Source organism: Bos javanicus, chromosome 17, assembly GCF_032452875.1.
Source record: "Bos javanicus breed banteng chromosome 17, ARS-OSU_banteng_1.0, whole genome shotgun sequence".
Classification (NCBI taxonomy): Eukaryota; Metazoa; Chordata; class Mammalia; order Artiodactyla; family Bovidae; genus Bos; species Bos javanicus.
This window is the reverse complement of record NC_083884.1, coordinates 31,033,847-32,187,279: the sequence shown is the minus strand read 5'-3', so window position 1 is coordinate 32,187,279 and position 1,153,433 is coordinate 31,033,847. Positions and strand designations below refer to the sequence as shown.

At 37.1% G+C, this 1,153,433-nt stretch overlaps 1 long non-coding RNA gene, 1 other non-coding gene and 1 pseudogene across 2 annotated transcripts; 1 reads left to right on the top strand and 2 right to left on the bottom strand.

Annotated features, from left to right (window-relative positions):
- Window positions 1–66,635: 66,635 nt before the first annotated feature.
- Window positions 66,636–69,573, top strand: LOC133229277 (craniofacial development protein 2-like; annotated as a pseudogene).
- A 329,375-nt stretch (window positions 69,574–398,948) lies between these two features.
- On the bottom strand, window positions 398,949–1,149,964 carry LOC133228633 (uncharacterized). The gene is made up of 5 exons (XR_009730301.1): window positions 1,147,679–1,149,964; window positions 1,004,760–1,004,818; window positions 1,001,024–1,001,212; window positions 742,758–742,829; window positions 398,949–406,233 (listed from the first exon to the last, which is right to left on the bottom strand). It is a non-coding gene; the product is annotated as an uncharacterized LOC133228633 (long non-coding RNA).
- TRNAC-GCA (transfer RNA cysteine (anticodon GCA)) lies at window positions 893,251–893,322 on the bottom strand. The gene has a single exon. It is a non-coding gene; the product is annotated as a tRNA-Cys (tRNA).
- Window positions 1,149,965–1,153,433: the final 3,469 nt, after the last annotated feature.

The window sequence follows — 1,153,433 nt, the reverse complement described above, 5'->3', positions numbered from 1 at the left end:
AGGACTGCTTTTTTTAGGTCTTTTCTAATGACCCTGGGCTAATATTGATACATTATTACTCACTTAAGTTCATGGTTTACATCAAGTTTTACTTATGTTGTACAGGTTTTGACAAATGCATAATGACATGTATCCATCATAATAATATCATTCAGAGTAGTTTCACTGATCTAAAATCCCTGTGTTCCTTCCACACCAACACCTGCCTCTGGAGTAACACAGTATATACCCTTTAAAGACTGGCGTCTCTGTCTAAGAATAGACATTTAAGTTTTCTCCATGTCTGTCTGTGGGTTGATAGCTCACTTCTTTTTAATGCTGAATAATATTCCACTGTATGAATACAGCAGAATTCCATTCACCTATTGTAGGATATCTTGGTTGCTTTATTTGGCAACTATGAATAAAATTACTATAAACATTCATGTGCAGATTTTTATGCTTTCAGCTCATTTGGGAAGATACCTAAGATCACAAATGCAGGATCGTGTGGTGAGACTATACTTAATTTTCTAAGAAACTGCCAAAATGGTAGTTGTTGTTGTTGTTTGTTTGTTTGTTTTTACTGCCACTGGGAATGAATGAGAGTTTGAATGGATTTTAGTCAATTGAAAATCACTTTGTTTTAATGTGAAATTTCCCTAATGACATACACTGTTGAGCTTCACATGGTTATTTGACATCTGGATATCTTCTTTGATGAGGTGTCTGTACTGATTTCACTCCCATTTTTAAATTGGGTAGCTTCTTATTGTTCAGTTTTAAGAGTTCTTTGTGTATTTGGAATACAAGTTCTTTATAATATATGTGTTTTGCAAATATTTTATCCCAATCGAGGGTGTGTCTTTTTATTTTCTTAGTAGAGTCTTGCACAAAGCAGAAGTTTTAAATGTATTCATATCTAAAATAGGAAGTTTTTCTTCTAAGGATCGGTGATGTGTCTAAAACTACTCAACAATTTCAAAGTCACATTTGATTTTACCCTGTATTTTATTAGAGTTTTGTGTTTTCTGTTTTTTGTCTATTCTGTCACCAAGGCAATATTCTAATCACTGTGCTGTGCTTAGTTGCTCAGTTGTGTCTGACTCTTTGCAGCCCCCATGGACTGCAGCCCACCAGTCTCCTCTGTCCATGGAGATTCTCCAGGCAAGAATACTGCAGTGAGTTGCCATGCCCTCTGATGTATTAATACTAAGTTTTGAAGTGTGTAAGGTCAGCCCTTAAACTACTACTTCTGTATGATTGTGTTGGTTATTCAGGGTCTTTTGTCTAGAAACTGGAGAATCCATCTTAACATATTCACAAAATCATTTCCTTGGATTTTGATGGGAGTTTCCTTGAATCTCTAGATCAAGTGGGAATAAGTAACATCATAAAAATATTGTCTTCCCATCAATCAATGTGGGCTATTTATTTAGATCTTTCATTATAGTTTTGTCCTTGTTCAATCGCTGTCATATCCCAACTCTTTGTGACCCCATGGACTGTAGCACTCCAATGTTCCCTGTCCTTCACTATCTCCTAGAGTTTTGTCATTATACTAATGTATGTCTTGTACATTTTTGCTAGATTTATATCCCAGTGTTTCATTATTTTTGGCACTGATGTCAACGATACTGTATTCTTAATTTCAAATTTCAGCTGTTCATTGCTGGTGCATAAGACAGCAATTGACTTTTGTATATTAATTTTGTATCTTGAAACTTTCCTGTAATAGCTTACTATTTTTAGGAGTGTTTTGGACCACTATGTGCAATTTATTTACATTAAAAATTACATCATTTGTGAACAAGGACAGTATCTATTCCTTTCCAGTATGTATACCTTTTAATTATATATTATTTCATTGGCTAGGACTTCCAGTATGATGTTGAATAGAAGTGATGTGATAGGTTTTTTTTTGCTTTTTTCAGATCTTAGAGGGAACACACATGTTTCCTCACCATTAATTATGATGCAAGCTCTAGGTTTGTTGGAAATGTTCTTTTTCAAATTCAGGACATTCCCTTCTGTTCTTAGTTTGCCGAGAGTTTTTCATTATGAATGGGTGTTGCATTTTGTCAAATGCTTTTTCTGGATCTATATTATAATCATGATTTATCTTTAGATTTTTGATATGATGGGTTACATTAATTGATGTTCAAATGTTGAACTAGCCCTGCACACCTTGAATGAATCCAACTTGATTGAGATTATATTTCTATTTACACATTGGTAGAATCTATTTATTTGCTAATATTTTTTGTATATGTGGCTCAGAAGGTAAAGCGTCCGTCTACAATGTGAGAGACCTGGGTTCGATCCCTGGGTTGGGAAGATTCCCTGGAGAAGGAAATGGCAACCTATTCCATTACTCTTGCCTTGAAAATCCCATGGACGTAGGAGCTTGGTGCAGGCTACTATCCATGGGGTCGCAAAGAGTAGGGCACGACTGAATGACTTCACTTTCACTTTATGACAAATATACATTTATATTCTTTTTCCTTGTAAAATCCTTGTATTTTAAGGATGGAGGTATTTATGGTAATACTGGCTTCATAAAAGTTAGGAAATATTCCCTCTGTTTCTGTTTTCTGGAATTGATTGTATAAAATTGGTACACTTTTTTCCTTACACGTTTGGCAAAATTCAGCAGTGAAACCATCTGGCCCGGGTGCTTTCTGTTTGAAATGTTATCATATTGATTAAATTTGTCTGATAAAGATTGGCATATTAAGATTATCTGTTTTTTTCTTGCTTGAGTTTTGGTGGATTGTATTTCATGAAATTGGTCCATTTTATCTAAGTTATTAAGTTTGTAAGCATAGACTTCATCATCATATTCTCTTATGGTCCTTTTAACATTAGTGGATCCATCATGATGGTTTCATTTATATTCTCCTTGCTTCTCTCTCCTTCCCTCCTTTCCTCTTTCATTTTCAGCCTGGCTAGCATCTTATTAATTTTATTGATCTTCTTAAGAACTAGCTCTTGGTTTCATTGATTTTCCTGAGACCTCCTGCCAATGCAGGAGACATTCAGTTTCATTAATTTCTGGAATAATTATTTCCTTCTGATTGCTTCAGGTTTATATTGATCTTACTTTTCAAGTTTCCTAAAGTGAAAACTTAGATTATTGATGTTAGATCTTTCTTTTTTAAAAAAATATTTGTACATTTATATATGATACACATTTCTCTTTAAGCACTGCACTTACTGCATTCTACAAATGTCTATAAGTTGTATTTTGTTTTCATTCATTGAAAAAAAAAGACATTTATTCTTTGACCCATGTGTTATTTATAAGTGTGATTGTTAATTGTCAAATATTTTGGGATTGTCCAGCAATCCTTTTTGTTACCGATTTCCAGTTTAATGTCACTGTGATCTGCATGAACATAGTTTATTTGATTTCTGTTCTATTAAAGGTGTTGGCCCAGAAAATGGTTTATCTTGGTGAACATTCAACATAAGAAAAATATGTGTTTTACTTTTGTTCAATGTAGTATTCTATAAATGTAATTTAGATTTAGTTGATTAATTAATGCTGTTCAATTAAACTGTCCTTACTGATACTTGTCATTTATTGATAGGACTGTGTTGAAATCTTGAATAGTGGTTTTCTCTTTGTAAATCTATTGCTTTTGTTTCATATTTAATTTTGATGCTCTGTGATTAGATACATACACTTACAGGTTTTTATGTCTTCTTGCAGAACTAATCCATTTATCATAATGTAATGCCCATCTTTATTTCTTTATAAATTTTCTTTTTCTGAAGTTAACTTTGTCTGAAATTAATAGTTACTCCAATTTCTTTTGAGTTGTATTAGCATGCTATATCTGGAGAAGGCAATGGCAACCCACTCCAGTACTCTTGCCTGGAAAATCCCATGGACAGAGGAGCCTGGTGGGCTGCCATCTATGGGGTTGCACAGAGTTGGACACGATTGAAGCGACTTAGCAGCAGCAGCAGCATGCTATATCCATACCTTTCTCCATACCTTTACTTTTTGTAAAGCGAATTTCTTATAAATATCATATAGTTGTTTTTTTGACTTATCCACATTATCATTCTCTGTTTTTTATTGGTGCATCTAGATTAGCATATTTATTGACATATCAATAGTCACTTTAAATATATTTAAAATTATAAAGTGATTATTGATATTGTTAGATTAATATTTACTATCTCTTTTTTCCTGTTTTCTATTGTCCTTTTTTTTTTTTTTTTAATAAATCTTTCATTGTTTTTCTACCTTCTCTGGTTTAACTGAACATTTTATGTAATTCCATGTTTCTCCCCTCTTTGCATACTAACCATTATTTTTTTCTAAACTTTTTAGTGATTGCCTTAGGGTTTCTAGTATACTTTTGTTGTTTAGTCACTAAGTCATTTCCAACTGTTTGTGACCCCATGGACTGCAACCCACTAGGCTCCTCTGTTCATAGGGTTTTCCAGGCAAGAATACTGGAGTGGGTTACCATTTCCTTTTCCAGGGAATCTTCCGGATTCAGGGATTGAACCCTTGTCTCCTGCATTGGCAGGAGGATTCTTTACCATTAAGTCACCAGGGAAGCCTACAGTATATATTTATAACTATTCAAAAACACTATACCACTTCTCTGAAAGTGCAGGTACCTTATTGCATAGTATTCCCATTTCCCCTCCCATTCCTTACAATACTGCTGGCATTCATCTTATTTAATTTTGTCACTGAGACTGCTGCTATTATTATTTTGGACAGTTATCTAGTAAATAAGAGTTATAAGCAAAAGGTTCTATTTTACTTTCATTTGTTCCTCCTCACATAATTTTTCTTTTAAAATGTAGATCCAAGTTTCTGGCCTATGTTTTATGCATTCTCTCCTAAAAATTAATTTTAACATTTCTTTCAAGGTAAGTCTACTTGCAACATATTCCTTCCATTCCCTTACATTTTGAAAGGAAAATCTTTATTTCCCCTTCAATTCTGAGCAAAAATTTTTCTGGATACAGTATTCTATTCTCCTTTTTTTTTTTTTTTAATTCTTCTACTATTTAAATACCTCCTTCCACTTTCTTCATGCTTGCACTGTTTATGAAGAGACATTTAATATAATTCTTGCTTTTCTTTCTCTATAGATAAGGTTCTACTTCTCCTATACCCATACCCCTTTTCAACCTCCCAATTCCACTCCTGGTGTTTTTTCAAGATTTTCTCTTTGTGGTTTTCTGCAGTTATGATACAGTATTCCTAGGTGTTGATTTTTGGAACTTATCCTCTTCGGTGTTCTCCAAACATCTTACACTGTGATTTTGTGTCTGTCATTAATGTTGGGAAATGCTTTTATTATATTTATTTCAAGTATTTCTTCTTCTTTTTTCTTCTTCCTCATGAATTCCATCATGTTTATGGCATAAATTTTGTGACTGTCCCACACTTTTTGAACATTCTAATTTTTTAGTTTACTTATTTTTTTGCATTCTGGCTAGGGAGGTTCCTAGTGACTTCTCTTCATGCTCACTTATTTGTTTTTTTAGTCACATCTAGACTGCTGGTTCATCTTTCAGTGTCCTATCTTTTTGCTTTTTCATACTGTTCATGGGGTTCTCAAGGCAAGAATATTAAAGTGGTTTGCCATTCCCGTCTCCACTGGACCACAATTTGTCAGAACTCTCCACCATGACCTGTCCATCTTGAGTGGCTCTACATGGCATGGCTCATAGTTTCAAGGAATTACACAAGGGTATGGTCCATGTGATCAGTGTGGTTAGTTTTCTGTGATTGTGGTTTTCATTTTGTCTGCCCTCTGATGGATAAGGATAAGAGGCTTATGGAAGCTTTCTGATGGGAGAGACTGACTGAGGGGGAAACTGGGTCTTGTTCTGATGGGTGGCTTCATGCTCAGTAAATCTTTAATCCAATTTTCTGCTGATGGGTGGAGCTGTGTTCCCTCCCTGTGGTTTGACCTGAGGCCAAACTATGGTGGAGGTAATGAAGATAATGGTGACCTCCTTCAAAAGGTACAATGCAGGCACTGCCACACTCAATGCCCCCACCCCTGCAGCAGGCCACTGTCAACCCACACCTTCACCAGAGACTCCTGGATACTCATGGGCTGGGTCAGTCTCTTGTGGGGTTACTGCTCCATTCCCCTGGTCCTGGTGCCCCAAGGTTCTGTTTGTGCCCTCCAAGAGTCTGTTTCCCCTGTCCTGTGTGAGTTCTGGCAGCTCTGTGGTGGGGTTAATGGTGACCTGCTCCAAGAGGGCTTATGCCATACCCAGGTCTGCAGCACCCAGAGCCCATGCTTCTGAGGCAGGCCATGATTGACCCATGCCTTTGCAGTACACACTCAAACATAGTTCTGGCTCAGTTATGTGGAGGCTTTGGGTACTGGTGCACACAAGGCTTGTCTGAGCCCTCTGAGTGTCTCTGGCGGGTAAGGGATTTGATTCTAAATGTGATTTTTACCCCTCCTACTGTCTTTCTGGGGCTTCTCCTTTGCCCTTGGATGTGGGGTATCTTTTTTTGGTGGGATCCCAAATCCTCCAGACAACCGTTGTTTAGCAGCAAGTTGTAATTGTGGAGTTCTCATGGGAGAAGATGTGCACACGTCCTTCTACTTTGCAGTTTTACGCCACAAATGCACCTCGCTGTCATAAGTTGCCATTCAGGTCAGTTCAGTCGCTCAGTCATGTCTGACTCTTTGCGACCCCATGAATTGCAGCATGCCAGGCCTCCCTGTCCATCACCAACTCCCGGAGTTCACTCAAACTCATGTCCATTGAGTAGGTGATACCATCCAGCCATCTCATCCTCTGTCGTCCCCTTCTCCTCCTGCCCCCAATCCCTCCCAGCATCAGAGTCTTTTCCAAGGAGTCAACTCTTCGCATGAGGTGGCCAAAGTATTGGAGTTTCAGCTTCAGCATCAGTCCTTCCAATGAATATTCAGGACTGATTTCCTTTAGGATGGACTGGTTGGATCTCCTTGCAGTCCAAGGGACTCTCCAGAGTCTTCTCCAACACCACAGTTCAAAAGCATCAATTCTTTGGCGCTCAGCTTTCTTCACAGTCTACCTCTCACATCCATACATGACGACTGGAAAAACCATAGCCTTGACTAGACTTAATTCAGACTTAATTCAGACACTAGACCATTCAGGTGTGACCTAAATAAAATCTTTTATGATTATACAGTGGAAGTGACAAATAGATTCAAGGGGTTAGATCTGATAGACAGAATGCCTGAAGAACTACGGATGGAGGTTCAGGACATTATACAAGAGGCAGTGATCAAGAACATCTCCAAGAAAATGAAATGCAAAAAGCCTAAATGGTTGTCTGAGGAGGCCTTACAAATAGCTGAGAAAAGAAGAAAAGCTAAAGGCAAAGGAAAAAAGGAAAGATATACCCACTTGAATGCTGAGTTCCAAAGAATAGCAAGGAGACATAAGAGAGCCTTCCTCAGTGATCAATGCAAAGAAATAGAGGGAAATAATAAAATGGGAAAGACTAGAGATCTCTTCAAGAATATTAGAGATACCAAGGGGACATTTCATAAGAAAATAGGAACAATAAAGGGCAGAAATGGTATGGACCTAACAGAAGCAAAAGAAAGATATTAAGAGTGGCGAGAATACACAGAGGAGCTATATAAAAAAGATCTCCATAACTTAGATAACCACAATGGTGTGATCACTCACCTAGGGCCAGACATCCTGGAATGCGAAGTCAAGTAGGTCTTAGGAAGCATTACTACTAACAAAAGCTAGTGGAAGTGATGGAATTCCAATTGAGCTATTTCAAATCCTGAAAGATGATGCTGTGAAAGTGCTGCACTCAGTATGCCAGCAAATTTGGGAAACTCAGCAGTAGTGACAGGACTGGAAAAGGTTAGTTTTCACTCCAATCCCAAAGACAGGCAATGCCAAAGAATGCTCAAACCAGTGCACAGTTGTACTCATCTCACATGCTAACAAAGTAATGCTCAAAATTCTCCTAGCCAGGCTTCACCAGCACATGAACAGTTAACTTCCAGATGTTCAAGCTGGATTTAGAAAAGGCAGAGGAACCAGAGATCAAATTGCCAACACCCACTGGATCATCAAAAAAGCAAGAGTTCGAGAAAAATATCTACCTTTACTTTATTGACTATGCCAATGCTTTTGGCTGTGTACATCACAACAAACTGTGGAAAATTCTTAAAGAGATGGGAAAACCAGACCACCTGACCTGCCTCCTGAGAAATTTGTATTCAGGACAAGAAGCAACAGTTAGAACTGTAAATGGAACAACAGACTGGTTCCAAATCAGGAAAGGAGTTCATCAAGGCTGTATATTGTCACCCTGCTTATTTAACTTATATGCAGAGTACACCATGCAAAATGCCAGGCTGTATGAAGCACAAACCGGAATCAAGATTGCTGGGAGAAATATCAATAACCTCAGATATGAAGATGACACCACCCTTCTGGCAGAAAGCAAAGAAGAACTACAGAGCCTCTTGTTGAAAGTGAAGGAGGAGAGTGAAAAAGTTGGCTTAAAACTCAACATTCAGAAAACTACGATTATGGCATCTGGTTCCATCACTTCATGGTAAATAGGTGGGGAAATAATGGAAACAGTGAGAGACTTTATTTTCTTGGGCTCCAATATCATTGTAGATGGTGACTGCAGCCATGAAATTAAAAGACGCTTGCTCCTTGGAAGAAAAGCTATGACCAAATTAGCATATTAAAAAGCAGAGACATTACTTTGCCAACCAAGGTACATCTAGTCAAAGCTATGGTTTTTCCAGTGGTCATGTATGGATGTGAGAGTTGGACTATAAAGAAATCTGAACGCCGAAGATTTGATGCTTTTGAATTGAGATTTTGGAGAAGACTCTTGAGAGTCCCTTGAGAGTGGCTAGGAATTAAGCCATATTAAATATTTCCTGTATCTAGAGGTATCTGAGAATTCAATTTTCTTTAGTGTCCTTGTTTTTTTGTTTCTTTTTTTTCCTTTAGTTGTCTTTCAGATCAGATCAGATCAGTCGCTCAGTCGTGTCCGACTCTTTGCAACCCCATGAATCGCAGCACGCCAGGCCTCCCTGTCCAACACCAACTCCTTGAGTTCACTGAGACTCACGTCCATCGAGTCAGTGATGCCATCCAGCCATCTCATCCTCTGTCGTCCCCTTCTCCTCTTGCCCCCAATCCCTCCCAGCATCAGAGTCTTTTCCAATGAGTCAACTCTTCGCAGGAGGTGGCCAAAGTACTGGAGTTTCAGCTTTACCATCATTCCTTCCAAGGAAATCCCAGAGCTGATCTCCTTCAGAATGGACTGGTTGGATCTCCTTGCAGTCTAAGGGACTCTCAAGACTCTTTTCTAACACCACAGTTCAAAAGTATCAATTCTTTAGGTTTCCCTAAAAACTCTTTCTTAAAAATGACTCTGTCTTATGGTACTTTCAGCTGTAATTCACTTGTGTTATCTTGGAGTTCTTTGATAGGATAGCAGATAGAGATATCAGATAGAGGAAGTGTTTTATAATTTTGTGATTAAATCTCCCTTTGTGTGTGTGTGTGTGTGTGTGTTTCTATTTGTTTGTTATATTCCTGAACCTAAGTCACTGGGCTGTGATTTCAGAAGAATGTCTTGTCCTGTTTTTTGTTTTTTTTTTTCTTTTAGCTCTGCTATGTAAGGCTTGGCAGAGTGGGTAGAGGGTGGCAGAATTGACTAATTGCCCTTTCGCATGTCAAAAAAAGGCTTTGATCAAGTAATTTCCCTTGAGGGCTGACCTTTTAAACAGAGAGCAGAAGGTAGCATGGAATGCTCTGGCTATGTTTCATAATTGATACTTTTCATCTCACTTCCAGAAGCATGAGTGAATGTCCCTTAGATATTCAGAATAAGAACTGGTGGGGCTTCTGGATGTTAAATTCTTGAAAACTTGTGAACCTCACCTAAGATTCATTCCTATTGCTGGAGATATTCTAACTCTCAACTTAATCCACACTAAACCTTCAACAATTCATCAACTATAGTTTAAGTATTCATACTGATTCTGACCTCAAAATAAACTTTTGCTCCCTGATTTCTGCAACCCATATAAGCTCTGGAGCTCTGCATCTACTTCTCTCTTCACTTTTCTCAGAAATCCTTTGCCTAGTATCTCAATTCTGATGATTTTTAGGAAGAATTTTTTTTCCAGTTTATTTGCCTTTTTGTCGTCTTATGAGAATGGTAGGAGAAACCTCCAAACTTGTTGCAAGCTACAGTGAAAAATTCTTGGACACTTCATGTTTTCTACAGAAATTATCCTACAATTAAAATTTAATGAGTTATGAATTCTTCTTTTTCCATCACAAATTGCCTACTGAATTCCCTACGACTCCAAAGCAGTGAGCAGTGTTTTAGTTTTAATATTTCCAAGATGAATGCTAAGCACATGATATAAAAATCAGTTTGACTTAATGCTTAATAATGGAGTAATATGTGAACTTTTGAGGGGTATTTATAGCACTGTATTAAGATTAACAATAGTAGTAAGACTGATGAGAATGAGACCAGCAGACACAGGCAGACAAGTTTTTTTTTATTGTTTCCTTAACGTAAATGAAGAACACAATTTATTATACATACACAGAAACACAGAACAGGTGACACAGCCACTCCCTGGGTTAGAGGGATGTACCTTCCCAGCAAACCAACCAACATTGGTGTTCAACCACTAATAGTATTCTCTGATTAATTTAAGAATTCTGTCTCATAGTCCTTGGTCTTATCAATTTCAACATAATGAATTTATGTGCAAATACATACAACAGAAAGATGGAGAGTAGAAATTAGTAGTATTCTATAAGGTGATCATCAGTGTCTTGGGAAAACCAGGAACAGTGATGACATAGTCTTTGAGACTTTTTAAAAAATGTTCAGTAACTTTCCTGTGTTATTCTCTTTATACTAAGAACTGGGCATGCTATTAGTCCTTTATTGAGACAAGGAAAGCAAAGTCAAAGGTTGCTAATGAATTTACTCCAGATTTTAAAGATAGTAATCCAGATAATAAATGATAGATTTGAACAGAAATCCCTGTGTATTTCTCTGTCTGCTGGATCGTGTAGTGTCTGCCTTAAAGAGAAATGGGAAGGGAAAGGAACATACTGTTGAATGCTGCAGATGTCAAGCAGTAGCTGTTGAAAGAACCCTCAGGCCAACACCACATCTTGTGGTTTCCATTTCCATTTAACTCTCTTTCAGCAAGGTAGGCTTACCATATTTCTGGTTACCTACTGAAGCTTTGCAACTATAGGTATTTGATATAGACTTCATCTGGATAGGAACATCTAAGAACTCCTTTTTCTACACATGCTTTGCAACTTTTCAGTGGAGCAAAACATTTAGCCCAGCATGTGGTATTAATGTCATCAATATGATTTAGTGTTACCCTGAAGCGAATCACTGAGGATGATTTCCACCCCAAATTCTTGACAATTCTGGGAAGCACAATGGAAATTCTGATGGAACATCAGTCATAAAGGATTGTTAAGAGACTCATGTGACAGAGTCTTCCTAAAAGAAATTTTACATGGGGAGAACCCAAATAATAAAAACTATATTTAAAATAACTTTTACATGGAAAGTGCATATTATGCTAAATTCCCATTGTTTTCTTTCCCTTCAGAGTGAATATAGGCAATGTAGACAGAATCTTGGCCTAGGTCTTTTACAAAAGATCTTGGATTTTTCTTTCCATCATTAGCTTAGCAGTGAAACCCTCATATTCTCCTATTCTTTAAACTAGATACTATAATACATACCTGCATTTTTGAACAGTGATGTTGTAGGGATTAAAAAAATATTTTCTATGTTCTCTGTTCATCAGACCAACATGCTGTGTATCTACAACAATAGTTAAATAATGCCATATATGAAAGCCTTTATAATTTGCTTGATTCCAAGTTACTCTGTAAATCTACATGAAATATCAGTATGAGAGTATATACCTCTATTTATTTATTTATTTATTTTTTGGCCTTCCCTGGGAGCATGGAGACCTTAGTCCCTTGATCTGGAATTGAACCTATACCCCCTGCAGTGGAAGCAGGAGTCTTAACCACTAGACTGCCAGGAAGTCCCCATACATGCCACTCTTTATCTTATGTCAATTGTCGTCAGACTATAGCTCAATGGTCTAATACTGTCCTCCACCTCCTATACTTTTAAATGTTTTTCGAGAATGCAGTCAAACTGTGTTCATTCATTCATTATTGTTTATGGTTGTATTCCTCCCACAATGAATGCAGTGAATAGCTGTGATTAGAAACTTTATGCCTCACAAAATCTAAAATATTTACTATCTGATTCTTTAAAGGAAATGTTCATAATACCTGCCCTGACTCTACTCTTTCTTTTTTTTTTTAAACAGCATTTTGCCATTGCTGATTTTTGTGGAGGTTTGTCATTAAATTTTAAATGTTCTCATCATTCATTAAAAATACATAAAAAGCCAGCTGCCCAAATTAGAAAAAAGAGCACTGTTCATTTTCTTTGTGTCATTTTCTACTATCCATATGATCAATGATTTAATAGTACCTGTCTTTCATTAAGCATTAGTTGTATAGCAGAGCCCAGAATACGCACTTTGCATATTTTCTTCCTAATATTCAAGCTAAAATAAAACAAGCAGAAAAAAACAATCTTTTGCATGTAATGTAAGTAAAAAACAATTGTCGCTCAACCAGAAAAATAATTTCTCTCTTCATCAGCCTCTAAGAACATTGCTATATATTTTATATGTGCTGGAATTACTCTTCTAAATATACATCTCAAAGTGGAATGTTCAGTTTATTTCCCAGACAGTACTCTATACATCATTGATATTAATCTGTCCCTCAAGTCAAAATACAGGAAATTTCTTCATTTTCCAACTGCCTCTCATAACCTAGTATTTTTCATGTCTTACTTTTACCTTCTAAAATTTTTTTTCTGCTTCAACCACTACTGTGGTTCAGATGCTCAACAAGCCTTATCAACTTTAACAGCATCTGTTTTTATTTTTACTTTATTAATATGATGCCTACCCATAATATGAGTACAGCAGCAACTCTCCTCTTTGGAGGATGTGCTCCTTCCTTTTCCTCTTACCTATACACCTTGACATTCAATTGAAAATTGCCATCTTCCTATAGGACCTTGTCTCCCTGACAACAGTGATTAAATGAGAAATGAAAAATAAGAATTTCACCCAATCTGAACCTGTCACATTATACTATATCCTGAACTTCACAGTGAGTAACCTGCAAAGGCGGGCATGGATCCAAGTCAGATTCTTTCTTTTTAAGTTTCTGACCTGACCTAGGATCTTCCCTGGAGGCTAGAGACTGTCATCAACCTTGATTTCAGCCTTTTTGAAGAAGGTCTATGGTGACAGAAACAAACACTGGATTGCAGAGAATAGCAATACTCATACATTAAGTTCTATAAAATTTCTCTCTCCTGGGCCTTGCCCTATTTCTGCCTTTCCCTAAGCTTGGTTATGAGGAACAAAATATTACTATCATTTGCTTAAACTATTTCAAGCTTGGTTTGTATGACTTGCAACTAAAAGGATCTTGAGTAATATTCTTTAAAATGCATGGCCTGCATCCCTCTAAATCCATCCCGTATGTTGTTGATAAGGTTATCTATGCAGTGCCCCCTTGAAATATTCAATACTGCATTAAAATTGACAAGATAAAAGTCCCATGGCATACAGACCCTCTGATATTTCACTTCATCCAGTTTTTCAGTCTTATCTTCACCCAATCTTGTCTTAACATTTAACAGGCTGTGGTTTCCTTACTACAGAATGCTATTAATATTTCACAGCATAATTTTTTGTTTTGTTTGTTTTTATATTTGATTAAAACCTCCTTATTTATTTATATATTATGTTGCTTTACTAATCCGTACTCACCCTCCAAAGCTCAGTTCTCTAGAAACAGTTCCGTGATCCATTCTCCTTCCCTATTTCAAATGGGGCAATATACCTCTAAATATGTGCATGTGCTTCCATTCCACAGTACACGTATAATATGTAGCTGTGTTGAATCTATAAGAATATCAGGTTTCTGTCCCAGTGTCTAACTTATATAACTGTGCATCACAGCTGGAAATCCAGTTCAGTTCAGTCTCTCAGTCGTATCTGACTCTGCAACCCCATGGACTTCAGCATGCCAGGCATCCCCGTCCATCACCAACTCCCGGAGCTTGCTAAGATCCATGTCCATTGAGTCGGTGATGCCGTCCAACCATCTCATCCTCATTTCTCATTTCTGCTAAGGTTTGCTTTTGTTACCACTCAGTTCAGTTCAGTTCAGTCACTCAGTCATGTCTGACTCTTTGCGACCCCATGGAATGCAGCACACCAGGCTTCCTTGTCCATCACCAATTTCCGGAGCTTACTCAAACTCATGTCCACTGAATCAGTGATGTCATCCAACCATCTATCTCATCCTCTGTCATCCCTTTCTCCTCCTGCCCTCAGTCTTTCCCAGTATCAGGGTCTTATCCAAGAGTCAGCTATTCGCATCAGGTGGCCAAAGTATTGGAGTTTCAGTTTCAGCATCAGTCTTCCAATGAATATTCAGGACTGATTTCCTTTAGGATGGACTGGTAGGATCTCCTTGCAGTCCAAGGGACTCTCAAGAGTTTTCTCCAACACCACAGTTCAAAAGCATCAATTCTTTGGCACTAAGCTTTCATTATAGTCAACCTCTCACATCCATACATGACTACTGGAAAAATCATATCTTTGACTAGACAGACTGCCGGGGACCAGCCCCAGCTGATCCAGGGTATTCGAAGGAGAGACGGCATAGGCGAAGATCAGGAAACAATTGCTTAAGTAAATGTTAATTAAGGATATAAAGAGTAATAGAATGAGGATAGCTCAGTAAAATTCAGTGAAGAAAAGAGGCTGAAATAAGGATAGCTCAGTGAGGAAATTCAGTGGAGAAAAGAGGCTGAATAATTCAGCCAGAAGGTAAGAGAAAGAACGACATGGTGAGACCAAGTTTCGGTGAACAAGGCCCGCACTTTACTTTCCAAAGTAGTTTTTATACCTTAAGTTATGCACAGAGGATAATGGGGGAAGGGGTAGAGTCAGGCAGCAAGCCAGGCTTTCTTCCTGCAAACTTATCATATGCAAAAGCTTAGGTGATTTGCATCATCTTCTGGCCCGGAGGCCTGTTAACATTTTAAGACCTTTTCTTCAGAAAACTTATTTTTCTCTAAAGGTGATTGGTCAGGAGCCACCCTCCAAAAGCATTAGATAAAGTTGCATTCCTACAGAGCAAAGGTGTGGTGGGCTATAACAAGAAAAAGAATTAACTCAAGGGTCCCAGGTTACAAACATTAAAGCTACTACTTACACCAATTATATTAATCAATACACTGCCAGGGACACAGCAGGTAAGGGATATGGAAACTTAGCAGCAAACATTGGCCCAACAAGTGAAAATCCCTTCACCAATACAATTTCTAATCAATCTTTTAACTACTCAAAAGAATCTGTGTTTAGACAGTTTAGAACATCTCCTGCCTCTCACAGTTGGGAGGCTCTGAACAATCACATGTGGCCAGAAAAACCTATTCAGGCAGGCTAGAGGATTTCCAAAGGAGTTTGTAGGTTAAACACTGTCACACCCAGGAATTATTAACTGGAACTGTAAGCTAACTCTTTTTTCAGAGAGAGGTAGTGGGGGACAGCCCCCCGTAAAGTCAGAGGTGTAGGTGAAAGCTCAAAGCAGAAAGTAGGCAGACTCTGGTTTTGGGTTTATATGCTCGAGAATTTCTAGGGGGACTCCTGAGGCTCGATCCCGCCTTTGCGTGTGCCGAGCCTCCTTCCTCATGACCTTTGTCATGGGCGGAGTTCCTCACGCTGGCTCCCGGCAGTGATAGAATTCCAGTTGAGCTATTCCAGATCCTGAAAAGTGCTGCACTCAATATACAATATGCACTCAATATGCAATATGCCGGCTCCCGGCAACAGACCTTTGTTGGCAAAGTAATGTCTCTGCTTTAATATGCTGTCTAGGTTGGTCATAGCTTTTCTTCCAAGAAGCAAGGGTCTTTTAATTTCATGGCTGCAGTCACCATCTGCAGTGATTTTGGAGCCCTCCCCCCCCCAATAAACATCTATTTCCCATGAAGTGATGGGACCAGATGCTGTGATCTTAGTTTTCTGAATGTTGAGTTTTAAGCCAACTTTTTCACTCTCCTCTTTCACTTTCATCAAGAGGCTCTTTAGTTCTTCTTTGCTTTCTGCCAGAAGGGTGGTGTCATCTGCATATCTGAGGTTATTGATATTTCTCCTGGCATTCTTGATGCCAGCTTGTGCTTCATCAAGCCCGGTGTTTCTCATGATGTACTCTGCATAGAAGTTAAATAAGCAGGGTGACAATATACAGCCTTGGTGTACTCCTTTCCCTATTTGGAACAAGTCTGTTGTTCTATGTCTGATTCTAATTGTTACTTCTTGACCTGCATAAGATTTCTCAGGAGGCAGGTCAGGTGGTCTGGTATTCCCATCTTTTTAAGAATTTTGCACAGCTTTGTTGTGATCCACACAGTCAAAGGCTTTGGCATAGTCAGTAAACTAGAAATAGATGTATTTCTGGAGTTCTCTTGCTTTTTCTATGATTCAATGGATGTTGGCAGTTTGATCTCTGGTTCCTCTGCCTTTGCTAAATCCAGCTGGAACATCTGGAAGTTCATGGTTCAAGTACTGTTGAAGCCTGGCTTAGAGAATTTTGAGCATTACTTTGCCAGCGTGTGAGATAACTGCAATTGTGTGGTAGTTTGAGCCTTCTTTGGCATTGCCTTTCTTCGGGATTGGAATGAAAACTGACCTTTTCCAGTCCTGTGGCCACTGCTGAGTTTTCCAAATTTGCTGGCATATTGAGTGCAACACTTTCACAGCATCATCTTTCAGATTTGAAATAGCTCAACTGGAATTCCATCACCTCCACTAGCTTTGTTCGTCATGATGCTTCCTAAGGCCCACTTGACTTCACATTCCAGGATGTCTGGCTCTAGGTGAGTGATCACACCATCGTGGTTATCTGGGTCATTAAAATCTTTTTGTATAATTTTTCTGTGTATTCTTGCCACCTCTTCTTAATATATTCTGCTTCTGTTGTATTCATACCATTTCTATCCTTTATTGTGCCCATTTTTATGTGTCCTTTAACACACCTATTTCCATCTCAGGAAGGGAATGGCAAACCCCTTCCCTTTGCCAGGCAGAATTACGTATTGCCCCAGGAAATTTGTTCCTGGTATTACATGTTGCTTATTATATTATTTTCATTAGTTTTTACATTTACAAAATTCTAAACACATAGATACTGGAAAAAATTAATCTAGAAAATTCAAAGTCGGGATTGATGACATTGACAATTAAAGCATATGTAACTTTTTACTCTCCAAGATTTTCCATTAACCAATTAATGGTATTCTTGTTTAACAAACATGTTTTTTACTTATACAAGTAGCTGTTTAACATATCTAGACAGTAAACATATTAGGGATGAAGATATAGCAAGATACTAAAATTTTATATCTCAAGTATCAGTTCTAAACATTAAAAATGAAGAGAAAAAAGATATATCCTTTACTGAAGATTAATACTGTCTGAGCACAGCAGTCTTACTGAATAGTGACATAAAAGTAAGTTGATAAAATATGTGGCTCTTTCATTTTCTGTAATAATGTTTGGTTCAGTTCAGTCACTCAGTCGTGTCTGACTCTTTGTGACCCCATGAATCGCAGCACACCAGGCCTCCCTGTCCATTACCAACTTCCGGAGTTCACCCAAACTGGCATCCATCGATTCGGTGATGCCATCCAGCCATCTCATCCTCTGGCGTCCCCTTCTCCTCCTGCCCCCAATCCCTCCCAGCATCAGAGTCTTTTCCAATGAGTCAACTCTTCACATGAGATGGCCAAAGTACTGGAGTTTCAGCTTTAGCATCATTCCTTCCAATACCATCACCTTAACCACAAACAGGGGACATATTTGGCTTAAGGAATGATAAGCATATAAAATATGGTCAGAATTTGGTTAATGGTAGCAAATTATTTTTTAAAATCTTAACCATGATAAATGTAATGTCATAGAAATACATTTATTAAGCATTTTTCTTTTATTTACAAGATATATTAAAATCCATGTTTGGTACATTGTCAAGGATTATCTCAGGCCTTCTGACCAAATGTCAACTATAACACTTAACATTTAAAGGAAATTTTAGTAGTGCATCCTTCTTAAATTTACCATAAGCACATATTTTGAAGGGACAGAAATAACACAGAAATCACATGACATATTTCTTAAGCTAAATTCTATAGTTCAAGAGATGGTGATTACATTCCTAAAATTCCGTATTTGGTCTGCTCTGGTCTAGATGGATCCAGAGATGACCAACTTCCAGAGCAAATGCTTTAAATCTATAGATTTAAAAAACATTTTTCTTTCACATAGACCTAGATTATCGCCTTAGCTATGAATTAATAGATGCTTAACTTACTTTATTAGGCTAGTCCCATTTGAGGATAATAATTTCTGCCTTGCAGAGTTCTTATAAGCACTGCATATAACTTACATAAAGCATGTGGCCAAAAGCCCTGTACAAACTAGGCACAACCAAAGAGCGCTACAACTTTAGATGCTTTTTCTATCTTTGTGGTCCAAGACATATTGTTTTATCTGGAAAAAATAAGTGCACTTATTATAAATATATTTAAGACCAACATTTTCAGAATTCAGTTAACTTTTGGAGTCGTGAATGATCTAACATAATTTGAGCTCTCATTTTATTCTACCATAAGCTGTATTATATATGATCAGATTGATAGCCATAGCTGTTTTACACTTTGTCCTCTAGTTCTTCACTTCTCAAAGAGAATGATTTGGTGAGCATTAGAGCCATCCTGTGTAGTGTCTGTAACAACCTGACATTGTCCGGCTAAGAGCCATTGAAAACAAAAGACAAGGTTGAAACCTCTCAAGAGTCTTCTTTCACCTTCATATATTTTGTTCTGTTTCTTCAATTTGTCTGAAGTCTGTTGTTACTGTCTACTGGAGGTTGGATCTAATAGGATTTGCTCAGCTGTACTGCAAGCAGAACTACACTGCAGTTATTTATAAAGGTAATTTAAAATTCACTCATATTGTTTGGAAAAATTCATTAATGTTGTTTGACAGAATTGATACTAAAATCACTGATGCATCTGGTGAAAACAGTAAATTTTCATCTCCAATTTCACATGAAGAATAAAAAGATAAGTGAAGTGCATGTTGACAAACTGCATCTTAATACTGTTCAGTCAGTTCAGTTCAGTCGCTTAGTCGTGTCCGACTCTTTGCAACCCCATGAATTGCAGTACGCCAGGCTTCCCTGTCCATCATCAAATCCCAGAGTTCACTCAAACTCATGTCCATCGAGTCGGTGATGCCATCCAGCCATCTCATCCTCTTTCGTCCCCTTCTCCTCCTGCCCCTAATCCCTCCCAGCATCAGAGTCTTTTCCAATGAGTCAACTCTTTGCATGAGGTGGCCAAAGTACTGGAGTTTGAACTTTAGCATCATTCCTTCCAAAGAACACCCAGAACCGATCTCCTTTAGAATCCACTGGTTGGATCTCCTTGCAGTCCAAGGGACTCTCAGGAGTCTTCTCCCATACCACAGTTCAAAAGCATCAATTCTTTGGCACTCAGCTTTCTTCACAGTCCAACTCTCACATCCATACATGACCACAGGTAAAACCATAGCCTTGACTAGACGGACCTTTGGCAAAGTAATATCTCTGCTTTTGAATATGCTATCTAGGTTGGTCATAACTTTCTTTCCAAGGAGTAAGCGTCTTTTAATTTCATGGCTGCAGTCACCATCTGCAGTGATTTTGGAGCCCCCAAAAATAGTCTGACACTGTTTCCACTGTTTCCCCATCTATTTCCCATGAAGTGAAAGGACCAGATGCCATGATCTTCGTTTTCTGAATGTTGAGCTTTAAGCCAACTTTTTCACTCTCCTCTCTCACTTTCATCAAGAGGCTCTTTAGTTCCTCTTCACTTTCTGCCCATAAGGGTGGTGTCATCTGCATATCTGAGGTTATTGATATTTCTCCCGGCAATCTTGATTCCAGCTTGTTCTTCTTCCAGCCCAGTGTTTCTCATGATATACTCTGCATATCAGTTAAATAACTGTTACTTTGGGCTAATTTTTTTAAAGAAATTCTTAGAAAATATTGTTAAAAGGATGCACAAGATGTACCTTCATAAAATATAATAGATAACTTATTTAGGATCTTTTATTTTCCTCTATACAATGTACTATGTATTTTGATGTGTTAGCAGTTATCATTATACGTCTCCTCTTTGAGTGAAAGTGGACGTTATTTGGAAATCCTTGCTAAAAAATTAAAATACAATCCTGAGTCAATCAATAGATTGTTAAGGGTTCTGCTTGCTTTTCTCCTCATTTTAGATAATTTTTATTTTGACATCTAGGCTTTTATTTTCAGTCATGTGTTTTATTTTAACCCCTCTCTAAAAGATGAAATAGTTTTGTAAGTCAAAGTTTTTGTCTAACTACCTATATAATTTTTTCTTTATATTCCCCCTCTTATCACTCCAGGTTATCTTGACCAGATTTAGAACAAGATATGAAAATAATTTGCCATTTGTGGAAGAAAAAAACCCAGCAATTTAATATAGGTCTTCACAAATATAAAATTTAAATACTTTGGTGGCATGTCAAAAATCTAGACTGTAACTGATTTTATGAATATTAAGTAACTGTTCAACTAACAGCTAAAGTAAGAGCCTATGAGTCTCATTGTATTTTATCTGCTTTTAATAATGCTGGTCTTATAGAATGAATTAGGAAATGTGCCCTCTGTGTCTATTTTCTGGAACAATTATACAGAATTGATATAATTTCTCTTTAAATGTTACTTGTTTAAATTTACCAGTGAAACCATCTTGGTCTGCTGCCTTTTAAAGTATTTTTTTGGTTATTAAATATTGGTATATTAAAAAAGATGTGTTCACATTATCTACTTTTCCTTACATGATCTTGGTAGTTTGTTTCTTTCAATGAATTGTTTCATTTAATCTAAGTTATCAAACTTCTTGTGGACCATACAGTTGTTCAAAATATTACTTTGGTATTGTTTAAATTTCCATCAGATCAATAGGGATGCCCCTGTTTCATTTCTGGTGCTAATAGTATCTTCTCTCCTTTAGTCCTAATTAGCCTGGATAGAGGTTTATTAATTTTATTGATCTTTTCTATGAAACAGCACTTGGTTTTATTCAATTTTTTTTCTACTGACTTCATTTTTTCAATTTTATTGTTGTCTCCTATAAATTGTATTATTTCTTCTGCTGGCTTTAAGCTAAAATTTCTTTCTTTAGTTTACCAGGGGAAGCTTAGGTATATGGATTTTAGATCTATGTTCTTTTCTAATATATACATTGATTATATAACTTTCACTCTAATCACTACTTTTGTTGCAGCTCACATTATTTGATATGTTGTACTTTTATTTTCATTTGGTTCAGTTCAAAGTATTTTTCTATTCTCTTGAGACATTTTTTAACCCATGGGTTATTAACAGCTGTGCTGTTTAATCTCCCTGTATTTGTGAAATGTACAGCTCTATTTCTGTTACTGATTTCTAGTTGCATTTCATTGTGTATGTCACCATATTAAAATTTTAACCTATTTTTGTGTCTTCCTGAGATGCACTGTTTTGTTGGATTTTCTGCTTTGTGTTAGTGTTTGTCATATACTGTGAAGTCGAAAAGAACATTTTAAAGATTCTTTCTGAAACATTTTTGTATACCTGCTTTTAATAAAAACTTAGAGTATATCCCTGTTTGTTACATGTTCATTTTATTTCTCAGTTCAGTTGCTCAGGCGTGTCCAACTCTTTGTGACTCCATGGACTGCAGCACGCCAGGGTTCCCTGTCCATCACCAACTCCTGGAGTTTATTCAAACGCATGTCCATTGATTTGGTGATGCCATCTAAGCATCTTATTCTTTGTTGTCCCCTTCTCCTCCCATGTGCAATCTTTCCCAGCAACAGGGTCTTTGACAGGCAGTAAGTTCTTTGCATCAAGTGGCCAAAATACTGGAGTTTCGGCTTCAGCATCAGTCCTTCCAATGAATATTCAGGACTGATTTCCTTTAGGATGGACTGGTTGGATCTCCTTGCAGTCCAAGGGACTCTCAAGAGTCTTATCCATCACCACAGTTCAAAAGCATCAAATCTGAGGTGCTCAGCTTTCTTTATAGTCCAATTCTTGTATCCATACACGACTGCTGGACAAACCATAGCTTTGATTAGACTTTGTCAGGAAAGTAATGTCTCTGCTTTTTAATATGCTGTCTAGGTTGGACATAGCTTTTCATCCAAGGAGCAAGAGTCTTTTAATTTCATGGCTTCAGTCACCATCTGCAGTGATTTTGGGGGCCCCCAAAATAAAGTCTGTCACTGTTTCCCCATCTATTTGCCATAAAGTGATGGGACCAGATGCCATGATCTTCATTTTTTGAATTTTGAGTTTTGAGTTTTAAGCCAGCTTTTTCCATCTCCTCTATCACCCTCATGAAGAGACTCTTTAGTTCCTCTTCACTTTTCTGCCATAAAGGTACTGTCATCTGCATATCTGAGGTTATTGGTATTTATCCTGGAAATCTTGATTCCAGCTTGTGCTTCATCCAGCCCAGCATTTCACATGATATGCTCTGCATAGAAGTTAAATGGGTGACCCCAGACCATAATATGTTATGGCATTATTTGTTTATCACCTCAAGTCCAATATTATTTTAATTATAATACAACTGAAATGTTTCAATATTATTGTTAACCATCTTGTAAGTAACTGTTATGAATCTATATGACTCAATTGGTTTAGCAAAAATATTGTTATTATCTATGGTTCAAAAGAAAGCGTAAGAAAGTCCAAAGACATAACTTTTACAAAAATTCAAAAGAGCACTTTATTAATTTGTGGGATCATTTTCACATTTATAGTGAAATATTATTGAATGTTGTTTGTATAGGATTCTGAATACTTTAAAATCAGTCTATGAAGCTCACTATCTTTAGAAAATATATTCTAATATGCACATTAAATTTCTGGATGGCCTATTCTAAATCTGTATTCATATCTATTTTTAAAACAGGTGAATATACCCTACCCTACCTTCAAGAAACTTAAGATACTCTAAAGAGATAGAATAGTGCAGAAAAGAAAAGACCCTAAAAAGTCTAAAAGAGATCAAGATGTGTGGAAGTTTAGAGAAAAACATCTGTCTCCAGTTACAGAATCAGTCAAGAATTTGTGGAGAATGCAGTTCATGAAAGTTTTAAAAGTAGATGGAATATGACCCTATGGTGTATCATGGAAGAACCCATTTAAAAGACTGAAAAGAGTGAGGGATTTACAAATATAACTCGGGTATTTTTTTTTTTTAAAGAGTCTTTAATACATTAAGGAGATAAAGTATTCCTATACATAAATTTTGAGCAGATGTTATTCATGTAGAGATACAGAAAGGGACACAGGATTTTTAATCAGAAAAAGCTTTAAACGCTGCTGCTGCTAAGTCACTTCAGTCATGTCTGACTCTGTGCGACCCCATAGACAGCAGCCCACCAGGCTCCTCTGTCCCTGGGATTCTCCAAGCAAGAATACTGGAGTGGGTTGCCATTTAAACGCTAGTTAAGCTTTAAATGCTAGTTTTGCCACTCTTCTTTGTATTATGTTGTAACAAACTGCTTAACTTTTCTGGGTTAGATATCTCACCTTTATAAATAATATCTAATTCACTGTGCTGTTAATGAGGATAAATCGTAAGATGAACACATCAAAATGAGTGAAATTGAGAGTTAGAAGGAAAAATAATTCTGTAGTCTGACAGGCCAGGCTATCTGACAGGCCAGGAGTGGGAGTTCCTTGATATATAAACTGTGATCTTTGGCAAATTAACATCACTAGGCTTCAATTGTGGAGAAGGAACTGGCAACCCACTCCAGTGTTCTTGCCTGGAGAATCCCAGGGACAGGGGAGCCTGTTGGGCTGCCGTCTATGGGGTCGCACAGAGTCAGACACGACTGAAGCGACTTAGCAGGAGCAGGAGGCTTCAATTGACTCATCTATTAGAAATCAATAAGTGTACTTTCTAAAGGGTACTCTGAAGATGAATCAAGAGCAAGTAAATGCCCCATAAATCATAGATATTTTAGTTTAGTTTTCATAGAAAACTGGAAAACATGAAACATTTCAGAAAAATGAGATGCTACAATTAGTTATATTTTAGAAAGATTCATTTTTCAAAAATGCACAGTTTAAAACAAACAAAAAAAACCCCAGCAAACTGATTATATCAATTGTCCAAATGTAAATAAAAGGAAATCTCAGTGTGGTTAGTGGCAGGTAAAGTACAAAGAATTAGGTATTTATGTTATGAAATCAATAGTACTTAATGGTTATAAGTTTTGCCCCAAATGAATACTTGGAATTCACTCAAAAATGTTGTACATCATATTTTAAAAAGATGCTAGTGGCATTGATTAAGAAAATCAGTAAGAGGATTAGGTTTAGAAAGAAAACATATGAAAATATTGACATTATGATCTCAACAGGGAATGTTGGTAGGAACAGGAAAATAATCATGTGAAAGTTTGAGTGAAGGGGTAAATTTGAAAAACATTTCATTGGAATGTTTTTAAGAATATGAACATATGCAATATGAAAAGCATATTTCAGATGTTGAAAATAAGTTGTATCCTACTGCTAGAGACTTTTTCTTTTGGTTTCTCCTAACCAATACAGCAGCAGCAGCAACCAATATACAGACATTTATATAGGCTACAAGTCCTATACACACATCAAAATGTTTTTGTTTTTTTGTTGGTGAATGCTATAGTGCTGAGATCATACATTAATGACTCTTTGAATCTCAGTTTATTTAAAACTAATATTTTTTAATGAAAATGTATTTAATTCACAACAAATATCTGTTTTATTTCATTTATAATATCTAGATTATTTTTCAATTCTAGCATTTCATTTTGGTAATTATCATTTGAAATTAATAATTTCTTTTTTTTTTGAAATTAGTAATTTCTTACTTTGAATTAACTTCGGTAATCACAATTTGAACTAAAAAGCTCTCATATTTCATAAAGTTTGTGGTGAATATTTGCCCCTATTTCCAAATGTTACATGGATAGGAGAATGTCATTTCATGTTGGAGCTTTAGTTCAGCCACAATTTGTTCCCAACACCACTCTTTTTAAAATTAATACTTTTTTTTTAATTTAATGAAAGATTCTTTAAATTCTACAGCACTTTGCAATTTTCAAAAATTCCACACACACAAGATTTCATATAATTTCATAATAAACCTTTTTTTTCTGCCTACTCCTGTATTGCCTCTCTCCACTGGTAACCACTAGTTCTCAGAATAAGTTCACATTCTAACATTTTTTGACTTCTCACTCACAACTGACCTAAATGTTGCAGTTTGTGTCAATACATAAGGACTTTAAAAAAATGTAATAATAATAGGTTTAAGAAAATAGAAGTATAAACTGACAAAACAGATGAAAAGATGAAGTCACTCAACAGAGGGTAATGAATAAAAATAAACAGATAAAGGACTAAAATATGCACAATCTGAAATTATTAACTCAAAGAGTGACTTGAACAGATTGGATTCAGCAGAGGATAGGGTTATTGAGCTAGAAGATGAGTTATTAGAGTATATCTACACTGATGTTAAAAACTGGGAAAAGAGGCCCTGGACATAAGTGGGCTCATAGAATTAGAAGTGCCACATTGAAAACACTTTATCTGTTAATAGCACATTCACATCGAAAACTGTGTTTGTCAACCATGTAATATCCAATATTTCAAGTGTGTTTAGTCTATGTATTGTTTATATACGTAGCCAAAGGGGCCTTTGATAGAATAAATTTTGCAGAGGTATGATGTCACAGATCATAGATTTGATAATACCATTGTTTTTTTACCTTTCACAATATTCTATTAACTCTACTTTCATTAATCATTGTATGGATATCATCAATAGCAGTAATTAAAACCACATTCTTTTTTTTTTTTTTTAGATTCTTTATCAACTGTTCTATCAGGAAAGCCCATTATAATACAAAAATACCTAAAAAAAAAAAAAACCTGATTATTTTCATCCTCCCTTGCCATACTCCATATTCTTCATCTTCTTGAGTTTCCAGCCTTCTGTGCTTGTCTCCTTGTTTATTCACTATGTGTACCAGTAGGCAGGGGTAGGTCTGTGGGTTGTTGGCCTTTACTGGAATAGACTATAACAAACATTATTCTGCAAACTTTTTTTTTAACCCACCAATTAAGAGTTTGCTTAACTCTGCCTTTTTTCCTAGTATATACATTTTACATAAATTATCTCAAATCCTATATGCTGGCTGGGGTTTTGGTTTCCTGATTATTTTATTGGTTGGTTGGAGTACCTCACTTCTTTTTTTTTTTTTTTCATTTTTTTTAAAATTAATTTTATTTTATTTTTAAACCTTACATAATTAGTTTTGCCAAATATCAAAATGAATCCACCACAGGTATACATGTGTTCCCCATCCTGAACCCTCCTCCCTCCTCCCTCCCCATACCATCTCTCTGGGTCGTCCCAGTGCACCAGCCCCAAGCATCCAGCATCGTGCATTGAACCTGGACTGGCATCTCGTTTCATACATGACATTTCACATGTTTCAATACCATTCTCCCAAATCTTCCCACCCTCTCCCTCTCCCACAGAGTCCATAAGACTGTTCTATACATCAGTGTCTCTTTTGCTGTCTCGTATACAGGGTTATCGTTACCATCTTTCTAAATTCCATATATATGCGTTAGTATACTGTATTGGTGTTTTTCCTTCTGGCTTACTTCACTCTGTATAATAGGCTCCAGTTTCATCCACCTCATTAGAACTGATTCAAATGTATTCTTTTTAATGGCTGAGTAATACTCCATTGTGTATATATACCACTGCTTTCTTATCCATTCATCTGCTGATGGACATCTAGGTTGCTTCCATGTCCTGGCTATTATAAACAGTGCTGCGATGAACATTGGGGTACACGTGTCTCTTTCCCTTCTGGTTTCCTCAGTGTGTATGTCCAGCAGTGGGATTGCTGGATCATAAGGCAGTTCTATTTCCAGTTTTTTAAGGAATCTCCACACTGTTCTCCATAGTGGCTGTACTAGTTTGCATTCCCACCAACAGTGTAAGAGGGTTCCCTTTTCTCCACACCCTCTCCAGCATTTATTATTTGTAGACTTTTGGATCGCAGCCATTCTGACTGGTGTGAAATGGTACCTCATAGTGGTTTTGATTTGCATTTCTCTGATAATGAGTGATGTTGAGCATCTTTTCATGTGTTTGTTAGCCATCTGTATGTCTTCTTTGGAGAAATGTCTATTTAGATCTTTGGCCCATTTTTTGATTGGGTCATTTATTTTTCTGGAGTTGAGCTGTAGGAGTTGCTTGTATATTTTTGAGATTAGTTGTTTGTCGGTTGCTTCATTTGCTATTATTTTCTCCCATTCTGAAGAGTGGTGTCTTATTGTAAAAATGAACTTTCCATTTAACAACATGTACTTACATTTATTTTATTTTATTCATAAACATTTTACCTTAAACACAGGGGTATTATATAGAGTATTAAGAAGAATTTGGAGACTTCTGTGCAGAAAATTTCAGGTTAAATGTCAGGTACTCTATTGGCCTCCTTAGCTCTATAAATGGTTGCAAAGCAGTGTTTGAACAAGACATTTGCTCTAATAGAGTGCAGTAGGTCATTCCAGTAAAAGATTGGATCAAAAATTTCTACTCGCAAGATCAACTCTTTTATTAGACATTACCACCTACAACCATATGCAACAATTTAGTCTTTGCCAAAAGGATGTTTATAGTAACTGTAGCATAAGTTACATGTACTACTCTGAAACAATGGGGTTGTTTAAAGCCATAAATCCGTGAAACAAATCAAACAAAGTGTTTTAGAGATATGCAGACATAGCTATGAACATAGCCAAAGAATGAGGTCAGTATGTGGTTACATTGCCTTCATGATAAAATATTTAATGTCGTTCTACACAATCTACTTCAAAGGAATACATAATGCTAGTTATTAAAACAAACTAGTAACTTCAGTTCTAGTTGTTTCTTCTTTCCTAATCTAATTTCCAAAACAAAGTTTGAATTTCTTCATTTCCCTGGCTTAAAAGGAACTTATCTGTAGAGAGTAATAGGTAGAAATGAAACAAAAGCCTTGTAGATCTGTGTGGATATGAAACAAAGTGGAAAAAAAATGAGTACCACTCTATTTTCTGTATAATGTATTCAGGTGATGAACATATTGCTAACGTGTCTGGAATGGAAAAGTAAACATAACTGAATCCACAATGTCCTCTTTTAAAAAGAAAATTATTTAGAAAGTACAAGATGAAGTAATACTCAAGCTGTTTTGTCTAAGCTAACTGGCCTGAGCTGGAGAACACTCTTCAACAAGAAATTGTTTCTTATAACATAGAAAATACTTTGGTTTCCTTAGATTATTTTCCATGACAAAAATTAGAAATTTGAAACAAAAATGTTTGCCACATCTCTCCTTGTTAGACTTCAGAGTCACAGACGTAAGAAAATAAGTGTTCATGATCCTTTTCTAAGATCTTTTCTTGGAAAATATTGATAAATGCACATTTTTTTCCTTAACAGAATTTTTGACTTAATTTTTTTTTTAATCTACTTATCAAAGGCATATTGGGTTAGCCAAAAAGTTTACTTGGAACTTTGTGTGTGTGTGTGTGTGATTAGTTGCTCAGTTGTGTCTGAGTCTTTGGGACCCATGGACTGTAACCTGCCAGGGTCCTTTGTCCATGGGAATTCTTCAGGCAAGAATGCTGGAGTCAGTTGCCATTCCCTCCTCCAGGGGATCTTCCCAACCCAGGGATCGAACCCAGGTCTCTCCTGCATTGCATGTAGATTCTTTACCATCTGAGCCACCAGGGAACTTTATGGACAACCATAGATATTTGTATCTGTATGCAAATTCTTGCATCTTCTTGATAATTAATCCCCAATAGCTGAATATTTTTCTAGAAATGTCACGTATAATTAACACTGTTATCTTCAATAATAAAATAGTTAATGACATATTTAAATATTAATATAGTTGATTCTTGACTAGACCAATGAGAAAGATAAGGTTTTTAACCTAATGCTATAGGTAATGCATGGCACTTACATTGCTGGTAAAGAAAGCAAGGTGTAACTATAGTATTTCTAATTTCAGGAAAAAGTCGTCTTTAGAGAATAACAAGTGTTGTTACACATAAACATAAGGTTCTTCTACATTAAACATACGGTTTTTCATTAATTGAAGAGTTAGGCTTTGTAGTGTTCACAATTCTACACTTTCTGTTTGCCGTTGTTGTTGGAACTTCAGGTATAAGGATGCTGTTAAAATGAAAAGTTTAGCACTCCTCAGAACACTTGTTTGGGAAAGATTCAGTGAGAGTTCAGAGGAAAGCAAGTAAAACAGTGGTATGAGCCAGGACCAGCTGAAGATCATTGTGCCAATTCTCTGCTTTGAAAATGATCACTTAGCTTAGAGGTATTAATTCTGAAATTAAGTGTGGATTTTGGATGGGTGTGTTTATGCATTTGCACATGTTACTGTTTGTATTTTTATTTCATAAATATTACATGCACATTGTAGAACATAAGGACAATATAGAAAAAAAATAAACACAAAAATAATTCTACTTCATCTGGTAACATATATTTCTTTCCAATTTTATGTCTTTATTTTAAAATCTTTATTAAAAATTGTTATAAGATACAGCCAGTTTGATTTCCAGCCTTTTTTATTTTATTTTATTTTTTTTCCAGCCTTTTTTAAAAACTACTTTGAAATGGATTTAGATTTACAAAGCAGTTGCAAATATAGTGCCGCGCATCTGTCCTGTAGACCCTTCACCTAGCTTCCTCTAATGTTAGCATCTTTATCTAATTATGGAACATTTGTTAAAAAGCAAGAGATTAACAGTAGTGCAGTACTATTAACTGAACTACAGACCTACTCAGATTTCACTGTTCTCTACCAATGAATTTTTACTGTTCCAGGATCCAACGTAAGATTCTACGTTGAATTTAATCAGCATTATTCTTTTGTTGAAACCTAACAGATTGTGTTTGCTTTTGTTTGCCTTTAAAAGGAAGATACAGTTGTGTGTTCAGAGGAAAAGATATTGATTATATATCCAAGACAGACCCCTCAGAGACAACGGTTGTGTAGACGAGTAAAAACAAACAAACAAAAAAAAAACTGAAAAATCTGATCTCCATTAAATATAAGAACTAGGTTTAACATTCGGAGAAGGCAATGGCACCCCACTCCAGTACTCTTGCCTGGAAAATCCCATGGATGGAGGAGCCAGGTGGGCTGCAGTTCATGGGATCGCTGAGTCAGACACGACTGAGCGACTTCACTTTCACTTTTCACTTTGATGCATTGGAGAAGGAAATGGCAACCCACTCCGGTGTTCTTGCCTGGAGAATCCCAGGGACGGGGCAGCCTGGCGGGCTGCCGTCTATGGGGTCGCACAGAGTCGGACACGACTGAAGTGACTTAGCAGTAGCAATAGCAGTAGGTTTAACGTTCAGGAAGGAAAATGCTACAGTTAAATGGAAGATGACACGAAAACTTGGTCATCTTCATGAAAAGGATTAGGGAGCTTCAGAAGTATTAACACAATATTGAACTTTTGCAAATTAAGCTTGAAAACAAAAATCTCATACTCATTCTGGGATGAACAGAATGAAAAAGGATGAAGGACAAAGGAAGAAATTTACATTTTCCATTAATGAATTTAGTTTGTCTGTATTCCAAAAATGCCACCCACAAACACTTCGAAATGAGGCTAGGAAGCATGGTGAACTATAGCAATGGCATTAATTGAATTTTATCAGAGATAATTAATATCTCTAAATGAAATCCTATTCTAAACCCCACATCAAGGAAACTAAGCTTTTTTTCTCGGAAGTTTGTTTCATACCAAATTCCATATTTTCTTCAGAATAAAATTTCTTTCTGCTTTTCTAAGATTAAGACAATTGAAGATGCAAAACCCAGAAAGAAAACACTTTCTCTTGCTAATCAAAGGGGAAAATATAAATATAACTGCCTGGCAGAATTCATGTTCTACTTAAAAGTTCGGGATACTGAATTTAAAGTAAAGTTGATCAACATGCTTGTGTTCACTTGCTTGCTTTTCATCATATTTTTGTAGTGTTAACCACATAGAAAAACACTACAGATTCATAAGTATACAGTTCAATGAATTATTACAGAGCAAAGACCTTTTCAGCCAAAGTCAGGTGGAGAAACAGGATATTAACCTCATTCTATAGGCTTCATTTGTGCTACCTTCCAATCAATAACCTCATTGCTTCCCAAAGTAAGTTACTATAATTTGCTTGACTTTGGAATTAATGTAACTGGCATCATCCAAAATATATGTTTTAATGTCTGGTCCCTTTCTTTCAATGTTATGATTATGATATTCATTTATGCTATTGCTGCAGCTATAATGAATTCACTTTAATGCTTTATACTATTAACATATTATGAACATTTCTCTTTTCCCATTCTTCTAGTATGAATATTTGGATAATTATCATTTTCTCTTATTAAAGTAATAGTGCTGTGAGTATTCCACATGTGTTTTTGTTTTACATTTGTATGCATTCTGTTAGTATACACCTGTGGGATTTCTTGTATTACACTGTGACTATGTTTAGCTTAATAGAAAATGTCAAACACTTTTATGGAGGGAATATACCAATTTATCCTTTCACAAGATGTATAAAAATACCTGTTGCTCCAAATTCGCACCATCACTTGTACTGTTAGTCTGTATAATTTTCTATTCCTTTGGGGGGTCAGGAAAATCCCCTGGAGGAAGAAATGGCAACCCACTCCAGTGCTCTTCCCTGGAGAATCCCATGGACAGAGGAGCCTGGAAAGCTAGAGTCCATAGGTTCACAAAGACTTGGACACAGCTGAACGACTTAACACGGGGTATAGACAGGTTGTTATGCCTTTAATATGCTTTTTCATTATGAGTAATGATGTTAGGCAAATTTTCATGTGGTCAGTGGCTAACTGGATACACTTTTAGTGACATGCTATACAGTGAGCTAGGTATCTTCTCCAATGTTAAGATTTCTTATCAATTTAATAGTGTCTTTTGATATAGTAAATTATATTAATATTGGTCTTTTCCTAAGTTAATTTTTTCATGTCCTTTTTCTTTCCTGATGCCAAGGTCATAAATATATTTTTACACTGGTGTCTAGAACCCTCCTAATTTTGTTTATTATATTTAAACACAGTTGATTTGCAGTTTGTATGGGTTTATGTGGGTGTGTGTGTGTGTGTTTGATATGAGTTTGCTTTTTCTCCTTATATAAATCAACTTTACATACAGGTAGCTTGTTGAAATGGTTGAATGTATCTTGTGGATTCATACTATTTTGTGTTATCTACCATATCAAATCCTTTTACTCAAAATTCTTTAATAGTCTTGGCTAATATTATACCTTTACATGTCCAAGTAAAATTAGATAGGTTTTGCCAGTTTCCACAAGAGAGATCTGATGATATTTTGATTGTGATTACATTGAATCTATTAAAACAAGGAAGAATTGTCATTACTATAATATTGAATCTTCAAGTTATTTTGAACACATGGCACATGCCTCAATATTTATATCATTTAAAATATTTGTTAACATTTCATAGTATTTTATATATAAGTTTTATGTATCTTTCACATTTAATAACATATTTTTACTATCAAGGACATTTTAGGTGTCATATTTCATGGTAGTATCATTATCTGGAAGGCTCTTTTACTAAGACAAATAAATAAAAATGAGATGTGATAATCAAGACCAAGTTACATTGGTGGAGTGAAATACTAAGCCAAGGAATTTTTACATTTGTTAGGAACCAACTGAGAGAATATAGAGCCAAGTTTTTATCTGCAGACTATATAGAATGGAAAAAGAAAGGTTTCTAAAGCTATCTACCAAATAGTAAAATGGAACAAGATTAATAAACTACAATTTTGGAACAGAGACTAATTTACATAGATGAAAGTGAAAGTGAGGTCACTCAGTCATGTCCAACTCTTTGCAACCCCATGGACTGTAGCCTACCAGGCTCCATTGTCCATGGAATTTTCCAGGCAAGAGTACTAGAGTGGGTTGCAGTTTCCTTCTCCAGGATATCTTCCTGACCCAGGGATCGAACCCAGGTCTCCAGCATTACAGGTAGATGCTTTACTATCTGAGCCACCAGAGAAGCCATGGAGTTCTCCAATTTACATAGATGAATCACCAATAAAAGTTTCCTTCTAGACTCTTAGACCCTCTGCTCTCTATCAATATATATTTCTTCATTTCATAGTGAAATGAATCGCACATTTGAAACAGTAGATAACATCTTAACTCACCCCTCCTTTGTACACACTCTTGTTGAATTATGGAGGAGTTAATTTTTAAATAATCTTATCTTCTTTCAGTTAGTGATTTCTCATTTAACTAGAGATAACTATTTGTGCTTTGTACAGTTAGGAAATTCCTTTCAGGTTAAAAAGTATTCAGAAGGCATTGATAGTTTATACCTGCTAATTCTACTGTCAAGATAAAATTAACTAGTTCTATAGAAAGACTATGAAAAATATGAATAGACAAACGTAGACCATGAAATAATTATAGTTCAACAGGAGACATGAAAACATGGAATATTCCAATATTATAAAGAGAACAAACGCTCCATTGTCCAATATTGAGCATCTAATGTGTCTAGTCCCCAGAAATTTTATACAAGATCTGAGACTAAAGACTAAGGATCATTAGTTTAGTTTTTTTTTAAGTTCGCCTAGAAAGTCCTTTTTGAAGTTCTTAGTTTATAAAATCATATTCCACAGTAGCATTTGTAGTTTTCTATATTTAATTACCTGTTACAAATACATACCAGTATGGTTTAGACAAGGATGCTAACTCCTTTAAAACTCTAATATTTATGAATTGTTGTCCTAGTTTTCCTAAAGCCTTGACATGGTTAGGATATGTTAGACTTGGGATATGTTAGAATGTTAGAGATAGCCTGGTAAATTCTAAGGCTCTTTATGAGGTTAAGAAAACAAATACAAATTTGAGGAAAATTCAGAATAAGCAGTAGACAACTATGATCTTGAAATTCATGGGGATTGCAATACATGGATCTTGTAATTTTTTAAACAAATGGTTAGTGGATGTTTGTTTTATAATAGGCATTTTGTTAAATTGAGGGAGATGAATATACAATGGTTCTAAATCATCTTAGCAAAAAGAAAGGATCCATAACATTTACTGATGTATGAAAGATGTGAACATAGCATATTGAAGGAAAAATAAGAAAATATTCTTGATGATGTGGAGTACTGATAGACGACTGGACAAATGGAAGTTTGATGGAGAAGTAGTAAGGTAAGGTGGATTGCGTGAAAATATTGACTGCTACATTGAGAAGTCCGAATTTACTTCTGTTGTTACCAATAACCACAGTAAATTGTAAATATAGTATCATAAATGAGGTTATATTAAAAAATAGAAAATGTTTTAATCTTTTTTATAAGTAGTTCCCCTATATTATTTTGTCTTTGAGGTATAATTGATATACAAAAAATTAAATATACATGTATTCAATTGTATGGGCTTAGGGACATGCATACATCCATGAGACCATAGTCACAAACAAGGTGATAAATACATACATCACCTCAGGAAGTTTAGCCTTGCCACTTTGGCTATTGTTTGCTTTTTAAATTTGTTTTTGTTTGTGCTTTATTGATGGTAAGAATATTGAACATCAGCTTGACCTTCTTAATTTTTTTGAGTTTTCAAAACTGAGTTGTTAGCTATATAGGTACTGTGTTTTACCATAGATTCCTAGAACTTGTCCATTTCACATAACTGAAACTTTATACCCATTGAAACTAAAGTTGTTAAACAACTCTTAATTTCCCCTTCTCACTGGGAAATCACCATTTTACTCTGAGTTTCTGTAAGTCTGAATATTCTGGATACCTTATAAGTGGAATTGTGCAGTGTTTGTTCCTCTGTGACTGGCTCTTATCAGCTAGTATGTATTCTAGGTTCATCCATGTTGTTGCAAAGAAGATGACCTTGTTTTTTTAAGGATGAAGAATAATTGCATTTTATGTTTATACCACAATTTTCTTTACTCATTCATCAGTCAGTGAACATTTAGGCTTTGTTTTGTTTTCCCCATGTCTTGGCAGTTGTAAATAATCCTGCAGTAGAGTGCAGATATTTCTTTGAGATCCTGGTTTCAATTCTTTTGGATACTTATCCCAATATGGGAATGCTGAATATCATAGGTCTATTTTTAATATTTGGAGATACAGCAGCTGTTCTACTTTACATTTCTACCAGTGGACAAAGGTTCCAACTTATCCACATCCTCCCCAATAGTTTTTGTCTTTCTTATTTTAATAGCTACCCTGACAGGTATGAGGTGATGGCTCATTATGGTTTGATTTTAGGTGAGATCTTACTTGGTTTTGATTTTGAGTTTGGTGATTAATGATATTGAGCACCTTTTCATATACACTTTGGGCACTTGTTTGTCTTTGGAGAAATATCTTTTCAAATCCTTAGCCCATTCTGTTACGGGGTTATTCATTATTTTTGTATGTGTATGCTTTTTATTATATCCTGGTTGCACTGGGTCTTCGTTACAGTGTGTGGGCTTCTCACTGAGGTTACTTCTCTTGTTGCAGAACATGGGCTCTAGGCACACGGGATTCAGTAGATGTGTTATGTGGGCTCAGTAATTGTGGCACTCAGCTTAGCTGCTCTGCCACATGTGAAATCTTCCCTGATCAGGGATCAAACCCACGTTCCCTACTTTGGCAGACTGGCTCTTAATGAATGGACCAGTAGGGAAGTCCCTTTGTGTATTTTCAATGCTACTGAAATGTATGAGTTCCTTATATATTTTAGGTATTAACCCTTTAAAAGATACAAGGTTTGCAAACATTTTCTACCATTCGGAAGCTTCCTTTACAGTCCATTGCTTGTATCCTTTGCTTTGCAGAAGGTTTTAGCTTGACAATCACTATTGTCTGTTTTGCTTTCGTTGCTGTGCTTTGGGTATTACATTTAATTACTGCCAGGGCTAATGTCAAGAAGTCTTTCACCTATGTTATCTTCTGGGAATTTTACAGTTTCATGTCTTATGTTTGTCTTTGATCCACTTCAAGTTCATTTTTGTATATGGTGTAAGTTATAGGTCCAGTTTCATTCTTTATCAAGTGGCTATCCAGTTTTCCCAATATCATTTGTTGAAGAGACTATCCTTTCCCCATTGTGTATTCTTGGCACCTTTTTTTTTTTTTTGAAGATCAGTTGACATTTTATGTATGGCTTTATTTCTGAGCTCTGTATTCTTGTCCATTGGTAAAATGACTGTCTTTATGCAAGTATCTTACTTTAAAAAAATAATTTTATTTAGGCTGCACTGGGTCTTAGTTGCTGTGTTGTAGACTCTCTAGTTGCTGAGAGTGGGGGATACTCTCCAGTTGCAGTGTGTGGGCTTCAGTAACTGCTGTTCTTGGGCTCTAGGCTCAGGCTCAGTAGTTGTGGTGCACAGGCTTAGCTGCCCCATAGTATGTGGAATCTTTCATGCAAAGATGGGCACAATAAAGGAAAGAAATGGTATGGACCTACAGGAGCAGAAGCTATTAAGAAAAGGTGGCACAAATACGCAGAAGAACTGTACAAAACAGATCTCCATGACCCAGATAACCACGATGGTGTCATCACTCACCTACAGCCAGACATCCTGGAATGTGAAGTAAAGTGGGCCTTAGGAAGCATCACTATGAACAAAGATAGTGGAGGTGATGGAATTCCACTTCAACTATTTTCAAATCCTAAAAGATGATGCTGTGAAAGTGCTGCACTCAATATGCCAGCAAATTAGGAAAATTCGGCAGTGGCTACAGGACTGGAAAAGATCAGTTTTCATTCCAATCCCAAAGAAAGACAATGCCAAAGAACGTTCAAAGTACTGCACAATTGCACTCATCTCACATGCTAGCAAAGCAATGCTCAAAATTCTCCAAGCCAGGCTTCAACAGTACATGAACTGTGAACTTCCAGATGTTCAAGCTGGATTTAAAAAAATCAGAGCAACCAGAGATCAAATTACCAACATCCGCTGGATCATCAAAAAAGCAAGAGTTCCAAAAAAACATCTATTTCTCCTTTATTGACTATGCCAGAGCTACTGACTGTGTGGATCACAACAAACTGGAAAATTCTGAAAGAGATGGGAATACCAAACCACCTGACCTGTCTCTTGAGACATCTGTATGCAGTTCAAGAAGCAACAGTTAGAACTGGACATGGAACAACAGACTGGTTCCAAATACGGAAAGGAGTACGTCAAGGCTGTATATTGTCACCCTGCTTATTTAACTTATATGCAGAGTGCATCATGTGAAATGCCAGGCTGGATGACGTGCAAGCTGGAATCCAGGTTGCTGGGAGAAATATCAGTAACCTCAGATATGCAGATGACACCACCCTTATGGCAGAAAGCAAAGAACAACTAAAGAGCCTCTTGATGAAAGTGAAAGAGAAGAGTTAAAAAGTTGGCTTAAAGCTCAACATTCAGAAAACTAAGATCTTGGCATCCGGTCCCATCACTTCACGGCAAATAGATTGGGGAAAGAGTGAGAGACTTTATTTTGAGGGGTTCCAAAATCACTGCAGATGGTGACTGCAGCCATGAAATTAAAAGATGCTTGTTCCTTGGAAGAAAATCTGTGACCAACCTAGGCAGCATATTAAAAAGCAGAGACATTACTTTACCAGCAAAGGTCTGTCTAGTCAAAGCTATGGTTTTTGCAGTAGTCATGTGCAGTCATGATGTGAGAGTTGGACTATAAAGAAAGCCGAGTGACAAAGACTTGATGCTTTTGAACTATGGTGGTGGAGAAGACTTTTGAGAGTCCCTTGGACTTCAAGGAGATCCAACCAGTTAATCCTAAAGGAACTCAGTCCTGAATATTCATTGGAAGGACCGAAGCTGAAGCTGAAACTCCAATACTTTGGCCACCTGATACAAAGAACCAACTCATTGGCAAAGACCCTGATGCTGGGAAAGATTGACAGAGGGAGGAGAAGGGGATGATAGAGGATGAGATGGCTATATGGCATCACCAACGCAGTGGACATGAGTCTGAGTAGCTCTTGGAGTTAGTGATGGACAGGGAGTCCTGGCGTGCTGCAATCCATGGGGTTGCAAAGAGTCAGACTGACTGAGTGACTGATCTGATGTGGAATCTTCCTGAACCAGGGATCAAACCCCTGCATTGGCAGGTGGATTCTTAAGCAGTGGACCACCAGGAAAGTCCCATACTTTAATAACCATAATTTTGCAATGATATTGGAAAACAGGAAGTTTTCATAACATTTTTATTCTGCTTGACAGATTTATCCATGGATCCCTCACAACCATTTCTTATTTATTTTTTTATTGTTGCCATGCTGTTGCAAATTATAATATTTAATGGAAAATCACTAGAGCCATCTAGATCTAAATTTGATTTTATAATTCCCTATGTACTAGCTATATAACATTGGAGAAGTATTAGCATCCCTGTGCTCAATTTCTTCAGGTAAAAATGGTAGATACTTGCATATCATTTTTGGATATTCATTTTAATGCACACAGTGACCAGTCAGTTCAAAGCTCAAACTGTAATAAATGAAGTTGTCAACTTTGCTGCTTATTATATATAAAATAATTTCTCCTAACTTGAGTGACATCTGATTAAAAAAAAACACAATTTTATCAATACTGAATTTTATGCTTAACCATTTGTATATACAAATATTGTAGTAGGGATTGCTAATATCATGCCATATGGATTTCCTATATACCAAGGAAAATAGTTTTAAACTTGGCATATCATCTCCCCAAATAGACTTCATTTACTGCCTCACTTGAAGGTAGTTGTTTGCATGGAATAATTTCTGGGCAACTAAATGTATAATAAAAGACAGAAGTCTTGGAGATAATTTCTGTTGTTTTTTTCCCCTTGAATATAGTTGATTTACAATGTTGGGTTAAATACTAGTATACAGTACAGTGACCATTATACGTCTATACTGAGATGTATAAAAAAAGAATACATTCTTTTGTATATTTTTTATTATGGTTTATCATAGGATATTGAATAGAGTTCTCTATGCTATGCAGTAGGACTTTGTTTACCCAATTTATATATAAAAGCTTACATCTGCTAATCACAACCTTCCACTCTATCCCTCCTCTGACTCCCTCCCCCTTGACAACCACCTTTCATAGATAATTTCATTTGTGTCAGACTTTATATCCATGTATAAGTGGTATCATATGGTATTTGTCTCTTCTTTTTCTGGTTTCACTTAATATGATGCTCTCTAGTTGCATCCATGTTGCTGAAAATGACTTTTTATGGCTGAGTAGTATTCCATTGTATAATTGGGCAACATCTTTTTTTGAAATATAATTGTCTTATTTTTATTAGTTTCAGAAGTATCACATAGTGATTTGATATTCTAATACATTATAAATGGATCACTTGGTCTAGCTATGATATGCTACCATACAAAGATATTACATACTTGTTGACTATTTTTCCCACACTGTACATTTTATAACTGTGACTCATTTATTTTGTAACAAGAAATTTGTACCTCTTCACCACCCTCACCTATTTCCCTCATCCCACCTACTCACTTCCTCTGGTAACCACCAGTTTGTTCTCTGTATTTATGAGTTTGTCTCTGTTTTGTTGTGATTGTTCATTTAATTTTTTTTTAATTGGCATATAGTTGATTTACAGTGTACTGATAATTTGGAAAACTCAGCAGTGGCCACAGGACTGGAAAAGGTCAGTTTTCATTCCGATCCCAAAGAAAGGCAATGCCAAAGAATGCTCAAACTACCGCACAATTGCACTCATCTCACACGCTAGTAAAGTAATGCTCAAAATTCTCCAAGCCAGGCTTCAGCAATATGTGAACCGTGAACTTCCTGATGTTCAAGCTGGTTTTAGAAAAGGCAGAGGAACCAGAGATCAAATTGCCAACATCCGCTGGATCATGGAAAAAGCAAGAGAGTTCCAGAAAAACATCTATTTCTGCTTTTTGACTATGCCAAAGCCTTTGACTGTGTGGATCACAATCAACTGTGGAAAATTCTTCAAGAGATGGGAATACCAGACCACCTGATCTGCCTCTTGAGAAATTTGTATGCAGGTCAGGAAGCAACAGTTAGAACTGGACATGGAACAACAGACTGGTTCCAAATAGGAAAAGGAGTTCGTCAAGGCTGTATATTGTCACCCTGTTTATTTAACTTATATGCAGAGTACATCAGGAGAAACGCTGGACTGGAAGAAACACAAACTGGAATCAAGATTTCCGGGAGAAATATCAATAACCTCAGATATGCAGATGACACCACCCTTATGGGCAGAAAGTGAAGAGGATCTCAAAAGTCTCTTGATGAAAGTGAAAGTGGAGAGTGAAAAAGTTGGCTTAAAGTTCAACATTCAGAAAACGAAGATCATGGCATCTGGTCCCATCACTTCATGGGAAATAGATGGGGAAACAGTGGAAACAGTGTCAGACTTTATTTTTCTGGGCTCCCAAATCACTGCAGATGGTGACTGCAGCCATGAAATTGAAAGACGCTTACTCCTTGAAAGGAAAATTATGACCAACCTAGATAATATATTCAAAAGCAGAGACATTATTTTGCCAACAAAGGTTCGTCTAGTCAAGGCTATGGTTTTTCCTGTGGTCATGTATGGATGTGAGAGTTGGACTGTGAAGAAAGCTGAGCACCGAAGAATTGATGCTTTTGAACTGTGATGTTGGAGAAGACTCTTGAGAGTCTCTTGGACTGCAAGGAGATCCAACCAGTCCATTCTGAAGGAGATCGGCCCTGGAATTTCTTTGGAAGGAATGATGCTAAAGCTGAAACTCCAGTACTTTGGCCACCTCATGCGAAGAGTTGACTCATTGGAAAAGCCTATGATGCTGGGAGGGATTGGGGGCAGGAGGAGAAGGGGACGACAGAGGATGAGATGGCTGGATGGCATCACTGACTCGATGGATGTGAGTCTGAGTGAACTCTGGGAGTTGGTGATGGACAGGGAGGCCTGGCGTGCTGCGATTCATGGGGTCGCAAAGAGTTGGACACGACTGAGCGACTGATCTGATCTGAGAGCTTCAGGTGTACAGACAAGTGAATCAGTTATACATATGCATATATTCACTCTTTTTTTAGATTCGTTTCCCATAATAAGTTATTACATAGTACTAAGTATGTGCTACACAGTAGCTCCTTATTAGTTATCTATTTTATATATAGCAATGTGTATATGTCAGTTCCAGTCTTCTAATTTATCCTGACTACCCCTTACCCCTGGTAAGCATAAGTTCATTTGCTACATCTGTAACTCTGTTTTTCTCTTTTCTATTTTAGAGAAGTTCACTTGTAGCCTTTTTATTAGATTCTACACAAATAAGTGATATAAGTGATACCATGTGATACCTGTCTTTGTCTGACTTCACTCAGTATGATAATCTCTGGGTCCATCCATATTGCTGCAAATGAAATTATTTCTTTCTTTTATGGCTGAATAAGATTCAATTCTATACATATACCACATCTTTATCCATTTGTCTGTCAGTGGGCATTTGTGGTTTTCCAAATCTTGGCTATTATGACTAGTGCTTCTATGAACATAGTGGTACATATATCCCACCACTACGAATGAATGGTGATGAATTATACTTTTGTGCAAATATATGCCCCTCGGTGGGATTGGTGGATCATATGTTAATTTTTTTTTTTTTTTTTTTTTTAGCTTTCTGAGGAGCCTCCATACTGTTTTCCCAGTGGATGCACCATCCTATATTGGGGAATACTTTCTAAACACACACACACGTCTCAGACTCACATAAGAAAATACGATTCTTTTTTATTGAAGTATAGTTGATGCATGGGCTTCCCTGGTGGCTCAAACGGTAAAGAACCTGCATGCAATGGGAGACCCAGGTTGCTTCCCTGGAGAAGGGAATGGCTACCCACTCCCAAATCCTTGCCTGGAAAATTCCATGGAGAAAGGAGCCTGGTGCAGTACAGTCCATGGGGTTGCAAAGAGTCAGACACACTCTTATACTTGATGTATAATATATTATATGAACTACAGGTATACTATACAGTGATTCACAATTTTAAAGGTTGCACTCCATTTATAATTTTTATAAAATATTGACTATTTTACTCATGTTGTGAGTAAACTCATGTTGTACATATATGCCTGCAGCTTATTTTATATCTAATAGTTTGTACCTCTTAATCTCCTACTCCTATAATGTCCCCTCTCCCTTCCTCTCACCATTGGGTAACCACTAGTTTGGTCTCTATATCTGTGACTCTGCTTCCTTTTGATATACTCATTAGTTCCACTGAATAGGAGAAAATATTTGCAAATGATATGACTGATAAGGGATTACTATCCAACATGTATAAACAACTCATACAACTTAACATCAAAAAAACCAAAAACTTGATTATAAAATAGGCAGAAGAACTGAATAGACACTTTTGCAAACAGGACATACAGATGGCTAACAGGTACTTGTAAAGATGTTCAATATCACTCATTATCAGGGAAATGTAAATCAAATCCACACTGAGCTACCACCTCACCTCCATAAGAATGGCTAGTGTCAAAAAGAACACAAGTAACAAAAGTTGGCAATGTGAAGAAAAGGGAACCATTGTACTCTGTTGGTGGGAATGTAAATTGGTACAGCCACTATGAAAATAATATGCGGGTTTGTCAAAAAACTGAAAATAGATTTACCATTTGACCCAGCAATTCTACTTCTAGATATATGTCCAAAAATTTCCAAAAACACTAATTTGAAAAAATACATGCTCAATGTTCATGCTGCTGCTGCTAAGTTGCTTCAGTCGTGGCTGACTCTATGCAACCCCATAGATGACAGCCCACTAGGCTCCTTTGTCCACAGGATTCTCTAGGCAAGAATACTAGATTGGGTTGCCATTTCCTTCTCCATCAGTGTTTATAGTAGCATTATATACGATTGGCAAGATATGGAAGTAACCTAAGTGTCCATCAACAGATGAATGGATGAAGAAGATGTGATACACACAGAGAGAAACACATAGCCAATGGAATAATACTCAGTCATAAAAAAGATTGAAATTTTGCCATTTGCAGCAACATGGATGTACTTGGAGAGGATTATGCTAATTGAAGTAGGTCAGAAAAGATAAATACTGTATGATATCACCTGTGTGTGGAATTTAAAAATGATGCTTATAAAGACCATGCATGTCTCTGTTACTCATGGGGTATACCAGATAGGATTGAGATAACTGTGGCTATGAGATGGGCTTACTAAAACTCTAACTGCTTGAGAGACAGTATAAGTTAAAACTATAGTGCTAGGTTAGAACAATATTTCAATATTGTTATGAACTAAATGTCCATATACCTCCAAAATTTATATGTTGAAATCCTACTGACAATGTGATGGTATTAGGAGTGGGGCTGATGGGGGAGTGTTAGGTCATGAGGGTGAAGCCCTTATGAATGGGATTGATGCCCTTATATAAAAGATATCCCAAAGAGCTCCCTTGGCACTTTCTCCCATATGAGGAAAAAGCAAGAATACAGCTATCTATGAACCAGGATGCAGGCCCTCACCAGACACTGAATCTGTTGATTCTCTGATCTTGGACTTCTCAATATACCAGAACTGTGAGAAATAAATTTCTGGTATTTATAAACTACGCAGTTTATGGTAGTTTGTTATAGCAACCCATATTGACTAAGACAAACACTATCCATGTTATTTGATACAAATTACTTAACCTCTCTGTGCCTCATTTTCTCTATCCTTAAATAGGGATAATAATAACTTATACAGTTCCAAAGAATAAATGATATATTAATATCCACAATGTTATCATTTGCTTTCTCTTTCATGGTCAGACTACTTGTTAAAGAGCATTTTCTAGATTCCTTCAGCTTACTGATTCCATTTTTACTGGCCATTCTATATGTTTAAATATATAGCACCTGATAATATCAATTCTGCTAATGATTAATATAGCATCAGTAATGAAGGCAGAGACCTAATAAGATATACACAATATATCACATACATGTGTATTTCTTACTTTTGGCTCAATATAGAAAAGACCTTGGTATTTATTTGCTTTTCTTGAATGTAATTAAATATCCAAAATTGTGTGAAGGCTAAATTTATACTGGAAAATTACTGAGTACTTGTCAGAAAGTAATACTGCAGGATAAGATGATGAGTAATGCTATCTATATTTTGTGTGTTTCATTGTAGTGACATTTCTGGGAAACCCAACTCTTACCACTTTTCTATTTTTTAATTAAATTAATAAAAGTCTAGGGCCATAAATGCCAGTATGAGAAATTGTGTCAGTTATTCCGTATTAGTCAGTGAGTCAATTCTTTGATCTTAGTAATTATATTTGGACTGAATAAAGCATACAGAAGGAATTAGGGCTTCTCTGGTGGTTCAGATGGTGAAGAATCCACCTGCAATGCAGGAGAACTGGGTTCAATCCCTGCGTTGGGAAGATCCCCTGGAGGAGGGCATGACAACCCACTCCAGTATTCTTGCCTGGAGAATCTCCATGGACAGAGGAGCCTGCTGGACCACAGTCCATTTGGTTGCAAAGAGTTGGACAAGACTGAGTGACTAAGCACATGTTTATAATAAAGAAGAATATAGTTTCCATGACTACTGATAAAATATCATCTCATCAATAGAAAATAACTTTTTGATATATGCAAACACTATTCACATATAATGTCCAATATCCTTTAAGATATAAGTTATCTCCCATTACAACATTACTTTGCAATAATTACTATTACATAAATAAAATGACTATTTACCTTATATCAAAGGGCATGGGAACCATAGACATTATTTGCCCTTAAGCTGGATATACATCAATAGTAATATTATGGAATAAATGTGAGGTTTAACTGAACATAGGAAGAAATAAGAAACTTTAGACTGGAGGAGAATTATTTCATTCCCTGGCAGAATTTTTTTTTTAATCCATGTAAGTATTTGACCACACTCAATATTAGTTGAATATCGCATTGGGTTCTTATTTGTGTTTAAAATCAAATGCTTACCATTTGTGGTTTATTTTTCCTTGCTCATGGTCTTACTGCATGGGAAAAGATGATCTAAGTCTAAATAAAATATTATTTTTATAGTTAATGCCCATACACTGCTCAGGTTGTGAATGAAAATAATCACCCTGTGTTGTCCCTCATGAAATTTCAAAGCTCTATTATGAAGCCCCCACCACTAATGTCTTAATCTTTTGCCAAATCAACATAGTGGGCTCTTTTATTTCACATAGAAATGACACTCGAGTGCCAGAAATACAACTTTGGAAAAATGCATTTTCATTTGCAAAAAAAAGACTATTAAATAAACCTTGAGGACTTTTACCATCTGAAAGTATGTTTTATAGTAAGAAATATACATAAATAATATTATATTTTGGGAAATTTCACTCTGACTACAGGCAAAGTGACACACATTTAAAACATTTACCACTTTAAAAAATTTTATCATTAAATGTGGACAAGTTTAAGTATCTGTAGTATTATTGAAAGTCGTTTAATTGTGTTGTGAAATTATTTACACAACTCAAGATTCTGATTTATGTGAAAAGAAAATGCTCCTAGATGGCGGCAGAGGATAAGGTGTTTAGATAGCATCACTGACTCAGTGAACATGAATTTGAGCAAACTCTGGGAGATAGTAAAGGACAGAGGAGTCTCACGTGCTACAGTCCCCGAGGTCACAGAGTTGGACATGACTTAGCAAATGAACAACAATAATCCAGGTGACCTGATTTGAAATGTCACATATGAGATGCTAACTTCCTATAAGTATCCTCAGTTCTTCTCATTACTAAAAAAAGGAAAGAAACAGGAATGTATCAATAGCATATCTTGCCATTTGTATAATTAAGAATAGTGCAATGTTTGTTGACAATATATCCATGATTTTCTGATTTTTTAAAGTTCCTAATATAGTTACGAACCTCATTTCAATGTAACAATGAAAAAATAAAGTGCATGTTAAGTGATGCTGACATAAATGACTTCTTCCATGTAAATTGCTATAGGTAACAGAATTCATCTTTGCAGTAAATCTTTCAAGTGTATGCTTAGGAGTAAAGCAGAACAATTTTGTGTAAATCATGTTTTGTAAAAAGATGTAGAACAGGATACAAATGTATGTAATTTAATGGAAATACTATCACTAAGGATACAGATTGACAAATGGAATTCTCTTGTCTCCAGAAGCTGTGTTTACTGCCTCTTTCCAAAGTGACTTAATGGATTTTTAAAACCATGTCTTCAGTTACATTGTTCTTGTTAAATGGAAACTTTAATTTTAAGCTTCTCCTGATTTCATTTAATGGAAAAGTCTCTTTTGCATAATCCCATAGCTTTTCTTTATTGGAAATATCTTTTGTAAAATTTTTCTCTGTACTTATAGTTGATGGAAGAATTTTGAAAAATGAAAATGCACATTTCGACCATAAGTCTTGCTCCTTATTTAGGTATATTACTGGAATTACCTCTGTTAAACAGCTCCAGATTTCTCAAATGATATAAGGTCTAATTAAGGGAAGAGAGTGCATTATGACATAAAAGATTTTTTTAAACATATATTCAAAATAAAATTTCCATATATTTGTTCAATAAACATGTGTTGAGTGCTTACTATCTGCCAGGCTAAGGATCAAGAATTGGAATTACATAGATATATAAGATTCCTAGATTATTCCCATATGAACTATTTTTTGTTCTACACTTTGAGAATTTTTGCCTATAAAATTAAAACTTTATTTTCTGAGCTGCAATAACTTTATTATAATTAACGCTTTTTGAAAATAGTAAAAACTCATCATTCACAAAACTAAGATCATGGCAACCATTCCCACCACTTCATGGTAAATAGACAGGGAAACAACAGAAACAGTGACAGAGTTTATTTTCTGGGCTTCAAAATCACTGTGGATGGTGACTGCAGCCACGAAATTAAAAGATGCTTACTCCTTGGAAGAAAAGCTGTAACAAACCTAGATAGCATATTAAAAAGCAGAGATATTAGTTTGCTGACAAAGGTCCATATAGTCAAAGCTATGGTTTTTCCAGTAGTCATGCATGGATGTGAGAGTTGGACCATGAAGAAGGCTGAACGTTGAAGAATTGATGCTTTTTGAACTGTGGTTTTGGAGAAGACTCTTGAGAGTTCCTAGGACTTCAAGGAGATCCAATCAGTCTATCCTAAAGGAAATCAGTCCTGAATATTGATTGGAAAGACTGATGTTGAAGCTCCAATACTCGGCCACCTGATGCAAAAAACTGACTCTTGGAAAAGACCCTGATTCTGGGAAAGATTGAAGACAGGAAGAGAAGGGGATGACAGACGGTGATATGTTTGAATGACATCACTGATGTGATGGACATGAGTTTGAGTAAGCTCTGGGAAATAGTGAAGGAAAGGGAAGCCTGGCATGCTGCAGTCAATGGGATTGCAAAGGGTCAGACAGGACTGAGTGACTGAACAATAACAACATCAGTAAATATAGCATTAATGTGTCTGATTCAAAATAGCATACATATTATCTCTTCTTTCATATGGAACTCAAGTGATAGAACTGAATAAAAATGGTAACTATGTAAATTAAACACACAACCAGGGAAAGAATTGAATGACTCAACTGCTGAGAAAGATTTTTTTTTCCATTAATATAGATAAAAATAGAAAACATATAGAAAGAGAATGGAGGTGTGATAAGGTTCTCAGGAAACCAAAATTAGGGAGAAAAGACCAACAATCTGTCCAGGCAAAGCTTTAAACAAAAGCTCTTGAAAAGCTCTGGAAAAAAGAAAGTCATTTTTTTTCCCCCTGAGTGACATTTGACTCAGAAATATTAAATGTGTTGGATGGTTGAATTGAATTAATGGATCTGAAAGCATAGGGATTAGTTTAAGTTTTGTAAATGGAACAGTTGACACTTTTCACTACCCACACCAAATTCCACCATCAGTCTTAACCAGCAACAAGTATCAACTCCCCAGAACTACTCCCCACAAAAAAGGATCACAGATTTTCTGGGGAAAACTGGGATTTCTAACATGGATTTGATGTACTAGCCAATATATCTGTATTTTGCTTTTTTGAGCTAAATATGCAAGATTCAGCTTCCATTTTCTTTAAAATGAAGACTATCAGTCAAGAATCTTAACTCATACAAATAGTTAACCATTAGCTTTTATGTAGCATCATTTAAAAAATAAAGGTCAAAAATGGAAACTAAACTTTTGTGAAAAGCTTAGAGATGGCATTTAACAATAGTTATCAAAACATTACTTCAGACGAAACAGAAGTAATTCAGAAAACACAACTTTAAAAATGATACTACTTGATAACTTGAGAGAAACTTATGAAAATACTGCATTACCACCCCACACCTCAAAAAGAAAATAGGAGCTAAAAGTGGTTGCCTAGAGGAGTGTCACCCGGGATGAGAACAAATGGGGCCAGACATGGTATTTTTCATTTTAGTCTTGTCTGAACTATTTAATTTTGCTCATATGGAAGTATTAATTTGATTTAGAACTAAGTAATTGATAATGCCCCCACAGCAAATTCTTACACATTTCAAACTCTTCTTTGTGGTTATTTCAGTCAATATAATGTTGCAGATATGCCAGATTTTTAATGAATATTATCTTGCTGCTTATTTAAAATGTCTAAATTGCATATTTCAAAGGCAAATTATGGTCACTGTGTACTACTCTACTGCTCTTTAAACCTGGTCCTTTCCAGAGTTCTGAATCATGTGGAAAGTCTCCACCACCTATTCAGCATAAAAATGAGAAACTAGAATCCTAGGCAACATTCTTAACATATTCTTCCACATACTCTTGCATAATGAATCCATCATCAAGTATCATCTTGATTCTTCTAATAATTTATCTATCTGAACATCTGTGCTTAAGTAAAGTGAAAGTGTTAGTCGCTTAGTCCTGTCTGACTCTTTATGACCCCAGGCTAAAGTCTTCATTGTTTCTTACAATGGCTATTGTAATGACCTCCTACTTGGTTTATTAGAATCTTTTTTCTCATGCTTTTCTCCTTTGGCGTTTCCACTGCAGCCAGCATCATCTTTTCAGAGCACATTTCCCACGTTTCTCACCTCTTTCTTAAGGAAATTGCATACATCGTTTCATCTTCTTGGAAATAGCTCTCTTCTCCCTTCTTGTCTAGTTAACATTTACACATCCTTTAGATATAAACTCAATATTGGGTCTTTTTAATTCAGTCACATTATTGGGACTTTTTAATTCTGTACAGTGACAGCCAGTACTCTGATACTTCCCTGCTCAGCACTTAACTTGTAGGTATTTAGACACTGATTTAATTATTATTCCTTTATAGCACTCTACCATAAGCTTCACAATAGAGGGGATCTTGTAAAATTTGTTCATCACTTCATTCCTATGTTTTGAAGAGTGTCTTGTTTGTAATAAATGCTGAAGAAATATTATTGAATAAATTGACTATTTACAAAACATGATTCATTTATTCAAACAGTTACAAAAACAAACAGCCATGGTTCCTGCCATACATTTTCTCAATTTGTGACGTGTTTTTCAAAATTTTTTGAAATAGTCTAATGTTTATTCTTTATAATATGATATTGCCCTTTACAGCTTTTTTTTTCCCCTAGAATACAGCCCACTTCTACCAGTCATTTAAACTTATTAATGGGAAATTAGTATATATTATTTTTCTTTGTTTCCATAGTTGTGATTTTCCATCTTTCTTTTTTTCATCTTTCTCTGTTCCCTTTCTTAAACTGTAGGAGTTAATTATATAATTAATGAAGTTAAGAGAACTCTAAGAGAATTTTGCTGGTTATATGACTTTCACTCTGCATCTTTTTTTAATGATTTATTTATTTTTTGGTTTTTTAATTTTTATTTTGGAGTATTTGATTTACAATGTTGTCTTACTCTCAGGTGTATAGCAAAGTGATTTAGTTATATATGTATCTATTTTTCCAATTCTTTTGCCAAATAGGTTATTACAGAGTACTGAATAACATTCCCTGTGCTAATCAGTGGGTGCTTATTGATTATCTATTTTATATATAGTAGTGTATATATGTTAATCCCAACCTCCTAATTTATTCTTCCCCCCAACCTTTTCCATTTGGTAGTCATAAGTTTTCTAAGTCTGTAAATCTGTTTCTGTTTTGCAATTAAGTTCATTTGTATTAAAAATCATTTTTTAGTTTCCAAATATAAGTGATATCATGATATTTGTCTTTTTCTATCTGACTTCACTTAATATGATAACCTCTAGATCCATCCATGTTGTGGAAATGACATTGTCATTCTTTTTATAGCTGAGTAATATTTCATTACATATGTACCACATCTTTTTTATCCATTCCTCTGTTGATGGACATTTAGGTTGCTTCCATGCATTGGCTATTGTAAACAGTGCTGCAGTGAACACTGGGATGAAAGTATCTTTGAGGTTTATTTTCCCAGATATATGCCCAGGAATGATATTGCTATATGTTAACTTTGTTTTTAGTTTTTAAGGAACCCCCATATTGTTCTCCAAAGTGGTTGTACCAATTTACATCCCTGCAGTGTAAAAGTGTTCCCTTTTTTCTCCCCCAACCTTTCCAGCACTTATTGTTTGCAGACTTTTGATGATGGCCATTCTGACAAGTGTGAGGTGAAACCTCATTGTAGTTTTGATTTGCATTTCTCTAAGAAGTAGCAGTGTTTAGCATCTTTTCATGTGCTTTTTGGCCATCGGTATGTCTTCTTTCAGGAAGATCCCCTGGAGAAGGGCATGGCAACCCACTCGAGTATTCTTGCTTGGAGAATGCCTTGGATAGAAGAGCCTGGCAGGCTGCAGTATAAGGGTTCACAAAGAATTGGACATGACTGAGCAACTAACACGTGTCTTCTTTGGAGAAATGTCTATTTAGATATTCTGCCCATTTTTTGATTGGGCTGGTTGTTAAGATTTTTTATATTAAGCTGCATGAGCTGTTTATACATTTTGAAGATTAATCTCTTGTTGGTCTCAACATTTGGGAATATTTTCTCTCATTTTGTGGGATGTCTTCATCTTGTTTATGGTTTCCTTTGCTGTGCAAAAGCTTTTAAGTTCAATTAGGTCCCATTTGTTTGTTTTTATTTTCATTACTCTAGGATGTGGATTCAAGATATTTCTGCAATTTATGTCTTAGTGGTCTGTCTATATTTTCCTCTAAGAGTTTTATAGTATCAGGTTTTATATTTAGGCCTTTAATCCATTTTGAGTTTATTTTTTGTATAGGATTAGAGAATGTTCTAATTTCATGTGGTTATCCAGTTTTCTCAGAATCACATATTGAAGAGACTGTCTTTTTTCCAATTTATATTCTTGCCACTTTTGTGTAGACCATAGGGGTGTGGGTTTATTTCTGGGTTTTCTATTCTGTTCTGTTGAACCATAAGCCTGTCTTTGTGCCAGTACCATCAGACTTTGATTACTGGAGCTTTACAGTATAGTCTGAAGTCAGGGAGTATGATTACTCCAGCTGTGTTTTTCCTCCTCCAGACTGCTTGGACTTTTGGGGATCTTTTGGGTTTCCATACAGATTTTAAGATTTTTTGCTTTAGATCTGCAAAAAATGCTACTGACAATTTGATTGGGATCGCATTGGATCTGGAGATTATCTTGGGTAGTATAGTCATTTTGACAATACTAGTTCTTCCAATTATCAATTTTTATTGACAATTGTCAATTTTTATATTTTATATATAGATCCTATTAGATTCTTCCAATAAATAATCATGGTGTCTCTGAATAGTAGAAAATATATTTCATCCTTACAGTCACATTAATTATGTTCTTTTCTGGTCTTTATTGTTCTGACTTCGACCTCCAATAAAAGTTTAATGAAATTTGTAATGGTACATATCCTTGTTTCTTCTCAGTCTCAAGGTAACAGTTTATAATATTTTATTAATGAAAATTTCCAAGTAAACAACTGAAAGAATTATATGTAAAAAAGCTATATATTAACACCTAAACTATACAATTAATATTTTAATATATTTGCTTGTAACCAATTTATCCAGCTCTCAATCCCCCCATTCATCCATCAATTGAACTTATTTGTATTGCACTTCAAAGTAATTTCAGATCAGTAAATTTCAGCTTTTAAAGTAGAATTAAATATTTTACAGAGTGTTTTGAAGTAAAAATTACTCATGTGTGGCAAGGCACAAGTCTAAGTTTACTAAGTAAAATAACATGTACTCTGACAAGAACATACATCTGTGTAATACAAATTTCCATGAAGATATAAACCAACAACCACAAACCAGGAAGTTGCCTCATACCCCTTTCCAGTCCATTAATGCCCTCACTTTCTCACCCCAAGGTCATCTACTCTTCTAATTCTCTTTACCACAGATTACTTTTATCTTTCCTACAAATTTATATAAAATCAGTAGCACTCTTTTGGATGTCTTCTTTCACATACCACATGGTGTTGTGTTTGAGACTTTAGAACTTTTTATTGAGGAGGAGCATTCCATTGTATGAATATGATGAATTTTACTCATTTTGCTTTGGGTGAACAACTAATGTGATTCTGTGTTTAGTTATTGTGAACAAATCTATTTCTGCTTTATTGACCATGCCAAAGCCTTTGACTGTGTGGATCACAATAAACTGTGGAAAATTCTGAAAGAGATGGGAATACCAGACCACCTGACCTGCCTCCTAAGAAACCTGTATGCAGATAAGGAAGCAACAGTTAGAACTGGACATGGAACAACAGACTGGTTCCAAATAGGAAAAGGAGTACGTCAAGGCTGTATATTGTCACCCTACTTATTTAACTTATATGCAAAATACATCATGAGAAACACTGGGCTGGAAGAAGCACAAGCTGGAATCAAAATTTCCAGGAGAAATATCAATAACTTCAGATATGCAGATGACACCAAACTTATGGCAGAAAGTGAAGAAGAATTAAAGAGCCTCTTGATGAAAGTGAAAGAGGAGAGTGAAAAAGTTGGCTTAAAGCTCAACATTCAGAAAATGAAGATCATGGCATCCAGTCCCATCACTTCATGGGAAATAGATGGGGAAACAGTGGAAACAGTGTCCAACTTTATTTTTGGGCGCTCTAAAATCACTGCAGATAGTGATTGCAGCCATGAAATTAAAAGATGCTTACTCCTTGGAAGGAAAGTTATGATTAACCTAGATAGCACATTCCAAAGCAGAGACATTACTTTGCCAACAAAGGTCTGTCTAGTCAAGGCCATGGTTTTTCCTGTGATCATGTATGGATGTGAGAGTTGGACTATAAAGAAAGCTGAGCGCCGAAGAATTGATGCTTTTGAACTGTGGTGTTGTAGAAGACTCTTGAGAGTCCCTTGGACACCAAGGAGATCCAACCAGTCCATCCTAAAGGAGATCAGTCCTGGGTGTTCTTTGGAAGGACTGATGTTGAAGCTGAAGCTCCAATACTTTGGCCACCTGATGCGAAGAGCTGACTCATTTGAAAAGACCTTGATGTTGGGAAGGATTGAAGGCAGGAGGAGAAGGGGACGGCAGACAATGAGATGGTTGGATGGCATCACCGACTCAATGGACATGAGTTTGGGTAAACTCCAGGAGTTGGTGATGGACAGGGAGGCCTGGTGTGCTGTGGTTCATAGGGTCGCAAAGAGTTGGACATGACTGAGCAACTGAACTGAACTGATTTTATGAAAATATGTCATTGTTGTCCTTGTGATTTTATGGATGTATGTGTTTATTTGGGGGGTAAATAATTAGGTTTAGAATAATTTGGATAGGTAGCGATGTGTTTATGAGGACTTCCCAGCTGGTCCTTGTGGTAAAGAACCCGCCTGCCAGTGGAGGAGAGATGTAAAGGACCTGGGTTCGATCCCTGGGTCACAAAGATTCCCTGGAGAAGAGCATGGCAACCTCTCCGGTATTCTTCCCTGGAGAATACCTCTGTCCATGGATTTATGTATGCAGAACTTTTTATAGAATAAGTGTGTGATTTTACAGTCTCGTGAAAAATGTTATAAAGTTTGAGTTGCTCTAAATTCTTGACAATGCATGATAATTTCAGTCTTTTAATTATTCAGGGGAATATGTAGTAGCTTTTAGCTGTGATTTTAAGTTGCATTTGTCTGAAGATGAATGAAATTAAACACATTTCCATGTACTTATTTTCCTGTGTAAAGCAGCATCCTTTGTAAAGTTTCCATTTAAACCTTTACTTATTTTTACTGGTAAATTATCACTGTTCTTATATATATGTATATCCTAAATAGCAGTCCTGTCTCAAATATCTATACTGTGGATATTTCCCTGGTGGCTTGCCTATTCACTTATTTTTAAAGCATTTGCTTGATGACCAGAGAGTTTTTTTCAATAAGGTATCTATATATTTTTAGTATGATGTCTGACTACTTTATTATTTTATGGTAATTGCTTAATGGTTTCCTGACTCTTGTTGTTGTGCAGTTGCTCAGTCATGTCTGACCCTATGTGAGCCCATGGACTGCAGCACACCAGGCTTCCCTGTCCTTCATTATCTCCAGGAGTTTGCTCAAACTGATGTCCAGTGCCATTTAACCATCTCATCCTCTGTCATCCCCTTGTCCTTCCACCCTCAGACTTTCCCAGCATCAGTGTATTTTCCAATGGATCTGCTCTTTGCATCAGGTGGCAAAAGTATTGGAGCTTCAGCATCAGTCCTTCCAATGAATATTCAGGATTGATTTCCTTTAAGATTGCTTGGTTCGATTCCCTTGCTATCCCAGGGACTCTCAAGAGTCTTCTCCAGCATCACAATTTGAAAGTATCAGTTCTTCAGCTCAAAGCCTTCTTTATGGTCCAAATCTCACATCCATACTGGAAAAACCATAGCTTTGATTATACGGACCTTTATTGGCAAAGTGATGTCTCCTCTTCCCTGGTGGCTCAGGCAGTAAAGAATCCATCTGCAATGTGGGACATCTGAATTTGATCCCTGGGCTGGGAAGATCCCCTGAAGGAGGGCATGGCAACCCACTCCAGTCTTCCTGACTGGAGAATACCCATGGACAGGGCAGCCTGGCGGGTTGCAGTCCACCAGGTCACAAAAAGTTAGACTTGACTGAGTGATTAAGCACAGCACAGAACAGATTTGCCATAGTTTTTTCTTCCAGGGACTTCCCTGGTGGCTCTGATGGTAAAGCATCTTCCTGCAATGCAGGAGACACAGGTTCAACCCCTGGGTAGGGAAGATCCCCTGGAGAAGGAAATGGCAACCCACTCCAGTATTCTTGCCTGAAAATCCCATGGTTGGAGAAACCTGATAGATTACAGTCCATGGGGTTGCAAAGAGTCTGACATGACTAAGCAACTTCACTTTTACTTTTCTTCCAAGGAGCAAGCAGCTTTTAATTTCAATATTGAAGTCACTGTCCGAAGTGATTTTGGAGCCAAGAAAATAATGACTTAACTGTTTCCATTTTGTCCCAATCTATTTGCCATGAGGGGTTTCCTAGTAGCTCAGCTGGTAAAGAGTCTGCCTGCAATGAAGGAGATCCTGGTTCGTTTCCTGGGTCAGGAAGATCCCCTGGGGAAGTGATAGGCTACCCAGAATACCCACTCAGGTATTCTTGGGCTTCCCTGGTAGCTCAGTAGGTAAAGAATCCACCTGCAAAGTGGGAGATGGGGGTTTGATCCCTGGGTTGGGAAGATCCCCTGGAGGAAGGCATGGCAACCCACTCCAGTATTCCTGCCTGGGGAATCCCCATGGACAGAGGAGCCTGGCAGGCTGCAATCCATGGGGTCACAAAGAGTCAGACATGACTGAGACTAAGCACATTTCCCATGAAGTGATTGGACTGGATGCCATGATCTTAACTTCTTGAATACTGACTTTTAAGCCAGCTTTTTCACTCTCCTCATTCACTCTCATTTCCAGGCTCTTTAATTCCTGTCTGCTTTCTGCCATAAGGGTGTCATCTTCATATCTGAGATTATTGACATTTCTCCCAGCAGTCTTGTTTTCAGCTTGTGAATCATCAGGCTGGCATGTCGTATAATGTACTCTACATATAAGTTAAATAATCATAGAGACATATTCCTTTCCCAGTTTTGAACTAGTCCGTTTTGCCATGTCCAGTTTTAACTCTTGCTTCTTGACCTGATTCAGGTTTCTCAGGAGGCAGGTAAGGTGGTCTGATATTCCCATCTCTTTCAGAATTTTCCACATTTTGTTGTTATCCACACAAAGGCTTTAGCATCCTTAGTAAAGCATATGTTTTCCTGGAATTGTCTTTTTTTCTATGATCCAATGGATGTTGGTAGTTTGATCTCTAGTTCCTCTGCCTTTTCTAAATCCAGATTCTACATCTGTAAGTTCTTGGTTCATGTACTTTGGGAGCTAGCTTGAAGGGTATGAACATTACCTTGTTAGCTTATGAAATGAGTGCAATTGTGTGGTAGTTTGAACATTCTTTGGCATTGCCATTCTTTGGGATTGGAATAAAAACTGACCTTTTCCAATCCTGTGGCCACTGCTGAGTTTTCCAAAGTTGCTAACATATGGAGTGCAGCACTTTCACAGCATCATCTTTCAGGATTTGAAATAGCTCAACTGGAATTCCATCACCTCCACAGCTTTGTTCATAGTAATGCTTCCTAAGATCCACTTGACTTTGCATGCCAGGATGTCTGGCTCTAAGTAGGTGATCACACCATCATGGTTATCTGGGTCATTAAGATCTTTTTTGTACAGTGCTTCTGTGTATTCTTACCACCTCTTCTTAATCTCTTCTGCTTCTCTTAAGTCCCTTGTTTCTTTCCTTTATTGTACTCATATTTGTGTGAAATGTTCCCTTGGTGTTTCTCTCCTTCCTATTATTTGGAGATCTGCATTCAGATGGGTGTATCTTTCCTTTTTGCTTCTCTTTTTTTCTCAGCTATTTGTAAGGCCTCCTCTGACAACCACTTTGCCTTCTTGCATTTATTTCTCTTGGGGATAGTTTTGGTAACTGCCTCCTGTTCAATGTTACAAACTTCTGCCCATAGCTCATCAGGCAGTCTAACAGATCTAATCCCTTGAATCTATTTGTCACTTCCACCATATAACCATAAGGGATTTGACTTAAGTCATAACTGAATGGCTTAGTGGTTGTCCCTACTTTCTTCAATTTAAATATAATTTTTGAAATAAGGAGCTCATGATCTCAGCAACAGTCAGCTCCAGGTCTTGTTTTTGCTGGCTGTATAGAGGTTCTCCATCTTCAGTTGCAAAGAATATAATCATCTGATTTTGGAATTGACTATCTGGTGATGTCCATGTGTAGTGTCATCTCTTATGTTGTTGGAAGAAGATATTTACTATAACCAATGTGTTCTCTTGGCAAAATTCTGTTAGCCTTTGCCATGCTTCTTTTTGTACTCTGAGGCCAAACCTGCCTGTTACTATAGGAATCTCTTGATGTCCTACTTTTGCATTCCAGTCCCCTATGATTAAATGGACATCTTTTTTTGGTGTTAGTTCTAGAAGGTCCTGTAGGTCTTCATAGAACTGTTCAACTTCAGCTTCTTCAGCATTACTGGTTGGAGCATAGACTTGGATTACTGTGATATTGAATGGTTTGCCTTCAAAACCAACAGAGATCATTCTGTCATTTTTGAGATTGCATCCACGTACTGCATTTCAGACTCTTTTGTTGACTATGTGGGCTACCCATTTCTTTTAATGGGGATTCTTGCTCAGAGTAGTAGACATAATGGTCATCTGAATTATATTCACCCTTTTCTAGTTCCTAAAATGTCGATGTTCACTCTTGCCATCTCCTATTTGACCACATCCAATTTACCTTGATTCATGGAACTAACATTCCAGGTTCCTATGCAATATTGTTCTTTCCAGTATTGGACTTTACTTTAACTACCAGACACAACCACAACTGAGGATCATTTCTGCTTTGGCTCAGCCTCTTCATTCTTTCTGGAGCTATTTCTCCAATCTTTTCTAGTAGCATATTTGATACTGTCATGCGAATGTATTTTCCTCGGTTCTTTGTTTCGTCACAACAAAGATTTGGAGTGACGGACATTAAAGCCCCCTCGGCGTGTCACAGCTCTCAGGTCTTGGATAGATCATGTTATAGCTCTCAGGTCTCGAATGGACCATGTTATAGCTCTTAGACAAATTAGTGTTACAGCTCCGTGTTACAGCTCTATTTTATTTAGAAGATAGCAGGAAAAATCCATCTCTGAGGCATGAGGGAATGTCAATCCAAAGACATGAAGAGAAGAGTGCCCCAGCGCATGCGGGAGAGAGAGAGCGCTCGCTAGCTTTAGCTCCTCTTTTTATATGTTTCTCTCTCCCTGGGCCTGTCCTATGTAAATTGGGCCAGCCAGGAGTGTTGTTTGTTTTACCTGAGGTCCTCAATCCGGTCCTTGGACCTTCTTTTGTTCTATTTTCATGGGCTTTTCTCTTCTTTGTCTTTTAGCCACCGCCATTTTGGACTCCTTTTCCCTATTCTACCTACGTAACAATATCTTCTGACCTGGCAGACTCATCTTCAGTGTCATATATTTTTGTCTTTTCATAGGGTTCTCAAGGTAAGAATGATGAAGTGGTTTGCCATTCCCTTCTACAGCGGACCATGTTCCTGTCTTCGAAACCTTTATCTGCTGTTGAGTCAAGATATTTGCTCCTATCTTCTTCTGGAAAATTTTAGTTTTAGATAATATGTGTATTTCTATGACCTAATTTAAATTATTTTGGGGATTTGATGTGAACTAGAGAAGGAAATAGCAACCCACTCCAATATTCTTGCCTGGAGAATCCTGTGGACAGAGGAGCCTGGAGGGCTATTGTCCATACGATCACACAAAGTCAGACATGACTGAAGTGACTTAGCATGCATGCATGCATCGGAGAAGGAAATGGCAACCCACTCCAGTATTCTTGCCTGGAGAATCCTGGGGACAGAAGAGCCTGGTGGGCTGCCATCCCTGGGGTTGCACAGAGTCAGACATGACTAAAGTGACTTAGCAGCAGCAGCAGCAGCATCACTAGACAAGGGAAAAATTTCTATGCTTAGGTAGATAAGACAATTAAAGAAAATTTGAGAAAGAACCAAGTTTCTGTTTGAACACCTTCAATAGATACTTGCCATGAGATCCAGAAAGTGCCATATCAAATGACTATCAAACTGAAATGGTTGTCAGAGATCTGGAGGAAAATAACAGATGAAATAATGTAGCACTTTCTATAGAGCTGCTGGCCCAGAGGAAAATAATGTCTTAAAAACAGAGACTTCAATGATTCAGAATAAGAAGTCACTCAGTCACTTCTGAAGATAAAGACATATTTTTGCTTTCACCTAAATATTTTGTTTAAATTTTCTTTTTTATGTATGCATAAGAATGACAATTGATTAAAAATAAATGTATAAGTAAATCTAAGTTAACTTTCAAGACATATTTATTAAGAGCCTGCAGACTGGCATGTATATTTGTTTTGTGTATTTGCAAAAATGAATGTTATTAAAAGTTCACAACATGAGGTAAAAAATAGAGAATACGTATAAAAGAATAACTGTATGAAAAGAGACAAAAATTGTAAGCCAACCAACCCCTAAATATCAGGTAATTATTAAATAGTACCGGGATCATGCTTCCAAAGCAAAATAATTTAAATAGGGAGAAAAGGAGATTTTATTTATTTTAATTTTAATTAAATTTTAAATGTTCTTAGGTATATAAGACAATAGTAATTTACACCTAATATGAAATCTATCAAAACTTCAAAAGCTTCTTTCATAATACATTTTGTATAATCAGAAAAGAAACTTTTTTTTTTCTTTTTGATTGAAGCTTCCCTGGTTGCTCATATAGTAAAGTGTCTGTCTGCAGCGCAGGAGACACAGGTTTGATCCCTGGGTTGGGAAGATCCCCTGGAGAAGAAAATGGCAGCCCATTCCAGTATCCTTGCCTGGAAAATCCCATGGATGGCGGAGTCTGGTAGACTACTGTCCATGGGGTCACAAAGAGTCGGACACGACTGAGCGACTTCATTTCACTTCATAGTTGATTTTAAATGTGTTAGTTTCAGGTGTACAGAAAACTGATTCCTTTATACATACACAAGTATTTATATTTGTGGTTGTTGTTCAGTCATTAAGTTGTGTGCAATTCTTTGTGACCCCATGGACTGCAGCACACCAGGCTTCCCTGTTCTTCACTGTCTCCCTGACCTTGATCAAACTCATGTCCATTGAGTCCGTGATGCCATCCAACCATCTTTGTCATCCCCTTATATGTTTGCCTACAATCTTTCCCAACATCATGGTTGTTTTCAATGAGTTGGCTCTTCACTTCAGGTGGCCAAGGTATTGGAGCTTCAGCTTCAGCATCAGTCCTTCCAATGAATATTCAGGGTTGATTTCCTTTAGAATTGACTGGTTTGATCTCTTTGAAGTTCAAGGGACTCTCAAGAGTCTTCTCAAGCACACAATTCGAAAGCATCAATTCTTTGGTGCTCAGCCTTCTTTATGGTCCAACTCTCACATCCATACATGACTAATGGAAAAACCATAGCATTGATTATATGGACCTTTGTTGGCAAAGTGATGTCTTTACTTTTTAATACACTGTTTAGGTTTGTCATAGCTTTCCTTCCAAGAAGCAATTGTCTTTTAATTTCATGACTGGATATAGATATATATATATATAAACCTGGCTGGCTATAGTCTATAGGGTCACAAAGAGTTGGACATAACTGAAGTGACTTAGCACACATGCACATACATATATATACACAAATACATATTATTTTTCAGATTCTTTTGCTTTTTAGGTTATTACAAACTATTGAGTGTGGTTCCTGTGCTATACAGTAGGTCCATGGTGGTTATCTGCTTTACACATAGCAGTGTGTATACATTAATCTCAGATGATCCCTCTTCCTGCCTCCTTGGTTGCCACAGGTTTGTTTTCTATATTTATGGATCTATTTATGTTTTGTCTATAACTTCACTTATATCATCTATTTTTTTAGATTTGAAATATCACAAATATCATATTTGTTTCTCTCTCTGACTTACTTCACCTAGCATCATATCTAGGTCCATCCATGTTGCTGAATGGTATTATTTCATTCTTTTTATGGATGAGTAATATTCCATTGTATATATGTACCACATGTTTATCCATCCCTCTGTCATGGGCACTTGGGTTGCTTCTATATTCCCTGGGTGTTGTAAATAGTGCTGTAACAACACTTTACATTCCCCAGCAACAGTATAAGAAGGTTTTAAGAAGGAAAAAAAAATCAAGAATTATTGTTCTTAGGAACAAATAGCAATTTTAAAACTTTTAATTTTTCTTCTTGAAGTAATTCCCCTCAGGATTTAAAATGGCATTTTCAGGTTTATATTTATATTCAAGATTATAAGTAGTGAGGGTTTACATTAAATGAACTGTTATGATATTGATTAGCACTTATCCTGATTTATCTTTTTAAAAAAGTTATTAAATAGCTAATAAACCATAAGAAGCTTTCAGGTGGTTGATTTTAAATTCAAAGAAAGAGCAATTTCTCTTTATTTTTCAGGTATTTTGAATGCCAAAGGAAATGAAAATGCTTTTGAGAGAATATTTTCTATACCAATTACTTATATAATTTTCTCTGAACGCAAAGACTAAGAGATTTCTAGAAAAATACTTTCAGAACAGAGTAATATAGGGGTAAAAACAGGATACTTTCCTTCATCTAGCCTAGAACTCTAGTCCTGTTCCTACAATAATAGTAGTCTGTATGTGTTCCATAGCAATAGGCTAATGCTTTATAAAGCTTTGGAAAACCCATATGATGATGTAACAGCATAAATTTAATTTTATTTGCTCAAACTTGATCATGTTTTCCTAAATAATATTTCTAAGGAATTTTCCCTCCAATAAACTTTGTAGTATATCTGGCTCAAGTACTTGTTACATGTTAACAGCAACTTTTCCATTTGCTCAGTGCTTTGTCTCTCTAAAAATCAGAATTTATATTCTGCTCATTGAAACGTGTTATTCTGTTGTTCTTGTTTATCAGCAAAATGCCAGCTGAAGTTGTATTTGCTGTGGGTTAGATTCCTGCTCATATTATGACAGGGGGTGGGTTTTATCCCCAACTTGATATGAAAAGAATAGATTTCTTGGAAAGTCAATTGCTAAAAAGAGAAATCCATTACTAAGTAGAAACAGACTCATTAAATGTCACTCTACGGTGACCAATAAATACTTGTTGCATGACATTTGTGTTGCAGGAATAGGTTTTTCTAAAACAAATCAAGTCTGTGAGCCTGTTCTTACGAGAGTTGGCTGGAAATTAGATCTGAGGCATTGTGGACTAGAGAACCCCTTTCCCTCTCTTCTAAGAAATGATAATCTTAAGACTCTTGTTGCAAGTCATCAGAACTTCAGTCCATTACAGTTAACCTGGAATTGCTTATTTTCCTTTATTTGAAGGCACATTTTACTATTCTTGGTATTCATTTTCTCTATGCCAGGATCTCCTCCATACCTCTTAGTTTTGTTTTGTTTTTTACACACAGTTTCCTGTTTTGAGGTGTGACACCATTCGGGGATCTCATGCTCTTACATATACCCAACTGGATGCAGAATTCTGGAGAAGGGCAAGGAGACATAAGAAGGCCTTCTTAAAGGAACAATTGAAAGAAATAGAGCAAAACAATAGAATAGGAAAGAATTTCCAGGAGAAATGTCAACAACCTCAAATGTGCACTCAGATGATACCATTCTAATAGCAGAAAGTAAAGAGGAACTAACGAGCCTCTTGATGAGTATGAAAGAGGAGAGTGAATAATCTGTCTTAAGACTCAGCATTCAAATATCATGGCTTCTGGTCCCATCACTTCATGGCAAATAGAAAGGGAAAAAGTGACAGATTTTATTTTCTTGGGCTCCAAAATCACTGCAGATGGTGACTGCAGTCATGAAATTAAAAAGCACTTGCTCCTTGAAAGAAAAGTTATGACAAACCTAGACAGCATAGTAAAAACCAGAGACATCACTTTGTTTACAAAAGTCTATATAGTCAAGGCTATGGTTTTTCCAGTATGGTTTTTCATACATGAATGCAAGAGTTGGACCATAAAGAAGTTTGAACACCAAAAATTGATGCTTTCCAACTGTGGTGCTGGAAAAGACTCTTGAAAGTCCCTTGGACAGCAAAGAAACAAAACCAGTCAATCTTAAAGGGAATCAATCCTGAACATTCATTGGAAGGACTGATGCTGAAGCTCCAATCTTTGGCCACCTGATGTGAAGAGCTGACTCACTGGAAAATATCTTAATGCTGGGAAAGATTGAAGGCAAAAGGATAAGGGGTCCACGGAGCATGAGATAGTTAGATAGCATCATTGATTCAGTGGACATGAATTTGAGCAAACTGGGTGGTAGAAAAGGACAGAGGAGCCTGGTGCACTACAGTCCATGGTGTCTCAAAGAGTCAAACACGATTTAGCAACTGAACAACAACAAAGATGTCCTTAGGACCCTTCCAATGGGTATAAAACAGGTGTCCATCCCTTTCGAAAACTTCCAGTCCTCTATCCTTTGAGTATCAAGCAGAATAGTCATCTAGTTCTTCTCTTTTCCTTCAAACACTTATCTTTCTCTTCTTGGACAAAATATCTGTCCTTGTGATGTCAGCTTTTGAAAAACAGAAGCCCATTAATGTTCCCCTAAAAGAGAAACTCCAGATTTGGAAAACTGAGGTGAATTTAATGTAGCATGCTCTCTTCAGATCCACACAATTGAGAACAAAAGAGAATTATTATTCTGATTGATTGTTGCACAATTATACACCATTCTCTGATAACACTAGTTGAGGTTTTATTCTTTGTCTTCCCTCGCCTTCTCTTCTTTTTATTACTAATACAGTATTGTATCCTATAAGGTAGCCTGGTAATTTTCTTGAATCTCTCTACTCTCCATCTCTCAGGGAACTCACAAAGATTAAAATATCTCCTATCTCACCAGGACTACTACAGGATATCTACCTATCTCACTCTTACCTGCTAGATTTTTTCTTCAGAGGGGGAGGTGATTTTAAAGTGCAAATCTCCTTTATTGCCATTGTCCCACCTGCCCACGTACCCTTTTCCTGAACTTTATTGTTTAAATTTAAAAGTTTTACATTTATTTTAGTGTTTTAATTGAGGTATAGTTGTTCCACAGTGATTCAGGTGTGTAGCAAAGTGATGTTATACATCCATATAGATTCTTTTCCATTGTAAGTTAAGATACTGAATGTAGCTCCCTGTGTTATACAGTAGATCCTTGTGGTTTATCTATTTTACACATGTAATAGTGTGTATCTGGGGATTCCATCATGGGTCAGATGATAAAGAATCTTCTTGCAATGTAGGAGACCAAGGTTTGATCCCAGGTTGGGAAGATCCCATCTTCCCTGGTAGCTCAGTTGGTAAAGAATCCACCTGCAATGCAGGAGACCTGGGTTTGATCCCTGGGTTTGGAATATCTCCTGGAGAAGAGAAAGGCCACCCACTCCAGTATTCTGGCCTGGAGAATGCCATGGACTGTGTATAGTCCATTGGGTCGCAAAGAGTCAGACATAACTGAGTGACTCTCACTTCACTTCACTTTGGGAAGATCACCTGATGAAGGAAATGACAACACACTCCAGTATTCTTGCCATGGGAAATCCCATGGACAGAGGAGCCTCAGTTCAGTTCAATTCAGTTCAGTCACTCAGTCGTGTCACTTTTTGCAACCCCATGAATCATAGCACGCCAGGCCTCCGTCCATCACCAACTCTCAAAGTTCACCCAAACTCATGTCCATTGAGTCGGTGATGCCATCCAGCCATCTCATTCTCTGTCGTCCCCTTCTCCTCCCACCCCCAATCCCTTCCAGCATCAGAGTCTTTTCCAATGAGTCAACTCTTCGCATGAGGTGGCCAAAGTATTGGAGTTTCAGCTTTAGCATCAGTCCTTCCAATGAACACCCAGGACTGATCTCCCTTAGAATGGACTGGTTGGATCTCCTTGCAGTCCAAGGGACTCTCAAGAGTCTTCTCTAACACCATAGTTCAAAAGCATCAATTCTTTGGCACTCAGCTTTCTTCACAGTCCAACTCTCACATCCATACATGACCACTGGAAAAACCATAGCCTTGACTAGACGGACCTTTGTTGGCAAAGTAATGTCTCTGTTTTTCAATATGCTATCTAGGTTGGTCATAACTTTCCTTCCAAGGAGTAAGCGTCTTTTAATTTCATGGCTGCAGTCACCATCTGCAGTGATTTTTGGGGCCCCAAAAAATAAAGTCTGACGGAGGCGGCAATTCATGGGTTCACGAAGAGTATCTGTTAAACCCAGATTCCCAACTGATGCCTCCTTACCCTTTTTCACCTTTGACAATGATGTTTTCTATGTCTGTAAGTCTGTTTCAGTTTTGTAAACAAGTTCATTTGAGTATCATTTTTTCTGATTCTACATAAAAGTGACACCCTATGATGATTGTCTTTTTTTGTTAGACTTATTTTACTTAGTATGATCATCTCTAGGTTGACCCATGTTGCTACAAATAGCAATGGTTGAGCAATATTACTCTGTGTGTGTGTCTCTGTGTGTGTATGTCTGTGTATGGACACTCAGGTTGCTTCCATACCTTGGCAATTGTAAACAATGCTGCTGTGAATATTGGGGTGCATGTATCTTTTCAAAATAGTGTTTTTATTTCTACCAGAAACTCGGGAGTAGAATTTCTGGATCATATGACAATTCTATGTTTAGTTTTTTGAGAAACCTCCCAACTATTTTCCACAATAGCTGTACCTATTTATGTTCTCACAATGTGAGACAGTTCCTTTTTTTCCACATCCTTGCCAGAATTTGTTATTCATAAATTTTTTGATGCTAGCCATTTAACAGGTATGAGGTGATATCCTGTGTGTGTGTGTTTAAGACATCTTTTTAAAATTAATTATTTTATTTTTGGCCATGGGTCTTCATTACAGTACACAGGCTCTTTGTTGCTACATGGAGGTTTTCTCTAGTAGGTGTGAGCATGGGATAGTTTCTAGTTGCTGTGGGCAGACTGATCGCTGTGGTTTTTCTTGTTGTGGATTACAGGTTCTAGGATGCTCAGGCTTCAGTAGTTATGGTACATGGGCTTCAGTAGTGGTAGCATACAGTTTGGTGGTGCATGGACTTATTTGCCCTGCAGCATCTGAGAACTTTAGTTCCTGGACCAGGTATCCAGCCTGTGTCCCCTGCATTGGTATGTGGATTCGCAACCACTGAGCTACCAGGGAAGTCCCTCATTGTGGTTTTGATTTGCATTTTTCTAATAATTAGTGATGGTAAGCATCTTTGCAGTGCCTGCTGGCCATCTATCACTTCTCTGGAGAAATGTCTATTCCGTTTTTCTGCTCATTTTTTAATTAGATTTTTTTATTTTATTTTTTATTTTAGATATTTTTAATATTGAGTTGTATGAGCTGTTTATATATATTGGGTATTAACCCTTTGTTTGTCATATTATTTGCAAATATCTTACCATTCAGTAGGTTGTGTTTTCATTTTGTCATGATTTCCTTTGCTATACAAGCTTTTAACTTTAAATAAATCTCATTTTTAAAATTATATATACATATAATTATATATATATACACACATATAATATTATTTATTTCCTTTTTCTTTAGGTGACAGATCCAAAAAAATATTGTGATTTATGTCAGAGTGTTCTGCCTATGTTTTCCTCTAGAAGTTTTATGGCATACCGTCTTACATTTAGGTCTTTACCATTTGGGTTTACTTTTGTATATAGTGTTAGAGAATGTTCTAATTTCATTATTTTACATGTAACTATCCAGTTTTCCTGGTGCACACAAGGTTTGTTTGAGCCTTTGAGCATCTCTGGAGAGTATGGGGTTTGATTCTAAATGCGATTTCACCCCTCCTACCATCTTGCTGGGGCTTCTCCTTTGCCCTTGGACATGGGTATTTCCTCAAAGTTGCTGATAGACAGAGTGCCTGAAGAACTATGGACAGAGGTTAGTGACATTGTATAGGAAGCAGTGATCAAGATTATCCCCAAGAAAAATAAATGCAAAAACACAAAATGGTTCTCTGAGGAGACCTTACAAATAGCTGAGAAAAGAAGAGAAGCCAAAGGCAAAGGAAAAAAGGAAAGATATACCCACTTGAATGCATATTTCCAAAGAATTGCAAGAAGAAATAAAGTCTTCCTCAGTGATCAATGCAAAGAAATAGAGGAAAACAATAGAATGGGAAGGGCTGCGCTTTGCTGGAGCAGCCATGAAGAGATACCCCACGCCCAAGGTAAGAGAAACCCAAGTAGGATGGTAGGTGTTGCAAGAGGGCATCAGAGGGCAAACACAGTGAAACCATACTCACAGAAAACTAGTCAATCTAATCACACTAGGACCACAGCCTTGTCTAACTCAATGAAACTAAGCCATGCCTGTGGGGCAACCCAACGGGTGGGTCATGGTGGAGAGATTTGACAGAATGTGGTCCACTGGAGAAGGGTATGGCAAATCACTTCAGTATTCTTGCCTTGAGAACCTCATGAACAGTATGAAAAGGCAAAATCATAGGATACTGAAAGAGAAACTCCCCAGGTCAGTAGGTGCCCAATATGCTACTGGGGATCAGTGGAGAAATAACTCCAGAAAGAATGAAGGGATGGAGCCAAAGCAAAAAGAATACCCAGCTGTGGATGTGACTGGTGATAGAACAAGGTGCGATGCTGTAAAGAGCAATATTGCATAGGAACCTGGAATGTCAGGTCCATGAATCAAGGCAAATTGGAAGTGGTCAAACAAGAGATGGCAAGAGTGAATGTCGACATTCTAGGCATCAGCCAACTGAAATGGACTGAAATGGGTGAATTTAACTCAGATGACCATTATATCTACTACTGCGGGCAGGAATCCCTCAGAAGAAATGGAGTGGTCATCATAGTCAACAAAAGAGTCTGAAATGCAGTACTTGGATGCAATCTCAAAAACGACAGAATGATCTCTGTTCATTTCCAAGGCAAACCATTCAATATCACAGTAATCCAAGTCTATGCCTCAACCAGTAACTCTGAAGAAGCTGAAGTTGAACGGTTCTATGAAGACCTACAAGACCTTTTAGAACTAACACCCCAAAAAATGTCCTTTTCATTATAGGGGACTGGAATGCAAAAGTAGGAAGTCAAGAAACACCTGGAGTAACAGGCAAATTTGGCCTTGGAATACGGAATGAAGCAGGGCAAAGACTAATAGAGTTTTGCCAAGAAAATGCACTGGTCATAACAAACACCCTCTTCCAACAACACAAGAGAAGACTGTATACATGGACATCACCAGATGGTCAACACCGAAATCAGATTGATTATATTCTTTGCAGCCAAAGATGGAGAAGCTCTATACAGTCGGCAAAAACAAGATCAGGAGATGACTGTGGCTCAGACCATGAACTCCTTATTGCCAAATTCAGACTGAAATTGAAGAAAGTAGAGAAAACCACTAGACCATTCAGGTATGACCTAAATCAAATCCCTTATGATTATACAGTGGAAGTGAGAAATAGATTTAAGGGCCTAGATCTGATAGATAGAGTGCCTGATGAACTATGGAATGAGGTTCGTGACATTGTGCAGGAGACAGGGATCAAGACCATTCCCATAGAAAAGAAATGCAAAAAGCAAAATGGCTGTCTGGGGAGGCCTTACAAATAGCTGTGAAAAGAAGAGAAGCGAAAAGCAAAGGAGAAAAGGAAAGATATAAACATCTGAATGCAGAGTTCCAAAGAATAGCAAGCAGAGATAAGAAAGCCTTTTTCAGCGATCAATGCAAAGAAATAGAGGAAAACAACAGAATGGGAAAGACTAGGGATCTCTTCAAGAAAGTCAGAGATACCAAAGGAACATTTCATGCAAAGATGAGCTCGATAAAGGACAGAAATGGTTTGGAACTAACAGAAGCAGAAGATATTAAAAAGAGATGGCAAGAATACACAAAAGAACTGTACAAAAAAGATCTTCACGACCCAGATAATCACGATGGTGTGATCACTGACCTAGAGCCAGACATCCTGGAATGTGAAGTCAAGTGGGCCTTCGAAAGCATCACGACGAACAAATCTAGTGGAGGTGATGCAATTCCAGTTGAGCTATTCCAATCCTGAAAGATGATGCTGTGAAAGTGCTGCACTCAGTATGCCAGCAAATTTGGAAAACTCAGCAGTGGCCACAGGACTGGAAAAGGTCAGTTTTCATTCCAATCCCAAAGAAAGGCAATGCCAAAGAATGCTCAAACTACCACACAATTGCACTCATCTCACATGCTAGTAAAATAATGCTCAAAATTCTCCAAACCAGGCTTCAGCAATATGTGAACCGTGAACTTCCTGATGTTCAAGCTGGTTTTAGAAAAGGCAGAGGAACCAGAGATCAAATTGCCAACATCCGCTGGATCATGGAAAAAGCAAGAGAGTTCCAGAAAAACATCTATTTCTGCTTTATTGACTATGCCTAAGCCTTTGACTGTGTGGATCACAATAAACTGTGGAAAATGCTGAAAGAGATGGGAATACCAGACCACCTGATCTGCCTCTTGAGAAATTTGTATGCAGGTCAGGAAGCAACAGTTAGGACTGGCCATGGAACAACAGACTGGTTCCAAATAGGAAAAGGAGTATGTCAAGGCTGCATATTGTCACCCTGTTTATTTAACTTCTATACAGAATACATCATGAGAAACGCTGGACTGGAAGAAGCACAAGCTGGAATCAAGATTGCCCGGAGAAATATCAATAACCTCAGATATGCAGATGACACCACCCTTATGGCAGAAAGTGAAGAGGAACTCAAAAGCCTCTTGATGATAGTGAAAGTGGAGATTGAAAAAGTTGGCTTAAAGCTCAACATTCAGAAAAGGAAGAACATGGCATCTGGTCCCACCACTTCACGGGAAATAGATGGGGAAACAGTGGAAAAAGTGTCAGATTTTATTTTTCTGGCTCCAAAATCACTGCAGATGGTGACTGCAGCCATGAAATTAAAAGACTCTTACTCCTTGAAAGGAAAGTTATGACCAACCTAGATAGCATATTCAAAAGCAGAGACATTACTTTGCCAACAAAGGTCCGTCTAGTCAAGGCTATGGTTTTTCCTGTGGTCATGTATGGATGTGAGAGTGGGACTGTGAAGAAGGCTGAGCACCGAAGAATTGATGCTTTTGAACTGTGGTGTTGGAGAAGACTCTTGAGAGTCCCTTGGACTGCAAGGAAATCCAACCAGTCCATTCTGAAGGAGCTCAGCCCTGGGATTTCTTGGGAAGGAATGATGCTAAAGCTGAAACTCCAGTACTTTGGCCACCTCATGCGAAGAGTTGACTCATTGGAAAAGACTCTGATTCTGGGAGGGATTGGGGGCAGAAGGAGAAGGGGATGACAGAGGATGAGATGGCTGGATGGCATCATGGACTTGATGGATGTGAGTCTGAGTGAACTCCGGGAGTTGGTGATGGACAGGGAGGCCTGGCGTGCTGTGATTCATGGGGTCGCAAAGAGTCTGACACGACTGAGCGACTGATCTGATCTGAGAGATCTCTTCAAGAAAATTAGAAATACCAAGGGAATATTTCATGCATAGTTGGGTACAATAAAGAACAGAAATAGTATGACCCTAACAGAAGCAGAAGATATTAAGAGGTGATGGCAAGAATACACCAAACTATACAAAGAAGGTCTTCATAACTCATAATCGTGATGGTGTGATCACTGACCCAGAGCCAGACATTCTGGAATGTCAAGTCAAGTGGGCCTTAGGAAGTATCACTATAAAAAAGGTAGTAGAGGTGATAGAATTCCAGTTGAGCTATTTCAAATCCTAAAAGATGATGCTGTGAAAGTGCTGCACTCAATATGCCAGCAAATTTGGAAAACTCAGCAATGGCCACAGGACTGGAAAAGGTCAGTTTTGATTCCAATTCCAAAGAAAGGCAAAGCCAAAGAATGCTCAAAGTACCAAACGATTACACTCATCTCACATGCTAGCAAAGTAATGCTCAAAATTCTCCAAGCCAGGCTTCAGTAGTACATGAACCATGAGCTTCCAGATGTTCAAGTGGATTTAGAAATGGCAGAGGAACCAGAGATCAAATTGCCAACATCCATTAGATCATCGCAAAAGTGAGAGAGTTCCAGAAAAACCAAAAAAAAAAAAAAAGTAGATGTTTTTTATTTGACTTTATTGACAATGCCAAAGCCTTTGACTGTGTGGATTACAACAAACAGTGGAAAATTCTTAAAGAGATGTGAATACCAGATGATTTGACCTGCCTCCTGAGAAATCTATTTGCAGGTCAGGAAGCAACAGTTAGAACTGGACATGGAACAACAGACTGGTTCTAAATTGGGAAAGGAGTACATCAAGGTTGTATATTGTCACCCTGCTTATTTAACTTATATACAGAGTACATCATGAGAAATGCTGGACTGGATGAAGCACAAGCTGGAATCAAGTTTGCTGGGAGAAATATCACTAACCTCAGATATGCAGATAACACCACCCTTATGGCAGAAAGTGAAGAGGAAGTAAAAAGCCTATTGATGAAAGTGAAAGAGGAGAGTGAAAAAGTTGGCTTAAAGCTCAACATTCAGAAAATGAAGATCATGGCATCTGGTCCCATCACTTCATGGGAAATAGATGGGGAAACAGTGTCAGACTTTATTTTTCTGGGCTCCAAAATCACTGCAGATGGTGACTGCAGCCATGAAATTAAAAGACGCTTGCTCCTTGGAAGAAAAGTTATGACCAATCTAGACAGCATATTAAAAGCAGAGACATTACTTTGCCAACAAAGGTCCATTTAGTCAAAGCTATGGTTGTTTCAATAGTTATGTATGGATGTGAGATTTGGACTGTAAAGAAAGCTGAGCACAGAAGAATCGATGCTTTTGAACTGTGGTGTTGGAGAAGACTCTTGAGAGTCCCTTGGACTGCAAGGAGATCCAACCAGTCCATCCTAAAGGAAACCAGTCCTGAATATTTCATTGGAAAGACTGGTGCTAAAGCTGAAACTGCTATATTTTGGCCACCTGTTGTGAAGAACTGATTCATTTGAAAAGACCCTGATGCTGGGAAAGATGAAGGTGGTAGGAGAAGGGGATGACAGAGGATGATATGGTTGGGTGGCATCACTGACTCAATGAACTTCAGTTTGAGTAAACTCTGGGAGTTGATGGACAGGGTAGCCTGGCATACTATAGTCTTTAGGGTCACAGAGTCGGACACAACTGAGTGACTGAACTGTACTGAACTGATCCAGTTTTCCCAGCATCACATATTGAAGAGACTTTTTTCCATTGTATATTTTCACCTCTTTTTGTCACAGATTGACCACAGGTGCATGGGTTTATTTCTGGGATTTCTATCCTCTCCCATTGGTCTTATGTGTGTGCCAGTACCATGCTGTTTTGATTACTGTAGCTTTGCTGTATAGTCTGAAGTCAGGGATCCAGATTCCTCCCTTTCTGTTCTGCTTCAAGTTTATTTTGGTTTAGGGATTGCTTGTGTTTCCATACACATTTTTATTTATTTTTTTGTCCCAGTTTTTTGAAAAATACCACTGGTAATCTGAAAGAAATTGCATTGAATCTGTAGATTTCCTTTTATAATATGGTCACTTTAACAATACTTTTTATTTTTTCCAATCCTGCAGCACAGTATATTGGTCCATTTGTTTGTGTCATCTTTGATTTCTTTCATCTCAATCATTTAATTTTCAAAGTACAGGACTTTGCCTCTCTTTGTATATTTATACCTAAGTATTATTTTGATGTGATAGTAAATGGGATTGTTTTCTTAATTTCTCATTTCTTTTTTTTTTTTTTTCGGGTTGAGTGTGGATGATGCATGTTTAGAGTACGGCTCAACACCGTGGGTTATCTGTGAGTTCTTTTTTCTTTCTTTCTTTTTTTTTTTTTGAATCTTGATCCCATTGTTTTTATTTATTTTTTTTTCTGTATGCTTTTATTTATTTTTTTTGTTTGTTTGTTTTTTTTTTTGCTTTAAAAATTTTTTTTTCCACCACAGGTATACATGTGTTCCCCATCCTGAACCCTCCTCCCTCCTCCCTCCCCATACCATCCCTCTGGGTCATCCCAGTGCACCAGCCCCAAGCATCCAGCATCGTGCATTGAACCTGGACTGGCATCTCGTTTCATACATGACATTTCACATGTTTCAATGCCATTCTCCCAAATCTTCCCACCCTCTCCCTCTCCCACAGAGTCCATAAGCCTGTTCTATACATCAGTGTCTCTTTTGCTGTCTCGTATACAGGGTTATTGTTACCATCTTTATAAATTCCATATATATGCGTTAGTATACTGTATTGGTGTTTGTCCTTCTGGCTTACTTCACTCTGTATAATAGGCTCCAGTTTCATCCACCTCATTAGAACTGATTCAAATGTATTCTTTTTAATGGCTGAGTAATACTCCATTGTGTATATGTACCACTGCTTTCTTATCCATTCATCTGCTGATGGACATCTCGGTTGCTTCCATGTCCTGCCTATTATAAACAGTGCTGCGATGAACATTGGGGTACACGTGTCTCTTTCCCTTCTGGTTTCCTCAGTGTGTATGCCCAGCAGTGGGATTGCTGGATCATAAGGCAGTTCTATTTCCAGTTTTTTAAGGAATCTCCACACTGTTCTCCATAGTGGCTGTACTAGTTTGCATTCCCACCAACAGTGTAAGAGGGTTCCCTTTTCTCCACACCCTCTCCAGCATTTATTATTTGTAGACTTTTGGGTCGCAGCCATTCTGACTGGTGTGAAATGATATCTCATAGTGGTTTTGATTTGCATTTCTCTGATAATGAGTGATGTTGAGCATCTTTTCATGTGTTTGTTAGCCATCTGTATGTCTTCTTTGGAGAAATGTCTATTTAGATCTTTGGCCCATTTTTTGATTGGGTCATTTATTTTTCTGGAGTTGAGCTGTAGGAGTTGCTTGTATATTTTTGAGATTAGTTGTTTGTCGGTTGCTTCATTTGCTATTATTTTCTCCCATTCTGAAGGCTGTCTTTTCACCTTGCTAATAGTTTCCTTTGATGTGCAGAAGCTTTTAAGTTTAATTAGGTCCCATTTGTTTATTTTTGCTTTTATTTCCAATATTCTGGGAGGTGGGTCATAGAGGATCCTGCTGTGATGTATGTCAGAGAGTGTTTTGCCTATGTTCTCCTGTAGGAGTTTTATAGTTTCTGGTCTTACGTTGAGATCTTTAATCCATTTTGAGTTTATTTTTGTGTATGGTGTTAGAAAGTGGTCTAGTTTCATTCTTTTACAAGTGGTTGACCAGATTTCCCAGCACCACTTGTTAAAGAGATTTTCTTTAATCTTAAATGGGATTGTTTTCTTAATTTCTCATTTCTGACATTTTTTGTTAGCATAAAGTTATACAACAGATTTATGTGTATTAATTTTGTATCTTGCAACTTGACCAAACCCACTGATGAGCTTTACTCGTTTTCTGGTAGCATTTTTTTTTAATTTCTATATATAGTACCATGTTGCCCAGAAACAGTGACAGTTTTACTTCTTCCTTTTCAATTTGGATTGTTTTGTTTCTTTTTCTTCTTTCTTTTCTCTGTCTAGGACTTCCAAAACTGTGTTGAATAAAAGAGTGCACATCCTTGTCTTATTTATGATCTTTAGAGGGAATGCTTTTGGTTTCTCACTTAGTTGTGGGTTTCTAATATATAGTCTTTATTTTGTTGAAGTAAGTTCCCTCCATGCCTACTTTCTAGAGAAGTTTTAAATCATAAATAGGTATTTAATTTTATCAAAAGTGTTTTCTGCATCTATTGACATGATCCTATAGCTTTTATTCTTCAGTTTGCTAATGTAGTGTATCACATTGGTTGTGCAGATATTGAAAAATCCCTACATCCCTGGGATAAGTCCCACTTGATTATGGTGTACAATCCTTTATTGTATCGTTAGACTTGGTTTGCAAGTATTTTGTTGAGGATTTTTCATCTATATTCACCAGTGGTATTGACCTATAGTTTCTTTTGTTTTTGTAATAATATCTTTGTCTATTTTTGGTACAAGGTGATGGCGGTCTCATAGAATGATTCCAGAAGTGTTCCTTCCTCTGTAATTTTTTGGAATAGTTTCAGAAATATAGGCATTAACTCTTTTCTGAAAGTTTGGTATAATTCTCCCATGAAGTCTTCTAGTCCTGGACTTTTGTTTACAGGGAGTTTTTAAATTACTGACTTAATGTCAGTGCTGACAGCTGGTCTGTTCAGATTTTTTGTTTCTTCCTGGTTTAGTCTTAGGAGATTACCTTTCTAAGAATTAATCCACTTCTTCTAAGTTGTCCATTTTATTAGTGTACAGTTGCTTGTGGTAGTCTCTTATGATCCTCTGTTTCTGTGTGTATGTTGCAAGTTCTCCTTTTTCATTCCTGATTTTACTGACTTGAGCCCTATATCTTTTTTTTGTTGATGAGTCTGGCTAAAGGTTTATCAATTTTGTTTATCTTTTCAAAGAACCAGCTTTTAGTTTCATTAACTTGTTTTCTTATAGTTTAAATCTCTATTTTATTTTTGATCTGAACTTTATGATTTCCTTCCTTCTAACTTTAGGTTTTGTTCTTTGAAGATTAAAGTTTTAAGTTTAGGTTGTTTATTTGAAAATTTTAATTGCCTTATATATTGAGGAGTTCCCATGTTGGGAGTATATATATTTACAATTATTATATCTTGTTGGATTGATCCCTTGATCATTATGTAGTGTCCTTCTTTGTTTCTTATAACAATCTTATTTTTAAGTTGATTTTTCTGGTATAAGTATTGCTGCTCCAGCTTTCTTTTGATTTCCATTTGCAAGGAATATCTTTTCCTGTCTTCTCACTTTCAGACTGTATGTTTATTTGGATCTAAGGTGAGTCTTTTGTAGATAGCATAAATATGGGTTTTGGTGGTGTTTTTTTTTTTTTTCCTGTCCATTCAGCCAGTCTGTATCTTTTGGTGGAGTACTTAGACCATATTATATTTTACATCTAATTGTTCCGCATATCCCTTAACTGCTTATTATGGATGCAGCTGATTTTATTACTTGTGTCTTTTAAACTCCCTATGAGTTTGTATCTAGATGATTTCCTTCCTTCACTGTGTGTTTACCAATGAGCTTCTTCCTTCTATAATTTTATGGCTTCTAATTGGGGTCTTTTGTTTTTGCCTAGAGAATTTCCTTTAACATTTATTATAAAGCCACTTTGGTGATGCTGCATTCTTTTAGCTTTTCCTTGTATGTTAAAATTTTGATTTTTCCATCAAATCTGAATGAGAATCTTACTACATATTCTTTGTTGTAGATTTTTCCCTTTCATCACTTTAAATATCAATATATCATGCCACTCCCTTCTGGTGTGCAGACTTTATGCTGAAAAATCAGCTGGTAACCTTATGGGAGTTCCTTTGCATGTTACTTAATGTATTTCCCTTGCTGATTTTAGTAGTCTCTCATTATCTTTAATTTTTGTTATTTTGATTACAGTGTATCTTGATATATTTCTCTTTGAGCTAATTCTGTAAAGGACTCTGCTTCCTGGTCGTAATTGACTGTTTCCTTTCTCAGGTTAGGGAGGTTTTCAGCTATTATGTCTTCAAATATTTTCTTGGGCCCTTTCTCTCTCTATCCTCCTTCTTGGACCCTTATAATGCAAATATTAGTGCAAAGATATTGTTCAAAAGATCCCTAAACTGTCCTCATTTCTTTTCATTCTTATTTTTATCCTGTGGCAGTGATTTCCACTACTCTGTCTTTGAACTTACTGATCCACCTGTCTGAGTCATTTAGTTTACTATTGATTCCTTTGTGTGTATTTTTCATTTCAGTTATTGTATTTTTCATCTCTTTTGCTGTTCTTTATATATTCTCTTTGTTAAAAACTTCTGATTTCTCACTCTGTGCATCCAACCTCCTTCTGACTTCTTTGTTCATCTTTAAGATCATTACTCTGAACTGTTTCTTGGGTAGATTGCCTATCTCCATTTCACTTAGTTCTGGAGTTCTATCTTGATCCTTAATCTGGAACATACTTCTCTACTGCCTCGTTTTGTCTAAGTTACTATTTGCAATTTTAAGGATGTGGTAGGTTTGCTACATTTCTTGACCTCTGAAGGAGGCATCCTGTGCACCCCAACAGTGTACTCTTGTCACCCAAGTTATATGGTGTTCCCTCTAAGAGGGCTGAGTGTGTCCTTCTGTTGTTGTGGGCTGACTGTGGGCAGTCTGGTTGGTCCCTAGTCTATCCCTGGTCCCAAGGCTGGGTTCTGCCTTGTGTGGATGCTGCTGTCTTCTGTTTAGTAAGGCCTAGTCATGAGGTGGCTGGTTGTGGAATTATACTGGGCCCCAGTGCTAATGCTGGCTCATTGGTGGGTGAAATCAGGGTCTCAAAAGACTCTTGACTGTTGCCCACCCATTGGCAGATAAATCCATATCCTGGGTTTAGTGCCAGACTATTGGCAGGCAGAGCTGTTTGCGGGTATAGCTGGATATGGGTTCTAGGGTGCCCAGAAAGTTTCATTAGCATGCTAGTGGACAAAGCCCTGGCCCAGATATTTACAGGGTAGAGTCTGGCCTGTGAGGTAGGATTGTAGTTTTCTTGGTCGGTGTCTGCCCCTGGTGTTTGAGGCTGATCTAGAGACTCATGCAGGCTTTCTGGCACAAAAGGCTGGTGCCTGCCCACTGGTATGTAGAGCAGGATGTTTGCCTTTGGTAGTTGAGCTGTGTCAAGGCTCATGTCCAGAGGTGACTATGGGCTCTGTAGTCTTTAGGCAGCCTGAGTGCTGATGGCTGGGGCTGTGTCCCACCCAGTTAGTCATTTGGCTTGAGTCATCCTAGCACTGAATCCTACGGGCTGAGGAGTGAGCCAGGTCTTGGCATTAATGATCCAAGATGTAGGCTGCCAGGAATGTCCATGCAGCAGACTGTTCACTGATATATCTGACATCAGTGTCTGTGTCTCTGGGATGAGCCACAGCTGTCACCCTCTCCCTCCCCTCTTCAGGAGACTCTGGCCTGGGCCCTTACCAAATTACTTCTTTTACCTTTGGTCCTGGTATGTGTGAGATTTTGTTTGTACCCTTTAAGATTGGGTGCAACTATTTCCCCCAGTTCTGTGGGGCTTCTGCAATTAAGACCTTGCTGGCCTTGAAAGTCAAACCTTCTAAGCCCTCACCTTCCCAGTGCCTGAAACCCATGGCAGGGAGCCTGACATGGGGCTCGAAACACTCACTCCTGTGAAACAACCTCTGCCATATGAAATGGCCCCCAGTTTGTGGGCAGCCCATTCTGCGTCTGTTTCTCCTACCTGTCTTGTGGGTCATTCCTTCTTTATGTCTTTCGTTGTAGGTTCCAGTGTTTTTCTCTGTTTGTTCTGAAGATAGTTGTGATTTTGGTGTGCCCATGAGAGTAGGTGATCTCAGGGTCTTTCTACTCCCTAAATTTGCTGCTTTCTCCTCTTGAAGACCTTTAAATGGCTTCTCATTTCTCTAACAATAAAGCCCAACACTTTAGCCTGTAAGATCCTGGCAGAGTCGACCCTTCTCTAATCCCCCCAACTAACTTTGCACCTACACCACTTTGCTTTCTGGACTTAGCAACATTGCTTTCATTCACTGTCCCCTTGGTTCTTAGACCCTGGTGCCTCCCAAGCATCTTCCAGTTTTCACCCCACCACACTCATACAAAGGGTTCTTTCACTTGCTGTTGCTTCTTCTTGGAAGCCCATTTCCCATTTTACACAGATGCCTTCTATTTCTTCTCCAGATTTTATTTGAATTATTTCCCTGATCTTATTTTTCAAAATTTCTGCTCCCTCTGCATGCATGCTCATTCGTGTCCAGCTGTTTCTGGTCACATTGAGTACAGCCTGCCAGGCTTCTTTGTCCATGGGATTTCCCAGACAAGAATACTGGAGTGGGTTGCCATTGTCTTCTCCAGGTGATCTTCCCAACCTAGGGATCAATCCCACGTCCCCTGCATCTCCTGCTCTGGCAGGTAGATTCTTTACCACTAGTTTCACCTGGGAAGCCTCTTTTCAAAATTAAAGCTTCCCTATCATAACCACTCCTCCACACACTACATCAACATTCATTTTAATAATTATTTTAATGTCTTTGTTTGATGTCTGTCTTCAGACAGAATTTCACCTTCATGAAAGCACAGCTCTGTAAGATTTTGTTTATACACTATGAAATATAGTTTCTGGTATTTTGTAGGCAGTGAGTAAATATTGCTAAAAGAATACTCATATCCAAGTACTGTAGTTAACTAGAGTGATTATTTGTAGTTGTGGTTTCTTTTTTTCTTTCCTTTTTCTTCTTGTGAGACTGGAATGTGGAATAATTTGGAGTAAGTAAAAAGGAGAACAACCATTCACACATTATAGGGAAGGTCCTAAAGACTATTATTAAGATTTTATTCTTTCTTTCATAAAGTACAAAAGTAAAATTGAAAGAAAAAAAAGTAGTTTTAGTTCACACTCATGCAAAACCAATATAATATTGTAAAGTAAATATATATATATATATAAAATAAAGAACAGAAGAGGCAAACAGAAAAAAAAATTTACTAAAAATCTATTTTTTAAATTAAAAAAAAAATTCAGAAGTTACTATTTTTGTGTAAATTTTCATTATTTCAGAGTATAGTTGATTTATTGTCTGACTCACCAAAGAAGCCCTTTTTGGGGCTTCCCAGGTGGCACTCAGAGAAGGCAATGGCACCCCACTCCAGTCCTCTTGCCTGGAAAATCCCATGGACGGAGGAGCCTGGTAGGCTGCAGTCCATGGGGTCGCTAAGAGTCGGACACGACTGAGCGACTTCACTTTCAGTTTTCACTTTCATGCATTGGAGAAGGAAATGGCAACCCACTCCGGTGTTCTTGCCTGGAGAATCCCAGGGACGGGGGAGCCTGGTGGGCTGCCATCTGTGGGGTCGCACAGAGTCGGACACGACTGAAGCGACTTAGGAGCAGCAGCAGCAGGTGGCACTAGTGGTAAAGAACCTGCCTACCAATTCTGGAGAAACAAGAGACAGTGGGTTTGATCTCTGAGTCAGGTAGATCCCCTGGAGGAGGGCATGGCAACCCACTCTAGTATTCTTGCATGGAGAATTCCATGGACAGAGGAGCCTGTGGGCTATAGTCCATAGCGTCACAAAGAATCAGACACAACTAAAGCAGTGTGCATGCACACACACACACACGTATGTAGAGGAGAGTGTCTATTTATAATGTTGTGTTACTTTCAGGTGTACAGCAAAATGATTCAGTTATACATATGCAGATGGTCTTATCTAGATCCTTTTTTTTCCCCATAAAGAACTAACCATTTTGTCTTCCCTGGTGGTTCAGTGGTAGAGAATCCACCTGCCAATGCAGAGGACACAGGTTCAATCCCTGATCCAGGGAGATCCCACATGTAATGGAGTGACTGAGCCTGTGTGCCACAACTGTTGAGCTTGTATTCTAGAGCCCAGGAGCTCCAACTATGAAAGCCCACGCCACCTAGAGCCCGTGGTCAACAACAAGAGAAGCCACTGCAATGAACAGCCTGTGCACTGCAGCTAGAGAGTAGCCAGCACTTGCCACAGTTAGAGAAAAGCCCACACAGCAATGAACCCAGTACAACCCAAAATAAAGAAATCATTAAAAAAAAAAAAACCCAACCACCTTATTTATTTATTCATTTTGGACACACCACACGGCGTACAGAATCTTCCTCAACCAGGGATACAAACTGTGTCCCCTGCAGTGAAGGTGGAAAGTGGAGTCTAAACCACTGGACCACCCAGGTGGGTCCCCCCTCCCTTTTAATTTTTTTCTAAATAAAGAATATGCTGTTTTATTTATTTTAGATTATTTTGTCATATAGGTTATCCATGAATACTGAGTAGAGCTCCCTGTTGGAACCAACAAGGTTCCAAAACCAACAAGGTTTTGTACATTATATGTAGTTGTATGGTTGGCTTTCTACATTATATATAGTAGCATGTGTATGTTGGTTTCCTATATTATATATAGTAGTATGTGTATGTTCATCCCAAACTCCTGATTTATATCCTCACCCTGATATTTCCCCTTGAGTAACCATAAGTTTGTTTTTGATATCTGTAAGTGTGTTTCTGTTTGTAAATAAGTTCATTTGTTGAAACATGTAAAATATCATGTATGAAACGAGATGCAAGTCCAGGTTCAATGCACGATGCTGGATGCTTGGGGCTAGTGCACTGGGATGACCCAGAGGGATGGTATGGGGAGGGAGGGGGGAGGAGGGTTCAGGATGGGGAACACATGTATACCTGTGGTGGATTCATTTTGATATTTGGCAAAACTTTAATAAAATAATAAAAAAAAAATAAAAAATAAGACTCCACACGAGTGATGTCATCTGATACTTGTCTTTACCTGTCTGACTTAGTATGATAATCTCTAGGTTCATTAATGTTGCTGCAAATGCAAGAGGTTTCTCTGAATTAGTTTTATATCCTGCAACTTTACCAAATTCATTAAGTTCTAATAGTTTTCTGGTGCCACCTTTATGACTATCTATGTACAGTATGATACCATCTGCAAATAGTGACAGTTTTACTTCTTTTCCCATTTTGATTCATTTTATTTCTTTTTCTTCTCTGGTTGCTGTGGCCAGGACTTCCTAAACTATGTTGAAAATAAGTGGCAACTATGGACATACTTGCCTTGTTATTGACCTTAGTGGGACTGCTTCCGGCTTTTCACCCTTGAGAATCATGTTAGCTGTGGATTTGTCATATATGTCCTTTATTATGTTGAGGTGAGTTCACTCTATGGCCACTCTCTGGAGAGTTTTCATCATAAACTGGTGTTGAATTTTGTCAAAAGCCTTCTGTGCATCTATGGAGATGTTCATATGGTTTTTATTTTTCACTTTGTTAATGTGTGATGTATCACATGATTGATTTATGCATATTAAAAGTCTTGTATCCTAGGGATAAATCCCACTTGATCATGTTGTATGATCCTTTTAAGGTATTGTTGGATTCAATTTGCTAGTTTTTTGTTGAGGATTTTTTGCATCTATGTTCATTAGTGATATTAGCTTCTAATGTTCTTTCTTGTGTGATTATCTTTGTCTGTTTTTGGTATCAGGGTGCTGGTGGCCTCACAGAATGAGCTTGAGAGTATTCCTTTCTCCGAAATTTTTTGAATGGGTTTTAGAAGGATAGGTGTTAACTCTTTTGTAAATTTGATAGAATTTACTTGTAAAGGCATCTGGTACAGGAATTAATGCTGGAAATTTTTTAATCACAGTTTCAACTTAAGTACTTGTGATTAGTCTGTTCATAACTCCAGTTTATTTCTACTTCAATCTTGGAAGATTTCATCTTTCTAAGAAGTTCTCCATTTTTTTTTTTCTATCGTGTCCATTTTATTGGCATATAGTTTCCTGTAGTACTCTACTATGGCCCTTTGTATTTCTGTGGTGTCAGTTGTAACTTATCCTTCTTCCAGTTTTAATGATTTGAGCCCTCTTTTTATTTTGTTGAGTCTAAATAAAGGTTTATCAGTTTTGTTTATCTTCTCAAAGTATGAGCTTTTAGTTTCATCGGTCTTTGCTATTATTTTATTCAGCTCATTTATGTGTGCTCAATCTTTATGCTTTCTTCCCTTCTATTGAAAGTAGAGGTGAAAGTTCCTCAGTCATGTCTGACTCTGCAACCCCATGGACTATACAGACCATGGAATTCTCCAGAATACTGGAGTGGGTAGCCATTCCTTTCTCCAGAGGATCTTCCCAATGCAGGGATAGAACCCAGGTCTCCCACATTGCAGGCAGATTCTTTACCAGGTGAGACACAAGGGAAGCCCCACCCTTCTATTAATACTAACTTTAGGCTTTGTTCTTCTTTCTGTAGTTGCTTCAGGTGTAAGTTTAGATCGTTTGAGATTTTTCTTGATTTCCTGAGATAAGATTTTAGTGCTATAAACGTCTCCCTGGTGGCTCAGCAGGAAAAGAAACCTCCTGCAATGTGAGAGACCTGGGTTTGGTTCCTGGATTTGGAAGATACCCCTGAGAAACGAAAGGCTACCCATTCCAGTATTCTGGCCTGGAGAATTTCATGGACTGTATAGTCCATGCAGTCGCAAAGAGTCAGACATGACTGAGCCACTTTCACTTAGAACTCCTTTTCCTGTGTCCCACAGATTTTACACTGTCATGTCTGTAGGTATTTTTTGTTTTCCTTAGTGATCCATTGGTTGTTTATTAACATACTGTTTAGTCGCCACAATTTGTGTTTGTGTATTTTGCAGGTTATTTTTGTAGGTGATTTCTAATGTCATAGTGGTGGTTGGAACCATGCTTGATATGGTTTCAATTTTATTAAATTAATCAAAGCTTGAGTTGTACCCCAAGATGCGATGTATCCTAGGTAGATGTGCTGTGTGTGCTCAGATGCTCAGTCATGTCTGACTATTTGCAACCCCATAGACTGTAGCCCACTAGGCTCCTCTGTCCATTGGATTTCCCAGGCAAGAATACTGGAGTGGGTTGGCATTTCCTTCTCCAGGGGTGTCTTCCGAGTCCAGGGATGGAAACCCACACCTCTGGCATTGGCAAGCAGATTCTTCAGTGCTAAGCCACCAGGGAAGCCCATAGCATTCTGTATATGTACAAGATTGTTTTAAGTTGCTGATGTTTTAAGTTTCTGGTGTACAGCAGAGTGATTCAGTTATATAATAATAATATTTTATATATTAATTTTGTATTCTTTCCCATTATGGTTTATTATAAGATGTTGACTATAGTTCACCATAGGAGACATACAGGAGCACCTGTATAGGTGATATACAGGAGACATTGTACTTTGCAACATTTAAAAAAATATTCCTCAGTAATAATAGTGATTAAAGACATTATGAAATATGCATATAGTAGAATGACATATATCTGGAAAACAAAAGCAGAAGCTATTAATTCTTTAGTATGAAAATATCTTCCACATCTTTGTAAATAAAACAAATTACAGAAAATGTATATAGCATACTACGAATTTTGCAAAAATTGAGAAAAATGGTATATATCTATATCTGCATTGGCTTCCATATATAACAAAATTATCCAGAAGATAAATAAAAAGGAGTAATATGTGTTATCAAAATTATGGTGAACACAGATTAGAAAGAAGACTTTTTACTGAATATGTACTCATATCTTTTTTGTCATGTGAATTCATCATCTGCCAATTAAAACACAAAAATCTGTTGATTCTAGAATCATAACCATAGTTTCACCTAATTCTCAATGGGCCACATTACTTGTATATTTTTTCTTTGTTTTCTTTGGCTTATAACCTTACTACAGATAGGAGTGTTATCTGCCTCGATATTTATGCAATATTTTCCATGCATATATGTTTCATGTATATTTAAATAAATTGAACTGGTTTTCTTCATATATAAACATCTCATTCTCTCTTCTCATTCTCTTAAAGTAAACCAAAGTTTATCCAAATATGTAACCTCTGAACTACCATTCTTCTTTAACCCCAGATATATCATGTGTATAGATCTATTGGCCTCATTATTTTAATTACCTTGATTCACATATATGCTCCATAAAATATTACCTCTTCTAGATCTAGTTATATTATTGCTTTAGAAAATGCTTACATCACAAAATGCAGCATTCTATTCCCTTATCAACATTGAAATATAAACGTTAAATATTATACAAAATAACAAATTATCCTAAGAATTTTAATGCAGTTGTTTTGTACTTGTGGAAATTAGGCTCATATTAAGCTGTTACCATGTCAAGACTCTGTATATAGATTTTTTCTTTGTTTGGGCCTATTGTAAATACTCAAGACATATAAACAAAACCATATTAAATATAAATATATAAAGCATATCCTAGTCAATTTTAAATGAGTTTTATTTATAAAACTTGAGGGATTTATAGAACCACTTGTTTCTTTTAATCAGTAATAAGAACTAAGATTTCACTATACTGAAGATAAAACCAAGGGGCCAACCAATTAGATAAGGACAAAATTAAAGGTCCTCTTGAGTTTATCTCCCAGATATATGCCATCTAATTCAAATAGATTTGAGTCATTTTAACTTTATTTGAAAAGTAGAATTTATCAAGTTCTGGCCTTCATATTCTAAGTGCAGAGACCTATCGATGTCTGTCTCTCGGCTACCCTCTTTGTAATAAACGTAGGCTTGATGTATAATGAAAACCAGCTGAGTAGTTCAAGGTACAGATGACTTCTTTTCTTCTTATTCCAACTAAGATTGGTCTTACTCTTCATAATCTCTCACAGCTGCCAAAAATCTATTTTATCTTTGCATGAGGTGAGGTTTCCATTAACAACCATTAGAGTAGCAGAGGTCAGACGTCCAGTGTCAGATGTGCTACTAAAAAGAGGTCCTGAGCAAAGAAAGTGTCTACTGAGAGGGGGTAAAAATCATTCCAAAATCTTTGGAACTCATAAAGGTGCTTTGTTCTTACATATTTCCCTTGCCTTTATTGTTGACAAGATAATTTGGGGGAGAAAAAAGAAATGAGAATTTATGTGAGAATTCATCAATTATGGTTACTGTAAAGAGATTGAATTAGAGCTTGACTCACAAAATTTTGCCTATTGGATTGCTAATATCTTCAGTTTACAAGCTATAATGATGCTATCTCTGGTTGTAAATATTATTGGTTATTTCAAAACCTGGTCATATTGGAAGATTCTCTGGTTCAACTCATAATAAAGACATCAGTGGAGGCAACAAGAACCTTCATTCTTGTTGAATAAAAAGCTAAATATAGGTGGAAAAATAACTCAGTATAAAGTGAAAGTCACTCAGTCATGTCTGACTCTTTGCAACCCCATGGACTATACAGTCCATGGAAATCTCCAGGCCAGAATACTAGAATGGATAGCTTTTCCCTTCTCCAGGGGATCTTCCCAACCCAGGGATCCAACCCAGATCTCCGGATTCTTTACCAGCTGAGCCACAAGGGAAGCTCAACTCTTAGTTATAAATGCCTAAGTTAAGAAACTAACATCCCTAAGAGTATAAATACATATGTAGATATCATTATATCATTTCATTCATTCATATATTGTTCTATTCATCCAGTATATTCTGTTCCACATATACATTATTTATTGAGTGTCTACTATGTATAAGATCTACCAAATCAGAATTTCTAGACAGAGGTCCAGGTTTAATTCTATAATTAAATTCCAGTTGATTGTGATTCACAGACAGACTTTAAGTAATAACCTTGAAAGTGTAGCCCAAGCTTCAATCAGGCAAGCCAAATATAATTCATTTTATTATGGGACTGAATAAAAATGAAGCTAGAAACTTATAGTACCTGAATTTGATATTGAGACCTCAAAATACCACTATATGGTCTACCAAGATGTCTTCCCATAGATATTTCATAACCATATCAATTTCCATATATTCATAAATAGAATCTGGTTTGTTTTTTTTTTCTTTTTGGCTGAAACTTTTCTTTCTGTATTTAATATCATGGTAAATCAGTGAATAACCAATGGTGAATCATTGATTATTGGGTGACTGATTTCACATGTGAAAAGAGTTCCATAGGAACCTAGTGGTCACTCCAGAACCCAAAGAATGCATTCGAGAATTTTGTAGCTTTACTGCAACTTTTTTCCAACCCCATTCACTTCTTTTTTTCCCCCTATAATTTCAATATTGATATGTTGAAAAAAAATCTCTTATTTTCTACAAGTGAATATATGGACTCAGTCTGCCATCTTGAAGCAGTAGTCTCTATAATCATGTTCTGTTTTCTAGCCATTGAAGTAAAATCAAATATATAACTTAAGTTACATTAAGTTACAAATTCAATATGTGCAGCCTTCCTTGTTTTATGATTTTATGGAAAATCTATGTTGCAGTAAAACTTGCTTCATAGAAAATCCTGGTTCTTTTTTTTGAATTTTTATGTAAAGTTTACTATCTTAGAAAGGGAGAATATCTTAGGAGACTGAAAGTGAAATGTTTGCTATAGGATAAATATACTGTCTTTCTTTATGCTTGTAGATGTGGAATAATTATGAATATTAAAATTAATAAGTCCTTTTAGCACTTTGTGATAGTTTTTCATGTCTTAATCATGTTTAATTGAAAATATTTTGCTTTTTTCCAGGCCAAATGAGTGTTCTTTCCAGAATGAACTCTGTGCCTTCATCTGCTTGCAATAAGCCATGATTCATACTTTTACTAAAGTATAAGAAAGGGTGTGTCTATTGAGAGGATAAATCATTTTCTTAATGATCTTACTAAGCAATTATGCCCCATCTGATACTATGTGGTGGAGTATTAAATAGAAAGGTGGACAAACCTAGATATAACTCATCTTTTGGCTATCTGAAGTCTGTGTGGCCTATATTTTCCTTAATTTTTCTGATCTCAGTGTATAAATGGAAAATCATTAGAATTTCAAAGGTATTTTTTCCCAATGATTATTAATTTCCTTATTTTCTATAACATAATATACCCCAATGGACAATTATCTAAATATGTGTTCTGTAAGATGAAGTTAATGTTTATACTTATTTTCTATAACGTAATATACCCCAATGGACAGTTATCTAAATATGTGTTCTGTAAGATGAAGTTAATGTTTATACTTAACAGTATATATATTGCTGAGTCAGTTATAAAGCAGATTTACCTTAAGCAATTATTATTGTGTGTTACACATTGCTTCATTTTGCTATGATTAATTACATGGAAATTTTATGAGATAATTATTACCTATTAAAATACAAATGAAATGACATGAGCAATAATTGCCAAGCCTTTGGAAAAAAAGTTTCTTTTTTCAGTCATACTACATTTGATTGTTTTGAGATACCTCATCTGAAAATACTCATATTTCAATTAAGGTAAGATTATGCAGTATAGCTCAAAGTGAATATTTTGTGAGTAGCTTGGATTAATATCATGTTTCCCCCAATATTTATCTGAAACTTCTACCAAATCTTAATGTATCACACATTTATCAGTTGAATAGTTTAGTTCTCTACACTGCATACCCTGGCATTTCATATATAGTATTACTTTTGTTTGTTTTATTTAATTTTCAAGTAATTTGACTGAATTTTGAAGAAAGGTAATGTTACAAAAATATTTGGACAGTTCAAATTGGAATTCCAGCAGTCAAAGAAAAAAATTTTAACCCCAATTAAATGTGATTATGATTTTCATTACTTTGAGTAATTTAATAGCATGATAAGCTATTGTTGCAAGTTACATAAAATCATCTCTCACCTAGACTGAACAATAGGACAGTTTACCACCTCACATAGCAAGAATTCTCAGTACTGGGTGATCCAGGATGGTTAATTCAGCAACTTAATATCATTATCAAGAATGCAGTTTTTTTTTTTTTTTTTTTGAGTCTCTTCAGTCTGCTCTTCTGAGTGAGTAACCTTGGCCTCAAGTTGGTATCTCTCATCTCAGGGTAACTGTCATCATTTAAATGGCACAGCAAAGGTAAAACTCTCTACCTCATGTAAAAGGACTCCTTCCTAAATAAGAAGGTAACATATTTCTGAAATTCCCCAGGAGACATTACTTAATATCACCTTGACCTCTAAATAAATCACTGACATGAAAAATGAAAATGTGTGATTGATTTAGAATGATAGGCATTTAAGTCTAAATCATGTAGGAGAGATTGGGCACTTGAAATTGAGGTGAGCCAACATGGATGACCTGGTGGATGGCCCCTTGGTAGGTAATAGCCAATCCTTACTAAAAGAAGAAAGCTGAATTTCTCCTGTATTCCCCTTTGTTGAATCACATAACCTAAACTAAATTTTTAACTAACACCTCCTTTGATGCTTGACTATTATATATTAATAAAATATTCTAAGATTGGTAATCAAGAATCCATTGAACATCTCCTGTGTCAAATAGCTGGGACTACATGCATACATCTACATTTAGAAAATAGATTGTGGTATACAACTCCAGCAACTGGGCAAAGTTAGCTCCAAAAGGAAGGGTTCAGGGCATAAAAACAAATATTGATATCTTCACCCCTTTATTTGTTCACTTATTCTTTCATTAATATTTAAGAAGCTTCCCATTCACTATATGCAAGTAATGTATGAAGTGCTAGAGATAAAAACCAAAAAAAAAAAAAAAGTCTGATTATGACAGTGCTCTCAAGTTAATCATAACAACCAAGTAAAAACCAAACAAATGAGCAATTACACTACATTGTGATAAATGCTATGGCAAATATATGCAAAATGTGCTATTAACATATTTTGACATATAGAAAGACCATGAAACTTATTTTAAAAAATATTTATTGGAGTATAATGGATTTACAGTATTATGTTAGTTTCAAGTGTATATCAAAGTGAATCAGTTATACATAGACAAATCACTCTTTTTTAGATTCTATTGCCATGTAAATCATTACAGAGTATTGAGGAGAGCTCCTTGTGTTATAGAGTAGGTCCTCATTAGTTATCTATTTCTTATATATCAGTCAGTTCAGTCACTCAGTCATGTCCGACTCTTTGCGACCCTATGAACTGCAGCACACCAGGCCTCCCTGTCCATCACCAACTCCTGGAGTTCACTCAAACTCATGTGCATCAAGTCGGTGATGCCATCCAGCCATCTCATCCTCTGTCGTCCCCTTCTAGTCCTGCCCCCAATCCCTCCCAGCATCAGAAACTTTTCCAATGAGTCAACTCTTCACATGAGATGGCCAGACTATTGGAGTTTCAGCTTTAGCATCCTTCCTTCCAAAGAACACCCAGGACTGATCTCCTTTAGAATGGACTGGTTGGATCTCCTTGCAGTCCAAGGGACTCTCGAGTCTTCTCCCACACCACGTAGTATGTATATGCCAGTTTCAGTCTCCCAACTTATCCCCCTCACCCTTCCCCCTTTACAACCATATGTCTGTTTTCTACCTCTGTGACTCTATTTCTGTTTTATAAGGGGTTTATTTGTACCATTTTTCTGGATTGCATATATAAGCAATATCATATTATATTTGTCTTTCTTTGACTTACTTCACTTAGTATGACAATTTCTAGGTCCATCCATGTCGCTGCAAATAACATTTTGTTTTCTTTAATGGCTGAGTAATATCCCATTGTATATATGTACCACATCATCGTTATCAATTCTTCTGTCAATGGACATTTAGGTTGCGTCCATGTCCTGGCTACTGTAAATAACATTTAAATAAACATTGGGTACATGTGTCTCTTCAAATTATGGTTTTCTCTTGTATATGCCCAGGAATGGTATTGTGGATCATGTGGTAGCTCTATTTTTCATTTTTTTAAGGAACCTCCATATTGTTCTCCGTAGTGGCTGTACCAATCCACATCAGTTTCAGAGATCAATTAGAGCTTCCACCTGCTAGTAAAAGTGCTGTCTATGAAGAATAAGTCTTAAAACGTGAAAGAGTCAACTTCATGAAATGGCAAGGGAGATGGTGTTGTAAGTAAACGAACCACAGATATAAAGGTGTGTGTATGTTTCTGGTGTGTGTGTGTTATGAAAGAAAGGAAAGGCTGATTTGAAGTCTGAAGAGCACTAGACTCAAGGTAGCAAAGAGTTGTAAGTGAAAGACATTAAGTTTGGGTCAAATTATGAATGGCCTTTTCTAGCAGGTCAAGGAGTTTGAAAAAGAACCTTGAAGGCATTAGGAAGTCATTAGAGGATTTTTAGTAGAAAAACGACACAGTTATATTTGCAATTCAAGGTTCATTCTGGCTGAAATGTAGAGGATAAACTGTGTTTGGAAATCAATTAAGAGACTGTTTTCAGTAGCACAAATGAGGAATTAGAACTGTCTGAAGCTAGATAGTAGAAGACAGGGAAGTTTGAAAAGAAGGGACCAATTTGAGAAATATTTAAAGATATAATTGACAGAAATATTGTGGGGAAATAATTAAAAATGAGGATGCCAGGAGGCTTGTCAACTTTCTGACTTGGGAGCCTTTCTCAGGAGTACTGTCACTGGTGAGATCAAGATGTCCGGGAGGTAAAGGTTTAATAAGTTATCAAAAGTTAATCATACACTCACCACTGCAGTGTATCAGGGAAAGTTAACTTGCTTGACTCTCATATTTCTTCTCTATTTTCTACTATTTGAAAATACAATTCTTTATTTATAATCCATCTGAAATATAGCTTATCAGGGTAAGCATCCTGAAATCTCCCCACGACCTCCTCAACGTGACTCTCTGGTCCCTATCTTTTCACTCTCCCAGGTAGGACACTCATCACAGCCTGTGGCATACATTTATCTGGACAACCGACTGTGACCTTCTTAGAGACAAAATACTTTCATATCTATGTTTGAAACTCCTCAATGTCTACCCTCCTCCAAATGCTTGCATATAATAAGCACTCAATAAATGTTTTGTGAATTGAGCCAAGAAACAATATTCTTCATTGAATTCCTTTAAAATGAAAACAATAGATGCTTGGGTCCCACCACACTGCTGAGTTGAAGGTAAGGTCACTTCTTGCCAGTAGGCTATGACTGACTTTAATTAAACATTTTATACCATTCATCTGCTGCTGGTAACGTGTCCTTTAAAACACAGGAAACATTAATCTGCAGATGAATAGGATAAAATCCTTTTACAATATTTTTCTCAGTTACAGGGAGATTATATACTAACCACAATATTTCTGCTTCATTCTAGAATCATAGAAGAATGCATACTATCAATAGACACCTACAGTGAGGGTAATAATGTGCACATGGTACATTATAACATCCTTATGCTAGCTTCAAAAACTGAGAAAAAAAAAAAAAGTGTGGAGAATGTTATGACTTAAACAATACAAGCGTGTGCATTAAGTCAGGTCTTTAAAGGACAGATTCCACATGTGGGAAGCATAAGTGAGAGCGCAGTGAGTTTCACTGTGTGGTAACCCCTTACCCTGCTTCATTTGGTTGACCTATATCATTGCACTGTGGGTGTCCACTACTGCTCTAGGTGGGAGTGATGGGAAGACGGGAAGGCAGGCAGTGTGTTAGGCAGCAAACCTGTAGCAGAGCCGAGGAAGCAGGGATGGCGCAGCTCTCACCACGACCTGTAGGGTAAGTATGCATTGCTCACATGGGTAGAATTGATTCACCAGCACAGCTATGTCCAAGAACTATCAGGTTGAAGATGATGAAAAAATTGAAGGCAGAGGTGTTAAACAAGCAAATAAGCCTGGAGTGGTTTTGGAGTTGGAGAATGACCATTCATTTTCTTTTCACCTTTTGCAGACAGGAATGGTGGTGGAGAAACCTTGGAAAGGCAGAAATACTATGAAAAATGTATATTGAGCATTCTGTGACTTCATTTCTCTACTCTCACGTGCCTGATGATTCTCATCTGGGAATAACTTTCCTTTTCTCTGTTTTAGTGAGAAGTGGGTTGGTATGTTTGTATTGTATGATCTGGTATTGATTAACAGTTTCAAACCCTGAAGATAACAACACTCAAGATAACTGAGCTGCCTTCTTCTTCCCCCCGCCTTTTTTTTTTTTTTTTTAAGATTCTTCTCTGTCTTCCAAATTTTGTGAAATTCTTCTTTGCAATACTCTGGACCCTTTTCTCATTCTTACAGTGTTTGTTTAAGGAATATTGGCCATTTCTACCTTATAGTTTCCTTTGCAATCTAGATTTGTATGCAAATTAAATACATGATCTCTTTATCTGAACATTTCACAGGAATCTCAATCTCAGAGTTTTTTGGAACTTACCCTTTTTTCTCTCTCCTCTATATATCATCACAATCACACTTTTTCATCTTCCTCATCTAAACCATTTCCAAATTTTTAATACTTAACTGCAAAAACACACCTTGCTGCTACTGCTAAGTCGCTTCAGTTGTGTCCAATTCTGTGCAACCCCATAGACGGCAGCCCACCAGGCTCTGCCATCCCTGGGATTCTCCAGGCAAGAAAACACACCTTAAATTCATCCATATCTTTCCATATGCTGGCTTTTCTTGCCTGGAGTGTTCTCTCAAACTTTTCTTTACTAATTTATTTTTATTCTTCAAGTTGCCACTGAAACAGTATCCACACAGATTCCGGACAGTCATCATGGAAAATCAATGCAAATGTCACCCCCTGCCATTATTTGCTCTCAGAACACTATTTTATTATATATATATATATATATATATATATATATATATATATATATATATAAAGTATAAGTTTTTTTGTGCCAAGCTTTCTATAACTGAAGAAAGGTTAAAATTTTACACAACCTCCTCCTTCTGCCTCTGTAACTCAGCTTGCTCCTTGCAAAGTCTAGATCACGTAGGTCACGTAGTCTCAGAAAGTGGGAACTTACAATACTAGGAACTGGAGCTTATCTCACTCACCCTTGACCTGCCCCTGCAAACCTGCTTAATCATGCCTGTCCATGTAAAGGTCAGGCACCTCCCTCCCCATCTTGACTGCTGTTCCCGCATGCACAAAACCCCTTAGTTTAAACCAGCCTATTTGCAGCTTGTATTGCCCACTGTTCAGTTCAGTTCAGTCGCTCAGTCATGTCCGACTCTTTCTGACCCCATGAATCGCAGCACGCCAGGCCTCTCTGTCCATCACCAATTCCCAGAGTTCACCCAGACTCACGTCCATCGAGTCAATGATGCCATCCAGCCATCTCATCCTCTGGCGTCCCCTTCTCCTGCCCCCAATCCCTCCCAGCATCAGAGTCTTTTCCAATGAGTCAACTCTTCACATGAGGTGGCCAAAGTACTGGAGTTTCAGCTTTAGCATCATTCACCTCCAAAGAAATCCCAGGGTTGAGCTCCTTCAGAATGGACTGGTTGGATCTCCTTGCAGTCCAAGGGACTCTCCAGAGTCTTCTCCAACACCACAGTTCAAAAGCATCAATTCTTTGGCGCTCAGCCTTCTTCACAGTCCAACTCTCACATCCATACGTGACCACAGGAAAAACCATAGCCTTGACTAGATGGACCTTTGTTGGCAAAGTAATGTCTCTGCTTTTGAATATGCTATCTAGGTTGGACATAACTTTCCTTCCAAGGAGTAAGCGTCTTTTAATTTTATGGCTGCAGTCACCATCTGCAGTGATTTTGGAGCCCCCAAAAATAGTCTCCCACTGTAGTCTGTCTATAAAAACTCTGTAACCCCTTTGTTCACGGCTCAGAGCTTGGAGTGTTAACCCCTCTGGGTCTGCCGGTGTAATAAACCTGAGTTCTCTAACTCTCCAAGGGTGGTGCTTGGTTTCTCGATTACTGGTTTCTGCAACATAACAACAGGAGTCTCCTCTTGTATCTCTGAACTTTGCACAGTGCTTTGGACACTGCAGGAGACCAATCATCATTTGTAGAATAAGCTAATTTTATAAGCTTTCTATATGTAGTTATTGTTGTTTAGTTGCTAAGTCATACCTGACTTTCTGCAACCCCATGGGCTGTAGCCCACCAGGATTCTCTGTACATGGGACTTTCCAGGCAAGAATACTGGAGTGGGTTGCCATTTCCTACTCCAGGGGATCTTTCTGACCCAGGGATTGAACCTACATCTCCTGCATTGGCAGGAAGATTCTTTACTACTGAGTGACCAGGGAAGCCCTTTTATATGTGCCTGCTCACTCACTCAGCTGTGTCCACATTTTGTGACCCCATGAACTGTAGCCTGCTGGTCTCCTCTGTCCATGGAATTTCTAGGCAAGAATACTGGCGTGGGTTGCTATTTCCTACTCCAGGGGATCTTCCTGACCCAGGGATTGAACCCATGTCTGTTGGATCTCCTGCACTGGTAGGTAGATTCTTTACCACTGTGCCTCCTATGAAACCCTTTATATGTACAAGGGTTATCAATTTCCTTAGTAACTTCATAAAACACCATAAGATTATAAATCACATAATGTTTGAAAATTCTTTCAAAATGTATTATTTTTGTTTATATTTTTCTTTATATATTGCTGATTTGTTTATATTTTTCTTTATATATTGCTGATTTTTCTTAATGTTTAATCTTTACGTGCACTCAAGAGAATATTGCAAATCATATGCTAAGTGTGACCCAGAAAAACATTATTCTTAAGTATGATATTTATCAGGTTGGTATTAATTATTTACTAATCACTTTAAGGATTATATTGCTCAGAGGACACACAAAAAACTCAGTTTCTACTCCCAGATCTCCTTTGTTACAGGCTAAAGTCAGAACAGTAACGACAAAGGAAAGGTATGCATTGAAAAGACTCCAGAGATCTCAGGAGCAGTGGTGTCCTACACCTGGGCCAGTTAAAAAAAAGATGCATATTGTCATCGGGCTTTGAATTGTCTGCAAAAGATCTTGGTACCAGGAGCCAAATTCTGCTAGTGTTGAAGATTTCTATGTTGTGCCAGTCATGTACGCGTATTCGATCCGTGCCACCAGCCTTGACTGTAAACCAGATAATAATCATAAATTGTACTATCATAAAGACACAGCATTGACAGATGAGGAATCATTTGTCCCATAATTTTATGGAATGACCAAGAGTCAAACATTCAATTAATCCAGGTCACCTGACACCCATACACTGTGATTGAGAATGGAACTTAGCATGTCTACAGTCATTTAAAAATTGTTCGACATATTACCAGATTTAAACTTTACGCTGATAAGAGGAAGTTACTACACTTTCTATTACTATACAAATGGTGGACATTAAACTCAGGTAAGGTGAGTTACTCAGAATTAAATAGCAAACAATAGCACTGAAAGTCAAACAGATATTTTAAGTCCGGTTTGTTTGTTTGTTTTTCTGTTTCACCTGAACTGGCTCCCAAGCAGTCTACTTTTTTCAGATTTCTCCAAAGTACCTTTAAAATAGTCAATAAAAATTGAACTTGGCTATTATCTACATTTACATTCCCTATTCATCTTTCTTTATCCATAATACCTTGTGACAATTTATCCTATAAATTCTTAAAATTCAACATATCCCCTGTTTCTTTCTCGTTTATATCAAATGTGAACAACAAATTTTAGGCCATCCATCATCTCATGATCTTCATATGTCCCCAAGCCTAATTATCTTACATGGTTTTATTATTCCACTGAAGGGCAGCTTTGGGAGAGTGGAGGAAGCATGTGGAGTTGCCTTAGTGAATAATTCACCATTGTGGAAAATGGATTAAATATAAACCATATTGAGGGAGTAGAGATTTAAAGATTTTGCAGAAGGCACTTGCCATGAGTACGTGTGTGTGTGTGTGTGTGTTTCCAAATATTTTATTGATTTCTGTTACTCTAATCTTCTACTCCTGAGCAGGCAATCTTTGCAACACTTAACAGCTTATACCAAAGAGATCTTCATGATTTCTTCTCTGATTACTTAGCTTCAAAGAATCAATAATGAATCTTTGCATCTAATTTAAGTTAATTCAGCCATTATTTATTTTCCCTTCTGGGGTCTTAGTGAGATGGTAGAGTGGAAAGTTATTTTGTTTGTCTATTTGCTTTGAATGGAATATTGAACATCACCAACTAGAAGAAACAGCACAGGATTTAGAATAAGAAGCCATGGGTTTGGGTTTTATTTATTTATTCACTTGTTCACTTATTTATCCATTCATTCTCTTATATAAAATGGTGAAAAAGAATGATCTACTTGACACAATTACTTGAATGAAGAAATACGACTGTGCAAACAGTAGTTTTTTGTAAACTAACACTGCTAACTTTTAGCTATATTGTTACAGATGTTTTTCTTCTTACATAAAATAGAGTATCTCCATTTTAGTGAGGTAGACATGATAGAGTACATACGCCATTTATCTCCTCCTTTCTTATAATCAACTGAAAAGATGGTAAAGAAATACAAAAGCCATAATCCCTCATAAAGAGAACAGGAGAAAGGACAGCAATAACTGTGAGATTTTTACACATTTCTAGAGAGTATAAGTCTGCTGGAGAGGTAGTTAATGAGAGAAATCCAATAGTGGAAAAAATAGCCTTGAATATGGACACAGGAGAAAATAGTCAAATGTGGTCATTCAAAGATGTTTCGTATAATTTGCAGGTTGAAAGAGAAAAGTCGATCTGAAAAAAAAGCCTGTAAATGGGAAAGTCTGGGCTTATCTTTCTCACCATAATTCCTAACTTCTAGTTATCTATCCAGGCCAAATACTGTCATATTCTTCTAAAAAGTGATTGCTGAAATGTCTCAGGATAACCAAGGCAGTTTTTTTGAGGGTGCTAGCACCTCAGGACAAAGCCTTCTCATTTATAAATTCCAAAGGCTACTCAACTAGTCCTGTTTTCATACGCAATCTCCTGGCAGTTTTCCTATCTTGTTCTTAAATATGAATAGAAACCAGAGATCACCAGGCATTTGAGGAAAACTTTTTATATGGCAGATTGCCCATGAGATAAGCAATAAGAAAAAATTAACACCAGAAGAAACGTACAATTCTGGAAACAAAATGGAAAAACATATCCTCTTAAGCTATAGAAAAGGATTTTTTTTTAAATAAAAGAACAATCAGAGAATGAGCCTGGTACTGTGCTGGAAAGTTTCATTACCTAAGCAGAAAAACAATCAGGGCACTATCATTTTGAAGCTTTGGAAATACCAAAGTGTCAACATGTAGCACCTTCCAATGTCTTGAATAATAAAAACCTTAAATTTTAATCAAAGTCATCTAATACACAACATGTAGCACAGTTCATATATCAAAAATGCAATTTGCTACTGCTAAGTCACTTTAGTCACGTCCAACACTGTGAGATCCCGTAGACAGCAGCCCACCAGGCTCCCCTGTCCCTGGAATTCTCCAGGCAAGAACACTGGAGAGCGTTGCCATTTCCTTCTCCAATGCAGGAAAGTGAAAGTGAAGTCACTCAGTCGTGTCTGACTCTTAGCGACCCCATGAACTACAGCCTACCAGGCTCCTCCGTCCATGGGATTTTCCAGGCAAGAGTACTGGAGTGGGGTCCATTGCCTTCTCTGAAAAATGCAATTTAGGTATTTATAATACAGCATCCTGTATTACAGTACTTGTTTATGTATCCCATCTTCCTCAAGGTAGAATCTCAATAGCATTACAATATGGAGCAATGATATAAACACATGGATGGTAGTAGGAAGGAATAAAGTGTAGTGCTCAAGGACAGATGTTCAGAGCAAACCTACCTGGGTGTAATACTGACTACCCTTAGGGGTGCACATTAATAAATGTTCCCATTACTTGATATATATTCCTCAGTTTACCTGTCTGTAAACTGGTGACAATAATAGCTGCTCTCCCACAGTTTCTATGAATACTAAATGATTCATTGTATTAATAGAATGCCTGGGACAGTGCCTGATAGGTGTTTTGCACTCTACTATTGATGGTTATATAGATACAAATGAAATGTGTTATTGCATCTTTGTCTAAAATTAACATGGCTACTTTAACCTTCTAAAATTAGCGTTAGCAGCATATCTTTCTCCATCCTTTATTTCATCTATGTCTTCATACTTAAAATCATTTTCTTATAGACACCTATGATTGGGTCTTGTTTTTTTATCCACTCTGACAATCTCTCTTGTTTGCAGTATTTAGAACACTCACATTTAAAATGACTGCTAATATAATGGGTTAATATGCATCATACTTAAAACTGTTTCAAAATTTATTGTCCTTATTTTTTGTTTTTGTCTTCCACTTTTTTTGGCTTCTCTAATTTTACTTGGGCACTTTATATTATTCTATTTTCCTTCAGTCCTATCATATTATTATACTTATATTTTGTAAATGTAATGGTTGTCCTAGGATTGGCAACATACTTTTACAAGAGATCCAATTTCACTTTCAAATAACACAGCACTACTTCACAAATAGTGCAAATACCTTATAACTGTTGCTGCTGCTAAGTCGCTTCAGTCGTGGCCAACTCTGTGCGACCCCATAGACGGCAGCCCACCAGGCTCCGCCGTCCCTGGGATTCTCCAGGCAAGAACACTGGAGTGGGTTGCCATTTCCTTCTCCAAGGCATGAAAGTGAAAAGTGAAAGTGAAGTCGCTCAGTCGTGTCCGACTCTTAGCGACCCCATGGACTTTAGCCTACCAGGTTCCTCCGTCCATGGGATTTTCCAGGCAAGAGTACTGGAGTGGGGTGCCATTACCTTATAACTAAGTATGTCCAATTCCTCTCTCTCAACCCTTATAATGTTGCTGTCATTTCACATATCCATAAGCAGTGATCACCAAATATACTGTAACTATTACCTTGAACATTTATTCTATTAAGAATAAGAGACAACATTTTGTTTTACCTCAGTTTTTGCTTCTCTACAATGCTTCCTTTATTTATGTATATCCTGGATTTAAATCTGTATAATTTTCCTTTTCCCTCAAGAACACTTTTATCATTTTTCTAAAAGGCAGTTCAGCTGCTGACATATGCACTCAGTTTTGACTCAGAATGCCTTTATCTTGCCTTCATTTTTGAAAGGTACTTTATTAGGTTCAGAATACTAGGTTGGTGATTTTTTTTTATTTGTTGACACTTTATATTTAACACCTAAAATACTGTGTCCCATTCTTTTTCCTTGCATGGTTTCTAATGTCTGATGTAGTTCTTTTCTTTTGTTCTTATATAGGTGAGGTTCTCTTCACCCCATCCCCAGCTTATTTCTTTGGATTTTCTGCAATGTGCACATGGTGTGTGTGTGTGTGTATACATATATATGTGTGTGTGTGTGTTCATCCTAGTTGGTGTTCTCTGAGCTTCCTGGGCCTGTAGTAAACATTTTTCATTAATTTTTAGAACCAATTAATTCATTTTTATTGAAGTATACCTGACATATAATATTATGTAAGTTACAGGTATACTACAGTGATTCACAATTTTAAAGGTTATATTCCATGTATAGTTATTTTAAGATATTTGCTATATTCCCGGTGCTATATAATAAATATATCCTTGGAACTTATTTTATATGTTATCATTTGTACCTCTTAATACCCTACCCCTAATGTTCCCCTCCTCCCTTCTCTCTCCCCACTAGTTACCACTTTCTTTGTTCTCTATATCTGTGAGTCTGTTTCTTTTTCATTAAATTTACTAGTTTTTTAAGTTTTTAGGTTCTACATGTAAGTGATACCATATAGTATTTGTCTTTCTTTGTCTGACTTATTTCATTTAGCAGAATAGTAAGTCCATTCGTGTTGTTGTAAGCGGAAAAATTTCATTCTTATATGGTTGAGCAGTATACCATTATATATACTCATATGTATACCACATCCTTATTAAATCCTCTCCTGGTGGACACTTAGGTTGCGTTCTTATCTTGGCAAATGTAAATAATGCTGCTATGCACTTTGGAGTGAAAGCATCTTTCTAAGTTAGTCTTTCTGATTTTTGTTGTTGTTGAAAGCCCAACATGTTGTATTAAGCAGAAGCACCTACAACAGACAGGTCTTTAGTGTGTGAGGTTTTGTGTTTATCTGGCTAGAAGTTAGGCTCTGTTTGCTGTAGCTGTAGTGTTAGAGGCCAAAACTTCCCCTAGGGTTCTTTTTGGCCTACCTCATTGCCTTTTGGTTTTCCTATGGATTCCTAAAAACGGGCCTGAGCGTTATAGCAATTTTAGCTACTATTTCCGGTTATCATATAGGAGCCCTACTGATGTGAGCATAAAGTGAACCTGAGGTAGACAGTACCCTCCCTTCACATCTAAAGCTAAAGCAGCATGGAGTTATTGCCCTTCCGCAGATTGGTGGACTTGGTTAAACCTTAGTTGGTCAGGCTCTGCTAAAATAGTTTCCCTTGAGGAGAAGCCTTATGAAGAAAAACAGAGAGCTCTTGTCTTATTTCAAAATGATTGCTTTTTCCCTCTCCCTGCTGGAAGCACAAAAGGATTTTTCTCAGATCTTCACAGTGAGATGTGATAGGGCTTCTGGAAGTAAAACTCAGGAAGAGTGGAGGCCCCCAAGATTGGACTCCCTTGGATCTAGTCCACTCTAAGCCTCCAACAATTTGTCAATTACAGCGTAATAAGTTTCTACTGATACACGCTTCAGTTTTGGGCTTCTGATGCTGAGCTGCTTCTCACAATAAGCTGTGATTATCTGCCTCTGATTGTCTCTTCAGCTTCCAGGGCTGCGTTTTACCTATGAGCTCAGTTTTCTGATCTAACAAGAGCTGTTGATTTTTAATTCGTTCAGCTTCTTTCTTGTTGTGAGGAAGGAGTCATGACTTCCAAGCTTGTAACATGTTGGATCAGAAACCAAAACTTCAAGTATCGCATCTTAGAAATTTCTACCCACAGGAATTATTCATCTTATTTCATTGTTTCGGGCCCTCTGACAAAGTCAAAATAAGGATCTGGCAAATTGGAAAAGAAAACAATATATGATTGAGAGTGAAAGAAACAAAAGATAAATACTTCCTGGCTGATTGTTAAACCCTCTGTATGTAGTAGTAAATTCAGAGAGAGGTCTTAATTTGCCTATTTCACTCAAACAATGGTCATTTTTTCCTAGCTTTCATTAGCTTCTTCCTGCAATATGAGTTCTTCTGTGGCCTTTATTTATAGTCATGTTGTCTGCTGTTCTCTTTATGAGCCAATTTACATCTTTTGGGAGTAGACAGGGTGAAATTCAGAATGATTTAGGAACCAGCTGGATACAGTAACTTGCCATGTTTTTTCTCTGCCTATGAAGAGAACATCTGCTAGATATGCTGGATGGAGTGTGCTTTTGTCTTCAGAAGGAATCAGACATGTTCATGTATTTCCATTCTGAAGAGAAAATGTTGCTATGGTGTATTAAAAAGAAAAAAGTCCCACCTGTAAGTAACAATTTGCTAATACACTATGGCAGAGTTATGTTCTATTTTAAGGTCTTGGATGGAATGCATCTTCACTGCACAAAGAGTGAGGAGAAAATGAGCTGAGACCATGCTTGCCATGGCCTTTCTTTAGGTTGTTAAATCTCCTGCTGAGAAAACACAGGAAATATTAATATTCTGACAGGAACTGTCAAGGTTCACATGGCGGTCTCATGCCAAGCAGGCTTAGTAATACTTGAAGGAAAATAATCCTAAACAAGCTGGAGAAAAATCTGAGCATAAAATTGTTACCATTTTAAGGTCTTTCTTTTAATATTGAAAAAATAATACACTTATTAGCAGCTAAGATAATAATACCCAATCTTTTTGGCTAAAGCATATTGCCAATAATTGACTAACTATACCACTAACTTTCATTTCTACCAAGTAGTATATAAACACATTTAAACACATGTATATGACACATATAGAATTCTTATTTTACAAATTTAAAAATAGATCTTGACCAGAAATAGCTGCTGGTAGATATTGTTACATTATGTCTATAGATTCCTTTTTCCTCCCATCATATATCAGTACTACAAATGACCAAATACACACTGACATTAAAGGTACTTTGTTGTTGGCAACAGCCATCATTTAGACTTCTAATTCTTTGATTATTTCCTGGTAGCTTTAAAATGCAAACATTACTTCTTGCCTAATACATGCAAATACTCATCCAAAAACATTTTATTCTCAGAAAGATCCTTAAACTTCATTCAAATGGTAATGTAATAAAACTATATACAAATCAATTAATTATATGTATGGCATTAATTTTATCTTCATCTGTACCACATGTTCTTAGTCTAAGCTACCATCATCCCTTCTCTTATCTATTGAAATACCTACTAACCAATTTTCCACATCAACTATTGCTTCCTCTTTGATCACTTACCATGTGGCATACTGAGCAACCATTTCAAAAAACATATTTGACCTTGACATTCTCTGCTGAGACCACACTTTGTCTTTCCATCACTCTTGACAAAGACCTACAGGGCTCTGTGTGCCCCAGCCCCTGCCCACATCCCCAGATCTCTGTGGTCAGTGTCATGCAGCTTCTTTCCTCCCCTCCTGTAAGTGAGGCTCAGACCCCTAGTAGGTCTTTATCAACTTGTTCACATTGTTTGGAGCCCTCTTTCCCCTTCTCTCTGTCCTTAGTTAACTCCTAACTCATCCCTCAAGGGAGTATTTCTTACTCTACTTCCTTCCCTCTCAGGATTGGGTCAGATCTCCTGTAAGCCATGGTCAGCTCACATACCTTTCCCTCCATAGAACTTATCACTATGGACTACCACACCATGGGAAGAACATGCACAAAACAGACGCATTCAAGTCTTCCCTGACATTTAATTGAGGAAGACACTGCATGTGCTGGAGTAATAAACTCCCAGCACATTTTCAAATAAGTGGACATGCACAGGCATATATTAAGAGGGAAAAAGAGGTTGAGAGAAAGACAAGTGCAAAACTGACACCTTCTTAATAGATGACACATTTTTAAGAACTTAAACTATATACTCATGTTTGCACTGAAATACAGATGGTGTTTATCAGTGCATTAGCAGGGAATGTATGTGATTATGATTATGCATCTTCTTTCATATTTGTTTAAAAGTCAGCATGCTGCTGCTGCTGCTAAATCGCTTCAGTCGTGTCTGATTCTGTGCGACCCCATAGACGGCAGCCCACCAGGCTCCCCCGTCCCTGGGATTCTTCAGGCAAGAACACTGGAGTGGGTTGCCATTTCCTTCTCCAAGGCATGAAAGTGAAAAGTGAAAGTGAAGTCGCTCAGTCGTGTCCGACTTTAGCAACCCCATGGACTGCAGCCTACCAGGCTTCTCAGTCCATGGGATCTTCCAGGCAAAAGTACTGGAGTGGGGTGCCATTGCCTTTTCCGAAAAATCAGCATAGTTCATCCTAATTATTCTCAGGTTCCATATTTGCATGTTCATCCACTTGCTAAAACTTATTTTAACCCCCAAGTTGATATTCACTGCACTTTCAAGTCATTTCCAGACGTGTGCAAAGCTGCAAGAAAACTGAGTTGCCCAACACTCCTGTTGCCAGCTGAAGTGGAACAAGCAGGCTGCCTGTTTGTTTCAGCTCTCATTCAGAGACCAGCAGAGGATGGAAACTGTAGGAGGAGGTGCAGTGCAAGAAGCTCTTGTCCTGGGGCCAGTTGGATGGGTTCTACTCTCAATTTGGACTCTTTATTAGTTGGACAGCCTCAGGTGAGCATCTTAACACTTGTGGATATGCATTCTTCTTTTGTTGAAGTACGAAAATAGACTCTCCAAGAATGAGTTGAGTTGTTATGATTTAATCTGAGACTTAAGGTTTAAGGTTATAATATCTGTGTCTGGTTTGTGTGTATGTGTGCACACACACACACACACACACACACACACATCCCTATCTCTCACCAGGAGCAATTATTTAATATTTGCTAATTTAATGTTCTTGGTAACTTTCTGGAACACAACTAACATGAATAATGAGAATCAACTGTTTATTAAAAATGAAATGTAATTTCAAATTTATGGGCCTTTGAAACAAGAAGTCCATAGACCACAGGTCGAAAATTGATGACCTGAAATAATGTTTTTAATCTTAACATGAAAAAATTTATACTCAGAGAGTTTAAAACAGTTTTCTTAAATAGCACAACTATTCATTGAGATAAATAATATCTAGAACTCAGATATGCTAGTTCTTTCAGAGTACTAAACTTTTCACAAATTATCCAAAATGGAAACTGATACTAAAATATAAGGACCAGTATTTGAAAAAAAGTTGTCTCTAGTAGTGGGAGTTTTAGTTTCTCATTATCTCAAAATCTTGTTTGTTCTCATACCAAAAATACATAATAGTATCTCCCCTGAAAAGTTATTATCATGAGGGTCAAATAAAGGGATGATTTTACAATTTAATTGAAATCTATAAATGGCAATGGAGAAAGTCTTAGATAAGTTTATATGCTTTATATATATATGCTGCTGTGTATGTCTCTGATTAAAAACAAACAGAAAAAAATTTGGATTTGAAACAATTTAAAAATTTCCAACTCATCTTGTGAGATTATCCGGCCTGACAAGTTATTCTCACAAAGAAATAGACATTATGATCAAAATATTAAAATTTAATATAGGGTTAAGTTGGTTATTTAATTGCAAAGTGACTATTCACCAACGTTTATCTAATTTTAAAAAGCTATTAAGAAAATGGTCTTCTAATGAAAAACTAAATCACTTTTGACCAATTCCTCCCCATCGTGGTACTTGACATAAGAAATTTTACAGCCCAGATTTTTGCTATAGATTTGTCTCCACATCTATAATCTTGAGCCAAGTACATGGCTGCCTGTAATAAAGATGATGTTTCCCAGCTTCCCTTGCAGCTAATTGTAACCTCATAGCAGAGTTATGGCTGGGTTTGAATAGAAGTATAATGTGACAGCTTCTGAGAAATCTACTTAAAAGAGAACTAACATAGATTCTTGGCCCCTTCTCCTCTCCTCCTAACCTCTTTGAAAGTAGACTATGGAGATAATGACAAGCTTCACCACATGGCTCAATGGTAAAGAATCCACCTGCAATGCAGGAGACACAGATTTGATCTTTGAGTTGGGAAGATCCCCTGCAGGAAGAAATGACAATCCACTCTAGTCCATAAGGTTGTAAAGAGTTGGATATGACTGAGCAAATGAGCACACACCTATGACCAGCTTCATGGCCATTGAGACAGTGTGATCTCATAGGACCTGGTACACAGAAGTATCTCACACTTGATTAATTGGCCTACTATAGCCCTCCAGAAGGTCTGAATTTCACATGTGAGCATGTGTTGTGTAAATGAGGGGCTTCCTTGGTGACTCAGATCGCAAATAATCTGCCTGTAATATAGGAGAACCAGGTTCGATCCCTGGGTTGGTAAGATCTCCTGGAGATAGGAATGACAACCCACTCCAATATTCTTGCCAGGAGAATTCTATGGACAGAGGAGCCTGATGGGCTACAATCCATGGGGTCACAAAGAGTCAGACACTATTGAGCAAATAATACTTTGTAACTGAAGTGCAGAACATATATGCAGTATGTGTTTCAGATGTTTATTATTTCTTTATGTACAGCATTCTCAATGCCTCATGAAGTAAGAATCCCAGTGGACAATATGTGGGAGTTCAGCAAGATGCAAAGTGAATACAAGGTAAACATGTTACCTGTTTGACTAAGAAGTGAATGCTCTCAGTTCTAAGAGACTATGCTTTGTGTTTGAAGAAAAACTTGCTTCTGATTTAGAAACAAGGCAATTGATATTCAAACACAAAGGATAGGCACCCCTGTCATATCCTTTCTTATTCGTATCCTTAATTTTTTAGATTAGTCAACCACTTATGCCAAAAATGATGACTGGGAAGGAACAGGAAAGATAAGGCAGTCTATGTCTTTCCACTCTTCCTTTACTCATCAGTAAGGTGAAGGTACAGAGTGGTGGTAGATTGTGCACATGTTAAAGAAACAAACAAACAAAAAAACAAAACAAAAGCATTTGAGTTAGTTTCATGTACTGTTTTCATCATTCTGGATGTATGAGGTATGAAATATGAATTGTGTATTTGGCTATTGCATATATGAATTAAATGCTTTTATATTTGAATCTAAAACTAGCATCATACAATATAAAGGTAAATGATAAAATTCATGCTAATAATAAAAAATTTCAACTTTTCTTAGAATAGCATTAATAATAATTTTTAAAATATCCTAATAAGCTGAGAAACTGCAGAAGAAATAAGTGCCTTTATATATTTTAGTACCTTTAACAATATATTTTTCCTGTTTTTTTAAAAGAGTCCCATATTTTTATTTTCTTTTGTGCCCTAGGAATATTTATAGCCAGTTATATAGAGGTGATGGCTAAAAATTATTCTTGGTCCATGAGATTGGGGTCCAAACACTAGCATTCTCAGATGGAAATCTGGAAGCAGGCTGGGTTCCATATGACTGCTAAGAATTATAAACCAGCCATAGACTGTTCACATCCAGATTTTCCAGAATGAGAAATAAACTTCTATCATGTTTAACCAACCATGTAGGGGAGGTTCTGTTATTTGGTAATTCATACAAGCACTGGATTGAAGAAAAGGAGTTTTAAAAGGAGCACATTTCACTGTCATTACAGACACTATCCTGTAGTTAAGACATAAGGAGATATTTTTTCGGAAAAAACAAGCAGTCACAGAGATGAGTAAGCAGGTTCATAATGAGACTTATGTGACTAACTGATTAACTATCTTGAATCTGTACAAATTCTGCTGTATGTTCATTTATTTTTTGACTTACAAAATCCCAACAGCCCTAGACAAAATGATTTATTTTGATCTTTAGAAGCAGATCCTTGAATTAAAATAAGTCAGTATTGGCATCTTTTCATCAGAGACATATATTTTTTGTTTGTATGATTTGAATATATTCATAAAGACAATGAAAATAAAGTAACAATAGTAGGAATCAATCCATCTCTCATGAAATTAACAATTGAACTCAATGTTTGCTTTAGCGATAATGACGTGAGTAGGGAGGTCAGCACTGACATTTCTTGAGTTCCTGCTATGTGCAGGTCTTTGGTTGTGCTTTATAGGCATCATCACTTTTACTCTCACATAAGCACTGTGAGGGTAAATAAAATTACCATCTTACAGACCAGAAAGCACTAGCTCAGTGAAGTGGCTTTAGTTGCCCAAGGCGGTATTGCCAGGATATATTTAAATCTAAGTATTTTGGTTATGGTTAAAAAAAAAAAAAAAAAAAAAGGAGCTTTGAAAGCACACTGTCATCCAGGCAGAGAGAGTGGCATTAATCATTTGTGGAAGAACTTGTGAAGTCTTAGATTAATTGAGTTTGTGAGGACTAAAAAGGTCTTGCTATTCCATCTACAACTTGAATCAAGTTTCAATATGCACTACCGACCCTAGGAACTAGTAAGTTTCACATGAAGCCAATGGAAAAAGAGATCATGAAGACAGATGGAGCATTTGGATCCATGCACGATTATTGCCTTATGTTCTTTTATATGATCCTTATAAAAAATAGGTCAGCTTAGCTGTCTTACTCAGATGAAAATGTAATAAATGTTTACACAATTCATCACTTAAAGAATCTAAATTTAATTTCCTACTTGGACTCCTGTCTGTAATAAAAATATGGAAGAAACAGCCTGTGTTATTTACCTCTTGAGAATGACAAGTTATAAAGTGGGATCTTTGAGATAGTAAGCATGGATGTTTCCATAGCTTTCTGTTAAAATCAGTGCAGCTGTCATAGTCATCAGTATAAACTGATTTGACCACATGATCCACCTTATCTATTTGTCAACCAACTTCATTTGTGAAGGTCATGAAAATCACCCAGTTTGTCATTACAATATCTACTTACAGAAACATTCTTTTTATCAGGTCTTGTTAAAATGACATTTAATTGACCTTTACAGGGACAGCAAGGTTTGAAGATTGGTAACTATAATTGAAACTTTTTTTTTAAATGAAAGAGAATATTAGAATCAGAGGTTTCCTAGTAAAATATTGAATTACTTAAAACATCATTCATTGACAACATGTTATGAATTTTGAGGGTTTCATACCTTTCAGAGGCCCTTATCCATTTCCTGCTTACTGAAATGTCAATGTTTAAGATTTATTCTTGTTCTTTACTATGCTTTAACTTTTATCTATAAAATCCATCCTTGAATATTAAAATATTTATATTCAAATGTAACTCATTTTGTTAAAAGGCTCTCCTTTGGAAGAGCTGAGTATAGAATGCTCTGGTAATGAATGGTTTGATTAAAAGGTAGAAAGAAAATTTAGAAAGCGTATTCAAAAGCAGAGACATTACTTTGCCAACAAAGGTCCCTCTGGTCAAGGCTATGGTTTTTCCTGTGTCATGTATGGATGTGAGAGTTGGACCGTGGAGAAGGCTGAGCGCCGAAGAATTGATGCTTTTGAACTGTGGTGTTGGAAAAGACTCTTGAGAGTCCCTTGGACTGCAAGGTGATCCAACCAGTCCATTCTGAAGGAGATCAGCCCTGGGATTTCTTGGGAAGGAATGATGCTAAAGCTGAAACTCCAGTACTTTGGCCACCTCATGTGAAGAGTTGACTCATTGGAAAAGACTCTGATGCTGGGAGGGATTGGGGGCAGGAGGAGAAGGGGACGCCAGAGGATGAGATGGCTGGATGGCATCACTGACTCAATGGACATGAGTCTGGGTGAACTCCTGGAGTTGGTGATGGACAGGGAGGCCTGGCGTGCTGCAATTCATGGGGTCACAAAGAGTCGGACACGACTGAATGACTGATCTGATCTGATGTAGAATAAATAGAAAAGTAATTGATGAAGAATTTTTGAATAATGTTAATGGCAGAATTTGTCTCACCACTATTACTAGAGATTCTTTGCTTCCTTTTAATGGGGAAAGAAAACAAATCCTAGTAGATATTCACTTTATTTTGTCTTGTTTTTTTTAAACAAATTTAATGCCCTGAAAGTATAGGAGAACTGACAACTTTGTGGACAAAATGTGATTACAAGTTTTCCTTATGTTGAGACACATTTTTGATGTGACAAATATACACATTAACAGTTAAATGTATGTTATGTTTTAAGCTTTAGCTGAGATTTGCTTAAAAAAGAAGAAAACTAAATATTAGTTACACAGTGGACACGAAAAAGAAAAAAATTGTTTGTGGAGGTAGATATTTAATCATTATGACTTTAGAGGAGACAGGCAAAATGGTTGTTGCCTAGTTTTTTCCCTGAAGGAGTTCTGACTGAATAAAGGTTACTGAGTGTAACTTTATTTCTTTTTTTTTTTTTCTTTTTATAATGTGTCACTTGCTCTATTTTGAGGCTTTGTGCTGCTGTTTAAAGGGATAATTTCCTCAAATGTTTTGTGACACATTTTTGTTCACAAATCCCATTCATCTTTTTGTTATGTTCACTAATGGCCCCTCTGGCTACTGAAAAAACCAGAGAGTTTTTGCAATGGTGTTTCCAAAGTGTCCCCTGTGCCTGGGTCTAAGTAATTGCCTTGGACACTACTCTGCATCTTCAGCATCCAAACTAGAACTGGAACTTCAGCCTGCAAGCCTGTTCACCCAGTTTTCCAGAGAGGCGGGAGAATGGCAGAGAACCCTGGCTGGTCCAAGACACTCCCAGGCCATCACCAGACCAGAGCCCGAAGCTCCACTCCTTGTGTATTCTCATGGTGATATTAGAGCTCCCAAGAATCCCACCCACTTGTTCTAACCCTGCTCTAATTTTCACCACTATTTGTGATTGGCTAAGCTTTTATCTAGTTTTATTGACCTACATAGTTGATTTTCTGTGTACCTCTCTTTTCTCTGTGTCTCTCTTTTATCTTTTTCTTTCTTTGTAATTATTCTTGCTATCAGTGGAGTTACTCATTCTACAAGTCTTTTCTATCATTTTTGTTGTTGTCGTTTAGTCGCTAAGTTGTGTCCAACACTTCTGTGACCCGATGGACTGCAGTTTGCAGGCTCCTCTGTCCCTGGAATTTCCCAGACAGGAATCCTGGAGTGGGTTGTCATTTCCTTCTCCAAGGGATCTTCGTGACCCAGGGATCAAACCCTTTTTTCTGCACTGGCAGGAGGATTATTTACCACTGAACCACCAGGGAAGTCCCTATCATTTACTGTGCTTTTAAGTAGAAAGGACAATTGATGTTGGTGCACTTATGCTCCCAGCTGGCACCAGTGGAAAGGAACCTGCCTCCCAATGCAGGAGACATAAGACACACAGGTTCGATCCCTGGGTTGGGAAGATCCCCTGGAGGAGGGCATGGCAACTCGCTCCAGTATTCTTTTCTGGAGAATCCCAAGGACAGCAGAGCCTGGCAGGCTACAGTCCACAGGGTCACAAAGAGTTGGACACAACTGAAATGACTTAGCACACAAGCACTTATGCTCAGATCATTATCTCTATGGTAATTTCAAAACAAAAAGTTAAAATCATGGAGAATATTCAAGGTTCCTTATAGTACCATGGTCTCATAGTTCAATTTTTATTCCTATTTGGTTTTATTGAGTCTTAATCCTCATTTCCAACTCTTCCTGAGTACATATTAAGGCTAGCAAACAGTTATTGAGAACAAGTAAGTTTAAGACATCTTTATTCCTTCTCATATCTCCATAGAACATTTTCACAACATATTACATGGAGAGGAAAAATTTCATTTTGAATATAGTTAATTCTAATATGATTTTGAATACAAATTCTTATGTCCCTTTACTAAATTGTAAATAAGACTAATTTTTAAAAGAAATATAATCTCCCTTAATCTCAAAAGAATGAATTCTTGTATGCTCTCTAAACTGAAGAGCTGCTTCAGTACCGGCACCTTCTTGCTTTAGATTTGTTCTTAGCCATTGTTGCTGTTCTTCACTCACTCAGTCATGTCTGACTTTTGGTGACCCCATGGACTGCAGCACACCAGGCTTCCCTGTCCTTTACCCATCTCCCAGAGCTTTCTCAGACTCTTGTCTCTTGGGTCAGTGATGCCATCCAATCATCTTGTCCTCTGTCATCCTCTTCTCCTCCTCAGTCTTTCCTGGCATCAGGGTCTTTTCTAATGAGTCGGCTGTTTGCATTAGGTAGCCAAAGTTTTGGAGCTCTTAGCCATAGGTACACTATTTCTATTTTGTTCTCAGGATTAGCACAGTGTTTTTCATACAGTAGGCTCTCTTTAAGTGTATCTGAAAGAGTAGATAGTATACCAACAAAAGAAAAGAAAGGGAGAGGGAAGATTAACCTTTCCCAGAAATCTAACTTACAAAAGTGATCGTCTTATTCTTTTATGCCTTGTAAAACAAAGAAACCTGTAATTTTCACATGAATAATTTTGCCCTATTACAACAAATTATATGATTATTTTCAACTGGCCTGATTTCAGATGCATAAAAACTTGCTTCAAGTTTTCATTAGAGAAATAAAATAGAAACAAACGCTATAACAACATTTATTGCCAAAAGTATTTATTTAGTACTTCTCTGTAAAACACTGAGGAAGTGGTTGCTATGATTCTTTTACTCAATAAACCTGTAATCTAGTGAATTAAGAGTAAATAAGGAATTAGTGGTTTATTATGCATCTTTGGAATTTGTATAAGAACTAGCTTCAATTACACAGTTTAATCATGTGTTTCCCTGTTTACTCAGGGACATTCCTTTTAAACAATAATAGTGTCCAGACAATGATCATGAGTCATGATGGTGACCTTGAGTATTGGCCAACTAGAGGCATTTGTACCTGGGACAATTAACTGAATCAATTAAAGGAAGGACAGGAGAGGTCAATCAGGCATTATTTTACTTAACCTCTTTTTAGCTTAATCCACAGTGTATGTGGAAGCTTTCTATGATCTCCAAAATGTGCAGATTAAGCAGTTCAAAGTGTGAAATTTCCACACATGTGTACGTTTAAAGGTAAACAGACTTTTTTAAAATTTATTTTTATTTTTTACTAATGGTCTTTATTTATATCTCTAGTATTTACCAGGACTGAGTGTAAATGAAGGAGATTCATAAACCCTTTGTTTGACTTCCCTAGTTTCATTATAATCTTCCTCTGAAATGTGAAAGTTCTATTTTATGAATTAAAACATTTACTGTCAGTAAAACTGACTGTTACGTTGTAAGAGTGATATAAAATTTCAAAAAAGTTATATAATTTTTAAAATGTCATAAAGATATAGTTTTCTTTGGCTTCTAGACCTACATATATCACACATTTCCCCTAAAATTAGAAGCAAAAAAAAGTTTTAAAAAAAAGGTCATTCTATTAACAAAACAATTCAATTTTAGCCAAGCAAGGTAGAACTGAATCTATGTCAGAAGTTCTCATCTATCATGTAAAATTTTGTTCCATTTCAAAACTTAACTATATAAATGCTGACTTTTATTTCATAAAAAGGAATAAATCAGAGTGCCTTAGTGGAGAAAAAGTATGAGGACAAAGAGGAAATTTGGCAAAAGATGGAAGTTTTCTGCTTCCATGTACCTCTCTTGCTTCAGTATATTTTATCTTACTCTCTAGGCATTGATTGTAAAATATACTCTTTCATGTTCCTTCTTTGAGTTCTTGGTTTTTCTCCTTTTTCTGTTTATTCTACCTTAATTAGCATATAAGTAAAGTGAAATAGAAATTAAAATTACCTAAATTCATGGTTTCTGAGCAGCTGTATTGAATTATTTAACATGATATTTGAGAGCATTTTGGTAAAGTAATATTAGCCTAGTCTAACATAGAGTCTAGTGTTGAGATTAAGAACAAAGGACTTCACAGAACTAGAAGAAATCGTTTTGAAACTTTTCATGGAAACACAACATGCCTCGAATAGCCAAAACTGTCTTAGAAGGAAGAACAGAGCTGGAGGAATCACACTCTTTGCTTCAGACTATGCTACAAAGCTACAGCAATCAAAACAGTATGGTATAGATGAATAGAAATAAACTCACACAATTATGTTCAGTTAATCAGCAACAAAGGAGGCAAGAATATACAATGGAGAAAAGACAGCAGTGCTGGGAAAATTGTACAGCTTCATGCAAAAGAGTGAAAATACAACACTCTGTAACACTGTATATGAAAGTAATTCAAATTAGATTAAAGGCACAACTGTAATGACAGTGAAAGTCACTCAGTCACGTCCAACTGTGACCTTAGGGACTGTAACCTGCCAGGCTTCCCTGTCTATGGAATGTAATACTAGAAGCCATATAACTCCTAGAGTAAAACATAGAACACTCTTTAACATAAATCACAGCAAGTTTTATTTTTTTTATCTGTGTCCCAAAACAAAGGAAAGTAAAAGCAAAAAATAAATGGGACCTAATTAAATTTAAAAGCTTTGCACAGCAAATAAAACCATGGACAAAATAAGACAACCTACAGAGTGGGAGAAAATATTTGAAGATCTTACAACTGATAAGGGGTTAACATCCAACATACATAAAGAGCTCAGACAACTCACCACCGAAAAAACAACAACAACCCAATCAAAAGTGTGCAGAGGAACTAAACAGACATTTTTCTAAAGAGCAAATGCAGATGACTGGCACATAAAAAGATGCTTAACATCACTAATCATCAGAGAAATGCAAATCAAAACCACAATGAAATATTACCTCACCCCTGCCAGGATAGCTGTCAAAAACAACACAATTGTCAGATGTTGGCAAGGATATAGAGAAAAGGAAACATTTTTAGACTGAATTTAAATTGGTGCAGCTATTGTGAAAGAGAGTTTGGAGACTTCTCAAACTACTAAAACTGGAACTGCCAAATGACCCTCTACTCCTAGTTATATATTTGAAAAAACTGAAACACTAATTTGAAATGATACAGACATCCCAATGTTCGCAGCAGCATTAGTTACAATAGCCAAGATGTGGAAACATCCTAAGTGTCCATGACTGTCTGTGCTGTCTCCAGATTCTTAGCTGTGTCCTACTCTTTGTGACTACATGGACTATACACACCAGGCTCCTCTAACCATGGAATTTCCCAGGCAAGAACACTGGAGTAAGTTACCATTTCCTTCTCCAGGTGATCTTCCCAACCCAGGGACTCAATGCATGTCTCCTGCACTGGCAGGCAGGTTTTTAACACTGAGCTACCTGGGAAGCCCAAGTGTCCATCACGGATGAATGGATAAAGAACCTGTGATATACACAATGGGATACTACTCAGACATAAAAAGAATGAAATTTTGCCATGTGTTGCAACACAGATGGAGTTGGAGTGCATTAAGCAAATTGAAATCAGTCTGACAGATATTGTATGATATCACTTATACGTGGAATCTAAAAACTAAATAATGTAACAAAAAAGTAGATTCATAAACATAGAGAACAATGAAGAGATTAAGGTGGATGGGATATATAAAGGCAAGGGGTGAAGAGGTACATATTATTAGGTATAAAATATGCTCAGACTCATGTCCATTGAGTCAGTGATGCCATCCAACCATCTCATCCTCTGTCATCCCCTTCTTCTCCTACCTTCAATCTTTCCCAGCATCAGAGTCTTTTCTAATGAGTCAGCATTTCACATCAGATGGCCAAAGGATTGGAGCTTCAACATCAGTCCTTCCAATGAATATTCAGGATTGATTTCCTCTAGGATTCACTGGTTTGATCTCCTTGCATTCCAAGGGACTCTCAGGAGTCTTCTCCAACACCACAGTTCAAAAGCATCAATTCTTTGGCATTCAGCCTTCTTTATGGTCCAACTCTCACATCCATACCTGACTATTGGAAAAACTGTAGTTTTGACTATATGGACCTTTGTTGGCAAAGTCTGTCTGTCTGTTCATTCACTGTCATGTCCGACTCTTTGCGACTCCATGGACTTCAGCACACCAGGCTTCCCTATCCATCACCAACTCCCAGAGCCTACTCAAAACTTATGTCCATCGCATCAGTGATGCCATCCAACTATCTCATCCTTTGCCTTCAATCATTCCCAGCATCATTGCCTTCAATCCCTTCTCCTCTTGCCTTCAATCATTCCCAGCATCAGGGTCTTTTCCAATGAGTTGGTTCTTTGCATCAGGTGTTTTGCATTGTAGTTTCAGCTTTAGCATCAGTCCTTCCAATGAATATTCAGGACTGATTTCCTTTAGGATTGACAGGCCCTAAAGGCCTGCTTCACGGAGAAGGCAATGGCAACCCACTCCAGTACTCTTGCCTGGAAAATCCCATGGACGGAGGAGCCTGGTAGGCTGTAGTCCATAGGGTCACGAAGAGTTGGACACTTACTGAGCGACTTCACTTTCACTTTCATGCATTGGAGAAGGAAATGGCAACTCACTCCAGTGTTCTTGCCTGGAGAATCCCAGGGACGGCGGAGCCTGGTGGGCTGCCATCTGTGGGGTTGCACAGAGTCGGACACGACTGAAGCAACTTAGCAGTAGCAGTTAGCAAAGGCCTGCTTCACAAATAGCCAGCCCTAAAAGGATCCCCTGGCAAATGGATTTTCTGTCTCCAAGCAGATCTAAGTGGCAGATGGGGCCCAGCTACCCAAGGAGAGAGCCATTCCCCTCCCCACCTGCAAGGCTCACTATTGTTCAGTCCTTCAACATCATCATTCCCCAGCCAGCATAGCCTCAGCAAAGCCTTGTTGGCAAAGTAATGTCTCTGCTTTTTAATACGCTGTCTTGGTTTGTCATAGCTTTTCTTTCAAGGAACAAGTGTCTTTCAATTTCATGGCTGCAGTCACCATCTGAAGTGATTTTGGAGCCCAAGAAAATAAAGTCTGTCACTGTTTCCATTGTTTCCCCATCTATTTGCCATGAAATGATGGGACCAGATGCCAAGATCTTATTTTTTTGTATGCTGAGTTTTAAGCTAGCTTTTTCACTCTCCTATTTTACCTTCATCAAGAGGCTTTTTAGTTCCTCTTCAGTTTCTGCTTAAAAGTGGTATCATCTGCATATCTGAGGCTATTAATATTTCTCCCAGAAATCTTGATTCTGGCTTATGCTTCATCCAGCCTGGCATTTCACTTGATGTACTCTGCATATAAGTTAATTAAGCAGGGTGACAATATACAGCCTTGACGTACTCTTTTCCAGTTTGGGGCCAGTCCATTGTTCTGTGTCCAGTTATAACTGTTGCATCTTGACCTGCATGCAGGTTTCTCAGGATGCAGGTAAAATTGTCTGGTATTCCCATCTCTTTAAGAATTTAGAGTTCCAAAATTCCCATATCTTTAAGAATTTAGAGATCCAAACTGATCATGTGGATCACAGCCTTGTCTAACTCAATGAAACTGTGAAGCCATGCTGTGTAGGGCCACCCAAGATGGATGGGACATGGTGGAGAGTTCTGACAAAATGTGGTCCACTGGAGAAGGGAATGGCAAACCACTTCAGCATTCTTGACCTGAGAGCCCCATGAACATCATGAAAAATCCTGTGGGGAAAGAGTCAAACAAAAGGACTCTGGAAACATTCTACTTGAATCTGAATCCTGACCTCAGCTTTTTGAATTTTGTCAATGTGTGAAGAAAGCTTACCTTTCCCAAATTTCTATTTCTTCTTTTGAATAAAAACAACAATATTTCCTAGTTTGTGTCATCAATGTGGGGATCTAAACATGTATTATCATATACCAAGATAGTCCTTAGTGTGTAACCAAATAAAAACTCAATGAATATCAGCAACTTTTACAATTTCCATTATATATATGTATACACACACACATACACAATGTATGTTATGCAATGAGTATAACATGTAATATAAGGACTTCACAGTAGCTCAAAGAGTAAAGAAACTGCCTGTGATGTAGGAGACCAGCGTTCTATCCCTGGGTCAGGAAGATCCTCTGGAGAAGGGAATGGCAATCCATTCTAATATTCTTGCCTGGAGAATTCCATGGATAGAGAAGCCTGGCAGGCTATAGTTCGTGGGGTCGCAAAGAGTCAGACACTACTGAGCGACTAACACATACATACAATAACTTGAAGATGTTCATATGAGTACACAGATATATGCACACACACACATTTTTAAGATATTCAAGGGTTTCAAAAATATTTGAATAAATATTTTCAATTTAAGCTGTAATCATTGGTTATAAACACCAAGAGCCCTATTTTAGTCTGGGAAGTAGGCCATACCTGCCATTACAAAGTTTTTATACAAGTAGAAACTAATTATTTTAGAATGTGACCCTCTGTAGTTTACCTGGAAATACTAATTCCTTCTCCTATCAGTCATTATTCCCTATCTTGCTTCTTTTGACCTTGTTTCCTGCCTCAAAATTCAAATTAATCTTGTCTTTGTGTTCATGTCAACTTGAAAGTTTTTCTTTTCCCATTTGACTTGATTTGAAGCTTTGGAGCCTGGTTTAGATTTCTCTCTGAGTAAGACCACTGTCCCTTGGTCTCTACAAAAATGCTAATTGGAATTTGTTGTACTGCCATTAGCCCCATCTGTCACACTGATCTGATAAATCTGGTTTCCAGATTTGGATGAACCCTGATAGTTCATCCTGCTGCAGCCCATGCATTAAGATGAGTTTACATCAGTCTTTGCACACATTGCATATGCAGATATGTGTGCACATCACCACAGATTAAAGTGGAACTTTGTCAAATGTCACACTGTGACTGTTTACTCACGATTCCTTTCTGGTCCTAATACGGATCTGAAAAGTAAGGGTGTTTACTTTCATCAGAATTAATGATGAATAAAACAATGTTAATCTTTAAAGGATTATACAATCACCAGTTTAGCACGTTGGTAAACTATTACTATTTTGGAAATGAGACAATCTATTTGTTTTTGTTTCTCCCCCATGGAAATTAATCATCATCCAGACTACACATAGAATGTAGACTGTCATATTCGACCATAGTTCAGTTTGAACAAAGTATTCTACAAGTGAAAATCAATGTTATATAATAAAATCTTAGGTAGGAAGGGGGTTAGATATAATAATTTGCAGATAAAGAATCAGAGTCCATGGGAGATTAGCTAACTTTGTCACAATTAATCACATAATAAGTGTTGAATCATTGTCTCAAATTTGGTCCTTGTTAATCCCTAGTCTGGAAGGCTTTCTCTAGTGTGCTCATTCAAGTGGAAGAGACGAATAATGTATCTTGTTTTCTGTGATTATGAAAGGTGAGTAGCGTATTTTTATAGGGAACACAAAGTCTAAGGGCTTGTTTTTGTTGTTTGAGTTGGACTTGTTTTGTTTTTAAATGTTTAGTGTTTACATAATGCAGACTATGTATAAGTAAATGCCAGCAACATAATGTGAGCTTTAATTTTAAAGTGACTGTGATAACAACCCAGTCATCTCCTAAAAAGTTTCCTTTTTTTCTTTTGGTTTTTGAAAAAAATATTGCTCACCAGATAGATACATGATGAAATAATAATTTAGTAACTGTTTCAACAGAAGAATAGAATTAACTAATTTGAAAACATTTGAGGAGACTGTGCCTGGAAGTGAATGGGCTCCTAAGGCTTGGCCAGGTCCTTAATTGAACCTTCAGGAAGTTCATGCAACAAGTGGTTTCACCCAGAATGTCCAGCTGCCTAATGATAACTAGAGAAGTAGACCACCTGTGGCACAGGGCCTCACACATCTGTCACACCGCAATACTCCATCTGAAATTCATTTCTCAAAGGTTCCCCCTTTTGGTGTCCCTTACTTCCCGATGGAAGCTTACCCAACTTGTTGGCATTTACTCTGGAGTTGAATTTCTCTCCAAAGTTTACTTCCCTTAACTCTGGGTTTTGTTTAGGTCTGATTCACTAGTTTGTACACAATGACAGCTTCTTCATGGAGGCATGTAACCAGATGGAACCCATTTTCCAGACATTCTCATTGACCTGGAATTCAAAGAACAGACATCACCCCCACCAAAAAAAAAAAAAAAAAAAACATGCCCCCCTGAGCCTGCACCACCTTTCCTGTGCTCTCATAGTCAGCTGCTTTGGCTGAGGTTCCTGAGATGAGTCCCAATAAACAGAACCTATCCAGGGGCACAGAATCTGGCCAACACATGGGGCATGCTTCCATCTCACATGAAAACTATTATACTTAGGGCTTTTTTCTCTTCTCTTCTTTCCAGGACGTTCTCTCTCTTTTCAGACCAACTGTACCTTCTCTTTCATACTTATGTTACAATAGAATCTATGATATTTGTAGACAGAGGGACTAACACAGAAACATTAATATAAAGAGAGGGCACTACTTCTGACCAAAATTTCACCACTCTCTGTTACTTTGAGAGAGAGGGAAAAAACACACCCAAGTAAACATGAGTATTAATTGAAGACTTTAAATATGCTAGTTTCTGGGTCTAGTGCTATATACATATTTTATCTAACATCATCTTTCTGTTGGCTGTTACTCACTTTCCTATTACATGGAGTTAATTCAGCTTGAAAGTAGAAGTGTTAGTCACTCAGGTGTGTCCAACTCTATGTGACTGCATGGAGTATATATAGCCCACCAGGTCATCTGTCCATGGTAATTCCCAGGCAAGAGTATTGGAGTGGGTTGCCATTCCCTTCTCCAGGGAATCTTCCTGACTCAGGGACTGAACTCAGGTCTCCCACATTGCAGGCAGATTCTTTACCAACTGAGCCACCAGAGAAGCTTGAGAAAGTTTAAAAAGAATTTATTTAGCAAATGTTGTTTATATACAAATGTGCTTGTTGAGTATAATTATGACTTTCTTTGCTTTATCATGCGTATTTGTCATTCCTCCATTACAGAAAAATAACCCTTATTCATTCTCGGTGTTCTCCCTCTATAAAAACAATCATAGTTAAGTTTGCTCATATATATATTTAACAAAATAGTTATTCATTGTCTGTATGTTTCACATTATACCTCCTTATCCCAGTGCTAAAGTGCTTCTTCCAGTTTACTCTGAGCTGTAATTTCTGGGGATAGTGAAGTAAGACGTGCATCTCCAGCTAAATGTTTGTTATCCAAAGAGTTTAATATTTTTGGTTGGCCTCTTTAAAACTTTAAAAACAATGATGTGTAAGATTGCACAGTGATTCAAACATTTGGAACTGTTCCAAATCCAGGTGAACTTCAATCACTTTCTCCTTAATCCAAAACAGATGATTACATTGGCACATGTGAAATATGATGTATAGTTTAGTGCAAAAGAGCTAAAAGGGCTACGCAAATCATTATGATTTAAAACATGAAATTCTAACAGTATTTTACATATCATTCTCTATTTCAATATGAAAAATTATTGTAATACATTATTTTAAAAATGAAGACCACCAGAACATTAAAAAAAAAAAAAATTAAATCCATCCTTCTTGGGTCTGTTTACCTGACAGTCAAGGAAAGGCTGACAATGAAGAAGTTATTTAAAGAAAATCAAAGATTTTTAAGTACCAGAAATGGGAAGGGAATTTCATGATGGTTATGCTAACTCATCACTGAAAGCCAGTTCTCTAGATAATATGAAATGTGTCCATCATACATATACACTAAGTTAAAATCCCCAGTTTTCATTGATTAGAAAAGTGTCTTCAGTCACATCCAGTAAGGGGATGGCAAACTGAGTGATTTGAATTTCATGGTCCTTGATAACCTTCAGATGACTAAGCAATTATGAGAAATAGTGTATCTGGGCTTTATGGCTTCTATATGAATATGGCTGTCAGCAGAAAATATGTCTTTCATAATAGGCATTTTTATCCTTTAATATCTTGAGATATTCAAAAAACTATTAATGATATATATCAAGAAGATTATAAAATGATTAAAAATACAAAATAGTGAATTTTCCAATGTAATGTATTACAAAGAAAAACTTAATTCCACAATATATTATTTTTATTACTATTACCAATGTTGATGCATTGCTAATTATTGTTACTAATCTTATAAATTTGGTGAAGGAAATGGCAACGCACTCCAGTATTCTTGCCTGGAGAATCCCATGGACAAAGGAGCCTGGTGGGCTCAGTCCATGGGGTCGCAAAGAGTCAGACACGACTGAGCAACTAACACACAATCTTATAAATGAAAACACATAGAATTCCAGTCTTGTTCTAAAGAGTGGTAATCTTTGATTTTTTTTTTTTTCAAGTTCTAAATCTAAAAGACATCAGAGAAGAAATTGTGCCATCTCTTTGCATTCTTCCTGGAGTGGGATAATAGTTTAAAAATTGAACCTTATAAGATATTGATGGCTTATAGAAGATAAATATGTCAGAACTATACTCTCAAATGCTGATAAAAATTAATACTGAAAGTATATATATATAGTTTTTTAGTTATTACTTAAGAGAGTCTTCTTCATGAGCATCTACTGAGTACTCTGTTCCTATAATATTTACTTCTTTTAAAACACATTTTCTTCTCTATAATAATTTTCTCCACACCTATTTATTGACTAACATTCTCAAGGCTTAATATTGATCAGCTCAAGTTGCAGATTTACAACTTACAAGTGACTTACTTCACAAAATGGAACCCTCTGATGTAAAATATAGTAGTAATATTGAATGATTATCTCCCACTTACAAGTAATACCTAATCAAGATATAATATTAAAATGATATATGATACTCTTTCTTGAATTCTAGCTTTCATTAAGCTAATGATGTGCTATTATTTTAAACTTAGTATTTAAATTATAAATAGTATTTTAAATTTATTCAGACACTCTGCCAACAGTAGCTTTTCTTCTCTGTATATATCAAAACAGCTCTTTATGCCATTGTTCTCTTTAATTTTACTAAATGAAAAAAATGCTTTATGAGTGTGTTGGAGGAAGATTGTGGAGTAGGACATGCGCTCATCTTCTGTGAGAACTTCAAAATTACAACTAGCTGCTGAACAACTGTCTACAGGAGAATGTTGGATCCCACCATAAAAAGATACCCCACATCTAAGGGCAAAGGAGAAGGCCCAGCAAGACGGTAGGAAGGGCAAAATCAGGATTAGAATCAAACCCCATACCTGCCAGAGACACTTGAAGGGCTCAAACAAACCTTGCATGCACCAGGACCCAGAGCCTCCACAGAGACTGAGCCAGAACTGTGTGTGAGTGTCTCCTGTGGAGGTACAGTTCAGCAGTGGCCTGCCACGGGCGCAGGGCTCTGGGTACAGCAGACTTGGGTATGGCATAAGCCTTCCTGGAGGAGGTCACCATTAATCCCACCATAGAGCCACCAGTGTAAGTAAGTGTAAGTGTCGGGGGACTTACACAGGTTGGGAAAACAGTCTCTTGAAGGGCACAAACAAAACCTTCTGCGCACCAAGACCCAGGAGAAAGGAGCTGTAACCTGTAAAAGAGACTGACCTGGACTTGACCATGAGTGCCCAGGAATCTCTGGCAGAGATGTGAGTTGGAAGTGGCCTGCTGCAGAGTCCCAGACACTCAGTGTAGCAGTGCATGCCTGGGACCTTTTGAAAGAGGTCACCGATTTCCTCATTACCTCCACCATAGTTTGGCCTCAGGTCAAATGACAAGGAAGGAACACAGCCCACCCATCTATAGAAATTTGGATTAAAGATTTACTGAGCATGGCCACACTCATCAGAACAAGACCCAGTTTCCTCCTCAGTCTCTCCCATCAAGAAGCTTCCATAAGCTTCTTACACTTATCCATCAGAGGGCCAAAGGATGAAAATCACAATCACAGAAAATTAACCAAACTCATGATATGGACCACTGCCTTGTCTAACCCAAAGAAACCATGAGCCATGCCATGGAGGGCCACTCAAGATGGACAGGTCATGGTGGAGAGTTCTGACAAAACATGGTCCACTGGAGAAGGGAATGGCAAACCACTTCAGTATTCATGCCTTGAGAAACCCATGAACAGTCAGTTCAGTCGCTCAGTCAGGTCTGACTCTTTGCAACCCCATGGACTACAGCATGCCAGGCCTCCCTGTCCATCAACAACTCCCAGAGTTTACTCAAACTCATGTCCATTGAGTCAGTGATACCTTCCAACCATCTCATCCTCTGTGGTCCCCTACTCCTCCCGCCTTCAATCTTTCCCAGCATCAGGGTCTTTTCCAGTGAGTCAGATGTTCACATCAGGTTGCCAAGTATTGGAGTTTCAGCTTCAGCATCAGCCCTTCCAATGAATAATCAGGACTGATTTCCTTTAGGGTGGACTGGTTGGATCTCCTTGCAGTCCAAGGGACTCTCAAGAGTCTTCTCAAATACCAAAGTTCAAAAGCATCAATTCTTTGGTGCACAGCTTTCTTTATAGTACAGTTCTCACATCCATACATGACCACTGGAAAAACTATAGCCTTGATTAGACAGACCTTTGTTGGCAAAGTAATGCCTCTGCTTTTTAATATGCTGTCTAGGTTAGTGATAACTTTTCTTCCAAGGAGCAAATATCTTTTAATTTCATGGCTGTGGTCACCATCTGCAGTGATTTTGGAGTCCCCCAAAATAAAGTCTGTCACTGTTCCCCATCTATTTGCCATGAAGTGATGAAACCAGATGCCATGATCTTAGTTCTCTCATCTTAGTTTCCATGAACAGTATGAAAAGACAAAAAGATAGGACACTGAAAGATGAAATTCTGACGTCAATAGGTGCCCAATAGGCTACTCGAGATCAGTGGAGAAATAACTCCAGAAAGAAAGAAGAGACAGAGCCAAAGCAAAAACAACACCCAGTTGTGGATGTGACTGGTGAAGGAAGTAAAATCTGATGCTGTAAAGAACAATATTGCATAGGAACCTGGAATATTAAGGCTAAGAATCAAAGCAAATTGCAAGTGGTCAAACAAGAGATGGCAAGAGTGAACATTGACATTTTAGGAATCAGTGAACTAAAATGGACTGGAATGGGCAAATTTAACTCAGATAACCATTATACATACTACTGTGGGCAAGCACCCCTTAGAAAAAATGGAGTAGCCATCACAGTTAAAAAGAGTCCAATACGCAGTACTTGGATGCAATCTCAAAAATGACAGAGAGATCTCTGTTCGTTTAAAAGTCAAACCATTCAATACTTCAGTAATCCAAGTCTATGCCCCACCAGTAATGCTTAAGAAGCTGAAGTTGAATGGTTCTATGAAGACCTACGAGACCTTCTAGAACTAACACCCCAAAAAGATATCCTTTACATTATAGGGGACTGGAATGAAAAAATAGGAAGTCAAGAGATACCTGGAGTAACAGGCAAATTTGGCCTTGAAGTACAAAATGAAGGAGCTCCAAGGCTAACAGTTTTGCCAAGAGAATGCACTGGTCATAGCAAACACCCTCTGCCAAGAACACAAGCAAGGACTCGATACATGGACATCACCAGATGGTCGATACCAAAATCAGATTGGAAGGAGAAGCTCTCTACAGTCAACAGAAACAAGACTGGGAGCTGACGGTGGCTCAGACAATGAACTCCTTATTGCCGAATTCAGAATTAAACTGAAGAAAGTAGAGAAAACTACTAGACCATTCAGGTATGACCTAAATCAAATCCCTTACGATTATACAGTAGAAGTGACAAATAGATACAGGGGATTAGATTTGATAGACAGAATGCCTGAAGAACTATGGATGGAGGTTCATGACATTGTACAGGAGGCAGTGATCAAGAGCACCCCCAAGAAAAAGAAAGGCAAAATGGTTTTCTGAGGGGGCCTTACAAAGAGCTGAGAAAAGAAGAGAAGCTAAAGGCAAAGGAGAAAAGGAAGGATATACCCATTTGAATGCAGAGTTCCAAAGAATAGCGGGGAGAGATAAGAAAACCACCTTCAGTGATCAATGAAGAGAAATAGGGGGAAACAGTAGAATGGAAAGATTAGAGATCTCATTAAGAAAATTAAATATACCAAGAGAACATTTCATGCAAAGATGGGCACAATAAAGGACAGACTAACAGAAGCAAAAGATATTAAAAAGAGGTGGCAAGAATACACAGAAGAATTATACAAAAAAGATCTTTATGACCCAGATAATCACTATGGTGTGATCACTCATGTAGAACCAGGCATTCTGGAATGAGAGGTCAATTGGGCCTTAGGAAGCATCACTATGAACAAAGCTAATGGAGGTGATGGAATTCCAGTTGAGCTATTTCAACTCCTAAAAGATGATGCTGTGAAAGTGCTGCACTCAATATGCCAGCAAATTTGGAAAACTCAGCAGTGAACAGGACTGGAAAAGGTCAGTTTTCATTCCAATCCCAAAGACAGGCAATGCCAAAGAATGCTTAAACCAGAGCACAGTAGTACTCATCTCACATGTTAACAAAGTAATGTTCAAAATTCTCCTAGCCAGGCTTCACCAGCACGTGAACAGTTAACTTCCAGATGTTCAAGCTGGATTTAGAAAAGGCAGAGGAACCAGAGATCAAATTGCCAACACCCACTGGATCATCAAAAAAGCAAGAGAGTTCGAGAGAAATATCTACCTTTACTTTATTGACTATGCCAATGCTTTTGACTGTGTACATCACAACAAACTGTGGAAAATTCTTAAAGAGATGGGAAAACCAGACCACCTGACCTGCCTCCTGAGAAATTTGTATTCAGGACAAGAAGCAACAGTTAGAACTGTAAATGGAACAACAGACTGGTTCCAAATCAGGAAAGGAGTTCATCAAGGCTGTATATTGTCACCCTGCTTATTTAACTATATGCAGATTACACCATGGGAAATGCCAGGCTGGATGAAGCACATATTGGAATCAAGATTGCTGGGAGAAATATCAATTACTTCAGATACGCAGATGACCCCACCCTTATGACAGAAAGTGAATAAGAACTAAAGAGCCTTTTGATGAAAGTGAAAAAGGAGAGTGAAAAAGTTGGCTTAAAACTCAACATTCAGAAAACTAAGATCATGACATTTGGTCCCATCATTTCATGGCAAATAGATGGGGATATAATGAAAACCATGGCAGACTTTATTTTTTTGGCCTCCAAAATCACTGTAGATGGTGACTGTAGCCATGAAATTAAAAGAGAGTTGCTCCTTGAAAGAAAAACTATGACCAACCTAGACAGCATATTAAAAAGCAGACATATTACTTTGCCAACAAAAGTCCATTTTATCAAAGCTATGGTTTTTCCAATAGTCATGTATGGATTTGAGTTGGAGTATAACGAAATCTGAGTGCTGATGAATTGATGCTTTTGGATTGTGGTGTTGGAAAAGACTCTTGAGAGTCCCTTGCAAGGAGATCTAACCAGTCCATCCTAAAGGAAATCAGTCCTGAATATTCATTGGAAGGACTGATGCTGAATCTGAAACTCCAATACTTTGGCCACCTGATGTGAAGAGCTGACTCATTTGAAAAGATCCTGATGCTGGGAAAGACTGAAGGTGGGAAGACAAGCGGACGACGGAGGATGAGATGGTTGGATGGCATCACCTACTCAACGGACATGAGTTTGAGTAAGCTCCGGGAGTTGGTGATAGACAGGGAGGTCTGGCATGCTGCAGTTCATGGGTTCAGAAAGAGTTGGACATGACTGAGTGAACTGAACTGAAATTAAAATGACATAAACTGCCTACATTTTCTTCTAGGACTTTTATGGTTTAGGGTCTACACTTAAGTCTGTAATCCATTTTGAGCTTGTTTTTTGTATATGATATAAGACAGTGGTCTAGTTTTATTTTTCTGTCCAGTTTTCCCAATACTATTTAATGAGATTATCTCTTCCTAATTGTATATTCTTGCCTACTTTGTCACAGATTGATTGACCAAAATGTGTGAGTTTATTTCTGGGCTCTCTGTTCTGTACCATCCATCTATGTGTCTCTTTGTGAGCCAGTACCATCCTGTTTTGATTCTATGATTTTGAGTATTTTATATATGAAGCCCTAAGCTGCCATATTAGTTTCTAACTATAGTTTCCCCTTTACAATTTTGTCCAAACTACTCTTTTTTACATATGGGTTTCATACACTGGGGGGCTTCCCTCATAGCTCAGCTGATAAAGAATCTGCCTGCCGTGCAAGAGACCCCAGTTCGATTCCTGGGTTGGGAAGATCCCCTGGAGAAGGGAAAGGCTGTCCACTCCAGTATTCTGGCCTGGAGAATTCCATGGACTACAGTCCATGGGGTCGCAAAGAGTTGGACATGACTGAACGACTTTCACTTTCACTTAGTACACTGAAATATTTTCTAGTCTGTTCCTCTCCCTCTGAAGGTGTAATGCGCAGAAGAGAATACAATATTTGAATGTGTTCTGACAAGTGAAGAGGACAAGAATATCATCTTTTCTCTTCTCTGAACTGTAATTCTACCATATAACATGCAGCTTATTCATATTAAGTTTATTATAAACTAAAATCCCTGTGCAGTTATTAAATCAACATCTGCTCATATGTCTATCATTTTCTACTAAGATTTTGAGTGTTTAAACCAAAATTCAGTTTTATCTTGTAACATTTGTTCCATTACCCCAGGCTATCAAACATCTTGAGATGCATGTATTTCTCCTTTAGGTCCATCTACAATGTTGTTTTTATTAAATACCTTATAAATGCTTTAAAGAAGCCAGATATACCATAAGTTCTGCATTTGATATCCTATAAATTTTTAAAATCTACCCATATTGAGGGCTGATTTTTACTACTCATCACTTCTTCCTGTGGGATTGAGTGAAATGACTCTTTAATATTTCACTATTGATAAAGTAAACATTTACATTTCAGTTGTGTAGAATGGCTTGTCTTAATAATCCAGAATGTCTACTTGGCCATTCTTCTCCTTGTCCTTAATGCCTCTTCAAGGTTTTCTAGAAATCCTAATAATTGAAAAATTGTTCTTGAAAAACCATTGTCTTACAACTTCTTCCCTTTAATTAAAACATATTTTTGAAAAGTAAGCTTAGTAATAACACTAATAGTTTTAAAGCACGATATATTTAAAGAAAACATTTTTATACATGTAATTTATTTTTTCTCTATTTTGAATCTTTACGTAAATACTTGCCTTCATTCCTTCTTATTTAACCCCAAGTGGAAATGATTCCTGTTTTAGGAGAAACACTACAGTATTTATTTATTTTTTTCATCTAACTATAAATCTGCTCTTGGAAACAAAAGTATTTATGATTTTCTGCCTTCTTTTTTACAGAAGACACTTGCAGGAAAACATTACCAGGTGAAATAAAATTACTGCACTTTGTCTTCCTGTTCTAACATCTTTTTTTCCGCCATACTTCTTTCCACACAGGGTTAACAAGAAGAGATTATAGAATAACAGTCAGCTTCTGTGATGATGTTTGCAAAGAACAGTGAGTTTTTTTTTTTCTATGTTGCTGTTTTTAAATGATAAACTTTTCTTCTCTCAGCTGTTTTCTTCTTGTTAGAAATTTTCTACATTCCTTGTTACATATCTGTCTATAAACCTGAAAAATTTACATCTGTTTGCCTCTGACATAACTGTGTTCTCAAGGAAGTTAATTTTTGCCAAAGTGACATCCATAGACCACTTCATAGAACATACATCTTTTCACCAGGGGACAAACTCAAATCTGGCTTAATTTCCTCTGTTCTATACTGTTTAAAAAAGCTAATGGGAATATTTAAAGATTTGCTTGATTTGAATGCCAAATGTGTCTTTGTGTAGGATATACATGGGCTTCCTTGGTAGCTCAGCTGGTAAAGAATCCACCTGTAATGCAGGAGGATAAAGGATAAAGTGAAGTTGCTCAGTCGTGTCCAACTCTTTGAAACTCTGTGGACTGTAGCCTACCAGGATCCTCAGTTCATGGGATTCTCCAGGCGAGAATAGTGGAGTGGGTTGCCATTTCCTTCTCTAGGGGATCTTCCTGACCCAGGGATCGAACATGGGTCTCCTGCATTGCAGGCAGATGCTTTAACCTTTGAGCCACCAGGGAAGCATAATGCAGGAGACTCCGGTTCAATTCCTGGGTCAGGAAAAATTGGCTAACCACTCCAGTATTCTTGGGCTTCCGTGGTGGCTCAGCTAGTCAAGAATCTGCCTGCAATGCTAGAGACCTGGTTTCAATCCCTGGATTAGGAAGATCCCCTGGAGAAAGGAATAGCTCCCCACTCCAGTATTCTGGCCTGGAGAATTCCATGGACAGAAGAACCTGGCATGGGGTTCATGGGGTTATAAAGAGTCTGACACAACTGAGAGACTTTCACTTTCATGATATACATATTACCTACCTCACACCTGTTCCCTATTTAAGCAATTATGAGATATTAGGTAAAACAGATCTATAGCCACTGGGGTTCATCAATAGCCTCTATTGCCAATATAGGGCTTTTAAGCTTTTATTTTTCCTGGGTACCTCTGTGCATCAAAATTAGTAAAATATCCCAAATGAGTTCACTTGCCAGACCCCACTTGCATCTTGGCACCCTCTTCCCAAATTAGAACACACTTTTTTTTTTCCTAGAACACACTTTTTAAAATCAATTTTCAAGCACCTTTGCAGTAACACCCCTCTTGTTTTCTTATCTACTTCACTTACCATTAGTATTCAAATATATTTTCCAATAATATTTCTAACTATTGACTCTTCTCTAACACCAAAAAGAAAAAAAGAAAACCAAATCCCAAATGGTACTCCTAAGACAAAACTAAGTTCCCCTGGAGAAGGGAATGGCCACCCACTCCAGTATTCTTGCCTGGAGAATCCCTTGGGCAGAGGAGCCTAGCATGCTACAGTCCATAGGGTCGCAAAGGGTCAGACATGATTTAATCAACTTATCACACTAGGCAAAACTAACTTTATTAGGTTTGCTAAATATTACTTTGACAGATATTCATATTTATTTTCTTATCTGAGAGATTTTTGAGTTCATGTTAGGTGAGGAAATGATTGTAATTGTGCAGAGTTTATACTGCAGTAGATTTAAATTGGTGGTCAGAGTGAGACAAGATATTTTCTGAAGCAAGCAGCTAAATTATTTTCACTTGGTTGCAGCACTGGACAAAATCCTATGGACAGAAACTATATCCAGCCTCATTGTTGCTTAATATACTAGATTGGTTTCAATTCTCAGTATGTCCACTCCCAAAGCCATTTTAATGTCTATTTATTTTTTTGATGTGTTCTTTTCCATACATACAGTCATCTTTCCTAATCTGTGCAGAGCGGGGAGGATTCATTGGTTTCAGGACCCCTGTGGATAACAAAATTCAAGCAGACAGTCAAGTCCTTTATATAAACTAGCATGGTAGGCATATAACTGATTCATGTGCTCTCATATACTTTAAAGCATCTCTAGATGGCCAGTAATACTAATACAATGTAAATATTACGTGAATAGTTGTGAACACAATGTCAATGCTATGTAGACAGCTGCCAGGGCATAGCAAATTTAAGTTTTGCTTTTTGGAACTTTTTGAAAATTTGCTTTGAACATTTTCAATCCACAGTTGGTTGAATCCTTCAGATATGGAGGTCTGACTGTATAAATATAAATTCTTATCCTTGAATTTAGCCTCTATCAATGCCATTGCTTTATTTATAGTTTCATATTCAGAACCCAGAGTTTATAGTGGTATATGGTATGTGTTCAATTCAATATTCCATTGAATAAATCACATCTGAAATTTATAATAGAAGATATTTTATTTACTTGCTATAGAATGAATGGCATAAGAATTAAAAGCATGTGCTAAAAATAATTTAAATATTTTTTAAAAATTAACTGTTTTCTTTAGGATTATATTTAACTTGTAAAATTAACTTATTAAGTAAGTCAGTAAGATGGAGACCTTATTTCAATGTATATGTGTATAACAAAGAAATGACCTAGAATACATTTGACTGGGATGATTTCCAAAGGTGACTTCCCTGAGTAAGTGAAATATGTGAGCTGCAACTTCAAATATGAATGGAGCTTACCTGGGCAATGTGAAAATACACTGTAGACAAAAGGACAATCGATGTAATTTACATTGTAAGTTGAGTCATATCATGATAACAAATCAAAGAAACCCATTGTTACTAGAGATAAAGAACAAAGGAGAGATGGATTTAAAATGATGCTGAAGAGGTGGGCAGTGGTCAAGCCATGCAAGGTTTTGAAGGCCATGTTAAAGAATTGTCAGCCTTTATCCTAAAGGCAGTGTGAACCCATGGCTATATTATAAACAGGGGAGTGTTTTGAGAAATTTATTCAGGCTGCTCTGTGGAGAATGGATTTGTCAGGAGTGATCATAAATATAGGATGGACACTTGGAATCTATTTAGGTGATCAAGATGAAATGATGGCAATTGATTTAGGTGGTGACAATAGTAATAGAGAGGAGTAAATAGATTTGATAAATATTTTAAGAGTAAAATAGGTAAAAGGGGACAACAGAGGATGAGATGGTTGGATGGCATCACCGATTCGATGGACATGAGTTTGAGCAAGCTCTGGGAGTTGGTGATGGACAGGGAAGCCTGGCGTGCTGCAGTCCATGGGGTCACAAAGAGTTGGACATGACTGAGCAACTGAACTGAACTGAAAATAGGTAGAAATTTCTATCAGTATGGCATACGAAGGGAAAGGAGACATCAAAGATTTGTGGAACTGCATGATTGTTGATTTCTTTACCTGAGCATAAAAACAATGGGTCAGATTGGTTTTGGGTAATTATCCCAAACTTAGTCTTGCACACATTATTCCTGGGGAAACGTGCAAGCAGAAATGACAAAGAAGAAGTGTTTATTTATATAACTGGTGTTTCCACTAAATTCTGGTCCAGGTATATATTTGTCAGTAGTGACTCTGTATTTGTTGTTGTTTAAGTCACTAAGTCATGTCCGTCTCTCTGTGACCCCGTGGACTGCAGCACCCCAGGCTTCCCTTCCCTGCCCTTCACTATCTCTGGAGTTTGCTCAAATTCATGTCCACTGAGTCAGTGATGCTATCTAACCATCTCATCCTCTGCCACACTCTTCCTCTTTTGCATTCAATATTCCTCAGCATCAAGATCTTTTCAAATGAGTCTGCAATGACTTTGTATTTGTGGTGGTTGTTCAGTCATTCAGTAGTATCTGACTCTTTGCAACCCTGTCCTTCACCATCTCCCAGAGCTTGCTCAAACTCATGTCCATTGAGTCAGTGATGCCATCTAATCATCTAGTCCTCTGTTATCCCTTTCTCCTCCCACTTCAATCTGTCCCAGCAATAGGGTCTTTTCAAATGAGTCTTTGACTTTTATATAACTTTGTATAACACATTATAAATGTGAGTAAAATCACCAAAGTAAAAATAAATAATAAAAAGAACCATATAGAACTTCTAATCTTAAGGACCAGAGAAGTTTGAGCTAGCAAAAGAGGCATAGAAGGAGACCTAGAAATGTAGAGAGAAAACCAGGAGAACATTATGTCCTGGAAGACAGTGAGAAAACAAAAAGTCTGCATTATGAAAGTTGCTGAAAGTTAACTACGTTGAGTGAGAACTGAAATGCAATTAGATTTAGAAATATGGAAGTCATTGGTGACCTCTGCTCTTAATAAACCAACCTTAAATTTGATCATCATTGAAAAAGAGAAATGTAGATACATGTCATTAGACATTTGTTGAAACCCACAGGACTTACAATACTTAGAATGATCTCTAATGTACACTATGGATGTTGGTTGATAATACGTTGAAAAAGGTTCATGGGCTGTAATAAATGTAGCAATCCAAGGTGTGATCTTGATAGTACAAGAGACTGTTCAATAAATGGTTAGAGAATATGTGAAATTGTTTTTCCACTTAATTTTTCTGTGAACAAACTGCTTTAAATACCAAGTGTATTTTTAACAAAATTATTACAAAATACACATTTACAACAAATATAAATATTTATCTGGTAGTTCTTACAGTTAAAACCATCAGAAAAATTACTTTTTTAACTCAACATTTCCCAAGTGTACTTTACTACTAGACTCATTTTAATATAACATCGCATTATATATCTTGGGACTCCGATTCTCTGTAATGTTTTCTGTGAAATATTGGGTTTGAATATAACAGTGGTAAAGAAAATATATGGAAATCTTCTGTGTATTTTACTCTGTGTTTTAAATTTCACATTTTCTGTGATTAAAAAGTGATTGAAAATACTTTTTAAACAGGCAAAAAATAATTTGACATAAAGAAAGGAACAACAATAAATCAAAAGGAGAACATACTCCTATTTCAACTCAATGTCATTAGTCTTACTGGTAAAACAAGCATCTGTAGTTCTCCTATGGAACTGAGAGAATTTGATTCTGCTTTTCTCTAACCCACCCCAACACACAGACCCACAATTACCATATTGAATATAATCACTATTTCAGATCTTTGTCAGAACCTATTGTGCTTCTCTGGTGGACCTGCCTGACTTTATAGAAACTTGCTTCCTTTTTGTAACTCTCTGCTGACATGTGCCTGCTTCTTTTGACTTTACCTCCTGCCACTCAGTCTCAGCTTAGTCTGAATCCCTGGCACTTCAATCATCCTGTCCATTTGGTCTTTGTTTTCTGTTTCTTCCCACTCTATTTGGAAATCTTGCTGATGACCTCAGACTAAGCACTTGGATTTTACGCCCTGTTTGCTCCTTTCCTGTTGCCACGGGAGTCATTAGACTTGGAGCACGTCATCTCTCTCTGGAGTTACAGTATCTGTTTTCTAACCTCCTGGGTTTGGGTCTGTGCCTGCCAGACATTCACTGTCTTCAAGGTCATTCCAGTTGGACTCTTGATCTTGGCTTTCACTGGTCTGCCCCAGCTGGCTCTGTGACAGTTTCCAATAGTTAGCAGACATGAAAGAAGGCCTTCCTTTCCTGTCACAGCTTTTGGTAAGTCAAATATAACACTTCCTACAAACTCACAGGACCTTGTTCAATGCAGTTCAGTACTGTTTTCAAATGAGCACTTTCTCTGTTAGGTCTTCTCGTAACATCTATTTCTCCTCACCACACTCTCTATTCTCCTTCCTTACTGTATTTTTCTCCACTGCACATACTATATAATATACTTACTTATTTAACATGTTGTCTCCCTCCTACTGCTGGGACATGAACGTCATTAATACAGGGCTTTTTCTGTTTTTCTCACTGATAGGTCTCTCAGTCTGGAAGAGTACATGGTTCATAGTAAGACACTTAATAAATATATAATATATAAATGGATACATGAATGAAAATGAGTAAACTCTTGGTAGGACAGACAAAGTGGGAGTAATAAAACTGCAACTAACAATTTCCATTTCCAGTAGGTACACTAAGACTGGCCCACTGTGGTATTCTCTAAATAGTTGGGAATTTGCACTCTGGGCATTCATGTCTGCAATAATCTCACTGTTTACTAGCAGGGAAATCAAAGTTAAGTTTACCTTATACAATCCTAAAAGCAAAATGAATAGCTTTTTAAAAGTACAGATTTCAATAAACTTACTGACACTTAAAAGGCAGGCATGGCTTACTCTTTCCATTAGTTACTTTATGAGACAGAAATCACATTGCTCAGTGATTCCTAACCTTAAATTGCTAAAAAAAAAAAAAAATTGCATTTTTCATCATTCATCTATTTTATGCCTTTTGTAACTAAAATATGTTTTATTCTCATTGAAAATTTAAAGTTTGGAATCTCCCAGTTGAGAGGAATGATCATACACTTGCATTTATATTGGATGTTGGAATGGCAATTAATGGTGAAATGAAAGCATTAGTAGCTCAGTCATGTCCAACTCTTTGTAACCCCGTGAACTGTAGCCTAATAGGCTCCTATGTCCATGGGAATCTCCAGGCAAGAATACTGGAGGGGGTAGCCATTCCCTTCTCCAGGGGATCTTCCTGACCCAGGGATCAAACCTGAGTTTTCTGCATTACAGGCAGATTCTTTATTACATCTGAGCTACCAGGAAAGCTAAAAATATGTTTTATTCTCAGTGAAATTTTAAAATTTGGAATCTCCCAGTTGAGAAGAGTGATCGTTTCTCCTCCCACTGTATGATAATTGGATTGTTTTCACTTTTTGGCTATTAGAGATAAACTATGAGCGTTCATGCCCAAGTTTTTGTGTGAATATAAGTTTTCAGTTCTTTGGGCTTGTTGCAAATAGCAATAATGCCAGATCATGTGATAATTTTATGTTTTGTTTTATTTAAAAATTATTTTCTGTATTGGCTATGCCATTTTACATTCTACAGCAACACATAAGTGATCTAGTTTCTCTGCAATGTCACCGATATGTATTATTGTCATTATTTAGCCTTTGTGATAGGCATGTGGAGACAGCTCACAGTGGCTTCAATTTACATTTGCAAATAAATAATAAAGCTGACCATTTCCTGTATTTATTTGACATCCATGTATCCTCCTCATTGAAATGAAAAGTTTGTGCCTTTTACTCATTTTGTAAAGAGGTTGCTTATTTATTTTTACTGTTTAGTTTTAAGAGTTCTTTATGTATTCTAGAAACTAGTCCTTGGTCTAATACGGAGTTTGAAAATATTTTCTCCCAGTAGGCAACTTGTTTTATCATGCTCTTAACAAGGTCTTTTGCAAAACAAAAGTCTTAAATTCTGACAAAGTCTGATTTATCATTATTCCCTTTTACGGGTTGTGCTTTTGTGTCAAGTTTAAGAGCACTTTCCTTAGCTTCATATATTGAAATTTTTTCTTTGCATTTTTTCCTAAAATATTTATAGTTCTGTGTTTTAAGTCTACAAACCATTTTGGGTTAAATTTAATGTAAAATGTGAGATTTAGCTCAAGATCTTTTTCTGTTTTTGATTGTTTTTGATCTGAATGTGAAAATGAAAATCACTCAGTACTGTCCAACTCTTTGCAACCCTGTGGACTATACAGTCCATGGAATTCTCCAGGCCAGAATACAGGAATGGGTAGCCTTTCCCTTCTCCAGGGGATCTTCCCAACCCAGGGATCGAACCCAGGTCTCCCACTTTGCAGGCAGTTTCTCTACCAGCTGCACCACCATAGGAGCCCGAGAAACCTGGAGTGAGTAGCCTATCTTTTCTCCAGCAGATCTTCCCGACCTAGGAATCCAATGGGGGTCTCCTGCAATGCAGGTAGATTCACCAACTGAGCTGTCAGGGAAGTCCATTTTTGATCTATGGATATCTAATTGCAACATCATCACATGTTGAAAAGGCTGTCTTTCTTCCATTGAAAGCCTTTTACATCTCTGTCAAGTTATCAGTTGGAAATATTTTTGTGGGCATGATTTTGAGTTACATATATTTTTTGTCATTAATCTTTGTGTTTTCTCTTCCACAGTAACAGACTAAAATGACTGATGTAGCCACCTGATATAAAGGAAGAATGGTTCCTCTTCCCTCATTCTTCTTTAAAAGATTGTTTTAGCTGCTCTAGGACTTGTGGTTTTCCATGTATTAATACATGTTAGAAGAAATTTGTCTATGTCTAAAAGAATCCTTGTTGAGCTATTGATAAGAATTATAGTCATCCTTGATATCAATTTGAGAATTGATATCTTTAGTATATTTAGTCTTCCAATCCATGAACATAACATCAGTTTATTTAGATCTACTCTGATACCTTTATAAGCATTTTATATTTGGCAGCATACAGATTCTGTACATGCTTTGTTAACTTCCTAGGTATTTCTTTTATTTGTAGCAATTTTAAATGATGTTGTGAATCTTTTTATTTTTTGGTTCCACACGTGCAGTGTTACTATATAAAAATATTTATTTTTTGCATTGATCTTGTATTTGTCACTGTCAAAGAAGTCTTAGTTCTGTTGTAGATTCTTGGGATTTTCTATGTAGACAGTCATGTCATTCTAAAACAGTGAACATTTTCTTCCTTTTAATCTGTGATTTTTTTCTTGCCTTTTTGCAGTGGTTAGAATGTCTAGTAGCATCTTGAATAGGATAACAAGAACAGATTTTATTGCTTTGTTCCTGATCTTTGTCTTTCACCATTAATCTGGTGTTAGCTCTGATGATTTTGTAGATGGTATGTCAAATTGAGACAGTTCTTTACTAAACTTGCTAAAATTTTAATTTTTGCATGAATAGATGTTATATTTGTTTATGATTTTTTTCCCCTTTACCCTGTTGTTTTGTTTGTTGGTGGTGGGTTGTTTTTTGTTTTTTGTTTTTTCCCCCCTGGCTGCACTATGTGGCTTGTGGGATCCTAGTTCCCTGACCAGGGATTGAGCCTAGGCCCTCAGCAGTGAAAGAATGGAGTTCTAACCATTGGATCATTAGGGAATTCTCTTTGCCCTGTTAATATGATAGGTTGCATTATATGATTTTCTAATATTGAGCCAGGCTTCCATAATAGAAGTAAGTCCTATTTTCTTGTTGTGTATAATTATTTTTATACATTGTTTGTTTTGATTTTTTTCATATTTTTCTTAATTTTTGTGTCTAAATTTATGCAGATATTAGTCCATAGTTGTCGTCATATTTTACTGCCTTTCTCTAGTTTTATTATGACAACACTAACCCAATAAAAACTAGTTAAGAAGTGTTCCTTTCTCTTCTATTTTCTAGAAGAGATTAAAAAAATTGACACTTTTCCAGTGAATGGCAAATTATGTACTGAAATAGAATTTGGTATTAAGTTTGGTATTATTGAACTGTTAAAATTACAAATTCAATTTCTTTAGTAATTACAAAACAACTCAGGTTATTTCCTCTTGGTTGAGTTTTGGTAATTTGTATTAAGATGTTGTATTTATGAACATATAATTGTTTAAAGTATCCTGTATGATTTTTCCAGTGGTTGTAAAATCTATAGTGATATCCCATTTCATTCCTCATATTTAATTTTTTTTAATGTCTAGGAATATTTTAATATATGTGCTGGTTATTATTATTTTTTTTTACAGAGCATACCCTGGTTTATAAAAACAGGCACAATTTAAAAAATGTCCTTTTAATATGGTTTGTCAAAATAAGTACCAAACTCAGGAGCAGGTATCACACTGTGTTGAATGTTTCTGGCTCCCTTTCATACAGTTCAGTCCCTTCTCCAGATATTAACTTATTGAAGAGATCAGGCCTGCTATTCCACAGACTGCCCTATATTTGTTATTTGTCTCATTGCATCTGTATGATGAAGTCTAGTTTGTTTATTCCCTGTTCCTCCTGATGATCTGATATTAAACTTTGACGTGAATACATCATGGATGTTATCTGTTACACATATATATCTGACTTACTACTGGATTACAATAAAAGCAATCTAATTCTTTCCCTGTGTATGCTTTCCCTTTGCAAAGTTATGTGCATAGTTCTATGTTGCTATTATAAAATTATCTGGCCCCCTCCTAAACCAATTTATTAAAATTGCTGATCCTTACTCAAATCAATAATTTCATTTGGATGTTTTTATTTGTTTCAGTTAGTTGCTTTGTTTCTTTCTATTTGTGTATATTGGAACAGGGAGAAATCTGCTTGGGTCAGGCTTCTACCACATAGAAAGTAAACACAAGATTGGTAATTTCAATTGTCAGATCTAAGCTTGAATTTTAACTTGATGGGCATGTCATTCCTCACATTTGTGATTTGTGTCATCTGTCTTTTTCTCTTAACAGTTTTGTTAGTGTGTGCTAAGTCGCTTCAGTCATGTCTGACCCTTTGTGACCCTATAAACTGTAGCCTGCCAGGCTCCTCTGTCCATGGGATTCTGCAGGCAAGAATACTGGAGTGGGTTGCCATTTCCTCTGCCAGGGGACCTTCCCCATCCAAGTATCAAACCCACATCTCTTACATCTCCTGCATTAGCAGGTGAGTTCTTTACCACTAGCACCACCTGGGAAGTCCCAGTTTTGTTAGAGGCATGCTATTTTTATTGTTTCTTTTTTTTTTTTTTTTTGACTTTTATTTATTTTTATTTTTTTAAAATATAAATTTATTTATTTTAATTGGAGGCTAATTACTTTACAATATTACATTGGTTTTGCCATACATCAACATGAATCCGCCACTACTGTACACGTGTTCCCCATCCTGAACCCCCCTCCCACCTCCCTCCCTGTACAATCCCTCTGGGTCATCCCAGTGCACCAGCCCCAAGCATCCTGTATCATGCATCGAACCTGGACTGGCGATTCATTTCATATATGATATTGTTTCTTAAAAAACTAACTTCTGGTTTCATTAATTCTTCTTTACCGTTTCCCTTTTTTCAATTTCATTTTATCCTGCTCTTATTTGTATTACTATTGTCCTTCCTTCTGCTTACTTTGGGTTTTTTTTTTTTGACCTTGTTGATCTAATTTAGTGTCAGGGATTAAGATTACTGATTAGAAACTTTTCTAATGAAAGCATTTAGTGCTAAATATTTCCCTCTTTTTACTGCTCTAGTTGCATCCACACATTTTAGATATAAAATATTTTAACTTTCATTTAGACCTATGTATATATTTCTATTTATTTTGAGATATACTCTTTGAGGTATGGGTTGTTTAGTAGCATGTTGTTTACATTCCAACTGTTTAGTATCTTTTCTGTCATTTACCCTGTTTCCTTATATTTCCCTGTTTCTATTATTAATTTCTAGTTTGGTTTCATTTTGATCGAAGAATATAGTTTGTATGATTTCAATTGTGATAAATGTGTCAATGTTTATATTATAAACCTGGATATGATTTAGAATGGTAAATCTATGGATGCTTGAAAAGAATGTGTAGTCTACATTTTGGAGGTGAAGCATTCTATAAATATCAACTATATTCTTTTGATTGATAGTCTTATTCAGTTCTTCTATATCTTTACTAAATTTTGTCCAGTACTGTGGAAAAAATTAAATGTGGGGCACTGATGTCCCCAGTAATTGCTTATTTGTCAATTTCCTCTTTCATCCCTATCAAGTGTTATTTTCATCATGTATGTTGAAGATCTCTTGTTTTGTGTTTATACATTTAGGATCACTATGTCTTTGGGGTGAATTAAGCCTATTATCATTGTATAATGTCCCTCTTTGTCCCTAGTAATTATCCTTGCTATGTGGTGTATTTTAATATGAATAAAATTATTCCTGCTTATTAGTTGATGACATTAGTATGATGGATATTTTTCCTCTTTTTTATGTTTAGCTGTGTCACTGTATTTAATGTGAGTTTCTTAGATGGTATACAATTGGATCTTTCAAAGGAATCCATTCTGGAATATCTATATTTGGATAATTAAAAAAATAATCATCATTGATATGTTAAGGCTTATATCTGATATTTTATTACTCATTTTCTGTGTGTTTCCTTTTTCTCATTCCCCTGGTTCTCTTTTTTTGACCTCCAGAGTTGGACTGTGAAGAAAGCTGAGCACCAAAGAATTGATGCTTTTGAACTGTGGTGTTGGAGAAGACTCTTGAGAGTCCCTTGGACTGCAAGGAGATCCAACCAGTCCATTCTAAAGGAGATCAGTTCTGGGTGTTCTTTGGAAGGAAGGATGCTGAAGCTTAAACTCCAGAACTTTGGCTACCTCATGCAAAGAGTTGACTTATTGGAAAAGACCCTGATGCTGGGAGGGATTGGGGGCAGGAGGAGAAGGGGACGACAGAGGATGAGATGGCTGGATGGCATCACCGACTTGATGGACATGAGTTTGAGTGAACTCTGGGAGTTGGTGATGGACAGGGAGGCCTGGTGTGCCTCATGTGATTCATGGGTTGCAAAGATTCAGACACAACTGAGTGACAGAACTCAACTGATGGGTTATTTCAATATTCTATTTTTTAGGATTCTTTAACATAACTTGTTACAGCCTACTGATATTGACATTTTATCCCTCCAGGTTAGCTGTTGAAAGCCTACTTCATAAATGGTCTGTTAAAGTCAGCTCATAGAGGAGTGATGGACCCCCACCCAGTCTACAATTGGCTCAGATATCTAGACTGGTAATATCATGTGTGCCCAGAAAAGGTATGAAATGTTTATTTCCAGTCATATAATGAGCAAAAAAGCTCCCAAGCAGGTCCACAAATAACTTGAGAGAACTGGAAAAGAATTTTGGCTAAGGTATAATTATGAAGAATTATTATATAAGAATTACGCTTAATCCTCAACTGTTAAAGACATTTAATGATTATCTTTGGAATTGGAATAAGATTGTTATGTGTGATCTGGGGCTTGTATAGTTGGAAATTCCCAAAGAACAGAATACCTGGGCTTTCATGTCAACTTCCCTAGATGTGGTATAATGGTGGAGTGGGGAATGTTGAGGCATAAACATCGTTATCTATCAAATGTCAAAAGTAAATTCAGACTTTTCATTGCATTTACCCCTAATGTTTGCGAGGTAACTGAAATACACCATGTTTTATTGAAATTGTGTCATTAAGATATTTTTACACATATTCGTTGCCCAGAGCTAGTAAGGAAGTTGAAAGGAGGGAGGGAAACAGGAAATAAAAAAGGTAAGGAAGGTGAATTTTCTGTTGAATGTTTCATTCAAGAAATCAAACGTAAGTATTCTGTGAAGTGAAATGTGTGCGTTGGTCACTACCAATGGTCACTGAGTGTCTTGGTGGGACCTTGTAATGTGGCCATCAAATGCAGAGGCGTTTTTTCACCTTCAATTTATATTTTGGATATCTATGAGACAGGCAGAGAAGGCAATGGCACCCCACTCCAGTACTCTTGCCTGGAAAATCCCATGGATGGAGGAGCCTGGTAGGCTGCAGTCCACGGGGTCGCTAAGAGTTGGACACGACTGAGCGACTTCACTTTCACTTTTCACTTTTATGCATTGGAGAAGGAAATGGCAACCCACTCCAGTGTTCTTGCCTGGAGAATCCCCGAGACAGGGGAGCCTGGCGGGCTGCCGTCTATGGGGTCCCACAGAGTCGGACACGACTGAAATGATTTAGCAGCAGCAGCATGAGACAGGAGTTTCACAGTGTTCTTTATCCCAAAGGAGGCAGTCTTGGATAAGAAATTGCTGTTGCTGGCTGGTCCAAGTAGTTAAGATCAGTGAAAATATCCCAAGAGCCTTTTAACATGTGCAGGTGGGGCAGTTTTTCCAGGGTCTGCAGTGTTAAGATTAAAAGTTAGGCCAATTGTCAGGCTTCCCTGGTGGCTCAGATGGTAAAGAATCTGCCTTCAATTCAAAAGACCTGGGTTTGATGCCTGAGTTGGGAAGATCCCTTGGAGAAGGGCATGGCAACCTACTCCAATATTCTTGTCTGAAGATTCACCATGGACAGAGGAGCCTGGCAGGCTTCAGTCCATGGGGTCGCAAAGAGCTGGACAGAACTGACCGACTAAGCACAGCACAAGTATAGCACAGGCCGATCATCACAACTTTTGGGTCCTGCTGATGATCTGGGACGTCTTGATTAAGGGATGAATAGCAGCAGCAAGGGCCATCATGGATTATGGTTCAATATCATCCACTGCCTACTAACTCCCTTGCTGTTCACTCACTTGATCCCAAAAAGTTTCAAATGTAGCCAAGAGGTCTGGGCAAAGGATGGCTTCCTCCTGTGCAGTAGGCTCTTAAGGTAAGATTTTAAGGATAGTAGAAGCCACTAACTTCCATAGATATGGTGTACTAGAGGGCTCAGATTTGACTCTGTCCTGTAGATACAATTTTTATTTAAAAAATAGACACTGGTGGCTATACACAGCTTGCAGACTGTACCATAATGACCCAGAGCAGAACAGGCCATTTGGTACATAGTGTATGGATTCAGATCCTGTCAGAGCCTGCTGTTCTAGGGAATTTCAGTATACAGATAGTTTTTATCTAAAGATTAGTGTGCCATGTGCGGCTAAAGGGTGCAGTGTCTTGTACCAGAATGCCATGAGCAACTTAAGGCTATTGTGGGTACAGAATCTCCAGGAGGCCTAAGTTATTCAGTGGCTCAGTTGTGTCTGACACTTTGCGACCCCAGGGACTGCAGCATGCCAGGCCTCCTTGTCCTTCACCATCTCCTGGAGCTTGCTCAAACTCATGTCCATTTGAGTCGGTGATGCCATCCAATGATCTCATCCTCTGTCGTCCCCTTCTCCTCCTGCCTTTAATCTTTCCCAGTATCAGGGTCTTTTCTAATGAGTTGGCTCTTCGCATCAGGTGGCCAAATGATTGGGGCTTCAGCTTTCATCATCAGTCCTTCCAATTCAGGACTGATTTCCTTTAGGATTTACTGGTCTGATCTCTTTGTTTCCCAGTGGACTCTCAAGAGTCTTCTCCAACACCATAGCTCAAAAGCATCAATTCTTCAGCTCTCATCTTCCTTTATGGTCCAACTCACCAATCCATACATGACTACTGGAAAAACCATGCCTTTGACTAGACAGACCTTTGTCAGCAAAGAAGTGACTCTACTTTATAACAGGCTGTTCAGGTTTGTCAGAGCTTTTCTTCCAAGGAACAAGCATCTTTTAATTTCGTGGCTGCAGTCACCATCTGCAGTGATTTTGGAGCCCAAGAAAATAGACTCTCTCACTGTTTTCATCATTTCCCCATCTGTTTGCTATGAAGTGATAGGACCAGATGCCATGATCTTCACTTTTTGAGTGTTGAGTTTTAAGCCAGCTTTTTCATGCTCTCGTTTCACCTTCATCAAAAAGCTCTTTAGTTTCTCTTCACTTTCTGCCATAAGGGTGGTGTCATCTGCATATCTGAGGTTATTGGTATTTCTCCCAGCAATCTTGATTTGGGCTTGTGCTTCATCCAGCCCAGCATTTCTCATGATGTACTCTATATAGAAATTAAATAAACAGGGTGACAGTATATAGCCTTGACATGCTCATTCACCAATTTGGAACCAGTCTGTTGTTCCATGTCTAGTTCTAACTGTTGCTTCTTAACCTACATGCAGGTTTCTCAGGAGGTGATAAGGTGGTCTAGTGTTCCCATCTCCTTAATAATTTTCCACAGTTTCTTGTGATCTACACAATCAAAGGCTTTAACATAGTCAATGAAGCATAAATCGATGTTTTTCTGGAATTCTCTGACTTTTTCTATGATCCAACGGATATTGGCAATTTGATCTCTGGTTCTTCTGCTTTTTCTAAAGCCATCTTGAACATCTGGAAGTTCTCAATTCATACACTGTTGAAGCCTATCTTTCAGAATATTGAGCACTACTTTGCTAGCATGTGAAAAGAGTGGAGTTGTGGAGGCCTAAGGACAGATTGCAAAAAGCTCTATAGTAAAGAATCACAACAAACTGTGGAAGATTCTTAAAGAGATGGGAATACCAGACCACCTGACCTGCCTCCTGAAAAATCTGTATGCAGGTCAGGAAGCAACAGTTAGAACTGGACATGGAACAACAGACTGGTTCCAAATCGGGAAAGGAGTATTTCAAAGATGTATATTGTCACCCTGCTTATTTAACTTATATGCGGAGTACATCATGAGAAATGCTGGACTGGATGAAGCATAAGCTGGAATCAAGATTGCCAGGAGAAATATCAATAACCTCAGATATGCAGATGACCCCACCCTTATGACAGAAAGTGAAGAAGAACTAAAGAGCCTCTTGATGAAAGTGAAAGAGGAGAGTGAAAAAAGTTGGCTTAAAGCTCAACATTCGGAAAATGAAGATCATGGCATCTGGTCCCATCACTTCATGGGAAATAGATGTGGAAACAGTGACAGACTTTATTTTGGGGGGGCCCCAAAATCACTGCAAATGGTGATTGCAGCCATGAAATTAAAAGACACTTGCTCCTTGGAAGAAAAGCTATGACAAACCTAGATAGCTTACTAAAAAAGCAGAGATGTTACTTTGCCAAGAAAGGTCTGTCTAGTCAAAGCTATGGTTTTTCCAATAGTCATGTATGGATGTTGAACTATAAAGAAAGCTGAGTGTCAAGAATTGATGCTTTTGAACTGTGGTGTTGGAAAAGACTCTTGAGAGTCCCTTGGGCAGGAAGGTGATCCAACCAGTCAGTCCTACAGGAAATCAGTCTGAATATGCATTGGAAAGACTGTGCTGAAGCTGAAACCCCAATACTTTGGCCACCTGATTGGAAGAACTGACTCATTTGAAAAGACCCTAATGCTTGGAAAGATTGAAGGCGAGAGGAGTAGGGGATGACAAAGGATGAGATGGTTGGATGGCATTACTGACTCAATGGACATGAGTTTGAGTAAACTCCAGGAGTAGGTGATGGACAGGGAGGTTTGGCATGCTGCAGTCCATGGGGTCCCAAAGTGTTGGACACAACTGAGCGACTGAACTGAATTATGGTAAAGAAGTCTCAGGGATACAGTGGGAGTGATATTTTTATTCAATTTGGACAGATTCTAGAGACTTCTGGGAAATTACATTCAAGGTGGTCTGATTTGCAACAACCTATATGGGCTTAGGTCTTCCCTGGTGGCTAGGCAGTAACGAATCTGCATGCCAATGCAGGAGACTCAGGTTTATCCCTGGGCCAGGAACATCCCCTGGAGAAGGAAATGGCAACCCACTCCATTCTTTTTGCCTGGAGAAAATTTCATGGATAAAGGAGCCTGGTAGGCTACAGTCCATGGGGTCACAAAGAGTAGGAAACAACTTAGTGACTATACAAACCAACATAGGGGCTGAAGTAAAATTTATAAGTGAGGAATATGTTTCCAAGATCCAAAAGACTTAAAGATGTTGGATTTGTTTTCACATTGTGGATGCTGAGAGGGTAAATAGCTGTTTCTTGACAATGTCAAGGTCTTCCCTGGAGGCTCAGATGGTAAAGATTCTGCTTGCAAGGTGGGTTCAATCCCTGGATTGGCAAGATCCTCTGGAGAAGGAAATGGCAACCCACTTTAGTACTCTTGCCTGGACAATTCCATGGACAGAGGAGCCTGCCAGGCTGCAGTCCACGGGGTCACAAAGACTCAGAAGCACCTGAGCGACTTTTCACTTTTTGTCAGTGTCAGAGATAGAGTAACTCTTGGCAAATCGAAAAACTAAGGTGGTGAGGCTTCTACCATGTGCTGGACAGCAGTCCATCTCTGTATGTGAGCTCCTTTGTTACCATTTATATGTTCTAATAAGTGTATCAAATCTCCTTGGAGGAGGATACCAGCAATGAAATATTATATTTGTATTCTGGATAAAGGTGGATGTAGTTAAGAAACTGCTGGCAGTTATGAAGACTGTTAAGGCTGGTGGGACACCATATGGCATAGATTCTTTATTACAAGATCCATTTACTCTTCCTGCTTTAAATATGGTCTCAGTTATTCTCTCTACATATACTGAGCGATATAATAGATGTAATTTTTGCTTCAATGATCAAATACAATTTAAGAACCTCCTGAAAAGTTTTTACCCATATTTTCACCCACTCTGTTTCTTTTTACTATTTTCTAAAGTTCCAGTCATTTTTCTATCATTGTCTTATTTTTATCAGAGAGCTTCAGTCAGCTTTTATCAGTAGGTCTGTGAGCGGTGAATTTTTAAATTTTCCTTGACCTGGACGTATCCTTATTTCCCCTTTAATCCTAAAGGATATTTTAACTGAATATAGAAATCACAGTGTAAAATTATTTTCTTTGGGGACTTGCAACATGTTTTTGTGCACCTTTCCAGCCTCAGTGATTTTTAATGAGAATTCCATTTTCCTCCACTTTGTTCTGCTGCTGCTAAGTCGCTTCAGTCGTGTCTGATTCTGTGCGACCCCAGAGACGGCAGCCCACCAGGCTCCCCTGTCCTTGGGATTCTCCAGGCAAGAACACTGGAGTGGGTTGCCATTTCCTTCTCCAATGCATGAAAGTGAAAAGTGAAAGTGAAGTCGCTCAGTCGTGTCCGACTCTTAGCGACCCCGTGGACTGCAGCCTACCAGGCTCCTCTGTCCACGGGATTCTCCAGGCAAGAGTACTGGAGTGGGTTGCCATTCCCTTTCCTGTTCTGCCACTAGTAACACACTAATATTTTCCCCTGGCTGCTTTCAACAGTTTATTTGTTTCTTTGTTCTAATATTTATTTCATTTTAATTGATTGATGTTTGCCTTACAATAATGGTTTGATTTCTGTCATACATCAACATGAATTAACCATATGTGCAAGAGTTTAGGCTTCCCTGATAGCTCAGTTGGTAAAGAATCTGCCTGCAGTGCAGGAGACCAGGGTTCAATCCCTGGGTCAGAAAGATCCCCTGGATAAGGAAATGGCAAACCACTCCAGTATCCCTGCTATTTCTTTAGTTTTCAGAAATTTAACTCTGATATATGTTTTGGTGTAAACATTTTAGTACTTATTCTATGTATGGTTCACTTAACTTTGGGAATATATAAGTTTACATCTTTCACCAAGTTTGGGAAATTTTCAGCTATCATTTTTTCTTTTTTTTTTTTAACCTTTAAGGCTTACATGCTTTCTCTTTACTTTCTGGGACTCAAAGATACAGATGTTAAATATTGTCTTTATGCCCTAGTCTCAAAGAGCCTGCTTTTTTCTTTTTTCAGACCATTTTTTTTCTATTTTCAAATAAATTTTATTGCTCTGTCCTCACCCTCACTGATTCTGTATCACTGACACTCTACTATTGATCTCTTCCAATATAAGTTTTTAATGTAGTTATTTTATTTTTCAGTTCTACATTTCCCTTTGGCTTATTTTTATAAATTCTATTTCTCTGTTGATATTTTCTCTTGTTTCAATTGTCTCAAATAAATGCATAATTACTTATTGAATCTATTTTAAGATTTCTGCTCTAAAATCTTTGTCAGATAATTCCAATAATTGATTCTTAGCTGTTGGTTGACTGACTTTTATCATTTAATTTGTGATTTCCTTGGTTCTTGTTATGACAAAATATTTTTAATTGTATAATGTATAATTTGAATATTATGTTGGAGACAACTTGTCCTATTTAAATATATGTTTTAGCAGGCAGTTTTCTTTTTCGGGTTCAGCATATTCTTTTTGGTGCCCTCTTAGGCTCTACTGAAATAACCACTAGGGATAGATCAGAGCAATATTTATTTCCTATATTATATAGATGGAACAACTAAATATTGTGCTCTCTTGTTGACTATTTATACTTTCAATGAGCCTATACGTTTTAAGAATCTAGAAGCATTTTTCACATAAGAAAGAGTAAAAATATTAAAGAAAGAAAACAAATATACTTTGAATTTATCTAAAAACTCTTAATGAATTACCATGAAATAATTATATTTCAGTTCCACCTCTGAAGATTCAAAGCATATTTAATTTTTTCTTCTTTCATAAGAAAATTATGCCTTCTATAGCAGTATAATTACTAAAAGTATATTAAAATGAAATACTCAATAATATATAGTTTCTAAGGATTGAAAACAAAGACCATGTTAATATGCAAGTGGAAGAAACAGAAGTTTTTCCTGTCTTAATAGGTAATAACTGACTTAGGACAATTTCCAAATTTTGAAGTAATGACAGAAAATCAGAAAAGTCTTTAATTTCAGGCAAATCTATTATATGTAAATAACTTTATTGATTTTAAATTATATATGTTGAGGAAAATCAAAATGAGTAAATAATTTTTCAAATGTATATTATTTTAAAATATGGTAACTGAAATTTATCTTCAGGTATTAATTTTTTTTATGAATAAGACTATTTCACTAGACACGAATAAGCAAGCATCAATTATGCATATCTAAACAAGACTGAAGTTGCTCTCAAAGAAAACCATAGTTACAGAAGTCTCAAACACTAAAAGGTATGACAATCTTAATAATTTTCTCTCCAAGTTGGATTTTCATTTTGTTACCTAATTCATTAACCAGAAATATGTTTGAGCATATTTTATTGCTACCAAATGTAATATTATACTTCATTTTCTAAATTGGACTGAATGTACATATTCTATAGATTGACTATGGAAAAATATTAATTAGAGTAAATTGTGTTTAAAATATCCAATCAGAAATTTATGCACAATTGAATATGTGCATTAAAAAAATAGAGGTGAAATGTATAAAGCATAAGAGGAAGTATTTAAAATCTTGCAGGTCAGTAATTAGACTTGTACATTTGGATTTTATCACTTCCTTTTTTATAAACAAAAAATGAGTTTTCATAAATTTTAATGCATTTGAATACTTGGTTTATTTGGAAGCATTGCATAACTTATTTTAATTAATTTATTTACATTTGTTTATTTGCTTTAAGTTAAAAAAAAATACACTGCTTAAACCATGCCCAAAAGAAGTAAAGAATACTCTTGGAACATAAAATGTCTGTCCTTCTGACTCTCTCCAAATTTATATTGAAACTTTATTTTCCCCCTGAAACCAGGAACATGTACTGATGCATGGAACTGTAAGGTTTGAATCATTATTTCTTCCCCTTCTCATGTTCTGTTTTGAAGTTGGGATCTGTCATAAATAGTATTATCATCTGGATCTGATTAAATGTAATGGATACCCAGTTTGGGAAAATAACCCACTGTTTTTTTGCCTATTAGTAAATAATATTGATTCTTCTTTACACAAATCACTAAAATCACACCCAGTAAAACAATGGTCTTTAAAAGCTTGCCCAGCCTTGTGTATAAAGTTTTATTTTCATAGTTTAATTCAGTCTGATTATTTTCATTTTTTTTTACCATAATAGCTATGAGATTACCTACTGACATAAAATATTTTAAACATCCATAATTAAAACCTAGAGGGAAAAAAGACAATAAAACTTCAAAACTAGTTTAAAGCTTTGCAGTAATATTTTACTGCCAAAGAAAGCAGATAAGACTTTCACACTGTGCTGAAAACTGCAGGTAATTAATTCCCATGGCAGGGAAGTGAAGGAAAAGCACATTCCATATTCTCAGGGCAAAGTGTAAAAGGAATTTGTAGCAGATCCTATTAGGTTTCAGCATTAGACTGCAAGGGATACTTAGAGTAGACTAGGATGAGGAGAAGCTGTGAGAGTACAAATAATATAATAGAAATGCTTCTGACAACAAATCATCCACAACAAGAGAAAAAGCTCTAAGTGATACAACAGAAGGACTTCTTAGGTGTCCAAGTTTTTCACTCATTTCACTCTTAGCCAAATCATTGCTTTCCTTTCCCTGCCATGCTTTCCTAACTTGACCACAATTAAGCTCAGATTTTCAGAGTATCCTTGGCTTTTGCCTACTCTATATCCTGACTTTTAAAAACTAGATGTTTCTTCCCTTTAGGATTTATAATTCTGATTTGCCTCATCCATTTCAGTCATTGATTTCAAGGGGTAATCTGTAGTTTGTCACTAATTCAAGGAAATATGTGAGATCTCACAAATTCTGGAAGCTGTAAAAAGAAGGTGGGGATGGAGTGAGTAGAAGACAAAGGCCTGCACACAATTAATGAGGAAAACTTGTAATTTTCCTGGATTTTGCCAAAACTTGACTGTTTCAAACTGTCTGCAGTGTGTTTGAAATATCAACAGGGAATATAGTAAACAGTTCACCAGGGGAGCCAAGTTAGATCATAACTTCATATGCATGGCATGTATAGAATATCAACTTTCTTTAAATTCTTCGTAAGAAGCATTCAGTTGGGCAGTGTTTAAATATTAAGATTATGACTATGTGTAGAACAATGAAAAATATTTTTACCAGTGACTATGTTTTAAGTCATAGACCCAAAACACACCTTGATGAAAGCATTGTCTCATATTTTTAAAGAGTTAATGAGAGCAGACTTTGGATGAAAAATAAAAAATAGGTGATCCTGCTTGAGGGCAAAATTCACTGTCAGGGGAGTTTGTAATTTCCTCAGTTCTGTCTCTTTGCAACAAATTTTGAAGCAATGGACCAGTATTACAGCTCTCGGACAGACCAGTGTTATAGCTCTGTGTTACAGCTCAGTTTTATTTAGAAGGTAAAGGAAAATACATCCTAGAGGAGTGAGGACATGCTGACCCAAAAGACATGAAGAGAAGAGAAGCCCCCAACCCAATTTTGGCTCCTCTTTTTATGATTTTTTTTCTCCTCCCCCTGGGCCTGCCCTATGTACATTGGACTAGCCAGGAGTGCTGAATTTTTTTTTTTTTTTTGACCTGAGGTCCTCACTCTGGTCCTCAGACCTTCCTTTGTTCTATTTTCTTGGGCTTTTCCCTTCTTTGTCTTTTAGCCACCTCCATTTTGGACTCCTTTTACCTATTCTAACTACCTAACAGCACAAAATAGCTTAAAGAAATCAATGCAAACATCTCTGAGAATGATACACTCAGAAAAGACATAGGCAAAACCCATAGTTATTCCTGTTTTCCACCCACACTTGATAAAATTGTAAGTATTCCAGAATTTTAAAGCCTATGCCAAGTATGAAGGTCCAGCAATTGCAGGTGCCTTGTGCTGGTAAAGTAATGCTCAAAATTCTCCAAGCCAGGCTTCAACAGTACATGAGGCGTGAACTTCCAGATAGTCAAGCTGGTTTTAGAAAAGGCAGAGGAACCACAAATCAAATTGCCAACATCCACTGGATCATCAAAAAAGCAAAAGAGTTCCAGAAAAACATCTATTTCTACTTTATTGACTAGGCCAAAGCCTTTGACGGTGGGGTCACAATAAACTGTGGAAAATTCTGAAAGAAATGGGAATACCAGACCACCTGACCTGCCTCTTGAGAAATCTGTATGCAGGTCAGGAAGCAACAGTTGGAACTGGACATGGAACAACAGACTGGTTCCAAAAGGGAAAGGAGTATTTCAAGGATGTATATTGTCACCCTGCTTATTTAACTTATATACAGAGTACATCATGAGAAATGCTGGGCTGGATGAAGCACAAGCTGGAGTCAAGATTTCTGGGAGAAGTTTCAATTACCTCAGATATGCATGTGACATCACCCTTATGGCAGAAAGTGAAGAAGAACTAAAGAGACTCTTGATGAAAGTGAAAGAGGAGAGTGAATAAGTTGGCTTAAAGTTCAACCTTCAGAAAACTAAGATTATCGAATCCGGTCCCATCACTTCATGGGAAATAGATGGGGAAACAGTGGAAACAGTGACAGACTTTATCTTTTTGGGCTCCAAAATCACTGCAGATGGTGATTGCGGCCATGAAATTAAAAGACTCTTGCTCCTTGGAAGAAAAGCTAAAACCAACCTAGACAGTATATTAAAAAGCAGAGACATTACTTTGCCAACAAAGGTCTGTCTAGTCAAGGCTATGGTTTTTCCATTGGTCATGTATGGATGTGAGAGTTTGACTATAAAGAAAGCTGAGTGCCAAAGGATCGATACTTTTGAACTATGGTGTTGGAGAAGACTCTTTAGAGTCCCTTGGACTGCAAGGAGATCCAACCAGTCTATCCTAAAGGAGATCAGTCCTGGGTGTTCATTGGAAACTCTGATACTTTGGCTGAAACTAATACTTTGGCCACCTGACGTTAAGAGCTGACTCATTTGAAAAGATCCTGATGCTGTGAAAGACTGAAGGCAGGAGGAGAAGGGGACGACAGAGGATGAGATAGATGGTTGGATGGCATCACTGACTCAATGGAGATGAGTTTGAGTAAACTCCGGGAGTTGGTGATGGACATGCAGGCCTGGCATGCTGCAGTCCATGGTGTTGCAAAGAGTCGGACACGATTCAGTGACAGAACTGAACTGAGCTGTAAACATATTAAATGCCACTGAATTTACTGAAAGATCCTGCCCATGTGTGCCAGTGGAGTTTTCTACCATTCAATCATTTGGACAGATGAAGAGAGAAAGACAGACACCTTACTTTTCCAGGCAGTATTTTTGAAGAGGTATACTACAAACCATCAGAGTTCTAAAGATACACAAACTTATTAGAAGTGGTGAGGGAGGGGAAGCCGAGGGCCAAGTAAGCAATGTTTTGAGTTCCCCAAATGTACTTTAATCAGAGCAGGTTTGTTTTTATCTGCTTTACATTCTGAAAAACCTTCTCCACTTAAACTGTCACTGCATTACAAAGGCTGTTCTGGTATAAGTTAAAAGATCCAGATCGTAAACGCACATATGTAAAAAAGCGAATAAATTTTATGTGTCCTATTTGCTTTACTGCTAAACTATTAGAGAACGTACAAAGAATTTGCTTTTGTGGCCTAAGTGTGCTTAACAGACTGCCAGGTAAACAGTCATAATTAACAAAGGCTTTCCACTCCATTGTGTTAATTTCAATTTGTCCTTATCACTCAATACAGAACTCTTAAAAACATAGCAGTGATTTCTTAAATATGAGAAAGACATTCATTAGTTTTCAGAATTATGAGTTTAAGTTCTTCTAATTCAATGTGTATTGATCCCCACAGCATAAATAAATATCAGTCTATGGCAATTTCCTCAATGTAAAAGTAATATCCATGATAGAATGTTGAAAGCAAAGAAGTACCTCTAGTTGACTCTCACAAAGTTTTTTGAAAACCTAGAAATAAAATGTCTCTAAATTTGTGAATAGTAAGTTTTCACTGAAAAAGCTGACTCCTCATTACCCACCCCCATTCTCCTTGTTTAACTTAGATTCCTTTAGTTTATTGGCTTCATCATTAAAACATAACCAGAAAAAAAATTTCTTGCTTTCCAAAAGTATTTTAGAATGTTTGGCTCACTTTGGTTTCATGTCAAGTTAGGATAATCACATAAGTTGTTGACAAATAAACATTCAAGAAATTTTTATGGAGGATAATCTTGGCAAACCACAACGGCCTTTAAACTTTGCTTTAAATTAAAATTCTAGCAGTTTATTATGTCACTTTGTGCCAGAATAAGGCTATAAACTGCTCTCATATTCAAAAGAATGTTTCCATTTAAAATTTACATTTACAAGTCTAATAAGATATTGGAGCTCATTCTATTCACAGAAAATCTATTGAGTTGTATAACTTTATTAGGAACCCAACTCACATTGTTTCTTGAATCAACTGAAGGTTAGTTAATAGCTTTTAATGATGGAATTTTTAGGTAAATTAGAGATAATGATAGAATCTTTAAATTACTAAGTGGTTTACTTATAGACAGGTAAGTTCTTATTGTCAAGAGAGTTTGTCCAATGATTCAATTTTAAACCAACTTTGAATTTCATATTACCTTTGGATCAGTTTAAGTAGATTATTTGGAATATTCTGTCATGTCCAGTTTAATTTTAGAATATAATTTATAGAGGATACTTAGAGAACTATATGAAGTACATTATATGCATATGGCATTTGGTTTTATCCACAAGAGATTCCTCATCAGCTATGAGAAATATTATGGCCAATAAGTTTATTACATTTTATAGACAGAGGGTAATAAATTATATGTCAGTTTTTTGAGATTATAAATTGTAATCTTTAAAATTCTTACAGAGTTTCAAAATTCAAAATTATGGGACATAATTGACAATTTAAAAAAGTGAAATGCTTGCAAATTATTTTAGCAACTGAATTACTTCATGAATATTATCTAATCTGACAAATTCATACCCTGCATGTTATGCTTAAGTTATTTAAATTTTGAGCACTGTGGGTATTTTGAGCACTGTGAATGATATATGATTCTCTTAGAAGATGTATTCGGTCCCTTAGATAATCATATGTTGGAAGTAGAAAGAGAAAAATATGATAACTAAACTAAATTGGCTTCAGTGGGAAAACTTAAACTGATTTCTGTGAGAACCAAAATGACTTGCATTTTATTTATGGCAAGTTATATAAGTATTCTCTAAAAAAAGGTCTGAATTGAGAGTTAGAATTTGAACTACTCCAGGGGACCACAGCATCTCTATTAAAGTCTTCACAGTAGTTATTTATTGGGTCACCTAAGGAGTGGCAAGTGTTTACAAACCATTTATAATCTTCCATTGTACCTTAAAAAAAATAACAGAATATGTTACCAAGTGGTTTGATATGTTTTTATGAACACAAAGAACACATATTCACACGCAGGCAAACACGCAAGTATACACATTGGGGAAGATTTCCCAAGATTGAGGAGTAGCACAGATATGCTATTGAAACTGAAATGAAACAAAAACGTCTGGTCTATTTCATGGTGAGTAAACTACCATGGATGTTTTTAAGTGAAATGGAAGATATAAAAAATGTGTAAATCTAGCATGTATCATAATTATGTATGGTGATGGATGTTTACTAGACTTATTGTGATCATTTTGCAATATATACAAATATCAAATCATTATGTTGCATAGCTGAAAATAAGATAATCATATGTTAATTGCATCACAATAAATATATTAAAAAAGAGAAAAAAAACTGGTGCATATACAATCTATAGAGATATAGACTGATAATATGCTGCTTGCTAGCTCTGTATATGTACAAATGTAATAAAAATTATCACTAATTATTAACATGATAAGTAAATTTAAGGAAATTGTTTTCTCTATTTTGACAGATGAGAAAATTGATACTTATACACAGTATCTAACTTGCTCATGATATACAGGTATGTATAAATGGTAAACTTATGATCTGAACCCAAATTTAATTTCAGTGTAATATCTCCAGTACATTATGGCTTGGTTGTGTGGATTACATAGTGTAACATTCATAAAATACCAAATATAATGCTTGAAATACAGTAGCTGTTAAATATCATCTATAGTTATTAAACTTTATTAACAATTAGTGCCTACCCTTTGGAAGATTGTTGGCAGTTAAATACATCATTTTGCATATTTCTTATTCTCCATTTAAACTCATTATAAACTGATTATAATCCTATAGAAGTTATGGATATAAGAAAGAGTGTACTAAGCTGTGTCTCTGTTGCATGTATTCATAATACTTTGTTTCTGAGAGTGATGATAGTTGCAGTAGAGCTCGGTATTCAGCTTCCTACTTACAGCCTCAACAGACAGGGATTTACATATGGTAATAATTGAAAATTCCATCATAAACTAATTATATTTTCATTAATTTTAATTCTTCCAGACTTCTTGTCTGAGTCTACCAAATATTTTTAGTGTTCAAGTTGTGGTTGGAATGAAGGAAGTTCTATGGAGATCAAATCCTCACTAGGCATATTGTAAACCTCATCCTAACTTTAAAACTCTCTTTTTCAATGTTTCTTCCAAAATATATATTCCAGTCTTATTTTTTCACAAATGTGTGCAAAACCACTGAAGATACAGTCATGTGCAGAGAATCCACTGTATCTTGCCAGCACATCAGTTCGAGCCTTTACTGTATTCAGACAATACAAACTTCAAATACAATAATGTGTGATGAGTGCTTTGATAAGGAAAAAAGCAGACTGCTGTGAGATGAAATACAAGGAAACTTTTGCCCAGTCTAAAAGAGTTAGAGGAATTTCCCCAGAGAGAATGAGGTTAAGGCTGAAAACTGCTACAAATTATAAACTGTGATTGCTTTTCAGCTTTTTTCAATTGTAACGAAAATCTTTTCTACCTACCAAGTCCTACTTGATATAAATGTTATTTTATTCTAACATTTGAACCTTTGTCCCCAAACTGAATAAAACAAGCAAATATTATGAAAAGAGTGATATAGTATCTCCCCCAAAATCCATTTTATTAATAAATGTGTATATATTCAACTGCTCTTATGTCTACCAAAAAAGCAGAGAACTAGACAATTTGACTTGCCTGGCTTATGTATAAATGTTGTCTGTGTGTTTATATCCCAAAGAGGCAGTATGTCTAATGACATAATTATCATTTAACATTTCATAGGATGAGACTACACTACAAACATTGTAATTTGTAATACTCTGAATCTAAGCAGATAGAGTAAAATTTCAGAAAATGAAAAACAAGTAACAAAATAAGCAACAGAGGAATGTGAATTATATAAAAGTTTTATTGTGATTCTTTCACACTATATAAAAATATTAAATCATAGTATTGTATATCTGAAACTAATATTAATGTTATATGTCAATTATACCTTAATTTAAACATTTAGTTTTTAAAATGTCATATTCTGGCTTCAAAGAAAAATGAAATATGTAGGCAGCTCTGTATGCCTGTATAAGTGTTTGTGTTAATTTTAGTCATAAATACAGAAAGGTGACTATGAGTATTTTGCTAAGTGGCCTACTTATACCATGGATAACATAAGGAAACATATGGTAGTCACTGACAGAAAAGCAAATTGAGAAGCATTTTGATAACTGAAAAGTTATATCAATTCTTACATCAGGGAAACAAAAGCAAGCAAGCTTTTCCTTCACCATACTAATAATTGAAACTGACAGGCAAATTTTCTGCCAAAGAATGAAAATAAATCCTAAATTTCAGATAATGATGTAATGAAATAAGCATAAAGTAAGAATAACAGTGTCCTCATTATTCTATAAAAATGAAAAAGTAAACCAAACTTCTAATATTACCTAATATTTTTAGATTGCTTACATGTGGGAGGTTCTTATCTATATGATTTAGATGTTGGTAATCCCAAAACAGTAATCTTAATTCTAGCATTAATTATATTCATTTTACAGATGGGGAAATTGAGGCAAATTGAGTAAGGCAATTTTAATATATAGTTGATCCTTGAGCAATGTGGGCTTGAACTGCACAGATCCACTTATATACGGAATCTTTTCAGTAGTAACTAGTGAAGCACTCCACAATCCATGGTTGGTTGAATCCTCAGATGAAGAACTGTGGACACAGAACTATGTGTAGGAGGGCTGACTCTCAGTTATATCGGGTTTTTTAACTGTACCAAGGGTTGATGCCCCCAACTCCTGGAGGTGTTCAAGGGTCAACTGTTTATCCACATACTCTGGTAGTCCTTCCTTGAATACTCCTTTCTGTATTTATGGCTAAGATGAACAGAAACACTTGTACCAGAATACAGAGCTGCCTATATACTTTTATTTTCCTTTGAAGCCCAATGCTCTTCTGTTGAGTGTGAACTGGATGCAGTGCCTTCCTTATTGTGAATAGAATGTTGTTAAAATGTAGTGTGTGACTTATCAGACTCTTTCATACAAGACACGTTTGCTTCCCCTTTGATCTCTGTCAGATCACTTGCTCAAAGGGAAGTGAGCTACCACGGTATGAGATCTCCCAAGAAGTCCTGAGAAAAGGCCCACATGGTGAGTAACTCAGGCCTCTAACCAGCAGATAGCCAAGAACTGAGGCCTTCTATAGACCACTGTGAGTGTAAACTCGGAAAAGAATTCTCTGGCCACAGTCAAGCCGTCAGATAGTGCAACCCTGACTAACACCTTGACTGCAATAATGAAGAAACTCTCAACTCAACCCACAGAAAATGGGAGGTAATAAATGCTTATTATTTTAAGCCATTAAATTTGGGTGTAATTTGTAGAAATGGAGAGTCACTTGACTTATTTAAGTGGAATACTTCAAAATTAAATTCAGAAAATATTTCTTCAGAGCTGAAGCTCTACATATAGAGTGATGATCATGATGGCAGTCATTGATGACATTCTGTCATGTACTAATAATTTTCCTCACACTTACAATAGCACCAATCAGTTGATAATATTGATATTTTATTTTAATCAGGTTCACATGGGTCATATTTCATGTTCAAAGTTACTGTGTTACCAAGGTGGAGAAAACAAAAAATGGTAAGGATTAATTAAAGTCTATAAAATGAATTAAATTAGGAAAATAAAATGGGATTTGATACTAAAACTTTAATACTATTTTATATTCACTCTATCTACCTATAGGAAAATTGAAAATTAGGTAATGTAATACTTGAAATCATTTTATAACATAATTTTAAAAATACACCTTATGATTGAAGATGCTGCTGCTGCTGCTAAGTAGCTTCAGTCGTGTCCGCCTCTGTGCAACCCCATAGATGCTAATAATAATAATGCTTAATATATTTAAATAAAAAATGAATAGATATGTACCTAAATGAGAAAGGTGAAATGTCATCTTTTTTGTGCAGTCTTATCAAAAATGAGCAAAGTTTTTCTGTAACATTTTAGATAGTAAATATTTTATGTTTTGAGGGCAATAAGAATTCAGTTATAACTGTACAATGTAGCCATTGTAGTATAAAACCAACCATAAATAATATATAAATAAATGGTATGGTTTTGTTCTAATAAAACTTCATTTATAAAAATAGGTAGTAAGCTGCCTTTAGTCTGTGAGTCATAGGTGGCTGATCCCTTCTCAGATATGAAGTATTTGATTTAAGAGAAGTAACAAATATTTCTGATGTATTTGAGTTTATAGGTATTTTAGCCTACATTATTCCCATTCCCAATATTAGACAAGGCTGTTCAAAAATGGGGCATATAGAGAGAGTACCAAAATTAGCAAACAGGATTTAGTTATACTCCCTTATCACAAATACAAATGAACAAAGACCAAAACGGTTTTTCTAGGGGGCAAATGAGAACAAATCAGGATAAGGCTCAAGATATCCCAGAGAAGATTATCATGAAGCAGTAAGTGTGATCACAGTGCTGTATATATAGTGTGAAGACTTTTATCAGCTTTGTCTTGAATCATTTGGGCTACTATATTAGAATACTGTTGCTGTGTGATGTGTAAACAAGAGAATTTTTTATTTTTTTCCTCACAGTTCTAGATGCTGAGAAAACTAAGATCAAGGCACCAGCAAATTCTGTGCCTGGCAAGAACTTTCTCCTGGCTTATAGATGCCTTTCTTCTCTTTGAAGAAGGAGCAAGGGAACTGTCTTGGGCTTCTTCTAAGAGGGCACTAATTCTATTCATGAGGACTCCACTGTAATAATCTAATTACTTCCTCAAGGCCCCATATTCTGTTACTGCCACAATGGGGATAAAGTTTCAACATATGAGTTGTTGTTTTTTTTTTTTAAGTTTTTATTTTTTTTTAATTTTTTTTTAAATTTTATTTTATTTTTAAACTTTACATAATTGTATTAGTTTTGCCAAATATCAAAATGAATCTGCCACAGGTATACATGTGTTCCCCATCCTGAACCCTCCTCCCTCCTCCCTCCCCATACCATCCCTCTGGGTCGTCCCACTGCACTAGCCCCAAGCATCCAGTATCGTGCATCGAACCTGGGCTGGCAACTCGTTTCTTACATGATATTTTACATGTTTCAATGTCATTCTCCCAAATCTTCCCACCCTCTCCCTCTCCCACAGAGTCCATAAGACTGTTCTATACATCAGTGTCTCTTTTGCTGTCTCATACACCGGGTTATTGTTACCATCTTTCTAAATTCCATATACATGTGTTAGTATACTGTATTTATGTTTTTCCTTCTGGCTTACTTCACTCTGTATAATAGGCTCCAGTTTCATCCACCTCATTAGAACTGATTCAAATGTATTCTTTTTAATGGCTGAGTAATACTCCATTGTGTATATGTAACACTGCTTTCTTATCCATTCATCTGCTGATGGACATCTAGGTTGCTTCCATGTCCTGGCTATTATAAACAGTGCTGCGATGAACATTGGGGTACACGTGTCTCTTTCCCTTCTGGTTTCCTCAGTGTGTATGCCTAGCAGTGGGATTGCTGGATCATAAGGCAGTTCTATTTGAGTTTTGAAAAGACTCAGATATTCAGCCTATAGCATTCTAGCCCTTCTCCCCCTACACACCAGATCCATGCCCTTCTCAAATGCAAACTATGTTCCTTCCATCCCAATATTCCTCAAATTCTTAACTTGCTCCAGCATCAATTTTAAAAGCTGAATGTGCACAGTTCAGTCGCTCAGTCTTGTCTGACTCTTTGTGACTCCATGGACTGCAGCACGCCAGGCCTCTCTGTCCATCACCAACTTCCAGAGTTTACTCAAACTCATGTCATTGGGTTGGTGATGCCATTCAACCATCTCATCCTCTGTCATCCCCTTCTCCTCCTGCCCTCAATCTTTCCCAGCATCAGGGTCTTTTCAAATGAGTCAGTTCTTCACATCAATTGGCCAAAGTATTGGATTTTCAACTTCAGCATCAGTCCTTCCAATGAATATTCAGGACTGATCTCCTTTAGGATGGACTGTTTGGATATCCTTGCAGTCCAAGGGACTCTCAAGAGTCTTCTCCAACACCACAGTTCAAAAGCATGAATTTTTTGGTGCTCAACTTGCACAGTCTCATCTAAATGTCATCTAAATCATGTATGCATAAGATATGAGGTATGATTTATCCTGAGGCAAAATTCCTCTCCAGCTGTGAACCTAGAAAAGCAAACAACTTATGTGCTTCCTAAAATTCAATGGTAGGACTGGCATAGGATAGATATTGCCATTCCAAAGGGAGAAACAGGAAGGGAGGAAAGAGTGACAGGTCCAAAGTAACTTCAAAACCTAATTGGGGAAATTCCAGTAGGCCTCTAACATTTGGTAATAATCCTCTTTGGCTTGATGCTCTGTCTTCTATACCCACTGGGTTGTCAAAGTCTCCCTCTAATTTGGAGGGTTGCTGTGCACACTGTGACTCTTTGCCAGGGTCCCACTCTTGTCATGGCTCCACTGCACTGGCTGTAAATTGTGCTGCAGCAGTCTGACGGGGTCACAGGCATGAGAGCCCTAGGCAGGACATCCTGGCCCACCTGTACTAGAGAGGTGGCCTCATTCATTGGAATAGTTTTTCCCCCTGGGAATGTGGTGGGAGTGGTGGCCCTGATGACCTCTGAGACACTTTCAGGTGGTCATTCTTGTCTTGAAGAATAGTTCCTGTCTCCTGACAAGATGGCTGTTAAGATCCATGGTTTATATCCACACTAATTTCCTTATCAAAAAGTCACTTGCCCACACCCTGAGTAATCTCTTCTGAATACCCTTTCTCAATTTATTGCAATATGGATAAGCTAAGAATTTTCCCAAAGGGTAAGTTCTGCTTTCTTTTAGCTCAGTAATTCCATCTTCAAATCATTCCTCCTGTCTAGCATTTTATAATCGGAGAAGGCGGTGGCACCCCACTCCAGTGCTCTTGCCTGGAAAATCCCATGGACAGAGGAGCCTGGTAGGCTGCAGTCCATGGGGTCACGAAGAGTCGGACACAACTGAGTGACTTCACTTTCACTTTTCACTTTCATGCGTTGGGGAAGGAAATGGCAACCCACTCCAGTGTTCTTGCCTGGAGAATCCCAGGGAAGGGGAGCCTGGTGGGCTGCCATCTATGGGGTCACACAGAGTCAGAGACGACTGAAGCGCCTTAGCAGCAGCAGCAGCATTGTATAATAAGCAGTTAGGAGGAACCAAGCAACAGCTTTAACACTTTGCTTAGAGTTCTTCTCAGGTAAGTATCCAATTTCATTGCTTACAGGTCTAACTTCTATTAAATGCTAGTACATGAACAAAAATCAGTCTATTTTTTTCCTACTTTATAACAGTGACCAGCTTTTCTCCAGTTTCTGATAGCATGTTTCTGATTTCCTTCTGAGGCCTCAGCAGAAAGATCTTTACCATCTGTATTTCTTTCCACCTTTTCTTCATGATGACTTAGGTATTCTCTAATAAGATGAGGCTTTCTCTCTAGTTTTCCTCTTTTCTTTCTCTCTCTCTCCAGAATCATCCTTATTTCTAGCTTACATTTCACAACCCTTCCAGCCTCTACCTGTTACCCAGTTCCAAAGCCACTTCAACATTTGTGGTATCTGTTGCATCAGCACCTACTTTGCATGACCAATTATTGTCTTAGTTTGTTCAAGGTGCTATAACAAAATATCATCAACTGTGTCTGGGTGACTTATAAATAGAAGATATTTCTCACAATGCTGAAGGCTGTGAAGACCAGGATCAAGGTGCCCGCAGATTCAGTGTTAATAAGTACCAGCTTCTTGGTTCATAGGCAATTGTCTTCTCTCTATGTTCTGTTGTGGATGAAGGGGTGGGTGGGTGGGGGCACTCTCTGGGATCTATTTTATAAGGGCACTGATCTCATTGATGGGGATTACAGACTTATGCCCTAATTACCTCCCCAAAACTCCATTTCAAAATATGATCACGTTGGGATTATGTTTCAAAATCATTTTAAGGGGGCACAAATATTCAGCCTTTAGCAGTGTTTATGCTACATTCACAAAGTGGACTATGAGGTGCTATTGAAACGAATAAACCCCTTTTACATTATTCACAGGAGTTATGTTCTATAAAATTGGTTCTGAATTAGCAAATACAGAACCATTGCTCCTAAAGGAATTATAGTGTTAGGTTCCATTTGACCATAATATTTTTGCCAACTGATCAAGTGATAACCTATGTGTGTTTCTGTTCAAAGGCATATTATTTAATATATATTTCTTATAAGTGATTAATGATACTGAAATGTAAAGTCAGAGGCTCTGGGGGCCATGTATGTTATACAGATTTGTTTAACAAATTTTTTATAAACAAGCCAGTCTTATCAGCATTGAAAATCTGCTCTTAATTCATTACATGTGTAACGCTTAGTAGGTATATTTTAAAAATTGCTTCCGCAGCCTCCTGATGTGAGAACCATCCTCGTTTGCATGTTTAACATTTTTCAAGCTGTATCACCTTTTGAAACGTGCAAGTCAGCCAACACTAACCAAGAAGTTTTAACATTTTCGTGACCCAGGGTAAAGTGACTATAAATTTCTTTGGCTTTCAACTTCACAACAGTGCTGTCCACTGCACTTTTATTATTAGTCATCATCTCATGAATCCACACATTTGGCTTCTTTTTCATTATTTCCATAGCTTCATCCCACATTACAGATGTTACTTAGCACTTCTGGAGTGGCCTCACAGACAGATATACACATTTGCTTTTTCTTTCTCTGGATGTACCCTATTATTAACTAATTAACATTGAACATATGGTCCAAAGCAGTATAAATCAAGCCTGGATGAAGTTGATCTAACATGTATCTTCTACATAAGACACATCGCCAACTTCTTGTGCTAACAAACAACAGACAACAGTTCATCACGCTGCTTGGGGGCCATTTAAACAGTGAAATCATTGACAAAAACATACCAAAGCAAAATTTAAAAATGTGCTAAGTAGACAACAAGAACACTTGTTTAAATAGAAGAGCTGAAATAACAAGGCAGAGTGTCACCTTGTTTGACCTCAGTTGGAATGTGCACATCAGATGGCTCAAATTTTTAACTGTACTGCATGTCTGCACATGATCCAGTAAAGCCCAAAAGTACTGACTGGGACTAAAAATAAATTTTGGTGAGTACGCAAACCCTTAAATACAGAATCCCTAAATAATGAGAATCAAACATATATATGAAGAAGGAATATTATAGTATATTTTATTTACTTGGATTCACTTATGAAATATTTTATAAGCATTTGATACCTGATAAATACCAAGTTTATAAGGATTTATGAACATTCATTCTCTTAGAAAGTATACAAACATGTAAGTACAGTGGGATGAATATGAAATTATTCTTGGTCAGTTTATAATTTAGTGTGTTTACACATTTTAATGTACAGGGTCGCAAAGTCGGACACGACTGAGAGACTGATCTGATCTGATCTGATCTGGTCACAGGAAAGAGAAAATAGAAGATTCATGTGATTAACAATGGAAAGTTGATATTTCTTTTCACTTGTGGTATGCACCTCACTCTGACCAGCACTCTCTTTACTCCTCATATATTCCATACTCTTCATACCAATATAGAAAATGAATAGAGAATGATACTAATTAAACTTTATACAAATTATCTGCTTTCCTACAATTTTAATAGCAAGGTAATGAATATATTAGAACTATAAAAAGTAGGAGACCAAAATGGAAAAAAGTAAGATTTTATATTTTTACTGAATTTTTAAATTTTCTTAGGATCATTATACTTGGACAAGTGGCATGCACTGACAAGGTAAGCTTTTTTTTTTAATATATTTGAGCATATTCAATTTAAGGTCAGTGGCATTTACTTGTTTATGGCCACACTGGGTCTTTGTTGATGCACAACGGCTTTCTCTAGTTGAGGCAAGTAGGGGTTACTGTTTTGTTGCCCTATGCTGGCTTCCCTGGTGGCTCAGAGGTTAAAGCATTTGCCTGTAATGCTGGAGACCCAGGTTCGATCCATGGGTTGGGAAGATCCCCTGGAGAAGGAAATGGCAACCCACTCCAGTTTTCTTGCCTGGAGAATCCCATGGAGGGAGGAGCCTGGTAGGCTACAGTCCACGGCGTTGCAAAGAGTCGGACACGACTAAGCGACTTCACTTTCTCTTGTCGCAGATCCACGACATGTGGGATCTTCCCAGACCAGTGATTGAACCTGTGTTCCTGCATTGGCAGGCAGGTTTCTGACCACTGGAACCACCAGAAAAGTCTTCTGACAAGGTAATCTTACATGCAAGTGTTATTCTATATTTTATTTCAACAAAAAGATCACTTAAAAATTGCATAGTGAAATTTGTCAACAACAGTCTGTATGCTGAAATCATACCAATGTGTGAAGTTAAAAAGTCCTTTGAAGATAGGGACTTCATGTATAGATATCAATGTTTGATATCATTGATATCATGTTTAGATATCAAACCAGTGATATTTGCATTCAAGGGGATGAAACTATACTCTGTGAAAGTAAGAGTAACAAAAGTTCCCTAGGGGAATTCCCCTCCAGAAATAATCTTTCCTGTTCTTTTAATGCTTTGAATCATTATATAAACCCTTTATTTTTTAACTAAAGTTAACAGTCATGTATTTCACCCTTGGAGATTTTATTTACCATATTTACTCAAGAGAATTCTCCAACATATTTTCAAGGTAATTTCTTAAACCATGTTTGCAATTATATGCAATTTATCATATTTGTGTGATCTCTGTATAAAGTATGTTGTTTTATCTATATATATTTTCTCATATTTATTATTAACTAATGAAAATTACATATGGGTATAATTTCATTGCTGAGTTATATATTGACTTGAAATATTGATGAGGAAGTTAAAGTTGTGGTCTGGAAAAAGATGTGAAAGCATTCAGAGCACAGGAAAGGAAGAAAGAAAGAATAACAAAATCGTAGATAGGTGAAATGAGAATTTATGTAGATGGAGGAAATCATATTCAGCAATAAACTTAGCAACATGGGCCTAATGGGGGAAAGGGAAGAATATTAAAAGTAAACATTCATAAAATACAATTAAAAGCACAAAATACAATTAAGAAAAAGTCAACATTTTCTAAATCACTTGATTTATATATGCAAAATATATATTTTGGGAATGATATAAAACAGATTATCAGTATATGTAATTCACAATATGACACTACTTTAGATTGAAATGATATATATTCAGTTCAGTCACTCAGTTGTGTCCAACTTTTTGCGACCCCATGAATCGCAGCACGCCAGGCCTCCCTGTCCATCACCAACTCCCAGAGTTCACTCAAACTCATGTCCATCGAGTCGATGATGCCATCCAGCCATCTCATCCTCTGTCGTCCACTTCTCCTCCTGCCCCCAGTCCCTCCCAGCATCAGAGTCTTTTCCAATGAGTCAACTCTTTGCATGAGGTGTCCAAAGTACTGGAGTTTCAGTTTTAGCATCATTCCTTCCAAAAAAATCCCGGGGCTGATCTCTTTCAGAATGGACTGGTTGGATCTCCTTGCAGTCCAAGGGACTCTCAAGAGTCTTCTCCAACACCACACTTCAAAAGCATCAATTCTTCGGCGCTCAGCCTTCTTCACAGTCCAACTCTCATATCCATACATGACCACAGGAAAAACCATAGCCTTGACTAGATGGACCTTTGTTGGCAAAGTAATGTCTCTGCTTTTCAATATACTATCTAGGTTGGTCATAACTTTCCTTCCAAGGAGTAAGCGTCTTTTAATTTCATGGCTGCAGTCAGCATGTGTAGTGATTTTGGAGCCCAGAAAAATAAATTCTGACACTGTTTCCACTGTTTCCCCACCTATTTCCCACAAAGTGATGGGACCAGATGCCATGATCTTCGTTTTCTGAATGTTGAGCTTTAAGCCAACTTTTTCACTCTCCACTTTCACTTTCATCAAGAGGCTTTTAGTTCCTCTTCACTTTCTGCCATAAGGCTGGTGTCATCTGCATATCTGAGGTTATTGATATTTCTCCCAGCAATCTTGATTCCAGCTTGTGTTTCTTCCAGTCCAGCGTTTCTCATGATGTACTCTGCATATAAGTTAAATAAACAGGGTGACAATATACAGCCTTGACGAACTCCTTTTCCTATTTGGAACCAGTCTGTTGTTCCATGTCCAGTTCTAACTGTTGCTTCCTGACCTGCATACAAATTTCTCAAGAGGCAGATCAGGTGGTCTGGTATCCACATCTCTTTCAGAATTTCCCACAGTTTATTGTGATCCACACAGTCAAAGGCTTTGGCATAGTCAATAAAGCAGAAATAGATGTTTTTCTGGAACTCTCTTGCTTTTTCCATGATCCAGCGGATGTTGGCAATTTGATCTCTGGTTCCTCTGCCTTTTCTAAAACCAGCTTGAACATCAGGAAGTTCACGGTTCCCATATTGCTGAAGCCTGGCTTGGAGAACCTTGAGCATTACTTTACTAGCGTATGTATAGTAGCTTATTACTACTACTACTTTACTAGCAATGAACATAGGTATGCATATATCTTTTCAAATTAATGTTTTTGTTTTCTTCAGATTCTTCAGATATCTACCTGGGGTGGAATAGCTGGATCATATGGTAGTTACATTTTTTAGTATTTTTGAGGGGTCTCCATAGTGTTATCCATAGTTGCTACACCAATATACATTCACACAGTGTCTGAGGTTTCCTTTTTCTCCACATCTTTGCCAACATTTGTTATTTGTGTTTTCATTTTTTAGATATAATTAATAAACTATATAATTCATCTATTTAAAGTATACAATTCAGTGTTTTAGTGTATTTACAGTGGGATGCAACCATGTAATTTTAGAATATGTCAGTCTAAAAGAAACCCTGTACTATCAGCAGTAAGTCTCGCTCTCTTCCACCCTTCCACCCTCAGTCCTAGGCTGCTTTGCTTTCTCTCTCTCTAGATTTGTCTCTTCTAGACATTTACTATAAGTAGAATTGTACAATATATGGTGTCTTATGACTCATTCATAATGTTTTAAAAATTCATCATGTTGTAGCACGTATCAGTACTTATTCCTGTTTATGGCTTAGTGATACTTCATTATATGGATGCACCACATTTTATTTATCCATCTCACAGCTAATGGGCATTTGGGTTGTTTCTACATCTTGGGCCTTTATCATGAATAATGCTGCTATGAAACTTTGCGTATGAGTTTTTGTGTAAGTATCTTTTATTTCTCTTGTATAGATAGATAACCAAGGAATAGAATTTCTTGTTTTTCTAGTAACTATGTTTAATATTTTGAGGAACTGCCAAACTGTTTTTACAAAGAAGTGACTTAGCAGCAGCAGTATCATTTTACATTCCTACTAGCAATCTATGAGGGTTTCCATTTCTCCTTATCAATACTGGTTCTTATCTGTCATTTTGATTGTAGCCATTGTAGTGGGTGTGAAATGGTGTCCCTGTGGTTTTGATTGACATTTCCATGATAATTAATGACATTGAGAATCTTTTCATATGCCTCTTTGCTATTTGTATACTTCAAAAAATGTATATTCAAGTCTTCTACTCATTTCTATATTGGGCTATTTGTCTTTTATTGCATTTTAAGAATCCTTTATACACTCCAGTTACTAATCAGATATATGGTTTGTAAATATTTTCTCCCATTTGGTGGTCTTTTTGATGATAGCCATTCTGACAGGTGTAAGGTAATATGTTATGATTGTTTTACTTTGCATTTCTCTAATAGTGATGTTGAGCATCTTTTTGTGTGCTTACAAGCCATCTTTAGTGTTCTTTGGAAAAATGTTCAGTTTTTCTTTTCATTTTTTAATCAGGTTGCTTGTTTTTTGTTTTTCTTTTGGATATTGAGTTTGAGTTGTATGAGATATTTTTACATTTTGAATATTAACCCCTTATTGGTCATATCATTTACAAATATCTTCTCCAGTGTGGTAGGTTGCCTTTTTGTTTTGTTGACGATTTCCTTTCCTATGCAAAGGCTTTAAAGTAGGTCCCCTTTATTTTTGTTTATCTTTCCTTTGCCTTAGGGAACAAATCCAAAATATATTGCTACTGTTTTTATCAGAGCATTCTGCCTGTGTTTTCTTCTAGGAGTTTTATGGTTTCCAGTCTTACATTAGGTTTTTAACCTATTTAAGCTTACTTTTGTATATGGTATTAGAAAATGTTCTCATTTTCGTCGTTAAATGTAGCTATCCAGTTTGCCCAGCACCACTTAGTCAAGAGTTTATCTTTTCTCCATTGTATATTCTTGTCTCCTTTGTTTCCAATTGTTTACTTTCTACAGTCTTTCCTTTTTCTGTTTTATAAGCATGCTTGTTCCTATTTGTTCCTATCAACCAGTTAGGCTGGTGTCTGTATGTCTGTAGATTACATGGATATAAATAAACCATCTAGTGGTACTCTGAGATCCAGATGCAGAACACAATTTTTCACAGCTATTTTCCAAATACTACTTTTTATAGGTGGTTGAAAGTTGAGACTGGAGGAATCTCTTTTCAGTCAGGCTTGTCTAATGTTCTTACATCCTACAATTGTGTATACTTTTTAAAAAATAGAAAAGGAAAGCAGAGTGGGAGGGTTTGTCTTCACTATCTTGCTGGAAAATGAAGAAATAGGGTGTTTTGTTCATAGGAAAGCCTTCCCTGCAAATCTTTTGGAAGTTAATGGTATTTTATAGACTCTACCCACTCTACTTCTGCTGTGTCAAGCACTCCCCATCAAAATCAGAAAATGCCTTTGATAGATGGAATTATTGACCTCAATTCTTTATCCATTCCCTTTACTATATAACTTTGCAACCTTTCCCACAAAAGAGAGTTTTCCACTGGCTATGACTTGCTTTGCCAATGGGATGTGGGTGGCAGTTACCCTGTGCAAGTTCTGTACTTGGGACTTAAAAGGTATCACTGCTCCCATCTCTCTGAGAAAAGCTTTCCGCAGGCATCTACTACTCCTCTACACAAGGCCTAGAAGAATGCACTGGGAACTTTCGCATGGAGCCAATTGCAACTGGGTGTACAGCTTCAGACAGAGCCACTTAGCTGAAACTAGCCTAGCTGAACCAATATCTTGCAGACCTGTGAGCAAGAATAAATGATTATTGTTTAATCCACTGAATTTTGGAGTGAGTTACTTGTTATGCAGTAGCAAGTTATAGCCAACTGATACAATGCCCTTACTCCTTTTGTCTCCTCAATTCATATATTCATTCTTAGCTCAGTATGTTGTTGTCGTTCAGTCACTAAGTCATGTCTGACTCTTTGCAACCCCATCGACTACAGTATACGAGGCTCCCCTGTCTTTCACTGTTTGTTTGCCAAAGTTTGCTCAAATTCACGTTCATTGAGTTGATGATACTGTCTAACCATATCATCCTCTGCCGCCCGCTTCTCAGTTGCCTTCAGTTTTTCCCAACATCACGGTCTTTCCAGTGAGTCAGCTCTTTGCATCAGGTGGCCAAAGTTTTGGAGCTTTTCAGCATCAGTCCTTCTGATGAATATTCAGGGTTAATTTCCATTAGAATTAACCAGTTTCATCTCCTTGCATTCCAAGGCATTCTCAAGAGTCTTCTCCAGCACCACAATTCAAAAGCATTGATCCTTCAGTGCTCAGGCTTCTTTATGGTCCGACTCTCACATTGGTACATGACTCTTGGAAAAACCATTAACTTTGACGATATGGGTCTTTGTCAGCAAAGAGATGTCCCTGCTTTTTAATAAACTCTCTAGGTTTCTCATCATTTTCCTTCCAAGAAGCAAGCATCTTTTAATTTCATGGCTGCAGTCACTGTGATTTTGGCACCCAGGAAAAGAAAATCTGTCACTGCTTCCACTTTTTTCCCCTTCTATTTGCCATGAAGCAATGGGACTGGATGCCATGATCTTAGTTTTGTTTTTTTTTTTTAATGGTGTGTTTCAAGCTAGCTTTTTCACTGTTCTCTTTCACCCCCCAGAAAGAGGCTCTTTAGTTCCCAGTCACTTTCTACTATCAGCTCAGTATATTTATGGGCAGATGAGTATTTCTTCGAGCCCTTTCAAAGTGTTGCAAGAAGTGATTATATGCGTTGACTTGAGTAACAACAAACTGTTAGCAAACAGTTCCTCTTCCTAATGAATAATAACTTTATGGAAGGGACTACATCTTCCAGTCTCTATGTCCACAGATCAAGCTTGTGCATGAGATAGTCCAGTCTTGTAATTAAGTCATGCTTCTGCCACTGAATCACTGTGTTGAACCCTTTAATCTCTCTGAATTTCCCCATCTGTTGGGGAGAGAGTTAGTAAAGATAGTGTACCTGAAGTGCTCAGCACACAGTGTTAACAGCTTCTATATATTTATGTTTGTGGAATAAATCAATGAATGCTATTTTTCCTTAATGTTATTGACCTGGTATCCTTTAAAAGGTATCCATCTCTTCCTTTTTGCCAAATATGGCACTTTCCTTGAGCGCTTTCTGGTGCCTGTCTAGGTCTAACACCACGTGTCAGCACTGTGTCTTTCTTCCCTAGTTTCTACTCAGTAAACTACCTTACTAGTGGGTGTCCAGCAGGAGACCTGGCTGTCCTAGTCAGATGGTGCTCTGTACTCAAAGAGCAGCAGTGGTATCTGATGGTACACTGAATGATTACTAGGTTCAAATACTTTGTATGAATAATCTAATTTTTCAAAAAATCAAATGATATGGACTGAACTGTGTTCCCTTCTCCCCCAATCTCCCAGATTCATATGCTAAAGCCCTTACCTCCAATGTTATTGAGATATCCAATGAGGATAAGACCTTTCAGTTCAGTCACTCAGTCATTTCCAACTTTTTGCAACCACATGGACTGCAGCATGCTAGGTCTCCCTGTCCATCACCAACTCCCGGAGGTTACTCAAACTCATGTCTGTTAAGTCTGTGATGCCATCCAAACATCTCATCCTCTGTCATCCCCTTCTCCTCCCACCTTCAATCTTTCCCAGCATCAGGGTCTTTTCCAATGAGTCAGTTCTTTGATCAGGTGGCCAAAGTATTGGAGTTTCAGCTTTAGCATCAGTCCTTCCAATGAATATTCAGGACTGATTTACTTTAGCATAGACTGGCTGGATCTTGCAGTCCAAGGGACTCGAGAGTTTTCTCCAACACCACAGTTCAAAAACATCAATTCTTCGACACTCAGCTTTCTTTATAGTCCAACTCTCACATCCATACATGACTATTGGGAAAGCCATAGACTTGATGAGTCAGACCTTTGTTGGCAATGTCTCTGCTTTTTAATATGCTGTCTAGGTTGGTCATAACTTTTCTTCCAAGGAGTAAGTGTCTTTTAATTTCATGGCTACAGTCACTGTCTGCAGTGATTTTGGAGCCCAAAAAATAAAGTCTGCCTCTGTTTCCACTGTTTCCCCATCTATTTCCCATGAAGTGATGGGACCAGATGCCATGATCTTAGTTTTCTGAATGTTGAGCTTTAAGGAAGGCATTAAAGTTAAATGATGTCATAAGGGTGGGGCCTTAATCTGAGGGGATTGCTGTCCTTATAGGAGGTGAGGAATATTATTTTAAAATTCATATATTATAAAATGTATGTTTTGGTATGGTTTATGCTTTTAACCCACAGATACTCTAGACTACACTTCCGACTGCAGTGGTGAGCTTCAAGTTGACAAGCTGAGGATTTTAACGTATTCATTCAAGATATATAGTCATAGCACCATAAGGCTTCTTTGACATTGATAGAATTTTCACCCTGGGTTGAAGAAGCTGAAAGCCAGAGACTGAGTTTGATGGTTTACAGTATTAAGAAGTAAGTTAACAAGTTAACATCATGGTCTCAGCAGTTTCTGGTGCTATATCTGGGAATTTGATTGGAAAAGAGTGAGAATCTGCATATTGGAGTAGAGAAATTATAATGGGTTTGGATAAGTCTGAACATGAACATTCCCTTACTGCTGTTGTCGTTCCCCTGCTAGGAGAAGCAACAATTGCCCCCTCTAATGAATCTATTTCTTCTTTGAATGAAGAGCATAGCATGCCAGCTTCAATCATTTATCTTTCAAGGGTATGAAAATTTTATTTATGATCTTTACCTACCAACCTGCATATCTTCCAGACCTATAATGAAGTTGCAGCATGTTCCATAGACAAATACAGAATCTGACTTGTATGAGGTGAATTTTTTGTCAAAAAAAAAAAAAGGTAAGTTTTTTTTTGAATTTACATTGGCAGAAATATTCTACATATTTATATGTTTTAGAATGAATTCCAAATCTGTTAAACCATGCTGGAAAGAACATATGTATGGGACGGATTTATAACTGTGAGTATACCTATCAGACAATTTTTGAATTCAGTGTGCTACTTGAATGGTTGGAAATGGCTCCAACAGTTTGCCACAGTGATTTTCTAGAAGAAAAATGTGACCTACATTAAATAATTCCAAAGATATTTTGGTGTAACACAGAGAAAACAATCCAAAGAGTTAGTGAGTCTGGAATGTTGGAGTTCTGACATCAAATACAAGGTCTCATTTTAAACTCTTAAAATTTATTACACATTTTGAAATAATAGTCTATGCACTTTGTATACTTCAGATACATGCTATTTCTTTTTGATATTCATAAATAAACACAGGGTTAAGTTTTATATCTCTAGGCCTCAGTACTTACCAACATTAAAATACACAGCTGACTTGTGTGATGATAAAGCATCTATGTTAAATCTACCTAAACAGAGAGAGTAAACATTTAAATGATTTCTAATAAACCACACAAGAGCAGTAAGGCTCGTTATGGGCACTGTTATAAGGCACACTTGTATACCCTTCTCTGCTTCCCCCTTCCAGTAGCAGCAACCAGATGTGCTGTCTGTAATTGTGCTGTATCCAGGCCATCTAAAAACTGGGGACTGCCTGCACCAAAACAGATCAAGGTAACAACAGTATAACTTCTAGGACACTAAATCTATTTTTATCAGTTCAACTTCACTTAGTGATTGCTTCACAATGCAAATCTGATCATATGACTCCCCTTTAAGACATTTCTGAGTTGTCTCATTGTCCTAGAGATGGACACTCTCAAAATGATGACTGAGGCACACAGAGGCTACCCTCTAACTTTAGAGAGTCATCTTGTTAACCTTTCCCTCCTTGCTCTCTGCCTTTCAGAGAACTGACTCTCCTTCCCTTTGTGGAACATACTACCCTCTTTCACATTGCAGGCCATCTGTATATGTCATTCTGTGTCCAAAATTCTCTCTTATTCTCCTTTGCCTAGGTACTTCCTAAATTTCTCCTCATATTGTATCTCATGTATTATTTGTACCCATCAACATAGAACACTCCTTTATAGCATTTAGACCTTTTATGTGTCTTACGTCGCTTCAGTTGTGTCCAACTCTTTGCGACTATGGGCTATAGCCCTCTAGGCTCCTCTGTCCATGGAATTCTCCAGGCAAGAATACTGGAGTGGGTTGCCATGCCCTCCTCCTGGAATTCTTATCAACCCAGGGATTGAAACCTTGCTTCTTACTTGTTCTGAATTGGCAAGTGGGGTTTTTAGATCTAGTGCCACCTGGGAAGCCTATTATAGTTATATACTTATTATATTTATTTAGAGCCTTTAATAATTACATATTTTATTAGTTTGGGTCCTCCAGAGAAATAATAATAGAACGTATATTATATATATGTGTGTGTGTATATATAGAGAGAGAGTGGCAGGGGAGGGAGGAAAAGAGTAAGGAGTAGTGAGAATATGTATATGTGTATAGAGGGAAAGAGAGAAGATATATTTATTTAAAAAATGTATTATAAATGGTTCAAAAGAATATGGAGGCTAAATTCTAAGATTTACAATCTGCAAGGTGGAGATACAACAGAGCTAATGGTATGGATCCACTCCAAAGGCAGGAAAAAATGATATGTCAGCCCAAAGCAGTCAGGTATTTCTTCTCACTCATAGAATGTCAGCTGCTCAGTACTATGGTAATATTTTATTTATGGTGACAGTGGAGTAGTATTTCTCTAATATGTTTGCAATGATGGTTGCAGGAAGGGTTGTGTCTACAGAACAAAACAGGTGAGAATGAGTAAAAGGGATCGAGAAGCCTCAACTGGAAGAGCTCTTGCCAAGTGAACAGGCTTGGCCACAGGTAGGTCATCCTAATAGGATGATCAGGGTTGTTGATCATTTAGATTGACCTCAAACTCTGCATGCACCATGGCCTCAAGCCTTAGGATTTAAGAAAAGTGGGCAGTAGAACCAAAATTGTATTAAAATATTTATAAAGTACTAGAAGCATGAGACACAAGTCTTAGAAAGACTAGTGAAGATATATTAGGGTAATTTTGAGACACAGAATTGTATATTAAAACTACTGTAGCAACTTAGCACTGTAATATGCACTATTAGTGGCTGAATAGGGTGTATCAGTCTGGTACAATTGCAGGGCCAATGGTTGCATTATTTTTAGTGCTTAGATATTATCATTGGCATTTTAAGCTTTGCAACATCAGGGAGTGTAAAAAAGAATGACTCCACCACATACAACCTTGTGTGAAACTCTGTCAGGAAATTTTCAGATATATGTGGAATATTAGACTGCTGGGAGGTCTCACAATATTGAATAGAGTCAAAGGCAAAGATATCCTCCGATTCTGTGATTCCAAGTTCCACTGGAACTCTAGATTACAGAAGGTCATTGTGAACAGCTGCTACTGATTTACAGTGTTTGCATGCGTGCTTAGTCACTTCGATCATGTCCAATACTTTGCAACCCTATGGTTGGTAGCCCACCAGGCTCCTATGTCCATGGGATTCTCCAGGCAAGAATACTGGAGTGGGTTTTCATTGCCTTCTCCAGGGGATCTTCCTGACCCAGGGATTGAACCTGTGTCTCCTGTATTGCAGGCAGAGTCTTTACTGTTTGATCCACCAGGGAAGCCCTTACAATGTTTCAGATCAGATCAGTCGCTCAGTCGTGTCCGACTCTTTGCGACCCCATGAATCGCAGCATGCCAGGCCTCCCTGTCCATCACCAACTCACGGAGTTCACTCAGACTCACGTCCATCGAGTCAGTGATGCCATCCGGCCATCTCATCCTCTGTCGTCCCCTTCTCCTCCTGCCCCCAATCCCTCCCAGCATCAGAGTCTTTTCCAATGAGTCAACTCTTCGCGTGAGGTGGCCAAAGTACTGGAGTTTCAGCTTCAGCATCATTCCTTCCAAAGAAATCCCAGGGCTGATCTCCTTCAGAATGGACTGGTTGGATCTCCTTGCAGTCCAAGGGACTCTCGAGAGTCTTCTCCAACACCACAGTTCAAAAGCATCAATTCTTTGGCACTCAGCTTTCTTCACAGTCCAACTCTCACATCCATACATGACCACAGGAAAAACCATAGCCTTGACTAGATGGACCTTTGTTGGCAAAGTAATGTCTCTGCTTTTGAATATGCTATCTAGGTTGGTCATAACTTTCCTTCCAAGGAGTAAGCATCTTTTAATTTCATGGCTGCAGTCACCATCTGTAGTGATTTTGGAGCCCAGAAGATTGAAATATAGTTACTTGGTCATAGAGAAATACAAGACCAATGTATTTTTCTTTCTCATTGCATTCCTTCAAATTGAGAAAATATATTTCTATAAAGTTTTGTGTATCATAGGTCTTAACATTACAAAACATTTTTAAAACATATAACAGGTGATGATTGCTTGGACTCCAGATAGCTTCAAATTATATGCCATAAGAAGTATTTGAAATGCATACAGTGTAATAGCATTCTTTTTATATATTCATGTCTGTCCAAAAGTTTCCATGTGAAAGAAAATACTATCAACCCATTGCTGCTGCTTCATACATGCTTCAACCATTCATCATCACTAATATACTGTAGGATGCAACATGACTCTGAAATCTTTCCCAAAACCTATGTTTTGAGAAATCTGCCAGATTATTTTGACTCCCAGGGATTGAAACTTTGATGAGGAAAAGAATTCCTCACAACATCAGCAGACACACACAACACTCACACTTGTGTGTATATAGGCACACTATCCATATGTAAGTAAAACTCTGGGTTAAATACTGAATCTGTATATTCTACCTGTGTGCCCATAAAAACTTTTTGAGCCTGATGTATTTGTTTTCAAATGTCTGGAGATAATTATATCAGCCCCACAAGATCTTTGGAAGGACTTAATGAAGTAATGTTTAGAAAGACATTAACAGAATGCTTGAGTCACAGTAAGTGCTCAACAAATTAGTAGTGGTAGTTTGCAAATTGAGTAAAGAAAACAAATGTTAACTCCAAAATCACTTCACTGTAACACCTAAAGAGAATAATGATTTTGAGCAGAGATTGTAGTTTTTTATTTCTTCATCAGTAAAAATATATTTTAAAAACTACTGTTATACTTTTTTTCACTTCATTTCCTTCTAGTTCTAATTTTGCTGTTACACAAACTTAAGGTTTGTCTATAGCTTCATAATTTAGTTTTTTTCTAACAAATTAATTCCTTAAGTAGTTAAGCCAACTAGCCCCTCTTAGAGTTTACTCAGTGCTTTTCCCTATAAAACATTTACTTAACTGTATGTATAGCTTGTTTGCTTTGACTGAACTAATCGCACATTTTATGTTTACCTATCCATAAAATTTTACCTTCTGTAATGTCACATGATTAAATACATAAAATGGATTTATGACAAAAGTTTACTTAATAGTTTTATGAATTTCATGAGCCTCTAATTCAAGATTCTCATTTTTTCAGATGAATTCAAGTATTGCTATCTAAAGATGAACTTATCTCCTTTACACAATACTACATGAAGTGTATGTGTTACATAGTTTTTCTATACAGGCAATACAACAAGAAATCACCTGGAACATTACAAGCAAAATTGCACTTAAAATTTATATATCATTAGCTTCCAGTCTAATGTTTTCTGGGAGACAAAAGAAGCTTAGTCCTGATGTTTAATTCTGATAAGAAAGGCCTGGAACCAAAACGAATTTGACTGTCACCTAGTAAATTGAGTAGGCTTTGGGCTCATTCCATCCTATCTTACCTGGTAAAATTTTAAACTGTGTCCTATGCAAAGTCTATTAAACTGACAGCCTAACCAGTGTTCCCAGTTCTTCTTTCAGTGTACTGATTCTCAGTACCCCTTCTCCTTCTCTGGATGGCTCCTTAACTCTCTGTTATTCTCCACTGCTTAATTATTTCATTAAATTTATTAATTTTACTTATTTTAGATCAATCCCAGAACCAAAGAAGAAACTTGGAATTTTCTGATCATTATATTTCTTAGCCATAGTACTTGATAGGTGAAAAGAACAGAGCTGGAGCAATCATGCTCCCTGACTTCAGACTATATTACAAAACTATTGTAATCAAAAACAGTATAGTAGAGGCACAAAAAAAGACACATTGATCAATGGAACAGACTAGAGAGCCCAAATATAAACTCACAAAATTATGGTCAATTAATTGGTGACAAAGGAGGCAAGAACATAGAACAGAGAAAAGACAGTCTTTTCAATAAGTCGTTCTGGGAATACTGGACAGCCACATGTAAAAGAACAAAGATAGAACATTAGATAATACCATATACAAAAATAAACCCAAAATGGATTAAAGACCTAAATGCAAAACTGGATACCATAAAACTCCTAGAGGAAAACTAGGCAGAACCCACTTTCACATAAACTGCAGCAATATTTTTTTGGATCTATCTCCCAAATGAAGTAAAAGCAAAAATAAACACATGGGACCTAATTAAACTTAAAAGCTTTTGCATAGCAAAGTAAAGCATCAACAAAATGAAAACGCAACCTACTAAATGAGAGAAGATATTTGCAAAGGATACAACCAATAAGAGTTAATATCCAACAATTCAACATCACAAATACAACCTGAGTAAAAAATGGGCAGAAGAACTGAAAGGACATTTTTCCAAAGAGGAAATGCAGATGGCCAATGGGCACATGAAAAGATGCAAAGATATTCAACATTCCTAATTATTAGAAAATTTCAAATCAAAATTAAAATGAGATATCATCTCACTTCTATCAGAATGGCTATCATCAAAAAGACCACAAAGAAACAGACAAAATAACTGGCCACAGAGTGGAGAAAAGGGAATACTCCTACACTGTTGCTAAGAACGTACTTTGGTTTAGCCACTGTGATAAACAGTATGAAGCTTTCTCAAAAAACCTAGAAATAGAACTACCAGATGATCCACTAGTCCTGGGTATATATCCCAAAGAAACCAAAATACTAATTCAAAAAGATACATGCACCCTAATATTCATAGTAGTTACTGTTGCTAAGGTATGGAAGCAACCTAAGTGTCTACCATAAAGACATATCTTCTTTATCTACCGTAAAGAAGATATGGTATACATACAATAGAATGCTATTCAGCTATCAAAAAAGAATGAAATTTGGTCATTTTTGTAGCAAAGTGAATTGGCTTGGAGGCACTATGCAAAATGAAATAAGTCAGACAGAGGAAGACTAATAATGTATGAAATCATTTATGTGTGGAATCTATAAAACTAGTGAATAAAAGAAGCAAACACAGATATAGAGAACAAAGTAGTGGATACCAGTGGGGAGAGGGAAAGAGGAAGTGGTAATAGAGGGGTAGGGAAAAAAGGATTATCATGGGATTATATGAAATTATGTGTGTAAAACTTCTGAAATTATAATGCACTGTGGAATTTAAAGAAGCTTTCATTCATTAAAAATTTTACTCTAAAAAATATTTATTGAACCAGTCAATTTACAACATTGTGTTAAATTTCAGGTGTATAACAAAGTGATTCAGCTAAACATGCATATGTTTTGCTTTTCTTCCCAAGTCCTTTTCCCTTATAGGTGATTTTAAAAGATTGGTTGGTTATCTCTTTTATATACAGTAGTATGATGTTAATCTCAACCTCCTAATTTATCCCTCCCCACCCCATTTCACCTTAGGTAACCATAAGTTTGTTTTCTATGTATATGGGTCTATTTTTTTTTTAAGTTAAAGAATACTGTAAAGATAAATTTCAAAGTCAGTGGCTAAGACAGAGATGAAGTCAATTAAAAGAAAGATTAAAGGGAACAAATTTAATAAAATTGTTAAGATCCAAAAATTATCTGTCAAAACCCACAGAACTCAACAATGTAAGTGAAACTATACAAATTAAAAAAAAAAAATCAGGAGGTTGGGGTATCCTAGGATAGATATATTTACACTTGAACCGAACAGCTTAGTAAATGTATGGCAACTGATGGGACTCAAATTTCTCACTGTTGGCATAGGAGATTATACTTCTACTTAAAGGGAGGAGGCTGGAATGATTCATGTGGCGATGGATTAGAGGTGTAGACATCAGTATGAACTCACATTCAGCTTAATATAGAGTTGGTTACATATAGAAATATTTATAGAGATATGTTTACTACATGGGTGAGTATACCCTGGCTTTGTCAGCTGAGGAGGTCGTAAAAACAAGAACTCAAAGAAGCGAAGAACATACCTAGCTTTTAATACCTTTCTCCAATAAAAAGCGGCAGGACTCCTTGGAGAAATGGTTGACTCTAGTTCGAGGGTGGAAAATACACAATATGGGCCTAAATTATGCAATGCTGGGAGGCAGGGAACCCTTCAAAGCAAGCAAACAAACTATAATGATGGAGGTATGTCAAAAAGACACAACACCCACTAGAGAGCTTCTAGCTGGCCAAAGATAGAATAGCTTGTGCAACAAAATAAGTAAATATTAGATTATAGCTCAGTGTATAAAATAAATATTTAAATTCCAACTGATAGAAATGACTGAATAAATAAATACATAGAGGATATGAAACAAATCTTCCAAACCAAAGAATTTAAAATAATTTATGGATTATCTCATCCTCAAGGAGATGGTGTATAATTACCCATTCTTTAAGCATGAGTTGCACATACTGACGTACTTCCAAAGATCACAGTATAGAAAAGGGAGGAGTAACTGTTCAACAGGGAAAGCTGGCAAATGCTATCTCTGCCAGATTATCAAGGTTAGTATTAATAACAACAGACTGGTCCCAAATTAGGAAAGGAGTACATCAATGCTGTATATTGTCACCCTGCTTATTTAACTTACATGCAGAGTACATCATGAGAAACGCTGGGCTGGGTGAAGCACAAACTAGAATCAAGATTTCCAGGAGAAATATCAGTAACCTCAGATATGCAGATGACACCACTCTTACTTATGTCAGAAAGAGAAGAACTAAAGAGCCTCTTGATGAAACTGAAAGAGGAGAGTGAAAAAGCTGGCTTAAAACTCAACATTCAGAAAACTAAGATCATGGCATCTGCTCCCATCACTTCATGGGAAATAGATGGGGAAACAATGGAAACAGTGAGAGACTTTATTTTTGGGGGCTCCAAAATCACTGCAGATGGTGACTGCAGCCATGAATTTAAAAGACATTTGCTCTTTGGAAGAAAAGCTATGACCAACCTAGACAACATGTTAAAAAGCAGGGACATTACTTTGCCAACAAAGGTCTGTCTAGTCAAAGCTATAGTTTTTCCAGTAGGCATGTATGAATTGAGAGTTGGAATATAGAGAATGCTGAGCACCAAAGAATTGATGCTTTTGAACACTGGTGTTGGAGAAAACTCTTGAAAGTCCCTTGGACTGAAAGGAGATCCAACCAATCCATCCTAAAGGAAATCAATCCTGAATATTCATTGGCAGGACTGATGCTGAGGCTGAAACCCCAATACTTTGGCCACCTGATGTGAAGAACTGACTCATTGGAAAAGACCCTGATGCTGGGAAAGACTGAAGGCAGGAGGAGAAAGGGACAGCAGAGGATGAGATGGATGGCATCACCGACTTGATGGCCATGAGTTTGAGCAAGCTCCAGGAGATGGTGATGGACAGGGAAGCTGGGCAAGCTGCAGTCCATGGGGTCACAAAGAGTTGGACACTACTGAGTGACTGAACTGAATTGAATGATATGATTAAAATGTCATATTTGTGGTCTTCCTTCCCCAAACTCATAAACCAAATAATCCTGAGAAAAAGTACAGACAAATCCCAGTTGAGAGACATTCTACATAATACCTGACCAGCATTCCTTAAAACTACCAAGGTCATCAAAAACAGGAAGACCCAATGAGTAAGTGCAGTGTGAATCCTACATGAGATCTTAGAAGAGAAAAAGGACACTGGATAAAAAGGATGTCTGCATAAATCCGGTGTTCAGTTAACAACCAATAGTAGTTGTTCAATTGTGGCAAATATACCATACTAATGTCAGATGCTAAAAACAGAGATACTAAGTATGGAGTATATAGGAACTCTCTATATCATTTTTGAAATATATCTAAAATAAAAACTTTAATAATGTAATTTTAACAAATCTGTTTTGACAGGCAGAGTATAAAAAAATCTATACAATCAGTGAGAAAACCAAAAAATCTTTTCATTGTATAGGAAAATACTTGGCACTTTATTTCTTTTATATAAATTTATTTATTTTAATTGGAGGCTAATTACTTTACTATGTTGTATTGGTTTTTGCCATACATTGACATGAATGCACCACGGGTGTACATGTGTTCCCCATCCTGAAACCCCTTCCACCTCCCTTCCCATACCACCCCTCTGGCTCATCCCAGTGCACCAGCCCCGAGCACCCTGTATCCTGCATCAAACCTGGACTGGCGATTCATTTCACATATGATAATATACATGTTTCAATGTCATTCTCCCAAATCATCCAACCCTCGCCCTCTCCCACAGAGTGCAAAAGACTAGTCTATACATCTGTGTCTCTTTTGCTGTCTCACATACAGGATTATCATTACCATCTTTCTAAATTCCAAATATATGCGTTAGTATACTGTATTGGTGTTTTTCTTTCTGGCTTACTTCATTCTGTATAATAGGCTCCAGTTTCATCCACCTCATTAGAACTGATTCAAATGAATTCTTTTTAATGGCTGAGTAATACTCCATTGTGTATATGTACCACAGCTTTCTTATCCATTCATCTGCTAATGGACAGCTAGGTTGCTTCCATGTCCTGGCTATTATAAACAGTGCTTAAAAGCTTCTGCACAACAAAGGAAACTATAAACAAAGTGAAAAGACAGCCTTCAGAATGAGAGAAAATAATAGTAAATGAAGCAACTGACAAAGAATCTCAAAAATATACAAGCAACTCCTGCAGCTCAATTCCAGAAAAATAAATGACCCAGTCAAAAATTGGGCCAAAGAACTAAACAGGCATTTCTCCAAAAGAAGACATACAGATGGCTAACAAACACATGAAAAGATGCTCAACATCACTCATTATCAGAGAAATGCAAGTCAAAACCACAATGAGGTACCATTTCACGCCAGTCAGAATGGCTGCTATCCAAAAGTCTACAAGCAATAAATGCTGGAGAGGGTGTGGAGAAAAGGGAACCCTCTTACACTGTTGGTGGGAATGCAAACTCGTACAGCTACTATGGAGAACAGTGTGGAGATTCCTTAAAAAACTGGAAATAGAATTGGCATATGACCCAGCAATCCCACTGTGGCATACACACCAAGAAAACCAGAATTGAAAGAGATACGTGTACCCCAATGTTCATTGCAGCACTATTTATAATATTTGGCATTTTAAAGCAGTTTTTCTATAGTATATACTTAGAGTATCTTTCACAGGTATCTAACTATAAGTCTAGAACTTAACGTGTTTTCTAGGAAGAATACACATTGATTTAATAAAAATTAAAATATAACTTCAATTTCTAAAGAATTGTGTGATTTACTGAGTGATTTCACAAAGTCTCTCACTTCTTCTAAAGAGAGTAGAAAAATATTGCTATCATAACTTTATAATGAGAAAACTAAAGCTCAGACACATTAAAGGTCATGTTAGTGCCATAACAGAGTTAGCACATGGCAAAGTCAGAACCTTGAAAGGATCGCCTCCAATTCATTGACTTGCTTTTCAACTTTGCCTTGAAAAAAAAAACGTCTAATGAGATTCTTTAGTCATGTGTAAGACAAGTGCATATTGGTATGTTGGAATTTCAGCTACCTTTAAAGAGAACAAGGTTAAAGGATCTTCATCTAAAATTAAGTATAAACTATAACTACATTTTCTCTCTGCCTTCCTTCAATGTTAGAGGCCAAATTTTTATCTTACGTTCAAAAGTATGAAATTAGCCAGGGATAGTTTTCATGCCAGGACTGTGGATCGTGCTACAGACACCCAATCGTGGAAAAGACAGACTGACCTATATGCTCCAAGACCAAGCAGTGATGAGAAGTCCAGGTACCCAGTCTTTTCACTGTCCCCAGTAGGAAGATTTCAGACCCACTGATGACATCTTCACTTCTTTTTATTTGGTTCTGATACTGATTGCTGGCTACTAATATTTTCGTTTTTCTCTCTTCCTTGTAGCCATGGGAATTATTTCAGGAATGGATGTGTAAGAATTGACCTGATGAAAGGCAATCCTTGAATTCAAAGGAGTAAATTACAAACAGTTTTTCATACTGCTGTTGGCCCCTCTACCACCCCTATTTGGGGATAATTTATGTAAATTGTATGTGTATTGTAAGTGTAAAATTCAATGATTTTTAATAAAATTATCAAATTGGGTATTTTAATAAAACCATCAAATTGTTCTAACATCTGTTAGAACATTACTACCACCCCAAATTGATAGTTGTACCTGTATGCAATTAATTCCTTCTTTAACTGTAGTCCTAGATAACCACTAATTGCTTTCTAACTATAAATTTGCCTTTTTTTGGACATTTCATATTAGTGGAATCCAGAAACTTATGGTCTTTTGGATATAGCTTCTTTTATTGATAAAATGTTTGATTTTTGAGACACACATGGTATGCCATGTATCAATATTTCCTTACCTTTTATTGATAAGTTCTTCTATTGTATAGATGTACCACATTTGTTTATTGGGTAGACATTTGAATTGTTTCCTGCTTTGGCTACTATGAATAATGCTGCTATGACCATTTACCTACAAATCTTGTATGACACATTTATTTTTCTTGGTTAGATTCCTAGCAGTAAAATTACTAGGTCATATTCAGTATTCTTGCCTTGAGAAACCCATGGACAGTATGAAAAGTAAAAAAAATATATATATGACACTGAAAGGTGAGCCCCACAGGTTGGTGGGTGTTCAATATACTGCTGAGGAAGAGCAGAGAAAAAGCTACAGAAAGAATGAAGAGGCTGAGCCAAAGTGGAAACAACACCCAGTTTTGGATGTGTCTGGTGGTGAAAGTAAAGACCAATGCTGTAAAGAGCAATATTGCATAGGAACCTGGAATGTTAGGTCCATGAACCAAGGTAAATTGGATGTGGTCACACAGGAAATGGCAAAGAGAACATTGATATTTTAGGAACTGGGGAACTAAATGGACAGGAATGGGCGAATTTAATTCAGATGACCATTATATCCCCTACCGTGGGTAAGAATCCATTAGAAGGAATAGAATAGCCCTCATAGTCAACAAAAGAATCCAAAATGCAGTACTTGGCTGCAATCTCAAAAATGATAGATTGATCTTGGATTGTTTCCAAGGTAAACCACTCAACATCACAGTAATCTAAGTCGATGGATGCCCCAACCACTAATACTGAAGATGATGAAGTTGAACAGTTCTTTGAAGATTGGCAAGACCTCCTAGAACTAACACCAAAAAACATGTCATTTTCATCATACGGGATTGGAATGCAAAAGTAGGAAGTCAAGAGATACCTGGAGTAACAGACAAATTTGGCCTTGGAGTACAAAATGAATCAGGACAAAGACTAACAGGGTTTTGCCAAAAGAATGCATTGGTCATAACAAATACCCTCTTCCAACAACACAAGAGACAACTCTACACATGGACATCACCAGATGGTCAATACCGAGATCAGATTGATTATATTCCTTGCAGCTGAAGATGGAGAAGTTCTATACAGTCAGAAAAATAAGACCTGGACCTGACTGTGGCTCAGATCATCAGCTCCTTATGCAAAATTCAGGCTCAAATTGAAGAAGTTAAGGAAAACCACTAGGCCATTCAGGTAGGAACTAAATCAAATCCCTGATGATTATATAAGGGAGGTGGTGACTAAATTCAAGGGATTATATCTAGTAGACAGGGTGCCTGAAGAACTATTGTTGGAGGTTTTTAACATTGTACAAGATGTGTGTGTTAGTCGCTCAGTCATGTCCAACTCCTTGCGACCCCATGAATTGTAGCCTGCCAGGCTTCTCTGCCCATGAGATTCTCCAGACAGAGATACTGAAGTGGATTGCCACTCCCTTCTCCAGAGGATATCCCCAACCCAGGCATCCAACCGTGGTCTCCTGCACTGCAGGCAGATTCTTTACCATTTGAGCTAAAGTGAAGTGTGATGTACAAGAGATGGCAACCAAAACCATCCCCAAGAAAGAGAAATGTGATAAGACGAAGTGGTCGTCTGAGGAAACCTTATAAATAGCTGAGAAAAGAAGAAAAGCAAACAACAAAGGAGAGAGGGACATATATAACCAACACAATGCAGAGTTCCAGAGATTATCAAGGAGAGATAAGAAAGCCTTCTGAATTGAACAACGCAAAGAAATAGAGGAAAAAATAGAATAGGAAAGACTAGAGATATCTTCAAAATATTGGAGATACCAAGGGAACATTTCATGCAAAGATGGGCACAAAAAGGACAAAACTGCAAGGACCTAATGGAAGAAGAGTAGCAAGAATACACAAAAGAACTGTCCGCCCCGCCCCCCCCAAAAAAGCTCCTCTTAATGACCCAGATAATCATGATTGTGTGGTCACTCACTTAGACCCAGACATCCTGGAGTGTGAAGTCAAATAGGCCTTACGAAGCATTACTATGAACAAAGCTAGTGGAAATGATAGAATTCCAGCTAAGCTATTTCTATTCCTAAAAGATGATGCTGTTAAAGTGTTGTACTCAATATGTCAGCAAATTTGGAAAACTCAGCAGTGACCATAGGACTGGAAAAGGTCAATTTTCATCCCAATGCCAAAGAAAGTTCAAATTACTGTACAGTTGCACTCATTTCACATGCTAGCAAGATTATGCTCAAAATCCTTCAAACTAGGCTTCAGCAGTACATGAACTGGGAACTTCCAGATGTAAAAGATGGATTTAGAAAAGACAGAGGAACCAGAGATCAAATTGCCAACATCCACTGGATCAGAGAAAAAGCAAGGGAATTCCAAAAAACCAAAACTACTTCTGCTTCACTGACTATATTAAATCCTTTAACTGTGTGGAACACAACAAATTGTGGAATAATCTTAAATGGGTATACCAGACCACTTTAACCAGCCTCCTAAGAAAGCTGTATGTATGAAAAGAAGCAACAGGTAGAACCAGACATGAAACAAGAACTGGTTCAAAATTGGGGAAGGAGTACATCAAGGCTGTATATTTTCACCCTACTTATTTAACTTATATGAAGAGTGCATCATACAAAATGCTGGGCTGGATGACTCACAAGCTGGAACCAAGACTGATAGAAGAAATATCAACAACGTCAAAAATGCAGATGATACCACTTTAATGGTAGAAAGTGAAGTGGAACTAAAGAACCTCTTGATGAAGGTGAAACAGGAGAGTGAAAAAAGTGGCTTAAAACTCAACATTCAAAAAACAAAGATTTTGGTATCTGTTCCCATCACTTCATGGCAACTAAATGGGGAAACTATGAAAACAGTGAGACTTTATTTTCTTGGACTCCAGATTCACGGTGGTTGGTGACTGCAGCCATGAAATTAAAAGACACTTGCTCCCTGGCAGAAAAGCTATTAAAAACCTAGACATTGTATTAAAAACCAGAGATATCACTTTGCTGACAAAGTTTGGTCTAGTCAAAGCTATGGTTCTTCCACTAGTCATGTATGCATGTGTGAGTTGGTTCATAAAGAAGGCTTAGCACTGAGGAATTGATGCTTTTGAACTGTGGTCCTTGACAAAACTCTTGAGAGTCCCTTTGGCTACAAGGAGATCAAACCAGTCAACCCTGAAGGAAAACAACCCTGAATATTCATTGGAAGGGCTGAAGCTGTAGCTGAAGCTCCAATACTTTGAATACCTGTTGCAAAGATCTGACTCATTAGAAAGACCCTGATGCTGGGAAGGACATCTTTTTGGGTGTTAGTTCTAAAAGGTCTTGTAGGTCTTCATAGAACCATTCAACTTCAGCTTCTTCAGCATTACTGGTTGGGGCATAGGCTTAAATTACCGTGATATTGAATGGTTTGCCCTGGAAATGAACAGAGATCATTCTGTCGTTTTTGACATTGCATCCAAGTACTGCATTTCAGACTCTTTTGTTAACCATGATGGCTACTCCATTTCTTCTAAGGGAGTCCTGCCCACAGTAGTAGATATAATGGTCATCTGAGTTAAATTCACCCATTCCAGTCCATTTTAGTTTGCTGATTCCTAGAATGTGGACATTCACTCTTGCCATCTCCTGTTTGACCACTTCCAATTTGCCTTGATTCATGGACCTAACATTCCAGGTTCCTGTGCAATATTGCTCTTTAAAGCATCAGACCTTGCTTCTATCACCAGTCACATCCATAACTGGGTATTGTGTTTGCTTTGGCTCCATCCCTTCATTCTTTCTGGATTTATTTCTCCACTGATCTCCAGTAGCATATTGGGCATCTACCAACCTGTGGAGTTCCTCTTTCAGTATCCTATCATTTTGCCTTTTCATATTGTTCATAAAGTTCTCAAGGCAAGAATACTGAAGTGGTCTGCCATTCCCTTCTCCAGTGGACCACATTCTGTCAGAATGTCCACCAGAAAAAGATGTCCTTTTCATTATAGGGAACTGGAATGCAAAACTAGGAAGTCAAGAAACACCTGGGGTAACAGGCAAATTTGGCCTTGGAATACGGAATGAAGCAGGGCAAAGGCTAATAGAGTTTTGCCAAGAGAACGCACTGGTCATAGGAAACACCCTCTTCCAACAACACAAGAGATGACTCTACACATGGACATGACCAGATGGCCAACACCAAAATCAGATTGATTACATTCTTTGCAGCCAAAGATGGAGAAGCTCTATACAGTCAGCAAAAACAAGACCAGGAGCTGACTGTGGCTCAGATCATAAACTCCTTAATGCCAAATTCAGATTTAAATTGAAGAAAGTATGGAAAACTACTAGACCACTCAGGTATGCCATAAATCAAATCCCTTATGATTATACAGTGGAAGTGAGAAATAGATTTAAGGGACTAGCTTGATAAACTACAGACAGAGGTTCATGACATTGTACAGGAGACAGGGATCAAGAGCATCCCCATGGAAAATAAATGCAAAAAAAGCAAACTGGCTGTCTGAGGAGGCCTTACAAATAGATGTGAAAAGAAGAGAAGCAAAAAGCAAAGAAGAAAAGAAAACATATTTCCATTTAAATGCAGAGTTCCAAAGAATAGCAAGGAGAGATAAGAAAGCCTTCCTAAGCAATCAATGCAAAGAAATAGAGGAAAACAACAGAATGGGAAAGTCCAGAGATCTATTCAAGAAAATTAGAGATACCAAGGGAACAATTCATGCAAAGATGGGCTTGATAAAGGACAGAAATGGTATGGACATAACAGAAGCAGAAGATATTAAGAGGTGGCAAGAATACACAGAAGAACTGTAAAATAAAGAGCTTCATGACCCAGATAATCATGATGGTGTGATCACTCACCTAGAGCCAGACATCCTGGAATGGGAAGTCAATTGGGCCTTAGAAAGCATCACTATGAACAAAGCTAGTGGAGGTGATGGAATGTCAGTGGAGCTATTTAAAATCCTGAAAGATGATGCTGTGAAAGTGCTGCACTCAATATGCCAGCAAATTTGGAAAACTCAGCAGTCGCCATAGGACTGGAAAAGGTCGGTTTTCATTCCAATCCCAAAGAAAGGCAATGCCAAAGAATGCTCAAACTACCACACAATTGCACTCATCTCACATGCTATTGTGAGATGCTCAAAATTCTCAAAAAGTAATGCTCAAAATTTACCAAGCCAGGCTTCAGCAATACATGAACTGTAAAATTCCAGATGTTCAAGCTGGTTTTAGAAAAGGCAGAGGAACCAGAGATCAAATTGCCAACATCTGCTGGATCATGAAAAAAGCAAGAGAGTTCCAGAGAAACATCTTTGTCTGCTTTACTGACTATGCTAAAGGCTTTGACTATGTGGATCACGATAAACTGTGGAAAATTCTGAAAAAGATGGGAACACCAGACCACCTGACCTGCCTCTTGAGAAACCTGTATGCAGGTCAGGAAGCAACAGTTAGAACTGCACATGCAACAACAGACTGGTTCCAAATAGGAAAAGGAGTACATCAAGGCTGTATATTGTCACCCTGTTTATTTAACTTCTATGCAGAGTACATCATGAGAAACGCTGTGCTGGAAGAAACACAAGCTGGAATCAAGATTGCCAGGAGAAATATCAATAACCTCAGATATGCAGATGACACCACCCTTATGGCAGAAAGTAAAGAGGAACTAAAAAGCCTCTTGATGAAAGTGAAAGAGGAGAATGAAAAAGTTGGCTTAAAGCTCAACATTCAGAAAATGAAGATCATGGCATCTGGTCCCATCACTTCATGGGACATAAATGGGGAAACAGTGTCAGATTTTATTTTTCAGGCTCCAAAATCACTGCAGATGGTGACTGCAGCCATGAAATTACTCCTTGGAAGGAAAGTTATGACCAACCTAGGTAGCATATTCAAAAGCAGAGACATTACTTTGCCAACAAAGGTCCGTCTAGTCAAGGCTATGGTTTTTCTAGTGGTCATGTATGGATGTGAGAGTTGGACTGTGAAGAAAGCTGAGCTCCAAAGAATTGACGCTTCTGAACTGTGATGTTGGAGAAGACTCTTGAGAGTCCCTTGGACTTCAAGGATGTCCAACCAGTCCGTCCTAAAGGAGATCTGTCCTGGGTGTTCACTGGAAGGACTGATGCTGAGGCTGAAACTCCAATACTTTGGCCACCTCATGTGAAGAGTTGACTCACTGGAAAAGACTCTGATGCTGGGAGGGATTGGGGGCAGGAGGAGGAGGGGACGACAGAGGACGAGATGGCTGGATGGCATCACGGACTCGCTGCACACGAGTTTGAGTGAACTCTGGGAGTTGGTGATGGACAGGGAGGCCTGGCATGCTGCGATTTTGGGGTCGCAAAGAGTCGGACACAACTGAGAGACTGAACTGAACTGATGCTGGGAAAGATTGAAGGCAGGTGGAGAAGGGGATGCGAGAGGATGAGATGGTTGAATGGCATCACTGAACAATGGACGTGAGTTTGAGCAAGCTCTGGGAGATGGTGAAAGACAGGGAAGCCTGACATGCTGCAGTTCATGGGGTCACAAAGAGTCAGACATGACTTGGCTACTCAACAAACAACAACAAAGTTGTACAAACTAGGTAGAATGTGTTAAATATAAGGTATTTTTGTGTATATCTAAGATTTGTTTATATTGTGTGTGTATTCCTTGAATTATCTAACTACTAGTTCATGTGATTTGTAAAAACAGAATAGCATCTTACTTTTTTCTAATATGGGTACCCTTAATATCTTTCCCTCCTCTCATGCTTCTTGAGTGTGCATGTACCTTACTGTAGTGCTTAGAACTTCTAGTTTTATATTAAATGGAATAGGCTAGATGGACAGCCTTGTTTTGTTCTCTTTCTTAAGGGACTGAGATCCTTCTGTTTTAAATCATTAAGTGTGGTTTTAGCTGTGGGTTTTACTTAGATGTCCCCTACCAGATTGAGGAAGTTCTTTTTTATTTATAGTTTACTGAGGATTTTTACACAGTGTGGGTCTTCTCAAATGATTTTTCTGTATCTGTTGAGATAAGCCTTTTTATTTATTTATTTATTTATTTTATTTTATTTTTTTTTTATGTTCACCAGTCAGAATGTTTGCTTAGTTTTTTTTTTTTTTTGTATTTTTTTTTATTTTTTTTTGTATTTTTTTTTCTTCTCTATTTTTATTTTTAAACTTTACAATATTGTATTAGTTTTGCCAAATATCAAAATGAATCCGCCACAGGTATACATGTGTTCCCCATCCCGAACCCTCCTCCCTCCTCCCTCCCCATACCATCCCTCTGGGCCGTCCCAGTGCACCAGCCCCAAGCATCCAGCATCATGCATCGAACCTGGACTGGCAACTCGTTTCCTACATGATATTTTACATGTTTCATTGCCATTCTCCCAAATCTTCCCACCCTCTCCCTCTCCCACAGAGTCCATAAGACTGTTCTATACATCAGTGTCTCTTTTGCTGTCTCGTACACCGGGTTATTGTTATCATCTTTCTAAATTCCATATATATGCGTTAGTATACTGTATTGATGTTTTTCCTTCTGGCTTACTTCACTCTGTATAATAGGCTCCAGTTTCATCCACCTCATTAGAACTGATTCAAATGTATTCTTTTTAATGGCTGAGTAATACTCCATTGTGTATATGTACCACAGCTTTCTTATCCATTCACCTGCTGATGGACATCTAGGTTGCTTCCATGTCTTGGCTATTATAAACAGTGCTGCGATGAACATTGGGGTACACGTGTCTCTTTCCCTTCTAGTTTCCTCAGTGTGTATGCCCAGCAGTGGGGTTGCTGGATCATAAGGCAGTTCTATTTCCAGTTTTTTAAGGAATCTCCACACTGTTCTCCATAGTGGCTGTACTAGTTTGCATTCCCACCAACAGTGTAAAAGGGTTCCCTTTTCTCCACACCCTCTCCAGCATTTATTACTTGTAGACTTTTGGATCGCAGCCATTCTGACTGGTGTGAAATGGTACCTCATAGTGGTTTTGATTTGCATTTCTCTGATAATGAGTGATGTTGAGCATCTTTTCATGTGTTTGTTAGCCATCTGTATGTCTTTTTTGGAGAAATGTCTATTTAGTTCTTTGGCCCATTTTTTATTTGGGTCGTTTACTTTTCTGGAGTTGAGCTGTAGGAGTTGCTTGTATATTTTTGAGATTAGTTGTTTGTCGGTTGCTTCATTTGCTATTATTTTCTCCCATTCTGAAGGCTGTCTTTTCACCTTGCTAATAGTTTCCTTTGATGTGCAGAAGCTTTTAAGGTTAATTAGGTCCCATTTGTTTATTTTTGCTTTTATTTCCAATATTCTGGGAGGTGGGTCATAGAGGATCCTGCTGTGATGTATGTCGGAGAGTGTTTTGCCTATGTTCTCCTCTAGGAGTTTTATAGTTTCTGGTCTTACGTTGAGATCTTTAATCCATTTTGAGTTTATTTTTGTGTATGGTGTTAGAAAGTGGTCCAGTTTCATTCTTTTACAAGTGGTTGACCAGATTTCCCAGCACCACTTGTTAAAGAGATTGTCTTTAATCCATTGTATATTCTTGCCTCCTTTGTCGAAGATAAGGTGTCCATATGTGCGTGGATTTATCTCTGGGCTTTCTATTTTATTCCATTGATCAATATTTCTGTCTTTGTGCCAGTACCATACTGTCTTGATAACTGTGGCTTTGTAGTAGAGCCTGAAGTCAGGTAGGTTGATTCCTCCAGTTCCATTCTTCTTTCTCAAGATCGCTTTGGCTATTCGAGGTTTTTTGTATTTCCATACAAATTGTGAAATTATTTGTTCTAGCTCTGTGAAGAATACTGTTGGTAGCTTGATAGGGATTGCGTTGAATCTATAAATTGCTTTGGGTAGTATACTCATTTTCACTATATTGATTCTTCCAATCCATGAACATGGTATATTTCTCCATCTATTAGTGTCCTCTTTGATTTCTTTCACCAGTGTTTTATAGTTTTCTATATATAGGTCTTTAGTTTCTTTAGGTAGATATATTCCTAAGTATTTTATTCTTTCCGTTGCAATGGTGAATGGAATTGTTTCCTTAATTTCTCTTTCTGTTTTCTCATTATTAGTGTATAGGAATGCAAGGGATTTCTGTGTGTTGATTTTATATCCTGCAACTTTACTGTAGTCATTGATTATTTCTAATAATTTTCTGGTGGATTCTTTAGGGTTTTCTATGTAGAGGATCATGCAGCAAACATTATCCTCAATGGTGAAAAATTGAAAGCATTTCCTCTAAAGTCAGGAACAAGACAAGGGTGCCCACTTTCACCATTACTATTCAACATAGTTTTGGAAGTTTTGGCCACAGCAATCAGAGCAGAAAAAGAAATAAAAGGAATCCAAATTGGAAAAGAAGAAATAAAACTCTCACTATTTGCAGATGACATGATCCTCTACAGAGATAAGCCTTTTTAAAAATAATCTTTCTTTCTGAATTATGACACAGTAATTGACTTTACCATGCTAAATCCACAATGGGGTCAAGACATATATGTTTGTGGATTCAGTTTGAAAATATTTTGTTAGTGATTTTAATGTTTATGTTCATGAAGGATATTAACCTTTAGTTTACTTTCCTTGGGATGTCTTTTCCTGGCTTTGGTATATAGGTGAGCGCAACCTCATAACATGAGTTTAGAAAGCCTCCCTCCCTAATTCTCTCTTTTCTGAAAGAATTTCCAAAGTACTGGTTATTTTTCTTTTTTAAATACAGAGAAAAATCATCAGTAAAAACCCGGCTAGGCCCGGCTTTCCTTATGGATATAGTTTTAATTACTAATTAAAGTTCTTTATTAATTAATTACCTATTCACAATTTTTATGATTAATTTTTATTTGAGCATATTTTCTTCACAATGTTGTGTTAGTTTCACTTCTACTGTAAAGCAAAATGAATCCTATATATATACCCACCCTTATTCACTTTCTTCCTATCAGGTCCACACAGAGCACTGGGTAGATGTCCTTGTGTTATGCTATAGGTTTGCATTAGTTAACTATTTTATACATCAGTTCAGTTCAGTTGCTCAGTCATGTATAGCTCTTTGCAACCCCATGGACTGCAGCATGTCAGGCTTCCCTGTCCATTACCAACTCCAGGAGCTTTCTCAAACTCATGTCCATTGAGTTGATGATGCCACCCAACCATCTCATCCCCTTCTCTGACATCCCCTTCTCCTGCCGCCTTCAATCATTCTGAGCATCAAGGTCTTTTCAAATGAGTCATTTCTTTGCATCAGGTGCCCAAAGTATTGGAATTTCAGCTTCAGCAAAGTCCTTCCAATGAATATTCAGGATTGATCTCCTTTAGGATGGACTGATTGGATCTCCTTGCTGTTCAAGGGACTTTCAAGAATCTTCTCCAACACCAGAGTTCAAAAGCAGCAATTCTTCCTGGCTCAGCTTTCTTTATAGTCCAACTCTCATACCCAAATATGACTACTAGAAAAACCAAAGCTTTGACTAGATGGACCTAGGTTGGCAAAGTAATGTGTCTGCTTTTGAATATGCTATCTAGGATGGTCATAGCTTTTCTTACAAGGAGCAAGCGTCTTTTAATTTCATGGCTGCAGTCACCATCTGTACTGATTTTGCAGGCCAAATAAAGTCTGCCACTGTTTCCATTGTTTCCCCATCTATTTGCCATGAAGGGATGGGACCAGATGCCATGATCTTCAGTTTTCTGAATGTTGAGTTTCAAGCCAACTTTTTCACTCTCCTCTTTCACTTTCATCAAGAGACTCTTTAGTTCTTCTTCACTTTCTGCCATAAGCGTGGAGTCATGTGCATATCTGAGGTTATTGATATTTCTCCCTGCAATCTTGATTCCAGCTTGTGCTTCAACCAGTCCAGCATTTTGCATGATGTACTCTGTATATAAGTTAAATAAGCAGGGTGACAATATACAGTCTTGATGTATTCCTTTCCTGCTTTGGAACCAGTCTGTTTTTTCCATGTCCAGTTCTAACTGTTGATTCTTGACTTGCATACAGATTTTTCAGGAGGCAGGACAGGTAGTCTGGTATTCTCATCCCATTAAGAATTTTCCACAGTTTTTTGTGAACCACACAGTCAAAGGCTTTGGCATAGTCAGTAAAGCAGACAAAGATGTTTTTCTGGAACTATCTCACTTTTTCAATGATCCAATGGATGTTGGCAATTTGATCTCTGGTTCCTCTGCCTTTTCTAAATCCAGCTTTAACATCTGGAAGTCCACGGTTTACATATTGCTGAAGCCTGGCTTGGAGAATTTTGACCATTACTTTGCTAGCATGTGAGATGAGTGCAATTGTGTGGTAGTTTGAACATTCTTTGGCATTGCCTTTCTTTGGGATTGGAATGAAAACAGAACTTTTCCAGTCCAATGGCCACTGCTGAGTTTTCCAAATTTGCTGGCATAATGAGTACAGCACTTTAATAGCATCATCTTTTAGGATTTGAAATAGCTCAACTGCAATTTTATCACCTCCACTAGCTTTGTTCATGGTGATGCTTCCTAAGACCCACTTGACTTTGCATTCCTGGATATCTGGCTCTAGGTTAGTGATCACACCATCTTGGTTATCTGCATCATGAAGATCTTTTTGTGTAGTTCTTCTGTGTATTCTTGCCACCTCTTCTTTATATTTTCTGCTTCTGTTAGGTCCATACCATTTCTGTTCTTTATTGTACCCAACTTTGCATGAAATGCTTCCTTGGTATCTCTAATTTTCTTGAAGAAATCTCTCGTCTTTTCCATTCTATTGTTTTCCTCTATTTCTTTGCATTGATTACTGAGGAAGGCTTTCTTATCTCTCCCTGGTATTCTTTGGAACTCTGCATTCAAATGGGTACATCTTTCCTTTTCTCCTTTGCCCTTAGCTTCTCTTCTTTCCTCAGCTATTTGTAAGGCCTCCTCAGACAACCATTTTGCCTTTTTGCATTTCTTTTTCGTGATGGTGGTCTTGATCACTGCCTCCTGTACAGTGTCACGAGCCTTTGTCCACAGTTCTTCAGGCACTCTGTCTATCAGATCTAATACCTTGAATCTATTTCCCACTTCCACTATATGTGGGGGAGGGATGGATTGTGAGTTTGGGTTCAGTAGATACAAACTACTATATATGGAATAGATCAATAACAAGGTCCTACTGTATAGCACAGAGAATTACATTCAATATCCTGTGATAAATCATAATGGAAAATATACAAAAATGTGTGTATATGTATGTAACAATAACTTTGCTATTATAGTAAAAATTAACATGTAAATCAACTATACTTCAATAAAATAAAATTTTAAAATATTTTATTTCTTGATTCATTTGTTTTATACCTTGTATGTTATTTTATTTTATATCTTGTATATTATTTTACTATCCTAATGAATGCATAGGTCAATTGTGTGCTAAGTTTTAAGTGGTAAAATATGCCACTATTGTCCTTCCTGATAAATTAAGTATCAAAGCACTCTGAGTTAAGAAATTTAGAAGCCCTTTGTCCTACCTTTTGCCAAATATGACAGAATATAATTATTATAAATATAAGGCCTACCTCTATCACATTTCTGCTTAACATTAATATTGTCAAATACTAGTTGAAAATATTAATATTTGTAGGAAAAAAAAAACAATTATTCTGTTTCCTGGTTGCCCAACATGATGAAAAGCTCTACCCTTATATAGTGAATTCTTAAGTTCATTATCCCATTTGCTAGTACTCAGGTAGTACTTACCTTATCAATCAGGTTTCATCTGAATGCAAGAAATGTTTGCTTTGTATCTTCAAATAGAAAAAAAAAATTACTGCAGAATATTTGAGAAGTTGACAACCTGATTGATAAAATACTCTACCATTCTGGAGTAGATTGATAATAATTGTATCATCATGATAATCATATACAAAGTCATATTATCAGTTTAGCAACAGAATTCAATTAAAAATAGAATATACTGAAAAATATTATTGTAGTTACTGAAATGTCACAGGGGTTTTGAAGACAAGAGTATCTACTAAATTTCATTGTCTCCATAGATGATGTGTAAACAACCATATAGATTTATTGAGTGTAAAGTTGGATTGATATAATTTAAAAAATTTTAAAAAGCAAGAATTTAGACACAAATGATATTGAGACATTAACATTTTTAGATAGGTTAGTATTCCTGCCCTTGGAAAAAGAGCTCCTCGTTATTCCTGTAGATTTACTAAACAGAATTTGGGTCTTAAGTTTGCATTCCTCCAAATTCTTAAATAATAGTGAAGTATAATCAACTTTAGGGATTTTTTTCAATTCTAATGTGGAGTTCACAGAATTTTACAGGTAAAGTGAAAGTGTTAGTCACTCACTGATGTCCAGGTGTATTTAACCCTATGGACTGTAGCTTGCCAGGCTCCTCTGTCCACGGAATTCTCCAGGCAAGAATACTGGAGTGGGTTGCCATTCGCTTCTCCAGAGCACCTTCCCAGCCCAGGGATTGGACTTGGGTCTCCTAAACAAAATCCTAAAAATTTTCATTGCTGGCTGCATAAAGGGATAGGTTAAAATAAAACTCTTCTTGAAAGAGTTAAACTAACTTTCTTCTTCCCTCCCTCCCTTCCTTTTTTCTTCCTTCCTTTGTATTTATCATATGCCTATGTATCAGCTATAGTGAAATGCATCATGCTTGCTACTACAAATGATAATATTAAAATTTTCTTGTTTCTACATGTGCGTTCACGCACACACACACACACACACAGTATTTTAAAATCCTGTGTTACTCCATTCTAAATTCTTTTTAATGTAGGTATATGGCAATTACTTGTTTGGGAATATATGTGAAAACCTGAACAGTTTCACTGAGGTCTAAAATGCTCTTATGTGTTCAGAGACTTTTTCAAGTATAACTGCAATATTTAATGCTTCTAAACATTATGCTGTTTCTTCTTTTCTACTGCATGCTACACAGGACCTATGATATGAATAGAAAAACCAAGGTCACAGATGGAAGTGGTAAAAGGATTCTTGTGCCTATGAATATGATCTCACTGGCAGTCTTAAAATCCTCTTTTTGTAAGCTATCTGAAACTCCAGCCAAACATTAGAGCTAATTATATAGAGAAATGTAATACTGAGTTTATTTTTAAGGCAATCAATGCCCTTGAAGTCAAACTTCACACACAGTGAGATTCCAGCATGCCCTAAAGATTTACAGCAACTCTCAGTGTAAGGTGAAATTATTTAATGCTCTTGAAAGTTACCAGTCAGAATTATGTTGGTATTTTGGAGAACTAGAACAAATAATTTCACAATTTGTATGGAACTACAAAATCCTTCAAATAGCCAAAGCAATCTTGAGAAAGAAGAATGGAACTGGAGGAATCAACCTCCCTGAGTTCAGGCTATACTACAAAGGAACAGTCATCAAGACAGTATGGTGCTGGCACAAAGATAGAAACATAGATCAATGCAACAAAATAGAAAGCCCAGAGATAAATCCACACACCTATGGACACCTTGTTTTTGACAAAAGAGGCAAAAATATACAATGGAGAAAAGACAATCTCTTTAACAAGTGGTCCTTGGAAAACTGGTCAACCACTTGTAAAAGAATGAAACTTGAACACTTTCTAACACCATACACAAAAATAAACTCAAAATGGATTAAAGATCTCAACGTAAGACCAAAAACTATAAAACTCCTAGAGGAAAACATAGGCAAAACACTCTCTGATGTAAATCATAGCAGAATCCTCTATGACCCACCTCCCAAGTAATGGAAATAAAAGCAAAAATTTTAAAAAAAGGGACCTAATTAAAAGCTTTTGCACAATGAAGGAAAGTATAAACAAGGTGAAAAGACAGCCTTCAGAATGGGAGAAAATAAGAGCAAATGAAGCAACTGACAAAGAATTAACCTCAAAAATATACAAGCAACTCCTGTGGCTCAATTCCAGAAAAATAGCGACCCAATCAAAAAATGGGCCAAAGAACTAAACAGACATTTCTCCAAAGAAGACATACAGATGGCTAGCAAACACATGAAAAGATGCTCAACATCACTCATTATCAGAGAAATTCAAATCAAAACCACAATGAGGTATCATCTCACGCCAGTCAGAATGGCTCCTATCAAAATGTCTACAAACAATAAATGCTGGAGAGGGTGCAGAGAAAAAGGAACCCTCTTACACTGTTGGTAGGAATGCAAACTAGTATAGCCACTATGGAGAACAGTGTGGGGATTCTTAAAAAAAAAAAAAAAACTGGAAAAAGAACTGCCATATGACCCAGCAATCCCACTGCTGGGCATATACACCGAGGAAACCAGAATTGAAAGAGACACATGTACCCCAGTGTTCATCACAGCACTGTTTATAATAGCCAGGACATGGAAGCAACCTAGATGTCCATTGGCAGACGAATGGATAAAGTTGTGGTACATATACACAATGGAATATTACTCAGCTATTAAAAAGAATGCATTTGAATCAATTCTAATGAGGTGGATGAAACTGGAGCCTATTATACAGAGTAAGTCTGAAAGTATTAGTCGCTAAGTCATGACTCTTTGTGACCCCATGACTAAGTCTGACTCTTTGTGACTCCATGGGCTGTAGCCCACCAGGCTCCTCTATCCATGGGATTTCCCAGGCAAGAATACTGGAGTGGGTTGCCATTTCCTTCTCCAGGGGATCTTCCCGATCCAGGGATCGAACCCGGGTCTCCCACAGTGCAGGCAGCTTCTTTACCGTCTGAGCCACCAGGGAAGAAAAACACTAATATAGTATATTAACACATGTATATGGAATTTAGAAAGATGGTAACGATGACCCTATATGTGAGATATCAAAAGAGACACAGATGTAAAGAACAGAATTTTGGACTCCATGGGAGAAGGCAAGAGTGGGATGATTTGAGAGAATAGCATTGAAACATGTATATTATCATATGTGAAATAGATTGCCAGTCCAGGTTCAATATATGAAAAGGATGCTCATGGCTGGTGCACTGGGATGACCCTGAGGGATGGGATGGGGAGGGAGGTGGGAGGGGATTCAGGATGGGAAATCACCCATAGCTGATTCATGTGAATTTATGGCAAAAACCACCACAATATTGTAATTAGTCTCCAATTAAAATAAATTTTAAAAATATATTAAAAAAAAGAAAATCTCATCCCCATTTCATCTTTGGTTTCCATAATTCACTATTCTATTATTAATTTTTTGTTCTGTAAAGGTAAACAGAAGTATACAGTGAAGCAAAGAAATTAAAATTTACAAAAGCCAACTATATTAGAATTTTTACATTACCTCAGGTAATTTTTAATAAAAATATTTGAGATAGGCTTTACAACTAATTTCCAGATGATGAAATACACTGATTGAGGTTAAGCACTGGATCTGTATAAAGAGAAAGATGTATTGACATAGTCTTTCATTCATTCAATTGATCACCTAATAAATATTTATACAGAACATGATAGGAATGAAATAGTTTCAGTTTGGAAACTGAAAATCCTATAATGAGATACTGTATGAATTATATTCTGCATATTATAATATTTTGAATTTGCATCACCCTAGAGAAGGAAATGGCAACCCACTCCAGTGTTCTTGCCTGGAGAACCCTAGGGACAGAGGAGTCTGGTGGGCTGCCGTCTATGGGGTCATACAGAGTCGGACATAACTGAAGCGACTTAGCAGCAACAGCAGCAGCAGTGTTCTCAGGGCCATGTTAACCAGATATAGTTGGGACTTTAATTTTCATATACTGTGCTTTCATTGCTGTGATAACTGTGTCTAAATCTTCTTGTCATTTAAAGTGTTAGAGATTTGTTAGAATGTAAAGTTCAAGAAAGAAAAGATTTTCTTATTCATCAATGAAAATCTCATGAATCTAACATACTGCCTTATTAGGTCCTTAATAATGATTTATTTGAATGAATGTATGAGATTACAGAAATATGATATTTTTGTAAGTAAAGTGAGGATATATATTTTTTCAATTAAATAATTAAATTTACATCTGGTTAAACTTAGAAATCATGGCAGTAATTTTCAGCTTAGAAGTTATATGATAAAACATTGAAATTATGTACATCATTTTGATTTTGTTCATACAGTGTGGAGCATAAGTTTGAAATCAAACTTACAAACATTTGCATAGCAAAGAAAACCATTAACAAAACGAAAAGATAATTTATAGAATGAGAGATCTTTGCAAATGAAGCAACCAACAAATGTTTAATCTCCAAAATAAACAAAGAGTTCATACAACTCAATAACAATAAAAAACAAACATCTCTATTCAAAAATGAACAGAAGACTTAACAGGCATTTCTGCAAAGAAGACATACAGCTGGCCAACAGTCCATAAAAAGATGCTCAACATCTCTAATTATTAGAAAAAGCCAAATCAAAGCTACAGTGAGGTATCACCTTACACCAGTCAGAATGATATCATTAAAAACTTTACAAACCATAAACACTGGAGAGAGTGTGGAAAAAAGGGTACCCTCTTACACTGTTGGTGAGAATGTAAATTGATATAGCCACAATGGAGAACAGTTTGGAGGTTTCTTCAGAAACTAAAAACAGAGCTACCACCATATGATCTAACAATCCCACTCCTCCTGGGCATATATCCAGAGAAAATCATAGTTTAAAAAGTTGCATGTACACCAATGTTCATTGCATCACTGTTTACAAATAGCCAAGATATGGAAGCAACCTAGCGTCCACTGATAGAGGAATAATGATGTGATATAAATACACACACACACACATACATACACACACATATATATGTGTGTGTATATATATATATATATACACATGCAAACACACACATACATACATACACACAATGGAATATTACTCCATTATAAAAAAAATGAAACAATGCTATTTGCCACAACATGGATGGATCTGGAGATTAGCATACTAAGTGAAGTAAGTCAGAGAAAGACAAATATATTGCTTATTGTACAATCTTAAAAGGCACAAATGAACTTATTTACAAAACAGAAACTTACAGACTTAGAAAACAAATTTATGGTTACCAAAGGAGAAACATAACAGGGAGGAATTGGGAGTTTGAGATTGAGTAGTATATACATACTACTATTTTTAAAATAAATAATCAATAAGGACCTATGGTATAGCACAGGAAATTCTGCTATTATGTAAAAACCTGAATTGAAAAATATTTTGAAAAAGAATAGATACATGCTTATTCATAACTGAATCACTTGTCTGGATACCTGAAACTAACAACACTTTTCATGAATTATCATCTAATATAAAATTAGGATAAAAGCACTTATTATTCATTTTTAAAAGAGAAATGAATGTCCAGGGGTGAAAACTGTAATGAATTGTTGGAAATTAAATGAGGATTAATACCCTGAATAAGGGTATTAGTAACGGAAGAAGATAATCACAAAGAGAGATCAGTCAAGTCTAGGTCATCTGGACCTTGGCAAGACATGGATAGCAGTTTTCATTTTATTCAGAGAGAATTATGAAAAGTATTTTACATAGGTAGGGAACTTACGTCAAAAGATTGGTTGATCTGAAAGAACACTCTGGCTAGTGTTGAGCATTAACCAAAGAAAAATACAGCTTGAGGTAAATATATCAGTTTGAAGCCTGTTGTGTTATTCAAAGGATACCAAATATTAGTATAGACTGAAGATATGATATCAGCTTTGTATAGGAGAGGGAGTGAACACAGACAAGTGCACAGATTTGAAAGAGATCTACAATATACAATTTTAAGGCCTAAGTGGTAGATTAAGTATAGATAACCTGAAGAAAAAATAAGAATCATGGAGGTCTCTGAAGACTGTAGGTAGGACTCTGGGGGTTTGGTAGTGCCACACTGTGATCATAAAACAGATCAATAGAGAAGAAAAATAAGCTTAGACTTATACATATTGAATCTAACCTTCCTATATGTTATAAAGTATCCAACTAGCAAAATAGATTTAAAAAGTCTGGAACTCAACAGTGAGCTCCACAAAGAGAAAGCTATGGAATTTCAACACAGAGCTGGTAGCATAGAAGTTGTTAGTCTCACCCGGAGACATGACAGGTTCTTGAACAGAATCATCAAGGAATCCAGGGTAGAAGATGAACATTTTAAACTCAGATTTCTTCTGGGGCCAGTCAGATGGTATAAATAAATAATAACAGTAATAGCATAAAGAGATGATAAATGGCCACTGACACTGTGACTCAAGGTTAAGGGTCAAAGAAAGCGATGGAGGCTGTAGTGGCCGCAGAACAGATACCTTTCAGGTAGAGCTGTTAGTTAACTCTGAACAATTTTTCTTACTATAAAATGTATCAAGGAGAGCTCAAACTCTGGATATTCATACAATTGTTTAAATACTGATAACAAATTTTTAAACATTGTGAGTGCCAAACAAAACACAATGGTTGATCAGATTCTACAATAGAGCCACCCCATTTTAAGGGATCAAACGAGAAGAAAGAACACCAACAGAGGAGACTGGGAATGTATGAACAGATATATACAAATGTGATGATTTTAAAGAGTTAACAGACTCCCTTATCCACAAGCAAGTGGTGATAAGCTGTGGGATAATATATCCTTGTGCTTGGAAACTGCTTCAGATACTAAACAGCCTGTATTGAAGTTATTCACAACATTGCCTTCCATCTCCTACTGTTCATCTTCATCGTGTAGAATTTATTATGCTCCCACATGCAGTAGTTGCAGTGATAGCTGTTCAACTAGTAAATGGAATATACAGTTTATCTTTTTATCAGAAATATTTATCATTTGTGGTTTAACATTTTTTGTACTCCAACATATTGTTTCAGGAATATGTTCATCCTAAGTTCTCCTTAACTTGAAGATATTTTCTTCTATTTTTCTTTCCTTAAATAGCATGGCAATATATCCTCTTTGGATGGTTTTCGTGATAAGATTTTGCAAATGCTCCAACTGGAACAGAATGTGATTGCCAGGATCTGTGTAGTTGGACTGACAGAGAACGTTTATTTTTTGAGGGATTTATTGGATAGAAGTCAAACACTATATTGACTTGGCTCTAACAAGCTTTCCCTTATGCACCCTATATGGTATTATTCTTCCTTGGCAAATGTGAAGTGCTAACTCCTCTCTCTTGGGATTGAGGTAGATCCTTCCCCAGCAGAAGGATGGACACGATAACCTCACAGGTATTTTTCCATTCATGACTACTGTGATCTAAGTCCAATAGACAGCTTGAAATTTTAAAACATTTCATTTAAAAATAATTACACTTAAATTATCTTAAGATATATCCTATGAAATATATATTAGCTTTAACATATGTTGCAATATTCTGAGCAATTTCTTCCAGCTGTATTGTGCTCTGTCCTAAAGTTTCCAGGAACAAACTTGGGAAACCCAATGTCCCATGTATTTTTAGGAGTATGTCAAAGCTGAATTCAATTTGTGAAGAATAATATTTTCTCAAGAACTGTATCAAACTATTATACCCTCAATTTTCACGTTTTCTTATTTACAAATGCCACTCTAATCTATAAATTTCCTTATAAAATCTTTCTAATATGATGAAAAAAAAAACTATGTGTTCTTCATATTTAAAATTTCTACAATATATTATTTGAGTCATCAAAGTAAATTTTAGTATTTGAAACAAGTCTTTTATGAACTATCTGTCCAAATAAAGCACATAATTTTGTGCAAAATTTAAGTATAATATATATGCACTTGAATTAAATATCAGTGCAGCTAATCATTTCTGTTCACCTATCAGCTAAGTAGCCTGTTCCTTCACACTTTGGCATGTAAACTTTATATTTGTATGACAGCAAAGTTAATACTTACTATGCTTTATGGAGTCTCCTGTAAATGAAAAAAGCTGGAGACACTGAAACCCCAAATGGCAAGTTTTAAAAAATAAATCAAAAGCTCGGGGAAGAAATAGTGGAACAGACTGAACATGTAATTATTTTATTCTTTTTCTCCTTTGCTAAAGGTCTATTACATGGCTACCACAAAGTACATTTATCTCTAGTCGCTCTCTTTACCCACCTCATTCTTCCTTGACTCCTATTTATCTCTTATTGTCTTGAGTTTCTGACCTATTACATTTTTTAATCAGTTCATGAGGTATATAACTAACATATAAAAGCTATTCATATTTAATGGATATAATTTAGTGGGTTTGAAGGTAAGTATACACCCCTGAAACTATGACCATACCTACGCCATAAACTCATTCCCTCCAAAAGTTTTTTCCTGCACTTTTTCTTTACTATTAATGTGCATGTCTGTACAACATAAACACTCAACACAAGATTTATTCTCTTAGCAAATCAGGGAAGTATTAGTCTAAGAATGTGTGCGGCATACTTAGTCACTCAGTTGTGTCTGACTCTTGTGACCCCATGAAGAGTTAGCATACCAGGCTCCTCTGTCCATAGAGCTTTTTCAGGCAAGAATACTGGAGCAGGTTGCCATTTCCTCCTCCAGGGATAAAACCCATGTTTCTTGACTTGCAGGCAGATTCTTCACCCACTGAGCCACTGGGGACACACATAGTCTAAGGATGTGTGTTGCATGTATGTGCAAGTTGGTCAGTCATGTCTGACTCTCTGCGATGCCATGGACTGTAGGCCACCAGACTCCTTTGTGCATGGGATTTTCCAGGCAAGAATACTGGAGTGGGTTGCCATTCCCTTCTCCAGTCTAAGGATAGAAAGTTTCAAATACACAAAATGAGTAACTACTAGATCCACTGTACAACATATTGCCTACAGTTTACAAAACTGTATACAATATACTCTTTGTGTCTTCTAGTCTATAATTCACCCTGACCTGGGACAAATAAACCGTGTTTCAGGTAAAATATAGGAGAAAAAAAAAGAAAAAAAGAAAGTAACTTTCTCTGTCTCTTGTGTAACTATAATAAGGCTGTTTACTAGCAATATTTTCAGTATTTATACCAAGCCTGAATACCTCGGTGCATCACACATTGTTCTTCATCATCAATTCCCATATTTAACTATCTCTGGGCCCTAGGATGAGACAGTTAGATAGCATCACTGACTTAATGGACATGAATTTGAGCAAACTCCAGAGGACAGTGGAGGACAGAAGAGCCTGGCATGCTGCAGTTCATGGAGTCGCAAAGAGTTGGATACAAGTTACCATTGAACAACAACAATAGGCCCTAAATACTTTTATATGTCTTATAAATATCTTATCAAACCACTTTTCAATCTGTCAAGACTAGGCACTATCATTTTTCACCAATAAATTTTTAACTACTCTCCCTGTAAAGGCTCTTATCTCATTTAATAATATTAAAGAAGCATGTTTGTCATGCCATTTCAACCCACTCTTACACAAAACTTGCATATTTCCAAATATGTGTAATTCCCAAATGATTTGCTCCTATCCTCCCTTGCTAATTCGCTTAGCATCATTCTCTGGCTTCACACCTAGAATTATTCACTCCCTCAAGCATTCCAAATTCTATACACCTGTAGGCGTCTATCTGCATGGAGTTCTGTTTGCCTCACCCTTAGAGAATACCCTGGAGAAGGAAATGGCAACCCACTCCAATATTCTTGCCCGGAGAATCCCATGGACGGAGGAGCCTGGTGGGCTACAGTCCACGGGGTCGCAAAGAGCCGGACACGACTGAGCGAGTTCACTTTCACTTCTAGAGAATACTACCCCCACCACCACATTCCACGTGTCCATCAGCTCTTCCTCTTTCTATGACAAGTGTTTCCCCAAATTCCATTAGCTCCTCCAGTCTACACTTTGTAAAGACACACTACTTCTGACAATTCATTGCATTTTTGTTTAATTGTCTTATGTGTGTCTTTCTGCTCTGGATTCTAAAACGCACGCATCTCTAGTGTTTATGGTATTTGGTATATTAGAGAGTTAACAAATACTTAATAGTAAATAAATGAAATAAAAATACCCATATTTAAGTCATTTGGCTCATATTTTGAGAGATGAGATTCCTAAGTGAACTCACCATATATGACTCACAAAAGTACCCTTGATTAAAAGTAAAACAGAACTTGATCTATACTTAGTGCTTATGTCTTCCTCCTTAATATATATCATGTTAAAATGATTTATGAGATGAATTATGAGTCCATTTAAAATCTTTTTCTGTTACATTACTATTTGATGCATTCAGGAAAATTTACCAAATCAAGCACATCTAATTTTGATTCTTTAAACTACAGACAAATCCAAAGGAAGAAACAGGCTTTTTAAAATCCCAAAGGAAATGGTGATACTTCGACTACATTAGTTTCATTATCAAGACATTGTTTTTTAGTTACCTTCTGAATCTCAGGTCAAAAAAATTTTTTGAAGTATGTAGGGGATATTTTTAAAAAGGAACACATTCTTAGGTATTAATAAATACTTTGAATTTTTAAATTACCATACAGGGTATCTTGTTTTATTCACTAGAAAGATGCCACAATTATATTTAAAAATATTGTTATCCATCCATTCATGAATTCATCCATGAAGTCTCCTGTGATGCCCATTTTTCTTACTATTCTCGAGTTTCCCTGGACCACAGGATTTGTTTAGAATACCCCTCCAGGTCTGTTTACCTTATGCAGTGAGAGAGGTAGTGCTGTGACATGGTTAACAGTGTGGCCTCAAGAGCCAGTCAGCTTGGGTTCGAATGACTTTGTCACTTGCTAACTATAGAAACATTTCTGGACCATCAGAAATATGGAACAATTAATTTGATGGCCTTTAGCTCAGAATGAAAATACTTACAAAGTTGCCTATAAGCCCTAAATAAATAATCTGCCAACCTCAACATCAACCTACATTTCTGAGGGAAAATATCCTATGATCTGTTACCTCAACAATCTGAAGCATGTCACTTACAACATTACTGTTACAATCTAAAGGTCATTTATTTCAGGCATTTCCTTAAACCCAGACAGTGGTACACACACACATGCACACCCGTAGCACAGTAAGACGATTTTGGACAGTGTCAATATGCTGCCTGAGTTCTTTCAGTCAGTTTTTATTAATATTTATATTTTATACTTTTTCATTATATAGGAAAAAAGTTATAATTTTTATATTTTAGATTTTCAACTAGAGGGGAGTAAGTTTACTATTTCAGTGTGTATAGGTATTTTTTCTTGCAACTGTATAGATGACGAGCACAAATTAATACATAAGTCACTGGATAATAACACTAATAATTGTCTTACTGAAATAATACCTTACATACATTTGTATTCGTGTTTGTATTCATTTATTTCATTCTCATAATGTGCTATCGATATTAAATTATTTCATCCCAATTAATCACACTTAATTGATAACTAGAAAAAAAGGGAAACTAATGTTTTTATTTTTCTTATTTAAGCAGAATAGTAAACTATCGGAATATAAATAGTACATAGAATATTTAAAACATCCAAAGTATTTGAAGCAAAAAATATATTTTCCTACAAAATTTGACTAACACTGTGTATTCAAAAAATGACCTACCATTGTTTGGGAGCTTAAAAAGAATTTAGTATGTATTCCTTGGCTATCTGTGTGCTCTCTAACTTACATAGCCTATTAAACATACAGCACAAAATATTGTCAAAGGCATAATGACAGTCCAGTGTAAGAGAAGTATCTTGGCTAGTGCACTACAGTTAAGACCATCCTAGTTCAGAGAGGCATTCGATGCAGGTGTACTTGACTCTGGCTGAAGACCAGTCAACAGTGATTGAAGTCAAGATGGTAAGGCCTATGTAAGAGACAGTCAAGAGCACTTTGAGTGTCTGATGAGAGAAAATCACTCTAATAATATGGAAGCTAAAGAAGAAATAAAAGCATGTGTACTGATTCATGTCATTGTATGGCAAAAGCCATTACAATATTGTAAAGTAATTTTCTTCCAATTAAAATAAACGAATAAATTAATTTAAAAAAAAAGCAAAAACCTTTGTCCTAAGGGCTGTATTACCATTCAGAGGCTCTCCCCTTTCTCCCACAATGTGATTATTAAAGGGATTCCAGGGTTAATAAAACTACTTAGACTTCTAATGAACTTGAAGTAAAGAAAAACCTTCCAAAATTTATCAGCCCAATTTGCTTCTTTAAGAAATAATGGGATTCTTAAAAAATGAGGAGTCTGCCCCCTGTGTGTCTCACTTGCCTATTCTTATGCTCTTTTCCTAGCTGACTTCAGAAAGTAGAGTAGCTCAGTGCCATCACCCATCCATATGACAGGCCCTTAAATACCTTAAGGCAACTCTTTAGTATCCCATTATACATATTCCCATTCCCAAAGACCTCAATTTACTAGATTAAGGACAGTATAGAGTTTGGTAACTCCAGGAGTCTGACAATAAGTACAGGTTTCATCATCTTCACCACCAGCATTCTAACATAGTGGTCCTCACTCTTTCCTCAGTCAAGTGCGGCAGCTCAGACTGATTCTGTTAGAATGACACTGAGATTTCCCAAGTCACGTACAAATTCCAGATCAATACATCCTGCGTGATAAATGATCAGCTGCTGATTTGAGTCACCCATAACTAATTTTCTCAACGCCTATTCTTTGGTATGGCTAAGAATCCTGCGTCCAACTCCCTTTACCTTCTCAGTCTGGCAGCCTCCATGGAAAATCTGAATATTTCACAATGGAAGTCTGGTAAAATTCCTCTCCACCCAAACCAAACAGTTGGAGCTCTACCGGAAGAGTTTATGGTTCTTTCTGGAAAAGCAGGATTGGGGGGATAGCTCTTCTAAAGGCTGCTGCACTGTTGTGACAAAGTCAACCACAACCACAAAAACATAACATACTCCTCTTCTTTTCTGCCTAATTTTACCCTGAGTTACTCGGAAGAGTCAGCTTTCCCAAGTTGATTATTCCTGTTAATCAGCCCTTCTCTTGTTCCCCAGAAATTTTCTAGTTCTCTTTAAATAGGGTATATGACTTCCTTTGAAACGACCCTGCCGTATTCTATAGGCATTTCTTTTAGACACCTGGAACATGATTCAAATAGTGTCCCTATTCAAATATTTCATGGATTTGTTTCTAATATTCAGTTTCAAATATTTGTTTCTAATATTCTAATTTTGTTTCAGTGAAACTATTTATTTATATAGTAAATAAATAGATTTAAGAAATAGTTTTATTTATTTAATAAAGTTTTCTTTATTTAAAAAATAAAACACTATTTATTTATTTAATATTTATTTGACTGAACTGAACTGAAAGGTTATAAAAATAACTTTCTGTCAATCAATAAACATGGCATTTTCCTTTCATATGCTCTGGTCAGCTAAAAATGATGAAGCATGATATTATCAAGGTATCAGCTTCCTACTTTCAAACAGGCATTAAAAAATACTATGTATTTGTGTAGCCATGATATTCAATATGTTTATTTTCTTAAAAATGAGACATGTTTCAATTAGCAATATTTGTGAAGCCAATTGTTTTGTATCAGATTCTACATCAACAAGTGAATGAAACATATGGAGTTTATACTAATTTCATTTTAAGGAAAATACTACCATTGTTTTGTGCATAATTTCATATTTTCCTCTGAGATTCACTGAACACATATGTTGACATTTGGAAATGGTTAAGAGTTTCTAAAATTCTGAATGAATTTACTTTGTGATATGAAAATATTTTATCATACAAAATCAAAATTGTTCAGCTGTATTTGAATTATTCAGAATATTAAGTAGTCTAATGACTTTCATATGCTTATAGTAAGAGACATTCTCAATAACAGATTAATATTTCTCAACCTTCATGGAATATTGATATTTCTTCCTTTAAATTTTGTTAAATGTTTTAAAATATGTACATTACTTAGGAAAATGGCTTACATATAGTATGCAGTATATGTATTTATTATGATAAATACTAAAGAATTATAAAATATTAAACATAAAGAAATCTTAATATGAAAAAAATTCCAGGAAAATTGTGAAGCATTTGTCATGGGAAGTCAATATATTAAGTCTTCAGTGTTACAAAGATAGATGAGTTCTGAATTTATGTGTGTTTCAGTTATTTTTTATGTCAGTACACTATAAATGTAACAAGTATGTTTAATTATTTTACACTATAATATGTAAAATAAAATTTCATCTTTGGGCATAAAAAGAATCTACCTGCTAAAACATAATTTTCTCTCAGTATAAATTGATGTTATGAAAATATGTTCATTTTTAAAGCAAAAATTATGCTTTCAAATTACTCTTAAAAAGTTAGTCTTAGAGTAGTAGTTCTATATACTTAAAAAAAAATAAAGACAAACAAAGAATACAATATTCCCAGAGTTGACTGGAAATGTTGATTGGATCTTGCAAAAGTTGTTATGCAAGCCTGGAGTAACTGGAAGGCAATAAAAGTGTGACAAAAAAAATCATGGTTGGATTCCAAGATAAGCTATTTGCAGTGTTTTCTGTTGCCTCCTGGTGCAGATCCACAAAGCTCAGTCAACTGAGTTAGAAAGATGCAAAGGTATTCTATGATGTGCCATCATTTATAGTTTGTAATAGAAACCAACATGTTGTTTAAATAATAGATTTTAAACAACCTCTGATTATTATATTTGGGAGTATTATTTACACCTATCAATTACTTTACATTTATTCTTATGGTTTAAGATGTATCCCTAAGCATTTTAATGAAATACCACAGTAAAAAATTACCTTGAATTGGTGTCACTTTTAAGAAAATTACCATTTTATTATTCCACGTGTTTGTTTTTTTTAATTTGAAAAAGTATTGTGACAAGTTTGCTCACATTATGTGTAAGATATTAGTACTCTAAGGCATAAAACTGGTCTAAACAACTTAGTTTAAATGTTCTTTCATAAATATTTGCTGATATAAAAAATAGTCACTATAATGAGGCTTACAGAAATGGAAGAAGATTTAGCTAGTGCATGATTTTTAAGACATTCTCCCATATTCTGCTGCTTAACCAATCCCAGAAGGAAATCAAAACATCTATTTTAAAAGTAATAAAAGCACATGACTCAATTTTAAAATGGACAAATAACCTGAAAGGAAATTTCTTTTAAGACTATATGCAAAAAGCCAAGAAATATGGGGAAAGGTACTGATCATCATTAATCATGAGGGAAGCGCAAATCAAAACCAGAATGAAATACCACCTCACACCCATCAGGATGGCTACCACTAAAAGCAAACCAAACAGCAAATAACAAGCATTGGTGAAGATTTAGAGAAACCGGAATCCTTGTGCACTGTTGGCCCTAATGTAAAATGGTGTTACTGCTATGGAAAACAGCAGAGAGGTTCCTCAGAAAATAAAATTACCATATGATCCAGCAATTCAACTTCTGGGTATATACTCAAAAGAACTGAAAACAGGATCTTGAAGAGATATTTGTACAACCATGTTCAAATATCATGTAGCACTATTCACAGTAACCAGGATATAGAAACAAACTAAATGACCATTCATGGATGAATGGATAAACAACTGTGGTACATACATCCAATGAAAAGGAAGGAAAGGAAGCTTTCAGCTTTAAAAGGAAGGAAAATCCTATCACATGCTACAATATCAACGATTTTATGCTATGTTAAATAAACCCACACTAATGAACAAATACTGTATGAGTGTACTTATGAAGATATCTAGAGTAGTTAAATTCATAGAAATAGAAACCATAATAGTAGTTGCCAGTGGCTTGTGGGGAAAAGGAAATGGGGAGTTGTTTATTAGATAGAGTACTTCAGTTTTATAAGATGAAAAATTCTGTAGACTGTGTGCTCAACAATGTGAACATGCTTACCACTACTGAAATATATACTTAGAAATGGTTGGCATGGTAAACTGTGTGTGGTTTTTGTTTTAACCACAATTAAAAAAAAATTAAGCAATAGTTAGAACAATTTATATTTTAAAAGTTTGCTTAGAAAGAGCCACTAGAAAGTAATGTAATTTTAATACATTTTGTTCTCATTGTTTCAGATGAGAAGCCAATCATAAAATATATCAATGTACAACTATACCTACTGAGTTGATTTTCTGCTTTCAAGATTTTCTCTTTTTCTTTGACTTCTACGGGGTCACTTCTTTATCTATTTAGCTTAGTGGTTAGTCACTATTTAACTGTTTTCTTCAAACTCCATGAGTCAATAAATCAGTTCAGTTCAGTTCAGTTGCTCAGTCGTATCTGACTCTTTGCGACCCCATGAATCGTAGCACGCCAGGCCTCCCTGTCCATCATCAACTCCCAGAGTTCACTCAGACTCACGTCCATCGAGTCAGTGATGCCATCCAGCCATCTCATCTTCTGTCGTCCCCTTCTCCTCTTGCCCCCAATCCCTCCCAGCATCAGAGTCTTTTCCAATGAGTCAACTCTTCGCATGAGGTGGCCAAAGTACTGGAGTTTCAGCTTCAGCATCATTCCTTCCAAAGAAATCCCAGGGCTGATCTCCTCCAGAATGGACTCGTTGGATCTCCTTGCAGTCCAAGGGACTCTCAAGAGTCTTCTCCAACACCACAGTTCAAAAGCATCAATTCTTTGGCACTCAGCTTTCTTCACAGTCCAACTCTCACATCCATACATGACCACTGGAAAAACCATAGCCTTGACTAGACGGACCTTTGTTGGCAAAGTAATATCTCTGCTTTTGAATATGCTATCTAGGTTGGACATAACTTTCCTTCCAAGGAGTAAGCGTCTTTTAATTTCATGGCTGCAGTCACCATCTGTAGTGATTTTGGAGCCCTGAAAAATAAAGTCTGACACTGTTCCCACTGTTTCCCCATCTATTTCCCATGAAGTGATGGGACCGGATGCCATGATCTTCGTTTTCTGAACGTTGAACTTTAAGCCAACTTTTTCACTCTCCACTTTCACTTTCATCAGGAGGCTTTTTAGTTCCTCTTCACTTTCTGCCATAAGGGTGGTGTCATCTGCCTATCTGAGGTTATTGATATTTCTCCCGGCAGTCTGTGTGGAAAGAAGAGCACTTAGCACACTTAGTGTGCTTAGTCACTCAGTCATGTCCAATTCTCTGGGACCTCATGGACTGTAGCCCCCCAGACTCTTCTGTCCATGGGGTTCTCCAGGCAAGAATGCTGGAATGGGTTGTCATTTCCTGCTCTAGGAGATCTTCCCAACCCAGGGATCTAATCTATGTCTCTTGCATCTTCTGCATTGGCAGATAGATTCTTTACCACTAACACCACTTGAGAAAAGTACACTCAGAGTTATTATTATTATTTTACTGATTTGCCCTGGCTTTTATTTTACACTGGATCCTTTTTTTATATCCTGTGTACATGTTCTCATAGTCACAGTTGGTTGAAATATGTATTTAGCATAGGCCCTCAGTGTTCAGTGCACACGCACACAGCCTCAACTAAGTAATTCATATGCCGCTACTACCAGTGTAACCCTGACTAGTAAAACCATTTATCTATCTGACTCACACAATGTGAGGTCATTTCAATCAGCAATACCACTGCATGTGAGCTTGATGCAATTTCTCCAAATCTTATTTACAGCTACTTTTTAAAGGTATACAATTAGAAATTTTGTTTGAGTATTTTTGTGTTAGTTACTCAGTTGTGCCCACCTCTTTGTGAGTCCATGGACTGCAGCTTGCCAGGCTCCCCTGTCCATGGAATTCTCCAGGCAAGAATACTGGAGTGGGTTGCCATTACCTTCTCCAGGGGATCTTCACAACCCAGGGATTGAACTTGGACCTCCTCTTTACTATCTGAGCCACCAGGGAAGCCCCCTTTTTTTGTAGGATCAATATGGTAGGTAAATTATCTTCAATATAAAACAATAACTTGACAAATAACTTAGTCTGTATATGGTAATCCCCAAAGTTTTTTTTTAATTTTCAGGGAAGAAACACATTATGGATAGCAAATGCAAGTCAATTCCCATAATTAGCTTTCTGATTTCTCAGCAGTGGCCACAAGACTGGAAAAAGGTTACTTTTAATTCCAATCTCAAAGAAAGGCAATGCCAAAGAATGTTCAACCTACCACACAATTGCACTCATCTCACAGGCTAGCAAAGTAATGCTTAAAACTCTCAAAGTGAGGCTTCAACAGTACACAAATGAAGAACTTTCAGATGTTCAAGATGGATTTAGAAAAGGCAAAGGAATCAGAGATTAAATTGCCAACATCCGTTGGAATACAGAAAAAGCAAGAGAATTCCAGAAAAACATCAACTTCTGCTTCATTGACTACACTAAAGCTTTTGACTGTGTGGATCACAAAAAACCATGGAAAATTCTGAAAGAGATGGGAATATGAGACCATCTTACCAGCCTCCTGAGAAATCTGTATGCAGGTCAAGAGGCAACAGTTAGAACTGGACATGGAACAATGGATTGGCTCCAAATTGGGAAAGGAGTACATCAAGGCTGTATATTGTCACTCTGCTTATTTAACTTACATGCACAGTACATCATGTGAAATGCCAGGCTGGATGAAGCACAAGCTGGAATCAAGACTGCCAGGAAAACTATCAGTAACTTCAGATACACAGATGGCACCACCCTTATGGCAGAAAGTGAAGAGGAACTAAAGAGCCTTTTGATAAAAGTGAAAGAAGAGACTTAAAAAGCTGGTTTAAAATTCAAAATTCAGAAAATGAAGATCATGGCATTTGGTCCCATCACTTCATGACAAGTAGATGGGGAAACAATGGAAACAGTGACAGACTTTATTTTCTTGGGCTTCAACATCACTATTGCCAGTGACTGTAAGCATGAAACTGAAAGGCACTTGCTCTTTGGAAGAAAAGCTATGACCAAGCTAGACAGCATATTAAAATGCAGAGACATCACTTTGCCGACAAAGGTCCATCTAGTCAAAGCTATGATTTTTCCAGTAGTCATGTATGGATGTGAGAATTGGACTATAAAGAAAGCTGAACACCAAAGAATTGATGCTTCTGAGCTGTGGTGTTGGAGAAGACTCTTAAGAGTCCCTTGGACTGAAAGGAGATCAGACCAGTCAATCCTAATGAAAATCAGTCCTGAATATTCACTGGGAGGATTGATGCTGAAACTCAAATACTTTGGCCACCTGATGTGAAGAACTGACTCTTTAGAAAAGACCCTGATGCTGGGAAAGATTGAAGGAAGGAAGAGAATGGGAAAACAGAGGATGAGGTGGTTAGATGGCATCACCGACTTGATGGACATGAGTTTGAGCAGGCTCTGGGAGTTGGTGACGGACAGGGAAGCCTGGTGTGCTGAAGTACATGGTGTCACAAAGAGTTGCACAGGACTGAGTGACTAAACTGAACTGGCTGACTGATAAGTCGAATCAAGAAAAAATATATACATATTTTAACACTATGGTTTTCCTCATGCATAAATTATAAAAATTAATAGTCACAGTATAAAATATGGGAAGTGAATTTGCTCATTCATGTCCAACTCTTTGCGACCCCATGGACTGTAGCCTACCAGGTTCCTCTATCCATGGGATTTTCCAGGCAAGAGTGCTGGAGTGGATTGCCATTTCCTTCTCGAGGAGATCTTCCCGATCCAGGGATTGAACATGGGTCTCCAGCATTGTAGGCAGATGCTTTACCGACTGAGCCACTAGGGAAGTCCATAAAATATGGGAAGAGTATATTATTCTTAATGCAATTCTTTATAAAGTCTTATCCCTGGGTATATTCTGAATAATCTGCAAGGGAGGCACCATGTGTTGAGAGAACAGTGTCCTCTACTATCAATATGTTCCTCTTAATTATATGCATGTGTGGATTTTCTATTGATCTTCCTCAATATGGATGAGTTCAATTGACATCGCTGAATTTTCAGTGTCTTGGTAACATTTATCTTAAAAAATGCAGGAAGTGGATGGAAATTGGGAAAAGACAGAAAAATAGTAGAACTCTTGAGGTGGAAGAATTGGTGCTTTTAAATTGAACTTATAGATTGATCCAACAGAGATCCAACAACTCATTCTCATAGTGTTCAAAAATTTATTATAAATTAAAAATCTATAGGATTGCTGTGAAAAATAATTCCTTATTTGTGTCAAATCTGTAAATGAAATGTTTCTGACCACAAATATTTTTTTCTATCTCAGAATTAGAGATTTCATTGAATTTTAATGGAAATCAACCACTGTAAGATACATTAATTGTTCACCAAGAATAATTTTTGTGCAATTACTATGTCACAAATAGTAACATGTTCTGGAGATAGGGCATGATTAGGAAATGCACAGTAGCTGCCCCCTTAGAGCTCTGCATTTGTCAGGGATAAAGATATTAAACAAATTAGACCAACAATATTACACTAAAGGAGCAGCTGCTGTGCACAACAGGAACACCTAAACTTATCTAGATGTAATCTAGAAAAGCTCTTTCATAATATTCAAAATTTCTTCATAATAGTTTAATTAAAACAAAAAGCATGATAAGCATTTATCTACGTAAGTGGATATGTAGTAGAAAGGGAAAAGAAAATGTGCAAAGGCATGAAAGCAAGGGAAGTTTGGTTTATCGATACTGTGCAGAAAAAGAAATTCATCATGGCTAAGCAGGGGTGTGAAGTAGAAAATATTAAGTAAAGGAGGCTGATAAAATGTCATGAGGCAGGACATGAGATCTCACCTAACCTTCATTAAGGTTTTAAAATACACCCTAGTTTAGAAACGCCATATGAGCTACAAAATGGAGAGAAAGGGGTTACAATTGTAAAGGTACAAGAAAGGGAAATGTAATTGCTTAGGTGAGGGGTTCTGATGCCTAATTAATGATGAGAATAGTGAGGACTGTGTGGGATCAGAATTGTGTGTTGTCGGTGGAATGATGAGACCATGATTGACGGAATGTAGGAAGGGGATACAGAGAGTAAAAGAAGGGTTTGCATGTTTGGGCCCTTGAGCCAATAATGGTGATAGAGCACTGGAGAGAAACAGCCTGATATAGTCAGCTTAGAACATGACAATTTTGTGGTAACTGAGCCACATATCAAGTCAATGTGTCTTGCGGACAGATCCAGAGTGCATAACAAAGACACTAATCCTATGAAGTACTTACAAATGGAGTAAAGTATTAGCTGATGGTGGGGGTGGCCAGAAATGCCTTTGGCAGAAGAGGGGGAACTCTTTCAGTACGCAGTTCAGGACTGACCAGGGCTGCCCCACAGCCGAGGTAAAATTACACAATTGTCCTACTAGCTAGTTTATAGTTTGAAAGTTGCAATGTTTTACCATCTTTATATGACTCCTCACCCTGCCACTCAGTCAATTCCTTGGTTGAGCAGTTCTATGACTATATCTGTGTAAAAGCATTTATCTCACATGAAGTTAGATACTATAATCTGCTCCTTCTCTTTGGGGTATAAGTCTAGAGCACAGAGAATGCTTACTGAACTTAGGTTCTTGAAGTCTCAGTTCTCTGACTTCAGTGCCAGATTATCAGATCTGCAGCCATGAAATTAAAAGATGATTACTCCTTGGAAGGAAAGTTATGACCAACCTAGATAGCTTATTGAAAAGCAGAGACGTTACTTTGCCAACAAAGGTCCGTCTAGTCAAGGTTATGGTTTTGCCAGTGGTCATGTATGGATGTGAGAGCTGGACTGTGAAGAAAGCTGAGCACCAAAGAATTGATGCTTTTGAACTGTGGTGTTGGAGAAGACTCTTGAGAGTCCTTTGGACTGCAAGGGGATCCAAACAGTCTATTCTGAAGGAGATCAGCCCTGGGATTTCTTTGGAAGGAATGATGCTAAAGCTGAAACTCCAGTACTTAGGCCACCTCATGCGAAGAGTTGACTCATTGGAAAAGACTGTGATGCTGGGAGGGATTGGGGGCAGGAGGAAAAGGGGATGACAAAGGATGAGATGCCTGGATGGCATCACTGACTCGATGGACATGAGTTTAAGTGAACTCCCGGAGTTGGTGATGGACAGGGAGGCCTGGCATGCTGCGATTCATGGGGTCCCAGAGTTGGACACGACTGAGCAACTGAACTGAACTGAAGTATATCATATTATATGATTTGTAAGTCCTTCCTAGTTCTACTTATATAGCTTTCCAGCAAAATTTTATAACCTGGTTATCATAACTAGAGGATATTTTCTTAAAAGTTTTAAAAGTTCACTTAAAAATAATTCCCAACATTGATTCACTATTTTTTAAATTACATTCTAACATTGATTTGGTCTATTATAATAATATTAAAAGTCACATTTTTAATGGTATAATTTTCTTTACCTTTGAACAGTTTACATATTATTTATATATATTTATACATATATATTTTACAATTCATTTATAATGATCTAACCAGTAAAATACATTATTTATGCAGCATGAGTCATATACTTGCCTCATGATTCATCTTATTTAAAACATATTTAATCTTTTTTTATCATTTAAGATATGAATTATCTTTAATATATAGACCTGTGTCTTGGGCAAATTGATGTAGCTAAAATTCTATGATTTTTAAGAGTACAATGAATGGCTTGTGTTTAACCTATCTAAAATTCAGTGATGCAGTATATTTTGAATTACACATTTTCCATTATTGAATTATTTTGTAATGTGTTTGTAAAATGATCATGACTCTTTAATTGGTGCTTTAGGAACACATATTTTGAAATCTCTTTCTAAATTATTTTTATATTTTATTATATATTCTATTTTCTATTATATTATCTTGGGGCTTTTTTGAGTTCTGAAAATAATTTTGATAATATAATATATTTTGGGATTGTGTGTTTCAAACAATGACCTGTATTTTGAAGGAATATTTCCTGTGATATACTTGCACATCATTCAGTAGCCATTTGCATCTTATTCTAAGAAGGTGGCCAATGGACACATAAAAAGATGCTCAATATCACTAATCATTAGAGAAATGTAAATTAAAACCACAGTGAGATATCACCTCACAACTGTCAGAATGACTATCATCGGAAAGAAAACAAATAACAAATGTTGGAAAGCATGTGGAGTAAGGGAATCCTAGTACAGTATTAGTGGGAATGTAAATTGGTGCAGTAGGTATGGAAAATAGTATGGAGGTTACTAAAAAACTAAAAATAGAACTACTATATGATCCAGCAATTTCACTCCTGGATATATACCCAAAGAAAATGTAAATGGCAATTTAAAAAGATATATGCACTCCAATATTCATAGGAGCATTATTTATAATAACCAGGCTATGGAAGCACCTAAGTGTACATGAACAGATGAATGGTGGAAGGAGTAGTAGTACACACACACACACACACACACACACACACACAGTGGACTATTACTCAGCCATGAAAAGAAACACAAACAATGGACTCTTACTCAGGCACAAATTAATGAAATTCTGCCAACAACATAGATGGCAGTATTTGCAACAACACAGATAGACCTAAATGCTATTATGCTTAGTGAAATAAGTTAGATCAAGAAAAAATAATACTGTATGTTATCAAATGTGTGGAATCTAAAATATAAAACAAAATGAATGAGTATAACAAAATAGACACAGACTGACAGGTATAGGGAACAGACTAGTAGTTGCAAGTGGGGAGAAGCATGCAGGGAGAGGCAGGATAGAGGTAGGGCATCAAGAGATACAAACTATTATGTATAAAATAGGAAAACAAGGACATATTGTATAATACAGCAATTATAGCTGTTACAGTTTTCATTCCAATCCCAAAGAAAAGCAATGCCAAAGAATCTTCAAACTACTGCACAACTGCACTCATCTCACATGCTAGCAAAGTAATGCTCAAAATTCTCCAGCCAGGCTTCAACAGTACATGAACTGTGAATTTTCAGCTGTTCAGATGGATTTAGAAAATGCAGAGGAACTAGAGATCAAATTGCCAACATCCACTGTATCATAGAAAAAGCAAGAGTTCCAGAAAAGCATTTGCTTCTGCTTAATTGACTATACCAAAGCTATGACTGTGTGAATCACAACAAACTGTGGAAATTTTTTAAAGAGATGTGAATACCAGACCACCTGACCTACCAACTGAGAGATCTGTATGCAGGTCAAGAAGCAACAGTTAGAACTGGACATGGAACAACAGGCTGGCTCCAAATCGGGAAAGGGGCAAGTCAAAGCTCTATAGTGTCACCCTGTTAATTTAACTTATATGCAAAGTACATAATGGGAAATGTTGGGTGGGATGAAGCACAAGGAGGAATCAAGATTGCCAGGAGAAATATCAATAACCTCAGATATGCAGATGACACCAAACTTATGGCAGAAAGCAAAGAGGAACTAAAGAAACTTTTGATGAAAGAGAGAACAGAGTGAAAAGATGGCATAAAACTCAACATTGAGAAAACTAAGATCATGGCATCCGGTCCCATCACTTCATGGCAAATAGATGGGGAAACAATGGAAAGAGTGAGAGACTTTATTTTGGGGGGCTCCAAAATCACTGCAGATGGTGACTACAGCCACAAAATTAAAAGATACTTGCTCCTTGGAAGAAAAGCTATGACCAACCTAGACTGCATATATTAAAAAGCAGAGACATTACTTTGCCAACAAAAGTCCATTTAGTCAAAGCTATGGTTTTCCAGTAGTCATGCATGGATGTGAGAGTTGGATTATAAAGAAAGCTGAGCACTGAAGAATTGACGCTTTTGAACTGTGGTTTTGGAGAAGACTCTTGAGTGTCTCTTGGGCTGAAAGGAGATCCAACCAGTCCATCCTAAAGGAAATCAGTCCTGAATATTCATTGAAAGGACTAATGCTGAAGCTGAAACTCCAATACTTTGGCCACCTGATGCGAAGAACTGACTCATTTGAAACGACCGTGATGCTTAAGACTGAAAGTGGGAGGAGAAGGGGACAACAGAGGATGAAATGGTTGGATAGCATCACTGACTCGATGGACATGAGTTTGAGTAAGCTCCAGGAGTTGGTGATAGACGGGGAAGCTTGGTGTGCTGCAGTCCATGGTGTTGAAAGAGTCAGACATGACTGAGTGACTTAACTGATAATAACTTTTAATGGAGTATAATCTATAAAAATACTGAATCACAGTCTTAATGAATACAGGATTGATGGCTAATATCAATGTGTGTGTGTGTGCACGTGTGTGTCTGAAACTGGCCTTTTTACTCATTTTCACTTTCTTCACCCAACAGGTCTAATGCTAGCTCAATAATAAAGAGGTAATTACAGGAAGGAGCCCAGTGAAAAAAACAATCTCAAGGTTATATATCCTCTTAGAGATAAAGAACTACCTTTTTGTTGGTAAACTTGGAAAAGAGTATATTGTATAACACAGGAAAGATAGCCATTATTTTGTAGTGACTTTAAATGGAGTATAACCTATAAAAATATTGCATCTCTAGGTTGAACATCTATAGTTAATATAATGGTGTGAATCAACAATGAGTGAGTGAGCGAGTGAAGTCACTCAGTCGTATCCGACTCTTTGCGACCCCGTGAACTGTAGCCTACCAGGCTCCTCCATCCATGGGATTTTCCAGGCAAGAATACTGGAGTGGGTTGCCATTTCCTTCTCTAGGAGATCTTCCTGACCCAGGGATTGAACCCAGGTCTCCCGCATTGTAGGCAGATGCTTTACTGTCTGAGCCACCAGGGAAGTCCGTGAATCAACAATAATGTGATAAAATAGTGCAAAAAATGAAAAAAAAAAAAAGCCAAATTATATATATTTTATTGGTCATTTTTTTAAACATTTATTTAGTGAAAAGAGCTTTCACGAAAACTTTATATTCAATATTACAAATTATGTGTTAAAATATATTTTACAAAGAATTCAATAATTTTGTTATCTCAGAAAAATACAGGTCATAGTTTTTTTAAATATCCAACTAGGCTACATTTTTTGTTGTTGCTTCTTTGTTTTTAGTACAAATAAATAAAATTTTATATATAACCATTTTCTGACCTGATGTAAAAAGCTAACAATTAATTTTATAATCAATTTATTATATTTTTGTGAATTATAACTCATTATTAATAAAAAACTAAGTTTTTTCTTTGTGATGTGTATCTCCTTTCTCCATGAATTTAAAAATTCTACAATGATATCTATCAAGTTAAAACAATATAATAAAGATACTCAAATATTAAAATACTCAGTTAAGTTAAAATATATAGTATGATATAGATTGGAAATGTTATTTCTTTGTTTAACCTTAATTTATAATGGCTTAAGTCAAACTGGTTTATGTAGCAGCCTACTTTAGGAGTATCAAACTGAGATTGTTGACTTTTAATCAATATCAAATCCTTTGAATTAATGTATTTCTAGTTTTTCTTTTCCTCTCAACACTCAAAATTCATTCTGCATCATAATCTAATAAATACTTTTGCATGCTATACATTTAAATTACCAGTTAATAATCTGAAATTTTTCAATCAGTTATCATCCAGTATATACTCAATATTGTCAATTAATTGATACACCCTGATATTTGGGAAAATTAAATGTTCATTAAAAATAAGAGCTAATATTCACAGATTTCTTGCAACGTGCCTGGATGCTATATAAATCCTCAGGACACACCTACGATAGACAGACAGGTAGATAGATATTTCTTCATTTTACAAATGAGGAACCTAAATTATAACTAGACTATTAATAAAGGTTACCCTCTGATCCACTGTTTGCTAAATGTTTTTTTTTAATTTTATTTTATTTTTAAACTTTACAATATTGTATTAGTTTTGCCAAACATCAAAATGAATCCACCACAGATATACCCATGTTCCCCATCCTGAACCCTCCTCCCTCCTCCCTCCCCATACCCTCCCTCTAGGTCGTCCCAGTGCACCAGCCCCAAGCATCCAGTATCGTGCATCGAACCTGGACTGGCGACTCGTTTCATACATGATATTGTACATGTTTCAATGCCATTCTCCCAAATCTCCCCACCCTCTTCCTCTCCCACAGAGTCCATAAGACTGATCTATACATCAGTGTCTCTTTTGCTGTCTCATACACAGGGTTATTGTTACCATCTTATTGAAGCCTAAAAAACTTCATTCTCTAAAAGGTTAACACTTTATTGAATACTGCAAACTCACAATGCAAATTATAAGTTTTCTACCTAAAAGTCTTTGTATTCTGAGAAGTTATAACTAAACTCTTGAAATATGGAATTTTCTAGATAGGCAATCACTTTGATGAATTGTAGGAGGAGATACAAATATAGATTAACAGTTTATCCACATTTAAGGATAGGTTCCATTCAGACTCTGCACTTTGAATAAAAATAGATGTTCATAATTGGATCATCAGAGATTTTAAACCAAGGTAATGAACTGTCTGACAAAATTAGTTCTATATTGCACCATGAAAAATATACCTCCCAAACACCCAGGAAGGGTAGGATGAATTTAAAGTTCTCAGGCTCCTCAGGAGTGTGGTACTTGAATGTGTTAGCCAGGGGAGAGCTGGATCCGAGCTTCATGTCTTCAGCTTACAAATTGCCCCCATTATCCTTGGTCTTTTATTATTCCTGGAGAGACCTCATGCACGTAAGTGGTTACATCCCAGCTGTTACTTTAGGCTCCATTCAAACAACCTCTCTATGGAGCCTCCCCTTGGCCATTCTTTGGGCTCAGAAGCATGTACACTTCAGTGTGTTCTGCCCTAAGGAGGGCAGACTCAAAGGAACGGCTTATTCAGTAACTGAGAATAAGGTCTGGGCATTTAGACATGGTCTTCTAAGGTCCTGGATACCTAGAATATGGCCCAGAAGGGGAATCTCTCAGTTTTGGTTCATCATGATTCATCAGCTCTAAAGACTCCTCCCAGGGCATGTCCTCTGGTATAAAAATGATACCGTTTATACTGCATACTAGATGTGATGAAACCCTATTCTATTACCACATTTGCTGATATTGTCCATGAATCCTAACATAAATAAGTGAGTAGACATATGGATCATCATCATCTTTCTAACAACCAATTCTCCCCATGAACATCAATTCATGTATTTCAGAGAACTTGCTATCCTCTATTTTAACCATCAGTATATAGTGGGGGCCGCTCTTTTTCTCATACATCTAAGGATGTACTAGCTTCCCTGGTGGCTCAGCAGGTAAAGAATCCACCTACAAGGCAGGAGACCTTGGTTCCATCCCTTGGTTGGGAAGATCCCCTGGAGAAAAAAGGCTACCCACTCTGGTATTCTGGCCTGATGGCAAATACATAATTTATTCTGACATAGGGATAGGTGAGTATTATGAAAGGAGACTATGTCTCTCTGGATTAGAGAAACTTCAAGGTATGAGATAGGAGAGAGCTAACTGGAAAGCGATTATTTTCAACCATCAGGACCAAAATCTAAGAAAATGACGCCAATATGCAGAACAAAGCACGGAAGGGAGATAGTAAGCTCCAAACAATGTCCCTGATTCTCTTAGGATACGCCAAGACTCACAAGGCACCTTTCTTCTAGGCTTAGGGACCTTATCAGACAATGGGTTGTTCAAGACCCTAAATGAGAACTGTAGAAACAGCCATAAGCTTATTAAAGAAAATCTCCACTTTGTTTTACTGGAGAATATCAGTTATTTTGCACGAGTTTGAGAGCAGCTTGCTTCTAAATACTGTGACAGATTTTCAATCTGTAACCTTGAGTGCAGAGGATCCCTGTGAGTTCTAGAGGCCATATGGTGCTTCTCTGCAGTCATATGGAAGCCCAGCTGGGCCACCTAAAGATTTATGATCAATTACCTATGCTCAAAGGCCACAAACCCATTGAACAATGGCTCTTTCTGAGCTGCTATGTCAGGAAAACAACCGGCTATTGTAGAGTCCCTTTGTCAACAGGAGAAGTTATTAACTTAAATTACACGAGTTTATACTTCAAATGGGCTTTTTAGTTGATTATAAAATATTAAGTGCCTTGAAAGAAGTTTTAGTCTTCAAATAATAAACATATCCACAGACACAAACATACACACCGAACACATACTCACACCCACATACGTCAGCACTATCAAACTTTCTGGTATAGCTTATGTAAACACTGCCATAGGACATATGTAATAAAACGAACACTTTTTTTCCTTGTTTCCTCCTATACTTTCATGATTATTTTATTCTAAGTTGGGCCAACCTGGGAAATATTTTATGAATTGAAATCCCATGTTTAAGTCTAGCTATCATCTTATTGTCTATTATCCTCTATAATTTAATGGCAAACAGCTCTGGGGAAAATATTGTGTTTTCTTTAGGTTCTCCTTAAAGATTACTCAGTTTATTGGTAATATTTTTGCATGTTTACCATGCCCACTGGCACATGCACATGTTTATTTCCACATTGTTCCAGGAGGAATTTGAGAAAGAATCTCTATAAAGTACTTTTACTAGTTTGAATAAAAGTTTTATTTATTAGTACTTTTCATTTCCCGTATTCTGAAATTTAGTATTCTGAAGAGAGTTGTCCCTTTATATAAGAAGAATGAAAAATAGTTACTTCTAACTCTGTTGCTTAGAAGGGATGAGTGGAGAATGGTGGAAACACATAAAGTGAGACTTGGGCAGAATTAGAAATAGCGCCATTAATTTTCTAATCTAAAATTCGGGATGAAAATCTAGGACTAAAAATTACTTTATCTTTTATGTTTCATCAAATGTCACATTATTTACCTCCAACAGCTTTGTATATTAGAAAAAACTCTTTACTATAAATTATATTAAACTATCTCATATTTTTACATTATTAATTTATGACATATTTAAGTTTATTGACATACTAATACACTGAATAAATCTCAGCTGATGGTTTTATATTGCAAATACAGCTTTCCTTGCTTTGTGTTTATAATGCATCTCCACAAGGGTCCTTAATTATGATTAATTCTGAGAGCTAGCTGAACTATAACATGGACAGTATTTTTTCTGACAAAATTGTAAGCAATTAATACTTGTTTATACCCTGCCATTTCAACAAAAGAATCAGACTCATGACTCAATATCAATACAGAGAAAATGACAATCTATTCTAGAAGTAATTTAGAAGTCTATTTTTCCCAAAACAAGAATTAACAAACTTTGAGTTTGAAATTTTCTTTTTTAAAATCAGTGTAAGTTTTTTGGTGATACACTGCCAGTGAACATATCTTGAGCTTTTAAGTTACAGATGTCTTTTTTTTTAGGATATTGTTAATTTCCAAGAAAGAAATCATTCAAATACAAGCAAATTCAATACAACAGTAGTTGTTTGTTTTCTGTAAGTGTCAAAAAGCATGAGAACTTTTAAAATTGTTTTTTAAAATTAAAAAATAATTTGCACAGATATTAAATGTTAATACTAATGTTAGTATGTTATCAAGTTTATAAAAGTATCAAAAATATCAATGATGTTTTTCTATTAGGTAGTTACTTAGTGTTATTAATGAGCTATTCAATGTCTTTTACATTTACATAATGAAAACATGCTTCTAAAAATTTACATTGGGTGGAATCCGACTCAAATTTTTTAAAAATGTGGCACACAATTCCAGAGATTTCTCCATTGCACTATGATTTATTTGTTTTCTTATTTTTGTGGATTGCTATATTGGGGGAGGTTGTTAATCAGGAAGAAAAGCAAGTATGTAAACAGGTGATTTCTAGAAAATTACTGATACAACTATTAATCTGGAAGGGCATGTATGACCTTTTCCAAATCCCTGAGCTTCTCTAAATGCATCTGTTATTATCCAAAGAACTTCTTGGTTTTAGAAAGTCTGTACTACATGAAATCATAATGGCAGAATTTTTCACACAAAAAGCAGTCAGCGGGACAAAACAGATTTAGCGAGTAAATAAAAGAAGTTGTTCTCTAGACAAAAGTTATCCTCATATGTAGACAATAATATCAAATCCAAGTAAGAATTAGGAATGTTGATTAAGGTATGTAAAATATACTGAAATCAATTATTATTTGTGTCTTTAATTAGAAAATATAATTTGTGTTTGCTTTAAGATTTTCAAAGTACTATTTTAGGTATGCCTAAAAGCTTTACCTTAAAAAATGCTTTAGTGTTTATATTCCAATTGCTATTTATTCCTTGACCTTTATTGTCATTGCTAAATCAATGAAACAGTAAAATAATTCAGACTTTGTGACACAGCAGTGTAATAAAAATAATGCCTAAAATTATAATGATTGAGGATGTGCATTTTTAAAACTCCAAAACATAATTAGGGAAGATGAAAATGATAACCAAAGTTTCCATCTATTTGCACTCCTTCAGTAAAATCAGAATAATGAGATCCCTGTAGTCATTAAAAAATATGAGATGTGATTTAATTGTTTCAGGGGCTCCCAACCTGATGCTTATCCTAGAACTACAGCTCAGACAAAGCATATTTATCATGGACCATAACAAGTGAACCTATAAAATCTATAGAGTAAAATGATATAAATCACCAGGCAGTAAATAGTCACTGGACCTCTGGACTTTAAGAATTCCCACTTCTTCAATTAAACAATATGAACTCTCTAAGAATGGTAGAAGGACAACTTTAATGATCTAGAATAGAGACGACAAACTGGTGGGTTAAGACACTAAGTATTCATTGGACTTACGGGGTTTAGAAAATTCTCATTTCTTTAATGAAGCAAAGGAATTCTGTATATGGTTGAAATATATACAAAGATGATCTATCAGAGACATTGCACACTAGAGGCCTGAGGGATTTAGCTTAAAAATGTGTTCCATTTGCACTGAATTGAGTAGGTAGGCAGTCTTGATTCCAATTTGAATTTCATTGGCAACATTTAAAAATTCCGAGTTTTCCTATAAAAATCCATTTCTAATTTATGTTAAAATTGAAAAAATCTGGTCACTGGTACCTTATTAACACAGGGTGATGTTCCATTAAGTCTGTAGTGCAGCTGCATCTTAGCCAGGATGGATACGAACTTTTATCATACCCTTTACCTCTCCTTCTTTGAGTCATGAAGGTCAAATTTCACATGCAACTATCTGTAGACCCTCCTTGCTTATCCACTGATTCAGTTTATTCCCTATTCTGTTTCTCTGCCCTATATTCAAGGCAATTATCACTACTGAAAAATCTTCTTTGCTTACTTGCTAATGACTGGTCAAATTTTTATAGAACTGAAGTGTTGACTCCCTAATACCTTAGCATGTTTCCCAGGAGCTAGAATAAAACCTGGGTATGCAAGGCTGCTTCAACATTCAAAGATTAATCAATGTAATCCACTATAATTTTTAAAAATCATACAATCAGAGAAAGATATCATTAAAAAAATCCAAGGTCCACTGATAAAAGTTCTCAGTAAACTAGAAATATCATCAGAATTTGATAAAGAGAATCTTAAAGGAAACAAAAAACTTATAGCTAACATCTTATTTGATGAGGAAGGACTAAACATTTTGTTTTGAAGATTAGGAAAAGGGCAAGAATGTTTGCTCTCATACTGCTATTCAATGTAATATGGCAAAGTAAACAATTAAAGGGCAGAAAAATTTGGAAAGGAGAAAAGTAAAGTTGTCTGTTTCTGAAGATGAAATGATAGTCTACATAGAAAATCTCAAGGAACTTACAACCACCACAACAAAAATACATGTAGAACAAATAAATTAGTCCAGCAAGATAGCAGGATGCAGAATCAGAAAAATCAATTGTGTCTATATAAAAATAGCAAATACGTGATAACTAAAATTAAAAGCACAACGTCATTTACAGTTGCTCCAAGTAAAATGGAACACAGGTAAAAATAGAACAGGAGTATGGTTTGTGTGTTTAAAATTACTAAATGATCATGAAAGAGGTTTTAAAATGCCCAATGAAATTGAAAGACACATAATGTTTATGTAAAGGAAAACTCAACGATTCAAATCTCCTTGCACTGCAATACAGGGTTAACACAATTCCTATTTAAAATAAACAAACAAACAAATAGGAATGTTTCTTGTAGACACAAACAAGCTTGTTCCAAAATTTATACAGTAAGTCATAGGCCCCAGTACTTTTAAAACAATCATGAAAAAGAATAAGAAGGGAGAAATTATTCTTCCCAATATTGAATCTTACTATACAGCTACAGATATCAATGATACTGGTGCAGTAACAGACACACATATCAATCAAACAGAACAGAGAACTCTAAATCTGACCACATTAATATCCCTAAATGACTTCTGACAAAGGTGCAAAGTAATTCAATGGAGGAAAGATAACCTTTTCAACAAATGATTCTAGAGCTATGGAAAATCTACTGGCTAAAAAAACCATATGTTTCACACTTTATCATACAAAATTACTTTAAAAAGCTAACAGATAATATAAAAAAAATTAGAAGGAAAGCTTAAATCTAAGAGAATCTATTTATAAACTAACACAGAAATTGTATCTGGATATAAAAATAACTCTCCAAACTCAAAAGAATCCAGATTCATAATGGATAAAAAATATGAGCAGATTTTACAATCTCATACTCCTAGAAAAGAACCCAAAATGCAGTACTTGGATGCAATCTCAAAAATGACAGAATGATCTGTGTTAGTTTCCAAGGTAAATCATTCAATATCACAGTAAACCAAGTCTATGCCAGACCAGTAACACTGAAGAAGCTGAAGTTGAACGGTTCTGTGAAGGCCTACAGGATCTTGTAGAACTAACACCAAAAAAAAAAATAAATAAAAGGAAAAGTCCTTTTCATTATAGGGGACTGGAATGCAAAAGTAGGAAGTCAAGAGATACTTGGAGTAACAGGCAAATTTGGCCTTGGAGTACAGAATGAAGCAGGGCAAAGGCTAATAGAGTTTTCCCAAGAGAACACACTAGTCATAGAAAACACCATCTCCCAACAACACCAGAGAAGACTCTACACATGGACATCACCAGATGGTCAATACTGAAATCAGGTTGATTATATTCTTTGCAGCCAAAGATGCTCTATATAGTCAGCAAAAATAAGACCAGGAGCTGACTGTAGCTCAGCTCAGATCATGAATTCCTTATTGCCAAATTCAGACTTAAATTGAAGAAAGTGGGGAAAACCACTAGACCATTCAGGTATAACCTAAATCAAATCCCTTATGATTATACAGTAGAAATGACAAATATATTCAAGGGATTAGGTCTGATAGAGTGCCTGAAGAACTATGGATGGAGGTTCATGACATTCTACAGGAGACAGGGATCAAGACCATCCCCAAGAAAAAGAGATTCAAAACAGCAAAATGTCTGTCTGAGGAGGCCTTACAAATAGCTGTGAAAAGAAGAGAAGCAAAAAGCAAATGAGAAAAGGAAAGGTATACCCATTTGAGTGCAGAGTTCCAAAGAATAGCAAGGAGAGATAAGAAAGTCTTCCTCAGAGATAAATGCAAAGAAACAGGAAAATAACAGAAAGGAAAAGACCAGAGATCTCTTCAAGCAAATCAGAGATACCAAGTGAACATTTCATGCAAAGATGGGCTCGATAAAGGACAGAAATGGTATGGACCTAACAGAAGCAGAAGATATTAAGAAGAGGTGGCAAGACTACACAGAAGAACTATACAAGAAAGATCTTCATGACCCAGATATTTACAATGATGTGATCACTCACCTAGAGCCAGACATCCTGGAATGGGAAGTCAAGTGGGCCTTAGGAAGCATCACTATGAACAAAGCTAGTGGAGGTGATGGAATTCCAGTTGAGCTATTTCAAATCCTGAAAGATGATGCTGTGAAAGTGCTACACTAAATAGGACAGAAAATTTGGAAAACTCAGGAGTGGCCACAGGACTGGAAAAGGTCAGTTTTCATTCCAATCCCAAAGAAAGGCAATGCCAAAGAATGCTCAAACTACCACACAATTGCACTCATCTCACATGCTAGTAAAGTCATGCTCAAAATTCTCCAAGCCAGGCTTCAGCAACACATGAACTGTGAACTTCAGTTGTTCAAGCAGATTTTAGGAAAGGCAGAGGAACCAGAGATCAAATTGCCAACATCTACTGGATCATCGAAAAACCAAGAGAGTTCCAGAAAAACATCTATTTCTGCTTTATTGACTATGCCAAAGGCTTTGACTGTGTGGATAACAAAAAAATGTGGAAAATTCTGAAAGAGATGGGCATACCAGACCACCTGACTTGCCTCTTGAGAAACCTGTATGCAGGTCAGGAAGCAACAGTTCAAAATGGACATGGAACAACAGACTGGTTCCAAATAGGACAAGGAGTACTTCAAGGCTGGATATTGTCATCCTGCTTATTTAACTTATATGCACAGTACATCATGAGAAATGCTGGGCTGGAGGAAACACAAGCTGGAATCAAGATTGCTGGGAGAAATATCAATGACCTCAGATATACAGATGACACCACCCTTATGGTAGAAAGTGAAGAGGAACTAAAAAGCCTCTTGATGAAAGTGAAGGTGGAGAGTGAAAAAGTTGGCTTAAAGCTCATCATTTAGAAAACTAAGATCATGGCATCCGGTCCCATCACTTCATGGCAAATAGATGGGGAAACTGTGGAAACAGTGGCTGACTTTATTTTTCTGGGCTCCAAAATCACTGCAGATGGTGATTGCAGCCATGAAATTAAAAGACACTTACTCCTTGGAAGGAAAGTTATGACCAACCTAGACAGCATATTAAGAGCAGAGACATTACTTTGCCAACAAAGGTCCGTCTAGTCAAGGCTATCGTTTTTCCAGTGGTCACGTATGGATGTGAGAGTTGGACTATAAAGAAAGCTGAGCACCGAAGAATTGATGCTTTTCAACTTTGGTGTTGGAGAAGACTCTTTAGAGTCCATTGGACTGCAAGGAGATCCAACCAGTCCATCCTAAAGGAAATCAATCCTGGGTGTTTATTGGAAGGACTGATGTTGAAACTGAAAGTCCAGTATTTTGGCCACCTGATTCAAAGAGCTGACTCATTTGAAAAGACCCTGATGTTGGGAAAGATTGAAGGCAGGAGGAGAAGGCGACGACAGAGGATAAGATGGTTGGATGGCATCACCAACTCAATGGACATGAGTTTGGGTGAACTCTGACAGTTTGTGATGGACGGGGAGGCCTGACACGCTGTGGTTCAGGGGTCGCAAAGAGTCAGACACGACTGAGCAACTGAACTGACTGATTCCTAGAAACTCTTTTACTGTGTTCCTGTGAACAGAATCCAATTATCTGAAAAGTCCTGTATATAATAACCCCCACCCTGAGTATTCTCTTCACCTTCTTTCTTACTCAAAGCAGGCTGATGAACATGACCCCACTGTTCAGAGATTAGGATGTGCAAAGTCACAACTGTCTCAAGTGTGTATGTGGGTGTGTTCAGAGTGGGTTGTTTTTACCAAACTCCACTCCCAGGAACCTTGAGATTGAGCATATATTGTCCAGGCTCCTCAGAGCCACTTGCATATAATTTTCTGTGGGTCTCAAGGCCCTCAACTCTCTGGAATTACAGGTCACTTCCTTTACATTGATTGAAGAGTTTAACACCTGAATTCACCCTCTCTTTTTACATAATTTATTATTTCAGTACCAACATATCAGATCCTTTCAGTAGCCTATTCTTCTGTTACCTTGACTTTTTATCCTGTACGCCATCTCAGCTACTCATTTCTGTGATGATATATGAAAAACCTATTATTTCTAATGACATTATCTCTATTTAAATGCCACTTTCTGGAACACAGCCATATGTCTGTTGAATATTCTCTCTCTAATATCCCAATTCCAATAAATATTCAAATGTAATGGGACCTATAATTTATTAAACATTTTCATTCTCTTCCAAATTGAATCCATTCTTTTTTTACTTACCCTTTAGAAACTTACTTACTTAACCTTCCCTGCATCTGACTTTGACCCTGGTGTGCTAGGCCCACCCCCTCCCATCTCATTTATGGTGGTGTCTGGCTGAGAGCTTCGATATTTACCCCACATAGTCCATAAACATTTTCAAGCACGTGACGGCCTTCAAATCCCTTAATGCTAGCACTTATCCCCATGCCCTTGGTAACATCATGTCCATAAATATGGGTCTGATTTTATCTTCTCTGCCCCTTGATCTCTGCCTCTCACCACAGATGACACACCTTATTTTTTTTTATAACCCCTGTCTTTGTGTTTCATAGTTATTTGCTCAATTATGTAGTCTAGCTGCACCTATGAAAACATAACCTTCATAAAAGGCGGGTATATATATATTTTTTGCTCTTCTCCTCTCTGCTATACAAAACACAATCTAGAATACTTCCTGGCATATTAATATTAATAACAAATATTGATATATTTTACTGAATCAGTTACTGAATAAAATATCAATATTGTAAAACAGATTTTACCTATGTATATAACATACTATTTTTTACTTTTAATATATTGATTTGGATGAAGAATATATATAATTATAAGGTATATAATTAGAATAAGTACCTATTAAATACCTCCATTTTAAATATTAAATACTTAATACAGTATTTGAAATACATTTAATATTTACACATTTAAATAAAATACTTAAATATTTACATTTAGTATTTAAATATATACTTAATAGAGTATTTAATAAATATTAAATACTGGTGTTACTAAACCAGTATTTTTCTCTATTCAATTATTTTGTCTCCCCTCCTTGGTAACAATTAAGTCAAATCAGTCCTTGCTATTTCCATAATGTTAAAAAGTCATTTCATCTAAAAAAGTATTATTTGATTTTTAAATTATATAGAATTATATTATATGTGTAGTCTTCAAGAACTAGCTTTTTTTCATTCTCATGTATGTTTTAATTTAAATGTTGCATATAGTCATCATTTGTTTTCAATACATGAATATCATGCTTTCAGTTCAGTTCATTTCAGTCACTCAGTCGTGTCCGACTCTTTGCGACCCCATGAATTGCAGCACGCTAGGCCTCCCTGTCCATCACCAACTCCCAGAGTTCACTCAAACTCATGTCCATTGAGTTGGTGATGCCATCCAGCCATCTCATCCTCTGTCATCCCCTTCTCCTCCTGCCCCCAATCCCTCCCAGCATCAGGGTCTTTTCCAATGTGTCAACTCTTAGCATGAGGTGGCCACATTATTGGAGTTTCAGCTTCAGCATCATGCTTTACTTAGCCTATTTAAAGTAGACTATTGTTTCATGTATTTGCAATTTTTGGAACTGTGCAGAGTACTGCAAAGAAATTTCTTATAAATATTTCCTGGCACACATTTCTATGATTTACTCTGGAGTAAACAGAATCAACTGTATTTTCATTTCTCTCGGGAATCAATGGGGAACATATTAAAATAACGCATTTAAAATAACTATTCAAATATAAAATGCTTAAGAATAATCAGATTTTGAAAAAAAAAACTCCATTTAAAACTATAAAATGACTGAGAGAAAATAAATACTTAACTATATAGAAGATATATTCATCTATTAACCCAATGCTATTAAAATAGTCCCTTTAAATTTATTAAAAGATGCACTACAATATCAAATATGTTGAACTTTTTAACTCAAAAATATAATAGAAGTATTACTTATATTTTTAGAATATTGTCCAAATACACATCACACTTATTTTTAGCATTACATAGAATATTAAAAGACTGATGTTATGGTAAGCATTAATGACTCTGAAATCCTAGAAAGGATATTCTATTTTAAAAGAAATTTTCAAAAAAGAAAAAAAAATAAAATAAATTTTCAGGTAGCTGTGATACATGCCAAATTTTAAGAAGAAAGAATCTATCTCTGTACTAATTTTTTAAGGTTTGTTTAAGACTTTAAATTCTTAGTTCAATAATTGAATTCTCAGTAGAATATAGTCATTGAAATCCAATCAATACTGCATTTTTGACTTATGCACTTATCAGAACACATCAAATTCTTCTCTTTCTTAATATCCTTCAAAAATATTCAGCACTTAAGATTAGAGAGGTAAATGAATATTTTACCCACAAATTTTACAACAAAAGTGATAATTATCTGTTAAAAGGTGTTGAAAAATGAAATAATGTTCAATATCTCATAAGTAGCAATAATTTCATGTACTTTGTGAAAGCTATAGAAATGTGAGATGTGTTTGATTTCTGATGTTATACAAACTGAAAAGTGTCTGTTGGTATTGGCAAAGCACAATAAAGTGCCATTTATTTGACTATTTTGTTCTAAAGTCACCATTACTAACTTAAAAAACAACAACAACAACATAAAACCTAGTTAATGCACCTAATACTGTACCACAGGGTATATTTTCCACCAAGCCATCTGGAAAGCAGCTAACACCTTGAAACATGAGAACTGATAGCCCTTTTATTTTTATCACTGCCTGTGTAGATCTTTAAAGCACTTTATAACTTCTAAATCAGACATACCAATATTCACATCAGAATACAAAATGGTAACAATGACCAAAGCTCAAGAGCCTAATAGTTAACAAAATTTTCATTACATATTGCATACTGTCTTATGCTGTAATTTATGTCAAGAGTAAAACAAAACATAAATTGAATTCTAATTCAGCACATCTCCCTTTAGTATCCTCTATCCATATACAGATGCACACATACGTATATGTAATATTATGTATATCATGGAGCAAATGATTACTTAAGAAAAGTCAAGCTGATTGCATAATAGTTCTTAAAAGAATATCATATGTAGCAATGTTTATTCATGAAGTAGAATTCAAAGATAATTAACATGTGTAAAAACTAAATGAACACTGATATTTTAGGAATCAGTGAACTAAAATGGACGTGAATGGGTGAATTTAATTCAGATGGCCATTATGTCTACTCCTGTGGGAAAGAATCCCTAAAGAATTGAGTAGCCCTCACAGTCAACAGGGCTTCCCTTGTGGCTCAGCTGGTAAAGAATCTGCCTGAAATGTGGGAAACCTGGGTTCAGTCCCTGGGTTGGGAAGATCGCCTGGAGAAGGGAAAGGCTACCGGCTCCAGTATTCTGGCCTGGAGAATTCCACAGACTGTTTAGTATATGGGGTCACAAAGAGGTGGACACAACTGAGCGACTTACACTTTCACTGTCACAGCAAAAGAGTCCAAAATGCAGTGCTTGTGTGCATACTAAGTCCCTCCAGTCATGACTGACTCTGTGACACCATGGACGATAGCCCTCCAGGCTCCTCTTTCCATGGGAGTCTCCAGACCAGCACACCAGAGCAGGTTACCATGCCCTTTTCCAGGCTGAAATGCAGCACTTGGGTGAAATCTCAAAGACAACAGAATGATCTTGGTTCATTTCAAAGGGAAACATTCCAACATCACAGTAATCCAAGCCCATGCCCCCAACCACTAATGCTGAAGAAGCTGAAGTCAAACAGTTCTGTGAAGATCTACAAGAAATTTTAGAACACGCGCACACACACACACACACAAAGATGTCCTTTTCATCATAGGGGACTGGAATGCCAAAGTAGGAAGTCAAGAGATACCTGAAGTAACAGGCAAGTTTGGCCATGGAGTACAAAATGAAGCAGGGCAAAAGCTAATAGACTGTTGCCAATAGAATGCATTGGTCATAGCAAACACCCTCTTTCAACAACACAAGAGACAAATCTACACATGGACATTACCAGATGGTCAATACCAAAAGCAGATTGATTATATTCTTTGCAGCCGAAGATGGAGAAGTTCTATACTATCAGCAAAAACAAGATGGGGAGCTGACTATGGCTCAGACCATGAGCTCCTTATTGCCAAATTCAGACTTAAATTGAAGAAAGTAGGGAAAACCACTAGGCCATTCAGGTGTGACCTACATCAAATGCCTTATGATTATATAGTAGAATTGACAAACAGATTCAAGGGATTAGATCTAATACAGAGTGCCTGAAGAACTATGGATGGAGGTCTGTAACATTGTATAGGAGATGGTAACCAAAATCATCCCCCCAAATAGAAATTTAACAAGGCAAAACATTTGCCTGAGGAGGCCTTACAAATATCTGAGAAGGGAAGAGAAGCAAAAAACAAAGGAGAAAGGGAAAAATATACCTAACTGAATGTAGAGTTCCAAAGAATAGCAAGGAGAGATAAGAAAGCCTTCTTAAGTGAGCAAAGCAAAGACAGAGGAAAACAGAATGGGAAAGACTAAAGATATCCTCAAGAAAATTAGAGATACCAAAGGAACATTTCATGCAAAGATGGGTGCAATAAAGGACAGAACTAGTAACGACTTGACGGAAGCAGAAGAGATTAAGAAGAGACAGCAGGAATACACGGAAGAACTGTACCAAAACAGTCTTAATGACCCACAAAACCACTATCGTGGTCACTCACCTAGAGCCAGACATCCTGGAGTGTGAAGTCAAACAGGCCTTTGGAACAAAGCTAGTGGAAGTAATGGAATTCCAGCTGAGCTGTTTCAAATCCTAAAACATGATGCTGTGAAAGTACTGCTTCCAATATGCCAGCAAATTTGGAAAACTCAGCAGAGGCACCAGGACTGGACAGATAAGTTTCATTCTAATCCCAAAGAAGGGAAATGCCAAAAATGTTCAAACTACAGTACAGTTGTGCTCATTTCCCATGCTAGCCAGGGAATGCTCAAAATCTTTCAGGGTTCACTTAAGCATTATGTGAACTGAGAAATTCCAGATGTACAAGCTAGACTTAGAAAAGGCAGAGGAACCAGAGATCAAATTGCCAACATCCTCTGGATCATCAAAAAGTGAGAGAGCTCTAGAAAAACATCTACTTCTGCTTTATTGACTATGCCAAAGCCTTTGACTGTGTGGATCACAACAAACTGTGGAAAATTCTAAAGAGATGGGAATACCAGACCACCTTACCTGCCTCCTGAGAAATCTGTATGCAGGTTAAGAAGCAACAGTTAGAACTGGACATGGAACAACAGACTGGTTCCAAATTGGGAAAGGAGGACATCAAGGCTGTATATTGTCACCCTGCTTATTTAACTTATATGCAGAGTACATCATGAGAAATGCTGGGCTGGAAGAAGCACAAGCTGGAATCAAGATTGCCGGGAGAAATATCAATAACCTCAGATATACAAATGACAACAAACTTATGTCAGAAAGCAAAGAAGAAATAAAGAGCCTCTTGATATAAATGAAAGAGGAGAGTGGAAAAAGTTGGCTTAAAACTCAACATTCAGAAAACGAAGATCATGGCATCTGGTCCCATCACTTCATGGCAAATAGATGGGGAAACAATGGAAACAGTGACAGACTTTATTTTTTTGGCCTCCAAAATATCTGCAGATGGTGTCTTGCAGCCATGAAATTCAAAGACACTTGCTCCTTGGAAGGAAAGTTATGACTAACCTAGATAGCATATTAAAAGCAGAGACATTACTTGGCTGGTACAGGTCCATCTAGTCAAAGCTATGGTTTTTTCAGTGGTCATGAATGGATGTGAGAATTGGACTATAAAGAAAACTGAGTGCCAAAGAATTGACGCTTTTGAACTGTGGTATTGGAGAAGACTTTGAGAGTCCCTTGAACTGCAAAGAGCTCCACCCAGTCCATCCTAAAGGAAATCAGTTCTGAATATTCATTGAAAGGACTGATGTTGAAATTGAAACTCCAATACTTTGGCCACCTGATGCAAAGAACTGACTCATTTGAAAAGACCCTGATGCTTGGAAAGATTGAAGGCAGGAGGAGAAGGGGACAAGAGAGGATGAGACGGCTTGATGGCATCATCAACTCAATGGACATGAATTTGAGTAAGGTCCGGGAGCTGGTGATGGACAGGGGAGCCTTGCGTGCTGCAGTCCATGGGGTCACAAAGAGTCGGACACGACTGAGCAACTGAACTGAACTGAAGCTCTGCTTCATTGACTATGCTGAAGCCTCTGACTGTGTGGATCACAATAAACTGTGGAAAATTCTTAAAAGTTTTGAGAATACCAGACCATCTTACCTGCCTCCTGAGAAACCTGTATGCAGGTCAAGAAGCAACAGCTAGAACCAGAGATGGAACAATGGACTGGTTCAAAATTGGGAAAGGAACATGTCAAGGTTGTATATTGTCAGCCTGCTTATTTAATTTCTATGCTGAGTACATCATGCAAAATGCTGGGCTAGATGAATCTCAAGCTGGAATCAAGATTGATGAAGTTGAAAGAGGAGAGTGAAAAAGCTGGCTTGAAACTCGGCATTCAAAAAAGTAAGTTCATGGCATCCACTGGCATCACTACATGGCAAATAGATGGGGAAAAAATGGAAACTGTGACAGACTTTATTTTCTTGGTCTCTGAAATCACTGTGGATGGTGACTGCAGCCATGAAAGTAAAAGACATATGCTCCTTGAAGGAAAAGCTCTAACAAACCTAGACAGTATATTAAAAAGGTGAGACATCACCTTTCTGACAAAGGTCCATCTAGTTAAAAGTACATTATTTCCAGTAGTCATGTATGGATGTGAGAGTTGGACCATAAAGAAGGCTGACTGCCAAAGAACTGATGATTTCAAACTATGGTGCTGGAGGAGACTACTGAATGAGTCCCTTGGAGAGCAAGTGGATCAAACTAGTCAATCCAAAGAAAATCAACACGAAATATTCATTGAAAGGACTGAAGCTGAAGCTCCAAATACTCTGGCCACATGATATGAGGAGCAAACTCATTGGAAAAGACCCTGATGCTGGGAAAGATTGCAGGCAGGAGGAGATGGGGGTGAAAAAGTTGAGATGGTTGGATGGCATCATTGACTCAATGGACATAAGTTTGAGCAAATTCCAGAGATGGTGAAGGACAGGGAAGCCTGGCATGCTGCAGGCCATGGGGTCACAAAGAGTTGGACACAACTTAGCAACTGAACAACAACAAATACATTTATAACCTAAGGTTAAAATAATAGAATTTAAATATATCTTACATGTCATCTTACAAATATGCACCTTTACAAAGCACACATTTTCTCTGCAGTATTCATTGCAACATATTGCTTTGCATCACAAGGAGAAATAAACCAAAAACAGTACTTGAACCTGAGTACCTCCCTAGAGAATTATTAGCACACAATATTTAGGAAAGTAAATTTTAAATTTTGCAACTCCTACACACACACACACACACACATACACACACACACATACACACACACACATACACACACACACATACACACACACACATATACACAATATAGAGAAAAGTATATCATGGAGTACTAACAGAATTCAGAAATAGTACTTTAGTATTATAATAAATAGTATTATGCTAGGAGTTAGAAATGTTCCTCTCCTAAGTGTTCTTAAATAAGCAAACATCATTCAAAATGAAAATAGTCATGATGAAAACAGAATCCAGCCATATTAATATGTTTTAAAATAGAATCTGTTTATTTTCATCTTGGATTTGGAATGTCCCAATATGAAGACAGACAGAGGGATAGAGAGCCTGAAAAGTCTGTAGAACCCTTGGGGGCCAGAGCCAGAGAGAAGAGGCTGATCAGTCGTGGATGAGGACTCAATCCCTTTTTATATGGGACACAGAAGTGCAAGAACACTGCCAAGATGACTGACCCCAAAGGTCCTGTCTAATGGTTATGCCTGTTTATATAATATGGACTATTAATGTCTTTACCTTTGATCATTCAAAAATAGTAATTTTACTTTTGGAGGGTCTGTAGAGGATAGGTAGTTACAGTGGATTTGCAGAAGAATAACATTAGCTGGAGGGACGGAATCTGCTGTCTCATTAATGCCAATCCTGATCTTCATATGATGCATGAACTGTCTTCATAAAATCAAACTGGAGAATTCTTTTTCTCACATATTTTATGAGAAATATTTTAAAGTTTTAATGTCAAAATCAAAGTGGACATATTTCCAACAGACACAGGTTTCACTAAACTTTAAAATAAAACACATGTATACCTGTGGCGGATTCATTTTGATATTTGGCAAAACTAATACAATTATGTAAGTTTAAAAATAAAATAAAATTTAAAAAAATAATAAAGTAAAAGTCTCTACAAAAGAGAAAAAAATAAAAAAATAAAATAAAACGTAGAAAATTAAATGTTGGTTTTATAGCAGGTGGTAGCAAGTTTTATTTCCAGAGATCTCCATATAGTATTGGGTTGACCAAAAAGTTTGTTCAGGTTTTTCGGTAAGATATTGCAGAAAAAGCCTAAAGAACATTTTGGCCAACCCAATATAAGCTTGAATCTCTATTACATTAGGGCTACTTTGGTAAAAATATTTCCTAAGTCATAGGTGTTAAGGAAAAGCAACTGGATCTGAATTAGCTTTTTGAGCCCACACAGCATTTACTGGATATGAGGTCTTGGCCACAGATCAATAGTTCCTTGCTTCACTTTCCCTATTCTGAGACAGAAATAATTAATATGTAACTAGAAAAATGCATGTAAATAGGGAATACATAATAAGCTTTCAAACAAAGGCTTGCCTTCATTACTATTACTATTAACAGTATTACTATTACTACCACTATTACTATTATTACCAATTCTGCCACCAGAAGTACTACTTCTTTCATTGGGTACCTACTTGAATAATTCCAAGGACTCTGGCTTTAATACTACGTACAAGAAGATCTGCGTTGTTAGATGGATCAAATACTTTATCATATTTTCCTTACTGTTATTAAATAAAAATTTGCCTCCCAATAATTTTTATCTACTTATTTTTTTCTCTTTATGGAAATGACTTCTCCTTAGAGTAACCCTTATTCTGATATCTGAGATAAATGTCATAGCTCAAGTGTGTTCAGTTTCCTCGAACACTTCTCAAAAGTGGTTTCTATTATTATTGTCCTGCTGCTGCTGCTGCTAAGTCGCTTCAGTCGTGTCCGACTCTGTGCGACCCCAGAGACGGCAGCCCACCAGGATCCCCCATCCCTGGGATATGGTTTGGCTCCTCAGTGTCCTTTGTAAATATTGCGCTCTGAATTGTATAAAGTGTTACTCATGCAGCCAGAACAACACAGTAAATATGAAACTCTTTTACATGTTAACAGTTTCCCAATTAACTTTATTGAGTTGTTAAAAGTTAATTTATTAACTTTATTTAGAATTATGATGTCATGTTTCCATTAAACTCACTGGTATTCTGATGACTTCCCCTTCCTGGCTCCTTTCATGAAATTAATCTTTATGCTTTCACCTCAATTATTTTTTTTTGAAAAGTGAGCATTCCTCTTTGTCTCTACAATATTTTAAATTATCTGTTTGTTTGACTTATGGGAAGTGAAGTCTTTATTCACATGGAAAATCACATTCATCTTGATGTCTTCCGTGTTTATTGAATAAACATATAAGCAAAATACTAGACTGAGAATTATAATTTTAAGTCCAAAATCTGGTGTTGCATTTTTAAATACATATGCTTGGTAGTAAAATATTCAGTCATAAAACTCTTCCCAAAATTTATTTCAAATGATGAACCAAGAAATAAAAAGCATCTCAACTTACTTCTATAACATGTATTCAATAGGTAGAAATAATGAGCATTTTGTTCTTTTTAATGTGAAACAAAAATCATTTTAAAGAATCATATAGATAATGCTTCATTGCAATAAGCACTAGTACAAATAATACTAAGTGAGTGAAGTCGCTCAGTTGTGTCCGACTCTTTGCGACCATAGCCTACCATGCTCCTCCATCCATGGGATTTTCCAGGCAAAAGTACTGGAGTGGATTGCCATTTCCTTCTCCAGAGGACCTTCCCGACCCAGGGATCGAACCCGTGTCTTCTGCACTGTAGGCAGACGGTTTACCATCTGAGCCACAAGGGAAGTCCTACAAATAATACTACACATATTCAAAAACACAGATCTCAATATTCCTAAATAGTGCTACATTTTTAAAAAAGTAAGATTTTTTCCGAGGAAAATTTTTCTTTAGCTCAATTTGTTAAAGAAATTTCCTTAACAAATTAGCTTTCTTGAAAACCAAATATAGTTGTCTTAATTTAATGATCAAAATTAAAAGTTACTGATACAGAGAATTTTCTCTGTAAATGTATGTAAAGAAATAATGATTTTATTAATAACCTAGAAATATGAGGTTCTTTAAACTGCATATCAATTACAGATGGAAAAATATTATATTTTCAAGAGCCATCTGTTGAAATCTTTAACTTGCTATTTGTTGACACTTGTTTCAATATAAAGCACTTAAATTTTGTGTCTATGTTTATCACAGTAATTTTGTAAAATTAATCCCATTAAAGATGCTGCTAGCAAGTGCTAATGGAAAAATTGAGATCAGTAATCTTAGAGCTGGAAAATGCTCTAATGACAGAGTTCCACTTTAATTTTTTTTAGTTTTAGTAAGAAATTATTTGTTATTTATGCTGAGGCTGTGAGTATATAATGATAAACAACAATCTAATAAAATTAATTTAATTAACTCAGAAATGTGACTTTTTAAAAATCAGTGTTTAATTTTTCTTAAAACAAACAACACCATAAAACAAAACAAAACACTAAGCTTCCTTAAAACAAAGTTTGAAATTTCTTATACTCACCTTCTAGTCTACCAGATACTTGGGTTTTATTTTATAACATTGTAGATCTTTAATGACCTTAAGAACATTAACTCAAAACTAAACAATTTACTTTATACATTTATTTTCTTTAATATTTATGTTTACCTTCATTTTTATCCTCCTAGGTGTGTTGTCTTTTCTTATAAAAGTCAAATTAAACCAACACTTAAAAAACTCATGGACATGTCCAAATACTTCTAAGTGCTTTGGTTTGCTGGACTTTTGAAATGTCTACTTTGATCTACATAAAAGTAATGTTGTTTAGAAATACTTTTTAGGATATACTTCTAGTCTTTTTCCCAATTTATTTTCAATTACAATGTAAAGAAAATGAACATGTAGAGAGCATTAGGATTTATACCTTTTTTAAAAATTTTATTTTATTTTTAACTTTACAATATTGTATTGGTTTTGCCATATATCAACATGAATCCGCCACAGGTATACATGTGTTCCCCATCCTGAACCCTCTTCCCTCCTCCCTCCCCGTACCATCCCTCTGGGTCATCCCAGTGCACCAGCCCCAAGCATCCAGTATCGTGCATTGAACCTGGACTGGCGACTCATTTCATATATGATATACCTTTTGAACCTTGAGATGTTTAGCACTCTAGGTGAAATCTACATAAGCTTTTTAAGATGTGATTTTAAATATTAATCGTGTAAACACCAGCTTAGTGTAAAAACTGGTATTCTGTATTGAGGCAGCTCCTTATTCATCTTTTCTGTTCAAATAAATACTTTTCTTGTAAAATATTACTTGCTAAAAATTTAAAAATTCATGATTCAAGAAATTATAAGAAATAAAATACTCCTATCACTAGCATATAGCTTATATCTTCATACCAGTGGATTATGTTCTAATTAAAAATTTTATACCATTTTATGAGGATGGGGTTCCATTGCACTTTCAAAGTTTCTACTCATTTGCACCTACTTCATGAAGCCTTTGATGATACATATCTTCTTCCCCTTCTCAATTTATTTTACAGTTATAATCTGCCTATCTTTTGCATCATAGTCCCTGATCTGATTCTGTAGCTATTGTGCAAACATTTTCTTTGCTTTGCCATCTCCTTTCCCTTCCACTAGGAAACTAGAAGCTTCACAAGACCATAGGCCATGTAGTAGATTTCTTCACATACGATTTCTTCAGTACGATTACTGAACAAGGTACAGAACAAGTGATTAAAATATACTTTATGTTTTATGTAATTATCCCATTCCTATAACAAACTTCATTTGGTTATAACATTAAAAAATACCTTCTGAATTAACTTAGGGTTTTGATGAGTGTTTATTACAACTCATTTTATGTCAGAAAAACAAGCGTGTGGGGCAAACAGCATTTAGGCTCTAATAGGGATTGGCATAAGTAATTGTGACTCTGGCAAACATCATGCTGCCAGTCTCAGAGAAAACAGCTGGCAGAGAACCAACAAATAGAAATTCTCAGTAATTTTTCCAAGGGTAAACCTAGGGTGAATTAAAGCTCTGAAGTCTACTAAAACAGGAATAACTAAAACATGTAAATTATATATATATTTTTCTTCCTGTCAACTAAATAGGCATGGTTTTAAAGCATGATTTAATCCAAAAAGCAGATACTTTTCCCCAACAATACTAAATGGAACCAACTGGCTCGCCTAGTACTTTTTCCCCTCTGTGGTTATTGGAAGTGACAGGTTGAAAGAAGTAAGAATTATAATTTCAGGATATGGCAGTAGATGCAGAGAACTGAGTTCTAATCTGTTAGTGGAAATAGGAAAAAAAAATGGAGAAAGAGAAAAAAGGACTTATAAGGGGGAGAATACTGGCATTGAAAGCAATGATGTCAACCAGAAATTACATTATGCAGTGATAATACTAAAAAGCAAGTATTATAAGTTCCTAATAGCCCTTCCACATGTACCTAAAGGACTCTTATGTACTAAATCAATTACTAATCAATACACTTGTTAGATGTTTGCTATCACTTAACTACCTTCCTATAAAAATATAAATCCCTTCCTCAAAGAATGCAAGATGTGTCACATATTTCTCATATGGTGGCCTGAGAAGCTATACTTGTTGAATTTGTAGACCTTTCTGGATAGGCCTACAGATTTTAGCTCTCAGATAGCTTCTTATTTGTGTCTGTATTTGTACCATGTAGCTTAGTGCCAACTACTCCACAACTACCTTCTGGCATTTTTTTTTTTAATTTTATTTTATTTTTAAACTTTACATAATTGTATTAGTTTTGCCAAATATCAAAATGAATCTGCCACAGGTATACATGTGTTCCCCATCCTGAACCCTCCTCCCTCCTCCCTCCCCATACCATCCCTCTGGGTCATCCCAGTGCACCAGCCCCAAGCATCCAGTATCGTGCATCGAACCTGGACTGGCAACTCGTTTCTTACATGATATTTTACATGTTTCATTGCCATTCTCCCACATCTTCCCACCCTCTCCCTCTCCCACAGAATCCATAAGACTGTTCTATACATCAGTGTCTCTTTTGCTGTCTCATACACCGGGTTATTGTTACCATCTTTCTAAATTCCATATATATGCGTTAGTATACTGTATTTATGTTTTTCCTTCTGGCTTACTTCACTCTGTATAATAGGCTCCAGTTTCATCCACCTCATTAGAACTGATTCAAATGTATTCTTTTTAATGGCTGAGTAATACTCCATTGTGTATACGTACCACAGCTTTCTTAGCCATTCATCTGCTGATGGACATCTAGGTTGCTTCCATGTCCTGGCTATTATAAACAGTGCTGCGATGAACATTGGGGTACACGTGTCTCTTTCCCTTCTGGTTTCTTAGTGTGTATGCCCAGCAGTGGGATTGCTGGATCATAAGGCAGTTCTATATTTTTATATACAGATGTGAAATAGTCAAACAGGTCAAGAATATAATTTTGTATTTGGAAAAATCCATCACTCTGACCCAACACTGATTTGTATTACCTAGTATGATAAAATAAAAGTATAAAGTTAAAGCTTTCTGGTTTTTGAGTTTCTAAAAGATTTAAATTAAATCTATGTAAAGCACTTCACTCTATTCCTAGCATATATTAGACATTCAATAAACAGAATTGATTGTTATTAACAACTAACTTAAGGGCATTACAGTGTTTGGTCTTACAGTGAAAAAGACACTTGAAATTCTAGCTCAGTTCAGTTCAGTTGCTCAGTCATGTCTGACTGTCTGCGACCTCGTGGACTGCAGCATGCCAGGCTTCCCTGTCCATCACCAACTCCTGGAACCTACTCAAACTCATGTCCATCACATCGGTGATGCCATCAGGGATTCTCAAGAATCTTCTCCAACGCCACAGTTCAAAAACATCAATTTTTCAGTGCTCAGTTTTCTTCATAGTCCAATTCTCACATCCATACATGACTACTGAAAATTCTAGTTCTGAGTCAAAAAGAGGGTTTTATAGTCCAGGTATATCGCGCCTTCAGGTTTGCTTTGCTTCCCAAATCCAAAGTCCCTAACTAGAATCGCACTGTGACAAGCAAGCTGAGTCCTTAATAGGAGTTGTCTACACTGATTGGTAAAGGAGCATATTGCTGATCCTTTTCATGGGGCCAATTGTCTTGCTGTTCAAAATGTCTGCACTGTTTGTTGAACCCAGGGTAGGCAAGGCTCACGCTGAGCGGCTGGAGGAAGACTCAAGGAGCTGTAGGAACTGCAGACACGTTTATTCTCTCCTGGCTGGCAAAGTGGCCATAAACACAGCCTCTCTCCTCGCTCACATAGCAACCATAGCAGCAACCACAACATAGCATAAAGTAGCCATAATATAACCTCACATAACATAATCATGATGCTGCCCCAGTGTAGACGTGATGCAGTAGTAGCCAGGGCTTTCACAGTAAAGTTCTTACAAGCATACTGCACAAAGTAGCGGATGACAATCGAGTACCTCGTGATGCGCATGTGCGGTACTATAAGTGATCTCAGCTGTTAGATAACCATGCAAGGTCATTGTTTACAAAACAGGGGGTGAGAGGGCCTGACCACACCATCTTCGCTAATTTGCCTTTTCCCTACAAGGAGCTAAACTCTTCCTTACAAAGTTCAAATTATCAGTAAGAGTCTTACACACTTTGAGTTCACACAACTAGCTTTCATCCAGAATGAGGCACTTATATTAAGATATTCAGGATACCAGTAAGGAAAATTACAATTTGAGCATATATTCAAGGCCTTGTGACTGGTGGCAATAGACTGGAAAATAAGCCGAAATGTTTTAGAACTACATCTATCCTATTATTGTATTATATATCAGGAATATAATAGTGTTTAATAAGAAACATAGGGTGTTTTGGGGTGTAATTTGGATTTCATTATGTAGCTAAATCTAGTGCGGAATGTATAATTGCATTTATGTTTGGGTGCCAGGAATCCCATGTTGTTTTGTGCTGCATAAGCCAAATACTGGAGTTCTATGTATGTACTTGTTGTTGCTCTGTTGTGTCTATTTGTGATCCCATGGATGGTAGCATGTCAGGCTTTCCTGTCCTTCACTATCTGCAGTAATTTGCACAACTCATGTCCTTTGAGTCAGTGATGCCATCCAACCATCTCACGCTCTGTCATCCCCTTCTCCTCCTACCCTCAATCTTTCCCAGCATCAGGGTCTTTTCCTGTAGTACTGTAGGCAGGAGGAGGGGGTGACAAGGATGAGATGGTTGGATGGCATCACTGACTCAAAGGACATGAGTTTAAACAAACCACAGGAGATAGGGAAAGACAAGGGAGCCTGGTGTGATACAGTCAGTGGGGTAGCAGAGAGTTGTTGATGACTGAGCGACTGAATAACAACAACAAAAGGCTTTCAAAAGGCTCAACAACAACAACAAAAACAACAACAATGTTGAGTGTTTGCCATAGATATGCTAAGCACTCTTCTGTGTGCTTTATCTGTGTTAACTCATCTACCATCACTGGAACTGTGAATTAAGTCTTGTTGTTATCTGTACAAGTCAGTGTTCTCCAAAGAAATATAATATATGTATGTATGTATGTATGTAAGAACAAGAGGTCCCACAGTCTGCCTTCTGCAAATTGGAGAACCAGGAAAGCTTGTGCGTAACTGTCTTGAGTTACACAGTTCAAAGGCATGAGAAGGGGTTGGGGAAGAAGAGTAGATGTTGTGAGTTCTTGTCTGAGTCAGAAACTCCAAGCAACAGGAGTGCCGAAGTTCAAGGACAGGAGAAAATGGAAGTTTCAGCTCAAGCAGAAATTAGCCCTTCTTCACCTTTTGTTCTATTCAGGAGGCTGGATGATATCCACTTGCCTTGGTGAGGGAGCTGTTTATTCGGTCTGCTACTTCAAATGCTAATCTCTCTGAAGACACATTTAGAAACCAGGTCTTCCAGTTATCTGGCGTCCCTTCGCCCAGTCATGTTGACATATGAAATTAGCCATCATATAATCTGAATCTTACATATGAGTAAACTGGAGAATAGAGAAGTTAAATAATTTCTCTAAGGTTTGCCCTTAGTGAAATAAACATATTTTAAAAGATTTTCTAAAATTTGATGTATTTTGAGAGATAGGAGAAATTTTAGAAGAAAAGTTCTGTTTCTGATGGAATGCACTGCATATTTATCTACACTTTATTTCAAAGTTCGTGGGCTCCCCTCATGGTAAAGAATCCACCTGCAAAGCAGGAGACATGGGTATGGATACAATCCCTGGGTCGGGAAGATCCCCTGGAGAAGGAAATGGCAACCCACTCCAGTATTCTTGCCTGGAGAATTCCAGGGACAGAGGAGCCTGGCAGGCTATAGTCCATGGAATCAAAAGAGCTGTACACAGCTTAGCAACTAAACCACCACCACCACCACCATCATCATCTATAGATTATTTTCTTACTATTAGATTTTTAATTAAATTTGAATTGCAAATTATATCATAACAACTACAAATTTTCTCAGACCTTATCTAACTTTGAGAGAGAAGGAGTGGTATCTTCTGGTAACCTCTAAGTCATTCAGAAAATATAGATTACTGAAGAGAAAAACAATAGTGTGTCATTTATGGAGACTGACAGACAGGAGTCCCCCAAGAAGCTGCTAACTGAGGTATGATGTAAGATTCCTGAAGCAGCTGCCTGCCCAGGTCCACTGCCTGTCTCCACAGGAAGGGGTCAGGTGACATCTCTTTACCCGGAGGTGTCTCTTTCTGTTATACACATTTCTCAGAATTAGACCTAGTTATTCACAGAACTCAGTGAGAGAAAAATGCTATCCTATCTTTAAAATGCATGTTTTATTTTCCATGATCAATTTCTTCCCATAATGACTGACACTGAAAAAGTCAACTTTCTGTTGAGGAAAGTCCAAATTCTACCCATAGGTATAGGGTTTGCCCCACATCTCAAACAAAGAATCACACAGTTATCACACATGGACCTCTGCTCACAATAGTGCTCTTATAAGGAAAAACAATTATGTTGAAATAAATAGGCCTTTAAATTAAGCTTTAAATAAGCAGATTATACTCTGGGTGTAATTAAAATCATAATTCCAAAGGAGTTACAGGGTAAACAGTATTTCAGAATTTTTACAGAAATTGTAATTGAACAAAGTTGTATCAAAGAAATTGCTTTTGGTAACAAACTCACAGTTACTGCTAATACTTCAGAAGTTAGTGAGAACAGGGAATAACATTTTACTCATAATTGTTCAACTTGCCCTTAGCATTTCATTTTCAAACTCTTTCATGTTTTGAGGCTTTCTTTCTAGGTTATTAACTCTGGTGTAGAGACAAATAAGAAGATTTAAGAGCAGTCATAAAGGGGACCTTATGATAACTGTTGATATTGAGACAAAAAGTTAAGAATAGCAAAGTTTGTTTTAAATCCAAAACTCCAAGGAAGCCTACTATTCACACAAAAGCGAATTGTAGGAGAAATAGGAATCAAACAGAAATGAGATTTGGTTAATTTTGGAGTGGAGAGGAGAGGTTTGGGACATTACATGCACTTGAAACTCCACTGGAGGAAAAACTCAGATCCACATGGAAATTTAGGGAAAAAATTTGGAAAATGAAAAACTGTTTGAAGGAAACCAATTATATTAAAATATATGGGCTCGCAAAAAGAGGCCAATTGAGTTAATCTTTTTTGATCCTCAAAATACAGAGTGATTTTAACTAACATCTGGGTAAAATAAACAATGTGGTGATGAACATCTTTGTATAAAACCCATGTACATCTGTGTATGATTTCTTGGGATATATTTCTAAAAGCAGAATTTCTAGTTCAAAGAATATAAAATAGAGAGGAGTGAATAGCATCATGATCATAAATCCCCCAGTTGAAGAAACAAAGACACCTGTCAGACACCTGCCTTCAGGTTCTTCTCTCCATTATACCTTCCAGTGTTTGCCACTGGACCAGCTTTGCTGGTTTCTTCCCTAAAGCAGCCATGTCTATTAAGATGGCCCCTCCAACTTCTGCTGCTGCTGCTGCTGTTATGCCGCTTCAGTCGTGTCAAACTCTGTGCGACCCCATAGATGGCAGCCCATCAGGCTCCCCCGTCCCTGGGATTCTCCAGGCAAGAACACTGGAGTGGGTTGCCATTTCCTTCTCCAATGCATGAAAGTGAAAAGTGAAAGTGAAGTCGCTCAGTCATGTCTGACTCTAGCGACCCCATGGACTGCAGACCACCAGGCTCTTCCGTCCATGGTTTTCTGGGCAAGAGTACTACAGTGGGGTGCCATCGCCTTCTCTGCCAACTTCTGCAGGAGAGTTAAAATTTAGCTGGGACTGAGCACCTGAAAAGTAGCTGACACTGAAAACAAAACAAGTAACCTCACTGTTAACACTGTGAGAAAGAATGCTTAACAAGGCTAGCTGCAAAGTTAATAGGAAACATTGTTTCTCCCCGGGTCATGCAGGAGCTATAAAAGGACAGAACAACCGCTTCTATGTAGCTCCAGCGTTCTTAACAATGACGTTCACAGACCCACTTTGCTATACTCATATAACGCCCGGGATACCCAAATGCTAAACCATTCTCGCCTCGTGGCAGCAACCAATATCTACTTAATGTTCCATTTTCTAATCTTACCACAGAGTTTCCCAGTGGTAAAGAATTCACCAGCCAATTCAAGAGATGTAGGTTCAATCCCTGGGTTGGGGAGATTCCCCTGGAGGAGGAAATGGCAACTGACTCCAGTATTCTTGCCTGGAAAATCCCATGGACAGAGGAGTCTTGTGGACTACAGTCCATGGAGTTGCAAACAGTCAGACACAATTAAGTGACTGAGCACACACAGTCTGACCACAGAAACACAACTAATTTAAGCTGCCCTTAGTCTCCGCCTCAGAATCCCTCAGAAGGATCCCAAACCTTTCAAAAGATGATTCCCTCCTTCCTCTTGTCCACTGGCATTCCGTGGTTCATCTGGGTTGCCCTCTTCATTGTATATGGGAGCTTCCCTGGTGGCTCAGACGGTAAAGCGTCTGCCTGCAATGCAGGAGACCTGGGTTTGATTCCTGGGTTGGGAAGATCCCCTGGAGAAGGAAATGGCAATCCACTGCAGCACTCTTGCCTGGAAAATCGCATGGATGGAGGAGCCTGATAGGCTACAGTCCATGCGGTTGCAAAGAGTTGGACACGACTGAGCAACTTCACTCACTCACTTCATTGTGTAAGGTCAATAAGTATGATTCTGTCATATTTAGTGCTTAGTGGGTCTTCGGTATTAGCAGTTCACTCAAATTATAATTTGTCATCAGGCACATCCGTGCTTCCCACTAACTCAGACAACCACTGCTCAACTATGGAATTTCCTCTCACAATAGACTCCTGTCCTACACTGTCTCATCTACTGATCACTCTCAAATACTGACCCCCCTGCTTCCCCTTATCTCTGACTTCCATGACTATGTTAGATTATTGAGGGGCTGTTTGTGAAAGCCATTGCCTCTACTCTCTGATATCATGAGGTTTTTTGGTCTTTTCTGCTATAAACTACTCTGAAATGCCTACTGACATCTAATCTTAACTATCTCACAAGCACAGAAAATTCAACATGTCAAAACATTAAGTCTTTGACTTCCCACCTAAAACCTAATTTTTTTTTTAGTCTTTTTCTTTTTAGTCCACTCTATACAAATAGTTTAACTAAATACTTGATGTTTTCCCTCTTTTCACTGGTTTCAATCCATCAACAAGTTCTGCCAACTCTAGCTCAGCAAGGTAGATTTTGAAACATCCTTTGCCCCCATCTTCATAGCTACCAACCTTGTCCAAACCATTATTATATATTACTTGCTTTTCCTTGTTAAGTACTTAATTGTGCTTTCAATTTATTTTGGTTATTTCATGTACAGATTTTTAATTAAAATATATTTATATAATTATTTTTAATTACAGGAACTATAAAGCTTTTTTCCTTTATGTTTAATTAGCATCTCTTTGCTAGGTACTTTGATAGGAACTGAAATATGTGATGAAGCTCTCTATTTTCCCTGCCCAGAGGACAGTGGAGAAACAGACAAGGAAATCTAGGCTTAAAATATGAGCAATATGAGAAGACAGGGGTAACAGGAAAGTGTGGGGATGTATGTGAATATATAATAATGATATGCATAAGGATCCTTGCCACGAAACTAATGAAGCTCAAGCTGAAGGACCTTTTGCCTACAAGAGCCCATTTCAAAACCCCAAGAGAGGATTCTAGAAATCTGTTTTCATGGTCATATGTTTTTGTGAAATGTGCAAGAGTAAGATACTTTAACCACAATTGTAAAGAGTACTGTCTTTTTCCACTCAGACCTCCCTCAGACACAATCTTTCATCTAAGGTAGCATTGCAGTGGCCACAGTCATTTTGAGGGATCTGGTAAAAGGAAGTTGAGTTGGAAGTATATTTAGTTTTGGCTTAGTGGGATATATTTTTGTGGTTCACAGTATTTCAGTGTATACTTATATTCCTGCAAGCTATCGTCCATCACTAATGACTGCAAAGAATGTATTTCCCCTTCAATATGCCACTCCACCCATCTTTCAGATATAAAAGGACTATTGGTATCACATATGTCAAGAAACTTAGCAACTTTAAAAGAAACTTGATAAAAGCTTTACCATATTTGGTAAGGATCATAAAAACTTTCTGGACATTATGAATAACAAACTGTGAAAAACAGAATTTTTCAAACATCTGATGATAATAATTTTAAAGAAGTTCTTAATTATTTTCTATTCTTGCTACTGAAATTTGTATCACAAGATTACTGTCATATGAAGAAGCAATCAAAGAGGCTGATACTTGATTTTTTAAAAATTATCATAGACTCCTGACAGCTAATGCAATTATTATTATTTGTATGAATATTGTGATATTTATAGTTGGTGATGACTTTTTTTATTTTTATTTTTTTAATTCCAGGTGACTGTGATTACATCTTAAAAAAGTAAGTAATGGAGGAGAGGGCAAGAGACCCAAATGTCATTATTTATTTATTTGTTAGTATGAAAAACTTAAATAGAATGTACTATTGTTCTAAGGAATAACAATTTGAATTTATTCTTTTGCTTCTTTTAGGTCTGCCCTTTTAATTATTGAAATTAACATTATTTAAGTTTGTATTATATTCACCAGTGATAGCTGAAATTTATCAGAATTGCCTATCACCTGCATAAAAGAGGCACTTTTAAAAGCAGCCTCCCCAAATCCAGATGGGAGAGTCCATCCCTAAACTATGTGCAATAATTACAACCAAATTTGAATGAACAAGACCACCAAAGAAACACCACAGATGATGTTACAAGAACTGAAAATTCAAAATGATTGCTTTATGTTTGTTATAATAATTTCCACTAATATTTATCTTATATTTGAATCTTATTTCAAAATCATACTTTCCTATAAACTTAAACTATTTCAATAATAATGAAAACAATTTTTCCTAGAAAACTTCTTCCCAATTTTAAACTCATATTATAAAAAGTTAATATATCTTACAACTTCCAGATTCTGATCAAGCAGGGGAGAATGTTCTAATGCTGAAAGAATTCAGGGCTGAATGGGTTGGCTGAATGCAAATTAAGAGAAAAAACAGTATATTCAACGCCTTCAGTTTTAGTTTGAAAGTAATGGAAATGACAAACACAAATCTCTGTGGATTTTCCTGTTACATTTTCTGTCAGTTGTCTTAATAAGAGCCTCTCCCATGATGCTAATGTTGCCTTTAAAGAAGTGTTAGATATTATTTAATTTCCAATACATCGCTATGGTAAAGAAGATTTTGCTGTCTGCTCTTTGAAGATAGTTAAGCTGAAAGGGTTGTGCAACCTTTTGATTATTCTTGATTTTATTTTAAAGTCGGCAGCTGGGAAGAAAATCTTCCTAAAGGAAGTATGATATACGACTTGGTCAGGAATCAAAACACTTTGAAGTGGCTCCTGAGCCAGTGAAAGAAACCATCTGCCTGTGAAATATCTGTGAATGAAGTCTGACAGTAAATATCAGAGAAGTGAGCGTTCCATGGCAACAGACTGCCACACACAGTTACAATACATACTGAAATTTCCTTCTATACGCACATTCATATGGACATCTAATTTTACCGATGAATAGCAATGATTGCTTGGAAGATCTAACCCATCATCAAATGCTTTTTGGCATCTGGGTTGGGATGTCTGTTATTTAACCCCTTTAGAATGATTTAATGGGACTGGACTAGAGGGAATGTGGAGAAATTGAGCCTGCTAGACCAGATTATTGAAGGAATTGTCCAGGTCAAATGCATCTCAAGGGGTCCGCTCCTTTTGATCAGTATGTTCCTTTATCTAAATCAACCCCTACATCTGATGACAATCAGGAGTACTTCTTCATTTTGGTTTCTTTAATTAGATTAGGATTCCTTAGCACTATATTTGGGGAAAAACATCACATGCCATTTCCAGAGATAAACCCTTTTAATATTTGTAAAATGTCTTATAATTTTTATCTATGTAAATAAACATACAACATAATATGATACAATGTAAATTTATACAATATGCTTTTCTGTAGCTATATTATATTTTAGTTAAGCAAAAAGGCAAAAGAAATGTGTGGAACAAATATTGATAACTTTCATATAGATGACAATATTATATATATTTTGCTATTTTTACTATTATTATAAACATGTTTTAAAATATGATTTTAGTGCCTGCAAATAATATATGCAATATTTTATTTAATTATTTCCTTCTTTTAAAGTTATTCAATATTACAAATCATATTTTATCAGACTACTGGATAATACTCATAATTTCAAAGACAATTTGACCACTTATTCATTTATTTCTTTAGGTTACTAAAAGTGTAATTATGAATAAATCAGCACTGTTTTTTGTTTGTTCTTTCTGATTTTCATTTCTCTGCCTTCACCTTGGTATTTGAACATTTTTTTTGGAAACTTATTCTGATTTATTTGTAGGGTTTTTGAGTGTATCTCTTTGTATAACTTTCATGGTTGCTCTTGGAATCAGTTTGCAATATATATGTAACACTATCAGTATTATTAGTTCCAATGAAGTGTAGAAATCTAATATTCCTTTATGTTCTTTTATTTTTCTCATAACAATTTTCTTTTAAAAACTAGTTTCTCTAAAAAAAATCAGAATCACTAAAACATTGCTATATTTTATGAATAAAAAATCCAATCATGAAATATAATTTTGAAGCCTCAAGGAGAGAAATAAACAGTATTTTATTTACTTCCCATTTTTGCTTACTATGTTTTCTGATATTCCTACATTGCTTCTTTTTTACTCTCTGTTTAGAAAACTTCCTTTATTCATCTTTTCAGTGTAGTTCTGTGAGTGGCAATTTCTCAAGTATCATTATGTTTAAATTACGATCTACCACTAACTACCAAGACAAAAATGAGCAAAGCTGTGCATGAAGTTTATAAAATGAAGTCTAAGATTTTATTCAACTGGAGTCGTTAAAAAAGAACATACTGATTATTTTGTATGACTCCTCCTTATTATACGAATATTCTGTGGGATATTATTACTTTAATACAGATAAGAAAGTCTCTTGCCTATTTTATGTCTAGAAGTAAGCCAGGCAGTAAACTAACAATGATTAACTTTAGGCTACACCTGGAACCACATTTTTCTAAACATTTTAACTGCATTCAAATCCTTGTGACAACAAATGAGAGCGATCCTTTATTATTCCCACTGGTAGTACCAAGTTCGCATACTTGCCAAACTGAGAGACTTGTGTAAAGTCCATGCAATCTGACCCAGAACCAATGCTGCTGTCTACTCTACCGCACTGTCTTTTTACACCCAGGAAAGATATCAAATAACAATAACCATGTCATTCTATTTTCGTTTTCATTGATAATAAAATTAAGAATTAAGTGATTTATTTAAGCTAACTTGATAGCAATAAGCTAAAGAGTCTCCTTTCTAGGTGAAGTGTGAAAATTTCAATCTGGCTCTGTGTGTGTGCACGTACACATGCACGCACACACACACACACACATTTGCACATGTGTGACTGCTTCAGATAAACCAAAGATAAGATAGACCAAAGTTGTACAATGAAATAAAACACGGTGAAGAACAGGAAAAAGAAAATAAAGATTTAATCTAATATTACAAAGGTCTTCAGAGATTTTTCAAGATATGTTATTACACATCTTGGAAAATTATAAGATTTCTATGTGTAGTCTTCAAATCCTGTTATATCTTGTCATCAAATGTCAAACATTTTATCATATAATTAAAGAATTCTGCCTCTATGATAAAAGCAAGTACTCAGTATCTTCATAGAATGAACTGGATTTTATTATGATAAACCATATCTTTCTTGTATACCAATATCATGTGTCTATCAACCTGTGCTGACACAAAGAGGTTCTTGAGGCTTCTAATACAATCAGCTAGTTCTAACAAAATACATCGCTTATAATTTTCACAGTGGTTATCTCTTCGTAATTCCACAGGAAAATCTACTCATGGAACTGTATCTTCTATCTCTATGGACATTGTTCATATCCTATCAAGTCAAATCAAAATATTTTTCACAATTGATTACACATAACACTATGCATTTTTTAAAAATTCCAGTTTTGAAAGCTCCAATGTCAGTTATTCAACTGGCCAAATATCCTACCAACCTGATTTTCTCCACTTAAAAGAAAATTATTCTACCAAAAATTGACAAAGAAAGTTATTCACTCCTGATATATTCCCATATCATGTAATTTAGTAATCCCATGTGATCCCATATCTTTAACCTAGTCTTCTATATTTTCAAAGAAGCATGATTTTCAATATTTCTATGTCACATTTCTTTACTGTTGAGACAGATAGTCAAATAAAGTGTGACATGAATATAATGAAATTTTATGGAAGAAACAAAATATAATCCCTATTCATTATATCAACCAATTTTCACTGAATTGTTATAAACTGAATAAATTATTAACCAGTTGTATAATCTTAATTTCCAAATACTGCTAACAATATTTTTATCCTAGTTTCCAAAATTGTTGTGGAATGCTTCCATATTAGATAAAACCTATGCCACTAAGAATTTGATGCATGCTGCATATATCATATATTCTATCTCAGCACTTTGCTATTTCTATTTTTTTATACAGAAGAATTAAGGTAGCTTATAGGATATACATACATAAAATGATGGCACACTAGAAAGCAACAAGAATTTCAGCCCGAAACCAACATATTGTCCCTGAAATAAGATTCACTTCAAAAAGTCTAGATGAAGGGCTTCATATAATTGCTGTAGTTCAAATTGACAGTAAATCCTGAGTTTCTTGACAACCTATATGAAACATACCTTTTACTGTACAGGGTTCTCACAGGAGAGCACTGACTAATAAAAGCAACTGGGAGAATGAATAGAATATCACTATGTTTTATGTTTATGTAGTGTCATAAAAACATAATTTATGACATATACTGTCACATTCAATGACAATATAAAACACAGTGACAACACAGCAAGCTGCAAAAATTATTCAGGACATTATCCTGAGAGAAAAATATCTCTACGATAGTTATTCTCCTTGGAGCATTTTTAAATTTGTGGAGGTAAGCGAGGCATTATTGGTGTTTTGTATAAACAGAAAGAGGCTACAGATAGCAAGCATGCTGCAATGTATATAATAGTCTTGCACAACAAAGAATTACCCAGAAATCTAACTGAGTTACAAATGTCTTACTAGACATTTTGGCTTAGATAGTAAAGAATCTGCCTGCAGTGTGTGAGACCCGGGTTCAATCCCTGGGTTGGAAAGATTCCCTGGAGAAGAAAATGGCAACCCACTCTAGTATTCTTCTCTGAAGAATTCCACGGACAGAGGTATAGTCCATGGGGTCGCAAAGAGTTGGACACAACTGAGCAACTAACGCTTACTTTCACTAGACTTTCGCCTGGGTGGGACATGTATTTACAAGTATTCAAGCTTAGAAACTAACATCATTTTAAATAAAAAATACAGAGCAGTCTTTTGTGGTTTATTATGCATAGAAGGTAACTGCTGATAAATACATTTAAAATTTTATTTGTTTGGTTTGGAAGTACATCAAGAATTACTTTCCATTCTGGGGAAATAGCATCACTATGTCAAAAGTACTTGAATTGCTAACCTCAAATGCACATCAGACTGTTTCTGTACATGCAGATTTTCCCTGGTTCCTAGTTCAGTGAGTACGTATGTGTGTGTTTTCTTCATTATACTTTCTAGTGTGGTCATGCCAACACATTTTTACCTTAAAATATATTTATTATGAATTACTTTCTTATTTATATTTCATATTACCATTAGGACTTTATATATGGCATGCTTTGCTTTCTTTTTGCAGTTGTATTATGAGAATAAGACCCCTGGTGGGGAAGAACCCCTGGAGGGGGTCATGGTAACCCACTCCAGGATTCTTGTCTGGAGAATCCCAGGGACAGAGGAGCCTGACAGGCTACAGTCCATAGGGTTGCAAAGGCTAGGACATGACTGGAGCAATTTAGCACACATGCATGCAAAGTGTCTATGGTATAAAACCTGAAAACCTGAAAGAGTCTTTATTCTGATGAGCTTGAGAATCACTAACTTAAGCTAGTGAGCAAGTGAGTGAAAGCTACCTCAGGCATATTATTTATTTTTATGATGCTTAGCTGAATATAAGTGCAAATACAAAATAAGTAGTGATGTAGAAAGTGTTCATCTTTAAAATGATTTCCCCAAAGTATGTTTTAGTTTTTAATAAAACTTAGAAAAAATGAATAATTCAAACAAATATTTTCTAATAAGTCTAGAAAGTTTTAATGTTTTTTTTTCAATATTGAGGAATGATATATCTGATGCAATAACATTGGATTCAGTTATATGAGGGAAAACAATCAAAACCACTGGAAAATGACAAATTTTAATATATGAAAATATGGTTAACAGAACTGAAATGTACAGCTTAATTGAGATATTGACTACTGAAAAGACTGAATAAAAGAAGTTATATAATTTGATATAAATTGTTGTTTTCTACTCCAAAATTTCCTTTACCCAGACCAGTGTTTTCTTTATAAGATTATGTGTACACCAGAAATAAAATGATAAACAAAGAATCACGGATAACTGTTAACTTAGGAGAGGCAAGTTTAATTTCTGAAATTTTCATCTTTTTTTATCCAGAAAAAAATGTAAATCTTAAGAATTTATTTTAGGGTTTCCTAGGACATGATGCTATGCAATATCTCATCTATAAGAAAACCATTTAAAATTAGATTATAAGAACTGTCACAAATGCAAAACTCTATCTTCAATGTTCACTCATAACCACAACTGTCACATGTTTCATTGATCCTGAAAATAAATGTGTCATGTTTTCTTTTCTCAATTTTTTTTTTTCCTCAACAGTGGACAAACATGGAGCTTCCCATATCCAATTTTAAAATTAGAATGTTTGGTTAGAAAGTGAAAAGAAATTATAAATTTTTACATGGGCATGCACAGATGTTTTCAGTAAGTGTTTAGACATAATAAAGACAATGAAACCTTTGGAAGAAAGGTTTCCTGTGCTGCTATTGTTACTGTTACTTTATTGTGGTTATATTTAAATCCTAAGGTAAAAGCAGGTACCCAATAGGGATTGCCAGCAATTGACCCTTGGAAAAATAACTGAGTTTACTCAATTTAATTTATATTTTGCTTTCATATGTAAAGGCAGATACATATAGTATTCAATCATGTATCAAATGCGTTTTATCTTTTAAGCAATAAATGATTTCATTTTTGGATCAACAAGTCAACTGACACTTTCTAATGTAAAAGTTTATATAAACTCTATAACCTAAAGTTGGAAACCCCATTTAACCTCCTTTCCCTTAACTTCTATTCCTCTTTTCCAGAAAAAGAAAACAAACTCACTTTTCACTTTTATATCTTCCTGGCTTATTCTCTCCACATAAAGACACACACACTTCACATATGTGCACACTTGCATTAGCACATTTATATGCAAGGGGACAGTACTTTATGCATTACTGTGAACATTTTGTAATTTAAATTTAAAATTATACTCTGAAAATTCTCATATATCTCCATAATATGTATTGATTACATCTAATTAGCAGTAAAAGTATTTAATAATGAACAAAAATAACATGGCTCAGGGCTTCTAAAGACAACATCATTTGTTTTTAAAAAAATGATGACTTCAGGGCTTCAAATTTCCACCTCAAGTGCCACATAAATGATCTGATAGCTTCTGTATGTGCTCTGAAGGAGATGTTTATCTCCTATAGTCATAGGTCTGAGCCTGCTAGAAATGAAATTCAGAACCTCATCCTGTGATTGGCTGCATTATAACCAAGTTGACCTCCCAACCTCATAGCTAGTCTACTGTTAATGTTAGGACACTGACTGGGAAAATGTGAGATCCTTCAAGTTGGAATACGGACATGTGGGAAGACCCTGATAAATCTAGGGACACTGAGCCCTTAAATTCTGACATTTCAAAAAGTGAAAGTGGCCTCTCTAGCCCAGTGGGATTGGCCTCAGCACCCCCCATCTGAGAAGATTAACTAGGTATTGCATGAGGAAGCTGTAATGGTCTCTCATGAGGTAGTTGCTGAGCAAGACAATGTTGAGTCTGCACAGGAAACACCCCCACAACCCCATGAGACTTATGATTAACCCAAGTCCTAGTAGGCCCCAAAGATGAAGTTAAAAGTGTGACTCATCATAGATGCACTATACTCCAAAAGACGTACTTGAGTTTTCTAATTGATGCAGACAGAAATCTGGGGAACATGTGTGAGAATGGATACTAAGCGTGGGATAATGGTGGGAAAAAAAAATTGAATAAGGTTGTATATACTGATAGGGCTCAATAAGCAGACATTCTGCATTTAATGTTGCAGCTTGAGGAGGTAGAAAGGATTTTGGTTGGTTGGTTAGTTGGCTAGAATATGATGAAAAAGGGGCCCACCAAAGTGAGCAAGTTGGAAATACCTGATCTGCCTTGAAAAGGAGTACGTCAAGGCTGTATATTGTCACCTTGCTTATTTAAATTATATGCAGAGTACATCATGAGAAACACTCGGCTGGAGGAAGCACAAGCTGGAATCAAGATTGCCAGGAGAAATATCAATAACCTCAGATATACAAATGACAACAAACTTATGTCAGAAAGCAAAGAAGAAATAAAGAGCCTCTTGATATAAATGAAAGAGGAGAGTAGAAAAAGTTGGCTTAAAACTCAACATTCAGAAAACGAAGATCATGGCATCTGGTCCCATCACTTCATGGCAAATAGATGGGGAAACAATGGAAACAGTGACAGACTTTATTTTTTTGGCCTCCAAAATATCTGCAGATGGTGTCTTGCAGCCATGAAATTCAAAGACACTTGCTCCTTGGAAGGAAAGTTATGACTAACCTAGATAGCATATTAAAAGCAGAGACATTACTTGGCTGGTACAGGTCCATCTAGTCAAAGCTATGGTTTTTTCAGTGGTCATGAATGGATGTGAGAATTGGACTATAAAGAAAACTGAGTGCCAAAGAATTGACGCTTTTGAACTGTGGTATTGGAGAAGACTTTGAGAGTCCCTTGAACTGCAAAGAGCAGATGACACCATCTTATGGCAGAAAGTGAAGAAGAACTAAAGAGCCTCTTGATGAAAGTGAAAGAGGAGAGTGAAAAAGTTGGCTTAAAGCTCAACATTCAGAAAACTAAGACCATGACATCCAGTCCAGTCACCTCATGGCAAATAGATGGGGAAACAGTGGCTGACTTTATTTTTTGGGCTCCAAAATCACTGCAAACGGTGACTTGCAGCCATAAAATTAAAAGACATTTACTCCTTGGAAGGAAAGTTATGACCAACCTAGACAGCATATTAAAAAGCAGAGACATTACTTTGCCAACAAAGGTCCATCTTGTCAAGGCTATGGTTTTTCCAGTAGTCATGTATGTATGTGAGAGTTGGACTATAAAGAAATCTGAGCGCCAAAGAATTGATGCTTTTGAGCTGTAGTGTTGGAGAAGACTCTTGAGAGTCCCTTGGACTGCAAGGAGATCCAAGCAGTCCATTCTAAAGCAGATCAGTCCTGGGTGTTCATTGGAAGGACTGATGTTGAAGCTGAAACTCCAATACTTTGGCCACATGATGTGAAGAACTGCCTCATTTGGAAAGACCCTGATGCTGGGAAAGACTGAGGGCCAGAAGAGAAGGGGATGACAGAGGATGAGATGGTTGGATGGCATCACTGACTCAATGGACATGAGTATGGGTAGACTCCAGGAGTTGGTGATAAATAGGGAGGCCTGGCGTGCTGCAGTCCATGTGGTCATAAAGAGTCAGACACTACTGAGCGACTAAACTGAACTGAACCTTGATTTAATATAAAGCAAGGAGTTAAATGGCTCAGGTATATGTAAATATTATAGTGGGTTTGTCACATAAGACCTATATACCCACATAGGGATAGTACAGAAGATTTGCTTCTCACCAATACTGTGAAAAAAAATTTGTGAGAAGACTTCCAGAGTCCTTAAAGTGCTGTTTGAGCACTCTTCTCTGTAGGCAAGAACTTACAATGTGAACTACAGTCAGTGAATTGAGAAATCTAAGTGCAATGGAAGTGACTGGATCTAGGGATCCAAGAGGGACCAAGTGGCAGCATTCAGTCACTAAAGACAAGGTGGGAATGGATTCTATAACAACAGTGTTAAAGCATAAATGAGAATAGTCTGAAGGGCTTAATTTCCAAAATATATAAACAAGGAATACAACTCAATGATAAAAACAAACAATCAAAACAAAAAATGGGCAGAAGACCTAAAGAGAAATTTCTCCAAAGACGACATACAGATGGCCAACAGGCACATGAAAAGATGGTCAACATCCTAATTATTCTCTGTGCACTCAGTCATGTCTGACTCTCTGTGACGCCATGGACTGTAGCCTGCCAGGGTCCTCTGTCCATGGGATTCTCCATCCATGAATACTGGAATGGGTTGCCATTGCCTACTCCAGGGATCAAACTCACATTTCTTATGTCTCCTACATTGGCAGGCAGGTTCTTTACCACTAGCATCACCTGGGAAGCCCCACTACTTATTAGAGAAATGCAAATCAAAACTATAATGAGGTACTACTACCTCACACCAGTCAGAATGGCCATCATTAAAAAATCTACACATAACAAATGCTGGAGATGGTGTGGAGAAAAGGAAACCCTCCTAGACTCTTGGTGGGAATATAAGTTAGCATAGACACTATGGAAAACAGTATCAAGCTTCCTCAGAAAACTAGAGTTGCTATATGATCCAGCTATCCTACTCCTGGGCATATATCCAGACAAGACCATAGTTCAGAAAGATACATGCACCCCTATATTGTGCAGCATTCTGCACAATAGCCAAGACACGGAGACAACCTAAATGTCCATCAACAGATGAATGGCCCTGCCACAGGGCTCAGTGGTAAAGAATCTGCCTCCCAAGCAGAAGATGCAGGTTCAGTCTCTGGGTCCACTGGGTCAAGAAGATCACCTGGAGAAGGAAATGGCAAAAAATCCCATAGACAGAGAAGCCTAGCAGGCTACAGTCCATGGGGTTGCAAAGAGTCAGACATGACTTAGCAAATAAACAACAGCAAAATACATACATACCACACACACACAGGAATACTACTCAGCCATAAAAAAGAATAAACCAATGTCATTTGAGGCAACACGGATGAACCCAGGGATTATCATACTAAACTAAGTAAATCAGAGGAAGACAAATGCCATATTATTTCACTTATATGTAGAATCTAAGACATGATACAAATGAATTTATCTATGAAATAGACTCATAGACATAGAGAACAGACTTATGGTTGCCAAGGGGCAGGGGCAGATGCGAGAGGGTTGAATTGAGAGTTTGAGATTAACAGATGAAGATTATTATACATAGCATGGATAAACAACGAGGTCTTACTATATAGCAGAGAGAACTATACTCAGTATCCTGTGATAAATCACAGGATTCCATCAGTGGAATGGAATGGAAAAGAATGTGTGTGTATGTGTGTGTGTGTGTGTGTGTGTATACACATGTGTATATGTATATATAATTGAATCACTTTGCTGTACAGCAGAAATTAGTAAAACATTGTAAATCAACTATACTTGAATTAAATAAAGTAAAACAGACAAACAAAAACAGAACAGTCTGACTCATACAGACCAATGGCATTGACTGGTTAATCACAGTATTCCTAAAAGTGAAACATGTAAGAAGGCTTACTAAATTCTTACTTGATCTATATAAGCAAGAAGGTTTGAGGTCAAGTGAATAAAAAGATAACCTGAATCATAACAGCAATGAGCCATGGTCTTTTTATTAATTCCCTGATTAGAGCCAGTTGACTAACCCAGAATCTCTGTAATGAAGAAAAGGTTGGGTCCCTTTGAGAAAGGATCCTTTTACACTGATAAAAATTTGTATGGCTAACCATTTTTTTTTAAATTTTATTTTATTTTTAAACTTTACATAATTGTATTAGTTTTGCCAAATATCAAAATGAATCCGCCACAGGTATACATGTGCTCCCCATCCTGAACCCTCTTCACTCCTCCCTCCCATACCATCCCTCTGGGTCGTCCCAGTGCACTAGCCCCAAGCATCCAGTATCGTGCATTGAACCTGGACTGGCATCTCGTTTCATACATGATATTTTACATGTTTCAATGCCATTCTCCCAAATCTTCCCACCCTCTCCCTCTCCCACAGAGTCCATAAGACTGTTCCATACATCAGTGTCACTTTTGCTGTCTCGTACCCAGGGTTATTGTTATCATCTTTCTAAATTCCATATATATGCGTTAGTATACTGTATTGGTGTTTTTCCTTCTGGCTTACTTCACTCTGTATAATAGGCTCCAGTTTCATCCACCTCATTAGAACTGATTCAAATGTATTCTTTTTAATGGCTGAGTAATACTCCATTGTGTATATGTACCAGGGCTTTCTTATCCATTCATCTGCTGATGGACATCTAGGTTGCTTCCATGTCCTGGCTATTATAAACAGTGCTGCGATGAACATTGGGGTACACGTGTCTCTTTCCCTTCTGGTTTCCTCAGTGTGTATGCCCAGCAGTGGGATTGCTGGATCATAAGGCAGTTCTATTTCCAGTTTTGTAAGGAATCTCCACACTGTTCTCCATAGTGGCTGTACTAGTTTGCATTCCCACCAACAGTGTAAGAGGGTTCCCTTTCTCCAAGTCTTCACTAAAGGAATCCACACTCTTTTACCAGGGTAACTAGACATTAAGAAAAAGGAAGGACTCTGGGGGGGACTACTTGGCAGTATTTCTGAACTGACACTAATTCTAGGAGACCCAAAATGTCACTGTGGTCCACCAGAGTAGAGACTTATTAACTCAAGGTGATGAATGACGTTTTAGCTCAGGTCCACTTCACAATGGGCCCAACTGGTTCTTAAACCCACTGTGTGGTTATTTCTCCACTTGTAGAATGCGTAACTGAAACACATACATTCAGCTGGCAGAATCCCTACACTGATTCCCTGGCCTGTGAGATAAGAGCTAAAATGTTGGGAAAGGCCAAATAGAAGCCAGTAGAACTATCAATCTAGGGAAATAGTAAACCAAAAAACCTACCTCATTAGAGGACAGATTGATGACACTATCTAGGACTTGAAAGATACAGGGGTGATGAGTTGCACCACATCTTCATTCAATTCACTAATCTGGGCTTGTGCAGAAGAGAGACAGATCTTGGAGAATAACCACAGATTATCATAAGTTGAACCAGTTGGTGACTTCAATTGTAGCTGCCATACCAGATGCAAATTATTGCTTGAAAACTTAACACATGCTCTGGTCCATGGAATATGGTTATTAATCCAGTCAGCAATATTCTTTGACTCCTCTAAATTAGGACATCAACTCTCCATCACATTATAATTCAGTCTGCAGAGATCTTGACTGCCTTTAAGTTCCCCAGGATATCATACTGGTGCATTACAATGATGGCACTATGCTAATTGGACCTAGAGAACAAGTAGTAACAACTACTCTAGAACTGGTGAGACATTTGTGTGTCAGAGAATGGGATATAATCTGACAAAAGTTCAGGGGCCTTCTACCACAGTGAAATGTCTATGGATCCAAGATGTCTAGTGTGGACCCGTTGAGATATACCTTCTAAAATGAAAGTATTAATCAGTCACGTCTGGCTCTTTGGGACCCTGTGAATTGTAACCCACCAGGCTCCTCTGTCCATGGAATTCTCCAGGTAAGAATACTGCAGTGGGTTGCCCTTTCCTTCTACACAGGATCTTCCTGACCCGGGGATTAATCCTGGGTCTCTTGCATTGCAGGCAGATTCTTTAAAGTGTGAGCCATTAGGGAAGCTCATACATTCTAAGACAAAGGATAAGTTTTTGCATTTGGTCTCCCTACAAAAGTGAACAAACAAAAAGCACAACACCTACCAGGGTTTCTTTGGATTTCTAAGGTGACATATTCCTCTTTGGGTGTGTAACTCTGGCCCATTTACTGAGTGAACTTAAAAGCTGCTAGTTTTGAGTGGGACCCAGAACTAAAGAAGGCTCTGCACCAGGTCCAGGCTGCAGGGCAAGACACTCTGCCTCCTCATGCCACATAATCCAGTGGATTCAAAAGTGCTTGAAGTGGCAGATAGGACTGCTGCCTGAAGCATTTGTCAGGCCCCAATAGGTTAATCATAACTCAAACCCTTAGGATTTGGAGCAAAAATCTGTCATCCTCTTCTGAAAACTGTTCTCCTCTTGAGAAACAGTTTTTGGCCTGTTACTGGGCCTTTACAGAGACTGAAAAATTAACTGTACTGTATCAGTAGAGTTTGGTTTTACTTCTATGGAAAACTCTACCTAGTACACATATGTCCACAATACGATTTCTATTTAAATATCCAAGGCAACAACATTTAAAGTAGCCAAAAACAGGAAATAATCAACCAGTGAATTAATAAACACAGTGATATATCAATATAGTAAGATACTGCTGCTACTACTGCTAAGTCGCTTCAGTCATGTCAGACTCTGTGCAACCCCATAGACGGCAGCCTACCAGGCTCCCCCATCCCTGGGATTCTCCAGGCAAGAACACTGGAGTGGGTTGCCATTTCCTTCTCCAATGCATGAAAGTGAAAAGTGAAAGGGAAGTCGCTCAGTCGTGTCTGACTCTTAGCGACCCCAAAGACTGCAGCCCACCAGTCTCCTCTGTCCATGGGACTCTCCAGGCAAGAGTACTGGAGTGGGGTGCCATTGCCTTCTCCATAAAAGAAATGAATACATGCAATAATCTTAGTGAATTTCAGTTGTCAATCGGTTCAGTTGCTCAGTCATGTCTTTGTGACTCTTTGCGACCCCATAGACTGCAGTACACCAGGCTTCCCTGTCCATCACCAAACCCAGAGCCTATGCAAACTCATAAACATCAAGTCGGTGATGCCATCCAACCATCTCATCCTCTGCTGTCCCCTTCTCCTCCTGCTTTGAAACTTTCCCAGCATCAGGGTATTTTCCAGTGAGTCAGTTCTTTGCATCAGGTGGCCAAAGTACTGAAGTTTCAGCTTCAGCATCAGTCCTTCCAATGAATATTCAGGACTGATTTCCTTTAGCATTGACTGGTTTGATCTCCTTTCAGTCCAAGGGAAACTCAACAGTTATCTCCAACACCACAGTTCAAAAGCATCAATTCCTTGGCACTCAGCTTTCCTGACAGTCCAGCTCACATCCATACATGACTACTGGAATAAGCATAGCTTTGACTAGATGGACCTTTGTTGGCAAAGTAATGTCTCTGCTTTTTAATATGCTATTATAACTTTTCTTCCAAGGAATAAGTATCTTTTAATTTCATGGCTGCAGACATCATCTGCAGTGATTTTGGAGGCCAAAAAAAAAATAGGCTTTCATTGTTTCCATTGTTTCCCCATCTATTTGCCATGAAGTGATGGGACCAGATGACATGATCTTAATTCTCTGAATATTGAGCTTTAAGCCAGCTTTTTCACTCTCCTCTTTCACTTTCATCAAGCTCTTTAGTTCTTTTTCGCTTTCTGCCAAAAAGGTGGTATCATCTGTGTACCTGAGGTTATTGATATTTCTCCCAAAAATCATGATTCCAGCTTGTGCTTCATCCAGGCCAGCATTTCTCATGATGTACTCTGCATATAAGTTAAATAGTCAGGGTGACAATATACAGCCTTGATGTACTCCTTTCCTGATTTGGAACCAGCCTGCTGTTCCACGTCAGGTTCTAACTGTTGCTTCTTGACCTGTATTCAGATTTCTCAGAAAGCAAGTAAGATGGCCTGTTACTCCCATCTCTTTTTTTTTTTTTTTAATTTTTAAACCTTACATAATTGTATTAGTTTTGCCAAATATCAAAATGAATCCGCCACAGGTATACATGTGTTCCCATCCTGAACCCTCCTCCCTCCTCCCTCCCCATACCATCCCTCTGGGTCGTCCCAGTGCACCAGCCCCAAGCATCCAGCATCGTGCATCGAACCTGGACTGGCAACTCGTTTCCTACATGATATTTTACATGTTTCATTGCCATTCTCCCAAATCTTCCCACCCTCTCCCTCTCCCACAGAGTCCATAAGACTGTTCTATACATCAGTGTCTCTTTTGCTGTCTCGTACACCGGGTTATTGTTACCCTCTTTCTAAATTCCATATATATGCGTTAGTATACTGTATTTATGTTTTTCCTTCTGGCTTACTTCACTCTGTATAATAGGCTCCAGTTTCATCCACCTCATTAGAACTGATTCAAATGTATTCTTTTTAATGGCTGAGTAATACTCCATTGTGTATATGTACCAGGGCTTTCTTATCCATTCATCTGCTGATGGACATCTAGGTTGCTCCCATGTCTTGGCTATTATAAACAGTGATGCGATGAACATTGGGGTACACGTGTCTCTTTCCCTTCTGGTTTCCTCAGTGTGTATGCCCAGCAGTGGGATTGCTGGATCATAAGGCAGTTCTATTTCCAGTTTTTTAAGGAATCTCCACACTGTTCTCCATAGTGGCTGTACTAGTTTGCATTCCCACCAACAGTGTAAGAGGGTTCCCTTTTCTCCACACCCTCTCCAGCATTTATTATTTGTAGACTTTTGGATCACAGCCATTCTGACTGGTGTGAAATGGTACCTCATAGTGGTTTTGATTTGCATTTCTCTGATAATGAGTGATGTTGAGCATCTTTTCATGTGTTTGTTAGCCATCTGTATGTCTTCTTTGGAGAAATGTGAATTTTCCACAATTTGTTGTGATCCATACAGTCAAATGCTTTGGTGTAGACAATAAGGCAGAAGTAGATGTTTTTCTGGAACTCTCTTGTTTTTTCAATGATCCAACAGATGTTGGCAATTTGATCTCTGGTTCCTCTGCCTTTTCTAAATCCAGACTGAATATCTGGAAGTTCAAAGTTCAAGTATTGTTGAAGCCTAGCTTGAAGAATTTTCAGCATTACTTTGCTAGCCTGTGAGATTAGTGCAATTGTGTTGTAGTTTGAACATTTCTTTGGCATTGCCTTTCTTTGGGATTGGAAAGAAAACTAACCTTTTCCAGTCCTGTGGCCACTGCTGCATTTTCCAAATTTGCTGGCATGTTGAGTACAGCACTTTAACAGCATCATCTTTTAGGATTTGCAAAATTCAATTAGAATTCCATCACCTCCACTAGCTTTGTTTGTAGTGATGCTTCCTAAGGCCCATTTGACTTCACATTCCAGGATGTCTGGCTCTAGATGAGTGATCATACCATTGTGGTTATCTGGGTCATGAATATCTTTTTTGTATAGTTCTTCTGTGTATTCTTGCCACCTCTTCTTAATATCTTCTGGTTCTGTTAGGTCCATAGCATTTTTGTCCTTTATTGTGCCCAACTTTGCATGAAATGTTCCCTAGGTATCTCTGATTTTTTTGAAGAGATCTCTAGTCTTTATGATTCTCTTGTTATCCTCATTCTTTGCACTGATCACTGAGGAAGGCTTTCTTATCTCTCCTTGCTCTTCTTTGGAACTCTGCATTCCAATGGGTGTATCTTTCCTCTTCTCCTTTGCCTTTAACTTCTTTTCTCAGGTATTTGTAAGGCCTCCTCAGACAATCATTTTGCATTTTTGTATTTCTTTTCTTGGGCATGGTCTTGACCACTGTTTCCAGTACAATGTCACGAACCTCTGTCCATTGTTCTTCAGGCACTCTCTCTTCAGATCAGATTAATTGTATTATTTTCAGCCAAAGATGGAAAAGCTCTATACAGTCACCAAAAAAAAAAAAAAAAAAGACCAGGAACTGACTGTGGCTCAGATCATGAACTCCTTATTGCAAAATTCAGACTTAAATTGAAGAAAGTAAGGAAAACCATTAGACCATCCAGGTATGAAATAAATCAAATCCCTTACAGTTATACAGTGGAAGTAACACATAGATTCAAGGGATTAGATCTGATATGATAGTGAATCTCAAAAGCATTTTATTCAGAGAAAGCAGACAGACATAAAAGGTGACATACTATTTGACTCCATCTATTTGACATTCTGAAAAATGCAAGACTATAGAAAGAAATCAGCCCTGAATATTCTTTGGAGGACTAATGTTGAAGCTGAGGCTCCAATACTTTGGCCACCTGTTGCAAAGAGCTAACTCACTGGAGAAGACCCTGATGCTGGGAAAGATTGAGAGCAGTAGGAGGAGGCGGTGACAGAGGATGAGATGGCTGGATGGCATCACTGACTCAATGCACATGAGTTTGAGCAAATTCTGGGAAATAGTTATGGACAGGGAAGCTTTACATGTTGCAGTCCATGGGGTCACAAGAGTCCGACATGACTGCAACACTGAACAACAGCAACACAAATAGAAAGAAATCAGGTCAGTGGTTGTCATGGGCTGTGATTAGGGGGTATTATAGAACTTTTTAAAATGATGTGAATGTTCTATATTTTGTCTGTGGGGGTGGTTACATAACTGTTGGAGAAGGAAATGGCAACCCACTTCAGTATTCTTGCCTGGAGAATCCCATGGACACTGGAGCCTCATGCGCTACATTCCTTGGGGTCGCAAAGAGTTGGACATGACTGAGTGACTAATGCTTACTTAACTGTATAAATTTGTCAAATTGAATCATGCGCTTTAATTTTTATTTCAAATTATTTTAAATTGCATGATTTAATTTTTATTTCATATAAATTTTACCTCAATAAAGATGAGCTTGAAAACAAAAAGAAATTGAACTTTAAATAATGTCCAAATTTCACACAGAAAAGAACAAAAAAGACTCCAGTGTTAGTTAGCCCATTAAAGATATTTTAAATAAAAGCATTAGGAATTTTTAACAATACAACCTATACATTTTGGTAATAGTAATTCACCAAAAATATGTTCTGTTTATCTGTAGCTGATTTTCATCATTTATAAGGATATTTTTAAAAAGTGAAAACTGATCTCTTTTTGAGAAAATTTCCAAAGATGACTATAAAAGTCTAAGTAAGAGATGTTCATCGTATGAAGTGACAATGATTCAGTCTGGGCTCATGCCGAACAGGTAATGACAAATCTTATGAACTCTAGCTTCCTAACAAAAACCAAAATTTGCAATGTGGGTGGATTCAGTCTACAGAGTGGGAGGGGAAATATTGTTTGGCATGTATTTTGGCAAGATGTATGTAACATTCTAGAATAACACAACCTATAAAACTAGTTGGCAGTATTTATAAGAAAAAAGTCTGACACTTAAAATTATGTTATACATTTCTTTTAAAAATGCCTATAACAGATTGTAATACAGCTCGTCTTTCAGAAATTGCCCAGCAGATGCTTTGTGTTTACATTTTGTTCAAAGACAATATTTCATTCATTCTTGATTAAATGTTTATATGACTCAAATTTAGGTTAACTTAAAATTATGTGTTTTATTTGAATTCTGAGAGCAGGAAATGCCCTGCCCCACCATGGCATAATGTAAAAGGCAAATTATTTCAAAATATTTCCTGGTGAAATAAACCTTTGTGTTTTGCACAGAGCATTTTATTAGCACTCATTAATACTGTGCTCAGCAATTAAATTCTATATTGTGGTGGGCATTATAAAAGCTATAATGATTATTTTAAACCTGTCTTCAACAGAAGGTTACTTTTATATGTAATTTTAGAAACATAAACAATGCAAGTTGTAGAACATTATAAAAAGTTTCCATACAATGAGGCAGACTCATTCAGAAGTTTCAAAACTTTTAACTCAGAGGGAATAATCTGGGAAAATTTATGAAAACTATTTTTTTTAAGTTTAATGGCAGTGTAATTATATGGAGTTCTTATAAATAGCTTTTCTTGAAAATTTTAGATGAGTTTGAGGATAGAGGGAAATAAAAATAGTAGAAGTAGTTATGAGAGTCTCCATAGTAAATTAGGTTAGGAAATTTGGTTTTCTAAGTGTACTCTCAGAGTTTGTCCAGATACACACACTGCACTTTCATTCTAGTAACTTTTCGTGGAAAGTATTTTTGTAGACTCTGATGAAATACCAATATATGCTATGGTGTTTCAAGGGATGAGAGTAAGGAAATACATGGTAAATATTTTAACAATTTTCCTATCAGAACTGGAAATGGGTTTTCTTTCCTGAGATAAGAATAAGCAAAACATGGACAAATATAATACAAGAATGGCAAGGATCAGTTCCACACAGGACATGATTGTGTGTGCATGCTCAATCCCACAGTTCAGAAAAGCAATGGGTTTAACATATATCACGCTATGAGGAAAAGATAAATTTTTTCATTAACATTCACTGACATTGTTACCTATTTACTTTTATATGATAAGATCACATTCTTTACTGAATATTGCTATGATTATCTGAAACAAATAATATTTAGAAAATATATATTATGCTATGCTATGCTATGCTAAGTCACTTCAGTCGTGTTCGACTCTGTGCGACCCTATAGACGGCAGCCTACCAGGCTCCCCCGTCCCTGGGATTCTCCAGGCAAGAACACTGGAGTGGGCTGCCATTTCCTTCTCCAATGCATGAAAGTGAAAAGTGAAAGTGAAGTCGCTCAGTCATGTCCGACTCTTAGTGACCCCATGGATTGCAGCTGAACAGGCTCCTCTGTCCATGGGATTTTCCAAGCAAGAGTACTGGAGTGGGGTGCCATATGTCAATATTTATTTCCTGGTGATTGGACAGATATTCTTATGAAAGATTAGAAACTGGGAAACCAATCTACTCCCTCTCATTCTCCCTTTCTCTCTCATTCATGTGTCTATATGTGTGTGTGTGTGTGTGTGTGTGTGTGCGTGGGTGTGTATTCTATAGAAACATACAAGCTAATAAGCTGCATGCAAAGGAAGATTTTTAACAAAAGAAGGAAAATCCCCATTCCAAAGGTGTTTCTTAAGGACAAAATTCTCAGAGATCTGTGGGGCAAGAGTAAGTTGCATATGCTGCTTAAATGGTGAAACAAAATATCTCATTAGATCAGAAGGACTTTATGCTAAAAGTTAATCTGTGCAATGTTATTACAAATATCATTTTAAGAATTTACAACAAACAAAAACAATAAAAGTAGAATTGATAGAACATATCAAAATGAAATCACATTTGGCAATTACTCTCATACTGTGAATCTTCATAGTCTTTGTATATAATTTTCAGTCTATTTTTCAAAACAAACTAAGTCAGTAAACAAAATGCTATACTCATAAACAACTAAAAACAGAAACATATAAAACTTACTTCCAAAAAATTCCTTTTTGAATTTATGTTTTGGCTGAAAATTTTCAGAGCAAAAAGGACCAGGTGCTTATGCAATAATGTTTCTACTTCTTATGAGCAAAAAAGAGAGAGAATTTGGGTTGTGGTTTAGAATTAAAGGTTGACAGGAGAGAAACTAGACCTCAACGAATGTTAAACTTTTGTGTGTAGCTTCAGATACTTTTCCAAATGTAATTTAGTTTCTTTAGGTAGATATATTCCTAAGTATTTTATTCTTTTCATTGCAATGGTGAATGGAATTGTTTCCTTAATTTCTCTTTCTGTTTTCTCATTATTAGTGTATAGGAATGCAAGGGATTTCTGTGTGTTGATTTTATATCCTGCAACTTTACTATGATCATTGATTAGTTCTAGTAATTTTCTGGTGGAGTCTTTAGGGTTTTCTATGTAGAGGATCATGTCATCTGCAAATAGTGAGAGTTTTACTTCTTCTTTTCCAATTTGGATTCCTTTTATTTCTTTTTCTGCTCTGATTGCTGTGGCCAAAACTTCCAAAACTATGTTGAATAGTAATGGTGAAAGTGGGCACCCTTGTCTTGTTCCTGACTTTAGAGGAAATGCTTTCAATTTTTCACCATTGAGGATAATGTTTGCTGTGGGTTTGTCATATATAGCTTTTATTATGTTGAGGTATGTTCCTTCTATTTCTGCTTTCTGGAGAGTTTTTATCATAAATGGGTGTTGAATTTTGTCAAAGGCTTTCTCTGCATCTATTGAGATAATCATATGGTTTTTGTTTTTCAATTTGTTAATGTGGTGTATTACATTGATTGATTTGCGGATATTGAAGAATCCTTGCATCCCTGGGATAAAGCCCACTTGGTCATGGTGTATGATCTTTTTAATGTGTTGTTGGATTCTGATTGCTAGAATTTTGTCTATGAGGTACCATTTCACACCAGTCAGAATGGCTGCGATCCAAAAGTCTACAAATAATAAATGCTGGAGAGGGTGTGGAGAAAAGGGAACCCTCTTACACTGTTGGTGGGAATGCAAACTAGTACAGCCACTATGGAGAACAGTGTGGAGATTCCTTACAAAACTGGAAATAGAACTGCCTTATGATCCAGCAACCCCACTGCTGGGCATACACACTGAGGAAACCAGAAGGGAAAGAGACACGTGTACCCCAACGTTCATCGCAGCACTGTTTATAATAGCCAGGACATGGAAGCAACCTAGATGTCCATCAGCAGATGAATGGATAAGAAAGCCCTGGTACATATACACAATGGAGTATTACTCAGCCATTAAAAAGAATACATTTGAATCAGTTCTAATGAGGTGGATGAAACTGGAGCCTATTATACAGAGTGAAGTAAGCCAGAAGGAAAAACAGAAATACAGTATACTAACGCATATATATGGAATTTAGAAAGATGGTAACGATAACCCTGTATACGAGACAGCAAAAGAGACACTGATGTATAGAACAGTCTTATGGACTCTGTGGGAGAGGGAGAGGGTGGGAAGATTTGGGAGAATGGCATTGAAACATGTGAAATGTCATGTATGAAATGAGATGCCAGTCCAGGTTCAATGCACGATGCTGGATGCTTGGGGCTGGTGCACTGGGACGACCCAGAGGGATGGTATGGGGAGGGAGGAGGGAGGAGGGTTCAGGATGGGGAACACATGTATACCTGTGGTGGATTCATTTTGATATTTGGCAAAACTAATACAATTATGTAAGGTTTAAAAATAAAATAAAATTAATTAAAAAAAAAAAAAACCAAATGTAATTTAAGTATTTTTTTCCTCACAATGATGGCAGGAAAAATATTCCCTGAGTCATTCCTCTTCCTTTGGTAGTATTATGGGAATAGTTTCATAGCTATTAAAAAATACTCCAAAATATTTTTAATGAATGTTTTTCCCTAAAATATTTTTCCTTTAAAATATGTGATTTATTGTTGCTAATCTTTTCCTCTTCTCTGGGCAAATACAAAAGAAAAACAAAATTAGAATAATCTAGAGATTAGAAGTCTATCTTCAAGATTTTATGGATTTTCCTTATTGGCTTCTTGCAATGTTGGCATTTTCTGATTTATTTTTTTTATGTGAACTTTCAATCAAAAAAATTGAACTCAACTTTAAAAAACAGATAATATGTAATTTATAATTATTTTAAATTGTCTACTTAAAATTACTTGGACTTCATGGATTTTATTAGTGAAAGAAAAATAAAACACTTATACCAAAAAACTGCCCAAAAAGCCCCCCTCAGGGCAATACAACAGGTCCTAGGATTACTAGAAGGTAATATTTGAGGAAATAATGGTTTCTAGACAGAAGAGTAGCCTACTACCATTTTGGAAAGAAGTATTTGTAGTATTGGCTGTTTGCATAAAAATGTCAAGAATTCTACCATGTTGGATTTTGTTATAATTAGTTATGAAAGTGAAGTCGCTCAGTCGTGTCTAACTCTGTGACCCTGTGGACTCTAGCCCACCAGGCTCCTCCATCCATGGAATTTTCTAGGCAAGAGTACTGGAGTGGGTTGCCATTTCCTTCTCCAGAGGATCTTCCCCACCCAGGGATTGAACCCAGGTCTCCTGCATTGCAAGCAGATGCTTTTACCATCTGAGCCATGAGGGAAGCTAATTAGTTATGGTCCTACGACAAACATATGACTCCAAAATTTAGAGACTTAAAACAATGAAAACCATTTTGTTTTTGCTCATGGTTTCTGCAGGAAGTGCCTGAGTAAGCTCTTTAGTTTGGGGTTTCTCACAAGGTAGCAGCCCCTACCCCAGCTCTGGTAGGGGCCAGAGTTGAGACAGTGAAGGGGAATATGGAGGATCTGGAGCCTGTGCAGGCCCCTTTCTCTTCACGTCTGCTCAGGGCTGCTCCATGCAGTCTCTCAATGGTGGTTGGTTTGGACTTTTTCTACATGGTAGCCTATTTGCCATCAGACTCCTCACATGGCAGCTAAAGGCTCCAGCAAGCATGTCTGCTGAACCAACATGGCACCTGCTTGGCCTTTTATGACCTGCCCTGAGAAGACACCTAGCATCTCTCCCACTGTACTCCAGTGGTGCAAACAGTCACAAAAATCTGCCCAGTTCTAAATGTCACTGTCACACTGTAAGAAGAGCAAGTGGGATGGCAGTTAACACTGAGGTTATCTTGGAAAGTACAACTTTATTAAAAATGCACTTTGTTTTATTAAAACTGATGTCAATTTATAAAATAATTTAGTTGGATGCAAAAGTAATCAAAAAATAAAAACTAATTTAAGTAGAAGAAAAATTATGTCAAAGAACCATAAACACATCATAATAGTCATAAACATCATAAACATTTAAACATGTCATGAACACTTTAAAAGAAAACAAGAATACAAAGAGATTTCTTAGGCAGTACACTAAGTCTACACACCTTGACTAGGAGCTTCATATTTTCATTTGATGCTATTCCTTCAACAATTATGATAATTATGGATTGTTGTAGAAACTTTACATTATAGCTACAGGATAACTTTTACACACATCTTTACTCAGCCTTCATTGCTTCTTTATAAAGTAATGCTGTTTTCAATGTTAAAATAAGAAAAAGGAAGGTCAGACAATTCATTTTTCCTGTTAAGAAACAGAATACCTCAGGATAGAGCTTTTGGTAGACAACAATATCTGTATAAATGTTTATATTTCCATTCTTTCCATATGCTTTTGCTGTATTAGTGGGTGATGATATTAGTCTCCTGTGTTCTAATAAAGTGTATATTAGAATCTCCAGGCTTCAAACAAGTCATTTCAGAGGAAGACAGTAAATATATGATAGTTAATGTGGTAGGTGTGCCTATGAAACATGAAGGTGAAAGTCACCTGACATTTTCAGGACACCCTGCTGCCTTACACACAGGGTGAGGGGAAAAATAACTATTAGAATAAAGTTAGAGTATTTCCAAACATGCACAATTTTTATAAAGTAACACTTTATAATTTTACTTAACCTTCTATTCTAGATGATGTACACTTATTATTGTTTCCCACTGTCTTCACTCTTTAGCAGTGGCAAAAGCAACATCTACCCTGTAGCCAGTAGACAGATGGACGGAATCTTCTTAGACTTCTATAATCACAGTGAAGAGTGGACTGCCAGGAATACAGAAGTCAAGGACCATACTTAAACTTCTCTTATCTGGCGAGCTCCCGAAAGTCAGAGACCATCACCAATTTAGTAGTCATGGAATTGGGATAAAAAATGAAACAAAAAAGGAAAGGGGAAAAAAAAATGTGGATTATTCCTAGAATGATTCCTATTTTCTAAAACAATATTAGTAGTAATGATACATTTTAAAAATACAAAAAATAACTCCTATTAACTTCTTGCCAAGGAGGCAGTTGGCTTGGAAAAGAGTTAGCTATGTCTTTGTATAATAATTACATTCCCTTTCAGATGACAATTGCTAATTACAGTAATTTTAGAAATTATCAAGGATTATGATATTACAAAAGCTTGAAATCATATATATATATTAAGTATAATTGGCATACACATTAGTTTTCATTACAAAGAGGTTAATTGAAATAATCTCTAAATTCCACAAAAACAAACACCAATTTTAGGTGTTTACAGCCATAAAATTCCCCAAGCTTTCACAATTACTGCAACTATACTGACGATCCCCTTTTCTGAGCCCCTCATATTTACATTATGGAATGACAGAAATTCCCTGATTGAAATTAAAGTCAGATTGAGGTCTTATTGTAATATTTTATCATTTAACAAAGTTAAACACTGGGTCTTAAATTTGGTGAAATTATTCCAATTCCTCTTTTAAAATACAAGAATATTGACATAACACCTAAGTGTTAGAAAAATGTGAATTACCAACCTGTCAGTGTGGCAAAAAATTATTTTAGAGAAATTTATGGATAATTATAAGTAAAAAGCTCTTCACTATTTGAGTTTTCATTGAGAATATTTCTACTCTACCACACCTCACTTCTATAAGAGAAAACACATGAGATGTCAAAATATCTAAAGTAAAATAAATTTATATACTCTAAAAACATGCAGGTACAAGATACACTGCACATGTTTAATATGGAACATTTATAGAGTATTCATTCTCCTATTGTACAACCCAAAATGTTTACAGGTTATCATTCTTTGACAGCATTTAATATATAGCACATAGGTGGTCAATAAATTATTTTCCTAAGCCTTGTGAATTACTTAAAAAAATCCACCATGAAAGACCAGATGGCTCAACAGATTGGCAATTTATGAGCTAACTTTAATCTCTCACTGGACAAAATGACTAAAGGTCATTGTCATCTGCCATCTGCCATGTGAATAATGAAGTGGTGGGCTTAGTCTTGTTACCATAGACAGGTGCCTACCATAAAAAAGATGAGCCTCATTCCAATTGGAAATAATTTATTTACATCTCCAAAGAAAGACCTTTGATAAATGATGAAAGTTGAGTTTCCCAACTAACGCTGAAAAATAGCTCCAGGTTAAATAGAAAGTGAGAGACTAATAAAAGTGATTTCTAAACTTTCTATCTCAAAGAGTATAATTATTTCCCCACGTTTTTATGACATTGAGTCAATATATCTGCAGAATTAGAAGTTACTCTTCGCTCTTCAAACTTTCAACTTTGTAGAACATTTTGCAAAATAATTGTGCATAGATGCTAGATTTATATTTAGAAAACATTAAGCATCAATAATATGTGTAGCATATAATATACTATTTTAAATCTGAGATTTTTATTTTTAAATATGCATGTATATAATTGAGATTTTTAACTATATAGGATTAAGAAGAGAGAAGGCAGAATTCATGCTTTAGTCAGAGTGAATAAGAATGAGAAAGAGGGAGAGAGATTTGTAGGAAAAAAAATCTATAAGCATAATCTTGTTACTCAAATTTGAAAACCCCAAATATTTAAATATATTTACTGATATATGAGTTTCTGTGCTATAGTTAAAGAAAATAAGCCTAAATATCAATTATTGGAAAGAATCTGGCTAATGTTTAAAACAAAAATGTTGAGTAGAAAATTTGTGGTTAGGATTTCTTTCTTTGTCTGTTATTCATTTTTCCTTGAACACAGAGTGATTAAAATTTGCATGCATTGAGGCATCTTGGTTCCATTAACATCTTGCCAAAAGTGGGTTCTGGTGATTCTGGAGAAGATCTGAGGGGAGGCAGAGCCGCTGTACTTAAATAACTTGGAACCACAGAGCTTGGAAATAACTCACTTTTAATCTCTCTGATTAAATAATGGGGAAACTCATTAGTATCCCTCTAAGTACATGCTAATCCCCTTAACAGAGCAACAGTAGGGCTCAGATGTTGACAAGCAAATGGATACAGCAAAAATGTCATGATATCATTGCATTTTTATTTTATTTGCATTTATTTCCACAGCTATTTTTACCTCTAACAGATTTTTCACTTGCTGTTATGGTACAGTTTTTTTTTAGTTAAAACTATTTAAATTTTTAAATATACTCAGGTTAAAGTCAAGTGATACTGAGACATGGGAAAATCCATAAGGAGCCAAACAATGTTTTAAAATTATGTAGAGTTTATACTAATTTGTTTCATTATATACTTAGGAAATATATTTATATTATTGAATATTTCATGTTTCAATGTGCAATCACAGATTTTAATAAATATATTTTAATTATTTCAGCCTTTGCCGATTTTCAAAATGAATTTCCTTTTGTCCCCTTTAACTCTCATTTTTTAGGTCAATAGAATCTATTTTAATCTCATGCACGTGATCTGTTAGGTGTTTTAGACTGATTTTGAGATCTCTGTAACTAGTCCCTTGCTACTTTTGTACTATTAATCTGTTAATCTAATCTGTTAAATTAAAATTCAACTTGTACCTGAAAGCTTAATTCTTAACTTTTGCCTTAGGTATGGTAATGGTTTCCTTATTTAATTTATCGTAATTGAGTTAATGTCTAGATTCTCTCATGATTATCATGGTGCTAAGTAACTGGTAGCCCTATCTGACAGTTCCTCTGCATGCTAAATTGCTTTAGTCCTGTCCAATTCTTTGCCACCCTATGGGCTGCAGTCCTCCAGCCTCCTCTGTCCATGGAATTTTCCAGACAAGAATACTGGAGTGGGTAGCCATTCCCTTTTTCAGGGTATGATCCTGACCCAGGAATCGAACCCAGGTCTCCTGCATTGCGGGCGGATTGATTCTTTACCGTCTGAGTCACCAGGGAAGTCTGACAGTTCCTGTCTGCTGACAAACTTCTCTTATACTCATCAGCTCTGTGTCTGTAGACTTTGAAATATAACATTTTTATGCTATTTTTCCCCTGGTGTTGGAAAATTATTAATATTATTGGTTAGACTCCTAATAGCAGTTCTTTTCTTCAGATTACAGCCCTTCTGATATCATATTCTTCCTTCAGGATATACCAACTGTGTTTTCCCTCTTTCCTTTATCAGAAGAACCACCTTATATATTTTTTCTTCATTTGACTAAGCTTCTTGGTATCCTAGTCATGAAACAGGCAATAAATATTATGCTTAAAAGTACAAAATATTTTATTTTTTACCTTATTCACATACATTCACACTATATTAACTTTTAAAATGTATATATTAATAGTTACAGTTACCTGCTTTGATGAATACAAACTAGGGTAATGTGATAAAAAGGAAGGGGGAAGAGAGGAAGGAACTGATTTAACTAGGATGGTCACATGAAAATGATTTAGACAATACTTTTTCAGGCAATGAAGTACTTCATGGAAAACAGGTTTCATATATATTCAGATGAGTGCAACCAAAATTTTATGGAAGGCAAGTAAAGTTATTTGGCCTTTTACCAGATAAACAGAAAACAAAACAAGGTTTCTGCACACCAAATATTACAATCTAATATCAAGATACATAAGTAGAAAAAGATCAGTACATTAAGACAATGTCCAAGAAATTATTTATATACATATACACTTACTTTGACAAATGTACTATTTGAGGTTAAAAAAATAGGTTAAAATAAAGTGCAAAAGGCTAAGGCAGTACAGTAGAAGCTACATCCTATTAGAGAAAATAAGAAGCTATTCACTTCACTGGAAGTACTGATGCTGAAGCTGAAGCTCCAATACTTTGGCCACCTGATGCTAAGAGCTGACTCTTCAGAAAAGACCCTGATGCTGGGAAAGATTGAGGGCAGGAGGAGAAGGGGATGACAGAGGATGAGATGGTTGGATGGCATCACTGCCTCAATGGACATGAGTTTGAGCAAGCTCCAGGAGATGGTGAAGGAAAGGAAACCTAGTGTGCTGTAGTACACGGGGTCACAAAGAGTTGGACATGGCCAAGGGACGGAACAACAACAACAGGTACAGATTAGTTCTAAGTAGCAGCGACACAGAAAAAAGACAAGGCAAGGATAAAGAGAATACATATGAGGTAATTATTAGAGGTGGGCTTCTCAGGTGGTACAGTGGTAAAGAATCTGCCTACCGATGCAGGAGACACAAGAGATGTGGGTTTGATCCCTGGGTTGGGAAGATCCCCTGGAGTAGTAAATGGCAACCTGCTCCAATTTTCTTGCCTGAAAAATTCCATGGACAGAGGAGCCTGGTGGGCTATAGTCTGTGGGGTCGCAAAGAGTTGGACATTACTGAGCTCACACACAATTCCTAGAGGTAAAGAAAAATAAAAGCATAAATTCTGTCCAGAAAGTTTTATGTAATCCATTTGGAAAGAAAAAGATCAAATGGTAGAATATGTGAATTAAAAGCACAGTAAAGTAGGTTTCATCATGCTACTGCTTTGAATAGATGTTGCATGTATATATTATATACACATTGATTTTAGATTTATATAAAATGCACATACATTGAGATGATCAGATGATTTAAATTATTTAGAAATTATTCCTCAAAGTCTATAAAACATATATATATAAAATAAAAAAATATATGACATATATAAAATAAAAAATATATAATATATACATGTTTATTTTATATATAAAAACACATATATAAAATAAAAGTTAATACTTCCCATTGTATAAACTCATTAAAAGAAAAAAAGTGAAAGAAATCTTGCTCAACAAATCAATGTGCAATTGCAGTTCCAGAGAGTAAAAGACTCTGAGTCGGTAGTGATGTATAAAAGACTATTTTGTACCACTCAATTGTAAAAAAAAAAAAAAAAAAAAAAGAAAAACAAACAGCAACAGTGTTTAAAAAATAATCACATAGCAAAGTAGGAAATGGCATGCAATTAAAAATGCATTGCTTCTTGCCCAAACCTCAAAATATGGCAATGGCAGATCATAACTAGCACTGGTTCCAAGAGTATGTGAAGGACTACTGGAAAGAAAGACAAGCAATACGTTTAGGATTGTTAAGGGATATATCCAGGCAATATATCCAGGCAAGAATATATCTCCTTGACATTAGGAGTTTCTATGAGAAATAAATTCTATTTTTAATAATAATAAGACATAATTACTTAAATCATTAAGAATCTCTATCTGTAAGCTATATTTACCTATTGTAAGTAACAGGATAAAACTAAACTTATATTTGAAATATTACAATTTAATATGGAAGAAAATAGGACATTTTAATTCTCTGTGGTTTATCTACATGGGGATATTAACTCTGAGGTTCATATACTGTTAGAAAAAATAAGTAGGAAATTAGGATCATTGCAAGTTCCCAGGGTGATATAGCCTACTTTTCTTAAAGAAAGTAAATTATAGTAGTTTTTATTCCTTGAAAACTATTCTATATTATTTTTGAGTCATTTTAATAAATATTAGGGTTGCCCTAGTTAAAAAATAACCTGATAAGGAAAGGCTTTTTTGGAGAGAACTACCATCACCATGAAAAGCTTTATAAAATCATTCGGATACAACCACCTACATTTGCAGCTGCTTGCATTTAAAAAAAGTATTAATATATTCATACATTAATTCAATAACTATCAAGTACCTACTACATGTCTGGCACAGATGTAGGGACTGAAAATTCAATGGTGAGGAAATGAGACAGCATCCTCTGCAGTTACAGTACTATTGTGGGGAAACATAATAAATAAGCAAACAATTTCCGACAGTGGCATATCGTGTCTGTTAACAGTCGGTTACATTAAAGAGTGATGATAGCAATGGGGAGAGAGTCACTTAGAATAATTGCAGAAAGCATTATTGAGGATGCTTTGGATACAGGTATCAATTAGAAGATTTGAGGAAAGTACTAGGTTGGAAGAAGCACAAGTGCCAAAGTGAGAGTAAGAAATGAGCCTGGAAAGTTCCAAAAACAAAGAGTAGTTGTATACGGCTGAAATGCATTGATAAGGGGAAGAATCTCATGAGGCTGACAAGGCAGGCAGGTGCCAGGTAATCTACTATGCTGTAAGCCTCATTAGGGAATTAGATTTCATTGTAACTCCTATTGGAAGCTGGGAAGAGATCCATAATTATCACCTATCCATGCACTATACACTTCCATAGTGATTGAATACATAACCACACAAAGGTGGGCCAAGGAGATACATTTATCAGCCTCCCCCATAGCTAAATACAGCCAGAGAATTTGGAACCAATGGAGCATAAGATGCATAAACTGGTAACTTAAATAAACTTTCTAAAATTCAAATGCCATGTGCCTCCTCTTGCTTTTTGCCTCAGTGTCTCTTTCTTCCCTGCTGGCTGAAATGTGTAATGACTAGAGCTAGAAAAGGCCATCAACCCACTCCAGTGTTCTTGCTTAGAGAATCCCAGGGACAGAGGAGCCTGGTAGGAGGCCGTCTCTGGGGTTGCACAGAGTCGGACATGACTGAAGAGACTTAGCAGCAGCAGCAGAAAAGGCATCACTTGCCTGTAGTGAGCTTCTTATTGTATCATCTTTATATTAAGATATAATAAACTAGGTTCCTGATAATCTAGTGAGGGCAGAGTCCTGACATCAGCAGGGATCCCCTTACCATTCTACTGCTTTCTGAGATAAAAATAAAACCCTGTCTTATTTAGGTTAGGTATTTTGAGCTTTTCTTACTCACAACAAAACCTAATGTTAGTTGATTTCTCTTAATGGCATTTTTAAGCAGAGAAGTATATGATTTCTGTGTTTACCAGGATAGTAAAATGCCATACAGTTTGACTCAAGTCTTGAAAGTCAAGAACAACACATTATGTGCCAAGTATCTCCTCATGACAAAGTTAGGCACTGGTCCACTTATTTGGGAATTGGAAGGATATCATTGAAAACCATTTAATTTCTCATAAGCAAACACTCTTCTAAGGAAAAAAAAAATGGATTAATGTTGAAAAGACCAGAAGAGAAAAAGTGTTCCTTGGAGTCTGTGACACTCTGTGAAGAGTCATTTCTCCTTGAACTAAAGTCAAATAAGAGGGGATATAAAAGAACAAGTGAAAAGATTGACTAGGATCCCTTGTTTCTGGGGATAGGGTGACAAAGAAATCTGAAGCTGAAAAATTGTTGTTAACAGTCTGAGGCTTCTAAGTTAACAAACATGGTCCCCTCCTTCTAGAGATGTCACAGCAACATATGTGTGATTATTTCTTAGGACAGTAAACCAGCTTGATGTTGCCTATTAAGCTAGAAGGGTGATAAGACACTAATAGAAAGGTGCAATTCATATGGCCTGAGCCACCTAGATCTTAGTTGCCTAGATCTTAAAGGTTTCTATTCCTAGGTTAACTAATGAAAGGAGAAGTAAGTTATGCAGGTCAGAGGATTTGTAATTAGAATTTCTCACTGGGGACATTTCTGAATGAAAGTGCTATATGAAAGAGTGTGAGATCTAAGTCCTGCCCTGAGAGCACTGAGCCCTGACCTCTCCTGCTCACTGCTTCCCTTTCTTTCCTTTTTCCAGATCTGGGAGGATCCCAGGACAGGCTGGGTCGGGATGGGACAGGAGCAGAGAGGAAGCAGAGCCACAGAGATGAGATAGAGAAGATGCCGCGTGTCCTGTGCTGCTTCTTATAGCATGAAGAAAACCCAGGTTGAGACAGAAAAGAGGCCTGAATTTTAAACACTGTTTTGAAATTTTGCTGGCCATTTTAATTATCAAACAATAATTCTTGTGATTAGAAATGACATTATATCTTCTAAATGACCAAAAATGGAATCTGATCTAAAATTGTTTCAAGACACAGCTAAAAGAGTTAGTTAAAAGAAGAATCTAGAGCTAGTTGCCTTGGCATGAGCTCTGTGTATGTATGTGTGTGTTTTAAAAGGAGAAAGAAAACTAAAATAGATAGCCAATGGGAATTTGCTGTATGACTTAGGGAACTCAAATCATGTTCTGTAACAAAAACTAGAGTGGTGGGGTGGGGAGGGAGGTGGGATGGAGTTTCAAGACAAAGGGCATATAGATATGGCTGATTCAAGTTGATGTTTGGCAGAAACCAACACAATACTGTAAAGTAATTATCCTTCAATTAAAAAATATTATTTTTAAAAAAAGTAAAAAAACACAAAAAAACTTGAGTATTCTTTCACTTGTACCTTACTGACTTGAGCATTTTCAGCACATAAGTAACATAATTTTTAAAAGCACTGGTGAAAGAAATCAAAGAGGACACTAATAGATGGAGAAATATACCATGTTCATGGATCAGAAGAATCAATATAGTGAAAATGAGTATACTACCCAAAGTAATCTACAGATTCAATGCAATCCCTATCAAGCTACCAACGGTATTTTTCACAGAGCAAAACAAATAATTTCACAATTTGTACAGAAATACAAAAAAGCCTCGAATAGCCAAAGCAATCTTGAGAAAGAAGAATGGAACTGAAGGAATCAACCTGCCTGACTTCAGGCTCTACTACAAAGCCACAGTCATCAAGAAAGTATGGTACTGGCACAAAGACAGAAATATTGATCAATGGAACAAAATAGAAAGCCCAGAGATAAACCCACGCACCTATGGACACCTTATCTTTGACAAAGGAGGCAAGAATATACAATAGAGAAAAGACAATCTCTTTAACAAGTGGTGCTGGGAAAACTGGTCAACCACTTGTAAAAGAATGAAACTAGAGCACTTTCTAACACCATACACAAACATAAACTCAAAATGGATTAAAGATCTAAAAATAAGACCAGAAACTATAAAACTCTTAGAGGAGAACATAAGCAAAACACTGTCCAACATAAATCACAGCAGGATCCTCTATGACCCACCTCCCAGAATATTGGAAATAAAAGCAAAAATAAACAAAAGGGATCTAATTAAAATTAAAAGCTTCTGCACAACAAAAGAAACTATAAGCAAGGTGAAAAGACAGCCTTCAGAATGGGAGAAAATAATAGCAAATGAAGCAACTGACAAACAACTAATCTCAAAAATATACAAGCAACTCCTGCAGCTCAATTCCAGAAAAATAAATGACCCAATCAAAAAATGGGCCAAAGAACTAAATAGACATTTCTCAAAGATGACATACAGATGGCTAACAAACACATGAAAAGATGTCCAACATCACTCATTATCAGAGAAATGCAAATCAAAACCACAGTGAGGTACCATTTCATGCCAGTCAGAATGGCTGTGATCCAAAAGTCTACAAGCAATAAATGCTGGAGAGGGTGTGGAGAAAAGGGAACCCTCTTACACTGTTGGTGGGAATGTAAACTAGTACAGCTACTATGAAGAACAGTGTGGAGATTCCTTAAAAAACTGGAAATAGAATGGCCATACAATCCAGCAATCCCACTGCTGGGTATACACACTGAGGAAACCAGAATTGAAAAAGACACGTGTACCCCAATGTTCATCCCAGCACTGTTTATAATAGCCAGGACATGGAAGCAACCTAGATGTCCATCAGCAGATGAATGGATAAGAAAGCTGTGGTACATATGCACAATGGAGTATTACTCAGCCATTAAAAAGAATACATTTGAATCAGTTCTAATGAGGTGGATGAAACTGGAGTCTATTATACAGAGTGAAGTAAGCCAGAAAGAAAAACACCAATACAGTATACTAACGCATATATATGGAATTTAGAAAGATGGTAATGATAACCCTGTATGCGAGACAGCAAAAGAGACACAGATGTATAGAACAGTCTTTTGGACTCTGTGGGAGAGGGAGGAGGGGATGATTTGGGGGAATGGCATTGAAACATGTATAATATCATATAAGAAATGAATTGCCAGTCCAGGTTTGATGCAGGATGCTTGGGGCTGGTGTACTGGATGACCCAGAGGGATGGTATGGGGTGGGAGGTGGGAGAGGGGTTCAGGATGGGGAACACATGTATACACCTGTGGCAGATTCATGTTGATGTATGGCAAAACCAATACAGTATTGTAAAGTAATTAGCTTCTAATTAAAATAAATAAATTAAAAAAAATAATTGTGGGAAATTGAATAAATGAATCTTTGAATAAATAAATAAATATGGAAAATTGAAAAAAAATAAAAATAAAAGCACCTGTTGGCTGTCAAAACTGGTCTGAATAGAGGTGTGAGACAATTTTAATAGTTCGTGGAAGTGTTCAGAGTAGCTTGCACTCCAGAGAAGGCAAGTCGATATGAAGGGAAGTGGATAAATCCAGCATATATTTTGGACGTGGTGCCCCAGAGATTTCTAGGTACAGAATTTACAGCAGTGTGTCTGACCATCTCTGGTACAAACAGCTTCCCTTGGGGGGAAACACTGTTCTCTCCCCTCCATTCACAAATCTTTACAGTTACATTAACCTTGAGAGGAATTACGTATTACCCTTTCTGCTGATTTTACCACCCTCCTTACACCACTCTTCCAAAGAGATTCTTGGATATGAATTTGTTAACCATATATTTAAGTAGCATTAAGTTTTTTTAATTAATTTATTTTTTAATTGAAGGATAATTGCTTTACAGAATTTTGTTTTCTGTCAAACCTCAACATGAATCAGCCATAGGTATACATATACCCCCTCCCTTTTGAACCTCCCCCCCATAGGGCTTCCCTAGTGGCTCAGATGGTTAACAGTTTGCCTGTAATTTGGGAGACCTGGGTTCAATCCCAGGGTTGGGAGATCCTCTGGAGAAGAAAATGGCAACCCATGCCAGTGTTCTTGTCTGGAAAAATCCCATGGACAGAGAAGCCTGGCAGGCTATAGTCCATGGGGTTGCAAAGAGTCAGACACGACTGAGCAACTAACAAGTTTTCTTTTAGATGATTTAGAGAAACATCTTCCTAAAACCAGTTCAGAGATACAACATGAACAGTGGAAGAAATGTTATATATCCTATATTCACTACCATATGGAGAAACTTTTAAATGGATAAAATATAAAAACAGACCATTTTGAATTTGCTGTATGACTCAGGGAGCTCAAACTGGTGCTCTGTGACAACCTGGGGGTGGAGATGGGGTGGGAGGAGAGAGGGAGGTTCAAGAGGGAGGGGACATATGTATACCTATGACTGATTCATGTTGATGCATGGCAGAAACCAACACAATATTGTAAAATAATTATTCTTCAATTAAAAAACAACATGCAAAAGCCACAAACAGAGCTTATTCTATGAAAAAGAAACAGATAATTTTCAGAATTTACTATGGTGAATGTTACATGTTAACTTTCCTCAAAGTTATTTTTGAGGAAAACTGTTGTCCAGAATTCATAAAGCAGTTTTGTTTTCACAATGCTATTCCTAATAACACTATTTGAGTATAATACTATAATTCTAAATCTATTAAAAGAAAAACTCAGCCATCAAAACCAGAAGAGTACACTACAGGAAACCTCCCACCTCTACTTTAAAATAACAAAAAGGCCAAATTATTTTTGCTTAAATAATAGGCAGTATCTTTGAGTAATCTTTTTCATAGAATATGCAAAGCTGTTTAACATTTTACTTTTCATTTCAAAGACATGTGAGCCAACTTTTATGTATGATGTATCTTGTAGGGATTTTGAGACCAGCATGACTTATGTTCATAATATGTGGATGTTTTGTATTTTTCTTGGACTTATCTACACACTGGTGTCCGTGCCAGGAAGAGAAAGGAAAAAATAGAATTTGATCCTCATTCTCAAATGTTTAAAGCTGTAACTGTTCTTGTTCTTTGCTTTCTTCTTGTAGGACAGAATGTCTAGTATTTTTCTCATTGAGTGAGCCAGCTGTATCTACGACTTTAACAGCCTCGGTGTAATCTGAAGAGCACACACCCAACGGCAGCTCCATGGCACGAAGAACATGCTGCGTTTGACTGACAGTGGCAAGAAGCTAACAAGCCATTCTTTTGTCTAGACACTCTCTTCCTCTCAAACTTCAGAATAAACAAATTCAAGACTTGCAGCTGCATTGGCGTTACATACAGACAAGATGGGTAAACAAAATTTTATTTTCTTCCCATCACAGTAGGCACAGATACTGAAAAACACATTTCCAACACTGCATGTATCCCAATCTCATCTGCCAGAGGGAAGGCCTAAGAACAATGTGCTCATGCCTGTGTGCCTGTGTGGACGATAGCCACCACATATTTCCAGGGTATCCTGTTCTCTCCCACTCATCACAGACACAGCAGCTACAGCCCTTCAGTTTATCCATATTAAATGAACAGTGCTTTATGTTTTTCTGACATCACTCCATTTGGGATGAAAGAATAAGCAAATTGAATTTGGACAGAATCAAATTCCACCTAAGTCTTTGTAGAACATTCAAAAGGAAAAAAAAAAAATTGGACATGTGGCAGACAAAATATTTCCTTTTAATTTTTCCATTTCATCGTTAATGTAAAGATCTTTACGTGTACCTTATAGCAGGATTGCCCACAATCTTAGTAAATAAAACTTCTTGGTATGTAGTTATAAAAGCATGCTGTCATTTCACATGAAAAGTGGTTCCCATTTTAAATGGAAATTTTATAAGTACAGAAGCTTTGTTTGACATGCATATGTCTACAGCATTGACTCTATTAGAGAAGACTCTAATATTTTGATTTTTAGCTGTAACTTTAATATTCCAATAAATCCATTTGGTCATTGAGACGGAGGCTTTTTGTGCCTCATATCAGACACTCTCATGGTCACCTCTCACTTCAGCCAAGCTGCAGGTGGGTGATTCTGAACGTGCCAGGCCACCTCATCTCTAGTATGCTCTGTAGTTCCCTGCTTCTCTGCCTCAGGGCTTTCTTTGAAGATCAAAGTTCACAATCCTTCCAATGGCTGCAACCCAAAAAGGAGAGTGTGGGAGGTACAGTTAGGACTGTGAGGACAATTTTCAACTTACGAAGAGTGGTGGAAACCAGTAGACAAATGCTCCAGTCTCCATACTTAGGAAGGCTAACACAGAGATAACTGCAATTTCTCAGAAAGTTCCTACAGAGTCAAGTGCTTGTGTGTTGCATACACAGTGATCGTGAAAACACACCATTTATTGGCTTTTCCTTTTTTCCCATCTAACTTCCTTAATTCTCTCACCCACTTTCTCTGATTAATTTTCAAACAGTATACTAGCAACCAAGTCCTTTTTTCAGGCTCTACATTTATGAATCTCAAACTGATAACCCCCAGTGAAATATGCTACACCGAACAAGGTAAATGCCCAGCTCAAAATTATCCTGTGGATTTCATATCAGTAAAATGTAATTCATATCACTAATGCATGTGATAGTACTGTGCGAGTCTTGAATTACCAGTGAGACTCTAACAGAAGACAGATCTTCCATAGAGAAAAACTGTGAGGAGTCCATCTATCAGGATATCTTAGACACAGGTAGTCTGAATTCCATAAAATTCAGATTGACAAATTCTACACTCAATGATTTTTTTTATAATTTTAAAATAAACATGTGGCAAATTCAGGTAAAGGGTTGATAGCACATTATCCTTAGTGGAAAAGACCACAAAGATAATCTGTCTCTCTCTCTCTTTTTTTTTTTTTCCCTATACCAGCACACTGGCCATCTATTGGCAAAGTAAGCACTTTATAACTACATAAAAAACAGATGAATACACCATTTGACAGGATTTCAATGTCTCTATCAATGGGTAGAAAAGAAAATTAATGAAAAATGTGCCTCCCTATACATCAAGCTTCCCAGGGGTCTCAGATAGTAAAAAGCCTGCCTGCAATATGGGAGACCCAGGTTCAATCCCTGTGTTGGGAAGATCCCCTGGAGAAGGGCATGGCAACCCACTCCAGTATTCTTCCCTGGAGAATCCAATGGACAGAGGAGGCTGGTGGGCTATAGTCCATAGGGTCACAAAGAACCCGACGTGACTGAGTGACTATACGTCAAAAGCTGAGTCAAAACATTTTTCCCCCCGTATCCTTGGGAAGGTTGAGAAAAAGAATAGAGTCCTGTATAATAATTCTGAACTGTCATGGTATCATTCTATAAAGAAATTTCATTTCAACTTCATTAAAAATGAACATGTCCTTCAAGACTTCTGATGATAGCTTGTATCCAAGAATCACAAACCCTCACATTACCTTTCTTCTGCTACCATACTGTATTGAGAAGGTCATATTTTTCTAAGAATTTCACTTGGTGCTAGGTTAAAAACAAGCACTACTTTTTCATAGTTAAGATGCAATAATTCTTATTTAGAGTTCCCAGTGCTATATAGTATGTTCTCATTAGTTATCTATTTTATATATATCTATAATGTATATATGTCAATCTTAATCTCCCAATTCCTCCCACGCCTCCATTTTCCCTCTTGGAATCCAAATACTTGTTCTCTCCAACCTGAATGGGAAGGAAGTCCAAAAGGGAGAGAATATATGTATATGTATGGCTGATTCGTTCTGCTATACACTAGAAATGAGCACAACATTGTAAAGTGACCATAAAAATTAATTTATAAAATAAATATAAATTTTTATTTAAAATTATCCAATAATTTATCCAATAAAATTATCTAATAAGTAATTTTTATCCAATAAAATTAATTTTAAAAAAACATAAAATGATCCATCAATTCTAAGATATAATGGCTGTTACAGCCACAAACCCTCTGTTATATGATAATTGAAATTTCAGAAACTTAGACAAAGTTAAAGAAAACTTTAGTCACTTTCTTCCATGTAGAATGAAATGACAGTTTCTAACAGCTCCTCATCCCTGATAGGCAGCCGCTGACTGTTAGTTTTGACTGATCTAACCAAAATTGGTGAAATGTGACACTGAAAAGAGTAGGAATTCTCCAGATATCCCTATCCATGTGAGCAGGAAGAAAGGTGTTCCAGAAGCTGGGGGGAATTACAATGGTTGGAAGTCATTTTTGAGTGAGGGAGATCTGAGGCCAAAGAACCAAGGCTCAAAACCTGGAGCTGTTGGAACTTTCATATAAAGCACATTAAAAAGAAACTATCTTCCTATGTAATTATTCCCTTTTAATTACATGAAACCCTTGATTGATGTTCCATGCAGCTGTAGAGCTGAATGCAAATTATTTTGATGAATAAAGAGACTGAATATTAGAGAGAAGAATAGTATATAATGAATCAATGAATTGGATATTAGAGAGAAGAAGAGATGGTGGCACATTATTATTATTATTAATTTCTCTAGTTCTTTTGGCGAGAAATCACATCCTCTATAGGGATGTGGCCTGGGGTTTTAGACAGTGATAAGAACTGACTAACTTCCTTACAAGTAACACATTTGTTCATGCCTAGAGGACTTTAGACAGATGAAAAATATTTGTCTGCTTTTAATTCTTAGCGTGAAGGAAACCTGAGAGATAATGGTGACTCAAATTCATACTACAGCATGATTGATTAAAAGGTGGCCCCTTTGAAATTCATGGAGAAGGAAATGGCAACCCACTCCAGTATTCTTGCCTAGAAAATCCCATCGACAGAGGAGCCTGGTAGGCTACAGTCCACGGGGTTTGAAAGAGTCAGACATGACTGAGCGACTTCACTTTCACTTTTGAAGTTCATCAGATTTGGAATCAAAGGTTGGAGTGATGGTCTGTAGGGAAAGCATGAGAATAACAGGCACCTCAGGGTTACGAGGGATCAAACCTCCGTTTGACTCAGTGGTAAAGTGGAAGCTCCTTGGTGAGGCCTTCATCCTTATCCTCTGAGGTCTGCTTCCTATCTGAAAAGTTCCCTTCCATGACTTTCCAGTGCTGGGCCTCTGATCTCAGGCTCTCCTCTTGAAGACTCTCCCCACTGGGTGGAGGTCTAGGAAGGAGGGGTGGTGAGAGGCAGCTGGGAAGGGGCTGATGTGGAGAATCAGATTTGGGGGAATATGTGGGGGTCTGGCTGTGGGACCTGGACTCCTGCCTCACACACTTGGAGCTTCTTAGGGTTGGTATCTTTCATTTTCTCAGATCAGGATGCTAAAATCAATCAATCATCTAATCATTTACTACTCTAAGCAACTACTTAGCATATACCATGATTTCATTAAAAAGGAGAATTTTAGCCATTTTTAATACATTGGAGATGTGCACATGTGTGTATATATGTATCTATGAATATATATACACACACATACATATATATATATAGTTATAGATGTATACACACACACACACACACACACACCCATGTATGAGTGAGCTCAGTGATGTGTGAGTGAACTCAGTTATGTCCGACTCTTCGTGACCCCAGGCTCCACTGTCCATGGACTTCTCCAGGCAAGAATACAGAAGTGGGTTGCCATTTCCTCTTCAAGGGGTTCCTCCTGACCCAGGGATTGAACTGGCGTCTCTCGCATCTCCTGCATTGGCAGGTCGATTCTTTATCACTGAGCCACCAGGGAAGCCCACATGTATACACATATACCTATATAGTTGTATGTTTGTGTGTTCATATATATTAAGAAACAACAGTCACTCACATTAGTCTAAAATTTATCTAAAGCATCACTATATTATTATTCTCCACGTTTGTCATAGTGTGGTTAAAAAAAAAAGAATCATAGATCAACATCGGACCTCAAGCTGAAATTTAGAAGCCATGTAATGAGCTGAAATTCTCTCTCAAATTAGGAATGCAAACCCTCTCCTTCAGCATTTCCCCTCCTACCAATGTCTGTTGCCCTTCTAAAGTGATAGTTCACAAACTGGCTTCTATACAGTGTAGGACTATTTCAGGGATGATAAAAATTTGAACTCAAGACAGGCTCTCCTCACTGAAGTGGTGAGTGTGAACTCACATTGCATTGGACTGTTTGACAATTTAAGTCAAGTGGCTCCAAAGTTTTAAAGTCAGCAGGTGAAAAATATCTTAGATAAGTATGAAATAATGAACTCCTTATACTGTAAGTGTTTATTATAGAAGAATGAATAGAATGAAGTGGGAGAAGCATAGGTAGATATACACCAAGAACTCTTGCCTCTTTGAATACTAGCCAGAACTATTTTCCTTACAGATGTTTCTGTAAGATTTTTCTCTAAGCACTATGTAATTTTCAGAAGTACTTTAATAAATGTTCTGTTTATACTCATCTCTAAAGAGCTCATTTATCCATGTATATTAGCACATTTCTCTGATGTTTTCCTTTAGTTTTATGCCATGTGATTTCTAAAAAATTAAATCTCCTAATAATGAGCTCCATTTCATCCACCTATAACTATACTCTCTTCTATGTGAAAAACAAATGGTCCCTTCTTATAGCAAATTTTGAACATGAGGAATATTGTTATGATTAGGTTTCTCATGGTTGTTTTATCCTCTGTGCTCTACACATATCATTTTTAAAGGATTCAAATTACTTTGAATAATAGAGGTATTGGCTGTTCATAAAGAAATCAAACACACTTAGCTGCTATTTTCCAGTTTATTTTATTATTTTACAGCTCATATTTCTTTTTATCCAGAGTAACCCATGCCAAAAATTTCAAAAGCACTTTTGGCAGATATGTAAATAATTTGGAAAGCAAATACCCAATTAATACACTTTGGCTGATAGCCTTTTGGATCCAAATGAGAAGAAAAGAACATTTTAATATCCTTGACCAATTTATTACTACTAACATCGTTCTGCAAGTTTTATTGGAGGGGAGTGTGACCAGGGAAATCAGTCAGTTAAGAAAGCCTAAATATTTCAGATAATGTGAAGTAGTTTTCTTTCTCTCAACAACGCTGCTTCTTTCTAAAAACAACTGAACTAAAATTTTTGTTCATTTGTTTTTCTCTGAGTACTGTTTTTATTTTTAATAACGTATAACAGTAGAAGATGCAAAACTGTTTCAACTGTTACGATCTCATATCAGACAGGCAGCCGAGGACAGGAGCCTGGCCATTTGTTCTCAGAGCATTTTTTCTCCTCATGAACCTGCTGCTTGCTTCCATAAATCTGTTTAAAGCAGTGACTGTTAGCTGACTCTAAGGTACTCAGGAAAAAAGCCATGTCTAATATTCATAAATTGGAACATGGTAACTCAGTCCAATTGTTTCCCCTCATGGAGGAAATGATGAGACCTGGAACCATTTCTAAAATGGAAAAACCAAGATTGAACCTTTTCAATGAAAGGATGTAATGCCAAGGCTTAATTTACAAAGCAAGCTTCCATTATTGCAAATAACTTTTAAAACCCCAGACTCTATTTTAAACCTCATACAGAACTTCTTTCATAGATGCTACTTTATAAATAGCACCTTTCGAAATTCCAGTTTTCCATCTTTTCATTTTTGCCTCTCTGCTGCATGAATGGCTTCAGAATGCTATATACAGATGTTGTTTTCCATTATTATCAGAAATAATTATTTTGAATGGTCCTGGCTACCTTTAAGAGAGAGCGCATCAGACGCTGAGACATAGAGTAGTGAGTCTTTGTGGAAGCCTCATGTGCTCGTGTCTTCAGTAGACCATCAAATCCAAGCAGCTTTCTGGTCATTTGACTACTTCACTAAGACTACAGAAGCCCTTAGTCCTTACATTTTTATCCTTCAAACCATAATGACAGTACTTGCAATGTTGCTCCTAAGTCACTTCAGTTGTGTCTGACTCTGTGCGACCCCATAGATGGCAGCCCACCAGGCTCCCCCATCCCTGGGATTCTCCAGGCAAGAACACTGGAGTGGGTTGCCATTTCCTTCTGCAATGTATGAAAGTGAAAAGTGAAAGTGAAGTTGCTCAGTCGTGTCCGACCCTCAGCGAACCCATGGACTGCAGCCCACCAGGCTCCTCTGTCCATGGGATTTTCCAGGCAGGAGTACTCGAGTGGGGTGCCATTGCCTCCTCCGAAGTACTTGCAATAGTGCATGGGTAAAAACTCTTCTCTGTAGAATACACTGTAGTAATGGAATCTTCACTTGTTTCTTCCTAATTTACAACCACATCTAAAAACATCATTTGCATATTTTAGGGTCTAATACCTTATACATTATAAGAAATTTCCCGAGATTGTGACAAGGCTTATATACAAACCCCCCCCATACACACCCATATACACCTACATATACATGCATATTATTACATAAAGTAAATTTCTTTTTTTATGCAACATTGGGTGTATAGCCATACACATTTCATATGTCAAATCACTCCATGTATTCTTTCTTCTAAGGTTGTCATCATTATTGACTAAACTGAAAATCATTCAGTCATGTCCGACTCTTTGTGAACCCATGGTCTATACAGTCCATGGAATGTTCCAGGCCAGAATACTGGAGTGGGTAGTGGTAGCGGTAGTCGCTAAGTCATGTCTGACTCTTTGCAATTCCACAGGCTGTAGCCCACCAGGCTCTTCTGTCCATGGGGTTCTCCAGGCAAGAATACTGGAGTGGATTGCCATTCCCTTTTCTACAGTATCTTTCTGACCCAGGGATCAAACCTGCATTGCAGGCAGATTCTTTACTGTTTGAGCTAAAGGGAAGACAAGAGCAGTTGTAGGCGGATTCTTTACCAGCTGAGCCACCAAGGAACGCAAGAATACTGGAGTGGGTAGCCTATCCCTTCTCCAGTAGATCTTCCCAACCCAGCAATTGAACCAGGGTCTCCTGCATTGCAGGCAGATTCTTTACCAGCTGAGCTACCAGGGAAGCCCATAACTAAGGAACATATTTAATTATTTTTTAATTCAACAAATGTTGTGGCCCTATTTTGTATTAGTCCTTTTTATCAACTTCATTGAATTCTAATTTACATTCCTTAAAATTCATCTGTTTTAAGTGTAAAATTAAATTATTTTCAGTGAATTTGGAGTTGTGCAAAAATCATCACAATCCAGTTTCAAGTATTTTCACCCCCCAAACATTTCTTCTATTTATGTTTATTACCCCTTTCCTCCCCTAGCCCTGCTGCTGCTGCTGCTAAGCCACTTTGGTCATGTCCAACTCTGTGCGACTCCACAGACAGCAGCCCACCAGGCTCCTCCATCCATTGGATTTTCCAGGCAAGAACACTGGAGTGGGGTGCCATCGCCTTCTCCACACCTAGCCCTAGGCAACTTCTATTCAACTTTATGTTTGTCTTTTGAAAATTTTATATAAATAGAAATGTAAATACAGGGTCTCTTATACCTGGTCTTCAACAGCGTAGTTTTTTGAGGTTCATTCCCTGTGGTAGTATGTATCCATAATATATTATTTTCTATTGTTGACTAGTATTCCACTGTATGGATATAGCACACTTTTTTTTTTATATTCTTACTAGTTGATTGACATCTGGGTTGGTTCTAGTCAGGGACTCTTATAAATAATGGTGCCATGAACATTAATATATATGTTCTTATGTGGACATATGTTTTTATTTCACTTGTATATATACCTAGGAGGAGAGTTACTGGGTCATTAATGTTTGACTTTTTAAGAAACTATCAAACTGTTTTCCAAAATCATTGTACTATTTTATATTCCCACCAGGAATGTATGAGGTTTTCAATTTTTACCACATCCCCACCAACACTTGTTTTTGTACGTCATCATGATTGCATCCATCCTACTTAGTGTGAAGTGGTGTCTTGTGATTTTGAAATGTATTTCCCTAATGACCCATGATGTTGAGCATCTGTTCATGTGCTTACAGCCATTCATTTATCTTCTTTAGTGAAATGTCCACACAAAGCTCAGGCACTGTTTTACATCAGGGGATATTGCACAGAACAAAATAAATGCCTTACCCTCATGAAGCTCACATTCTAATAGTAGGGAGGCAGATGATAATTGCATATAACCATGTCAATTGGTATTTTGAGATATGCAAGATGCAAAGCAATAGAATGGGCACAGGGCATACCAGATTGGGGGTGGGGTGATATTTTAAATAGCACTTACAAGGAAATCCTCAGTGATAAGTAAATTGCAAAAAGCCCTGAAGAAAGTGAGGGACAGACCCATAGGTGTTTATAATGGATATCTGTGTATGTATTTGGTAGCATAATTGCATTAAAACAGGTACTGTCATGAGCATATATTAAATTCAAAGGAGCAATAACACTCTCCATCCCCCATCGAGTGTGTGTGCGTGTGTGTGTTAGTTGCTCGGTCATTTATGACTCTTTGCAAACCCATGGACTGTAGCCCATCAGGCTCCTCTGTCCATGGAATTCTCCAGGCAAGGATACTGGAGTGGGTAGCCACCACCAAGTACATGGTTATTTAAAGGAGAGCCTGAGTCATTGATAGAGATACTAATGTTATTAATGAGTTTGGTATTTTTTAGTGCTTTTTAAAACCACTTCAAAAACTACACAGGACAAATTATTATAATATTTATGTAACCTGTATTATATTGCTAACGAAGTGAGTGAAACTTCCCAATTTATTGCTGCTGTGTATGTGTTTTTAATTTTATATCATTGAAATATGATCATTTACATTCTGTTTGATAGGGGTCATTTATTATACTATAAGAAAGAAATCTCTTCTCACTAAATCAGCTAGAAATATTCTACTGATAATCCACCATAGCATCATGATAAAACGCATCTCAGATAACACTGGAAGGATGAAGACACAGAGTTTCTATTTAGATACTAGACCACCTCCTAGATTTTTTTGATGTTTGTTAAAGGTAAATTGGGTTATTACAATTTCCAGGATGTACTAAGGAAGGTATATTATTCTATGATAAAAACTCAGACCGGAAATTTTACTTTATATAAATACATACAGAACCACATAGGGTTAATAAGAATCACTAGACAGTCCAATGCAAGTAACACGGTTTCTACAGAGAAGAGCGAATGCTGGGCCTCAAACAGAAACAATCTCATTATCCCCACCTAGTAATGGCATCTGGTCCCATCACTTCATGGGAAATAGATGGGGAAACTGTGGAAACAGTGTCAGACTTTATTTTGGGGGGCTCCAAAATCACTGCAGATGGTGACTGCAGTCACGAAATTAAAAGACGCTTATTCCTTGGAAGAAAAGTTATGACCAACCTAGACAGCATATTCTAAAGCAGAGACATTACTTTGCCAACAAAGGTCTGTCTAGTCAAGGTTATGGTTTTTCCAGTGGTCATGTATCGATATGAGAGTTGGACTGTGAAGAAAGCTGAGCGCCGAAGAATTAATGCTTTTGAACTGTGGTGTTGGAGAAGATTCTTGAGAGTCCCTTGGACTGCAAGGAGATCCAACCAGTCCATTCTGAAGGAGATCAGCCCTGGGATTTCTTTGGAAGGAATGATGCTAAAGCTGAAACTCCAGTACTTTGGCCACCTCATGTGAAGAGTTGACTCCTTGGAAAAGACTCTGATGCTGGGAGGGATTGGGGGCAGGAGGAGAAGGGGACGACAGAGGATGAGATGGCTGGATGGCATCACAGACTCAATGGATGTGAGTCTGAGTGAACTCCGGGAGTTGGTGATGGACAGGGAGGCCTCGCGTGCTGTGATTCATGGGGTCGCAGAGTCGGACACGACTGAGTGACTGAACTGAACTGACTGAGTAAGCATTATCTGTAGGACCAGTACTTTGCCATTTAATTCCTGAATTTGTATCATCCTGCTTTTACATGATGACTATGTGCTCACTTTACCTCTATGGAGACTTTGATATCACATGCCCTTGGTGTCAGGAGACAACATTCATAACCTGCCAACTTTGGTTCTTGTTTTCCCTTCACTTAGACATCTCCAGGCTTCCCTTGTGGCTCAGCTGGTAAAGAATCCACCTGCAATGCAGGAGACCTGGATTCAAACCCTGGGTTGAGAAGATCCCCTGGAGAAGAAAATAGCCACTCCAGTATCCTGGCCTGGAGAATTCCATGGACTATATAGTCCATGGGGTCACAAAGAGTTAGACACGACTGAGCAACTTTCACTTTACTTAGATATCTATAGATGGGAATCAGTGACTGGATTGCTGTATGGAATTCTGCTGGGTCACTTGGGGAATTACCATCCACAACAAAGGATCTGGTTAGAATTAACCATACAGACTAGGCCACTGTCCATGCAACAGAAATTCTGGAATTACCATCACCAAAAGCATCATCTGGATTGAGCTCCATAGCTTAAGGAGAGGAAGGAGGACAATGGCAGAGATAAAGAGAAGGAATGTGCAGTAAAGTATTTATTTATTTATTTTAATTAGTGAGGCTTACACAGGATTGCAGTAGACGAAGGTGGCAGTAAAGGCTATCATAGGCCAAAAACACTGAACAAAATTTCTGAACCCCACAGGTGTTGAGTCTGTGCCATTGGAAAACATGGAAATGATTGCTGGCTTAATAAAGTTTATAATCCAGTATGTAGGAAAGACAAGAAAGAATCCAAGAATAGAAACTATATTAATGCTATCTCTGCTATTTCCTCTGAAAGTAAGAACTGAGTACTATGAAAAGGAATAACAAAAGCCATCTAGATTAGACTGTGTATTCAGGAAGATACTGAGTCATAGGCCTCTGTGATGATATGGCTTAACAGGCGAAGCAAAGAGTTGACATGACTGAGTGACTAAACAGAGCACAACAGGTGAAGAGTTGTGGTGATGATCCAGTGCAGAAGGTACAGCTTATTCAAAGGTCCTGAATAATAAAAGCACTTGAATTCTGCAGGAAATGAAAAGACCACTGAGGCTGACACAGGGAAAACATAAAGAGCACTGCTTCAAAGCCCATTGTTCTGCTTAACTCTGTTTACTAGAATATTCAAACACCTTTAAAACATGAAAAGGCAATGGTGTGCTTTGTGCAGAGACACCAGATATGAACAATAACCAAGAAATACTACCTTGCTCTGTAGATTTCTTAAAGGGAAAGAAAATCAGAAGGGGAAAGTTGCATGTGGCAATGGCAGAGAATGTTGGTCAAATCAAGGACTTTGAGAGAGAATCAGAGGGTTTGGGCAGTGCATCTACCCAGGGCACAATCCCCACATCATGAGTGAGGATCCACAGTCTGCCCTCTTGCACCATACAACCTGGTGGTCATTCTATTTTTACCTTGAGTTTCTACCATGTCTCGAATTTTCTTCTCCCATATACTAAATAATGTATAAAAACCAAAGTGTGAATTCAGAATTCTCCTGTTTATTACAAATGGGATCTAATTAAACTTAAAAGATTTTGCCTAGCAAAGGAAACCATAAACAAGATGAAAAGACAGCTCTCAGAATGGGAGAAACTAATTGCAAATGAAGCAACTGACAAAAGATTAATCTCTAAAATATATAAGCAGCTCATGTAGCTCAATATCAGAAAAACAAACTAATGAAAAACAGGCAGAAGACCTAAACAGATATTTCTCCCAATGGCCAAAACACACATGAAAAGATGTTCAATGTTGCTCATTACGAAAGAAATGCAAATCAAAACTACAATGATATATTATCTCACACCTGTCAGAATGATCATCAAAAACCATACAAACAATAAATGCTGAAGAGGATATGGAAAAAAGGGAATCCTCCTACATTATTGGTGAGAATATAAATTGATACAGCCACTATGGAGAACAGTATGAAGATTCCTTTAAAAAACTAGGAATAAAACTGCCACATGACTCAGCAATCCCACTACTGGGCATGTACCCTGAGAAAACCATAATTCAGAAAGACACATGTACTACAATGTTCACTGGAGCACTTTTTACAATAACTAGGACATAGAAGCAACCTAAATGCCCATTGACAGATGAATGGATAAAGAAGTTGTTTTACATACCTACAATGGACTATTACTCAGCTATAAAGGAACACATGTCAATCAGTTGAACTGAAGTGGTAAACTGAGAGCCTGTTATACAGAGTGAAGTAAGTCAGAAAGAGAAAAACAAATAGTGTATATTAACACGTACACATGGAATCTAGAAAAATAGTACTGATAAATCTATCTGCAGGGAAGGAATGAAAACACAGACATAGAGAACAGACTTGTAGACATAGCAGGGGAAGGAGGGGCTGGAACAAACTGAGAGAGTAGCATTGACAAATATCCACTGCTGCTGCTGCTAAGTCGCTTCAGTCGTGTCCGACTCTGTGCGACCCCATAGATGGCAGCCCACCAGGCTCCCCCGTCCCTGGGATTTTCCAGGCAAGAACACTGGAGTGGGTTGCCATTTCCTTCTCCAATGCATGAAAGTGAAAAGTGAAAGTGAAGTCGCTCAGTCCTGTCCAACTCTTCCTGACCCCATGGACTGCAGCCCACCAGGCTCCTCTGTCCATGGGATTTTCCAGGCAAGAGTACTGGAGTGGGGTGCCATTGTCTTCTCAGATACTATGTGTAAAATCGCCAGTGGGAAACTGCCGTGAAACACAGGGAGCCCAGCCCAGCTCCCTGTGATGAGTTAAAGGTATGGGATGGTGGAAGGGAGGCTCAAGAGGTAGGGGGATATATATGTATATATATCTATCTGATTCACATTGTTCTACAGTAGAAATCAACACAACTTTGTAAAGCAATTATCCTCCAATTAAAAATAAATTAAAACAGGAAGAAAAAAACAAAGTCTTCGTCAAAAATTTAGATGTAACAAAGATAAGGTCGTGGTGTTTTAAGAGACTTTGTGGTTGAAGAGCACCTAAGAAAATTACAGAAGTCTGTGTTTTTCAGAAATGGTTACATTTGGAGCAATATATTTTGGGAAACAAATTCCTCATAACAATAATGTTGAGGATGTAAAGATGGACCTTTTTTTTTTTTAAGATGGACCTTTTTAAAAATAATAATAAATCTATGATTAATGATGGATGGTCTTGAACCACCTGATGACTCAAATGATGGACTGAGATTCTTGAGAGTGGAAACCTTACAAAACCCTTTTCCCATGAGATTTTCTGTAGGCTTTGGTTTGTGCCTGGCTTGGAATTCCAGTACAAAAGTCTTTCTTGTGGTGGCTCGACTCTGTCTTTTTTGGATGTAGCCAATGCCAGGAAATAGACTGAGATGAGGAAATATAGGGTGTTTGGGGCTGGCTGTTTTGTTTTCTTTTTTTTTGTTTTCCCTTCATTTTGTTTTACTTCCCCACTAAAAAGCTTGCATCAGGAAAATGAAGCCTGCTGTGTCTCAGAAGAAAGTTTACAAAGGTTAAGTGAGACTGTGTGCTCAAAATGGTTCTATAATACTGAAGTTTTAAATTAAAAAATAAAACACTCTTTGACAAGAACAGACTCACAGATCTATCAGAATCCACAGTTGCCAAAATTCTGGACCCTTGCAATAGAATCAACTATGAGACACTTTTGACTTTGCAATCTAGCAATGTCAATCTAGCAAAAATTTGTATATTACAATGTAGACATAGGTATACAGAAGAGTTAACAGAGTTACCCATGGGACCTAATTTAAGACAGGGGGAGAAAGTAGGGATACAGTCTTTCTTATTAGGGAATTCTGAAATGTCTTCTACTCACTACAATTTGTAATTCTGTTTATTCAAACTGAGCAGAAAATTGAGTTTACTTTCTGTGGTCTGAAGGCCTCCCACTTTGTTCTGGGACCCCATAAGCAAGGAACTTGCAGCCCAAAGGTGTCTGTGGCACTCTTTGGACACCCAAGGAGAGTAAGTCTGCTTAGAAAGTGATATTAAAATTTCAATTACATAGCCATTTTGCAAATAAGTTTTGAGTTTATGTCCCCAGGCAACTTTAGAAGAGGTCACAATGTTGCTTTAGGTGTTGGGTTTTGGAATAGGGTATAATTTGAGGTCCCTTTTACTTCTGCTTTTTCAAGAAAAACAAGGCCAGCTCCTGGTTTTCTAACCACAATCAGTTTCATATTAAAGTATTTCCTGAACTTTCACCTTCTAACAGAGAAGTGCTCTGAAATGGTTTGAACTGTGTTCTATATTGGAAAATGTTGCACATTTTGGAAGTTAATTCTTCTACAGTTTAAGTGCTGTTATTTTAGATTATTGTAATCTAGTAGACATTTTCCAATAGATATGCCATAACAATATTTTAGTACTATTAATATATTTTATTATTAATCTTACTTAAATATTTTTCATTGTATTATTTTATGCACCTTTACTTCCTTAGTTGGAGAAGGCAATGGCACCCCACTCCAGTACTCTTGCCTGGAAAATCCCATGGGCGGAGGAGCCTGGTGGGCTGCAATCCATGGGGTTGCGAAGAGTCAGACATGACTGAGGAACTTCACTTTCACTTTTCACTTTCATGCATTGGAGAAGGAAATGGCAATCCACTCCAGTGTTCTTGCCTGGAGAATCCCAGGGATGGGGGAGCCTGGTGGGCTGCCGTTTATGGGGTCGCACAGAGTTGGACACGACTGAAGTGACTTAGCACTTCCTTAGTATTTATTAGGAAAATATCATGGCATTTTAGCTAATCTATTTGTGTACACACACACACACAAAACTGAAATCTTGTCAAAAAGTCTTTCCTTTCAAAATTTTGTCTAGACTCCCTAAGACACTGCTATTTAGTGATTGCTATTATTAATGATTTTATCAATTATTTTTCTAGGTACTGTTTTATACTTAAAATATTATAGAACTATATATATGAATGCAGCTAACATATTAACCTATAAATCCTTTTGTATATATATATATATATATATATCCTATATATATTGGGTATATATATCCTATGTATATTTTGAATATATATATATATATATATATATATATATATATATATATATATCTCCTAATGAATATGTGGGAAAGAACTGCTGGAAATGCACAAGTGGATGACAAAGTAGAAGATGAATAAGAAAGTACTGGATTTAACATGGTGATCATTTTTAAATGTACAGAAATATCAAGTCACTGTGTTGTATAATTGGAACTAACAGTGTTAGAGACCAGTTACTCTTCAAAAACAAACTCATTAAAAAGAGATGATATTGCTGGTCACTGGAGATGGGGGTTGGGAAGAGGAACTGGATGAAGGCAGTCATGAGATACAAACTTGCAGTTGTAAGATAAGTAATATGGATGCAATGAAAACCTTGATTAATACAATTAAGACTGATGTATGCTACATACGAAAGTTAGGAGAATAAATTTTAAGAGTTCTCATGACAAGAAGAAAACATTTTTTCTACTCTTTAGTTCTGTATCTATGATAGATAATAGATGTTCACTAAATTTATGATGGTAATCATTTCATGATGTATGTACGTCAAATCTTTATACTATACACCTTAAACTTACACACTGCTATGTTTCAATTGTTCAATAAAATTGAAAGAAAAAATAATGGTAGAGACTGATGTTTTACCTAACATTTATAATATTCACATACTGATTTATTAATCTACCCTTCATATCCAGGCAACTACAACCTTACCATGAATCTATAAGCAAAGGAGATCTTTTGTAGTGAATAATATACGTATTCCCATACACAGCTTGGTTTCACTACATTCTAAAGAAATGTTGTGTTCGAATCATGTGTGGAAGGTCACTAACTTTAAACTGCTTGTTTTCATCTTATGTATTTAATGTACAAATTCAGCAGCAGAGTTATTTTTGATATTATTATAAACACCAATTTGTATATATTTTGTATAAGTTTTCATAAAATTCTATGTATTTTCATCTTACTCTTTCTCAATTTCTTCCTTCCTTCCTCCTTTCCTCTATTTTTTCTTCCTCTTTCCCTCTCTTTTTCTCCCGTCCTTCCTCCCTTTCTTTTCTCCTCTACCTAGCTATATAATCATTGATCTATTCCCTATTTCTCTACCACTTATACGATATATATAAATCTATGATTTTATATATAAATATATGATTTTCAACATCTGTGATTGAAAGCCTATGTTTGTATTTAGTCAAAGTCATATATATCTATGTGTGAGAAGGTATCTATGTTATTTTTGGCATTGTTTTGATCATTAAAAATTAATTCTTAAGACAGAGCTAACTTGCCAGGCTTAATTTTAAAATAAATTTATTATGATAGTAGTAATTAAGAAGGAAAGACATGCCTATTTAAAATTATGTATTCAAGCTTATCATAACCTTGACAAAAATGATCACTTCAGGCTGAAACTTTCCAAGTTTGGTCTCCATCAAGAGTGCTACCAAAAATTAAGGTATTTAGGCTTCATCTATTTTTATGTTACCTGTGCGCCAACATGGGAAAACAATACTTAAGTTTTTAAATCTCAGATTTCTACACTGCTCTATTTTAACTTATATTTGAGCACTAATTCATGGAAGTACCCAGTAAGTTTTTAGTAATACTCTGTGTGGCTTTTAGTTTTTAGTAATATTCTGTGTGTGCTCTGCTCATTTGCTTCAATTGTCAGACTCTCTGTGACCCCATGGACTGTAGCCCACAAGACTCCCCAGTCCATGGGATTCTCCAGGCAAGAATACCAGAGTGGGTTGCCATGCCCTCCTCCAGGGGATCTTCCTGACCCAGGAATTGAACCCATGTCCCCGGCACTGCAGGTGGATTCATTACCACTGAGCCACCAGGGAATCATATTCAGTAATACTCTGACTTGAGCTAAATTTGTTAAGAGAGATGGTTTCTGCTTACATGTTTTGTAGATCTGACCTTAAGACAATTATATCATGATGCATTTGTAAATATGTAGTATTAACATTGTCATCTGAAACACATTTATTTTCTTAAAATTTTATCCATATAATAATGACAAAAATATGGCTCACATGTCTTAAGTTGACTTTTAAAATTACATTGTACTGATTTTCTTCCATTTCCTTGCTCAAATCACATAGAATCACATTAATTAAAACTCTTTTATGAATTCTGTCTAGAACTGAGTCTCAACTTATGTTAACAAGATAATCAAGTAGATTAGTCTTGATATGTGTGTTGATCACCTTAGGACTTTTTTTACCCTAGTAAATTGGTCAAGAATATGACTGTCATTAATTGTTGACTGGCTAGGCATATTAAAGATTCTCTAAGGAAGAAACCCTTTTGAAAAGTAAAGGGAGCAAAGAAACCTTGCTGATACTGATCACCTTTATACCCGTCCTCAGCTTGTGTTCAGTACAATTTAGAACATGTTGGGAATCTCTGACTTTGCTCAGCTTTTGTGTGTGTGTGTGTGTGTTTTAATTATATATATATGGGCTACCCAGGTGGTGCCAGTGGAACCTGCCTGCCAAGGCAGGAGATGTAAGAGACAAGAGTTTGATCCCTGGGTCGGGAAGATCCCCTGGAGGAGGGCACAGCAACCCACTGCAGTATTTTTGCCTAGAGAATCCCCATGGATAGAGGAGCCTTGTGGGCTACAGTCCATATAGGTCAGGTTCTCAAAAACAATATTAATGAGAGATAGACTCTAAAAAGCAGCAGTATCTAAACAGTTAATACAATAGGGTAGTTTCTCCAGTCAAGAAAATTCAACTGTTTAAGACGTTCTGAATTGGAAGAAATACTAACTCAAGTAACTGACAAGTTTTTATTTTATCATAGAAAAGTTCAAATAAGTTTCCATTTTACTTTATAGAAATGCATATAGCTAGCTTTCTATGTTTTACTAGAATGCTACTGTAGGAGGTTCATCTTCTTATATGGATATAGAAATAATTCATTTAATAAAAAATTAACTTGAATGATTCTTGGAATTATTACTCATCTTACATGTCTCTTTATTTAAAAAATATTTTCCTACTTTTAAATAAAGGATTTTTTCCCCAAAAACTTTGGTTTAAAGATTATTTTGGAAGCATCACAATATTAAAAATATACAGAAGGTCTAATATTTAAATCTAAGTTAAACTTTTATTTCAGGAGTAAAATCATCCTAAGGACTCTAAAAATGCCAACTGTACCCCCCTTTGGATTATGGCTTCCATAAAGTCTAATTACTTTTCCTATTGAGAAGGAATATATATCAAATAGCCTGCTGCCATTACCAGTGATAGCTTGCCAGGTGTTCACAGTGTATCACTGTCATAATATTTCAAAGACCTATGTGAAATAATGTATAGTAAAGAATTGTCTAAGCAGGTTCCAAATCATAATTTTTAATTCTTACATGTAAACTCCTGTGTGTGTGTGTGTGTGTGTCTCACCACTGTGTCAAGAGATATAGTAGGGACTATTTTCAGAAAAAAATTATTAAGTAGAGACAGTGATTTGGTGTCATGATGTAGCAAGTGTATCTATGTAACTATTTATGCTTTCAATTTAATATCTATAGAGAAGAAGCAGGGTTTAAGAATTTGGCAGCTTGATACTTTCCATCATTATCCTTATTTTTTAATCTTCAACAAATTCAATAGAAGATTTTTTTTAATTCCCCTTCAAAACTTCAGCTGAATATATCTGTGTGTGTGTATACACAGAAGTGTAAATATAATTAGAGCAAATTTTAAAACTCATGGGCATAACAAAATCATTCAAGAGAAAATGTTCACTCTCAGAATTCAACACTGATACCAAAAAAAAAAAAAAAAAAGCTTCTTTTAGTAGTGACAGGAAACTTGAGACTACTTGGTAACAGCCACCCTTAGAAAAAGCTCACAGGAGGACCTTACTCAATCAGATTTGAATTCAAAGGTCTCTGTGGCTTAGGTTTGGGTTGGAATAGACTCCCCACAGATGAAGAAACATAAAATAAAGGTAATCCTTCACTGATTTTCACTCACTAGGCAACCACTTCCTAATTCTCAATGCTATACCATTTGCTATACCTCATTCTTTCCAGGTTACTTTTATGCACGTTATGTATCAACCCTTTTAATAATACTACCTTTAAATACATTTAAGGGGCCAAAGAATAAATGAGCATTGATGGTTTCCTCAGTATATGAGTGCCAAGAATCACTACTCCTGAGTAAGTTAAGACATGGAAAATCAAAATAAACCTTTAGTGATACATTTAATTTGATTCTACACATATTAAACAAAGTCTGGCCAAAGTGATAAAAATTCAAAGATAAAACTATACTTCTTTTTCCTTAAAATGTTACAATATAATGTGTGTACGACTGTATATTTTTCTAATGTGATAAACTTGTGATACATGTTCTATCATGAAAGCCATAGCTCTAAGAATTTTCTAAGATAATACATACACATTTTCTACATTATCTTTTCCATCATTATATCTGTACCTTTTATACCTCATATAATATTTTTTAATTTTAGAATAGTCATATTTTATATCTCTAATGGAAAGATGAAAATGAGCTATGGGTAACTTGAGAAAGGGCATATTAAGTCCTGCTGGGGGCAGCTGGGACCAGGAAAGCCCTCTAAAGCACATGGATTTCATTGTTCAAGAGTCAGCTGATTTAAATAGAGATGGTTTTCCAGTGTTACATCAGAGAATTCAAACCTCCAGCTACCGGCTCATGCTGTAACTGTTGATGATGATGACAATTGTTTTAATAGAAACAGCACATCAGATGATGCTATTCAAGTTTTATTTAACTCACATAATGTTTTAAAATATTTAGATTCATCTCATATATATAAAAAACAGAGTATTTCACTTAAAAAGCTGCATTTTCAGCTTTTAAAAAAAATTTTAAATCATAGCTATGGTAAAACCTAACCCTCACCTCTCCATAGCAACAGTTGGCTGAGACCATCAGTTTCCATTTGCCCACCTGGTGCACACCACTCATTTTACTTGCCTGACTGGGAAGACTGTCAAGTGAGATTTTACCCCTGCTTGAAAAATAGAGTAAGAAGTATCTGCCTCCCTTATGTTACAGGAAGAATGATAGCATCTCATAGGAAGAGGAAAATGTTTCCCAGAAAAAACAACAAAAGCTGAAAATAGTCTTATCCATTCAAGCTGTCAAAGAATAGAGTTAATCCACTTGATTTATAATTTCTAAATTTTTATGCTAGGATTTGATCCTAAATAGTTTAATGTAGGTATATATTCCCTTTGACTAGATTTTTATATGTATGTGTATGAGTGTGTGGGTATGTATGTGTGTGTGTGTGCACATATTGGCAGGTTATAAACACATTAGTAGTTTCTGTTACAATCAAGTAAGTTAGGTGTATTCACCAGTGAATTTAGTATGATTGGCCTAAGTTTATACTCACATGTGGAAGTGGGAAGCAAACCCCATAATTTTTATCTACCAGTATAATGTTTCTTAGATGTAAGATGATAGACAAATCTAAATGAGGCAGAAAATTTCCAAAACACTAGGAATTCATTCTATTTGAATCCTTACAATGGTTTGGAGGCCATTGCGTCTAATCTATGGATCACATATCTTTGATCTTTTATGCTTCTATATTTTCTAAATTATCTATTCCATCATTATATTTGTACCTTTTATACCTCATATGGATAAGGCAATGGCAACCCACTCCAGTACTCTTGCCTGGAAAATCCCATGGACAGAGGAGCCTGGTGGGCTGCAGTCCACGGGGTCGCTAGGAGTCGGACACGACTGAGGGATTTCACTTTCACTTTTCACTTTCATGGATTGGAGAAGGAAATGGCAACCCACTCCAGTGTTCTTGCCTGGAGAATCCCAGGGACGGGGGAGCCTGGTAGGCTGCTGTCTATGGGGTCGCACAGAGTCAGACACAACTGAAGTGACTTAGGAACAGCAGCAGCAGCATACCTCATATACTATTTTTTAAATTTTAGAATAGTCATATTGTATATCTCTAATGGAAAGATGAAAATGGGCTATGGGTAACTTGAGAAAGGGCATATTAATGCCCTTAGTTTTTCTTCTAAATTTAGTTGAGAAGACTTGGACACATAGTTTTTCTTCTAAACTCCATCCTCCACCATCAAAAGTTATTTACTGTTATTTGTTTTTAGTACACCTTCCTGAAAAAATTACCTTCCAGGAACCATACACTGGACTTCTCACCCTTCTGTTTTCTGCACTAGCTAGCCCAGGTTTAATTACCATAACCAATTGAAGAGTTTATGCCTGAACCCAGAACATGTCTAAACATACTGTTTGCTATAACAAGGCATTAATTCTCAACATGATTATTTTAATTCTTAATTTTCAAACTATGTGTTCTTATTTCTAAAATATATCTAATTTCCCATTTAAAATATGTGAATTACAAAAAGATATATGAACTATCAAGAAACTGCTCATGTTCAAAAAACTCAAAACCCTAGATGACATATCTCTTTTTTTTAAGATCACATATTTCTTATATTGTTCTATTAAAATACATTGTCTGCATTAATTTAAATTCAGATTCATACAACAAATGTTTGCTTCAAAGTTATTTATCTTTACTTCCTTCAGTTCAGTCGCTCAGTCATGTCTGACTCTTTGTGACTCCATGGACTGCAGCATGCTAGGACTCTGTGTCCACCACCAACTCCCAGAGTTTATTCAAACTCATGTCCGTTGAGTCGGTGATGCCATCCAACCATTTCATCCTCTGTCATCCCCTTCTCCTCCTGCCCTCAATCTTTCCCAGCGTTAGTCTTTTGCAGTGAGTCAGTTCGCATCAGGTGGCCAAAGTATTGGAGTTTCAGCTTCATCCTCAGTCCTTCCAGTGAATACTCAGGACTGATTCCCTTTAGGATGGACTGGTTGGATCTCCTTGCAGTCCAAGGGACTCTCAAGAGTCTTCTCCAACACCACAGTTCAAAAGCATCAATTCTTCAGCTCTCAGTTTTCTTTATAGCCCAGCTCTCATACCCATATATGACTACAGGAAAAACCATAGCCTTGACTAGATGGATCTTGCTTGGCAAAGTAATGACTCTGCTTTTAAATATGCTGTCTAGGTTGGTCATAACTTTCCTTCCAAGGAGTAAGTGTCTTTTAATTTCCTGGCTGCAATTACCATCTGCAGTGATTTTGGAACCCAAAAAATAAAGTCTAAAACTGTTTCCACTGTTTCCTCATCTATTTACCATGAAGTGATGGGACCAGATGCCATGATCTTCGTTTTCTGAATGTTGAGCTTTAAGCCAACTTTTTCACTCTCCTCTTTCAATTTCATCAAGAGGCTCTTTAGTTCTTCTTCACTTTCTGCCATAAGGGTGGTGTCATCTGCATATCTGAGGTTATTGATATTCTCCCAGCAATCTTGATTCCAGTTTGTGCTTCCTCCAGTCCAGTGTTTCACATGATGTAATTTGCATATAAGTTAAATAAGCAGGGTGACAATATACAGCCTTGACGTACTCCTTTTCCTATTGGAACCAGGCTGTTGTTCCATGTCCAGTTCTAACTGTTGCTTCCTGACCTGCATACAAATTTCTCAAGAGGCAGATCAGGTGGCCTGGTATTCCCATCTCTTGAAGAATTTTCCACAGTTTGTTGTGATCCATACAGTCAAAGGCTTTGGCATAGTCAATAAAGCAGAAATATATGTTTTTCTGGAACTCTCTTGCTTTTTCCATGATCCAGCGGATGTTGGCAATTTAATCTCTGGTTCCTCTGCCTTTTCTAAAATCAGTTTGACTGTCTGTAAGTTCATGGTTCACATATTGTTGAAGCCTGGCTTAGAGAATTTTGAGCATTACTTTACTAGTGTGTGAGATGAGTGCAATCATGTAGTAGTTTGAGCATTCTTTGGCATTGCATTTTGGGGGGACTGGAGAGAAAACTGACATTTTCCAGTCCTGTGGCCACTGCTGAGTTTTCCAAATTTGCTGGCATATTGAGGGCAGTACTTTCACAGCATCATCTTTTAGGAGTTGAAATAACTCAACTGGAATTCCATCACCTCTACTTGCTTTGTTTGTAGTGATGCTTCCTAAGGCCCACTTGACTTCACCTTCCAGGATGTCTGGCTATAGGTGAGTGATCATACCACTGTGAATATCTGGATGGTGAAGATCTTTCTTGTATAGTTGTTCTGTGTATTCTTGCCACCACTTCTTAATATCTTCTGCTTCCATTAGGTCCATACCATTTCTGTACTTTATTGTGCCCATCTTTGCATGAAATGTTCCCTTGGTATCTCAAATTTTTTGATGAGATCTATAGTCTTTCCCTTTCTATTGTCTTCCTCTATTTCTATGCACTGATCACTGAGGAAGACTTTCTTATCTCTCCTTGCTATTCTTTGGATCTCTGTATTCAAATGGCTGTATCTTCCCTTTTCTCCTTTGCTTTTTGCTTTTCTTCTCTTCACAGCTATTTGTAAGCCCTCCTCAGGCAATCATTTTGCCTTTTTTGTATATATTTTCCATGGGGATGGTCTTGATCCCTGTCTCCTGTAAAATGTCACGAACCTCAGTCCATAGTTCATCAGGCACTCTGTCTATCAGATCTAGTCCCTTAAACCTATTTCTCACTTCCACTGTATAATTATAAGGGATTTGATTTAGGTCATACCTGAATGGTCTAGTGGTTTCCCCCACTTTCAATTTCAGTCTGAATTTGGCATTAAGGAGTTCATGATCTGAGCCACAGTCAGCTCCTGGTCTTGTTTTTGCTGACAGTATAGAGCTTTCCATCTTTGGTTGCAAAGAATATAATCAATCTGATTTTGGTGTTGACCATCTATGATGTCCATGTGTAGAGTCTTCTCTTGTGTTGTTGGAAGAGGGTGTTTGCTATGACCAGTGCATTCTCTTGGCAAAACTCTATTTGCCTTTGCCCTGCTTCATTATCTACTCCAACACCAAATTTGCCCTCCAGGTATTTCTTGACTTTCTACTTTTTTTGTGTTTCAGTCCCGTACAATGGAAAGGACATTTTTTGGGGGGTGTTAGTTTTAGAAGGTCTTGTAGGTCTTCATAGAACTGTTCAACTTCAGCTTCTTAAGCATACTGTTTGGGGCATAGGCTTGGATTACCATGATATTGAATGGTTTGTCTTGGAGACCAACAGAGTTCATTCTGCATTTTTGAGATTGTATCCAAGTATTGCATTTTGGACTCTTATTTACTATGATGGCTACTGCACTTCTAAGAGATTCTTGCCCACAGTAGTAGATATAATGCTTTTCTGAGTTAGATTCACCTATTCCATTCCATTCTAATTTGCTGATTCCTAAAATGTCGATGTTCACTCTTGCCATCTCCTGTTTGATCATTTCTAATTTGCCTTGATTCATTGACCTAACATTCCAGGTGTCTATGCAATATTTTTCTTTACCGCATCGGACTTTACCTCCATCACCCATCACATCCACAACTGGGTGTTGGTTTTGCTTTGGCTCCATTTCTTCGTTCTTTCTGGGGTTATTTCTCCACTGATCTCCAGTAGCATATTGGGCATCTACCAACATGGGGAGTTCATCTTTCAGTGTCCTATCTTTTTGCCTTTTCATACTGTTCATTGGGTTCTCAAAGCAAGAATCCTGAAGTGGTTTGCCATTCACTTCTCCAATGGATCACATTTTGTCAGAACTTTCCACCATGACCCATCCATCTTAGGTGGCCCTAAACGGCATGGCTCATAGTTTCATTGAGTTAGACAAGGTGGTGTTTCTCTGATCTTGGACATGGGGTATCTCCTCATGGCTGCTTGCTCCAGTGCCACACAGCCGCTGCTCACTCCAGTGCCATGCAGCCTATTTTTTAAGTAAATTCATATTTAAATGTTTCAGCAAACAAACTATTTTCAAGAGGATCTATAGTAGAATTTCTTCAAATATGTGCCTTGGAAAATATTTTTGAAAAATAATGTGTGTTTCACATGTAGTTTTTGCTCAAAAAGTAAACATCTCTGCCAACTATTTTTTATCCTAAATGCAAACTGATAGAGGAGAAATTGTCATTTTTCTCAATTTTTTAATTCCAATGAAGAGAAATGAAACTTTCATGACATATATAGTATACCCATGTGCGTGTTACTTTGACTTTCTTTGCTATTCCCTCTAAAGTGTACCTGAACACATGGCTGAATGAACTCTACTCATTTTTACTATTTTCAGATATAAATCAAATGTATTCATTGAGCCTAAACAGTGAGGGGATTCAATATGAAAGAATATTTTATTAAAATAAAATGCCAGACCACCTCTGCAATGCTTTCTATTGCAGTCCAAATCTAGAAATGGACCTAATAATTGAGTGTTCTTATATGGTGGAATTATCTCCTCACTTTCTGAAATTACAGCATTGTATCACTTGTGTATTAAACCACAAAAAGCGTACATTTGGGTATTGAAATATGATGCATAACGTATATGGTTTCTTAAAAGGTGACATATTAAATATATTTTTGGAAAAAATAAAGAAGTGTACAACCTGGGTTTTCTTATTAGGATTAAGAAGAAATATAACTAATGTATATTTTCTACCTTTATTACACTTTGCAGTTTTTATTTCCTCCATTATTCCATGATCCCAAATAGGTATCTAAACATAAGGAAGGCAGACTGTTTTTACAGCTGCTCTTACAAAGTTATACCTATGCCCTGTAGACCACACAGGGGGAGCACAATTGTTTAACTGTTAAAGCAATACCAAAGACAGTTCAGTCAAGGTTATTGAATTGCCTTGCTCAACAATCATCTCTGCATGCATATACTTGTCAGCATAAGAATAGAAATAGAAGTGGAGAAAGTGGAAGCAGATTTTATTTTCTTGGGCTCCAAAAAACTGTGGATGGTGACTGCAGTCATGACATTAAAGGACACTTCCTCCTTGGAAGAAAAGCTATGACAAACCTAGAGAATGTTTTAAAAAGCAAAGTCACAGCCACGATTTTTTCAGTAGTCATGTACAGATGTGAGAGTTGGACCGTAAAGACGGTTAAACACTGAAGAATTGATGCTTTTGAACTGCGGTGCTAGAGAAGACTCTTGAGACACCCTTGGACAGCAAGGAGATCAAACTAGTCAATTCTAAAGGCAATCAACCATGATAATTCAGTGGGAGGACTGACGCTGAAGCTAAAGCGCCAATACTTTGGCTGCCTGATATGAAGAACTGACTCATTGGAAAAGAACCTGATGCTGGGAAAGATTGAAGGCAAAAGCAGAAGAGGGCAACATAGGATGGGTAGTTAGATAGCATCACTGACCCAACTGACATAAATTTGAGCAAATACTAGATGATAGTGAAGGACAGGGAAGCTTTGCGTGCTGCAATCCATGGGGTCATAAAGAGTTGGACATGACTTGGCAACTGAAAAACAACAACAAGAACAGATCAGTAAGGAGATTAATTTTGGAGAACTGCGTTTTAGAATAACATGGAAGAGAAGAACAGTATTGGTAGCATGATAAAATTGTCCATTTCCATGTCCCATGTATGGAAAATACATGTGCATTATGGTGTCCTCTGTGCCTAAGCACATGTTCATGGCATCTCAAACACATGCTTAAGGGTGAGACAGAAGTAAGCACAAGGAGAAGCCACAGGGTTTCATACAAGATTGTATTCTGCTTGTGAAAGTAATTTCTAAGTACATTCAAGTGAGCTAGACCATTTCCTTGTTTATCATTCAACTCAGATTAACACATCTATCAAATAAATACATACACCCCCTCATAGACAAAATTTGTCATCTGTCAATAGAACAATATGAAATAGATGAAAAGTACAACAAAAATACTGAATTTAATGCTGTAATACATAGTCATAAAGAAAGTTGAGCACTGAAGAATTGATGCTTTTTAATTGTGGTGTTGGAGAAGACTCTTGAGAGTCCTTTGGACTGCCAGGAGATCAAACAAGTCAATTCTAAAGGAAATCAACCCTGAAAATTCTTTGGAAGAACCGATGTTGAAGCAGAAGCTCCAATACTTTGACCACCTGATGCGAAGAACTGACTTCTTAGAAAAGATCCTGATGCTGAGAAAGATTGAAGGCAGGAGGAGAAGGGGAAAACAGAGGATAAGATGGTTGAATGGCATCACTGACTCGATGGACATGAGTTTGAGCAAGCTCCAAGTGTTGGTGATGGACAGGGAAGCCTGGCATGCTGCAGTCCATGCGGTTGCAAAGAGTCGGACACAACTGGGTGACTGAACTTAACTGAAAACACTGAATACCACTAAAGTCAACCTCTATTCCTGCAATCAACTGAATCCCCAACTTGTATGCAGCCTTAGAATCTCCTATCCTTCTATCTTCAAGAAAAGGACAGACAAGTTCCCAAGCATTTAAAAGTGCACTGTAGCATATTCTACTTTTCTTTAAAGTTTTTAAGTTAAGAACACAAAGATGTGAATTCTACATATCAGTGTTGTTTGCCTCCTTGAAGATTACTTAGCATATAGCTTTTGAAAAGAAAGTGATCAGTTGTTTAGTAGCTATGAAATATCAAAACATTAAAATTAACATTGATTTCTTTAATTTTATTTATTTTTTATTTTTTTAACTTTACAATATTGTATTGGTTTTGCCATATATCAAAATGAATCCGCCACAGGTATACATGTGTTCCCCATCCTGAACCCTCCTCCCTCCTCCCTCCCCATATCATCCCTCTGGGTTGTCCCAGTGCACCAGCTCCAAGCATCCAGTATCGTGCATCGAACCTGGACTGGTGACTCGTTTCATATATGATATTATACATATTTCAATGTCATTCTCCCAAGTCATCCCACCCTCTCCCTCTCCCACAGAGTCCAAAAGACTGTTCTATACATCAGTGTCTTTTTTGCTGTCTCGTATATAGGGTTATTGTTACCATCTTTCTAAATTCCATATATATGTGTTAGTATGCTGTATTGGTGTTTTTCTTTCTGGCTTACTTCACTCTGTATAATAGGCTCCAGTTTCATCCATCTCATTAGAACTGATTCAAATGTATTCTTTTTAATGGCTGAGTAATACTCCATTGTGTATATGTACCACTGCTTTCTTATCCATTCATCTGCTGATGGACATCTCGGTTGCTTCCATGTCCTGGCTATTATAAACAGTGCTGGGATGAACATTGGGGTACACGTGTCTCTTTCCCTTCTGGTTTCCTTGGTGTGTATGCCCAGCAGTGGGGTTGCTGGATCATAAGGCAGTTCTATTTCCAGTTTTTTAAGGAATCTCCACACTGTTCTCCATAGTGGCTGTACGAGTTTGCATTCCCACCAACAGTATAAGAGGGTTCCCTTTTCTCCACATCCTTTCTAGCAGTTATTGCTTGTAGACTTTTGCATCGCAGCCATTCTGACTGGCATGAAATGGTACTTCATAGTACCATTTGATTTGCCTTTCTCTGATAATGAGTGATGTTGAGCATCTTTTCATGTGTTTGTTAGCCATCTGTATGTCTTCTTTGGAGAAATGTCTATTTAGTTCTTTGGCCCATTTTTTGATTGGGTCATTTATTTTTCTGGAATTGAGCTGTAGGAGTTGCTTGTATATTTTTGAGATTAGTTGTTTGTCAGTTGCTTCATCTGCTATTATTTTCTCCCATTCTGAAGGCTGTCTTTTCACCTTGCTTATAGTTTCCTTTGTTGTGCAGAAGCTTTTAAGTTTAATTAGGTCCCATTTGTTTATTTTTGCTTTTATTTCCAATATTCTGGGAGGTGGGTCATTGAGGATCCTGCTGTGAAGTATGTCGGAGAGTGATTTGCCTATGTTCTCCTCTAGGAGTTTTATAGTTTCTGGTCTTACGTTTGATTTCTATATCACTATTTTCTTGAATCTCCAGACCAGTTCACAGGTTTATTTAATTCCACAGGGATATGTGACCAAATCACTAAAAAGAAACATATTAGTTTAAATATTAATGCCAGACAGTTTCCAATAATCCCTAAATGAACGTACAGCTAGACTTAGTGGCATTTTTATTAGGTGGCACATAAAACGTCCTAGATTCTAGCCAATTCAACAATCTAAATCTTTGCAAATCAACTTCCTTGTATGGATCTCTCTCTCTTCCCACCTGCAGTTGTTTTTATCTATGTAATTTAAGATGGCTGATGATGGTGCTTCCTTTTAATAAAAGTAACTTATATTTTGCATTTTTATCCTTATAAAATGTGTCTTTAAAATGTGCAAACACATTTAATTTAAAGACTACACTATGAAATGTATTTAAAATGAATTTAAATGAATTTAAAATAATTTAAAGATGAAAAACTGATTCAAGGAAGATAGGGTTTTTTCCTAAAAGTTATATAACTGGCAAAGTGGCAGGGCCAGAATTTGAACCCAAGGAGTTTGGCCTCTGAGTTTATCCTCATGAATACAATGTTAATCTGCCTCTCTGCTTAGTGTCCACTCTTCCTCTTAAAACCCTAACAAAAGATAACACCAACTGTGGTCTACAAAGAAAGACCATTTGATCCAACTATATTTATCCTGAACATCAAAAGGATTCTGAATCTGCATAGAGTTTTATAAAGAAATGAAATGCTCTGGCTTATGTCTCAAAATGAATATAAAAGATTAGAATAACCAAAGGCTGGGAGCAAAATACTAAGTTTCTAAATATTTGACTATAGAGGACTTGCTCAAAACAGTATAAGCAAAACCAAAAAATCACAAATGTTAAGAAAAAAGGAAAATTAATAAGTAAAAATATAAGCATTCTCCTGAAACACATTTATATGACACTAATAATTTTCATCCCTCAAAACTCTATAGCCATATTATTTAGAATGACACATATGGGGAACATTTTTCTTCATGGTTTTTTTAACTTCCTGCACAAATGAACTGTGAATTGAGACTCATAGTTCCATAAAGTGGGAAATGAAGACAAGCTTTCTTACAAAAATTAAAAAAAAAAAAAAGAAGATTAAGGTCTGATAGCTATTTGGTCATATATATTAAATCTTTTATAATTAGTTATATTTAAACAAAAATACCTCTTGAAAATCTACTCTCATGTAGTTTAAGAATATATTTTTAAAAAGTGGGAAAAATAAGTAGCAGAACTGCAGCCACAATCATGATCCATTTCAATTTGAATCATTTCAAAATCTGTTTGGATTCTCCTACTTCAGGGATACAAAGTATTTTCCCAGAGTCAACTTTTATCAGTATTTATCTGTAACTTTATCTCTATCACCTCCTTTTACTCTTTTATTTTCATCTAATATCATTAAATTCATTCCAGCAAAAAATTAACTTTATACAGACTTCTACATTTAGAGTTGAAAACATCAGAATATTATTTGGTCTGAAGAAAGCATCTGCATGTTGGAATTTTTCACTTTTCACTTGGATGCTTACTGTCATGTAGACAGCTGTTTTCTAGAGATATGACAATATTTTAATTTTAAACATTTTATTTATTTGGCCAATTCTTCAACTTCTAAGAGATTCCTTTTTAAGCACATTTGTTCCCTCTTTGGCTAAATTAAAAAATGTTGTATTTCCACTAAACCAAAGTAGATTTTAATTGCAAAGATTTTTTTTTTTTTTTAAATTTTGGATACATCAAGGTTTCCTTGTGGGAGTCATGCAAGTCAAAGTGTACAGAGTTAACACCTTCTTTTAGGTAGTTGAGTTTTATTGAGATGAAATTTACCTATAGTGAAAAGCAAAGATAGTAAATGTATATTTTGATGAATTTTGACTATATATAGTATTCTCCCATTTGTGGAAAAACATGTTCTTAAAAAACGTATGCTTTTAAAAATGGAAAAAATGAATGGAAAGATTATTCAACTCTTCATACCATACACAGACTAAAAATCAACTATATAAATGCACATAAATGAAATATATATATTATTGACCTATTTTTCTACTTTTCTGCAAAAAGCATATGTGCTTCATTACTTGTAAATTTAGAGTGACTTTTGAAATCATGTAATATAATTATTCCAATGCTGTTCTTATATTTTATGATTATTTGGACTATTACATGTGTGGTGCATTGACACATCATTTTAGAATATAAGTAATTATATTTATATATATTTATATTGTATTTAATATATATGACCAGGTAGCAATGGCAATCCACTCCAGTACTCTTGCCTGGAAAATCCCATGGACGGAGGAGCCTAGTAGGCTGCAGTCCCTGGGGTCGCTAACTTTCACTTTTCATTTTCATGGAAATGGCAACCCATTCCAGTATTCTCACCTGGAGAACCCCAGGACAGAGGAGCCTGGTGGGCTGCCGTCTATGGGGTCACACAGAGTCGGACACGACTGAAGCGACTTAGCAGCAGCAGCAGCTAATATTGAAAAGTCTGTTAGAATTTTCATTGTGATGACTTTGAATCTCTACATCAATTTGTGGACAGTTAATACTACTAAAGAATTTTCCAATCCATGACTTCATATTCACTTAAGCTATCTTTGATTTATCTTGCGTATTTTTTCAGTGTATAGTTTTACATGTATTTGCAAAATCTTATCTAAATATTCCATGTATTATGGACTTTAAAGTAGTATTTTAAAGCTTTATATTTCTATCTGCTTTTTTCTATGATATACAAGTGACTTATAAACGTGACTTTTATTTATTTACCTTTTATCCTATAAACCTCCAAAAATTACTTAAGTATTTTAATATTTTGTGGGGATGAGAGTTACTTAGAATTTTCTTATGTAATAACATGTGTGCACTGGATATAAGGAAGCTACTGATTTTTCTTGTTAGTCTTTATGAATTTATTTTATCCCTTACTTTATTGACCTTTATATAACATTGAGCATGTTTAACAGAATGGCAAGAACAGACATTCTTCAGAGGAAGCACTCAAAATTTCACCCTTATGATAATGTTGCTAGTGGTTTTTCATGGATATACTTTACACATTGAGAACATTACCTCTATTTCCAACTTGCTGAGAGCATTGTATCAGGAGTATATGTTGAAAAGCTACAATAATCAAAATAGCATGGTACTGGGACAAAGCAGAAATAGGGATCAATGGAATATGATAGAAAGTCCGGAGAAAACCCCAAATATATATGGCCACCTAATCTGTAACAAAAGAGGCAAGAATATATAACAAAGACAGCCTCTTCAATAAAAGATGCTGGGAAAACTGGATAGATTCATATAAAAGAATAAAATTAGAACACTCCCTAATGCCATTCACAAAAACAAACTCAAAGTGGATTAAAGACCTAAATGTAAGGCCAGATGCTGTAAGTCTCTGAGAGGAAAACATAGGCAGAACACTCTCTGATATAAATTGTTGCAATATCTTTATAGATCCACCTCCTAGAGCAATGAAAATAAAAATAAATAAACAAATGGGGTCTAATTAAACTTAAGAGCCTTTGCACAGCAAAAGAAAACATAAACAAAATGAAAAGACAATCCAGAAAATGGGAGAAAATATTTGCAAATGAAGCCACTAACAATGGATATGGATTAATCTCCAAAGCATACAAACAGATCATGCAGCTCGATACAAAAAACAAATAGATATTTTCCCCAAAAAGACATTTGCTGTTGTTCAATCACTAAGTCATGTCTGACTCTTTGTTATCCCATGGACTGCAGCATGCCAGGCTTCCCTGTCCTTCATCTTCTCCCAGAGCTTGCTCAAACTCATGTCCTTTTTGTCAGTGATGCCATCCAACCATCTCACCCTCTGTCATCCCCTTATTGTCCTGCCCTCAATCTTTCCCAGCATCAGGGTCTTTCCAATGAATACTTAGGGTTGATTTCCTTTCAGATTGACTGGTATGATCTCTTTGATGTTCAAAAAGCACATGGAAAGATGTTCAACATTGCGAATTATTAGAGACATGTGACTCAACACAACATGAAGTATCACCTCACACCGGTCAGAATGGCCATCATCAAAATATCTACAAACAATAAATGCTGGAATGGGTGTGGAGAAAAGTGAACCCTCCTACACTGTTGGTGGGAATGTAAATTGGTACAGCCCTTATGGAAAACAGTATGGAGGTTCCTTTAAAAAATAATAATAAATAAATAAAAATAGGGCTACATTTTGTTGTCAGACACTAAGTTGTGTCTGACTCTTTAGTGACCCCATGAACTTAAGCTGGCCAGGCTCCTCTCACCATATGACCCTTCAATCCCACTCCTGGGCATATAACTAGAGAAAACTATAATTCAAAGAGATACATGCACCCCAGTGTTCATTGCAGCACTATTTACAATAGTCAGGATATAGAATGAACAAAAATATCCATTGACAGAGAAATGGATTGTGAAGTAAAGAAAACGAAACAATGTCATTTGCAGTAACATGAATGGACCTAGATATTGTCATACTGAGTAAAGTAAAACACAGAAATAAATATTATGTATACCTCTTATAGGTGGAATATAAAAAAAAATGGTACAAATGAACTTATTTACAAAGCAGAAATAAAGTCACAGATAAAGAAAACAAACTTATGGTTACCAGGATGGGAAAGGGCTGAGGAATAAATTGGGAGATTGAGATTGATATATACACAGTACTGTCTACAAAACAGATAACTAATAAGGACCTACTGTATACCACAGGGAATTTTCTCAATACTCTGTGATGACTTATGTGGGAAAGGAATACAAAAAGATGGATATACGTATAAACAATTTACTTTGTTGTACATCAGAAACTAACACAACATTGTAAACCAACTATATATCAACACATTTTTTTTTTCCTTCGAGGCCCCATGGACTGCAGCCTACCAGGCTTCTCCATCCAAGGGAGTTTCCAGGCAAGATTACTGGAGTAGGTTGCCACTGCCTTCTCTAATATCAACAAATTTTTAAAAAATAAAGTGTATGTTGAATGCTGTCAAATGTCCGCATCCATTGAGAGGATTTTTTTTCTCACTTAGGTATTATGCTGATTTATTTATGAATGGAAAACAAGCCATGTATTCCTGAGATAAACTCAAATTTGTTATGATGAAAATTATAAAAATTTATTAAGGATTAGTGCTTTTATACTTAAGGATATTGACTTGTGATTTTTATGACATCACAGACATTCATGTTTATTTTATCTCTCAGTTGTATAACATATATGAGATACATGTATGTGGTTATGTTTGTGTATTTTGTGTTTTTTCTTTTATTGGCTAGATTGTCAGTTTTAACAAATCATTCATCTAATTCTAATGGTGGAACTAAAACAAATTATTTACTTAAAATTTGGATTGGTGTTTAACAGTCACAGAGTCAGAGTCCAGTGAATATAAATGTCAGTTATAAGACTCACTCGTGAATTTGTAGGACAGACAGGGGAAGACAATGGTTGAAATCTGGACAAAGAAGGCAGTTCATGTTCTTTGTGAATCTTGACAATAGTAGAGAAGAAAGAAAGTGTGAGTGAATTAAGTCACAACAGCATGTGGGTCCCCAAATATTTCACATCAACCCTTATCACTTACTGTCAAGGAAGAAACAGTTACGTGCTTGCAGGTCCCAATAGATGCATCAGGAGTGGCCTGAATCCAGATCTGCTGATATGATACTTTCTGCTGCTCTGGAAAGATGCTGTAACCTCCCCTGGCTTTTTTTCAGAAGGAAAATTAATTTGGGGATGTGAAACTAGGGCCCAAGGACATTAACCAAGAATTCAGGTCCCATTTACAATGGTACCAGGCTGAAAAGATCTGAGATTCTCCAGGCAAAATATGACTCACCAATCTTTTATAAACACATATATAAAACCTATCAAACATTCACATTTCAATGGTACTAAAAATTCAACCAGTCCATCCTAAAAGAAATCAGTCCTGAATATTCATTGGAAGGACTGATGCTGAAGCTGCAACTCCAATACTTTGGCCACCTGATGCGAAGAACTGACTCACTATAAAAGACCCTGAGGCTGGGAAAGATTTAAGGCAGGAGGAGAAGGGGACGACAGAGGATGAGATGGTGGGATGGCATCACCAACTCTATGCGCATGAGTTTGAGTAAGCTCTGGGAGTTGGCGATGGACAGGGAAGCCTGGCGAGCTGCAGTCCATGGCGTCGAAAAGAGTTGGACGTGACTGAGTGACTGAACTGACTGAAAATTCAAACTGCATTAACTTGTACCTGCCAGCAGCAGCAGCCAGCTTTATGTCTATGTTGTGTGGATTTTACTCTCGTGGACACTTTAGTGAACAATGAAAGAAAGTTTCACATTAAGATGGACTTTATTGTTCCTATCATTTGGTTATTTAGCTAGGCCCCTGATAAGGAATTAAGACTATCCAAGGCACAGCACACAAGCATATAGGTTTTCTATTACTTGCATTTGAATGAATCTTGACAAATTTACTCTGTTAACACAACTATCTGCCTTAGTACAAGTTCACTTGTAATGAGGAGGCAACATTGTTACTCTGCTTCTATAAAGCTACAGTCTTTTGCAGCTGAGGGTTCAGGGTGAATGTGCCAGGTGAATATAACTTGCATGAAACTCTTGCAATAAGAGACCCATTCTGCTCAACACCTCACCTCAGCTTCTGCTATGGAACTTTTACTCTAAAGAGTAAAACACATCTTCCCTGTTTGACAATATTCAATAGGTAATTATTTGTAACTATTTTAAAATTTATATTACAAAAAGAGCAAGTTTTTTCTCCTGTACCCTTCACCCCTACATAAATACTTTTCTTGACCTTCATTTGAACGGGTAAAATAAGAATTTCATAAATATTCTCAAAGCACAGAACCTCATTAATTTCTTTTTGTATCTCATTTTGGCCTTAAGCTGCTATTTTTGCACCTGTTAGAATATCTTCCACATGTATTAGTATATTTGACATTTTGAAGATAGTTGCTGTCAATAAAAGTTATAGATACTTATTTTAAGTAGTGTGACTGGAAATCATCCAACAGATCTTGGAGGAAGCCAGGTCAGAATGAAAGCAAAAGCATCCAAAAAATAATCCTTTACCATATGGCGTGAGAGGCCTAAGAAACAGCTTAGTATGGTTTTTAGCTATTGTACTTAATGAATTAAAGTCAGTCTATACAAGTAGTAGTTATAATGGAATGAACTGATTTTAAACAATGTATTTAAATAATATTTTAATTCATTTCTCTCTGTCATAGATAATACTTATATGATTAGCCATAACTCATTGAATACTGTCATCTGTATGCTTTTATTCCTTTCAGTTTTTTATTTTCTTTGAAATGTAACATATGCTCCTATTTTCAAAATTAAAAAAGGACCCAAACTCTCTCAACCAAAAGCTAATCTTCTCATCTCTATAACTGAGTTGGTATACACACACACACACACACACACACACACACACACACTTATTCTTCATCTGCAAATTAGATCACAACACTATTTTTTTTCATTATTAGCCACATTTTACACTCTTTTTCATATATGCTTCACTTTCCATAATTATGGTAGCACACAAAAAAATTGCCATCTTCGCCATTTTATTGTAGTTTCTTATTATGTATATTTACACATTGTTGTGTAACCAATCTCTAGAACTTATTCATCTTGCAAAACTAAAACTCTACACCCATTAAACAATGACTTCGCATTATCCGTCCCTGCAGCCCCTTGCAACCACAATTCAACTTTCTGTTCCTATGAATTTTTGACTACTTCAGACACCTGATGTAAGTGGGATAAAACAGTATTTGCTTTTTTGAGGCTGCCTGTTTCACTTACCATGTTTTTGAAGTTCATCCATGGTGTATTATGTGCCACAATTTTCCCTTTTTAAGGATGAAAAATATTTCATTCTGTTTATATATTATGTTTTATTTATCCATTTTTCCTTTGATGGATACGGTTTGCTTTGAAATTTTGGCTATTGTAAATACTACTGCTATGGACATGCATGTACAAATCTCTCTTCATTATCCTGCTCAGGTGTTTTGGGTATATACCCAAATATTGCTAGATCATATGGCGATTGTATTTTTAATTTTTTCAGAAACTGCCATTTGTTTTTCATAGTGACTACACAATTTTACATTCTACCAACAGTATACAAGGGTTCCTTCCAATTTTTCCATATCCTCACAGCTGTTTTTTTTTTTTTTTTATGGTAGCCATCCTGATGTGTGTAAGGTTCTACTTCACTTTTAATAGATATATATTTCTTAAATGATTATATCATGACTTAAACAGTTCCACCTTTGATGAGCACTATAATTATTGTTGTGTTCAATGAACACTGAGGTAATAATTTTGTGTGTGTGTGTGTATATATCTTTGTGTATTTACACAATTTTGAATACATTTTAATCAGTGGAATATCTGAACATAAAATCATTCTCATTTAGACAAAGTAAAAATGAAGTTTTTTATAACTATCTTTATTTATCTTTTGGGAGTATATACAGAAAGAGCAAAATATTTTCTTGTGTCTCCTTATCTCCTATTGTTGCTGTTTAGTAGCTTAGTTGTGTGCAACTCTTGAGATCCCACACTCCTCTGTCTCTACACACACACTTTAGCCAAAATGCCCTCTAAAAGTGCTCAAAGCATTTATACTGTCAACAAGAGCACAGAAGGGAGACTCTCTTCCTTATTGGTTTTCAGTCCTGAGTATGATCACCTTCTCATCTCTGTTGGTGTGGTGGAGGAATACATCATCTTCATTTCCTTATTTTTACTGTGGCTTGAGAGTAATCATTTTGTGTATTTACTAACCACTTGTTTCTTTTTTCTTCTTCCATGAACTACTCACATTTTTTAGCCTATTTTTTATTGAAACTATCTTTTTTTACTGATTCACAGAAAATCCTTGTAAATTAAAGAAACAAGTTCAATTCTCACCATATTAGTCTCAAGTAAATTTTTGTATTTGGGTAAGGTTTGCCAATGTCATTTTGATTTTTATCAAAAGATCAGCTTTTGGTTTTTGTTGACTGTATTCCCTTCATATTTTCAGCTTGAATGATTTGTACTTTAGTTTTTGTTATTTTCTTTCTCAGCTTGCTTTAGGCTTACATTGTTCTTCTAGGTACTAAAGTGAATCTCTGGCCAGTGATCTTAGATCCTTCTCATTTTCATACATTTCATTCAAATGTATAAATTTCCCTCTAAACACTTTTTTCTGAATCTTTCAAGTTCTGATGTTATCTTTTTATTCTCTTCCTTAGCTTTTCTACTTCATCTGGACAGAAGATTTGGGCCAAACTTCTCAATTTACTAGGAGAATGACCAGATTTATTTTCAAACTGAAGTTTAAAACAACTACACAAAAAATGTCCTAATGATTAGATAATTAGAGTTCACATAGAAATGTCACCATGTCTACCTCACCCTCCACTATACCTCACTTCAGTTCAGTTGCTCAGTCGTGTCCAACTCTTTGCAACCCCATGGACTGCAGCATGCCAGGCTTCCCTGTCCATCACCAACTTCTGGAGCTTACTCAAACTCATGTCCATCAAGTCAGTGATGTCATTCAACCATCTCATCCTCTGTCATTCCCTTCTCCTTCCACCTTCAATCTTTCCCAGCATCAGGGTCCTTTCAAATGAATGAGTCAGTTCTTTGCATCATGTGGCCAAAATATTGGAGTTTCAACTTCAGCATCAGTCCTTCCAATGAATATTCAGAACTGATTTCCTTAAAGTGACTGACATACAACAAATGTTGTTGATTGAGAAACAAAAAAATAAATATTACTAATAAATGATTGCTGCTGCTGCTGTTAAGTTCCGTCAGTCGTGTCCGACTCTGTGCGATCCCAAAGACGGCAGCCCACCAGGCTCCACCATCCCTGGGATTCTCCAGGCAAGAACACTGGAGTGGGTTGCCATTGCCTTCTCCAGTGCATGAAAGTGAAAAGTAAAAGTGAAGTCGCTAGTTGTGTCTGACTCTTCGCGACCCCATGGACTGCAGCCTACCAGGCTCCTCTGTCCCTGGGATTTTCCAGGCAAGAGTACTGGAATGGGTTGCCATTGCTTTCTAATTTCTAAACTGCTCTTTCTAGAAAATCAGTTACAATGCTGACTAATCTCTAAAAATCTTTATACATTCAATGAAATATTACTTTAGAATAAGTTTTTCCAAGTTAATTATTTTATAGAACTTCATAAATCACCTTAAGAAAGTGGGGATTAGTGGATTCGTGTTCAAATATTCTGTCTCCACCTTATACACTTCTAAATTAGCTTCATACCACTTATCCAACTTAGAGTTTATTCAAAAAGTGAAATATTTTTTTAGAAAAAAAGTCAGAAATATTCAGTCAGCATAGTGCACATTTGCAGAAAATCCCCTGAAATACACTAGATTAATCAAGGAAACTACATTAAAAAGGGTCACGCTCCCTGGGGGAGTGGATGCATCCATCTAGCACTTCTGAGAAGTGGTGTGTTACTATAACAATAAAAGATGTACCAAATTGAAGTACTGTACCTACAGTTAACAGACTGTTTCACTCCTAGACATCTGTGTATATTATGTTGAATTTAATTAGAGCTCTTTTTGTAAATTCTTCAGAGAATCTTTATAAGAAAGGTGTGTGGTTAGAGACAAGGCAGGTGTTTGGAGAAATGAGGATTAACCTTCTAAAGATCTATGTTTTGAATGTGTTATAGACATGGTGTTAAGTGTGAAGGAGCGGTCACAGGATTTTAAAGGCCTCATGCTTGATGTGTACTCAGCTTCTAGAAGAATAATGTCCAGGATGAAGATTTCATACAAGACCCAAATTGATAATTTAGAAATATTTTAAATTTTGATTATATAATTACCCTATTAAGAGATAATTTTATGAATTTCACACATACACACACACACATAAAACTTAGCCATAAGTAGCATAAGTTTTATCATCATGCTGCATTAGCTAGCTCATTCTAAAGTTGCAGATTAGGCCAAAACCTGTAAGGTTCTCTCAGGAAACCCCCAAAATTTTATCTGCACTGATTCCTGTCTTAAAGGCAACATATATGGTAAAAACTTTCCCAAAATGCTTCCACACCTGATTCTAAGCTCCTACCTTATCCCACAGGCAGCTAACTGACTGAAATATAGGAGAACAAAACAATTTCAAAAATTTGAATAATACTATTTAAATAAATATAAGTTAAATAAAACTCATATTAAGATGTTCAGGAATTAATGGGACTCAAGACTTGTCTTTAATTTGTTAACAAGTTTGGACAGAATTTTCCCAATTGAAATATAAGTGGCAAAAAGAAAAACTAATACAAAGCAAGACAAAAATTGTTCAGCAAGAAAATTAGGAAGAAGTATGATATTTTGATAATTTTTAGAACATCTTCTGGCAAAAAATAATATTTGTTCTAGAGAATGCAGTTTGACTCACATGTTATTTTTCATGTCAAATAAGAAACATCTTAATGAGACACCAAAATAAGATTTAATGGAACTGTCAGAGCAAGTAAATGAATTCAAATGAGGAAAAACACAATCACACAATCAAAACCTAATAAGAACATTTGATCATCTATAGAATTCAGGCTTTAGAGAAAAACATAAATTGCTATAGAAGCAGAAGAATAAAGGTGAAAAGTTAGAACAGTTGGTGTGATGGTTACTTTTATGTGTCAACTTAGGCTATAATACCCAGTTGTGTGTATAAAACACTAATCTAGGTGCTGCTGTGAAAGCGTTTTATAGATGTGGTTAATTAATAACTATAATTATTTGACTTTAAGTAAAGGAGAGGGTCCTGCTTCTTGATGTGGTGAGCCTCATCCACTCACTTGAAGTCTTAAGAGAAAACGGAGGTGTCTCTGAAGAAAAATTCTGCCTCAACATTTAAGCATCAAGAAACACACAAACAATAAATGCTGGAAAGGGTGTGGAGAACAGGGAATCCTCCTACACGTTTGGTGGAAATGTAAATTTGTACAACCATTGTAGAGAAGAGTATTTTGCTAAGTCGCTTCAGTTGTGTCCGACTCTGTGTGACCCCATAGACGGCAGCCCACTGGGATACCCCGTCCCTGGGACTCTCCAGGCAAGAACACTGGAGTGGGTTGTCATTTCCTTCTCCAATGCATGAAAGCAAAAAGTGAAAGGGAAGTCGCTCAGTCGTGTCCAACTCTTAGCGACCCCATGGACTGCAGCCTACCAGGCTCCTCTGTCCATGGGATTTTCCAGGCAAGAGTACTGGAGTGGGGTGCCATTGCCTTCTCCAAGAGAAGAGTATAGAGATTCCTTTAAAAATTCAAAAGTAGAAGTACATATTGTCCAGCAATTCCATTCCTGGGCATTTATCCAGAGAAAAACCACAATTTGAAAAGATAGATGTACACGAATGTTCACTACCAAACTATTTACAATGGCCAAGACATGGAAGCAACCAAAATGTCCATCAACAGATGAATGGATAAAGAAGCAGTGGTATGCATATATAACTGAATATTACTCAGCCAGAAAAAAAAAAGAAATATTGTCATTTGTAGCAACATGGATGGATCTAGAGATTGTCATAATAAGAGAAGTCAGAGAGCTCCAAATATTCTATGACATCACTTATATGTAGTATATAAAATATGCTACAAATGAACTTTTCAATGAAACAGAAAAAAGATCACAGAACAAGTGATCACAGAAGTAGAACAGAACAAGTCTGTTCTCTATGGGGAACAGAGGAAGGATAAATTAGGAGATTGGGATTAACATATACATACTATATATAAAAAGGATAATAAAAAAGGACACACTGTATAGTATAGGGGACACTACTCAATATTCTATAATAACCTGTATGGGAAAATAATCTGAACAATAATGGATGTATGAATATGTGTAACTGAATCACTTTGAAGTACACCTGTAACTGACACAACATTATAAATCAACTATCCCTAACATAAAATAAAAATTAAAAAGATTACAGTATCCTTCCTACCAGAGACTTTTTAACATGCCAGTCTGCCCAATGGATTTGTGACCTGACAGTCCCCTCAATCCTGGAAGCCAGTTCCTAGAAAATTCTCTCTTTTCTTGACAAACTGGCAGATAGACAGAGAGATACATACATATATAGAAATACATCCTTCTGAATCTGTCTTTCTGGATAACCCTGACTGATATAGTAGATATAAGAGATAGATACTAAACAAAGATCCAGAGCGTTTATTTGCAAATCTGAAAAATATATAACCAGAGATGCAATAATTTTTCCTAAACTGAAGGCATACATGTATTTTTGGATTAATATATCATACTTTGTTTCAGGAAAACTTAATGCGAGATAATCAATTTATTCATATCATCAGGCAGCTAGTTATTCATTAATAGGTTTCAAGAGAGTTTTAAGTGTCCTGGCAGACTAATTCGATCTTCTACAAAGAAGAGTAAATAAGAATAATCACATCCCTTTTAACAGGATGAGATGCCAGAGAAAATGAGCCAATATGTATAAAGTTTTGATGGAGAAAATGAGGTAAAACAAGGATTCTTAAATCATTCAAGTTGTGTTTTCCACTAAAGAATATAGAAATATATTATCATTAAGGAAAAAAGGAAGCATGTTACTCATATTCTTTCCTAAACTATGATATCAGAGAAAAATCCATTCTTCAATATCTGAGCCGTTTGCTATCTTCCTTTGTGGAAAACATCTAAAAACTTGTTTCTGCTAGAAACTAGCTTTGAGAAGCCCTATATTATAGATGAAAATCAGATAATATGGAGATAAAGACTGATAGATTTTATCATTTAAGATGAATATTAATTCAAAAACAATTTAAAAATTTCAATAAAGCATAAAATAACTGGTAAAAATTTCAAGTGGAAAAAGTTGCAAACATTTTAATTAGAAAAGAGGCAAAACACATAGATAATTCACAAGAAGAAACACAAATGAAGTACAAATAAAATAACCTCTTTAATTTTGTTGATGTATGGCAAAACCAATACAATATTGTAAAGTATAAAAAAGTAATAATTATAATAAATGCAAAAAAAATAAAATAAAAGTCAAAAAATTCTAAGGAAAGGGTCATATAAGTTTTTTGGCAATAAAATTAAAAATTATATAATTTTTGCCAACTACAGTGTCATCTAGGCTGTGAGGTAACAGGAGTTGTCTTTATTTCATTAATAAAGTATAAGCAGAAACAGCTAGTTTTGAATCAACAAAATTTGTTCTCTAAGTTTAAAATGTAAACACTTTCTGCCTTAGCATTTCCAATATTAGAAATGTACGCCATGGTAGATAACTGTATACATTTGCAAAGAATCATGTCCATTCTATGGTGCTAAATAAAAGAGTGAAACTTATAAATATCAGTTTTTAATTGATTAAATTATAATAAATTCATAGATTAGAACATAATGCAGACATTCTAATTATGATGGATCCCTCTATATGTTTATGGACATAACCACAAATAAAAGTTGCAAAGTAAAAAGATTTACAAAACAGCCTCTTAAAAAATGCCTATGAAGTATAGAGATAACTAGAATAATGGTCGCCTAACTTTCTTTTATGTAGTTTTTATATTACTTGTATTTTCATGAATGCACATGCATACTTTTTATGATCAAAACTTATTTAAAGAAACTTTGAAAATTATTGTTGGAGAAGCGAGTATTTTTGATGATTTAAATGAGAGAATTACATAGAAATTGCATTTAATAATATTTATTTTTTCTTTTCCTTTCTTTTCTTTCTATCTTCATCCAGTTCTCTCTCTCACCATCCCCTGCCTCTGTTAACTAATATTGGATCTCTTTTTCTATGAGTTTCTCTTTTGACATATTGTTGACCTACAACATTATGTTAGATTTGGTATTTCCATACATTAAAATAAGTGCCACAATGTCTAGTTAACATCTGTCACCATAACAAGATATTACTTTATTATTGACTATATGTGTTTTTAATTCTACTTTTGAATAAGGGGTTCCTAGGTGGTGCAGTGCTGAAGAATCTGCCTGCCAGCTCAGGAGACACAAGAGACTGGGGTTCCATCACTGGGTTGGAAAGATTGCCTGGAGTAGGAAACGGCAACTCACTCCAGTATTCTTGCCTGGAAAATTTCATGGACAGAGGAGCCTGGTTAGACTACAGTCCATGGGATCCCAAAGAGTCAGAAATAACTGAGTGACTCAGCACACACTTGATATAAGAATCTATAAAATAGTAAAGCATTAAGAAGGAGCTGCAAGAAACTATAACCTAACATCACATTTCAGTTGGTTAGTCTTACTGTGATTACAATGATGTTAATAAAGAATTCTAAATTTTAATGAAAAAATCTCCCCAAATGCTTCCCCCAGAATCTGAAATGATGAAGGGCAAAAGATAATAGAATCAGCAGAAAGCATCTGATTACTGACAAAACAAAGGCTAGTGTTTTAAGTAAATGAGATAATATTCTAGAAAGAAAAAAATTATAGCCAGAGAAGACATCATTTTGGCTATGTGTTTAGTAATCAATTTTACAGGAAGCCAATTGCTACGTCTTATTTATAGTCCATCTTTTTGATAGAAGATGCAAGTTACATGAAGGTTCTATTGTGACAGTAAGGTATAGTATATCTGCTGAGATCGGTATTCTTATCATTCATTATCAATCAATTTATAGTCATCAAAGCACAATGTGAAAAGAGAGTCAGCCTGAAAAAAAAAATTTTAATGGAAACTTAATTTTATCACATGCTTATCAGAAGCATAAAATGATAATTCCAAGTCACACAAGCTAGAAAATGTCCAGTATATTCAAGAGAAGGAAACTAAATAGACACGAATTTTCAAGTTCATGAAGTCCATTTACTGTGAAGCGGGGATGATTCACCTGTTTCATCACATTATACTTGAAATATCACTCAAAATTATGCTTTTGTTACTCACTAACATCTCACCAAAATGCATTGAGTAATAACGATAATTTATACATTTACCTGGCCTAGTGTTTGAAAAGGCTCAATCTCTACACTCACATTTTCAGTAATTTCCTACTTGACTTAATACCTCTCAGAGGACAATCATTTTTACTGTTTTGTAAGTTGATGGGGAGGGGGTGTCTGACTATTAACCACATGAACCACCAACACCAACTTGTCAGGATCAAGACCTGTGGCCCACCCATACTGGCCCCATAAAGATCGCGCAGCATATTAGCTCAGTCACATCTTGATATTCCATCTGGGCCAGGCATTATTTAAGTGTGTCTATCAGAAGACCTGGCCCTAAAACGTCAGTAAATTAAATAATCCAAAGTCAAAGGTGGTGTACTTTCCCTCCACTCTCTAATTTATAGGTTCCTTGAGGACAAAAATAAAGGTGAAAGCAAGTGGTTGGACTGAGCTGGTTTAGGGAGTGTGAAGGTGGCCTCTTTCAGAGCAGGGGGTCAGACAGTAGTCTGGAATCTAGGCTTTAACCATAAAGCCGCCATTTCACTGAGCCTCGGGGGTCACTTTATAGGTGTTCTATAAACATTTTATGGCTAGACTCTGGCTGTTCCTTTTTTATAACTGCCCATCGCATCCCTTCTGGAGATGCTGACCCAGCAGGGGGTGAAGTAATAGCCAGTTATGAAGATCAGAATGGATTGCTTTCTTCACCCACTCACCTTTCACCTACTGTTTAATGACCACCCAGCCATTCCCTGCACAACCAAGAGAAATCAGCAGGAGCAGCTCTGAAAGGACAAACAAAGAGGAGTTTAGGCCTGAAGTTCTCACTGCTGCCATTGCATGAATAAATGGCCCATTCTGTTGTGCTTTCTTGAGCACTGGCAGGATTGTATTTTATTCATTAAAAAAATCAACTGAATCTGATATAGGAAGAACCATGGGAAGGTACAGAAGAATTGGTAAGGCCTCCTCCCTTGTCATTCTGAGAGAAAAGCAAAATTATTTTTTTCTAAAAATGAAGTATAGTTGATTAATGCATAGCACTCACATAACAGTTAAGGGGAAACTCAGTGCTCATACAAAATTTTGAGATTGTGTATAAGTCTTTGCTATGGAGGGAAAAATATTTAAACTTATAAGCTTGTCTTAAAATATCACAGAATATTTACTTTCTTTCAAGTATAGTTCTGCTGTATTTTAATGTCATTGTAGATAAAATGCTGTAGATAAAAATTAAGAATAAAAAGTGATATTTTGGTTACTGGGGTGGTAAGTCTTTTTTTAATTTTCAATTTTATATTAGAGTATGGTTGACTTACAATGTTGTGTTAGTGTCAATTGTATAGCAAAGTGATTCAGTTACACATATACATCTATCCCTTTACAGATTCTTTTCCATATAAACCACATTGATATAACTTTTAATACAGTATATTATTATAATCATGCTATTTTGTTAGTTATTGCTGTTAATCTACTGTGTCTCCTTCATAAATTAAACTTTATCATACGTATGTATAGGAAGAAACAAGGTATATAGGGGTTGGTACTATTCATGTTTTCAGGCACCTACTGGGGTGTTAGAATATATCCACTATGGATAAGGGGGGACTAATGTATTGTGATTTTCTTCTTTTTGTCACAGTATCAATTTTCTTGCATTCCTCTGTTTTGGAATGCTGAGGCCAGATCAGGAAAGGACTGCCGCTGAAAACACAGTTTGTTACTCAGAGTCCCCAAGAGGAGGTGCACCCCAAGCCATGCAAGGCCATTGAAATGTGCTTATAGAAGGTAGGGCCAGATGAAATACTAAGAAGATTTAAAAAACAAATAAAATTGTAATTTGGATGTATGAATTACTTTATCTCCTCTTCTTTGCTTCCTTGGAGAAGTGCCAGGATCGTCAAGAGGGAGAGGAACCAAGGGAAGATGTATTGAAGTTTTGGAGGGAAGGAACAGGTGGGGCAAAGTAGGTAGCTGAGTAGTTTGAATAGCCTTAGCACCTCCCAGGGTATGGGAGCTGGCCTTAGGTGCCTGGTACCTGATCCTGGGATGATTAGGGCAGGAGAATATTGGCTCAGAGTGTAAGAAGACATGGGGCAGGGGAGGCCCTGCATTGGTTAGTTTGCCTACAAATGTTTGTTCACATCCAGCCCTTCACTATATCTGTGTATCTGCAAGCCCTGGGTCTATAAAGCCTGAATATCAACACATAAGAATACAAAGACATGCTTAATATACCCTCCTTGTTTTCTGTACTTAAATATCTGCCCTCAAAGGCTTTTACTTTAATGTTTAAATGGCTGACATATTAAAATATTATCATCCCAAGAAGTGAGCTTATATAGACAGGCCTCATCAGAGATGTATGTTAAATGCAGGTCATATAGGAGGTTCTTCCAGAGGCTCCTCTCACCACCTGGGACTGAGATTATCCTGCTCTGTGTTTCCAAAAATAATAACTAGGGGAGTAGTGAACGGAGTGTAAAGCACACTATAAATACTGCCCTGCTGCTTTGTTTATTTCATGACTCTTTTTGTTGATATTTGAAACAGCTTTGTAAATGAAAATCTAAACTGAATGTAAACCAGGATACTCAAATAAATACACTGCAACTGATACTAGGCTTATCATTAATGAACCATCAGGCAAATGTTTTAAGTTGTCTCAGTGATATCAGTCAAACATAGAACTTAAGAAAAAAACAACAACAACAAAAAACCTTTCTAAGTTTCTGACCCTTTTCTTCTCTTGAAATGTTTATCTTTCCCTTTTTGTTAGGAACACATTTTAAAAAGGAAAAAAAAATGTTCCCCCTAAACTCTTTGTAAGAGTTTATAGCAGCGGAAATACTACTGAAGTGGTTCTGCCCTCGATATCCATGTTTATTTCACTTAAATTTAGAGAATCAGGGCAGGAAAATATGGCACAGCGTACCATAGCATAATTGAAAGAATAGAGCAGATTTCTTTATAGGGTGCAAGTCCAAATGAAACTTTAAGAAGATTTAAGGGTCAAATAAAAATAATCATTTCATTACATTACTAATCATTTCCCCCTCTCACAAATTAAAAAAAAAAAAAGTATATTTAAAATACGTATGTCAAGAAGGAGGATGTACATATATATACACACACACACACATATATATAGTTATGACTGGTTTGCATTGTTGTACAGCAGAAACCAAGACAACAATGTAAAGCAATTATTCCAAGTAATTTTTTAAAATATATATGCACTATGGTTAAAAAAAAACAACTGTGTTCTTGTATGTACAATTAATTTGATTCTCAAATAAAAGAACTTTGCTTTTAATTGTCCACTCATAAAGTTTTAATTAGCCAATTTCTAAAACATGACGGCATACTGCTGAAAATCAGCCATAGTTTTGATGTATAGGTCTGTAAAGAATTACTTGGTAGCAATCAGAATGAACTGCACAGCTTATGTCCAAGGCTTCCTCATGGGGCATAAACACAAGCAAGTGGTGGTAATTCGCCTTGATTGCACTAGCTGGGGGAATTTAGCACAAGCAGTCAAAATGCTAAAGGTGTGCTGTCTGCTAGGTTACATGTTATAAAATAGCTAAGCATGTGTACTCTCAATTTCACACATCATATGGCACAGTGGTAAAGAACCCACCTGCCAGTACAGGAGATGCAAGAGACTTTGGTTCAATCTCTGGGTTGGGAAGATCCTCTGGAGAAGAAAATGGCAACCTACTCCAGGATTCTTTCCTGGAAAATCCCATGGACAGAGGAGCCTTGTGTGCTATAATCTATGGATCACAGAGAGTCAGACGTGACTGAATAACTGACACATAATTAAACACACACACAACACAGACACATAATTAAATATAGAAATTACAGCTAAGTTATTGTAATTATAGCTAAGTTAGTTATTACAGCTAAGTCACTGAAGGGCTTGTCTGGTGGCTCAGATGCTAAAGAATATGCCAGCAATGCAGGAGACCCAGGTTTGATCCCTGGTGGGTCAGGAAGATCCTCTGGAGAAGGGAATGGTTACCCACTCCAGTATTCTTGCCTGGAGAATTGAGGCAAAAGTCAAACACAACTGAGCAACTAATACACTTTAAACTTTATATCACTAAACATAAAGTGTTATTAGAATTACACTGGGCTGCCCAGAAGGTTTGTTCAAGTTTTCCAAGAAGATGGTATGAAAAACCTCATTGAACTTTTTGGCCAACCCAACAGAACCTGACATACAGATAGTGGATTTCAGGATTTGCTTGAGCTAAGGTGGAATTCAGCACATTTTTGTATAGATTTCCTTTTTTTTTTTTTTTTTAAGTATAGCTTTCTATTTCTCCCATAGCATAGTGTTGTTTTTTATGTGATTTTTTTGTTTACAAATATTGTGGATATTCAGGGACAACAGGGGAATAAAATAGATTAAACAAAATTGCTTTTCTCACTTTGCAAATCAAATCCTTGCCCCATCTTAAATGTTTGTCAACAATTCTTTTAGCCAAATTTTATGACTTTTGCACCAAATTAAACTTCCAAAGAGACACTCAAGGTGCTAGCAGCTTATAGTAACTGTGAGAAAAAAATATTATCTCTAATAACATCAGTATTAGTGTCCCAAATTCAAGGCGTGAGCATCATAAACACTAATAACATGGTGCTTAGATTAAAAGTAGGATTTCAACTTTCAAAACACATTTCTTATTCACTGGCTAGAGTTCTGCAGGCTTAGGTCATTGCTATCAGGATGTCCCTAAGAATGTAAAAGAAGAACTACAATCCCTAGGTATGAAGATTTTCGTATTAGGTTAAAGAAGAGTGTTGGACTTCCCTAGTGGTCCAGTGGCTAAGAATCTGCCTGCCAGTGTGGGGAACACTGGTCCATCCCTAGGCTGGGAAGATTCCACATGCCACAGGGCAAATAAGCCTGCGCACTGCAACTACTGAGCCCTTGCACACTAGAGCCAGTGCTCTGCAACAGAGACGCCACTGCAGTGAGAAGCCCGTGCACCTCAACTAGAGAGCAGCCACCATTCACAGCAACTAGAGAAAGTGCACGCAGAAACAAAGACCCAGCACAGCCAAAAATACATAAATAAATACTTTAAAAGGGTGTAACACAGTATAAAATGTGACACACACATGACTGAAAAAGACTCCAGATGAAGTTTCCATCTCCTGCTAACTAAGGCTTCCTCATGGCACAGGGGGAATAAGAGTACTACCAGGGCAAGAGAAAGTTCCTCCAAAGAATACGGCAAGAGTGCTGGTGGATCCTACTCTCCCATAACAGATTACAACACCAACAATAAAATACAAGACTACTTTCAAGTGTGTAGCATAAAAAAAGACAACCTATAGTAACTTACGGAAAAGGCGATGGCACCCCACTCCAGTAATCTTGCCTGGAAAATCCCGTGGATGGAGGAGCCAGGTAGGCTGAAGTCTACGGGGTCGCTGAGTCGGACACAACTGAGTGACTTCCCTTTCACTTTTCACTTTCATGCACTGGAGAAGGCAACGGCAACCCACTCCAGTGTTCTTGCCTGGAGAATCCCAGGGATGGGGGAGCCTGGTGGGCTGCCATCTATGGGGTCGCACAGAGTCGGACACGACTGAAGCAACTTAACAGTAGCATAGTAACTTAAGTAGCATTTTAAGGTTGAATATAAGTTCATTATCTACTTTTAGTCTTTATGTTGGGGAGAAAAGATGAAACACCAAATTCCTATATTTAAAATGCTTACACTGTATACCAGACTTGTGCTAAGAAAATTATGAACATAATTTTACTTAATCCCAGAACAACCCAAACTGTAGGAACTATAGATCATTTCTTTTTACTAATGAAGAAATGGAATCTTAGAATAATGAATAACTCCCCCACCTAAGCCCAAGTAAGTGATGTAGCCAGAATGTGAATGGCTCAAAACAGTCATCTAAGGGTGACATTTAAAAACACATTCAAATGTTGTTGATAATTTATACTTCATTAAGAAGAAATTTCAGAGCATTTCTGAAAGGCCATTTCATATTATTAATTATAACAAAGCTTTCCAGTATAATTTTATTTCCTCCAATAATGTGTAAATAATCACGTTGTGACTAATGTCTCATCACACAGCTAAAACTATAAGGAGGCACTTTCAATCACTTTTTTAAAAGAGATGGTTCATTTATTTCAGCAACTCCTAAGTCAGTTCACATCAGGAAGGCTGTAGGAGTGAAGAGGAGGAGGGAAACAAAAGAAGCTGGAAAGATTTACCATAATGCAGGCTAATGCCTTATATGGGAAATTTCCCTCTTTACAGAAACAAATTTTGACCAGGGTTAGCAGAAAATAATTTTGAATCTTGAAAAAATTGCAAGGTTTATCTTAAACCTTTGGAAGCTACATCTGTCAGAACACTCAAACAAGCCATCATGTTATTACTATTTCTTTAGAAAAGCCAAATAAATAAGTACACAGAGATTACATCAATTTACGCAGAAGTTCCTATCCAAAGCTCAGTTCAGTTCACTCAGTCCTGTCCAGCTCTTTGCAATCCCATGGACTGCAGCACGCCAGGCCTTCCTGTCCATCACCGATTCCAGGAGCCTACTCAAACATGTCCATCATGTCTGTGATGCCATCAAACCATCTCATCCTTATTCGTCAACTTCTCCTGCCTTCAACCTTTTCTAGCATCAGGGTCTTTTCATATGAATCAGTTCTTCCTTTTAGGTGGCCAAAGTATTGGAATTTCAGCTTCAGCATCAGACCTTCCAACAAATATTCAGGACTGATTACATTTAGGATTGACTGGTTGGATCTCCTTGCAGTCCAAGGGACTCTCAAGAGCCTTCCCTAATAACACAGTTCAAAAGTATCAATTCTTCGTCGCTCAGCTTTCTTTATAGTCCAATGCTCACATCCATACATGAGTACTGGAAATACCATAGCGTTGACTAGACAGATCTTTGTTGGCAAAGTAATATCTCTGCTTTTTAATATGCTGTCTAGTTTGGGCATAGATTTTCTTCCACGGAGCAAGTGTTTTTGTAATTTCATGGGTGCAGTCACCATCCACAGTGATTTTGGAGCCCCCTGCAAAAAAAAAATTCTCTCATTTTTTCCATTGATTCCCATCTTTCTGCCATAAAGTGATGGGACTGGATGCCATGATCTTAGTTTTCTGAATGTTGAGTTTTAAGCCACCTTTTTCACTATCCTCTTGCACTTTCATCAAGATATACTTTAGTTCCTCTTCACTTTCTGCCATAAGGGTGATGTCATCTGCATATCTGAGGTTCTTGATATTTCTCCAGCCAATCTTGATTCCAGCTTGTGCTTCATCCAGCCCAGCGTTTCTCATGATGTTCTCTGCATATAAGTTAAATAAGCAGGGTGACAATATACAGCCTTGACATACTCCTTTTCCTATTTGGAACCAGTCTGTTTTTCCATGACCAGTTCTAACTGTTGCTTCTTGACCTGCATACAGATTTCTCAGGAGGTGGTAAGGTGGTCTGGTATTCCCATTTCTTTAAGAATTATTCACAGTTTGTTTTGATTCACACAGTCAAAGATTTGGCAAAGTTGATAAAGCAGAAGTAGACATTTTTCTGAAACTTTCTTGCTTTTTCAATGATCCAACAGATGTTGTCAACTTGATCTCTGGTTCCATTGCCTTTTCTGAATCCAGCTTGAACATCTGGAAGTTCACGGTTCATGTACTGTTGAAGCCTGGCTTGGAGAATTTTGAGAATTACTTTGTAGTGGTGAGTTGAGTGCAATTGTGTGGTAGTTGGAGCATTCTTTGGCATTGCCCTTCTTCTTTGAGATTGGAATGAAAGCTTATCTTTTCCATTCCTGTAGCCACTGTTGAGGTTTCCACATTTGCTGGCATATTGAATACAGCACTTTCACAGCATCATCTTTTAGGATTTGAAATAGCTCAACTGGAATTCCATCACCTCCACTAGTTCTGTTCATTGTGATGTTTCCTAAGGCCCACTTGACTTCATATCCCAGGATGTCTGGCTCTAGGTAAGTGATTACACCATCGTGATTATCTGGGTCATGAAGATCATTATTGCATAGTTCTTCTATGTATTTTTGCCACCTCTTCTTAATATCTTCTGCTTCTGTTAGGTCCATAACATTTCTGTCCTTTATTGTGTCCATCTTTGCATGAAATCTTTCCTTGGTATCTCTAATTTTCTTGAAGAGATTTCTAGTCTTTCCCATTCTGTTGTTTGCCTCTATTTCTTTGCATTGATCACTGAGCAAGGCTTTCTTATCTCTCCTTGCTGTTCTTTGGAAGTCTGCATTCAAATGGGTATATCTTTCCTTTTCTCCTTTGCCTTTATCTTCTCTTCTTTTCTCAGCTATTTCTAAGATCTCCTCAGACAACCATTTTGCCTTTTTGGATTGTTTCTCTTGGGGATGTTCTTGATCACTGCCTCCTGTACGTCATGAACCTCGGTCCATAGTTCTTCAGGCACTCTTTCTATCCCATCTAATCCCTTGAATCAATTTGTTACTTCCACTGTACAATCGTAATGGATGTGATTTAGGTCATACCTCAATGGTCTAGTCATTTTCCCTACTTTCTTCTAGTTAAGTCTGAATTTGGCAATAAGGAGTTCATAATCTGAGCCACAGTCAGCTTCTGGTCTTGTTTTTGCTGACTGTATAGAGCTCCTCCATCTTTGGCTGCAAAGAATATAATCAATCTGATTTTGGTATTGACCATCTAGTGATTTGCATGTGTAGAGTCTTCTCTTGTGTTGTCAGAAGTGGGTGTTTGTTATGACCAGTGAGTTTTCTCGGCAAAACTCTGTTAGCCTTTGACCTGCTTTGTTTTGTACTCCAAAGCCAAATTTGCCTGTTACTCCAGTATCTATTGACTTCCTACTTTGCATTCCAGTCCCCTATAATGAAAAGGACATCTTTTTTGGGTGTTAGTTCTAGATGGTCTTGCAGATCTTCATATAAGAAGATCAACTTCTTCAGCATTACTGTCAGGGCACAGACTTGGATGACTGTGATATTGAATGGTTTGCCTTGGAAATGAACAGAGATCATTCTGTCATATTTGAGATTGCATCCAAGTACTGCATTTTGGAATAATTTGTTGACTATGATGGCTACTCCATTTCTTCTAAGGGATTCTTGCCCACAGTAGTAGATATAATGGTCATCTGAGCTAAATTCACCCATTCCAGTCCATTTTAGTTCACAGATTCCTAAAATGTCAATGTTCACTCTTGCCATCTGTTTGACCACTTACAAATTTTCCTTGATTCATGGACTTAACATTCCATGTTCCTATGCAATATTGTTCTTACAGCATTGGATTTACACCCATCACCTATCACATCCACAACTGCGTGTTATTTTCACTTTGGCTCCATCTCTTCATTCTTTCTGGACTTATTTCTCCACTTATCTCCAGTACCATATTGGGCACCTATCAATGTGGGGAGTTCATCTTTTAGTGTCCTATCTTTTTGCCTTTTCATACTGTTCATAGGGTTCTCAAAGCAAGAATACTGAAGGGGCTTGCTATTCCCTTCTCCAGTGGACCACATTTTGTAAGAACTTCCACCATGACCCATCTGTCTTATGTGGCCCCACGTGACGTGGCTCACAGTTTCATTGCATTATTCAAGGCTGTGGTCCATGTGATGAATTTGGTTAGTTTTCTGTGATTGTGATTTTCATTCTGTCCACCCTCTGATGGAGAAGGATAACTAACAGGCTTATGGAAACTTCCCTATGGGAGAGATTGACTGGGGGGAAAACCAGATCTGGTTGGCGGGAGATCCACATCTTCTGATCACATGAAATCTAGGTTCTTCTCTCATCTCCTGCGAGAGTTCCAAAATTACCACTCACTCCTGAACAACCATAGACAGAAAAATGTTGGATCTCACCAAAATAAGATACCCCATGTCAAAGGCAAAGAAGAGGCCCCAGGAAAACTTAGGAGGGGTAAAATCGCGTTTAGAATCAAACGCCATACCAACCAGAGCCCCTTGGAGGGCTCAAACAAACCCTGTGCACACCAGGACCTAGAGATCCCACAGAGACTGATCCGGAACTGTGTTTGAGTATCTCTTGTGTAGTTATGGGTCAGCAGTGGCTTGCCACAGGGGCAGGGGCTCTGGGTACAGCAGACCTGGGTATGGCATAAGTCCTCTTGGAGGAGGTCGCCATTAACCCCACCATAAATCCACCAGAACTTACACAGGACTGAGGAAACAGACCCTTGGAGGGCACAAACAAAACCTTGTGCACACCAGGACCTAGGAGAAAGGAGAAGTGACCCCAAAAGAGACTGACCCAGACTTGCCCATGAGTGTCCAGGAGTCTCCAGTGGAGGAGAGGGTCAGCAGTGGCTGCTGCAGGGTCAGAGGCACTGAGTGCAGCAGTGCCCGCATGGGACCTTTTGAAGGAGGCCATCATTGTCTTCATTACCTCCCCAGAGTTTGACTTCATGTCAGCCAACAGGGAGGGCACACAGCCCTGCCCATCAACAGAAAATTCAAAGTTCAATCCTGAGTAAAAACACTGTGGAACTTCTGGTAAGGCAGATGGTGTTCCTATTCTAGTGAATAATTTGACAGTGGAAGGGAAGAAATGAAGCAAGATGGAAAGAAGGTAAATTTTCAATGGTCCTGGTTTTCAGTTCTCTCAGTAATAACTGAGAGATCCTAAGTAGATTATTATTTAATCTGTCTGAAGTTTATGATCCTTACCTATAAAAGAAGCATACACAATATTAAAAAATTGTTATATATAACACCTGAGAGGGTAGGAGCTCCAAAACTAGTAACTATAATCACTAAGGCAACTGAAGTCTTAGACTTATAACTATTGTTAATGATTGCTTTGAGTCTCCTCTTTAGCAGTGCTGTCTCAAAATTATTTCTCAAAGCATTATATTTACAACATAAAAACCTACAAATCCTTTAAAGATTATATAATAATGTAAACTGAATGTATTAAAGTGGGAGTATACAAACATTGTTAATATATATGCATTTCCAAAATTCCTTTAAATCATGGTATCTTTTTTTTTTTTACTATATGTTATTGATTAAACCCTAAGTGCCATGTATGTTTCACAATAACCCACACACAATCATAAATTGAATATATGTACACACTGGTAGAAAATAGGACAAAGACACAGGCAATTGAAAGACTTCAATTGATCTAAAAGACCACCGGTCATCTTTGAGAATGAAACTGGGTTAAGCTTTCAAACTTCTGAATTCTATAATAAGAGCACAGGCTTAGAAAATTCTCTCTTCCTTTCCATTAATTCAGAGAGGCATTTCTAACAGATATTCAAATGATAAAAGTGGTGAGCCCAATTTCTTGCTTATAACCATGAAGAGACTTTACAGTTAAATACTGGATAAAATCCCAAGGATTTAAAAAAAAAAAAAAAGGCAGAAAAGCTCCTTATGTCCATCCTGTTTATTCATCATATAAGAACACCCTTTGATATAAGTGCAAATCTATCCCAGAGCAGAGGGAGGGAAGAAAGAAAAGGCTGGAAAATTAATTTCAGTAAAGGGTAATTACTACATGAACAAATAAAAAAGAAAATGAAACTTTTAGTAGATGATTGGGGATCAGGCATGTAACCTAAAGTGTATATTCATTCTTTTGATAAAATATGAGAAGGGTTAGTGTTAGACTAGGTGATAGTGATAGTTGCTCAGTCATCTCCAACTCTTTGTGACCCCATGGACTGTAGCCCACCAGGCTTCTCTGTCCATGGAATTGTCCAGGCAAGAATACTGGAATGGGTAGCTATTCCCTTCTCCAGGGGATATTACCAAGCCAGGGACTGAACTCAGATCTCCCACATTTCAAGCAGGTTCTCTACCATCTGAGCCACTAAGGAAGCCCAGACTGGGCGCTAGACACAGAGCAATTAGGAAACCTGAAGCAGTGTTTCCATGTACCTTAATACTTAATATCTCGCTATTGTCCTTAGAAATCAGACATGAAAGGTAAAATGACTAGAGAGATTATACTTGGGAGAAGAAAATAGAAAGGTAAGCGTCCTGAGGAGTCAGTCTTTATTGTTCTTATTCATTCACATGTGCTTCTGACAGGGTCAGATGTTGCTGAGAAAGTAAGAAGAGGAATGGACCATGCAAACTTTCTGAGAACAGTATTTGGTGGAGTCACTGCCCAGAGGCTAATTAGCAGTGGGTTGAAGAGAGTGTTAGATGAAGAAATGGACACACTAATTATGAACATCTCATTTGGAAGTTGTCTCTGAAGAAAGAAACTAAGAAGAAATTGTATCAGTAACTAGGTTGTTTATTTTCTTTTAATTGGATAAATGCAAGAGTTTAATGGAGAAATTTGAGACTTAAAAAGTGAATACAGGGAATTATAGTTGAGACAGAGAAACTGAATACACTGGGAAGAAAAGGACTAACATTGTAAATTTCTGAAAAATTAAGAAGAGAAGGAACTGTGCCTTCTACAGGCAAAGAAACTGCTTTTCAAACGAGAGAAAGAAACAATCTGTGCTTTCTTCACTTCAATGCACACAAACAGGAAACTTGTTAAATGTAGATCTACATTCAGTAGGTTCACGTTTCTAACACATTTCCAGGTGATGCCCAAGCTGCTAGTAAGCACAGCACATATGGAGTAGAAAGGCTATGTTTCTATCTTTGGTGCTGAGAAGTATCTTCTAGCATTTGTTTGTACCCTTCTATAAGTTAACAATAGTCATCAAACAATCAGAGGGAGAGCAAGAGTAGTAAGAACAAAGGTAATTAGAGTGTTGACAGACTTTTTTCAGAGACCAAGTGAGCTGACTGAACTTGAGAAACACGGTAAAAATCATGAGTGTTTTATGAAGTGAGTGGTCATCAGCGAATAACAGAACTTGTCTCTGCTGATGTACCTCTCCACATGTGTTCCATTGCAGGTACAGAGAAAACGCATCCTTAGGATCACTGAGGACTAGGGTTGTGCGTAGACATGCGATAAAAAAAACAGCAGATAGGCAAGAGTGTAGATTACTACTGAGACTGCGTTCTATGTAAATTAAGCTGGTTAAAGAGGGAAGTTAAGATGAGAGAACGCTAATAGATTGAGCGCAGTAAAAATATATACAGGTATGAGCAAAATCAGAGAATCTCCTTTTGCATTTTTGGTTTTATATTTTACTTTTGACATATATTTATACATTACTATTTAAGATAAATAGATTAGAGTCTTCTTCAATCAGGAGGCATTAATTAAGAGATATAAAGCTGGGAAATTCCCATTTCTGTTGGGTTCATTAGAAAAGATCTTCAGCCTACAGACCCATATTCCAATGTTATCCTGCTCCTGTGCAGAGTGTAAGAGGAAACACTCCCAATGGTGGTCTGTGACCTCCAGAACTCTGATCAGTGTTATAACGTAATATTAGAAAAATGACAAGTAGAATATTGAGAAAAGGATGAAACTGGTAATAAAAAATGATTTCTGTCAGAATCAAGTAAGAGCGTGTATGGCTATTAATCAGCTAAGGATTCAACGTTCATAGTAAATTGAGTGCATCACCTAAAAAGAAGGTTTACTTAAACTCTGTTTAGCAGCTACAGCTGGGATTGTAGGTCCTGCTACAGGTCACCATAGCAAATACCACAGATCTGCTAAAGACCACCAAGAAAGTCTTTGGCCTTCTCTTCTGAGAAGCACTGACCCATGCAGATCATGTGTGAGTCAGGCCAGATTGGCTAGCAAAACAAAACTGGACATCAGGAGAAAAAATAATACTGCTCAAAAAATCCTCAAAGTCTCCTTAGTAATGTTCTACCGCTAATATGTGAAGAACAAAGATTCTCTTTGTGAAAAGCTAGCCAACTGGGATTTACCAATCTTTCATCTCTTCTCTGAAGAACTCTTTCTCAAAAACAGACGCACTCCATCCATCACAGAATACTACACATAATTTACCATAAAATAGTGTATTAATTCATAGGAATTCAAGATATCACGTAACATTTAGGCTGTCAAAAGGTAGAATGTTTATATTATTAAATTAATTTGGTTTAAAAAAGAATCTCTTATCTTTAAATTCAGAATATTTACTTCACTGCATAGAAAAATATAATTATTCAGAGCACAACAATAGATGGAAGTGGCTTCTGATCTTTGTCCTGAAGCTGTGTCCTAACAATCTGTGTCTCCCACTTAAATTTAAATAAAATATGTTTTGAAAGCCAACACGGATGGATACCTATTCTTTCTCAGTAGAACGAGACCTTTCGTTCATAAATACCTTCAACTCTTTTGTTTTCCAACATCCCACACAAGTTTCTTGATTTGTGATTAGACCATGTTTGTTTGCTAACTGGCATCCATTGAAGTTAAGACTCCTGAGCTCATGAAGAAACTGAGATATTGGAGTTCTATCAGAGACTGAGATACAGGAATTCTATCTTCCTTGGTGATTACATTTGAGTGAGATGGCTCCTTGGTTCTTTTTTTAAAAAAAATTTGTATTTATTTGGCTGTGCCAGGTCTTAGTCGTGGCATGAGGGATCTTTGATCTTTCTTGCAACCTGCAGGATCTTTTTAGTTGTGGCATATGAACTCCAAGTTGTGGCATGTTCCCTGACCAGGGATTGAACCCAGACACTCTAAATTGGGAGCACGGCATCTTAACCACTGGACTACCAGGAAAATCGTGGCTCCAGGCAAGTAAGATATTTCTGGATTGTAAAACTGGCAAGATGCTTTTTGAAAGATTTATATCTCAAAAGGATACAGAAATAACTTACAATTACATGTTTTCTAAGGTAAAGGCAAATCAGGGCCTAGAGTTAGAAGAAGCCTGTTTAAAGTTCAGTCAAGTTGAAGGAAGCTCTAAGACCATCTTGGTCATTACCTATTGTTGAAAGAGAAAGTTCTACTCCTGGTTATTGAATGCATAAAAGTAGATTTAAAAAATATTCTTGGGGTGCTATCAAGTGATATTCAGGTAGCTTTTATTTAAGGAAGCCCAGAAACATCTACATTTAGCCCTAACTCCTTATCTTTACTCAGATTTCCCAATAGATGACATAGGTATGAGAATCAAGGGCAAATGGAGACCCAGATATCACATCTGTTGGATACACATAAACTTCAATCAAGAAAGTGTGTGTTAGTTACTTATTTGTGTCTGACTCTTTTGCGACCCAATGGACTATAGCTCACAAGGCTCCTCTGCTCATGGGATTCTAAAGGCAAGAATACTGGAGTGGGTTGCCATTTCCTTCTCCAGGGCATCTTCCCAACCCAAGGACTGAACCCAGGTCTCCCGCATTGCAGGCAGACTCTTTACCATCTGAGCCACCGATGTCATCACTGAAGACAACATTGATAAATCAGATTAGGTTTTAATGAAGCAACCTCGTTTCCTAAATAGTTAAAACTAAATAGAATCTAATCAAGGCTGACTCTGCAACCTGAGGACTACTCTCTTTCCAGCTAAACATCATATAGCAACATCTTTGTTTAAAACAATGCAGTTTACAATTTTACCACATATTGGCCACCAAATACACACACACACACACACACACACAAGCTATAGAAAGAGAGTTTGGTGTTTTTACAACTCCTGCCATAAATGAATTAGATAGAAAGAGAAGAAAAATCTATGTCCTCTGGCTTTTTAAATTCTCAGTGCTTCCTAAAATTCAAAAATACTACATTATTTTACCATCTAAGGGGATGGGTATCAGACATATAAAGAATTGGTACAGGGCAAAAAAAAAAAAAAAAGGTAATAATACTTCCCCTTTTAAAGTTATGCTCCCTTGATTATCATCATTTTTCTTCTTTACCCCATTGGACTGTTGGGCCCATTGGCAATTGATAGGCTGATATTAAAAGAAAAGACCTGGTTATATCCTCCTGTATTTCAGAGAAGACTAGTCTTGCGTTTAAGCTCTCAACACCTTGCTTAAGTCTCTACATTATTTCAGCTCACTAGTTTGCATCTTTCATATCCTTGTTTTCATACAAGAGTCACTATCTAGGACTCCCTAGTTTTACAGTTTGCTAAAGTCCTTTTGTTCTTGTTTAAAATAGCTGTTCTAATAACCACCTCATTAACAGTTTTTAGCCCTCCAAATATTTACAGCAATGTGGAGGACTTATGTTTCTTCTCATAACCTGATCTATGTTTTTATGCTTCCACTGAATTATCAAGCTCTTCTCTTAAGCTAACCATAATTAAAAGGCTCAAAGTTTAAAGAGGATCTCCTCCAAAGAAGACACAGCTGGTGCCTTAAGAGTAAAAGAATTGCAAATGGAAATCTTAAGTGGGCTTTATTAAAAAATGATTTGTTTTCCATCATCAGTAAAGTACACTGAAGAATCCCATTTCCCTAAACTAGTTAGACACAGAAAGCTTTGGTCCCAATACCCAATCCCTTTACTGGGTAAAAATTCATAAGAAACAATTAGATGGATGCAAGGTTGAGCTTGTGAATGGAGAATAAAATTGGCAGAGATCTGGAAAAACTAAAAACATACAACATTTTCAAGGTTATACATTTGTAATTTTCTAGAATCAGATGAAGGTGAGAAATTGAGAAGAAATGTGTCATGGTATTTATTTTTGTTGACCACATTGTAACAAAGGCAAACTGTAAAATGAGATGTGCATAACTTAATTAAAATTTTTATAAGATAGGTAATGGAGCATGGTTTGTGTGTACCAATAAGTAACAAGTGGTTCTACATAATTCCATCAGCCATTCAAAATTTTATAATGTTTATTATAACATTATAATGATGTTAGGCTTAGATCTTCAGCAAGGTATGAACACAATAGCTTAAGAGAGAAAAATAACCAAAGAATTCTCAGCTACTATAGAATACCAGATGAAAGAGGTACAAGAAATTATGGGGAAGCAGGAAAAAGTGGAAACCAGAGCTACCAGGGAAGGGTTAACCCTTATGGTGAGGGATAAGAATCACTTTTACTGAGATAAAGCATTAAGGATGAAGGAAGCAAACATACATAAATCGGGGGGAAAAAGAGTAGAAATTTTATTTTCATCCAAATAATGACACACATTTCCTATACATAGTAGGGACGAAGATGGTTTGCAGAAATGAAAGTGTAGGTATTAGGGAAGAGGGTTTAAGAGCCACTAGTACAGCCACTATGGAGAATAGTGTGGAGATTCCTTAAAAAACTGGAAATAGAACTGCCTTATGATCCAGCAATCCCACTGCTGGGCATATACACTGAGGAAACCAGAATTGAAAGAGACACATGTACCCCAATGTTCATCGCAGCACTGTTTATAATAGCCAGGACATGGAAGCAACCTAGATGCCCATCAGCAGATGAATGGATAAGAAAGCAGTGGTACATATACACAATGGAGTATTACTCAGCCATTAAAAAGAATACATATGAATCAGTTCTACTGAGGTGGATGTTTGAAACTGGAGCCTATTATACAGAGTGAAGTAAGCCAGAAAGAAAAACACCAATACAGTATACTAACGCATATATATGGAATTTAGAAAGATGGTAACAATAACCCTGTATATGAGACAGCAAAAGAGACACTGATGTATAGAACAGTCTTTTGGACTCTGTGGGAGAGGGAGAGGGTGGGATGATTTTGGAGAATGGCATTGAAATATGTATAATATCATAATGAAATGAGTTGCCAGTCCAGGTTCGATGCACGATACTGGATGCTTGGGGCTGGTACACTGGGATGACCCAGAGGGATGGTATGGGGAGGGAGGAGGGAGGAGGGTTCAGGATGGGGAACACATGTATACCTGTGGCAGATTCATTTCGATATATGGCAAAACCAATACAATATTGTAAAGTTAAAAAATTAAATTAAATTTAAAAAAAGAAAATGAACATTAATGTAATGTGGGGAAAAAAAAGAAACCTGATAAAAAATTAAATACATGTGAAACATCTGAGAAGATATTGCCTTCAGAGAGGCAACAGAAAGCAGCTTATGCATTTTTGAAAATTCAACTGAAAGCTGGAATGAGTTCATGATGGGACAAATCCATTGGCCATAGTATATTCTGCATTCTGAGTTGATATTTCACCACTAAGTGTGGAAGTACACATGTGGTCATGGTGGGGCTAGTAAGGAGTTAGGAACTTGAAGGTATTGGCAGGCGGAAAATGCAACAATAGGTGGCATAGCCTGGACAGAAAATAAAGTGAACAACAACTAAAGACAGAGAGGAGACTGATTATTGATGACATTAGAATAAGGATAGAATCAGAGCAAGGAAAGTGGACTGCTGTGGTCAGAGGGTGGGATAGTAAGGTTTTAGAAGGATTTTCACATCGGGGGATTTGGCATCTCTTTTTGAACTTACTGATTTCTTCTTACTGACATTCTCAACTCCTTTCAACTTGTCCCCTGAGCTCATTTCCCTCTGCCAATATTCATATTGTAAAGATAGAAGATGCATTCAATCCTTTTATCTGTTAAGAAGCACTTGTTTCTTAGCACATGAGATGGTATTTAAGTGTAACGGATATTTTAGATACAGAACGACTAAATACTACAAGGGCAGCAGTATCTCAGAAAGTTAGTATGATTAGCAGTAGTGGTAGCCATGTCTTTAGATTTGGCTTAGTAAATATACCCCTGATGAAAAGAATTTAAATATAATGAAAAGTGTATAAAGTCTTTCAAAGCAAATTGACAATCTGGCAAAGAATGTGTGCTGTGCTGAGCTGCTTCAGTTGTGTCTGACTCTTTGCGACACTGTGGACTGCAGCCCACGAGGCTCCTCAGTCCATGGAATTCTCTAGGCAAAAATACTGGAGTGGGTTGCTGTGCCCTCCTCCAGGGGATCTTCCCAACCCAGGGATCGAACTCGTGTCTCTTATCTCTGCATTGACAAGTATGTTCTTTAACACTAGGGCCACCTGGCCAAGAATACTAAGCAGCAAAAAGAAATGTGACTGAGTAATGGAAAGAGTATCAAAGATGGCTTTCCTTTGCAGGATTTACAGAACCCTGGCAAGCTGTCTTCATAGAGCACATGGGGACAGAAAGAAAAAAAAAAAAAGTTTAGGGCTTGCCAAAATTTGGGACCACAAGAGGAGATCCCCACATTAACTTCCTTAGTGTACAGGTTAAACTAGAAATAAAGCCTGACTCTCACCAAAAATACTGCAAGGGAAATTGTTTATCTTAGACTATGCCATAGAATTAGATAGAAGAAAACAAAAAATCTCTCTTTGAGAATTTGTCCCCATAAGATGGCAGTCATACATGTTCACAGCTGAATTTTATATTTCCTTAGACATTTCAAGCTGATTATTTAGTTTGAAATCATCACAGTTTCTACTCTCAGGTCTCTCTCAAGAAAGCCAGTCACTAGTACCTTCAAAGAAGTCCCACAGACCCAATTTCAAGAATGCAAAGTGTCAAAACACATGAGGAAACGAGCTCCCATTAGACAACCACAGAAACAACACACAGTCCAGTTCTTAAATCATGAATAACATAATAATCACCCATTTTGTTTTTCTCACTTATATAACAAGGTCATCCTCACAACTGACCCTAACAATAGCTTCTTTGGATCCCTGGATCCAGGTTACATGTTAGCAGTTGGGAAACATTTGTGACCACACATCACATTCACAGCTGTGCTTGGTCCTGAGCACACAGTGACACTGATTTCAAAGTGATTCTCACTTTGTTGAGAATCCAAACCCTAGGAAACTATCACATAGTTGAGAAGCAAAATATACATGTTAAAATCAAAGTAAATTGAGCATTTTAAATATTTGACTGAGCAACTGAACTGATCTTTTCCCCAGGTCTGGTGCTAACCAATATCTGAAGTGTTGAAATTGAGCAGAACCTGGGCACAAAATTCTTTATCTGTGCCCCCTTTCCTGATTATGGGAAATAGATTTCATTCAGCCTCCACGAGTTTCCCTATGTTCCATGGGCAGAATAAAACAGTTGCCAATTTGCAGAGAGGGGATGCAGAGATAAGAGAGTATTGCTGAAGGAACAATAGTGTGACCTTTGGCAGGGTCATTATTCCCCCCTCAAGGGGTATACACATCACAATTTCTGAGCTGTTTTGCAGATACTGAAACCCCTATTATGTGGACAAAGTTAATGGTATGCAGTCCACAAGCATACAGACCCCAGATCAGTTGGAACCTGAAGGTTGATAATGCTGACTCTCACCTACCTCACCACCAATCAATCAGGAGAATGCCCACAAGCTGACCACTCACTCCTCATTATCCCTTCCAGGTGGAGACACAATTTTGAAGGCATTAGCCCTCTGTGGCCTCCTTTGCCTGGCAAGGCAATAAAGCTATTCTTTTCTGCTGCTGCTGCTGCTAAGTCACTTCAGTCGTGTCCGACTCTGTGCGACCCCATAGACGGAAGCCCACCAGACTCCCCTGTCCCTGGGATTCTCCAGGCAAGAACACTGGAGTGGGTTGCCATTTCCTGCTCCAATGCATGAAAGTGAAAGGGAAGTCGCTCTGTCGTGTTCGACTCTTAGCGACCCCATGGACTGGAGCCTACCACTCTCCTCTGTCCATGGGATTTTCCAGGCAAGAGTACTGGAGTGGGGTGCCATTGCCTTCTCCAATTCTTTCCTACCTCACCCAAAACTCTGTCTCTGAGATTTAAATTAGTGTCAGGGTACAGAGGCCAGATTTGACTTCACTATTAACCAGTAGTAAAGTGTATCCTATCATTGGCATTGTGCTTTAGCCTGATAAATGACAAGTTTCTCATCCAGCATTCTTAGAAGCAATGACAGCAGGTTCAATTTTTTTTTAAATTACAGCTTAATTTATATAAACTAGATTCACCAGACATGTCATGTCATTGGACTAACTGAACTGCATTGCAGTGTGATTCCCCACAAGAGATTTCAGTATTCATCATCCAACTATACTCCCAAACTTAGAACACTAGTGTGCAGGAATATATGTAACAAGTCAGAAGATCTTTGAGTCTACCAATAATGTAGCTCAAAGCAGAAAAAAAAGAGAGCAGCTCTTTAAACCTAAGGGAGAAATACAGCCTTGTTCCAGGTCATGCATAGGGCAAGTATAATACATTGTTTCCCTAGGAATGCATTTAATAAATTCATTTTCATTTGCAAAATGAAGTTGAGAGGATTTTTCTTTTTTATGAATTTTGGCCCATATGGCTAGAAAAGAGGAATTCAGATGGCAGGGACAGGATGAGTCTGAAGCAGATAGGTTTGCTTTCTTCAAAGTCCAGGATCAGGTATGTCTCTGCTTTGAAGGATGGCATGTCATATAATAATCCAAGGACCAGAGCTAGAATTCAAATTCTCAGTGTCCACAGTAGCCTTCATGGCCCCATTTACAGAGTAAAGGCTGAAAGCCAAATGTTGCTCTCTGTTAGTAACAATGCCCTGTGTCACTTCCTTAATGATGTCTCTTGCTGATTTTAGTCTGTGGGCCAGTTGTCCCCAAGCTCGGATTCAGCCCATTCTCAACTACAGAGGCTGAGTACTGCCTCATGGTCATAATTTGTAATGACTACTTCAATGTCTATTTGTTAAAACATTGCCAATAGCCACTCCAATATGGGTGTTACCCAGAAGCCGAGTGTTAATCCGAGGGAGAGATTCCTTGTGCCTGAATGCGATCAAGTAACCTTTGTCAAGTACTGTGTCATTACAGTAATGACCTAAGTTGGTGTTTGAAAGTTAGTCTAACACAGAGAGAAATTCTGTTTCTTCTTTCATTCTGGACATCAATAATATTCAGAATGTTGTACAGAGACTTCAAGTATTTGAAAGATTTCTCAGGGGTGGCCATAAAAATTAAACAGCCATCAAAGAAGGTGAAGTTCCTGCCTTCTTCACTTCACACTCTTTAGCCACAAGATAATTTTTTTTTCTCCCTGCTTTATCTCTGTGTGGATTGTTTGAATAAAAGATTTCATTGATTATCAAAAAACCACTGTTTTATTTCATGAACTAAAATGGTATTTTGCTATAAAGTATTTGGATAATCACAATTATGCAAGATTTCATTTATGCATAAATGACAAGTTTGGAAAGACTTGTCTGAAACCATAACAACAAAACAAAACAGCACTGTTCTCCCTAAAGTTGCCAAAGATGACCAACTACACCCGATGGGAACATGCTGTGTACATATGTGTGAATGTCTCATACGACTATGATAATGAGAGTCTGCACATAAAGTAATGCATAATAGCATATTATGCACTAACATTTCTAAGTGTGTCAGCAGAGCTGGTAGGGTTTGATAGAGCTTACTGGTTGCTGCCTTCTGGCAAAGTATGATGGAGATCAGAGATGACACACAGATTTTTTAATTTTCACTTCTTGGTTCTATCAAAGGTAGGGATGGATTTTTAGGTAGTCTCTGAGTACATTTAGCATATGAGCACAATCTCCTATAATTGAGAATGAGCCACACGGTGTAAGAACTTGTCTGAATCTTTCTCAAGCTGTTGTCCAGATTTCGTGGAGTCTTGAAAGACTTATGCTCCAAAATCAATTTGATGTTCCTGATTGCTAATGTTTGCTTTATGGCCTTAACACTAAACACATGTATACACATGTGGCCACTTAATAGCTTAATGTCTCTGCATTTGTGCAGACTGTCAAACTGCTCTTAATTCACCTATGGAGATCTTTCCTGTGAGATGTTTTTCATCTTCATGAATTAGGAATAATGGAATTTGAATTAAGTTCCATCAGTGGATTTAAGAGACCTCTTTTCAAAATGCTTAATTTTTGAAGATCTGTGAGGACAAGTTGAATGCAATCTTCATTCTGCACTGATAGACATTAATGAACAAAATGTATCAAAGCTATGTGATTTATCTCACATTTGATTCTTTACATCAGTTAATTATATAAAACTACCAAGAATGATGCATTTTATATGCAATAGCCAATACCCAGAGTAAATATCTTAAGTTAAAATAGTGTTACTCTGTAAAACTGCTTCACATTTTAAAAGAAGAATGCAATTTCAGAATGGTTACTTTAAAACAAATCACATTTGCACATCTTCCACACCTTCATCTTCTCCCTCTTCTCTTTTGGCTAACAGTACTAAGCATGTTTTTGTTATGAGGAAACTATATACATATTGAGAGGTATATTATTATTGGGCTTCCTAGGTAGTACAGTAGTAGAGAATCTGTCTGCCAATGCAAGAGACGTGGGTTTGATCCTTGGGTTGGGAGGATCCCCTGGAGAAGGAAATGGCAATCCACTCCAGTATTCCTGCTGGGAAAATTCTATGCACAGAGGAACTTGGTGGACTACAGTCTATAGGGTTGCAAAAGAGTCAGACACAATTTAGTGACTAAACAACATCATTATCATTAATATCAATTAGTTTTTTTTGTTGTTATACTGTTTAGAACATGAGTTGTTTTGCCACAGGATTAGAAATAAATATAAATTGCTTTATTTTACTCCTTTGGTAGCTTTGATGTTAAAATGACATAGAAATATATGAGACTCAACTAGAACACTTTCTAACACCATACACAAAAATAAACTCAAAATGGATTAAAGATCTCAACGTAAGACCAGAAACTATAAAACTCCTAGAGGAGAACATAGGCAAAACACTCTCGGACATACTTCACAGCAGGATCCTCTATGACCCACCTCCCAGAATATTGGAAATAAAAGCAAAAATAAACAAATGGGACCTAATTAAACTTAAAAGCTTCTGCACAACAAAGAAAACTATTAGCAAGGTGAAAAGACAGCCTTCAGAATGGGAGAAAATAATAGCAAATGAAGCAACTGACAAACAACTAATCTCAAAAATACACAAGCAACTCCTACAGCTCAATTCCAGAAAAATAAATGACCCAATCAAAAAATGGGCCAAAGAACTAAAGAGACATTTCTCCAAAGAAGACATACAGATGGCTAACAAACACATGAAAAGATGCTCAACATCACTCATTATCAGAGAAATGCAAATCAAAACCACTATGAGGTACCATATCACGCCAGTCAGAATGGCTGCAATCCAAAAGTCTACAAATAATAAATGCTGGAGAGGGTGTGGAGAAAAGGGAAGCCTCTTACACTGTTGGTGGGAATGCAAACTAGTACAGCCACTATGGAGAACAGTGTGGAGAATCCTTAAAAAACTGGAAATAGAACTGCCTTATGATCCAGCAATCCCACTGCTGGGCATACACACTGAGGAAACCAGAAGGGAAAGAGACACGTGTACCCCAATGTTCATCACAGCACTGTTTATAATAGCCAGGACATGGAAGCAACCTAGATGCCCATCAGCAGATGAATGGATAAGAAAGCAGTGGTACATATACACAATGGAGTATTACTCAGCCATTAAAAAGAATACATTTGAATCAGTTCTAATGAGGTGGATGAAACTGGAACCTATTATACAGAGTGAAGTAAGCCAGAAAGAAAAACACCAATACAGTATACTAATGTATATATATGGAATTTAGAAAGATGGTAACAATAACCCTGTGTACGAGACAGCAAAAGAGACACTGATGTATAGATCAGTCTTATGGACTCTGTGGGAGAGGGAGAGGGTGGGGAGATTTGGGAGAATGACATTGAAACATGTATAATATCATGTATGAAACGAATCGCCAGTCCAGGTTCGATGCACGATACTGGATGCTTGGGGCTGGTGCACTGGGACAACCCAGAGGGAGGGTATGGGGAGGAAGGAGGGAGGAGGGTTCAGGATGGGGAACATAGGTATACCTGTGGCGGATTCATTTCGATATTTGGCAAAACTAATACAATATTGTAAAGTTTAAAAATAAAATAAAATTTAAAAAAAGAAATACACGAGACTCATAAAGAATTTTTAATCTCATTTAGTGCCAAATGTTTACCTAAGAGATCAAAATACATATTCCTATAATAAAATACTGCTTGTTTTGGTGAAAGAAAAATTACAGATGGAGAATCAGTGGAATCCAAATTATTGTATAATTTTCACAGAAAAGTGTAAAACTTGCATACTTTAAATGTTTGAAGAATATTAAAAGACCCCGTTTATCACTGTTTCTATTCCCCATAGTCATTTTCATTACTATTTTCCCTTTTCCCCTATTACTACAAACTGTTGAACTGTTTCTCTTTCTTCTTTGCTTTCTCTCAAGTGAAAATGTTTGAAATGACCTCATATTATCCATTTTACTTCTTTGTTTATACCAAACTTGATGTTCACTCTTCTTCAAAGGCAAGTGAACTGTATTTCCTTCAGCATACTCAATGATTTTATCTATTAATTGTGTACAGGCATCCTCAGTGTTATATATATAATTAAATGATATATAATATACATATATATGTGTATATATACAAAAGTTTATTATGATAGGTGAGCTGCATGCAAGGGAATAAAGCTGAAATCTTTATTTGAATGATTAATAAAATATTTTATTTATTACCCTCAGCATCTCAGTAATGACAAGAGGAATAGTGAGCTCAAAGGATTTAGCAGGCACCTCCTCAACCCATCATGTCTTATAGGCCATTAGTAGTCAGTTTCAAGTCTCATCCCTCATCTCCAAAAATGTTAGTAAATACGTTAAAAAAAAAAAAAAAAGATTTAAGGAGACAGTTTTGGTGATACAAACAAACTTCATTTAACACATGGTGAAATGGACAGTCTCAGAGAACTACCAAAGAGGGCAGAAGACAGAAAACTTTCATAGGATAAAGAATAAAAAGCAAGAAAGGGAGATATATATCTATATATATAGATATATATCTGATGGACTGAGACCATATAGTTAACCTATGTGATTACATCTAACAGAAGTGGAGTTTTTGGAGTGGTGGGACTAGAACTAGTTAGCACTGGATCTTTGATGGCTGATTTATGGTTGCTATTTAAACCATGGCTATGAAAATCCCATCTTACTATCTCCTCACATATTCCTTTATCTGTTTAGTAATTCAAAAGCAGATCATTTTTCCCAGCTTAGAGGTTTTTAACCACTTCCTTCTTGACATTTTATCCAGAAATAGTTAATTTGAGAAAAATTAAAGGTAAGCTTCTAGAAATAAACATTATGAATGAATTATGTACACCTACAGATGTGATGATTTCAGTTACAAATCTGAGTGCTATTTAATATTTTTTAATATATATTGGCCTCACTTGCCCTTTCTCATTTAGGCAAATTATCTGTAGTTGAATAGTTATTATTTGTGAAATCATCCCACTATATGCTTCCTCAGCTGCTGTTTGCTAAAATTCCCAGAAATGTTCTGGGGTCACAGAAAAATTCTGTGATAGTTATACTGGGAGTCTGCAATAGATAGCAACCTTCAGGAGATTCACAAAGCCTTGTGGTAAGTCCATAGCAGAAAGAGCCCAAGAAATCTGGACTGTTTCCACCAAGATTCAAAGTCTAAATAGGTAAAAGTTAGACTATCAAAAGCCATCAGGGTGTCTGCACTATACAGAAATTTTATGAAAGGAATAAAAATAGCACAGTGTTGTTGTTTAGTTGCTGAGGTACATTGTACAACATCACAAAATCCCCAACCCAGTGGCACCTAAGTCTTAGGTATTAATTGGCTTAGCTAAAAAAATGGGATCCTCATGTGAGAACTTAGCTTAGCTTTCTGCCAGCTTGGGACAAGCAGGTTGTTGGTTCTTGCATATGCAGTCAACTCAACCATCAGGTTACGGGTCCAAATGCATGACTAGACAAAAGTATGGCTTGCACCCACTACCAGCTAGATACACCTGATTAGAAAGCTTGCTTGTACCTCATTTGTAGCTAGGATCTCACAGCCTGCTGTCAGCTCTCAGATGAATTATCTAAATCTTTCTTTCTTTCTTTTGGTTATCTTTTGGGGAGTGGCTGTGATTCCTGCAAGAATAGTTACTTTTCCATCTTATTTGTGGCACCTCTTGGGTCCCTTGAGTCATTTGATACTACCAGGAATATATATTGTTAGTCCCAGCTAGTATCTCAAGTCATGTCCAACTCTTTGCCACCCCATATACTATACAGTCCAGGGAATTCTCCAGGCCAAAATACTGGAGTGGGTAACTTTTCCCTTCTCCAGGGGATATTCCCAACCCAGGGATCAAACCCAGGTCTCCTGCATTGCAGGCAGATTCTTCACCAGCTGATCCACAAGGGAAGCCCAAGAATACTGTAATGGGTAGCCTATCCCTTCTCCAGCAGATCTTCCCGACCAGGAACTGAACCAGAGTCTCCCGCATTGCAGGCGGATTCTTTACCAACTGAGCTACAAGGGAAGCCCTAGAACCTGACAGGATATATGAAATTATTATTTTTTTTCTTTTTAAGCTCTAGTCAGAAATTGGCCAAACTGGAAGCTGATATTCAAAGCCTGATAGGAATTTTTTTAGGCCTTCTTTTCTAAGCTAAACAAAACTGTGAACCCAGAGTACAGGGAAAACATTCCATCTAAGCTTACTGATTCTGCCATCTTGAATATATTACTGAAAATGTTATGTTAAAGTCTTTAATCAAGTGGGTTTCTCATTTTCTCTTTGTAGCTTTGTCAATTTTTTCCCTATATATATTGAAGATATATCACCATGTAAATATAATTTAAGAATTAATGTACCATTTAATGTTGTCACATTCATTTTAATGTACACATTTAATAAAGACTGAAATTCGTCTAGATATGTCCCTTTCATAAACAAGATAGTCAAAACTTTAATTCTATTATCCCCTAGTAAAATGAAGGAAGTGATTGCTGTATAAGATTTTATGTTCACCTTGGTTTTTTAGCTCTTGTGCAAATTTTTAAGTATACTTTGATTTTTACCTCTATAAAATGTACTTATATATACATTTAATTTTGGTTACATTTATCCACAAATGCTTTTAAGTTATAAAATTTTCATTTAGAAATCTCTTTAGTGAGAGTGTGTTAGATTTTTATCTAGACATTTACCCTCTTAAATGTATCAAAAGTGGAAGTGTTAGTTTCTCAGTTGACTCCTACTCTTTGTGACCACATGGACTGTGTAGCTCACCAGGCCCCTCGAACGTGGAATTCTTCAGGCGGGAATACTGGAGTTGGCAGCCATTCCATTCTCCATGGGATCTTCCTGACCCAGGGATCGAACCTGGGTCTCCTGGTTGAAGGAAATGGTAAAAAATTGCAAGCAGATTTCTTTTCTTTTCTTTTTTACCATCTAAGCTACTATGATAGCATATCAGTTCAGTTCAGTTCAGTTCAGTCGCTCAGTCGTGTCCGACTCTTTGCGACCCCATGAATCGCACCACGCCAGGCCTCCCTGTCCATCACCAACTCCCGGAGTTCACCCGGACTCACGTCCATCGAATCGGTGATGCCATCCAGCCATCTCATCCTCTGTCGTCCCCTTCTCCTCCTGCCCCCAATCCCTCCCAGCATCAGAGTCCTTTCCAATGAGTCAACTCTTCGCATGAGGTGGCCAAAGTACTGGAGTTTCAGCTTTAGCATCATTCCTTCCAAAGAAATCCCAGGGCTGATCTCCTTTAGAATGGACTGGTTGGATCTCCTTGCAGTCCAAGGGACTCTCAAGAGTCTTCTCCAACACCACAGCTAAAAAGCATAAATTCTTCGGCACTCAGCTTAGTCCAACTCTCACATCCATACACGACCACTGGAAAAATCATAGACTTGACTAGACAGACCTTTGTTGGCAAAGTAATGTCTCTGCTTTTCAATATGCTATCTATGTTGGTCATAACTTTTCTTCCAAGGAGTAAGCGTCTTTTAATTTCATGGCTGCAATCACCATCTGCAATGATTTTGGAGCCCCAAAAAATAAAGTCAAATAATGTCTGACACTGTTTCCCCATCTATTTCCCATGAAGTTATGGGACCAGATGCCATGATCTTCGTTTTCTGAATGTTGAGCTTTAAGCCAACTTTTTCACTCTCCACTTTCACTTTCATCAAGAGGCTTTTTAGTTCCTCTTCACTTTCTGCCATAAGGGTGGTGTCATCTGCATATCTGAGGTTATTGATATTTCTCCCGGAAATCTTGATTCCAGCTTGTGCTTCTTCCAGCCCAGCGTTTCTCATGATGTACTCTGCATAGAAGTTAAATAAGCAGGGTGACAATATACAGCCTTGATACTCCTTTTCCTATTTGGAACCAGTCTGTTGTTCCATGTCCAGTTTGAACTGTTGCTTCCTGACCTGCATATAGGTTTCTCAAGAGGCAGGTCAGGTGGTCTGGTATTCCCATCTCTTTCAGAATTTCCCACAGTTGATTGTGATCCACATAGTCAAAGGCTTTGGCACAGTCAATAAAGCAGAAATAGATATTTTTTCTGGAACTAGCTTGCTTTTTCCATGATCCAGTGGATGTTGGCAATTTGATCTCTGGTTCCTCTGCCTTTTCTAAAACCAGCTCGAATATCAGGAAGTTCACAGTTCATGTATTGCTGAAGCCTGGCTTGGAGAATTTTGAGCATTACTTTACTAGCATGTGAGATGAGTGAAATTGTGAGGTAGTTTGAGCATTCTTTGGCATTGCCTTTCTTTGGGATTGGAATGAAAACACCTTTTCCAGTCCTGTGGCCACTGCTGAGTTTTCCAAATTTGCTGGCATATTGAGTGCAGCACTTTCACAGCATCATCTTTCAGGATTTGAAATAGCTCAACTAGAATTCCATCACCTCCACTAGCTTTGTTCAGAGTGATGCTTTCTAAGGCCTACTTGACTTCACATTCCAGGATGTCTGGCTCTAGGCGAGTGATCACACCATTGTGATTATCTTGGTCATGAAGCTCTTTTTTGTACAGTTCTATATCTTCTTGCACCTCTTCTTAATATCTTATACTTCTGTTAGGTTCATACCATTCCTGTCCTTTATTGAACCCATCTTTGCATGAAATGTTCCCTTGGTATCTCTAATTTTCTTGAAGAGATCTCTAGTCTTTCCCATTCTGTTGTTTCCATTTCTTTGCATTGATCTCTGAGGAAGGCTTTCTTATCTCTTCTTGAGATGTATATAGCATATGCTGCTGCTAAGTCACTTCAGTCATGTCCGACCCTGTGTGACCCCATAGATGGCAGCCCACCAGGCTCCCCCATCCCTGGGATTCTCCAGGCAAGAACACTGGAGTGGGTTGCCATTTCCTTCTCCAATGCATGAAAGTGAAAAGTGAAAGTGAAGTCGCTCAGTCATGTCCGACTCCCAGCGACCCCTTGGACTGCAGCCCTCCAGGCTCCTCTGTCCATGGGACTCTCCAGGCAAGAGTACTGGAGTGGGGTGCCATTGCCTTCTCCAAAATACACAAAGTGTCTACAGTGACACTGTCTTTGAAGATATTATTCCATTACCTTTACATGTTCCTTTGTTGTCATTAAGAAGTAAACAAATGCAGATAATCTGCCCATTCTGTCTTAAATATTTTGTTAAACTTTCATGGTCTGAAACAACAATTACATTTGTACCAACCTAATATGTATATTTCTAGAACACTAACTGGTTCCTTTTCAAATATGCTTAATTTTATACATTTTTCATCTTCTCTATTATTTTTACTTTTTAAAATATAATTCTTGAATTGGCTCTTGATGTGCACCACACAAATCTTGTGGAAGAGAATCCATTGCAAGAAACAGTATTGCTGATGGCCCTTTGGATACTCCAGAGAATTTACATTAAAGATGTTTTTCCTTATTCATTCTCATAAATGGGGTTCCAATGGGTAACTTCCCAATGGATTGGCAGACAGTTTCTTATAATTTGCTGTAATCCAACTCTTCCCATCATATTCTTCCTTTTTTGTTTCTTAGGTATCAGACATGCCTCTCCAAATTCCTCTGTTTTATCTATCATTAACATTTCCTCCCATAAACCTCTTTTATGGCTAATTCTGATTTAGCATTTCAGTCACAAAAAACACTGGTATTTGAGGTATTTGTGAAAACAGAATTCTGTGATATATAGCTACTCTCACTTAATTTGACTTGTTTCCTCATGTCTTTAGAGTTTAGTCATTTTTAACTTCAATTTTTGATTTTATTCTTGCACTGAACAACTATTCATTAAATATAAATGGGCTGTTATTTTTTAAAGAATGGTAAAAAGCATATAACATAAAATTTACCTTTTAACTATTTTAAGTGTGCAGTCTAGTAGCATTCTGTATGTTCACATTGTTTTCTAACAGATCTCTAGAACTTTCTCATTTCACGAAATTGAAACTTTATACCCATTGAAAGACTCCCCATTCCCCCTTCTGAACCACAGTCCCTGGCAACCATTTTCCTATTTTGTTTCTGTGAGTTTGACTATTTTGCATAGCTCATATAAGAATCATAAAATATTGTATTTTATGACTGGCTTATTTCATTTAGCCTAATGTCTTAAAGGTTCATCAGTATTGTAGCATGTGTCAGAATTTTTTTAATTAAGGTTGAATAACCCTCTGGTGTGTGTGTGTGTATACATTTTATTTACCCATTCTTCCATCAGCAGACATCTGAGTTGTTTCTACCTCATGCTATTATGAATAATGTTTCAAAAAGTGTGGGTGTATATCTCACAGAGATATACCTCACATATTACGTTGGTACAAATGTAATTGCAGTTTCAGGCTATGAATTTTAAATCACCATATCTAGGTTGAAACATGTTTATTAACCAAAAGAGGAACCGTGCAATCAACATATCTCAGAGATACGGCTTTCCATTCTCTTGGGACTACATTAAACTTAAAAACTTTTGTTTATCAGGGAAATAATAGAGTGAAAAGCGACCTATATAATGGGAGAATGTACTCCCAAATATCTAGTATGGCAAATAGATGGGGAAACAGTGGAAACAGTGGCTGACTTTATTTTTCGGGGCTCCAAAATCACTGCAGATGGTGATTGCAGCCATGAAATTAAAAGACACTTGCTCCTTGGAAGGAAAGTTGTGACCAACCTAGATAGCATATTCAAAAGCAGAGACATTACTTTGCCAACAAAGGTCCGTCCAGTCAAGGCTATGGTTTTTCCAGTAGTCATGTATGGATGTGATAGTTGGACTATAAAGAAAGCTGAGCGCCGAAGAATTGATGCTTTTGAACTGTGGTGTTGGAGAAGACTCTTGAGAGTCCCTTGGACTGCAAAGAGATCCAACCAGTCCATCCTAAAGGAGATCAGTCCTGGGTGTTCATTGGAAGGACTAATGCTGAAGCTGAAACTTCAATACTTTGGCCACCTGATGTGGAGAGCTGACTCATTTGAACAGACCCTGATGCTGGGAAAGATTGAGGGCTGGAGGAGAAGGGGACAACAGAGGATGAGATGGTTGGATGGCATCACCGACACAATAGACATGGGTTTGAGTGGACTCCAGGAGTTGGTGATAGACAGGGAGGTCTGGCATGTTGCGGTTCATGGGGTCGCACAGAGTTGGACACGACTGAAGCGACTCAGCAGCAGCAGCAGCAGCTACCAGAGGGGTAGGGAGCAGTGAGGAGGTCAAATGGGTGAAGGCGGTCAACTGTATGGTGGGGAGTTTTATGTTGAGTAGTGTTTCCTTAAAGCTCACGTCCACCTGGACATTCAGAATGTGACCATATTGGAAATAGGACTTTGCAGATTTAACTAAGAATCTCAGGATAAAGTCATCCTGGATTAGGTGTCGGTCCTAAATCCAATGACTGGTGTCCTTATAAGAAGAATAAGAGATGACCCAGAGAGAAGTACAGAAGACCACCATGTGGAAAAGGAGACCAAGATGGGGTTCTGTTCCCACAAGGCAAGGAATCCTGGGGCCACCAGAAACTAGAAGAGGAAAGGAAGGATTCTTCCCTACATCCTTCAGAGGGAACATAGCCCTGCTGACACCTGGATTTCATACCTCTAAGCTTCCAGAGCTGGGAGGGAATACATTTATGTTGCCCGCCTGCCTGCCAAGTCACTTCAGTTGTATCTGACTCTTTGCGACCCTTTGGACCATAGCCCACCAGGTTCCTCTGTCCATGGGATTTTCCAGGCAAGAACACTGGAGTGGGTTGCCATTTCCTTCTCCAGGGGATCTTCTCCACCCAGGGATTGAACCTGCATCTCTTACATCTCCTTCGCTGGCAGGTGGGTTCTTTACCACTAGCAAAATTTATGTTACTTCAAGCCAGATGCAAAGAAAAAGATCCTGGGAGTTCACAGAGGAGGCTAAGGTAGATAACTGATATTCCTATGAGAACTGTTTACATATAATCTTTAAGATAGTTTCTCTGTTGCCTCTGAGAGCTCTTATCAGACAACCTTAACTGAATATTTGATTGAGGTTTTCTGGAATTCAGGGACAGGTACACAGTCCTTCATGAAGACCCACTTCTTTATCTTTTTTAATTAGTCATGCTTTCTTTTTGTTTAATTAAATAAACAATGCTGCCCCAGAGTCCACTGTAGATGTTATAATAATTACACATTTTTATCTCTTTAAACTCCTTAACCTCTGAAAATCAATGTATCTGACACCAACCAAGGGTTTCAGATAAGAAATTAAGGGCCTATAGTAAGTCTGCCTTTTTTTCCCCTCATTCTTCCTTCTTGTGATTGAAATGAAGAGTTGATAAATAAAAGTTTATCCCTCAAGATTTATTTTATAGGATCCCCAGCTTAAACATAACATATTTTTTTTAGTTCATTTGGTTATATACTGCATGAATTTAAAATAAAAGCCAGCTTAAATTCCTAATGTATACTATAAAATATTCTGCTAATGATTACACTAAACAATACTGATTCTTGCCAGACCCTGTTTCATCCCTACTAACTGGCAAGAATCTGTGCTCCACTCTGTAACTGAGCCAAGTAAGGAAATATGTCATGAAATTTGTCCCCTTTAGTAGTTGAGGCATGAACCTAGCATGTTTATGGAGGTCAGTGTAGAGCCAGAATCAACAATAGGTGCACAGCTCTGACAGAGCTTTCCTCAGGGCTCTACCTTCCTTTGAAGTTTTATGACTGATCCTCCACCTGCTTCCCTAGTAATACACTCCAGCCTTCTAGTCGGACTTCTAGCCACCCACTAGGGCTGGGACTTCCATCCACCCACTAGGGCTGGGTCCCTCTTCTGAATAACATCCAGCCTCTGTGAGCTTGAAAATTTCCCAGATGTTGCACATTCCCTTGCCTTCAAGACTTGGATCCTTCCCTGCATAGTCTAGCTTGGATCTTTCTCCAACAAGATTACTAAGAGTTACGCTTTCAACCACCAGATTAATTATTCCACTTTTGACCAGACTTCCACTCTGATGCCCTCTAACCTGCTCAGATCCCTGGGGATGTATACTAATTCCGACTGCAGTGGGAACTTTTGGTTAACCCCATAGTAAAAAGAGTTCTTAAATTCTAAGTTTTCTTTATTCCTAGTTTTCGTCTTTTCTCACACTTTTGGAGATCCAGCATTCCATTGACCTCAAGTAACAAGGGTTTTGACTTATACACATTCCCAAATAAGATTTGGGAGCTAAAGATTTAAAGACTCTCAGCCAATATACATTATTTTCTCTGTGCTTAAATATTTCTAAATCTCTAATGGGAATGAGGTTTCCACTATTAGAGTAAGTCAACATATGGGTCTTAGTGATCCAGTAAAGGGCAGAAAAACATGGAGGATGGGTCTGACAGACCTCAAATTATTTTATAGCAAATTTTAAAAAATATCACACTAAAATAAGGTTCAACTTAATGTCTATCTGTTGAGTTGCTGCAAATACTAATGAATTTCCAAAAGAAAATATGAAACAAGTTCACTAAATATATTGCAACGTTGAGGTGATGAATTTACCAGTTATGTTGTGAGAATACTCTTCATGAGGAAAGTAGACTAGTCAACCTGAATATATCCATGTCAACATCCAACAGCATTTTCAACGTAACCTTTTATATGTCCTTGTCCTAGTGAGAAGCTTAAGATCTCAGAGAAACAAGATTATTAAACTGACCTAATATGGTTCTAACTATATACTTAACCAGGATTCATAGTTAGAATCCCATTATGTCTATGTCTATGATCACTGTTAAGTATATTGTTGCTATTATTTTATTTAAGTGAATGCACAGAAACTGGGTGGACCCTATTAGGAGCTGTGCGTATTTAAGAATGTATGACCAAGGCACTTGAAAATATGTCGTAGAACATTTTAAAAAATTTCTTTGTTGAAGAATATAAATAACACAGCTCACAGTGAATACTATATGTCGAGCATGATTATTGCAATGAACATTTAATTTTTGTGAAAAAGGAAACTGGCATACAACAATATTAAACTAATCAGTCAAAACCCTCCATCAAGAACTGATGAAATGGAAACTTGATTCAGGTTTCTTGAAATAGAATACTGCGGTAGTTAAGCTTATGAGTTCTGGAATTAGATTCAGATCAGATCAGTCGCTCAGTCATGTCCAACTCTTTGCGACCCCATGAATCGCAGCACGCCAGATTAGGGAATTTCAAATCCTAGCATTAATATTAAATTAGTATTATTGAATAAGTTACCAGGTTCATTAAATGTAAACTTGAGAAATTAGTATCTACAAAAGCATTCAATAAGATGGTTATGTAAACTTCATTTTTCAGTCTGGTTTTTGCTCTTCACTGTGGCACTTAATCTGTGACCCAGTGATGAAACAGTTACATGCATGCCTTTGTTTCTTTTTGTTTTCATAGCTATAACTGTTGATGAAAAGATTTAAAAAGTCGTAATTAGTTACGCATGAAGGGTTTGGTATGTGTTAAAGTGTGGTTAATATCAGATACAAAGTAGGGACCTCCTACACTGCAAATCCAACCTCACTGTGCAGTCATCAACATATTTACTTATATCTGCTCTGTGTTCTAGCACTAGTCAGTTTCTCGTCATTCATTTTCTGACTGCACAACCTTTCCTTACCTTCCCTGCAGCCATGTTTTACCACCTCCATATTACTTTGCACAATAGATGGTAAGCTAAACACAGAGTGTTCATCAAATACTTGTATGTGTACATTCAGCTGCTGCTGTTTTTAATGGCAGCTCTCCAGATTTATGCAATACGAAAGAAAACTGCATGTTCTCCAAAATGCTTGATGCCTGTGAAAACTATCTATACAAGCTGTTCATTCTGTGTCATACTGTCACAGTAGACGGGATTTTACAAATCTGCCAAGACTTTTTAGAGTGAGAAAATATAATTTCTAAACTGGATATTATTTTGCAAAATTTCCCCACTGTTGAGATGTGACTTATTTTATGGAACATTCTATTTTGAGTGATCTGTAGCATTCCAGATTTTCATCCCCATTGTGTGGGTTACCTTTATACATTCCCAAATAGAGTTTTCCATACAATAGAAATATAAATCACACACAAGGATGAAGGGAGTTAATGTTAGTAATCACCTATTTTTGAAAATGTTTATTTAGGATTCCATGCAAATAAATCAGAAAATTCCACCTCTAATCTGCATCTAGAACTTGATGTCTGGATAATTCAAAGCTAAAATATTTATTTTACAAACTCTATGTGCAATTAAGGTCTAAAATGGAATATAAAGGATGAGAAATACTCCCCCGTCACTATTTAAATAAGTAAAATTACATTAATCACATGGATATTAAATCTCTAGTATCATTCATAAAATTTTGGGAAAAATCTTTTATCTAATATGAGCTTTCTTCCAGCCAGAATTAGGTACTCTTTTAAATAATTCTTTATTAAAATATGCTAAGGTTTCAACTAATTGGTAATCTGCTTGTAGCATCCCAAGGACAAGTCCAAAATGTATCTATTTTTTTTTCAAAATGTATTTAACACATTTAACACTAACACATTTCAAATGTGTACTTTCCAAACATGACTATTTCCTTTCTAATTTTCCAATTCCATTAACAATCAAACTCTTTTTTACCAATAAATAATTTTATGCTTTTCTCATTTACTATCCTGAAATGAGGTTCAGAGATAAAATAAGCCTTTATAAATCTTCTGGAATGACTCATAGTCCAAGTAACAAAATAGAACAGTTTCAACAATTTATTATTTATTATCCTATTTTTATGTAAGTGACAAAACTCAGAAGTTATTCTGAATATGAATTAAGAGAAAATAAAAGGTAAAGTTAAGTGTGGATTAAGTATAACATTTATTAAGAGATGATAATTTTATTTTACTTGTATATGATATGAGAAAGAGAAAAGGGGAACATGCATCAAGTCAAAATGCCATGTTATTGACTGGAAAGTGAAAACACATCAAGACGTGAGCTACTGATATCATGTTGTCAGTAAAATTTTTAGCGTATTCTTAAAACTAAATTACCAAAATATTTAGCTAATTATTAACAAATCAGTACAATCTCCCTTTCTAGTTTATTTACTGCTAATGTTATGGCATCACAATTATGCACTGATTAGACATTATGCCCTGAATGAATTAAAATTGTCTAGTAGCATCAAAAACATACATTTATTTTAACTAGCCTTCTATCTACATGCCAGTTTTCTCCTAAATCACAAGATTCTTTGTGAAAGTTCCTGTCACTTTTGTTTTCAGTATTACTGTGTCCAGATGTACACTTGAGATAAAGTTTGGCCACCAGATACTTATAAGTTGTGCGGTCTGTGAGAAAATTACTTGTTATGTAGAATGTTTTATGCATTGCATCCCTGGACTTGGCCCACTAAAGAAGCCTCTCTCCAACCATTATTACCAAAAATCTCACCAGTATTTTCTACCTTCCCTCTCCCCCATGAGTGGGCTTCCAGGGAGAATCACTACTCCACTTGACCCTGAAACCTGAGGAAGCTATTAAATATAGAGCAATCCATGGCTTGGAGTGACTCACCGGATTAACAAGAGATTTTATATTGAAAACATTTTTTAAATTAAATACAAATACATATGTATTACAAAAATTACATATCACAGAGACAGGGTTTGTTAGAGTGATTAAAAAAAAGAAATCTCCCAAGATGGCCACTGTGTCCCAGGACTAAACTCTTCCTTTTCTTTGTCCAAGGGTCTGATTTTATACCAGCCTTCCATTGTTCAATTGCTTTCCTTTGGTTCTTTCGAATCTTTTTCATAACCATTGTTCAATATTTTCTCTTGCAAAGACCAGACTATTTGCATGTCAATCTCCTAGTGTTCGATCAGACGTCATTTTATATTCACTTCCTAACAGAGGCCTGCCCTGCACCTGTTCGTCTTCTGAGCCATCTCACCTCATCCACGTCACTTCCCCTATCATTCAACTGCCATCCTCTACCTCATCGCTCCATTCTCTTTCTGTTGTAGCACCGACATAACTTGGTTCCTCCTTCACTAGGAAATAAGAAGGACAACCTGTGATGAGAACTGTGCCCCCAGTGCTTAGTCTCCCGCCTAGCACATAGCAAGCACAGCGAGAGGGCCCTGAGTGCGTGAGTGCATCTCTTACTCTTCCCTGGAAAACATAATCGCCAGATACCTTCATAATTGACCCCCACTTGATTCTAAAGTCTAGAACTGCTGCTTGCCTTTCATATAGATCTGATCAAGATCTACAGGTGTAGGGGTGGGGGTGGGGTCCTGTCACAATCTTCAAATTTATGTTATAGAGTAATGTTGACATCCACTCCAAACTCATTTCCTTTACCCTCCAAATGTTTGCCTCATATCTCACAAAAATCCACAGCATTCAATTATTTGAATTTTTTTTTGCTAGAAAACTGTATATGGTTGAAACCACTGAAAAATTTGCTGGTATTACTTGTTCACAATTTTTACTGAATATTGGTTCTTCTAAATCTCATTTTTAGTATTAAATAATTTCCCCAACATAGAATATGGTCATTCCTGGTAGTAGACTGATGTTATCACATTATTTTTCCTTTCCAGATGCCATGGTTTTATGTAGTGTAAATGATCCTCTCATTACCAGATGGTATGAGAAAGAAACTGCTTCAGGGAGGTATATGCTATATAAGCCTGTACATCGAGTAGCTATAAAAAAGCAAAGTTTTGTAACTTAGCCAGTAAAGTATCTGAACTCTGCAGTGTGGACAGGGTAATGCAAACATTGAGCTCCCCATCTGACCAGATGTGGACATTCCTAATGGGTGGTAAGTTCAGTCAACCAATAAAATGTTTTCAGCTTAAAGCCTCAAGTGGTGATTATAATGCTAATGTTCTTTGCTTAGAAAATACAAGTGCAGTAGAGAGATACAAAAGGAAAAGCAAATTATCCTGCACACCAAATATTTACCAGGATAATTCATTATCTAACCTATTTTTAGAATTTCACAACTTACAATATGCAAGATACAAAAGAATTATATAAAGATTGAGATAACTGCTGATTATATTTTATTATCCCTTCAAATCTAATCCACATCACTAGTTTAACTGCAGGACTCTAAAGGTGATCGCAGAAGCAGCATTTATCTCATAACTACTTATCAAGATGATGAGTCTCAAATATTTACTCCCTTCTGAGTTGATATATTTATATTTGAAAATTCAAATAACAACATCAATTTAGCAACTAAATCCAATCTCATCTTTCTCTCTAAAAAAAAAAAAAAAAATCCTCTTGCAGATTTCTCTGTCCACTCTATCACCACAGATACAAACTGTAACAAGAGAGTTACTTGTTGACTCCTATGCTGGCAGACCTCTGTCATACATGTCATCATTGGATTCATTGGTCTTTTCTTTTCCTTTCCTTATCTCATTGTTTCAACTCCTTGTCTTCTTTTTCATTCCCACTCACCTGGGGAAACCTCATCAGTGCAACTGTGAATTATGAACTTTAGATTTTCAATGTTTTCAACCTCAGTAAAATATATTATTAGCCTTAAACTGTAAAGTCATTTTATCCTCATAGCATTACTCTCTTCAAGAACAGTAAAATATATATATGTGTGTGTGTGTGTGTGTGTGTGTGTGTGTGTGTGTGTGTATCTCTAGACTGAGTCAAAATTCACTGAAATGGAAAGGATCCATCATGACCTAGGTTTCCCATTCAATCCAAAAAGCATAATATGGACTAATATCCAAATAGGAAATCTCATATCTTTTTACTCTTTATTTTTTCACACTCTTAGAGGAGAAGAAACATGGTTCTGAGCATTATCTCCAGCACTGAAAAAGCCAAGATTGATGGACTGTAGTAGAGAACCATGGTCTATTGCTAAAAACTAGAAACCTGGGGGTCTTACAACTTTCAGGAATGGAGTTCAGATACCCACAACTAGTATCTATTTAGGATATTTAAGTTTTAGTCTCATATTTCCCTAAAAGCATATACTGGAGATTAACGAATGAATAAAAATTATTTATTTTACTTTTATATAATAAGAATATAACACATAATTGGCAACAATAATACTGTATCACATTATAATAAATATATCATAATGGTGGCTCAGACAGTAAAGAATCTGCCTGCAATGTGGGGCACCTGGGTTCTATCCTTGGGTTGGGAAGAACCCCTGCAGGAGGACGGAGCAACCCACTCCAGTATTCTTGCCTGGAGACTCCCCATGGACAGAGGAGTCTGGAAAGCTACAGTCCATGGGGTCACAGAGTTGGACATGACTGAGTGATTAATCACAGCACAGCAATACAATATAGTAACAACAGGGATATCTTAATGAATGAGAAATCATATAAATGAGATGTTCTGAGAAAGCTTTCCATCTATTCTTTAACTATCCCCCTAGGCCCCACTCTAAACAAAGTATTACACTTGAATCTAAAAGGTAGTCAAGGTATTACTATTATTTTTATTGCTATCCTTGAAAAACATGAATCATCATTGTTGAATGCTCACCATGCAAAAAGTAGTAAGCTAAACTCACTATATAAGCTATAATATTTAATTTATGCAGTACCCCTATGAAATATGCATCATCATATTCACACTATAAGTGGAAAATGAAGCTTTTAGTGAATAAAAAGCACTGGCAAGAGTCAAGTTTAAGTCCTCCTGATTCCAAAGCTATAAACATTCCAATTTGGCTCACCAAATCCCAAGGGAAGAGAGAAAAATAACTGAAAGGAAAACAACATCATGAAAATTACAAACAAGCTGGTAATAAGTACATACCTATCAATGATTTCTTTAACTTGTGAGTGGACTAAATGCTCCAATCAAAAGATACAGTAATACTGAATGCAAAAAAGAAAGAAAGAAAAAACAAGTTCCATATATATTCTGACTACAAGAGACTGACTTCAGATCTAAAGACACAGATTGAAAGTGAGAGGATGGTAAAGTATTACATGTAAATGGAAATAAAAAAGAAAGCTAGGTTAGCAACACGACAGACAACAAAGAGCAGCAAAACAGACTTTAAAACAGAAACTGTAACAAGAGACAAAGAAGCTTATTACATGATGATACCCAACAGGGATATATAACAATTATGTATGCACCAAACACAGGAGTTCCTAAATGCATAATGCAAATATTAACAAACAGGGAGTAACTGACAGTAACACGACCATAGTTCAGTTCAGTTCAGTTCAGTCAGTTCAGTCGTGTCCGACTCTTTGCGACCCCATGAATCACAGCACGCCAGGCCTCCCTGTCCATCACCAACTCCCGGAGTTCACCCGAACTCACGTCCATCGAATCAATGATGCCATCCAGCCATCTCATCCTCTGTCGTCCCCTTCTCCTCCTGCCCCCAATCCCTCACAGCACCAGAGTCTTTTCCAATGAGTCAACTCTTCGCATGAGGTGGCTAAAGTACTGGAGTTTCAGCTTTAGCATCATTCCTTCCAAAGAAATCCCAGGGCTGATCTCCTTCAGAATGGACTGGTTGGATCTCCTTGCAGTCCAAGGGACTCTCAAGAGTCTTCTCCAACATCACAGTTCAAAAGCATCAATTCTTCGGCGCTCAGCCTTCTTCACAGTCCAACTCTCACATCCATACATAACCACAGGAAAAACCATAGCCTTGACTAGACGAACCTTTGTTGGCAAAGTAATGTCTCTGCTTTTGAATACGCTATCTAGGTTGGTCATAACTTTCCTTCCAAGGAGTAAGCGTCTTTTAATTTCATGGCTGCAGTCACCATGTGCAGTGATTTGGGAGCCCAGAAAAATAAAGTCTGACACTGTTTCCACTGTTTCTCCATCTATTTCCCATGAAGTAGTGGGACCGGATGCCATAATCTTCGTTTTCTGAATGTTGAGCTTTAAGTCAACTTTTTTACTCTCCACTTTCACTTTCATCAAGAGGCATTTTTGGACTTCAATATCCCATTTACATCAATGGGAAGATAATCCAGTCAGAAAATCAGTAAGGATAAGGAAACACTGGCCTTAAATGACACACTAGACCAGATTTATATATATATGTATGTATATACACATATATATTAATATTTATCCAAAAGCATCAGATCAGAATACACATTTTTTTCAAGTACACAGAATATTTTCCAGGATATGTGAAGAATCAATGGGTCACTTGAGAAATCAAAGAGGAAAAGTAAAAAAAATAAAATGAACAAAAAACCTGGAGACAAATGAAATCGGAAACACAGTGTTCCAAAATCTATAGGATCCAGGAGAAGTAGTTCTGAGATGTAAGCTTATATGCATACAAGATTACCTCAGGAAGCAAAGAAAAACTAAAATAAAAAAAAAAAATTATCTAAAGATACTAAAAGAGAACAAGGAAAACCGAACATTAGTTAGAGGTAAGAAATAATAAAGATCAGAGCAGAAATAAATGAAATAGATTTTTTAAAATTAAGAGCTATTTTTGAAAAGATAAGAAATTAATAAATCTTTAGCTAGACTAATCAAGAAATGTTATAAAAGAGGATTCAAATAAATAAAATCGGAAATGAAAGAATGTTAAAAACACTACAGAAGTTTCGAGTTGGCTCAAAAGAAATATTAGGTTGGGCAACATCTTACAAAAATCTCAAATGAAAAAAAAAAAAATCTCAAATGAACATTTTGGCCAACCCAATACAAAGGATCCTAAGAGATTACTACTAACAATTATATGCCAATAAAATGGAAAACCTAGAAGAAATAGACAAGCTGCTAGAAACATATAATCTCCAAAGAATGAACAAGGAAGAAATAGAAAGCATGAGTACAGCAATTACCAGTTTTAAATTGAATCAGGATTAAAAAAAAAAAAAAACAACTCCCCTAGGGACTTCCCTAGTGGTCCAGCAGTTAGGACCCTGCACTCCCAATTCAGTGGTCATGGGTTCAATCCCTGGTCAGGGAACTAGGCATTTTTATGATTTTTCTGGGCAGTATAGGTGGAATTCTAAATTAGTGCAGCCACTATGGAAAATAGAATGGAGAGCCCTCAACACTAAAAAATAGAACTGTCATATGATCTAATAATTTCACTTCTAGCTATTTACCTAGAGAAAACAAAAAACACTAATTTGAAAAGATATTTGCACATCAATGCTCCCTGCAGTTTTATTTACAACAGTCAAGATACTGAACCAACTTAATAGACAAATAAATATATAGTTTATATAATGGAATATTACTCAGTCACAAAGTGCAAAATCTTCCCATTTACAATAACATAGATTGATATAGGAGGTATTATGCTAAGTGAAAGGAGTCAGACAAAGACAAATATCATGTGATCTAACATGTAGAATGTAAAAGAAAACAAAACAAACACAAATAAAGACCGCCTCAGAGATACAGAGAAAAATCAAGTGTTTGGTTGAATGGAGGGTATAGGGAGATGGGGAAATACGTACAGGAGATAAATAGATACAAACCTACAGTTATATAGTAATTAAGTCAGAGAAATATAATATACAGCACAAGGAGTATGGTCAATAATATTGTAGTAACTTAATATGCATATTAATGGTTATTGAATTTATGCTGATTATTTTACAATGTGTCAAATCAAATATCAAATCACTATGCAGTAAGGTTGAAACCCTCATAATATTGTATGACAACTATATTTCAAATTTAAAACAAAGGAAAAAAGGAACTATTAAGGTAAACAAGATGTAACAAGTCAGATTTCTACTGCTATCCACTGAGTCCTCATGTCATAGATTAACCTTAAAATATGTCATTGATTTATATATTATATATAATTGTATATATACATATAAATAACTTTTCTTCTTAATTCCATAATTTAAAGGAACTTTGACATGAACAGTTTTTTTAGTTCACTTCATTCTTTTAATGATCTTGCACAATTCATTCACCAGATGGTCTGTTTATCATAAAAAATCCTCACTTGTCACTTTAATTCCTTATGTTGAAGTTAATCTGCAAACCTAGATCCTTCCCCTTGATAATCATGGACTGAAGCTATTTCCTTTACCTTGTTTCAAGCTACATATTCAGTGTCAAATTTTCTTAAGAAGGGGCTACAATATCTTACTATTGTTTCTATACCATAAAAATATAAACACAGCATCTGTATTTCATTTCTTCACCAATGCATATTTTAGCTGTTAGATTTTCATTCTCATTCAACAATCTTTATAAAATTGTCATAAAAATTAAATTGTACATTGTACAGTGATTACCTAGCATCTATGGTCATTAGGTACATGAAATTTACAAATGAAATTTGTAATTTTGAAATTTACAAATGAAAGACATAAATGAATTCAGAGACTAAAATGTAAACTGCTTGAGACTGGCACAAAAATAAGAATTTGGATCTATGTCAGTATTAAATTTCATTTGGATTTCTGAATACATTATGGATAATATATTCATTCAGTTAGCTTATTTGAGAGATATTTTTTCCCTATTCATTCCTATTTACAGTTAGAATAAAACAAAATACTCAGAGCAGTCATTCCAAACACTGTGGAATTCTCATACATTTTAAAATTCAAACTGCTTTCTTTCTGACACTGTCTACTCCTGGCTATACATTTCAGGTTCTGTGACTTCAATCCAGGTCTTTTCCTCTTGCTACTTATTCTGAGTGTAGACTAATTTGAAATTTTAAAAATTCAATTTTTAAAATAGATTTCACTTATTCTTCTCTGTGAATCTTGGTATCCCATATGGTACCAGTAAAATTAATTTCACCCCTATATCTGAGGTTAAACACAGTCAGGGTCTGCATCATTCCCAAGCCAACCTTGGCTCCCAAGAGGGCAAGGGATTGATGAAAATACTAATGGTTCACAAGCATGGGAGTTTGTTTCCCAACCAAAATCTGAAATTGGCCTTCATACTCAGAGGTCAAGAAGAGATGGAAGAAAGAGGAAGATCACTCTAGATTGATAGGTGGTGGCTGGCTTAGTAAAGAAGGAAACATATACAAGGCTTGACTTTGGCAACCATAAGACAAGTAGATCTCTGCACCCACCTGTCAAAATCTTCAAAATTGATAGAGGCTTTAACTAAGTTCAGTCACGTATTTGGTCCAGATGGTCTCAACATCATATTATCCTCTCAAGGTTTTGTCCTTGAAAATGATTCCCACTGTGGAAATGCTGGGCAGAAGACACATTTCAAGGACAGGGGAATGGGTAAGGAGCCTCTGACAACCTGGGGCCAACCTATGGGTCAACAGGTGGTCATGTCCTCTCAATGCCCTCCTCCAGTGCTACCAGATGATGTATTTTATCCTTCAGAATGGAATTATTGTGTTAGTAATTTACTGGGTATGCCTTTTGTAATTAAGTAATCAGAAAACTGTGACAATGTAATTTATCAAATCCATATTAATTTCCTCATCCAAGTTAGACCTTTCATGAAGTTTTTTTTTTCCTTACTGATAGATGTTTTTGACATAAATGTGGACATTGATAATAGTATATAAATTGATATAAGTAATGAATTCATATATAGGCATTTCTTGTTTTATTGCACTTCCTTTATTACACTTTGCAGAATTAGCATTTTTTAAAGAAATTGAAAGTTTGGGGTAACCTTCCATTGTCAGATTATGATTAATATTTTTAATAAAGTATTTTAAGGTATGTACATTGTTTTTTAGACATAATGCTATTACACACCATAATAGAATAGAATATAGTTTTAAAATAAATTTTATATGTACTGGAGAGCAAAAACATTTGTGTGAGTACTGTACTACTACACTTGTTTTATTTCAGTGATCTGAAAACAAACCTTCAGTATCACGGAGGTATGCCTTAATGCTATTTGGGATTTATTTATTCACTTGAGGGGAAACAATTCAAACGATTAGTGAATCCTCAGGGAAGATTATCTAAATGATTAATCATAATGTGGTTCAATATTAATTAACATTTTCAGTCATTCAAAATATTTCTAAATGTTACCAAATTTTATTTAAATTGTAGCCCTCAGAAAAGATTCACCGATTCTTTTACACAGGCTGGGATGAAAAAAAGTGAAAATTAGTTGCTCAGTCATGTCCAACTGTTTGAAACCCCGTGGACTGCAGCCCACCAGGCTCCTCTGTCCACAGAATTCTCCAGGCAAGAGTACTAGAGTGGGTAGCTACTTTCTTCAGGGGATCTTCCCAACCCAGGGATTGAACCCATATCTCTCATTGTGGGTGGACTCTTTACCATTTGAGCCACCAGAGAACAAAGAAATGCTTTAAATTATAAGCAAGTTTATAACCTAATTTAGAAAGTTCAGCATACATTTAAAATAAAGTAAAACTACCAAGAGTAGTGAAAGGAGTCAGCCTATCATTTGTTAGTTCCATGAGTTAGTCAATTATCAGGCAGTGTGAGCTGTCAATTCATTTTGATATTTGGCAAAACTAATACAATTATGTAAAGTTTAAAAATAAAATAAAATTAAAAAAAAATAAAGCTATGCCTGAAAAATCTGCCATAATCAGTGAAAATTAAGAACAATATTGCAAATAATTTCTGACTATATACACAATAGTATATAGTCAGGACTTAAAATATCTATTATTAGTACATTCAAAACCTAAGTTTAAAAAAACAATTGCAAGCATGTGAATTTTCACATATTAACTTTCTCAGACTGTTATTAAACCTAAACTTCAACACAATGGTGAACAGGGACTAAGTTAAATAAGTGCTTAATAAAATTAAAGTATCACCTGTGTATAAGTTCCAAAGTATAAAGAAGATAAATACAATCATTTCTTTTGAGGATTTCTAAAATTAGCAAGAGGCATGGTTGCATAATTCTGTGAAAATACTAAAAAAAAAAAAAAAAACCCTACTAAATTGTACATTTCAAAAGGATAGACAAAGATACATGAATTATATTTCAATAAAACTTACTATAAAGAAGAATAAGAAAAAAATAAGAAGATGAAGAAGACCCACCACTACAGCATACAGGGTTTCTTTTTAGTTTTTAATGATGGGACCTAATGTAAGGATATCACAACTTGTCTAATGGTCCAACTGCAAAGTTCCACCCCTCTGGTTTTTTTTTTTTTCTCCTCTTTGTCACCTTTTAGTCCCTAAGGAACAGGTGTTTCCTTGGGTTGGTTAGTTGCTGTCTGATATGAGTTTGTTTTGTTTTAGTCTCTAAGTTGTGTCCAACTCTCTGTGACCCCATGGACTGTAGCCCGCCAGGATTCTCTGTCCATGGGATTTCCCAGGCAAGAATACTGGAGTAGGTTGCTGTTTCCTACTCCAGGGGATCTTTTGGATACAGTTATCAAGAAACAGGTTTCCAGCTTGGCAGGCAGATTCTTTGCCACTGAGCCACCTGTTTCTGATATGAGTAGGTCTTGCTAGACAAAAAGGGTATCACCTAGCAGTAAGAATAGAAAACAAAAAAGAGCAAAAGCAAAGCCCAAAGCAAGCTGGCAAAACAGGGCAATCTGTTGATACTCTTTCTCAGGTGTCATCAAAATATGGCTCAAATCCAGCCACCACCTGCTTGTGCAAATCAAGTTTTATTACAACACAGCCATGGCCATTTCTTCACATATTACATATGATTACTTTTGCCCTACAATTTCAGAGGTGAGCAGTTAGGACAAAGACCACATGGCCCCCAAATATGAACATTTGCAATTATCCTTTTACAAAAAGTTTGCACATATTTGCTATAATATTTGAAAGAATTTATATTTCTTTATACTTGAATTATTGTATTCTTCATAACCTATACACAGTTCTTGACACCTCATATTTTTATCTAAGCATGTCTTAGTATCCTATGGGAAGTATTTGGGATTTTTCACTGATCTTTTAGTGGGATCAAGAAAAGTTAGCAGAGTAAACAGCAAAAGAAATTTGTTTACTCTGAAGTGCATAATCTACCATTCATTTTTTCCTCATTTTGACTCATATAATATCTAAGCAATGTTCAAAATGTGACAAAACTATATTAATATGTAAATGAGCTAAGAAATGACTGCAAGTGTACTCAGATACTAAATCTCATATCTGGTGGTAGAAAAGATAGTTGTTGTTTACTTAAGTCATATCCAACTCTTTGTGATCCCATGGACCACCAGGCTCCTCTGTTCATAGGATTTTCTGGGCAAAAATAATGGAGTGGGTTGCTATTTCCTTTTCTAGGGGATCTTCCCAATCCAGGAATCGAACCTGTGTCTACTGAATTGGCAGCAGATTCTTTACCTGGGAAGCCCAGAAAAGGTAGGCATGTGCCCTAAAGGAAAGTTAAACCTATTTTTTTTTCTTAAATATGGTCCCTAAATTTTCTTTTTTTTTTTAATTTTTATTTTATTTTTAAACTTTACATAATTGTATTAGTTTTGCCAAATATCAAAATGAATCCGCCACAGGTATACATGTGTTCCCCATCCTGAACCCTCCTCCCTCCTCCCTCCCCATACCATCCCTCTGGGTCGTCCCAGTGCACTAGCCCCAAGCATCCAGTATTGTGCATCGAACCTGGACTGGCAACTCGTTTCTTACATGATATTTTACGTGTTTCAATGTCATTCTCCCAAATCTTCCCACCCTCTCCCTCTCCCACAGAGTCCATAAGACTGTTCTGTACATCAGTGTCTCTTTTGCTATCTCGTACACCGGGTTATTGTTACCATCTTTCTAAATTCCATATATATATGCGTTAGTATACTGTATTTATGTTTTTCCTTCGTTAATTTTTTCCGTAATATAAGATTGGATCCTGCAGTCTAAAACTTCACATCAGGTCTCAGGCCTGATTAATCAACTACTGACCCTTTGTTAAGAGGAGAGGAAGAGGGTAACATGAAGGCTAACCCCTCCCCAGGAGAATTCCTTTGGCTATAGTAGGTGAAAAGCAGTGACATTACTTTGCCAACAAAGGTCTGTCTAGTCAAGGCTATGGTTTTTCCTGTGGTTATGTATGGGTGTGAGAGTTGGACTGTGAAGAAGGCTGAGCGCCGAAGAATTGATGCTTTTGAAGTGTGGTGTTGGAGAAGCCTCTTGAGAGTCCCTTGGACCGCAAGGAGATCCAACCAGTCCATTCTGAAGGAGATCAGCCCTGGGATTTCTTTGGAAGGAATGATGCTAAAGCTGAAACTCCAGTACTTTAGCTACCTCATGCGAAGAGTTGACTCATTGGAAAAGACTCTGATGCTGGGAGGGATTGATGGCAGGAGGAGAAGGGGACGACAGAGGATGAGATGGCTGGATGGCATCACTGACTCTATGGACGTGAGTCTGAGTGAACTCCGGGAGTTGGTGATGGACAGGAAGGCCTGGCGTGCTGCGATTCATGGGGTCGCAAAGAGTTGGACATGATTGAGCAACTGACCTGATCTGATCTGATCTGATGGTAGGTGACTGAAAGTATTTTCCCTATGTATTTTTTTAGGAGAAATACTCCTTGCAAGTTTTGTAATGAGGACTTGGAGAGTTTCTGATGAACGTTTTTAAAGTGCTAGAAGAGTTAGAAATCTATTTCTTCAGCAAAATTATTACTTTGGTTACAGTTTTTCTGAGGTCTACTCCTAAAATAAGATAAAATAATCTTCCATTCCAGGCACAACAGAGTCATACTTCTAAATTTTCCAAGACAGAATTCCAACTTTGGGTTTTTCAAGTTTAGAAAATAATCTTATACCATCAGCACAGTTCTTTTGGCCTTTAGCAAACGGTGCTATATGATTATCAAATTTGGGCTATGAGAATTATTTAGGGAGATGACCAAAGGGTTTTTACTTGTTTTGATTCCTGTAACAACTTTAGTTTTATTTGAAAGATTATTTGGGCACCAGCAATTCTGTCACATTCTTAGGCCACATTACCTGAATTTCATGTAATATCATTTTGAGTAAAACTTAGCCTCACACATTATCTTAAAATATCATTGAAATATCAGCTTAAAATATCAGCTAAAATTCCAGCTATTTGCTACATACTTCAACATGGTTATACAACTGTGCAGAAATTGTCTAATATGTCTCTTGGTGCTCTCTCCTGAGTATCACAGTGGGAAGCTTCTACTGCACTTAATATCAAGAAAGGATTTTTCTTCCCTGGGAAATCAGCTTGTTTCCTCTTTTATAATGAGAGCATAGTAACATTAAAGATCCCATTTTACCTTGACTGTCAGACATCTAAAAGATTATTCACAGCAAGAGTATTGACAATTACTGCCTCTTTTTTTCCTATTTTTTCCATATTTTCTCATATTTTAATAATGGGCTGTATGTGATATGCTGGTCACTGTTGGGATTTATTCTGAGGAAGTATTCGCTCATTTAGGAGGGGGGCAGAAAAGTACAAAATAAGGAAACCTGCAAGCAAGTTAAAAATATATGGGGAACATGGACTGTATATTTAATGTCTTATTTGCATGAAGGCCGTGTGAAAACAGTGCTGCTTGATGGAATGTGTTAACAATACAGTAACAAGGTTACTGACTTTTTTACTTCATAGAATTTTTTAGTTCTTGCTTTATTAACACTCAAGCTAAATTTAGAGGTAAACTAGTACCACTATTTTAATTGATAGATTAAGAGACTGAGAAAAATGTAAGTGCTCAGTTCAAGGTCTCACTATCAGGAAATGGGAGAACAGGTGCAAGGTCTTCTTAGGTCAGCACCGCATGCATGCATGTTAAGTCATGTCATCACGTCCAACTCCGCAACCCTATGGGCTATAGCCTGCCAGGCTCCTCTGTCTGTGGGATTCTCCAGGCAAGTGGAATGGGTTGCCATTTCCTTCTCCAGGGGAATTAGTTCTTTTCTAATATATGCTTTCTACTAAATTCTTCACTTAGAATTCTATAATCACAACTTAAAGTTAGTTATTCTTAAATATCACCCTAAAGTCAATTTTAATTTATAAAACAACTTCAAAATTAAACTTAGCTTATTTTTATAACATAGTCTCAGTATGACACTCCAAATGCCATATCTATCAACATTTAGGTTTTATTTATAATAGGCTTTTTTTATACGTCACTTGACATTTTAGATACAAACATACAAAGTGTTTAAACATTGAAATGTTTCTCTTGCATCTAAAGAAACTTCCTAAAGGTAGTTTATGTATAAATTTTCAAGTTTCTTTCCTAGGGGAGAAAAGAAAACACTTATCTTTTCATCAGAAATTAAAATTTTCCTTATACAGAAAATCTTGAGTAAATGTATTTTTAATCAAACTAGTCGTCATATTTTCTTTGAGATTTACTGTATGTTTTGTAATCAGTATTTCTTCTTTCCTACTAGTAATTTTTCAAATATGTATTTTAATTCACAAAATTTCTATTAACCTTATGAGAAAAGGTTAATTGAAAGCAGAATATCTCTTAATAATAATATTCACTTGAGTCAAGAAGTTTGAAGGAAGAAAATGACATAATGAATAATGTGCTTTGAAGCAGAATACTTCATAAAGTCTATGATGTATTTGATCACAATTGGATTAATTGGGACTTAGCAGTGATCTCCCTGAGTTCTAATATAGCTCAGAATTCTAAGGAGTCTGTTGCTTCACTACTCTCATATTTAAAAAAAAAAAAATTGTCAGTTTTCAAAAATGGTGGGGGGGGGGGAAGAGGCAGAAACTTAAAAGGAGAATTCCAATTTAGAGTGATCAGACGTGAGCTAACTGGGGAATATATGGGTGCACACATAAGTTGTTACTTAAGATCCTGGTTTACAGACACTTTAAAGACTAAGTAATTGATATATAAAGCTTATATAAAATGTTTCAAAGACTTTGGTTATTATATAATACCATGTTGCTGTAATAACAATGAGAATCCATATTTGGCTATTGTCATCATTTTAGTTATGTTTATTTATTTTACAATTTACATTGAAAAGATAACTGGTTAGTTAGATAGACTGATTTATCTATATCAGAAAGAGAGCTTTTTATATGGTCTGAGTCACTGTAAATTAGACAAAACAATGCAAAGTTTAAAACATAGATACTCAGAACCAAGGCAAAGAAAGGTACCCCAGTATAACACTTAGTGTATATATTGCTGTTTGAAGATATTTATTCTTTTAAATCAAACACATGATCAAGAGTGAAGAATTGCTAGAATTTGCTGATTTATTATTTTCCAATTATATCCAAATATTCCAAATATTTCCAACTACTTTCATCACAAAGGATTTTAAAATACAATATCAAATACTGTTTAGTGAGTATGTGCAATGTTAGACTTTAAATAAATCACATACATTTTTTAGTTTACTTTCAAAGTAAATTTAAGACACAGATAAATTTAGTAACCCATTCATTTTTAAAGATAAGTAAGTTGCAATATGCAGAAAAGATGTATGATTTTTCCAAGGACACACAGCTAGTGAAAGATGTGATCTACATACAAACCTTGAAATCTGGCTAAAATCTTATTTACTTTTTCACTTCTCCACACTGCTTCATTATTGTCAGGAATTTCCAGCTCCTCTGATGTCTTAGTTTACTAATACTCATGATCAAACATCACCTTAAAATGAAGAACTGTAATGAGTGAAAATTTTGAGATGTTTTGTCTGAGTAATTGTTATCATATGTAGAGTTAAACGGGTACTGTTCCTATTGTGTAAAATGTGTTTCAAATAACACTGTAAAACTATAATTTTTAAAATCAGACATCATAATGAATAGTTCATGTTGCTGTTGTTGTTAGTGTGATTTCTGTAGAAAAATATCAGAGATTCCAAGTAAAAACTCATAAGAAGATGGATTCAAATTGAGGCAGGGATGATCAAAAATATATGCATGCAGCCTTAGGTATGTCCTGGGGAAAAAGACTGACTGAGAGTGATCTGCTACAATAAAAGACAGCTCAGAATAAAAACTAAAATCACACGTTCTTAAAATAGTTGAGGAATGTGAAAGAAAGGAAGAATAATGCATTTGCCAACTCTCTCGTTTACGATCTGTCTCAGAATCCCTCATTGTTGTACATATTTTCCTCTGACAGAATTTTACAAATATTTGCTATAACCTTACTTATGTATTAAAGGTATTGCATAAAAGTTAGAGCTATCCTGAAGTATCAATAAAGGGACCACAAAGAGAGAATTTATGAATTAGTTCTTTGAAAATGTGTATAAACCTGGAACCAGACGAGTCAAAGTGTTCTTTAAGAAAGAGGTCCAGGGGTAGCCTGAGATAAAGCCAGGTTGGGTCAGCAATTCTAAAAGTTGCAAAGTAAACGTTAAGAACAATGTGCCACCTCTTCTCCAAAACAAACAGCCAAAGAAACAAAACAGAAAAGGAATAAGAAAATAGAGGAATCAGGAATACACAATGACAAGAGTTTGTAACGTTGTTTTTGAGTTCCAGATCATGCCCCTATAGACAGATGACCTGAGGTTTCACACTACATTCATGGTGGGATGGAATTAAGAAATTCTCTCTAGGTATTGTTTTTAAAAGAAGTATGTCTGTGGGGGGCGGGGGGGAGGCGGTTAGAGACAGGGGGAGGTGCAGGATTATATTTTTCAAAAGAGAATAAATACAGGACAGGCATGGAAACCCATGGTAATTCAGGTATTTTGTTTGACATAATCCTGGGAACCAGTAAATTCATAAACACATACTACCAGAATGATGTGATTAAGAGTTTCTTAAAAGTTATTTGAGAGGGAATCTTGTCATCTCTTCCACACCCCTATTTCCACACATACTTAGTTTTCCAATGAAACAAATAAAGCAAATGAAGTTTGGGGGGAATAAGATCACAGAAATGATTAACTGCACATTTGTACTGGAATTCATTTCTCCTGCCTGTCCTGGCAGCTCCTTCCAACACTTCAAAACTCCAAAAAGTCCTAAAGGTATTCTGTTCACTTGGGAGTTTTTTTTTCCCCCCTGGACTCTAAATCAACTTAAGCCTGAACTGTCTTCAAAGTGATGACCAATCAGCAGATTCCCCAATAAGCTGAAAAGCACCTGGGATATCCAAATTGTCAAAGAATCATTATAAGTGGTTTGGAAATGTGTTTTAATGAGGTGCTTGTCCCATGGGGAGAAGGCTTCACTCTAATTAAATATGAAGCCAAGATATTTTTTGCAGTTTTGTTTAAAGATGATTTGGGGAAGTCTTTTCAGTTATAAAAACTATATGACTCCACCTTTGCACAAACTTTAAGCAGACTTTGCAGTATTACTAATATGTACCCAAACAACTATTAGGCAGATTTATCCTTCGTGAGGAACATGTTTGCAAACAGTTTCAGAGTTGACAGAAACACATGGATTCCAAATATCTCAAATTACTGGAATTTAGAGTTTTAAAAACGCAAACCACTGAGTTATAATGGCTGATACATGATAGATGGTCATTTTTGAATGTCTCTTCCACTAAAGTAGAAGCTTAATCTTACCAAGTGCACAAAAATACATATTTGAATCTCTTGCTCTACTTCTAAATTTATCCTAGAAATGGCCTTTAGAAATTTATGTTATGTCAGAGCTAAAGGTGATTTTAAGATAATGAGTTCAAAATTTGAAGTTCATTTTTAACTTTAGAAGCTACTATGCTTATACTGTTTGTAGAATACTTTTCTCTGAAAAAAGCAACACTACTTTAATACTATCATTAACTTTAGTAATTATTGAAATGTATCATATTCTAGCAAATGCAGGTCTTTAGCTCTGTCTTAATTGTATCATGACATACTGAATTGTATTATTGAGAAAACATAAAACCATTAAGAAAAAGCTCAAAAAAAAAAAAAAAGAAAAGAAAAAGCTCAAAAGAGCATATAACTATCATATAGGCAATTTTGCTAACTTCAGTTTCAAGCCAATTTTGTTATTCTTAACTTTATAAAGTATCTAGGCCATTTCAAATGCTTCTTTAAGTACCACTGCTAAATGTCATACATGAACAGATGTATTTGTAAAGATCTTATAAGACAAAAGTCAAAGTATTTCAATAATTTATTACTGAACTCTAGAACATACTGTTAAAGTGCTACACACAATATGCCAGAAAATTTGGAAAACTCAGCAGTGGCCACAGGACTGGAAAAGGTCATTTTCTTTTTTTTTTTTTTTTTTTTTAAAATTTTATTTTATTTTTAAACTTTACAATATTGTATTAGTTTCGCCAAATATCGAAATGAATCCGCCACAGGTATACCCGCGTTCCCCATCCTGAACCCTCCTCCCTCCTCCCTCCCCTACCCTCCCTTTGGGTCGTCCCAGTGCACCAGCCCCAAGCATCCAGTACTGTGCATCGAACCTGGACTGGCGACTCGTTTCATACATGATATTATACATGTTTCAATGCTATTCTCCCAAATCTCCCCACCCTCTCCCTCTCCCACAGAGTCCATAAGACTGATCTATACATCGGTGTCTCTTCTGCTGTCTCGTACACAGGGTTATTGTTACCATCTTTCTAAATTCCATATATATGTGTTAGTATACTGTATTGTTGTTTGTCCTTCTGGCTTACTTCACTCTGTATAATAGGTTCCAGTTTTATCCATCTCATTAGAACTGATTCAAATGTATTCTTTTTAATGGCTGAGTAATACTCCATTGTGTATATGTACCACTGCTTTCTTATCCATTCATCTGCTGATGGGCATCTAGGTTGCTTCCATGTCCTGGCTATTATAAACAGTGCTGCAATGAACATTGGGGTACATGTGTCTCTTTCAATTCTGGTTTCCTCAGTGTGTATGCCCAGCAGTGGGATTGCTGGATCATAAGGCAGTTCTATTTCCAGTTTTTTAAGGATTCTCCACACTGTTCTCCATAGTGGCTGTACTAGTTTGCATTCCTACCAACAGTGTAAGAGAGTTCCCTTTTCTCCACACCCTCTCCAGCATTTATTGCTTGTAGACTTTTGGATCGCAGCCATTCTGACTGGCGTGAAATGGTACCTCATAGTGGTTTTGATTTGCATTTCTCTGATAATGAGTGATGTTGAGCATCTTTTCATGTGTTTGTTAGCCATCTGTATGTCTTCTTTGGAGAAATGTCTATTTAGTTCTTTGGCCCATTTTTTGATTGGGTCATTTATTTTTCTGGAATTGAGCTGTAGGAGTTGCTTGTATATTTTTGAGATTAGTTATTTATCCATTGCTTCATTTGCTATTATTTTCTCCCATTCTGAAGGCTGCCTTTTCACCTTGCTAATAGTTTTCTTTGTTGTGCAGAAGCTTTTAAGTTTAATTAGGTCCCATTTGTTTATTTTTGCTTTTATTTCCAATATTCTGGGAGGTGGGTCATAGAGGATCCTGCTGTGATGTATGTTGGAGAGTGTTTTGCCTATGTTCTCCTCTAGGAGTTTTATAGTTTCTGGTCTTACGTTGAGATCTTTAATCCATTTTGAGTTTATTTTTGTGTATGGTGTTAGAAAGTGTTCTAGTTTCATTCTTTTACAAGTGGTTGACCAGTTTTCCCAGCACCACTTGTTAAAGAGATTGTCTTTAATCTATTGTATATTCTTGCCTCCTTTGTCAAAGATAAGGTGTCCATATGTGCGTGGATTTATCTCTGGGCTTTCTATTTTGTTCCATTGATCAATATTTCTGTCTTTGTGCAAGTACCATACTGTCTTGATGACTGTGGCTTTGTAATGGAGTTTGAAGTCAGGTAGGTTGATTCCTCCAGTTCCATTCTTCTTTCTCAAGATCGCTTTGGCTATTCGAGGTTTTTTGTATTTCCATACAAATTGTGAAATTATTTGTTCTAGCTCTGGGAAGAATACCATTGGTAGCTTGATAGGGATTGCACTGAATCTATAAATTGCTTTGGGTAGTATACTCATTTTCACTATATTGACTCTTCCAATCCATGAACATGGTATATTTCTCCATCTATTAGTGTCCTCTTTGATTTCTTTCACCAGTGTTTTATAGTTTTCTATATATAGGTCTTTAGTTTCTTTAGATAGATACATTCCTAAGTATTTTATTCTTTCCGTTGCAATGGTGAATGGAATTGTTTCCTTAATTTCTCTTTCAGTTTTCTCATTATTAGTGTATAGGAATGCAAGGGATTTCTGTGTGTTGATTTTATATCCTGCAACTTTACTATAATCACTGATTAGTTCTAGTAATTTTCTTGTGGAGTCTTTAGGGTTTTCTATGTAAAGGATCATGTCATCTGCAAACAGTGAGAGTTTTACTTCTTGTTTTCCAATTTTGATTCCTTTTATTTCTTTTTCTGCTCTGATTGCTGTGGCCAAAACTTCCAAAACTATGTTGAATAGTAATGGTGAAAGTGGGCACCCTTGTCTCCCAAAGAAAGCGCAAACTACATTCCAATGCCAAAGAATGCACAAACTACAACACAATTGCACTCATCTCACACATTAGCAAAGTAATTCTCAAAATTCTCCAAGCCAAGCTTCAACATTACATGAACTATGCACTTCCAGATGTTCAAGCTGGGTTTAGAAAAGGCAAAGGAACCAGAGATCAAATTACCAACGTCCGTTGGATCATCAAAAAAGCCAGAGAGTTCCAGAAAAACATCTATTTCTGCTTAATTGACTATACCAAAGCCTTTGACCATGTGGATCACAACAAACTGTGGAAAATTATTAAAGACATGGAAATCCCAGACCACCTGACCTGCCTCCTGAGAAATCTGTGTGCAGGTCAAGAAGCAACAGTTAGAACTGGGCATGGAACAACAGACTGGTTCCAAATTGGGAAAGGAGTGCATCAAGGCTGTATATTGTAACCCTGTTTGTTTAACCTATATCCATAGTACATCGTGTGAAATGCTGGGTGGATGAAGCACAAACTGGAAACAAGATTGTGGGAGAAATACCAATAATCTCAGATATGCAGATGACACCACCCTTATGGCAGAAATAGAAGAAGAACCAAAGAGCCTTTTGATGAAAATGAAAGAGGAGAGTGAAAAAGTTGGCTTAAAACTCAACATTCAGAAAATTAAGATCATGGCATCTGGTCCCATCACTTCATGGGAAATAGATGGGGAAACAGTGAAAATAGTGTCAGACTTTACTTGAGGGGCTCAAAATGACTTCAGATGGTGACTGCAGCCATGAAATTAAAAGACACTTTCTCCTTGAAAGAAAAACTATGATCAATCTAGACAGCATATTAAAAAGAAGAGTCAATATTTTGCCAACAAAGGTCCGTCTAGTCAAAGCTATGGTTTTTCCAGTAGTCATGTATGAATGTGAGAGTTGGAGTGCTGAAGAATTGATGCTTTTGAACTGTGGTGTTGGAGAAGACTCTTGAGAGTCCCTTGGACAGCAAGGAGATCCAACCAGTCCATCCTAAAGGAAATTAGTCCTGAATATTCATTGGAAAGACTGATGCTGAAGGTGAAACTCCAATGCTTTGGCCACCTGATGCAAAGAACTGACTCACTAGAAAAGACCCTGATGCTGGGAAAGATAAGGGGACGACAGAGAATGAGATGGCTGGATGGCATCACTGACTCTATGGACATGAGTTTGAGTAAGCTCCAGGAGTTGGTGATAGACACAGAAGCCTGGTGTGTTGCAGTCCATGGGGTTGCAAAAAGTTTGACACAACTGAGTGACTGAACTGAACTGAACTAGAACATGTGCTGCTAATTGAATATTGATGGAGCACTAAGCAGGAGACAAGCATGCCTATCACTGTAGATAAAAGTTTCTATGACTTGGCTTGTCTCCTCAAGGAGGTTAAAGCTCAGTGGGGGTGACTGCTTTTCCATAAATAGTTACATTTTATTTAATTATTTATGATAATAATTTCTTATCAACATGTGAAAATTATAATTCTTATCACAAGATATTTATAAATTATAGTAATGGAGATTAGGAAAAACCTCTTAGATGTGATGATGTATTAGACAAAACTGAGTAGTTTTTTCCTATGAAGACCAAAACAAAAAAACAGGTTCACAAACAGGGAGGTGGGAAAAACCTTGCACAGTAAATCAGGTAATTTCTCAAGGCTTTTTAATTGATTTTGTATGAGAGAGGATGGTATGACAGGAGATAAGTTTTAAGTTGGTGGGGGCCAAATCATACTAGTGATTTGTACTTCCTACTCTGATAGTAGCTAGACATTTAAAGAGGACAGGAAAAATCAAATTTGCCTTTGTAGAAAGATTCAACACTGGAAGAAGATCACTTCTAATGATTTGTGCAAATATGAGGAAAGAGAACTAATTCAGAGGCCACTGAGATGAAAAGGATGAGATTTAAGCTTGACTTAAGTTTAACTTTCCAAGTTTGAGGTGTTCAACATAGTGTGGCACATGTATGAAAGAATTTTATTTTTTTCAATAACTGCTATTTAATTTTTGTTAAATGTCATACCTTTCTGTGCAGCAACAAGAATTAACCTTACAGAACAATTACAACTCAATCTACTCTGATAATTTTCCAGTAAATTTTAGCTTAAAAGTTTAAGACAATTCAAAATACCTTCTCAAAGAAAATAAGATTTTCAAGTACACAATAAAATATATGAATTTAAAATGACATGTCAAAAATTAGATTATGAAGGAATAAGATAAATTTTTAAGAAGACCAGATTGATTTCTACAACTATAGCAAAATTAGCTAGAAATTAGCTAGTTCGGTATCACTGAACATATTCAGTTCAGTTCAGTCGCTCAGTCGTGTCTGACTCTTTGCAGCCCCATGAATTGCAGCACACCAGGCCTCTCTGTCCATCACCATCTCCCGGAGTTCACTCAAACTCACGTCCATCGAGTCGGTGAAGCCATCCAGCCATCTCATCCTCCGTCGTCCCCTTTTCCTCCTGCCCCCAATCCCTCCCAGCATCAGAGTCTTTTCCAATGAGTCAACTCTTCGAGGTCTAATCAGGGAAGTAGAGCAACTATGACTAAGGTTAAATAGAGATTTATTATAGGAAGTATATCATATACAAAACAGTCAATCCTAAAGGAAATCAACTCAGAGTATTCATTGGAAGGACTGAAGCTGAAGCTGAAGCTCCAGTACTTTAGCCACCTGACAGGAACAGCTGATTCACTGGAAAAGACACTGATGCTGGGAAAGATTGAGGGCAAGAGGAGAAGGGAGAAAGAGGATGAGATGGTTGGATGATATCAATGGACATGAGTCTGAGCAAACTCCAGGAGACAATGAAGGACAGGGAAGCCTGGTATGCTGCAGTCCATGGGCTCACAAATAGTCGGACATGACTGAGCAACTGTACAACAAATATTGGAGGTCCTAGGCAAGTGAAATTCTAGAATTTGATGTTTAAGGAAACAAAGAATTACTGATGAATCTGCCTGAAGTGCTAGCTAGCACAGGTGGTAAGGCAGCAGTTGACAGGCAAATCCAACATACTACATACATCCAGGGACTAAATTGGAGATGTAAATGGGAGATGAGACAAGCTTATGGTAAACTCCTGTCTCTGTGAATCCACAGTCAGTCATATGGTGGGGGTCCTTGGCCAGTGTTAGGGAAAACAAATTAGACAATGAGCAGAAGACAAACTAGGACCCACAGAAGTCTGTCTGTGACTACACACTCATCTGAGAATAACAGCCACTGCTTTACTTCTATATTCCAACCTTCATGCATGCTTCCCCTTTTGGCCAACTCTAATCCACACCACATAATCTACATGCCAACCTGGTGTTCTTATACTCATATGTAATCATTTACACTTTCCCAAAAATATATCACCAAAATCATGCTTTTGCTTACAATTATGCAATCCGGTCTTACAGAAAAGGTATGCTAATGCTTAGGTGAAAGAGATACATAGAGTCTCACTTTATCCATGTTCTTCTAGTTGAGTCATACTCCTCCATTGATATCTATAACTCAAATACTGTGATATAAGGTTAACTGCTCTAAACACATTTAATGTAGACAGAGAATGATAAGAAATGACAAAAGGGGAACTGGGTAATATACACACACACACATGCATCAAATCAAAGCAAAGAAAAACAGAACTACTAAAGCATATTTCACTGCGACTAGTTAGGTGGTCATAGCTGCTATTTGAAACAATCTTATTCACTTTGCCCTCAGCAAACACCTTATCTACTCACAGTTCATTGCTTGGTACATCTATCCAAACCATCATTCCTGATGGGTCTGTGCTAGCAACAGTATTGTCTGTATCTAGGTGTTTTGTTTTCCTATTGAAATTTATCACATGATACAGAAGTTCCCCAGAAGGTCCCTTGCATTTAAGATATACTCTTCCCTGTCACCATGAATTAAATTGTGGACACGAACAACTCATTTTAACCATGATACTCAGGACCACCTCTTCCAGAAAGTAACTCTCTTTTCTGCTATTAGTTCAGTGGCATGATTAACCCAAGGTAGCTGGACAGAAGTTTCACCTTCTAATTTAGTAGAACCATAGCTTTGTCTCTATGAACACAGTCCTCCCTTGAAAATTCAGACCTAAAGATTAGCTAAGCCAAAATGTACAGACCCAGGAAGCAAAATTTCTGTTATAGACTCTTCAGGAGTAACTGAGAGAAGCACTCACTGGTGCCACACCAAGATCCCTGGTTATGAAAGAGTGCTGAGTGCCGAATATTGGTTGCTCGATCAGAGAATATGCCACATTTTAAAAGACATTATTACAACCAAACAAAGTATTGCTTTTCACCTGAAGTCATATATGAGTGTTTAAGAGGCCGTTAAATAATTCTATTAGTCCAGCTACTTCACGTGATGAGAAACATAAACCAGAGAATTACAGGAGCATGAGCCCATTGCTAAAATTCATTTGCTTTTAAGTTTGCTGCTCAGAAGCAGTGCTCTGTGGATTACTATGATGATAAACAAGACATTATAGAAATGGTAAGTAATTTTGTTCGAAGTATTATTAGAAGGAAAAGTATGTCCATATTCATAGTAATTTTCTGTTTTAATGAGAACAGGTCACTGTTCCTATTACTATTGAGGCGTTCCAGTGTCCCTGACCTGCTATATCATTAAGTCAATGTTGAACTCTCCTGTTGGCAAATGAACACTCACAATGTCCAGGGTCTTTTTTTTTTTTTAATATTATTATTTTTGGCCTTGGGTAAAAATCCATGTTACTGGGCCCATGGGATAAGCTCAAGAAATAAGCTATTAAAGAGACTATTATGCAAGAACAAGGGAGGCTGAGGCAAGAGGCAGACTGACATCCCTGGGACAGGTCATTTTAACTACCTGATTACTAAGATTCTTTTCAGCTGAACTTGCTCTGGCAAGTGTTGTTTAATAGAATAGAATAAAAAATACTTCTACTCTCTTTGCCTGAAAAAGACCATCCATAGTCAACTTCCTCAAGTCTATCTTGTCACCAATTTTCAAAATGATCTCTAAACATTCAGGCAAATCATTATCCACTGATAATAAATCACTGAAAATCTGCATCTCTGGCCTTCTCTCATTACACATAAAATAAACAGCAGGTACATTTCTAAAAGTTCTGCCATTCTAGGAATTTTCTTTCACTACTTCTTGTACGCCATCCTTGAGGCAATAGTGCTAGAATTTTGCAACTTAGGGTGGATCCAGTATAATCGTTTAGAACCACCACTAAACCATAATTGATTTTTTGTGTTTCTTTTCAGTGAATTAGTCATAGGGAGACTTGCCATTAAGGCACAGTTCTGCATTGAAATGGCAACCCACTCCAGTATTCTTGCCTGGAAAATCCCAAGGGCGGTGGAGCCTGGTGGGCTGCCATCTATGGGGTCGCACAGAGTCGGACACGACTGAAGCGATTTAGCAGCAGCAGCAGCAGCTGCATTGAAAGACAACCAGTAAATCAGGAAGAAAGATGGTAGGAAACAAAGTAGGGAAGACACTTGCTCACAAGACATAATGGCTTCATTCTACTCAAGCCCAACCTCATATATGTCACCCATGGGCACATCCAGCTGTCTGGTTTTGTGGGTCAAACCACATGCATTTCATGATGAGTCTCTCAGATCTCCTAGGAACTTGGCAGTCAGCATTTAAGTGTTCGCTTTCTACTAAAGCCCAGTGGCAAGAAAATTTGTTGGTTTTTCTGTTTTTAATTTTCTCTCCAAAGGAGAATATTGTCTACAGAGGATGGCATTAGCATTACTATATCTGAAACACAAGTGTCACCCAAAGGCTCCACACAGCATCTCTGCTGGTCACTGATACCTCAAGCACAACTGTATATGTCTAAAAATATATATGAACAGAGTTTCATTAATTGGGTATTGGAATCCCAGCAAGAGAGAGGATGAAACAGAAAAATATATTGAATGATTAAAGATCAAAAACTTCTCAAATTTGGAGAAACACATGTTTATAGTTTAAAGGATGTTCAATGACTTCCAAATAGAGTACATGTTTTAAAAAGAAAACAAACAAACAAGCTAAGGCACATTGTAGATACTGGGAAAAATAAAATCACTACATCTACTACATCACTACTATATACCGTGGAGCAACAATTCAAATGTTAAAGACATCTTACCTTTTAGTAGTCACTCCAGATCCTATATTAGGGTATGAAGTATCAACAGTTAAACCCTGCTAACTGACAAGTCCATTTCAAGTACACAGAATTCTCACTCCATTATTCAGTGCTTTCTCTTACAGAATTAATGCACAAGAATTATAAATGTTTAAGGAAAGTCAATGTCATGTATCTTGGCTTCCATAGAAACAAGACCTGACATAGAGATTATGCACAAGTGATTTTCAGGGAGTGATAAGAACCCCTATTAATTTAATGAGGAAAATAGGATAAGGGAGGATAAAGAGCTAATATGTTTTCTCAAGAAAGTTGAGCTTTTGGAACAAAACGCTAGGGCTATGGAGAATAAATTACATGGCAGAACTGTCCCCACCTTAATGAAAGGGGCCTTTTGTAACCCTTGCCTCAGTCAGTCATTATCTGCAGTTTTCCCACAGGAGAAATGTGATTTCCCAGGTAAGGTGGCTGAGCACAGTTCTCTCAAAGAAAGAAACTGTAAACTGTGAACTGTTTGCAGTCAACATATATCATCAAATAGAGAATGGTAAAATTAGCCTGATAAAGGATGACTGGATAGGGTACAAATGACATTTACTACAGACAATAACATGAAAGAAAAACATCAAGACACAAATTTTAAATCTAGTGCTGACTGGATAAGAAATAATTGAGGGGAAAAAAGATAGAAGTCTTAACTGTTAATCTTCAGAAGATGTGAGAAGATTTTTCAATCAACTAAACAAAAGTGTAACACTACTTTTAAGAAGAAAGATTACTTATCAGTAATCATCCTAAACTTAGAGTGGTGGCAGGGAGAAAAACAAATAAGAAAAAAATAACTGAAGTTGCTAGAAAGTCACCAGAGGCAGACAGGCATTAAACAGAAAACAACTCAAAAATAAAAAAATGCTGCACAGTGGGTGAGGTCAACATCTAACCAGATTTTTCACAAAGGACATTACTCAGTTCATAGGCAATGTGGAGGATCAACTCCCAAGCAAACAAATGGCAGCCTTAAAAAGCTAAGGCTTCAGAAGTCAGAGTTCTGGACTGCCTGAAAGGCTAGAGGAAGCCACAGTTGAGGAGAGGCCACACATTGTCAGTAACTGTCATTCAATTCTTGGTGATTTCCAAAATGCTTGTGTATAAGACAACAATCCAAGAAAATTCAAATAAAGCGATATTTGGAGGGTTAACTAACTGGAATAGAAAATTTAACCAACAAGAGGAGCTGGAAAGACATAATTTGGAGTCCTACTGAGCTAGAATAGCTTAGGAAGCACATCACATTTTCCGCTGAAACTCTGTAATATCTGTGTCTTATGAAGCAGACACATATTTCTTGGCTAAGGGATATGATCTATGATTAAGGACACACCTATGCCTCAAAAATTGAAAACCAAACCTCCAAAGGATCATGGTATCCTAGTAATTTCATTCTCTGTCCAGGCAAAACTAAACACTCTTTAGATAAAGGTAACAAATTCCAGAGTCTTTATAATGCATCATCTACCAAGTTTGGTATATAAAAGTAAATTTACTATGCATGTCAAATAGCAGAGAATTGTGAAGCATAATCAAGAGAAAAACCACACAACTTAAGAAGATATATAGACCAATAGGGTGCTCTGCAATTTAACTTTGTAAATGTGACAAAAATTTATCAAAAACTGGTCAGTAAAACGGGTTACATAATAGCAAACATTAAAATAGGTAAAAATCATTACCCTCCCTGACCAAAACAAAAACCAACTAAACAAAATAAAAAAAAAAAATTTGAGAGAAATTTTAACATTTAGAGAAAATGTCACCCAAATGTTAAGATAGCCTCATGTTATGCCTCATGTTAACCTCATGATAAGCCTCATATATGTATATATAATCTCTAGGAAAAGCAATCTACCTTCTTTAGCATTCTAATTTTTCTACTTTCATGCTTTCACAAGGATTCAATTTTAAGTACTATTTATGTTACAATATTAAAATCAGTTCCAAAATCATCTACAACCCTAAAGATGATTTGCTATAATTTCTACAAATGTGTGCAGTATATTCAAGGGAATGCAAAAAAGCATGAAATCTATTATTTTCCGATTTCTATTCTATACCATAAAATAACATTACATATGTATTAATAATGGAAAATATATTAACAACAACACTCTAATACTGATACCACTCTGCTATTTGCTTTCTTTGACTCACTGTAAGTACTGAGTTTTAGCAACCCCACTGACTGTTTCCCTCTGCCCTAGAGCTTCATTTTAAAAATAGTATAATAACACTATGGTATTTTGATAATAATTCCTTCAAAAATAGCCTCTATCACAAGAAGACTGACAAGCTAAATCCAAAACAAAATCTAAATGAATTAATGAAATGGCTTTAAAAAGAATGTGGGTATTTGACTAATATAGTTAAATATCATCCTTATATAGGAGCAATTGAAAATATTGAAAAAAGATCAGTTTTCATTAGCTGTAGCAAGCATTTATCTTCTAGTCAGATATACACTTCATGAGGATTGTGTTAGAACAAAGGAAGAAAGTTACAAATTCTAACAGAAAAAAATTAAATAGCAAAGGAATAAATATATTCTGATCTTAGCTAGAAATATTAAGTGCTATAGAAATATCTGATCTCATCAAGCTAATTTATAACTTTAACATTTCAAATTAAAATCTGAAAATAATTTTAAAGAAATAACATAAAATACTAAAATTTATAAGGAGATGTAAAAGTAGGCAAGAACATTACATTTTATTCTGATCATGAATAACTTAAGACGGAGAAAAGGAGATAAGAGTGACGAAGTGACCTACCTTTTATCATAATGATCCACTTTATTTAAAACCAAATCATACCAAGTCAATAGGTCAATAAAGATGAAGAAAAAGTGTGCATTTATAAACAAATGCAATTTTTTGATAATTTTTTTTTACCAAGTCTTGAATAAAATTTGAAACAAAATAAGACTAAGTGTGAAGAATGAAAATTAGTATATCCCATTAGAAAATTCTGACAGTGACATAAGGAACTGAAACATACCTGTTAAACTATAAAGATTTGTAAGAACAGGATGAATTTTAAAAGACTCAGCTGACCAAACAAAGAACTTGTAATGTTTCTTACCTTTCTGAAGAAACAAAAGTTCTTGTTTATGAAGCCAAGTAAAACTCATTGAAGAGCATTCAGTGCATATTTTTGAAATTCCTTAAAAAAAAAAAAAAAGAACAAGTTAGCTATACCACAGCCTTGGGAATATGCATATTATATATGAAAGTGTTAGTCACTCAGCTGTGTCTGACTCTTTTCAATCCCATGGACTATAGCCCACCCAGGCTCCTCAGTCCATGCGTGGAATCTCCAGGCAAGAATACTGGAGCGGATAGCCATTTCCTTCTCCAAGGGATCCTCCCAACCCAGGGATCGAACCCTGGTCTCCTGGATCACAGGCAGATTCTTCATCATCTGAGCCACCAAGGAAGGCCCATATATTATACACTTATAGGTGTAAATTCATAGTATATAACAAACGATATATATGAATATAATGTGTAATAAATTAAATAATAAATTTTATACCTAGAAATACATATATATTGATATATAGGTATAAATAGATATAAATACTTGCGTGTGTGTGTGTGGTTAGCCGCTCAGTTATGTCTGACTCTTGGCAATGCCATAGACTAGCCCACCAAGCTCCTCTGTCCATGGGGATTCTCCAGGCAAGAATACTGGAGTGGGTTGCCATGTCCTTCTCCAGGGATATGTCCTTTATCCCACGGATAAAACCCAGGTCTCCCGCATTATGGCGGTTTCTTTACTGTCTGAGCCACCAGGGAAGCACAAATATTTACATATGTCATATTATATATTATATTAAAAAAACATTCAAGGAGAAGAAAGCAACAATAAACATTGCACAAATTTTCAAAGACAAATATTAAAAGTTGTTCGAAAGAGTATTTTTACTTTAAATAATTATTAGACCATTTTTGAATGTCTGCAATCTTTTCAAAGGAAAAACAGCTATGGCAAATTTGTCTATGGATACATTACTTAGATAAATATGAGCAGATGGCTTGATAAAGCTAGCCAAATCTCCATCCAAGTTATATGCTTTGTGTGGGTAAATTTTACATAATGATTAGATGAGTTGAGAGGTCGATATTGAAATGAAAGTAGAAAAGCATTTCTAAATCAGGTATATGATATGTTAGAATTAAGTCAGTGAATGATATTGAGTGCAATATGTCGCAGTATTTCCACTCATTTAATTAGGCATAATTATGGTGAAATTGTAAAGTGTGCAAAATGCAGAGTATCACACAGCATATCTTTAGCTATAAAAATGTACATACACTTTATAAAGAGTTCTCTGTTAAGGTAACCATGGAGGACTTTTAATTCTATATCTTTCTCATGTAGATAAATTAATGTTGCTGTGGGAATTTTAACTTCGGAATTTCCTGACTCTCACATGCTTAATTTCTCAGTGTTAATGTTCCAATACCAGATCTGAATGACTACACTTCATGGATATTTCTATCTGCTCAAGATGTTTCTAGAATGTAATGTTTAACCTTTAAAACAAATATTTGAGAGGGCAGAGGCAAAAAAAAAACAAAAAAAAACAGAAACAATGAGAATCTGTTCAGCTGATTAGCTAAAAAACCTCTTTATTTACAGTTGAATGAGGGCATGCAAAGGAATGAACTCCCACAGTAGAGACATAAGGTGGAGAAATGACAGAAAAGTAATGATTATAAGTGTAAAATGTGTGGAAAAAAAACCCTCAGACTGGAGGAAATGTCCAAATTATACAACTTAATAATCAATACTTGAGATTAAAAACATAGAACTTCATCTTAATAAGTTTCACTGAGTTAAACAATACAAAGCAAAAAGAACATTTTGAGATAATTTACTAATATATGCTCACAAAGATAACTTAGAATGAGATGTGATGCTGATGGTTGGCACCGTAGGGAGATTTTGAAATATTAGTGTGCCTCCCTCAGGAAGGATTTGGCATAATCAACCATGTATGGAGATGCTTTCCTGTGTATACAGATACTGCTGGTATTCTGCTTAATTGTTTAAACCAGGAAAGTGGGCAGAAAGAAATGTATCATTATGATCTGTCATATTTATAACAGAACCTCATGCTTGGAGACTATAGTGGCTAACTGGACACACCACATTTTTAACAAACGAGGCTCATAAGCCTGCCTTCCATATGATCCGGTGCTTGGAGGATTCCTGGAACACAGACATCTGTGAGAATGACACCATTTAGAGAGTTGGATGATACCAGTGAGAGCACCCTGACTCTTACTTGGTCAACTCCTCCTCTAATGGGACACCATTTCTCCTTCCCTCCAGTTCTGTTCGATATGTACATGTGGTTTCTATCTCATTCCTAATCATCATTCACTGACTGGGAAAAGTTGAATAGGTATCTCAAAGCAAGGGATATGTGTGTTAGGATTAGTATCCCAAAGTTTTTGCTGTGATAGTAAAATCTTCATTTCTAAAATTTATTCATCATTTAAAAATTTTAAACACTTTGTAACACTTTTCATATCGCCTATTTCCTGACTTTAATACAGGTAGAATTTGTATTGCATTTTTAAATGAGAAACAAAAAAGTGTCTTTCTGTGTGTGCATGTTGCATTACAGTGAATTAAAATGAGGTTTAAAAAAAATAAATGAAGTTTTAAATGCTGGAAAACGTCTGACAGTAAGTTCTCACAAGGAACTTTAGAAACTAATTTGTTCAAGTGAAACAGATAAGCACTGAGTCTTATCACCAAATAACCTAACCACCAAAAAAGAAGTGCCTTGATTTAAAAAAAAAAAAAAAACATTATTTTTATATCATTAGTACCATGTAAGTATTTATTATATAGCCCCTGGGTTCGCAAAATACAAGCTGACTGCCTTGGTCCTATAAACGTAAATCATCTAGGGAAAAACTACAGAATGCATTAAAAGATATTGGTAATTGAATGCCTATTTATTCTGTGTGAAGGAAAGAGTGAAGTATGCAGTGAGTGCTTATTGCATCTTTTCCTCGCTTTCTTAATGTCACTTCTCCTTTCAGATATGATAGATGCCAAGTTGCCTAGTGACTTGCTCTTTTGCTCAGATTCAAAGCCTTCCTCGTTTGCTTTTGTGGCACCACAGCACATACTTTCAGACTTTGTACTGCTCTCTTCTTCCCTCAACATAGTCAAATGATCAGATATTAATTATATATTATACTGTTTATTGCAACTACTGAGAAATATTGGGAAATTTGGAAAAAATAAAAAAACAACTATTATTTCCAGAATTTCAAATTCAGTGGAAGAAGAGTTACATGTATGTTAGTAACTTTAACAAATTAGAAAACAGTATCAAAGACATTGCTGGAAACTGAAGGAAAAGTGGTGGATTAGTCATTAAGTTGTGTCTGACTCTTGCGACCCCATGGACTGTAGCCCTCCAGGCTCCTCTGTTTATGGGATTTCCCAGGCAAGAATACTGAAGTGGGATGCCATTGCCTTCTCCAGGGGATCTTCCCAACCCAGGAATTGAAACTGGGTCTCCTGCATTGCCGGAGAAGGCAATGGCAACCCACTCCAGTACTCTTGCCTGGAAAATCTCATGGACAGAGGAGCCTGGTAGGCTGCAGTCCATGGGGTTGCTAAGAGTTGGACATGACTGAGCGACTTCACTTTCACTTTTCCCTTTCATGCATTGGAGAAGGAAATGGCAACCCACTCCATTGTTCTTGCCTGGAGAATCCCAGGGACGGGGAACCCTGGTGGGCTGCCGTCTATGGGGTTGCACAGAGTCGGACACGACTGAAGCGACTTAGCAGCAGCAGCAGCTCCTGCACTGCAGGCGGATTCCTTACTAACTGAGCTATGAGCAAAGGACAAGTACAGACAATCAGAGATAAGGAAATATATGCAAAAAAGAAGAAAAAAAAAGAAGAAATATGGAGGCAGAAAGATTCAAGATATACAAGGGAATATCATTTATGCTGGTGTAGAACGGTTCAGTTCAGTACCTCAGTCATGTCCAACTCCTTGCGACCCCATGCACTGCAGCATGCCAGGCCTCCCTGTCCATCACCAACTCCCAGAGTAAACTCAAACTCATGCCCATTGAGTCGGTGATGCCATCCAACCATCTCATCCTCTATCATCCCCTTCTCCTCCCACCTTTAAACGTTCCCAGCATCAGGATCTTTGCAAGAGAGTCAGTTTTTCGCATCAGGTGGCCAAAGTATTAGAGTTTCATCTTCAACATCAGTCCTTCCAATGAACATTCAGGACTGATTTCCTTTAGGATGGACTGGTTAGATCTCCTTGCAGTCCAAGGGACTCTCAAGAATCTTCTCCAACACCACAGTTTGAAAGCATCAATTCTTCAGTGCTCAGCTTTCTGTATAGTCCAACTCTCATACCCATATATGACTACTGGAAAAACCACAGCCATGACTAGACAGACCTTTGTTGGTAAAGTAATGTCTCTGCTTTTAAATATGCTATGTAGGTTGGTCATAACTTTTCTTCCAAGGAGCAAGCATCTTTTAATTCATGGCTGCAGTCACTATCTGCAGTGATTTTTGAGCCCCAAAAAATAAAGTTTCTCACTGTTTACCCATCTATTTGACATGAAGTGATGAGACCAGATGCCATGATCTTAGTTTTTTGAATGTTGAGTTTTAAGCCAACTTTTTCACTCTCCTCTTTCACTTTCATCAAGAAGCTCTTTAATTCTTCTTCACTTTCTGCCATAAGGGTGGTGTCATCTATATATCTGAGGTTATTGCTATTTCTCCCTCCAATCTTGATTCCAGCTTGTGCATCATCCAGCCAAGCATTTCTCATGATGTACTCCACATATAAGTTAAATAAGAAGGGTGACATACAGCCTTGATGTACTCCTTTTCCTATTTGGAACCAGTCTATTGTTCCATGTCCAGTTCTAACTGTTGCTTCCTAACCTGCATACAGATTTCTCAAGAGGCAGGTCAGGTGGTCTGGTATTCCCATCTCTTTCAGAATTTTCCACAGTTTTGGTGATCCACACAGTCAAAGGCTTTGGCATAGTCAATAAAGCAGAAGTAGATGTTTTCCTGGAATTTTCCTGCTTTTCAGTGATCCAACAGATGTTGGCAATTTTTGATCTCTGGTTCCTAGAATGGTGACTGAGGGTAAACAGTCAAAGTGTGTCCACTAGATCACCCTGGTTTAAAACCACAGAAGGCCCTCTATGCTATCTTGAGGAATGTAGGTTTCCTCTATGGGCAAAGATAAGCAAGGATTTTTGAGTAAGGGTGAAAATGAAAGTGTTAGTCATTCAGTTACGTCTGACTCTCTGCGACCCCATGGACTGTAGCCCGCCAGGCTCGTCATTCCATGGAATTCTCCAGGCAAGCATACTGGAGTGGGTAGCCATTCCTTTCTTCAAGATCTTCCTGACCCAGGAATCAAACCTGGGTCTCCCTCATTGCAGGCAGATTCTTTACCACTCAAGTCACCAGGGAAGCCCTGAGTAATGGATAGACATGATTCAATTCATGATTTAGTAAGGATATTCTGGAACATAGTGGTAACTAATTTTAACATATAAATAAAACAATTGATATTAAAATATTTTATAATTTTGGTGACAACTAAATCGAAGGTCAGAACTCAATTACTAAGGGTAGAAAAGGAACGGATGAGATGAATGTGAGAAATATTTGAAAGGCAAATTTAAAGACAGAAACACAATTGCCATCATGAAAATCCTATAACTCCCCTATGTGACTTACCTTAAAACCTACAGGGGCAGAAATATATGTACTTTTATTTTATTATTTGTTTGTTGTTGTGTTGATTTCACATTCCCTAGAAGAACATTTGGCACATGGTAGGTAACCAATACAAAATTATGAAATAAATTAACCAAAACTATCTTGATATCAATTCAGAATACTAAATAATAAATAGGTCTCCTTCAAAGTCAGAATGCAGAGAAGGAAATGGCACCCCACTCCAGTACTCTTGCCTGGAAAATCCTATGGACAGAGGAGTCTGGTAGGCTCCATGGGGTTGCTAAGAGTGGTACACGACTAAGCGACTTCACTTTCACTTTTCACTTTCATGCTTTGGAGAAGGAAACGGCAACCCACTTTGGTGTTCTTGCCTAGAGAATCCCTGGGACAGGGGAGCCTGGTGGGCTGCTGTCTATGGGGTTGCACAGAGTCAGACACGACTGAAGTGACTTAGCGGCAGCGGCAGCAGAGTCAGAATGGCATTAATTAAACCTGATTTCCTAGTTCTTAGTCAAATGATTTAATTAAATTAATCACTGTCAAAGAAGATAAGATTGAGAGTAACTACAAGGCACTATTTTAATCATCATGGCACAAAGATAGACAGGATTTTTGTCTAAGTTTTTCTTGTTCTTAAATCTACCAGAAACTTGTATTTGGAAAAACAAATAAGGCATTTTCACTTAAAGTAGTTCATAAATCAAAACTTTAAAGGATAAATTCTATTAGCAAGTTTCTAAAGAAACACGTTTAGTTCCACGAGGCAGATAGTTCAAGCCAAGGCTATATGAATCATGGAGGTACAACTGAGTTTCCTTACTTCTATCTTTTCCAAGACACATTTCCCTACAAGTAATTACGAATCAAGTTCTCTCCAAAATAAAACCTAAGGGAACTCATACTTATGAAACTGTTTTATTCTGCTTTAATTATCATTTTATGAAAGTCTTAACTTAAAATCTTGAGTGGTTATATGAAATTTAAGAGATATAAAATTTCAAAGGAGTTATAAAAGTATTTCAAAACGTAATCTCTTGGATTAGTTTGGAGGGTGAGCAAAAAGCAACATTAGAAAACCCAGCTTCCACATGCCCCCATGAAGATCAACAATCGGACCAATATACATGAACAAAAAAATAGCTCCAAAAGACCTCTGGAGCCCACTTAGGAAGAATTAGCAACACAGTGAAACAAACCAACCAACCTGAGAATAAATGTACAAGAAAAAAGGAAGATGACTGCTTTGCCTGGATCATCCCATCCCCCAAAAGGTATTGTTCAACACCAAGAAAGAACACCCCAGCTAGGAGCTCCTTTTGCCAGGAAATGAAGAATGAGGTGAACGACTTGGCTTCCCCACCCTCACAGAGCACCACACAGATCCCAGTCTGGTTTCACCTCACACAGATTGGCAAAGCTGAGACATATTGAGCCAGCTTGGAACAGGGAAGAAAAGCAGAGAGTATTATTAGCAGACGTGCAGCAGAACTGATCACAGTTCACAGAGACTGCCTCTGTAACAAACTCAGCAGATTTTGCCATGGATGAAGCCAACAGCCAGCACAGCTGCCACGGACCCCCTGTGATCTCTCCAGCTTTCTCCCCACAGGTATTTGCTATCACGACACCAGCTACCTGAGTCTCTCCCCAACCTCAGCAAAGCCAAGGAGCCCCAGTTGCAGCCAGCTCAGGCTTCTGCAGTTGTGTAAGTGCAAGACACCAGCCTGGAACATCCCAGCTGACTCCCACCGCTGTGCCCATGTTTGTGGCTAACCCCTCCAGCTATGCAATTAAACCCATTAGTCTGATGCCTGGCATCAGCATCCACAGCAGTATGCACACACAAGGAGAGAGAGTAAAGCAGTGAACGAGCACATCCGTAGATAGGGTCCCCACTGCTGCTTGCAGGCCAGAGCAGACCCCACCTTCTGGTATCGACCAGCATCATCACAACAGCCTGTAGCCAACCCTTCCAGCTGTGCACGTGTACGTTCCCAGCCTACCCCACTGAAGCTTGCTCACGGAGTGAAGAGTACACAGCCACAGGCGAGCACACAGACGTCCAGGGCCTCTGCAGCTGCCAAAGAGCCCAGTGTCGGCCTCTGCCCTTCTCACATGCCCTGTGTGCATGCCTAGTCATGTCCAGCTCTGTGTGAACCCATGGACTGTAGCCTGTCAGGCTTCTCTGTCCATGGGATTCTCCAGGCAAGAGTACTGGAGTGGGTTGCCATTCCCTACCTCAGTGGATTTTTCCCAGTCAGGTGTCAAACCCAGTCTCTTGCAACTCCAGCATTAGCAGGCAGAGTCTTTACCATTAGCACCACTGGGAAAGTCCCTAGCCATGTGCCCAACTTCTCATCACTATGAATGTATCTGCAACTGGCTCTTGACCCAGTTAAAGGAGCAAAGAGAAAAAAAGAAGTCCCTTCCTATCAAAAAAATCATACCAAATTTAATGGACTGAATTTCCCAATAAAAATGTATAGAGTATACTATTTTTTAAATAGTATATTGATTAAAAAAAAAAAAGACCCAATTTTATGCCACGGTGTGTACAAGAGAAACACTACAGCTTTAGGTTACATATATAGGCTCCAAGTGAAAGGACAACAAAAACATATTTCATGCCAGCAAACTGAAACCAAAAGAGAGCATAGGTAACTATACTTAGAGCAGATGAAACAGACTTTAAGCCAAAAACAGTGACAAGAGGAAAAAAAAAAAAAAGGTGACCATATGTGCATGGATTTATCTCTGGGCTTTCTATTTTGTTCCATTGATCTATATTTCTGTCTTTGTGCCAGTACCATACTGTCTTGATAACTGTGGCTTTGTAGTAGAGCCTGAAGTCAGGTAGGTTGATTCCTCCAGTTCCATTTTTCTTTCTCAAGATTGCTTTGGCTATTTGAGGTTTTTTGTATTTCCATACAAATTGTGAAATTATTTGTTGTAGCTCTGTGAAGAATACTGTTGGTAGCTTGATAGGGATTGCATTGAATCTATAAATTGCTTTGGGTAGTATACCATTTTCACTATATTGATTCTTCCAATCCATGAACATGGTATATTTCTCCATCTATTAGTGTCCTCTTTGATTTCTTTCACCAGTGTTTTAGAGTTTTCTATATATAGGTCTTTAGTTTCTTTAGGTAGATATATTCCTAAGTATTTTATTCTTTTCGTTGCAATGGTGAATGGAATTGTTTCCTTAATTTCTCTTTCTGTTTTCTCATTATTAGTGTATAGGAATGCAAGGGACTTCTGTGTGTTGATTTTATATCCTGCAACTTTACTATAGTCATTGATTAGTTCTAGTAATTTTCTGGTGGAGTCTTTAGGGTTTTCTATGTAGAGGATCATGTCATCTGCAAATAGTGAGAGTTTTACTTCTGCTTTTCCAATTTGGATTCCTTTTATTTCTTTTTCTGCTCTGATTGCTGTGGCCAAAACTTCCAAAACTATGTTGAATAGTAATGGTGAAAGTGGGCACCCTTGTCTTGTTCCTGACTTTAGAGGAAATGCTTTCAATTTTTCACCATTGAGGATAATGTTTGCTGTGGGTTTGTCATATATAGCTTTTATTATGTTGAGGTATGTTCCTTCTATTCCTGCTTTCTGGAGAGTTTTTATCATAAATGGGTGTTGAATTTTGTCAAAGGCTTTCTCTGCATCTATTGAGATAATCATATGGTTTTTGTTTTTCAATTTGTTAATGTGGTGTATTACATTGATTGATTTGCAGATATTGAAGAATCCACGCACATATGGTCACCTTATCTTTGACAAAGGAGGCAAGAATATACAATGGATTAAAGACAATCTCTTTAACAAGTGGTGCTGGGAAATCCGGTCAACCACTTGTAAAAGAATGAAACTAGAACACTTTCTAACACCATATACAAAAATAAACTCAAAATGGATTAAAGATCTCAACATAAGACCAGAAACTATAAAACTCCTAGAGGAGAACATAGGCAAAACACTCTCTGACATACATCACAGCAGGATCCTCTATGATCCACCTCCCAGAATATTGGAAATAAAAGTAAAAATAAACAAATGGGACCTAATTAAACTTAAAAGCTTCTGCACATCAAAGGAAACCATTAGCAAGGTGAAAAGACAGCCTTCAGAATGGGAGAAAATAATAGCAAATGAAGCAACCGACAAACAACTAATCTCAAAAATATACAAGCAACTCCTACAGCTCAACTCCAGAAAAATAAATGACCCAATCAAAAAATGGGCCAAAGATCTAAATAGATATTTCTCCAAAGAAGACATACAGATGGCTAACAAACACATGAAAAGATGCTCAACATCACTCATTATCAGAGAAATGCAAATCAAAACCACTATGAGATACCATTTCACACCAGTCAGAATGGCTGCGATCCAAAAGTCTACAAGCAATAAATGCTGGAGAGGGTGTGGAGAAAAGGGAACCCTCTTACACTGTTGGTGGGAATGCAAACTAGTACAGCCACTATGGAGAACAGTGTGGAGATTCCTTAAAAAACTGGAAATAGAACTGCCTTATGATCCAGCAATCCCACTGCTGGGCATACACACTGAGGAAACCAGAAGGGAAAGAGACACGTGTACCCCAATGTTCATCGCAGCACTGTTTATAATAGCCAGGACATGGAAGCAACCTAAATGTCCATCAGCAGATGAATGGATAAGAAAGCAGTGGTACATATACACAATGGAGTATTACTCAGCCATTAAAAAGAATACATTTGAATCAGTTCTAATGAGGTGGATGAAACTGGAGCCTATTATACAGAGTGAAGTAAGCCAGAAGGAAAAACACCAATACAGTATACTAACGCATATATATGGAACTTAGAAAGATGGTAACAATAACCCTGTATACGAGACAGCAAAAGAGACACTGATGTATAGAACAGGCTTATGGACTCTGTGGGAGAGGGAGAGGGTGGGAAGATTTGGGAGAATGGCATTGAAACATGTGAAATGTCATGTATGAAACGAGATGCCAGTCCAGGTTCAATGCACGATGCTGGATGCTTGGGGCTGGTGCACTGGGACGACCCAGAGGGATGGTGTGGGGAGGGAGGAGGGTTTAGGATGGGGAACACATGTATACTAATTAAATAATTTTCTATTAAAGAAAAAAAAAAAAAGGTCATTATATCATGACGAAAAATAAAAGTGTCAGTCACTCTGTCACATCCCACTCTTTGTGACCCTATTGACTGCAGCCTGCTAGGCTTCTCTGTCCATGGGATTTCCCAGGCAAGACACTGGAGTGGGTTGCCATTCCCTTCTCCTGGGGACCTTCTCAACCCAGGGATAGAAGCTGGGTCTCCTGCATTGCAGGCACATTCTTTACTGTCTGAGCCACCAAGTAAGCCCATGTATATGGGTTTTATTTATCAAGATATATACTTATCAAGATACATATATATATGCTTTATTTATCAAGACATAACAATCAAATATATGCAATTCCACATCCAACAGATCTGAAGGGAGGTATAGAAAACAATACAATAACTAGGGACTTTCTGTATTCCACTTCCAACCATATAGATAGATCATCCAGACATAAAGAAGGAAATAAGGGACATGACCACATTTTTAGATTAAATGTAAATTACATACATAAACAAAAAATTCCATCCAACAATGGTAGAATATACTTTCTTCATAACTGCATACAAAACATGCTACAGGATAGATCACATGACTGGTTACAAAATAAGTAGTAGCAAATTTAAGAAGACTGAAATCATACCAAGTATCTTTTCTGACCACAGTGGCATGAAAGTAGAAATAAATAACAGAATGAAAGCTGGAAGATTTACAAATAGTGGAGATTAAACAACACCCTGAAGGACTAATGGGTAAAGGAGAAATCAAAAGGAAAATCAAGATATGTCCTGAAACAAATCAAAGTGTAAGTACAATTACACTTTGTCCTATATCAAAGCCTACAGGACACTGTGAAGCAGTTCCAAGAGGGGAGAGTTTTGTGATAAACACCTACATTAAGAAGCAAGAGAGAACTCAAATAAACCACCTCACATTATACCTCAAAAAACTAGAGAAGGATGAACTAGGCCCAAAGTTAGCAGAAGTAAGCAAATGACAAAAATCAGAGTGGAAATAAGTGAAAAAGAGACCAGAAAACCAATAGCAAAGTGAAACTATAAACTGTTTTTTTTTTTAATAAATAAAAAGGACACTTTACTAAACTAAGAAAAAGTGGGAAGACTTAAAGTCAGAACACTGCTATATTTAAAATGGAAAACCAACAAGGCCCTACACCATAGCACAAGGAACTCTGCTCAATTTTATGGGGAAGCCTGGATTGCAGGGAATTTGGGGAAGAAAAGATACATGTTTGTGTACAGCTGAAACTGTACACCTGAAACTACCACATTTCTAATCAGTTATACTATAGTATAAAATAAAAAGGTTAATTAAAAAATAAATGAAAGAGGAGACATTAAAACTGATACCACACAAATGTGAAGGATCACCATGAACAATTATATGCCAATTAACTGGATGACCTGGAAGAAACAGATACATTCCTAGAAGCATACAACTTACCAAGACTGTATAATGAAGAAATAGAAACTCTGAAGAGATCACTAATGAGTAAGGAGAATGAATCAGTTAAAGAAAAATTTTCCCAACACAGAAAAGCCTAGGACCAGATGAGTTCACTGGTGAATTCTACCAGGTATTTTAAAGAAGAATTAATATCAATCCTTCTCAAAGTCTTCCAAAATATTGAAGAGGAGGGGATACTCCCAAACTCATTTTACAAGGCCAACATTATCCTGATACCAAAGCCAGATAAGAATACTACAAAAAAAGAAAATTATAAAATAATATCCCTGATAAATATACATGCAAAAATTATAAACAACGTATTAGCAACCCAAAGTTAACAGCATATTACATGGATCACTCACCACCATCAAATGGGATCTGTCCATGGGAGGCAAGGATGTTAATATACAAGCAGATTAATAAATGTGATATAATACATTAATAGAATTAAGTGTTAAAAAATCATACATCCATCTAACAGAGGCAGAAAAAAACATTTGATAAAATACCATATCTTTTTTGAGATAAAAACATTCAACAAGCTGAGTATACACAGCATTATCTTCAGACAATGTAGGTCATATATGATAAACCCATAGTCAACATTATACTCAGTGGTGAAAGGCTGAAAACTTTTTCTCTAAGATCAGAAAAAGACAAGTGTGCTAACTCTCACCACTTCAATTAAACACTGTGTTGGATGTCCTAGCCAGAAAATAGACAAGAAAAGAAATAAATGGATCCAAATAGGAAAGGAGGGAATAAAACTGTCTTTGTTTTCAGGTGATATAATCTAATATAGAAAAAATAGTAAAGACTCCACCCAAAACTACTAGAACTAATGGACAGATTTGGTGGTTTCAGGATACAAAATAAACACACAGAACACAGTTTGGTTTCTATATAACAAAATATCTAAAACAGAAATAAATAAAATGATCCCATTTACAGTAGTATAAAAAATAATAAAACACTTAAGAATAAATTTAACCAAGGAGACGAAAGTGCTGTACCACAAGACTTTCATAAAAGACATTGAAGACAACAAAAACGGAAAGATATTCCATGTTCACAATTTGGAAAAGTTAATATTGTTAAAATATTCATATTACCCAAACCCATCTATAGATGCACTCCCTACCAAGATTCCAATGGTGTTTTCCAGAGATGGAAAAGACAACCTTAAATTTCATTTGTGAAAGACCCTGAATAGCCCAAGTAATCCTGAAAAAGAATAACAAGGTCAACATCATCATGCCCCACACTTCCTGATTTCAGGCTTTACTACAAAGCTATAATATTCAAGATAGTATGGTAATTGTTGGTATAAACATAGACACTCAAATTAATGTAACACAATGGGAGCCCAGGTATACAACTTATACCAAATCCTAAAAGGTGATGCTGTTAAAGTGCTGCACTCAATATGCCAGCAAATTTGGAAAGTTCAGCAGGGGCCAAAGGACTGGAAAAGGTCAGTTTTCATTCCAATCTCAAAGAAGGGCAATGGCAAAGAATGTTCAAACTACTACACAATTGCATTCATCTCACACTCTAGCAAAGTAATGCTAAAAATTCTCCGGACTTCAATAGTACATGAACTATGAACTTCCAGATGTTCAAGCTGCATTTAGAAAAGGCAGAGGAACCAGAGATTAAATTGCCAACATCTGTTGGATCATAGAAAAAGCAAGAGAATCCAGAAAAGCATCTACTTCTGCTTTACTGATTATGCCAAAGCCTCTGACCTGTAGATCACAACAAACTGTGGAAAATTCTTAAAGAAATGGGAATACCAGACCACCTTACCTGCCTCCTCAGAAATCTGTATACAGGTCAAGCAACAGTTAGAACTGGACGAGGAACCGACTGGTTCCTAATTGGGAAAGGAGTACGTCAAGGCTGTATATTGTCACCATGCTTATTCAATTTATATGCAGAGTACATCATGAGAAATGCTGGGTTGGATGAAGCACAAGCTGAAATCAAGATTGGCGGGAGAAATATCAATAACCTCAGATACACAGATGACACCACCCTTATGGCAGAGTGAAGAAGAACTAAAGAACTTCTTGATGAAAGTGAAAGAGGAGAGTGAAAAAGCTGGCTTAAAACTCAACATTCAGAAAACTAAGATCATGGCATCCAGTCCAATCACTCCATGGCAAATGGATGGAGAAACAATGGATAAAGTGACAGACTTTATTTTCTTGGCTCCAAAATCACTGCAGATGGTGACTGCAGCCATGAAATTAAAAGACACTTACTCCTTGGAAGGAAAGCTATGACCAAACTAGACAGCATATTAAAAAGAAGAGCCATTACTTTTCCAACAATGGTCTGTCTAGTCAGAGCTATGGTTTCCAGTAGTCATGTATAGGTGCGAGAGTTGGACTACGAAGAAAGCTGAGCGCTGAAGAACTTGATGCTTTTGAATTGTGGTGTTGGAGAAAACTCTTGAGAGTCCCTTGGACTGCAAGGAGATCCAACCAGTCCATCCTAAAGGAGATCAGTGCTGGGTGTTCTTTGGAAGGACTGATATTGAAGCTGAAACTCCAATACTTTGGCCACTTCATGCAAAGAGTTGACTCATTGGAAGACTCTGATGCTGGGAGGGATTGGGGGCAGGAGGAAAAGGGGACAACAGAGGATGAAATGGCTGGATGGCATCATGGACTCAATGGACGTGAGTTTGAGTAGGCTCTGGGAGTCAGTGATGGACAGGGAAGTCTAGTGTGCTACAGTCCACGGGGTCATAAAATGTTAGACATGGTTGAGTGACTGAACTGAACTCAAGTAATATTTGACAAGGGAGACAAAACTACTCAATAAGGAGAATATAGTGTCTTCAATAAATGGTGCTGGGAAAACCAGAAAACCACATGACAAAAGATGAAATCAGGAATCTCTTACATCACTTACAGAAATGAATGTGAAATGTATTAAAGACTTGAAGCCCTGAAACCATAAAACTAGAAGAAAGCATTTAGGAACTTAGCCTTGGTAGTGATTTCCTGGACAGGACACTGAAAGCACAACCAAAAAAACCCAAAACTGATTAACTGGGATGACAATGGACTAAAAAGCTTCTGCACAGCAAAAGAAACGAAATAAAATGGCACCCTTCATGATCAGAGAAAATATTTACAAACCATATATTTAATAAGAGCTTAGTGTTTACAAAGTGTTGGACATGACTGAGTGACTTCTACTTTCACTTTAGTGTGCAAACCATATAAAGAAAGCATACAACTCAACAGCAAAATAAATAAATTTGATTATTTAAAATGCAAAAGGAAATAGGCAATTTTTCCAAAGAAGACACAGACAAATGGCCAACAGGTACATGAAAAGATGCTCAACATTACTAATCATCAGAGAAAGCAAGTCAAAACCACATTGAGATATCATTTCACACCTGTTGGAATGGCTAGCATCAAAAAGACAAGAGATAAAAATGCTGGCAACACTGAAGAAAAGGGAACCCTTGTACACTATTGATAAGAATGTAGACAGTGTATTGAAAAGCAGAGAAATGGCTTTGCCAGCAAGGCTTTGTATAGTCAAAGCTATGGATTTTCCAGTAGTTATGTACAGATGTGAGAGTTGGACCATAAAGAGGTCAGAACACCAAAGAATTGATGTTTTCAACCTGCAGTGCTGGAGAAGACTCTTGAGACTCCCTTTGACAGCAAGGATATCAAAGCAGTCAATCCTAAAGGAAATCAATCCTGAATATTCATTGCAAGGACTGATGCTAAAACTGAAGCTCCAATACACTGGTCACCTGATGCAAAGTGCTAATCATTGGGGAAAAAACCCTGATGCTGAGAAAGATTGAGGACAGGAGTAGAAGGGGTCAACAAAGGATGAGATGGTTGGATGGCATTATCAACTCAAGGGAGATGAGTTTGAGCAAACTCCAGGATATAGTGAAGGACAAGGAAACCTGGCGTTCTGCAGTCCCTGGGGTTGCAAAGAGTCAGACACAACTAAGCCATTGAACAACAACAGTTTGTATAGCCACTATTTAAGTGCTCAGTCACTCAGACATGCCCAAGTGTTTGAGATCCTATGGACTATAGCCTTCCAGGTTCCTCTGTCCATGGGATTCTCCAGGCAAGAATACTGGAGTGGGTTCCCATGGCCTCCTCCAAGGGATCTTCTCGACCCAGGGATTGAATCCATGTCTTTTAAGTCTTCTGCATTGACAGGCAGAATCTTTACCATTGACCATCTAGAAAGCCCTCACCACTATAGGCAAAAATATAAATGTTCTTCCAAAGGGAACTACCATATGATACGGGAATCCCACTTTTGGCTATAAATCTAAGGGAACTGAAATTAGGATCTTACAGACATATTCACACTCCCACATTCATTGAAGCATTATTCACAATAGCTAAGATATGAAAACAAGCTAGATTTCCATCAGAGCCAAAGGAATAAAGGTGTGATTTTACATGTGTGTGTGTGTGTGTGTGTGTGTAGTGTGATTATAACAGAATGTTATTCAGCCATGAGAAAGAAGGACATCCTGCCATTTGCAATGACTTGCATGAAACTTGAGAGCATTTGCTAAGTGAAATTCAGAGAAACACAAATATTGTATGATATCACTTCTTTGTAGAAAGTAAAAGAATGAATTCAGAGATACAGTGTAGAAAGGTATTTACCAGGGACTGGCAACTGGAGAAAATGGGGATATATTGGTCAAAGGGTACAAAAGTCCCAGTCATAAGATTAATAAATTCTAGGGGTCACAGTTCATAATACTGTATTATATACTTGAAAATATATCTTAAATATGATGACCACATAAAAGTAAAGATAATTATGTGTTATGATAGAGGTGTTTGATAATGCTATGGTAGTGATCAATTTGCATATATAAATGTATCAAATCAATTCACTGTGCGCCTTAAACTTATGACAATGTTATACGTAAAGTATATGTCAATAAGGCTGAATCCTTTTCTTCAAAGAATTCAGAGTTTCGGGCAAGGTAGTTTCCCCAGAGGAAAAAAACAAAAGAAAAATGTTTCCCTAAAGAATATATAGATGTTCACAGTCAATATGATTTCAGAATTTCTCACAGCTACTTTTATTAAAACAGAAGGGTGGTCTCTGAGATCAGTTCATACTAAGTAGAATACCTGACTCTACACTGCTAAAAGAGTATTATAAGATGTCCTGCTACTTTCTGGAACTACAAAATTTAAAGCAATATTTTTAAAGATAACAAACTTCACCAAACAACAAAAAAAGAGCAAACAAGAATGATCTGAAATTCCTTTAGTCTAATTCCATGATATTCAGTCCCTTATGTAGAATTAAGTATGAAATGATATTGTATGGGAGGTAAACAGAACACCAGTAGATTAAAAGTTTGTCGTGTGGATCAAAACTGTTTTAAATTGTCAAAAAGAAAATATTACATTTGTCCACCTTGTAAAATTATTAAGTAGTCTCAATAACCATGATTAGTTGAAAGACATACATGTTTACATATGTTACATATATTCTATACCTTCTGATGTATCTTAGACTACATGCACATTTATATGTATTATATATATCATATATTAATTACATATATAATATCTCTAGATAGAGTGGCTTTCCTCGTAGTTCATACAGTAAAGAATCTGCTTGCAATGCAGGAAATCCAGGTTCAATCCCTGAGTCAGGAAGATCCCCTACAGAAGGGAATGGCTACCTACTCTAGTATTCTTGTCTCTAGTATTCTAGAGCAAGGCATGGCAACCCACTCCAGTATTCTTTCCTTCAGAATCTCATGGACAGAGGAGCCTGGAGGGCCCTAGTCCACAGAGCTGCAGAAAGCCAGACACAACTGAAGTCACTTTGCATGCACATAAATACACACACGCACAATAAAATGTGAACTTCAATAAAGAATAAGAAACAACATGTATTAAATCTAGTGTGTATTTTTATATAATAAGTCATGAAGAATTTTGTTCTACTGATCATTTTCTCTGCAATATTTCTGGACTTTCTCAAAAGAAGCCTTAGAAAACTCTACAACAGTGTTGATATGCAGTGAAGCAATTGCATAGATTTTTATTTATTGTTGTTTCCAAGATATCAATTGACAAGTGTCTTGATTGAGACAATACCTAGTTTACTTCTAGGTAAATATATTCAGATGTGCATGAAAAGCTATACCTTAGAAAAGAGTTCCAAGTGATATGACAAGAGAAAAAAATCCAGAATTAAAAACAGGCAAAACTTATAATAGGTTTTGAAATCCAATGAAAGATAGAATTTGTATTGACTGTAACCTCTACCAAGTCATTTTAAACACACATCCTCACACCCATATCTGCAAATGGCAACTTGCGTATTTTTTTTTTTTTTTTACTATTACATCATTCTGTAGTTATGGCTGATGTCTGAGTTCACTAAAAGAGATGCCTGAATTCACTTTTGAAGTTAGAAAATGTCCTGGACCTTATAGATTATTTGTTGAAATTGGCAAAAGCCTGGACTATTTATATATTTCAGTATTATCAAACATTTAACCGCTCCAAACCTCTCTTATTCTGCGGTCTCAAGTGTAATTTCTGGTATTTCATCATGCATATCACTAGCTACCACCAATCTGTTTTCCTTTTTCCTTAAAATGTCTCCTACACTTTAGCACTTGGTTTGCTTGCTATCATAAGCTGACTGATCTCCACACATTAACTGATAGAGTGACTCCCCATTTCAAGAAGCAGAATTAAATTCAGGAACTCAGGACTGACAAGAGGATGAAGCAAAGCATTTCTGATGGCTTATACTCCTTTGTTAGAAACATCTGTAAGCATGTCTCAACTTGTATGTGTGTGTGAGAAAAAAAATGTTTTGTGCAATATGTTTACTCTGTGTGTATGGAAATATAATTTCAAAGAAATTAAATGTTTTAGAAACTAGCAAATGTTTGGAGTTTAACACATCCAACACACTCTGTAAAGGCAAAACTTAGTTGACCTGGACTGATTCTATGCACATTTTCAAGTCTTAAAAAAAAAAGATTGAAAACTACTAGTTTCATATTAAACTGTGAAAATAAACTTACATTGATGAAACGCTTAACAAAGTTTGGATCAAGTTTGATGAAAGCTTTCCAAACATTTGTGAAACTTTTTACAATCTTCCTTCCATGTGGGATTGGTAGTAAAACCTGATACCAGGGGCAGTATTTCAAATAGATCTCAAAAATAATAAGGCCTGTCAGTTTTCCATCTGAATCATTAACTGGACATAGTCCCTTCTAATATTTACAAAAGCTTCCTCTCACGCTTGTGGTTACACCATCATTTCCTCCAGCTAAATGCATTCCCACCCCAGTACACCTAACTATCTATCTATCTATCGTAAAGTACTTTGAGTTTCCTAGAAATTAATTTAAAAGAATTAAAGAAGATTACAGACACTTTTTGTCTATTGCTAGTAACCCAATTTTGTTCACACATGATTATTTTTTCCAGGTATTGGAAAAGAAAGAATACGGAATTCAGTGCAAGAAAACCTGTAGACTACAAATAATAATTTATAAATAACAAATTACTGCAAATAATTTGCAACATGGAAAGAGTCAAAAAGAGTCTTGGATTTTCAAAGTCACGTCTTGTAAACAGAAAGATCGACTGGGACTCAAGGATGGAAAATAATAGGTTTCATTTTGAGTAGCAACTTTAATAGACTGACTGTGGATGAATGTCTGAGACAATGGCCTGGAAAGAGTCTGAGAAGAAATGCATCTGGGCTCATGAACAGATTCCCAAGACTCACTTTAGATGAATGTCATGGGCATGGGCTTGTACTACGTGAGGCAATGGTGCCCTGTAGCTGCCATCTCTGCCCAAGATTATATGTAAGGCTGTTTCCAGCTCTAACAGTCTATGATTCACTTATTCCTCTCTCCTAAATTATTTCTATCACCCTAGGAAATAAGTCTATTCTTATTTGCACAGCTGGGGAAATTACCGTCAAAGTATACTTTGAAAGTTATAAAGTACCCCTTCTTAAACGGACTTTTAGTGATAATGTTTATATTCAAATAGAAGAGTGAACTGGTTATAAAAAATAAAATAAAATAACAGAGGAATAAAAGGCTTTGCCAGTACATGTGCTCAAATATTACTTCCAATTTCCATAATAAAAAGTCAGTTTCTTCCATAACAATTTAAACATGGTCCTGCTAAGCAAAACTACTTTAATCATGCTATAGCAGGTAGCTTTGACTAACCAAGGAAGGTAGGATAAATTTACCAAAAGATAACTCATCATAAAAATGGCTGCATCTTGTACTAAAATCATAATCTTGAATAATTTGTGAAAATTTAGTAAAGGAAAATAATTTTGGCAGACTTCTAATAATATGGAGTCCTCAGACCCCAATTTGGGGAAAAAAAAAAAAAACTGATGTAAGGAGCAAAAATTTATTCCATGAAAATAATATTAATCCTAAGATTAATTCTGATACAAATATAATGGCAACAGTAACATTAGTAAGGGCACATATTTGTCATTTACTGAGTGCCATTGTTAAAGGATTTGTATGCATGAATTCATTTAATCCTCACAATAGCCTTAATATGTTTTATTATTATCATAATTTGAGATGAAAGGTGAGTAAATACATTTTCTCAGTTCATTCAGCTGATTGAGCTCATGATTCAAACATAGAAATCTGACCTTAAGATATCAGATTATCTGGAAAGACACAGCAAACCCACCATAAAAGAAGGGTAGGTATCATATTTATATCTGACAAGGTAATTAGCATATTTATATCTCAGATGCTTATTAGAGTAGATTGAAACAGAAAACAAAATTAGAGAACAAAATTGTGGCTCCTGGTTTATCCCTTCATTGAACAAAATTTTGATGCCTACATGTACTAAACACTGGAGTAGGAAATGGCAACCCACTCCAGTATTCCTGCCTGGAGAATCCCATGGACAGAGGAGCCTGGCAGGCTCTAGTCCATAGGGTCACAGAGTCGGATGTGACTGAAGTGACTGAGCATGTGTGCTAACACTGGCAAATTGCTATAAATACAGTCATGGAAAAGGATAAAAGATTCCTCATTGCACAGAATCCAGAGTTTAGTCTGCTTCTAGCCATAGATGTTAAATATAAATTGACATCTATGCTATGCAAATAAGGAACATTAACAATAACTATAACATGGTAGAGTATGTTTAAGGAAATAAACAGTAAGCTATATATACATGTGTGTACGTGCCTAGCTGTGTCCAACTCTTTGCGACTGGCCCCATGAAATATAGCCTGCCAGGCTCCTCTGTCCATGGGGATTCTCCAGACAAGAATACTGAAGTGGGTTGCCATGCCCTCCTCCAGGGGATTGTCCCAATCCAGGGATCAAACCTAGGTCTCCCACATTGCAGGCAGATTCTTTACTTATCTGAGCCACCAGAGAAGCCCAAGAATACTGGAATGGGCAGCCTATTCCTTCTCCAGGGAAACTTCCTGACCCAGGAATCCAACCAGGGCTTCCTGCATTGCAGGCAGATTCTTTACCAGCTGAGCTACCAGGGAAGTCCACTGGACCACCTGGGAAGTCCCAAAAGCTATATATACAATCAGACTTAAACAGTTTAATTACCTTATATTAATACAGAAAATAAAGCACTTAAGAGGTTTATGTGCATGGTTGACTAATATTTTCTAATTGCAAAATATGTCAGGATTCTAGAAAGAAGCAACTCATATTCCATTTAAAAAAGCATAAATTAAAGACTACCCAAAGATGATAAACACACCTGTTTGCTGACCTGAGTCAATGCTTGAGCAGTGTTTCTCTTGTAAGGCTAATATCATTAACAGAGTTACAGGGTTACAGGGTTCTAACCTTTCACTCCATTGAACTCTGTTGTAAACAATAATAGTAAAACTACCTCATTGTAATTCCTGGTTTATTTGGCCCTCCAAAAGCACCTTAAGGTAATGAGTTTTCTATATATACATAATTCAATCAATATACATAATTCAATCATTAATAGCAATTATGGAGGATAAGAACATGGGTTTTTCCAGCTTAAGTAACATGGTTTGGAGAATATTAAACAGGCATTACTATTTTGAGGATTTTGCAACCTTAGTTGTAATATGGTGTTATTACTAACACCTTATAACACCTTATATTTATATTTATCAGTGTCATTCATATTAAAGTAGAAATGTTCATTCAATTTCCCAAACAATGTAAATTCTTGCAATTTTCATTAATGAATACATTTGTACAGTACAGACCCCCAAATGGTGGTTCTTTTTGATGCAAATGTGCTTCAGTATCTATCTTTCCCTTTTCAATATAATTTGAGTTAGAAAAAATATATATGTAGCATACATTAGAATCATGATTTTTTTGATACACACTAATTGGATCAACAATTAGTTTCCTTTTTTAGTTTTTCCATAATCACTCATGACGTGTCATTCACTGACACAGTGTTACTCTGCCATTTGCAGTGACCCACAGCTAACCTTTCCTAAAGAAGCTTATAAAACTCTTTTTTTTTTCTTTAGAGAAAATCGGAGGTTAGCTGAGAGCTTGCTGTGGTAGAAAGGGTTAAAATTCCACCAGCTAAATCTCCTGAGGGATTACATAACTCAAAACAAAGGAAGTTAAATGTTCAGTTTACCAAAGCATGCAGAAAGACAGAAAAAGCATCTGTCCATCAGTAACCCCTCCCCATGACGATAATCCTCTCTCACGCTGTTGGCTGCTGCACCAAGTACCTCGCTGTAGCCTTTAACCTGCAGAGGCTGAGGAGCAGCCTTGGTGAGAAGCCAGACTGCACAAATATAACTTGAAAGCTGGCTGAGACAGTGTGTAAATCTCCACTTCAGCCCACCAAGATGACACCATACCTTCTGCCAATTCTCAGAATCCCAAGTAGACCTAGGAGATGAGTAGAAATATAAATTGAAGCTCCTTCATGCTTTAGCGCGTTCCTTTATGGCTCTTATTCCCACAGATGGACTAATTTTTTTTTTACCTATTGGAGAAGAGCATTCCTTCTTAGAAGCAGACTCCTGTAACAAGGTTCAAGTTCCATTTCTCCTTTCGCTTTTCAGGGTCTCTACTATCCATTGCCCTCTCTGAACATGAACATGGCAAACTTGTTCATTGGGTAAGTTTGGGTTCCAGGCTCACCAGGGGGCTCTTTGGCCTCATGTTTACATTTGAGGTCAAAGCGATGGAAAGCCTGTCACACAGCTTCTTCCTGAACATGTTGGCTCATTTATTTCAAGGGTCCTGTATTCCCTGGGAAGTTGTTCTTTCCAAAGTCAATTTTAAGGTTAAGCAAATATTAGTGCATCTAGCAGAGTGTCCCATGTGCTTCTTTCTTTGATTTCTTTTACATGCAAAATCCTAAGACAGTGTCATGAGTTCTTTAGAGTAAAGTTGCTCTGCACTTCAAACAAGCCAATTTTCCTTTCAAATATATTTGTTCACATGCCAAGGTGACTAGATCTTAAAGATACATTCAGAGCGTAACGCATTCAACTGTAATTGATGACAGCAGAATCCTAGATTTGCTATATCTTTAGAAAACACTAGTATCAGACTCAGTTCTTTTACACTTGGCAATAATAGATAGGTTACCATAAACAAAAAGGACTTTTCTTTACTAAAAGCTAGTTATGCTATATTTTAAAATATTGACATAAGATTGCTGCATCTTGAAATTAAGGTTTCTGAATAAATGAGTTGACAGTCCCATATCTCTGTTCACTCAATTCTTTGAAATGATAATATCCTGAATAATGTTTAGTGATTTTAAATTATGAAGAATGCTGCTTATCACATTAGGTGGTAAGTGCAGACTTTATTCTTAATGCCAAAACTTATACTAGAAGATTATATCCATCCATCTACTTCCTGTAGATAGATATAAATATATATACACAGAATATACTGATGTATATACATGTATATAAATATATGCATAGGTGTGTGCATATATATGCATTATTAAATCACACATTTATATCATTTTAATTTATACTTAAATAAATAAGTTTATACCATGAGATGAAAGTGAAAGTCACTCAGTCATGTCTAACTCTTTGCAACCCTGTGGCCTATACACAGTCCTTGGAATTCTCCAGGCCAAAATACTGGAGTGGGTAGCCATTTCCTTCTCCAGGGTATCTTACCATCCCAGGGATCAAACCCAGGTCTCCCACATTGCAGGTGTATTTACACTAAATATTACCTTAATACAAAATATTTTTTATGATATATAGCTACTTATACAAAAATCTGTTGAAAATCAAAATGCTTTTAATAATTAAGGTTAGATGGCCTATATTCAGGTCTTCATACTGCCAATTCTCAATTTTCTTCTTGGTATTCCCAAACCTCATATATTAATACTAGTGCAACATTTTGAAATGTTGTTGTCACTATAATCTCCTTTAGATTAAGAAGATGGGTGCCCTATATGAAGGCCTCAAATTGGATATTATTTGGGAAAGGAACTAGGAGACTATCAAGCTCAAAATGACCTTAAGTAATTTAATTAGTCATAAATAATGTTTAGCAAATATATTTCATATTTAAGTTTTTCTGTTTTGATTGCATTTTATTCTTTGTAGTTTAAAGTGAAAGTTAAACATCATACAAATCACAGAAGCTTTAGATACAGTCTATTGACCAGTTTTAAACAATAATGGTGAATAATCATTTACACAGACTTCTCATCTCGAGTTTTACATCCTATTATACAAAGGTTCTATTAACACACACAATTCTAATAAAACTATTTGTCAAGCAGCAAGGTGATATATTTAATTTTTAAATCATGCTTACTTACATTTTTTCTTAAACCACTTTTTCATGATACCAACTTCTGAATCACTGATACATTTGTGAAGCAGAGCCCTTACTTATATTTTATAGTCAAAATGTTAGCTTAACCATATTTTATACAAAAGAACAAAATGCAGTTATCAATACCTATAAACAAGTTGTATGTGTTTTTTAAGATCTTGAAGGAAAATTAAACAAAAATAATACAAACAGCTTATTAACCCACTGACTGAAGTGAATCATTTTTACTCAACCTTGTGAAAGAGACATAAAGGTTCGTATGCGCTCTTTCATAGAATAGGCAATGTATCTCTCAGATAAACCCACTCTCCTGCCTTTTGGTCTCTCAGTTACCCAAGAAGTCACACAGTAGAAGATAGGCATGGACACCCTGGATGCTAGATTCATATTCGTGGAAGGAGCTCGGGGTATAAAATCAAGCTAGGCTTTGATTCTGCAATGTGAATTAATACAAATAAAATTCTTCTGCTACTGGTAACAGTAAACCAGGAGTCAGCATTCCTTATATTTTTCTACAATACTCCTCAGGCCAGCCCATGTTTTCACCATTTCCTCTTGTAGTAAGCACTGCTCTATCATGCATGACCATAAAAATTAGACTCAAACTAATGAATTTGTTTACTTTTCCTCAAGTTTTCTCCCAAGTCAATGACTCAATTTAGTTTCAAGCACAATGCTCAATCAGTCATGTCTCTCTTTGATTTTACTGCTTTCTGTTGCATAACAAAATATTATATATTAAGATTCTTACATAAGTGTAGTATCATTCTGAGATTTTATGAGACTGTGAGTGAAGAAATTCAAATTTATGACTACTTCAGTAAGCACAAGCTGGCTGTATGAGGACAATTCATATGTACCGAAACAGTTTCTGTATAGAGAGGCTTCAGAGACTCACATTTTTATATTTCAGGAAAAAGAAAAAAAAAAACAAATCCTTGTGCTAAAATAGTAGGCATGATTTTTGTTTGTTTTAATCATCACCAACAAAATCTTCACTCTCAAAAATATTTGGAATATGATTCGTCTTAGATTTAAGGTCAAAGTTGAGGGATATTATGATAAAAGGAGCTACTTATTGGTATTAGGTCATATCATCTGGGGGTGGTGATTAGTGCACTAACCTGGATCTGTCATTGCCTGAACAAATCTCAAAAACAGAGAACCAATATGAGGGCCTATGGTCATAAGGAATTGTTACTCATTTGTGCTCTGATCATGAACTGTGGTGTTGGAGAAGACTCTTGAGAGTCACTTGCATTGCAAGGAGATCCAACCAGTCCATGCTAAAGGAGATCAGTCCTGAGTGTTCTTTGGAAGGAATGATGCTAAAGCTGAAAGTCCAGGACTTTGGCCACCTCATGCAAAGAGTTGACTCATTGGAAAAGACTCTGATGCTGGGAGGGATTGGGGGCAGGAAGAGAAGGGGATGCCAGAGGATGAGATGGCTGGATGGCATCACTGACTCAATGGACATGAGTCTGAGTGAACTCCGGGAGTTGGTGATGGACAGGGAGGCCTGGCGTGCTGCAATACATGGGGTCGCAAAGAGTCAGACACAACTGAGCAACTGAAGTGAACTGAATTGAACATGGATTTATAGCTTCAGAAGTTTCTGCCCTCTAACTATTTTTGATGAGATACACAGAATAAATGATTTCTCAGATTTTTTCTTCCTGCTCAAACCAGTTGATTATTTAGGAGGGTTGATACTGTATGAAGTGAAGTTGCTCAGTCATGTCTGACTCTTTGCGACCCCATGGACAGTAGCCTACCAGGCTCCGCTGTCCATGGGATTTTCCAGGCAAGAATACTGGAGTGGGCTGCCATTTCCTTCTCCAGGGGATCTTCCCAACCCAGGGATCAAACCTGTGTCTCCTGCATTGCAGACAGATGCTTTACCGTCTGAGCCACCAGGGAAGCCCTATGGGAGAGACTATTTCAAGCTTCCTATTTTCAATGCTGCTTGTTGCGCACAATGTTAACCTGACCTGCTCTATGTCATATTTTCCAGACTGGTAGCTGTGAAGGGCCAGAGCTCTAGTTAGGCTCCCTTCAATGTCTCTGCCATTACAGTGACCTTATCGCGCAGAGTAAGCACATGAAGCTGAGATCCTTGTAAACTACTGGAGCCTTTCCCAAACCTTCCAAGGGTATCCCTCCCCCCACCCCTCGTTCTGTCTTGTGCTCACACTCTCCACCTTGGTTTAGTGTCCTGCTCTATCAAAACATATTTCCACAAAAAGATCTGGTTAACTCATCACACCGTGATTTATAAAGCGGAGTGTGTTGTCATTCCCAGGTGCGTTTGAATTTTAACCCCGGACAAAGAGCCTTAAATCAAAGGAATGACTCTGTAATTAACTTTAATAATTTATGATCTCTGTGAGCAGGTGAGAGATGAAGCTAAGAAGCTGGGAAGGGGGCTTTCTTTCCACCCCTGAAACCATATATTAATAAATGCTTATTCCAAATCCGTGATATGACCATTTAGGCATCAAATCATTCATACTTCTTTCTATCTCTTTATGGAAAGAAAGGAAATTTTGCCTAGGACCTCACAAGAGGTGATGGTGGGAATTAAAGATTTTTCTGTAATGATCAAACCCGAGTGTACAGAGCAATTACTCCCAAATTTGAGTATGTGCCTAAAGTCTGTCAGTCTTAAAATTCACATGTTTTACCTCACAAAATCCTAAATGTCTCTGCTCCTTATTCTCCAATTTCTCTAATAAGAACAAGAAAGACATGAAACTAAAGGCAAACATCCTGATAGCCATTCCCAGGGAGGCTCCCTGCTGGATCTGTTTTCTGCTTGGATGACTAAGTAGAATAACACAGAAGGGGCTCTCTTTAAATTAGATGTTGTGGAGGGTTACAGAGTCTAAGTATTAATTTGTTGTCCTTCCAACATGTCAGCCTCTCCTGAATAAAGAGATCACAGGGCTTCCCCACAAGTTGAAGACCGCTGTGACTCTGTTTATAAATCTTCTGAGATGGCGGCGCTTCTGAGTTGAGCAGCTTAGAGCTTTAAGAAACAACAGTATTGTCTGTGGCAAAAAGCAAGGGAACAGGGCCTCACATCTTAGAAAGTACCCTCAGAGATCTACGAGGGGGCTATTTGTGCCTATACGCTTCATTCTAGAAGTAGAAGTGGAATCTAACTAACTTCAATAGAAGGAAACCAAGAAATGTATGCTCAATATAAGGGAGGTATAACCAAGTATGCTCAATATAAGGGAGTTGTCCAGTGTAGGACTTTTGGAGTCAATAGCACCTTATTCTTGAATAAGCTATCTTATTTTGGTCATCACCATTTATCCGTTCTGTGACCATGGGTTAGTCATGTAATAATTCAGAGACTCAGCTTTCTCCATCACAAAATGGGGTTAACAGTGATTTTACCTACTTCATAGGGTGGTTGTGAAAATTAAATGAAGTAATATTTGGAAACTTTCTGACACATTTTAAATGTTTAACCCCATTATTGTTGCTGCTGTTGTCATTTCATAATGAATATCTCCAAGGGTAATAAATTGCAAAGCATCACTTCTTAACTGTGCTGAGGGAGAGCGATGAAAAGAGTATAAAACATGTTTTCCTGTTATCACAAGGGTAAACATAATGCTGTGTCATTAGTGCTAAGACTGCTCCAAATTTCTACACATTTGAATGTTGAAACCATACTTGACTTTGGCATCAGGCGATGTCATTTAATAGGTTCATATGGTCCTGCATGCCATTAAGCATGCACTGTGTATTATTTTATGATGTTTGAGTTGGACTCACACTTTCTGGGTGCACGTATTTATGTTTTTTTCAGATTCTTGTGAAAAGCTGGAGAAACCTGTTTCCAATTTCATGACCGTTTATCACTAATCTAAAATGACTGCAGCATTACCTACAGACTACAGACAGGAAGCTCTAAGAATTGGATCCATCATATATTTGCCCAGAAGCTCTGTTAAACCAGTTTTATACTTACATAGATGCAGGTGACAGTCTGGAAAGAAAGTGGACAAAGTATTATTATATAAGCTACAGAATGGAAAGAAGATCTTCATTTCTTTAACGAAACAAAAGATAAAGGAACAATCAGGTTAATGCTTTCAGTCATTGCTTGACCACTTGAACACTTACTGTCTCTTTAAGTTTCTAGTACTCTCTTTATAATCACCCTCAGCGGTAGTTTTCATTCATGAGCAGAAAGAAAGCCAAACCATGGTTTTCACTTGGGATACTTCTCTAAATCAGACAGAAAGTGCACTTTTCCTGGAAAATCTTCAAACAAGTTTGAAAATATTGCAGCTGCAAAGTAATTAAGGTACTTGGAGCCTTTCAAGCAATTTGTGTGAATATAATCACAAATGTCATCATGTTAGGGAACACTTAATGCTCAAAAAGCAGCTTGTGGCATCCTGAAAGATTCCTCCTTAGAAACAGGGTCATCTATGATGGAAATATTCTGATATCAGTGATATTTTGATTCATTCAATCATTTACAAGGATGCTTGACATACAACTTATAAATATATGATGTTTTGTTTAAGGCAAATCATTAAAAAAAATTAGTTCAGTTACTCCATGCTCAAATATTTTCATCAATGATACTTTTTTAATTTAATTTAATTTTTTAACTTTACAATATTGTATTGGTTTTGCCATATATCAACATGAATCTGCCACAGGTATACATGTGTTCCCCATCCTGAACCCTCCTCCCTCCTTCTTCCCCGTACCATCCCTCTGGGTCATCCCAGTGCACCAGCCCCAAGCATCCAGTATCGTCGTGCATCGAATCTGGACTGGTGACTCGTTTTGTATATATTATACATGTTTCAATGCCATTCTCCCAAATCAATGATATTTTACAAAGCAACTTTATCTTCAAATTCTCAATGTATATAATAAGATGTCCTTAACAATTTAGCTTTCTAAATGCAAGGAAGACTTTTGTACAAAGATATTCACAGCAGCATTCTCTGAACTGGCTAATCTGTAAAGAATCAAATAAAACTTTAGAAAATAGTTGAAAAAGCTACAGTGCATACTTTCACTGGAATGCTATGAACTTGATAAAATGTTTATACAAATTAATTAGGTGGGAAAAATGCTTGCTCTATAAGGACAATTGAAAGTACAGTTTACAATTTCACTCTACAGTATCATAAACCTTTGCATTAAAGGTTTAGAAGTTATAAATTCAAGTATAATTTTTGCAGTGGATCTAAAAGCCTGATCAAATGATTTTCCTACTTAAAATGTTTCAATGACATTCTATTTTTTTTCTAAAACAAACTGTATCACAGTAACTATTCTCTCCCTCACTCTCTAAACACTGGTCACACCGAAATTCTTTCAAAGGTTCCTTCATGCTTCAGTAATTCCATTCCAATGTTCTTTTTGCATGCAATGCTTTCTCCACTACAGCTGACTGTCACCTCTGTGAGTAGTTATCTTTTAAGAAGTCTCAAATATTAGATAATATTTCAGTCCTCTAGAATCCTTTTCTATTTCAACTGGGAAATAGTTTTCCTGACATACAGTTTAATATCCCCTTGAAACTCATTTTCATATCCCTTTTGACAATTTTCATTAATTATTTGATTAATTATTGAATGTCTCTCTCCCAAAACAAAACATAAATCCTGTTCGATCACAGATATTGATTGCTACCACTTAACAGAGTATGTTATACACAATCAGCACTCAACACTTTCAGTTGTTTGAACACAAGTTGTGCTTCTGGTAAGGATGGAAGGCTTCACATCAGACAAACCTTACCACAGAAAGCAATGATAAGCACTGAATAAAATGTGCATTTATACACATCACACACACCTGGATACAAAGGAAAAGCAGGCAGAAACTGGTGAGCAGTAAACACACTGGCAGAAGGAAATGAACAGCATTTACTGGGATTCCCATGTTTACAACTTTCCTCCCGAGGGAAGCAGCGGTCACCTCTGTGAAGACCAAATCTGTGATAGAAGCCTGACCTCTTACTGGCTTGAGGAATCAGAGCAAAGACTTCAGGGCTATGACAGCACCTCCAAATGGGATGGGGGGATCCCAGGCGAGACACCAAGGCTATGTTTCTGGTTGCTCCCTGAACCACACATGCACTGGCACCGTCCAGACAGCCCAGCTGAGGCGAGAGAAGGGACCATAGATTTCAGCTGCTGCCCACTGAGCACAATTTGGAATTTCAGTTTGGCCAAGTCATCTGCCTGCTAAAACCAAAAATGAACTGTTTTGGCCTGGGATTTATGTTCACTACAAAAATGTCTCTGAAGAAGCAGCTTTTATGTTGATACCTGAGACTGATGCAATATGTTGGAGCTAGGATGTTTCTTCTAGACAGAAGTAAAGCATGTGTGAATGGCCAATGCTAGAAAACCATAGCATGTTTTGAAACACTGCAAACACCAGTGTGATAGAACGGGAAGGAGACAGTGGCATGAGATCAAGTTCTAAGATTAACCAGGGGCCAAATAATGTGGGGTCTTGAGTGCCACGTTTACCTGTTCATCCTTATTCTAAGCACTTCCAAAGCCTTCAAAGGGTTTTAAGCATGTGTACAGGCATGATCAGATTTTTGTTTCTAGATCATTCTATCTATAGTATGGAAAAAATATTGCTGGAGGGTACAGCTATATAAAGAAAAAGGAGAGCCTCTTGATGTTTTCCAGCTATATTCGATGTGAGGCACGAGTCAGAGTAGAATAGAAAAGCTGACACCCAGGTTTCTGGCTTGAATGCTGGTTATCAAGATACAGAAAACTTGAGGTGGAGAAAACTTGAGAAAAAGATTAAGAACTGGGTGTTTAATACGTTGAGGATGTCATTTGAATATACTGTTCTGGAAGTCTTGAGGGAAGTAAGGCTTAGCAATATACATTTGGAAGCCATCCATGCAGGGATGGCGTTTGAAGCTATGAAAGTAGAAGAGAATACAGTGAGGAAGTGCAAAGTGAGACAATAAGTGGACCCAAGTTCAATCCCTGAGTAACTTTAAATGAAAATGAAGAACTAAGGAGGTTCAGGGGAAACAGGAGATGGCTTCAGAGTGTGGGGTCACAAAAACTAAAGGAAGACAGGGTTTCCCAAAGGGAAGAGGAATGATGGCAGAGTAGTTGGTTGAATTCATCTTATCAATGACAATTACAAATTATTGACAATCATTCTTACAAACAGGAAGGCACTGGGGAAGAGCCAAACAGGCACTCACTAGAGGTGTCTATCCACAAAAGGCAGGGACCAAACCTGTGAAAGGTAAAAGACGAACTCAAAAGTCTACGAGCTCAATGATCTACCATATTCTGATTATTTTTAGATCTTTGAAATTGGTAGTAATTTGCATATTCTGTACATTTATGTATTATTTTTAAAGATGGAATTATCTCAACATTTTTAAAAGCTGGCTGAATCCACCCCCAGAGCATTCAGAGATGAAGATGCAGAAGAAAGTGAACCATGGACTTTCCCAGAAGAGTGAAGTTGCTAGCCAACTGGATTCTATCATGAAAGGATTACACAAAACTTGTGAGAACACTACATTTCTATTCACATTAAATTTACAGACTACAGGCGCCAACATATTAGCCAACTCTCTGAAAGGAACCCATGAAATTGGGTTAAAAAAAATGTAATAGCAGAAATATAGGAAAGATTGATGTGGTGTACAATGCAAATGGCAAAATTTCAGAGAATCATCACGACTCTCACACAAAAACATACAACAATAAATGTTTATAGAATGTCATCAAAGTGCTGAAAAGCACAGATTCCAGAGTAAGAGACTAAATAGCAGTACCCTTAGTGATGTCACTTGGACCAATTACTTAACCACTTTTTTTGTTTGTTTAAAATTTTAGTTTTATTGTAGCAGAGTTGATTTACAATGCTGTTAATTTCAGGTGTACAGCAAAGTGATTGAATTATACGTAGACATACACCCATTCTTTTTGAGATTCTTTTCTCATATAGGTCATCATAGAATGTTGAGTAGAGATCCCTGTGCTATATGGTAGGCTCTTATTGTGGTTTTTTTATCTTTTACATAGTAGTTCATGTATGTTAATCCCAAACTCCTGATTTATCCCTCCCTCCAATATTTCCTCTTTGGTAACCATAATATTCATTTCTTCTAAACCTATTTTTTAATTGGAGGAAAATTATTTTACAATGTCGTAATGGTTTCTGCCATCAGTTCAGTTAGTCACTCAGTCATGTCCGACTCTTTGCGACCCCATGAATCGCAGCACGCCAGGCCTCCCTGTCCATAACCAACTCCGAGTTTACTCAAATTCATGACCGTTGAGTCCGTGATGCCATCCAGCCATCTTATCCTCTGTCGTCCCCTTCTCCTCCTGCCCCCAATCTCTCACAGGATCAGGGACATTTCCAATGAGTCAACTCTTCACATGAGGTGGCCAAAGTACTGGAGTTCAGCCTCAGCATCAGTCCTTCCATTCAACACCCAGGACTGATCTCCTTTAAGATGGACTGGTTGGACATTCTTGCAGTCCAAGGGACTCTCAAGAGTCTTCTCCAACACCACAGTTCAAAAGCATCAATTCTTCAGCACACAGCTTTCGTTATAGTCCAACTCTCACATCCATACATGACCACTGGAAAAACCATAGCCTTGACTAGACGGACCTTTGTTGGCAAAGTAATGTCTCTGTTTTTAAATACGCTATCTAGGTTGGTCATAACTTTCCTTCTAAGGAGTAAGCGTCTTTTAATTTCATGGCTGCAGTCACCATCTGCAGTGATTTTGGAGCCCAAAAAAATAAAGTCTGACACTGTTTCCCCATCTATTTCCCATGAAGTGATGGGACCGGATGCCATGATCTTCGTTTTCTGAATGTTAAGCTTTAAAGCCAACTTTTTCACTCTCCACTTTCACTTTCATCAAGAGGCTTTTTAGTTCCTCTTCACTTTCTGCCATAAGGGTGGTGTCATTTGCGTATCTGAGGTTATTGATATTTCTCCCAGCAATCTTGATTCCAGCTTGTGCTTCTTCAGCCCAGCGTTTCTCATGATGTACTCTGCCTATCAGTTAAATAAGCAGGGTGCAATATAAAGCCTTGATGTACTCCTTTTCCTATTTGGAACCAGTCTATTGTTCCATGTCCTGTTCTAACTGTTGCTTCCTGACCTGCATACAGGTTTCTCAAGAGGCAGATCAGGTGGTCTGGTATTCCCACCTCTTTCAGAATTTTCCACAGTTTATTGTGATCCACACAGTCAAAGGCTTGGGCATAGTCAATAAAGCAGAAATAGATGTTTTTTTTCTGGAACTTTCTTGCTTTTTCAATGATCCAGCAGATGTTGGCAATTTGATCTCTGGTTCCTCTGCCTTTTCTAAAACTAGCTTGAACATCAGGAAGTTCATGGTTCACATATTGCTGAAGCCTGGCTTGGAGAATTTTGAGCATTACTTTACTAGTGTGTGAGATGAGTGCAATTGTGCGGTAGTTTGAGCATTCTTTGGCATTGCCTTTCTTTGGGATTGGAATTAAAACTGACCTTTTCCAGTCCTGTGGCCACTGCTGTTTTCCAAATTTGCTAGCATATTGAGTGCATCACTTTCACAGCATCAGTTTCAGGATTTGAAATAGCTCAACTGGAATTCCATCACCTCCACTAGCTTTGTTCATAGTGATGCTTTCTAAAGCCCACTTGACTTCACATTCTAGGATGTCTGGCTCTAGGAGAGTGATCACACCATCATGATTATCTGGGTCGTGAAGATCCTTTTTATACAGTTCTTCTGTGTATTCTTGCCACCTCTTCTTAATATCTTCTGCTTCTGTTAGGTCCATACCATTTCTGTACTTTATTATTAAGCCCATTTTGCACAAAATGTTCCATTTGTATCTCTAATTTTCTTGAAGAGATCTCTAGTCTTTCCCATTCTGTTGTTTTCCTCTATTTCTTTGCATTTATCACTGAGGAAGGCTTTCTTATCTCTCCTTGCTATTCTTTCGAACTCTACATTCAAATGGGTATATCTTTCCTTTTCTCCTTTGCTTTTCACTTCTCTTCTCTTCACAGCTATTTGTAAGGCCTCCTCAGACAGCCAGTTTCATTTTTTTGCATTTCTTTTCCATGGGGATGGTTTTGATCACTGTCTCCTGTACAGTGTCATGAACCTCCATCCATAGTTCATCAGGCACTCTATCAGATCTAGTCCCTTAAATCTATTTCAGTTCCACTGTATACAGTGCAAATCAACTTTAATTATACATATATCATCTCCCTCTTGAGCCTCACTCCCCTTCCCCCTTCCCACGCATCTAGTTCATCACAGAGAAGAGCACCAGGCTGGGCTCTCTGTGTTATAGAGCAACTTCTCACCAGCTATCTGTTTTACACTTGGTAGTGTACATACACAGAGAAGGCAATGGCACCCCACTCCAGTACTCTTGCCTGGAAAATCCCATGGGTGTAGGAGCCTGGTAGGCTGCAGTCCATGGGGTCACTAAGAGTTGGACACAACTTGGCGACTTCACTTTCACTTTTCATTTTCATGCATTGGAGAAGGAAATGGCAACCCACTCCAGTGTTCTTGTCTGGAGAACCCCAGGGACAGGGGAGCCTGGTGGGCTGCCGTCTATGGGGTTGCACAGAGTCAGACACGACTGAGGCAACTTAGCAGCAGCAGTAGCAGCCGTGTACATACATTGATGCTACTTTCTCCATTCATCCCATTCTCATTCCTCCTTCTATGTTCACAAGTCCATTCTCTACATGTGCTTCTCCAAAGCAAACAGTTTCATCAGTACCATGATTTTTAGATTCCATATAAGCATTAATATACAATATTTGTTTTTCTCTTTGACTTACTTCACTCTGTACAACAGGCTCTAGGTTCATCCACCTCACTAGAATTAACTCAAATCCAGTTGTTTTTAATGGAAAATATTCCATTGCATATATGTACCACATCTTCTCTATCCGTCCATCTGTTGATGGGCATGTAGGTTGCTTCCAAGTTCTAGTTATGGTAAACAGTGCTGCTATGACTATTGGGGTACATGTGTCTTTTTCAGTTTTGGTTTTCTCAGCTTATATGTCCAGTAGTGGGATTGCAGGGTCATATGGTACTTTTTCCCCTAGTTTTTAAAGGAATCTCCATGTTGTTCTCCATAGTGGCGCATCAATTTACATTTCCACCAAGAGTGCAAGAGGGTTTCCCTTTCTCTATATCCTCCAGCATTTATTGTTTGTAGATATTTAAATGATGGCCTTTCTGACTGGTATAAGGTAATACTACACTGTAGTTTTGATTTGCATTTCTCTAATAATGAGTGATGCTGAGCATCTTTACACTGAGTGTTGATCATTTGTATGTCTTCTTTGGAGAAATGTTTGTTTAGGTTTTCTGCCCATTTTTTGATTGGGCTCTTTGTTTTTTTCTGATATTGAGCTGTATGAGCTGCTTCTATATTTTGGAGGTTAATCCTTTGTCAGTTGTTTCATCTGCAATTATTTTTCTCCCATTCTGAGGGTTGGCTTTTAATCTTGTTTATTGTTTTCCTTGCTGTGCCAAGGCTTTTAAGTTTCATTAGGTCCATTTGTTTTTATTTACATTACCCTAGAAGGTGGTCAAAGAGGACCTTGCTGTGATTTATGTCAAAAAGTGTACTGCCTGTTTTCCTCTTAGAGCTTCCTGGTTTCTGGCCTTATATTTGAGTCTTTAATCCATTTTGAGTTTATTTTTGTGTGTGGTGTTCAGAAGTATTCTAGTTTTTAACCTCTCTTAAGTATCAATTTGTTTCTAAAATTCTAATACAATTAGTGCTAACCCACCTCCCAAGACTTTTTCAATCTGAAATAATCGATCAGAATGCCTGATCATTGTGCTAATTAGATACTTCAGGGATGTCTAAGGTAACTGATAATGACAACTCTGAGGTAAAACTGAAAACAAATTTCAAAATGCATACACACACATGCATTTATATATATATATATACCAACACAAAAAAGATTGGGAGTAGTCATGAAGTAATAAGCAGCCCAGAAATAATCTGTTGAATAAGCCAATTATTTCCCTCTTGAATGTGACAAGAGTGTAAAATAATGTCTGGTAAATAAAAGTGATTTAAGTTTTTTTTTTCTTTTTTTTTAATTTTATTTTATTTTTAAACTTTACAATATTGTATTAGTTTTGCCAAATATCGAAATAATGACATTTAACTTGAACTTCAGGTCCACAGTAACTAGAAATTTGACTTCGGAAACAATTTTCCTGGCTTTAACTCTCAGCACTGCCATTATCTCTTTGTGAAACTTGGGATGTGCATGAAATTCTGTGTGGGTCAGTGTTCTTATCTGTGAAACAGGGAAAGTAATAATACCTGAGTTGTGAGAATCAAACAAATACATGTCAGTGTGACACAGACTAACTTGATATTCACCAACCCTACTCTTTCTTCATGGGGAAAGAGTGGAAATAGTGTCAGACTTTATTTTTGGGGGCTCCAAAATCACTGCAGATGGTGACTGCAGCCATGAAACTAAAAGACTCTTACTCCTTGGAAGGAAAGTTATGACCAACCTAGATAGCATATTCAAAAGCAAAGACATTACTTTGCCAACAAAGTTTCGTCTAGTCAAGGCTATGGTTTTTCCTGTGGTCATGTATGGATGTGAGAGTTGGACTGTGAAGAAGGCTGAGCACTGAAGAATTGATGCTTTTGAACTGTGGTGTTGGAGAAGACTCTTGAGAGTCCCTTGGACTACAAGGAGATCCAACCAGTCCATTCTGAAGGACATCAGCCCTGGGATTTCTTTGGAAGGAATGATGCTAAAGCTGAAACTCCAGTGCTTTGGCCACCTCGTGTGAATAGTTGACTCATAGGAAAAGACTCTGATGCTGGGAGGGATTGGAGGCAGGAGGAGAAGGGGACGACAGAGGATGAGATGGCTGGATGGCATCACTGACTCGATGGACGTGAGTCTGAGTAAACTCTGGGAGCTGGTGATGGACAGGGAGGCTTGGCGTGCTGCGATTCATGGGGTCGCAAAGAATCGGACACGACTGAGCGACTGAACTAACTCACTGTTTCTTCAAAGGCTCTGAAGAATGTCACATCTCCCATGTTCCCTTTGATTTAGGTTGGGGCAACACCTCTGTGCTCCTGGCAGAAGAATATGATTTAAAGTGACCTATGCCCCTTCCATCCTAAAGGAAATCAGTCCCGAATATTCATTGGAAGGACTGATGCTGAAGCTGAAACTCCAATACTTTGGCCACCTGATGTGAAGAACTGACTCATTGGAAAAGACCCTGATGCTGGGAAAGATTGAAGGCGGGAGGACAAGAGGACAACAGAGGATGAGTTGGTTGGATGGCATCACTGACTCAATGGACGAGTTTGAGTAAACTCTGGGAATTGGTAATGGACAGAGAGGCCTGGCATGCTGCAGTCCGTGGGGTCACAAAGAGTTGGACGAAACTGAGTGACTGGACTGAACTGAATGCCCCTTCCAGGTCATACAATAATATGTTTAGCATGATCTTTGCTCTCTCATTTTGCTTTTTGCCCATTTCCAGCAGAGCTGGAAAGAACTAGCATCTCAGATCACTGTGTGAAAGACCGCCTCCTGAAAACCCAGTTAAACCATGACATCAATGAAAAATACACCTCTGGTGTCTTAAGTTACTTAAATTTGCCAACTGCTTTTTACAGCACTAGATATTTCTCTAAGTAATACCATAGCACTTAGAGCAACAGATGCCTAGCACATACTAAATGTTCAATAAATTGCTAGTATTTAAAATATTGCTGGACTTTTGTAATCCAAAAGTCAGAAAACAGACCGACTTATAGGTATGATACTCCAGATATCCAAAATAAGATTTCTTAACTCTGAAAAAAAAATTACCTTATCCCAGTGCACCAGCCCCAAGCAGAGGGATGGTATAGGGAGGGAGGTGGGAGGGGGGTTCAGGACGAGGAACACGTGTATACCTGTGGTGGATTCATGTTGATGTATGGCAAAACCAATACAATATTGTAAAGTAATTAACCTCCAATTAAAATAAATAAATTTATATTAAAAACAAAAAAATTACCTTAAAACCAAGCATAGAACATACATTTCATGTTAACCTGCCATATCAGTAACAGATTGTTTTATTAAATCTAAGTTTCAATCACACTTAGAAAAGTTAAGCTTACAAGCTATATTGTTAGATCATTTTTGTTGACTCTAAATGCTTTATTCTGTACTGTGTGCCATATCACCTATTCTGTAGATTTTCTTTGGTTCAACACTCTAGGAAACATAGTTCTACTAGACATCATTCTCGTTTTCCTCTTTGTACAGGTAGAAGGAATATGGTTTCCATAGGTTTTATAAGCTCTGAAAATTATACTACCTGCATACACACACACACACACACACACACGTACACACACACACATACACAGTCAGTGACCTCAGCCATGTCTGACTCTTTGTGACCCCATGAACTGCAGCCCACCAGGCTCCTCTGTCCATGGGATTCTCCTGGCAAGAATACAAACACACACACAAATATGAAGATATATTATGTATCAAAACACTGAAAAATGTGCTTGTTTGTATCATATTTAAAGAAAACATTACAGTATAAGGCCAGATATTTAAAAACAAAAATAATTACTCCACTTGGTATCACCCAACATCTTCTAAAGCCGTATATAAATTTTAAATAAACAGCTTGAACAGAAACTTTCAACTAGCACAAGGCTACACAAATACTTATATTTTTTCCATATGGGAAGAAATTATCTACAGTATAGCCATTTTATTGTTCATTGCAGCGGGTTATGTGAAGCAGATTGCATTGCACTTTTTATTTCCTTTAAAAAACCAAACCTAGAATATTTTCCTACAGGAACTGTATATAGATTTAGCACATTCACCGAACCCTGTTAACCAGAGCTAGTAACTGTGCACCTCTCTTAATCGTTCACTGACTACATGGTGTGTGTTAACACGAGACACACAGAAGCCATAAAGGAAATCGCCCCCAGCTGTCCATGACCTTGATATTCAGATATCTGTGTTTTCATATCCCAATTCCATACTCCCAAAGCAGGGTGCATTAACAAAGCTTCTGACTGTCATGTGTTTTTTATTCTCATGCATGGAAGCATCCAAACCAGTAACAGAATCTTATAGTGATGCTCAGGTAATCACCAACTTCCTCATTAAAAGGGATCCCTCCTAGTGTTATACGTATTTCCATCCCATTTTAGGTCTTCCTCCCAGAAGAACATGTTGAAAGTATTCTAAGCACACAGGAAAAACAATCCTGGGTAATCCTACCTCAAAATCTCTGAGTCAAGCAATTTTTAGTGACATCCTCAATATGTTTTCTCCAATTCTAAAACAAAGGTTATTAATAACAATGATAGGAAAAAACAAATCACAGGACCAGAACTCAGTGTCTTTTACTTTTTTATCTAATATATGTCTTATATAAAGGTCTAAGTATAAAAGTCCAAGTATTATTCACTAAACTTACTCCATTATTGAGTATGAATGTCCGTCATACCAGGGCACTGTGTTAGGTACAAAAAATAGAAATGTTAAACACAGAATTCTGACCTTTATGGAGCTCACAACTGAATTAAGAAAAAACAGATGAAGAAATTAGTGACTGTTAATACTTTCAGTTATGTGTATATGTTAGTCACTCAGTCCTGCCTGACTCTTTGCTAACCCATGAACTGTAGCCCACAAAGCTCCTCTGTCCATGGAATTCTCCAGGCAAGAATACTGGAGTGGGTTTCCATTTCTTCCTCCAGGGGATCTTCTGACGCAAGGATCAAATCTGAGTCTCCTGCACTGCAGGCAGATCCTTTACCTTCTGAACCACCAGAGAATCCCAACTAGATTAGCTAATACTCAAAAATTAATAATGTTATTTGATGAGAGTTGTAATAAACATATACATATATTTTTTCTCTTCTGATAACAGGAAAAAAGAGGTCAGGTAACAGTGATTCTTGATATTTAAATTACAGAACATAAAGGCCTTATACATGGAGACAGACCAACATATGCAAATACATGACAAGAGGAACTGTAATGACTCCCCCAACCCTGGAATCAGGATGGATGGTTACAGCAGGCAATGAGTATAGTGTACACCATGGGAGACAGGAAGAGGGGGTCTTACATGATATACAAGCATTCAGATTGAGATAAGAGATTTTCTTAAATGACTGCATATTCATCCTGCTTTAAAGGAAACAAAACAATGATAGCCCATAATTCTCAGTCTATTCTTAAAAAGGGAGGGATGAGACAGAAATAGCAATTCTACTGGATGGAATGATCCAAGGAAGAAACATTGGGATACAAGGGAAGTAGCATCCATTCCTGAGAATAGTGATAGAAGCAAACCAGCATCTTATTAAAAATTTTGTATTCCTCTATTTATTTCTCTGGGATCATGAGAGTATACAGAGATTATCTGTGTACATTGTTTTTAATTCCTCATGAATGGGTTACATTTATTGTTTATTTTCATATGTGACTTGCATTCCTTAGATTGCCATTGATGGTCTACAACTGCTGGTAACTGCAAAGGACCTGAGGCATTCAGCTCCTTCCAACCCCTCATTTGGAGTCCATGGCACACTAAAAAATATGGCCATTGGGACCTCCTTTCACATCTTCAATTTATTAACTTAGGTCTTTGTAAAATGAAGCAACCTGGGGTGAAAACAATATCCTTGAACTAATTTTACTACTCTTTCTAGAGGTTTATATTAATGAGTTTATTTTATAATAAGAGAATGAAATAAAAAGTAATTACAGTGAAAGGTACTAAAGTGTCCTTTCACATGCTGGCTTAATTTTCCAGTCACTTGGCTGCTTTCTCCAAACCCAGTCAAAATCCTGATGCTCATTTGCCATAAAAATCCAAGGAACAAGCATGGTAAGCAGTTAACAACTGCAGAAAACACAAAGTATGCTGATAATAGAAGAAGTTATTTGCTCAGTAATCATTCAGAAGATAAATCTGGAACAGGAGATGTAATGCTCTTTAAATACTATTTCTTTATCCCATTATATAGGGTGTCAGTCTTTTGAGAATTTTAAGGATTTTTACCAAAGATGACGTGTGAAATAGGTCACAAGTTTTTGGAAAATACCAGTTTTGGGAAAGGGAAGAGCATGTTTCTCAAATATGTATAGATTTATAGTGCTGGAAGGAATATGAAATGTACTAGATTCAACTCTTATACACATGAGTTTTATAAAACTGGCTGTGAGTTCAAATGACTTGCTCCAAGTCAAAGAGCCAACAAGCTGGGCCAGTCATAGAAGTCAGGTATCCAGGCTCCTACTAACATGCTCTTTATACATCACTAAATATTTACAAGACAATGCAAATTAAAACACACACAAACACACACACTCACACACAAACACCTACTTATCTACACCATAATCAATTTGAACCGTTTCTCAAACTTTAGAACACTATCTAACACCATACACAAACATGAACTCAAAATGAATTAAATACCTAAATGTAAGAATGGACAGCAAAAAATCTCAGAGGAAAATATAGGAAGAACATTTTGACATAATAGCAGCAAGATCTTTTTTGAGCCATCTCCTAAAGTAATGAAAATAAAAACAAAAAATAAATAAATAGGATCTAATTAAACATAAAAGCTTTTGCACAGCAAAGGAAACCATAAGCCAGACCAAAACCCTCAGAATGGGAGATATTATTTGCAAATGAAGCAACTGACAGAGGATTAAGCCCCAAAATATACAAATTGCTCCTGCAGCTCAATATCAAGAATGCAAACAACTTAATAAAAATGAACAGAAGCCCTAAGTAGACATTTCTCCAAAGAAGACTTACAGATGGGCAACAAACACATGAAAAGACATTCAACATCATTAATTAGATCAGAACAACAATGAGCTATTACCTCACACCAGTCAGAACAGACATTGTCAAAAAATCCACAAACAGTAAATGCTAGAGAGGATGTGGAGAAAAGGGAATCCTCCTACACTGTTATTGGGAATGTATATTGATATAGCTGTTCTGGAGAATAGTATGGAAGTTCCTAAAAAGCTAAAAATAGAACTACAGGCATGTAGATGACCCAGGCATCCACTCTGGGGAAGATATCTGGAGAAACCATAATTCCAAAAGATACATACACCCTAATATTCACTGCAACACTACTTACAGTAGCCAGTACATAGAAGCAATCTAAATTTCCATCATCAGTGAAACAGAAAATAAAGACATAGTACATGTATGCCATGGAATATTACTTCATCAAAAAAAAAAAAAAAAGGAATGGAATTTTGCCATTTACAGAGATGTGGATGGACTGAGAGATTGTTATACAGAGTGAAGCAAGTCAGAAAGAGAAAAACAAATATCATACATTAATGCATATATGTGGAATCTAGAAAAATGGTACAGATAATCTATTTGCAAAGCAGAAATAGACATAGACATAGAGAACAAATGTATGGACATCAAGGGTGGAAAGTGGTATGGAATGAATTAGGAGATTAGGATCAGCATATATACACTCTTCAGTTCAGTCGCTCAGTCATGTCCGACTCTTTGCGACCCCATGAATTGCAGCACACCAGGCCTCCCTGTCCATCACCAACTCCCGGAGTTTACTCAGACTCATGTCCATCGAGTCGGTGATGCCATCCAGCCATCTCATCCTCTGTCATCCCCTTCTCCTCCTGCCCCCAATCCCTCCCAGCATCAGAGTCTTTTCCAATGAGTCAACTCTTCGCATGAGGTGGCCAAAGTACTGGAGTTTCAGCTTTAGCATCATTCTTTCCAAAGAACACCTAGGACTGATCTCCTTTAGGATGGACTGGTTGGACCTCCTTGCAGTCCAAGGGTACCATGTATAAAATAAGTAACTAATAAGAACATAACATATAGCACAGGGAACCCTACTTAATATTCTGTGGTGATCTAAATGGGAAGGAAATCAAAAAAAGAGGGGATGTATGTATACATACAGGTGATTGACTTCACTGTACTAATAGAAACTAACTTCGCAGAAACTAACACAACACTGTAAAGCAACTATACTCCAATAAAAATTAAAAAAAATAAAAGCATGTGTCTAGGTCATGGAGACCAACTTTATGGCATACACTTGCCCACAAATAGGCAGTTCCCAAAGTAGGATATTTCGCAAAGTTGAAGAAACAATTAAACTTCAGATGGCTTAGTCTGTATAAATTTAAGATATTACCTCCACAATTGCTGAACAAACACTGACTTTTGTTTCTTCTCGTAACACAAAAGCATTCCCAATTTTAGGTTCTAGTATCAGAGAAGAGGACTGGAAAAAACATGCTATATTCCATGGAACTAAGTCACATCATTTTAGTGGGAAAAAACTGAGGTCACGAAAATGTAAGTGACTAGCACATGATCATATACTTATTAGCTAAATTATGCTTGACAAATAATCCTTATAAAGTATTATTCATGTAACATAGATCTCTTAGACATTAATCCAATGATTATTCCTCCATGGAATCGTAGGTTGTTTCCCACCCTCACTCCCCCAGAAAAAAAACATGAGAATGAGAATGAAGGTAACTATTCAAGTGGAATTGAACCAAATATAAATCAATTTTTTAACTGAAAAAAATAAACAGCTTTAGACTTCTCACTCTTGAAACTTATTATACGATGACTTCTCTGCACATGTAGTTACATTTTCCGGACTCAGCATATTTTTTCTGACCATCAGCAGCATTTCTAGAGTTCCCATTATATAAAATATTTTAGGAATACAAAACAAATCACACAGATATACTCAAATCTAAGAGGCTGAAATTAAACATGTACCAATGTGCATACATAGAGCTATTTCAAAAGGGAATTTGATTCTCTCCTAATCTGATGGGTAACTTAATCTCTCTGAATGAATAATAAGGAGGAGGAAGAAAAGGAAGAAGGCTAAGGGGATGGGAGGGGGGAAAGAAGAGGAAGAAGGCAAAGAAATATAAAGTAATAAAGTAGGACAATTGATTTTTACTAATGTTCCCGAAATGTATCGAGAGAGACAAGATCTGTTTACCGTAGCAGTTACTTAAGATGGTCCTCAAAAATATTTCATGAGCAAATAAATACACTTCACACTATACCAACTGTTTTGGAAATCCACAGTGAATTAGAATATCTGGAAAGCCCTGCATTGATAGTAACAAGGAATAAAAGTATTTTTTTTAACTAACAGTTTCCTCAAACTCACTTTACCACAGAATACTACCCTTTTCATCTTCCTTAAACGTGGCCTGAGACATCAACTGTGTGTGGAGCTTGTGATTGAGTACATGGGCAATGCTACTCAATGAAAATGTAATACACTTGAAATTATACAAATGTCAAAACTTATGAAAACTTATTTTTGTAAAGAATACTTTCTCAAGTCTCTAAGTGTCCCCTAAACCCTGTGTGACAGGGTAAGTGACAACTCTAGTTAACCAAATGTCTGATCGATAGAATTTTTAACCCAGATGCAATGTAAAATGAAACACCTCAACTTGAATATTTAGGAAAACATTAGATTAAATAAGTGAAGGTGTGCATTTATTAATGTTTGAATTTGAGTATTAGGCCACTATTTGGGTGATGTTAAATCAGTTGAACAGAAGTCACTAAGTAACATTTAAAGGGACACAAAATAAACTGTTATACTTCAAGGAGGACTACAAGAATGGGTTTAATTTAAATCTTAACCAGATATACAGATTCAGATGCAAGTAAAATAATTTCTTTGACAACTTTGCCATTTTACTTAACTGTGCTAAATTCCATATGAATTATTAAGAGCTAAATTGTCAATCATTATGCACATATCGATCATTAAATATCTAAAAAGGAAAACTATGCACCGACTAGAATTATTATAAATATGATAGAAATTACATAGTAATGTACCCAGTAAATTGTAAGTCTCCAAATTCTTCCATGGTATAGCAGTAGAAGGATTAGAAGAAAGCAATCTTAGAACTGTAATGTAATAGCTTCTCTAAAAACAAGTATTTTTTAAATTAATTTATTTATTTTAATTTGAGTCCAATTACTTTACAATATTGTGGTGGCTTTTGCCATACATGGACATGAATCAGCCATGGATGTATATGTGTCCCACCATCCTGAATCCCCCTCCCACCTCCTTCCCCACCCCATCCCTCTGGGTTGTCCCAGAGCACCAGCTTTGGGTGCCCTGTTTCATGCATCAAATTTGCACTGGTCATCTATTTTACTTATGGTAATATACATGTTTCAATGCTATTCTTTCATATCATCCCACCCTCACCATCTCCCACATATTGCAAAAGTCTATTCTTTACATCTGTGTCTCTTTTACTGTCTTGCATATGGGATCATCTTACCATCTTTCTAAGTTCAATATATATGTGTTAATATACTGTATTGGTGTTTCTCTTTCTGGCTTATTTCAATCCGTACAATAGGCTCCAGTTTCATCCACCTCATTAAAACTGACTCAAATGTATTCTTTCATACAGCTGAGTAATACTCCATTGTGTATATGTACCACAACTTCCTTATCCATTCATCTGCTGATGGAAATCTAGGTTGCTTCCATGTCCTAGCTATTGTAAACAGTACTGCAATGAACATTGGGGTACATGCGTCTTTTTCGATTCTGGTTTCCTCCATGTGTATACCCAGCATAAAATAAGTATTTTTATACTGTGCTTTCTACTAAAGCAGACTACACCTAAGTAGGATTGCTTACTCAGGACCTACTATGTTCTGGGCACTTGAGAAGAACAGACAGATAAAAAATAAAGAATTTGATATAATACTATAATTGAAAAGTTTAAAAAAAAAAAGGTGAATAAACACCCTATACATTGAAATATAATAGAATCATTTGAAACAGTACAGGTGCAGAGAGACATATGTCACTAATGTAGATGAGGGCAGTAGAGAAGCTGTATGGGCACCAGTATCTGAAATGGGAGTTGAAGGGTGAGGATTCCAATAATAGAAGCTTTGAAGTATAGCAATACTAGAAGGGAATTCATTGCAAAGAGACTATCAATCCAGGCAAGTTGGAAACATAGTATCTATGATAAATTCAGTGAACAGAAAGTGGTTGTGTGTGTCTGGGTTAGGCGAAATATCAGGGGATGAGGCTGCAAACACAGGGTGGGCTCAGATAAGAAATAATCTTATATGTCATGCAAAAGAAATCTAAATAGAGAAGAGAAGGAAACTTGGTTTACAACCCTTTTTGATATCATTACCTGAATGTTTCAGAGATCTGAGAAGTTCAGAGTTAGGTTGATGCCACTTTACTAAATATCTCATCCATTTTTCTTTCCATCCTAGCATTACCCTCAAATATATTATAGATAGGAGAGAATAGGTATCACATTCTTTCTATGCTTTTCAGTCTTCAGAAATGTCTTAACATCATCTGAATAGTGCACTGAACTTTTGCATTCCCTCAAACATTAGAAAATCAGAATTATTTTTTTTTTAACATAGCAACTATCACTGAAGTTTAATACTTCAATGTTAATAGGTTTTAGGTTCCAGGAAAACAAACAAACAAAATTTTCTTTCTTCATTTAGATTTTAGAAGTCAATTATTGAGTTTTAGGAATGGTAAAGTTAGCCTATATTATTTTATCAATATTATTAAGGCTCTTGGAAAAACTATAGATGTCTTTAATTTCTCCTGAAATTTTCTTACTTAGCTACAATGATATACAGTCTCGACTTTTAACTTTTCCTAGATTCAATTCATCCCCAATACTTTAAATTTTACCAAGTTTTTTACAGCTCAATCTGGCTAAAGTCTTGTAAAATGTCTTCAGATGTACTGTATTAGTCTTTCATAGCTTTATATTAAGTTCTGTTCCTTTAAGTCTGGGCAGAGAGACTGAATTCTGAGAAACATCAGGGGCAACTGTATGAATCTGGCATGATATTAACAAGAAAACCAAGCTAGTCCCAATTAAATGGTAATATTTATTCAGCTCAATGGCACAGGGCCTCGCCTAGGTCCTTTGGCCTCAGAATCCTTTCCAATATGTCAGTAATTCAGACATTCATATGTATACTTATTTTAATAAAAGTATTAAAATTAGAAACAAAAAATATCAACAGTTTTTCATGAAAGATCTTACAAAATCATCCTATGCATGTGATTATTAATACTGATATGCAGATTGTTTTATACGGTTCAGTTCAGTCACTCAGTTGTGTCCGACTCTTTGCGACCCCATGAATCGTAGCACGCCAGGCCTCCCTGTCCAAGTAGGAATTCCTATTATATATCAGGAAATCAAAATGTTGAGTTCATTCTTTGAAAATATAGCATGCAATTACATAAGGAGCTTTGTTTATTTTGACTTAACTAGAATTTCACATTGAATTTCTCCAAGAGAAAATGAAAATTTCAAGCAAACAAAACTAAAAGGTTTTATACATTTGCACTTGGTCATTCACCATGATGGATGACTCATGAGATATTATAAAATACAAACACTATAAGCCACACTTATAAAAGGTACACTTCAGATTACTATTCCTTATCTATTAATGTGAAGATAACTTGGGGTAGGGCTTCCCTGTTGGCTCAGTGATAACGAATCCACCTTCCAATGCAGGAGATGTGGGTTTGATCCGTGAGTCAGGAAGATCCCCTAAAGAAGGAAATGGAAATCCACTCCAGTATTCTTGCCTGGAAAATCCCGTGGACGGAGGGGCCTGATGGGCTACAACCCATGGGGTTGCAAAAGAGTCAAACATGATTTAGTGAGTAAACAGCAACAACATAATTTGGGTAATCTTTCTAAGAAAACTTGAAATATAAAAATCTATCCACACAGTTACTCAGTTTTGGTAATTATCATGGTATCATAACAATTGCTGCCTTATCAATCAGAAATGAAGTAAGACCTCAGTAGTAATGATTTTTATATTCATATATATATATGAATATATACATACATACAGATAAATACATATTCAATACACATATAGCCACTATGTAGAGACCATGACAAATCTAGACAGTGTGTTGAAAAGCACACATACTACTCTGCCAACAAGTAGTCAAGTCTTTATAGTCAAGACTACGGTCCTCCCAGTGGTCATGGATGCTTGTGAGGGCTGAACCATAAAGAAGGTGGAGCGCCAAAAACTTGCTGCCTTCAAACTATGCTGCTGGAGAAGACTTCTGAGAGTCCCTTAGACAGCAAGGAGATCAAGCCAGTCAATCTTAAGAGAAATCAACCCTTAACACTCGTTGGAAGGATTGATGCTGAAGTTGAAACTCCAGTATTCTGATCATCTGATGTGAACAGCTGACTCGTTGGAAAAGTGCCTGATGCTGGGAAAGATTGAGGGCAGAAGGAGAAGAGGGTGTCAGAGGATGAGATGGCTGGATGGCATCACGGATGCAGTGGACATAACCTAGGCAAATCTCAGGAGATGGTGAGGGACAGTTGGACCTAGTATGCAGCAGTCTATGGGGTCACAAAGAGTTGGACATGACTGGGAAACTGAACAACAACAACATGCATAGATGTGAAACAGGTTTACAATATTGGTAAGATTCAAGTTTGTACTTCTGAGACCCTGCTTTTTGTTTTTACAGAGTGTGTTTACCTCTTATCACTGAGGGTTGATAACACCCAAAGCAGGAGACAGAAATGAGAAATGACTGAGGACGATAATTGGCTGCTGCTTACCAGGAGTTATCAGAATGACTATAATAGCAAGTTATCTTTCAGTAAATGAGTGAAGGAGCCTAGTTTAGAGCCAATACACTTAGGCTGGAGAACTGCTTTTGCTAAAGACAAATGGTGCAACCCTGAGGACGTTGCATAGCCTCCTTGATCTTTATGCAATATGTAAGAGATAAAGCACTTCTGTAAGAATATATTGAAAATAAAGTCTCCTACTCACATGTTACATTTTCTGGCTTATTGAAGCTTGGTACTATTTTCTGAAGCAATAATTTCAGAGACAATGGCTACCTTACTTTAAAAATTCTTGGTAAATCATCAAAAGCCAGAAATTTACCAAAACACTATGTTAGTATAAGAATTTTTCAGGCTGGGGAGCACACATCAAAGAACAGCTGAAGTCAAGTACAATAGGTGGAGTTCAGTTTTCTGCTACTTGGGAGGCAATGCAATTGTGATTCCAGTGCTCTGGGTGGCCGTGTCTCACTCCATAGACTTTTCTGTTTAACTATCTGGGAAGTACAGTTGACAGACATTCATTGAGTATTTAAAATAAACAGAGCACTGGCCTGAAGACTGAAATTTTCACAAGATCCACTATCATTCACTTGAGGAATTTATATTTCTATAAGGAAATTCTGTACAAAGCTAGAAAAGGTAGACTTGCATGCATCCATTCACTGAAATTATTTGTTCAGCAAATATTTCTTGAGGATCTTTCATATACCAGGCTCATGGAAAATAAAAAATGAGAAAGATGTGTCTCTCTCCTAAAGAACATACAGTTTTCATAGGAAAGCTTTCAGGTAATGTAACAAATGTAGATTAGAGATAAGAGGCATTTATAAGGGGGTAATTATTTAGGTAAGGTTTGGACTTATGAGACCAATAGGCATATTCCTATTTTAATTACAATTCTATGCTTCTTCAACATTTTTTATCCAAATTTCAGATTAAGTTTATGGTAAGCTGATGTATTTCTTCACACAGGTCCCTACATAGAGTGAAAGCAGTGACATGAACAAAGACGTTACTTTCAGTTCAATCGGTTCAGTTGCTCAGTCCAACTCTGCAACCCCATGAACTGCAGCACGCCAGGCCTCCCTGTCCATCATCAACTCCTGGAGTTTACTCAAACTCACGTCCACTGATTCAGTGATACCATCCAACCATCTCATCCTCTGTCATTCCCTTCTCCTCCAATCCTCAATCATTCTCAGCATCAGGGTTTTTTTCAATGAATCAATTCTTCGCATCAGGCGACAAAGTATTGGAGTTTCAGCTCCAGCATCAGTCCTTCCAATGAATATTCAAGACTGATTTCCTTTAGGATAGACATTACTTTGAATTACTTTATATTTCTGATGCCTTCAAATATGAATTTCTCTTTCTGGTTTTAAAAATGTATTCACTATTTTTCTGATTTTAAAATACATATACTAATATAAATAATTTAACATATTGAAATTTCAATACTCAAAATATTTCAGTATAAATACATTGACAAATTGAAAACAAAACAACTATTGTCCATATGTCTAGTACCTAAAAACAAGCGCTGTACATCCTCTATCACAGACACATACACACATGCACTCACATCTTGTTAAATTGGAATGACTGTGTTAGTTGTCCTACACCAACGGCTTCCCCATCTGAATGCAGAGTCCAAAGAACAGCAAGAGGAGATAAGAAAGCCTTCCTTAGTGATCAAGGCAAAGAAATAGAGGAAAACAACAGAATTGGAAAGACTAATTTTCTCTTCAAGAAAATTAGAGATACCAAGGGAACATTTCACGCAAAAATGGGCTTGATAAAGGACAGAAATGGTATGGACCTAACAGAAGCAGAAGATATTAAGATGAAGCGGCAAGAATACTCAAAAGAACCATTCAAAAAAGATCTTCACGACCCAGATAATCACAATGCTGTGATCACTCATCTAGAGTCAGATATCCTGGAATGAGAAGTCAAGTGGGCCTTAGAAAACATCACTACGAACAAAGCCAGGGGAGGTGATGGAATTCCAGTTGGTCTATTTTAAATCCTAAAAGATGATGCTGTTAAAGTGCTACACTCAATATGCCAGCAAATTTGGAAAACTCACCAGTGGCCACAGGACTGGAAAAGGACAGTTTTCACTTCAATCCCAAAGAAAGGCAATGCCAAAGAATGTTCAAACTACCACACAATTGCACTCATTTCACATACTAGAAAAGTAATGTTCAAAATTCTCCAAGCCAGGCTTCAACAGTACATGAACCGTGAACTTCCAGATGTTCAAGCTTCCTTTTAGAAAAGTCTGAGGAACCAGAGATCAAATTACCAACATCCGCTGGATCATCAAAAAAGCAAGAGAGTTCCAGAAAAACATCTATTTCTGCTTTATTGACTACACCAAAGCCTTTAATTGTGAGGATCACAACAAAATGTGGAAAATTCTTAAAGAGATGGGGATGCCTGCTCAGGCATTCCCTGCCTTACCTGCCTCCTGAGAAATTGGTATGCAGGTCAAGAAGCAACAGTTAGAATTGGACATGGAACAACAGACTGGTTCCAAATTGGGAAAGGAGCATGTCAAGTTTGTATGTTGTCACCCTAGTTATTTAACTTATATGCAGAGTACATCATGCGACATGCCTGGCTGAATGGAGCACAAGCTGGAATCAAGATTGCTGGGAGAACTATTAATAACCTCAGATACACAGATGACACCACCCTTATGGCAGAATGCTAAGAAGAACTAAAAAGCCTCTTGATGAAAGTGAAGAGGAGACTGAAAAAGCTGACTTAAAACTCAACATTCAAAAAATGAAAATCATGGAATCTGACTCCATAGCTCCTTGGCAAATAGATGGGGAAACAATGGAAACAGGGACAGACTTTATTTTGGGGGGCTTCATAATCACTGTGGGTGGTGACTGCAGCTATGAAATTAAAAGATGTTTGCTCCTTGGAAGAAAAGTTATGACCAACCTAGACAGCAAATTAAAAAGCAGAGACATTACTTTGCCTACAGAGATCCATCTAGTCAAAGCTATGTTTTTTCCAGTAGTCATGTATGGATGTGAGAATTGGACTATAAAGAAAGCTGGATGCTTGGGGCTGGTGCACTGGGACGGCCCAGAGGGATGGTATGGGGAGGGAGGAGGGAGGAGGGTTCGGGATGGGGAACACATGTATACCTGTGGCGGATTCACTTTGATATTTGGCAAAACTAATACAATTATGTAAAGTTTAAAAATAAAATAAAATTAGAAAAAAAAAAAAATAGAAAGCTGAGCACCGAAGAACTGATGCTTTTGAACTGTGGTGTTGGAAAAGACTCTTGAGAGTCCCTTGGACTGCAAGGAGATCCAACCAGTTCATCCTAAAGGAAATCAGTCCTGAATATTCATCGGAAGGACTGATGCTGAAGCTTAAACTCCAATACTTTGACCACCTGATGTGAAGAATTGACACATTGTAAAAGACCCTATTGCTGGGAAAGATTGAAGGCAAGTTTAAAAGGGGACAACAGTGAATGAGATGGTTCGATGGCATCACCGTCAATGACATGAGTTTGAGCAAGGTCCAGGAGTTGGTGATGGACTGGGAAACCTGGCGTGTTGCAGTCCATGGGATCGCAAAAAGTCAGACATGACTGAGTGACTGAACTGAGCTGAAGTGAACTGAATGGCTTCCCAAGTGGCTCTGTTGTAAAGATATCACCTGCCCATGCAGAAGATGCAGCAGATGTGAGTTTGATTCCTGGGTCAGCAAGATCCCTCAGTGAAGGAAATGGCAACCCACTCCAGTATTCTTGCCTGGGAAATTCCGTGGACAGAGGAGCCTGGTGAGCTACAATACATGGGGTTGCAAAGAGTCAAGACATTACTGAGCGTGTGTGTACAAAGTACACAAGGGAATGCAGAATTGCATTCTTAGAATCTAAGATTAATAGACTAAAATGTCTCTATCCTTCCTCTCCAAGCCTGCTTATTAATACCATATTAAGGTTCAAATGGAAAAGTATCAATTTTTCTCTCCCTCCAGCCAACATGTATGAAAGTGTGGGGGGGGGGGTGGTGGTGGTTACAGTAACCTCTAGAGAATCATACTACACATAACACGGTCCCGTCTATTGGGCAGTTGATCATTATTTTACTTGCCTGTCTTTTATGTCCAGTCCAGCAGAAACTGCATAGATTTCTGGCAGATATCAGTGGTAAGTTTATATAGAAATATTTTATGATCTGAAATAAGCATATTTGACACATTTATGAAGCATATAACCCCTTATCCCTTTTGGAGAGAGTCTAGGTTTAAGCAAAAAGGACTGAAGTAAACAATGAAAAACACATAGTTCACTGGTCAATGTCAAGAAATAAAAGAGAGTTTTCAGTAATTTCCCAAAGGAGGCCTGAACAACAATTATGTCTACTCTTTCAAAAGATTGATACTGAAGTAACAATATTGCAGATGAGTCTACGGCTGTCATTTGCTAGTGATGCGCAAATCTAAAAGATGAAAACAAATTAATGTTTTCTAAAAACTGAGCAGCAAAGAAACCTCAGCAGCATGCATTTAACCTGAAAATCCTGGAGGTCAGACAAGTAGGTGAGAGAAGAAAAAATAAAGAATTATTATTATCTGGATGTTTTTTCAATCACAAATAAGTTTTAAGGAATATAGAAAATTCCTATCTGCCCAAAATACAATGAGATACATTTTTTCCAAGTAAACATGAAAAGCACATTAAAAGGTACCGATTATTTTTGTGAGGAATCTTTAATGATATAGTTCTATAAATATGTGAGTGTATGGCACACCCACACACATATACACACAAGAAACACAAAGACGCCTGCAATGTAGGAAACCTGGTTTGATCTTTGGGTCAGGAAGATCACCAGGAGAGGGAAATAGCAATCCACTCCAGTATTCTTGCCTGGGAAATCCCATGGACAGGGAACTCTGGCTGGCTACAGTCCACAGGGTCACACGACTTGGACACAACTTAGTGACTAAACCACCACCACCATACAAGTGTGATACAAGCATACACACACAGCTGCATGATAAATACAAGAAAGGTAAATTATAATCCTTCCACAATGTTTTGGAATAAACTGTCAGATCAAAATAGAACTTGAGACCCAACTAGAAAGATATAGTCATCATAATCAGAATTACCACATTATTAAGTATAAGGCTAGAGTAACCGACTTTTTACCATTAAGAACTTTAGTTGGTCTAACTAATTCAGCAGCAAAATCTGATATTTCAGCATAATCACTGATCTAAGACAGGCTTCAAAATAGGATCTGGAAATATGAAATTTATCTAACAGGAACCTGATCAAAAGGAAAACTCTCCATTGAGAACACACACAGAGCACAAATGCAGGTAATTTAACCCCTCGAATCCAGAAGCCAGAGTAAGGAGCAATAGATATGAAACAAAACTACTTTTGGGAATGAGTAAAGAAATGTATAGTAAATTATGGGACACTAGGAAAATTCAGAGTTAGTTTGAAAGCTCATGTTCTGCCATCAGGGATGGAATCAGTTAAGGTCCTCAAAAGAGCCACTGCAAGATAAGGAAGGAACAATAAGCCAAAACAAAGGAACATGTAACCAAGTACATAACCAACAGGATTAACAAGGGTTGAGTTGCCTATTAATACTGAGAGATTGAGAATTAACAATCCTATACCTTACTTGGGAGAAGGAAATGGCAACCCACTCCAAGTATTCTTGCCTGGAGAATTCCATAGGCAGAGGAGCCTGGTGGGCTGCTGTCCATAGGGTCACATAGGGTCAGACACTACGTAAGTGACTTAGCATGCACGTGTGCATTGGAGAAGGAAATGGCAACCCACTCCAGTATTCTTGCCTGGAGAATCCCAGGGACAGAGGAGCATGTGGGCTGCCATCTATTTGGTCGCACAGAGCCGGACACGACTGCAATGACTTAGCAGCAGCAGCATACCTTACTTAGTTGTACATGTGCCTAAACCAACTGTTACACACACACATACACACAGTGTTATTTTTGACTATTTTAAAATTAAGGTTGTTTGTAAGAGATAGGTTGATGTTGCTAAATACATATGTATAAACTACTCTTGCTAAATGGTTAAATGATCTAATACTTTTAAGTGCCTCTGCAAATTAAAATCAATCATGAAATCACATTAAAATTAATCAAACATGTATATTTACATATTTGGGTATCAATAGTTTATACATGGAAAAAATACACTAGGGTTGAATAGATGTGTATGTGTGTGTGTGTGTTAAGTTGCTTTATCAGTGTCTGACTCTTTCCGACATTATGGACCATAGCCTGCCAGGTTCGTCTGTCCATGGGATTCTCCAGGCAAGAATACTGGAGTAGGTTGCCATAACTTCCTCCAGGGAAGCTTTCTGACCCAGGGATTAAACCCATGTCTCTTATATCTCCTGCTGGCAGGAGGGTTCTTTACCACTAGCACCACTTGGGAAGCCCAGAAGATACAAACCACTATATATAATAGATAAACAAAAAGGTCCTACTTGGATAACACAGGGAACTATATTCAATATCTTGCAAAAGTGAAAGTCACTCAGTCATGTCCTACTCTTGGCGAACCCATGGACTGTACAGTGCATGGAGTTTTCCAGGCCAGGATACTGGAGTGGGTAGCCTTTCCCTTCTCCAGGGGATCTTCCCATCCCAGGGATCGAACTCAGGTCTCCCGCATTGCAGGTGGATTCTTTACCAGCTGAGCCACAAGGGAAGACCGAGAATACTGAAGTGGGTAACCTATCCCTTCTCCAGTGGATCTTCCCAACCCAGGAATTGAACCGGGGTCTCCTGCATTGCAGGCAGATTCTTTAGCAACTGAGCTATCTTGTAATACACCATAATTGAAAAGAAAACAAGTTACACAAGGTGTTTCTCTCCCTAGACTTTAACTAGAAAGGGTCCTGTTGAAACATTTCCAAGACACTAACCTTCTCACTTACTACTTCTAATGTCCAACTCTTCTCAGACATTGTTTCTCAGGTCCTAAAATTTACCATCAAGCATCCAGAAATGAACACACCACAGTGAACTGACCTCAGCATCACTCTTCACAAATCCTTTTGAGATATTTCCATACTATTCTATTAGGGCAGGGGAAGCAGTTACTATACATAAAACTTTCCATGCTAAACTACTTAGTTAGTAGCTTAGTTTGTCTCAAAAGGGTTCTCATAAAGTCCATGACTAGTAAGATATTCCCTAAATTACTTCTCTTAAATATGGGTTTTAAATTACAGTATAATTTTGTACAATAAAATATGAGAAAAATAAGCAAAAAAGGGTAAGAAATGGTACACAGCTTTGGAGATGTTAATGCACTTATGTGCCTTTATCTCTGATTATGACATTATCCAGAGATACCAAGGATTAGACAGATTGCCAACTTTTTAGATGCTATGCCCTACTGCAAAGGAAATGTGTTTTCCATACAAAACCACTATATTCAGATATACTGAGCCACATTTCCAGATACCCCTCACCAGCCCTCCACTTTGGCTTTGCATTAAAACAAAATTTACTCAGAGGCCCAACAAATAACAGCTCTCCAGTGTCCAATTACCGCTTTACAATTCAAGGAAACATCTACTTATGGAAAGGCATTGGGCCAATCACAAGTTCAAGTAATATCCTTTGAAAATTCAGTCCTATATTTTGTTAGCTTTCCTATAAAAACATTCAGCAGGACACTACATATGGGTTAAAAAGTTGAAGTTTTGTGTACCAAAAAAGTCAGAAGAGCAACTAATACACCTAAAACTCAATGTCAATACTTCTAATATGTGTGTTTGGGTACATATAATTATATTGAGTGGATATATATATTATGTTATTTAGTCACTCAGTTGTATCTGAGTCTTTGTGACCCCATGGACTGTAGCCCACCAGGCTCTTCAGTCCATGGGACTTCCCAAGCAAGAATACTGGAGTGGGTTGCCATTTCCTTCACTAGAGGATCTTCCCGACCCAGGGATCCATCCATGTCTCCTGCATGTACAGGCGAATTCTTTACTTGTGAGTCCACCAGAAAGCATGCGTGTATACATGCATGTGTGTGTGTGTGTACACAATCATAATTGATAATGAGTTCCTAGAAGATGTGTTAAAATGAAACCTATGGACCTGGCTTCTAGCCCCTGACAAATGGAAAACTAGTTTGGGTTGCTGCCTCCCTACTTAAAAATTAATCACAGAAAAATGTAAATAAATTAAAAACATGAAGGCATCATGGTTTTGAGGAACAAGTAAAAGAAACTGTGAGTATCCATCTAAGGCTTCCCAGGTGGCTCAGCGGTAAAGACCACCTGCCAATACAGGAGACATGGGTTTGATCCTAGAGTCAGGAAGATTCCGTGGAGAAGGAAATGGCAATGCACACCAGTATTCTTGCCTCAGAAATTCCATGGATAGAGGAGCCTGGTGGGTTACAGCTCAGGAGTTGGCAAAAGAGTTGGCATGATTTAGCAACTAAATAACAACAACAATCTATCTAAAAACAGAAGTCTAACTTTGAATTTGAAGGGATAAATGCATGCATTTAGCAGCATGGATGACCCAAAAATAGTGTCAAAGAAGAAATAAACATACAATCATAGGCATTTAGTAAACCATTTGTTAAATGGAAGAACAAGTAGGTAATAAATCACTAAGCATATAGTTAAATAAGATTAATGTACTTGATCTAGTAGACAGAATATCCAATAAAAGTAAATGCTATTTTCAAATGCATATAGATTTACAACATATTTGCATGTAAGCTGAGTCATAACACAAATCTCAAAAAAAAACATTATACTTAAATTACACAGAATATGCTCTCTAAACACCATGGAATTCAATGAGGAAACAAAAGAAAGTTCGAAGATTTCATACATTTGAAAATTAAGCAAGGCAGTTCTTAAAGTGGAAGCTTCGATTATTGATCTGTGGTCTTGCTCTATTTTAACTGCATCCCATATATTTTGATATGCTGAATTTTCATTCAGTTTAGTGTGTGTGTATATATATATATATATATATATACACACACATATATCTTTATTTCCCTTGAGGTTTCCTCTTTCATCTACATACTAATTAGAAATATACTTTGTTAGTCTCCAAATATCCAGGAATTTTTCAGATACTGATACCACAGGAATATTTCTGCCACTGGTATGTAATCAAATTTAATTACCAGCTGTGAGCATACCTTTGTATCCTTTCAGTCTTTCAAATTTAAGATTTGTTTCACCACCCAGAATATTACCTATCTTGGTGAAAATTCTATGTGCATTTGAGAATAATGTATTTTCTGTTATGTTGATTATGTCAGTTCAGTTACTCAGTTGTGTCCAGCTCTTTGCGACCCCATGGACTGCAGCATGCCAGACCTGCTGGTCATGTAGTTGCTATAAATATTTGAATCTACAGCTGGTTGATTGTGCTGCTCAAATCCTCTATTACTTACTTTCTATATTCTTGTTTGATCAATTGGTGATGGTGGAATGCTGATGTTTCTAACTATAACTGTACATTTGTTAATTTGTTTTTCATTCTTATCTTTCAGTGTATTTTGAAACTCTGTGGTTAGGTGCAAACCACCTAAGTCGTCATGTCTTCTTGGAATATTGACCCCTTTTCATTATTCGGTAATTCTATTTATCCCTGACATTATGCTTTGTTCTAAAATCTATTCTATCTAATATTAAATAGTACTTGACTTTTGTTTAAGGCTTATATGTATGCTATTTTGCTATCCTCTCAGCTTTTATCCTATCTATATCTTCACATTTGAAGATGATTTCTTATATAAATCAAAGTCTGATCTCCTCTTATTTTAAAACAATCTGACAATGTCTTTAATAGGTATGTTTAGGACATTAATATTTAATATCATTATCGACATAGTTGGTTAAGATCTACCATCTTGATAGTTGTTTTCTATTTGTTTCATCTGTTCTTTTTCCCTTTATTTCTATTTTCCTTTTGGATTAACTGAGCAGTATTTATGATTCCATTTTATCACCTCTAGCAACTTATCATTCTTTTTAGGAACATTTAGTGGCTGATATCTGCTTTTGAATAACATTTATACAGAGTCACAAGTAGTGTAAGGACCTAAAGAAATTTTAAACTTTTCTTATAGAATATGCTTGTAGCAGTAAACTAGTATCTGTCTGAAAGTATCTTCCCATCCTTATTTCTGGAAGATATTTTCCCTGGGCATAGAATTCTGACTTGACCACATACATGTATTTCTTTTTCCTTTCAGTGCTTTATAAATGTCACTTCATTGCCTTCTAACTTATAGGTTTTCTGGGAAAAAGAAAGTCATGGGTTTTAAATAAGACATGGATCAATGGTCCAGCAACTGAGTATTAGTTGATGATGTATGAAAACTGGCTTACTATATGGAGAAAATAAAGCTGGGTTTCTATCCCACTTTATGGGGTGTAAGGTATACCCCAAAGAAGCAAAGATCTAATTGCAAAAGATAAATCTATAAAGTTATTAGAGGTTAACAAAAGGTTACAGAGATGAAAAGCTCATGGGTTCTAAAGCATCTAATGGAGGCTCTGTGTCAACAAAAGGATATGATGAATAAAGTTAATGGACCAAATTGTTTATTATCTACAGAAAACACCTGCAGTACTTAATACCAACAAAGATCTAATATCTAGAATACACAAAGAACTGTTGCTAATCCACAGTAAAAATACAAGTCAAAATCACTAAAAATACTGGGGAAACAATGTGAACAAGTACTTCACAGGAGAAAGTCCCAAGGATGGCCACTAAGACACAGATGTGATTTGTACTTACTATGGTGAATAATACTACAAAACTAAATAGTGCAAAAGTTGCTGGGAAAGTGGAGATATAAAAATATCTCGTAAACTGCTTGTGGGAGTTTATAGCCCACAATGATATGACTCAGCCATTCCAAAGAGTAACATGACGGTTTTAACTTAAATTCAGTGCAGGTATATACTATGATCTAGATAAAGTCATATCCTGGATGTATATCCCAGAGCAATCCTTACCTATGTGTGAGAAACTATATATGAATGTTCACCCCAGTGTTGTTTTTAGTAGAAGTGACTTGAATGCAATCCAGGTGTTCATCACTGGGAGGAGTGGACAATAAAAATGTGATACTTGAACATGAGGTAATACTGTGCAGCAGTTAGGAAAAGACTAGATCTAAGCATGGACACATTAATACCTCCTTAAAAAATGGTGCTTGGTGAAAAGAAATAGGATAAGTTTATAACACTAATAATTATTTAAATTAAATGCATATGTACATAATACAAGATAACATGTAAATAAATTACACATATCAAGTGTAACAGAATGGTTACTTATATGGTGGGAGAGGAATGTGAGTGGAGGGGTTAGAAGAGAAGGCAGAAAGTAGAAAAGGAAGAAAGAATAATAGTCTGAAAGAAAGAAACAATGGAAGGCCTTACATAAATCTCTAACAACAATGTCCTAAGAACTAGAAACTATGATTAATCAAACATTCCAACACAAGTCCAAAATAAATATCTATGAATACATCTATTAATGTAAGTAGGTGTGTAGATAAATAAAAGGTAGATCAATACATGTATCGTAGGTAGGAAAGTAGATAGTTGAGAGAGAGGAGGGAGAGGTGGGGTGATGAAGACCAGTAGATGGAAGGATGAAAAATATATACAGGTAGATAAAAAGAAGACAAAACTTTCCTTGAAATCAAATGCTCAAGTTAAAGGAAAAACAGTAAAACTCTTTTGAAGTATAAAAGGAAAACTTGATGAATTGTGTTATTTAATGACATTTCTAAAATGTAAAATTTATTTGAAATATACACTCATTTAGAGCACTATGGGATAATTTCTCTCTAAAGGCTAAAGGATGTGTTTTTCAAGTGGGAAGGTAAATTTTCTCCTTTATAATATTCCCGTATCAACCCTATATTCCACAAACTAACTTCTGAATACCTGGCTATATTTTATCTTGTTAGAATAAACTCTTCCTGGGATAAATACCAGTCTTTACAAAGAACAGCCTAACAATGTACATTTTGTAAACAAAAGAAAAACAGCAAGCAAGTTGATAACTTGTTATCTACACATGTTGTCTCAAATGCCCCTTTCAATGGCCCATTGAAATAGAAAGGCTGTATTTTTCCATTAAGAATATAATGTTTATCACCAATTTATATATGAAGATAGACCTTTGTAGAATTTACAAGAAATAACTGTTAAACTCCCTTTATTATTCTTCTTTTTGCCATTTTATACAAATATTCAATCATCAAAAATAAACATTATGAGTACCTTATAAAATTTAATCATATATAAATACATCAATCAAATGGATGATGTAGAAAATTCAAATTCACAAACAAAATTCCTTTTCTCTCTACTGCCAGAGTCCCAAGTTTAAGCAAAAATGTTGTTGGGTTATCCTGGTAAAATTACTTTAACAATGACTATTCCAATTAATGCTATTTGTGTTTTCTTTCAATGTGTTTTCTATTTTTTCCTGTGCTGAACAAAACAGAATGATCCAGTTTGAGCTACATGCCTGTTTAGCTAAATGAGATTATTCAGTGGTCTAGTTAATCTTGAGCCATTGCATAGAATGAGGTAATAAATTCTATCCCCACTAGCTCAGCTCTTTTTTATTCTTTTTTTCAAAGAAGAAAGGTTTATGTTGTGGGAGAGGCAGAAGGTCTTAGATCATAACCATGAAGCACTAAGATAATAGGGGAGACCAGCCCTTCTATATGTGTGAACGTGAAATCCTATCTGTGCAGGTCACTGCCAGCATTGAAGGAGACAAGGCCATGGTGTTTGTGCATGAACTTCAATTTTTACTTCATCCAAGTGGGAAAAAAAAGCAGTAACTATTATAACCAATGCTACAAATGAAATCGTTGGTATTTTACCAATCTTTCCACCGTGCAGATGGCACTTTTCTTGACCAGCCAACAGGCTTTTACTGGTCATGCCATCTCCCTTCAAATCCCTTTCAAACTGTTAAAGATACAGCAAGCATCCTGCTTACTATCAATCATCCTCTGATCCCTGTCTCCACATCTTTATTTCTGATGAAAGCCAAACTTTGTCTTTGCCTAATCAAGGGACACTGCTTTCAGGAAAAATATATTGGGCTATATATGCATTTGATCAAAAATCTTTGAAATGTACACAAAATCAGGCAAGGCAGAAAGAGAAAAGGACAACTGCATAAAGATGTCATAGGAAAAGAGTTAGTTGCAAAAAGCCTTGGCTAACTGGTTAAGTTAAACTAAGCACAATTTTGCTCTCCTGTAGTTTTTCCCATTCCTTTCTATCTGTGCACAAAAACAAAAACAAAACAAAACAAAAAACTAACTAGCATTACATTGGAGAAGGCAATGGCCACCCACTCCAGGACTCTTGCCTGGAAAATCCCATGGATGGAGGAGCCTGGTGGGCTGCAGTCCATGGGGTCGCGAAGAGTCGGACACGACTGAGCAACTTCACTTTCACTTTTCACTTTCATGCACTGGAGAAGGAAATGGCAACCCACTCCAGTGTTCGTGCCTGGAGAATCCCAGGGACGGGGGAGCCTGGTGGGCTGCCGTCTATGGGGTCGCACAGAGTCGGACACGACTGAAGCGACTTAGCTGCAGCAGCAGCAGCATTGTTGTTCTAAATGCTAATTTAGAACACTTTTATGCATCACTATGCATAAAATAGTAAAATACACATTATGTACCATAACACACTACTCTTTCTCAATTCATTGACTTTTAAAGTAATGCTCAAAATTCTCCAAGCCAGGCTTCAGCAATACATGAACCGTGAACTTCCTGATGTTCAAGCTGGTTTTAGAAAAGGCAGAGGAACCAGAGATCAAATTGCCAACATCTGCTGGATCATGGGAAAAGCAAGAAAGTTCCAGAAAAACATCTATTTCTGCTTTATTGACTATGCCAAAGCCTTTGACTGTGTGGATCACAATAAACTGTGGAAAATTCTGAAAGAGATGGGAATACCAGACCATCTGATCTGCCTCTTGAGAAATTTGTATGCAGGTCAGGAAGCAACAGTTAGAACTGGACATGGAACAGACTGGTTCCAAATAGGAAAAGGAGTACATCAAGGCTGTATATTATCACCCTGCTTATTTAACTGATAGGCAGAGTACATCATGAGAAACTTTGGGCTGGAAGAAGCACAAGCTGGCATCAAGATTGCCGGGAGAAATATCAATAACCTCAGATAAGCAGATGACACCACCTTTATGGCAGAAAGTGAAAAGGAACTGAAAAGCCTCTTGATGAAAGTGAAAGAGGAGAGTGAAAAAGTTGGCTTAAAGCTCAACATTCAGAAAACAAAGATCATGGCATCCGGTCCCATCACTTCATGGGAAGTAGATGGGGAAACTGTGGAAACAGTGTCAGACTTTATTTTGGGGGGCTCCAAAATCACTGCAGATGGTGACTGCAGCCATGAAATTAAAAGACACTTACTCCTTGGAAGGAAAGTTATGACCAACCTAGATAGCATATTCAAAAGCAGAGACATTACTTTGTCAACAAAGGTCCGTCTAGTCAAGGCTATGGTTTTTCCAATGGTCATGTATGGATGTGAGAGTTGGACTATGAAGAAAGCTGAGCACCAAAGAATTGATGCTTTTGAACTGTGGTGTTGGAGAAGACTCTTGAGAGTCCCTTGGACTGCAAGGAGATCCAACCCATCCATTCTAAAGGAGATCAGCCCTGGGTGTTCTTTGGAAGGAATAATGCTAAAGCTGAAACTCCAGTACTTTGGCCACCTCATGCGAAGAGTTGACTCATTGGAAAAGCCTATGATGCTGGGAGGGATTGAGGGCAGGAGGAGAAGGGGATGGCAGAGGATGAGATGGCTGGATGGCATCACCGACTCGATGGATGTGAATCTGATTGAACTCCGGGAGTTGGTGATGGATAGGGAGGCCTGGCGTGCTGTGATTCATGGGATTGCAAAGAGTCGGACATAACTGAGTGACTGAACTGAAGATGGGAAAGCTACAGATATTCAAAGACTGCTCTGAATAACTTAACAGCAGACTTGTCATAAGTTATAATTTAGATATAAGTCCTATATCTAATTAATATATATACCTAATATCTAATTAATACATATAATTTAAATAAAGATTTATAACATTTATATATGATGTTATACAGCACTGTTCAATTTTCTCTAGCATTAAACAAGCAATCAAAACAATACTAGTTTAGCTAATTTGTCCATGAATGCCTGCAAGCCATACTGCATTGCCTACCAGTACATTCTTATCTTTGACACACTCAGTAGAGTAGCACTGGGCTATGTAGCACACCAACCCAACGGACCAAGGAAACATGAAGTTTAGGTAGAATTATCAACAACTAAATGCAATGGATTATAAGAAGTCAAATACCAGTGTGCAAGGCAAGATGTGATTATAATAAGGCAATGTTCACACCGATCAACAAGAAAAATACCTGGACCACCCATGTTAGGAAATAAAATCACAAAAGCAATACTAAGGAAATGACCTTGAGATCCAGTCAGTTAGGTCTCTAAACCTCAACTGCTGCTGGACTCCACTTCCACTGGATCAATAACAATTCTCAATGATTATCCTTAAGCCTCTGTGGGAATGAAGGTAGATGGCTGATAAGAGAATGGCTTGGAAAGGTTTCTAGAGGGATTTTTCTAAAAAGAGAAATCAATGTTGATCTCCAATATTGTAACTAGAGAAAGCTGACTACATATATGTTTTATAACCCCCAGAGATACTGAGGACAAATCTGTACAAAATCTGTGACTAAAATAATTACATACACAAGATTTTTCTCTCTCATTTATCTGTCTATAAAATTACTGCTAAATCAGATGATTTAGTGAGAAATTGAATAAATTTATGGAAAAAAGAGTTCAAGAACATAAATTACTGTTTTATTTTTATTATTCCTATCGTTAGCCACTGTAATAGTTGAAAGAGACACCCTGATGTGAGCCACAAAACAATTTCTATTCCTGAGTTTCATTCATGAAGATTTGATAACATCTCTAGTAGAACTGTCTACAATGCAGGAAACCCAGGTTCGATCCCTGGGTCGGAAAGATCCCCTGGAGAAGGAAATGGCAGTCCACTCCAGTACTATTGCCTGGAAAATCCCATGGAAAGGGGATCCTGGTAGGCTACAGTCCATGGGGTCGCAAAGAGTCGCACAGGACCACTTTCACTTTCTTTCTAGTAGATCATCAAGTGATAACATCTCTAGTAGATCATCAAGTGACATTTAAATTATAATCATTTTATGTAGTTCTCATTAATTCTTTTAATGTGTATAAAATAAAAACATTTTAATGTCATGTCATGTAACCAGGTACACTGCGAAAATACAATAAGTATGCATTGTCCATTTGTGATAACAAATATTACATTTTTTGAACTCAGATTTATTAACCACTTGTGTTCCCTTTTTTTTCAATTTATATATTTTTGCTTTGCTTTTAAGGAATAGAAATCAGCTACTTTTATTTCTTTATTAAATATTAGAACAGTTAGATAATTGTCTAATTACTGTAGATATTAAATTTTTTGCTTCTAACAATATTAGGTTAGATTGTTAAACCATTTATTTTTCTGTAAGTGAGAAGAAATAATGTGTTTGTAATGACCTTAATATTAATAGAGTCTATAATTTAAAATGCAAGAATACATGTAATTTTGTTCAAAGACTTAGGGGTTTTGATTAATTATTTACAACAAGATGATTTTTATAAAATATTTAAAGTCACAGTTGCTTTCTCTCCTATTTAAGTAAAGACAGTTCAGCAAGCCCTTTGGAGTTTGGGAGATCTTATAGTACCTGAGAGTTATCGTTTGTCACATCTTACAGTCTTTCTTAAGAGTATAAGGTTTAATGTACATTGACCAACAAATCTCTGCTACACAGGTTTATTTTTCCAAAGTTGTATCTCTTTTGTAAAGACATGTCTGTGTACGTACATACACATATTAATGTTTGCATAACTATCCTTATCCCTATTTAGACACAAAGATAATTTATGTGCTGCTTAGCTGGTTTCTAGATAACAAAGGATTTACACATGTACATCTTCCAATAGTATGTTATATACACCATCTACAGCTATCATCAGATTTTTCCTAATTATGTACCTCAGAGATGTGGGACAGCTCCAGAGTACAACAATAAAGTCAATATTGCACTAAAGCAAGTCACATGAATGTTTTGGTTTCCCAATGCATATAAAAGTTATAATTACAATATATATAGTCTACTGTTGTTTTCCTCTATTTCTTTGCATTGATTGCTGAGGAAGGCTTTCTTATCTCTCCTTGCTATTCTTTAGAACTCTGCATTCAAATGGGAATATCTTTCCTTTTCTCCTTTGTTTTTCGCTTCTCTTCTTTTCACAGCTATTTGTAAGGCCTCCTCAGACAGCCATTTTGCTTTTTTGCATTTCTTTTCCATGGGGATGGTCTTAATCCCTGTCTCCTGTACAGTGTCACGAACCTCCATCCATAGTTCATCAGGTACTCTATAAAATCTAGTCCCTTAAATCTATTTCTCAATTCCACTGTATAATCATAAGGGATATTATTTAGGTCATACCTGAATGGTATAGTGGTTTTCCTACTTTCTTCAATTTAAGTCTGAATTTGGCAATAAGGAGTTCATGATCTGAGCCACAGTCAGCTCCTGGTCTTGTTTTTTGCTGACTGTAGAGAGCTTCTCCATCTTTGGCTGCAAAGAATATAATCAATCTGATTTCGGTGTTGACCATCTGGTGATGTCCATGTGTAGAGTCTTCTCTTATGTTGTTGGAAGAAGGTGTTTGCCATGACCAGTGCATTCTCTTGGCAAAACTCTATTAGCCTTTGCCCTGCTTCAAATTTGCGTGTTACTCCAGGTGTTTCTTGACTTCCTACTTTTGCATTCCAGTCCCCTATGTGAAAAGGACATCTTTTTGGGGTGTTAGTTCTAAAAGGTCTTGTAGGTCTTCATAGAACCGGTCAACTTCAGCTTCTTCAGAGTTACTGGTTGGGGCATAGGCTTGGAACACCATGATACTGAATGGTTTGCCTTGGAAAGGAACAGAGATCATTCTGTCATTTTTGAGATTGCATCCAAGTACTGCATTTCAGAGTCTTTTGTTGACCATTATGGCTACTCCATTTCTTCTAAGGGATTCCTGCCCACAGTAGTAAATATAATGCATCTTTCATGCAAAGATGCATTCAATAAAGGACAGAAATGGTATGAACCTAACAAAAGCAGAAGGTATTAAGAAGAGATGGCAAGAATACACAGAAGAACTATACAAAAAAGATCTTCATGACCCAGATAATCACTATGGTGTGATCACTCACCTAGAGCCAGACATCCTGGAATGTGAAGTTAAGTGGGCCTTAGAAAGCATCTCTATGAAAAAAGTGAGTGGAGGTGATGGAATCCCAGTTGAGCTATTTCAAATCCTGAAAGATGATGCTGTGAAAGTGCTGCACTCAATATGCCAGCAAATTTGGAAAACTCAGCAGTGGCCACAGGACTGGAAAAGTTCAGTTATCATTCCAATCCCAAAGAAAGGAAATACCAAAGAATGCTTAAACTACTGCACAACTGCACTCATCTCAGATGCTAACAAAGTAACGCTTAAAATTCTCCAAGCCAGGCTTCAGCAATACATGAACCTTGAACTTCCAGACGTTCAAGCTGATTTCAGGAAAGGCAGAGGAACCACAGATCAAACTGCCAACATCTGCTGGATCATTGAAAAAGCAAGAGAGTTCCAGAAAAACATCTATTTCTGCTTTATTGACTATGCCAGAGCCTTTGAGTGTGTAGATCACAATAAACTGTGGAAAAGCCTTCAAGAGATGGGAATACCAGACCACCTGACCTGCCTCTTGAGAAACCTATATGTAGGTCAGGAAGCAACAAAACTGAACATGGAACAATAGACTGGTTCCAAATAGGAAGAGGAGTACGTCAAGGCTGTATACTGTCACCCTGCTTATTTAACTTATATGCAGAGTACATCATGAGAAACGCTGGCCTGGAAGAAGCACAAGCTGGCATCAAGATTACCGGAGAAATATCAATAACCTCAGATACGCAGATGAAACCACCCCTATGGTAGAAAGTGAAGAGGAACTAAAAGGCCTCTTGATGAAAGTGAAAGAGGAGAGTGAAAAAGTTGGCTTAAAGCTCAACATTCAGGAAACTAAGATCATGGCATCCGGTCCCATCACTTCATGGGAAACAGATGGGGAAACAGCGGAAATAGTGTCAGACTTTATTTTTCTGGGCTCCTAAATCACTGCAGATGGTGATTGCAGCCATGAAATTAAAAAACATTTACTCCTTGGAAGGAAAGTTATCACCAACCTAGATGGCATGTTAAAAAGCAAAGATATTTCTTTGCCAACAGAGGTCTGTCTAGTCAAGGCTATTGTTTTTCCAGTGGTCATGTATGGATGTGCGAGTTGGACTGTGAAGAAAGCTAAGCACCGAAGAATTGATGCTTTTGAACTGTGGTGCTGGAGAAGACTCTTGAGAGACCCTTGGACTGCAAGGAGATCCAACCAGTCCATCCTAAAGGAGATCAGTCCTGGGTGTTCATTGGAAGGTCTGATGCTGAGGCTGAAACTCCAATACTTTGGCCACCTCATGCAAAGAGTTGACTTCTTGGAAAAGACCCTGATGCTGGGAGGAATTGGGGGCAGGAGAAGGGGACAACAGAGGATGAGATGGCTGGATGGCATCACCGACTCAATGCACATGAGTTTTGGTGAACTCCGGGAGTTGGTGATGGACAGGGAGGCCTGGTGTGCTGGGATTCGTGGGGTCACAAAGAGTCAGACACGACTGAGCGACTGAACTGAACTGATAGTGTACTGAGTGTGTGATAGTATTATGTTTAAAAAGGCAATGTATATAATGTAATTTTAAAAGTCTATTGCTAAAAATAATTTAAAAATAGCCTATTGCTAAAAAATGCTAACCATCATATGAGCCTTCATGAGTCCTAACCTTTTTCCTGACTCAGGATCTTGCTTCCATGTTGATTGTTACTGACCAATCACAATAGTGATTGCTAAAGTTTGGTGTATGTACCAAAGGTAAAAGTTGGATGCGTGACTACACAGTCATGTCTGAATGGATAATGAAGATGCGGTACATATATGCCATGGTATATCATTTAGAAAAAGGAATGGAATTGTGCCATTTGCAGAGATGTAGATGGACCTAGAGAGTACCATACTGAATGAAGTATTCAGAAAGAGAAATACAAATATTATATATAAAGCACATATGTGGAATCTAGAAAAATGATGCAGATGAATCTACTTGCAAAGTAGAAATAGACACAGATGTAGAGAACACATGTACAGACACTAAGGTAGGGAAGGAATGTGGGATGAATTGGAAGATTGGGATCGACATGCATACACTACTATGTATAAAATAAATAACTGATGAGATCCTAATGGATAGCACAGGGAACTCTACTCAATGTTCTGTGGTGATCTAAATGGGAAGGAAATCCAAAAAAGAGGAGATATATGTATATGAATAGGTGATTCACTTCACTGTACTAACAGAAACTTCACAGAAACTAATATTGTAAAGCAACCATACTTCAACAAAAATTTTAAAAAACATATAAAAGCATCTATCTAGTTCATAGAGATCATCTTTAAGACATATGCTTGCCACAAATAGGCAGTTCCCAAAGTATCCCAAAGGATACTTGGCACAGTTAAAGAAATGATTACAACTTCAGATGGCTTCATCTGCATAAAAATAAGATATTACCTCTAAAATTGCTGAACAAACTGCCCAGATCATCTATCAGAGGAATTCTATCTACAGCAACTAAAGCCTTATGAAATGTATTTTTCATGTACTAAGACTTGACAGTCGAAATGACTCCTTGATCCATATGCTGCAGAATGGATGTTGTGCTGTCAGGCATAAAAACAACATGAATCTGTTGTACATCTCCATCAACACTCTTGACCAGGTGCATGGTCAAAGAGTAGCAATATTTTCAAGGGAATTTTTTTTCTTTTTCTTTTCCTGAGCAGATCTTAACACTAGGCATAAAATATTCAGTAACCCATGCTATAAACAGATGTTAATGTTCTTTATTGTTCCACTCATAAAGCACAAGAAGAGTTGATTCAGCATTATTCTTAAGGCCCTAGGATCTTCAGTAGAGAAGGCAATGGCACCCCACTCCAGTACTCTTGCCTGGAAAACCCCATGGATGGAGGAGCCTGGTAGGCTGCAGTCTATGGAGTTGCTACGAGTTGGACATGACTGAGTGACTTCACTTTCACTTTTCACTTTCATGCACTGGAGAAGGAAATGGCAACCCACTCCAGTGTTCTTGCCTGGAGAATCACAGGGGACGGGGGAGCCTGGTGGGCTGCCGTCTGTGGGGTTGCACAGAGTCTGACAAAACTAAAGTGACGTAGCAGCAGAGTAAGTGACTAAAAAATATAGTAAACCCTGTTGTGAATCTTCTTAGTGTGTTCTGTTTCACATCAATTTTTTTTAAACAATGGTTCTCAAGCTTTTTTTAAAAAAAAATCTTACTGTTCTTTATCCTCTGAAAATATATGAAGAGCTAGTCATATGGGTTATGTTTATTGCTGTTTACTATATTGGATATTAAAACAAAATTTGAAAACAAAAATATACAAGCTCATGCGCCTTTTAGCCTTTACGGGCTACAGGCCCAAGAGAATGAATGAAAATGACAAATTATTTAGTATTTCTATTGGAATACTAATACCAAATACTATTGGATTCTCCCCATGCCCCTGTAAAGCTGATTTAAATGAATGAGTGTGTGTGTCTGTGAGTCTTATCCTTACCTTTAATTTGTATTTGTTTCTAATGACTTGACCTCACGATGCTGTAGGGAATGTTTCATAGTAAGGTACTTAATTAGTGTCACTATTTTACTAGTAAGGAAATGAGAAAAGTTGTTGACCCAATTGATTTATCTGTAATAATAAACTGATTATGGTGATTGAAGTTCTTAAATTAAACTTGAATACCTTAACACTTTTTAAAATTAGATACCTTTCATTTGTTAGTATTTTCTTACTTAATCATTTGGTTGGGCAGTATGGTATAATGAAATGAAGAAAAATGTAGTAAGAGTTGGCACATAGGCATTCTGGTTTCATACAATAACAGTATGATAGAATGTATGGGATGTGTTGAGTTTAACATCATTTTCGAAAAAGTTCACAAGTGTTAGATTTTTTGTTTGACAGAAGGCAATTAGGAACTTCTTATGGTGACCACCCAGAGAAAGCAATGGCACCCCACTCCAGTACTCTTGCCTGGAAAATCCGATGGACAGAGGAACCTGGTAGGCTGCAGTCCATGGGGTCGCGAAGAGTCAGACATGACTGAGCGACTTCACTTTCACTTTTCACTTTCATGCATTGGAGAAGGAAATGGCAACCCACTCCAGTGTTCTTGCCTGGAGGATCCCAGGGACGGGGGAGCCTGGTGGGCTGCTGTCTCTGGGGTTGCACAGAGTCGGACACGAAGCGACTTAGCAGCAGCAGCAGCAGGATTTTCAGAATGGTAAATAAGCACTGGCTTCAACCAGTCACCAGCTAATTGAGCCCCTAACAAGAAAGTCAGGCTGTCCTTTAAAGCTTTGAAGCCAGGCACTGACTTTTCTTCTTTACCTTTGAAACTTCTGGATGGTATTTTAGTTCACTATAACGCAATTTCCTCTGCATTGAAAATGTTTAGTTCAGACACATTCATTGATTATTGTGACTAGATCTGGATAATTCACTGCAGTTTCTACATCAGCACTAGATACTTCCTCTTGTACATTATTTTATGAAGATACAATCTTTCCTTAAACCTCATGAATCAGCATCTGCTAGCTTCAAAGATTTTTCTGCTGCTTCCTTACCTCTCTCATCCCACTTCATTTTCAACACTTAATGGTAAAGATAGGAAATTATTTAAGAAGCCTTTAAAGGTAAAAGCATTTACATTTCTCTGTTAGTCAGTGAAAAAGTGGAAATGAAAGTGTTAGTTGCTCAGTCATGTCCAACTCTTTGGGACCCCAAGGACTGTAGCTCACCAGGCTCCTCTGTCCATGGGATTCTCTAGGGAAGAATACTATAGTGGGTAGCCATTCCCTTCTCCAGGGCACTTTAATGATGAAGGGATCAAACCCAGGTTTCCCACCCTACAGGCAGATTCTTTACTATCTGAGCCACCAGGAAGCCCTTAGTTACTCAGCTACTTTCCCAAGTACACAATGAGCCTGGAAAACATAAGTAATATTTGATTTATCTTTCAATCCCAAACAATAAGAAGAAGACCACAGGCGGCTCATATTATGAGAACCATTAAATGGATGAAAACATTCATAACTAAATGACATCTAAGTTTCTTAAATTTAGATAGTAGCGCTAGATTTATAATTTCTAATTAATGAAATTATGAGAACTTGAACTGAGTTTGATTAATTAATAACATATTAATGAACTGGAGCAAAACTACTACAAAAATAATGTATATGTTTACAAACATATCCTTTGATTCCACAAAGAAAAGCTGTATATTTATTACAAAAGGAATAAATGAGGTTATATCTGTTCCAACAAGAGAGGGAAATATAAAAGTTAATATTCCCCACTATAATTATACTCTTTTAAAGTAACTTCTATTATTAGTTCAATGTGCATGATTCTATACATATATAACACATTCTTATTTATCTGGTTATTTAAAAACAGGAGATACGTATATGTGTGTATGCATATATTTTTCATCATGTATTTTTTCAATATATATATTATCTGGAAAATATAGCTAAAATATATATAATAGAGAGAGAGAGAGAGAGAAAACTCCTTCTTTATAATGGCTATTCTATGGACAAGTATTACAATTTCCTCTATGATGATGCCTTGTTGAATATGTAGGTAGGTTATTATGGTTTTTTTGTATAATGACTATCACAAAAAATGCAGCAATGACACACTTTCATTTTGCAAGTGACATACTTCCATTTTGCTTTCATTTCTGTTGAATAGATTCCTAGAAATGAGTTGAAGCATCAAAGAATATGTGTACACTAACATTTCAATAGTTACTGACAGACAGTGCCACTTCATATTTCCACTAAAACTGTGTGGATTTGATTCCAAGACTGATCATTCCTGAACAAATTATGTAATATTTTTCTGTGTGGGGGGAGGGCAACGTTTTTAATTTAACAAGTCTTTAAAATTTAGAACAGCTTTAAATTTATAGAACTCTTGCAAAAAATAATATAAGGATTTACCCAGTTTTCCCTAATATTAACATCTAATTAATATATTAGAACAGTATATTTGTTGTTTAATTAAATAAATTAATGAATTGATACTTTGCATTATCATGAACTAAAATTCACATTTTATTTATATTTTCATTTTTCCCTAATGTGTTTTTACTGTTCTAGAGTATTACATCACGTTTAGTTGTCTTGTCTCCTTAGGCAACTCTTAGCTATGAGAATTTCTCAGACTTTGTTTTTATCTTCAGTCCTTAATGATATATAAATAATTGAGTAAATAAATTAGGGAAAATAAACAAATCTCCCATATAGAATTCCTCATGATTTATGTAGACATCCTACCATCAAGTAAGAAGACCATAACTCCCTACTCCTTCAACATGGGCTTCTTCCAGGACTATGAGAAGGAAGAGAGGAAAATAAAGAAAAAGTTTATTGTTTTATAACTTGACAACTACTTCAGATTATCTGATAAAAGGTAACATAAACAGTGATAAATAATGTTGATAGTATGTATCTTTGATATGATGTGATGAGAATAGCATTTTACTTCTCTTGTCTCATGTCAAACCCATGCCTGCATGCATGCATGATACGTTACTCCAATCATGTCTGACTCTTTGTGACCACATGGACTGTAGCCTACCAGGCTACTCCAGGCAAGAATACTGGAGTGGTCGCCATGCCCTCCTCTAGATCTTCCCAACCCACAGATCAAACCCGCATCTCTTATGTCTCCTGCATTGGCAAGCTCTTCATGGCTGACATCAACTGGGAAGCCCCAAACCCATAATGTCAGCCTAATCATGAGGAAAAAAAAAAATCAGATAAGTCCCCATTGAGGGATATCATATGAAATGCCTGAAAAGTAATCATCAAACTGTCAAATATTTTTAATTAATGAAAAACAATGATGTTTTACTATTTCTATATCCTGAAGCGTTTAAGATCTAAAAGTTGGATGACTTAGTCTAACTGTACTTTGTAAATTGTATGAGCTGAAAATAACTGAATGAATGCCTAAGTTATTGCTTAGTGCTATTTAAGGAGCCTGTGTCTAAGGTTGTCCATTATAATGTTTCTTTTCCCATGTTTCGCCTAAACATGTCTAGGTTCTTCAAGAAACAACCGCTGGGAAAGAAGATGTTGCTCTTCATCCTAAAGGTTGTGAATTTGATTCTCTTTAAATGGTAGCTGTGATATTTGGATCAATTTTTCATAAACTTCAAATTTTTATATTTGGATATTTACAGGCTGTTCTAAATACCAGAATGCAAAATACTTTGCTCAAAATCATGCACACATATTAAAAGTCCCATAAACAAAATTTTCCAGTTTTACACATACCAAGACACACACACACAAAATATCACATATGGGGGAACAAATGGAAAGATCTTTTGCCAATGCCTGGGGCCTTTGGCAATATTAAGGCTTGATACAACCTTTTGAAGAATTCCAAAGTGTGTGACAAACAGTTCCCATGCACATGTTACAGTCAGGGACAAAGCTGTGCTGTAATGACGGGTCACCTGGAATACATGCAACTCTAAATCAAGGTTTGGAAAGACCCGATTCTACCCCTCCCACACTCTTCTGATTTGCTAAGAAACTAGCAATCTTCCCTCTTCTCCATTCAAATATCCTTGTATGAAAAGGATGTTATAAAGATGGGTGGAATCATTTCTGCCAAGTACCTGGGCAAATACAGGACTCTGCTACGTCCACGATCTCCAAGTCACTAGCCAGGTATCATGGTAATACACACGCCTTACATTTCATATAACTGTTAGACCATGCTTCCCACCATCATAAACCTGAAGTACTCATATATTTTTCAATATTATAAATTCAAGCTTGTGCTCTGTGCTAACATTTACACACTCCTGATAACAGTAACAAGCTTCTGATGAAGCATACCCTGAAGAACATGCTTTGTCACTTCGACAGTTTCTAAGAGTCATAAGAGGCTAACTTTCACTAGAACTTAAATGGTAACCTACTCTATAGTCATACATTGTGTGTGAACAATAACATAAAAACAAACAAAAAACAAATGTTTAAACATGCTGCATAGAGGAAATTTAAGAGAGAAGAACTGTTTCCAGCATTTTCATCAGTTAGGATAAAAATGATCTCTTTCGACTTGATGAAAACATCATTAATGGTTTTAAAGCTTTAGTAAAAACACATCCTACGTAGTCACTTCATCCTTTTTTCCTTCTTTTAGTTTGAAAAAAAGCCAAAGAAAATCTAGAAGCATAATCCTATCTTTGTTTTAAAATATGAAAATAGCATCTATTTCAGTTTAATGTCATGAAGGTTTCTGTGCCAGAGAATACATATACTACCAGAAGAACAAAGGAGAAAAAGAGGATGTAAAAAGCTATGCTGAGTTTTTGTCTCTCCCAAAGGCCAGACCTGAGGAGTACAAGAAAGAGCTGAAGAAGATGAAGAATATAATTACATTTGATCAGTTGACCATTGCCTTGAATAAAGTCTTCCCAGAAACTAAACTAAACAAGAAGTATCTCTATTGGCCTCACAAACCAATTGAGAATTTATAAATTTGTGTCTGGGAGAAAGCTCTGCTGCTGCTGCTGCTAAGTCACTTTAGTCATGTCCGACTCTGTGAGACCCCATAGATGGCAGCCCACCAGGTCCCCCGTCCCTGGGATTCTCCAGGCAAGAACACTGGAGTGGGTTGCCATTTCCTTCTCCAATGCATGAAAGTGAAAAGTGAAAGTGAAGTCGCTCAGTCGTGCCTGACTCTTAGCGACCCCATGGACTGCAGCCTACCAGGCTCCTCCATCCATGGGATTTTCCAGGCAAGAGTACTGGAGTGGTGTGCCATTGCCTTCTCTGGGAGAAAGCTCTAGTCCTTATATTATATGTTCTGGATGTTAAGATAACTGCAGAGAAAATATACATTGCAAAATTATTACCACAATAAGAAAATTTACACATTCAACTTAGCATTGGAGGTTTTCTTTCTCTCTTTTCTGTTTTGAACAACATGGGAGATGCCTACAGATGGGGAAGGGCCTGGTCCAGGTCGACTATGAGGTTTCACAGGTAGTCAGACCAGGTGCAGCTACTGCCTGCAGAAACACGGTGTGACTTCAGGTGTGTAGAGGGAGTAGGTGTGGGTCCTGATGAAAGGACAGAGACAGAATGAGCTAGGATGAGCTGAGCAACAGTGCTGCTCAGAAAACAGTTGAATCAAGCCCTGGGCACTGCAGCAGCCACTACTAATTCCAGAGGAAGCCCAATCTCATGGGAAGTGGAGAATTTGAATAAATGTAAAAGGTTTACATGGATCAGGATTAAGTTTCAAATAATACCTAAGTAATATAATCTATGTTGATAACTTAGTCACAGTGCTGTACATGTGAAGACTATCCAGCATCATATACAGATAAAGGAAGACAGCATACTGTAGTGTCTTTACGGTGACTGGATTCAGTCTATACTTAACACTCATAGTCTGTTGCTCCATCCTCAATATCTTTTTTCAAACAACTAAAATCAAATGTTTTCAATATTATTTCCATCCATGTTAGAAGCATCTGAAGGCATATAAGAAGATTCCAGGCATACCTGTATTAGTTCTGTGGTAAGATTGTTCATGATTCATTTTCTCAATATGAACACCTCTAGACATTCTGTTAATTGTTACCATTATTAATTTATATAATTCTCAGGCAAATACCAATTTTATAGGATAGTTATCTGTTGCCTAAATGTTAAAAGGAAAAAAAAAAGAAACATCAATAAATAACTAGTTAATGAGAAAAATTAAAAAAAACTTTGCAAACTTAATTGCAAGATATTTATCCCTTTAAAATATGTTCATGTAGTCAAAAATGTTATGCACTTAAAAGTATAAATGGTAAACCTATATTTTCATAATTCTATGTTATTTTTATTTTGAATAAACTGAAAGAAGTTTTGGATTTCTATTTTTTTCTTTCCCTGATTCAAAGTGCATTGTCATTTCATATAGATTCTTTCTAAAAATCTGCTAGAGCTAAATTTGACATAACACATAAATCTGTCTGTAGTATTTCAAAAGAACAAATGCAAATCTGTGCTGGAAAGATCAGGCAAGAAAAAGAAGTAAAAGATACCCAAATTAAAAAGGAAGAGGTAAAATGATCTCTGTCTGTAGGTGACATAATTTTATAAATAGAAAACCCTACAGACTCCACCAAAAATACTGTTAGCATAAATTCAGTAATGGCTCAGGATACAAATCATATGAAAACTGTTTGTGTTTCTACACACAACAATTACTCAAAAAGGAAATTAAGGAAACACCATAACAGTATCAAAAAACTCACATAGTACTCCAGAACAAATAACCAAGGAGTGAAAGACACGTGTGTTTAACACTAAATATATTAATGAAGCAAATTAAGGGCACAGATAAACCAAAAGACATCCCACATTCATTGGTTGAAAGACTTAACATTGTTAACAGACACATACTGCCCAAAGAAATCCACAGATTCTATACTATTCCCATCAAAATTTCAGTGGTGTTTTTACAAAAACAGAGAAAAAAAAACTCAGAAAATAAAAGAACAAAACTGGAGGTGTCACACTTCCTGATTTCAGTTTATATTACAAAGCTATAGTAACTAACTACAGAAGTACAGTAACTATCAGGGCTTCCCTGATAGCTCAGTTGGTAAAGAATCTGCCTGCAATGCAGGAGACCCTGGTCGGGAAGATCCCCTGGAGAAGGGATAGGCTACCCACTCCAATATTCTTGGGCTTGTGGCTCAGCTGGTAAAGAATCCGCCCGCAATGTTGGAGACCAGGGTTCAATCTCTGGGTTGGGAAGATCCCCTGGATAAGGGAAAGGCTACTCACTCCAGTATTCTGGCCTGGAGAATTCCATGGACCATATAGTCCATGGGGTCACAAAGAGTTGGACATGACTGAGGAATTTTCACTTTTCACAGATAGATACACAGACCAATGGAACAGAACTAAAGGCCCAGAAATAAACCTGTGTGTGTATATGGGTCAACTGATCTTCAAAAAGGGTGCCAAGAATACATATGGGGAAAGGGCAGTCCTTCCATCAGTGGTGCTGGGAAAACTGGACATCCAGATATAAAAGAATGAAATTGGACATTTCTCACTCCACATACAAAGATCAACTCAAAGTAGATTAAAGATGAAAAGTAAGACCCTCAAACTGCAAAATTCCAAGAAGAAAACACTGGCGGGGAAAACTTTACAACGCTGGTCTAGCCATGTATGAAATCATGGATACGTAACCACATCACAGGCAAAAAATCCAAAGCAGACAAGTGGGACTGCATCAAATGAAAAACGTCCTTAAAGCAAAGGAAACAATTAAAAGAGTGAAAGGGGAATTTATAGGATGGGAGAGAGATTTGCAAACCATGTATCTGGTAAGGGGTTAATATGAAAATTACATACGGAACCCCTGCAACAGCAAAAAATCAACAATTAAAATTCTGCAAAGGATCCGAACAGACGTTTCTCTGAAAAAGATATGTAAGTGACGAAAAGGTACATGCAAAGGTATTTAACATTACGAATTATCAGGAAAATGCAAATCAAATCCATAGTGAGATATTACCTCACATCTGTCAGAACGATTATCATAAAGATGAAAAAACAAATTGGAATGAGTTTGCAGAAATTTGAAATGCTTTTTCAACTGGTGGAAATGTAAAATGATGCACCGTTTTCCATTTTATTTATTCTTTTCTTGAAACTCTTGCTCTTGGACTTCTTAAACTACTAATATCTACAATTTATATATTTTATTTTTTAACTTTACAATATTGTATTGGTTTTGCCATACATCAACATGAATCCGCCACAGGTATACACATGCTCCCCATCCTGAACCCTCCTCCCTCCTCCCTCCCCATACCATCCCTCCAGGTCGTCCCAGTACACCAGCCCCAAGCATCCAGCATCGTGCATTGAACCTGGACTGGCGACTCACCTCATATATGATATTATACATGTTTCAATGCCATTCTCCCAAATCAAAACTTGTCTTTCATTCTACATTTTATAAAGTCATTGATGATATGTCAAATAGGCTTTTCTTACTCCTGTGGATTATTTTCAGTTGCTTGTTTTAACTGCAACATTCATTTGTTTAATTTCTATTAAACTTCTCTAATTCTCTGATATTCTCTTTATAAGATACTATTTTTAAAGGGAGAATCTCTCATAAAATACCACTGAGACTAACTAGAGAACATTTAATATTTGTAGGACTTTCTGTTGTTGTTCTTTTTGTTGCTATCTGAATAGTCTCCTCCAAAATATCTGCTTCCTCTGGATCATATCTTCCCTATTTCTTTATCTTGATCATTCTCTCTTATGTTCCTAATTTCTTCAAATAAGTGCTTATCCTAAGTTGTTGATTTATATGTAATAACCAATCAGTAAAAATAAGTGGGTGTAAATAATTTTGGCTTGTTTGCTGTTGCACATTTCTTAGCCCTGGAAGTAAGAATCTGCCCTCAATTTTGCTATATTCCTAAATAGAAGAATATTGAAGTTATACATTGGCCATTAAGCAATTGCACGAGATTTTACCAAAGTGTTCATAATTTTAAATGGAGAAGCATCTCTCTTTGGATTTAGTTTCTCTTTGTTCCACTTAAAATTTTTTTTTTTTTTTTTTTGGTCTGAGGGGTAGTCTGCAAGCAAAAGTGGGGGGAGGTAATGATTCCTCAAATAGATTTTCCAAAGATGATGTACTTTTCTTTAGTCTCATGCATCATTTCCACTCTACATAGTTGAGAGATCTGACACTTAAAAGTCTCCTAGTATCTTTAGGATGCATTAATTCCTTCTTGACTATTTTACCATGACTGAGCCATCTACTCATGGATTTCTCTGTCATGCTCCACCAGTTAACATACATCCATCTTTTCATCATATATTATCTGAGATCTCTGGTATTTTGACTGTTATGAGTTTGGCAACCCTAGATACTTTATTATGTGCTCAGACCCTCAGTCATGTCCAGCTATTTTGCAGTCCCATGGACTGTAACCTGCTAGGCTCCTCTGCCTTTGGGATTTTCCTGGCAAGAATATGGCAGTGGGGTACCATTTTCTCTTTCAGGGGATCTTCCCAAACCAGGGATCGAACCCATACCTCTTACATCTCCTGCATTGGCAGAAAGGTTCTTTACCACTAATGCCATGTAGGAAGACCCTGGATAGTTTCACAGCTGCCAAGAAACAAAAAACAAAAAACTTTTCCAAAGGTTAAGGCTGTGGTGTTGGAGAAGACCCTTGAGAGTCCCTTGGACTGCAAGGAGATCCAACCAGTCCATCCTAAAGGAGATCAGTCCTGGGTGTTCGTTGGAAGGACTGATGTTGAAGCTGAAACTCCAGTACTTTAGCCACATGATGCAAAGAGCTGACTCATTTGAAAAGACCCTGATGCTGGGAAAGATTGAAGGCGGGAGGAGAAGGGGACAACAGAGGATAAGATCATTGGATGGCATCACTGACTTAATGGACATGAGTTTGAGTAAACTCCAGGAGTTGGCAACAGGCAGGGAGGCCTGGTGTGCTGCAGTCCATGGGGTCACAAAGAGTCGGACATGACTGAGTAACTGAACTGAACTGAAGGCTTTTAACCCCCTTCCATATGGTTAGAATATGTCTGAGAGATGATTCAAAAAAGTGAAGTATCACAACAGAATTGCAGCTCTATGAATCCACATTGAAAAGATTCTAGATGTACCAAGGGACCTTACTTCTTTCTATGAGTATATTGCCCGGTTTCAGAATGTTTGGTATAAGGGACCACCACATCCCAATACCATCCTATATACCCTGAAAAAAATGGGTGCATATGTATTATAAGCCTAAGTTACTCCATTTCATTTCCCATGGATCACTTGGTTAGCCCACGCAGATGTTCTTAATGTACCAGCTGCTATTCTTATATTCTATATTAGCATCCCTGATTATCATTGACGATTAAATAAAATTTACCCTATTCTGATCAAGTATCTAATCATTGCCTAATATTTCAAAATACGTTGTCCTAACATTAACTGCTTTTTACATGCTGTTTTTAGTCCTGAGTTATGTAATATTTTATTCTAGCTCATTAGAGAGATAATGTAATTTTCATAGTCAACTTTTATGTTCTGGAAGAAAGCCTTACTTTCAAAGATTTTTTTTCCTCTCACAGTAGTACCAGATTCAAGTATTCTGTGCTTTCAGAATACTTTTCCACCACTCCCTGGCCTTGGTAAATAAGCAAGGTTAAATTTAGGGTTATAGAAATGTTGGCTGCTAAGGGTGCAACCTCTGGAGGTAGCTTCAGTCTCTCAGTCATATCATCTCCTTCCTTCAAGAGATTTTGTGGCATATGTTTTATCCAACATAAAACATGTCTAACAGCCCCTCACTAGAAATGTATTAGTGTATTGAAAGGTGGGATTTCCAAGAGACGATTTCAGAGTATTACCTCTAATTAATAAATACTAGAGGTTTAGGGACTAGAGAGACTTGTAAGCTGTCTCTTTGGCTTTTATAGGAATATAATAAGGATTTTGTTTTTCTGTCAGTCTACATATCATTGTTGAGCTTCATTCATTACTTCCACACATGTGTATTGAGCTTTGCATACATACACATTGTTCTAATTTCTAGAGATCCAGTGGAAAATCAAAGTCCCTTGCCTCTTAGGTTTATAGGTGGGAGGTAGTGTGAAATTCTTCGGTTCTCTCAGAGAGATCACTCTTAATGTGCTCAGCACCTCAGAAACTCCCTGAGTCTTAACATTTAGATGTTTTATGGAGGTTTCACTATATAGGCAAAGTTAGCTAAATTATTATCCATCTGTGATCCTCAATTTTAGTCCTTCTCCTCTCCCTGGGAAGAGAGCTGAAAGCTCCAGTCCACTCATGGATTTCTTGTTCTTTCTGCTGACCACAAAGCTATCTAGAGCCCCTAGCCACCAGTCATCTCATTAGCATATATATACATACATACATACATATATATATGTATATATATATAGACACACACATATATATATTTTTTTAACCCTTATCACTCAGAAAATTCCAGAACTTTTGGAAGGCTAGGAACAAGGGGAGATGAACATTTTTGTTTTATTACACTCAAATATATATACATCCTAGAAGGAAAACTCAGATTAAGATTTAAAATATTTGGGGAATTTGCTTTCCTGGTTTGTTGATAACTCTTTCAAGCCTGTTTCTCTCCCAGCTCCAGCATCCACAACCCCCACGGACCTATCAAGGACTGCCCTAACAAAGCCAGACTGAGATTCCACTGACAATTCAAAGACAAATTTGGGAGATGTTTGGTCTATAAAACATCCTATAATATACACCGAATTTCCAAAAGATCTTTAGTTGTCTATCTTGGGCAGGTCAAAGAGAATAACCAGAGAGATTTCTAAAGCAATGTTTATCTGTTGTTAAGAAACAATTCATTCCACATAAATATCAAAGCAGTGCAAAAGAACATTTGTCAACTAAAGATTTCAACCTTGTTGCTTCCAGGCAAGTTGTTAAAGAGAGATTTTTATGCCTTCTCAGTGTTCTCTAGAATATTTTCTAAATACACTAAGATTTCCAAATATATCTGATTCTCAAACCATACTCCGTCAGTCTCTAGAAGAAACTGTGCTGTGTGCTTAGCCACACAGTTGTGTCTGACTGTTTGCAACCCTATGGACTATAGCCTGACAGGCTCCTCTGTCCATGGGAATTCTCCAGGCAAGAATACTGGAGTGGGTAGTCATGCCCTCCCTCCAGGGGATCTTCCCAACCCAGAGACTGAACCGAAGTCTCCCATATCGCAGCCAGATTCTTTACTGTCTGAGCCACCAGGGAAGCCCAGAAGAAACTGGGATGTCTGATAATAATCCCTAAGGCAACCTTTCCCTCTCCCTTACAGGTCAAACCTTGTACAAAAAAAATTATAAACAGAAACTTCAATTAAATAGAGTTGGGAGACCAGAAATGGAGAGCTCTCATGCCCTGTGAAGGCAGCAGAACCCAACAGGAAGAAGAAAATTCCCTCTTCTTGCCTGGTGAGAGCTCAGCCAAGGAGAGAATGTCACAGGTCAGCAAATGAAAAGTCTTGAAGTCTTTGTTTTCTCTAGTCCTCCCTACTCCCTTCTTCCCTCTATAAAAGAATTCTTCTCTCCATTTTTGCTGGAGCTTACCATGATTGCACATGGCTTACCATGATTAAAGACCCCAAGTGGCAATTATGTGTTTATCCCCAATAAATCTATTTTTGCTGGAGAAATAACTGTCAGTATCTCTGTTTTAAAAACCTAGAGAGGAAAATATTATTTTCAGACAGCCTTAGTTTATAATACTCTCCCTCCACAGACCCCATTGTGACTTTTAACATATTTGAGGATCCTAAAATTTAGAACCGATTGTTTCTATCCACATTGATCCCTTTTGTTCTCTATTACTGTAGCATTTAATTTTTCATTTCCCCCCAATTCATTCCCCATCTTTGGTTGTTAGCCTATTTTATGACTTGAGATGATGAGATTAACTTGAAATCTACTTCTTCCCAGTTTCATAGCCCTTGGACTTCTAGTTGGGTTCAGTCAAGGAACGTTTTGGCAGAGGATAAGAGAACATGAGATGAAAGAAATCAAGAGGGTTCCCTTAAGCTACTTGAGCTTTCAGAGGCTCTTGTAACCTGTTTCCTTCTATTGTCATTTTAGTTTTTCCACTGTTGCCATTTCCTTGATGTCTCAACATCGTTTATTGTTTCTGTTATCCCTTCCCAAATCTCCTTAAACAAGGCTAAATGTAACTTCTATTTCTTCTGAGGGAACTGACAAATATTATCAGATCAGATCAGATCAGATCAGGTCAGTCGCTCAGTCGTTTCCGACTCTTTGCGACCCCATGAATCGCAGCACACCAGGCCTCCCTGTCCAACACCAACTCCCGGAGTTCACTGAGACTCATGTCCATCGAGTCAGTGATGCCATCCAGCCACCTCATCCTCTGCCGTCCCCTTCTCCTCTTGCCCCCAGTCCCTCCCAGCATCAGAGTCTTTTCCAATGAGTCAACTCTTCACATGAGGTGGCCAAAGTACTGGAGTTTCAGCTTTAGCATCATTCCTTCCAAAGAAATCCCAGGGCTGATCTCCTTCAGAATGGACTGGTTGGATCTCCTTGCAGTCCAAGGGACTGTCAAGAGTCTTCTCCAACACCACAGTTCAAAAGCATCAATTCTTCGGCGCTCAGCCTTCTTCACAGTCCAACTCTCACATCCATACATGACCACAGGAAAAACCATAGCCTTGACTAGACGAACCTTTGTTGGCAAAGTAATGTCTCTGCTTTTGAATATGCTATCTAGGTTGGTCATAACTAGCCTATGTTTTTTTTTTTTTTCCAATTTCTTATACACATAAGAAGAAATGTTAATGGGTCCTAAAACCAAGATAAGATATCATTGATTGAGAGTTCCTTAACATGTCCTCTTATATCATTGGTTCTCAGAATGTTCTCTATAGAATTCTACCCAAAGATTCATGGGTCCTGTAACTCAATCTGCTTCCCATTCTCAAACTCCACATTCTACTCATAAAGATGAAAGTATTTCTTCTTCCCTTGTAGCTTCTCTTTTAACCTGTGTCTCCTACTTAGTATGCTGTGTCTTCCCCCTTTATGGCCCTACTTATTGAGGGAAGTCTGTAGGCGACTTCCTGGTTTCCATCTCATGGGAAGTATAAAATTAGAGAAAACCATGTTTAATTAGTGAAACTACACTGGATCTCTTAGATCCAACACATTCTTGCAACAACACCAACTACCTTTTTGATCCTGAGAAGCACCTTTGAAAATATCTTTTATATATTCAATTTACTGTTGGAATTGTTCCTCCCTCTCACAGGTTCTACATGCTTGGATAAGATTTCAGTTCTTGGTGTGTTAACAAGCAACACAGGCTGACTTCTTGTCCAATTAATGCACTGTACCTTGTGAAGCTGTGTTTGATTTACAAGTTGACACAAAGAGCCTCATCTTAGTTTCATAGTTACTTATAATAAAGGCAAAGAGTTACCTAATTTTTTCTGCAAACTCAGTGTATTAAGTTATGAATTATATCATTAGCCTAAGGAAGAGACATATAAAAGAAACTGTTGTGTCCTTCAGGAGTTTTATTTCCAAACTCTTTAATGATATGTAAGAAACATGTAAGAAACACCAAAGACTCTTTTATTGTAAAAAATTTTTAAAAATGAGTGGCTGCAGGATGTCATGTGTCTAGGCTGTCACGTTATTTAGATAATGATTTATGTAACACATTGGAGGCTGAGTTCCTTGGGAATGTGGTGGACACAAAGGTATAATGGGATTGGAACTGTGGTTGTTCTAATCTTCATAGAAGCTAAATATGACTGCAACTTTTTGATGCATATCATTACCAGAGTTTATTTGAATGACAAAAATGGATGAAAATACGTTTTCAATATTGACCCCTAGCCTTCTTCCTCTCTACATTAAAATTCAATTAGATGATTAGTGATGTACCCAAGAACTCATGATGACATTTTCTTTCCTAGTGCATTTATATTTTAAAATAGAAAGTTTTAATGCCTTAAAATGTTTTATATTAATAACTGAAAGAGATATTCCTTTAATATCCAAAAATGATAAGCCAGACCCAATATGAGGGGAAAAATAAAGAACTACAATGTAATTTGTAATTATTAATAAAAGAGTAAATCATTCAGCAACGCAGGGTCTATTAGCTTTCTGTGTCAAAACCCTTTGGAATATGTGCCCCCAAAAACTGAGTCTGAAATTCAAGTCCAAAAGAAGGAGTTCAGGAAGACTCTAGTCCAGGCATCTGTGACCCAGATAAGTTGAAGAGAGTGTTGCACCAACACAGGATCTAACGTTAATGATTGCATAAGTCAAGATTTTATCATTTCCAATCTTCTTTTGGTTATGCTTTCCAAAGAAATCGGAAAGACAGCTGCCTACATTTATGAGATGGGTATGGATTAGCTCTTGCTAAGAAACATGGTATGCAACAGTATTTTATGCACAGGGAAGAGCAACATTAGAACTTTTCCTGACAACAGTAATACTGCCTCAGAAACTACACTAATAATGAACAAATCTCAACAGGTAGAATACGCTTGTGTTAAATAACATTTTAATCTAAGGAAACGATGTCTTACAATGTTGTGTACTTATAAAGAACACAAAGTATATTATAGAACACATTCATGCTGTTAAACTAATTTTTTATCCACTCATTATTTTTCATTAGTTTTTCTCTTTTGGAACTTTTTTTTTTTTTCCGTACAATTGTTCTATGGGTTGCCTCAGAGCAAGAAAACCTAGAGGTTGTAAAGGACATAGTGAAATTTAAGCTCTATCTCAAAGCAGTTGGTGAACCATGCCATAGAGGGGGTCTTGGAATTCTTTCCAAAAGCTGTGTTTTAGAACTCCTTTGGGAATCTTTTAAGCAACTTGACACTAAACTAGCTTTTATTTATTCACTTTTCAAGATCTTGCAGATCATGTTCTAATATACTGCTTTCCAAGTTTAGAACAGGCAGCAGAACCAGAATTCTAGGTGTGCTGTTTCATGTCCTATTGATCTCTAACTAGTAAGGAATTATCCTAACTATAAGCCTAGGCTTAAGAATGCGGGCTAACCTCACTGAGGACTCACCATGTGTCAAGCTCTATTATAAATGCATATTTAATCCTCAAAACAATTCTAGGAGATTACTACTATTATCACATACATTTTATAAGCAAGAGAACTGAATGTGTAGAAAGATTCTTAACTAGTAAGTGTATAGCCAGGACTCAGAATCAGGTAATATTTTCTAGAATTATAAACCTCTAATCATTCAAGTTTCTGTACACATAAAAATGTTATTGCATCTAAGATATTCTGGGATATTCAAATAAAAGAAATAAATATGGAAATATGTTTTATTATTTGTTATATGAGATAGCATGAGTCATCTCTTTTAGCCACTTTTTCATAGTGCAGATGGAAAATTCCAGATGGAAACATATGCATTACACTGTACCAACACATTCAGAAATACAGTAAGTAGAATTATTTAAACACATTGTATTCAGAAGAGACTAAAGCATTTATGGGTCAAGAATTTCCCTTCACACAGCTTGGTTCATACTACCTTTTCCAAGTTGTCTTGTCACTGAAACAGTATCTGTGAATGGTGTACAGTGAATAGAAAATATTTTTGCAGATGTTCAATGGTATTACTGCAACACCCTCAAACACCCACAAATTTTCCCCAGAGTCTTGACTGATTTTCACTTCAGATATCTGTGAAATATTTTAAAAGAAGCATGTCAGGAAATCTTTGGTTGTCTGGTTCCTTCTTTCTTGGTTCTTGGCATTTTATCTCTTACCCTGTTTTGCCATATTTTTCTGTACAAGATATATATATATATTCAATCAACGTATTCAACATTTCCTTATTAAAAAATTTCCAAGGCACAAGAAAGTCAAAAGTATCTTGGAGGGAACATTCTTAAATTTGTCATCAATGTTCTGTCCAGGAGATAGTGAAGGACAGTGAGGTCTAGCACTCTGCAGCCCATGGGGTTACAAAGAGTCCACCACAACTTAGCGACTGAACAACAACAACATGTTCTGTCATTAACATTTTACTATACTTGTTTCATCACACTTTTTTTCCATCTGTCCATTTATTTATCAATCTTATTTTTTGATGCAAAGTAAACTACAGGTATAGGTAGCTTTTCTCTGAGTATTTCAGTATGCATGTTATTAGTTATAATTCAATATTGTTTCAGTTCATTCGCTCAGTCGTGTCCGACTCTTTGCGACCCCATGAATCACAGCACGCCAGGCCTCCCTGTCCATCACCAACTCCTGGAGTCCACCCAAACTCATGTCCATTGAGTCAGTGATGCCATCCAACCATCTTATCCTCTGTCATCCCCTTCTCCTCCTGCCCTCAATCTTTCCCAGCATCAGGGTCTTTTCAAATGAGTCAGCTCTTCGCATCAGGTGGCCAAAGTATTGGTGCTTCAGCTTCAACATCAGTCCTTCCAATGAACACCCAGGGCTGATCTCCTTTAGAATGGACTGGCTGGATCTCTTTGCAGTCCAAGGGACCCTCAAGAGTCTTCTCCAAAACCACAGTTCAAAAGCATCAATTCTTCTGCGCTCAGCTTTCCTTATAGTCCAACTCTCACACCCATACATGACCACTGGAAAAACCATAGCCTTGACTAGACAGACCTTTGTTGGTAAAGTAATGTCTCTGCTTTTAAATATGTTGTCTAGGTTGGTTATAACTTTCTTTGCAAGGCATAAGTGTCTTTTAATATCATGGCTGTAATAACCATCTGCAGTGATTTTGGAGCCCCCCAATATAAAATCTGACACTATTTCCCCAACTATTTGCCATGAAGTGATGGACCAGATGCCGTGATCTTAGTTTTCTCAATATTGAACTTTAAGCTAACTTTGTTACTCTCCTCTTTCACCTTCATCAAGAGGCTCTTTAAAGTTTTTAATTTTATGTGGAATTTACATACAATAAATACAGAAATCTAGATTATATAGGTTTTTACATTTTGATAATACATATATCTGTACCTTCCAAAATTCTATCAAGACAGAAGAATCTCAAATAAACAACCTAACCACACACCTAAAGCAGCGAGAAAAAGAAGGAAAATGCCCAAATCAATAAGATTAGGAATAAAAAAAGGACTTAAAACTGAAATCACAGAAATAAAATGGACCATAAGAGAATACTACAAGCAACTATGTGCCAATAAAATGAACAACCTGGAGGAAATGGACAAATTCTTAGACAGGTATGATCTCCCAAGACTGAGTAAGAGGAAACAGAAAATATGACTAGGCCAGTTACAAGTACTCAAACTGAATCTATGATTCAGAAACTTCCAACAAACAAAACTCCAGGAACAGGTGGCTTCACAGGAATATTCTACCTCACATTTATAGAAGAGTTAATACCTATCTTGCTGAAATTATTCCAAAAACCTGCAGAGGAAGGACCACTTCCAAGCACATTCTATGCCAGTATCACTCTTATATCAAAACCAGACAAAGAACACAAGTGTTGACGAGGATGCAGAGAAAAGATAACCCTTGTGAACTATTGGTGGGGATGTAAATTGGTTCAGCCACTTTGGTCAACAATATTGAGACTACTCAAAAAATTAAAAATAAAATTACCACATGATCCAGCAATCACACTTTGGGGCATATAACCAAAGGAAATGACAACATCGTACTGAAAAGATATGTGCATCTCCAAGTTCATTTCAGCATCATTCACAAAAGCCAAGATAGGGAAACAACCTATGTATCCATCAACAGATGAATGAACAAATAAGATGTGATATATATGTGAATATGAATATGATTCAGCATTGAGAAAGAAATCTTCCCATTTGCAACAACATAAATGGATTTTGAGGTCATTATTCTAAACGAGATAAGTCAGAGAAAGACAAATATTGTATGGTATCACTTACATGTGTAGTCAGAAAATGCTGAACTCATAGAGACAGAGAATAAAATGGTGCTTGCCAGGGGCTTTGAGATGGTAGAAATAAGAGATAATGTTGGCTAAAGATACACACTTGCAATCAGAAGAGGAATAATTCTGGGTTTCTAATGCACTGCAATATGATTATATAACTACAGTATTTTTTTTTTCAGTTGCAGTGAGATTTTTATTTATTTTTTATTTTTTATTTTTTTATATATTATTATACACTTCAAAGTTGCTAAGAGATTAGATCTTAAATGTTGTTGCCACTAAAAAGAAATATTAATTATGTGGAGTGATAGCGGTCTTAGCTAACATTACAGTGGCATATTGTAATATGTGAATATATCAAACTATGTCACGTACCTTAGACTTATACAACTGGATATCAATTGCATTTCAATTTTTAAACAATTCAATTACCTAAAAAATCAAAAGTAAATAAAAATATTAAGTGGCTTGGGAACAGTAAAAATATTTAATAAATTTTAATTTTTTCAAAATCAGTATCTCCATAATTACTTTATTTTCATCTTAACAGATTAACTCTGCTTAAATATATTACAGTATTATACTTTGAGAAAGGAAAACCTTGATAATAGAGAAACCAAAATACCATAATTTCTATATATTACGCTACATATTCTGTTTTATCAAATGGTAGAAAGAAAAAGTCTATGATTTACTTCCCCAATACATGGAGAGGGGAATATATATAGCTGTGCACCAGTTATATTGATTTGGCCTTTAAAAAGCAAGATCTTTGAATTTTAAATTATAAATATCTATAATTACACTTTGTTACTATAATTTCATATGCAATCTATAAGAGAATTGCCCTGAAAATTTAAATTCATTTTCCTAATTTAATAAGGTAACGGAATAAGATGCGTTGAGGCCATATGTAAATGATAAAAACAAGTTTTACTTGGGATATGCTAAAACAGAGAGAAATCTTTCTGTATTTTAAACAAAACCTCATTGCAGCTAGATTAGGACATAAATTGTCTACAGAAATTGCACCTTATTTGAAAATTACAAGAACAGTTAAATATTATTTTAATTTGAAATAATTTTAAAAATTCTTTAAATAGCACCATTTTTTCCTAAGATTGTGACAAATTTTGAAAATTATCATTAACTCAGAAGACCATTAGACTATGAAATGACTAATATTAAATTTTTGACTATCACATGTCTACCTTATTCCAAAACTGTGGTTCTTTTTTCATATTTTACTATTTTTAGAATGTTAAATTTTAATAAAAATGGGGCACAGATAACCTTATATCTATAAATGGTTCCTCAACTTCAGCTATGATAGACTTTAACTACAATGCCACATACTAGGATTAAAATCTTTTTTATCAAGATTTATTGGATAATATAAGTGAATTATGGTACTCTGTTCAATCTCACTTGTCTGTGCTTCCCTCGGTCACGGACACTGGTTAGCATTCATCGTAAGCATCACACTCCACATACTACTTCTGGTGAGGTCGGCTTTAAAGCCGTACAACCCCTCTATGTAGCTGTGCCGTGATGAATGGGAAAGTTCTATCTGTGGTTGCTTTTCTCACACCTTCTCTATCCCTAAATGTGTTCCAACATGTAACGATTTCATGCAAATAACCTAAACTCAAGAGTTGTACTATTTTCCAGGATGACTATAATTTCATCATTGCCAAAACTGACCTTAAAATCAAAACAAAAAATTGAAGTGGTTTTGATTTTAAATCATTTAAGGTTTTGTTGTTGCTATGAAAAGAACAGGTTTTGGCACAAAAGCGATTTTTCTACCCAGCAAATTGCAACACCATCTCTGTACAGGACTGCCATCTAGTGGGCACTCCAGGGGGGGCTATCTAATAACAGTAAATTTGATTTGGTGTTGATGAGCCAAGCCAGTTTGTTCCACAAGTTATTTATTGAGCACCTGCTACAGTAAGGCACTTTCTGATAAGCTGTGGGAGTTTTTTTCTTTTTTTAAATGATTACAATGTAAAATTTAGACCCTGAGTTTCTGTTCTGTGTAGAATTTTATAGCCACAAAAATTAGATTAGCCAAAATCTAATCTCAATGACTACTGTGCAGGTCCCAGTTGCCTTCTAGATCCTATCCCCTCCTACTATCACCCAGTCTGCTATGAATTTAAAGGAAATTATTAAACAATATATGATTAGTTGCTTGGAATCAAGCCAGAGCTTTGGATAATCTATGCATAATGCAAATGCAATAAACACTATAATTTGTACTGGTATGTTTTGTTAATGACTAGCAAATTTACTCAAGAATAGTTTTCCCTAATCAACAAAATCAGATATGACATTTGCTGTGTAAGCTATTGAGTTTAAATGCTGTTTAAAGAAAACTCAAATAAGACCACTGTGCATGAAAATGTACAAACCATCCATGTTTAGTAAAAGCTAAAATAGATGTGTAAGTGAATTCTGCATAGATGATGATAATGTTGAAGAATCACTAAAAAGCTTTTGTTTAACATATTAGAGAAATCAGTACTGTTAATGGATGTTTTAATAATAGCTTGCAAATTTTTATTTTAAATAGGTATACACATTTTTAAATTAACCTAAATATGAAAACATCATGATATACATCTGTTCGCTTTAATTTTACTTGTTGCAATATTTTTGGACTGGCAATTGAAAAAACAAAACAAAAAACACCCAGTCTCTTTAATACTAAAAACAAGAATACTTAGTGGACTCAAAATAAACAACAATTCCTATGATTATTCATGTGATTATGAGGGTATATTTCTGAGGTCATTATAAAACTTAATTTCTAATCTCTCTCCAAGTCACAGTTAACTGAAAATAGTTGCTATTTATTTGTATAGTGCTTTGCAGTTCATAAGAGGTTTGATTCTACAAATCTTATTTGATAAATCTTCTTTTCAGTGTAGTCAAAGAACTTAAGAATCTGAGGGAAAAATCCAAATCTATAGCATTTTTCTACTATATATGTCCTAAATTGTACATATTGTACAGAAAAGGAAAGCCAGATTTGGCATGATTTTTCTCATTGTGAATCTTTCCTTCATCTATATTTAGCTCATTGTGTGTACTACAAGATTTTTATAAATACATTTCACCTGAAATCATTTTGTCATTCCAAACTTAGGAAGTATTTCATTTGAAAAACTATGTTTTCAATTCAAATTCATGCACAATTAATTCCAGTGCATCAAATAGTATCAGTTTTCTAACATACACCTACACTGGTTTTGTTTGGGGACTTTGGGTATTTTTTGCTTTTTCTCTAGTTTTCTGCATGTTCCAGCCTGTGTTTTAGGTGGTGCACGATGGCACGTTGTTTTTTCTATTATCCAACCAGTAAGTGTTTCCTCATCACCGTTACTATCAGCTAGAAGCACTACAAGCTTTATGAAAACATCGTAAAAGACTTTAGTTGGTGTTAAAATCCAGACAGGAATATAGCGATGATAATGTAGCGTTCTCTTTGTCACTTAAAACATGCTGGCACTGTTTAATCAAGTTAAGCAAGTTTGGTGTCTGGAGACGTTCTCATCGTCTGTGTGGTTTCCTGTAAGTCATTTTTTCCTCTCTTCTAGTCACAGGTTCCTCATTTACAAGTAGAAGATAAAACAATGAATTTATATGAGATAAAGCTGAACTTATGTTTCAATACATGTAGTAAACCATAAAACAGTATAACAATTTCAGTCTTACAAAATAAGATACGAGAAGATATATCTCGTATCCTTCAGATAATTTTACTATTTGTATACACACATTAAACTGATCAGCTTGTATTACCTTTAAGGTAAATTTTTTAAACAAAAATAACATTGTATAATCTTTAAAAAAAATTATGACACTTTAGTTGTGATTTGGGAAGGAATGGATGGTTTGAAGCTTATTTGTATATAGCCCTTATTGTGGTCCTACTGAACTATTCTTAAGGTAAAATGTTTTGCTTTGAACAGTCAAGCATTTTCTTCCTTAAAAATGACAATCTACTTTAAAAGTAAAGATTTATACAGTAGACTCTTCATTTAAACCTTCGATAAAGAAATAAAAGCTTTACATGCACCCATTTTGAGGTTCTGCCTTCAGGCATTTATTGTGTGTTACATTTCCCAGCTTTCTCATACTTAATGTTTTATGGCCTGCTCCCCAGATTCAGGTAGTAAATGGTTAAAAGTTACACTTAATAAACAGAAGGGCTGAAGAAATATATTTTAATTTAAAATAGTTTGGAATAGAAATCTTTGCCCAGTTTCAAAATAGGCAGCACCTAACGTGAACGAGCAAAGAGGAGATCTGATCTGTTCTCCAATGAAGCCTCCTATGGTATGCATGTGCTGTTGCATACGGACCTACAAAATGTGGAACTCAGCTAAATTCAGCCAAGGTTGTCTAATCACTGATTAATGGTTTTTCATTTACATAAAGGAGAAACAGTGGAAGCAAACTAAAACTCAAGCCAACATGTTTAGGAGAATAAGACTGAACATTGGAAGAAAAACTTCTGAAAAATCTCCAGCAGAAATATTGTATTAAGTCCATTCTCTTGTTTAACACATTAGCCTCCTCCTCTCCATTCAAGTACCTTTTGGTAAGTTTCACAGGTTAGGCACAAACAAATGAAAAATATATCTCAAAATGAGTATAGAACCAGATAGTTGATGTGCCCTGGTCCACATTCACCTGCATTAGGAGCTTAAAGACCAAAATATTATGTTCTTAAATGTCCTTATCAAATGCCCATAGCCATTCCTCTACTGACAATGATAGGGAGGCTACAGCTTCATAATAAACAATTAAGGTTGTCAGTTATGAAGTAAAGCCACTTTAATATGAAACTATATCATACATTGGGTAATTAGTTCAAACCTCTACAAGGCTATTTCTGGTCCTGAAAGATAGATTGATTACTCATTCATGGGAGATTAGATTGGCCAGCAAGTTCAAGTTGATTATCTAACAGGCTTGTTGTTAGAATGGCAGAGATATGAAAACTTGGGATTTGGGGGCATCCATTTTCTGCCTCTTGAACCAAGGAACAAAGAAACTCACCTGCAAAGAGAAAATTAAGCAGCAATGGAGGGAGAGACAGAGAGACAGACAGGCAGAGAGGAGAGTCACACAGGGTGTACATATTACATTCCATGCGGGTGCTTTGTTCTTGTTCTTGGCTCTATTTTCTGCCAATTATGCCCAGTTGAACTTCTGTACTTGAGTTCCACCTAAAAACTATAAACAAAAACTCTACATCTTGAAAGTATATTTCTTTGTTGCTATGTTTGTTTAAGCTAGTTTCAACTGATCTCCTATTTTCAACCAAAACACCTTTGCATACAAAATCATGAGACAAGTGTGAAGGTCTGGGAATGAAATAGTCTATCCTAGCATTTACAGTTTCTCTATAAAAATAAATCATCTGTAACATAAAAGTGAAAGTGAAACTAAGATCATGGCATTTGGTCCCATCACTTCATGGCAAATAGGTGGGGAAACAGTGGAAACAGTGGCTGACTTTATTTTTTTGGGCTCCAAAATCACTGCAGATGGTGACTGCAGCCATGAAACTAAAAGACGCTTACTCCTTGGAAGGAAAGTTATGACCAACTTAGACAGCATATTAAAAAGTAGAGACATTATTTTGCCAACAAAGGTCTGTCTAGTCAAGGCTATAGTTTTTGTAGTGGTCACGTATGGATGTGAGAGTTGGACTATAAAGAAAGCTGAGCGCCAAAGAACTGATGCTTTTGAACTGTGGTGTTGGAGAAGACTCTTGAGAGTCCCTTGGACTGCAAGGAGATCCAACCAGTCCATCCTAAAGGAGATCAGTCCTGGGTGTTCTTTGGAAGGACTGATGTTGAAGCTGAAACTCCAATACTTTGGCCACCTGATGTGAAGAGCTGACTCATTTGAAAAGACCCTGATGCTGGGAAAGATTGAGGGCAAGAGGAGAAGGGGACGACAGAGGATGAGATGGTTGGATGGCATCATCAACTCAGTGGACATGGGTTTGGGTGGACTCCGGGAGTTGGTGATGGACAGGGAGGCCTGGCGTGCTGCGATTCATGGGGTTGCAAAGAGTCGGACATGACTGAGCAACTGAACTGAAAGTGTTAGTCACTCAGTCACGTCTGACTCTTTGTGACCCTATGGACTACAGCCCACCAGGCTCCTCTGCCTATGGAGTTATTCAGACAAAAATACTGGAGTGGGTTGCCATTTCCTTCTCCAGAGGATCCTCCTGACCCAGGGATTGAACCTGGGTCACCTGCATTGCAGGCAGACGCTTTACAGACTGAGCCACCAGGGAAGCCATCTGTAACATAAGGAGCTTCCAAAAACCACAAGGTTTTATCAAGACACTCTTATTAGTTTGAGATCCTTCTTCCAACTAAAGTTGCACTTTTTGTGAGACATTTTTATACATAATTTATATGAATTTATTTGATCTATACAACAACTATGATACAGATACAATTATCATCTATTGTTTTCATTTTATGGGTAGAAAGGCTGCAGCACTGACTCTTTCCTGGTTCACAAAACGTGTTTGTTGCTGGTAGAATTGTAGTCCAAACCCAAAGTCTAATGTAGCTTCAGAGGGCTGTGTTTAACTCTTCTGTTACTGTATCTCCTTCATACCTCAGACCTCTTCTTGGCCTGGACACCTATGGTAACTTTATTTTCTGGTCTCTACTTAACTCATGTATAAATCAGGTCTCCAGCTCGCACTTTTTCATTGTGTCAGATTTTAGCTCTCTTCACAGACATTGAGGTTTTTCCATGTGGTTTTCCATTGTGCTGGGCACTGAGAATAACAGTGCTGAATCAGACACAACTGTTGACTTCGAGGTATTCACATCTTGGGAGATAAAAATTAAAGCAAATAATAATGTATATACTGCAAGATTAAATATTCATCATGTAGCTAACATGTGACAGACACTGAACAATTAAAGAGTACAATCATTATACAGAAGTCATAAAGAGAAACATTCCCTGACTTGAAGAATCTAGTTTTACTAACCTAGAGTCAAAGGGATAAAGAGGAAGCCTTACATTTTCATTTCTGCATCTGTATCATAATGTTTTGCATAAAACAGACACTCAATAAATACCAAATGGTTAACTAAGTAGAAATTTTAATAATATTAATAGCTACTAAGTTTATTTAGCATTTATTCTATATAAACAAATGAGCTACATGTTTTTACAGATAAACTTTTAAACCATTATAGTAACAGGTTGTTGTTGTTTAGTCGCTAAATTGTGTCTGTTTTGAAATCCCATGGACTGTAACCTGCCAGGCTCTTCATTTGCCAAGGGATTTCCCAGGCAAGGATACTGGAGTGGGTTGCCATTGCCTTCTCCAGGGGATTTTCTTGACCCAGGAATCTAACTTACTTTAAGTTGTATAATTTTTAACCCTTTATAGAGACTGCATTCTTCTCATTCTTATTCCACCAAAATCCCAACTAACATCTCTACTTCATAAGTAGTACATTTTAAATTAAGCAGCTGACCAATATTAATTATTAATATAATCATACACCAATTTGGGTTAAACAGAAAAAATTAGTCACTTACTCAACTAGTAATATTAGCAAATATTTTGGTATCTATGCAGCCTGCATAGTAGCTAGATCGTCTAGTAGAACTGGATTTTTGCAAATCTACGAATATGATCTGACAACATTGCATAATACAATCTTTTGTGAAAGGATGTTTAAAATAATGGAATTTATTGAACTTAATGCCAAGGAAAACTGAATACCCAGTATACTAAGGTTTGATATTTACATTTTGTTTTAATCTAAAAAAACATCAATTATACAATGTGTCTTGTGCAATGCCAAACTTAATTGAAGAATGTGCATCATTTATCATAATCTTTAGATTTTTCAAATGACTGATATTCCCAATAATATAAGTCATTCTTCAAGAAATATAAAGGCTTCTTTTATTTAAAAAACATTACTATAGCTATATCATCTGGTCAGATAAATTTTGTTCTGTTCTTTATGTAAAACATTATATCTTTTTTCCAAATAGTCAAGAATTATAGAAACATTCTGGGAAACAATTCTATTGCTGAAGTTTCCCTTCAACTATGTGTGTATTTCATTTCACTGAACTTAATTATTTCAGTCTTATCCTCGATATTTGTTCATTTTTAGTGCTAAAATTTAACTTTGGGAATTTCAGACTTCAGAATACACATTTAAAAACAAATTTTAGAACTTTTACAATGGGGTTTTCAGTAATGTGCTTTCACACACAGAAAACTACAAATACAAATATTTATTTTTGGAATAAATTTGATGTAGTATTACTATTTTGTTTCCATAGTCATCAAAACTATGTTTCTAGAGAATAATTGATTCTGGAGTAGTGGGTTCTATATTCAATGATAAATGCACATTTCACATAAAAAAGCAAATCTTTTATTTATGGAATGTCACTTGAAAATTGGTCTCATTGAATGCTAATAGAATTTTCTGTGATAATGGAAATTATATCTGCTCTGTCCAATATGCAAGAAGTCATGAGTCACATGAAGTCATTGAGTACTTAAATTATATCTATTGATATTAACTTTATATTTAAATTATTTTAAAATATGCAAAATTAAAAATTTAGTTTAATAGCTATAATCTAATAAGAATTCAGTTCACTTGCTCCGTTGTGTTCAACTCTTTGTGACTCCATGGACTGCAGCAAGTCAGGCTTCCCTGTCCATCACCAACTCCCGGACCTTACTAAAACTCATGTCCATCAAGGTGGTGATGCAATCCAACAATCTCATCCTCTGTTGTCCCCTTTTAAACTTGCCTTCAATCTTTCCCAGCATCAACGTCTTTTCAAATGAGTCAGTTCTTCGCATCAAGTGGCCAAAGTATTGGAGTTTCAGGTTCAGCATCAGTACTTCCAATAAATATTCAGGGTTAATTTCCTTTAGGATGGACTGGTTGGATCTCCTTGAAGTCCAAGGGACTGTCAAGAGTCTTCTCAAACACCATAGTTCAAAAGCATCAGTTCTTCAGCACTCAGCTTTCTTTATAGTCCAGCTCTCACATCCATTCATGACTACTGGAGAAACCATAGCTTTGACTTGACGGACCTTTACTAGCAAAGTAATGTCTCTGCTTTTTAATATGCTGTCTACGTTGGTCATCAGAGAAGGCAATGGCAACCCACTCCAGTACTCTTGCCTGGGAAATCCCATGGATGGAGGAGCCTGGTAGGCTACAGTCCATGGGGTCACAAAGAGTCAGACAGACTGAGCGACTTCACTTTCACTTTCATGCACTGCAGAAGGAAATGGCAATCCAGTATTCTTGCCTGGAAAATCCCAGGGACAGGAGCCTGGTGGGCTGCCATCTATGGGGTCATACAGAGTCAGGCATGACTGACGTGACTTAGCAGCAGCAGCAGCAGGTTGGTCATAGCTTTTCTTCCAAGGAGCAAGTATCTTTTAATTTCAAGGCTTCAGTCACCATGCACAGTGATTCTGGAGCCCAAGAAAATAAAGTCTGCCACTGTTTCCACTGTTTCCCCATCTATTTGCCATGAAGTGATGGGACCAGATGTCATGATCTTAGTTTATTTTTTTTTTTTTTGGTTCTAATTTTTTCATTTATTTTATTTATTTTTTAAATTTTATTTTATTTTTAAACTTTACAATATTGTATTAGTTTTGCCAAATATCGAAATGAATCTGCCACAGGTATACCCGCGTTCCCCATCCTGAACCCTCCACCCTCCTCCCTCCCCTCCCCTCCCTCTGGGTCATCCCAGTGCACCAGCCCCAAGCATCCAGTACCGTGCATCGAACCTGGACTGGCGACTCCGTTTCATACATGATATTATACATGTTTCAATGCTATTTTCCCAAATCTCCCCACCCTCTCCCTCTCCCACAGAGAGTTTTAAGCCAACTTTTTCACTCTCCTCTTGCACTTTGACCAAGAGGCTGTTTATTCTTCTTTGAGTTCTGCTATAAGGGTGGTGACAGCTGCATATCTGAGGTTACTGATATTTCTCCCAGCAATCTTGATTCCAGCTTGTGCTTCATCCAGCTCAGCATTTCACATGATATACTCTGCATATAAACTAAATAAGCAGGGTGACAATATACAGCCTTGACATACTCCTTTTGCGATGTGGAACTAGTCTGTTGTTCCATGTACGGTTCTGTTGCTTCTTGACTTGCATACAGATTTCTCAGGAAGAAGGTAAAGTGCTCTGGTATTCCCACCTCTTTCAGAGTTTTCCAGTTTGCTGTGATCTGCACAGTCAAAGCCTTTGGCAAAGTCAATAAAGCAGAAGTAGATGTTTTTCTGGAACTCTCTTGCTTTAGCAATGATCCAGTGCATGTTGGCAATTTAATGTCTGATTCCTATGCCTTTTCTAAATCCAGCTTGAACATCTGGAAGTTCATGGTTCACATACTGTTGAAACCTGGCTTGGAGAATTTTGAGCATTACTTTGCTAGCATGTGTGATGAGTGCAATTGTGCAGTAGTTTGAACATTATTTGGCATTGCCTTTCTTTGGGATTGGAATGAAAACTGACCTTTTTCAGTCCTGTGGCTACTGCTGACTTTCTCAAACTTGATGACATATTGAGTGCAGCACTTTCACAGTATCATCTTTCAGGATTTGAAATAGCTCAACTTAATTCCATCACCTCCATGAGTTTTGTTCAGAGTGATACTTCCAAAGGCCCACTTGACTTCACATCCCAGGATGTCTGGCTCTAGGTGAGTGATCACACCATTGTGGTTATCTGGGTCATGAAGATCTTTTTTGTATAGTTCTTCTGTGTATTCTTGCCATCTCTTCTTAATATCTTCTGCTTCTGTTAGGTCCATATCATTTCTCTCCTTTATTGTGCTCATCTTTGCATGAAATGTTCCCTTAATATCTCTAATTTTCTTGAAGAGATCTCTAGTCTTTCCCATTCTGTTGTCTTCCTCTATTTATTTGCATTGATCACTGAAGAAGGTTTTCTTATCTCTCCTTGCTATTCTTTGGAACTCTGCATTCAAATGGGTATATCTTTCCTTTTCTCCTTTGCCTTTAGCTTCTCTTCCTTTCTCATCTATTTTTAAGGCCTCCACAGACAACCATTTCCCCTTCTTGCATTTCTTTTTCTTAGGGATGGTCCTGATCACTGCCTCTTGTACAATGTTGTGAACCTCTGTCCATAGTTCTTCAGGCACTCTATCAGACCTAATCCCTTGAATATATTTGTCATTTCTACTGTATAATCATAAGGGATTTGATTTAGGTTATACCTGAATGGTCTAGTGGTTTTCCCTACTTTCTTCAAGTCAAGTCTGAATTTGGCAATAAGGAGTTCATGATCTGAGCCACAGTCAGCTCCCAGTCTTGATTTTGCTGACTATATAGAGCTTCTCCATCTTTGGCTGCAAAGAATAAATCAATCGATTTTGGCGTTGACCATCTGGGGATGTCCATGTGTAGAGTCTTCTGTGTGTTATTGGAAGAGGGTGTTTGCTATGACCAGTGCATTCTCTTCGAAAAACTCTGTTAGCCTTTGCCCTGCTTCAATTTGTACTTCATGGCCAAATTTGCCTGTTACTCCAGGTATCTCTTGACTCCTACTTTTGCATTCCAGTCCCCTATAATGAAAAGGACATTGTTTTGGGGTGTTAGTTCTAGAAAGTCTTTTAGGTCTTCATAGAATGCTTCAACTTCATCTTCTTCAGCATTACTGGTCAGGGCATAGACTTGGATTATTGTGATATTGAATGGCTTGCCTTGGAAATGAACAGATATCATGCTGTCATTTTTGAGACTGCTCCCAAGTATTGCATTTCAGGCTCTTTTGTTGACTATGAGGATTACTCCATTTCTTCTAAGGGATTCTTGCCCACAGTAGTAGATACAATGGTCATCTGAATTAAATTTGCCTATTCCAGACCATTTTAGTTCACTTTTTCCTAAAATGTCAATGTTCACTCTTTCCATCTCATGTTTGACCACCTCCAATGTCGCTCTATTCATGGATCTAACATTCCAGGTTCCTATGCAATGTTGTTCTTTGCAGCATTGGACTTTACTTCCATCACCAGTCATATCCACGACTGGGCATTGTTTTAACTTTGGCTCCATCTTTTCATTATTTCTGGAGTTATTTCTCCACCCTTCTCCAGTAGCATATTAGGTACCTACTGACCTGGGGAGTTCATCTTTCAGCATATCTTTTGCCTTTTCATACTGTTCATGGTGTTCTCAAGGCAAGAATGCTAAAGTGGTTAGCCATTGCCTTCTCTAGTGGACCATATTTTGTCCCACCTTTCCACCAATTCTGGGTGGCCCTACATGGCATGGCTCATAGTTCCATTGAGTTACACAAGGCTGTGGTCCATAGGATCAGTTTGATTCATTTTCTGTGATTGTAGTTTTCATTCTGTCTGCTCTCTGAGGGATAAGGATAAGAGACTTATGGAAGCTTCCTGATGGCAGAGACTGACTGAAGGGGAAACTGGGTCTTGTTCTGATGGGTGGGGCCATACTCAGTAAATCTTTAACCCAATTTTCTGTTGATGGGTGGGTCTGTATTCTTTCTTTGTTGTGTGTCCTGAGACCAACTATGGTGGAGGTAATGAAGACAATGGTGACCTCCTTCAAAATGTCCCAAGCACACACTGCCATACTCAGCACCCCCAATCCTGTAGCAAGCCATCACCAACCCATGCCTCCACCAGAGACTCCTGGACACTCACAGGCAAGTCTGGCTCAGTCTCTTGTGGGCTCACTGCTCCTTTCTCATGGGTCCTGGTGTCTACAAGGTTTTATTTGAGCCCTCCAAGAGTCTGTTTCCCCATGCCTGTGTAAGTTCCATAATCAAATCCCACTGGCCTCCAAAGTCAAATTCCCTGGGGATTCTCAGTCCCTTTGCTAGATCCTCAGGTTTGGAAAACTAGTATTTTCTAGTATTTTCTTAACAATGGGAGAATTTACTTGGTATAATTGTTCTGCAGTTTGTGGGTTGTTTGCTGGATGGCTGTATGGTGGGGTTAATGGCAACCTCCTCCAAGAGGGCTTATACCACACACAGGTCTGCTGTACCCAGAGCCCCTGTCCCTGTGGCAGGCCACTGCTGTCAAACTGTGGAAAATTATTCAAGAGATGGGAATACCAGGCCACCTTACCTGCTTCCTGAGATATCTGTATGCAGGTCAAGAAGCAAGAGTTAGAACTGGACATGAAACAATAGACTTGTTCCAAATAGGGAAAGCAACATGTCAATTGTCACCCTGCTTATTTAACTTATATGTAGAGTATATCATGCAAAGAGCTGGGCTGGACGAAGAAAAAGCTGGAATCAAGATTGCCAGGAGAAATATCAATAACCTCAGATAGGCAGATGACACCACCCTTACGGCAGAAAGCAAAGAAGAACTAAAGAGCCTCTTGATCAAAGTGAAAGAAGAGAGTGAAAAAGTTGGTTTAAAACTCAACATTCAGAAAACTAAGATCATGGCATCCAGTCCCATCACTTCAAGTCATATAGATGGGGAAACAATGAAAACAGTCAGAGACTTTATTTTGGGGGGCTCCAAAATCACTATTCATTGGTGACTGCAGCCATGAAATTAAAAGACACTTGCTCCTTGGAAGAAAAGCTATGACCAACCTGGACAGTATACTAAAAAGCAGAGAAATTATTTTGCCAATGAAGGTCTGTCTAGTCAAAGCTGTGGTTTTTCCAGGAGTCATGCATGGATGTGAGCATTGGACTATAAAGAAAGCTGAGCACTGTAGAATTGATGGTTTTGAACTGTGGTGTTGGAGAAGACTCTTGAGAGTCCTTGAGCCGCAAGGAGATCAAACCAGGCAATCCTAAAGGAAATCAGTCCTTACTAATGATGCTGAGGCTGAATTCTAATACTTTGCCCACCAGATATGAAGAACTGACTCACTGGGAAACACCCTGATGCTGGGAAAGATTGAAGGCAGGAGAAGGAGATGACAGAGAATGAGACGGTTGGATGGCATCACCAACTGGATTCACAGGAATTTGAGCAAGCTACAGGAGTTTTTGATGGACAGAGAAGCCTGGTGTGCTGCAGTCCATTGGTTCACAAAGAGTCGGACATGGCTGATCAACTGAACTGATCTGAGATCAAAGACAAACAAAAAGACTGGAAAGAACTCTGCACAGAAATGCAAGTCCCATGGTCTATAAAATATGTGTTGGTATATGAAAGATAAATATATTTTTAATGTTTAGAGGAAAGAAGAATAGAAAATAATCCATTGGAAAGAATACTTTTTACATATAAGACACTGTATTCTCGATGTGGCCAAAATCTATAGTTGCCAGGAAGGAAGAGAATTTACAGTAAAATAAAAAAATTGCCCTTGGAATCATCTGAATTCTTTTTCCATAACGCATGAACAGTAAGAATAAAAGGATCATGGTGTGAGTTTAAGACAGAGCAAAGGTAGTGGAGGGGAATTCATGTTGGGTACTTCTAACTTCTGAGACTGAGGAAACAAAGACTGGCATTAACAACTTAAGAATTGCAGTCAATAAACCTGTTAATGTCCATATATTAGAGATCGTACCTGGATGTGGTAGATAAAGAAAGCCTTCTTACTACTCTTCAAGGACTCATGGTTCAGTGATGACGCAGACAGATAGCAAAACACAATGAGAATCACTATAGTAAAGGCACATATGAAAGTGTGATGTGGGCACAGAAGATGTAAGTTTCCTTTGGGGAAAAGAAATTAGGTTGATTGTTAGGATTAAGGAAGTTTGATAGAAGAGGTGACAGAAAGCTTCTTTGTAGAACAAATCAATAGTAATTCTTATACTATTAATAGTATTAAATAACATGTGCAAAGGCATGGTACAATGAGTCTTAATTTTTTTGTAATAAGAAATGCCTGTAGAGGTTGTGCTCAAATGTGCTATAAATATAAAACAATCAAATTCCAGAAAATAAAAGAGGTCAACTATGGGTCTGAACATTCATGACATAGAAAGTTTGACTTGAGGATGAGACTTAAAAAAAAATCAAAACAGTGGACTTTAGGTAGGCTGACAAATATGGGAGGTCATTTTATTCATTTTAAGTAATTAATTATGATAGCCATAAATTAAACTGGTTTGGTAAAAATAACTAGTTATTTAGAACCAAAAATACACCATGAAATAACACAAGAAAACTTGTGGTTGATAGACTGAGCCCAGATTGTGAGGTACCTTGAATGGCAGGCTGAAGAATTATATCTTCCAATCACACACACACAGACCAGAATCTGAAAGTCATGGTTACAACACAATTTTTCAAAGTGTGTCAGTTTAGTTAGAAATTACTAAATATTAGAGATAAACAAATATTATTGGAAGTATATACTACCTTTGGTGCCCTGCCTGTATCCAATCTATGATTAGTCAGTACTCAAGTCATCACCTGCCTACTGCCTGAAGACTCTGCTACTGAGGGCTCTTTCTGACAACTGATCTTTCCCTGTCTTCACAAGGAGTAGGCCAGGAAGTCGAGGAGTAAACTCTCAACCAGTTACAGACAGAAACTGGTAGATGAATATACCAGCATCTACAACCCTCAGGAAGAACAACTTTGAACTGCACTCAGTATATTTTCCACAGGAAAACTCAGCTAAGTGGCCGCTTTAATGCTCATACTGTTAACCTGCACAATAATGTACCCTGTGTATGTGTGCGCAGTTTGTCCAATGTAGCCCGTACTGGATTTCAGTCCTCGACTGCTACTCTCCCCCAGCTCCACCCAAGTGCCCTCTGAGACAAACTACAAAATCAACTGTTTTCCCTCAAACTCATCTTATAGCCAGTTTCTAGAGGAACTAAGTCTCCCGTCTTATTACCAGAAGTGGTTTTAAGAAGCAGCTCATAATGATGGAAATGTGGAATTGGACCACTTAGTGTTCATATAGCCACAAAGACCCAGTTGCTGGCGATAAGTGGGGTAGAAGAGAGAGACAAGTTTGTTTAAACCATCTCTATTAAGTTATTGAGGATTCCGTACTACGTATTTTATATACAACCTATGTATTAGTCAAAGTTGGGTTAGGGTTACGGTAGACTTTGCTATGGTAACAGGCCATCCAAAATCACACTGAAATAAAGCAGCAGATGTACATTTTCCACTAATGCTACATCTATAACAGGACATTGTTTTGAAAATAGAGTGATACAGCACTCGGTTTCACAATGTTTCTGGTTACTATGACAGAGGGAAGAGCGGAAAAACACTTGGCGGATCTCAGAGCCTTCTCTCAGAAGGAGATGGCCGTAGTTCTTACATTTCATTTCATTAATTCATTTCAAATTCATCTGCCCATACCTAACTTCAGGAAGGTATGAAAATAGAACCCTATTATATGACCTGTGAAAAAGCAAAACCTTTTTTTTTGGATGGCATCAGTGACCTTCATGCCTCACTCCTGACTTCATGGTACTTTTCTTTTGTTTAATCCCTCTTTGCTTCTATCTAATCATTCACCTATTTTTTTCTATCATTAACAATTTAAAAATCTTTATGATTTTCAGTCATTTTCCAATTTGGGTCTAATTCTTTCCAAAATGAAGCTTGGTGAAAACCAACAAGCAAAAAACATAGAAAACATCAACAATATATCTTAGATATTCACCTGGTGTTCCCATGCATTAACAAGCAAAGATAGTATTTACCTACTTGTTTGCTCTCTATATACTTCACTTCAAATACTTTTGCCAAATCCAATCTTGAGCAGGTTATTTTTTTCTCTGAGGAACTGACCTCCTCAGTAAGAAGGCTAACAATGTTAGTACAACAGTTATATCACTGAGGCAGGGCTTGCTCACATAATTTAACAATCTCTTGTCATACCTATTAAGATCTATTAACCAGCAACTTTTCATTTATGATCTTGTTCAATACAGAAAGAAAATGTTTGGATGTTTCTAAAAGTAATAAGAATACAATGATTTGCATTTGGGTCAATAAATAATACATTACTTGACGGAAAGCAACAGGCAGTGTCTTTGGTTTTGCTTTGTTGTTTTGCTTTTGTTTTATTGTTCACTCAGACTCCATTTTATATATCTTCTCTAAAGGAATTCAAATGCAAATTTTAAATTGCAACTATTTCTGTGACAAGCTGGCTTGACTCTATGCTCAGTTGAATAGAGGTCTTAAGGTGATAAAGAAAAATGTAAGGTACTTGCTAAAATGGGTATGAATTGATTATTTCATTTTAGCCTTAAGACACATGAGGTGGGCACTGGTAAATGTCAGAACAAGGATTCAAACCAATGTTATGACTCCTGCTCTCAAATTCACAGCACTTTTCCTCATCTAATAAGGTAGTTCCCGACACAGTATGTAATTTGTTGGCTCTGCACTAGTGGGGTAATATCATCATATGATTCTCTATTCTTTAGCGAAGCATTTCTAATAATAGTAGTAGGAAGAGAAGCAAAAATATCATAGAGAAAGGCAAAATATAAATTACCCAAGTTATCCATAGTTTAAGATTTAAATGATAAAACATAAAACTTCACTCTGCAGATGTTTTTAAGTTTTATAATTTCATTACTACTCTATGTTAACAGGATCATTGCAAGGACTGTTATCACTCGAAGGATACGTGAACACATCTGGTAGGACTGAATGCATATGGTAGCAAGTACAAAAGTGTGTGTTGGAATGTGGTGAAGCTAAGGAGTTAGAAATGAGCAGTCAACGAACCAATGCATCATGCTGACAGTAACGGCAAGACTTTGAAGTTTCAAAAGAACACATTCGGCTTGAACTTAGACATGCACATAAGGACGGATGTTTACCAATCAGCTGATTAAACAATAAGCACAGGAAGACAAGTGACAGAGAAAGGCGAGCTCCCAAATTCTGACAAGGCTCTCAAACATAAAAGAAAGGCAAACATTCCAGAGACTAATTTCAAATTATATTTTAGTTTTCCCTTTCGTTCTCAGGCATGCTCGGAAAACTGCATAGGGATTTTCAATTCACCCACTATTGGACACAATTATTTCAGTTGGATCACAGTGGGATACAAATGAAAATGGCTGTTGGGATTTCACAAGCAAATTCAAGTCCAAAGGGAACCAGCTGTGTAACAGGAACATTATGTTCTCAAGAGAATGGAACTTCTTCCCCATTTAGGTGTCCAAGTAGTGTGTGTAATATTTACATGAAAGAAGAAACCATGTTAAGTTTGGATGTTCAGGATATCTTATTTTTTGCTGAAAATGTCAAGAATCCCTTCATGTCCCCAGAGAAGTTCCATAGCATGTTTCATCACTGACTAAAATAAGTCTTCAAAAGAACAAATGATTTGTAAAACAACATTTCATGCTAATCTTCTGGCTTTTACAGCATCTTGCCTTTTCCTTGTGAACCAGGCACACATAAGAAACTCAAATGCAAGTAATTGTTTAAATACCTCCATATACATTATTCATTACTGTCTTAGCTATTATGCCTAACATTTCTTCATGGGCTGATTACACTTCCCCTCATCTTTTAGACTCACACATACTTAATTTCTAACAAAGATGTTTTAACACATATGGCAATCTGTCTACTGTAGTTTGGGTCTTTCCAGGCTTCCAGAGAAATTTTAATAATGGTATTTTACAATTAAAATTTATAAGATTCTGCAGGAATATGATAGATAGACAGGATATCTACCAAGTTGAGGGATATTCTTCTAAAGTCTGGATGAGGTAGTTACATGAATTCTAACAAAGCCAATCTGAAGTTTTGGATCTGGTCGGTTAAGTGTGTGTGTTCTTAAATTTTGAAAAGCTAATGGAGAACTGTGAATGTATACTTTGATGGCATTAACCCTGTTCTGATTTGGTCTGGCTTGGCTAACTACCTCTCCATCTGTGTTTCTTCAGTGACCTCCCAGGGGCTTACATCCTGTAAGTCAGACTTGCAGAGATTAACAAAGCCTCTGCTGCCCACTACAAAAAGAGAAAAGATGTCCAGTTTGCTTCTCCCTGCTGAAAAACTACACTTAGACCAAGGACTGAAAATGTCCTCCTTTCATCTGAAGCTCCATACTGGTTTATACAGTTATAAAGGGTAAAGCACTCCAAAAATGTTCCATGCATTACTGATAAAACATTGTGACTACTGTTATTATGGAGAAGGCAATGGCAACACACTCCAGTACTCTTGCCTGGAAAATTCCATGGACGGAGGAGCCTGGTAGGCTGCAGTCCATGGGGTCGCTAAGAGTTGGACACGACTGAGCAACTTCACTTTCACTTTTCACTTTCATGCATTGGAGGAGGAAATGGCAACCCACTCCAGTATTCTTGCCTGGAAAATCCCAGGGAAGGGGGAGCTTGGTGGGCTGCCGTGCCGTCTATGGGATCGCAGAGTCGGACACAACTGAAGCAACTTAGCAGCAGCCGCAGCTACTGTTATTAAGGTCAATGTAACTAATTCATAGGAGTCAGTTCTTTGGAAGTTAAACTCCTGAACTTCTCCCCAGTATACAGTGATCTATTTTGAGTCATGAGTGCATATTATCTGTACTACAAGCTGTCTCTTTATCAGGGTTGATTAGTCCCAAAAAATCCTCATGGATGTTAATAGTGATAACTCATGGAAATAATCGTTTCTCTCACCTTTCACCAGAAGGTGGTAGAAGAAATTCTTCTGTTGCTCTCCAGATTGTTCCAGGTATACAAGATAAAATATGCTATTCCCATAGGCCTATCCCAAAATTCATAGCAATGTCTAGCAAAACATGCCCTCTATGATACTGTGTTGTCGCCCTATGAAATGTTCAAAAACTAGCAAAGGAAACCCATATTTTTAGTGATGTATACCTGGATTTTAAACTTATTTTAATAAAATAATCTTTACAAGATTTAGTATAAGAGTTGGGATCCTAAAGACTTAAGGTCTTTTAAGTTAACTTGAGCAGTAATTAGGGAAGTATTTTCTTGATATGTATTCATTTGAATGCACATATATGTCCCATGAAAATTTCAATTTTTATGTCATATTTCACTGTAAAAAAAGTAATAATGTGGAAAAAATATGTTAATCATTACTTCTCCCCTAAGCCTTATTTGCTAGGAAGATTAGCCACTCTTTCTCTGTGTACCCATACTCTCTGTCCATGTATGTGAGTGTATATGAAGTTGTGTCTGACTCTCTGCCACCCTAGGGACTGCAGCCCGTCATGTTCCTCTATCCACGGGATTCTCCAGGCAAGAATACTGGAGTGGGTTGCCATGCCCTTCTCCAGGGCATTTTCCTGATCCAAGGATTGAACTCGCCTCTCTCCTGGGTCTCCAGCATTGATAGTCGGGTTCTTTACCACTAACGCCCCCTACCACAAAACTCTTACACTGTAATTCATTCTCTTTTCATTAGACTATGAGGTTCTATGAAATCATTCTATATGGCCATCTTCCTAACTCAGCAGAGAAGGGTAGAGAATGGTAATATTGTGGTTTCCAAATAAATGCTTCCTATTAAGTGCATTAGTCAACCAAAAACTCAATTGATTTAAAGGTCACAGAGTGATCAAGGAAGACTGGAAAGATTTTAGACTCAATCCTGCCTGCCAATTCTGCCACAGTTAACATCAAGTTCTGCACAGCTTTTGGCAAATAATTTTTGTTCTCTGAGGCTAAATTTTCTCACAAGTAAAATATACATAATAATGACTGCCTTATCAAATGTAGCATTTTCAAATGATTATATAATCACTCTATTTTTTTATATTATTTCTTACCAATATCAGGACACTTGTGATAGTAAAAGGGGATAATTGAAACAACTACAATATTTGAAATATTAACAAAATTTTAATATAGTGGTTTTATAAAATAGTTATGCTTTCTAACTGTGGTACTGGAGAAGACTCTTAAAGAGTCCCTTGGGCAGCAAGGAGATCAAACCAGTCAATTCTAAAGGAAATCAACCCAGAATATTCATTGGAAGGACTGATGTTGGACCTGAAGTGCCAATGCTTTGGCCACCTGATATGAAGAGCCGATTCATTGGAAAAGACCCTGATGCTGGGAACGATTGAAGGCAGGAGGAGAAGGGGGCAACAGAGAATGAGATGGCTGGTTGCCATCACTGACTCTATGGACATGAGTCTGAGCAAGCTCAGGGACACAGTGAAAGACAGGGAGGCCTGATGAGCTGCAGTCTATTGGGTTGCAAAGAGTCAGACACAATTGAGCAACTGAACAATAGTTATTTTTTAAACAAAAACTATTTTTTAAACAAAAACTATTTTTTAAAATAAAAACTGCATGAATCCATGCACATGAAGGGGCTTCCCAGGTGGCACAGTGGTAAAGAACCTGCCTGTCAGTGGAGGAGGCACAAGAGATATGGGTTCAATCTTTGGGTTGGGTAGATCTTCTAGAGGAGGAAATGTCAACCCTCTGCAGTATTCTTACCTGGAATTCCATGGACAGAGGAGCCTGACAGACTACAGACCATGGGGTCACAGAGAGTCTGATACAATTGAATGAATGAGCATACACACACACATTGTAGTAAAAAATTCAAGACCTACTTTTATCTTCTATCACAAAATACTGTAATGAGAATTGTTAGTCCTTGTAATATATTCCTGTATTTTATGAAGTTGGCTTCACCATGTGTCTTTAATATTGCCACTAGTATTATTTTGAAATGCATTACTACCTAGTAGAACAAGTGTCATTTTGTTAGATAATATGTATGCATTTTAATATAACTAACACTTATTGAGCATTTAGTATTTTCCTTCTATGAAAGGTAATTTGCATATTGGAAATGTGCAAGTATTAATTGCACAGCTCAATACTGACATACGTACAGACCATACATACTCTCCTCCAAATCAAGATACAGAATATTCCCATCACTCCCTTTGCCTCTCTCTAGTCAAATTCCTGTTCAAACTAGAGATAGGCACTACTCTGATTTACGTATATCATCAGAGATTAGTGATTCAGTTTTTGAGGTTCGTAACAATGGAATCGTACTCTTTCATGTCTATATTTATGTACTCTTTATTTTGGAAGCTCCAAAATCACTGCAGATGGTGACTGCAGCCATGAAATTAAAAGACACTTGCTCCTTGGAAGAAAAGCTATGACCAACTTATCATATTAAAAACCAAAGTCATTGCCAAAAAGGTCTGTCTAGACAAAGCTATGGTTTTTCCAGTAGTCATGTATGGATCTGAGAGTTGGACTATAAAGAAAGTTGAGTGTTGAAGAATTGATGCTTTTGAACTGTGGTGTTGGAGAAGACTCTTGAGAGTTCCTTGGACTGCAAGGAGATCAAACCTGTTAATCCTATAGAAAATCAGTCCTGAACCTTCACTGGACAGACTGATGCTGAAGCTCCAATACTTTGGCCACCTGATGCAAAGAACTGACTCATTGGAAAAGACCCTGATGCTAGGAAAGATTGAAGGCAGGAGGAGAAGGGGAAGACAGGATGAGATGGTTGGATGGCATCACTGACTCCATGAATATGAGTTTGAGCAAGCTCTGGTAGTTGGTGATGGACAGGGAATCCTGGCGTGCTGCAGTCTGTGGGATCACAAAGAGTCGGACATGACTGAGTGACTGAATTGATAACTCATTATATGGTTTTCTACTGAAGTGTCTGATGATGTAGATATTAAAGAAAAACTTACAGTTTGATAAGTCCAAAATCATTGAGCCAATTTCCATACATACACAAACTAAATAGAAAAATAGTAAAACTAATTAAGAAAAATAGTCACTTGATATGCATCAATGATTATGCAGAAAGAATGGTATTTAAATATAGCTTCTGCAGCAGGCCATGTCAAATTTCTGCCATGATCTTCTAAAATTAATTACTGACATTTCAAGTACTGGCTGATGCTTTCTCATCACTACGCTGATTTTTATGTTGTCCATGCAGCCCATGTATCTGTTGACTAATAGTGGTGAAAACTCTAACAAGTTATACAGATCATTACCAATTCCCTTGTATAACTGAATTTTCATTAAATTTTTCACTAAACATGCACTTTTGATTTTCTGCATCTTATGGAAAGGGTGTATTATAACATTAAAAAACATTACTAAGTTTCATTACAGATCTCACATATAGATACAATTCGAGGTCTACCTTATTCAATGTACAGCTACATGTCTATAGGAAGCATGTGCAAAGTATTCTCTGTAAGCTCAACAGAACTGCTCAACTCCCATCTATGATACATATTTCATACATATGTAATCGATAATTTCTCGTGTTTCCCAATATTACAGCCTTATGATCTCTTTGGCAATGGCACACACTCATACTGTCAATAAATGCCTTTACATCATATTTTTCCGAAGTTTAAAACCAAGTGTCTTAAAGGCCCAGGTCCTTCATCTTGGATCCTTGGGCCGTGGGTATCCTGGCTTCTTCTCCACAGACATCTGGATGGGGCCTTGCTCATGCTCTTCACCTTCCCTACACCCTGCATATGATCTTCAGCCTCTACACTAGGAACTGTTTTAATGACCACAAAGGCCTCACCTCTGCTTTGATCCAGACACTATAGCCCTGTGCTGCTGGAAGACAGGTGTGTGATGATGTCCAGGTTGTTCCTTTCTCACTTTGTGTCATAGGGGACTAATGGGTGGCCAAGCTGGCTTCCAGTCTGGTTTTTCAGTATTCCTACAAAAGCAGAAATTCCATATACACACTACCCTATATAAGATATATAATGAAGAAGGACATACTGTAGAGCATAGGGAAATCTAACTACCTGTTAAAATAACTGTTTACTGCCATTGCATCTCATATACTACTGGTCTAAACAATAATAGAAAAATATTGGGAGTTGCTAAGCCATGAAATTAAAAGATGCTCACTCCTTGGAAGAAAAGTTATGACCAACCTAGACAGCATACTCAAAAGCAGAGACATTACTTTGCCAACAAAGGTTCGTCTAGTCAAGGCTATGGTTTTTCCTGTGGTCATGTATGGATGTGAGAGTTGGACTGTGAAGAAGGCTGAGTGCCGAAGAATTGATGCTTCTGAACTGTGGTGTTGGAGAAGACTCTTGAGAGTCCCTTGGACTGCAAGGAGATCCAACCAGTCCATTCTGAAGGAGATCAGCCCTGGAATTTCTTTGCAAGGAATGATGCTAAAGTTGATACTCCAGTACTTTGGCCACCTCATGCGAAGAGCTGACTCATTGGAAAAGACTCTGATGCTGGGAGGGATTGGGGGCAGGAGGAGAAGGGGATGACAGAGGATGAGATGGCTGGATGGCATCACCGACTCAATGGACGTGAGTCTAAGTGAACTCCGGAAGATGGTGATGGACAGGGAGGCTTGGCGTGCTGCGATTCATGAGGTCGCAAAGAGTTGGACACGACTGAGTGACTGAACTGAACTGAAGCTCATTCAAGTTTATTTTAATACAAATAAATATTTTATAAAAACTGAGAAACCTATAACAAGTGATAAACTAAATACCAGGATATAACTGGAAAAACAGGTGTGACCAGGGCAAACACAGCTTTAAACTACCCTATACACTGAGAATCTAGCATCTGCCTGGTAAAAAGCTAGTAGGTCTCTCTTCCTGTTTTCTATGGGTACAGAAAATAGTCCTCATTGATGAAAACCTATTTTGACTAGCTACATTATGCCCCAAAGAAAAATGTGAAAGTGTTAGTCACTCAGTCATGTCTAACTCTTTGTGACCCCATGGACTGTAGCCTGCCAGGCTCCTCTGTCCATGGGATTTCCCAGGCAAGAATACTGGAAAGGATTGACATTCCCTTCTCCAGGGAATCTCCCCAACCCAGAGATCAAATCCAAGTCTCCTTCATTGCAGGCAGATTCTTTACCATCAGAGCCACCAGAAAGGAAAATGTACAAGCATGTTATGTTACCCGTTTTAAAGTCTACATTTTGAATTATTGTTCCTAAAAACTGAAAACAAGCCTATATAGCCAGTTTAAGGTCTGACCATTGTTATGGGAGGGATGGATGCATAGATGATCAATCTGAGAGACAGATTAAAATCCAAGGAAAAATAGGTGGGTGCTCTGTTTTAAAATGACCCAAAAATGGAACCTGAACTGTCCAGAACCGTGAGGTCTGTGAAGACTAGAAGTGGAATGATCTCTGGCAATCTTCAACATGAGCCTGGATCATGCTGAACAGAGCCTTTTCTGATGAACAGAGCCACAAAGCAAAGATTACCATTTGCCAGAAGTTATACCAGTTGAGAATATCATTTTGAATGTTCTAGTGCTGCAAGGAATCTGTTATATTTTTTTAAAGTTATTTTCAGCTAGTCCTTCCAACCGGCCAAGGAGATCTGTGATGCATCAGAGCTTCCCCATCACATTCGGACGTGCAGACAGCTCTCCACAAATCTTTGGCAGCAGCCTGCGAATCTGTGCTGAAGGGGGGTAGGTTTCTCTTTATATTTGTTGTTGTTTCTCCAGATACTCGGTTTGCAGCAGCATCTGCTATCTGGGCCCAGACAGTCCTAACAGATGTACCATTACCTCATGTGATGAGCAAGCCCCTTGAACAAAGCGCCTGCTCCTCCTTGGCAGGTAGTTCTAGACGCTTTGTTTAAACCCAGTTGTAAAAAAGCAGCTTGAATCCACCAGAGAATTGGAACTAATGAGAAGAAATTTCTCCGCAAACTTGGTGAGGAGGATAATGGACTCCTTCTGAGTCTCCAGTTTTATTAGTATTTCCATTTCAGCAAAATTTGCTTTTGACACAGCTTTCAAATTAGCACTGAATGTATCAAGCCCATTTCACTTGATGTTGATGCTCTTGGTGAAGATGATCGGGAGATGACTTCAATGTTTCTAAATACATAGTGAGTGTGAAGTGTGAGCCATCGAACTATGGTGTCTTCGGTCTTCGTGTCCTGTTGCATAAAGGAAGCAAGCAAGCAGTCCTCAGACACATGTAGGGGTCCCCGGGAGCAACTTGACACTAAAGGAGCTGCACTGCTCAGAGAGTGCTACATCTCATCCCAGGAAATAAGCTATTAGCACCATGTCTTCTGCGGTTTCCATGGTGGCTCAGATGGTTAAAAAAAAAAAAAAAAAAAAATTGCCTGCAATGCAGCAGACCCGGATTTGATCCCTGGGTGGGGAAGATCCCCTGGAGGAGGGCATGCCTAGAGAATTCTTGCCTAGAGAATCCCATGGACAGAGGGCTACCGTACATGGGGTTGCAGAATTGGATACGATTAAACAAAGCACACACCATGTCTTCTATCTGGGTGTGAGCCCTTCTCACAAAGTTTCTCAGTATACTATGAAGATAAATCTAGTGGCTCATCCTTTTGGAGGCAGACTAGTTGGACTCGGGCAATCTGAGAAGACGGTTTACTCTCTGTAGTCAAGGTACTTGCAGCGTTATGTACATTTCTCACTTAGACGTTATACAGCCGAAGTTATATTTTAATATCTGAATTTTACTAATGTGAAAACAGATATTAAGCATCATCTACAAGCTCCCATATAGAAACTGGCAGAGAAATAGTAAAATTCAGTCATATCTAACTCCCAAGTTATATTTTCTTTCTGCTGAGCCAAACAAATAACTTTTGGCTTATTACTTACAAATAGCCTCAATTTTGTTTCTGCATAATCTGGTTATTTTGTAGACTGAAAGAAAATGCAAACACTCAAACAGACATAGGCATGCACAAATGTAAAAATCACAGCCTCACACACATGCATATATGCTCATACTGATTATCATAGAGTCTGGAGCATAATAAGCGATCAATATATGGTGGCTAGTTTCATTTTTATAATATGTAGAAATTTTTAATGACTAGTAACTACTTAACCTATATCCATCCTAAGGGTTATCTGAACTTAAAACAAGTGGCCTAGAGAACAGTAATTGTGCTAAATGATATCTTAATAATGGTGTCTCTGACCACCTAATTAATTGGATACAGAAGTTTGTTAGAATAGGGACACTTCCTTTTGGAGGGCCCACTGGATACATCAACACAACGGCCTCCACATTGTGGAAGCACTGACACAGCACTAGCAATGGCCTTATGCACAGAGGCTGATTCTGGATGTGTTCATAGAGGTTGTCTTGGGTTGATGATATGGTAGAAAATATATTTTCTGCTTTGTCTAGCCTGGCGATTTTGACCATGCACTCCAAAGCAATTTAGGTGCTATGTAATCTTGAACAAGGTATTCAACCATGCTAACTCAAAACTCTTACTTTGTAAATAGATGAAAGTTATTAGGTTGGTACAAAAGTAATTCTGGTTTTTCATTGTTGAACTTTGCTGTTTAATATTGGAATACATTCTTAAATAAATTGGTTATGCTATACATCATTTTAATGTGCATTCCTCACTCTATGCTTTTTTTTTGCTAATGACTTATTACTTGCTGTTTATTTTATATTTTAGACTATAGAAATGATGTTAGACAGAAAGAAAATTCTAGCAATTTTCTTATTGGAGCTTAAAATGGGTCATAAAGCAGCAGAGACAACTCACAACATTAACACATTTGGCCCAGGAACTGCTAATAAATTTACACGACAGTGGTAGTTGAAGTTTTGCAAAAGAGCCCAGAAGATGAGAAGCACACTGGCCAGCCATCTGAGGTTGACAATGACCAGTTGAGAGCCACCACTGAAACTGATCCTCATACAACTACAAGAGAAGTTGCCGAAGAACTCAAAGTTGAACGTTCTATGGTCCTTTGGCATTTGAAGCAAATTGGAAAGGTCACGAAGCTCAAAAGCGGGTGCCTCATGAACTGACCAGAAATCGAAACAAAAAAATCATCCTTTTGAAGTGTTGTCTTCTCTTATTCTATGCAACAACAACAAACCATTTCTCTATCAGATTGTGATGTGTAATAAAAAGTGGACTTTATACCACAACAGACAATTACTAGCTCAGTGGTTAGACTGAGAAGAAGCTTCAAAGCACTTCCCAAAGCTACACTTGCACCTAAAAATGATCATGGTCACTGTTTGGTGGTCTGCTGCCTGTCTGATCCACTATAGCTTTCTGAATGCCAGCAAAACTGGAGAAGTATGCTCAGCAAATCAATGATATGCACTGAAAACTCCAACACCTGCAGCCAGCATTGGTCAATGGAAAGGACCCAATTCCTCTTTATGAAAATGCGGACCTCATGTCATAACCCACAATTGAGTTATGAAGTTTTGCCTCATCTGCTATATTCACCTGACCTCTCGCCAACTGATTACCATTTCTTCAATCATCTCAACAACTTCTTGCAGGGAAAACACTTCCACAACCAGCATGAGGCAGAAAATGCCTTCCAAGAGTTCACTGAATCCAAAACCATGAATATTGACATTACAGGAATAAACAAACTTATTTCTCGATGGCAGAAAGCGTTTATTGCAGTGGTTTCTATTTTGATTAATCAAGATGTATTTGAGCCTAGTTATAATGATTTAAAATTCATGGTCTGAAACTGCAATCACTTGTGTGTGTGTGCTGTATGCTAAGTCATTTCAGTCATGTCCAACTCTTTGTGACCCTGTGGACTATAGCCCACCAGACTCCTCTGTCCATGGGATTCTCCAGACAAAAATACAGGAGTCAATTGCCACATCCTCCTCCAGGATCTTCCTGATTCAGGGATTGAACCCAAATCTCTTATGTCTCCTGCATTGGCAGGCAGGTGCTTTACCACTGGCATCACCTGGGAAGCCCATTTTGATTAATAAAGATATATTTGAGCCTAGTCATAATGATTTAAAATTAATGGTTTGAAACTGCAATTACTTTTGTACCAACCTAATATCTGCCTGTATAAAATATCTAACATAACGGTACTTCAAAAATAACAAGCACTCTATATATTTTCACTACTATCTTTGTTTATTAATACTATTATCACCAGTACTAATAATAAAATCATTATTTTTATTTCAATGATATGTGTTCCTCTTATAGCTGTGAAAGTTTTAAAGCAGGTCGAATACTTATATCAGCTAAAAACTACCTAAAAGACAGAAATGAATTTTCTATTTATAGCAGGTGTAATTGAGACAAAACTACTTATAATTTTTTTAATTGTATATCCTATGGCAAAATGCAGAGTCAAAGGCTAAACACTGTTGGAAGTAATGGATAAAAATCATGTAATAGTACATAGAGTCAATAATGAGAATTTTTTTTTAATTAAAGTTATTATACATGGGGACTTTTCCCTTCAATTGGCCTGTTTCATAGAAGGAAAGGAAGGGAGAAAGGAGAGAAAGTAGTAAAGAAAGGGGAAAAAGTCTACAAATAAACTTTTCTTCATTTTTCTTTGATGTCTGCTTGACAATGTGTTTTGAATGATTTGCACTTGTGTCTTCTAGAACATTACAGCTGGAAGCTGTCTGAAGAATAATTCATTTTAAGACAGTCTTTTATGAAAATATGACACAACTGAAGCCTAAGGAACTAATTGATTATCCAAAGGTATTTGTTTAGGGAACAGAAGAGGGAAAAAGACATGTATCAGGGTAAATAGATTTGGGGTGAGTCTAATTTTTTTAGATGACTTCAAAGCCATGTGGATGTGTGTGTAGATTTCTGTGTCTTCATCATCAGAGCAAAGAGTGACACACATGACCAGTTTAAATGTAAACTGTCATACAGACACTGCTGAGATCACTGAAGTTCAACTGAGAAAAACACAGGGTTGTTTTTTTCCTACATTAATACAAAACTTATTTCCCTGTCAATAATTTCATTCAGTGCTAAAAACAGTGCAAAGCCAATGTATTGGGTTTTGTTTTATAATATCTCTGAGGCAGGTTTTCTTCCAAATGCAGTAACTAAACGTGTTGTCAAAATTTGTTAGTGGCCAGCAGGCAATTTCACATCTCAGAAAGATTTTTTAAAGGGAAAAAAAAACCTTTGATAGTATTTCCCCATTGAATATACCCAGTTATTCCTTTACTAGGCACCTAGGCACAGTGCTACATAGATTTATGGACATGGAGCATTATCACAATTTTCAACAAATGACTGTGTTCAATGAAGCATGCCATACAAAGCACTTGTCTTTCTTCATCATGGTATGCAAAGAAAAAACTGCCATCCTCTTCAGAAATAAGAGAAAAATAGTTGACCAATAATATGCCTTTTACAACAAATCCCAGTGCATAGGAAAGGTTTCACCAAACTCTATCACGTGATAAATTTTAAGTTGATTTTTTAACTTAAATTATATCCGTATAAGTACAAGTAGAGGTATAAAGACAACAAACTAGTCATCTCAAATATAAAGCATTTTTGTCACTGAGATTTCAATATAAGACTGAGAACCTGTACTTTGGTTCATCATACACGTTTTTTCCCTGATATATTAAATAAGTGTTTTTGTTATTGCATGTATTTGTATAAAACACAACACCCCTCTTCCTCTAAGTACTACACATGATTTCAAAACAGTTTGAAAACAGATCTCATCATGAGCAAAAAGCAAAAACTTGCATTTAAGACAAAAAAGTAAGGCATTTAATATTAAATGTTCTGTGCAACCTTAAGAAATTTAAAAGGAAAATGAAAATTAAATAAACAAAATGGATAAACATGATAGGAATAAAAAACAAGAAAACTATTGAGGAAATTTAAGTTTTATGGCCAAAATTAAGAAAGGGAAAAGGCCTGGGTGATCTTGTGGTGGCCAATGCATGGATATGACAGATCTTCCAAGCTGTCTATATTACAAGGAATAATAAATCTCAAAGGAATGACAGCTGTTGAGATGTTTCTCATCTAGGATTTGATGGTGGCAGAAAGCTTTCCTTCCCCCGGCAGATAGAGTCATGAAAACAATTAGTTGCCAGTTATCATGTAGAGCATCTTCATTGTGAAAAGAAGATAAGACTCCCTAGCCATTTACCAGCACACTTGGGGTCTTCTCTTTCCCTGGTCCTCTCTAAGGCTCTTTGTGTGGCCACCCTCGTCCTTCTAATTCTTCTCCTCCCCACCGTTCTGCCTTCCAGAGATGAGTACCCTCCTCTCACATGACCCTCTAGGCGTGACACTATTTTAAAAATAATAGTCTACAATAAGCTACCAAGATTTTCCTTCAGAAGTAAATATGGGATAAAACAAACATGTCATGATGTAATGGAAGTTAGCAAGATTTCTGTTCAAATTCCAGTCCCAGAACTGGCCATCTGTGTCACTGTGGGCTTTTTATTTAACTTCTGAGTTTTATTGTTCTTAGTTGAAAATTAAGGCTTCAATGTGAAAATACACATAAAGGCCTAGGACAGTGTATATCTTATAGTATATATATCATAGCTTTTCAGTAAGCAGTGGTGGTGGAAGTGGTGGTGTAGTTGCTAAGTAGTGTCCGACTCTTGCGACCCCCTGGACTGTAACCTGCCAGGCTCCTCTGTCCATGGGATTCTCCAGGCAAGAATACTGGAATGAGTGGCCATTTCCTTCTCCACAGTAAGCAATAATTGGTACTAATTAATATCACTATGAATAATACCAACAGAAACACTACCATTAATAACAAAATTTTCTTCCCATCTATGAGATAAGAGAAATAATATTTTCCTGGCTTGTGACTGTATAACTCTAATTTCTACTCTTTTTTCCACATGACATTCTCCTCCAAGTCTGCATTTTCTCCTCTTCCTCTTGGATCTTGGACCCACGTGGATAATGAAGGATGGTCCCATCTTTAGATGCTCAATTCACTTATATCTAGAAAGACTATTTCCAAATAAGGTCATATTCAGAGATTTTCCAAGTTAAGACATAAGATATGTTGCGGGGGAGGGGGGACAGAGTTCAACCCACTGTATCGGGTTGGGTAATGTTGCAGAAGTGAAAAATTTATCCTTAGGGAACTGTCATGAGTTTTAAAAGCTCAAGGTAATATGGCCAGTATATAGTGAAAATGTGGCTAGAATCCAGGTTATGTGAAATTCTCTCAGTCGTATCCGACTCTGTGTGACCCAATGGACAATACAGCCCATGGAATTCTCTAGGCCAGAATACTGGAGAGCGTTGCCATTTCCTTCTCCAGGGGATCTTCCTAACCCAGAGATCAAACTCAGGTCTCCTGCATTGCAGGTGGATTCATTACGAATTGAGCTATCAGAGAAGCTCTTAGAATCCTGGTTTTAATTACTGGATATTCATGTGTGCTGGAAACAGCCTTGATGTAAGTCAACAGACAAATGCTGCTGCAAACAACTCAACCTTTCCCCACAGTGGCATTCTGTGACATGATTCTTCTGGCAGATGTTATAGAAAAATCATAAAGAAAGGGCTGCAAATTCTATTGGGTTGGCCAGTTAATTGTGATTTTCCCTAACATCTTAGAGAAAAACCTGAAAGAACTTTTTGGTCAACTCAATATTAAGTCTATCAAATGGCAAGTTAAATAAGGTTAAGTGGTTGTCTTTATCTCAGAATGTAAAGCCTTTGACATGTTAAAGTATACTTTTCATTAAAAAAATAATATTAGATAGTACACAGTATTTCTGAAATCTATTTAACCCTGGATATTTTGTCTGTCCATAATATCTTTTAAGATTAGTTTTTGTAGCACACATTTTTTGGGACATGCTGGTCTAAGCCAAAGCAAGCAAGAAAGAAAACTGTAGCACTGTAATATGTCAAATTTGGGACCAACTAGGAAAAAGAAGTTTTCAGTGAGAAAAGGTATGTACTGGGAGAGCACCCTGTAGAAACAATACAACAAATGTTTATTGGCCACCCCCTCTGTTTAGTAAAATGCTACATTCTGAATACAACTGATAAGCTCCCTGTCTTCCTGCAACTTACAATGTAGGTAGAAAGATAGTCATTAAACAATTAATTTGAATGAAGTATGATGAAATTTAAGCAGGCAAAATTAAATTGCAGTGTGTATTAAACGTCACTTCTTCAATTCTAGAGTAGGAGAGCGGTACCAACTCTAGGAATTGACAAAGTGACATTTAAGCTAAGCCCTGGAAAAAGGATCAAATACAACCAAGTGACAGGAAAAAGAATCAAGCTCCTGTTTGCCAAGATTCAGAGCTAAGAAAGGCATCTCTCCATCACGTCCAGGAGAAAATAATTTAATGTGACTTTTTTGATTTGGCAGATGTCAACACACCTTAAAAAGTTAAAATTTCAAATTCAATTTTACTTTAAGCCATAAATGAGACAGAATTGCCACTCCACCCCTTCCTGACTACCATGCCATCTCTTTCTCCACTTCTGTGCTTCAGATGATATCCTTCACCACATTCCTAAATTTTGTCCCTCTTTTCTCAGCTCATATTCTTTTCTTACTGTAGTGGGGTACAGTTAAGTAAAACAAGAGATTTTATTAAAAAGGATTAAAAATTTGCATTACAATTTACACTCAAGTTCACAACAGCATTTCTTCTATCCAAATTGTTACAAACAACAGGAAAAAAGGCCTCCTTTTCTGAAATAACTAAACAGTTATAAGCATTCTATTGGTATGTTTGCTTGGCGATAGCATGGTTGAAAAGTGACAATAAGATGCAATATAAAAACTTGTGAATTCACAACTAAGAAGGAGATTAAGTGACTTTTTTTAAGTCAAATTATAAATATACAAATTAACAATCAGATTTAATATTAAATCATGATTTTGTGATTTTTTAAAAATTCTAATAGTTCAATGTTTTTTTTTCTAAATAAACACATTGTTTCACTGTGCTTTGCTTACTGTATTCTCTATTATCATGCCAGCATGCTTTACTGCCTAGATTTTTTTCTCTCAGGTTCATATATACTGCTGCTGAACAATTTTGACTCCCCCAGGTTGAGTATATAAGCCAAGAACTGACATCAATAAGAACAATTCCATGCCAAAAGTATTCTTCTCTAATGAAAGTATACAGTCAAATGATATTTTCCAAAAATTCTCAGCTTGGAAAACCAAGAAAAATGCAAAGTAATTTATGTAAAAGAATCTCCTGTACTTGACATTGAATGTTTTAATTAGAAATGCATATGGACCATATGTTAATACTATATTTCAATTTCTATCCAGAGAAACCACAGTATCTACTAGGATGTAACTTGAAAAGAGGGATAAGTTGTCTTTGCCTCTTTTAAAAATTCTTTAGAATCTCCAGAGATGACATATACAGTCCAAATAGATTTGGGTTGACTTTCTTGGACCCTTATACCTATTTATTATCTCCAGCTTTCTTGTTGCAAGCAAGGCACTTTTATTTGTATCTCCTGGAGGTTACAAAAGGATGTATAGAGCAAGATTCTTTCACATGCAAGGTTTTTAAAGAGACGAGTAATGATATTTCTGCCTACCAAAGCATCATTCAGAATACTAAGAATCTATGCTAATATATTTATGTCCACAATCACATGGAAACATTTACAGTGCAGAAGATCTGGCTTTTTCATGAACATCAGGGTAAACCTCACTAAATCCAGTAAGGTTTTATAATCTGAACTCTGTCACACCAACTGTGCATCTACATGATAACATACTAGTTAGGAAGTGATGATGGAAAGAGCACTGGCTTGACTTCTGGCAGTCAAGGTAGAGGACTTTAGGATAATCTTTAAACACAAATTCTAGTTTATCATCTCCTTCCAGAAATTTTCACCAATTTATGAACATATGAACACAAAAGCTTTTTGTCATAACTCTCTAAGTAAGGACTGCTCACCACTTGCAACAGAATTATCTAGTATGGTTGCTTGAAATGTCAATCCTTGATTCCGCACCACCCCAAAACTTACTAAATTGGAGTCTTAAAAAGTGGATTTAAGATACAATTGGGACTTCCCTGGTGGTCCAGTGGTTAAGAATTCACCTGCCAATGTGAGGGACACAGGTTCTATCCCTGGTCTGGGAAGAGCCCATGAGCCACAGCTACTGAGCCCACACCTAGAGCCTGTGTTCCCCAAGAGACGCCACCACAACGGGAAGCCTGCCACAACTAGAGAAAGCCTGTGCAAAGCAACAAAGACCAAGTGCAGCCAAAAATACGTAAATGAATAAATCATTTTTTTTTAAAGACATCTACAATTTATAAAAATGCTCCAGAGAATTCTTCTCTCTGGTTTGATGAGCACTAGTATATAGTGAATTATTTTCATAGTTAGATCAAATCAGTCACTCAGTCGTGTCCAACTCTTTGCGACTCTATGAATCGCAGCACGCCAAGCCTCCCTGTCCATTAACAACTCCCGGAGTTCACTCAGACTCACGTCCATCGAGTCAGTGATGCCATCCAGCCATCTCATCCTCTGTCATCCCCTTCTCCTCCTGCCCCCAATCCCTCCCAGCATCAGAGTCTTTTCCAATGAGTCAGCTCTTCACATGAGGTGGCCAAAGGACTGGAGTTTCAGCTTTAGCATCATTCCTTCCAAAGAAATCCCAGGGCTGATCTCCTTGCCATCCAAGGGACTCTCAAGAGTCTTCTCCAACACCACAGTTCAAAAGCATCAATTCTTCGGTGCTCAGCCTTCTTCACAGTCCAACTCTCACATTCATACATGGCCACAGGAAAAACCATAGCCTTGACCAGCCGGACCTTTGTTGACAAAGTAATGTCTCTGCTTTTGAATATGCTATCTAGGTTGGTCATAACTTTCCTTCCAAGGAGTAAGCGTCTTTTAATTTCATGGCTGCAGTCACCATCTGCAGTGATTTTGGAGCCCAGAAAAATAAAGTCTGACACTTTATCATAGTTAGATAGCATTCCATTATCAGTACTATGTTAATTCTACAAATGGAATTAATAACAAGAAACAGAATTAATAAAAGAAACAGGTTTCATTTGTATAGAGGCTTATCATTACAACTTCAAAAAAAAAAAGCTTCTGTTATTTTCTCCATGCCAGGCACCCTTTTCCACTTCACACTTGAAGAGAAATGCCAAAGAAACTGCAGGCCATAGATCCTCCTGAAATCCATCAGGGATATTTGCATTAGCAAATTAGCAACAGATGTTGTTAGACTAGAAACTCAGGTGAGAAAGATTTTGTTCTTAAGAGTCTAATCTTGAAATAGGCATTGTCAGAGAAAATGATGTTTTTGAAGTGAGTATAAAACGTTCGACTCACTGAATATCCCATTCTGGTGCAAACCAGGGTGGGTTACGGCACAGTGTGAGACACAGAAAATAATACATGGGCATGAAAGAAGGGAGTGGATCACAAAGCACTGAACAGAGAGCCTTCATCTTATCTGATTGAAGGTTTTATCAATTTCATAATGAAGCAATAGCTCTTGAAGACATAGTTTACATGAGGGATGGATTACTTTGTATGCATTTTATGCCTAGCATGTGGATAAAAATTGTAATATCCTAATCTGAAAAGTTAGGCAATAGTTCCTCATTGTGATCCTGTCTTTGCACTCAAAAAATAAGCCTATTGTGTGCCAAAGTATCTTTAGGACTTTTAACTGCCATAAAATACTGGGGAACACATAACTCAGGTATCTGGTGATAACTATCGATTTTCAAAGTCTAATAAAATTGCAAAAAGAATAAACACAAACACCTAAAATGGGGTTTATATATGCAACCAATATGATAGAACTCATTGGTATGTGTATGTACTGGGGAGATGGGAGGAGAACAGTTTGCAAATCAGGCCCCACAGAATCAGCTCCACAGAAGGGACAAGTGAGAGAAGCTGGAGAGATCTGGTGCAGCTGAAGGGTGGGTGAAATCAGGATGTCAAAATGACCTATGGTTGTATGAAGTGTGACAGCGGCTGACCCCACACACACACAAGCACACCCAGGAACACACACTCAAGTACACTGGCGTGTGCTAAAACGGAACCTATGCACTCTGGGAGTCAGTGTTAAGAGGGTGTGGTAAAGACTTGTGCCTGAAGAAGTCCAACCATCCTTTCTCTGAGTTTCCCCTTTAAAGACCTGGGCCCTAAAAGGGAAGACTATTTCCTTTCTTGATGGAGAAAAAGAGGCTCAAGGATATTAAAGACTCCATCTTTCTGTTAATAAACAGAAAGATACTGGTGGTAGTGTGAACAGTTGTTGTTCAAACCCTCAAAATGTACACTTTACAAGAAACAGGGGAAATCCTGAGAAGAGAACCCTGAGGTGGTGTCAGAGGATGATGGGGAACAGGGATCTGTGGGTTAGAGCCACATGCCTGCCAAATGCCTCTGCCTCAGGACATGCTCTACGGCTGAGAGCTACCAGCATGAACCCCCAAACCCCAAGAGGCGCTCCTCCTGGCATGGATGGCAGGAAGCCAAGCTGGCTGCTGTTAGACTGGGAGCTCCTGCCTCCCTCGCTACTGCACCTGGCTGTGGAGCCCGGGAGGCACTGTGCACAGGAGTGGTGGCATGTATCCAGGCACCATCAGGCTTTAAGAGGCACTGGCCCTGCTGGTATCCCTGAGTGCAGGAAGAGCATGTGTGCCTCTGGCTCCAGGCTCACTTGCACGTAAGTGAGCACCCCTTCTTGTGTCCTCAATGTGGGGGCTGCTACAGCTAAAAGGAGAACCTGATTGACCACCTGCAGCTCTGCACGAGGGAGGAGCCCTTCCAAAATGCTGAGTGTAGACTCTGCTTCATGTCCAACACTAGCAGCAGCACAGTAGAAAGGTGGAGAAGCGCAATGCTGCTCTCCCAGCCTCCTGGACCACAGGCAAAAATGATCAGAGAGAGAGAGAGCAGTGTGGGGCTCTCTATGCAAAAGTCATCTGGTGGGCCTGCCTAATCCTCAGGGACCTCAAGTACAGGGGCTGTGTAGCCCCTGAGGATTGGACCTGTCACCAGAAGCTGCCAGGAGCATAACAGAACACCCAGAGAACCACACAGGATCCCTTACAGACATCTCCACACCTCATACCCGGGTCAGAAATGCTGACTCCATGGCAATGACCAAGGTGAGGAGATGTCTGTAAGGGAAAGCTAGACTGAAGACCTGACATTCTTACTCTGCTTCTTGTACTAATTATTCATTAAAATAACTGATGTGAACTTGAAAAACACAACTTTCCCCTCTCAGGAAGTACTCCCTGTTAGCCTATGATAATTAACGATAGTGGATTTGATGGACAGAGAGATGCAGTTCCTGAATCATATTGTAAGAAAGAATTTGTTGCCCTGAATGCTGGGATCACTACCAGCACACAACCCTTCAGGGATAGCCTCAGCTGCAGAGAACATCTTAGCCAAGGTCCCATCATTGCCAGAGACTGCTGAGGCAAGCATGAAAATGCCCAGCTGTTTGAACTGATTGTTCATGAAAAATGAGTGATGTGAAGATCAAAAAGAAAAAAATTCAGCTTTCCTAGAAGTACTCATAGTAACCTATGATAATCAATATGATCTGCTTTGATGGACATTGTAAAGGGTAGTTCAGAGCTCCCTGTGATGGGGATAAGCTATCAGACCCATGTTACTCCTCATCTTCTGCCCAACTCTACTGCTTTCACCTCCCTTCCCTAAGTATTAATGTCTAGAACTCTCCCTAGAAAACGTCTGCACATTTAACTTCATCTCAGTCTGCTTCCTAGAAATCCAAACTATGACAGCTGATGTCAAGAGTAGTCCAAGAAAGCAGGCATGAGATGGGTCTTGGAGCTAGACCACTCATCTCCAGTTGGCATGCAGAAGCCCATCTCCTGTGGCTAGGTAAGCATAGGATATTCCCTGGTACAAGGTGTTTAAAATCTACTTGTAAAATAGAATAATCCACCAGTGGAAAGGAATGTGCAATTTACCAGTTGTTTGAAACATATGTAGAAGACTATAAGCTTAGGAAAAACGGCATCCAATGATCTAAACTCAATGTATGCTTTATGAGAAGAAAACAAAAAGCTGGGATCAATTAACAGTTAACTGAAAGCCAAGTGGCAGCACCTGAAAGTGTTGGCCATCCCCACCCCTCCTCCAACTGCAGCCTTGTCTGAGCCATTAGAGTACATCAAAAACCGTATTGCTTTGGAGGAAGAGTGTGATGGAAACTGTGTCTCCTTTAAGGATTTTTAAAATGCAGGATAGACTTTCCTGCTGGTCCGGTGGGGTGGTTAAGGCTCCAAGGTCCCAATGCAGGGGGTCGGGGTTCAACCCTGGTAAAGGTACTAGGTCCCACATCCTGCAACTAACAGTTCACTTGCCACAGCTGAAGATCCCACGTGGGGCAATGAAGACCCACACCCAGCAACCAAGATCCGGAGCAACCAAGTAAATAAATTTTACAAACTGGAAAAAAAATGCAGGAGTGTAGGTTCTTACACATCTCTATTTCACCATTCATCTAATTTCCTACAGAAATTAGATCCTATAGGTTGAAAATAGACCACTGCAAAATTAAGTAAAAGCTCCAACTGCAGCCACCTTGCCAGGTATAGTATCTTTTTTAGAGTAGATGAATAGCCCTTTGGATATAGTGGGTAGCCACGAATTTGGTGAATGTATTTTTTTCTATATATTATAGTGCCAGCAAAAAAAAATCACTGAAAATTTATAATTACATGAAACAGAAAACAAAATGCATTTACAGTTTTGCCCCTGGTTACATTACTTCCCCTATGGTGTGTTATAATATAGTCCAGAGAGCTGAGAACTCTCTGGACATTTGGTAGAACATCACATTGATTCACTGAAGGGGACTTGGTTGAGACACCAATATTACAAAAGTGAGGTAGATAAACTCTGTGAGGATTCAGGGGACTGACCCAAAGGTATTATTTTCAAGGAGCCAGTGGCCATGGACATGTCAGGTTAAAAAAAAAAAAACAAAAACAAAAAAGACTTGCACCTCTCCATTTAAAATCATTTTTTTTTTTTGTCTTCCTACAGCACGAAAAATAAAATACAAACTCCATCCCCCCAACTTAGAAAAGACGTGATCTACAGCCTACCTTCAGTCTGAATTTCTCTTAAGTTCTTGCTTCAGAACACTGGGCTAGTTTTCTATATCTATGTAACAAATTACCACAAATTCACTATAGAAAGCAGTATCTTTTTATTAACTCACAGTTTCTGCAGGTCAGAAGTTTTGGTGTGGCATAACCAGGTTCACAGTTCAGGGCCTTGCAAAGCTGAAAGTGAGGTGTTGGCTAGGGCTGTGTTCTCATGTGGACCTCAGGCCTCCATCAAATTCATCTAAGTTGCTTTCAGAGTTTAGTGCTGTGGTCGTAGCGCCTAAGTCCCCATTTCTTGGGGCTGGTGCTTGGGGTCGCTCTCAGGGGCTAGACCACTCTCAGTTTCTACTCATGTGACCCTTGCTTGAAGAGGAAGCTCACAACATGCTGCTGACTTGCTTTCTGGTCAGTCGGAGAGCCTGTGCTACTTAAAACCCCTCTGTATTCTTTTAAGAGCCCATTTAATTAGTTCAAGTTCCTCTAGAACACGCCCCTTTTCTTAGGGTCTACCAATCAGGGAGTTCACAGCAGCATCTTCTGTGCTTGTTTGACTAATTGGAAAGAAGCTGAGTGTAGCCCACAGGGAGGAATCTTGGTGGATATCTTAGAATGTTGTCTATCCCAGTACCAAGACCAAGGCTTGCCTGAGACTGTCTTCATTTTAGCCCTGAAAAAATCTCACCTTCCAGGAAATCCCCTCAGCCCTGGGTAAACCTTCCCCTACTAAACTCCCATCAAGCTCAGCTTCCTTTGGTTTCTCAAAAACAGCTACTCCATTTCTCCTTAAGAATTTGACATTAGCACTTCCACTGGGAATGTATTTTCTTCTTGACATCCATCAGATCAGATCAGATCAGTCTCTCAGTCGTGTCCAACTCTTTGCGACCCCATGAATCACAGCACGCCAGACCTCCCTGTCCATCACCAACTCCCGGAGTTCACCCAGACTCACGTCCATCGAGTCAGTGATGCCATCCAGCCATCTCATCCTCTGTCGTCTCCTTCTCCTCCTACCCCCAATCCCTCCCAGCATCAGAGTCTTTTCCAATGAGTCAACTCTTTGCATGAGGTGGCCAAAGGACTGGAGTTTCAGCTTTAGCATCATTCCTTCCAAAGAAATCCCAGGGCTGATCTCCTTGCAGTCCAAGGGACTCTCAAGAGTCTTCTCCAACACCACAGTTCAAAAGCATCAATTCTTCGGTGCTCAGCCTTCTTCACAGTACAACTCTCACATCCATACATGACCACAGGAAAAACCATAGCCTTGACTAGACAGACCTTTGTTGGCAAAGTAATGTCTCTGCCTTTCAACATGCTATCTAGGTTGGTCATAACTTTCCTTCCAAGGAGTAAGCGTCTTTTAATTTCATGGCTGCAGTCACCATCTGCAGTGATTTTGGAGCCCAGAAATATAGAGTCTGACACCGTTTCCACTGTTTCCCCATCTGTTTCCCATGAAGTGATGGGACCGGATGCCATAATCTTTGTTTTCTGAATGTTGAGCTTTAAGCCAACTTTTTCACTCTCCATTTTCACTTTCATCAAGAGGCTTTTTAGTTCCTCTTCACTTTCTGCCATAAGGGTGGTGTCATCTGCATATCTGAGGTTATTGATATTTCTCCTGGCAATCTTGATTTTAGCTTGTGTTTCTTCCAGTCCAGCGTTTCTCATGATGTACTCTGCATATAAGTTAAATAAACAGGGTGACAATATACAGCCTTGACGAACTCCTTTTCCTATTTGGAACCAGTCTGTTGTTCCATGTCCAGTTCTAACTGTTGCTTCCTGACCTGCATACAAATTTCTCAAGAGGCAGATCAGGTGGTCTGGTATTCCCATCTCTTTCAGAATTTTCCACAGTTTATTGTGATCCATACAGTCAAACGCTTTGGCATAGTCAATAAATCAGAAATAGATGCTTTTCTGGAACTCTTTTGCTTTTTCCATGATGCAGCAGATGTTGGCAATTTGATCTCTGGTTCCTCTGCCTTTTCTAAAACCAGCTTCAACATCAGGAAGTTCACGGTTCACATAATGCTGAAGCCTGGCTTGGAGAATTTTGAGCATTACTTTACTAGCGTGTGAGATGAGTGCAATTGTGCGGTAATTTGAGCATTCTTTGGCATTGCCTTTATTTCATATTAAACATCATCTTCAGAGATTGCATTCTCTTGAGAGGAGACAGTAAAAGAAAAATAGTTGTAATAAATCAATAAAGAGCACTGGTATGTTAGAAAATGAGAAGTCTTATGGGGAAAAGATGAAAGAAGAAAATGAGAACAGGAGTTCTAAATGAAGTGTCAGAGTATATCTCTTTGAAAAGGTGTCATTTGAGCAAATATTTGAGGGGAGTGACGGTATTAGCCAGGTAAATATCTGAGGCAATTATACTCCCTGGAGAGGGAAGAGTCATTGCTGATTATTTAAGGTGAAACATGCCTGGCATATTCAAGGATATGCAGAGAAAATGCAACAGGAATGGAGTGAGGAAGTGTACTAGAAGATGAACTCAGAGATGGAATGAACAACCAGCTCATGTATGGCCTTGGAGAGCATTGTAAGATCGGTTGCTGAGATGGGAAGCTTACTGGGGAATTTTGAGCAAAAGAGGGACTTGATCTGACTTGAATTTTATAATATTCTTTCTGGCAGTTGTGTTGAGAATAGGATGGGGATGGAAGGACGGTATAGGTAGGGAGAACATTTAAGAGGCTTCTCAGTGGTGTATGTGGGTGATTATGGTGGTTGAGTACAATGTTAACAGTATAAGCAGCGAAAATTATGAATGCAGATATACTGACAAATTGATGATGCAGTACAGACAGCAGGAAATTGCTGGAGTAAAATATTTAAGAGAGAGGGAATAGAATCTATTGCAAAAGTCGAGGGATTGGTTTTACCTGGGGATTCCCTGGTGGCTCAGACAATAAAGAATCTGCCTGCAATGCAGGAGACCCGGGTTTGATCCCTGGATCAGGAAGATCCACAGAGAAGGGGATGGCAACCCACTCCAGTATTCTTGCCTGGAGAATTCCATGGACAGGGGAGCCTGGCTGGCTACAGACCATGGGGTCACAAAAAGCAGGACATGACTGAGTGACTAACACTTCCACTTGGCTTTTCTTAGAAGCACTGAGAGTTCCTATAGCATAAAATGCAGAAATAGTGCACAAATGTGCAAGATATGGATAGTAGATATATTAATATAAACATCATGGAAGGCCCTTGTGAAAGTTCTCTGTAAAATAGAAAGCAGACAGATGGAGTTTTGGGAACTGACTCATTACCCACTCAGCAGACAAGAGGGTTCTATCCTGGTTGGTGAGTTGGGGCATGGATTGTCCCTGGCAAAAAGTGTCATCTCACTGGCTAAAGATTTTATGTGGAGGAGCAGAAATAGCTGAGAGGCAGGCTAAATAAACAGTTGTAAACTTTAGAGTCCAAAGACTTTTGAATCTTCAGCATGATGGTTAGTTTGATGTGTCAGCTTGACTGGCCAGGAGGTGACCCGATCAAATATTATTTCTGGGGGACTCTAAGGATATTTCTGGATGAGATTAGCATTTGAATTGGTCAAAGGAGTAGAGTAGATGGCCCTCCCCCGTATGTGGATGAGGGTGAACATTATCCAAACTGTTGAGAGCCTGAATAGAACAAAAGGTTGAGAAAGGCAGAATCCTCCCCTTTCTGCCAGAGTGCTTCAGTTGGGACATTGATCTCCTGCCCTCAGCGTTCTTGGTTCTCAGGCCTCCGGAGTCTGAATTAAACAACTGATTTTCCTCGGTCTCCAGCCCATAGAGAGCAGATGGTGGGACTTCTCTTCCTCCGCAAGTTTGTCATAGTGTAATCTCTCTCTCTTTCTCTTCCATCCCTCCACCCCACTCTGCCTGCCACTCTCTCACTGTCTGACTAGTGCACTCAGACAATGTAAGTGTGTCATGCACAGGTCCAGGACTTGGTAAGGAAAACATATGGGACCCTGCACTGTGGACTGGAAGGTCGGGATGTATGCACCTGGTAACGCTGGCACTGCAGACCCCACCAACGCCTCGAGGTTTACAGAGGTAGCCCACCCTCCCCTCATGAGAGCCAGCATTTCGACCACACTGGATTACGACGTTGCAGGGCACCCTTCCTACAACCTGCCACATAACAGGTGAGCCCTTCAGGAGCCACTCCTATTACCTGTTCTGGATGCCCTCCCTAATCTGTCAGGAGAAGTGCTGGGCCTCATAAACAACGAAACAGACTATACAATCAGAGTTTGAAGAATTAACTATCTTGAACAAGTAAGAGCCAGGAAAACATTCCTGGGGTTGGAATATAAGGGAGCTTGCTTAAGGGGGCTAAAAGGTAAGGCTGGACAAATCAGAATTTATGCACTTGGACTGACTGCTTTTATGACACAAGATTGAACACCCTGGTCCTGGAGAGAGCCCCAAGGAATGAAGCAAACTCCCTATTACGCTGGTTCTCTCTCGGAGTCCTAGAGAAAACAAAGGCCTATGCTCAGAAAAGGAGAAATGCCCGAGTAACCCTAATGTATGCCAGAGAAGGAAACAAAGAGTCTGAGGTCAGTGGATATGGTGGAATGGAGACACAGGAAAGACAAGGAGACCCACTGAGGCAGCGTTCCAGAGGAGGGATACAAGGGCACACCATTTGCCAAGGACACTAGGCCTGCTCTGGTGACAGGGGAGATCCACCGCCTTCTGTGGACAATGCTCAGCATCCTTGAAAAGTTCACCAGTAGCTCACCTTTGCAGTCTGAGGCTGAAGACACTTGCAGCTGCTGTGGATCTGAGCTCATTAGCTTCCATGGGGACGATGCCCCCCACCCGTAGAAGCCAGGTGGCACTGTTTAATCACCAGAAGCCAGGAGGCTGCAATTACAATAATTGCAAGGCGAGGTCAGCAGAGTAGCGGAGAGGGCGTCATCCTCAGGGAGCTGTAGACATTTGGTTAATAGACATAGCATCCCTGGGGGCAAAACAGATGAGCTGTCAAGAAGGGTGCTGCTTAACATCTATAACTGAAAGAGGCAAAAATGCAGGAGCAGAGGCGTGAGGGCAATTGCTCCAATAAAAAGTAACGAGCTCTTACTCGTTTCCCTGAGCCAGTTTTCAAATCTGGAACCCATTGACTAACAAAGTGGCCGGTGCCTAGAAGAGGGAACTTGCAGCTATTACAGGACTGCAATGATTCTCCCAGTACTTCCCTCAGAGGCAGCGATGGCCATTTACTCAGCTCACTGTGCACTGAGGTAGGAGGAGCACCAGAATAGCTGGAGGACTGCGGTCTGAGTCGACATTAAGGCATTATCATGGCCCTTGAGTAAAGTCAGGACTTACTGGCTCTTTACAATAAATGAAGCCCTGGCTAAAGTCCAGCTTACAACGGAGAACTGGGAGTGACTCAGTGTTCATTTCTCCAGTGCTCAGGTATATAATTTGAATTGTTATACTTAGCAGTTACAATGATCCCCACATCTTTAGCCTCTAAGGAAGAGCATTCATAGTAGGTAAGGCCAAGTGGGAACCTATGAAACTTAATGGCCCCCAAACAAGGTAGTAACATTACATCTCAGGGGTAGAGAGGGGTGGGGTGGCGGAAATTAGCACCACTATTAATGACCTAAATAATTCAGTGGTGATGGTACCAATCTTCTTTGCATTTGATAGCCAATCTGGCCCCTGGAAAAACTGAGAACATTCTTGAGAATGATTTTAGACTAAGGCAGGTTGAATCAGGTAACGTCCTTGATCACTGCTACTGTGTCAAATATAATTTCCTCACTAGAGCATGTTAATAAGGCTTTAGTTACATGGTTGTTGTTGTTATTTAGTTGCTAAGCCATTTCCAACTCTTTGCAACCCCATGGACTGTAGTCCACCAGACTCTTCTGTTCATGGAATTCTCCAGGCAAGAATACTGACGTGGGTTGCCATTTTCTTCTCCAGGGGATCTTCCTGACTCAGGGATTGAACCCTCCTGCACTGGCAGGCAGATTCTTTACCGCTGAGTCACCAGGGAAGCCCCCAATTACATGGTATTTGAACATTTATCTGGTGAACGTGGTTATTTTCCATTTCAATTTAAAAAGAGAATCAGAAACAACTCATGTTTAAGTAGAATAAATAAAATATTCATTTACCATTTTCCTCAGAGCTGTGTTAACCTCCTGCCCTCTATCACAAAATAATACAAAGAGGTCTGAACCACATAAATATCCCCAGAGTACCACGTTAATCCCTGTATTGAAGAGATCATGCCAACTGGAGAGAACAAGAGACAGCTAGTACCCTGGACAGCTTAACAAGACATGGTGTTTCATGAAGTGTGTGTTAAGACCTGTGAAGATTCGAGCTGCTGCTGCTACTAAGTCATTCAGTCGTATCCGACTCTGTGCGACCCCATAGACGGCAGCCCACCAGGCTCCCCGGTCCCTGGGATTCTCCAGGCAAGAACACTGGAGTGGGTTGCCATTTCCTTCTCCAATGCATGAAAGTGAAAACTGAAAGTGAAGTCACTCAGTCATGTCCGACTCTAGCGACCCCATGGACTTCAGCCTACCAGGCTCCACCGTCCATGGGATTTTCTAGGCAAAAGTACTGGAGTGGGGTGCCATTGCCTTCTCCGGAAGATTTGAGAGGCATGCCTAAATTGAGAAAATTTAGGGATGTAATAGGCAAAGGCCTACCCAGTTATCACCTTAAAAATAAGAAGCAAATTACTGCATCTTATATCCCCTAGCACAGAAGGAAAGTACAGTGCCTGGGAGGCCTCTTTAGATCTTGAAATATCACATTCCACAACAAGGAAGACCGCTCCAGCCTTGGGTGATATGGAGGCTGCCAAATCTCAGCTGGTGCTGATCTATGACTCAATGCAAGCTGCTCTACCCCTTGGGACAAACAACTGAGCAGACCCTGTTGTGCGGCGGTATCAGCGGTGACAAAGACACAGTGTGAAGCTTATGGCAAACAGCAGCGAGAGGATCACGATGCAGGCCCCTGAGAATCTGGAGCAGGGCCACAGAAAAGAACTGCAAACCTTGTGAGAAACAGCTACTGATCCTTGGGACAGATGGCATGCTTGACCATGGGAAAGTCTGCCCTGCAAGTCATACTGTCAGATGGGCCCAGCATTTCATCATAAAACAGAAATGGTACATCTAAGATTAAGCCCAGGTCCTATTTAGTATATATCACCGACTCAATGGACATGAATCTGAGCAAACTCCGGGAGACAGTGAAGGACAGGGGAACCTGGAAAGCTGCAGTCCATGAGATTGCAGAGTCCAAAATGACTTAGCAACTAAATAACAACAACAATAACAACATATTCAATATCAAATTTTCTTACAGGTTCAAAGCTTCTGTTTTCATCTTCTTGTACATACAACAAATAGTACAAGATTTCTCTTTATTGATAATGATCAGCTTATTATCTTTCAGGAGATGATGTTAAACATAATTGTATTAATTAATTTTCATGAATTTTTAAACACCTTGTAAGTTATGTATATTGTCCAGAAGTAAATTGTAAATATCTCAGCATCAAGGGTTTGAAGTAAGAATTCCTTTATAATTTTTGAGCATGAGTTCCTTCATGGTTTGTTATTTTTTAATCTTTAACTTTTAATTTTCCCCCAAATGTTCTAGAATCCTATTAAAAAATTATCTCTAATATATAGGAATTTTTGAGCTTTGCACTGGTTAAATACACAAGAAAATTATTGCCAAGTTATTTGTCAACACAAAATATGTAGCTGTAACAGTACGTATAGTTCTTAACACATAAAAACTATAAATTTGGTACTTTGCACATGATAGCTCTGTTCAGAGCTAAATACTTGTTTAAGAGAAATTATTCTCCAAAATTACAAGATACCCAAGAGTAAAGAAATATTTACAATTTAGGATAGCTTATAAATGACCAACCTAGATAGCATATTCAAAAGCAGAGACATTACTTTGCCAACAAAGGTTCGTCTAGTCAAGGCTATGGTTTTTCCTGTGGTCATGTATGGATGTGAGAGTTGGACTGTGAAGAAGGCTGAGCATCAAAGAATTGATGCTTTTGAACTGTGGTGTCGGAGAAGACTTTTGAGAGTCCCTTGGACTGCAAGGAGATCCAACCAGTCCATTCTGAAGGAGATCAGCCCTGGGATTTCTTTGGAAGGAATGATGCTAAAGCTGAAACTCCAGTCCTTTGGCCACCTCATGCAAAGAGTTGATTCATTGGAAAAGACCCTGATGCTGGGAGGGATTGGGGGCAGGAGGAGAAGGGGACGACAGAGGATGAGATGGCTGGATGGCATCACTGACTCGATGGACATGAGTCTCAATGAACTCCGAGAGTTGGTGATGGACAGGGAGGCCTGGAGTGCTGCGATTCATGGGGTCGCAAAGAGTTGGACACGACTGAGAGACTGATCTGATCTGATCTGGTCTGATACAATCAAATATTATGGAACCATTTGAAACTATGTTTTAAAAGAAAATTAAATGGCATGAATAATTCCCATGATACAGCATCAAATGAAAATACTCTAAATATACAACTTATATAATTACATTGTGTTTAAATCTTTCTTTTCTATATATTTTAAAATAAATGTTTTTGTAGTATTAAAAACAAATACATATTATATAAATAAAAAATCAGTGATTTTATTTAAAACTACTATAACATCATCAAAGTTGTACTATATCATCACTTATATTCATATATCATAAAGTTTTATCTCCGATCTAGAACCTGATAGACAGTGAATGACATCATAACTTTCTCCATGTTATTTTACCAAATATCCATTTTGCTCATTTGGTCTTCATGATTATACCATATAATATATAATAATAACACTCTGTGTGTGTGTGTGTGTGTGTGTGTGTGTGTGTGTGCGTGCGCACGCGTGCACACTAAGTTGCTTCAGTCATGTCCAACTATTTGCAGTTCTATGGACTATAGCCTGCCTGGCTCCTCTGTCCATAGAATTCTCTAGGCAAGAATACTGGAGCAGGTTGCCATGCCCTCCTCCAGGGGATCTTGCCAATCCAGGGATCAACCAAACCCACCTCCCTTATGTCTCCTGCATTGGCAGGCAGGTTCTTTACCACTAGTGCCACCTGGGGAGCCCAGTAACACAGTATATAGTTATTCACACATAAGCATGGGGCTGGGCTTCCTAGGTAGCTCAGCTGGTAAAGAATCCTCCTGCAAAGCAGGAGACCTTGGTTTGATTCCTGGGTTGGGAAGTTCCCCTGGAGAAGGGATAGGCTAATAGGTTACCCACTCCGGTATTCTTGGACTTCCCTGGTGGCTTAGATGGTAAAGATTTCACCTGCAATGGTGGGAGACCTGGGTTCGATCCCTGGGTTGGGAAGATCCCCTGAAGAATGGCATGGCAATCCACTCCAGTATCCTTGCCTGGAGAATCACCATGGACAGAGGAGCCTGGTGGACTATATTCCATGGGGTCACAAAGAGTCTGATATGACTGTGACTAAGCACAGAAGAGCAAGCACCAAGCTAAGAATACCCAAAGCATTGTGATCATACAAAAGTTAGGACTAAGAATGTACTGCTAAATAATGGGCATTTCCTGCCCCAAAACTAAAGAACAAAATGCCATAAATAAAGCAAACATCCAGAGGATACGATGATTAGTATATTTTTCATAATGTGGTTCATACTTTCCTGCCTTTTTGCCTGGTAATTTGGACTGGATGCCAGACACATTGTAAATTTTACCTTGTTTGGTGCTACATATTTTCTCTTTCCCTATATGTATCTCTGAGTTTTGTTCTGGGATGCTGTTACTTGGAAACCATTTGATTCTTTTGATATTTATTTCAAAGTTTATTAGGTAACACTGGCAGTATTTATTCTGAAGCTAATTATTACCCTTTACTAAAGGTGTTATGGGTTAAATTGAGTCCTCTCAAAAAACAAAACAAAAAAAAAGAGTTGCTAAATTCCTAACCATTATTTGAAAATACAATGATTGCAGATTTAAACAGTTTCGCATGAGGTCATGGGTAGGCCCTAATAAGACTGGTGTCATTATAAAAAGGGCAATTTTGTACAGACACTCACAGGAATAAGATGGTCATATGAGAACACAGATTGGAAATATGCTGCCACAAGCCAAGGCATCAGGGCCACCAGGAGTTAGCAGAAAGATGTGAAACTTCCCCTTCACAAACCAACTATGTCAACACCTTGATCGCAGATTTCCAGTGACCAGAACTGTGAGACAATACACTTCTCTTATCGCAGCTACTCAGCCTGGGGTGCTTTATTAGTGCAGCTCTAGAAAATAACTTTGCTTCCTAGGTGGCTCAGTGGTAAAGGATCTGCCTGCCAATACAGAGGATGTGGGTTTGATCCCTGAATTGTGAAGATCACTGGAGGAGGAAACGGCAACTCACTCCAGTATTCTTGCCTGGGAAATCCATGGATGGAGGAGCCAGGCCGGTTGCAAAGAGTCAGACACAACTGAGCATGCACATACAAGAAATGTCTGTATGACAAATACATAAACTCACTACTACATAAATCCCTTACTACCTGAGGCAAAGCTTTTTTCCAAGCACTCTTCCCAGTGCCTATGAGCAATGAGGTTTTCCAATCTGACTGTGATGATAGACACTATTCTTAATTCTCTAGGAGATCTGAATATTGTTATTTCAAATACTTTGACCTGGTTCTTTCTACAGGCTTAGGTAGCTTCCTCTTGTACACACGCTGATCAATATTGTGCTGACCTCCAGACTTCTGTGCAATTTTTTTTTCCCTCAGATCTTCTGTCCTGTTATCTATGGCAAACTCATTTTCACCCTAAGTCTCAGCTCTGTCACCTCAACTAATGAAATCCTCTGTGCCCCCATCTGTTTCTCTGCCCTGCAGCCTACAAACTCTCTCAAGGCTGTGAACTCAAGATGGACAATTATAGGGTTCACCCCGTTCTCTCTCAGGGATTACTTCCCTTTAATACTTCATGTCCAAGCTCTTAAAAGCAATTTATTTTCATATATTTTATCAAGTTCTTTCCATTCTTTCAGGTGTATGGGTAAATCCAATTTCTGTTACTCCATCTTGGGCAGAGTGGAAGTCTATTCTTACATATGTGTTATTTCTTTTTGTTAATATCACATTTTCATAGATTTCCCTGCAGTAATTTTTCCCACAGGGTCCAGGATGAGATTTTAAAGCTATACTTTAAGACACATCACTGCTCTACTTTAAGAGACTCAAGATAAAACAGGAAATCTATAATGTGTAAGCTCTCTTCCTTGATCTGGTCTATGCTTATTTATTTGATCTCATCTCCACCTGATTTGTTACATATCACTCACTGGTCTTTGATTTCCTCACATCTATAAGGATGTTTATCTTCAGAGCATTTACACTCCCTGTTCTCTGTGCCTGGAAAGCATTTCTCAGGGACTTTTGCATAATTGCCTATCTTTCCTCATTCAGGTCTCAGCCCAAATATCTCTTTCCCAGAAAGGTTTTCCCTAATTCTATCTAAAAGAGCTTACCTGCTTAGTAGCTCTATTAACCTGTTTTGTTTTATGAATACCACTTTCCCCTATCTAAAGTATCTTTAACTGCCCATATTTCCTTAGAACATAAGCCCATGAGAAAAATAAATTTTATTTCATTTTTCATAGCTATATCTTCCATGTATAGATCACTGTCTATAGAATAGTAGTGCTCATTAAATTCTTCTGGGCACTTGGTAAGTTAATTTAAGAAAAGAATGTAGGCAGATAAACTATAAAGCATTATGTATTCATCTCCCATTCCCCAGAGCTATTAATAATCTAATGGTGTTTTGATTTATCTTATTTGTAATTTAGAGAGGTAACTTACATGCTTATAAAGTGTTTTATATTGCACAGCCTCACACAAGATAATATGATGGTACTATAGAATAGTTATGTTTATATTATCTGTTACAGTGGAAAGGAAATAAGTTGACATACATATTCTACAAGGACTAAAAATAGCATTTTCTTTGGCACTACTGAAACATGTCTCTGGCATTAAAGAGTGGGATAATCAGAAACTTCACATTTATATGAGAGTAAGTATTTATCATTCCTCATCATCTCTCATTTTTTTAACTATAATTTCTACTATTTCTCTGAGGACAAACCAATCTTCAAATGTGATGTTTGAGAAAAATGTAACTATATGCTTTTGTTACTTTAAACAATATAATGATTGAAAACCTCCAAGTAATATAATCCTCCAATGAAAATTTTAGTTTCATATAAAAGAGTTACAGCCATAGCATATCAGTCTTAGAGAAATGTCATTCTTATCTTGTGGAAATAAAGGACATGTGAAATAGGAAAAGAGAGATATATGTGTACATGTGGGCTTTTAGCTGAAATTTTGAGTTGGAAAGTCCTTACATAGAACAATGGTTTGTATATTGGAGGAGGGGAGCATATTCTTTAAAGCAAATCAGATTCTATAATGTGGACAGACATCAACTGAAGAAGCCTTTTTTCAATTCATTATAAAGCAACATTTAAAACAGTAACTTCAGACATCACAGACTGCAAAAAGATTTCCATCAAAACCAGCCAGGATTGTCTTTGTTCTCAGATTTTGCTAAGCATCAGCCCTAAATTAAATGTATGAGACATACTTTTCTATATTCTGAATTGTACACATTTAACGTTTAGCAAGAAATGCACATATATTCATCCTTTCCTCATAGCTCAGCTGGTAAAAAATCTACCTGCAATGCAGGAGATCCCGGTTTGATTCCTGGGTCGGGAAGATCCCTTGGAGAAGAGATAGGTTACCCACTCCAGTATTCTTGGGCTTCCCTAATGGCTCAGATGGTAAAGAATCTGCCTGCATGTGGGAGACCTGGGTTCAATCCCTGAGTTAGGGAGATTCCTTGGAGGAGGGCATGGCAACTCACTCCAGAATTCTTGCCTGCAGAATCCTCATGGACAAAGGAGTCTGGTGGGCTAAATTTCATGGAGTCGCAGAGAGTCAGATGCAACTAAGCACAGCACAGCATACGTATGCTGCTGCTGCTGCTAAGTCGCTTCAGTCATGTCCGACTCTGTGCGACCCCATAGATGGGCAGCCCACCAGGCCCCGCCATCCCTGGGATTCTCCAGGCAAGAACACTGGAGTGGGTTGCCATTTCCTCCTCCAATGCATAAAAGTGAAAAGTGAAAGTGAAGTCGCTCAGTCGTGTCTGACTCTTAGCGACCCCATGAACTGCACCCTACCAGGCTCCTCCGTCCATGGGATTTTCCAGGCAAGAGTACTGGAGTGGGGTGCCATTGCCTTCTCCCCAGCATATGTATATTCACTGATAATTTCATTATGTATATTTATATTGGAATATTTCTTCAAAGGCACTATTTACTTTTCCAGAGGAGGAAAATGGTGTAGATGGAAATATTTCTTATAAACAGATAAAGATATCCATACATAACAAATGTTGCAACTGGAGTTTTAGAAATGGGCAACCCACATCTAAACTTACTAACTGTGTGATCAACCTGGTTTTTGCAAAAGGTGTTATATTGCTGTGGGCAAGCATTTCTCAATACTGAACTCCACAATTGTACATCCTTCTAGAAGCAAGGCTGAAAAATCACTATCTTCCCAAGTTAAATGATTAGTTCAGTTCAGTTCAGCTCAGTTGCTCAGTCATATCTGACTCTTTGCGACCCCATGAATCACAGCACGCCGGGCCTCCCTGTCCATCACCAACTCCCGGAGTTCACCCAGACTCACATCCATCGAGTCAGTGATGCCATCCAGCCATCTCATCCTCTGTCGTCCCCTTCTCCTCCTGCCCCCAACCCCTCCCAGCATCAGAGTTTTTTCCAATGAGTCAACTCTTCACATGAGGTGGCCAAAATACTGGAGTTTCAGCTTTAGCATCATTCCTTCCAAAGAAATCCCAGGGCTGATCTCCTTCAGAATGGACTGATTGGATCTCCTTGAAGTCCAAGGGACTCTTAAGAGTCTTCTCCAACACCACAGTTCAAAAGCATCAATTCTTCGGTGCTCAGCATTCTTCACAGTCCAACTCTCACATCCATACATGACCATTGGAAAAACCATAGCCTTGACTAGATGGACCTTTGTTGGCAAAGTAATGTCTTTGCTTTTCAATATGCTATCTAGGTTGGTCATAACTTTTCTTCTAAGGAGTAAGCGTCTTTTAATTTCATGGCTGAAGTCACCATCTGCAGTGATTTTGGAGCCCCAAAAATAAAGTCTGACACTGTTTCCACTGTTTCCCCATCTATTTCCCATGAACTGATGGGACCAGATGCCATGATCTTCGTTTTCTGAATGTTGAGCTTTTAGCCAGCTTTTTCACTGTCCTCTTTCACCTTCATCAAGAGGCTTTTGAGTTCCTCTTCACTTTCTGCCATAAGGGTGGTGTCATCTGCATATCTGAGGTTATTGATATTTCTCCCAGCAATCTTGATTCCAGCTGGTGCTTCTTCCGGCCCAGCGTTTCTCATGATGTACTCTGCATATAAGTTAAATAAGCAGGGTGACAATATACAGCCTTGACGAACTCCTTTTCCTATTTGGAACCAGTCTGTTGTTCCATGTCCAGTTCTAACTGTTGCTTCCTGACCTGCATACAAATTTCTCAAGAGAGAGATCAGATGGTCTGGTATTCCCATCTCTTTCAGAATTTTCCACAGTTTATTGTGATCCACACAGTCAAAGGCTTTGCCATAGTCAATAAAGCAGAAATAGATGTTTTTCTGGAACTCGCTTGCCTTTTTGATGATCCGGAGGATATTGGCAATTTGGTCTTTCATTCCTCTACCTTTTCTAAACCCAGCTTGAACAACAGTTCATGTATTGCTGAAGCCTGGCTTGGGGAATTTTGATCATTACTTTACTAGCATGTGAGATGAGTGCAATTGTGCAGTAGTTTGAGCATTCTTTGGCATTGCCTTTCTTTGGGATTGGAATGAAAACTGACCTTTTCCAGTCCTGTGGCCACTGCTGAGTTTTCCAAATTTGCTGGCATATTGAGTGCAGCACTTTCACAGCATCATCTTTCAGGATTTGAAATAGCTCAACTGGAATTCCATAACCTCCTCTAGCTTTGTTCGTAGTGATGCTTTCAAGGCCCACTTGACTTCCCATTCCAGGATGTCTGGCTCTAGGTGAGTGATCACACCATCATGATTATCTTGGTCATGAAGATCTTTTTTGTGTAGTTCTTCAGTGTATTCCTGCCACCTTTTCTTAATATCTTCTGCTTCTGTGAGGTCCATACCATTTCTGTCCTTTATCGAGCCCATCTTTGCATAAAATGTTCCCTTGGTATCTTTAATTTTCTTGAAGAGATCTCTAGTCTTTCCCATTCTGTTGTTTTCCTCTATTTCTTTGCATTGATCACTGAGGAAGGCTTTCTTATCTCTTCTTGCTATTCTTTGGAACTCTGCATTCAGATGCTTATATCTTTCCTTTTCTCCTTTGTTTTTCGCTTCTCTTCTTTTCACAGCTATTTGTAAGGCCTCCCCAGACAGCCATTTTGCTTTTTTGCATTTCTTTTCCATGGGGATGGTCTTGATCCCTGTTTCCTGTACAATGTCACGAACCTCCATCCATAGTTCATCAGGCACTCTATCAGATCTCTCCCTTAAATCTATTTCTCACTTCCACTGTATAATCATAAGGGATTTGATTTAGGTCATACCTGAATGGTCTAGTGGTTTTCCCTTCTTTCTTCAATTTAAGTCTGAATTTGGCAATAAGGAGTTAAATAATTAGGACTAACAATGTTTTCTCTCTGGGCAAGCCGACTCTCAAGAAGGAAAAAGAAGAAGGGGCTATAGTATATAAAGGTCTGACCTGTCCAGGTGATAAACACTTATCACTTGCTGAACAGTCCAAGTGATAAGATATATGGTATCCTATTTCATAAGGATACATAGGAAGTTAAGTTAAATAAAAAATGCTGTTTGATGATTATAAATAATGGCTATGTAAGACTGAAATATGATTTAAAAGCTAAGTGCCATGAGGTTAAAACAGACTCATGCCTAGGTCTTTCTGTTAGGTCCACAGACAATCAGGACAAAAAGATTTGGTTCTTAGGTTTGATCTGGCTACCTTCTTCCCAGACAAGGTTAAGAAAGGATGAGCCCTACCAATATTTATAACTGTAATCCTTTTTAAGGCTCTCTTCCTAAACAAACATCCTCTTTTTAATTTTTATTTGTTCTATTCTTTTACTTTAGCTATGCTAAAATCCTTCACTCAGATTATGGTCTAGTCTTCCTGGTATGGAAATCACTTTTTCCCTAAGTGTTTTAGAGCTTAACACCACTCTCTTTCAAAATGAGTTGATTCTGTGTTTTAATTCAGTGAGGGCAATCTCTTTTGTTTCTGTGACTACATCACTGATGTGATTCCTTAAGAAAGTTGTCTAGTGAATATACAAGTGTATTAAAATACTAAAACATTACTGTTATTTGTTAAATTATTTTGTTAAATTATTTTCTAATATAACCTTATGCTTTCTTTTGACCATTTCTTACAGAAAGTATAATTTAAGTAAAACTAACAGCTTCTTTAGAAACAATTGCAATTTAAGCTATGCATTCCTACAGAGCTGTGGTTCTTTTAATTTTCAGCTGAGGGTTGGGGAGGATTTGAAGAAAGGCCTTGATCATTGCTTAAGAAAACCACACATACATGTGTTAGCACATGATTTCAAAGACCTAGTTCCATCTTAATATGAAGAATATACAAATTGTTTCTCAAAACATTTTTATTTGCTCTGAATTTTATTTTTGCAATTCTACTTTATCTGTCATCTCTATGTAGAGATCCAAAATCTTAAGTCTCAAATCTTTGCCTCTTTACTTTGCTGACAAACATCTCCTGCATTATGTCAGGTTTCAGTTCCTCTGTTTCTTTGGAACCCCCATAATACTATTCTTCACTGTCCTTGAGGAGAACACCACTTTTAACTGTGCATCAGGGTCATCTAATTGACAGACAGAAACTTCCAGTATTTGCAAGCAAATTCATGGATGGGGATTTCCTATTCATTTAGTAAGCAATTTCTGACTAGAAGCCAAAAAAAAAAAAAAAAAAAGCAGGAGACCTATTTTCCATTATTTTTGTTTGTTTTTGTTCTCTGTTTCCAGTTTTTCAGTGAGTGATACAGAAGTATATGCCAGGGTCTCTTCATACAGGTTTACAGGTTTATAGTCTAGGAGAAGAGAGACAGCTTAACAGAGGTAAATAATTCCAGGAGTTGAATGATCAGGAATGTTTTTCAAATAAGAGTACTTATACAAGCGTATGACTAAATATGGACTGCTGACTGCATGGTAATTCAGTCATATCTGAAAGGGCTTTGAGAAAATAAGAAATCCTGTAATTAAATATAAATGAGGAACTTTAGACTCAAAGAGCCAAATAGTCTGCATTCCTGCATAGTCTCAGTTTCTCATTCTGGTAAGTATTTTCACATCACACTTTGCTGCCAAAAATAAGTAGGTATACATTTTTGAGTGTTGATCTATCACTGAAAGATTAGAATTAGGAGACTGAAAGCAAATATTTTCTATCTATGTATTAAAAAAAATAAATAAATAAACCTCCACCCATGAACAAGGAGCCAGGTGTCACTTTCCTTGGGTGAGTGCAGGGGTGGGGAGCGTCAGTTCTCATGGAGATATTGGAAGGCAGTTGGTCCACCACACTCCTTGTTCTCTGACAGATTCTGTGGTGCCATCATTGTTCTGTTCAGGATCAAGAGGCTCCAATGGTGTTGAGATATTGTCTTATGGAAGATTGTCTTGTGCTAAGTCGCTTCAGTCATGTCTGACTCTTTGTGACTCCCTGGACTGTAGGGGTCTCCTCTGTCCATGGGATTTCCCAGGCAAGAATACTGCAGTGAGTATACTCCCAGTGAGAATACTGCCATTCCCTTCTCCAGGGGAATCTTCCCAATCCAGGGATCAAACCCAGGTCTCCCACATGCCAGGAAGTTACCTTACTGTCTGAGCCACCAGAGAAGACCCCATTAAATGGGAAATGTATAATTTAAATATCAGTCAGCACTTTCAACCAGTTTTTAAAATACAATTAAAACAGTAAGGCAAGATTGTATTAAACATTAAATGCTTAAACATTTCTTCCAGAACAACTGAAGTAACGCTATGTAGTCATGACCTCTTTTAGCTCCAGTTACATCAAAGATTCACATTCCCATTTTTGACATTATACATGCTTTTCAGAATATCTGCACATGACTATGATGGTCTAGAAACTGAATTTAGAATGTATTTCTATAATTTTCTTAGACATAGTTTTGTTGCAAATATGTACATCATTTGGGGCTATATATATATATATATACCTTGGTGGCTCAGAGGGTCAAGAATCTGCCTGCAATGCGGGAGACCCAGGTTTGATCCTTGGGTTGGGAAGATAACCTGGAGAAGGAATGGCTACCCACTACAATATTCTTCCCTGCAGAATTCCATGGACAGAGGAGCATAGCATGCTATAGTCCATGGGGTTGCAAAAAGTCAGACACAACTGAAGCAACTTAACACATACACATACAAACACACACACATACACACACACACACACACACACACACACATAAATTATTTAAGCATTGCCAAAAAGACTGTATTGAAAGGCATGTATCTTTTATGATATTGTGATATTAAAGATTAATAAGAGGTGTACAAGGGAACATATTAAACACATTAAACCTCAATTTCTACTGAGGTTCTTTCGGTTGCAAGTTATTATTGTACAGTCACTCAGTAGTGTCCGACTCTTGACTCTTTATGACCCCATGGACTGTAGCACACCAGGCTTCCCTGTCCATCACCATCTCCTAGAGCTTGCTCAAACTCATGTCCATCGAGTTGGTGATGCCATCCAACCATCTCATCCTCTATTGTCCCTTTCTCCTCCTGCCTTCAATCTTTCTCAGCATCAGGGTCTTTTCCAATGAGTCAGCTCTTCACTTTAGGTGGCCAACATTTTAGAACTTCAGCTTCAACATCAGTCCCTCCAATGAATATTCAGTTGCAAATACCAGAAACTAACTTGTGGTAGTATAATTAGGACAATTATTGAAAGGATATTGGGTAATCTCACAGAATCCAAAGAGGAGCTGATATACAAAGAGGAGCTGATATACTAAGCTTCAGAAAAGGGAGAAATAAGAATCATTTTAGAGATCTTAGTTCTTGAAAGTCCTATACTTTCTCTTAGTATGCAGATCATAGATCCATTTAGTCAGGAATCTTATGGGTCTGTAGATCAAAACTCAAAAATCATGGGAAAAGGAATCTGATGGGTTTTGTCTGATTCAGATATCCAGAGCTAGGCAAATCAAAACCTGAATTGGGATGGGTCATGCACCATAAACATGGTTGGTTTCAGATCAGTCTTAGGGATCAGGTAGATAGATCTTACATTCAGGCAATTTAGCATAACAATGCTAAGCTGTTCTCTATTATCTGCATCTGATTCATCTGTAAATCACTGAAGCTAGCCTACTGCCATTCTAAAATGTAGTCATGCTGAATTCATTTTGTTTTCCTTGCTTCCATTGTTTCCTAAAGACCTATGATATACCGCGGAGTCACTACTCCAGCATAGAACTTAGAAACATTTCTTGTGCTGTTTATTACACAAAGATCTTTAAAATCAATTTTAAATAAATCCAATGGACTTTGGTATCACTGTGATTCAAAAAAAAAAAAAAAAACTGTTGAGTTTATTTTTCAAGTTAAAGTGAGTTGAAGTTACTGGACTAAGCCTTTTATGGAATTATTAATATTATTCTGAAAACAGGCAGTGAAATTTAGCTTAACCATTATGAAAAGAGTTTGTTCGTTGTTTGTTTTGTGTTCCATTGTGAAAGTTTCTAATTATACCCATTCAGTTCTCTTTGTCTGCCTCTCTGCAGAAATAAGTTATGTGAAATACGGATGGGACCTACAACATATGACTTAAAATACATTTCTTTTTTTTTTTTTTTCAGAAAAATTTGAAGCAGCTTCATTTCTTTGGCTTTTGGGCTTCAGAAATCTGAATTTGTTTCAGAAATAAATTTCTAAAAGTTGATGGGTTATAAAACAGTCAACTTCTCAGAATCAAATATAAAGTATAGCCTCATCAGAAAGTATTCTTTACAATATTCTCTAAAGAATATACAAAAATATATAGCTAAAGTTTTCTGAACACTGACCACAATATGATCACCAAAGGTAAATGCAAAGCCTTATTCTGTCCTTCCTTCTCTGGCTTCCTCAACTCACAACACCCTATATTTTCAAAGTGAAATAGTTTAATTTGAATTGCAAATCTTATCACATATATAGTTTTGTTTTGTTTTGTTTTTTTCTTTCTTTTCTATCAGGATGAATGACAGTGGTATATAAGAGTTAACAAACCTTATCCAGTTTTAAATACATTTCTGGTATTGAAAGCTAACAGAGCTGAAAGTTGAATGGGAGAAAGCTCAGCTCCTGTATTCATTCTTTTATTTGTGTTCTGAAAGGGTTTTATGGAGAAAACCTGATAGAAATGTCATGGTATTACTAAATAGATCGAAGTGCAAGGTGGGAAAATAAAAGGTTGGTTTTGCTGCTTCCTTTGTCATTTTATAAGGAATGGATAGTGCTTTCAAATGAGGGCCTAAGGCTATGCATGTCCTTTAATTTCTCAGACCCCGAGAAGAAGCAAGTCCATCCCTCAATGGCCTACTGAAAGAAGTCTTTAGAGAAATCCCATGTTCTAAGAACACACAACCCTTGTAAGGATGACAACAAAATGGGGGAGGGGAAATCTAAATTAAAGCGATGTATAGCCCTGTACATAGGAATATCCAACACCCACTTGACAGCTGATCTGGAAAGATTAGCATCATGACTGCACTGGAACTTATATTCTGTGATTTTTTTGTGCATTGTTTCACTAGAATATGAGGTTCATCTTTAAATCATGTGTGAAGTAGAGTGAAAATTTGGGTGTCACAGGAGCTTACAGCTAGCTACATTGCTAACATATGACAATAAAACAAGTAAAAAATAGTTCACTCTGAGAAATTCCCAGAAAACTTAGCAATTTGCTTTCCATTTGAGGCCACAAATTATTGTGGGAAAGCAAGTTCTTTGTAGCGATGCAGTCTTGAGTTTATATCCTCATTCGCTTCATTTCTAACTTTCTGCCTTAGGCAGATTAGTTAACTTCGGGTCTCAGTATCTACCCTTAATAAACAAGGATAATAATATGGGATATATTGAGCTCTCTGGAGGGTTCAGCGAAATTACATAGGTAAAACAGTACAAATTAAACTCACAGTGGGATTAATTTTCTTCTCCCCCCTGAAATTAATTTGGTTCTAATGTGGATGTGTGTACTTCTTTAACTGATGACAACAACTATAGAAGAGTTTTAAGAATTAAATACAGTTTCTGCAGTATAGAATAATTAAAGATGATTAACCGTTTTTCTTTATAGAGCTTTAATTATTGATTAAAAATAAAGATCTGGAATACAACTTTTATGTAGTATGAATAAATAAACCTGATACATTCTTTAATCAGTGAAATTTTAAAGGGGCAGCCTATTCTTAATATACATTTGCCCCACAATATGATAATACCAGGAAACACAGCATTCTTTAACCTACTTGCATTGCACTGCCTTTGATAACAGAATAAAATATTTACAATGAAAAAACAGAACAGCTATAGCTTTAACCTAAATTACAAACAATTGCATCAAAAAGAATAAAATACCTGGGAATAAACCTACCTAAGGAGGCAAAAGACATGTATTTTAAAAACTATAAGACATCAATGAAAGAAAAATGATGCAGATGGAAAGATATACCATTTTCTTAAATTAGAAGAATCAATATTGTCAAAATGATTATACTACCCAAGGCAATCTACAGATTCAATTCAACCCCTATCAAACTATCAATGGCATTTTTTCACAAAGTTAGAATACTTTTTAAAAAAATTTCTTAGGAAATACAAAGACCCTGAACAGCCAAAGCAATACTGAGAAAGAAAAATGAAGCTGGAAGAATCAGGCTCCTAGACTTCAAACTATACTACAAAGCCACAGTAATCAAAATAGCCTAACACTGGCACAAAAACAGAAATATAGATCAACAGAACAGGATAGAAAGCATGGAAATCAAGCCATGTGCCTGTGGTCAATTAATCTACAAAAAGGAGGGAAGGCTATACAAGAGAAAAAAGACAACTCTTCAGTAAGTGGTGCTGGAAAAACTGGATGGCTAAATGTAAAAGAATGAAATTAGAACATTCTCTGATATTACACACAAAAATAAACTCAGAATGTAATAAATACCTAAATGTAAGATCAGGAATTACACAATTCTTAGAGGAGAACATAGGCAGAACACCCTCTGACATAAATCATAGCAATAAGTTTTTGCATCCATCTCAAGTAATGAAAATAAAAACAAAAATAAACAAATAGTATCTGATTAAACTTAAAAGATTTTGCATAGCAAAGGAAACCATCAATAAAACAAAAAGACAACCCACAGAATGGGAGAGAATATTTGCAAATGAAGGGTCCACTGACAAGGGATTAATCTCCCTTGTAAACAGTTCACACAGCTCAATATTAAAAAAAAAAAAAAAAGAATCAAAAAATGGGCAGAGGGTTGAAAAAGACATCTCTTCAAATAAGACATACAGATGGCAAAAAAACACATGAAAAGATGCTCAACATCACTATTAGAGAAATGTACATCAAAACTACAAAGGATCACTTCACACCTGTCAGAATGACCATCATCAAAATATCTACAAAAAATAAATGCTAGAGAGGATGTGGAGAAAAAGGAATCCTCCTACACTGTTGGTGGGAATGTAAATTCTTACAATCAATATGAAAAACAGTATAGAGGTTTCTTAAAAAACTAAGAATAGAACTATCATGTGTTCATGTTAAGTCACTTCAGTCATGTCCAACTCTTTGTGATTCTATGAACTGTAGCCCACCAGACTCCTCTGTCCATGGGGATTCTCCAGGCAAGAATATTGGAGGCATTGTCGTGCCCTTTCTCCAGGGGATCTTCCCCATTGTATAATCCAGCACTCTCACTCCCACGCATATATCTGAAGAAAACTATAATTCAAAAAGATACATTCAACCCAATGTTAATAACAGAACTATTTACAATAGCCAAGACTTTCAAGAAACCTAAAAGTCCATCAACAGAGAAATGGATAAAGAAGATGTAGTATACATATATGATATAGTATTACTCAGCCATAAAAAAGGAATGAAATAATGCCATCTGCAGCAACATGGACGGACCTAAAGATTATCATACTAAATAAAGTAAGTCAGAAAGAGAAAGACAAATACCATATGGTCTCACTTACATGTGGGAGCTAAAAAGATGATTCAAATGAACTTATTTACCAGACAGAAACACACTCACAGACTTCAAAAACACATCTATGGCTACCAAAGTAGAAACATGGGGGGATGAATAAATTAGGAGTTTGGAATTTAACATTTACACTGCTGCTGCTGCTAAGTCGCATCAGTCGTGTCTGACTCTGTGCGACTCCATAGACGGCAGCCCACCAGGCTCCCCCATCCCTGGGATTCTCCAGGCAAGAACACTGGAGTGGGTTGCCATTTCCTTCTCCAATGCATGAAAGTGAAAAGTGGAAGTGAAGTCGCTCAGTCCTATCTGACTCTTCATGAACCCATAGACTGCAGCCTACCAGGCTCCTCTGTCCATGGGATTTCCCAGGCAAAAGTACTGGAGTGGGGTGTCATTGCCTTCTCCATTTACACTACTATACATAAAATAGGTAATCAACAAGGACCTGTGTATAGCACAGGAAACTCTACTCAAAATTCTGTAATAACCTATATGGGAAAAGAATCTGGAAAAAAAATGGATAAATGTATATGCATAAGTGAACCATTTTGCTGTACACCTAAAAGTATTATAACATTGTAAGTCATATATACCAATATAAAGTAAAACTTAAATTGAAAAAAATAAATTTACATGAGAAATAAAGTAAATGATGCAGATATTAACTATATAGCTTAAGTGAGATAATATAACAAGCAACTATATAACTTTATTTTAGTGGGACAGTCCTGGGTTACATTTAAATACCAATAATATTATTAATAAGGTATGTTTCACTTTTACTGTAATTACTAGAAGAAAACATTTTCTTTTTTTCTTTGAAGTACTGGCTTTGGGAAAATCAGCAGTAAAATACAATATTGGTAAATTCAAATATATATATAAAAAACTGACCATATGTAAAATATCATAAGTAAAGTCAAAGGAAAAATGACAACCTGAAAAATAATATTTACAACATATATCATGAGTAAAGGACTGATATATACAAAGGACTCTTGAAAAGTGAAGAAAGTGAAAGTCGCTCAGTTGTGTCCAACCCTTTGCGATCCCCATGGATTATATAGTTCATGGAATTCTCCAGGCCAGAATACTAGAGTGAATAGCCTTTCCCTTCTCCAGGCGATTGTCCCAACCCAGGGATCAAACCCTGGTCTCCTGAATTGCAAGCGAATTCTTTACCAACTAAGCCACAAGGGAAGCCTAAGAATACTGTAGCCTATCCCTTCTCCAGCAGACCTTCCCAACCCAGGAATCTGCACCAGGGTCTCCTGCATTTCTGGTGGATTCTTTACCAACTGAGCTATCAGGAAAGCCCTGAAAACTGAAGAAAAAGGACCGAATCCTCAGTTGATTAAAAAAGCAAAGTAATGAACAATAGTCATGTATGGATGTGAGAGTTGGACTATAAAGAAAGCTGAGTGCTGAAGAATTGATGCTTTTGATGGTGGTGTTGGAGAAGACTCTTGAGAGTCCTTTGGAATGCAAAGAGAGCAAACCAGTCAATTCTAAAGGAAATCAGTCCTGAATATTCTTTGGAAGGACCAATGTAGAAGCTGCAACTCCAATAATTTGGCCACCTGATGGCAAGAACTAATTCATTTGAAAAGACCCTGATGCTGGGAAAGATTGAGGGCAGGAGGAGAAGGATGAGATGGTTGGAGGGCAGGAGGCAGAGGATGAGACAGTTGGATGGCATCCCCGACTCAATGGACATGGGTTTGGGTGGACTCTGGGAGTTAGTGATGGACAGGAAGGCCTGGCATGCTGCGGTTCATGGGGTCACAAAGAGTTGGACACGACTGAGTGACTGAACTGAACTGAACTGAACTGAATAATTCATTAGCAAAAAACATAAAGCAAGAAATGTGCATTAAAATGGTGTATAGCATAACTGCATTTAAGAATATATTCCAATATCAAATAGCAAATTTCAACAATGCAAAACTGAAATTATTTTTGCACCAACCCAATAATATATGTCTGCCAGCTCCCTCCATTATAAAAATTAGAATCATGGTAATATCTAATCCATAAATAGCCTTTTACTATTTGCCAGACACTGTTCTAAGATAAGTTTTGTTGTATTAGCTTCTTGTGAGAAAGTTGGTAACATGAAATGTATAAATTAGACATTAAAATGATATATTTTACTTATATATTTAAATATATTATGCATGCTGTCACTTCAGTCATGGCCAAGTCTTTATGATCCTATGGATTTTAGCCTGTCAGGCCCCTCTGTCCATAGGATTTCTCAGGCATGAATACTGGAGTGGGTTGCCATGCCTATAAACATAGTTTAAAGAAATATACAAAAAATAATGACAATATATTATTTTCTTAAGCTCCAAGGGATTTGCAAATCAAGCAAATACTATCAATGTCACAGACAGAAAATAGCAAAGGACATGAAAGGAACTTTACATAAAATAAATAAAAATGACTAAAATTAGTAGGAGGAAAGTTTAAAATGACTAAAAACCAAAGGAATACAATTTAAAATGTGTCATTTTCAACTTAACAAATATTAAAAAAAGATAATAAAAATGAAAAGCTAGTCAGTGTTAATGATGGATCTTGCTAACTGTATGTTAAATATCAGACAGGATCTAAATTTGTACAAATTTCCAAGCAATTCATATGAGAACTTCGAAAGTGTGTATATAACTTTGACTACATATTTCCATTTCTTCGAATTTATCCTAAGTAAATAATCATGGTTTGTACAAAGACATAGGTACAATCGTGTTTTCCCTAGCATTGCTTGTATTATCAAAAAACTGTAAACAAACCAAAGTTCCACAGGGAAGGCAAATTAATCATTAACCATCTATATGGTAGACCACTATGCAACCACTGCCAATGATGTTAAAGAAATTACAATCACTGTACATTTTAACATTTTAAAATACTACATTAAATTTTAATATATAATCTAATTTTAAAGTATGTGTTTTATAATATAAAAAAAATACAAATATAAACATAACAAAACCAAAGCACTTATCTCTAGACTGTAGTTTTACAATGACCTCTTCTTTGGAGTATGGACATTTTAAAAATGTTTTTGGTTTTCCTTCTTTATTGTAATCAATATATAACTTACAGCATGAAGAAGGAAAAAAGATACAAAAACAGGTTCAAATTATTAATACTATTCTAGAAGCAAGAGTCTTCCCAAAAAACACACTTGAAATTCTAACAGTTCCTCATCTGAATCATAATATAATTAACTGCTCAATCAACTTAAAATTGGATTAGAGCACCATTTCAGAGAGCTACCTTAATTGAGGAAAAGAAACTGAGCTATTTGAAATCAAGTTTCATGTATTCTATGGAGAATGTGTCAATCCTAAAGGAAATCAACCCTGGATATCCATTGGAAGGACTATTGCTAAAGCTGAAGCGCCACTACTTTGGTCACCTGATGCAAAAAGTCAACTCTTTGGAAAGAGTCTGATGACCCTGACTCTAGGAAAGATTGAGGGCAAGAGGAGAAGAGGGCAGCAGAGGATGAGACAGATATTATTACCTACTATAAGGACATGAATCTGAGCAAACTCTAGGAGATAGTGAAGGACAGAGGAGACTGGCAGGCTACAGTCCATGAGGTCACAAAGAGTTGGACACAACTTAGTGACTCAACAACAACAAAAGGAGAACTCAGTCTATTTCACTGGTTTGAGCCAAACAAAACTATTTCTTCATAGAGTTGCTATTTTCTAAATCCTGCAATCATAACACGTCACTATTTTTGCATCATTAGAAACTGCCTTTATCTAACATGAACATTTTACAAATGAACAAATGACAGATTTTAAAATGAGACAAATGAGCATAGAAACACAGACCACATTACTATTTCTCTGAAATACTGCTCTAGTGATTGGATAAATTTGACTCAATATAATGAAAGTTTACAACCCAGAATAAGGATTTGCTTTTCCAGCTAAATGAATTTGCATTGTTATTTGTTGAAACTTTCAAAAGGATTGAAGAATAGCAAAAACAGATATAAACAAAGGGTATGAGAAGTAGCAACCTAACAAGATGGGGTAAAGAGGATACAAGACAGAGTCAAATACATTAGCAGTAGGTATGATTTTATTTAGCATCTCCAGTAATTGTATGAAACCAATATAAAATATGGTATAACTGAAAGTTTCTGAGAATATACAAAATATGCAAATATTTAAAATATATTTAAAACATATAAATACATATTTACATACATTCATATGCATGCATATATAAAAAGGTATGCTGAGATATAAGGGAGATATTTTCAAGTTTTAAAGGGAAAAAAGTTTTCAAGAAGACTAAAGCCTCAATAAAAATGACATTTAGCAGCTAGGGAAGCTTGAAATTTTAACCAACCTAACAAATAATATTTTATTTATAATTTTCCTTTTTTAAAAATAAATGTTTTAAGTTTTTCTTTGTTACTTAAAGAGATGACTGATTTCTCATACTTGTACAAGGCGTCATATCAGGTGTCTTGGGTAATGAGATTGTTCCATTGATTGAGATTGGGAAAATGCCAAAGTTCATGGTCATTAATTCTAAATCTGTAACATGAGGAATCCTTTGGACAGAGAAGCCTAGTGGGCTGTAGTCCATGGGGTCACAAAGAGTCAGACACAACTTAGCAACCGAGCACATTTTAAAAACTTAAGGGAATTTTAAGCAATATATACCAGAATATTAGCTCCATGATGACAGGCTTTTTGGCATTTGCTCACTGCTATATGCCTTGTAGAGTTTGATATTCTGTTTTACACATTATTTTATAGCATTACTTTTCTGCTAGACTTTTGTGTTACTCTTTTCCTCTTACCCTGTAGCTTAACATTTCTTTATAGTCTTTGTTATAAAACAAAATAATCAAATATACAAGAAGAAATTTTAATTTTAATGTTTTAATACCTTTTAGTTTTAAAATACTTCTTACCTTATGTATAGTTATAAGACCATCTAATATTTTAATGTAGGATATAATCATTTTATTCATAATAACACCTACAAGTTTCAAATTACCTGAGCAACCAAACAATGAGTAGTAGCATTTTGGACAAGTTTAGCCCTATGACTACTTATGATGAGCAAAATTTATCCCACTTTGAAGGTAATTAACCCAAGAAAAGTTTATAGGATTCACTCAGGTATGGATTGGAGATAAGTATCGAACTGGGACATGTTTAATTCCAAAGCCTATATCCTTTCACTCTTTATCCTTCCAGTAGAATTAAAACCATTAGTAGTGGTACTTATGAGTTTTTGAAAAATCTACAACAATAAAAATAATAGCTAAAAAATAAAGGAAATCTTACACTTTCAGTCAGATTAGGTTCTGCTGCATGCATTTTGATTCAATTTAGGATACTGTTCAGCATTTTTCTGGGAAGATAAACTAGATACCTAGTTTCTTGTAGAGAAATCACATGTAGTTTGATTTAGAAGTGTCCTGACTTCAGAAACAGTGATTAATCCTTCTTAGTTTATTCACATAATCTTTATTTACTTTCAGTAATTAAGTAAAATTTCCTTTTAAAAAGTTTTTGTTTAAATAACTCCTAAAGTTTGTATATATAGCCTTATAGTCTCTAATCTTGACTTCATAATAGTACATGAAGATATTGATCAATAATTACAATTAATAGGAAGTGAAATTATCTTTAAAACATTTATAATAATATTGTTTCATATCATATATCAACAAAATACTATTGTTTCATATCATTCATGGATTAATTTTCCCAAATATTGAAAACAAGTTTTTAAAAAGCTGTCAAAATTGAGATGTTAGTCATATCCTAAAAAAAGTTAGCATTTATGACATTTTATAATATTGTTCTTGCAAAATTTATTAGGCTCTATTATCTTATACTTTCCCATAATTTGTGCCTTTGTTTATTATTATAAAAATTAAAATTTATTTGTAATTAGATGAGAAAAATAAACCAAATTATCTGGTGTGAGTTTTTAATGTGTATTCTAATGTGCATGTCAGTAAAATGTTGCTGAATACAAACTTTAAAGTCAGTCACACTCATTTCTTCCAAAACATACAAACAGAGGAAGCATACTAATTCTTTAAATAAATTGCTGTTGGTAGAAAGTTTTGTTCTCAGTTTTTGATGTATTGTCAACATTTGGCTCTAACTAAGAACTTTTGCAATTTGCCTTAGATTTTGAATTAACATTAAATACTGAACTCACACTATGATTAGTTAGTTTACAATTTCCCAGGCTTAGGAAATTTTGAATAAAACACTCTTTACAAAATAGATGAACAGCATCCAAATGATGCTTCTGATATCTCATGGGAAGAGAAGTTGTCTCAAGGTTCTCTGTAAACACAGGTGTAGAGCATTGAGGAAGAAGACTCTCCAGAAAGTTCTACCCAACTTTTGATTAGCCTTCAAGTAACCAGATGTTGCTACGATAGAATCTCTAACTTCCTTTGCATGCTCCTCTGGTTAATAACAAAGCAGTTCTAAACTAGACAGCCATGTAGCCTCACACCCTAAATATATAGATTTTTTTCTAGTTCAATTAGCTCTCGGGTAGCTCCATTACCTCTAGCATACCTATTTCATTACTTTTAAATTGCAATAATGAATTAATAATGAAAGATAGAAGGCAAAAGGAGAAGAGGGTGGCAGAAGATGAGGATGGCTAGATAGCATCACCAACTCAATGGACATGAATTTGAGCAAACTCCCAGAGATAGTGGAGAACAGAGGAGCCTGGCGTCATTCCATGGGGTCACAAAGAGTCGGACACGACTTAACAACTGCACTACAGTAACACAACAATGAATTACCACAGACTAAACGCTTTAATCAATCCCCATTTTAGTATATTATTAGACACGTCAGGTGCTAAATATAGACAATTATTAATTCTATTATTATTAAAGTTTTATTTGAATTTAGGTACTGAAAAAGAAGTAAAAATAGAGTTAAGCAGTCACAGTGCTTAAGCATGATTTGTAATCAATGATGTGGTATGAGACTTATTTTCTAAAACTGAGGTTTGAAAACTTTTCCTCTAAAGGGCCAGATAGTACAGTAAACATTTTAGGTTTTGTAGGCCCCATGATCTTTATTGTAACTCCTTAACTCTTCTGCAGGTGAAACATGGTAGCAGCTTAGTAAATATGTAGATTAATAGGAATGGCTATGTTCCAGCAAAACTGTATTTACAAAAACAGGCAGTAGACCAGATTTGGCCCTAGGACTATAGTTTGTCCATCCCTCTTCAGAAAAGAAAGGATAACACAGGAATGCCTTTACTAGTTCCTAATTTTATCTGTACTAAATTATCTTTTATGGAATGACTATTCTATTGATACATCTTCACCACATAACCAATTATCTAAAGCAGCACGGGCTTTGTACTTTATGTTTCTATAACAATTAGTTTGGGGGAAATGTCTTTTGAGAAGAAAAAAAAAAAAAGGACATGAGACATTTAGAGATATTGTTTTTACTTCTTTTATTGGCCAAAATTAAATTACTAAATTGTACTGGGGCATTTTATTTCCCCACCTAGAAGCTGTAGATAAAAAGGCATCCTCTATATTTCTTCCTAAGGTGTTGTGATAATGAATCATTGGGACTGCTTGACATCTAAGGAAGAACAAAATTACACCAAAAACAGAATCAGAGCCATATTTTCATTCCATGTTATAATCCTCTGCGCGCACACACAAATGTTCTGTGGTTCCCAGGCCATTTTATCTTAAATACTCTTGCTGATAATGAACTATGACTGGACGATTTTGTTCAAAATGACAATTAGTAAACCAGAGGAAGAATCACTTCAATATGTATTATTCAATTTATATTGACATTAATACATATATTTACTGTTTTCAGCAATTTGATTTGACTAACTGAAACTATTTGTTCAGGGTTTTTTTTTGTTTTGTTTTTTTCTTTTCCTGCTTCTTTCTTTTGTAGCATTTAGCAGAGTTCAAGACAGAGTGAGAATAATGAAAACAAAGTGAGCATTAAACTTAATTTTGTCAGATGTTTGCAACAGTCAAGACTTTGTTTATAGCACAGGAAAATTGGGGCTAAATTCCATCATGTTTAAAATCACTAAAAACAGTAATTTGTTCAGAGGGAATGGATAACTTTTAATCGACAGGGCATTAAAGTAGTACTTTCCTAAAATTCCTTTTGTGTTCATTTAATTTAGGAGGAAAAGGGGCTTTTTTCAAAAAATTATGTTTTTTCCCCAAAAATTGTGGGTTGTTTCCAATAATGTTGATACATGAATTGTTAAAATATAATAATGGCCATTTTAATCATAGACACAGAAGTTTTTTTTTTATGTTCTTTTTTTATTCTGAAATAGTTACTTTTAAAATAGCTAATGTAATTAAAATGCTCTTCTGTTAAGCTTACATAAAACAGAAATGCCCTAAGCATCACAGATCTCTAAATGGGGAACAGTCCTTAGGTAAAAGCACAGAAAAATATAGAAAAATGATAATGAGATATGAAAAATAACCCTAAGACATGAGATTTGGTAGGAAAAATATCAAAGGTCTAATTTCATTGATTTTTCTAACAAATAAACAGCAATAAGGATATATAGACAATGACATTGTAAGGGGTGGGAAAAGAAAAGGAAGATCAAGACCCATTAACAAAAGAACTACATGCTTTATAGAAAATTTAAGGCATGATTCCTCTACTCTTTTTTTTTTTTTCCATTTCTGACACAAATAAAATGCATCACATGTAGTACCTCTAACCCTTTAACCACATATTCAAATAGTATAGTGATATTTTGAAAAATAATATGGAGCGTCCTATGCAACCCACCAACTTGAAAGGACTGTTACTTCACAATGTTTTCTTTTGTTCTAAGCTAAGAATAATAAAATAATGGGTTGAGCACAGTTTCAAATTGAACTGAACCATCAGGAGACTGTTTCAAATTAAACATGAACTGCTCCAAATGCAGCCAGCATGAAGAGATAAGAGATCACGCACCTCTGTGAGAGCATTCACATACAACAAACCCCTTCTTGTTTACATGCCTATTAAGAGTTCCCAGCAGCTGAAATTATTTCACTCAATTTGATTCCATCCTCGTTCTCCATGGCTCATTTACCAATTCCTATGTTGTGCTATTCATGTTCCTTGGGAGAAAGTGAAGGTGAATATTGTATTTACAAAGGCTAAAGCCAGACACAAAGGATTTCAGCAATTGCTGCTACAATTCAGATTCCACAATTACCCTTAAGACTATCTTCTCTCTGAAGCTAAGCACTTGAGCTTCTTATTTCAAGCTCCAAATGACCAATGTCAAAGTGGGTCCAGGATAAAGCTTCTAACATGGCCAAGAGGCCATATTCCCAGGTCTGAGGTTCTATTATCAGCAGTGAGGCCCACGATGAATCTCACCAGCATCTTCCTTCCGTTATATCTGATAAGAACAGTTCGCATATTTTAGCACAGTTTCCAACTTTACCTAGTTCTTGTTTATTTGTTAGCTACTTGCAGAATCTTACTGGCTTTGACAAAGAATTTGCTTTATTACTATAGCATAACTTTCCTTATAATAAGTAAATGTAGTTAAATGAGTAGCTGCTTTTGGCAAAGTTAATATACACTGTTAACAATCAGGGGAGCATATAAACTCTGGGGTGAGTAGTGCCTGGAAGAGAACACTAGGGAGACTGCTGAGAACTTGAACAGGTACTCTCCAAGAATGTACCATTCTGGACACCTGGGCTTGTTACATTTTTTGCATTCATGCTTTACCTTAATGAAGAGTTTAAAAATAATAGATCATTTTGACTTAAGTCAGAATATGTTGTATAAATTGCTGGAAAATAAAAAAGTATAATTTCACTTATGCCCCTTGCAGTCTGCTGCCAAACTGCAATGGTGACAAAAGGCGTGCCTGTCTCTTTTTGAAAACCCTGCCAATGTTTTCCCTTTAAGTAGAAGGTAGGCTTTTGGATTAAGATAGATTGATTGAAGAATTACTCTTTTGGTCTTTATTTTTTTAATGAGATAGATGTAGTTACAAGTTATTACAAATAAACTGAGATATTTTACATATATATATTCACATATAAATACATTATATAATTTTAAAAACATACTATATATGCACCCTTGTATCGATATATACATACATTGAACGCATCAATGACATATGTGTAAACGTATGTGTTAATATATACATTACACATAAACATATGTATATAATGTTACATATATACTGTTTCTCACACACACACGTATTTCTCCAAGCACTGACAAATCCCTATAACTCTGGTTCTGCGTATATATTTTTGGTGGAGCATAGTACATCTCATGTATGTATATAACCATAATATCTATTTTAGGGATTATTACTTCTCTCAAAAATAAAGTTCCCCATCTGTCTCAAATAAAGTTAACAACCTTCAGTCTTACTTAACTTTTACTCAGTCATTTGGCCTTAGTTAGAAACTGAGGTATTAAATAGAGCAGAAGCAGACATTAACACTGAAGTCATTATTGAACTGGAACAACTGAAGAGAGAGACAGCTGATGTACAGTAAGCTCTTGAAAGGGACTTTATGTAACTTTCAATGAAATATTCCAAAATAGACAACTTTTCTGTCAGAAAAATGTGAGTTATAAAACTATAATGATTCACAAAGAATGTTTAATACCTAAACTAAAAGTAAGTAAACCATTAATGGTGAATCTTGTGTATCACTCTATTTAATTAAATTTCTGTTACATTTAAAATGTCTTTAAAAGATGGCATTAAATTGTTCAGAAAATTCTCTTCTGAAATAAAAGGAAATTAGTAAAGCACCCCTTGCTAAATGTAACAACTGCTTAAATTTAAAATGAAAAATGCTTTCTCTATTAATTTATGTCCTTGAATGTGGAATATCCAGAATCATTGTGACAAAAATGCTATAAATGTTCTAGCTAATTGAATACATTTATTCATTTAACATGAAATTGAAATATAATGAAACCATCATGGAAGGAAGTGTGAATGAAAAGTGAAATTACAGTTCTAAAATTTTATATATTTAACTTGGAAAAAAAGGCAATCCATATTAACCCAAACTTTAACAAAGGGTGCTGTTGTATTAAACATTATACAGTAGAATTTTTCTTCTAAAATTCTCACTCATATTGAAGGTTAATTTGGTGTTTTCATGACAGTAAGTCTATGGATCCATTAGGGTCTTCGATATTTACAGAGAAAACTCCTAGGCTACCCAAAAGTAAAGAAGTCTACTGTTATGCAGAATAGAACAATATCTCTACATTTTGCTTCTGTTAGATAAAATAATGCATGTGATAATGGCAGTAGGAGATTAACAACTATTTATTACCACTGAATGAGCAAAACTCAAAAATAATGTGATTTATTAATAAATCTATAAAGGTGATAAGAATTAAATAATAATTAAAAAAAAAAAAAAACACTGAAGGAACTTAAAAATAAAAACATTTGCATGCTCATTACCTGTCAGGAAGCTTGCTGGCCATTGTGCGTGAGGAACCATTCACCATGGTTCCTCACAATGAACCATGAGTTTGGCACTATTATTTTCCCCATATTCTACATATGAAAACTGATGGTTAGAAAAATTAGGTATTTCACCCATGTTTACAAAGCTAGTAATTTTTAGTGTCTGAATCTGAATCCAGACAGTCTAACTTTATACCTTTTGCTCTCCACTCTATTTCAAAACTTATTCAGACTTGGTGATGACAAGATCAAGTAATCTTCAAACTATCTGACTATATTTACACATTCAGCAGTAGAAATGCTCTAGAAAAGGTTTGTCTAATTTTATATTTTTGGTCAAATAAGTGTTTAATCATAAAGGAATCTGGAGACATAAAATTCAACAGCAGTCATAAACTATATAAAATAACACAACAAAATACTCAACTTCACTTTTTAAATAATGTATTGGAAAAGAAAAAATAAATAAATAATTGAAATCACAGTTTCTGGCTTTTAATTTTGTAGGAAGAAAATAAAGAATGAAGATATTTAAAAGCACAAATTATCCTATGATTACCCATGAGCTAATTTAAGGAGCAAAATAGTTATCACCCATGGAAAAAATCCTTCTTTCTTAAAACAAACAAACAAAAAAAAGATGATTGAAAAGAGCAATTTGTAAATGTTGCCAATATAACCTAATAATTCATTCCATGAAAAATAAATGTATTTAAGAAGAAAAACTTCAACATAAGTCTTTATATAATGTTATTTTCTAATGGTTAAATTTTTATCATTCAATTATTCTAATGCCTTTATATGCACAGCTTACATGGACTCTGAACCACAAAAATAAACATAGGAAATAACAAAAACAGAAGAATTTGTAGCCTTTAACCTTTTAAGTAGCATTACAGTCCTGCTTTTTCTGACGTGGTAAGAGTCATGATTTTTTTTTTTTTTTAAACAGGCTATAGATATTTCTTTTGCAATTATTTCTCTGTTCTGAAATTTTTTCCTTAAATAAACCCAGGATATCTCACAGCCCTCTCCTACAAACTTAATACTTACATTTGTTTTTCAAACTGCAATGAACTGACTAGATGGTGGAATAACAATACTGGACATGTAGGCACAGGTAAATTAAATGTGATAAATAATTAAGCATTCATCCAATGATTTTTATTCTTATTAAAAACTCCCTGGCAGTTTTCACCATTAAATATTGAGAAAGGATAAAGCATGCTTTACTTCAAACTAAATACAGAAACCAGGCTCCAGCTCATCAGTAACACTTTCCAGATTATTTAATTGGTATTTTGTTTTGAGGACAAAATTGTACTGGGCACTTTTTTCACTTAGAATTAGCAGAACAAAGACTGAGGTATGAAATATGGACTTTTCATCGCATTCTGGACACAGATGTGCCTGATTTAGTTTAATTAAAAAATAATGACTTACAAATGTAAACATCTTAGAGAAGAAGACCACTTAAGCATACCTCATTAACAGACAATCCTGAAAATTCGGTTAATATTTTACACATTTTACCCCAGCTTTTCATAATATATATAGGGTATAATTAAGAACTTTTTCAAATAATTAGTGTGTATGACCTATTTTCAAATTTGTACATTTGTAAAGTAAAATGTGGCTTGCTGTCTCTTTCAGAATTTCTAAATACAGAACATGGTTTGTTTCCCAGTACAAAAAAGAATCACTATACATACGGATGTTTTTTTCAGGCTTAGTTTCCTATTTTAATATATTACATGAAAACTAATTTGGGACAACTGATTTTAAACAAATGATGAATCCCTGAATAAAGTTTGAAAGACAATATTTTTTTGAAAGACTGCAACATCAACAAAGTAAGACAAATGATGCAGAGATTTTTATATTAATCTGAATTAGCATGCCTTGTTTAAATCTGAATCTAATTCTTATATAATCAAGGGCAATCAAAGAAATTGTTGTATGTCTCAAAAAGTTAGTCCTTTCTCATTTAGGAAAAGTTTTTTTTTTTTATCTTCTTATGGTAAATAAAAGCATAAATATGAAAGAGACTAATAAGCAAACACTCAAATGTTAGTTCTTCCTTTATAAACAAATCAAGCACTGCAAACTGCACTGCACTCTTAGCCTATGATTAGGAATTGGTAATTATCTACTACACTCATGCTGAAAAATTAGGATCTGTATTTTATATTTTTTACACTAAATGTAAATTTCAGAGGCTGTGACTAAAAGACAAATTATTAATTTCAATTGCCTTTCATGGAAACGGATGTCAGTGTATTATTCAAAAAATAAATAAAGTGGGAATATATTGGGGGGATATACTAGGAAAGTACTAAACTCTTTCAAATCACTGTTCCTCAAAGGGTGGTGCCAACCTAGTCAACTCCTTTAGGTTTGTGTTGGCAGCTACACTAACACATAGAATATCACAGGATGTGTTTGTGCATTTCCCCCAAAATGGAACAGAATACCAGAGACATATTTCTCAAGAATTATGCATATATTTGCAATTTACCTCTATTAAAGATATTCATTTAATTCAGCATTCATAAGGATAATAAAATGTATTATTTTGAATATCCATACTATGAATTATGTGTAATTTACCAGACTACCACCAAACACAACACATTTTAAATAGTATACAATAGTATAAAATGTAGATCTGATATAAATTTCTAATTATTTTTTTAAGAAAAAAAAATGGTACACCTTCTTTCATTGTCCTTATTTATTTTTCAGAGGCTGAAAGTCTAAAATGAAGGTGTTATTAAATTTCGTATTTTCTGAAGGCTACGAGAGAAGGACCTATCCCAGGCTTCAGAGGGATACTCTGTGAGGATATGCATGTCCAAATGTCTTCGCTTTTTCACGATGACACCAGCCATATTAATTTAGAGCTCACCCTGTTGACCTCTCTTTAGCTTTGTTACCACTTTACAAACCTTTTCTCCAAATATTGTCACATTCTGAGATACCAGAGTTAGAACTTAGAGGGAATACAATTCACCCCTGACAGTAGTTGATTATCTAACACTTGAAGGAAATTTTCTGTATAAGTTTTTAATGGCAATGCAAGAAATTAAAATCTCTCTGCTTGCAATTATAAGTTTATAATATATTATAATTATAAATATATGTATAATATAATTATAATTATACATATAATATATGTGCAGGATTTTTTGGTGACGTTTTTATAAGGAGTTACCTCCACCCCTTCTCCTCTCCCATTTTGATCTCAGCTAATTTCCAGAAATTGAAATGTTCCAGCAGATCTTCCCACCTCTAAGTACGTTCTGTATTTCTTTCTGAGCTGTGCTCTCGGGAAGTAGATAGTGTTTATAGATTGAAGTTTTCATACTGAATAAGACATGCTTCAGACACCATTACTGAAAAAAATTCAAGGATTTGTATAATCCCTATCACAGGATTAAAAATTTTCTCTTTCTTATATTGCCTGGTAATATATGATTTTCATGCCAATATAATAGCAACATAAATAAAAGTACTATATCATTAAAGTCAACATTGGCCAGTGAAAATTTAATAGAATTTAATATATTATGTAGATTGTATATCAGTAGTTTGAGAAATAGCCATTAATTGTATAAATTTAGTTGTCAATGACTTAAAGTTTCTCAAATAGTTCCTAAATTCATATCAATCTAGTAGACATTAATGATAAAATATTTTGCTCTCTCTGAAATAAAAAGTAGTGGTTTTGTCCCTCCTACTCCACTTCCTGCTTCATATTAGAGTAGTCAAATATTACAATCTCTATTGTTTTTATGTAATAAGTACATTAATAACACATGCTTTGGTCTTGTGAATTTTTTTCTTTTTGTTTTTTGCCTACTTTTATCCATCTCTTTTCACATATGACAACATTCCTGTTTCCTCTGAGAATTTATCCCACCCTCATTCCATATTGCTTCAGAAAATCTCACCCATACACATGGCTTTAAGGCTTTGGTCAGAGTACTCCATAGGATTTAAGTCAGGAATTATTACAGGGTCCAAGCCAGTTCCATGATACCTAAGCTTAGATTTTTTTTTTTTTTTTAATGGAAAATTTTGGAAAAAGAAAAGTTCTCCTTCAGCTTAAGTTACTACTTTATAGGATAATAAGCCTTGAAGTAATGGTAGCCAACAGGTGGAGAAATCCAGCCTGAATATCAAGCCAACATAACAAAAGCAGACTGGGGATATGAATATAGGGAAACTGAATTATGAAAATGTTCTTAGAGTACATGGATTTTACCATGCTTAAAGTTTGTCTTACCACTGGAATTTTCACTAGGATAAACCAACAAATTTAATTTTTTTTTTTCAAAATTTCTTTCTTGCCTGTAATTCCAGTATTTTTAATTATTTATTTTTATTTATTTTCCAGACAAATGAAATGTGTATTTGGACAACATTTTTGCAAATTCTACTGGATGATTTTTTTTTTTTTACATTTTTTACCTGACCTTGTTTTCTTTATTTGGACATTTACATGAAGATTTTTAATGAAAATCTTATATAAGAGCTTATTCTAAGATGTGGCTGCTGCTGCTGCTGCTAAGTCGCCTCAGTTGTGTCCAACTCTGCGCGACCCCATAGACGGCAGCCCACCAGGCTCCCCCATCCCTGGGATTCTCCAGGCAAGAACACTGGAGTGGGTTGCCATTTCCTTCTCCAGTGCATGAGAGTGAAAAGTGAAAGTGAAGTCGCTCAGTCGTGTCCGACTCCCAGTGACCCCATGGACTGCAGCCCACCAGGCTCCTCTGTCCGTGGGATTTTCCAGGCAAGAATACTGGAGTGGGGTGCCATTGCCTTCTCCGAAGATGTGGCTATTCAGTAGTCAATAAAACAAACATATGGAACTTACATTCTCATGAGTAAAAGGTAATAAAAAATGTGTAGAACAATTAATCTCTGGTAATAAGAATTCACATGAAGAAAACAGTATATGTCCGTATTCTGGAAAATGACTACGGAATGTTCTCCAGAATGTTCTCTGGAGAGGTGATTGAACTGAAGAAGGAGATGGCCATGACAAGATCCAGGCCGGGAGTTTCTCAGGTCAAAGGAGACCTAGTGTGATGGTGCTAGGCAAGAAATACAGAGGAAAGAATATATCTGAAGCTTAGAGAGGAAGTTTGAGACAAGGTATTCAAAGTTGGGAGTTTGGTTTTATTCTTTAAGCCATATGGGGATTCCTGAGTATTTTATGCAGCAGAATGATATGATCTAAACTTCACAAGATCTTCTATGTGAAGAATATTATTAGGGTAGCAAGAGAAGAAATAGGGAGACCAAAAAGTAGGTTATGGATTGTGAAATTCTTCCTTCTTTCATTTAGCCCTCTTGTCCTATCCTTTTTTATTCCCATTTATTCAGAAAAAAAGTATGAGAAAACTAAGAAAATCCTCTCAAATAAATGTTTCTGATAACAGAGACCTCAGTTTTTAATTTTTCTTTAGCTAAGATCTAGCAAGATACCCAGTATATAATTGATATTTAATAGCTAATTTTAACTGGTGAAGACAAGTTGAAACATGAATCATAAAATATGAGTTAAGTCAAATATATAATTTCCTACAATTTCAGAATCTATTATTCTTTCTCCATGGCTTTCATACTAGAAATGCAAGAAGGAAAAGATATAAATTACTTTCCTATCCTGATTTATCCAGGGTCATAAATAACAATTTTCAAAGCAAAAATAGACATTTTATTAGCACCTAAGTGTCTAGATTATGTCACTATTTTATACTTTTTAATGAAGTACAGTTGAGGTACAGTATCAGGTGTACAACAATGATTTGACACTTGGATACATTGTAAAATGACCCACCACAATGAGTCAGTAACCTAGTAGGACTCTATGGGGTCTTCCCAGAATAGCCCTGCTGCCCACGTATGTCTGCCACCTGCCTTTTGTCTGTAGAAAAACTGTAGCCTCCTAGTCTTCCCAAAGAATACATTTAATCAAAGAAGCTGAGAAAATGCAGGAAGAAAGGAAAACACTCAAGCAAGACAAAATAATCATGTAAGCAAAGTCAAGGACATTTAGTTTCTCCCTCAAGGGCTACAAATAATATTCTAAGCCATGTCCTTTGAGTTGTTTTGCAGATACTGAAACCCCCACTAGCTGGAAGAAGTTAACTGTATGCTGCCCACAACACATAGACCCTAGAGGGTTTGGAACCAGAAGGTTAATGATGTTGACTCCCAATCACCACCAACCAATCAGAAGAATGTTCATGAGCTGATTACACATCTCACAACCCACCTCCCTCACTCTGTTTTTAAAAACCTTTCCCTGAAAGCCTTAAAAACTTCCCTGCAGGCCTTTTGAGCAGGACTGATCTCCTTGCTTGGTGCCCTGCAATAAATACTGCACTTTCCTTTACCATAACCCAGTATCAGTAGATTGGCTTTATTGAGCCTAGGAAAATGGACCCAAGTTTGGTTCAGTTACAAGTCTAGTAAGCCCATGTCCCCATACAAAGCTATTAAAATATTATTGATCATGTTCCATATGTTATTTATTACATCCTCATGAGTTGTTTATTATATAAACAGAGGTTAGCTGCTCTTAATCCCCTTCACAGATTTCACCCACCAGCCCTCACCTCTCCTGGCAGCGACCAGTTTGTTCTCTATATCTATCTGATTAGTCTGTTCACATTTTTTGTTTGTATGTCTTTAGATTTCCAATGTAAGTGAGATCATGTTGTTGTTCAGTTCCTAAGTCATGTCCAACTCTGCAGCCTCATGGACTGTAGCCTGCCAGGCTCCTATATTAATGGGATATCCCAGGCAAGAATCCTGGAGTGGGTTGCCATTTCCTTCTGCAGGGGACCTTCCTGACACAGGGATCGGACCCACATCCCCTGCATTGGTAGGCAGATTCTTTACCATCAAATTTTCCTTTCTCTGACTTATTTCACTTAGCAAAATACCTTCTAGATCCATTCATGTTGTATCAAATGGCAAGATTTCATTAATCTTTTATAGCTGAGTAATATTCTATTCTTATACATACCATTCTTTATCCTTTTCGCTGATAATGGAAACAGACTTCTTCCATATCTTGGCTATTGTAAATAATGCTACCATAAATATTGGAGTGCATATATCTTTTCTAATTAATGATTTTTGTTCTTTGGGAAAATACCCAGAGTGAAAATGCTAGATCTTATGGCTGTTCTATTGTTAATTTTTTTATGAACATCCATAATATTTTCCATAGTGACTGTACCAATTTAAAGTCACACCAACAGTGCACCAGAGTTTTATTTTCTCCACATCCTCACCACATTTGTTATTTGTTGGCTTCTGGATGATAACCATTCCAACAGGTGTGGGATAGCGTCTCATCATGGTTTTGACTTGCAGTTCCCTGATAAGAAGTGATTTTGAGCATCTTTCATGTGTCTGTTCTGTGTACCTTCTTTGGAAAAATATCCTCTCAGATCCTCTTCCAATTTATTTTTTTAAGTTGTTTGTTTAATGTTGAGTTGTATGCATTCTTTATATATTTTTGATATTAAGCCCTTATCAGAAATATAATTTACAAATATCTACTCCCATTCAATAGACTATCTTTTCCCTTTGTTAATAGTTTCCTTTGCAAAATCTTTAGTTTGATACAGTCCCATTTGCTTGTTTTCTTTCGTTGCCCTTTCCTGATTGCTGTAGCAAGGACTTCCAATACTATGGCGTGAGTAAAAGTGGTGAGAACGAGTGTGCTTGTCTTGTTTCTGATCTTAGAGTAAATGGTTACAGCTTTTCAATGCTGAGTATAGTGCTGGCTGTGGGTTTGTCATATACGGCCTTAATTATTTTGAGGTATGTTTCCTCTGTATCTACTTTTTGCAAGTCTTTATAAATGATGTGGTGTCTTTGTCTGCTTTTGACATCAGTGTTTTGTTGGCCTCATGCAATGGGTTCAGAAGCATTCCTTCCTCTTCAAATTTTGGAAAAATTTTGAGAAGGATAGGCATTAACTCTTCTTTAACTGTTTGACAGAATTCTCATGGTCCTGTACTTTTGTTTGTTGAGAGTCTTTTTTATTACTGGTTCAATTTCACAACTGGTCTTTTCACATTTTCCATTTCTTTCTGATACAGTCTTGGAAGATAATACATTTCTAGGAATTTATCCATTTCCTCTAGGTTATCTATTCTATTGGTGTATAATTGTTCATAGTACTGTCACGATTCTTTGTATTTTTGTGATGTCAGTTGTAACTAATCTTCTTGCATTTCAGATTTTATTTATCTATGCCTAGTCTCTTTTTTCTTCTTGATAAGTCAGGCTAAAGGTTTATCAATTTTGTTTACCTGTTCAAAGAGTCAGTTCGTTTCATTTGTCTTTCCTATTGCTTTTTAAGTCTCTATTTCATGTATTTCAGCTCTGGTCTTTGTTATTTCTTTCCTTCTATAAACTTTGGGTTTTGTTTCTTAATTTTCTAGTTCCATTAGGTGTAAAGCTAGGGTGTTTTCTTGAAAACATTTTTATTTCTTTAGGTAAGTATGTATTACTATAAACTTCCTTTTCAGAACTGCTTTCACTGCATTTCAAAGATCTGCATTGTGTATTTCCATTTTTATTTGCTTCCAGGTATTTTTTTTAAAATTTCTTATGTAACCCATTAGTGTTTTTTAGCATGCTGTTTAGCCTCCACAGGGATTCCCTGCTGGTTCAGAGGATAAAGAACACCAGTGCAGGGAGATGTAAAAGATGTGTGTTTGATCCCTGGGTTGGGAAGATCCCCTGGAGGAGGGCATGGCAACCCATTCCAGTATTCTTGCCTGGAGAATCCCATGGACAGAGGAGTCTGGTAGGCTGCAGTCCATGAGGTCGCTAAGAGTCGGACACAACTGAGTGACTTCACTTTGACTTTTCACTTTCATGCATTGGAGAAGAAAATGGCAACCCACTCCAGTATTCTTGCCTGGAGAATCCCAGGGACGGGGGAGCCTGGTGGGCTGCCATCTATGGGGTCGCACAGAGTCGGACACGACTGGAGTGACTTAGCAGCAGCAGCATGTAGGGTGCATATACATTTACAATTGTTATACCAGCTTTTTGGATCAACCCTCTTCTCATTATGGAATGCCCTTCCACGCTTCTTGTTGCAGTCTGTTTTAAAGCACATTTTGTCTGATATAAGCATTGATGCCTCAGATTGCTTTTGTTCCATGCTTATTGAGAAAAATAATGGATGGGAGAAATTCCTAGAGCTGCTGGCTGCAGGGGCTGAAGGGTTCCAGGGCTAGTGCAGGCCCACTGCTGTGTGAATACACAGCCCAGGGAAGCTGGTGCTGGCCTACTGGTGGGTAGAGTCAGGTCCTGAGGACAACTGGCTGTGGGTGCTGAGGAGCCAGGGCTGGTGCCAGGCCACTGATGAGCAGGACCAAGTCCCAGGGTGGCTAGTTGCAGCCAGGTGAGGCTGGGGATGGCGCTGGCCTGCTGTTAAATGGATAAGACCCTTGGCACTAGTAAGCTAGAAAGTGAAAGTGAAGTCACTCAGTCATGTCCGACTCTTTGTGACCCCATGGACTGTAGCCTGTTAGGCTCCTCAGTCCATGGGATTTTCCAGGCAAGAGTACTGGAGTGGTTGCCATTTCCTTCTCCAGGGGATCTTCCCAACCCAGGGATCGAACCCGGGTCTCCCACATTGCAGGCAGACGCTTTAGCATCTGAACCACCAGGGAAGCCCCAATAAGCTAGAAAGAAGGCTCTAAATGTGCTTGCCATCACCACTGTCGTCACAGTTGAACAAGATCCCCAAAATTGTTGCCATAGCCATCTGTGTCCCCAGAGGGAGTTCCAGGTGCCTTGGGCCTCTCTGGGAACAAGATTAGCAAGTGGGGCTGACCCAAGCTCTTTTCAAATGACTACCTTTGTGCTGGGACTCAAGATTGTGTGAGATTTTGCACACATCCATTAAGAGCAGCCTATTTCCTACAGCCTTCTGGCTCTCCTGAAAGTAATTCCTGCTGGCACCAGAACCAGATGTTCTGGGAACTCGTCTTCCCAGGAGAGTGACCTGTACTAGGGAGCGTGATGCAGGGCTCAGACCCCTTGCTCCTTGGGGAGAACCTCTGTAACTGTGATTACCTTTATGTTTGGGGTCAGCTACCTGGAGGTGTATGTCTTCACTATACCACATTCTCTGTCCCTCCTACCCAGTTCACTGTGGTTCCTTCTTCATATCTTTAGTTCTGGGAAATCTTTTCCTCTAGGCTTCAGGTTATTCTCACTGATATCTGCTCTGTAAATGGTTGTAAATTTGGTATGCCCATGGGAGGAGGTGAGCTCAGGGTCTTCCTAATCCACCATCCTGGCCACACCTCTCTGTTACTTCATAAGAGCAACTGAAAATGAAAAAAAGTGAAGCATTTCTTTAGCTTCGCCCCTAATCACTCTGCAGATATTCTAACTCACATAACAATCCTCCAAAGTCCAAGACTGAGCGAAATGAAGACTATGCCTCAGCATCATGTTATAGCATTGCCAAATCTGGGGAATCTCCTCTCCAATGAAAGTAACACAATGAGGCTCCTGAAACCTGTTATGAAAGATGTGTTGTATTGATCTCCCAGCTTAGAGCCAGCAAGACTTGAATTCTTGGATAGACTGAGTTACTACCATAGCACAGAGAGATCCACCTCTTTCTGCTTACCCTTGTAAGTTTTCTGAACCTAATTTCTGTGCCTCAATCATATTCGCCCTTATGTTTGCTAAATTCTTCCTCAAGAGTCTATTCAATTTTGCCCCAATCTTTCAGACATATATGATTTGAAACATTCAAAATCCCTACATCAGTTTCCATTCTTCTTTACTATAAGCTACAGCTCAGTTTCTCTCCACTGCCTGTTGCCTCCTGAAAAGAATCTACACCCAACTGCTATGATTCTGCTACTTCTATTTTCCCTACTGCCTGGAAAGCATATTCTACAAATTCAACACTATATATGCCTTCATAACGAACATAAAATGATGACAAGATTCACAGACAAATGAAAACTTGGCCAATTATGTAGTAAAATAAAAAAAAAAAATCAGCTGTAATTACACTGTAAAGGATAGACAAAGTTTTATTGATGTTTGTCCTTTAAATTTTAGAAATCCTTGAAACAGTTTCAAAAGTATTTTTCTCCTTCGCAACCTTAAAAAACAAAAATTTGATTACCCTATTTTTAATAAAAAAAATATTTCCATGGAGACAGATGAAAAGTATCACAGTTATCGTTACTTTCCTTGTCTTAATTGGAAAATAAATGTGAGGTTGTGGCCATATAACATTTTACAATCTCTTCTCCTCTTTTGTTCTGAAATATTCTTGGATATAGTTGAAAGAAAATGGCAACATATGGTCCATTAGTTTAAATGAGGTGGGGGAAGAACAGGACAGATTATTAATGATAATAATTTATACTTCCTTTGTATCTATATTCTGTTGCCTTGATGAGAATTTGGCAGGCCTCACAGTAAAATGAAATTTAAGGTTAAAGGTTGAAATTTGACAAAATAATTTTTTTGAGCAAAAAGACAAGCAAAGGAAAACTGTCCACAGATTAATTATGGAGGTCCCATCCATGCTTCTATAATACAAATCATCTGCTAGCAAAGCAACATTTCTTAAATACTTTTCAAATATTGAACTAAAATTATTTGGGGGGAAAATTCTTAATGTCACCTTATGGTAATTTAATGGTTGCTCCAATTTTTAGTAATTTTCAGATGAAAATCTGGTGTTTTCTTCTGGGTATTTAGAGTTGAATAGACTTTCAAGTATTGAGGGAACAACATGGCTATTTAAGTATCAATATACGGTGGACAGCAATTCCTAAGAACAATCACCAACTGGATGTTCACAGGCTTCCTTGCAGAATAGAAATTCCAGTGTCCTTACATCCTCCCATACATAAAAATATATGAAATAAGATGTTTCTTTTCAACCTTAACATTTTCCTAAAATTTTTATTCCCTATTAAAAATTCTAAAAGTCTGAGAGTAAATCATCACACTTGTTTTTAATGCTGTTTCCTGACACAGTATACCCCCAATATCACATCATTTAAAAACAAATATCACCTGCAAAAAAATAGAGGACCTCAAATTTGTGTTGCTTTTTTAGCAGCAGAATTCTTAATTTTTTCTAGTAACAAAATAAATATTATAAAGCACCACCTACTCAGGTTGCGATAGGACTGGAAAACCCATAACTCATTATTCCCCTCCACAATCCTCTCTCCACCTCTGCAGCAGCCCTGTTGCTCTTGTTTAGTTGCTGAATTATGTCCAACTCTTTGTGACCCCATGGACTGTAGTCCAGCAGGCTCCTCTGTCCATGGGATTCTCCAGGCAAGAATTCTAGAGTGGGTTGCCATTCCCTTCTCCAGGAGATCTTCCCAACCCAGGGATCGAGCCAAAGTCTCCTCTATTGGCACGTGGATTCTTTACCACTGAGCCCACCAGGGAAGCCTGCAGTAACCCTGAGGCACTTCCCAATGACCCTAGAAATCCTGGAAACCTATTTTGAAATCTATTTCATGAACTATGAGAATGCATCCATCCTTTAGAGAATTATAAACAGTTCTCAACAATTAATTGAAAAATAAAACTAAAACATTATCAGATCTCACAGAAAACTTAAAAAAATTTTTTTCTCTTAAAATTTTTCATTGTGAATGGAAATAAAATAAAGTGTTTAGCTAGTGAAAAAAAAAAAAGACAGCAAATAATACAGACCTGTGGTTCTTGATTCAGCAAGCCTGAATAGCAGTTTAATTTGTCTGTTTATACAGCTATGAAAAAAATTTCTATCTGTGTACTGTAAAATGAAATGTATATAATTTATTCAGCTGGAAAATAAAGTCTGTGTTCTCCAGAAGAGCTGGCAAAACAACTGAGCATTTTCATTGTTAAAACTGTGAATTTCCCTTTTCCTAGCCTTTTGTTTAGGCAAGATAGAGAAGCCAAAAATATTAAAGTAGAATAAAATGCCTTACTGGAAAACCCAAAAGATATAAATTGTTCTTAGCTAAGTGTGACATTTGGAAAATGCACTACAAATTTGTCAACTCTTCTCAAGTGTAATAGAAGTGTGACCAATTTGACAGAATTAGGACAAAGATATAGGGCCTACTTTCTTCTTGGCTTACAGATTTGGTTCAGTGTTGAGGTTCCCCCTGGATCAAGAACAAGTTCTTCTTGTAGCGTGACATTAAAGGACCCATCCAGAGTGAGTTAATAATCTGAACAGTAGCACAATGTCCTGCTCTTAAAACATCTAAAGCAGTTTAGGTTATAAAAATAGATTATGAAGAAGTTTATGAAAAAATAAAATAATTTGATCATGGTTGCTATTTAACAACCTATTCCTTCTTCCATGTATTAATTATTTCATTATCAAGTTGGAAATCCATAATATTAATGATGCTAACTTGTAGATTGATAGCAAATAAACATAGCAAAGCATCTGGTAACAAAAGCTGACATAAATGTAGAATATTGTAAACTGTTGACAATAACATAGGCCTGGAAAGTAAGCTGTAATTACATTCACCATAGCTATGTATTAAATCTAATGTAATACTTGTGAAATCTTTAGTGATTCTATGTAGCATACACAAATTTAAGATGAAGTGAAAACTGGGACAATTATATAGTAACTCAGTCAGTTCAGTTCAGTCACTCAGTCGTGTCCGACTCTTTGCGACCCCATGAATCGCAGCACGCCAGGCCTCCCTGTCCATCACCAACTCCCGGAGTTCACTCAAACTCACGTCTATGAAGTCGGTGATGCCATCCAGCCATCTCATCCTCTGTCATCCCCTTCTCCTCCTGCCCCAAATCCCTCCCAGCATCAGAGTCTTTTCCAATGAGTCAACTCTTCGCATGAGGTGGCCAAAGTACTGGAGTTTCAGCTTTAGCATCATTCCTTCCAAAGAACACTCAGGGCTGATCTCCTTTAGAATGTATCTCAGTTTCCTTCAAAATAGTCACCTTCGTTTTCTTAGGTGTTGTGAACAGAAATGCTGGTTAGACTTGCATTTTCTATATAATTATCATCATTTTCTAAATGCTGAGATTTCTAAGGTGCATTTCAGCAGAGAAAAAAACTTTAATTAATTAATTAATTAAACCACAGCTTTGCCCAGAGTGTTAAAGGAAGATTGAAGGCTAAAATGAAAGTAATTTTTAATTCTTATTTTCATTACTTTCTCTCAGATATAATGGGACACTAATTAAACTATAACATGAATATGGTTAAGAGCTCATTAAAATCTGCCAAGGTGTACAGGATATAGAATAATTACTGTATACAGAAAGAAGGCATAGACTGGGGTGCTAGTTCAGCTACTTCCTGTTGGAATTTTATCAAGATAATGAAGTCCTTATAAAGTGAGAAAGGTAATATCTGCCCAAACTATATCAAAAGATTATGACAATCAGAATAAAATGTATGATGGCTAACATCAATTTAATGGTCCTATAAATTGTTGCACTTTACAAGGTATTACTTCCTGATTATTCAAAGTAAGACCTGAAATGAAGTTCATGATGGAGACATACAATAAGTTACCCTCACTGTAGTCCCCTCATTCAACATATGCAGCACCTGTAGAGTGCTTAACTACGTACCACATATTATTCAAAAGAATTAAATAACTTACTAATGTGGTAAGTCTCTTCTTGTTTCTATTTCACAAGTGAGAGAATTAAGGCAGAGAATGGGTAAGGAATGTGCTAAAGGTTAGCCTCTAGTAAGTGATGGAGCTAGATGTCAAATACATGCAGGTTAACTACAGAGTCTATGCCCAAAGCATTTTATATCTTCCTGGTACCTCTGAGGAAGTAACTTTTAAGAGGAGACCTGAGAATGAGGAAACAATGAAGAGAATTAAGGGCAGAAGAGAAAACAGACACAAATATTCTGAGGCTGAAAAGACAATCTTTACTATTTTCCAATACTATTTATGATCTGCTGCTGCTGTTGCTGCTAAGTCACTTCAGTTGTGTCCAACTCTGTGCGACCCCATAGACTGCAGCCCACCAGGCTCCCCCGTCTCTGGGATTCTCCAGGCAAGAACAGTGGAGTGGGTTGCCATTTCCTTCTCCAATGCATGAAAGTGAAAAGTGAAAGTGAAGTTGCTCAGTCGTGTCCGACTCCCAGGGACCCCATGGACTGCAGCCTACCAGGCTCCTCTGTCCGTGGGATTTTCTAGGCAAGAGTACTGGAGTGGGGTGCCATTGCCTTCTCCAATTTATGAACTACATGAATTTAAACCTTTCCTTAATCTTAAACTTCTTCTGATCATTAAAAACAAAGGACCAGATTTTAGCCCCAATTTGTAAAGAACTTGGAAGTCATCACTCCTGTTCATGCAACAACAACAAAAGCCGGATAAACAGAAGATCAATGACTTCTTGAAGTCATCAAGAAATGAGGTTGTTGGGACTTCCTTGGTGGTCTTGTAGTTAAGACCATGTGCTTCCATTATAAGAGGCATGGATTTGAACCCTAGTCAGGGAAATTAGATCCCACATGCTGCAGAGCAAGGCCAAAAATAAAAATAAATTAGATTGTAGGGCAAACTGCTACCCTAGAATTTGGAGAGACGAAATTATCCTGAGAGATACAACCAAGGTCAATGTACCTAGAGTGGAAACTACTGGAGTCATGAACTAGCAGAAACACTTAACTGGTAATTTTGATGAATTTCTAAAGGACAGTACAGATGATACTACTCTAACAGCAGAAAGTAAAGAGGAACTAAAGGCCCTCTTGAGGAAGGTGAAAGAGGAGAATGAAAAAGCTGGCTTAAAATTCAACATTCAAAATCTAAGATTATGGCATCTGGTCCCATTACACATGGCAAATAGATGGGGGAAAAGTAAAAGCAGTGACAGATTTTGTTTTATTGAGCTCCAAAATCACTATGGATGGTGACTACAGCCACAAAGTTGTGGCTTGCTCCTTGGAAGAAAAGCTATGACAAATCTGGACAGTGTATTAAAAAGCAGAGACATCACTTTCCCAACCAAGGTCCACAGAGTCAAAGCTACGGTTTTTCCAGTAGTCATGTATGGATGCGACAGTTGGATCATAAAGAAAGCTGAGCACCAAAGAATTGATGCTTTTGAACGGTGATATTGGAGAATACTCTTGAGAGTGCCTTGGACTGCAAGGAGATCAAAGCAGTCAAAAGGAAATCATCCCTGAATATTCTTTAGAAGGGCTGATGGTGAACTTAAGCTCCAATGTTTTGGGCATCTGATGCGAAGAACTGACTCTTTGGAAAAGAGCCTGATGTTTGGAAAGGTTGAAAGCAAAAGGGGAAGTCAGCAGAGGATAGATAGGCAGCAGAGAAGGTTAGATAACATCACCAATGCAACATACATACATTTGAGCAAACTCTGGGAGATAGTGAAGGACAGGGGAGCCTGGCGTGCTACAGTTCATGGGTTTTCAGAGTCAGACGTGACTTAAAGACTGAATAACAAAAATGTGGACTAGCTTAAGATGAAAAACTCCTAGGTACTGCAGACTTAGAGAAGGTCCCACAATTTCATGTGCTTTACCTCCCTGAACCCAACCAGGTGAATATCTCAGAATGGCCCCTTGTGGCTCTGGTAGGGATAAAAGAAGAATAATCATTGTTAACAGAGAAGACAATGGAAACCTACTCCAGTACTCTTGCCTGGAAAATCCCTTGGGTTGAGGAGCCTGGTAGGCTGCAGTCCATGGGGTCTCTAAGAGTTGGACAGGACTGAGCGACTTCACTTTCACTTTTCATTTTCATGCATTGGAGAAGGAAATGGCAACCCACTCCAGTGTTCTTGCCTGGAGAATCCCAAGGACGGGGGATCCTGGTGGGCTTCCGTCTATGGGGTCACACAGAGTTGGACAGGACACCACTGAAGAGACTTAGCAGCAGCAGCAATCATTGTTAAACATGAAGAGCCTTCTTCATAACAAAAGCCTACTGTTAAAAGAAAAAGATTTGTTTGTAGTCTTTTCACAGGTGAAAAAAGGGGCATTCTCCCATTCTAGCACCCTCTAGTCACTAAAGGAAAAAAAGAAAATATATTTATTAACAGGATTGAGGCTTCAAAGAAATGAATTGGAAAAGCTGATATCAGATATAAGAGGGTCAGGAGATTAAAGCTGTATCACTGAAGAAACACTTGCCAAGATCACAGCCTCGAAACACAGGCAACTAAAGCATTTTTACACAGGTGGAAGATTAAAGAATGCTCCTATTCCTCCAAACTTCATTACCACGCCAACAGGAATCCAATTTAAAAATAGTAGATTATAGATGAAGGAGCTTCAATCACACTGATGAGGAATGCTTAAGAAAGCCCAAAGTCAAGAGGTAGACGAAACAATGATATTAGAAACATATAATAAATAGCTCTAGCATGTATAATACAGCAAACATTAAACAAAGTCTAACTCCTAGTCAGGGTAACATAAATTCCCACACTATTTAGCTCAGCTCCTATTATGCAATAAAACATGCCTAGCTTTCGACAACACAATTGTAAGAAATGCCTGCTGCTGCTGCTGCTGCTGCTGCTAATTCGCTTCAGTCGTGTACGACTTTGTACGACCCCATAGATGGCAGCCCACCAGGCTCCCCCATCCCTGGGATTCTCCAGGCAAGAACACGGGAGCAGGTTGCCATTTCCTTCTCCAGTGCATGAAAGTGAAAAGTGAAAGTGAAGCCACTCAGTCGTGTCTGACTCTTAGCCACCCCATGGAAGGCAGCCTACCAGGCTCCTCCACCCATGGGATTTTCCAGGCAAGAAATGCCTAAGAGCAAGTAAAAATAGAGCTTGAAGAGGAAAGGTGATTATCAGAAATAGATGTAAGAGAATACTACAGATATTGGCATTATCAGATAGAAAATTTAAATCAACTATGATTAACATGTTAAGGGCTAGCAGAAATAGAAAACAACATGGTAAAAAAACAGATGTATAACAATTTGTTTTTACATTGTTTCCTTGGACCATTCTACTCTTCTTTTATTCAAACTGAAGTATAGTAGCTATATAGTAATATATAAGTTACAGGTATACAATATGAGTTCAGTCTCTCAGTCAGTCTCTCAGTCATGTCCAACTCTATGTGACCCCATGGACTGCACCACACCAGGATTCCCTGTCCATCACCAATTCTTGAATCTTACTCAAACTCAAGTCCATCGAGTTGGTGATGCCATCCAACCATCTCATCCTCTGTCATGCCCTTCTCCTCCTGGCTTCAATCCTTCCCAGGATCAGAGTCTTTTCAAATGAGTTAGTTCTTCATATCAGGTTGCCAAGTATTGCAGCTTCAACTTCATCATCAGCCCTTCCAGTGAATATTCAGGACTGATTTCCTTCAGGATGGACTGCTTTGGTCTCCTTGCAGTCCAAGGGACTCTTAAGAATCTTCTCTAATACCACAGTTCAAAATCATCAATTCTTCAGCACTCAGCTTTCTTTATAGTCCAACTCGCACATCCTACATGACTACTAGAAAAACCATAGTTTGGACTAGATGGACATTTTTCAGCAAACTAATATCTCTGTTTCTTAATATGCTGTCTAATTTGGTTATAGCTTTGCTTCCACGGAGCAAGCGTCTTTTAATTTCATGGCTGGAGTCACCATCCAAGTGGTTTTGAAGCCCAAGAAAATAATGTCTGTCATTGTTTCCATTGTTTCCCCATCTATTTCCCATGAAGTGATGGGACCAGATGCCATGAATTTCATTTTTAAATGTTGAGTTTTAAGCCAGCTTTTTCACTCTCCTCTTTCACCTTCATCAAGAGGCTCTTCAGTTCCTCTTTGCTTACTGCCATAAGTGTGGTATCATCTGCATATCTGAGGTTATTGATATTTCTCCCAGCAATGTTGATTCCTGTTTTTCTTCATCCAGCCCAGCATTTTGCATGATGTACTCTGCATATATGGTAAATAAGTAGGGTGACAATATACAGCCTGACATACTCCTTTCCCAATTTGGAACCAGTCCATTGTTCCATGTTCGATTCTAACTGCTGCTCCTAAACCTTCATACAGATTTCTCAAGGAGGCAGGTCAGGTGGTCAGGTATTCCCATCTCTTTAAGAATTTTCCACAGTGTGTTGTGATCCAGACAGTCAAAGGCTTCGGCATAGTCAATAAAGCAAAAGTAGATTTTTTTCTGGAACTCTCTTGCTTTTCCTATGATCCATCAGATGTTGGCAATTTGATCTCCGGTTCCTCTGCCTTTTCTAAATCCAGTTTGAACATCTGGAATTTCTCAGTTCATGCACTGTTGAAGCCTAGCTTGGAGAATTTTGAGCATTATTTTGCTAGCATGTGAGACAAGTGCAATTGTGTGGTAGTTAGAACATTCTCTGGCATTGCCTTTCTTTGGGATAGCCCTGGAGAAGTGAAAGGCTACCCACTCCAGTATTCTGCTCTGGAGAATTCCATGGACTCTATAGTCCACGGGGTTGCAAAGAGTTGGACATGAATCAGCCTCTTTCCATTCACATCCTTGGAACTGGAATGAAAACTGACTTGTCGAGTCCTGTGGCCACTGGTGAATATTCCAAATTTGCTGGCATAGTGTGTGCAGCACTTTCACAGCATCATCTTTTAGGACCTGAAATAGCTCAGCTAGTATTCCATCGCATGTACTAGCTTTCCTCATAGTAACTTGTCTTCAGACTCCAGGATATCTAGTTCCAGGTGAGTGATGACATCATTGTGGTTATCTGGGTCATTAAGATCTTTTTTGTATAGTTCTTCTGTGTATTCTTCACACCTCTTCTTAATATCTTCTGCTTCTATTAGGTCCATATCTTTTGTCCTTTATTATGCCCATCTTTGCATGAAATATTCCCTTGGTATCTCTAATTTTCTTGAAGAGATCTCTTGTCTTTCCCATTCTATTGTTTTCCTATGTTTATTTTACAGTATGAAAAGGTGTACAATATAATGATTCACAGTTTTTAAAGGTTATATTCCATTTATATTATTGTAAAATATTAGCTATATTTCCCATTGTATATAATATATCCTTCCAAGAAATAATTTTTAATTGCTAGAAATCCAAAACACTATAACAGAAATGAAGAATGTTCTTGACAGGCTCAGCAACTTGACTTAACTGAGAAAGAACTCAGGAAGGACTAAGTATCGTGAAGATGGTTTGTTGTTTAGTTACTCAGTCGTGTCCAGCTCTTTGCAATCCTGTGGTCTGTAGCCCTCCAGGCTCCTCTGTTCATGGGACTTCCCAGGCAAGAGTGGTTTACCATTTCCTCCTTGAGGGGGTCTTTCTGCCCCAGCGATCAAATTCACAACTTGCATCTCCTGTGTCGGCAGGCAGATTCTTTACTGCTGACCCACCAGGGAAGCTAGGTCAATAGAAATCTCTCAACTGAAGTATAGATAGAAAAAAAAAAAAACAAAAAAATAGAATAAAAAAAGAAATCACAACAGAACTTCCAAAATAGTCAATTTCAAAAGTTGTAACATAAACACAATTGAATATCAGAAAAAGAGAGAATGGACCAGAAAAAAATATTGGAAGTAATATAATAATGCATCTAACTGACATCTTTTAAGCCTCACCTCCCCTTTCCCGCCTTCTCCTCCACATCTGAATAAGCCTATGTGCCCCTTCCTCCGGGGCTAGTAGAAAACTCCCTCCACAAGCGGGAATCTTCATCCTGCCTCTCTCACCCAACCACACAAAAATTCCAAAGCATTCCCTTTCACAAGCTCTCACAAGCCATTCTACCATTTTCTAGGGAGTTCTCCTGCTCTTTCCAGACAGCCTAGTTATAGGAGAAAAAAAACGTGTCATACTCTCTTTTCTTTTGTATGTGTGTGTGTGTGTTATCATTAGAATCAACTTTTGTATCAAATTTTGTTTTGGTTCCATTCTATCTCTGAGGACTGGTCACAAAAAGTAATAATTACTTAGAGCTTTTAAAAAATCAATAACAGATACCAAATCACAGATCTAGAAACATCAAAGAGTACCTAGGGTATAAATACCACTCCTGTACAAAAAAAAACAAAACCCTAAAAACATATCATATTCAAACATCAGAAAGGGAAAAAGGAATTCTTGGGGGAAAAAAGCCTGAGAGGGGAAAAATCTTCACTACAGAGGAACAAACATAAGAATTAGAGTAACTTCTCATACCATGGAAGCAGGAATAGAGTAGGAAAAAATTAAGTGTTAGAAAAACATATGCCATCAACCTAGAATTCTACATTCAGTAAAATTATCCTGCAAAACTGAAGAAGAAATGAAACTTTTGTCTGCAAATAAAAGTTAAGCTAATTCATCACCAGTAGAATTGCCTTGCAAGAAATGTTTTAGAAAGTCTTCAGGAAAATAAAAATGATATAGAGAAAGAAAATTAGATCTATTAACATATAAAGAAATGAAGAGCATTAGAGAAGGAATAAATGAAAGTAATATAAAATCATTCATTTTTTTCTTTCTTAAAGAAAGAAAGAAAGTGAAAGTCGCTTTCAGTTGTACCTGACTCTTTGTGATGCCACAGACTATATAGTACATGCAATTCTCCATGGAATACTGGAGTGGGTAGCCTTTTCCTTCTCTAAGGGATCTTTCAAATCCAGGATTGAACCAGGTCTCTTGCATTGCAGATGGATTGTTTACAACCTAAGCCACAAGGGAAGCCCCTTTTTCTTTCTTAAAAGATCGTCAAAACAACTGTTTGCTTAAAGTAAAAATAGTAACAATGTATTGGGTGATTATAGCATCTGGATAAATGAAATGAATACCAGTAATGTCACAAGGGATGGGAGGGAGAAAATGGGAGAAAAGAGAGAAAATGGGAATACTCTTTCATAGGATATTTCCAACACGTGGAAGTGGTATTGTATAATTTTAAACTGGTTAAGGTTATTTTAAAAAGGATATTACAAATTCTGGGGCAAACCTAAGAATTTTATAAAAGGAAATGTAATTGACATGCTATAAAATATTATAAAATAAAATGGAATTATATCAAATTATATACATTAAAGCTACAGAAAAAGAATGAGGAGGGGAAAAGACAAAGTATAAAAGTCACAAGTATAAGACGGTTACAAACATGATAGATATGAATCCAAATATGTCAATAATATTTTAAATGTCAATGATCTATATTCACCAATTAAAAGACAGTTTTTCAGAGTGGATTAAGAGGTGAGACCCAACTCTATGTTGCCAACAAAAAATGACTTTAAACAGGTTAAAAATAAATTTATGGAGAAAGATATGCCACAATAACACTAATCAAAAGAAAGTTGGAATAACTACTGATTTCGGACACAGTTGACTTCAACACAAGGAACATTATCAAGAATAAAGATTAGAATGACAAATTGACAAAGAGGTCAACTTATCAAGAAGACAGAACAATCTTATACCTGCATCCATCTAAAAGGTGAGAGCAAAATACGTGAGACAAAAACTTAGAGCATTAAAATAAGAAGTAGACAAATGCAGTACTCCAACTGAAGACTTCAACAGTCTTCTGTCAGTAGTGTTCAGCAGGCAGAAAATGAATACAGATGAAGAGGATCTAAATATCACTATCAATCAAACTGCCATGCTGTTATTTAGTCACTAAGTCATGTCTGACTCTTTTGCAATGCCATGGACTGTAGCCCACCAGGCTCCTCTGTCTATGGGATTTCCCAGGCAAGAACACTGGGGTAGGTTGCCATTTCCTTCTACAGGGGATCTTCCTGGCCCAGGGATTGAACCTGCTTCTCCTGCATTGGCAGGCAGATTCTTTACCACTGAGACACCAGGGGGTCCATTAACAGCAGAATCTAAATTCTTCTTAATCTCACACAGAATTGTCATCAAGGTATACCATATTCTGGCACATAAAACACACTTTACAAAATTTAAAAGAATGGAAATTAAAGTATGTTCTCATACCACAAAAGGAAATACACCACAATCTCATGCGGCATTTTTTCAATTTTTGGATTATTTTAATTTTAAAAATGTCATTTTTACACTAAAATCTGTTTTCCTATTCAGTTCTTTTATTTTTAGTTCCCTCAGCCATTTGGAGTTTCAAACAGTAAGTATAATCTGCACTTGAAATGACACTCCTCCACATATTTGAAGACATGCCTTCACAAGCAGTTTTACCAAAAGGAAATGTATTCAGTTTCTTTGATTATTAAATATAATCTAGTCTCTATATCCTTAACCTCTTCATTACTTTGCATACATTTTCAAATTCGCTCATACCCCCTTGGTGGCTCTGATGATAAGGAATCTGCCTACAATGCAGGAGACCCAGGTTTAATCCCTGGGTTGGAAAGATACCCTGGAAAGGGAATGGATACCCACTCCAATATTCTTGCCTGAAGAATCCCATAGACAATGGAGCCTGGTGGGCTACAGTCCATTGGGTCACAAAGAGTTGGACACAACTGAGCCACTAAGCACACACACCTTAAAATATGATAAGTGTCTAGAACACCTGATGGAAATTTCCAGTTAAGATGGTGACTGAACCTATGAATCTACAACCTTCCCAAATTAAATAACAGAAATAATTCAACAGAAGAGGACTCTCTGTACAAAGATTGCTACATGTATTTTTCACAAATTTTAAAGAGTCCACTTATATATGAGGTACACAGTAGATCATCAGAACTTACTGTTTCAAAACCTAAACCATTTGTTTATGGTACCAATGTAGTTTCATCAGTCATAACAAATGTACCTTCTGGTGAAGCATGTTAAGAATAAAGGAGGCTGTGCTTGTGTGGGGACAGGGAATAGATGGGAAATCTCTGTACCTTTCACTCAATTTTGCTGTGAACCCTAAAACTGCATTAAAAGAGAATGATAATATTAATAATAAAGTTTTTAAAAAGAAGAGAAAAAAATGAACTTCTCAATGAATTCTGATTTAATTTGCATATATAGTCATCCCTCTGTATCTAAGGGAAATTGGTTCTAGGAACCCCTGCAGATACCAAAATCCATGGATGCTCAAGTCCCTTATATAAAATGGTATAGTATTTCCATATAACCCATGCACATCTTCCCTTAAACCTTAAATCAACTCTACAGCTCCCCAGGTGATGATAGGGGTAAAACACCTACTTGCTAATGCAGGAGATTAAGAGATGCAAATTTGATCCCTGGGTCAGGAAGATCCCCCGGAGAATGTATGGCAACCCACTCCAGTATTCTTGCTTGGAGAATTCTGTGGACAGAGGAGCCTGATGGGCTATGGTCCACAAGGTCACAAAGAGTCAGACACGACTGAAGTGACTTATAATATGTAATACAATGTAAATGCTATGGAAATAGTTATAAATACAATGTAAATGCCATGTAAACACAAATTCAAGTTTTGCTTTTTGGAATTTTCTGGATTTTTAAAAAGATTTTTTGATCCAATATTGGCTAAAACCACTGATGGGAAACCTGCAGATACAGAAGGCCAATTGTACACTGTTTGAACATTCTGATTAAATTAGTAGACAAGTAAATAGCAAGAAAATTCTAGGAAAAAAAAAAAAAAACAGCATTTTTCTTGATAAACAGTCTCCCTTCTCATCTTGGGTCAATTCAGTCAATATGGCCTCACTAGCTATGCACATAGATATGTGTACAATCTTGATTTTTCTGTCACAGAATTGAGGAATGTAAAGCACAAAAACAGCATTAAATTGTCTAGCTATATTTGGTAACCACAGATTTGATGACAAAGATTTTGGCTGCTTGTCCAAATCATTCTGAAATTCCAAGCATGTAAGACTTTTCCCTGGTAATTTAATCATAATATCTTTGGAGAAATTTCGAGTTACTTCACAGTAACTGAAAATTTTCATGCAGATAAAATTCTTAAGAAAACTTTAAGAAATTAACTTGTGGATAGGAATGGAATGTGTTTTGCAGGACTGCAGATGAAAAAACAAAATCTAAGAACTGATAGGTATTATATTTTATTTTATGTTATATGCTTTCCCTTCCAAGGTCATATTTATATGGATCATAAAATAGAATTATAGAATTTTTAACAGAGCCAAATTTAAATTAACAAAATAATCTGAATTATTATTCTAATAATAATCATTACTAGATTACCTCTAGTAATCATCATTAATATCTGTGCAAAAATAAGCACTTTTCTGCCATATAACTAGGTGCTAGAAGGACCAAAAGAGAAAGTTTAGATGTATAACTGAAGATTAAATATTCCAGGGATTTAACCAGAGTTGATATAAAATAACTGTGTGTGCATTTAAGTTTCAAAATTAATGTGTGTAAAAATATTTTACTATTGTGTGTTTATCCTAACCAATGATTTTTAGCCCTTTAGTCATAAAAATACATTTAAAGAAATTTTTATATGAGAGTGAAATATATTTTTTTAATGACAAGCTGGAATCACAGAAAACTAATCAAAATGATCACATGGATTATATCTGTGTCTAACTCAATGAAACTATGAGCCAGGCCGTGTAGGGCCACCCAAGAAAAATGGGTCATGATGGAGACATCTGACAAAACATGGTCCTCTGAAGAAGGGAATGGCAAAACACTTCAGTATTCTTGCCTTGAGAACACAGTGAACAGTATGAAAAGGCAAAAAGACAGACACTGAAAGATGAACTCCTCAGGTCGGTAGGTGCCCAATATGCTACTGGAAATCAGTGGAGAAATAACTCCAGAAAGAATGAAGAGAGGGGAGCCAAAGCAGTTGTGGATGTGACTGGTGATGGATGTAAAGTCCAATACTGTAAAGAACAATATTGCATTGGAACCTGGAATGTTAGGCCCATGAATCAAGATAAATTAGAAGTGGTCAAACGGGAAATGGCAAGAGTGATCATTGATATTTTAGGAATCAGTGAACTAAAATGGACTGGAAGGGGAAAATTTAATTCAGATGACCATTATATCTACTACATGGGCAAGAATCCCTTAGAAGAAATGGAGTAGGCATCATAGTCAACAAAAGAGTCCAAAATGCAGTACTTGGATGCAATCTCAAAAACAACAGAATGATCTTTATTTGTTTCCAAGGAAAGCCATTCAATATCAGAGTAATCCAAGTCTATGTCCCAAACAGTAAGGCTGAAGAAGCTGAAGTTGAACAGTTATATGAAGACCTACTAGAACTTCTAGAACTAACACCCAAAAAAGATGTATTTTTTCATTATAGGGGACTGGAATGCAAAAGTGGGAAGTCAAGAGATACCTGGAGTAACAGGCAAATTTGGCGTTGGAGTACAAAATGAAGCAGGGCAAAGGCTAATAACAGAGTTTTGCCAAGAGAATGCACTGGTCACAGCAAACACCCTTTTCCAACAACACAAGAAAAGACGCTACACATGGACATCACCAGATGGTCAATATCAAATTCAGATTGATTATATTCTTTGCAGCCAAAGATGGAGAAGCTCTATACAGTCAGCAAAAAACAAGAACGGGAGCTGACGGTGGCCCAGATCATGAACTCCTTGTTTCCAAATTCAGACTTAAATTGAAGAAAGTAGGGAAAACCACTAGACCATTCAGATATAACCTAAATCAAATCCCTTATGATTATACAGTGGAAGTGAGAAATAGATTTAAGGGCCTAGATCTGATAGATAGAGTGCCTGATGAACTATGGAATGAGGTTCGTGACACTGTACAGGAGACAGGGATCAAGACCAGCCAAACAAAAAACAAATGCAAAAAGGCAAAATGGTTGTCTAAGGAGGCCTTACAAATTGCTGAGAAAAGAAGAGAAGCTAAAGGCAAAGGGAAAAGGAATGACACACCTATTTGAAAGCAGAGTTCCAAAGAATAGCAAGGAGAGATGAGAAAGCCTTCCCCAGTGATCAATGCAATGAAATAGAGGGAAACAATAGAATAGGAAAGACAATAGGAAAGGAAAACAGTAGAAAGGAAATAGAGATCTCTTCAAGAAAATTAGAGATACAAAGGGAACATTTCATGCAAAAACGGGCACAATAAAGGACAGAAAGGGAATGGATCTAACAGAAGCAGAAGATATTAAGAAGATGTGGAAGAATACACAGAAGAACTATACAAAAAAGATCTTAATGACTCAGATAACCACAATGGTGTGATTACTCACCTAGAGCCAGACATCCTGGAATGCAAAGTCAAATGGGCCTTAAGAAGCATCACTACAAATAAAGCTAATGGAGGTGATGGACTTCCAGTATAGCCATTTCAAATTCTAAAAATTGATGCTATGAAAGTACTGCACTCAATATGCCAGCAAATTTGGAAAACTCAGCAGTGGCCACAGGACTGAAAAAGGTCAGTTTTAATTCTAATCCCAAAGGAAAGCAATGCCAAGAATGTTCAAACTACTGCACAATTGCACTTATCTCACATGCTAGCAATGTAACACTCAAAATTATCCAAGCAAGGCTTCAACAGTATGTGAACCATGAACTTCCAGATGTTCAATCAGGATTTAGAAAAAGCAGAGGAACCAGATCAAACTGCCAACATCTGCTGAATCATCAAAAAAGCTAGAGAACTCCAGAAAGATACCTACTTCTGCTTTACTGATTATGCCAAAGCCTTTGACTATGTAGAAAATTGCAGAAAACTGGAAAATTCTTCATGAGATGGGAATACCAGACTACCTGACCCGCCTCCTGAGAAATCTGTATGCAGGGTAAGAAGCAACAGTTGGAACTGGATATGGAAAAACAGACTGGTTCCAACTTGGGAAAGGAGTACGTCAAAGCTGTATATTGTCACCCTGCTTATTTAACTTATATGCAGAGTACATCATGTGAAATGCCTGGCTGGGTGAAGCACAAGTTGGAATCAAGACTGCCAGCAGAAATACCAATAACCTCAGATACGCAGATGACATCACACTTATGGCAGAAAGTGAAGAAGAACAAAAAAGTCTCTTGATGAAATTGAAAGAGGAGAGTGAAAAACTCAATTTAACTCAAACATTTAACTTAATGTTGAGTTAAAACTCAACATTCAAAAAACAAAGATCATGGCATCTGGTCCCATCATGGCATCCTATTCATGGCAAATAGATGGGGAAACAATGGAAATAGTGATAGACTTTATTTTATTGGGCTCCAAAATCACTGCAGATGGTGATTGCAGCCATGAAATTTAAAGACACTTGCTCCTTGGAAGAAAAGCTTTGACCAACCTAGACAGCATATTAAAAAGCAGAGACATTATTTTGCTGACAAAAGTCCATCTAGTCAAAGCTATGGTTTTTCTAGTAGTCATGTATGGATGTGAGAGTTGGACTATAAAGAAAGCTGAATGCCAAAGAATCGATGATTTCGAACTGCGGTGTTGGAGAAGACTCTTGAGAGTCCCTTGGACAGCAAGGAGATCCAACCAGTCCATCCTAAAGGAAATCAGTTCTGAATATTCACTGGAAGGACTGATGCTAATGCTGAAACTCCAATGCTGTCTGCCTGATATGAAGAACTGTCTCCTTGGAAAAGATCATGATGCTGGGAAAGCACGTGAAGGGGATGACAGAGAATGAGATAGTGGGATGGCATCATTGACTTGGTGGACATGAGTTTGAGTAAACTCTGGGAGTTGGTGATGGACAGGGAAGCCTGGTTGCTACAGTCCATGGGGACTTTTGAAACCTCTGCAAGTCTACTCTGGGGCTCCATGAACAACTATCACTCTGATATGGACCCTGGGCTAGCCAACAGATATTTAATAAGTCAATATTAGGTATTTAGAAATAAGTGAATTGCTCATATCTGGAATATTTGAGATCAGGCATTGGTAAAATCATTGTAAAAAGAAGCTAAATCTGGAATTAATAAGCAATATAATCATAATTTAAACATTTAATTTTAATTTGAAACACAGAAGTGGTATATGGTAGGAAAAAAAGGCCTTCTTGAAGAATTGATCTACAGTTTGCAGTTACTTATAAAATTATCCTTTTTATTACTACAGTTATATGCAAAAGGTACCATCTACTCTTGCCATTTTAAAGAGAAACTAGAATTTGTAAAAGTATATGCAAATCAAACTGAATGCAAAAGTTTTCTAGTATTATATAATACCCTCCCCCAATAATCATAAGTTTTCAGGTACACTGTTTTATTGCAGCTAACCTTGATTTAACATTTCAAACCATTCCACTTAGTTCTCATATAAATAATTGTTAGTTTTCATATTTCACTGGCTTATACAATATTCAATTAATATAACAGAAGCAACTATTAATAGTACAAAGAATCATGAAAAGACAATACTGACTTATACTCAGCACACAGTTAATGTGGTATGAACAGAAATACAGAGGTTTCAGTGTGCTATTGGGTCAGATAGTATGTTACAGAGAAAATGCAGAGTTTCAGTTAATCCAGCAGTTGGTTAAGGGTAATTTAACCTAATTTCTATTGCACTTATCAAAGTCATCAGTTTAGGTAACAATTTGGAAAGGGGTTAAATTGATCAGATCTCCAAAGGCCAAATGATACATTTTTAAACCCCTGGATTGAAGTATTATTTTTTGAGTTCTGAATTGAAGAAGAGGGAGTGAAATACAGTAAGGAAAAAAAAAAAAAAACAGTATAGAAAATGGGAAAAAAAAAAAACAAACCTGAAATTCCATCTCCATCCTTCCTAGCCTTAGGAATAATAAAGTAAAAATAATTATTTATCTCATAAAGTTCATGTGAAAATATAAAGATATATAGAAGTACTTTTTAATATTCCAAATATTGTTCATATGCATTTCAAAATTATTATTATGCTATTTTTATCTGTTGCTTAAGTTTTGTAGATTATAGTAAATTGCTGGTTTAAAATACTTGTTATTTCAACAAAGCAAACAAACAATTTGAAATATGGCATTCTATACCATAATTACTTCATAATAGAGCAAAATTTTGAAACCAACACCAAGAATATATTTAACACAAACATAGCCAGAAGTATTTCAATGAACTCTGTTATTACAATCAAATACAACAAATAAGCAAAACCCACTATGCCATTCACCTATATAAGGTCTGACTTTTGCTTATTTAGGATTTACATTTGGATTAACCATTCTGTATTTCAGTCATAACATTTACATTATTTATTTGCCAATACTGAATTTATGTTCATTCACCAGAAGAATGAACATTCATTTCTACCGCATCATATACATTGGTAAACTCTAAAGCACAAAATTCAAGTTAACAGTGCTTCCATTGTAAGTCTTTTATCACATATTTGTACATCAGATTTCAAAAACCAAGGACTCATGTTGAAATTGGCTAATAACCAAAGCACTCACTGTCAAATTAACTGTTCCCATCTGAGGTGATAAATGGAGAGTTCATAACTGTAAACCATGGCATATGAAAAATAGCTCCCTGACATCTGTTCTTAACATCTGGCTTTTTAATCGATGTGCCAAAGCAAATGGGATATGCAATTCTACTTTGCCCCTCAAAATTAGCCTTTGTGATCATTTACGTCTGAACTATATGCCCATATAGCTCTACGAATGAAAGAGCTCAGTGTTATATTAATAAATTCCAAGCATTCAGGTCCAGTGGGTTTTACACCCATCCTTTATTCAACAATAACTCACTACCAGCAACATCATGAGATAGTATTAATACAAGTCCTCTTCCTCAGGAAAAACAAAACAAAGGCCACACTCTTTCTACTCCCTATCCCCAGCTCCTCAGGAGAAACACTGTCTCATTAATTTAAAAAAATAAGGAAAGAAAAAATCATGCATGCACACACATATAGATCCTCAAAGAGTTCTTTATAGGAAGATATCTTTAAACCAGTTATGTATTTGTTTCCACAAACACTAAGACATAACTTTTCCATAAGGTTTTTCAAACTCAATATAAAATAGACATAAAATAGAAATGTATATCAGTTGGCTCTACTACAGTATTTGCTACAAACACCAACAACAAAATAATATACAGACATATGAAAATAAAACAAGCTAGAGAAAGTGCTGACAAAGATTATACTGGTGCCTGATGTGTGTGCCAGGAAAATATTCAGTGAGTATGGAGACAATCCTTAAAGAATACAACACAACACTTGGCTTATATGGTTCATTAGTCATATGACTAATTCATCCAAAAATAATTTATGGATTCATTGAATCCATAATGAATGAATCAAAGTGTCCCAAGTTTGCCTAGTGATGTCTGTATCCTCAGGAAATTGAACACTCAAATCATAAAGTCTACCTCTTAACTTTATCAGCATGACTGAATGGTCAAAGTGGTTCATACTTTGCAGTCTTTACTAATCCTGCTTTAGCAAGACTGGTGTAAGTTAAATGAAATTATTTATTAGGGCTTCCCTGGTGGCTCAGAATGTAAAGAATCGACCCGCAGTGTGGGAGACCTGGGTTGGATCCCTGGGTTGGGAAGATCCCCTGGAGGAGGGCATGGCAACCCACTCTAATATTCTTGCCTGGAGAATCCCCATGGACAGAGGAGCCTGGTGGGCTACAGTCCATGGGGTCACAAAGAGTCTGACAGACTGAGCAACTAAGCACAGCACAGCACATATATTTATTAAGAACTTGAAGGGCATCCACCTTGTCAGGTCCCATGTAAGCACCTATGAATGCAATGAACGAATCTGCAGGGTACTTGGTCTCATAGGGGTCCGTAAACTAACAATTGCCTGCAGTGTAACTTAAAGTAAAAGGAAGTATCCTGTCCTAAATGAAGGACTACCTAACTCGCACTAGCAGAGAAGGGAAGACTTCTTAAATGAACTGATTTCTAAGATGAAAATGGAAAAATATATATTTTTTAAATTAGGCAAGAAATAACATGGTACATGTCCTAGGTGGAGGGAACCATGTGCATGAAGGCACAGGGATCAAAGAGACAATAGCTAGTAAGAAAGAAAGAAAGAAAGGTAGAGACATAGCATGAAAAACAGGAGTTCAAATGACATGAAACTAAGCTAGAAAAAGATGTATAAGATAGATAAGACCCTGTCCACAAAATTAAGAATTTTGGACCTTATATAAAGAGAAAATGAAAGATTTTTAGCAGGAAACTCACAAGATTTGTTGTTTTGAATGATCTTTATGGCTAAAGTATAGCAAGGGGATTGGAGAGAGAGAAAAAAACAAAAATGAGATATTGATCTCTGAGAATTATAATACTTCAATAACACTTTTATTACTGAATACATGTGATACCAATCTCTCCCCTGGAATGAAATTAAATTCGGACAGCTCCATTACATCAATCAGTTTTGTGTACTTCACCATTTAGAGGACAAAAAAAATGTGTTAGTATACAGAAAAGTACTATGTAAAGTTCATATTTGTAACTCTCATTTTTCCTTCTTAGGAGGTTCTATGAGTAACTCATCTCTAGACTTTTGTATCAGTTAAAAGGCAATGGCACCCCACTCCAGTACTCTTGCCTGGAAAATCCCATGGACAGAGGAGCCTGGTGGGCTGCAGTCCATGGGGTCGCTAGGAGTCGGACATGACTGAGCAACTTCACTTTGACTTTTCACTTTCATGCATTGGAGGAGGAAATGGCAACCCACTCCAGTGTTCTTGCCTGGAGAATCCCATGGACAGAGGAGCCTGGTGGGCTGTTGTCTATGGGGTTGCACAGAGTCGGACACGACTGAAGTGACTTAGCAGCAGCAGCAGTTATCGCTGATGAAAAAACCAATCCAAAATTATTACAGCTCACAAATCACAATACTGGGAACAGAGTGATTTAGGTTGGGGTCTCACTCTTGCTTCTGGAGTGTCTGTAATCTGCCTATGGGTTTTTTGGGGTTCAGATAGGCATATCTTCTTGTGGCAATAGCAAAAGCACAAGAAAGAGTAAGCCTAATCAAAAGAGCATGCTTTGAAACTCTGCTTGCATCATATATGTTAACATGGCATTTTATAAAGCAAATAATATGGTTGAACCCAGAATCAAGGATTAACAACAAATGTTAGGTCAAAGTAGAAAGACTCTGGTGTACAGAAAATATTCAGTACATTTTTAATGTTTTTAGAAAACTTTTTTGTACTTATTCATGGTAAATATAAGCTGATAAACATATAAATGCCCAAATCACTGCTTTTGTTTAAATCAGTGCAAAGCAATGCTATTAATTATTTTTTCTATCAATTCCTTTTTTAAAATATTACCACCCACTTCATAGAATCATTGTGAATATTAAACAAGAAAGTGTCTAAAATATTTAACATAGAGCTTGGCATGCGATCAACAATAGTAGAATGCTACTCATTATGACTTGGGTCCTTGATATTCATAAGGTAGACTGTTAGAAACTCAGAGATAAAAGTATTCCACCCAATGTAAAATGAATTACCTCTCATTATGGTTTTCTCCTTCCTGCATAGAGCAACACAGAAATATACACAATGAACTATAGAGAAAATAAAATTTTAATTACTTTTTAACTACCTTATTGATTACTCTTAACAGCCATATATGCTATTACTTTGACTATAAGAATAATAGAGTATTATGAATATATACTTTTTAATTGAAAGCAATATAATAGCAATTAAAATTTTTTATTAGTTATTTAGTTACTTTACTGTTAGAAGAGAAAAATAAGAAGAGTACCAAAAACTATAAGTGAAGAAAGAAGGAATGACTATAAATAATACGGTGGATATGAAGAAAAATATTTTGTACCTTTGTTAGCACTTAATAGAAAGAAAATCATATCATATTATAACTTTGAAACATTACTTACAAAGTTAAATTCTCTAACATTAGTAATTGATCTCTAAACCCATGAATATAATTTGATAGGCATCTTCTCCAAACTAAACTTTTGCCGGGAATTTTGTATTTTGATGAAGGCTTAATCTGGAATGAAGACCAAGCAATAAGAAGTCCTTCACTGATCACTTTTTTTGTGTGTGTGAAGTAAATTAGCACCACAATAAAAAGTGTAAATTTTATATAAATTCCTTATTAAAATAATATAGCACAAATAATGTATAACCCAGAAGAAATAAAGTATCACCACCAAAATAAAAAAAAATTACAAAGGAGTACTTTCAAAGAAACAGAATCGTAAGCAACTGAATGCTTCTCAATAGGCTCTCATGCGTGAGTAGTATACCTACATCAAGGCATGATGTCATTGAAAGCCAACCAATAGGCTTATGTGAAATAACTGGGTTTTGTTAACAGACTAATACATTTTGGACACAATTTTAATAGTATATTCATACTATTTCATACCTACCCTAAGTAGTGTTATTTCCTTTATATTCCTTCAGTTCAATGCTCATCTCAAAAAGGCTAGATATCCACCAAAGCTATTCTGAAACAAAGGAAAGTACTGTTTCTCAAAGTCCAAATCATTTCATAAATTATAAGTTTTAGCCTAATTAATGTGCATTTTATCTTTAATCTAGTTGCATTTTGTTCTTCTTGATACTTAATACTAAAATTCTAAATTTAATTCTAATGGTTTGTCAGAACTTTCATCTCTAATTCTCACTCATTTTTATGTCAACTCTTTACATAATTAGCCACATAAGTAAGTAGGCTCTCTAGACAAAGACAATGAAACCACATCTTCTAAATAACTGGCTGGAAGATATCACATGAAAGATATTCTAAAACAGTCCATCATTAACTGATGTACAAGAGTGTGAGCCCGATATACTTAGGCAAAGTTTACTTAATAATGCATAGGTGCTATGGAAACAATCCGTAAATGACTTGATTAGTTTTGAGGGAGCACATTATTAAACACTCACACTGATACTCCCAGATGGTGTGACTCAGTCTCTGGCTTGGACCAAGAACAGCTGGTCACATAACCAGCGAGAAGCTGGCTTTAGAAGGCCTCAGCCTGCCTTGGCTGCAGGGATTTGGAAGTGGCCAGCTTTCTATGCCAAAATGTCTCAGGCTTCTATCTACTTTTAGCAGAATGTGTGAACATTAGTGCCTCAGCCTGTCCCTCCTGCTCCAGGCATCACACTTTTAACAAGGTGTTTCCCTGGGTGTTGTTCAACAGGCACTTTCATACACTAATTGAAGGAATGAAAGTCAAATCAATGGTTTGGAAAGCAATTTGGCAATTGTTATTAACAACCTCATATATTTTCTTTTTTTTTTTTTTCCTCATACATTTTCTTATACTTTGACCCAAGTATATTAACTTGTAGGAGTCTATCGGGGGCATACACAGATACACACACACACACACACACACACACACAAAAACATATGTAAAGATTTGCTCACAACAATGCTTGTCAAAAACACTAAGAAACAAGTGATCTCAAAATATATATCTCAAAGAAAAGATTAAAATTAATCAAGTATATTCATGTAATGGCATACCATACAGCCATAGCAAATGAACAATTATAAAACTCAAGGAAAAGTATATATTTTAAAGGCAAAATAAAAAGAACTATCTTCACTACTTAAAACAAAAAAACATGCTGTACAAAAATTACTTTAAATATTATAAAAGGTATGTCTAGGCTATGGCAATAGGTTTGATGTTTTATTTTTTTATGATTTCCTGTTTTTACAATGATATATAAACAGTGACACAAGTGACCAGAGGTCATTCTTATCAGACTAATAATACTAATAACTATTACTCTAATCTAATAAGACTAGTGTTTAGTATAATAAAATTAATATTTTATTAGTTTAATTAGTCTAATAAGGCTAATGTTTTACTAAATTTTCTCCCAATTCCTGTCATCAGAAGTAGGGGGAAGAGAAGGCTACATCATCATTCACTGGTCTATTTTGCCCACAGATGGTCCATCTGAATGTGAAGAGGTGAGCTTCATTGGATTACAGGCCCATAGGGTTTCCCTGGTGTTTCCAATGGTAAAGAATCTGCCTTCAGTGCAGGAGACCAAGGTTCGATCCCTGGGTCAGGAAGATCCCCTGGATAAGAAAATGGCTACCCACTCCAGTATTCTTGTCTGGAGAATTCCAAGGACAGAAGAGCTTGGTAGGCTATATGGCATCACTAAAAACAGGATATGATTGAGCAACTAACACTTTCATTTTTTTTTCAAGGCTAATATGTGGTATGAGGAAGCGAATTATTTTAGCATATCTGTTGTATCTTACTCAGAGTAAAAAATTACAGTGGCAGTTGGGACTGAATTGCTCTTACAGTCAGCACTGACAGAGCAGGACAAGTTGTTGCTATTTTTCCTCTAGTACCATGATACTTGCATAAACTATCTTGATTTCTGCCCTCTTTCCAAGGAGTTATAATTATAGAAATAACTTCCCTCGGGTAATCATGTACTAACATTATAAACAAATAAAAAACAAGCCCTAAAATATTTAGCAAATTCTTACTCATCCAGAAAGGACCTCACATGACAGATTTTCTGAAAGTTTCAACACGGTCTGGAATGTATAGGGCTGTTTTGTGGTCTGCAGCTTGGATTCTGTGCCCTGATTTTTCTATTCTTCTTGGTTGATTCTAGTAGTAGAATGTCTATACTACATATAACACCCATCCAGTTGGCCTCTTCCCAATACAAAGATTCCTTTAGGCCCTGACTTATATCCTTTCAAAAGGACATTTACATTTGGAAATGGTTTCTTCTTTACTTCAGATAGGCTACACACACACAAACATATATATATATACACACACACACACAAACATATATATATACACACACACACACACACACAAACATACACACACACACACACACACACACACACACACAGGCTTCCCAGGTGGCGCTAGTGGTAAAGAACCCACTTACAATGCAGGAACCATAGGTACCTCAGGTTTGATTCCTGGGTTGGGAATATCCTCCAGGGCATAGCAACCCACTCCAGTATTCTTGCCTGGAGAATCCCATGGACAGAGGAGCTTGGTGGGCTACAGTCCATGGGGTTTCAGAGTCAGACACGACTAAAGTGATTTGGCATAATAATAATAATAATATATATATATATTATATTTGAAGGTTCTGAATGTCTTTCTTTTAAAGAACATTTTAAAACTTCACTATACAAAATAACAAGCTGATTGATTTTCCTCTATGCAAAATTTAATTAATAGAATCAATTAAAAATGCACTTAAAGTCTGGTATAAACAAACACTGAACGGACATTTGTTGTATCTTAACTCTCTTTGTTCTGTGACTATCACGTGCACTCTCTATTCCAGCCATCTTGCACATGTATGTTCTTCTTCACAGTGAGAACTGGATGAAAGGGTATGGGTGAATGAGTGTAAATCCATTACAATTATTGGAAAAACAACTAAAGACACATGGCCAACTGATGCTGGGTCAATAAAATCTTCTCCATATGCGCAGGGCATCCCACTTTTAAGTTAATTTTTTTTTTCTTTAGCAAAGATACAAGTCATACTCATTTAAGGACTCACATTTATTAAATTACTAGGGAAACTTTGGTATAATACATTTAAACACAAATATCCAACAGTTAGAGATTCAAAGGCAAACTTTTATAATTACATTAAAGGTGTAGAAGGACAATATTGCCATTCAGAAAGTTCTGAGAGTGACTTTTTAAATGTAAAGTAAATTTAAAATTACATTTGACTTTAACAGAGAAGAAGGTTCTATTCCATATAAAAATTCACCATAAAATACATAAAAAAATAGTCATTGTAAATTTCCAAGTTCTGGTAAATCCATGTAACTAGAAATACCATTAAAGGGCATCATAGAAATGAATAAATGACTGATACTCTTTTTTGGACTGTATAAAACTTTAGCATTTCAAAGCATGTTTGATCTCATATACCAGTAAACTTAACAAGACCTTGAAACTTCAAAGATTAAATTTACAGGGCAAAAAAACCCAAACATGAAATAGAAGGAAAAAATGAAATATATTTCAAGGCTGAAATTTGTTTTGGGGAAGAATAAACTACATAATATAACAGATGTTACATTTCAAAATAAGATAATATTGATTCTGCTTGAGCAAATGTCTGAAGTCCCAAGTAGCAAATAATTTTTTGAATGTCCAAACTATCAAAAATATAAATAAAGGAGCCCAGAGTAATTAGCTTAAGTCCCTGCTCAATTTTCTTTTAAATCATATAATTGTGGCTATGTACTTATTTGCATATTTATAATCAAGTTGAGGGTTAAAAACTCTTGAGACCAATTTCTGTATTTTTAGATTCAACTTAAAACATCCAAGATCTTAGATACAATATAAACTATGTATTATATACTAATCAGTGTTGTTATTTCATTACTTAGTATTACAAATAACATTTGCAGTGGTCTACAATAATGAGTTTTAGAGTTGAGACATTAATAATGCTGTTTAATGATGGATGTACTGATTTTAAAAAGAGACAGATTTCATGATATCAATAAAAGAATTAGATGCCTTAAGGAAAACAAAGAGAAAAGTAAGCAGGTATGGTAAAAATTAGATTTGTATTTTCCTAGATAGCCAATAAGATGCCGCCAAAAATAATTTCTACTTAATACTTATCACTATCAAAATTTATCCTATGTATCTGTTATTTCTCTTTTTTTCCTATTCTCTCCTTTCACACAAATATATATGGATTGGCCAAAAAGCCCATTTAGATTTTTCTGGAAGATGGTATAGAAAATACTAGATGAACTTTTTGGCCAATCCAATATTTCACACAAGCGTCACAGGGTATAAAAATGTTTTTCTTTTCATGATGTTTGTTTATTTTTAACTATATCCTGTGAACCTAAAAATAGAACAAGGAACACAATGGATATCAGTGATTACTCCCAAAATTGCAAACATAGTCAAGAATTTTAAAAATATACATATACATTATACATAAATGTTGACATATAGAATATTTGTATTCTTTATTTTAACAGTAATAGACACTACAATGCTGTTAGTGTAATTTCACAAGAATTTCCATAAATAAAAATAGGCAAACTGAAGACAATTTTGCAACACCAGGATATTTATAGAATATTTACAAGTCTTCCAAAGAAAATAAAACTAGCAAGACTTGGCAATACCAATATTAACAGTGAGAAAACACAGTTCTATCTAGATGAAAAATGAAAATACACTACATACTCAGGGAATAAAACATATTTTATTTGAATTTTTCAATTTCTATACTTTAACTTTTAAAATTAAACCAACAATGCAACAATACAGTAAAGAAAAATTACTAGAAAAGAAAAAAAAATTACTCACAACCCAGTCACCCTAATACAACTTCAATATCTCAATATTCCAAACTATTGTCATTCAATTCCATCCCATTCTCTTTTCAATTTTCATATAAATACTAATTTCAAAAAGTAGTATCTGTTTTCACAGAGGAAAAAACAAGGGATTTTTACTTCTATGTGAATTATTTTTTTAAAGTTAATTATAATTTTACATATATATAAATGTTACTCAATTCTACTATTCTAATATTTAAATTTTTTCTATTCTATTATTCTACTCTGAGATTACACATATTTTTGGTCTACTTCTGGTTTTTCATCCACTATAGTAAGTTAGAAGGTTTATGATGGCATTGTTCCATATTCCTATGGTTGTTTTCCCTGACACTGTGTTCTTAATCTGGACTAACTTTCTAACTAATATTAGACAACTAGTGACCACATTAGCAATCACCCTGAAGTCTTCCTTTTCCCTCCAATTCTTGTATCCCATGTCCATTTGTCTTAAGACAGTTTAACTTTGAATTTGTCTCTCCTTCTCACTTTGGATTGACTCTCTGGTATTTCACATGGCTTGAAAAACCCATGAGTTTGCAGTTTGAGAAAGCTAGGAAGTAACTACTCATTTCCACTCTACATTGTCTCATACCTCAGTTGGGTTCACTCTAATAGCTGGTGGCTAGGACAGCTAGGGTGGAGAAGGCAATGGCACCCCACTCCAGTACTCTTGCCTGGAAAATCCCATGGACGTGGAGCCTGGTAGGCTCCAGTCCATGGGGTCGCTAAGAGTCGGACACGACTGAGCGACTTCCCTTTCACTTTTCACTTTCATGCATTGGAGAAGGAAATAGCAACCCACTCCAGTGTTCTTGACTGGAGAATCCCAGAGACGGGGGAGCCTGGTGGGCTGCCGTCTATGGGGTCGCACACAGTTGGACACGACTGAAGCGACTTAGCAGCAGCAGGACAGCTAGGGACTGGCCAAGCATTAACTTTTCTTTATGTCATCTTAGGGCCACTGTATATGCTCCCTCAATATGGTCTCTCCATTATGATGTCCTAAGGGTAGCCAAATGCCTTATATGTCATCTAGAGTTCTAAGAGCTAGTATCTTAAAAGGCCTGAAAGAAAGCTGCAAAGGTTTCAATGACTTCACTTACGAAATTCCAGAAGGTCATTTCTTTTTTAGCTTATTGATTATATTTCACCACTGCCATCCCAAATTCAAGGGAAGGGAAATTAGAAACAACTACATAGGACTTCTCCTGTGGTCCAGTGGTTAGGAGTCCACCCCAAAATGCAGGGCACATTGGTTTCATCCCTGGCCTGGAAGGATCCCACATACCGCTGGGCAAGCAAGCCTGTGCACCACAACTAAAGAGCCTGTAATCTAGAGCTCACGACCTGAAACTACCAGAGCCCATGTGTCCTACAGCCTGTGCTCTAGGACAAGAGAAGCCACTACAAAGAGAAGTGCTTCCACCACAACTAGAGAGTAACCCCCACTGGCTGCACCTGGAGAAAGCCTTCGTGTAGCAATGAAGACCAAGCACAGTCAAAAACAAAAGAAAAAAAAGAAGTTTGCAACAACCAATCCATATCCCCTCCCATTAAAACAAACAAACAAACAAAACAAACAAACAAAAAAAACTGGAATTAGTAGCAAAGAATTTGAAACTCTTTAATCTTCCACAGTTATAGACTCTGGTTTCTTTTATTGAGCATTCCATCCAAAATATTCCTAATTTACCCAGTGGATCCATGTTCTATCTATTATAGTACTTAAAAAAATATAATGTCATTTATTTTTATTATATAATCTTCAATATACAATAAAGGACAGAAATGGTATGGACCTAACAGAAGCAGAAGATATTTAGAACAGGTGGTAAGAATACACAGAAGAGCTAAACAAAAAAGATCTTAATGACCCAGATAACCATGATGGTATGATCACTCACCTAGAGCCAGACATCCTGGAGTGCAAAGTCAACTGGGCCTTAAGAAGCATCACTACAAACAAAGCAAGTAGAGGTGATGGAATTCCAGTTGAGCTATTTCAAATCCCAAAAGATGGTGCTGTGAAAGTGATACATGCAATATGCCAGCAAATTTGGAAAACTCAGCAGTGGCCACAGGGCTGGAAAGGGTCAGTTTTCATTCCAATCCCAAAGAAAAGCAATGCCCAAAAATGTTCAAACTACTGCACAATTGAACTCATCTCACACACCAGTGAAGTAATGCTCAAAATTCTCCAAGTTAGACTTCAACAGTATGCAAACTGAGAACTTCCAGATGTTCAAGCTGGATTTAGATAAGAAAGAGGAAATTGACAACATCCACTGAATCATAGAAAAAGGAAGGGAATTCCAGAAAAACATCGACTTCTTCTTCATTGACTATGTTAAAGCCTTTGATTGTCTGGATCACAACAAACTGTGGAAAATTCTTCAAAAGATGGAAATATCAGACCACCTTACCTGCCTCCTGAGAAACCTGTATGCAGGTTGTGAAGCAACAGTTAGAACTGGACATAGAACAACAGACTGGTTCCAAACTGGGAAATGAGGATGTGAAGGCTGTATATTGTCACCCTGCTTATTTAACTTATACTCAGAGTACATCATGTGAAATCCCAGACTGGATGAAGCACAAGCTGGAATCAAGATTGCCCAGAGAAATATCAGTAACCTCACATATGCAGATGACACCACACTTATGGAAGAAAGCAAAGCGAAAGTAAAGAGCCTCTTGATAAAGGTGAAAGAGTGAAAAGGCTGGTTTAAAACTCAAAATTCTAAAAACTAAGATCATGACATCCTGTCCCATCACTTCATGGCAAATAGATGGGGAAACAATGGAAATAGTGACAGATTTTATTTTCTTGGGCTCGAAAACCACTGCAGATGGTGCCTGCAGCCATGAAATTAAAAGATGTTTGCTCCTTGGAAGAAAAGTTAAGACAAATTTAGACAGCACATTTAAAGCAGAGACATTACTTTGCTGACAAAGGTCCATCTAGTCAAAGCTATAGTTTTTCCAGTAGTCATGTATGGATGTGAGAATTGGACCATAAAGAAGGCTGAGCACCAAAGAGTTGATGCTTTTGAACTGTGGTGCTGGAGAAGACTCTTGAGAGTCCCTTGGAGTGCAAGGAGATCAAATCAGTCAATCCTAAAGAAAATCAGTCCTGAATATTCATTGGAAGTACTGATGCTAAATATATGTGTATTGAATGAAAGTTATTAAAAAGTACCTGCTTTAGACACAAAAATGATGATATTCCTCAAAATAAATGACATCATTAGTTTTGTGCCACTATAAAATGATTATGAAATTCCTTAACCCTCAAGCTCCTTCATAATCTGGACTCTCATGAGGTTTCCAGTCTCAATCTCCATCATATCTTGACTTCTATCCTTCTTTCATAATTTAGTGAGGCCAAACTAATCTCAGTTATCCACACTATGAGTTTCTCACCTCTATTCATGTTTAACATATGCCTTGCATTTGATATTTCTCCTTTGCCTGGTTAAATGGTATTCATCCTTTTCCCTGAAACTCAAGCTCAAATATCTTTTTGTGAGGACTCTACCTAATTACTCAGCTAATCACTTCTACATTTTATTCCTACATCTCATTGATTATCATGCCTCTGCATTTTAGTTACTTAAGAACTGTCTTGGGATCATATTTCACTGCAGGTTTAACACCAAAAAATATTCACAGTAGGCCCAAAGGATGAACTGACTTGGCTGTGAAATCTGGCAGAGAAGCCAAACTAATTGAGCTCTGTGTCTAGCTCGGGTTAGCACTGGCTAAATTCCATGCTACACTTCCTTCCTAACAAGGCGTGTGGGTTGTGATGGGATGCTCCCAAAGTGTTGTAGTGTAAGGGGAGCTAAAGGCCTGACAGAAGGCTACATGGCTACTAGTACCTCAAAGACTGTTTTCATTAAAGGGAGTTCCACTCAAACTGAGAGCACATCATCACAGAACCACTTGGGGCCCTAATTTGCTATGCTATACTATGCTAATTCACTTCAGTCGTGTCCGACTCTGTGCAACCCCATAGACGGCAGCCCAACAGGCTTCCCCGTCCCTGGGATTCTCTAGGCAAGAATACTGGAGTGGGTTGCCATTTCCTTCTCCAAAGCCTGAAAGTGAAAAGTGGAAGTGAAGTCGCTCAGTCGTGTTCGATCCTCAGCGACCCCATGGACTGCAGCCCTCCAGGCTCCTCCATGCATGGGATTTTCCAGGCAAGAGTACTGGAGTGGGGTGCCATTGCCTTCTCCGGGGACCCTAATTTAGGGAGTCATTATTCTATATCACCCACTTCCTGGCTTCCCACTTTACTGTGGTCTCAGCCGGTAGCAAATCCACAACCCTATCAACAGGTAGAACATTGTTTACTAATCTTCATCTAGATCTTCTATAAAACACTACTTACTCACTCACCTAGGCATTGTTCTCTATATAGGAAATGCCTCAGTGAATGAAATAAATAGATTTCCTGGTGAATAGGAAATTAAATTAAATTTAAATGGGAAAGATACCAAGCAAATAAAGCAAGTATAAGGAAATGTTTAGTGCTGTAAACAAAGCAGAACACAGCAAAACATAGAAAGTAAAGGGGAAGAAATATTTTAGAGTCATGGACAAGTACTCTTTGAAGAGATGACATTTGGAAGAGCAACCCAGCCAAAGGAAAGACCATTGAGGAAACAGCATTCTAGACAGAGGTAATGGTGAGCGACAAAGGACCCAAAAGAGGAATAAGCCTGATATGTTTCATGTATATTGGTGTGATTGGATATTAGAAAGCAAAATGTACAGAAACCGATATAGTCAGTCCTTTCAGGGCATGGTTAGGAGGCTGATTTCAGAAAATGCAATAGGAGTCATTGTAGGGTTAAGGAAGATAGTGACATAATCTTATTTATGTTTTTAAAAGATCTCTTTGGCAGCCATATGAAGAATGGATCCTGAAGAATGGGTCATAGAAAAAGTAACAAAGTAAACTAAATGTAGTAATTAGCATCATGAACATAAGTAAACACTCTAGCAGAACTCCCAACCCACTTCTAATAAATATAACTGAACTTGTGAGAAAATAATCAGCTAGAAATTTTGCTTGAGGCCCAACAAAGAATCCATTCAATTTTGAGTTGTCAAATTAGAATTTTACATCCTTGGGATTTCCTATTACCCTGAGATGCAGGGCTGTGCCAATGTCCTTGGATTATGTTTGTAATGAACTCCACCTAGAGCAAGCCATCATTCCAGCCCACACATAACTAGACATTCATTGGTACTTCAATATCACCAGCATATTTCATTTCTACATTTAATTTATGACACAGAACTCTAGGGCTCCACACAAGTTCTTGTCTCTCAGTTTAGTAAATGTCTCTCAGTTTAGTAAATTCTACCTGTATTTTTTTTTTTAGAAAAATATTTGCTTTCTATGGACATGGTACTACCTCAGGTTGGAGGTACAACAGATAAGATCCCCTTCTAAAAAATGTAAAATGATGATGAATATGAGCCTGATTAATGAACCAAGTTTCCTAAACTTATTGCATTCCACTTCCCTATATCCCCAGTCATACATCCAACCAACCATACTGCGGTTATATTTTGGTCTTATCTTTTAAGTTTGACAGAGTTTTGTTTCCCACCACATAACCTAAGTTACCAAGCTATAATCATCAGTGACATTTTTTGCCGTTAGCAACATATTTTAAGTAAAAAAAAATGAATTTATTGGAAAAATATAGTCTCAGAGACATAATAGGAACCTGGAATATCAGCTTTGGGAAATTGACAGGAACCAAGAACTTCTGACAAAGTAGGGAAATAAAAAACATACATAGCAAAGCCATACAACAGGAAGAGGCTCGTTTAAATACAGATACTGCCACTGGTTAAAATATGACCTCTACCTGTCTCTATGTCCTTGTCTGGGCATCAAGTCTGAATATCTAAACCCATGCTACCTGCTTACCCTGCATTTATGGGAAGAGGATGAGGGCCTGGCTACTTTCTCCCCATATGAGAAGTGTGCTAATAGAAAGAAAGAAGAGGTATGATGAAAGGGGAGGCAGGCTAAAATATAACAAGCTCAATTATTAATTTATATGCTAGTTTATCCAAAAGATATTTATTGAACCATATGATGGGCAGCCTTCTAACTAGAGAGAACAACTCTGAAAAACAGAGTTATTGGAACAAGCGTAGATAAGAAAAGTCTGTAGGTAAATACTGTTTGACTTTGTAAGCCTGTAAGCCCGAGTAAAGAGTTTGAATGTTATTCTCAGTGCAATCGTGAGTTTTTAATGAGAGAGATAATATCAATTAATGTTTTTAAAGGCCATTCTAACTGCCAAGAAGAGAAAAGAACACAAGTAGACCAAGAGTAGAAGTTGGAAGACTATGATGGTTCTTGGCTGCAAGCGTTAGAAACATACTTTGACTAAATTACACAGGAAAGGAACTGTTTGGAAGAATGTCAAGTAACCCACAGAATCATCCAGAAGCCTGGAGGATTGGATATAAAAGCCAACAGGAATCAAGAAAGGGTGGATAACAGGAAGCACAGAAAAATGAAGATAAAAACATAATCTGGAGGGATGCCTTCCCAAATGTCACTGCCACTGATTATTCAGTGATGCATGTGCTAAATTCTCATAATCTCTGCTGGATTCTAGATGCCTCTCTGTTGTCATAAACATTTCTCCTATTCTTCCTGCCTCTGTGCATCATGTCTTCAGATTCAAACTCCTGAGTGCTATCAAAGGTCTAAACTGTGTCATATGTCTATACTCAAACTTACAAAGGATGTTACAAGACAAAGAAGGTCCTTTGTTTTCTGTAGTGAAAGCCAGAGGGGAGTGCCTCCAACCAATTCTCACACAACAGAATACTCTCTAAAACTAAGCAGAGATGTTAAGAAGCAGCATTTTCCTTGATAAATGTCCACAGAAGGACACAGAAGAAGGTATTGGTGTTTCAATGCAGTGTGAAGCGGTCTTGGGCCTGGACTTGGAAGAGAATGTAATGGAGTGGTTGAGTGCGGGCTATGGAAAGAGATTGACAAAACTCTTCTCTGCCACTTACAACCTGTGTGATTTTGAGCAAGTCAGTTCTCTAGATTCTTTATTATTTCAAAGAAAATAATAACAGTGGCTACCAGGGGTTGTGAAAAAAAGAAAGTGAAAGTGCAAGTCACTCAGTCATGTCCGACTCTTTGTGACCCCATGGTCCATACAGTCCATGGAATTCTCCAGGCCAGAATACTGGAACAAGTAGCCTTTCCCTTCTGCAGGGGATCTTCCCAACCCAGGGATCGAACCCAGGTCTCCCATATTGCAGGCGGATTCTTTACCAGTTGAGCCACCAAGGAAGCCCACATAGATATTATTGGAGTTAGCACTTAGTAGTAAGAGTATTATAAGTTGTAGGTATCCTTTTTTAGGATGGTACCACCGAGTGAGTATGGAAAGATATAATGAGTGGAATGATATGTATCAGAAGGTTGATAGAAATATCTTGGGAACAAATCATGGATGATCTCTAAATTATGATTTGAGCAAGTGTGTGGATAGTAGTACATTTACTGACATAAGACAAGTCCCCATTCTACCAGTTTCCTTAGTTTGATCCACCACCCCCAGCATGCCCAGGAATTCGGGTAAAAACTCTCTTGGTTCTACCCAGCTAGAGGGATACTCTTAACACCTTACCCAACACTGAAGGCAGTTTCACACATACCCCAACATATATGGAACACAAAATTACTGATTTTATATTTGTCATCTAGAATCTTTTTCCACCAAATACCAGTGTTTCTACTAATGACTCATATGATATTGGCATTTCAGGATTTTCCAGAGAGGTCTATATTTAAATGACTACCTTCAAACTCTTTCCAAAATATAATAAGATTAACTGATAATTGATAGATATAATCTAATAGAGACCATCTCAAGGTTTGAATCTTTCTTACTTTTACCATGTTATGTTACATATTCATGGGTTAAATAAATTAGGGTATAGACATAGTTGGGAGATAATTCTACCTATTATGCCTTCCCAAAAGCAGTCATAAGTAAAACATAATTGGACAAATCAAACATTTCCCTAATAAGATTTCAGAATGCTCTTTTAGTCTCTGTACTAATAATAGAGTTTTCTATATGCAGGATATCATAATTCTGTGTACTTTATCCAATTCTGCCTTCAATACCACATCTCTTCTTTGTTCAAATAGTTAATTAGGGAGAAATAAAATTCTCAAAACTAAATAGAAACTGTAAATTGAACAAGTATATAATGTAAGAGAAGAATCAAAATTTACCAGAAGAAACTTTCTTAGATTTGTATTCTAAATAAATATGTCATAAATATAGAAAAAAAGAACAATTTTCTTAAAAAACTAAGCCAGTAAAAGTTAAGAAAAATTAATATGTGATCAACAAAAATTTCTGATAGAAAGAGAATTATTTTTTAAATAAGATATATGGTCTAAAAAAGATTAAATATAAAATTTTAAAAATTTAGACTAGAAAAAACATGATTAAAATTTCAGGAGTTTCTCTCTTTCTCTCACCTTTGGCTTTTAACAGAAGACTTTCTTTTTTTTTTTTCTTAACAATGCATGTCTGCCAGATGAAAACAGGAAAAGCAATGTAAATAGCCCAAACTTTCCCAAGCTTCATGATAGAGAAGAGGGCTGATAAAAGTCACTGTAAAAATAAGACCAACAGAGAAAACCAAAGCTAAACAGGACTCCCTTTTATTTTCCCAAACTACGTTTTCATTTCTGATTTAATATCTAATGAAAACTTGCATGGAACAAAATTCTGGCATCTGTTTATCGCATGAGGACATTTTGTGAAAAACCATATTCTTCCACTGAAATAGTGAAGGAAATATTGGGCTGTCATTAATCATATCAAAGCAGTATATTACTCCAAAACAGAAAAGAATGTTCTTATAAAGGCAATATTAGAGTAGATGCCAAGCTAAGGATAATATGCTTTGAAGTATAAAACCTGTAGCAAAGAACCTACATGACCTTGTTAGAGACAATTTCAAGTATGAAGCTGAAACTTGAATAAATTAAAACTTTGTTTTGTGGATGTGTGTGTGTGTGTGTGTGTGTGTGTGGAGAGAGGGCATGAAGGGATGAAAAGTTCTAAGTAGTTATCTCAATTCATGCACTGTCACTAAGGAAGGAATTCTTTAAGTGATCCCACTATAAAAATATGCTACTGCTTTTACTCCCAATAAGTCAGCATCAAAAGAATGTGATCTGTTGACAGACTCAAATTCAACAATGAATATGGCAATATTTGAACTGGATCTATAATACAGCTGCAGTATCTAGTTCATCACCTTAAACAGGTGGTAAAAAAAAAATTGTGTAACAACAATGAGTTGTGTAAGTCACCCATCTAAAATAACTCTGGATGTCTTATAATTAATTTGTCCCCTTTATATCACAACTATCTGCATCATTACAGGTTATGTTTCACACAATCGTACTTGCTGACATCATTGCCTGGTATGCCCTTCTGCTAACTCTGCATGGCTGGCTCCTTCCTATATTTTAGGAAATCAGACAATGCTCTGGGAGAAGAGAGAGGCAAATTCAGAGTACTTGGGGAAATTTTAATAAAGAGTTTATTTACAAAGCTTCAGTCAGGGCAAAGAAACCAAAAATTGGGACTAGAAACAGTGTGGAAGTCACCACCCCAAAGTTTGAAGGAGCAAAGGAAGAGAAGCAGCTACTGGACCCAAGAAACCTTAGCTTTCTTTGTAGCTATGAGAATATGAGACGGAAGCCCCCATCAAGGGCTCTGGCCTTAAGTAGAGGAGCATAGCATTGGCCAATCCATGAGTTGAACCCAACTAAAAGATAGATTGGGAGCCTGGTTCGTGTAGCACATTCAGGTTCCTTTCAATGTCCTCTTACTATCACCTCCTCAAACACACTATCTTGAGCCGCTAATGTAAGGTAACAACACGCTCAGGCTTTATGACGTCACACCTCTATAACCAACCAAAAACCAGCAGGGTGCTTGATGTGTTCTCCATATTAACTGAAGCATCTGGCTTTGGTTTTAACCAAGATTTCAAGATTATCCTGAAGAAGTATTTAAATATAATCATTAGTATAGACAGTATGCTTTCCACACTGATGAGAGTAAAAACCTTGACATCTAGAAACGTAACAATGGGCTTTATGTAAGTATTCATTAGAGGCTTCGGAGAAGGCAATGGCACCCCACTCCAGTACTCTTGCCTGGAAAATCCCATTGACGGAGGAGCCTGGTAGGCCAGTCCATGGGGTCGCTGAGGGTTGGACATGACTGAGTGACTTCACTTTCACTTTTAACTTTCATGCATTGGAGAAGGAAATGGCAACCCACTCCAGTGTTTTTTTTTTTTTTTTAATGTGACTTTCTAATTTTAGTTTATTTTTAAACTTTACAATATTGTATTGGTTCTGCCATATATCGAAATGAATCCGCCACAGGCATACACGTGTTCCCCATCCTGAACCCTCCTCCCTCCTCCCTCCCCATACCATCCCTCTGGGTCGTCCCAGTGCACCAGCCCCAAGCATCCAGTATCGTGCATCGAACCTGGACTGGCGACTCGTTTCATATAAGATATTATACATATTTCAATGCCATTCTCCCAAATCATCTCACCCTCTCCCTCTCCCACAGAGTCCAAAAGACTGTTCTATACATCAGTGTCTCTTTTGCTGTCTCGTGTACAGGGTTATTGTTACCATCTTTCTAAATTCCATTTATATGCATTAGTATACTGTATTGGTGTTTTTCTTTCTGGCTTACTTCACTCTGTAATAGGCTCCAGTTTCATCCACCTCATTAGAACTGATTCAAATGTATTCTTTTTAATGGCTGAGTAATACTCCATTGTGTATATGTACCACTGCTTTCTTATGCATTCATCTGATGATGGACATCTAGGTTGCTTCCATGTCCTGGCTATTATAAACAGTGCTGCGATGAACACTGGGGTACACGTGTCTCTTTCAATTCTGGTTTCCTCGGTGTGTATGCCCAGCTGTGGGATTGCTGGGTCATAAGGCAGTTCTATTTCCAGTTTTTTAAGGAATCTCCACACTGTTCTCCATAGTGGCTGTACTAGTTTGCATTCCCACCAACAGTGTAAGAGGGTTCCCTTTTCTCCACATCCTCTCCAGCATTTATTATTTGTAGACTTTTGGATCGCAGCCATTCTGACTGGCGTGAAATGGTACCTCATAGTGGTTTTGATTTGCATTTCTCTGATAATGAGTGATGTTGAGCATCTTTTCATGTGTTTGTTGGCCATCTGTATGTCTTCTTTGGAGAAATGTCTATTTAGTTCTTTGGCCCATTTTTTGACTGGGTCATTTATTTTTCTGGAATTGAGCTGTAGGAGTTGCTTGTATATTTTTGAGATTAGTTGTTTGTCAGTTGCTTCATTCGCTATTATTTTCTCCCATTCTGAAGGCTGTCTTTTCACCTTGCTTATAGTTTCCTTTGTTGTGCAGAAGCTTTTAATTTTAAGTGGGTCCCATTGTTTATTTTTGCTTTTATTTCCAATATTCTGGGAGGTGGGTCATAGAGGATCCTGCTGTGATGTATGTCAGAGATTGTTTTGCCTATGTTCTCCTCTAGGAGTTTTATAGTTTCTAGTCTTACATTTAGATCTTTAATCCATTTTGAGTTTATTTTTGTGTATGGTGTTAGAAAGTGGTCTAGTTTCATTCTTTTACAAGTGGTTGACCAGTTTTCCCAGCACCACTTGTTAAAGAGATTGTCTTTAATCCATTGTATATTCTTGCCTCCTTTGTCAAAGATAAGGTGTCCATATGTGCATGGATTTATCTCTGGGCTTTCCCATTTTTCCTATTTTGTTCCATTGATCAATATTTCTGTCTTTGTGCCAGTACCATACTGTCTTGATGACTGTGGCTTTGTAGTAGAGCCTGAAGTCAGGCAGGTTGATTCCTCTAGTTCCATTCTTCTTTCTCAAGATAGCTTTGGCTATTCGAGTTTTTTTTGTATTTCCATACAAATTGTGAAATTATTTGTTCTAGCTCTGTGAAGAATACTGTTGGTAGCTTGATAGGGATTGCATTGAATCTATAAATTGCTTTGGGTAGTATACTCATTTTCACTATATTGATTCTTCCAATCCATGAACATGGTATATTTCTCCATCTATTAGTGTCCTCTTTGATTTCTTTCACCAGTGTTTTATAGTTTTCTATATATAGGTCTTTAGTTTCTTTAGGTAGATATACTCCTAAGTATTTTATTCTTTCCTTTGCAATGGTGAATGGAATTGTTTCCTTAATTTCTCTTTCTGTTTTCTCATTATTAGTGTATAGGAATGCAAGGGATTTCTGTGTGTTGATTTTATATCCTGCAACTTTACTATGATCATTGATTAGTTCTAGTAATTTTCTGGTGGAGTCTTTAGGGTTTTCTATGTAGAGGATCATGTCATCTGCAAACAGTGAGAGTTTTACTTCTTCTTTTCCAATTTGGATTCCTTTTATTTCTTTTTCTGCTCTGATTGCTGTGGCCAAAACTTCCAAAACTATGTTGAATAGTAATGGTGAAAGTGGGCACCCTTGTCTTGTTCCTGACTTTAGAGGAAATGCTTTCAATTTTTCACCATTGAGGATAATGTTTGCTGTGGGTTTGTCATATATAGCTTTTATTATGTTGAGGTATGTTCCTTCTATTCCTGCTTTCTGGAGAGTTTTTATCATAAATGGATGTTCCAGAATTGCAGGAATTTGGAGCCTACATTATAACGAGGAGTCTGATTCCATTTTTTGATGTTTGAGTGCTGAAAGCTTTTAAGCTTTACCACTCCCTATTCCCCTGCACCCTACATCTGCCAAGCTGATTAGAAAGCCTGGCTTCCCTTTAGCACCCCAGGGAGACTGAAACCACACAAACCCCTACTGTCACTCCAGCCCCACCCCACAAAGCACCACAGTTAAAACCCAGGCCTGGCTTCTCTCCTCCTGTTCTCCCCCAGAAACCTCAATTTTGTAGGAAATAAACTCTTTATATACTTTTCATATGTATTCCTACAGCATCATCAGTCTCAATATGAATCAAATTTTGAGTGGGAGGTGCCTCTGCTTTTCTAGGATGGCCATAACATAAGAGACTTCTAATTAGTTGAAGAAGCCATACAAGTTACCAGCAATCCTCAGTAAACTCATATTCTTACCAAGTACAACCATTTTCTTCACAACCATTTACATTTCTAATCCAGCCTGCCTTCCATTTCTTGCCAGTTCCTCAAACACCATGAACTCTTTGTCAGTTATACCAGTTCCACTAGTGTCTTACTGTGAAAAGAGTGGGCACTACCAAATCTAAACAATACCGGAAGTGAGGAAAATGAAGTCAGTGTATCCAAGTCAAAGGATTTGCTTCAGTGTGTAGTTGCAGCAATAGTAAGATGTAAAGTTTTACCAGGGAAATTTATCTGTACAAATACCTTCCCAGAATTCTCAGTGGCAGCTCCACCCATTCTAAGTCCTCTCCTCTTTCAAGATGTCTGTTACTAATTTAACTGGAAATTATGTCAAAGTTTATTGGACATGGCCCACTGTTTTATTATATGTAATAAAATATATAATATTTTATTATATGTAACTTATCTATTAGTATCACTTTGGTATGATGAGCTTGGTGTTAAAGTGAAAATTAAGGATGTTACAGTTATTCAAATAAAATGATGACTGACCTTTTATGGTGATTTATAAAAGTTAATCTCTTCACTGAAATTTTTTTCAGTATAACCATAAGCAGCACTTTGCAGGAAAATGCTCTAAGGAAGAAACACCTTTTCTTATCAATTTAAGCCAATTTTGTAACTAACTTTTAAATCAGGCACCCCCATGATCTACTCATCTCTGGCCTTAGCATACCTTTCAGATCTTTTGATTACACAGTATCTTGCCTAACCTGTTGATTCTTTCCATTGGTCAAAGAAGTAGAAATGAAGAGTAAGTAATTAACACATGACTTCCGTAGCGTCCCCTTCAGTAATCACATTGTTAAGCAGTTAAAATAGGAAGAAAGGGGTCCAAAATGGTGGTTAGAGGAAGTGGAAGCTAGGAGATCACGTATACGGAGGGCCAACAAAGAAAATTTAAAAAAAAAAAGGAAAGAAAACCGCAAACTTGAGTGAAGACTTCCTGGGGGAAAACAAGCCTGGCACACCCACTTCCCTGATTGGCCTCGGGCTCATGGAGAGGGAACAAAGGATATTAAAAGGGAAGCCAAGATGGGCTAGGACCACTCCTGCAGGGGCTGGTCCACTCTCATGTCTTGAGAAAGAGTACTGCTTACAGCATACTCGATGAATTTTGCCTGCGTGAGCTATCATGGTCTGTAATTTCAGTTCTTTGCTATAACCAGAAATGAGTCAAGGAAGAAGAACCTAACAATGGGGACAAACTGCATGAACAAGATAGTATCTAAATAAAGGAGGTAGGAAGTCACAAGATTGAACAAGGTTGGAGACAGAGGTGAGTCTGATCTATCTCAAATGATTAGCTCAGATTACTTTCCCTTTTCCCTTCAAAAACTTGCAAGGCCAAGTTGAATTTTTGTGTTTTTTGCCAAAAAGAGTACACCATCTTCCCAGATTGCCAGCTTTCTGATTAAAAGCAACTTTCCTTTTTTTTTTTTTTTAACCAACATTTGCCTGTCTCTCTAGTATTGATTTTCCAGTAGTGAGCAGCCAGACCTGAGTTTGATAACATAACTACAGTTTATTTCAAAGTGACCTTAAGGTTCATCTACTTTTAAATAAAATGGTAATTTAAAAAACGATGGGCATGACTATCACAAATTTTGCCTATTTTCTTCTTTGGGGGATTTTTCAAAAAAAAAATAAAAGGAGTAAAAGTCAGTAATACTGGATAAAGAAAATTAATTAAGTTGGGTCAACTGATGTATTGGGACAAGTGTGTTAAAAAGGAAGGGAGAGAAAGGGTAGGTTGTATGATGTAATTCATACCTTTCAAGTGAAAAGGGTTTTTATTTTTAAAGAATGACATTGTCAAACAGCAAATACAGTAAGCTACACACAAACCTCCTGGTTTCTCACCTCATCACTCTCTGCATAATAAGCCTTCATTTCAGATTTCTTTTAGGTACCAACATTACCAGTTCCTTTGGCTCTACCCCATGGCCCTTATCTGACCCAAAAGCCCTTAAGCACTTAGGATTCAAAAACAGCATATATTTCTACAGCAAGCCAACCAGCCTAGAGCCAGTAATAGGTTGTTAAGATTTAACAAGGAAAAGTAAGGGACCCATTAGAAGGTTACAATGGCTTGGCTGGGAGGGGAGAGGGTGGAGATGGAATCCAAAGTTTAAAGACACTGGAAAGAGTCATGTTAAAACTCACTTTAACAATCAAGTTTAAAAATATACTTTATTAAAATGCTTTAAAAAGTACACTGTGGAAGCAGAAACAAAAAAATCCAAAATCATTCATTGCTTATTATAAAAGTGAAACTAATATAATTTTTCATCACCTGGTTAATGCATATTTCCTCCTACTTAGGCATCTATGTGAAAATTTGTGTATATATATATAGAAAATAATTGGTTGTTCATGTCACAGAAATACAGCATTTAAACAGTGTGTAAAATTTTCCACAATGAAGATTGCCAGTGTTACCTCATTTGACTCTTTTTAAAAATGAAGATGGATCTAGATTTTTGGAGGAACAAGAAAAATACATTCAAGGAAGTTAAATCAAAATATTCCATTTATAGCCCATGCTAAGTTAAACTACTGGTATTGTTTTTTCCAGTGCAATTTTTTCTTATTGATGTACTTGATCTTGGCATTAATTTCAAACATATTTCTTATACAACTTAATTCAACAAATTATAAAATTAATTTGCTTTACTGACAACTTCAGAGATGCTCAGAACAATGATTACTCTCTCAGTAGTCTAAAATATGGAGAGCGACTTTCTTACTAAGATTACATTTACTACAGTAAAACTCACCCATTTGAGAGCACAGTTCTGTAAGTTTTGACAGATGTATGTAGGGATGCTACCAGTGCCTCGATCAAGACATAGAACAGTTTGATCACTTCCAAACATCCCTACACTTATAAGAATTTAATAAGAGCTACTTTTAAAAAGCCTGATCCATGACAAAAATTTAATATTTTTTCTTTACTTTGGCTCTGATTAATAGAAGACATTCAATTATAGGATGATTAGACATAAAATTATATATATTGAATGACAACTCTCATTTCTTTCAGAACAGGGGATGTGGGATGTGTATTATGCATCTCTCTTTTCCCTCTCTCTCCTTCACTCCCTCCCTTTTAAACTACAACCCACCTCCCCCCACCAAAACATATACCCTTCTCTTTCCACTATAAATCAGGATGTTATATTTTTATTTTTGTTTTTCTTTGCTTTATACAGACAGCCACCCTTCTGATTTGTATTAGCAGGAAAAGAAAATCTCTTCAAATCGACATTACCTCACATGAAAGAATGTAGCACTACATTAGTTTTTCAAGATTGGATAAAGCATGTTTAGGCTAAATGTGGACATCAGCAGTTTTAAAACTCAAATCGGATGCATCTGGCACTCTTTATTGTCTTAGAGGTTTCATCAGTGGACGCATAAAATCTCTCTCCTGGCAGCAAAATTCTCCAGTGAGGTTTTTATATGATTTGCTAAGAAATGGCTGGTTTCAGAAGTCATTCCTTTCAATCCCCAGGGAAGGATGGCTGCTAGACTAACTCTGCCCTTGAGCTACCTGCTAGATGACTTTGGAAAATCTTCTTATACAGAAGCAATATTTAAATTAAAAGCGACAGTTTGAAAACCTGTTTTCACTTTGTGCATGGTAAGAGTTCAAACTCCTTCAGTTTTGTTAACCAATAATTGGTGTTTTTTTTTTTTTTTTCTTCCTGCTTTTAAAATTAAGGATGGGGAAAAACAGAGATCCCTTTTTGGAAGTAATAAAGAAAGCATTGCTTTTACCATAATTAGCCTCATGGTGGCTGCAAAGCCGGTAGGTCTTCACATCCCTATGATCCCTCAGTTCAAGGTGCTTTTCACGAGTGGATGAAGGGTTAATGCAGAGAACTTATAGTGGATCAAACACAGAACAGAAGCTGCCTGAAGCTCTGAATTGCTGCTCAGGATGCATGAATTTTGAAGAAGACCAGGGAACTACACTGGTAATTCTGGTGGCTTACTCCATATCCATGTCCCATACCCTATCCGTTTTTACACAGAGTGTGTGTATAAAAACTAGAATCCCTTACATTGATCCCTTTTAATGTCTTTGTTGTGAGTGCCAGCTCATTTTCAGTAATTCAGACACCAGTCTTCCTACTCTTACACTAATACTCTGCAAAATGGAAAGTTCAGCTGGCTTGCTTCCTTTTAATTTCTCAGCTCTACCCAGATATTCTTGGACAGAATCTCAGGCATTTTAGCCTCTACTAAGGGTTTATAAAGCTTCAAGCATTCTTTACCCTTCTTAAGAACGGAAGCCATACTCATGGAATATTCCCTTCAGAAACTTTATACCAATGATTCTCAAAACTTAGTGTATGTCAGAAATATCCAGTGAGCTTATTAAAACACAGATTTCAAGGCTCCATTCCCAGAGTCTCTGATGCACTTTGTCTGTGGTGGCCCAAGATTTTTCACTTCGAAAAACTTGCAAGTGACATTGTTGTTGCTGAAACACAAACCATATTTTAAGAACCAAAAATTTATATGATCTTTTCTGATAACTGACTGTTCCAATTAGTGGAATTAGGAATACCATTTTTCTTTGAAATTTTTCCCTTTCTTCCAACACTGAATGGATATTAACTGCTCAATATAACTGCCACCTTATATATTTCCACTTGCTACCTACAATTTAGGTATACTAGATATTTTTGTTGTTGTCACTCAGGTTCTAGTTCCATCCTTTTAAGGTATCTCCTAAATTACAGAGCCTTAAATCCCACAAATATTTTATGGATTTACTTCCCAGCAGGTCTGTTTTGACATGGCCAATGAGACATGACTTTAAAGACAAAAGATAAGAAATGACCATTATTTTCTGTGGTCATTGTGAGAAGTCATGTGGGCAGTGGAAGATGGTAGATCCATGGGTCCTTTGCCCTTAGTGTAGGGAGACTTCCTGCATAAACTTTGGTGTTGGGAGTAGCCCACTCTCTTAGTGGTAGCTTTCTGTGATCTTTGCACTTCCAAAGATGTTGAAGGCAGCCTTTGCTTCAAAACCTAGCAACCTAGCAAAACCTAACATTTGCTCCCTCAGGACTCCTAAGGTTGGATATATTGCTGCTAATTTCATTTTAAACTTATTCCTAGCAGAATACCTAAGTGGTTGCTGCTTTACTACAAAAGACCAGAGTAATACAGTAGAAGGTACTGTATCTTGGGGAGAATTGAAATGTTAAGAGAGCCAGTTCCTGCTACAGGTTCTTCACCTCCTTCCACTGTAGCAGAGAATGTAGAGTTGTGTGACTAAACCATTTGTCCTCTCCACAAAAGAAAGATCAGACTTAACCCCATGATATAATTCCTTTTAAAAATACAACAGATCCTAGAAGAACTGTAATATTTAGATGGTAATACTGCCTGAATATTCTGGAAACTAAAAGTTATATTTAACATTCTTGTATACATGAAATGTATCTTTTCAAGTAATTGAAAATTAAGTGTTTGTAGCATAACAATACTTTCACTTGAATACTTTAAAAATAAAAACATTAAAAATAATAAAAATAAAAACAAAAATGTTAAAGCAAAAAGTAAAACACTTCTGTAGTTCAATCAACTGAGAAAATGTTCAGTACTCTGTCATCTTAGAGAGCTTCCTTCCATGTCAACATATTTAAAACTCTGAAATTATTTTAGTACCTGAGCTAGAGCATTTACCCAACTGAGATTCCCAAAGGATGCCCTCTTTCATAGAATACCTAGTAATATCATCCCAATCACATTGCTCAACAAAATCCTCTGTAGAAAGTTTTAGTGATAAAATCAAGAAGTGTTGCTAGGTTTGGACAGAGAGGATAGGGCAATAAAAGAAAGCCCCCTTGCTTAATCAAAAGGAATTCCACAAATGTACTGACTGAAATCCTTAACAACAGAGATGTTGTAATCATGTGAAAATTATCAGAGCTCATGCATGCATGCAAAGTCTCTTCAGTCATGTCCAACTCTTTGCAACCCCATAGACTGTAGCCCACCAGGCTCCTTTGTCCATGGGATTCTCTAGGCAAGAATACTGGAGTGGGTTGTCATGTCCTTCTCCAGGGGATCTTCCTGACCCAGGGATCATATTGATGTCTTTAAGTCTCCTGCATTGGCAGACAGGTTCTTTAGCATTAGCACCATGTAGGTTGTTAATATATTGTATTAAAATATATACTGATTAATATATTTTAATAAGTAATAGAAATAGGTTTCATTAAACTTCTTTAAAATCTTATAAATTTTCTCATCCTGCTCTCGGTATAAAATATTAGAATATCTAAAAGAATTCTTTGCTAATCTTATTATCAGAAGTATGATGGTAAAATCAAATTCTATTACACAGTTAAACAGGGAGGAGGGCTTCAAAAAAAAAAAAAAAAAAAAACAACCTGAGTTTTCCAAAGAAAGAAAAGCAAAGAGTTCACCACTTGAAACAAATTAAAGAAAAAAAAATGGATATAGTCAAAAAGCTGATTAAAGCATCAATCTTCTCCTCCCACCTTCAATCTTTCCCAGAATAAGGGCCTTTTCAAATGAGTCAGTTCTTTGAATCAATGGCCAAAGTATCGGAGTTTCAGCTTCAGCATCAGTCCTTTAAATGAATGTTCAGTACTGATCTCCTTTAGGATGGACTGGTTGGACCTCCTTGCTGTCCAAGGGACTCTCAAGAGTCTTCTCCAACATCACAGTTCAAAAGCATTAATTCTTTGACACTCAGTTTTTTTCATAGTCCAACACTCACATCCATACATGACCACTGGAAAAAACCATAGCTTTGACTAGATGGACCTTGTTGGCAAAGTATTGTCTCTGCCTTTTAATATTCTGTCTAGGTTTGTCATAACTTTTCTTCCAAGGAGCAAGCGTCTTTTTATTTCATGGCTACAGTCACCATCTGCAGTGATTTTGGAGCCCCCAAAAATAAAGTCTGTCACTGTTTCCATGGTTTCCCCATCTATTTGCCATGAAGTGATGGGACCGGATGCCATGATCTTAGTTTTCCAAATGTTGAGTTTTAAGCCAACTTTTTTACTCTCCTCTTTCAGTTTCATCAAGAGGCTCTTTAGTTCTTCACTTTTTGCCATAACGGTGGTGTCGTCTGCATATCTGAGGTTATTGATATTTCTTCTCCCGGAAATCTTGATTCCAGCTTCTGTTTCATCCAGTCCAGCATTTCTCATGATGAACTCTGCATATAAGTTAAATAAGCAGGGTGAAAATATACATCATTGACATACTCCTTTCCTGATCTGGAACCAGTCTGTAATTCCATGTCTGGTCCTAACTGGTGCTTCTTGACCTGCATACAGATTTTTCAAGAGGCAGGTAAGGTGGTCTGCTATTCCCATCTCTTTAAGAATTTTCCACAGTTTGTTGTGATCTACACAGTGAAAGGCTTTGGCATAGTCAATAAAGCATAAGTAGATGTTTTTCTGGAACTTTCTTGCTTTTTCAAGGATCCAATGGATGTTGGCAATTTGATCTCTGGTTCCTCTGCCTTTTCTAAATCCAGCTTGAATATCTGGAAGTTCACAGTTCAAATACTGTTGAAGCCTGGCTTGGAGAATGTTGAGCATTACTTTACTAGCGTGTAAGATGAGTGCAGTTGTGCAGTAGTTTGAACATTCTTTGGTGTTGCCTTTCTTTGGGATGAAAACTGACCTTTTCCAGTCCTGTGGCCACTGTTGGTTTTCCAAATTTGCTGGCATATTGAGTGCAGCACTTTCACAGCATCATCTTTCAGGAGTTGAAATAGCTCAACTGGAATTCCATCATTTCCAGTAGCTTTGTTTGTAGTGATGCTTCCTAAGGCCCACTTGAATTCACATTCCAGGATGTCTGTCTCTAGGTGAGTGATCACACCATCATGATTAGTTGAGTCATGAAGATCTTTTTTGTATAGTTCTTCTGTGTATTCTTCCATCTTTTCTTAATATCTTCTGCTTCTGTTAGGTCCATACCATTTCTGTCCTTTATCGAGCCCATCTTTGCATGAAATGTTCCCTTGGTATCTCTGTTTCTTGAAGATATCTTTAGTCCTTCCCATTCTATTATTTTCTTCTTTTTCCTTGCATTGATCACTGAAGAAGGCTTTCTTATCTCTCCTTGCTGTTCTTTGGAAGTCTGTATTCAAATGGGTATATCTTTCCTTTTCTACTTTGCTTTTCACTTCTCTTCTTTTCACAGCTATTTGTAAGGCCTCCTCAGACAACCACTTTGCCTTTTTTGCACTTCTTTTTCTTGGGGATGATCTTGACCCCTGCCTCCTGTACAATGTCACAAACCTCCATTCACAGTTCTTCAGGCACTCTGTCTATCAGATCTAATTCCTTGATGCCGAGATCCAGCCCCGGCTGATCCAGGGAGTTCGAAGCGGGGACGGCGTCGGCGAGGATCAGGATACAATAGCTTCACTTAGGTATTAATTAGAGATGTAAAGAGTAATAGAATGAGGATAGCTCAGTATGAAAATTCAGTGGAGAAAAGAGGCTGAGTAGCTTGGTTTACACGGGAGACCAATAAAACTTCAAGACAAGAAGTTTGCACCACTTACATAGGCTGCAGGCGTCCTTCTGTTCTCCTGAAGGAGAGGAAACACTGAGGCCTCCCCGGTCAGATCTTAGAAGCCCAGGCAAAATTAGTAAGCTTGGTGGGTTCCGCACTCCAGATGGAGACTCAGCCAGAATTTGAGAGAGAGAGCGACATGGGGAGACCAGTATTTCGAGAAACTGATCCCAATTCTTTACTTTCCATGGTCTACTTTTATACACTGAGATGTTATGCAAAAGTCACGCGGGGTCAACAGTCCTGACTTTTATCAAAGTCAGGTGCTTCATACAAATGTATACAGAGGTCTTAGGGGTGTTACATCATCTTCTAGCCAGGGGGGCCTGCTGACAATTTATGACCCTCTCCTTGTGACAGCGGTCAGTCAACCAGGACACTTATTTCTCCAGGGGTGATTATTCTTAAAAAAGACTCCACCTTCCGAAGGTACCAGATAAAGTTATATTCCTATAGGGGGTGAGGGTGTAGTGGGTTTGAATTAAGGAAAGAATTTACTTAGCCTAAGGTCTAACGTGATTAATATCAAAGGTTAATACTTATTTCTTCTATATATTAATTAATGTGTGTAAGGGCAGGGGATGTGGAGACTTAGCAACAAACATTGGCTCAACAAATGAAAAACCCTTCACCAAAACAATTTCTAATTAGCCCACTATACTTATACTAATGGTTTTCTAACTTTTCTAAGGAACCTGTTTTTAGAAGGTTTAAAGCATCTCATGTCTTTCACGGTTGGGAGGCTGTGAGCAATCACATGTGGCCGGACAAGCCTGTCAGGCAGGCTAGAGAACCTTCAGAGGAGTTTGCAGGTTAAAACACTCCTGTCATGCCCAGGAGTTTTTATTAACTGGAGCTCTAAGTTAACTCCTTCTCCAAAAGAGGTGGTGGGGGACAGCCCCCCATAAAGTCAGAGGTGTAGATGAGAGCACAAAGTAGTAAAGTAGGCAGGCTCTGGTTATGGGGGTAGATGCTCGAGGATTTCCAGGGGGACTCCTGAGGCCCAATCCCGCCTTTGCGTATGTCAAGCCTCCTTCCTCATGACCTTTGCCATGGGCGGAGTGCCTCACGCTGGCCCCCAACACCTTGAATCTATTTGTCACTTCCACTGTATAATCATAAGGGATTTGATTTAGGTCATACCTTCATAGTCTAGTGGTTTTCCCTACTTTCTTCAATTTAAGTCTGAATTTGGCAATAAGAAGTTCATAATCTGAGTCACAGTCAGCTCCTGGTCTTGTTTTTGCTGACTGTATCACACTTCTCCATCTTTGGCTGTAAAGATTATAATCAATCTGATTTTGGTATTGACCATCTGGTGATGTCCATGTGTAGAGTCTTACATTGTTGAAGAGGGTGTTTTCTGTGACCAGTGCGTTCTCTTGACAAAACTCTATTAGCCTTTGCCCTGCTTCATTTTGTACTCCAAGGTCAAGTTTGCCTGTTACTTCAGGTATCTCTTGACTTCCTACTTTTGCATTCCAGTCCCCTATAATGAAAAGGACATCTTTTTTGAGTGTTAGTTCTAGAAGGTCTTGTAGGTATTCATAGAACTGTTCAACTTCAGCTTCTTCAGCATTACTGGTTAGGGCATAGACTTGGATTACTCTGATACTGAATGGCTTGCCTTGGAAACAAACAGAGATCATTCTATCGTTTTTGAGATTGCATCCAAGTACTGCATTTCAGATTCTTTTGTTGGCTATGAGGGTTATTCCATTTCTTCTAAAGGATTCTTTCCCACAGTAGTAGATATAATGGTCATCTGAGTTAATTTTATCCATCCAGTCCATTTTAGTTCACTGATTCCTAAAATGTCAATGTTCACACTTGCCATCCCCTGTTTGACCACTTCCAATTTGCCTTGATTCATGAATCTAACATGATTCTAACATGAATCTAACATGATGCTCTTTACAGCATCAGACTTTACTTCCATCACCAGTCACATCCACAGCTGGGGCTGTTTTTGCTTTGGGTCCATCTCTTCATTCTTTCTGGAGTTATTTCTCCATTGATCTCCAGTAGCATACTGGGCACCCTCCAACCTGGGGAGTTCATCTTTCAGTGTCTATCTTATTCCCTTTTCATACTGTTCATGGGGTTTTCAAGGTAAGAACACTGAAGTGGTTTGCCATTCCCTTCTCCAGTGGACCGACCACGTTTTGTCAGAACTCTCCACATGCTGTGCCCCAGTGCCAAAAACTCCCACACTGCAGAACTCCTTTTGCACCACATGCCCCAGGATTGTCCTGTTCTTAGTTCTGTGTAGTCTGACCATTGTTATTCTGTCCATTCTTCACTCATTCATTTCGTAAGCATTTACTGAAAACCTATAATGTGCCAGATACTAAACAACTATTAATAATAAAAACAGCGATAGTGAAAAGACTATCCCCACTTTCAGTAAGACAGAAAAATTTAAAAAGCGACTATAAAATAGTGTGATAAGTACTCAGGGAAGAAGTAATTGTACATTGGTAAGGGCAGGGAGTGTTGCTCAGAAGATGTTTCCTGCGCTAGCTTTTGAAACCGTGTTACTCAAAGAAAGAAAGGATATGATGAAAAGATGACTAGACATTGAGAGAAAACTGCAGGACCCCAGGTAGAAAAAAGATCAGGTGGTTCTGCTACTACTCCCACCAGTCTATTGCCTCACTGCCCCACCCCTATGAGGAGGTTTCACACATGAAACGTGGAGCCTGGCCACCACACTCACATGTTCAACATGGCTTGCCAGCTGCCACTGCACAAGAAAGATGTCTGACTCACTCCTATGTTCAGTCTCCTGCTGAGACTTCTCTGGGTCATGTAAGTTTATCCCTTCAAATTTGATATCCAGGAAATACAGAAAGAAAGATTGAGAATAAATGCCATGTTCCTCATGGCTGCTCTGTCCAATGTGGTATCCATTATCCAAGTGTAGCTATTGAACATTGAAATGTGGCTACTTTGAATTAAGACATGATATAAGTGTAAAGTACACACCAGATTTCTAAGGTTTAGTATACAAAAATACACAAAATTTTTAAAATTATTTTTATATTTATTACATATATGCATGCATGCTAAATCACTTCTGTCATGTCCAACTCTTTGCAACCCCACTGACTGTAGCCAGCCAGGCTCCTCTGTCCACAGAATTCTCCAGGCAAGAATCCTGAAGTGGGTTGACATGCCCTCCTCCAGGGGATCTTCCCAACCCAGGGATCGAACCCACCTCTCTTATGTCTCCTGCATTGGCAGACAGGTTCTTTATCACTAATGCCACCTGGGAAGCCCATTATATAGTCAACGTGTAATATATAATCTGTCAATACATATAAAATAGTAATATTGAATATAAGAGGTTAAAATATTATTAACACTATTTTCACTTGTTTCTTTCTTTTTTTTTTTTTTTTTACTTTTTTCAATGCAGCTACTAGAAAATTTTAAATTGTATATGGGGCTGACATTATATTTCTATTGAACAGGATTTCTATAGACCAATTCCAACATAGTGGGGATATATGAAGGATTACATTAGGAGTAAAGAGGTACAACCATTATGGGTGACATTATGATGTGGCAAAAAAATAAAAAATCAGTGGCTAAAAGCTTACATTTTAGACACTGACTGAGGAAAACAGGGATTTTAAAATAGTAAACAGTTATAACAGTCTTAGAGGAGGGTGAACTTTGGGTCTCAGTAGCAGATAATCTGATGCATTTTGTTTACTGTTAAAGGACCCAGAAGCTGGAGCTTTGTCAAGCTGTGTAGGCTGATTAGATCCTAGGTTGATTATCAGCAGTGTTTCAGGCCTTACTAAGAAGAGGGACACATGATTTTTGGTGGTTGCTGTTGCTTTTTGTTTTCCTCAAATCAAGGTTTCCTATGTTACAGATGAAAACAAAAATATCATTGCCTTCCTTTCAGGTAACTTTGAATAATTTCCTTCAAGAAAGCACATATTAATTTCTGTGTATCATGATATCCTGAGTTTGAGTCTAAACCCTACAGAAACTTGAAAATTTTTAAATGAAAAAACACACATCATTAGAAGATACACATAACCCAATTAGAACACTAAATGTTGAATTAAGCCAGGCTCGGGAACTTACATGGGGAGTTTTCTTCTGAGGAAAAATCTAGTTTTGTCAGAGTAAGCATATTTTTAAAAAAAATCACAAATTCTCTTATTCTTAATCATAATCAGGAATCCATAAACATGACAGTTGTTCATATCAATATAGTTCAATACTATTTTAATAACAGTAAAATTGAATAATGTCTATTTGACACCTGATTCACCCTGCCTCATCCTTCTGTGGAAAAAATTAACTAAGAAAAAGTGAAGCTGCAAAAAATCATGGTAATTTCCATTAGCATTAACCATTCAAGAAAGATAGATAAAAAATGAACAAAATCTTGCAGGTGATTAGTAACAGATATTCCTTCAGAATTCTGAGCAATAACACTCAGTATGGCAACAAGGAAGTTCCCTCTAGAACAGATTGTAGATCAAAGTGCTGACAGTATTTGATGAATACTGAAAGCTAGTTTGAGACTAATAGCCTGAGCAACAAGAAACTGGATTTTGAAATTTTTTCTCTCTTTAATTGTCACTGTTACTTGACTGAATTTCCATACACTTTTCTGAATGGAAGGAAAAAATGGAGTTAAAAATGGGATAATCCAGAATTTGGAATTATACAAATCGTGTGTTTACGCTATGTATGCTGTGAAAATCTCAGTGTTACATAAAATATATGCAACCATTTACACTGAACTTGAAATAAGAAGTGTAAACAGACCTAAATATTTCAGAAAATCCTACATAAAAAAAAAGAAGGGAGGATAGAAGAAATGAAGAAAGGAAGGGAGGAAAGGAGGGAGAGAGGATGGAACAAAAATATATCGGTGCATTATTCTAAGAAGTACAGAACATAGAATTTCCAATCACACCTAAAAATAATCTCATGATAAAACTGTGATAGTCAGGAATATCCCACCTTTAAAATGTGGTTCTACTTCAACCACCATAAATAAGTGTAACTGATTTTAAGTGAAAATAATGCATAGCTTTGTAGGTTTTTAATACATAGCATTTCTTAATTAAAACAAGAAGTTTGAATCAAATATATAAGTTGTTTTTCCATACCGAATAAAAGTATTCACCAGCCACTTTTCATGTTCAAATTATTAAATGTCATAAAAATTAAAAAAATTATTTTAAGTATAACCTGAACAATCAATTAATGAACTTAGAAGTATTTTCTATTGATATTTGCTTATTTGCATATTCTATATTCTAACAAAGATACTTTAGTTTCTCAAGTGGGGAAAAATATATATTTTTAAAATACACATTTAAAACATATATTTTAAAGCATATATTTTAAATATGCTTTTATATATATATATATATATATATATATATATTCTAAAATACCTGTCTTAAAAAATGCAAAGTCTCTTAAATTTCCATTATAAACCACTATTCCAAAATTGAGCATAGGTATAATTTGAAATAATTTACAATGTTTTAATTGAAAAAACATCTATTTATTACTTTCCATATAGACTATAAAAATTTCTCATTTAATCCCATCTTCTACTCAGTTTTGAATTTTTTTTAAGGTATGGCCAAAAAAATCTTTCTGTATATATTTTATTGATCTCTTTCCTATTTTTAAAAAGTTCAGCAGTTCATTCTTTCCAAAAATACTATTTCAGTTGCCATCTATAGTACTTCATTATGACTCAGATATTGTACTACTAATGTCAATTTGTTTGCCTCATCAGAGTAATTTTGTGTAAAAAGATTCTTTAAAGCAGGAGGGGAGGAAGTCCTCCTACCACAGGTGTTCTACTTGTAACCTCTCAGATCTAGTATCTAGTACCTGTGACTCTTCAACCAGGGCTTTCTCTCAGCAAGGGATAGTTCGTTAGTGCTAGGGAGATAACTCCCTCTCAACCCTGGCGATCTTGGTCACTGATGAATGAGAACTGAAGAATAAATGCCCCAGCTTCCACTCTCCTTCCGTGAGACTGATTCCAGAAGTGTTCTTTACATGAGCAGTCTCCTACAGGTCAAAGCCTTACTTGCCCACAAGGATAACATCTCATTAATACACTCTATCATGAATTCTTTCATGTTCTTTGCCTTATTTCCCTTTCTCCTGTTGGGGCTTCCTAGGTTAACTTTTAATAAAGTAAATACAAACACTCACATTACTGGAGGAAAAAGAAATGGAGGTTAAGATGAAGGAAATAATGATTATTCCTGTCTATCTGTAGTGGAGAGCAGTTTGCATGAGATAAATGCTATAGATTCTCTTGCATATTTGACAATGAAAGTGAAAGTCACGCAGTCCTGTCTGACTCTTTGAGATCCCATGGACTGTATACTCCATGGAATTCTCCAGGCCAGAATACTGGAGTGGGTAGCCCTTCCCTTCTCCAGTGGATCTTCCCAACCCAGGGATCGAACTCAGGTTTCCTGCATTGCAAGCTGTTTCTTTACCAGCTCAGCCACAAAGGAAGCCTGAGTATATGGGAGTGGGTAGCCTATCCCTTCTCCAGCAGATCTTTCCGACCCAGGAATTGAACCAGGGTCTCCTGCATTACAGGCAGATTCTCTACCAACTGAGCTATGAGAGAAGCCACATATCTGACAATAAATATCAGAAAATATGCTAGGATGTACATGAAATCCAAATGAGTAAGATTTTCCTCATATTCAGTCATACTGACAGAGAAAAATATGTTCAACAGTTCAAATGTTTGTCTCTTTATTTCTTCCTTTCTGGCTTCAAGAATATACTAAGAAAAAGTGGGGTTTGTGGGTTTTTTTAAATAGATTTCTGATCATTAATTTTGTAACATAAAATAAATAGTGTGTGATAATGGGAAATGATTTTATTAAATATAATGTATATATTAATATCTCATTTATAATTTATGTATATTCATAATTTTTACTAGTTTTTGATTAACAGTGTTTTATACTTTATTAAATGTTGATAATTAAGCTTGGCTCACATGTATCTGTTCTATATTTACTTATGAAAGCATAAAAATGCAATTTTTAAAAATCCAAATTCTGTAGTTTTCTATCATATTCTCAATTTTATTTAAGGTAATTATATTCAGTTCAGTTCAGTTCAGTTCATTCGCTTGGTCGTGTCTGACTCTTTGCGACCCCATGAATTGCAGCACACCAGGCCTCCCTGTCCATCACCAACTCCCGGAGTTCACTGAGACTCATGTCCAGTGAGTCAGTGATGCCATCTAGCCATCTCATCCTCTGTCGTCCCCTTCTCCTCCTGCCCCCAATCCCTCCCAGCATCAGAGTCTTTTCCAATGAGTCAACTCTTCGCATGAGGTGGCCAAAGGACTGAAGTTTCAGCTTTAGCATCATTCCTTCCAAAGAAATCCCAGGGCTGATCTCCTTTAGAATGGACTGGTTGGATCTCCTTGCAGTCCAAGGGACTCTCAAGTCTTCTCCAACACCACAGTTCAAAAGCATCAATTCTTCGGCACTCAGCTTTCCTTATAGTCCAACTCTCACATCCATACATGACCACTGGAAAAACCATAGCCTTGACTAGACAGACCTTTGTTGGCAAAGTAATGTCTCTGCCTTTCAATATGCTATCTAGGTTGGTCATAACTTTCCTTCCAAGGAGTAAGCGTCTTTTAATTTCATGGCTGCAGTCACCATCTGCAGTGATTTTGGAGCCCAAAAAGATAAAGTCTGACACTGTTTCCCCTGTTTCCCCATCTATTTCCCATGTAGTGATGGGACCAGATGCCATGATTTTCATTTTCTGGATGTTGAGCTTTAAGCCAACTTTTTCACTCTCCTCTTTCACTTTCATCAAGAGGCTCTTTAGTTCCTCTTCACTTTCTGCCATAAGGGTGGTGTCATCTGCATATCTGAAGTTATTGATATTTCTCCCAGCAATCTTGATTCCAGCTTGTGCTTCTTCCAGTCCAGTGTATCTCATGGTGTACTCTGCATATAACTTAAATAAGCAGGGTAACAATATACAGCCTTGACGTCCTCCTTTTCCTATTTGGAACCAGTCTGTTGTTCCATGTCCAGTTCTAACTGTTGCTTCCTGACCTGCATACAGGTTTCTCAAAAGGCAGGTCAGGTGCTCTGGTATTCCCATCTCTTTCAGAATTTTCCAGTTTATTGTGATTCACACAGTTAAAGGCTTTGGCATAGTCAGTAAAGCAGAAATAGATGTTTGCTATAAATATATTAGCTCTTTTTGATGCAATAGTTGTAATTATTTTAACTGAATTATTTCATAGTTGTCATTATTTTAGCTGCATTTATTAGTTTAATTAATTTTATCAATGATTATCTAATATTTTATTATAAAAATTTAAATTATTTAATTCATTTAATTAATTGTTGCTCAGTCACTAAATCATGTCTGACTCTTTTCAATCCCATGGACTGTAGCACACCAGGCTTGCTCTCCCGGAGCTGCTTAAACTCATGTCCAATGAGTTAGTGATGCCATCCAACCATCTCATCCTCTGTTGCCCCCCTACTTTTCTTGCCCTGAGTCTTTCCCAGCAAAAGAGTCTTTTCCAGTGAGCTGGCTTTCATATTAGGTGGACAAAGTATTGGAGCTTCAGCTTCAGCACCAGTTCTTCCAATAAATATTCAGGGTTGATATCCTTTAGGATTGACTGGTTTGGTCTCCTTGCTGTCCAAGGGACTCTCAAGAGTCTTCTTACGCACCATAATTCAAAAGCATCAATTCTTCAGTGCTCAGCCTTCTTCATGGTCCAACTCTCACATCCGTACATATCTTTGACTATACAGACTTTTTTGACAAAGTGATATATCTGCTTTTTAATATGCTGTCTAGGTTTGTCATAGCTTTTCTTCCAAGGAGCAAACATCTTGTAATTTTATGTCTACAGTCACCATCCCAGTGAATTTTCAGCCCAAGAAAATAAAATCTGTCACTGTTTCTCCTTAATTTTTATTGACCTTCAATTAATTTTTATTAAATCTTTCCAGGTGACACAGTGGTAAAGAATCTGCCTGCTAACACAAGAGATGCAAAGAGACATGGGTTCATTCCCAGCTTCAGGAAGATACCCTGGAGAAGGGAATGGCTACCCACTCCATTATTCTTGCCTGAAAAACTACATGGACAGAGGAGCCTGGAAAGCTACAGTCCATGAGGTTGCAAAAGAGTCAGACATGACTGAGTAACTGTGCACACACACACACAAACACACACACACACACACACACACACTATTATATTTTCATCAGAAGACAGAACCCTGTTTTTTTTCTTATTATATTTATTGGAATTGTATTTGTCAATAAAGATCATCAACATATATATTAAATGGACACAATAGAAAGCACAGTCTATATTTGCAAAGTGTGTAATGTGATACATTTTATTCTTTTATCCATTTCTTTACTGATCCTGATGACTAATTGGTCTGACATACTAATAATAATGTTTAATATTTTCTATCTAAAATTCTATTTATTATGGTTTTTAACAATGTTTTTTCCTGATGCTATGATTTTTATACAAAAGATGTAATAATAAGTCACCTTAAATTTTAATATATTGTAATCAGTGATTTTCACATGAAATGAAATTTAGTTTTCTCAGGTTAAATTCTATTTCAAAATTGATATTAAAATCCCTACTATTATTTGAGTTAAATTTATATATGGTTTTTTCTTATTAGTATTTAAATAATGTGATTTTTTTGGTGCCTCCTGTATTAGCAGATAAATGGATTCTATTTAATAATAGATTATTCCTATTTAAAGAAAAATTTAAGCTATTTTCTATCATTGTCAAATTTGTTAAACTTGACGGGCATATTTTTAGCCTAGTCTCTCTAATTTATCTTACTTAACTATGTTTTGTAATATTTTATGCTTTGGAGATTTCTTCCAAATATTTCTAAAAGGATTTAGAAATTTAAATTTAATATCAATGTAAATTATTAGAAATATATTTTTCTACTTACAGTGCAATATTTAGCCCTTTGCTTACCCCACTTCTTTGTCTTTCCTTTATGTTTTGTGTTTCTTTGACTTATTAGAAGTCCTTTTTAATGTCTGTATTTTATATTATGTTATTTTCTTAATTATATTATTTAGAGTCATCAATACTATATTTCTGCCTAAGGAATAATATTTTTTATTCACCAGTAGTTGCAAATTTTCCTAAATTTCAAAAGACCAAAAGGAAACAGTTAAATGAGATTTACAATTTTGATATTTGACTAGAACATAGCAGTATTAGGTTAGATAGGCCAATAAGCACCTTTTCATTGTGTATCAGAAAAGTTGGTTTGACATTAATCTAGAGAGTTTTACAAAACTTATTATCAAAAAACAAAGGCATCATAGTTGGTTATTACATCAGGTTGGGAGACATTATAATAAGGCACCAGGCAAAATAATAAGGTATCAGCCTCTGAGATAAATAAATAAGAAGACCATGTATATTTCTTTTAGAATGTGTACTATGTCCTTTTAAGTTTCTCTGTTCAAGATACACTAACATTCTTGCCTAAAAGACTTGTTCCTCTCTTCTGTGGTTTAACCAAGTTGAATGTCATACGTGTAAAACGTATATAAATTAGAAATCACTGTAAATGAGAAAGTGAAATCAGTTAACCGTTGCTCAGAAATGGATTTTTTCAAAGATAAGATGCACAGGTGAGGAAAGAGAACTTAAAAAGAAAATTAAAGATCCAAATCCCATGCTTTAGTTTCCATCTGATAAAAATGGATAGCACATATTAGAGCTAGGGCTGTAAAAAAACCTATGAAAAAAACATTTTTCATATGTTCTTTTGCTCAATTATTTTTGGAAATTCATGTTGATATGTTATCTCTATCTTTAGGCTGGGCTAATCTTAGAACCCTCAGTTGTATGTTTTAAGATTTTCTATTTATGGTTCACATGAAAAGCAGTCTTGGGGAATATGAACGTGTTTTCCATCATCCAGCTGTCCATGTTAATGTTTAAAAACTGAAAACATCTTGAATTTCGTAGGCTAAGATAATCATGTGGGACTAATGATAAAACATTGTTTGGACTACTAACGATAAGTCACAAAATTAACAAGTGAGTGTTATGTAATCAATATCAACAATAATATACACACTCTAAACATATACATTTGATCATATGAAATATATATTTTATACTATCTTATCTGTTTTAAAGTAAAACATTTCATATGGGACAATTCAACTTGCAAGTATGATCAGTATAAATGACTAAAGACATAAAAATTAAAAGATGGTCACCTAACAGTATGCTATAATTGAGTTTACTTTGGGTAGGTAGGTAGCTGTTAATTGAGTCCAGACTAACTCATACTCAGAGAAAGGAAGAGCAAATTCTCTTTGTCTTTTTCTCTAACTGAGCTACTTTAGATTGCCTACCACGTTGGCAAAGCTATTTTTACTCTATTACACAATATTATTGAACAGGATACCTTCTAAATGCAATTTCTACAGTGATAGCTCTTTGTAGAATCTAAACTTGTGAGTCCAAGGTAAAGTAAGTCCTGAGAAAGAAGCAGAAACCTTCTCTACACTCATGTCATTTTTCCACCAATCATAACAATTTTCTCCTTTCTTCCACTCAATTAGTACTCATTGTTGCACCATTAAGACTCATATTGAGTCATGGGTTCAAAACTGTAAACATAAAGATAATAAAACTTAACTCTTCATAAATACTTCTTAGCTTAAAGATGAAAAATACTAGACAGATTTTTCAAATAGAGTAAGAGATAATTTCCTTATTCACCACCTAAAAAATAAAATTCTTTGTCAGTGAATTTCTGAAACTAATGCAGTTTATTGATGAATTAGTATTTTAGAAATATGCAGGTTGTAGGAACCCAAATTAAGATATCTACTCCCTGCCTCACTAGTACAGCTCCAGACTGTGTGCTTCCAACATGTGAATCTGTATTAACCTTGTTTCCTTGGTGAGATCATGGCGGACTGTCAAGTCTGTACCCCGTTATGATAATTCATATAGACATTATAACACTCTCCTGTCATCTGACATCATCTCCTGTGTGGTTAAAGGACACAAATAAACTCCAGGTCAAAAAACAAATAAAAGACAGAGACGGAGAGAGACAAGAGAGTCAGGGAGAGACAGGGAATTTTTAAAGGTTTTTAAAACTGTTTTAATGTCAAATTCATATTTTAAAGCTTCTTAAGCACTCTGTACCTCTTGCTCTATAATGACCCCTTTAATTTGGCTTTCCTGCTGTGCATTCTAAATTCAGAGTAAACAGTTATTGAAAAAATAATGAGATTCAGATTAAAAGTCCACAAACAACAGCATAATTAACTACCTTAATAAAATCTTGGAAATAAGCACCAACACAGATGCCAAGAAGCATAAGGTAAATCTAATGAAGACCTGAGGAAAATCAAGCATCAGCTCATGGGAAATACAAAACTCTCCTGTCCCTCTTCTATTATCCTGGCTAATCTTTTTCAGAATTAGGTCCCTAGAGTAATGTCAAGTATGTATTCTAAAGTTAATTGCTTTTTTTAAAGACAATGATTGGAGAGTAGTGGGAAAAACAAAACTAACATTTTAAAATGTGAAGAAAGTATTCAAATTATCCACATTTAAAGGTTGTTTTCACGCACATTTAATGGTTTTAGTAAAACCACATTTGAATTACTAATCTATTGAATTCAATTTTACTTCCAGAGTCATTATCCACTGTGGTGATAACATTAGAGTTAGGGCGCACGCTTCTAAATTATAGAATGTTATAAATTTTTTACAGAATGTTCTAAATTAATACTTAATTTTATCCACGTTAATAATGCAAAACTAAAGAACATCTCAGAGAGTGTAATGCGTACTGTAAATACTGAAGCTTCAATTCAATGAATAAATAATTTAATTGCACAATGCCAATTCAATCAGGTTATGGAACAATTTTAATAGCTTGAAAGAATTTGCTGATCTAAATCATAAAGACCAACTTCTATTTTTCTGTATTATAGCTTCTCAGACAAATAATTCAAATTAAAATTAGCACTGAATGATTTGAAAAAAGTTTAACTTAGAAACAGTGTATGAAGCAATTTACATAGATAAGATCACTGATCACTGGTTGTAGCATATTAGAATGGGAACAAGACTGGGAGAGAGTCAAGTAATGGATTCTAAAAGTTTAGCTAAATCACTTAAAGGTCCTGAGACTCATTTTTCTACATGAAGATGAATATTTGAAATAGATGATTTTGAAGACCCTATCTAGTACTGAAAATATTTAGGTATTCAAGAAAAATTCCCAAACCACATCTATCAGATTACAGAACTCCCAAAAACAAAACTGCCAAGTTTTTGGAGAAGACTTCAGGAAATAGATCTAATACACTGCTTATGAAAATAGAAATTTTGTAGACTATGCTGGAGAGAAATTTCTTTATATATGGTATATAAATATTATGTGTATGTTACATATATATTTTGTGTATATATTTGGTATATGTACTATACGTGCATAAATGTGTTGTTTAATTAAGACAGTATTAGATTAAACAGACCAAATTCTTTCTTAAAACTAGATCTTCTAAAATAGAATTTACTATGTTAACCATGAGAAAACCTGTAAATTTAAAAGCATTTTATTTATCTATCTCACTGTGACTCAATTTCCTCATTTGTAAAACATATATTCTTATGCCTGATATAAAAGATAATACATCTAAAGTGCCAAGCAAACTTGGTTTTCTACAGAGAAAGGCAGCAACTTGGGGAGAAGAAAAGTAGTTTCATGGAAACAATCTAAGTTTAGAAACACATAAGTGAAAGTGAAAGTGAAGTCGCTCAGTCGTGTCTGACTCCTCACGACCCCATGGACTGCAGCCTACCAGGCTCCTCCGTCCATTGGATTTTCCAGGCAAGAGTACTGGAGTGGGTTGCCATCACCTTCTCCAAGAAACCACATAAAATTATCAATAAAGCCCTTAAAGTGATCTAATCAGCTAAGTTTCATACATTCTTTTATCCTTTTCTTTATCTTTTATCTTATCTTTAAAGATGAGATTTTTCTCATTCTTTCTTCAAAGTAAGAATATCATAGCTAATTTCTCACTAGCACACACCACTTCAGCTCAAGGTAGCTTTTGACCTCACACGTCAGCCAGGTCACTACAATCCAAAGTGCCTGTTGTGACTAGTCAGTGTCTGAGTCCTACTGGCTGTTAAGAATTTACATATTTTGAATATCATTAATTCTTAATTAATATGGATATAATCAACTACTTATTATCTTGGGCAGACTAATTGATGAGAAAGTCAGGTTAAAAATAAAAATAATAAACCATGCAGATAAATAAAATGTTCTCAAAGTCTATGAAAAACATCTACTCATTTAAATGTCTTCCCTCTGAGGCCCACATAATAAATCACAGACACCACACATGGGAGTGACACAACTTAGACAAAGATAAAAATGATAAAATGAATACTCGTATACCCTGCTTCTGTATTTACCTACATTTAATATTTTACTTCATTCGCTTTTTCATTGCCACCTATCCACCCAAACATACATCTATATATGTTATGGCATATATATGCATGTGTACATTAACATTACTTTTTAAACCATTTAAGAGTATTTTCCATATACCATTGTCATTTACCCCTGAATATTTCAATGTGTATTTCCAAAGAATAACAATATTATCTTACATAGCAACAGTACCAAACTGCATTTATTTTTGCAATTTAAATTCCATTTAATAATATCCATATAATACTTGGGCTTCCCTGATGGCTCAGATAGTAAAGAATCTGCCTGCAATGCAGGTGACCTGGATTTGATCCATGGGTTGGGAAGATTGCCTGGAGAATGGAATGGCTACCCACTCCAGTATTCTTGCCTAGGAAATCCCATGGACAGAGGTGCCTGGGAGGCTATAGTCCATGGGGTACTCTTAGCATGCATGTATTCTACATATAAGTTAAATAAGCAGAGTGACAAAATACAGCCTTATCATACACCTTTCTTAATTTTGAACCAATCAGTTGTTCTGGTTCTAACTGTTGCTTCTTGACCTACATGCAGACTTCTCAGGAGACAGGTAAGGTGGTCTGATATTCCCATCTCTTTAACAATTTTCCACGGTTTGTTGTGATCCACACAGTCAAAGGCTTTAGCATAGTCAATTAAGCAAAAGTAGATGTTTTTCAAGAACTCCCTCACTTTCTCTATGATCTAATGAATGTTGGTAATATGATCTCTGGTTCTTTGCCTTTTCAAAAACCGAGTTTGTACATCTGGAAGTTCTTGGTTCAGATACTGCTGAAGTCTAGCTTGAAGGATTTTGAGCATAACCTTGCTAGCATGTCATATGAGTGCAATTGTGCAGTAGTTTGAACATTCTTTGGCATTGCCCTTCTTTGGGACTGAAATGAAAACTGACCTTTTCCAGTCCTGTGGCCACTGCTGAGTTTTCCAAATTTGTTGGCATATTGAGTGTAGCACTTTAACAGCATCATCTTTTAGGATTTTAAATAGCTCAGATGGAATTCTGTCACCTTCACTAGCTTTGTTCATAGTAATGTTTCCTAAGGCCCAACTGACTTCACACTCCAGGATGTCCAGCTCCAGGTGAGTGACCACATCATTGTGGTTAATTGAGTCATTAAGACCTTTATTGTAGAGTTTACCTGTGTATTCTTGCAATTTCTTCTTAATCTCTTCTGCTTCTGTTAGGTCCTTACCTTTTTTGTCTTTTATCATGCATACCCTTGCATAAAATATTCCCTTGATATACCCAATTTTCTTGGAAGAGACCGCTAGACTTTCTCATTCTATCATTTTCCTCTATTTCTTCACATTGCTCATTTAAGAAGCCTCTTATCTCTCCTTGCTATCCTTTGGAGCTCTGTATTCAGTTTGGATCTATCCTTCCCTTTCACTTCTCTTCTTTTCTCAGATATTTGTAAGGCCTCCTCAGACAACCACTTTGCCTTCTTGCATTTCTTTTTCTTTGGGATGGTTTTGGTCACTGCCTCCTGTACACTGTTACAAACTTCTGTTCATAGTTCTTCAGGCAGTCTGTCTATCAGATCTAATTCCTTGAATCTATTCATCACCTCCATTGTATAATCATAAGGGGTGTGATTTCGGTTATACCTGAATGGTTTAGTGGTTTGCCCTACTCTCTTAAATCTAAGCCTGAAGTTTGCAATAAGGAGTTCATGATCTGAACCACAGTCAGCTCCTGGTCTTATTTTTGGTTGATTGTATAGAGCTTTTCCATCTTCATCTGCAAAGAATATATATAATCAATGTGATTTCAGTATTGCCCATCTGGTGATTCCATGTGTAGAGTCATTTTTTGTGTTGTTAGAAATGAGTGTTTGCTTTGACCAGAGTATTTTTTTTAACAAGACTTTGTCAGCCTTTGCTCTGCTTCATTTTGTACTCCAAGGCCAATCTTGCCTGCAACTCCGAGTATCTCTTGACTTCCTACATTTTTGCATTCCAATCCCCTATGATGAAAATGGCATCTTTTGTGATGTTAGTTCTAAGAAGTGTTACAGATCATCGCAGAACTTTCCAACTTCAGCTTGCTTCTCTGGCATTACTAGTTGGGGCATAGACTTGGATTACTGTGATGTTGAATGATTTGCCTTGGAAATGAACTGAGATTATACTGTCATTTTTGAGGCTCTGCACCCAAGTACTGCATTTTAGACTCTTCCATTGACTGTGAGGGTTAATCCACTTCTTCAAAGGGATTCTTGCCTATAGTAGTACAGAATTAAATTTTCCCATTCCCATCCATTTTAGTTCACTGATTCCTAATATGTCGATGTTCAATCTTGCCATCTCTTGCTTGACCTTGATTCAGGACCTAGCATTCCAGGTTCCTATGAAATATTGTTCTTTTAGCATCAGACTTTACTTTCACCACCAGACACAGCCACAGATGAGCACCATTTCTGCTTTAGCCAAGTCTCTTCACTGCTTCTGGAGCTATTAGTAATTGCCCTCCGTTCTTTCCTAGTAACATATTGGAAACCTTCAGAGTTGGGGGACTCATCTTCTGGTGTCATATCATTTTGCCTTTTCATACAATTCATGGGGTTCTCCAGGCAAGAGTACTGGAGTAGGTTACCATTTCCTCCTCCAGTGGTTAGGAATATAGATTTAGGAATCCTCAGCATAAAAGAATAATATAAATCTAGGAAGAATAGAAATATATCAAGGCAAATCTGAAAGAAAAATGTCAGTTATTCATATAAACACAAGCAAATAAGGAAGTACAATTTTAGAGAAAAGAAACAAGAAGTAAAGGCAGATTGAAAAGGAACAAAGGTATAAAGACCATTTAGGAGAAAAGTGAGCCAGGGAGAAAAACTGGTGAGCTAGCAAGGCAGAGGTCACAGTATCAGGGCCATGGAGGGATGATCTACCCAGAAACCAGGGTTCCATTGAAATAGAAATACCACACACGAAACGTGTTTGTGTTTTTATAGTTTAGAGTATCTGTAAAACATTTCTCATTACATTAATTTCCAGTGGAAAAAGTAATATACCTTTCAAAACACTAGGTTTGTAAATGCCCAGGAAAGTCTAATTTCTGCCATCCTCATAATGTCCTGTAATAAAAGATGAAAAAGAGGTCTTTACAAGATGTTTAGAAATGGAATAAGCAGTGAGGAGAAAATTTCCTTTTCCTTTTAAACAAATTTGAAAATGGGCACACTTCCAACTAATAAAAGAATGTTTACCTCCACAAGGCCTATCCAGACGACTGTGGTTGCACCCCTTGTCAAGCTTACCAAGCAATCCTTTGTCTCAAAAATATTGCATTTCAATCCATGCTACTGATAAGATACACAGGAAAATATGCATGCAGATAAGCACAAAACACTCAAAAATATGACCAAGCATGTGTGTGTGTCCTATATCCATTATTATCCCAAGAAGAGCTGTTTCTACTTAGAAGAAGTAAATCTATCTCAAGCTGCTTGATTAGGATCAGTGATTAATCCACAAATAAGAATTAGGTATGCCAGAAAAGAAAAACACCAGGCTGACTTTCAATTCATCACCAAATGGATCACAAGTCATCCACTATATCAGTTAGCATTAGCCACGAATTTAGGAAATTAAAAGACATATATGATTAAGTATGCACAAATGATTGAGTAAGCCTACCTTCTGAGCTGTGGTCTAACACATTTTGTTAATTAAAAAGTGGTTACCAAAAGATGTGAAATGGTACCTCATAGTGGACTCTGTGGGAGAGGGAGAGGGTGGGATGATTTGGGAGAATGGCATTGAAATATGTATAATATCATATATAAAATGAGTCGCCAGTCCAGGTTCGATGCACAATACTGGATGCTTGGGGCTGGTGCACTGGGACGACCCTGAGGGATGGTATGGGGAGGGAAGAGGGAGGAGGGTTCAGGATGGGGGACACATGTATACCTGTGGCGGATTCATTTCGATATATGGCAAAACCAATACAATACTGTAAAGTTATAAAATAAAATTAAAAAAAATAAAAAGCGGTTACCCATGTGTACTGACTGTATTGTAGGACCGTATGGTGACTAGAAATTGGACTAGAAAATAAGGCATCCCAGTTCACTGCCTGATTTTGCTCTAATCTGTGTATAACCCTGAGCTAAACCTCTGTGTACGTAGTTTTTTCAAGGTAAACTGAAAAGAACGGATTCACATATTTTTCTTCTTCTTTTAAAAAATAGCTTTTTTTTCCAAGGAAATCTTATATGGAACCCTAGTTACTAAAACAGTGACTCTGCCCACTTCAGCTTGAGAAGGGAGGGCCCAAGTACCAGCCTCCCTCTCCCTCTTTTCCTAAAAGCTCCCGAACAGGATGCAAGGGTTCCTCAAAAAGCAATTGTTACATTTCCTCATTATCCTTATGAGCAAACTATTCAGAAACCCCAGGGAACATAGTGACAGTGATGACACTCCTACTGAATTATAGACATTACTGGATTATATGATCTATTAGCTGTTCGCTTCTCAGTGTTACTCAGGTACCAAAACAGTCAGAGGCTGGAGCATGTAATAGACTCCAAGTCTTGGTGATTTCTTCTTCAATGAGGTAAAAGCTGAATCAAGACTGCCGGTAGAAATATAACAACCTCAGATATGCAGATGACGCCAAACTTACGGCAGAAAGTGAAGAGGAACTGAACAGCCTCTAGATGAAGGTGAAAAAGGAGAGTGAAAAAGCTGGCTTAAAACTCAACATTTAAAAAATGAAGATCATGGCATCCAGTCCCATCACTTCATGGCAAATAGATGGGGAAACAGTAGAAACAGTGACAGATTTTACTTTCTTGGGCTCCAAAATCACTGCAGATGGTGACTGTAGCCTAGAAGGTGAAAGACAATTGCTCATTGGAAGAAAAGCTATGACCAACCTGGACAGTGTATTAAAAAGCAGAGACATTACTTTGCCAACAAAGGTCCATATAGTCAAAGCTATGGTTTTTCCAGTAGTCATGTATGGATGTAGAGTTGGGCCATAAAGAAGGCTGAGTGCCAAAGAATTGATGCTTTTGAATTGTGGTGTTAGAGAAGACTCTTGAAAATCCCTTGGACTACAAGGAAATCAACCTAATCAATCCTAAAGGAATCAGTCCTGAATATTCATTGGAAGGATTGATGCTGAAGCTGAAACTCCAATATTTTGGCCATCTGATGCAAAGAGCTGACTTATTAGAAAAGACCCTAACACTGAGAAAGATTGAAGGCAGGAGAAGGGGGCAACAGAGGATGAGATGGTTGGATGGCATCACCAACCAATGGACATCAGTTTGAGCAAACTCTGGGAGATGGTGAAGGACAGAAAAGCCTGGCATGCTGCAGTCCGTGGAGTCGCAAATACTAAAACACAAGTGAGCGACTCAACAACAACAGCAACACAAGGAAACTGTTTCTCTGAACTTTAATGCTAAAACTCATTTTATTACAATTAATTCTAAGGTATCGCCAGATAATTGTAACTATGTTAAAATTCTGTTAGTTAAATTTGCACTTAGACCCAATATACAATTAGCAGTTTCAAGATGCAAGTTTTTCTTCAATTTCTCTTTAACATACCTCCAAGTTTTAACTCTTCCTGCCCCCAGATAGTGAGACTGCTGTTATTGCTCCCCACTCAAGCCTGACTTTTTAAAATCTTGAAGTTTCCCAAACTTGCTTCTATCACATAGAATATATGTACTCCAATTCCTGTTTCTTTTCAACTTTATCATCTCTTGGACAACATTCAACTTGGCTGACAAACTAATCTAGGCTAATGAATTCATATGTAACTCTTCCAGGGAAAAATGAAAGTATTTTAAGATGATCTTCAAGAGTCCGATCCAACTCGAAGAGGTGCATAAGATGGAAGATTCCAGGAATCTTGAAAATCCTGGTGCACAGGTCCTCTGGGCCATCAACAACTTTGGGACTTTCTTCACGTTTTGTCAAATATTTAACCATTATTTATCCTTAAGATATTTCTCCCTTTGAGGCTTGATGATGTTCATGATTTTTTTTTTTTCTTTTGGAGGGAATTTGACCTGTCCCATAACAGGTTTTCTTGTTTTCTTGATTTTCCAAAATATATAGAATCTGAATTTTCCTCCTTAAGTGGACATTCATATGTCTGTAATTCTCTCCTATTTTCTTTTGACAACCTACTATTTACTAGGTTTACCTAATTGGTATTCATTATAAACTAAGAGAGGAAACAAGAAGATATTAATACTAATACTGTCTCTAACCATAGATAAAACATTCATAGCAAAGTCAACCCGAAATTTTAAGGGATCTTCACTACCACATAATATATAATTTATGGGATAAAACAAGGTCAACCTAACTGATGTTAAACTATTGCTAACCTACATGAAAGTGAAAGTGTTAGTCACTCAGTCTTGTCCAACTCTTTGTGACTTCTTTGACTGTAGCCCACCAGGCTCCTTTGTCCATGGGGATTCTCCAGGCAAGAATATTGGAGTGGGTTGCCATTCCCTTCTCTAGGGGAGCTTCCCAATCCAGGGATTGAACCCAGGTCTCCTGTATCACAGGCAGATTCTTTACAGGCTGAGCCACCAGGGAAGCCCTATAGACTTATCAAAAGTGATTCTGAGCTATTAAGTATCAATGACATGTTTTAAAATTCCCTGATGGCTGTATTACTCTAGAATTTCCAACCTCACTATCGTGCAGCTCTTTGCTACATGTTCAGTGTGACCATCTTATTCTCCTACTCAAAACTCATTAACATGAGTTATGAAAATCTTCCTCATGAAGACCATTCCTATCTCCCCAGCTATATATATGTTGCCCTCTTTCTGGTCTCTTGGCCTTCAGATATGCTGCCCCTTCTGCTCTGGTTTGCCTCCTTACCTCCTCATCACTCATTTCTTCTGTCTAGTAAAGACGATTCAACCTTGCAGGTCTCTGCTGCTGCTGCTGCTGCTGCTGCTGCTGCTGCTGCTAAGTCGCTTCAGTTGTGTCCGACTCTGTGCGACCCCATAGATGGCAGCCCATCAGGCTCCCCCGTCCCTGGGATTCTCCAGGCAAGAACACTGGAGCGGGTTGCCATTTCCTTCTCCAATGCATGAAAGTAAAAAGTGAAAGTGAAGTCGCTCAGTCATGTCCGACTCTTAGCGACCCCATGGACTGCAGCCTTCCAGTCTCCTCCGTCCATGGGATTTTCCAGGCAAGAGTATTGGAGTGGGGTGCCATTGCCTTCTCCGTTGCAGGTCTCAGTAGACAGGAATTCCTCACAGAAGTCTTCTGTGCCTCCTCAGGTGGTTTATATTCCTCTTCTAGTACTCTCTGCTTGCTGTCTCAGCAGTTTCTACAGGCTCTTATAAATGTCTGTTAGCTGTTTGTAACCTCCTCTGTATAAGTAACCTGAAAGCAAGACCAAGTCCCCTCCCCCAAACAAATGCAAGGCTTTCTTATTGAAAATGTCAAAACAAAAGACAGATTAGAAGAATGCCTATAACACATATGAGAAATAAATGACTATGTCTGTTCATTTACAATAAGATATACAAATCAATGACTAAAGAATGAACAATCCCCAGTGAAAAACAGGCCAAAAAGAGTAACAAGAATTTCTCAGAAAAAAACACACAAATAGTCGTTATACATAAGACCAAGTTGTTGTTTATTTTATTTTTTAATTTTACAATATTGTATTGGTTTTGCCATATATCAAAATGAATCCGCCACAGGTATATATGTGTTCCCCATCCTGAACCCTCCTCCCTCCTCCCTCCCCATATCATCCCTCTGGGTGGTCCCAGTGCACCAGCCCCAAGCATCCAATTTGCCACTTTGTATCTCAATGCTGAGTGTCATAACTTAGCATGCATTGGGAAATCAAAAACAAATGTCGAATAAATGAGAAAAGTTACATTCTACTTATCTGTTTCTAAATTTTAGCCATTCTCATGTACATATATACACACACATATTTACATATATAACCACATATATGTGGGTGTATGTGTATGTGCTCAGTTGTGTTTGACTCTATGCGACCCCATGGACTGTAGCCCACCAGGCTCCTCTGTCAGTGGAATTTTCCAGAGGAAAATTTCCTACTCCAGGGGCTCTTCCTGACCCAAGGATTGAACCTGCATCTCTTGTGTCTCCTGCATTGGCAGGGGGATACTTTACCACTGTGCCACCTGGGAAACCCAAGTGTGTGTGTGTGTACATATATATACATATGGATATATATCATATACCAACGTGTATGTCTCTTTGTATACATATTTATACGTGTATCAGTTCAGGTCAGTTCAGTCACTCAGTCATGTCCGACTCTTTGCGACCCCAAGGGACTGCAGCATGCCAGGCCTCCCTGTCCATCACCAACTCCTGGAGTTTACTGAAACTCATATCCATTGAGTTGGGGATGCCATCCAACCATCTCATCCTCTGTTGTCCCCTTCTCTTCCCACGTTCAATCTTTCCCAGCTGTATACACACATATATATACACAAATAAATATGTATACAAAGAGACATACAATATACAGTATATATGCATATGTATATATACCGACTATATGCAATCAACGTATGTATGTAGGCACTGATGAGTAATTAGTATATTTATATGTATGCATACAGACACTATATACATATATATGTATGTATGTGTGTATATATATGAGAAATATCATCTTCTTACCCTCAGTTTTACAAAATTTTGGGTTATTTTACATGTAGCTCTAGCCTTCTTGTTTTATAACATATTATAAGCAAAGAAAAATGAAACAACAAAACAGTCTTAGATACATATTTTATAGGGGAAAAGCTTTAATTAAAAAACACAACTTGGGACATTCCTGGTGGCCCAGTGGTTAAAAATCCACCTTCTAATTCAGGGGACGTGGGTTCTGACCCTGGTCTGGGAACTAAGATCCCACACGCTGCAGAGCAGCTAGTGTGTCACACCCACAACTAGACAGAAGACAGGATGCTGCAACTGAGGCCCAACACAGCCAGAAATGAATCAATATTTTTACAAACACAAGTTGCCTCAAAGAATGAAAATACAATTTTGTTAATGTTTGTCCCCCAAGATGTACTTTAAATTAAAAATTAGTTTGCATGCATCCATTTAAAAATGGTTAGATTATCCTAAACTAGAAAGGAGATGGTGCAGAGATGTCTAAAGGGCAGAGAAGAAAAAGAACCAAGGCTGCCCAAAGTGCCTTAGCTTGGAGCTCTTCATGAAGAAGCTGAAGAAAAAAGCACCCCCTGCAAATTGGACAGAGTGAAGGCTTCTCATCATCTCACGTTGTTTCTGTGTGTAGATTCCTAGATCACAGGAGAGCCAGCCTTGGGAATTACTCAGCAGTGCTAAAAGAGCACTGTTCCAAAATTAAATTTGAAAAAATGCTTTAATATGTCTCCCTTCTGTAAATTTGCATTCATGCTATAACTTTGAACCTATTTTTTAAATACTCCTGCAAAGGAAAGTTATCAACCCCACAAACTGTAAGACTATTAAAAGTGCCAATTGAAACAAGAATGCAGTAACATTGTGAAATTGCATTATCTGTCATGCTCTAAAGCTTATTCAGGTGCTTATTTGAACCTTTAGGACCCACAGGAAAATGAGCATGGGATGACTTTTCACTCAGGCTGCCATAATGTTTCAGGAGTGAAACTCCATAGTGGTCTACCAGACACCAAAAATAAAGTTTCAGCTGCAAAACAAGTGTCAACAAACCTCATGCTTCTGTGCAGAAATAGCAGCTACTAAGAAGGTAACATCAGTACATTGTAAATAATCCCTGAGACGGTCTCAAAAGGGGGCTACAGTTTGAAACACGTGCAGCAGAAATAGAATAAAGGCACCTTCGAGGCCATCAATAAATGGCAAAACAGAGTAGTTTATAGCACGGGTTCTCTGAAATATGTCCATTAGCTCCAGGTGCCAACATCCACACATTGGAGGAAATCACCAAGACCTTTCATTATTTGATGGAACAAGAGACAACAGGCATGTCTCAGTGTTAGAGCTTTTAGTAAAAGAAATTAGTATTCATCAACACATCTTAACTCAGTCGACAGTTTAAAAGTTGGAATGAAGCATGTCATTCAGGCAAGGAGGTCCTTGGTCCAAGTTAAACAAACTCAAGGAGAATGTCTGGTTTTCAGAATCCTTGTTCTATACCTTAATAGGACTGTGCTTTCAAAATTAGAAATACCCAGTTGCTAAATTAACCTTGTTATTTTAATTTAAATGACTTCTTTAATGGGTAAATATATTCATATTAGAAAAAATGTGGTGTTTATAATTAATGGCAAAAGTGTATAAATGATCATACAATTTACATGCTTGTCTGCCCCACTAAACTTTGAGTTGCTCACTTGTCTATATCCTATGTCTAGTAAGATATGTACCTCACATATAGCATGCATTCAATTAATGTTCGCTGAATAAACAGAAGTTACACAAACATATTTATAAAGTTTATTATCAGAAGAGCCAGTGTTGCAAAACAGATTGTCAAAAAGAAAGCTTTCATCAACTAATAAAAGATTAATAAAATAAGACTATAAATTTGTTGATCAATAAAAGGGTAAAGACTTTTTTTAGTAAAAATTAGCACACAATGATATCAGCATATCAGCAAAAACTGTACAATAGGGAACTGGAAATTCTGCCCATCCATAAAGCAATTTTTTTCAAATGGGCAAAGATCATCAGAATAAACTTTTTCAGAACTCAAAATTAACCAAAGGCTTGAAGCAATTCATGGGAACACTTATTAAAAAAAAAAAAAAAAGGAAGAAGGAAAAAAAAAACACCAGTGGATTCTTGGCAAGAACAGTGAAGTTGTAGCTTGCCCCAGTCCCATCTCCCACACCCCAGTTCAATGGAATGAGTGAAAGTCACAGCCTACATTCCCCGTACCTGAAAGAGCAGAATGGACCTCATTCATAAATTATCAGTAATTATTTGTTCTGACCTGTGCCCAAGAATAACAGCATAAAAGGTGTGTCTTCATTTCTCCTACCAGAATTGACTAGCGTATTTCTAAAAGCTTATTTCTATTGCTACTTCCAAGAGAATTTGTCAAAAATATTTACATTGTGCTGCTGCCCAAGGTGATAGATAACAGCTGAGGTAAACAATAGCCTTAAAAAAAAAAAAAAAGCTTTGGATGAAAGGCTGGGGAAAGATGCGTCATTAAGGACTTAGAAAACCTTAACATTTTCCTGGGAATCTCAAGTTCCTGCACATGTTCATAACTGCACAGTTTTCAAGTCTCAAAGAAGGACAGTACCAAAGAATGGCCAAACTACCCTACAACTGTGCTCATTTCACACATTGGCAAGGTAATGCTCAAAATCCTTCAAGCTAGGCTTCAGGAGTAGGTTAACCGAGAACTTCCAGATGTACAAGCTGGGTTTAGAAAAGGCAGAGGAACCAGAGATCAAATTGCCAACATCCACTGTATCACAGAAAAAGCAAAGGAATTCCACAAAAACATCTAATCAAGGTCAAGAAGCAACAGTTAGAACCGGACATGCTGCTGCTGCTGCTGCTGTTGCTGCTAAGTCGCTTCAGTCGTGTCCGACTCTGTGCGACCCCACAGACGGCAGCCCACCAGGCTCCCCTGTCCCTGGGATTCTCCAGGCAAGAACACTGGAGTGGGTTGCCATTCCTTCTCCAATGCATGAAAGTGAAAAGTGAAAGTGAAGTCGCTCAGTCCTGTCCGACCCTCAGTTAACCCATGTACTGCAGCCTACCATGCTCCTCCATCCATGGGGTTTTCCAGGCAAGAGTACTGGAGTGGGGTGCCATTGCCTTCTCCTTATCTGTTTTACACATGGTAGTGTATTACATATCAATTAGAAGTAAAAACTTCATATATCCCTGTTTTCAAAACATAATTAGATCATTTTGGGTCTTTTTTTTTTCCCCCTGAGGGGGCAAAGCAAAATGAAAATATGGTACTTACTCTGGCACTAGGAAAGACAGCTATGCCTATAAAACTATTTCAACAGTTAAATACTGCTGTCATACAATCAAGCTAAAGAAAACTGCAGTTATTGTGAAGCTAATGTCTATTTATTATAAAAGTTAGAGCACATTAGTAACAAATTCTTACACTCTGATGGTGGTGTTGCATCTTTTGAAATACAAAGAAACTCTTAAACTAAATGCTTCAAAGTTAGAAACACCATTTATTAATTCAGTGTACCTGTTAATATTTATTTTTCCTTTGGTCAGAACCATTGGGCTTTATATCTCTATATCCCCACTCATCCACTTATATATATATATATATTTTTTAATATAAAACTAAAATTGCGTCTGTCTTGGAACCACTCTGTTGTCATATTCAAGGAGTACATTTGCCAGTGTGCATGTACATTATATTCATCTAAAGTAGCACATGCTTTGGGAGCTGGTACATTTCACTGGACATACACAGTATCTTTCATGCCTACCTAGTTAAACCTAACACAGAATCATGGAATCAGGCAAAGGTTTTAGGTTAGCAGAAATTTCCATAATGAGTCAAATAATATGAAAGCTTGCAAATACATTATCAACTTGTGTACTTCTATCTGGGTTCTGCTTGTTTTCATACTTCCTTTAGCAGACATCCCAGCTAGTAAAATTGAAATAAAAGAATGGAAATTGGACAATAAGAGTCAGAAAAACCTTGAGAAAGATACAGCATATTTTTTTCTTAAATTCCTTTTTGTGCCTTTCCCATTTACTCTCAGGGCCACTAGACTTTAATTTTACACAAGCAAAAGCTGTTTCTTCTGGAAGAGAAGACTGGTTTCTTGTTTTGTTGTTGTTGTTTGATAATATAAAGACTTTGTTGAAATCAGAGAAAATAAACAAAGGACAAATATTCTACTAAAAATATCTGGAATCATTTTCAGTAGTAGATTAAGAGAACAAGGGAAGTAAAGCTGTGTAATAACCTAAAAGAAAACGAAATGAATGATATATTTGCACTATTCAGAAGTTATTCTGATTACTAGTAAACAAACAACTATTTAAAAAAATATATTCTGTTCTAGTGAATTCTTGAACTCAGGGTTACTTTCTTAAAGCATTAATTTCAACAGTCAGTGATAAAACGTACAGTAATTGAGGAAAATTCAAATACACATTGTATCACTTTTTGAAATAATCTTTCAGTCTTCACTGAACTCTTTTAAAACATCATTTGTTTTAAAACACCTGGTCAGAATGGCTGCAATCCATAAGTCTACAAGCAATAAATGCTGGAGAGGGTGTGGAGAAAAGGGAACCCTCTTACACTGTTGGTGGGAATGCAAACTAGTACAGCCACTATGGAGAACAGTGTGGAGATTCCTTAAAAAACTGGAAATAGAACTGCCTTATGATCCAGCAATCACACTGCTGGGCATACACACTGAGAAAACCAGAAGGGAAAGAGACATGTGTACCCCAATGCTCATCGCAGCACTGTTTATAATAGCCAGGACATGGAAGCAACCTAGATGTCCATCAGCAGATGAATGGATAAGAAAGCTGTGGTACATATACACAATGGAGTATTACTCAGCCATTAAAAAGAATACATTTGAATCAGTTCTAATGAGGTGGATGAAACTGGAGCCTATTATACAGAGTGAAGTAAGCCAGAAGGAAAAACACCAATACAGTATACTAACGCATATATATGGAATTTAGAAAGATGGTAACAATAACCCTGTGTACGAGACAGCAAAAGAGACACTGATGTATAGAACAGTCTTATGGACTCTGTTGGAGAGGTAGAGGGTGGGAAGATTTGGGAGAATGGCATTGAAACATGTATAATATCATGTATGAAACGATTGCCAGACCAGTTTCGATGCACGGTACTGGATGCTTGGGGCTGGTGCACTGGGACGACCCAGAGGGATGGTATGGGGAGGGAGGAGGAAGGAGGGTTCAGGATGGGGAACACTGTGGTGGATTCATTTTGATATTTGGCAAAACTAACACAATATTGTAAAATTTAAAAATAAAATAAAATTAAAATAAATAAATAAAAATAAATTAATTAATTAAAAAAAAATAAAACACCTGGTGAATGCAGTCAAGTATCCTGTAGATTTCAAATGAATGATGCATATTGGACAAACTGAAATGGCAAAGTTGGGTTAAATGTGTTAATTTTCTTCTCAAAATGTGACTGTAAATTATGATTTTGGTGTAATGATTTAATTATCAACTCACATATGGAGACTGGCTAGCTTGTCTGTCTATTGTTCAGAATTACTCACTGCCTGACCTGCTCTCCCCTGAATCACAAGTCTGTACACCTTGGACACACTTTCACCAGGCAGCCCTTGCTGGAAGAGCTTTTTCAGGTTCAGCTAATGAGAAGAAAGTGAGTGAGATTTTGAAAGTTGAATGGAAGCCAAAGCTATCACTTTCTGATTTTCTGCTTAGCACAGTTGGCATTTAGCACACCTGGGTTGTACAATATCACAAAATGTAACCGTAATTGGAGATAAAGTCTTTAAAAAGGTAATCAAGTCAAAATGAAGGCATGCAGGTGGACTTAGAAGAAGAGGATATTTGGCTACAGTCACAAAGAGAGGGAATACCATGTCAAGGGAGGTGGAAACAGCCCTGTGGAAACAAGGAGAGAAACTTCAGAAGACACCTACCCTGCTAAAATCTTGACCTCTGACTTCTAGATTCCAGAGCTTCCTAATGATTACATAAACATAATGTAAAGGGTCATAAGCGATCTTTGTTCTTTATTTCATGATGCAAAAAACTGTGCAATACTGTCCTCTAATATATCATTTGGTGCTACATGAAGGACAGATTATTGAAATTCTGAAAGAGATGGGAATACCAGAGCACCTGATCTGCCTCTTGAGAAACCTATATGCAGGTTAGGAAGCAACAGTTAAAACTGGACATGGAACAACAGACTGGTTCCAAATAGGAAAAGGAGTACTTCAAGGCTGTATATTGTCACCCTGCTTATTTAACTTATATGCAGAGTACATCATGAGAAACATTGGGCTGGAGGAAGCACAAGCTGGAATCAAGATTTCTGGGAGAAATATCAATAACCTCAGATATGCAGATGACACCACCCTTATGGCAGAAAGTGAAGAGGAACTCCAAAGCCTCTTGATGAAGGTAAAAGAGGAAAGTGAAAAAGTTGGCTTAAAGCTCAACATTAAGAAAACGAAGATCATGGTATCTGGTCCCATCACTTTATGGGAAATAGATGGGGAAACAGTGGAAACAGTGTCAGACTTTATTTTGGGGGGCTCCAAAATCACTACAGATGGTGACTGCAGCCATGAAATTAAAAGATGCTTAGTCCTTGGAAGAAAAGTTATGACCAACCTAGATAGCATATTGAAAAGCAGAGACATTACTTTGCCAACAAAGGTCCGTCTAGTTAAGGCTATGGTTTTTCCCATGGTCATATATGGATGTGAGAGTTGGACTGTGAAGAAAGCTGAGCGCTGAAGAATTGATGCTTTTGAACTGTGGTGTTGGAGAAGACCCTTGAGAGTCCCTTGGACTGCAAGGAGATACAACCAGTCCATTTTGAAGGAGATCAGCCCTGGGATTTCTTTGGAGGGAATGATCCTGAAACTGAAACTCCAGTACTTTGGTCATGTCATGTGAAGAGTTGACTCACTGGAAAAGACTCTGATGCTGGGAGGGATTGAGGGCAGGAGGAGAAGGGACGGCAGAGGATGAGATGGCTAGATAGCATCGCTGACTCGATGGACATGAGTCTGAGTGAACTCCAGGAGTTGGTGATGGACAGGGAGGCCTGGCGTGCTGCGATTCATGGGGTCGCAAAGGTCGGACACGACTGAGTGACTGAACTGAACTGACTGATCAAAATTACAGTGATCAAATACTGATCAAATTTACAGATCTAAATATGTCTGTTCTTGTAAAGAAAAAGCAGAGAAGGTGATCTTTGTAAAGCATGGGATTCTGTAAGCACTGTGATATGAGATACAAATATATCTTTAAGACAAGATAATCAAATACCTCAAGTAAGGACGACTAAAACATAACTGTAATATTTTGTTGTTGTTCAGTTGCTAAATCAAATCTGACTCTCTGACCCCATGAACTGCAGCACACCAGGCTTTCCTGTCCTTCACTATCTCCCAAAGTTTGCTCAAACTCGTGTCCATTGAGTCAGTGATACCATCCAACAATTTCATCCTCTAATGCCCCCTTCTCTTCTTGCCCTAAATATTTCCCAGCATTAGGGTTTTTTCCAGTGAGCTGGCTCTTTGCATGAGGTGTCCAAAATACTGGAGCTTCAGCTTCAGCATCAGTTCTTCCAATGAATATTCAGGGTTGATTTCCTTTAGGATTGACTGGTTTGATCTCCACTGTCCAGGGGATTCTCATGCAGTTTCTCCAGCACCACAGTTTGAAAGCATCAATTCTTCAGCACTCAGCCTTCTTTATGATCCAACTATCACATCCATACATGACTACTGGAAAAAAAACATAGTTTTGACTGGATGGACTTTTGTTGGCAAAGTGACATCTCTGATTTTTATTATGCTCTCTATGTTTGTTGTAGTTTCCTTCCAAGTAGCAAGCATCTTTTAATTTCATGACTGCAGTGACCATCCACAGTGATTTTGGAGCCCAAGAAAATGAATTCTGGCACTGTTTCCATTGTTTCTGCATCTATTTGCCATGAAGTTATGGGACCGGATGCCATGTCTTTGTTTTTTGAATACTGAGGTTTTTTTTTTTTTAATATAAATTCATTTATTTTAATTGAAGGCTAATTACTTTACAATATTGTATTGGTTTTGCCATACATCAACATGAATCCGCCACAGGTGCACACGTGTTCCCCATCCTGAACCCCCTCTCACCTCCCTCCTCGTACCATCCCTCTGGGTCATCCCAGTGCACCAGCCCCAAGCATCCTGTATCCTGCATCAAACCTGGACTGGCGATTCATTTCTTATATAATATTATACATGTTTCAATGCCATTCTCGCAAATCATCCCACCTTCTCCCTCTCCCATAGAGTCCATAAGACTGTTCTATACATCAGTGTCTATTTTGCTCTCTCGCATACAGGGTTATCGTTACCATCTTTCTAAATTCCATATATATGCGTTAGTATACTGTATTGGTGTTTTTCTTTCTGGCTTACTTCACTCTGTATAATAGGCTCCAGTTTCATCCACCTCATTAGAACTGATTCAAATGTATTCTTTTTAATGGCTGAGTAACACTCCATTGTGTATATGTACCTCAGCTTTCTTATCCATTCATCTGATGATGGACATCTAGGTTGCTTCCATATCCTGGCTATTATAAACAGTGCTGCGATGAGCATTGGGGTACACGTGTCTCTTTCCCTTCTGGTTTCCTCAGTGTGTATGCCCAGCTGTGGGGTTGCTGGATCATAAGGCAGTTCTATTTCCAGTTTTTTAAGGAATCTCCACACTGTTCTCCATAGTGGCTGTACTAGTTTGCATTCCCACCAACAGTGTAAGAGGGTTCCCTTTTCTCCACACCCTCTCCAGCATTTATTGCTTGTAGACTTTTGGATCGCAGCCATTCTGACTGGTGTGAAATGGTACCTCATTGTGGTTTTGATTTGCATTTCTCTGATAATGAGTGATGTTGAGCATCTTTTCATGTGTTTGTTAGCCATCTGTATGTCTTCTTTGGAGAAATGTCTGTTTGTTCTTTGGCCCATTTTTCGATTGGGTCGTTTATTTTTCTGAAATTGAGCTGCAGGAGTTGCTTGTATATTTTTGAGATTGGTTGCTTGTCAGTTGCTTCATTTGCTATTATTTTCTCCCATTCTGAAGGCTGTCTTTTCACCTTGCTTATAGTTTCCTTTGTTGTGTAGAAGCTTTTAAGTTTAATTAGGTCCCATTTGTTTATTTTTGCTTTTATTTCCAATATTCTGGGAGGTGGGTCATAGAGGATCCTGCTGTGAGTTTTAGGGCAGCATGATCACTCTCCTCTTTCACCTTCCTCAAGAGGCTCTTTAGTTCTTCTTCGCTTTCTGCCATTAAAGTGGTATCATTTGCATATCTGAGGTTGTTGATATTTCTCCTGGCAATCTTGATTCCAGCTTGTAAGTCATCCAGCCCAGCATTTCATATCACGTATTCTGCATATAAGATAAATAAGCAAATAATATATATCCTTGATGTATTCCTTTCCCAATTTTGAACCAGTCTGTTATTCTATGTAGCCAGTTCTAACAGTTGCTTCTTGTCCTGCATACAGGTTTATCAGGAGGCAGATAAGGTGGTCTGGTATTCCCATCTCTTTAAGAATATTCTAATTTGTTGTGATTACAGTCAAAGGTTTTAGTGTAATCAATGAAGCAGAAGTAGCAATGATTTTTGGAATTTCCTTGCTTTTCTATGATCTAATAACACTTTGGCACAACTCAAAATTAAGTATTGCTGCTATATTTATTATTCACAAATTATAGTTGATCTTCATTTTGTGGCTGAAATTTAAATATTATTTTTGGAATAAGTGCTATGTTTCCATGATTCAAAAAGAAAGGATAAAAGGTATACAAAGCCTCTTTGCATCCTTCTACCACCTGACCCCTGTCTCTATCTCCAAAGGAAGTCCTGAATTTCTATTTCTCCTTGCATAATTTCTCTATTCATAAATAAAGAGATATACATACACAATGCTTAACATATTACATTGGTACAAAAGTAATTATAGTTTTGCATTGCTGAACTCTGCCATTTGATATTGGAATGCATCGTTAAATAAATGTAGTTATGTTAGACATCATTTTAATGTGCATTTCTTGCTCTATGTTTTTTGCTAATGAATTACTACTTGCTGTTTATTTTACATATATTTTAGATTATGGAATTGATGTTAGGCAAAAAAACAAATTTGAGTGATTTTCTTATTCGAGTTTAAAATGTGTCATAAGGCACTGGAGAAAATTTGCAACATCACCAACTTATTTAGCCAAGGAACTGATGATGAATGTACAGTGCAGTGGTGGTTCAAGAAGTTTTGCAAAGGAAATGAGAGCCTTGAAGATGAGAAGCACAGTGGCCAGCCACTGGAAGTTGACAGCAACCAACTGAGAGGATCATCGAACCTGATCCTCTTCCAACTACATGAGAAGTTGCCCAAGAATTCAGTGTCAACCATTCTACAGCTGTTTGGCATTTGAAGCAAACTGGACAGGTGAAAAAACTCAATAAATGGGTTCCTCATGAGCTGACTGCAATCAAAAAAATCTTCATTCGGAAGTGTTGTCTTCTCTTGCTGTATGCAACAACAACAAACCATTTCTCAATTGGATGTGATGTGAGACCAAATGGACTGTATACAACAACCAGCAATGACCAGCTCAGGGGCTGGACCAAGAAGAAGCTCCAAAGCACTTCCCAAAGCCAAACTTGCACCAAAAATAGTCATGGTCACTCTTTGTTGATCTGCTGCAGGTCTGATCCACCACAGCTTTCTGAATCCCAGTGAAACCATCACATCTGAGAAGTATGCTCAGCAAATCAATGGGATGCACTCAAAACTGAAACATCTGCAGCCAGCATTAGTCAACAGAAAGAGACCAATTCTGCTTCTCAACAACACTCAACTGCACATCGCACAACCAACGTTTCAAAAGTTTAAGAAATTGGGCTGCAAGGTTCTGCCGTATTCACCTGACCTCTTACTAACCATCACTTCTTTAAGCATCTCAATATCTTTTTGCAGGGAAATGCTTTCACAACCAGCGGGATGCAGAAAATGCTTTCCAAAAGATAGCCAAACTCTGAAACATGGATTTTTATGCTACAGGAATAAACAAACATTTCTCATTGGCAAAAATGTGTTGATTGTAATGATTCTTATTTTGATTAATAAACGTGTATTTGAGCCTAGTTATAATGATTTAAAATTCAGAGTCCAAAACCATAATTACTTTTGCACCAACCCTAACACATCAAGGAGCATGTTATAGACATTTTAAGATAGTTAGTTCTCAGTACACAATAAGCTCCCTTTTTATATATTGAATATATTCCATAACATATTTAATCAATGGACTATATTTGGGCATGTATAGTTTTTCTACGTCAATAAAGCTTCAGTGTGTAACATTTTATAACACTCATTTTTAGAGTAGATAAGAATATCTGTAGAATAAATTGCAAAAGATGAAGTTGCTGAATATATAAGTACCCATATCATTTTATTTTTAAAGACAATGAGCTCCTATAGCAGTATAATTGGGTTCAAAAATTCAACTATATAAAATATAGTGTTGTGTTTTTACGAGTTAATGAAAACCAATACTTTTCATTCAAATATCTGGTTAGCAACTATAAACAAAAGCAAAATGATGTGTTTCCACATAATGGTTTTGTACACGTGGGAAATAGAATAATTACTACAAAAGCATGCACTTATACTTCCATGTCTTAGTCCCACCTGACCAACAGCCTTTCATTTCCTATCCTCACCCTACTCCTCATGGAGATGATAAGGTCATTCCATCTACTCCCACTTGAAAACGGAGCCAATGGTCAATAGCAGTATATTTCATTCCACATAATGTCCCAGATTTTATAGGGAGTAGGTTATTTATTGTCAAATTGCCATTTGTTGAACTATATAACTTTCTTCTTCAACCAACCACATCTGTGAATATAGATTTCCCATTCTGCCAACTGACTTTTGCTACACTGATTTTAACACACTTCTAGAACTGTACCAAAGAAAAGAACAGAGAATTTGATGAATTTATTTGTATCTAAGTATTATGTAAGTGGCTCCTAGAGGTACATAATGATTAGCCTCTATTTTAGATCATTTTTGGCCTACAGTGCAACTCCCCTCCTTCCCTTTGTAAAGCACTACTTGATGAAGTAACTTTATGACTTTATATCTCACCAGACACAAGAATTTCCAATGAGGACAGCATATATCTCTGCTCCATTGCAGTTAATCTTAAAGTCCCCCAAGCCTTAGGTGTTAGTGATGGCAAAAAACCCATATTAGGTCATCCAGACCATCCCTTGGCAAGGCTCATTTCTGCAGTATTTGATGTTTGCTTTTCTCTGCTTGGTCCAGTCCTATGCACTTACTTCAACATTTTAAAATTTAAAAGGTACACTGGGGAATCCCAAATTTTTTCTTCTCAAAGCAAATTAGCAGATTATAAAAACTTGAAAAATATGAGAACTTTCGTTTTTGAAATCTCAAGAGGCAAAAATATCCTATTTTAAGGAAAGAAAAATGCTTGTTTATATTTCTCCTAGAGACTCTAATATGTTTAATTGGTAAAGTTTTTGGTACTAATTATAATACTTCTTACATATATTAATTAACACCAGTGTTCTGAGAATTGCTATGGTGAAAACCCATTTGAATGGCCCTTTTAATGTCACATGGAGAAAATGGTCAATGTAGCTAGATAAGAATGATGAGACCACGCTTGAGGCAGAGCACTACACTACCTGAAGAGTGGGCACACAACAGCAGTAACACTCAGAAGGATCACAAACCTACCATTAAATGGATGCTATAAAAGAATCAGACTGGATAGAAATTGACTTGGAATCCCTGAAAAAGCTGAAAATCCTGACCACCCAGGCTGTACTAATGCTGATAATACACAAAAGACACATGCAAAGTGAGTGGGAATTCAGAGATTCTACATTTATATATGTAGACTTACAACAATAAAAGCTACTTTATTTCTGATTTTAAGTTAATGACCCCACTTAGGAATTTAGGACTATATACGTGAAAAAACATACATAATACCACTTTAAGATTTCTGCTTCTGACAATGGCCAAATATTATGTTGCACGCTAATCCTCTGTCAAGAGTAACTAGAAACACTGAAAACTATTTTAAATCTGTTTGGAAGTGTTGGACTACTACTAATGCAGTAGCAATTTGAGGGACCATGATGTTAAGAAAAAGGGGAAAGCTCAAAATGTGAGGTTGACATTTGGGGCAACTCTAAACAGTTTTCATATGCCCTTTGCTGAAAATATATATGCATTTCTCTTAAGTTTATACCTAGGATTAGACTGATGTGTCACAGAGTATTTATATCTTCTCTTTGGTAAACAGTGCCAAAGTTTTCAAAAATGGTTGAATAAATTTACACTCTCACCAGCAAAGTAAGAAAGCTCTGCTTCCTTTCTGTTCAGCTACTACTTGGCATTTCAAAACTTATATTTATCAAAAGACACCATTCAGAGAAAAATAATGTCAAAACAAAGAATGGGAGAAGATAGTTGCAATGCATATATGACAAAAGAATCACACCCAAAATATATAACAAATTCCTACAAATCAGTAAGAAAAGAAAAAGATAATAGAAAAGTATACAAAAGGCTTGAATAGTCATTTCACAAAACAGACTGTCCAAATTGATATTTTGCTGTGCGTTGATATTAAACTGTGCTCAATTTCATTACCCATCAAAGAAATGCAAATTAAATGCACAGCAAAATACTTTAACACACCTATCAGAATAATTAATATTATAAAATTGTAAAATTTCCAAACTTTTATCAAAATAGCAAGTATATCTTCAAAATGAGGATATATATACATATATCTATATATACATATATATATTCTGTAATCCAGTAAATATAATATATATATATGAGTATATACACATATATTTGTATATAATCTTATAAGTATTATAATTATATGTATATATATACATATATATAAATAGATATTCTGCAATCCATTATTTTTCTGGCTAAATACGGGACATTTTTAAGCATCAGAAAAGAATACAGATAACAATTCATCATAACATATTTAAAAATCCACAAATCCATTAAATGACAGAAAAGTGAAGAATGACTTTAATCAAAGGTCATACTGGGGAACAGAACATAACCCCAATGTATCATCTTACAAATTACTTAATAAGTTTTAAATCTCAAAGAGCTGGTAGGTACTACTGATACTTTAACCAGGTAATCAAACTGAGGATCACCAAAAAAATAGAATAAACTACGTTTGATGTGATAGAACATAAAATACAGAGCATCACATATGAAAATCCTTTATAAAACTTTCTAATCTGAATAATAGGATACAAATCATCAAGTTCAAATTATAAGACATTTTTTTAAAAATCTAACTTTTTAAATGAGAAGTTCATGAAAGACATAAAAAAGTGGATCACTGTTTCAAACTAAAGGAAACTAGGGACATGAAAAATAAATACAGTGCATCGATACTATTTCAGATAGGACATTCTTGGAAAAATTGCAGAAATGGACTATACTATGTACTATATTTCAAACATTATGATTGAGTCAGTAATAAATATTGAATTAATATTGTTTATAACAATGCTGGAGTTATGTAGGAGAATGTGCTTGTCTGGAGTGCAATGTCATGATATCTGGAAATTACTTTTTAAAATGCTTTAGCAAGAAGAACAAAAGCACAAATAAATAGATTGATAGATAGACAAATGTGGATCAGTAAATGAAGAAAGCAATGTGGCAAAATGTTAAAAATATATCAGCTTAGCTTAAAGATATGTTTCATCAAGTTGATCTTTTAAATTTTTCCTAGGTTTGAATTTTTTCAAAATGAAAGATGGAGAAAAAACGAGGAAAGAAAAATATTTAGAATAACAACAACAACAAAATAACCCGAGAGGATTTAGTCTCAGAAGATAAAAAAATAAATATTAAAAGTTCTTTTATTAAAAAGAAAATAAATCATATTTGGAAGCACAGAGATGAAGAGAGGAATGAGAAATAACAAAAGGGTAAATATTTGTGACTCTAAATGAATACTGACCTTGTAAAACAAGATTAGTAATAAGTTGTAAGGACTGAAATATTAGAATATATGATACATAAAATAGAATAGAATACATGATAAATATATAGAATATATCTATTTATAGATAAATAGAATACGTGAAAAGAAGGGAATGATAGGCAGGAGGTGAAAATGGATTTCAAGGATTAAAAAGTCCATTCATTGTCCCAGAAAGTGGTAACATCCTTAATTTATGTATATTAAGGATATTTCTGGTCTGCCCCCTGGTAACCACAGAAAGAATATCTAGAGAATGCAATGTTAAACTAAATAAAGGAGAATGAATTAAATTTTTAAAAACACTTAATCCAAAAAGAATGGGGAGAAGGAGAGAAAAAAATTATATAGACCAGATGGGACAAATAGAAAAAAATAATTGTATGGTAGGTTTAAATACAAATATTTTAAATGTAAACAGACCTGGTAGTCCAAATAAATGTTTAAGATTGCCTGTCTGGATAACATCAGTGTTAGGAAATCCAATATGGAAAGCCAAAGTTTCATTTACAGACTTTACTCATAGTTCTTAGAACACCAAAGAGATAGGATGATCAGGAGAGAGAGTAATCATATGGCATTTAATATTTTTTAAGATAGATTTTGTAATGACATTTTTACAGTTTTATAACTTTCTTGAATAATGAATATGCCTGCTTACATGTCATAGTTGCAATGAAAAACAGAAAGACAATTTATTTTAATCCTTTCTTGAGGGGAAATTTGGAAAGGGTACACATTCCTTTGTAGAAAGTCTGAGGTCTTCAGAAGGAATCTAATGAGATTTTTTTTTTAAGTATGAAATAAGCAATAAGCTTCACTTGAAATGCTCAATAATTTTCATGCCTTTAGATCCACAACATTCTAGTTGTGTGTAAATAATACAAAAATAGTAAAGTTGAACTGAATATCCCTTAACAATATACTCAGTTCTTTTAAAATAAATATCATACATAATTTACAAAGGTGAATTACACACATGAAGTCACAGTCAATCATCTACACTTTATATTTAACACTAGAAAAAAAAATAAAATATTTTTAATTATAACAAATTTTCCTCTATTAAAAATGTAATAATATTTCAGATGGATTGCTTAAAATTATAATGTTATTATTTAAATAAAATATTAGTATTTTTCACTTCAACATCCAAGTATAGAAAATTCTACCTTGTTAATCCAACACCAAACAAACAAAACAAACCTCAGGTAGTTAGTCTTTTTGTTTACTCAGTAGCATCTTTAACCCAAATTTACATTTTCTTCTTGATTACCTTGTTGCAATTTAGTATAAATTTTATGAGTACCACTAATCTATAATATTGCTCTTAGAATAGAAATAATACAATGTGAAATGAAATTGCTATTGACCACATTCCTGTTTTTTGCTGTTAAAGATATAGGTAAAATTAAATTTTAAATTTGTAAAAATTTTAAATTTAAAAATTAAATTTTAAATTTTTTAAAAAAATTTTAAAACTATTGTGAGAAACTGTGATCTTTGGGCTATATAATGAAAATTATTTTATTTATCGTAAAGCTTTCCATGTTATGATAAAATTCATGTTATAAAGTTCCTCTTTTATTTCAAACCATTACTCTTACAAATTTTTAAACTTTCCATTTAAATCATGACAGATAAGTCGTCAACAAGAATTAAAATATATGGTTTTGGTCTTGTTTTCAAATTAGGCCAGCTATGACCCATTCAGGCATATAAGGGCCTACAATAAGTAAAAGTAAAATGTTTTCTTATAATAATGATAATAAAAATAATAGGGACTTTTACACAACATTAGACAATTTTAAATGTTTCTCATTATTTTATTTGGTTCACACCATACCTTTGTGATTTAGAAAAAAAAAAAAGACAATTCTTACCATTTTACAGATAAAGAAATAAAGCCTCAAGAAGTTTAAGTAAACCCAGTTGGATGGTTACTGATAGATTAACTAGAAATATAGCACATAGTTTATTATCCAACATATACTATGTACCTTCAGTGCCCAAGTCCCCCTGTACATTGTTTGGAAATATTTATTATAGCCTCTGTGTTTTGTTGTTGCTATTACTGATAGTGATGGTGATGATAATGCTGCAGTGTGGTATGAGTAAGTACACAGGCATACAAGGGAGAGAAAAGGGGACTAGAAGTTAGATTGGGATGATAAAAACAAAGATGAATTAAAGAAAGAATTCCAGGGCTTCCCTGGTTGTCTAGTGGTTAATACTCCACTCTCCCAGTGCAGAGGGCCTGGGTTTGAACCCTGGTCAGGGAACTAGATCCCACCTGCCACAACTAAATATCCCATGTGCCACAACTAAGACCAGCCACAGTCAAGTTAAAAATAAATAAATAGAAATAAAATAAAACTAAAAGGATGACTTCAAAAAAAAAAAAAGAATTTCAGAAGAGAAGAAACCCAATTATTACATCCAAGAATAGCAAGGTCTCCTTGAAGATATATATTCTTTTTAAATGGAAATGTAATAAAATTAGAAGGAAAACCACTTATGATTTTGCTAATGGTCCTATTTTGTTGAATTATGAAAAAACATTTGAAAAAACAGAATTTTGCTACTAATAAAATGTTTTTGCATGTAATCAATTACTATTAATGAGGAAAACACAACCAAGAATTTTAACAATTTAAATGGAATATTAGGATGGGTCTTTGAGGTAGATATGAAAATACGAAAAACTGTTACAGCAATTTTACATCAAATAAAAATAGAGTTAAGGAACATGCTATACAATGTCAGAGTAACAATATACAAATGATGTTAGACTCTTAATTTCCTTTATCTTCCATGCTCCTTCAAAATTGTTTGGATCTCCCCCTTAGAAGTTTCAAGGTGATGCCTAAAAATTCATTTTGGTCTGTCACAGGTAACATACATTCTTGTTGCTTTTTGCTGCTGCTGCTGCTAAGTCGCTTCAATAGTGTCCGACTCTGTGTGACCCCAGAGACGGCAGCCCACCAGGCTCCCCCGTCCCTGGGATTCTCCAGGCAAGAACCCTGGAGTATGGGTTGCCATTTCCTTCTCCAACGCATGAAAGTGAAAAGTGAAAGCAAAGTCGTTGAGTTGTGTCCGACTCTTCGCGACCCCATGGTAGACGGCAGGCTCCTCCATCCATGGGATTTTCCAGGCAAGAGTACTGGAGTGGGGTGTTGCTTTTTAGTTGCTAAGTAATGTCTGACTCTCTTGAGACCCCATGGACTATAGTCGGCCAGGCTCCTCCGTCCATGAGATTTCCCAGGTAAGAATATTGGAGTGAGTTGCCATTTCCTTCTCCAGGGGATCTTTCTGATCCAGGGATCAAACTTGCATCTCCTGCACTGCAGGTGGATATTTTACCCCTGAGCCACCAGGGAACAGACATTGGGAAGTATTTTTTTGTATGTGAATTTACATACAAATATTCAACACCTTTATTACTTTTATTACTTTTTTAACTCAGAATGTGCCGATTCCAACTTTCCACACCTCACTTTCTTAATTCCTAGTATTCTTCTTTCAATCCCTTAGTCTTTGCCCTTATAGACAACATTTAGGTATGCCTCAGTTCCTTCCATATCATAAATTGAAACTTATGCTCTCATTCGCTGAATTTCATAAGGTTTGTCTCCAAATAACTCTCCATTCTTCTACCATTTCCTTTGTACTTTAAGCCTGAGTTTCCTTTCTTGCTAATTATTTCCAAAGTCAAGGACTCCTATAAATGTGATTATAACATGTAAATGGACTATGGAAGTGGTGAAACAAAGCTGAAAGGAGATGAGGGAGTACTGCAGAGCTTAGAAGGAGCAACACATGAATACTGGGCTTGGGGAAGGAGAAAATGAAGGAGTAGGGGAAACAGGACAGCATATTAAGCATTACCAAAATGTAGCTCCCTTACTTTGAATGGCATCATAAACTGATTTGGCGATGTGTCCAATTCAGGAAGAGTCTTGGCTAGAGAGAGAAAAACCACTGTATGACCAATTGCTGTGAAGAAAAAAAAGAGTAAAGAGGTGAAGAGACTACAGAGAATGTGACCTCTGTTTCAGGCTGAAAGGGGAGACAGCAGCTTCACAGAAGTCTTTAAAACTCCACATTCAGTGTGCCAGAAAAGCCAGGAAGGTGATCACAGAAGTAAATACTGCAATCAAAGCTTTCTCACACTGAGACCTAGTTCTAATAATTGCAAGTGAAGTTAACAGGTATTGTACAATCAATATTACTTTGAATGACATATGCATTTCTTAATTCATATAAATTATACGGCTAATGGTGCTTTAAGGTTTAGAATGGCATTGAAACATGTGTATTATCATATGTGAAACAGATCGCCAGTCCAGGATCGATGTGTGAGACAGGATGCTCAGGGCTGGCGCACTGGGATGACCCAGAGGGATGGGATGGGGAGGAAGGTGGAAGGGGAGTTCAGAATGGGGAAAGCGTGTACACCTGTGGCGGATTCATGTCAATGTATGGCAAAACCACTACAATATCATAAAGTAATTAACCTCCAATTAAAATAAATAAGTTTATATTAAAAAAATTTTTTTAATATAAAAAAAGAAATACAGCATTTCCATAAAACACACATTTAAAAACATTTTTGAACTAAGGATACAATGGTTAGCTTCCAATATCTCATTTCTTATACAGTATGTTAAACATAAAAAATAGGTCAGAAAATTAAACTACTGACAGTTTGTCAGATAATTCTATCTGAAAACAAAATGCTGAAACCAAGTCTGGGATACATTTATATATTAAAATGTTCTTTTTTCATACAATATATTTCATTCCCTAACATAATAATAATGTAAGTAAATACCCTCATGGCCCAGATGGGAAAACTGAGACACACAGCAGGCCTGTGGGATTCACTGGGATTCATTCCAATCCCTAAGAAAGGCAATATCAAAGAATGTTCAAACTATGCAGAATTGCACTCATCTCACACACTAGCAAAGTAATGCTTAAAACTCTCCAAGACAGGCTTCAGCAGTACGTGAACCATGAACTTCCAGATGTTCTAACTGGATTTAGAAAAGGCAGAAGAACCAGAGATCAAATTGCCAACATCCACTGGATCATCGAAAAAGCAAGGAAATTACAGAAAAACATTGCTTTATTGATTATGCCAAAGCCTTTGACTATGTAGAGCAAAACAAACTGTGGGAAAGTCTTCAAGAGAAGAGTCTTCAGACCACCTTACCTGCCTCCTGAGAAATCTGTATGCAGGTCAAGAAGCACCAGTTAGAAATGGACATGGAACAACAGACTGGTCCAAATTCGGAAAGAAGTACATCAAGGCTGTATATTGTCATCCTGCCTATTAAACTAATACACAGAGTATATCATGAGAAACACTGGGCTGGAAGAAGCACAAGCTGGAATCAAGATTGCCAGGAGAAATATCAATAACCTCAGATATGCAGATGACATCACCCTTATGGCAGAAAATGAAGAGGAACTAAATAGCCTCTTGATGAAAATGAAAGAGGAGAGTGAAAAAGCTGGCTTAAAATTCAACATTCAAAAAACAAAGATCATGGCATCTGGTCCCATCACTTCATGGCAAATAGATGGGGAAACAATGGAAACAGTGAGAGACTTTATTTCTTGGGCTCCAAAATCACTGAAGATGGTGACTGCAGCATTGAAATTAAAAGATGCTTGCTCCTTGGGAGAAAAGCTACGACCAACCTAGACAGCATATTAAAAGCAGAGATGTTACTTTGCCAACAAAGTTCCATCTAGTCAAAGCTAGGGTTTTTCCAGTAGTCATGTATGGATGTGAGAGCTGGTTTACAAAGAAAGCTGAGCACAAAGAATTGATGCTTTTGAACTGTGGTGTTGGACAAGATTCTTCAGAGTCCCTTGGACAGAAAGGAGATCAAATCAGTCAATCATACAGGAAATCAGTCCTGAATATTCATTGGGAGGACTGATGCTGAAGCTGAAACTCAATACTTTGGCCACTTGATTCGAAGAACTGACTCATTTGAAAAGACCCTGAGGAAAGATTGAAGGCAGAAGGAGAAGGGGATGACAGTGGATGAGATTGTTGGATGGCATCACCCACTCGATGGACATGAGTTTGAGCAAGCTCTGGGATTCTGCAGTCTATGGGGTCATAAAGAGTTGGACATGACTGAATGACTGAACTGAACTGATGTAAATCTTAGTTATACAGATATTCCTTTCAATTCAATTCACCAATAGACTTTCAGTATCCTTAATATGACATTTCAGTTCCATGATAATCTCAAAAAACAATTTAGGAGTCTCATAATATTCCCAATTATCTCTATGAAATTGCCCCCAATTCTGTTCTTCATGGGTCAATGAAGTTACACCAAGAAAATACTATGGAGACTACCGATATGTTTGGTCTCTGTTGTATTGATTCTTATTGTTAACATGTATTGACACCAGGAACCAAGTTCAATTTTGGAAGAGAAATTTAATGGATTTTATCATATAATGGTGGTTGAGAGAATCATTTGATGTATTGGTAACATAAAAAGGATATGCTTCATTTACAGAAAAACTCCAATGCATGGATAAAAACAATAATGGGGATAATATTAAAAATAGCATCTAACTTCTTTCTGGGATTTTAGGCACTATCAGATCATCCTAGTAACTCTGATAAGCTCTCACCACAAGGCTTGCGTAGCAAGCTACCCTCTTATCTCTTATTTTTCTTTACTGGGTTTCTCCATGTCATGACCCTGGGCATTATCAAGCTTCTCATTGGCTGTGATTTTGTTTTTTATTATTACTAGACTTGCAAAAACTATATAAATTTCCATATATCAAAGAGTTATACAATTGCTGATACCTATGAGATATCTGTGCCTAAGCGCTGTATCTATATTACATATCATTCTAGATTTATATCTAAGTTAGGCTATAAGCAGATGTCATGCTAATAAGTGATTTTTAATTAGAGTAAGCTTCCCTTTTAAACACAGGGTTTTTGTCCAAAAGAAAAAGTAAGAGTGTAGGGAGGGATGCATGAAGTAAGAGAGGAAAAACTCAACACCAGTTATACAGTTTAGATAGAAAATAAGAAATAACAGAAACTTCATAGAGTACCAGTTCTGGAGTTTTACATTTTAGCATCTTGATGGTCTGTCCTTTGTGTGTGAATATGTGTTAAATGAATACCAAATGGTAAGTCTTTTCAAGAAAACAGTCATAATGTCATATGTCAGTTTAGTCACTCAATTATGTTGGACTCTTTGCAGCCCCATGGACTATAGGCTGCCAGGCTCTTCTGCCCATGGAATTTTCCAGGCAGGAATACTGGGGTGGGGTGCCATTTACTACTCTGGGGGATCTTCTCAACCCAGGGATCAAACCCCCAACTCTTGCATCTCCTGCATTGGCAGGTGGATTCTTTACCACTAGACCACCTGGGAAGTCCTTATATGTCAGTTATACTACAGTAAAAAATATTTAAAAAAACAGTGATTATTATTGAAAGATCTTTGAGAAATAGAAAAATTATTTTATAGTATCATCAGTTGTTTATATATGAAAATAATGAACCTAATTTCAAAACTGCCAAAATTATGTACATTATTACAAGTGTAATATTAAAATGCATATATTTAATTTAACTTGTTACTTAAATGTGTCCTATATTGATACCCATGTAGAATAATCTATGATTATAACTTTTTGTTATAAATTTTTGTTATAATATGAATACTGCCAATGTCTAATCAATCTATTGAGATTCTTGAGTTTGGGATTTTTTTTTTCCTTTGGTTAGTTGTTTTTGAGAATTTTTTCATTGGGAGCATTTTAAAAATAGTTAAATCTAAATAATTGTCATTTTTTTTGCTTTGTTTCCTTCTCAACGATCCTCTTAAAGGACATAAAATAAGTGTGCTGATTATTTAAAGTTTAAAACATAACTGTTTCTTTTAATCATTGATTTTAAAAATTTTGAAATTAACATTATCAAGCCCTACATTAACAGGGAGAGGAATATCCATCACAGATATAAGAAACAGTAGAATGGTAACTAATCAAAGTAGAAAAAAGTGAACAATATATATTTCATCATTTGGTAAACATCACAGGAGTACTTGTTATACATAAGAGTGATTAATGAATGCTAAAACCAGTGGGTAAAAGTTTATGAGGTACCGGATATTAGAAAATACTGGAATATCACTTCACAAAATATTAGTCAAATACCAAAAAGAAAATAGTGAATGTATATTGAAGAAAAGGAATGGGCAGTGACTAGATTAGGTACTGAAAGTTAACATCACAGGTAGTGGGACCAATGATATCATGTGTCACATGATGGGGTACACTGAGAAGAGCCTTGCATTTCTGTGGCATTCCTGCCAAGAAAGCATGGCCCGAGTCTGTGACATGAAAGACAAGGCAAGATTTAGGGATGAATCAAAGACAATTGATGAGATCTGATAGCTAGGTGCAACCTGTATTTCTAGACAGAACTCTGGAAAGAAAGGAAAAAGAGACACTGCTGGGACAATTGGTGAAATATGAATGATATCATTATATCAGTGCTGATTTCTTAGTTGGGAACTTTATGAAGGCAATATAGGGAAATTTTACTTGGGGGGAAAGAGAATAAATGCAGTAGTGTGTTAGTTTGAGACTCTAGAACATAGTATTACTTTGGCAGGGGGATTTTTTGTACTTTGGAATACTTTGTACTTAGAACTCAGAAGTTTTCTGTACCATCTGGCAAATTGCATGCATATTTTAAGCTATTTCAAAACACAGATTAAAAAAAGAAGCATATTAAAAACAATAAACAAAAATAATGAAAAATTTAACTCATTCTGTCCTGTGACACTTACACAGTAAGATTATACCATTATTGATCTGGAGACTTGGCAAATAGACTACCTTTGAACTTTGTTTCGTATTTTTATCTTCCCCATGTAGAAGAAAAGGATGTAATTTTTTGCCACATATGTAACACTCTTCAGCATTTGGCTCCAAATCATACTGATTAGCTGGAAGGTCCACTGGAATTTAAGGAAGATTCAGGTCATTCCTCCCAAGATAGAACTCAGTAAAATGAGGCTGACTGAAGCTCAGTAGCTGAGTTCATTTGTTTATCAAATATTGGCTGACTGATGCCTGACCTCTTGGAACTAGCTGAGTCCCCTGGCTGACTGGTTGGCTGAACTCCTGGTCTCTCTCCCCTCAACCCGCCCCAGCAACTCCTGTTTCTGCCTTTGCTCGTTTTGCTGGTTGGCTGCCCTCCCTAAGGCTATAGAGATGTTGCCAAAAGATTGAGAGTACTGGTAATGATAATAAAATTGACTCAATACAGGCAGAGACCTCAGACAAAAACAAGAAAAACCCAAGTAAAAAAGCATTACTGGACACTGGAAAGTGTAGCAGTAAATCATCTTGATTATTTAAATTAGTTGACCATGTTCCAATTTCTATGAAGTAGGAGAGCAGTGGCATAATTTCATATATAAATCTTTTGGGGCCAATGACTTTATTGCATTAAATCTAGTAGTAAATTAACAAAATGTAGTAAGAGTAGAATAGAGAGGTAAGAAAAGATTCAAAATGTAATAAGCAGTTTGTAGGTCTAGACACTATGCTAGACTTCTGAAATGGTCTTAACCTTAGATCTCCTTTATACAGTGAGGGGACTAAAGGCTGTAAGAAAAGAATCCAAATTGTACCCTGGGTGTGTCAGACTGCATACAGACATATAACTTGGCAAACTGAACTCTCTTGAAAAAATCTATTTATGATACAGTTCATACTGGACCAATGTGTTCCTACCAATCCCAATCAACCCTAACCACATTTACCTTCCAAGCTGAATGAACAATTATAAATACCTTCTACTGCATCTACTTCATGAGATTCTCAATATTGTATACAATCCTTCAGTTATTCAACATTGTATGACTACCCTGATGTGTTTATAATGGGGGGAGAATCAAGGCATTTCACATAATTACTGCACTATTACCCTGCCTAAATAGCCATTTCACATTTTCTCTGACTTAAACGTTCATATAGTTGCTTATCTGCTTGAAGTACAGGTTACTGTGATTAAAAAAAAAAAAATGACATTGTAATTGATCATTCTTTCCTAATGACATATGCATTTTAACAAGTTTACTGAAAAACTCAAAAACACTGCAGTCCTTATAAGCATTGCAATCAATTCTAAGCACTTAGGTTCATATGAATAGCAAAGGACATTCTTCTCAGACAGGGAGTCTCCTTAAATCAAAATATGTCAGCCATATCAGCTACTTTCATGGAAAAACAATCCAAAACTTTTTTGGCAAACCAGCTCATCAAGGATAACAAAGAGAAAGTCTTCTGAATCGACTATGAGAGTCAGGAAACTCCTTTGAAGTCAGAAATTCATATGTTAAGATTATAACAAATCTGTACTATATCTCCATTAAAATTATTCACCCTTTTGTAAAACTAACACTCAAAAATATGTGTCATAGTTACTTAGTGCTCCTCCTCACCTACCACACACTTGCCACCAGTTAAGTTCACACTCCACATTGAGAAGAGGAGCTTTCTACAGCAAAAGGAGAGTTAAAATAATTAGGAAATATTTGTAGAGCTAATGTGATTTAGCATCTACTCAGTCATATTATCTAAGGGACATCCTTTCTGCTTCTGCATAAAGTTTTCCTTTTTCACTGCTTTTCGCCCAGAAGGCCATAATATTTGAGTGTACATGTGTGTTATGTGTGCATATGTTTCTCTCCCAGTAATGAATTTGACTTGATCCAACCAATTTCCCCAGACAATTCCATTTTTCAACAGAATATTTGTCAGACCAAGAGAAAGCTAAATAATTCAGTTTATGTTATGAAGCAGAAAAAAATAATCTGTATCCATCAGTATGAGGGTGTTCTAAGTACTAAATGTCCTGAGAATGAAGAATGGTTTACTTCTCCAATTTTGTAGAAAATTTGCCTTTTGTTATTATTAATAAACACTGGATAAAGTAATTGCTGTATTAATCAATCAGTAGGTCTGAGTGGAAGTCTAACCCAAATTACAGAAAATAGATCAGCTGAAATAGCAAGTTCAGAAAATTAAAACTGCAGCTTTCAATACTGCCTATGTATATGACTGTACCATACACATACAGCTATTTTCAACAACCAGTTGTAAAAACTATTAGCATAAGGAACTGAGCCAGGAGAAATAAAGTGATATTATTATATAGTCCAAGAAGTTGAAAGATACAGCGTTCCACATAAACCATTCCCCGATGTCTTAATTGTTGCAAAACAAATGTCATTCTTAAGTTAGCACAGTGTTCCTAAAGTTATCAGTCAACCTTATTCAATGTAAATCCCTGTGTGTGTTCATTCAGTGTGTCTGACTCTTAGCAACCTCATGGACTGTAGCATGCCAGGCCCTTCTGTCCATGGGATTTTCCAGGCAAGAATACCACGGTGGGTTGCCATTCTCTTCTCTAAAGGATCTTCCTGACCCAGGGATCGAATCTGGGTCTCCCAAATTGCAGGCAGATTCATTACTCTCTGAGCCAGCAGGGAAGCCTCTATAATCATTCTCAAAAAGGATACTGAATATTTTGGACAGTTAATATTTAAAACTGAGCAGTGTGGCCAGCTAAAAGGAATAACTTGTGAGAAGGATAGAAGCCCCCTTTCTATCCTGTCTAAGAAAGCTCTAGTACAGAACTATTTAAATCAATTACACCTGTGATATGAGTACAGGCAGATATGGGTAAAATTATCCGAGTCACATTGTATTATAAAAATGCTATATGAGATCTATATTGGGTCATCACTCTAAAATTTCCCTAATAATTTATAGAGACAGTAATGAGTAGACTATCTATAGAAGTGTTTTGCTCTTGATGGAAATGGGGAAGAGATGTTTGTTTGAAAGATTATTAGAAATACCTGACTGTAACCAAATCCGTTTGCAAAAGGTCTCGGTAAAGATGAAAGAAAGAATACAGTGGCAGGAGCAACATGTTCACAGAAGCAAGAAAGATTTTATTCCAGAAAGAGAAATAAAAAGTCAATGGCTGTCAGTAATTACTAAATAGATTTTTTAAACTGAGCTCAATGTTAGTCATATGATGTTTGATACAGTCTATCTACATTACTTGGATTTCCAAACTTAATGTTATTCAATGTTCAGCTATTTTGTGGAATACTATGAAAGGGAAATATGTGTTGGATACTCATGTCATTTCCTGATTTCACATCTGATTTGCTAGTATTGTTTTCATTGTATTCTTTGAAGAGAATCAAAAGCCTGAGGCATTCTGAGTCTTTTTTTTTTTTTTTTAATTAGTGAAACACTTGTTAAGTCCAGTGAAGTTTCTTATGATGTTGCTTACTTTAGCAAAGATATTTATTGGAAGGAGAAACTTGGATGTCCATGATCACAATATATGGAATGACACCAGTGAAGGGCAGAAAAGAACACCAGTGAAGGGCTGAAAAGAACAACAGTATAAGTCCTATTTCAAGTACAAAGTACAGTTTAACCTAGTTGCTGGCAAAATAGGATACACGATAAATTTATTTTAGAAAGAAATGTATTTCATTATTGAAATTCTGTGGTTTAAGTGAATCCAGAAACTTGTAAGATGTTTTTCAGAGCTCATTTCCTCTACTTATCAGTCAGGCAAGTTTTCATCAAGTTGATGGGCAAGTAGCTGATTAAAACTCAAGACATATAAGATATGTATATATTGACAGGTTTGCAATGCTAAGGATAAAAACATTTAGTTCTATAAGACTTTCATAATGGCAAAAAAGCCTTCCTGGATTTATGAGCCCCTAACTGAAGCACTTTATAGAAAATGAACACCTTATAAGAATGAGGGGTTTGGTTTTTGTCAGCAGAAAAATAAAAGAACAAAATATATTCACTTAGCAGTCTGGAGTTCAATATAAACTTAGACACTGAGAGTATTATCTTGGGTCACAAAAGGGATTTTAGGAACTTCATAAAAGAGGTTCAGGTGCAACAGAGTGCATCTGAATGTGAAGAGAATTACAAGTATTGTGGGACAGTAGGTGGTATTCCAGAAATGTAAATCAAGTGGCCAAGAATATATTTTTAATATTTTTAATAGCCCTAGGCTTTGTAATAAATTTTTGTAAGGTAAGAAGGTCTTTCGAAATATATCTATGAAACTTTGCTCTTTAAAAATCAGTCACTGTAATATAATATTGAATGGCTGTGCACTATAAGTGGTGGAGTTTGAAATTAATTATTTTTTGTGACATTTGGGGAAGATATTTTCAGTTCTTAGCAGTATAAAATGTTGCTTACTCTGTCTCTCATTATCACATTTCATCAAAAATGCAAAATGGAGATTTCTATTAATGTCACAATCAAAATAACAATTTTTAGAACCTCTTTAGAATGTAAATACCAAAATTAAACAGTTTGAGGTATAAAGAGTTAATATTTCTATGTAAAAATAAAATTATCTCAACATTCTAAAAGAAATCTTTGGGAGAATTTCTATAACATTACTCATAGCAGAAAGATGCAATCTTTGGTGATCCACTGAAATTTCTATTACTTATTACTCATACATGAAATAAGAATTAAAAGAGTATTTCATTAGTCATAAAAATACTTTATAAATACAAACCAATGTGAAAAGTAATTGTTATTTTAAAAAATTATATTTTCAAGTCATTTTTCAGTTTTAAAAACATGTATTTAATCTACCTAAGCTTAAAACTCCCAATATTTATTTAGTTAAAAATTTAAATAAATATTCAAGCTCTAACACATGAATTAACTCAAAATCAATATATGCATACTTAATACTGATGTATAAATCAACATCTAGCCACAACTGCTTGATTTCAAAGACCTTAAAAGCTATATCTATTTATAAAACCATAAAACAAGATTTTTTGGTATGGGTTTACACTGTTCCTAGCGAAAATGAAAATAATAAAATATCAATAAGTGGAGATTATGAATATGATGGCAATATCATCACAAAATAGTATTCTTATATAAAGCCTTATAAAAGCACCAGAAATTTTATCTTGCTTTCTTTTTAATGAAAATCACAGCTCTTTTTCCTATTTATAGAGTTTTTTGGTCATCTATACTCTTTTCCGGAGAAGACAATGGCACCCCACTCCAGTACTCTTGCCTGGAAAATCCCATGAACGGAGGAGCCCAGTAGGCTGCAGTCCATGGGGTTGCTCAGAGTCAGACAGGACTGAGCGACTTCACTTTCACTTTTCACCTTCATGCATTGGAGAAGGAAATGGCAACCCACTCCAGTGTTCTTGCCCAGAGAATCCCAGGGACGGGGGATCCTGGTGGGCTGCCGTCTATGGGGTCACACAAAGTCGGACACGACTGAAGCGACTTAGCAGCAGCATACTCTTTTCCCCTAATAAAACTTATTTTGGTTTGACTTTGTAGGACTTAGAAAGTCTATGAAAAGCAACAAATGTGAGTCCGTTAAACTGAGGTAGATAAACCTAGAGCCTGTTATACGGAGTGAAGTCAGAGAGAGAAAAACACATTTTCTATTATTAATACATATATATGGAAGATAGAAAAATGGTACTGATGAAGTTATTTTTAGGGCAGGAATAGGGACGCAGGTGTAGAGAAAAGACTGTGGACACACTGGGGAAAGAGAGTGGGATGAACTGAAAAAGTAGCACTGAGATACACACATTACCATGTGTAGAACAGAGAGAGCTGGAGGGAAGCGCTAAAACACAGGGAGCCCAGCCTAGCACTCTCTGATGCCCTAGAGGGGTGATGGGTTGGTGGGGGTGGGGGGCAGTAGCAAGAGGGAGGGGATATATGTATCTTTGTGACTGATTCGTGTTGTTCTACCGCGGAAACCAACACAACATTGTAAAGTAATTATCCTTCCTTTTAGAAAAAAATTTAACATAGTGTTACTTGGGGAAACAAGCCTTTAATTTTAACAATAGAGTAACTATATTGTTATCTCAGCATGTATTTGTCCACTGGAATTTCTTTGAAGCAATAAAATGGGGTGCTATTGCCTTTTTCTAAAGACAGGTATGCTAGAAATACATATGCTGAACAGTGAATTCTTCATTGTTTCTTTAAAATTAGTAGTCCAACTGATTACTTTTTTCTAGTGAACTGAAAACTACCTGACTTATGGCTCCAATTATGGCCAGTTTTAAATAAACAATTTATTGACTATACTGAATATCTAGAGCTGAATCAGTGGAAGCCACTACATGGTAAGATCAGTGTGTGGAGATAGGTACTTCACTTTCGTCTGATTTCTCATTAAGCTAATGAGACTAATAATTCCATGACTCAGACTTGATAATTACATAATATAACAGAGTTTTGTTTTGCTTTGTTTTGTTTTATGACCTCAAGTACTTAGTAGTCATAACTATTGAAATTTATAAAATCACAATTCATGTCTTCATAGGATAAAGTAAGAACATAGAGTCTTAAGAAAATGTACTTGCTGTCACAGCTTAGATCAACTTAGAAAGCAATTGTGAACATGGTTCTATGCGGGTGTCATTCAAGCAATTTGAAAACAGAATTAGTCGCTGCATCCTAAGCACCATTCATTCATTCATTCACTTATTCATTCTGTCCTTTATTCAGCAGGTACATTGTTCAGAGCTACTAAGTGCCTGGTTTTACATTAGGCAATATGTTTACAACACTGGATATAGGTAACTGTCTCTGCCATCCAGGCACTTACAGTCTGAAAAGCAAATGGATGGTAAAGAAATAATGCTGCAGATAAGTACACTTACAATTGTAAGCAAGACTGTAGGGAAAAACATTGGCTGCTATGAAAGAATATTAACAGGGAACCTAAACAACATGCTTATTCTTCTTCAGCTAATGATGCAAGTCTCTCCTAGATCAGTCGGTAAAGAATCTACCTGCAATGCAGGAGAATGGGGTTCGATTCCTGGGTTGGGAAGATCCCCTAGAGCCAAATGGCAACCCACTCCAGTATTCTTGCTTGAAGGATCCCATGGACAGGGGAACCTGGTGGGCTACAGTTCATGGGGTCGCAAGAGTCGGACACGACTAAGTGACTCTCACTACTACTCACTAGTAATTCAAGGAAGGCCACCCTAAGGAAACAGCATTTAAGTGAGGCTATGACAAAAAAGTAGAAGGTAATCAGGTAACAGCAGAGGATGAAGAACTTCACTGAATGAGTAACTTAAGAAAAAGCCCTGCGGCATAAGGAGGTAGCAATTGTTAAGCAATCTCACCAAGATGAGTGGTCTACTCACATTGGGTACTGTAGGTTGGCAATAAACCAGAAAAATCAACTTAGAGAAAGAGAAAAAGAAATAAGGAGGGAGCATTAAATTTTGCACAATCCTATAGGACCTGTTAGAGATTTTGAGTCAAAAGTTACTACTGCCAGATTTTCAGAGGGGATGAAGATATGTCCATTTGAAATAAATCATTCTGTTTGTTCTGTAGAGAATGGATTATAGACAGAGATCATGAAGCAGAAGAGAGACTAATTAGTAAGCTCTGTGGTACTCAGGCTGTAAGTCATAATGGCTGAGACTAACAAGGTCAACAGAAAGAAGGAATTTTGAGACACATTATATGTGCAGACTTGTTAGATTTGCTAACATAACAGACATGAGGACAAAGAGGAAATGGGAGCCAAGACCAAACCCATCCCAGAATAAATGAAGTTGTCTGTTAAAATAGGAGGCAGTGAAAGAGAAGCATATCTGAGGTACAAAATCAACACTGATTTTTTGACATGCTCAGATTGAGACTGCAATGGGTTGAATGTTTGTATCTCCCCAAAATTCATATGTTGACATCCTAATCCCCAGCATGATGCTATTAGGAAGTGGGACCTTTGGGAGATACTTAGGTGCATGAAGGTAGAGCCCTTTTGTATGAGACTAGTGCCCTCAATCTACCTGCAATGTGGGAGACCTAGGTTCAATCCCTAGGTTGGGAAAATCCCCTGGAGGAGGGCATGGCAACCCACTCCAGTATTCTTGCCTGGAGAATCCCCATGGACAGAGGAGCCTGTCAGGCTACAGACCATCGGGTTGCAGAGTTGGACATGACTGAGTGACTAAGCACAGCACACAGAACACTCACAATACAGAGCCCTCAAAAAGAGACCCCAGAAAGCTCTCTCAGCCCTTCAGCCAAGTGAGAATGCAAGAAGACAGTAGTCTGCAATACAGAAAAGGATCTGGTAAGTGACTCTTACAAGAATATGAGTAATGATGGAGAGGAAACACAACATGGTTTAGCTAATAAAGAAGCTGTATTGTGAGCAATAATCTTCTTAGGGTGAGGATGACTTGATTGAGGAAGGAGCTAGTGAGGAGATGGACAAGAGTTCAAAAATACAGGGAACAGAAGGAAGGGTCATTGTTGGAGAAAGGTCCTAAAGACATATTCAAAGTCGAGGTTGAGAAACCAACTTTTGAAAGAGAAAGGAAACATCTTCCTCTGCATCAGAAAGGAACAAAGAGATAGAAACTAGAGGTCTTAGAGCGAGTTCACACCCAGTGAAAATTGTTTCCTTCTTCTGAAACAAGAATATTTGATGTAGGAATGTAGTCATAAAAGGGCTCCTGTTGGGAATAGGTGGGATTTTTTTTTTTTTTTAATAAGTGGGATTTTTAACAGACGGTATAGGAAATGCAAAGTAAAATAACCATCAATTATCACTGAGGGAAAAAATGGGGCTGGAAACTTATATTAAAAATCAGTCGGACCAATCTGGTTAACTCTTTCCAATATTCTCAAGTGAAAGTGAAAGTTGCATAGTCGTGTCTGACTCTCTGCGATCCCATGGACTGTAGCCCACCAGGCTTCTCTGTCCTTGGAATTCTCTAGGCAAGAGTACTGGAGTGGGTTGCCATTTCCTTCTCCAACCAATATCCTCAATGTTCTCCATAAAATTCTGAAAAATACAATGTTGTTCAGCATTTGATTGTTTCAATGTTTATTCAAGTTTTGATGTTCACTTTTATAGGTTAAGATTTTTTAAGACTTAATTCTCATTTTTAGACCACATTTAGATTCACAGCATACTGAGTAGAAGGTACAGAGATTTCCCCTATTATACTTCCTTCCTTCCCATAAGCACTGCCTTTACCATCAAAACATGTTCAGACTAAGGTGGATTCATGACATTATAAATGTGCTCAAGTGAACATATGTACATTAAAAGCAAAAGAATAAAAACTGAAGACTGGGTGATAATGATATGTCAATGTAAGTACATTAATTGTAACAAAGCTTCCTGTTTTTTAAAGATAAATTATTTCTAAAGCGCTCTCTCATTGACATATCATGGGAATATGCCTCCACCCTCTAACCCCATCCTAGACCACCTGAACCAGAAGCCTCAGGTCAAAGAGCCTGAGAAATACCAAATGCGTCTTTGATCAGATAATCGTGAGAAAGGCATTTTATCCCAACAGGATTTTGTAAAAGAGATCCAAACTTTGTTGCAACATATCTTAAAATGTCTAGAAAGGACAGAATCATAAGACTGAAAATGTTTCCTGTGGTAATAAATTCTCAGTTACAATCAAAGTACAAAGGGAAAATTTAATATACCATAACAGTCACTGCTACAGGCAGCCTATGAAGTTTATTTTTTTTAGCAAATAGTAGACAGAGTTCAGTCCTACAGTCTTCACTCTAGACTTCCTTCTTCTTTACATTGGGCTCTGGCACAAATTCACAGCAGTTTTACCCTGTGGTCAGGTATGTGCTGTAATCATAGCAATTGCTTTATGCTAAATGAGATTAGTCAGACAAAGAAAAGAACAGTGTGATATCACTTGTGGAACTGGAAAAAGCCCAATCTGTAAAAACAGTAAAATGTTGGTTATCAGGGCTGGGGGGTAAGGGGATAGGACCAATTTTAAGGGTACAAACTTGCAAGGAGTAGGAAGTCCCAGAGATGCAAAGCACAGTACAGTAAATATAGATGATAATATCATTTTATACATCAAACTAAGAGACTAGTTCATAATTATTAAAAACCACTAAAAAGAAATGATTATTATGTGATGTTAAAGTGAAAGTGAAAGTCGCTCAGTCATGGAGTTCTCTAGGCTGTAACACTGGAGTGGGCAGCCTTTCCCTTCTCCAGGGGATCTTCCCAACCCAGGAATCACACCCAGGTCTCCCACATTGCAGGTGGATTCTTTACCAGCTGAGCCACCTGGGAAGCCCAAGAATACTGGAGTGGATAGCCTAACCCTTCTCCAGCAGATCTTCCTGACCCAGGAATTGAATTGGGGTCTCCTGCATTATAGGTAGATTATTTACCAGCTGAGTTACCAGCAAAGCCCATGTGATGTGAAAGAGGTGCTAATTATCACTATGTCAATCCTATTACAACATATAAATGTGTCCAACTAACATGCAATACACCTTAGATTTATGCAATGTTATATGTCAAATATATTTCAGTAAAGTGGGTTTTTTTTTTTTTTTAGAAGGCAATGGCACCCCACTCCAGTACTCTTGCCTGGAAAATCCCATGGCTGGAGGAGCCTGGTAGGATGCAGTCCATGGGGTCGCTAGGAGTCAGACACGACTGAGCGACTTCACTTTGACTTTTCACTTTCATGCACTGGAGAAGGAAACGGCAACCCACTCCAGTGTTCTTGCCTGGAGAATCCCGGGGATGGGGAGCCTGGTAGGCTACCGTCTCTGAGGTTGCACAGAGTCGGACACGACTGAAGCAACTTAGAAGCAGCAGCAGCAAAGTGTTTTTAATGTTGGGAAGCACATTTATAAACATAATATGTACAGATGTAAGTAAACCAAAGAATTTTAAATATTCTTAATACATCTCCTATTCAGAAGCTAAAAGGCTTCTGAAATTCCACTTTTTATATATTTGGACTTTGAAAAACCTAAAACATGGGCCAATAAATATACTTTCTCACATGGTAAAGTGGAATTCACACCCCTACTTCTAGTCTATGATGTTTTTATGGTATTTTTTTCAGCTGTCATGTAATTCATCAATGAAAATCATTAGCATCTGAAACCACTTAGTGTTCACAGGATTTTTCTGTATAATTTCAAGTTATTAAGATACATAAACCTAACTGTGGAACCCATCTACACAAAACCCACTCACCACACTTCAGAATTTTAAAAGATTCTACTTTAAAATGAACAATACACAATGGAGAGGAAAATATCTAGAAGTACAAATAGGATAAAATGAGCAGTGTGGCTTTGAAGATTTTATTTCATTGAATCCCTTCAAATTCTGAATTCCCGTGAAAATGGCTGCATTTTTAAATACTAAGTTAATGTAAAATATGCAAATAAAACTGTCTAAAGTCCTCATCGCACTATTTGAAATATTAATTAGTACTTAGAAAGCCAATGGGTGGGGGAGGAGGACTGCAAAGCAGTTCACAGGAAGAAGTGTCAAGAAGGAATTTCATAGAGAAATGGGTACTTGGAGTTCATAGTTCCTTTCTCTGAAAGCCATATTCTCTAGTACCAGGGCACAAGTGTAACATGCGAGACCTTCCACTCTTTGGGAATAGTGTGGAAAGGAGTGAGAGTCCATTATTCCATCTGTAAGGCATAATTTAAATCCAATATTTCCCCATATTTTCTCTAGTTACCTTAAAACAGGCTTAATAAATTAGGCCTTTGGCCATCTAGAATACCTTATCTCAAAGGAAAAAAGTGAGCTGAGATTCCAAACAGTTTTCCTCCCTAACATTTACCACTGTTCCTATGAATCAGCACTTCAAATTCTCAAGGGAGTTTGAAAATGTCCTTTTGATCTTATTCTTTAAAAGCAGTGCCATGCAGAGCCATTTGGGAGGATGTGTGAAGAAATAAGAATTTATTTATTTAAAGATTTAAAATTTATTTATTTATTTATTTAAAGATTTAAAGATTTAAAAGATTTAAAGATTATTAAAGATTTAAAATTTATTTAAAGATTTTATATACTCTTTGCCAGAATTTTCCTGCATTCATTCTAATTTTTACACTATACATGAAAGTATCACATCTTGGTTATTAAGGATTTCTTGTCTGTTGGTCTAAGTCTGTTTTGATATCCCCTTAATTTTGTACCCTAAGTTACTGCCTCACTTGCTCAATCTACTACCAGCCCTCTCTAAAAGGTATAAGGATGCTACCTCAAAGCAATATATTCCATTTGGCTTCCATTAGATCATGAGTATCAAATTAAAAATAAGATGATCATATTAATACTATGTCACATACCTGTGCCCATGGTTCCTATATATTTTGACAGTTGTCAAAGTCAATAGTGGAGTACATCAAAGTCCACATATTACCTGCCCTATAACATATCCTCGGAGAAGGCAATGGCACCCCACTCCAGTACTCTTGCCTGGAAAATCCCATGGACGGAGGAGCCTGGAAGGCTGCAGTCCATGGGGTCGCTGAGGGTGGGACACGACTGAGCGACTTCACTTTCACTTTTCACTTTCATGCATTGGAGAAGGAAATGGCAACCCTCTCCAGTACTCTTGCCTGGAGAATCCCAGGGACGGGGGAGCCTGGTGGGCTGCCGTCAACGGGGTCACACAGAGTCGGACACAACTGAAGTGACTTAGCAGTAGCAGTAGCAGTATAACATATCCTATCAAAGTGAAATTCAGTTTTTTTGTAGGAAAACATTCACAGATTCTGATTTATAATCTATGTATAATAAGCACTTGCAGAGTTTGTCTTAAAAACATTTGTATTCTCAGTATTTGATGAAAATCACTGTGATTTTTCCTTTACAGGATAACCACTGCCTTGACTTAATGTGCATAATTTGTTAATCTGGTAAACATTTTCATTTGACTGTCATTCACTTGTAATTATCCTTTAGTAAATGATTTATGCCTTAGATCTCTGCTCAACTTTATATTATCATATTCATAATTTTATTAATTGATAAGATTCCTAATTATTATTAATCCTATGTTCAATTAACTTTTTAATTTTAATTATGATTATTGTCCACACTAAATTTTAACATTTTTATGTACTCAGATTTATAAATCTTTCTTCTTTCTGTATTAGAAAATCTTAGGGTCTTAGAAAATCCTTTCTCTGTTTCAGTGTATAAATATTCACTTCTATTTTGCTCCAGCAGATTTCTAAGTTCAGTTTTTCCATATAAATATTTAACTGATCTGGAATTCAGTTTGGTAAAAGGTGTGAGGTTGTTTCCCATTGGCTCCAGCACCATTTATTCAATTATCCATTCTTTCCTCACGAGTGTGAAATGTCATCTCTATCATACACTAAAATCCCATATATAGTTGTTCTGTTTCTGGGTTTCTCTTCTGTTTCACAGATCTTTCTGTCTAGTCTGGCACAATCCTATTGTATATTATTTTTATGGTTTAAGAGTACCTTTTACAATCTGGTGGGGGCATTGCTCTTCTTTAAAAATAAAAGTTCTGGCTGATCATTAAATTTTTTTCCAGATGAAGTTTAGAATCATTTGACAAGTTCCAAAAAAGTCCCACTGGGAATTTGATTAGAAATGTGTGAAGTTTATAGGTTAACTTGGAGAGAATTGACTTCTTCCTCTCCAGAAATCTCTCTCTCATCACTACTCAAAAATTTTTTCTATGCCCCTTAGTAAAATCCAGCCATTTCCTTCATATAGGCATGCACAATTCTTGTTAAATTTATCCACATATGTGTGCATATATGTATATATATAGTCTTCCCTTGTAGCTCAGACGGTAAAGAATCTGCCCACAATGAAGAAGACCTGGGTTCGATCCCTGGGTTGGGAAGATTCCCCAGAGAAGGGAATGGTTACCCACTCCAGTATTCTTGCCTGGAGAATTCCATGGACAGAGGAGGGGGTCGCAAAGAGTCAGACACAGCTGAGTGGCTAACACACATATGCATGTGTATATATGTAGGTATACCTATGTATAGGTATGTACATGTATATGTTTGTGTGTGTGGGTGTGGGTGTGTGTGTATATATGTATATATAGTCATCATCCATTGCATCCTTTGTAACAGACATGCTAAAATGGAAAGAAAACAGCTTCTCCATAGTGTTTATCTCTATTCTTTTTTGAATTAATTTTTAATTGAATTATAGTTGCTTTAAAACTCTGTGTTACTTTCTACTGTGCAACAAAGTGAATTGGTTATACATATACATATAGCCCCTCATGTTTGGATTTCCTTCCCATTCAGGTCACCACAGAGCACTGAGTAGAGTTCTCTGTGATAAACATTAGATTGTCATGAGTTATCTATTTTATACATAGTATCAGTAGTGTATACATGTCAGTCTCAATCTCACAATTCATCCCATACCTCTCCCCTTTTACCTCTTGGTGTTCACGTTTATTCTCTACATCTGCATCTCTATTCCTGCTCTGCAGATACATTCATCTGTATCATTTTTCTTGATTCCACATACATGCATTAATATACCTTCTTTGTTTTCCTCTCACTTACTTCACTCAGTATAACAGTCTCTACATCCATCCACATCTCTACAAATGACCCAATTTCATTCCTTTTTCTGACTAATATTCCATGTGTATATATGTACCACATTTGCTATCCATTCCTCTGTTGATGGACATTTAGGGTTGCTTTCATGTCTGTTGTAAACAGTGCTGCAATGAACATTGTGGTGTATGCATCCCTTTGAAATAAGATTTTCCCTAGTTATATGCCCAGTAGTGGGACTTCTGGGACAAACAGTAGATCTATTTTTACTTTTTAAAGGAACCACCATACTGTTCTCCATAGTGGCTGTATCAATTTGCATTTCCACCAACAGTGCAAGAGGGTTCCCTTTTCTCTACACCCTCTCCAGCATTTATTGTTTGTAGATTCTTTTTCTTCATATATATATATATATATATATATATATATATATATAAATATATATATCTTTTATTGAAGTATAGTTGACTTACAATGTTTCAGGTGCAGAGCAATGTGATTCAGTTGTGCATGTACACATTACTTTTGAAATTACTTTCCATTATAGGTTATTATAAGGTATTGACTATAGTTCCCTGTGCTGTACAGTAGACCTTTGTTGCTTGTTGCATATCTACTTTTTTTTTCTTTTTAATTTATTTTTTTATTGAAGGATAATTACTTTACAGAATTTTGTTGTTTTCTGTCAAACCTCAACATGAATTCGCCATAGGCATACATATAGCCCCTCCCTTTTGAACCTCTCTCCTATCTTCCTCCCCATCCCACCCCTCTAGGTTGATACAGAGCCCCTGTTTGAGTTTCCTGAGCCATACGACAAATTCCTGTTGGCTATCTATTCATATAATGTAATGTAAGTTTCCATGTTACTCTTTCCATACATCTTACCCTCTCCTCTCCTCTCCCCATGTCCATAATTCTATTCTCTACATCTGTTTCTCCATGGCTGCCCTGTAAATAAATTCTTCAGTACCATTTTTCTAGATTCCGATTATATGCATTAGAATACAGTATTTATCTTTCTCTTTCTGAGTCACTTCACTCTGTATAATAGGTTCTAGGTTCATCCACCTCATCAGAACTGACTCAAATGCATTTCTTTTTATAGCTGAGTATATTCCATTGTGTATATGTACCACAACTTCTTTATCCATTCATCTGTCAATGGACATTTAGGTTGCTTCCATGTTCTAGCTATTGTAAATAGTGCTACAATAAACAATGGGATATATGTGTCTTTTTCAATTTTGGTTTCCTCAGGGTATATGCGGAGAAGGCAATGGCAACCCACTCCAGTACTCTTGCCTGGAAAATCCCATGGATGGAGGAGCATGGTAGGCTGCAGTCCATGGGGTCACTAAGAGTCAGACACGACTGAGTGACTTCACTTCCACTTTTCACTTTCATCCACTGGAGAAGGAAGTAGCAACCCACTGCAGTATTCTTGCCTGGAGAATCCCAGGGACAGTGGAACCTGGTGGGCTGCCATTTATGGGGTCACACAGAGTTGGACATGACTGAAGCGACTTAGCAGCAGCAGCAGCAGCAGCAGGGTATATGACTAGGAGTGGGATTGCTGGGTCATATGGTGGTCTTATTCCTAGTTTTTTAAGGACTCTCCATACCATCTTCCATAGTGGCTGTATCAATTTACATTCCCACCAACAGTGCAAGAGCATTCCATTTCTCCACACACTCTCCAGCATTTATTGTTTGTAACCTTTTTGATGATGGCCATTCTGACCGATGTGAGGTGATATCTCATTGTGGTTTTGATTTGCATTTCTCAAACAATGAGTGATGTTGAGCATCTTTTCATGTGTTTGTTAGCCATCTGTATGTCTTCTTTGGAGAAATGTCTGTTTAGGTCTTTTTCCCACTTTTTGATTGGGTTGTTTGTTTTTCTGGCATTAAGTTGCATAAGCTGCTTGTATATTTTAGAAATTAATCCTTTGTCAGTTGTTTCAATTGCTATTATTTTCTCCCATTCTGAGGATTGTCTTTTCACCTTGCTTATCGTTTTCCTCTAAGAGTTTTATAGTTTCTGGTCTTACATTTAGGTCTTAAATCCACTTGGAGTTTATCTTTGTGTATGGTGTTAGGAAGAGTTCTAATATCATTATTTTACATGTAGCTGTCCAGTTTTCCTAGCACCATTTATTGAGGAAGCTGTCTTTGCCCCATTGTATATTCTTGCCTATTTTGTCAAAAATAAGGTACTCATAGGTGCATGGGTTTATTTCTGGGCTTTCTATCTTGTTCCATTGATCTATATTTATGTTTTTGTGCCAGTACTGTACTGTCTTGATGACTGTAGCTTTGTAGTATAATCTGAAGTCAAAAAGGTTGATTCCTCCAGCTCCATTCTTCTTTCTCAAGACTGCTTTGGCTATTTGGGGTCTTTTGTTTCCATATGAGCTGTGAAATTTTTTGTTCTAGTTCTGTGAAAATGCCATTGGTAATTTGCTAGGGATCACATTAAATCTGTAGATTGCATTTGGTAGTATAGTCATTTTCACAATATTGATTCTTCCTACCCAGGAATATGGAATATCTCTCAATCTGTTTATGTAATCCTTGATTTCTTTCATCAGTGTCTTATAATTTTCTGAGTACATTTCTTTTGTCTCCTTAGGTAAGTTTGTTCCTACATATTTAACTCTTTTTGTTGCAATGGAGAATGGGATTGATTCCTTAATTTCTCTTTCTGATTTTTCATTGTTAGTATGTAGAAATGCAAGTGATTTATTTGTATTGATTTTTTTATCCTGCAACTTTGCTAAAGTTACTGATTGGCTCTAGTAATTTTCTGATACTATCTTTAGGGTTTTTGTGTATAATAATATCATGTCATCTGCAAACAGTGAGACCTTTACTTCTTTTCGGATCTGGATTCCTTTTACTTCTTTTTCTTCACTGATTGCTGAAGCTAGGACCTCCAGAACTATGTAGAAGTGAAAGTGAACATCCTTGTCTTGTTCCTGATCTTAGGGGGAATGCTTTCAGTTTTTCACCATTGAGAATAATGTTTGCTGTAGGCCTATCACATTTGGGTTTTACTATGTTGAGATAGGTCCCTTCTATGCCCAGTTTTTGAAGTTTTAATCATAAATGGGTGCTGATTTTGTCAAAGGCTTTTTCTGCATCTATTGAGATTTCCATATGGTTTTTATCTTTCAATTTGTTAATATGGTATATCACATTGATTGATTTGAGTATATCGAAGAATCCTTGCATTCCTGGAATAAACTCAACTTGATCACAGTGTATGAGCTTTTGGATGTGTTTCTGAATCTGTTTGCTAAAATTTTGTTAAGGATTTTTGCATCTGTGTTCATCAGTGATACTGGCCTGTAGTTTTCTTTTTTTGTGTTGTTTTTCTCTGCTTTTGGTATTAGGGTATGGTGGCCTCCTAAAATGAGTTTGGAAGTGTTCCTTTCTTTGCAATTTTTTGGAAAGAGTTTTAGAAGGATAGGCATTAATTCTTCTCTAAATGTTTGATAGAATTCTCCTGTAAAGACATCTGGTCTTGGGCTTTTGTTTTTTGGGAGATTTTTGATGACAGATTCAATTTCAGTACTTGTAATTGGGTTGTTCATAATTTCTATTTCTTATTGGTTCAGTCTTTGGAAGATTGAACTATTCTAAGAATCTGTTCATTTCTTCCAGGGTATCCATTTTATTACCATATAGTTGTTTATAATAGTCTCTTATAATCCTTTGTATTTCTGCAGTGTCTGTTGTAACCTCTCCATTTCTAATTTTGTTGATTTGATTTTTCTCCTTTTTTTCTTGATGAGTCTGGCGAAAGGTTTGTCAATTTTGTTTATCTTCTTAAAGACCCAGATTTTAGTCTTATTAATCTTTACTATTGTTTCTTTCATTTCTTTTTCATTTATTTCAGCTCAGATCTTTATGATTTCTTTCCTTCTACTAATTTTGGTTTTTGTGTTTTTTTTTTGCTCTTTTTCCGGTTGTTTTAGGTATAAAGTTAGGTTGTATATTCAATGTTTCTCTTTTTTCTTGAGGTAGGATTATATTGCTATAAACTTCCCTCTTAGAAATGCTTTTGTTGCATCCCATAGGTTTTGAGTTCTTGTATCTTCATTGTCATTTGTTTCCAGAATTTTATTTTTATTTCCCTTTTGATTTCTTCAGTAACCTGTTGGTTATTTAGAAATGTGTTGTTTAATCTCCATGTGTGTATGTTGCTTACAGTCTTTTTCTTATAATTGATATCTAGTCTCATAGCGTTGTGGTCAGAGAAGATGCTTAATACAATTTCAATTTTCTTAAATTTACTGAGGTTTGATTTGTGACCCAAGATGTGGTCATCCTGGAGAATGTTCCATGTGCATGTGAGAAAAAGATGTATTCTTCTGCATTTAGATGGAATGTCCTGAAGATATCAATGAGATCCACCTCATCTAATATATCATTAAGACTTGTGTTTCCTTATTAATTTTCTGTTTTGAGGATCTGTCCATTGGTGTGACTGGGGTGTTAAAATCTCCTACTATTATTGTGTTACTGTCAATTTCTCCTTTTATGTCTGTTAGTGTTTGTCTTTGTATTGAGGTGCTCCTATGTTGGGTGCACAGATATTTACAACTGTTATGTCTTCCTCTTGGATTGATCCCTTGATCATTAAATAGTGTCCTTCCTTATCTGTTGTAATCTTCTTTATTTTAAGGTCTATTTTGTCTGATATGAGGATTGTTACTCCAGCTTTCTCTTGCTTCCCATTTGCATGGAATATATTTTTCCAACCTCTCACTTTCAGTCTATAGCTGTCTTTAGGTCTGAAGTGGGTTTCTTGTAGACAGCGTATATATGGGTCTTGTTTTTGTATCCATTCAGCCAGTCTGTGTCTTCTGGTTGAAGTATTTAATCCATTTACATTTAAAGTAATTATTGATATATATGTTCCTATTGTCATTTTTTAATTGCTTGGGATTGATTTTGTAGATCTTTTTTCTTCTCTTGTATTTCTTGACTATATAAGTTCCTTTAACATTTGTTGTAAAGCTGATTTGGTGGTACTGAATTCTCTTAACTTTTGCTTGTCTGAAAAGCTTTTTCTTTCTCCATCAATTTTGAATGAGATCCTTGCCGGGGACAGTAATCTCGGCTGTAGATTTTTCCCTTTCAGTACTTTAAATATATCCTACCATTCCCTTCTGGCCTGCAGAGTTTCTGCTGAAAGATCAGCTGTTAAGTGTATGGGGTTTCCCTTATATGTTACTTGTTGCTTTTCCCTTGCTTCTTTTAATATTCTTTCTTTGTGCTAAGTCTTTGTTAGTTTGATTAATATGTGTCTTAGTGTGTTTCTCCTTGGGTTTATCCTGTATGGGGCTCTTTGTGCCTCTTGAACTTAGTTGACTATTTTCTTTTCCATGTTGGGGAAATTTTCAACTATAATCTCTTCAAAAATTTTCTTATACCCTTTCTCTTTCTCTTCTTCTTCTGGGGCCCCTATAATTTGAATGTTGGTACATTTGATATTTGCTCAGAGGTCTCTGAGACTATCCTCAGTTCTTGTCATTCTTTTTGCTTTATTCTTTATACTTTACTTCATTCATTTACTTTAGAAGTTATTTCCACGATTATCTTCCAGCTCACTGATTAGTTCCTCTGCTTCAGATATTCTGCTATTGATTCCTTCTAGAGTATTTTTAATTTCAGTAATTGTGTTGTTTGTCTCTCTCTGTCTATTCTTTCATTCTTCTAGGTCTTTTTAAAATTGATTCTTACATTTTCTCCATTTTATTTTCAAGGTTTTTGATCAGCTTTGCTATCATTATTCTGAATTCTTTTTCAGGTAGTTTGCCTATTTCCTCTCCATTTATTTGGACTTCTGTGTTTCTAGCTTGTTCCTTCATTTGTATAGTATTTCTCTGCCTTTTTATTATTTCTTTTAAACTTATTGTGTGTGAGGTCTCTTTTTCCCAGGCTTCAAGGTTAAATTTGTTCTTCCTTTTGGTTTCCGCCCTCTTAAGGTTGGTCCAGTGGTTTGTATAAGCTTCATATAGGGTGAGATTTGTACTGAATTTTTGTTTGTTTGTTTGCTTTTCCTCTTAAGGGCAAGGCTGAGTGAGGTGGTCATCCTGTCTTCTGATGATTTGATTTGTATTTTTGTTTTGTTTGTTTAGATGAGGTGTCCTGCATAGGGTGCTACTGGTGGTTGGGTGATACCGGGTCTTGTATTCAAGTGGTTTCCTTTGTGTGAGTTCTCATTATTTGATACTCCCTAGGGTTAGTTTTCTGGTAGCCTAGGGTCTTGGAGTCAGTGCTCCCACTCCAAAGGCTCAGGGCTTGATCTATGGCCATAATCTAGATGGAAGAGAGGCTGGTCCTTCCTCAGGAGGGGGCAGGTTTTCAGGGGTGAGTTGCTGAACCTGGAGATGAAAGCAGACTCCAGGCAGGAGGCAAAGTTCCACCCTCCCAGAAGCAAGCACAGCTGGCTCCAGGATCCCAGGTATATCCTTTCCTGAAGGTCTCCTTCCCCTTGTTAAGGCTATTTAGTAACTCCCTTGCACAGTGAGGCATAAAATAAAGACAGAAAGAAATGTCTGAGTTTGGATCAGAGAATGGTTCCTTGGAGGACCAGGCCAAGAGACAGGGTCTCTCCTGCCCTAAAAGCCCCAAACTGAATTTTTTTTTGACGGATGGCCATTCTGACAGATGTGAGGTGATACTGTAGTTTTAATTTGCATTTCTCTAATAATACCTGATGTTGAACATTTGTCATGTGTTTGTTAGGCATTTGTATGTTTACTTTGGAGAAATGTCTATTTAGGTCTTCTGCCCATTTTTTTTTAATTGTATTACTTATTTTTTTATATTGAGGTACATGAACTGTTTTTATATTTTGGAGATTAACACTTTGGCAGTTGCTTCATTTGCAAATATTTTGTTGCATTCTGAGAATTGTCTTTTAGTCTTGTCTATGGTTTTCTTTGCTGTGCAAAAGCTTTTAAGTTTAATTAGGTCCCACTTGTTAATTTTTATTTTCATTACTCTAGGAGGTGGGTCAGAAAAGACCCTGCTGCAATTTATATTTTGCTTCTTTCCTGTCTTGCCCTTTAGTGGCCCCATGAATTGAGAAACATTTTAAATATTTCTATCCTTTCATTTACTAATGGAGAAAGAACCTATCCTTCCCATGTTCCAAGTTTATTATGAGGTACAAATAAGACAATGTACTTTATAGTATACTATTATACAGTACAAAGCTATGTAAATACCATGGTATGTTGTGTATAAAGAAACACTAACTGCATCTCCAAAAATTAGAATAAGTAAAGGTTTAAAATATCTAAATAACTAATCCATACTATTTTTACTGGAATTATCCAGATAAATGTTTACACATTCCATTTTTCTTCATATATATATATATATATGCTTACTGTTTTAAAGTGAACAATCTAAGAACTATAAAATAATGAAAAATAATATGATTTTACTTTAATCTAATATTTTATATCCATATTATGATAAAATAATGTCATGAAAATATAAAAGCTGTTATGTCTTCAACTTTTTCCAAAATGGAACCAAAAGTCATTTCAAAGATACCAATTCATTTGTTTTTATTTAATTTTAAAATTAAAAGATTAGATTATTTTTCTCACTGAATTTATATTATATATAAAGTATACAAAGATAAAAGGGAAATGTCACATTTAAAGTGGCATCTTGTCACATGTACAGTGACATAAAATGTAATTGTGTAATAATGGCATCCGGTCCCATCACTTCATGGCAAATAGATGGGGAAACAGTGGGAACAGTGGCTGACTTTATTTTTCTGGGCTCCAAAATCACTACAGATGGTGACTGCAGCCATGAAATTAAAAGACACTCCTTGGAAGGAAAGTTATGACCAACCCAGACAGCATATTAAAAAGCAGAGACATTACTTTGCCAACAAAGGTCCATCTAGTCAAGGCTATGGTTTTTCCTGTGGTCACGTATGGATGTGAGAGTTGGACTATAAAGAAAGCTGAGCGCCGAAGAATTGATGCATTTAAACTGTGGTGTTGGAGAAGACTCTTGAGAGTTCCTTGGACTGCAAGAAGATCCAACCAGTCCATCCTAAAGGAGATCAGTCCTCGGTGTTCATTGGAAGGACTGATGCTAAAGCTGAAACTCCAATACTTTGGCCACCTCATGCGAAGAGTTGACTCATTGGAAAAGACCCTGATTCTGGGAAAGATTGAGGGCATGACAGAGGATGAGAAGGTTGGATGGCATCACTGACTTGATGGACATAGGTTTGGGTGGACTCCAGAATTAGTGATGGACAGGGAGGCCTGGCGCGCCGCGGTTCATGGGGTCACAAAGAGTTGGACACGACTGAGCGACTGAACTGAACTGAACTGAATAACTTTAAATGGATATAATTAATCACACTTTGATATTTCTATGATGGATACTATGATCACATGAGTGGTGTAATATATAACTGCAAATACACACATTATATATGTATACATAAATAAAAATATCTAATTAAAAACTCCAAACACTGTTAAGGCAAATTTACAGAACAAACTGACCACTAAAGTCCTTCTAGACACATTTCGATGATGCAAATTATACAGAGGCTTCGGGTTAAAACTAGTTTAAAACTGACATAGAATTTATTAGAAAGACTAAGAGGTCAATCCACAAGGAAGAGAAAGAGCCCAATAATCTGGAAGAGAAACAGTTCTACTTTGGCAGTTTGTAAAATTTTAGTTTTTCTATCTCCTTAAAACTAAAAATACTTAATATTTGTATAGTATATATGCCAAAAATAGTATGAATAATAAACTATCACTCTCATTTCAGTTAATTAACATTAAATTCCCTCTTTGTGTTATTCAGGTTTCTTCACTAACAAGAAGGCCACTACGTATAAACCAAGGCCATAAAAGTAGTACTGTGTTTTAGTTGGCAACTTCATGTTTACTATGTGACATGTATATTATCACCATACTTTTCCAATAGTTATCAGAATCATCTAGTGGCAATCATTATTAATTTTTTAAGGGCAGAAAACTAATACTTTTTTTTTCCTTTTTTGCTATACAGCACAAAGACAAGCAAGATAGGGTTAATTTGTGGAACTTTAGAGACCCATTGTGAAAAAAGGACTCCAAAGGGAAAGTTCTTTTCCCTTGGTTTGCAAAGAATAGGTATCTTCAAAGAGAGATTACCTACCCGGTGATTCCAGCTCCAACACACTTATGTCCAACCAGATTGCTGCTCTGAAGATATTTCCATAAAAAAATTTCAAGTATACCTAAATAAATTGAAAAGGAGATTTCCCCTTTTTTAGCTAATTGAATCAATTAGGAAAATTAGTCCATTTGAAAGAGGAAGTTATTAAACTTAAATACCTAATACTATCAGCCCTCAATATCTGTGCTTACAGAAGACCAACTGTTCTAGGCCATTTTATATAAGGGACTTGAGCATCTATAGATTTCAGTATCTGCAAGGTGTCCTGGAACCAATCTCTTGTGGATACGGAGGGATGACAACACGTGGTTCTTATTATGTTTATTTTTATTCAGATGTTTGGAGTGCTCAACTTGAAAATTAAATTAAAATTTTATTTGATTGGAAAGAACAGAAACATTTCAAAAATCACTTCCCTTTTATCAAACTATAGAAAAGTCTACTTACCATTCATTACTACTCAGAGCTCTCTAAAGGTATAATGAATTACAGCACTTAAGTTCAATAGTCTTTCATAACTGAATCTATCCTGTAATACATTCCATTTTTCAGGTAAAGGTGAAATGTCCTCCTGTCTTACAACATAACTCAGTGTGTTTTTGCCCTAAGGGAAATTTTACTATGATGTCTTCAGAGGAGTCACTAAGTCTGGTTTAATAATTAAAATATATTATGTTCATTTATTTAATTGTTCTCTGGTATCAGCAGAGCTTCCAAGGTGGTGCTACTGGTAAAGAATCTGCCTGCCAGTGCAGGAGACACAAGAGAGTTTTGCACAAGTGCATTCAATCCCTGAGTCGGGAAGATCCCCAGAGTAGGAAATGGCAACCCATTCTAGTATTCTTGCCTGGAAATTTTTATGGACAGAGGAGTCTGGTGAGCAGCAAAGAGTCAGACATGATTGAACGACTGAGGACACATACACATAGCAGGGCTGAAAAATGGTTTTACTTAATAAATTTTTACTTTAAAAAAGTGAAAAATTCAGTGTCATAATCACTGTAAGTTTTAAGTCATTGAAAATTTTTAAAAAGTGAAAAAAGCTTTAAAAAGTTAAAATAAAGGGCTTTGACAGCAAGATGCAATAATACATCTAATTTAAAAGAGATTAATCATTACCAATTTAGCATCAAAAGAATTGTGAAACAAAAAGAGTTCCATATGGGCCATGTTGTAGAGGGCTAAAAATGATGTGCCATTCACATCCCCCTCTCCCTGACTACAGAGGGGGGAAAAAAAAGAAACGTAAATAAATTTGAGTCTTAAAAGAACATGTGGAATTCCTTTAGAATCGTACCTCCACAAGTAGGTTCCACACTATTAGGGTCCCTCAGAAGTATGAGGATTCATCTATAATCCATGTTTTAACTATAGAACATTGGGGAGGCCATTTTCAACACGTCCATTCTGCTATCTACCACATATGCTTTTTCTTTAGAATTTCCTGAATTGATTTCATCTGCTGCAGTAGTGAATCTGACCACAAGAGAGCTTTATTCCTCCTTCCCCTTATCTCATTTTCCTCCCTTCTTGCCTCACAAAGGCTAGATTAAAACACTATTGCTCTTATATATAGTGGGCAGGCACTGAGAGGAAAAGACAAAGGATGTGAGATATTGAAATTCAATGAATAAACTAAGTGACTCTAGAGGCAGACAGGCCTATGTTCAAATACACCTGGAGCTACATAGAGGCTGTGTGATATTCAGTAGGAGACAAATCTATCTGAATCACAGTTGTCCAGTCTACAAAATGAACTACCTATTAAGGTAATTAGAAGAGTTTAAACTGTAATAAAGTCCTTGACACACAATAAGTTTTCGATTAATATTAGTCTACTATGAAGCAGTTGAGGGGAGGGGTTGTAAAAACAGGAGGATAAATACTTATCTACTTATAAAGCCAACCAAAACCAAATATTAAAGAACAACTTAGTTGTACTACTAGACTTAATAATATATAATGAAACTATATCCATCTATATTACTCAATTTAAAATGCATATCAAATATCTGAAATTCTTAATTATTATATTAGGTGCAGAGTAGAAAATAGCTATATGTTCAGGAGATATTAAATAATTATAATAAAGAAAAATCATAAGAATCATGTAAGTATATTATTTAAAATCTTTATTTTGTTGCTATTTATTTCATTTTATGCCTGAACTATATGCTGCTGGAGCCCTTGGAGAATTTTAATTCATGAAAATAATTTCACATTTTAAGCAGATTGTCTAGATGTGATATAAAAAAGTAATCTACAAAAATATGGGATCAGAAAGAGTTGAGAAAGGGAAGAACTGACAAAGGAGGGTCAGAGTAGATATACTAGAATGTTAAGTTACAGAAATTTAAACAACTTAAAGTCTCATTTTTCCCAATTATGCTTATCTGTTTCAGTATTTTGAATTGCTAATAACAGAAAATATAAAGCAACTTAATCATATTAGGGTATTTACTCCAGCATATTACCAAAAATGTCCTGAGGTAGATTTCAGGTAGAATGAGAAAAAGAGTCTAGCTCTACATCTCTGACATTTCTCACCTTGGCCTTCTTACATGAGCCATATCTTCAGGTTGGCTTGACTCAAGGTCATAATATGGATGTCATCAATGACTGGAACCATCCTTCAACCTTCACATCCAGGAGACAAGAGAGAAGGGATATATCCCATAACAATCTAAAAAAGTTCTCAGTGTTACCCTGATTTCCACTGTGCTAAATCCTGTGGCCAAGAGAATGCTATGTGCTAGCTGGCTGCAGTCTTTGTTACAAGATTCAACACTAGAATTTGGGATGGCATCAATTCCTACTAAATTACATGGCTGCTTCACCAGGGAAGAGGGGCTTCCCTGGTGACTCAGATGATAAAGAACCTGCCTGCGCTGACACCCAGGTTAGATCCCTGGGTCAGGAAGATCCCCTGAAGAAATGGCTACACACTCTAGTATTCTTGCCTGGAGAATTCCATGGACAGAGGAGCCTGGAGGGCTACTGTCCATTAGGCTGCAAGGGGTCAGACACAACGGAACACTGAGCACACAGAAGAGGAATGGCAAAAGGGATACTGGAGAGACAACTAGAGTGTCCAGTCTATGTATATTTCACAGTTGAAATTTTTAATAAAAACCAAAATTTCATGACATACACCATATATATATGGTATAACTGAGTGAGCCAGCTCCATAGCTGGCTAGTCTAATTAAAATTAGTCACACATAAGGGAAATCTCTTTTTACTATAATGTCATAGTTGATTCACTATAAATGGGTAATATGAAAATTGTCATATTATTTGAGTCATTAAAAAGCAAAGTTCTTAATGTCCCAAGGTGTTTCTAGACAGAGCTTACTCAACAGAATACAGGGTCTAAACAAGAATACAAAATATGTGGTTGCTGATTCATTCCAATAAAATTAGAGAAACTAATTTTATGAACTCAGAAATATCATATCTCATAATTATTTTTTAAAAATGGTATAAGACTCATGATTGATTAAATAATAATAAATCAAATAAAGGAAACAGCCAATAGTACTTCCTAGGCTAGTACATTCAGTCGCTGTTGTGCAAGTTCTTAAAATGGGTTATCTGGCCAATAAAAATCTGTTTTCAACAATGGGTTGTCAGAGATGATGGGGAGGAGAGAGGAAAGTTAGATGACACACAAGTAATTTTTAAGTCAGTGAATCTATCCTGTGTGATACTATAATGCCAGGTATATGACACCAGTAGCACAGAGGGACACTTCATGCATACAGCTTAAAAAAAAAATCATTTAGGAGGTCAGGAGATCCCTGGATGGGTTGCATAATGTGACAAAAGAATCTATATATACTACAAATGTATTAATCAATCTTCCTAATGAGGATGGAGAAAAACTGCAGACTCAAGTAACTGGAAGTATGTGGAATCTGTAAAACTAAAAGCATAAGGCACGGCACATAGCACTATAAAGTTGTTTCCCTTGGAGGTATGGGCTATCAATTCAAAAACTACTACATATGTATCTGGAACTGAATAATTAAATAAATGGACGGAGATGGTAGGAGCCAGTTTTCTCACTGCTGGAGTGGAAGGTCACAGAGAATCAAGAGGAGGAGGCTAGAAAGATACATGTGATAATTTAATTAGAATTAGAGATGGAGTACAAACTGATATTCAGCATAAAATAACCAGAGGGTTATATATAGAAATAATAACAGATTTATGCATGTATATGGATTAGTATACACATACATTTACTTATTTTGTCAGCTAAAAGCAAACAGAGCCAGTCATACCTCAGTAAAAACAAGCATATCCGGTGATTAGATATTGGTTTCCAATACAATTTTCTAATGAAACAACCAAGGATACCTGGAGAAATGACTGATTCTAGGAATCAGAAATATATAACATGAACCTGGAGCAAGATGAAGTGCCAAAAGATAAGGAAGTACTCAAACAAAAACAAAATAATGGGATATGTCAAAGGGACCCAAGAGTCAACTGAAAGAGATCCCAATAGCCAAATTAGCAACAATTTGAGCAGCAAGATAAAGTAGTATTGAATTATAACCCAAGTATAAAGTAAAGCTGAGCCACAAGGGAAGCCCAAGAATACTGGACTGGGTAGCCTATCCCTTCTCCAGCAGACCTTCCCAACCCAGGAATTGAACCAGGGTCTCCTGCATTGCATGCAGATTCTCTACCAACTGAGCTATAAGGGAAGATCTTAAATCATGGGAGCAAAAAAGCAAATATTCCATGCAGAAGAATTCCAAATAATGTACGTAGACACTTTACCCTCCGGGAGGTGGAACATAACTTCATTCTTGAAATGTGGCCTTCATATATGTCTTCCTTCCAAAGAGTATCACAAGAGGGAAAAAGAGCAACAGTACATGGGGAAATCTTACCAGCAGTGCCTTGACATAATCAGCTGAATTACCCATGTTTCAATTTAGGAAAAAAGAGAAACTCATATTTAATCATTTAAAATGAATCAAAGTAGTCAATACTTTTACTCTCTTTAAATGACTAATCCCAATAATCATTGAAACTATTAATATAAACTCTGAAACAAAATTCTCAACTATTTTGTGATTTTAATTAATTGTCATTATTATATAAATTGTTTTCAATAGAAGTTAACTTCCAATTTGCCTGTTTAAGATGAAGCAACATAGTAGTTACTGTGTATTTAAGGTAGCACATATTTAAATGAAATTATTAGATTATAGTAATGCTTGATTTACTAACATTATTAGAATATATTCAACAAAAGCAAATTTTCTGAAAGAGAAGTTTATCACTTTTATCAGTGATTCTTTTTATTCTACTCATTTTTTAATTTTTTCTAAAAAAAAATGTATTTTAAAAAGTATTCAGGATGATTTAACCTTTCCTGTCTATTCAGGATCTTCATTCGGAGCAACACCTGTTATACACTATTTCATACACCTAGCTATTTTTGCCCCCAATTATTCTAAATTACTCCTAATGGCTATGTTTTTGTATTAGTTGTTTCTGTATGCTTTGCACATACCTAGTTGCTATTTCACTCAAAATCATTCAACAAATATTTGTGATGTGACCATAATTTGCCAGGAATATCCTACTGCTGAGGATATAGCAATGGACAAAAATTCCTGTCCTCATGAAGCTTAAATTCAGTCATTTCATAGCATTGTCAGTGTTTCTATTTCTAATAGAAATGGTTTCTTCTCCAACTGAAATACTTGCAATCCACCATAAATTCATAAAATTTCTTTTAATCTTGATTAGAAAATCAGATATTGACCTCCTTAGATCAGTAAACTTAATCTAATGTGGGAGAAATTTAAATAAGTAGTACCTGAATAACAAATAATTATATTTGTTTCTTTTATTTTATTTTTTTTCCTTTTTTTATATTTATCTATTTATTTTTTAAATTTTATTTTATTTTTAAACTTTACAATATTGTATTAGTTTTGCCAAATATCGAAATGAATCCACCACAGGTATACCCACGTTCCCCATCCTGAACCCTCCACCCTCCTCCCTCCCCTCCCCTCCCTCTGGGTCATCCCAGTGCACCAGCCCCAAGCATCCAGTACCGTGCATCGAACCTGGACTGGCGACTCGTTTCATACATGATATTATACATGTTTCAATGCTATTTTCCCAAATCTCCCCACCCTCTCCCTCTCCCACAGAGTCCATAAGACTGATCTATACATCAGTGTCTCTTTTGCTGTCTCGTACACAGGGTTATTGTTTCCATCTTTCTAAATTCCATATATATGCATTAGTATACTGTATTGGTGTTTTTCTTTCTCGCTTACTTCACTCTGTATAATAGGTTCCAGTTTCATCCATCTCGTTAGAACTGATTCAAATGTATTCTTTTTAATGGCTGAGTAATACTCCATTGTGTATATGTACCACTGCTTTCTTTATCCATTCATCTGCTGATGGGCATCTAGGTTGCTTCCATGTCCTGGCTATTATAAACAGTGCTGTGATGAACATTGGGGTACACGTGTCTCTTTCCCTTCTGGTTTCCTCAGTGTGTATGCCCACCAGTGGGATTGCTGGGTCATAAGGCAGTTCTATTTCCAGTTTTTTTAAGGAATCTCCACACTGTTCTCCATAGTGGCTGTACTAGTTTGCATTCCCACCAACAGTGCAAGAGAGTTCCCTTCTCTCCACACCCTCTCCAGCATTTATTGCTTGTAGACTTTTGGATCGCAGCCATTCTGACTGGTGTGAAATGGTACCTCATAGTGGTTTTGATTTGCATTTCTCTGATAATGAGTGATGTTGAGCACCTTTTCATGTGTTTGTTAGCCATCTGTATGTCTTCTTTGGAGAAATGTCTATTTAGTTCTTTGGCCCATTTTTTGACTGGGTCATTTATTTTTCTGGAGTTGAGCTGTAGGAGTTGCTTGTATATTTTTGAGATTAGTTGTTTGTCAGTTGCTTCATTTGCTATTATTTTCTCCCATTCTGAAGGCTGCCTTTTCACCTTGCTAATAGTTTCCTTTGTTGTGCAGAAGCTTTTAAGTTTAATTAGGTCCCATTTGTTTATTTTTGCTTTTATTTCCAATATTCTGGGAGGTGGGTCATAGAGGACCCTGCTGTGATGTATGTTGGAGAGTGTTTTGCCTATGTTCTCCTCTAGGAGTTTTATAGTTTCTGGTCTTACGTTGAGATCTTTAATCCATTTTGAGTTTATTTTTGTGTATGGTGTTAGAAAGTGCTCTAGTTTCATTGTTTTACAAGTGGTTGACCAGTTTTCCCAGCACCACTTGTTCAACATCCATTTATGATAAGAACTCTCCAGAAAGCAGGAATAGAAGGAACATACCTCAACATAATAAAAACTATATATGACAAACCCACAGCAAACATTATCCTCAATGGTGAAAAATTGAAATCATTTCCTCTAAAGTCAGGAACAAGACAAGGGTGCCCACTTTCACCATTACTATTCAACATAGTTTTGGAAGTTTTGGCCACAGCAATCAGAGCAGAAAAAGAAATAAAAGGAATCAAAATTGGAAAAGAAGAAGTAAAACTCTCACTGTTTGCAGATGACATGATCCTTTACATAGAAAACCCTAAAGACTCCACCAGAAAATTAGTAGAACTAATCAATGATTATAGTAAAGTTGCAGGATACAAAATCAACACACAGAAATCCCTTGCATTCCTATACACTAATAACAAGAAAACTGAAAGAGAAATTAAGGAAACAATTCCATTCACCATTGCAATGGAAAAAATAAAATACTTAGGAATATATCTACCTAAAGAAACCAAAGACCTATACATAGAAAACTATAAAACACTGGTGAAAGAAATCAAAGAGGACACTAATAGATGAAGAAATATACCATGTTCATGGATTGGAAGAATCAATATAGTGAAAATGAGTATATTACCCAAAGCAATTTATAGATTCAATGCAATCCCTATCAAGCTACCAACGGTATTCTTCACAGAGCTAGAACAAATAATTTCACAATTTGTATGGAAATACAAAAAACCTCGAATAGCCAAAGCTATCTTGAGAAAGAAGAATGGAACTGGAGCAATCAACCTGTCTGACTTCAGGCTCTATTACAAAGCCACAGTTATCAAGACAGTATGGTACTGGCACAAAGACAGAAATATTGATCAATGGAACAAAATAGAAAGCCCAGAGATAAATCCATGCACATATGGACACCTTATCTTTGACAAAGGAGGCAAGAATATACAATGGATTATATGTTTCTTTTAAATTAAATATTTTATTCACTAATTTCTGGCAGTGATACTGTATTTAAACAGAAAAAGGAATTATAACTCTATAAATAAGCTGGTTTCCCTGGTTGTTCAGAGGTTAAAGCATCTGCTTGCAATGCGGGAGACCCGGGTTCATTCCCTGGGTCGGGAAGATTCCCTGGAGAAGGAAATGGCAACCCACTCCAGTATTCTTGCCGGGAGAATCCCATGGATGGAAGAGCCTGGTGGGCTACAGTCCACGGTGTTGCAAAGAGTTGGACACGACTGAATGAATTCACTCACTCACTCAAATAACTTGGTATTAAACTTCAGACCACCAAGCTGACAGGGAAACATGATGCAACTCAAGTTCCTATTCAAGTCAAATGCTTTACTGAAATTTATACCTGCCAGCCTTCTCACATTCTGTTTACTCATCTCTGGGGTTCTCCCAACACTTTCAGCCATAAATTTTCTACTGTTCCTTTAAGATTCAAACATGAACATTACTTCCCTTGGGATACTTTCTCTAGCTCCACCAGACAAATGCACTTCTCCCTATTCTGGCTTCCTGTGGACATTTATATATTTTTTTTATTGACTTTTTATTTTTAATTTTTAATAAAAATCCCAATAAAATTTTTTAAATAATTTAATTTGAAACTGGTAGGTATTTCTATTTTAGCACACATCACACTGTTTTGTTTATTTGGATATTTGGCTATTACCTGTGCACTATGTACTCCAAAAGAATGGGGTGAGGGCATATTCCTGCTTCTATTCTCTGAGCATTTAAAAGTAAAAAAGAGAGCATGTTCTCCCAATCTCAGTTAGAGTGGTGTTGAAGAACACCAGCTATTCAGATCAGCTCATGTTCTGCTCCATCACTCTATTCAAGGTAGCTGTGAAGCTTCAAGCAAGATTCTACTATTCCCCTGACTCAGTAGTAGGGTCTGTAAAGAGCTTAGGTATACTAGCTTCTCTCTCATAGAATACAGTTCAGTTCAGTTCAGTCGCTCAGTCGTATCCGATTCTTTGTGGCCGCATGAAATGCAGTACGCCAGGCCTCCCTGTCCATCACCAGCTCCTGGAGTTCACTCAGACTCACGTCCATCGAGTCAGTGATGCCATCCAGCCATCTCATCCTCTGTCGTCCCCTTCTCCTCCTGCCACCAATCCCTCCCAGCATCAGAGTCTTTTCCAATGAGTCAACCCTTCGCATGAGGTGGCCAAAGTACTGGAGTTTCAGCTTTAGCATCATTCCTACCAAAGAACACCCAGGACTGATCTCCTTTAGAATGGACTGGTTGGATCTCCTTGTAGTCCAAGGGACTCTCAAGAGTCTTCTCCAACACCACAGTTCAAAAGCATCAATTCTTCAGCGCTCAGCCTTCTTCACAGTCCAACTCTCACGTCCATACATGACCACTGGAAAAACCATAGCCTTGACTAGACGGACCTTGAGTGAGTGAGTGAAGTCACTCAGTCATGTCCAACTCTTTGCAACCCCGTGGACTGTAGCCTACCAGGCTCTTCTGTCCATGGGATTCTCCAGGCAAGAATACTGGAGTGGGTTGCCATTTCCTTCTCCAGGGGATCTTCCCAATCCAGGGATCAACCCAGATCTCCCGCATTGGAGGCAGACGCTATAACCTCTGAGCCACCAGGGAAGAGACAGATCTTACTGTGTAACAAATACTTCTGCTTTATTGACTATGCCAAAGCCTTTGACTGTGTGGATCACAACAAACTATGGAAATACTTAAAGAGATGGGAATACCAGACCACCTCACCTGCCTCCTGAGAAATCTGTATGCAGGTCAAGAAGCAACAGTTAGAACCGGACATGGAAAAACAGACTGGATCCAAATCGGGAAAGGAGTATATCAAGGCTGTATATTTTTGCCCTGCTTTTTTAACTTATGTGCAGAGAACATCATAAGAAATGCCAGGCTGGATGAAGCACAAGCTGGACTCAAGATTGCCAGGATAAATATTAATAACCTCAGATATGCAGATGACACCACCCTTATGGCAGAAAGTGAAGAAGAACTAAAGAGTCTCTTGATGAGAGATTGAAAGAGAAGAGTGAAAAAGTTGGCTTAAAACTCAGTGTTCAGAAAACTAAGATCATGGCATCTGGTCCCATCACTTCATGACAAATAGATGGGGAAACAATGGAAACAGTGACAGACTTTATTCTGGGGGGCTCCCAAATCACTGCAGATGATGACTGCAGCCATGAAATTAAAAGACGTTTGCTCCTTGGAAGAAAAGCTACAATGCTCCATCTAGTCACAGCTATGGTTTTTCCAGTAGTCATGTATGGATGTGAAAGTTGGACTATAAAGAAAGCTGAGCAATGAAGAGTTGATGCTTTTGAACTGTGGTGTTGGAGAAGACTCTTGAGAATCCCTTGGACTGCAAGGAGATCCAACCAGTCCATCCTAAAGGAAATCAGTCCTGAATATTCATTGGAAAGACTGATGCTGAAGCTGAAACTGCAATACTTTGGCCACATGATGCAAAGAACTAACTCATTTGAAAAGATCCTGATGCTGGGGAAAATTGAAGGTGGGAGGAGCAGGGGACAACAGAGGATGGTTGGATGGCATTACCAACTCAATGGACATGAGTTTGAGTAAACTCCTGGTGTTGGTGATGGACAGGGAGGCCTGGAGTGCTGCATCCATGGGGTTGCAAAGAACTAGACATGACTGAGTGACTGAACTGAACTGAAAACAAATAATTACTCCAAAATATCTGAGTGCTCCAAAGAGTTGCACGAATGTTCACTGAGTGTTATTAAGTTAATTTTAATGAAACTTACCATATTTAGTATGTAGCTAATAAGATAATAATACTTACTGAATTACCATTGTAGTCAGAGAAATAAATCCCATTGGGAAAAAATTAGAAGACCCAATCTGTCTGAGATGAGTTCAGAAACCTACAGTTAATTCCATACAATTGCTATAAATGCTGTGTACATATTTCTTGGTACTTACGCAGACATTAATTTATAAACAACATATATAAACTATACAATCTTCCAAAATATTATCAACAAATACTCTGCATCTTATGGGATGTGTTTAAGTTAGAGGCATGTATTTTGACAGGGAGAATGAGGAAAAAGTATTCTCTGTTTTCCAAATTTTCCTGTTTAGTAGGTGAGATTTAGGCAATGGCACCCCACTCCAGTACTCTTGCCTGGAAAATCCCATGGGCAGAGGAGCCTGGTAGACTGTAGTCCATGGGGTCGCAAACAGTCGGACATGACTGAGCAACTTCACTTTCACTTTTCACTTTCATGTATTGGAGAAGGAAATGGCAACCCACTCCAGTGTTCTTGCCTGGAGAATCCCAGGGATGATGGGGCTTGGTGGGCTGCCATCTATGGGGTCGCACAGAGTCAGACACAACTGAAGCGACTTAGCAGCAGCAGCAGCAGGTGAGATTTACATTTATTCTCAAGTGAAGTTATTAAAGTAAATTAAAAATTCCTCACTTTGTGATCATATGTATTTGTTAGAGTGAAGGTAATAGCTGAGGATATGTAGCCTATATATAAAAGTGCAGCAGAGTAACTTAAACATGTTTTTAATATGCATTATCAGAAAACTAACATACCTTGAAATTTCCTTTTGCCTTTGAAGGATCTAATGAAGAAACAAGCCCTTTAGCATTGGGCCAATTATGTTGGCTAGTAAAATAAATTTTAAAAACCAAAGAACTTTGGTTATGGAGTTAAAACTTAAATATCTGGTGTGTGTGTATCCTAAGCTGCTTCAATCCTGTCCGACTCTTTGCAATCCTATGGACTGTAGCCCGCCAGGCTCTTCTTTCCATGGGATTCTCCAGGCTAGAATACTAGAGTGGGTTGCCATGCCTTCCTCCAGGAGATCTTCCCTACCTAGGGATCAAACTCCTATCTCATGTCTCCTGCATTGGCAGGTGGGTTCTTTACCACTGGTTCCACCTGGGAAGCCCTAAATATCTGGTAATGAAACTTTAATATTCTTGTGTTAAACCTTCCTTAGAAATACTGTGAATGTGTGCTGCAGTGCTGAGAGCTCTTCCTTTTAAAATAATAAAATATGAAAGCTTTCAATTTATTGTTGAATTCAGTGTGCCAGCTAAATTTATCACAAACTTTTGATAATATAAAATAGTGGTTAGGAGTTGCATTTTCCCAGATGATGAAGCACTTTCATGGCAAGAATCAGAAGTTGATCTCGCATCGGTGCTGATGAGGCTGGATCAGCCAGGGATGAGCAAAGGCTGCCTGAAGCTCAGCTTTTAAAGCAATGTGACAATGTAATAATTCCTTCCATCACAATGTTTCTGATCAGAAAAAAAAATAAACAGCTGATTCCCAAATGATAATTGATCCCAGCATTCTGAGGCACAAGCCAGCCAAAACTTGTCTGATCTTTTTAATGAAAAATCACTGCATATGAAGAATTCAAGTCCAGTTGTCTAGGGCTTTAAAATCATGTGCAAAACACACTGTAGCCATTGTGTTACGGTCATATCCTCTGATTGCCTGGCTAAGGATTTGGAAATGCTTGGTCATATTTATCTATTTCTGGTATCCCACTAGGAGTTCAGTAATCTGAGTTCTTTGCATCTTGCCAACCAATGAGTGCTCAAGGAGAGTCATGCATTTGATGAAATTTGCTTTGAGAAAATCCCAGCCCTACATCTTTCTCCCTAAAAGGCTGGGGAGGGAACATACTTTTCAACGCTTTCCTTCTTCCCCTCACCAAAGAGTTGGGTCAGAAATAACACTGATGAGGAATAAGACAAGCATTGTCCTCATGGGGCCTGTACACACAAGGAAAGTTATGGGACTCCCCAAAACAGCCAACAATTCCAGTTTTAGTACTCAGTTACAGGAAGGCTTGTAGGATAATGAAAAGAAGACAGACAAAAAACACCAATATTACGAGCAGCAAAGAAAGAATGAAGGAGCCATAAGGCTTTTCCCAAATTTTTTTTTTTTTAATCTTCTATTTATAATTAAAAGTTTTGGTGTCACTCAATTGCACTGAAAGAAGTTAAAAAATCTAAATACAGTTAAAAAGACCAGACTGTAGGTCTAGGGGAAAATTATCCAAGAGTCTTATTGCCCTTATAGCTTTATCTTTCTCCTTGCACAGCAGAACTACTATAGACTGTAAATTGAATCCTATTTTTTTTAATTAACTTAGCAAGAGCAGAAAAACCATCTTCACTTTTTATACTACACCAGAGTATATGTCACTATGTACACACTAACCATTACAAATTGTTTTAAACTGACAATAAATGATGAATCTTAATATAAAGATGGTTTTAAATACTGATGTTCACTCAAAATGTATATCACATGCTAATTATGAATCAAGAATGTATTTTTATGTTGCAATCTGTATTTTAAATGGAATTTTTCAAAGTTTTGCCTATTGCTACAATATTCTTAAAAAGGGATGGCATGATTTTAATCATGAGACTGCATAATATAGTAAACTCATCAAAAGAAAATGTTTTTGAAAACACATAATAAAACACAAGGCATACATACAAAGCAGGGCATTTGAATTACATTAAAAGGCAAATATGGAAACTCACTAATCTAGAATTTATATTTTACAGGAAAGCATAGACATCTTGAAAACCTCAAGAAGGTGCAGACAAGAGCTTGATTATTTGGACATTTGCTGTACACTCTCCAAAATTTTCTTAGATAGCATCACCACCGAATTTTCTTTGTGTATCATTGTAAATCTTATCTTTTGCCATTGCTCAGAAAAATTTGGAAGCTCTCTAAACACACTGTATAGAATTCTAACTTTAAAAATAATATATTATGTATGCACACTAAGTATGAGAATTCACAATAAGCAATCAACTATAGGAATAAAGTCAAATTTGCCAATATTAATGGAGTTTCTCCTTCATATATATAGAGTAGAGTGCATGTCCTCAGCTTCTGTGGGACCTGTCTGGCACTAACCATGGTGTAATGGTCCAATGGAATCATCTCAGGCATTCAGTCTGGCACTATAGTCAAATCCTTATATCAAGGCTTATCAGTGAAACAGTTACATCACAGGGAGAGAATTTTAAAAATATATGTTGAATTTAGCACTTAGACTTTTCCTAAAGCAGCAGTAAAGACATAGTTTTAACTCAATACATATTATTAAGTCAACCAAACTTGAATATAATTACTTATTAAATAGATTCAGATTTTATACCATTTCCATTTGGGATCATACTAAAAGAATAATATTTGTTCTTAATTATTTCCTTCAGGGAATATGAACACATTCAACTAAATTGATGAGGTAAACATACTAGCCTTGAGTTAAGAGGTTGGAAAGTTCACACCCCAGTTTTGCTGGGACAAGGCAATTTCTCAGAAGCTCAGAGTACTATGATTCTAGATAAATACTGTTCATCTAAATGACTCCTAGAGTACAGTTGAGAAGCACTTCAAAAACTCCCTTCCTCACATCCATCTCATCTCTTTTTCACCTAGTGTTTAAAAAAGTCATCATCAAGTGTTCATAGCTTTTGTCAGTTTAAAACAATTTTCCAGGTAATAAGGTAACAAATGGCACGAATGGAAGATTAAAGGCCATGGGAATCTTTCAATGTCAGGATTCTGGTTTGCTCTTATAGCTTCCATTTTGCTCCCCCACTTTTGCTTATATTTTAATCTTGAACTGTCATTATCTGCAATAACAAGGCCCAACAAGTCATTGATTACAAGAGATTTTATAAAGGAATTGGTATCAATAGAGTTCAATTACTATATCCAGAAGTCACTTTCTAAAAATAAAACCCTGAAATATGATGTAAATATACTGCTCCCTTTGTATACATTTTCTCATTTTATCTCATAACAAACTTTTAAAGTATATATTATCATTATTCTATTTTACAGAGGAGAGAAAATAAAGGATTGAAATGTTGTCACTTTCCCAAGAGCACGGAGCTTCTGGTTTGACTTCCACTAAAAGACGCTTACTCCTTGGAAGGAAAGTTATGACCAACCTAGATAGCATATTCAAAAGCAGAGACATTACTTTGCCAACAAAGGTTCGTCTAGTCAAGGCTATGGTTTTTCCAGTGGTCATGTATGGATGTGAGAGTTGGACTGTGAAGAAGGCTGAGTGCCGAAGAATTGATGCTTTTGAACTGTGGTGTTGGAAAAGACTCTTGAGAGTCCCTTGGACCGCAAGGAGATCCAACCAGTCCAGTCTGAAGGAGATCAGCCCTGGGATTTCTTTGGAGGGAATGATGCTGAAGCTGAAACTCCAGTACTTTGGCCACCTCATGCGAAGAGTTGACTCATTGGAAAAGACTCTGATGCTGGGAGGGATTGGGGGCAGGAGGAGAAGGGGATAACAGAGGATGAGATGGCCGGATGGCATCACTGAGTTGATGGACGTGAGTCTCAGTGAACTCCGGGAGTTGGTGAGGGAGAGGGAGGCCTGGCGTGCTGCGATTCATGGGGTCACAAAGAGTCAGACACGACTGAGCAACTGATCTGATCTGATCTGAAGCCAGTACTCTTCACCACTATGCCATGCAGCCAAAGGGAAAAAAAAAAAAGCGGGTGGGGGATGACTACATTCACATCAACACAAAGACTGTCAAATTGTCTTCACACTAAGAAAAGCTATCTCTTCCCCCTCTGAGAAGTCATGGTTCAAAGGTCATCAAACTATTGTCCAAGGGCAAAATCAAGCTAATCATTTATCTTCATAAGTAAAGGGTTTTGGTTTTTTTGAACACAGGTACACCAGTTCTTTCCCATTGTGTATAACTGCCTTCACATTACAACAGCAGAGTTAAGTTGCTGCAAGAAATGTCCTCTGGTCCACAAAGCCTAAAATACAGTCTGACTCTTCACAGAAAATATTTGCCAGCCTCTAAATTACAAGACTGACAAATACAGGGAAGCAGTGACAATAAGTATTTTGACTGGTGAAGGGTCTATTGCTAAATACCAACTTGTAGATAGCTAGCATGTCAAGAAAAATGGGATTAATGGAGCAGATACACATGAAACAAGGGAATTAAGAAGGATGGAAATAAAGGTTATGGTGAACACATTCCAGAACACTCACAGGAGCTCCTTGAACAGGCCAAGTTGTCTGTTGACCTTGAATCTAGTGAATTCAGTGGACTCTCAAGTGATTTTTGATGACCAGCTCTGTGTAATGCAGATCTATGAAATTCTTCTCTGAGTAAGCCCTTATAGTAGTTGTTACTCTGCCAAGTTATTCATACTTCCCACGTAAACTTGAGTTGTACAGGGTATCAGGAAAAGAAAGGTCTTCATTCCACTAGAGAGTTGATGATTTTCCAATTTTAAAGAGTAAAGTGCTCTTGCTGGAAAAGTTTTAAGTAGGTGTAGAATTAGGTCACTCTCCATGGTGAATACAATCAGATGATTTTGATCATTAGCTCTAAACATTAATTCCCACAGCAGTTAGCCCCTAGAAGTAACTCTAAATGTGAAACCCCAATGAAACATTGATTGGCCTTAATACTGTATATGTATCCAAAGGAATTTAAACATTTACCACTTGAAAAAGGGCTTAAACTTAGATAACAGGTGTGCACAGGCACACACACACACACATCCTACCCCCACACACCACACACACACACACACACACACACATACCATCACACACAACAAGACGCTCTCAAGAAATTTTAACAAATCTACAGTATTGGCACATTTCCAGTGTTTTTTTTTTTTTTTAAAGCAGCAAAATTCCTAGATGACGGCACAGTTTCCCAAATCACTTCCCAGCTTTTCCCTGAGCCACTAGTTCTTAAAACATGAAAGAAGAGAGGGCACTTTTAATTTGAAAAATGGTCTATGAAGTTCATATGGGAGGGAGAGAGAATTTGCCAAAGTGATTAAGTCCATGTGTGAAGGACTAAGTGAAACCTTCAGGCATTCTGTCGCACGTTATTTTCACTTTTTTCTCCAATTTACACAACCATATGGGTGGCCACATGTCTATTTGTTTTCCTTGTTTTTCAACAAGTGAAATAGAGGTGGAGGAGGGGAGGTTAGAGGAGCATGCTTTTTAACTCATAGAAGTCCTGGTTTTATTATTTTCAGATTGACCCGATGTACAATTGAACAAGTTCTCTCATTAGCTGAACCCAGAAACAGATGGTAATTTTGCTTATGAGGTTACTTTGTGCGATTCATGTATCTGAGTACGGCTTTATCTTTCCTTTTGCTTACACTATGTTACACCCTCCACATACACAGCTGGCATCCTAAGATGAGTGAGAATATCAATCTTTATATAAGAATTTCATAGATAGAAAAAAATCAGAGTCCTTATCAGGTTGATGCTATAGCTCTTGCTTCTAAAAGAGCATTCACATAACTTTCTTAATTTACTCAATTCAAGACAACTGAATGACATTGGATATTATGATTAGTCTTACATATTAAATGTGTTAGCAATGAACAATTTGCGAAATAAAATTTTAAGAAGTCAATCATTTTTTAATATACCCTGTTAATCATCTATTATGTATACTCTCCTATCATGTAAAAGAAATTGACCTAAGAAATCTGCAGTTGAAACAAAGTGACTATAAGTCACTAACCAACTAGTATTTGGTGACAGTGTGTTTCTCATTTTAACTATTTTTCAATGGATTTTTATAGGACTTTAATAATTCATTCTGGCAAGGAATTTCAATGAAGAAGTTCCACTATTTTACTTTTACACCTATGTAAGAAAGAATTAAGTGGAATAGGGGAACCATACAAAAATAAAACCCTGGCATCTTACAGCATAAAAATGGTGGCATATGATTTACCTAAATGCACTTTTTCCTTCTGTGGATACTTGATTTTTTTTTTTTTTTTGACCCTAGTCATCACTTCTCTGTTCAAGGAACAGTAACATGGTCATTACTACAAGAGCCCTCTTTTATTTTGGTATTATTCTCCTAAATTTTTCATCACAATGTCCATCTCTCCCTATTCCACATACATCATGTCTTTTAATGTGCTTTATCTGTTTTCTTATATATTCATGTACGCTCTCAAAATGTAGGTTTCCTTGGTATAAGGGGTATATTTCAATGTATACAAATGGTATTTTGCTGTAGTAATTACACTGGTTTTTATATTTTTACTCAAAAGTCAGTTTTGAACATCAACCTGAGTTTCCGTAAACATTTATACTTCCACTGCTTTTCCTGGCTGATACCCTTTGTTTATATGTCCACTATGTTTAATCTGTGTGTTCTATAATGATGAACACCTGGGTTATCACTAACTCCTCAACAAACACAAAAAGGCTGCACTGACTGCCTTCATGCTTTAGAATGTATGGACATGTGCAAGAACTTATCTGGAATAAATGCTTAAGATTTCCATATAAATGCATAATTTCATTAAGTTCTATTAACTGCTCTCCAGAATGACTACTGATTTGGTCTCTTAGAAGCAGGTTATGAGGCTTTCTGTTTCCACACATCTACACTTTTACTTGGAATTACCACATGTTCACAGCTGCCAACCTGAAGGATTTAAGTGAGCAAAACGACCCTCTTTTTCCCTCATTTTATTAATGAGATTGATAATCATCCTTTTTTTATGATCATTCAGTTCAGTTCAGTCCAGTTCAGTTCAGTCGCTCAGTCGTGTCCGACTCTCTGTGACCCCATGAATTGCAGCATGCCAGGCCTCCCTGTCCATCACCATCTCCAAGAGTTCACTCAGACTCACGTCCATCGAGTCAGTGATGCCATCCAGCCATCTCATCCTCTGTCGTCCCCTTCTCCTCTTGCCCCAAATCCCTCCCAGCATCAGAGTCTTTTCCAATGAGTCAACTCTTCTCATGAGGTGGCCAAAGTACTGGAGTTTCAGCTTTAGCATCATTCCTTCCAAAGAAATCCCAGGGCTGATCTCCTTCAGAATGGACTGGTTGGATCTCCTTGCAGTCCAAGGGACTCTCAAGAGTCTTCTCCAACACCACAGTCCAAAAGCATCAATTCTTCGGCACTCAGCTTTCTTCAAGTCCAACTCTCACATCCATACATTATCATCATTAGCCTGGTTAAATATTCTCTTCTGTGAATTCTCCATCCATACACTTCATCTATTTTTTTAATAGGGGCTCCCTCTGTTTTGCAGATATTAAAACTATATTCATTTGAAATAGTCTCTAAACCCACCATATACATCCTTGAATATACATTTAATATGGGCACATCTGTCAGCTTTTTTTTCTCCCCTCTACAGCTATCATGGGGCTGCAAAGAGTCAGACATGACTGAAGAAATGAGTGAGGTGAGTGATGACTATATGCTCTTTTTTTTTTTCTTAATTGGAGTATAACTGCTTTACAATTAGTATGTTTCTGCTGTACAACAATATGAATTGGCTATATGTATACACATATCATCTCCCTCTCAAGCCTCCCTCCTGATCCCCACCTCCTACCCGCTAGGTCATCACAGAGCCCCAAGCTGAGCTCCATGTTTTCTTTTGATTTATGGCTAGAACATTTATTTCAAGAAATCTTTCCCTACTTGATGGTTTACACTTTCTCCTGTCTGTGTGTGCCCGTGTGTATGTGGGTGTGTGAATACAAATGCATGTATGTATTTCATTGCATTACTTTTCATTTTTAAAACTGAGCTATTTGGATTCCACTTCTGTGTAAGCTTCAAGGCTAGATACACTTTTTTATTTAATAGGCCATTTTTCTGAAGACAATCACATAGCTCATGTTTGCTGATTTGTGATCCTATCTTTGTCATAGATGATTTTTTCCTTACATATGACTCAACACATCAAGCCTGTTATATCTTCATCTATATATATTTCTATTTTTATATTAACACTTTTATTTTTATTGAAGTAAAAAAAAATATACAAAATGTACATGTCAGTACAGCCAAATGAGTAAAAGTGATTAGGAAATAAAATATTACTAGCACCCTTCCCAGTCAATATTCATTCCTTATGCCCAAAGATAGTAACTCTCCTGAGTTTTAACACTATGATTATAAAGAAATGTATTAGCTAATTATCAAACATACAGTAAGTTTTATTAATTGTTTATTTCTTTATAGATCAATTCTATTATGATAGAGAATACATTCTACATGATTTTACTGTTTGAAATTTGTTGACGTATAATTTATTCTCTAGAATATAGTCAGTTTTTATAAATGTTTCAGTCATACACTTTAAGATAATATCTTGTGCTGTATATCTCTCATTGCTCAATATTCTGTATGCTTAATTATTTTATTGCTTGTTCTATCAATTTTCAGAGGTGCACTAAAATTTCCCACTAAATGTATGACATTGTCTTTTTCCTTTTAAATCTACCTATTTTGCACATATTGAGAATATGCTATTATACAAAATATATTTTTGAATTTATACATCTACCTGTTAAATAGATTTATCATAAAATTATTAATCATTATGAAATATTCATCTTACTAAGTTTGGCTAAAATCTTCTCTCCTATAACTTGCTTTCTGTTTATTCTTATGGTTTTCAATTGTCTCTCTTTCATCGAATTTTTTGCAATTGAATGTCTATTTTGGATAGAATTATTCTATTATTAACCTCATATTTCTTGTATCATGACTCTAGAAATTACAATATGCACCCATGCTTATGCTCACAGTTTAAAATCACTGACTATTAAAATTAGTACCTTATTTGCCCCAGGCAAAGTACATTATTTGCCCCAGGAAAATGCAAGCATCTTAAAATGTCTTCTCTTTATTACTGTCCTCTTTGTACTGATTTATGTACTAGTGTAATAACTTTTGCACTAATGTTATATGAATATTTTAAACCCACAAGTTTTTATTAGTGCTTTTAGCATATTCAAAAGCAGAGACATTACTTTGCCAACAAAGGTCTGTCTAGTCAAGGCTATGGTTTTTCCTGTGGTCATGTGTGGATGTGAGAGTTGGACTGTGAAGAAGGCTGAGCGCCAAAGAATTGATGCTTTTGAACTGTGGTGTTGGAGAAGACTCTTGAGAGTCCCTTGGACTGCACGGAGATCCAACCAGTCCATTCTGAAGGAGATCAGCCCTGGGATTTCTTTGGAAGGAATGATGCTGAAGCTGAAACTCCAGTACTTTGGCCACCTCATGCGAAGAGTTGACTCATTGGAAAAGACTCTGATGCTGGGAGGGATTGGGGACAGGAGGAGAAGGGGACATCAGAGGATGAGATGGCTGGATGGCATCACTGACTCAATGGACGTGAGTCTGAGTGAACTCCGGGAGTTGGTGATGAACAGGGAGGCCTGGCATGCTGCGATTCATGGGATCGCAAAGAGTCGGACACGACTGAGCGACTGATCTGATCTGATCAGTCTAAATGTATTTAAATGTATCCATATTTTTGCCTTCCTTGTGGGTTATCATTACTTCTTAATATCTGAGATTTCATCTAAGATTGTCTGCTGATTGAAAGAACACATTCTATTATTTTCTTTACTGCATGTATAATAATGGTGAATACTCATATTTTCTGTTTATTTACAAATGTCTTTAGGGAAAGTTGGAAGAACATCAACTGCACTCTAAAAATCCAAATCAACTATAAAATAATAAGTTTTCTTGATCTCATGAGAGAGACATATCACACAAAAGTCAAGAAGCATTAATTTCACAGTGAATCCCTTCGAGAAGAGACAGAAAGTACAGACTGGCAAAGCACAAGAAGAATAGCTGTGGAACTTCCCTGGTGGCTCGGACGGTAAAAAGTGCACCTGCAATGTAGGAGACCCAGTTTGACCCCTTGGAGGGAAGATCTCTTGGAGAAGGAAATGGCAACCCACTCCAGTATTCTTGCCTGGGAAAGCCCATGGACAGAGGAGCCTGGTGGACTACAGTCCATGGGGTCACAAAGAGTCGGACACGACTTAGTGATTAAACAACAACAAATGCAAACAAGTAAGGAAAAATAAGCTGAAATTTTATTTCTAAAGGCTAGGTATAGGACAGAATATAGAACCCCTGGTGACCACAGATACTAGGTGAGGTCACACTTATTCAGACTCAACCACTCATGGATCTCTTATCTAGCTGGCAAGCACATGAAAGGGGAGGGAGGGAATTCCAGAAACCCTCGATTGTAGCAGAAGCTTGCAGGAGGTGCATGGTCATCGACCTGGGAGTCACAAATTATCACTTGTTTTTGCGTTAGCTCACTGATTACAGGGAGGAAAAGTCCCAAACTTCTGAAGAAGGAGCAGGAATCCCTGTCACTCCCACTGCACAGTAAAGACTCACTGCTGAAGAAAAGTCAAGGAAAAAGCTTTATTTCATTTTAGAATCCTATTTTCAATGGCTAGGCTGAAGATTACATAGTTCCATTCATTGCTTTAAAAATATAATCCTGTGATTTTAAAAAATATAATTCTGTGATTTTCTGGTTCAGTTATTTCTGTTAGTCTCATTTTTGCTCCTTTGAAAATAATTTATCTTCCAAACTTTAAAAATTATACTGTTGTCTGGTTTCAACAGCTTTATACTATTGAAATGTCATTTCCTCTAATTATCATATATGAAACATGCACTGCTTTTGAATGTGTGATCTATGCCTTTTACCAGTTTTTTTAAACATTCTCACTTCTCTTCAAATGTAATTTCCATCCTATTCCATAGTTCATTTACTTCTGGGATCTCAATTACATAGATGTTAGATCTTCTTGTTCTCCATTTAATCTCACTTCCCCTTTATGTTTTTCAAACTCATGCCTCTCCAGTTTCTCTGAATAATTTATTTTCTGGTGTTGCAAAATTTTACATTCACTCTAAATCAAGTTTGCCATTAACTTCATCCACTATGTACCTAATTTTGGTTATATTTTTTCAATTCTGTAATTTCTATGAATTCTTTAAAAATAATGTCTAGTTCTCTAAATGCTCTAAAGCTATCATTTATGACTGATCTTTTTTACTTGCTTGTTAGATAAAACATAAGAAAAACTTATGAAGATAATTTGAAATGTAGGATGATGATATCGTTCCCCAGAGAAAACTTGTACATGTTTTTAACAGTTTGGTAGGAGCATTATCATTAGTCATTATTAGTCCAATCAGAGATTAAGATTATTTGAAATTGGGCCTCAGTATAAATGACATCTGATCTATTTCCACTTCATTTGACTCTTACAGTTTAGCCCATTTTGGTCTCTACCTAATTACTGGGAGGTACCAGACTTCCCTTCATAAGTTGCAAACCCCAATTTTTTTTTTTCTTTCTCGTGACTTTAATTTATCAAAAACTTTATTCCACTTTTAAGAGTCCAGATACTTCTTCATAAATTGGTTTATGACAGTATAATAGCACCAAATCTGTCTTATCTCTCTGAGCTTCCTTTTTCTACAGGATATTATCCCCAAATTTTACTTTTTAGCTTTCTTTTCCCTTCAAATATATCACTTTAAAAATGTTTTGCCTACTTTTTCTAGTTGTATTCTGATGGCAATTAGTTCAAATTATCTAACTATTACTAAATGCCCCTCTCTCTAATTTTATTATTTTCATAGCTCTTTCGGTACTTCCCTGGTGGCTCAGCAGTAAAGAATCCGCTTGCAATGTAGGAAACCTGGGTTCGATCCCTGGGTTGGAAGATCCCCTGGAGAAGGAAATGGCAACCCATTCCAATATTCTTACCTGAGAATCCCATGGACAGAAGAGCCTAGCAGGCTACAGTCCATGGGGTCGCAAAGAGTCGGACGCGACTGAGCAACTAACATACATACCATATATATAGCTCTTTTATAATGTTACACATGGTTTCTAAATCCCATATATTATTTATTAATACAATCCTCAGATCATATTTTAGTCTTTTATTATAAATAATATCATGAAATATATATAATTATACATATGTTCCTATTAGTGTATATTTTCTTAATGCTATAAAGATGTGGTGATTTTTCTAAATTAAATTTATGTCCTAAAGCACTGATGCTGTGTTTTATTAATTAAAATGATTTTATGATAAAGCTATTGGGTTTTATGTGTGGATTAACATATGTCCAAATAAATCTATGTGTTGTCTCCTAGCTCCACATGCATATTATACATAAAATGAACATTAATTTCACATTAAATGCATAACTACAAATATCATGTGCATGCTAAGTCACTTCAGTCATGTGCAACTCTTTGCAACCCCTTGGACTGTAACCCACCAGACTCCTCTGTCCATGAGATTCTCCAGACAAGAATGCTGGAGTAGGCTGTCATGCCCTCCTCCTGGGATCTTCCCAACCCAAGGATCAAACTCACCTCTCAAGTCTCCTGGAGGTGGATTCTTTACCACCACCTGGTGACCCATCATATACACTTGTATTCTTCCATATCTCCTAGCCCTTTCAGTTGGCCAGAAATCTATCTGATGACTTCTCTCTCCTCAAGCTATCAACACCACATCCTACATCTGACTCAGGTGTTAACTTTACTAGTAAACAAATGGAAGGGAACTTCAACAGTTCTTATCAGCATATCTGCCCATTTATAAGCACAATGGCCAAATATACTGTGTTCCTTTTTGTTGTTATTGTCTCTGCTCTTCTAAATAATCCTCTCCACTTATGTACCACCTCTTTGCTCCCATCCTTCTTGACTACTGAATCCTTTGCTATAGCAATCCTCCCACTTTCTTCAGCATCATTATCTTTTCCCTCCAAATTATATTACTCCCATCAGAATATAAACATGCTATCATTTCTCACATACTAAAAAAAAAAAGAAAACTCTCTTTATATACTTTTCCTTCCATCTTCCACGCCACTTCTCTTTCCTCATTGACAGCAATACTTCTTGAAAAGGTTGCCTACTCTCATTGTCTCCAATTCCTCTCCTCTTGTTTACTCTGAAATTCATGTGAGTCTGGTTTTAAGCCACTATCACACAGAAACTATGCTTGTCAAGATCATCAATGATGTAATTGTGCTAAATCCAATGGCCATTATGCAGTTATAACTATACTGATCTGTCATAAGCATTTTCTATGGTTGATCACCCAACCCCAATACCAAAATATTTTCCTCACAATGCCACCATACATTCCATTTTTCTGTTTTTTTCTCATATCTTATTGGCCATTTCCGCAGTCCGTTTACTTAACTCTTCATCCCCTAAGGACTCCACTTAGAGATTCTCAAGGGCTCACTATCCGTCTTTTGTGTTGACACTGATTTCCTTGGTGAGCTCATCTAGCTTACATTTAAAGTCTATGTGCTGATGAGTTCTAAAGTTTGATCTACAATATAAACCTTTCATTAGGACCTAGGACACTTACATCCAATAGCTTACTTAGCATTTGCTTAAATACATAATAGGCACATCAAACTTAGTCCAAACTCATACTCCCATCTTTCTTTCCTGAACACCTGCTTCTTCTGGAATTCTATCCCCTCAGTAAATAGCCATGTCATTAATTCAGTTACTTAGACAAAAACATTTGACAATTTTCTAGACTTCTCTTTTTCTCAAAGCCCACATTCAACCTATCAGCAAATTCTCTCAACTCTATCTCCCAAACATATTCAAAATCTGACCACCTCCTACCACATTCATATCTACCATCCTCAGGTAAACCCACCATTATCTTGTTCCCAGATTATGTCATTAGATCCCTAATTGTCTCCATCTACTTTTCACCTGACTGCTGCTGCTAAGTCACTTCAGTCGTGTCCAACTCTGTGCGACCCCGTAGATGGCAGCCCACCAGGCTCCCCCATCCCTGGGATTCTCCAGGCAAGAACACTGGAGTGGGTTGCCACTTCCTTCTCCAATGCATGAAAGTGAAAAGTGAAAATGAAGACGTTCAGTCGTATCCGACTCCCAGCGACCCCATGGACTGCAGCCCACCAGTCTCCTCCGTCCATGGGATCTTCCAGGCAAGAGTACTGGAGTGGGGTGCCATTGCCTTCTCCTAACTAGTTTGTTCTCAATTAGGAACCTAAAGGGGCTTCCCTGGTGGCTCAGACAGTAAAGAATCTGCCTGCAACACAGGAGACCTGGGTTCAGTCCCTGGGTGAGGAAGATCCCCTGGAGAAGGAAATAGTTACCCACTCCAGTATTCTTGCCTGGGAAATTCCATGAACAGAGGAGCCTGGCGGGCTACAGTCCACTGGTGTACGACGGAGCAACTAACACTTTCATGAACCTAAATAGTCCTGTTGGGAGCGGGGGAGGCAGGGGAAGCCTTTTTTTTCTCATATTTTCCTCCCATATCACTTAGAGAACAAGACTTCTGTCTCCTCTCTGACCTGATTTCCTGCTGCTCTTTCCTTGGTTCATTCACAGCTCCAGCCACAACAACATCTCCTTTATTACTCCTCAAACACACAAGTCCTAGGGCCTTTACATTGCATTTTCTGTGCGTGGCATGCTCCTCTCCACCTGTCTAGATGACTCACTTTCTCATTTCTTCCATCTTTATTTAGAAGCAATAAGGCTTGCCCTGATTATTCTATCTTAAAAACTGCAACCAATCCAAACACCTCACTTCTTGCACTTCCTACCTTCCTCTTCCTGTCATGTTTTCTTCACAGTGCTTAACCACATTCTGATATACCATACAATGTACCTACAAGTTAACTGTTTATTTCTTGCTGTAGAATGTAAGTCCCATGAGCACCAATGTTTTGTGTGTGTGTGTGTTTTTAATTTCATTCACTGCAGTATCCCAGACCCAAGAATATTATTTAGAACAAAGTAGGTACTCTGTAAACATTCGCTGAACAAATGAATCAATGAACTACTCTGACCTGAAACTTTTGTACTATTTTTAACAGTCGTATCACATATTTTTTTATTATTTATAAATATTAAATGGGATTCATTTAAAGTTTCCTCAACCACTGTGAGGTATGTGATAAAATTCTACTATATAGAATGAATAAAATTCAGGCCCTTCTCTTTTATTTCTAGCAGTCTTTTTTTTTAATTAGTCATTCATGTGCTAATTTGTGTTGATAAGTTTTATGATGTTAAACAATCACTGCATTCCTGAAATAAACTACTAAATGATGTATTTTTTGGTAAAAAATGTTAAATATATCTGGTTCATATGTATTTAAAGAATTTTTATTCCATGACAGTGCCTGTAATTGTTTTATCTCTTATTTTACCTTAGAATCAAGATTTTATCAGCCTTCTAAGACACAGTCTACAACTTTGATATTCAATTTTCAGGGACATCATGAAAAAGATAAATATTAGCTATACTTTTGAAAGGTTTTTAGAATTCATTTATTAAACTAGATTTATGACTTAAATTTTTTATTACATTTTAATTTATTAAATGATCAATTATATTTTTAGATTTTTTTAAACACTAATTTTATAAAAACCCCTTTGCATAATCTAAGTTTCAAATTTGGGGGCAAAGATTTGTCCTCATATACTTTATGACACATGTTTTTAGTTATTGTATTATTATATTCATACTTTGACTTTATTATCTCCTTTTCAATTGACTGGATTTTCCAAAGAATTCTCTTCCAATTACTTTTTCCAAGAGCCCATTTTATTTTAATTAAACTGTTTAAAAACACCAATACAGTATACAAATGCATATATATGGAATTTAGAAAGATGGTAACGACGACCCTGTATGTGAGACAGCAAAAGAGACACAGATGTATAGAACAGTCTTTTGGACTCTGTGGGAGAGGGAGAGGGTGGGATGATTTGGGAGAATGACATTGAAACATGTATAATATCATATAAGAAATGAATCACCAGTCCAGGTTCGATGCAGGATACAGGAAGCTTGGGGCTGGTGCACTGGGATGACCCAGAGGGATGGTATGGGGAGGGAGGTGGGAGGGGGGTTCAGGATGGGGAACACGTGTACAGGTGTATGCATGTTGATGTATGGCAAAACCAATACAATATAGTAAAGTAAAAAAAAAAATTAAAAAAAAGAATATAAAAAAATTCTAAAATATTTATTTTTCGTATATCTTTTATATACCCTGTTCTCATATTTCCAACTTCTTAAATCAAATGCTTTAGTTGCCTTTATAATCATTATTATTTTTCCCTGTTTCTTAAAAAAGCATTTTTGAAGTTAAGTTTTCCTTCTAAGTATTGTTTTAAACGTAGTTCACAAGATTTAATATGTAGTATTTTTATTGACATATGAATCCAAGTAAATGTAATATTTTGTAATGCTCATTGTTGGTTTTTGTTTCTTTATCTAAAGGATTATTTTAGCTATTCTTTAGTTATTGTTTCATTTGCAACACAATGTAATCAGACTGTATAATGCAAACAAAAAATTGTCAACACTGATAATGTAAATGGCAACATATCAAAAGTAAAAAAATGTGTACATGTAATTTTTGATTTGTTGAAAATCATACATAGATTGCTAAAATGAACAGACTGATTTTAGCTGGGTTAGTTGTATTATTTTAAGCATAAATAGTGTTGAAGAAGGATGATTTTTTTTTTTTTTACTAGTCTACCAGACTCCACTCTCATTCAGTTCCTCCCAAAATCTATTTTCCTTAGCACAGTCAATGTTATTAGATATATATGTAATAACATTATATATATATATATATATATATACATATAAAAGTTCAAGTTACAAAACCTTCCAGTATCATCCACTGCACACTAAAATACAGACATTCATAAGGCCATACATCATTTTGTTCTGACACTCTTTCTCACCTATCATATATCCTCACTGAACAAACCAAGGTCATCTATGTTTCACTGATTTTCTGTTTGTTTCTATTTGTTCTACTCTCTAGGCAAGTCCATAAGACTTTATTTAGGAAGGTCTTTGGCTCTCCCAAGGCTGGCCTCTTACTGCTCAGTTGTCAGCTAAGTAGGCCACTATAGTCAATCATTCTAAAATAGATATTGGCACCTTCCATTAATCGCTCTTTGTCATTATGTTTAATTTTATTTGCAGCACTTTTTACTATTTCAAATATGTTGATCCTTCATTTGTTTACTATGTATTGTGTCTTACACCTCCAGAATGCAAGATATAAAAGAACAAGTGTTATTTCTGTCTTATTCCATAACATATACATTTTTCCATCACAGAAAATAAATAGGGCTTGACATATAGTTGATGCTCAGTTAATATTTTACATTTGTGTATAGCCACAATCACATTTTCTGGTATGTGTTTAGCATGTTCTGTACATACTGAACAGAACTTAAGCAAAGAATTACTGAAACCATTTGCTAGAAAGCACATAGATGTATCCACCTATTATTTTGTCATGTCATTTTTCCTGGTTAACCACCTGGAAATATTCTTTCATAGGGTTCTTCCCTGGTATTACAAAAATGCCTATGATTCTTCAATGCCTACATGATAATTTTTTGAATCTCAAATTGAATCTCAATTCTATTTTAACAACCGTTCGCAGCACTGGCTAGATATTTGATGTTACTTAGGAATTAGAACTATTTTTAAGTGTGACAAGAGTATTGTGGTATATATTTTTCAGCATGAAAAATAGTTATGAGAGAGTCAATTCCTAGGCAGATTGATTAGATGTTCAGGGTCCCCAAGGAGGAGAAAGGGGTCTGGGGCTCTCGAAGTGGAAATTGGGGATCTGGAATTCTCAAGCAGGAGAAAAGGACAAACTTTTTTTCTACATTCCTTAGTCTTAGTCAATTACACAACTCAGTTTAAACTCTGAACTAGGGATTATACAACAGCAATGTATCAGGCTGGAGGACAGTTTCTCCTTCCTGAAAACCTTCTGACTAATCCTGATATCTTAGAATGCATATTATGGGAGTGGGTCTAGAGGATCTTTCTATTGTTAAATCCTAATCTCTTTATCCTAAAATGTAAATTGCTGGAGTGGGTCTGGTAAAATTTTCGCAAACCTGAGACATTCTTTTGATTCATTGTCATAACTAAATAAAAGGTATATAACTCCATTTCTAACACTAGCAAGGGGGTACTCTTTTTGCCCCCTTCTGATGTCTATGTCAGAAGCCTTCTCTATTCGTTTTATACTTTAATAAAACTTTATTGCACAAAAGCTCTGAGCCATCAAGCCTCGTCTCTGGCCCCAGGTTGAATTCTTCTCTTCCGGAGGCCAAGAATCCTGGCGTCTTTTTGTGGGTCAGCAACAACCTTTCAGTTATCTTGTAGAGATACTTACTGAATTATTTATATTTGAAATTATAGGATTTGCTTGAAAATAATACAGGTGTTAAAGTTAGCATAACAAGATTGGCCCTGTGCTGACAATGAATCTATCTCTTCTCACTACTTTTGCAAATGTTTGTAATTTCCAACAATGTTTAAAAAAATAAAAAGTCTCTATAGCTTAATGCCATTTAACCTAACCAGCTTGATTTCTGAATACTTATCTATTCTTTCTCCCAGTCCATTGGCCTTCTCTCTATCCTCTGAAGATACATAAGCATTTCTCTTTCCATCAAAATATGTTAATTCAGTACCCACATGCACCAAGAATCTTTCCAGACTGTCTCAGCCCAATTTATGTAGAACTCGACCCTTCTATAAGGTGCACTTGCACTATCCATTTTGACAGTTATTTAGCTTGAGCTTTGAATGGTTTTAAACTCTATTTCTTGAACACATCTTTTTAAATTTTTTACATTCTTGTGTGCAATTCAATACACAATGCACTGAATTTCAAACATCCCACAAATGATTACCTGCTTATAAATTAAGTCTTTTATGAACACAAAGAACTTTAGATGAGAATAAAATGTTTCTCCCATGAGTATTCAATTATACACTTCCAAAATATTTTAGATACAGAGTATACTTCTAAGGGATGTGGGTTTTTAAGCACTTTATTGAGATATGCTATGCTAAATCACTTCAGTCATGTCCGACTCTTTGGGACCTCATGGGATGTAGCCCTATAGCCCACCAGACTCCTCTGTCCATGGAGATTTTCCAGGCAAAAATACTGGAGTGTGTTGCCATTCCCTGCTCAGGGATCTTCCCAACCCAGGGATCGAACCCGTATCTCTTATGTCTCCTGCATTGGCAGGCAGGTTCTTTATCACTAGCGTGACCTGGGAAGTCCCCTTATTGAGAAACCATTGACATATAAAAATTATATATATTAAAGGTGTACAGTTTGGTGTTTTTATATGTATACATTGTGAAATGATCACTACAATCCATATAATCATATCTATCATCACATAGTTAGCATCTGCATGTGTGTGTGTATTTTAAGATTTAAGACCTATTCTCCTAGCAAATTTCAAGTATAATAGTATAGTACTGTTAACTATTGTCACCATATTGTATATTAGACCTCCAGAATTTAGTCATCCCATATAACTAAACTTTTGTAACCTTTGACCAACATCTCCCCTTTCTTCACACCCCTCTGCCCTGTCAACGACTATTATACTCTCTGCTTTTATGAGTTCAACTATTTTAGATTCCATCTATAAGTGAGATCATGAAGTATTTGTCTTTCTGTATCTGGTTTATTTCACTTGGCATAATGTCCTCCAGGCTTATTCATGTTGTTTTAAATAGAATTCCTTTGTTTGTTAATAATATTTCACTGTATGTATATGTATGTACATGTGTATGTGTGTATGTATGCTGCTGCTGCTAAGTCGCTTCAGTCATGTCTGACTCTGTGCGACTATCACGTGTTGACAAATTTTTTTTTTTAGTACTTTGACTACACCAAAGTAGCTGGATTCTGCAAAGGCAAAAACTGTGGGACCCTCATGAGTGAAACTGCAGCAGATCCACTGGGGCTGTAATGGCTATTGGTTTACTCACTGGCAAAATTTACTAGGATCCTCTGCAGAGCAAGCTGCTGGGGTCCACAGCAATAAGCCATAGAGTCCTTGGGGTAAAACCTGTTGGATGACCATGCCCCAATATCTGCTGAGGCTCTCAGTGGCAAAGGACCCTCTGCTAGGGTCCTCTGCAGGGAAGGCCAATGGTGACCACAGATGTACCTACTGCATGGTGGATATTGATAACCTCCATCTTCTTTGTTTTTGTCAAAAGCAGACATCTCAGCTATGCTGATTTCCACAACAATCTGGGTAGGGTAAAATCAGTGCAAATCCTCAGGCAGTGCTCCAAAAGGCCGAAGAAGCTAATCGTTCATCCTGCCTTCCTTGTCCTCTCTGAGCAGAATTTGTGGTGGTGAGCTGTGGCAGCCTGGGAAAATAGGCAAAATGCTCTCCCCACCATTTTAGTGTTATTATTCTTATGTTTTGTTGTTGTTGTTGCTGCTGTTGTTCTGTTTTGTTTTGTTTTCCTCCATTGTTTTGCTGCAGCTATTTGACTGGACATATGAGCTTTTGCAGAGATGTTTTCATTCAGGGATAGCTATTTACCTGCGTTTGTGCGGAGATGAAATCTGTGGTCTCTGTTCTGTCATCTTGCTGTTGCCCCCTCCCTTCTTGTGTGGACTTTTTCAAAAGTAATTCTAGTGAAATGTGGCACATTTTAATAGCTATTTCCCATTCTTATGCTGGTACCCTCCTGCTCCAGTCTTACTGAAATCTGTTTTGTTTCACTGACAAGAGAGTTCAAACCCATGTGGCATTGCAACTAGAATACTGGAGTGGGCTGCCATTCCCTTCCCCAGGGAATCTTCCCAACCCAGGAACTGAACCCAGGTCTTCCAAATTGCAGGCAGATTCTTTACTGCCTGAGCCACCAGGGAAGCCCATATTTATGGGGTCGCAAAGAGTCGGACACTACTGAGCAACTGAACTGAACTGAACATTAAAAGAATAACCCAAAATATCCATATTAAAAGGTTATGGAGTTGGTTTCTATTTCAGTAAAAGAGTCATATTTTCTACCAAATTTTTATTATATACATTCAAATAAAACTTAACTACTTTAATGAAAAAAGCAAAAGTTTGCACTCTATATCTTGGGCAACAAGGAACAAATCTGAATTTTAAACTAAAAAAAATCAGTTAATCTTTTTAATATTCCTAAATATCCATATGTTTTTAAGATGTTTGAGTTTTGTAACCATGAGTTTTATATCATATAATATAATTACTAGCTATTAGTTTCCTTGGACTACTTTGGACCTAAACACTATCTGTGCTAATTCTATTTGGGTTGTTTATTTCCACAATAAAATTTGCTACTGCATAATGTAGAGCCTTGACTTGTGCAAATAATTTTTAAAAATAAGAAAATTCTTCAGCACCTTGGAATCATTAAATTTAAATCTAGAAAAGAGGTGGGGAAATTAAAGGTAAAGAAATGGTGCTTTTTCCTAGCACTCACCACTGATACTCAGTTTCTCAAGTGATTTTATTACACAGGAATGTTTTTCTTGTTCTCAGCAAGTTGAAGTGTTTCAGGAATCATTTAATACACTACCCTCCTCTCTGAAGGGCTTCCCTAGTAGCACAGCAGTAAAGAATCTACCTGCAATGCAGGAGATGTGGGTTCTATCCTCGGGTCAGGAAGATTCCCTGAAGAAGGAAATGGAAACCCACTCCAGCATTCTTGCCTAGGCAATCCCATACACAGAAGAGCCTGGCTGGCTACAGTCCATGGTGTTGCAAAAGAGTCAGACACAATTTAGCAACTAAACAACTCCTCCTCTCTGAATACATTCAGATACTTTTCATCTCTTTGATGAAAAGAAACTAAATCTAATAATTCTCTAAACTGACAATGCAGAAGCAGAGTAAACAAATAGCATGAGAGAAACTGGAATGAGATAGACATGACATGATGAGGAATGGAACACAGATATTTGCATATATATAGATGTGGGACTTAAATATTTTTAAAGTACTTACTGAATTTCTAAAATATTATTTGACTTCTTCCTCTTTGGTTTTATTTATTATAATATAGTGTATTGCTGTGTACAGAGTACCTTTTGGTTAAACCTTTCTATTTGTATTACTTTTAGAAATTTTAGCTGCTCGGTTTCACATATGCTAGATAGCATGTTTGGATACAGGCTCATGAAATCATTGAAATTTATTGACTCTCATTCCATGCTCCATGCCTCTTTGAATGCCTGAGGATATACTATGCAACAGATGTATGACAGTCTCAAGGACAGATGCCCAGTGAGAAAAACTGTACAACATCCAAGCCCTTCACTGTGTCCTGAGGCACTGCTATAAAACACAGTGTTACGTGATTGGTAAAAGAAACGAACCAGCAGGACTCCATGAGTTGTGACGTGTGGCATCAGGAGATGACTGTTTATTACTGTTTTACTGAGTTCCTGACACTGTTTTCCCCCTTGGCTTAATAAATTTGATCTCTTTAAATCCAAGATTTTTCCAACAAGCAAGAGCTTAAAAAAAAAAAAAAAAAAACACTGCCAGATACTTTCGTTGTGAGAAAATGCTGAGTGCTTTCAAGTGATCTTCTCCTTATGGGAAAACTGACCTGGGGAAAACTTTTCCAAATTATGTCATGGGCAAAAAAATGAATTGTCAGGGAAAGATGTTTTTCTTGACTATATCTTGCCCTATTGTGATAGTGGTAGATCTTTTTCATGGCAGTGTTGCCTCCAGCATAGGTTACACACGTTATCTTTGCAGAAAGTTTCTAATTATGACATTACTTTAGGGATAAAAGAAGTTATTTGATTTATATTTTACTGAGGTTTATAATTCCTTACCACTATAACAGTATAAATGTGACTGATTCTTTAACAAGTACATGTTTATATTAAAAAAGTGGAATCTCTTAAGTCACTCGATTTCAAACATAACATGCTTCTTACTGTAATATCTAATTATTGAAAAAAGTGAAAAACAATATAAATGTTATGTAAGTTTCTACTAAAAATAACTTAATTTACAATTAATTCTTGCTTTTGTAGGTGAAAGTTGGTGAAGAGAAGTGAAGTCACTCAGTCATGTCCGACTCTTTGTGACACCATGGACTGTAGCCTACCAGGCTCCATCCATGGGATTTTCCAGGCAAGGATACTGGAGTGGGTTGCCATTTCCTTCTCCAGGGGATCTTCCCAACTCAATATTCTCTCAAAATTGATAGAGCATTGATATACCTTCTAGCTATCTTTTCCTCATACATTTCACATATTTTAATAAATTCTTTGCAATCAAAATAGTTTGAAAAAACAAAATAATTCTAGTGAAAGAAAGTTGAGTCTCATAAATTAAGAAAATACAAATCTGAACACAAGAGGAAAATTTTTGCATCCATATAAAACAAAAATAAGCAAGCAAACAACGCTAGATCTAAGATATTGAATAGTTCCTACATAGCGACTTAGCAGCAGCAACAGCAGCCTCCAAATATCTCATAAAAGATTTTGTGTATTTTATGTACATATATGTATATATATACACATATATACACACACACACATATTTGAAGTATAACGCTGAAAAGTTTTGAAACTCCTCCTGTGTATCTAATTGTATTTTTTTATTTCAAAGTACTATATAAGACAATACTTGAATCCATGAAATCAATTGAATTGTTTCCATTGTATCATTTATACTAATATTAATGGAAGAATTCATGGAGTTCAGTAACTTGTAATGAACAATTTCAAATAAATGAATAGACAAGCACATACCTTTAGCCTGGATGTAGAAGTAAGTCTTTTACAAAGATAATAAATAACAGCTAGAAACATATGGATACCATTAAGGAAAATATGTATATTTAACTAATATGCTAAATAAATACTACGTAATAATTTACATTTATTGATCAACATTTATACTTCAACTATAACTTCTAAACTATATCCAAAGAAAAATAATGTGAACTCAGAGCCCCAGTGCGACACAACTCATCGACTAACAAAATATATAAAATCAGTAGTTTTTGACAGAAAAATATACCGTCATCTACAATATCTTCCTCAGACAATATTTTTATTTTATAAGATAGGAAATAAAGCAAAATACCTATGCATTATATCTTCTTATATATATGATATGTAAGAGGTCACTTTCTGATATACATATGATAGATCTATCAGGTCAGAAAGTGTGCTTAATCATGTCTGACTCTTAGGGACCCCATGAACTTGTAGCCTACCAGGCTCTTCTGTCCATGGAATTTTCCAGGTGAGGACACTAGAGTAGGTTGCCATTTCTGACTCCATCTTATATATAGACAGATTGATAGATATAAATATATTGTATATTTTATCAGTCACATATTTGCAAGAGATAAAAGCATTATTGGTTACAGCACTTAACTAAAGCTTAACTCATACATGCTTTCTTAATAAAATCTCAGATGCTGAAATTGTGCTATATTCAACTAGATAGAAACATATCAAACACAGAAACCCTCTAGCTTCATCCAACAGTTGGTTACTGTTAGATTTAACAAGGAAAATCTGCAGTGTGACAAGATCTGAGATCATCTTACATAATTTGTTTTTGTTGAATTAAGTAAAGAAATATATAATTTTATTTTTTATTGCATGACAAATCTAGTGCCCAGTGATTCAACATTTAACCACTAGGAGACTTAAAAAGTTGCAATTACAGTTGTGTAACTCTCACACAGAAGAAAACCAATTCAACAAAAATCTAGATTACAACATTTCTATTTCTTAAAATATTTTTTCTATTTCCACAAATCTTTAAATGTAATCAAAAGAATTAATAAAACTCATAGTGTACAAAAAAATCCTTTGAGATTTGTTGCTGTTGTTTTGTTTTGTGTTTAACAAGTATTTCTTGTATCTGAGATTCCCTGGTGGCTCAAATGGTAAAGAATTTGCAATGTGGAAGATCTGGGTTCGATCCCTGGGTTGGGAAGATCCCCTGCAGAAAGGAATGGCTAACCATTCCAGTAGAATTGCCTAGAGAATTCCAAGGACAGAGGAGCCTAGAGGGCTATAGTCCATGGGGTCACAAAGAGTCAGACACCACTGAGTCACTTTCACTTTCACTTTAGCACGGTAGTGATTTTAGTGTTAAATAATCTGGGATTCAATCTTACCTCCATGTATCAGAAAGAAAGTAATTTAGGCAAAGGCTAAGTTTATCTATATGTAAAATGAGTATAATGATATTGCCCATACCTGTTTTAGGACTTCTATAAAAATCAAATAACTAACTCTGAAGTACTATGTGAAATATGTTATTATTTTATTATCACATCCACTAAGAATGTAATAAAGGTTTATATTATTAAAAATTCTGGTACTTGTACACTTCAAGTGCTAATTTATTTCTGTAATTTTCAGTTCCTGGTGGCATATATCACTGAAAGTATTTTCCTAATATTGTAATTATATTAGTAAAACTGCCCCTCAAAATTACAGTGTAACCCTTTTAAGTAAATATTTTAACTGAGTATGGTAAATGAGTATTCATGGTACTTTAATCATTTATAAATCTTCTTTTTCCATGTTATCACTCACACATTTAGGGGACTACTTAAACTTTTATTTCATGATGCAACAATAACTGAATATAATAAATTAAAAGGAATCTAAAGTTAAATGTATAACCACAAAAGTTTACAGAACCCTAAGAGAAAGAAGTTAAAAGCAACCAAAGAGAAAAGACAAATTACTAGGAAAGAATTATGAAAAATAAAGTTACTCTGATTGGTTTCATTAAAAAAAAAAAAAACACATAGAAAAAAAGCAATAATACATTCAAAGTGCTAAAAAGTTAAGTTTTGATAATTAATATATGCCCAGAAAAATAACCAATCAAGATAAGGATAAAATTAAGGTCCTTCTCAGGGAAACAGAATCTGAGACAACTTGCCATTAATACACAGAACTACTGAAGAACTGCCACAGAACTACTGAATGTACTCAGGAATAACCAATCAGAAAAGGGACTGTACTAAAAAAAGAAAATTAAAAATTCATGTCACTCATTAATATAAATGTGAAAATTCAAAATAATTAAAATTTCATACTATTTTTTTAAATGCTAATTAAAAAGTGACAAAATTGTCTCCATCCTAAGAATACAAGGTTGGCTTCATAGAAATTCTAGATATAATCCTTACTATTTTGCCAGATTGAAGAATGTAAACATGATCATCCCCCTAAATATAGTTGACTTCAATAAAATTACATACTCATTCATGAAAATAACTCAGTAAACTAATATAGAAAATAATAAGCATGATTAACCTCCAATAATACTATTCAAATTAAGGAACATGAGAAGCCATATGTTTAAACTGGAAATAAAAAAAGATGTCTACACTCACCGTATCTATTGAACATTGTCACTTGCCGAAAAAATGAAGGGATTAAACTCCATGCCAGATAGAAACTCAAATCTACAAAAAAAATAAAATTATAAAAATGACAATCTTATAGATAAATAAGATATATTTTCCCTTCTCTTTATTTTTTTGAAAGAAAAAATGATCTACAGTAGCAAATTTATAATGCTTTACTACTGAATTTTTTATACAGATAAACCTAATACCTATTATATCACAAAGGATGAGGTTATAGTAAATGAAATTAAACCATTAACAAGCATTTCACACTGTACACAAAGTAGGCCATTATTGCTCCTTGGCAACCTCCTGGAGTTCCCTGGGTATAATCGGACCCCATGTGCAGAGGCTTGGGGTAGATTGAAAAAAGAAGCACATGGTAGGTGGCAGGTTTAATAAGCAAGGGAATTTACACACGAGGCTTGTCTTAGGAAGCCTGGGACAAACAAAATGAGTAGATCTCCACACCTGCTTGCCAGAATTTTAAAAGTTTATACAGAGGCCTTAACTGAGTTTAGTCACATATACTACCCAGATGGTCTCAATACCACATTACTATCTCAAAGCTGTGTCCTCAGGAAACTTCTCAAATGGGGAAGGCAAACAAAACATACATTGCAAGGACAGGGAAGGAAATGGGAGTCTTATTGCCCAAGTCCAGCTTACAGGTCAACCAGCAGTTTTCTCAATGACCTTCACCAAAAATTATAAAGACAGATTGGAACTCTGATCATTTACAGACATGTTTTATAATTATTAGAGAAAAAACTTAAATATAAAGAGTTATAGCTAAAATAAAGTGGAATATTAAAAAATACTTAACATGTGAAGATGGGGATCAAAGTAAATAAATTTAGACAGAATAGAGAAAAAATGTAAAATGAAAAAACTATAACCAACCATATCAGCAATTATATTAAATATAATAAGCAGTAAGTTTTCCAAATAAAAAGCAGGTTATCAGACTAAATTTTAAAAGCAAGATTCAACTATATGCTATGTGCTTTTCAATATAAAGGAACAAATGATTTGAAAGTAAAAGGTTAGAAAAAGATAAAGTATGCAAATAGTAAATGGAAGAAGTCTGGAGTGGCTATATAAACACAAGCAAAATGAGACTTTATTCCCAAGGAGTATTGTACAATTAAAAACAAAATTTCATAATTATAAAAAGGCAAAACACATATAATTACAGCATGCAAACACAAAAAATAATATAATTAATCACTTCTAGGTACATATACATGTAGTAAAAGTGCAAATAGTTTTGACTGGTCATAGCATTAACAATAGTATTCATCTCCAGGGGGAACAGAAATAATGGTTCTTGAAGGATGGGAACCACTCTATTTGTAATGACTATTTTACAGATTGGATGTGAGTGTAAAGAAGAGATGAGTGACAAAGAATTGACGCTTTTGAGTTATGGTGCTAGAGAAGGCTCTTGAGAGTTCCTTGGACTGCAAGAACAAACCAGTCAATCCTAAAGGAAATCAACCCTGAATATTCATTGGAAGGACTGCGGGGCTGAAGCTCCTATACCTTGGCTACCTGATGCAAAAAGCTGACACAATAGAAAAATACCTCAATGCTGGGAGAGATTGAAGGTTAAAGGAGAAAGGGGCAGCAGAGGATGAGATGGTTAGACAGCATTACTGACTTAATGGACATGAATTTGAATAGACTTGAATAACTGGGAGATAGTGGAGGATAGAGGAGGCTGGGATGCTGCAGTCCTTGAAATTGCAGAGTTGGACACAACTTAGTAACTGAACGACAATAACAACATTTTACAGACCAGAGAAGATTTGAGGCTAACCAGAACTCCATGTTTTACCTTGACTAAATCTCAAAAACTATGTTGAATTAAAAGAAACAAGTAAATCTTTAAAAGGTACATGGAATATGATATAATTGATGGGAAATCATAAAACTTGCAAAGTTATATATATATATATATATATATATATATACATAAAAGAATGAAATATATATGAAATATGTATGTTTACAAAAAGTATGAAACATATGTAAGATAAGAAATACCAAATCCAAATAGCCTTTCTCTCTGGAAAGAACAAACTTTAGAATAGGGAAAGGCACAAATGTAATTTCAACTATAAAAATAACATTTTTTCCTTAAAAGTGATCTTTATAAAAGGAAGCAAACGCTGTACACTAGTCAGATGTCACCAGCCTAGATGAAGATGCATGTGTATTCATTATACATTTTCTATATTTTTTCATTTATTTGAAGTATATATGTGCCAGGAGCCAGCACGGGAGTTCCCACCCATGACAAAGGTCATGCGGAGAGGCCAGATATGCAAAGGCGAGTCAGGGCTCAAGGGACCCCCCTGGACCTGCCTGAGCATCTACCCCAAAACCAAAATCTGTCTGTTTTACTATTTTACAACTTTCACCAAACTCTTCTGACATTAATGGGGGGCTATCCCCGACCACCTTTCTCTGTAAGAAAATCAACTTAAAACTCTAGTTAATAAGTCTCCTGGGCATAATAGGAGTCTTTCATTTCGAACCCCTCTGATGACTTTCTAGCTTGCCTGACAGGTTTGTTCAGATTCACAGCCTCCCAACCACGAGAGGCACGGGAAGCTTAAGATATTCTAACAATGCAGAGCTTCTCAGAGAGTTAAAATTGTTAAAATAGAACTAATAGAGGATTTCTTTGTTGAGCTAATGCTTGCTGCCAAGTTTCCATATCCCTTACCTACTGTGTCCCTGGCAGTGTATTGATTAATATAGTTGGTGTATAGAAATGTAAGTAGTAGCTTTAATGTTTGTAACCTTGGACCCTTGAGTTAATTCTTTTCTTATTATAGCCCACCACACTTTTGCCCTATAGGAATGCAACTTTATCTAATGCTTTTGGAGGGTGGTGCCTGACTTTAGAATAATCACCTTTAGAGAAAAATAAGTTTTCTGAAGAAAGGGTCGAAAATGTTAACAGGCCTCCTGGCCAGAAGATGATGTAAATCACCTAAACTTTTGCATATGATAAGTTTGCAGAAAGAAAGCCTGGCTTCGATAAGGATCAAGGACTGCTGACCTTGCATGACCCTACCCCTTCCCCCATTATCCTCTATGCACAACTTAAGGTATAAAAACTACTTTGGAAAATAAAGTGCGGGCCATGCTCATCAAGCTTGGTCTCCCCATGTCGTCCTTTTTCTTTCCTTTTCCTTTTCAGGCTGATTTCCCTGGAGCGCAGGGGCCCTCTGCGTTCACTTTCTTGCCTGGGCTTTTAAGACCCACTCGAGAAGGTGCCTAAGGTGGGGCACCTTCCACGATTCGAGAGGGCACCTGCGGCCTACGTGAACAGAGCAAGTCCCGTGCTGGGGCTTTATTGGCTTTCTGCGTAAACTAAGGAATATCAGCCTCTTTTCTCTCCTCTATTTTCTAAACTGCAAAATTCTTTCCTTATCTCTTTATCTATTCTTTTAATCGCCCGTCCTCCCCAGGGAATTCCTGGATCCAACCCGGGCTGGACCCCGGTATATATGTATGTGTGTGCATGTGTGCGTGTGTTTTATATTAGAAAGAAGAGTGAAAACTGAGTTTCACATGTCAGCTCTGTAAGGGCTTCATCAGGAATAATATAAGCTAAACAAACCATTGTTTTGTAGCTTCTGCAAGGCTCTGCATATGTTTTACCAGCCTCATAATCAAACAAAGCATCATTAACAGTTAGAATAAAATATAAAATCTACTCTTTCAAAGTTCACCATTGCTCTAGATAAAGGTTTAGATCACCTAATAATATAAGACAACTGTTTATGGTTCTACTTTTTCTAACCATCAAAACCATTACTCTATCTAATGCAGTGATTAACTTTAAAGCAATTGTCACTTACAGGAAAGCACAGGAGTAACTTCTCCAGCAAACAAACAATGCTATCCAGTTGTTTTCAAAGCAAAAATAGTTGTTGATCAGTCCATGCCTGCTAGTTGTTATCCTGATGGTAATGAAATAATCATATTACAGGAAAGAGTCATAATTGGATTAGATGAAAATCAAATGTGCTGACAAATCAAGGAAGACTCTGACCATAATATCTTAAACTCCTCTACTTTTTGTACACAACATATTTTTGTCAACATGTATTTTATTTTCATCTCGCTGTTTTACTATGTAGATATAAATGTTGTTCCATATAAATGATGTTCCGATCTGTGAGATGTCACTAAGATAGATGTGGTATTTATACCTTTCCTCAATTCCATTATCATTTCCCTTTTTCGTTAAAAAAATAAAAAGAGAGTGTGATCACATACACCTGTAGTATAATTTAGTTATTTTATGATCTGTATCTTGAAATAGGTAGTGGGTTCAAAGGTGAATACATAGGTAAAAACTCAATAGACTGGACGAATTGAATTTGTAAAGCGAAATATGTAAATATAGGGATGTTTTATCTCTTTATGTGGTGAAATATAATATTGCCAGGAAGTGTTTTCTGATTAAATATTTTACTAATATTCCTTACTCAGATAATACATAAAAATATAAAATAAATTTAAAACTAACAATACAGGAAAAGATGAGTATCAACTAATTGTCAACTATAATTATGAACTTACTATGTACACTTCTAGGTCATTTTATACAGACATGTGTGAATGTGTGCAGAAAATTTCGTTTCCTCTCTTCTCCCTGCTCCTCCCCTTCCTCTCATTTCCTCCCTCCACTTATCCATAAGTGATACATATTTTGGAAATCAGCTTGCAGTTTACAATTTTCACTACATATAATAGCTTGAGGATATATAACTCCTAATAGTACCATGTTTTAGCAGTTTCTTTATTGATTGTCTTGGTTATTCTTATGTTACAATATATCAATTTTTTTAATACTTTGCTGTACATAGCACTTTGGGGATATAGAAAGTGTTTCTCCAGAGTAAATATGAGCAACATTACCGGGCCTTGAAGTATGTGAGTAACAAATTTGAGGCCTAGCTATCCTCTAAAGTGACTAAAATAAATGCTATTCCTGCCTACAAACATTGTACATTCTAAAATTATAATCTGCTAACCATTTCCTAGTTAGTTGAAATGTCATCTTGATCATATATTAAATCTCTTGAACTATGTTATTGGTTTTGCTGCTAAGTCGCTTCAGTCATGTCCGAGTCTGTGCAACCCCATAGATGGCAGCCCACCAGGCTCCGCCATCTCTGGGATTCTCCAGGCAAGAACACTGGAGTGGGTTGCCATTTCCTTCTCCAATGCATGAAAGTGAAAAGTGAAAGTGAAGTCGCTCAGTCATGTCCGACATCTCGACCCCATGGACTGCAGCCTACCAGGCTCCTCCGTCCATGGGGTTTTCCAGGCAAGAGTACTGGAGTGGGGTGCCACTGCCTTCTCCAGTTATTGGTTTTAGTACTTGTATAATAAGTTGATTCTCCAATCTTCTAGGTAAATTTGAAGGCAGTTTTTACAATGGGATAGAAGCTGCAGAAACACAAGCTTATTTAATATCTGTTAACTTCAAAATTTTCCTACTGGGAAAGCTAGAATAATCATAAAAGTATAAAAATAATCATATAAATTTAATAATCAAAGGTCAAGATAAATGAGGATCCCTGGATAATGCAATTTTAAGTTTAATGAGTTCTAGGTTCTTTTTTTAAAAGTACACTATATATATCCAGTGATAGGCTGGTAAAAATTTAACTTTCTGGAGTGAACAGTGTGGGAGGAAGCTCTGATGAGCAGCATTTTCCAATCACACAGTGTATATACTTCCATTATGGCCAATTGCAAACCACACACATGGCATCACTGAACACAGAATTAGGAAGAGATGAACAGTGCAATGCAATATTTCCACATGGCAGATGCAACAGATATACAACCTCAGGAATACAGAGTTATGAATAGATGAACAGTACAATGCAGTATTCCCACATGGAAGATGCAACAGATATAAATAACCTCAGGAATACAGAATTATGAATGGATGAACAGTACAATGCAGTATTCCCATATGGCAGATGCAACAAATATAAACAATCTCAGGGACGTACAGTACAATAATTAAGAAACAGTGAAATTTTAATATGGCTTACTATATATTTATCTTTTAATAGGACCTGTGTTTAACACAAATCCCCTAAATATTTAACAATCAGCTCTCAGGATCCAGAATGAGCAGGCTCCAGAACACCATTCATTGTCCACTGACATTGAGGATACTAGATGTAAAATCTCTCTGAGCCACAATCTACAGTCTTCTAGAGAGCATGGAGAACAAGAGTGATGTCAAAAAAGCAAGTGAGAAAAGTTTTAATTAATAATTACATTCAAATAAAATGCATACCTAAATCATGTAATCTACATGAACTTTGAATTTACTTTCAGGACAGAAGAAACATGAAAAATAGAATAGGTGAGTTCCATTCTCAATATATTATCTTACAGCCTGATCACATCTTTTTCCTAAATTCCGCTTTCAGTTGGATATTGGTGAAAGGTTTTGGAAAACTGGAATGACTGTATTTTTCAGTTACATTCCATTCTGCCTTGATTGCATAGATACTGCCTAATTTGTCTTTCTTTCAGGGGGATTAACATACTTGTCTCTACCATGCTCGATTATTTGTTTTGACTCTGTCTTTGAAGATTTGAAAGAGCCCAGATGAACAGTAATTGGTCAACCTCTGAGACCAAGCATTAAAATTTCCAACTCAAGAAGGAATATCCTTGATAAACTTCTGAGTAAAGACAGCATCAGTAATGGAAAAAAGAGTAATAACCGTAATTCTAGTGTGTGCTACCACAAATGCAGGAGTTCACATGACACACATAACTAATCTTGTTTTTAAAGGGGAAAGCCAAAAGCCATTTTAAATCATCAAATATTGTTGGCTAGCCATGAACTCTGAAGCCAAGCAGAAAACATGGCAAAACTTGACCTAATTTTCTTCAGAGAAGGAATAGGATTTCTAAGGGTTTCTTTGTAATCCTTTAATCACTGTTTTCCTGCACATCTCACTTCTTGGGAGTGGAGGAAGTTGAAACTTCTTTTAACTGGGCAATGGAGTCAGGAGGGAAATTTTATACAGAAGCTAATTAAAATTATAAACTTAGGGTAGAGAGCTGGGATTGACTGATTTTACAGATCATAGCCAAACACAACAAGGAAAGCTAAAGTTTTTCTTTTATTTTGTTTTCCTTTAGTTTAGGAGTAGAGGGTGAAGAACGTTGAAACACAGAGACTTCATGGAGGTAAAAACAAACATATGGAAAAAGTTACTTAAAAAATAAATGCTAAACTATACCAGAAACTTTAAGAAGCAACTCATTTTATATTCAAAGGGAGGAGAAAGGAGAATATAAATGAAGCAAAAAATGAATGAAGATGAGAAAAACAAATCAAGTCAAACAGGTTTTTTGGATGCCTGCCTAACTCTTATATTAATATTTATGTAAAAGAAGAATAGAAGAAATTGCATCTTCAATGAGTATAAAGCATCCTAGACATCATGAAATCCAATGAACTGACAATGCTTGAAGTGCAGTGACAAACACAGTGTCTTAAAGATTTGCCTGGTTTACCAGATGTATTAAAAATAAATACAACTTTGGTTCCTATATCTTTTTAAGATCTAGTAAGTATTTTAACTAGTAAATGCTGGGTTTTTTTTAAAAAAAATATTCCCAAGTATTTAAGTGAATCAAATTTCTGATAAGAGCATTCTGCTGCAAAGACCTCGATATAAAATGACTTTTGAAAAAATGAGTTAATATAATGAACTAAAAGCTTTCATTTTGACCTGAGTACAGTGTAATAGTATTTTTCACAAATATTGCTTATAGTTTTCATGAATAGAATTCTGTACTATTCTTGCCAGTAAATACTACTCTGTCTCACATTTTATTATCCTTGACAGGAAGAAAAGCAGTTATAAATACTGAGGGAAACTGAATAAAATGAGTCAATTTTTTATAATCAAATAAACAAGATGTAAGAACCTGGAGAAATCACTTAGTTTACTCTCGTCTAAATTAAAAAAAAAAAATTAGGGTTAACAGTTGTAAACACTTTCCAAGTGACAAAATATTATATTGGAATTTACATGGTTTGAGATTTCAGCACAAGTAATTGAGCCCTGATCAGGAATAGGATTCAGGATTTAATGATTATTTCTTCTTCTGATTAACTATATTGAGATAAATGTGATTACCATATCACATATTAATATAATTCATATATTGACCCTAGTAAACTCAAAGCAAGAAGTTTATATTATTTTTTTTACATTGAATATCTTGTTCTTTGACTATTTGGCCATACTAATATGGGCTGGAAGAAGCACAAGCTGGAATCAAGATTGCCGGGAGAAATATCAATAACCTCAGATATGCAGATGACACCACCCTTATGGCAGAAAGTGAAGAGGAACTAAAAAGCTTCTTGATGAAAGTGAAAGAGGAGAGTGAAAAAGTTGGCTTAAAGCTCAACATTCAGAAAATTAAGATCATGGCATGTGGTCCCATCACTACATGCGAAATAGATGGGGAAACAGTGGAAACAGTGTCAGACTTTATTTTGGGGGGCTCCAAAATCACTGCAGATGGTGATTGCAGTCATGAAATTAAAAGACCCTTATTCCTTGGAAGAAAAGTTATGACCAACCTAGATAGCATATTGAAAAGCAGAGACATTACTTTGCCAACAAAGGTCTGTTTAGTCAAGGCTATGGTTTTTCCAGTGGTCATATATGGATGTGAGAGTTGGACTGTGAAGAAAGCTGAGCACCAAAGAATTGATGCTTTTGAACTGTGGTGTTGGAGAAGACTCTTGAGAGTCCCTTGGACTGCAAGGAGATCCAACCAGTCCATTCTGAAGGAGATCAGTCCTAGGTATTCATTGGAAGGAATAATGCTGAAGCTGAAACACCAGTATTTTGGCCACCTCATGTGAAGAGTTGACTCATTGGAAAACACTCTGATGCTGGGAGGGATTGGGGCCAGGAGAAAAAGGGGATGACAGAGGATGAGATGGCTGGATGGCATCACCAACTCGATGGACGTGAGTCTCAGTGAACTTCGGGAGATGGTGATGGACAAGGAGGCCTGGCAGGCTGCAATTTATGGGGTCACAAAGAGTTGGACACGACTGAACAACTGAACTGAACCGAACTAAACTGAATATTCAAAGAAGGCATTTCTGTTTCTCCTTGGTTCTTTCATATGCAATGCCAGAAAATTCATCTGCTACATATGAAAAAAATCTGATTATGGTTCTGTGTTATTCTGTTCCTGTTAGACAGGATGATATGGAGATAGTTTGTTTTTCTGCCATAATACAGTAGGCATAAACATTCGATTCCAATTTGGGTTATTCCTACATCCTAACTGAATTTTTAGATTTACATAAATAAAATACACTCTTTATGGTGTATTTTATATAGCTCTGTGTCCTTTGACAAATGCATAGAGTTGAGTATCCACCACCATAGTCATAATACAGAACATTCCCCTTAATCCAGAATTCATGTTCTTCTACAATCAACATGGGAGTGAACCTCTATACCAGCTCAATCTTGTAGTCTGATTCTAGATATTTTAGTTGTTAAAGAAAATAAATTCTTTTTTTAAAGTTAAGTTTGGATCATGCTTTTTATCATTTGAATCTAAAAGATCTCTGATTTGAAACCCAAGGAAGAATAGTTAATAAAATTAAGATTAATAAAGCCTACCTAAAAAGACTTTTCAGGAAATGAAATCTGTCTTTGAGTATTAAAAGAACAAACCTTCATTAGCTTCAGGTGGCAAAACTAGGATCAAAATTTGAATGAGATACTCAAGAACAAGTAGGAAAACATACATATAGGATTTTGTGGGGAAAAAAAAATAAACTTTCTTTGAAGTTTGGACTAAAGTTTTATGCCTTCTAAGATGAATGACCTATGATCTTATAATTTTTTGAAGGTTTAGTGAAAGAAGTTATAAATGAGGAATTCAAAAAGATAGGAATTAAGAAGTCATACAAACAGCAAGAATTAAGGTAACTGAATACTATGGGAAAATATGGATGATATCAGAATAAAAGAAGTTGAGAGAAAGAACCAGTGGGGAGGAATATGAGAAGAGCCTGCTGGGGACAGTCCTGATTTTTGTAGTTGCAAGACCTGGACCTCAACCTGTTAATATGTGTTTATATGACCATGAACAAATCACTTAAATACTTTGGTATCCAGACTTAAAAACGAATAAGAATAATAAAATTTCTATTCATTTCATATATTTGCTTTCAAGACAAACAAGATGACCCATTTGATAGCTTATTTTTGAATTATGAAGGTTTTTCATGAGCATGTCATTATTTTTCCTTTTACTATTATTATCTTCCATGGAATTTAAGAAGTGGAAAGCAGAAATATTATTGAGAGCTTAAATAACTATCAAGATAGAGGACAGTGTTTTGGGGTTGTATGTAGAGGACGGTAATTTTTTTTTTTTTACTTAAGACTGTTCTTACCCATATTGGTCTTTTCATGCAACCCATGTTTGAGTGAAATTATATCATAGTGTTCAGTTCCTCCTTCCAGTATTTGCCCTAAATCCTCACTAGTACCAGGAGTAATAGATGGCATCAACCATCTCAGGAGTTTTATTCACACGCATCTTCCCTGAGACCCCAGGCAGATCTTCATGCAGCAGCAGTGAACTTGAGCTGGATTGGAATATCCTTAGCGGTGAGAAGACTATGCCCAGACAACTGACTGCACCCAGAGTTGTGCTCCAGTACCAGCTGTCTTGTTCTTGAAGGCAAGGAAAACTTGGACATTTGGAAGAAGAATTCCCAGCTAGGGAGTTTAATTTCCCCAAAAGCTGGTATTAAAATCTATTACCCATGGTTGATTCATGTCAATGAATGGAGGAAAAAAAAATTATAATATTGTAAAGTAATTAGCCTCCAATTAAAATAAATTAATTAATTAAAAAAAGAAATATTTATCAAATTAAAAAAAAAATCTATTACCAAACCATCGAGGAGGCTGACTATTCTTTAGCTGGGATCACTTCCTATTCAGTGGCAAAATGAATAGGGCATTTTGTTTGGATGGCAATCGCATGAAACCCTAATATCAGGAAAATTCATTAAAACTCTAGATCTGAGAGTATATATAGTACTATAGCTAAGCAACAACGACAAAAAAAAAATTTTTTTTTTGTCTGTCCAAGGTAAGGTAAGTGAAGACAGGACATGTGATTGAAAATATATGCATATCCTAAAGATTTATACACAGAACCACTAGCAAAATCACAAAAGAAAACCCAGGCTAGTCTGGAATGTATTTAGAAGAATGAGGATGTTTCAAAAGGCAACTATTCAAATGGTCTAAAAAATAAATTTTTTGACCATGATTGTGACATTAGGGTAACATACATACAATTTTTGATGATGAAACATAGAAGAAATCTACCACTTAGTGGCATAGAAAGCTCAAAAGGTAGGACACTAAAAAATACAACTAAACAAATTTAAAAGGTAAGTCAAGCACTCAAATGCAGTCACCTCACACCTTTCTACTCTATGTTCCCAATACCCTTTCCACAAACAACACACATGCCCACGAATGCAGCTAGAGGTCCAGCGATCATAACTACACTGCCTGAAAAACAGCAATGTGATCATGACATATGGCAGAGGACATTGAAAAATAAGTTTTAGCATTGGAGGTTATGTTTTACATTCATTTGCAATCATAATACATCCAAGTGATTGTACTGATTTTGCTCAGATTTTACCTAAAAGGGTAATATCAGTTGCTGCTTATTGAAACTCAACTTGGTAGACCAAGTCAGTCTTGAGACCAGAGAACATCCACATCCAATCCTTGTAGATCTTTAGAAGGAACTGGAGAACGGGCTCTTCCTTTCTGGTTTCCCCAGAAAACAGAAACCATCAAAACGGTTTCACAAAATGGCTAAACTTAAAATGTCTCAATATTAACTACTGTTTTTTTTAACTTTGAGGATCATTCTGGAGTATTTAACAAATGTGCTCATGATCTAATTCCTTCTAGCCAATTTGCTGGCAATTGTTGCCAGTGTTTCACCAGAGAAACCAAAGGAAAAGCTCTGTCTGCTGCCAGCATCAACCACAAGTGCTGAGGGACGTGGGACCAAAGCTGAAAGTTTCTGTGAGAGTAGTGGGAGATCACAGTCAGCCTAACCCTTCTTTACTCCATGTACTGAAATGCATCTCTTAGATTTTACTTTGACTTCCTTTCTTACTAGGGATATAAATCTAGACCCCAGCCTAGTGTCTAGTCCTTGCCATTCTTCCCATTCAGCATGTTAAGTCTCTCTTTACAGCTTAAATCCATTGAACCTGACACATTATTCTGATGGAGTTAGTTTGTCATCATCATCATTATAGTCACTGTTACTGTTGTTTTGCTGAGTGATTCTTCAAAACTAACTTCCTGCCACTTTGTCAGTTGCCAGATGTGGCCAAAGCATGAAATCTTCAAGAGGCTCCTCCACCTGGTAGAAATAACTTTCTTTGGAGCTTGTCTTCTCAGTTCATTTCAGTTCAGTTGCTCAGTCGTGTCCAACTCTGTGCGACCCCATGAACCACAGCACGTCAGGCCTCCCTGTCCATCACCAACTCCTGGAGTTCACCCAAACTCATGTCCATTGACTCGGTGATGCCATCTAACCATCTCATCCTCTGTCATCTCCTTCCTGCCTTCAATCTTTCCCAACACCAGGGTCTTTTCAAATGAGTCAGCTCTTCACATGAGGTGGCCGAAGTACTGGAGTTTCAGTTTCAACATCAGTCCTTCCAATGAATATCCAGGACTGATCTCCTTCAGGATGGACAGGTTGGATCTCCTTGCAGTCCAAAGGACTCTCAAGAGTCTTCTCCAACACCACAGTTCAAAAGCATCAATTCTTCGGTGCTCAGCTTTCTTTACAGTCCAATTCTCACATCCATACATAGCCTTGACTAGCGGACCTTTGTTGACAAAGTAACGTCTATGCTTTTTAGTATGCTGTCTAGGTTGGTCATAACTTTCCTTCCAAGGAGTAAGCGTCTTTTAATTTTATGACCGCAATCACCATCTGCAGTGATTTTGGAGCCCCCCAAAATAAAGTCTGACACTGTTTCCACTGTTTCCCCATCTATTTCCCATGTAGTGATGGGACCACATGCCATGATCTTAATTTTCTGAATGTTGAGCTTTAAGCCAACTTTTTCACTCTCCTCTTTCACTTTCATCAAGAAGCTTTTTAGTTCCTCTTCACTTTCTGCCATAAGGGTGGTGTCATCTGCATATCTGAGGTTATTGATATTTCTCCCGGCAATCTTGATTCCAGCTTGTGCTTCCTCCAGCCCAGCGTTTCTCATGATGGACTCTGCACAAAAGTTAAATAAGCAGGGTAACAATATCCAGTCTTGATGTACTCACTTTTCCTATTTGGAACCAGTCTGTTGTTCCATGTCCAGTTCTAATGGTTGCTTCCTGACCTGCATATAGGTTTTTCAAGAGGCAGGTCAGGTGGTCTGGTATTCCCATCTCTTTCAGAATTTTCCACAGTTTATTGTGATCCACACAGTCAAAGGCTTTGGCATTGTCTTCTCAGTTCACCAAATAAACCCAGATGTGCCTGAGGCCCAGAAATGGGCTGAAAGTTTGGTTATAAGGTCACCCTACTATGCTTGTGTTTTTTATGTTTTGGAGCAAATGATTGGACTCAATGTCTATGAAGGTTAATCTTTACACATCCATTCCTCACTAAAAATACCCTCTTGGCTACTCACTGCTTGCATTAACATTTAATAAAGTGCATTTCTTGGAATTTATGTCAATGAGGCATGATATGAGATAAAGTCAGATAAGATGGAGAAGGGCTATTTTCTATATGTTAGTGACTCAGTCGTGTCCAACTCTTGTACAACCTTAATGAACTGTAGCCCACCAGGCTCCTCTGTCCATGGAATTCTCCAGGCAAGCCTACTGGAGTGGGTTGCTATTCCGTTCTCCAGGAGATCTTCCTGACCATGGGATCAAACCTGGGTCTCCTGCATTGCAGGAGGATTCTTCACCACTGAGCCACTCGGGGAGCCCATTTTCTATATCTCCCTACCAGAATATTCAAATTAGCTTATTAAGATCTTTGCTCCTCTAGAGAATTTTTAAATTATTTTACAAAACCAATTAACTTTTATCCTCCTTAATGACTCTCTCTGACAACCTCTTGACCAAATTATTCTCATATGCATATGCTCTAGTTTTGACTTTATATATTCTGTTATCATTACACATACTGCTGCTGTTGCAGCTGCTAAGTCGCTTCAGTCGTTTCTGACTCTGTGCAACCCCTTGACGGCAGCCCACCAGGCTCCCCCATCCCTGGGATTCTCCAGGCAAGAACACTGGAGTGGGTGGCCATTTCCTTCTCCAATGCATGAAAGTGAAAAGTGAAAGTGAAGTCGCTCAGTCACGTCCGACCCCTAGCAACCCCATGGACTGCAGCCCACCAGGCTCCTCCATCCATGGGATTTCCCAGGCAAGAGTACTGCCATGTATGATTCTTTAAATGTTCAGATTCTTTTTTAGATTTCTTTTCTGAAACAATTTATAAGATTTATAAGATTGTGTAAGTAGTACAAAGTATTCCCATTTATTCTTCACTAAACTTATTTAAAAGCTAATATATTATATATCATAGGAAAGTATCAGCAAAATAACAGTGATAGATCTACAATATTAAACATTGTATAGAAATCACTTCTCCCATTAAAGAAAATTTATGACCCAAGATCTGACTGAGGATCTCACATTGCATCTAGATGTCAAGTCCCCTTAGTTTTCGATAATCAGTTACAGTATTTCTTTTCTTGCTTAGGTTTCAAGGCCTTGACACTTTTGAAAAAAATGGCCATTTATTTTATGGCCTAGCCCTCACTGCAAGTATGTTTCCCCATGATTAAATTCAGGTTTTACATTTTGATAAGAATTCCACATAAGGGATGCTATCCTCTTCTCATTGCATCAAATCAGGAGACAGGTGATGGCAGTGAGTCTCTTGCTAGTTGACTGAGATGATGTCTATCAGGTTTTTTCCAAAAAGTAAATTAAAATTTTCCTGCATAATTCATAATCTTTTAGACATCTAATTTGAGATCATTCACTAATCCTACATCCCATATTTTTTTCCAACTGTAGCACAGTCATCGATGCAGCAACTACTACTGTGGTGCTTACCATATTTGTTGTCGTTCAGTCGCTCAGTCATGTCTGACTCTTTGTGACCCCATGGACTGTAGCACGCCAGGCTGCCCTGTCCTTCACCATCTCCCGGAGCTTGCTCAAACTCATGTCCATTGAGTCAGTGATGCCATCCAAGCATTTATCCTCTGTAGCCCCCTTCTCCTCCCGCCTTCAATCTTTCCCAGAATCAGGGTCTTTTCTAATGAGTCAGCTCTTTGCATCAGGTGGCCAAAGTGGCTTGCCATATAGTGATTTTAATTTCCATCTTTCCTTCTCCATTTATTACTTGGAATTTTACTCTGAGAGTACCCCTATTTAATTTATTTGTTCAATACCTATAACTTAAAGAACGCACAGATTTTTGTTTGCTTTTATGAATAACATTCAAAGTTACAGTGATTTATTTTGTGGCTCTAATTATACCATATTTGGTCACTGGGAGCTCCTTCAAGTTGGTTCCTGTGTCCTTTCAACATGCAGGCTTAGTTCAAACTTTCCTTGACCCAGACATGGATCACTTCTGCAAGTTAGTCTCATGTCTTTGGTTAGAGAATGGTATTCAGAAATCAAGCTGTGGAAGCCAGCTGAGCTCATTGCTCCTAGGGTTTTATTGTTTCTCAGTGAGCAAATCTAAGAAACAATATGTATATATGTATACACCTTTGTCTTATATATCTAATTCCAATCCAACACAAGATAGTTCAATTTAGTATTACTTCTTTCCATATTTGTAACACTTTTCTCTTAAAGTGAGAAACCTTTAGTTTTCATTATCCACAATGTTTACAAAGTAGCTTCAAAATTACTAACCCATAACTTTGCAAAAAAAAAAAAAATGACTATACTTGTATGCACTCATTTTCGCCTGTGGCTTTGCAATATCAAGTCAAATGCTCTTTTCCAAAATTAATTGGTTAATTTCTTCCCTAATCCCTCAGTACATTTATGTTAATTTTCTGTAACACAGTTATGTTTATCACTATTTTTATTCTACTCTGGATTCTCCCCATGTCCTGGTTAATTTTAATTATTTATATTTTACATATGTTAAATATCACCAACATACTAAAAGCCAAACTAAGCAAAGAAATATGCTGAGTGTCATCCCTTCATTATTCCTTCTACACTATATTTAGTTCCTTCTTCCTATTCTTCCTACATGTCTTGATTTACTTTTCATAACCAACTAAGCTCATTAATTTTGGTTTACCTTTCTTGTATTTATTTTTGTTTATATAAGTAAATATCTGTTATTTGTCTCTAAAAACAAAATTTTGATTTAATAAATAGACCTATTGCTTTTCTATTCTCTATCTCATTAATTTTAGCTTTTATCTATCTATACTGTTTCTGTTTTATGCTTTCTTTTGCTTTACATACTTATTATTCTAGTTTTGTTTGGACTCAATTGATACTTTTCTTTTTTACTATCAATAGTTTTGAGTGATAGGGATTTTTTAATGTACCTCATAATTCTGATACTATTTTTAAAACATTCTTATCTATCAGTGCAGATATTTTAGTACTGTTTGTTGTTTTTTGGCTGGTAGAGAATAATATACATATTCCAATTAATTGATTCTCTTTTGTCTTGCAAGATCCTAAGTTTTCCCTTTTGCTTCTTCTTCTCTTCAACCCCAATTTCCAAAGGGTCCCTCCTTCTTCCCTTTTGCCTTTTCTCTTCACCAAAATCTATGCATCCTAAAGGCTATTGCTTCCTATCACGTATATTTTTAAGTCTTTCTCTAAAACTTATCTTTGATTCACCAGGACACTTCTAAATATTTTCCTGCTGAGGATGATCTGGTTCTTTCCAGTGATGGTTTCAGATGAAGTTTAGGCCTGTCTCTAGTTCCTCTCTTCTCCCTCCATCACAGTTAATCTCAGTCAACCTTTGCTTGGCTTCTGCCACCACCAGTCTGGCAAAAGATCACTCACTAGAATTTGGTTTTCTTTTATTTATAGTTACATTGATGCTTGGGCATTGTCTGACTCCAAGCTATGTTTGATAGTAAAGTTTTGTGTAATTTTACCTTTTGTAATGCTATTCTGTACAGCATTATTTTGGGAGGAAATACTGAGAGATGCATACTTGGGTGCCTCCATTTTCTTCAGATATTTACACATGTATCGCAATCATTTTTGTAGCTGTCACACCGTCTATCCTTCATACTCATTAGTTCCTTGAGGGCAGGAAGTACTTAAATCATTTTTTATACTCAAAGTGAAAGTGTTAGTTACACAGTCATGCCCGACTCTTTACAACCCCATGGACTATAGCCCAGCAGGCTCCTCTCTCCCTGGAATTTTGCAGGCAAGAATACTGAGTGGATAGCCATTCCCTTCTCCAGGAGATATTCCCAACCTAGGGATCAAATCTGGATCTCCTGCACTGCAGGCGGTTGGCCAAGAAGTTCATTCAGGTTTTTCCATAAGACTGTATGGAAAAACTTGAACACACATTGTGGTCAACCTCATACTAGCAGAATCTAGGCTCTCAAAAATGTTAGTTGAATCAAATAAAAGATTCAGGAAAGATTCCTGATGATTTGTGTCTTCCCATGACAATTCTTGTCAGTTTGTGATGACTTACGTGGATATAGGAATCTTTTGTAAAGTATAACACAATTATTGATATTTTAAAAGTACACTTAACTGATGTCACATTAAAATGAAATACATTCCATTTTTTAATGCTTTGATTTTAGAGTAATATATGTGAGCATTTATTATTACTATTATTGCCAGTTTCTTTGTCACATGGGTTGACTCCTACCAGTAGCACATACTGTGGGCTCTCTATTCAATAGTTTTCTTCTCCTTCTCCTTCTCTGTGTCTGTTGGATCCTGATTTTAATTCTGGTCTTCTGCTGGAAGCCAGCATGAGGAACTCCACCCGTGGCAAAGGTCATGAGGAAGGAGGCTCGGCATACACAAAGGCAGGATCGAGCCTCAGGAGTCCCCCTGGAAATTCTTGAGCACCTACCCCCTAAACCAGAGCCTGCCACTTTACTGCTTTGCGCTCTCACCTACACCTCTGACTTTATGGGGGGCTGTCCCCCACCACCTCTCTCTGAAAAAGAGTTAACTTACAGCTCCAGTTGATAAAGTTCCTGGGCGTGACAAGAGTGTTTCAACCTACAAACTCCTTTGGAAGTCCTCTAGCCTGCCTGAACAGGTTCTTCCGGCCACATGTGATTGTTCACACCCTCCCAGCTGTGAGAGGCATGAGATGTTCTAAACTGTCTAAATACAGATTCCTTTGAGCAGTTAAAAGATTGATTATAAATTGTATTGGTGAAGGATTTTTCACTTGTTGGGCCAATGTTTGCTGCTAAGTTTCCATATCCCTTACCTACTGTGTCCCTGGCAGTGTATTAATATAATTGGTGTATAGCAATGTAAGTAGTAGCTTTAATGTTTGTAACCTTGGACCCTTGAATTAATTCTTTTCTTGTTATAGCCCACCACACTTTTGCCCTGTAGAAATGCAACTTTATCTAATGCTTTCGGAGGGTGGCACCTGACTTTAGAATAATCACCTTTAGAGCAAAATAAGTTTTCTGAAGAAAGGGTCATAAAATGTTAACAGGCCTCCTGGCCAGAAGATGATGTAAATCACCTAAAACTTTTGCATATGATAAGTTTGCAGGAAGAAAGCCTGGCTTACTGCATGACTCTACCCCTTCCCCCATTATCCTCTATGCATAACTTAAGGTATAAAAACTACTTTGGAAAATAAAGTGCGGGCCTTGTTCACCGAAGCTTGGTCTCCCCATGTCGTTCTTTCTCTCACCTTCTGGCTGAATTCCCATCTGGAGTGTGGAGGCTCCTCAAGCCTACTAATTATGCCTGGGCTTCTAAGATCTGACTGGGGAGGCCTTAGTGTCTCCTCTCCTTCGGGAGAACGAGAGGACACCTGCAGCCTACGTAGGTGATATAAATTCCTTGCCTTGGAATTTTATTGGCTTTCCACGTAAACCAAGTTATTCAGCCTCTTTTCTCCACTGAATTTTCCTACTGAGCTATCCTTATTCTATTACTCTTTATATCTCTAATTAATATTTAATTAAAGCTATTGTATCCAGTTCGCCGACACTGTCCCCACTTCTAATTCTCTGGATCCAACCGGGCTGGACCCCGGCAGTCTTCAACTTTCTCACATTTTATTTGTGGAAATAAATGACTGCCTTAGGTTAAAGATCATCTCACTCCCCTTGACTTGAGTGAGACTTGAAAAATACTCCACTGGAAAAATCCCTGTGAAATTCTGTGTTAAAAGTAAACATGGCTAAAAGGTAAAAGCTAATTCTTTTTCTACTCTGCATTAAGAGTATAAAGATGGGCTATTTGGACCTGCTATGGTCTTACTGTGGAAAAGGCAATGGCACCCCACTCCAATACTCTTGCCTGGAAGATCCCATGGATGGAGGAGCCTGGTAGGCTGAAGTCCATGAGGTCGCTAAGAGTCGGACACGACTGAGCGACTTCACTTTCAGTTTTCACTTTCATGCATTGGAGAAGGAAATGGCAACCCACTCCAGTGTTCTTGCCTGGAGAATCCCAGGGACGGGGGAGCCTGGTGGGCTGCCGTCTATGGGGTTGCACAGAGTCGGACACAACTGAAGTGACTTAGCAGTAGCATGCTCTTACTGGGCTTCCCTGGATCCTCAGATAGTAAAGAATCCGCCTACAATGCAGGAGACCTGGTTGCCATCCCTGGGTTTGGAAGATCCCCTGGAGAGGGCATGGCAACCCACTCCAGCATTCTTGGCCTGGAGAATCCCCACAGATAGAGGTGCCTGGCAGGCTACAGTCCATGGGTTCCACAGCACAGCACATTATCATACTATAATCATGAGGGAATTAATATTGTAAGATTTGAGTGACAAGAACCTGAGTTTCTGATGCCATCACAGAAAGACTAGCTTTGAGTTTTAACAAATTTATGTCTTCCTTGAAATAAGACTCCAGACATTTTATTATGTGATAATAAATTCCTTATTATTTAAAATAAGTTGAGATAATGTTTGATGTTACTTAAAGCTGCCATTAATAGTACATTTCATTCACATTGTAATTATATTTTATTTTTCCAGTGTTCTTCTTTTATAATAGTAGAAGGGAAAGCCAGATAATCTATTGCAGTTTCTATTGGGTAATCTATTGGGTAGATGTTACCAAAAATATAACAAAACCTAAGGCCTTGATAAATACTGATTTTGTAAAGGAATATCATAACAAATAGAAATCTTTTTTAAAATGCAGGGTTTCACCCTGAAATAAGGTAAAAATTTTAATATTAATTTAAATGTATTTAATATTAATTTATATTTATTTAATATTAATTTAAATTTTTAATAAAATTTTTAAATTGCAATAAGCAATTTTAATAGTTCTTAAGATGGTGTACTTATTCTTGAAGAAAAGCAGTCCCTCCCAAAGTTTGACTACATTTTAATTATTTTTAGCAACTTCTTTCTTTTCCACAAATGATATAAATGTATAGCATATTTATTGATAATTTTTTCTGCATGCTAAATTGTTAGTTATATTACCAGCAGCATATCTGTTGGATCTTTACATATTCTCTTTTTCAAGCTTCACTTAAAATAACTGGATGAATTTATGCAATTCTTTCAAAAGGAATATTTCACAAATTTTTAAAACCCAGTATCTTTAAAAGTCATCAGAAAATAAATGGAATATTAAATATGTCTCCTTTTTAAAGTTTATCAAATAGAAGCTAAAATTTAATATCTAAATTGTCCTTTAAATGAGTTATTTTATTGCTAATATTTTCAATCCAAGTCCACTAAAAATGATATCTCTTCAATTATTCCAAAGATTTAAGATGTACCTCCTCATACCCAAAACTAACATAGTACTGTAAATTAACTATAATGCAGTTTTGTAATCCACTACATGCAAATTTTATTTTTGTTAGTCTGGTAGTTTGATTAACAAAGAGTAGGGTAGGAGGGAAAGTGGAAGACAAGTGAAAATAGCCCTTCAAGGACAAGGAAGATCTTATCTGTATTCAATGCAGCAGAGAAGCCAAAGGATGAGAGGATTAAGAACTGACTATAAACTTCAGCAAATGCTCCACATTGGTGACTTCAAGAACATTATCTGTGGACTGGGTGGGTGAGCAGAAAGCCCATAAACTCCATGAGAGAATGTGAGTAATTACTAACTGCAAATACACACTGCCGCTTTGTCAAACTTGCTTTAGAAGGGAATGAAGAAATGAGACAATAGCCAGAGGGAAATAAGGAAGAGCATCAAAGAATGTTGTTTTTTTCTTTTTAATTAGAAGTCATTATAGTTTCTGTCTGTTTGTCTGTTTTAGGCTGGTTGTAGTAACGAGAGAGAAAAGCAGAAGAAGAGGGAAGAATCGCTTGAATGTGGTCTTTGAATAAACATGGAGGAAAAGATTCAGTGTAAACATACAAATATTGACTTGAATATGGCAAAGAAGCAGAGTACATGGCCACAGATGATGAAACACTGGTGTGGTAAGAAACTGGAAGAGCTCACCTGATTTCCTCTTCTATCTCTGTAAAATTGGGAATAAATCAGAAGGTTCGATCAAGGGGAAAAATTATAGAAAAGGCATCCAGGAAAGAAAAGGTTTGGAGAAATACAGCATGACTGCTAGGGAATAGTAAGGAAACATTTGAGTTTAGCATTCATGACAGTTGAATACATAATACCTGAAATGCAAAAGTATAAAAAGGTACAGGTGAAGTAAATAAGGCTAAGAATGTTTCAGCATAACCTAGAGTGCATACATGGGTATTAATGTATTTTCTTTTTCTGAAGGAATTAGAATATCATTTTTAAAATACATTTTGTTAAACTTTCTTTTTATGATTTGTTTATTGAAGCATAGTCGATTCATAGTGTTATACCAATCTCTGCTATACAGCAAACTTACTTAGCTATAAACATATCAGCATTATTTTTTTAATTATTTTTCATTATGGTTTATCACAGGATATCGACTATAGTTTCCTGTGCTATATTAGTAGAACCATCCTATATAAAATAATTTACACTTGCTAATCCATAGGTCCCAGTCCTTCCCTCCCCCACTCCCTAAACATAACATAAAATAAGAAAAATAATTATTCACAAAAGAATAGATTTATTCTTGTGCAGGCTCTTATCATCAATTTAATCCATAAATACGTCAGTCTTTTTCTATTAGCTACTCAACATGCATAATATATTTGACTTTGCAGATTAATGTTTAATCCATATCCTTTGTTCTAATCCCATGGATATTCAATTACTACAATTTCAGGCCACAAACTCGTAGGAAAGAAAAAAAAAACTTATTGAATAAATTTCCATAACTCAACCCAATTTCTTAAGCTCACATTCTACAAGATCATCAAAACTTAAACATCACTCATTTAGGAAACCCTCTCCTAATGCCCCAGGTTTTCATGTAACTTCTTGAGAGATGACTTAATGTCAAGGTATCATATATCATCTAACCATACTGGCGTGGGGGGAATGAGGGGTACCACCGTGCCCACCAGTTCCTGGCTATGAGTCGAGGTTGGTGTTTAGTCACCTTTAATTTCCAACCACGGGATTCTTTAGGACTGGAGCACTGAGTCACTTCGTGCCCTGCCAAACTGAGATTGCCAAAGGCCTGGGGCAGCAGAGATTGAGGGAAGAGGAGAGTGGGGAGACAGAAGGGAAGAGGGAGATGGAAGTAAATGCTCTGCATCTTGCTTTTCCTCTCATTCCATTCTCCTTCCTGAATCCTAGAGAATCTATCTAAACTCAATATTGGAAAGAAATTCTTTTTATGCTTTGTAAAAAATGCTTTGTATGCTTTTTCAAAAATGCATGCATTTTTCCTTGTTATGCCTGAATCCATTGTCTTCTCCTCAGTTGCCTTTAGAAGCTAAAATTTTAATACTTAAAAACAGAAAAGAAGTGAACCATTTTTTTTTTTTTTTTTTCTGATTTCCATGTGACTAATTCTAACATATCCCTTTTCTCAGGCCTAGGGCAAGAACTGTCAAACTTCTATTCATACCATCATATTGTCACCAAATTTTAAACAGCATGGTGTCCAGCTGCTACAGAAAATAGGGTGAGAAAGGTAGAAGAAAAAAGTATCAAATTTATCTACCTGCCTTATTAATTTCATAATGATGGCACCATATTTGCTAGGCTAGGAGATGAGCAAATGTGTGTGTGCTCAGTCACTCAGTCGTGTCCAATTCTTTGCAACCCCATAGACTGGCTTCCCTCATAGCTCAGTTGGTAAAGACTCTACCTGCAATGCAGGAGACTCTGGCTCGATTCCTGGGTTGGGAAGATCCCCTGGAGAAGGGAAAGGCTACCCACTCCAGTATTCTGGCCTGGAGAATCCCACGGATACAGTCCAGGGGTTGCAAAGAGTTGGACATGACTGAGCAACTTTCACTTTCACTTCCATAGACTGTAGCCCATCAGGCTCCTCTGTCCATGGGATTTCCCAGGTAAGAACACTGGAGTGGGTTGCCATTTCCTCCTCCAGGGGATCTCCCTGACCCAGGAATCGAACTCATGTTTCCTGTGCCTATTTCACTGGGATGCAGATTCTTTACCACTGTACCACTTGGGAAACCCCAGAGTCAGAATGCTGGAGTACAAGAAGTAATAACACTGGGGAAGACTTGCCTGTGAAAATAGTATGAAGCAGCAAAATGTAGTATATATTTATACTTTCAGCCTTTACCATTTCAAAATTATCTTAATTATACTGCTGAAACACCAATAAAAAGAAGTGCTTGTCAAAGAAGCATTGAAAATATATATTTTCTCTACTTTTTTGAGAACACTTCATTTTATTTTTATATTACATAGTCATTTATAAAAGAACAATTTGATTTACATATACATATGTGTATATACACAGCTGTACATGTATATTTTTAAATATATATATGTGTGTGCATGTGAGAGAGAGAAAGCCACTGGGTGGCTCAGTGGTCAAGAATCTGCCTGTAATGCTGGAGACACAGGTTCAATTCCTGGGTCAAGAAGAGCCCCTAGAGGAAGAAATGGCAACCCACTCCAGTATTCTTGCCAGGAAAATACCATGGAGAGAGGAGTGTAGTAGGCTACAGTCCAATGATTCACAAAGAGTGGGACACAACTGAGTACACACACATGATTTTATATATATATATGTGTGTGTGTGTGTGTGTGCATGTAAGTGTGTGTATGTATATATATCAGATACACACTATTTATTTATATTGTTTAAATCAACCACCTAACCAAAGTAGTTTTCACAACAAAATCAAGTCATAAAAAAACCTTAGTGCTTTCAGAATTTCAATCCCTGCTTTTAGTTCCAGCACATCTGCAGGAGTAATAACTTTTGTGATTTCTTCAAGTCTGTGGTTAACCTCATAGCATGGAATGAATTGTCTACAATTCCATCCTTCATTAGACACCCTTTCCATGAAATGTGTCAATGAAGTCAGAACCTCGCTGGCCATGGATCAACCAGAGCACTGGCCATCCACCCTTTATATTTTCATTATATTCCTTAATTATAGCAAAATGTAGTCATTTATCCCCAAGAATTTTAAACTGTTTATGTTGTGCCCTAAGTTAAAACCACCTATAATGTTTTAATTTAAACAAGGTAAATATATACATGTATCGTAGTTAGATGCCATACAACATGGATAAACACAAGTATCTTTGACCTCAAATGAGGCTGAATGATTAAATTTAACCGTTCTTATCTCAAACTGCACAAATATATTCCTTTGAAAGCATTTTTAATAATATTTTTAAAGTCTCTATCTCCTAACCATACCCAGAAAATCTATAATCCCCAAAGAGTGCTTAAATTTGAGAGAAAATGAAGAAGGGACTCACTTCAAAATTTCTTTTCACAACTTTAATTCTACATTTTCACTTCTGAGCACATGCAAATGACTGTTCTGCCATTCCCAATTTTTCCCTTTCACCTCTTACTCCTCATGTGAGTTTGGTAAAAAGGAGATAGTTTGGGTAAAAGCATTCTCCCCTATTTTTTTTTTTAAATCCATATCTCTACTATTGTGACGTCTCTAGGCAGGAATACTGAAGTGGGTTGCCATTTCCTTCTCCAATAATCAACCATAAAGTTCCCCAAATTAAAAACATAGCATCCGCTCAACTGAACACTTGGGGAGATTTACCAGAGGCCATTGCTTAGATTCTAGTTGAAGACATTAGTTAGGAGTCATTATCTTGAAACAGCTGCTTGAGATAAACAAATGTATATTCAGTATGTAATTAAAATCACAACAGAATTTGCATCTGAATTGACAAAGAAGCCCAAAATTGAACTGAATGCTCTCATAAGTAAAATTTCATGAGGAGTCAAGGACTATACTACCCTTCAAAACCTTTATAATAGTTCATAGACCAATGTAAGGACAAAAAAAAGTTATAAAAGGTGTTTACACAGTCTTTGAATATTTGAAATATTTAAATCTCACTTCAAGAAGAGATTATATAGTTCTTCCTCAAAAATAAGACAAACTTTTCCAGGTACTTTAAGAATATTAATAAACAACTCTATCCAATATATATAAATTATATTAAAAGGAAACATATTTTCAAGTTTAAATGATCTATTACTTTGAATAAGTCTGTAGATATATGTGCCAGAAATAACTATTAGGATGCCAAATCACATATCAAAATCAGGTGTTTTACTTTTAACTTAATATCTCCTACTCATCTTTTACTCCCTATATTATTGTGGAATTTATTAGTATGTTTTATAATATTTATGATAATATTCCTGATCATTAAGTGCAAACTTTTCTTAACTTGTAATAGTGTCTACAACTGTATTTTGATGTGGAGCTCAATGAAGAAAAATATGGGGGAGTTTTGGAATGGAAAAATAAAAATATCACTTAACAAGATGAACTACCACACTGCAAGAAGGACTTCTAACAGAAGGAAGCATAATCAAATTGTGTCACAACCTATTCTTATACAGATTTTTACTTTCTGGAATTGATTCTTAGCCTCCTAACCAAAAGAATCCTGGGATTTTCTTTTCTTTTTTTTTTTTCTTTTGGCACCAACAGGAGTCTTGGCTAAACAGTACCATAACTCCCTTCTTCTGTTCCATAAGAATTCTTGTCACTGATATATGAAAGAATCCTTGGATACATTCCTGCTGTTCATATTCTCTTCAGAGTGGGGATTAGGAGTCATCTGCATTGATAACAGATTTATGCATTACATACAACTTTCTTTACTAAGCTTTCTTTTTCTTTATAGATGATGGAAAACTTACATAGTATTCTGGTTAATTATCCTTATGCTCAAGTAAATTCTTTTGCATAACTGCATTTTGTGTTCAAATAATGCCTCCCTTATGCTGTTGGAACTGCAATATATAAATGAGCTTTATCTTCAGTGCAAATGAATTATAACTAGATTTAGGGAGAATAAAAGAGACAATTTTCAGGCACGATGGCTAAAATGTTAGGGTTTTCTTAATGTTCTTTTGGATCACCTAATTTCTCCAAGGGTTTAGTACAAAACCAGTAAAGAAGCAACTTCAGAAAGTTTTGGATTAAAAACTCTAAATCAAGACTGGTTTACTGCCTGTGCCAAGTACATTATAAGTTCTTAGAGAATTGGAAGAGAATTAGAGAATTGGTTCTATATGACCTTGGTGGGGAGCAGGGGGTAGGGTCTTTGGAAACAAACCCTTTCTATCATATCTGTGTATACTACCTATGTGCTGTGTTAAATGTCATTCCCTTCTTCCTTCTAGTAGTTGAACATTTTTACCCAAGCATTTGTTTATACTGTGAACTTTGCAAAATCAAGAAGAAAATGATCATCAAGAGATTTCATGCCATTAGGGTTTCATCAAAGAAGGCAAAATCACAGATTTCCTGATAGCCATCCCTGATCCTATGAACAACCATAGTATCTTCTCTGTTCTTCTTAGGACAATCTAAACACATTTAAGTGCCTCACATTTATTCAAGTACATGCATAATCTAGCCAGCTGAATCACAAGCTCTTTGATGTTAGGAAAATTTATCTTATTCATCTTTCTATCTTACACATCATTTTTTTAAACATATTATACACGGTCAACATAGATTGAATAGTATTTTAAAATCAAACGGGTTTCATTTTTTCATGTAAGCAAAAATGTCTAATACATTCTGGTAATCAAAAAGTCTAATGAAAGAAACCAAGAAATCCATCACTACTTAGTGTAAATGCAATTCATACTCCTATACAACTTGAAGAGGAACTTTAAAACATCATTTTAAGCAATAACTCAAACTTTTATCAGAAACCAACAATGCAGGACAAAATATTTCAAAAGCATACATTTTTCTTCAGTTATCCACATAAATAAGAACACCTATGTCATTTTGACACAGTACACTTTTTAAATTGGCCACAAAATCATGATTTGTCTCCATACAAATAGCTTAAATGTGTTTCCCTCTAAACACACTGCTACAATTTAGTTTCAGCTCTCCCAGAAAAAACATAATAAGAGTGTACTCGTTGAATGCAGTGCAAATTAAATCCAGAGAAAAGTTACTACAAAGAACATTTCCACACATGCCCTCCATCCCAGGTTCCTAGAAGGTTCTAGGGCATTCAGTACCAAAAGGAAAGAGGCACATCGAAAATTTAATTTAAAATCCTTTGGTAATTTGCAATGGAAACTTACAAGAGCTGGATTTAATCTAAACTGTGTTTCAGCTCCACAATGTAAAACTACAGTTTTCATCTTACATTTCAGGCAAGAATTCTGAATATCAATGAGTTTGGGAATTGGGATTGAACAATAGTAGAAAATACCTTTTGTGTAACCATTTCTGAAATTCCTACTATATTAATAAGTTCTCCTTAGCTTTCCTGTGATTCCTTAAAGTGTACGCCTCAAATTCCAAAAGGTGCTTTTTTCCCCCCTCTATACTTACGGAGTTGTCAATCAGATAAAAGTTTTAGAGGGCTGCAGCTTTCAAGAGTACTGCTGTCTTCAAGAATTCTGTACTTAAGATGAACCTCCCCGTGCTTAACATCTTGGCTAAATTTTTTTCATTCCTGAGAGACTTCAAGGACTTGTACTTTTCAAAAATTTACCCTGATACACTGAGTTATTCTTGTATTTCATCCTACACCAGCTCTTATTACCTTACACAAGCTCCATTAACAGCAAAACTATTCTTGATGAGAACACCCAAGAAGTGAACTCTTGTACAAAAATCAAATCAACTTCTTGAAGCAAAAGCTTACCTGGTGTTTTCTTTTACTTTAGTGACTATACATTTTAGAATAAACAAAAAGTATCTGTCATCAGTATTTAAAATTCCAGTTATGGCATCATGCTCAAAGAGATTCAGATTCAATAAGTTGTAAGGTAGGCCCATGAATTCTTTAATAAAAAGCCCCCTGGATCATCCTGGTTCATGTCAAATATGCACCGGTCATACTTTGAACCACACATGGGAAGCACAGCACGTGTTTACAAGACAAAAACTTACTCTTCATCATTTCACCACTTAAAAAATACAGGTGTTAATATTTCTAAAAGGCATCCTTATCTTAGTTCCTTAAGACCTGTAATAATGTACTATACTGGCTTAAGAAGTTTTGAAGAAATTCAAGAATATTTGAAAAGAAATAGTTCTTTTTAAAATGTTGCATATTAGAAAATATTTTAAACTTAAGACATAATAATGTTTTACTTTTTCATCAACTACAGCATTTTATAGCAGCAATATCTAAACTGTTATCACAGTTGACCTTTTTGGTGTCACTGCAACATGGCCATTTCTAAAGATCATACTTGTTTTTTCATCTTGATAGTCCTTAAATGGACTCTATGTAACAATATGCTGTTATCTTTTAGTATATTTCTCACAGAAACATTACAGAATGCATTTCAGTCCCCTGAAATGAGTGCAACTATAAAAAATAATTGCATATGTTGACCATATAAACAAACAATAGTAGAGAAATAGAAAGATTAAGGCTTTCAGTCATATGAGGTGAGTCAATTAGCAATTCTGAAACTACTTATCTGTCTGTAAATGGAAAGAGTATGAAACAACAGTAATTGAGCTATAGAAGAGGGAAAAGAGGGTCGGGATACAGAGATTTCATTTTAAAAAAGCAATACAGCAATGAAGTAACATATTTCCAGATACATAATTGAAGAGCAATCTGGATGAAAGACCATAGTCACTTCAACAGTTAGACAAGTGGCTCTAAAATATTTTGGTTTTAGGATTCCATAATACTCTTAAAAATGATAGAAGGCACTAGAGTTTTTTTTTTTTTTTTAATGTAGAAATACGTCATAGTGGAAAGTAAAACTGATGGACTTTTAAAATATTTATTTATTAGTCTAAGTAAGTGTTAGTCACTTAGTTGTATCCAACTCTTTGTGACCCCACGGGTTATAGCCCGTCAGGATCCTCTGTCCATGGTATTCTCCAGATACGAATACTCGAGTGGATTGCCAGTCCCTTCTCCAGGGAACCTTCCTGACCCAGGGACTGAACCTGGATCTCCTGTATCACAGGCAGATTCTTCACCATCTGAGCCACTAAGGAAGCCTAGTCATTCATTTAAAATTCTCCTCTTCAGGAGGTTGAGTTTAAACCCTATCCCTGGCCCTCAAATACAGGCTGGACCTGGGAATTCTTAGGGAATCACTTTCAAAGAACAGAATACAGAAATGGAAAAACAGTAACTTTAGAATTAAAGTTGATGGGTGGGGTCTTAAACAAGTGATCAAATGTAACACATCAATTAGTTACATCAACTTCCCAATATGATGTAGGTACATCATAAGGAGAACAGTACATTATTTCAGTGCTACCCCTCCACAAAATCCATGACCCTGGTCTAACCATGAAGTTTCCTCACAGAAATTCAAATTAAAGAACATTCTGTAATATACTTGAACAGTCTCTTCCAAACTGTCAAGGTCACACACAAAATAAAGACTGAAGAAATTGTCACCAGAATTACAACTTAATGCATTGTGGAATACTGGATTGGATCCTGGAGTACAAGAGAACAATAATGAGGAAACTGGCAAAGTCTGAATAAAGTCTGAACTATAGTAAGCAGTAATGTACCATAACCAATCGTGAAAAAAATTCTCAGTAAACTAAAAATAAAAAGAAAGTTTGACAAAGACTATCTACAAAAACAAACAAACAAAACACCTATGGCTAACATCATACTTAATGGTCAGAAATTTAAAGCTTTTCCAGTGAGATTAGGTATAATACAAGGCAAGGATATCCCCTCTCACTACTTCTATTCAATTTAGTACTTGAAGTCCTAACTAAAAAGAAGTAAAGTGTATACATATTGGGAAGGAACATATAAAACTGTCCTTATTCACAGATGACACTATCATCTACATGAAAAATCCAAAAGAATCATTAACAACAACCTTTGGGACTAATAAGTAATTATAGCAAGGTTGCAGGATACAAAATGTATACAAAATTCAATTGCTTTCCTTTATACTGGCAATGAACAAGTGGAATTTAAAATTAGAAACACAATATCATTTACATTGGCATCCAAAAATACAAAATATTTATATAAATTTATATACAAGATCTAAATAAGAGAAACCGTAATTGTGTAATGAACAAAATCAAAGAACTAAAGAAGAAATATTCCAGTTCATAGATTAGAAGATTCAATATTGTCATGGTATCAGTTATCCAAAGTCTATAAATTAATGCAATCATAATCAAAATTCAAACAAGTTATTTTACAAATATGAACAAGCTTATTTTTAAGTTTTATGTAGAGGGACAAGGCTCAGAATAGCCAACATGACATTAAAGAAGAATGAAATTAAGAGGACTGACATCAACCAACTTTAAGACTTACTCTAGAGATATAGAAGTCAGCGAGTGTGGTATTAGTCAAAGAGGAGACAAATAGGTCAGTGGAAGAGAACAGAGAGACTAGAAACAGACCCACATAAATATAGCCAATTGATCTTTGACAAAAAAGCAAAGACAATACAATGGACCAAAAATAATCTCTTATTAATGGAGCTGGAACAACTGGACATGCACATGCAAAAAAAAAAAAAAAATCTAGGCACAGACCTCATACTCTTCAAAATAATGAACTCAATATGAATCACAGAACTAAAAGTAAAACACAGAACCATAAATTCCAAAGTGTAACATAGAAGAAAATCTAGATGACCTTGGGTACAGTGATGCCTTTATAATACACCACAGACATGATCCATGAAAGAAATAACTGATAAGCTGGAGAACATTAAAATGTAAAACTTCTATCTTTGAAAGACAATGTCAAGAGAATTAGAAGACAAGACATAACTGTGAGAAAACCTTTGCCAATCATGTATCTTAAGAGGAGTTTCTATCCTACCAGTCAACTACACACACACACACACACACACACACACACACACACACACACAAATTTACAATAAAAAAAATAACCAAGGACTTTACTAGAAATTTCTCCAAGATGATATACAAATGACCACCAAACATGGAAAGATGCTCAACATCACAATCATCACAGAAATTCAGTATAGTACTACAAATAAAAAAACAAAAACCTTAAACAAGTGTTGGTGAGGATACGAAGACACTGAAATCATGTACCATTTGGTAGGATTTTAGAATAGTGCAATTACTATAAAAACAGTATTGAGGCTCCTCAAAAAATTAAGAAGAGAACCACCATATGATCTTATAACCCAACTTATTAGTATATCCAAATTAATTGAAAGCGATTAAAAAAAATCCTGCAACCCTAAAGAATCAAAAGCAGAGTCTGGAAGAGATATATGCACATTCATGTTCAGAGCAGCAGTGTTCACAGGAGCCATGAGGTAGAATGGACCCATATGTCAGTTGATGGATCAATGGATAAACCCTGATATACATAAAACAGAAAATTATTCAACCTAAAAAAGGAAGGAAACCTGTCACATGTACAACATGATGAAATCTTGAGGAAATTATGCTAAGTGAAATAAGCCAGGAACAATAAGAAAAATACTGTATGATTCCACTTATATGAAGTATAATTGCAGGCAGACTCTACCATCTGAGCCAGCAGGGAAGTTCATGAAGTATCTAAAATAGATGAATTTGGAGGAATAGAAAGTAGAATGGTGGTTATCAGGCACTGCAAGAAGGGAGAAAAAGAGACTAGTTTAATGTCTGTAGGACTTTAGTTTGGAAAATGAAAAGGTTCTAGAGACCTGTGTCAAAACAATGCAAATACACATTATTGAACTTTACAATGTAAAATAGTTAAGTAAATTTTATGTTTTATACTTTTTACTTACAACGCTATCAAAAAGCAACTAATTTACTGTTAAAATTAGTTGCTTAAACATAACTGGACTCTAAAATAAAGTCAATGAACTTTTCACACTAACAAAACCCACTAGTCTATCATGCAAGTTTTTAAATTTATCTAACTGAAATTAAATATAAAAAGATAATTATAACTTGGAATTTCTACTCCTGACTAAAGAATATGAGAGACATTCCTTGAAATTTATATTGGCAAAATTATTAAGGTTACTGTTCCTTTTTTCCACATAACTATAACACAATTGTAATATCATATCAAGAGGTACTCTTTTGTGTATATGAACTACAATTCTGTGTTAAAGATCAAAGGCCCCTTGTCCTTAAGAAACCCATGACTAGTACTCCTGAGACTAACATAACATTGCATGCTAACTACATTCCATTGTCAAACAGAAAGAAAGGGAGCATAACACCATACTACAGGAATAAAAAAAATAAAAATAAAGACAGGTCAGGAGCTAAATCTATTTACTAACTCCCAAGTGCAATCAATTTCCTTTTCTTGGCTGTGTTCTAACAGCTGATGCTTAACTCAGCATTACTAAGCAGGATTATGGACCTTGCCTACATTAGATGCTCAGAATAATATATTTGCACAAGCTGTTTTTATTACAAGTAATAATTCTGCTCTTACCTAAGAGAGTAAGATGGTTGCTTTGTTTTTATAAAAAAAAACTTTAAAGAGGAAAAGCTAACCAGACTTGTATACAGAAAAGGGAATAAATAAACTAAAAGTTATACAATTTATGTTATTGTTTGCATAGTAAGAGTTAAGAGAAAACTGATGTGAATTTGGATAGTTACAAATACATATCCCCAAATGAGTACAATATTAAGAAAAGAATAGGAATTCACTAAAAAGAATTGGATAAAAATCAATTACATGCAAAGGAAGCAATAAATGAATGCACCAAGGTAGGGGGAAAAATGGCTTAAGAAACTCATGCATTTTGTTGTGACCCAAAACTAGAGATTGTGTGGCAGAAATGTAAAAGATTACAATGAAAGTATAAAACATATTGTAAACTCTTTTCTACAAAAAAGTCTGTAGTTTATTTTCCAGCACTGAAATTTCCAAATATTATTCCATAGATGGACCTTTCACTCTACAAATGCCCAATGTGAATTTTCAAGAGGTAAATACATAATGGGCTTGCATAACTCAGTGAAGCTATGAACCATGCCATGAACGGCCACCCAAGGTGGACGAGTCACAGTGGAGAGTTCTGACAAAACATGGTCCATTGGAGAAAGGAATGGCAACCACTCCAATATTCTTGCCACGAGAACACAGTAAACAGTTCGATAAGGTAAAATGATATAACATTGGAAGATGAGCCCCCAGGTTGGAAGGTGTCTGATATGCTGTTGGCAAAGACTGGAGAGCAATTACTAACAGCTTCAGAAAGAATGAAGAGGATGGGCCAAAGCAGAAACAATGCTTAGTTGTGGATGTGTCTGGTGGTAAAAGTAAAGTCAAATACTGTAAAGAACAATATTGCATAGGAACTTGGAATATTAGGTCTATGAATAAAGGTAAACTGGACAAGGTCAACACAGATATAATAATCAGGGAACTAAAATGGATGGAAATGAGTGAATTTAAAAATCACTGCAGATGGTGACTGCAGCCATGAAATTAAAAGACATTTGCTCCTTGGGAGAAAAGTTATGACCCACCTAGACAGCATATTAAAAAGCAGAGACATTACTTTGCCAACAAAAGTCCATATAGTCAAAGCTATGGTTTTTCCAGTAGTCATGTATGAATGTGAGAGTTGGACTATAAAGAAAGCTGAGTGCCAAAGAATTGCTGCTTTTGAACTGTGGTGTTGAAGAAAACTCTTGAGAGTCCTTTGGACAGCAAGAAGATGCAACCAGTCCATCCTAAAGGAAATCAGTCCGAATATTCATTGGAAGGACTGATGCTGAAGCTGAAACTCCAATATTTTGGCCACCTGATGTGAAGAACTGACTCATTTGAAGAGACCCTGATACTGGGAAAGATTGAAGGCTGGAGGAGAAGGGGATGACAGAGGATGAGATGGTTGGATGACATCACTAACTCAATGGACATGTGTTTGAGTAAACTCTGGGAGTTGGTAAGGGACAGGGAAGCCTGGTGTGCTGCAGTCCACAGGGTCGCAAAGAGTTGGACAGGACTGAGCAACTAAACTGAACTGAACTGAATTCAAATTCAAATGACCATTGTATCTATAACTGTGGGCAAGAATCCCTTAGAAGAAATGGAGGAGTCCTCATCATAAACAAAAGAGTCTGAAATGCAGTTTTGTGTGCAATCTTAAAAAATGACAGAATGATCTTGGTTCATTTCCAAAGCAAACAATTTATCATCAGAATAATCCAAGTATATGCCCCAACCACTAATGTCAAAGAAGCTGAAGTTGAACAGTTCTATGAAGACCTATAAGACCTTCTAAGACTAACACCAAAAAAGATATCCTTTTAATTACAGGGGATTGGAATGCAAAAGTAGAAGTCAAGAGATACCTGGACTAACAGGAGAGTTTGCCTTGGAGTACAAAATGAAGTGGGATAGAAGCTAACAGTGTTTTGTCAAGAGAATACACTGGTCATAGCAAACACCCTTTTCCAACAACACAAGAGACAACTCTTCACGTGGACATCAGCAGATGGTAAATATTGAAACCAGACTGATTATATTCTTTGCAGTCAAAGATGGAGAAGGTCTATACAGTCTGCAAAAACAAGACTCAGAGCTGACTGTGGCTCAGATCATGAACAACTTATTGCAAAACTCATGCTTGAATTGAAGAAAGTAGGGGAAAACCACTAGACCATTCAGGTATGACCTAAATCAAATCCCTTATGATTACACAGTGGAGGTGATGAGTAGATTCAAGGGATTAGATCTGGTAGACAGAGTTCCTGAAGAATTATAGACAGAGGTTCATATATTGTATAGGAGGCAGTGACCAAAACCATCACAAAGAAAAAGAAATGAAAGAAGCTGGTTGTGTGAGGAGGCTTGACACATAGCAGAGGAAAGAAGAGAAGCAGAGTGCAAGGGATAAAGGGAAAGATATACCCAACTGAATGTAGAGTTCCAGAGAATAGCAAGGTGAGATAAGTCATTCTTAAATGCACAATGCAAAGAAGTAGAGCAAAACAATAGAATGGGAAAGACTAGACATTTCTTCCATAAAATTGGAGATATCAAGGGAACATTTTATGCAAAAATGGGCACGATAAAGAACAGAAACAGTAAGGCCCTAACCGAAGCAGAAAAGATAAAAAGAGTGTCAAGAATACACAGAAGAAATATATGAAAAAGGTCTTAATCACCCAGATAACCAGGATGATGTGGTCACTCACGTAGAATGTGACATCCCAGAGGCTGAAGTCAAGTGGACTTTAGGAATAATGACTATAAACAAGGCTAGTAGAGGTAGTAGAATTCCAGCTATTTAAAATCCTAAAAGACGATGCTGATAAATCCTAAACTGATGATGCTGCACTCAATATGCCAGCAAATTTGGAAAACTCAGCAGTGGCCACAGGACTGGAAAAGGTGTTTTCATTCCAATCCCAAAGAAGGGCAGTGCCAAAGAATATAAAAACTACCATACAATTATGCTCATTTTGCATGCTAGTAAGATTATTCTCAAAATCCTTCAAGCTAAGCTTCAGTAATGGGTGAACAGAAAACTTCCAGATGTACAAGTTGGGCTTAGAAAAGGCAGAGGAACCAGAGATCATATTGCCAACAGATGTGGGAACATAGAAAAAGCAAGGGAATTTGAAAAACGTATCTACTTCTGTTTCACTGACTATGCTAGAGCCTTTGAATGTGTGGATCACAAAAAAAACTGTGGAAAATTCTGAAAGAGATGGGAGTATCAGACCGCCTTACCTGCCTCCTGAGAAACCTGTATGCCAGTCAAGAAGCTACAATTAGAACTGGACATGGAACAATGGATTGGTTCAAAATTGGGAAAGGAGTACAACAAGGCTATATATCATCACCCTGTTTATTTAACTTATACGGAGAGTACATCATGCGAAATGCCAGGTCAGATGAATCACAAACTGGAATCAAGATCTTGGGGAGAAATATCAATAACCTTAGATATGCAGATGACACCACTTAAATGGCAGAAAGCGAAGAGGAACTTAAGAGTCCTTGATGAGGGTGAAAGAGGAGAGTGAAAAAGCTGGCTTAAAACTCAACATTCAAAAAATGAAGATCATGGCATCTGGTCCCATCACGTCATGCAGAATAGATATGGAAAAAGTGGAAACAGTGACAGATTTTATTTTCCTGGGCTCCAAAATCACTGCAGACAGTGACCGCAGCCATGAAATTAAAAGATGCTTGCTCCTTGGAAGAAAAGCTATGACAAACCTAGACAGCATATTAAAAAGCAAAGACATCATTTAGCCAACAGGTCTGTGTAGTCAAAGCTATGGTTTTTCCAGTAGCCATTTTTGGATATGAGAGTTGGACCATAAAGGAGGCAGAATGCTGACGAACTGATGCCTTTGAATTTTTGTGCTGGAGAAGATTCTTGAGAGTCTCTTGATCTGGAAGGAGATTAATCCAGTCAATCCTAAAGGAAATCAACCCTAAATATTTATTTGAAGGAATGATGCTGAAGCTGAAGCCCCAATACTTTGTCCAGCTGATGTGAAGAACCAACTCACTGGGAAAGATCCTGATGCTGGGAAAGACTGAAGGTAAAAGGAGAAGAGGGTGGCAGAGGATTAGATGTTTGGATGGCATCACCTACTCAATGTACATAAGTTTGAGCAAATTCTGGGAGATAATAAAAGACAGGGAAGCCTGGCACCCTGCAGTCTATAGGACTGCAGTGTGAGACAGGACTTAATGACTGAACAACAAATATATTACGCAGAGTTTCCTAAACTCATTATGTTTAACCCATCTAACATTAGGCAATATCTTCAAATTGATAGGTACCTTTTCTGTAGCAGTTTTGCTTTTGAACCTTCCCTGTACACAAAACAGTTGTTGTAGATCACATCTTATAAAATCTATGTAGTTGTGTAAAAGGGCTTCCCCAGTGGCTCAGCAGTAAAGAATCACCAATGCAGGAGACCCAGATCTGATCCCTGGCTTGAGAAAATCCCCTGTTGAGGGGAGTGGCTCCTCACTCCAGTATTCTTGCCTGGATAATTCTATGGCCAGAGGAGCCTGGCAGGCTACAGGCCATGGAGTCACAAAAGAGCTAGACATAACTCAGCGACTAAACAAGAGTTGTATAAAACAGAAAGTATACAATATTCAGTCGTGCATTTTTCCTTCACTTAAAACTTATTAATAACTTGCTGAATTAATGTTCCTTGATAAGTTTAGGAAAAAGTACTGTAGGAATTAGTCAGCTCTTTGTTTAGTTTGCTTTTCAACTTTTACCTCCTAAAGCTAACTTAACCATTGTTACATGTTTTTTAGAATTGATGACTTGGGCAGTAATTTAGGATTAAGGAGTTTTGGCAGAAAATAATAACTTCTCCAAAGTCTAATACCCTCTTTGGGAAGATTCAGTTAAGCATCATCTGTTGATGAAGTATCTCAGAAGAGCTACCATAGTATAGAAATCAGATCAGATCAGTTTCTCAGTCGTGTCCAGCTCTTTGCAACCGCATGAATCGCAGCACGCCAGGCCTCCCTGTCCATCACCAACTCCTGGAGTTCACTCAGACTCACGTCCATCGAGTAGGTGATGCCAACCAGCCATCTCATCCTCTGTCGTCCCCTTCTCCTCTTGCCCCCAATCCCTCCCAGCATCAGAGTCCTTTCCAATGAGTCAACTCTTCCCATGAGGTGGCCAAAGTATTGGAGTTTCAGCTTTAGCATCATTCCTTCCAAAGAAATCCCAGGGCTGATCTCCTCCAGAATGGACTGGTTGGATCTCTTTGCAGTCCAAGGGACTCTCAAGAGTCTTCTCCAACACCACAGTTCAAAAGCATCAATTCTTTGGCGCTCAGCCTTCTTCACAGTCCAACTCTCACATCCATACAAGATCACAGGAAAAACCATAGCCTTGACTAGATAGACCTTTGTTGGCAAAGTAATGTCTCTGCTTTTGAATATGCTATCTAAATTGGTCATAACTTTCCTTCCAAGGAGTAAGCGTCTTTTAATTTCATGGCTGAAGTCACCATCTGCAGTGATTTTGGAGCCCCCCAAAATAAAGTCTGACACTGTTTCCACTGTTTCCCCATCTATTTCCCATGAAGTGATGGGACCAGATGCCATGATCATCGTTTTCTGGATGTTGAGCTTTAAGCCAACTTTTTCACTCTCCACTTTCACTTTCATCAAGAGGCTTTTGAGTTCCTCTTCACTTTCTGCCATAAAGGTGGTGTCATCTGCATATCTGAGGTTATTGATATTTCTCCCAGCAATCCTGATTCCAGCTTGTGTTTCTTCCAGTCCAGCATTTCTCATGATGTACTCTGCATATGAGTTAAATAAACAAGGTGACAATATACAGCCTTGACGAACTCCTTTTCCTATTTGGAACCAGTCTGTTGTTCCATGTCCAGTTCTAACTGTTGCTTCCTGACCTGCATACAAATTTCTCAAGAGGCAGATCAGGTGGTCTGGTATTCCCATCTCTTGAAGAATTTTCCACAGTTGATTGTGATCCACACAGTCAAAGGCTTTGGCATAGTCAATAAAGCAGAAATAGATGTTTTTCTGGAACTCTCTTGCTTTTTCCATGATCCAGCGGATATTGGCAATTTGATCTCTGGTTCCTCTGCCTTTTCTAAAACCAGCTTGAACATCAGGAAGTTCACGGTTCACATATTGCTGAAGCCTGGCTTGGAGAATTTTGAGCATTACTTTACTAGCGTGTGAGATGAGTGCAACTGTGCGGTAGTTTGAGCATTCTTTGGCATTGCCTTTCTTGCGACCATAGTATAGAAATAATACAAAGTAAAAAAACAAATTTTCATGGTTTTCATGTCCCACATCTTACTGGAGAGAATTAATTAATTTCTCCCATGTCCAGTTTTTCTAAAAATTCCAGTTTGAATTTTGAAAACTTCAAAATTCAGGGATTTTAAAAGTAATGCATGTATGTATACTGGGGGAGGATTAAGGAAAATAATAATTGAGTTATTTGAATTGTATTACTTTTACATTGAAATTAATTACATTCAGGACAAAACTTATTGTATAATATCATAATTCAATTACAAAGATTGCATCATAGGATATGTAAGATGAGAACAGCCCAGAAAATAAGAAGATTCTACCTATTTTCCTATTATAAACTCTAAATGAATCTCTAACCCTTCCTGCACTGACATGAATAATATGAAACCAAAGCAATGTGAAGAGGAAGGCATTGTGATATGATGGCATCCTTACAGAATTTACTGTCTTATGAAAACAATCACTCTGGGGTTGATTTTGAGTGGTACAGCCAGCATTTATTGTTGGAAATGAGAGTTACTGAATACAATAGGTTGTAGACTTAGGTAATAAGTTTTGTTCATTAAACTGTTTGCCATTAAGATATCAGAATGTTATTTTTTCTTATAAATATCATTTCATCTTAAAACTAATAGTTTTTCCTGTGTTGACCTATATTTTACTGCATAAGAAAGTCATTAATTTCCACATTTGAACATTTTTAATTGAGTATACAGAGAAACCACAAGAATGGATAACACAGAATGACATATTTTGCTACCAATCATCTTAAAGTCATGTCTGACTTCTCCACCTAAAATCTATTTCAAACTGTGAGGTTACACTCAACAAATTTCTTGTGTATTTCACAAAGGAATATTGAAATGTCCAGTGATATGGTTCTGGAATATTCTGACGTCAGTTTAGGACTGAATACTACTAGCAGTTTTCCTTCTGCTTACACCCTTCAGAGTACCGAGGTGGGTGAGCATGGCAGATTGCTGGGAAGGTTGACAGAGTCAAGACAGGATCTCTCAAGGTACGGCTGAAACTAAGGTGTTTGTCAGATGGTTCACTGACAAGACAAACAAAATGTGGGCTAGAGTGTGACATATGGTGACTGCCTTTCTTGACATGTAAATAAATGTCATGGTCCCTAAGAACTGTTTTATATATTGAGTCACATTCATTTCCCATGATGCCACTGCTTGACACTTTATTAATGATATGATAAAGCTACCGAAAGTAGTTTGAGATTCAGTTTCTGACCACAACCAACATAAAATCTAGCTAAACATATACCTACTAGGTAAATGAATTATCAAAGTTCATGAATTTACATAAATTAAAAGAATAAAGTATAGAGAAACGTAACGAAATAGTCATGTGGGTATGCTGAATATGAAGCAAGAAGAATTTGATAATGTGAACAGCAAAGAGAAACTGAAGAATTTCCATCTGCAATTGCAGAGAAGAAAAAATGCAAGACTAAAAAATGAAGAATGCTATCACTGATCAGTGAACAGGAACAACACAATAGTTTGAAAATCACAACAATGGAAGTAGAAATAATTCCCTTTGAATATGACAAATTTAAGGTAAAGCTAATGTGCCATTATCTTCTATACAAAGTCATAGAATTAGAAGAAAATATGGAAAGTGCTATAAATTCCCTAATAGAGTGCATGGTTACGAAAGGAGAAGACAGAAAAGGTCGTGAGGTCATGAAATGGTTAGTGGGTTATCTTTTAACAGATTTGAAATATATGACAAGGATCTTTAAATCAGTGTTTGAAAGTAAAATATAAAATAAAAGAAAGTATATACGCAAGTTAATTATGGAAAAATTTTTTCTTGGATTATCATGGAATCAATTTTTAATCAGCCACATACATACATGAAATCAGTTTCATTATTTCTATGTGACATTTTGGAATAAAAATGTATATTATTCAGCTTATATATGTTTCCTGTTTATGAAATATGTATCCAATGGACTTTAAGCCATTTCAAAAACTATAAACAATCCCCAAAAGGCTAATAATTGCACTTTGTGCATGCTAAGTCACTTCACTCCTGTCCAACCCCATGGACTATAGCCCACCAGGCTCCTCCACAATGGGATTCTCCAGGCAAGAATACTGGAGTGGGTCACCATTTCCTTCTCCAGGGGATCTTCCTGACCCAGGGATTGGAGTTATTTTTAAAAATATGCAGTAGAATCTAAAGGATCAAAGGTGGAATGATTAACTAAGCTTAGAGCACCCTAAAGCCACTACTTTAAAGGTGAAAATACATTTGAATAAATAAGTTCCAGTGTGATAATTCAAAAAATTATTTATTTACTTACTATTTCCACCTTTTATTTTTAAAGCAGAAAAAAAAGGAAGACAACTTTTGCTCTCTGATTCAAATCCTTTTTGAAATGAGATAGGATAATAACTAAGTTTAATTTTTAAACTGTATCTTTTGGGGGGCAATTCTGTGCGTTAATTCCTAAGATAAGAGTGTGCCTTCAACTCTTTTACTTTATATTCCTTTTTCTCCTGACTTTCCTTAGCTTTACATGGTCAAGATCTGGTTTTCTCTCCAAGTAGCCTGAGAGAATTAAATTCTGTCATGGTTCACAGAATCAGAAAGCTAACTTCAAAATCTTGTTATCCTAAACAGATTGCATACAGGTTAGGAACTTTAAACATAATAATCAGCAATGTGTTTTCAATTCCAGAGGGTATGCAATGAGGTCTGCAGTCAATGATACAGTCTTGTCTAGTCTGCCGCTATGGGTAATGGTGCAGAAAAAAACAATATATGATGCATGACAGATTAAGATTGAAGACTGAGAATCAGAACAGACTGAGCACTTTATTCACAAAGCAACTGAGCTACAGTAATCAATTTACCTATGACCAAGTGAGTGTTGGAGGGGAAAATTCCAGGGAAGGTTACAGTCTCATCTAGGGAACTATAGGATCCTACTGACAAATACAGTACGAAAACAGGAGAATGCCTATCACTGCCAGCCAGGAGGATCTAGATTTCTTCATCAGCAGGCGCCTGGTCCCCTGTAATAAAGAAGGCTTTCTTTAGGCATTAGAAAAAACATTTACTTCATCCAGTATCAGATTGCAATAATGTTCATTTCCAGACACTATGGGATTTGTGTTTAAATATGCTCTCTCAACGTGGAACCTTAGCTAAAGCATAGGGTCTGTTTAGTTCATGCTTCTCCCTGAAAAAGTTCAACATGATATCCACTACCTTCACATTCCCATAATGAAGGAAACTACAAAAAAAAAAGATTGTCAACTTTCTTATTCTTATCAAGTTTCCAAGCCATTTTTAGAAACCTAGGCTGGAGGGTGTAAAAAAGGTATGCAAATATTGCTCCAGTTTAAGAACTTAAACTCTAAAACTATGACAAAGTTATTAGAGTCCTTACAGTGTATAGAGCGGTCTTCAACATTCCAAAATCTCTGAAGAACAGACATTAATTTTCTTAAGGGGGAAAGGGAGGAAGAGATTGTGGGAAATCTACACTCTTTTAGCAAAGTCTCCTGTTTATTAAACAGTTTGACGACATTAGAAAAGTACTTTGAATTATAAAAGTGATTTTTAAATTGAATTGTCTTCACTGTGGTTTATAACTAATATATGAAGTTAACCATGATAAACTCATCAAGAAAATTAGAATAAATTTTACAGACAAGAATGAAAGTAAGAATATTTCTGCATTAGATAAAATACTAGTTATCACAATACAGATATGTGGATATCTGTAAACTAAAACACAGGGCTTAAAATGGAGTAAGACCAGTGGATAATTATGACATATCTCCATCCATAAGTGTTTATAACATATTCATAGAAACCTACTCTCTTAGGTCCTAGAGAAAACAAGACACATAAGTTTCTAATGACATTGTCTTTGCTTCTCTCTCACTCCTTCACCTCATAACCACTTCTAGAAATTATAATCTTATATGAGAGAGATTTTGATACATAAGCAGGCATATTCAGTAAAATATGATAAGTTTTATAACAAAAATATGAATAAGGTTCTTTTACATAAGGAATTAGGAGTCTCCCAGGAGATTTCATTTGACTTAAATCATAAAGTCTAGCAAAGAACCAAAGGATGAAAGATCAGTTGAGCAATTTGGGCTATTTAAGCTAGGGAAATTTCAATTTACAAAATTAATGTCCATGAGGATCAGTTTCACTGCATGGCAAGTAATCATTTAAAATTTTGGTATAATGTTAAGCCAGTATCCTGAATGCTCACAATATAAGACACTCTGAAGGAATATTCAGTTTTCAATGGCTAGCAGTGAGTACTGGAGAGAGGGAAAGAAATGTAAGACTTTCTTTCCTCTAACCTTGAGTTATCATTTCACTTAAAACACAGTTGATAAACTAAATATCAATCCATGGAATGCTACTCATCAAACTGGTAAGATATGACTTTTATGTACTCCATTTGGGATCCTTGTAATCTCAAATCTCAGAAAATTGAACACTAATAGCTTATAATCACATTAGTTTGATTAGCTAATAGTTATTGGTAGGCTCCTGGCCCAAAATTGTTGCTCTGTGGTTTTTAATATCACATCAACATACATACAAAAATGAACGACTATTTCATTTAACATTATCTTTAGACATACACTTGATAGAAAATACAGCAACAAATTTATTTATTTTTAATTTAATTTTATTTTTAAACTTTACAATATTGTATTGGTTTTGCCAAATATCGAAATGAATCAGCAACAAATTTAAATGGATATGAACAAAGTAATCTTAAATTTGAATCACTGAGCAGCTGGAGAAAAATATTTTACAGGAAACTCACTCAATTCTGCAAACTACATATACAAACTAGTGCAATTCTTTACTGAATCATCCCTCTCTATTTATCATCCTAGGAAAAGGAGTATGTCAAGGCTGTATATTGTCACCCTGTTTATTTAACTTATATGCAGAGTACATCATGAGAAACACTGGACTGGAAGAAACACAAGCTGGAATCAAGATTGCTGGGAAAAAATATCAATAACCTCAGATATGCAGATGACACCACCTTTATGGCAGAAAGTGAAGAGGAACTCAAAAGCCTCTTGATGAAAGTGAAAGTGGAGAGTGAAAAAGTTGGCTTAAAGCCCAACATTCAGAAAACGAAGATCATGGCATCTGGTCCCATCACTTCATGGGAAATAGATGGGGAAACAGTGGAAACAGTGTCAGACTTTATTTTGGGGGGCTCCAAAATCACTGCAGATGGTGACTTCAGCCATGAAATTAAAAGACGCTTACTCCTTGGAAGGAAAGTTATGACCAACCTAGATAGCATATTCAAAAGCAGAGACATTACTTTGCCAACAAAGGTCCGTCTAGTCAAGGCTATGGTTTTTCCTGTGGTCACGTATGGATGTGAGAGTTGGACTGTGAAGAAGGCTGAGCGCCGAAGAATTGATGCTTTTGAACTGTGGTGTTGGAGAAGACTCTTGAGAGTCCCTTGGACTGCAAGGAGATCCAACCAGTCCATTCTGAAGGAGATCAGCCCTGGGATTTCTTTGGAAGGAATGATGCTAAAGCTGAAACTCCAGTACTTTGGCCACCTCAAGCGAAGAGCTGACTCATTGGAAAAGACTCTGATGCTGGGAGGGATTGGGGGCAAGAGGAGAAGGGGACGACAGAGGATGAGATGGCTGGATGGCATCACTGATTCGATGGATGTGAGTCTGAGTGAACTCCAGGAGTTGGTGATGGACAGGGAGGCCTGGCGTGCTGTGATTCATGAGGTCGCAAAGAGTCGGACATGACTGAGTGACTGATCTGATCTGATTTATCATCCTACCCTGATTTAACATCTCTTTTATTATTCCTTTCTCCTTATTCCTTAGCAATCTATCCTGCATAGTTTCTATTTATCCTAAAGGCTATTAAAGTACAAAATATATTTCTCAGTGAACCTTTGAACATTAGCAAACAGTTAGATAAATTCTAGGGTCAATTCAACTTCACATTAGATGGTGTGAAGCTGTAAGAGAAATTTCAGAGAAAACAACTTTTCACTCTAAAAGATTATAGACAATTTCTCACATGCAAATAGACTAAGAAGAAAAAACACAAGAGTATCCATACCTATAAAATAAATGCACTAGACTAGAAGACCTTAATCTTGAGGGATCTGTACGTTTGGTAAAGTAAATATGACATATTTTACAGTTTTAAGGAGTAAATTTTACATTATAGATTCATTTAAAATGTCACAGTACTTACTCATTCAAGTGATGTCGTTCTTTGAGGATTCATTAATCTTTCCAGTCACATGGATCTATTTTACAAGGGTTTTCTAAACTCAAATACCACGTCACAGTTACTAAATAGAACTTTATTTTAAAAAGTCAAGCCCTTCTAAACGGTGTGAAATCTGTCCCTCTATAAAACAAGGGGAACATTCACAAATAATATGTAAATATATGAATCATAACTATGTCACAATATGAATGCATTATTTTTTAAAAAATTAAAGTCAACTGAAGAACATATTAAAATACTATGAGAAGTGGGACAAAAATAGTTCATATATTATATATGTGTATGTATATATATATATATAAAACACATCCTTTCCCTATTATTTTCATATTATTTTTCAAACTAAGACTTAAATTCCTCATGGGTTGGAATTACTGCTCTCAGGGACTACTATGTTCTCCTCTGTACATAGGATTAGAAAAATATCAGGAACATAGGAGATTCTCTGTAAATGTTATTTATTTGGAGTGTAGCTTATATGTCACTGTTAGTTGCCTTAATTATGGCACTGTATAAAACATTTAAAATGAATATACCTTCATTTAAACCTTATTTTCCATGTATTTTGACCTATTATGAACAATACCATTCAGAAAGAGTTAAGAAACATATTGGATCTGAGCCATTTAGGGAATATAACATCTATTTTTAGTTTGATTCAAATTTTAGTTATTCAGATTGCTGTTTTGGCTTTCACTAGATACAGCCTGAAAGGTTAGTTCTGAATAAAAACTATTCCTGGAAATTATGATTTTTCACTTCAAAACCAGCAGGGGTATTTTCTGATAACCTATGTTTCGGATAAGTTATGCAGCTATCTTTTTATGAGAACTGTAAATCAGGTTAAAAGATAAGTTGTAAATGCTGCTTAGAGATACGCTTATAAATAGTTATTTTATAATATTAATTAGTTTACAGTGACTGAAATGATATTTGCAGTTGAGGGTATAGATATACTTTTCTTATATGAAAAGAAACAATAAATACGTAATTATTGTTGTCATTTTGTCACTAAGTCCTGTCTGACTGTTTTAAGATCCCATGGACTGTAGACCAACAGGCTCCTCTCTCCATGGGATTTTCCAGGCAAGAATACTGGAGTGAGTTGCCATTTCCTTCTCCAGGGGATCTTCCTGACCCAGGAATCCAACCCATGTCTCCCACATTGCAGGCAGATTCTTTACCACTGAGTCGCCAGTGGTCCTCCCTTTTTAAGCAGTACAACCTTAAAAAGGATTATGAAATTTAACTCCAAGTTCCCTCAAAGTCCACATCCAAGCAGGTGTGTAAAGATAAATTCCAAGAGCTTTATATTTGAACTTCTGGGTCTGGTACTCAAAGAAAACTAATTATCTTTCTGTTTAAAATTTCAATGACTTTTCTGAAGAAGATTTAAGCCCAACATCATAATAGCAGATTGGCATGTTTACAAATTAGTGTTTGGGGGCTGAAAATAAACTAGAAGGTATGGATAGAGGCATCTATTCCTAACACTCCGATTTGCTCCACAATTTTTTTTTTTTTTTTTTTTGCTTAGAAGTCAAGAGATCTAGCAGCAAGTTCAAATCTAACATGTAAATGCCATGTGACTGCTTCAAAGTCTTTTAATCTATCTATGCCCTAGTTTTCTCATCTTTGTAAACAGAGGGTTTTGAAGAATGATTATCTGTATATCAGACGCCCGTGGAATCAAATGGCGTTCACCAGTGGATGAGCGCCCAGAGGGAGGGAGGCAGGAGCGCGTCTCTTGAGAGGTCACAGAGCCTGCTGCGCCGACTCCCCCAGGCACTCAGGAGCAGAGGAGGCTGAGCCGGTGCAGTGTGTCATGGAGGCACGAGGCGGACAGAGCCGGGGGACAGGGGGAGCAGTGAGAACATCTGGAGGAACCGGCCTGTGGGAGTTAGGAAAAACACAACCTCCACTGTGTTCCCCTCGCGGCTGCCAAGGGTCTGGAGAGTCTCAACTATCGTCTATAATCAGGACCATGGAGGGGAGGAAGTACAGAAGAGAGATAAATACGGGGAGCCCAGCTACGGAAGAGGCCTGAAGGAAGGGAGGCCAAGGAAGGTGAAAAAGGAAAGAAGTCGTGTTTGTAGGTCCACTTCGTCATCTGCAAGGTGACAGGAGGGAACAAAAGAAAGAAGAGTGAAAGTCAAGTCTATGGGACTTGAGGAAGGGCAGGCAGACCACGCAGAGCATTTTAGGGAGCTCCACTTCAAAGGGAAGGAGAGCAGCTGTTGAGCAAGGGCTGTGATGGAAGCTATTAGTATCATATGAATTCAAAGAAAATAAAAGATTAATAGCAGCTGATATCTACACAGAATCTTCACATTTGGCCAAGTACTAGTAATTTGTTATAATTCAAATATTTGATAGATATTAGATGAGAATTTCAAACTGAAAAAGAAGTTAAATTAGAAAGTTGGGAGAAAGTATCTGAGTCATACTGTGAATGTCACAGTAAGTGTATTAGATCCCAGACAAAGAATTTATTTCCTTTAGGAATAAACAATGAAGACAGAGAAATTGCAATGTGATTAAAGAAACTGCTATGAAAGCCATCTAAATGAAAATACAAGTGAGACTGAAATTTTTATTAGAAAGGAGGAAGACAATTTATGGCAAGGGGTTGATGTACTGTATTTGCAGACAAATATCATCTGCGTTGGAGCCAGAAAATAATAAATGTTTGTTGACTTATCAATAAAGTTTAATATTTTATTGCACATAATTTGACATGGCTCCCATTCTGTGTCCTTTCTAAAGTCACAAACAGACATAATCTTGTTTCTACCGAAACCCAGAGGCTTACCACAGATGTGCAGTGCCAGTGAGCAGGCACTAGAAGGCAGAAATTGAGCTAAACATCCTGAATAGTAGAGGAAAAAATACAGTATTCATAGGCAATTGGCATACAGAGGCCAAGACCAAAGAATGCCCTGAATGCCAAAAGATAGGGAGCAGTCTATGGATATTATATCAACAATAGTAGGTCCCTGGGCTATGTAGGTAGAATAAGAAAAAGGTATGGTATGAGATAGACAAGACCCTACTCCCATAAAGGAATATACATCTAGGAAAATATACGAATATCAGAAAATGTTTGATTAGCAAGGACAAGGCAGAATCGCAATGATGAGAACTGTGCAAATGTCAGAGTTGGACCAGCAATAGAGATTTATGCACAGTCTAGCAGAAATGAGCTAAAACTATTTTGACTTCTCTTTTTAAGCTAGAACTTCCCCTCTGACATAAGGTGAGCTGAGCTTACAGGCTGCAATTAACTGGTACTAGCTGTGAAAAAAGTGAGTCAAAAATTCTAGGAACTAGACAGGTCCTGACAAACTGCATTTTGAATTTCCACAAATGATTCTTTGGAAGTATAAGAAATACAGGCCATCTTTTACAGTAGGAAAAATACAGTATTATCAATGCAAAGTGCTTTATGATTTCAGTTGCTTTTTGGAGGTAGGCGATAGCCAGTGAAAATCAGGGTTAAAATAGACTTGCTAACACATTAAGACTACAAACCAAAGAAATATAAGATTTTTTTTGTTAAAGTATGTTGCTGATATCACCAGACCAGATACCTGGATGCTTTTGTACACAATATGGTACAAATGAGTTCTCACTGTGGGAAGTACCCATGTGCTTATAAATCAAAATAATCAAGGAAGGACTCTCAGGAATTTAGTGGACACAATTCAACAGCAGCATCAGCTGTGAGGAAAAAAAAAAAAAAAAATCAGGACCCTGATCAGTGCCAACAAAGCCTTGTGATGAAAGTGGTTGGTCAGTGGAGTGTACCTCCAAGTGGCAAATGGCCAGAAACAACACACTAAATTCAGTTAAGTTACAAAGGGATACTACTGAGATAACTCCAAATGACAGCTGGCTTTTCTATGAATACTTTGGAGGATTTAGGGGTCAGCAGCATGATAACTGGGAGAAGCCAATGGTACCCCACTCTAGTACTGTTGCCTGGAAAATCCCATGGATGGAGGAGCCTGGTAGGCTGCAGTCCATGGGGTCGCTAAGAGTCGGACACGACTGAGCAACTTCACTTTCCCTTTCCACTTTCATGCATTGGAGAAGGAAATGGCAACCCACTCCAGTGTTCTTGCCTGGAGAATCCCATAGACGGAGAAGCCTAGTAGGCTGCCGTCTCTGGGGTCGCACAGAGTTGGACACGACTGAAGCGACTTAGCAGCAGCAGCGGCAGCAGCATGATAACTTTAGGCTACTACAGTAAACATGGGGAAAAATATTCAGCACCTTGGTGACTTTTCCATCTGGTAACTCTACACACAGTGGCCTCATAGACACTTAAAGTTCAGCTCTAATGTGAAAACCACAAACTCTGGCAGAAGCTGGAGATAATGGTGGAGCAAACAGGAGGCACCCGGCAATGGGACAAGGGAGGAGGCTGAAAGCAGATGCAATGGTAGTGGTATGTTAAGAATCTTAAGCTATATGTTGGGCTCATGGTTTTAAGGTTTTTGTGCTTCATAACTTATATGTTTCATGTGTTAATTTTTTGCATGTTTCAAATAATAAATTTGAAAATAAAAGAAATAGAAAGGAGTTGAAAAGTGAGCATGTGGACTTAAGAGTTAATGAAAAGCAAAAGCAAAGGAAATAATTAAATGTAAACATGATCCTGTTTTCCCAAAATAGCCTCAGTTTCCACTTATTATCTCAGTGTAACTATTAATAAAGTAAGAGTGCCCTCATTCACTCTCAAAATTGTCCAGTTTTTAATGTTTATCCCACAAGATTTCTGCCCCGTGGAACAGAACTATGACCATGACAGATTTCACTCTCATGATTAGGCTGTGTTTTATGGCATAGTTGCCTTTATTGAAAAAAAAAAAAAAAAAGACTATCTGGGATGGACCACCTTAAACAAGTGAGCCCTTAAAAGGGACAGGCCTCTTTTTGAAGAAAGAGATTTGAAGTATCGGAGATATACTACAAGGGAGATTTTTTCATTCTGTGTTAGGACAGAAGGAGTCATGTGCAAGGAATGCAGTCAGCCTCTAGGATTTGAGAATGGCTCCTGGCTGACAGCCAATAGGGTAGGGGGACCATAGTCCCATAACCACAAGGAACTGAATTCTGTCACAACCACATTACCTTGGAAGAGAACCCTGACCTCCAAATGAGACTACAGCACTAGCCAATACCTTTATTTCAGCCTTGTAAGATCTGGGATATCTGGGATATACTGGGCCCAGATTTCTGACCTACAAAACTGTGAGCTCACAAAGCAGCTAGGTCTGTTGTTTTTGTTACAAGGCGATTGACCACAAATGTGGTTAACCTAGAAATACTTGAATATTCAAATTTTAGTTTCAAACTGTATGGTATGAAAAAAGAAGTAGCAGAAAAAGAAATTTTAAGTCAAAAAAGGCACAGATTTCAAAATTAGAATCAATCAAGTTGCTAAGGACTACATTAATGATCCTGACAAAATATAGAGATATTTAAGAAACAAAGGTTTTTCTGAGAACTACAAACTCTTAGACTGAGCTGATGCCAAACAGCCACCAGTGTTTTACTTGCAAAATTGGACATTTCAAGTTTGTGGTTTGTGTGTCTAGCAAGAAATATTTCCACTTGATCATGGAAAAATTCTAAGTCAGTCATACATCTAATCTGTAGTAACTTGAAAAAAAAAATAAAATGTACTTATAACAGTATATAGTATAGTATGTTACCAAGTTCATGTTATTAAATATGGTTATATTCATATTTGTGTTTATGCTTTTAACTTGAAGGATATAACTAAGACATAAAAGGATGTAATCCCTTATTTAAAAAAAGAACCTAAAATTATACTCCTACTATTTAAATGCTTCTGTAAGTGTGCTCTAATAGTTGTATGAGGAAGACAGTCATCTAAAAGTAAAAATAAAATACTATTTGATAAATACTTCTAGAGAGATATAATCCCAGTATCAGAGGAATAAAAACAACGGAAGTAATGACTAAATTTATCTTTAGAACTCCAGGAATCTTATGAGGAACAGGTGAATTTGGAGCTGCACCTTTAAGCACTATATATAGCACCTGTTGCAGAGAAGGCAATGGCACCCCACTCCAGTACTCTTGCCTGGAAAATCCCACGGACAGAGGAGCCTGGTAGGCTGCAGTCCATGGGGTCCCTAGAGTCGGACAGGACTGAGCGACTTCACTTTCACTTTTCACTTTCATGCATTGGAGAAGGAAATGGCAACCCACTCCAGTGTTCTTGCCTGGAGAATCCCAGGGACGGAGAGCCTGGTGGGCTGCCGTCTATGGGGTCGCATAGAGTCAGATATGACTGAAGCGACTTAGCAGCAGCATAGCACCTGTTAAGTGTTATAAACATTCAACTCACTGAAAATCTTATGCTCCTTGAATGTGCTAAGTCATTCACGAATCCTTGCTTTGGCACAATTTTTTTTCTACATTTCCTATTAATATTTCCTATCTTCTTAGTTTTTCAAATTTCTTCTAACCCATGAAAAGTTATAGTTTTCAAAGAACTAATATATGTCAAACTCTTCTGGAAGCCTGCAGCTTTCCCATCAAGAGTTAATGTCTCTTCTTAAAACCGAGCAGCACTTTGTGACTGCCTCAACCAATGGACTATGGCGCAGGCCACACAATGTGAAATCCAAGGCTATATTAGAAAAATGCTATGTACTTCCACCCTGTTTACTGGGGACCTTAGATCTTAGGACCCACCTACCATGTTATGAGGAAGTTCAAGCAGCCTGTGAAGAGGTTCCTATATAGAAGACCCTGGGTTGAAAGTAAAATCGCTCAGTCATGTCCAACTCTTTGTGACTCCATGGACTATACAGTCATGGAATTCTCCAGGCAAAAATATTAGAGTGGGTAGCCATTCCCTTCTCTAGGGGATCTTTCCAACCCAGAGATCAAACCCAGGTCTCCCACACTGCAGATGGATTCTTTACCAGCTGAGCCACCAGAGAAGCTCATAGAAGGCCCAAGGCCCTTTCAGATCAACAGCCAGCACCAACGAGCCAGATAGTGAGTGAGTTCCTTGAAAGCTGGTCCTTTAATCACTATTTGACCTGTCCCAATAAAGCAGCCATTGTTGGTTCCTACGAAGCACTGCACAGAATACAGTTCACTGAGTAAAATAAACATTGTTTTAAGCCACTAAATTTGGGGGCTCTCTTATACTAATAAATACTTGGAACATTATCCTTAAAGATGCAGCTCAGAATTTACCTGATCTTTTCCCACCATGCTCCCCACACTGTGGCAGCGATCCAGTTTATATATTCCTGCAGAAAAAATAATTTACTGAAGTATATTTGATTAACAATGTTGTCTTAGTTTCAGGAATACAGCAAAGCGATTCAGCTATATATATTAAATTATGGATTATCACAAGGTACTGAATACAGTTCCCTGTGCTGTATAGTAGGCCCTTGTTTATCTGTTTTATACATGTGTGTGTGCTAAGTTGCTTCAGTCATGTCCAACTCTTTGTGACCCTATGGACTGTAGCCTGCCAGGCTCCTCCATCATAGTGTACATCTGTTAATTCCATGCTCCAATTTACCCCCCTCTTGTCTTTCCCATTTGGTAAACATAGATTTGTTGTCTATGTCTGTGAGTCAGTTTCTATTTTGTAAATAAGTGCACTTGTATCACTTTTTTTTAGATTCCACGTTTAAGTGATATAATATGATATTTATCTTTCTCTGTCTGGTTTACTTCACTTAGTATGATAATCTCTAGGGCCACTCATGTTGCTGCAACTCACCTTATTTCATTCTTTTTTATGGCTGACTGTAGAAAAAAGGGAACCTTCCTCCACTGCTGGTGGGAATGTAAATTGGTGTGGCCACTAAGGAAAACAGTATGGAGGTTCCTTAACACACTAAAAATACAGTTGCCATATGATCCAGAAATCCCAATCCTAAAACTATATCCAGAAAAGATGAAAACTCTAATTTGAAAATATATATGTACCCGATTGCCCATAGAAGTACTATTGTCAATAACCAGACATGGAAGCAACCCAAGTGCCCATCAACAGATGAATGAATAAAGAAATTGTGATACATACATACATATATATATATATATATATATATATATATATATAGTTGTATACATATTCCATTCAGTTCAGTTGCTCAGTTCAGTTCAGTTCAGTCACTCAGTCATGTCCAACTCTTTGCAACCCCATGAATCACAGCATGCCAGGCCTCCCTGTCCATCACCAACTCCCGGAGTTCACTCAGACTCACGTCCATTCAAGTCAGTGATGCCATCCAGCCATCTCATCCTCTGTCATCCCCTTCTCCTCCTGCCCCCAATCCCTCCCAGCATCACAGTCTTTTCCAACGAGTCAACTCTTCGCATGAGGTGGCCAAAGTACTGGAGTTTCAGCTTTAGCATCATTCCTTCCAAAGAAATCCCAGGGCTGATCTCCTTCAGAATGGACTGGTTGGATCTCCTTGCAGTCCAAGGGACTCTCAAGAGTCTTCTCCAACACCACAGTTCAAAAGCATCAATTCTTCAGCGCTCAGCCTTCTTCACAGTCCAACTCTCACATCCATACATGACCACAGGAAAAACCATAGCCTTACTAGACGGACCTTTGTTGGCAAAGTAATGTCTCTGCTTTTGAATATGCCATCTAGGTTGGTCATAACTTTCCTTCCAACGAGTAAGCGTCTTTTAATTTCATGGCTGCAGTCACCATCTGCAGTGATTTTGGAGCCCAGAAAAATAAAGTCTGACACTGTTTCCACTGTTTCCCCATCTATTTCCCATGAAGTGGTGGGACCAGATGCCATGATCATCGTTTTCTGGATGTTGATCTTTAAGCCAACTTTTTCACTCTCCTCTTTCACTTTCATCAAGAGGCTTTTGAGTTCCTCTTCACTTTCTGCCATAAGGGTGGTGTCATCTGCATATCTGAGGTTATTGATATTTCTCCTGGCAATCTTGATTCCAGCTTGTGCTTCTTCCAGTCCAGCGTTTCTCATGATGTACTCTGCATATAAGTTAAATAAACAGGGTGACAATATACAGCCTTGACGTACTCCTTTTCCTATTTGGAACCAGTCTGTTGTTCCATGTCCAGTTCTAACTGTTGCTTCCTGACCTGCATACAAATTTCTCAATTCTTTGTGACCCCATGGACTGCAGTGCACCAGGCTTTCCTTCCCATCACCAAGTCACGAACCTCTGGCCATAGTTCCTCATGCACTCTGTCTATCAGATCTAATCCCTTGAATCTATTTGTCACTTCAACTGTATAATTATAAGTGATTTGATTTGGGTCAAACCTGAGTGGTCTAGTGGTTTTCCCTACTTTCTTCAATTTAAGTCTGAATTTGGCAATAAGGAGTTCATGATCTGAGCCACAGTCAGCTCCCACTCTTGTTTTTGCTGACTGTATAGAACTTCTCCATCTTTGGCTGCAAAGAATATCATCAATCTGATTTTTGTGTTGACCATCTGGTGATGTCCATGTGTAGAGTTGTCTCTTGTGTTGTTGGAAGAGGGTGTTTGCTATGACTGGTGTGTTTTCTTGGCAAAACTCTGTTAGCCTTTGTCCTGCTTCATTTTGTACTCCAATGCCAAACTTTTGTACTCCAGGTATCTCTTGACTTCCTACTTTTGCATTCCAGTCCCCTATGATGAAAAGGACATCTTTTTTTGGTTGTTAGTTCTAGAAGATCTTGTCAAGGCTATGGTTTTTCCTGTGGTCATATATGGATGTGAGAGTTGGACTGTGAAGAAGGCTGAGCACCGAAGAATTGATGCTTTTGAACTGTGGTGTTGGAGAAGACTCTTGAGAGTCCCTTGGACTGCAAGGAGATCCAACCAGTCCAATCTGAAGGAGATCAGTCCTGGGTGTTCTTTGGAAGGAATGATGCTAAAGCTGAAACTCCAGTACTTTGGCCACCTCCTGCGAAGAGTTGACTCATTGGAAAAGACTCTGATGCTGGGAGGGATTGGGGGCAAGAGGAGAAGGGGACGCCAGAGGATGAGATGGCTGGATGGCATCACTGACTCGATGGACATGAGTCTGAGTGAACTCTGGGAGTTGGTGATGGACAGGGAGGCCTGGCGTGCTGCGATTCATGGGGTCGCAGAGTAGGACATGACTGAGCAACTGATCTGATCTAATCTGATCTGATCTAGAAGATCTTGTAGGTCTTCATAGAACCATTCAACTTCAGCTTCTTCAGCATTACTGGTTGGGGCATAGACTTGAATTACTGTAATTTTGAATGGTTTGCCTTGAAAACGAACAGAGATCATTTGTTGTTTTTGAGATTGCACCCAAGTACTGCATTTCAGACTCTTTTGTGGAATATGAGGGCTACTCCATTTCTTCTAAGGGATTCTTGCCCATAGTAGTAGATATAATGGTCATCTGAATTAAATTCACCCATTCCAGTCCATTTGAGTTCACTGATTCCTAAAATGTTGATGTTCACTCTTGCCATCTCCTGTTTGACCACTTCCAATTTACCCATGAACAATCTACATATAGTTGTTGTTTAGTCGCTAAGTCATGTACGACTCTTTTGCAGCCCAATGGACTGTAGCCCACCAGATTTCTTCTGTCCATGGGATTTTCTAGGCAACAGTACTTGAGTGCATGGCCATTTCCTTCTCCAGGGGATCTTCCTGACCCAGGGATCAAACCTATGTTTACTCCATTGACAGGCGGATTCTTTATCACTGAGTCACCAAGGAAGCCTATATATATATATGTATACATTTTATATATATGCACAGAGTATATATATGCATATATATATTCCATATTCTTTATAACGTTAGAGTTCTAAGGTAAATTCACTTTTAAATTCACTTTTACTGCTCTCTCTTTGCTCTTCTTCCACTTGATTTATATCTCTTCTGTGGTTCTTATCACATGATATTTTATTTCTGCTTTTGAATAACTGTCTTCCTAATTTGAGACCCTCAAATAGCTTCAAATAGGAACTATTTCGTTATGTCTATCTGATGCCTGATCCAGTGAAAAGAACATATAAGGTATGTACTTAGTAAGAGCTTGTTGATCTTCTGAAATAAAGGCTGCATTAACAAAGAAATGAGAGAAAGGATCATGTGATTGTAGTGCTGAAATGGTCATTATTTTTGTTTGCCCAGAGGCTTTCCTGTGGGTCCTCCCTTCTGTTTGTAGATTCCACTGCTTTAAACACACAAAACAAGGCTGCATGCTAAGTTGCTTCAGTAGTGTCAAGGCTGGTCCAGTTATAAACCAGTGTTCCTACCAACAGTCACAGGTCAGGGGATGAAAACTTGATCGAAGTTTACTGTTTTTCAGACTCTCTCCTGGCTACTTGAAATGACTGGAGACAGGACTGCTGAGAGATATTAAAGGCTAGTTATCTTAAGTGAGTTCTCTAGTCTATGGGTCAGCAAAACTACCCTGTAAAGGCTCATAAATAAATATTTTCAGCTTTGTAGGCAAAGCTCTCTGCAAACAACTCTGTCACTATAATCCCATCATTGTAGCACTAAAGTAACCACATGCGATACATAAATGAATGGGTGGAAGCATGTTTCTGTAAAACTTTATTTATGATCACTTAAATTTGATTTTCATATAATTCTTCTGTGTCACAAAGTAGTATTATCTTTAGTTTTCTAATTATTCAAAACTTAAGCAAAACAAAATCTTATTAGCCTGCAGGCAATGGTGTTTGGTGTTTTTACCATAATTTTCAGGCTACAGATCTAGAGAGAAGCTTTGCTAGATCCTGCAGCTGAGTCCCCCAAGCTACCTGCCCCCGCTCCAAGAGCTCCGGTTATGTGAGCACATTGCTCTGCTGCTGCTAAGTCTCTTCAGTCGTATCCGACTCTGTGCAACCCCATAGACGGCAGCCCACCAGGCTCCTCGGTCCCTGGGATTCTCCAGGCAAGAACACTGGAGTGGGTTGCCATTTCCTTCTTCAGTGCATGAAAGTGAAAAGTGAAAGTGAAGTCACTCAGTCGTGTCCGATCCTCAGCGACCCCATGGACTGCAGCCTTCCAGGCTCCTCCCTCCATGGGATTTTCCAGGCAAGAGTACTGGAGTGGGGTGCCATTGAGCACATTAGCAGCCTTTTAACCAGTCTTTCTATTTGCTTATTTGTTTAATTGCTTATTTGAGTTGAGGTGAGTTTTTTGTACATGTGTGCCCAAAAGACACCAATGCACAGTTAACAACTGTAAGTCCTTGTGATTAATTTTACAACAAGAAAATAACTATAACAAGCAGTAAAAAAAAAAAAAAAAAAAAAACACCTTCATAGTTTAAAAGAAAACCACGTCTCCAAATATGGAGTGTAAAACAGCTTGAAGAGCACTAATTATTTTGCTGTTTCAATTAACTCTAATAATACTGAAAGTAGCAAGTGTGCCTAATAACATTTACCCTTCAGGTCTCAAAAAAAATGTTGAATGGGTGTATTTTGGAAGTAGAAGTTTTAATAAAAATTAAAAATCTCCTAAGTGAGGTTTTATAAATTGGATTATCGGAGCAAACCTTCAGGTATGAGCAAATTGACTAGGTTTCTATGCTAAATTATGCAATCCAAGGTTGAGAAATAATTCTGGAAAACAATTTTAAATATAACTTGAACTTAATGATGCCTTCATTACCACACTATTAAAAGCTACAAGAGATGCTTTTAGTCAAATTACTTTTTGTGGTGCGTTAATGAAAACACACACAATTCAGTTAGGCGCCTGACTTCTCTACCCCATGTTTCCACTATTTATAGACAGTTATCCAGCTGCATGTAAACACTAGGCACTAGCCAAAGGGCATGAGAATCAATTCTGTAAATAGGCTGTCTTTCAAAACAAGTGTGCATATCCATCCACACATATATCAATTTTCTAGGTAGGAAAGTGTTCACATAGAAACACGCAAAATTATAAAATAAATATTTTTGCATATCTATGGTAACCATGAATTGGTTCTAATTCTTAAAATTACTTTTAATATTTTAATTTTGTGAAAACCCTCCTTGGTAACTGCACACTATGTAAATAACAAATATCATGGAGCTGTTCAATGGTAACAAATGTCTGTCTTGTTTGTTACTTGCTGTGAGTCACATGTGGGTGATTTGGTATTTCATTTAAATCTTTTTTTTTTTTTCCATGTCACTATTTTAAGTTGAAACCAAAAAACAAGCATCTATGAGATGCATGAGGGATGCTTGAGTCTACCCAGTTTGTTTTTAGGTCAATCTTCTGCCCCTAGTAGAGTCTAGGATTTTTTTTCCCATTTCTGATATTTTTATGCTCATGACTCATCTGTTCTTACACTTTTACATAAATAGATTTTGTCTCCTGGAGGCTATGAATTATGCCCCCTGCTTAAATTTTCCCAAGGGCCCCTGATTAAGTTTATCCTTTTCTTTACAGCTAATGGGATGGCTGAGTTTAAGGCAACATTCTATGGCTTTAACTTTAATTACAAAATGTATTTATGCCTGGGTACACATACAGAGAGTTGCCTTTAAGAAAAAAAATAAGATTTTGAGGTCCCCTTTAAGCTTTTCTGGAAGATCATTTAAATGGCTGTCATTTCTATTTTTTCAGCTTGTTCATCAAATTAGGAAAATATTTGAGTGAGAAAATTAAATCCTTATTTATGTTCATACTTTCAAAACTGCCCACAGGCAGCATTAAATGACTACATTTTTTTCTTGAATATATGCACATGGATATTAAAAATTCATATTTATGTAGACAGTTTTCAATTTTATATACATCAAATCATATTAAAAAGATTAAAATAAAAACAGGGATAGCTGCATTTAGCAATGCCCATATTATGAGCAACTCACACATGAAAATACCAAACATGAACAATTTTCAAAATTCTTTTTACTTTTTCTGTCACTTTAAGGTCACTGCTTCCACTGTGCCTGTATGTAGGAGCTGTTGGAAATAGTAATATCCCTTTTCTTGGCCTGTCCTGTAAATTCACTAATAGTTTAATTATTTCCCTATTTTTTCTTAACCAAAGAAATTCATGGTGTATACAGCTGGGCTTCCCTTTCTATCATCAGTCATAGCTTAGTGTATACTACTTTAGATACATATGTGTCATATATGTTAATTAATTTGATTTTTGTGGCGTATCAGTGAAAGCACCTGCACATTCAGTCAAAGCATTTAACTGTTCTATTTAGCAGCTCTACCATGTATAGACCTGGGATAAGTTATCTGATTGCATATTACACTTATGACTATGTCATGTATAGATATATTTATATAAAGCCTATATAATGTGAGAGATAATTGGCTGAAATCCAGAGTCAGCCTGCCAAGATTTAAATCCTAATTCCACCAATTCCTAAACTTGCAAAATTGAGAAAGTTGCTTAACTGCTTTGTGCCTCAGTGTCCTCCTTGGTGAGGCTGGATGCTAATAGCACCTACCTTCCTGTGTAGGAGGACTAGATGATTTCATAAGAGAAGCACCTAGAACGGGACCCGGCACACTGTTTGCATTCGATAAGTGTTTGCTTATTATTGTCCTCTTAACTCCTTAGTTTCTTCTCCTAAGTCTTCCAATTCTCCTAACCACATTAAGAAAACATCGTATGTGTATGTTTTCATACACATACAAACACAAATGACACTGGGCCATCACCATTTAAAAAAAAACCCTCTAATATGCCATTTTAGAAACTTTGCCCTACTACTCACCTACTTCTTTATCATTCTATTAATACACATCTTGAATTCTAGATAACAACAATTCTAAGTTAAATCATTTATTTTTGTTTATTTGTATTAAACAGCTTGGCTTTCAACTTGGCATAAAGTATTGTATTCATATTATGGTTTCAGTTAGGATTGTCCAGATAGTTTTTCAACATTGGTGGGCAGGGGTGGGCAGGGGGGGACCCTTTCAGGTATCCATATGAAGGGCAGTCCAGCTAAGAATCTTAACACCAGTGGCATGGACCTGAACCCCCACCTCAGAAATTCTGATCAGCTTTTCTTTCTCTTGCTGACTCTTGGTTCAACTGAGTCAACATACCCCACATTGAAAAAAATCATTAGCAACTGCACTTTCCCTACATACCCATCCCTATTCCAGGCTTCACTCTAGACTCTGAGATGGAACAGCCTCATTAAGGATCATCTTTGAATCCTTCCTTCTCCTCATTTCTCATATGGAAAAAGTCAAAAACCTCTACTAAGTCTCTCCCTACCAAATATCTACCAAATCCTTTCAGTTGGTTCCATCACCACTATCAAGATCCTAGACCAGGACCGGTCAAGGTCGAGACTACAGGAATCTCCTGAATTTCCCTCCCTTTATCCAGGCTTGTTTCCCTTTAACTCATTCTTCACGTCAGCAGAGTGAGCCTTCTGGAATGCTCCCTGCTACTCCATTGATTGACAGCTTTTAAAGGCTTTCTATTACTCTTAGAATAACAGTCAAAACTGTCAACAAAACTGACAGCACCATCAGGGCCTTTGGTCTTTCTATCTCACATCGTCTTGGTCCTGCCAACTATTTCCTTCTGTTTCCCCCAAAATACAGACAACTCTCTATCCTCTGCCTCTGCTGGCAGCTCTGTTGTTCACCCTCTCTTCCACTGACTCCTATTTCACCCTGCCTACTTCCTAGCCATCTTTCCTCTTTTAAACAGTTTATGCTCTAGGCAGATTCTCCGGCTCATGTTGGGTGACATTGAAGCACTTTGTATTTCTTCTTTCAGATAATTCACTACGCCTTCAGATAAATTTTTTGTTCTTAAAAAGCTGTTCCCTGATCTCACCACCACCCCCAACTCCACTCTGATTTGTCAGTCTAAATCCTATTTTAGAAGTGAAAGTGAAAGTGTTAGTTGCTCAGACATGTCCAACTCTTTGTGATGCCATGGACTGTAGCCCACCAGGATCTCTGTCCATAGGATCATCTGGCAAGAATACTGGAGTAGATAGCCATTCCCTTCACCAGGGGATCTTCCCAACCCAGAGATTGAACCCGGGTCTCTTACATTGCAGGCAGATTCTTTACCTTCCAAGCCACCAGGGAATTGTGATTTTTACTTCAGTGCTGAACGTATGGAATAGTATCTGGCACAAAGGGGAAGAACAATAAATACCTGTTGTGTTGGGCATATCTGTCAGTCTCCCAGGTCTCTACAGTATGACAGTATACAACTGCAAAATGTCAGCCAGGAAAATGTAAAGGAGATTCCTCAAGCAAATGTAAAATCTCAATACATGTCTGGAAGGAACCAAGTGTGTCACCTGACGAAATAAAGAGGAAGGAATTGCATCCCAGTATATGCTGTGAGGGGCTGCATCTGAGATGAGAGCATAGGTTCATTGGAACCCAGGAGAAAATTCCACCTTAGAGTCAGCTGATATTACAGAGTGATATAGAGTGTGGTATTAGCGGAACATACAAGAAATTAATGGATAAATCCTATTTTATTCCCAGAGCAGCAAGCCAAGCAGTGTCTCTGACCAGGAAAAAAGCAAATATCTTTTCTACATATTAACTTTTAAACAGAACAGAAGCTCTGCTTTTAGGTTTGGCATTGATACCCCAGATTCATACACGGGGTCCAGACCTAAAAGCTGTCACAGAGCATCCTCTCACCCTAAATAGAACCTGACTATGGACTTAATTCCTTCCAAAGGACAGTTCCTCACTCACATTTCCTCCTATTTGAGTGCCTTATCAGGAAATAGAGAGCAGAGGAATTCCAGTGGACAATTATGATCTTCAAACACAGGCACAGTTTGAAAAAGGAAGTCAAAAATAAACAGAGGGCTTCCCCGGTGGCTCAGTGGTAAAGAATCCACCTGCCAATGCAGGAGACATGGGTTTTGTTCCTGGTCTGGGAAGATTCCACATTCTGAGGAGCAACTAAGCCCATGTGCCACAGCTGCTAAGACTGCACTCTAGAGCTCAGGAACCACAACTACTGGAGCCCATGCACCTAGAGTCCACGCTCTGCAATAAAGTAGCCGCCGCAATGGGAAGCTGGAGAACCACACCTAGAGAGTAGCCCCTGGCTCCCACCATTTGCCACAGCTAGAGAAAAGCCTGCACAACAACAAAGACCAAGCACAGCCAGAAATAAGCAAATCAAATTATTTAAAAAAAAAAGTGGTCTCAGGAGAATCAGAATAATGAAGGGAACATAAGAAAATATTTTAAAATTTTGTCGTGGATTTTATTACAGAGATAAAAGAAAAAATTGCATATAAAGTAAGACTGGTATGTTAAAAAAAGGGATGAAAAGAGAACAAGAAAAATTTCCTAGAAATTAAAATACATAACTGTTAAAGAATAGAAAGTCTATGATGTAAACTGCAGGAAATGTCTCAAAATATATTACAAAAGACAAGGTGAAAAACATAAGTGAAAAAAAAAAATAGAGGCTCAATCTCAAAGGTTCAATGTGAAAGTTGCTCAATTGTGTTTGAGTCTTTGCAACCCCATGGACTATACAGTCCGTGGAATTCTCCAGGCCAGAATATAGGAGTGGGTAGCCATTCCTTTTTCCAAGGATTCTTCTCAATCAAGAGATCAAACCCAGGTTTCCCACATTGCAGGCAGATTTTTTAGCAACTGAGCCACCAGGAAGCACAAGTATACTGAAGTGGGTAGCCTACCCTTCTCCAAGGGATCTTTCTGACCCAGGAATCACAGGGTCTCCAACACAGGCAGATTATTTACCAGCTGAGCTACCAAGGAATCCTGGTTCAATACCAGGATTGAAAAGGTATTGAAAAGGTTCAATACCTAACAATAAATACATAAAAAAGAATTAGAAATTATAAAAATTCATATAAAAACATGAAATGTGGTATTAAAAAAGCACACTCAGAAAGTGACATATGTCTAAATTAATAATGGGGTTGTGAAGAGTCGGACATGACTGAGCGACTTCACTTTCAGTTTTCACTTTCATGCACTGGAGAAGGAAATGGCAACCCACTCCAGTGTTCTTGCCTGGAGAATCCCAGGGACGGGGGAGCCTGGTGGGCTGTGTCTATGGGGTCTCACAGAGTCAGACATGACTGGAGTGACTTAGCAGCAGACCTAGATAGAGCCTTGTGAAATTTTAGAATGTTAAGGGAAAAAGAGATCCTAAAAGTTTCCAGAGAAAGAAAATATACAACATACAAAGGAACAAAAATAAAACTAGAGTAACCAGGTCAAAATTAGCATAGTACAAATCAAATGTAAGGGGAAAAAAACAAAAAAAAAGAGGAATGTTAGATCCTCATTGGTGAAGACTGGATGGAGGACTTGAAAATATGAAGACATGCACATGCCCTTAAATGTCAAACTGCTTTAAATGAGTCATTTTGTGGGGAACATTAAGTAATTTTAGTTACAAATATCCTGTCAGGCTCTTTCGCAGTTCCCAAGAGTTTTTTCCACTCACCCATTTTCTACCTCACGTATTATCTGAAGATGACTGGAATTACTGTGGGTCTCACATCAATAACCCTTTCCTACTGTGAAGAAGCTCTGGGTGCACTAGTCCATGAAAACATGAGAAAGTCTATACCATGCCCTCTTCAACTTATGGAAATCCAATTAGCTCAGTGATAGATTCAGAGAGGAGCATGTAAAACTTCAGACACATAAAATCCAGGGGGAAATTCTCCAGAGATTTCTCATGAAAATCAGCCTTGCCCTCAGGAGAGATGCATAAAACAAGGGGTCACTCCCTTTTCCTGGGCAAAAGCCTGCGTGGACAGGAGGCCCAGTGTCCATAGCCATCCAGCCAACTGCCATGGGGATGAAGTCAACACACAGAGCACGGCCAGCAGCATCAAGTCCGGTGAAAGAGACAAGAAAATGCCTTGCAGCCACCCTACCTGCAGTCCTTAAGTAGTGTGTGTCAATCCATTTCTTTATTATTTTAAGGCAATTCGAGTTGAGTGCTCTCTAATTAGCAGCTGAGCTGCTGCACATTCTGGTGCAGAAGTGGGGGAAGGTCTCTGTTCTATGTGCTATCCTGCGGATCCTCTTGTCTCTACTGAGCTGTTCTTCCCCCAGGCCATGAGCCTCACTGTGCTGGTGTCTGTTAAGTCAGAGTCTGATTCGTCAGTCTTCTAGAGCCCTATACTGGAAGTCTTACTCAAATTTCACAGCCTCGGTTGCACTCTCATTCTCTGCAGTCTACCTACTATTACTCCAGACTTTTTCAAAACAATTAGTTTGTCTTGACACTTCTTTACCTGTCTTTGCAAAGTGTGTCACATTTCTTTATGACATGGGGGCCCCAGACAACTTGGAGTGATATTTCAGGTTCTTCCATCTACACACTTTTGTTACTCAGGCTACTCTACTGTTTCCATGCTATGTTGGAAAAAAAATAGTGAGAAAATTCAATATGTAAAAATTCAATGCACAAAGATGCTATCAAGACTATTTCTCTCCTCCTTTCTCCTTCTCTCTCTTTCATTTGATTTTTGCTTTTGCCTAAGCTTCTAAAACTCAAATGGATCTCTACTTCTAAATGATGAGACTATAACTCTAAAATATATTATTTTTATTATGTGCATGTGTACTCAGTCATGGTCGACTCTTTTTGACCCATGGACAGTGGCCCACCAGACTCCTCTGTCAATAGAATTTTCTAGGCAAGAATACTGAAGTGGGTTGCCATTTCCTACTCCAGGGTATCTTCCCGACCCAGGACTCAAACCCATGTCTTCTGAATTAGCAGGTGGATTCTTTATCACTGTGCTACCTGGGAAGCACTATTTTTCATTATAGTTTATCTTTAGACTTTAAGCCATAATATATGTAAACCTTGTTCTGATTATGTAAATAAAAACTTCTGGAATTTAGGAAGTAATTTTTTTTTTCTTTTCAGCAAGTTTGGGCTTTCAGGATAAGTTTCTTATCGTGAGTTGAAGAAGTGTAACTTGAGACGCCCAAACTGAGCAAAGATCACTATTTTCTAGATTGAATTGCCCTCCCATTGAATTGGATGCCACTGATTACCAAAGAATGGCAAGGTATTATCCAAGTAGAAACACATTAGTTAAATAACTCAAAAATATTATTACGTTGCATGAGCATCAGTTGTCTCATTAGCAACACTGGATGCTAAAAAACAACCAGGAAACAATTTAATTTCTTAAAGGTTCAAATGATAAATTCTGTACCCAACAATTTGATAATCAATTGGAAGATAGAATTTAAAAAATCCATATATTAAACATCAGAAAGTTATGAGCCTTCCACCTTTTCATCAATGGTACTTGAAGATATATTTACCAAATTGCCACAGGAAATAAAAAAGAAAAAGAATACAGGAAAATGCAATTTAAAAACAGGAAGGTAAAATGGGGAATCTTTGGTAATATAAAAATTAAGGGATAGTAGATCAAATCTCTATGGAGAAGGCAATGGCACCCCACTCTAGTACTCTTGCCTGGAAAATCCCATGGACGGAGGAGCCTGGTAGGCTGCAGTCCATGGGGTCGCTAAGAGTCGGACACGACTGAGCGACTTCACTTTCACTTTTCACTTTCATGCATTGGAGGAGGAAATGGCAACCCACTCCAGTGTTCTTGCCTGGAGAATCCCAGGGACGGCAGGGCCTGGTGGGCTGCCGTCTACGGGGTCACACAGAGTCGGACACCACTGAAGCGACTTAGCAGCAGCAGCAGCAGCAAATCAAATCTCTAGTTACTAAAGGTGGGAGTTTAGGAGGAAGAACAACTGGATAAAAGTAATCAAAAGGTACAAATAAGAACACTTACAGATAAAGAGAGAATTTTAAAGGCAGCAAGAAGAAAAAAATAAGAGACAAGGAAACCACTATAAGGCCATCAGCAGATTTTTCAGCAGAAAATTTGCAGGCCAGAAAGGAGTGGCAAGATATACTTAAAGTACTGAAAGAAAAAGAAATCTATAACCTAGGATACTTTACCCTCAAGATTATCACTCAGAACTAAAGGAAAGATACAGAGTTTTCCAGACAAACACAAACTTAAAAAGTACATCACTACTAAACTGACTTTATTAGAAATATTAAAGGGTGTCTTTAACTGAAAAATAAACAGCTATAACAAAAAACTAAAAGATGTAGGAAGGGAAAGATCCCACTGGTAACGGCAAATATATAGTAAAGACAATGGATCAATCACTTAAATAAGCTGATATTAAGGTTAAAAGACAAGTGTAAAATCAACTATCACAACAATAAACAGTTAAGGGTTAGACATGAGGATGCAAAGTACAAAATTAAAATCACAAAACAGGACTTCCCTGGTCCAGTGGTTAAGAATCCATGTGCCAAGGCAGAGAACACAGGTTCGAATCCCTGGTCCAGGACGATCCCACATAACTCAGAGCAATTAAGCCCATGTACGACAACTACTGAGTTTATGCACCACAACTTCTGAGCTTGTGCACCACAGTGAAGACCCAGTATGGTCAAAAATAAATAAACAAATAACAATTTTTAAATGTATGGCAAAACCACAAAAAATTTAGGGAGTAATAAAAGTATAGATCTCTTGGAATGTGTTTGAACTTAAATTACTATAAGCTTAAAATAAGTAGATATAGATCAATATATATGAGTTTCATGGTAACCACAAATTAAAAACCTATAATAGATATACAAAAATTAGAAGGGAACAAAAACATAATGCAAAAGAAAATCATCAAATCACAAGGGAAGAGACTTAAAAGAATAAAATAATAAAGAAAAACTACAAAACAACCAGTTCACAGTAATAAAATGGCAATAAGTGCACATCTATCAATAATCACTTTAAGAGTCAATGGGCTAAATGTTCCATTTAATATAAGTAGGATGGCTAATTAAATTAAAAACAAACAAACAAGACCCACCTGATGTGCTACCTATAAGACTCACATCAGAGCTAAAGACACATGCATATTGAAAATAAGAGGATAGAAAAGATACTCCATGCACATTGAAACAAAACGAAATTGGGGTAGCAATACTCACAACTAACAAAGTAGACTTTGAAATAAAGCAATAAAAAACAAAAAGGAAATTATATAATGATAACTGGGTTAATACAAAAGGATATGCCATTCGCAAACATATATGGATCTAATATAGGAGCATTCAAATACATAAAGAAATATTAACAGATATCAAGGGAGAAATTAAAGCTGACAGTAATTAAAAAAAAAAAACTTTATGGGACTTTAACACACAATTTACATGAATGGATAGAATATCCACATAGAAAATCAATAGGCACACAGTGGTATTAGATGCTAGACTTAGATATCTACAAGACATCCCATCCAAAAATGCCAGAATACACATTTATTTCACGTGCACGTGGAAAATCCTCCGGCACAAATCACATGGTAAACCACAAAAAAATTTCAACAATTTTAAGAAGACTGAAATTATATCAAGTATGTTTTCCAGCCACAATAGTATAAAATTAGAAATCAATTACAAGATGAAAAATGGAAAAAATACAAACAAGTGCAAAAAAATAGGTAAATTAAAATGTAAAGAGGAAAGAAGGAAATAATTCAAAACAAATGAAAATAAAAACACAGCATTCCAAAATCTATGGAACACAACATTCAAAAATCTATGGGACACAGCAAAAGCTGTTCTAAGAGGTCTAAAATGGAAATTTATAGAAATAAAGATCAACTGTAAGAAATAAGAAAAACTCATATTCCTGCCATATAAAGGAATTAGAAAAAGAAGAATAAGCAAAGCCAAAGTCAGCAGAATGAAGGAAATAATAAAGATCAGAGCAGAAATAAATAACAAAAAACAAATAAATAGAAAAGGTCAATGAAGCCAAGAGCTGGTTTTATTTTCTTTGAAAAGATAAAACTGATAAGCTTCTAGCCACGCTCATCAAGGAAAAAAAAAAGAGATGACCCAAAGAAACAAAACTAAAAATGAGAGGAGAGGTTACCACAGATATCACAGAAATACAAACAATTATAATACTATGAAATTATACTCCAACACATTCGACAACCTAGAAGAAATGGATATATTCACAGAAAAATAAAATCTTTCCAGAGGGAACTGGGAAGAAATAGACAATCTGAACAGACCAATGACTAACATTAAAATTAAACCAGTTAATTAAATCATTTAAATTTTTAAAAATCCCCCCCAAAAAACAAAAGTCCAGTCAGGCATAGACAGTTTCACAGGGGAATTCTACCCCTGTGAAAAATTTAAGGGAGAGTTAATATCTATGCTTCACAAACTCTTGAAGAGGAGTGAATAGTTTCAAATTCATTCTAGAAGGCCTGAGACAGACACTTTACTGTCTGAGCCACCAGGGAAGACTGATAACAAAACCAGACAGAGACAATATCAAGAATAAAAGAAAACTTCAGGCAATAGCTCCAATGGATATAGATGTAAAAATCCTTAACAAAATATTGACAAATTAAACTCAGCAAAACATTAAAAAGGATCATTGTTATTGTTCAATTGGTAAATCATGTCAGATTATTTGTGACCCCATGAATTTCAGCATGCCAGGTTTCCCTGTCCAACTTATGTCCATTGAGACAGCGATGCCATGCACCATCTTGTCCTCTGTTGCCCCCCTTCTCCTCTTGCCCTCAACCTTTACCTGCATCAGGGTCTTTTCCAATTGGTCGGCTCTTTGCATCAGGTGCCCAAAGTACTGGAGCTTCAGCTTCAGCATCACACTTTCCAATAAATATTCAGGGTTAATTTCCTTTAGGATTGATAGGTTTGATCTCCTTACTGTCCAAGGGACTCTCAAGAGTCTTCTCCAGCACCACAATTCAAATCAGTTCTTCAGTGCTCAGCCTTCTTTTTGGTTGTAAACTCTCATATCCATACAGAACTACTGGAAAAACCATAGCTGTGACTATATATACATTTGTTGGCAACATAATGTCTCTATTTATTAATCTGCTGTCTAGGTTTGTCATAGCTTTTCTTCCAAGGAACAGCTTCTTTTAATTTTGTGGTTGTAGTCACTGTCCATAGTGAATTAGAGCCCGAGGAATAAAATCTGTCACTGTTTGCATTGTTTCCCCATCTATTTGTCATGAAGCAATAGGGCCAGATTCCATGATTTTCATTTTTTGAATGCTGAGTTTTAAGCCAGTTTTTTCACTCTCTTCTATCACCATCATCAAGAGGCTCTTTGGTCCTTCTTCCCTTTCTGCCATTAAAGTGGTGCCATCTGTATATCTGAGATTATTGATATTTCTCCTGTCAATCTTGATTCCAGCTTGTGAGTCAACCAGCCTGGCATTTTGCATGATGTACTCTACATATAATTTAAATAAACAGGGTGACGATACACAGCCTTGACATACTCCTTTTTCAATTTTGAACCAGTTCATTGTTCCATGTCCACTTCTAAACATTGCTTCTTGACCTGCATACAGGTTTCTCAGGAGACAGGTAAGATGGTCTGGTATTCTCATCTCTTTAAGAATTTGTTGTGATCCACACAGTCAAAGGCTTTAGCATGGTCAATGAAGCAGATGTTTTTCAACAATTCCCTTGCTTTTTCTATGATCCAGTGCATGTTAGCAATTTGAACTCTGCTTCCTCTGCCTTTTCTAAATCCAGCTTGAACATCTGGAAGTTCTTGGTTCATGTACTGTTGAAGCCTAGCTTGAAGGATTTTGAGCATAATCTTGCTACCATGTGAAATGAGTATAACTGAATGATAGTTTGAACATTCTTTGGCATTGGCTTTCTTTGGGATTGGAATGAAAACCGATCTTTTCCAGTCCCTGTGGCCACTGCTGAGTTTTCCAAATTTGCTGGCATATTGAGTGCAGCACTTTAACAGCACCATCTTTTAGGATTTGAAATAACTCAGCTGGAATCCTATTGCCTCCAGTAGTTTTGTTCCTAGTAATGCTTCCCAAGGCCCACTTGACTTCACATTCCAGTATGTCTGTCTCTATCTAGGTGAGTGACAACACCACTGTGGTGATCTAGATCATTAAGACCTTTTTTGTACATTTATGTGTATTCTTGCCACCTCTTCTTAATCTCTTGCCATTTATCTCCTTTATTTTGCTCATCTTTGCATCAGATGGTCCCTTGTTATCTCCAATTTTCTTAAAGAAATCTCTAATCTTTCCCATTCTATTGCTTTCCCCTATTTCTTTGCATTGTTCACTTAAGAAGGATTTCTTATCTCTCCTTGCTATTCTCTGGAATTCTGCATTTAGTTGGGTTTATTTTTCCCTTTCTCCTTCACCTTTCCATTCTCTTCTTTTCACAGCTATTTGTAAGCCTCCTCAGACAACTGCTTTGCCTTGTTGCATTTCTTTTTCTTGGGGATGGTTTTGGTCACCACCTCCCATTCAACATTATGAACCTCTGTCCATAGTTCTTCAGGCACTCTATCTACCAGACCCAGTCCCTTGAATCTATACAATGACAAAGTGGGATTTATCCCAGTGATGTAAGAATGGTTCAATATCTGAAACTCAACAAAATAAAGAACAAAAATAAAATTATTGTGTCAATAGATACAGAAAAAGTATTTGAGAAAATTCAACATTTACCCATGATAAAAACTCTTAACAAACTTGATATAGAGGGAACATATCTCAACATAATAAAGGACATGACAGATTTATGACAAATTCACAGCTAATGTCATGCTCAATGTTCAAAAACTATAAGCTTTTCCTTTAGGATGAGGAACAAGACAGACAGGCTCACTCTGACCACATTTATTCAACACTGTATTGGAAGTCCTATTCACAGCAATCAGGCAAGTAAATAAAACAAAAGTCATCCATATTAGAACGGAAAAAGTAAAACTGTCACTCTCTGCCAATGAAATGACACCATATACAGGAGACCCTAAAGTTTACACCAAAAATTTATTACAAAAAATGGATTAATTAAAGTTGTAGAATACAAGATTCATACACAGAAATCTGTTTAATCTCTATACACTAATAATTATCAGAAATAGTAAGGAAGAAAATAAGCCTGTTCAAAATCACTTTTAAAAAATAAAATACTCACTAATAAATCTAATCCAGGAGGTCAAAAGACCTATCATCTGAAAAAATATAAGCTACCGATGAAGGAAATTGAAGATAAAACATAAATGGAAAGATATCCCAGGTTCATGGATTAGAAGAATTAATACAATTGAAAAATTCATACCACTCATAAAAAATCTACAGATTTAATGCAATCCCTATCGAAATAACCATGACATTTTTTACAGAACTAGAACAATAATACTAATTGTTTGGAACCACAAAGACTTCAGATAGCCAAAGCAATCTTGAGAGGAAAACACACACACACACAACTCAGAGTATCACACACCCTGATTTCAGACTATACTCGAAAGTACACTCATCGAAACAGTGAGGTACTGGTACAAAAACAGACATGTAGGTCAATAAAATAAAATAAAGAGCCTTGAAATAAACTCATACACACACTGTGAATTAATCTATGACACAAATGCCAAGAATATGCAAAGGGGAAAAGACAGTCTCTCTAATAATTGATGCAAAGAAAACTGGACAGCTGTATGTAAAAGAATTTCTTAAAAAGATAAGAAGACCTCTATGCAAGTCAAGAAGCAACAATTAGAACCAGACATGGAACAATAGAATGGTTCAAAATTGGAAAAGGAGCACATTAAAGCTATATATTGTCACTCTGCTTATTTAATTTATATGCAGAGTACATCATGTGAAATGCCAGGCTGGATGAAGCACAAGGTGAAGTCAAGATTGCCAGGAGAAATATCAATAACCTCAAATATGCTGATGACACCACCCTTATAGCATGAAGTGAAGAGGAACAAAAGAGCCTCTTGATGATGGTGTAAAAGGAGAGTGAAAAAACGGGCTTAAAACTCAGCATTCAGAAAACTAAGATCATGACATCTGGTCCCAACACTTTACAGCAAATAGATGAGGAAACAATGAAAACAGTGATAGACTTTATTTTCTTGGGCTCCAAAGTCACTGCTGATGGTGACTGCAGCAATGAAATTAAAAGATGCTTGCCCCTTGGAGAAAAGTTATGACCAACCTAGACAGCTTATTAAAAAGCAGAGACATTACTTTGCTGACAATTGTCGACATGATCAAAGCTATGGTTTTTTCAGTAGTTTTGTAAGGATGTGAGAGTTGGACCATAAAGAAGGCTGAGCCCAAAGAATTGATGTTTTCACACTATGGTGTTGGAGAAGACTCTTGAGAATCCCTTGGACTGCAAGGAAATCAAACCAGTCAATCCTTAAGGAAATCAACCCTGAATTTTCATTGCATGGGCTGATGCTAAATCTCCAATACTTTGGCCACTGATACGAAGAGCTGACTCATTGGAAAAGACCCTGATGTTGGGAAAGATAGAAGACAGGAGGAGAAGGGGATGACAGAGGATTAGATGGTTGGATGGCATCACCAACTTAATGGATATGAACCTGAGAAAGTTATGGGACTCTTGCCTGGAAAATCCCATGGACGGAGGGGCCTGGTGGGCTGCAGTCCATGGGGTTGCTAGGAGTCGGACACGACTGAGCGACTTCACTTTATTTTTTCACTTTCATGCACTGGAGAAGGAAATGGCAACCCACTCCAGTTTTCTTGCCTGGAGAATCCCAGGGACGGAGGAGCCCGGTGGGCTGCCGTCTATGGGGTCGCACAGAGTCGGACACAACTGAAGCGACTTAGCAGCAGCAGCAGCAATATATATTTTTTGTAACTGTTTTCTTAGGCAAGGAAAACAAAACCCCAAAATAAACAAATGGGACACATCAAACTTAAAAGCTTTTGCAGTATGAAAGAAATCATCAACAAAACAAAAAGGTAACCTATTGAATAGGAGTAGAAGTTTTGCATTTACAACAACATGGATGGAACTGGAGGGTATTATGTCCAGTAAAGCATATGTAGTACATTTTCACTTAAATATGGAACCTGTAAAAATAAAACTAATGAACAAATATAACAAAACAGAAACAGATTCACAGAGAATAAACTAGTGGTTACCATGGAGGAGATAGTTGACGGAAGATGAAAGTTAGGGAAAGGGGATTAGAGTTACAAACTACTGGGCATGAAATAAATAAAATATAATACTGTAATATACCATATAGGGTTATTACAGGATTAATAGTCAGTATTACAGGGATATTCAGTATTTTATAAGGACTTTAGATGAAGCAGGGCTTCCCTGATGGCTCAGAGGGTAGAGTGTCTGCCTGCAATGTCGGGAGACCCGGATTCAATTCCCGGGTCAGGAAGATCCCCTGGAGAAGGAAATGGCAACCTACTCCAGTACCCTTGCCTGGAAAATCCCATGGACAGAGAAGCCTGGTAGGCTACAGTCCACGGGGTCGCAAAGAGTGGGACACAACTGAGTGACTTCATTTTCACTTTCTTTAGATGAAGCATAATCTATAAAATGACTCTGCAACCCCATGGACTCTACAGTCTATGGAATTCTCCAGGCCAGAATACTGGAGTGGGTAGGCTATCACTTCTCCAGTGGATCTTCCCAACCCAGGAATCAAACCAGGGTCTCCTGCATTGAAGGAGGATTCTTTACCAACTGAGCTACCTGGGAAGCCTGAAGCATAATCTATAAAAATATCAAATCACTATACTATACACCTGAAAACTATATAATGTAATGGAAATATACTTCAATTTTTTTTAAATTTCAGATATATATTTCCTATTCTTTAGTTCTATATCTAATCTGCTTCTTAATGCCTCCATTTAATTCCTTTCAATTAACTATAATTTTCATTTTAAAATTCTATTTTTGTTGATTGCTTACTTTTATGATTTCATCCTTTATTAACTATTTCACGTATAGGCTGTCTATAGTCTGATTTCAACAGATCCAATATCTGATGTCTTTGTGAACCTGAATCTGTTAATTGTTTCTGCTGACTGTCATTCATGGTGGCTTGTCTCCCCCTGTGCCTGATACTTTTTGTGAATTCTCTGAGCTTAAAAATCTGTGGAAATCTTAAAAGTCTTCAGTAAGATGTTTCTGTTTCTTCTCCTTATAGCCGGAGAGGGTGGGTACCACAAACTTGGCATAATCTCTGTTGCCTTCTGAAGCAGACATGGTAGTACCAGGCTCATATATACCACCACAATGGGCTCAGAGCACTAATCTGAATGCCAGTGGTTCTTTGAACACCTGCCTGAAAGTATCCCTGCCTTTCATCTCCTAGGGCATACTTTTTGAGCTTTGGATCTGTACACTTGGTTTGTTTGTTTGTTTTGGAAGATAATGGTAGAGGATGGTCCCTAAGGGGACAAAAATAAAAAGGTATGATTTATGCAAAATCTAGTTGTTCTGTAGCAAAAGATTGCTCCAGAGTTTCTAGTCTATCATACTGCCACAAGCAAATATTTATTCAACTCAATCCTTCAATTATGTTCTGCTTTTCACATCCTAGAAGTACTGCCTCTTGTACACACTGTATCATCCTTCTGGATGGAGTTCTGCCCCTTCTCCTTACTACCACGAACTCAAAACCAGAAACAAGAAGTAAGATTCTATATCATAAGGCAAGATCATTAGCAATCTAATATGTAGTGCTGTATAACCTCACCTCTCTCTTTCAGCTTTAACTATATTCTTTTTTTACCTCGCTTTCTATATCCACAAATAACCCTACTCTTTCTATTTCAGGTCAAATAGCTTCTCTTTTTCCAACCACATACAGAAGTCTATCTTTCTGACAAAAATGTTCCATATGTGCATGATGTTATACTAAGACAGTTTTCCCCCCAAAAGAGATTTTCTCATTCTTCCCTTTCCCCTTTCTTCTCCCTCTTAACCTGCAGATAATATATGTGTAGTCACACATGAGAGGCAAGTGTTATATTTTACTAAGTGGCAAAAAATAATTCTTAGTTTTAAAAGTCGATCATAGAGGAAACCAGTTAAAGATTATCCTTAAGATCACTTTCATCTTTAAATGGTTATGATTTATGAAATGGAAACTTCCCTGAGGTTAAAAGGCAAATCACTTCATATATTTGTCATTAAAAAGAAAAATAACTATCTCATAGACTTTGAATTTCTTTTTATAAGTGTATTAACCAAATAATATATGATGAAGGAATAAATAGAACCAAACAAATCTGAAGAAGAGATTCCAGTGCCATCTGGGAAATCAAGCAGGTGCTCAAGTCATCTCATGTAGTGGAAAAAAGGAATAGATTACATGCCAAAGGTTCAGGGGTTTACAAAGTACAAGTTTCAAGTTTACATCAAGTACCTTTTCAATTACTTCCTCTTCAAACACTAATAATTTGGGCATATGTACTCAGACACTTGGCCATGTCCCACTTTTTGTGACCCCATGGACTATAGCCTGCCAGGCTCCTCTGTCCATGGGATTTCCCAGGCAAGAATACTGGAGTAGGTTGCCATTTCCTTCTCCAGGGGATCTTTCAGACCAGGGATCCAACTTGCATCTCTTACATCTCCTGCATTGACAGGCAGACTCTTTACCACTAATGCCACCTGGGAAGCCCATAATTTGGGCATAGCGTCCTCCTAAACAATTCACACCTTTCCAAGTATGATCATATTCCTCTTTTAAAGATTTAAAATTCTTGGAACTCAACTTTGGAGTTGCTTCTATTAATGTTACAATACAATGCAATGTTAATTTGTGTCACAAGTTAATATACAATCTTAATGAGTAGCAATCAACTTTTTAAAAAAGCCTTGGTATCAGCCAGTGAGGCATGAATTATCACAACAAATAGAGAACATAGAAGCATTGGTATAGCTGTAAAAGATAATTGTGTGAATAATGTGCATGATTAAAGCCAATATATTTTCCTAGACCTCTTACAGTATTGTTTTTGCTAAAAGCATAAAAACAAACGTATTAAGATTATGTATGTGTTACAAAGCCTAGCAACTTTTAGGGTATGGGTTATGGATATAGTGATGATAGGAAGGCATCAGTAAGATTCAGCAGCTCTAAGACAAATGGTTTTATGTCACAGGGCATAAGAGAGGAGAGATTAGTCACAAGAGTTACAGGATTCAGTCTACACATAACTTCCAGGAAAGTCACCGTATGTGCCTTCATTTCTTTTGTGTGTGCAATAATTTGAGGTTGCAAATCATTTGCACCAAAATTGCTTCACTGAATAAATCCAATTTAGTGGTTTTTGTCTTCCTTCACTCTTTGTGTGATAGTAATGAGCTCTGAGACTTTCACTTGAACCTGAATTTAGGGTGTGTGTGCATGTGTGTGTGTGTTGCTCAGTCCCTTCAGTTATGTGTGTGTGTGTGTTGCTCAGTTGCTTCAGTTATGTCCAAGTCTTTGTGATCCCATGGACTGCAGCCTGCCAGGCTCCTTTGTCCATGAGATTTCACAGGCAAGAATACCAGAATGGGTTGCCATGCCTTTCTCCAGGGGATCTTCCTGACCCAGGGATTGAGCCAGCTTCTCCTACAGGCAGATTTTTTACCTACTAAGCCACCTGGGAAGCCCCGATCTCAGCTAATACATATCAAGCTCATTTTTGTGAATTATAACTAAATACACTAGGAAGTCAGGCTACTGAAAATAATTGTATTACAAACGGGAATGTTATTGTAATGCTGCTATTGACTCCTAACTCACTATTTCTCAGACTTTCATGCCTGACAACCTTATAGTTTTGTTGTACCTTCAGTTTATACTATCACTTACTTAGCATTTTTCTTTGTAAGACATAACTTTTTACCATATCCTTCTATTTCTCATGAAATTAAGATTTGGATGTATTAACATTTTTCTAATGGCATACAATAAGTAAGTAGTCATTAAAAGTAAAAAAGAAGATTGCTCATATGCCTGCCCCTAATATTTTCACATTCTACCACTTGTATGTTGATCTTACTTTGCAAAATGCTATTTTAACTATGTTTATGTTGTAAGTATGTTTGTATGTTTGTACCTACAGTTTTGTATGTTTTTATACCTTTTCAATACTGTATTTTCTCTTAAAAAATTACGTGTTTATCACTTATTAAATAGAGGTCAAAAATGAACATAAAAATATAGTAAAAGGGAAAGATCCAAAAACATTTTGTCTACCCAGGTGCCACCAAAGAATCTGCCTGCCAATGCAGGAGATGTGGCTTCAATCCCTGGGTCAGAGACGATCCCCTGGAAGAGGAAGTAGTAACCAACTTCACTATTCTTGCCTGGAGAATCCCATGAACTGAAGAACCTGGCTGGCTACAGTCTAGAGTTGCAAAGAGTCAGACATGAGTGAGCAACTGAAAACACAGCATACATATAGTTACATAGAAATATCTGTCCAAGATTTATGAGATATACAATAAAAAAAAGAAATAATAAAATAAAATAAGAAAAATGAAATAACAATACTTTTTTTTCATGAGGCTTACATTGACTATTTGATGCTGTACAACTTTCAGACTGATAAAGTATGTGTCCTTTCCACTTTAGATTTAGAATGCGTCTATTCACATATTTTGCAATGAAGATACAGTTTCAAGTTCAGTGTATTCTTAAAGAAAAATGGAACTAAGTTCCATTAATGGATAAATCGAAAGATAAAAGACCACAATATAAACATCTATGACATGAAAAATTTTGAGAGTCTTCTTTATTGACCACAATATTTTACTAACAAAACTGAGTAAATTTCATAAATTCATTGTGTTTCAAAAACATATAAACATACCAGGAAGAAAAACCATGTGTACAGATTACAGATTGTCCTAATGTTGTAGCAGCCAGATTATTTAATGGTTTAAGCAAAGAATACCTATGAATGTTTCAAAAGATAAGCAAAAGAGGAATGTTAAAATCATCAATTATAGGAAATAGCTATTTAAAAATGTACTTTAAAAAATTATACTTAAAAGAGTTGTATCAATTGTAGTTAAGCAGTACAAACATACAGCAATGAGATTAATGTATTATAAGAAAACTTGTTATATTGTTTCACAATTGGCTGGACTTTCCTACAATAAAATCTTTCAATGAAATTTTCAAAAAATAAAATAAAAATTGATTAATCCAATTTGATTATTTAAATTAAAATGTATGTTATATTTCATCACGCCAAAATTAGAATAATATTACTATTATCTTTGAAAAGAAGCTAAGCTACAGAGAAATAATGAAGATAAAATACCTTCATCCAACAAAAAAGGAGGAATGAAAGATGTCAAAAAGTAACTTTACAAATCATAAAATATTATACTGGAAAATTAGCCCAATCTCAAATATTATATACAATTTAAAAATAAAAACCCTCTTATCTAGAAATACAACTAATGGTATTAGGTATTACTCCTATTTGAGTAATTATATCTTGTTCATTTTTGTAGGCCATTGTAACTTAATTTTTTTTAATGAAGAAAGGCTATTGATACTTCAGGTTTCCAGTCTGTTAATTTAAGGAGGTTAGAAGCCACCACTCCATGTTAACAAAAAATAAAAAGTTAAACATATTAAAAAAATAAAAAAAACCTCTTCTTAGACACATCAGAGAAGTGAGGTTGCAAGTCCAAAGGCTGCCTCAAAAATTGGACAGACAAGTAGATACTGAGAACCAGAACTTAGCAAAGCAGAAAGCTACTAGCAGAAACCTCCATGGGAACCAATCCAGGGTATGGAAATCTAACTTGTAACTGACAAATTGCTGGAGATTCAGTGTAGACAATTCTGCAAGTTAAAAACTCCAAGGCGACCTAGTCATAGAACTCACACACTGGGAGTTTTACCTCTAGGAAGCTCTACTAGATTTTCAGTGACTATCAGAGAAAAATCCCCTTATTCTTCCAGCAGGAGGAGGGGGATATTAACCATTTTGAAATATACAATAGCATTCTGCTCTTCTTAACATGGCCTGACCTTAAGAGAAACTATTTTATCAATAAATAACCCAATGGGTTTTACAAAATCTACCCTACCCAGGGAAAGGGAAATACCCAACTCCAGCCTACTCTAGCCATCTTGTTCTACCTATAGGGACAATAATCAACTGAGAGGCACTGGTGAAATTCACAGCCCAGGGATACCGGCTCAACAAAAGATTGAGACTTAATCTTGGTACTATAGCTGATTCAGCCACCCCTTTACTACCACATAACTAAAGATCTATTACCATAGTCCCTTTAACCTAGCATATCATGTTCACATGTCAACAGAAAATTACAAAGCATACTAAAGGGCAAAAAAGCATAAAGAAAGTGAGTAAACATCAGAATCATAGTCAGAACAACAGAAGTACTGCCTTTAAACTATGATTAATATGGTAAAGTTTTTAATGAAAAAAGTAGACTAACTGCAAGAGTAGACAAGGCAGATAATATAAGCAGAGAGGTAGGAAGTTAGGCATGAGTAATGAGAGGTGGCCTAGCTGAAAAGGATGCAAGCTGATCTTTAAACCCCACCCCAGACACACCCAGGTGAGTGAGCACACAGCTATGCTTCAAAAATAACCACAGAGACTTTTCCAATTCCTGCACATGCCCCCTAGGCACATAGTGGATAAAGAGCAAACACAGGGGCTTTTTTGACTCCGACACATGTGCCCTTAATGCACAGCTATAACTTCAAGTAACCCTAGGCAGCTAGGAGCCCATTAAGGGTTCATAAATATTCTATGCATACACATACCTGATTATAACAGACTGAGTTACAGGAAAGACATGCAGTAGAGCCTGTTGTTAATCAAAACTCTCAGTCCATGCCCATCCAGGTGAATATGTGAAAGCCCTATTTTGCATGTGCCCAGATACACCTCCTTCCGGACTGGCCTTGAGCATACCCCCATCTGCATTTTGCACAGGGCAGAACCAAGAGGAGGAGACAAGGAAAAGGGAAAGTCAAGAGGAAACATGGCCACACATTCGGGGCCAGCCTGCTCCCAAGTTTCAGGAGTGTACTATCCTCTGTATGTTAAATAAAAGATCTGTTTGCTTGAGCTGTAACTGAGCTGTAACCAGTCTTTTGTTTCAAACCCTTGCTACAATGAGACAGGACTTGAGAAACCCTGCCTAAGCTGCAATTAGTCTGTTGTTCCAAATCTTTGTTACCTCGAGAAAAGAAATAAGGGAGAGAAAATAAACCAACCTAACACCAAGAAAGAATAAAAAGGAAATCCTAGACATAAAAATGTGTATGAGAAATGAGAATGCCTTTGATGGGCACATAAGTACACTGGACATGGCTGAAGAAAGGCTCGGTGAGCATAAGGATATGACAATAAAAACATCCCAAACTATTTTTTATTAGAAAAAAAGTAAATAAAATGTACAAATATACATGAATTGTGGGACAATGGCAAGACATATAACATATGGTTTATGTTAATATCAGGAGAAGAAAGGAAAACAAAACAGTCAAAGAAATAATGATTGAGAATTACCCCCAAATTAATGTCAGATACCACACCTCTTTGGAGGAAACTCAGTGCACCAAGCAGGAAAATACAAAAATAAAAAAAGAAAAAAATTAGTCCTAGGCACATCATATTCAAACTGTTCGGTTCAGTTCAGTTGCTCAGTCGTATCCGACTATTTGCAACCCCATGAATCGCAGCACGCCAGGCCTCCCTGTCCATCACCAACTCCTGGAGTTCACTCAGACTCACGTCCATCGCGTCAGTGATGCCATCCAGCCATCTCATCCTCTGTCGTCCCCTTCTCCTCCTGCCCCCAATCCCTCCCAGCATCAGAGTCTTTTCCAATGAGTCAACTCTTCACGTCAGGTGGCCAAAGTACTGGAGTTTCAGCTTTAGCATCATTCCTTCCAAAGAAATCCCAGGGCTGATCTCCTTCAGAATGGACTGGTTGGATCTCCTTGCAGTCCAAGGGACTCTCAAGAGTCTTCTCCAACACCACAGTTCAAAAGCATCAAGTCTTCGGCACTCAGCTTTCTTCACAGTCCAACTCTCACATCCATACATGACGACTGGAAAAACCATAGCCTTGACTAGACGGACTTTTGTTGGCAAAGTAATGTCCCTGCTTTTGAATATGCTCTCTAGGTTGGTCATAACTTTCCTTCCAAGGAGTAAGCGTCTTTTAATTTCATGGCTGCAGTCACCATCTGCAGTGATTGTGGAGCCCCAACAAATAAAGTCTGATACTGTTTCCACTGTTTCCCCATCTATTTCCCATGAAGTGGTGGGACCGGATGCCATGATCTTCGTTTTCTGAATGTTGAGCTTTAAGCCAACTTTTTCACTCTCCTCTTTCACCTTCATCAAGAGGCTTTTTAGTTCCTCTTCACTTTCTGCCATAAGGGTGGTGTCATCTGCATATCTGAAGTTATTGATATTTCTCCCGGCAATCTTGATGCCAGCTTGTGTTTCTTCCAGTCCAGCATTTCTCATGATGTACTCTGCATATAAGTTAAATAAACAGGGTGACAATATACAGCCTTTTCCTATTTGTAACCAGTCTGTTGTTCCATGTCCAGTTCTAACTGTTGCTTCCTGACCTGCATACAAATTTCTCAAGAGGCAGGTCAGGTGGTTTGATATTCCCATCTCTTTCAGAATTTTCCACAGTTTATTGTGATCCACACAGTCAAAGGTTTTGGCATAGTCAATATAGCAGAAATAGCTGTTTTTCTGGAATTCTCTTGCTTTTTTGATGATCCAGCGGATGTTGGCAATTTGATCTCTGGTTCCTCTGCCTTTTCTAAAACCAGCTTGAACAACTGGAAGTTCATGGTTCACATATTGCTGAAGCCTGGCTTGGAGAATTTTGAGCATTACTTTACTAGTATGTGAGATGAGTGCAATTGTGCGGTAGTTTGAGCATTCTTTGGCATTGCCTTTCTTTGGGATTGGAATGAAAACTGACCTTAGAATAGGAAACAGGAGTCCAAAATGGCGGTGGCTAAAAGACAAGGAAGGGAAAAGCCGGCAAAAATAGAACAAAGGAAGGTCAAAGGAAAGTCTGAGGACTGGAGTGAGGACCTCAGGTAGAACAAACAGCACTCCTGGGTAGCCCAATTTACATACGGCAGGCCCAGGGGGGAGAAAAAAGCATATAAAAAAAGGGAGCCAAAGGGCCAGGTCTCTCTCTCTCTTTCTCTTTCCTCCAACACACACTCGCGCACTCCCCCACTATCTTCTCTTTATGTCTTTGGGTTGGCATGCCCTCACGCCTCGAGGATGGATTTTCCTGCTATTTTTTAAATAAAATAGAGCTGTAACATGGAGCTGTTAACACTGATCTGTCTAAGAGCTACAACACGGTCTGTTTGAGACCTGAGAACTATAATGCAGTCTGTCCATGACCCAAGAGCTGTGACACCCTGAGGGCTTTAATGTCCGGCACCTCAAATCTTTGTTGTGACGAGACAGAACCAAGGAGAATACACTTGCCTGACAAAACTATACATATTCAAAGATAAAGAAAAAAATCCTGAAAGAAGCCAAAGAGTAAATAAATTCTTAGCTATAGAGGAGCAAAGATAAATTACATCTGACTTCTCAGAAACCACACAAGCAAAGTAAGTAAACTGAAATATTTCATTTCTTTTTAGCACTGAGTAATATTTCACTATCTGGATGTCCTACAGTGCCCTCTGAAACTGTCCTTCAAAAGTAAAGGAGACTTTCTCAGACAAACAAAAATTGAGGGAACTTGTTGTTAGTAAACCTGTTTTAGAAGAAATGTTAAATGAAGTTCTTCAGCAAGATCTACATAAAGAAAAAAAGAGCAGGAAGAAGATATAAGTAAAGCAAAAACTTTTACTTTTCTTATCTTAATTAATCTAAGAAGCAACAGTTTCTTCAAAATTATAATTGAAACAATTATGCATGCTTATGTATAAATATGCATATGAATGCTTATGTATAAGTGAAATAAATGACAGTAATGATGCAAGAAACAGGAGAGAAAAGTTAGTAACTGTTGTCACTATATGGTTTTTGCACTATCCATGAAACAGTGCACCATTGTTTGAAAATGGACTTGGATTAGTTGTAAGTATACATTCCAAATTTTTGAACAATCACTAAAAAAGTAAAAATGTATAAAGTTAAAGAAAGAAAGTGAAACTGGTATGCTAAGGAGAGAAATTATAATCATATAAAATGCTCATTTAAACCACAAAAGTCAGAAAAGTTGTAAAGGATAGAAACTGGAACAAAGAACAGAGGCAACAAAGAGAAAACAGTAACAAATAGGACAGATATTAATCCAATTATATCAATAAATACATTAAACATAAAGAACGTAAAACACCAACTTAAAAAAGAGATTGTCAAAGAGGATTCCCTCCCTCAAAAAAAGGAAAGACCTAACTTTATGTTGCCTAGAAGAAACCCACTTTAAATTAAAAGTAATGGAATGGAGAAAGATATACCACATGAACACTAATTCAAATAAAACAGAAGCAGGTATATTAATTTCAGATAGAGCAGTCTTCAGAGTAAAGAAAGTTATCAGGGATAAAGAGAAACTACATAATGATAAAAATGTCAATATTAAAAGGATGCAATAACCCTTAATAAGTATGTGCCACTACACACCTATTAGAATGGTCAAAATCCAAAACACTGATGCCAAATACTGGTGAGTATACAAAACAACAGGAACTCTCATTCGCTGCTGGTTTAAATGCAAAATGGTGCAACCACTTTGGAAAACAATCTGGAAGTTTCTTATAAACCTAAGCATACCCTTATCATATAATCCAGAAATCATTCTCCTTGGTATTCACCCCAAAAAACTGAAAATTATGTTTATAGGAGACTTATTCATAATTGATAAAATTTGGAAGCAACCAAGATGTACTTAGTAGGCAACTGAATAAGTAAACTGTAGGACATCCAGATAGTGAAATATTACTCAGTGCTAAAAAGAAATGAAGTATCACACCATGAAAAGAAATGGAGGAAATTTAAATGCATACACTATATGAAAGAAGCCAATTTGAAAAGGTTACACACTGTATAATTCCAACCACATGGTGTTCTGGAAAGGGAAAACTATGGCAACAGAAAGAAGTTCAGTAGCTGCAAGAGTCTGGAGGGAGGGAGGGAGGGATGAATAGGCAGATCACAGAGGAATTTCAAGGGAGCAAAACTATTCTGTATGATGTCAAAGCAGTGGTTATATGTCAATATACATTTGTCAAAAACCCACAGAATGTAAAAACCAAGAGTGAAACCCCATATAAAGTACAGATTTGGGGTGCTAATGATGTGTCTGTATAGGTTCACTGATTGTAACAAATGTTCAACTGTAGTGTGGAATGTCAAATGTTGGGGCCTTTCTGTGGGTATGGTAGTGGAAGTGTGTGTGCACTTTGTATTTTCAGCTCAGTTTTCCTAATGAATCTAAACCTTCTCTAAAAATAAAGTTCATTAACGTTTTTTAAAGATTATTTCCAATGCTATGCAAATTAAGGAAGTCGTGCCAACATGCATCTTATTCTTTAATAAAGTTAGGCAGTGAGGAAAATGAATGATTTGTCAAGGAAAAAATTAAACTACAATTGGTAAAGAACAGCATTTTCCAAGGTAGTCTTCAGAGGAAATTTTCCTTTCAGAAATAATTTTGAGAAATTCTGTCCATTATATTCTCTCTTGGAAAGCAACAATGCATAGTTGCTAATAAGTCCTAAAGTAAAGAAAGTTACTTAATGCCATTACTTAATGCGGTGCTTATTTGTGCAGCAAACCCTCATCTGGCATTACCTTTTCAGGAGGTACTCTTGTAGACATTTTTTAACTCTTCATTAAACTTCTCATAAGAATAAACACAAAAGAACTTGATGGAATCATTATTATTCCCATTTTACAAGAGATTAAGTATCACAAAGTTATCCAAGTTGGCAGCTAGTAAACTGTGGAGCTGGGATTCAAATAAACACATGTAAGCATGGAGCCACATTATAATAGAAAACTATGAAAATAAAATGGAATTAGTACTCTTTGAGATCTAATGATACATCACATTTTATTTTTCAAAATGTTTCCTTTGGATTTTCTCATTTGGAAAATCACAGGGATATGTATCACAGAGATATCTTGTAAATATTAAATGATTTTTATAAGATTTCAGAACAAAGAAGTGATAAAGTTGACATTTTACTTTTAGTTTTCTGAATTCTGAAAGTCTGTTCTTTTTGCAGGATACTCTGCTAGGAAACGGAGAAGGCAATGGCACGCTACTCCAGTACTTTTGCCTGGCAAATGCCATGGACAGAAGAGCTTGGAAGGCTGCAGTCCATGGGGTCACTGAGGGTCAGACACAACTGAGTGACTTTACTTTGACTTTTCACTTTCATGCATTGGAGAAGGAAATGGCAACCCACTCCAGTGTTCTTGCCTGGAGAATCCCAGGGACAGGGGAGCCTGGTGGGCTGCCGTCTATGGGATCGCCCAGAGTCGGACATGACTGAAGCGACTTAGCAGCAGCAGCTGCTGCTAGGAAAAACAGGATTTTCTGCTATGCAATGATAGGCAAGGGGGAAGGTGAGGGAATAATGGGCTTTAAAACTGGAAAGGGATTTGAAGGCCAATTGTAAAGATTGTAAGGAATCTTACTTTCAGGCTAAGGTGTTTGAACATGATTGAATAGAAGAAAATGGTGATTTAATGAGAGGGTTTTTTCCACTGGTCAGAGGACAATCTAAGCTGTTCTCTATAAATGTGAATCTACTTAACATAAAAAATGTTTGGAATAAAGAATGAACGAAAGTCGAAAAAAACCACAAAATTATTAAATTAGTGTTGTAGTTTAAAATAAAAGGTTGTCTGATCAAAATAACCAATACTTTACGCCCTTTAATTATAGGAAAAAAGTTTTATGTATAACATTAGAGTTAAAAGTAAACACATTTACATAAAAATTGAGTCATTTCTATTTACCATTTTTATACATCTCTATTATCCTGTTTTATCTATAGGCAGAGTGAAATTCATTCTTTGCTTATCTTCAGAAAGGGAATACTAATTGTTCCTTAGGACCAGAGAGATTACTGCTGCCCTCCTGCACACAATAGGGGAAGCATGTGCTGTAAATCTGCGAGGACCTATTTGCTAATGATATGTCCTTTATCTGCACTTTACAATAAGGAGTTGTTTTTCTTAAAAAGCATTTGGGCTCTTTTCAGCTTCTTTTAACGGAGAAGGCAATGGCACCCCACTCTAGTACTCTTGCCTGGAAAATCCCATGGATGGAGGAGCCTGGTAGGCTGCAGTCCATGGGGTTGCTGAGGGTCAAACACGACTGAGCGACTTCACTTTCACTTTTCACTTTCATGTATTGGAGAAGGAAATGGCAACCCACTCCAGTGTTCTTGCCTGGAGAATCCCAGGGACGGGGAAGCCTGCTGCGCTGCCGTCTATGGGGTCGCACAGAGTCAGACACGACTGAAGTGACTTAGCATAGCAGCTTCTTTTAAAGCCAACAAATACAAAAGAACAGGTCTTGACACAAATATATAGTGCTGTTTTCACATGATTAGGTCAACTTGACAAATGCTCAGCACCAAAACAGAACTCCAAACCATGCTGTTCACAAGGACATATAAGCACAGCTTCGATAGATTTTTCAAGGTTATGACAAGAACATGATGCAAGAATCCCTCTTGAAAAAAAAAAAAGCAAATCTGAGGAATGGAAAATCAATCGTGACCATGAAATATATACGCCTACAGTTTTTAATGTGATTTTTAAAATAGTGGATAACCAACTCAAAACAGCTACATGTGTTCCTATCTTTGGGGAGGAGTTGAGTCTTAGAGAAAATGATCTCATGGACCTGCGCACTCTCTGCGTACCCGCAAAGCCCTCGGACTGTTTTCAGGCCGGCTGTGGCGTAGACTGGATCAAGGCCCTTGGAGGATCCCTATCCTGACCTGAGGGTAGAGTGCACATCTAGAATGCGTTTCTGCTGGCACTGTTGGCTCACGAAGCTGCAGGCTGCATGCAATTTCTATTCGCATTTCCATTCTCTTGCTTTCAGTGTTTTTGGAATCAGTTGAAGTTGAAACATCTTGGAAGAAAAGTTTGGTTTTTTGAACCCCCTGGTTTCAATTATTTTTAAATCTGATGCACAAACACTGCTTTTAAAGATATGTGACTAAAGTGCCAAATAAGGATCTTTTGATTTTTTTGAAATACATGTGGTTGAAATTTGAGACCTGGCTGCTGCCAAGCTGCAGTTCAGGGAATAGAATACTGGCACAAGAAAACGAACTGTTGTTCTGGGGATAATGTTAGAAGGAACTGTCCTACAGAAGGAAAATGTAAATTTTCATGATTTAGCTTATACTTGTGGGACAATTCTATAATCCTTTGTTAAACATGTTAAAGTTGAAATGCTGACGTGTCCTGTTGTTTATTCAGGTTCTCAGCTGTAAGTTTCTCATACATAAGTCAGACTTTCACTGAATTTTTATCATGATCATTTATAAAGATACATTCACAAGATATCATGACATTTTCAAAATAATGCAAACAGGTCCTTTTTTTTTTTTTTTAAGTATAACCTGAAGGTAATAGGCATTGATTTCTCAAAGAGAAAAGTTATAGTACTTTACAGTAGTAGAGACTCCTCTGGTAAAAATCATTTAAGCTAAAACGTGATTCAGGGAGAAAGCATTAAAGTATAATTTACCTATTTGTGAAAGGTACTCTAAGTGGGCGCCTCCAATAAATGTATTAGAGAAAACATGGTATGAGTCACTCTAATTCATGATCTAGTATTTTAGGCAATGCTACATGTAAAAAGAAAAAATCAACAGTGTGAGCATTTCTGACTAGCTAATGATAGATGCCATATCTGTCAAAATATGCCAAGAACTGTTATATCAATTGGAAAGATATAAAAGCTGCAACTAGATTGTGCTGCCAAAAAAGACTGTGCGGCAGTAGCAAAAGCATATATGGAAATTAACATGCAATAAAGTCAAATAGGGGCAAATATTAAGACTCAAAACAGGAATAGAAAAGGTACTATTTAAATACATCCAGAGTGTACTACCAAATCCTCAGAATTGGTTACTTCAGACCAGTAGGACCAGAGAAGCAAAGAGATACTATTATCATTTTTCACATTTTCTCCATTGTTTGAATTCCATGTGTGTGAACATATATTACTTTAAAATTAAATGGTTATTAAAGTTGGATTTTTAAAATTTAACATAGATTTCCAGAATCACCATTCCTTTCCGAAAGTATTTACTATGCACTTTTACTTTACAGTAACATAAAAAATGTGATGATAATAGGTCTCTTTGGTAGCTGAGGATAAAGCTACAGTTAAATGACATCAAATCTTGATATTAGATGCAACAATTTAAGTCAGCTAAACATTTTCTTGGGCTCCAAAATCACTGAGAACTGTGCCTGCAGCCAAAAACTTGAATGACCCTTGCTTCTTGGAAGAAAGGTTGTGACAAACCTAGACAGCGTATTAAAGAGCAGAGACATCACTTTGCTAACAAAGATCCATATAGTCAAAGCTATGGTTTTTGCAGTAGTTATGCGTGGATGTGAGAGTTTACAACCATAAAGAAGGCTGAGCGCCCAAGAACTGATGCTTTTGAACTGTGGTGCTGGAGAAGACTCTCAAGAGTCCTTTGGGCAGCAAGGAGATCAAACCAGTCAATCCTAAAGGAAATCAACCCTGAATATTCACTGGGAGGACAGATGTTGAAGCTGAAGCTCTAATACTTTGGCCAGCTGATACAAAGAGCCAACTCATTAGAAAAGACCCCAATGCTGGGAAAGGTTGAGGGCAAGAGGAAAAGTGGGCAACAGAGAACGAGATATTTGGATGACATCACTGTCTCAACAGACATGAGTTTGAGCAAACTCTGGGAGATAGTGAAGGACAGGAAAGCCTGGTGTACTGCAATTCCTAGGGCGGCAAAGAGTCAGACATGACTTAGTGACTGAAGAACAACAAGCATATACTTGGCATTACACAGCTTAATGTTGAGATAACTTAACCAAATGTTTACTATTTATCCAGATGCATGAATAGTGTAAGGCACAACCACAAAGACTTTATCTATAAACATGAAAGAAGGACAAAATAGATACATATGATATTACTTGGGCTTTCCTGATGGCTTAAATTGGTAAAGAATTTGGCCACAATGAAGGATACCCAGGTTCAATCCCTGGGTCTGGAAGATCCCCTGGAGAAGGAAATGGCAACCCACTCTAGTACTTTTGCCCGGAGAATCCCATGGACAGAGGAGTCTGGTGGGCTACGGTCCATGAGGTTGAAAGAGCTGATCATGACTGAGCGACTAACACACATAATAATACTTAAATTCATAACAGGTATTAACAGTATAATATGGGAAATAATTTGAGAAAATAGTTGAGGATGATAAGAGCATTTTATGATTACTATACATTCATGGAAGAGTTTAGAAGAAGGGTTATTTTTCCCTAATTTGTCTTAAAAGTTTTCTAGAAAAAAATTAAGAATTCAAAATTGTTTTTTTTGGAAACTAGGTAATATTTTGGCAAGCTTCAGAGGATGACAGATTTGAATTTGAGGTTGAAAAGAAACATGAAAGCAGACACCAATTAGTTGCATAAAGAATTTATGATACAAGGACTGAAAACCCGATGATTACAGTCTAGGGTAATTATCCTGTGGGCTTCCTGTAGGAAAGTCCACTCTCCTCTAGAAGCCAGATTTACCATTTTTATGAATACCTGCATTTGTATAAATCATGTTGCAAGTGATTAAGTACCATTTACTCTCTAAACAGACAAGAAGACCAGAAGCAATACAGACTTAGGAAGTTGAAAATAAAAGAAGACCATCCTAAATGCCTTAATTTACCTCCTAGAAGTTTAAGGATTTGATGCAATAGTGTAATTTGTGGCATAAATTCTCATGAAATCAGCACTCTGTAAGAGGAGCCACTATTTTTTAAAATTTATTTAATTGGAGGATAACTTCTTTACAATATTCTGTTGGTTTCTGCCATACATCAACATGAATCAGCCATAGGTATACATGTACCCTCTTTCTTGAAATTCCCTCCCACCTCTTACCCCATCCCACCCGTCTAGGTTGTCACAGCGCACTGGGTTTGAGCTCCCTGAGTCACACAACAAATTCCCAATGGCTACCTATTTTATTGGAGAAGGCAATGGCACCCCACTCCGGTACTCTTGACTGGAAAATCCCATGGATGGAGGAGCCTGGAATATATGGTAATGTTTATGTTTCAGCGCTACTCTGTCAGTTCGTCCCACCCTCTGCTCCCGCTACTGTGTCTACAAGTCTGTTCTATGTCTGCGCCTCCATTTGCTGTCCTGCAAATAGGTTCATCAGTACCATCTTTCTAGACTTCATACACATGCATTAATATCCGATATTTGTTTTTGTCTTTCTGACTCACTTCACTCTGTATAATAGGCTCTAGGTTCATCTATCTCATTAGAACAGACTCAAATGTATTCCTTTTTATGGCTGAGTGATATCCCATTATGCACTGTACATACAACTTCTTTATCCAGTCATCTGTCAGTGGACAGCTAGGTTGCCTGAGTGATAATATCCCACTATACATTGTATACACAACTTCTTTATCCATTTAGTTCATGGACAGCTAGGTTGCTTCCGTATCCTAGCTATTGTAAATAACGCTGCAGGGTATATGCATCTCTTTCAATTATGGTTTTCTCCTATGCCCAGTAGTGGGATTCTTGGGTCATATATTAGTTCTATTACTAGCTTTTAAAGAATCTCCATTCTCTTGTCCTGATCAGTACGTCCTCCATACAGATATAGTGACTGTGTCAATTTACATTCCCACCAATAGTAGAAGAGGGTTCCCATTTCTCCAAACCCTCTCCGGAATTTATTGTTTATAGATTTTTGATGATGGCCATTCTGACCACTTTGAAGCGATATCTCATTGGAGTTTTGATTTGCATTTCTCTAATAATGAGCAATGTTGAGCATCTTTTCATGTGTTTATTAGCCATCTGTACATCTTCTTTGGAGAAATGTCTATTTAGGTCTTCTGCCCATTTTTTGATTGGGTTGTTTCCTTTCCTGAAGTTTAGCTGTATGAGAGGCTTTTATATTTTGGAGATTAATCCTTTGTAACTATTTTCTCCCATTCTGAAAGCTGTCATTTACTCTTGTTTATTGGTTCCTTTGCTGTGCAAAACTTTTAAGTTTAATTAAGTCCCATTTGTTTATTTTTATTTTTATTTCCATTACTCTAGGAGGTGGGTCAAAGAGGATCTTGCTGCGATTTGTCAAAGAGTGTTCTGCCTATGTCTTCCTCTAAGACCTTCATAGTTTCTGGCCTTACATTTAAGTCGTTAATCCATCTTGAGTTTATTTATGTATAAGGTGTTAGGAAGTGTTCTAGTTTCACCTTTTTACATGCAGCAGTCCAGTTTTCCCAGTACCACTTACACTAGCTGTCCTTTCATGAAAAGTATGAATTTACTTGTTATAGCTCCATGCTACCACCCAAAAAAGCATTTTTTTCTCTTTGGGGCTGAAATAAGAAGATGTATAAATAATTCTCAATTTTTTGAACAAATCAAACATTTTTTAGTTGAAGATAGAAAAAACATATAGAATTATCTCTTCTATTCTCAAAATGAAGAAATGTTAGGTAATGGCTTATTTTTTTATTGTTTAAAATATGGAGACAAACTCATTAACTAAATAGGTAAATATCCAGGAAGGAGAAAAAGGATAGCTTAGAAAAAGTAAAAGCAAGAGAAAGAAAGTAATTGAAACTCTAGTTATGTAACCTATGAATACAGAGGCAAATACAGGTTATGAAATCATGGGCTAGACTGATACAAACCTGGGAGCCAGATCTGTACCCTCTTCCCATGAAAACGGAAAGAAAGAAACTACCAGCCTACAGCCTAGCACAGGTGAAAAGCTAGTCGTGTGCAGCACGAATATGAGGCATCACACAGACTGAGTTTTAAGCCAAATGTTTACCATGTTCAAGTTACGCACCTTATAAACCCAGAGAAGAAATGAACACAAAGCAGTCACATAGACAGTTACAAGTCCATTTAGGGTGAGTTTACAGAAAAGATTTAAAAAGAACAAAAGCACAAGCGTTACTGCATTGCAGGCAGGTTCTTTACCATGTGAGCCACCATAGAGGTCATATTACTGATGCAACAAATATTTATTAAATACCTGCTATATGCCTAAATGTTAAGACTGATTTAAAAAATGATCTTTATAAAGGTAGTTAACAAATCAGTACCTTCGTGGAGCAAACATTATGTACCAGCAGAAGTAAAATCAAACACACAATAAACAGATAAAATGTAAGAATGTTCATTGCTTCCAACAGGAGAGAATTGGACCCCAGAAAATTAAGTTAATAATTTAAGAAAAATGTTAAAAGAATTGTTTAAACATCTGCTGGTGGTCCAGTGATTAAGACTCTGTGCTTAGAGGGAGTGTGGCTTTGTACCTGGTCAGGGAACTAAGATACCACATATCATGTGGCATAGCCAATAAATAAAAAATAACTATTTAAAAATAAATAAATATGTCAAAGAGATAAAGAGAAAAGACTTTTATGAAAGTGATAAGTGATTACAAAACAGCAGACAGGAAAAAGGATAAATTAATAATTTGGAAATACAAAAATAGTGTTGTTAGGGAAACTTTAAAATCCTTCAAACTACAGGGTAAATCTCAAAGAAATGTAACCACAAAATTAATAAGCTAGAAAATGGAACTAAGGGAATCTCCCAGAAACTAAAACAGATAAAAAGAGAGAGAGATTAAGAGACATGAGGAGCTCATATATCTGCCAAATTTCAGAAAACAAAAAATATAAAGACTACAAAGAGGTAATATTTGAGGATATGAGAGCTGAAATTTTCCCAGAACTAATTATATGAATGATCACGTTAAAAAAAAAAAAAGTCTACCAAATGCCTAATTTACATCTCTACACATTATGAACTTTGCCACTGTTAGCAGCAATTAAAATATATTTTAGTAAAAATTATTTCCTACAAAAGCCTGATTTTCTTTAAGGAAACTTCACTACTTGGATGGATGGCAGATTTCTTATTCCTAGAAATATATGACAGAAATCAGAAAATAAGTATATATAGATAGCTGTAGGAAAAATACCTTGTATTCATTATATGCCTGTTCAGACTATCACTCAAGATTTAAGATGAACTAAAGACATCTTTATAAATCAAGGACGCAAATTTTAGTTCCTCACTGAATATATACATACATACATACATACATACATACATATATATATATATAAAGTGTACATTTCACCAAGGAGACATTAACTATGTAGTAAGCCATAGAAATAAAGCTTCCACAGATTCCAAATAATTGATACTCTAAGACTGTCTTCTCTTACCACAGCCCTATGAAGTTCAATAACAGAAATTAACAAAATTAAAACAAACCAAAAAAAAGAACAAAACTACCAAATGTTTGAAAGCCATAAAAGTCACATCTAAATAATCCAGTAACCCATAAGTTCAGAAAAGAAAATCATGTTACACTGACCAGGACCTCCAGTAATTAATGATTTAAGTGGGAGTAGTGAGAGTAGAAAACCTGTATGCAGGACAAGAAGCAATAGGTAGAACCAAATAAGGAACAACAACTTGGTTCAAAATTGGGAAAGGAGTACATTAAGGCTGTACATTGTCATCCTGCTTATCTAACTTACATGCAGAGTACATCATGTGAAATGCCAGGCTGCATGAAGCTCAAACTGGAATCAAGATTCCGAGGAGAAATATCAATAACTTTGGATATACAGATGATACCACCTCAATGGAAGAAAGCAAAGAGGAACTAAAGAACCTCTTGAAAGTGAAAGAGAAGAGTGAAAAAGCTACCTTAAAACTCAACATTTAGAAAACTAAGATCATGGCATCTGGTACCATCACTTCATGACAAATAAATGGGGAAAAATTGGAAACGGTGACAGATTCTATTTTGGGGGGCTCCGAAATCACTGCAGATGGTGACGGCAGCCGTGACATTAAAAGATGCTTGCTTCTTGGAAGAAAAGCTATGAAAAACCTCAACAGCATATTAGAAAGCAAAGACATCACTTGGTCAACAAAGGTCTGTATATTCAAAGCTATGGTATTTCCAATAGTCATGTCAGACGTGAGAGTTGGATCATAAATAAGTGTCAAAGAACTGATGCTTTCGAATTGTGGTGTTGGAGAAGACTCCTGACAGTCCCTTGGACAGCAAGGAGATCAAACCAGTCAATTCTAAAGGAAATCAACCCTGAATGTTTACTGGAAGGACTGATGCTTGAAGCTGAAATGCCAATATTTTGGCCACCTGATGTGAAGAACTGACTCATTGGAAAAGATCCTGATGCTGGGAAGGATTGAGGGCAAAATAAGAGGGTGACAAAGGATGAGATGGTTGGGTGGTATCACGGACTCAGTGGACATGAGTTTGAGCAAACTCTGGAAGGCAGTGAAGCACAGGGAAGCCTGGTGTGCTGCAGTCCATGGGGTCACACAGAGTCGGACATGACTGAGAGCCTGAACAACAGCCACAAGTGAGAGTAGGCATGGCTTTTTAAAATGCTTCTGAAGTTAAAAATTAAGCACCATATTTTGCATTCAGTTGTGGAAAATACACACAAGTCGGTTAAGTAAAATTCTCTTCTACTCAATACACACACATACACAAACACACACTGACACTTTTATGGGTCTACAACACTGAATGACTTTCCTGTATCTATTGAGATGATGACGAATTCTACTAACAGAGTGATGAATTTACCGTGATCAAGTCCCTGGTGAATTAAAGGTTCTTACTTTGTCACGAAAAGAATTTCGAGATGAGACAGGGAGGTTCGGGAAGTAAAGTGAAGATTTATTTAAGCAAGAATACACTCTTAGAGGGAAAGCCAGCAGACAGGCGAGTGGTTTCTGCCCTGGGTTTTTTGGAAAGCCATTTATGAGGGAAATACAAATGAAGGGGTGGAATATTCATTGGGGATGAAGGGGTTTAAGGTTGTACTCCCTGATTTTCATCTCAGCTCCATCTTCCTGGGGGGAGGAGGGGTTTTTTATTCTCATTTAGCTCAGATAGGAAGTGTCATAGTATTGACACCTAATGGGTACTTCTTATATGCAAGGCTAATTTTATTATAATAAGAACATAATGAGCTAAAGTTTACATTCGGAGGCAGGAGATTCCAATCTTTGCCCAACTTTCTTTGTGTGTCTCCAGGACATTTATCACCCAAAATGTGTGGCTTCCTGTCAGTCTGAAGTTTCCTGTTTTGCTTTGTCTGCCCATAGACCTCCACTGTTTAAACATTTCCTTCCACCTGGTCCCTGCCCCCATTTCTCTGTTCATATCTAGCTACCTGCCTGCTGTAACAATAAGGTAGTATAAAAAGTATGTCAAAACTTTCTTGCATAAATATTATTAGTTCTGATGTGGGTCCTCACAGGTGTACGATCAGATTGTGCTTACTTCTCTGATTGGATGTTTCTGGACTCCAGAAACATGGAACTGCTCTCTCACAAATCAATCAGAGAAGTAGGCACAAGCTGATCATATACCTGTGACCATCTCCCTCACACTGTCATTAAAAACCCTTCTTCAAAACCCACCAGGGAATTTGGTTTTTTTGAGCATGAGCTGTCCATTCTTTTTGCTTGGACCAAATTGGGCACATGGCAATAAATGCTATAAGCTGTGTTTAGAATGGGCATCAAAATTTATCTCTACCTTCCTAACAGAGGAAAATCTTTTATGACTTCCAAATTGTAATCAACCAGTTGATTCTGGACTGATTCTTTCAAAGTAAGGAATCTCTTAAACAGTGTGAACAGCTGAGTACATACTGACATAGAGTAAGACTCAGAATTACTGTTCAGTTCAGTTCGGTTCAGTCATTCAGTTGTGTCCGACTCTTTGTGCCCCCATGGACCGCAGCACACCAGGCTTCCCTATTCATCACCAACTCCCATAGCTGACTCAAACTTATGTCTATCAAGTCAGGGATGCCATCCAACCATCTCATTCTCTGTTGTCCCCTTCTCCTCCTGCCTTCAATCTTTCCCAGCATCACGGTCTTTTCCAATGACTCAGTTCTTCACATCAGGTGGCCAAAGTAGTGGAGTTTCAGCTTCACCAATGAATATTCAGGACTGATTTCCAATGAATCAGCCTTTCCAATGAATATTCAGGACTGATTTCCTTTAGGATGGATTGGTTGCATCTCCTTGCAGTCCAAGAGACTCTCAAGAGTCTTCTCCAATACCACAGTTCAAAAGCATCAATTCTTCAGTGCTCAGCTTTCTTTATAGTCCAACTCTCACATCCATACATGACTACTGCAAAAACCATAGCCGTTGGCAAAGTAATGTCTCTGGTTTTTAATATGCTGTCTAGGTTGGTCATAGCTTTTCTTCCAAGGAGCAAGCATCTTTTAATTTCATGGCTGCAGTCACTATCTGCAGTGATTTGGGAGCCCCAAAAATAAAAGTCTCTCACTGTTTCCATTGTTTCTCCAACTATTTGTCATGAAGTAATGGCACCAGATGCCATGATCTTAGTTTTCTGAATGTTGAGTTTTAAGCCAACTTTTTCACTCTCCTCTTTCACTTTCACCAAGAGGCTCTTTAGTTCTTCTTTGCTTTCTGCCATAAGTGTGGTGTTATCTGCATATCTGAGGTTACTGATATTTCTCCTGCCACTCTTGATTCCATCTTATGCTTCATCCAGCCTAGCATTTCACATGATGTATTCTGCATATAAGATAATAAGCAGGGTGACAATATACAGTCTTGACATACTCCTTTCCTGATTTGGAACCAGTCTGTTGTTCCATGTCCAGTTCTAACTGTTGCTTCTTGACCTGCATAAAGAATTCTCTGGAGGCAGGTGAGATGGTCTGGTATTCCCATCGCTTTATGAAATTTCCACAGTTTATTGTGATCCACACAGTCAACAAAGCAGAAGTAGATGTTTTTCAGGAAATTTCTTGCTTTTTCTATGATCCAGTGGATGTAGGCAATTTGATTTCTGGTTCCTCTGTCTCTTCTAAATCCATCTTGAACATCTGGAAGTTCATGGTTCATGTAATGTTGAAGTATGGCTTAGAGAATTTTGAAGGCACTGGTCATTGCAAACACCCTCTTCCGACAACACAAGAAAAGACTCTGCACATGGAGATCACCAGATGGTCAATATCAAAATCAAATTGATTATATCATTTGTAGCCAAAGATGGAGAAGCTCTATACAGTCAGCAAAAACAAGACTGGGAGCTAACTCTGGCCTAAGGTCATGAACTCCTTATTGCAAATTCAGACATAAATTGAAGAAAGTAGGGAAAACCACTAGACCATTCACATATGACCTAAATCAAATCCCTTATGATTATACAGTGGAAGTGACTAGTAGATTCAAGGGATTAGATCTGAGAGACAGTGTGCCTGAAGAACTATAGATTGAGGTTCATGACATTGTACAGGAGGCAGTGATCAACACCATCCCCAAGAAAAAGAAATGCAAAAAAGGCAAAAATGGTTGTTTGAGGAGGCCTTACAAATAGCTGAGAAAAGAAGACAAGTGAAAAGCAAAGGAGAAAAGGAAAGATATACCCATTTGATGGCAGAGTTCCAAATAATAGCAAGGAGAGATAAGAAAGCATTCCTCAGTGATCAATGCAAAGTAATAGAGAAAAACAACAGAATGGGAAAAACTGGAGATCTCTTCAAGAAAATTAGAGATACCAATGGGCATAATAAAGGACAGAAACATATGGACCTAACAGAAGCAGAAGATATTAAGAAGAGTGGCAAAAATACACAGAAAAACTACACAAAAAAGATATTAATGACCAAGATAACCATGATGGTTATGTGATCTCTCACCATGAGCCAGACATCTTTGAATGCAAAATCGAGTGTGCCTTAGAAGCATCATTACAAACAAACCTAGTGGAGGTGATGGAATTCCAGTTGAGCTATTCCAAATCCTGAAATACGATGCTGTGAAAGTGCTGCACTCAATATGCCAGCAAATTTGGAAAACTCAGCAGTGGCCACAGGACTGGAAAAGGTCAGTTTTCATTCCAGTCCCAAAGAATTTCTATATTTTTATTTAACAATTTCATCTGGAATCAGGTTGACTGATTATACTTGTATTCCAGGAGAGCACAATGCACTGAAGTGTGCTTGCCTTAGTGTCTTATTGGGCCCGTGTCTGAGATTACATACAAGCCAGATCTCATGTCTTTACTTTCCTAAATTATATATCTAGACGATATAGGATTTTTTTTTAATTTCTCAAAGCTTTGGAAACTTAAAGTGCACAAAATATATGGTCATATCTCTATTAGTTACATATGCAATTATACAGTTTTATAGTTTAAAACTGGCATTTCCTATAAGTGTTTAATTTTGCATGATACACACAAAATGGAGAAAAATCACTACACTAAAAGAACCAGCATGATTGAAATATCATAGTCAGTAGCCTATGCTGTAAAAATTGTAGTCACTGAAGTATAAATTCAGGAATATCTATGAATAATTACCACAGAAAGAAGCAAAGACTATTCCCCTTGGGTGCAAATCTTCATAGAGACTAACAACATGATGACCTATTTGCTAAAGCAAATGATAATACAAAAGGTATTCTTCTTACAGTTTATATTTCTGATCTGCTAAATATGATATATATATAAATATGATTATAAATAAATAATTAATGTTTTTCAATGTATGGAAAATTTTTATGAGCTGCTAAAAACAATGCACTTTAAAGAAAGAGTCTAGGAAATTTAATTACCTAATTAAGAGGCATTTAATTTAAATAAGTTTAGACAAAAGGAGAGAAATTATTTCAAAGGTGCTGCTTGCAAATATTTATGTAAAGACAGTTTCCCAGTCATTAAACTATTTTTAACGAACATGTAAGAGATAAACCTATATCAAGGTCAAGCTCCTTGAAGAAATATAATTCCTTAAAGGCTTTGATTTAAATCTGTAGTTTGGACTTTCTCCACAAAAAATCGGAAGTTCAGACACATGAAACATACGTTCCCAACCACACTCAAGTGAACCACATTTGCTAGAGAAAGTCTACACATAAGATGCACAGCAACTGGGAAGTGAAATGCCATGTCTGTGTTCACTTTTTAATATACCCTAATAGAGCAACACTCACATATACGGCAATCTTCAGCCCCACTTTGTATGATCACGCTCAGAAATGGCATCTTAGCCTTCTGCTCTCCCTCTTACTCTCCCCAAAAATGGTGCACTTGGGATGATGTGCAATTTGGCCTACAGGCGGTAATTTGCAAATCTCTGCTCTATGTTCTTAACATTGCTTCTGTTATTGTTGAATTTTAATGAAATATATGTATGTTCCAAATTAGCGAGTGTTTATTATTTACCTTTAATAAAAATGGTATTCTATGGGCAAGCTAATTTGGTAAAATCCAAGTTACCCAGTTAGCCCTGATACACACAAATTCAGCCATCATAACTTCCCACATGCATTTTAAATATAAAATTCAATATAAATTCAATATAGCGGGAGGAGCCAAGATGGCGGAGGAGTAGGACGGGGAGAACACTTTCTCCCCCACAAATTCATCAAAAGAGCATTTAAACGTCGAGTAAATTCCACAAAACAACTTCTGAATGCCGGCAGAGGACATCAGGCACCCAGAAAAGCAATCCAACTCTTCGAAAGGAGGTAGGAAAAAATATAAAAGACAAAAAAAGAGACAAAAGAGGGAGGGACGGAGTTCCGTCCCGGGAAGGGAGTCTTAAAAAGAGAGAAGTTTCCAAACACCAGGAAACCTTCTCACTGCCGAATCTGTGCCGAGCTTTGGAAGCACAGAGGGCAACATAACAGGAAGAAAAAATAAATAAACAATTAAAACTCAAAGATTGCGAGTCCTACGGTAACTCCCCCAGAGGAGAAGCAGCAAAGACGCCTGCACGCGCCATTAGCAAGCGGGGGCTGGGCAGGGAGGCGCAGCGCAGGCTGCATCACTTAGAGTAAGAATCTGGCCTGAATACCCTGAGCACTATCTGAGCGAAATAATTTGGGCTAGCAAACCAGACTGTGGGATATCTACCACGCGAAAAGCCAGCCCCAACCTAAGACACCACCAGGCCCGCGCACGGAAAAAAGAATTGAACAGAGATAGCCGGCTGCAGACCTTCCCCCTCCAGTGACAGGCAGCCAGAGCCGGAAGGGGGCAATCGCAGCCCCAGAGAGACATTATCTATAAAACTGTAAGCAGGCTTCTTTGCTAACTAAAACTTTTTGGGGGTCTGGACGGTTAACATCTGCCTGAGAAGGTGCGCTGGTTTTACACCCAGATAACCGAGTGGCGGGGAGGTGATAAGTCGCAGCATTGGCGCTCGCCAAACACCTCATCACTTGAGCTGCTCGGACCTGGGAAGAGCACAAAACTCAGGCCCAACTGAGTCTGCGCCTCTGAGGACTACCCGAGTGCCTGAACCTGAGCGGCTTGGACCTGGGAGGTGCATGCAACCCAGGGCCAGCCTCGGATTGTTCCCGGCGGAACAACCTAGAGCCCGAGCAGTGTGGGCAGGGAGGCTACACGCGCCGTGAGCGGGGGCAGACCCAGTGTGGCTGAGGCACTGCGAGCGCACGCCAGTGTTATTTGTTTGCAGCATCCCTCCCTCCCTCCCCACAGCGCGACTGAACAAAGAGAAGAAATACAGCTCCACCCATCAGAACACCGACACAAGCTTCCCTAACCAGGAAACCTTGACAAGCCACCTGTACAAACCCACACATAGCGAGGAAAAGCCACAATAAAGAGAACTCCACAAACTGCCAGAATACAGAAAGGACACCCCAAACTCAGCAATTTAAACAAGATGAAGAGACAGAGGAATAGCCAGCAGATAAAGGAACAGGATAAATGCCCACCAAACCAAACAAAAGAGGAAGAGATAGGGAATCTACCTGATAAAGAATTCCGAATAATGATAGTGAAATTGATCCAAAATCTTGAAATTAAAATGGAATCACAGATAAATAGCTTGGAGACAAGGATTGAGAAGATGCAAGAAAGGTTTAACAAGGACCTAGAAGCAATAAAAAAGAGTCAATATATAATGAATAATGCAATAAATGAAATTAAAAACACTCTGGAGGCAACAAATAGTAGAATAACAGAGGCAGAAGATAGGATTAGTGAATTAGAAGATAGAATGGTAGAAATAAATGAATCAGAGAGAATAAAAGAAAAATGAATTAAAAGAAATGAGGACAATCTCAGAGACCTCCAGGACAATATTAAAACGCTACAACATTCGAATCATAGGGGTTCAAGAAGAAGAAGACAAAAAGAAAGACCATGAGAAAATACTTGAGGAGATAATAATTGAAAACTTCCCTAAACTGGGGAAGGAAATAATCACCCAAGTCCAAGAAACCCAGAGAATCCCAAACAGGATAAACCCAAGGCGAAACACCCCAAGACACATATTAATCAAATTAACAAAGATCAAACACAAAGAACAAATATTAAAAGCAGCAAGGGAAAAACAACAAATAACACACAAGGGAATTCCCATAAGGATAACAGCTGATCTTTCAATAGAAACTCTTCAAGCCAGGAGGGAATGGCAAGACATACTTAAAATGATGAAAGAAAATAACCTACAGCCCAGATTATTGTACCCAGCAAGGATTTCATTCAAGTATGAAGGAGAAATCAAAAGCTTCTCAGACAAGCAAAAGCTGAGAGAATTCTACACGACCAAACCAGCTCTCCAACAAATACTAAAGGATATTCTCTAGACAGGAAACACAAAAATGGTGTATAAATTCGAACCCCAAACAATAAAGTAAATGGCAACGGGATCATACTTATCAGTAATTACCTTAAACGTAAATGGGTTGAATGCCCCAACCAAAAGACAAAGACTGGCTGAATGGATACAAAAACAAGACCCCTACATATATTGTCTACAAGAGACCCACCTCAAAACAGGGGACACATACAGACTGAAAGTGAAGGGCTGGAAAAAGATTTTCCATGCAAATAGGGACCAAAAGAAAGCAGGAGTAGCAATACTCATATCAGATAAAATAGACTTTAAAACAAAGGCTGTGAAAAGAGACAAAGAAGGTCACTACATAATGATCAAAGGATCAATCCAAGAAGAAGATATAACAATTATAAATATATATGCACCCAACACGGGAGCACCGCAGTATGTAAGACAAATGCTAACAAGTATGAAAGGAGAAATTAACAATAACACAATAATAGTGGGAGACTTTAATACCCCACTCACACCTATGGATAGATCAACTAAACAGAAAATTAACAAGGAAACACAAACTTTAAATGATACAATAGACCAGTTAGACCTAATTGATATCTATAGGACATTTCATCCCAAAACAATGAACTTCACCTTTTTCTCAAGCGCACATGGAACCTTCTCCAGGATAGATCACATCCTGGGCCATAAAGCTAGCCTTGGTAAATTCAAAAAAATAGAAATCATTCCAAGCATTTTTTCTGACCACAATGCAGTAAGATTAGATCTCAATTACAGGAGAAAAACTATTAAAAATTCCAACATATGGAGGATGAACAACACCCTGCTGAATAACCAACAAATCACAGAAGAAATCAAAAAAGAAATCAAAATTTGCATAGAAACGAATGAAAATGAAAACACAACAACCCAAAACCTGTGGGACACAGTAAAAGCAGTCCTAAGGGGAAAGTTCATAGCAATACAGGCACACCTCAAGAAACAAGTAAAAAGTCAAATAAATAACCTAACTCTACACCTAAAGCAACTAGAAAAGGAAGAAATGAAGAACCCCAGGGTTAGTAGAAGGAAAGAAATCTTAAAAATTAGAGCAGAAATAAATGCAAAAGAAACAAAAGAGACCATAGCAAAAGTCAACAAAGCCAAAAGATGGTTCTTTGAAAGGATAAATAAAATTGATAAACCATTAGCCAGACTCATCAAGAAACAAAGGGAGAAAAATCAAATCAATAAAATTAGAAACGAAAATGGAGAGATCACAACAGACAACACAGAAATACAAAGGATCATAAGAGACTATTACCAACAACTATATGCCAATAAAATGGACAACGAGGAAGAAATGGACAAATTCTTAGAAAAGTACAACTTTCCAAAACTCGACCAGGAAGAAATACAAAACCTTAACAGACCCATCACAAGCACGGAAATTGAAACTGTAATCAAAAATCTTCCAGCAAACAAAAGCCCAGGTCCAGACGGCTTCACAGCTGAATTCTAACAAAAATTTAGAGAAGAGCTAACACCTATCCTGCTCAAACTCTTCCAGAAAATTGCAGAGGAAGGTAAACTTCCAAACTCATTCTATGAGGCCACCATCACCCTAATACCAAAACCTGACAAAGATCCCACAAAAAAAGAAAACTACAGGCCAATATCACTGATGAACATAGATGCAAAAATCCTTAACAAAATTCTAGCAATCAGAATCCAACAACACATTAAAAAGATCATACACCATGACCAAGTGGGCTTTATCCCAGGGATGCAAGGATTCTTCAATATCCGCAAATCAATCAATGTAATACACCACATTAACAAATTGAAAAACAAAAACCATATGATTATCTCAATAGATGCAGAGAAAGCCTTTGACAAAATTCAACACCCATTTATGATAAAAACTCACCAGAAAGCAGGAATAGAAGGAACATACCTCAACATAATAAAAGCTATATATGACAAACCCACAGCAAACATTATCCTCAATGGTGAAAAATTGAAAGCATTTCCTCTAAAGTCAGGAACAAGACAAGGGTGCCCACTTTCACCATTACTATTCAACATAGTTTTGGAAGTTTTGGCCACAGCAATCAGAGCAGAAAAAGAAATAAAAGGAATCCAAATTGGAAAAGAAGAAGTAAAACTCTCACTATTTGCAGATGACATGATCCTCTACATAGAAAACCCTAAAGACTCCACCAGAAAATTACTAGAACTAATCAATGATTATAGTAAAGTTGCAGGATATAAAATCAACACACAGAAATCCCTTGCATTCCTATACACTAATAATGAGAAAACAGAAAGAGAAATTAAGGAAACAATTCCATTCACCATTGCAACGAAAAGAATAAAATACTTAGGAATATATCTACCTAAAGAAACTAAAGACCTATATATAGAAAACTATAAAACACTGGTGAAAGAAATCAAAGAGGACACTAATAGATGGAGAAATATACCATGTTCATGGATTGGAAGAATCAATATAGTGAAAATGAGTATACTACCCAAAGCAATTTATAGATTCAATGCAATCCCTATCAAGCTACCAACAGTATTCTTCACAGAGCTAGAACAAATAATTTCACAATTTGTATGGAAATACAAAAAACCTCGAATAGCCAAAGCGATCTTGAGAAAGAAGAATGGAACTGGAGGAATCAACCTACCTGACTTCAGGCTCTACTACAAAGCCACAGTTATCAAGACAGTATGGTACTGGCACAAAGACAGAAATATAGATCAATGGAACAAAATAGAAAGCCCAGAGATAAATCCACGCACATATGGACACCTTATCTTTGACAAAGGAGGCAAGAATATACAATGGATTAAAGACAATCTCTTTAACAAGTGGTGCTGGGAAATCTGGTCAACCACTTGTAAAAGAATGAAACTAGAACACTTTCTAACACCATATACAAAAATAAACTCAAAATGGATTAAAGATCTCAACGTAAGACCAGAAACTATAAAACTCCTAGAGGAGAACATAGGCAAAACACTCTCTGACATACATCACAGCAGGATCCTCTATGACCCACCTCCCAGAATATTGGAAATAAAAGCAAAAATAAACAAATGGGACCTAATTAAACTTAAAAGCTTCTGCACATCAAAGGAAACTATTAGCAAGGTGAAAAGACAGCCTTCAGAATGGGAGAAAATAATAGCAAATGAAGCAACCGACAAACAACTAATCTCAAAAATATACAAGCAACTCCTACAGCTCAACTCTAGAAAAATAAATGACCCAATCAAAAAATGGGCCAAAGATCTAAATAGACATTTCTCCAAAGAAGACATACAGATGGCTAACAAACACATGAAAAGATGCTCAACATCACTCATTATCAGAGAAATGGAAATCAAAACCACTATGAGGTACCATTTCACACCAGTCAGAATGGCTGTGATCCAAAAGTCTACAAATAATAAATGCTGAAGAGGGTGTGGAGAAAAGGGAACCCTCTTACACTGTTGGTGGGAATGCAAACTAGTACAGCCACTATGGAGAACAGTGTGGAGATTCCTTAAAAAACTGGAAATAGAACTGCCTTATGATCCAGCAATCCCACTGCTGGGCATACACACTGAGGAAACCAGAAGGGAAAGAGACACGTGTACCCCAATGTTCATCGCAGCACTGTTTATAATAGCCAGGACATGGAAACAACCTAGATGTCCATCAGCTGATGAATGGATAAGCAAGCTGTGGTACATATACACAATGGAGTATTACTCAGCCATTAAAAAGAATACATTTGAATCAGTTCTAATGAGGTGGATGAAACTGGAGCCTATTATACAGAGTGAAGTAAGCCAGAAGGACAAACACCAATACAGTATACTAATGCATATATATGGAATTTAGAAAGATGGTAACGATAACCCTGTATACGAGACAGCAAAAGACACACTGATGTATAGAACAGGCTTATGGACTCTGTGGGAGAGGAAGAGGGTGGGAAGATTTGGGAGAATGGCATTGAAACATGTGAAATGTCATGTATGAAACGAGATGCCAGTCCAGGTTCAATGCACGATGCTGGATGCTTGGGGCTGGTGCACTGGGACGACCCAGAGGGATGGTATGGGGAGGGAGGAGGGAAAAATAAAAAAAATATATAAATAAATAAATAAATAAACAGGAAGGATACATAAAAAAAAAAATTCAATATAGTTTGAAATAACAGTTCCGTTCAGGCACCGTTCACAACTATAACCACTATGGCTTAAGATATTATTGCATCTGTAAATTAAAAATAAACAATGATAGCACGGTGTTTGTTAAGATGAAGAAAGATTATTTGGCTTACTTTAATAATGTAACTCTATTTACAAATCATTCTCTGAATCTTGCAGAATTTATTTTCTTGAAGGTATCCATCATGTGTTTCTTCCCTATTTTTTAAAAAATACTTTAATGAAATTAAGAAGTATTAATCCATTCATACTTTTTTGTTTTATAATTTTTTTTACTGGCCTAATTATATATACAAATTTAATACATTAAAAGTTCCCTGTATTTCTTTTCCTGTTATTATGTCTGCTATTATCTGCTTCATTTCATGATTATTACAAAAATAGCTTTATTACATAAGGAATACTATAAGATAGTCCACTTTGAGGATAACTCACCATATATGCAGCATTGTTCCATGAGTTTATTAAGCAAGCATACGCATTTTGAACATTTATTTACTGAGTAAAATATTTAAATGTTTTCAGAGGTAAAAATGCATTAAGATAAAATTAATCTGAGAAATCAACAAAGTGCTAATAATATATGAGAGAAAGTTCAGAGAACACGAAGGTTGAAATCTTCGCATTCAAAGATTATTCAGGCCTAAACAGATAAAATCAGTAATGAGAACTTTCACAAGATTAATAAGATGCAAATAATATGCAAGCTGCAATCACGGTAAAAGAACACAGTTTAGGAAATGTGTATTGTAGCTATCACGACAGGTGAGTTTGAATATTGGCCTCATTACCAATTCCCGACCTGATATGAAAGTGACTTTCCTCAAAAGAAGTTGGCTTTCATATAAATCTAGTCTTTTCAAACATATTATAAAGTCAGAAGGGACACTTCTGTTAAAATCTGATACTTGTATTATCTATTGCATCAGTCTCTCAAGAGATGAATCACAACTCATTATCATATATCTAAGAAAAATAGGATGACTAATTCATCTGAAAGGAAACACAATAATGAAAACATATTCCTTTATTATCATCACATTCTTTAGCATTCAAACTATTATATCACTTTAGAGATGTTAATAACATATAGTTTAATTAATTCACCAAACCTATATTGAGACTTGACTAGGTCTGAGCAAGAAATACCAACACAAGGTTTTCCAAGTCCATTCTTCAACAAAAAGTAAAAAGAGGGCAGGGGAGGAAATGATAGAGTGAGGAGAAAAGAAAAGAGAACAGAAATGTAGATTACCTCATAGGATCTCAACTGAAAAGTGTGTGGTACATAAAAGTTAACTAAATTCCATCATTTTGCTGTCAGAGCAAAATGTCTCCTTGTTTTAGAAAACTTTTTGACTTTACAAGTATAGTGTCCTTACCAATAAATATCTATATTGTTTCTGATCTTCTTAACTGCTTGTTCTTTAACAAGATTTATGAACCTCTTCCTCTATTACACAACAGCTGTCTTACATGTGCCATTCACTGATTAAACACAAATCTAAAGAACTATCATACCAAGAGGTTTGGGTATTGCCAGTCTGGGCTAAAATGCTAAGATAATTCCAGAGATCTTTCATCATTGAAAAAAATTACTAAATGCATAACATATATTTCCACCAAATATTTTAAAATTATGGGTTTTGAATGATTTTGAAAAAAATCTCTACAATTATGAATGCCTGGTGCAGTGAAAGAAGTGAGCTAATCAGAAAACTTGGACTGTAATTCCAGTAAGACATCGAACTTCATTAAACCACAGTTTGTTAAAATAAGCAAATGATACCTGCACTCAGAGACTGTTTGAGAAAATGAATCTACATACAAAGAGAGGTTGAGCAAGAAAAAATGGTTTTTTAAAGATAAATTCTCAACATAAATAGATTCATTAGATTAGTGTATCTCTAAACGTAACTTAGGAAACGTATTTTCCATCTATGGCTGCTTAAATTGTGCTTAAACATTCACCAGTGGCCAATTTTATTCCCCCCCAAATTATACAAAAATTTCTACAATGATTTTGATGAGTCTCTTTAGAAAGATTTCCTTGTTCTAAATATGACATTATGTGACTATAAATCTGAACCATTACAAAGTAAATATGATTCATGAGTTGGTTGTTTCAGGAAAAGTTTTGGAAGAGTATTTTGAAGTCAAAGACAAAAAAAAAACAAAACCTCAAAATCTTGCAACTATAATTAAATATCATTTGAAACATATATAATTTGTGGACAATTCAATGATACAGTAATTCTTTGGGTTTGTTTTTAACACTGAACATTGTATATTCTGTACAACGTTCAGAATACAAACATACAAAAAGTTGTTTTATTTTTAACAATCAATTCATGTATATGTTACCTTATAAAATTTGTAATGAAAAGTAATAGCTTCTTCCCTATCCCTCCTTGCACACATCAACACTGATGTATGGAACAGTCTTATGGACTCTGTGGGAGAGGGAGAGGGTGGGAAGATTTGGGAGAATGGCATTGAAACATGTAAAATATCATGTATGAAATGAGATGCCAGTCCAGGTTCAATGCACAATGCTGGATGCTTGGGGCTAGTGCACTGGGACGACCCAGAGGGATGGTATGGGGAGGGAGGAGGGTTCAGGATGGGGAGCACATGTATACCTGTGATGGATTCATTTTGATATTTGGCAAAACTAATACAATTATGTAAAGTTTAAAAATAAAATAAAATTAAAAAAAAAAAAAAATAAGGCCCAGTCCCACCAGCCAGAGGCAATAATTTGTATTTCCTGCTTTTGTTGGTTACTTCCACAACTCTAAGTACAATGTTCCTGTCTAATTCTGCTATTTAGGGAATACATACCAGTTGGTGCTACTTAGCAGTATCTTGGTTTTTCTCACCCAAGAAACTAGTTTTCCTTTCAGGCTTAGTGACTATGATTCCCTTTTTCCTGTTTGAGGAAAGGATTATGTTGATTACGGTGGTATCTGGCAGTCATCAGGCCTCTCTCAACTGAGAAGCTTGCTGCAGCTCTATGTACACAACTTAGGGGTACGGACTGACTTCTTTGGGGTGTATGTATCATGGTGGTCCCACAATAGTCAGGCTGTATGTAGAGGACTATTTTGGAGTGCCAATGTCCACTTTAGTAACCTCAGCTCTCTTTAGGAAGGTTAGCCATTCTCTTTACAGAAGAGCCCTCTGATTTTCTTGTCTAGGTGTATACAGGGATAGCATCTGGCACAAGCATTCCATAACACGTCTTTAATTATCTGCCTATTTCAGCCCCTCTTCTCACATCTACACTCGGTGCCTGCCTCTGGGATTCCACCTGAGAGTCACCGGGTAATACCTCTAAAAGCTTCATAGGATCATATTATTCTTAAATAATTTTTTTTGTACCATGTTGAATCCACTTCCCAGCTCATATTCACTTTCCAACTTCTACAGACTTGCTGCAGTCTCTCCATTTATGATGCTTCATTGCCATGGGTTTATTTCCATTTGGAGATTGTTTCTGTTCTCTTAGTGCTCTCTCCCTAAACAATATTCTGAACAAATTTATCCACGCACCTATACAACCATCAGAATCATCCTGTTCATCCTGTGTCTGCTTAACCTCTATCTTGCTAGAACAACATGCTTTTTTCTTTTAGTCTCTGTTCATCCTTTAAGTATCACCTTTTTGGGGAATCTTCTCCGATCTCTGTCTTGTGTCCTTTCAACGAGTCCCCACAGCACCTCATTTTCCATCACAGAGTCTATTGCAGTAGGTTTGACTAGTCTCTTTTCCTTGCAGCCAGGAGGTCCTTGATAATAGAGACTGAAATATTTCCAAATCACATATTATTGAGCTTAATACCTTATCTAAAATGTTTTTTAAATTATTATAAAAAGTGACCCAGGAAAATGTTTTTAGTATTTATTTCCTAGAGAAGATACTCTAGAACGAATTCCAGCCTCAAAAATCATTAGTATGGAACTTGTCAGTCAAGAAAGTCTGGGAGATACTGTTATATATCCTTTGCATAAATATACAATTCACATCTTAGCATATTAAAGGTTCTAAACAAAGTAAAGAAAAAGTTACATTTTATTAACTTGGTATTTCCTAAAGTTTTTAACTATATAATTTTATTATGAAACAAAGGCTGCTGCTGCTGCTACTGCTAAGTCGCTTCAGTCGTGTCTGACTCTGTGCGACCCCAGAGACGGCAGCCCACCAGGCTCCCCCATCCCCGGGATTCTCTAGGCAAGAACACTGGAGTGGGTTGCCATTTCCTTCTCCAATGCAGCAAAGTGAAAAATGAAAGTGAAGTCACTCAGTCATGTCCGACTCTTAGCTACCCCATGGACTGTAGCCCACCAGGCTCCTCCATCCATGGGATTTTCCTGGCAAGAGTACTGGAGTGGGGTGCCATCACCTTCTCCGAAACAAAGGCTAACATCCCACAGTTATAGTGCATGAGAAAAAATAGAGGACTGTAAGAAATCTAGGATAAAAATGTGATAATTCTGGATAGGCAGGCAGCTTATAATCAAAGAGGACTTTTGAATGAGCACTGGCCTTTGATTCTTGTGGGAGGGCTAAAGGTAAACGCTGGAGAAATTCTTTATACCTCTCCTTGGGAGAGAAGTTTAGGGCTTCATTAAGAGTCAAATGTGTACTTGTTATGCCACAGTGCCTGGCAGAGTTCATTCTTTGTGGGCCAAGGTCAAACCAAAAGTGTTATTGAGCAGAACTTCAGTCTTAACCAAAAGAAAAATAATTCACTCAAACACAGCTTAAATTAGTCTAAACATAAAATGATTTTCTTAAAAAAATAATAATCACTTTTAACCTTTTCTAAGGGTAAATTCTTCCCTGGTGGCTCAGCAGTAAAGAATCTGCCTGCAATGCAGGAGATACAGGAGACCCAGATTCTATCTCTAGGTTGGGAAGATCCTCTGGAGGGAGGAATGGCAACCCACTCCAGCATTCTTGAGTGGAGAATCGCACAGACAGAGGAGCCTGGTGGGCTAGAGTTACATAGGGTAGCCAACAGTCCTTAAAAATCTAGGAATAAAACTACAGAGTTGGGAGGGAGGCTCAGGAGGGAGGGGGCCTGTGTACACCTATAGTTAATTCATGTTGATATATGGCAGAAATCAAACCAATATTGTAAAGCAATCATCAATTAAAAATAAATATAATTATATATAAAAAGAAGAGTTGGATATGACTGAAGTGACTTAGCACACAACCCAAGGGTAAATGCATAGATAAGTTATATCACGTCAGCCACGGGAATGGTGTTCTGGCCCCATTCCAATCAGTTGAGGCTGCTGGACGGATATAAACTATGTATTTGAAACATTTTAGGGCATTTGTCTCTATGCTTACACCATTGTGCCTTATTTTCATTGGGTAGTCCAGAAAAGAGACATATTCAGCCAGAGAGGTAAACAGAATATATTATGGGTATTTTTAACAAATTCTATTGATTCATAATTTTGTAAGTAAGAATTTTGAAACACTATCACATGATTAGAGACTTTTTCAAATATTGAACTACAACCTAGGTTTAGGCTGAATTTTATTTGAATGTGATGTTTTGTCTCTCATTTTTGGTTTAAAAATTTAGAATATCACTTTATGTGAATGAGAAAATAAGTAAATCTACATCTTTACTGCAATGAACACAAGTCTAGGAGAAAAGAAATTGGTTCCGGCCTAGGTTTACCATCAATTACTTATATGACTCTGCCTGCACTCTCTCATTTTTGAGTCTTCGTTCTGTCCAGATGTAATTTTGGAGTAGGGTGAATAAAACAGTAATAATACATTAAGTTAAATGCTTATGAGGTCAAAAAGACAAATATTGTAAATTCTACTTATATGAAGTATATAGAGTAGTCAGATTCATAGAGACAGGGAGTAGAGTGATGATTGCCAAGGGCTGGTGGGATGGGGCAATGGAGAATTACTCCTTAATATTTATGGATCTTCCATTTAAGTTAAAAAAAAAAAAAAAGTTCTGGCAATGGATGCTGGTGATGGTTGCACAGTAATGTGAGTATAGTTAATGCCAATGAACTATATACTTAAAAATGCTTAAAATGCTAAAATCTGTGCTATATATATTTTATCCCAATTAAAAAAAAAAAAACATTTAAATGCTTTCAATTCCTAGGGGAGCCAATGAGATAACATAAATGAACACGATGTTTGGCAAAACTAATACAATATTGTTAAGTTTAAAAATAAAATAAAAGAAAAAAAGAAAAAGCTGCTTTGAGTGTAATGCACTAAGAATTGGTGTATGTCATATTGGAGAATAAATGCTCTGCTGCTGCTGCTGCTGCTGCTGCTGCTGCTGCTGCTAGGTCGCTTCAATCGTGTCCGACTCTGTGCGACCTCATAGATGGCAGCCCACCAGGCTCCCCTGTCCCTGGGATTCTCCAGGCAAGAACACTGGAATGGGTTGCCATTTCCTTTCCAATGCATGAAAATGAAAAGTGAAAGTGAAGTCGCTCAGTTGTGTCCAACTCTTAGCAACCCATGGACTGCAGCCTACCAGGCTCCTCCATCCATGGGATTTTCCAGGCAAGAGTACTGAAGTGGGGTGCCATTGCCTTCTCTAATAAATGCTCTAATCAGTGTTAATTCAACAAATGTTTACTAAATGAACTGTACCTAAATGCAAGGAGAATAATGCTGGAACATTGAAGAATCTTTTCCCACTAATATAATATATCACATCTATATTTCTAGCACAATATAACAAACCACTTTCTGACAGCACAATGACCAAGACCACCCCAGAAATGCACTATATAACCCTAAGCTGTGTTTGTTAAGAAGAGAAACAGAACAAAAAAATTTATGAGCTTCACTTTAGCTTCTATCAGTATATTTCAAGCAACAGAACACTTGTTCATTTTGCAGGTGGTGATTTAAAGCCTGTACTATAGATTAAAAAAAAATCATTCCTAACAATTTTAAGCCCCTAAGACCCATTAATTAACTCTGTATTATGAAACATTTTTAAACCAATCATTACCTCTTCTATGCAAGCTGAAACGAATGCTAGCAAGCACTTTCACTTTAATAAATTAAGAGTTGTTTCAAAAGTTAAGATAACTGTATGCTCAAACTGTATTATGTACATTGTCAGGTGATTTGAGTTATAAGAAATTCTTTACTGTGCATTTTTAAAAATCACCTTTCTGTGGGGAACCCATCAATTTCTTCCTGTCATCCTCCTCTCCTTCCCTCCAAGCCACCCACTAATCTAAGCATTCTTGAACCCAAACCTTCTAAGAAGTGTTTCTTCATGCATCTGTACTACATTGGGTAACTAAATGAAACACAGCTGGGAAATACGGAGTGGACATTGAAATGACTCCTTAGGCAGCTGTACAGAATAGACAGAAGAAAGCGGCAGGAAAAGCTACCATGAAGATGCCTATGGTCATACACACCATTTCTTGTGGATGACTAGAAGCAATAGAAAATAAAGCCCTGGGGAAGAATATGGAGTTTTAAGATTCCAGTGCTAGACAGGAATAGAAATAAAACTTACTAAAAATACAGATTTGCAGATAAAATTCATACCAGAAAACACTCAATCCAAGACCATGATTAGTATTAACAAAGCTGAGGGTATGAATGATTAAAACAAAACAAAAACTGGCAATATTTTAGAGAAGTCAGTAATCAACAGGAAACTTAGGGCCCTAAATTATCTGTATTTTACTTTGCTTCTTAATCCTAAACTCGATAAGGAAATTAATACTGCATGCAGGTCATGGAATTTGGAGCAGGAAACCTTAAGTTAAAGTTCAGCTTAGCCATTTTCTATCTGGATAAATGAGTCTGTTCACTGATCTAAAAATAAATGGAGATAATACAGACTGCAAAAAGCTATATCTGTAAGGATTCAGTTATATTAATTGATTTTTTTTTAAAATAGCATTTCTTGAAACCAGACTAACTTGGGTACTTCCTCTATTGTTTATTAGCTGCCTGACATATGAAAAATATTTAATGTCTCCAAACCTCAATGTATTCTAAGAAATGGGTAAGAAAACATACAAATCATAGGATTGTAATTATTACATGAAAGTGAAAGTGTAGTCACTCAGTCATGTCCGACCCTTTGCGACCCCATGGACTGTAGCCAATCAAGCTCCTCTGACCATGGAATTCTCCAGGCAAGAACAATGGAGTGGGTTGTCATTCCCTTCTCCAGGGGATCTTCCCAACCCAGGGATCGAACCTGGGTCTCCTGTGTTGCAGGCAGATTTGTTACTGTCTTAGCCACCAGGGAAGCCCAATTATTACATAGGATAATATATGTAGTATGTTAACACAATGACACCTTATTATACACTACACAACTTAATTATCACTAGTAAAAGAAAGTACTTAGAGAATAGTTCATGTTCTAAAAATCTTTGTTGAACCTAAATATGATAGAGGATAATTTTTATCTTAAGCACAATTATGCATGCTTTTATCTTTGCCACATATATTTGGAATTTTTAATGATAACTAGGATGAACAGCAATATCAGCCAATGCTATACACACATATATATGTACATATATGATCTGAACTAATGCAGTATTTTGAAAAGCTCATTATAGCTAAATATCATACCTAGGAAGAAAGTAAAGGTATTATGCTACTGATTTAAGAGACAATTAGCTAAGATACGCTAAGAGGAAAAGTGTTCTAGAGTTGCCAGTAAACATTGGAAGGCAAGACTACGAAAATCCAGAAAATGAAAATAACAATAATCCAAGAAACACAGCCCTAACTATCACCAAATGGCCTGTTCTGCCTCTTAGCTGTACCACTTCCAGCAACCTCTTTCTGCAGGCTGACATGTCACTTAGCAAACTACTCTCCAATTACTTCCTAACACCAAGTCATCTCTGCACTCAAAACACTTCCAAGATGTGTCCATTACCCAAGCATTTAAGTAAAATGCAGTCTAGGTTAAAATCTCTCTGAGATGAGAGGTCAATTCACTTAAGTACTCATTCTACCCTACACATAGAGCAAAAAGCTCTAAGGACATGGAACCATGCACTGTGCCCAAGCGCTTCCTGAGTGTTCTCATTTTCCTGCTCTTCTGCATTTAGTTCTACCTGAAAGTCTTCTTTTCTGTCTTTACTTGTTTGAATACCCAGTTACATACCTTTATATATAACTTGTTTCAGCCAACAAAATATTTCCATCTGTTCTCTCATTCCCAAATACTGAGTGTCAATTGAGTCCCAGTTATGCAACAGGCATAATAAGAGATTCTGTAGGTGAAGAGTTAAAAAAAAATTTTCGGAATTTAATTAAAATGTCAGCTGTAAAGATAAAATGCTTTAGTTATAGAGTGATATAAAAGCAACTGTAGTTTCACATTGTTGAACTTTGCTGTTTGCTATTGGAATACGTTCTTAAATAAGTGTGATTATGTTATACATCATTTTAATGTGCATTTCTTGCTTTATGTTTTTTTTTGCTAATGACATTACTTGCTGTTTATTTTAAATTCAGTTTAGATTAGGGAAATGATGTTAGATAAAAAGCAAATTCGAGTGATTTTCATATTTAAGTTCAAAATGGGTCATAAACAGCAGAGACAACTCACAACATCACCAAAACATTTGGGCCAGGAACTGCTAATGAACATAGACTGCAGGAGTTGTTCAACAAGTTTTGCAAAGGAGACTGGAGCCTTGAAGATGAGTGTGGTGGCTGGCCATTATAAGTTGACAGTGGCCAATTGATAGGATCATCAAAGCTGATCCTCTTACAAGAGAAGTTGCTGAAGAACTCAAGGTCAACAATTCTATGGTCATTCAGCATTTGAGGCAAACTGGAAAATTGAAAAAGTTTGACAAATGGTTGTCTCATGAGCTGACCGCAAATCAAAAAACAATCATCATTTTGAAGTGTCGTCTTCTTTTATTCTACAAACAAAACAAGCCATTTCGCAAGCTGAATGTGTCATGAGACAAAAAGGAGATTTTATACGACAACCAGCAATAACCACCTCAGTGGGTGGACCAAAAAGAAGCTCCAAAGCACTTCCCAAGGCCAAACTTGCACCAAAAAAAATGGTTATGGTCACTGTTTGGTGGTCTGCTGCCCATCGATCCACTACAGCTTTCTGAATCCAGGAGAAACCATTACATCTGAGAAGTATACTGAGAAAATTGATGAGATGGACCAAAAACCGCAAAGCCTGCAGCCAACATTGGTCAACAGGATAAGCCTAATTTTCCATGACAATGTTGGACCTCACATCACACAACCAATGCTTCAAAAGTTTAACAAATTGTACTATGAAGCTTTGCCTCATGAGTCATATTCACCTGACATCTCGCCAAACAACTACCACTTCTTCAAGCATCTCAACAATTTTTTGCAGGGAAAACACTTACACAATTGCTGGAGGCAGAATATGCCTTCCAAGAGTTCACTGAAATCCAAAGCATGGATTTTTATGCTTCAGGAATAAACAAATTTTTTTTCTCATTGACAAAAATGTGTTGATTATATTGGTTACTATTTGACTAATAGAGATGTTTTTGAGCCTAGTTATAATTGTTAGGTAGATAGAATAGGAAAAAGGAGTCTAGAATGGCGGTGGCTAAAAGACAAGGAAGGGAAAAGCCTGCGAAAATAGAACAAAGCAAGGTCAAAGGAAGGTCCGAGGACCAGAGTAAGGACCTCGGGTAGAACAAACAGCACTCCTGGCTAGCCCAACTTACATAGGGCAGGCCCAGGGGGAGGAGAAAACATATACAAAGAGGAGCCAAAGGGCCGGGGGTCTCGTCCCACACTCGTGCTCTCACTCTCTCTCTTCTCTTTGTGTCTTTTGGGTTGGTATGCCCTCATGGCTCAAGGATGTATTTTCCTTTATTTTCTAACTAAAACTGAGCTGTAACACAGAGCTGTAACACTGTGTGAGAACTGTGACACGCCAAGGCCTTTAACTTCTGTCACTTCAAATTTTTGTTGTGATGAGACAGACTGAGGAAATTACACCCCCCTAACATAATGATACAAAATTCAGGATGCAAAAGACAATTACATTTCAACACTTAATATTGTGAATTCTAGAAAGCAATGTATGTATTTTGCAGTTTGGGGGAGCACATGAGCTTGCATTAAGTGTACTGAAAACCCCTTTGTGAAAGTGTCTAAAAATAAAAGAGTGTTCAATCCTTAAAAAAAAGAAAAAGAAAAAGAACTTTCTAAAGGACTTATGATACAATCAGCAACTTGTCTCAAGCAATAATTGGTCTGCTTTGAAAAAAAAATTTAAACAAAGTTTCAGTTCAAGTATGTCGCTCAGTCATGTCTGACATTTTGCAACCCCATGGACAGCAGCACACCAGGCTTCCCTGTCCATCACCAACTCCATGAGCTTGCTCAAACTCATGTCCATCGAGTCATTGATGACATCCAACCATCTTATTCTCTGTTGTCCCTTTCTCCTTCTGCCTTCAATCTTACCCAGCAACAAGTCTTTTCAGTTCTTCGCATCAGGTGGCCAAAATATTGAAGTTTCAGCTTTCACATCAGTCCTTCCAATGAATATTCAGGACTGATTTCCTTTAGGATTGACCACTTTGATCTCATTGCAGTCCGAGGGACTCTCAAGAGTCTTCTCCAACACCACAGTTCAAAAGCATCAATTCTTCCGTGCTCAGATTTCTTTATAGTCCAATTGTCACATCCATTCATGACTACTGGATAAGCCATAGCTTTGATTAGATGGACTTTTGTTGGCAAAGTAATGTCTCTGCTTTTTAATAAGCTGTGTAGGTTGGTCATAGCTTTTCTTCCAAGGAGGAAGCGTCTTTTAATTTCATGGCTGCAGTCACCATCTGCAGTGATTTTGAAACCCCCCAAAAATAAAGCCTTTCACTGTTCCCATTCTTTCCCCATATATTTGCCATGAAGTGATGGGTCTGGATGCCATGATCTTAGTTTTCTGAATGCTTAGCTTTAAGCCAACTGTTTCACTCTCTTCTTTCACTTTCATCAAAGGGCTCTTTAGTTCTTCTTCACTTTCTGCCATAAGGGTGTTGTCACCTACATATCTGAGGTCATTGATATTTCTCCCAGCAATCTTGGTTTGAGTTTGTGCTTCATCCAGCCCAGTATTTCTTATTATGTTCTCTGCATATAACTTAAATAAGCAGGGTGACAATACACAGCCTTGATATACTCCTTTCCCGATTTGTAACCAGTCTGTTGTTCCATGTCCAGTTCTAACTGTTGCTTCCTGACCTGCGTACAGATTTCTCAGGAGGCAAGTGAGGTGCTCTGGTATTCCCATCTCTTTAACAATTTCCTACCATTTGTTGTGATCCATTAAGTCAAAGGCTTTGGCACAGTCAATAAAGCAGAAGTAGATGTTTTTCTGGAACTCTCTTGCTTTTCCTATGATCCAATGGATGTTGGCAATTTGATCTCTGTTGACTGTGCCATTTCTAAATAGCTTGAGCATCTGGAAGTTCATGGTTCACGTACTGTTGAAGCCTGGCCTGGAAAATTTTGAGCATCACTTTGCTAGTGTGTGAGACGAGTGCAATTTTGCAGTAGTTTGAACATGCTGTGGCATTGTACTTCTTTCTGATTGGAATGAAAACTGACCTTTTTCAGTCCTGTGGCCACTGCTGAGTTTTCCAAGTTTGTTGGCATGTTGAGTACAGCACCTTCACAGCATCATCTTTTAGGATTTGAATTAGCTCAACTGGAATTCCAGCACCTCCACTACCTTTGTTCATAGTGATGCTTCCTAAGGCCCACTTGACTTCGCATTCCAGGATGTCTGGCTCTAGTCTACTGATCACACCATCTTGGTTATTTGCATCATGAAGATCTTTTTTGTATACTTCTTCTGTGTATTCTTGCCACCTCTTCTTCATATCTTCTGCTTCTGTTAGGTCCATACCATTTCTGTCCTTTATTGTGCCAATCTTTGGATGAAGTGTTCCCTTGGTATCTCAAATTTTCTTGAAGAGAGGTCTAGTCTTTCCCATTCTATTATTTTCCTCCATTTCTTTGCGCTGATCAATGAGGAAGGCTTTCTTATCTCTCCTTGCTATTCTTTGGAACTCTGCATTCAGATGGGTAAATCTTTTCTTATCCTTTGCCTTTCACTTGTCTTCTTTTCTCAGCTATTTGTAAGGCCTCCTCAGACAACCATTTTGCCTTTTTGAATTTCTTTTTTGGGGGGATGTCTTGATCACTGCCTCTTATACAATGTTATGAATATCTGTCCATAATTCTTCAGGCACTCTGTCTATCAGATCTAATCCCTTGAATCTATTTGTAACCTCACTGTATAATTGTAAGGGATTTGATTTAGGTTATACCTGAATGGTCTAGTGGTTTTCCCTACTTCAATTTAAGTCTGAATTTGGCAATAAAGAGTTCATGACCTGAGCCACTCAACTCCCAGTCTTGTTTTTGTTGATGTATAAGGCTTCTCCATCTTTGGCTACAAAGAATATATTCAATCTGATTTTGGTATTGGCCATCTGGTGATGTCACATGTAGAGTATTCTCGTGTTGTTGGAAGAGGGTATTTGCTATGACCAGTACATTCTCTTGGCAAATCTGTTAGCCTTTACCCTGCTTTATTTTGTACTTCAAGGCCAAATTTGTCTGTTAATCCAGGTATCTCTTGACTTCCTACTTTTGCATTCCAGTCCCCTATGATGAAAAGGACATATTTTTGGGGTGCCTTGGAAATGAACAGAGATCATTCTGTCATTTTTGAGATTGCATCCAAGTACTGCATTTTGCACTCTTTTGTTGACTAAAAGGGCTACTCCATTTCTTCTAAGGAATTCTTGCCCACAGTAGTAGATATATGGTAATCTGAATTAAATTCACCCATTCCAGTCCATTTTAGTTCACTGATGCCTAAAATGTGATGTTCATTCTTGCTGTCTCCTGTTTGACCACTTCCAATTTACCTTGATTCAAGGACCTAACATTCCAGGTTCCCATGCAATATTGTTCTTTATAGTATCATATTTTACTTCCATCACCAGTCATATCCACAACTGCGCTTTGTTTTTGCTTTGGGTATGTCTCGTCATTCTTTCTGGAGTTATTTCTCCAACCTTCTCCAGTAGCATACTGAGCATCTATCAACCTAAGGAGTTCATCTTTCAGGGTCATATCTTTTTGCCTTTTCATATTGTTGAAAATTCATCAAACTGATCACATTGACCATGGCCTTATCTAACTCAATCAAACTATGAGCCATGCCGTGTACAGCCACCCAAGATGGATGGGTCATATGGAAAGCTTTGACAAACGTGGTCTGCTGGAGAAGGAAATGGTAAACCACTTCAGTATTCTTGCCTTGAGAACCCCATGAACAGTATGAACAGTATGAAAAGAAGTTTAGAATGTGGCAATAAAATACATACATTATTATTACTCTGACTTTCATTTTAAGGAACAAGAGGAAATTATTCATCATTCAAAATACACCAAAAAAGAAAAATACAAAAACCAATCTGACACAAAGAGTGCTATATAGAGAGAATGTACTCATGATAAAGGCAGTAAGTCTTAGTTAAAATGATCTTTTTGACTTCATGCAATTTTTTTCACACATTTTATAATAAATCAAGCATATGAAATAATCTTGATTTTTGACATCATGTTTAATCATTGTTTCTTTGCCATGAAAGTAATTTCTTCCATTTCTCTAGTTAAATTTTTTAAGATCTAACTAGGAACTCCTATAATATAAATAAAACACAGGGACTTAATATACCTAAATCTGCCTCCCTGGCAGTAATCTATCATTTACTTAAAAGAGGATTCAGAAATTTTTATATGCAACAAAACCCACACAACTTGTGTAATGAATTTAATGAATAAAGAGCATCTACAAATATGGAGAAACAGGAAACAGTTTATTTTTGTACTTTTCTTAGATTGACATTTGAACCCATCACTTGAAACTTAGAAATACTTCATCTAAAAAGGTGCCTTGAGGATGAATGAAAACACACATTGAGTGTATTATTGGGCATGAAACAAATATACCTAAAAATTGGTTTATGCAATGTTTTCAAATCATTTGTATAGTCTTTAAATATAGTCAAGATTCAAGCAAGAAACAATCCAGAAATAAGTGAAGATTGTCTTTAAATTCTCGAGTTAGATTGATTGTTCTTCATAACTCATTTATCTTAGCACTAGAGAACACTGTCACCATAAGTAGAAACAAAATATGCTAATGGTTATGTGTTCTACAGTCCTTTGAAAGATAATTTATTTTGACATGACATGCAAATTTTTAACATCCTGGCCTACATCTTTTTTCCCTCCTGGCTATAAAATAACCAAAAGTTTCAAGGACCATCTGGTAAAACAAAGGCCTGTAGATTTTTAAAATATTCATATATTGAGCACTGACATTTTGATAACACTATTATATGGTAAATTAATGGAAACATCAATGTTATAATATTACTATTAAAATTATTTTTATTATTATGCTTTATACATTACTATTTTTTAAATGAATTTTCCATTATTATGACCTAAGAAAATGGAAAAATTTTTTAAATTGTTTTATGAAAAATACATATTTTTACTTAGGAGACAATGAAGATTTACTAAAATAAAGATACATTTAACTTAAAAGTTTGATGTGGGCTTATTTAAATAAAGTAACAAATAAACAAACGGGACCTGCTGCTGCTGCTGCTGCTAAATCACTTCAGTCGTGTCTGACTCTATGCGACCCATAGACAGCAGCCCACTAGGCTCCCCCGTCCCTGGGATTCTCCAGGCAAGAACACCGGAGTGGGTTGCCATTTCCTCCTCCAATGCATGAAAGTGAAAAAATAAAGTGAAGTCACTCAGTCCTGTCCGACTCCTAGCGACCCCATGGACTGCAGCCTACCAGGCTCCTCCATCCATGGGATTTTCCAGGCAAGAGTACTGGAGTGGGGTGCCATCGCCTTCTCCACAAATGGGACCTAATCAAATCTAAAAGCTTTGCACAGCAAAGTATAAAAATAAACAAATAAACAAAAAGACAACCTACAGAATGGGATAAAATAATAAAATGATGTGAGAAAGGCTTACTCTCCAAAATATACAAACAGCTCATACAACTCAACAACAAAAAAACAAACGACTCTACTAAAATATGAACAGAAGACCTTAATAGACATTTCTCCAAAGAAGACATACAGATGGCTAGTAGGCAAATGAAAAGATGCTCAACATCTCTGATTAATAAAGAAATGCAAATCAAAACTACAGTGAGATACCACTTCACACTGTTCAGAATGGCTGTCATTAAAAAGTCTACAAATAACAAATGCTGGAGATGTTGTAGAGAAAACAGATCCATCTTACACTGTTGGTGGGAATATAAGTTGGTACAGCAACTATGGAGAATACTGTGGATGTTCCTCAAAAAGCTAAAACTAGAGTTACCATATGATCAAGTAATCCCACTCCTAGGCATATACTTGGACAAAACTAAAACTCAAAAAGTGATATTTGCATACTATTCATAATAACCACAACATGGAAACAACCTAAATGTCTATCAACAGATGGTAGGTAAAGAATATGTGGTCCATACATACAATGGAATACTACTCAGCCATCAAAAAAACAAAATAATGCCATTTGCAGCAACATGATGCTACTAGATATTATCACATTAAGTGAAGTAAGTCAGAAAGAGAAAGATAAATACTATATCACTTATATGCAGAAGCTAAAACATGAAACAAATGAACGTACCTACAAAACAAAAAGAGACACACTGAATAGACTGAGTTCAAAGCAGGAGAGAGGACTAGAAGTTTGGGACTAGCAGATTAAACTATTATACATAGCATGGGTAAGCAATAGGCTCCTAATGTATAACACCTGGAACTATTTTCATTTCCTGTAATAAACCAGGAAATAATGGAAAAAAAGTATTTAAAAAAGAATGCCTACATGTGTATATAAGTGAGTCACTTTGCTGTACAGCAGAGACTGGCATAACATTCTAAATAAACTATACTTCAACAAAAATAATGGAATATTCTATAAAAGAGAAAAAAAGAGATGTTTAAATAATATTTCAGTGTACAAGTAACTTCATTTGCTTGATTCATTAATGAGTAGAAACTACAAAGTAGTATCTTTGTGACATCAAATTAGCAAGCTTGAGAGAAAATTAAAGACCTTGATTTAGTTTTCTGCCCCTATTTTTTTTTTTTTTTGTCTACAGTGGATCAAATTTGTCATCTTTTTTTTCCCCCATGGAGTTTTTCAATGTTGTGAAAGTTAGGATCTATTTGGCTATATTGGCTACTATAGTGGAGAAGGAAATGGCAACCTACTCCAGTGTTACTACTATATGGCTACTTTAGGGAACTATAGGAACTGAAACCATACACCTTTAAGACAGTTGATAGTTGACAAAATATTCATAGCATTTTGAGGTCACTAAGTTTTAAAAATTTCAGGTTCCTAAGAGCAAGAGACAAGGCAGGAGAAAACATATAGGAAGTATTTATTTCCTAGTCCCAAGAGACACAGTAATATAGGAAATGGCCCATTTGACTAACGGTCACTGTACATACACTAACCCAATAACGAGCTCCAGTATTTTGGTCATCTGATGTGAACAGCTGTCTCATTGGAAAAAAGTTCCTGATGCTGGGAAAGATTGAGGGCAGAGGGAGAAGAGGGTGTCAGAGGGTGAGAGGGCTGGATGGCATCACCAATTCAGTGAACGTGAACTTGAGCAAACTTAGGGAGAGGTAAGGGACAGGGAGGCCTGGTGTGCTGCAATCCATGGGGTCGCAGAGTCAGACATGACTGGGCGACTGAACAACAATAACAGCATTGCCTAAAGAGAAAGGCCACTGCAGTAATTCAGTCAGATTCAATTAGTCTCTTTTATACTCTTCCTAAGGGCAATTTGAGCTTCGCCGCACCTTCCCCCCACCCCCACCCACCCCCTGGTTGGCTCAGATGGTAAAGCGTCTGCCTGCAATGCGGGAGAGCCGGGTTTGATCCCTGGGTTGGGAAGATCTCCTGCAGAAGGAAACAGCAACCCACTCCAGTACTCTTGCCTGGAGAATCCCACAGACGGAGGAGCCTGGTGGGCTACAGTCCATGGGGTCACAAAGAGTCGGACACGACTGAGCAACTTCACTTTCACTTCACTTCAAGGGCAATTTACTTATATCTCCTCTATGCCTACACCTTAAAACTTCCTATTCCAGGTTTTGCAAAACCATTTCTCACTTGTATAGTTAACTTTGAAGAATTAGAAAGTAACAGAAATTAACCTGGAAGGCTTTTCTATCCCGTTCAGTAATGAAAATAACTAGGAGGAAAGGTAGGAAGCAATGGCCTGACAATTTCAAAATAGACACAACGTTTGTTTGTTTGTTTGTTTGTTTGTTTCTGCCCCAAAGACACTTAGAGATGCCCATAGCCAAAAGGCAGCCCATCATGGGGCATTTTCTAGACACCAGTTCCTCTGGATACTCTGTAGAAAAAGGAGTACTATGGCTGAACACCTCTGGAAAATAGTGTCTACAATATATCCCATTCTACTCAAGTTATGGGCTTCCCAGGTTACACAGTAGTAAAGAATCTGCCTGCTAATGCAGGAGACTCAGGGGACGTGGGTTCTATTCCTGGGTCAGGAAATGGCAACTTGCTCCAGTATTCTTATGCCCAGAAAATCCCATGGACAGAGGAGTCTGGTGGGCTGTACAGTCCATGGGGTCTCAAACAGCTGGTCACAACTGGACACACACACACACACTAAAGTTATACAATATATATAGGAGTGAAAATCTTGCTATAAAAACAGCAACATTTAGAATCCTTATCTAATTAACTCAATATTTCCAGAACCGATTTGACTGTGAGGATTGCTGTGAGCTAAATGTTTGTGTCCCCACTGCAAAATTCACATGCTGACAGTCTAACCCCAATGTGATGGTATGAGGAGGTGGGTGTTTGGGAAGTAACCAGGTTTAGATGAGGTCATGAGGGCAGGCTCCCATGATAAGATCAGTGCCCTTATGAAAGGAAGAAGAGACACCATGGCTTCCTCTCTCTGCCAAGTGAACACAGAGCAGGAAGACATTGGTCTGCAAGCCAGGAAGAGTGCTCTCACCAGGAAGAAGCCAAGTATATTTGCATTCTGATCTCAGACTGTCCAGCTTCCAGAACTGTGAAAAATAAAGTCCTATTGTTTAAGATATTAGTCTGTGATGTTTTATTGCGCAGACTAGCACAGGGCCTTTTTCCCCTTTTTTTACACATCTATTTTATTTTTTATATGTCTATTACATAGTTACAGAGCCATACTTTGTCAACACAGCAACAGGCTCAAAAGGCTTTACACAGGAGGAAGAATAAACATGTCCACTTGTGAAATTCATCAGTTCATTTACATTTGTGGAAAACAGGCAGGAGGAAATAATGAAAGCATTGGGAGTGGAACATACTAATAGAACAGATGAGAGAGCTCAGTTGTGTCCAACTCTTTGCAACCCCATGGACTTTACAGTTCATGGAATTCTCCAGGCTGGAATACTGGAATGGGTAGCCTTTCCCTTCTCCAGGAGATCTTCCCAACCCAGGTATCGAAACCAGGTCTCCCGCATTGCAGGCAGATTCTTTACCAGCTGAGCCACAAGGGAAGCCCAGATGAGAGAGGAGGAGGAATCAAAGTTGGCTGAAGACTTTCTGGGTTGAACACCTCCATAGATGACAGCAGCCACTGACTGAGATGGGAAGGACTTGAGCAAGAAAGGGCTATAGGGTGAGATCAAGGCACAGTGCTACCCACCCCCACCCCACCCCCCACCCCGCAAGTAATAAGACTACACTCTATGTTACACGTACATGCTATTAAAGCAAAGTACCAAGCCTAGTAGGGCATCCCTGGTGGCTCAGTGGTAAAGAACCTGTCCAACAATGCAAGAGACACAGGTTCAATCCTTGGGTTGGGAAGATCCACTAGAGAAGGGAATGACAACCCACTCCAGTATTCGTACCTGGGAAGTCCCATGGACAGAGGAGCCTGGCGGGCTACAGTCCATGGGATTGCAAAAGAGTTGGACATGACTTAATGACTAAACAACAACAACAAAACCCAGCTCATCATTTTACTTACTCTTACTGTATGTTAGGTTGGAAGTTAGGTAAGAGCAATGACTGGTGGCTTAGTTGAAAAAGATTCAAGCTGATCTCCACCCAAGACATGCCCCTATGCGGCACAGGAGAGCTAACAGGCATGCTATAAAATAGCCACAGAGGCATTTCCAACTCCTATGCAAGTGCCCTAGGTGCAGAGTAAATACAAACTAACCACAGGGATTTCTCCAACCCCAGCACATGCACCCTTGGTGCACTGCTATATCCTCAAGTGATCTTAGTCACCGGGGAACCCATTAAGGGTTCATAAATATTCTATGGGCTTCCCTGGTGGCTCAGATGGTAATGAACCTGCCTGCAATACAGGAGACCTGGCTTCAATCCCTGGGTCAGGAAGATGCCCTGGAGAAGAAAATGGCAAATGGCAACCTGCTCCAGTATTCTTGCCTGAAAAATTCCATGGACAAAGGAGCATACATACATTTATCTGATTATAACAGACTAAATTATGGGAAAGACATGCACAATAGACTCTGTTATGTAATTTGCAACTGTCAATCAAAACTGTCAGTCTAAACCTGTTGAGATGAATATGTAAAAGCCCTGTCCGGAAAATCCCAGTACCTCATCATTCCAGTACCAGTGCCTCTCTTGGGTTGGCACACCTCTCCCTTGAGGTGTTCTTTCTGTTCTTTCTTCAGTAAACTTATTTTTTGTCATAGATAAGACCTCAGATTCTTTTTTATGTCCTTACGAAGAACCAAGGCCCATGAGGAGGTGTCCTTTTCAACTCTCCCTATCCAATAACAGTGTATTTTTTCAAAATATAAAGTACTGAGACATACACACAGATTTTGTTTCCGTAGATCTGATGTGGGGATGGAGACTTTGAATTCCTATACAACTTCTCAGTACTTCTGATGACCAAACCAGCTTGACTGTCACAGTTAGCTCTTTCGCCTGGCTTCATCTCTTGAACTCAGCAAGTGCTTCATTACTAACTAACTGAAAGAGCAGAACTCAGTTAGAACCTTGCCTTTCAGGAATTGGGAAGGAGTGAACCTGCAGAGCGAAAACGAAAGCAAATATAAACATCGAGATACCTGAGGACTGGCACTTGCTCTATCACTGGGCTCATCTTCATCTGCCTCACTTATAAAATAACCTCTAATAACGCTTCAGACTCCAAAATTAAGTGTTTTCAAGAAATCATGTGGTTGAGTGTTTGCAATCGGTTATTAGGGGGCATGACCACTTACTTGATCCACGCAGTCAGGACATAAAAAGCAAGTTGGTCTTTAGTACTGTAGGCACAACGTACTCGAGGGGCCTTAACTGCTAAAATGCAGTCTACAGGTAACTGATGCGTAGAGTGCAAGAGCTTGCCCGTGAAACAGCTCCAGAGTTATTTTGCTACCATAATGTTCCAAAGGATCCCACATCAATGTAAAAACATATTTAATGCCAAGAGTTTATACTTTTCATGAGAAAAACAATTTTTTGAAGAGTTCTCTGGATCCACACTGAAAACCACTTATACCAATTGGAAACCTCCTGAGTCAATGCAAGAGCGTAGCTTCTTTCATTTGCAAGTTTCTGTAAAGAATATCAAGGGGGATCTGGCAGAAGAGGACTGCAGCCCTCCAGCACTCTTTCTATAAGAAAGGACAAGGCAGGGTGCACTGAAGCTGAAGCTGAATCAGCCTGTGGAGGGAGTGTCACACTGCCACCACAACCCTGCTTCAAGCAGTGATTATCTTTCAAGTTTTACTCCTTTGTTCAGTGTTTTGTGAACTTCCTCTATCAACAATACCAGGTGAGGTGCCTCTTACATTTTCCTTCTTCATGTAAACCAACAGTCCAGCCTCAAAATAGCTGTAGACTTTCCAAAAAGAACAACAAAACAAACTACTGAGCTGGGAGGATATGGTATATTACTCACCATTCCATTTTTAATTTTGCGTTCAAAGCACTTATTTTGTTTTCCTTCTTCATTTGCTTTGGATAAGCTATGCTTAAGCTTTTCCTCCCTCCTGCAGAATGGAAATATTTACAACAACATATCCATCCACTACAAAACAATTTAGTTGTCTCATGGAATCCAATATACTGGTATTTTACCAGCTCTTGATTAGTCTGTGACCCCTCCCCCACTCCCCAAACTGTTTTTTTTCACCAACTGTCTGATGAGTCCAACATGAGGTGCCTGCTCCACAGCTGTGTATTGATTTATGCATAACTATATATCTCATTTGGCTCCTTCTGGTGGAATTATTTTCTTCTACCTCCAATATCAGAGCAGACCATATCCCAGATTCTCTTTCTGCTCTTGCTACCAGCACATTCCTAATATTCACAGAACTAGAATTTGTCATGGGTCCAAATTGGCTTACCCATTCCTAATTATTTAAAAATACACTGTACTTTGAAATATGACATTCTACTGAATTATGAACCTTGCAAAACAGATGCTCAGAAAACATCTGATATTAAACTGTATTTTTCAATACTGCATTATGGTCTTCTGGGAAACAAATTTATAAGGATCATCTGGACGCAAAATGTGATTTTTAGGACTGGAACATTGAAAGCATTCAGCATATTTTTGGTATATGCACTATAAAAATTAACATCAAGAGCGCTCTCAGAACATACTGAATGCCATAAAATCAATCAGGGCTCTACGGTGTCGAAAAAGCTATACTAAAAATGCCCAAATTGTTCCTGATAATAAAAGTGACACTGTGTGCTTGTCTCAGATACCACTCTCAGCCCACTGACGGTTCACATATTCCTTGAAATCCTTGTGTGTTTTGTTTCAACCTTTTAAAGTATAAAGCACAAAAGAGCACACACAATTTGACATTTCCCAGTGCCTAACCTCATATCTGTCCCAACTCTGACTCCTTTGCAGATTATGTTTATATAAATAAAGGTGAGTCCAAGGTGTCTGGGCTCAACCCTGTAATTTCTCTTTCTGTAGTAGGAATGGATTCAGATTTTATGGGCTCTGATATTGATACTCTTTGGAGGATCATCTTTAAGAAAAGTAATTTAATGTTACAGATACCAAATTTAGTATATCAATGAGTATATATTTAGAATGGAGAAGGAAATGGCAACTCACTCCAGTATTCTTGCCTGGAGAATCCCAGGGACAGAGGAGCCTGCTGGGCTGCCGTCTGTGGGGTCACACAGAGTTGGACACGACTGAAGCGAGTTAGCAGCAGCAGCAGCATATATTTAGAAGGAGAAAAACTGAACAAATTATAAATGTTGAAAAGCTCAAAAACACTATAAGCAACACAAAATGAAACTAATTAACTGCCTAGTATACATCTATATCGGAGAAGGCAATGGCACCCCACTCCAGTACTCTTGCCTGGAAAATCCCATGGATGGAGGAGCCTGGTAGGCTGCAGTCCATGGGGTCTCGAAGAGTCGGACACGACTGAGAGACTTCACTTTCACTTTTCACTTTCATGCATTGGAGAAGGAAATGGCAACCCACTCCAGGGTTCTTGCCTGAAGAATCCCAGGGACGGCAGAGCCTGGTAGGAGGCCGTCTATGGGGTCGTACAGAGCCGGACATGACTGAAGTGACTTAGCAGCAGCATACATCTATATTTTTTATGTATCTGAGACAAGAACATACAGGACTTTTTAAATCATGGTATGATGTTTATAGGTTCTTTTGTACTTTTATGGAAGTGTTATTGTATTATTTAATTAACGGTTCTAAAAGTTTTTAAACTTTGTTTCCATAGAGAAGTCCCCACTGATAGTATTTACATACATAACAAATTGGGATGGGAGTAGTCAGGGAGAGACCCAGTTTTTAGAACAGTACCTGTAATTCTACCCATTTATTTTCCACTCAAAAAAAAACGAAAAATCACACTAAATGATAAAGATAAAATGTGGTCCTCTTTACCAGTGGTTATGAACTATAATCTTCTGTTTCATTGCTTCAATTAGATTTATTTCTCTTTGCATTGGCCAGAATTCTTGAACAATGTTATATAATTAGAGTGATTATAGAGAAACTTTGTCTTTATTTTAGTAGAGATGATTTTTAAGGAAGATGTCATAATTTTGCTTTAGAAAAACACTTATTTTTCTCATTAGAGGTGTATCTTTTCATTCTTAGATATCAAAGGACTTTGTCTTTTTGGATACAAAGGCTAAAATATTGTTAGTATCTTTGTAACGTGTCTTTCAACAATCATTTGCATACTATCATATGCCACATTTTGGCATCATTACACTATCATGAATATGATATATATGATAAATATATATTATCTATTATATATATGTATACTATCCTATATACATCATATACATGCTATAAGCAATTATCATGTACTCCTGTCAACCAGGCTCAGTGCTACACATGTTTACCACATTATGTCATTTAATATACTTATTTGATGGATTAAAGAGTATTTATTCTACTTTAGTACTTTCAAATTAGTTTAAATTGCATAAGGCATATGTTAATATGGTTTTCTTATAAAAATCTAAGTTATGTCAGATAAGCTCAAGCTTTCATTTCTTCTAAATTTCTCCCTCAATTCTTAATTAGTTCATAAGGTTATATATATTTTCTTTCTATATTCTTTCCATATATGTGTACATATAGCCATAAAACACAGTTTTATCATTGTGATTTTTTATATTCTACATAAATATTTTATAATCTATATGTTTTTTTTATAAAACTCTCTTTTATTCCCCAAATAATATATTTTTGAAATCTTTGTTTGATAATACATGTAAATATTCTTTATTATTTTTAATTGTTTCAAACCATTCAGTACATTAATCACAGCAGAGTTTATTGAGCCATGCCCCTTTTTAAGTAAAATGTAAGAAGGCAAAATAATTGTCTGAGAAGGCCTTACAAATAGCTGAGAAAAGGAGAGAAACTAAAAACAAAGGAAAGATATAACCAACTAAATACAAAGTTCTAAGGAACAGCAACAAGAGATAAAAAAAGCCTTCTTAAGGGAACAGTGCAAAGAAAAAGAGGAAAAAATAGAATGGGAAAGACTAGAGATCTCTTCAAGAAAACTGGAGATACCACAGGAACATTGCAGGGAAAGATGAGCACAATAAAGGATAGAAATTGTAAGGACCTAACAGAAGTAGAAGAGATTAAGAGGTGGCAAGAATACACAGAAGAACTGTACAAAAAATGGTCTTAATGACCTGGATAACCATGATGGTGGTCATTAACCTAGAGCCAGACATCCTGGACTATAAAGTCAAGTGGGCCTTAGGAAGCATCACTATGAATGAAGGTAGTGGAGGTGGTAGAATTCCAGCTGAGCTACTTCAGATCCTAAAAGATGACGCTGTGAAAGTGCTGCACTCAGTGCGCCAGCAAATCTGGAAAACTCAGCAGTGGCCGCATGAAAAGGACAGTTTTCATTCCATTCTCAAAGAAGAGCAATGCCACAGAATGTTCAAACTACCAGATAACTACATTCATTTCACATGCTAGCAAGGCAATGCTCAATCTTCAAGCTAGGATGCAATAGTGTGTGAAGCAAGAGATTCCAGATGCACAGGCTGGATTTAGAAAAGGCAGAGGAACCTTGTCACTTTGCTGACAAAGGTTTAGATAGTCAAAGCTAGGGTTTTTCCAGTAGTCATGTACGGAGGTGAGAGTTGGACCATAAGATGAGCTTCAGAGAATTGATGCTTTACAACTGTCATGCTGGAGAACACTCTTGAGAGTCCCTTGGACTCTAAGGAGATCAAACCAGTCAATCCTAAAGGAAATTAACTCTGAATATTCACTGGAAGAACTCACAGTGAAGCTGAAGCTTCCATATTTTGGCCACCTGATGGAAAGAGCTGACTCACAGGAAAAAAAAAAACAACCCTGATGCTGGGAAAGATTGAAAGCAGGAAGAGAAGGGGATGACAGAAGATGAGATGGTTGGATTGTATCACTAACTCAATGGACATGAGTTTGAGCAAGCTCCAAGAGATGATGAAGGACACGGAAGCCTGCAGGCTATAGTCCATAGGGTAGTAAAGAGTGGGACATGACTGAAGTGACATAGCATGTATGCATGCATAGTTTGATATAGTATTAGGTAGGTAGTTTCAATTATATTCAATGATATAGTATTAGTATAGTATAGCTTCAGGTGTACAGCAAAGTGAATCAGTTGGAGATATATACATATATATATATATATATCTCCACTTTTTTAAAATTTTATCATATCATTTATTACAGAGTGTTAAGTAGAGTTCCCTGTGCTATACAAAAGGTCCTTGTTAATTATCTATTTTATATATAGTAGTATGTATATGTCAATCACAATCTCCCAGTTTATCCCCCTCTCTCTTTATACTCTGGTAACCATAAGTTTGTTTTCTACATCTGTGGCTCTACTTCTGTTTTATAAATAAGTTCATTTTTACCCTTTAAATTGAATTGTTTGCCTTCAGTAAAATTTTGAACACTTGAAAAAAATGACACTGTAGAAACAATCACTTTAAAACAGTATTGATTATTAAAAACTACTACTAATCACTGGCATATTTATTGTAGCTATTCCACTCCTGGAATCTTACAAATTACTCAGACTGTTACAACTTTACCAGTTTCTGAGTTATTTCTTCCACGTAGTGTTGGAGTTTACAAGTTTTACTCGTTCTGCTTCCTTTATTAAACACCCTTAAATACCTTAAAAAGACTAGAACTTGAATGCCAATAAGTTAACTTTAACATTACTATAACTAAGAGAAATAAACTTCATTTGAGCATTTTGAAACTATAAAATAAATGGGAAAAAAAATGTTTTTCAAGTCTCAGTGGTGAGGATGAGGTGCTGTCTGGCAGAGAGAAGTACAACTAAAACCAATCAGTAATAAGAAGCAATTGGTAATCCTAGTGAAAAATCTTCTGAGATCATAGATCCATGATAAACTTTTCAAGACCAAGTCAAAAGGCCACTATTCATATCTATTTTGTTATTGACATCTTTAAATGAAATCAGTGTTACTATCGGTCAAGGACCAATTCAGTGAAATAGTCACTGAAGATACAAAGTAGATACCACTTATAATTCTGTAAAAGAAGGGAAACTGACACAAATATATTAAAGTCATACACATTTATATCAGCTTTTTAAAAATCAATTGTTCAAAGAAAAAAGATAGAAAGAAGGAAGGGAGGGAGAGAAGGAGAAAATAAGGAAAACATTTAGCTATCTTCCTATAATGCATATACATAAAGATACACTTTGAGATTTATTCACAAATGCAAGCTTAATAGTTGACCTACTTCAGCACTAAACATCTCTAAACCTCAGCCTTCTTTGCTATTAAATAGCCACAACAGACAAAAATATCTTCAGCTTACTTATAAATTTCATATATCTGATCAATATCTTTATACTGCATATCAAGAAGTCTCTAAATGTGAAAAATTGTCAAAATAAAAATTGACCATTGTTGATAAAAACTCTCAATTTTTATTGCTTTTTTTTCTTTATTGAGGAAAAAGAGTATCCACATCTGCAGTACCTTCACATAGAACATGCAACAAAATTATATTAAAAAACAGCCAAATCCTTCACAGAATTAGTGGTCTTTTCATTTATTTTTAATACTAAAAATGTAGTTTTATGCTCTCATTGATATTTAACACACATTCAGTCTCTAAACCAAACATGAAATTTGTCATTTGAAAATGTTTACTGACAAGTTATGCCTTTCTGAAAACTAATTCAGTTAATTAAACAGTATGTGACACAAGCGGGAAAATGAGAAATTTGCCTATATACAATGTGATTTTTGCAAAGAAATATTTAACAGCATATGATATAAAATAATTTTCCTATGTCACACACAATTACACGTTATCATTAATATTCCAAAGTAGAGACAGAGACCGGACATTTGCTGGATATAGACCCAGACTGCATGAATACTGATAGGTGTTGCCTGAGACAGACACTGTTTTTCATTCAGTACTTAACTGACATTGAGAATCTGACTCCTGATCTCATAATTAACTATCATCAACCAATGGAAAGTAAAAAGAGCTACCTTCAATTTGCTGCATCTTTGAAAACTGTCACTACTCAAATGATTCTCCAGTCAAGTAATGACTACTTCCATCTTCTGCTCATATGCAAATGTTTCTTAAGAATTTGACTCCGAAATATTGATATTTTTATCAAAGGTCATTTGTAGAAAGTATCAACTAGACTGATCTTTAAAAAAAGTATTTTTCTTTTAAGAAAATACATTATATAAACATCAAGTAAAAAATTTAGAGTTCCAGAAATCTTTAATGGAAAAACATAAGATGCTAAGATAATAAGAGTAATTAACATTAAAGGAAATCCAACCTGTTTCATCAACCTTTACTATAACAGAAGAAGGCAATCCCACACGGACCAGGGACACTGTTAACAGAATTCTCTAATTACCAGTCCCATATTCCCAATATGTGAACTACTCCCTTCAAGTCCACCTCTCCACCAAAGTCTCAATGTTCCTGTTACTCTCATCTAGAACAATATAAAGGAGTTAGTAGAAACAATAAATATTTGTTGACTTTAAGAAAGACTATAATGAACAAACTTCTGATATCCCTATTGTTCTTCAAGAGCTTTTTGAAAACAGCTAATATTGTAATTATTGAGGCAAGCTAATATTGTAATTATTGAGGCAATATGTAATACTGAGGCAAGAATTTTATGGTCTTAGAAACCACTTTCCATGACACTGACATTGCCCTGAACACCGCCTGCCTCTCCTACCATCATTCTCCTAGGAGACTCACTATCTCAGGCAAGGTACATCCTGCAACTTCTACCGTGAGGTAGGGAGACGATATCACAGAAATTTTTCCTGGTTTCTGAATCTCGTTAGCACTCTAGGAGAGGGTCTAGCCTCGCTGTTGGGTCTCTCCTAAGTAACTTAATAATATAAGTCATTTATTGAGCAGCTATCCCAAACCAAGAACTGTTTTACAACAGAACAAGAAGCTGGCCTCAACAAAATTGAGTAACATTGTCCAAAGTCCCAGAATTATTTGTAAATAGTGGGAAAAGATTTCAAATTCATCTCTGTTTGATTTAAAGCTAGAGTTTATCCTACCTGTGTCATGATGTATTTTACTTATTTCTTAATTAAATATATTAATACAAAGAGGGGAAAATTTTGGCTTTCAAAATAAAGTACATATGAACATGTTTCTGCATGGTCGTTGCTGTTCAGTCACTAAGTCATGTCAGAATCTTTGTGACCCCGTGGACTGTAGCCCACCAGGGTCCTCTGTCCATGGGATTTCCCAGGAAAGAATTCTGGAGTGGGTTACCATTTCCTTCTCCAGGGGATCTTTCTGACCCAGGAATCAAACTCATGTCTCCTGCTTGGCAGGCAGACTCTTTACCACTGAGCCACCTGAAATTGAACCCAGTTCTCCTGAATGGCAGGCAGATTCTTTAGTGTCTAAGCCACTAGGGAAGCCACTGTATAGTCATACTAAATGTCAAAAGATGAAGAAGTGAAAATGATTTTGAGTTATATTAAGAGAGATACTATAACTGTACATACTTACTTACTCTATACGACTTACTTCTTTGGTGGCTCAGATAGTAAAGAATCCACCTGTAATACAAGACACCAAAGTTTGATCCCTAGGTTGTGAAGATCCCCTGGAGAAGGGAATAGCCACCCACTCCAGTATTCTTGCCTGGAGAATTATATGAATAGAGGAGCCTGGAGGGCTACAGTTCATGGGGTTTCAAAAAGTCAGACACCACCAAGCATCTTAACACTAACTGTAACTATACATACTTATACACATATACATAAATATTGTTATGGTCATTATTTTATGTAAACCTGGATAAATTACAGTTTCTCAATAAACACTAACCTATACACTGTCACTAAGGTATTTGGTAGATGTGATTAAAGTTCATAACCAGTTACTAAGTAAGACTAGCCTCCATCATCTGGGTAGGCCTGATTCAATCACTGAAAGCTCTTGATTGCAGAGCTGAGGATTCCACAAAGAAGGTATTCCACTTATAAACTGCATGTTCAATTAAACCTGAGTTCCAGCCTGCCCTTCCTGATGGTCTGCACTAAGGATTTCTGACTTGCCTAGCCTGCCTTCACATCATTCAAGTCACTTCTCTTAATACAGTCCTCCTACTAGTTCTGTGTCCCTGGTTGAATCCCAACTGATTAGACAGACAGACAGATAGACAGATAGGTAGATAGCCAGACAGATACGGAGAGATCTTCTCAAAATATATCCTAATTCTTAATCTTGCCTTTGTAATAATTTACTTATAATCACCAATAGCTCTAAGGCAGAAACTAGCTAGCTGGTCACCAAACATTTCCTCCTCCTCCTGGACACACATACAGATCATATTTCCCAGTATCCTTTACAGTTGGGCATGGCCATATGGCTGAGTTCTGGCCAGTGGAATATGAGTAGAAGTGATTAATACTATTTCCAGATTTCCCTATACAAGCTAAAGTTTGCTAACCCCTTCTGTGGTAATTTCAGAAGTCAGATGTTGAAGATTATTGAGCCAATAAATAGAAAATGGTTACTGAATCAATGTTTTCACAAATGCTGCCTGCCACTCAGGATAGCCTGTTTGAAACTTTTGATTAGAATTTTGATTTTAAAAAATTATACTTACATTGTATTACATGTTGACATGTACTCACTGCTATATTTAACAAGGAATTAATTTATGCACAGGGAACTCTGCTCAGTATTTTGTAATAATCTAAATAGGAAAAGAATTTGAAAAAGAATAAGTACATGTATATGCATAACTAAATCACTTTGCTGTACACCTGAAACTAACACATTGTTAATCACCTATATTCCAATAAAAAATAAAAATTAATTAAATGCTTATGTTGCATTAAATTACTGAAATTATTTTATTAGTGTTTTACATAAATTCTGGTACCTTAACTAGCATAAGCACTTTCCATTTTTTTCCAAAATAAAATATTCCAGTTGAGTAACAACAAAAGCTTAAAATATCCATCACTATTATTTACTTCTACTGGCTGAATAGCATAGAGATAAATTCAATAGAATTTTATTCTATCTCATAACTTAACAAAAGTGTCAATAATTCCCAAAGAACTAAAACATTCTGAAATGTAACAGAAATAAGGAATGTTCAAATTATCTGTGTGTGTTTACGCTCAGTTGCTCAGTCATGTCCAACTCTTTGTGACTCCATAGACTATAGCCTGCCAGGCTCCTCTGTCCATAGAATTTTTCAAGCAAGAATACTGGAGCGGGTTGCCATTCCCTCCTCCAGGGGATCTTCCCAACCCAGGGATCAAACCCACATCTCTGGCATCTCCTGCATTGGCAGGCAGACTCTTTACCACTGTGCCACCTGGGAAGCCTCAAATTATCTAGATCATTGAAAATATATTGTTTTCTTCTACAGAATTACTTACAAAGCATTTTAATTAAAAAGCTTATGCATAAAAGAAAAATAATTCAACATACTTCAGATAGTTTACAATGTTAAGTCTGTTTGCTATCCTTATACGTTTCAACTTAACAAACCAAGATCTATTGCACCACAAAAGGATTAGAGATTTGCTAGTGGGAAAAAAAGTAATAAATTATGTAAAATTTTAATGGGAAAAAAATGCACTTCACAGTAATTTAGAGCTGTTCATATCTCTGACCCACCCTCCATGTGTATTTTGATAACAGCAATTCTATTTCTGCTGTGGCCCTGCCACCTTGTGTTCTCTTCCTAAGCACACAAGTAATTTTACCTTTTTTTTTTTTAAGTACAATGAAACATGTTATGAGAGCTCATGTGTCATGGATTTCAGATATTTTGCTTTAATAAAAATAAAACTCAGAATCACCTCTTGCCTTTGGCTGCATCTCTGTATGCACAAAGAAGTGGAAATTTAATGCAAGTGTCAAGACTCACATAATCCTGTTATTGAGGGGAAAAAATTAAAGATGAAATGATCCAGATTTGCTGTGCATACTGGGCACATTTTTCAGATAATTCTTCAACTCTCTACTTTTACTGGCTCCCATTGTCTTACTGTATAGTCTTTATAAAGTGCGTAGAAACTCAGGAGATAAGTTAACTCAGCACTCTTAAGATCTCTGACTCCAGACAATGTACTTTGGTGGAAAGCCAGGTTTTAAGTCCTTAGGGAAGGCTTTAGGGATAAAATGATAGAAAAGGAGACAGAAAAAAAGAAGTGTGAAAATCACTCATACAAAAAAGAGAGAGAGAGATGAGGAGAAATATTGGCTCTGATGACAAAAGGTGGATTCAATCAAATGTGTTCATAACCAGAGTGAGAGAAAATGAATTCAATTAGAGAATACAATGGGTCCAGTAGATGAGAGATGTTGATTTGAAGGAAATATTCTTAACATCTCTAAATCATCTCTAATTAATATAATATCGAAAAATCGATTAAAAAAAGAGAAGTTCATCAGGAAGCATTTTTAACTACCTGTAACAGATAAATTTCAAAAATTTAATGTAGCTATAAAGACAGATAAATTGATTTTTAAATACATAATTGATGTTGGAAGTTTCAGTGTTCACTGATCAAAAACACATCCACATAACATCTCTGCAACGTAACTATAAACCTTGATAGCAAATACAAATACTTTAACTGTCATGTGCAATTTAATCTCAGTGAAATACACATATTATTAACTCAGAAGAGTTGTATCTCTCTACAATAGAATCTGAAAACTAGCTAAATGCCAAACTTAGATTAAAACATATTTTTGTACCTTGGTGATAAACCAGAGTAAATATGTTTCTCATAATCCTTTAGTATTTAATTAACATATGATAACTGTCCTAATAAACCTAAATTAAATCCTTATTGGAAAGATAGCTTAAAATGCAACTGCAGCTTCTTTTATGTAAATTATAACTATTCACAAGGATCAAAACCCAATCTCAAATGCAAACTCTCTGAAGTGATTACATAGTTTGATTTCGGAGAATAGAAACTTGGAAACCAAAGGAAAGCGAAACTTGGAAGGAGGGGGGTGACATGCATCAATAATTTCTTTTTAAAATTTTTATTTTAAAATTTTGCTATGAATTCAACTGTATTCATTCAGATACTCAAATAGAATTTGGGATCTAAAATTGTTTATATGCTTTCCTCCTGCCTAGCAACCCAACTGCTTTTGACTGGCTCCCAGAAAATGTGCCATTTTTCCTTCTGTTTATTTCTCTGGTATATCAGCATTCATCTGTTTGAGTCTGCTTTAATGGAAGTCTTTGAGTATGCCATGCAACATTTTGCTGGGGGAAGGAAGTTTTCTGACTGACAATCATGTGTAGTAGACCAAGGCTGAGGGTTTGCAGGGGGAACCAAACATTAAGACTGTCTCTTGTCTGGGAGCTCTGAGAATGTTTATAGAATATTCTGTGTTAGGGAATGTCTGCAGGAAGGAAAGTCCCCAATAAGATTTGTTTGGAATTAGTCGTAACCTCCCTGTTTGAGGATATTGCACGATTTAAGGATGACATCAGGTGGGAATAAAAGACAGAAATAAGACCAAGAATGTGTTTTACTTTCTTTTCAGGCAGCCAAGAATAACTTGCTTTGTATGATCATGGAACCACTTCAGTAAAATGTTTAAATCTCAGGATTTTATGCATAATAAACCCACAGGAGCATTTAAGCCTCAAACAACCACCTTTCTGTAATCCAGCCACATAAATCACTACTCTACAAAGCATAGATTATGTGTCCCTGAAAAAATATGCTCAAATGAGTATTAACAGGTATGATATTCTACATATCATTTATTCTTTGGAATGGGTTTGGTAACTTGGGTACTAGAAACCCTCATAGAATATCAGAACTCTGTCACTGGTACCATACTGTAACACAGAATCTAATAAGCAGAACTGAATGGTTTGCATGATATGCCTTCTTTGATTCTTGGAAATGGATTTAAAACAGTAAAGTGACAAAAAGTCAACAGAAATTAACAAACTGTTTCAAAACAAATTAATTCATTGTTTATAAGGCCACTACTCAATAGAGAACAGAACCAATTATTTAATCAGTGCAATGTAACACTGGGGTTAAGATGGCCTGGCAACAGTAACATTTGTACTTTTACTTCCTTATTACTCAAAGAATCTCATCAGGTCTAATGAAGATATGTTACAGGCCAACATATATTATGAGACATAATTCAATAAATATTTCAGTTGAAGCCAATTCCTACCTTTCAAACAACTAACCCAGAGTAAACTGAAGTAGGATTTGAGATAAAATCAGCAGATTTCTTGCAATAATGTAGCCCAAGCCCTCTATACACAGAACATAATGTAATGATATGAAAGCACCTAACATTTCACAGGACTTAAGCCTCCTTCATGAGAAGGCATAGTTTAGAACAAATTTACCCCTTATACACCCAGTCAAACACCGAGTTTTAGAGAAATGGAGTAAATAAGACCAAGGTCAGGAATGGACGTAAGTTTTTCAAACACAGTGAGTTAGCCATAAAGAACCACACAAAAATCCCATGGCCATCTAAGAGACTGAAAGAGAACTCTACGGGAAGAAATAGCGAAAGCACAAAGGAAACTATGGAAAAAAACAAAGGTGGCCCAGAGCATGCGTTTTCCCTCCTAATCTGGGCTAGGCCCATGCCATTCCAGACCAATCTAGTTTGAGGTTATTTCTTATCTTTTTAATAACTGTTTCTTTGTTTCCAAAACTGCCTCAATCTTGTCTTGTCTCTTTTCCAAGGATGAAGGAGGAAATAGATGTCAAAGTATTTTCAGCTTTTTAGAATGACGGCTTTTAATAAGGAGCATTATTAATGGTGTTGCTTTATAATTCTATTGATTCTTTTAAGATTATCTTGAACATATCCATCTAACTGTAGCTCACAGAGTGGGAAAAAAAAGTGTCATGGGTTGGATAGCTTCTTTATGCTCAAGTCAATCTAACCCTCAAAATCAATTTAAGTCTTTCAGATAGTCACATCTTTATGCCAGCCATAATATCCTGACTGGAAAGTCACAGATGAAGCCGGATTTCTGTTTCCTTTTTTAAACTACTAGAATGCCAATTGATTCATAAAAATACAATGTTAGACAATCCACTTAGCCTAACTACTGCATTCTCCTTTCTCCCTGTAGTTCTCAGACCAAACCTAATGTCTGGAGCTTACTCCATGCTTCGCCCTTGAAGGTGTGACCCTTAAATAATTTCTCTCTCTCATTAGAGCTTAACACAAAGACTTTCAGGCCTACACTGTGTTTGGGAACCTGCATATTTCCCTGAGCAAATATATGTACTTGTATACCCCCTTGCTCCCATAAGCACAGGTTGGATACACACATAAATAGGAAAGAGGACTACACTGGACTCCAGGCCAGTCCAGCTCCCCATTCACACAGCCTTAACTACTCACTCTTGCCAGTTCCTGGAGAGAAATTTCCACATAATAAGGAGCCCCTTCTCTCACAGCACCCAAACTAGCACTAAGTCCACAGGGCAATATTCAAAACTCATTTCAGCCCTTACATTACTCCATTGTCTAAAATGCCCTCCTCCAACCCAGAAAACCAAACAAAGAACTCACAGTAAAAAAGAAACAAAAAAAGAATCAAACTATATTCATCCATTTCACTCTAACTTTATTCCTAAGAATGTGTTGGGAGGGGGGGTGGGGTGGTGGCGTAGGCTAGAGCAAAACATTCATGTCATTTATCACTACTCACGCACATTCATGAGGCTACCCTGGTGACTCAGATGGTGAAGAATCTTGCCTGCAATGCAGGAGACCCAGGTTCAATCCCTGGGTCAGGAAAACCCCCTGGAGAAGGGAATGACTACCCACTCCAGTATTCTTGCCTGGAGAATCCCATGGACAGAGGAACCTGGGGGCTATAATCCATGGGGTCCCAAAGAGTTGGACATGGCTGAATGACTAACACTTTCAAAACTTTCACACACATTGACAACTACTTTACTCTTTCTGCAGTTCACAGGCTTGGTTTCTTAAACACGGCATTAGAAAACATTTACATTTAAAAGCAAATTTCTTTAAAAGCTGTATCCATAAAATTTTTATTGCCTCCTAAGGAGCAGTCACAAAACTCCCAACAAGGACAGAGAGCAATCCCACTTCCTGAGTATGGTGGTTCTCTTAACTATTTGTTACTGACTTGAGATGTCCATTGTTGCTTTTTGATAAAGATTCTGTTAAATCAGTTCAGTTCAATTGCTCTGTCATGTCCAATTCTTTGCAACCCCATGGACTGCAGCATGCCAGACCTCCCTGTCCATCACCAACACCATAAGCTTGCTGAAACTCATGTCCATCAAGTCAGTGGTGCCATCCAACCATCTCATCCTCTGTCACCACCTTCTCCTCCTGCCTTCAATCCTTCCCAGCATCAGGGTCTTTTCCAATGACTCAGTTCTTCACATCAGGTGGCCAAAGTATTGCAATTTCAGCTTCAGCATCAGTCCTTTCAATGAATATTTAGGACCAATTTCCTTGAGGATTGACTGGATGGATCTCCTTGCAGTCCAATGGACTCTCAAGAGTCTTCTCCAACACCACAGTTCAAAAGTATCAATTCTTTGGCGCTCAACTTTCTTTATCATCCACATCTCACATCCATACATGACCACTGGAAAAACCATAGCTTTGACTAGATGGCGCTTTGTAGACAAGGTAATGTCTCTGCTTTTTAATATGCTGTCTAGTTTTCTCACAGCTTTTCTTCCAAGGAAAAAGCATCTTTTAATTTCATGGATGCAGTCATCATCTGCAGTGATTTTGGAGCCCCCAAAATATAAGTCTGTCATGGTTTCCATTGTTCCCCCAACTATTTGCCATGGAGTGATGGGACCAGATGCCATGATCTTCGTTTTTTGAATGTTGAGTTTTAAGCAAACTTTTTCATGCTCCTCTTTCACTTTCATAAAGAGGCTCTTTAGTTCTTTGCTTTCTGCCCTGAGGGTGGTGTCATTTGCATATCTTAGGTTATTGATATTTCTCTGGGCAATCTTGATTTCAGCTTGTGCTTCATGGAGCCTCACATTTCGCATGCTGTATTCTGCATATAAGTAAAACAAGCAGGGTGACAATATACAGCCGTGACATACAGCTTTCCCATTTTGGAACCAGTCCATTTTTCTATGTCCGGTTCTAACTGTTGCTTCTTGACCTGCATACACATGTCTCAGGAAGCAGGCCAGGTGGTCTGGTATTCCCTTCTTGTTAAGAATTTTCCACAGTTTGTGTGATCCACACAGTCAAAGGCTTTGGTGTAGTCAATAAGGCAGAAATAGACTTTTTATGGAACTCTCTTGCTTTTTCGATGATCCAACAGTTATTGGCAATTTGATCTCTGGTTTCTCTGCCTTTTCTAAATCCAGCTTGAACATTTGGAAGTTATTGTTTCACATGCTGTTGAAGCTTGACTTGGAGAATTTTGAGCATTACTTTGCTAGCGTGTGAGATGAGTGCTATTGTGTGGTAGTTTGAGCATTCTTTGTCATTGCCTTTCTTTGGGATTGGAATGAAAACTGATCTTTTCCAGTCCTGTGGCTACTGCTGTTTTCCAAATTTGCTGGCATATTGCGTGCAGCACTTTCATAGCATCATCTTTTAGGATTTGAAGTAGCTCAACTGGAATTCCGTCTCCTCCAAGTACCTTTGTTCCTAGTGATGCTTCCTAAGGCCCACTTGACTTTGCATTCCAGGATGTCTGTATCTAGATGAGTGGTCACACCATTGTGGTTATCTGGGTCATGAAGATCTTTTCTGTATAGTTCTTCTGTGTATTCCTGCCACCTTTTCTTAGTATCTTCTGCTTCTGTTAGGTTCCTACCATTTTTGTCTTTATTGTGCTGATCTTTGCATGACATGTTCCCTTGGTATCTCTAATTTTCTTGAAGAGATCTCTAGTCTTTCCCATTCTATTGTTTTCCTCTATATCTTTGCACTTATCACTGAAGAAGGCTTTCTTATCTCTCCTTGCTATACTTTGGAACTCTGCATTCATATGGGTCTATCTTTTCTTTTCTCCTTTGCCTTTTGCTTCTCTTCTTTTCTCAGCTATTTGTAAGACCTCCCCAGATAACCATTTTGCCTTTTTGCATTTATTTTTTGGTGGGATGGTCTTGATCACTGCCTCCTGTACAATGTGATGAACCTATATCCATAGTTCTTCAGGCTCTCTGTCTCTCAGATCTAATCCCTTGCATCTGTTTGTCCCTTCTACTGTATAATCATAAGCAATTTTATTTAAGTCATACCTGAATGGTCTGGTGGTTTTCCCTACTTTCTTCAATTTACATCTGAATTTTGCAATAAGAAGTTCATGATCTGAGCCACAGTCAGCTCCCAGTCTTATTTTTGATGACTATATAGAGCTTCTCCATCTTGGGTTGAAGATGAACTTGCAGGTCAGTTGGTGCCCAAAATGCTACTGGAGAAGAGTGGAAAAGTAACTCCAGAAAGAAGGAAGAGACAGAGCCAAAGCAAAAACAACACCCAGTTGTGGATATGACTGGTAATAGAAGTTAAGTCCGATGCTGTAAAAAACAATATTGCATAGGAACCTGGAATGTCAAGTCCATGAATCAAGGTAAATTGGAAGTGGTCAATAGGAGATGATAAGAGTGAACATCGACATTTTAGGGATCAGTGATGTAAAGTGAACTGGAATGGGCAAATTTAATTCTGATGACCATTATATCTACTACTGTGGGCAAGAATCCCTTAGAAGATATGGAATAGCCCTCAAGGTCAACAAAGGAGTCCTAAATGCAGTACTTGGGTACAACCTCAAAAATGACAGGATGATCTCTGTTTGTTTCCAAGGCAAACAATTCAATATCAAAGTACTCCAAGTCTATGCCCCAACCACTAATGTCAAGAAGCTGAACAGTTTTATGAAGACCTATAAGACTTCTAGAACTAACACCCAAAATAGATGTCCTTTTCATCATAGGGGACTGGAATGCAAAAGTAGGAATTCAAGAGTAATACCTGGAGTAACAGCCAAGTTTGGCCGGGGAGTACAAAATAAAGCAGGGCAAAACAGTATGCTTGTAGACAAAAATATCAATTCTTTATTTATTAAATATGCCCAGACATATATTATTTTAATGAGCAATGAGATTATATCCTAAAGAGACATTAAAGGTTTATTAGTTTTCATTTTTAAGGAAGATAAGAGATGATTGGAATCTAAAGATTGCTAGAAAAGAAGGAAAATTATGAATGTAAAGTGAAAACTAAGACAGAACTAGATACATGTTTTGAAAAGAAATGTTAAGAGACCTCACAAAAAGTGATAAAATAACAAAAAAGTGAAAAGGCATTTTCTCCCATTTTCAAGCATCCAATTATTGTATACGGTTAAAAATTCTTGATCATATAACCAAAATATCACAAGGTCTGAAACACAGTCTATTAGATCACTGAATGAGGCAGATGCAATTCTACTCTTAATACAAAATGTATTTCCGAATCATCACCTAACACCCTCTTTAATATCCCACACCCCTTTTTGTCCTACACTAGAGATATCTTACTTGAATGAAGTAATTTGATGCACTTCAAATGCAAAATCACTAACATATTAAGTTTGATTGCACTTCTAGCTTACCATATGACCCCAGCAAATTCTCCTTTAAAAAAAAGAAAAACTGTTTTATAGATTATATCCAAGAGTTTCATAGTATTTGATTTTTTTTTAATTTGCTATTTTTTAAATAATATAAGAGGAAACAAATCAATGTGTTGGAGAGCTATTTGGCTTGTCCATTCACAACTGCAGTGAATTTTTTTTGTTTGTTTGTTTCTTCATGATTCTATGTCAGCAGTGCTCAGAAAATTTGTAACCCAAGCAGACAGTCCCATTAGACTAAGAGATTTGTAGCTAAAACCAGCTGCATTATACTCATCCAAAAAATGAAGGTGGGAAATAATTTTAATCATTATGTCACTAGCACCTACCCAAACGCTTGAAATTAGTTGGCTGCTCAATAAATATGAAGGAAGAAAGGAAAGAAAGGAGGAGGGAGAGGAGAATAAAGGAAACAAGGGTAAGAAAAGGACTAATTTGACCCAACGAATTCAGCAACTCATTTATTTCAAGCTGTTTGGAGCATAAACACTATAAAATAAAAATAATTGACAGAAGAAATTATTAATACTTTGCTTCACAGGAAAATATTCATATTTGCTCAAATAAAAGTGTGCTCTACTTCTTTCTTTATATCTTGGTCATTAGCCATTGAATGGACGTTAACTATACTAAGAACCTAAAACCTGCGCGATCAACCTACATTTTGTCTGTGGCAGATCCTTAGTATGGGAATTCCAATCTTCCATTTCCTCATCTAAGCTTTTTTGTGCTATTACTAAAAGTCAGAATATATTATTTGAGTATGGCTTCTATTTGTTAGGATAATTTTAACTTTTATTACAAGATTACAACTACTGCACGTGTCCAAACCAAGGAAGTAGTGTGCAGGCAACAGCAGCACCTAGAAATTACAAGCAAATAAAGGATGTGCATCGTAAGTTAGTTTCTTTTGATTCTGTTCTACGTTCTATTTTTGGGTGCTGTACTGAAAAGATTCTAACATCTAAAATGTGGGTCCTTTCCTTTTCCACCAAATCTTAAATTTGTTCACCTGAATAGTGTGAATGAGTATAAAAGAACAGTTCACATGATGTCAATCTGCTAACCACTAGTCTTCTTTGGAACCCCACAGATAAATTCAAGTTATATTCTTAGGAAATCAATCCCACAGGTTTTAGATTTCCTCTGACTCGTTGCTCTTACTATCACCATATCCAAATTCTAACAGATTCTTTTTTTTCAGAATAGACAATTCTCCTTTTGTGAGACTGACCAGCAGTAGCAAATCACCAAGTCATTTTCCCACAGTCACTTGGAGCGCCTTGCTTTTCAGTGAAAGACTAATTAACATGAGCCAGTATGTTTCGTGCATCGTATTTAATGATGATACTTTGGCCTATCCAATCTTCTTTCATGCTAACACTACACCCTATTCCATAATTGCAATTTAGTCTTTTAGAGAGAGCTTCATCCAAAGCAGTTTGACACCATGAGAACAATTCCCTCTACTAATCCTAAAGGCAATAGTGAAATGTGAGGATCAATATTACTCATCTTTCAGAAAGTATCAGTCGATGCATAAAACCAAAAATATACTGAATATTTTGATTCAATTCGTACACTTATCAAGTAAGGCTTATCATCTAAACTTATCATATAAATAACCAGGATCTTGAGTTTCCTTGTGTTTGGGGGGTGGGGGGTGGGGGCGGTGTGCTATCAACAGCTGAATTCATGCCACATATCCCTCTTGCTCTTTTGTTTATAACTTCAGTACAGGCGAAGCAGCAACCACATTTGTTCTGCTTTATCATAGATGGTAGTAAAACCCAAAAAAAATAATAATAATTGAATGTATCTGTTTCCTGTTTGACAAAGCTGGCATTTTGCTTTCAGCACTCTTCACCGCATTAACGCCTCTCTCAATTAGGCAGTGAGAGAAGAGGGGATAATGCACACACTGCGCTCGGCATTTCAACAGCAGTGACTCTACTCAATTCCAGCAGAGCAGTTTGCCTTCTGATTTAATCCATCTTGTCAGCTGCTCATCATAAACTGTATAAGTATGTTGCATGTAGTTTACAGTTTACAGTTCTGCAATGGGAAAGACAACGTGTCTGCTAATGTATATTGCAAGAGCAAAGCTTGAAAACAATCTGCATGCCTTTAAAATTTTATTTAAAATCAGATGATTTATGCTTATTCTAATTGCCAAGATATGATAACTGATAAATTATATATATATATATATATATATATACATACATACACACACACACACACACACACACATACATACATACACAAACACAAATGGAGAAAGGAAGAAAATAAGAGACAGGGAGAGGAGAGGCGGGGAGAAAAAAGAAAAAGGTTAGTCATCTCTAAGTTTACTTATTGATACCTAAGCTTATCATAAAATGAGAACATGAGCAACAGATTTGTAAATCCCACACTTAGGATTTCCCACTGTATCTGAGAAAAGTCAATCTTGCCTAAACAAATTCTCAACTCTCATTACAGAGGTGAGAATGAAAAATGGCAAACGGTATTCCTTTCTCTCCATAAAATCATTTCTCCATCAGAGTAGCAATAAGACTAAAAACTTGAGACAACTGTCCTTTAATATGATATCTATTTTGAATATACTTGTCTTTCTGTTACAAAAGTTAAAGTAAACAGAAATCTACGATTCCTTGCACAAACTCATGATGAGGACCTATGCTTTCTACCCCTTAATCTCCATTCTAACTTACTGCATCTCTCACTAGGTTCCTTATATCTAACTTTTATCATGAATTTTAACCAATTGTTCTGTCCCATTAAAACGTTATTCTTTCCCTTCCCACTTAAACTTCTATTTTATCTCCAATCCTCTCCATTTTAATTTTCTCTGCCTTTCTACACAGAATAATGAAAAAAACTATCAGTTTCGTGGCACTCTGCATTAGGAGACAACAGTTGAATACTAGCTGCTCTTATCTTTCTTATTATATTTACTTAGGTGTTATGTGAGGATTTATACCAGAGTTACTCCTTAACACTATAGTGTAGGTCATTTGTAAAAAATAGATTCTTTATGAAATAAAGTCAAATTTAATTAACCTAACACTTTATAGCCATGAGAAGCCAAAAACAAAAGCAAGAAAATATTTCCTGTATTAATGACAAAGGATATCTTCCTAGCAAAACCCATCACTCAGCATGTGAGACAATGAAAGTAAAGAGATGTTTTGCATACTGCAACTCCAGGTATTCTCATGCACCTCAGTGGAAATGAAGTACTTTGGGATATGAAAACCAAAGATATGGGACTTTCCTGGTGGTCCAGCAGCTAAAATTCTGTACTTCCACTACTACGGGGTGTGCAGGTTTGATCCCTGTTGGGGAACTAGGATCCAGCATGCCACGCAATACAGCCAAAAAAAAAACCCCACAAGCAACCAAAACAAAGATATGGCATAGTCTCTGTTATCCTGAAGCCAGCAATTCAATGAGGAGATAAAATATACAACCAATAGGAATAGAAAGAAGGAAAGAAAGTGAAGTCACTCAGTCGTGTCCAACTCTTTGCAACCCCGTGGACTGTAGCCCGCCAGGCTCCTCTGTCCATGGGATTCTCCAGGCAAGAATACTGGAGTGGGTTGCCATTTCCTTCTCCAGGGGATCTTCCCAACCCAGGGATTGAACCTGGGTCTCCTGCATTGCAGGCAGATGCTTTATCCACTGAGCCACCAGGGAATCAAGACAATCCTTATGAAAAAAGACTTAGAATGAGAGATTGCGAGATGGAGCAAAAATAAACCCTGCACAGTGATTGTATCAGGTAAAAGAAATGAAAGAAAACACAGCAAACCTCCCTGTATCTTTCACCAAGAAAATTCAAATTGGAGGCAGAATTGGAGCCCTAGCAAACCCAGAAAATGAAAAACGCATAAGTGGTCTCCTTGTTTGAAGTTAAGCACTAGTGTGGGGATCAGTTCAATTCAGTTCAGTTGCTCAGTCATGTCCGACTCTTTGTGATCCCATGGACCGCTGTACACCAGGCCTCCCTGTCCATCACCAACTCCCGGAGTTTACCCAAACTCATGTCCATTTTGTTGGTGATGCCATCCAACCATCTCATCCTCTGTTGTCCCCTTCTCCCGCCTTCAATCTTTCCCAGCATCAAGGTCTTTTCAAATGAGTCAGCTCTTCGCATCAGGTGGCCAGAGGATTGGAGTTTCAGCTTGAACATCAGTCCTTCCAAAATATCGTAGGTGTTTGTGTCTAGGCAGGCACTATCCTAGCATTTGGGAACTTAGGCAGCACTTGACCTCAAGTTGTTTTCACATTATTTGGGAAGATGAACACCTAAAGAGACAATTTTAATATAAATGCTCACTGAGATATATGCAGAGACTGTGTAGGAGAATGTGGAAGGCCCCCTAAACCTCCAGGAAGTCTAGGGAAGTTTACTCTGAAGAGGAAAGGAAAGAAAGCTGAGGGGCACCACAGCCACATCCAAAAGATGTGGGCATTAAAACACATGAACGATGTCCAAAACGCCATCCCTTTGCCTACCTTCCTTCCCCTCTCTTCTCTTTCCCTCCCTTCCTTCTCTACCTCTCCCCTCACCCTCCACATCCCACTCCCCTGTCCCTCTCACCCATTTTATTCTCTTCCTGATTACAAAGCACCAGAGCAAGTGGCAAGGATCCCAGCTCTGCCCTTAACTCTGTCCTCTGGTGATATGTGTCTTGGCGGGTATGATGGCTTGGTGGGGACATCTTCCAGGAGGTTATTTACATGACAGTTTTGGAAAGAGTAAAGGAAAACTTGGGAAAAGACAAAATTTTGTGCATCGTGGATATTGATTACCTCACCAAGTCTATTGAATCTCTATCTGAGCTCAAGGGAGGAAAAAACTATAAGCCAAAATTCAAGGAGCATTTTCCAGAAAAACTGACACTCAGGAGCACATAAGAAATACCACTCTGGTGCCCAACTCACAACTAGAAGGCACTTCATTTACTCAAAAACAAGGGTATTAATCAACACCTATATGGTAGCTTCTTCAAAAAAGAAGAAAGAGTATTTTAAAGGTTATATTATTGTATCCTGAGAATTTTGCAAACCGGAGGTTTTTTTTTCCACCTGATGGATACTCTCTCTTGCTGTGACATTTCTGAAGCAAGGTTCTTCAACTTCTGCATTACTGGACCAGATGATTCTTCGTTGTGGGGTCTGGGCTGTGTACTGCAGTATGCTATGACACATTCTACAAAGGCTGCCCCCTGAAATGTCAGCAGCAAAGAGTTGTGACAGTCAAGAACGTCTTCAGACAAGGCCAAATGCCTCTGGAGGGCAAAATCATCCCAGTTGAGAACCGCTGTTCTATAGTAGTATGTAGTCCTTTGGTACTCTGATATCTGCTGTCCTATGTCACTGACTAGCTTTCCATGTATCTTTCTAACAAGCTGCCAGTGAAGATCACATAGTAGACACTCAATAAATACTCATTGACCAAAATGAATAAACCTTCTCAGCAACGCATGTTTTTCCTTTTCTTAAATTCTTTAAAGTTGAGACAACCACACGCTTTCCCATGTGGACCTCCCTCTGTGAGCAAACAGATCAAGCCAACAAACCAAAGGCAGAACTTGGCTCCAAGAAAGAAAATGTGTAGAATGGAGTTATTTATTAAGAACAATCCAATCTGAGAAACATCTTTAAAGATAATTTATCTTCCCTTCAGTTGCATCCATTTTCCTCCAGGGAAGCTTTAAAACTGTGTATAAATGTTTGTAAACTCTTGCTTTCTCCATGGTTACAAACTATGAGATCCTATTTATTTATACTGAGAGGTCAAGACTGAGGCTATTATCAACAAGAAATACACTAAGATAATGGTACTCTACCCATATTATTTAGGGCAAATATTTGTCAAAAATATAAATTGAAGCTCCCTTAAATGAGTCAGACCTTATATACCCGTCCTACAACTCTAAAAAAAAAAAAAAAATCTTAAAGGAAGGAAAAAACTGCAGGCAAAATAACTATGACAATATGAAGCTGGGCAGACTATGAAGTGAATCATGGGCAGAAAGGACTGCAAACATCAGGGAATGAGATACCCTGAATGGTATGCAGTGTCTGAGAAGAAAAGTCAAGCTTTGAAACCTGGTACTCAACAAATCAAGGTCTGACAAATGGCACACAAAGGAGGCTGGTATCATGTCCCTTGACTCAGTCTATGGCCCAAATGTTTTGCATTTGAAGGCATTTATGAGAAGCTGAATGAACTCTTGTGGTTGGCTCAGAAATGTCGGTGTCTTAAGGCCAGAATGCTTTCAACCTCATCATTTCCTAACTTGAAGACAGGAAACTGGAAAAGCTTCATGAAGTGTAAGGGAGACAGATTTCATGTTTAAATGTAACAGTATGTTTCTCAAAATATTTAAACGAGTTAGGGAATAAATCTCTTAACTAGAAAGTTAATAAACCAAATGCATGTGTTTTATCCATCTCAAAATCTACTGTAGTATTTTCCTTAAATACTTTATGGCTTTTTAAAAGGAGAGAAAACCAGAAAAGAAATGTCTTTTTTTTTTTTTTCTCTCTCATTCACACATGGTAGAAGTTTCCAGAGGGAGAGAGGGAAGAAAGGGGGCCTCACATTTACTGAGCATTTATTACATGATACTTACTGAATCTTTCAAAAGTACTATTTCATTTAATCAGAAAAATCCTGTGAGGTAAGTACTGATAATCCCATTATGTAGATGAAGGAACTGATGCCCAAACTATAGAGTTAGGAAGTACCAGAATTTGAACACCAAAATCTATGCTATATCCCTAAGTTACTAAAACAATGCCCCAAAATTTTTCCTGACTTTTTCTCAGAGAAGCCCAAAGTAGAAAACAAACAAACACAAAACAATCACCACTGTGTTAGACTCTGAAGATGATACATATCGAATTTTTTTTTAAGTGTGGCCTACAAAAACAATACTTTGTCAATATATTACATTCCTTCTCATGTTCTGCTCAATTAAACTCGGGTTGAGGGACTTCCCTAGTGGCTCAGATGGTTAAGCATCTGCCTACAATGTGGGAGACCTGGGTTTGATCCCTGGGTCGGGAAGATCCCCTGGAGAAGGAAATGGCAATCCACTCCAGTACTATTGCCTGGAAAATCCCATGGACAGAGGAGCCTGGTAGGCTATAGTACATGGGGTTGCAAAGAGTTCGACACAACTGAGCGACTTCACTTTCACCTTTACTTAAGGTAATAAATATACATACTTTTATAGTAGAATTATTATTTAACAGTGAAATAGAAAATAAAACACCTAACTGATCTCAGATGTAACTAAATGTAATAACTTCTGGCAAAAGTATGCGCAGAATTTACTACAGGGGATTTATTTTTAGCCTAATAACTGCAGCTCAGGGAATGTTTCTGATGTAAAAATCAAGATATATTTTTCCCTTTTTGCCTAATTGTTTTTGACTTTGAGGTTATCATGATGATACTAGAAAAGAGAAAAAGATTGTACAAATTTATCTTTGTTGAAATTTAAAGTGGTTGTACCCAATTTTCCTATTAGATATCCCATGACTATTCATATTGATGGGTTGATAGGTCTACATGGCTGATGCAAAATATACCTGACATGTGGGGAGGGAAAAAAAAAAAAGGCAAGTTATCCTACTCCAGTAGGAAAAGGAGTCAGCCAGTTTCATTACCCCAAAAACGCTGGCCCATACCCAGAATCTCCTTTCATATTCCAAAGGCCAAAAGAAAATCTCAAAGATGCTCTTTCCCATTCACTGAACACCACTGCAGAAGGCTCCACTGGTTGGTGTTCTGCAGTGCTGAAACTTTCATTTGCTTTGGGGAAAAAAAAGAGAGAAGAGGTGAAACATTTGCTACTGAAAGATTTTACTTAAAGTAAAATCATATGTTTCCCCCCATTGCTCATATTAATGTATGGTGCATTAAAATTTAGTCCCATAAGTCTTCATTATTCAGGCACTTACTCATATGGAAAACGTGGTAATTTAATTAAAACAAGCATTGTAGGTTAGATATCCCATGGGATACAAACCTAGAAAAATTATCTAATCCCCATGGTTTTCATTGTGAAAATGTATTAATATTAGACCACAAGACCACAGCAGAAAAAAACTGCTGCTCATTTGCAAAGCAGTAATCTGATACAGAAACAACTCCAGTCTAAGAAGCCAAAGAACACACCATTATTGCTGGAATGAGTGGAGACTTCGTTAGAGATGGCTGCTCTGCTCTCACAGAGGTTAGCAAAATGCTGCAGGAGAAGCATTTTCAGAGATAACAACTCTGCTTTGTTTAGAATACAATTGCTGATGGTGACGTTATGATAGTCTATCGAACGGACTTCCAAAATGCAATCATCTTTTCAGAGCATGATATTTCATCTTTTAAAATATGTTACCATCTTTTCTTTATGAAAAACAATATTAACAAGTGCTATATGCAAACAAAATCAATCTCATTTACCCCTGAGCATCTATTACTGCTAACGTGGAGGTTCCCGTTTTCTAATTCCATACTCAAGTTTATTTCCATAGACTAGTCACAAGCCATAATACCCTTAGTTTTGGGAACCTAAAACAAAAGAAACTTAAAAGATCAACCTTAGATCAACAAGATTCCATAATAAAAAATATTTTAAAATTGCCTCCTCTATCAACCTTGCCACAGTGAATAAAATCTTTATATCATTCACTCCTTGCTGCTAAGTCCTCAAAGCCTACAATTTTAGATTACTGCCTATTTGAGTTCATGTTGATGTATTTCCTCATCATCCAGATTACAATATCTTGGGTTGAACTATAGTAGTGATGATCGTGAAGATAGCTTTTCTTGAGTTAGGAGGACAGGAGAGCTTGCCTGGCACATGGAACACCGATTTGGAAGAGAATATCATAAAAGCATAAGACATATTTCCTGGATCATATTTTATCCAACATGAACATCTCTGGAATAGAAATTTAGTGGGGCATCAATGGTTTCTCATGACTTCTGGCATTCACTTGATACTGTATTATTTCTACTCTAATTTCAGCTAAACCAATATAAATGGGACAGAGCATTCACAATGTTAAAATAGCTCCTCAAAACTTTTTTGTGCCTTTCCTCACCAATCCTACTCTATCAAATTAATGCTTCCAACATCATCTGCATTTGGCCCACTACAGGCATACCCAATGGATCAGAAGAAGTTTTAGAAGGGTGACCAAAAAAAAAAAAAAAGGTTTAAACTGGAAGAAATGGAATCCCAGAATCAAAAGAAAAAGTTTCAAGACAAATAGGTTGAACAGGAGATCAAAGTTCAAAAGGATAAAAAGGAAAATGTAATCATGACCTTCATATGCCTGAGGAGCAACCAGGAGGGCAGAATGGTAGGAGCCACGGGTAGAAAAGAGACAGTAGTAAGAACCTTATCTCTAAGTGGTAGGAAAAGCAATGATGATGTAAGATTATATAACCTTTCAAACTAGAAAAATGAATACGTGTAGTGAGAATCCATGGTGAATGAAAATCCATCTATAGTTGTGAAAGCACATTCTGACGTCTCTTTGGACAAAAGACTATAAAGAAAGAGTGGAAATTAAAGAAACAATTTAAAGACAAATGTTTAATTCCCATTTCTCCTTGTTTAATTTCACTTGCCTTACATATTTTCCCATCATTTTATTTTTAAGCTGTGTATAAAGCTGAGTCTGAAAAAGACCCTGATGCTGGGAAAGACGGAGGGTAGGAGGAGAAGGAGGTGACAGAGGATGAGATGCTTGGATGGCATCATTGACTCAATGGACATGAATTTGAGCAAACTCCAGGAGCTGATGCAGGACAGGGAAGTCTGACGTGCTGCAGTCCATGGGGTGCAAAGAGTGGGATACAACTTAGCGATTGAACAATAATTTTTTGAACAGTATGTAGTAGAATTTGCTTTGTGACTTTGTGAATCTTTTGTCTTATAATTGAGCTCAACTCATATTTATTGTTATAACTGATACATTAGTTCTTACTTCTGCTTTCTTCCCTTTTACTTCCTTTTTCTTCTTTCTTTTCTTCCGTCTCATCTGCTGATCTATATATTGTTTCCATTCTTTCATTCTCTAGCAAATTAGAGACATGCCATCTATTTTTATTCTACTATTATTTAAGATTTTACCAATATGTTTATACTATAAATAATCCAGTAGACAAATATATAATTTCACTGAGAAAATTCTTTTCCTAAGCATCGGTGCAAGAAAAGAAACAGCTCTTCTTTTTCTCTGAATCATCTAATTACCAGGTGTTATTTCACTGACGAAGACTCCCTCCCGAATATCATGAATATTAACAAGAGTATCTTCTAGACATTAAGAGCAGCTTCCATAGCTGTACATGGCATTTTAGGGCAGATGCAAGTCTTGTAAATCCCTTCATATTATACATCGGAGTCAACCATGGAGGATATCTGTTGCTATGTCATAGCAAGGGTCCTTCAATCACAGAGATCATTTTAACCATTTAATAACTATGTGGTGATTTTGCTCTCAGAGCAGTTGCTTCAGTAAATAAAACTCTCCATATCCTTCTTAAAACAAAACTTTAATAGAAAAACATGTTTTTACAATTATTTTCCCACCAAATAACCTGTTTGGAAATAGACATAAAAAAAAATTCATGAAGTCCCCATTATATAATTTCCTGAATACAATTCAACTCCCCCAATTAGATTAGTGAGAATATAATGCATAGAAATCATATTCCTTACTCTCAAAATAGGTTGAAACTTGGTGAAGAAAACTTCTTACAGTATCAACTGAAAAGTAAAGCAGTGTTATAATCACTAACACTTCACTTTTTACACAAGGTATAAATTCTCACAGTGTAATAGGATGGGGAAAATCACTTCTCAACTGCTGTCCTCTGTCTTTTTCTCTCTCACACCTCATGTTCATTTATTTATTTAAAGTCACTTCTATGATGTTTGCTATATGCCAGGCAATGTTCTCAGTCTTTTACATATACTAAGCCACTTAATTCTGACAACTCTAGAGGTAAATATTGATATCATATCCATTCTACAAATTAGAGGACTGAGGATTTGACTGCAGCTAGGACTGTGTTCTTGCCTGGAGAATCCCAGGGACGGGGAGCCTGGTGGGCTGCTGTCTATGGGTTTGCACAGAGTCAGACACGACTGAAGCGACTTAGCAGCAGCAGCAGCAGCAGCAGGACTGCTTTAGAGTGTGTGGTTTAGACATTACACTCTACCATCTCACCAGCATCCTCAGATATTACTGGTTTGTGCTTATACAGCTCAGGTAAAAGTTAAGGTGAGTTTAAGAAGGAAACAGAACAAAAGTCAAAAAATAAAACAGATTTGGGTATATGTCCCTGGTCTGTCCCTTACTACCTATGAAAAAATGGGTAGGCAGAATTATGGCTCTATGAACATTTCAATCCTAATCCCCAGGACTAAAAATGATGAGATACCATACCCGTTAATATGTTAACCTCACATAGCAAGGGGGCTTTGAAATGTAATTAGGATTATTAATCAGTTGATCTTAAAATAGAGATTTTATCCTGGATTATTTAGGAGGGCCTAACGTAATCCCAGGAGGCCTTAAAAGCAGAGGCAAAGGAGGAAATCAAATTGATTCAAAGTATGAGAAGTAGTCAATGTGCTGAGGCTGGTGTGAAGATGGAGAAGGCTGCTGCTGCTGCTGCTAAGTCACTTCAGTCATGTCTGACTCTGTGCAACCCCATAGATGGCAGCCCACAAGGCTCCCCCGTCCCTGGGATTCTCCAGACAAGAACACTGGAGCTGAAAAGTTAATGAACACAATGTTTAAGAAATTATCATTGAATTTTATGACAAGAGTTTACATGTAAACTTAATAAGAACTTAATAAATGACGTGATGGGAATAAAATGTAGATACGAATGCATTAAAACAAGAATGAAAAGCAGGAAGAGTTGATGCAATGAGTGCTGTGGTGCTTCTGTACTGTGCTGACTTGAGTAGTTTGGAACAGTGTTTTATAAAAACCCATTCTCTCTATGGTTCTGGATTAGAGCTGGACAACAAAGAAACTTGCAGACAGAATGAAGCACTGCTCTCATCTTGTTCCACAGGTAATTCTTCTTGAGATACCACATCCGTTAATACGTTAACCTCACATAGCAAGGGGGCTTTGAAATGTAATTCTTCTCATTGCAAGCCCTGCTAACCAACAGCAACCCCAGACCTACCACCAGGTCCAGAGGCAAGAGCCTCCCCTGGACTTCTCTAGCTCTGCTTCATGGCCCCACTCTGGCAGTTAGACCTGTCTGGCTTTCCAGAAGCCTCTAGCTTGTTCACCCACACCAGTGTCTCAGAAGAGTGATCAGAAACTTTTCTTTGATCCTCCAACTCCCCTTTTGTAGTCTTGTTCCTAGCTCCTCCCTGCCATAATTCCTATAATTAATCCCTATTATAGAACACTCATTCTCTCCCTAAAAGTACAAAACTTTTCAAGGAGTTTTGTTCTAAAGGGAAGGAAAGAAATATAAAACAGCTGGATATAGATGCAGATATAAAGTCAAGGGGATAGCTTTCTTAAATTTTTAAGATCAGAATGATTAATATGACATATTAGTTATACTAGTAGATTGATTCGGTAAAAAGGAAAAATTGATGACCCAGGACATGGAGAAGGTAATTCAGAAGCAAAATCCTTAAGTAAGCACATGGGGATTCAACAAAAGGAATAGTCTTATACAGATTTTGAAGCTGTTCATCATCATAATAGAAGGTTGAGAATATGAACACAAATACAGGGAAATTGATAAATTGAGGGTAATATATTAAGATGAGGTTTGTGTTTTGACTGCTTTATTATCTGAGACTGAAGAATAAGAAATAGATGTTGTAGGTCTGACAAGGAGAAACTGTAAAATAAATGTTGAAAAATAGGAGAAAAGTTGACTAGGGAAGTGTAGTAGAATAACAGGACAGAGCTGAAGAAAAGCTTAAACTGTGAAAACTGACACCAGTCAGTGAGTTTTCTGTTTGTTGGTTGGTTTCTTTTTTTTTTCCAGTATACCCACCTGTTGGTTATAGGTTTGGAGCAGAAGGCTTGGATTTAACCTGGTAAATTTAGATGATGGAGAAATGTAGATGCATGTAAGGTGATGATTTCAGTAACTGACTCTAAGCATGGAAAATGGGAAAATGAGCACATGAAAAAGAATATGATGTGGACAATAACATTCAATTTCTCAATTAGGCATGAGAATTCATCCCATGAGGATACTAGAGCAAGCACTGTGAAGTTAGTAGAGTTGATAAAAAAAATGGGATGCTTGATATCTATGTTTTGGAAGTGGTGTAATCTTTGATAGTAACAAGGTCTAAAGTATGACCCTAAAAACAAGTGAATGAAAAGAAAGATTACTGGAAAAGGTGTCTATCAAGTCAAGGAACTAAGATGTATTGTTAGAGGGTAACATATCTTTCAGGAAGTTAATCCTGCCAAATAGTATCATAAGAGAGAGGATAACAACAGGGCTGGAACTTGTGAAGGAAGCATGGCACCCAGGGTTCAAAATTTAAGGAGGTATGCAATTGCAGGGATTGATTCTGCACTTGCATTAATTGAGAGAGGCTATTCCTAAGCAGGTTGATAAGAAGTCCGGGGGTCCCCAAGGAGAGAGGGGTCTGGAATTCTCAAGGAGGAGGAAAGGACAAATGTTTTTTTTTTTTTCCCTCTACATTCCTTAGGATTATATAACAATAATATATCCTGCTTGAGGGCAGTTTCTGGAAAAAATCTGGCTAATCCTGTTATCTTAAAATGTAAATTATGGGAGTGGGTCTAGTAAGGTCTTTACAACCTCCAGCCATTCTTTTGATTCACTATAACTAATTAAAAAGTATATAACTCCATTGCTAACACTAGCAGGGGGGTACTCTTTCTACCTCCTTCTGATGTCTATATCAGAAGCGTTCTCTATCTCTTTTATACTTTAATAAAACTTTATTACACAAAAGCTCTGAGCGATCAAGCCTCATCTCTGCACCCGGATTGAATTCTTCTCCTCTGGAAGCCAAGAAACCAAGCGTCTTTCATGGTTCAGCAGCAACCTTTCAACATCAGTAACGTTAACCTAGACATTAAGAAGCATGAAGAGCAACAGAACATGGATACCATCCATTGAAAACAGAATCATGTAAGTTTTCATAATCAAAATCTATATTCTGTATTGTGCATAACTTTAAAAAACCAGTAAAGAGTCTGCTCATAAAAAAATCAATGGTTTTAATATTAAAGAATACTCAGTAAATAAGAATTACTCCAGCTTAACATAACTATGTTGTTCACATGTGGATCTGAAACAGTCTCACTCCCTTTAACTGTCTCTCATTGTTTAAGAAGTGTTCAATGATTAATAGCTAAAGCCATTTCCTCTTCTACACCATATGGTAGACATTTGATTTTGCTATTGTCTATTCTTGACAATAGATTTTGGAGTTGACTTTAGATAACTACAGAATTGAAACTGACTTCATGAATTATTTCTGATCAATGGCCATTCTCTTTCTTAAACCTAATGAATCTCTAAAAATTTTCCTAACTTTTGTCCTCAAATACACATTTACCAACTCACTTAAATTCATCACTGAATTTCTAACATATATACTAATCTGAGAAGAAAGGAGGAATAAGAATATTACATTGACACTGAAAAAGTTTAATAAGTATCAACCATGAGAAAAAAATTACTAAAAGAGAGCATTTGGTCTTAAAATGTATTCAAAATTCTCCTGAGAACTCCAGACAGAATAATAAAGTGATCATTGTTTTAACTTTCCAATTGAAGAGAAAGTATTTTTATTTGCAGAGCAGAGTGAGTGGGTAGAGTGAAAGTCACTCAGTCATGTCCAACTCTTTGTGACCCCATGGATTATACAGTCCACGGAATTTTCCAGGCCAGATACTGGAGTAGGTTGCCTTTCCTTTCTCCAGGGATATTCCCAACTCAGAGATAGAATCCAGGTCTCCCTTATTGCAGGCAGATTCTCTACCTGCTGAGCCACAAGGGAAGCCCAAGAATACTGGAGTGGGTAGCCTATCCCTTCTCCAGCGGATCTTCCCGACCCAGGAATCGAACCAGGGTTTCCTGCATTGCAGCCAGATTCTTTACCAACTGAGCTATCATATTTGTTTAGTTCAGTTTAGTCACTCAGACATGTCTGACTCTGCAACCCCAAGGACTGCTACACACCAGGCTTCCCTGTCTGTCATCACCTGGAGTTTACTCAAATTCATGTCCATTGAGTCAGTGATGCCATCCAACCATTCAATCCTCTGTCATCCCCTTCTCCTCCTGCCTTCAATCATTCCCAGCATCAGGATCTTTTCAAATGAGTCAGTTCTTCACATCAGGTGGCCAAAGTATTAGAGTTTCAGCTTCAGCATCAGTCCTTCCAATGAATATTCAGGACTGATCTCCTTTAGGATGGACTGGTTGCATCTCCTTGCAGTCCAAGGGACTCTTAAGAGTCTTCTCCAACACCATAGTTCAAAAGCATCAGTTCTTTGGCACTCAGCTTTTTTATAGTTCACCTCTCACATCCATACATGACTACTGGAAAAACCATAGCTTTGACTAGATGGACCTTTGTTGGCAAAGTAATGTCTGCTTTTTAACAAGCTGTTTAGTTTTCTCACAGCTTTTCTTCCAAGGAGCAAACATCTTTTAATTTCATGGCTGCAGTCACCATCTGCAGTGATTTTGGAGCCCCCCAAAATAAAGTCAGCCACTGTTCCCATTGTTTCCCCATCTATTTGCCATGGAGTGATGGGACCAGATGCCATGATCTTAGTTTTCTGAATGTTGAGTTTTAAGCTAACTTTTTCACTCTCCTCCTTCACTTTCATCAAGAGGCTCTATAGTTCTTCTTTGCTTTCTGCCATAAGGGTGGTATCATCTGCATATCTGAGGTTATTGATGTTTCTCCTGGCAGTCTTGATTCCAGCTTGTGCTTCTTCCAGCCCAGCGTTTCTCATGATGTACACTGCATATAAGTTAAATAATCATGGTGACAAAATACAGCCTTGACGTACTCCTTTCCCTATTTGGAACCAGTCTATTGTTCCATGTCCAGTTATTACTGTTGCTTCTTGACCTGCATACAGATTTCTCAGGAGACAGGTCAGGTGGTCTGGTATTCCCATCTCTTTCAGAATTTTCCACAGTTTATTGTGATCCACACAGTCAAAGGAGTTGGCATAGTCAATAATGCAAAAGTAGATCTTTTTTTGGAACTCTCTTGCTTTTTCGATGATCCTGCAGATGTTGGCAATTTGATCTCTGGTTTCTCTGCCTTTTATAAATCCAGCTTGAACATGTGGAAGTTCACCGTTCACGTACTGTTGAAGCCTGGCTTGGAGAATTTTGAGCATTACTTTACTAGTGTGTGAGATGAGTGCAATTGTGTGGTAGTTTGTGCATTCTTTGGCATGGCCTTTCTTTAGGATTGGAACAAAAACTGACCTTTTCCAGTCCTGTGGCCACTGCTGAGTTTTTCAAATCATATTTGTAAATACATCTAACTCATTCAAGCTTTTGTTTCTACCTAAATTCACACTGATGACTCCTGGAATACCATCAGATGCAATTCTAACCTGTACTGCTTTGAGAAAAATAATGACATCTTATAACCCAAACTTCCACTTCAGAGCAATCATCCTAAAAACCTCCTAATACCATCAATGTAACTTAAAACTATATAAACCTCAGTATATGTAATGAATGCTGATAATGGCTTTAGTAGTTACCCCCAAAATTCACTGCCCCTACTTTGAAAAAAAAAAAAAAGGACGTAAAGATAGAATCTACTATGCTGAGCCAAAACATATAATCATGAGTGATATTTGCCATCCTAGAGATGTAATTAGATTCCTTTAGAGAATGAACAAAGGCTTAAAACTACCACCTGGAATAATTACTTTAAAGGTCAAAGAAATTAAAAATACTCACAAATCCTATTTGGGTTAGACCTTTGTGAGATATGTTTAACATGTAATCTCAGTGAAATAAGGAGAAATATTAGACCAGGCCTGCCTAAAAACAGATCCAAGATGGGATTAAACATACAAGGGTTTTATTAAGGAAAATGTCTGTGTGAGGAAATGGGGAGGGAGCCAGGAGAGGCGGGGAGAGACACCAACACCTGATACAAGCCTGGCTCCAAGGGAAGGAGAGACGAAATAAAAGTCTTCTGGAAGCATCGTGGACTGTCCTGCAGTTCAAGGAAGCCTCAGCCAGGCGTTCAGGGAGCCTGAGCCCCAGACACCTATCAGCGAAGCCCTGAGTCTGCCAGGAGCAGACCTACCTTAGAGTCCCGCCTGTGCTGTACAGCGGCAGCAGGGCATGGAAAGCATGGCTTCTGTGAAAATGCCTTGATAGACTTCAGAGCAGGGAACCTGGAGTCTCTGTCAATCATATATTTGCAGGTGGACTTTGAGGCACACTCTCATGGCTGCCAGAGGTGGCGGTGGTTAAGTTGCTAAGTCGTGTCTGACTCTTGTGACCCCCATGGATAGTAGCCCACCAGGCTCCTCTGTCCATGGCTCCCAGAGGGGGAAACATAACTAATATTCTACTATTTTCAATATCAGACTTGTCAAGATTTAAACCTCACAAGCACTTAAGTCCCTTTTAACTGGACTGATATTGTTAATGAGAATGATCACTGAAATAGCATCAAAATATGTATCTTAGGCATACATATATAACAAAGATTTTACCAAAATGCAAACTGACAACTCATTCCGTCTCCAGCCCAAATACATTACTTTGCTTCTGGAATAAAATGGAATACTCTTTTTTTTTTTTCTTTTTCACTCAGTTACACAAAGTCTCTTCAACATTCTTTCAGATTATGATTTTATATATTACTGTTTTAGTATAGACCCTTTGGATTTACTTTGTTCAAATATCTCCTTTAAATTTCTACCTAAATAAGCTTTTCCACTACATTTTTTTTTCCTAAACAATTTTAAAACTTATTTGTGTGCCAGCTGTTATTAGAAATATTTATTAATGCATCCTTTCAGTTCAGTTCAGTTGCCCAGTCATGTCTGACTCTTTGTAACCCCTTGGAATGCAGCATCTCAAGTTTCCCTGTTCATCACCAAGTTCTGGAGCTTGCTCAAACTTATGTCTATTGAGTCAGTGATGCCATCCAACCATCTCATCCTCTGTTATCCCCTTTTCCTCTGCCTTCAATCATTCCCAAAATCAGGGTCTTTTACAATGAGTCAGTTCTTTGCATCAGGTAGCCAAAGTATTGGAGTTTCAGCTTCAGCATCAGTCCTTCCAATGAATATTCAGCACTGATCTCCTTTAGGATGGACTGGTTGCACCTCATTGTAGACCGAGACTCTCAAGAGTCTTCTCCAACACCACAGTTAAAAGGCATAAAATCTTTAGTGCTCAGCTTTCTTTACAGTCCAATTCTCACATCCATACATGACTACTGGAAAAACCATAGCTTTGACTAGATGGACCTTTGTTGACAATGTAATGTCTCTGTTTTTTAATATGCTGTCTAGGTTGGTCATAGTTTCTCTTCCAAGCAGCAAGTGTCTTTTAATTTCATGGCTGCAGTCACCATCTGCAGTGATTTTGGAGCCCCCCAAAAAATAAGTCTCTCACTGTTCCCACTGTTTCCCCATCTATTTGCCATGAAATGATGGGACCAGATGCCATCATCTTAGTTTTCTGAATGTTGACTTTTAAGCCAACTTTTTCACTCTCCTCTTTCACTTTCATCAAGAGGCTCTTTAGTTCTTCTTCACTTTCTGCCATAAGGGTGCTGTAATTTGCATATCTAAGCTTATTGATATATCTCCCAGCAGTCATGATTACAGTATGTGCTTCAACCAGCCCAGCACTTAGCATGATGTGCTCTCCATATAAGTTAAATAATCAGGGTGACAATATACAGTCTTGATATACTTCTTTCCTGATTTGGAAACAATCTGTTGTTCCATGTCCAGTGCTAACTGTTGCTTCTTGGCCTTCACACAGATTTTTCAGGAGGCAGGACAGGTGGTCTGGTATTGCCATATCTTTACGAATTTTTCAGTTTGTTGTCAAAGGCTTTGACATAGTCAATAAAGCAGAAGTAGATGTTTTTCTGGAACTCTCTTGCTTTTTCAATGATTCAATAGATTTTGGCAATTTGATCTCTGGTTCCTCTGCCTTTTCTAAATCTAGCTTGAACATATGGAAGTTCTCAGCTCACATACTGTTGAAGCCTGACTTGAAGAATTTAGAGCATTACTTTGCTAGCATGTGAGATGAGTGCTATTGTGTAATAGTTTGAAAATCGTTTGGCATTGCCTTTCATTAGAATTAAAATGAAAACTGAACTTTTCCAGTCTTGTGTCCACTGCTGAGCTTTCCAAATTTGCTGGCATACTGAGTGCAGCACTTTCACAGCATCATCTTTTAGGATTCGAATTAGCTCAACTGGAATTCCAGCACCTCCACTAGCTTTGTTCGTAGTGATGCTTCTTAAGGCCCACTTGACTTCACATTCCAGGATATTTGTCTCTAGTCCACTGATCACACCATCATGGTCATCTGGGTCATGAAGATCTTTTTTGTACAGTTCTTCTGTGTACTCTTGCCGCATCCTCTTAATATCTTCTGCTTCTGTTAGGTCCATACCATTTCTGTCCTTTATTGAGGCCATCTTTGCATGAAATGTGCCCTTGGTATTTTGAATTTTCTTGAAGAGATCTCTAGTCTTTACCATTCTATTGTTTCCCTCTATTTCTTTGCACTGATCACTGAAGAAGGCTTTCTTATCTTTCCTTGCTATTCTTTGGAATTCTGCATTTAAATGGGTATATCTTTCCTTTTCTCCTTTGCCTTTCGCTTGTCTTCTTTTCTCAGCTATTTGTAAGGCCTCCTCAGACAACCATTTTGCCTTTTTGCATTTCTTTTTCTTGAGGATGGTCTTGATCACTACATCCTATATACTGTTACGAACTTCTGTCCACAGTTCTTCAGGCACTTTGTCTATCAGATATAATCCCTTGGATCTATTTGTCACTTTCACTGTATAATCATAAGTGATTTGATTTAGGTCATACCTGAATGGTCTACTGGTTTTCCCTACTTTCTTCAATTTAAGTCTGAATTTGGCAATAAGGAGTTCATGATCTGAGCCACAAACCACTCCTGGTCTTGTTTTTGCTGACTGTATAGAGCTTCTCCATCTTTTGTAGCAAAGAATATAATCCATCTGATTTTGGTATTGACCATCTGGTGACGTCCATGTGTAGAGGGACACATGGAAGAGGGTGTTGGGTATGACCAGTACATTCCCTTGGCAAAACTGTTAGCCTTTGCCCTCCTTAATTTTGTACTCCAAGGCCAAATTTGTCTGTTACTCCAGGAATTTCTTAACTTCCTACTTTTGCATTCCAGTCCCCTATGATGAAAAGGACATCTTTTTGGCTGTAAGTTCTAGAAGGTCTTGTAGGTGTTCATAGAACCATTAAATTTCAGCTTCTTCAGCATTACTGGTTGAGGCACAGACTTGCATTACTGTGATATTGAATGGTTTGCTTTGGAAACAAACAGAGTTCAGTCTGTCATTTTTGAGATTGCATCCAAGTACTGCATTTTGGACTCTTTTTTTGACTATGATGGCTGCTCCATTTCTTCTAAGGGGTTCTTGCCCACAGTAGTAGATATAATGGTCATCTGAGTTAAAGTTGCCCATTCCAGTCCATTTTAGCTCACTGATTCCCAATATGTCAATGTTCACCTTTGGCATTTCCTTTACCATCCTGAAATTAAATGTAATTGTTTGCCAATTTGAAATTAGTCATAGGTATCACCTATATACAGTTCTCATTTTTTAAATACTTCTTCCAGTTGACTTTATTTTTAATTGGAGGATAATTCCTTTATAATGTTATGTTAGTCTCCTCTGTACAACAATGTGAATCAGCTATAAGTACACATATACCCCTTTCCTCTTGAGCCTCCTTCCCACACCACCACCCCTTTCCCATTTCTCTAGGTCATGACAGAGCACCAAGCTGAGCTCCTTGTGCTATACAGTGGCTTTCCACATACATTTTTTTTTTTTTTACCTTCAATAGAAACATGTTTTTATTTTTTTTAATTTATTTATTTTAATTGGAGGCTAATTACTTTACAATATTGTGGTGGTTTTTGACATACTTTGACATGAATCAGCCACATGTGTACATGTGTCCCCCATCCTGAACCCCCCCCACCTCCCTCCCTATCCCATCCCTCTGGGTTGTCCCAGTGCTCCGGCTTTGAATGCCCTGTTTCATGCATTCAACTTGGACTGGTGATCTATTTCAATATGGTAATATACATATTTTGATGCTATTTTCTCAAATCATCCCATCCTTGCCTTCTCCCACAGAGTTCAAAAGTCTGTTCTTTATATCTGTGTCTCTTTTGTTGTCTCACATATAGGGTTGTCATTACCATCTTTCTAAATTCCATATATATGTGCTAATGTACTGTATTGGTGTTTTTCTTTCTGACTTACTTCACTCTATATAATAGACTCCAGTTTCATCCACCTCATTAAAACTGATTCAAATGTGTTCTTTTTAATAGCTGAATAATATTCCGTTGTGTGTATATACCACAGCTTTCTTATCCATTCATCTGCCAATGAACATCTAGGTTGCTTCCATGTCCTAGCTATCATAAACAGTGCTGTGATGAACATTGGGGTACATGTGTCTCTTTCAATTCTGGTTTCCTCAGTGTGTATGCCCAGCAGTGGGATTGCTGGGTCATATGACAGTTCTATTTTCAGTTTTTTAAGGAATCTCCACACTGTTTTCCATAGTGGCTATACTAGTTTGCATTCCCACCAACAGTGTAAAAGGGTTCCCTTTTCTCTGCATCCTCTCCAGCATTTATTGTTTGTAGACTTTTTGATAGCAGCCATTCTGATTGGTGTGAGGTGGTACCTCACTGTGGTTTTGATTTGCATTTCTCTGATAATGAGTGATGTTGAGCATTTTTTTCATGTGTTTGTTAGCCATATGTACATCTTCTTTGGAGAAATGTCTGTTTAAAAACAAAAGACCTACATATAGAAAACTACAAAACACTGATGAAAGTAATCAAAGATGACACAAATAGATGGAGAAATATAACATGCTCATGGATCACAAGAATCAATATAGTGAAAATTAGTATACTACCCAAAGCAATCTATAGATTCAATGCAATTCCTATCAAGCTACCAACAGTATTTTTCACAGAAACAGAACAAATAATTTCACAATTTGTGCAGAAATACAAAAAACCTCAAATTGGCAAAGCAATCTTGAGAAAGAAGAATGGAACTGGAGGAATCAACCTGCCTGACTTCAGACTGTAATACAAAGCTACAGTTATCAAGACAGTATGGTATTGGCACAAAGACAGAAATATAGATCAATGGAAAAAAATAGAAAGCCCAGAGATAAATCCACACACCTAGGGACACCTTATCTTTGACAAAGGAGACAAAAATATACAATGGAGAAAAGACAACCTCTTTAACAAGTGGTGCTGGGAAAACTGGTCAACCACATGTAAAAGAATGAAACTAGAATACTTTCTAACATCATACACAAAAAGAAACTGAAAATGGATTAAAGATCTAAATGTAAGACCAGAAACTATAAAACTCCAAGAGGAAAACATAGGCAGAACACTTTCTGACATAGATCACAGCAAGATCCTCTATGACCCACCTTCAGAGTAATAGAAATAAAAGCAAAAATAAACAAATGGGACCTAATTAAACTTAAAAGGCTTGCACAATGGAGGAAACTATAAGCAATGCGAAAAGACAGCCTTCAGAGTAGGAGCAAATGAATAATAGCAAATATAGGAACTGACAAAGAATTAAGCTCAAAAATATACACACAGCTCATGCAGCTCAATACCAGAAAAATAAACGACTCAATCAAAAAATGGGCCAAAGAACTAAACAGACATTTCTCCACATACTATTTTACACATGGTAATGCATATATGTCAATGGTATTCTCTCAGTTCATCCAACCCTCTCCATCTCCTCTGAGTCCACAAGTCAATTCTCTATGTCTGTGTCTCTATTCCTAGCCTGAAAATAGGTTAATCAGTACCATCCTTCTAGATTCCACACATAGATTAACACATAGATGTGTTAATAACGATGTTTGGTTTTCTCTTTCTGACTTAATTCACTCTGTATAATAGGCTCGATTCATCCACCTCATTAGAACTGATCAAATGCATCCCTTTTTATGGCTGAGTAATATTCCATTGTGTATATGTATCACAGCTTCTTTATTCATTCATCTGTTGATGGACATTTAGGTTGCTTTCATGTCCTTACTATGTAAATAGTACTGCTATGAATTTTGGGGTACATGTACCTTTTTGAATTATGGTTTTCTCAGTATATATGCCCAATAGTGGAATTGCTGGGTCATATGTAGTTTTATCACTAGCTTCTTAAGGAACCTCCATAGTTTCTCAATAGTGGTTCTATCTATTTACATTTCCACCAACAATGCAAGAGGGTTTCTTTTTCTTTACATCCTCTCCACCATTTTGTTTGTAGATTTTTTGATAATGGCCATTCTGACTGGTGTGAGGTGATAATTCATCATAGTTTTGATTTTCATTTCTCTAATAATGAGCGATGTTGAACATCTCTTCATGTTTTGTGGGTCATGTATATGTCTTCTTGGAGAAAAGTCTATTTAGGTCTTCTGTCCAGTTTTTGATTGAGTTGTTTGTTTTTCTGATATTGAACTACATGCGCTCTTTGTATATTTTGGAGATAAAGCCTTTGTCAGTTGCTTCATTTGCAATTATTTTCTGCCTTTCTGAGCACTGTCTTTTTGTCTTCTTTATGGTTTCCATTGTTGCACCAAAGCTTTTCATTTTAATTAGGTTCCATTTGTTTATTTTTGTTTTTACTTCCATTACTTTAGGACCTGAGTCAAAGAGGATCTTGCTGCAACTTATGTCAAAGGGTATTCTGCCTATGTTATCCTTTAAGACTTTTATAGTGTCTGGCCTTACATTTAGGTCTTTTTGAGTTTATTTTTCATCTATGATATTACATATATATATATATATATATATATATATATATATATATAAAAGAAGTGATTTCATTCTTTTACAATAGCTGTCCAGTTTTCCCAACACCACTTACTGAAGGGACTGTCTTTTCTCCATTGTACATTCTTGCCTCCTTTGTCATAGCTTAGGTGGCCATAGGTGCTTGGGTTTATCTCTGAACTTTCCATCCTGTTCCATTGATCTGTATTTCTGTGTGCCATTACCATACTGTTTGATGACTGTAATCATCTGATGTCTGGAGTCAGGGAGTCTGATTCCTCCTGATCCATTCTTCTTTATCAAGATTGTTTCTGCTATGTGAAGTCTTTTCCATTTCCATACAAAATGTAAACTTTTTGTTCTAATTCTGTGAAAAATGCACTTGGTAATTTGATAGGGATTGCACTGAATCTTTAGGTTGCCTTAGGTAGTACAGTCACTTTCATAATACTGATTCTTCCAACCCAAGAACGTGGTATATTTTTTCAACTATTTGTGTCATCTTTTATTTCTTTCATTAGTGTCTTACAGTTTTCTGAGTACAGGACTTTTGTCTCCTTAGGTAGGTATATTCCTAGGTATTTCATTATTTTTGATGCAGTCAATGGTAAACTGAACTGTTTCCTTACTCTCTTTCTGATCTTCCATTGTTAGTGTATAGGAATACAAGAGATTTCTGGGTATTAATTTTGTATCCTGCAACCTTGCCAAACTCATTGATGAGCTCCAATAATTTTCTGGTAGTAACTTTAGGATTTTCTACATGTTGTAACATGTCATCTTCAAACAGTGACAGTTTTATTTCTTCTTTTCCAATTTGGATTCCCTTTCATTTATTTCTCTGATAGTATGGCTAAGACTTCTAAAATTATTTACTCCCCTACCCCGCATTTTGCATTTTTTATGCCATCCTATACATTTTCATATGTTATCTCTCTTTTTTAATTAATTTATTTTAATTGGAAGTTAATTACTTTACAATATTAACTGTTTATTGTGGTCATAGGTGATTCTACAACTTCTGTCTTTTAATGTTCTTACTAGCTTATTTTTTAAGTGGTTGAAAAACAGCTATTATTTTATGTTTGATTTTACAAGTAGGATTTTTCCTTTTCTATAAATTCTTACTTCTTATTGTGTTTTTCCCCCTAGTGGGGAGCTGCACCAGAGTTGCAGGGGATAAGATCAGATGCATGGTGAGCTCTGGACAAACACGCTGAGACAGTCACAGAGAATCAGACAGAGCCCTAAGCAGTTTCAATCCAGTTCCTCCACTTTACACCAAGGAGCAAGCAAGCATGTGTACTCTTTGTGAGTTTTTCAGTTTCTTACAGCAGTCTTTAAGTCCCACTGGTTTTAAATCCAGTTGAAAGATTCTTCTTCTCAGTGTCAGATCCCAGGGCTGGGGTGCCCAGTATGTGCTCTGAACACATCACTCTTCAGGGAGGCTATCCAAGCCATCATATTCCCTTCTTCTTCTGTGGACCCTCCTTGGGGAATGTATCACAATCTCATCACCTCTCTTCCCTTCCTACCCAACTCAGTGTGGATCTTTCTTCACAGCCTTGATTGCGGAAGACTTCCCACCAGTCTCCAGTTTGTTTCTGGTGTGCTCCACGTGTTGATTTATTTTTTATGTGTTTGTAGGGGTAGGTGAGCTCAGTACCTTCTTACCCTGCCACCTTGATCTCCTCCTCTCAAATTTTTAAAATTTTAAACAATTTACTTTGGACAGCCATCTACCATGCACAGAATGAGACTGCTGTATAATATTAATCAAATGGTTAGTCATATTTTAATATAACTTGAAATGATATTCATTAATTTGTTTAATCTTTCACTTAGGTTTCAGAGATCAAGAGGTGTCAAAGTATAAGGCAATGAATTCCTAAATGATCTAGTACTAGTGTACTCAACTGACTGAAAACATACATAGTAAGCAAGTATACCTTGTGCTATGCCTCTGGTATAAGCAATGAGATTAGATTACGTTGGACATTTTTTATGTGAATTACCTTCAAATGTTTTATGTATTAATAACCTTTTACTGCCATCATGTATAATTCTGACACATTTACTCTATGACTATTTCATTGCTTGAAATGAAATGTTCATACAAACATTTCATATGCCACCAATAAAACTTCATTACTATGATAAAAATTCCCTTGACTGCTGTTCATTATATAAAAATATTTCAATGTTTTTCACCATCCTGACAATATTACTTAAATACCACTCATAAATGAAATAATTAAGATTATTATATTTGGATCTCTCTCAATCATAGAAAGGGCTTCCCAGGTAGTACTACTGGTAAGGAAACCGCCTGCCAGTGCAGGAGACAAAAGAGATGCGGGTTCGATCCCTGGGTCAGGAAGAGTCCACTGGAGGAGGACATGGCAACCCACTCCACTATTCCTGCCTGGAGAATCCCATAAACAGAGGAGTCTGACAGGCAAAGGTCCATAGGGTTGCAAAGAGTCAGACATGACTGAAGCAAGGGCACACACATATTCAATAGAAAAGGTATTTTTGTCCCTTGTGCTATATCAATTATAGCATTTTGCAATTTTATATGAAACACAGTGTTTATCCTTCTGATTAGAAGATGTTTGAACACACCAAGTAAAACCTTTAACCCTCTGATGAATGAAACATCTTATATATCTTTCAATTTTATTACCATGGTTCCTTCTAAAGCACTGATTTACTCTTCACTATTCCATTACTTTATTAAGAAAATGTGTATTGGCATGGTAAGTGTGTTGGTAACAGTTCAGTTACAGGAAAAGTTATTAAATCCATTGTCAACATTCAACTGAATGTTATCAACACTTTTCCATATTTGATATTTTTAAATAGTGGATAAATAGAGAGATATGGCCCAAGATAACAATGTAGGAAAACCCTGAATTCACCTGCTCCCCCAGTCATGCCAAATCTACAGCTACATATGGAATAGTTCTCTCTGAAGATACCAGAAAACTAGTTGAACAGCTCCTTTACATCAAATGAGAAAAAAGCCATGCTGACCTGGGTAGGGACTCCTAGATGCAGTTTTGCCATAATCCCCATGCTTGGCACAGCATCCCACAATCAGGAGGAGACCCACAAATCCAGACCCTCTCCCTGAGAAGCAAAGGGTTCACTCTCCACATCAACTCTTCAGACCAGCATGTGAGAGATGAGGCCTCAAAACATCTTGGTCTGAAAACCAGTGGTACTCAAAGGGTTATAGTAAACTGAGAATCTGCTTTTAAAGGGTTTGTAAGCAGACCCACTCATCCCATGGCTTGGTGCAAAGGCAGTAGTTTGAAAAATGCTCAGCGGCACGTGCGCATGCTCAGTTGTGTCTGACTCTTTGCGACCCCATGGACAGAGCCCACCAGGCCTCTGTCCATGGGACTTTCCAAGCAAGAATACTGGAATGGGTTGCTGTTTCCTGCTCCAAGGGATCTTCCCAACCCAGTGATAGAACCTGTATCTTTCACATCTCCTGCATTGGCAGGTAGGTTCTTTACCAGCTGAGGCACAGATTCATTTGCTAATCTGACAGTGCCCACCTGCAGGGCACAAGCCTGCTGGGATACTCTCCAGGGAGTGAGGCACTGGCAGAGGCCATGTTCACACTGTCCTCTACTTATTAAAGCCAGTGGACAGTAGGCACGTTTATTTATTTATTTATTTTTCTCCATGGCATCTTAAATCCCCAGCCAGCAGCACCATCTTTAGCCTTGTTAAAGCCAGTGGACAACATTACTTTTTTTTTTTTTCTCCTTTTTTCCTTAGGGTGTGCTGCCATTTCTGCACTCTGCTTCAGTCACACTCCACAGAAATAGAATCTCCTGCAGGGAAGTTTTTGTACATGTCTCCCTCAGTTTTCTCCTTGGAAGAAAAGTTATGACCAACCTAGATAGCATATTCAAAAGCAGAGACATTACTTTGCCAACAAAGGTCCGTCTAGTTAAGGCTATGGTTTTTCCCATGGTCATGTATGGATGTGAGCGTTGGACTGTGAAGAAAGCTGAGCACCGAAGGATTGATGCTTTTGAACTGTGGTGTTGGAGAAGACTCTTGAGAGTCCCTTGGACTGCAAGGAGATCCAACCAGTCCATTCTGAAGGAGATCAGCCCTGGGATTTCTTTGGAAGGAATGATGCTAAAGCTGAAACTCCAGTACTTTGGCCACCTCATGCGAAGAGTTGACTCATTGGAAAAGACTCTGATGCTGGGAGGGATTGAGGGCAGGAGGAGAAGGGGACGACAGAGGATGAGGTGGCTGGATGGCATCACCAACTCGATGGACGTGAGTCTGAGTGAACTCCAGGAGTTGGTGATGGACAGGGAGGCCTGGCGTGCTGCGATTCATGGGGTCGCAAAGAGTCGGACATGACTGAGTGACTGAACTGAACTGAACTGACCTCAGTTTTCTCAACTATAACTCAAGCCCTCCACCCCGTCCACCTTTAGTGACTGGCCTCATAAAGCTCTGGAGGCCAGGAGGGTTTGCATTCTTAAGTCTCATGAACTGTAACATTTGTAGAGTTCTTGGTAGCCTACCATGCCCACTGCACTGCACAGATAGCAGAATGAAGCACATTCCCAGTCTTTCTGATAAAGAGGCCACTTTTTGTGTTCAGGTCCATTAGCACTGAAATTCACCCAATCAGAGCAGCAAAAAGAAATCTGAAAAGTCAAGATAGTTTAAAGGTCTTATAGGACAACATCAATCAGACTAATACTTGCATTATAGGACTCCTAACAGAAGAAGAAAGAGAAATTTTACTCAAAAAATAGTGGCTGAATTTTCCCTAGCCTGGGGAAAGAAACAGATATCCAGATCTAGGAAGCTCAAAGACTTAATAATTAAGTAAGTCAAAGAGATCCACACCAAGACATTATAATTAGAATGTCAGGACCTAAAAGAGTGAATCTTAAAAGCAGCAAGAGAAAAACAACTTGTTACACACACAAGAGAGCTTCCATAAGAATACAGATTTTTCATCACAAAATTTGTAGGTCAGAAGAGAGTGGTGTGATATATTTAAAGTCCTGAAATAAAAATCTTTCAATCAGTAATACTCTACCTAAAACAGAATACTCTACATTACCATTAAACTGAAGGAGAAATAATTTTCCAGACACGCAAAAGCTAAGGGAATTATCACCGCTAAATTAGCCTTACAAGAAACTGTTAAAGGATATTTTTAAACTGAAAGGGGCACTAATTAGTAATAATTGTGAAAGTATAAATCTCACTGGTAAAGATAAATATATAGAAGAGGTAGTAGATTAATGATTTATACAACTTTGAAGTATGAAGATTAAAAGCCAAAAGTACTATAAGTATGTAAAACTATAATAAGGGACACAGCAGACAAAAAATGTAAAATGTAACATCAAAATCTCAATTGGAGGTGAAAAGTAAAACTTCAGTATTTTATAATGTGTCAATCGTAAGTTGTTACTAGTTTAAAACACATTGTTGTATAAATATAGGTTATGCTATGTAAAACTCATGTTAACCACAAAGTAAAAGCCTATAGTAGACACATAAAAGATAATGAGAAATGAATCTAAGCATTCTACCTATAAAAGTAATAAAACTGCAAAGGAACAGAGCAAGAGAACCATAAAGGAACAGAGAAAAACTAAAAAACAGCCAGAAAACATTTTTTAAATGGCCAGTGTGTCAATAATTACATTTAAATGGACTAAATTCTCCAAGAAAAATACATTGAATATAAAAATGAATAAACACAAAACATCTATAAACTGCTACAAGAAATTCACTGCAGATATAAGGACACACATGAACTGAAAGTAAAAGAATGGAAAAAGATGTTTCACAAATGAAAACTAAAAGAAAGCAGCCACGGTAACTGTAATTATATCAGATGAAATAGAGGTTAAAACAAAAAGAATGATAAAATACAAAGAAGGGCATTATATAATGATCAAGAGGTCAATCCAACAAAAGGGTACGACATTTGTAAATATGTATACTGCCAATACAGGAGTACCTAAATATATAAAGGAAATATCAAACAACTAAATAGAGAAAGAGACGGCAATGTAGTAACAGGGAACATTAACACCCACTGACAACAAAGATTTTTCCAGGGAAAATCACTGAGGAAACAATATGTTAGATATACCAGTCTTAATGGGCTTCCCTGGTGGCTCAGATGGTAAAGAATCCGCCTACAATGCAGGAGACCTGTGCTCCATCCCTGGGTTGGGAAGACTCCTGGAGAAGGGCATGGAAACCTACTCCAGTATTCTCACCTGGAGAAATCCCATAGACAGAGAAGCCTGGCAGGCTACAGTCTATCGGGTCATGGTGAGTCAGACACAACTGAGCGACTAAGCACAGCACAACAGTTTTAATATATACAGAGAATTCCATCCATAGCTCAGTTGGTAAAGAAACCGCCTGCAATGTAGATGACCCTGGTTCAATTCCTGGGGCAGGAAGATCTGCTGGACTTCCATTGATTCAGATTCTATCCAAAAGCAACAGAATACACATTTTTCTCAAATGAACATGGAATACTCTCTTAGATCAATCATCAGTTCAGTTCAGTTACTCAGTCATGTCTGACTCTTTGTGACCCCATGGACTGCAGCATGCCAGGCTTCCCTGTCCATCACCAACTCTTGGAGCTTACTCAAACTCATGTCCATAGAGTCAGTGATGCCATCCAACCATTTCATCCTTGCAATCCAAGAGACTCTCAAGAGTCTTCTCCGGCACCACAGTTCAAAAGCATCAATTCTTTGGCGCTCAGTTTTCTTTATAGTCCAACTCTCACATCCATACATGACTACTGGAAAAACCATAGCTTTGACTAGCAAAGTAATGTCTCTGCTTTTTAATATGCTGTCTAGCTTGGTCATAGCTTTTCTTCCAAGGGGCAAGTATCTTAATTTCATGGCTGCAGTCACCATCTGCAGTGATTTTAGAGCCCCAAAAAAATAAAGTCTCTCACTGTTTCCATTGTTTTTCTATCTATTTGCCATGAAGTGATGGGACTGGATGTCATGATCTTGGTTTTCTGAATATTGAGTTTTAAGCCAGCTTTTTCACGAGGCTCTTTAGTTCTTCGCTTTCTGCCATAAGGGTGGTGGTGTCACCTGCATGTCTGGGGTTATTGATATTTCTCCTGGCAATCTTGATTCTAGCTTGTGCTTCATCCAATCCAGAATTTCTCATGATGTACTCTGCATATCATATGCTGATTGATCATGTGTTAAGCAAAAAAATAAGTTTCCATAAATCTAAGATTGAAATCATATCAAGCATCTTTTCCAACCACAAAGATTTAAGGCTAGAAATCACTCACAACTAGAAATTCACACATACATGGAGATTAAACAACATGCTACTGAAAAATAAATTAATCATGGAAGAAACCAGAGAAGAAATCAAAAGATATCTGCAAACAAAAGCAAATGCAAATATAATACACCAAAATCTATATGATACAACAAGAGTACTCTAAGAGGGAAATACATAGAATTGCACACATTCCTTCCTCAAGAAACAAGAAACGTCTCAAGTAAACAATATAATATTTTACCTCAAATAACTAGAAAAAGAAGAACAAACAAAATCCAAATGTTAGTAGAAGACAGGAAATAAAAAAGATCGGAGAGAGCGTAAGTAAATGAACAAAGATTAAAATGGATATGGAGAAGATCAGTGAAAGTAAGAGCTACCTCTTTGAAAAGATAAGCAAAGAGATAAACATTTAGCTGAACTGACAAAGAGAAAGAGAGGGATCAAATAAACAAAATAAAAAGTGAAGCAGATATTAAAAATGATACCATAGAAGTACAAAATATCAGAAGAGATTACTATAAACAATTCAATAATACAGGCAGCCTAGAAGAAATGAATAAATTCATAGAAATATACAACCCACTATGAATGAATCAGGAAAAATAAAAAATCCAAATAAGCCAATCACCAGTAAAAGAGATTGTATAAGTAATCTAAAACTTCCCAATACACAAAATTCCAAGCCATATAGTTTCACTGGTGATTTCTCAAACATTCAAAGAAGGATAAACACCAATCCTCTTGCTTTTTCTATGGTCCAATCAATGTAGGCAATTTGATCTCTGGTTCCTATGCCTTTCTTTATCCAGCTTGAACATTTGGAAGTTGGTTCACGTACTGTTGAAGCCTGGCTTAGAGAATTTTGAGCATTATTTTGCTGGTGTGTGAGATGAGTGCTATTGTGCGGCAGTTTGAACATTCTTTGGCATTGCCTTTCTTTGGAATTGGAATGAAAACTGACCTTTTCCAGTCCTGTGGCCACTGCTGCATTTTCCAAATTTGCTAGCATGTTGAGTGCAGCACCTCACAGCATCATCTGAAATAGCTCAACTGAAATTCCAGCACCTCCACTACCTTTGTTCATAGTGATGCTTCCTAAGGCCCACTTGACTTCACATTCCAGGATGTCCAGATCTAGTCTACTGATCACACCATCGTGGTTATCTGGGTCATGAAGATCTTTTTTGTATACTTCTTCTGTGTATTCTTGCCACCTTTTCTTCATATCTTTTGCTTCTGTTAGGTCCATACCCTAACAGAAGGTATGTGTTTATTGTGCCCATCTTTGCATGAAACATTCCCTTGGTATCTCGAATTTTCTTGAAGTGATCTCTAGTCTTTTCTATTCTATTGTTTTCCTCCATTTCTTTGCATTGATCACTGAAGAAGGCTTTCTTATCTTTCCTTGCTATTCTTTGGAACTCTGCATTCAGATGCTTATATCTTTCCTTTTCTCCTTTGCCTTTCACTTCTCTTCTTTTCTCAGCTATTTGTAAGGCCTCCTCAGACAGCCATTTTGCCTTTTTGTATTTCTTTTTATTGGGGATGATCACTCCCTCCAGTACAATATCACGAACCTCTGTCTGTAGTTCTTCAGGCACTCTGTCTAACAGATCTAGGCCAACCTAGACAACATATTAAAAAGCAGAAACATTATCTTGCCAACTAAGGTCCATCATCTAGTCAAAGTGATGTTTTTTCCAGTAGTCATGAATGGATGTGAGAGTTGGACTATAAAGAAAGCTGAGCACCAAAGAACTGATGCTTTTGAACTGTGGTGTTGGAGAAGACTCTTGAGAGTCCCTTGGACTGCAAGGAGATCAAAGCTGTCCATCCTAAAGGAAATCATTCCTGAATATTCATTGGAAGGACTGATGCTGAAGCTGAAACTCCAATACTTTGGTCACCTAATGCAAAGAACTGACTCACTGGAAAAGACCCTGATGCTGGAAAAGATTGAAGGCAGGAGGAGAAGGGGACGACAGAGGACAAGATGGTTGGATGGCATCACCGACTCGATGGACATGAGTTTGAGCAAGCTCCAAGAGTTGATGACGGACAGGGAAGCCTGCCATGCCGCAGTCCATGGGGTTGCAAAGAGTTGCACACAACCTAGCAACTGAACTGACAATAGCCAAAATATGGAAAACAGCTTACCCACTCACTGATGAATGAATGAATAAAGGCAATGTGATCCAGGTAACCCTCACTTTTAGAAAGTTTGCTTTCACAGCTTCACTTTCACAAAAGACATACATTAGTACTTGTTTTTGTTATATGGAAAATATCCAAAGAATATATTCAATTTTATGCAAAAAGGTAACCACTTCACCTTTTGCCATTTCTGCTTATGAGGTATTTAACAGGAAAAATCTGCTTTCACATTGGGGAAATCTGCAAATACATATAATGAAATATTTTTCAGCCATTAAAAATGAATGCAGTCCTGCCATTTACAAAAACATGATTGGATCTGGAGGGCATTATGCTATGTGAAAAAGGTCAGAGAGAGACATACAAATATTCTATATGTGACATCTTAAAAAAGCAAAAGAAAGAAAGGAATAAAAAACCAAGCTCATAGATACAGAGAACAGAATTGTTATTGCTAGTGCTAAGGAAAAGTTAGGGGTTGGGTGAAATGAGTATAAGAGATCAAAACATACAAACTTCCAGTTATAAAATAAATAATTTATAAGGATGTAGTACACAAATTGGTGACTATACTTCACAATACGTATAACCTATTTGAAAATTGTTGGGAGAGTAAAAGTCCTCATGACAAGAGGAAAAGAAAAGAAAAAAAGTTTTCTAACTATATAATGGTGACAGGCAGTATAACAAGACTTACTGTGGTGGTGATTTCACAATATAAATGAATATAGAATCATGTTGTACACCTGAAACCAATATTAAATTATATGTTGAATATACTTAAATAAAGGCTAAATCATAAACAAATTTATATGCAAATGTGCTATCAATAAATTCAACACCATAAATAGTGATGTGAGTTCCAATATGGTGAATAACTTGGGGATAATTCCATGCAGATAGAATTCCCTGCATAGACATTTTCTATACTCATTTTTTTCAACTATGATTTTTATCTTTTTAATTTATAAGTCATTGGCATATTGGAAATACTGACCAAACTGTCATAGACAATGTAATTTTTCCTAGTCAATAGTCTTCCTTTTGACTTTGGTATAATCTTAAAACTCAAATTTTTCATTCTTCAATTTTCAAATATATTTATCTTTTCTTATTTTTCTCTCTTCTTTTGAAAGACTTTTTCTATATTGGGCTAACAGTCTACTGTTTTACTATTAGGTTTTTACCTTTGATCTTCTGAAACCTCAGCTTTGTTAAAGTCTTTGCCAGAGAGAGAAACAAGCATCTCTAATTAAATAACTTAGTTTTCCACTAAAATATACTATCATTTTATCTGTTTGTTAGTTTAAGTCTCTTATGCCTTGATTTTATGTCTGAATTCCACTGTGTTAAACTAATCTGCTTTTCTACTCTTGTGCCAATGCCATGCCATTTTGATTACAATGATACACTAGTAAGTTTCAGTATCAGGCAAAGCAAATATCCACTTAATATACTTTTAATACCTTTCTTGATTGTTCCAGGACATTTATTCTTTCATATAAATTTGTATATAGTTTTATCTAATTTTTGGAAACCACTGCCTAAAATTGCCTTGAACACATAAAAACAAATTGCTATGTTTATGATGTTTTCACCAAACACCATGAGCAGCTCTCTATTATTTGTCTACCTTTTGTTTTATTCCCTCATTAAAATTATGCTTTTGCTTTCCTTCTTAAATTATGTGATATAATGCATCAAGGCAAAAGTAAACAATGTATAAACATATAATATAATGAAAAAATAAATAGTGAACACTTTTCTAATTGCCATTTAGATAGTATATTACTTAATACTTAGTACTAAGCATTTAGATAGTACATTGCCCAAAAGTTCCCTATCCAATGTGTTTCTTCACAGATACTCGGTTGTGAGCAAAGCTTCCAAGTTCCATCAACCTGCCTGGCAGGCCTCCCCCAGCACATATACCTACCTATATTTTATTGACCTGAGAGGAAGATTGAAGGGAATTGAAACAACTGATACATCTTCTTTTAATCCTCTCCTAAACTTTTTTTGTAAATAAACACTTAGAAAAGGAAGTTTAAATGAACTATTATTACAGCACAACAGATTTATCTTTTGGCGTTGAGGTAAAATTAATTTTGTTAAATTAAATATTCTTGAAGTACTTTATATTTGCCTTTTAGCTTTACTTTTAAATAATATTATTTTCATTTATTTTAATAATAATCCTTAAATGGAAATTCACGATATAAAAAAAAATGTTATAAAAAGTATGTTGGCATGCTTATGTGTATAGGACTACTAAAAATTTTAAATATTACCCAAATTATTAGGCTAAATAGTTATAAAATCAAATAAAAATATATACAGTTGATTAAAATAAACTTTTCTGAAGTAATTCATGTAGCTATCCCACTTATCCACTTCAGTTACCCTGTAAAGATCCCAGGTAAATAATATCGAAGTATCTTAACAATTACTTGAAACAAATGGCATAAAATTACTTTTTTTGAATCCCCACTTTGATGGGCCAATTTCTCTATGCCAACATAGAGCAACTGCACAAATTCTAAATGATTTAAAATATAATATGCCCATTGATGAAATATATATAATATACAGTGAAGTAATTACTATAACATACATAGTACTACATTTAGATTAAAAAGAACCTCCAATTTCATGAAGGCACAAAATTTAAGAATATACATTATATTGTATCAAATATTAATCTATAATATGATTTAGCTAAATATTTTATAGATTTTTATGTTCAAGTCTTCTTGTGACCTAAGTTTGACACTAAGTCCCTGTGGAGGCTCAAAAACAGTTTACATTTGAAGCAGTTTTATATTTTATCCTATGTGAAAAAACAGCTTTTCCTTAATTGTCTGTTTGTGTTTGTGTGACACAGAGAGAGAAGAAGAGAAGGAAAGTCAAAAGTAATAGATTATGGAATTTGGGGTAGTGGGAGAGCCAGAATTTGGGGCCTCAATGAGCTCAAGTGGTCAAGAGAAGGAAAAAATGAATAAAGAAATATGTAAGGTCAAAGGAATCTCAAATATGAGAATGTTCTGGAAACACAACCTCAGAACTGTGAAATCCCACTGAAATTTAAATTGATTGATTTTTCTAACTGCAAAGGACTAAAAATTAGGATGTGAAAATGTGAACAAATAAAGTTATCAGTTTTATGCAGTTCTTCTATTTTATTTTTTCTAGTCTGAATTGATTTTGCTTCTCTTACCTCCTTTTATCTCTTCCTGGCTTTTTGCCACAGACACAAAAGGTACAAAGAAAACCAAGTCTAGAATTTTCTCAATGAGTGAGTGTGTGGGAAAGGTTAGGACTGACAGGAATATCTGATGCACACAGTCTGCCCTGAAGTAAAGTAAAATAATTCTGTTAATTTTGAGCTGTATCCCCAGTACCTGCCCAGTATGTGACACATGACAGATGCTCTATGAACTGAAAATGAATCATTGACACTGAATCCAATGTATCCAATTATATTTTAATTGCAACAGAGTCTGAAAATTATCACCACCTTATAAAAGTAGGATGTAAACATGACCAGCCAATGAAATGTTCAGTGGTCAAGGACACAGCAAGGGGGACTGGGATTGATTACTGGCTCTGCCACCCACTACTTCTGTAAACTTCATAATTTACATAAACTTTTTATGCCTCAATTTCTTCATCAGTAATAAAGGTAATATTAGTATCTGTATCATGACCATTTTGTTTCAATTTAAAAGAATATCAAGCAAGTTTTTAGTGTTTAATTCTAACAATTATAATGAATGGTAGTAGGTATTTGGATGATAATCAAAGAACAATTCTGTCATCACAATAGTCCCTGAGTCCAGGATACAGAAATGATTTAGGATATGATTAGGTAAATGGCATATCTTAACCTAGCAACATTATGTGTATCAGTACCTTATCAGGATTATCAAGCAACCATCTCAGCATGCTTTGTCAAATTTTGTTGTGAATGGAAGCAAGCATTTGAATAATCAAAGAATAAACAATTTTAGTTTCATCAGAAGACTAGGAGAATTCCTTCCCACATACTTTTCACTAAAAAACAATTTAAAATTTTAAATCTATTGAAAATTATTTTAAAGCATTGTTAGTTCAGTATATTATGTATGAGAATAAAAAAATCAAAGTTCTAAATTAAACAGCAAAATTAACTCTATGATGCAGATATACATAAATTGATACATATTTCTAGGTATCAAGTTCTAATTGGCTATAATGCAACTATGACATAAATTACCTGGAGTTAACTTAAACTTCACAAGTTAAGGGCACAGTCCTTCACAAGACTCCCCATTTAACACATAGCTACCATCTCTGGGGTCCCCAGGTTACCAATACTGCTGACCAGTTGTCTACAAGTTCTGGGGTTCCCACTACCTCCTCAGGCTCAATACTTGGCTGAGATGACTCACAGTACTCAGGAAAACATATGATTATAGTTTTGTTATTAAAAAATATAAATAAGAGCCAGCCAAAGGAAAAGATGCATAGGGGAGGTCTGGGAGGGTCCCAGACGCAAAGCTTCTGCATCCTCAGGACACATTACCCTCTTGACACACTGATATCACCAACAAGTAAGCTCATCCAAGCTTCAGATATCCAGAATTTTATTGGAATTTCATTATGGAGGCATGATTGATTGAATCATTGGCTGTGTAACTGAACTCTATCTCCAGTTCCCCTTTCCTTCTAAGGTCAGGATGTCAGGGCTATATTGTGTGGTTCAAAGTCATTCATCTAGTCACCAGGATGGTGTTCTCAGCATGGTCATCCCCCACGATGAAATCATCTAGGGCCCATGATGAGTCATCTTGTTAGCAAAAACTCAGGTGTGGTCCTAGGTGTCCACCTTAACAACATAGGTACGCCTATTGCTCGGGAAATTCCAGGAACCAGAGACAAAGATCAGCCAAATGCTTCATTATACAACACCGGCATTGAATAAAATTGTTCAGCATATCCTTGCATAATCAATGAAAGCCATCCAAATAAAGAAAGTTATTGTTAACATGTTTGACAGCGGATCTTCCTAGCAATTAACAAATTTAGTATTTTTGTTTCATAAATAATGTTATAAGTCCAGGCATTAACTCACTGGAATTTAATCTATCAATTGGAAATCTATCAATTAACATGAGATTAATGAGTCTTTATAGTTTTTAAGATTTCTAATCCTGATGACAGATATAAAAGGAAGGCAAGAGTCCAGTTTGACTAAAATTAAGTTTCAATTTTAAAGTTGTATATCATGTTATATTAAAGACAAAAATCACAGTTACAAAGCACCTCTGAGGTACATCCTTACTTTAGTGACACCATTTGGTGTAACTCCTACAAAAAAAACGAACCAGCCACTATGAAGGGCTAACTAGAGGGCATATTGTTGTGGGAAGTCGGCCTGTTTTCCAGCTGTACCAAATTACCCACCCTGCTGCTTGAATCTCAATAAAAGCCTTTCGTACCAGATACAGACTTTGGCAAAGTTCATGTGACAAGGTTCCCAGGAATCTTTCCAAGAAGTCAAATATGCCCAGTCTTTATGAAACTCCTTTCACCATGACTGCTAAGAGGGACCCAGGAAACAAAGGGTAGAAGCTATTATAACTGCAGTTGAATCAGGAGGTCACTGCTACAGTTCTTAAGCTGTCATGAAAATAACAGTGAACCCAAATAATCCCCAATAAAGCAAATTTAAGTGTCTGAACAAAAATAAAGAAAAAAGAAAACAAGGTAGTTTTAGTAAACCTGTTTGTCAAAGAATAAGATCAAAGCATCAGGACTTTTTTATATACTACATCTCTCTATTGTAAAAATTAAAAATACAAATGAATTTTTCTACCGCATTAAGTCTTCAAAGAGAAAATCCTAACTTTATCTATGATATGAGTAGCATTACTCCCATTTTGCTGTCTTGTGTTTTTTTTGAAAGATAAATAATAAAGTTCTTAAGGCACAACCATGAATTGATAGAGTAGAAAACTTGTTTTTAAACAAAGTAGGCTATACAGGTTCTAAAAGAAACCTTAAAAAGACAACAAAACAAATGTATGTTATTCTCCAACTGTAGATAAAAATCTACCCACTGAATTATGCACACTAGGCTGAAAGAACTGGGAAAGAAAACAAACTTATTTGTGAACCCTAAAATACAGAAAGAATCCACATAGAGCCTTTTTATTCTTAATTTTCCTTCAACGAGATTCCTTCGGTGTAGAAATCATTCAATTTACAATTTACATCATATTTCCATTTCTAACTCCTTATTGGTTTCCAAGTACTACAGTAACAAGGTACTATAAATTTAGCAGGCCCAAACAGGACTTAGCATCTTACTAACCTTTCCGGAGGTTACGGGTCGGAAATAGGCTTCACTGAACTAAAATCAAGGTTTCTGAAAGGTCGCATTCTTTCTGAGGCTCTGGGAAGAATCTGAATCTAGGCTTTTTACCTTTTTAGAATTTGCTTGTGTTCTTTGACTCATAGCCCTCTTAGTCCGTATTCAAAGACAGCAAAGGCTAGTTATAGCTTTCTCCCAGGCCATGACTCTGACTCTGCTCTTCCACCTCCCTCTTCCACAGTTTAGGAGCCTCCTAACTACATTGGGAACACCTGGGTAATTTGGGCTACTCTCCACCTCACAATTACATTGGGCTCACCTAGGTAATCCAGTTATTCTCCTGGACAGAAATTTAATTGACTAACAACCTTAATTCCATCTTTAACCTTAATTTCCCTTTGCCATGTAAACTAACATACTTAAAAGTATCTAGGATAAGGAATACAGGCATCTTTAGGGGTAGGGGATAAAAAGTTTATATACATTAAAGTAGTATAGTCTAGTTTGAAGTGAGAACACAGCAGTTGGAATACCCAAAGCTCCACTTTGGTTCTGGTCCTACAACAAACAAATATTATGATCTTTACCCCTACACCCCCAAAAAAAGAAACCATGGAGCCTCTCTGGATCTTAGCTTCTTCATCTAGTAACTTTTAAAATACACACTAAATATGAAATAGGTAATTAAACTGAGTTCATCTGAGTTATTTACCTGATTAAGGAATTTTAAATTTATCACAGAAAACATAAGATAGTTTCTTAACAAAAGACTTACATACAGAGTTTCATATCCATGCTATACTAAACTATCTTCCTATTTTCTTAAATTTTATCAGCACTGTAAAACAGTTTGATTGTTAAGTCTTGATTTGTAGTAATTTTGATCTTTGTAAACCTATCTAGAAGTGATTGTTAAGTACATGATATTTCTAAAATTCATTTCATTAAGCACAGAAAACAGCTTATTATTTCCTAATATACTACCTCTATCATTTAACTGTCTGACCTTCAAAAGTTCAGATTCTTGGTCAAGGCATTCAAATTTTATCTATTAATATGCTGAACAAAAACATGCAGAGCAAGATATAAAATAACTCAAATATCACAAATAGCTAAGTTGTAGGGATTCATATATACTTTTTACCATGATACATATTGAAACATAGTTCACTTAATGTAATTAAGTTGCAGTGATTATATGTGTATAGATTTAAAATTTTAAATGACAGAAAGAATGATCTGGGTCTCAAAAACTTTGAGTATTCCAAAAGAATCAAACTAGGTCTCTTGGTCTAAACTACAATTAAAACTTAAATATTTTTCTATTTTACTTGTCAATATTTTTTTTTTAATTAAGACTGGACAGCTTCTTTAAAAAGAAAGTAAGTATTTTAAACGTGAGGAGACAGTGGTGCCTCAATCTTATCAGTATATTAGCCTTTCCAAAAAGCAAATAATAATTGAGTTTGTCCAAAGGACAACATACAACTAGTCTGTTTTGGACAAAATATAATCTACCTAAGATTACAAAACAGGGGAAAACAGAGAATTTCATATATCTTGACAGGAAAAAGAAATCAGTTTAGATCTCTCTATGCCAGCTGTTCCTTTATATTACAACATTGTTTCCTATTTAACATCTATATATCTTGAATAAAATTTTGATAAAGAAATTATTTTGAAAAAGGGTCCACTCAGTTGAATTACCAGTTTTTAAAAATACAGGACCTGCTATTTCCCCATTCGGGATGGTAACAAAAAAGACATATCACCTGTCATGTAATGAATGACTTATTATTTTTTAAATCTATTTCAGTTCAGGACACTAAAAAAGTTTGAGAATGAAATCTTCTCCAGAATTAAAATATGTGAACCAGGTATAACCATGAAAAAGTATTGGTCAAAGACTCCTATTCATACTATTTTAAAAATCATAGACTACTGAGAAGCCAGAAAGAAAATATAACCAAAATACACGTGAAAAAAGCTAAACCTATTGACAAAGTTCAGAATCATAAAAATATTATATAAAAAGTAATTAAGAAAATTAGATTGACTCAGACACACATATTTATATAAACATTCTAGGAAGTTTTCCCACAGGAACTATTTTAACAAATAAGTGATAACTGGTTTTTTTTCCCTCTAAATTATTCAGTCATTTTCATTACCATTCATTAAAATTTGCTTATTAATTCTTTAATAAAAATACAAGAATGGTAGTCGGTGATTCAATTTTTTAAATTTCACAAAATTCCACATACCTACTGTACATTCAACAAATCAAGCATTTTGTTTCATAAGACTGAATAATCAGACTTGTTGACATTGACTAAAACAATGGTGACCAGATTCCATAAACCTTGGCTCCCCCTAGAAATGTTTCCTTTCTGCCAAGAGAGAGATCTGTGCAGCAAACCCATACGTTAAGTGTTCTAGCAGATATCATCTACTTAAGTTTACTATTTTTTTTTTTTTAATGAAAAGAAAGTACTAACTCCTGTTTGTAGATTCTGGAGGCACAGCCAAGGCCATAGCTATGGTGATCTAGAGTAAGAGTTATATAGGTAACAATGTAACGTGGCCTATTTCTCAATTCTACCTTCCTTAATAGTTAGCAGATGTATTTCTTAAAACCTGGCATGTCTCCTTACTTCAGCTTTAATACCCTGATCATCATGGATAATATGAATGAGTGAATATTTCTCATCTCAGACCACTTGCATCACGTCCTCAGTTTTGTAACCTCTCAGTCTTTCCAGTCTTCATAATACCCTTCAGTGTTCTGTAATTTCTGTAGCCTCATAGTTTTCTAAACAGTTGTGGAGTCTTTTAAACAAACAAAAACTTTCTAATTCCATTTCAAAACACTGAAGATTCAACATAAACTACATAATATTTTTTTCAAAGAGACTATTAATTAAGGATAAAAAGATATAATTTGAGTATACAAGCCCTAATACTAAAATGACATAATTATGTTAAAAAGCAGATGTGTCAGCAATTTTCCAAACAAGTTTGTAACAGAGTTGTTATTTAAGAACCAACTTTGGAAGAGTGGCCAAGTTGGTGGAATAGAAAGACCCCAAGTTCATGCCCTCTCCCTGGTGCACCAAAATTACAACTATTTACAGAGGAGCTGTAGGTGAGAACAACCTGAAGACCAGCATAAAAGACCTTCTACAATTCAATATATACAGAAGGATCCACAATGAGAAGAGTAGGAGGAGTGGATATGTGGACCAAGCAAGACCCGTTCCCCAGACAGGTCACCCACAAATGGAATAGTTAATTTGTTACCGGCCAGGGTTCTTGGCCTCCTTAATCAATGGAAATTGATTACAGCCCAGACAAGAAATTCAGGAAAGGTTTTTTATTGGGGCTTCTACTGCAGCAAGGCCTCTATGAGAACAAGTAGCAGGTTCCCTTGTTAGCTCACTCCCTAATGAGCAGATGAGCTAGTCCGTTGGATGGGGTTGAGAGCAGAGATGTGTCTAGTGGTTGGGCCTGAGATGGGCTTACTTGGTTTGCCACCCCATTGTGGTTCTGAGTGCAGGGAACATGCCTAGTAACCTTTTGCTCCTGACACACTAAGTTGCTCCTAGAAGTGGCAGTTCACCTTTTATGGTCTTTATGTATCTTTAATCCAGAATGGAATGATGCTAAAGCTGAAACTCCAGTACTTTGGCCACCTCATGCGAAGAGTTGACTCATTGGAAAAGACTCTTATGCTGGGAGGAATTGGGGGCAGGAGGAAAAGGGGAAGACAGAGGATGAGATGGCTGGATGGCATCACTGTCTCGATGGACGTGAGTTTGAGTGAACTCCGGGAGATGGTGATGGACAGGGAGGCCTGGCGTGCTGCAGTTCATGGGGTCGCAAAGAGTTGGACACGACTGAGTGACTGAACTGAACTGACTGAATCCAGAATTTGCCATAAGTGCAAATGTATGCAATTATTTTTAGTCACTTATAGTTTCTTTGTATTTATTGCACAAGGAGACGTCTGTCCAAGTGCAAGCACAGCTGCTCTGAAGCAAAGGGTCCTATGTCCCAGCATGTTTCAAAATTGCAGAAGTTCTCCACAAGGAGGAAAAAACCTGAATTCTGCTTCAGTTCCTTCCACTAAGCCCACTAGTGGGCCATAAGTAGCAACAAGACCCATTGGAACCCACAACAAGTCATGTCAGGACTCAACACCACTCACCAGCAGGAGAGCACCAGCTCAGAACTCCTAGGCCCTGGAGTCAGTTCAGTTCAGTTCAGTCACTCAGTCATGTCCGATTCTTTGCGACCCCATGGACTGCAGCATGCCAGGCTTCCCTGTCCATCACCAACTCCCAGAGTTTGCTCAAACTCATGTCCACCAAGTCAGCGATGCCATCCAACCATCTCATCCTCTGTCATCCCCTTCTTCTGCCTTCAATCTTTCCCAGCATCAGGGTCTTTTCCAACGAGTCAGTTCTTTGCATCAGGTGGCCAAAGTATTGGAGTTTCAGCTTCAGCATCAGTCCTTCCAATGAATGTTTAGGACTGATTTCCTTTAGGATTGACTGCTTTGATCTCCTTTCAGTCCAAGGGCCCCTCAAGAGTTTTGTCCAACACCACAGTTCAAAAGCATCAATTCTATGGCATTCAGCTTTCTTTATAGTCCAACTCTCACTTCCTTTCATGACTACTGGAAAAACCATGCTCTGACTAGACAGATCTTTGTTGGCAAAATAATGTCTCTGCTTTTTAATATGCTGTCTAGGTTGGTCATAGCTTTTCTTCCAAGGACCAAACCTCTTTTAATTTAATGCCTGTGGTCACCATCAGCAGTGATTTTGGAGCCCAAGAAAATAGAGTCTGCCACTGTTTCCACTCTTTCCCAATCTATTTTCCATGAAGTGATGGGACCAGATGCCATGACCTTTGTTTTTTGAATGCTGAGTTTTAACACAGCTTTTTCACTCTCCTTTTTCATCAATAGGTTCTTGGGTTCTTCTTCACTTTCCTCCATAAGGGTGGTGTCACCTGCACATCTGAGGTTATTGATATTTCTCTGGACAATCTTGATTCCAGCTTGTGCTTCACCCAGTCCAGCATTTCTCATGATGTACTCTGCATATAAGTTAAACAAGCAGGGTGACAATATACATCCTTGATGTACTCCTTTCCCAATTTGGAACCAGTCTGTTGTTCTATGTCAGGTTCTAACTGTTGCTTCTTGACCTGCATACAGGTTTCTCAGATGGAATTTCTCTGGAATTCCATCTCTTGAAGAATTTTTCAGTTTCTTGTGATCTACATAAATGCTTTGGCATCATCAATAGAGCAGAAGTTTTTTTTAATGGAATTCTCTCATTTTTTCTATGGTCCAATGGATGTTGGCAATTTGATCTCTGGTTCCTTTGCTTTTTCTAAATCCAGCTTGAACATATGGAAGTTCTCAGTTCACGTACTGTTGAAGCCTGGCTTGGAGAACTTTGAGCATTACATAACTAGCATGTGAGATGAGTACAATTGTGCAGTAGTTTGAGTATTCTGTGGCATTGCCTTTCTTTGGGATTGGAATGAAAACTGACTTCCAGTCATGTGGCCCCTGCTGAGTTTTCTAAATTTGTTGGCATATTGAGTGCAGCACTTTCATAGCATTATCTTTTAGGATTTGAAATAGCTCAACTGGAATTCCATCACCTTCACTAGCTTTGTTCGTAGTGATGCTTCCTAAGGCCCACTTGACTTCACATTCCAGGATGTCCAGATCTAGTCTACTGATCACACCATCACGGTTATCTGGGTCATGAAGATCTTTTTTGTATAGTTCTTCATTCAGTGTATTCTTGCCATCTCATCTTAATATCTTCTGCTTCTGTTAGGTCTATAACATTTCTGTCCCTTACTGTGCCCATCTTTGCATGAAATATTCCCTTAGTATCTCAGATTTTCTTGAAGAGATCTCTAGTATTTCCCATTCTATTGTTTTCCTCTATTTTTTGCACTGATCACTGAGGAAGTCTTTCTTATCTCTCCTTGCTATTCTTTGGAACTCTGTATTCAGATGCTTATATCTTTCCTTTTCTCCTTTGCCTTTCACTTCTCTTCTTTTCTCAGCTATTTGTAAGGCCTCCTCAGACAACCATTTTGCCTTTTTGCATTTCTTTTTCTGGGGGATTGTCTTGATCACTGCCTCCTGTACAGTGTCACAAACCTCTGTCCATAATTCTTCAGGCACTCTGTCTATCAGGTCTAATCCCTTGGATCTATTTGTCACTTCCACTGTATAATCACAAGTGATTTGATTTAGGTCATACCTGAATGGTCTAGTGGTTTTCCCTACTTTCTTCAAGTAAGTCAAATTTAAGTCTGAATTTGGCAATAAGGAGTTCATGATCTGAGTGACAGTCAGCTTCCAGTCTTGTTTTTGCTGGCTGTAGATTCTCCATCTGCAGAGATTCTCCATCTTCGGCTGCAAATAATATAATCCATCTGATTTCGATATTGACTATCTGGTGTTGTACATGTGTAGAGTCTTCACTTGTGTTGTTGGAAGAGGGTGTTGGCCATGACCAGTGCATTCTCTTGGCAAAACTCTATTAGCCTTTGTCCTGCTTCATTTTGTACTCCAAGGCCAAATTTGCTGGTTACTCAAGGTATCTCTTGACTTCCTACTTTTGCATTGCAGTCCCCTATGATGAAAAGGACATGTTTTTTGTATATTATTCCTATAAGGTCTTGTAGCTCTTCATAGAACCATTCAACCTCAGCTTCTTCACCATTTTTGGTTGGGGCATAAACTTGGATTATTTTGATACTGAATGATTTGCCTTGGAAACAGAGATCATTCTGCCATTTTTGAGGTTGCATCCAAGTACTGCATTTCAGACTCTTTTGTTGACTATGAGGGCTACTCCATTTCTTCTAAGAGATTCTTATCCACAGTAGTAGATATAATGGTCATCTGAATTAAATTTTCCTATTCCAGTCCATTTTAGTTCACTGATTCCTAAAATGTCAACGTTCACTCTTGCCATCTCCTGTATGACCACTTCTAATTTACGTTGATTCATGGACCTAACATTCCAGGTTCCTATGCATTTTGCTGTTTACAGCATCAGACTTCACTTCCATCACCAGTCACATCCACAACTGGGTGCTGTTTTCACTTTGGCTCCACCTCATCATTCTTTCTAGAGTTATTTCTTCACTCTTCTCTAGTAGCATATTGGGCACCTACCAACCTGGAGAGTTCATCTTTCAGTGTCCTATCTTTTTGCCTTTTTATACTGTTCATGGGGTTCTCGAGGCAAGAATACTGAAGTGGTTTGCCATTCCCTTCTCCAGTGGACCACATTTTGTCAGAACTCTCCACCATGACCCGTTCATCTTGGGGGCCCTACACAGCATGGCTCATAGTTTCACTGAGTTACACAAGGCTGTTGTCCATGTGATCCGATTGATTAGTTTTCTGTGATTGTGGTTTTCATTCTGTCTACCCTCTGACTGATAAGGATAAGAGGCTTATGGAAGCTTCCTGATGGGCGAGACAGCTGCAGGCAGCAGAAGGCAACCAGTGTGCAGTGCCCGCTGCACTTGCCCATGGTTCCAGCAGCCAGTTCACCCAGACCCAAATCCAGCTCTGCTGGGACATGACCGCACAGGCCACTGGGCGGGAACCAGCCAAGTCAGGGAGCAGCTCTTCTTAACTTCACACCACAGTAGTTGACTCAGTCCCAACAGTAGGGCCCACTTAGCCCACACAGGGGCCACCTCTAGAGCATGTATTTCTGGTGAGCAGGGGAGACTGTGCCGCTGGGCTCCATGAAACATTTCCTATGTAAAACTAATTCTAACCAACAAGACTGGGAAATGTATCCAACCTAACTAATATACACAAATAAGCACAGAGAATTGGGCAAAATGAGGTGACATACAAGGGAACTCTCAGTTTGACTTTTCAGCACAAAATTTGCAGGCCAGAAAGGAGTGGCACAATATATTTAAAATGATGGGGGAAAAAAAACTACAACCAAGAATACCCACAAGGTCATCCCTCAGATATGAATTTAAGAAGACTGAGAGCATTTCAAACATCTTCTCCAACCATGACATTATGAAACCAGAAATTCATTATATGAAAAACTGCAGGAAAAAAAAAAAAAACACATGGAAGCTTAATAATATTCTACTAAACAACCAATGAATGGATCACTGAAGAAATCAAAAAGAAAGTATAAAATAATTGGAGACAAATAAAATTGGAAACAAAATGATCAAATATCTATAAAATACAGCAGATGCAGTTCTAAATGGGGAGTTATGTTGATACAAGCCTACCCCAGGAAATAAGAAAAAAATCAAACAATCTAACTGCACAGATAAAGGAAAATAACAATAGCAAATGCAGAAGCAGCAAAAAAGAAATAATAACTATCAGAGCAGAAATAAATACTGTCTAAAAAAACACACAGAAAAGATCAATTAAACTAGAACTGGTTTTTTGAAAAGATAAACATAATTGATAAGCTTTTAGCCAGACTCATCGAGAATAAAAGGGAGTGGGCACAAGTCAAAAAGAGATGCTACAACTGACTCATAGAAATGCAAAGAATCATCAGAGACTATTACAATTATATGTCAATGGACAATCTAAAAGAAATGCATAAATTCCTAGAAATGTACTGTCTCCAAAGACTGAATCAGCAAGAAAACAGAAAATATGAACCAAACAAGTATCAATAATAAAACTGAATCAGCAATTAAAAAAAAAAAACAAAAACCTCCCAACAAAAGTCAGTGACCAGGTGGCTTCATAGGTGAATTATACCAAACATTATAAAGAGTTCTGCTTCACAAACTATTTCAAAAAATGTGCAGAGGAAAGAATGCTTCAAACTCATTCTATGAAGTGACCATGATCCTGATACTAAAACCAAACAAAGATATCACACACACACACACACACACAATATTACAGGCCAATATCACTGATGAACATAGATGCAAAAACTCCTGAACAAAATCCTAGCAAACTGAATCCAGCAATACACTAAAAGGGTCATATATCATGATCAAGTGGGATTTATACTAAAAATGCAAAGATGTCTTAATATACACAAATAAATCAATGTGATACACCACATTAACAAACTGAAGAATAAAATCCATATGGTAACTCTATTTTTAGTTTTTCAAGGAACCTCCATACTGTTCTCCATAGTGGCTGCACCAATCTACATTCCACCAGCAGTGGAGGAGGCTTCCTTTTTCCCCATACTCTCTCTAGCATTTACTATTAGCAGGCCTCTTCATGATGGCCATTCTGACTAGTGAAAGGTGATACCTTACTGTAGTTTTGATTTTCTTTTTTTGAATAATTAGTGATGTTGAGTATCATTTCATGTGCTTCTTGGTCATCTGTTTGAGTTCTTTGGAGAAATGTCTCTTTAGGTCACCTGCCCATTTTTTGATTTGGCTGTTTTATGTTTTTTATATTGAGCTGTATGAGCTGTTTCTATATTGGGTAAATCAATCTCTTATTTGTAAATATTTTCTCCCATTCTGCAGGTTGCTCTTTCATTTTGCTTATGGTTGGTTTCCTTTGCTATGCAAAAGCTTTTAAGTTTAATTAGGACCCATTTGTCTATTTTTGTTTTTATTTCCATTACTCTAGGAGATAGATCCAAAAATATAGTGCTGCTATTTATGTCAAAGAGCGTTCTGCCTGTATTTTCCCTAGCAGTTTTAGGGTACCGAGTCTTAATTTTAGGTCTTTAATCCATTTTGAGTTTATTTTTGTATGGTGTTAATGGCACCTCACTCCAGTACTCTTGCCTGGAAAATCCCATGGACAGAGGAGCCTGGTAGGCTGCAGTCCATGGGGTTGCGAAGAGTCAGACATGACTGAGCGACTTCACTTTCACTTTTTACTTTCATGCATTGGAGAAGGAAATGGCAACCTACTCCAGTGTTCTTGCCTGGAGAATCCCCGGGATGGGGGAACCTGGTGGGCTGCCGTCTATGGGGTCACACAGAGTCGGACACGACTGAAGCGACTTGGCAGCAGAAGCAGCAGATAATTTGTTAATGTCACTTTTGTACATGTAATTGTACAGTTTTTCCAGCACCACTTAACTGAAAAGACTGTCTTTTCTCCACTGTATATTATTGCCTCCTTTGCCATAGATTAAATGACCACAAATGCACAAATTTATTTCTAGGATTTCTATCCTGTTCCATTGATCTGTAAGTCTGTCTTTGTGCCAGTATTATACTATTTGGCTTTGTAGTATAGTCTGAAGCTAGGAAGTATGATTTTTTCAGCTCCATTCTTATTTCTCAAGATTGTTTTCACTACTTAGGGTATTTTTTTGGTTGTTTCCATACAAATTTTAAAATTTTTGTTCTAGTTCTGTGGAAAATGCCATTAGTAATTTGATAGGGATTGCACTGATTGTCTTGAGTAGTATGGTCATTTTAACAATATTGATTCTTCCCATCCAAAACCACAGCATATTTTTTCCATCTGTTTCTACTGTCTTCTATTTCTTTCATCAGATTTTATAGTCTTGAGAGTAGACTAGGCCTACTCTCCTTTTAGGCCTTTTATCTCCTTAGGTAGATTTATTCCTAGATATTTTACTATTTTTGATGTGATGGTAAATAGGATTGTTCCCTTAATTTCTCTTTATGATATTTAATTGTTAGTGTATAGAAATGCAACATTTTGTATATTAACTTTGTACCCTGAAACATTACTAGATTTATTGATGAGCTCTAGTAGCTTTCTGATAGCATCTTTTGGATTTTCTATGTATAGCATCATGTCATCTGCAAACAGTGACCATTTTATTTCTTCCTTTCCAATTTGGATTATTTTTACTTCTTTTTCTTCTCTGCATGGTTAGTATTTCCAAAGCTACATTGAATAAAGTAGCATGAATGGGGCATCCTTGTCTTGTTTCTGATCTTGGAATGCTTTCAGCTTTTTATCATTGAGTATGATGATCCAGCAATCCCCTTCCTGAGCATATATCCAGAGAAAACTCTAATTTGAAAAGATGTATGCACTTCAGTGTTCACAGTAGCACTATTTACAATAGCCAAGACATGGAAGCAACCTAAATGCCCATCAACAGAGGAATGGATAAAGATATGGTATGTATGTATGGGTGTGTGTGCATATATATAATATTTATGTAAATATCATAGAGAAATTCCACACAATGGAATACTGCTGCTGCTGCTAAGTCACTTCAGTCATGTCCGACTCTGCGCAACCCCAGAGACGGCAGCCCACCAGGCTCCCCCATCCCTGGGATTCTCCAGGAAAGAACATTGGAGTGGGTGGCCATTTCCTTCTCCAATGCATGAAAGTGAAAAGTGAAAGTGAAGTTGCTCTGTTGTGCCCGACTCTTAGCGACCCCATGGACTGCAGCCTACCAGGCTCCTCCATCCACGGGATTTTCCAGGCAAGAGTACTGGAATACCACTCAGCCATAAAAGAGAATGAAATAACGCCACTTGCAGCAACGTGGATGGACCTAGAGACTACAAGTGAAGTAAGGCAAACAAAGAATAAAACACCTGAGAATAAAGTTAACTAAGGAGGAGAAGGGGACGACAGAGGATGAGATGGCTGGATGGCATCACCGACTCGATGGATATGAGTCTGGGTAAACTCCGGGAGTTGGTGATGGACAGGGAGGCCTGGTGTGCTGCAATTCATGGGGTCGCAAAGAGTCGGACACGACTGAGCGACTGAACTGAACTGAACTGAACTGAACTGAAGGAGTTATAAAAATCTGCACTCAGAAAACTAAAGGATACTGTTGAAAGAAATTTAGGAGTATACAAACAAATGGAAAGACACAGTCAGCTCATGGACTGAAAGAATTAACATTGTTAAAATAAACATACTACCCAAGGCAATCTACAGACTTAATACAATCTCTATAAAAACACCAATAGCATTTTCACAGAACTAGAACAAATTATTCTAAAATTTGTGTAGGCTTACAGTAATACACTGAAGAAACAAGAAAAATACCAAATAAACAACCTAACTTTACATCTAAAACAACTCGGAAAAGAACAACAACAACAACAAAAACTTCAAAGTTAGTAGAAGGCAACTAAATCATAAAGATCAGAGCAGAAACAAGTGAAAAAGAAATGAAGGAAACAATATTAAAGCTTAATAAAACTAAAAGCCAGTTCTTTGATAAGATAAACAAAATTGACAATTAGCCAGACTCATCAAGAAAAAAAGGGATTTAAACAAACTAGAAGAATCCAGATTGGAAGAGAAGTAAAACACTCACTGTTTGCTGATGACATGATACTATACATAGAAAACCTCAAAGATATTATCAGAAAATTACTAGAGCTAATCAGTGAATTTAGCAAAATCACAGGATACAAAACCAATACACAAAAATCACTAGCATTCCTTTACACTAACAATGAAAAATCAAAAAGAGATATTAAGGAATCAATCCCATTTACCATTGCAATAAAAATAACATACCTAGGAATAAACCTACCTCAGGAGACAAAAGAGAAGTAAACAGAAAACTGCAAGACATTCATTAAAGAAATAAAAGACAACATAAAACAGATGGAGAGATATTCCATGTTTCAGGGTCGGAGAGAAGCAAGTGACAGAGGATGAGATAATTGGATGGCATCATCAACTCAATGGATATGACTGAGCAAGCTCCATGAAATAGTGCAGAACAGGGAAGCCTGGCGTGCTGCAGTCCATGGGGTCACAAAGAGTCGGACACGACTTAGCAACTGAACAACAGCAAGGAAGTGTCAAGGCTCTATTTCTGAATCATGTTTTTCAGCCTTCACAGTGACATATGAACACATTGTGATGCAAAAATAGTAACTTAAAAGGCATCTGTATTTTTAGAAGGGAAATCTCCCCTCCAGTGTGATCTAGTGAAACTTGAATTCCAGCTGAATATTTTTTCTTTTCTTTCCAACTGTCATTCACTACTATTAAAGAGATAAAAATGACTTAATTAAAAATTGACTTACTTTAGGAAAAATATATAAAATAATACTGGCATATTCTAACCTGGCACTCCCAGAATGTTATTCGGGGGAAATTTGTGCTATAGATAAGTTTTTATTTTCCCCACATAATCAGAAACACTGTACCACTCCATAAAAGCCAAATTCTCCTCTCTCAGTTGTGAAAAACTGACAAAATAAGTAAAAAGAGAATCTTTATAAAAGCATTTTGAGTGACAAATACTAATTCTGTTGTGAAATTGAAAAGACTTAAAAGGCTAAAACTATACTGAGAAGCTCATAAACAATTCATCTTAAATCAAGATATACATAGACTTAATTTTATGCTTTTTTATAATAAGAATATCAATATTTCCTATATTTCAAAAAATTCATTGCTATTTCAAAATTTAAATATTTGGGTCTCATCCAAAATACTCCAAGTAACTAGTTTACTAATTAAATAAAGTTAATCAAATCCTTGGGAAAGTAATACAACTTTTCAAATCTTTTATTTTTTTTAATTCACAAATTAAAGTTATTTTCAGAACAAACTGAACATAAAAGATATTTTAACTTGGGAGATGTTTTATTCATCAATACATACCTAAGACCAGAGCATGATACATAGCAAGCATTCAAATTTTTTATTAAGTTGATGAATCAGTTAGATGGATGTTTATGAGTGTGTCTATAAATTCATTAACCTAACTTTCATAAAACTTGATGTATGACTGCTGCTGCTGCTGCTAAGTTGCTTCAGTCGTGTCCAACTCTATGCGACCCCATAGACGGCAGCCCACTAGGCTCCTCTGTCCCTGGGATTCTCCAGGCAAGAACACTGGAGTGGGTTGCCATTTCCTTCTCCAATGCAGGAAAGTGAAAAGTGAAAGTGAAGTCGCTCTTAGGGACCCCATGGACTGCAGCCTACCAGGCTCCTCCGTCCATGGGATTTTCCAGGCAAGAGTACTGAAGTGGGTTGCCATTGCCTTCTCCGATGTATGACTATTTCCCTGTAAAATAATGCAAATCAGCACCCCAAAACATATTAGACCATACCCCAGGTCACTGTGTTGATGGAATTTGAAGTTGAAAATTCTCACGCAAACTTTGTGATTTGCTAAAACATATTGTTAAAAATTCAGGTTTTGTTTTTTGATGCCAGTTGGGGGGAAATGTCATTTGAAGTTTTGAACTGAGCTTTATCTTGCACATGTGAATTAAATTACATTTTCTTGGTTTCAGATGAATAAACACATTTCCCCAATGGCGTTGTGCCAGCAGAATAATACACCTGGAATATGTTAATTCTCTTAATGACCTCACAGTCTGTCATAATAGGCTAATCACCTCCAGACAACAAGATTAGCATGATTTGTACATTTGGAAAAAAAAGTCCTTAAATGCCAGCTTATTATTATTGAAATTCATCTCCTTATTTATTACTTTAAGGTCTGAATTTGTAGGACAGTCTTTTCTCCCATACTTCTAATTGTTTCTTATTTTCTGATATTACTTAATCATTAGGTTGGTTTGACATGCCCTCTTAAAACAACCTTTAGAATTGTATGACATTCTTTAAAACACTGGAGAAAGGGGCCTATATGCATGTTTAGTAATTCAAGTCAAGCTAGTGGCACCACATATGTTTTCTGTTATGATATGGTTACAATTTTACATGCAGAAAATGTGGAATATATGTATTTTTTCAACTCTTTTTATCCACATCCTCTAAAATTTTTACCCCCCTGACACAATCTTATACTTAACACTACCTAGAGAGTTGAGCCAAAACAATCAATTCCTTTATTTTTGTCCCATCATAACCAAAGATTTCACTTGGCAGCAGAATCTATATATAAGTTAGAGTTTATTATACCTACATAAAGTAGTAAACAAAGTATCTGTTCCCTGATTCCTTCTGACCTAATGTGCTCTATATTACCTTAAATAAGAAATTAATATACTCAATGTGGCCTTAATTATTTGACATCTATATGCAAAAAATGAAACAGAATTAGAATAGGTTGGAAGTGTAATTCAATAGATTTATCCATTCTGAAACCTAAGCTATGCATATATGCAAATTGCACACTATTTCAAATAGTTATAAACAGTTTATAATTGCTTCAGGGCTTGCTTGAATCAGTCAGCCAAGTTAAAGCCATATTACTTAGAGGAAAAAATGATGATAAAAGAGACAATCCACAGATATTTTGCAATTCTTAGAAAAGTCCATTTCATTTTTGGTTTGTTAACCAGACCCAATGACTTGTCACAAAATAACAAATATTTCTACAAGTCTGGAGTTCTAGAGTAGCTGCTAATTTTACTCCAAGTGATGTGAGTGTCAGTCAATAACAATTGCAAGAGTTTGCCATTTATAAAGAACCCAAAGGAATCAGCATCAAAGGGCAAGACAGAATTGGCGTTCATTTTGCTTGATACATTAAGCATTATATTGGGGCCTGTAATAAAGTCTAAGGGCTTCCCCAGTGGCTCAGTGGTAAAAGAATCTGCTTGCAATGCAAGAGCCATGGGAGACACAGTTTCGAGCCCTGGGTCAGGAAGATCCCCTGGAGAAGGGCATGCCAACCCACTCCAGTAGAGAATCCCATGGACACAGGAGCCTGTCAGGCTACAGTCTATAGGGTCACAAAGAGTCAGACATGACTGAGCTTAAAAAAAAAAAAAAAATTTTTAGGCTCTAAAGTTTGTTGACTGTCCTGCTGGATCACTAATGTTCCTTGCTTTCAAGTTATTCTCCACTAATCCTATCATCGGAGAAGGCAATGGCACCCCACTCCAGTACTCTTGCCTGGAAAATCCCATGGATGGAGGAGCCTGGTAGGCTGTGGTCCATGGGGTCGCTGAGTCAGACTGACTCAGCGACCCCACTTTCACTTTTCACTTTCATGCATTGGAGAAGGAAACGGCAACCCACTCCACTGTTCTTGCCTGAAGAATCCCAGGGACGGGGGAGCCTGGCAGGCTGCCCTCTATGGGATCGCACAGAGTCGGACACGACTGAAGCGACTTACGAGCAGCAGTAGCAGCAATCCTATCATATAAAAATAATAATAAAAATAGTAATACTCTGAAAAAGAACACCCTAGACAAAAGAACTTAGGAGAGAAATATACATTTTTCCACATGTACTAAAGGGATAAAATGCATGCAGTCACAATTGAGAGTGATTTTAACACCAGATAGCCTTTTTATTGTCAGCTCTGTTGGTTTCTTGAAGTGGCTATGATATTGATATCTTACAAAGTGGCTGATTAAATAATTTCCTGAAGTGGCTATGATTTTGATATTCCTGTATCCAAATGGAATTATACTAGACCTGCTCAATATCTTCTTGTCCATTGGGTTAGTAAAGTATTATAAGTAGTGAACTTCTGGGGAAAATTCTAGTGCTATTTTTTTTTAAAGGCCACAATCCACAAGTAGATTATTTTGAAGACTCCATATGTCTTGACGTAACATACTAAGCAATACAGTTTAACATAAGAAGCTTGGGCTCTGAAAACCTGCAGGTCTATACACAAATGTCAACTCTGCCACTTTCTAATTTGCAATTCCAATCAAGTTATTTAACCCTACTGAATTTAATTTTCTCATCAGTTAAAAAAAAATGGGTGGAAGAGAATATGAGAAATGGAATGTCTCATTTGGAACCTTTTTTCTCTGTGTTGCTGATACATTACTTTCTGAATTTTAACTGCCACCTGGAGACTGGAATCTAGCAAAGAGCCTGTATCATGGGAGGCGCTCAACTAATTTTACTTCCTTTTCCTGAGAAGTCATTAAAATTAATGGCTTAATTATATCACCACATCATTACCTACTAAAAGTATCAAAATGTTAAATCAATCAAGAGTTGGCCAACTTGTCACTCGAATGAGTTTGAAATGAACTGATTTACATGAAATCACTGAGTTCCCAGCCACACCAAGAGATTTTCCTAAATCCTAATTTGCAGAAGAAAACTAAATGATCAGGTTCTACAAGAGAAACAAAACGAACTCTGGCTTCAATGCACTGGGCAGTTACATAGTAATAAATCGAGTGATCTTCAAGAACAGGGATCAACAAACTTTATGCGAAGACTGGATGCTAATTATTTTAGGCTTTGCACACCATATGGTCATTGTTGCAACTTACTAGACTCTGCCTTTATAGCACAAAATCAGCCACAGGTAATAGGTAAACAAATGGGTAAGGTTGCATCACAAAAACCTTTATTTACAAAAACTGGTGGTGGCCCAGATTTGACTCCTAGGCTGTAGCTTTCCAACTTGTGTTCAATATTGATGATGTCTCAACACTCCACCAATTGTCAGTTACACAATTCCTTATATTCCTAATATTGCCTATCAGTCAGCAAGATTACCACAACTATATGTACAGATTTAGAGAACATATTAAAGGAATGTCTTAAAAATTAGATATAGGGACTTCCCTGGTGGTCCAATGGTTAAGACTTCACTTTCCAATTGCGGGGCGTATGGGTTTGACTCCTGATTAGGGAACTAAGATCCCATATGACTCAAGGACAAAAAACATAAAAAAGAAGCAATATTGCAACAAATTCAATAAAGACTTTAAAAATGGTCCACATCAAAAAATATTTAAAAATAAATAAACCAAAATTAGGTATAAATTCTAATAATATTCATCTTAAAAATGTTTAGTAGTAAAATATAGGAGTGGACCAAGAAAGATGGCTAAATTTACAAATAATAGTATGATTCCTATCTATCATAAAAAACCAATATTAAATATTTTCTAACCTTGGAAAAGGCAATGGCACCCCACTCCAGTACTCTTGCCTGGAAAACCCCATGGACAGAGGAGCCTGGTGGGCTGCAGTTCATGGGGTCCCTAAGAGTCGGACACGACTGAGTGACTTCACTTTCACTTTTCACTTTCATGCATTGGAGGAGGAAATGGCAACCCACTCCAGTGTTCTTGCCTGGAGAATCCCAGGGGCGGGGAAGCCTGATGGGCTGCTGTCTATGGGGTCGCACAGAGTCGGACACGACTGAAGCGACTTAGCAGCAACCTCAAAGGCCATATTCTAAATCTCCAGACAATCAAGAGGGCATTCCAAATAATAATTTGCCATAAACTGGTATGCCAGTTATCAGTTACAGGTTATGCAAATAACCAGTCAAAAACACAGAAAATTGTCACTAGGTAACTACAGTAGCTGGAAATACATAAAAACCAAAACAAAATATTTTTAATCTATCCACCTACTTGCAATAGGATTAAGTCCAAGAATTAGAAATCACTGGTTTTACAAATGTAAAGGAATTTTTAGATGTTTGAACAAATGGAAAGAAGAACAAAGATATTGCAGAACATTTGGTAAGCCTCCCCCACAAAACATGCTTCAAACCACAGAATTTGAAAACAAAGTAGAAAGAAGCAAAAGACTGTTATGTGAAGATATTTGAACAGTTTTCTTCCATTGCACACTACAGCTCTTTCTAAAGATCAACATTAAAATAACCACCTGATGTTTCCCAATGGGTCAATAAGCTCACGTATGAGATTGTGAATTTAGAGACATGAACAATATATTAGTCATCATTTCTACAAGTCAACAATAAAAATAATATAGGTATATTTGTTAAGAACAGTAGGTTCTAAGCAAATTATTTAAATACATTTAATAATCTACTAGCCTTAATAGGGTATAGAAATCACAAAGTTTCTCATTATGTTACTCTCTCCAAATCTACTCATTTAAATAGCAGGATATTCCCTAAAAGTGTAAAACTCTTCTTGTATCCCACTGTGATGTGCTGCAAAGACCAGAGTTCTTATGAGAAGACTGGAGAATTCAGAAGTGCACCATTTGGCCATTCAAAGCAGGCTCCTGCCCCTCTTAATTAAACGAATCCCTCAGCACTACACAGGCAGGCTGCTTTCCAGGATAGAAGAGATGTCACACAGATGTTTCCAACAAAATTTCCAAAAGTTCACCTTGCTGGGAAAGAATGACTCCATACAAAGTAAGAATTTTACCAATCCTGTAAGAATGAACACAAGCAAAAGGGCTGGAATTTGCCTCTTTTTAAAGGAAAACACATACGCAACGTACAACCAGACACGTATTCAGAATGTCCAGATGTCTTCACCGTGCAGGGGAATAATTTTTAAAACTCCACAGAAATAAGAAGAGGCACTGAGAGAATGATGAGAAGGTGTTGCAAATATGAGAAGTGAGAATACACAGACCTCTCTTGGATTGCCAACTTGATTAGCTCTTCTCCTTTACAGAAAGATGCTTTAGTCATTGACATGCCAAAGAAAGGACCCAAAATTATGCCTGATTTCTGGTCAAAGGTGAAAGAAAGAAATGCCAAGAAGACAAATTCTTACAGAAGAGACATGTGAAACAAGGCAGTAAAGATAGGTTTTATAGATCTGCAGTACAGAAGACGAAATCCGGTGTGGAATGGATCATGTCTGCTTGTGAATTTTAATGCGGATGATGGAACAAGAGGGCATACATAAAAATTAGGGAAAATCTGATTTGAAACAGATGTCGTGCATCCCTTCATTGCAAAGAGTCATAAATGAATGTATGGAATATCAGACAGGAAAAAAAAAAAAAAAAGCCGTCCAGGTGAAGAACACTGACTCTGTTAAAAAAAAAAAGCAATTGCACATCATTCCAGGTTAGTAGAATTATAATGAATTAGGAGTCTTCACTGGATGACTACAACTAATTTCTTAAATTTGAATGCTACTTAATTTTTGGTTTTATCCCTTCAGAATACAACAAAGGTATTCATTATTAACACATGAAGATAAGAAAGCCCAGAATCAACACATGGACAAGATTCTGAGTTTCTGATTTGGAGTCTGTAGCTCTACAGTCTTGGCGTTACCATCTCACACAGTGAATTTGGAGAGTTCCAAGTTGTAAAAAATCATATTATTTTGAAGACTAGAGTTCTATAACATATTGTATTTTACTTTTTTAAAGTAACCAAGGAGAATAGCACTTTAACTGCTGCTACATTATAATACAGCAATTCTCTTGAGCAATTTTTGTTTTAACAGACACATGAAATTGAGTTGCTGAAGTTTTCTTACTGGCTGCTAGAAATTTTAGAACCATATTTCAGCACTAACTCAAAGCAACTGAGTAACTTTTGACATAATCATATCTGTCCTGTGCTTACTACCTCTCCATTTTATGTCATTTCCCTAAATGGTTTTAGTTTTTCTCTTGCAAATTTTTAGCATATTCTAATTTGTTCTATTTTACACAATTTTTAAAATCACTTTAAAATGATTTGAAACAAAAAGAAATACAATTAATTAATTACTTAGATCCTTCCTGTACAGCTGTACAATAAAACATGAGAGCCCAGATTCCTCCCATAGTTTAGCTCAATTCAGTTCATACTGATCTTTATACAAGACATCCAGAACATTTCATTTATTGGATAGCCAACATCATCCTCTCGTTTCAAATGAGCCTATACAAAGACGTTCAATGAATACAAAACAACAAAGTAAACATCAAACCTATAGAATGAATACAGAAACAGAATTCTCTGAAAAAAAAAAATCTCATTTTATAAAACACCTGTGAATCCATGCTTATGGGATTCAGAAAGTGTCCTTGCCCGAGTAGCTCCCATCTCAGTGTCTCAGCAATAACTCTTGCTTTCAATATCATGGTGCTAAACTCCCAACCCTTGTCAGAATCCAACATTTGATACATACATTCATATTCATTGAAACCAGCATGGGTATATGGTGGTACAAGTGTTATGGAATTCAAAGGAAGGAAAAACCCCTGGTTCCTTCTCTGTAGTGCTACCATTTTTTCTTCTTTCATTTTCACACTTCTTACCACAGGCGCACTTTCCTACAAGTCACAATCAGGAAACTAAGCCCACACAACCCTGGTGGTACCCAGTGAATTCTCTCCTCACTTCAGTTCAGTCGCTCAGTCGTGTCCGACTCTTTGTGATCCCATGAATCGCAGCACGCCAGGCCTCCCTGTCCATCACCAACTCCCGGAGTTCACTCAAACTCACGTCCATCAAGTCAGTGATGCCACCCAGCCATCTCATCCTCTGTTGTCCCCTTCTCGTCTTGCCCCCAATCCCTCCCAGCATCAGAGTCTTTTCCAATGAGTCAACTCTTCACATGAGGTGGCCAAAGTACTGGAGTTTCAGCTTTAGCATCATTCCTTCCAAAGAAATCCCAGAGCTGATCTCCTTCAGAATGGACTGGTTGGATCTCCTTGCAGTCCAAGGGACTCTCAAGAGTCTTCTCCAACACCACAGTTCAAAAGCATCAATGCTTCAGTGCTCAGCTTTCTTCACAGTCTAACTCTCACATCCATACATGACCACAGGAAAAACCATAGCCTTGACTAGAAAGACCTTTGTTGGCAAAGTAATGTCTCTGCTTTTCAATATGCTATCTAGGTTGGTCATAACTTTTCTTCCAAGGAGTAAGCGTCTTTTAATTTCATGGCTGCAGTCACCATCTTCAGTGATGGAGCCCAAAAAATGAAGTCTGACACTGTTTCCCCATCTATTTCCCATGAAGTGATGGGACCGGATGCCATGATCTTCGTTTTCTGAATGTTGAGTTTTAAGCCAACTTTTTCACTCTCCTCTTTCACCTTCATCAAGAGGCTTTTTAGTTCTTCTTCACTTTTTGCTATAAGGGTGGTGTAATCTGCATATCTGAGGTTATTGATATTTCTCCCGGCAATCTTGATGCCAGCTTGTGCTTCTTCCAGCCCAGCGTTTCTCATGATGTACTCTACATAGAAGTTAAATTAGCAGGGTGACCGTATACAGCCTTGACGTACTCCTTTTCCTATTTGGAACCAGTCTGTTGTTCCATGTCCAGTTCTAACTGTTGCTTCCTGACCTGCATATAGGTTTCTCAAGAGGCAGGTCAGATGGTCTGGTATTCCCATCTCTTTCAGAATTTTCCACAGTTTATTGTGATCCACACAGTCAAAGGCTTTGGCATAATCAATACAGCAGAAATAGATGTTTTTCTGGAACTCTCTTCCTTTTTCCATGATCCAGCGGATGTTGGCAATTTGGTCTCTGGTTCCTCTGCCTTTTCTAAAACCAGCTTGAACAACTGGAAGTTCATGGTTCATGTATTGCTGAAGCCTGGCTTGGAGAATTTTGAGCATTACTTTACTAGCGTGTGAGATGAGTGCAATTGTGCAGTAGTTTGAGCATTCATTGGCATTTGATTGCAAGTGTTTGGGAGTGAAAAGAGATTTTTAAAAGGCACATTGTGATTGCCTAGATTCTGAAACTGTCATATACAATATCCTGCCAAAATCTACATTCCTTGTGTCTCTTCCTTAACAATCTTAATAACCCCAGGTATTAGCATTTAATCACAGTTTACTTCATCTCAGCAAAATAAAAATTACAAATATAGCTTAATAAAAGGAACTCCACCTGCCAGGTAGCTGTGTACTAAACCAAGGTTTCAGCAGTCTTCAGTTTCTTATATACTTATCAAATTTCTCATTTGTTTCCCATTGGAGAGAATGTCATTATCCACAACAAAACTTATTTTTAATAAGCTTTTTGAAATGGACATATACCCATGGGACAAAGGGACAATAAAATGAAGAAGGAGGGGAAAACGACTTCAGAAGGGGATCACTCTGATTCAGGGGAGCATTTTCAAAACACAAACACATTTTTTTCTCTCCTCTACCTCCCAAATTCTGAACTACTCATTTTTTCCTATGGGATGGGCTAAGAAAGGGAGAGAAGTTCATAGTTTTATCGATTCTTCTTAAGGTTCTATGAACTAATTAGTGTTTTAACCACTGTTTACAAAGCCACTGGGTGTACTCCATCTTTGATATTTAGAAGCTCTAATCTGAATGTGTCATTATTTCAACCAACCAGATGAACCATCTTTTCTGAGAAGGTGGTGTGAGGGACAAAGAAACAGTAACATATAAATCAAAGGAAATTGATGGGTTTTTCTATTGTTAAGACTCAGTTGACACAGAGAAAAGAATATTCTAATCATCACCCATCTGATCATAAAAACATTACTCCTGGATAGTCTCTGTTAGGAAAAAGACTGTGTCAACATTATGTTCTGGAGGACAATAGATAAAAAGATTTTTACTGAAAGTATACTAGTAAACTATCCATTCAATGGAAAACAGTCAATTCTTAGACTAATGTTTCCAATTCACAGATTCTTAATCTATCAGATACAAATTCAACACCAAGAGCAGTAACTCCACACAGTATATAGCACTTTAGAGTTCAAAATACAGTGTAAGGCAGATTATCTCTTTTAATCCCACAAAAATCTGTTTTATTAAGTTACAGATATAGAGACAGGAAAAATAAAATTCGGAGAGGTTAAATGACTTGCCCCTGTCATTCAGGGAGGGACACTATCAGGTCTCTGGTTCCTAGTCTAGTATCTTTTGCTCTACCTCCTGGAGGTTAATGCTAATTTCATCAAGTCAATACATTTTCAACAAGGGGTTGCTGTTGTTTTTCAGTCACTAAGTTGTGTCTCACTCTTTGTGACCCCATGGACTGCAACCCACCAGGCTTTCCTGTCCCTCACTATCTCCTTGAGTTTGCTCAAATTCATTGAGTAAGTGATGCTATCTAACCATTCTCATCCTCTGCTGCCCCCATCTTTTGACTTCAGTCTTTCCCAGCATCAAAGTTTTTTCCCATGAGTCAGCTCTTCACATCAGGTGGTCAAAGTACTGGAGCTTCTGCTTCAGTATCAGTCCTTCCCATGAATATTCAGAGTTGAATTCCCTTAGGATTGACAGGTTTGATCTCCGTGATGTCCAAAGGACTCTCAGGAGTCTTCTCTGGCATCACAATTTGAAAGCATCATTTCTTTGGTGCTCTGCCTTCTTTATGGTCCAACTCTCACATCCATACCTGACTACTGGAAAAAACATATAGCTTTGACTATACAGACCTTAATGTGCAAAGGGATGTCTGACAATATTCAGTTGTTTCTCTGCAGGCTGTTTTCTTCATCTAAACATTATGTTCCTCCTGGTATCTCTTTGACAATAAATTATAAGAACTCCAAAGTCACAGTTAGGCTATACATGGAAATCTACAGGAGGGATGTGGGAGTCATGAACCAAGTTCTCCTGTCAGTCTCCTGAGAGCATCAGAAAGAAGCACTGAGGCTCTAATTAACAAACAGGAACTGACAGATGTTCTTATGGCTTGCATCTAAATTAGCACAAACGATGCCTTATGCTGCCAAAATGAAATTACATCCTTTTTAGTATGCCGTACAATTAAATAATTTCTAAATATTGTTAAGGAGCTAAAAATAAGAATAAGTGACCAATGCTGTGACAGTGTAACAAACAGGGCTTAGTTTTAAGATAGATCAGATGTAAGTTGTGGAGCTTGCCAGAGCCATGAAAGAATGTATTCTCTTCACTAGGTCAACAACTTATTTTATGAGCAGTTACTCACCAGAGGGTCAGGCACCATTAAAGTCAATATAAAACTCCAGAAAGGGGCTTCTTCTCTGGCACATGCTGTATTATGCCTCAGGAATATAGTGGCGATTTAAACAAACCTATACAATTCAATTTCAAAACAAGTGAGCTTAAACTAATATAATCTCTTATGGAAGACAGTAATATCTGTGCTTACCTATTACTAGTTTAGAATAAGCTAAGATTTCTATATTACTTCAATTGTTTATATGCCTTTAGCTGTAGAGACAGTATCATCTTACTCTCAATAAAAATAGAAAAAATAGTCATTAATAAAATAGTGGCTCCACAACGTGTTAATCAATAAGAGTATGAAAATAAAAGAAAAATCTTCACTAGCCTGTGTCATTGTAAAATCTAACAAAGTTGTTCTTAAAGTGCATCCATTAAAAAAAAGGTGAAAAAAGAGGAAAGAGAAAGAGGAGAAAGAGGGAAAAGGAAAGCAACTGAACCTACAACTAGATGAACTACATTTCTTTTAAATATGTCCTGAGTAATTATTCAAAGAATAAAAGGGAGCTTTTAGGAGAAATAACTATAGCTCTTAACCACAAAACAATAGTATATGTCTCCAGACTATTTGTTTATGAATAATTCAGCTTTTATCACCAAACATGCTTGATCATTTCAAGTGTGAAGCCCATGAAATGTCATTTCAATTCATTCTTCAAGTGTCTTCTTGGCAGTCAGAGGAGAGAATTATAGGATTAAGAGGTCTGGCTATATATAAAACAAGGCAGAAACATTAAAAGCTCTTCTTCAAATGCAAGACTGATGTAATGATTTTAATGAGTTGCATAGTATTGTTCTTCATTCTTAGGAATGGATTATATTTCTGGAAACTGACTTGCCTGATTAGGTTTCATCCAGTCTCTCTGGATTTTGCTGCTGAATACAGTCATTTCTATCACATGAACAGCAGGATCCAGGCATCTGCCTCTTTATTGTGGCTTCCATGGTATTATTGTTGAATGTGTGAGCCAGTAGGCTCTTGCTGAATGAAGTGCACAATTCAAATCATAAAGTTTTTCATACACCAGAGAACACTTTGGAGGCAACCCAATGGTGAAATACAATTTCTATCCCAAGGAGCTATTTGCTACAGACCCATAAGGCACAAAAAGAATAAGCTTTAAGAACAGTGTTCTCAAAGTGAAGTCTGGGGACCAACTCCTTCAGAATCATCTACAATGATGAATAAAAGGAGATTCTTGGGTATCTCTTTAGATACATGCAATCGTATTCTTTATAGGCAAATCCCAAGCATGTACACAAGTTTGCCCGATGATCCTAAAAATTTAAAAGCCACTGTTTTTAAACCTATGCCTGCCCTAAAAAATAAAGTCTTAATTTTTAACGTTATTCTAACTTTTTCTCAGTTCTAAAGTCTCTTTTAAAATTTTATTTATTTATTTATTTTTGACTGTACCGGGTCCTTGTTGCTGTGCAGGCTTTTCTCTAGTTATGGAGCGTGGGGCTACCCTCTCATTGTGGTGTGCAGGCTTCACAATGGATGGCTTAGGGCGTGTGGGCTCAGTAGTTGTGATTTCTGGGCTCTGGAGAACAGGCTCAATAGTTGTGGCATACAAGCTTAGTTCTCCCATGGCATGTGGGATGTTCCTGGATCAGGGATCTAATCTGTGCCTCCTCCATCGACAGGCTGATTCTTTACCACTGAGGAAACAGGGAAACCCTGTTTTAAAGTTTTGAGTCCACACAACTCTCAGTTTGCAGTGACGGTCCCCTGAAGAAGACTTATGTAGCACTTTTTTGAATAGGACCAGTATCTTACTACAGGCTCTCATGTAACCCAAATTAGTAGGGTATAACAATGCTGGGGAAATGTCCCAGTAAGGATGCCAGACATAAGACTTGAATGAAATAGGTTAATTCTTATGGCATCAAGAGAAATCATGGCATAGAGCTTTTCAAAAATATTATACAACATATAATATGAATTTCAGTATTCTTATTGACATTTCTTTCCCAAACTAGATTGTAGTGCCAATGGCACAGTTGAGACATACACACACAGCATATGTTAGAAAAACAGTTGCTTTTCTGCCATATCCACACTTGCCACATATCCTGGAACTTATTAAAATTCTGTTGAAGTGGTCAGACTGTTCTTAGCATGCTTGTTTTTTCTTGGGGAAATCCATTGACCTTTCAATGAGGAAACATTCAGTTACCACGCTATTCCTGGTTTAAAAATAATCTGCAAACTCTGCCTTGTAAACACTTACAGATAGACCACAGAAGTCCCCAGAGCTACCTTGGAAGCAGACCAAATTTATCTCAAACATATCTTGTTCATGTAAAATAAATATTGAAACCATTATTCCAGAGAAACTATTTTTCTAAACCAGTTGCTTTTCCAACTGAAAGTCAAAGCATCATCATGGAGGTTGGAAACACAAATGAACATGTTTGGTGAAATTGCCAACGCAGAAGAGGGATGGAAGGCACAGTTGCCTGCCTCCTCTTTTGACTAGAAGAGGCCTTGTTGCTCATCTTCACTGGCTCTTGGAGAAAAATGCCTAAATACAGAGCTGAGCTCTAATCTAGGGTTATTCTCCTATACTTTCCCCCTGCCTTCAATATTTCCTCTAGAGTGGTGTTGCAAAAATATGGCCCATGGGGGTAACACATCCTTCAACTAGTTTTTGTAAATAAACTCTTGCAACACAGCCATGCACACTTATTTACACATCATCTATATTGCTTTCCCACTACAAAGTCAGACCTGAGTAGTTGCAAAGGGACCCTAGGGCCCACAAAGCTAAAAACATTTATTGTCTAGCCTTTTACAGATAAAGTTTATCTAACACTGATCTAGAGGATACTTATTGTTGTCTCAGTAGTGGTTATTCTCAAACAGAGGTAGATAGAAGCAGAGGTGATGAATGCCCAGCATGATACAGGTGGAAATTTCATATGAATATTATTCCAGGAAAAAATAGATTATCTTCAAAACAATGTCTATTCTTAACAAAATGATTTATTCTAAAAGTGAGAATTTAACTGAACTGCTGTGATGAAAATGAAGTCAGGAATAACCAAGATAAAATAGTGATTGTAGAAACACTAAATCCCCAAACCTTTCTCCCTTTACTACAACTGCCCTTTACTGCCGTATGCTTGATCTTGTTAGATGAGTAACTTCTCTCCTAATTTTGCCAGATAAATACCAACACTTAATCATTTCTTCATGCTCCCCCACATTCCCTCATTCATTTACTCACTCAACAAGTATCTAATGAGGACTTATGATCAGTCAAGCCCTGTGCTAGGCACTTGGCACATGATGACCAACATATGAACATGAGTCAGCTTTCACAGAAAGCTTTTCAAGGTGCACATTTTGAACGAGATGGTCTTATTTTTGAACTTACGAATAAAGAGAAAAGAATCAAACCCATAACTGTCTTTTATTCCCAGATTAAGTATATTATTAGGTTGGCCAAAAAGTTCATTTGGTCTCTTTTCCATAACATCTTAGGGAAAAACCCTAATGAACATTTTGGCCAACCCAATATTATGCTATGATATACAATGAGGCAATGAAACTTAGTGCAAAATATCCACTTATAATATAATAGTATAGATTACTGCCATTACAATTTCCATATCATGACTTTTTATTATAGTAATCTAAATTGTATGTTTTATTAAAAACTTTGGTAACCCTACTCACAGAGCTTAATGAAGGAGAAATTCAAACAAGAAAAATTTTAAGTGCAACAGTGTCCAATGTGTTCTAGAAGACATGAAATACAGAGCTCTACAGAAGCAATATGGTAGACAGTTGGGGGAGAGGTGAAGCCTGATAGAGATAATAGAAAAGGAAATAAAGAGGAAATGAAGAAAGGAGAGGATAATAATCATATATGGTCATGTTGACCATGTAAACAAAATACATGTTTTCTTTTGCTGTTTTTAAATTGAGATAAATGGGAAGCAATTAGAAGTTTTAAATAAGGAGTACCACAATCACATTTTTCTGTAGACTTTAGAAGAATGATGATTGGGGCTACTAAAATCTCCTGGAAAGGTAGTTTAGAAATTCAACAAAGAGCTCATGGAGGCTGATCTATGGTGACATTAGTGGTGATGAAAAGAAGTAGAGATATTCAGAAGGCATTAAAATCAACAGAAAATGATAATTTTTCAGATTTGGGAATTGAATGAAAAGGAGAAAATCAATGAAGAATAACTTAGTTTTTTTGCCTTGCCTAGGTTGTGCTGGCAAGTGCTATGATTGGAATCACAGAGGGGGAGCAGGAAGTGATAACGGACGGCAAGTTTAATTTGGAATGCTTAGTGTCTAGTACCTGAGGAACATGCATTTGCAGAATATGCATCTGAGTAGAGACACCTGAGGCTCAGGAGAGTGGAAATCAGGATGAATCATCAGTCTATCAATAATGATTGAGACAGTCAGAGTGGATGAGATTACCCAGGTTGTATATTTAGAGTGAAAGAAGAAGAGCCCTGAACAGAATCTATCAGATAGAGCATAAGAATTACAAAAAAAAAAAAAAAGTTAAGAAGGTGTGGCTAAGTAGACTAGAGGAAAAATATGTTGATCTTTGAATCATAGGACTCAAAATAAAATGCTGCATAAAGAAAAGAATGATTGATAATATCATATATTTCTGGAAAACAAATCAGATCAGATCAGTTGCTCAGTCGTGTCTGACTCTTTGCAACCCCATAAATCGCAGCACGCCAGGCCTCCCTGTCCATCACCAACTCCTGGAGTTCACCCAGACTCACATTCATCGAGTCAGTGATGCCATCCAGCCATCTCATCCTCTGTCGTCCCCTTCTCCTCTTGCCCCCAATCCCTCCCAGCATTAGTCTTTTCCAATGAGTCAACTCTTCGCATGAGGTGGCCAAAGTACTGGAGTTTCAGCTTTAGCATCATTCCTTCCAAAGAAATCCCAGGGCTGAGCTCCTTCAGAATGGACTGGTTGGATCTCCTTGCAGTCCAAGAGACTCTCAAGAGTCTTCTCCAACACCACAGTTCAAAAGCATCAATTCTTCGGCACTCAGCCTTCTTCACAGTCCAACTCTAACATCCATACATGACCACAGGAAAAACCATAGCCTTGACTACACGAACCTTTGTTGGCAAAGTAATGTCTCTGCTTTTGAATATGCTATCTAGGTTGGTCATAACTTTCCTTCCAAGAAGTAAGTGTCTTTTTATTTCATGGCTGCAGTCACCATCTGCAGTGATTTTGGAGCCGAAAAAAATAAAGTCTGACACTGTTTCCCTGTTTCCCCATCTATTTCCCATGAAGTGATGGGACCAGATGCCATGATCTCCATTTTCTGAATGTTGAGCTTTAAGCCAACTTTTTCACTCTCCACTTTCACTTTCATCAAGAGGCTTTTTAGTTCCTTTTCACTTTCTGCCATAAGGGTGGTGTCATCTGCATATCTGAGGTTATTGATATTACCTCCTGGCAATCTTGATTCCAGCTTGTGCTTCTTCCAGCCCAGCATTTCTCATGATGTACTCTGCATATAAGTTAAATAAACAGGGTGACAATACACAGCCTTGACGAACTCCTTTTCCTATTTGGAACCTGTCTGTTGTTCCATGTACAGTTCTAACTTTTGCTTCCTGACCTGCATACAAATTTCTCAAGAATCAGATCAGGTGGTCTGGTATTCCCATCTCTTTCAGAATTGTCCACAGTTTATTGTGATCCACACTGTCAAAGGCTTTGGCATAGTCAATAAAGCAGAAATAGATGCTTTTCTGGAGCTCTCCTGCTTTTTCCATGATCCAGCGGATGTTGGCAATTTGATCTCTGGTTCTTCTGCCTTTTCTAAAACCAACTTGAACATCAGGAAGTTCACGGTTCACATGCTGCTGAAGCCTGGCTTGGAGAATTTTGAGCATTACCTTACTAGCGTGTGAGATGAGTGCAATTGTACGGTAGTTTGAGCATTCTTTGGCATTGCCTTTCTTTGGGATTGGAATGAAAACTGATCTTTTCCAGTCCCGTGGCCACTGCTGAGTTTTCCAAATTTGCTGGCATATTGAGTGCAGCACTTTCACAGCATCATCTTTCAGGATTTGGAATAGCTCAAATGGAATTCCATCACCTCCACTAGCTTTGTTCGTAGTGATGCTTTCTAAGGCCCACTTGACTTCACATTCCAGGATGTCTGGCTCTAGGTCAGTGATCACACCATCGTGATTATCTGGTTCGTGAAGATCTTTTTTGTACAGTTCTTCTGTGTATTCTTGCCATCTCTTCTTAATATCTTCTGGAAAACAAGTAAGACCTAAAATACATTCCTTAGATTTACTGTCATTAACAATTATGGTAACAGCACTTAGGAAAGGGGCACAAGCTATTTTTCAGAAGCCTGAGAAATCAACAAAAAATAAAGTGCAGCAACAAATTTAGATAATGCTTTTTATGTTTAGCTATGAAGGACAAGAAAGATAGGAGAGTAGGTAGAGAGAAACATTTGGAGGAAATTATGACAAGAAGAGATCATAAATGAGGCTTCTAGACAGTAGCTATCACTGTTGTATTTCTTAAGCTGGTGGTTGGTCACACAGCTGTGTGAATTTCTAATAATTAAGCTGAACTTTGTGTTTTTTGGGCACTTTTTGTTTGTTTATTATATGCCAGCTTAAAAAGTATATATATATATAAATAGTTTTAAACCATAAAAGGAATATAAAAGTAAATCTAACAAAAAGTCTGCAAAATGTATGTGACAAAAATTGTAAATATTCATTGAAAGCTATTTTTTAAATATTCTTTATTTGGAAAGGCATAATTATGTGTTTTGATAGGGGTACCAAGAATAGTTGAGATGAAAATTTTCCCAAAATGAGCTCTGCATGCTAAGTCACTTCAGTCATGTTCAACTCATTTGCAACCCATGGACCATAGCCCATCAGGCTCCTCTGTCCATGGGATTCTCCAGGCAAGAATACTGGAGTGGGTAACCAAATTATAAAGGCTTAGAAACAAGAAAAACAGGCCTGAAAAAAAAAGATGGGATTATTTCCCTTGCCAAATATTGAGATTCATAAATACCACAGATATAAGGTATAAAGATAAAAATATAAGTGAAAAGAGATAGAACAGAAATAAATCCAGACATATATGTGTCATCTGACATTGTAGACTGGTGAGGAAATGACTGACTATTCAAAAAGATGCTGGGAGACTTGTTACTCATTTGGAAAAAAGAATAAAAATATATGATCATTACTTCACACTCTACACAAAATATAAGCCCCAGATATAATAAGCACTTTACTTTTATAAAATAAAATCTATAAGCCTTCATTTGACAATTAGGATAAGATCTTAATGAGACTGGGGAAGGAAAAGATCCACTAATGATATAAAATATTTAGTCATAAAGAAAGTAATAAGTTCAGTTACATTAAAATGATTTAGTTAAAAGTATTTTCTCTTCTTTAAAATACACCATGAAGAGAATAAAGAGAAGCTGTTGCCTACAAGAAAAAATTTTCAGCGTCTATAAATAAAGATTAGTATTCAGGACATGTAAAAGTTCTTATTATCAAAAAGAAAAGACAAATAACCCAAATAAAGCTTGCAGTAGACATAAACAGACAATTTATAAAAAGAAGAAACAGATCATGAACATGAAAGTGTGTTTATTCTTGTTAATAATCGGGAAATAACAATTTAAAACCACAAGAAGGTAGAGTTTCAGGTAAAAATTTTAAACTGAGTCAATGTCAATTTTAGAAAAAAGGTGGAACATGAGAACTTGTCCACCTAATCATTGCTGGAGTGTGGGTAAACAGGTACAAATATTTTGGAAAATATTTGCATTTAAAGTTGAGCACATGTATATGTAGCAACTCTATAATTATATTCCTAACAGAATACCTTACATCTATATGCTGGCAGATTTGCATAACAAGATGCACAGCACCACTGGTTCCTAACAATCACAAATGTTTATCAAAACAAATGCACCACAAAACCTATTCCTGTTATGTGGTTATGTGAGTGATATGGAGCAAAGAAACAAATTGCAGTATTCAGGAAAATTAGAGATACCTAGGGAACATTTCATGCAAAGATGAGCTCAATAAAGGGCAGAAATGGTATGGAACTAACGGAAGCAGAAGATATTAAGAAGAGGTCGCAGGAATACACAAAAGAACTGTACAAAAAAGATCTTCACGACCCAGATAATCACGATGATGTGATCACTGATCTAGAGCCAGACATCCTGGAATGTGAAGTCAAGTGGGCCTTAGAAAGCATCACTACGAACAAAGCTAGTGGAGGTGATGGAATTCCATTTGAGCTATTTCAAATTCTGAAAGATGATGCTGTGAAAGTGCTGCACTTAATATGCCAGCAAATTTGGAAAATTCAGCAGTGGCCACAGGACCAGAAAAGGTCAGTTTTCATTCCAATCCCAAAGAAAGGCAATGCCAAAGAATGCTCAAACTACCGCACAATTGCACTCATCTCACACGCTAGTAAAGTAATGCTCAAAATTCTCCAAGCCAGGCTTCAGCAATACGTGAACTTCCTGATGTTCAAGCTGGTTTTAGAAAAGGCAGAGGAACCACAGATCAAAATGCCAACATCTGCTGGATCATGGAAAAAGCAAGAGAGTTCCAGAAAAACATCTATTTCTGCTTTATTGACTATGCCAAAGCCTTTGACAGTGTGGATCACAATAAACTGTGGACAATTCTGAAAGAGATGGGAATACCAGACAACCTGACCTGCCTCTTGAGAAACCTGTATGCAGGTCAGGAAGCAACAGTTAGAACAGGACATGGAACAACAGACAGGTTCCAAATAGGAAAAGGAGTTCATCAAGGCTGTATATTGTCACCCTGCTTATTTAACTTCTATGCAGAGTACATCATGAGAAATGCTGGACTGGAAGAAGCACAAGCTGGAATCAAGATTGCCAGGAGAAATATCAATAACCTCAGATATGCAGATGACACCACCCTTATGGCAGAAAGTGAAGAGGAACTCAAAAGCCTCTTGATGAAAGTGAAAGTGGAGAGTGAAAAAGTTTCCTTAAAGCTCAACATTCAGAAGACTAAGATCATGGCATCTGGTCCTATCACTTCATGGCAAATAGATGGGGAAACAATGGAAACAGTGTCAGACTTTGTTTTTTTCGGCTCCAAAATCACTGCAGATGGTGACTGCAGCCATGAAATTAAAATACTCTTACTCCTTGGAAGGAAAGTTATAACCAACCTAGATAGCATATTCAAAAGCAGAGACATTACTTTGCCAACAAAAGTCTGTCTAGTCAAGGCTGTGGTTTTTCCAGTGGTCATGTATGGATGTGAGAGCTGGATTGTGAAGAAAGCTGAGCACCGAAGAATTGATGCTTTTGAACTGTGGTGTTGGAGAAGACTCTTGAGAGTCCCTTGGACTGCAAGGAGATCCAACTAGTCCATTCTGAAGGAGCTCAGCCCTGGGATTTCTTTGGAAGGAATGATGCTAAAGCTGAAACTCCAGTACTCTGGCCACCTCATGCGAAGAGTTGACTCATTGGAGAAGACTCTTATGCTGGGAAGGATTGGGGGCAGGAGGAGAAGGGGACAACAGAGGATGAGATGGCTGGATGGCATCACTGACTCGATGGACATTTGTCTGAGTGAACTCCAGGAGTTGGTGATGGACAGGGAGGCCTGGTGTGCTGCGATTCATGGGGTCGCAAAGAGTCAGACATGACTGAGCAACTGAACTGACTGAACTGATATTCATACACTAAAATTCTAATGAATGATATACTACTATACATAGCATCAAAAGTGAATCTTGAATAATTTTGAACAAAAGATATAAGGCATAGATAGACACATAATACATTACAATTCCATTCATAATGTCAAACCAGTAAACAAAACATACTGTTATGATAGGTGTTAGCTCTTCTCTAAATTTTTGGTAGAATTCAGCCCTGAAGCCGTCTGGACCTGGGCTTTTGTTTGCTGGAAGATTTTTGATTACAGTTTCAATTTCCGTGCTTGTGATGGGTCTGTTAAGGTTTTCTATTTCTTCGTGGTCGAGTTTTGGAAAGTTGTACTTTTCTAAGAATTTGTCCATTTCTTCCTCGTTGTCCATTTTATTGGCATATAATTGTTGATAATAGTCTCTTATGATCCTTTGTATTTCTGTGTTGTCTGTTGTGATCTCTCCATTTTTGTTTCTAATTTTATTGATTTGATTTTTTTCCCTTTGTTTCTTGATGAGTCTGGCTAATGGTTTATCAATTTTATTTATCCTTTCAAAGAACCAGCTTTTGGCTTTGTTGATTTTTGCTATGTTCTCTTATGTTTCCTTTGCATTTATTTCTGCTCTAATTGTTAAGATTTCTTTCCTTCTACTAACCCTGGGGTTCTTCATTTCTTCCTTTTCTAGTTGCTTTAGGTGTAGAGTTAGGTTATTTATTTGACTTTTTTCTTGTTTCTTGAGGTGTGCCTGTATTGCTATGAACTTTCCCCTTAGGACTGCTTTTACTGAGCACCTATCCTGCTCAAACTCTTCCAGAAAATTGCAGAGGAAGGTAAACTTCCAAACTCATTCTATGAGGCCACCATCACCCTAATACCAAAACCTGACAAAGATCCCACAAAAAAAGAAAACTACAGGCCAATATCACTGATGAATATAGATGCAAAAATCCTAAACAAAATTCTAGCAATCAGAATCCAACAACACATTAAAAAGATCATACACCATGACCAAGTGGGCTTTATCCCAGGGATGCAAGGATTCTTCAATATCCGCAAATCAATCAATGTAATACACCACATTAACAAATTGAAAAACAAAAACCATATGATTATCTCAATAGATGCAGAGAAAGCCTTTGACAAAATTCAACACCCATTTATGATAAAAACTCTCCAGAAAGCAGGAATAGAAGGAACATACCTCAACATAATAAAAGCTATATATGACAAACCCACAGCAAACATTATCCTCAATGGTGAAAAATTGAAAGCATTTCCTCTAAAGTCAGGAACAAGACAAGGGTGCCCACTTTCACCATTACTATTCAACATAGTTTTGGAAGTTTTGGCCACAGCAATCAGAGCAGAAAAAGAAATAAAAGGAATCCAAATTGGAAAAGAAGAAGTAAAACTCTCACTATTTGCAGATGACATGATCCTCTACATAGAAAACCCTAAAGACTCCACCAGAAAATTACTAGAACTAATCAATGACTATAGTAAAGTTGCAGGATATAAAATCAACACACAGAAATCCCTTGCATTCCTATACACTAATAATGAGAAAACAGAAAGAGAAATTAAGGAAACAATTCCATTCACCATTGCAACGAAAAGAATAAAATACTTAGGAATATATCTACCTAAAGAAACTAAAGACCTATATATAGAAAACTATAAAACACTGGTGAAAGAAATCAAAGAGGACACGAATAGATGGAGAAATATACCATGTTCATGGATTGGAAGAATCAATATAGTGAAAATGAGTATACTACCCAAAGCAATTTATAGATTCAATGCAATCCCTATCAAGCTACCAACAGTATTCTTCACAGAGCTAGAACAAATAATTTCACAATTTGTATGGAAATACAAAAAACCTCAAATAGCCAAAGCGATCTTGAGAAAGAAAAATGGACCTGGAGGAATCAACCTACCTGACTTCAGGCTCTACTACAAAGCCACAGTCATCAAGACAGTATGGTACTGGCACAAAGACAGAAATATAGATCCATGGAACAAAATAGAAAGCCCAGAGATAAATCCACGCACATATGGACACCTTATCTTTGACAAAGGAGGCAAGAATATACAATGGATTAAAGACAATCTCTTTAACAAGTGGTGCTGGGAAATCTGGTCAACCACTTGTAAAAGAATGAAACTAGAACACTTTCTAACACCATATACAAAAATAAACTCAAAATGGATTAAAGATCTCAACGTAAGACCAGAAACTATAAAACTCCTAGAGGAGAACATAGGCAAAACACTCTCTGACATACATCACAGCAGGATCCTCTATGACCCACCTCCCAGAATATTGGAAATAAAAGCAAAAATAAACAAATGGGACCTAATTAAACTTAAAAGCTTCTGCACATCAAAGGAAACTATTAGCAAGGTGAAAAGACAGCCTTCAGAATGGGAGAAAATAATAGCAAATGAAGCAACTGACAAACAACTAATCTCAAAAATATACAAGCAACTCCTCCAGCTCAACTCCAGAAAAATAAATGACCCAATCAAAAAATGGGCCAAAGATCTAAATAGACATTTCTCCAAAGAAGACATACAGATGGCTAACAAACACATGAAAAGATGCTCAACATCACTCATTATCAGAGAAATGCAAATCAAAACCACTATGAGGTACCATTTCACACCAGTCAGAATGGCTGTGATCCAAAAGTCTACAAATAATAAATGCTGGAGAGGGTGTGGAGAAAAGGGAACCCTCTTACACTGTTGGTGGGAATGCAAACTAGTACAGCCACTATGGAGAACAGTGTGGAGATTCCTTAAAAAACTGGAAATAGAACTGCCTTATGATCCAGCAATCCCACTGCTGGGCATACACACTGAGGAAACCAGAAGGGAAAGAGACATGTGTACCCCAGTGTTCATCGCAGCACTGTTTATAATAGCCAGGACATGGAAGCAACCTAGATGTCCATCAGCAGATGAATGGATAAGAAAACAGTGGTACATATACACAATGGAGTATTACTCAGCCATTAAAAAGAATACATTTGAATCAGTTCTAATGAGGTGGATGAAACTGGAGCCTATTATACAGAGTGAAGTAAGCCAGAAGGAAAAACACCAATACAGTATACTAACGCATATATATGGAATTTAGAAAGATGGTAACGATAACCCTGTATACGAGATAGCAAAAGAGACACTCATGTATAGAACAGGCTTATGGACTCTGTGGGAGAGGGAGAGGGTGGGAAGATTTGGGAGAATGGCATTGAAACATGTGAAATGTCATGTATGAAACAAAAAAAAGAAAAAAAAAGAAGTAGGTGAATATTTAATTCCAAATTTGCTTGCCGATTAAAAATCTATATACATGTCACAGCTTTGCAGAAGGGCTAATAAACATTTTATCAGGTCTGAAAAAAAAAAAAAAAACATACTGTTATGGAATATACATGTCAGTTCAATTCAGTTCAGTCGCTCAGTTGTGTCCGACTCTTTGCGACCCCATGAATTGCAGTACGCCAGGCCTCCCTGTCCATCACCAACTCCCGGAGTTCACTCAGACTCACCTCCATCGAGTCAGTGATGCCATCCAGCCATCTCATCGTCTGGCGTCCCCTTCTCCTCCTGCCCTCAATCCCTCCCAGCATCAGAGTCTTTCCCAATGAGTCAACACTTTGCATGAGGTGGCCAGAGTACTGGAGTTTCAGCTTTAGCATCATTCCTTCCAAAGAAATCCCAGGGCTGAGCTCCTTCAGAATGGACTAGTTGGATCTCCTTGCAGTCCAAGGGACTCTCAAGAGTCTTCTCCAACACCACAGTTCAAAAGCATCAATTCTTTGGCACTCAGCCTGCTTCACAATCCAACTCTCACATCCATACATGACCACAGGAAAAACCATAGCCTTGACTAGATGGACTTTTGTTGGCAAAGTAATGTCTCTGCTTTTGAATATGCTATCTAGGTTGGTCATAACTTTCCTTCCAAGGAGTAAGTGTCTTTTAATTTCATGACTGCAGTCACCATCTGCAGTGATTTTGGAGTCCAAAAATAAAGTCTGACACTCTTTTCCCATCTATTTCCTATGAAGTGATGGGACTGGATTCCATGATCTTTGTTTTCTGAGTGTTGAGCTTTAAGCCAACTGTTTCACTCTCCTCTTTCACTTTAATCAAGAGGCTTTTATTTCCTCTTCACTTTCTGCCATGAGGGTGGTGTCATCTGCATATCTCAGGTTATTGATATTTCTCCCGGCAATCTTGATTCCAGCTTGTGCTTCTTCCAGCTCAGCATTTCTCATGATGTACTCTGCATAGAAGTTAAATAAGCAGGGTGACAATATACAGCCTTGATGAACTCCTTTTCCTATTTGGAACCTGTCTGTTGTTCCATGTCCTGTTTTAACTGTTGCTTCCTGACCTGCATACAGGTTTCTCAAGAGGCAGGTCAGGTGGTCTGGTATTCCCATCTCTTTCAGAATTGTCCACAGTTTATTGTGATCCACACTGTCAAAGGCTTTGGCATAGTCAATAAAGCAGAAATAGATGTTTTTCTGGAACTCTCTTGCTTTTTTCATGATCCAGCGGGTGTTGGCATTTTGATCTCTGGTTCCTCTGCCTTTTCTAAAACCAACTTGAACATCAGGAAGTTCACGGTTCACATATTGCTGAAGCCTGGCTTGGAGAATTTTGAGCATTACCTTACTAGCATGTGAGATGAGTGCAATTGTGTGGTAGTTAGAGCATTCTTTGGCATTGCCTTTCTTTGGGATTGGAATGAAAACTGATCTTTCCAGTCCCGTGGCCACTGCTGAGTTTTCCAAATTTGCTGGCATATTAAGTGCAGCACTTTCACAGCATCATCTTTCAGGATTTGGAATAGCTCAAATGGAATTCCATCACCTCCACTAGCTTTGTTTGTAGTGAGGCTTCCTAAGGCCCACTTGACTTCACATTCCAGGATGTCTGGCTCCAGGTCAATGATCACATCATTGTGATTATCTGGGTTGTGAAGATCTTTTTGTATAGTTCTTCTGTGTATTCTTGCCACCTCTTCTTAATATCTTCTGCTTCTGTTACGTCCATACCATTTTTTTCCTTTATCGAGCCCATCTTCACATGAAATGTTCCCTTGGTATCTCTAATTTTCTTGAAGTGATCTCTAGTCTTTCCCATTCTGTTGTTTTCCTCTATTTCTTTGCATTGATCACTGAGGAAGACTTTCTTATCTCTCCTTGCTATTCTTTAGAACTCTGCATTCAGATGCTTATATCTTTCCTTTTCTCCTTTGCTTTTCACTTCTCTTCTTTTCACAGCTATTTGTAAAGCCTCCCCAGACAGCCATTTTGCTTTTTTGCATTTCTTTTCCATGGGGATGTTCTTGATCCCTGTCTCCTGTACATGTAGTTAGACCCCAAATAGAGAAAGGAACAGAATGTTATCTGGGAGGGTAACAATGGCATATATTTTATTTCTTAAGCTAGATGATGGATACATGAGTGTTACTTTCATGTTACAATTTTCAGCACATATGAATTTATGCAATCTTTTGTATAATGTATTTTCTAAATGTTTTCAAGGAAACCAATATATGTATTAAAAGATATGAAATATTTGATGAGAAAAATTTAACCAATAGATTTTGTCTGCCACTTTGAAAATTTAGAGATTGTTTTAATTCCTCAATTTAAGAAAGGGTATGTTGTACTGAGCTAGGAAAAAAATAAGTCTAACAAGAATGGTCATAGGGAAAAAAATAATTTAAAAAAACTCTAAACAAGGTAAAGTAGGGAGGATAAAGGGAGTCCTAAAACCTTGAACAAACTGTTAAAGAAAATCAGTTCACTGTTTTCAGTGTGTCACTATGTGACCCTCAAAAGTATAATGAATTAAAAATTCAAACTAGATACACAGATAAAGATAAAATGGCTATTTTTCTAGTAATAAAGCAAAGGAAAATTACTAGCTTCACCTTGCAAGTGTTCATGAAGGAAAAATTTATCCTCTGTTTCCTCAAGTCACATTTTATTAGTGTAAAAATATAGGCAAAAGGAAAAGATTATATCAACAAGAATATACTTTAAAAGCTTATCTCTTTATTAATGTAAGGTAACAAACACATACAAAGAGATATGCATAATAATGTTACATGGCTGTGTACAATAGTCAACCTGTGAAAGCCAAATCCCAGAGGATATATGCGTTATACGCTTAGGTGGTTTATGTATATTATTCAGAGGAGGTTGCTTAATTTTTGAAGGAACCAGAAATTAGCTTCCCCACTTTGAACCTAGTCCAAGTGGTGTATGAGTCATAATCAAATGTTTTCATAACCTACTAGACATTCAGCGATCTTTGAGACTTGAGCTGATGGTCTTCCATCATTCTTTGGTGGGCAGGTGTCACCACCATTAATTAGGCTTTTGCTTAAAATCTGCTGGGGGTGTGGGTGGGCAGAAATCAAGAAAGTCTGGAGACTAAACAGCCATTCATAGCCTGTGGTGGTCCTCCCCAGGTTGGCACAGAGGCTCCTGGCCAAGGCCACCTTGTAAATGTAGTATGTCTGGTCAAACAAAGAGGGAGTTTCATTGATACCTCATTTCATTGATACCTCATAGAGCTCTCAGTCTGGATCATCTACCAGTATTCAGTTGGCAGGGCCAAATTTCAAAAATATAGGTGGTTTGATGAATAGGCCTTTATTTTGAAAAACTCGGTTACATAAGCGCTGTAACTGACATATCACACAATTCATTGTAATGCATTCTGTTTAAAAATCTATTAGTCACAGATCAGAAGAATCTTAGAATAAATAGATAATCAGGTAAATGTGCTTTATATGCAACTGGGTTATACTACAGATTCAGTTCTGGAAATAAACCATAAAAAAAATTATTAAAATAATAATGGTCTCCAATCATAAAGAAATATACAATTTATCAAATGACTTCACCTTATCACAAGATGTGGAAAATTTTAATTCTAGAAGTAAAAACTTTGCCCAAGTACACTCAGGGAGTATAGGAATGAGTCAGGACATACTATTAACATAAGCTCAAGTCCAGTGTTAGACCCACTATACTGCTGCTAAGTCGCTTCAGTTGTGTCCAACTCTGTGCGACCCCATAGACGGCAGCCCACCAGGCCCCGCCGTCCCTGGGATTCTCCAGGTAAGAACACTGGAGTGGGCTGCCATTTCCTCCTCCAATGCATGAAAGTGAAAAGTGAAAGTGAAGTTGCTCAGTCCTGTCCAACTCTTCGTGACCCCATGGACTGCAGCCCACCAGGCTCCTCCGTCCATGGGATTTTCCAGGCAAGAGTACTGGAGTGGGGTGCCACTGCTTCCACTATACTACACATGCCTAAAAGTAGTTAACAAGAATAGTGATAACAACTGCCATTTTTAGTGAGCATCTACTAAGTGTGAGGCATTATATTATGCACTTTATACTTCTGTGTCTAAGCTTAAAATATTTAATTATATTTAAATACCTAGCAAAAGCTATCTATGTTGAATCCTTTGATTAAAACAATGATGCATCAGTCTTATAAGTTAAAATCTCTATGTTTTGCTCTCTTTACTGGAGCATAACACTATTAAATACATATATATATATATATATATATAATCTTTTATATATATAAAAATGTATACATGTTATTTACATACAAAAGTTTATAAGTATTCATGTGTAACATGTGAAACTAGGAAATAAGTAATTTCCTATTGTGCAAACTACAGTACTCCCTTATTCTACACAAAGGTTAGGTAAGATGTAGTCTAACAAAGATGGCTTTAAGTTTTAAAATTTAAATTATATTAATCAAAATGATATAAAAGTAAAAGTTTCTTTTCTCAGTTATACTACTGACTTTTCAACTGGTAAAGAGTTACATATGTCTAGGAGCACATTCTATAGACAAGAGTATTTTTTTAGAAAATTGAAATTTATTCATTTAAATATTGAATTAAAGATAATTTAGATGGAAATATTTAGATATATTGCACAGTACCTGCCCTTATTAAGTGTTTCTGGTCATTTAGATCATCAGTCTTTAACTGTGTAATAAATCATGGTACTGTGCACATGGATTGTACACACAGTGGCTTCCTGCCCCTTTGACAAGATATGTTTACTGTGTATACTCATTGTTTCCCAAGCATACAAGGGATCATCTGCTGTTAATGTAATTTCCCGATTCATGAAATGAGGATAACAATATAATTAACTGTCTCAGAGTTAAATGATACAGTGAAAATAAACTACTTAGACTAGTACCTAATAAATAGGAAATATCCAATAAATATTATGTTCATTTAAATACAATGTCAACTATACTTCAATAAAAAATAAATTACAGCTTACGTGTATATCTCATATACATTTATATATCTCATAAGTAATTATATATATGAAATTAGCTACAGGGACAGTATTATAGATTAAGGACTGATCATTTTACTAAACTCAAAAGAGATTTGTGAAAACTATACTAAACTATATTTATTTATTTATACTAAACTATAAAAGAGATTTCTTTTATAGTTCTTCTAAAAGATCAATGTTTAAAACTAAAATTTTTCTTGGTCATCATTTTTATTTTATTCTTTACCCTGAGTATCAGGGAAAAAATTGCTTGGTTTAAAAGTGAAAGTGAGCAAACATTTCCCCTGCATGAGCACATACCTGCTGGTATGTCATTTAGTGAAAACCATCACAGTTACTCTGTGCTTATGTTTAGTCGCTCAGTCATGTCCGACTCTTTGCGACCCCGTGGACTACATAGCCCACCAGGCTCCTCTGTCCATGGGGACTCCCCAGGCAAGAACACTGGAGTGGGTTGCCATGCCCTCGTTCAGGGGATCTTCCCAATCCAGGGATCAAACCCATGTCTCCTGCAGTGCAGGCAGATTCTTTACCGTCTGAGCCACCAGAGAAGCCCCACAATTACCCTAAAAGGTTCTATTTAACAAATATTTATTGAAAGTTTGCTGTGTCAAGAAAGAAAGATATGTAAAAGTGAGATCAGACAGACAGTAGTCATCTTTAAGGACGTTATATTCTAGTGAGAAGAAGAATAAACACACAAATAAAAGATAATGAGAATTAACCAGAATCAAATATTTTATTTTCTTGAGTTCTTCTAAAAAGAAAAGGGAGTATACTTTAAGTTGAAATAAATACATTAAGATGAACATATCAGCAACGGTAATCCTCTAAATCATATAGTTGTCTTTAAAAAAAGTCCACCCCAAATCCATTCACAGTGGTTTCAAATGGCATTATTTGGTCACATAATCAACTCAGAGGAATAAAGAGGAATGTACAGGAATAAAGTGAAGGAACAGGTGGTATCTCTTCATTCTCAATGACTTATTTCAGCACAATTAATAGTAATGGTCCTTGTTCTTGGCAGAACATTTTCCATTCTGATACTTTTCATTCAATACATAAGTGTTCAAATGTGCACTGAAAGGCAGAGTTAAAGTTTCTAGCTTCAAGTACAATACCTAAGAAGGGGAATCTCAAAATCATTAGCCTACATAAATATTCTTCTTCCTCATTTCCCATCCCAAACCCTCTCTCCTTCTGACAACACACACTCACACACACACACGCCTCACACCTGAATCAGTCACTGTGATACACAAAAATCTGATTGTACATTCAGTACTTTTAAGGTCACTTTTAGTTTAACCTAAACCAGAACATCATTACTGATAAACTACGTATGCTAAAGAAGCAGAGAAAATAATATGATACAGATTTCTGAATATCCTTTTAGCTCAGAAATCTTATCATGCAATAATTAGTGACATACTAAACATCCAAATAAAGAGACCTGCTGTATAGATCTATAAACTGGATATCAGTGTTACAGATGCCAAAACACAGAAAGATTAGCTCTCCACTCCACCCCCGCTGAGGAAGTTCCCTGGAGGATGAAAGAGCCCTGGAACAAAGTGAGATGCTTTAGCTGATCAAGCCCTATTTGGTCACTTTCATCTTTGCGATGCATGGAAAAGGAGCCCCCCTTTCTGCCAGCTCTTGGCACTCTGACCATGGAGAGACATAAAGGGAGGCAAGGCAAGGCCAGCACAAAAAGGGAAGTGGTTAAAGGCAGCAGTCCATTCCAAAGAAACAAAGATGCTGGCAGGAGTGTTAACAACGAAGATGCTTGTGCCTCCATGGTAAATAGAATGGCAATGGCCTAATAATAAACCTGAAAGACACAAGTGAGGATGGCTGCATGCAAAGTGGGGGAAAACCTTCCAATTACTGCTTTAGACAGCCCTATTAATCCTTAGGAGCACTCCCAACAAAAAGTCTATTCAATTTTCCCTCAATGTGTTCTGTCTAATGGGAGCGGTATTATGTCTGACACTGAGGGTAATTACCTCATGAGAATTTCACATACTGAGAAGTAAAGTCTTTTAATTTTCTGCAGGTGTCTTGGACACATTCTGCATAATTCTTTGCCCCCAAATTAGGTGCACATTCCTCTTCTGCCGAGCAGCTTTCATATTGGGTTGGTATGCATTTGAGGGCTGAGTAATAGTCATTTATCTCATCCCTTATGGAAAGCAGCACATAGTATATTCTCCCTTCATCACATCACAAGTGCCATTAATATCTTCAGCAAGGCTGAAAAATGTGTGTGTACATGTATACATATATATATATATATATATATATGATGTGGGTGTGTATATATACACACACATACATATAAATCTGGTTATAACACTTCCTTTGGGTCACAACCATTAGCAGCAGATAGTTAGGAACCTTTCTATACACACTAGTTATGAGAGCACCAACAAGACCATAACCCTGCAGGGAAGCACTTTACCATTTACTCCTGCCAGTTCTTGAAACTTGGAAACAACTGAAATTGAACAGGAAAGAGGATAAATGGAAAAAAACAGTATTTAGGGCTGCTTTGTTTCCTGAAATAATTACACATGTAGCATGTCTTGTTGATTTATTCTAAAGACTCTTCAGTCAAACACAAATGGATAACCTTTTTCTTTGCTGAATTATACAAAGCAGTTTTATTATTTTAGCATCACCTGACAGCAGAGATATGACAAAAGGAATGTTTAATATAACAGCTTAATGAAATAAGCACCAGAAAGAAAAAAAGCCTTTTTTAAAAAAATTGTTTTCTAGTAGTGGAGCAGTGAAGTATATAGAAATAGGCTGCTGCTGCTAAGTCACTTCAGTCATGTCCGACTTTGTGCAACCCCACAGATGGCAGCCCACCAGACTCCCCCATCTGTGGGATTCTCCAGGCAAGAACACTGGAGTGGGTTGCTATTTCCTTCTCCAATGCATGAAAGTGAAAAGTGAAAGTGAAGTCACTCAGCTAACCACTTAATGGAAAAATGATTAAACATTTCTTGAAGTTGATGGCTGTAACGCCACTGAGGCATTCTTATAAAGTACCAGAATAAAGATAATTTTCCACTCATATGTAAACCACATGAATAAGACCATACCATTTGCTATAATATATGTTGTTTATGATTCTGTGTTTTCTTTAAAGTCCTCATAATTGACTAGGAAAAAATAGCACTTAAGCATCAAAATATGGCTCATGGAAAACAAGTTGGCTGAATCCTTTTATTTCTAAATTGCTTTTACCCTAAAATACAATGACTTTACATTTCAGAAGCTACACCTGCATGGGGCAATTAGACTGTTGTCCAAAGTACGCCTTCCACCAGCACTATCTGCTGTTCAGGGTTGCTCAAACCAATTGCTGGTGTTTCTTTCTTACCCAAGCGTCTTAAACACTGTAGAACATTTTGATTGTGCTCAGGTCCGAGAAAGCCTGACTGAGTCTAACAAGAACATTTTTATTACAATTAGACTTTGGCAAAATTTAGAATCTCCTGGAGAACAAGTTATGTTTAATTTTCATTTTTAAAGTAGGATATAAAACTTTAATAAGTAATGCCTTAGAAGAGTTGTCTTCTCAAAACCCAAAGCATCCTTTTGGAGAGAGAAGACTAAGGACGTGCTCATGCACTTCCTCCTTGCTCACCTTAAAAATCCCAGGATGTGCTGCCATCAGGGCTTCTGCTAAGTTCAAAGGACATGCTATCCTTGGCTTCCATTATTTTCCAATTTGCTCAGTCAGGCTAAGACATCTATCAAGGCTTCAAGTCTTAAACTTACTGGCATTCTTTATCAATTTTATCAACTTGATAAAATTGAGGCTGAAGATACTGAAAACTGACTTGGAAACATCCATAATGAAATATGCACAATACTTACTTTGGCTAACATATAAATTAATGCGAAGTAGAGACTTGGAATGCCCAGTTTACTGTGTAGATTGCTCTTATTTCTTGACAAAAATGTCACAGGCAAAGGTGAAGGAGCTGTCAGTTATCTATATACCTCTTTGCTTAGAAGAAGATAGCACCAATGTATTGCTATTGCTATTGCTAAGTCACTTCAGTCGTGTTGGACTCTGTGTGACCCCATAGACCTCAGCCCACCAGGCTTCCCCGTCCCTGGGATTCTCCAGGCAAGAACACTGGAGTGGGTTGCCACTTCCTTCTCCAATGCATTAAAGTGAAAAGTGAAAGTGAAGTTGCTCAGTCATGTCTGACTCTTAGTGGCCCCATGGACTGCAACCCACCAGGCTCCTCCATCCATGGGATTTTCCAGGCAAGAGTACTGGAGTGGGGTGCCATTGCCTTCTCTGGCCAATGTATTACACTTCTCTTTTATAGAAAATGCTGAAGGAAAATCTTGGTTTGTGTGTGTGCTAAGTTGCTTCAGTCATGTTCAACCATTTGCGATACTGTAGACCATAACCTGCCATGCTCCTCGGTCCATGAAATTCTCCAGGCAAGAATACTGGAGCGGGTTGGAGTGGGTTGCCATGCCCTCCTCCAGGGGATCTTCTCGACCCAGAGATCAAACTCATGTCTCTTATGTCTCCTGCAATGGTAGGCAGGTTCTTTACCACTTCTGCCACCTGGGAACCCCAGCTTCTTCATGTAAAATAGTTCTTTATGAAACCTTTGTGTGTAAGTTTCAAACTTTCCTGTGAATTTGTCATGCCATCAAATATTATAGTATCATATAATTCTCCCATATATTCTTAAAGAGACATTGATTTCCAAAGTAGGTCAGGTTAGTAAACACTATCTGAGTTGTACCTAAATCTGAAAGATGATTCAACACAAAATTTTAAAGTAGTATAATTTTCCCTAATACCCATAATGCTCACTGTTTTTGCATAAGAGGTTTTCCAAAACCCCCGGCAATTCAGAACAGACTCAGGAAACAGCATTACTTCTTACTTAAGAATTAGTTCCAAACTAATACAGATGATGAAACAAGAAAGCATACATGGGAAATAAAATGTGAAACAGATGGCAGGAAGCTCTATGTGAGGAATTATATATGCATAGATGATGCAGCTGAAGAAAGTTATTCTGGTAAAAAAAACTCGGCCCATTCAAGAGACGGTCAAGAAGAAGGATGAAGTGAAATGGTCTGACCAATAACTGGACATCATGATGCAAAAAATACATTTAAAGTATACTTTTTGTGATGTAACGCACATTAAGATATTCTGGTCAAAGCAAGAAATGAAAACAGAACAAGTATTACTCAGCCTTCTTTGCATGCAGTAATTCCCATAAAAATGAATCAAGTGGGACATGCATTCAAAGCCTGCATGGACGCCCATATGTTACAAGAAAAAGCATTATGGCAGCGTTATACCATCCATGGGTTTATGACAACAGGATGAAAGGACGAACGAAGGTTCAGACTATATGCAGAGTGTATCGAAGAAGGCATTTATTCGCACTCAGATTATTTTTATACATCTCAACTGATTTATTTTTAGTGTCTTTGAGGTCTAATGTGTTCTGAAAACTGTAGACAATCTCCATCATTTTTACTTGTCATCCTTATGGCAACTGTGTACACTTTGCATTTCATAAGCACTTAAACAACAACATGTATTAGGATCTCAAAATTGAAATTAAGAAATTTCAACAGTTCACAAGAAATCACACTTCAAGGCCAAGAGAGACAGATTTATGCAACACACTAGTGATACTTCCATTTCTCATTCTGTTCAATGTAGCACAATGATGACTTTCACAAAGTTTGTGGGGACTATTGGCTTTAGCCACACGTTTTAAATACATTAAGACAAAAGTAAAATAACCCCTTGCCAGTTGTACTTTTTTAATTTTAATTTTGTATTAAAAACTATATGAGGATGAAAGGATGGGAGAATCTTCACAGTGCTAGCCACTACTCTAGTGGTTCCTTTAATCCTCAGAATCCTCTAGAATTGCTTACTGTTACTTCTCCCCACTTTATAGATAAGCAGGTTAAATAAGCTTGCCATAGTCACTGAGTCAAGTAACAGATCTAGAATCCAAACCTAGCTCCAAAATACACTCATAGAATTGTTACACTGTATTATTTTTCTAAACCTAACACAGCCCTAAGCATATTTTAATTCCTAACATAATTTGGGAAGGCACTGCTGACTAGCCGTAAGGGATCTAAGACTGTAGCTTCCTACTGAAGTATTCTTTGTCTTGAATTACTTTGCTGCTGCTGCTAAATCGCTTCAGTCGTGTCCGACTCTGTGCGACCCCATAGACGCCAGCCCACGGGCTCCCCCATCCCTGGGATTCTCCAGGCAAGAACACTGGAGTGGGTTGCCATTTCCTTCTCCAATGCATGAAAGTGAGAAGGGAAAGTGAAGTCGCTCAGTCGTGTCTGACTCTTAGCGACCCCATGGACTGCAGCCCACCAGGCTCCTCTGTCCATGGGATTTTCTAGGCAAGAGTACTGGAGTGGGGTGCCATTGCCTTACTTTATTCGTCTGTTATTTTACATTATCTAAAAATAAAAAATATCTCTTTCAAAACATTTCCTTTACTGGATCTAAATGAATAAAATAGATCCCAGTTACCCACAATGCTATTCTCTCTAAATTTATACACACAACTGAATGAATGAATGAATGAATGATGTGTGTGTGTGTGTGTGTGTGTAGGTGTGTGTATGTGTGTATGGTATTTACCTCCCCATCTGGAATCAATAATAATTGCTTTGAGAAAAAATAATCTGTACCATAGCTATACTGCAAGCTTATAACCTTTTAAGGCAGTATCTTATAAAGTCATCTTATTATCAGATATTAAACTCCTTGATATCCAATTCATATTGCTTTTCTTTACATACATTTCAAAATTTTAAAACCAGTATCCATTACTCAGTCAAAATATCAAATTGAAAGGTAGAAACTTTTAAATAAATAAAAAGTTCCAGATATTTCACAGGCCAGCGTTTTCCAAACTTCTTCATGATTTTTCCCATATCTGTGGGAATCATCTGTACATAGTCTACCAATGTTACCAAGCACATCTAATAAATATCTTTACAGCAACACCCAAACTGGTGTTTGACCAAACAACAATGCTGTAGCCTAGTCAATTTGACATATATTAACCATCACAGTGGCTCACATGTAAACTTTAAATTTTGGAAACTACAAATATCACAGAAGAGCAGTATTACTAAAACTGGTTTTGCTATCCTAAGTCCTAAGCAGCATATCTTAAAGCCTCAATGATTCTGTAAATCTGGGCATATCAAATCTTGAATAATTGTACAAAGAAACTTTCCAAATAAGGAACACAATTCTACTGAAAAACAACACTACTAATGTAAAGGAAAGACATTTAAAGCTTGAATTTGAATTTGCGGACCACACAAAATACTTCAGTGCCCTACATCAAGTGTGATTTCAGCAACTGAAAAAATGAGCCTTGGTCTGACCTCATGCTGTTTTGATGGCTTCCTTCCAACAGGCTAAGGGACAGGGAAAATTGGGAAAGTCACTACTGTACCCAGAAGCAACATATTAATGCCAAATATAAATCTGATAGTATAGCACACATTACATCAGTCATCACATTCACACCTAATTTCACTACAAAATTAACATTGGAAACTTCTAGCATTCTGGCATGTAGTTTCAGGGTACAATCAAAATCTCATGTCACCTGAGGCAAAATTCCAGACTGCCAACAGCACTACCTAATTTGACTATACAGTTGCATATTTTTGCTGCAAACATAAAGAGTTCAGTGGCAATATCTGCTTGCATTTGTATTTTACCATGTAAGTGGCTTCAAGGTCTTGTTTTTCCAAGTATAACGCGATGGAATTCTGAGATCATCAGTTCTGCCCTTGCTTTCTGAGGGAGAAGTTGACACTCAGTTGTATTTAAGTTCTCTGCCCTCAGTAATTAAGGTTTATTTGTAGGGTACACACTTTATCACAATATTTTCTTGAGCATATTAATCCAAAATATTACCACCAAAATATTTAAAACTGTAATATTGATTTTTGTATCTTTGCTGTTTAGCAGCTTAAATGCAAAAAAAATACATTTAATCATTTCAACAGTTACAGATTAAACAACATCAGATTGAAAAATCTATCCTTTAAGTATTCTATGTGCTTGGCCTTGTCTCACAAATGCATACATTCATTTGGCTATGGATCATTCAACAGAAATTAGTGATCATTACTTCATTCTAGATATGGCCAAACAGAACACTCATAGAAAACCAGGACACAGCATTTCAAAGAGCTGAGAGTCTTCTAAGGGAGAAAGAAAAGTGACAAATTAAAAAATAAAGGCTAGTCTTGAGTACCATGGGGGTTTGGGAAACTCCAAATCTCTTAGAATGACCAGGGCTCAAACACAGCATGAGATAAAATAAAGCTACCTATGAATCAGTGTAAGGATTAAGACAGCATTGAAAGACCAATTTTATTTAGTTAGTTTTATTTGGCTGTGCTGGGTCTTGGTTGCAGCATGCAGGATCTTTAGCTGTGGCATGTGGGATCTTAGTCCCCCAACTAGACATGGGACCTGGGCCCCCAGCATTGGAAGCATGGAGAGTTAACCACTGGACCACCAGGACAGAGTCCCAAAAGCGCAGTTGTAAAGTATGATTTTATAATGGTACAAACTTATATAATAAACATAGACCGTTCCTGCTTAATCTTACCAAATCATGTCATTCTGACTATAATTATTTTGATTGCAATAAATGATATACGTGGGGCTCAGAGGAATTTATTCGGCCAACTTTGTTGAGCACTTTATTAGACAGAATAATTGTTCCCTAAAGATATCCACATTCTAATCCTTGAAACCAATAAAAATGTCACCTTTGCCTGTTCTGGCAAAACAGAATTTGTGAATGTGATTAAATATGTTGAGATGAGGAGATTATTCTGATTATCCTAGTAAACCCAAAAAGAAGAAGGCAAGGAAGTCAGAGTCAGAGGAGATGTGACAACAGAAGGAGAGTTGGGAAGAAGGGGTCCCACGGTAAGGAGGCTCCAGGAGCTAAAAAAGCAAGGAACACAGTCCTGTGGAAATCTTGATCTCCAGACTATAAAATAAGTGTGCATTGTTTTAAGTCATTACTGTGCCTGACATTATTATAATGCTTTGTATAAATGAAATCATTTTAGCCTTACTCAGCTAAGTCAGTTACTGCTAAGAGACTTATGTTTAAACATCACAGCAACACTTACAATGTAGGTACTAGTTTTAACCATACTTATAAGTGTTAAAACCAGGACACAAAAGACTTAGCCTAAGGTCATACAGCTAGTCACTAACAAACTTTGAGCCTGAACCCAAGAAATCCAGGCTGCCTCTTGATTTAAAGGGGATTTTATTGTTTTTTTGTTTTGCCATGTTCACATTCTTAGTAAATATTTTTAAAAAGTATCTTAATGTTATGATACTTAAAAAACAGTGTCATAAAAGCAGTGAAAGTGTTAGTTTCTCAGTTGTATCCAACTCTTTGGGACCCCATGGACTGAAGCCAACTAGACTCCTCTGTCCGTGGAATTTTCTTGCCAAAGATACTGGAGAGGGTAGCCATTTCCTTCAAGATTTGTGTGCAAATAATTTATGTATCATTACAGTTCAGTTGCTCAGTCATGTCCGACTCTTTGTGACCCCATGAATCGCAGCACACCAGGCCTCCCTGTCCATCACCAACTCCCGGAGTTTACCCAAACTCATGTTCATCGAGTCGGTGATGCCATCCAGCCATCTCATACTCTGTCATTCCCTTCTCCTCCTGCCCCCAATCCCCCCTAGCATCAGGGTCTTTCCCAATGAGTCAACTCTTTGCATGAGGTGTGTATTGGAGTTTCAGCCTTAGCATCAGTCCGTCGAATGAACACCCAGGACTGATCTCCTTTAGAATGGACTGGCTGGATCTCCTTGCAGTCCAAGGGACTCTCAAGAGTCTTCTCCAACACCACAGTTCAAAAGCATCAATTCTTTGGCACTCAGCTTTCTTCACAGTCCGACTTTCACATCCATACGTGACCACTGGAAAAATCATAGCCTTGACTAGATGGACCTTTGTTGGCAAAGTAATGTCTCTGCTTTTGAATATGCTATCTAGGTTGATCATAACTTTCCTTCCAAGGAGTAAGCATCTTTTAATTTCATGTCTGCAATCACCATCTGCAGTGATTTTGGAGCCCCCAAAAATAAAGTCTGACACTGTTTCCATTGTTTCCCCATCTATTTCCCATGAACATTTCTATAAAGACCTACAAGACCTTTTAGAACTGACACCCAAGAAAGATGTCCTTTTCATTATAGGGGACTGGAATGCAAAAGTAGGAAGTCAAGAAATACCTGGAGTAACAAGCAAATTTGGACTTGGAGTACAGAATGAAGCAGGGCAAAGGCTAATAGAGTTTTGCCAGGAGAACGCACTGGTCATAGCAAACACCCTCTTCCAACAAGACAAGAGAAGACTCTACACATGGACATCACCAGATGGTCAACACCAAAATCAGATGGATTTTATTCTTTGCAGCCAAAGATGGAGAAGCTCTAAAAAGTCAGCAAAAACAAGACCAGGAGCTGACTGTGGCTCAGATCATGAGCTCCTTATTGCCAAATTCAGACTTAAATTGAAGAAAGTAGGGAAAACCACTAGACCATTCAGGTATGACCTAAATCAAATCCCTTATGATTATATAGTGGAAGTGAGAAACAGATTTAAGGGATTAGGTGATAGACAGAGTGCCTGATGCACTATGGACGGAGGTTCGTGGCATTATACAGGAAACAGAGATCAAGACCATCCCCATGGAAAAGAAATGCAAAAAGCAAAATGGCTATCTGGGGAGGCCTTACAAATAGCTGTGAAAAGAAAAGAAGTGAAAAGCAAAGGAGAAAAGGAAAGATATTCCCATTTGAATGCAGAGTTCCAAAGAATAGCAAGGAGAGATAAGAAAGCCTTCCTCAGCGATCAATGCAAAGAAATAGAGGAAAACAACAGAATGGGAAAGACTAGAGATCTCTTCAAGAAAATTTGAGATACCAAGGGAACATTTCATGCAAAGATGAGCTCTATAAAGGACAAAAATGCTATGGATCTAACAGAGGCAGAAGATATTAAGATGTGGCAAGAATACGCAGAAGAACTGTACAAAAAAGATCTTCAGGACCCAGACAATAACGAACATGTGATCACTCACCTAGAGCCAGACATCTGGAATGCGAAGTCAAGTGGGCCTTAGGAAGCATCACTACGAAAAAAATCTAGTGGAGGTGATGGAATTCCAGTGAGCTATTTCAAATCCTGAAAGATGATATTGTGAAAGTGTTGCACTCAATATGCCAGCAAATTTGGAAAACTCAGCAGTGGCCACAGGACTGGAAAAAGTCATTTTTCATTCCAATCCCAAAGAAAGGCAATGCCAAAGAATGCTTAAACTACCGCACAATTGCACTCATCACACACGCTAGTAAAGTACTGCTCAAAATTCTCCAAGCCAGGCTTCAGCCATACCTGAACTGTGAACTCTCTGATGTTCAGGCTGGTTTTAGAAAAGGCAGAAGAACCAGAGATCAAATTGTCAACATCCGTAGGATCATCAAAAAAGCAAGAGAGTTCCAGAAAAACATCTATTTCTGCTTTATTGACTATGCCAAAGCCTTTGACTATATGAATCGCAATAAACTGTGGAAAATTCTGAAAGAGATGGGAATACCAGACCACCTGACCTGCCTCTTGAGAAACCTGTATGCAGGTCAGGAAGCAACAGTTAGAACTGGACATGGAACAACAGACTGGTTCCAAATAGGAAAAGGAGTTCGTCAAGGCTGTATATTGTCACCCTGCTTATTTAACTTCTATGCAGAGTACATCATGAGAAATGCTGGGCTGGAAGAAGCACAAGCTGGAATCGAGATTACCGGGAGAAATATCACTAACCTCAGATATGCAGATGACACCACCCTTACGACAGAGAGTGAAGAGGAACTAAAAAGCCTGTTGATGAAAGTGAAAGTGGAGACTGAAAAAGTTGGCTTAAAGCTCAACATTCAGAAAACGAAGATCATGGCATCTGGTCCCATCACTTCATGGGAAATAAATGGGGAAACAGTGGAAACAGTGTCAGACTTTATGTACAGATCCTAGGAATTAGGAACAGGGCACGTGCTAGTGAAAGGAAGAAGAAGGAAAAGCCAGTTCAAGGATGCCTTATCAAGCTGTCTTATGATAATAACTGGGGTTTCATCTCACTGGATACCCTCTGAGGAGTGTGGAGAATGCATCCCAGAATTGGCTACACATGGACAACAGAGGGAAATATTTATCTACCAGCTCACACTTCTTAGTGACCTAAGGGTTTCTCACACTTTCAGAACTGCTGAGTGAGTTTCCATTATCTCCCATGTGATGGCAGCTGAGAAGCAATGTGGTGACAAATATTCAGTGCAGCAGAAGTGAGGTTCCACCAGGTTACCCCAGCCGTAGCTGGATGCTACAGTAATGACTGGAGAAAAATTCTAGGCTGAAATAATACAACTTTGGGCATAAGAGGAATCTGACACAGCCAGTCTTCTGATACCAAATTCCAGATTCTTTCTATTGTATCATCAGGCATCTATACAAGTAATCACTTACTTTTGCACTGATATGATCTGACAGCTTCTATGAGAACAGTTGATCAATAAAGTGTATTCTTACAATGTATGCCATGAAAAGTAGGATATGCTGTTTTATATGAATTGCTTTTGCCTCACTAAATAGAAGTTAAATTCCTAGAAGGCAGACATAACATATACCACTCTTGTTTTTCCAGTTCAAAAATGCACTCAAAACAGGAATTCAAAAACAGAACTCAAAAGATGTACTAATGATGATCACTTGAATGCAACTTCTCGTTTGTCTTATTATTACTGCCAGAATTTAAATAGTCCCACTAAAGATGTTTATAAAGTATTTTTTTCATATTTTTGTGATCCTTTCAAGTCTGTTTAAATTCTGTTTACATCTAATTTTGATGGTTAAATGTTTTTTATCCAATATATCACTTAATTTGGTAGGTTTTTCAATCACTATGCAGTAGAATCAGCAAGCACCAAGCGTGGAAACCCTGAAAAACAATTTTTTCCAGGCAGAACACAATCCAATTTGAACAAAATGAAGCTTCAAAAAGTTCCCAAGTACAATTCTATTTTTAAATATTTACTATTTTTATGAAATACATTTTTTCTCAATTGGACAAAATGTACACTGTAGCAGACCACTCAAACAATGACAGTATTAGACTATATAGCATGATATGGTGGTGACTATCAGTTATTAATTTATAAAGGATTAAAATTTATAAAGGAATTTATTTATAAAGGAATTAATTTGTTGTGATATACTATTATGTAATATATCTGGTCAGTTAGTGAAGGACAACAAAAATTAAGATGGAACCATATACCAAAATTTTCTAACATATGGAACATGTTAATCTGTATAATTGTTTAAAGTTACTTTGAAATTTATTCTTGAGTACCATTTCATTTAATGAACGCGCGTGTGTGTGCTCAGTCACTTCAGTCACATCCAACTCTCTGTGACCCCGTGGACTGTAGCCCACCAGGCTCCTCTGTCCATGGGATTCTCCAGGCAAGAATATTGGAGTGGGTTGCTGTGCCCTCTTCCAGGGAATCTTTCCAGCCAGGGACTGAACCCATGTCTCTTATGTTTCCTGCATTTGCAGGCAGGTTCTTTACCATTAGCACAAACTGGGAAGCCCCATTTTATGGATAGTTGCATATAAATAATTTTCTGTACATATGTATCATATACATGAGCTATTTCTATATATTCACTACTTTAAAATCATTTAAATTTATTTATATAAATTTATTTCAATTTTATCTGCATTGAATAGAAATGTTTTCTAGAACATAGCTGCACAAAATTTTTCAAAATTAAGGTTCATCAAATTTTTAAGTAATCAACATGTTATGGATAAGCCACATACTTGATTTTGGAGGCTCTAATATTCTGTGAAAGTCATTAATCATGAAGAAGTATACCTTGAAAAAAATATCCCATGCCAATGAAAAGAACTATTCAACTATGGTAATAAATCATCAATTCACAAGGAAATGTAGGGCTTCACTTTTTATGGGCTCATCGGAAAGACCTGCATACCATAAACACATATGCTTGGTATTTAGTGTTTTTGCTTTTAGAAGATGGAGAAAGGACAAAAATGTTCTATTTTTCAAATAAAAAGATTAATCTAAAATACCATTTTTTAAAAATCACACTCATAACTTTTTAAGAACAGGTAAGCATCTTTAAGGAAAGTTCTTTGGAAGCCTGACACAATTATTTAAATGGCAGAGAACAGAAATTTAAAATGTATTTTTCAAAAGTAAGAACTCAGGCTTTAAAGGGCAATACTTTAAAAAACTAAACAAATATTTTCTGTTTCATTAGAAAAAAAGAGGCTAAACATTACAGTTGCAAGTTGTAATTTTATATATAGAAGTCTTTTATTCATACTGATGTTATTCTTGTTCACCTACCTGCTAGGCTCACATATTTTCCCTGCTCCTACAGTGGGATTTCAGAGAAAGGCCTCCAATTTCTGAACAGTTCAATGAGCACGTACTGCTGCTGCTGCTGCTAAGTCGCTTCAGTCGTGTCTGACTGTGCGACCCCATAGATGGCAGCCCACCAGGCTCCCCCGTCCCTGGGATTCTCCAGGCAAGAACACTGGAGTGGGTTGCCATTTCCTTCTCCAATGCATGAAAGGAAAAGTGAAAGTGAAGTCGCTTAGTCATGTCCGACTCTTAGCGATCCCATGGACTACAGCCTACCAGGCTCCTCCGTCCATAGGATTTTCCAGGCGAGAGTACTGGAGTGGGGTGCCATTGCCTTCTCCAGAACATGTACTAGAGAATAAAATTCAACAGAGCTTCTGGAATGCTGGGAACACCAGGGAAAATGTGTGAAACACAACATATCACAACCTATCCTATATTGGCCCATCTCTGGTTGTTTGAAATTACATGTAATTATCTTATAAGGATATTGTTTTGACCATCTGTGTCAAATAATTCAGTGGTCTAACAGCACTAAAAATTATGCAATTAATAAACAGGAATGATATTAAACTATGAAGAACCTAAGTTCTGCTGTAGTGGGAAAGTAGACCAATGGAGATCAAAACCCAAAGAAATATAAAACAGAAACCTTTATACAAAATAAGAACTTAGCCATCCAACATCCTGTCCAATAATTAAAATAAACAAAATATCCATTTATCATGTTGCACTGTCTGGACTTCTTAGTGGAATAGTTTCTGACAGTCTTCAGAGAAATTTCCTTTGTTCACTCACACTAAATAATCTCAGACCAGATGTATGATGACCAGCCAGGTTTAGGTGGAGGAAGACTTTCTTTCTCATTAACCTGTTAACAGATAGTATGTCAGTAACACCCTGTGGTGCTATTTGACTTACAGGAATAAAAGAAGACATTCCTCCAGTTTCAATAATTCCTTCATAAAGATTATGTATTATTCTTACAACTTTTGATTTAAATACAGATATACTTTCATCAAATATTTTTCTTCTAGAATCTACTTGAGTGTTGTTTTTCAAAATTTCTATTGTAACTACATGTGACCTGGATGGCATCACCGACTCGATGGATGTGAGTTTGAGTAGACTCTGGGAGTTGGTGATGGACAGGGAGGCCTGGCGTGCTGCGATTCGTGGGGTCACAAAGAGTCAGACATGACTGAGCGACTGCACTGAACTGAACTGACCTCAGCTGAGTGGTATGCTAAAATTCCAGAAGGAAAAAATGTGAAGAAGAAATTAGGGACAGGGCTAAATGTAAGAGGTAAACTGTGTTTCAATGCAGAGTGATAATTTCAGTGAAAGAGGATTGCAAACAATAAATGCTGGAGAGGACATGGAGAAAAAGGAACCCCCTTGCAGTGTTGGTGGGAATGCAAATTGACACAGCCACTATGGAAAAAAGTATGGAGATTCCTTTAAAAACTAGGAATAGAACTACCATATGACCCAGCAATCCCACTACTGGGCATATACCCTGAGAAAACCATAACTGCAAGAGATTCTTGTACCTGAGTGTTGCAGCACTATTTACAATACCTAGGAGAAGGCAATGGCACCCCACTCCAGTACTCTTGCCTGGAAAATCCTATGGATGGAGGAGCCTGGAAGGCTGCAGTCCATGGGGTCGCTAAGAGTCGGACACGGCTGAGCGACTTCACTTTCACTTTTCACTTTCATGCATTGGAGAAAGAAATGGCAACCCACTCCAGTGTTCTTGCCTGGAGAATCCCAGGGATGGGGGAGCCTGGTGGGCTGGCGTCTATGGGGTCGCACAGAGTCGGACACGACTAAAGCAAAGCAGCAGCAGCAGCAGGACATGGAAGCGCCTAGATGTCCATTGACAGATGAATGGATACAGAAATTGTGGTGCATATATAAAATGGAATGTTACTCAGCTTTACAAAAGAATGCACTGAGTCAGTCCTAATGAGGTAGAGGCTAGAGGCTAGAGGCTATTGTACAGAGTGAAGCAAGTCAGAAAGAGAAAGACAAATATTGTATAATAATGTATGTGTATAGAATCTAGAAAGATAGCACTGATGAATCTATTTGCAGGGCAGCAATGGTGACACAGATATAGAGAACATATTTGGGAACTCAGTGTGGGAGGGACAGGGTGAATGAATTGAGAGAGTGGCATAGAAATACATACATTACCATATGTAAAACAGACAGCCAGTGGGAATTTGCTGTGTAACACAGGGAGCTCAACCCAGTGCTCTGTGACAACCTAAAGGGATGGGATGGGCTGGGAGATGGGAGGTAGATTTAAGAGGGAGAGGACATGTGTATACCTATGACTGATTCATGTTGATGTAAGGCAGAAACCAGCACAATATTGTAAAGTAAATATCTTGCAATAAAAAAAAAAAAGCACTGAAAGAGTTTTCAACCTCACCAATAAAGTACAAATTAGACAAGGTAAAAAAATGAAATACAGGAAAAAGACTTAACTTTCTGCTGATTATGCAAAATGCTGAAGTTCAGATAAGGTAAAACTCTCTAATGATGTCATCAGTGACAAAGTGGTTACTGAAGATTTAAGATTAAGATTTAAGATTAAAGAGGATTTAAGATTCTGCACCAATAAAGGTATTATGCTCTGAATACTCTGAGAATGTTTGTATCTGAAATTTGATAAGGGTTTTCTTCTGCTTGACAATCTGAAAACACTGACAAAAGATTACCAATGATGAGTTATAAAGATAAAAAGAGGTTTATCTAAATTATCAACCATGCTAGAGGACAGATTGAACTACTCTTCTATTTTCCTTTATAAAAAATATTACAAAATTATTTTCATTTATAAAGTGATCAAATGTATGGAGGCAAAATTGTATGGCAAAACCCATCACAATATTGTAAAGTAATTATCCTCCAATTAAAATTAAAAAGATGCAGCCAATTAATAAAATGTTATGTTTATAAATTTTATTATACTATTTATAAACTTTCTAAAGTTAGTTTTTTGTGTGATTTTTTGTTTATTCTAAGTAATCACTTATACCTAGTTCAAGATCCCTTTTCTTGAGGATCACCAAATTGTATACACCAAATTGTATATGCTTTATGGGGTCGCTCAGAGTTGGACAGGACTGAGCTACTTCACTTTCACTTTTCACTTTCCTGCATTGGAGAAGGAAATGGCAACCCACTCCAGTGTTCTTGCCTGGAGAATCCCAGGGACAGGGGAGCCTGATGGGCTGCCGTCTATGGGGTCGCACAGAGTCGGACACGACTGAAGCAACTTAGCAGCAGCAGCAGCAGCAGCAGTAGGTTGCACAAATCCTAGAACTATCCCTATTCCAAAACTGAGTATCAGTCAGCAACTTGGAAGGAGTACAAAATGGCAGAGACACCAAAAAATAAGAAGCCAGCAAAGGAGGCAACTGTTACTAGACTAAATTTTTCCAATATTTTAACTTGAAATATCTAAGGGTATATTCCTTGACCAGTTGTCTGATGTAGGGTCAAAGGATTTTCTCTGAGAATAGATCACTGATTGGTGTAACACATTTTTTAAAGAAACCATGCCAATACCATTGAGTCAATAATTATCAGTTTCATTTTCTGTTAGAACTGAAAGAAGCATCTCATAAAGTTACTTGCTTGCAAACTCTTTCTATATTCTATGACATTTTCCCAATCATTTATATTAGTGTTTTCCTTATGAAATTGTCAACTTTAACATTTATGACCTATAAAATGGTCATTTCGTAAGGTTAATTTGGGACCTATGAAAAGAGCAATATTTTTATACTTAACATGTAATTCAGTTCTTAATTTCTGAGTCTTTAAAAACAAAATCAATTTACTTGCCATAGAAGGAGCTACCTCTTTCTGACTGTATCTTATGTGGATTTAAGTGATATTTAACCAAATAAATGCACTGGTGATAACTACAATGTTTATCAATAGATTTAGTGGAAATAGATCCCCCTTCAGGACGAAAGGCCTTGCTCCTCCAGATACTGGGAGGGCAGCACAAACAGTCCTCAGCTGCCAGCTCTCCTCCTCCTGCAGAAGAGAAAGCCAGTGTCTGGAGCAGGTCAAAGACAAAGACCAGTCAGCATGAGGGGAGAAGGTCCAGCACCTTGATCCCCAATCTGATACATCTCTAAAGTGGCATTCCAGATTTCAGGAGCTGTTTGTGGTGGTGGATGAAGGCTTTTTTGAAACTGTGTTATAGCCCAACTTCTCCCTCTGCTGAAGCCTATTTCCTTCCCTTTCCTTTTGCAGGTGTTGTTTCAAAAGCACTCCCTAATAAACGTCAAGTATGCTAATCTCTATCTCAGAATCCACCTCCCAGGGAACCTGACTGAAAAATAAAACAACTGACTGTTTATTATAAGTAAGTAACTTTAAAACGTACAGGTGCAAAGGTAACACAAGGACATTAGAGAGAAGCCGGTTTGCAAGATGCTTGCATGTGCTCTTGGCCCTAAGCAGTATGTTTCATGGAGACCATGGTGGCTCAAACGGTAAAGAATTCACCTGCAATGCAGGGGACCTGAAGGAGGGCATGGCAACCCAATCCAGTATTCTTGCCTGGAGAATCCGCATGGACAGAGGAGCCTGGCAGGCTACAGTCCACGGGGTCACAGAGACTCGGACATAACTGAGGGATGAAGCATACGGATGAACTGGCAGGTTAGTTAAGAGATTGGTGAAGTGATCACTGTACTCTGCAGAGCTGGGCAAGGACCACTTCTAGCATTGGAGGATAGGGAGCCTGAATGGCAAATGTCTCCTACTTATAATTCCTCCTTCGTAGAGAAGAGAGGGATTGGCAGTTTCATATGAATGAAAGGCCAATGAAATCAGTAAGTCTGACTTCCTCAATCAGATCATACAGACAGTATGGAATTCACCACTGAGGTGTGTCCATGATGTAAGCGGCAAACTACTAAGTGGCCCAAGCGCAGACCATCTCACTGTGATGGGACTCTCATTATCAACTGTCTGAACAAAGAAAGTTTGAAATCGACTAAATCCTTGACTCATATTTTCCATAGCCTTTCTCTTTATAAGTAAGGAATTGAAAAGTATAAGGCATATACTATAGTGGAAAACCACTATATTCAGAAAAAATTAAAGACAATTATATTCAAGAAGAAATGCCTTTAATTTTAATGAGTGATCCATTTAATTACATATGTACTAATTTCTCTAAGTAGGAAGTTAAGGCACAATTTTGCTAACTCCACATAGTTCTAGGCCCATTCTCTGTTCCATGTTCTTTGAGGAGACACCATAACAATTCTAACAGAGTATTTTGGATCTGTACTTGAGCAGGGGGAGGGCCGTTGTTAAAGTTGAAGCCTATCTTATGACACACTGTGGAATGAACAAATCAGTACAATTTAGATTTTACTTTAGGACCAAAGCTGGAAATCACTGCCAACCAAATTCTCAAATCAGTCTTTTCTATATTTTCCAACATGTAGATAGATGTCTGGAGTTTATCTCCTCGGCTCTAAGCACATGATAATGTATAAAAATACCTGAATTTCTACTCTTTTGTAAGTTCAAAATAAAGTCTAGAAACCAAATAAATATCCCCATAGCGTTACATCATGTCTTTGACTCTGGTGCAGACTGCAGGCATATCCATCATTCCCTATATCAAATTTAAAGTAGGATGCCTAAGGAAAGCAGATAATCACCACATAGCTTTATTTAGCTGAACAAGACAGCCTACATAAGCAAAATAATGAGACGCATAAGGACTAGCATAAATTTTGGAAATAAATTCCCAGAGGGTGCAGCTAATTGCTACTTTAAAACAACTGCCTACATTCAGATGTCAACTGGAAGATTAAAACAGTGGCTCTGGCCATGTTATTTGGCTTGTGACACCACAGACATGTTGTCTGTGGTGACTGGGCACACAGCAGGGCACCGGGCATTCTGTTGAGCTTTCTGAGAGGCCGATGAGGGAATACAGCTGCTTTTAGGGGACAACATGGCATATTAAAATTTCAGAATGTTTTTTCTTTGAGTTATTTTATGCTTGTGAATGGAAAGTTCACTCTCTTATGCCCTCCCTTCACACACACACACATATACACACACTCTTCCTACTGATACAATCATTACCAAGCCATGATGACTGTAGTTTCTGAAAGTCAAATGTTGTCTTGACTCATGACTAATTCAGATGACTAAATAAATTCAGACAAACCTGTTACATTATAAAAGGAAATAGAAAACCTTTACACATGTTTCTCCACTACGCACAAGCAAAGTATATATATGGAATATACTGCACAGGCGAAATGAGAACCTTTTCCACATAGTAGCCTTTAGTTTATAATTTCAAAATAAGAATGACTTTCTCATGTAGAAGAAAGGAAGAAGGATGTTTAGAGCCGATGGGAGGGAACGTAATACACAGGAAGGCAAGAGAAAGAAGGACATTTAGGGAACAGCGCATCAGGTCCCCCAAAGACCACAGCTCTGACCCGGCAGCCACACAAGTTCTCCTGCATTGCTTATAATCTGCAACACAGGTGCCCTTGCATGGAGTGTGCACTCCTGGAGATGCCCAGGACAACCCTTCACCAGGACCTGACACATACGGCAGCCCAGACCTGATGCTGAGCTCCAAAGACCCATTCTCAGAGGGAAGTTTTAAAGGTTAATTAAGCACCATTTTTATATCAAGTGTTCTAAATGAATGAGAACTATAGGCAAAAATGAAACCACATTTCTTTGTGTTTTCCAATTTGCAGTTTCCCAACAGAATCCTGCTTTGTTACAACCTGATGCCTTTCTGCAAGCTGTTCCTCCTACAAAAACATTACTCTCCTTGCTTCTACTCAGACAGGCTCAATTCTCTTTGTGTGTCCCGCCAGAAAGGCTACTTGCTCTGATAAACCTTTCTCCACTCCTGCTCTTTAGTATTTAAGGAGCCTAGACATACCCCTTTTTGCGTTTATTGTAATTTGTAAGACTAGTTTTCTCATTTCCCATCATCCTTCTCCTCTTTACCTGCCCTACCACAGAGTGTGAGACTGTGAAGCACAGAGAGTACAGTTTAGTCCTTTTCTGGCCCTGGAGCTTAGTACAGTACCTGACAGTAGGTTCCCACCAGATGTATGACAGCTGAGTAAAGTTTAGGCTTGTGCTGGTTGCTTTTGGTTTATTTCAATTTGGAAAATCAGGTGTCTCCCTTAGTGAGGGTGATGATACTTGCTGAGATGTAGCATATCATCCCTTGCTCTAATGCAGGTTAATTTATAAGTAATTGGGTTTCATTCGCCAGTACACAGCTGGCAGAAGTCTCTGAAATTCCTGCACGTGGAGCAGTCCTGCAATCATGCTTTTACGGTGTGGATGCAAAGTCAAATTTTGCTCTCCCCTCTAATTCTTACCACACTCAGGAGAAAAGGAGAGATATGACACCTTAATTTCACTATATATTAGTTCAGAAAATACATCTGTAGTCTGGTTTTATACATCTAAATGGAATCTAAATACCTCCCATAACCTTATCAAAGGGTCATACAAACACACACACACACACACACAGAACAAACCTGTCCTTTGAGGTATTTAAAGAGCAACCCACTTCAATAGTAATTCACTCCCAGAACACAAGTTTGGCTCCTGAAATAAGCACCAGAGTGAAACACAGGCTTCTTTCTCAACTAGGAAGATTTTTTCCCCCATAGCATAAACAAAAATAAGTCCAGGAATCATTTCCTTTATCTATTTCCCCAACAGCTTTATATATTCCTCCTTTTAGTTTTACAAAAACCTATGTAATTTCAGTTTGATTTAGCCATTCTGTAACTTAATAAATAGCCAATTAAAATAAATGGTGATTAGAAAGAAAAACACCAATACAGTATACTAAAGCATATATATGGAATGTAGAAAGATGGTAATGATAACTCTGTATGCGAGACAGCAAAAGAGACACAGATATATAGAATAGTCTTTTGGATTCCGTGGGAGAGGGAGAGGGTGGGATGACTTGGGAGAATGGCATTGAAACATGTATAATATCATATAAGAAACGAATCACCAGTCCAGGTTTGATGCACAATACTGGATGCTCGGGGCTGGTGCACTGGGATGACTCAAAGGTATGGTACGGGGAGGGAGGAGGGAGGGGGGTTCAGGATGGGGAACACGTGTATACCCGTGGTGAATTCATGTTGATGTATGGCAAAACCAATACAATATTGTAAAGTAATTAACCTCCAATTAAAATAAATAAATTTATATAAAAAAATTTTAAAAAGTAAAAGTAGAAAAGGAATTCTAGTCAAACTATGTGACTCACTGACCTTCATTTATGTTTTCATTGGTACCACATACACACTAATTTTTAAAGTTTGCAACAATCATATGCTCATACTTTTAACTGTAAATTCCTACTATATTTTATTTACAGTACATCTTGATATCCAATTTGAATCCACCCCTGAGTTTTACATGGTGAATATTAAGATCCCAGATAAAAGTCTTGATAGAAACCTCAGAATCTCTGGTCCCTGAGTTTGGATGGTGAGGGACACTATACACAAAAAAGGGTGACAGTATGGGGAAACCCAATGGCAGAGGAAGAGGCAGAATAGAACAGTGGTTAGGAGCACAGTCTTCACACAAAAAAGAATGAAATAATGCCTTTTTCAGAGATATGAAAGGACCTAGAGATTGTCATATTGAGTGAAGCCAGAGAGAGAAAGACAAATGGCATATGATACCACTTGTACGTGGACTCTAAAAAACAGATGCAAATGAACTTATCCACAAAACAGAAAGAGCCTCACAGATGTAGAAAACAAATTTACACTTACCAGGAGAAAGGGGGAGGGAGGGAAAAAAATGCGAGACTGGGATTGACATATCGACACTACTATACACAAAATAAATAACTAATAAGGACCTACTATATAGCACAGGGAATTCAACTCAATACTCTATAATATCCTACATGAGGAAAGACTCAAAAAAAAAATAGAGTGGATATATGTATATGTATAACTAATTCAGTTTGATATATGCCTGAAACTAACACAACATTATTAATAAACTATACTCCAATTGAAGAAAGTGGGGAAAACCACTAGATCATTCAGGTATGACCTAAATCAAATCCTTTATGATTATACAGTGGAAGTGAGTAATAGATTTAAGGGACTAGATCTGATAGACAGAGTGCCTGATGAACTATGGACAGAGGTTTGTGACATTGTACAGGAGACAGGGATCAAGACCATCACCAAGAAAAAGAAATGCAAAAAAGCAAAATGGCTGTCTAAGGAGACTTACAAATAGCTGTGAAAAGAAGAGACGTGAAAAGCAAAGGACAAAAGAAAGATACAAGCATCTGAATGCAGAGTTCCAAAGAATAGCAAGGAGAGATAAGTAAACCTTCCTCAGTGATCAATGCAAAGAAACAGAAGGAAACAATAGAATGGGAAAGACTAGAGATCTCTTCAAGGAAATTCAAGATACCAAGGGAACATTTCATGCAAAGATGGGCACAATAAAGGACAGAAATGGTATGAACCTAACAGAAGCAGAAGATATTAAGAGGTGGCAAGAATACACAGAGATCAGATCAGAGCAGTTGCTCAGTCGTGTCCGACTCTTTGCGACCCCATGAATCACAGCACGCCAGGCCTCCCTGTCCATCACCAACTCCCAGAGTTCACTCAGACTCATGTCCATCGAGTCAGTGATGCCATCCAGCCATCTCATCCTCTGCCGTCCCCTTCTCCTCCTGTCCCCAATCCCTCCCAGCATCAGAGTCTTTTCCAATGAGTCAACTCTTCACATGAGGTGGCCAAAGTACTGGAGTTTCAGCTTTAGCATCAGTCCTTCCAAAGAAATCCCAGGGCTGATCTCCTTCAGAATGGACTGGTTGGATCTCCTTGCAGTCCAAGGGACTCTCAAGAGTCTTCTCCAACACCACAGTTCAAAAGCATCAATTCTTCAGCGTTCAGCCTTCTTCACAATCCAACTCTCACATCCATACATGACCACAGGAAAAACCATAGCCTTGACTAGACGAACCTTTGTTGGCAAAGTACTGTCTCTGCTTTTGAATATGCTATCTAGGTTGGTCATAACTTTCATTCCAAGGAGTAAGCGTCTTTTAATTTCATGGCTGCGGTCACCATCTGTAGTGATTTTGGAGCCCAGAAAACAAAGAAGAACTGTACAAAAAAGATCTTCACGACCCAGATAATCACGATGGTGTGATCACTCACCTAGAGCCAGACATCCTGGAATGTTAAGTCAAGTGGGCCTTAGGAAGCATCACTATGAACACAGCTAGTTAATGGAATTCCAGTTGAGCTATTTCAAATCCTAAAAGATGATGTTGTGAAAGTGTTGTACTCAATATGTCAGCAAATTTGGAAAACTCAGCAGTGGCCACAGGACTGGAAAAGGTCAATTTTCATTCCAATCCCAAAGAAAGGCAATGCCAAAGAATGCTCAAACTACCACACAGTTGCACTCATCTCACACATTAGCAAAGTAATGCTCAAAATTCTCCAAGCCAGGCTTCAGCAATATGTGAACCGTGAACTTCCAGATGTTCAAGCTCGTTTTGGAAAAGGCAGAGGAACCAGAGATCTAATTGCCAACATCCACTGGATCATCAAAAAACCAAGAGAGTTCCAGAAAAACATCTATTTCTGCTTTATTGACTATGCCAAAGCCTTTGACTGTGTGGATCACAATAAACTGTGGAAAATTCTGAAAGAGATGGGAATATCAGACCACCTGACCTGCCTCTTGAGAAACCTGTATACAGGTCAGGAAGCAACAGTTAGAACTGGACATGGAACAACAGACTGGTTCCAAATAGGAAAAGGAGTTCGTCAAGGCTGTATATTGTCACCCTGATTATTTAACTTCTATGCAGAGTACATCATGAGAAACGCTGGGCTGGAAGAAGCACAAGCTGGCATCAAGATTGCCGGGAGAAAGATCAATAACCTCAGACACGCAAATGACATTCACCCTTATGGCAGAAAGTGAAGAGGAACTCAAAAGCCTCTTGATGAAAGTGAAAGAGGAGAGTGAAAAAGTTGACTTAAAGCTCAACATTCAGAAAAGTAAGATCATGTTCTCTGGGCCCATCACTTCATGGGAAATAGATGGGGAAACAGTGGAAACCGGGTCAGACTTTTTTGGGGGGGCTCCAAAATTACTGCAGCTGGCGATTGCAGCCATGAAATTAAAAGACGCTTACTCCTTAGAAGGAAAATTATGACCAACCTAGGTAGCATATTAAAAAGTAGAGATATTACTTTGCCAACAAAGGTCCGTCTAGTCAAGGCTATGGTTTTTCTGGTAGTCATGTATGGATGTGAGAATTGGACTATAAAGAAAGCTAAGTGCTGAAGAATTGATGCTTTTGAACTGTGGTGTTGGAGAAGACTCTTGAGAGTCCCTTGGATTGCAAGGATATCTAACCAGTCCATCCTAAAGGAGATCAGTCCTGGGTGTTTACTGGAAAGATTGATGTTGAAGCTGAAACTCCAATACTTTGGCCACCTGATGCAAAGAGCTGACTCATTTGAAAAGACCCTGATGCTGGGAAAGATTGAAGCCAGGAGGAGAAGGGGATTACAGAAGATGAGATGCTTGGATGGCATCACTGACTCGATGGACGTGAGTTTGAATGAACTCTGGGAGTTGGTGATAGACAGGGAGGCCTGGCGTGCTGCGGTTCATGGGGTCACAAAGAGTCAGACATGACTGAGAGACTGAACTGATATTCCAGTAACATTTTTTTTTCAAAGTATGAGCTCCGAAGCTAGCCTGATGAGGTTCAAATTCTGAAACAGTAGGAAAGTTACTTAACACTCAGTTTCTTTTTCTATAAAATGGTGATGACAATGACACTATTTCTTCATGGGTCTATTGTGAGGATTAAAGAATACAAATACTTAAAATGCCTGGACTCCTGCTGGACACAAGGTGAGCTCTTAAGTATTTCCTCTTATAAACATTATTGTTATCAATAAAGTATCCCAACTTAAAAAAAAATCTGAGTAGGTATCAAGCTTCTGAAATACATTGATTGACCATCCTGAAATCAATGGCATCACTGAACAGTCATCAAATGCAGGCTATGCCTTATTTTTAAGGAAAGGTGCCATGAGTTGAAGGTACTAGAAAAACAATCAAGGCATATATTTCAAATTTACCCTTCTTGGTTCATGATTCTTAAATTGTAGCTAATCCACCTAACAATGACATATTATATATCTGCTATTATATCAAGAGTTGTGGATAAAGAGTAACACAGTATAATACATAGTCACTTTCCTCAGTAAATTTTGGTGAGAGAAAAATCTCTATCATAGGAAGGAACTGATGATTAAATTATAGACACCAACTCAAAATGCAATGGGAATTCTGAACAAAGAATACTCAATTTAAAAGAAAGGCTTTAAGAATAAAACAACATTTCGCAAAACTAATACAATATTGTAAAGTTTAAAAATAAAATAAAATTTAAAAAAATAAAATAAAATAAAATTCAATGCATTTGACCTAAAAAAAAAAAAAAAAAGAATAAAACAACAGTTCTTGAGTTAAGCTTTGAAAGATAGGGAAAGATGGACTAAGAAAGGAAGAGGAGCAGGCCTCCAGGGCAGAGAAGAAAACCTGGGCAATCAGCAGTCATGCTGAGATGAGTTTTTATTGGCTGGGAATGAGTGACAGAGTCAAACCTAACACTGAGGGGCCGGGCAGTGTGAGCACACAACCAGCTCCTGTGACTGAGGTTAGTTTTATGTTCCTCCTCATTTCCCTTCAAAATGGAAATGTGTTTTCACTTCATATGAAAGGGAAAGAGATGCTTTGATAGATGACACTCCTAAAGAGACGTCAAGGCTTCATGAAACAACCTTGAATACCATCCAGTTCTCTTGATACCTTGTACCCTGCTTTCTTTTCTTCCTTCATATTAAATTACTAAGGAGATTTGCATGAAAAGAGGAGCTTTGTTTCTCAGAGTTCATCTGCTCCAGTAGCCATTTACTCCTCACTTCATTGTGACTCATCTTCTCAGCAAAGAGAGGGTGAGGACTCACAGTAGAGAATAGCAGCAAGAGCAGACATACTTAGACCATAGACTCTGTTGTCATGTAAATCAGCTCAGAAATAAAAGGGAAGAGAAGTACAGAGAATAGGTTTTAGAAGCAACTAAATAAAATGGTTTCCATGGGGGCTATAGTGGCTCTTTAATATTTATCAGTGTCACTGAGTTCTTTTTGCAACAGTAATTCATCATCAGAAAGCCTATTTCCACGTAGCTTCTTCGGTATTGCTTTCAGCGAGGATACTCCCCTAAAAAAAGCCACTGCCAGTGGCTCTCTTAGTTTCACAATGTTAGATTCATCCTGATGGAGGAGATGAGCAAAACAAAAGAGAAGAGATGCAAAGAGAGACATATTTTTCACAAGGAAAACTTCATTTGAGCTGCGGACCATAATAAGGACCTTCAACATTTAAAATGAAAATTCATTATCACATTAGCCCTACATGTCATGGATTTGTGGGAAGCCACACACATATGGACAAAAAGATAAAGAATGAAATTTGATGTATTTTAACAAAATTCTCCTTGCACAACATGAATTTCATTATATTGAAGTGTGCAGCAAGGAAACATGCACAACAGACTCTAAGAAAATGTTTACTTATCTGTTTTAAAAGTGTTTAATGTGTTATGGTTAAGAGAAGAGTCTTTAAAAGTTGCTGTCAGCAGCCACTCATTTGACTGACAGATTCCTTAACAAAGCTAAAGGAGTGAGTAACCCTGGAAGCAGTGCATGCATGCATGCAGGATCAGTCTTAAGTGAGCCCAGAGTAAATTTCTCCAATGAACTCCTTCTAATGGTAAACAACTCACCAGTGTATAGTGTAAAATCAATCAAACAAACAAACAAACAAAAACCACTAAAGGAATCTAAAAATGATTGAGGGGACAAAGGAAGCTTAGAGGACAGTAATAGACAGTTGCCGGTTATATAAGGCACACTTTGTTTCAGAAACTAGCTCGACTTCTGAGTCAAAGAATCTAGACAAGATGGAAAACAAAGGCCATTATCTTACCTTTAGAGTCAGTGAAAGAGCACTGAGAGGAAACTGAAAGCCAAGAAGAGTTTTTGTTTGCTGTTGCTTTGGTTCCTCTCATCCCCATCACGGCTCACCACCGTATAGCCTAGCACAGTGACTGATGGCATCCCTAGGGGGATGTAGCTTGAAACAGGTTTACACCAACCAGCTGCCTCCCAGAGTCACCTTAAAGTCAAAGAATGGAAAAAATCACTGGAAATCCCTTCAAGGATTCTCTCCTGGGTACTTGAAATCTATGCAGAGAGGTCCATAATTAGAAAATGGTAACGAAGAAAAAGAAGAGCAATGCCAAATGCATCTGAAGCCTAGAATAATTTGCTTCTATATCACCTTTTTTTACTTCTGTTATTAGTTTAGACCTCATAGTCACAAGACAATCAAACATTTTTGTGCCATAAATCCAAAAGAACTAAAACTGAAGCTAGCTTTTCTTCCATCAAATGTGTTTCCCTCCCATGTCCTCTTGCTTGAGAACTGTCACCGTCATCTGCATAATCGCCCAACCAGAAACCCTAAGAGTCATCCCTGCGTGTTCCCTCACACGCAGTTACCAATTCTTCCTCACCCACTGTTCTAGAATCTCTTTTATAATTACCCCCCTAAACTAAGTGCTTCTGCTCTAGTTAAGGCCATTATATATCATCTATACCACTGAAATAAACCCAATAACTTATCTTTTAAACCCCAGATTTATTCCTATCCAATAAATCCTCCACACTGCTTACCAAGGTAGTCATTTCTCCCTACCTGTAGTACACAATGCAAAATCATTCTGATTTAGTACTTATAATACAAGTCACATTCGCCCCCACACATTGTTTCTGCACCAGCCTTGCTAAACTACCGCCTATTCCCTGAGATCACTTGTTCTCTCGTCTCCCTATACTTCACGGTTGGTCCCCTGTCCTCCCCTTGGCCCACCCTATGTGCCCTTCAAGTCTCAGGTGAAGCACGATACGATGCACTCCCTGATACAGAGTCAGGACTCTCTCATCATCTCAGAGAACCTTTGTGTCTGGCACTTCACATTGCTAAAACCAGAAACCACTCAGGCTACAAACAAATGGACATCTGTTGTGAAAACAGGAGCTGGAATGAGGAGGAGGCGCCCCGTGGGAATGCCAGAATACCCATGCAGCCAGGCCTCAGGACGATGGAGCTCAGAGAGAGGAAAGCGCTGAGATCCCAGGGCAGCTCTCATGACTTGTATCAGAAGCAAACATATGTTAAGCCCTTTGCTCATGCCTTGTCATTACTATACCACAGGGTCTTCCAACTTCTGTTCCCATTTTATCCACTGCATGACCTTTTCTATATGTTGAGTTTGAACTATTCAGAAAAAAATAAAGTTAGTTATTCAGTCATGTCTAACTCTGTGACCCTATTGATGGTAACCCACCAGGTTTCTCTATCCAGGGAATTATTCAGACAAGAATACTGGAGTGGGTTTCCATTCCCTTCTCCAGGGGATCTTCCCTACCCAGGGATTGAACCTGGGTCTCCAGCATTGCAGGCTGATTCTTTACTGACTGATTCATCCAGTGTAGGCCCATTTGGAAGAAAAGATTGTATCAATGCAATTAGGCACCATGATCTCCATTGAGGTGTTCTTTCCTACCACCCACCCCAGGAGAACACCGTCCAGCTTATAAGATATGCTATGTGGTGGCAGAGTCAGCTTTGACCAGAGCGGCAAGTCCACTGGTCAGTAGCATGGTAACCATGGTGAAGGACTCATAAAGGGATTGTGAGGGGGCAGCATTCTGAGACCTGGGGTATCCAACACTCTTAGTATATAACTTAGAAGAAATTTATCACATTGTGCTATACTTGCTTGCCTGATTGCATGACTATCTCTGAAAAGACCATGAGTACTTTGTGAAAACCTTCCAGATCCACTGTAAGAACATAGTAGGTACACAATAAATAGTTGTTAGTAAATGAATGAATTAAGGGTACACACAAAAAAATTTATTTCATTAGTAAAACTTTTCCAAGTATCTTATTTTTATATCTCATTTAGCTGAAGCATGTTATCCAAACCTGGCACTGTGAGTCTCCTAGAAAACTCTTGAGTGGAAATTCCCTAAATCATAGACACAAAAACCTCACACCAATAACAGGAGTCCTGGCGCCTAGAAGACAGTGAAATTACATAACAGCAAGACTAAGGCATCTGCGAACGATAGTCTTGATCCTCTATCTATCAGGACACACACAACTCAGGTACTGTACATGAGTAACACAATTTTCCAAGGGTAAAGGGGACCACAAGCTCTGTTCAGTTGTATTCAAAATGCAAGTCTACTTCCTTCCAATAGATCCATTTCTCAGTTGAGATTGATAACATGCTGAGATTAGGAAATCTATGCCTGGAGGTGAGAAACTGGTTGTTCAAGGTCACTCAGATGCCTAATGACAAAGCCAGATTCCTCCTCATCAGACCAATGTTCTTTTCTAGTTCTTGCTTAACATTCCTTAGTACCAAAGGCCCAAACTAAGTTTTAACCTAGTATTTTAATTTAAATGTCTGCCTTAAGGGATTCCCAGATGGTGCTATTAGTAAAGGACCCATCTGCCAATGCAGATGTAAGAGACATGGGTTCGATTCCTGGGTGGGGAAGATTCCCTGCAGGAGGGCATGGCAACCCACTCCAGTATTCTTGCCTGGAGAATCCCAAGGACAGAGGAGCCGACTGGCTACAATCCATAGGGTTGCATAAAGTCAAACACAATTGAAGCAACTTGGCACACATGCACACACTGCCTTAATCATTTACCAGCAGAGTTAAGAGCAAACCTAAGTCTACATAAATAGAGAATTCAGAAAACTATATTTAAGGGGAAACACTCATTTGCATATAACAGAGAAGCAAGGGCAAGCCCAGGGACACAGGGAAGACTAAAGCTCCAGGAAATTCTGTAATTCAGTAACTGATTCTATAAGTCAGTTAACTGATGATTCAGTAAACTGACTTCCAGCATATTGACTAGAGCCAGTACCTAAAGGCAGCTGTATGAACATGCAGAGTTGTGAGCTAACCTAGAAATCTCAAGTAGGCCATTATCTGTTCATATAAAACTATGCATTATATAAAGTAAAATAATTGTTCTTTACTCAACCTAGTTAATGTTTGGTTGTTGTGTAATTTAAAAAATACCAGATACCCAATTAATTTAAGCCCATTGTTTTCCAGGCTTTTAAGTTACAAATTAGCAAATTTCTGCTGTACATACACTTAGCATATCTGTGGTAATTGAGAACAGAACTTGGAGTCTTACTAATAGCAAGCATATGAAGGAGAATATGAAATGTTGATTACATTCAGGGATTAAAACAAGAATGTGTGGTGTGTGAAGTGTTTGGTATTTAAACCAAGAGCTGATGAAGATCAACATCAAAAGAAAATTTAAATTAATTACTATGGATTATGTTTGCAGAATCCAGAGTAAGAGAATAAGGAAATGCAACTGAGAGAAAAAAATGACCAAAACATTGGCCTGCACTCCATTTAAAGTTTATACTTCATTTTTTCACTAATCTTATAGTTACTACCTTCTTAAACCACCAAGTGAAAAGTAAAATTTATACTACTTTTCACTATGTGGGTATACATATGTATTAAGTATGAATACACATGAATGCAAAGGAAAATAATTAGGAAAAAGAAAGAAAATAAATCCAGATTTTATTCCATTCACTCTTACTTACAATGTTTTGGGAAATGTAGTTTCATTCAAAGAATCTCCCTCATTTCTTCAAGGAAGGACCTGCAGTAAAGAAGAGGATTCAGTGATAACCAACCTGGGCACTTTTGTTATTTCTCCTTCATTTTTTCACATAAGGTTATTACTCTCAAAACTCTCTGCCTTTTGGCTGCTGTTGCTGTCATTGTTCTTTCTCTCCTAGAAAGGTCATTTCTAAGAATCACCTATTTTTCTGCTCTCCAACCTACTATTTTATTTATCTCTCAAGAGAATCAGAGGAATTCCGTCACAACAGGAAACACTTAGGATTCTAGGCCTCACACACACTCCTCTCCAGGCTGAAGATGGGATTTCCTTGAATTTTATCCTGGGATTGTCAACAATTTCTGAACCCTGAATCTGCCTTCTCAGAAGTAGCCACTTACCTTCTACTTGCCAAGAGAAAATGATCCACAAATCGTGCCTACTTATACGAAGGTTTCCAGATTAAATACAGGTTTTCATTAAACATGAATTTTAGATAAACAATGAGTACTTTCACAGTATAGCTATATTCCATGCAATATCTGAAATTTATCTGTAATTCAAATTTAATTGGGAAGCCAATTAAATTTGTATTTGGTAAATCTAGCAATTATGACTAGGAGCTCTCCCTCCTTTTGAGAGATTCTATTTCATTTTCTCCTCTAGGCTTTTCTCACTCTTGAGGGACAATTCAGCATTATGTTCCTTATTGTTTTATATTCCTTTTAAGGGATTTTCTATGCCAGATACAAAAGTATGTTCATGACTATATATGAGCATTCATGCATAGTCAGGAAAGTTTAATGTTGATAAACACAATGCTGCTGCTAAGTCGCTTCAGTCGTGTCCGACTCTGTGCGACCCCGCAGACGGCAGCCCACCAGGCTCCTCTGTCCCTGGGATTCTCCAGGCAAGAATACTGGAGTGGGTTGCCATTTCCTTCTTCAACACATGCATGCTTGCATGCTAAGTCACTTCAGTCGTGTTCAACTCTGTGTGACCCTATGGACAGCAGCCCACCAGGCTCCTCTGTCCATGGGATTCTCCATGCAAGAATACTGGAGTGGGCTGCCATCTCCTTCTCCTGATAACCACAATAACACAAGGATAAAGTATAAGTCTATTGCCAAGCCTCCCTCAAGGATTTTGATAATTTTCCACGTCATCCAACAGAAATCCAAAATGGTCCTTTATTCTCTAATTTGTGCCAACATGACTCAAGGTGGTTTTGAGAAAGCCTATTTTGGTAACGCTTACTGTGTAATCTGACCTGGTAGCCAGATCCAAACATACAGTTGCCAACTAGTAAATAGAAATTGTCCAGATTTTGACTTGGCATAGAAAAGTCCCAAACTAAATACTCTGTTATAACATTTGACCTATCTAAAACTGTACACATTGTTTGTGTCAACACTTTAAGTATAGGAAAGAAGAGAAGCCAATAATTTCTGTCTCTCTCCATCTTTATTTTTCCCTTATGCTTTCTCCATTTGCACTGAAGCTAAAAGAACAGTGAAATTCAGACATAAAATTCTATGCACATATACACACACATTTTGACTTTTAACACATTTCGACTTTTAAGATAAAGAATATACACATATATATGTTAGAAAGTACACATTAAAATGCCAGTTCATCCAAAATAATTGGTAGATCGTGGATTCTACTAGTGAATGTATGGGTCAAAGTTATTTCCTAAAAAACAAATTCTTTTTCTCAGTTACCCTGATGACATATCCTGAAAGCCAGAAGCCCAAATAGCTTAGATTAGATATAATGCTTGCTTTTTCCTTCTTCTACAAACCCTAGATACTTCAAGAGGATGATTCCTGTGGTGTAGTTGCTTCCATAGCTAGGCTTACAATGGCCAGAATTGTAGGGATGTTATTCATGAAAGAAAGGAATGGTGAGCTTCTATTTTCTCCTAAAGTAAAATACCTAAGCACCTAATATGTAGAGAGGATGCTCTTGTGTCCCAGAGTGTCCCAGAGAGGGAGGTCCTTTAAGACTTTGGGATGTTCATTTTATGAGATTTAATCTATTTTTTATGGCAGTAATGACTAAGAGAATACTATCCATATATACAAAGAATATAAATATCAGGCCACAAACTCAAGCATGTGAGAAATAATCAACACTTTTATAAAGCAACTTAAGTTACATTCAAGCTGTCATCCCCATGAGCCAGTGGGAAACTTATGGTCCATAACAAAATTTAAAGATTCTCTAGGGAGCACTAAGGGGTTGGAAAGCTGAGGTTAACTACAGTATCTCTTCAGCAAAACTAGCAAACAAATTAGCACCAAGATGCTTAGTGATCCTCTCAGCCTGGTCTTTCCATGTCTATCAACAGTCTGATGATTTCTACCATGCTTGGAAAGTTCTTGCAAGGTTTCCTATGGCCTTGCCAACCTAGATGCCCCATGAAGCCTCTGGTTTCTAAGATCTAGCCATATGCTGCCAAAAAATCAGGGCAGGTCTACTGTGTTTTTGGGGCCACATATTTTCCCTCTCTCCTCCTCTAAGAAAATATTAAAGATAGATCAGAGGGAATTCATTTCTGTCTCATGATTCTTTAAGATAATTATTTCATAATCAGTAACTGCCATTCATTTAAGCCCTTTACATGTTCAGACTGGACAGTTTGCCCTGCCACAGGCCTCCCTGAGTTAGGTATTACACATCTATCCACTGCTTACAGGAAATGTGGAGTAATGGGATGAGGAGAGGGGAAATGCAGAGGGAAAAACTCACAGAATAATAACTGAAAATATCAAGAACCAGATGTCTAAGTTCAAGCTCAACTAAGAGATCCTTGTTTTAAAAGACAGAAGAGAAGCCATTAGTGGTCTAAACTCAAAACTTTCATTTCTATGTCATTTTAAGATGTTTGACCTCAAAACACTTCACTGCAGAGAACATTTTTGAAGAGTCATTGGTTGACCGAAAGATAAGTTTGGAGAACACACAAGAATAGGATGTCTATGTTATTTTCATAAGGTGATAACATTAAAACATAAAATAAAAAATATAAAAATACAGTGGGACATAATACATCAAAATTAAATGTAGAACTGACTGCTATTGTAGGTACTGGCAAGTAGAATGGGCATTTTATTTTCTCTTAAGAATGGAAACAATGGTCAATATGAAAGAAGTACCTCATTCTTTAAATTCTGACAGATTTACAAACCAGAATTCCAGAAAAATATCCACTTCTGTTTCACTGACTATACTAAAGCCTTTGATTGTGTGGATCATAAAAAACTGGAAAACTCTTAAAGAGATGGGAATACCAGACTATCATACCTGTCTCCTAAGAAACCTGTATGCGGGTCAAGAAGCAACAGTTAGAACCTTATATACAAGGAACAACTGGCTGATTCAAAATTGAGAAAGAGGTATGACAAGGCTGTATGTTGTCACCCTGTTTATTTAACTTATATGCAGAGCACATTATGCAAAATGCTAGGCTGAATGAGTTACAAGCTGGAATCAAGGCTGCCAAGAGAAATATCAACAACCTCAGATATGCAGATTATACCATCCTAATGGTAGAAAGTGAAGAGGAATTAAAGAGCCTCTTGATGGAAGTGAAAGAGGAGATTTAAAAAGCTGGCTTAAAACTCAATATTAAAAAAACTAAGAATCATGGCATCCAGTCCCATCACTTCATTGTGAATAGAAGGGTTTAAAGTGGTGGCTCAGACGGTAAAGCATCTGCCTGCAATGTGGGAGACCTGGGTTCGATCCCTGGGTCGGGAAGATCCTCTGGAGAAGGAAATGGCAACCAACTCCAGTATTCTTGCCTGGAAAATCTCATGGATGGAGGGGTCGCAAAGAGTCAGACGCGACTGACCAACTTCACTTCACTTCACTTCAAGCGGAAGCAGTGACAGATTTTATTTTTTAGGCTCCAAAATCACTGTGGACTGTGGCTGCACCCATGAAATTAGAAGACAATTGCTTCTTGGCAGGAAAGTTATGACAAACCTAGACAGTATATTAAAAAGCAAAGATATCACTCTGTTGACAAAGGTCCATATATTCAAGGCTGTAGTCTTTGCAGTAGTCATGTATGGATATGAGAGTTGGACCATAAAGAAGACAGAGGGCTGAAGAATTGATGCCTTCAAACTGTGGTGCTGTAGAAGACTCTTGAAATTCCCTTGGACAGAAAGGAGATCAAACCAATCAATTCTAAGGGAAATCTACTGTGAATATTCATTGGAAGGACTGATGCTGAAGGTGAAACTCCAATACTTTGGTGACCTGATGCAAAGAGCCAACTCACTGAAGAGACCCTGATGTTGGGAAAGACTGAAAGCAGAAGGAGAAGAGGGTGACAGAAGATGAGATGGTTGGATGGCATCACCAATTCAGTGGACATGAACTTGGGCAAACTCCAGGAGATGGTGAGAGACAGGGAGGCCTGGTGTGCTGCAGTCCATGGAGTTACAAAGAGTTAGACATGGCTTGGCAACTGAACACACACACGCATGCACACACACACACACACACACAGATTTACAAACCAATAAACATCACATGGATGATCTTTTCAGTACACGCACTCTGCTGAATTTTTATTCCAAGAGGTAAAGCTCTTTTGAATCTAATAACAAAGCAGATCAAGTTTGGGCAGGATAAAGTTGTAGATTTTTGAAGTGTGGTTTTACACTTACATGAAAACAGAGAAGAGGACCCCACTTTACAAATAGCTTTAGTTTGGCTACCCATGACCAGAATTTTCCAAAGAGTAGTTCCAGGAGACACACTTGCAGAGGGAGAAATGTGGCCAAGTAGCCCTGTGCAGGTGGACAGCAGGCTCAGAGAAGGCTTCCAACTAGCCCTGAAGGACAACCTAGTGCAATATACCAACCCAGAGACCAGATTCTCAGACCACCTAGCAAAGGGAACATTTCAAAGGCAAACTCCCCTGAGATACGTTGCTGAAATTAACAACAACCTGTTTTTGCCTAAGCTTCAGACACACCAGAAAACAAAAGGATGAGATTAAATTCCATATAACGGGTAGGAAGAAAAAAAAATGACAAAGAAGGAACTCAAAAGAATGAAGAATAAAAAAAAGAAACATTTCATGAACCTCATTTAGGATAAAGAGGGAGCCCAAGAGAAGAAGGATAGAGCTGTATAGAAAGAACTGTTTCAGTCTCAACAATGCAGCCCTGGCAGCAGAAAGCTCAAAATGACCTCATGGGCCTCTCAGATTACTCTGTGATTCAAAAGTCATGTGTGCCTGGTGTGTGTCCACCAAGGCTGGAGGACACGTGATGGGACAATCCAGCAAGGCATTGCCTCGTACCACATGTGAGTAAGGCAGAGAATGCTTGAAGATAATGAATGTCTATTTTTTAAATGTGAGATTTACTGGACTTCTAATCCTACTTTGGAAGTCTGCTTCTTTATTCATACCAGCATGTTTATTTTAACTTTTGGTATATTCTAGAAAAATGATAACATTCCAAAGAAATACAGAAAGAAAAGGCTAAGTCAGAAGAGTTTCTGTTCATTTGCTGAAGCTTCTAGAGAGGGAAGTGGGCACAGAGTTAGTGATTAATGTGGGCAAATAACACCTGATTGGCATAAAGTGGGTTTTTTTTCCCCCGAATAATGTCAAGACGCTTTTTGTACTGTACAACTCCACAGGGCAATCTGACATTTTCTTAGCGGCCTGCAGGTTAACTGACTTTCTCCTTAGTCACAGGAAAGTAGGATCAAGTAGGTGCTATGCTCAGCCTTTCTGTATAACCAACCCTCTACACACCTATAGTGGCATTCTACCACTCTTCCTGGATCCGGCTTTATCTCCCTCCAAACCTTTCTTCACATTGCAACCAGAGTGTTCTTTCAAAAATGCAAACCTAATAAATGCCAAAGGCATGATCATGAAAAGGATAATTGATAAGCGGGACTTTATTAAAATTTAAAACTCTGTTCTGCAAAAAAGATATTGCTGGAAAAAAAAGAGAGAGAGAAGACAAGACACAGACTGGGAAAAAATATTTTGCAAAAGACACTTGATAAAGACTATTATCCTAAATAACTCTTACCTCAAAAGGGACTCTTAAAACTCAACAAAAATAAAAAAACCTGACCTAAACACAGAAAAAAATTCTGAAAAGGACCTCACCAAAGAAGATAGATGGAAAATAAGCATATAAAAAGATGTTCAACAGCATCTGGCATAAGGGAAAAGCTAACTAAAACAACAATGAGATACCACCACACCACTACTAGGATGACCAAAACCCATAGCCAGGACAACACCAAATGCTGGGGAGGATGTGAAGTAAGAACACTCATTCACTGCTAGTGAGAATACAGAATTGTACAAACACTTCAGTTTCTTATGAAACTAAACATCTTAGCATATAATCCAGCTCCTTGGTACTCCTCCAAAGAAGTTGAAAATGGGTCCACACAAAAACCTACACATGGATGGTCATAGCAGCTTTAGTCATAACTGCCCAAACTTGGAAGCAATCAAGATGTCTTTCAGGTGAATGGATAAGTAAACTGTGGTATATTCAGACATTGGAATATTCTTGCGTTTTAAAAAGAAATGAGCTATCAAGCCACGGGAAGACATGAGAAAACTTTAAATGCATATCAACAAAAGAAAGAGAACAATCTGAAAATTGCATGAATACTATATGAATACTATATATTCTATATGAATACAACTACATGACATTCTGGAAAAGGCAAAACTATACATATAGTAAAAATATCAGTAGCTTTCAGGGCTAGAGGTGGGGAAAAGAAGAACAGGTAGAATGGAGAGAATTTTTAGGGCAGTAAAAACACTCTGTAGGACACCATAATATTGAATACATGTCATTAGAGAAAGAAAGTGAAAGTGAAAATCCCTCAGTCATGTCTGACTCTTTGCAACCCCATGGACTACACAGTCCCTGGAATTCTCCAGGCCAGAATACTGGAGTGGGTAGCCTTTCCCTTATCCAGGGGATCTTTCCAACCCAGGGATTGAACCCAGATATCCCACATTGCAGGTAGATTCTTTACTAGCTGAGACACAAAGGAAGCCCATGTCATTATATGTTAGTCCAAACCCATAGAATGCACAACACCTAGAGTGAATCTCGATGTGAACTATGGACTTAGGTTGGTTATAATTTGTTAATGGACTAGTGTTCACCTCCCTATCATCATTCATGATCCTCCCATACCTTGGAGCTTTATGGACTGTTCAAGGTTAACTTGACCCTTCACTTCTCTTCCAAGCTTTCACTACACTCTTCTCTGAATATTTACAGCATGTTTGCTTAATTTGACACAGTATTACATTAGGGTTTTGCAATAACATTTATTATTATAACTTCTTATCTTGATTGGAAACTACTTAGAGAGAGTCCATGAAGCCTCATGCTTCTGTAACCCAACCACTGCCAGCACAATGCTGGGTAGCCCATGACTGATTGATTTTACAAGAAATCTTTCCAGAGGTGATTCAGCTCTTATCATGTCACATCCCAAGGGACACAGCTTTTAAAATCACAGGCTAACCTTTCACTCTCTAAAAAATATGTTTCATTTTACTCTACACTTTCCATGTGAATTTCCCTGAGTTCAAAAGAGAGGACATATCCAGCATGCTGGACTTTCAGGGGTTTCTTGTGAGCAAAACTTTTCTGGATTTTAAGCACCATAGTATATCTTGCCTAGAGCTCAAATAATAGAAAAAAGAGAAGACACAATACTGTTAAGGAATCTGACAAAATTCTACATATGCCAGCTGTGAAAATAATGCATGTGTCTTCTAAATGGTAGATCTCTGAGCACACTCCTTGGAATGATGCTGGATTATTATGATAATATAGTTTCACAACAGGCTCAAATATATCTGAAGTGTTAATCCTATAGATTTTTAAAAATATAAAGTCACATTTCTCTAGCTCTCATCAACAATGGTAATGTAGTTTCCAAATGATTATCTCCATAAGAATTATTCTGATTGATGAGTATTTTAAATTTCCTCTTTTTTTTTTTTCCTCCAACATTAAATAGGCTAACAGTTCAAAACTTCAAGTATCTGGCTGTCATTATTTGGACCTTGAGTACCACTATACTAAAGGAGATTCATGTTACTGTTACCCACTTGAATGGTGTGTGTGTAACACATACATATATATTTATACATATATATAAAAAATAACCAAGTATTTATCTACAACACACTGATTATCCAAGAAATTTCCTAGATAAGAACAAGACCACCAAGAAAATTAACAACAGCAACAGCTATTTTTGAGCACCCCAATGTTCAGACATTTTAAGTGAAAACTTTTTAATCCTCACAGATATGCAAGAAAGTAGAGATATTACTCTCCTCAATTTTACTGTCAAGAAGACAGATTCAGAGAGTTGAAATAGGAAAGAAAGGAGTCAGAATTTGAATATTCAAAAATAGTACTCTTTCTACCACAGGAAGCATGTAACTGACAGCTCTTGAAAATGCAGAAAGCTTGTAAAGGCAGAGTGGGATAAGTGAGGGCTTTACTTTCAGTCCCCAAACTTCAACATAATGTATTGATTGAACATGTCACAATATAGGTTGCAATTACATAAAGGAAGCTGAAGTTGACTTACTATAAAAATTTTTCTCTTGTTATCACAATAATAATTAACATTTTATAACAACTGTCAGAAGCTATGCAGAAACAATGTAGGATGCATTTAGCATAACAATTTGGTTTTGTTCTTCTTATTTTAAACTTGTTATTAACCGGTTATATCTGATCTTCCCTGTGGGAAGACTCAACGTCTCCACCCTATGGGAAGAAAACGTCTCCACCCTACTGACCTTCAGAGTAGCTATGTTATTTCCTATGGCAATGAAATCTGACCAGAATCATCATTTCTTGCTTTTTTGGCTGCAAGCTTTGAGAATCATCATATGCTTTGTCGTCCTCACTTTCCTCTTTAGCCATGACAACACCAGTGTTCTTGGCTGTAGCTGCCCCATTAGCCTGGGTCCTGAGTTAGTCACAACCAACCCTCAGTGGACACACTGCATGAGCCACACACAAGCCTCTGTGGTTATAAGTCACTGAGACATTGTGACTGTTTGTTGTCACATTATAAACTAGTCCATTTTAACAGACTGTTGTTGTTGCTGTTCAATTGCTAAGTATTGCGACCTCATGGACTGCAGCACGCCAGGCTTCCCTGTCCTTCACCATCTCCCAGAGTTTGCTAAAATTCATGTCCATAGTCAGTGATGCTATCCAAACATTTCATCCTCCGTCATCCCCTTCTCCTTCTGCCCTCAATCTTTCCCAGCATCAGGGTCTTTTTCAATAAGCCAGCTCTTTGCATCAGGTGACCAAAGTATTGGAGCTTCAACATCTGTCCTTCCAATGAATATTCAAGGTTGATTTCTTTTACATACATCTTTTAACTACTCTTTCTACCAATTCCCATTGTATTTGGTCTCTGTTGCAATAATAATAGCGATCAACTCCAAAACTCAGTAGCTTGTAACAAAAAGCTCTCATTTCTTCTTCATGGGGCTGAAGGTCTCTTGAAGCTCTCTGTTCTTAGTCAGGGTATATATGGACCACACCCTCATATATCCATCATAAATGGTGGGATATGGAAAGGATAACTGCAATAAGCATCACCATTTCAAAAGGGAAAGAATGAAAGGCAATAGCAGTTACTGGTCTAGAGCTACTCTAAATCACTCTGGACAGAATGGTCTACCATGGGATAGAAAATGTCTCTCAATTAGGCCAAGTTCTGTTTCTTAGGAGAAACTTCCCAGTCCATTTTTCTCCTTGACTACTAGCTCCATTCTTTCAGATATTCTTCCTGTTCCATGGCGATATATAAAGAAAACATTGGAGAAAATGCCATCAATGGTTGATAAGTCTCTTTTTCCACCTGTTTTATGTTTGTAGAAAGCTAGAGGATCAAACCCCTTCAGGGATAACAGCCTTGTTGTGGAGAAGGGTCTTGCATAACTAATGAAGCTATGAGGTATGTCATGCAGGGTCAACCAAGACAGATGGGTCATGGGTCAAGGGCAGACTTCTGAGAAAATGTGGTCCACTGGAGAAGGGATTGGCAAACCACACCAGTATTCTTGCCATGAGAACCTCATTAACATGAATAGTGTGAAAAGACAAAAGATACGACATCAGAATGAGGCCCCCAGGTCAGAAGGTGCCCTATATGTTCCTGGAAAAGACAGGATGCTAATTACTAATAGCTCCAGAAGGAACAAAGAGTCTGGGACAAAACAGAAACAACACTCAGTTGTGGATGTGTCTGGCATTGAAAGTAAAGTCCAACGCTGTAAAGAACAATATTGCATAGGAACCTAGAATGTTGGGCCCATGAATCAAGGTAACTTGGATGTGATCAAGAAGCAGATGGCAAAAGTGAATGTAGACATTTTAAAAATCAGTGAACTACAATGGTTCACAAATAGCTGAGCAAAGAAGAGAAGCTAAAGGCAAAGGAGAAAAGGAAAGACAAACACATTTGAATGGAGAGTTCCAAAGAACAGCATGGATAGATAAGAAAGCCTTCCTCTGTGATCAATGAAAAGAAATAGAGGAAAACAATAAAATGGGAAAGACTAGGGATCTCTTCAAGAAAGTTAGAGATACCAAGGGAATATTTTATGCAAGATGGGCAAAATAAAGGACAGAAATGGTATGGACCTAACAGAAGCAGAAGATATTAAGAAGAGGTGACAGGAATACACAGAAGAACAATACAAAAAAGATCTTCATGACCCAGATAACCACAATGATGTGATCACTCACCTAGAGCCAGACATCCTGGACTGTGAAGTGGATCTTAGGAAGCATCAGTAGGAACATAGGTAGAGGAGGTGAAGGAATTCCAGTTGAGCTATTTCAAATCCTGAAAGATGATGGTGTTAAGGTGCTTCACTCAATATGACAGCAAATTTGGAAAACTCATCAGTGGCCACAGGACTGGAAAAGGTCAGTTTTCATTCCAGTCCCAAAGAAAGGCAATGCCAGAGAATGTTCAAACTACTGCACAATTATACTCATCTCACATGCTAGCAAAGTAATGCTCAAAATTCTCCAAGGCAGGTTTCAACAGTATGTGAACTATGAACTTCCAGATGTTTAAGCTGGATTTAGAAAAGGCAGAGAAACCAGAGATCAAATTGCCAACATCCGATGGATCATCAAAAAAGCACAGGAGTTCCCTAAAAACGTCTACTTCTGCTTTCTAGACTAGGCCAAAGCCTTTAACTGTGTGGGTCACAATAAATTGTAGAATTCTTAATGAGATGAGAATACCAGACCACCCGACCTACCTCTTGAGAGATCTATATGCAGGTAAAGAAGCAACAGTTAGACCTGGACATGGAACAACAGAGTGCTTCCAAAATGGGAAAGGAGTACCCCAAGGCTGTATATCATCACCCTGCTTATTTAACTTATATGCAGATTACATCATACAAAATGCCAAGCTGGTTGAAGCACAAGCTGGAATCAAGATTGCTGGGAGAAATATCAATAACCTCAGATACGCAGATGACACTACTCTTATGGCAGAAAGCAAAGAACTAAAGAGCCTCTTGATGAAAGTGAAAGAGGAGAGTGAAAAAGTTGACTTAAAACTCAACATTCAGAAAACTAAGATCATGGCATCCGATCCCATCACTTCATGGCAAATAGATGGGGAAACAATGGAAACCATGAGAGACTTCATTTTGGGGGGCCCCAAAGTCACTGTAGTTGATGACTGCAGCCATGAAATTAAAAGATGCTTGCTCCTTGGAAGAAAAGCTATGAGCAACCTAGACAGCATATTAAAAAGCAGAGACATTACTTTGCCAACAAAGGTCCGTCTAGTCAAAGTTATAGTTTTTCCAGTAGTCATGTATGGGTGTGAGAGTTGGACAATAAAGAAAGCTGAGCACTGAAGAATTGATGCTTTTGAACTGTGGTGTTGGAGAAGACTCTTGAGAGTCCCTTGGACTGCAAGGAGATCCACAAGTCCACCCTAAGTGAAACCAGTCCTGAATATTCATTGGAAGGACTGATGCTGAAGTTGAAACGCCAATACGTTGGCCACATGAAAATTGGAGATATCAACATTTCATGCAAGGATAGGCACAATAATGGAGAGAAATGGTAAGCACCTAACGGAGGCAGAGGAGATTAAGAAGAGGTGGCAATAATACACAGAAGAACTATAAAAAAAAAAAAAAAATGTCTTAATGACTGGAATAACCACAATGGCGTGGTCAGTCATAAGAGCCAGACATCCTGGAGCATGAAGTCAAGTCTGCTTTAGGAAGCATTACTATAAACAAAGCTAGTGAAGGTGACAGAATTCCAGCTGAACTATTTCAAATCCTAAAATATGATGCTGTTAAAGTGCTGCACTCAATACATCAGAACATTTGGAAAACTCAGCAGTGGCCACAAGACTGGAAAAAGTGAGTTTTCATCCTATTCAAAGAAGGGCAATACCAAAGAAAGTTCAAACTACTGGACAATTGTACTCATTTTGCAGGATAGTAAGATTACACTCAAAAATCCTTCAAGCCAGGCTTCAACAGTACATGAACTGAGAATTTCCAGATGTGCAAGCCAGGTTTAAAAAATGCAGAGGAACCATAGTTCAAATTGCCAACATTCATTAGACCATAGAGAAAGCAAGCAAATTTCAGAAAAATATCTAATTCTGCTTAACTGACTGTGCTAAAGCCTTTGACTGTGTGGATCACAACAAACTGTGGAAAATTCTTACAGAGATGTGAATACCAGACCACCTTACCTGTCTCCTGAGAAACCTACATGTGGGTCAATAAGAAATTGTCAGAATCAGACATGAAACAAACTGGTTCAAAATTGGGAAAGGAATAGGACAAAGCTGTTTATTGTCACCCTGTTCATTTAATGTACATGCAAAGTACATCATGCAAAATGCCGGGCTGGATGAATCACAAGCTAGATCAAGATTGCTGGGAAAAATATTAACAACCTCAGAGATACAGATGATACCACTGTAATGGCAGAAGGCAAAGAGGAACTAAGGAGCCTCTTGATGAAGGTGAAAGAGTGAAAAAGCTGGCTTAAAACTCAGCACTCAAAAAACTAAGATCATAGAAAATGGTCCCATTACTTCATGGCAAATAGAAAGCAAAAAGCGGAAACAGTAACAGATTTTACTTTCTTGGGCTCCAAAATCACTGCAGATGGTGACTGTAGTCGTGAAATTAATTGACCTGCTTCTTGGAAGTAAAACTATGACAAACCAAGACAACATATTAAAAAGCAAAGGCATCACTTTGCAGGTAAAGATCTGTATAGTCAAGGCTATGGTTTTCCCAGTAGTCATGTACAGATGTGACAGCTGGACCTCAAAGAACGTTGTTCACTGAAGAATTGATGTTTTTGAACTGTGTTGCTGGAGAATCCCCTGCACAGAAAGATCAAACCAGTCAATCCTAAAGGAAATTAATATCCATTGAGTATTCATTGGAAGGACTGATGCTGAAGCTGAAGTTCCAATACTTTGGCCACCTGATGTGAACAGTCAACTCACTGGAAAAGACCCTGATGCTGGGAAAGACTGAAGGCAGGAGGAGAAGGGGATGACAAAGGATGAGATGGTTGGATGGCAAAACTGACTCAATGGACATAAGTTTGAGTAAGCTCCAAGAGTTGGCGATGCACAGGGAAGCCTGGCGTGTTGTAGTCCATGGGTCACAAAGCATCAGACACGAGTTAGTGACTGACCACCCTCCCTGGTAGCTCAGTTGGTAAAGAATCTACCTGCTGTGCAGGAAACCTGCATTCAATACCTAGGTCGGGAAATTCCCCTGGAAAAGAAATGGCAAACCACTCCAGTATCCTTGACTGGAAAATTCCATGGACAGAGGAGCCTGGAGAGCTTCAGTCCATGGGGTCACTGAGTCAGGCACAACAGAATAACTAATACCCACACACAACACAGAGGATCAAAAGGTCTTTTTTAAGTATTAAACTGTCACTCTCTCTTTTAATGATGATACTTTGTAGCTTCCTAAAAAAACTTTTTTGGTCTGTTGATATTTACATATCAGACTATACTCAACTCTATCTGGCAAAATCCTTTTTGAGATATGATTATCTCTAGACTCCACAAAGGCAGTGTGTGTCATTTCATATAGACGTGAGTGGTGTATTCAGAGGGAAGGAAACAGCTGAGGAACTCAAAAGAAGGTAACAACGTTTAAGTCATATATATCAAATAACCCAATCTCTTTTTTAAAACTAACCTGAAGCCTTATCTTTTAGCAGAAGAATGCAATCTTTTAACATGATTATAACTTTATTATTGTGATTATGACTGTATCTTTTAATATTTTGGTCTTATTTCTTATATCTTATTTTATTTCTTTTATTAAACCATGTCTCTGGTTGCTTCTCATGTACCTTTCTTGCTATCGTAGAATTAAGTTTTCTCATTTCATTCTTTTCCTTGACTTGAGAGATACACATATGGTGATCAGTCTTCCAATATTTCTCCTTATATTTGTAACATGAATGTTCAAACATCCTATCAAGGAATAGCTCCTAAAACACTTCCTGAAAAACAGTATGTGTCAAATAAATTCTTGCTTAAGTAATTACAACTACAATTTTAACATTATACAATCAATTTATTATTATTTATCATCATTATTTCTTCTATTTCACATCTTTCTCTTACTTTTTTTTCTTTTACCTCACTTCAACAAACCCCTTTAGTACTTCTTTTAGAATGTTTCTGTGGTGAACATTCTGAGCCTTTGTAAACCTTGAAAAATTATATAAATTTCAAGTTCCTATCCCTATAAAATGTAAATTCATTTAAGGATCTACAGAATTATGGATCTAAAATAAATTAAAGATATTCTTTCAATTCCATCTAGTCTCCAATGTGGACAATGAGAAGTCTACTGTTAATCTGATTTCCATTTCTCATTAGAGTGATTCTGAATTACTCTCTGAATCTTTAGAAATATATCTTTTTCCTTAGTTTTGAACTTTTACCACAATGTATCTATTTGCATATGGCTCCTTTTTCATTCACCTAGCTCAGCATTCACAGACCAACTGAAGGCTCATGTCTATCTTGATCTCTGGAAATTTTTTTCTATCATTGCTTTATTTTTCATTCTCAGACACATCGATAACTGATATTTAAACTTCAGCTTATTTCAACTTTTCTTCCATAGATCCATTTATTTGTTATTTTATGCTATATTTATATAGCATATAAACAATAAAATAGAGAATTATTTTTGCTTAATCTTGCAGCTCATTAATTCATGCCTGAGTTATTTAGATCTGCTATTAAATTTATTCAATTATTTTTCAATTATATTGTTTTTTTATCACCAAGATATCTTGTTTCATGGATGAGATATGGTCTCTTATTCCATTGGGAATATTATTTACACTTATTTCAAAGCCTTTACCTGTGTGCTTCACTGGCTTTCTTTTTTCAGGTGTTATATTCATTCAGTTCATTGTCATTAATGCCTGATAACTTTCAGCTATAAGCTTATGATTGCATATTTACTGTGGTCTTCCCACTCTGGGAAAGGACTAGGACAAACCACCTAACCAAGGAGTACTAGCAAATCATTTTACAGGAGAACAGGCTTTCTATGCTACCTGAGTATCACAAACCATCAAGGGCCAGCCCTCCTCTGACCCAAATCCTTATGCACACTATGCCAAAGAAAAAATATCAGGCTTGGAACTCTGGAGTCAGTTGTGGAGCAATTCACCAGCTTGTGTCAGTTTCACGCTTCAACTAACTGCTTTGATTTTTCTCAGAGACATCTCTGAGATCCAGTGTTCTTAAAGTGAAGAAATTACCTAGACTCCTCCTCATATATTTTGCCCTGCCCTCTTGTGTACTTGAAGGGCTATAGTTTCCTTAGTCAACTGATTTCATATGTTTGATTATAGTCATTCTCTATTTTATAATGTTACTATAGACTTATTATTTTAAAATATCTAGTTTCTCTGTTTAAGGATTTGAGATGGGAGGAAAAATAGAAGCATGTGTTCATTTTTCCATCTTGATCCAATCTCCTCTGCAGTCTCATATAGTTTACACTATTAGTATATTCATTTTATTAATTGTCTTTAACAGATTGTACTAAGATAAACTTTAGATCCACCCAGGTCAAACTAACACAAATTATGAATCAGTACAGTTTAAATGGATGAGGTTTTACTGTTGATTATTGAGGCTTTGTCTATACAACACCCAAACAAAACTGTCAACTCGAGGGAAAAACAAAATCAGTTCAGCTGATTTTAAGACACAATGCTTTGATTTCAAATAGTTGTGATGGTGCCATGTAGACACAGACAGAGTTGTATTTGACCTATGAAGTAACTGGAGCAATTAGACATTATGTGATGTTGTTCAGATAACACAGCCAAGTAGCCATTTGGTCAAGAATAGCCTCCAGTGAGTACTTGCCCTCTGAAAATTCTTTTGGATTTCTTTTTCAGTTCATTCAATCAATTTATGGCTTTGTCGGGAGAGCCAAGAAAATGCATCATGCACCACCGTGAACTAAGAACATTCAGTTCACGTACCCTCCAGCTCCTGCCCTAACAAGCAGCAGTAACACCATAGCAGAAATTATCTCCGATCACATTAATTCTCCTTAATACGTAACATGTGGCCAGGCAATGTGACCCTTCCAAAGCTGTGTTTTCTAGAACACTGTGCTTATTAAACTCCTCTCTAAGAACATACTATGAATAATCAACGACAATCTGCTTCTCATCCTCCCTTAAAAAATGTTCAAAATGTAGAATCCCATCTTAGCCAGAAACGCCTCTCCATCTTTTAAGCTATTATACAAAGAAGAGATTTAGTGATCATATCTTCAGTTTTGATGCTAAAAAGCAAGAAACTACTCGAAAAATAATGCTTCTGGTCTCGCAGTGGACATTTGCACTTTCAAACCTCAGGCCAATGGCAGAATCTCAGCATGGACAGAAAGGGAATATCTTCGGAGTCAATTAGATACGTCAGAATTTTTGATGAAAAGAAGCAATTCCTTCAATAACAAGGGCTGTTCTTTTTCTTTCAAATAACAGCAGGAAAGCAATTCGTTTCACAGAGAATCTGGCCATATTGCTGTCATACCCACAAAAATCTATCATCATCCAGTATCCAAAGAAGAGTGCTTCTTCCTCCCCAAATACTAAAATGATGTGTGGATTCCATTTACAGAGGTTTTCAAATTAGAGATGATTTCTTCAGAGGGAATATAGGAAGGATTTCGGCATGCAAGAGAGCACATTTCAGAGAAATGAGACAGATCTATACCACGTGGGAAGAGATTTTGGCACTAATAGCATCAAGCTTGCTTGCTATAGAGGGGCTTGTTGCTACCCAACAGGATAGCAAAGCCAGGGGAAAACGTCAGAATGCTGTTCCATGGACACTTTTTAAAAAATGCCCATATACTGAAACTTTAATCAAGTCTTATAGCCTAATTTTCTCATTTGTATCCCTGTGTGGCAATAAAAAACATGTGTGAACTAAACCTCTTTTTTTGTACATATCAGCAGTATGAGTTTGCCCAGACACATGCTCCGATTTGAAATTATTTTCCTTTTGTGAATGAACAACACCAGCCTGATTGGAAACCCATTTACTTTTAGTGTTAAACCCACTGGGGAGGGACCGTGTCTAATTGAGTGGGGAACCACACCCTCTGTATTGACATACAGTACAAGAAAAAGAAAGGAAAATGTGAACCAGATCCTCCCGGCACCAAAGTTACTCCCTCATAAAAGTTAAGCAACTTGAAAGTTCAGTACTACAAACATGTTTTCCACTGACTATCGGACCTATTAGAAAAATGCCAAGCTTTAAAAGTATTTATATTTTCGTAAGTGTTAAGGCTATATCTACGGCCATCCAAGTTAAGCACCGATTATGACAGTGACAGACGAATCTATAAGCAGTAAATTTTATTCAACAGTCATGTGCCCAGAAATTCTAACTTCAAATTCTAATTTTTTAAATATCTCTTTAAGATCCTTCATGGAAGATGAAATGGTGGTGTATTATTGTTCCTTCTTAAAACTGGTCTTCTCAATCCATTATTTTTCTGTGTATTCAAATTGTTTCTTAACAAGAGAGCTTCCTTTGAAGTTCATATTTCTTCCTGTGCATAGACAACTGAAATCTGGCCTCTATGTGTACAAGTGCTTCTAGTTGACAATACCTGTATTTTACAGAGCCTAATAATATTCTTAGCTAAAGTCAAACAACCACAATAATCTCAAGCAAACAATCTTCTACTGTCAGTTTACACTGATAAACATATAAATGTGTTAGATTTATATTTTGATCAAAAATTGAGGTCAGTTTCCATTTTTCTCAGTGTTTAATCAGGTAATTAAGTTATTTTACATTAATCTATTAATTAATGACTAAATATTTAATTTAATAATTAATTTAATATTCAATTCAGTTCAATCACTCAGTCGTGTCTGACTCTTTATGACCCCATGGACTGCAGCACGCCAGGCCTCCCTATCCATCACCAACACCTAGAGTTTACTCAAACTCATGCCCACTGAGTCAGTGATACCATCCAACCATTTCATCTTCTGTCATCCCCTTCTCCTCCCTCCTTCAACCTTTCCCAGCATCTGGGTCTTTTCCAATGAGTCAGCTCTTCAAATCAGGTGGCCAACATTGGAGTTTCAGCTTCAACCTTAGTCCTTCCAATGAATATTCAGGACTGGTTTCCTTTGGGATGGACTGGTTGGATCTCCTTGCAGGCCAAGGGACTCTCAAGAGTCTTCTCCAACACCACAGTTCAAAAGCATCAATTCTTCAGTGCTCAGCTTTCTTTATAGTCCAACTCTCACATCCATACATGACCACTGGAAAAACCATAGCCTTGACTAGACAGACCTTTGTGGACAAAGTAATCTCTCTGCTTTTCAATATGCTGTCTAGGATGGTCATAACTTTCCTCCCAAGGAGTAAGAGTCATTTAATTTCATGGCTGCAATCATCATCTGCAGTGATTTTGGAGCCCCAAAAATAAAGTCAGCCACTGTTTCTCCATCTATTTCCCATGAAGTGATGAGACCAGATGCCATGAGTTGTAAACCAACTTTTCACTCTCCTCTTTCACGTTCATCAAGAGGCTCTTTAGTTCTTCTTCACTTTCTGCCATAAGGGTGGTGTCATCTGCATATCTGAGGTTATTGATATTTCTCCCGGCAATCTTGATTCCAGCTTGTGCTTCATCCAGGCCAGAGTTTCTCATGATGTATTCTGCATATAATTTAGATAAACACAGTGACAATATACAGCCTTGACGTACTCCTTTTCCTATTTGGAACCAGCCTGTTGTCCCATGTCCAGTTCTAACTGTTGCTTCCTAACCTGCATACAGATTTCTTAAGAGGCAGGTCAGGTGGTCTGGTATTCCCATCTCTTAAAGAATTTCCCACAGTTTGTTGTCATCCACAGAGTCAAAGGTTTTGACATAGTCAATAAAGCAGAAATAGATGTTCTTCTGGAACTCTCTTGCTTTTTCAATCATCCAGTGGATTTTGGCAATTTGATCTCTGGTTCTTCTGCCTTTTCTAAATCCAGCTTGAACATCTGGAAGTTCATGGTTCACATATTGTTGAAGCCTGGCTTAGACAATTTTGAGCATTACTTTACTAGCGTGTGAGATGAGTGCAATTGTGCGGTAGTTTGAGCATTCTTTGGCATTGCCTTTCTTTGGGATTGGAATGAAAACTGACCTTTTCCAGTCCTGTTGCAACTGCCAAAGTTTTCCAAATTTGCTGGCTTACTGAGTGCAGCACTTCCACAGCATCATCTTTTAGGATTTGAAATAACTCAACTGGAATTCCATCACCTCCACTAGCTTTGTTCATAGTGACCCTTCTTACGGCCCACTTGACTTCACATTCCAGGATGTCTGGCTCTAGGTGAGTGATCATACCATCGTGATTATTTGGGTCATGAAGATCTGTTTTGTATTGTTCTTCTGTGTATTCTTGCCACCTTGTCTTAATATCTTCTGCTTCTGTTTGGTCCATATCATTTCTGTCCTTTATTGAGCCCGTCTTTGCATGAAATGTTTCCTTGGTATCTCTAATTTTTTTTTAAGAGATCTCTATTCTTTCCTATTCTATTGTTTTCCTCTATTTCTTTGCACTGATCACGGAGGAAGGCTTTCTTATCTCTCCTTGGTATTCTTTGGAACTCTGCATCCAAATGGGTATATCTTTCCTTTTCTCCTTTGCTTTTGGCTTCTCTTCTTTACACAGCCATTTGTAAGGCCTCCTCAGACAGCCATTTTGCTTTTTTTGTATTTCTTTTTCTTGTGGATGATCTTGTTCCCTGTCTCCTGTACAATGTCATAAACCTCAGTCCTTAGTTCATCAGGCATTCTGTCTATCAGATCTAGTCCCTTAAATCTATTGCTCACTTTCACTGTATAATCATTAGGGATGTGATATAGGTCATACTTGAATTGTCTAGTGGTTTTCCCCACTTTCTTCAATTTAAGTCTGAATTTGGCAATAAGAGCTTCATGATCTGAGCCACAGTCAGCTCTCGGTCTTGTTTTTGCTGACTGTATAGAGCTTCTCCATCTTTGGCTGCAAAGACTATAATCAATCTGTTTGGTGTTGACCATCTGGTGATGTCCATGTGTAGAGTCTTCTCTTGTGTTGTTGGAAGAGGGTGTTTGCTATTAATTTAATATTAATTAACTTCATTATTATTAATTATTTAATCACTATTGACATGGCCACTCCTACGCAAGAGGAAATTTTGTGCTTAGGAGTTTCAAGAAAAAGTCCTTAAATGTCCTAAACTCATCCAAAGACATAAAAATCAAATTGAAATGAATATCAAAATAGACAAGTAAACATATCAAGTATAATTGTAAAAATAATACTTTACAGATGACTTCTCAAAAGCATATTATGAGATGGAAGGTAAATTTTCACTATTTTATCACTTAGGAAAAAAGGTATGGTATTTAAGAATTGGTCAACATGAAAAAAGATGCACAGAGGTAAACTGAGAGACCAGAGATCAAGAGGAATAAGAGAAACAGAAGAAATAGGAAAAAAGAGTTCATGAAAAAACCTGGTCCATGTGTAAGTTTTTCTGTAAATTGGCTAAGGCCACTATGCTGTCTGGATACCACTTGAAAGACACAGCAGGCAGCTGCAGCCCTCTTCTCAATTTTTAAAACACCCTAGATTAACAACAGATTTTAACACTCAGGTGGGGGCATTGTTTCTACTGCATGTTTTTTCATTATTATTATTCACTAAAATATAATAGAAAATGCAAAGGAGAAGGCCTACTTTTGTTTTGATGACAGTTATTCTAATGATTATTTGAAGTTTCTGGTTCCTAGCTAAGTAACTTCCAAAGTCATTCTTTATACACTGTTCAACAGTAAAGAGAAGCAACTAGACTTAGCTCCATGACTGCCTTAGACTCCGATGTACATATCCTTATCTAATAGGTGTGTTTAGATTATTGTCTAACCACATTTTTTTACTGCCCTTCCCAGGTAGTGCTAATGGGTAAAGAACCCACCTGCCAATGCAGAAGACATAAGAGATGAGGGTTTGATCCCTGGGTCGGGAAGATTCCCCTAGAGAAGGATGTGGCAGCCCACTCTGGTATTCTTGCCTGGAGAATCCCATGGACAGAATAGCCTAATGGGCTACAGTTCATAGGGTCCCAAAGAGTCAGACACAACTGAAGCGACTTAGCATGCACACAGACATACTTCTTCATTTTAAAAGGTAAAGAAGACATGGCTTCCCTAAGCCAAATCTAAGTAGCATATTGGTTGTGGTCAGATCAGTCCTCAAGGCATACAATGCTGACAAAATTGACAATTGTAGAGCTTACAATGAGGGTGTTTTTCTCTAATGTGTGTGCTTTCCAGGCTAACAGAAAGATAATACAAGATATACGCAACTCCTTCATTGTGCATGAATATATGTCAAAGCACGGGGACCTAAGAGGCAAAATGGATACACTGCAGGAACGGTGTTCTCTGGGGCATTACTAGAGCACTACTATTCCAAAATCAAAGGAGAAAATTCCATGTATTAGACAGTAAAGCCAAAACTCAGAAAACAGGCAGCAGGTCACAGTCATTCTCACAGGCAGTCCAGCTTCAAGCTGTATCGAGTCTGGACAGAACAGAGGAGAGGGAGGACACTTAAAACTGATGAAAGTATGTTTGTCTCCCACACAAGAAAGTAAGGTTGGAAAAGCACCAAACTTCATTCTCCAGTGAGAATAAACATAGTTATGTCCACACTTCGTCTCTCATGTTTGTAAGCTGATGCAGATGTTGAAAACTACACTCCTGATTTTAAAAGTAAGAAAAATGAAACTCAGTCTCATAAGAGGTCCTAGAATCAAAATTAGAAATATGCTAAGGACAGCCAGTTCATGATTGTACAGAGTACTTCAAGTGCCAGGAGAAACCAGGATACATGGAGCACCTTCACCGTCTTTAGTAATAAGTAGGAAGCTATTTCTCATTGAGAATTTAGAAGAATCTCTCTCTGCCACTGTGTCTCTTTCCCTTCATCCCATGACAGGGAGACAGCAGGAACCCCATTTCATATCTCAGCAAAAATGAAAATCTTGACAAATAGAATACCCCACAGTAGCTCCCTATATATTGACACAGAAACATGTATATTTTCCAAATAGTGCCCTAAAAAGAAAAATCCTCTACAATATGGCCATAGAACTTCTTCCCTGAAAGATTCTCCCCCTTCTCTATTTACTACATTCAATCAGATATCAATTCCTGTTTCTTCTCTCTACCAGTATTTCATTTTCTTTTATCCTTTCCATTTGCCCTATTATTGATACAAACACAGATGCCCCTCTTCATCAACAGACTAAAAGAATAGTTTCCTAAACAGGTATCATTAGTACCTCTTCCTTTTCAGTCTAATCCTTCCTATCCTAGATTTGTCATTCTGTAGCTCAGCTATGGGCACTCTATTTTCCTGCTTACAAATCTTCAGAAGTTGCACCCTTGCTTTGAAATGGTACTAAATGTCTCTATAATCTTGACCACTGCTTTTCTAGGCTTCCTCACATTCAGTATACCCTACATTCCAATCATCCTGACATGTACATACATCATAAAGATATACCATTCTTCCTACAACTTTTCCATGGTGAGGGAGCAACAGGAAGGGGTGAATTGCCATAAGGTTTCAAAGACTTCTGCTTAGAAATGTCATATTGGCCAAAGCGTGTCTCATCTTCAAGAAAGCAGTGAAGGACAAACTTAACAAAAGGTCAATAAAAGGAGAACTGGAGCATAACCAATGACTACCACACTCTAAAATCATCAGGTGCTAAATAGAATGGAAATAATTTATGTGAAATATTTAGAGATGAATCTAAAAACTAAGTGCAAAGATTTATATGCTGAATACTACCAAAAAATTCCCAAATGAATGGAGAGACATAGTGTATGCATTCCTGGAAAGACTCAGTGTTGTTAAGACATCAGTTTTCTCCAAACTGATCTGTTTGTTGTTGTTCAGTCACTTCATGTTGCATGCTAAGTCACTTCAGTCATGTCTGACTCTTTGCGACCCTATGGACTGTAGCCTGACAAGCTCCTCTGTCCATGGGATTCTCCAGGCAAGAACACTGGAGTGTGTGGCCATGCCATCCTCCAAGGGATCTTTCTGACCCAGGGATTGAACCAGCATTTCTTAAGTCTCATGCATTGGCAGGTGGGTTCTTTACCACTAGCACCACCTGGGAAGCTCTCAGTCGCTTCAGTTGTGTCCAACTCTTTGCAGCCCCGTGGACTGTAGCCCACCAGGCTCCTCTCTCCATGATATTTCCCAGGCAAGAATACTGGAGTGGGTTGCCATTTCCTTCTCCAGGGGATCTTCCTGGACTAGGGATCGAACTGATCTATAGATTTACTTTATTAAGAGACAAACGGCAACATATATTTTAACAGAAATTTACAAGTTATTCTAAACATATTATAGAATAGCAAAGGACATAGCATAGTCAAAAATTTTGAAGAAAAAAAAATCAAAGTTGGAGGTCCACACTACCTGATTTTAATACTTTAATATAAAGTATTGGCTAGGGCACTGGCATCAAAGTAGTATGATACACCATAAAGATTAGACATGCAGATTAACAAAATGGAATGAAGAGATTAGATATAGAACCACACAGATATGGTCACATTGTTTTTGACCAATGGTACCAAGATAATTCGATGAGGAAAGAATAATCTTTCCAAAAACAATGCTGCAACAATTGGACACTTATATGCCAAAGGGGAAAAAATAAATCTTGAAGTTTATCTTGCACTTTATTCAAGAATTGATCCCAAATTAAGTATACATCTAAAAGTAAGGATTAAAATTATTTTTTAAAAAACACGAACCATAAAAAGCTGATAAATTAGAACTCACAAAAATTATAAGCTTATGCTCTTCAAAAGTAATTTAAAAATTAAAGCATAACAAACAGACAGGGAGAAAATATTTGCAATATCCATATTTGATAAAATATACTTGAATCTTGAATATATAAAAACCTCCTATAACTTATAGCCAAGAAAAATATATATATACTAATAGGAAAACAAGTTTTGCAAAGAATCACCAAAGAAGATACAAAAAAGGGAAAAGAAATAGAAAAAATGGCGCTCAACATCATCAGTCTTTCAGTTGAGTTCAGTTCAGTCACTCAGTCGTATCTGATTCTTTGTGACCCCATGAATCGCAGCACACCAGGCCTCCCTGTCCATCACCAACTCCTGGAGTTCACTCAGACTCACGCCCATCGAGTTAGTGATGCCACCCAGCCATCTCATCCTCTGGCGTCCCCTTCTCCTCCTGCCCCCAATCCCTCCCAGCATCAGAGTCTTTTCCAATGAGTCAACTCTTCGCATGAGGTGGCCAAAGTATTGGAGTTTCAGCTTTAGCATCATTCCTTCCAAAGAAATTCCAGGGCTGATCTCCTTCAGAATGGACTGGTTGAATCTCCTTGCAGTCCAAGGGACTCTCAAGAGTCTTCTCCAACACCACAGTTCAAAAGCATCAATTCTTCGGTGCTCAGCCTTCTTCACAGTCCAACTTTCACAACTGTACATGACCACAGGAAAAACCATAGCCTTAGCCTTTGTCGGCAAAGTACTTTCTCTGCTTTTGAATATGCTATCTAGGTTGGTCATAACTTTTCTTCCAAGGAGTAAGCGTCTTTTAATTTCATGGCTGAAGTCACCATCTGCAGTGATTTTGGAGCCCCCAAAATAAAGTCTGACACTGTCTCCACTGTTTCTCCATCTATTTGCCATGAAGTGACGGGACGGGATGCCATGATCTTCGATTTCTGAATGTTGAGCTTTAAGCCAACTTTTTCACTCTCCACTTTCACTTTCATCAAGAGGCTTTTTAGTTCCTCTTCACTTTCTGCCATAAGGGTGGTGTCATCTGCATATCTGAGGTTATTGATATTTCTTCCGGCAATCTTGATTCCAGCTTGTGTTTCTTCCAGTCCAGCGTTTCTCATGTTGTACTCTGCATAGAAGTTAAATAAACAGGGTGACATTATACAGCCTTGACATACTCCTTTTCCTATTTGGAACCAGTCTGTTGTTCCATGTCCAGTTCTAACTGTTGCTTCCTGACCTGCATATAGGTTTCTCAAGAGGCAGGTCAGGTGGTCTGGTATTCCCATCTCTTTCACAATTTTCCACAGTTTATTGTGATCCATACAGTCAAAGGCTTTGGCATAGTCAATAAAGCAGAAATAGATGTTTTCCTGGAACTCTCTTGCTTTTTCCATGTTCCAGCGGATGTTGGCAACTAGATCTCTGTTTCCTCTGCCTTTTCTAAAACCAGCTTGAACATCAGGAAGTTCACAGTTCACATATTGCTGAAGCCTGGCTTGAAGAATTTTGAGCATTACTTTACTATCATGTGAGATGAGTGCAGTTGTGCGGTAGTTTGAGCATTCTTTGGCATTGCCTTTCTTTGGGATTGGAATGAAAACTGACTTTTTCCAGTCCTGTGGCCACTGCTGGGTTTTCCAAATTTGCTGGCATATTGAGTGTAGCACTTTCACAGCATCATCTTTCAGGATTTGAAGTAGCTCAAATGGAATTCCATCACCTCCACTAGCTTTGTTTGTAGTGATGCTTCCTAAGGCCCACTTAACTTCACATTCCAGGATGTCTTGCTGTAGGTGAGTGATCACACCATTGTGATTATCTGGATCATGAAGATCTTTTTTGTACAGTTCTTCTGTGTATTTTTGCCACCTCTTCTTAATATCTTCTGCTTCTGTTAGGTCCATACCATTTCTGTCCTTTATCGAGCCCATCTTTGCATGAAATGTTCCCTTGGTTTCTCTAATTCTCTTGAAGAGATCTCTAGTCTTTCCCATTCTGTTGTTTTCCTCTATTTCTTTGCATTGATTGCTGAGGAAGGCTTTCTTATCTCTTCTTGCTATTCTTTACATAAAGCCTATATAAATTGAGAAATTCTCATAATTCATAGCAAATTTCCTAATTTTTAGGATCATCATGGAGTTCTAACCCCACAGAAATTATGGAAGTATAAAGGAAGCTATACACTCAATCAATTTTAAATTATTATATTTTATTATTTACTATTATTTTATTTTAATCATTAACTGTATACATTTGAAGTGGAGAATATTTCAGTACAACTTGCCAACTTTAAAATCAGATTTTCAATTAAGGATTGAATTCTTCTACTAGCTTAAAGTAGAAAAAAAATATGTCTTAAAAGGAAAGAAGAAAGGTGTAGAGGGAGGGGAGGATGAAGAGAAAGAGGAATAAATAGGTGAAAGAAGAAAGAGCTACCTCTATTTTTTATTTGTCTGTTTTGATTTTCATGGGGAGTAATGAAAAGGCAGATCTGGACAGAAAGACATAATACTACCCTCTAAAACTACATAATTAAGCTGATTATCATCTCTTCTCTTGAAGTGCCAACAGCTGTTTAGAGAGAACATCTGTTAGAGGTGATACTGGAAGATAAGCCGTTTACTCAGACAATTAGGACATATGAAGAAATTATAATAAACTGAGAAATTAAGATTAGGATCTGGGCATAATTAGCAATTCTTAAGGTGCCAAATGCTATTTTTTTGAACACATAATTAATGATATTGGAAGATTCCAATGATAGTCAGTCCAGCTGATAGTATAGCTCTGCAGTTTGTTCAGAAAACTATTAGGCAGTGGGGAATAGGTTTACTCAGGATTAGTTCTTACAAGTGAGTACACACTGAAGTTCTGTCAGCCTGTATAATTTCTAGCCACAGACTAACATAAATCCAGCTGCAGAAAATGAGGACTTTATACTATGGAGCAGCTTTTGGTGGTGGTGTTGTTTTTGGGGGGCGGCGGTTTGCTGTGCTATGTCTTCCTTGATACATGGGCTTTTCTCTGGTTATGGAAAGCGGAGGCTACTCCCCAGTTGCAGTGCATGGGCTTCTCACTGCAGTGGCCTCTCTTGTTGCAGAGCACAGGTTCTAGGGCACATGGGCTTCAGTAGCTGCGGCAGGTGGATTCTGTAATTGTGGCTCCCGAGCTCTAGAGCACAGGCTCAACGGTTGTGTCCCATGGGCTTACTTGCTCCACTGCATATAGAATCTTCCTGGATCAGGGATCAAACTCATGTCTCCCACAGTGGCAGGCAGATTTTTCATCACTGAGCCACCAAAGAAGTCCAGGGCAACTGCTTTAAATATATGTAAACGATGTTTGTGTTTTAAGTATGAATATAGTAATGGTAACAAAAATGATCTTTATCATTTTTTCAAGTTTCTCATGCATGAACTTCTCTATTTCCAATAATCCTGTGACACAGATTGACCAAGCAATCTCTTTGTATTAAAATAGGGAAATGTCTCCAAGTGGTTAAGTGATTGGAGCCAGCCATATGGCTTAAAAATAATAAATTTAGCAGTTTAATTCCATATAATGCCTTGAATAAATTCATTATGCTACAAAATGGGTATCCTAGAATTCAAATGTTAACAGTGGAAGAGAACTTAGAAGCATTATCAAACATATTCCCCAACCATATTCCCATCCAATACACACACACACACACACACACACACACACACACACACACATTTCTATTCAAGGTCTAGAGCTCCTTACTGTAGTTTCTGGACAACCTTAAGTTAGAATTCACATTTTCAATCTTTACTCTATACCAGCACTATAATTTCCCTCCTTGAAAAACCTGCAGAAGAATAAGAGTAATGTCATAAACTCTTCTTTTAAAATAAATTGTGTGGGGATTCACTGACCATCCTGGGGTTAGAACCTGGAACTTCCACTGTAGGGAGCACTGGTTCAATCCCTGGTCGGGGAACTAAGGTCCCCATATGCCTCACAGCACAGGGTGGGAGTGGAGAGGTGGGGTGGGGGGTAAAGGGGTTAATCATCAAGAAAGAGAGCACTCCAATCTCTCAGTCTATGTGGGAGGGTAGAAATCCTTCTAAAAACTTTAAAAACAATAATAAAATTAATTGTGTGGTTCTCAAATTTCAAGCTTGAAAAGAGTTTTTACAAAAAAAAATATTTTAAATATTTATATTATTGAACTATCATAAATATTTATATTATAAAAATATTTTAAGAAGATGTAACTCTTTTTTATCAACAAATTAGTTTCAGACTTTTGTGTTGATAAAATAAGTTAGTCTATAAAAAAAATTGAATAAATTCCAAGAAAAGACTGCAAGGCTGATTAAGGTTAGATTTTCAACAATTCCAAGACATTGCTCCTCTCTTTTTTTCTAGCAAAGAACCTAAAGTACAGACAAGTTTAAATATCAATAGAAAAATATCCAATTTCTCTCGCAGGGTGGACTCAGTGACAGTACAGGAGAATGGGCAAACTTACACAGCTTTAGGCACACTTCTGGCATAGCTCAGTTGGTAAAGATTCTGCCTGCAACGCAGGAGACCTGGGCTCCATCCCTGGGTTGGGAAGATTACCTGGAGAAAGGAAAGGCTACCCACTCCAGTATTCTGGCCTGGAAAATTCCATGGACTGTATAGGCCACGGGGTCACAAAGAGTCAGACACAACTGAGAGACTTTCACTTTCACTGGCTTTGATAAACAGGTTACTATGTAATCTGAATCCAGTGTTACCTAATTACTCTTTCACTATGCTCACAGGTCTTAACCCAATCTATTTCTCCATCTCAATGACAAATAAATATATACAGAACCTTGCCTAAGAGAATTCGTTTTCACAAAGGAATGTCAACCTCATCGTGCACTTGTTGGATTCTGAAGTATCTGTAGCCAACCATTCACCTTTCTTTGTGTAAAACAGACTTAAAAATATAAAGTATAAATGACTCAAAAAGTATGTAAGTATAAAACTTAAAATGCAAATTAAGCATAATATATGACAAACAATTAGCATCTTTACTGTATTAAGAATTATAAAATAGCATGTGAAGAATTTTTAAAATGTGTTCAGCAAAATAAATGATAAGAGTTTTAAACTGACACAACATTTCTGAAGGGTAATTAATAAATATAATAAAGAATAACTGTTGACATTCATTGATGCTAAGTCACTTCAGTCATGTCCGACTCTGTGTGACCCCACAGATGGCAGCTCACCAGGCTCCCCCGTCCCTGGGATTCTCCAGGCAAGAACACTGGAGTGGGTTGCCATTTCCTTCTCCAATGCATGAAAGTGAAAAGTGAAAGTGAAGTCGCTCAGTCGTGTCTGACTCTTTGTGACCCCATGGACTGCAGCCCACCAGGCTCCTCCATCCATGGGATTTTCCAGGCAAGAGTATTGGAGTGGGGTGCTATTCATTAGATGCCACAAATAGTGTTTAGTACTTAAATATCAACTGAAATTCTCATTTAAGGTTGATACTTAAATATCAACCTAAGAGGAAAGTATTATTATAATCCTTATTTTCAGATCAATAAACTGAACCACAAAAATGTTAAACAACTTACTTAAAGTCACAGAGACATGATGTAGATAAGCCATTCCCTGGTGGTCCAGTAGTTTAGACCCCATGCTCCCAATGCAGGGGGCCCAGGTTTGATCCCTGGGGTCAGGGAGTGGCAACCCACTCCAGTATTCTTGCCTGAAAAAATCCCATGGGCAGAGCAGCCTGGCAGGCTACAGTCTATGGGGTCGCAAAATGGTGGACATGACTTAGGGATTGATTATGCACACACAGGGAACTAGATCCTGCATGCTGCAACGAAGACTCAGCTCAGTCAAATTATTTTAAAAAAAATGCAATTCAACCTCAGATCCTAAAAATTGGTTATGACCTTTAACAAAATCAAAATTTCTACAGTCTTCTAGAAATGTTTTCCAAAAATTATTAAGGATTCACACAAATATTAATACACAAATATGCTGAGGGCAGTCATTTATTGTAGCAATATCTTAGAGACAATGCATATGTCTAATATCAAGATATTGGTTGAGTAATTTATGGTTACTCATACCTAGTTATGCAGCAATTTAATTTCTTAAAGAATTTTCAAAGGCATGAAAAATGATCAGATATGCTGCAGTACAAAGAGAGCAATATGTGAAATAAAAACCCAAACCTATATAAAAAGTAGGTTTGTATTAATATAGAGCAAAATTGCTGGAAAGATGCTTATCAAAATGTTAATAATTACGTATGGATAGATAAACTATAGGAGATATTCATTTCTTATTTTATGGCTTTTTGTGCTTTAACATTTTCTATAAAAATCATTTATTATATTTATTTCTCAGTTGAAAAAACTGCTTAATATTTGTGGCATAACCATAAGAACTTTCTAAGCCCTTACCACATCCATTCTATTTTTCTCCTTTGGTTTCTACTTTTTATTTCCTTTTTTTCCTTGAGTATATATTTTTTTCAATTTCTTATTTGTAGTTTACCATTTACTGTTGGTGATTTTATTGTAAAATGTCTTAAATCCTAATGGAATCCAGTAGAAAAATTCAAAATATAAATAGCTTAGAAGCCTCATCTGAAACTCCCATTACATCCATTACTAGATCTAAAACACATGACTAAAATAACACACAAACTTGAATAAATGGCTCTTTTTAACCAAAAGCAAACCCATTATACTGTTCTTTCATGTTTAATCCTCCATCAGCTGAAGATTTTACATAAATTTTCACAAAAACATCATTTGATCAGAGAACATCTGCCAGAGCCTGGAACACATTTTTCCAGTCCTCCACTTGAAGTTTAGTATAAATATCATATACATGTTTTCCCAGAGACTTTGACACATCATAATATCCTTATACACAAAATTTACATGTGCCATTCATTTGCATAGAAAGCTAATCCTAAAAGTGCTTTCGTATGTTTTATTTCAATTAATCCTTATAACAAACCTACAAAACAAGTATCACTGAATAAACAGATAAAAATATCATGATAGGCACTTATATCTGATTCCCAAGGCTATTCTTTTCCCAACAAAAGCTTTACTTCTTTTACCATCACTAGCAGATCTGGCAAAACTGACTCCACAATATATGTCATGAATCAGTGCCTTCAAATAAGCATCTTGGAGACAACCAGAATTTTTATTCTGTCCAAGTCAATATTATTTGCTATAATCATGAACTAAGAGCTAAAAAATAAATCTCAGAATATATATACATGGTCTACTCATATATACATGTGTTACACCAGATAAAACTTTGCTGAAAAATATGTTTAATGTATACTAAGCATACAAAACACACACACACACACACAGGATTCTCCTGTGGAGAATAATTAAGCTTAAGATGTGTTCTTCCTTTAAGATGAAATGCAGACTTCTCATTAAAAGTCAAATCTTTCCTTTCAAAACACAGGGAAAAAAATATTTTTTTAAAACCCCAGATGGCTAAATGAATGTTTTTGAAATTTTTCTGCTTGAGAATATTCTTTAGCCTAATAATTCCCCTGAGACTCTATTCTCTCTCAGTACTCATAATGGTCTCTTCTCAATCTTCAAACACTGCTACATTTAACAATAATGCTCATCTTTTTCTTCAATGTTCCTCTTCCATGATTCTTCAATGACCTGCCCTTCCCTGTAATGACTCCCGGGACAAGTTACGTTCTGGAATTCGAACTGACTTTAGCCCCTGCTTCCTCTCTCTCTGTATTTGCAGCATTCACATGTCTCTGAAAACACTAGTCAAACAGTTTCTAACCACACCTCTTGGCTATGATGATACTTCCCTGAGTTACATTTTAGCATCTCCCTTGATTTTTCTGCTTTTAGATAATATTAGAATTACAATCACAGAGGTGAATCTTTTCAATACCCTGACCTTTACCTACCACAGGAAAGCAGGCATCACCGCACTTTACAGATATACTTCATATACAACGACCAAAGAATCAAAGAGGTGTCTCAGCAAATGAATCATCAACACGATGAAAAATGAAGAGTTTGTGGCGAGGGGAAGATCTAGCACAGTATGATAGCAACCTAGCTAAAAATCCTAAAACCTGAAACAAATGAGACTCCCCTACATACTTTTAGTCATTTTTCTTCCCCCAGATCATTTTATTATAGGATTTCTGCTAAAGACACCATGTAAAAATTCTTGAACAAGAGCTAAGGTGTTGGCATTATGGATTATTTAATGTAGCATATTTGATCTCAGGGTTTCTGAGACATGTAGAAATATCTGTCTGTGTAAGTGTCTATCTTAGGAAAACGGTCAGAAATGTTGACACTCTCAACCATCACTTTGAGTTTGTGCAAAGCATTAACCATCACATTGAAAGAGCCACAGTGTAGCCTTCTTTCCTCTCACATGTGCTTAGCTTTGACTTAACCAAAAAAGTGGGCATTTTGCCTTGAAAAACAACAAGTGGTTGTATTCTGCATATTCTCATCTCCCCTTGATGACACTCCTGATTGCATCTAACCTGCCAGCAGAACTGGACTGGAAAACAAGAGCTTTCATTTGGCCATGAGAACAAAGAGCAATTGTTTCTGTAAAGCAGTGAAGTTTCTAACGCAGCCAGAGGTTACAGAAAGGAATCCTCATAAGGGAAGGAGAAAAAAATCTCCATCATGTCAGCACTGTCAGTGACCAAAGCCATACTCCAGCGTATGACCTATGGCCCTCAAAGCTGAGGAATATTTCTTCCTCTATAAAGTGAGTGTTATTTGATTAAATGAATGTTTCTCTAATAAATAGCATACTAAAGGTCTTCTGAAAAGTTCTGAACAATCCTCTTATCTGTAGCCAAATAAAAGATATATTGGCAAAAACAAAACTTTCATCCAAATTAATAATGTCTTTATACATCCATGTCCGGATCTGCACTGGCTCAAGACTGGGCGGCATTTCCCCAGTAATCATTCTCTAACCACTGAGTTTTCAAGCAAAGCCAGCATTCCCTGTATTAAAGTTAATAGGCCTTTTTTTCTGAAGGTGTCTTTGTCTTCCTGATCATTACCACTGTTGAGACTCATTAAAATCATAAAAGAACTGATGGTTTCATATGTCAGTACAAAGGTACTTTGGATCCCATTTAAAAATTAAAAAATAAAATATGATCTAACTTCAGTATGGTATATATAGTTATACAGTTCCCTCATTTTCTTTTTTAACCTTCACTCTGCTTTCCTTTTTGAAATCTGATTTGTTGGCAGGGATAGAATATCTGCATATTTTAAAAGCGGCATTAGTAAAAAAAAAAAAAAAATGACCCCTCCCAAGTGATAGCTCAGGAGCCTGAATAGTAGATCATCTTGGATCATAACCTTCCGGGCATCATCCCAGACAGAAAGTCACTGCTCATTTGAGCACTAATTGGTGTCCATCTTGGCAGCTGATAGAGAATTAAGCAGGTAGATCACTCTCTCACTTCTCTGAGATTTCTCCATATTACAAGATCTATGGTAAACTAAAAAGTGAGAACATGTGCTGTAATAATTGAAAGATGAACACAAAATAATCAGCACAATGCTTTAGTCTTCAAAAAGACTGAATTTCTCTCTGAAAGCAAAATATAATGAAAAGTGGATTCTGCTATTAGCTCTATGAATCCATAACCTTAATTCCTGGACAATTAGAACCCCAGAACTCTGACTCAGACCAGGTTTCCCAAACCAAAGATTGGCATACAGTGGGGTGCTTTGGTCCGTAGTTACTAGCATGGATCCAGTGAGTTACTGAGGAAAACAGAGGTGAGCTCAGGAACCAATAACAGTGTCTGAAGTGTCAACTACAATAGAGGCCAGATATATTCAGCAAAAAATCAAAATAACAAAAGCTATTAAAAATTAATTATTGTGCACTCAGGGTTCCGAGGTGGCACTAGTGGTAAAGAAACCATTTGCCAATCCCTTGGTTGGGAAGATCCTCTGGAGAAGAAAATGGCAACCTGCTCCTGTATTTTTGCCTGATAAATTTCATGGACAGAAGAGCCTGGTAGGCTACAGTCCCTGGGGTCACAAAGAGTCGAACACGACTGAGCACACACACACATTGTGTACCCATTGCTTACACTGTTTACTAGTTTCTTACAATACTTACAAAGATTTATTTTGGGGGAATATTAGTTCAGGTAGAAGACCAGCAGCTGTAACAAAGAGAGCCAAAGTATAAGAGCTCAGACAAAGCAAAGGTTGACTTGTCTCTTAAGTGAAATTCAAGAACAGGTGATGGGCTCTGTTCCATGAGGCTGCACAGGGACCCTGCTACTGGGATAGCTCCACTTATCTTAACTTGTGCTTTCCATCTGTGTGTCTATAGTGACTGCTGAAGTTGTCACCATAGTCCAACAAGTGTAAAACCGAAAATAAGTTCAGAGAAAGTAGTGGGCCTCTGAGAAACACCCAGGAGGTTGCACACATCACTTCCTGCAAATAAGCAGAACCTGGAGATTCTGCTGAATCTGAAGCATCCTTGCATTAGGTGAGTCCCCAGTAACAAGCTATTGTGGAGTGCAACATTTAGAAAAGGCATGGTAGAGATCATTGTCATCTATCTGTGCGATCTTGGGTTAAACATTGACCTTCTTTGGACCTTCATTTCTTTACAGGTAAAATTTTAAAATTCAACAATATTTTTTCCTAAGGACCACTGCAGCTCCAAAAATTTATTATTATGTTTAGAAATATGTACATGTAATTATAAAACCACTAATGTGCTACAGAGTAGAAATTTAAAGGAACCAGATTTAGTCCAATCTGTCTTAGGCTGAGCTTTGGAGAAGTTGCCCCTTTTGTTTTATTTTCGTCTTTTTACAACTAGCATTATCCAAAATGAGTTTTATGTAACATTAATCCCATAAAATGCTTTGAGGGAAAAAAAAAGAGCTCTATGGCATTTTAATTGGAATATTTTTGGTTATAAGAAGGAAAAAAAATAACCATATTGAGAAAGGGGAGAATGTTTATAAGGAATATGGAATGTCACAGGGAACCTAAGGTCAAGAATGTGGACTTAGAAGCAGCTTGATCCACAGATTCAAATGCTCTTAGGACTCACTATCTTTTTCTCCCCTTGGTTTCATTTTTTTTCCTGGTAAGAACCAGGCTCCTTTCACTTCTACATGTTAGGAAAATTAAAGGTTATTAATAGATCCTGAGTGTTTAATTTACCTACAGTCAAGGCACCCAAGCAAGACTTCCCCCCTCTGTTTCAGTTCTGAATTCAAATATCCTGGGACAAAGACTCATTGGCCCTATAGGGTCAAGTCCTTCCTTAGGCAAAGTAGGAGAGGCAGAACCACACTGTAACATGACTGCCTTCTCACATGTAATTGGTGGAAGCGTCCTTGGCCCATAATCTCACAGGGGTCCACAGGGAACACTACCTTATTTTAGACACTTAGAGTCACAAAGCATAGCAACAGAATTAAAGGTGCAAAATCCTAAAGTAAACTTTAAATTCACGTTCCTCAAAAAATTTTATAAAATTTTTAGAAAGATTTATATACGTAAGAGTATATGTGTATATATATGAAAGGGAAAGTGTTAGTCACTCAGTCATGTCAGACTCTTTATAATCCCATGGACTTGTAGCCCACCAGGCTCCTCTGTCCATGGGATATCTCAGGCAAGAACACTGGAGTGGGTAGCCATTCCCTTCTCCAGGGCATCTTCATGATCCAGGGATCAGACCCGGACCTCCCACATGGCAGGCAGATTCTTTACCATCTAAGCCACTAATATATATACATATATATATATATTTTTTTTTTTTTTGAAAATTGAAAAATTTTCCCCAGGTATTAATGTGTCACTTATTTCAACTGACTTTAATCCACTCCAACACATTCTGTGGCTCATCAGCATAATTAAACACCTGTGTGTCTGCATTGACACTCTGGGTGCTCTGGAAACCTAGTAAGAGGTGAGTTAGCTCCCAGAATGTTTTCAAATCTGGTGGTAATAAAGAAACATGAAGTACTCAGGTTTTTTAGATGAACTTCTGCTATGATAAATAACTAGTTCAGAAGCAATAAGATCAGAGAAAGGTATGATCTCTCCCTAAATTTTGCTAAGGGAGGACATCCTTTTTGCTATGGGAATAGCACTAACTCACAGGCCAAATCATAATAAAGCACTGCCTCTTTCCAAAGTAACATGTACTTTAGCACAGTGTGATAGATGACACATGACTGTTACTTGAAAGTAGAAAGGAGCGAGCATTTCTGGTTTGGGCATGAGGAAAGGCCTTAAAAGATGAGTAGTATTTTATTATGCAAACGTTGAGAAACCTCTATAGTGGAATTCTGAGGTCAGAGAAGAACATGTACAAAGGGACAAAAGTAAAAAGCTCAGGACACATCCTGGCATTGGTAAATTATGTAAACTGGCCATGAGCTACAGATGTACCTGAAAATAACAGGATAAGGGGTAAAAGAGATTATATCTGAATTTTGAAAGCCCTTAAATGCTAATTTAAGAAACTAGAACTTCATTTTATAAGGAATTAGCAGACTCTGAAAGTTTTATGCTCTGTTTTGGTTTTTATTTTTATTTTCATTAAGGAACTGCTTTGTTCAAGATATTGTTTTAAGAAAATTAATGCATCAATGATGTGCTGGAAAAAGTAGAATGCACAGGAAAGAGAAGTTAGTCTCTCTTCCTTGATGTGGCAGATTGTATTTTCCAAAGATGGCTACATCAGTATCTCACATCCTCCATGGTCTTCTTAAAATGGCAAACTGGCAGTACTTTCATCAATTGATGGGGTCCATATTTCCTCTCCTTTGAAGCAGAGTGAATCTTAGTGACTCCTTGACCACTAGAGTATAGCCAAACTGATGGGATGTGACTTCTAAAACTAGACCATAAAATGCCAAGCACTTCTGCCTCATTCTCTCCTGGGCTGGTAGCTCTTGAAACCCACCTACCATGCTCTGAAGTCCAACTAGAATGGTGTATCATAAGAAGAGGCCACAGTGTAAGTGTTCTAGCTGACAGTCCGAATAAGGCCACAGCCTACAACCAGCATCAACTCCAAGACATGAGAGCAGAAGCCTCCAGATGTTCCCAAATCCCAGCCACAGACTAATTCCTAGTCTTCTTGTCTTCCTAGCTGAGGCCCTAAACATTGTTAAACAGAACCAAACTAAATTGTGCAACTGCCTTGGACTAGGCAGTTCTCTGGGCTAAGTTAAACTCTCAGTGAGGGGCAAAGCTGCACACCATCAGTTTGGGAATCTGCATGGAGAACTCCAGAATCCACCGCTTGCATGACTCAGATGGACTCCTTCTCAAAGCAGATTCACCCCACCTAAAGAGTTTCCACCATATTCTGACTGGCCTTGTTTTCTGGGAAAACTTAACAAGAGAAGTGCTAATGAAACGAACTACAGCCCCACTGTTGCAACTCTTGAGGCTGTAACAGTTAATCAGCATTCCCCTTCCAACTGCCCTTATAAATTCCCCTCCATCCTGGCCTAGCAGCTCTAACTCATGCTAACTCTAATGACAGATGAACAACCCTCTGCTTTCCAAAGAGTGAACACATAGAACAAAATTCTCTTCTCTTGTCTCTAAAATGCACAATGAAATCACATTTTTCCTCCATTTACCCCTGGCCATTTCCAATGAGATACTTGGAGCACAGACTAGGCAGATTACCTGATAGAATGACCCAGACCTTCATCTCTGTGAGTCTGAATTTTGAGTTACTGTGCTCTTCTCAGGCTATGGCGGAGGGGTATGGGGGCACCAATAGATGTCCAGATGGATATATCAAGTCCTAAATATCAAAAATATTATTCTCTGCCCATGTTGTCCAGCAGCAGCCCTATCTCTTCCTGATGATCAGGGTCATTTACCTCTGCCAGGGTGATGATTCCAGTTTTGTCTATTGTTTCCTTGCCACAAAAATCCTAAAGTGATCAGGGGTTTATCAAGCACTGTGCTTCTTTCTTGGAGATAGAGAAGATGCAAATGGTCGGTCCTTTACTTTGGAGGTGATATCACACAGCATGCCCATGTTAGAATCCAGAAAATTTGAAATGATATAGTGGGTACTTGAATCTTCATAGGGTTCATCTCATTCCTTCTGTTTAGAGCCTTCAAATGTATTTGCCTTTTCTGAGTAGTTCATTTCGTACAAACATCATGATACCATCAATGTAGCACCAATAAGACATAATAAGATATTCTATACAATATCCAGGCAGTCCAGATCCTCTGGACTATATTATGACAAAGGGCAGGAGAGTTAAGATCAATGTTAACTCTCTTCTCATGGAGAAAGATTAGAAAAGTATGCCATTATCAGTGAACGCAATTGCCTCTGATCTTTTTAAGAAGTTTATAGCACTGGGAAAGTTTTTGTGCTTCAGCATGTCTTTTATAAAATAAGGATTAAACATAGTATCCATTTCCCAATGTTATAACGATTTTTAAAATTAACATATATAAAATATCTAGCATAACTTCTGATAAAGAGAAAGTACACAATTAATAGTAACTTTGAAAATTGGTTAAGGTCAGACATTGTCAGTGTTCTTCATTGTCTTCAACTCATAAATATCTTTGCTTTTTTTATTTGACAAATTAAAAAAGTTGACACCAGCCTAAAGAGAGGTTTTCCCCCCTCTCTGTTTACTGTATTTTGATCACTCTACTTGAACTAATCAAAATAAAGATCTATGAACAAAGGGAGCTACAACCATTAACAGTTCAAAAACCCCAAAAATGTACCATACGAACACTCATAATCCATTTCCTCCATCCACCAGTCCACCTCAATCCTTGGATCATTTGAAGAAACCTTTTTGAACAGCAAGAGAGTTCCAGAAAAACAACTACTTCTACATTATTGACTATGCCAAAGCCTTTGACTGTGTGGATCGCAACAAACTGGAAAATTCTGAAAGAGATGGGAATACCAGATCACTTGACCTGCCTCCTGAGAAATCTGTATGCAGGTCAGGAAGCAACAGTTAGAACTGGACATGGAACAACAGATTGGTTCCAAATAGGAAAAGGAGTACGTTAAGGCTGTATATTGTCACCCTGCTTATTTAACTCATATGTAGAGTACATCATTAGAAATGCTGGGCTAGAAGAAGCACAAGCTGGAATCAAGATTGCTGGGAGAAATATCAATAATCTCAGATATATAGATGACACCAGCCTTATGGCAGAAAGTGAAAAAGAACTAAAGAGACTCTTGATGAAAGTGAAAGAGGAGAGTGAAAAAGTTGGCTTAAAGCTCAACATTCAGAAAACTAAGATCATGGCATCCAGTCCTATCACTTCATGGCAAATAGATGGGGAAGCAATGGAAACAGTGATAGACTTTATTTTGGGGGGCTCCAAAAATCACTGCAGATGGTGACTGCAGCCATGAAATTAAAAGACACTTACTCCTTGGAAGAAAAGTTATGACCAACCTAGACAGCATATTAAAAAGCAGAGACATTACTTTGTTAACAAAGGTCTGTTTAGTCAAAGCCATGGTTTTCCAGTAGTCATGTATGGATGTGAGAATTGGACTATAAAGAAAGCCGAGTGCCAAAGAATTGATGCTTTTGAACTGTGGTGTTGGAGAAGACTTTTGACAGTCTCTTGGACAGCAAGGAGATCAAACCAGTCCATCCTAAATGAAATCTCCCTGAATATACATTGGAAGGACTGATGCTGAAGCTGAAACTTCAGTACTTTGGCCACCTGTTGTGAAGAAGTGACTAACTGGAAAAGACCCTAATGCTGGGAAAGATTGAAGGTGGGTGGAGGAGGTGATGACAGAGGATGAGATGGTTGGATGGCATCACCGACTCAATGGACATGAGTTTAAGTAAACTCTGGAAGTTGGTGATGGACAAGGAGGCCTAGCATGTTGCAGTCCATGGGGTCGCAAAGAGTCAGACACAATTGAGCAACTGAACTGAACTGAAACATTACTCACATGGTTCACGTTCACAGTCTGCTGAGAGTTTTACTGCTAAATATACCTAGTTACATAATATGCCTCAATCCTAAAATGACTAGGTTTAAGAATTTACAGCAATCCTCCAATGACATTTATTTACTAAATACAGTTGACAAGTCTTGTTTCTATAATATTTGCTACACAGGCCACAGAAATTATATGACCAGCTTCCAACAGGAGTGAAGAGAGCATTGAATCTTCCTCAGCTACTAAAAGGGCTAAAATAGAGTCATCTGTTCTAAATCCTCTGGAAGAACACAGAAAAAGATTGGTAAAATTTGCCCAACACTTGTTCAGGAGGGAGGTGGGAGGGGGGTTCAGGATGGGGAAAACATGTACACCCATGGCTGATTCATGTCAAGGCATGGCAAAAACCACTATAATATTGTAAAGTAATTAGCCTCCAATTAAAATAAATAAACTATTTTTTTTAAGAAAAGAGAGAACACTATTAAATTGAAAGTGGTATTATGTGTTCTTGGTTAAGTCCCGACTCTTATCAGTTAGGTATGTAATCTTGAGAAAGTTAACCACTGCTACCTTCCATTCCCTCAAATACAAAGAGAGAAGAACATTAATAGATTTGTTTTGATTTAATGAAATAACTCTTATAAAATCACAAACAATAGTTAATCTATAGTAACTATAATCGTATATGTGAGCTATAATTATGACAGCATATACAGTTAAAGTTACCATTTAAACTACCCGATTTGGGTTCTTTAAATGACTACTTTGTTGAATATCTGCTCTCCTTATGGTTTCACGGAATTTACCCAACAAATTTCTGAATAAGAAAGAAAACTTGATTTTAAAATCCTGCTTTATAAATAGAAACAACATGAACTTAATGCCTTATTGTAAAATAACAGCAAATCAATTGACACAGAAAACCCATCCAATCTGCTTATTAAATATCTTCTTTCCTTGTGTTTCTCAGCATAGAAAGCCCCACAACTGAACTGCACATTGGTAGAGGTGAAAAAACGTCTCCCTCATTCCCATAGGCTTTGCTGTTTCATCTCTGTTTACATTTTTCAAATGCTAGGTCTATAGCTCCTCTGGAATATTTACCCATCTTTCTTGGGACTAATTTTGGCCCACCCTGTCTTTATATCATAGACTCCGATGGGAAGTAAGCAACACTAATTCATGTTAATATTAATGACAAACAGACTTTCCTCTGCTTTCCAAAGAGTGAACACATGGAACAAACATTCTTGCCTCCTGCCTCTAAAGCTCAGATGAAATCTCATTTCTCCTCCATATTCCCCTGGCCATTCTACTGAGATGCTATTAGGTGAATTGAACACATTTGTGGAAACTCTAAAACTGAGAAGCAATGTTTTAACTTCTTTTGTAGATCTCAGAAGGCTTATCTAAAGCTGATATGTACCCCAGGAAAAAAAAAATTGTATTTTCAAAAGAAAAGAAAAAAAGAAAGCTCTTTAATCTCTTGCCTAGCTCCAGTGAAACCTAGCCAAGAAAATACTTCAGTCAGTAAAAATTAGTATGTGAAGGTACTTACTAAACAGAAAAAAAAATAATAATAATAACCTTGTTTCCAATTATAATTTTCAAGGTCTGATCAGCAATTAGTAGAAAAGTCAGGACTGCTTTATTGGACTTTCAAACTAAAAGTAAGCTGATATTTTTTTTTTCTTAATAGATCTGGACATTTTTTTTGGAAATAAAAATCAGTGCTGAGTAAGGAAATTTTATTGAAATTCTTGAAGAATTTTTCAGCTGTGTAAGGACTGTGTTCAAGAATACAGTTTTAATGGATCTATTAAAAATAGTAAAACCAAAGTAAAACATGGATGTAACACATACATGATAAGGTTGCAAAATATAGCCTAATAAAGAAGTATTCACTTGGGTATTCTTTTCTTCATCTTTATCTGATTTACCAGTACTAGACTGACTCTTTGTGACCCCATAGACTGTAGCCTACCAGGCTCCTCCATCCATGGGATTTTCCAGGAAAGAGTACTGGAGTGGGTTGCCATTTCCTTCTCCAGAGGATCTTCCTGACCCAGGGATTGAACTCAGGTCTCCCACATTGTAGGCAGACGCTTTACTGTCTGAGCCACCAGGGAAGCCATTACATTTTGTACATGAATACTGTGATTAATTCACAAATACAGATTCACTATAGCAAAATAAGTGCATAAATATGCATCAAGTTTGGATCATTCTAGAATCAATTCATATTTGACCAGTATTTCAGTGTTTATCTAGCAACAGAAACTTTAAGAAAGCTCTTTAATCTCTTGCCTAGTTCCAGTGAAACCTAGCCAAGAGAATACTAATAAGAAAATTCATATAAATTATTTCATGTAAACTAGTGAGTTAATAGAAGGTTATGTTTAAGAGCATAGTCTCTAGAACCATACTGACTAATCTTACAATTTCAGGCTTATTATAACAAGTGTGACTTTGAACATACAAACTACTTAACCTCACTGTGCCTCAATTTTCTCATCCAAAAATGGGGATAATAGTTTTAACTACTTTATATGGTGGTATAGAGATGAGATGAAATGTATATATGTAAAGTCTCAAGAATAGTGTTAATAAACTATTAGCTATTGTTAGTCTTGGAATGAATTTTTTTCTGACCTATTAAATAAGGAAATCAAGTTTAGTCATTGACTTGTCAAAATTTTCTAGGTACGGAATAAGAAATTTAACACTGTCCCATTCAGAAGAATGAGTACCAGATGTTGCAAACCAATCTAATTTGGTAATTCACAATTGTTGGGTTATTTGGGGTAGATATTCCTAGCTTTAATAAATTTCCTTACTTGCAGCCTTGATGTTGAGTATAATAATGCAATCAGTGAATATTGAAGACGAAATCATGCCAGATGTGCAAACTTTTGACAGTAGGAAGCCATAAAAATTACTAATGCAACTAGTTCTATAGGCTCAATGAAGGACCAGCTCTCTATAGGTTCAGGTATTCATCAGTATCCTGTATAAATAAGGTTAATGGAAGGCAGAAAAGCAATATCCTAGAGGCACGATTCAGAGACCCCAGTAGGAGTCAGGCAAAAAAACAAAATAAAAACAAATGAAAAACTCAGATAAGTGCACTCATATCATATGGGTTTGGGATCCTATACTAAGGGACCATTCTCAAGGGATGTAGGCTATCAAGTTGACCATATTCTAAAATCCTATCCATGCAGGAGCCCTAGCTCAAAATAACTAGCCAATCACAGATCATCTTGAACATAACTAATTTTACCAATGACAAAACATTTCTACGTCCAACGCACTAATTACCACACCATCTGGTATTGGTCTGGAATAAAGAGAGCTGAAAGCTTGGATTAGACACCTCCAAAGTGTGGGAATGTGATTAGAGCCTTTCAAAAGCTTGCCAAATCTTCCCCCTACCGAGCATGTGTATTCCATACTTGGTTGTTTTTAATTTTAACTAACCATATCCCACCCCCACTATACAGATTATAACTCAGCACACACATACACACAACACTACTTATGCTGAAGTGTTTTAACTTGTGGACAATAAAATGTACTATTCTTTAATTCTCTAGAAATGTATTCTTTTTAACTGACATCTTGAGAGTTTACCAGTCGGTTTCTCTTATCTCCACTATCACACAGATCTTCAAATACCGGACTTCCATTTAGGCAGTAATCTTGCAACTGATACCAGTTTCAGTAAACACTCAAAGAAAACAAAACAACTATTCTATCAGATTGTAGTATTATGTCCAGTCTGTTCTTAGTTTTCTCTGTCTCCTCATGTCAATATATTTTTTATTTAACTTATTGAGACCTATAGTCTCTGACCCCATTTTCTAAGTTTTTTAACAAATGGAGTATGTAGAAGCTAGAAAAGGAATAGTGCCAAGTAAAGATACTCAAAAACTATTGAAAAATTCTCTCCGAATTTGCTCCCAGGCCCTCCACCACTCCTAACCCTACCTCAATCTCTTATTCAAATTTCCCTAAGAAGGATCAATCAGTTCAGTTCATTCAGTTCAGTCACTCAGTCATGTCCGACTCTTTGCGACCCCATGAATCGCAGCATGCCAGACCTCCCTGTCCATCACAAACTCCCGGAGTTCACTGAGACTCACATCCATCGAGTCAGTGATGCCATCCAGCCATCTCATCCTCTGTCATCCCCTTCTCCTCCTGACCCCAATCCCTCCCAGCATCAGAGTCTTTTCCAATGAGTCAACTCTTCGCATGAGGTGGGGCATTCTTCTACTTACACTCCCTTGCAACTGCTTCCTGCTTTGAGGTTCTCTGACTCTACGCTTTCATGGATATCTACTATCTTCTATTCGACTCTTCAGTTTACTGCGGGGGTTCTGCTTTCTCTATTGACCTTAACTATTCATACTGCCTATGATTTACCCTCATTGTAAGTCTTGGTCTACATTCTTTTGATGAACTCATCCATTACCATCTGTGTCCTGAAAACTCCTCTATCTCTATCTGTAGGCCCACTTCTACCCATAGTTCTAAACCTATGCTAACTACTGATCAGTTTCTCTCCTCTCACTGGCAACTCATATTCAATATGGCGATACTGAACTCCACACCTCTCTTCCACTGGACTCCTCTATCACTCTCAACCCAGTGTCTTCCCTTCTGTTTCTGAAGTTGAAATCACCATTCTCTAATCCCAAATAGAAAGCATAGTAATCTTTCTAAGTACAACATATTTTCCTTATTTCTCCCATATAGTTAGTAAACAATTCCTCTTAATTTTACATGCTGATTTTTTTTTTTTTTTTTGGTTCTGCCTCCTTTTATTCTTAATGTCATTAAATTAGTTTTCAGTTTTTGTCATTTCTTATCTGGATTACTGTAGTATTCTAAATATTCTGCTTCTACACTTCCTTTCCCTCTGGTTCTTTCTGTCCCAACACCAGAGTGACCTTAAATTCAAATTAAACGAGGCCATACCTCAGATTTTAATGATTTAATCAGTACTCTAGTAGATTAAACTCCAAACCCTTTAGTGTGTGTATGAGGTATTTCATGAATTGACCATCTGACCCTTAAATCATACCTCTCATTTAACACATGGATTTCCTTGAAGAAAGTAAAATATGCCATATTCCCTACACCCTACTCACATGCTATTATAATACAGACTATCCATTCCTCTTAACTCTCACTTTGCTTGGATCTGTTCTAATTTCATTGTTTTAGCCAAGATTTTACTTTTTCCAGGAAGTTTTCTCTTACATTCCCAGTGGATTCAGAGACCCTCCAAAAGATGCAAACCATATTTCTGATCTCACTGAATTATGGTTCATTTGTCTATTTTTCCCACTAGAATCTTTAAGGAATGGCACTGACTCCCCAGGGGACTTAAGGTAATGGTTAATATTAAGATGACATTAAACAGCTGTATAATGAGTGATTATCATATAGCCAGAGAGATGAAGAATACTTGTGGGTTCCCTGATGCTCAGCATCCAGCTGATAGGCTCACAGAGAGGTTTGATTAGTCTCTTGATTTAATGTATGTCCTTGAAGGATTTGGCCCCATAAAATTGACATATACAAAACTTTGCTCCTAGTCATTATTTAACTCTATTTGCGTGTGTGTGCTGTCATGTCTGACTCTTTGCAACCCCATGGACTGTAGGACTGTAGCCTTGCCAGGCTTCTCTGTCCACGGAATTTTCCAGGCAAGAATACTGGAGTGGGTTGCCATTTCCTCCAGGGAATCTGCCTGACCCAGAGACTGAACCCACGTCTCCTGCTCCCACATTGGCAGGCAGCTTCTTTACCACCAAGCCACCTGAGAAGCCCATTTAACACTGTCTACACTTCATAATTGATTTAAAGTATGACTAAAGGAACTGACTCATTCAGTTAACTCACAAGTATAAACAAGTAACTTAATGAAAATATTCTTGTCAAACTTCTATCTCAAATAAAGGACTGGAGATAAATCTGATGATTTCTGATGAAGTCATTAATTTCAAAGCTTATGAGTGCTGAGCTAAAAAGTAATAACAGCTATTATTCTTCTGATGTTTACTCAGTTTTGTGTTTTGGGTATTGCACACCAGTGGCATTTCAAAGGAGGGCAATTTTGCCCTCCAGGGAACATTTGTCTATGTCCAGAGACACTTCTGGTTGCCACCAGTGTGACAGTGCTACTGGGATCTAGTGTGTAGAAGCCAGGAATGTTGCTGAACACCCTACAATGCATAGGGTGGCCCCTACAACAAAGAATTATTTGGCCCCAAGTACCCATAGTGCTGAGGTGCTGAGATTGAGAAATCCTGTTTAACCCATAGAAACCCTGTACAATGAGATGGTATTAATTCTAAGTTACAAAGAAGAAAATAAGACCTTGAAAAATATTCAAGGTTACTTATCTAATAAGTGGTGGAAACAGAATTCAAATCACTGTCTGTGGAACCCTAAACTCATACTCTGTCCAATATAGTACAGCCTCCACCCAAAACCATGCATTGGTGAAGGAAATGGCAACCCACTCCAGTATTCTTGCCTGGAGAATCCCAGAGACAGAGGAGCCTGGTAGGCTGCCATCTATGCCGTCGCACAGAGTCAGACATGACTGAAGCGACTTAGCAGCAGCAGCAGCCAAAATACTTAATAACTATCATTTTTTCATGTATCCATTCTCTCTGCTATACATGTACATGTAAGACTGAGTTACTTTGCTATGCACCTGAAACTACCATCACGCTGTTAATCGACAATATTGCAACACGAAATAAACAGGTTTTAAAAAGCTATCATTTTTAGATAAAAAGATAACTGTGCTGCATGTGGTTATATGATACATTGTGCAATCATTTCTTCCAAAATAAAATACAGAAAAGTTTAAAGTAATTGCAGATCACTTCTTTAAAGGCAACTCTCAGAAACATGTGGACTCTGTACATCTTTTGTTTAAATTTAGATTAGAAATGATTTTGTTTCTGGTTAGTACTGTTTATTTCTAAATTATTTAATTCAGCAATAAAGTTGTTAAAATGTAAAATTTGAAATTAATTAAATTTATATGCATGCATGTGCATTATCTCTAATTCTCAAAACAACCTGTTAAAGTAGGTGTCATTTTCCCCATATTACAGGTAAGAAACAATATTTTGTGCCAATGAGCTCAGTTAGTCTATGGAAAAGACTGGGGAACAAACATGTTGAAAAAGCTTCCACTGGTTTTAAGTTATCACTAATTACCCAAAGAACTTTCAAACAACTCAAATAATCCAGATCTAATTTTTTAGAAAATGAGAATCTATTCACTTTTTCATAATCATGCCAGTTTTCTCTACCCAAGTATCTTTTTAACATGACCAGCTATAAGCTTCCTTTTTATAGTTTTACTCCATTAATTTTGCCATTAAATTGTTTAAAGGCAAACCATCGGATTAGCCCATGATTGTACACGAACAATGTTCCCTATGAAGAGTAGAGTTTTTATAATTATTGTTAATAGTACTCTTTTTGCAATCATTAGTGGTTTGAGTTTCAATATACAATATTTGCTTAACATACTATTCATGCTATTCATACCTTATCATTTTTCTATTAAAATAAATGATAAATTAACTTTCTATGTAATAAACATAATATACAAGGAACTTTCTGGAGTACATGTACTCAAGCAAGCTGATTAAAAATAGAAATTAATGGCACCAGTTAGTATGTTTAGCTATCTTCTCTTAGAAAGGATTTCTCATAATTCAGTTCTATTTAGTCACATGATTGAAACAATAAACACAATCACATGCACATGTATAGATATCATGGTGTGCATTATCTCCAAGTTTCCTGGAACAGCACACGTTTAATTAATTTATCATAAAGACATCATGCTGCTGCTGCTAAGTCGCTTCAGTCGTGCCCGACTCTGTGCGACCCCATAGACGGCAGCCCACCAGGCTCCCCGTCCCTGGGCTTCTCCAGGCAAGAACACTGGAGTGGGTTGCCATTTCCTTCTCCAATGCATGAAAGTGAAAAGTGAAAGTGAAGTCGCTCAGTCGTGTCCGACTCTTAGCGACCCCATGGACTGCAGCCTACCAGGCTCCTCTGCCCATGAGATTTTCCAGACAAGAGTACTGGAGTGGGGTGCCATTGCCTTCTCCCAAAGACATCATACACATATACAAATACATATAAACACCTATAGAACATATTGTTGCTATACATGTGTATGTGTGTTTTCTATGATAAATTAAAGAAAGGGAATAAAAAAAGGCACAACTAAAGCAATAAATGTTTTAAGTGTTTGCTTTCAAGCTAGAAAAGAGAATTTTATCTTTCATCACCCAGTTCTGAAAAATTCCAAGGATAAAGCTTGAAACAGCAATAGGAAAGGTGATTCAAAAGAATATACAAGTGATACAGCTGATACAAGATATAGGTGATACAAGAATATCTTAAAATGTTGCTCTTTTAACCATAAGAATTCTTTAGAAACACATAAAGTTTGAGCACTGGGCTCTCTCTATGATCCATTTATACCTCTCCTGTGCCATCTAGTGTTTTTAGATGATTATTATGAATCAAGAATCTAGAATAACCTAACACTTTAGTTGACCACTCAGCTTGTGTGCATGGTCAGCCCCAGGCAAGCAAACAAATAACGTAAACTTGGGCTGCAAAAGGGTGGTTTTACTGGGTTACAAAAAAAATTGCAAATGAACAGGACATTAATAGCAAGGGAAGAAGGCTTTAAAGTTCAGAAATTGTGGCTAACAGATACTGAGAAAATAATGCATAATGGAGCTACTGAATCTTATTAGATTCCATATACAGTATAATAGAAGTAGAATTTTGATCTGAGTTTGCACATATGCGTGGGTGGAGCAGCCCACCAAGGCTCCTCCATCCACAGGATTCTCTAGGCAAGAATACTGGAGTGGGTTGCCATTTCCTTCTCCAGGACTCTCCATTGGTTCCCAGCTAACGCAGCTCTTTCTTTACATTATCTTAACTGATCCTCACAAGCTCCAAGTTAGGAAACTGAGTCTTAGTTAGATAAGTGCATGTAACTTGCCTGAGGTCACAAGAGCTCATGAATGACAGATCCAAATTCAGTAACCAACACTGAGATTCATGCTCTAAACCACTCCCTCCTCTCAGTGATGGAGACTGAGACAGAGTGTATCACAAAGTCAAACACCCTGATTTAAGGAAACTTCTGTATGGCCTGGGGAATTCTATTCAATACTCACTAGTGGCCTGTATGAAAAAAGAATCTTTTTAAAAAACGAGTATATAAATGTATATGTATAACTGATTCACTTTGCTGTACATGTGAAACTAATACAATGCTGTAAATCAACTATACACCAATAAAACTTTTTAAAAGATAAATAAGCACCACAGGTGTAATGTATAGCAGATAAATGTAATTAACACTGTTGTTATATGGTATATATGAAAGTTGTTAAGAGTAAATCCAAGGGCAATGCTTGGAATTGTTCTTCTACCTTTCACCCTAAATTCCAATTTACTGAAATAAAATACATTTTTCATTTCTGGAGTAACAGTCTTTATCTGGTACTGTCCCTAATCTGTCCACTTTGATTCTGCTAAAAATTATTCTCAAACAGATAAGTGTCCAATAAAATCCTACCCTTAGAAATCCTGTTTTCTTTGTTGTTCTCTTCCATTCTGGGATTTTTACCTGACCTTCTTTTCGCATGTATTTCTTAGTACACAAGCCCCAGCTGGGAGGCCATTCTTCTTTGAAGAACTGGTCACTAATGCCTTTCACCATATTCCTCTTTCAGAGATGCCACTATGGACTGAATTTTGTGTCCCCCTAAAATTCATATACTGAAGCTACCCTTGATATGATGGTAGCTGGCGATAAGATCTGATTATCTTTAGAAGATAATCTGATTTAGAGGAGTTCATAAGGTTGGGAATCTCATGATGGGATTACTACCCTTTTAAGAAGAGACACCAGAGATCTGTCTCTCTCTTTATGCCATGTGAGGACACAGTGAGAAGACGGCTGGATGCAAATCAGGAACAGATCACCAGGACTCAACCACACTAGCCCTCAGACTTTGAACTTCCAACTTCCAAAACCATGTGGAAAAAAGTTTTTGTTGTTTAATCCATTATATTTTGTTGTAACAGCCCAAGCAGGCTAATACAGATGTACAATCCACATAAATATGCCCAAAATTAGGTTCTGGGAGTCAGTGTCTACCAATGTACATTTTACAACAATTAAGGTCCAGTTTTATATATAATGCCAGGTAAGACACTGCCTCCCATCTAGAGGGTCAACTGTTAGTCCACAATAACTTTGGAGAGAAGGAAAGTTTTGCTTCAAACAGGAGTGCCTACAGAGACTAGAGCAAAGAAGTCACATAAACATGAGTCTAAGCAACACACACAGAATAGATGTAGAGAAAAGTCGAAATCAAAAACCAGTGATGCAAGAGACAAAGGATAATCAAGTAAGTAAAATGAGCAGTGATACATTAGTATTGAGAAAGAAATTTACAGATTTTTGCTTCCTTTAACAGCCAATTACCAATAATCCAGTATTGAAGCAAAGGCCTATTCCCTATTTATAGGGAAGCCATAATGACCTACCCCTGACCTGAGGGCCACAATTTTTCACCTGAAAACTAAGAGAATAAATTAAGGACTTACTGACCCAAGTCACACAGACTTCTGTGAGATCCATACATGGAATTCAGAGTGCTATTATCTTTTGAAATGGCAACCCACTCCAGTATTCTTGCCTGGAGAATCCCATGGACAGAGGACCCTGGCAGGCTACAGTCCACAGGGTCACAAGAGTAGGACACGACTTAGCGACTAAAGAGAGAGAGATATCTTTTGAAACTTTAATAAAAATTATGGCTATCTGTACTTTTCTGTAGAACACAAAATTATACACACACACACACACACACACACACTTACACATTATTCTTGGAAGAGAATCTGGAGTTTTCATTAGCTTCTCAAAAAAAGATTATTTATACCAAAATATTTTAAAACAAAGACCCAGAGGGCTGGTATAGGGAGGGAGGAGGGAGGGGGGTTCAGGATGGGGAACACATGTATACCTGTGGCGGATTCATGTTGATGTATGGCAAAACCAATACAATATTGTAAAGTAATTAACCTCCAATTAAAATAAATTTAAAAAAAAACACTAAGATATAGAAAGTGGTGTCACTGGAGGCACTTGATTTAAAGGAGAAAATGATAAAAAAAAGAAAAAACATCCCCTTAATGGGATGTAGAGCAAGGCTCCAACACCAGGTGAGAGGAACCAAAATGTCAAACTAAAAAGAAACCTCTTAACTGAAAGTTCAAACAATGCCTCAGCGGTAGAGACTAGGGTAAAAGACCAGTCCCTATAACTGGGTCAATGTGCAAAAAAAGGAAAGAATGACTACTAACCATTAGACAGAATCCAGGGTTTATCCAAGGGAACCAAATTCCAGACCTAAGGAGATTCTCAGAAGCTCAACATGCATAGAGGTGCTCCAGACATTATGTCTATAAAGTGAAGTCGCTCAGTCATATCCAACTCTTTGCAACCCCATGGACTGTAGCCTACCAGGCTCCTCCATCCATGGAATTTTCTAGGCAAGAGTACTGGAGTGGGTTACCATTTCCTTCTTCAGGGGATCTTCCTGACCCAGGGATCGAACCCTGGTCTCCTGCATTGCAGGCAGACACTTTACCATCTGAGCCACCTGGGAAGCCCCTTCACACTATTCCTCTCCCTTATGTCTGTGGAAGTATATAAACTCTATCCCCTCCAGATTCTTAGAGGGGATTAAGAGCAACTACATAATCCCTGGTGGCTTAGATGGTAAAGAGTCCACCTGTAATGCAGGAGACCTGGGTTCGACCCCTGGGTTGGGAAAATCCCCTGGAGGAGAGCATGGCAACCCACTCCAGTATTCTTGCCTGGAGAATCCCCACGGACAGAGGAGCCTGGAGGGCTACAATTCATTGGGACGCAAAGCGTCAGACACAACTAAACAACAGCATACAACACACAAAATTCCTACCTAAGGCAGTGGTTGTGAGTGAGCCTTCAAGGACCTGTGGTTGGAGGAGTAAGGCAAGCTTAGGAGACGAAATAGAGCTAGCACCACAGAAGGAAAACCTTCAGGACCTTGTGCCTTGGGTTCCTTTGCTTTAGTCCTCCCAGGATTTTCTAAGGAAATAATATTCTATTTGATGTATTTTAAGTTCATTCACTTTCCTTGACCTTTATCATCTAGATATAGGAGTGAATTACAGGTCTTCAAAGATATACCTCAGTGTAGTTGATCAAACAAATGGCCATTCTAAAAGGCCATTAGTAGTATATCAGACGGTCTTTTCCACCTATGAGTAGAAAAAAGCAGAATTTTAATCATGTTATAACTAAACCGATATTCTCTTTAAAGCAGAAGGATTATCTTTAATTTCCAAAGGGCCACAAGTAGGGGGAAATATCCAGAATTCAGCGTTCATGATTGACTTCTCACAATTTTTTGCTATTAACAATTTCACTTCATAGATGGTCTTCATTACCCTATACATAAAGGGTAGCAGCAAAGAACACAAAGCTTTGAATGTAGCCCATTAGTTGAAAAGTGTCAATGTTTTATGGTTTCAAGAAACTGTATAAATTGCCCTTATTTGTGTAAGTTCATTTTCCAAATGTGTGAACGCAAATGTCTATTGTCTATGTGGAAAGTTCACGCTGAGCTACAAGTGAATCCTACAATTGAGCTCTGAGCTAAGTGACAGCCTCTGCCAAGCTAGCCATTTTGGTAAGTGGTCCTAAACTTGATACAGAGGCAAATAATTTTTTATTGTTTTCCCAGGGGGAGAAAACTCTTTTCAAACAGCACAGACCAGCAACAATTCTTTTTAATTCTTGCTGACATTGCTTTTATCTTTTTTACACAAAAGAATGTAAGACTGTAATTTTTAACTTCCTTTTTTTAAAACTGTGCAAAAGACCTATTAACCTGTGTCCTTAAAGCCCTGCCTTATTCTGTTGTGCATATCATTAAAATCTTCCTCCACTCTGCTCAGCAATTTCTCCTTTCTAGAGCAGCATGGTCATTTGTTGTTTATATTTCCAGAGAACTCCACAGGGAGACCAGCTCACACAGCTTCAGCCTATTGCTTAGAATGAGTGTGAAGGTTAAATACTTCTGTCTTCTTAGTCACTTAGCATACTTTCAAAGCTATTTTAGGTAGAACATAGCCTTAGAGAAGCTATTTAATTGGTAATAAATCTTTTGATTTATTCTCCCATCAAGAACTAATAACTAGCAGCAGGGATACTCATGATGATGCAATTGTTCTGCATCACATGACTCTGCATATGTAATAAAACTGAATAGAGCTAGATACACAGACACATACATGCATACAGGTGAGTCCACAAAAAACCCATGGATCTAAATCAGGCTGATGAATTATATCAATGTTAATTTCCTGGTTATGATATAGTATTATACAATATATATTCAAGATGTAACCACCGGAGGAAATCAAGTGAAGGAGGTATGGATCTCTTTAGCTTATTTCTCAAAATTGCATGTGAATCTAAAATTATCTCAAAATAAACAGTTTTTAAAAATCATTAACAGATTGTACATTTTGGAATGTTTTAATTTCATCACCTAAAAAAAACGTTCTTTCAGAAATATTTAAAAGACAAGAAAAATTTGCAACATAGCTAGTAACAATCACCTTGGCTCTGACGCACGATTATGAATTGCCACTACCAGTAAGGGGGCCCCAAACCCCTTCACAGAGCCAGTACACGTCATTTTTAATTTTCTGATTTTAAAAAGCTAACCTGGTTTTGATTATGTGCCTGATTTTGGCTGCAACAGGATCTCCAGTTGGCTTCTGAGTTTTCCAAGGTAGACTCACCAATCATTCTAATTTCATTTGTGTGTTCATATGTGCCAGGTCACAGCCATGATGGAAGGAGATTCACATTAATTTTACACACTCTACTTCTCATAAACACAAATGGTTACAGAAAAGACATATTAGAAGTGGATGTCTCTCTAGGATATTAAGATAGAGATGTCCTGATCAGCAGATGCAAACTACTACATATAGACTATATAAACAATAAGATCCTACTATATAGCACAAGGAACTGTATTCAATATACTGTGGTAAATCATAATGGAAAATAATATGAAAAAGAATGTAATTTTTGTGTTGTTCAGCTGCTAAGTCATGTCCAACACTTGCAACCACATGAACTGAAGCACACCAGGCTTCCCTGTCCTTCACTGTCTCTCATAGTTTAGGCAGACTCATAGCCATTGAGTTGATGATGCCATCCAACCATCTCATCCTCTGTTGAGCCCCCAGTCCACACCCTTTCTCTCAATCTTTCCCAGCATCAGGGTCTTTTCCAATGAGTCGTCTCTTCACATCAGGTGACTAAAGTATTGGAGCTTCAGCTTTACTGTCAGTCCTTCCAATGAATATTCAGTGTTGATTTCCTTTAGGACTGACTGGTTTGATCTCCTTGCTGTCCAAGGGACTCTCAAGAGTCTTCTCCAGCGCCACAGTTTGAAGGCATCAATTCTTCGGCACTCAGCCATTTTCATTGTCCAATTCTCACATTTGTACACGACTACTTAGAAAAACCATAGCTTTGACTATATAGGCTTTTGTTGGCAAAGTAATGTCTCTGTTTTTTAATATGCTGTCTAGGTTTGTTATAGCCTTTCTTCCAAGGAGCAAGCATCTTTTAATTTCAAGGCTACAGTCAGCATCCACAGTAGGTACATATATGTATAACTGAATCACTTTTCTATACAGCAGAAATTCACACATTATTAACCAACTATTCTTAAATAAAACATTTTTGAAAAGAAGATATGTCTTCTAAGTTTTTCTCTTGCAATTTTCCAAAACTAATTCTTGTGGCCTATATGATATATATAGGAAACATTTATGAGTTCAACTAAAAAAAAATGAAGATGTCAACTAAATTTTCTAGCATTACAGTTAGATCCCAGTAATACTCTGAAAGGAAACTGCTTTAGAAAATTTTATATCCTAGTTTCTGCCATCCTGCCTCTACCGTCTCCAAAGTTCTGCAAATTAAAGAGACACAATCTCATTTCATCTTTAAACTTGAAACATAAGGAAGCTTCATTTCCTTAAAAGTAATCTCCCCTTCTAAAAATCTGGACACTTTTCAAAAGCAGGATTGTGAAGATTTGGCTTCAAACTTCTCAACATGTTAATCAGACTTGTTCAGTTAGAACTGTCTAGGACTTAAAGAAAAACAAATGCAGGCTGTGTCTAAATTTTTTACAAAATCATGCATTCATGCCAGAAAACAGCACAGAACTACAAATTCAAGCAAAATAATCAGCACTTGCAGCTGCAAGAGGGCTAGCAATTTTTTTTCAAATGCACTCCATAGATTAAGTGATCCAAACAGGCACTTACAGAGTACCAATTCTGATATAAGAAGAAAAAGAATGAGGCTGGAATATGGGTCTTTGTTTTCTTCAGTGGGGTCTATTTTCAGATACCATTTTCCTCCCTTGCTCAAAATAGCCATTATGATTCCAGAAATAATGATTAATAATACATTGAATCCCAGGCTCTGCCTTCTCAAGTGATAACTTGCAAGTAAGGACCCTCTTATCCACACACCCTGAGTTGTATGTAAGAGTAAAAGCCACAACAGTACTTCAAACACTATAAACATCTAAGATAAAAAGTATCATACTATTAAATCTTCTATAACATGAAAAGAGGGAAAGTTAAACAAATTACTGAAAAACCTAAAATACAGCTATTTTAAGTTAAATATTGCTACTTTTATTCATATAAAACTTATATTTACATTAGTTTACACTTACATGTGCATGCACACATATGTTACAGAAAAATACATTAAGCAGGCAATATAACGGAGAAGGAGATGGCACCCCACTCCAGTACTCTTGCCTGGAAAATCCCATGGACGGAGGAGCCTGGTAGGCTGCAGTCCATGGGGTCGCTAAGAGTCGGACACAACTGAGCGACTTCATTTTCACTTTTCACTTTCATGCATTGGAGAAGGAAGTGGCAACCCACTCCAGTGTTCTTGCCTGGAGAATCCCAGGGACGGGGGAGCCTGGTGGGCTGCCGTCTATGGGGTCACACAGAGTTGGACACGACTGAGGTGACTTAGCAGCAGGCAGTATAAAAAATCCTTAGCCAATTCCTAGCAACTGTTTTTTTGTGGTCATTCTAAATTGCTTAGACATCATATCAATTGCCTGATTTAACATTGCAGAATATGTACAAACTAAAATCCTAATCTGCTTTAATAATTTCCCAGAGATGATTTTGGAGAAGGCAATGGCAACCCACTCCAGTAATCTTGCCTGGAAAATCCCATGGACAGAGGAGCCTGGTAGGCTGCAGTCCATGGGGTCACTAAGTCAGACACGACTGAGCAACTTCACTTTCACTTTTCGCTTTCATGCACTGGAAAAGGACATGGCAACCCACTCCAGTGTTCTTGCCTGGAGGATCCCAGGGACAGGGGAGCCTGGTGGGTCACACAGAGTCGGACACGACTGAAGTGACTTAGCAGTAGCAGCAGAGATTATTTTATATTACCATAACTGTTCATTATGTTTGTTGCCTTTATATCAACAGAAAGCATGCACTGGATAAACTAAAGAAGTATTTGTAAGAAAAAACATGAAAACATTTAGATCTCTTAAGTAGTTTTAATATTTCTCTGTGATTTTGTATACACTATTAGTTTGGAAAACTATTTCTTTAATAGGACTTCTTCCTACATAGGAAGCCTATTTCCACTCCCACTCCATCCAAAATTACAATCACAACAATGAGGTTTGACTGCAGCCTAAACAGTATAATAATGCTGATTTTTCCCATAATTTCCATCACCTGGAGCATTAAAAGAAAGCACTTGGTTTCCTATCTTCGTTTCCTGAAGAGGTTCAGAGACGGTGCATTCTAATGCCAGGCCTGGATCAGCAAAAACTGGCTCATCTCCAGGTTCATTCAGAGAGATGCACGAGAAGGTGTGGTCAACATCTGCCTACAAGATGGCTTGTTTGGAAAGGGTTAAAGGCAAGCTATGGGTCTCTTACCACCATTCCCAGCATTTGCATCAGCCTTGGGAAGTGATGTCACACACCTGCAATGCACATGCAAACTGTAAACACATCACCAACATTGACTCCACGTCTCCCACTCCAAATCATGCCCAGCTGCCTCACACTGAGTTCCTCCACTGCCAAACTCACCAGTCTGTGAAAACATGGAAGGTCTTATGCTAATAGCAGTTAAGCAGATTCAAGTTCTATACCACCAAGCTGTGTGTAGTTTTGCTTTTATTGATTACTTCTTACCATTTCTAGAATCACAGAGAGGGAATTGGAACAAATCTTAAAGATGATGCAACACAGTACTCTCATTTCACAAATAATTAAATCATACCTCTACTATAGCTTTCACCGATCGTTCCTGCATCGCTCTTCTTCTCATCAGACTTAAGAATGGGGACTGGGATTTAAAACACTTTTTCTATCGCTAGAGCTTAATCCCCAGCTGATATTCAAATTTGATAAACAAATGGATGGAGAGATGAGTGACTTCTTAGAAACCATTTCACAGAGCTACCTTGGATGACTTGGTCAATTTACTTAATTTTTCTAAAACCAAGTTTTGAGTAATAAATGGGAATAATTAATAGCATCTCCCTCAAATAATCATTGAGTGGATTTCTTGAGATAATGCTATTCCCAAGTTCCATACACAGCCAGAAACATAAAATGGACTCTGTGAATATTAGCTTGCTGTTAACTTCTCAGTGGTAGTAGTATTGTGCATGCTCAGTTGTTCACTCACATCTGACTCTTTGTGACCCTATGGACTGTAGCTCACAAGGCTTATCTATCCATGGGACTTTCCAGGCAAAAATACTGGAGTGGGCTGCCATTTCCTCCCCCAGGGGATCTTCCTGACCCAGGGATGGAACCTGTGTCTTCCACATCTCCTACATCAACAGGCAAATTCTTTACCACTAAGCCACCTGGGAAGCACCAGTGGTAGTATATTACACTCCATTACTCCTTGTTACTATCACTTGGTTCATCCTATCTGTGTGTCAAGGACTTTACCTCAAAACTTACGGTCTTTCTTTTCCTCAATCTACCATCAGTCAGGGGTGACATCAACATTCACATGAATAACTCATCAAGCCCTTTTTTCACACTTTACTGATCTTTTCATCTCCAATAACGTCTACTTTTATTCCTTCAGCTATATATGTCCTATGAGCATACAATACATTCTCTCTGGAATCAGTATACTAGATAGAAATCTTAGTTCCATCAGTAGTTATGGCTATGTTACCAGCTACTCATTTTTAGGTTCTCTATAAACTTAAGTTACCTTATTTGGTAAATGGGATTAAAAATGGGTACTTACTCGACAGTGCTTTGTGTACAGTAATACTCTATTGTTAGTCCATATTATTCTTCTACCCCAAACCACACCACCTCTGAAATATGGAATTGCAACACTAATGTATAATGTTTGGAAACTTAAGTTATTTCACCTCTTTGCATCTTTGCAGCTAAAGACGGAGAAGCTCTATACAGTCAACAAAAACAAGACCAGGGTCTGACTGTGGCTCAGGTCATGAACTCCTTACTGCCAAATTCAGAGTTAAATTGAAGAAAGTGGGGAAAACCACTAGTCCATTCAGATACGACCTAAATCACATCGCTTAGATTATACAGTGGAAGTGAGAAATAAATTTAAGGGACTAGATCTGATAGAGTGCCTGATGAACTACGGACAGAGGTTCGTAACATTGTACAGGGGACAGGGATCAAGACCATGCCCATGGAAAAGAAATGCAAAAGAGAAAAATGGCTGTCTGAGGAGGCCTTACAAATGGCTGTGAAAAGAAGAGAAGTGAAAAGCAAAGGAGAAAAGGAAAGATATATCCATTTGAATGCAGAGTTCCAAAGAAGAGCAAGGAGAGATAAGAAAGCCTTCCTCAGGGATCAATGCAAAGAAACAGAGGAAAACAATAGAAGGGGAAAGACTAGAGATCACTTCAAGAAAATTAGAGATACCAAGGGAACATTTCATGCAAAGATGGGCTTGATAAACGACAGAAATGGTATGGACCTAACAGAAGCAGAAGATATTAAGAAGGGGTGGCAAGAATACACAGATCAGATCAGATCAGTCGTTAGTCATGTCCGACTCTTTGCGACCCCATGAATCGCAGCACGCCAGGCCTCCCTGTCCATCACCAACTCCTGGAGTTCACTCAGACTCACGTCAATCAAGTCAGTGATGCCACCCAGCCATCTCATCCTCTGTCGTCCCCTTCTCCTCCTGCCCCCAATCCCTCCCAGCATCAGAGTCTTTTCCAATGAGTCAACTTTTCGCATGAGGTGGCCAAAGTACTGGAGTTTCAGCTTTAGCATCATTCCTTCCAAAGAAATCCAAGGGCTGATCTCCTTCAGAATGGACTGGTTGGATCTCCTTGCAGTCCAAGGGACTCTCAAGAGTCTACTCCAACACAACAGTTCAAAAGCATCAATTCTTTGGCGCTCAGCCTTCTTCACAGTCCAACTCTCACATCTGTACATGACCACAGGAAAAACCATAGCCTTGACTAGATGGACTTTTGTTGGCAAAGTAATGTCTCTCCTTTTGAATATGCTATCTAGGTTGGTCATAACTTTCCTTCCAAGGAGTAAGCATCTTTTAATTTCATGGCTGCAGTCACCATCTGTAGTGATTTTGGAGCCCAGAAAAATAAAGTCTGACACTGTTTCCACTCTTTCCCCATCTATTTCCCATGAAATGGTGGGACCAGAAGCCATGATCTTCATTTTCTGAATATTGAGCTTTAAGCCAACTTTTTCACTCTCCACTTTCACTTTCATCAAGAGGCTTTTTAGTTCCTCTTCACTTTCTGCCATAAGGGTGGTATCATCTGCATATCTGAGGTTATTGATATTTCTCCCAGCAATCTTGATTCCAGCTTGTGTTTCTTCCAGTCCAGCGTTTCTCATGATGTACTCTGCATAGAAGTTAAATAGGCAGGGTGACAATATACAGCCTTGACATACTCCTTTTCCTATTTGGAACCAGTCTGTTGTTCCATGTCCAGTACTAACTGTTGCTTCCTGACCTGCATACAAATTTCTCAAGAGGCAGATCAGGTGGTCTGGTATTCCCATCTCTTGAAGAATTTTCCACAGTTTATTGTGATCTACACAGTCAAAGGCTTTGCCATAGTCAATAAAGCAGAAATAGATGTTTTTCTGGAACTGTCTTGCTTTTTCCATGATCCAGCGGATGTTGGCAATTTGATCTCTGGTTCCTCTGCCTTTTCTAAAACCAGCTTGAATATCTGGAAGTTCACGGTTCACATATTGCTAAAGCCTGGCTTGGAGAATTTTGAGCATTACTTTCCTAGCGTGTGAGATGAGTGCAATTGTGTGGTAGTTTAAGCATTCTTTGGCATTGCCTTTCTTTGGGATTGGAATGAAAACTGACCTTTTCCAGTCCTGTGGCCACTGCTGAGTTTTCCAAATTTGCTGGCATATTGAGTGCAGCACTTTCTCAGCATCATCTTTCAGGATTTGGAATAGCTCAACTGGAATTCCATCACCTCCACTAGCTTTGTTCGTAGTGATGCTTTCTAAGGCCCACTTGACTTCACATTCCAGGATGTCTGGCTCTAGGTCAGTGATCACACCATCGTGATTATCTGGGTTGTGAAGATCCTTTTTGTACAGTTCTTCTGTGTATTCTTGCCTTCTTAATATCTTCTGCTTCTGTTAGGTCCATACTATTTCTGTCCTTTATCGAGCTCATCTTTGCATGAAATGTTCCTTTGGTATCTCTGATTTTCTTGCAGAGATCCCTAGTCTTTCTCATTCTGTTGTTTTCCTCTATTTCTTTGCATTGATCATTGAAGAAGGCTTTCTTATCTCTTCTTGCTATTCTTTGGAACTCTGCATTCAGATGTTTATATCTTTCCCTTTCTCCTTTGCTTTTCGCTTCTCTTCTTTTCACAGCTATTTGTAAGGCCTCCCCAGACAGCCATTTTGCTTTTTTGCATTTCTTTTCTATGGGAATGGTCTTGATCCCTGTCTCCTGTACAATGTCACGAACCTCAGTCCATAGTTCATCAGGTACTCTATCTATCAGATCTAGGCCCTTAAATGTATTTCTCACTTTCACTGTATAATCATAAGGGATTTGATTTAGGTCATACCTGAATGGTCTAGTGGTTTTCCCTACTTTCTTCAATTTCAGTCTGAATTTGGCAATAAGGAGTTCATGGTCTGAGCCACAGTCAGCTCCTGGTCTTGTTTTTGCTGACTGTATAGAGCTTCTTCATCTTTGGCTGCAAAGAATATAATCAATCTGATTTCGGTGTTGACCATCTGGTGATGTCAATGTGTAGAGTCTTCTCTTGTGTTGTTGGAAGAGGATGTTTGTTATGACCAGTGCATTTTCTTGGCAAAACTCTATTAGTCTTTGCCCTGCTTCATTCCATATTCCAAGGCCAAATTTGCCTGTTACTCCAGGTGTTTCTTGACTTCCTACTTTTGCATTCCAGTCCCCTATAATGAAAAGGACATCTTTTTTGGGTGTTAGTTCTAAAAGGTCTTGTAGGTCTTCATAGAACCATTCAACTTCAGCTTCTTCAGCGTTACTGGTTGGGGCATAGACTTGGATTACTGTGATATTGAATGGTTTGCCTTGGAAACGAACAGAGATCATTCTGTCGTTTTTGAGATTGCATCCAAGTACTGCATTTCAGACTCGTTTGTTGACCATGATGGCCACTCCATTTCTTCTGAGGAATTCTTGCCTGCAGTAGTAGATATAATGGTCATCTGAGTTAAATTCACCCATTCCAGTCCATTTCAGTTCGCTGATTCCTAGAATGTCGACATTCACTCTTGCCATCTCTTGTTTGACCACTTCCAATTTGCCTTGATTCATGGACCTGACATTCCAGGTTCCTATGCAATATTGCTCTTTACAGCATCGCACCTTGCTTCTATCACCAGTCACAGCCACAGCTGGGTATTTTTTTGCTTTGGCTCCATCCCTTCATTCTTTCTGGAGTTATTTCTCCACTGATCTCTACTAGCATATTGGGCACCTACTGACCTGGGGAGTTTCTCTTTCAGTATCCTATCATTTTGCCTTTTCATACTGTTCATGGGGTTCTCAAGGCAAGAATACTGAAGTGGCTTGCCATTCCCTTCTCCAGTGGACCACATTCTGTCAAATCTCTCCACCATGACCCGCCCGTCTTGGGTTGCCCCACGGGCATGGCTTAATTTCATTGAGTTAGACAAGGCTGTGGTCCTAGTGTGATTAGATTGACTAGTTTTCTGTGAGTATGGTTTCAGTGTGTTTGCCCTCTGATGCCCTCTTGCAACACACCGTCTTACTTGGGTTTCTCTTACCTTGGGCGTGGGGTATCTCTTCACGGCTGCTCCAGCAAAGCACAGCCATTACTCCTTATTTGGACAAGGGGTATCTCCTCACCACCGCCCTTCCTGACCTTCAATGTGGGATAGCTCCTCTAGGCCCTCCTGCGCCCACGCAGCCATGGCTCTGGGTAACTCCTCTTGTCGCTGCCCCTGGCCTCGGTGGTGGGTTGCTCCTCCCAGCCGCCGCCCCTGGTCTCGGGCATGGGGGCGTGGGGTACACAAAAAAACTGTACAAAAAGATCTTCACAACCCAGATAATCATGATGGTATGATCACTCACCTAGAGTCAGACATCCTGGAGTGTGAAGTCAAGTGAGCCTTAGGAAGCATCACTATGAACAAAGCTAGTGAAGGTGATGGAATTCCAGTTGAGCTACTTCAAATCCTAAAAGATGATGCTATGAAAGTGCTGCACTCAATATGCTGGCAAATTTGGAAAACTCAGCAGTGGCCACAGGACTGGAAAAGGTCAGTTTTCATTTCAATCCCAAAGAAAGGCAATGCCAATGAATGCTCAAACTACTGCACAATTGCACTCATCTCACACGCTAGTAAAGTAATGCTCAAAATTCTCCAAGCCAGGCTTTAGCAATATGTGAACCATGAACTTCCAGATGTTCAAGCTAGTTTTAGAAAAGGCAGAGGAACCAGAGATCAAATTGCTAACATCCACTGGATATTCGAAAAACCAAGAGAGTTCCAGAAAAATATCTATTTCTGCTTATTGACTATGCCAAAGCCTCTGACTGTGTGAATCATAATAAACTTTCGAAAATTCTGAAAGAGATAGGAATACCAGACCACCCAACCTTCCTCTTAAGAACCTGTATGCAGGTCAGGAAGCAATAGTTAGAACTGGACATGGAACAACAGACTGGTTCCAAATAGGAAAAGGAGTATGTCAAGGCTGTATATTGTCACCCTGCTTATTTAACTTCTATGCAGAGTACATCATGAGAAATGCTGGGCTGGAAGAAGCCAAGCTGGAATAAAGATTGCCAGGAAAAATGTCAATAACCTCAAATACGCAGAAGACACCACCCTTATGGCAGAAAGTGAAGAGGAACTAAAAAGCCTCTTGATGAAAGTGAAAGAGAAGAGTGTAAAAGTTGGCTTAAAACTCAACATTCAGAAAACTATGATCATGGCATCCAGTCCTATCACCTCAAGACAAATAGATGGGGAAACAGTGGCTGACTTTATATTTTTGGGCTCCAAAATCACTGCAGATGGTGATTGCAGCCATGAAATTAAAAGATGCTTACTCCTTGGAAGGAAAGTTATGACTAACCTAGACAGTATATTAAAAAGCAAAGACATTATTTTGTCAACAAAGGTCCATCTAGTCAAGGTTATGGTTTTTCCAGTAGTCATGTATGGATGTGAGAGTTGGACTAAAAAGAAAGCTCAGTGTCAAAAATTTGTGCTTTTGAACTGTAGTGTTGGAAGAAGACTCTTGAGAGTCCCTTGGACTCCAAGGAGATCCAACCAGTCCATCCTAAAGGAGATCAGTCCTGGGTGTTCATTGGAAGGACTTATGTTGAAGCTGAAACTCCGAAACTGTGGCCACCTGATGTGAACAGCTGACTCATTTGAAAAGACTCTGCAGCTGGGAAAGATTGAAGGCAGGAGGAGAAGGGGACAACAGAGGATGAGATGTTTGGATGGCATCACCAACTCAATGGACATGAGTTTGGGTAAACTCTGGGTGTTGGCGATGGACAGCGAAACCTGGTGTGCTGCAGTTCATGGGGTTGCAAAGAGTCAGACACGACTGAGCAACTGAACTGAACTGAATCTCTTTTACTATTATAAATAGCCGAAAATAAACTAGAGCTAAAAGAGGCAGGGGGGGGAAGGCAGGAAGAAGTTCTTAAACAGAATAAGAGCTTCAAAACAAACATAATCATTGGGTATTCAAAAATAACAATGAATATAATAGTTTTACATTAATTGATTTATATATATATATATATATATATATATATATAGTGTACTGAGAGTAACACCCAGTCCAAAAGTATACCAATATATCCAATATATACCAATACATTATATGAATTATGAATGCTTACTATGTATTACTTACTATGTACCTGTATGGGCAGGTTTCCCTGGTGGCTCAGTGGTAAAAAATCTGCCTGCCAATACAAGAGGTGCAGGAGACATGGGTTCAAGCCCTGGTCAGGAAGATCCCCTGGAGTAGGAAATGGCAGCCCACTCAAGAATTCTTGCCTGGGAAATCCCATGGACAGAGAAGCCTGGTGAGGCTACAGTCCAGGGGGTCACAAAGGGTCGGATACAACTTAGCGACTAAACAACAGCAACAAACACAGTTGAGAAAACTGAGGGTTCAGAGAAACTAACTCAGTAACTCACCCAAGTTACACATCTAGCATAATGCAGAGCTGGAATTCAAATCCACAGACACAAGGCCACACTGACAGTTCATGCATGGTGGAGCTGGGGTTTAGAACCAGTCATTTTGATATCAGAACTGTGCTCTTAATTACTTTGTCTCCCTCTAAATTACTAACACCCCAGAATACAGTGATAGTAACTTAAAAAAATATACACATACATCACATACATTTGTTCAGGGCTTCCATGGTGGCTCAGATAGTAAAGAATCTCCCTGCAATGCAGGAGACCCAGGTTTGATCCCTGGGTCAGAAAGATCCCCTGGAGAAGGGAATGGCAACCCACTTCAGTGATCTTGCCTGGGAAATCCCATGGACAGAGGAGCCTGGCAGTCTACAGTCCACGGGATCGCAGAGTCAGACTCCACTGAATGACTAACACTTTCACTCACATTTGTTCAATCAAATTTTCATATCAAACTATTTCATTTCAATCAATTTGATCTTGGCTAAAGTTTACATTGTTTTAAGCCCGATGAGCCCTGCCCTCCAGGGCCAGTGTTAGACTTCATATGCAGGGTCCTGTCAGTCTGTGCACAGATGGAGATGGGACCCTGAATCTCAGCATGTCTTTCCTGTTTTCCAGAATTTTTCACTTCACCAATGGATGAAGACTCGTAGCCAGCATAACTGAGCAAGTACAATGGCAACATGTGTTTTTCTGAGTTCCATTCTGCCACCATTGAGTCAGTTTATTTTCAATACAAAGATTAGTCTGGTGACAACAGGTTTTCCGGCCACTGTGGGGTAGAGACCCGGGCTACTACAAAAGGTCCATCTTGTAAGTAATCAACTTCAAAGTCAATCTTTCTGGAGTTTCTGTGCAGCAGTGGCCTCCAGGAACATCCTTTCTACAGCCCTCTGGCACTCATGTTTTCCGTTCACCTCCTGAGTTCTCACCAGGGCCACAAAGTAAAGGAAGTAATAATTCTTTTCTGGACACTTCTCTTCCTAAAGCAGAGCCACCTCAATAGTTCTATATCCATGTTCAGAACAAAGTAACAGTTTCCTGCCAGGGTCACAAGTCTGTTAGCTGAGGTGTGTTTTAGGCTCTGGAGTGAGTAATCAGGCAATGTATGAGAGTAGAGGCAGCAATTCAGTAGTGCTATTTGTGGTCTTCCAGTATTCTGGGGCAGGAATTCAAGAGTTAAGATGAAGAGGGGGGAATAACATTAGCCTGTAATTTAGCAGTAACCCTTCATGATAATCTTATTGAACATACTATCATTCTTTATCAACTTTTTCCTCCATTTCAGAACAATACCATCACACTGGGCTTCTCGGGTGGCTGGACAGTAAAGAACACACCTGCCAATGCAGGAGACACAGGAGACACATGCCTTCAATCCCTGGGTTTGGAAGATACCTTGGAGAAGGAAAAGGTAACCCACTCCAGTGCTCTTGCCTAGAAAGTGCCATGGACAGAAAATCCTGGCAGGCTACAGTCCATTGGGTTGCAAAAAGTCAGACACAACTCAATGCACAGACACACAAACACATCCTATATGATCTATAGCCTATACCTCTTGAAAACATGGACATTCTTTTACATAATTATATATTCTTGCCTGAGAAATTCCATAGACAGAAGAGCCTGGCAGGGTACAGTCCCTGGGGTCACAAAAGAGTCAGACACGACTTAGCGACTAAACAATATCCTCATACTGGGGAAATAATAAGCAAAATATTTCTTCTCAAAGTTTTTTCTCAACAATTATAGATCATAAAGAAGAAAAGACACCTCCTATATATGAAGATTACTCTCATCTATAAATCAGTTAAAAGAAAAAACATAAAGATTCAGTTTTAAATTTCTAAGCATGATGGTGAAAATGACATCAAAGGGACTAGAAGTATTTACACCAATTATTGAATGAAATTTGTCTTTAGATACATCAGGAAGTGCTGTAATTTCTTTACAATTAAGGATTATCAGCACACAAGCTTGGTTAGCAATAAAATGTCACCAGAATCAAATCAACTTTGTCAATGATACCCATATCTTATACTTCCTTACCCTAACTCATTCTGTCTTAAGTCTCTTACTCCTTGGATAAATGTTTCTCCTCAGTGTTTGAGGAAATTTGGGATGCTTGGCCTAATGAACAGACATAACAAAAGGAATAAAGAGATAAAGAATATGTAAAGTAATAAAAATTACAATGATTTTCAAGGTGATATAGAGCTAATAATTCTAGATATTTGTTCTTCACCACAATGTTTTAATGTATTGAATTATATTTCATACTGTATATTAAAATAAGAACTTTTGTCATTAGTATTTTTGAGCAAGCTTTTTGTTTTTGGTTTTCTTTTTTTTTTTTTTAAACTTTACAATATCTTATTGGTTTTGCCAAATGTTGAAATGAATCCGCCACAGGCATACATGTGTTCCCCATCCTGAACCCTCCTCCCTCCTCCCTCCCCATACCATCCCTCTGGGCCCTCCCAGTGCACCAGCCCCAAGCATCCAGTATCGTGCATTGAACCTGGACTAGCGACTCATTTCATATATGATATTATACATATTTCAATGCCATTCTCCCAAATCTTCCCACCCTCTCCCTCTCCCACAGAGTCCATAAGACTGTTCTACACACCAGTGTCTCTTTTGCTGTCTCGTACACCGGGTTATTGTTACCATCTTTCTAAATTCCATATATATGCATTAGTATACTGTATTGGTGTTTTTCTTTCTGGCTTACTTCACTCTGTATAATAGGTTCCAGTTTCATCCACCTCATTAGAACTGATTCAAATGTATTCTTTTTAATGGCTGAGTAATACTCCATTGTGTATATGTACCACTGCTTTCTTTATCCATTCATCTGCTGATGGACATCTAGGTTGCTTCCATGTCCTGGCTATTATAAACAGTGCTGTGATGAACATTGGGGTACACGTGTCTCTTTCCCTTCTGGTATCCTCAGTGTGTATGCCCAGCAGTGGGATTGCTGGATCATAAGGCAGTTCTATTTCCAGTTTTTTAAGGAATCTCCACACTGTTCTCCATAGTGGCTGTACTAGTTTGCATTCCCACCAACAGTGTAAGAGGGTTCCCTTTTCTCCATACCCTCTCTAGCACTTATTGCTTGTAGACTTTTGGATCGCAGCCATTCTGACTGGGGTGAAATGGTACCTCATAGTGGTTTTGATTTGCATTTCTCTGATAATGAGTGATGTTGAGCATCTTTTCATGTGTTTGTTAGCCATCTGTATGTCTTCTTTGGAGAAATGTCTGTTTAGTTCTTTGGCCCGTTTTTTGATTGGGTCATTTATTTTTCTGGAGTTGAGCTGTAGGAGTTGCTTGTATATTTTTGAGATTAGTTGTTTGTCAATTGCTTCATTTGCTATTAGTTTCTCCCATTCTGAAGGCTGCCTTTTCACCTTGCTAATAGTTTCCTTTGATGTGCAGAAGCTTTTAAGTTTAATTAGGTCCCATTTGTTTATTTTTGCTTTTATTTCCAATATTCTGGGAGGTGGGTCACAGAGGATCCTGCTGTGATGTATGCCAGAGAGTGTTTTGCCTATGTTCTCCTCTAGGAGTTTTATAGTTTCTGGTCTTACATTTAGATCTTTAATCCATTTTGAGTTTATTTTTGTATATGGTGTTAGAAAGTGTTCTAGTTTCATTCTTTTACAAGTGGTTGACCAGATTTCCCAGCACCACTTGTTAAAGAGATTGTCTTTAATCCATTGTATATTCTTGCCTCCTTTGTCAAAGATAAGGTGTCCATATGTGCGTGGATTTATCTCTGGGCTTTCTATTTTGTTCCATTGATCTATATTTCTGTCTTTGTGCCAGTACCATACTGTCTTGATAACTGTGGCTTTGTAGTAGAGCCTGAAGTCAGGTAGGTTGATTCCTCCAGTTCCATTCTTCTTTCTCAAGATCGCTTTGGCTATTCGAGGTTTTTTGTATTTCCATACAAATTGTGAAATTATTTGTTCTAGCTCTGTGAAGAATACTGTTGGTAGCTTGATAGGGATTGCACTGAATCTATAAATTGCTTTGGGTAGTATACTCATTTTCACTATATTGATTCTTCCAATCCATGAACATGGTATATTTCTCCATCTATTAGTGTCCTCTTTGATTTCTTTCACCAGTGTTTTATAGTTTTCTATATATAGGTCTTTAGTTTCTTTAGGTAGATATATTCCTAAGTATTTTATTCTTTCTGTTGCAATGGTGAATGGAATTGTTTCCTTAATTTCTCTTTCAGTTTTCTCATTATTAGTGTATAGGAATGCAAGGGATTTCTGTGTGTTGATTTTATATCCTGCAACTTTACTATAGTCATTGATTAGTTCTAGTAATTTTCTGGTGGAGTCTTTACGGTTTTATATGTAGAGGATCATGTCATCTGCAAACAGTGAGAGTTTTACTTCTTCTTTTCCAATTTGGATTCCTTTTATTTCTTTTTCTGCTCTGATTGCTGTGGCCAAAACTTCCAAAACTATGTTGAATAGTAATGGTGAAAGTGGGCACCCTTGTCTTGTTCCTGACTTTAGAGGAAATGCTTTCAATTTTTCACCATTGAGGATAATGTTTGCTGTGGCTTTGTCATATATAGCTTTTATTATGTTGAGGTATGTTCCTTCTATTCCTGCTTTCTGGAGAGTTCTGATCATAAATGGATGTTGAACTTTGTCAAAGGCTTTCTCTGCATCTATTGAGATAATCATATGGTTTTTATTTTTCAATTTGTTAATGTGGTGTATTACATTGATTGATTTGTGGATATTGAAGAATCCTTGCATCCCTGGGATAAAGCCCACTTGGTCATGGTGTATGATCTTTTTAATGTGTTGTTGGATTCTGATTGCTAGAATTTTGTCAAGGATTTTTGCATCTATGTTCACCAGTGATATTGGCCTGTAGTTTTCTTTTTTTGTGGGATCTTTGTCAGGTTTTGGTATTAGGGTGATGGTGGCCTCATAGAATGAATTTGGAAGTTTACCCAATAACACAATAATAGTGGGAGACTTTAATACCCCACTCACACCTATGGATAGATCAACTAAACAGAAAATTAACAAGGAAACACAAACTTTAAACAATACAATAGACCAGTTAGACCTAATTGATATCTATAGGACATTTCATCCCAAAACAATGAATTTCACCTTTTTCTCAAGCGCACATGGAACCTTCTCCAGGATAGATCACATCCTGGGCCATAAATCTAGCCTTGGTAAATTCAAAAAAATAGAAATCATTCCAAGCATCTTCTCTGACCACAAGGCAGTAAGATTAGATCTCAATTACAGGAGAAAAACTATTAAAAATCCCAACATATGGAGGCTGAACAACACGCTGCTGAATAACCAACAAATCACAGAAGAAATAAAAAAAGAAATCAAAATTTGCATAGAAACGAATGAAAATGAAAACACAACAACCCAAAACCTGTGGGACACGGTAAAAGCAGTCCTAAGGGGAAAGTTCATAGCAATACAGGCACACCTCAAGAAACAAGAAAAAAGTCAAATAAATAACCTAACTCTACACCTAAAGCAACTAGAAAAGGAAGAAATGAAGAACCCCAGGGTTAGTAGAAGAAAAGAAATCTTAAAAATTAGGGCAGAAATAAATGCAAAAGAAACAAAAGGGACCATAGCAAAAATCAACAAAGCCAAAAGCTGGTTCTTTGAAAGGATAAATAAAATTGACAAACCATTAGCCAGACTCATCAAGAAACAAAGGGAGAAAAATCAAATCAATAAAATTAGAAATGAAAATAGATCACAACAGACAACACAGAAATACAAAGGATCATAAGAGACTACTATCAACAATTATATGCCAATAAAATGGACAACGTGGAAGAAATGGACAAATTCTTAGAAAAGTACAACTTTCCAAAACTGGACCAGGAAGAAATAGAAAATCTTAACAGACCCATCACAAGCACGGAAATTGAAACTGTAATCAAAAATCTTCCAGCAAACAAAAGCCCAGGTCCAGACGGCTTCACAGCTGAATTCTACCAAAAATTTAGAGAAGAGCTAACACCTATCCTACTGTTTTTGGTTTTCTCATCTGTTGTTTGGTCACTCAGTCCTGTCCAACTCTTTGTGACACCAGGGACTGCAGCATGCCAGGCCTCTCTGTCCTTCACCATCTCCTGGAGCTTGCTCAAACTCATGTCCATTGAGTCAGTGATGCCATCCAACTATCTCATTCTCTGTCATCCCCTTCTCCTCCTGCCTTCAATTTTTCCCAGCATCAGGGTCTTCTCTAATGAGTCGGCTCATCACAACAGGTGGCCTAAGTATTGGAGCTTCAGCTTCAGCATCAGTCCTTCCAACACATATTCAGGGTTGATTTCCTTTAGGATTTGATCTGGTTTGATCCAAATCCTAAAGGAAATCTGGTTGACTTCCTTTAGGATTTGACTGGTTTGATCTCCTCGCAGTCAAAGGGACTCTCAAGAGTCTTCTCCAACACCACAGTTCAAAAGCATCAATTCTTTGGCACTCACCCTTCTTTATGATCCAACTTTCACATCCATACATGACTACTGGAAAAACCATAGCTTTGACTATACACGGCTTTGTTGACAAAGTAACATCTTTGCTTTTTAATATGCTGTCTAGGTTTGTCATTGCTTTTCTTCCAAGTGTGTTTTTTTTAATTTAATTTTATTTTATTTTTAAACTTTACATAATTGTATTAGTTTTGCCAAATATCAAAATGAATCTGCCACAGGTATACATGTGTTCCCCATCCTGAACCCTCCTCCCTCCTCCCTCCCCATACCATCCCTCTGGGTCGTCCCAGTGCACTAGCCCCAAGCATCCAGTATCGTGCATCGAACCTGGACTGGCATCTTGTTTCTTACATGATATTTTACATGTTTCAATGTCATTCTCCCAAATCTTCCCACCCTCTCCCTCTCCCACAGAGTCCATAAGACTGTTCTATACATCAGTGTCTCTTTTGCTGTTAATTTCATGCCTGCAGTCACCATCTGCGGTGATTTTGGAGCCCAAGAAAATAAAGTCTCTCACTGTTTCCACTGTTTCCCCATCTATTTGCCATGAAGTTATGGGACTGGATGCTCGTCTGTAAAATAAGACAACTGGTCTACTGATTTCAAAATTCACCCAGCTCTCTGAGAGATCTTCAATAAATTTATCATGATTTCACCTTAGCTCAACTTAATCCAAAATCTGAAGTATTTGGAATCATGTGCTAAACCTAACTAAATCAAACTTTCATCAGGTATTACGCAAAAACATGGGAGATAACAGGATATTAAAACATCAGTGTAATTCTTTCTTGAGAATAATGTTTGCTTCATGGAGAATGACTGCCAATAGTTAAAAAGAAACTAAGTTCTACCAGTTCTCAATATTTGAATGTTTGAGGAGATACTCTGTTATCACTACCAAATTTAAAACCCAGCTCTGTCCATCAATATTAAAGGCTCATCCACAACAGGAAGTTGAGATACACACACACAAACACATGCATACATACAAAGTCTTCCTGCCTTATCACTAAACAAATAGAAAAATCCATTCAGTCTTTACATTCTATATAATAACTTGCTTCACAGAGCACAGCACAAAGAAATCATGCATCATCATCATCAACTTCTAACAATGTTTGTTATACATAGCCCAAGGCACGTATTCAGATAAAGAACATTTCACAAATTCCCTGTGTTGAATGTTCTCCTTTTGACTCTTCTAGCTTAGTCAACATTTCTAATTCTTCTCAGTCCACATATCTGCTAGAGCACCACATAAAACCACAGAGATGTTGAAAACAAGTACTGGAAATAAGAACAGTAAAGTCCCAGCTGCAGTTATGAAAGAAAAAAACATGTGCATAATATTGTTTCCAAGCACATATCACTAAAATATATTTATCCTCAATTTGTAATATTTAGATTCCAAACAAATTAAAGACTGAGAATTAAAATCATGCATCAATTAGAGAGCAAAAATGCATCATGTTTTTAACACTTGAACTTTTTATTCTGTATTGGGGTATAGCCAATTAACAAGCAATGTTGTGATGATTTCAGGTAAACAACAAAGGAACTCAGCCCTACTTATACATGTATCCATTCTCTGTCAAATGACCCTCCCATCCAGGCTGCCACATAACTTTGAGCAGAGTTCTATGAAAAACACATCATTTTTGCCTCAGCCTGTCACCTGTGGTGAATCACATTTTTTAGTTTAACCCAATTTAAGCATAAAAATGAAATAATTCAGAAAACCAGACGATGGCAATAGTCTTTTGACCCCTTAATTATTATTAGGACATATGACCCATTAACCCTACACAATTGTCCTAACAATTTTCAAAAAGTATTTCTACTCAACTCTTATACGTAAAAAGTTAAGTCTTGAAGTCTCTAAAATAGTATCTTATAAACAGTATGTATGGAAAATAATTTACATTTATATTAATAGGCAATCAACAGCCAGATACATGTGGTCTTCTATATACAGTAAGAACTAATCTTTACCTCTTTAATATTTCATCATCTATATACTTTTCTACTATCTCCTCACATCCACTTTAACTTCATTTAATCTTCACTGCAATGCGGCAAAGTAAGTATTGTTATTTTCAGTTTATCACCAAGAAAAAAGCAACTTAAGTAAGGGAGGTTAAGTAACTTATTCAAAGTCTCACTACTGCTACATTACAGTAACCAAACATAAACAAGGATGGCTCTAACACAGAGTACGTGCCTAGTTGCTCAGCCGTGTCCAACCCCCCACAACCCCATGGACTGTGGACCACCAGGCTCCTCTGTCCATGGGACTTTTCAGGCAAGAATACTGGAGTGGGTTGCCATTTCCTTCTATATCTAACACAGTCTAGATTACATAAAAAAAAAAAAAAAAAGCAACCAAACAGTAAGTCACCTAAGAATCCCCAATATCTAAAAAAATTAACTTGATCCCACTTTGCCAGAACTCATCCCTTCAGACTGCCTAGTGTCAAGGCTTATATCATAGGAAATGTTATTAAATGCCCTCTATGAAGTTCCAGATTAAAAATAAATATAGGCAAACAATATAAGCCATCAACAACCACCTTGTCTTCTAAAGAAATCTTGGTGTGCAACAGATCCCTAAAAATATTTATCCATAAGTATGACATTCAGTGCCTCTCAAAACTTTATTTTTACTACTTAACAATTTTTTCCAAAATACTAAGTTTCATTCAATCTAAAGTTTGGAAAAAAGGTGACACATTTTTCTTAATATCCTACCCTTTGTTGTTTGCTCTTTTTTCCATCTTTAAATTGCCTATTTTTCACTGCTTTATATGTACTAACCACTCAATATCACCAAAAACTAGTAGGTTTTACATAACAGAAAACATGAGTCTGTCTCTAAGTTTAAAGATTTCACTATATGGTAAGAGTAGGGAAGCAAAATATACATACCTTCAGAACCACCATGTTTTTACATATGACTATTATGTTTCCTGGAGAAGGCAATGGCACCCCACTCTAGTACTCTTGCCTGGAAAATCCCATGGATGGAGGAGCCTGGTGGGCTGCAGTCCATGGGGTCGCTAAGAGTCGGACACGATTGAGCGACTTCACTTTCACTTTTCACTTTGATGCATTGGAGAAGGAAATGACAACCCACTCCAGTGTTCTTGCCTGGAGAATCCCAGGGACGGGGGAGCCTGGTGGGCTGCCATCTATGGGGTTGCACAGAGTCAGACACGACTGAAGCGACTTAGCAGCAGCAGCAGCAGCATTATGTTTCCATGATCCTTTGTGAGCAGCACAATAGCACTAATTATTGAGTGCCTATTGTATGTCAGAAACTATATAAGCACTTTCTGTATCTGATCTCATTTTACTCCAGCTATAAGCTTTTCAGCTATTATCATAAAGAAAGAAAGAAAACAACCTCAGAAGGGTTAAATAACTTGATCTAACTGATACAATTACCTAATGACAGTCTCTAACTCAAGTCTGTCTGACTTTACTTAGTTCATCTACCAAAGTCATATAAGGCCCAGGTTCAAATCCCTGAACTCTCACCAAAACAGAACTAAAATTGTTTGGAAAGGCAATAAAATTTAACTTAAAAAGTTTGCTATACTGAGAATGAGTGCGGCCTGTTCAGAGACACTCTAAAAATATGCATGTGCTGGAGCAGAGTCTTCTCACTGGAAGGTGCCTGCTCATTCTCTAAAGTAGTTAGAGGAAGGTTGACAGAAGATGGTACCAAACTGGATTCATGCCAGCTATGGACACCATATGTAGGAAATCACCCTTCCATATAGTTATTATGTAATTGCCAGAATGAGACAATTGCCACACTCTAAACTGCAAACTTCACTAGTGAAGAATACCTGAAATTTTATTCAAACAGAGATTGGGCTTTTTCCTTTAATTCCATGCATGTTTTGTCCATTCAGTAGCTCACATCCTCTGTAGAGTCACTGAATTTTGAAGGAAACAATAAAGCTATCACCATCAGTTAAAAATGGCTGATGTCCCATCCTGAAACCCTGCTAATTAAAACTGTATGTGCAGAGAATCTATATTTGTCCCAGTGGGTGACCACAGTGACCTTTTATGTCTGGGGATTTGGTAATACATCTTGGGTTGAGCCATACTGGAAAGTATGAGTGATGACTCCAGACAAGAACTGATTTATCTAATTCAGAATGTCAGAGTGTCAATATCATCTGTTATTCACCACATTATCTTACCTTCTCTTCCTAAGGTTTCAGTAAGTTACCTACAATATATATGTACCCAGACTCAGTTTTGTTTTGTTTGGTTTGCTGTATCTTCTGAAGACAGGCTGGACAGTAGAAGAACAGGGCACTGATTTTAGAGTCTGCGTTCACTGGCAGAAACAGAAAAGTTTACATAACACCTACAGATGGTAGTTCAAACCAGCTACTTCTATCTTTCCAAACTGTTAAAAGCATTCCATTTTCTACTTTCAATTAACTGAAGTTAATTGAAATGAATGATATTCTCAAGCAAAGAGACAATTCCTTGTTAGCAAAACAAAAACAACAACAACAAAAAAAACTGCACTTTGTATTTCTCATTCTCAAACCCAGCCCTTCCATCTTAATAGCTATTGCCTGTACTGAGGAAAGTACCATCAGACATACCTAAAGCCTGTACTGAGGAAAGTACATTAGACATACCTACACCTCCCTATCCACGCAGCAGCTTGATTCTAATTTGGCTTCAACACTAATTTAAAATAAATTAGGTTTTACTTCACCCCACTCCAGTACTCTTGCCTGGAAAATCCTCCTGGACATAGGAGCTTGGTGGGCTGCAGTCCATGGGGTAGCTAGGAGTCAGACATGACTGAGAAACTTCACTTTCGCTCTTTACTTTCATGCATTGGAGAAGGAAATGGCAATCCACTCCAGTGTTCTTGCCTGGAGAATCCCAGGGACGGGGAAGCCTAGTAGGCAGCCGTCTATGGGGTCGCACAAAATCAGACACGACTGAAGCAACTTAGCAGCAGCAGCAGCAGGTTTTACTTTTTATGAATCCAAATATTTATCTCACCTAACAAATGAATCTCAGTTTTATCACTGTACCAAGATAAATTCATATACCAAAGGAAGTATGGTGGCATTCTGAAGAAAAGAGAAAAAAAATAGGCTTCCTCATTCAAACTAGTACAATACAGATATGTTTCAAAGCCATCATTTCAGGTCTGTGTGAATAAACTTTATCTATATATCATTATCATGCGGCTACAAAGGATAAAGCCAAAGATGATTGTAGAGAATCAACTGACCTAATTCTAGAAAAGGATGCAAAATGGCTCCAATCTACACTTGAGTGCCTTTGATTTCTTACTTACATGGAAGAGGAAAATGAATAGAAAGAATTTAGTTACTTAAGAATATTATGAAAACAAATGCTTGGAGTATTCCACAGCATAATTTTGAAGAGGTTCTGGAGCATTAATCCAACATAAAAAGGCAGAAACAACAGGCTGATTATCTAAATCTGTGTTATGTTTCTAGGTCCCGTCAGTGGGCCTGATTAACAACCCTAGAATTAGGGCTCCAAAGTTGCTCCAACTATGAAAATGTCTCTACAGCAAAACCTACAGTAATTTTATGGCTAAAATAAAAAGCATACTTCAATTTTTTTTTTAAAAGCCACCACAGCAGATTTTTTAAAATCTCTTGCCCATCTTAGAATCCTTTGGCAGAATTTGGGAAAAAATTATCTATATATAAAAGTGATAACAAGAATTGAAAAATAAGAATTTGAGATATATATGTATGTGTCTCTTGTTATGAAAACCATAAGATTCTGAAAAAGCAGCAGCCATTCTACTCACATACTCCAGTCACTACTACCACAGCTCTCTGAAAGCATCTGGCAAGAGATAGTCACTAGGATTTAATTCTAACACTGGAATTCTCCCCTAGTCAAAAAGGGTTCTTCCAAATCTGGATTGTCAGCCTGGGGTCTGTGAACAGGCTTTGGGGAAGAATATAAAACTGTGATAAATTGTGCAAGGATGTGGATTTATGTATTTTCCTATGGAAAGAGTATATAGAATTCATTATACTTGCAAAGGGCCTCCTGAGTTATTTTTTTTTTAAGTATGAACAACTATTTTGGATCTTCAACAAATGAAACCATATCATTTGTTCTAGTTTTCTGTTTTAGGGATCTCCCTTTACTACACCCAGCAAGGCCACTTGAGATACATAAGACAGTTGAACATTACCACTTAATCAGTCACTAATGACCAATGACTTTCTCTTTAACTTATAAAGTATCCTCAGTAGAGCACAATTCATATTCTCCATCTCTGTACTTGGTCAGTGTTGGTTGTGACTATTTGTACCCATTACAGTGATTATATCTCATTAGTATTTGATTATGATGGGTGATTCCACACTCTCCTGAATTCTCATTAATTACCATTTAACATACTCCAAAATACTTTTCTAAAAAAAACTTTTGCTCTTTCTTCTGTTACAATCTTTGTCTTTCTTTCAGATATAGGGTAATCTCAATTCAGATATAGGGTAATCTCAAAACACTCAAACAGCATCTCTTTAATATTTCTGGTGAAATTAATGAGCATCAAGATAAAAAATCTATTAAAAATAGATTCAATATTTATTAATAATAGTTTTAATACTATTAATAATATTTTGTCTTACCAGATCAATTCTCTTCTAAATTGTTCCACATCCTCTCTTTTTTATTATTTCTTTTATTGTCAATATATAACATCTAAGGCCTCAGACATTACATAATATCCAAGATCTTTGGTTTTGATTCCCAAATTTCCCACTTCACCACCTATGTGACCTTGGAAAATTTTCTTAACCTCTCTGATCCTCAGTTTTACATTTGAAAATTGAGCCTAAAAATATAGTACCTACATCATTTGTTCTTGAGAAGATTAAGTAAGAAAGTGTTAGTCTCAATCGTGTCCGACTCTTTGCAACCCCATGGACTGTAGCCTACCAGGCTCCTCTGTCCATGAGATTCTCCAGGCAGGAATACTGGGGTGGGTTGCCATTTCCTACTCCAGGGAAAAGTAAGAAAATGGGTATAAAACACAAGGCACATAGAAATGTTTAGTGTTTCTAGTGCACAGAAATGTTTAGTGTTAGCCTAAGCCCTATATTTAAGATTAATACTGCATGTGTGTCATAACTAAAGAAATGATTCACCTTTCATGAAGTCGCTCAGTCGTGTCCGACTCTTTGTAACCCCGTGGACTGTAGCTCACTAGGATCCTCCATCCATGGAATTTTCTAGGCAAGAGTACTGGAGTGGGTTGCCATTTCCCAAATCTCATCACAAACAAGTCATGCCCAAGAGACCAAACAGACCAAAAGATTAAGCCAGCATAACAATGTAGTTCAAATGAGTAAGCAACAGGTGGCGATCCTAGCACTCGAGTGGGGCGGACAGCAGGCAAAAGACAGAGCTCCAGGACAGAAGAGGTTCAGAGTTTCACTTCCCTTCAGAGAAAGGCAGCTTCAGGCAATGGGAACTTAGTTTCATTAACTAAAAATCCATTCTAACTACGCTCAAGGAAATTTATGGAATCTCAAATAACTATGTACTAGACGGAGGGCTTTGTTTAGGAAAACAAAGCACAGCATCAGATTTCATCCACCTAGAAGAATGACTTGATGCTAGTGGACTAGTTGGTGGACTCATTAAGAATCTCCCTGGTGAGGGCCAAAACTGACACAGAAATTTGAGATGAGGTTGGACCTTCAGGTAGGTGTGAAGTAGTCCCAGCTGCCAGAGGTAGAAGCCAAGTAGGTCATTATTTCATAAACATTTACAGTTGGATTCCCACTGCCAAAAAGTACAAATAACACAATATATACACAATTACCCTAGCGATTTTTACTAGTCTCCCATCTCAAAATCCTAGCATTGTCCTACCTATCTGCATTATAGAGCATACATCTTAGAGCTGATTCTTGCTGTCTACCCCTCTGGGCCTTATGTTTTGGCCTGTTTCTTGCTAACTAGATCAACTAACTTGAAAGTTGGATCACACTTCATCTTTGCATCAATCCCTCAGAGATTGCCCTCTTACTTCTTGGCCCTGACTCTTAAGGCCACAGCTTGGCTAGAGGCCCAGATTCTAACTCATCAAGGAGGAAAGAGGAAAAGGCATCCAGGAAAGGGCACTGGATTTTAAGACAGAAAAACTGGATTTGAGTCCACACTGTGCTTTTAAAGAGCAGTGGAGCTTTAGATAATAACAGCTAACACTGAGTTTTTAATAATTAAATAATACTTAATCCTCATAAAACTCTGAAATAAATTGTATTATTATCTCCATTTTTACAGTTAAGGAAACTGAGGTACAGAGATATATTGCCCAAGGTAATAAGTCTAGAACACCAGCAGAAGTATTAACTCGAGAGGTTCAGACTCCTAATCAATATGCCACATTGTTCACCATCACTTATCTTCTTTCAGAGACAGAAATTTACCGACATAAAGCCAACCTTTATGTGAACGATTTTGTGAGCCAGAGGAAGATCCTCTGGAGAAGAAAATGGCAACCCACTCCAATATTCCCACCTGAAAAATCTCATGGACAGAGGAGCCTGGTGGGCTACAGTCCATGGGGTTGCAAAGAGTCGGACACGACTTAGCAACTAAACAACAAAAACACTATAAAGTATTAAAAGTAAAAATGAGATATGGACTCTATGTGCCATACAGATATAAATCATTTATTATTGTATTATCTTTATCAGTTTTAACTTTTTCAATTTGTTTTGATTCATTGCTACCCATAAATCATAGTTCTTTAGTCTTCCTTTTTCTACCTTTAAGAAATAGAATCTTTACCATTAAGATCTACCTGTTCCCTCCCACGTCACTTGTTCTGGCACATGTACAGAGTGTGACTGTGTCCGATTCTTCCTATACCTTTTTCTGACAGAATATTCTTTCCTGACTCATAACTTCATGGTCATTTGAAACAGTTTTAATATTAAATAATTTGTTAAAACAGAACATCCCATACAAAATTTGTGCTTTCTTCTATTCTTTTCATTTTTCCAGGAACCTAAAGCTTTCTTCTGGTGTCTTAAGTCTTATGTTAGTCATTGTTCTTACTGTATAAGTTGTCACACTCCTTTGATGTTTCTCTGGCTGCATACTCCCACTTTCTAGCATTAGCTCTTCAGAATCCAACCTTCACTGCTTCATCTTTCTCAACCTTTGTTCCCACTGATTGATGTTTTTTTTGCTTTTGAAATTCTTTTCACATCAGTGGATCTTCCCCTTCCCACCAGTTTGTAGAAGCAGATGGGTAGAATTGAAAACTACTAAAGAGAATCCCTACAAGTGCTGGTCTTGTTGAGATGAGTTTCATACAATTTGTGGGTGCTCAAAATTGCAAATTAGTCACTGGTGATTCGGTTCAGTTCAGTACAGTTGCTTAGTGATGTCTGACTCTTTGCAACCCCATGAATCACAGCACGACCTGTCCATCACCAACTCCCGGAGTTTACTCAAACACACCACAGTTCAAAAGCATCAATTCTTTGCACTCAGCCTTCTTCACAGTCCAACTCTCACATCCATACATTACCACTGGAAAAACCATAGCCTTGACTAGACGGACCTTTGTTGGCAAAGTAGTGTCTCTGCTTTTGAATATGCTATCTAGTTTGGTCATAACTTTCCTTTCAAAGAGTAAGCGTCTTTCAATTTCATGGCTGCAATCACCATCTGCAGTGATTTTGGAGCCCAAAAATATAAAGTCTGACACTGTTTCCCCATCTATTTCCCATGAAGTGATGGGACCAGATGCCATGATCTTGGTTTTCTGAATGTTGAGCTTTAAGCCAACTTTTTCACTCTCCTCTTTCACCTTCATCAAGAGGCTTTTTAGTTCCTCTTCACTTTCTGCCATAAGGGTGGTGTCATCTGCATATCTGGGCCCCAAAATTGGAGTGACTATACTCCTAGGAAAAAATAGTATCAGACAATACAGTCCAAACGGTTTTCAAGGGTCAGTATTCTAAGAGAAATGGAATGTTTAGGTGTACAAACCTGGCTATAAATTATAAACACTTGTCTTACAAATTATAAACACTGCTGCTGCTGCTGCTGCTGCTGCTGCTGCTAAGTCGCTTCAGTCGTGTCGGACTCTGTGCCACCCCATAGACGGCAGCCCACCAGGTTCCCCCGTCCCTGGGATCCTCCAGGCAAGAACACTGAAGTGGGTTGCCATTTCCTTCTCCAATGCGTAAAAGTGAAAAGTGAAAGTGAAGTCTCGCAGTCGTGTCCGACTCTTTGCAACCCCATGGACTGCAGCCTACCAGTCTCCTCCGTCCATGGGATTTTCCAGGCAAGAGTACTGGAGTGGGGTGCCATTGCCTTCTCCGATAAACACTGCTAGCAGAAGTCAAAAAAAATGCCCAATACTCCATTGTGTATATGTACACAGCTTTCTTACCCATTCATCTGCTGATGGACATCTAGGTTGCTCACATGTCCTGGCTATTATAAACAGTGCTGCGATGACCCAGAGAGATGGTACGGGAAGGGAGGAGGGAGGAGGGTTCAGGATGGGGAACACTTGTATACCTGTGGCGGATTCATGTTGATATATGGCAAAACCAATACAATATTGTAAAGTTAAAAATTAAAATAATAATAATAATAAAAATAACTAAATTAAAAAAAAAAAAAAAGATGCCCAAAGATAGAACCACCTATTCTGCTCCTGCATAACCAAAATAAAAGAAAAAATTACTGGCATTGGGTCAATCTTATTCACCTTCCCCCAAAGACAAGGACACCAAATACTCTAACTGCCCTAAACTCTGCTTTCTGTTTTTAATATTATTATGTTCTTCCCTTTCTAACATATTTAGGACCTTTTTGTTGGTAGCTGTGGTATTTTGTCTGGTCATTTTGATAAATTTAAGTATTTATTCCTTTCCTCCCTTTATTATTAGTTGAAAATATCTAAACAACTATATTCAGCCTGTATTGTGACCATTATTTTCCCTATACTTCCTTTCATTTAAGCTTTTCTTTCTCTGAGAACTTCAGAGCACTCACAGAATGATAGAAAAATATTAGTTTTAACTTTTCCTTTCCCTTCCTCATATGCATAAAAGTGTTGTTACAATAATTTGTTGGGGTCTTTTAAAACAATAAATAAACTTATTAAATATAATTAACATAAAACTACAAAAGTTCAAAAATCATAAGTATGCATATGCCAGTGAATTATTACAATGAAATTCCTCCCAGGTAACTACCCACCAAGTCAAGGAAAATAGTTTCCCAGCACCTTGCAAGCCCCACTTCTACCCAGTTACACCTTATCCTTCTCAAGGAACCCCACGTCACTTCTAGTACCATAAATTAGCAGTGGCTGCCTTTGAACTGCATGTAGATTCTTTTGTATATTCTTTCAAGAATTGCTTCTTTCATTTACATCATGTTTTTGATATTTATACATCTTGACTCTTGTATTGGTAGCTGTTCACTTTTAATGCTGTATTCTAGCCCACTGCATAAATAAACTACAATTAATTTATCCACTCTGGACATTTGAATTCTTTCCTAGTTTTTGCTATTATGAATGACATTGCCATGGAAAATCTTCACTTATAAGATTGGTATATATGATATATGTGTGACCATAATTCCATTGGATATATACCTAGCAGAAGAACTGCTGGGTCCCAGGAATGTGTCTTAATCTTAATAGATGCTTCCCATTTCCCCAAGCATTGCACTAGCAACCATGGGAGTTCCAGTTGCTCTATATCCTCACCAGCACTAGGTCCTGTCAGTTTTACATTTGTTAATTTGCCATCCTGGAAGGTGTTAGAGGTATCTCCTTATGATTTTAACTTGTATTTCCCTGTTTTCTAAGGAGTTGAACATATTTTCTTGTGTTTGCTGACCAACTGGATTTCTTCTTTGTGAAGTCCCTGTTCAACATCTTGCCCATTTTTATACAGCTGTCTGGTTTTCATTATTGATTTATGATAGTTCTTTATATATTCTTTGTCAGTTACATGTGTAACAACTTTTGTCAAATGTATAGTAAATATCTTTTCCCACTCAGCTTGCCTTTTCACTTCTTAATGATATCTTTTAATAAACAGACATTCTTAATTTAATGTAGTACAATTAACATTCCTTTATGTTGGAACTTTTGTGCCCTGTTTAAGAAATTATGTCTAATCTAAGGTCATGAACCGGAGAAGGCAATGGCACCCCACTCCAGTACTCTTGCCTGGAAAATCCCATGGATGGAGGAGCCTGGTAGGCTGTAGTCCATGGGGTCATTAACAGTCGGACACGACTGAGCAACTTCCCTTTCACTTTTCACTTTCATGCATTGGAGAAGGAAATGGCAACCCACTCCAGTGTTCTTGCCTGGAGAATCCCAGGGACAGGGGAGCCTGGTGGGCTTCCATCTATGGGGTCGCACAGAGTCGGACACAACTGAAGCAACTTAACAGCAGCAGCAGCAAGGTCATGAACATAGGTCCTATTTTATCTTCTTAAAGCTATGTTTTACCTGTTACTTTTAGATCAACAATCAACCTGGAATTGGTTTTTTATATGATTTGATCCATGGGTCAAGTTTGCTTTTTCTTTCCATATGGTGGTATGCTATCAACCCAAACGTCATTTCATGAAGAATTATCCTTTCTTCATGAAGAATTATCCTTTCTTCATGACTGTAATACCAGCTTTGTTGTGAATCAAGTATGGTTTGTATATGGTCTCTCTATTCTATTCCATCAGTTTATTAGTCTATATTGGCACCAATATCACAGTGTCTTAATTATCTTATTGAGTAAGACTGAAACATTTTTCTTTGCTTTGCTAATTCTTAACTCTTTGCATTTCTATATGAATTTTGTCATCTAACTGGCAATATATACCCAAATTGTGATTAAACTGATTACATTGGGTTTTAAGGGTTTTTTTATTATTATTTTTCAGCCGGTAGTCAGACCCATAATCTCTTTGTGGTATGTCTTAACAAAAGCTCTATCTTATACACCCAGCCCCATTTTGTTGGATATAACTCACAGAGCACCTCTTTGTACCTCTTTGGCTCACAGAGCACTGACTTGCATATCCTTTACCGAGGATTCCTGCTCTGCTCTGCTCTGCAGGTGCTCTGCTCTCTGATTGTCCCTAAGCAAATCAGATCCCTAGAGAAATCAGGACTGGTGTTTGATGAATCTACTGTCCTGTTTCTAATCTTCTCACTTTTCCTTTTAAAAAATATATTTAGTTAAAATTCCTAACTTCATTTTGTTGATTATTTCACCTCTCTGTCTCCCATATGTCAATGAAAACAATAGCCAAAAAACCATTTAGACAAAACTCAGAAATCATTCTGAACTCAAAGATAAGGACACCAGAGCTAAAATCATGAGTCCCTCTTCCACAACATGATTGTGCTGCTCATTTCTTAAACTCAGGGACTTGTTGTTAGATCACTTCTTTTTATCTTTAGCCTTTGACTGAAACTTCCAGATATGTCTACAGCCTTTCCCAAAGAGGGGGAGGAAAAAACTGGCTTTGGAGTCAGACGACTGGGTTCAAATCCAGGTTTGACATTTAGTAGCTGTTCTTAGGGCAAATTGTTTGACAAGAGGACTACATGTAATAACATATTTCAAACATTTTGAAATAATATATTCCAAAACAGGGCCTGGTGCTTAGGAGTTTCTTGTCAACTATTGCCCTTTCATTCTTCTTCAGTGTAGTTCTCCTTCTTAAAAAATATTTTACAGAAACTATAGTTGCTGTTCTTGGTGCTATGATTAACTTCCTGTCTTCATTCTTAATCCTACCAACCCCTCTCACTTCTTTTCTACTGACAACTATACAATCTCAATATATAATGCTTCTATCATTACTTCTTCTTCTCTAATGCTCTTAAACTTTGTTTATACCTGCCTTTATCACTTGCCTATAAATTTTCCAAACTTTTTTTACCTTTGTTATTCCTGTTCACAATTTCTGTTATTTTTTTGCAGTTGGGTATCTTTGATGACTCTATGTGTGCAGCATTCTATACATACAGCATACTTAGGTCAGTCTATTTCCTCTGGTTATCAGTCACCTCCATTACTGCCCTTTCTGGACTTCCCCCATGTACAAGCCTCCTCTGCACATGCTTATCACCTCTACAATGCCACAGCATCTTCATCACCTGCCACATCCCCCACTGAAGCCAAAGATGGACATGTCATTCAATTCAAAGCTAATTTAGGGAGAAAGTGTATCTTCTTCTTTAGCATAAACATCTCATCTGATATGATCCACTCAGTGCTACATCAAACACTCATATCAACAGATTTTAGCAAAAATGAATCTTTTCATTTTTATTATGCTTCTTGGAATGTAGGTCTGTAATATGTACTAAGACAATATAAAAGAACCCCAGCCTTCCAATAACTGTGCTGCGGTGGGGACAGTTCATAGGGCTGACTTCTTCCCTTAGGATAGGTTCTCTCCCCCCAAAAAGTCCCGAAGTCCTCTCACAAAGAAGCACCTGGCAGGCAAATTCCACCAGGTTCCTAGGGAACTTCAGATATGTCTAAATTAGCTACAATCAAGAGTGAACAGGATTTCTATTGCACTGTCAGATATATAAAAATATTGCCCTTCTATACTGCATTTACACACACCGAGTCCAGGAATGTGGCTTCTTATTGTTCTCCCCTAAAATACAGTAAGAATCCCCTCCCAACACTACCCTCTTAGAATATATGGGAAAAATGACTTGACCTTTAATAATTTTTTCCTTTCACATTTCATTTGGAGTCATATACATGTATTTATCTGATCTCCTCTCTTCACCAGAATATAAATCTTCCAAACATGATTGTATTTTTAAGACATTCATACTGTGGTTTGAATAAAGAAAATTCTGACCCTGTAAGATTTTCCCCTCTTACTGACCAGCAAAAATAGCCACAAATCCAGATCTTTCATGCACAATATATTTTCCTTTTGGTATTTAGTCTTATTCATTGCACTCAGTGACACTCCCATGTTTCTTGCCTCAAATCCCTAAGGTCTCTTGAAGTTCTCTGTGCTCTTAAGGCATAGAACCACAGCAGGCTTAGATCAGATAGTGCTGCAAAGGTCAGTAAGTTCAAAAGCTTCAGGAAACACATCAGGAAATTTAGCTAAAAAGTTGCCCAAGGTCATACAGGTAGAACTTTTTGATGCACAAGAAAAACATTATATATATATTTTTAAATTTGCCATTATCATAACAGAGTTACTTTTAAAATTGACATCCTATATAGTACAATTCTCTATCACTCAGTTTTTTTCAAAGGACATGGTTAAATAAAACACATTTATAAGATAAATGTGCTATATTCGACACAACACAAAGCATTACAAAACCAAAGATTAAAGAGGCTTAAGGAACGTTGGGGGAAGACACAAATGTTTCGTCTACTTGGCCTCATCCTATCTGGCTGGAATTCTAAGGCAATGATGATGAAAGTTGGCCATCTTGTCTTTCTTTAGGCTGGGATTGAGGATCCAGACTGATGGATGAGAGACATAAACTCCTTCTCATCTCTCCCCATCACTCAAGAGTGGCAATGAAATCCAAAATTTCTTACAATTCTCTTAATTCTTTCACTATATGAACTGACACAAGGAGAAACCGTTCCACTAAAAGCTGTTTAGAAATAACCGTATTACTATTTTCCTCCTTTATTCACATGGTCATACATATGTTTAAAATAAGACATGGTTGTTTTAATAATATTTCATATTTGTTAACAATTTGTTAAATATTTTTATTAAGGAAACAGTAGCACCACTTCTTCTCCTTTAATTTATAGTTAGTCCCATGATCAAAAGCATGGTTATACTGTCACTCTGATGGTTGGTGATTGAACTAAGACAAGGACATGGATCCCAAACTAACCTGATTTCATTAGAACCAACTATCCTGATTTATCCATTTATCTCAAGCTTATTTATTTCCAACCCACCTACACTGTCAAGGGTTACATAGAAATTCTTGCTGATGAAAGGGACTCACTCATCATTTTCAAACAAAAGACTTCACTGAGTTTCTGAATCAAGACTCAGTGCATGGCATTTTTGACTTGACCTAGTTACCAAGTCACTGTTACATATGCTGACAAACATCACCTTCCTCACACTTAGTTACAAGAGTACAGAAGACTAGTAATAATAATAATACATTTAGAGTAAGTCATAAAATACAGATTGGATCATTCTTCTCTAACATTGAAGAAAAACACAAGAGTGAAGGATATAGCAGTGCCATACATTCCAAAACTAAACGAAAAACTTGTTCAAAACCATATCCCTGATGGACTGAATAATCTACCATTTTTAGTTATTTCTTATTTTTTTAATATAAATTTATTTATTTTAATTGGAGGTTAATTACTTTACAATATTCTATTGGTTTTGCCATACATCAACATGCATCTGCAAGGGAAGCAAATATCTTTATCCATTTAGTACCACCAAGTCTTTATTTTACATTAAGTTCAGTTCAGTTCAGTCACTCAGTCCTGTCCGACTCTCTGCAACCCCATGAACTGCAGCACGCCAGGCCTCCCTGTGCATCACCAACTCCCAGAGTTCACTCAAACTCACATCCAGCGAGTTGGTGATGCCATCCAGCCATCTCATCCTCTGTCGTCCCCTTCTCCTCCTGCCCTCAATCCCTCCCAGTATCAGAGTCTTTTCCAATGAGTCAACTCGTTGCATGAGGTGGCCAAAGTATTGGAGTTTCAGCTTTAGCATCATTCCTTCCAAAGAAATCCCAGGACCGATCTCCTTTAGAATGGACTGGTTGGGTCTCCTTGCAGTCCAAGGGACTCTCAGGAGTCTTTTCCAACATCACAGTTCAAAAGCATCAATTCTTTGGCGCTCAGCTTTCTTCACAGCCCAACTCTCACATCCATACATGACTACTGGAAAAACCATAGCCTTGACTAGATGGACCTCTGTTGGAAAAGTAATGTCTCTGCTTTTGAATATGCTATCTAGGTTGGTCATAACTTTCCTTCCAAGGAGTAAGTGTCTTTTAATTTCATGGCTGCAATCACAATCTGCAGTGATTTTGGAGCCCAGAAAAATAAAGTCTGACACTGTTTCCACTGTTTCCCCATCTATTTCCCATGAAGTGATGGGACCAGAGAACATGATCTTACTTTTCTGAATGTTGAGCTTTAAGCCAACTTTTCACTCTCCTCTTTCACTTTCATCAAGAGGCTTTTTAGTTCCTCTTCACTTTCTGCCATAAGGGTGGTATCATCTGCATATCTGAGGTTATTGATATTTCTCCTGGCAATCTTGATTCCAGCTTGTGCTTTTCCAGCCCAGCGTTTCTCATGATGTACTCTGCATATAAGCTAAATAAGCAGGGTGACAATATACAGCCTTGACATACTCGTTTTCCTATTTGGAACCAGTCTGTTGTTCCATGTCCAGTTCTAACTGTTGCTTCCTGACCTGCATATAGGTTTCTCAAGAAGCATGTCAGGTGGTATGGTATTCCCATCTCTTGAGGAATTTTCCAGTTTATTTTGATCCACACAGTCAAAGGCTTTGGCATAGTCAATAAAGCAGAAATAGATGTTTTTCTGGAACTCTCTTGCTTTTCCCATGATCCATCAGATGTTGCCAATTTGATCTCTGGTTCCTCTGCCTTTTCTAAAACCAGCTTGAACATCAGGAATTTCACGGTTCATGTATTTTACATTGCACAGTTATAATTCGTGCCATTGAATCATGATTCTCCAGAACAAGGTATAGAATCATTTTTAAAGGTCCTTTCCAATAATTCAAAGATTAAACACCTCAATTTCATGCAAGGGAACACAGTTATCCAATTATCTCTTTTATGAGTTTAATTTCTTAGGAAAATTGCTTAAAAGAAGTAATACCCATACAGCTAGTCTCACTTATTAATGCAGGTATAATTTTACTTTTGAAAAGGCAGTTCTTGGGAGGCGTTGCCCAGATGGCAGACTAGGAAGACCCCGAGCACTGACACATCAACATTACAACCACTTGCAGCATAGATATATATGAAATTAGCCTGATGACCAGAAAAAAAAATATTTTTCACACCTGAAGATATGAAGAAGAAACCACAAAGAGATGGGTAGGAGGGCCAGAGGCATGGTACAATCAAGACTCACCTTGTCTGGTAGGATATGCTCAAAAAGGAAGATACTCCAATTGCAGTGGCTCTCCTCTAAAAGAGAGGGAGTCTAAGCCCCACATTGGACTCTGCATCCCAGGGTTCCTAAACCTGGAAGATGAGTCCCCAGAATGTCTGGATTCAAAGGACAGTGGAATTTGCATATGAAGAGTCAGAGTGCTATACAGAACAGACTCTCAAAGAATGAATGCCAAATCTTACACACTTCAAGTCCCATTGCAGAGTCGGTAATTTGAAAGAAGCCTGGGTCAGATCCGCTTGCTGATCTTAGAGAACCTCCTAAGAGGCAGCAACTAGGACTCACTGAGGGGACACAAATGCTGACAGCAGCCATTCTGGGAGCCCATTTTACTGTCAAGACATTGTGCTGTCAAGTGTTATCATGGTGTCCTTCCTCTAGCCTATCCGGAGAAGGCAATGGCACCCCACTCCAGTACTCTTGCCTGGAAAATCCCATGGATGGAGGAGCCTGGTAGGTGGCAGTCATGGGGTTGCACATAGTAGGACACGACTGAGTGACTTCACTTTCACTTTTCACTTTCATGCATTGGAGAGGGAAATGGCAACCCACTCCAGTGTTCTTGCCTGGAGAATCCCAGGGACGGGGAAGCCTGGTGGGCTGCTGTCTATGGGGTCGCACAGAGTCGGACACGACTGAAGCGACTTACCAGCCTCTAGCCTATCAGCACCGGGGGCCCACCTGCCTACCAGCAGGCCATCAGAAGTCCAGGAAGCCCAGTGTCATGAAGTCTGCCATGCAGGGATCTGGCTCTGTTCACTGGAGGGACAGCACCAACATTGCCTTCTCACCAGCCCTGCTGCCAGTTGCCTAGAATCCAGCCCCACCCACCAGGGGGCTGACACCAGACTCCAGGCCCCCTAGCACAGTAATCAATCATTTCAGAGCCAAAGCCCACCCACCAGTGAGGAAGCACCAACCCCAAGCCATTGCCAGTCACCCCAGGACCCAAGCCCACTCATCGTCAGTCTGGCAGCCAATGGAGCTAGGGACTAGCCCTTCTGCCAGGACATCTAAATAGCTGGCTATCCCACAACAGAAGCGCCAATACAAGCCACATAGGATGCACCCCTACAGCATTTAGCTCTTATGACAAAAGGAAAGCGTTCTTCTAGACTTCATCAGACATCTCCTACAGAGCCACTGCTCCAAGATCAGGAAACATAACTTAATACACAGAAATAAACACAGAGAATAAGGCAAAACAAAGAGACAAATATATATATATATATATGTATATATACATATATATGCATTCCAAACAGTGAAAGAAGATAAAATCCCAAGAGAAGAATTAAAAGTGTAGAAAATCAATCAACCTAATAAAGAGTTTAAGGTTATGATCATGGGTGCTAAGTCACATCAGTCATGTCCGATTCTTTGTGACCCTATGGCTCTACCAGGTTCCTCTGTCCATGTCAGAGGAATTCTCCAGGCAAGAATACTGGAGTGGGTTGCCATGCTTCCCTTCAAGGGATCTTCCCAACCCAGGGATTGAACCTGCATCTCTTACATCTCCTGCATTGGCAGGCGGGTTCTTTACAGCAGTGCCACCTGGGAAGCCCATGATCATAAAGTTGCTCAAAAATGTTGGGAGAAGAATGACTAAATGCAGAATTGTAATAAAGAGTAACAATATATAAATAAAAACCAACAGAGACCCAGGTCTCTTGCATTGCAGGCAGATTTTTTACTATATGAACCACCAGGGAAGCTGCAAGAATATAGTAACTGAAATTAAATATACAGTAGAAGAAATCAAAAGTAGATGAGATGGCACAGAGGAATGGATAAGTAAACTGGAAGACAGAGTAATGAAAATCACCCAACAGGAACAAAAAATTTTTTTAAACATGAGTACAATTTAGGATATAATTAGGAAAAAAATCAGGCATGCAAAGATTCATGATATAGAGGTCCAAGAAGTTTATAAGATAAAGAAAGAGGCAGAGAAATTATTTGAAGAATAATAACTGAAAACCTCCATAACCTGGTAAAGAAAATAGTCATTCAGGTCCAGGAAGCATTTTTGTTCATTCAGTTGCCCAGTCGTGTCCAACTCTTTATGGACTGCAGCACACCAAGCCTTCCTGTCCCTCACAGTCTCCCGGAGTTTGCCCAAGTTCATGTCCATTGCATTAGTGATGCCATCAAGCTATCTAATCCTCTGATGCCCTCTTCTCGTTATGCCTTCAATCTTTCCCAGCATCAGGACTTTTGCAATGAGTCAGCTATTTGTATTAGGTGGCCAAAATACTGGAGCTTCAGCTTCAGCATCAGTTCTTCCAATGACTATATTTGGGGCTTATTTCCTGCAAGACTGACTGGTTTGATCTCCTTGCTGTTCAAGAGTCTCTCAGGAATCTTTTCCAGCACCGTAATTCAAAGGTATCAATTCTTCCGTGCTTTGCCCTCTTATGATCCAGTTCTTACAATCTTATGTGACCACTGGGAAGATCACAGCCTTGAATTCAGGGACCTGGTGATGTCTCTGCTTTTCAAAACCCAGTCTAGGTTTGTCATTGCTTTCCTGCCAAGAAAGAATTGTCTTCTGATTTTATGGCTACAGTCTCCATCTGCAATGATTTTAGAACCCAAAAAGAGGAAATCTGTCACTACTTCCACCTTTTCCCCTTCTATTTGTTAGGAAGTAATGGGGCCAGATGCCATGATCTTAGTTTTGTGAGTTTTTTTTTTTTTTTTTTTTTTTAATATTTAGTTTTAAGCTGGCTTTTTCACTCCACCTTCACCCTCATCAAGAGGTTCTTTAGTTCCTCTTCACTTTTGCTATTAGAGTGGTATCATCCACATATCTCAGGTTGTTGATTTTTCTTCTGCCTATCTTGATTTCAGCTTGTAACTCATCCAGCCTGGCATTTCACATGATGTGCTCAGCATATAGGTTAGACAGCCATGTCGTATTCCTTTCTCAATCCTGAATCAATTAGTTGCTCCATATAGGATTCCAACTGTTGCTTCTTGACCAGCATACAGGTTTCACAGGAGACAGGGAAAATGGCCAGGTATTTCCATCTCTTTAAGAGCTGTCCACAATTTGTTATGATCAGTAAGAATATAAAGTCCCAAAAAAGATGAACTCCAAAAAGTCCACACACTACACTTAAAAATGGAGTGGGGGGCGGGGGGAGGGGGAGACAGAGATAATATCAAAAGCAGCAAGGGAAAGGCAGTTACTTTCATACAAGGGCACTCCGATACTACCAGCTCACTTTTCATCAGAACCCTGAAGGACAGAATGGAGTGGCATGATACATTTAAAGTGACGAAAGGAAAAATCCTACAACTAAGAAACCCAGCAAGGCTATCACTCAGATTTTTTTAATCTTTTTTTTTTAATTTAAATTTATTTATTTTAATTAGAGGCTAATTACTTTACAATATTGTATTGGTTTTGCCACACATCAGCATGAATCTGCCACGGGTGTACACGTGTTCCCAATCCTGAACCCCCCTCCCACCTCCCTCCCCATATCATCCCTCTGGATCATCCCAGTGCACCAGTCCCAAGCATTATTCAGGTTTGAAGGAGAGAGAAATAATTTTATAGACAAGCAAAAGCTAAAAGAGTTCAGTACCACAAAACTGACTTTACAAGAAATATTAAAGGGACTTTTTAGAGGGAAAGAAAAGATCACCACTAACCATGTAAATACTGCAAAAAGAAAAAACCCATGAGTAAAGGCAAATACATAGTAAGGGTAGTTAATCAACCACTTATAAAACTAGTAGGAAGAGTAAAAGAAAAAAAAAGTAGTAAAATAAACTTATATGTACAATAAGAAGTTAAGGAATACACAAAATAAAAACATGTGAAATATGATAGAAAAACATTAAATGGAGATGGGGTAAGAGCAATAAAAATACCTGGTTGTTAGAATGTGTTCAGACTTAAGAGATTATCAGATTAAAATAATCACATAAATAAATATAAAGGTTGCAGCCCACCAGGCCCCTCTGTCCATGGAATCCACTGGACAAGAATACTGGACTGTGCTGCCATTCCCTTCTCCAGAGGATCTTTCCAACCCAGGGATTGAACCCAGGTCTCCTGCATTGCAGGCAGATTCTCTACCATCTGAGCCATGAGGCAAGTCCCGTATATAAACCTCATGCTACACACAAATCAAAAACCTATCATACATATGCCCACCAAAAAGATACATGAATCCAAACATAACACTAAATATAGTCACCACTTCACAAGGGAAGAATGAAAAGAAAAAGAAAGGAGCAAAGATTGCAAAACAACCAGAAAACAAGCAGCAAAATAGCAATAATTACATGTGTGTGCTCACTCTTTGTGACCCCACAGACTATAAATTACTTTAAATGTAAGTGACCTAAATGCTACAAAATAATTAGCTTATACACTTCTAAAATGTCTAGGTCAAGAAATAAAGGAAGGCCAAAAAATTGCTCCAGATCAAAGGGAATTAAAGAAACATGGCAATTAAATGAAACTCTTGGTCCTGAACTGGTTTCTCCACCAAGAGTTTTGTTTTTAATATTGCATATGTCCTCCTCCCCCTCAACTCCTCTCTTATTTCCTCTTTTCCTTCCTCTTCCCTCATCTTTCTTCCCCATTGTCCTCCTCATCCACTTTCTCTTCCTCCTTGTCTTATCTGTTGCTATAAATGACACTATTGGGTCAATCGCTGAAATGTGAAAGGGGTTTGTGGATTACGGTATTCTTGTACCAAGGTTAATTTTCTGATTTTGATATATTCATGTATTATGGGAGAGTAGGAATTAGACTCTGAGGTATTTAGAAGTAACAGAACATCACATATGCAACAGACTCTCAAATGGAAAGAAAAGATAAATAACAGAAATGGATGATACATAGTACATACATACATATAAGCAGAGATGGAGATATATATATATATATGTATATATTAGATAGAAGAGGCAAATGTGCTAAAATGTTAACAACCAGGGAATTAAGATGAAGCCTAAACAAGAATTCTTTGTATAGTCCTTACAACTTTTCTGAGAGTTTGAAAGTATTTCAAAATAAAAGTTTTAAAAACAAAAGCAGCATTGTATAGCCTCCCTCCATCAGCCTTTTTTTGTCCTGAGTTCCACAAAGATATCAAAGATCAATTAAGAAAACTCATTACTGCATTTTTTCCTTACATCCTCCTATAGTTTTAAAATTTTGAAAAAGACATAAAAGCTGCAATATTAGGAGAAAAAATTCTGTGAAAACTGTGAAGATTTTACAATTGTGTTTCTCATTTAAGTGACCATTACAGGCTCTTTCCTTTAACTTGGTCACAATTCAGAGTTGTAAATTCACCCAGCTTTGTGATTTTCTTATAAAATCTATCTAGTATAAAGCTTTCCCTTAAATAAAACATACCCATGAAGAGAGTCTTTTGACCTGACACAAAACAGCATTGAAATAAAAAATACTTTCCTGGTGAAATATTTGAAAACCCACAGTCATTTAGTGATACATATGTGCATGCTTGAACTGAAAGTATAAGCCTAGTTTGTATGAGGTTTGTGGGTATATAATTACCAGTATTAAATTATGTGCTCAACATTGACTTAGAGCCACATTTATTATTGCTATTAAAAATGCTGACTACAACATATGACACATACTTCTTATGATAATATGTGGCCCTTATCTAAAATAAAGCACTCTATTTTCTCTTTGCATGACCCTTGTAAATGAGGTCTAATAAACTTAGACTTTTTAGTGGTAGAAGCATATTGGAAAGAAAATTCTAGTACTGATTACCTCAAAAAATTACATAAGAACACAAAGTTGAAAGGTTGTTATTTAAAATCCACAGAAGCTGATTAAACAGGATCATGGCAAATAGATTAAGAAAAAGTGGAAATAGTAACAGATTTTATTTTTTTGGGCTCCAAAATAACTGCAGACAGTGGCTGTAGCCACAGCATTAAAGATGAATGTTCCTTGGAAGAAAAGGAGCATGACAAACCTAGATAGCATGTTAAAGAGCAGAGACATCACTTTGTTGACAAAGGTCCATATAATCAAAGCTATGGTTTTTCCAGTAGTCATCTACAGATGTGAGAGTTGGACCATAAGGCTAAGTGCCAAAGAATTGATGCTTTCAAAAGGTGGTGCTGGAGAAGACTCTTGAGAGTCCCTTGGACAGCGAGGAGATTAAACCAGTCAATCTTAAAGGAAATCAACCCTGAATACTCATTGGAAGGACTGATGCTGAAGTTGAACCTCCAATATTTTGGCCACCTGATGCAAAGAGCTGACTCACTGAAAAAGACCTTGATGCTGGGAAAGATTGAGGGCAGGAAGAGAAGGGGGTGACAGAGGACGAGATGGTTGAACAGCATCACTGACTCAGTGGACATGAGTTTGAACAAACTCCGGGAGATAGTGAAGGACAGGAAAGCCTGGCATGCTTCAGTCCATGGGGTCACAAAGGATTGGACATGACTGAGCAGCTGAAAAACAACAACAACAAATTATAAAACCCAGTGTGTGCTCAGTCGAGCAGGCGTGTCCAACTCTTTGTGATGCCATAGACTGTAGCTCACCAGGCTCTTCTATCCCTGGAATTTTCCAGGCAAGAATACTGGAGCAGGTTGCCATTTCCTCCTCCAGATCTCCAGAGTTTCCCGACCCAGGGATCAAACCCATGACTCCTGCCTCTCCTGCTTCTCCTGTGTTGGCAGGCAGATTCTTTAGTACTGAGATACCTGGAAAGCCCCCAGAGGACTGCTTGATTCTAAATAACTAGACATACTCACAACCCAGCACATTAACTCCAGCCAAAATTTGAAGAAATTTATAAAACTGAGTTGCTTATTTTGAGCTTTTTGTTTTGATTTCCTGTTTTGTTGTTTAGTTTACATAATCCATTCAAGTGTGAAATATATTGCAAAATAGGCAATAAATGCAAGGTGGCTACAAAACTAATGTTTTACATGTTCAAAAAGCCAGAAAGATATGACCTGAGCTTGCTGGATGTCATCTTTTAAATTCAATCAAAGATTGTGGGTCACACTGCACATGTCCTAATGCCAGTCAGATGGGCAATAGGCCTTCTGCAGCACAATAACCACAGTGCCACTGTGAAAAAGGCCCTGATGTATCTATTAAGGAAAAACACTCTGGGGTAATTTTTTCTGGGGGGAGGGGTTGCTGGCTAAAAGACTCTAATCTTACTTTAGCTGCCTAAGTAACCCTGTGAAAGAGCAGGACTCTCACCTCCCCTTTACTCTTCATTTGGCTAAGGTGAAAAAAATACATATACATATGCTAAATACATATGCTAAAAATACATTTACCATAGTACATGCTAAAACTGCATCCTGGAGAAAGCACCAACAACCAACAGGCAGAATAATCCCTAATGGTTTTATAGAAAGAAGAATTACATATGTTCAAAATAACATAAAAAAGCTCTGAGTCAACAGAATGCTCCTTAAAGGCCAGAAAACATCATTTTTTTTTTAATTTCTAGTCTAGCCTACAACAGGCCTCTATGAGTCCCCAGGTTATCCTTCTCCATAAAAGAGGCTTTGCCATCTCATTACAAACTGAATTTCCATCTATTTGGAAAATATGTCTACATTCTAACTGCAAAAAAAAAAAAAAAAAAGTACGGTCATAACAGAGAGGAACAAAAATGTGGTTTATGAAAAATTTTTTTAAATTGAAGATAATGCCTCATCTCCCAGGATCTTTGTCAGATCATCACTCAATCAATATTGCTGGGCAATAATTTGCTGCTGTATATGAGGTCTTAAATCAAATCTTGCTCTAAAGGTTGAGATTTAGGAGTACTGCCTAAACCATGAACTGATCCTTTGAAAAATCATGTGCTCTATATAAAAACACAACCCAATCTACTGTTTCCAGTAAAACTGTATACAGAGATACTGTGCTCTGGTATAGAGAGACAGGATGAAACATTACAAAATTTAGCAAAATAATTAAAACCGTTTTATAATCCAATATTTAATTTTCTGATAAGAACACTGATACAAGTTGAACAGCACCAAGAGTTTTATTTCTCTCTGCTATGATGAACTAAGTAGCCCTTGAAACCTGGATGACATTTTATAAACCCACCTAAGATAATTTGGTTTTATAAATCTTAAGTTCTTTTCTGTAAAAACAACAGTCACTGGAGGTGAAGACGGTGAGCTACTTCCACAACTTCACTGGTTCTAACTGAAGCAAGTTTCAAACCAGATCTACCCCATAAATCAATGTCCATTAAATAAGCAGATGTAAGTATTTCTTCAACATGATAAACTCAAGGAAGTCCTGGCTCTATCCTTACAGGTGTCCTGGCATGAAGAGCTAATTCAGTCAGGACTGGCTAAATGATATGCAGAGCCCAGTGCAAAATAAAAGTGACGTTCCTTCTTTGAAAATTGTAAGAACTTGAGGATGACAACAGCAGAGCATTAAAGTAAGTGTGAGTCCCTCCCAAGCATGCTTCACATGAGCACCAATTGTGCACTGAGTATAGACATAAGATTCCAGAGACAAGACTTGTTACTTTACAGTCAGTATCAAGCAACAAGAAACTTTCCTAAACTCATGGCCAGACAAATGATTGATTTGAAATCAAGCCTGGGGTGCTACAAAGGGAAGCTCACTTTTTATAATCAGTGTGCTCATTAGCAATATTAGATACTGAAACAAATAACAAAAGTTCTCATAGTAGCTACCTCTGTATAATTGGCTTCTTGCTTCACATATAGAAAACAGTCCTTGAATGGTGCCTTCCTGGTTAGGGCAACAAGCTGACTCTAGAGTGAAGCTTAATCCAACTGGTACATATGTAATTACTGACCGAAAGCATACCTAGGGACTTCCTTGGCAGTCCAGTGGTTAAGACTCTATGCTCCTAAGGCAGTGGGGCATGATAGATTTAATCCCCGGATGGGGAACTAAGATCCCATGTGTCATGCATCCAAAATAGAAAAGGATTTTTTTTTAAGTGGGCTCTTTTAAAAAATAACCAAAGAGAAGAAGTATAAGCATATCTAAATCATAGCCATCATAAAAGACAGTGACTCCAAAGAATATGTACCACAAACAAAAGGACATATAAGAAGTATGCTGGAGTTTTCAATCAACACAAGGAATCCTCAACCAGATATAAGAAGATAAGAGAAAGTATTAACATCACTACAGAGAATAAACAAAAATTGGACAGAAAAGTGATTTGGCAGTATCTAAATCTGTAGTGTTTGATTGTTCCTGGTTGATGAACTATCCTCTTGACCTAGGTCTAAAGCAAGTTATTATCCATGAATGATTCTTCAACTCTGTTTAGATCTTCAGGATTTGAGATTTATCAGCCCAACCCTCATATGGGGTTCAGGACCCAAAATTTAAAGATAAACTTTCCCTTACTTCCCACTTGCCTTCTACTCCTGTTCTCACAGATACACCCCTCAGACAAGAAGTTCCTAAAAAATATAACAATTTTACAGAAGTCAAGAACAAAAGGATAGTTAAAAACTCCAAAGATTTAGGATAAAAACCTTAGTTTTGGAAAAAGGGAAGAAGTGATACACCCAGAACAAAAATAAAACCCCAGATGTAATCAGTAAGATTCAAAGAGAGATCTAGGAAGTGCAAATCAAAGGACAGGTTCCAAAAATTTGAGATCTTAACACTGTTTTTCCTTCCCATCAGAGAGGATCAAGTTCTTATCTATAATATACATTTTTATGTGCATTATACCTTTATATAAATTAATCCTCATAACAACCTACAGGAACACTTAACGACTACCTTCTCTTCCAGATGAAGAGATGATCACAAAGCAAATACATGGCAGCCCGCAGTTAAAACTCAGGTATCACTCCATAATCTCTAATCATAATACTACTCTATGCTGCCTCACTTTGAAAGGGAATGAAGGTAATTATGGGGGATGAAGCAGGAATGGACACTGATTATCAGCATGACTACAAAGAGAAGAATGGCAGGGATGGTAATAGATGGATGAATAGATAAGTAGGTATGTAGGTAGACAGATAAATAATCACACTTTACTTGCTTCTGAAGTTTTCAATTTAGAGTAATACAAAGGGAACTTCACTCTCCTCAGGTGACAGCCCAATAAAAAAAAGTCAGTTCAACAGTTCTAGATGTAGGAAATATGAATGATTCAGCAAATCGCGATTCATGTCTATCCATGATACTTAGTACCAGGAACAAAAGAAAGTTAATTCTATTGTCACAGGCCTTTATAAAATCATACAGTTAAGTTCTTTATACAGTATTCAATTCATTCTTTCTGAAGAGTCCATGAAATACTTCATGGTCCTTTGGCATATGGATAAACATTACATAACTTTGACAAAAATAGACAAGAATAAGCCACAGGACAAAAGAAATTAACTACAATAAACCTTAGTCAATATTTCCCAGGTGCCATTTTAAAAGAAACCATGATACAATGAAACTGGAAACTATGGAAACTTTTTATACACTTTAGCCAGCTTTTTAAGATGTGCATTTGGTAAGACATTCAAATTAGAACCATTTAAAATTAGCAGTATTAAATACACAACACGAATGACGAAATATCATAAATGTTTTTCAGAGAAATAAACAATTCGTGAATTAGCATAAGAAGCATGTAAAACGATTCCATAAATGAGGTTTTCATTCTGAGAAAATGGCTTGACTGAGGTAAAAACTGGTTGTCTGCAGATGAAAAGAAAACAGAAACAGGAACTCATCATGATCCAGAGTGCACATGACTCTACAGAGAGGAATGACTTGATGTTGTCGCTTAACCAAGTAATCCTTGCAGAGAAGTCCAGAGGCTACACCATAGCTTCCCATTTCCCTCTTCTGAGATTTTCTGATCCATAAATTCTCCCCAGACTAATTTTGCCTAAGTTGATATTGCCTGAGCACTTCGGTTTTGTTTTATATTTACATTCCAAACTGTGCATCTGTCTTTGGATTTTCTGAGGCTTCTTCTGAACCACCTCCACCCCGTACAATGGGAACAAAATATTTCCACTGTGAAGCTTTTCCATTTCCTTAATCAGAAGTTACATGAGGCATAAATCTTAGGCAAAATTCAGAGGATACCATGTAAATTTTAAAATTGTATCTCAAATTTAAAAATATAGATATTTTCTGCAGAAGCAGATGATCCATCCTTGACATAATTGACTTTAGAAATAAAAGGAGTCTGAAATAAGGTGGTAGAGAACTGGAATGGAGATAACAATAATAATAAAAGATAAGATTGTTTGAGCACTACTATTCTACAACACAACATACATTATCTGTTTCTTCAAAATAATCCTATGAGACATATGGATAAAAGTGTTGTCATCTCCAATTTACAAATGAGCAAAGTGAGGCAAAGAGAGCTTAAGAAATTACTCAAAGTCACACAGTAGTTTGTAGTAAAGCTCTAACCTGAACTCAAGTAGTCTGCAACTAGAAACCAACACCCTAACAACTCACCACACTGCTTCTCAGTCTGGGCAGAAAGACCAAGAAATGCTGCTTAGATAGGATTCACCAAATGGCAACTAAGTATTAAAGGAAAGTGAAGAAAGGTCAAATATGGGTCCAAAATTAGGTGACAAGAATACTGCTCTCATCAAAGCAAAGAGAGTTTTGGAAAAGCAGAGTTTAAGTTCCAACAGAAAAATCAGGTCAAGAAAGCATTTAGAAATACAAGTTTAGAGTTCAGAGGTTATTGTTGTTCAGTTGCTAAGTCAGCTCCGGCTCTTTGCAACCCCATGGATTATAGCACGCCACACTCTCCTGTCCTTCACTATGGACCAGAGATTTCTCAAATTAATGTCCATTGAGTCAGTGACATTATCTAACCATTTCATCCTCTGTCATCTTCTTCTACTTTTGCCTTCAATCATTCCCAGCATCAGGGTCATCTCCAATGAGTCAAATTTTCACATTAGTTGGCCAAAGTATTGATGCTTCAGCATAAATTCCTCAAATTAATATTCACAGTTGATTTCCTTTGGGATTGATTGGTTTGATCACATTGCTGTCCAACCTACTCCAAGAGTCTTCTCCAGCACCACAGTTTGAAAGCATCAATTCCTTGGTGCTCAGCCATCTTTATGGTCCAGCTCTCTCATCCTTATATGATTACTAGAAAAACCATAGCTTTGACTGGATGGACCTTCTTTGGCAAAGTGATGTCTCTGCTTTTTAATACACTGCCTAGGTTTGCCATAGCTTTCCTTCCAAGGAGCAAGGGTCTTTTATTTGGGGGGCTTCAGTGACTGTCTACAGTGATTTTGAAGCCAAGAAAATAAAATCTGTCACTGCTTCCACTTTTTCCCCTACTGTTGCTATGAAGTTATGTAACCGAATGCTATGATCTTACACTGAGGTTTAAGCCAGATATTTCACTATTTTCTTTCACACTTACCAAGAGACTCTTTTGTTCCTTTTTTGCTTTCTGCCATTAGAGTGGTGTCATCTGAATACCTGAGGAAAAATCCTGGCAATCTTGATTCCAGCTGTGATTCATCCAGCCTGGCATTGTGCATTAGGTATTCTGCATAGACAGAAATGGTATGGACCTAACAGAAGCAAAAGAAGAGGTGGCAAGAATACACAGAAGAACTATACAAAAAAGACCTTCATGACCCAGAAAACCACGATGGTGTGATCACTCACCTACAGCCAGACATCCTGGAATATGAAGTCAAGTGGGCCTTAGGAAGCATCACTATGAACAAAGCTAGTGGAGGTGATGGAATTCCAGTTGAGCTGTTCCAAATCCTAAATGATGAGGCTGTTAAAGTACTGCACTCAATATGCCAGCAAATTTGGAAAACTCAGCAGTGGCCACAGGACTGGAAAAAGGCAGTTTTCATTCTAATCCCAAAGAAAGGCAATGCCAAAGAATGTTCAAACTACCGCACAATTGCAGGCATCTCACATGCTAGCAAAGTAATGCTCAAAATTCTCCAAGTCAGGCTTCAATTGTACATGAACCATGAACTTCCAGATATTCAAGCTGGATTTAGAAAAGGCAGAGGAACCAGAGATGAGATTGTCAACACCCACTGGATCATTGAAAGAGCAAGAGAGTTTCAGAAAAACACCTACTTCTGCTTTATTGACTACACCAAAGCCTTTGACTGTGTGGATCACAACAAACTGTGGAATATTCTGAAAGATATGAGAATACCAGACCACCTGACCTGCCTCTTGTGAAACTTGTATGCAGGTCAAGAAGCAATAGTTAGAACTGGACATGGAACAACAGACTGGTTCCAAATCAGGAAAGGAGTTTGACAAGGCTGTATATTGTCACCGTGCTTATTTAACTTACATGCAGAGTATATCATGTGAAATGCTGGGTTGAATGAAACACAAGCTGGAATCAAGACTGCCTGGAGAAATATCAGTAACCTCAGATATGCAAATGACACCACCCTGATGGCAGAAAGTGAAGAGGAACTAAAAAGCCTCTGATGAAAGTGAAAGAGGAGAGTGAAAAAGTTGACTTAAGACTCAATATTCAGAAAACAAAGATCATGGCATCTGGTCCCATCACTTCATGACAAATAGAGGGGGAAACAATGGAAACTGTGAGAGACTTTATTTTCTTGGGATCCAAAATCACTGCAGCTGGTAATTACAGCCAAGAAATTAAAAGACGCTCGCTCCTTGAAAGAAAACCTAGACAGCATATTAAAAAGCAGAGACATCCAGGCTCAAGTAGATAACTGGGAGTTATCTTAACAGAAGTCATCTTTAGAAAGTTGGAAGCAGATAAGATACTCCAGGAAATCATTAATAGAAAAAGAATAGTGATCAGAATATGTACAACCTTCAGAATGATTTCATCTAGGTGGTAGGAATGATAGTAGAAAACTAGGACAGGCTGTGCTCAAGTGAAACATTTTAGGAGGCAGAGGTCAATATTCCCTGATACAGAAAAATGAGAACTGAGATTAGTGTACTGTTTTTGCAATTTAGAAGGTACATCAAGAACTTTAAAAAGTGGTTTCATTTTAGCGGTAAAATTTGTTTATAAACAATTTAGATAGAAGCAAAAAAGATGTGTTCATCAAATCTATAGATGTGCTGATAAAAATCAATATCAATAAGTGACTCCACATTTTAAAAAATTAATACACTATAAGGAGAACTCAAAATTAGCATGACAAAATTTAGTGGGGGCAAGGGCAAGTAAAGTACTTGTATATAGTCCCAAAAAATAAATAAATAAATTTCCCTCCCAAATCTATCAGAAGGTGAATAATCAATAAAAATAGCGTAGATGATATATTTTTAATTTGAATTTTCCTTTTATTATAAAGTGAACAGAACCACATTATGAAAGGTTTACCTAAATAGATTTTTTTCCATACCTTATATAATCTCACTACACTAAGATGATCAGTGTCAACATTGGTATGTTTATGTATAATCCTTTTGTCTCCCATGTCTATTTTATACATGCAAGTAACACAGGGTAGGTACAATTTTATACCCTGCTTTTTTTTACTTAGTATTATATTAGTAGCATTTTATACACTATATGATTCTATTAATATATGTTTTATTGACTATGCAATAATTTTCTAACTATTTAATACAACATAATTTACTATACAATCCTCTCATTTCAGAGATTAAATTACCTTGAATTTTTCATTTTGTATGTAGTAGTATATCAGCTTTGTAAAACAACCTGGAATAATTTAGTAATTGTATTTACCAGCATAATTAACATTTTATATTTATATTTCATATATAATCATTTTATGTTTATGGCAGGAAGATTATCTGATTCATCAGTTAAAATGCTGGCTTAAAAGTCAACATTCTAAAAATGAAGATCATGGCTCCCCATCACTTCATGGTAAATAGATGAGGAAAAAAATGGAAAGAATGACAGACTTTATTTTCTTGGGCTCCAAAATCACTGCAGATGGTGACTGAAGCCATGAAATTAAAAGACGCCTGCTCCTTGGAAGAAAAGCTAAGACAAACCTAGACAGTGTATTAAAAAACAGAGATATCACCTTGCCAACAAAGGTCTGTATAGTCAAGGTCTGTATGGTTTTTCCAGCAGTCATGTACAGATGTGAGAGCTGGACCATAAGGCTAAGTGCCAAAGAATTGATGCTTTCAAGCAGTGGTGCTGGAGAAGACTCTTGAGAGTCCCTTGGACAGCAAGGAGATTAAACCAGTCAATCCTAAAGGAAATCAACCCTGAATATTCATTGGCAGGACTGATGCTGAAGCTGAAGCTCCAATACTTTGTCTTCCTGACATGATGAGCTGACTCACTGGAAAACACCCTGATGCTGGGAACAATTGAAGGCAGGAGGAAAAGGGGATGACAGAGGATGAGATGACTGGATGGCATCTTTGACTCAGTGAACATGAGTTTGAGCAAACTCTGGGAGATAGTGAAGGGCGGGGAAGCCTGGAGTACTGCAGTCCATGGGGTGACAAACAGTCGGACACGACTGTGCAATCGAATAACAACAACTGTAAATTTTCGCCTACACCACAACACTCATTATCATATGAAAGTGGAATATACAAAACTAGGCTAGAGTAGGTTCTTAAAACCACTAGTAAACTTCATGGGAAAGTGTCCTAGAGTTCATGAACCTAATTCCTGCTACATTATCTCCTTTCTCCTCTCTCTCAACCTGCACCTATGTTCTTATGGGGAATTCTTTATGACCAATTGACTGAGGAAAAAATAATGGGCCATATTTAGAGATGGTTCTATATGATATGCTGGCAATACCCAAAGTAGACTGCACCATCTAAAGTCCCACTCTGGAGAGGCCATAAATGAAAATTATGAAGTTACATCTTCTCAGCAGGCATGATTCCAATCAGATATAATTATCTGCCTAGCCTAGAAGTAGAGATTGCCAGGGTGACCGCTATAGTTTCATAAGTGGAGGCTAATAGTTTTCCTAGATGGTGAGGAGCTTTGTTTAATTCCAAAAAGACAGAACACCAATGGCTTTTCCTCATTCTCTCCTTTTCTATGATTGGTTATACCTTTCAGACTACTGAACTCTTGTGCCTGTCATTTTTACCACTGCCCACATTTCACTAACTAGAGAATAACAGAATGGATATAGATAAAGATGGATACAAGTGATGTAGAAAGAAAAGATATAGTAGAGGCATGGGGAACTAGCAAGTTTTTCACCTTATGTTTCATACAATGGACATTTGCTTCTGATTTTCTAATTGATAGAAGTGTAAAAAAAAAAAAAAAAAGAAGTGTACATCCTTGAAGAATAGGTAAGTAGTGGAAGAAGTAGAAATCTACCTTTTTAATTTCTGAACCTTGCTTTATTTCTGGTCTCATCCACTTTTTAGCTAATCAAAATATCTTCTACAGTCTAGAATAAAATATTTACTGTTCATGACTATGCACTTTCAAAATTATTGTGGTTAATTATACAGAAAGAAAATTAATTCTGGATAAATCTCATTTTAGCCCAAAAGTCAAGGCTATGTCTCCAATATCAAGGGTTTAATTAAATATCTTACCTAGCAGTACACCTCTTAGAAGCTAAAAGAACTACAGGCCACGTGCATGAATAGTGGTCGAGGTAAAAGAGACTTTACATCCAGTGAAGAGACGACATGAGGGTAAGGCACCAGGATAAAATGGCTGCCTTCAAATATTTTAAAAAATGGTCATAAGAGGTGAGGTTAAGATGGTGTACCTGTGTATTTATTAATAAATTCAGTGAAACCAAAGTGTAGATTTTGATGCAGGATAAAAAAATGACTTGGGTAAAAGAGTTGTTCAAGCAGAGGCCAGATTATCAATAATCATGGGTTTTAGCAAAGGGATCCCTGCACTGATGAGATATTTGATCTGTTCTATATAATAACCTTAAACCTTGCCAATGTTTTACTTTTAGGAGAAAAACAGCTCTTCTGAAAAAGAACATTTATTTTCCAATCTGTAACATCTTTTTTAAATAACAGTTATTGAAAGAAAGGATTTTATGAATAAAAATGTCAATTGAAATATTAGAAGTGATTTTCTGGCTAATTAATAGGCAGAAAGACATTCTCAGAAATTCCTCTAGGCCAAATGATATATAGATAAATTTTTCTACAATATCTCCTGAGCCAACTAATATATAACAAACTTCTGACTCACATGGTAGAAGCCAGTCTCACTTGGCAGAGAAACTCCACACTATGGGATGAATCACAAGATTTAACCATATTACAGATTAAAGGTTTCTCTTAAAACGTACTAAAAGAAATATTTTGAAGGACTCATTTCCTGGATATTGAATGCTTAGACACTGGAAATTGTTATAAATATATCAGTTTTTATTCAGAGAGTGCAAGACCCAAGGGTTTAATTATGGTCACTTGAAAGAATTATAATGTCTGATAATTAATTCCACACATATTGTTTTGTTCTTCTAAGTTTTATATATGAATGACAGCAAAGGAATAATAAAAATATCAGTGACTCAGAATTCTCTTACAGCCATTCTATACTAATAGCAGCACATATGTCTTTTATGTGAGTAAATCAGGGTGTGTTTCTCATACATAGCCTCCCAAAATGCAACATCTCTTGAATTATACAGACTATTATGAAGCACTTAATGACTTTACTTAAAAGCAAGTGAAGAAAAACCTAAGCTCTACTATTCTAAATATCTGTCATTCACATTTAGCAACCTTGGCATAAACCTTTCACTGGCTGTCTTTTTCCAAGCTCCATTCCTTTCCAACTGACCCTCACTCTACCCACCTTTTCCTCTACTAGTTCTTTCACAGACTTCAATTATGAGTAAATCACCTACACCCTCCATCTTCACTGGTATACTCCTAGTGCTTCTCCTTAGTCAGACATACCACATACCAGAAACCTCAATACACATTAATCTTCACACTAAGTTCAATACAGTTGTCAAGGAGGAAGGATTTTACACAATTTGTAGTCTTCATCATTAAGCAACTGCCATTATTAACAGTTATATAATGATTTATAATATATATTCAGCCTGAATTTCCTATTTCTCCAGTTTTACTCCTACCTCTGACTCTAGCTATCCTCTTTTTTTCTCTTTCTATTCCTTCTATATTATGCCTCAGATCTCAGTCTCTCTTCTCTTTATATATTATCTTGTATTATCATATCTTCAACTCATTATTTTTTTAAATTTTATTTTATTTTTAAACTTTACAATATTGTATTAGTTTTGCCCAACATTGAAATGAATCTGCCACAGGTATACCCGTGCTCCCCATCCTGAACCCTCCTCCCTCCTCCCTCCCCATACCCTCCCTCTGGGTCGTCCCAGTGCACCAGCCCCAAGCATCCAGCATTGTGCATCGAACCTGGACTGGTGACTCGTCTCATACATGATATTACACATATTTCAATGCCATTCTCCCAAATCTCCCCACCCTCTCCCTCTCCCACAGAGTCCACAAGACTGATCTATACATCAGTGTCTCTTTTGCTGTCTCGTACACAGGGTTATTGTTACCGTCTTTCTAAATTCCATATATGTGCATTAGTATACTGTGTTGGTGTTTTTCTTTCTGGCTTACCTCATTATTTTTTAAGAAGCCTCTCAAATCTAAATAAACTGTATAACCCCTATTCCATACTCCAGATCTTCATGTCTACCATATGAATCTACCATCTTCTCCATCCAGCACCTTCTTCTTCTCTATCTATTAATTTAATCCAAAAGTCTCCTGATCACATGGGCAGAGTAACCCAAGGTTGAGGTTTGATTTCTCCTTCTCGCTCTTCTAAAACAATCATCTAGTTCTACTTACCCAGTCTTATCTGGTGGCTCAGATGGTAAAGAATCTGCCTGCAATGCGGGAGAGCCAGGTTCAATCCCTGTGTCAGGAAGATCCCCTGGAGAAAGGAATGGCAACCCACTTCAGTATTCTTGCCTGGGAAATCCTATGGACAGGGGAGTCTGGCAGGCAAAAGTCCATGGGGTCACAAAGAGTTGGACACAACTGAGTGACTAACACTTTCACTTTCACTGTTACCTCTATTCTTTATTTGCATCTCTAGAATACCTCAGTAGTTCCGGTTACTGCCTACCACCATTATCATTGTTTACTACTTGGGTCCCCTCTTCCAGTTGCTTTCAGACCCCTTCAGTTCTGCACATCACTTTCAGATTAAATATTTCCTGCTCAGTAATGTTGATGGCTCTCTGTCATCTACTAAATTCATTTAAAACCTGTACCTTAACACTGAAGGCCCTAATTGTCCTATACCTACCCACCAAACCCCCTATCTAAGCACTAAACAAATACGCCTTGATTTCCTGCTTAAAGTTCTTCAATCATTTCCCACTGCCTGAAGAATTCAATACTGCGGCAATGAGTAAGGGTAACCCTTCTTTACTCCTTTAGTAGAAGACTAAACACTTCAGTCTGTGAAAATGAAAGTGAAGTCACTTAGTCCTGTCTGACTCTTTGTGACCCCAGGGACTGTAGCCTACCAGGCTCCTCTGTCCGTGCAATTTTCCAGGCAAGAGTACTGGAGTGGGTTGCCATTTCCTTCTCCAGAGGATCCTTCAAACCCAGGGATCAAACCCGGGTCTCCCGCATCATAGGCAGACGCTTTACCCTTCTGAGCCACAAGGGAAGTCCTTTTAACCCACTCCTTAATCCTCCTTGCTGAAGTACTATTCATTTTGTGATTTTGAAGTATGAGAAAGCTCAGTTACTGCCTCTTCTTTCTCAATGGGACTCAGAGAGCCAACATTTTTATCTGCTCCTCTTTGTACTACATTTTTCTGTTTTTCTTCCCCCCCCCCCCAACATAAAAGCAGGGTTCCATGTGTGGTGACCTATATTGTGTGTGACCACCACTGTGACTGGGTAAGTCAATCTGTCTAATTCTGAACTTCAGTAAGAAGTCCTCCACCAATGTTATACATCCATGTCACTTTCTCCCATGTGACTTTAATCATTAATAAAACTGATGTTTAGTTCTAATGACTCCATTTTACCACACTTCCTTGGTGGCTCAATGGATAAAGAATCTGACTGCCAAAGCAGGAGACGAAGGTTTGATCCCTGGGTCGGGAAGATCCCTTGAAGAAGGAACTGGCAGTATTCTTGCCTGAAAAATCCCAAGGACAGAGGAACCTGGTGAGCTACAGTCCATGGGATAGCAAAAGAGTCAAATATGACTGAGTGAGCACAATTTATAACCAAAGCTAGAAAAGCAAAGATGCCATTTACAGGCCTCGGTGCCTCAGACGGTAAAATGTCTGTCTACAATGCGGGAGACCTAGGTTCGATCTCTGGGTCGGGAAGATATCCTGGAGAAAGAAACAGCAACCCACTCCAGCCAGTACTCTTGCCTAGAAAATCCCATGGACGGAGGAGCTTGGTGCAGGCTACTGTCCACAGGGTGGCAAAGAGTCAGGCACGGCTGAGTGACATCACTTCACTTCAGAGTCCAAGACAATTGACGTTTCTTATCCTGCCCACCTTTTGGCATCATCCTGTCACTGTCTACAAGCATTCTATATACTTGCCACATTACTTATAATTTCCCAAATGTGTCTTCTTGTTTTTACCACCAGAACTGTTAACATGCCATTTCCCCAGCTTGTGGAACTCTTCCAAGCTCCTGCCCTTTATTAAAAAGCCTAAAGACAATTTGAACTTTATTACCTCTTAAAAACCTAGATGTCCATCAGCAGATGAATGGATAAGAAAGCTGTGGTACATATACACAATGGAGTATTACTCAGCCATTAAAAAGAATACATTTGAATCAGTTCTAATGAGGTGGATGAAACTGGAGCCTATTATACAGAGTGAAGTAAGCCACAAAGAAAAACACCAATACAGTATACTAATGCATATATATGGAATTTAGAAAGATGGTAATGATAACCATGTAAGCGAGACAGCAAAAGAGACACAGATGTATAGAACAGTCTTTTGGACTCTGTGGGAGAGGGAGAGGGTGGGATGATTTGGGAGAATGGCATTGAAACATGTATAATATCATATAAGAAACAAATTGCCAGTCCAGGTTCGATGCAAGATACAGGATGGTTGGGGATGATGCACTGGGATGACCCAAAGGCATGGTATGGGGAGGGAGGAGGGAGATGGGTTCAGGATGGGGAACACGTGTACACCCGTGGTGGATTCATGTTGATGTATGTCAAAACCAATACAATATTGTAAAGTAATTAGCCTCCAATTAAGATAAATAAATTTAAATTAAAAAAAAAAACATCCTAGATATCTTCAGGAAACAAATCCAATTTGGCCCTGGTGAGCCCTACTGAAAAGCCCACCAAGTCTTACAAAGGGTATATATCATCATATCACATCATATCATACCCTAGAATGTCAAATAACACAGAAGTAATTCAAATTCCTCTGAAAAGCTATCACCTAAAAACACTTTACTATACTTTCTTAGATTCAATGTACCTATACCCTCAAAATGCACACTATAAAAAAAATGTACATTATTGTGCAAGTCCAACAGTTGAAAATAAAATTTAGATTTAATAAGATGCTTTTAGCCAGAGAATCTGGAAATACGTAAATTCTGCCCCAGACCACAGGAAATGTCCCTTATCCTGTGGTTCCTAAGGAAGCAGAACAAAGGAAATACTGGCAAAGGAAAAAGAAATAGGAAGGAAAAAAAAAAGAACCTTTATTATTAAGCATGCATTGGGCCCTAAAGTCAAATGAAGACTATCCTAGTGAGTTAGAATTTGGAATGTATTATGCTATAGACATAAAAGGCCTCTGAGCCCAAACTGGAACCTCAGATCTTACTTTTAGCTCTGATCAGTCACATAGAGGAAAAGAGAGAAGAAGGGAAGTCTGAAAGAGGCCTTGTGTCTGGTGAAGTCTAGCCTGAAGATATACAGAACGAACCATTTGCTTACAGAAGGCATTGCAGGTTTTGAAACTAGATGAAATCACCAAGTCAGTGAATGAACTAGGAAAGCGAAGCTCAGGACTGAGCCCTGGGACAATAAAGAAACATCACCTATGACCTGGGGTCCAGAAGGAGAAAAGTATGGAATATATATTATCCTTGAAGCCAAGAGAAAATAAAATGCTTTAAGGAGTATGTATTCTGTTGTTCAAATTCTACTATTGAGTCAAATAAGATGAAAAGCCCATGAGGTTTAGCACATGGAGACCATTGGTGACTTCAAATACTAGTGTCGATGACAGAAGTCAGAAGTCCCAGTGTCACTACTGACTAGCCATGACTGTGGAAAAACTTTTTTCTTTTTTAAACATGATGAGATGATGATCATAAGATTAATTCCTACTTCAAAGTGTATTATGCAGACTAAATCACATATTAAATACTCAACACAGCACTTGTCAGACTGCAAACCTTCAAATATTATCTATTAGTCCCAGAAGAGTAGGAAGACATCAAAGGCAAACCAATAACCCTTGCTCTGACTTCTCACATGGGCATTATGAGATATTCCAGAGTTGTGCCAAATCCATCAAACTCATTCTTCAGCCTCCTATTTCTTCTGTTTTCTTCACACCTAATTCCTAAAAGTTATCCTCTCAATCTATTTATTTGCAAAATTAAAGTCCACAACACTTCCATGAGTCAAAAAAGCATGCTTTCTAAATAGCTCCAGTTGCTCTTTAAACAAATATATTTTGATCAAGAAATGAAGAAGCCAAACATCTCTTTTTAATCTAAAACCCAAACCCCAAGGTACTACTACTATCCTCAACACTTTTCACTTAGTGCTGAGTAAATATGCACACTATAAATATGCATATGCAGTAACAGGAGAGTATGTCACCTCCAAATTTATTGTATCTAATAAAACTGTGTGCTGAAACAGTCCTATCCATCTACAATATGTCTATGGTAGAATGCTGGTGACCTAATACAAAACTTTAATTCCCATTTGACATTCTTCATAGTAGTAATCCCTGCGCTGACAGGTGGCTAGTAATTTCAAAAGTAATTATGGAGATACTATCTGCAGATGTTTGGGAATGTACTACAAATTCTTGTAAATGGGTACCATAGGAATATGTGGAAAATGATAGCTAATATAACTGTTATTATAAAGAGACACATTCTCCTCAGGAACATCTGGAAGACCTTGTGAGTGAAAGAATTAGAGGTGGGTAACAGGGACCATGCAGAGAACCTTGGCACTTCGTAAGTATACACGGCTTCACGATGTCAGCAAGACACTGATTTGGTGTGAGGATTCTAAGTCTTCACCCTACATCACCCCCCTCTTGGGCTAACCTTCAGGACAGGAGCCAGATGGATAATTCTTCCCTTTTCTTTTTCCAACAAAAGGAACAAACTTGCATAATATATCAAGTTTATAACCACTAACCAAAGTCAATGGGTGTACATGGATATATTTTGTTACTAGAAGTAACAAATGAAACATTCTGCATGTAACTGGAATGCAACTGTTGGTTATTCAACTTCTCAAATGATGACAGTCTCAAAAAGTACAAGCATTATTTGTCAGCAGTGGCATTTTGCTAAACAAATTTAAATAATGCCTATTTACACAAGGAACACAAGGGATTGTCCAAAGGCAGCTTCCTACTAATTCTACTTGACATTACTTCTTAAATTATGAAATACATCAGCAGACTATATTTCTGTCATGGTTAAATTATTAAATGATAACATAATCCATGTAAGATGTGTTGACCAAATACACATGAATTATTCTCCAGTCATTCGACATTTCCTAAATTCTCTGTCTTTAAAGCTCGTACTTTTTACTTTTGTAAAAGAACTTTATCTATAAAAATTCCTTGCAGTCTACAGTAGGAATCATAGACCTGAAAATAAAATATTTAAACATTAGTGCTTTATGTTGTTCAGTCACTCAGTTGTGCAACTCTGAAACCCTATGGACTACAGCATGCCAGGCTTCCTTGTCCTTCACCATCTCCCAGAGCTGTCTCAAACTCATGCCCATTGAATCGGTGATGCCATCCAACCCTCTCATCCTCAATCATCCCCTTCTTCTCCTGCTTTCACTATTTCCCAGCATCAGGATCTTTTCTAATGAGTCGGCTCTTTGTATCATGTGGCCAAAGTACTGGAGCTTCAGCTTCAGCATCAGTCCCTCTAATGAATATTCAGGACTGATATCCTTGAGGATTGACTGACTTGATCCCCTTGCAGCCTAAGGGACTCTTAAGAGTCTTCAACACCACAGTTCAAAAACCTCAATCCTTCGGCACTCAGCCTTTTTCATGGTCCAACTCTCACATCCTACGTGACTACTGGAAAAACCATAGCTTTGACTATACAGACCTTTGTTGGCAAGGTGATATCTCTGCTTTTTAACACACTGTCCAGGTTTGTCATAGCTTTTCTTCCAAGGAGAGAGCGTCTTTTAATTTCATGGCTGCATTCACCATCTGCAGTGATTCTGGAGCTCAAGAAAATAAAGTCTCTCACCATTTCCATTGTTTCCCCATCTGTTTGCCATGAAGTGATGGGATCAGACACCATGATCTTTGTTTTTTGAATGTTGAGTTTTAAGCCAACTTTTTCACTCTCCTCCTTTACCTTCATCAAGAAACTCTTTAGTTCCTATTTGCTTTCTGCCATAAGTGTGGTGTCATCCACATATCTGAGGTTATTGATATTTCTTCCAGAAATCTTGATTCCAGCTTGTGCTTCATCCAGCCTGGCGTTTTGCATGATGTACTCTGCATATAAGTTAAATAAGCAGGGTGACAATATACAGCCTTGACGTACTCCTTTCCTAATTTGGAACCAGTCTGTTGTTCCATGTTCGGCTCTAACCATTGCTTCTTGACCTATATAAAGGTTTTTCAGAAGGCAGGTAAGGTGGTCTGGTATTCACATGTCTTGAAGAATTTTCCACAGTTTGTTGTGACCCACACAGTCAAAGGCTTTGGCATAGTCAATAAAGAAGACGTAGATGTTTTTCTGGAATTCTCTTGCTTTTTCTATGATCCAACAGATGGAAATTTGATCTCTGGTACCTCTGCCTTTTATAAATCCAGATTCAACATCTGGAAGTTCTCGGTTCACATACTGCTGAAGCCTGGCTTGGAGAGTTTTGAGCATTACTTTGCTAGCATGTGAAATGAGTGCAATTGTGCAGTAGTTTCAATATTCTTTGGCATTGCTCTTCTTTGGGATTAGAATGAGAACTGATCTTTTCCAGTCCTGTGGTCATTGCTGAATTTTCTAAGTTTCCTGGCATATTGAGTGTGGCACTTTAATAGCATCATCTTTTATGCTTTATATTATAGCACTTAATACTATTTAAAATAGTTGTGGCCTTTGCTAACAACATTCTTTACAATTTCAAGTCAAAACTTACTAACTCAAATGGTTTGATTACTCATAACTGCCAGCTCTTTTTCAGAGATGTTAAATATTATAAATTACATTACTATGGAAATTTATGAAGCACTTGCACATTTTTATTATTTAGGTTTCACTATAATCTAGTGAACTAGCTAGGGATGGTTATTTTGGTTTCATTATCCTTGAAACTGAAGGTAAGGAAAATAAAACAGCTTTTTGAATCAACATGCCAAATAACTCACACAAACTAGTGAACATCAACTGAGATCTATTTTCTAGCTAATCACTTCTGATCACTCATGAAGCCTCTATAGCAAAAAAGTCACAACCTAAAAGACAGAATTCACATTCAAATGCTCAGCTCTTTCTCACAGCTTTTCATATTGTTTTCTGTGGATTAAGGGATTAGCCTTACTCAAAGAGACAATTGCTTTTGCCCTCTTCAGCCAGGGGGTGATCTCCAGAAAGAATGTCTTTTCTTACTCAGAGCCTTGACCACCTCACAGTTTTAAAAAATGTGAATTATGATGGAGAGTTTGGCCCATGTAGTAACCACACTAACTCCAGGAAGGATGGCAATGAAAAGCCAGTCATGTGAGCAGTATACCATAGTGCCCAAATAAAACTCTGGACACCAAGGCTCAGGGGAGCTTCTCTGGTTAGCAATATTCCATGTGTATTATCACACATCATTGCTGAGACAGCAATGCTATCCATGTCTCCAGGGAGATAGGACAACTGGAAGCTCTCTATTTGGAAGCTTCCTGATCTCTGTTCCATGAACTTCTTCCCTTGGCTGATTGCAATCTGTATTCTTTCCCTACGGTAAACTGCAACAATTGAATATAATAGCTTTTAGTGAGTTCTGTGAGTCCTAACAAATTTTTGAAGTTGAAGGAGAACCTTCTTGAGAAACCCCAAACATGCAATTAGTATCATAAGTGAGGGTAGCCTTGTGGACTATATTTTGAAGCTGTCTAACTTCTCACTTTCAGATGAATGTGATATTTCTTCATAGGATCAACTGGTTAGTCCTTACCTTGAAATGAAGTTCATTTTAGTTTCACTAGGAAAGTGTGATGTATGTTATTACATATAAAAATTTTTTTGAGAATTACCAAGATTTTGACTCTACCAATATGGAAAAGAATAATTCAAATGCAGTACACAGTGTTTTCTCTCTCAACAATAGTCTACTTTCTTTGTTATGATAGAAGAAACCCAAATTACAATATAATTCCCACTGCTGTATGTATAATAGCTCTTCTCTCTGTTACAACTAAATAAGCCAACAGGCCATATGTAATTTCTACTGACAAAGCATTAAATCAGTTTTTTTTCAGAATATTTTGAGCAGCACAAGATAACCAAATTAGTAAACGAATACTCTATGTTTAAGCCCCTAAAAACACTGAGAAAATTAAGAAACCTATAACCCATATGTATAACAAATTCAACTTGGAAAGTGCATAAGTCAGTTCATACAGTTTTACATATTACTTGAGCACAGAACTCCAGGACTTACATAGTACATGCATCACTGATTCCTCTTTTTCCAATAAGAAGTGAAATAAGATCTTTAATCCCTTAAGAACCTGGGTACTCTAAACATCTTTGTAAATAGAGTTTCTTATTACAGTAACCATTGCATATCCTTTTAGGCTTTAGTTCAGTTCAGTTCAGTTCAGTCGCTCAGTCATGTCCAACTCTTTGTGACCCCATGAATCGCAGCATGCCTGGCCTCCCTGTCCATCACCATCTCCCGGAGTTCACTCAAATTCACGTCCAAAGTATTCCAGAAATATAAGCTTTTTATTGGAAGGATATCTAAAATGAAGAAACTGAGCAAGATATTTAAATCTCCTGGAAGATGCTACTGAGATTCCTAAAGTTTCCTCATTGAGATTTCAATTAAAGGGAAAATCTTTCTATAGCTATCAGAGTATGGCTATGCCCACCAATCAGTTCTCTCTAATTTGTTGCTACAGAAAGCATAACTTTGACATTGCAATGTAATTTCCTTCTCAAATTAAAAGTTTAAAAAAGACAAAAAAGAATAAAAAGCCTTTCAAAAAACTCTTTTTTCTCAGATATACCAAAGTAATAATAAAAGTAAAGATTTGGGACTTTCCTGGCTGTTCAGTGGTTAAGACTTCATCTTCTAATGCAGAGGGTGTGGGTTCAATTCCTGGACAGGTAGCCAAGACCTCACATGCTCCATGGTCAAAAAATGGAAACATAAAACAGAAGCAATATTTTAACAAATTCAATAAAGACTTTTAAAATGGTCCATGTTAAAAAAAAAAAAAAAACTTTTTTAAAAGAAAGCAAACTTTCTCTAATTATTGTTAGTCTAACAGAAGATTAATTTAAGACCTGATATATATCCAACATACTAGAGATGGTGCAAAAAAAACAGTATTATTTCAATTATGTTTTCCTTGTTATCAGATAACAGTATACACATTCTTATGAAAGTTTTGATATTGGGTAAACAATTGTATTATATCCTGTCTTTTTAAGACTGTGATTTTTATTTTTTCAAGAGGCAGTGATTAATAATATTGACTAAAAAATAATAAAACAGTACTTAAAGAGGAGACAGTATGCCTGTGGCAGATTCTTTTCAATATATGGCAGAACCAATACAATATTGTAAAGTTTAAAAATAAAATAAAATTAAAAAAATAAAAACAGTCCAAAGAAGCATCTGAAAAAAAAATAGCCCACACTTAGTGCTGGTTTGTTCTCTTTCAAGTTTTAGTTGGTCAAATTGATTTTTCTCTTATTCTGGGAAAAATGGACCCCAAACTAATTAACTATGTCTTCAATATCATCTCCTGGAGCAAATGCAAACAAATCAAACAGACAACACCTCTTAACTAATAAAAGGAGGTCTACATTAGTAGCATTTTTACTCTGTTATTACACAGAGGTTCAAGTGAGCCTGCTATAATCACAGCAGAGGGGATAACATTTTACATTCATGAGCACAAATGTTTCTCTTTATAGGCCTTTTTGCTTTACAGACTCATGAATCTGTGAGAAACAACAGACTTTGAGATTTTCCATGGGAAAATGTTCATGAATCTTAGTAATAGGCCAGGTATCATTTCATCAGCATCACACTGAATTTCATTGTAAGGCCAAGGATAATGACTTCCTATTGGAAATGCAGATAAAGAAACTGGCACCAAAAAAGCCTTCATGTCTTTCATTAGACAATCATTTCTCTCAAAATGATTCCTTACAAGCTCTTCATCCTCTGTTATCCTCTTTTCCCATTTTTTTTTTTTTTCATGTAGCAAATCCCTGGTCTTTGTACAAGACTCAGGTCAAATATCACTTGCTCTATAAAGTTTTCCCTTAACAAAACCGCCTCATCCCATGCAGTCATCAAACAATCCTTAGTACTCCTTTAATATTTGGTGCCTAATTCCATTAACACTTACATAGTGCAAACTTACACTTACAAACACTTACACTTACACAGTGTAAGTGTTAATACTTACACTGGAAGTTACTTGCTATACCTCTTTGATTTTTTGTATCCTCAGCACTTAGCACAGCAACATACATAGTAGGCTTTCAGCCAATATTTATGACATCAATATTTCAACAGATGAAAGAAAGAAAGAAAAAAGTACTCCTTAAGGAGATCCAACCAGTCCATTCTAAAGGAGATCAGCCCTGGGATTTCTTTGGAAGGAATGGTGCTAAAGCTGAAACTCCAGTACTTTGACCACCTCATGCGAAGAGTTGACTCATTGGAAAAGACTCTGATGCTGGGAGGGATTGGGGGCAGGAAGAGAAGGGGACGACAGAGGATGAGATGGCTGGATGGCATCACTGACTCAATGGACATGAGTCTGAGTGAACTCCGGGAGTTGGTGATGGACAGGGAGGCCTGGCATGCTGCAATTCAGGTCGCAAAGAGTCGGACGCAACTGAGCGACTGAACTGAACTGATGGCTATTTATAAGATTTTATAATTACTGATATAAAATACTGATAGCCATGAAAATACTGATAGCCATGAACATTAATATGAATTATAAAACCTTTCATGAATCTAAATAAGAAGTAAATAGAATTTAAAGTAATCTCTGCTGTAAAAAAAAAAAAAAAAAAACAAATAGCAGTATTAAATTCCTACTTATAACAGGACAAAACTGACCACAAAACATTTTTCTTTCACCCTCAAGCTGTTCAGTATCCATCACCATTTTAATAAATTCTGATTATAACCTAAATGGTATATCTGACCTAATAACCTAAAAACAATATGGCCAGCAGATGAGGAAGAAAAAGAGAGTGAAATATTCAGTGGAAAGATTATCTCACACAATCATTCTTATTGAACTCAAGTTTTTGGATTCTTTGATTATACAAATATTGAAACCACATCAAAAATCCAGTTCTATTTCACAGACTCATAGGATCACTGAACCACTGGCTATGACTGACAGATGAGACTGGAAAATGAGAATATCAAAATGCATACTAATATTTACAATGTGAGTTAAGCCTCCCTTATTTTACAGATAAAAATGAATGTCCATAGGCCTGAATAACAGAAAGAAAAATCACCCTCCTATTGACTTTGGCTCACATTAATGAAAGGATACTGAGACAGCTTGAAAGGTCTATTTAATATTTTTATTCTGCCATATCCCAAGAAAACCTCTGGGATGCAGCTTTGTGGCAACCATCTGTACATCAATATGAGGTGCTATATGTTGGATAAAGCAGCTCCCACGGAATAGAATGCCGAAAGATTCTAAAAGGAGTAAGCTTCCTCAGGAAAATATGGAAAATAATTGAGCTTATGTGATAATAAGGCAAAGTTTGGGTGCTGATAATTTATTCTAATTTTATTCTGAACAAATTCTACTCCTACAGTAATATCTAATGTATATGTTTATTTAGCATCATTCTGAGCAATTACTACAGACTGTACTACTTTCCCTAACCAGTCATCTCACAAATATGGGCATCTACCATTGGGTTTACTAAATAGGAGTTTTCACTTAGTCAAAATCCACCCATTGAAGAAGCCATTTAAAAGACTAATCCCCCCCAAAAAAAAATAAATAAAAAATAAAAGACCAATCCCTTCTAATACTAGGTCAGAAATAGTAATGGGTCTTGGTGGAAGGACACTATCTATTTGATGTGTGTGTCAGTCACTCAGTTGTGTCTGACTCTTTGTGACCCCACAGACTAGTCGACCAGGATTCTCTGTCCGTGGGATTTCGTAGGCAAGAATACTGGAGTCAGCTGTCATTCCCATTTCCAGGGGATCTTTCTGCTGCAGGTTAATGACTATTTAATTCCTTGAAGATTACTCTTCAGTATCTAGAAATGTTTTTCCTATAATATTTGAATGTTAATGAAAATTACCTGTGGAACTGTCAAAGGAAAACTTGGGCAAACAGGTTAACCAAAGAAGACTTTATTCAAAACTATTACAATAAGGGAAAGAGACTGAACTCAACTGTGCTAAAATAAAAGGCAGCAGAACATTTAAACTCTGTGGTTAGCTAAGGGAAATTCACTAGACAACATCAATGGGGAGATTAGTCAATGTGTGTTGACCATCTGTGATGCTAACTGGAGCTTATTGAGAGGTAGGGCTGCTCCCTTTCTTGATGACATCTATTTGTTTCATTTTGTTTTTGCCATACTATGCAGCTTGTGGGATCTTAGTTCCGCAACCTGGGTTACAATAATGAATACAGAGAAGAACTATACAAAAAAGGTCTTAATGACCTAGATAACCACAACGGTGTGGTCACTCACCTAGAACCAGACATCCTAGACTGTGAAGTCAAGTGGGCCTTAGGAAGTATTACTACAAAAAAAGCTAGTGGAGGTGATGGAATTCCAGCTGATTTATTTCAAATCCTAAAAGATGATCCTATTGAAGTGCTGCCCTCAATATGCCAGCAAATTTGGAAAACTCAGCAGTGATCCCAGGACTGAAAAATATTAATTTTTCATTCCAAACCCAAATAAGGACAATGCCAAAGAACATTCAAACTATTTTGCAGATATGCAAGCTGGGTTTTTTAAAGGCAGAAAAATCAGAGATCAAACTGCCAACATTCTTTGGGTCATGGAGAAAGCAGAGTAATTTCAGACAAACATCTACTTCTGCTTCATTGACTACACTAAAGCTTTTGACTGTGTGGATCACAACAAACTGTGGAAAATTCTTAAAAGAGATGAGAATACCAGACCATCTTTCCTGTCTCCTGAGAAAACTGTAGGCAGGTCAAGAAGCAATAGTTTGAACTGGACATGGAACAGTGGTTCCATTGTTCAAAATAGGGTTCAAAATAGGGAAAAGAGTATATCAAGGCTGTATACTGTCACCCTGTTTATTTAACTTCTACATAGAGTACATCATGTAAAATGCTGGATTGGATGAACCCCAAGCTGGACTCAAGACTGCCAAGAGAAATATCAACAACCTCAGATATGTAGATGATATCACTCTAATGGTAGAAAGTGAAGAGGAACTAAAGAGCCTTTGATGAGGGTGAAACAGTGAAAATGCTGGCTTTTTAAAATTCAACATTCAAAAAACTAAAATTATGGCATCCAGTCCCATTACTTCATGGCAAACAGATAGGGAAAAAGTGGAAACACTGACGGATTTTATTCTCTTGGGCTCCAAAATCACTGTGGATGGTGCCTGCAGCCACAACATTATAAGAGGCTTGCTCCTTGGAAGAAAAGCTATGGCAAACCTAGACAGCATATTAAATAGAAGAGACATCACTTTGCTGACAAAGGTCTATATATAGTCAAAGCTATGGTTTTTCCAGTAGTCATGTATGGATGTGAGATATTCATTGGAAGGACTGATGTTGAAGCTGAAGCTCCGATTCTTTGGCCACCTGATGCGGAGAGCTGACTCACTGGAAAAGACCCTGATGCTGGGAAAGGTTGAGGACAGGAGGTGAAAAGCGCAGCAGAGGATGAGATGGTTGGATGGCATCATCGACTCAATGAACATGAGTTTGAGTGAACTCGAGGAGATAGTGAAGGACAGCGAAGCTTGGTGTGCTGCAGTCCATGGGGCCTCAAAGAGTCGGGCATGACTTAGCAACTGAACAAGAACAATACAGCATTGGAAGTGCTGAGTCCTAACCACTGGACTGCCAGGGAAGGCCCAATGATTACATCTAAAGGGGATGTTTCCTGGGTCCTTGAGAAAGACATTCTAGACCGTCAGTTTGACAACATTCTGAGAGAATGCTTACATCTCAAAGAGGATGAGAATGAATGTATAATTACAAATTTTCTAAAGTGAATGCTTCAAGCAACAGGAGATAAGGGTCTATATCAGAAAGAAACCAAACTAGGGTTAAGTCAAGCTTACAGCCAATAAGGTGTTCTTGGTTAATACTAGTTAAACTACAAATTCCTGATACCTGTCATTCTTATCTGAAAGGCCCTACTGTGGGCCCAGGAAATTGTTAACAAGCATTCCATTGATTCTCATGCAGGAGTTCCATGGAATAGCTAACAAGTTTCAATTCTCATCAGTTTTTTTGGCTTGCTTAGGCCCTCTCTTGATATAGAGAAAGTATTCCGGCTTAGAAAGAGGCCATCATCTGGTGAACCAGTGATATCTGCATAAGTAAAGGATGGGCATGGGTAGGGTCAGTAGGCACACTGTGTAATTCCCATTCTCACTGCTGCTCCCCTAATAGCAAAACTCCCATCACTAGCCAAACGTGTTTATTTTATTTATTTAAAAAATTAAATCCTGTAAAGTCTGTTTCCTGAGTGACCCGGTGCTTTAAGTTACTCTTGAAATATTAAACTTCAAGGAGAAAGTATGTTGCTTAAAGAGGCTTGGGTAGCGCAGAAAATTTTTCATTTTGTAAATGACTTTGAGGAGCCTATTATTTATATTCATTTCAGGAGGTACTAGGATATATTGATATATTTCCTCCAAAATGCAAGACAAGTTTTTGAACCCTGAATTCACCTACAAGGTGCTTGACGGATCTGTTTGGGTTTTAGAAGTAATATGTACCATATATGAGCACACTGCTCAGACTCACTTATGAATTAACCTCAAAGCCTACCAGTTGTAAGCAAAGCCTAGAGCAACAGAAGACTCTGCAGCAGAACAAAGCTGCAGTACAGGTGGTCACTTTATGATCCAACAGATCCAATGATTATTCAAAGTTTCTGTGGCAAATAAGGATGCCAAACAAAGTCTCTAGCAAGATCTCAAAGAAGAATTACAACACAGAACGCCCAGATTTTATAACAAAAAGATCTATTCTTCTGTAGACAACTATTTTCCCTTTCAAAAACAGCCCTGAGCTTATTCTTAGACCCTGACAGAAATTATACTTCTTTTTTTTTTTAAGGTAATTTATTTTATTTTTTTTAATTTTATTTTATTTTTAAACTTTACATAATTGTATTAGTTTTGCCAAATATCAAAATGAATCCATCACAGGTATACATGTGCTCCCCATCCTGAACCCTCCTCCCTCCTCCCTCCCCATACCATCCCTCTGGGTCGTCCCAGTGCACTAGCCCCAAGCATCCAGTATCGTGCATTGAACCTGGACTGGCATCTCATTTCATACATGATATTTTACATATTTGAAATTATACTTCTAACAGGGGTCATCAAGGGACCATGTGACTTGAGATGTGCATTGTAAACTAGTGCTCTAGAGTTATCTGACCCCTCCAGATCACAATGTTAAGAGGATGCAGCAAACCTTCGTGAAGGGAAAATGATATACAAGCCATGAGGCTGGCCTGGAAGGAAGGAGTTAGCTGTATGAGTGAGTGACACATACTCATATGTCACCTACTCTTGCTTCACTGTCTCTTCTTCTTTAATCCATGCTCAATGCCTTACAGGGAAGTATTTTGATTATTTGAATGAGAAAGAAAAATCCTGGTTTATGGGTGATTCTGCACGATATGCTGTCACAACCTGCAAATGGACTGCTATTTCCATCTAGCAATGCTCTGACAGAGAGCAGTGAAGTAATCCTCCATATGAGGAACACATCAAATAATTCACCCGTTTTCCACTTTGCATGGACTGAGAAATGCAGATCTAAAGTAGTCAGTAACTAGCTGTTAGCTGATAGAGAATTATAAAGAATAGCACTAGAAAATTAATGACAAGGAGGACTAGAGAAAGAACAGCTGGGAGGACATCTCAGAATGGGCCAGAGATTGAGGATGTTTGTGCTTCATGTGAATGCTCACAAAAGAGCATCACATGCAGAGAAGATTCCAATAAACAGGTAGAGAGATGACATGCTTTATGGATAGTACTCACTCTCTTTAACAAACCATCTAAGCACTTGCTTTAAAAAATTGTAAAAAGAGCCTCAATAACAGGAAAAGAGGCTACAAATGGACTAAACATCATGAACTGTCAATATCTAAGGCTCCCGGAGAAGGAAATGGCAACCCACTCCAGTATTCTTGCCTGGAGAATTCCATGGACAGAGGAGCCTAACAGGCTACATTTAGTTCATGGGGTCACAAAGAGTTGGACATGACTGAACAACTAACACACAGACCAGATTTATCTATTAATTTTCAGTATCTACCTTGTCAACGGTGGAAATTAAGGTTAAGTCCCAAAGATGTCACTCTTCCCTGAGGGACTCCGTCACCCACCAGGTGGCAAATGTCAACATCAGACCTTTTTGCATTCGTAGCAGTGCATGGTTTGGCCTCACGAGCACACGCATATTTTAGATATACATTTGCATCCCCAGCGTGTAACTTTTCTGCCAGCAGCAACGTCATTAAACACACGGAATCCTTACTCACCATCACAGTACTCTGCACGACATTGCTCCTGACACAGACTCACTTAACCACAAAGGACATATGACTTCATTTTGGGTTCCAAAATCACTGCAGATGGTGAATTCTAAAAGATTCCAATGTGAAGGCCAAATCCAGAGCCACTAACAAAACTAGTAGTGGGTGTGGCCAAGCATTGGTATGTTTAAGTCTTCCCAGTGATTTCAACATGCTGCCAAGGTTGAGAATCACTGTTCAAAGGAGTAACCACAAAGGTGGTAACAGGAGCCAAGGTTGAAAAGCACTGACCATTGATCAAGCCATCATCTTTCTCAACTGTAATATTATAATAGTTACACAACTATCCAGTTACACAGCTTAAATTTTTTCTCTAACTCTAAAGTCTACTCTCCATACTGCAGTCAGACTGATGGTTTTGATTTTTTTTTTTTTTTCTTAAGTAGATGGTAGTTCAATGGCTTCCCATCACAGAGAAAATTCTTTCTCCTGAACATGGCCTACAGGCCTCATACGATCTGGCCTTGTTGACCATTTGCCAGTTTCTGTCTATCCTTCAGCACTGTCATATTCCTGTTTTCTTGAACACACCAATCATGTTCTAGTCTCAGGGACTTATGTATTTTCCAGATATCCACATGCATAAGTCTCTTCTCATTTCTTTTGAAAGGATTTTTCTTCAGAGAGGCCCTCCCTGAATAGCCTAAATACCTCCTTACAGACTTTCACTACCTTCTTTACTCTGTTCTACTTTTCCTCTCAGAAATAACCATTACCTGACATTATTTTACACGTTCACCAATACAAGTTCCATCAGGATAGTGACTTCTTTGCACTCATTTTTATAGTCCCTGTGCCTGGACAGTATCCAGTACAAAACAGGCCCTCAAGAGTCAACCAATATGATTACACAGGAGGCTTATAAGCCCTCTTCATCCTACAAAGGTACAACTACACACACAGAGCAACTCCTTCTGAAAACTGCAGGAAAAGCATTTGACAAAACTCAGCATCCTTTAATAATAAAAACTCTCACAAACTGTGTATAAAGACATGTCCTTCAACGTAATAAAGACCACATACGAGAAGCCTACAGCTGACATAATACACAATAATGAGAAAGCTGAGAGCATTTCCTATAAGATTCAGTTCAGTTCAGTCGCTCAGCTGTGTCTGACTCTGCGATCCCATGAACTGCAGCACTCCAGGCCTTCCTGTCCATCACCAACTCCCAGAGTCCACCCATAACCCAAGTCCATTCTGTCAGTGATGCCATCCAGCATCTTATCCTCTGTCGTCCCCTTCTCCTCCTGCTCCCAATCCCTCCCAGCATCAGGGTCTTTTCCAATGAGTCATCTCTTCGCATGAGGTGGCCAAAATATTGGAGTTTCAGCTTCAACATCAGTCCTTCCAGTGAACACCCAGGACTCATTTAGGACGGACTGGTTGGATACCCTCGCAGTCCAAGGGACTCTCAAGAGTCTTCTCCAACACCACAGTTCAAAAGCATCAAATCTTCGGCGCTCAGCTTTCTTCACAGTCCAACTCTCACATCCATAGGTGACCACTGGAAAAACTATAGCCTTGACTAGACGGACCTTTGTTGGCAAAGTAATGTCTCTGCTTTTGAACCTATGCTAGGTTGGTCATAACTTTCCTTCCAAGGAGTAAGCGTCTTTTAATTTCAAGGCTGCGGTCACCATCTGCAGTGATTTTGGAGCCCCCAAAAATAAAGTCTGACACTGTTTCTACTGTTTCCCCATCTATTTCCCATGAAGTGATGAGACCAGATGCCATGATCTTAGTTTTCTGAATGTTGAGTTTTAAGCCAACTTTTTCACTCTCCTCTTTCACCTTCATCAAGAGGCTTTTTAGTTCTTCTTCACTTTCTGCTATAAGGGTTGTGTCATCTGCATATCTGAGGTTATTGATATTTCTCCCAGCAATCTTGATTCCAGCTTGTGTTTCTTCCAGCTCAGCGTTTCTCATGATGTACTCTGCATGTAAGTTAAATAAACAGGGTGACAATATACAGCCTTGACATACTCCTTTCCTATTTGGAACCAGTCTGTTGTTCCATGTCCAGTTCTAACTGTTGCTTCCTGACCTGCATACAGGTTTCTCACGAGGCAGGTCAGGTGGTCTGGTATTCCCATCTCTTTCAGAATTTTCCACAGTTTATTGTGATCCACACAGTCAAAGGTTTTGGCATAGTCAATAAAGCAGAAATAGATGTTTTTCTGGAACTCTCTTGCTTTTTCCATGATCCAGCGGATGTTGGCAATTTGGTCTCTGGTTCCTCTGCCTTTTCTAAAATCAGCTTGAATATCTGGAAATTCACTGTTCACATATTGCTGAAGCCTGGCTTGGAGAATTTTGAGCATTACTTTACTAGCTGTGAGATGAGTGCAATTGTGTGGTAGTTTGAGCATTCTTTGGCATTGCCTTTCTTTGGGATTGGAATGAAAACTGACTTTTTCCAGTCCTGTGGCCACTGCTGAGTTTTCCAAATTTGCTGGCATATTGAGTGTAGCACTTTCACAGCATCATCTTTCAGGATTTGAAAGAGATCAACTGGAATTCCATCACTTCCACTAGCTTTGTTCATAGTGATGCTCTCTAAGCCCCACTTGACTTCACATGCCAGGATGTCTGGCTCTAGGTGAGTAACCACACCATCGTGATTATCTGGGTCATGAAGCTATTTTTTGTACAGTTCTCCTGTGTATTCTTGCCACCTCTTCTTAATATCTTCTGCTTCTGTTAGTCCATACCCTTTCTGTCCTTTATTGAGCCCACCTTTGCATGAAATGTTCCCTTGGTATCTCTGATTTTCTTGAATAGATCTCTAGTCTTTCCCATTCTGTTGTTTTCCTCTATTTCTTTGCATTGATCGCTGAGGAAGGCTTTCTTATCTCTCCTTGCTATTCTTTGGAACTCTGCATTCAGATGATTATATCTTTCCTTTTGTCCTTTGTTTTTCACTTCTCTTCTTTTAGGAAATTGCAAATCAAAACCACAATGGGATATCACCTTATACCTGTCAAAATGGCTGTTATCAAAAAAGACAATAAATAACAAGCATTGGTGAGGATGTAGAGAAGAACGCTAGTACCCAGTTAATTGGGGATGGTATGGGGAGGGAGGAGAGTTCAGGATGGGGAACACGTGTATACCTGTGGCAGATTCATGTCGATATATGGCAAAACCAATACAATAATGTAAAGTTAAAAAATAAAATCAAAAAAAAAAAAAGCAAAAAGGAAAAAAATAAAAAAGAAGAATGTGAATTTGTAAAATCATTATGGAAAACAGTATGCAGGTTCCTCAAAAAAGTAAAAGTAGAATGATGGGATGATCCAGAAATTCCAATTCTTTCTCTAAGGGAAAGAAAAACACCAATTAAAAAAGATATATGCACCTCAATATTAATAGCAGTATTACTTACATCAGCCAAGATAAGGAAACAATCTTGCTGTTCATCAATAGATAAATGGATTAAGAGGATGTGGTACATTTATACAATGGAAATTAGCCATAAGAAAGAATGCAATCTTGCCATTTGCCTCAGCATGGATAAACCTGAAAGGTTTTATGCACAGTGAAATAAGTCAGATAGAGAAAGACAACTAGTGTTTGTTTTTACCTATGTGTGGAATCTAAAAAACAAAACAAACAAATAAAGCAGAAATAAACTCACAGATACAGAGAATAAACTAGTAGTTACGGGGACCTGGGGCAGGGGAGGCAAAACAAATGATAACTCTGTAGGGTGTGTAATCTAAAAACATTTTGAATCACTGTGTTGTACACCTGAAACTAACAAAATATTGTAATTCAACTAAACTTAAGAACAGAATATATAAAGCAGAAAAAAAGTATCATCTAAATCACACATGGGTGAGATTCACAGTATTGATTCATCCCTAGGCAAAATTCCGCTCCAGATATCACCCTGTCAAAGCAGACAAGTTATGAACAGACAGAGGAATCAAAAAGAAGAAAGGGGTGATGTGTCCGAAGCAAGTCCAAAACCCAACAAGGCAAATTCCATCAGATTTCAAGGCTTGAGAATAATCCTCTCTGGTTCAGTGCTTTGCTCTCTAAGCCCACTGAGAGGCAGAATCAAACCCATGGCTCTTGGGACAGCTCCGCCCCTACAGCTCTCAGCAAGGGCTTTATCCATGAGGCACTGGGTAGAACATGCTGATCTGCCAAAACTAAAGATGAAACAAAAGGAATGAGCCTGGACTGTTAGATATATGGCAGGAATGGCAGCCCTGATGACCTCTGAAACATCTTCAGAGTCATTCTTCCCTTTTCTTGAAAGATAAGGCATGCATGCAGCAGAATAGCTCCATCATTCTGTCATGTAGAATCTGAGAGCCCTTGATACTTCATTTTGTCCCATCTTTGTCCCCTTTCAGTTCACCCTGGCAGGGTTTCTACTTGAATAATCCCGTAATCTCTTTATCAAATGACAGCCCAGCCATACCCTTGGTGTTCACTTTGGAACACAGGGGATTTTCTTTCTCTCTCTCTTTTTTTTTTTTTTTGCAATATGGAAAACCTGAGGATTTTCCAAATCTTTAAATTCTGGTTCCTTTTTACTTAATTCCTTCTTCAATTTCTCTCTTTCCTCTCACATTTTATTGTAAACAGACAGACAGACCGGGACCATTCCTTCAACATTTTGGTCTGAAACATCCTTACTGAAATATCCAATTTCACAGTTCACAAGCTCCACCTTCCAGAATATCCTGGAACACAGTTCAACCAAGTTGTTCATCACTTTGTACTGACGATTTCTTTCCTCCAGTTTTCTATAAATCTGTTCTGCATTTCTGTCAGAGACTTCATCAGAATGGCCTATAAGAGCTATATTTCTACCAACATTCAGTTCTCAGCAATCTAGGGTCTTTCTAATATGCACCTCAGATTTCCACTATCCTCTACCCATTAACCAATTCCAAAGCTACTTTCACATTTTTAGGCATATGTTACAACAGCACCTCATTTCACAGTACAAAAATCTATATTAGCTCTGGGGTGGCGCTAGTGGTAAAGAACCCACCTGCAATGCAGGAGACATGAGACTTGGGTTCGTTTCATGAATTAGGTAGATCCCCTGAAGCAGGAAATGGCAACCTGCTCCAGTATTCTTGCCTGGAGAATCTCATGGACAGAGGAGCCTGGTGGGCTACAGTCCATGGTGTTGCAAAGAGTCAAACATGACTGAAGCAACTTAATAGTACATATACCATAGATATATACCATAGGCTAGGTGGCTTAAACAATAGAAATTTATTTTCTCACAGCTCTAGAGGCTCCAAGCCCAAGGTCAAGGTACCAGGCAATTCAGCTTCTGGTGAGAGTTCTCTTCTTGGCTTGCAGATGGCTGCCTTTTCTCCATGTGCTCACATAAGCTTTCCAAAGTGGGCACAGAGAGAAAGGCACCAGTCTTGCTGGATTTGAGTTATGACTTCATTAAACTGTTATAATCTCCTCACAGGTGATTTCAATGCAGTCCCACTAGAGGAACATAAAAATGTTGAGAGGACACAATTCAGTTCATAGCAGAACTGAATATCAGACACAGAAATCTGCTCTAAGTACTGCTTTTTTACTTTTAAAGTTTTATTTGCAAAGCACTTTATGTTTACAAATCTTTTTGCTGGGCTTTATCATACTTTATTCAATGTATACAAAGATTTGGACCATATGAAAAAAAAGAGAAAACTGTCCAGAAAACCACAACAAAGAAATCTCTCCCCATCCCATTCCCCACATGAACTTAGCTTGTGAATATAACCATGAATAGGACAAGACTATTTATCTAACAGATTATTGTCTGTCCCATGCAACTGTTTCACTATGGTGTCTCAAAGAAAAGCCTAATACATTGCAACAAGAACATTCTTCACTGACAGTGAGGTAAAGTTTAGCTCCGCAGTCTCTCTATTAATAACTATGCTACTGTTGATGGTAGATGCATGTCTAAGAGATATCTAAACTTCTCTTCATCAGCATAAAACGTGGCTAGGTCTTTTTGATAAGAGATTTGTCACTCCATGGCTTTATCAAACAGATCATTATAAAGGTTTTCAAATTGGGATTTTCTTTTTCTGAACTATTTTAGGACATATAGCCAGCTGGAATCTATTGATGGCTTCTATGGCTGAGCGCCAAAGAATTGATGCTTTTGAACTGTGGTGTTGGAGAAGACTCTTGAGAGTCCCTTGGACTGCAAGGAGATCCAACCAATCCATTCTGAAGGAGATCAGCCCTGGGATTTCTTTGGAAGGGATGATGCTAAAGCTGAAACTCCAGTACTTTGGCCACCTCATGTGAAGAGTTGACTCATTGGAAAAGACTCTGATGCTGGGAGGGATTGGGGGCAGGAGGAGAAGGGGACGACAGAGGATGAGATGGCTAGATGGCATCACTAACTCGATGGACATTAGTCTGAGTGAACTCCGGGAGTTGGTGATGGATAGGGAGGCCTGGTGTGCTGTGATTCATGGGGTCGCAAAGAGTCAGACACGACTGAGCTACTGATCTGATCTGATCTGATATATGTAAGTTAGGGAGGGAGAAAAGGGAGGCTTGAAAGAGAAGGATAAAAAATCAAGGTCTGAACCTCCACATGTGTTTCACCAAATACAATTGTTTTCTTCTGACGTACCATTTGCAAATGAATGTAAAATTGCCCATCAGACAGAATAGGTCAAACAAAGCAATCTCATTGTTCTTATTTTCAATATCATCCATATTACTTTTTAAATTTCACCCCAACTTTGTTCTCATAACAAGGTATTTTCCAATTTCTTTGGAAAAGACACCTTAAGATAATTAATGTTTAGATATTCCACCCATTTGAAAACTGCTGCTGCTGCTAAGTCACTTCAGTTGTGTCCAACTCTGTGCGACCCCATAGATGGCAGCCCACCAGGCTTCCCCGTCCCTGGGATTCTCCAAGCAAGAACATGGAGTGGGTTGCCATTTCCTTCTCCAATGCATGAAAGTGAAAAGTGAAAGTGAAGTCACTCAGTCGTGTCTGACTCTTAGCGACCCCATGGACTGCAGCCCACCAGGCTCCTCCGTCAATGGGATTCTCCAGGCAAGAACACTGGAGTGGGTTGCCATTTCCTTCTCCAATGCATGAAAGTGAAAAGTCAAAGTGAAGTCAGTCAGTAGTGTCCGACTCTTAGCGACCCCATGGACTGCAGCCCACCAGGGTCCTCCGTCCATGGGATTTTCCAGGCAAGAGTACTGGAGTGGGGTGCCATTGCCTTCTCCACATTTGAAAACTACCACTACACATTAAACAATACCTGTATCAACATACACATCAGATAAAATTAGTATCATAGAGTTTTGAAATACATTTGTTAAGGAAGACTCAAAAAATATTTTGACTTCAATTATTACTCTCCCTCAAAAGGAAACTGGTTGTGTCATTTTTCCCTGTGTTTGTTTTACCACTTCAATCATTTTCTAATGCCATAGCAATGTAACAGAATCAGATAAGGCTCACTGAAACCTCCATATCAGATCAGCTGGAAAGATGAGAGATCATGGAGAGTCGGACCCGAGTTTTGTAAAGTAGGCTATGTGGCTGACTTCAAGGAAGATAATCAGAAGTCCAAATAAAAGTGACCAATGTGTTATTCTAGCACACTGTGCTCAATCCAGGCCAGCAACTTTATACATCAGGGTCTGGTGTAGCAACTGGGCTGTGAAAACAAGAATTTCTAAGCAGTGGCAATACTGTGAGTCAGGTGACTGTGTGGTGGGGTTTTAACCCTAGGTGAATATTTTCATTTCTAACAAGCCTTCAACTATTTTTGGGAGTCATGGGGAATTGGAAAGTGAGGTTCAGGTTAAGGACTCTCAAGATAAGGTTTCAGAATCTGATAATTAAGTTCTAAAAATTAAGATCCTTATCTTATTTGTTAAAGATTTCCTAACTGGCCCAGCTCACAGTGAGGTCACTTTTAAAAATGTATTCCTTAACATTACTCAATAAATACACAGTGTTTTGCAGCTTTCAAAGAACTTACACGTACATAAAGTATTCTTCACAGCATACCTGAAAGGGGAGTGTCACAGATAAACTCATATCCACTTTATCAAAGTGGAGAGCAAGAACTGTGGAACAGCAGGGCCAGGACCCACGTGAGTCTTGCTAGTGCTTTCCCAGCATGCTGTACCATGATGTCTTTAAAGAGCAGGTAATGAAAAGCTCCTCATTTCTGATCTTTTCCATATGTACATAACAGTATGTAGATGGAAGCAACCCACTGTCTTGGCTGTATACTGGCCCTTGTCATCACCCAGTTCCTCCTCTAAAACCTTAAACATCAGTATTCTACCCAAGAGAAAATCTCCCATCTTGTTTCCCTCCCACTGCTACTGCTGCTGCTGCTAAGTCGCTTTAGTGTCCGACTCTTTGAGACCCTATGACTGTAGCCTGCCAGGCTCCTCTGTCCATGGGATTTCCCAGGCAAGAATACTGGAGAGGGTTGCCATGCCCTCCTCCAGTGGATCTTTCAGACCAGGGACCCAAGTGGCATCTCTTACATCTCCTGCATTGGCAGGCAGGTTCTTACCTGGGAAGCTCTTCATTCCCACTCAGTTTGGTTCAGTCGTTCAGTCGTGTTGGACTCTTTGCAACCCCATGAATCGCAGCACACCAGGCCTTCTGTCCATCACCAACTCCCAGAGTTCACTCAAACTCAGGTCCATCGAGTAGGTGATGCCATCCAGCCATCTCATCCTCTGTCATCCCCTTCTCCTCCTGCCCCCAATCCCTCCCAGCATCAGAGTCTTTTCCAATGAGTCAACTCTTCACATGAGGTGGCCAAAGTATTGGAGTTTCAGCTTTAGCATATGCCAGCAAATTTGGAAAACTCAGCAGTGGCCGCAGGACTGGAAAATGTCAGTTTTCATTCCAATCCCAAAGAAAGGCAATGCCAAAGAATGCTCAAACTACCGCACAATTGCACTCATCTCACAGCTAGTGAATTAATGCTCAATATTCTCCAAGCCAGGCTTCAGCAATATCTGAACCGTGAACTTCCAGATGTTCAAGCTGATTTTAGAAAAGGCAGAGGAACCAGAGACCAAATTGCCAACATCTGCTGGTTCATCAAAAAAGCAAGAGAGTTCCAGACAAACATCTATTTCTGCTTTATTTACTATGCCAAAGCCTTTGACTGTGTGGATCACAATAAACTGTGGAAAATTCTGAAAGAGATGGGAATACCAGACCACCTGATCTGCCTCTTGAGAAACCTGTATGCAGGTCAGGAAGCAACAGTTAGAACTGGACATGGAACAACAGACTGGTTCCAAATAGGAAAAGGAGTACGTCAAGGCTGTATATTGTCACCCTGTTTATTTAACTTATATGCAGAGTACATCATGAGAAACTCTGGACTGGAAGAAGCACAAGCTGGAATCAAGATTGCCAGGAGAAATATCAATAACCTCAGATATGCAGATGACACCACCCTTATGGCAGAAAGTGAAGAAGAACTAAAAAGTCTCTTGATGAAGGTGAAAGAGGAGAGTGAAAAAGTTGGCTTAAAACTCAACATTCAGAAAGCGAAGATCATGGCATCTGGTCCCATCACTTCATGGGAAATAGATGGGGAAACAGCGGGAACCATGTCAGACTTTATTTTTCTGGTCTCCAAAATCACTGCAGATGGTGACTGCAGCCATGAAAGTAAAAGACGCTTACTCCTTGGAAGGAAAGTTATGACCAACCTAGATAGCATATTCAAAAGCAGAGACATTACTTTGCCAACAAAGGTCCGTCTAGTCAAGGCTTTTCCTGTGGTCATGTATGGATGTGAGAGTTGGACTGTGAAGAAGGTTGAGCGCCAAAGAATTGATGCTTTTGAACTGTGGTGTTGGAGAAGACTCTTGAGAGTCCCTTGGACTGCAAGGAGATCCAACCAGTCCATTCTGAAGGAGATCAGCCCTGGGATTTCTTTGAAAGGAATGATGCTAAAGCTGAAACTCCAATACTTTGGCCACCTCATGTGAAGAGTTGACTCATTGGAAAAGACTCTGATGCTGGGAGGGATTGGGGGCAGGAGGAGAAGGGGACGACCGAGGATGAGATGGCTGGATGGCATCACTGACTCGATGGACGTGAGTCTGAGTGAACTCCGGGAGTTGGTGATAGACAGTGAGGCCTGGCGTGCTGTGATTCATGGGGTCGCAAAGAGTTGGACATGACTGAGCGACTGAACTGAACTTCCAAAGAATACCCAGGACCTACCTAAATTCACTGTAATCTCAGTCCCTTGATTCCTCCCTTTTGCCCTTCCTATTTGGCTCTCTCCAAATCGTCCAGCTTTTATTATTAACATCCTCACTTTTTCCCATCTCTGTCCTCCTGCCCCATTCACTCAACAAGGCCTCTGTGATAGATCAATCCAACTTTCTACTCTAGGCCAAGTTTTAGAGACCCTGAGCTGGACTTAATAAATGTTTGTCTTTTTCTTTGGAAAGGTCACTTCTCCATTTTTGTTAATACATAAGTGTTTTAAACCTTCACTACCATCCCAATGCCCATCTACCCAGCTCATTTTCTCAGTTTTCTACTTCATCAGGGTTTTCCAATGCAAATTCCCTTCTCCCAAGCTTTAACTGTCTTTATAGCATCATTTGTTCATCCTTGCCGTCTCTCCTTACTTTGTCTTGAATCTTATTCCATACCATATTTTCTTAGTTAGTCCTCCTTAATACAGTCCCCTTCATTTATACAATCTTTTAGTGATAACCACTTCCCTAAATTGGGGGGAAAAAAAAAAGGAACTTCTCTGGTGGTGCAGTGGCTAAGACTCTGTGCTCCCAATGGCAGGGGACTCGGATTCAACCCCTGGTCAGGGAACTAGATCCCACATGCCACAATTCAGAGTTCACACGCCTCAACTAAAGATCCTGCATACTGCTCGAAGACTGAAGACTCTGTGTGCACAACTAAGACCCAGAATAGGTAGGTAGGTAGATAGACAGATGATAGATGGACAGATAGAAGAAAAAAAGAAGAGCAGTTTCTCCCAATTTAAAAAGAACTCAATATTTCATCTAAAAAAACTTCACAAAACAATTCTTGAAAGAGAACGTTATACCTTCCACCTTCAGTTCATCTCTTTTCATCCTACAAAGTCCATCCACTTAAAACAAATTTCTATACTGACTATAATGCAATAGTCAAAGAAGTATATTGCTCCCATTCAAAAACCTTTTCTGCCTTTCTTTGTCAAGAACCATTGTTAATGTGAAACATGCCACTTTATTTAAAGTTTTGCTATATATATGATCCTTTGGTGGGGAGGGGCTTTGAAAAAATATTATTTCCATACTTAATTTGGTCATTTTTAAACACATTTTCCATTATTTCAATTATACATGAAGTTATTATATTTTCAAAGAACAGTCAATGAAAAAGAAACATATGGACTAATCAGGCATTTTTCCTGAAGACAGTTTGCATTCTATTAAAATTTCACAGAAATACAATATCTTTCATATCCAGAGAATGTTTGTCATGGTTTACTTTTTAACAAAGAAAGTCAGCAATGGGATATACAGGTGTTTTGGGGTTTTTTCTTTATAATGCACATGAGCATTTTTACTTAAAAGCCTAAAATATCAACCCTTCATTTAAACTTTCTGTAATCCTTCCACTCGAGGCTCCAATGCAGTGATTTTACAATAAATAACTGTGAAGCAGTTTCAATGTTCAGATTTTTCTCTTCTTTGTCATGAGTGCCTATGTCTCCTATCTGCCTGGAGTCTGAGTTCATTTAGACATGGTCTAGCTTCTATCAGCTCTCTCTGCCCAGGAGAAGGCAATGGCAACCCACTCCAGTACTCTTGCCTGGAAAATCCAATGGGTGGAAGAGCCTGGTAGGCTGCAGTCCATGGGGTCGCAGAGTTGGACATGACTGAGCGACTTCACTTTCACTTTCATGCTTTGGAGAAGGAAATGGCAACCCGCTCCAGTGTTCTTGCCTGGAGAATCCCAGGGACGGGGGAGCCTGGTGGGCTGCCGTCTATGGGGTCGCACAGAATCGGACACCACTGAAGCTACTTAACAGCAGCAGCAGCAGCTTCTATCAGGCTGTAGGCCAAAGACCTGAGATAAGTACATGACTGGGAAAGCTTTTATAGTTCTTCATCTAGTTTAAGGCAGACAGTATGTCAGAAGGTTCCATGGGGATATTACTGGTGAGTTCGAGCATAGATAAATTATGCGGGAATGGGGCATTTACATTTAATTATGGAGCAGTTGTTCAAGTGGGGAAAATGTTTACTTGAATGTACATAGATTATGCAGTACTGCCCTTATTCTTAAATGCAAAACATGGTTTTCTCTCTCTATGGTATTTTGGAATTTCACCCTGTGTTGAGGCAAAAACAATGTTTAACTGCTTTTATACATGCGCAGGAAAGGCTTTCAGGCGCCAGCTGTTTCCCAATAGGGAATCCCTTCACTGTAAATTGCATCACTTACTCTCACTGTGGTGATGGCGCAGTAGCAAAACCAAACCAAACCAGCCATGATATGGGCTGTTAACAAAAGAAGGTGCAGAACCCAAGTGCAGCTAACTCTGAAAAAGTAAGCCGCTGTTCAAATTAACCACGATACTTTATAAGATCTACTTCTAGTTTTCAACTCACTAGAATACACACAATACATGTTTCTAAATGAAAAGATTCTGAGGAGAGAGGGTAGATTTTTTTTTTAACAGTCAAGGACCATAACGGAGCTCATTTGCTTCTCTCTTACTAATGGACACACAGTTTACACTATATTATTCTGAGGCTAATTATTCAGTCATGGACTGTTTTAGCCACTGTCTCGTTTTTCCCTCTGGCTCCTGGCCTTTTGGACAATACATTGCTCATTAGCAACCCCACCCAAGGCTGGGCAGAAGTAAAATCTGCTGAAACACAAACTAATCTATCCCACTTCTTGTTAGTCATTCTCATAGAACAGGATACAGAAACTGTTTATTAAACTGAGGTTTTAGATTTATGAGTAGATATCAATTATCTATATATCTCCAGCTCTCAATCAGACACTTAGGCCACAAAACTCTATTTCTTTGTAGGTTTATCTCTGCTTTCTCTAGACCCTCAGACTATAATACAGCATGTGCATGCATGCAAAGTCACTTCAGTAGTGTCTGACTCTTTGCAACCCTATGGACTGTAGCCTGCCAGGCTCTTCTGTCTATGGGATTCTCCAGGCAAGAATACTGGAGTGTGTTGCTCTGCCCTCCTCCAGGGCATCTTTTCAATCCAGAGATCAAACGCACATCTCTACGTCTTCTGCATTGGCAGGTAGGTTCTTTACCACTAGGACCACCTGGAAAGCCCATAATATAGTACTATATCCTGAATGTCAGACTTGTGATCATCAGGTCTGAAAACTTCCTTAAAGCTATTTCAAAGGTGGCGGTCATCTCTCTCAGCAATTAAAGCAGCAACAAAATACAAGACATCTGCCCATGCCCTTGCCCTGCGGGTAATAAAACTAAATCCTCAGTTCTGCACTCAAGGTAGACTCCATGTGCCATTTAGTTTCTTTACACAGAACACATTAAGCAATACTGTCTGAGAAAAAGAATACAAAATTTAAGCCTGTCAAGTCTTTAGAATTTAATAGGCTTCAGCCACTCTGAATTGGATGTGGATATTTTGAGACTATTAAGTTGGATTATTTTTCTTCTTTGTTATATGTTAGCTTTATTAGGTTTTAATTTTAATTTTAAACATGAGGAATACAAAGTAAGTGAAATGAAACTGAAATCTTATCTGTGGACCTGTCTGAAGTTTTATACACACATATATTAGACCATTATGTTTCATCATGATGTTTTAATTAAGGAAAATAAAAGAGATTTGAGAGGAATCTAGAGAGTGGTGAATAAAGAGAGCAAAAGTTCAACTGAAAAAAATATCAAATTGAAAGAAAAGATGTTTATATGAACATGAAAGGCATGGCTCTCCAAATTTACTATATTGCTAAAAGTCAATGATAATGAGCTGACATTATTTAGGTTAGCATGAGTCAGATTCAGATGAAACCTCCACTGTCATCCCAGATAACACTAAGATGAAAGAAAAAAGATTAAAACAAAGAGCGAAATAATTCCTTGTTCATTCATTCAATAATCAATTTAAAATCTAAACATATGAAAGCTCTCCTCTGCTTGCAAAGAGCTCTAGAGGAAGAGTAATGAAGTAAAATATGGTTAATATTGAAATGCAAACTGTACACCAACAATCCTTGAGCTAGAAGGTGACTACTAGCAGTTACCAAAATACTTAACTTTCCCACGAGACTTCAATTATTCCTTCCAAGAGTAATGGTGGTAAATTTTATGCAAGAAAAAAAATCCACTTTTTATCTGTTTTATAACCATTTTAACTTAATCACTGAAAATACCAGTATCATTAGAAAACAATATTTGCTTCAATGACAGTTTAAAGAATGCAAACTAAGACAGCCATCTCTTTGTGATGAATACTCATGGATGAGGGTGGCATAGCCCTGACTGTTTCTGCTCACCCACCTTTGGCTTCAGGATTGAGACTGGTGCTATATTACTATCCAACAGACAGACTACATGCATACTCAGGATACTAGCAAGGTAAGGCCACACAAAAATGTTCCTCTTTAAGAAAATTGTCCATAAAAATTTTTTAAAAAAACACAGTTTCACTTCCAGCAATAATTTTATGTTTTATGATTTACTGCTGTTTTAATTTTTAAATAACAAGGACAGGATGTACAAATCTTTCTGGAAATTTTCAGTGCTAAGGTTTAAAAATACCTGAATCTGAGCCACCCCTGATGACATACTCAACTTACTCATTGAAGGTACTAGGAAGTCAGATTCTGCTCTACTGGGCTTCTGAGCATTTTCCTACTTGACAATTTTAACACCAACTTTCAGTCAAGTCTTCAGCCAAACTTCAAATATACTTGCTCTGATCACCATGACTGGTTCCTCCCAGCCTGTTCCTGAGTGCCCAAACCCACCCAGACTCTGGTCGTCCAACATGCATGCCATCTCTCTTCTTCCAGAGCCCTGTCCCATTCTCTGATCGTATTCATTTCTCAAAACAGTAAATTTCTGTCTCCCTTTGTCCTTTAGTGAGGGAGACTGATTACCAAAAAGAGAGACAGAAAATACATATAATTTCCAGAGAAATATTCAATCAAAAGATTGATCACATCACTCCACTTCCCCCTGGCTCCCAGTTTAGAAATCACCTCTAGAAGGAAACTACACATAGTACCAATACTAATAACTTTAGTTAAATATGCAATGTATTGATAAATATCTATATTTGATTATAGAGAATTTAAGAAATAAATAAATGACATAATTATTAAGTATGTCCTATCTACCAGGTGCTGTACACTAAGTGGCTTAACAGGGACTATATCATCTAATACTGATGTTAACCATCGCTGTAGATAGGATTTTTACCCCCATTTTAGTGAAGAAACTGAAGCTTAAGAGATCAGAATGTGGATCATTCTAATGGGAATATTTGCTCTTAATCACCATGCTATTCCATAAGTTAAACAAATATTTGTTGAATGAGGTAAAGTATGAAAGAAACAAGATAGAGAAAATGAGAAGGAAAACAATGGAGGGATTCTCTAGAGTAGCTTGAATCGATTCCATTCTTCCCTTTGGAAAACTCTCTTACAGCTTCCAAAAGGAGAACTGCTATATTCTCCCCTCTTGCCACCTCTACCCCAAGTACTACTTATAAACCTAGGCCTAGAGTCAAGTTCATATGCTGCAAAACATGAACATATTTCACACTCATAACAAATTCCAGTTGAATAAGTAAAAATCAGACTGACTCTGTGAAACAGACTGCCTTACTTACTCCACCAATTTCTTTGCTCTCTCTCAGCCTGGAGACAACACACCTTCAGGCTTTAACCTCTGAGCTCAAAGTCCCTGTTCTCAGACTAAACATACTGATTGCCAACCAAAACAAACATCTTTACTGACAACCAAGTTCTGCCTGGATAATTTTCACTTTAAAAATAAAAAGAAGAAGAAGAAAGAAAAAAACTACAAAGTATGCTCTGTCCCCCAAAGGAATTCTTTCCTACTCTGCTATTTCTTCGTGTTGAGGAGAGAATCTGATGATACGTGAAAAGAGCTGATTGTGTCCTGACTCAAGCATTTCACAGGGATATTTGCAAGGCTAAATTTAGGAAGAAGAAAAATCTTGAAATTAGAATCAAAGTCAAAAGTTAAAATCCTGCTTCAACTCTACACTGATCAGTCTTTAAAAAAAAAAAAAAAAAAAAACAGCTAGAGAACAAACATGCTGTCTCACTAGTCACGCGGATCTGAATTACTAACAGATACATCATTCCAGGCTTGATCTCATTTCTTGCCTGGCTTTGCTTTTAACTCTGTACATCCATGCTGAGGATTCAAGCTGTTTCCCCAGCTCAAAACAAGTCCTTTTCAGAGCCAGGTCTCCCGCCTTCCTGCTGCCTGTGTTAATGAGGAGCATGAGTTTCAAATCAAACTTCAAAAGAACAATTTTCTTGGAATATTATCCTGTAATAGACTTCAAATACAACCTTCCTTAGGGGTTTAATATCTCTATATAAAGTAATTAATCCAGTGAGCGAAAAATCTAGAGTCCTGGAAAAAGGAGGCAAAGAGCCTAAGTTTGGGGTAGATTTGGTATTCCCCCTCCCCCCTGCAACCCCATACTGGAAGGTGGGGAAGAGAGTATGAATCCCGGTGATGATAATACGCATATGGGTCTGATTCCCAAGGCAGAAGTTTAATCTCACTCACCTTTGGAAAGCTAAGCTAGAGTCTTTATACTTAGATTCCCTGATATATGAGGACACGGCTCTGTTCAATATGATCCCATACAGTTTATGCAACATGAACCTCATGTAAATACTCCAAAACCACAACTGATTGAAATTCGCAGGAAAGGAGATGTTCGAGGTCATTGGATTTTCTGGTCAACTCATAATTGAATAGAAAAACCCTTCTTATTTCAACCCTCAGGATCAAAAATGTTTATAAATGCATTAGTCTGTTTTCCTGACTTGTTAAATACAGCATGGAGAATATACTTCTATCTCTATTTGATGATTCAGATAGCTATGGTTCCTCAGGTTGCACCTTTGGGAATCGGTTACTTTAGTGCTGTATCTATGAAGTCAGAGGTTAAAAAACAAGCAGAGCTGCACTGACATTTAGGTTATAGTTATAAAGGTTTAGTATAAAGCCAGCATTGATAGGCACTTAATGTCCTTTTACCTATTTCTTTGAAAAATTACACGGTTAAAAATTTCTGATTGATGGGTGAGTCTGATTAAGAATCTGCATGTTATACTCACTTTATATACCTTTATCTGAGGGTGGGGGGAAACCTTCCATCTTGATCTGAGGAAAAGTCCATTTCTGACTGGCTGCATGGTTCACACAGATATCATAAAACCTATTAAAAAATCAAGTGACACAATAGAAATTCAATTGAAAGCAACCTAAACTTACATCCCAGGCCCCAAGTTGCTGCTGTAACTGTCAGGGTGGTTGTTGCTACTCTACAGAGGGAGTACCGTTTAAACTCAAAAGTCATCAAAGTTAATTCTGCTTCCGTTCAAGAGGGAAAGACCTTTCAGCAATCTCAGGAGAAAGTTTTTTTGTACTCAAATCCTCCTGAGCTATAAAGCCCTAAAGTAATGAAAGATAAATCAGGCCAGTCACGCGCATGAAGACCAAGAATGAGCAGCAAAACGAACCACAGCAATGGTAACTTCAAGTGCCAGCAGGCACAGAAAGTTCTTACGCCAGCCGTTTCTTATGCCCCTATTCTCCAAAGGTTGTGTTTTTCCTGGCAAGAGAGGTGGAGGGGAGGTGCATTTCCTAGCTTGTCAATGGCCGTATGCTTTCTGAGTAAGAAGAGCGCGAGTGAAAACACAGGCTCCCTCTCCTTTCCGTCAGCTCTCTACTTGCCAGCAAGCCAGTGTTTACGACTTTTTTGTTGTCTGCCTAACAAATGTGTCCAAATCAGCAATTCTAACCTGACATACTCCTCACTAATGGTTATCCAGAGTTCTGTTCCAAGTAGAAGGGCTAGGAGGAAAGGAGAGGGCATGGAAAATAGCAGCTGAAGGAAGGGAAAACAGAAAGGGCAGCAGGGAAAGAAAAATCTGTACAAACGACTGATTCATGTCAACAACACTAAACCTGTGCTAATTTCTCTGCCTTTCTTATCCAATTTTAGTAGAGCTTTGCGAAGTACAAGACTGAAAGGAAATTGTGTTTCCATTTGAGTCTGCTCATAAAAATCTTTAAGTAATACCTGTCTTATTTGTCTGTAGGATAGACCAATGCAACTAACATTCTTCCACTTAAGACTAAGATGAACTGTAGGCAAATTTCATTTTCAACCTAAGGTTCTAATCTGTGTTAACATGGGCCCACCAAGACCTAAACTTTCATCAGGTCCACAAACTGACCCTTTTCTCTAAAATTTGAAAGTCTTTTTGATTTCCAGATCTCATCCAAGTAGTCAACTACTTAGGACGTTATTGACAGAACCTTGGAAAGACTGGGAACAAGGAGATGCAGCCAGGAAAGGAATGCAGAGTTTCAGACATGCAGTATATATTAATAGTGATACTTAAACCACTAAGATTTCCATTCCATTGATACTAATTCATTTCACATTGCTTCATCATGCTGCTAATCAAAGCCAGCAAACATACACCAAGAAAAGCCAAAGGGGAAAATGACCTCCCTTTACACATGTGTGTTGTCAAGAGGGTGGTAAATATTCAGGATGAATAAACATATAGCTGCTGATGCTTTAATTCCATGATTAGAAAAAATATATATATTAAAATGCCAGACACAAATTTATAGATTATTTGTTAAATGGTGTCCTGAAATCAATTTCAGATAACAGTAGTCAGATCCCTGAGTTCAGTGTGCCACTGCTTTCAATACTTTTTAAACATCTACTTAGTAAGAAAGAGTTAAATGAAAGATTTTAAACAGTGGAATGAGACTGGTTCCAAATAGGAAAAGGAGTACGTCAAGGCTATATATCGTCACCCTCCTTATTTAACTTATATGCAGGGTACATCATGAGAAACACTGGACTGGAAGAAACAAGCTGGAATCAAGATTGCCAGGAGAAATATCAATAACCTCAGATATGGAGATGACACCACCCTTATGGCAGAAAGTGAAGAGGAACTCAAAAGCCTCTTGATGAAAGTGAAAGTGGAGAGTGAAAAAGTTGGCTTAAAGCTCAACATTCAGAAAACAAAGATCATGGCATCCGGTCCCATCACTTCATGGGAAATAGATGGGGAAACAGTGGAAACAGTGTCAGACTTTATTTTGGGGGGCTCCAAAACCACTGCAGATGGTGACTGCAGCCATGAAATTAAAAGACGCTTACTCCTTGGAAGGAAAGTTATGATCAACCTAGATAGCATATTCAAAAGCAGAGATATTACTTTGCCAACAAAGGTCCGTCTAGTCAAAGCTATGGTTTTTCCTGTGGTCATGTATGGATGTGAGAGTTGGACCGTGAAGAAGGCTGAGCGCCGAAGAATTGATGCTTTTGAACTGTGGTGTTGGAGAAGACTCTTGAGAGTCCCTTGGACTGCAAGGAGATAAGGAGCTTCCCTGGTGGCTCAGTGGTAAAGAATCTACCTGCCAATGCAAGATTCATAAGTTCAATCCCTGGGTCAGGAAGATCCCCTGGAGGAGGAAATGGCAACCAGTCCATTCTGAAGGAGATCAGCCCTGGGATTTCTTTGGAAGGGATGATGCTAAAGCTGAAACTGCAGTACTTTGGCCACCTCATGCGAAGAGTTGACTCATTGGAAAAGACTCTGATGCTGGGAGGGATTGGGGGCAGGAGGAGAAGGGGATGACAGAGGATGAGATGGCTGGATGGCATCACTGACTCGATGGACGTGAGTCTGAGTGAACTCCGGGAGTTGGTGATGGACAGGGAGGCCTGGCATGCTGCGATTCATGGGGTTGCAAAGAGTCGGACACGACTGAGCAACTGAACTGAACTGAACTGAGCTATCCTTCAGTGATAAGTCTAAAATATAAACATGAGAACAAATGCAGCACAAAAGAATAAAGAAAGTGACTGATATTTTTTCAAACTATTATGAACTTTAATTAACTTTATAATTAAACTATAAGTTTAAACTACACTTAAGGAACAGCAGACCAATGATTGTTGTCCTCATTTGTGAAAAAAATGCAGAACAGTTGAGATTAAGTGAAAAGAAACATAATCCTTTAAAAATTGTTTGAAGCAATGAACTGGATTTACTCACAGAAACCTAGGTTCATCTTAAAAACAAACTCCTAAGGGCAACTTTTAATGGAAGAAACAGAATAAGATCAATAGCAGAATATCACTTATGTAAATGTAAAATACATGTTACAAAGGAACAACAGAATTTAGTAAGAGTATATATCAAACTAAAAGGCTACACAGTGAGTGAATTAGAATAGCTATTTGTGGTAGTGAGGGAGACAAAAAGAGCATGAAGATAATCATGGATCAATGATGGCACTGTACTATGAGCTAAAAGAACGATTATATCAATCTTATGCAGTATAGTCCAAAATATGACAGTCACAACCAATAAAGTTTAAATGTAAATGTGACCAAAAAAATGTTAACTCCAGGGATAATAAGATAGATAATGCTTAATTAGTTCAACATGAAATGCAATTATATCAGGCCAGTGATCTTATGCTTATGGTTCAGGACACTAAGGAATTCATTGGTAAAAAGTCAATGAAAAAAAAGTTTCATTCCCCTCTAAAAGAAAAAAAGAGAAATGCTCCTTAAAATCTGTTCTTTTTCAAAATAATTTTATTTATGCATTTATTTTTTGTTGTGCCGGGCCTTTGTTGCTACGTAGGCCTTATCTAGGTGAAGAGAGCAGGCACTACTCTCTTGTTACTTCGTTGCAGTGTGAGCTTTTCTCTAGTGGCCCCCCACTCTCTTCTTGCAAAACATGGGCTCTAAGGTGCAAGGGCTCAGTAGTTATGGCTTCCGGGCTCTAGAACACAGGCTCAGTAGTTGTGACACATGAGTTCCCTGGCCTGTGAGATCTTCCCAGACAAGGAATGGAACCCATGTCTTCTACTACTGAGCCACCAGGGAAGCCCAAAATCTGTTTCTTTTCTCTGCATTTTTCTCCTAAATTTTAATCCCAAAATGAGAATAGAACCAAATCTGCACTCTTTATCTCCTTCAGTGCAAGAACATCTCCAGGTATATGCAGGAAAAAAGGGATACAAATTTCAAACAGTGCAACAAGAAAATTTGATCATGAATTTGCTATGAAGCAAAGGGTAAAGCCAAAGAAGACACACAGTTTATAATTTAAGGAAGTGGTGTTTATAAGAATTGAGAAGAAGAACATTAGTGGAAGAGGGAGTAGTAAGGATTAAGCTTCTCTATATTCAGTGCATGAATAATTTTCATATGGCTATTTCTAACAGATTCCTCAAAATCAGGCCAGGGGTTTAAGGTCAAAGGTCAAGTTAGGTAAAACATTTCTTGAAGGATTCAGAGTTCTCTGATAGTCTAGTTTAATCAAAAGATAAAAGGCAAGATATTTTTTAAAATCCTCCCTGAATATTATTTCTCACAATTGAAGTTCAGATGAGCACAGAGCAGCAGAGAATTTAAAGCCATATTATTTAACCAGATTCTTAAAAATCACTTACCTGTGTTAGACAACCACCTAAGTATAAATACTAGGATGTTTGGCAGCTGTGGCATGTTTTATTTTCCTAAAATACATAAATATGAACTCTATTTCACATTCTGTCTTACAACATGATGTTTACACTTCTCCACAAAGAAGCAGGGTCTATACTCCCTCACTTTGAACCTGTTGAATCTTCATATTAATAACTGCTTCATGTACTAGATTATGCTGCAAGGAACACTGACTTCCCAGGCTTGGTCATAAAAGATGATGTGGTTTCCACTTCCTTCTCTGTCTTCTAGGATACCTATCTTGGGAGCTCAAAGGCAACATTTAAGAAGCCTGGGTGTCCTGAAGTTAGCATATTAGAAAATGCCACGAAGAAAATACACAGAGACATGTCAAAGGAGACCTCACTATTTCAGCCCCAACAGTCCTCACAACCTGATGCATGACTGAAAAAGCCTTCAAGAGATCCTTGTTCCTAGACACGATCTTACCACAGTGGCATGAGAGACTCAAGCCAAAATTACCTAGCTTAGCTCAGCCACTCCTGAATTCATGACCAAAGAAGTCATCTGAGATTTTAAAGAATTTAAAATAAAAATTTTAAAGATTTTAAAGAACACAAATTGTGTTGCTTTAAACCACTACTGCTTGGGGTGGTGTGTTACCCAGCAATAGATAACGGATACAGAAGTTTTTCACAGAAGTTTAAGAACTTATCCAGCATGTGTCCCTGAATGGATGGTGCCCCACCTACATGCAGAAAGAAAATCTGTGATTAAGCCTTAGAGCTGGTTAAAATTCTCCTTTGTTTTTGTTCTTGTTATTTGCTAACTTCACTTACTGCTTCCTCTGAAAATATACCATTATTCCCAAAAGCCCACTGAAACATTTACTATTTTATTGCCACTGTACATCTGAGGAAACTAAAGCACAGTTAAATAACCACCAAAATTCAAAAATTATTCATTGAAGGAGCATCTTCCAGCAGTATAGTCTGATTCTAGGCCCGTGCTTCAAACTGTCATGCTCTACTACTTTGGGCACTTTTCATGATTGAGATCAATTATAAACGTTTGGGAATGATGACAAAACTGAAGTAGAATACTACAATGACAAAGTTGGGTAAATAAACCTGCTGAAAATTGTAACCCTAATATTGCTGCTTACTTTAAACTTTTTATATTTGGGTAGAGTTGATTAACAATGTTAATTTCAGGTATAGAGCAAAGTGATTCAGTTATACATGCATCTGCTGCTGCTAAGTCGCTTCAGTCGTGTCCAACTCTGTGGGACCCCATAGACGGCAGCCCACCAGGCTCCCCCATCCCTGGGATTCTCCAGGCAAGAACACTGGAGTGGGTTGCCATTTCCTTCT